At 43.8% G+C, this 1146960-nt stretch overlaps 4 protein-coding genes and 2 long non-coding RNA genes across 7 annotated transcripts in view; 2 read left to right on the forward strand and 4 right to left on the reverse strand.

The window, feature by feature from the left end:
• dctn3 (dynactin 3 (p22)) overlaps positions 1-9814 on the forward strand; it is a 22254-nt gene extending 12440 nt beyond the window's left edge. Inside the window, exons 3-7 of the mRNA XM_041187887.1 lie at positions 113-199; positions 1912-1995; positions 2313-2371; positions 2640-2699; positions 8007-9814. Of these exons, the coding sequence (XP_041043821.1) occupies positions 113-199; positions 1912-1995; positions 2313-2371; positions 2640-2699; positions 8007-8096 (380 nt within the window). The 3' untranslated portion in view covers positions 8097-9814. The remainder of the gene's footprint in view (positions 1-112; positions 200-1911; positions 1996-2312; positions 2372-2639; positions 2700-8006) is intronic.
• An 89744-nt stretch (positions 9815-99558) lies between these two features.
• LOC121283205 lies at positions 99559-117811 on the forward strand. Its single transcript, XR_005944206.1, has 4 exons — positions 99559-99799; positions 99912-99981; positions 111104-111229; positions 117685-117811. It is a non-coding gene; the product is annotated as an uncharacterized LOC121283205 (long non-coding RNA).
• Positions 117812-441912: 324101 nt separating this feature from the next.
• Positions 441913-969035, reverse strand: LOC121280946 (AT-rich interactive domain-containing protein 3A-like). Its single transcript, XM_041193419.1, has 7 exons — positions 968360-969035; positions 628444-628516; positions 479532-479715; positions 473003-473247; positions 462451-462747; positions 453687-453776; positions 441913-442515 (listed from the first exon to the last, which is right to left on the reverse strand). The coding sequence occupies exons 1-7, from the start codon at positions 968966-968968 to the stop codon at positions 442358-442360; spliced, it is 1656 nt and encodes a 551-aa protein (XP_041049353.1). The 5' UTR covers positions 968969-969035; the 3' UTR covers positions 441913-442357.
• Positions 969036-995618: 26583 nt separating this feature from the next.
• Positions 995619-998979, reverse strand: LOC121280701. The gene is made up of 3 exons (XR_005943742.1): positions 998679-998979; positions 997116-997271; positions 995619-995996 (listed from the first exon to the last, which is right to left on the reverse strand). It is a non-coding gene; the product is annotated as an uncharacterized LOC121280701 (long non-coding RNA).
• Positions 998980-1047457: 48478 nt separating this feature from the next.
• LOC121284461 (nuclear factor 7, ovary-like) lies at positions 1047458-1062393 on the reverse strand. 2 transcript variants are annotated; one of them, XM_041199996.1, is made up of 6 exons: positions 1061873-1062387; positions 1052349-1052444; positions 1049844-1050077; positions 1048980-1049002; positions 1048588-1048703; positions 1047458-1048113 (listed from the first exon to the last, which is right to left on the reverse strand). In XM_041199996.1, exons 1-6 carry the CDS (start codon positions 1062047-1062049, stop codon positions 1047566-1047568), a joined length of 1194 nt encoding a protein of 397 aa, XP_041055930.1. In that variant the 5' UTR covers positions 1062050-1062387; the 3' UTR covers positions 1047458-1047565. The 2 variants fall into 2 exon arrangements, with proteins under 2 accessions (XP_041055930.1, XP_041055974.1); XM_041200040.1 differs by lacking the exon at positions 1052349-1052444 and having other exon boundaries at positions 1061873-1062393.
• A 51901-nt stretch (positions 1062394-1114294) lies between these two features.
• sigmar1 (sigma non-opioid intracellular receptor 1) lies at positions 1114295-1143637 on the reverse strand. Its single transcript, XM_041197621.1, has 4 exons — positions 1143196-1143637; positions 1133820-1134020; positions 1129190-1129282; positions 1114295-1118702 (listed from the first exon to the last, which is right to left on the reverse strand). Exons 1-4 carry the CDS (start codon positions 1143332-1143334, stop codon positions 1118473-1118475), a joined length of 663 nt encoding a protein of 220 aa, XP_041053555.1. The 5' UTR covers positions 1143335-1143637; the 3' UTR covers positions 1114295-1118472.
• Between the last annotated feature and the right edge of the window lie 3323 nt (positions 1143638-1146960).

Raw genomic sequence — 1146960 nt, forward strand, 5'->3', positions numbered from 1 at the left:
GTTCCCAGAAACAGATTTTGTTCCAACTTCTGTAGAATACAAAATATTACTTTTACCTTTTCCTTTTAATATCAGAATTTAACTGGTTATTGTATTATTTCTATATTTTCAGTTGATGATCTTATAAAGTACTTGGACCCTCAGTACATTGACAGAATTGCTATCCCAGATGCCATGAAACTAGAGTTCATCTTAGCAGGTAACTATACCAGCAGGTATCAGTGAGAAAAGTTAAGCATTCATTGAGCTAAGTAGAGCAGAAATAATACTTATCTGATCTTTTTCATATTTTCAAGATTGGAGGTATATTTTGAGAGAAGAAACAGGTACAGAAAGAAAATTTCTATAGTGCATTTAAAATTTAACAAAAATTCCAGAGGTACAATTTTTTCACATGCTCACTGGATGTGGGTGTTGGTGGCTAGGCCAACATTTATTGCCCCATCGCAAACTGTCCTTGAGAAGGTGGTGAGCCACCGCCTTGAACCGCTGAAGTCCATGCGGTGTAGGTACACCCACAGTGAGGTGAGGAAGGTAGTTCCAGGATTTTGACCCAGCAGCACTGTTCCAAATCCAGATAGTGTGTAGCTTGGAGGGAAACTTGTAGATGTTGGTGTTCCTGTGCATCTGTTGCCCTTGCCCTTAGGTTCCTAGTCAGAGGGTTAAGAATATTTGGAATTCTTTACCCAAGAGGACTATAGAAGCTCATTGAGTATGTTTAAAGCCGAGATTGATAGATTTCTAAATACTAGTGACAAAGGGCATAGTATGAGAAAAGGGCATTAAAATGGATGGTCAGCCATGATTTTATTGAATGACAGAACAGGCTTGATGGGTTGAATGGCCTACTCCACCTATGTTCTAGGGGGTAGAGGTCGTTGATTTGGAAGGTGCTGTTGAAGGAACCATGGTGAGTTGCTACAGTGCATCTTGTAGATGGTACTCATTGCTGCTGCTGTGCATCAGTGGTGGAGGGAGTGAATGTTGAAGATGGTGGATGGGCTGCCAATCAAGTGGGCTGCTTTGTCCTGGATGGTGTCCCGGGACTCAGATGATGGACCTCCAACAATCACAGCTGTCTTCCTTTGTGCTAGAGATGACTCCAACCAGTGGACAGTTCCCCCCCCCTAATTCCCATTTACTTCAGTTTTGCTAGGGCTCTTTGATGCTACACTCTGTCAAATGCTCTTCTTAATGTAAAGGGGCAGTCATTCAACTACACCTCTGGAGTTTAGCTGTTTTGTCCATGTTTGGACCAAGGCTGTAAATGAGATCAGGAGCTGAGTGGCCCTGGCAAATCTCAAACTGAATATCAGTGAACAGGTTATTGCTGAGTAAATGCTGTTTGAAAGCACTGTTGATGACACCTTCTGTCACTTTGCTGATGGTCGAGAGACTGATGGAATGGTAATTGGCTGTTTGAATTTGAACTGCTTTTTTTGGACGGCCATACCTGAGCAATTTTCCACATTGCTGGGTAGATGCCAATCTTGTAGCTGTACTGGAACAGCTTGGCTAGTTCTGGAGTATGAGTCTTCAGTACAATTGCCAGAATGTTGTCAGGACCCATCGCCTTTTCAGTATCCAATGTATTGAGCCATTTCTTGATATTACGTGGAGTGAATTGAATTGGCTGAAATCTGGTATCTGTGAGGCTGAGGTTCTGAGGAGGAGGCCTGGATGGCAATTTGATGGATCATCCACCTGGCAATCCTCTGCAATCACTTGCAGTTCCAGTCATTTGCAGTTCCAGTGACTATTATGAATAAAACCTAGATTTCCTGGATTCTGTCCAAATGAGGGAATGATTTTAAATCTGAAAATATTTATTTGGCATTTTATTCTGAGAGAACAATGTGTTGTGGGGTATTTGGGAAAAATTTTATTAACTTTGTTTTCCTTGCATTATAGAGGAGCAATTTATCCATTCCCAAGTGCGTCTTTTAGAATCTGTGAAAAAACATCGGCCATATCTTGAGAGTGAACACATTAAGGGTAAGTTTGAGTAATTATTAGAAAAACAGTCTTATCCAACACTTTTTCCTGTCAGTCTTTTTTATCATTGTCTGGATAAATAAAGCAGTACTGACACTTTACTGTCTCCTGCATACTAGTTTGCTCTTAAAACCCACAATTTAAGGATGTGAAGAGGGTGTTTAGAAACTGATCTCACCCTTTCCTAGCCTATCCTTCAGCCCCCTGCCTCCCTGTCCTCTTGCTCTCATTTCCACACCCATATTGCTGTGGATATTTGGGGATTAAGTCCCCTGAACGTAACAGGAAATAAATGTCTATATTGATATTTTTTGCAGCTGTTCCAAACTATTCCTCAAAGGTGCAAGCACTGACCCAGGTTCAAATTCAGGAGCAGGTACTGTATGCGCTGCAAATATTTAGCATTTCACTAATTGTTTTTATTGTATAGCATGAATTTTACTGAGATACAGTAAACTTTCTAATGATATCTGTTTTGTATTAAAGCTTATTTGAAATTTTTTGAAATAATGTAAATGCAACCAAATAGATCAAATAATCTGCCAGTTTTTTAATCATTTTTATTGATCACTTTATTTTACTTTGTGTAGATATGATTTTTTTTAATCCTCTGTCCTACATTTTTTCTCATGGTTTTTATGTAGGATCAATGTAATGCAATCACAGAAGATGTAAGCAAGATGCTTGATGAGTATAACAAAATGGTATCCTTTGGTTTCTGCAATCCATATTTTCATATGATCCCTCAGATTATGATAACTGTATACTGTTCTTCATTCTATGCAGTAGCATTAACTCCTCTATACAGTTTGAAGGAATTTTGGCTGCATTTTATGAGTAACCTATCTAGATTGGGGGTGCACTGAGTACTGTCTTGGACTGCATTTGAGTGCTTCAGTTGGAGTTTGGTGATTGTGTGTGCTTTAAGGGTTAATTTCCATCTGCAATCTAGTCTGTCTTTAATTAAGCAATTAACTAAAAGTTGCACTTAGTGTTGGGAGAAGGTGAGTTTTAGTCCAGTTTTAAAGCAGGGCTCATTCAGGCTCTGCTTGCAGCTAGTTAATTGGATAACTGGCTTAAACAGGTTTTCAGAAGCTAGATTCAGGGAGCATAGAAGCAGGCCATCTACAGTGCTGCTTTGACTGCACTGAGTGCTGTCTTTGGCTGCATTTGAGTGCTTAATTTGGAGTTTGGTGAGAGGGAGTTTGGTGAGAGGGAGTTTGGTGAGAGGGAGTTTGGTGAGAGGGAGTTTGGTGAGAGGGAGTTTGGTGAGAGGGAGTTTGGTGAGAGGGAGTTTGGTGAGAGGGAGTTTGGTGAAGAGGGAAGGAGGTGATTCTTTCATTTCCTACATTTCCTTGAAGAGCAAAGGCCTTGGTATGTAATACTTGTTGAGTATTTCTATTGTCCTTAATGTCCTCTAAACTAGAGGAAGTAAAAGGAGTAATTTAAGGGTAAGCCAGGGAAATGTTCCTCCTGTGCAACATGGGAAGTCAGGGACACTTCCAGTGTCCAGGGTGACCACGTGTGCAAGAAGTGTCTCGAGCTGCAGCTACTTGAAATCTACATTTCGGATCTGGAGCAGCAGCTGGAGTGACTGTGGAGCACCCATAGGGCTGAGATCTTTGTGGATAACACATACAATGAAGCGGTCACACTGCAGGTAAAGAGTGCACAGGCAGAAAGGGAATGGGTGACCGCCAGACAGAGTAAAGGCACTAGGCAGGTAGTGCAGGAGCCCCCTGGTTCCATCTCCCTCTCCAACAGATCTTCCATTTTGGATACTGCTGGGGGAGATGGTTTCTCAGTGGAATGCAGCGAGAACCAAGTCTGTGGCTCAGCTGCACAGGGGGATAGAAAAAAAAGAGTGGGAGAGCAATAGTGATAGTAAGGAGAACAGATAGACATGATACCAGAATAGTATGTTGCCTCCCTGGTGCCAGGATCAAGGATGTCACTGAGGATATTCTGAAGGGGGAGGGTGAACAGCCAGAGGTTGTGGCCCTTATCGGTACCAATGACATGGGTAAAAAGAGGGAGGAACTCTGCAAGCAAAATATAGGGAGCTAGGAAATAAAAAGCAGGACCTCCAAGGTAGTAATCTCAGGATTACTCCTAGTACCACGAGCTAGCGAGATCAGGAACAGAAGAATAGACCAGATGAATGAATGGCTGGAGAGATGAAGTAGGAGGGAGGGATTTAGATTCCTGAGGCCAGAGACCGATTCGGGGGAAGATGGGACCTGTACAATAAGGACAGGTTGCACCCCAGCAGGACCGGGATCAATACCCTCGCAGGGGTATTCACTAGTACTGAGGGGGAGGGTTTAAACTAGAGTGGCAGGGGGATAGGAACCTGAGTGGGAAACAAAGATATAAATGAAAGTGGAAGGCAGAGGAAACAAAGGCTAGCAGCAAATAGGGCCATAGTACAAAAAAGATGAGTTTAAAGGCAGTGTAATTGAATGCATGGAGCATTTGCAATAAGGTGGACGAATTAACAGTGCAAATAGATGTAAATGAGTATGATATAATTGTGATTACCGAGGCATGGCTGCAGGGTGACCAAGGCTGGGAACTAAATATCCAAGGATATTCAATATTTAGGAAAGGCAGGTAAAAAGGAAAAGGAGGTGGCAAGGCATTGTTAAGGATGAAATCGGCGCAATAGTGAGAGGGGATATTGGCTCAGAAAATCTGGATGTAGAATCAGCCTGGGTGGAGCTAAGAAGCAACAAGGAGCGGAAAACATTATAGGCCTCCAAACAGGGGTGCCAATGAATAGGAAATTAGAGATGCATTTAATAAGGATGCTACAATAATCATGGGTGACTTTAATCTACATGTAGACTGGCTAAACCAAATTAGCAATAATACTGTGGCAGGTGAATTCCTGGAGTGTGTATGAGATGGCTTTTTTTTAAAACTATACATCGAGAAGCAAACTGGCTATCCTGGATTTGTTTTTGTGCAATGACAAGCGGTTAATTAATAATCTTGTTTTGCAGGGTCCTTTAGGAAACAGTGACCACAACATGAAAGAGTTCTTCCTTAGATTGCAAAGTGAAGTAGTCACTAGGGCCCTAAATCTAAACAAAGGAAACTTCGAAGGCATGAGGCGTGAGTTGGCTAAGATAAATTGGGGAACTTATGTTAAAAGGCATAATGGTGGGAAGGCAATGGCTAATATTTAAGGAACATTGCAACAATATGCATTGCAATAGTTATATATCCCTTCCTGGTGCAAAAACACAACAGAAAATGTGGCCCAACCATGGCTAACAAAAAAAAAATTAAAGATAGTATTAGATCCAAAGCGGAGTCATATAAAGTTGCTAGAAATAGTAGTAAGCCTGAGGATTGGGAGCAATTTAGAATTCAGCAAAGGAAGACCAAGAGATTGATTGAGGGGGAAAAAATAGAGTATGAGAGTCAACTTGCAAGGGACATAAAAGGACGGTAAAAGCTTCTATAAGTATGTAAGAAGAAAAAGATTGGTGAAGACAAATGTAGGTCCCTTACAGTGCAAAATGGGAGAATTTATAACAGAGAACAAGGAAATGGCAGAGCAATTAAACAACTACTTTAGTTCTGTCTTCACAGAGGAAGACACAAATAACTTCCCAGAAATGCCAGGGAATCGAGGGCCTAGTGTGAGTGAGGAATTGAAGGAAATTAGTATTAACGTAAAAACAGTGCTGGAGAAATTAATGGGACTGAAAGCCAATAAAACCCCAGGGCCTGATAATCTACATCCCAGGCTACTAAAGGAGGTGGCCATGGAAATATTGGGTGCGTTGGTTGTCATTATCCAAAATTTTGTAGATTCTGGAACAGGCCCAGCAGCTTGGAGGGTGGCAAATGTAATCCCACTATTTGAAAAAGGAGGGGAAAAAAAAACAGGGACTTGCAGACCGGTTAGCATAATATCAGTAGTAGGGAAAATGCTAAAGTCTATTATAAAGGATGTGATAACAGGACATTTTGAAAATATCAACGGGATTAGACAAAGTCAACATGGATTTATGAAAGGGAAAGCATGTTTGACAAAGCTAGAGTTTTTTGAGGACATAACTAGCAGAATAGATAAGGGAGAACCAGTGGATGTGGTGTATTTGGATTTTCAGAAAGCCCCACATGAGAGGTTAATTTGCAAAATTGAAACCGTGGGATTTGGGGTAGTATATTGGCATGGATTGAGAATTGGTTAGCAGACAGGGAACAGAGAGTAGGAATAAATGGGTTTTTTTTTGGAGTGACAGGCAGTTACTAGTGGAATACCGCAGGGATCAGTGCTTGGGTCCCAGCTATTCACAATATACATCAATGATTTGGATGAGGGAACCAAATATAATATTTCCAAGTTTGCTGATGACATGAAACTTGGTGGGAATGTGAGTGGTGAGGAGGATATTAAGAGGCTTCAAGGTGATGTAGACGAGTTGAACAAGAGGTCAAGTACATGCAGGGTGCAGCATTACGTGGATAAGTGTGAAGTTATCCACTTTGATAGGAAAAGAGAATGGTGCAGTATTATTTAAATGTTGATAGATTGGGAAATATTGATGTACAAAGGGACCTGTGTTTGCCTTTGTATGCCAATCACTGAAAGCAAGCATGCTGATGCAGCAAAGGCAAATGGTATTTTGGCCTTTATTGCAAGAGGACTTGAGTACAGGAGCAAAGGTATCTTACTGCAGCTATGCAGGGCCTTGATGAAACCACATCTGGAGTATTGCGTGCAGTCTTGGTCTCCTTACCTAAGAAAGGATATACTTGCCATAAGATGGAGTGCAGCGAAGATTCACCAGATTGATTCCTGGAATGGCAAGATCGTTGTATGAGAGAGTGGGCCACCTAGGCCTGTATTCACTGGAGTTTAGATGAATGAGAGGGGATCTCACTGAAACATGTAAAATTCTGACGGGGCTGGACAGACTGGATGCAGGGGTGACCATTCCTCTAGTTTGGGGGTCTAGAACAAGGAGTCACAATCTCAGGATATAGGGTAGACCACTTAGGACTGAGATAAGGAGAAACTTCTTCACTCAGGATGGTGAACCTGTGGAATTCTCTGCCACAGAAGGCTGTGGAGGCCAAGTCACTGAATATATTTAAGAAGGAAATAGATTTCTAGACTCTAAAGGCGTCATGGGTATGGGAGAGAGGAGTATGGCGTTGAGATAGTGGATCAGCCATCATATTGAATGGCGGAGCAGGCTTGAAGGGCCGAATGATCCTCTCCTATTTTCTGTTTCTGGTTTTGGGCTGGGGGGTTAGATTTTTTAGTCTCAAACCTGTTTTGGGGCTTATAACTTTGCATTTTGTACACGTAAGACAATCTTTGGGTCAGCTTTGTGTTCTGGTGAGAGACTGATCATCCTATGTTTTGTATTCAGGTTGAAATATTTGTTTTTAATTAAAGATTTTTACCTCAACTTATCCCTGAGTTCCTTAGTATTGTAGTTACTTTCCCCTTCACCTAACTCAAATTTTCTGCATGGTGTTTTTGAATTTAAGTACCTGTCATGCGACTAATTTAGAAGTGAATGTCTCAACAATAAAATATATTTCTAGATGGTTGTGAATATGTATTTGTATGATTCTGTTAAGAAGGCTGCTGGAATGAGAATTGGCAGCTGGAATTGGCCTATGCACCTCTGGTAGGAAATGATGGGCGGGATCCTTTGTGGTCTCAAATTTCAATGATTCTCGTTGGCAGCTATGAGACAAAATAAAAGGTGCATTTGAGCTTTGGCCCAAATTTCAGGCAATATCATTTCAAGTGTTTATTAATGATGCTGCCTTTAGTGAATCTGTCCCGATGGCAAGCTTCAAGATTAGATTGTAATTTACATATTTCTCTTTGGCATTATTTGTGCTGAAGCACATGAATAAGTGAGGAGCATTTTTTCATCAACTTGGTTTATTGAATATTGGAGTAGACATTCAAAATTTACAATTCAAATACTTTCAGATTCTGCAGATACCTTCACCTTAACAATGACCCTCAGATTCTGCTCCTTTCAAAGCAGTTTGTTCAATGGGAAGAACTGCTAACCAAGCTTGAAGCCGCAAAGCAAATAAAGCCACTCTCCGACTGATATCACATAGTATGGGAGGATCAAAATGTTATGTGGAAGTGGAGCAAACCATTCTTTTTGCTATCTATATAGTATTGTATATGTAATTAGTAATATTGGAAATAATATTGTTTGAAAATATATTCCCTACAATTATATATTTTAAAATCTCCTGCAATGGGAGAACTAGCATTATATGATAGTAATCAGTGGCAGGATGAATGCCCTGATTCTGAGTGTCATATTTCTAGGTTTACATTCTAATATTTAAAACTTAAACGGACCATAAAATATAATTTTATTCATATTTGAAAAAGAACAGGTTATGCATATTTGCTAATTATTACCATTCTTTTACAGTGTTTAAAGACTGGGTGATTAGTGCAGATATGATGCAAAGCTCTTTGTGCAATCTATGTAACATAGAATTTTTGCAGTTTACTATCTCATTGGATTAATTTGTCAAGAGGATTGTATATACATATACTAAATCCTTATCTGTTTTGTGGATTACTTTGGTAATTGAGTATTCTGTGAGAAGTAAGTACAATGGTATGGGCAGAGGAAATGAACACCAGTCTCAGTAGTTGTGGACAGACACCAGAAGGGTCTACTGAGTATCGTATGAAAGTGTTGGTTTTGGACTGAGCACACTACCACCAGAATGCATCAAGCATTTCTCTTAAAATCTTGAGCAAAAATAGTTAACAGTCACCAGGTAATGCTAAGAAAGAGTTGTCTTTGAATTAGCCACTCAATTAAGAGATTCAGTATTGTCAGCTCCCATGGGAATATGAGATGCCTTTCCTTATGGAGGACTCCTCTGTCAATCACAGAGTTAAAGTCATCTGCACCTGAAATTCCTAGGCAGTTTCCCATCTGGGTGTTAACTAGCCTGATCTGAGATCAGAACAGGCATTCTCCAAGTAGCAATCATAGGCTAACATGCAAAGGTCCTATTTTAAATTAGGCTTGTGGGAATAGTGGAGTTAATACAATCTTACTATGACACATCGTGTTTTCCATTAAGATGATATTAAAATCTTGTGAAGGGGTTATGATCCACAGAGGCTATTTCTAAATAAAACAAATTAAATATAAAATAACTAAACTAAATCATTATAAGAATTCCATGAATCTTAGTGGTCATTGAGGAATTCTGTTCACTGAATTGCCATGTCTCCTTTTACAGGACTGCCATTACAAGAATTCTAGGCAGTAAACCATGAGGCATCCATTGAGCTTGTGGCTGTTACATGTTGGCACTTTAAGGTCATCTATGCGTATCTGAAAAAGGATAAAGACCAACTGGCCAATTGAGCTTTCGTGTATATAAGCTTAGTGTAACTTCTGCAGACCATCATCCCATCCCCAGCCAGGCAGCCGCCTTAAGAAATAAGAGACCACAATCTGGACTCCCAGAGCATGCACAGGAATCCATGAAGTCCTGGTCATTGCATTTACCTCCCTGCTTAATTCTTTCTCTCTCCCCTGTACCTGCCCCATCCATTAAAACACACCAAGTATAATAAAATACATGAAGAAACATCGAAAGTGCAAAGGAGTGATGCCACAGTAGAATGTCAGTCCCCTAGCAACTGAAGCCTTAATTTAAAACAAACTATCCCTCATTATTAGAGTTTCTTTTCTGTTTGGAGTTTTTTTTTAAATTAAAGATTCTTACTGCTGCTTCTAAAGCTTCTCATTTCTGAACAAATAAATATTTGGTAACCTGTGAACTGCAATGGCAAGTGTCAATATTTATATTGTAACAAAGCTGCCAACTCTGCCTTGTTCCCACCATCCCCTCCCAAACTATTTGTGTAAGGAGAACTTGATGCAGTTTTAATGGTGAATTTTACCTAGAAGCTGTAGACTTGTGTGTTAATCTGGCCCTGTGGAGACAATTTAGGGGGGGTGGGGGGAAGTGGAAAATTCCTCGCTGATCTTAAAGGTGATCAAGTAAGTTACAGGAGGCTGTAGTGACTGTGAAACACAAGCCCCCATGACCCACTTATTTTTAAATTTATTCCTTCAAAGGATTTGGCGTCACTGGCTAAGCCAGCTTTTATTGCTTATCCCTAATTGCCCCTTGAGAAGGTGGTGCTGAACCACCGCTGCCTTGAATCATTTTAGTCCATGTGCGGTAGGTACACCCACAGTGCTGTAAGGGAGTTCCAGGATATTGACCCAGTGGGAGTGAAGGAACAGTGATACATTTCCAAGTCAGGATGGTGAGTGGCTTGAAGGTGGACTTGCTGATGGTGGTGTTCCCAGGCATCCGCTGTCCTTGTCCTTCAAGCTGGTAGAGGTTGTGGGTTTGGAAGGTTCTTTTCAAGGAGTCTTGGTGAGTTGCTGCAGTGCATCTTGTATATGGTACACACTGCTGCCACTGTGTGTCGGTGGTAGAGGGAGTAAGTGCATAGATGATGGATGGGGTGACAATCAAGCAGGCTGCTTTGCCCTGGATGGTGTCAAGCTTCTTGACTATTGTTGGAGTTGCACTCGTTCAGGCAAGTGGCGAATATGCCATCACACTCCTGACTTGTGCCTTGTAGATGGTGGACAGGCTTTGGGAAATCAGGAGGTGAGTTACTCTCCTCAGAATTCCCAGCCACTGACCTGCTTTTGTAGCCACAGTTTTTATATGGCTGGCCCAGTTCAATTTCTAGTCAATGATAATCCCCAGGATATTGATAGTGGAGGATTTGGCAATGGTAGTGCTATTGAATGTCAAGGGAAGGTGGTTAGATTCTCTTCTGTTGGAAATGGTTGTTAGTTGGCACTTGCGTGGCATGAATGTTACTTGTCACTTTTTAGCCCAAGCCTGAATATTGTCTAGGTCTTGCTGCATGTAGACACACACTGCTTCAGTATCTAAGAGTCACGAATGATGCTGAACATCGTGCAATCATCAGTTGACCTCCCCACTTCTGACCTTATGTTGGAGGAGGGGCCATTAATGAAGCATCTGAAGATGGTTGGGCCTAGGACACTAACCTGAGGAACTCCTTCAGCAATGTCCTGGCCCTGAGCTGATTGACCTCCAACAGCGACAAACATCTTCCCATATCCAATTCTGTTTTTATCATTCATGGGATGTGGACTTCATTGGCTGGATCAGCATTTATTGCCCATCCCTAGTTACCCTTGAGAAGGTGATGAGCTGCTGCCTTAAACTGCTGTAGTCCATGTGGTGTAAGTACAGACACAATGCTGTTAGGAAGGGAATTCCAGGATTTTGACCCAGGAATGGTGATATATTTCCAAGTCAAGATGATGAGTGACTTTAAGGGGAACTTCTAGGTTTTCCCATCTATCTGCTGCCCTTGTCCTTCTAGATGGTAGTGGTTGTGGGTTTGGAAGGTGCTGTTGAAGGAGCTTTGGCTAATTCCTGCAGTGCATCTTATAGATGGTACACACAGCTGCTCTTGTGTGTCAGTGATGGAAGGAGAGAATGTTTGTGGATGTGGTTCCAATCAAATGGGCTGCTTTGTCTTGGATGGTGTCCAGCTTCGGTGTTGTGGGAGCTGCACTCATCCAGACAAGTGGGGAGTGTAGATGGTGGACAGGCTTAGGTGAGTCAGGAGGTGAGTTACTTGTTGCACTATTCCTAGCCTCTGCTCTTGTAGCCTACAGTATTTAAGTGGCTAGCCCAGTGCAGTTACTGGTCAATGGTAATTCCCCCAGGATGTTGATAGCGGGGGATTCAGTGATGGTAATGCAATTGAACATCAAGGGGCAATGATTGGATTCTCTCTTGTTGGAGATAGGCATTGACTGACACTTGTGTGGCGTAAATGTTACTTGCCACTTGTCAGCCAAGCCTGGGTATTGTCCAGATCTTGCTGCATTTGGACATGGACTGTTTCAGTGAGGAATCGCGAATGGTGTTGAACATTGTGCAATCATCAGTGAACATCGCCATTTCTGATCTTATGATGGAAGGAAGGCCATTGATGAAGCAGCTGAAGATAATTGGGCCGAGGACACTACCCTGAGGAACCCCTGCAGTGATGTCCTGGAGCTGAGATGACTGTCCTCCAACAGCTACAGCCATCTTCCTTTGTGTTAGGTATGACTCCAATCAGTGGGGAGTTTTCCCCCTGATTCCCATTGACTCCAGTTTTGCTCGGGCCCCTTGATGCCACACTCTGTCAAATGCTGCATTAATGTCAAGGGCAGTCACTCTCACCTCGCCTCGGGAGGTCTGCTCTTTTATCCATGTTTGAACCAAGGTTGTAATGAGGACAGATATGAGTAGCCCTGGTGGAGCCCAAACTGGGCATCAGTGAGCAGGTTATTGCTAAGCAAGTGTCGCTTGATAGCACTGTTGATGATAGAGTAGACTGATGGGGTAGTAATTGGCTGGGTTGGATTTGTCTTGCTTTTTGTGTACAGAACATACCTGGGCAATTTACGACATAGCTGGGTAGATGCCAGTGTTGTAGCTGTACTGGAACAGCTTGGCTAGGGCGCGGCAAGTTCTGGAGCACAAGTCTTCAGCACTATTGCTGGAATATTGTCAGGGCTCATAGCCTTTGCAGTATCCAGTGCCTTCAGCCGTTTCTTGATATCACATGGAGTGAATTGGATTGGCTGAAGACTGGCATCTGTGATGCTGGGGACCTCCAGAGGAGGCTGGGATGGAACATCCACTTGGCTCTTCTGGCTGAAGATTGGAGCAAATGTTTCAGCCTTATCTTTTGCACTGATGTGCTGAGCTCCCCCATAATTGAGGATGGGGATATTTGTGGGCCCTCTTCCCCCAGTGATTTGTTTAATTATCCACCACCATTCACGACTGGATGTGACAGGATTGCAGAGCTTAGATCTGATCCATTAGTCGTAGGATCACTTAGCCCCCTCTGTCACTTGCTGCTTATGCTGTTTGGCACGCAAATAGTCCTGTGTTGTAGCTTCACCAGGTTGACACTTCATTTTTTGGTATGCCTGGTACTGCTCCTGGCATGCCCGCCTGCACTGTTCATTGATCCAGGTTTGATCACTTGGCTTGTTGGTAATGGTAGAGTGGGGTTATGCCGGGCCATGATGTTACAGTTTGTGTTCGAGTACAATTCTGCTGCTGCTGATGGCCCATGCCTCATGGATGCCCAGTCTTGAGTTGCTAGACCTGTTTGAAATCTATCTCATTTAGCATGGTGGTAGTGCCACGTAAAATGATGGGGAGCATCCTCTATGTGAAGGTGGAACTTCATGTCCACAACGACTGTGCAGTGGTCTCTCCTACTGATTCTGTCATGGACAGATGCATCTGCAGCAGGTAGGTTGGTAAGGATGAGATCAAGTATGTTGATCATACTCAACTTATCCAGCTCATGTCTGAATACTTATGGTGAGCCCACAGGCTGCATGTGTTGGCAGCTTGTTCCAACGGTCACAGGCTTTTGACTGTCTTACCTAGTGCTATGCTTATGTAACTAATTATATCCCCTGTTTCCCCCTCACCTGGACACCCTAAATAATAATAACAGCTGGACTGAGATTAATTTTTGTCATTATTTTTAAAGATCTGAAATCTGTTGTTCTACAGTTTAAAAAGCCTCAGTCTGCTCTGTTATGGTAAGTGATGGTCCTTAAACTGGTTATCATTTGAATCTTTTCCGAGGTTTCTATCACTCGCCTTGTAAGGGAGCCAAAACAGGATGGAATATTTCAGCTGACTGCCTGAATTGAGAAAGGATAATTACTTTGTATTCTACTGTTCTGCCAGTGCATCCCAGCACACTTCTTGCTTTTGTCTTCAGAGATTCAAGTACTGTAAACCCCAAGTTGCTCTCAGCATCTGAGAGCTGATCTTTTTAATGGGACATGCATGACCTAAAACACAATAAATTGAGGGGGTCAAATCCAATGAAGTAAAAACAAAAAGATTCCATGTGGTTACAGGAAAAGGTCCTATTTTAATTTGACCAGTTTAACTATAAAATTGCAAGCTTAATCCCATTGGGTTACAATTAACTGCCTCAATTTAAAATAGCAATGCCAGTAAAATTCTAGAGAGGTGACTCACCATACTAGTTTTCAAACAAATTATAAGAACCTGATTTTGAAGTATATAGCAGTTTGTCACATTCTCTGTCTCAAAGCATTCACGTGCATTATCTTTGAAGTACATAGCACTTTAGTATTGTTGGAAAAAAAAGACATCTGTGTAAGCTTTTTATCTTGTATTCATCAGAGCAGATGCAAGAATGCCAAATTTCAAAGGGAACAATTTATACTGTATGAGAGAAGGGGTGTGTATTGGTTGGCAAGTCAGTTCTGATTGGCTGAGACATCGTCATGGCAAATGCACAGGAGAGCTATTCTTTCATAGGATGTGGGTGTCACTGGTGGAGCCAACATTTGTTTCCCATCCTTTATTGCCCTTGAACTGAGGGGCTTGCTAGGCATTTCAGGGGCCATTTAAGAGTCAACCACATTGTTGTGGGTCTGAAGCCACACGTAGGCCAAACCAGCTAAGGATGACAGCTTTCATTCCTGAAAAGGACATTAGTGAACTATATGGGTTTTTACAACAATCTGTGATAGTTATGATAGTTTCATTGTCACCATTATTGAGATGAGCTTTGTTTCAGGTTTATTAAGTGACCTCACATTTCAATTTGGGATTGAACCCCATGTTCTGCTTTTTCAAAAAAGGTGCAATGACTGAACATGCTCCTTTTACCTGCAGTGAACAAGTCCCTACATATGAGTATATGTAGCTTCTTGTAAACGACAAGTGAGCTACGTTGTAAGCCCAACTGATTAAATTAGTGTAATTCTTAGCACACTCGGGGTTGTTCAGCTGTCCAATAGAGGAATTACATCTAACGTTAGACGTTGTGTTCTGAGTTGTGCGAGCACGGGTTAGTTGAGTAGAGTCAGTACTCTGTCTATTGAAAACAGCTGAAGGGGACGTGCCGATTGGTACTATCCATTGCCAGTCATTAGGATGTATGGTGTATGTACCTAGCGTCATTTGTGTGTTAGGCAGAAGGTCTTTTTTGCTTGTTGGCAGCATCCTGTTAATGGAGAATACCCTTCTTGTTGCCACTGCATAGTAGCAGCTGAAATGACTACTTTCACCAGTTGCTCAAATTTTTGGGATACTTTACCCTTCTAGGGTAATTTGAAGTGGACTGGACACTTTTTATGTCTGAAAGCGACAGCCCCTTTGGCCCATTCGTCAGCATGCACTACATACAGCAAGCAAGGATCTGATCAGGGTAGACATTGTCCCGCAAGGTATCTTTGATTATTTCATTTATCCATTCGCAGCTATGCCAGCATTTATTGCCCATCCCTAATTGCTTTTCAGAATGTGGTGGTGAGCTGCCACCTTGAATCACTGCAGTACATGCAGCCTAGGTACACCCACAGTACTTCTAGGAAGGGAATTCCATTCTTTTGACCCAGCAGCAGTGAAGGAACAGCGATATACTTCCAAGTCAGGAAGGTGTGTGGCTGAGAGGAAAATTTGCAGGTGCTGGTATTCCCATGCATCAGCCTTTGACCTAGGTAGTAGAAGTCTCCAAATTTGGAAGGTGCTGTAGAAGGAGCCCTGGTGCTGCAGTACATATTGTAGATAGTAAACACTGCTGCTACCGTGCGTTGGTGGTGGAGGGCGTGAATGTTTAATGGGGTGCCAATTAAGTTGGATTCTCTGTCCTAGATGGTGTTAAGCTCCTTGAGTGTTGTTGGAGCTGCATTCACCCAGGCAAGTGGGGAGTATTCCATCACACCCCTGACTTATGCTGTTGTAGCCACAGTATTTATATTAACCAGTTCAGTTTCTGGTTAATGGTAATCCCCAGGATGTCGTTAGTGGGGGATTTGGCTGCTTCAGTATCTGAAGAGTTGTGAATGGTGCTGAACATTGTGCAATCATCAACAAACATCCCCACTTCTGACCTTAGCAGCTGAAGATGGTAGGGCCGAGGACATTAACCTGAGGAATTCTGCAGCGAGGTCCCGGGACAGCTATGATTGACCTCTAACAACTGCAACCACCTTCCTTTGATGTGCCCTAATTCAGCGTCAAGTTTGCACAGTGAGCAACTGGCTTGGGGCCTATTTATGAGATTGCTGATAAGGCCAATCCTTTAGCGCATGCAGCTCTTAGGAATCCCAATGTGTACAATCGCAGAATCTCAAAACACAAAAGAGGCCCTTCGGCCCATTGAGCCTGCGTGAGAAACACCTGACTTACCTACCTAATAATTTACCAGCACTTGGCCCATAGCCTTGAATGTTATGACGTGCCAAGTGCTCATCCAGGTGCTTGTTAAAGGATGTGAGCAACCCACCTCCACCACCCTCCCAGGCAGCGCTTTCCAGACCGTCACCACCCTCTGGGTAAAAAAAGTTATTCCTCACATTCCCCCCTAAACCTCCTGCTTCTTACCTTGAACTTGTGTCCCCTCATGACTGACCCTTCAACTAAGGAGAACAGCTGCTCCCTATCCACCCTGTCCATGCCCCTCATAATCTTGTACACCTCAATCAGGTCACCCTTCAGTCTTCTCTGCTCTAATGAAAACAACCCAAGTCTATCCAACCTCTCTTCATAATTTAAATGTTTCATCCCAGGCAACATCCTGGTGAATCTCCTCTGCACCCCCTCCAATGCAATCACATCCTTCCTATAATGTGGCGACGAAAACTGCACACAGTATTCCAGCTGTGGCCTCACCAAGGTTCTATGCAACTCCAACAAGACCTCCATTCTTTGTAATCTATGCCTCAATTGATAAAGGCAAGTGCCCCATATGCCTTTTTCACCACCCCACTAACGTGCCCTTCCGCCTTCAGAGATCTCTGGACACACGCCAAGGCCCCTTTTGTTCCTCAGAACTTCCTAGTGTCATGTCATTCATTGAATGCTTCCTTGTCAAATTACTCCTTCCAAAGTGTATCACCTCACTTTTCAGGGTTAAATTTTAAGTGCCCATTTGACCATCCCGTCTATATCTTCATGTAGTCCAGGACACTCAACTTCACAGTTAGCCACCCAGCCAATCTTTGTGTCATCCACAAACTTACTAATCCTAAAGCTCACATAGTCATCTATGTCATTTATATAAATGATAAATAATAGGGGACCCAGCACAGATACTTGTGGTACGCCAGAACACTGGCTTCCAGTCACTAAAGCAGCCTTCTGTCATCACCTTCTGTCTCCTACACCTAAGCCAATTTTGAATTGACCTTATCAAATTGCCCTGTATCCCATGTGCCTTTGCCTTCTTTATCAGTCTCCCATGGAGGACCTTGTCAAAGGATTTGCTGAAATGCATATAAACTACATCAACTGCACTACCCTCATCTACACACCTGGTCGTCACCTCAAAAAATTCAATCAAATTTGTAAGGCATGACCTCCCTCTGACAAAGCTATGTTGACTATCACTGATCAAACCTTGCCTCTCCAAGTGGAGATAGATTCTCTCCTTCAGAATTTTCTCCCAATAGTTTCCCTACCACTGATGTGAGACTCACTGGTCTGTAGTTCCCTGGCTTATCTCTACAGCCCTTCTTAAATAGTGGAACCACATTAGCTGTTCTCCAGTCCTCTGGCACCTCCCCCGTGGCCAGAGAGGAATTAAAAATTTGGATTAGAACCCCTGTGATCTCCTCCCTTTCCTCCCTCAGCAGTCTGGGACACAAATCATCCGGACCTGGAGATTTTAAGCCTGCCAACACCTCCAATACCTTGTCACTCCCTATATCAATTTGCTCAAGAACCTCGCAGTTTCTCTCTGAGTTCCATTCCTTCTCATATCCCCTTTTTGCTCTCCCAATTGCTTTCTTAAGCTCCAACCTGCACTTTATGTACTCCTCTAATGCCTCCGCTGATTTTCTCCCCTTGTACTTGCTAAAAGCCCCTCTTTTCCTTCCCATCGTATCCTGAATATCTCTGGTCATCCATCGTTCTTTGGGCTTGTTACTCCTTCCTATCACCCTAGAGGGAACATGTTGAACCTGTACCCTCCCCATTTCCTTTTTGAATGACCCCACTGGTCTTCTGTAGATGTCCCAACAAGTAGCTGTTCCCAGTCTACCTTGGCCAGATCTTGCTGTATTTTACTAAAATCCGCTCTCCCTCCAATCCAAAATATTTTTTTGCAAATTTACTATTTCTTTGTATAACAAGCTTAAATTGTACCATGTTGTGGGTGCTATCAATAAAGTACTCCCCAACCACCAGCTCAGCCACCTATCCGGCTTCCTTCCCCAGAATTAGGTCCAGCACTACGCCCTCCCTTGTTGGACCCTCTACATATTGACCTAAAAAGTTCTCCTGTACAGATTTCAAGAAATCCACTCCATCCAAGCCCTTAACACTATGTCTATCCCAATTAATGTTGGGAAAGTTGAAATCACCTAATATAATTCCCTATTGTTATTGTTTTTACACATCTCTGCAAATTGTGCACATTTACTCCTCAATTTCCCACAGACTATCTGGGGGTTTATAATAAACACCTAACAATGTGGCTGCTCCTTTTTTATTCCTAAGCTCTACCACAAAGCGTCATTCGATGCCCCCTCCAAGATATCATCTCTCCTTCCTGCAGTAACTGACTCTTTAAATAATAATGCAATGCCTTCTTTTTTATCCCCTCCCCTGTCTCGCCTGAAGATTCTATATCCCGGAATATTGAGCTGCCAATCCTGTCCCTCCCTCAACCACATCTCTGTGATGGCTACTATATCACAATCCCACGTGTCAATCCTCACCCTTAACTCATCCATTTTACTTGTAATAGTCCTGGCATTTAAGTAGAGGCCATCCTGCCTTGCCTTACTCCCTTGAAACTTAATGCAGCTGTACTCCCTCTGACTTGATTGTGTATTGATCAATGAAGGTAGGCTACTGGTAGACACCAGTAGTGAACCCATTAGTGGATATGTCAACTAGCACATTGAAGAAAGGGAACTTGTTAGATTGATCCTTTTCAAAGGTGTAGAACCATAAAAAAGTTATGGTGCAGAAAGAGGCCATTCAGCCCATTGTGTCTGTGCTGATCAAAAAGAAAAATGAAATTAGCCATTCACTCTAATCCCACTTTCCAGCACCTGGTCTATAGGGTACAGCACCTCAGGTGCATATCTATATACCTTTTAAATAAGTTGAGCCTTTCAGCCTCAACCACCAGCTTAGGCAGTGAATTACAGATGCCCACCACACTCTAGGTGAAAAAGTTTTTCCTCATGTCCCCTCTAATCTTTCTACCAATCAGCTTAAATCTATGGCCCAGGCAATTGACCCCTCAGCTAGGTGAAACAAGTCTTTCTTGTCTGCCCCTGTCTAGGATCCTCATAATTTTGTACACCTCAATTAGGTCACCCTTTAGCCTCCCCAACCCTAGGCTATCCAATCTCTTCTCATTGCTGCAATTTTCAAGCCTTGGCAACATTCTTGTAAATCTTCTCTGCACCCTCTCCAGAGAAATTATGGCCTCTCTCTAATGTGACCAGAACTGCAATTTGAACTGTGGCCTAACCAGCATTTTATACACTTCCATCATTACATCCCTGCGTTTGTATTCAATACCTCGTCCAATAAAGAAAAGCATTCCATATGCTTTCTTGACCACCTGTCCTGCCACCTTCAAGGACCTGTGGACATGCACTCCAAGGTCTCTCACTTCCTCAACCCCTCTCACTAACTTCCCATTTAATGACTGTTCCCTTGTTTTGTTTGCCCTCCCCAAATGCATTTCCTCACACTTTTCCCAACTGAATTCCATTTGCCACTTCTCTGTCCACTCAACCAAAACCATTGATATTATTCTGGAGTCGACAGCTATCCTCTTCACTATCAACTGCATGGTCAATTTTTGTGTCATCTGCAAATTTCCCAATCATGCCATCCACATTTAAGTCTAAATCATTAATATATACATTAAACAGCAAGGGCCCCAACACTGAATCCTGTGTACACCATTGGAAGCTGTTACCCATTCGCAAAAATATCCATTGACATTGAGCATGGTATGGAATACATTAAAGTGTGGAAGGAAACACTTTTCCGATGTAATGACTCCAAAACTTCTACATGTTTCCCATTTGTAGATGACACATTTACTATATATGAATTTGCAGATTTTTTTTTTTGTTCAAGAGATGGGACAGGCTTGGCCATTATTTATTGCCTATACCTAATTGGCCTTGAGAACTGAGTGGCTTGCTAGGCCATTTCAGAGGGCATTTAAAAGTCAACCACTTTGCTGTAGGTTTGGAGTTATACGTAGGCCAGGTAAGGACAGCAAATTTCCTTCCCTGAAGGTCATTAGGGAACCATATGAGGTTTTATGACAATCAGCAATGGTTTCATGGTCATCATGAGACTTTTAATTCCAGATTTTGTTTTGAATTCAAACTCACTTTTGAATTTCACCATCTGCTGTGGTGGAATTCGAACCCAGGTCCCTAGAGCATTACCCTGGGTATCTGGATTGCTAGTCCAGTGACAATACCATGATGTCACCGATTCCCCTGTACACACCTTAATGTGTTCCATCCTGCTCTCAAATTCACCTTTGAAATGGGGACTGCCACTTTGAATCTGAAAGTGGCCAGTCTACCTCAAATTAAGCTGGAAGGGTAAAGTATCTCAAAATTTGAACAATAGGTGAAGCTCGCCATTTAACGCTGCTACTTTTCAGTGGCAGCACAAGTGGTGTTTTCCACTAACAGGATGCTGTCAAAAAGACGTTCTGGCTACCACACAAATAAGTAACGTGATAAATGAATTTCAGTGCCGTTGTGATGCCAGGTACATAGGCCGTACATCCCAATTGAATTTTATCAAAGAGCACATCCCTTCAGCTGCTCACAGGTAGTGTACTGGCCATACCTACTTGTGGTTGCAAAGCTCAGAATGTAATGTCTAACATGAATTCACTCATGTGAATTATCTTTGAATTACAATCATATGGGCATAAACATCAGCCATTTGCACACAGCATGGTCTGGCAAAAGACAAATAAATGAATGTCTAGTTAATCAGTTTTTTTTTGGTGGTGTTGGTTTAGATTAAGAATGTTTGCCAGGACAGCCCCCTGCACTTCTTCATATAGTGCCATGGGATCTTCAGCATCTCATCTGAAGTTCTGAAAATGCATCAACCCATACTGGTATACTGATCGATCTTGATGTGTGTTAAGTCCTGAAAGAAGAGTTGAACCCTCAACCCTCATGCTGAGTGCTTACAACTGAATCAAGACAAAACAATATTACTATGAGAAGAACCATTAAGCATCAATATTATGAAGATTAACATTCTGGATGCTGACTGTGAGAAAATATTGCAGTGGACATGGATAGCTCATTACTATTGATAACTTAAAAATCAGAAGTAATATCAGTAAGAGGCAGCTTAAAATGCTTGCAACATCTGTACATAAAGTTCAGGTAGTTTAACTGTTTTTAAAGTATTTGATTTGTTTATTTTCATAGATTTATTGTCCCTAGTATAAGACTCACCAGATGTCCATCAACAGGAAAAGTTGATCTTTAGAAACTGGAACAAGGGTTTCCTCTGATGGACTAGTCAAATGCACTGCACAGGGTAGCATAGGCAGACCAAGAAGGTTCTGGATTCGATCATCAATCTGCTCCATTAAAGAGGGATAAAGAAAATCCTGTTTTCCTCTTCTGTTCTATATTGTGCTAGATAAGGCAAATTTTGCATGAGGACAGCAACAGGTTGAGCTGTGAATCCCTCACTGCCTCCCCAGTTGGACTGTCATTAAAGGCATCAAGAATGGTTGAAATACTCAGTGTGATCATCAATGGCAACATAGTGTCTAACATAGTACAATTTCCCAAGGCACTTCACAGGATTGTTATCAAACGATCAGTACCTTCAGAGAACAATGAGAAAATTGTGGTAGGGTGAGAAGAGGTGAGCAGGAGTTGTACTCCCAATGTAAAACTGGAACAAAGATAAAGGTCTCCAATCCTTATATTACAGACTTCTAATGTGTGGTTCTTTGCCTTCCTTGAGCAACTAATTATCTCCCTTGAAGTTAATATTTGCAGGATTTGTCATTTTATGCTCTTGGGTCTCACTGTATCACAGAATCACAGAAATGTTACTGCGCAGAAGGAGGCCATTTGACCCATTGTGTCTGCACCAGCTGCTCCCACCTTCTCCCAGTAACCCTGCGTATTCTTATGTTTCAGAAAACAGTCTAATTCCTTTTTGAATGTTTCAGTTGAACCTGCCTCCACCATAGTCTCTTGAAGTACATTCTAGATCTTAAACACTAGCTATGTGAAAAAGGTTTTCCTCATGTTGCTTTTGCTCCTTTTACCAATTTCTTTAAATCGGTGCCCTATCTTTCTTAATCCATAAATGGGAACAGATTCTCCCTATCTACTCTGTCAGGATCCATTTTTTTGAATACTTCTATCTAGCCTCTCAACCTTCTTTTCTCCAAGGAAAACAGTTCCAACTTCTACAATCTGAATTTCCTCATCCCTAGAACAATTCTGGTGAATCTTTTCTGCACTCTTTCTAATGCCTTCCTAAATGTGGCATCCAGAACTGGACCCAATACTCTCGCTGGGGCTGAAGTAATGTCCCATATAAGTTCAACATAACCTCCTTCCTTGTGTACTCTATGCCCCTATTAAATCCTAGGACACTGAATGCTTTATTAACCACTCTCTTAACCTGTCCTGCCTCATTCAATGACTTATGTATATATACACCCAGGTCCCTCTAACCCCTTTAGAATCATGCCTCGGTAGCATCTTCTTCCTTGGTAAAGACATGCAAAGTATTGATTTACTGCCTCACTTTGGTACCTAATTGGCCCTATACCTCCTTTTACCACCCTTTTACTATTTATATGCCCATAGAAGACTTTGGGACTCCCTTTTTTACTGGTTGCCAGTCTCTTTTCATACTCCCTCTTTACTTCTCTTATTTGCTTTTTCAACTCCCCTCTGAACCTTCTATATTATTTCTGATTCTCAATTGTATTTTCTACAGTCATAAGCACACTTTTTCTTCTATCTCTTTCGTCATCCAGGGAGCTCTGGCTTTGTTTGCTCTCCCTTTCGAGAGAATATAACTTTGTGCCCGAAATACCTCTTCTTTGAAGGTAGCTTGTTGTTCAGCTGCTGTTGTTCTTGCCAATCTTTAATTTATTTGGCCCAGATCCACTATTCCCCCATCTAAGTTCACTTTTCCCTAGTTAATTATTCTTACCCTGGATTGTTGTCCTTTTTCATGCCAGCCTAAAATGTATGATACAATGATCACTGTCCCCTAAATGTTCCCCTACTGACACTTGATCCACTTGACCCACTTCATTCCCAAGAAACAGGTCTAAGAGTCTCTCCTTTCCTGTTGGACTGAAAACATAGTGCTGTAGAAAATATTCCTGAACATACTCTAGAAATTTTTGCCCCTCACTGCCCCTTTATACTATAATAGTTGATATTGAAACAAAGTCCCCGTTATGACTATAATTTTTGCACATCTCCATCATTTCCTTGGATTTTGTTTTTCTACATTGTTCCTGATTTTCCCAGTCTATCTGCATATTGAAATCCCCCATGATCACTGTAACCTTGCCTTTCTTACATGCCTTTTCTATCTCCTGGTGTATCTTGTGTCCCACATCCTGACTACTGTTCGGAGGCCTGTACATAACTCCCACTATGGTTTTTTTTTACCTTTGCGGTTCCTCAACTCTACCCACACAGATTCTACATCATCTGACCCTACGTCGTTTCTTGCTATCGACTTAATTTCATTTCTTACTAACAAAGCAACCCCACCCCCTCTGCCAACCTGCCTATCTTTTCGATAGGATGTATATCCTTGGATATTTATCTCCCAGTCCTGATCCCCTTGCAGCCATGTCTCTGTAATGACCACCCCATCATACCTGCCAATTTCAATCTGTGCCACAAGCTCATTTACCTTATTTCGTATACTGCGTGCATTCAGTCCTGTATTTCCCGTCCCCTTTCTCATTATCATCCCTTTATTTGACGTGCTTGAAGTTAGATTCCTAGCCCTTTCCAAACACTGTCCTATTTTGTGTTCTGGAGACTTTAATAGCCTCTCCTGGGCTCTCCTTCCTTTTCAATTTTTTCATAATTTCCCATGAAGTTGAATCCACCCCCCCCCTACACACTAACCTGCTGCTTTGTTTCCCATTCGTCATACTTCTTGGAGTTTTACCGTTCCCTTCCCCCCAACTTTCTAGTTTAAAGTCCTGTTGACCACCCTATTTACCCTTTTCGCTACAACTTTGGTCCCAGATCGGTTCAGGTGGAGACCGTCCCAACGTACAGATCCCTCCTGTTCCAATACTGATGCCCCTCTTTCCCGCACCATACCTTTAGCCATGTGTTCACTTCCCTTATTCTCACGTCCCTATGCCAATTTGCACGTGGCTCGGGTAGTAATCCGGAGATTATAACCCTTGAGGACCTGTTCTTTAATTTAGCTCCTAGTTCCTGATAATCCCCAAACATGTCCTCTTTCCTAATCTTACCTATGTTATTTGTCCCGATGTGGACCACAACAATTGGATCCTCCCCCTCCCTCTCCAATATCCTTTCAAGCCGGTCAGAGATGTCCCTCACCCTGGCACCAGGCAGGCAACATACCATGTGGGACTCTTGATCCTGCTTACAAAGGATGCTATCAATTCCCCTAATTATAGAATCCCCAACAACTACCATTTGTGGGACTTATTTGGACATTCCAAAGGCTTTTGACAAAGCACATCCACTGGTTCCCCTCATCAACTCTACTAGTTACATCCTCGAAAAATTCCAGTAAATTTGGCAAGCATGATTTCCCTTTCATATACCCTTGCTGACCTTGTCCGATTCTGCCACTGTTTTCCAAGTGCTCAGCTAATAAATCTTTTATTATGGACTCTAGAATTTTCCCCACTACCAACGTCAGGCTGACTAGTCAATAATTCCCTGTTTTCTCTCTACCTCCCTTTTTAAATAATGGGGTTACATTAGCTACCCTCCAATCTGTAAGAACTGTCCCAGAGCCTATAGAATCTCGGAAGATGACCATCAATGCATCCACTATTTCTACAGCCACTTCCTTCAGTACTCTGTGATGTAGATTATCAGGCCCTGGGGATTTATTGGCTTTCAATTCCATCAGTTTCCTCAACACCATTTCCCTACTAATGCTGATTTCTTTCAGTTCCTCCCTCTCACTAAACCTTCTGTTCCCCAACATTTCTGCTATGTTATTTGTGTCCTCCTTTGTGAAAACAGAACTAAAGTATGTATTTAGTTGGTCAGCCATTTCTTTGTTCCCCATTATAAATTCCCCTGTTTCTGAATGTAAGGGGCCTACATTTGTCTTCAATCATTTTCTCTTCACATACCTATAGAAACTTTTACAATCAATTTTTATGTTCCCTGCAAGCTTACTCTCGTACTCTATTTTCCCCTTCTTAAGCAATCCCTTGGTCCTCATTTGCTGAATTCTAAACTGTTCCCAATCCTTAGGCCTGTTGTTTTTTTCTGGCTTATTTGTATGCCTCTTCCTTGCATCTAATACTATCTCTAGTTTTCCTTGTAAGACATGGTTTGGCCACCTTTCCTGTTTTACTTTTGCGCCAGACAAGAATAAACAATTGTTGCAGTTCACCCATGTGCTCTTTGAATGTTTGCCATTGCTTATCCACTGTCATCCTTTTAAGTAACGCTTCCCAATCCATCATAGCCAACTCATGCCTCATACCATCATAGTTTCCTTTATTAAGATTCAGGACCCTAAACTATGTCACTCTCCATCTTGATGAAGACTTTTATCATATTATGGTCGCTCATCCCCAAGGGGCCTCGCACAACTAGATTGCCAATTATTCCTTTCTCATTACACAATACCCAGTCTAGGATGGCATATTCTCTAGTTGGTTCCTTAAAGTATTAGTCCAGAAAACTATCCTGTGTACACTCCAGAAATTCCTCCTCTACAGTATTGTTACTAATTTGATTTGCCCAATCTATATGCAGATTAAAGTCACCCATAACTACAGATGTTCCTTTATTGCATGCATCTCTAATTTCCTGTTTAATGCCATTCCAACATCACCACTACAGTTTGGGGGCCTATATAGAACCCCCACTAACGGTTTTTGCCCCTTGGTGTTTCTCAGCTCTATCCATATAGATTCTACATTTTCGGAGCTAATATCTTTCTTCACTATTGCGTTAATTTCCTCTTTGACCAGCAATGCAACTCCACCGCCTTTTCCTTTTTGTCTGTCCCGGGATGATCAGTTCCCATACCTGGTCACCCTGGAGCCATGTCTCTGTAATCCTGACTATATCATACCTATTTACATCTATTTGCGCAGTTAATTCATCTACTTTATTGTGAATGCTCCTTGTGTTTAGACACAAAGCCTTAAGGCTTGTCTTTTTAGCATTACTTGTCCTGTGCCCCCTATTTTTCACTGAGGCTCTGTTTGATTCTGGCCCTTGATTTCTCTGCCTATCATTTTTCTTAATCCCCTTTCTGTCTTTTGTTCTTGTAATTGATTCCCCCTCCTCTGACTCCTTGCAGAGGTTCCCATCCCCCTCCTATTTTAGTTTAAACCCTCCGCAGCCACTCTAGCAAATGTTCCCCCTAGGACATCAATCCCGGTCCTGCCCAGGTGTAACCCGTCCAGTTTTTACTGGCCCCAACTCCCCCAGAACCGGTCCCAATGTCCCAGGAATCTGAAACCCTCCCCCTCACACCATCTCTTCAGCCATGTATTCATCCAATATATCCTGCTATTTCTACTCTGACTAGTATGTGGCACTGGTAGTAATCCTGAGATCACTCCCTTTGAGGTCCTACTTTTCAACTTACTTCCTAACTCCATATATTCTGCTTTTTGGATCTCATCCTTTTTTTTTACCTATGTCATTTGTACCAATGTGTACCACAACCACTGGCTGTTCACCCTCCCCCTTCAGAATGTCCTGTAGCTCTCTGAGTCACCCTTGACCCTAGCACAGGGAGGCAACATACCATCCTGGAGTCTCCTGCAGCCACAGAAATGCCTATCTATTCCCCTTACAATTGAATCCCCTATAACTATTGCATTCCCACACTTTTTATTCCTCCCCTGTGTGGCAGAGCCAACCATGGTGCAACAAATTTGGCTGTTGCTGCCATCCCCTGAGAGGCCATTCCCCTCAACAGTATCCAAAGCGGTATATCTGTTTTGCAGGGCAATAGCCACAGGAGATTCCTGCCTACTCCTCTTGCTCTTCCTGGTGGTCACCCATTCCCTTCCTGCCTGTGGACTCTAGCCTGCAGTGTGACCACCTCTCTTTACGTGCTATCCACGGTACTCTCCACCTCACAAATGCTCCACCGTGTCCCCAGCTGCTGCTCCAACTCCAAAACCCGGGCTTCCAGGAGCTGCAGCTGGAGACACTTCCCACGCACATGCTGGCTCCGGGCACTGGAAATGTTCCTGGCTGCCCACATAGAGCAGGAGGAGCACACCACGGCTTTGAGCTCTCCTGCCATGACTTACCCCTTTAAATTAAATTAAACCTTTTGGAAGATACTTAATATCAAATATTATCAATTACTCCAGTGTCCTTCTTCCCTGCTGCTCATTGTTAGCGAATAAAGCCATAAGACCATAAGACATAGGAGCAGAAATTAAGCCATTCGGCCCATCAAGTCTGCTCCACCATTCAATCATGGCTGATAAGTTTCTCAACCCCATTCTCCCGCCTTCTCCCCAATGACCTGGCCTCCATAGCCTTCTGTGGCAATGAATTCCATAGATTCACCACTCTCTGGCTAAAGAAGTTTCTCCTCATCTCTGTTCTAAAAGGTCTTCCCTTTACTCTGAGGCTGTGCCCTCGGGTCCTAGTCTCTCCTACTAATGGAAACATCTAACCCATGTCCACTCTATGCAGGCCTTTCAGTATTCTGTAAGTTTCAATCAGATCCCTCCTCATCCTTCCAAACGCCATCGAGTATAGATCCAGAGTCCTCAAACGTTCCTCATATGTTAAACCTTTCATTCCTGAGATCATTCTCGTGAACCTCCTCTGGACCCTCTCCAGGGCCAGAACATCCTTCCTGAGATACGGGGCCCAAGATTGCTCACAATATTCTAAATGTGGTCTGACCAGAGCCTTATAAAGCCTCAGCAGCACATCCCTGCTTTTATATTCTAGTCCTCTCAAAATAAATGCCAACATTGCATTTGCCTTCCTAACTACCGACTCAACCTGCAAGTTAACCTGAAGAGAATCCTGGACTAGGACTCCCAAGTCCCCTTTGCACTCCAGATTTCTGAATTCTCTCCCCATTTAGAAAATAGTCTATGCCTCTATTCTTCCTACCAAAGTGCATGACCTCACACTTCACCACGTTGTATTCCATCTGCCACTTCTTTGCCTATTCTCCTAAGCTGTCCAAATCCTTCTGCAGCCTCCCTGCCTCCTCAATACTACCTGTCCCTCCACCTATCTTTGTATCATCTGCAAACTTAGGCAGGATGCCCTCAGTTCCCTCATCTAGATCATTAATGTATAAAGTGAAAAGTTGTGGTCCCAACACTGACCCTTGTGGAACTCCACTAGTCACCAGCCACCATCCTGAGAAGGACCCCCTTATCACCACTCTCTGCCTCCTGCCAGACAGCCAATCTTCTATCCATGCTAGTACCTTGCCTCTAACACCATGGGCTCTTATCTTACTGAGCAGCCTCCTGTGTGGCACCTTGTCAAAGGCCTTCTGGAAGTCCAAGTAGATAGCATCCATTGGCTCTCCTTTGTCCAACCTACTTGTTACCTCCTCAAAAATTCTAACAGATTTGTCAGGCATGACCTTCCCTGGATGAAACCATGCTGACTTTGCCCTATTTTACCATGCACTTCCAAGTATTCTGAAATCTCATCCTTCATAATGGACTCTAAAATTTTAGCAACGACTGGGGTCAGGCTGATCAGCTTGTAATTTCCTGTCTTTTGCCTCACACCCTTCTTAAACAGGGGGGTTACATTAGCAATTTTCCGGTCCTCTGCGACCCTCTCTGACTCCAATGATTCCTGAAAGATCACCACTAACGCCTCCACTATCTCTTCAGCTATTTCCTTCAGAACTCTGGGGTGTAATCCATCTGGTCCAGGTGATTTATCCACCTTCAGGCCTTTCAGTTTTCCTAGCACCTTGTCCTTGGTAATGGCCACCATACTCACCTCTACCCCCCGAGTCTCTTGAACTTTGGGGATGTCACTCGTGTCTTCCACTGTGAAGACTGACGCAAAGTACCTATTCAGTTCCTCCGCCATTTCTTTGTTCCCCACTTCTACTTCTCCAGTGTCATTTTCCAACGGCCCAATGTCCACTTTTGCCTCTCTCTTACCCTTTATATATCTAACAAAACTCTTGCAATCTTCTTTTATATTACTGGCTAGTTTACCCTCATATTTAATCTTCTTCATCCTTATTTCTTTTTTAGTTGTTCTTTTTTAGTTGACCATTAGTGGCCTTTGTAGGCTTCCCAATCCCCTGGTTTCCCACTGCTCTTCACCGCATTGTATGTTTTCTCTTTAGCTTTTATGCTGTCTCTGACTTCCCTTGTCAGCCATGGTTGCCTCGTCCTCCCTTTAGTATGCTTCTTCTTCCTCGGGATGAATTTTTGCTGTGTCTCCCAAATTACACCCAGAAACTCCTGCCATTGCTGTCTTTCCTGCTAGGCTCATCTCCCAGTCAATTCTGGCCAGCTCCTCCCTCATGCCTCTGTAGTTGCCTTTATTCAACTGTAATGCCGTTACATCTGATTCCAGCTTTTTCCTCTCAAATTGCAAGGTAAATTCTATCATATTATGGTCATTTCCTCCTAAGGGTTCCTTCACCTTAAGCTCCCTTATCAAATCTGCCTCATTACAATCACTAAATCTAGAATTGCCTGTTCCCTAGTGGGCTCCACCACAAGCTGCTCCAAAAAGCCGTCTCGTAGACATTCCACAAATTCCTTTTCTAGGGATCCACTACCAACCTGATTTACCCAGTCTATCTGCATATTGAAATCCCCCATGATCACTGTAACCTTACCTTTCTTATACACCTTTTCTATCTCCTGGTGTATCTCGTGCCCCACATCCTGACTACTGTTTGGAGGCCTGTACATCACTCCCATTATAGTTTTTTTACATTTGCGTTTCCTCAACTCTACCCACACAGATTCTACATCATCTGACCCTACGTCGTTTCTTGTTATCAATTTAATTTCATTTCTTACTAACAAAGCAATCCCACCCCCTCTGCCAACCTGCCTATCTTTTCGATATGATATATATCCTTGGATATTTATCTCCCAGTCCTGATCCCTTTGCAGCCAAGTCTCCGTAATGCCCATCACATCATACCTGCCAATTTCAATCTGTGCCACAAGCTCATTTACCTTATTTCGTATACTGCGTGCGTTCAGATACAACACCTTCAGTCCTGTATTTCCCGTCCCCTTTCTCATTGTTGTCCCTTTATCTGATGTGCTTGAAGTTAAATTCCTAGCCCTTTCCAAACACTCTGTCCTATTTTGTGTTCTGGAGACTTTAATAGCCTCTCCTGGGCTCTCCTTTGTTTTCAGTTTTTTCACAGTCTTCCATGAAGTTGAATCCACCCTCCCCACACATTAACCTGCTGCTTTGTTTTCCATTAGTTATACTTCTTGGAGTTTTACCCTTCTCCACAACCACCCCCCACCCCCACCCCCCCAACCCCGCACTTTCTAGTTTAAAGTCCTGTTGACCACCCTATTTACCCTTTTCGCTAGAACATTGGTCCCAGATTGGTTCAGGTGGAGACCGTCCCAACGATACAGATCCCTCCTGTTCCAATACTGATGCCTGTGCCCCACGAAATGGAACCCCTCTTTCCCGCACCACTCCTTTAGCCACGTGTTTCCCTTATTCTTGCGTCACTATACCAATTTGCACGTGCCTCAGGTAGTAATCCGGAGATTATAACCCTTGAGGACCTGTTCTTTAATTTAGTTCCTAGTTCCTGATAATCCCCAAACAGGTCCTCTTTCCTCATCTTACCTATGTTATTTGTCCCGACATGGACCACAACAACTGGATCGTCCCCCTCCCTCTCCAATATCCTTTCAAGCCGGTCAGAGATGTCCCTCACCCTGGCACCGGGCAGGTAACATACAATGCGGGACTGTCGATCCTGCTTACAAAGGAAGCTATCAATTCCCCTAATTATAGAATCCCTTACAAATGATGAATGACAAAATAAGATCTTAAAAAGTATTTGCGATAAAAGTACTAAATACCTGACCATACTCACGGTACTCAAAGGATCACCTTGTTCCCTCCTCACCGAACTCCCTCTGTCACCAAACTTAAGCACTCTTCTGCAGCCTAAAGCAGCACTCCAGTGCAGGCTCAGTGCCGTATAGACTCAGCATGAGGCTCTACATAGAACTCTTTCTCATAGGATTCAAGTTTTCCCTGTTTTCAAAATCTGTAGGGTAATATGTGAATCATCAGCGACTATTGGCTCTCTGTTCAGATTGTCTTCCTGTTCATATGGATAGTTAGTCCATTTCACTGATTGTCTTTCTTCTTGTAGAGATAAGTGCGTTTCTATTTCTTCTCACTATTCCACTTTTATTTTCAACAAAATAAGATGTCAGACTTTGTGTCTTTTCCAGTACTTGGTCTTCTCGATTCTGGTCTCTAATCCAGACTGATTCACCTGTTGAAGTTCTAGTAAATCATGTACTCAATGGTGTTGATTATAGTTTCTGGTTTGATTTGCACAATACTCATCCTTCTCCTTTACTGTCTCTATAAGTTGCTTTTAGGCATGACATGAGGATGTGAGAAAGTTATAGGAAGTTGAATTTGTACTCTTCTTCATTTCAGAAGTTCTGACAGAGCTAAGCCTTCCTAAAGTGATGTGGAATGGTAGCTCAACAATGCTAAGTTGACGTTATCACTCTTTTTCAACAAAGCATTTGCTGTTCTTACTCCGCTTTTAGCCTTTCTATTTGCTTGTGAGTACCTGGGTGAACTAATTGTATGGACAAGTCCATATTATTCTACACATTTCTTGAACTATTCATTTGCAAGCTATGGGCCTGTGTCTGGAATGGCAGAATCTGGAATGCCAGAATGGAATAATCAAAAATTTCTTTTAGCGAATTAATGACTGCTTCTGATGTTGTATACATACATCTGAACATACAAATTAGGAGCAGGAGTAGGCCACATGCCCCTCGAGCCTGCTCCTCCGTCATACAATCAGATCAGCCATAATCTTATTGAAACTTCAATCCCACATTCCTGCCTACCCCTGATAACCTTTCAGCCACTTGTTAATCAAGAATCTTCTAGCTCTGCCTTAAAAATATTCAAAGACTCTGCTTCCACCATGTTTTGAGGAAGAGTTCCAAAAGCTCACTACCCTCTGAGATAAAAAAAATTCTCCTTGTGTCTCAGTTAAATGAGTGTCCCCTTATTTTTAAACAGTGACCCCTAGTTCTAGATTCTCCCACAAAAGGAAACAACCTCTCCACATTCACTCTGTCATGACCTCTGTACCATGAAGACGTTTAACCTTAATCCATCTTGAGTAATGGTCAACAGCTATGAGGAATGTCACCCCTTAAGCTCAGAAAGGTCCATTCTGAGATGTTCCCACTGTCTGATGGGAATGAGAATACCATTAGCATTTTCTTTTTGCTCTTAGTGATGGATTCTACAGGTGATGCAACTCAAAATCATTTCCTTTATTGATTTTGAGATTCCTGGCCACCAGACTGAATTTCACGATCTAGAATGACGCTGTGTAATGCCCAGGTGTCCTTGGCGTATTCAATAAAGGAGCTCAAGTCTAAGGACTCTTGGTATGACCAACCTCTCATCAAAAATTCGTAAGTCATCCATGACACTGAGATGTCTGTGTTGCTCGAAGTATTGTTTCAGAACTTGAGTATTGCTGAAAAAAGACATGTTGTTGAAGCTTTTCATCACTCATCAGGACAATTCATAAGAATGCTAAATGCAAAAGGAACAATAATTTATACTTCATGAGAAGAGAGTTATCATTGGTTGGCAAGTGGACTCTTATGGTAGAGGCGTCGCTATGGAGAATGCATCAGTTAACCGATGACTGACAACCGTCAAGTTTTGTTTAAATTCAAACCAGGCTGGTTGACTCCGATTGGTCAATGCATTGTCCTGTGGAATGAACCAGTGAATGACTGCCACCTATTTTGTTTGTTTGAAATAGGCGCAATGTGTGTACATGTTCTTTCTGTCTAAAAAGGCCAGGGCCCTTTGTATTAATAAATGTAGCTTCACACTGATGAGCCTGACTGGAATCATCCACACATTCATCTGCTTTATCCTCTTATTTCTATACCCACTGCCTGGTGGTCACCCAATCCTTGCATACTCTTAAGACGTGGGGTGATCATGTCTATAAATGTGCTATCAAAGCGGATCTCAACCTCATGGATGCACTGCAGTGATGCCAGCAGCTGCTCAAGTATCAAAACTGAGAGTTCAGGTTGCTGCAGCTGATTACACTTACTGCACAACTAGTTACCCAGGGCATGGAAAACATCCTAGAGGTTCCACATAGCACAGGATGTGTACTCTAGAGATCAGAGCAGCCGTGCCATTTCTCTATTTATTAACCTTGTTACTGATAATAAATTTTACCAATACTAATAAACTTTACCATTATTAATAAACTTTACTACTATCAATAAATCTTACTAATACTTAACACACCTTACTAGTAGTAATAACTCTTGCTTAAAAGTAAAAGGTAATACTCGCCTAATACTAAATAATGATTTATTTTTCTGTTTAGAACTGAACCAAATCGGTAATAAGTGTTCAGTTGCTTTTTTTTTGGAGGTGGATGAGGAAGCAGTGATATTATAAATTAGGAACAAAAGTGTCATGTATTTTTGGTTTCAGAACAGAATCAATTTAGCCATGATTGGCTAATTGATCTTCTAGCCTACAACAATACCTTGCTTCAATGAAAAGTAGAAAAGAGAGGACCATATTTGAATGGCTTAAAAAGCAACTGCTGGCAATAGGGTTTCTGCAGGTGTTCTCCTATGCTCGCACCAGAACTTTGACAACAAATGTTGCAGAAATGATGGCCCAGCAACTGGTGTAGCCGCCTATCTGATGGCGAGTGCTGTGAATTGGATTTTTTCATCTCACTCTTTCAATGATATCTTTGCGCTGAAAATTGCTGAAATGCAAATTGCTAACAATGTGTTGAAGTCAACAGGGAACCTGGTGATTCCTGATCTGATCATCAAGTCCAATGGTGCGACTCCCTAACCAATGTCATTTCGAAACGGAGAATGAAATAAAGGGAACAGTGAAGAAGTAAACCGGATGAATTAGATTCAAAACAGATAAAGAAAGAAAGGAGACTGAAAGAGAGAAAAAATATAGAAAAATTGAGATTTTAACAAAACATACTGACAATATATCTATGAAAAATTTATTACCTGCAGCTGTGACACTCCGTCATTTCAGTTATTCTCGTTCAGGGCCTCCAGGGTTGAATTTCATTTCAGGACAAAAATCACATCATTGACTAGGTCATTACAAGCCCTAAATGACTGCAGTGAGTCTTATTAATATTTATGGTGCAAATCCAGAAATTTCTTGACATTTGTGAGGGAAATTGATGGCAAACTCCCGCTTTTGGAAGGCTAATGGCGGAGTGGTGCAAATCATTCACCAAATGGTGGCAATTCATGAGTCATCGGGTATCTCTTGTGCACCAATTGCTGTTGTTCTTGATGCGCTACATGAACCTGCCATTATATTCCCAGCAGTTTCTGGGTTGGTATTTCTCCAGAATTTCCTCCAGATTTACAACAGTAGGTTGGATAAACTCCAAAGCCCACATAACTTTCCAGTGCAGTTGTATAATAACTACTGTACTGTTCATTTAATTCAAATTAAGGACAAAGTGAGTGTGGGATGCACATGGGACATTATACAGTGAAGGCCCAGCTGATTACTTAATGTTTTCTCCTTGATTGTTGTACTTGCCTTTTATTAATAAAAACATTCCAATAAGAAGTTAACCAATTAATTAATTTACCTTCCCTTTAGTGGGTGAAAGAATTTTGCTACAAACCATGTAATTTGATTCCCGTGTGAAATTTTCTATGTTATGGAAGAACTGCAATCAAGTAAAAGTGTTTCATCTGCACCACTAAACTGTTAGAGCAAAGGTAAGCAATTGAGGAAAGGTGCTGCACAATGTAATATGTGTATATGGAGATCTGAGAGAGTGCCAAATAACCCAGAAATTGTTAGAAGACAATGCCTAAAAAGGAGACATTTGGAAAAAGATAAACAACTTTGGAGCTGTCAGAATATCAATATGCTTCTACATCAAATGCACTCCAGTTTTCTATCTTTGTTCACCCATTATGTATTTAAAAGTAAACTACGTAAACACATAAGGGAGAAATGGATGGAAGTTTATGCTGAACAGGCTAGGTGAAGAGAGTTGAGGTGAAATCAGTTGAAAATTCCAACTGGTCACAACTGATTTCTACCGGGAATAACAGGTCACAACTGGTTTTAAAGGAATGCAACTGGAATAGCTGAAAATTATAAAACCAGTTGGTATCTCCCCCCTTGTCCAGCTGGCTTTAACTGGTGCCTTTGAATCGCAACTGACTGACTTGTTTCCCCATTCAACTGTAACTCTTTCGAGTACAAACACGTTTCCATCTGTTCCTATTCAGATGAAGTTACATTGTTTCATAGTTTGCCATTGTGAGATTTGAACTCTTGATCTTGAGGTTACAAGCCCAGTACCATAACCACTTGGCTACTTAGGCCAAGCCCCATTCAACTGTATACAACTGTAATAACTGGCATTTATAATAGGAAACCAGTTGTGATTCCACTTATCCAGTTGACTTCAGTTGTGACTGGTTTTGGAACCAGTTGACTTCTGCTGAAACAAGTTGATAGGCAAACTGGAACCAGTTGAAATTAAGTGGAGCCAGTTGCCATGTAGCTGCTTCAATGATTCTTTGAACTCAATGAAGACAACTTGAGTCAAAAGACTACCTGAGTAAATGTGCAAGGCAAAAGGCATTGGAATGTCCGTACACATTTTCACATTAGGTTTGCAATGTATTACAAAGAGCACAATGATAGTTATCTCCTCACCTCATATATATGAATGTGTTACACAGTTACAAGTTTATTAATGCTGTACATTTAACCATTTCAAGCTTTTTTGGGTTTTTTTTGAGTACATGCAGTCATACACACAGAGTCAAATAATGGCAAAGCATAAACTGTGTTATATTGAAAATTTCTCAGTATAGGAGGGGAAAAAAATCAAAAAATGTTCTCATCAAGAAGCATGAAATAACCATTGCCATTATAAATACCTTTGTTTCCATGATATAGTGTCAATCATAACTCAATGGTAACATTCCTTACACCCTCTTGAAAATTATTTGGAAATAACCTCACATTCTCTGATAACCCCGGTTAGAAATGGATAATGGTAAAATCTATGTGGACCTCAATTAAGGGCATAAGTTGAAAATGATAAATGTGAGTAGATCAAAACTCAAAAAATGAAGACACAAATACAAGAGGTGAACATATGAATAAACATATTTATATTCGGGGATCTGAACTCCAATTTTGCTACGGCTCCTTGATGCCACACTCAGTCAAATGCTGCCTTCATGTCACTGAGAGGGCAGTCACTCTCACCTCACCTCGGGAGTTCAGCTCTTTTTTCCCATTTGAACCAAGGCTGTAATAAGGTCAGGAGCTGAATGGCCCTGGCAGAACCCAAACTAGGCATCAGTGACCAGGTTATTGCTAAGCAAGTGCTGCTTGATAGTACTGTTGATGACCCCCTCCATTACTTTACTGATGATGAAGAATAGACTACTGGGCTGGTAATTGGCTGGGCTGGATTTGTCCTGCATTTTGTGCACAGGACATACCTGGGCAATTTTTCATATAGCCGGTTTGATGCCAGTGTTGTAGCTGTACTGGAACAGCTTGGCTAGGGGCACGGCAAGCTCTGGAGCACAAGTCTTCAGTACTATTGCTAGAATATTGTCAGGACCCATAGCCTTTGCAGTATCCAGTGTCTTCAGCCATTTCTTGATAACATGTGAAGTGAATCAAATTGGCTGAAGACTAGTATCTGTGATGCTGGGGGCCTCCTGAGTGATCATCCACTCGGCACTTCTGACTGAAAATTGTAGCAAATGCTTCAGCCATATCTTTTGCAATGATGTGCTGGGCTCCTCCATCATTGAGGATGGGGATATTTGTGGAGCCTCCTCCAGTGAGTTGTTTAATTGTCCACCACCCTTCATAGCTGCGTGTCACAGGACCGCAGAGCTTAGATCTGATCCATTGGTTGTGTGATCACTTAGCTCTGTCTATCACTTGCAGCTTATGCTGTTTGGCACACAAGTAGCCCTGTGTTATAGCTTCACCAGGTTGATACCTCATTTTAGGTATACCTAGTGCTGCTCCTGGTATGCTGTCCTGCACTCTTCATTGAACTGGGGTTGATCCCCTGGCTTGATGGTAATGGTAGAGTGGGGGATATGCCGGGTCATGAGGTTACAGTTTGTGTTCAAGTACAATTCTGCTTACAGCAAGATTACACAAACAGAAATGGGACAAATGACCAATTAATTCATTCTTGATGATGCCATTTCTAGAGAGAGAAAGGGTGGGCAGTAATCCTGGAGAACTCTCTGTTCTTCAAATCATGTCTTGGAGTTCTTAAACGCTCATCTAGACCACCAGAAGAGTCATTTCCAACTTTGGTTTAATGTCTATTTCAAAGAACAGCATTAAAGGACAACTCAGCTTTCCCTCAGGACTGCGTGTGTGTCACTTTGGAAATCAAGGTTCTAGTGGGGATTTGAATCAATAGCTTTCTGACTTTGAGATGCAACTACTATCAGCTGTGCTAAGCAGACAAGAAAGTCCAGCTTCATATAGAATTCACAGCACAGGAACATGCCATTCAGCGCAACAGATTGGTAACAATGTTTATGCTCCAAATGAATCTCTTCCTACCTTACTTCATCTAACACTTTCAACATATCCTTGTAATCCTTTCTCCCTCTTGCGCTCGTTTGCTTACTTATTAAGTGTATTTATTCTATTTCCTACCCCCCCCCCCCACCCCCCCCGACACCCCCCCCCCCCCACCCCACCCCCCCCACACTCACTCCATGACATGGTGTGTTTCATATTCTAGCCAATCTCTGGTTAAAGATGATCCTCCTGAATTTCTTATTGGATTTATTAGTAACTGTTGTGTATTTATAACCCATAGTTTTAGCTGTGACCTGGAAGTTTGAAACAGCACTAACAACAAGTTGCATTAATACAGCAAATTTAATGTAGTAAAATGACCCAAAGCACTTCACAGGAACATTATCAAACAAAATTTGGTATAAAGGGCCATATTTTCACTGAGTCGGGATGACTTAGAAGTGGCGGGCGGGTCCTGATTCCAAGATTCCTGACCCTATTCCTGACCTGCCTGATTTTTAGGAGTGCCTTTAAAGGGCGTGGGCTGGTTTGGGTCAAAAGCCTACATTCAGCACTCCCGACCTGGCCAGCTCCATTGCAGAGATAGGCATGTCCTACTCTTCAGCAATTTTCATGCAGTCAAGCCAGGTTTTTAAAGAGAACTCATTGCATGAGGGAACTTTTTAAAAGATGAGTTCAATAGGCCCTCCTCATGTCCCCACGCATCCCCCCCAACGACCATCCCACCCACCATGGTTCCTCATGCCCCCTATGCTCAGCCATGCCTGAACACCCACCCCCATAGCCCCTCATACCCCCAGTGCCAAGCTATGTTCCTCCACCCACCCTTAAACCCCAATTCAAACTATACCCCTCCATCCACCCCCCGCCTCCAGCCTGCCACCCACACCCTGCCCCCTGGCAATGAAGACCCCACCTTTGCAGGCATGTTCTCCCAAGGTGGGTGGGTCGAGCTGGGAATTTCCCTGACTCCTGCTACGTGCTGCAGAGATAAAAATGCAGGCTAAAGTCACATAAGAAATGTGATGATTCATTTTGGTTGGAAGAACATGGAGTGACAATATAAAATAAAGGGTACAATTCTAAAGGGGTGCAGGAGCAGAGAGGCCTGAGCCTATATATGCATAAGTGATTGAAGGTGACAGGACAGCTTGAGAGAGTGGTTAACAAAATGTACAGTATACTGGGTTTAATTAATAGGGGAAATGAGGAAGGAGACTAAGTTGAATTTGTATAAGACAGTAGTTTGGCCTCAGTTGGAGTATTTTGTCCAGTTCTGGGTGCCACTCTTTAAGAAGGATGTGAAGGCATTGGAGAGATTGCAGAAGAGGTTCATAAGAATGACTAGGGATGTGGAACTTCAGTTATGAAGATAGATTGGAGAAGTAAGGACTGTTTTACTTGGAGAAAAGAAGACTGAGAGGAGATTTGATAGAGGGGTTCAAAACGATGAGGTTTCTGGATAGAGTAGATAGGGAGAAACTGTTGCCACTTGTGAAAGGAGCTAGAATGAGAGGGCATAGGTTTAAAGTAATTGCAAAAAAAGCAAAAATGATATATGAAAGAATTTTTTACAGTGAGTGGTTAAGGTCTGCACCGCTTGAGAGTGTGGTGTTCAATTGAAGTATTCAAAAGGGAATTAGACTATTATCTGAAAAGAAAGAATGTACAGGGTTACGGGGAGAAGGCGGGAGCATGGCACTAAGTGAATTGCTCATTCAGAGGTGCGGAATAATGGGCTGAATGACCTCCTGCGCTGTAACAATTCTCTGATTCTGTGATAAGGAATTATTAAGACAGATGAACTAAAGCTTGGTCAATGAGGTAGGCTTTAAGCAATATCATAAAGAAGGAAAAAGAGGTAGAGAGACAGAGAGGTTTAGGGAGGGAATTCCAGAGCTTATGGCCCGGCTGTCAATGGTGAAAACAATGGGGGAATCTCAAGAGGCCAGAATGGCAGGAGTATCTCAGAGGATTGTAGGGCTGGAGGAGATTACAGAGATAGGGAAGGGTGAGACCGTGGAGGGATTTGAAAACGAGGATGCAAGTTTTAAAATTAAGTCGATGCTCAACTGGAAGCTAATGTGGGTTACCGAACAGAGGGGCGACAGGGAACAAGACTTGGTTTGAGTTAGAGTGTGGTCAGCAGAATTTTAGGTGAGCTTAAGTTTAGGGAGGGTGGAGAATGAGAGGCTGTCTAGATGTGTGCTGGAATAATGAAGTCTAGCAGTAATAAAGGGATGAAAGTTGCTTTTAGCACAAGATGAGGCAGGAGTAGAGTCAGATGATGTTATGAAGATGAAAGTAGGCCATCATGTGAATGGTGGGGATATGTGGTTGGAAGTTCTTCTCAGGGTTAAATACAATACTAAGGTTGCAAGTAATCTTGTTCAGCCTGGGACAGTACCTGACACAATTACTTTTGGCCCTCTTAGTTGCAGGAAATTTCTGCTATTCAGTAATGGATGTCAGACAAGTAGTTTGACAATCTAGAGAAAGTGTAAGGATTGGTTGATGTGGTAGTGAAGTAGAGTTACATGTCATCATGAGGTTCCAATTCTTGAGAAACCGCATCTCAAAATGTAAGGGCTTTCATGAGCTGGAACTGGATTTTTTTTTAAAAAAAACTGCAGTACATTTCACAAACTGGCATCAAATCACATAGAGCTGAATTCTTCCTATTGCAGCTTTGTTATTCAGGGAAAATAGCACATGTTAAAGTTGAAAAAAGCTTCTGAAGTATCATTATATTTTATTTGGATAAAGATGTTTACTTTGATCAATAACATTTGAAAAAAACCCCTGCTGACAATATTGCAGCTTGATGGAAACTTTTAGGTATGTATGTTTTTGGAAGATGAATGCAATTCTGTGTTGGCTGTCCCTATGTTTTAAAAGGTCAGATGTGAAAGCTGAACAAGTAACCTCTTATAACATTTTTCAAAGAACATTAAGCATTTCAGAAGGAAATAGTTGGAGAAGCATTGTTCTTTCTGTTTCTTTCATGTAATCTTTGAATCTGCCCCATCTGGAAACCACTGCTTTTTGACCTCATCCAGGATGGAGTCACAGTTCCGAGCAGCCTCAGATGGAGAGATCAAACACAGGCGGGTTTTGCCTTGGAGTCAAACTACTTTTTGGGAAATTATTCCAGATAAAATACAGAGACTAACACTATAGTAGTAATCATTGAAAGTTAAAAGATTTGCTGTTAAAAGGATAAAAATCTGATTGAAAGGAAAAATCAGGTTGTATTAAAATCCTCAGTAATTTTAAAGCACATGGCGGTATACTTTACAGTGAGATTATTGGGTTGTTGGTCAACACTATCGAATCTTATAGTTTGCTAACATCAAAAAAAACAGATATTTTCCATTCTGCTTCAATTAATAAATATTGTATTTGTTTGGATCGGAGGTATGTTCCAGGTTAAATCCCTGAGATAGCTGACCTCAGACAGGGTTACAACAAGAATGTCACAATTAGCTAGATTGGCAGCAGATCAGGAGCAGAACTATAATGTTCCCACTCCTGATTTTTATTGAATATTTTCTGCAGAAAGCAAAATATATCTAGACAGTGAAAGCTCTGGGTACAGTGTTGGTCTCCTGAACTACCACTTCTCCCTTGTTGTTATTTCTGAACCTAGAGAGGCAACACCCACCACCAACCCACACCCCAATGCTACCCCCACTGCTCCCCCACACCCACACCCACCACCACTACTCCCTGTTTATCAGACAACCAAGTTCCTGTCAACCATTGCTTTCCAGGAGAGGCACTCACACCTGGGAAGAGGCAATAAAGAATTCACTATGACAGTGTGAGCTGCGGTTACATTGGGCAGATGTTTCCCAGCCTGGTCGAGGCGTGTTCAGGAATGTGTGGTGTGGGAAAGACCCACAAACTGACTTTGAGTCAAAATCACTGCAACACAAGCAACAGCATAAAATGCCTTCTCCTCAGAGCAGAGGGGATGTTCACTGAGATCCAGCTTGAAGATCCAGCCCAAAACAGGATCAGTATAATAAACATGGAGAAAACAGCTGAACTCCCAAGGTGAGGTGAGAGTGACTGCCCTTGATATCAAGGCAGCATTTGACCAAGTGTGGAATCAAGGAGCCCGAACAAAACTGGAGTCAAAGGGAATCAGGAGGAAAACTCTCCTCTGGTTGGAGTAATACAAAGCACAAAGGAAGATGGTTGTGGTTGTTGGAGATCAATCATCTCGATTCCAGGACATCACTGCAGCAGTTCCTCAGGATAGTGTCCTAGGCCCAACTGTCTTCAAATATTTCATCAATGACCTTCCTTTCAGCATAAGGTCAGAAGTGGGGATGTTCGCTGATGATTGCACAATGTTCAGCACCATTCATGGCTCCTCAGATACTGAAGCAGTCTATGTTCAAATGCAGCAAGACCTGGACAATATGTAGGCTTAGGCTGACAAGTGACAAGTGACATTCGTGCCACAAAATGCCAGGCAATGACCATCTCCAACAAGAGAGAATCTAACAATCTCCCCTTTACATTCAATGGCATTACCATCTCTGAATCCCCTGCTATCAACATCCTGGGGATTACTATTGACCAGAAACAGAACTGGACTAGCTACATAAATACTGTGGCTACAAGAGCAGGTCGGAGTCCAGGAATCCAGAGTCCAGGAATAACTCAACCTCCTTACTCCCCAAAACCTGTCCACCATCTACAAGGCACAAGTCAGGAGCACGAGGGAAGACTTACCACTTGCCTGGATGAGTGCAGCTCCAACAACACCATCCAGGACAAAGCACCTTGCTTGACTGGCACCCCATCCGTAAACATTCACTCCCTCCACCACCAACACACAGTGGCAGCAGTGTGTACTAGATGCACTGCAGGAACTCACCAAGGCTCATTAGACAGCACCTTCCAAACCCATAGCCACTACCATCTAGAAGGACAAGGGCAGCAGATGCATGGGAACACCACCACATAGAAGTTCCCCTCCAAGCCACTTCCCATCTTGACATGGAAATATATCACCATTCCTTCATTGTCGCTGGGTCAAAATCCTGGGACTCACTCTCCAACAGCACTGTGGTAGTACCAACATCACATGGACTGCAATGATTTGAGAAGGCAGCTCACCACTGCCTTCTTAAGGGTAATTAGGAATGGGCAATAAATGCTGGCCTACTGAGTGATGCTCACATCCCATGAATGAATTAAAAAAGCTGAAAAAGTAAATAATCAAGTATGAATTTTGTTACAACTAGATGAGGAGGAGTGAACTGGCTCCCCTTTATTCTACCCCCTCAGTGGATCCCAGCAAAGGTTTTGTTTTCTTTTCCGCAGGGATATCTTTTCCAAATCCAAATGTATTTACTTTTTAAAAAGGAGTCAATCAAACCAGCTTTTCTTGGGAAAGAGTAAGTTTATTAGTTACTAAACCCAAGAAAAAATAATAAAGATGTGACAATACACACAAACAGATATCAGGAGTGAGAAAGTTCAATTCCAATAAAAAGTTATCAGAGTATCTGATTAAGTCCCTTGCTTGCCCATCAGGCAGAGATTGAAGAATGTTGCAGCCATTTGAAGTTAGCTGGTTTCCTTTAAAATCCTGGACGTGAATTGAAGTTCAGGTAACTGCACTTTGTTGGAGACAATCTTAGCTTCAGAGAGAGAGAATGAGAGAGAGAGAGTGCAATTTCTTACTGCTTCCTTTAGTAGTTTTTCTAGATGACTTGGATCTTCCATCTCTTTCTGTCTTGGCAAAACCAATCCTTAAACCTCCTGTTTGTATATTTCAAGAAAGGAATTTGATTAACATGTCTTGCAGTCATTGCTGTTGAACAAGTTATCACAATTTTGATCTTTTATCTCAACAACTTTTAACACATTTCAAGACAGTAGAAACCAACAGGAGATAGGGTTATTTCATCCTCCATAGAGGGTTTTGGGTGTCTGTTGGATGTATCTGGCTAGTTAGCCGTTCCCATTAGCTTGACAATGTTACTGTTGTTTAAAATCTAGCACTTCATGTTTTTAATGCCTTCCTTTCAAGAGTCCCTTTTTTGAAGTGGATCTTGACACACTCCCAGGTGTGAAATTCCATGCAACATGTCAGGGCATGCCTGCTGTGCAATCCATACAGGAATTTTCCAGGAAAGTGGTCAACTTAAAATACCAGGCATCAGGTGACTAGTGGTAGCCATCTTTGTTTGACACCTGTACAGTAAAAGTTTTTGATTAAAATGCAAAATCTTGTGGTGTAATTCTTTCAGTTAATAACTGGGAGTTCTAATTTTTTGCTGAGATTTTAAGAGCTGAAATAAACAGATTTTTGGCCTCTCAGGAAATTAAGGGATTTTTTTATATTCAATCATGGGATGTGGGTTTCGCTAGCTGGGCCAGCATTTATTGCCCATCCCTAGTTACCCTTGAGAAGGTGGTGGTGAGCTGCCTTCTTGAACCGCTGCCGTCCATGGGCAGGATTTTCCCCCCGCAGGGGCAAAATTGAAGGGTGGGCGCGCACAAGTGCGCTTCCGATTGGTGCCCCCAATTGGGGGCACGGTGCCATTTTAAGTGGGTGGGCCAATTAAGACCCGCACATGCGCACGAAAGAGTGCACTCATCTCCTTGAGGCTAAGTGCAGCCTCAGGGGGATCGGCTCTAAATGTAAAAAACCTAAAAATAGAAAAATAAAGTTTCCCTAACATGTCCCCTCATGTGACACTGTCACATGATTTGGGACATGTCCATAATTTTTACAAAAACTTTATTAAAATTTAAAAAAATCGACATGAAACCTCATCCCGCCTGAGGATGAGGCTTCATGCTTTTTCTAATTTGCACCGGGGCTCCTGGCCTGCCTGCCAGGACGGGCAGGTCCTTTAATTATTTAGCTGACTCTGTCAATGTCCTCAATTGGCCACTGACAGGTTGGCGGGTGCGCAGCTGATTTTGTTGCGCCCCCATCCACCTGAAAATTTAAATGGGGCACGGTGACATCGGGAGTTCCACCCAATGTCATAGCGCATCATTTTACGTGTCAGCGAGCAGGGGCAGGGCCTGCTTGCTGACGCATAAAATCCTGCCCCGTGTGGTGTAGATACACATACAGTGCTGTTGGGAAGGGACCTCCAGGATTTTGACCCAGAGACAGTGAAGGAACGGTAATATATTTCCAAGTCAGGATGGTGAGTGATTTGGAGGGGAACTTGCAGGTGGTGGGTGTTCCCATCTATCTGCTGCCCTTGTCCTTCTAGATGGTAGTGGTCGTGGGTTTGGAAGGTGCTGTCGAAGGAGCCTTGGTGAATTCCTGCAGTGCATCTTGTAGCTGGTACATACTGCTGCTACTGTGGTTCGGTGGTGGAGGGAGTGAATGTTTGTGGATGTAGTGCCAATCAAGCAAGCTGCTTTGCCCTGGATGCTGTCAAGATTTTTGAGTGTTGTGGGATCTGCATTCATCCAGTTAAGTGGGGAGTATCCCATCACACTCCTGACTTGTACCTGGTAGATGGTGGACAGGATTTGAGGAGTCAGGAGTTGAGTTATTTGACCTGCTCTTGTAGCCGCAGTATTTACGTGGCTAGTCCAGTTCAGTTTCTGGTCAATGGTAACCCCAAGGATGTGGATATTGGGAGATTCAGTGATGGTAATGCTATTGAACATCAAGGGGTGATGGTTGGATTCTCTCTTGTTGGAGATGGTCATTGCCTGACACTTGTGTGGCGTGAATGTTACTTGCCACTTGTCAGCCCAAGCCTGGTTATTGTCCAGGTCTTGCTGCATTTGGACATGGACTGCATTTGATCATGGAGGGTTCCTTCACTTCGTTGAGACTAACCAAGATGTGCCAAAGCTCTCAGGAATTCTCATTGATTCTCCTCAGTGTACTTTTCTCCAATGTAGGAGCTTTCTAGGGGCACTTCCACTAGCATCCTGCTAGGTGATCTTCCAATTCCCCTTTAACACCTCACGATTGTGGAGACCTCAGTTCAAGCATGGGCCTCACTGTCTTCTTGCTTAGTAACTTCAAATGAGAAAACACCCTTGTTTCCCGATAGCCCTCTGCCTCAGGCCTACAGCTCTTGGCAGATTTTCTCCTGTTTGTCTCAAAGCTGTACCAGTCCCAGATTTCAACTGCCTGTTTCTGTGAGAAATCACACACATAAACCCAAATCAAGAAAAAAAAATCTCGATACAATCTATCCCCAGAGCAACATGGCACACCTGGAAACCTCCGTCCCTGATAGAGATTTAAATTAATTATCTCCAATTGCCAAACTTTTCCTTTGTTCTGGAAAATCATATATATAATTTAACCCCCTAATGGAGACAACTGCAGACATCTCATCTCCACAAAGAAACTTAGGATGGGGCTATCCATTGTTTAGGTTACCCACTTCCAGCTCCGGCCTTATTAATAAAGATAGGCCACTCTTTGAATTGCAATTACTTAAGACATATTTAACAACTTCTCACCAGGTGTTTTCATTTATCTTACATTTCAAAATTTCAGTCACAAAAATAAAAGTTATATTCCTAAAAGATACAAATCATAAACTTAGATGTTCATAAAACAACCTAAAATATATTTAGCGATGAAGCATCCACAACCCTCTGGGGCAAGAATCCCAAAAATTCACAGGCCTTTGAGTGAAGAAATTTCTTGTCATCTCAGCCCTAAATGATTGGCCCCTTATCCTGAGACTGTGCCCCCGTGTTCTAAATTTCCCAGCCAGGGGAAACAAACTCTCAATATCCACCCTGTCAAGGCCCTTCAGAATGTTGTATGTTTCAATGCAATACCTCTCATTCTTCTAAACTTCAGAGAGTATAGGCCCAATTTACTCAGACTCTCATCCATACGACATTGTGTCATTCTAGCAATCGATCTAGTGAAGCTTTGCTATACTGCCTACAATGCAATCCTTCCTTAAATATGGAGACCAAAACTGTACACAGTGTTCCTGGTGTAGTCTCACCATAGCCCTGTGCAAATGTAGCAAGACTTTCCTATTCTCATACTCCAATCCCCTTGCAAAAAAGGCCAACATGCCATTGGCCTTCCCAATTGGTTGCTGCACCTATATGTTAACTTTCAGTGTTGTACGAGCACATAAAGGTCCTTCTGAACATTAATGCTCACCAGTTCCACACCTTTTTAAAAATCTGCTGCTTTTCTATTCTCACTATCAAAATAAATAACCTCACAGTCCCCCACACTATCTTCCATCTGCCACCTCGTTGTCCACTCACTTAACCTGTCTATATCTCCTTGCTGCTTCTTTTTGTCCTCCTCAGAGTTTGCATTCCCACCTAGCTTTGTATCATCAGCAAACTTAGATACATTACACTCTTTCTTGTATCTAACTTGTTAATATAGACTATAAATAGCTGAGTCCCTTGCAATGATCCAACATCACCCAACGAATCACAGCCTGTAAACTTCAAAATGCCCCATTTATCCTCACTACTTGAACACACTAGGACGCAAGAAATAGGAGCAGGAGTAGACCATATGGCCTATCAAGCCTGCTCCACCATTCAGCATGATCATGGGTTTCAACTCCACTTTCCCACCTGCTCCCCATATCCCTTAATTCCCTGAGAGACCAAAAATCTGTCTATCTCAGCCTTAAATGTATTCAACAATAAAGCATCCACAACCCTCTGGGGTAAAGAATTCCAAAGATTCACAACCCTTTGAGTGAAGTAATTTCTCATCATCTCAGCCCTAACTGATTGGCCCCTTATCCTGAGACTGTGCCCCCCTGTTTTAGATTCCCCAACCAGCGGAAACAATCTCTCAGCTTCTACCCTATTAAGCCCCTTTGGAGGATACAAAACTTGGCAGAACTTCAAAAGGACATAGGTGGAATGGGCGGACAAGTGGCAGATAAAATTTAATGCAGAGAAGTGTAAAGTGATTCACCTTGGTAGGAAGAATGCAGAGAGACAATATAAAATAAAGGGCACAATTCTAAAGGGGGTGCAGGAGCAGAGGAACCTGGGGGTGAAGGAGCAGAGGAATCTGGGCGCACATGTGCATAAATCATTGAAGGTGGCAGGACCGGTTGCGAGAGTGGTTAATAAAGCATACAGTATCCTCAGCTTTATCAATAGGGGCATAGAATACAAAAGCACGGAAGTTATGTTGAACCTGCATAAAGCAATGCTTAGGCCCCAACTAGAATATTGCATCCAGTTCTGGGCACCACACTTTAGGAGGGATAAGAAGACATCAGGGAGATGCAAAAAATATTCATGAGAATGGTGCCAGATGAGGAACTTCAGTTATGTAGAAAGATTGGAGAAGATGGGGCTGTTCTCCTCGGAGAAGAAAAGAGAAATTTGAGAGGGGATTTGATAGAAGTATGCAAAATCATGAAGGGTCTGGAGTGCAGATAAGGAGAAATGGTTCCCATTGTTGGAAGCATCGACCAAAGGCAAAATGAGGAAAAACATTTTCACGCAGCAAGTGGTTAGGATCTGCCTTGCCAGGATGTGGGCCTTCACTGGCAGGGCCAGCATTTATTGCCCAGCCCTAGAGAAGGTGGTGGTGACAACTGAGTGGCTTGTTAGGCCATTTCAAAGTTAACCACATTGCTGGAGCCACAGACCAGGTAGGACAGCAGATTTCCTTCCTTAAAGGACATTAGTGAACCAGATGGGTATTTACATCAATCATTTCATGGTCATCATCAGACTTTTATTCCAGATTCTTATTGAATTCAAATTCCACCATCTGCCATTGCAGGATTTGAACCCCAGATCCCCGTAGCATTACCCTAGGTCACTGGATTACTAGTCCAGCAATGATACTATTATGCCATCACGTTTCCTGTGATGGAGGAGGGGTCAACTGAGGCCTTTGTAAGAGAATTGGATCATTTCCTGAAAAGGAAAAATTTGCAAGGCTACGGGGAAAAGGTAGGGGAATGGCACTAGGTGAATTGCTCCTTCAGAGGGCCAGTACAGACACAATGGGTCAAATGGCCTCCTTCTTTGCTGTGAATCTTAGGATTTTAAAAGGCTCTAATTGTCTTTTGTAAAACCATTTTGACTTCATTTGATCACTCTATGATTTCCAAGTGCATTATTAAGACTTCCTTAATAACACCTTTCAGCATTTTTCTGACAATTGATGTCAGGCTAACTGGCCTGTAGTGCAAATTTTTCTCTCCCTTCTTCCTTGAATAGCAATGTTATATTTTCTAACTTCCAATCTTCAGGGAACAATCCCAAATCTGAGCAATTTTGAAAAATCAAAACCAGTGCATCTGCTAAATTTGCAGCTACCTTTTTTAGAACCTGAGGATGTAAGCCATTCTGTCTGTCTTTTCAAAATGCTGCGTACTTTGAGATATTTATTTCCCAACTTTGGTCACCCTGTAACCATGTCTCAGTGATGACAATTAGATCTAAACCATTCATCACTTTTTGTTCCATTAATTCATCTATCTTATCACAAATGCTTTGTGCATTTGGATAAAGAGACTTTCATTTTACTTTTTATCTCCTATTCTTTCCATGGATCTTACTTGCTGATGCTCCATTAAACTCTCTGTCCCTTCCTGCCCCACTCTGCTTGTCTTTACCTAAATCACTATACTTTTCTATTATCTTGACTTTAGATTTCTAAAACTCTCTTCACCTTAACCCATCTCCTCCCCCATTTTAGTTTAATGCTCAATCCACTGCTGTAGTTATACAATTCACATACTTTAACATAATAAAACATCCCAAATTGCTTTCCAGGCACGGTTATGAAACAACATTTGGAATCAAGCCACATAAGGAGGTATTAGGGCAGGCTACCAAAAGCTTGGACGAGGTAGGTTATAAGAAACATCTTAAAGGAGGAGACAGAGGTAGAGAGGCAAAGATGTTTAAGGAGGGAATTTCAAAGTTTAGGGCCTTCTCAGCTGAATGAACAGCCACCAATGAAGGAGCAAAGAAACTCAGGGATGTGAAAGAAGACAGAATTGGATCATTGCAAAAATCTTGGCGGGTTGTAGTCTAGAGATTCCTGAGAATGGCTCCAGGGATGAGGAACTTGAGTCATGAAGATAGATTGGAGAAGTTAGCACTGTTTTCCTTAGAGAAAAGAAGGTTGAGAGGAGTTTTGACAGAGGTATTCAAAATCATGAGTGGCCTGGACAGAGTAGATAGAGAGAAACTGTTCCCATGCGTGGAAGAATAGGGGGGGGGGTGGGGGGTCAAATTTAAAGTAATTAGTAAAAGAAGCAAAAGTGATATGGGGAGAAACTTTTTTGCACAACGAGAGGTTAGAGATGGAAATGCATTCTTTGAGAGTTGAGGCAAATTCAATTAAAGCATTCAAAAGGGAATTGGACTGTTATCTGAAAAGGAAGAATATGCAGGGCTACAGGGAAAAGGCAGGAAAATTGAATGAGGTGAGTTGCTCATTTGGACAGCTGGTGCAGACACCATGGGCCAAATGGCCTCCTTCTATGCTGTCACAACTCTGTGATTCTGTGGAGGAAGGAAGGAAGGGCCAGATCATGGAGGGTTTTGAAAACTAAAAATGAACATTTTAAAATTGAGGTGTTATGGTACCAGGAGCCAATGTAGACCAGCAAGTACAGAGGTGATGGGCGAATGAAATTTGGTGTGAGTTGGGACATAATCAGCAAAGTTTTGAATCAGCTCCAGTTTAAGGAGGGTGCAAGCTGGGAGGCTGAACAGAAGAGCATTAGAATAGTTGGAATAGTTTTTATTAGAAATGCTTAGATTTAGCATCATTATAGAAAAGGACAAAGATGGAACAGAAGTGAAACTGCAAAATTGGTGGAAGACAAATTTCACAAAGCTGAGAGGAGAGCTGGCGAGAGTGGACTGGATACATCTATTAGAAGGAAAAACTGTCAAATCAGTGGGAGGCATTCAAAGGCGAGATTCTACGAGCACAGTATAGGCATGTCTCCATAAAGTAAAAGGGTAGACCAACCAAATCTTGAGCCTCCTGTTTATTCAGAAGCATACAGGCCAAAATAAAGCCGAGAAAAAAAGTTTACGGCAGTCACAAAAGACTTAATATTGTAGAACGCCTAGAGGAATATAGAAAGTACAGGGGTGAAGTAAAAATGGAAATTTAGAAAGCAAAGAGAGGATATGAAAAAATATTGGTGGATAAAATCAAAGAAAATCCTATGATGTTTCACCAGTACATTAAGAGCAAGAGGATAACTAAGGAAAAGGTAGGACCTATCAGAGATGTACATGGAAGCTTGTGGGTTGATGCAGAAGATGGGGGTAGGGTTCTTAATGAGTACTTTGCCTCTGTATTCACTAAGGAGTAGGATGATGCAGACATTCTAGTTAAAGAGGAGGAGTGTGAAGTATAAGATACAATAAGCATAGTGAGAGAGAGGAAGCACAAGAGGGACTGGAGCAAAAGCTCCGGCATTTTGAATCTAGTGTGATGATTTATTTCTTCTGGGAACCAGAAGACATAACAAATATATAATGAATTAAAACCTTGAAGGAATGATATGCATTTTTGAATATATTAAAGCTACAATATTCTCTCCTGTGAATCAGTGCAACAATTACTCATCGGTCATTTCCATTTCTTCTTCCTTATAAGTTCCAAATATGCTCTCCTACACACTCATACTGCTCGGTGCATCCTCATTGTGTTAATAATAGCAAAAGATTATGTGACATTGCTCTGCTGTCTATTTAGTAGATCTATGCAAAGTAAGTGGGTTAAAACCCATTCTGAATTTACAGGCAGAGGATTCTCATATCACCAATATCACCAATGTTCATATGACTAACAGTCATATCCAGGCTAGTATTTTTTTGTTAGTGAACGGGCAATATCAGGTGGTAGTAAAGAGGCCCAGAGCTCTCACCAGTCTTGCTGAAAATCAGCTTTGCTCTGACACATGCACATTGACCCCTGGTATTTTGTGTAGCTGTTAACCTTTGTTAGTTTTAGGACTGTACACAAATCTGCCCTTTCCATTTCTCTAATTGCATTTACAATATTTTCAGGTGGAATGATCGAGCTGTGTACAGCACTTCCTTCTGCAACCAACATTTCTGTTGTTGAGTTCACAGGAAATGACACAGACAAGCACATCCTGAGAGGTCACATCCCTCAAATAGACTGATGACCTTTGATTTTTTTTTAAACCAAGAAGTTTCTAAGTTACAGGCCATGGGCTGTTGCTAGGATTGTGCTCCTTTCAATTGTTAAAACTTGTATCTCAATAGTAATTGCAAACAAAACAAAAACAAAAATTGATTTGCTTATTAGTGGCTGCTTCAGCCACTTATTATTGAACTTTATGAAGGCTATATCTCCAACATACTTTTCCTTTCAAAATCAATATTTTTAAATGTTACCATCTGGATGTACTGGTCCCTGATAAGGTCCTTTGCATTTTTGCATATTGATGTTTCCCTACCCCTACCATTACTGCTTGCTTTACATTGCATTAACTAACATCAAACTATTATTTTAACAGCACTTTGGCTTTAATCTCCAATTTAGGCTGAAGTGGTAACATTAAGAACAGTAACTGTGCCAGTTGTAATGTGACAATGTTGGTCAGCAGGGGTCTCCCTTGCTGCTCTTATAGGAATCACTGTACCATAAAAGTTACAAAGCAGAACAAACACTGGAATCTGGAGGTGGAATGTTGAAAAAAAAACCTTCACAAAGGACGTATGTGAAAAATGTGCATCCTATGGTTATTTGCAATGCAAGACAGACCAGACCAGTAGTTCAGCTCCCATATCATGTACTTGTGGACTTGTTGTATTAATGAGCAGTTAGATATTGCCTTTGTTTCCCTGACTTCCAGAGATTTCACTGCTGCTGGTAAGGAGTTAGTGGGATAGAAATTCATCGGGGCTTGTTGTCAACTCCAATCAGGAGGCTTGATTTTGGCTTGAAAAAGGTCTCAGGCCTCTTAAGCTGCAGCTAGCTGGTCCATTTCAGAATATGTTTTTGGACAATTTGCAATACAGGTTCCCAGATAAGTGCTAGAATGGGGAGGATGGAGGGCCACAGCAGGCGCGGAGGTTGCAGCTGGTGGCAGCCCTCAGGAGGGCTTTGGAACTCAGAGGCGCCAATTACCCTTTCGTCAGGGTGGTTTTTTTTTTACATTTATTTGCTTATAGTTTGCTTTAAAACCCCAACATTTAAATATAGTCCTTTTCCCAGAAGGAAAACTGGGAATTTAGAATACTGGTCCGAACTGTTTTTTCCTTCCGAGTTCCAAATCCTTCCCATTGCAGAATGACCAAAATTCTGCAAATATGGCCAGTTTCTGCAGAAAAAATGCATGTTATGGATTGAGCTTAGCTGTGATGTCTCAAGCAAGAATAGCTTGTATTTATATGTGAAAGATTTTAATGTGAAAGACGTCCCAATTTGCTTCATCAAAAGCTGCGTATGGAAACAGAGACTAAGACCCCTCTCCCAATCTTGGCCCCCAAATGGCACTTAGAAGGAGCACTAGACTGGGTTACAAGAAGGTATATGTAGGCGCTCAGGTGAAGCATGGTGTTTAAGTAAGAGTAGATTGATTGTGTGCAGTTGAACTAACATTAAGAAAATGAGCAGTAACATGGCACTTTGTTATTGGTGAAGGTTAAGTCAAACAGGAAGTGGTGCACTTACTTACAGTTGACATCTGCATTCACATGATGATCCTTGGTCTTGTCATATAGGAACAAGGTTGTCATGTTGTAGGATGAATAGTGGATTGAGGGAATTTCCTTTTATTTGAAAGAGTTGAGAAAGAAATCAGGCTACAGTAGAAAGGTAAACTGTGGCTGGAACTTTCCAGTCCTGTTGGCGTGGGCGCTTCCCTCACCCCCCACTTCCCAAACCCCACCACCCCCCATCCCTGGCATGTACTTGTGTATTTCATCAAGGTGGGCGAGGAGGGACAATATGACGAGAAGGCCCAAAATCAGTTTTACGCTGTCGTGAAACCAGTTTGCGATCGTCCGCTCCACCCATCAATGGCGGGCCGCGTTTCTCACCACTGCACATTAAGAACCAAATTTGAATATTTCAGCATCTCATTATAATCCCTTCTCACTGGAATCATCCCCGCACATTGAATTTACCGCCCACATCAGCGTGACTTCAGAATGGCATGCTTCACCACTGCCTTTAAAAGGTGTGCACCAGCCAATCTGAACTTCGAGGGGAACCCAGAGGTGAAAGCACACAACCACTGTGCAGTGCTTGTGAGCATCGCCCATAGGACATCAAGGAAGAGGTGCCGCGCATTCATGAGGGGGCACAGGCAAGTCACTTTTTCTCATCTGGCTTTCAGTGTGGTGTCAAAGCAAGGGCTGCAGTGCGGGTCAGACTGGGATTGGGGTCGGTTGGGGGCGGTTGGGAGCAAGGCAGCACAGAATAAAGGAAGTGCACAAGTACATGCTGGGGAGGGGGAGTAGTGGGGTTTGGGAAGTGGGGGTTGAGGGAAGCGAAGACACACTTGGAAAAGCTTGTCAAAAATGAGCATTCTTCCGCAGCTAAGACCGTTCAGCTGCAGCTTCATTGACATGCTTGGAGTCGGGCCTTTGAAGCTTTTCTGCCCAAACAAGCAATGCAAAAGCATGAAAGTGCCATTGAATGGTCCAGAACTTTTCATCCCTTGTGGCAGACTGCAAATTAATGTGCATTTTAGGAGGCAGCAGAGCAATTGGCTGACTGGACACATTGTGAAAGCTGGCCATGAAGCAGTCACTGGTGGAGGTGCTCACAGCCCCTTGCAATGTCTTTATTAAGGTTTGGACCAGTATCCTCCATGGTTCAAGCAAATAGTGCTGCCCTGCAGTGCGGTTTAGGAGAACACCTGCGCCTGAGCTGAGAGCAAAGAATGCAATCCAGTGGCCGAAGCTGCCACTAATCGGTCAAGTGGAGTGGGACGAAGGTGGGTTGGGTTTCAGACAGCCATGAAGTGTACTACACACTGGACATCCAAGTGGTGGCCAGCACTCTCCTGCATGTGTGAAGGGGCCTTCAGACTTAGCCAAGAGAGGTTCCTAGGACCTAACCCACATGTCTCTCTCTTTGATCCTGCAGGAGGAGAACATCAGGATCATGGACAAAAACAAAAATAAAAATACCTGGAAAAACCCAGCAGGTCCGATAGCATCTGCGGAGAGGAACATTGCCAACATTTCGAGTCGTACGGACTTGAAACATTAATTGTGTTCCTCTCCGCAGCTGTCGGACCTGCTGGGTTTTTCCAGGTATTTTTATTTTTGTTTTTGTTTTGGATTTCCAGCATCCGCAGTTCTTTGCTTTTATCAGGATCATAGAGCCTGGTGATTTAGCGGTATCCCTCATGGCTTACAGAGACCAGAGAAGAAGACAGCGGCGGAGGTGCCTGGCTCATCAAAAGGAGGAGCACCTCCCTCAACTTGAATGGGTGGCAGGGCCTGCTGCGCACGCAGCTGTAGATCCACAGCGAGCCGTCACTCCTCGTCGCCTTGCTAGACACAGGGTCTATGGATGGCACTTGTCATCCCTGCAGATGACTGAGAACCAGTGTCACCATAGACGGACCATGTCTAGGTCACATATGCCACCTGCTGCCAGATTTAGCGCCATGGGGACATGGAGGGCATTCACTGCCAGTGGCCGTGAAAGTGACCGTGACGCTCAATTTTTATGCCAATGATTCCTTTCAGAGCTTGCATGGGATCTCGCAAGCATCCTGGGAAACACGCCGTTTCCAAGATGGGTGGGCTTTCATTCACCCGCCATGCCATCACCTCACTGCTTCATCACTCCAGGTGCCATATTTAAAGTCCACCACGTGCACACATCTCAGTGCTTCCAGCCCACAACTACTGCAGGGAAGATGTCCATGAAAGGCAAAAAAACTGCAGCCCCCAGGCTTAGTGACATGTCACTAGAATGCCATTTGGATGCCATAGAGGCTTGCCGTGAAGTCCTCCACCCCACTTTGGCCACAGGATAGGCAGCGGTATCGCCAATCCAGCATGACAGGTGTTGGTAGCGGTGGTCAGTGCCAATGCTGCACAGAAGAGGTTGGCCATCCAATGCAGAGAGAGGATGAATTATTTCATCTGTGCAGCCAGGGCACGGCAACCATCTCATCATTCTAAACTCACACACTTAAGTCCATCATACATTCACTGGCATCTCACTCACTGCCAGCTCAAGGGGCATCACCACCCATTCTCACGCATATACCCTCATAGGAACGTAGGACCAGGAGAAGGCCATTCAGCCCATTGAGCCTGCTCCACCATTCAATATGATCATGGCTGATCGAACACTTTAATGCCTTTTACCCACACTATCCCCATAACTTGTTAATCAGAAACCTATCAACCTCTACCTTAAACATACTCAATGACTGAGCTTCCACAGCCTCTGGGGTAGAGAATTCCAAAGATTGACAACCCTCTGAGTAAAGCAACTTCTCCTCATCTCGGTCCTAAGAGGCTTCCGTCTTATTTTGAAATTGTGTTCATTGGTTCTAGACTCCTCAACCAGGGGATGCATCTTATCTGCATCTACCCTATCTATTCCTTTTAGTATTTTGTAGGTTTCAATGAGATCACCTTTCATTCTTCAAAACTCTAGAGAATACAGGCCTGGTTTCCCCAATCTCTCTTCATAAGACAGTCCCGGAACAAGTCTAGTGAACCTTGGTTGCACTGCATTTATAGCAATAATATCTTTTCTAAGATAAGGGGACCAAAATTGCACACAGTACTCCAGGTGCGGTCTAATCAAACTCCTGTACAATTGAAGCAAGTCTCCACTACTCCTGTACTCAAATCCTCCTGCGATAAAGGCTAACATTCCATTAGCCTTCCTAGTTGCTTGCTGCACCTGCATGTTAGTGACTTATAGACAAGGACACCCAGGTCTCTTTGTACATCTACGCTTTCTAATTTCTTACCATTTATGAAATACCCTGCACACCTGTTCCTTCTATCAAAGTGGATAACCTCACATTTTTCCACATTATATTCCATCTGCCATGTTCTTGCCCACTCACTAAGTCTGTCCAAATCCCCCTGTAGCCACTTTACATCTTCCTCACAACACACATTCCTGCATAGCTTTATGTCATCTGAAAACTTGGAAATATTAAATTTGGTCCCCAGATCCAAATCATTGATATACATTGTGAGCAGATGGGGCCCAAGTACTGATCCTTGCGGTATCCCACTAGTCACAGCTCATCAACATGAGAATATCAAATTTATTCCTACTCACTGTTTTCTGGCCTGTTAATCAATCCTTAATCCATGCCAGTATATTGCCTCTTAACCCATGTGCTTTTATTTTGCTAATCAACCTCCTCTTTGACTTTATCAAAAACCTTCTGAGAACCCAAGTATACTAAATTCATCAACTCTCTATCAATTTTATTAGTAAAACCCTCAAAAAACTCCAACAAGTTCATCAAACACGATTTCCCATTCGCAAACCCATGCTGACTATGCCCAATCAGATCATGATTATCCTAGCATCCACTTATCACATCCTTTATAATAGATTCTAGCATTTTCCCTACTACTGATGTAAGGTTAACAGGTCTGTAGTTCCCTGTTTTCTCTCCCCCTCCCTTCTTAAATAGTGGGATGACATTTGCTACCTTCCAATCTTCAGGAACCATTCTAGAATCTATGGAATTTTGCAAAATGATTACCAGTGCATCCACTATCTCGATAGCCACCTCTTTCAATATTCTGGGATGCAGAAAATCAGGTCCACGGGACTTAACAACTTCCAATCCCATTAATTTCTCCAATACAACCTTCTTACTTAGAAGAATTTCCTTCAACTCCTCATTCTCCCTAGTCCCTTGGATCTCTAAATCTGGGAGATTTCCTGTGTCTTCCTCAGTGAAAGCAGATGCAAAGTAATCACTTAGCTTTTCTGCCATTTATAACCTATTATGAATTCTCCTGACTCTGCCTGTAATGGACGCACATTTGTCTTAGCCAAACACTTCCTTTTACATATCTATAGAAGCTTTTACAGCCTGGTTTATGTTTGTTGTTAGATTGCATTCATATTCTATTCTCCCTTTCTTTACCAGTTTCTTGGTCTTCCTTTGCTGTATTCTAAAAACCTCCCAATCCTCAGGTTTACTGCTACTTCTGGCAACTTTATAAGACTTTTCTTATAATCTTATACAATCCTTAACTTCCTATGTCAGCCACTTTTTTGGGCTTTTACACCTTGAAAGAGTGTATAGCTGCTGTAAGCTATGTAATAGTTCTTTGAAGACTATCCGTTGCCCATGTACAGTCATACCTTTTAATATATTTTCTCAATCCACCTCAGCTAATTTGTCCCTCATGCCTTCTTAATTTCCTTTATTCAACTTTAACACCCTTACTTCAGAGTGAACTACCTCACTTTCAAACATAATGTAAAATTCTATCATATTGTCACTCACCCCTAAAGATTCTTTTACAACAAGATTATTAATTAGCCCTTTTTCATTACATAATACTAGATCTAAAATAACCTGTCCTCTAGTCGGCTTCTCAACATAGTGCTCTAGGGTATATCAGTCCCAGTCCTGTTAAGATGTAACCCATCCAGTTTGTACAGGTCCCACCTACCCCAGAACAAGTCCCAATCCCTCAGAAACCTGATGCCCTCCCTCCTACATTGGTTCTCCAGCCACATATTTAATCGATCAATCCTGCTATTCCTCCGCTCACTGGCACGTGGCACTGGAAATAATCTTGAGATTACTGCTCTTGAGCTCCTGCTTTTTAGTTTCCTTCCGAACTCCCTGAAATCTGCTTTCAGGACCTCATCCTTCTTCCTACCTACGTTGCTGGTACCAATGTGGACAATGACTTCTAGCTGATCCCCCGGCCCCCGAAGGATGTTTTAGGCAATGGCTCTGTGACATCCTTGACCCTGGCACCAGGGAGGCAACACACCATCCTGGAATCCCATTTACTGCTGCAGAAATGCCTGTCTGATCCCCTGACTATGAAATCCCTTATCACTATTGCCCTTCCATTATTCATCCTCCCCCCCTGTACCGCTAGGGGACCTGTGGTGCCACAGGCTTGGCTGTGGCTGCTTCACCTGGGGTACCATTGCCCTCATCAGCATCTAAAATGGAAAACCGATTAGCAAGCGGGATAGACTCAGAGGATTCCTGCACTACCTGCCTATTTCCCTTAGACTGCCTGGTGGTCACCCATTCCTTTTCTGGCTGTACGCTTCTGACCTTTAGTGTGACCACTTCCGTAAACGTGCTATCCATGTATTCCTCTGCCTCGCGGATGTACAACAGTGACTCCAGCTACCGCTCAAGTTCCGAAACCCGGATTTCAAACTTGTGCAGCTGGTGACACTTTCTATGGATGTATTTGTCAGGGATGCATCCACGACTTCACACATACCGTAGGATGTGCACTCCAACTGGCCAAACTGACCTGCCCTCCTATAACTCTAAAAACTATTTATTACACTTAGAGTAAGTGGAATGAGTAGAATAAATTACCAGTAACAACTTTACTACATTTACGCTAACTTTATCTTTCTTTGGTTTACTTTATTACTTTATTTCACTTTGACTTGATTTAACCTTACTTCCCTATTGCTAGTGTTCCTTACTGAAATCCAAGTAGCTACTTCTTTATAAATGATATGTTTTTCTAGTTTTAAGCTATTTAAACACACTTCCCAACAGCAGCTTCTCACCAACCAATCAACTTACATTTTTCCTGTGATGTCACTCCTGGATTTTTTTTTTCAAAACTCAGCCCGCTACCTGAGTAGAGGTATCCCTCGCAGGTCCAGTTGTCTCTGTTCCCAGTCCATCTGGCCTCATCTCCTCTGGAGACAGCCTCCTCAGCCCTCACCTTGAGGCCACTTGCACAGATCAACATGTGCCCTCACACACACACCCTGGGATACCCTCCTTCCCCTGTACAGCTCTCGTCCTGCAGCCTCTTCCCTTGCTTGAGGCCACTTCTCCCCCTTCCCCAAGAAAGACCTTGCCCTGCAGCCATTGAAAAGCCAGCCACATATGGCTGATCTGGTAGGTAGAGACCTGCCTTGAGCCCCCCTAAAAGTGATGTGGTGCTCAATGAAGCCTGGCGCTGATGATTGCGAGTGTTGACCAAAGCAAGGTAGGCAAACAAAGCTTGAAGTCCCGAGTGAAGTGCAGCCCTCCAGGTGCGTGTCGCTTATGTGCTGTTGTGAAACACGTCAGCGCGTATTCCCACTGATGTGGGTGGATGATCCAGCACTAGGGATGAGTCTGGCGGGCTGGCTTTATAATAATATGCTGATGTATTACAATGAGGTTCTCGACGTCCGATGGTAGGAAATGTGGCCCCTCTTTGGCAGGCTAAGCGGGCAATTGCAGACTGTTTTCACGTTGCCGTGAAACAGATTGCTTCATCTTGCCCGCTCACACCAGCGGGCACAGAAAATCCCGGCCTATATTTAATGCTGGGGTTTTAAAGCAACCTATAAGCACACAAATGTTAAAAGAAATACCCTGAGGAATAAGTGATTACAGGCTAATAAACTAGACATTGAAGTTGATTTTGAATGGCCTCTAGTGGTCTCTTTAAGCACCATTTGTTAGGTCACTCAACACCTGTAAAAATAGACTGAGCATTGGCAACATATGGTTCACCTATTTGTAACTCAAAATTGCAACCAATGTCCTATGTATATCACAGAGTATTAAAATTGGCCTCCCATCTGAAACAGGCATGCATGTCGGCCACCCTTTCAGAACGCTGCCAAAGAGTCAGAATGCCAGCGTAAACAAAGAGTGAGCCACCATTCCATTTACACCAGGCTGCAAGAGTCAAAATTGTCTTCATAGAGCATGGCATTAATGTCTCATCCTGACTCAGAAGGTTGTGCACCATTAATAATGCAATCATAGAAAACATGTGTGAGATACTTATTTATCACTTACTCAACAATATGCAAAATTCTGATCAGAATACAATAGCTTAAAACAAATTACTTTTATGAATGGACTTAAAATGTATCCGTTAGACCCCTTTTTAATTTGATGGCTCCTTTATATTGAGTGAAATAAATGACACAAACTGCCATATTTATTGATTGAGGTGCAGCAAACTACTTAAAGCCTCAGTGGATTAGCCTAGCTCACAAGGCCATGGACCCTGCAGCCTGTACCACATTTAATGAGGAGCTGAATCAATACCATTTAATCTGTATCTAATAAATACCTAGGTGTACAGCTTAGCTAGTTAGAGCTGTGTGGACTGCATGAAGAAAAGGTTTATTATAGGCATCGGCTAATAAATACAAGGCAAACCGAACTTTACTTTGTTATCCACTACTCCTTCCTTTCGTGTGTAATCAATAGTTTCCAGTGATTATGGACCTTGTCATCCAGTATATTTTTTTCATGACAGGCTATCGACAAGCTTTCTGGAATCTGCCCACTTTGATCTCACCTTAAATCAATCAATCATGCTGACAGCCTGTATGAAATCGTTGCCTGCCAGGTCAAAGGTGAGCCACTTTTTGTCTCACAAAGATCAGTGCTGTGGCTGTAGTTCTAGCTCTAAGGAATGAAGTTAAGCCAGTCTTTAGGAGGTGGGGGCAGGGGGCAGGGAAGCTGTAACAGTGGAACATTTCTGCTACTGAAAGCAGGATGCTTTACCACACAAGGCAGCCAGTGCATCACAGTCTATTCAAAGTATCTCTGTATGTATGGAATGTGAGAGTCAAAGGAGAGATTGCCTTCTTATTACGATGTTGCTTTGTAAATCATCCAACATTTTAACTATAGGCCAATGGACTTTCATTTCCACCCTTCTTTTTTGCATTATTGTATTTTAATGCAGAAACACACAAGACAGATAAAAGTTTGTAAATGCTGGAAATCTAAATTGAAGACAAAAAATGTTGAAAATATGCAAGTTAATAACATCTGAAAGAGGCCTCTTTTAAATGCTGTCTTTAGGTATTGTCCCTCTCCTTTTCAAACCTGCTATCTCACATCTCTCGTGCAAAAACACAACCTAAACCCTGCGCAAACCATCACCCCATTCCAACCTCCCTTTCCTCACCAAAGTCCTTGAATGGATTGTCAGCTTCCAAATTTGTATCCTTTTTTCCCACAACTCCACGTTTAAATCTTTCCAACTGGGTTTCCATCCTAAACAGAAAACCAGCCCCAACCAAAGTCATATATGACACCACACTAATACAAAAGCAAAATACTGCAGATGCATAAGAGGCTGAAATGAAAACAGGAAATGCCCTGCATGTCTGGCAGTATGGGCTGTAACTGCTGAGGTCCAGGTCAATGTAACTGGGGGGTACCCCAAAGAGGTGCTGGGGAGCCCCTGCCTTCCCTGGAAGTTCCCAGGTAAGCATTACACAGCAATTGCCCGGGAAGTGCAAACATCCGATGGTCAATTGTCCTGCACTGGGAACCATTCAAAAATGTGATTTAAGTCACAATCTTTGGGTGGTTCTAACTGTTGTACAGCAGCAAAAGTTACCCAGAAAAAAATTAAAGGAATTAAAACCATTTCTAGCTTCTGGGTAACTATTGCACAGACCCAAATTCACCCCCCCCCCCACCCCCCAACCCTCCCCCAACCACGGGACCCTGCCCACCCTCACGAACCCTCAGGGTACGCCCCCCACCCAAAGACTACCACCCCACAGGACTTCCCCAACCTCCAGGAGTCTGCCCTCACCTGCCGAATATATCACCCCACTGGACTTCCACCCCCCCACCCACCCCCCCCCCCCCCCCCCCCCCCCCACCCATCCCCACCATCCCCCCCCAGCCACGGGACACCCATCCCACCGGGGCTATACCAACCCCCGATCCTGCAGGGGACTCCCCCCCCACACTGCTCCAACCCCAAATACCCGACATGCCTCCCCAACTGTCCAACATACCGCTCTGAACTGTCTGATACCCCCACTGACTCTCCAACAGACCCCGATTGTCTTTCACCTCGCTGACTGATACCCCAACTGACTCTCCAACAGCCTCCAAACTGTCTGACACAACCCCCCGCCGATTGTCTGACAACCCCCGGTTTGTCCAACACCCCGCCAGATCCCCAAACCCCCCCCAACTATCCGACATATCCCTGAATGTCCAATAACTCCCCTGACTCTCCGACACCCCCTCACTCTCTGACACCCCCTGACTCTCTGACACCCCCTGACTGTCCAACATCCCCCCACTGTCCAATGCCCTCCCCTGACTGTCCGACACCCTCCCCCAATTGTGTGATATCCCCAACTGTCCGACAACCCTCGACTCTCCGCTACAACCCCAACTGTCCAACACCCCCCCAACTGTCTAACACCCCCAACAGGCTCCCTCGACTCTCTGCCACACCCCCAACTGCCCGACACCCACCGACTGTCCAACACCCTCCAACTGTCGAACAACCCCTAACTGCCCAACATCCTCCCTCGACTGTCCGACACACTCCCAACTGTCCAACAAACTACTGACTGTCCAATGCCCCCACAAGTGTCCAACATTCCCCAAATGTCCAACATCCCCCAAATGTCTGATATCCCACACTGACCATCCAACAACACTCCTGATTGTTGGATATCACCCCCCGCCCCCTCAAATGCCTGATACACCTTCCACCCTTCCCCATCTTGACTGCCCGACACCACCCCCCACCCGACTGTCTTACATCCGCCACCAGACTGTCCGACAAACCCCTTGAGTGTCCGACAACCCCCTATGGACTGTCTGATAATGCCCCCTGAGACTGTCCGACACTGCCCCCCCCACCACCCCACAACTGTCCAACTGCCTTCCCCCCAAATTCTAACAACTTATCTGATAAAGCTACCTTCTCCTTGGCTTGGAAGTATCTGGTCCTTCAAACTTACCTGATTTACTGCAGCCAGTGGCATAAAAAAGGGGGCGCGACTGCAACTTATCCAATTCTGCAACACTCAAATGAAGGCTTCAAGACTGCACTGCACTGCACAGTTCTCGCCCGGCCTGAGCCAGAAGATTGGGTGAGACAGGATCGAAAAGATTTCGAAGTAAGAAAGGAGGAGCAGAGGCGCAGTCCGACTCTGATTGCCACTCTGTGGAAGCTCAGCCCAATGTTTTAGGTCTGTGAAGATCACAGATCTTCCATGGTAACTCTGCTTCTCTCTTCACAGATGCTGCCGGATCTGCTGATCATTTCAAGCATTTTCTGTTTTTATTGTTATAAATGCCTATCTCCATGACTGTGGTCATGGTGCACTATTGCTCCTTGTTCTCCCATCCTCTCTGCAGCCTTCAACATGATTGATCACACCATCCTCTTGCTAGTGCTGGGTCTGCAGTAGGACAATGCAGGATAATGTGGATTTGCTGAAAATGGTAGACTTGCTGAAAATAAGCGCTGGTCAGGTCATTGAATTTCATTCTGCATTCCTACTAGGCCTGTGGTGTCAGGCCCCTGGTATTCATATGCTCTGCTACCTCTTCCCATGGTTGCCAGGCTGTCTGACACTCTCTGCCTGTCTGCTGAAAGCAGCACCTCTTTGTTTCTGGTCACCTCATTCACTGAGATCTCCAAGACATGCAGGCTGCCTTTAAATTTTGGAAGCTCATGACAGATATTTTACACTTCCAGTGGGCGAGCTGCCAATTAGAAATGCAAATAGCTCTGTCACTTTACCCTCATTATGGAAATATGCCCCAGACCTCAAATGGTAAATGTCTCAGATCAATGGTTTCAGGCATAATCCACTTTACAGACGTTTAGCTGCCACTTGGAAATCGCCTCCTGCTTTTCTTGGCAAGTGATTTCAGTTTATCAGAGTTCGCAGGGGAGAGAAACATAATCTGATATTAAATTCTAAACAACTCTGAATTTGATGGGATCAGCAGAGAGGAAATGGGTGACAGCCAGACAGAAGAAGGGGAGCCAGTAGGCAGTGAGGGAATCCCCCGAGTGCATCTCGTTCGCCAACCTTTTCTCGGTCTTGGAAAACGGTGAGCGTGACAGTTCCTCTGTGGAGACCAGCCAGAGCAAAGGCCATGGCACTGTGGGTGGTCCAGCTGATCAGGGTGGGAGGAAGAAGTGTGCAACAGCAATAGTGGTAGGGGATTCATTAGTGAGGGAAGTAGGCAGAAGCTTCTGTGGCCATGGACATGACTCCAGGATCATATGTTGCCTCCCGGGTGCTAGGGCCAAGGATGTTATGGAATGGCTGCAGGACATTCTGAAGGGGGAGAGTGAACAGCCAGATGTTGTGGTCCATATTGGGACCAATGACATAGGAAGAAAAAGAAATGAGGTCCTGCAAGCAGACTTTAAGGAGTTAGGTAGGAAATTGAAAAGCAGCACTTCAAAAGGAGTAATCTCCAGATTACTCCCGGTGCCACGCAGTAGTGAGTATAGGAACAGAAGGATAGAGCAGATGAATGCGTGGGCTGGAGAGATGGTGCAGGAGGGAGGGCTTTAGATTTCTGGGGCATTGGGACCGTTTCTGGGGGAGGTGGGACCTGTACAAGTTGGACGGGTCACATCTGAACAGGAAGGGGCCCAACATCCTCGCAGGGAAGTTTGCTAATGCTGTTGGGGTGGATTTAAACTAAATTGGCAGGGGGATGATATCCTGAAAAGTAGTTCAGATGGAAGAAAAGCTGAGATGGAATTAGAAGTTGCAATGCCAGTAAGTGAGGCTGGAAGGCAGAGGAAATATAGGCTAGAAAAGAAAGAAGTGAGTTTAGCAGGGCTAAATGGAATATATTTTAAGACAAGCAGCCTGAGGAATAAGACAGATGAGCTGAGGGCACAGATAGGCATGTGGGAGTATTACATCATAGCTATGACCGAGACTTGACTAAAGGAAGGGCAGGATTGGCAGCTCACCATTCCTGGTTATAGGGTATTCAGACAAAATAGAGAGGGGGATAGAAGAGGAGGGGTATTTGCAATATTGATCAAGGAATCAATTATAGCAGTGAGGAGGGATGATATCTTGGCAGGATCATCAAATGAAGCCATATGGTTAGAATAAAAAACACAAAAGGGGGAAACACGCTGTTGGGTGTGTACTATAGGCCCCCAAACATTCAGGGAGAGATGGAGGATCAAATATGTAATCAAATTTCAGAGAAGTGTAAGAATAATAGGGCAATAATAATCGGGGATTTTAGTTACCCAAATATTAATTCGGATAGTTTTAGCGTGCAAGGTAAGGAGGAAGCAAAATTCTTAAATTGCATCCAGGAGAACTTTTTTAGTCAGTATGTAGAAAGCCCAACAAGGGAGGGGGCAGTTCTAGACCCAATATTCATAAATGAGCCCGGGCAAGTGGAAGGCGTATCAGTAGGGGAGCATTTTGGAGATAGTGACCATAACTCAGTTAGATTTCGGATAGTTATGGAAAAAGATAAAGTTGGGCCGGGAATAAAAATTCTAAACTGGGGAAAGGCTAATTTTTCTAAGATGAGAAATGATTTGGCCCAAGTGGACTGGGAGCAGTTACTTGCAGATAAAATTGTGTCAGGGCAGTAGGAGGCATTCAAGGAGGAAATAGCGAGAATACAGGGCAAATACAGGGGGGGACCAAGTCCAGAGAATCCTGGATGTCAAGGGACATAGAGGCTAGGATTAAGAAAAAAGAGAAGTTTATGGCAGAAACTGAGGGCTCAACATGAGAGTCCTTAGAGGAGTATAAAAAGTGCAGAGGGGAACTGAGAAATGAAATTAGGAAAGCTAACAGAGTGCATGAGAAAGCATTGGTGGGTAGAATAAAAGAAAACCCAAAGAGTTTTTTTTAAATATATCAAGAGTAAGAGAATAACGAGAGAAAGAGTAGGCCCAATTAAGGACAATAGAGGTAACCTGTGTGTGGACCTGGAAGACATGGGTGCAGTCCTCAATGAACACTTTGCGTTGGTCTTCACAATGGAAAAGGACAACGCAGATATAGATATCAGGGTGGAGGACTGTGAAATATTAGAGGAAATTAACATATAGCGAGAGGAGGTACTAGTGGGTTTAGCCTTAAAAGTGGATAAATCTGCAGGCCCGGATGAGATGTATCCCAGGCTGTTGAGAGAAACAAGGGAAGAGATATCAGGGGCCCTGGCTGTAATTTTCAAATCCTCTCTGACCACAGGTGAGGTGCCAGAGGACCGGAGGACTGCTAACATTGTCCCAATATTAAGAAACGGAGGAAGGGATAGACCTGGAAATTACAGGCCAGTCAGTCTAACCTCAGTGGTGGGGAAGTTACTAGAAAGGATTCTGAGGGACCGAATATATCTGCACTTGGAGAGACAGATTTATCAGGGATAGTCAGCATGGCTTTGTTAAAGTAAGGTCGTGTTTGACAAATTTGATTTAATTTTTTGAGGAGGTAACCAGGAGTGTTGACGAGGGTAATGCATTTGATGTGGCCTACATGGACTTTAGCAAGGCCTTTGATAAGATCCCTCATGGCAGACTGGTCAAGAAAGTAAGAGCCCATTGGATTCAAGGCAAAGTGGCATGTTGGATCCTAAACTGGCTGAGAGGTAGGAAGCAGAGGGTGATGGTAGAGGGATGTTTCTGTGACTGGAAGTCTGTTTTCAGTGGGGTTCCGCAGGGCTTGGTGCTGGGGCCCTTGCTGTTTGTGGTGTACATAAATGATTTGGACTTAAATGTAAGGAGCATGATCAAGAAGTTTTCAGATGACACAAAAGTTGGTAGGATGATAATTAATGAGGAGGATAGCCATAAACTGCAGGAGGATATCGATGGACTGGTCAGGTGAACAGAGCAATGACAAATGGAATTCAACTGGGAAAAGTGTGAGGTAATGCACTTGGGGAGGGCGAACAAGGCAAGGGATTACACTATGAATGGTAGGACCTGGAAAGCGCTGAGGATCAGAGGGGCCTTGGCGTGCATATCCATAGATCGCTGAAGATAGCAGGGCAGGTGAACAAGGTGATTAAGAATACATACTTGTCTTTATTAGCCAAGGTGTAGAATACAAGAGCAGTGAGGTTATGCTGGAACTGTATAAAATGCTGGTTAGGCCACAACTGGAGTACTGTGTGCATTTCTGGTCGTCACATTATAGGAAGGATGTGATTGCACTGGAGAGGACACAGAGGAGATTTACCAAGATGTCGCCTGGGCTGGAGGGTCTGAGCTATGAGGAAAGATTGGATAGACTGGGGTTGTTTTCCTTGGAGCAACGAAGGTTGAGAGGGGACCTGATAGAAGTGTATAAGCTTATGAGGGGCATAGATAGGGTACATAGGAAGGCACTTTTTCCATTAGTAGAGGGGTCAATAAGCAAGAGGCAGATTTAAGGTAAGAAGTAGAAGGCTAAGAGGGGCATCGAGGAGAAATTTTTTCACCCCGAGGATGGTAGAAGTCTGGAACTCACTACCTGAAAAAGGCAGTTGAGTCAGAAACTCTCGTAACATTTAAGAAGTATTTAGATATTCACTTGTGTTGCCATAGCCTCCAGAGCTATGAGCCAAGCGGTGGAAAATGGGATTAGGGTAGTCAGATCTTTGTCGACCGGCGCGGACATGATGGGCCGAATGGCCTCCTTCTGTGCTGTAGACGTCTATGAGTCTATGAGTCAGTCAGACTGGGCCAGGATCAATTTTATTTTATTCTTCCATGGGATGTTGGTGTCATTGGGAAGGCCAGCATTTTTTGCCCTTCCCTAATTACCCTTGAGAAGGTAGCCTTGAACCACTGCAGTCCATCTAGCGCAGGTTCACCCACAGTGCTGTTATGGAAGGAGTTCCAGGATTTTGACCCAGCGACAGTGAAGGAACGGCGACGTATTTCCAAGTCAGGATGGTGAGTGGCTTGGAGGGGAACTTCCAGGCGGTGATGTTATGAATCCGCTGCCCATGTCCTTTTAGGTAGTTGCAGTCACATTTTTGGAAGGTGGTGGAAAAGGAGACTTGCTGAGTTACTGCAGTGCATCTTGCACATGGTACACACTGCTGCCCCTTTGCATCAGCGATAGAGGAAGTGAATGTTTAAGGTGGTGCAGACTCCTTGAATGTTGTTAGAGCTGGACTCATCCAGGCAAGTGGAGAATATTCCATTACATTTCTGACTTGTGCCTTGCAGATGGTGGACAGGCTTTGGGGAGCCTGGAGGTGAGTCACTCACCTCAAATTTCCCAGCCCCTGATGTACTCTTGTAGCCACAGTATTTAAATGACTAGTCCAGTTCAGTTTCTGTTCAATGGTAGCCCCACGATGTGATAGTGGGGGATTCAGTGAAGGTAATGCTGGGACGTTAAAGGAAGATGGTTGGATTCTCTCTTGTTGGAGATGGTCATTGCCTGACACTTGTGTGGCCTGAATGTTACATGCCACTTATCAGACCAAGCCTGAATGTTGCCTGGGTCTTGATACATATGGACATGGACTGCTTCAGTATCCGAGGACTGCAGTGGTTGAAGACCTCCTTCTCAAGGGCAAATGATGCTGAACATTGTACAATCATCACTGAACATCCCCGCTTCTGACCTTATGATGGAAGGAAGGGCATTGATAAAGCAGCCGAAGATGGCTGAGCCTAGGACACCATCCTAAGGAGCTCTGTAGCAGTTGCCTGGGACTGAGATCATTGGCATCCATTAACCACAACCATCTTCCTTTGTGCTGGGTATGACTCCAACTAATGGAGAGTTTTAGAGTTTTCCCCTGATTCTTATTGACTTCCATTTGCTAGGGGTTGATGCCACACTCAGTCAGATGCTACCTTAATGCCAAGGGCAGACACTCTCACCTCACATCGGGAGTTCAGCTCTTTTGTCCATGTTTGAACCAGGATGTAGTGAGTCCAGGAGCTGAGTGGCCCTTGCAGAACCCAAATTGGGCATCAGTAAGCAGGTTATTGCTGAGTAAGTGCTGCTTGATAGCACTCTTGACGAAGCCTTCAATAATTTGCTGATGATCGAGAGAAGCTAATGGGCCAGTAATTGGACAGATTGGATTTGCCCTGTTTTTGGTGAATAGGACATACCTAGGCAATTTTCCAAACTCTTGGGTAGCTCCCAGTGGTATAGCTGTACTGGTACAACTCAGCTAGGGGCAGGGCTAGTACAAGACTTTAGTACAATTGCTGGAATGTTGCCCAGGGCTCATGATGTTTGCAATATCCAGTCTTTCAGCCATTCCTTGATATCATGAGGAGTGAATCAAATTGGCTAAAGACTGGCATCTATGATGCTGGGGACCTCAGGAGGAGGCTGAAATGGATCATCCACTGGGCACTTCTGGCTGAAGATGGCTGCAAATGCTTCAGCCTTTCCTTTTGCTCTGATGTGTTGGGCTCCTCCATCATTGAGGATGAGATATTTATGGAGTCTCCTCCCCCTGTTCATTAATTGTCCACCATCATTCACAACTGGATGTGGCAGGAATGCAGAGCTTTAACCTGACCCATTTATTGTGGGATCACTTAGCTTTGTCTATTGCTTGCTGCTTCCACTGATTAGCATGCAAGTAGTCCCAAGTTATAGCTTCATCAGGTTGACACCTCATTTTTAGATATGCCTGGTGCTGCTCCTGGCATGCCCTCCTGCACCCTGCATTCTTCATTGAACCAAGGTTGGCTCCTTGGCTGGATGGTGATGGTAGAGTGGGGAATATGCTGGGCCATGAGGTTACAGATTGTGGTTCAATACAGCCCAGCTGCTGCTGATGGCCCACAGCGCCTTTTGGATGGCCAGCTTTGAGATGTTAGATCTGTTCTGGATCTCTCCTATTTAGCACAGTCATTGTACCAGACAACACTTCATCTTCACAAGGTCTGTGTGGTGGTTGCTCCTACTTATACTGTCATAGACAGATACACCTGTGACAGGTAGATTTGTGAGGTTTCTCCCCCTTGTTGGCTTCCTCACCATCTGCTGCAGGCCCAGCCTGGCAGATCTGTTCTTCAGTATGCAGCCAGCTCCATCAGTAGTGGTGTTACTGAGCCACCCTTGATGATGGACATTGAAGTTACCCACCTGGCGTACATTCTCTGCCCTTGATACCCTCAATGCTTCCTCTAAGTGGTGTTAAACATGGAGTTGGAATGATTTATCAGCTGAGCTGGGGGTGATAAGTGGTCATAGAAGCATAGAAACTAGGAGCAGGAGTAGGCCATTCAGCCCTCTGAGCCTGCTCTGCCATTCATTATGATCATGGCTGATCATCCAACTCCATAGCCTACTCCCACTTCCTCCCCATACCCTTTGATACCAAGAGCTATATCTAACTCCTTCTTGAAAGCATACAATGTTTTGGTCTCAACTACTTTCTGTGGTAATGAATTCCACAGGCTCACCACTCTCCCTGCGTGAAGTAATTTCTCCTCATCTCAGTCCTAAATGGTCTACCCCATATCCTGAGACTGTGACCCCTGGTTCTGGACTCCCCCATCATTTGGAACGTCCTTCTTGCATCTACCCTGTTTAGTCCTGTTAGAATTTGGTAGGTTTCTATGAGATCCCCCCTCATTCTTCTGAACTCCAGTGAATATAATCCTAATTGACTCAATCTCTCCTCATATATTAGTCCCGCCATCCCAGGAATCAGTCTGGTAAACCTTCGCTGCACTCCCTCTATTAGCAAGTACATCCGTCCCCAGATAAGGAGACCAAAACTGCACACAATATTCCAGGTGTTGTCTCACCAAGGCCCTGTACGATTGCAGCAAGACATCCCTGTTCTTGTACACGAATCCTCTGGCTACGAAGGCCAACATACCATTTGCCTTCTTTACCGCCTGCTGCACCTGCATGCTTACCTTCAGCGACTGGTGTACAAGGACACCCAGGTCTCATTGCACATCCCCCTCTCTCAATTTATAGCCATTCAGATAATAAGCTGCCTTCCTGTTTTTATTACCAAGATGGATAACTTCACATTTATCCACATTATACTGCATCTGCCATGCATTTGCCCACTCACTCAGCTTGTCCAAATCACACTGAAGCATCTCTGCATCCTCCTCACAGCTCACCCTCCCTCCCAGCTTTGTGTCATCTGCAAATTTGGAGGTATTACATTTAATTCCCTCATCTAAATCGTTAATATATATTGTGAATAACTGGGATCCCAGCACCGATCCCTGCGGTACCCTTGCCTGCCATTCGGAAAAAGACCCATTTATTGCTACACGAAGTTTCCTTGCCCATGTTTGCCATGAGACTTGTGTGTGTGTGTGTGCACGTGTGTGTGCGTGTGTATGTACAGCTCACTCCCAGTCTCAGCATTCTCTCTCTCTCTCATACTCAGTCTCACACACATACTCGTTCTCACACACATTCTCTCTCACACACACTTACTTACACTCACTCACCCACTCCTTGCAGCTTTAGTGAAAAAGCCCAAGCTTCTCAAGTTTCTCTTCCTAACCGTGCCTCCCCGTCCTTCAGTGGTGAACCTACAATGCACCTTTCCTATTGCTTTTATATCCTTTCTGTATGAGGGTGCTCAAATCTGGAGTAATCCCAAGTACAGTCTAAATATGGTCCTGTAAAATTCTAATATTACCTCCTTTCTTTTGTATTCTGCACTGCTAGATGCAGGGATTTGTTTATCAATTTTTATGACCCTGTTTACTTGTGTTCCATCGCTTTAGAAGCCAGTACACCTGCACAATAAGATTCCTCCACTCCATTTAATGCCTTACTTTTTTTGGTCTATATTTCTTTTCCCTATTCTTATCTACAAAATCTATCACTTCACACTTTTCTACATTGAACCTATCCAATCTCTGACCCTTTCTTTTTCCTCCTCTTCTATGTCCTGCTACAGTCTTTCACAACCGACACTCACTCACTCAATCACCTGCAGGCCCGGGAGTTTTGGAGATTAATGTTGCTGAGGAGGAGTTTGGGATGGCTGTAAAGGTGGCAAGATGCACTTTCTCTCATCCCTGTCTAACACTCCAGCTGCCCCGGGCCTTGCTGTTGCTGCAGCCACTGCTCATTCTCACCTCCCCATCTTGACTCCTGCAGTCCTTAAGTGTGCTGGTACCTGAGCAGGAGAGTAAGAGCATGACCAAGGGCATGTATATCACCTAAAGTGCACCCAGGCTGTCAAAACAAATGGCTCTTGCTCCAGAACAATTGGATTTCGAACACTGGAACTTAGTCCCAGTGTGGAGCTTCTTTGTGAGCATATTGGGGCGTGAGGCAACCACTGGAGAGAAGGGCTGCATCCCAGTGATGAGCACCGTGTGCACCCCCCTCTTCTGGCCCTGGTGGTGGTGGTGAGGTGGAGTTGAATGTCATCAGTGTGCATGTGGAATATAACCTTTTGTTGTTGGATGATGTCACCAAGGGGCAACATATAGATGAGAAACAGGGGGAGACCTTTGGGGAACTTCAGGAGTAATGATGCAGGAGTGGGAAAAGAGGCCTTGCAGGTGATTCTCTGTTACAACTGGGTAGATAAGAATGGAACCAGCTGACTGCGTTCCACTCAGTTAGATGAAAGAGGAGAGGCATTTAGAAGAGGATGGTGTGGCTAACTGTGTCAAAGTCTATAGGCAAGTCAAGAAGGACGAGGAGGGTTAGTTTGCCTTTACCACAGTCACAATAGGCTGTCATTGTGATTTTGATAAGAGTCATTTCAATATTGTGGCAGGGATGGAAATCTGATTGGATGAATTCTGTCATGAAATTGCAGAAAAGATGAGCACAGATTTGGGAGACAACAACATGTTCAAGCACTCTCAAAAAGAAAGGTTGGAGATGGGGGGTTGGTAGTTTGCAAGGGCAGAGGGGTCAAGAGTAGGATAACTGAAAAGAGGGAAAATAACAACAGATTTGAAGGGGAGGGGGCAGTACCTGTGGAAAAGGAGCCATTAAGAACATCAGCTAATGGAGTTGGAAGGGAAGGTAGTTCTTCAGCAGTCTGGTGGGAATAGGATCTAGAGAGGAGGAGGTGGTTCTCATAGATAAGATGAGCTTGGAGAGAACATGGTAGGAGATAAGAGACAAATTAGAAAAATATGCAAGTTTAGGGCTGGGATCGGGGACACCCTTAGGGGAAATTTTTCCCCATTTGCTCAGGAAAAAGAGGGAATTGGCAGGCATAGCAAAATGCATGGTCTCAATCTTTTTGTCAAAGGAGTTCATAAGTTCTCCACACTTGTTGTTGGAGGTGAGTGTGGAGGAGGCAGGGCAGAGTGGTTAAGAAGATAGTTTATAGTGGAGAAGAGAAGCCAAAAGGTTGACATTGCTTTCCTTCATATTAGACATTTATTTAAAGTCAACAAGCAAACCATTCAGATGTTACAGCTTGTAAGATGTGATTCTAATGTATGGATATTACTGTGTTCCTCCAAACAGTGAAGGCTCAGTCATTGAGTACACTGAAGACAGGGATTGACAGATTTTTGGATATTAAGGGTATCAAGGAATATTGGGACAATGCAAGAGAATGGCATTGAGGTAGAAGATGCGATGGTAGTTGAATGGCATAACAGGCTTGAGGGGCCGAATGGCCTACACCTGCTCCTGTTTCCTATGTTCCTACTTCCCTTAACATTTCAGCAGTCAAGAAATCAAATTTGTCTATTCCATGGTCTGCAAATTTAAATACATTTATGCCATTTACATAGTTTGTCTTTTATTCGGGATATCATACCTTGCAATTCTTTTTCCTTTCATTTCTATGCATGAACAAAAATAAACATTTGGAATAGCAACACCTCAGTGGATATACTGATACGCCTGGCCGATAATAGACTAGTCATGATTACCACAGAAACTAGAAGGGTAATATTAACATGGGTGAGCATGTGGGATTGACTGCAGATGAATTCCCAGCTGGCCAGGAAGCTGGCTCCATTCCAATGACCTCGGGAATTTACCAAGGAGCAAGAAGGGACTGATAGACAACCTGATCTCAACAGGCATGTTGGCATCTTCCATATATTAATGAGACTGGCAGCTTCTGACTTGACTTACTTTGTAGGTTTAACAGTGTGCAACCGAGTTTTCCAGATTGAAACAAGATGAACACTGCTTCAGGAAGAAGCATTCATTGCACTGCTTATTGTAGAATCAAAGAATGGTTACAATACAGAAGGACCGATTATGTCCAAAGGATCACAGACCTGAAATGTTATTTCTGTTTCCAGCTCCACAAATGCTGCTTGAACTACTGAGTGTTTCCAGCATTTTCTGTTTTCATTTCAGATTTCCAGCATCTGCGGTATTTTGCTGGTGCAATGGATTATTTATTTATTTTTTATTTAGACCAGGATTTTCCGGCCCCATCGTGGGTGGGACCTGCTGTGAGCGAGGCGGCGCCTCAGCCAGAAGTCCATTGACATGCGGCGGAACTGGAAGATCCCAGCAGTGGGCGGGTGTAGAAAATCCCACCCTACTCTTTCACGGGATATGACCGTCACTGGCTAGGCCAGCAGTTATTTCTTATCCTTAATTGCCCTTGAGATGGTTGAGGGGAGCCACCTTCTTGAACCGCTGTGGACCATGTGGTGTAGGTACACCTACAGCGCTGAAGGGAGTTCTTGGATTTTGACCCAGTGACAGTGAAGGAATGAAGATATAATTTCAATTCAGGATGGTGTAGGCTTGGAGGGGAACTTGCAGGTTTCCATGCATTTGCTGCCTTTGTCCTTCTAGGTGGTAGAGATCATGGGTTTGAAAAGTGCTGTCTAAGGAACCTTGTTGAGTTCCTGCAGTGTGTCTCCTGCAAGGTGCATACTGCTGCTGCGTGGTGATGGTGGAGGGCACGAATATTTACGGTGGTAGGTGGGAGTACCAATCAAGCGAGCTGCTTTGTCCTGAATTATGTGGAGCTTCTTGAGTATTGTTGGCGCTGCATTCATCCAGGCAAGTGGAGAGTATTCTATCACACTCCTGAGTTGTGCATTGTAGATGGTGGACAGGCTATGGGGGAGTCAGGAGGTTACTCGCCGCAGGATTCCTAGCTCTTGTAGCCACAGTATTTATATGGCTAGTCCAGTTCAGTTTCTGGTCAATGGCAACCCCAGGATGTTGATAGTGGGGGATTCAGTGATGGTAATGCCATTGAATGTCAAGGGGAGATGGTTAGATTCTTTTCTGTTGGAGATGGTCATTGCTTGGCACTTAAGTGGTGCCAAAGTTACTTGCAACTTATCAGCCCAAGCCTTAATATTGTCCAGATCTTTTTGCATTTGGACATGGACTGTTTCAGTATCTGAGGAGTCACGAATGGAGCTGAACATTGTGAAATCTACAGCGAACATGCCCAGTTCTAACCTTATAGTGGAGGGAAGGTCATTGATGAAGCAGCTGAAGATAGTTGGGCCTAAGACACTCCCCTGAGGAAGTCCTGCAGTGATGTCCTGGGCCTGAGATGGTTGACCCCCAACATCCAACACTTTGTGCTAGGCATGACTCCGAACTGTGGCGAAGTTTCCCCCTGATTCCCATTGACCCCAATTTTGCTAGATCTCCTTGATGGGAGATTCAGTCAAATGCTCTCTTGGTATCAAGGGCAGACTCTCACCTCATCTCTTGAGTTCAGCTTTTCTGTCCATGTTTGGATCAAGGCTGTAACGAGGTTAGGAGCTGAGTTGCCCTGGCGGAACCCAAACTGAGCATTGGTGAGTAGGTTATTGATAAGTAAATGCCGCTTGATGGCACTGTTGATGACACCTTCCATCACTTTATTGATGATCAAGAGTAGGCTGAAGGGGTGGTAATTGGCCATGAAGGGTTTGTCCTGCTTTTTGTGGACAGGATTTCCAGGGCCATTTTCTACATTTCTGGTTAGATGCCAGTGCTTTAGCTGCACTGAAGCAGCTAGGCTAGGGACGTGACTAGTTCTGGAGCACAAATTTTCAGTACTATTGCCGGAAAGTTGTCACGGTCCATAGCCTTTACAGCATTCAATGCCATCAGCTGTTTCTTGATATTGCATAGAATTGGCTGAAGACTGGCATCAGTGATGCTGGGGAATTCAGGAAGAGGCTGAGATAGATCATCTACACGGCACTTCTGACTGAAGATGGTTGTAAGTGCTTCAGCTTTGTCTTTTGTGCTGAAGTGCTCGACTCCCCATCATTGAGGATGGGGATATTTGTGGATGTAGAATGTTATCTATAGCTGTTTCTAGGAAAATGCTTTGTCTTTGTAGCATTTGTATTACCAGTTTTTGCCATATTTTACAAAGGGCATACTTTGGACAAACGATGGTGTTGCTGACATGATTAAAACTGTTGTGTCATGTGTTCAGGGTCTTGATGGAGTTCTTTGGGATTTGTCTATTTTCCCTAAATAAGCTACTCAAGATTGTAGTTAAAATCATTACTACTTATTTACAGCTTTGTGTACATCTTCGGGACTCTGTATAAGGTTGGGCTTCTCCTCCCTCCAGATTTCTGTTACTACCATTACATCACAGTTACCTTAGCATAAGGCATTTCTGATGTCACCCTACAAAAAACAGAAATGGGTAAAATTTTGCCTTCAAGAACATTATTAACATCACATGAATGGGCACAGAGAGGAAAATCTGATGGGGATGATTTCACAACTCTAACAGAACTCGACAGATTTTCCTTCCAATAATTTCATTACAAAGGATATCAGGCAGGCTCTGTTTCACTATGTGACCTTCCAGTGCCAGGTTTTCCTGTGTTCCATCCAAGCAATGTTTAATGCCCAGGCAGTAAGGATGAAACTCTAATCCAGTTTGTCTTTCACTGACTTTGCTGTAACAGAGCAGCATGCTGCAATTGTGCTGTAATTTGTCTGTTTATTTTCCCATCTTCAGAGGGCTCTGTTAATTGATTTTACTGCCATTTTCCCACTGACAGGTCAGGTGCAAATTAGCAAATATTTTTATTATGACTGTAATGAAATGTAGGTATCAACACTCTTTAAAATCCTGTTTTAATATTGATGGCTTTTGCCCTATGTTGATGCCTGTCAAGCTAGATAAATAGCCCTGAAAACTAGACAAAGGTAAATACGCTTGCTAATCATTGTATGACTTAAACATAATATTGTCTTCAGGGCATATGGCTATGAATTAAAGCAAATTATTCTAACTTTATATAGATTATTGATGAGGGCACCTTCGGAACACTGAGATAATTATGTGATCCTGCATTCTCAACGGAATGCACAGGGAACCCCCTGTGGGAAACTGCCGAGATGCAGCCCCTGATTTTCTATTCATTCATTTTAATGGATGCTTAGAATTTCCCAAGATGTATTTCTAGTGTGTGCTAACACCCACTGAGGGCAGTGGAATGCAGAATCACCCTTACTGTATGCAGTTTAGTGCAGACTACCTTTGCCATTTAAGGAAACAATGAATCAAATTCATTCTGCCCAAGTTAAAACAGATTAAAGATCCATAGATGTCAATCTTCTGAAATGGGGGAAAGAATTTGCACTGCCAGCTTGCAGTGCAGTTTCCTGTGGTCACTCTAGAGTGGCTCTCAGCTGTCCAAAGTCACATATTTCACCTTCCTCCCCATTCAGCTGTTTGCAGTGGAGCCACTCTAAGCTGTTCCCTTTAAATGAGTGACCCAGCAGAACTGGACCATCTACTTGAGCATTTTGTGTCTGCGAGAAAATCGAAGTTTAAAAAATATCAAGGGAAATTTAAGATGATCTTATTATTTTTATTATCTTTTTCTATAAATAAAAAGCACTCCCCTTGGACTTTCCTGCAATACCAATGAAAAGCATAAGGTTTTAAAAATATACAACAAATTCAGATTGAGGATTAGGTAAACTGTACAGACAAGTAAAAACAGGTGAAAAATGTATTAAGAGAAGCTAAAAGATTAAATGGATATGATTGCTGAAAGTATCTCGCATGACAAAAACTATAGGTTTACAAAATACAAATGCAGTAAAAAAAAGGGCAGAAGGAAGTACTGGTCCACTTAAAATGAGAATGGGAAACTGCAGTCTGAAGACAATTGAATGGACAATTTATTAAAGTGTTATTTTGCATCTGTCTTTGCCTAAGTAGAGGGGGCAAAGTTTCCAGGTTAGGTACCAGAGTTGCAGGAATGGTTGAGGGAGAGAGAGAGCTGGATAGCTTACAAATAAGAATAGGCTACAAGAAGATTAAATACCGCTAAGTTGACAGTACTTGGTGCAGATGACTTAAACACATGAGTGTTAAAGGAGATGAAGACTGAAAAAAGTGAAACTGTATTTAGCAGAGAGATTCTTACGATTTAAATATGCTGAAGGAATATACATGGAAACTATAGACCCTAAAGTATCTTCTATATAACTCAGCTAATATGTCGCAGATGCATTACAGTGTGAATAGGTGTAAAATATTTGTGAGGGAATGAAGTGTAAACTATTTAAATCGCAAAAGTGATCCAAGGATTATAGTGATTAAATCAATTAAACCATCAATCTAGTGGTTAGCTGCAGTTAGAAAACACAAGGTGCTGGTTTTATCAACAGAGAAATAGAGAACAATAAAATGCTATTGTTGTTTTATAAGGAGTGTGTTAGACCTCCACCTAGAGCTCTGGTTACTGAATTGTATAATTAAAATGCTGCTTGTGAGAAATATAGAGATGAGTAGCACAAATTATTTGGGTGTCAGATTTTGGAGTGGTCCATTTTAAATTCTGGAGATTGGGAAGGAAAGAGACCAAATTGAACTAAGGAATTATTCACCGTGGTGAAAAATTCATGTTTTAGGGAATATTAATGAAAACTTCAGAGAAGTCACGTGTATATCAGTAAGAGCCTGGAGAAGCTCCCAAAGCAGGCAGTATAAGAAACATTTGAATGCACTCCTGAAAAGAAAAGGGAACAAGAGATATCAGAGTTGAAATTTCACTGTAAAATATTAACAATAAATGTGCTCATATGGAATTGCCCTGCCCACTATTTTACCAAAGTCATTAACACATGGACACTATTGCATTTGTCATTAATATTGAACCACATGATTTCAACCCTCACATTGAGAAAGTGGATGCATGGGTGGGCATTTTATATAAAAGAAACAGACTCATTTCAGAGAGATAATTTTCCTTTCCTGCTCTTAAAAAATTTTGATGTGATTGAAAGGGTATGGAGATGAGCATTAAGAACGTTTATTGGACTTACATTATGAGGAGATTCCCACAACTGATACCTGGGAGCAGGAAACATAATTCTCACCTTTACAATGCTAGGAAGCATAGATGCTGTTTGATTATGTTCACAGGACTTATAGTTCAAAGGGTTAAAATACATATCTCCAGTTAAGAGTATCGTTTTTCGGCAGCGTTGTGGATATCAAGTTCATGCTCCAGCCAAAGCAATTGAATATTTGCTTTTAAATAAAAACATTATCTTGGGTGTGGGTGACATTGGAATAGTCTCATTTACTGTTATCCGTTGTTGCTTTTGGGCAGCTACACTTTTGCTGATGATGCTCCCAAGATGGTTTTAAGCGGGGAATTCCAGAACTGTGAGTTAGCAATGATGAAGCACATCAGGATGGTGTGTAACTCAGAGTAAATTTGGAGCTGATGGTGTTCAAACGATCCCGTGAGTCTCATCCTTCTTCATGCATTTATTCTGAGCCTGAGAATTTTTTGAGGAGGTGACCAGTTGTGTAGATGAGGGTAGTGCAGTTGATGTAGTTTATATGGATTTCAGCAAAGCCTTTGACAAGGTCCCACATTGGGAGACTTATAAAGATGGCAAATGCACATGGGATACAGGGTAATTTGATAAGATGGATTCAAAATTGGCTTAGTTGTAGGAGACAGAGGGTGATGACAGAAGGCTACTTTAGTGACTGGAAGCCAGTTGTCCAGTGGGGTACCACTGTGCTGGGTCCCCTATTATTCGTCATTTATATCAACGACATAGATGACTATGTGGGGGGTAGGATTAGTAACTTTGAGGATGACAAAAAGATTGGCCGGGTGGTTAACAGTGAGATTGAGTGTCTTGGGCTACAGAAAGATATAGATGGGATGGTCAAATGGGCAGATAAGTGGCAGATGGAATTTAACCCTGAAAAGTGTGAAGTGATACAATTTGGAAGGAGTAATTTGACAAGGAAGTATTCAATGAATGGCATGACACTAGGAAGTTCTGAGAAACAAAAGGACCTTGGCATGTGTGTCCATAGATCTCTGAAGGTGGAGGGGCATGTTAGTGGGGTGGTAAAAAAGGCATATGAGACACTTGCCTTTATCAATCAAGGCATAGATTACAAAAGTAGGGAGGTCATGTTGGAGTTGTATAGAACCTTGGTGAGGCCACAGCTGGAGTATTGTGTGCAGTTCTGGTCGCCACATTATAGGAAGGATGTGATTGCACTGGAGGGGCTGCAGAGGAGATTCACCAGGATATTGCCTGGGATGAAACATTTAAGTTATGAACAGAGGTTGGATAGACTTGGGTTATTTTCGTTGGAGCAGAGAAGACTGAGGGGCAACCTGATCGAGGTGTAGAAGATTATGAGGGGCATGGACAGGGTGGATAGGGAGCAGCTGTTCCCCTTAGTTGGAGGGTCAATCACGAGGGGGCATAAGTTCAAGGTGAGGGGCAGGAGGTTTAGGGGGGATGTGAGGAAAAACCTTTTTACCCGAGGGTGGTGATGGTCTGGAATGCGCTGCCTGGCAGGGTGGTGGAGGCGGGTTGCCTCATATTCTTTAAAAAGTACCTGGATGAGCACTTAGCACATCATAACATTCAAGGCTATGGTCCCAAGTGCTGGTAAATGAGATTAGGTAAGTAGGTCAGGTGTTTCCCACATGTCGGTGCAGACTCAATAGGCCGAAGGGCCCCTTCTGCACTCTGTGATTCTGTGAATTGTTATCACAGAAGTTGAGAATGGAGCTGAACATAATGGAATAATTAGCAAAGAGCATCATCATGATCTTATGATAGAGGAAGACCATTGATGAAATAGTTGAAGATCTTTGTGCTGAAGATACTGTGATAAATGCAAATACTTAACTTTGGAGGCCGGAAACTCCAGTTCCCAGAAGTTCTGAGCATGCGTCAGCTGGGAAGTGGCCGCATGTGTTCAGTTAGCGTTTTTTCCGTTCTTCAGGTTGGGAACCAGCCCTGTGTGCCTGCGCAGAAGACAGGAAGTCAAACGACGCAAAACTGCAGGTCTGTTCACCTGGAATCAAAGCGCCATTCTAGCGAAGGTGCCCCAGGGAGTAGGACATGGAGAGGGGGACAGGGTCCCAGAAGAAAGTTTCAGGCAAGGACAAAGGCAGGAATCGCAAAGAGGTCCCAGAAGTCAAGTTAAAAGAAAGGAGCATAGCAATAGGCTCTGAGTTAAGGAGAGAACTTTGAGGAGCAGACTTGACACTAGGTGGCCTTGAGGGAAGCCCTGAAGATCCATATTCAAACTACAGCCATGCTCACACTTCTCAATGCTTGTAGCCTGGAGGAGGGAGTTCAAGATCTAAAGTTGTTGAATTCAATATTCCATCCCCACCCCCTTTCTGATTCTTCCCCCTTCCTTTTGTTTTTTCCAATAATTTATATAGATTTTTCTTTTCCCACCTATTTCCATTATTTTTAAATCTTTTATGCCCTGCTAGCCTTTCCATCCCACCCCCACTAGAGCTGTATCTTGAGCGCCCTACCATCCATTCTTAATTAGCACATTTGTTTAGATAATATCACCACCTTCAATGCCTCTGTGTTCTTTTGTTCTTTTGTCTGTGACATCTTTTGATTATCTGCTCCTATCACTGCTTGCTTGTCCCTACAACCACAACCCCCCAAACTTCTCTCCCCCCACCCAACCCCCCACCCCACACCTTAAACCAGCTTATATTTCACCCCTCTCCTTAGATTCACTCAGTTCTGTTGAAGGGTCATGGGGACTCGAAACATCAACTCTTTTCTTCTCTGCCGATGCTGCCAGACCTGCTGAGTTTTTCCAGGTAATTCTGTTTTTGTTTTGGATTTCCAGCATGCGCAGTTTTTTTGTTTTCAGCTGCACACAAGAGGTCAGCCATCCAGTGCAGAAAATGGATGAATCATCTCATCCATGCTGCCAGGGTAAGGCAGCCATCTCATCACTCGCAACTCACCCATCCACAAGTCCGTCACACATTCACTGGCACCTCACTCACTACCAGCTCAAGGGACATTACCACTTATCTCTCACACACACGCTCACATCTCCAACTGGCCTCATGTCCTCTGGAGACTGCCTCCTTATCCCGTCCATGGCTTCACTCGGCATACACACACATGCCTGGCATCCTTCTCATTTGGCTTGGCATGCATCTTGCTTACACTCTCTCCATCTGTCTTTATGCAGGACAATATCATGCATAATCAACGGGAGAGGTCCCAGACTCTGAGTGGAGTGCTGGCCACCAATGTCCTCACTCCATTCGAGAGTCCCTCATTGGAGCTGACTGGAGCAGATGTCGACCATTCCTGCGATGACAGTGATATCACGGATCAATATCCACGTAAGAATCTGCACCACCTCATCCCTCTCTCAATACTACTCTGAGTCCACTGTTCTCTGTTCAATGTGGCTGCTAAGCACTAATAATCTCCATTTTCTGTCCCCGACACATCTGACACATCACCCTCAGGTAACTTTGACCCTGACCTCAGTGCTGAGACCACTTCAGATAAGGTCCCTGAGGGCAGCGTCATTGAAGACCCATCATGGCGCTCACCCACATTCTCCACTACCACAGCGACACACCCCCCCCGTGGGAGCTAGATGTAGAGCAGCCTCAGGGTCAGAATCTGGTGAACACAGCACACAATCTGTTCCACAGCAGATGGAGGCAGGGACATACGAGGTCACTGGCATTCAGAGGACTGCTGGAAGCAAGGAATATGCTGAGTCTGAGTCAGACGATGAGCCTCTTGACTCAGTTCTCAATCAGTTGATGGAGCTGCAAAGCCAATCACAGGAACATCAGGAAGGGACGTCTGGTGCACTCCTTAAATTGCAAGGGATGATGCAGGAGTCTGTCTGCTTTCAGTTCAAGGTGGTAGTGCTGGTATGCCAATGCACCAAGGTTAACACTGGCAGGATGCTGGCCGCCATGGAGACGTTGGTCCAGAACATTGGTCCTGCACTGCTGCATGGACAGAGCTCCATCGCTAACTCTGTAGTTGGCCTCCAACAGTGTCAACGTGAGAGAGGTGCAGGGCAGCTCAATCTCACTCCAGCTTCCACTTCTCCTCAAGGTGTCAGACAGGGGCTGTCAGGAACCCATAGGGAGGAGGACCAGCAACTCAACACACCGGGACCATCCACCAGGTGACTCTGGGAATGTCTGGCTGCTCCAAATCCCCTCTTCCTATGACTTCCCACAGCTCCAGCTCCATAAACCAAGGAGGGTGTAGCTGTCTCATAGCAGGACACCCCAAAAAGTATGGGGCCCTCCAAGTCTTGGCCCTTCAGAGGACACACGCCAAAGTCACCACAGGCCGTCACAGTCAGCAGGCTGCCTCCACCTTTGCTGTGGATATCGGGGAGCACCAAGACATAGCGGCAGGGTTACGAAAGTTAAGATGTAACTCTTTTGAGTCAACCAAATAAACTAAATTAACAAATCAAGGGAAAAATTAAAAGGCAGCCCCTTAAAGGGAAACTGCAAAAATAAAATACAAAATTTAAAGGAAACTTACCAACAATGAATCAAAATGTGATTAAGGGAGTTGATAAAACACCCCAGTCCCCATGGTGCCCACCAAGCATGGGATGCCTCAACGATGCCAGCAGACACTTTGTACTCCCTCTCCAGGGACGAAGATGTAACTCTTTTGAGTACAAACCTATTTCCATCTGTTTCAGATGAAGTTACATTGTTTCGTCGTTTGCCATTGTGAGATTTGAACTCTTGATCTCTGGGTTACAAACCCAGTACTGCACAGCCTGGGCATGGGTGTTAATCACTTGTACATAATGTTCACAAATGTAAATAAACTCTCAAGAACACGGTAGTCAAACGTTCAGGGATGCAAGGTGAGGATGTCAGGACTGTCCTCACTGCATGTCGTCATCATCCTCCATGAATCTAATAGCTATGAGGGCCTCCCAAGCACGCCAGCTTCACCTGGCCAGCACAATGGCCTCATTGCTGGCATCCTCGCCTTCGAGGACCTCATCACTGTCGTCCCCTTTGATGTCCTCCTCATCAGAGGATACATGCAGCTCCTCCATCTCCTCCTCAGCCAGGTCCACCCCCCACCTCCCCTCCCCTGTTGCAGCACTAGGTTGTGCAGCACACAGCAAGTGGCAATAATGCATGACACCCTCTGGGGATTGTTTTGCAGTGCTCCACTGGACTGTCGAGGCACCAGAACCTCATTTTCAAGAGGCCTATCGTTTGCTCCACCAAAGTCTGGGTTGCAGCACGAGCCCCATTGTATCGTTGCTCAGCTGAAGTTTGAGGCTGCCGCATAGACGTCATCAGTCACGTTTTCTGTGGGTAGACCTTGTTCCCGATAAGCCAACTCTGCAGCCTCTCTGGGCCCTGGAAGTTGCCCTTGCGGTTGACATAGTGGCCTGCTTGTTGCCACGGAGATCTAAGTACCATGAGTGCATCCTCCACCTGTGAAAAATCTGAGTTCTGCGCAAATTCCAGCCTTCTTGCTTCCTGGCTTTCCTGGTCCCAGACGAAATGCACAAAGTTCTGTGCCTTCTTGCAGATGGTGTCCCGATGGTGGGTGGAGGCTTGTGGGATCCTGCTCAGGTCACCTGTGGAGCCTTGGAAGGAGCCACTGACATAAAAATTGAGTGCAACGGTTGCTATCATGGCCACTGCCCTCCATGTCCCAGTGGCACCAAAACTGCAGCAGGTGGCATAAGTGACCAACCAGTTCCCTAGACATGAGCAGTCTATGGCGACACTGGTTTTCAGTCATCTGAAGGAATGACAGGTGCTATCCATAGACTTTAGGCCTAGCGAGGCACCTACAAGCGACGGCTCGCTGTGGATCTGCAGCTGTGTGCGCATCTTGAGGGAGGTACTCCTCCTTTTGCCTAGCTGGGCACCTCTGCCGCTCACTTCTTCTTCTTCTTCTCCTCTGGTCTCTGTAAGCCATGAGGCACACCGCTAAATCATCAGGCTTCATGATCCTGATCAAAAACAGAATTACCTGGAAAAACTCAGCAGGTCTGGCAGCATCGGCGGAGAAGAAAAGAGTTGACGTTTCGAGTCCTCATGACCCTTCGACAGAACTTGCGTTCGAGTCCAAGAAAGAGTTGAAATATAAGCTGGTTTAAGGTGTGTGTGTGGGGGGCGGAGAGATAGAGAGACAAAGAGGTGGGGGGGGTGGTGGGGTGGTGTGGTTGTAGGGACAAACAAGCAGTGATAGAAGCAGATCATCAAAAGATGTCAACGACAATAGTACAATAGAACACATAGGTGTTAAAATTAAAGTTGGTGATATTATCTAAACGAATGTGCTAATTAAGAATGGATGGTAGGGCACTCAAGGTATAGCTCTAGTGGGTTGTTTTTTTTATATAATGGAAATAGGTGGGAAAAGGAAAATCTTTATAACTTATTGGAAAAAAAAGGGAAGGGGGAAACAGAAAGGGGGTGGGGATGGGGGAGGGAGCTTACGACCTAAAGTTGTTGAATTCAATATTCAGTCCGGAAGGCTGTAAAGTCCCTAGTCGGAAGATGAGGTGTTGTTCCTCCAGTTTGCGTTGGGCTTCACTGGAACAATGCAGCAAGCCAAGGACAGACATGTGGGCAAGAGAGCAGGGTGGAGTGTTGAAATGGCAAGCGACAGGGAGGTTTGGGTCATTCTTGCGGACAGACCGCAGGTGTTCTGCAAAGCGGTCGCCCAGTTTACGTTTGGTCTCTCCAATGTATAATGTACGCTTGCTGCATTGTTCCAGTGAAGCCCAACGCAAACTGGAGGAACAACACCTCATCTTCCGACTAGGGACTTTACAGCCTTCCGGACTGAATATTGAATTCAACAACTTTAGGTCGTAAGCTCCCTCCCCCATCCCCACCCCCTTTCTGTTTCCCCCTTCCCTTTTTTTTCCAATAAGTTATAAAGATTTTCCTTTTCCCACCTATTTCCATTATATAAAAAAAAACAACCCACTAGAGCTATACCTTGAGTGCCCTACCATCCATTCTTAATTAGCACATTCGTTTAGATAATAACACCAACTTTAATTTTAACACCTATGTGTACTATTGTACTATTGTCGTTGACATCTTTTGATGATCTGCTTCTATCACTGCTTGTTTGTCCCTACAACCACACCCCCCCCCCCCGCCCAACTCTTTGTCTCTCTATCTCTCCGCCCCCCACACACACACCTTAAACCAGCTTATATTTCAACTCTTTCTTGGACTCGAACGCAAGTTCTGTCGAAGGGTCATGAGGACTCGAAACGTCAACTCTTTTCCTCTCCGCCGATGCTGCCAGACCTGCTGAGTTTTTCCAGGTAATTCTGTTTTTGTTTTGGATTTCCAGCATCCGCAGTTTTTTTGTTTTTATATTCATGATCCTGATGTTCTCTTCCTGCAAGATCAAAGAGAGAAATATATGAGTTAGCATATATGTCCTAGGAACTTCTCTTGGTTAAGTCTGAAGGCCCCTTCACACATGCAGGAGAGTGCTGGCCACCACTTGGATGACCAGTGTGTAGTTTGTTTCATGGCTGTCAAAACTCCACCCACCTCCGCCCCACTTCACTTGATAGATTAGCGTCAGCTTCGGACTGCATGCTATGCTCTCAGTTTAGGCGCAGGCATTCTCCTAACCCGCACTGCAAGACAGCTCTGTTAGCTTGAATCATGATGGATATTGGTCCAAACTTTAATAAAGACATTGCAAGGGGCTCTGAGCGCCTCCACCAGTGACTGCACCATGGCCACCTTTCACTTGGGTATTGTACAATTTACCCAGTCGGCCAATTGTTCTGTTGACTCCTAAAATGCACATTAATTTGCAGTCTGCACCCAAGGGGTGAAAGTTTCTGGAGCATTTGGAGGCACTTTAATGCTTTTGTATTGCTTGGTGGGCAGAAAAGCTTCAAAGGCCCCAATCCCAGCCTGTCAATGGAACCGCAGCTGAACGGTCTCAGGTGCAGAAGAATACTCACTTCTGACAAGCTTTTTCAAGCGTGTGACCGCTTCCCTCACCACGCCCCCACCCCCAAACCCCACATGCCAGGTATGTGCTGGTTTGCTTCCTTCAGCCTGTGCTGCCTTGCCCACCCATCTCCCTGGCCTTACTGGCACTGGAGCCCTTGCCCCAGCACCACACTGAAAGCGAGTCGGGAAAAAGTGATTTGTCTGTGCACCCTCCCCGTCTTCCCCGCAAACACCCCACCAGACTGCACAGCCTCTCTTCCTTGATCTCCTATGCGTGATGCTCGCGAGCGCTGCAGAAGGTTGTGTGTATTCACCTCCGAGGACCACTCAAAGCTCAGCTCGCCAGGTGCAAGTTTTTTAAAGGCAGTCCTGAAGCACGCAGTTTTGAAGTCACGCCGACATGGGCACTAAATTTGACATGTGCAGGTGATTCTGGTGTGAGGGCACAATAATGGCCAGAATTTTACATGTCACGGGTTGGTGCATGCCCAACCTGAACGGATGTGAAATAGCGCAAGATGGCATTGGCCGAGCGACGTCTAAAGAAATGCTGTGGCATCAGTGATTTCGATCACTAAAATTAGAAAAGAATTTTAAGAACGTGGGGGAAATTATGATTATGGAAGATTTCCAGTAACCATTGAGACTTATTTAAATAAGCATCAAGTATCAAAGATCAAGAAGCGGCAGTTTCAGCTGATACCTATGATTTCTCACTCAGACAGTTACCTGTAGGGAAATAGTCATATGGGAATCAACAGAGAAACTGGAGGAACAGGAAAGAGCCCAGCTTTATGAAAAAAGCAGAAGATGTTCCAGTCAAGAAAATTGATCATTTAGAGAATAAAAGGAGCGAAATTAAACCAGTATGCTTTCATTGCCGTAACACAGGGCATCTCAAAGCCCATTGTTGGAAGCTGAACGGTAAACTGGCGGCAGTAATAGGAACACTTAAAGAATCCTCAGAAAAGGCTGCCTCAGAATAGGAAATGGGTTTTAAAACCATAGCAGTGGTACAGGTAAAAGCTGTTCCCTCAGAACCTACTAGAAAGTGGATATGTCTCAAGATAGTCAAAAGAATTCTATCTTGACTACTACTGAAGGGAGTCAAGCTGCTGGAAGTTCTGGATATTTTGTCTCAAAGGGAAAAGTGTTCCCTTACTCCTCCAATAAAATAAGTAAACAAATTAAAATTTTGAGAGGTACTGGGGCAGATCAGTCATTGATCGTGGCTGATGATACAATTTGTGTTCCAGATAGTTTGATGAAGGAAAAGATATTAATAGGAGATATTCATGGAATGTATAAACCTGTTCCTTTGTGAAAAGTAAATTTATGAACTGACTTAGTAAATGGAATTGTTATGGTGTTCCTAGATTAAGGGGTAGATTTTCTTCTGAGGAATGATATAATGGGCAGTATAGAGGCAACTGAAATGCCTGCAGAATTGAGAATTAAGAATTGTCAACAGAAAGGACTGAAACTGAAAAATGGTCTGGGAGGTTCAATAACTGAAGACACTAATTTACAGCTGCTTGCCTGTGTCGACACACAGGGGATAGCTGCCAGAATCCAGGCAAGTGGACAGTTTGTAAAAGACCATTTAAAACCTGCAGAGGAGTGGAATGATATGACTCATGAATCATGTAAATGAGTTGAAGTTTGGAACGAACCAAAAAACTCCAGAGAAAATGGTTGATGTTACTGGAAGAGAATTAAATAAGACCCACTTGGAATGGGATTAGGAGAACCTACAAAATCTTAAAATGTTCAAAGATCAGACCAAGCAAGAGTATGAATCACTTCTGTGTAAAACATCTCAATATATAAAACATCTCAATAACGTCCTTGAAATAGCTAAAAGACATTTTGATCAGAGGAGAAATGAGTTGTTAGTGCACAAAGATGCCATTTTGACCTTATTGTCTCGAGATGAGAATTTATCACGTTTGAGTTCAGAAAATGAGCTTAAGGGTGGAATTATACCTACAGTTAATGAAAAGGACATTTGGACTGTGGACTTAAATGACACATTCTTTGTCAAGTTGAAGACTGGGAATAAGAACAAAAGGAACTGCAAGCATTGAGTTATGATAGTTCCATGAGATTTAAATTATGATAATCATACTTATTACATGTATTGATTTTTGTTTTGGTTAAACATCTGTCATTGTATAATGTGTAGTTGTGAAACAAAATGAAAAGTTTACTTGTATGGTATGTAATAAGCGACATGTTAGAAATTTGTGATGATAATTCTTGGAAAGAAACCTTCACTGTATTGAAGCTTTCTTGCTTCTAAAGGGAAGGGTGTGATAACTGACTTACATTTGGAGGCTGGGAGCTGCACATGTGCCAACTGGGATGTGCCCACAAATACGCAGTTAGCGCTTTTTCAGTTCTTCAAGGAGGGAACTGGCCTTGCGCCCCAGCGCAGAAGAGAGGAAGTCAAACAGCGTAAAACTGCAATGGAGTGCAGCTGAGCTAACTGACTGAAGATTTAGAGTTTGGTGAGAGGGGAAGTTTTATGTGTTAATTTTGTTATTAAATTTTGCTCTTAAAATCTAATCTAGTCTGTAATTAGCAGTAACTGGAAAGTACTGTGTAGGCAGGCTAAGTTGTTTCTTTCTTGCAGTTTACACAGGGTAAACTCACTCTCAGCTGGAGGAGCTGAGTAGTTAATTAGCTAACTGAGTGAATAAGGTTACCGTAGCCCCAGTTCAGTTTACCATAAATTCAGGTTTCTTTAGTGCAGCCAAGGCAAATGGAGTGCAGCCAAGCTAACTAAGTGAAGACTTGGAGTTTGGTGAGAGAGGGAGTTCGGTGAATGTGGGAAGGAGATGTTTGTTTCCTTTTTCTATCTTTCTCACCCCGTAGGAATTGGTTCTTTCTCTACTACACGGAAAGGATCTAGCTGTGATGAGTATCTGGTAAGTGGGTAAGTTCTATTCTATCCCTACGGTTTAAAATAGTACATAAGTTGGTGGTAAAGTTAACAAAATATTTAAGTAAACAACATAAATGAGTGATTAATATAATTAAGTAATTATTTAAAAGATATTAAGGATGGCAGGACAGGTGATGTGTCAAGGCTGCAGCTTGTGGGAGCTCCTGGATAACATTGTGACCCAGGAAAAACACATTTGCAGTAAGTGCCTGTGGCTTGAGGAGCTTCGGCTCACAGTCATTGAGCTGGAGGCTGAGCTGCAGACTCTGCAACACATCAAGGAGGGGGAAAGTTACCTGGATGCTTTATATCAGGAGGCAGTCACACCACATAGGACAGGGTCTTCTGATTTGGTCAAGACAGGAGGATGTGACTGCGAGTGAGGCAGGTAAGAGGAGAGAGAGTGCAGAAGTGAAAGAGCGTGAGCCTCTGCAATTGTCCAACAGGTTTGAGGTTCTCTCAGCTTGTTTGAATAAGAGCAGGGGCTGCAGGGGGGATGAGCAAACTGACCATGGCACCGTGGTACAGGAAGCTATTCAAGTGGAGAGAGTAAAAAGGAATGTAGTGGTAGTAGGGGCAGTATAGTGAGGTGGATTGACAGTGTTCTCTGTAGCAAAGAGCGAGAGTCCAGATGGCTTTATTGCCTGTTCAGTGCCAGGGCTTGGGACATCTGCTCAGGGTGGGAGAGGAACATGCATTGGGAGGGGGTGGATCCAGCTGTCATGGTCCACGTAGGTACCAATGACATAAGCAGTATGATGAAGGAGACCCTGCTTAGTCAATATGAGGAGCTAGGCACCAAATTAAGAAGCAGAACCTCAAAGGTAATAATTTTTGGATTATTACTTGAGCCATATGCAAATTGGCATAGGACAAATAAGATTAGAGAAATGAATGCAAAGCTCAAAGACTGAAGTGGGAGAAGTGGGTTCCAGTTCACGGGGCACTGGCACCAGTATTGGGGAAAAGGGGATCTGTACCGTCAGAACAGTCTACGCCTGAACTGTGCTGGGGCTGGTATCCTCGCGAGCTGCTTAAACAGGGAAGTAGAGAGGTTTACTGTGGTTTAATGTGCAGTATAATGTGGATAAATGTGAGGTTATCCACTTTGGTAGCAAAAACGGGAAGGCAGCTTATTATCTGAATGGCTATAAATTGAGAGAGGGGAATGTGCAATGAGACCTGTGTGTCCTTGTACACCAGTCGCTGAAGGTAAGCATGCAGGTGCAGCAGGTGGTAAAGGAGGCAAATGGTATGTTGGCCTTCATAGCCAGAGGATTCGAGTACAGGAACAGGGATGTCTTGCTGCAATTATACAGGACCTTGGTGAGACCAGACTTGGAATATTGTGTGCAGTTTTGGTCTCCTTATCTGAGGAAGGATGTTCTTGCTATAGAGGGAGTGCAGCGAAGGTTTACCAGACTGACTCCTGGGATGGCGGGACTGACATATGAGGGGAGATTGTGCCGCTTAGGATTATATTCGCTGGAGTTCAGAAGAATGAAGGGGGATTCTCATAGAAACCCATAAAATTCTAACAGAACTAGACAGGGTAGATGCAGGAAGGATGTTCCCGATGGTGGGTGAGTCCAGAAGCAGGGTTCACAGTCTGAGGATACGGGGTAGTCCATTTCTTCACCCAGAGAGCAGTGAGCCAATGGAATTCACTATCACAGAAAGTAGTTGAGGCCAAAACATTGTATGTTTTCAAGAAGGAGTTAGATATAGCTCTTGGGGTGAAAAGGATCAAAGGGGATGTGGAGAAAGTGGGAGCAGGCTATTGAGTTGGATGATCAGCCATGATCATAATGAATGGCGGAGCAGGCTTGAAGGGCCGAATGGCCCACTCCTGCTCCTAGTTTCTATGTTTCTATGTTTTTAAACTGAATAATGAGGGAAAGGGATCAAATTTGGGAAGATATGGTAAACCAAAGAGTAGAGACAGGACAAGACAGACAGGTATTAATATTGGAAATGATAAACAGACTGTGACAGGAAGGGACAAAGAGTACAAATCTAAGAGTAAATCAGCAGATAAGGCTAGATGCTACAAAAAATAAACAGAGGAAACTAAAGGCTCTGAATCTAAACACACGTAGCATTCGAAATAAAATATTTGAAGTGATAGTGCAAATAGAAATAAATTAGCACGATCTGATAGCCATTACAGAGACATGGCTACAAGGATGACATAGATTAGGACCTGAATATTGAAGGGTACATGGCATTTAGGAAAGGCAGGAAGTTGGGAAAAAGTGGAGGGGTGGCTCTGTCAATCAATGATGGTATTAGCACATTAGAGAGGGATGACCTAAGTTCAGGAAACCAGGTTGTAGAAGCAGCTTGGGTTAAGATGAGAAATGACAAAGGCAAGAAGTCACTTGTGGGAGTGGTGTACAGGCCCCCTAATTATAACTACACAGTAGGACAGAGTATAAAAGAAGAGATAATGGGACCTTGTCAGAAAGATATAGCAATAATCATGGGGGATTTTAATTCACAGATAGATGGAAAAATCATAAGGGCAAAGGTAATGTAGTTGAGGAGTTCATAGACGGCAGGATCTTCCTGTTGGCGAGCAGGGGTGGGGCCCGTTCGCCGACATGGGTTGACATCGGGTGGAACTCCCGACCTCACTCCGTGTCATTTCCATTTTCAGATCAGCAGGGGCGCAGCTGAGTCAGCTGCACGCCTGCCAACCTGTCAACGGCTTATTGAGGCCATTGAAAAACTAATTAAGGTCATTTTGGATCTGCCAGTCCAACCTTAAGGTTGGCAGGAAGTCCGGGAGCCCTGGTGGGCTTCCGAAAAAGCATGAAACCTCATCCAAGGGCGGGATGAGGTTTCATGAGGGTATTTAAATTTTTATTAAAGGTTTCAATAAAATTTATGGACACGTCCCAACTCATGTGACAGGGACATGTCAGGGAAATTTTTTTTTATCATTTGTATTACAAATTTTAATTTCGAGCTAATCTCCCTGAGGCAGCACTTAGCCTCAGAGAGATCTGTGCACCCTTTCATGCGCATTCGTGAAAGAGCGCATACCCGGCTGAGGGAATCACTCCTGCCCACACAAGGAACGCATAGCGCTTCCGAGCAGACGTCATGCTGGACAGGCCTTAATTGGCCCGCCCACGTAAAATGGCGGCACACCCCAGATCGGGGGTGTCGATCGGAGGTGCGCCCTTCCGCGCCCGCCCCTGCACTTACCCCCCCCGGGGGGAATTTTCCCAGAATGTTTTTTGGATAGCTTCTTAGAACAGCACATTCAGCATCCAACCAGAGAGTAGGCTATACTAGACCTGGTTTTGAGTAACGAGATAGGATTAATTAATAACCTAGTGAAGGCACCCTGAGGTAGCAGCAATCAAAATATGATTAAATTTTACATTCATTTTGAGGGAGAAAAGTGTGCATCCAAGACTAGTATTTTAAACTTTAAAAAAGGCAATTATGAGGGCATGAAAACAGAGCTAGCTAAAGTGAACTGGCAAATGAGGTTAAGGGATTGGTCAATAGAGGTTCAGTGGCAGACATTTAAAGGGATATTTCAGAATACACAGTATAGATATATTCCAATGAGAAAGAACATTTCCACGGAGAGGGCCCACCATCCGTGGTTAACTTAAAAAAGTTAAAGACAGCATCAAACTTAAAGAAAAAGCATTTAATTATACAAAGACGGCTGGCAGGTCAGAAGATTGGAAAGAATATAAAGAACAGCAAAGAATGGCAAAAAGATTAATAAGGAGGGAAAATTTAGATTATGAGGGAAGGCTAGCTAGTAATATAAAGACGGATAGTAAGAGTTTCTGTAGATATTTAAATAAGAAAAGAGTTAACAAAGTGAGTGTTGGTCCTATAGGGAGTGCGTCTGGAGAATTGATAATGGAAAGTAGGGAGGTGGCAGACAAATTAAACAGGTTTTTTGCTTCGGTCTTCACCATAGAGGATACAAGTAACATCCCGGAAATATCTGTACATCAGGAAATGGGAGGGAGGGAGGAACTCGGAAAAATTACACTCACCAAGGAAATGGTTTTGAATAAATTGTTGGGGCTGCGGGCTGACAAATCCCAGGTCCGGATGGATTTCACCCTAAGGCCTTGAAAGAAGTGAATAGTGAGGTAGTGATGCATTGGTTTTAATTTTCCAAAATTCCCTAGATGCAGGGAAGGTTCCATTAGATTGGAAAATAGCAAATGTAACTCCTTTATTCAAATGTCAGAAGCTATTATTAAAGATGTTATAGCAGGGCACTTAGAAAAAATCAAGGCAATCATGGTTTTGTGAAAGGGAACTTATGCTTACACAATTTACTGGAGTTCTCTGAAGGAGTCACGTATGCTGTGAATAAAGGGGAACTGGTGGATGCACTCTACTTAGATTTCCAGAAGGCAATTGATGAAGTGTCACATCAAAGGTCATTGCGGAAAATTAAAGCTCACAGTCTATGGGGTAACATATTGCAATGGATGGAAGATTGGCTAGCTAATAAGGAACAGAGAATTGGCATAAATTTTTCTGATTAGCAGGGTGTGACGGTGGCACAGGGATCAGTGCTGAGGCCTCCACTTTTTACAATTTATATGAACGACTTGGATGAAGGGACCAAAATTTGCTGATGACACAAAGATAGGTAGGAAAGTAAATTGTGAAGAGACATAAGGAGGCTCCAAAGTGGCATAGACAGGTTGAGTGAATGGGCAGAGATCTGGAAAATAGAGAATAATGTGAGCAAATGTGAAATCGTTCAGCGTGGCAGGAAGAATAACAGAAAAGCACAGTATCTAAATGGTGAGAGATTGCAGATCTCTGAGATTCAGAAGGATCTGGGTGTCCAGGTACATGAATCATAAAAAGGCTAGTATGCAGGTACAGCAGGTAATTAGGAAAGCTAATAGAATGTTATCATTTATTGTGAGGGGAATTGATTACAAAAGTAGGGAGATTATCCTTCAGTTGTACTGGGCACTGGAGTTTTGTGTACAGTACTAGTCTCCTTATTTAAGGAAAGATGTAAATGTGTTAGAAGCAGTTCAGAGAAGGTTTACTTGACTAATACCAGGAATAGGTGGGTTGTCTTATGAGGAAAGGTTGGACAGATTAGGCTTGTATCCACTGGAATTTAGAAGAGTAAGAGGCAACTTGATTGAAACCTTTTAAGATCCTGAGGGGTCTTGACAGGGTGGATATGGAGAGAATGTTTCCTCTTGTGGGAGAATCTAGAACTAGTGGTCAATGTTTAAAAATAAGGGGTCGCTCATCTAAGACAGAGATTAGGAGAATTTTTCTCTCTCCGAGGGTAGTGAATCTTTTGAACTCTCTTCCTCAAAAGGCAGTGGAAACAGAGTTTTGAATATTTCTAAGGCAAAGCTAAATAGATTCTTGATTAACAATGGTGAAAGGTTATCAGGGATGGGCAGGAATTTGGGGTTGAGGTTACAATCAGATCAGCCACGGTCTTACTGAATGGTAGAGAAGGCTCGAGGGGCTGAGTGGCCTACTCCTGCTCCTAATTTGTATGTTTGAATATATGTATACAGGTCAGGTGACCTGGAACCGGAGTGCCATTCCAGAGAAGGTGTCCCAGGGAGCAGGATACAGGGAGAAGGAGAATGAGAGGTCCTAGAAGAAAGTTCCGGGCAGGGACAAAGCTAGGGATTAGAACGAGGTCCCAAAATAAAGTGCCAGGCAGGGACAAAGACAGGGAACACAAAGAGGTCTCAGGAGTCAAGTTAAAAGAAAGAATCGGAGCAATAGGCTCTGAGTCAATGAGAGAACTGTGAAGATTCTGTGAGATTGGTTCACTCAAAATGTGACAAACGCCTGGGTGGGTCGTTGAGAAATCCATGGAATTTGCTTTGGTCGCATTTATCATTTACTTTGGAGTGTGGTGTGTCTGACCATGGTTTACTTGTTAGTTCACATGTACCTCATACTTACCCTCAATATTAAAGTATAAAGGTATATAGTAAATTGCTTTATCTTTCTGAATTTGTGTGTGTTTGTAAAGGTATAGCTGGGGTAAAAGGAATAGTGTGAGTTTGAATCATTTTTTGTGTTTGTATTGAGATCTTTCCAACCTTTCTGTCTGGTGTAATATAGTTCATTTTCTTGTTTAATATATGCTTTATTCTTTATGTTAAAGGTTCATCAGCGGACTCTTGTGACCTTGTTCAGTAGCATTCCTCCATGGTTTCTTAAAAAAAACAAAGTTAGGAGCTATCAAGCCATGTTTTACTCTGGGATCTGACTTGTCCAATATTAACATCAGCTGAGATTGTAACAATACACATTGAGGAACTCTTGTCGAGATGTTTGTGGGCTGAAATGGTTAGCTTTCAGCAACCATCAATATCCTTCTTTAGATAAAAACAAAAAAACTGCGGATGCTGGAAATCCAAAACAAAAACAGAATTACCTTGAAAAACTCAGCAGGTCTGGCAGCATCGGCGGAGAAGAAAAGAGTTGACATTTCGAGTCCTCATGACCCTTCGACAGAACTTGAGAAAGAGTTGACATTTCGAGTCCTCATGACCCTTCGACAGAACTTGAGTTCGAGTCCAAGAAAGAGTTGAAATATAAGCTGGTTTAAGGTGTGTGGGGGGGGGGGGGTGCGGAGAGAGAGAGAGAGAGAAGTGGAGGGGGGGGTTGTGGTTGTAGGGACAAACAAGCAGTGATAGAAGCAGATCATCAAAAGATGTCAACAACAATAGAACAAAAGAACACATAGGTGTTTAAGTTGGTGATATTATCTAAACGGATTAGCACATTCATTTAGATAATATCACCAACTTTAACACCTATGTGTTCTTTTGTTCTATTGTTGTTGACATCTTTTGATGATCTGCTTCTATCACTGCTTGTTTGTCCCTACAACCACAACCTCCCCCCCCCACCTCCACTTGTCTCTCTCAATATCCTTCTTTGCTTCTTCAAAAACGAATTGGATAAATATTTTTGAGAACATAACTGAAGGGAAAGCACAGACTGAGTTGATCAAATACTCCATGCCATTTAATGCTTCCTATTTTAAAGAACATTTCCTATGAATGGGGAACCTACCAGTGTAAAGTTGTTGAGACTAGAGGAATGTTCAATCTCACAGATTTTGCTTTATTACCTTTGGGGAAAGTGAATGTAAATTTGGTGAAAACTAGATTAAAAGATTGGAGAATAGCTAATTTTCAGGAACTGAGAATAGAACTTGGAAAATACAATGGGCAACAATATTGGCAAGCGACAATGTAAATGGGAAACATGTAAAACAGTCTTCAAAAGCTTGCAGGCAAAATATATTCTGTTAAAAGGAAGAGCCTACGTACTAGTGAGACTCCATTAATGAATAAGGACAAGTCATCATTTTAAGGTGTAAATTCCTTCAGTTCACTAGATATTGTTTGACACAGTTTGACCATGCTATTCCTGTTCTTGCCAGATATGCAAATCTTACCTTGGCAGATTAGAGAAACTGAATGATGGAATTTAAAGATGAACTACCTACAGATTATTGACAGAACAAGAGGAAAACAAAAACCTAGACGAAACTGCTTTGCCACTTATACACATCCTTGTTACATCTAGGCTTTCCTTCACTAGATGAAACATGGAACAATGAACGGAGGTGTCAAGCTTGACTAGGTGGTCAACCTTTCACTTCTAAGTCTGAAGATCATTGACTCAAACTACACTTCATGACGAAAATGTAATCTCAACTGACAATCTAATGCAGTACTGAGAGGTAGCTTTGTACTGCCTGAGATGTCACCTTTCGAATGAGATGTTAAACCCAGGTCACAACTGCCCTTTTAGGTGCATGTAAAAGATCCAGTAGCAGCATTTGAAGAACAGCTGGAAATTCCGGCACTCTCCTGACCAGCATTTATCTCTCAACCAACCGTTACTGAAATGTTTTAGCTGGTCCTTTGTTGCTAAGGTTCAAGAGCTGGAAGGTGGGATTAGACAGGATAGTTTTTTTTTCAACCAGCACAGACACGATAGCCTCCTTCTGTGTTGCAAATATTACTATGGGCAGGATTTTCTGCACCGCTCACCGCCGGGATATTCCGGTCCCACCGCAAGTCTATGTACCTGCCTATGGCGGGTCCCACCCACAACAGGGCTGGAAAATCCCGTTCTACGTTTCTATGTTTTGTCTCATTGCTGTTTGTAAGACCTTACTGTATAACGGTGTATACATCTCATTGGTCTTTAAGTTGTTGGATGTCTTGGAGTTGAGAAAGGCACCATGAAAATGCTCGTTCATTCTTTCATTTCAGGACATCAAATGGACCCAGTGTGTCACACAATTAAAGAATGAATTCATCCAAATGCATAGCACATAAACCATACTGGCATTCATGTGATGTTCAATTTAAACTTGTTTGCTTTATTTCAAAAACAGGACAAGGAAAATCTAACTTGATTTGTGTAATTGAGAAGAAATATGGCAGTTGCCTATGGTGGTTTTTTAAAAAAATCATCCAGGGGATGTGGGCTTCGCTGGCTGGGCCAGCATTTATTGCCCATCCCTAGTTGCCCTTGAGAAGGTAGAGGTGAGCTGCCTCCTTGAACAGACTATGTGGAATATGTTTAGGTGGGTATATCTAGATTTTAGTTGAGGTGGATTATTTTACTATGTTATTCATTCTTTTGCAAGTTGAAAAATTACCCCAGGATGTCAAAACACTTGGGATGTACTTCCACAGAGCTTTGAAGTCAGGAATCGAGCAGAGTGCCATAGCTCTCACGTCACCAAACAATTCCTTGAACTTAACGGTATGTAAGATACAAGTATTTCAGAAAAAACTTTTTAAAGAAGAAATTGTGATATAAATTTCATCTTGTAATTCTGCATCGATAAGCAAGTGACATGATAAATCAGCTGAACCAAAATGTGAAACTTGTCTTTCGGCAGAGCTTCGTTTTCGCATTATTGCTTACAGTTCTTATTTTGCCCATTAGATGGCACTAAAAGTTTGACTTCTAAAAATAATTGGATCACCTTCGGGGATCGTCAGCCCAACTTCTCTTTATCTTCAAACTGAAGGGTAGCTGGTGATTTGGTGAGCTCCTCTCTCGGTATATGAGAGAAATAGGAACAAAAAGTAGAGGAAAATCAACATAATTTTCGCACCAGACTGCTGAGGAATCAGTTTCTGAAGCTGTTTTTCTTCTTCGGTTTAGTTGCATCCCTGTGGGTGTAAATGTCAGGGGAAAACAAAAATACTAAAAGATTCTTACCTACAAGTTCCAAGGTGTTGCTACTTCACTGTGGGGGAACAAACCTCTGGTTGCCACTAAGCTTCTTTAATGACCCTGTCTCCATCTGGGGAGGAGCTTAGCAACAAATTAGGAGCATTTGCTTCTCTCTGGAGCAGTACAAGAGATGTCATCTCCACAGAGAAACTAGATCACTCTGATTAAAAGTGATCAAAAGTAACAGATTTTTTTTCATTTCTTCTCTTCCAATAACAAATATGCTTGTAAGAATCCTACTGGGAACAACTGTTCTTTGCCTTCTGAACTTTAGACGCCATTTTGGGCTCAGAATGGAACCTCTCAGCAATCTTAGGATACTTTGGCTCGACAGGTGACCTTTTGGACTGCCTGGGGATGCCCCCATAAACATCCCTAATTTTTGCAATGGCATGAGGAACAGGGAGAAGAGCCAATGTTTCCTGAATCTCAGAGTTGAAATCTAGGGCTGAATTTTTCCAACGCGGATGAGGTCCCACCACCAAGGCCAAAAGTAGGAACCACCCCCATGGCGGTAAACAACAGGACCCTGGGCAGCATTTTACTGGCAGTGGCCAATTAACCAGCCTCTGCAGGTCTTGCCGTACAATCGAGAATGGCTGCCTACGCCACCAAGCCTCCTCAGAGCCAGCCCAATCAGTGGTGTCCACTGCTGAGGCTGCAGCATGAAGGGGAGGGCATCAATGCCGAGGCATCCTCAAAGAACGGGAAAGTTTGGCCTAAAGAGCCGGGTCCAGACAGGCAGGTCTCAGAGATAAGGGGGTAGGCCCCCTTTAAATGGCAGCACCTTAGTCACAGGAATGGCCAATGCTGCCAGGGGGCCCTCCATGGCCCATGGAGCGGCCTTCAGGAAGAGTGCCTCCCCTCCACACACACACACACACACACACACACCCCCCCCACCCCCGCACCATGGGACTTGATGGGAGGGTTTACCTGGCAGTGCCACATCCCCAGCTGGTAGCAGGACCTTCCCATATGGGCAAAATGGCAGTGGAGGTGGGAAGGGGCCCTTAATTGACTGTCAACTGCTCTGCTGAGGTTCCTGCTGCTGGTAATATGCCATGGCGGCAGCAAATAATCAGGTTTTCCTCCTGACACCTACCCTTGACATATTATAGACCTTCTGCCTCCCAATCTGTCACCAAAGGCTGTGAAAATTGAGCCCATGGTTAATTGTGGCTTGGGCATAAACCTGGCTTTTTGGAATCTACCTCCTGTAAATGCCTCCAAAAGCAAAAGTGGGGAATCATGACTATTGAGTGAGGCCAGTTGCAGTGAATAGAGTTGAGTGGGTGACCAGATGGAGCAGCTCCATTTCTTGCTCCATTCCTGTTGATCTCCAATTTTAATGGCTTTAGCAACAGCCTGTCAGTTTCAGGTAATAGCCTCTGTCATTGATGTTGATTGGGTTTCCATGAGAAGCAGCCCTTAAGGTAAGGGATAAAACCTTTCCCTTGGGCAAAGTCAAGGCCTCCACTGTTCCAGACACCTTCCTCCCCTCCCGAAACAACCTCACCACTACTTAACTGCAATCTGGCAATCACCCCAATGCTGCCATGATCATCTCCCAGCAGGATCTGTGGTCCTTTCCTGTCTGTTCTCTGATTTAAATGAGGTCTGAGAGTTAGAACACCGCAGGCCTAAAACCTAGACCAGTGAGTCAATGGAAAGGAGAATTAGGTAAGGTGGATGGGGTGTATAATGGGAAACCAAGCTACTATCATCCATTTTACTCATCTGTCAAAGTTCAGTTCATAATGTCATAGCTTTATTGTCTACACCAAATGCAGAGGTGCTGATGGTAATGTTCGGTGCTTGAGACAGGAAAGTATTCCATTTCTACCACTAATATCCCCCACCTTGATGAACATATAAAAACAAATAAAATTACATTGAATAACATGGAATATGCAGCACCAAAACAAGCCACTCGTCCCAACTAGTTTATATTCTAAAACAAAAACAGAATTACCTGGAAAAACTCAGCAGGTCTGGCAGCATCGGCGGAGAAGATCTCTTTTCTTCTCCGCCGATGCTGCCAGACCTGCTGAGTTTTTCCAGGTAATTCTGTTTTTGTTTTGGATTTCCAGCATCCGCAGTTTTTTTGTTTTTATCTCTAGTTTATATTCTACATGGGTACCCTTCTATTCCATCTGCAACATTTCATATCTTTTTATTCCCTTTTCTCTCATGTACTCATGTTCAGTGTATCTCTTTCCCTCACATGTTCTCCAGTACTTCTATATCTTCTTTTAAAGTATGAAGGTCAGAATTAGTTAACTAATACTTCAACAGATAGATTGACCCTAACTGGACAAGCTACAGAAGGTTTACTAGAAGCCTTGGCTCTACCAAGCTGTATTTAAATTCTGGACTTTGCTAAGTGGGATGTGGCCCCCCAGTGAGGGACAGTGTCCAGACCCTAGTGGGTACTTGTTAATAGCTTAGAGACTCAGGGGAGGTGCTTGGAGGCAGGGGGTGAGGGGGTCAGGGTGGGGGTGTGTGGGCTGGGGGGCTATAAAATGGTGAGGGAAGGCTGGGTGTGGAGTGTACATCATTTTCCTGCCATCTTGCTGGTGGCGTTCCAGGGGCGGGCAAAACGGGGGTTGATGGGGTGGAGTGGTTGGGGGCGTTGGAGCTGGGATGGTTGGTGAGAGCAAGTGGCACCTTCGCTGTGGGGGTGGACATTGCCACCTGGGGGCCCCGCTGTGGGACAAAACATGACAGTGAAGGAACAGCGATATATTTCCAAGTCAGGATGGTGGATGACCCTCTTGCCCAAAGGCCAATTGAGCCACTTAGGTGGCCAATTAAGGACCTCTTGCCGCCATTTTACCAGCAACAAGTGGATCCCTCGGCAAGTAGGAAAACCACCAGGTAAACCTTGGTAACCTCCAGTGGGCTGGGGTGGTCCTTCCTATTCTGTCATGCTTTGTCCCACAGCATGGCCCCCAGGTGGCAATAGCCACCCCCACAGCAATGGTGGCCACTTGCCCTCACCAACCACCCGAGCCCCATCCACCCCTATCTTGCCTGACCCAGCCTGACTGGCACCAGTAACCACTAAAACCTGGTTGGGCGGGCACTGTCCTTCCATGGCCTCTTCTTCCAGATGCAGCCCCAGGAGTGGCCACCTAACAAGGTGGTGCTGCTGAGACTGTTGAGCTGCCAGCCTCTAATTGTCTGCCACTGACAAACTACGTCCAGCGGTGAGAGCCTGCTGCAGCAATATAACACAGCGCACGGTGATGGGTCTCTGTCCATGTCAGCCCAAAAATGTTGGTTGACCAAAGTACAAACAAACTAACCCAGCTAAAATTTGTTTTTATATACTAAACTGACAACTTTGATGCAGTTAAGGGAAGATCTTTTTGACCATATCCTTTACCCATTTGGAAAAGGATTGAATTTTTTTTAAAAAAGATATCACATTGTCCAAATAAGGAGATGCATTTCAATTGTATATTTGTTCTGCGACAGGCGAAATTTGATTCAAATTTATATATTGTAAGACACATAAAAAGAAAATACTTACTCATTCAAGAGATGTGAATTCTGTTCAGAATTATTCTGATTCTTTCATATTTCAGATATCTGCAAAGCTCAGCGCTGATTCACTCTTTTTTTTATGGGATGTGGGCCTTGCTGGCTGGGTCAGCATTTGTTGCCCATTCCTAATTGCCCATGAGAAGGTGGTGGTGAGCAGCCTTCTGGAACAGCTGCAGTCCATGTGGTGTGGGTACACCCAGAGTGCTGTTAGGAAGGGAGTTCCAGGATTTTGATACAGCGAAGGAACGGTGATATATTTCCAAGTCAAGATGGTGAGTGGCTTGGAAGGGAACTTCCAGGTGGTGGTGTTCCCATCTATCTGCTGCTCTTCTCCTTCCTGATGGAAGTGATCGTGGGTTTGGGAGGCGCTATCGAAGGAGCCTTGGCAAATTCCTGCAGTGCATCTTATAGATGATACACACTGCTGCTACTGTGCGTCAGTAGTGGAGAGAGTGAATGTTTGCGGATGTGGTGCCAATCATGCGAGTTTCTTTGCCCTGGATTGTGTCAAGCTTCTTGAATGTTGTAGGAGCTGCACTTATCCAGGCAAGTGGGGAGTATTCCATCCTGACTTGTGTTGTAGATGGTGGACAGGCTTTGCGGAGTCAGGAGGTGAGTTACTAATCGCAGGATTTCTAGCCTCTGACGTGCTCTTGTAACCACAGTATTTATATGGCTAGTCTAGTTCAGTTTCTGGTCAATGGTAACCCCCCAAGATGTTGATAGTGGGGAATTCAGTGATGGTAATGCCATTGAGCATCAAGGGGCGATGGTTGGATTCTCTCTTATCTGAGATGGTCATTGTCTGACACTTGTGTGGCGCGAATGTTACTTGCCACTTATCAGCCCAAACCTGGCTATTGTCCAGGTCTTGTTGCATTTGGACATGGACCGCTTCAGTATCTGAGGAGTGGCGAATGGTGCTGAACATTGTGCAATCATCAGCGAACATCCCCACTTCTGACCTTATGATGGAAGGAAGGTCATTGCTGAAGCAGCTGAAGATTGTTGGGCCGAGGACACTCCCCTGAGGAACTCCTGCAGTGATGTCCTGGAGCTGAGATGACTGATCTCCAAAAACCACAGCCATTTTCTTTTGTGCTAGGTATGATTCCAACCAATGGAGAGCTTTTCCCCTGATTGCCATTGACTCCAGCTTTGCTAGATCTCCTTGATGCCACAGTCAAATATGGCCTTGATGTCAAGGGCAGTCACTCTCACCTCACCTCAGGGGTTCAGCTCTTTTGCTCATGTTTGAACCAAGGCTGTAATGAAGTCAGGAGCTGGGTAGCCCTGGCGGAACCCAAACTGGGCGTCAGTGAGCAGATTATTGCTAAACAAGTGTTGCTTGATAGCACTGTTGATGACCCCTTCTATTACTTTGCTGATAATCGAGAGTAGACTAATGGGCCAATAATTGGCCGGGTTGGATTTGTCCTGCTTTTTGCATGGAGGACATACCTGGGCAATTTTCCACATAGCCTGGTAGATGCCTGTGTTGTAGCTGTACTAGAACAGCTTGGCTAGGAGCATAGCAAGTTCTGGAGCACAAGTCTTCAGTACTATTACCGGAATATCATCAGGGCCCAGTGCCTTCAGCCGTCTCTTGATATGACATGGACTGAATTGAATTGGCTGAAGACTGGCATCTATGATGCTGGGGACCTCTGGAGGAGGCTGGGATGGATCATCCACCCGGCACTTCTGGCTGAAGATTGTAGCAAATGCTTCAGCCTTATCTTTTGCACTGATGTGCTGAGCTCCTCCATCATTGGATATGGGGATATTTGTGGAGCCTCCTCCTCCAATGAGTTGTTTCATTGTCTACCACGACTGGATGTGGCAGGACTGCTGAACTTATATGTGGTCCATTGGTTGTGGGATCACTTAGCCCTGTCTATCACTTGCTGTTTGGCATGCAAGTAGTCTTGTGTTACACCTCATTTTCAGGTATTCCTGGTGCTGCTCCTGGCATGCCCTCCTGCACTCTCCATTGATCCAGGGTTGATCGTAAGGGTAGAGTGGGGGATATACCAGGCCATGAGGTTACAGATTGTGTTTGAGTACAATTCTGCTGCTGCTGATGGCCCACAGCACCTCATGGTTGCCCAGCCTTGAGTTGCTAGATTTGTTTGAAACCTATCCCCTCCTGACTGTATATCACTGTCCTGCCACCTCTGCTGGGCCTGTCCTGCCTGTGGAACAGAACATGGCCAGGGAAGGTGATGGTGGTGTCATGTATGATTCCACCATCTGCCGTGGTGGGATTCGAACCCAAGTACCTAGAGCATCACCCTGGATCTCTGGATTACTAGTCCAGACAATACCACTACGCCGTTAATAATTCACTGATGTTTTCTTCAAGAACAATGGATGCTTTAAAAATCTCCATCCCGTTATCGTTACCTCTTCACCTCAGAGCTACATATTCAATCCTGCTCCTTCATGCACATCTCACCTGTAATTATCTATTTCCAACCACCCAGGGGCCAGTGCCCTAACACACCTAACCCTCAAGCGAGTTGTCTCCTCTCCTCATTTCCTGCTTCCTTTAAGAAGGCTTTGTTTCTTTAAAAGTTCAACTTACATTTTTAAATTCTCTGTTTCAAAGGTGTTGGTAGTTCTAATCTCTTGTCTCACAGGTATAAGCAAGGAGAAATAATCCTTTTTAAGTGCCAACAAAACTCAGATCGGATAATTCGCTGGCTTCCAAATCACACAACATGCTGACTCAGAGATACACTGCAATTTGCTCATCATCTGTGTTTTCCTCCCTCAAATGTTTTTGTGGCAGCACCGTAACCGCGGGGATGGTATCGGAATAAGGAACAGGCCCAAATCAGGACAAACGTGTTGGTCAATAAATGCAATCTTACCGGTATCCCCCACACCCTGTGAAGAAATTAAAAAAGATAGTAAACTTGGTGTTATCTGGCACTGTACCAACCGGAATTCTCTGCGAACCAGAATTTCTGATGTGCTCCTAAAAGGAATAGTCACTTTAATAACCGGCAGCAATTATGAAGTTATCTGGAACCCATACCTGTATACTGTTTTAATGTTTTAATGTACTGTTGAAAATTAGAAGCAAAAAGAAACTTACTTCCTGAGTACTTGCATATTAGGTCATGCTACAAGTATTGCAGCGTATTCCTTTGGTAGATGGAACTCTCCATTAATCGGCATTATTAATTAACCTCCATTCTCTGCACTTGCCAGATAATAAAGATTTAACAGTAATTATATTATTGTTTCTAATTTTGAAAGTTGAACTTTTAAGAGATTCTTTCTTTCTCCCCCCTAACCAAGCTTCTTTCTCCCTGTCAGCTTTCTATACTTTCTGCGGCTTATACAGCCTAAACCTGAATTATAACAGGTATAACTTTTCTTATTCAGTGGGTTGAATTTTTCTCAGGGAGGTGGGAAACATGAGTTGGGACAGTTTTTGGGAGAGGAACCTGCCTACGGTGGGAATCTGGTTAAAGTCATAATTTTCATGTGGCTGGGCCTTTAACTGATATGGAGACAAGTTCTCTGTCCAACTGGAGCCCATGGGGCAGGAACAAAGGTGGGTCAGATGAAGTGGGTAACTGATTTAGACTGCCCAGGGATCACTTTTTGCACCCTCCTTCCCAAAGGTGGGGTCGGAGGTGGGGAAGGGTAGAATGTTGAAGGAGGAGTATGGGTTTCATGAGCTGTCTGTTGCAGATCAACTGAAGGGAAGCAGGTGGGGAGCTAGTCATCCCAACTCCATAAGAGGGTCATTGGGGCAAATGTTGACTCTTGGTAAGGAAATGCCATTGGCACTGCCCAGGTGGTGGGGGAGAGTGGGTATTCACCACATGGACATTGGTTGGGGGCAAGAAAATCAAGGTGCTCACCTGCAGATCAGTGGTGTTGCCCTTCATTGCCATTTGGCCCAATATCTAAAAGTCATGCCTCCATTGCCAGCTACAGCCTTTCTTGTGGTCAGGCGGCTGTCCTAGTGTGATTGGCAGCCTTGCCCTGGATCCTCTGCAACGCCAGGAGAGTGACAACCCCCTAAAATGCCTGTGTGCTCAGTCCTCACTCTCCCTGCCACCTGCATGGCACCAAGAACACTTGCGTCCTAATGGCCATGTCACCCTCCGCATCATTAGCCTTATTATGGGGCCACAATAATTCCCTGGGGTGATCATAACTGCCGATTCTCACTCTGTATCCACCTCCCTTCAGCCAGTTGGTCAGCCCCGGACATTGCATGAAACCCGGGCACTCGGTAAAAATTCCAACAGCCCCATCACCTTTTAGCAAGTTCTTAATCAGCTTTTTTTACTACTCTGATTTGTTTCAGTCAGGGATTGGACAGGATCACTGTTCCGCCCTTCCCCGGCATCACTGTTCTGCCCTTCCCCGGCCTGGTGAACTGTCAGCATCTGGATTGGTGTCTCAAAGTTGACACCCAGATTGCACTGTTATTTTTGGGCTCTGCCCCCCGCCATCTTCCTGATGTAAGTAGGGCCTGAAAAGGTAGCACAGTGTGTCTCCTTCCTCACACACAAACATGCACTGTTTTCCCTTTTTTTTTTAGGAAAAGCTTAGTGTAAACTTTGCCTAATGCAATTGCGGCTCAGTTGGCAGCACTCTTGCCTCAAGTTTGTGAGTTCAATTCCCAACTCTGAAGACTTGAGCACATAATCCAAGCTGACACACCATTGCAGTACTTCAGAGGTATTGCACTGTTGGAGGTGCTGTTTTTTAGACTGAACATTAAACACAGGAACATAGGAGCCACCAAGACACCGCGGGCAGAAATGGACAGAAAAGACCACAGAAGACTAGTTTGAAGATGATCAGGGAAGTTCTCCCAGTGCCCTTGCCCATATTTAGCCCTCAAACAATAACACTAAAGCAAACTCAATGGTCTTATCACATTACTGGCTGCTGCACTTCCAACATTACAACAGTGAATACACTGTAAAAAGCACTTCATTGGCTGTAAAGCGCTTCGGGACCTGAAATCATGAAAGGAACGGTATAAATGAAATTTCTTTCTTTCAATAAAGCTTTAAAAGTTTATCCCCTTGTATTTTAAACTATTTGAAGAAAGCTACTAGGCAGAAACAGCTGGAAGTTAAAAAAAATTCAATTAGTATCACTAAATGAAAGGTAGATCCTTAGAAATTATTTGCATGTTGCATAAAAAAATGCAGCTCACAGTGTCAAAGCTCTGGACAAACTACTAAATTATGGCCCAGGTCTGGCAGAAGTTGAGGGTTTCAATTAAAAAATTATGAAACAATAAAGGACACAGATTGAAATTCAAAGGATTATTTTTAGTTATGTTATTGTGAATTATACATTTTTGAATGTTTATTTTGTCTAAACTCTTATTTTGCATATTAGGAATTTGAGTTACTGAGAAAAAATGGGAGATGATTAATTGTTCAATGAAGGTTGACAATTCTGGTTTACAAGGTTGCCTAATATCCAGAACCTGTCATCTGGTAGTGACTTAAAACAAGTACTGTAATTTTAACTTGGGGATTGCATAGGAGTTCAAGAATTTTATGACAGAGAGAAACGGGCAACACTATTGTTACATTGCCTACAGGTACTTTATCACGAGCAATTAGAAATGTAATATAGTACTGATACAATTAATATTGAAAAGACTGTAAGCAATATTTAGAGGTGACAGGACATAATGATTTTAATAATATATAGATTGTGTTATTTTGTGAGAGGCAGCGCGTGGAAACAGTAACAGTAGGTGTCATAGGCTTCTCATTAAATTAAGAAACAAAATCACAAGTTCATTTATTTTATCAGTCATTGTTTTTTTTATTCAGTTAAAACGCTGTCCTGTGCAATTTAATGCTTAATACTTTTTACGTAAGAGCAATGAAATTGTGAACATTGGAAATTTTATGTGTTTATTTTTCTTTGTTTATGGAAATTTTGCTTATTAGAGACTGGAATAAATCAAAATCACTAATGGTCTATTTCCGGTACACACTGAATTTCTGGAAAATGAATACCCTCAGCCCTTGATTTCCTGTCTATTAATTTTAACAAATAGAAAATTTAACAAATAGAAAATTATTTAAGAAATAGGAACCAGCTGATGATGAGGAAATGATGGTGGAGTTGGTTGACAAGTTGGGACACAGGAAATTGGAGCCTGTGAGTTCTAAAGGCACTGATTCCCCTGAGTGCTCCTGACTCTGTAGGGGTGTTATAGTCAGCTCCCCGCAATACAGCCAGATCCCAGCAACTCCCAATGATTCAAGACCTCCTCCTGAATCCTGCTGAACCCCACGATATCCTTCCTCATTTTCCTCCCTCTAAAGTTCATAGATCCTTATCAGTGATCACAACTCCTGGAACACATTGTCAGTGCTTGCTGATCTCATCCTTCCACTTCAAGAGCATACTCTCTCCCAGGGGCCACCTTTCTCGATAATTGTGGAACTCAGGACATTTCTCAGCATTCCTTAAAACCTTCCTCCTCCCATGTGTCTGGAACCATGGATCCCACCACCCCTCACTGCTACCCCGCCAAACCTTAGCTCCACACACACCAATCCTTCCCAATGCTCCTGGACCTGGGAGTCCATCCCAAAATACTGCTCATCCCAATTCCCCAACCTAGTACTACCAGGTGTCAGGTCTACCGTGAGTGTTGATGAGCTAATGTCTCTGGGAATATGATTTCACATCACCCTCCTTTCTAATAAAACTGCAAACTCTCTGTGAACAGCACCATGGCGTATCTGTTTATATTGCAAGAATATATTTAATCAAATGAAAGGTAATTAAGTAATTATCATAATTATGAATTTCCTTCCCTTAGTTGTGAAACTTTCAACTGTCAAAATATTGCCTAACTGACTGGAGATAAGCATATTGTTTTACTGTTGCAGATGCAATACTGTTTAAGAAAGGATCTGCAAAGCAATTTTTAAGTGCTAGTGATGGGCTGTTACTCTTTGAATGTTGTAGATCAACGAAAAATGGGAATTAGAAGTCAATATGTAACCTTGTTTTCTATGTATTTCTAATTATTATGCCAATTTACTGCAAATCACAAAACTAACTTTTGTCACAGACCAGAGAGACCTGAGATTCCCACAGACCAGCCAGGAATAAAATTGGAGCAATGATGTAGAGACTCAGCAGTAAAAAGGAGCTCCAATGACTTCTTGGAATGATAAACTACTTAAGATGACTTATGGTAAGGTTTGAAAGGTATATTATAAAAAACAATCCTTACTTTTATCATCTGCAAAAGTCTATAAAAATCAATACTGACATTGATCATTATGAGTCAGCTGCTCGATTGTTTCAGGAATTCGATGACAGGAAGGGGAAACCCTGTACATATTACACAATGACTGATTTATATTTTAATTCATTCATGGACTGTGAGTCCACTGGCTGGGCTAACTGGCTAGGCTAACATTTATTGCCCATCCCCAGTTGCCCTTGAGAAGGTGGTTGTGAGCAGCCTTCTTGAAACACTGCGGTCCACGTGGTATATGTACACCCACATGCTGTTGGCAAGGGAGTTCCAGAATTTTGACCCAGTGACAGTGAAGGAATATATTTCCAATTCAGAATGGTAGTCTTCCCTTGTATCTACTACCTGTGTTCTTCTGGGTGGTTGAGGTTGCACCTTGGGAAGGTGCTGGTGAAGGAGCCTTGGTGAGCTAGAGTCAATTAGGGAAGGAAACGCTATCAATCATGGCAAGATATGTTAAAATGAGGAAGGCATTCCATTTGACTTCCTCTTTTTGGCCCTTACTGTATCCCCTTTACAGCATTTGGTGAAATTTTCAGGGGGTGGGCGGAGGGAGGGGGTGGGGTTGTGGGTTTGGGAGGGAGGTACGTCATGGAAGAGGGGGCTGTGGAAGGACCAGCAGTGGACAAGGCAAATTTTTCATTCATGGAATCATAATATCATAGAATGGTTGCAGCAAACAAAGAGGCCATTTGGCCTGTCATGTCTGTGCCAGCTTACAGCAAGAGGAACTCACCTATTCCCATTCCCCTGCCTTTTCTTCATAGCCCTGTAGTGTTTTCCTCTTCAGATATTTATCTAATTCTCTTTTGAAGATCTTGAGTGAACCTTCCTCCACTATTCTGTCAGGCAGTGTATTCCAGATCCTAACCACTTGCTGTGTGAAAAAGATTTTCTCAAGATGCCATTGTTTCTTTTGCCAATCACCTTAAATCAGTGTCGCCTGTTTCTTGACCCTACTGCCCTGCTTCACATGATCCCATAGGAAACATTTCACCCATTTTACATTATCGCACAAAGTCAAAATCACCCTTGGCATTTTTAAAATAGTCACAGATTCTACGAGATTCTAAAAAAGGGCATAAACGTAGCAGAGGGATGATGAAGAGACACTTTAGATTGAACTATTGCAGGCAGAGAGAATGGGCACCAGGGGAAACAAATTCGAGAGAGATTTGGAAAAGAATCTGGTGAAAAATTTAATTGAGGAGAAAGAGATATTGTGAAATGTGATATTTCCTAGTAACTGTGGCTGGCCATATGAATCACAGTGGTCTATTCAGGCTCAATATACATATCTATCTACATAAAAGTAAAATGTCTGTCTCTCTGTCTGTTGGCAAACTCTTCCAAGGCCCTTGGGCCAATCTCAAACTTGGTCAGGTGATGCCTTGGACCAAGGGGCATATAGTAAAATGATATCCAGAACTCCACCGGGGGAGCTTTGGTCTGCTCCCTAGCAGGGATCCTGTGGCCCTGCCTACACTGTGGGTGGAATCTTTTCTGGAGTATAATTTTGGTGGCAGAAGTGGAAGTGAGGGTGATTTCTGCTGTGCAGCTCATTACATATGCATCCATAAGGGCAGAAAGTCACCATCGCTGCCATTACCTCATGGGGCTGAAGGTCCTGGCACCATATTTAAAATGTACCTGGACAGCCATTCACTCACTGCAAGGCAGGAGCTCTGGATTCTGCAGATCAAAATATGTCCAAGAGCAGACAATGTGTGGCCCCACGGTTTAGTGAAGACTCCCTGTAGATTCTCCTGCAGGCTGTCCAGGAAAGGCAGGAGGTCCTGCTTCCCAGGGATGGCAGCAGGAGTTCCTCCCATCTGACCATGGCAGCCTGGGCAGAGGTTGCAGCGGAGGTTAGTGGTGCCTACAGAACAGCCCAGCTGTGTCGGAAGGTGTTCATCTACATCCTCCACCAGCACAGGTACATTCACCTCAGTGGGTGCACATTCTAGAGTAGACTCGGGGTCACAATCTGGTGAGCACATCACTAACATGGGTCCACAGCTGATTGAGGAAGTGACAGCTGAGGTCTCTGACACTTGGAGCTCTGCTGGAGACTAGATCCCTGCTGAGCCCCATGAGGATAATGAGCCTCTGGACCCGGCCATAGGAGATCTGATGGAGATGCAGAGGCACATGGGGAACACCAGGCAGAGCTGCCAAAGGTCATGAACAACCTGGACCGAAGGCTGGAGGAGTCTGTCCACCTTCTGTCTTCTGTTGTGGCTCTGGCATGCGAGCAATCTCCATGGGAAGGGTGGCAGATGCCTTGGATGCCCAGGTCCAGCAGAATGCACAGTGGCTGCTGGATATGTGCTTGCACTTTCATCCCATCACTTTGGCCATTGGTGTAGTGCAGCAGTGGCTAGGCATGAGGGGCACAGGCAACTTGACCTCCCGCTAGGTGCCCCTTTTCCTCAGGAGTCAGGCAGGTGCCATCGGGCACCCACAGGAAGGAGGAGTGCAAGCTAGGCACCCTGGAGTCTTCATCCAACAACACTCCAAGGGCACCCTACCGCTCCACCTCCCCTCTGCCAGTGACCCCATTACCTCCAGCAGGTCAGGCCAAGGAGGGTGCACCTGCACCTGAGCAGGAGACCCTAAGCAGGCCGGGTCCTCTAGGCCTTGGGCCACCAGAGGACGCCCACCAATGTCAGCACAGTCAACAGGGCATAGCAGTCATCCAGCTGCCTCCATCTCAGCTGTGGATGTCAGGGTTGCACAAAGGTGTAGCATTAGGAAAAGAAAGATTTAGAAACATTCAGGGCACAAAGGTGGCACAGATGCAAAATCACTGTAAAATCAATCACAATTGTAAATATATGTATAATTGCACCATGAGTATGCTTGTAGTATTCTCATCATGTTGCTAGCTGTCAAATGATCACGTGCATTTAAGGGCGATGCACTTCATTGCTGATTACCCGTGGATGTTGTGGGCCAATGCAATCACCATTTATTGCCTCACATCATCCATGTGCAAGGTATAAGGATCCTGATCTCTGCAGGAGTCTCCTTGCGTATCACTGCTGAAGTTGAGGCCTTGGTACAAATCTGGCCACCCAGCAGGTACTGGTCACCTGATTAGATCCTTCTGAGAATGCGTTATGATCAGCCACCACAGCCGCTGCCTCTTGCTGCTCTGATCATTGCTGTTCCTGGTGCTGAGCCACTCTGTGCCAGTGCGTCCTCAGTTGGACCTTGGCTAGCAAAATGGTAAGGTTGCCTTCAGCCATCATTGGGGATGCCTGAGGTGCTCTGTGAACACATTGCAGTGACCCATGTTGTCATCACACTGTTTGAAACTTTCCTTCCATCCCTGATCAATTCACCAATGGGAGGGCCTGTACCTAGTATTGGTCTAACCCTAGCACCTCCCGTCCCGCTACTCCAGCCCATACTGGAGGACCACAGATGAGTGCTCCTCTCCTACAGACATCCATATGTATGGATACATACTGCCTGCATCCAGAGCCATGAAAGCCATGTCTGTGCACCCTCCCTCAAACAATATTAAGCTTCCCTCCAAAACCCTCGAGACACTTTCGGTAGACCCTGTCCTTGCCATCATAGATGTAACAGCCACCCCTTTATCTGTCATTATTATCTACCCGGATACCTCAAGGTTACAACCTGGCACATTGGGGCCATTCCTCACCCTCACCCCTTGGAACTCCACTTCCATCTCCCACTCCGGCTGTCCCTGCCTTGGTTAAGAGGAGATGGCCTTCAGCTGAAGCTTCACTGTTGTTCCCGACCTTGCTGGAATGATGCTGCAATGAGACCCATGAGTTATGAGCAATGCTGCTCCTGCTGTCTTGGGGTTTTAACCATAGAGATGAGAATGCACCTGAGCATGGTTCTCCACCCAGTTGACTAATGATTATTCGGGTGCCTGTTCAGTTGGCCCACTAAGCACACCAATAACTCCACCCACCGTTGAAAATCCTCTTCCCACTTCGAGTCCTGGCTCTCACCGTGAGGCTGTGTTGCAACTTTGTAAGCGAATCAATGGTATGCATCTCATATCAACAAAGTTTTAGTATCTTCTACCCTCTCCCTGTCACCCATCAAGTTCCCCCATCTTCTTTCAGCAACACCAAATTCGTGACACCCGTGTTTGCCTTGCACCTCCCCCCCCCCCCGTTACCCAGGACCCTATAATATTTAATGGACCATTACTTCTGATCTCTTGGGTGGGGTACCCCAAAGATGCACTGGGGAACATCCCCGCTCCCGGAGGTTCCCACGTAAGGAATGCACAGCAATTGCCCGGGAAGTTCAAGCTTCGAATGGGCAATTACCCTACACTGGGAACCATCCAATAGTCTGACTTAAATCACAGTTTTCCAATAGTTTGCACTGCTTTACAGGAATAGTTACCCAGGAAAAGTTAAAATAACTAATGCTACTTCTAACTCCTGGGTAACTATAGTATTGAACCCCCGACCCCTCCCCCCAACTCTGGGTCCCTCACCCCCCGGCTACCCTGCCACCCCCCAACTATCTTCCCGAACTCCCAACTACCCCCTCATACCCCAACAACCCTCATGATCCACCTGACAACCCCCCATACCCCTGATTACCCACCAACACCCTGACTGCCCTCCTGAGCCCCTGACTACAACCCCAACCCCACCCCCCGAATACCCTACCAACAACCCCCACCAACCACCTGAACCATCCGACAAACCACCTGACCCACCTACTGATTAACCCCTCTATTGACCACCCACCCCCCGACACTGACCACCCAACCCTCTCACTGATCATCCAACCTCCTCCACTGACAACCTGACCTCCCTGAAACCACTGACACCCCATTTACTGACCACCCGAATCCCCCCCCCAACTCATTCTAACACCCTTGACTACCTGACCCCAACCCCTCTCCCAATCCTACACACTTACCTTACACATTTAACTTCTCAATGTGGCTGGCACCTTTAAACCTACTTGCTTTAAGACAACTAGTGCCATTAAAAAAATGAGCATGGCTTTCTTTCCCCCTAATGCACTCAACTGAGAGGATTCATGAAATCCAGAGCTGCACTTTTCTCACCCAGCCTGAGTTGGAAGGTCAGGGCAAAATGCGCAGCTCCCGACTAAGCTAAGTAGAAAGGAGCAGAATGGCAATGCAATCCGACTGTGATTACCATTCCACCGAGTTCTGGCCTTCTGTCTTTATCGTTGCTCTCCCCTGGAGCCCTTAACCATCCGAATGCAGCTGCCCATTCTGACCCTGACCCGTCCTGTCCTCAATGCCACCGCTAACCTGACTTTTTGTGAATGCCCCCATGAAACTGCACAGTACCCTGCTGGACCCAGTGTCCCGCTGTCACTGTACCCGCACCTCCCACTACTTAATCTTAATCCTCAGGACCAAAACCACAGCCCCACCTTTTAGACACATTCCTCTGCCACCATCACTACCCAGACAGCCCCTCCCCAACTAAAAGAATGACCAACACCCTCTTGAGCAGGTCAGCGTGCCTCTCTAGGCCATGAGGAGTCTGCACCACCCCTCCCCGGACAGTCTGCGCCACCCCTCCCTGGACAGCCTGCACTATCCCTCCCTGGACAGTCTGCGCCATCCTTCCCTGGACAGCCTGCACTACCCCTCTCCAGACAGTCTGCACTATCCCTCCCCGGACAGCCTGCACTGCCCCTCTCTGGACAGCCTGCACTATCCCTCTCCAGACAGAAAATATAACAGCTGAGTAGGATCACCAAGAAATCTCTTTATTTTGACCTAAGAAGGAAGAACTTCATGTGGTCTATCATGAAATATTTAATGTTTGAACAAACATTGAAAATGCAGACAGCAACTCTGAAAATGTTGAGTGGTACTACAGATGTTGTCTTTGACACTGATGATGAAATATTCATAGTATTTACAAACATTGAGAAAATAGGCATAGATGTAGATTTTGATCCTGAGGATTTTGAGAGTGACACTGAGGATGTAGAGAATAATTAGCAGAAATCCTATAGTAAAAATTATAAATCTAATTAAATTTGAGTCAAGCTGAGTAAAGCAAAGTAAATTCATTGTGAAATAATATTTTTGAGTATAATAATTGTGAATTTAGGAATTTGTATTTCATATTTGTGGGCTTAAAATTGTTACTTAAGGAATTGTGTGAAAGAAGATAATTAAGTGAATTATTGAATGAAATCTGTTGGATATAAGATATGCTTCAAATAAATTGCTTCATAGGAACATTTTTGTGGTCTGATTTTCAGTTTTGATACCTATTCCATTCAGTCCATTTGCCCATAGGGCGAATATCTCAGCTTACTACTTCATAAAAACATTTTCTTTATCTTATTCTTTAAATCTTATTGTTAACTTTCATCCCTTTATTTCCCAGAAGTCGGATGGGTAGCCCAGCTTGTGCTCTCACAAGATTGAAGTTGGAAACAATGATATACAGCAGAATATTTAATATTGATATGAATGGACATTTGTCCTGATATTGAAATAAATACATTTGTGATTGAATGTGATTCTGGCATGTTTTATTTTGTTACATAAAAAATATGCAACCCTGTCACCATTTTTAGTAAAACAAAGCATGATTATTCAGATGCTGGTTGAGGTACTGCTGTAAACAGCTAAACAAGCTTTCAAAATCTAAGACCGAAATCAAATTCAGATCTAACACCAATCAGGTGGAGACTGGAGCAGAGGAAGACAGGCAGGAAAATGCAAGATGGTGCCTCACACACCTGCAAATATAACAGTGTAGGTCCTTAGTCACTAACCTTGTGCTGGCAAGATGCTGCTAACTTCTCCCTTGGCATGAGCTGAGTGAGTGATCTTGAAGGGGTGAGGATTTTAAAGATGGGGATTTGCCTTACTGACCTATTCATATCTTCCCTTCCTCATCCAATGTGCAAACTTACAGAACCAATGTTTGATTGCATCTTATCACCATCATGAATTTCTCTTGTTTTCTTTCACACTCATTTACACATTGATTGTGTTCTAAAATCTGGCAAGAACAACAGAAAAAAAGTCACATTCTAATGACCATAAAAATGTATCAACAGAAGTAACCTTCAACTGGGGTGAAATCACACCGTGCATAATTTAGTAACATAAGTACTAATGAATATGACTTAAGAACATATATTTATAGGGAGATTTTTACAAACTCAGGATGTCCCAAAGTGCTTTAGAGCTAATTATGTACTTGTGAAAAAAAACTAAATCAGCTTATATTTCAACTCTTTCTTGGACTCGAACTCAAGTTCTGTCGAAGGGTCATGAGGACTCGAAACGTCAACTCTTTTCTTCTCTGCCGATGCTGCCAGACCTGCTGAGTTTTTCCAGGTAATTCTGTTTTTGTTTTGGATTTCCAGCATCCGCAGTTTTTTTGTTTTTGTGTACTTTTGAATGTTGTCATTGTTGAATTGTAGGGAAACACAGCAGCCAAACTATATATAGCAAGGCCTGGCAAAGGTGTTGAAAAATCATAAAGTCTGTATTAATGTTTTCAGTAGAAGGCTAAATTTATCCAGGATACCAGGACAAAAATCACTGCTCTTGTTCAAATAGAGCAATAGATCTTTTATCAGATTGACCTGACAAGGCCTCAGTTTAACATTTCACCCAAAAGACGGCACTTCCAACAATTTAATACTCTCTTAGTATTGCAATGAAATGTCAGCCTGGATTACGTTCTCAAATCTCTGGATTGGGATTTGAATCGGTAACTTTCTAACTTGGGCATTGCTGAAAAAGGGACGTGTTGTCAAAGCTTTTCACCTTGCACTCATCAGGTATTTGTAAAAATACCAATAGTATTGGGAACACAATTTATACTGCATGAGGAGAGAATGCTGATTGGTTGGCAAGTGGACTCTGATTGGTAGAGGCATTGCCGTGGAGAATGCACACTTTCTAACTCAGAGCTAAGAGCGCTGAGTCAAGACTGAGATTCTCTTCTTAACTATTTTAAGTAATTAATTGCTTTAACATAGATAAGTCAGTATATTTATTCAATAGTAAATAATTTATTTTTAAGATATCAACACATTTATTACTAACACTGCATTAAATCATTTCAAACCAAATAGTTTGTTATGAGTTCCTCTTACCAGCGCTAGGACACTACCTCCTCACTAACTAATTGAAGTATTTCTTAACAATTGCCAGGATACAGATCAATTCTTTGCTGATGTTAAGGTGAATGCAACTTTGAATAGTATGCATATACAGCACAAAGCTTACAACTTTGAATTTTAAAAGTTTAGATTGTGTAAGGAATGTTAAAATGAGTGAGGCAAGGATTTCCAAGTTTTGTGATCCTGAGAAAGAAATGGTGTAGAAAAAGAGATGATGAACTAAATGGTCAACATATTTTGGCATGCAGCAGATAGCACAAATATTTTCTACACTTTACCTTACAATGCAAGGCACTAGAAAAGTGATCATTGCCACAAAAGCCCTAAACCACATTCAGTAATTTGTTAATTTGAAGCAGTCCATGTCCAAATGCAGCAAGACCTGGACAATACCCGGGCTTGGGCTGACAAGTGGCAAGAAACATTCTCACCACACAAGTGTTAGCCAATGACCATCTCCAACAAGAGAGAATCTAACCATTGCCCCTTAATGTTCAATGGCATTACCATCACTGAATCCCCCACTATCAACATCCTGAGGTTACCATTGATCAGAAACTGAAGTGGACTAGCCATATAAATATGGCTATGTATTTATGTGTGGCTACAAGAGTAGGTCAGGGGCTAGGAATCCTGTGGCAAGTAACTCACCTCTTGACTCCCCAAAGCCTGTCCACCATTTACAAGTTACAAGTCAGGAGTGTGATGGAATACCCTCCACTTGCCTGGATGAGTGCAGCTCCCACAACACTCAAGAAACTTGACACCATCCAGGGCAAAGCAGTCCGCTTGATTGGCACCACATCCACAAGCATTCACTCCCTCCACCACCGACACACAGTAGCAGCAGTGTGCACTATCTACAAGATGCACTGCAGGAATTCACCAAAGCTCCTTCGACAGCTCCTTCCAAACCCACGACCACTACCATCCAGAAGGGCAGCAGATGGATAAGAACACCACCACCTGGAAGATCCCCTCCAAGTCACTCACCATCTTGACTTGGAAATATATCACCGTTCCTTCACTGTCACTGGGTAGAAGTCCTGGAACTCCCTTCCTAACAGCACTGGGGTAGTATCTACACCACATGGACTGCAGCAGTTCAAGAAGGCAACTGACCACCACCTTCTTAATGGCAACTAGGGATGGCAATAAATGCTGGCCCAGCCAGCGAAGCCCACATCCCGCGAAAGCATTATAAAAAAAATATACATCAATCCGAGAATTAATCCTATTCTTATATTTCAAACTTCAGTTGCTGTTACTCTTGTTATTTTGCCCCACCATCCAAATGATCCTTAAAATATTATAAGAGAAACAGTAACCTTCTGCAAAGCCATTTAAAAAAGGTCAGGGTTTTGTACTGTTCCTTGTTACAGCACTTTAGAAACAAGCACTCAATAAAATCCAGACTGTATTTCCACCATCAGCCAAGTGATCCTTCTTTTAAATATTGATAGTTTTGCAGATTTATTCTTTAACCTTATTGGGCAGAATTTCACCCATGTCGGGTGGGCTTGGCAGGGGTGGGCGGGAAGCCAACCACCACCCACGATCAGGGCCAGAAGGCGATTTCACGCTGGCAGGCTAATTAAGGCCTGCCAGAATGAAACATGAGTGGCAACGCTCAGTGCTGCCTGTACGGGCGGTGGGGGGGAGTGCAAGCTGGGCGAGCACAAACTTCATGGAGCTGCCTCAGGGAGACAAAAAGTTATAAAAAAAAATGGAATGAAACATGTCCCCACGTGTGATTCTGTCACATGAGCAGGGACATGTTATTACTTAACTTTTAAAATTTGTATTTAATTTTTATTTGCTTTAGGAAACTTCATCCCGCTCCCCCATGGAGGAGGTTTCCTATAAAGTGCAAAGGCCACTTGGCCTTCTTGCCTGTCCGCCAACCATAAGGTTGGACGGGCAGCAAAAAATTCAAGTTAATTGATACTTTAATGGCCTTAACAGGAGTCGGCAGCGCACCCGCTGAACGAAATATCACGCAACTACATGTTGTCATCGGGACGCTCGCCCAACGTCAATAAGTGTCATTTTACGCTCGAGTGAGTTGGGCGTGTGCCCACCCGCCGATCTAAAAATTTTGCCCATTAAGATTATGTGAAGTTGTTTGTATTATACCTAACCAGCCTTGTTTTTTTTAAGTGTACACCACTTACTCAGTACTACAATGTGTTGGATTCCAAAACAGTGACACGCATGTTTATTCTCATGTTTCTTCACATTGCAAGCTTCCTATCCCAGCTGGGATATAAAGATAGTTACTGGTCCAGAGATGGGAGGTGTCGATGGACTGTTGGTATCTGTAGGGTGAAGGTGCAATGGAAAGGTAGAAAGAACTTGCATTTATATAGCACCTTTCACAATTTCACAAAGTTGCACATATTGCACTTAGCAGCCAATTTGGTGCTTCGAAGTGTAACCGTTTTTGAGATGCAGGAAATGCAGCAGCCGATTTTTCATAGAAATGCCCTACAAATAGCAATGTGATACCCAACCAGTTGATTTTTACCTGTTCAGCTTTGTCATATGAGGTGCATGCAAATAGCCTGAAGTGATTTAAAGTGGTTAATGACTAGATAATCTGCTTTATGATGTAAGTTTATGGATAAACTTCGGTCAGAATAATGGGGTGGTCCTGCTCTTCTTTGAAATAGTGCCTAAGACGGCAGATAGGGCCTTGGTTTAAGGTCTCATCTGGAGAATGCCATCTCTGACAGTGCAGCACTCATTTAGCACTGCAGTGAATTATGAACCCAGAATGTTTGCTCAAGTCTCTGGATCAATGCAAGTAAATAGCATAGAATTGTAGGGGATAATTTTTCTGACTTTTTGCTGTTGGCAGGGGTCTCCACCCAGTGACAATGCGTATCAGGCACATGCAACATATTATTATCCAATCAGTTGGAAATTGTTCCAAAACAAGATTCATCTACAATCTGCCTGCACTGCCTTCTAATAAGGGAAAGCACAGTTTTGCACGTGTATTCTAAAGTATGTAACAGAATCCTGCTGACAGACTTCCAACTCTTGGGGAGACGTTTAAGATACACTCGTCACTGGCAATACTTCGAACCATCTCCAAAGTGGAACTTTAAAGCTTCAAAACTTTCCTGAACATATTATCCTCTGTGTCAAACACATCATCGCTGGCAAAAATATAGGAGAATAAAATAAAACTGGCCACACTAAGCCCATCATGTATACCGTAAATTAAAGGAGAAGTAGGGGAGTGATTTACAGGCAATATTTTCACCTTGGGGTTCATGTAATAGTTGTAAAGCACTGGAACCACAAGAGCATCTATGGTGAATTATTGTGCACCCTACCAACAAGCTGTCTACTCATCACTGTATGAATTTTTGATCCATAGTAGAAGATTTCCCTGGGTCAAGCCCACTGAGTGCAACATTTATAAATAAATCAGATGGCATGCTCCTGTAAGGAAACCACCTCCCCAATCCACCAACTCTTTTCCCATTTATTCTGCGAGCTGCATAATTTTCCAATTTTTGCTGTGCTGGGCGATCCAGTGTGCCTGACTGCAAGCCCAGGAAATGCTTTCCTTTCAACAATAACAAGGACAACAAATTTATATAGTACCTTTAATGTAATGAAACATAATGCTTCACAGGAGCATCATAAAACAAAGCATGACACCGAGCAACATAAAGACTATCGATCACAGGATAACAGACTGAAGTCTAACTGAAGAATTTATTGTCATTCACGCTTTCTCCCAATGCTCTTTATTTACACTCGTATTAGTGGGTTTTTAGTGGGTTAGAGTTGGTGAATAAAAATGCCTCCCTTTTTATTAACCACTTTGTCTTACGTTGTTCAGAATGCTGTGTTTGACTGACAGTTGGCACAGTGATTATTGTTGCAATGCCATTGTAGTCTATAGTAATTTGAACTGCAATTGTAACAGGGAGAATGCATTCTGATACAGTTAAGGTAATTGGAAAAAGAACAAGGGGTGAATCAAGGAGAATGTTATGAGTTGTTACGATCTGAAATGCTTTGTCTTAAATGGAAGTGCAAGCAGATTCAAATATAACTTTCAAAAGGTATTTAGATATATCCTTGAAAACTAAGCATTTGCAAGGATATGGGGAAAGAGCGTGGGCTAATGGACAGATCTTTCAAAGGGCAGAATGGCCTCCTTCTGTGCTGTATGATTCTATGATCTCATAACAACTTACAGTACTCAATCACATCACACTATTGGTTTGAATATAATTGGACGTAGCTGCAAAATACAAATAGCAAAACATTTATATTGTCAACAATTTAAAAATTCATTGGTCAGAAAACTTTGTTTCTCTCTAAATATCATTTTAAGCCATGGTTCCTTTCTTTTCTATATGTTCAGTTTTAGAGAAGAGGTTTTGTTTTATAGCAATCTTAAGCCAGGAAATTCCTACGGGTTGCTCGTGCTCCAATGGTGTTTCTTTGCTGGCAGTGTTCATTTACACAAATATTGGGGTTTCTGCGGTACATGTGGACCGGAAGCAGCTTGGTGGAATTTCCACAGTTTCACAGTGAACATTAAAAGGAAAATTGTACATGTTGGAAACTTTGAAATAAAATATAAAAGTCCTGGAAATGAGCAACAGGCCTGGTGGTATTTGTAAAGAACAAAGAGATTAATGCTTCACCTGTTCAACTTTCAACAGGGAGTGGTGCTTTCTGCTTTTAGTTTCCATTTTGTGAATTTTTGCTCATTTGTATTAAAATTTCCATTTTAGAATAAAAACACTGGGGCTACAATTATCACAGAGCTTTACACTGGGATAGAAAAATTTGCAAATCCCTGTATAGTGAGCTATCTATTTGTGGTTACATCATAATTCTCTGGCCATTGTGACATTTGGCTACAGACAGAAATGGTTAAGGCCTGGCAGTGGTATTCAGCCTATAATACCATTTATTAACTAGGATTAAAATTTGGGTCAGGAATTTCCACTTTGTCATTCGCTAACCTCTGATTTTCTCATCATTAAACTGAATGGACAGAAACCGGCAGGTTGGCAGTTTGTAGAAACAGGAAATTATGGCCATATTTGTTTCTCATGGAATCTTCAAATCATACAGTGCAGGAAGAGGCCTATCATGTCTGTGCTGGATGTTTAAAAAAGGTATGAACATAATCCCACTCTCCTGGTTTTTCCTCGTAGCCTGGCATTTTTTCTTTTGTGTGTGTGTTACGACCACAGCAGATGTGAATTGCTGCACAAGCCAAATCCCAGAGGAAAACATGGCTTACAGGCCATACCTTTTTTTTGTATTCTGAAAACGAGAAGAAATAGTATTGATCTCAGCAGCAAGAAATCCCGTAACACTTTTGGAATTTAAAAAATTAATAGTAATAATTTTATCACAGGAATAAAAGAAAACTTAAGGATACAAGATTACAATTATACAGTGAAAATAGTCTGACAAAACATTTTACTTGGTCACAAGTAAACAACTTCCACCAACACTCCCTTATAGATGTTTAACTATAAAAGTTCAGTATTATTGCCCAAGGCAAACTGCTGCAGCTTTAATAAAGGCGTACCACATGACCTCTTAAACTCTGTCCCACTGTACTATGGAAATCCAAGACTTTAGAACAAGACTGATTTCTCAGCCCAATACTTTTCTGGCTTGACTGGATGGCTGATTCAAACAGTATCTTCTTCCAGCCTAGAGTTCTTTCTAGGAGATCTTCCGCACACAGCCAATAGCCCATGGCTACAGCTAACAGCTCACAGCCAACAGCTACCTTAAGCTTTCCACAGTAACTCTAAAACACCTTTCCCCCCTTTCATCTCAGGCTCCATTGTTCTCGCACCTCTTTGAAACTCAAATCCTTCCAAATATCAAATCTTTCATGTTTCTATTATGACTCTGCTTTTAGTTCAATAAAATGTAATGTGCCCTCATCTATTTGCCATCCTGCAAGATGCAAACATGTTTCTTGGTACCTCTGACTTCCCTTTGACATTTAAACAAAATCAACCTTATCTAAAAAATCAAATGTTAGATGCACTTATTTACTTGTTCCTCAAACCCCTCATAATATCTTATTACAAAAGCACAAACCTAATGCCTCTACCCTTTCATGTTTTAAACCCCCCCAGACAATCTGTCTTCAAGTAACTTTTTACCAGTTTAATTAAATCATTTGTACGCACATAGCCTTCTTCATAGAACAACACAATATTCCTCAAAAATATTTTTAAAAATAATACCTATTCTCACAGTATGTGAACTACTAAGATCCTTCTTTTAAATTTTAACATTGCTTTTAATTGCAGAAATGCTTCTGTCAACTTCAAAGAGCTAGCAGCATTAAGATACATTGTCACCATGCTGGGGAGTTGTTGAGAAGTAATTTTAGATACTATAATACCATAAGAAAGAGAAGCAGGGGTATATCATACACCCCATCAAGCCTCCTCCACCATTCAATACGATCTTGGCTGATCTTCTGCTTCAACTCTGCTTTCTTGCTGCTACCCATATTCCGTGACTTCCTGAGAGGCCAAAAATATATCGACCTTCTCTTATCATCAATGGAAGTGAGACCAAATGGGTTTGAGTGGCAGGATTTGCAACTTCCATTTTTTGCTGTATGGTTCTGAGGTGGAATGGGTAGCAAAGTTAAGTAAGCAGCAATTTTGCTGGCTTGCTGACTGTTGCTGCCACATTTAGGATTTTAGCTAGAAGTTACAGGTAAGAATTATATTGTATGTTAATAGGCTGAGTCCAGAAAAACAATCTCAAAATCAGTGGTGGCCAAGTCAGGCAGGAGGGTAACCCATCAGACTGACTTCCAGCCAATGTGGGCTGGCCCTTGACAGGAAACAATCAAGCTAACTGGTAAGCTCTGATGAAAGGTCAGAGGCCTGAAATATTAACTCTGGGCGGAAATTTCTATTCCCGTTGGCATCGGGCATCATGGTGGGCATGAACAGACAATATGGCGGGAAGGCTAAAAGTCGGTTTCATGACATCATGAAACCAGTTTGCAATCGTGCACTCCATCCATCAATAGTGGGTTGAGGTGAAGTTGGGGGGCAAGGGATGCACTGAGATTGAGGTGAGTTGGCGGGTAAAGGCTGCATTGTGGTTGAGGTGAGTTGGGGATAAGTGCAAGGGCTGCCCTGTGGCTGAAGGTAATACACACGCAAGTGCTTGGGGGCAGGGCTGGGGAGGAAAGTGGCCACGCATTTGGGAAACCTTGAATAAAATGACCATTCCTCCACAGCAGAAACAGTTCAAGTGCAGCCATGTTCACATGCTTGGAGTCAGGCTTCGAGCTTATCTGCCTATTCAAGCAAAGCACAGGCCTGAAAGTGCAACCAAATGCTCCAGAGCTTTTCAACCCTCGGGTACTGGCTGCAAACTGATGAGCATTTTAGTGGACTACAGAACAATTGAATCACTAGGCACATTGTGCAATCTCCTTGTGAAAGCTGGCCATTGAGCAGTAACTGGTGGAGGTGCACATAGGCCCTTGCACTGTCATCCTTCAGGTTTCAACCAGTCTCCTCCATGCTTCAAGTAAACAGTGCAGTCTTGCAATGTGGGTTAGGAGAATGCCTGCACCTGAGCTGAGAGCATGCAGTCCGGTGGGCAAAGCTGCTGCCAATTGGTCAAGTAAAGTGGGGTGGAGGTGTTTGGGGTTTCGGGCAACCATACAGCGCACTAAACTCTGGCCATCCGACTGGTGGCCAGCAATCTACAGGATGCATTAAAGTGCCTGCAGACTTAGTATACCCAAGCTAACCCATACATCTCTCTCTCTTTCATCCTGCAGGAGGAGTACATCAGGAGTATGGAGCCTGGTGACCTAGTGTATGCCTCATGGCTTACAGAGAGCAGAGATAAAGGAGAAGAGAGTGACACAGGAGCCTGGCTGTGCAGAGGGGGGAGCAGCACCCTCAGCAAGAAGAGCCACAGCAAGCCGTCACTGGTTAGCACCTAACTTGACTCAGGGTTTTTAGATGGCGCTTGTCATTCCTACAAATAAGCGCGAACCGATGTCACTGAAGAATGCGCATGTCCAGGGAACTGGTCGGTCACATCTGCCACCTGCTGCAGGATTTAGCACCATGGGGACATGGAGGGCATCCACTGCAGTAAAGTGACTGCAACGCTCAATTTCTATGCCAGTGGCTCCTTTCAGGTCTCCACAGGTGACCTCCATGGGATATTGCAAGCCTACACGCACAAATGCATCCATGAGGTCATGGACGCCATCTTTGCAAAAGCACACAGCTTTGTGCATTTCACTTGGGATCAGGAAAGCCAGGAAGCAAGAGTGATTGGATTTGCCCAGATCTCAGGTTTTCCACAGGAGCAGGATGCCATCAAATGCTTTCATGTGGAACTCTGATCTCCACGGCAACAAGCGGTCAATGACGTCAACTGCAAGGGCTTTCAATTACTGAATGTTCAGCTGGTGTGCGACCACCACAAAAGCATCCCACAAGTCTGCACACAGTTCCCAGGGAGTGTCCATGACTCCTTTATCCTCAGTAGGTCTCAGATCCCTGACGTCTTCCAGGGGCCACAGATGCTGCAGGGTTGGTTTCTTTGGAACAAGGACTACCCGCAGAGAATATGGCTGATGACACACATGCAACATCTTCAGACTGCAGCAGAGAAAAGGTAGAATGAGGCTCATGCTGCAACTTGCACCTTGGTGGAGCAACCAATCGGAATGTTGAAAATGAGGTTCCAGTGCCTGGGCCGGTCTGGTGGAGCCCTGCAATACAGTCCGCAGAGGGTGTCACACATCGTCATCACCAGCTGCACCCTTCACAAACTGCCGCTGCAATGGGGAGAGGAGCTGGCTAGGAGGCGATGGAGGAGCTGCATGTCTCCTCCTCCTCCTACGAGGGCATCGATAAGGTTGAAGGTGAGGAGGTCTTTGAACATAAGGATGAAGGTGAAGAGGTCATTGCACTGGCCCGATGAGGCAGCTGCACTTGGGAGACCCTCATAGCTACTAGATTCATGGAGGATGATGACAACATGCAGTGAGGAGACCCATAGATCCACATATTGCGAATGTTTGACTCTAGTCTTCTAGTCTGGCTGATGGCAGCTTACATACCCCATGTGATAAGGCTCCTGTTATGGAGACACAGCAGATGCCCATAATCCCTACATTCCAGGAGGATGATGACAACATGCAGGGGAGACACTCTAAAGGTCCTCACATAGCTTATATGAATGTTTGACTCCTGTTTGGCGGATGGCATCTCACTTGCACTCAGTAAACAGCGCCATATCATAGAGATGCAGTGGGGAAACTTTAACTTCTCCTGATCCTATGGCACCCTTTGTGAGCCGAGTGGATGATCTGTCTTGGCCTCCTCTGGAGGCCCCCAGCATCATAGATGCCAGTTTTCAGCCAATTCAATTCATTCCACGTGATATCAAGGAATGGATGAAGGCACTGGATAGCACAAAGGCTCTGTGCTCTGACTATATCCCGGCAATAGTACTGAAGACTTGTGCTCCAGAACTTGCCGCACTCCTAGCCAAGCTGTTCCAATACAGCTACAATGCTGGCATTTACCTGGCTATGTGGAAAATTGCCCAGGTATGTCCCATATGGCCACATAATTAACAGTGAGGTTGAGTATCTTGGGCTACAGGAAGATATAGACGGGATGGTCAAATGGGCAGATAATTGGCAGATGGAATTTAATCCTGAAAAGTGTGAGGTGATACACTTTGGAAGGAGTAATTTGACAAGGAAGTATTCAATGAACTGCATGGCACTAGGAAGTTCTGAGGAACAAAGGGACCTTGGCATGTGTGTCCATAGATCTCTGAAGGCAGACGGGCATGTTAGTGGGGTGGTGAAAAAGGCATATGAGACACTTGCCTTTTTCAATTGAGGCATAGATTGCAAAAGTAGGGAGGTCATGTTGGAGTTGTATAGAATCTTGGTGAGGCCACAGCTGGAGTACTGTGTGCAGTTCTGGTCATCACCTGAGGGCCCCAGCCTGCTTTTGGGTCCTGCTGTGTGGCAGCAGCACACTCTTCGGCCTGTGGAGCTAGATTTTCTGGGCTCACCAAAAGAGGGGATTCAGATGGGCCAGATACTCCCGGAGTCACCTGGGTGGATGGCCCCAGGGTGCCTCCCTATGGGTGTTTGAGGGCCTCTGGCTGACTCCTTGAGGAGGAGAACTGGAGTGAGAGCGAGCTGTCCTGAACTCCTCTCATGTTGACATGGTTGGATGCCAACTATGACGTCAATGATGGAGTTCAGCCCACGAAGCAGTGCAGGACAAATGCCCTGGACCAAGGTCTCCATGGCAGCCATCATCCTACCATCCCTTCCTGATGTTCTCGAGCTTGCCTTTGCAGCTCCAGCAACTGAGGTATGACTGAGTCCAGACTGGGACTCAGCAGATTTATGGTCCTCCGAGTGCCGGAAACCTGGGAATCCCTGCCTCCGCCTGCTTTGGATTATGCATTTAGTGTGATGTACTCACCAGATTGTGACCCCGAGGCTACTCTAAAGCTTAGTCCAACTGAGGTGTGTGTCTCTGTGCTGGTAGAGGTTTGAATGAGTGCTGTGCTGGGTCTTTAATGAGAGTTTCAGCAGATCCCTCTTCAGAGGTTTCTTTGGGACTTGAGTCAAGGATTTGGGCCCTGGACCCCCTCAGCTATTTGCCAGATTTGCCGGCAAAAACATGGAGAGATAATTAGTGCATGGCCGTGGCCTATGGAACAGGACACATCACTCACAGCATGGTTGTTTGATGGATGTTGCACCGCTGGATCCTCACTTGGTTGAGCACCGCCGACTTCACTGTTAGCACTGGAACAGTTCAGATCTTCATCGGCCAGCTGGATGACTCTATTTTCAAAGTCCGTGAGGACCTTGATTTCAGACATTCCTCCACCAGACTGTGGCCTCTCCCTTTTGTTGTGTGCCAGCTTGTCTTTCAGAAACAGAGATAGAGAGAGTGTAAACAGGATGCCTGCCAGGCCAGATAGTAAGTATACCTGGCATGTGTGGGTGGTGAGTGGTTCCATGGACGGGAAGAAGACAATGAAGGTTTGTGTGAGAGACTGAATGGTGGTGTCTCTTGAACTGGCAGTGAGTGAAATCCCTGTGGATGTGTGATGGGTTTGTGAGTGTGTGAGTCGAGAGCAATGAGAAGAGTGACTTACCCTGGCGGAACGGAGGAGATCATTCATCCTCTTGCGGCACTGGGTGGCTGTCCTCTTTTGCAGATCATTGGCACTGACCACTGCTGCCATTGCCTCCCAAGCCAGATTTGTGATGTTGCTGCCAGTCTTGCAGCCAGAGTGGGGTAGAGGACATCACAGCAGGGCTCCACAGTGTCACAAAGGGGTTCCAGGGGCGCATCACTGAATCGGGGTCCTGCAGTCTCCTAGCCTTTCAGGGCTATGTCTTCTGTGCAGCAGTCCTGGGCTGGACGCACTGAGAGGTGTGTGCATGGCTGCATTTTAAAATTGGCAGCCGGCATGAAGAAGCGGCGAGATGATGGTGTGGCGGGCGAATTGGAGGCTGCCCTTCAGCGAAACAGCATGTTTCCTGGGAATGCATGATTAATGAGGCGGGATTGGGATGATACGGTGTGAAAAGCCACCCTTGCAGCCGGCAGGCAGAATGTTATTTTTCCCCCGATACTGCACTTTGTGCAAACCTGAGACAATTGTGTTTCCCTCCACAGATAGTGCCATAGCCTGCTGAATATTTCCAGCATTTCCTGTTTTTATTTAAAGTAACTGGTAGTCCTCCTTAGAGCTCCACTTTTGCAGAAGAATTACTTCATTTTTCGCAGTATTCATTTTTACTTTATTGTTACACAAATTCTCCATTTTTTTACACATTTTTATTCTCAGATAAAACTTGATTTTTTTTAAAGCAATTTGAAGTCATACTACAACTTCCTAATTCTCAAAACTAGTCCCGGGGTTTTGCATGCCCACCGGTATCAGGCGTGTTTGGTGGTGTGAGCAGACACTATTGCATAGTTGGTTTCACGATGGTGTGATAACAGTTCACAACCTTCCACTCAGCCCGCCAATCATGGGCCGCATTCTCCACCATCAGATGTCAGGAACTCATTGTAATACATCAGTATATCCTTATTAGGTCTGCTCACCAGAATCATCCCTCCACATCGGCAGGAAAACACGCCAGTGCAGAACACACCTTGACAAGTGCGACATGCAGAAGTCAGGACTTAACCCAACAGGGCCTTGCTCACATCGTGGACATTCAAGGAGCAGTAGATGCTGGAGCCCGACACCAACGGCACATTGGAGGAACATCCATGACATGCTGGGTGGATTCTCATGGACACGGTTCTGCTGCGAAGCAGCACATGGAAATTGGATAGTCGCCGTCAATGTTCACAATGGATGATGGTCGAGGGGGTGGGATGGGAAGGTCTAGGATCAGCTGCGAGAGGAAGAGGTGTTGGGGAGGTGAGGTTGGGAGGGGGGAATGAAGGTGTCAGGATGGGGTGAGGTTAGGAGGGAGAATGAAGGTGTTGGAGGTTGGGAGGCGGGATGGAGAATAGGGGGAGGAGGGGGTAATGGGGGAGAAGACGGGTGAGGTGGAAGGTGCAAGGGAAGGAGTGCAGAGAGAAGAGGGTGTCCGGGGGGAGGAAGGGGTGCGGAGAGGGGAGGGTGTCCAGGGGGAAGAAAGGGTGCAGAGTATGGAGGGTGTCCAGTGGGAGGAAAGGGTGTGGAGAGGGGAGGGAGTAAGGGTGGAGGAAGAAGTGAGGCTGGAGGTAGAGGTAAGGCTGGAGGAACGTGTCAGGAGGGGGAAAGGACTAAGCAGAGGGGAAAGGTGAGAGGACTGGGGGTTGAAGATGTTCCAGGGGAGGAAGGGGTTCCAGGCAGAAAGGGGGTCTGGGAGGCAGGGGGTCCAAAGGGGGGAAGGGGTGTGAAGAGGGAAGGGTTGCAGGGAGGAGAGGGGTGCGGAGGGGGTGATATGCAGGTGAAGGTACACAGAAGGGGTCGGATAGGTCCATGTCTGCCTCATGGGGAGCGAACTGAGAGTGGGTGTGATACTGAGGGAGGATGAGAATGACCGAGGACAGAATGAGGAAGTAGGGTGAGAGGGTGAAGGTTCAGCAGTAACAACAGAAGGGACGGCGAGGGTGGTTGGTGGGGACTCAGAGGCAGACATGTACCCAGGGGGTGGGGAGGAGGAGGTGGAGAAGTGAATGTGGATGGGGTAGGATTTTTGAGAAGGAAGGGAATGTACACATTCATCTGGATATCCTCGAAGGAAAAGGGTTGGGGCTGGTAGGTCATGGAGAGGAGGTGGAATGTGATGCCGGGGCAACTGTGATAGGGGAGAGGAGATGGGTGACTGGGGGAAGGTAAAGGACAGGGGAGCAAAAGCAAAACCGAATTAGCACCCTGCTGTCCAAATCGAAAGTGAAACAAGAGTCGTGGTGGACAAGATCAGGTGCTGCATGGGAGTGTGATCAGTGGGTGGGCGGAGATGCAGGTCATCTCAGATGGACAACTGAAAGTGAATCCTGGCAGGCAGCATTCAAATGCTCAGGGCATTGAGATGAATGTGAAACGAGAAGGATCCATGTGCATGGGACAGTGCTTGCACGAAGATCTGAAAAGTCTGCCACACACACACACTTTTCCCTCCAGAATCACTCATAGGCTGGCTGCTCCCTCCGCTGTGACAGGTCTTCCAGGCTGCTTATTTCCAGCTCTTCAATGAAGGAGGTGTCCTCTTGGCTGGTGGTGAGGACCTGGATGGAGCTGAAGGACTGGCTGGCTGAGGGTATGGGTCCCTTGGCAGATCTCCCTGTGAATCAAAGTAGAGGTAATGAGTGCATGGCAGCAGAGTCAAAAGCAGGAGAGAGAGCACTCATAGTTACATTGAGAGAGGGATGATGTGGTACAGGATCCTCACCATTGCCACAGGCAGGGTCCACATCCTCATCAGTCAGTGCGATGGCATGGTCCTCAAAGTGAGTGAGGGGCCTAATGTGGGCCACTCCAACCCGGTCTGGGACCTCTCCCTGCTCTTGTGAGCCAGCTTCTCCTGCATGGAAACAGATGGAGTGAGTGCGATCAGGACACATGGCACTATGTGGAATGTTTGTGTTGTGAGCAGAGCAATGGACAGGAATGAGGACGTGAGCTGGAGAGGATATGATCCTGATGGAGATGTGAGGGTGTGAGTGAGAGTTAGCGGTGTTGTCCCTTGAGGTGTGTGATCCCTGTGGATTTGTGATGGGTTTTTGAGTGTGTGTGAGTTGAGAGTGATGAGAAGAGTGAATTACCCTGGAGGGATGGATGAGACCATTCATCCTGTAACAGCACAGGGTGGCTGCCCTCTTTTGCAGCGCATTGGCACTGATCACCGCTGCCACCAACTCCCAAGCCTGGTTGGTCACGCCGCTACCATCCTGCGGCCAGAGCGGGGGGTAGAGGACACCACGGTGAGCTCCACGGCATCCAAAAGGCATTCCGGTGACATGTCATTAAATCTGGGGCTGCAGTCTTTTTGCCTTTCATGGACATCTTTCCTGCAGCAGTCGTGGGCTAGAAGCATTCAGATGTGCTGCGCGGCTGGACTTTAAATATGGCACCAGGCATGATGAAGCAGCGAGGTGATGAAGGGTGCGCAAATGAGAGCCCATCCACCATGGAAACAGCGTGTTTCTGGGAATGCATCAATAATGTGGGGAGTTTGGGACAATACGGCGTGAAAACCCACCATCACAGCTGGCGGGTAAAATGTCATATTATCCTCCTGCTATTGCACTTAGTGCAAATCTGGGACAATTCAGCCCTAAATGCCGGGGCCCACTGGACCAGGTCTTGCAGGGCGAATGGGAAGGGAGGCCCAGGATGGCAGGGAGAATGGGGAGGTGGTAGGGGTCATGATGACCAAACCAGGCAGGGAAGGAACACTTGGGGGAGAGGAGGAGGTGCAGACCTTAGGGCCAGATTTGGAAAGGGGATCAGTAATGGTGATCCCACCTCTCCTGCCCGAGGTCCAAGCAGGCTTTCCTGTTGGGCTCCCCCCAACCGTCCCTGTTCCTGAACCCTTTCCACCGGCCTCAAAATTGAGGAGGGGCAGGAAGCTGCCAATAAGTTGTCAATAACTGGCCACTTAAGGGCCTCAATTCGGGCGAGAGCCGTTGAGCTACCCGAGGCCATGTACGCCAGCTGTAAAATTGCAGCCAGGCTTGTTTCGGGTGGGAAGGCCACCTGGGGAATTTTACGGATCCGCTACCTGCAAACCTGCTTGTGGGACCCATAATGTTTTGCCCATTGTCTCTTCTGGTTCTGATTGAGATTTTGAAACATTGTGGGTTTGCCTGGCCCTAGGGAACCATGAAACCAAGCTGGCAGACTGTGCACCTTTCACATGCACAGAGGGATAATTGAGAAAACTGATGCTGTGGACAATTTGCCCTTTGTGTAACAGAATTTTAGTCTCTGATTTATGCTCTATCTTTGTCTTTGAAGCTTTCCTTTCTGATTTTTACCTGCTATTGAATACTTCCTATGATTTTGTTCCAGAAGTAAAATCAGAAATTATAGCTTATTCATTCCAAGATTCACTATTAGCCAAACACACATGGACAAGGTGCATTCAGTACCAAAAAGTGAACCATACTGACTAATTTAATGTAACTTCTCACCTTGCAGCTTTCTACCAAAATTCCCTATTGAATGATCATGGCTTTTCGTGGAAGTTTAAATGAAAATTGCCCTTCATGGTAGGAGAGGCTTTTTAACATGGAATAATTATGAAGTTAAAATATTTTGGATTCAAAACATTTTCCTCATAGTAATGTGATTTCTTAAGAAAAAAATTAAGCAAAATACTATTTCCAGAATTAAGAATTGGAAAAAAAGTAACACGCCTGTATCAAATTAGTTCTAAATAGTCTTCAAAAAGAAAGACTTGCATTTATATAATGCCTAGAACACACTCAAGATGTCAGAAAATACATTACAGCCAATGAAGCATTTTGAAGTGTAGTCACTGTTGCATAGAAAATGTGGCAACACTATAAGATTCCTCAAACAGCAACATAATAATGACCACATTGCTTTAGTGATGTTGAATAAGGGACATATATTGTCCAGGACACCTGGAGAACTCCTGTGCTCTTCTTTGATTGGTGCTTGATAACTAATCACAAGATCACAATGTTCTAATGGCGAAGAAGGCCATTCGGTCCGTTGTGTCAGCACCGGCTCTCCAAATGAACATTTCACCTGGTGCCATTCTCCTGCCTTGATTCTCCCCGAAAGCCTGCAGATTGTTTCTTTTCAAATAATCACCTAATTCCCTGTTGAATGCCTCAATTGAACCTGCCTCCACCACACTCTCAGGCAGTGCATTCCAGACTCTAACCACTTGCTGTATGAAAATATTTTTTCTCATATCGCTTTTGCTTCTTCTACCTTAATGCACTGCCTGAGAGTGTGGTGGGGGCAGGTTCAATCAGGGCATTTGAGAAGGAATTAGATGATTATTTGAAAATAAATAATCTGCAGGTTTATGGGGAGCATTAAAGCAGGAGAATGGCACTAGGTGAAAAGCAAGGGTGCCATACCAACCTCTGGGAAACTCCACTACAAACCTTCCCCATGCCTGAAAAACACCCATTAACCATTACCCACTGTTTCCTGTCACTCAGCTAATTTTGTATTCATGTTACTACTGTCCCTTTTATTCCATGAGCTATAACTTTTCTCACAGGTCTTTTGCGCAGCAAGTATCAAATGCCTTTTGGAAGTCCATGTATACCACATCAACAGCATTGCCGTCATCAACCCTCTCTGATACCTCTTTGCAAGTTAGTTTAACATTATTTTCCCTTAAGAAACATGCTGGCTATCCTGAATTAACCTGCATTTGTCCATGTGACCATTAATTCTGTCTTGAATTATAAGGAAGAATTTTTAGATCAGCATGCAGGCGCATGCCCGAAATCGCACGTGATGATGTCGGGTGAGCCTCCCAATGTCATCCCGCGCTAGCGTGATATTTCGGTTGGTGGGTGAGTGCAAGTGACAGAAGCGCGCCCGCTGACAATTAAGATGACAATTAAAGTTGTTACAATTGTCCCCAATTTTTCGTGGTCCATCCAACCTTATGGTTGGCAGATGGGCAAATCTGCCAGGCGGGCTTTGCAATTTTGATGAAACCTCATCCAAGGGCGGATGAGGTTTCCATTATTAAATTTAAAAAAGTGTATGGACAGAATTTTCATCATGTATATGTTCAGGTGACTGATTCTGATACATGAACATTTTTTCTCAAGTTTTAAAATCTTTATCTAATCGTTTTGAAGTCTTCAGCTCCCTGAGGCAGCTCTCTGCCTTCAGGGAGCTTTCATTCAGTGCTCACCTGTGCCCACGCTTATGACAGCACCTGCCCTCTTCCCTCTTCCCACACCGCACCACCCCCCCACCCCGGCTGTGCTGAGCATTTCAGCACGCGTTTCACGCTGGCCAGCTGTTAATTACCCAGCTAGCATGAAATTGCAGCTGGGGATGATTGCGATCAGTGGTCCGTTCCCCGGCCTCTCCCAGGTCCACCAATCACGCTGCATGCCAACCTAAAAATCCTGCCCATAGTTTCTAGAAGTTTCTCCACCACCAAAGTTAAACTGGCTTGTCTGCAGTTGCTGAGCTTATCCTTACCCCCTTTTATGAACAAGGGTGTAACGTTTGCAATTTTCCTGTCCTCTGAGTTTAGGGAAGACTGAAAAACTATGGCCAGTGCCACTGCAGTTTCCATTCTCACTTCCTTCAGTATCCTTGGATGCATCTCATGTAGTCCTGGTGCCTTGTTAACTTTAAGTGATGACAGCCTATGCAATACCTCCTCGTTATTAATTTTGAATCCTTCTAGTGACTGAATTTCCTCCTCTTACACCATGGCTTAGATAAGATCTTCTTCCTTGGTAAAGACAGATGCAAAGTATTCATTTAATATCTCAACCATGTCCTCTGTCTCCATGTGTAAATCCCCTCTATAGTCCCTAATCGACCCTACTACCTCCTTCTATCACCTTTTTACTATTCATATGCCTATCGAAGACTTTGGTATTTCTTTTTATGTTGACTGCCAACCTCTTTTCATACTGCCTCTTTGCTTCTTTTATTTGCTTTTTCACTTCCCCATGAACCTACTGTATTCAGCCTGGTTCTCAATTGTATTTTCTACTTGACACTGTTGTAAGCACACTTTTCCTCCATTATCTTAATTTCTACCTCCTTGATCATCCTGGTAGTCTCTGGACTATACAATCTTCACAGGCTCAAAGACAGTAAGCTGCCCCTGATAGTCACTTTGGGTGGGGTGTTGAATTAAGTGGAATGCTATTGAAGCCTAGACATTAAAATGGACCTGGCCTCCCTCTGCCGGTCCAGGGCCGGTAGCCTGAGTGACCTGTCAACTTTTCATTTAGGAGTTAAATCTCACCCTATAATGCAGGTTCCCCCCATTTTTGTCTGCTCAATGACAAAAGAGCTCTGTACGTCAAACCACAGTTAGATTTCAATATTTGGGGAAATCTAACATATCAAAGAATCACAATGGCACAGAAGGAACCCACTGCGTCCGCACCGGCTCTCCAATTAACATTATGACCTAGTGCCATTGCCCTGCCTTTTCCCCATACCCCTGCACATTGTTTCTATTTAAATAGTCATCTAATGCCCTCCTGAATGTCTAAATTGAACCTTTCTCCACCACACTCTCAGGCAGTGCATTCCAAACCCGAGCCACTCATTGTATGAATTTTTTTTTTCTCACGTCACATTTGTTTCTTTTGCAAATTTCTTTAAATCTGTGCCCTCTCGTTCTTGATCCTTCTGCGAGTGGGAACAGTTTCTCCCTATCTACTCTGTCCAGCAACCTCATGATTTTGAACATCTCTATCAAACCTACTCTTAGCCTTCTTCTCTCCAAGGAGAACAGTCCCAACCTCTCCAATCTATCTTCGTAACTGAAGTTTCTCATCCCTGGAACCATTCTTGTAAACCTCTTCTGCACTCTCTCCAATGTGTTCACATCCTTCCTGTAATGTGGCACCCAGAACTGTATACAATACTCAAGCTGAGGTCTAATGAGTGTCTTATATAAAGTCAGCATAACCTCCTTGCTGTTGTACTTTATGCCCCTATTAATATAGCCCAGGATATTATATGCTTCATCAACTGCTCTCTCCACTGTCCTGCCACCTTCAATGATCTATGCAAATATACACCCAGGTCTTTCTGCTCCTGTACCCCCTTCAAAATTTCACCCCTTATTTTAGATTGCCTGTCCATGTTCTTCCCATCAAAATGCATCACTTCATACTTTTCTGCATTGAACTTCCTCTGCCACCTATCTGCCTATGTCCTTTTGAAGTTCTACACTGTCCTTCTCACAGTTTACAACATTCCCAAGCTTTGTACCATCCGCAAACTTCGAAATTTCCCCTGCACACCAAGATCTAGATCATATATGTCAGGAAAAGCAAAGGTCCCAATACCAACTCCTGGAGTTTTCCACTACAAATCTTGCCCCAGCTGAAAAAATATCCATTGACCATTACTCTCTGCTTCCTATTTTCCAGCTAATTTTGTATCCACATTGCTACTGTCCCTTTTATTCCATCAGCAATAACTTCTCTCACACGTTTGTTGTGTGGCACTGTATCAAATGCCTTTTCAAAGTCCATGTACACCACATCAACAGCATTACCCTCATCGACCTTTTCTGTTACCTCTTCAAAAAACTCCAGCAAGTTGGTTAAACACAATTCCCCCTTTAGAAATCCACGCTGGCTCTTCCTTATCAATCCATATTTTTCCATGTGACCACCAATTCTATCTTGAATAATTATTTCTAGAATCTTCTCCACCACTGAAGTTAAACTGACTGGTCTGTAATTTGCTGGGCTTATTCTTACAAGCTTTTTTGAACAATGGCATAATGTTTGTAATTCTCCAATCATCTGGCACCTCCCCTGAATCTAGCAATGACTAAAAAATTATGGCCAGTGCCCCTGTAATTTTTACTCTCACTTCCTTCAATATCCTTAGATGCATCTCATCTGGTCCCAGTGCCTTGTCAACTTTAAGCACCGACAGTCTATTCAACACATCCTCCTTATTAATTTTGAACACTTCTAGTGACAGAGCTTCCTCACCTTTCACCATGGCCTGGATAGCATCTACCTCCTTGTTAAAGACGGATGCAAAGTATTCATTTAATACCTCCACCTTGGCCCCTTTGTTCATGTGTAAGTTCCCTTTTAGGTCACTCATTGGCCCTACTCCTCCTTTTACTATCGTTTTACTATCTATTTGCCTATAGAAGACTTTGGGATTCCCCTTTCTGTTGGCTGCCAGTATTTTCTCATAATCCTTCTTTGCTTCTCTAATATGCTTTTTCAACACCTGTTGTAGGGTGGCCAAGTTGTACTATTAGTAATAGAGTTGAAGTGCAGACACTTCTTGGGTGGAAACATTAAGTTTATTTACAATATAATCAGCAACAACTACACGTGCACTTTCAACTCCAACTCTATCTCTGCACTGCCTGCTGAGGTAGCCCACATTACTCTCCTATTGGTTACTACAGATCATGTAATCTTGCCTAACATGTATTATTCTTAAAGGTGCAATACACACTAAATAAAACCATAATTACTACATTCCTCCCACTTTAACTCGGCTATACATATTATATTTACAAGTACATATTTTTCAAGACAACATAATATTTACACTGGGTAAAGAATTTACAATTTCAGTCTTTCAGGTGGTTTCCTTGTTATGTGTGGAACATCACAACTACACAACTTCAGATTCTTTGTCAGGAACCTCCTTTTCTGGAGCTGCCTGAACGTCAGGTGCTTTGGAGGGCACTTGCACTTCTGTATATCCTCAACACCTACAGGAAAATCAGACATGTTAGCCCTGGGTTGAATATTCTCAACAGGAAACACAGTCCCGGCCATGATCACTGGTGGAACCAAATCTTGGTGATTTGTCTCTCTCTTCCTTAAATGGTTCACATGTTTACCAATGATCCGGCCTTCCACTTCCACGTGGTAACACAGAGTCCAGTTGCTGCATTTATTTTAGCCAGTAACCACTTTGGTCCATCCTCGAAGTTCTTCACATATACCGGCTCTCCAATGCTAAGTTTCCTCTCATGACTCTGCCAGTCATATCTAATTTTCTGCCCTCCTTGGCTCCTTTCCATCTTCCCCTCTAAATTCGGCATTATTAAGCTCAATCTCGTCCTGAGATGGTGTTTCAACAATAACTGCACAGGTGTGACACTTGTTGTTGTATGAGTGGTAGTCCTGTAATGAAAAAGAAAACGTGCTAGTTTGGTTGCCAAGGAATCGCCAGTTAGCTTTATCGTGCCTGTCATGGACATTTAAACCATCCTATCGGCCAGTCTTTTTGAGAAAGGGTGGTATGGTATGAATATTCTCGCAGGAGATTTGCTAATGCTGTTGATTGGGGGGGGGGGGGGGGGGGGGGTGGGTTGGTGGTGGTGGTGGTGGTGGTGGTGGTGGTAGGGTTAAACTAGTTTGGCAGCGGGATAAGAACCTGAGGGGAAATTCAGAGCAGGGAACGGGAGATGGAGAATTATTCAGTGATTCCAAAAAACAGAAGAAGCACAGGTTAAAAAGAATATAGCACAGGAATTTGGCAGTGTTGAAAGGTATATATGTAAATGCAAGGAGCATAGTAAATAAAGTTGATGAGCTGAAGGCTCAGATAAACACATAGCAGAATGATATCATTACTATAACAGAAACCTGGCTTAGGGAGGGGCAAAAATGGCAGCTCAACATCCCTGGATATAGAGCTTTCAGGCAGAATAGGGAGGGGGATAAAAAAGGTGGGGGTGTAGCATAATTGGTTAAAGAATCAGTTACAGCTGTGAGGAGGGGTGGTGTATTAAATGAAGCATCAAATGAGTCCATATGGGTTGAGCTCAGAAATAAAAAAGGGGGCAGCCACACTGCTAGGAGTGTACAATAGACCCCCAAATAGTGGAAGGAAGTTAGAAGAGCAAATATGTAGAAAGATTTCTGAGTGCAAAAACAATAGGGCTGTAATCATTGCGAAATTCAACTACCCTAACATCAATTGGGATATGAATAGTGTGAAAGGCACAGGGGCATAAAATTCTTGAACTGCATTCAAGGGAACTTTTTTAGCCAGCACGTGAAAAGTCCAATGAGAAGGAACGCAGTTCTACGTTTAGTCTTAGAAAATGACGCTGGGCAAGTGGATGAAGTAGGAGTGGGGGACCATTTTGGAGATAGTGACTATAATACAGTTAGAATTAGCATCATAATGGAAAAGGACAAAGATAGAACAAGAGTAAAAGTTCTAAATTGGGGGAAGACAAATTTTACGAAGCTGAGAGGTGAGATGTCGAGAGTGGACTGGATACAGCTATTGGAAAGAAAAACTGTGTCAAATCAGTGGGAGGCATTCAAGGGCAAGATTCTACGGGCACAGTGTAGACATGTCCCTACAAAGATAAAGAATGGTCCTGCCAAATTTAAAGCCTCCTGTTTAACCAGAAGCATACAGGCCAAGATAAAGCAGAAGGTCTGTGAAGGTTGTATCATTATTTACAAATGGTGCGAGGGATAGGTGAGAAAATTATAGGCTGGTCAGTCTGACTTCAGTGATGGGAAAATTATTGGAAACAATTCTGAGAGACAGGTTAAATTGTCACTTAGGAAGGCATGGATTGATCAGGGATAGTTAGCATGGTTTTTTTAGGGGAGGATCGTGTCTTACTAGCTTAATAGAATTCTTTGAGGAAGAAACAAGGAAGATTGATGAGATAGTGCAGTGGATGTTGACTACCTGGATTTCAGGAAGGCATTTGACAAGGTCCTACATGGCAGATGAGTCAGGAAAGTGAGATCTCATGGGATACAGGGGAAGGTAGCAGGTTAGGCCCAAAATTGGCTCAGTGACAGGAAGCAAAGGATAATGGTTGATGGATTTTTTTGTGAATAGAAAACAGTTTCCAATGGTGTTCCATAGGGCTCAGTGTTGGGCCCTTGCTGTTTGTTGTACATATTAATGATTTAGACTTAACTGCAGGAGGCATCATTGGGAAATTTGCAGATGACAGAAAAATTGGCTGTGTAGTTGACAATGAAGACGATAGCTGTCGAATCCAGAATGATATCTATTGTTCGGTTGAGTAGGTGGAGAAGTGGCAAATGGAATTCAATCCGGAAAAATGTGAGGTAATGCATTTGGGGAGGGAAAAATAAGCAAGGGAATACTCAATAAATGGGAAGTTATTGAGCAGGGTTGAGGAAGTAAGAGACCTTAGGGTGCATTGCCACAGGTTCTTGAATGTGGCAGGACAGGTGGACAAGATGGTCATGAAAGCATATGGAATGCTTTCCTTTACTGGCCAATGTATTGAATACAAAAGCATGGATGTAATGATTGAACTGTATAAAATACTGGTTAGGCCACAGCTGGAATTTTATGTACAATTCTGCTCACCACATTACAGGAAGGACATAATTGCTGTGGAGAGAATGCAGAAGAGGTTTGCAAAAACGTTGCCAGAGCTTGAAAATTGCAGCTCTGAGGAGAGATTCGATAGGCTAGAGTTGTTTTCCTTAGAACAGAGGAGGCTAAGGAGTGACCCAATTGAGGTGTACAATATTATGAGGGGCCTAGATAGGGTAGACAGTAAAGTCTTGTTTCCCCTAGCTGAGGGGTCAATTACTAGGGGCATAGATTTAAGGTGATTGGTAGGAGGATTGGAGGGAACATGAGGAAAACCTTTTTCACCCAGAGGGTGGTGGGTGTCTGGAATTCACTCTCTAAGTTGGTGGTTGCGGCTGAAATGCTCAACTCATTTCAAACACACCTGAATCTGCACTTGAAGTGCTATAACCTGCCAGGTTATGGACCAGGTGCTGGAAAGTGGGATTAAAATGAGTGGCTAGTTTCTTTTTTCTCTTTTTCGCTGCCACAGCCACAATGCACTGCGACTTTGGTTCTATGGTTCTAAACTTGGCTTTACATTGGTCTGTAGTCCCAAGTTTGGTGTCACACCCCTTGCTCTAATGTGGTTTACAGTCAGGTTTCTAATCAAACCCTTGTAAGCATTATGATTACTGCTTGCATCAATGGATATCAGAAACCGAGTCACATTTATGCAAAGTTCAGAACCAGTCTTTTGATGACTGCTATAAAATCTGTTACTTTGTTCTTCACACTTGTGGGATCCATCAATGTGGAAGAGTCAGTAAACAGCACAAATGGAATTGAAGCCTGGGGACTGCAGTGCTATTACATTTTTTGACACCTTGATGAAGTTGTGTTTGACCTGCAGGGAAATATGTCAATATCTGGCAACAGAAGTTCGCCTTTGAACCTACCTACAGTAACTAGCATGATTCATGAAATAGGGTCCAACCAATGAGCGAAACAAAAATTACTTTGAAAAGCTATTTTACCACAGAAAGGCAAAAATGAGGTATTTGTTTCTGTCTTCTGAACTTTTCAAACAACACAGCAATGCAAGTGAAGTTGGAATTATTAATTGCAGTAAAATATTGTTCTTCAATATATTAAGTGTTGCAATTCATTTTGTTTTATTTTTGGCAGGAGGTCCACAGTATTCATCACTTTTTTGCCTCATGCAAATATCTTAAACTGCAATACATAGTCCTTGTTATTGATATCTGATGGGAAACAGAAGAAGAGCAAAATAGTTCATTATATCAGGGTTCTTCTAAATACAGACTTCTCCCAATTTACTCTTTTATTTTAGAAGTTCCCCTTTATTCTCATGAATGCACTGATTTGAGTTGGACACAGGTCCACAAGCAGCAATTAAGTGTGAGCCGAGACAATATCAACAGGTTACTTCACCACATGGCAGGTGGGCCAGACCTAACCCTGTCATCACTCAACATCGGTGCGCATGCTTTCCATTGGGGTCACTGGATTGAGGGTAGACATGGAAACAAAAACATAAAATGCTGGAAAAACTCAGCCAGTCTAATGGCATCTGTGGAGCGAGGAACAGAGTTAACGTTTCGAGTCCATCTGACCCTTCTTCAGAGCTGAAGAGAAGTGGAAATGTGATGAAATTGTATTGTTTAAGAGGGGGTGAACCAGGTGAAGCTGGATAAAGCCAGTGATAGGTGGGGACAAAGCAGTGATTGACAAAGATGTCATGAACTAAAGGACAGAGGGAGTGTTAATGGTAGCGGTAAGGGCTAAAGAAGGTGCTGATAGTAGCGTAAAGGTAAGAAAGCAGAATGTGATAATAACAGAATAAGGGTAGTGTTATGTGAAAGAACAACATGGAAGAAGTAACAGATGGCCCTTTTGGGAGTGGATAGGGGAGGTTGGGAAAAAAAGGATAGAAAATGGGATAGAAGGGGGATAAAAAAAGCGATAAAACAATGAATAAATTAATAAAAATAAAAATAAGTGGATAAAAAATAAAAATGAATGTAGAAAAAGGGGATGAAAAAAGGGTGAGGATAGAGGAGAGAGGTCATGGTCTGAAGTTGTTGAACTCAATGTTACGTCCAAAAGGCTGTAAAGTGCCTAATCGGAAGATGAGGTGCTGTTCTTCCAGTTTGCGTTGGGCTTCACTGGAACATTGCAGCAGGTCAAGGACGGACATGTGGGCATGAGAGCAGGGTGGTGTGTTGAAATGGCAAGTGACAGAAAGATCTGGGCCATGCTTGCGGACAGAACCGGAGGTGTTCACAAAGTGGACAAAAAGTGTGCGTTTGGTCTCCCCAGTGAAGTGGAGATCACATTGGGAACAATGAATGCAGTAGACCAAATTGAAGGAGGTGCAAATGCAGCTCTGCTTCTCCTGAAAGGAATGTATGGGCCCTTGGATGGTGAGGATGCAGGAGGTAAAGGGGCATGTGTTGCACCTTCTTCGATTGCATGGAAAGGTGCCGTGGGAAGGGATGAGGCATTTGGGGTGATGGGGGAGTGGACCAGGGTGTTGTGGAGGGAATGGTGCATAAGGAATGTTGACAGTGGGAGGGTGGTGGGGGTGAGGGGAAGATGTGTTTGGCTGTGGCATCATGATGGAGTTGGCGGAAATGGTAGAGGATGATCCTTTGGATGCAGAGGTTAGTGGGGTGAAAATTGAGAACAAGGGGGACTCTATCATGGTTCTGGGAGGGAGGGGAAGGTTTGAGGGCAGAGGCACAGGAGATGAGTTGGACACGGTTGAGGGCCCTGTCAACAACAGTGGTTGGTGGTGGGAACCTTGGTTCAGGAACTGGCATGAGAGGAGCTAGCACAAAAGAGGAGTTGAGGCCTGGGGGAGATCAACCATGATCTTATTGAATGGCAGGGCAGGCTGGAGGAGCCAAATGGCTACTCCTGCTCCTATTTCTTATGTCCTCGTGTTCTTATGTTCTTATGTAACACTGTCGGCCTGATAAAGTGCATTGCATTTACATTGGGGAAGTTGAGCACAATGTCTATCTGTAGGAGTTCCACCTCTCCCTCAGAGACCCTCCTCACGCTCAAGTTCGTGACACCAGATTCATATGTGTGTGGCTTGAACAGAATGACCAGCGAGATAGGTTTCTTCTGATAATTCACAATTACTTTATTGAACCGCCCACAACCCCACAGTACAAAACCCCAAAATTTTAAACAACCCCAGGAGCTGACACGAAGTCACAACGACTCAGGCTTAAACTTACAAAAATGCTGAACACAGCCAAAGTCCCAATGACTCAGTTTAAACTTACAGAGACACAGGCAAAACACCACATCTTGCCCTGAAACATTAAGAAAAAACCCTCAGACCAATATCACCAAGATATGGCTGAAGCAAATTACAAGTTACTGGCAAAAAACACCAGGATTTTTGCCACAAACTTTCACAAAACCCTCAGACCAATATCACCACGATATGGCTGAAAACACTTACAATCCCCAATACAGCTGTCCAGTGTAGAATGTAGGCCTGAGTTAAGGTGACCAGCCCTGACCCTCCTTCCAACAGCAGCCCAGATACTCAGATCCACTCGTCTTTAATAATAATTTAATTCAGACATGTCAAAACATATTTCCTGTTGTTCCAATGTCCCTTTAGTTGATGCCACACAAAATCCAGACAAATGTCATCAGCTCCTGCTGATTGAAACAATACAGGGTTTTCCATGGAAGATGTATCCAGAAGAATATTATCAGTTCTCATTGTATGAGTGATTCTCCTGCTGTTTGAGGTGACACAGTAACATCACCCTGGCTCCAAAGTTAATGAGGGTTTGAATGACCCTATTTCCAGTATTATTGTCTGTGATACAGACTTTAGTTGCATAATTCCTTGACTATATTGTATAGATGATATTCCTTGTGCCATTGTACTGGGTAATCAGACTTCTTGATTGCTTTCGTTGATGGCAGGTAATGGCATTACCCTGGTACTGTTGTTTCCTGATAGCAGTCAGTCAATGTCCAAACCCTTTTGATGAATCACTGATTTTTTACTAAATATCTGAATTTACTCCTTGCTGTCCAGCCCTGTACTACTGACTGCAGCTTGGCTTTTGTAATTTATTGTTCCAATAATGAGGTCAAAACATGTATGTGGGTTTGAAATTATGTTCCATAAATTTCCCAGTTGGAGCGGATTCTGATCCTACACTATCTAAGCTAGTGCAATTGCTTAATATACCAATCCTATGTGCTTTAATACAATGGATTGAAAATAAACCTAGGGAAAGCAAATCAATCATTGATGGTGAGATTATATAAAAAAGGAAGCCTTGCATTTATATAGTGCCTTTCACAACCTCAGGACATCCCATACTGCTTTGCAGCCAATAGAATATTTTTGAGGGTGTAGTGGCTACTATAATATAGGAAACATGTCAGCCAGTTTACACACAGCAAACTCTTGCAAACAGCAAGGTGATAATGATAAGATGTGATGTTGATTGAGTGATAAATATTTCCCAGGACTACCTGCTTCAAGATTGTGCCACAGTATTCTTACATCTATCGCACAGAGCAGAGCAGACGGGGCCTCCGTTTAACCACAAGAAGGCAGCTCTGATGGTGCAGCATCATCTCAGTTTTGTACTGGAGTTCCAGCCTGGATTTAGTGCTCAAGTCTTTGGAGTGAATTTTGAATCCGCAACCCTTGGACTCAGGCAATAGTGTCCCAATTTATCCATAGCTGTATTAAAAGAGCTGAAGGCCTTTGAAATGCAGATACAAAGGCAGTGAAGAATGATAAGACCATAGAATAGGCATATGTAATCCTTACATTTAGTTCATGGATCTTAAGTGACTGCATCAATTGTGGCTCAGTTGACAGCATTCTTGCCTCTGATGAGCTTGTTGAAGTTACAACAGGAGATTGGTAGAATTCCCCAGTAACTTCATTGCAGTAAGAACATATATCTTGCACTAAGACATTAAGATGATGAAAAAGAACTTTAAAACTATGCATTTGATTTAGTTCTGTAACTGACTATTAGACAGAAGTTGATAGCAGGGTTGATGTGTGGTGGTGATTAAACATGTCCGATGCTTGCTGCCTGCTTCAGGCTCCTCTGCAAAAGGAACATTTCTTCTGTGCTAGACTTATGAATTACTTTGTAAAGACATTTTTGTTTAAAAGGAAAAACTCAATGTGGTAGATTGTGGCTTTGCAATATATTGTAAACTATGGTAGGTGATAGTGTATCAGCATGCAATTTCCATCTCTCCAGATTGATATTTCCATTGAATTCAGGCTCACTGCCAATTAACTATTATCCATTTTTCACTGTCATAAGAAGTCCAGATCTACCCCATTGATATCTGCCATCACAATTCTGTGGTAGTGATTTTCCAATATGCGATGGTAACAGGCGAGGTCCCTCATCTTCAGAGCATACTTGGAAGATTTAGGCTTTAATCTGTCAATGTGTTCATAGTAAATGTATTTTTAATGAAAAAGTGATGCATGTCCCCCAGTTATGCCTGGACAGTTGCCATGCAGAGATAAGGTAATGCCAGTTTTATGTTAAAAGGAGAGAAAAATCTAGTTTTAATGGCTGACTATTGACATCACTTTTGTGCGATTAGGTAAAGAAAAATTTGATGGCAGGTTGCATCAACAAGCATGACTATTTTACCATATATTTAATCATTTCCTGTAGATTTGTTTCCTGCCATTTTTTTCCTGTTTGCTATTGACTTTTCAGTCTCAAGATTGAGCTGTATGTGATAACATATTAAGAATAATCTTTGAACATTTACAGAAATAATTCTGATGCAATGTTTGTGTATCCTGGCATATTATTTCACATAAGTTAGTGAGTCAACAAAGAACAAAGAGATCTTAATGATCTCATTATCTAAACAAATTTAATTCCATGTTACAACCAAAAAGGTGAATATTTAAATAATTTCTGCATACTCAAAATCATCTATAATCTGCAGTTTATAGACTAAACAGGAAAAACATACACAAGTCTTGTGATCAGCAATATAATAAAGAGGTTGAAACTACAGTCATTGTAGTGTATTGGAAATTGCATTGTGCATTTTGTCCACATAAGGCTACCATACCCTTTTACTAGCTCAAGGAGTTTAGAAGGAGAGTAATGGAATCCATGTTTTAACAGCACATGAAGTTCTGAATCTGAATGCTTCTTACTGAATCCTCCTGTTTATGGTAATTTGAGGTGCAATACATCACCTGCATCAAGATGGAGAGTGATGCAGTTGATTCTGAGACTTGGGTCCTGAATCTTAATAAAGGAAACTATGATGGTATGGGGCGTGAGTTGGCTATGATGGATTGGGAAATGTTACTTAAAGGGAAGATGGTGGACAGGCAATGACAAACATTCAAAGAGTGCTTGGGTGAACTGCAACAATTATTTATTCCTGTCTGGCGCAAAAGTAAAACAGGAAAGGTGACCAAACCATGGCTTACAAGGGAAGTTAGAAATAGTATTAGATGCAAGGACGAGGAATACAAATTGGCCAGAAAAAAACAACAGACCTGAGGATTTGGAGCACTTTAGAATTCAGCAAAGGAGGACCAAGTGATTGATTAACAAAGGGAAAATAGGGTACGAGAGTAAGCTTGTGGGGAACATAAATACTGACTGTAAAAATTTTTATAGGTAGGTGAAGAGAAAAAGATTGGTGAAGACAAATGTAAGTCCCTTACATTCAGAAACAGGTGAATTTATAATGGGGAACAAAGAAATGGCTAACCAACTAAATACATACTTTAGTTCTGTTTTCACAAAGGAGGACACAAATAATATAGCAGAAATGTTGGGGAACACAAGGTTTAGTGAGAGGGAGGAACTGAAAGAAATCAGCATTAGTAGGGAAATGGTGTTGAGGAAACTGATGGGATTGAAAGCCAATAAATCCCCAGGGCCTGATAATCTACATCACAGAGTACTGAAGGAAGTGGCTGTAGAAATATTGGATGCATTGATGGTCATCTTCTGAGATTCTATAGGCTCTGGGACAGTTCTTACAGATTGGAGGGTAGCTAATGTAACCCCACTATTTAAAAAGGGAGGTAGAGAGAAAACAGGGAATTATAGACCAGTCAGCCTGACGTTGGTAGTGGGGAAAATTCTAGAGTCCATAAAAGTTATCTCTCTCCAGTATGCCACAGTTTGGCTGTATCGAACTGTTTGATCAGACCGCTAATGACTGGTCAAATTACAATGAATGCCTTGCGTTCTTCTTTTTGGCCATTGACATATTGAGGGAGGAGAAGAGATGGGCAATGCTCTTATTGACATGTGGCAGTAAAACATATGGCCTAATCCATAGCCTAATGGCACCCAATGCCCCAGATTCCAAGAGCTTTGATGAATTGGTAAACCTTGTGAAAAGCCACTTTCAGCTGAAATCCTCAATAACAATGCAACGTTTTAAATTTAACTTGAGGTGTCGCGCCCCTAGAGGGACAGTCGCTTGCTATGTAGCAGCCTTAAAATGACTGAGAGAGCACTGTGAATTTGGGACATCGATTAACAGGTCAAGAGATCGATTAGTATGTGGGTTTAATGAAGATGCCATTCAAAAAAGGTTGTTGCCAGCAAGGTGCTGGAGTCGGCGCTCGCAATGGAGAGCACAGTCAGAGATTCAGAAACAATCAAGGGAGCACAAAATGGCGCTGTCCTTCACATTGGGAGGGAAGCACCGATCAGAAATGATACGGAAGCGTAGAGCTCCGCGGAAAAGTGGGGAACAGCCACCATTAACAGACCAACAAAAAATAATGGTTAAACAAGAAAAAGTTTCCCTCTGGGCTTTTAAATAACAGCCTTTACCAACTGCTGTGTCATAACATAGATCACCTCAGGAAAGGCGAAACACATCTACAAGAAAGAATGTGTGAAGAATTCCTGTTGGAGTCTACACCACATGTAGAAGGAATTCCCCTTGGTTTGGAAGCACTTATAGGGTCCATTGAGCCTGAAAGACTTGAAGAAACAAACTTACAGGTTCCTACTGGAGAGCCTAGTGGACACTCCCAAGAGGGAGGCCTCGAATAAACCATCCAAAGTCATAGAACTACGATGTTCGACACGTTTGAAGAAGCCTCCAGAGAGACTGAATTTGTAAATAGCTTATTTATGTCAATAGTTGATATATTGTAATGATTGTAAATTGTACTTTTGAGTAAAGGGGGAGGGATGCTGTAATCTGAGGTGCAATACGCCTTTAAGATAATGCAAGCAGATTGGCCACGTGACTATATTACCCAATTGCTGTGTAACGTGGGCTACAATGTTAATCGGTAGTTTAGAATAGGGTCTGGTCGGAGAAGCACACTTTGTGTTAGTGATCTGTTCCTTGTATAAATATATAGCATGTGCTTCATCTTATGTTGGTCCCTGCATTTGCAGTATATTGTTTGCCAACTCACCCACTGGTAGATAGGCTTGCAACCGTGTTCACGAGCAAAGCGAACTGACAGAAGGAACATAACACTGTCTTTGGTCTTTGTCTACTTTCTGCAAACAGCATTTTAAATTGGACATTTAGGGAACATATTGAGCCTGTAGCCTCTTGTTAGAGTCACAAGAGACACTTCAGCTCAATATTAGCAAGAAGAATGCCTGCATGGTGATCTAGCAAAAAATGACCATCCTATCAAAAGATAATGCTCTTGGATTATTACAGAGATTCTTGATCATGTACTATCATTGTATTGTCTATGCCCAATCTATCACTTTTTGATGTGCATTCAGAGCCATCATCGGTATTCCCACATTGGAAAAAGTGACAACGATGTTTCAAAAGTAGGTTTTGCAGTCACTGATGACAAAAGGAAAAAAAAGCCTTACTTCTCCACTATGAAGGTGAATTATTGGAAGATATTTTTGAAACAATTATGCCTGAGCACAATGACTATGACTTGGCAAAAAATGCACTAACAACATATTTCATGCCCAAGTAAAGTACAATATACAAAACAATTGTCTTTCGTCACACTAATTAAGAAGCAAATGACTAATATTGCACACGATTGAGGCAATGTAGCAAATAAATGTGACTTTGGTGATGTTGAACATGTTGAACCAGAAATCAAAACACAATTAATTGAAAGTTGTCTCTCTAATCAACTGTACCGAAAAGTACTCGGGAAAAACAGAAAGCTGTCAGAGCTGCTGGAGTTAGCAAGATTGCTATCGCTTTCAGAGTCCAGAGCTACTGAAGTTGAGGCTGCCAAATAGCAATTATCACAAGCTGAGTTCAACTCCTGTGAACACTATTCATCGCTCAAGTGCCAGGAAACAACCTGCAAGGCAACAACAGTAGCCTCACAAACAGATTTGTGCCTTGTCCAAAGAATGTTTCCACTGTGAGGTGCTTACTTACACCAGACAGAATGTCCTGCTACTGGCAAGCAGTGCAAAGACTGTGGAAAACTCATCCAATTTACTTGTGTTTGTTGCTTATCAGCAAAATCAAATACTAAGGATTAATTCCACCAGAAGGTGCGTAGCACAACGGAAGAGCCAATGTAGTGGTGGAGGACCCTGGATATACTTTTGTGCTCTCCTTTGGACTCAGCAAACAGCCAAGTGTGACCGTGACCATTGGCTGCTCAGACAGAGATGCTCTCATGTCAATATCAATGTCATAGGAGACAATAGATTCAACAGACTTCAGAATTGCCCCATTCTCTGCAAACCAGAGAGTATGAAAAGCTTCTTTTACAACACTGACAAACCACTGAAAGTTCTCAGGACTTTTGAAACACCATTCTCATTCCAAGACACCAGAAGGAATACTGTGTTCTATGTCATATTCCAAGAATGTGACACCCTTATCAGTTTTCAATACAGTAACAGATCTGCACATGATTACAGTCACAAACCAGTCGCAAACCAACAATATTCTCAAACCGTGCTGACTGCTCCACTAGTATCAACAGATTGAAGGGTGTTACATGCAAGATGCAGGTAGAACCTATATGCCCCCAGTCACATAGCAACAGTGACAAATATCATTTCATGTCATAAAGCAGACACAAGAAGAACTTCAGCGCCTACTTGACCTTGCTATTTTTGAGAAAGTTGGGGATGCGCCTATCTCTTGGGTCTTACCCATACAAGCCATCAAGAAGCCAAAGATAGAGAATCAGATTAGAATCTGGACTGATATGCAGTATTGACCAAACTATGCCATACAATGAGCAAGACATTTGACACTGATAATCAATGATATCATAGAGAAAGACAATTTATTGGAGTTCTTTGAAGGAGTCACATGTGCTGTGGATAAAGATGGATGTATGGTACTTAGATTTCCAGAAGGCATATGAAAAGGCGCCACATCAAAGTTATTGCAGAAAATAAAAGCTCATTGTGCAGGAGGTAACACATTGGCATTGGCTAGCTAACAGGAAGCAGAGGGTAGCCATAAATGGGTATTTTTCTAGTTGGCGGGATGTAACAAGCGGTGTGCCACAAGGATCAGTGCTGGGGCTTCAACTTTTTACAATTTATATGAATGACCTGGATGAAGGCACAGATTGTAAGTTTGCTAAATTTGCCGATGACACAAAGATATATAGGAAAGTAAGTTGTGAAGAGGTCCTAAGGAGGTTACAAAGTGACATAAATAGGTTAAGTGAGTGGGCAAATGTGAAATTGTCCCTTTTGGCAGGAAGAATAAAAAAGAAGCTCATTCTGTGAATGGTGAGAGATTGCAGAGCTCTGAGATTAGAGGGATCTGGGTGTCCTAGTACATGAATCACAAAAGGCTAGAATGCAGGTACAGCAGGTAATTAGGAAAGCTAATAGAATGTTATTGTTTGTTGTGAGGGGAACTGAATATAAAAGTAGGGAGGTAATGCTTCAGTTATACGAGACACTGGTGGGACCGCATTGGAGTGCTGTGCACAGTGTTGGTCTCCTATTTAAGGAAATATGTAAATCTTTCAGAAGCAGTTCAGCAAAGGTTTTCTAGGCTAATACCAGGAATGGGCAGATTGTCTTATAAGGAAAAGTTGGACAGGTTAGAGTTTATAAGAGTAAGAGGTGACTTGATCGAAACCTTTAAGGTCCTGAGGGCTCTTGACAGGGTGGATGTGGAAGCCTACTCCTGCTCCTAATTCATACGTTCTTATGTACATAATGTGATCACTGATGTTCAGCGTCCTTCAAATCTTTAAAGTGCAGACTGAAATACCTCAGCTGCTGAACTGAATCCAAAATTGAGCCTCTCGCATCGAAAAAGTTGGATGTGAGTGAAGAATACTGCAAGATACCCCAATTCTTGAGCAGGCTTGATTTGATGGTAGCCTGCACTGAGGTCAAATTTAGCAAAGTGTTATGATGTGGCAGATAATGTGTGCCAGGCGGACCAAATTCACCAAGGAAACTTGATCATGCCATCACAACAGCTTTACAATTTGTATTTATTACAAGAAAACATGTGCACTGAATTCAGAAGTAATAAGTCCACCAAGACATTTAGAGATTTAAAAAATTAAATTAAGATATTTATTAATAAAATAAAAGATTTCAAACACATACATAAGATAACAATACTTACTACTATAATAACTCCTAAAATTCCTAATTAACCTGACCCCCAGTTACATCCACTTTAAGGCAATGATCCAGAATAGATTTTAGATTTAAAATAAAACCAGCAAGTTAATACAATATGCACTTTACAGTGAAATTCCAACTTCAGTTTTGTTACAAAACAAGTTTATGCACAAATGTCTGGAGGCTTCATTAAGGCTATTTCATACACTCCTATTAGATCTTACATTGCCTTCTCATAGCCTTTCATTCTCGCTTTTTAATATGTGAATTCTATTGTTCCGCATGTCTTTGAAACTGTATCTTCCTCATAATATGAAAACTTTCATTTGCCAATATTGTCAGCAACCTTTGGGAAAAATAAACATGCTCCTTAGCCCTGCTTATCTGGCTAGTTGTAAACAGACTAAGATCCCTTTGAAATCAAAAAATCCCTTCATTTATCTAAAAGTGTAAATTCCCTTTACATGCTAAACCAGCATCCATGTTTACTCATTAGCATGTCAAGCACAATTTTATATCTAGTTTCTTTTGATGATTTAAAGTTTACAGTCTACTTGATTACATAGGTAACTAAACCACACAGACAGACATACTTACCCCCATAAACATACTTCACATAAACCAGAAAAATGTTATGAAAATTATTGTAGTTTCATCACACAAAGTTTTTAGCACATACAAACATTCAAATTAGGAGCAGGACTATGCCACTCACCCCTTCAAGACTGCTCCGCCATTCAATAAGATCATGGCTGATCTTATTGTAACTTCCTGCCTATTCCTGATAATCTTTCACCCCTTTGTTAATCAAGAATTTATCTAAGTCTGCTTAAAATATTCAAAGCCCCTGCTTCCACTGTGTTTTGAGGAAGAGACTTCCAAAGGCTCATGATCCTCCGAGAGAAAAAAATTCTCCCCATCTCTGTCTTATTTTTAAACAGTGACCCCTTAGTTCTAGATTCTCCCACTAGAGGAAACATTCTCATCTATGGTTGCACTGAAAGTGAACTCGAGATATGCCTATATTCATGTCTACAATGTCTTAGAGAATATAACTTTACTTTGAGAAAAGACAAATGCTTGTTCAATGAAAGCAGAACTTAGTTGTTCGGTCATGTGTTCAGCAGTGATAGAGTATCACCTGATCCATGGAAAGTTGATGCCATTGCAAATGCTGCAGATCCCACAAACTTGCTGAAAGTCTGGAGTCTGCTAATGCTCACCATGTACTGTAGTCAATTCATTCCTGACCTCTACATTATCTGACCCCCTGCATGATCTGACAAAAGAAACCACCAAGTGGGAGTGGACTAAATCACCCAAATGGGCTATATAACAGATCAAATGAAGGTGGTTAGTGAGTTGAACAAATGCTCATTTCAAACCTGAGGAGATCAGATTTGTTCAGGTGCAATTCTCCCTCTAAAAATAAGACATGTAACCCATCAATTGTTGCGATGGCAAGTAGATTGCTAACACCTATAGAGCAACATTATTCACAAACAGAGAGAGAAGCACTTTCAATTGTATGGGGTATCTCACACTTTCAGCTCTACTGGTATGGAAGTGAGTTTGTCAATGTAGCACATGAATATCACCAGGGAATTGTCAAAACTAAACAACTCCTCAGGGAATCACAGAATCACAGAATCACAAGTGCAGAAGAGACCATTCGGTCCATCGAGTCTGCACTGACACGTAAGAAACACCTGACCTACCTACCTAATCCCATTTACCAGCACTTGGCCCATAGCCTTGAATGTTATGACGTGCCAAATGCTCATCCAGGTACTTTTTAAAGGATATGGGGCAACCCACCTCCACCACCCTCCCAGGCAATGCATTCCAGACAGTCACCACCCTCTGGGTAAAAAAGTTTTTCCTCACATCCCCCCTAAACCTCCTGCCCCTCACCTTGAACTTATGTCCCCTTGTGACTAAGGGAAACAGCTGCTCCGTATCCACCCTGTCCATGCCCCTCATAATCTTGTACATCTCGATCAGGTCGCCCCTCAGTCTTCTCTGCTCCAACCACAACAACCCAAGTCTATCCAACCTCTCTTCATAACTTAAACGTTTCATCCCAGGCAACATCCTGGTGAATCTCCTCTGCACCCCCTCCAGTGCAGTGGGTATGGTTCCCAGGAATTGACCGCATGGAGAGCACAAAATCAGTCAGTGTTTTCTATGTCAAGCAAGCACAATGTCAAATCTTCATGCTCCTCTCAAGATGTCCAAATTACCTGCAGGACAATGGATTGAAGTTAGAGTTAATTTTTCATAGAAAGAATAATCATCCTAAAGCTTGACCAGATCTTAGGTTTGTTTGGAGTCCCTCAAATGATGAGAAATGACAATAAAGCCCCACTCAACAGCCAATGAATTCAGTAAATTCAGAACTACCTGGGTTTTAGTCATCAAAAAATCAAGTGAGAATGGAGAAGTTGAGAGATTTATGTGTACCTTGAAAAAAGTGATACATGCAGCTACAGCTGACAGCAAGTTGTGGAAGCAAGATCTGTATCGGTTTCTTTGCAATTATAGATTGACTCCTCACTGAACCACTGGAAAGTCCCATCACACTCATCTTTGCAAACCCATGTGCACACATCTTCCTGAGATGCCATCTGGAGCTAATGATCAGCATGCATGCGAATGCAATTGAGAATAGAAGGATCAAATGACAGATGCAGAGTGAAACATGAAATTTAGAGTTATGTCTCTAAAACCAAGAGATAAAGTATTCTATGAAACATAATCGTCATGTTGGAAAGCAAACAATTTCTTATGGCATCCAACAATTTGTTGTGAATGACGCAAAAGGATCAATGATCATCACGTGAAACATGTCATTCTTTAAAACACTGAAAATACCATTTGTAAGCAATGAATCCATTTCCAACATCATCCCAAATGAAGAACATGAGTTAAAGGATACCGCACCTGATATAAGATGATATCCTACTTGTGACAGAAAACATCTGCCATAGATTATGATGAGTGCAGCATAGATTAGGATCAATGCATTGAGTGCACTGTTAAATTAATGCAAAAATTAGATTATGTAATAGTGTTACTGGTGAAGTTGAATGTTCAAATTATCCTTAAGTTTATTGTTTGCACTTGGGGAAACAAACTTTGAAACACACTACGCCTTGCATTGACTAAGAATGGGGTGTGGGGGTGGTGAATGTAGTGTATTGGAAATTGCACTGTGCACTTTGTCCACTTAAGGCTACCATACACATGTACCAGCAGAGGGAGTCTGGAAGGAGGAAAAAAAAAATCCATGTTTTAACAGCATGTGCAATTCTGATTTTGAATTCTTCTTACTGAATCTTACTGTTTCTTCCCAACCATTTTAGTTGTGTCATGGCCTAAAAAATGTTGTTGGCATTAAACCTAAGGTCAGCAGAAAATGTGTAAAATTGGCCAGAGTGTTGTTTGTTTATGGTCTGAATACTGCTAACACAAAACTGTGATCTAAAAATCCATCGCTTTGATCATTAATATGCGTAAAATATATAATAGGTCAAATAATGTTGTTAAAACTTGAGATTAGATAATCAGGAGTGAATCGCCCCTTATTGCCATTATTAATATTGCCCCTGAAGCAAGAAGACAAGGCAAACAAAGAATCAATATTATCTGACACTAGGATTTGGTTTTCTAGGTGTTTAGATTGTAGGAAGGGGATGGGGAAGACAGTTGCACAGTGGTAATATCACTGGACCAGTAATTCTGAGCCCCAGGCTAATGCACTGGGGACAAGGGTTCAAATCCCACCATGGCAGCTGGTGGAATTTAAATACAATTAATAAACCTGGAATTAAAAGTTAGTCTCAGTAATGGTGGCCATGAACCATCATTGATTGTCATAAAAACCTATCTGGTTCTCTTAAGTCCTTTAAGGAAGGAAGCACTGGCCAACATATGACCCCAAACCCAGAGCAATGTGGTTGACTCTTAACTGCCCTCTGAAATGACCTAGCAAGCCACTCAATGTAGGGACAGTTAGGGATGGGGAACAAATGCATGTCTTGCTATGGATGACCAGATCCCATGAATGAATTAAGAAAAAAAGAGAAGAAAGATCTGAATGGTAAGCAGTGCCACAGTTATTATAGGAATATTTTCCACTTTCTATGCTATTTTGTGAGGATCCACAGTGAGAAATGAGTCCAGGGGAAGTGTTTGACAATTGATATTTGAATGGAAGTGACAACCCTCATTTAAAATATTGATTCATATTTGGTTGGGTGTATTCAGGTTATACAATAGTGATGAACCGATTAATTACTTTTCATTATCTGACATTATTGCCAGAGCAATATTGCCATCTTGAATTGCTACAGCAGGTAGGAAGTGTAGCCAGGCCTGCTCCTTAAAGGAGTGAAATAAATCACAGGGCAATCAATTGTCCTGCTAGACCCTACAATTTTTCAAAATCTTAGCTGCCAATTCTATGCCATGTGATAAGTGCCCAAGGCCCCTGGGAATCTTTTTTCTTTATTTATTTATGGGATGTGGGCTTTGCTGGCTAAGCTAGCATTTATTGCTCATTCCTAATTGCCCTTGAGAAGGTGGTGAGCTGCCTTTTTAACTGCTGCAGTCCATGTAGTGTAGGTACACCTACAGTGCTGTTAGGGAGGGAGTTCCAAGATTTTGACCAAGCGACAGTGAAGGAACAGCGGTGAATTTCCAAGTCAGGATGGTGAGTGATTTGGAGGGGGACGTCTAGGTGCTGATGTTCCCAAGTATCTGCTGCCCTTGTCCTTCTAGATGGTAGTGGTCAAGAGTTTGGAAGGTGCTGCCTAAGGAGCCTTAGTGAGTTTCTGCAGTGCATCTGGTAGATGGTACACACTGCTGCCACTGTTCATCAGTGGCGAAGGGAATGAATGTTTGTGGAAAGGGTGTCAATCAGGAGGGCTGCTTTGTCTTATGGTGACAAGCTTCTTGAGTGTTGTTGGATCTGCACTCATCCAGGCAAGTGGACAGTATTCAATCACGCTTCTGACTTGTGCCTTGTAGATAGTGGACAGGGGTTTTGGGGAGTCAGGAGGTGAGTTACTCACTGCAGGATTCCTAGCCTCTGACCTGATCTTGTAACCACAGTGTTTAACTGGCTAGTTCAGTTCAGTTTCTGGTCAATGGTAACCCCCAGGATGTTGATAGTAGGGGATTCAGCAATGGTAATGCCATTGAATGTCAAAGGGTGATGGTTAGATTCTCTCTTATTGGAGATGGCTATTGCCTGATACTTGTGTGCCACAAATGTCAATTGCCACTTGTCAGCCCGAGCCTGGATATTGTCCAGTCTTGCTACATTTGGTCATGGACTAATTCAGTATCTGAGGAGTTGTGAAAGGTGTTGAACATTATGCAATCATCAGCGAACATCCCCACTTCTGACCTTATGAAGGAAGGAAGGTCACTGATGAAGCAGCTGAAGATGGTTGGGCCTAGGACTCTACCCTGAGGAACTCCTACAGTGATGTTTTAAAATTAATGACAGGGGGTTTTCCCATCAACTTGAGAACCAGCAGAAACCCTGTGTCTCCTTCCTTGGGAAATGACCGCCGGAATTAAGTGCCCATGAAGCACTTAACTGGCCATCACCAGGACTTCCCCGAGACTGAGGACCCCAGGGGTTGGAAATCTCGGTCCCTGAGAACTGCAGGCCAGCCAGAAGATGGCAGTTTTCCATTGGCTGCAGCAGGAGTGCCTCCTCCCTTTCCTGATGCCAGGTCCCTCGATCAGGCACTGAGTGCCTTTGAATGAGGGGCCTCCAGCCTCAGTAAGCCAACAAGACAGAAAATGCTTCTTGGGCTCCCTAAATGGCAACTCCCCAACTTGCCGCAGATTCAATACCGATGGCAGTGGGATGAGGTCTTCCATAAGACTTTATTGAGTGGTGGCTGGAAGGTGACAGGGTTATCCACCCCAACCCTCCCTCTCGATTCAATGCCCTGGCCTCTAAATTCACTGCTGGGGGCACATTAAATTCTGCCCTATGTTCCACTTTGTTCACAGCGGTTCCCTGGCATTGGCTGGATATTTTGATCGTCCAAATTGCATAAATGTTGCTAAGCCTGGAAGATTTGCCTGGTTCAGTTAGTGCAAAATGCAGTACACCAGCTTCACTTTAAAGGAGAAAATCCTTGCCCTATTGTGCTTTGTTGATTATTTTTGTGAATAAGGTATTGCATTCAGATTGTTCACTTTTATTTTCCTTCAGTCCCTTTGTTAATAGGCAGTTATAAACTGAATTGATTTCAAAGATAAAAGCAAAAAACTGCAGATGCTGGAAATCCAAAACAAAAACAAAAATACCTGGAAAAACTCAGCGGGTCTTGCAGCATCTGTGGATAGGAGCACAGTTAACATTTCGAGTCCGAATGACCCTTCAACAGAACTAAGTAAAACTAGAAGAGAGGTGAAATATAAGCTGGTTTAAGGGGGGGTGGGGGGTTGGAGGGGGACAAGTAGAGCTGTATAGAGGGCCAGTGATAGGTGGAGATAACCAAAAGATGTCACAGACAGAAGGACAAAGAGGTGTTGAAGGTGGTGATATTATCTAAAGGAATGTGCTAATTAAGGGTAGAAAGCAGGACGAGCAAGGTACAGATAGTCCTAGTGGGGGTGGGGTGGGGGAAAGGGATCAAAATAGGCTAAAAGGTAGAGATAAAACAATGGATGGAAATACACATAAAAATAATGGAAGTAGGTAGAAAAGAAAAATCTATTTAAATTATTGGAAAAAACAAAGAGGGGGAAAATCGGAAGGGGGTGGGGATGGAGGAGAGAGTTCATGATCTAAAGTTGTTGAACTCAATATTCATTCCGGAAGGCTGTAAAGTGCCTAGTCGGAAGATGAGGTGCTGTTCCTCCAGTTTGCGTTGAGCTTCACTGGAAAACTGCAGCAAGCCAAGGACAGACATGTGGGCATGAGAACAGGGTGGAGTGTTGAAATGACAAGTGACAGGGAGGTCTGGGTAATGCTTGCGGACAGACCAAAGGTGTTCTGCAAAGCGGTCACCCAGTCTGCGTTTGGTCTCTCCAATGTAGAGGAAACTGCATTGGGAGCAACGAGTGCAGTAGACTAATTTGAGGGAAGTGCAAGTGAAATGCTGCTTCACTTGAAAGGAGTGTTTGGGCCCTTGGACGGTGAGGAGAGGGCAAGTATAGGGGCAGGTGTTGCACCTTCTACGGTTGCATGGGAAGATACTGTGGGAGGGGGTTGAGGTGTAGGGGGTGATGGGGGAGTGGACCAGGGTGTCCCAGAGGGAATGATCCCTGCAGAATGCTGCCGGGGCAGAGGGGGGGTGGGGGGGGTAGTGTGGAGGGGGGGTGGGGTTTGGGGGGGGTGGGGTTTGGGGGGGCTGGTGGAGGGAAGATGTGTTTGGTAGTGGCATCATGCTGGAGTTGGCGGAAATGGCGGAGGATGATCCTTTGAATGCAGAGGCTGGTGGGGTGATAAGTGAGGATAAGGGGGACCCTATCATGTTTCTGGGAGGGAGAAGGAGGTGTGAGGGCGGATGCGCGGGAGATGGGCTGGACACTGTTGAGGGCCCTGTCAACCACCGTGGGTGGAAAACCTCGGTTAAGGAAGAAGGACATGTCGGAGGAACTGTTTTTGAAAGTGGCATCATCAGAACAGATGTGACGGAGGCGAAGGAATTGAGAGAATGGGATGGAGTCCTTACAGGAAGCGGGGTGTGAGGAGCTGTAGTCGAGGTACCTGTAGGAGTCGGTAGGCTTGTAATGGATATTGGTGGACAGTCTATCACCAGAAATTGAGACAGCAAGGTCAAGAAAGGGAAGGGAAGTGTCAGAGATGGACCAGTGAAAATGATGGAGGGGTGGAATTTGGAAATCGATGTACCGGAGAAAAAGTTGTGGGAGGGGGCCGGAGTAGGACTGGAACAAGGAATGTTCCACATACCCCATAAAGAGACAGGCATAGCTGGGGCCCATGCGGGTACCCAAGACACCACCAAACACATCTTCCCTTCACCCCACCCCAGGCAGCATTCTGCAGGGATCGTTCCCTCTGGTCAACTCCTCCATCACCCCCTACACCTCAACCCCCTCCCACAGCACCTTCCCATGCAACCGTAGAAGGAGCAACACCTGCCCCTTTACTTGCCCTCTCCTCACCATCCAGAGGCCCAAGCACTCCTTTCAAGTGAAGCAGCATTTCACTTGCACTTCCCTCAACTTAGTCTACTGCATTCGTTGCTCCCAGTGCGGTTTCTCCTACATTGGAAAGACCAAACGCAGACTGGGTGACCACTTTGAAGAACACTTACGGTCTGTCCGCAAGCACTACCCAGACCTCCCTGTCACTTGCCATTGCAACACTCCACCCTGCTCTCATGCCCATCTTGGCTTGCTGCGTTGTTCCAGTGAAGCTCAACGCAAACTGGAGGAACAGCACCTCATCTTCCGACTAGGCACTTTACAGCCTTCTGGAATGAATATTGAGTTCAACAATTTTAGATCATGAACTCTCTCCTCCATTCCCACCCCCTTTCCGATTTTCCCTTCCTTTTTGTTATTTCCAATAATTTATATAGATTTTTCTTTTCTACCTACTTCCATTATTTTTATGTGTATTTCCATCCATTGTTTTATCTCTACCTTTTAGCCTATTTTGATCCCTTCCCCCTCCCCACCCCTATTAGGACTATGTACCTTGCTTGTCCTGCTTTCTACCCTAAATTAGCACATTCCTTTAGATAATATCACCACCTTCAACACCTCTTTGTCCTTCTGTCTGTGACATCTTTTGGTTATCTCCACCTATCACTGGCCCTCTATCCAGCTCTTCTTGTCCTACCCACCACCCCCACCCCCCCACCCCCGCTTAAACGAGCTTATATTTCACCTCTCTTCTATTTTTACTTAGTTCTGTTGAAGGGTCATTCGGACTCAAAACCTTAACTATGCTTCTATCTACAGATGCTGCTAGACCTGCTGAGTTTTTGCAGGTATCTTTGTTTTTGTTTTGAATTGATTTCAAACCTTTTAAGCCAGGTTTGCATTATTTTGGTTTCCAGTCACTTACTGAGTTGAATGGGGTTGAATGCAACCATTGTCATAGAAATGATCAAAGTAAAGCAGTGTTCCAAGGTTATCTGTAATGTGAGATTGCTGAAATGATGTATGTTTCTTATATGGCATCCTCTTTGTGATAAGGGATCATTTGTTGCTCAAGCAGCAGAATTACTGGCATTTATTAAGCAACATCTTTCTGACATCACTTTCAGTAAATGTAGTTACAAAAACAATGCATTTAAACTTTAAACAGTAGAATATTTTTACAATTAGTCTCAAGTACGATCAAATGATATTAAATGTGCATTGAAGACCAGGCACAAATGCACTTTCATCAATTTCACTAAGTGAGTTCTTAAAGAGTGATCTTACTAGATTTTTCATGGGAGCACTTTGGATTGTGGACTCTTCGATTTTTGAGAGCTGAGTTTACAATTATTGGCCTGGCACTTACCTCAAGTACATCCTGCTCCCATGCCGTAACATTGCTGGAAGAGCAACATAAACAGGGCAGTGAATTTTAACTTGCAGGAGGGAAGCTGGCGGTTAAGAACTTAGGAATTGGCTGTGCATTGTGAAGCTGGCTCTGTAATGCTGTCTTCCATATTTAACAGTAACACATGAGGCTGCATGTGAGCAACGATCTCAGGAGAGGTGGATTGTCAATTTCAGTGACCCAGATTTTGTGGTGGTTATGACTGTCAGTATTCACCCTCGTTACTCCACTGAAACTGACAGCAACTTCTGGGGCTGGATATTATGCCCCCCCACCATCCCATCTTCTGGGGGTGGATTGATAGGCTATAGTGATTTGTGGGGAGGGGTGGGGTACACCATAAAATTCAGCATCACGCCAGGCACGTCAACCCTCACCGCTGCCGCAATTCTACCAGCAATATGGGAGACGCCAGGAGGCCCACCCACCCGTGGAATAATTGAGGCCAATTGATGGCCACTTAAGAACCTCCTCCTGCAACCACTGAGAGTTAATCCTCAACAGGAGAGGCCCAAGTATTTTTAAAATTTTTTCGCTGGCTAGGCTAGAATATGTTGTCCCCAATTTCCCTTGAGAAGGGGGTGGTGAGCTGCCTTCTTGAACTGCTGCAATCCGTGTGATGTAGGTACACCCACAGTGCTGTTAGGAAGAGAGTTCCAAGATTTTGACCCAGTGACAATGAAAGAATGGTCATAGATTTCCAAGTCAGGATTGTGTGTGGCTTGGAGGGGAACTTGCAGTTGCTGGTGGTCCCATGCATCTGCCGCATGTATCCTTCTAGATGGCAGTCGAGGTCGTGGGTTCTGAAGGTTCTATTGAAGAAGTAGCTTTCACTGCTTGTGCTTGGTGGGGGTATATTTCTTTTAAGGTCCCTACTTGTCGTTTGGAGGCCCCCTCCCAGGACTTCCCATTGCTGCGTTTCCCCTCCCTCCTGTCCTGTCCACCCTGGTCTCCCATCCCCTTTGCCCACACCCTCCCCCGTCACCAGGGCCTACCAGCCTGGCACCAGCAGGATGCAGGACTCAAATTAATGCCTGGTTCCATTGCAGCACATCTTCTTCGGGGCTGGCTGCAGTCCCAGCAGTTGCCACTGTCCCTGTTGTGGCCAGAGAGCTGACAGCCATTTGATTGGCCAGCAGAACATAGGACCTCCTCCACAGATTGGGGTGGAAGGCCTGCCTCAAGCCAATTAATGGCCCAATGGCTGTTAAATGGTTGCAGGGTGAGCTGGCCATGCGAGAGTGGGTTTGCCCCTGAGGCATTTTATGCATGAGGGAAATGTAAAATCCTGCCCCTGGTGTCTACACAAGAATGGAATTACATGAAAATCCATCAATTGCTGTCAGTGATTCTACACTTCTCCAAAGTGTGTGTTGTTGATCCACCCAGCACTGATGGGGAATCTAATGAATTGACAAGCATGCCTACTCTAATGCTCTAAGTCTCGCTGTAATGTCTTGACAAAGTTGTACTTGCTTGAATGATGTGCAATGGATTTCTAACAGTGTACTGAATTCATAATTATTGCTGAACTCCCTCATTGGCCCTGAGAAGCTAATTTTATATTGGTGGAATGCTAAATTTCTCCATAATGACAAAAACATTCCACATATTTTATAAAAATATTTTTAAGGTTTGATTTTCTTTTCATTTCAGCTTCTATCTTAATGCATAGTCATTAATTATTTTACAATCTAAGAATTAGCTTAAAAGATGAAGGGTAGTTGAGGGCTTTTAATCTCTTGGTTTGCTGTGTGAGAATACTTCAATTTGATTGGCTGCTTACCTGCTTGCTGACATCACTGCTGCTGCACTCCAAGAGATCCCCCTGTGTTTGCACCGGATTTAAGCTGCCATGGGGAAATGGGAAAGCTGCATCACAGAGATCCCTGGATCATTGTGGGCAGCTTTCTTTGAGGTAAGTGATGAGCACCAGGTCAATGTGTTAATCGGCGAATTACAGCAACATTAACATGTTTTTTGGGAATTTAACTGCACAAGGTTGCACAGGTTTCCCAGGTTTCCTGGAACTTAACTGTGAAAGCAAGAAGAAAACACAATGATAATTGAGGTGATTGAAGACATGATGGAAATATGCCAATGAGTACTGAAATCACACAGCAGCTTTCTTATTTGTTTGTTTGAATGCCTTTCTTCACAGTATTTGTGCTGAGAGGTGACTTTCAAAATATTGCAGGTTACTTTCACAACTAACGGTTTGTATGTCTGTTCTCCACTTTGGAACTCTAGTCTATCAGATCAGTCTGTTTGCCACTTATGCTGTTTTACTCAGGACCTCAGATGAGGACCAAGATGACCAAGGAAGAGCAGCAATAGCAGGATCAGGAGCAGCATCAATCTGCTCGTCACAGTCCTGTCGTTCCATTGGGGAGAATGGATAATCAGAGAGGTACAGCTCACAGGAGGCATTAATGCAAGACTAAGTCAGAGAAGAAGACAGAAAAAGCTTCCTCAACATGTCAGAATGCCTGTGTGGCCGGAAACTTGGGGTCTCATTTTTTAAAATTTATTCATGGGATGTGGGTTCACTGGCTGGGCCAGTATTTATTTTCCACACCTACGTGCCCTTGAGAAGGTGGCAGTGAGCTGCCTCCTTGAACCACTGCAGTCCATGTGGTGTAGGTACACCCACAGTGCTATTAGGAAAGGAGTTCGAGGATTTTGACCCAGCAGCAGTAAAGGAACGATGATATATTTCCAAGTCAGGATGGTGAATGACTTGGAGGGGATCTTCCAGGTGGTGGTGTTCCCATTTATCTGCTGCCCTTGTCCTTCTAGATGGTCATGATCATGGGTTTGGAAGATGCTGTTGAAGGAGCCTTGGTGAATTCCTGCAATGCATTTTGTAGATGGTACACACTGCTGCTACTGTGCGTCGGTGGTGGAGGGAGCAAATGATTGTGGATGTGCTGCCAATCAAGTGGACTGCTTTGTCCTTTGTCAAGCTTCCTGAGTGTTATGAGAGCTGCACTCATCCAGGCAACTGGGGAGTATCCCATCACACTCCTGACTTGAGCCTTGTAGATGGTGGACAGGCTTTAGTGAGTCAGGAGGCGGATTACTCGTCGTACAATTCCTAGCCTCTGACCTGCTCTTGTAGCCACAGTATTTATATGGCTAGTCCAGTTCAGTTCCTGGTCAATGGTAACCCCAAGGATGTTGATAGTGGGAGATTCAGTGATGGTAATGCCATCGAACATCAAGGGGCGGTGTTGAATTCTCTCTTGTTGGAGATGGTCATTGCCTGATACATTGTGTGACGCAAATGTTACTTGCCACTTGCCTGCCCAAGCCTGGATATTGTCTAGGTCTTGCTGCATTTGGACATGGACTGCGTCAGTATCTGAGGAGTCACGAATAGTGCTGAACATCGTGCAATCATCAGCGAACATCCCCACTTCTGACCTTATGATGGAAGGGATGGTCATTGATGAAGCAGCTGAAGATGGCTGGGCTGAGGAGACTATCCTGAGGAACTCCTGCGGTGATTTCCTGGAGCTGAGATGATTGACCTCCAACAATCACAATAATCTTCCTTTGTGCTAGGTATGACTCCAACCAGCAGAGAATTTTCCCCCTGATACCCATTGCCAGGGCTCCTTGATGCCACATTCTGTCAAACGTGGCATTGATGTCAAGGGCAGTCACTCTCACCTCACCTCAAGTGTTCAGCTCTTTTGTCCATGTTTGAACCAGGGCCGTAATGAGATCAGGAGCTGAGTAGCCCTGGCAGAACCCAAACTGGGTGTCAGTGAGCAAGATGGTGGCAGACATTTTCAGCCTGCTGGAACAGGACCTGCGATCAAGTGGGTCTGGTAACCGTCCTTTACCAGTGGCTGTCAACACCATAACCACCCTCACCTTCTTTACATCTGGATCCTTCCAGGACTCTGCTGGAGACACTTGTAGGATCTTGCAGTCAGCAGCCCACAAATGCTTAAGGCAGGTGACTTGCCTGCAAGGGTAGGCAATTATGTCAACTTTGCCACGTTCCATCAGATTGAAGGCGAGCTCGGGTTTGTGGCTCTAGTTGGCTTACTGGAGGCGCAGAGCAAATCAACTGTGCACATTTGGCAATGAAGACCCCCACACATCCACCCTGCCACCTCACCCCCCAACCCCACTACCAGATCACCTCAAAGTCTGCATGAACAGCAAAGGCTTACATGCCATCAGTGTTCTGCTGGTGTGAAATTACAGCAAAGCACTATTCGTGACTCCTCAGGTGTGTATAAGATGCACAGGCAGCGGCCCTGATACTTCATCTTGTGCCAGTCCAGTCTTCCTCATGTCTTCACACCTCAAAACAAACTTACCGTCAGGAGATAAGTGATACCCATTTAAAATGAAATACGTGAGGAACTCAATTACTGAAGTCCAGCAGCAATGCAATGAAAGCCTTATGACTGCCAGGTATGTCACAGAACAAGCTCTCGGCAGGCGAAATATGTGCTTCATAGACATCTGGAGGCGCCCTTCTGTGATGTTTTTGTTTAATTTTTATGATTTTTGTACAAGTATATTTTAGTTAAAAAGAAGTGCTATATAAAAAACCTGCCAGTAGAGTGTGCTAAGACCTGGATGTATTGCCCTCTGGTGCAGAAAAAGAATAAAGGAACCTTCCATTATTTACACAGGAAGCTGGGTTCAGAAGCCGATAGGTGTGTGTGCCTTTAGTCTAAATAGTTAAGAAGTGACAAAACTCTTCAAATGGTGACAAGGATGGGATCAAGCAGATTCCCATCTCACCTTACCGCCAATCCTCAAATGGTGAAGAGGAGCACTTTGTCCAGACATTCAAAATGGCCACATTGAAGGGGAGGACGCAAACAGTAGGTGTATCTCCTGCTAAGTTGATGTTTGGGAGATGATTGCATGCCAGAATGGATTTACTGTGTCTGGATTTGAAAGGAAAGATTGGTTCAAGGCAACTTGATCAGAAAAGGTCACATGACAGAAGTAAACCAGCTCATGAGTTTAATCTGGATCACTCTGGGTCAAAAATTACTGTGGAACAGCAAAGTGGCTCCTAGAAATAATAATCAAGCATTGAGGACCATTGACCTATGATGTTGAATCTTACTGTGGAATCTGGAAGAGATACACTGACTAGGTTAGAGAAGCCAAATCCAAGGAAGCAGATTTATAGGGATCTCCAGCCATAGTGGAACGTTTCTGAGAAACATCTGTTCCAGCTAATGAAACATAAGAACTAGGAGCAGGAGTAGGCAATTCAGCCCCTCGAGCCTGCTCCACCATTCATTACGATCATGGCTGATCTCATTTTAGCCTCAACTCCAATTTTCCTCCCTCTCCCCATAACCTTTCAATCCATTATTAATTAAAAATCTATCTCCACCTTAGTGAATTCCACAGATTCATGACCCTTTGACAAAAGTAATTCCTCCTCATTTCTGGGTAACCCCTTAGCCTAAAACTATGGCCTCTCATTCTAGAATGCCCCACAAGGGGAAACATCTGCTCCACGTCTACTTTGTCTATCCCCTTTAGCATCTTATATACCTCAATTAGATCTCCTCTCATCCTTCTAAACTCTAGCGAGTATAGGCCTAAACTGCTCAATCTTGCCTCACAAGACAAGCCCCGCATCTCTGGAATCAATCTAGTGAACCTCCTCTGAACCACCTCCAGTGCAACTACATCCTTCCTCAAGTAAGGGGACCAAAACTGTACACAATATTCCAGGTGCAGTCTCACCAATGTCTTGTACAGTTGCAACAACACTTCCCTATTTTTATACTCTATTCCTTTAGCAATAAATGCTAAAATTCCATTTGCTTTCCTTATTACCTGCAGTATCTCCATTCTAGCTTTCAGCTATTCATGTACAAGGACACTCAGATCCCTCTGCACTGAAGCATTCTGAAGTTTCTCTCCATTTAAATAATAAGTCGCCTTTTTATTCTTCCGACCAAAATGGATAACCTCACACTTATCCATGTTTAACTCCATCTGCGAAATTTTGGCCCAATCACCTAACCTGTCCATATCCATTTGTAAATTTCTTATTTCTTCATTGCAACTTACTTTCCCACCTATTTTGATGTCATCTGCAAATTTAGCTATAGTACCTTCTATCCCTGAATCCAAGTCATTAATATAGATTGTAAATAGTTGGGGCCCAAGGACCGAACCCTGTGGCACCCCACCGCAGCTTGCCACCCAGAAAAAGACCCATTTATCCTGACTCTATGCTCTCTGCTGGTTAGCCAATCCTATATCCAAGCTAATATATTACCCCTAACTCCAAGTGATCTTATCTTGTGTATTAATCTTTTCTGTGGCACCTTATCAAAGGCCTTCTGGAAATCCAGATATACTACATCTACAGGATCCCCATTATCCACTTTGCTTGTCACATCTTCAAAGAACTCTAGAAAATTAGTCAAACACGATTTACTCTTCATAAAACCATGCTGACTCTGATGGATCGCATTTTGACTTTCCAAATGCCCCATTACTACTTCCTTAATAATGGATACCAACAATTTCCCAATGACAGACGTTAAACTAACCAGTCTATAGTTTCCTACTTTCTGCCTTCCCCAGTTTTTGAATATTAACATTTTTCCAATCCACTGGAACCAGAATCCATGGAATTTTGGAATATTATAGCTAATGCATCCATTATCTCCACTGCCTCTTCCTTTAAGACCCTGGGATGTAGGCCATCAGGTCCTGGGGACTTGTCACCCTTTAATCCCAATAGTTTGCTCAGTACTTTTTCCTCTAGTGATGGCGATTGTTCTAAGTTCCTCTTCTCTATATCCTCTGCACTACCTGTTACGATTGGGGTGGTACTAGTGTCCTCCACTGTGAAAACTGAGGCAAAATATTGATTAAGCATCTCTGCCATTTCTGCATTCCCCACTATTAATTCCCCAGTCTCGTCCTCCAATGGACCAACATTCACTTTAGCTACTCTCTTTCTTTTCATATACTTGTAGAAGCTTTTGCTATCATTTATGCTAGTTTTATGTTAGTTTTCTTTCATAATTTACCTTTGCTCTTTTTATTTTTTTTTAGTAACCTTTTGTTGATCTTTAAAAGTTTCCCAATCTTCCAGCCTGCCACTGACCTTTGCAATTTTGTATGCTTTAGTTTTTGCCTTTAAGTTATCTTTAACTTCCTTGCTTAGCCATGGATGCTTTTTCCCCCCTCTTACCATCTTTCTTCCTCATTAGGATATATTTTACTTGGGAGGAATTGAATATCCCCTTAAATATCTGCCACTGTTCATCAACTACTTTGTAGTCTTCCTGCCCAGTCCACTAGGGCCAAATCTGCCCTCATACCTTTGTAGTCACTTTTGTTTAACTCCAGAACAGTTTCTCGCTCTCAAATTGAACTTGAAATTCTAGCATGCTATGATCACTCTTCCCTAGAGGATCGTTTACAATGAGATCATTAATTAATCCCATCTCATTACACAAAACCAAATCCAGAATAGCCTGCTCCCTGGTTGATTCCACAACATATTGCTCCAAGAAAACATTTCCAATGCACTCTATGAACTCTCCCTCAATGCTACCCTTGCCAATTTGATTAGTCCAGTATATATGCATATTAAAATCACCCATGATTATTGCCGCGCCTTTCTTGCACGCTCCCAGTATTTCCCGGTTTATACTGTTTGGGGACCTATAGATTACTCCCACCAGGGACTTCTTTTCCTTGCTATTTCTGATTTCTACCCAGACTGATTCTACGTCTTGCTCTCCATGCTTATATCATTCCTCACTATAGCACTGATCTCTTCCTTTACTAACAAAACTACGCCACCTCCTTTTCCTTCCTGCCTATCTTTCTGAAACACTGAGTACCCTTGGATATTTAACTCCCAAACCTGTTCTCCCTGTAACCGTGTCTCAGTAATCACCATCAAATCATATCTATTTATCTCTATTTGCGCAGTTATCTCATTAGTTTTATTCTGAATGCTACATGCATTCAGATACAAAGCCTTTAAGTTTGCCCTATTGTCAATTTTTCCTACTCTTGTATGATTCTTTGGCGGACCATGGCGTTCAGACACTCTGTCCCTTCCCTTCACTTTTTGATGCCAATCAGCCTCATCACTAACCTGCACTCTTATCCTCTCCTTAAACTTTGTTTTTTTAAAATTTCCATGCAACTGAACCCTCCCCCCGCTATTTATTTTAAAGCCCTATCTATGACCCTAGTTATCTGATTCACCAGGACACTGGTCCCAGCATGATTCAAGTGGAGTCCGTCCAAACGGAATAGCTCCCTCTTTCCCCAGTGCTGGTGCCAATGTCCCATGAATTCGAACCCACTTCTCCCACACCAATCTTTGAGCCATGCATTTACCTCTTTAATCTTATTGACCCTGTGCCAATTAGCTTGTGGCTCAGGTAGTAATCCAAAGATTATTACCTTTTTGGTTCTGCTTTTTAATTTAGCCCCTAGCTGCTCGTATTCCCTCAGCAGATCCTCTTTTCTTCTTTTACCTATATTGTTGGTACCTATGTGGACCACGACATCTGGATTTTTCCCCTCCAACTCCAACTCCAAGTTCCTCTGCAGCCCAGATGAGATATCCTTAACCCTGGCACCAGGTAGGCAATACAGCCTTCGGGACTCTCTAATCTGGCCACAGAGAACAGTATCTATTCCCCCAACTATACTATCTCCGATTACAACTACATTTCTCTTTTCTCCTCCCACTTGAATGGCTCCCTGTACCGCGGTGCTAGGGTCAGTTTGCTCATCCTCCCTACAGTCCCCGCTCTTGTCCACACAGGGAGCAAGAATCTCGAACCTGTTGGATAAGGGCAAGGGCTGAGGCTCCTGCAGTGCTACTTCCTGGATCCCTCTACCTGCCTCACTCATAGTGACACCCTCCTGTCCCTGACCACTGGCCAAATTTAAGGTAGTTAATTTAAGGACACTGAAACATGGTGTCCAGGTAACTCTCCCCCTGCCTGATGTGTCACAGTGTCCGAAGATCAGATTCTATCTCGTCAACTCTGAGCCAGAGTTCCTCGAGCAACCAACATTTGCTACAGATGTGGTCAGTAGGAACCACAATGGGGTCTACCAGTTCCCACATCATGCAGCAGCAACACATCACCTGGCCCTGCATCTCTATTTTATTTAATTAGTTTTAAAATTTGTTTTTAAATTTTCTACTGGTCTTTAGTTTATCAATCTGTAAAATATTTCTCCTATTTAGCTTTAATCTGAAAGCAAGTTAGAATAGAGATTCAAAATACACTTTTTAAAATCAATTGGAGCTCACTCTCCCTGCTAATTTGAAGCTGAAGTGTTAGGCCTCCGATCCTGGGCCCCAGTAGTCACCCTTAATCTGAAATCAACTTACAATAGGTAGTTCAAAGTAGCAGTTATTTACCAACCAATAAACTTGCAGTTTTCCTGTGATGTCACTTGTTTTTCTCACTCGGCGATGGTGACTACAGAGGACACTCCTCTTGCTCTCTCCTCTAGCTGCTGCTGACTGCCTGTCCCAGAGTCCTCCTCTCGCACACTCCTTTAGGTGCTGCTGGTTGCCTGTCCCAGAGTCCTCCTCTCCCTCTCTCCTCTAGCTGCTGCTGACTGCCTGTCCCAGAGTCCTCCTCTTGCTCTCTCCCGACTTGATTCAACTGACAAACCTGTAGCACCTGTAGCTGGAGCTGTTGAACCTGAACAGAAGCAAGTGGAACAGCAGAACCTTCCATTTCTAAGCAAACAAACTGAGACACCTAAGCCAACACTTCTCTCTAGACCAAAGCAAATTTGCAAATAGCCTGACCAATTTGTTCCTGGAGATGTGGTGTTTGTGTCTAATATTTATGCTTTTTTATAAAAGGACATTTTCTTAAAAATAAGTGCTATATAAAAAACCTAGTAGGGTGTGCTAAATCCCAGATGTATTGCCCTCTGGTGTAGGAAAAGAATAAAGGAAGCTTCCAAGTTTACACAGGAAGCTGGGGTTCAGAAGCATATAGGTGTGTATGTGTTTTTATTCTAAATTGTTAAGAACTGACAAAACACTTCACCTTCAATAATCAGCAGCCAATGTGCCTAGAGTGGTCAGGGTGTGCTGTACCCTGCACAACATTGCACAACAGCGAGCTTTGGATCTTCAGGAGGAGAAAGACACAGAGCACAGAACCTCTTCAGATGGATTCTGAGGAGGAGGAGGTGGAACGTGAAGTGGCCCAGGCTGCCCAGGATTCCTTCATTATTGTGAAGTTCACTTAGGTTTCACCAGGCCCCATATCTGACAGTCACAGGCAAAAGCTGCCCCCCACCTCTCCTCCACCCAACACAAGTTCGTTCTGCAAACAGCCAAGCGTCTCTTTCAGAGACTCCCCATTGCTTGACATTATCTTGTTTTATTGTTCATCACATGAGTAAAGGCCACTTGCAAGGCAGCAGGCAAAAATGGGCAAAACAAGAAATTGGTGGGAAGAGGTGATATTTATGTGGCACAAAAAAAAATAGAAATTTAAAATAAAAACAGAAAATGCTAGAAAAACTCACCAGGTCTAAGAGTACCTGTGGAGAGAAAAAACAGTTAACATTTTGAGCCTATATGACTCTTCTTCAGAGCAAAAGAGAAGTAAAATGTGATGAAATTTATACTGTTTAAGGTGGGGTGGGGTGGGGGGAGCATGGAGCAGGGGAAGCTGGATAGAAGGCCAGTGTTGGTGGAGACAAAGGGGAGATTGCCAAAGATGTCATGGACAAAAGGACAAAGAGGTATTAATGATAGTGGCACTGGCTAAAGCAGGTGCTGATGGTGGCATTAAGATCAGAAAGCAGAATGTGATAATAGCAGGACAAGGGTAAGCACTGTGAAAAAAACAACTTGAACAAGTGACAGATGGTCCTTGTGGGGGTGGGGTGGGGGGAGGGGATGGTGGTGGGAAAAAAGATTGAAAATAGGATAAAAGGTGGGGATAAAACAATGAATAAAAATGAAAATAAAAAAAAATAGAAATAAGTGGATAAAAAAAAATAAAAAAATAAAAAATAAAAAATGAAGATGAATATTGAAAAATGGGGATAAAAAGGGGGTGAGGATGGAGGAGAGAGTTCATGGCCTGAAGTTGTTGAGCACTATGTTAAGTCCGGAAGGCTGTGAAGTGCCTAATCGGATGATGATGTGTTCTTCCTCCAGTTAGCGTTGAGCTTCACTGGAACATTGCAGCAGGCCAAGGATGGACATGTGGGCATGAGACCAGGATGATGTGTTGAAATGGCAGGCAACAAGCAGGCCTGGGTCATGCTCGTGGACAAACTGAAGGTGTTCCGCACAGCGGTCACCCAGTCTGCGTTTAGTCTCTCCAATGTAGAGGAGCCCGCATTGGTGGCAGTGAATGCAGTAGATGAAATTGAAGGAGGCACAAGTGAAGCACTGCTTCACCTGAAAGGAGTGTTCGGGCCCTTGGATGGTGAGGAGGGAGGAGGTAAAGGGGCAGATATTGCACCTTCTGCGATTGCATGAGAAGATGCTGTGGGACAGGGATGACGTGTTGGGGGTGATGGAGGAGTGGACCAGGGTGTCCCGAAGGGAACGGTCCCTATGGAATGCTGACAGGGAGGGGTGAGGGGAAGATGTGTTTCTGGTGGTATCATGCTGGAATTGGCGGAAATGGTGGAGGATGATCCTTTGAATGTGGAGGATGATCCTTTGAATGCAGAGGCTGGGGGGGGGGGGGTGAAAACTGAAGACGAGGGGGGCTCTATCATGATTCTGGGATGGAGAGGAAGATGTGAGGGAAGAGGCTTGGGAGATGGTTTGGACACAGTTGAGGGTCCTGTCAACCACAGTGGGTGGGAAACCTTGGTTAAGGAAGAAGGAAGACATGTCAGAAGTGGGTCTGACATGTCAGAAGTGGGCCTGAGTAGGACTGGAACAAGGAATGTTCCACATACCCCATAAAGAGACAGGCATAACTGGGGACCATGCAGTTACCACAGCCACACCTTTTATTTGGAGGAAGTGAGAAAAGTTTAAGGAGAAATTGTTCAGTGACAGAACAAGTTCAGCCAGATGGAGGAGAGTGGTGGTGGATGGGGATGCCTGTCTCAATTTGGTCCATTGCATTGACTGCTCTCAATGTGGCCTCCTCTACATTGGAGAGACCAAACACAGACTGGATGACCACTTTGAGGAACACCTTTGGTCTGTCCACAACCGTGGCCCAGACCTTCCAGCCGCTTGCCATTTCAACACACCATCCTGCTCTCATGCCCACATGCCCATCCTTGGCCTGCTGCAATGTTCCAGTGAAGCCCAACGCAAACTGGAAGAACAGCACCTCATCTTCCGACTAGGGTCTTTACAGCCTTCTGGACTTAACATTGAGTTCAACAACTCTCCTCCATCCTCATCACCTTTTTGTCCCCTTTTATCAATAGGTATTTTCATCTTTTAATTCTTATTTTTTATCCACTTAATTTAATTTTTAGTTATTTTCATTTTCATTCATTGTTTTACCACACCTGTTAACCTATTTTCTATCTTTTTTCCCACCACCGTCCCCTCACCGCACCCCATCCCCAAAAAGGGCCATCTGTTACTTTTCATGTTGCTCTTTTCATAGTGCTGACCCTTGTCCTACTATTATCACATCCTGATTTCTTACCTTAATGCCACCATAAGCACCTCCTTTAGCCAGTACCGCTGTCATTAACACCCCTTTGTCCCTTTGTTCATGACATCTTTGGCAATCTTTCCTTTGCCCACATCTATTGCTGGCCTTCCATCCAGCTTCACCTGCTCCACCCCCATTATACAGCATAAATTTCATCACATTTTTACTTTTCTTTAGCTCTGAAGAAGAGTTATATGGACTCAAAATGTTAACTCTGTTTTTCTTTTCTCTCCACAAATGCTGTTAGACCTGCTGAGTTTTTCCAGCATTTTCTGTTTTTGTTTCAGATGTCCAGGATCTGCAGCATTTTGCTTTTATAAGTCTTAATGGTTCCCACATTGCATTTGATAACGTTCACCAGACTGTTTGTCTTTGCCAATCTGCAATTTGAAAGTTGCCTTCTGGCCCTTCCCAGCCCATTAACAAGCTCCTCAAGGAGCTTAACAGGCAGCTAACTGGACACAAGTGGGTTGACGGCTAACGCTATGCTGCCCTCGCTTTGAAAATAGCAGCACATCCCAGAAGCATCAGGATATTGACACTCCATCCAAGACCCATTATTTTGAAAGTGCGTCCATGCTCAACTTTTTCCCCTTGGGTAATTGAAAATCAAGCCCCAGGTGTCAGAGGTTGGGTTGCCAACTCTGGTTGGAGGCTTCCCTGAAGGCTTGAGCATGTGATGTCAAGACCACATGAATTCTGACGCTGTGACATGTGACATCTGTTCCTGTGACATCTGTCAAAGTTACTGCATTTACCTTATAAAAGTTGAATCCCCTGTACCTGAGTATCTTTGTTAGTTGTTTTGCACCTGCAACTGTTATGTGAAAAATTCCAAGAACCGGGAGGCTATCTGTGATCAGGTGAAGCAGGGAGGCAAAGGGTGAGGAAGAGGGGAAAATTAAGGTGCATGGCAGTGCCACAGATAGGAACCTGAGGTGGAATAAACTTTGATTTCAGCAATTACTGATCGTTATACTGGTAACATTTATAACCAAAAGTAATAAATCACTGGTAGTCAACTGGTTGTAACATCTGATTGGCTGCTATGCCACTTAAAAAATGGCCATCTGCTGACCTTTAAATCTCTTCAGTAAAATAAAATAACATGAACCCGAAACCTAGGTAATCTCAAAGCAAACTTGTCTCATCAGTTGCCAGTGGCAGTGTTCAAGAGATGGGCCATCGAGTTCAAGAGATTTCTTTCAAAAGGAGGTTTTAAGAACCCAATTTGGAGGCGCAACTTTTCAAGGTGCTGGATGGGGTTCTGACGGAAGGTCACAGACCTGAAATATTTTATCTCTGCTTTTCTTTTCAGAGATGCTGTCTGACCAGTATTCTCTCTTTTTAATTGCTGAACGTGATGGCAATATCAAATCCTGGACTCAAATCCATATAGGATATTTGTAATCCCAAAAGCTTTGTACATTCAGCTTTACTCTGAGCGTTATCCCACATTGGTTCAAGACACACATTTCCACTTTCTGAACATAGATCTAGCTCCTCATTGTAAATGTTCAAATTGCACAAACTCACCTGACTAGTTCCACTGAAACTCTTCATACCGTTCCCAAATTGTCTCTTCTTCAGCAGGTGTGTGAGAGCCATTTCCATTGATTGAATTCAATTCTCATTAACATCAGCATTTTACTCCTCCCCATAATTATTTTCGTATATTCTTATTGCAGATTTCCTCAAGGTCACAGGAACCTCTCTCCCTATGGCGTGGGATGAGACTCGCATATCATGTTGTGGCAATTGAGGGAAGTGGTATTTCAATCAGCACAATAGAGATATATGCTTCTGTGGACAAGTTATTGGAATTAGATTTCAGAAAAGGGAAGGAAGTTCACTACTATTGTTGCCTTGTTGAGTATACTAGAACTGGAGGGTCCAAGATTTGCAATCCCAGCATTCCAGAGTAAGTGTCAGAATTCCCCCAATCACAACTCTGGGTAAGAGAAGACATTTAATTTAATTATCTCTAATAGGGACCAGTACCACTAAAGGCACATCAAGGTGTCTACCTGCTCCAGAAGGCTCAAATCACAATAGGTAGAGGCCAATAAAGGAGAAGAGGGCTGGGACCCACAGAAAGAACATATAAATGTCTTCTGGTTTCCCTTTGTAAAGGGACATAAAATAATTGCAAGCTTGTCAACATCTTGGGGAATTTCAGCCGCAATCCATGTCTGGATCCCCAGGTGGTCTCCACATTCACCTTTAATGCCTTGGTTTACCTGGTCTCACCTCTCATATGCCAGTAGACTTCTTTGGGGATCAGCACAGGCTCCACTCATGCAAGGCTTCTCAAACTGCTGAGTAAAATTGGATGTGTCCAAGCCTTGCCCTAATTTCCAACCCTTGGATTCCTGCTGGAGTCACAGAAGGGCCATGGTTTCTTATCCCCAGGGTCAACACACATTAGTCTGACTTCAACAAAAAAAAAATTGGCTGTAGTTTTGGCACAATGGAACATATTAAGTAGCCCTCTGAATCTCTACCTTTGTTTACCTTTGGCCTTTTGTCAGTGTTTGGATAAAAATATCTAATAACATAGTAAACTTTACCATGGTGAGAATAAGCTTAAATTTGTGTGATGATTTTGAATTGCTTGTGAAAGGCTACACAATCCAATTTATTGCTCTGCATCAATCACTGATCCTTCTGCAGGGCTTTACACACTCCCTCCTTTGTTTAGAATCATGTACAAGTTTGTCTAGCAAACAATTAGATATGGTTAGCTAATGCAGGCATGAGTTGCTGAATACTGTGGGATTGTTTATGTCTATAATAGCCCATTTTCTCCTGTCATGCTTTTAGATTTATGAAATCGCAAAAAAAAGAGAATTCTGCAGATAATTTTTAAAGAAAACATTTAAATGATTGGTGGCCGACCTGCTTGAAATAATTTTTGAAATTGTGACTTAGAGCCACTCTCAGCTCATCCAACCCAGTGGAACCTTTGGTGCACTCCAGATGGGCAATGATCTGCTCTATCAGGCTCTATTAAGAATGATACTATCTCCTGTGGTGATGTGTAAATATTTTTTTCACCTATGAGTTTATTGCTGAAGTAAAGTTCCACTGCCAAGTGCATTCAGCTGTTCAGTGCCAACTCCACTGCAATGTGGGCACAGCAATCTCTACCCAATAGGTTTTCCATCTCAGTTCTAAAATTATACAATGGCTCTGGCACTGGCCTGTGGAATGATTGTAAATCTTCTTCATGAACCTTTGAACATTTAAATGCAAAGTTTTGTGTCGCTAATTGTTCCCCATTATTTATCTGTTCTTCGCAGTTACCCTTTTGAAGTGTGGCGGTATCCTACAATTCAGTTTGACATGTCAACTGAAAAAAAAACCTACCCAGTTTTAGAAAATTATCTTTTTCTTAACCTATTCAATTTTGCCATGTACTGGCCATTTTCTCACTTTTCACATATACCTATTCATTTCCTGACTTGGAAATATATTGCCGTTCCTTCACTGTGGCTGGCTCAAAATCCTGGAATTCCCTCCCTAACAGCACTGTGGGTGTACCTACACCACATGAACTGCAGTGGTTCAAGAGGGCAGCTCACCACCACCTTCTCAATGGCAACTAGGGATGGGCAATGAATGCTGGCCCAGCCAGTGAAGTTCACATCCTGTGAATGAAAAAGAAACAATTTGCTACAAAAATGAAGGTTTTTGTTCATGATAGATTTTTTTTTCTTGTTGATCAAGACACACATGGAATACAATAGCCTTGTGGTTATGCCACTGGACTAGTAATCTACAGGCTTGGACTAACGATCTACAGAAATGAGTACAAATCCCACCACGGTGGCTGGTAAATATAAATTCAGTTAATTGAATAAATCTGGAATAAAAAGCTAGTAATATTGACCATTAAAGAATGAGGATGCCCTGTCTCCACATTGAGGATACTCCCATCATGTTGTGTGGTACTACCACTGTGCTAAAGCAGAACAGATCCGCACCTCAGCATCAATGAGATGCTGTTGGTCAGAATTGTATTCCTCACGGCTCTTAGTATTTCATGCTCTACAATTACCTTGAAGCCAGGGGATCAGCCCTGCTGTAAAAGAGAGTTGTCAACATCATGAAGCTACAATATGGGGCTACATGCGTACCAGGCCATAGAAGCAGCATGCCATTGACAGAATTATGTGACACCACAACCAACACTTCAGCTAAAGGCTCTGCAATGCAGTTGTGGATGATGGAGAAAATTTTAAAAACGGGAGGAGGAAATGAACATCCCTATTCTTAATGATAGTGGAGCCAAGCACATAAATGCAAAAACCAAAGCTGATACATTTGGAAACATCTTTAGCCTGAAATGCCAAGTGGATGGTCCATCTCAGCTGCCTCTTGAAGTCCCCAAAATCACATGATTCAAGAACTTCACAAAGGCAATAGAGATGGGCAATAAATACTGGCCTAGCCAGCAACGCCCACATCCTGTGAGTGAATGAAAAATAAACTGTCTGTGTGCACTAGATACGGCAAAGACTATAGTGCTAAAGACATTGCTCCAGAACTAGCTGAACTACCCAACAATGTGGAAAATTGCACAGGTAAGTCTTTCCACAAAAGGCAGGAGAAATCCAATCCAGCTAAAGAATCCATCATCAGTATACTCTCAATCATTAGCAAAGTGATGGAAGGGGTCATTGGCAAAGTTATCCAGCAGCATTTACTCACCAACAATCTGCTCATTGAAGCTTGGGTTCCAACAGGGTCACCCAGCTACAAACTTCACTATTGGTCCAACCATGGGACAAAAGAGCTGAAGCCCAGAGGTGAGGTCTGAGTAACAGCCTTTAATATCAAGGCAGCATTTAACAGTGTGGCAGCAAGGAGCCTGGAAAAATTGAATTCAAAGTGGTTGTTGGACTCCAATCATCCCAGTCCCAATGACACACTGCAGAAGTTCCTCAGGGCAGTGCCTGATGCTCACCCACCTTCACCAGTGACTTTCCCTCCATCATAAGCTCAGAAGTGGGGATGTTCACAGATGATTACTGATGATTACAGAGAGACTCTGAGGAAGATCAGTGCCGGAGACCAACTGGTGAACAAAACAGTGGGAAGTTAGTGCAAGACAGAGAAAGAGACCCTCAGGGAAAACAGTGCTGGAGACCAACAGATAATGATGGGGATGAGGAATTAGGGTTAGGGTTAGGGTTAGCAAGGCTGAATGAAAACATTGCAAGTGAGCCACGGGTAAAAGTGGCATTAGGGAGACAATGAGAGACAGAAGGAGCGAGCCTGGATAAAAACAGTGGGAGATGGGGAGAGTGAGACTGAGCGAAAAGAGTGGGAGACAGGGAGATTAAGACTGAGTGAAAACAGTGGGCAAGAAAGAGAGAGCAAGACTGAGTGAAAAAAATGGGAGACAGAGAAAGAGAGACTGGATGAAAATCCCTTTGTCACAGACTGCAAATTAATGCGCATTTTAGAGGGCTGCAGAACAATTGGATGACTGGGCAAGTTGTACAATCTCCTTGCGAAAGCTGGCCATAGACCAGTCACTGGTGGAGGTGTTGACAGCCCATTGCAATGCCTTTGTTAAGGTTTGGACCAGTCTCCCCCATGGTTCAAGCTAACAGCGCAGCCTTGTAGTGCAGATTAGGAGAATGCCTGAGCTGAGAGCACAACATGCAGTCCAGTGGACGGTCAGGTGGAGAGGGGGCGGAGGTGGGTGGAGTTTTGAGAAGTCATGCAACGCATCCAAGTGGTGGCCAGCACTCTCCGGCATGCATTAAGGGGTCTTGAGATGGAATCAGGACAGCAGACATAACCATGAGAGGTCCCTAGGAGACCAATGCTAACCCACACATCTCTCTCTTTCATCATGCAAGAGGAGTACGTCAGGAGAATGGAGCCTGGTAATCTAGCCGTATGCCTCATGGCTTACAGGGAGCAGAGACAAAGGAGAAGAAAGTGACAGAGGTGTGCTTGGCTGGGCAGAGGGAGGAACAGCACCTTCAAGAAGAAGGGGTGGCTGGGGCTCCTGTGCATGCCACTGAAGACCCACAGTGAGCCATCGCAGGTCAGCGCATAGCTAGGCCCAGGGTCTACAGATAGCGCTTGTCATTTATACAGATGACCAAGAACCAGTGTCTCTGAAGGGAGTTAGTTGGTCACATATGCCACCTGCTTCAGGATTTTGCGCCATGGGCACTTGGATGGCATCCACTGCCAGTGGCCATGAAAGTGATTGCAGTGCTCACTTTTTATGCCAGTGGCTCTTTCCAGGGCTCCACAGGTGACCTCTGTGGGATCTCATAAGTACATCTAGGAGGTCACAGTTGCCATATTTGCAAAGGCACACAACTTTGAGCATTTCACCCTGGGTCAAGAAAGCCAGGAAGCAAAAGCGCTGGGATTTATACAGATCCCAGGTTTCCCACAGGTGCAGGCTGCACTCATGTGGTGCTTAGATCCCCATGGCAACAAGTAGTCCACTATGTCAACCATAAGGATTTCCACTTGCTGAATGTTCAGCTGGTGTGCGACCACCACAAACACATCCTGCAGGTCTGCACATGATCCACAGTGAGTGTCCATATCTCCTACATTCTCAGTATGTCTCAGATTCCTGACATCTTCCAGGGTCCACGGAGATGGCAAGCTGGTTCTTTGGGGAGAAGGGCTAATGACAAAGGACGTGGCTGATGATGCCCATGCGGTGGCCTCAGACTGCAACAGAGAGAAGGCACAACAAGACTCATGTTGCAACTCACACTATGGTGGAGCAAGCCATTGGGATGTTGAGAATGAGGTTCAGGAGCCTGGGCTGGTCTGGTGAAAGGAAAAACAGCAGGGGAGAGAGATTGAATGAAAACATTGGGAGACAGAGAGAATGAGATGGAGGGAAAACAGTGAAAGACAGAGAGGGGGAGATTGAGTAAAAACAGTGGCAGACCGAGAAAGCGAGACTGAATGAAAACAATGGGAGAAAGAGAGTGAGCCTGATTGAAAACAGTGGGAGACTTAAGAATCAGCCACATTGCTGTTGGTCTGGAGTCACACGTAGGCGAAACCAGGTAAATATGTTGGTTTCCTTCCCTAAAGGATATTGGTGAACCAGATGGGTTTTTATGACAATCGATGATAGCTTCATGGTCACTGTCGCTGAGATGAGCTTTATATTCCAGATTATTTTAATTAATTAAATTTAAAATCAATTGTTGTGACTTGTGAGCCCTAGTTGCACGCTTGTTACAGGGTGACCAAGTTGCTATTTTAGATAAAGTAGTTCTGCAGACACTTCTTTTGTGAAATATATTCTGTTTATTTACTCAGGTACTCAGCGGCTATACATGTGTGCTTCTACACCAAACTGTATTTACATACTTCTGCTGCTCACTTGCAGACTATTGACTTCCAGCTAACTACAGAGTTAGCCTGCACTACTCTTCTATTAGTCACACAAGATCTTGTCATCTTCCATTATAACATTCTTCTTAAAGGTATGCTACACATTAGGTAAAACCATGTTTACCACATCCCTCCCCCTTTACTCTGAATCATATTTTTACTTTTGCAATTATAATCTTTTTAAAATAGCAACTTATTTACACTGATATGCCAGTTGTGTCCTGTTTTCTGACTTCCCTGACTCCTTTCCACCTTTCCCCCTAAGTTCGTCATTATTAAGCTCAATCTTGCCCCGAGACGGCGTTTCATTAATAATTCTGCAGGTGTGATGCCTGTTGTTGTTTGAGGGGTGGCCCTATAATGAAAAAGAAAGTGTGCTAGCTTAGTTGCTAGGGAATCTCCAGTTAACTTACTCATGCCAGACTTGAATGTTTGAACTGCTCTTTCAGCCAGTCCGTTCGAAGAAGGGTGGTACGGCGAGATTTCACAGGAGTGATAACATTAAGGCTGATAAACCATTGAAACTCAGCACTCATTAGCACTGTGCCGTTATCAGATATGACCAACTCTGGTTGTCCATTAATTGCGAAACTTTGACATAGCTTCTCAATTGTAGCAGAAGACAGTGATGACTTCACCTCATATATGTCCAACCATTTTGAGTGCACATCTACAACGAGCAGAAACATTATTCCATGAAAGGTCCCACATAGTCAATGTGTAATCATACTCATGGTCTTCCTGGCCACTCCCAAGAGTATAAGGGAGCTGTTGAAGGTAACTTTTGCAGTTGCTGACATTGCACACAATTCTTCACTAAATTCTCTATTTCTCCATCCATCCCTGGCCACCATAGATAGCTATGTGCCATGGCCTTCATTCAAGATATTCTTGGATGTGCACTATGTAGTTCAATTCACAATGGCTTTCTTCCCTTTTAAGGAACTATCACTCGTGCTCCCCAGAATAAGATACCATCCTGGCTGGTTATTTCATGTCCTCTGTTAAAGTCCGGTTTCATTTCATCAGCTACTAACCATGAAGCACTTGTTCTCATGCTTGAGATAGGACTGGGTCCCTACTTGTCTAGTCTCTGATCTGTCTAGCACACGCCAGTGATGAATCTAAGAAATTTAACAATAACACAAGTTTTTGTGGAACTGGGACAGCTTCATCATTTTCTCGTAAAGGCAAACGATTAAGTGCCTCGGCATTTGTAATTTGATTTCTAGGCCTATGTACTAAAGTATATTCGTATGCTGCCAGGATCAAAGGACCTATTTGTGTTTCTGTATTTTCCTTTGATGGTCTTTTCTTCTCAGCCTTTCTTCTCAGACTTTATTCTCAGCCTTCTTTTCGACTTCCACATTGATCAGGCTACTCTCAGGTGCAAGCCCGTCTTGAGTGAACTCAGTGGTTGAGTTTCCCAGAATTTCATTATCTGTCTGCTTCATGGAAAATTCTGCAACTTTTGCCTCCAAAGCCTCTAGCTTCTTGCAGCTGCTTCTTCAGCTCTTCCATCTGTTTTTTGCACTCATTTTACTCAGAGAAGTGCTGAACTCTTTCTGTTTCTCTTCATACTTTTCCAGAGGTACACACTTAGAAAGGAGGGAAACTGGTAGTTTGTGAAGGTCTTTCAGCAGGTTTCCACTTTTCTTTTGGAGGTTGTACACCTTGACTCGAACTCTGTCTCAGTATGTTCTCTCTGAGTACATTTTGTTGTTCTACCGTGCTTCTATTTGAAACAGCCTGCATTTCTTTAGGTTGTTGGGTCTTTACGCACTCCTTTTCCAAAACAGGAACATTTTCAGCTTCCTTTTGGAATCTAAGTGACCAATCAAGGTTGATTTCCCTCAGCCAGTTTCATCCTAGTAAGCTTGGTCCTCTGCCTCTCAATATCAACACTGGTAGTTTTACTGATTGGCTCCCATAATGGATAGTAACTCTACTTATGCCTTTGGTTTGGACATCTTCATCCATGTAAGTTTTTAATTTGGCATCAATTGCTTCCAACTTTAATTTAAGTTCACCATAATTCAGATATTTGAAGGTGTGTTCACCAATTAATGTACTGGATGCTCCTGTGTCCACTTCCATCCAAATAGGTCTGCCATTCACTTTTACTGTTACATAAATTGGTTTTGTTTTCTCTACCTTCAAATTAAATACTGAATAAATATCTGAATTTGTTTCTTCAGGCTCTTCTACCCTGTAAATCTCACGGGTTTTCACTTTTGCTTGAAAGTCTGCCTGATTCTTTCCTCTCACTGTCTCATTATGTGTCCATTTTGATGGCAATAAAAACATCTGATTTTTTAAAACTGCTATTGTTACTAATCTGCTTATTTCCACCTCTGTTGCCATTATTCCTCATTTTTGCTGATGAGTTTATTTTTTTTGTTTTCCTCCTAGCGGTGGCTGTTTCCCGCTTCTTGGCTGAGTCTTGCATTTTTGTGCCCTTTCCTTGCATTTTCACACCATTTTCAGCTCCCTGTACAGCTTTCGAATCCCTCACTGTGCTTTCCATGGCCACTGCTATCTCTAGCACCTTCTTAAAATCCAAATTTGTTTCAGACAGCAATCTCTTCTGAATTGTGTCCTCATTCACACCACACACTAAACGGTCTCTGAGCATATCGTTTAAAGATGTACCAAACTCGCAATGTTTTGTTAACTGTTTCAAACTTGCCATGTAACAAGCAACTATCTCCCCCAGGGCTCTATTCCTTGAATTGAATAGTCCAAGATAATAAATAGCAAACTTGACAGTGAGAGAAGGATCCCTCCCCGCTGCCTGTTCCAACTTCAAGTCTGCCTGAGAAACAGCCTCCTGGAAATTTCGCTACAGGAGGTCTAACAACTTACTGAGAATCCTCTGCTTTACAAGACCTTCATTTCAACTAATGATTCAACTCATCCAAGAAACTACAGGCCTGCCATGGAAGAGACTGAGACAATCATAAATTGTATTGTTTTACCATCATCTGCACCTAACCTTTGTGTGTATTATAGTGTAAGTGAGTCGAATGAGTGAGAACTTGTGTTTTAAACATCTGGGGCAAAAATGGGATAATAAATAACCTTATTTATTTTAAAACTCACAAAATCTTGCTGCTGTAAATTATTTAAATTAGTACAATCACTTAGAGCAGGCATGGGGAACCCACAGCTCATGCGCCAGATCCGGCCTGTTGCTCAATTTCATCTGGCCTGCAGCAAAATTTCTAAAAACATAGACCTATGATAGGAGTACCTTCAGAATAGCACTTATCATCATCATTATGAATTTGCTTTGGATAAAAGTGTCAGTTAAATTACTGTAATAATATCTAACAATATAATATCCAAATTCATCTATCACATTAAAACAGTGGGTGAGTTGAACATTTCTGTATTCTCTCTGAAAAAAAGCTAAGTTGATTTTTATGAGTGTGGCCCACAATAGATTTTGTCTCTGAGTGCATGGCCTGTGAAGAGAAAAAGTTTCCCACGCTTGACTTAGAGAGTAAAAAAACACACACCCCTTACATACAAACCTATAGATCATGGGAAGTAAAAAGGAACAAATAAATTGTGTCCATGACTGAATGTGGCAACTAAAGTGAACTGTGAAAATCCTCGGTTTCTAAAGTAAATTTGACGAAGTTCCACATGAAAGCCTATGAAGAAACTCTTAAGCTTTTATAAATTCACTCGCGGGACGTGGGCATTGCTAGCAAGACCAACACTTATTGTTCATCCCTAGTTGTCTTTTAGAAAGTGGCGAGTCTTCTTCTTGACCCACGGTAGTCCATATGATGAAGATATTCCCAAAGTGCTGTTAGGTGGGTGTTTCCATGATTTTGGCCCAGTGATATTGAAGAAACAATTTCATGCCTGTATGTGGAGTGGGGAGAAAATGGTCTCAGCTTTTTGCCTATGCCTATTTTCAGCCTATTTTCACACATTCTCATAACTTCTTCCCTGCTGCTGGAAAACTTGCTGCTATAAATGTTATTATTTTTTTCAATTATTTCCCAAACTCTGTGGAGACAAGGTCCTTAGCATGTTCAAAGGCAGGTGCAGTAGCTGCACCTCCCTTAGTGTCAGGCTGGCTCCAAAAGAGCTATTGGGCCGTACCTGCAAAGTATGGATGACCTTTTCCTGAAGACATTTTGGGGCCTTCCCTGGGCGCAAAACTGATCTCGTGTCTGTTTTTCTGCTTGTTTGGAAAGTTGTGCAGAACTTCCTGTGGAATTGCAGGAAGCTCCCCTAGGCACACTCCCTCAGAGAGGGAAGTTAGAGGTTCGGCCCGAGGGACCCCCCCCAATGGAATTTCTTGATCTGCTCTTCACAGGATTGAATCCTGACGGAATTTGATTGCACCCTATTTTTCCGGCCCATGTTTAGCAGTTTTAGCAGAGATGTGCCCAAGGCCAGGATGTAATTTCAGATCCTGTTTCAGGATGGTGGATAGAGAGAATTATGACAGTCAAAAGGAAAAGTTTAAAAGTGACCACTTGGATTCAGGAATATATTTAGCATTTCAGAAAAATTTCCCTAGGTGATGACATGAGAGCTTTAACCAATTGTGAAAGTGCCACTGGTTGTCAATTTGTGATTTCAACAGCATCCCAGCAAAACTGTGTGATTCAGTCAGAGTTAACTATCATTTATTCTGCCCTTTGAGGGAGGGAAATTAGAGCTAGACCTTTGTATTATTGTATTCTTTTAATTAGAATACTTGTGTTCAACCACGAAATCTCACCTTTCTTTCTTCTCTCCTCAAAGTATGTTCTCCAGGCAGATGGATTTGTTTGTAACTCTGAACAGCAGTGCCTTCGTCCTGTATCTTTCCTTTTATTACTGGTTTGAGGGTCTGTTTTTAATGTTGGAGAAGGTGATTAAGGAGGCACCGAACATCATCCATCATCATTCAAAGGTTGTCAGTGTAGGCGACAACTTTCTACGGGCAGAAGGTTTCTGAGCTCTGCAAGTTCATAAAAAACAAAAGAATGGTCACTCTTGAGTGGGCCTTTTAGGTTATCTGATGCAGCAATCACAGGTGGATTGTGTTACATGCATTATGAGGAAAACTTGTCCCATTTTTCATCAACTCTTCAATGCTGGGCCTAACCTCGAGCAATTAATTTCCAACAGCTCTCTTTCTCCCATTTATTTATTTCTTGACATTGTTTTGTACTATATACTTTGAAACAAAAGAAGTGGCTATTTTGCCATCATGGAAAAAGCATTAACCAACCTGTCACTGTTGAATTCAGGTCAAATGTATACTTGAAGCCAACCAACTACTGACTGCTGTATAAACCACCTGATTTAAAAGAAAATACATTGATAAGTGTACAACTGCAAAAAGAAATGTAACCCTTTCACTATTTTCAAGATCCACTGATCTCGTTTTCTCAATAAATTTCTCAATATGATCCCAATGTTCGAGCAGCTACTTAGTTTTCTTCTGTTGTTCCTTTTTTGCAAGTAAACTTCCATACAGTTGTTTTAAAATTATAACAAAGTTGGAGACTGGAAGTGGGGTTGCAAAACCTACTGGAAGAGAGATGATGCTTAATGGCATCAGGATGATTTTAGAGGAACATAAGCACAAGGGGAATTAGGAGCAGGAGTAAGCCATTTGGCCCTTCGAGCCTGCTCCACCAGTCAATAAGAATATGGCTGATCTGATGCGGCCTTAACTCCACTTTCCTGCCTGTTGCCCATAACTGTTGACTCCCTTGTCTATCAAAATCTGTCTAACTGAGCCCTGAATATATTTAATGACTCAGCTACCACTTCTTGCTGGGGTAGAGAATTCCAAACATTAATGGTGAGAGAAGAAATTCCTCCTCATCTTAAATGGGAGACCCGTTATTTTGAAACTGTTGCCCCTAATTCTGGATTTCCCCATGAGGGGAAACATCCTTTCAGCATCCACCTCATTAAGCCCCATCAGAATCTTATGTGTGAATAAGATTACCCCTCATTCTTCTGAATTCCAATTAGCCCAACCTATTCAACCTTTCCTGATAAGACAACTCCTTCATTCCAAGAATCAGCCTAATGAACCTTCTCTGAACTGCTTTCAATGCAGGTATGTCCCTCCTTAGGTAAGATGACCTTAACTGTACACAGTACTCCATGTGTGGTTTCACCAATACCCTGCACAGTTGTAGCAAGACTTCCCTACTTTTATATTCCATTCCCCTGCAATAAAGGCCAACATCCCATTTGCCTTCCTAATTGCTTGCTGTACCTGCATGCTGACCTTTTGTGATTCATATATATAATGAGTCAATGGAGCAGACAGACTTCAACAAGAAACAGATACATTTTATTACTGAGAGCTTTTAAGGTGTTAAATGCTCGATCAGGGCTCTCATCAGGAAGCCCCACCCCCTGGGATTGCCCGTGCTTAGGGCTCATTGGTCAGCGTCTTCCAGAACAGCAAGTGGCCCCTGATAGACAGCTGGGGAGGCTATACCTTCAGTTACTACATTTCCTCCTAGTTTTTTGCAATTTCTATTTAAATGGAAACATTTGAATATCCAACAACATATACATATATACAACTTCAGGTAATTAAAGATCAAGTCTCTAAGGTGCTCTCCTTATAAGGTTAGACTGGCGTAGCTCTACCACATGAGGTTCCTCAATGGGATCGACAGGATCTGGAAGTACGGCACAAGACACGTCATTAAAAAGTGGCAGTTCCGGGTTTGGCAATTCTACGGAGACATCAAGTATGTTTATTCCAGGTCAATCTGTCACCTCAAGAATTGATGGTTTGATGTTAATCACAGGCGGAATAGTTGGTTGTTGGAATGTTTCTCTAACACGAAAATGATCTATGTGCTTACGAACGATTCTATCTTCCACTTGTACTTGGAAAGATAATGGACCAGCCTCTGAGACAACGGCCAGGATATAACACTCTTCAGGCAGGTGCGCACCTGACCCGAAAGAGCATAAAATGATGCGCAATGACATCGGACAACATCATCGCGCACTCACACGATATTTCAGTCAGCGGGTGCGTGCAGGAGTTGGTAGCACGCCCACCAACAACTAGAAGGCTTATTAAGGCCATTAAAGTTATAATTGAAAGAAATTTTTCACTGCCTCTTTAACCTTATGGTTGATGAGCAGGTGAAGAGGCCAAGTGGCCTTTGCATGTTTTAAGAAACTTCTTCCACGACGGGATGAGGTTTCCAACAAAAAATAAAAATAAAATTAAAATGTTAACATTTCATGAATCACATGTTCCTGCTCATGTGACAGTCACATGAGGGGACATGTTTTATAATATTTTAAAAATCTTTATTTTTAATTTTTCATACCTACATCTCTCTGAGACTTGTGCTCTCGCCCTCCTCCCCTCACCTCCACACAGGCAGCGCTGAGCGCTGAAGCATGCGTTTCATGCTGGGCAGGCCTTAATTGGCCTGCCAGCATGAAATCACGGTCCAGCTCCAATTGCGTGCAGCAGTTGGCTTCCCAACCGCTCCCGCCCGCCCCCACTGAGCCCGCTCAACGACGGCAAAATTCAGCCCAATGTTTCCAGGAAACCAACAAGGTCCGCTACCAAAATTTTGCATGAATGCTGTGTCACCTACACTGAATGTGCGAGCTTTGCTGTGTATATCATGGTTCAATTTTTGAGTACTCTTATTCCGATGTAACCATGTACTAGGCGACGTTTCATCAACGTTTCAGATGGTGTTGAACCCGTAATCAAATGTGGAATTGTACAATAACTGAAAGAAAGCAGGAAAGTTGAGATTCTAGAGTACATTGTGATAACCTTTTCATGCCAGACTTGAAAGTTTGTACAGTTCACTCAGCTAAACCATTCGATGAGGGATGGTAAGCGGCTGTTTTAATATGTCTGATTCCATTCAGATTCATGAATTTCTGAAACTATGTGCTGGTAAAGGCTGTACCAATATCAAAAAATAATGATTTCAGGTAGGCTAAAACAATGATGCAGCTTCTCGATAGTTGCGCTCAATGTTGGTGATTTGACTTTATATACATACATCCATTTAGAATGTGCATCTACAATCAACAAAAACATGGTACCTAAGAATGGTCCTACATAATCAATATGTAGTCTAACCCAGGGTCGACCAGGCCACTCTTGGGGAGCTGAAACAGGCAACTTCTGTTGTTGCTGACAATGGAGGAAGTGATTGACCATGCTTTCAATGTCACTGTGAATGCCTGGCCATCAGACATAGCTTCAGGCAAGCATTTTCATCTTTGATATGACTGGATGTGCACTGTGAAACTCTGTCAAGAGTGGCTCTCTTCCTTGTGGTGGGATGACAACTCTCGATCCCCACAACAAAATTCCAACTGGACAACTTGGCTCTGTGTTTCTGACATAGAATAGGCTCAAATCTTCAGATTCAGGTGAATTTGACGATCCTTGCAAGACAAGACAATATTCGATCTCTGAATTACCTGGAAAAACTCAGCAGGTCTGGCAGCATCGGCGGAGAAGAAAAGAGCTGACGTTTCGAGTCCTGGTCAACTCTTTTCTTCTCCGCCGATACTGCCAGACCTGCTGAGTTTTTCCAGGTAATTCTGTTTTTGTTTTGGATTTCCAGCATCCGCAGTTTTTTTGTTTTTATTTTTTAATATTCGATCTCTGTCCGTCCAGTTTCTAATTTGCTTTGCACACACAGGCGAAGAATCCAAGAAATTCAGTACTAGCACAACTTCTTGTGGAACAGGAGCATGTACAATTTGCAATATGTAAGCCAGGACAGTACATAAAGGTGTACTCATACGCAGATAATAACAGAGCCCAACATTGAATTCTTGCTGATGCTATCGGCGGAATGGCCTTATCCTCACTGAATAAACCCATTAATGGCTTATGGTCCAACACAATGGTGAAATTTCATCCATGCAGGTACTGGTGGAATTTCTTCACTCTGAATACCACCGATAAGCCTTCCTTTTCTAGTTGGGAATAACCATTCTTAGCTGTGGAGAGGGTTCTCAAGATGTAGCCAATGGGCCTTTCTGATCCATTTTCCATTCTATGTGATAACACGGCTCCTACACCATAATGAGAGGCATCGCATGTTAATACCAACTCTTCCTATAGGTCATAGTATACCAATAAACAGAACAAATTGAACAGTCTCTTTACTTTCACAAAGGCTTCTTCCTGTTGTGAATTCCACAACCAACAGTGATTCTTTTTTAACAACAAGTGTAATGGTACTAATACAGTTGATAAGTTGGGCAAGAAGCAGCTATAGTAGTTGATCAAACCCACGAAAGACTTGAGTTTGGTTACATTGGATGGAGAGGGTGCATTTTTCATTGCCCGAACTTTCTCTTCTACTGGAAATGCATAGCATCCCCCTGTGACCTAGGTAAGTAACTTCTGGCTTTTGTAATGTACATTTTTCCTTCTTTAACCGTGCACCACCTTCCATGAACCTTCTTGGCACCTCCTCCAGGTTGGCCAAGTGTTCAGTCTCGGTTGACCCTATGATCAGAATAGCATCTAGGTATACTACCATTCGGGGAAGTCCTTGCAAAGAACTCTCCATAGTTCCCTAGAAGATAGCGCAGGCAGATGATACTCCAAAGGGTAGGCGAGTATACTGATAAAGAGCCTTGTGTGGGTTAATAGTCACATATTCTCTCGATGTAGTAGCCAGTTCTAGTTGATTGTAGGCATGGTGCATATCCAATTTTGTATAGGACTTGCCTCCTGCCAGCTTTGCATATAAGCCATCTATCCTTGGAATGGGGTACTTGTCTAGTTTGCCTGCCTTGTTTATGGTCAATTTATAGTCCCCACAAATGCGTATGGTTTGGTCAGGCTTAACCACTGGAACTATGGGTGCTGCCCATTCCGAGAATTGGACTGGTTGGATGGTGCCCAGCTTTTCTAACCAGCACAGATCTGCATCTACCTTCTCCTTCAACGCATAAGGCACAGGCCTGGCCTTAAAGAAACGTGGTGTCGCCTGAGGATCCACATATATATTGGTCTGCACACCTTATAACTTCCCTATTTCATCCCGAAATAGCATGTCATCTCTCCTTAGTAATTCAGGAACTCCTCCTATTTCAGGTGAAATATCTCAGACCAGTCAAGCCTAATCTTCTGTGACCAGTCTCAGCCTAAAAGGCTGGGTCTTTCTCCTTTCACTATTACCACAGGTAGCTGGGCTGTCTGTTGCCTATAAAACTGTGCCTGTGGCAATGCCCTTTACCTGAATAGATTCTCAAGTGTATGGCCAGGATTTTCCTTTGGCAGGCAGGGTGGGAGCGGGTGTGGGCAGGCACAGTGCCGATCGCCGCTCGCCATTTTACGCGGGCGGACCAATTAAGGCCCACCCAGTGTAAATCGCGGCTCCCGAGATCAGTGGGAAGGGGCGGGCGGCGGAAGGCTAATGACTGCCGGGTCCAGTGGCAAAGTTTCAGGCAGCCGTCCTAAGGCTGCCACTGATGTCGTTCAGGACCATAATGGATAATGTCCTCAGAAAGCAGACCGGACAGGAGCTCAGGTCGGCAGGGCAGTCGGCCCCGAGATTCCCGGATGAGTGACTCGCTGCCCTCCTCGATGAGGTGGCAGCATGCTGCAAAATCCTGGTGCCAAGAGATGGGAGGAGGAGGCCCCCCCAACTAACAAAACGCACCTGGGAGGAGGCTGCAGAACAGGTCAGCACCCATGATGGGTGAGACGCACCTGGGTGCAGTGCCGCAAGCGGTTTAATGACCTCTTGCGATCAGGAAGGGTGAGTACCATAATGCCACGGGTCACTTAGCACAGCAGTTAGGCTGGTCCCTCCCTGCCCCACCCAACTCAGAATTCTGTTTTTGTATTCTTTCGTTCACGGGATGTGGCCTTTGCTGGGTGGGGCTGCATTTATTGCACATCCTCAGTTGCCTGTGAGAAGGTCGTGCTGAGCTGCCTTCTGGATCCGCTGCATGTGGTGCAGGAACACCCACAGTGCTGTTTGGGGGCGAGTGCCAGGATTTTGTCCCAGCAACAGTGAAGGGAATGGCAATACATTTCCAAGTCAGGATGCTGAGTGACTTGGAGGGGAACTTCCTGGTGGCGGTGTTCCCATCTATCTGCTGCCCTTGTCCTTCTAGGTGGTAGTGGTCATGAATTTGGAAGGTCTTAGATTGTGAGAGGCAAATATGATAAAGGCAGCACCTGGGCAAGGGGGTGAACTCTGGCTGCTTGGAGTGAGTGTATGGCGGCTCCAGAGTCACGAATTGGATGAGCCCTGCAATGTTTCACTCAGGTGGGGTTGGCCAGGCTGCAATGGCAATGCAGGTACAGGGTGGACTAATCAATGCTCCTCTCTCCTTTCAGGAGAAGACAGTGCACAATAATGCTGAGCAGCTGCGGACTGGCGGAGGGCAGCCCCACCTTCTCATCATCACCAGATACGAGCAGGAGGCATTGGAGCTGGAGAGGCGCCATGCACCCAGGTCAAGAAGCCGTGGTGAGATTGGGGTGCCAGTGGGAGGTAAGAGTGCCGTGCACTGAGGTCACAATGTCTGTCAGTACAAACATTCCACTGTTGACTGCATATTGATTTCAGCCTCCAAAATGGGATCCCCTTTGATAATGGAAGGAGGATCACATCCTGATCCGGGGGCCAGGCATACACATTAACAGAGTAACGACTTCAACTAATCAAATCTCCTTGTTCTTCCTTTCAGCCTCACCAGAGCACGCCTAGTCTCAGGAGGCAGAGGGACTGCCGCTGACCCCTGAGGGCACAGAAGACATTAAAGCACCAGCGTCGCACCCTCTCAGCCAGGCAGGCACCAGCGCAGATATCAGCACCTTGGTGGGAATAAGACCATCAGCTAATATCTCGATGCACAGCGGTGAGGGCACTTCATACTCGCTTGAGGTACAGGCGGAGGCAGAGAGTGCCCAGGGAGCTGGCAGTTGGAGGAATTCTGGAGACTAGGAACATGTTCAGCCAATGGCTGATGATATGCTTTTGGAGTCGTACCTGAGGCAGCAGATGCTGGAAGTCGAGCAGGGTGTGCAGGAGGATCTAGCGGAGATACATGAGGGAATGCATGCCATGGAGGAGTCCATGTGGAGCATGAGCCATGCAATGACCCTCATGGCCGAGTGCACTGCCTCCTCCATGGAGAATGTGGCAACTCTCATGGAGAGGCTTCTCTAGGAGAACAATCAGGGCTTCCTAGGGATGCACTCAGACCTGCAAGCCCTCACAGCAACAATGACCTCAGGTGGTCAGTGTCAGTGTGGGAGACAGATTGGGCACCCAGTGTCTCAGCTAGTTGTCCATCCATCAATGGTGAGCAGGGAGGCCCAAAGTGACCTCACGTTGACACATGAGTTGCCTTCATCCCTGCGGGCTCCTCTCAGGGCAGCCTGTATGACAGCAGCAGCTCCTCTGGCCCTCTGTCAGTGACTGTGGCATGCTTACCTTCAGCGACTGGTGTACGAGGACACCCAGGACTCGTTGCACTTTCCAAAGAGCGCAGGAAGGAGAAAAGATCGTGATTGGTGAGTGACAGATGTGTAAATACTTTATATAAAGTTTAAGGTATGTCAGTGCAGCTCAGCCATGTGGAATGTACATCTTGTGGGATGTGGGAAGTTGTGCAGGCACAAGTGCCCTCGATGGCTACATCTGCAGGAAGTGTCACCAGCTGCAGAAACTTGAGCTCCAGTTTGCGTAACTTGATCAGCGGCTGGAGTCACTGTATTGTGCATCTGTAAGGCTGAGGATTAGGTGGATAGCATTTTTAGAGAGGTGGTCACACCACAGCCATCAAGTACACAGGCAGAGAGGGAATGTGTGATTACCCGAGTGTCTAAGAGAAACCGGCAGGTAGTGTAGGAATCCCCTGAGGCTACCTCACTCTAACCGCTTTCTATTTTGGATACTGGTGAGCGAGATGATTCCTCAGAGGACTATAGCAAGAGCCAAGTTTGTGGCATCACGGGCGGCTCAGCTGTACGGGATGGGAGGAGGGAGAGTGGAAGTGCTATAGTGGTAAGGGATTCCATAGTTAGCGGAGCAGACAGGTGTTTCTGCATACATAGACGTGACTCCAGGATGGTATGTTGCCTCCCTGCTGCCAGGGCCATTATGTCACAGAGTGGCTGGAGGACATTCTTTTGGGGGAGGGCGAGCAGCCAGAGACCATAGTCCACACTGGGACCAATGACAAAGGCAGGAAAAGGGATGAGGTCTTGAAAGCAGATTTTAGGGAATTAGGAAGGAAATTGATAAGCAAGACCTTAACAGCAGTAATCTCAGGATTAATCCCAGTGTCATGTGCCAGTGAGCATAAGAATAGGAAGATAGAGCAGTTCAATACATGGCTGGAGAAATGGAGTCAGAGGGATAGATTTCTGAGGCAATGGGACTGGTTCTGGTGCCTATACAAGAAGGATGGGATACATATTAACAGGACTGGGGCTAATGTCCTCGCAGGGAGTTTTGCTAGTGCTGTTGGGGAGAGTTTAAACTAGATTGGCAGGGGCATGGGAACTTGAGGGGAAATTCAGACAGGAGAGGAGAAGAACTGGCGGTTGGAAGTAGAGAATTATTAACTGATCTGGAGGATATATCAGAGTAATATCAAGTTAAATAGAATACTTGGAGAGTTTGATAGAACAATACATATAGTAAGTCATCAGATGGGGTCAGAGCAAGGGGAAAGTTAAAAAGCCTAAATCAGAACTAAAATGTATGTATGTGAATGCACAGAGTGTAGTTAATAAGATTGGTGAACTACAGGCACAGGTTGACAAATGGAACAATGACATTATCACTATAACAGAGACCTGACTCAAAGGAGGGCAGGACTGGGTGTTAAATATTCTTGGGTACAAGGCATTTAGGAGAGACAGGAAAAAAAGAGGGTTGGGGGGAGTGGCAGTATTGATTAAGGTTAGCCCAAGTGGGTCAAATATCAGCAGGAGAGCATTTAGGGGACAGTGACCATTGTACCATGAGGCTACGGCCATGGAGAAGGCCAAGGAGCAATCCAGAGCAGGGACAATTAGCTGGTGGAAAGCCAACTTCGATGGGTTGAGAATGTTGTCACAAAAGTATAATAATTCTCATAACATTGTCATGATTTATTGTAAAAGCAGGTTAATAGTGAGGTTTGGATAGTTTCTCCGTGTGTGTGTTTGGGATTTAATTGAATTGGAGACAACTGGTCTGGAGGCAGAACTAAACTGAAAATAGTCATAGGTCCTTTGTATATGCAAATCAGGCCTAAAGCCTGATTGATAAACCATATGAAATATTGTTTTGGTCCTTTTTTAAGACCGCTGCAAGCTGCTACCAAAAAGTTGCATTTGTTAAGAATTCCGAATGTGGGTCTGCCAGGAGCAAGGCCATCTTTCCAGCTGTCTGGCTATCACGTCATGTTTTATTCAACTATTCTGGGTACTGAGTAAATCCAAAACCTGCCTATAAAGTGACACTGCCCCTTTGAATTAATTCCTGAACAAAAATTACCACGAGAAAGATGACCACAGGAATGTAAGAGACAAGTATTTTTGAACTAAATTAGCGTGGGCTCACAGAAGGCCCAACTTCAAGTCTCTGCTGTGTAAAGTTAGTTATAAAGGACAAATTGACAAGGTCGAAGTTCAAGTAGGATGTCAGAAATTGCAACTGGGCACTAGGTTTGTAGTGTGTTGTAAAAGCAGGTGGTGACAGTTATTAGTTCATGTTTTCACATGAATCAGAAGCGACATAACACATTTTCAATTCACCATTCCAATGAAACACAAGCAGTGAATGAAAAATAATCTTGCCCTGAATAGCTTTGCTGGAAAACATCAAACAAATGACATTTCTCTTCACTGCTTTACTGCGTAGATGTAGAATTGTATTTTAGTGTGCGTGGCTGCTTCCAATCAGATTTGCAACCCAGTGAAAAGTGGAACTTTGAGTGGCAATTCGGCTTGGAAAGAGTTACTGTGTGTTTTCGTTTTGAGCTACAAGTTAATCACTGTCAGTAAGGATTGCCAGCAAAGTACTGATGACCCAATTTAACCAATAATTAAAGGTGGTGCATCATTAATGATGCTGAGTTATCATCTCTTCTTTATTTATTTATTCTTTCACAGGATATGGGCTTCACTGGCTAGGCCAGCTTTTGAAGCCCATCCCTAATTGCCCTGGAAAAGGTGGTGGTGAGCTGCCTTCATGAACTGTGGCAGTCCTTGTGGTGTAGGTGCACCCACAGTGCTGTTGGGAAGGGAATTGCAGCAAAAGTGAAGGAGTGGTGATATTTTTAAGTCAGGATGGTGAGTGACTTGGAAGGGAATTTGCAGGTGGTGGTGTTCCCATGCATCTGCTGCCCTTGTCCTTCTAGCTAGTAGAGTTCATGCATTTGTTGAAGGAGCCTTGGTGAGTTACTGCAGTGCATCTTGTAGATTATACACAGTACTGCCAGGGTATATCAATGGTGGAGGGAGTGAATGGGGTGCCAATCAAGCAGGCTGATTTGTCCAGGATGGTGTCCAGCTTCTTGAGTGTTGTTGGAGATGCACTCACCCAGGCAAGTGGAGAGTGTTCCATCCCTCTGCTGACTTGTGTCTTATAGATGGTGAACAGGATTTGAGGAGTCAAGAGCTAAGTTACTCACCACAGAATCCCCAGCCTCTAGCCTGCTTTTGTAGTCAAAGTAATGATGTGGCTGATCCACTTCAGTTTCTGGCCATTGATACTACCCAGGATGTTGATAGTGGGGGATTCAGTGATGGTAATGCCATTGAATGTCAAGGGAGATGGTTAGATTCTCTCTTGTTGGAGATGGTCATTGCCTGTCACTTGTGTGGCACAAATATTTCTTGCCACATATTAGCCCAAGCCTGAATGTTGTCTACATCATGAAATGTAGGTATTATGGCAGGATTTTCCAATCCTGCCTGCACAGGACCAGAAATTCCCGTCCAAGGTCAATGGACCTTTGGCTAGTCCATAAACTTTCCATCCTACCCACAACAATCTCCGCCATGGTCAGGACCAGAAAATCCTGGTGTATGACTCCAAATGAATCAACACGATCCTCTCTCTTGAGGACTTCAGCTTTGAAAAAAAAAATCCCCAGGTCCAGATAAGCTGTATCCTATGCTGCAATGTGAGGCAAGGGAGGAGATTGCAGGGACTCTGACACTAATTTTCAAATTCTCTCTGGCCACAGGAGAGGTGCCAGAGGGCTGGAGGACAACAAATGTGGCACCGTTATTCAAGAAGGGTAGTAGGGATAAACCAGGTAATTACAGGCCAGTGAGTCTAACATCAGTGGTAGGGACACTATGGGAAAAAGTTGTGAGGGACAGGATTAATCCCCACTTGTAAATGCAGCGATTAATCAGGGGTAATGCTCATTATCATGTCCAACAAATTTGATCATGTCCAACAAATTTGACTGAATTTTTCGAGGCGGTGACTAGTTGTGTAGATGAAGGTAGTGCAATTGATGTAGTCTACACGGACTTCAGTAAGGCTTTTGTCAAGATCCCGCATGGGAGAATGGTCAAGAAGGTAAGAGCCCGTGGGATCCAGGGCAATTTGGCAAATTGGATCCAAAATTGGCTTAGTGGCAGGAGACAGAGGGTGATGGTTGAAAGTTGTTTTTGCAAGTGAAAGCCTGTGACAAGTGATGTACCTCAGGGATCGGTGCTGGGACCCTTGCTGTTTGTAGTGTACATTAATGATTTAGATGTGAATGTAGGAGACATGGTCAGTAAGTTCACAGATGACCTGAAAATTGATAGTGTCATAAACAGTGAGGTATATCGATGGGCTGGTAAAATAGGAATAAACTTTTCCCTTTAGAGGAGGACAATAATCAGGGGACATAGATTTAGGGTAAGGGGCAGGAGGTTTAAAGGGGATTTGAGGAAATGTTTTTTCACCCAGAGGGTGGTTGAAATCTGGAACACACTGCCTGAGGGGGTGGTAGAGGCAGGAACCTTGACAACATTTAAGAAGTATTTAGATGAGCACTTGAAATGCCATAGCATACAGGGCTATGGGCCAAGTGCTGGAAAGTGGAATTGGAATAGATAGGTGTTTGATGGCCAGCATGATGGGCCAAAGGGCCTGTTTCTGTGCTGTATAACTCTATGACTCTATGAGCTTGATCCATTTTGGCTTGAGTCTGAGAAGTTTTCTCCAACAAAGACCTTCAATTGAATTTTTTACTTCAGCCATGTCTGTCTGATTCTGATTTGGACCTGAACTGGTTACTCATATCTCAACTATTCAATTCATGAGATTAATTTGTTTCTTCCCAACTCCCTTCTTCTTCATGAAGTTCTGAATGTAAAACATAATCTATACGTACAAACCTAACTTTTCCATTACCAAATATCTTGACTAAAAATGCAAAGGATCACATATTTTCATGACTCATCTGATGTTGCCTTAACCTTCTGGTTCAACTTCAGATTTCTTTTTGTCACTCTACCTCTATCATGACTCTCTTTCTGCCTGGATTGTTTAACTTCTACTGACTGTGCTATGTGTGGCTTCAGCAATGAAAACTTTAGCTGTCTTCCAAGAAACAATTCAGCTGGTGTTTTCCCAGTATTGGTGTGAGGTGTGTTTTCATTTTCTTCATTCTTTAATGGGATGTGGGCATTGCTGGCATGGGTAACATTTGTTTCCCATGCCAAATGTCCTTGACCTGAGTGAGGGCAGTTAAGGGTCAACCACATTGCTGTGGATCTGGTGTCACATGTAGGTCAGATCAGGTAAGGGCATGGCGGATTTCTTTCCCTAAAGCTCACTACTGAATCAGATGAATTTTTATAACAAAAAAATTATAGTTTCATGGCCATTATCACTGAGACTAGCTTTAAATTCCAGATTTTATTAACTGAATTTAAATTCCACCAGCTGCCATGATGAGATTTGAACCCCAGTTCCCAGAACACTAGCAGGAGCCTTTGAATTACTAGTCTGCTAGTATACTAACATGATGTCACCATCCTCTCCTGTTACAGCAAATAAGCAAGGAATTTGCCAATATGTGATTCAACGACAACTGATATTTCTTCCAATTTGTATCCAGCATTTTCTTAACAAGAGCATGCTTAACAACTTGTACTGTGCATTCTGCTGCTCCATTTGAAGCAGGCAGATACAATAAAATTCTGCTGTGTTTTACCCCATTCATTCTCATGATTTTTACAACAAAACTGATTACAACAAAACTCCATTGTTGGACACAGTTTCCTCTGGGAAACAATATGCAGTACAAAAGCTATGCAAAACGAGAGTTTTGCTTGTTGTAGTTCAATTCATTGGAAACCCCTTAATGCACTTCAAATGGCTATCCAGTACAATAAATAGCTGTTGCTCTTTAAATTCTGCAAAATCTATGTGCAGACCCTGCTACACTCTAGCTGGCCATTTCTATGGCTGCAAAGGTACTTAAGGTGGCTTTTTTTCTATAGCTTGACATACTCTACACTGTTTCACTGTGGCTTCTATGACCTTATCTAACCCTGGCCACCAAAGATAGCTTCTCACTAGACCCTTTGTCAAGCTCATCCCTTAGTGTTAATCACGAAGGTCATATAGCAAATGAGATCTGTACCTTTCGGGGATTACAACTCTGGCTCCCCTCATAACACAATCTTTATCAACAGTCAAATCATTCTTATGCATATAAAATGAACTGCTTTATAAATTCAATATCTGTGTTGGCCACCTTTTTGCGATATAGTCATACATCCATGTCAATACAGGATCCCTATGAGAAAAATTTTCCCCCCATTGGGGGAGAAGTGCGAGAGCAGGCACGGGCATGCATGCCTCTGATCAGTGCCCCCAATTGGGGGCACGCCGCCATTTTATGTGGGCAGGCCAATTAAGGCCCGCCCAGCATGATGTCCGCTCAGAAATGCTATGAGATTCCCTCAGCCAGGTGTGCGCTCTTTCATGTATGCGCACGAAAAAGCGCACAGATCGCCCTAAGGCTAAGTGCTGCCTCAGGGAGATCGGCTCAGAATTAAAATTTGTAATACAAATGATAAAAAAAATTTCCCTGACACGTCCTCTCATGTGGCACTGTGACATGAGTTGGGTCAAGCCCATAACTTTTATTGAAACCTTTAATAAAAATTTAAATACCCTCATAAAACCTCATCCCGCCTGTGGATGAGGTTTCATGCTTTTTCTGAAGCCAATCCCAGCCTGCCCGCTAACCTTAAGGTTAGATAGGCAGGTCCATTAATGACTTTAATTAGTTTTTAAATGGCCTCAATAGGCTGTTGACAGGTCGGCTGACGTGCAGCTAACTCGGCTGCGGCCCTGCCGACCTGAATATGGAAATGACACAGGGTGACATCAGGAGTTCCGCCCGACGTCATCCCCACCCACCCAAGCTCCCCAACTGGAAGATCCTCCCCTTTGAGTTGTTCTACCAATGTCATCTGCTGTGACTGGTAACTTATCCAGATGTGAAAAGAAAAATACCTCTTCCCTGTGGAGCTCTCCTTCTGAGGGTGATATTAATCTAGACACCACATCAGCAGCATAATTATCTTTTGATCATCCATATTTAATGTTGTCCTGATAAGCAGAAAAAAATCAGAGCCTATCTCTGCATTCAGCTGCAGCTAAGTGGGTACTACAGACTTTGGCCAGGATTTTCTTCCTTGAGGTGGGTGGCAGGAGTCAGAAAAGTTCCTGGCTCGGTCGACCCACCTCCTGGGAAAGTGCCTGAAAGGACAGGACTTTCCTTGCCGGGGCACAGATGCAAGCTGGAGTTGGTCCAGTTGACCCTGGAAAAAGTTCAAAGGCAACCACAGCAGCTCCCTGTTAAAATAAAAACAGAAAGACCTCCAGCTCTCACCTCTCAACTCCTTCAACCTCCAAACAATCCCCATGCCCCTTCCATGCCACTGCATTCCCCCACCCATCCCTAATGGCCCCTCATGCTACCCCATGCCAAGCTATGCCCCCCACCAACCCCTATGGTCCCTCAAAGCCTCCTTGCCAAGGTATGTCCCTCCATCCACCATTGTCCCTCATGCTCCACATGCCAAGGTATGCCCCACCCATCCCCTATGGTTCTTCATGCTCCCTTGCCAAGGTATGGCAATTCCATGCCCAATCATCCACTATACACTGTATAGAAGTAATGAACGCTATAGTAACCATAGGATGTATAAAAAAGCTTCATTCATTGACAGCTTTCCACTTTCTTAAAAAAACTTCCTGTTTACTACAGCCCAATAGAAGTACCAACAATCCAGAGCTTTTAAAGTTTCAATAAATGAAATTACAAGCACTTGAGACTTCTTAACTTTTATGTAAATAAGCATTGTGAAAATAACAGAAGATATCAGAAAGCCAGAGCTGTAAATCAAGCAATGTTTTCCCCGGGGCTCAGGTGTTTCAGCACACTAATGGATGTCTGGGCTTTCAGCCAAAAATACATAATGAAGCTTGGTTGAGAAGCTTGAAATCCATTAACCTATTGCGAGACATCACATGCTAACTTAATCTTTTTGGACACAGTGTAATGTACAGGAATTTTACCATCTGAAAAATTTACTTTTATATGGCTGGAATGCTTTGTCACCGTCCCTTGTCCAATTCCACAGAATAGCCTTCCTCAAGAGGTCATTCAATGGTTGCAATAATGTTACCAAATTTGGTATGAATTTACTGTAGTGATTTACTAGGCCCCAAAAAAGACTTGAGTTGGAGCTCCACCCAAATGATGATGCCCTGTAAATTTCTACTGGACATCCTTGTACTACTCATCATGCTACTCAAGTTGTTGATTGGTGCTAGTGACTGTCATTTCCTCCAGCCAGCGTTTTCTCCATTAACATTTTCAACATGCCTTCGTAGGATTACCCTTCTTCTAGCAGCTGTCGCACTCTGCCATCACAAAGGGACAATTCTGTGCCAAATATTGGCCTAAGCACCAGTAACAGGACCATGTTGTACTACTGCTACAATTAAGTGCTATCATTCTGCTTATTCTGCTGTAGCTTATTTACTTCAGCAGATGACTGGTGGCTGTTAACTCAGACTTCTCACAATGCCTTTACAAATTTAAAATGAAATAAAATCAGCTGCTGGCAAAAGTACCATCAGAACAGCATCCGCAAAATCATCGCTGCCATGTCCATGGACAATGCTGTTTGGCAAGCTATGTCGAAAGTTAACTTTGGCAATGCCAGGAGCTTTCTGTGAATCACGTTTTAAACTGCACATAGATTTGTCCTGCAATGCTTTTTCTTGAAATTCTCCCTACTTGCACTGGTTTATCATGGCTTACAAAAAGCCATGATAAAAAAAGAGCCAAGGTGAAATCCCCAATGTCCTCACAGGGCAAATTGTTCCAAACCAATAGCTTTCAACAATCTCCAATGGCTTGGGACTGTAGCACTGCTCAAAATTACACAGAAAATATTTCTTTTGCTTTAGCAGGGGAAGCAAATTCTTGAGTATTTTCGGCGCCCCTGGACCTTCTTCAATCAGAAATATCACCCTTATCCTTTCCTTCTGAATTTTGAATGATCTCTTCCCCTGCATCCTGACTCAGAGCTAGTGTTCCAGTGTTGTGTCGTATGGTTGATGGCTTTAGCAACATTTCAATAAGTAGAATACCATCCATGAAATTGTCAGAGATAAAACAAAAAGTTACAGCCTCAAGGATATTGAAACTAAAGATCTTTTTTGTCATCGACTTTAATAACTTGCTCTCTTTGGAATGGCAAGCAACCTGATTTAAATGAAACAGCGATGATTTTGTGGCTGCTGTTCTAATGGTATTTTTTGCCAGCAGCTGTTCTTATTTCATTTTAAATTTGTAAAGGCATTGGTGTCCCATCCTGTGAACTGACCCACAGTATAAACAAGTTGATAGAAAAAATAACATAAAAGCTGAGAAGTACAATTGCCATAGGTCTGCTCAGCAGGTAAGAAAAAAACACTTTTAAGAGAGAAAAAAATCCCTATGCTGACCTGATCAGATTGAATTTCACAGAATTTTTATATCTATGACCCTTGGCCGCTTCAAAAAGAACAGAGTATTTTTTAACCAAATCCAGCCACAGGGTTAACAGTGTAAAAAAAGCCCTCTCCTTTATTTAAAAGACCAGACACAATATTGCTCAGTTATAGCTGGAAGCACCTTGCTTCTTTATCAGATGTTGATCAACCTGCTGTGCGTATCTAGCATTCTCTGTTTTAATTATCCAGCAAAAAGCTGACATTTTGGCCTCAATTTTCGCCGAGTTGGGATGATTCAGTAGCCCTTCAAAAATGGCAGGCGGGTCCCCAATCTGGGATTCTCGAGCCCATCCCCAGGGTATCTGATTTTTGGGGGTGCTTTTTTAGGGTGCCAGCTTTGTGTCAAAAGCCCCACTCATCACTCCTGGCCTGGCTGGCACAATTTATCCTCCGCAATTTTCATGGAGTCAGGTCAGGTTCTCAATGAGTCATTGTTCACTGCACCTCAGAGCTGTCGTGAATCATAGTCTGTATGAGGGAACGTTTTGAAAAACACGTTCAAATGTCCCTCCTAATGCCCCAATGCCAAGGTATGCCCCCAAACAACCCCTATAGCCCCTCATGACCCCATGACAATCTATGGCACTCCCGTGCCCATTCACCAACTGTACACTACATAGAAGCAATGAACCCTATAGTGGCTGTAGGATGTGTTAAAAAAAAAACTTTAAAAAGTCATTCACTCATATAAATATATCTTACTACAGCCCTGTAAAAATTTCAATCATCCAGACCATTTAAAGTTTTCAAAGCAGAGACAGAAAGCACTTGAAACCACTTTATCTTTTGTAAATAAGAATTGTGAAATTGACAGCATAGACCATAGAGCCACAGCTGTCAATCAAGCAATGTTTTCACTGAGCCTCAGGTGTTTCAAGAGGCTAATGGATTTCTGGGCTGTCAGCCAAGAATACATAATGAGCTCTGGCTCTGTGACCTATGCTGTCAATTTGACAATATTTATTTACACAAGAGATTTCAAATGCATACAGTTTCGGCTATTCAAACTTTAAAGGATCTGGATGGTTGGCAATTTTATTGGGCTGTGGTAAAAGCCATTTTTATGAATGAATGACTGTTTTTAAAAGCTTTCTTTTACAAATCCTACTGTTATTATTGGGTTAATTGCTTCTATACAGTGTATACACTATACAGTGTAAGGTGAATAGGTATGGAAGTACCATAGCTTGGGGAATACATTGGCATAGGAGGCATGAGGAGTCAAAGGGGTTGTTTAGGGGGCATGTCATAGCATGGGGGCCATTGGAGGTGGATGGAGGGCATGAGGTGGCAAGAATGGGGCATGGAGAGTGTGTGGTGGGTGAGAGAGTATAAGGGGTGAGTGCTGGAGGCCCTTTCTGTTTTTATTATAACTGGGACAAAGTCTCACAGTCCTCTGGTGGGCCTTTTAAACAGGCCCCCTCTCCACCCGGCATCCTCTGTGGCTGCATCCAAACTCTTGCCTGGGTCACCTCGCCTGACTCCAGCCCATACCCGCCACCCAACACCCAATGCCCCACCCTCACAATGAAATTCCTGTCCTTGCGTGTACATCCTCCCGAAGCGGGTGGGCCAATCCAGGAATTTTCCTGACTCCCGCTAGCCACCTTGAGGATGAAAATCCAGGCTCTTGATTTTAATTTATCCACATAACCCTCCCCCAACTGACAATATGCCATGGGTGTAATATTCCAATTTGGCAGGATGCAAAACCAGCCAGAAAATTTGATCGGGTGGTCCATTCTACCATCTGTTTTGCTCCTCCACAGAAGCTGAATTTTACCCCCCACCCCGCAAGAATACATTATGACACCGCAACTACTTCTTCCAATTTCCATTACACAGCATTCCCAAATTCTTGGTTGCAAGTTTGTTAAAGGTAAAGCTTACAAGAAACTTTTTTGGGCAGAAAACTTTAAATGCTAGAAATTCATAGGATAGCTCTGATCAAGACTTATATGCCAAATATTTCCTTTATATGTGTTGACTAACCTGTTGCATGTTTGCAAGTTTCTGTTCTTCTTTCAGATTTCCAGCTTCTGTGATTTTTTAAAAAAAATTGACACATCTGAACAGTCTGTTGTTCAGCCTCGGCACTCAATTGCTCCCAGATGTCCCAACTGAGACTGATAAACTCAACTTTCTCTCTCCAAGTGAGCTGCTCTAAAATTCCCTACCTAAGTCTTTCCATCTCCCCACTCTCATTCTATTTTAAAAGCCTCATAAAAACCTACCTTCTAGACCAAGCTTTCAATCATCCCTCTTCCTATGTCTACCTTTGGACCAGGGTTTAACTTTGTCTAACTACACCTCTATGAAATCACTGAGAAATTTTTTATGTTAAAGACACTGTGCAAATAATGCAAATTGCTGAAATGTCGGAAACACTTTGGGTAAAATGCATGTAACAAGTAACAATGACATGAATGACTTGATGATCTGTATAAGCAATGTGAAGGATAAATGTTGACCAAGATGGCAGGAGAGCTCCAATGCTTTTCTACAAATGCTTTTCTACAAATAGTGCCAAGGGATACCTTATTTACACCTCTGAAGTGAGATAAGGGCCAGATTTTCCCCTCAGGTTCAGGAAATGCAAGTTGGGCGGTTCCCGACTTTGCAAACACGCTCTCATCACGTCCTCCTAATCACATCTTATTTTCACCTCTGACAGACGTGGACAGGCTAAGTTCAGGTTTTCCACCATCAGATTGGGCGCAGAGTCGGATTCAAGCCCAGAAAAGGCTGGATGCAGATGCCTGGCAACAACCCTGCAATGATCATTGGAAGAGAACTCTGACCTTTGTACTGTACGTCCTCACTGTTGGTGACTGAAACATTGTTGCCCTGTGAAAGATGACCCATTAAGAGCACTCCCTTGGTGCACTCATGGCCATTGCTGTGTGCACTGTTGAACTCCTCTGATGCCAATCTACTCCTAGCTCTGAACACCCTGCTGCACCAGTCTTTTGCTGACCACCCCAAAAAGTCTCGACATTTTAAGAAATTATCATGCAACAGTGCACACAGCACTGCAAATGGGCACAGCTGCACAGCTCAGCTGCTGCACCTCTCACTCAAAATTCAAACCCTTTTCCACTCAAAACCCTCATCTGAATACAATCTGCTTTGAGCAGGCAGCACACTGAGCACCCCCATACTTCCCCCAGCTGCACCTCAAAGTAAGACATGAATGCTCCTCAATGTCCGAATAACATAGGCGACGTGGTACATGGCTTGCCACCCTGTCACTTTCATGCATTCCTGAAGCCACCAAGCCTGCATAAGAAAAACCCTTGCCTCATGTATCTCACACTGCGACAGCATTCTCGGTGTGGGTTCCATCCCACGAAGCAAATGATGAAACACGCCATGAGGAGAAGAGGACACACAATGCCCGAAAGCTCAAGGAGACCGATGTTGGCACCCCACAACTCCACAGCATTAGACCTGTGGAGGAGAGGGCACTGAAAATTGAAAGAAAACTGTTGTTGAAATGTGTGGGTGATGCCGAATACTCCACCAGGTGCATAAAGTCATGGTGTTGATCAGTAAGGGGTGCACGATCTGTGAGGGGAGACTTCGGCCTGAGCAAGACAGAGACCGAGTGTGTATATTTGGGAACTTGGTTCAAATTGAGAATTTGATGCATAGGGGGAAGAGATGATTTAGGTAAGATTTACTCCAAGAAGGATGACTTAGAATAGGGATTTTTTTTATTCATTCATGGGATGTGGGCTTCACTGGCTGGGCCAGCATTTATTGCCCAATCCTAGTTGCCCTTGAGAAGGTGGTGGTGAGCTACCTTCTTGAACCACTGCAGTCCATGTGGAGTAAGTACACCCACAGTGCTATTAGGAAGGGAGTTCCAGGATTTTGACCCAGCGACAGTGAAGAAACGGTGATATATTTCCAAGTCAGGATGGTGAATGACTTGGAGGAGAACTTCCAGGTGGTGGTGTTCCCAACTATCTGCTGCCCTTGTCCTTCTAGATGGTAGTGGCTGTGGATTTTGAAGGTGCTGTCAAAGGAGCCTTGGTGAATTCCTGCAGTGCATCTTGTAGATGGCACACACTGCTGCTACTGTGCGTCAGTGGTGGAGGGAGTGAATGTTTGTGGATGTGGTGCCAGTCAAGTGGGCTGCTTTGTCCTGGACGGTGTCAAGCTTCATGAGTGATGTGGGAGCTGCACTCATCAGGGCAAGTGGGGAGTATTCCCTCACACTCCTGACTTGTGCCTTGTAGATGGTGGACAGGCTATGGGGAGTCAGGAGGTGAGTTACTCCTTGCACAATTCCTAGCCTCTGACCTGCTGTTGCAGCCATAGTATTTATATGGCTAGTCCAATTCAATTTCCGGCCAATGGTAACCCCCAGGATGTTGATAGTGGGGGATTCAGTGATGTTAATGCTATTGAACATCAAGGGGCAATGGTTGGATTCTCTCTTGTTGGAGAGGGTCATTGCCTGACATTTATGTGGCTTGAATGCAACTTGCCACTTGTCAGCCCAAGCCTGGATATTGTTCAGGTCTTGTTGCATTTGGACATAGATTAATTTGGCATGTGAGGAGTCGTGAATGGTGCTGAACATTGTGCAATCATGAGCGAACATCCCCACTTCTGACCTTATGATGGAAGGAAGGTCATTGATGAAGCAGCTGAAGATGGTTAGGCCGAGGACACTACCCTGAAGAACCCCTGTAATGATGTCCTGGAGCTGAGATGGCTGACCTCTAACAACCACAACCATCTCCTTTGTGCTAGGTATGACTCCAACCTGTGGAGAGTTTTCCTCCTGATTCCCAATGAGGATAGTTTTGCTGGGGCTCTTTCATGCCACACTCTCACATGATTTCAAAGGCAGTCACTTTCACCTCACCTTGGGAGTTCAGCTCTTTTGTCCATGTTTGAACCAAGGCTGTAATGGGGTCAGGAGCTGAGTGGCCCTTGCGGAACCCAAACTGGGCATCAGTGAGCAGGTTATTGCTAAGCAAGTGCCACTTGATAGCACTGTTGATGATCCCTTCCATTAGTTTACTGATGATCGAGAGTAGACTGATGGGGCTGTACTTGGCCTGGTTTGATTTGTCCTGCTTTTTGTGTACAGGACATATCTGGGCAATTTTCCACATTTCCGTGTAGATGCCATTGTTGTAGCTCTACTGGTACAGCTTGGCCAGGGGTGCGGCACATTCTGGAGCACAAGTCTTAAATACTATTGCCAGAATATTGTCAGGCCCCACAGCCTTTGTAGTATCCAGTGCCTTCAGCCATTTCTTGATATCACGTGGAATGAATCAAATTGGCTGAAGAAAGTCATCGGTGATGCTGGGGACCTTGGAGGAGGTCGAGATGGATCATCCACTCAGCACTTCTGGCTGAAGATTGTTGCAAATGCTTCAGCCTTATATTTTGCACTTATGTGCTGGGCTCCTCCATCATTGAGGATGGGGATTTTTATGGAGCTTCCTCCTCCAGTGAGTTGTTTAATTGTCCACCACCATTCATGACTGGATGTGGCAGGACTGCAGAGCTTAGATCTGATCCATTGTTGTGGGATTGCTTAGCTCTGTCTATCACTTGCTGCTTATGTTGTTTGGCATGCAAGAAGTCCTGTGTTATAGCTTCACCAGGTACACACCTCATTTTCAGGTATGCCTGGTGTTGCTTGGCATGCCCTCCTGCACTCTTCATTGAACCAGGCTTGATCCCATGGCATGATGGTAATGGTACTATGCCAGGCCAAGAGGTCACGGATTGTGTTCGAGTACAATTCTGCTGCTGCTGATGGCCCACAGTGCCACAGGGCCGGGTCTTGAGTTCCTAGATCTGTTTGAAATTTATCCCATTTAGCACTGTGGTAGTGCCACACAACATGATGGAAGGTATCGTCAATGTGAAGGTGAGACTTCATCTCTACAAAGACTGTGCACTGTCACCCTTACCGATACTGTCATGGACAGATGCATCTGCAGCAGGCAGGTTGGTGAGGATGAGGTCAAGTATATTTTTCTCTTTTGTTGGTTCCCTTAGCACAAGCCGTAGACCCAGTCTAGCAGCTGTGTCATTTAGGACTGGATAAAGTGGTCACTAGAGGTGCTACTGAGCCACTCTTGGTGATAGAGATTGAAGTCCTACACCCAGAGTACATTCTGCACCCTTGCTACTCTCAGTGATTCTTCTAAGTGGTGTTCAATATGGAGGTGCACTGATTCATCAGCTGAGGGAAGGTGATACATGGTAATCATGCCCATGTTTGACCTGATGCCATGAGACTTCATGGGGTCCAAATTCAACGTTGAGACCTCCCAGGGCAACTCCTCCCTAACTGTATACCACTGTGCCGCCATCTCTGCTGGGCCTGTCCTACCAGTGGGACAGGGCATACCCACTGATGGTGATAGTGGTGTCTGGGATATTAGCTGTGAGGTATGATTCCGTGACAACGATTCTGACTATGTCAAGCTGTTGCTACTTTATGAGACAGCTCTCCCAATTTTGGCACTAGCTCCCAGTCTCCAAATGAGAACTTTGCAGGATCGACAGGGCTGCGATTGTCATTGTTTCATTCCTTTTTATGACATGTTGTAGCAGTTTGTTAGAACTAAGTGGCTCGCTAGGCCATTTCAGAGGGCATGAAGAGTCAACCACATTGCTGTCTGGAGTCACATGTAGGCCAGGCCAGGTAAGAACAACAGATTTCCTTCCCTAAAGGCCATTAGTGAACCAGCTGGGTTTTTACAACAATTGACAATGGTTTCATGGCCATCATTAGACTTTTAATTCCAGATTTTTATTGAATTCAAATTCCACCATCTGCCATGGTAGGATTCGAACCCAGGTCCCTAGAGCAATTATCCTGGTCTCTGGATTATTCCAGCGACAATACCACTACCCGATTGCCTCCCACAAATAGGGTGATGGGAATTGGGTAATTAAGGGAGTTAGGGAAGGAAGGGAAAGGGGTTTTCTATTGCTTTCTGCTTTCTAACTTTCTCAGCCTTCAGCCAGTGGGTGTGCTCTGCCACAAGAGAAGAAGCCAGATATTTGGTGAATATCTGGTAAGTGACTAAGGTTTATTCTCTGCCTCAGGTCCAAAATAGTCAAGCAACCGGTGATAAGGGGACTTAGAGGGCAGGAGTGCAGGAGCCTCAACCCTTGCAATTGTCCAACAGGTTTGAGGTTTTTTCAGCTTGTTTGGATAAGAGTGGGGGCTGAAGGGTGGATGAGCCATGGCACTGTGATACAGTAAGGCATTCAAGTGGGGGGGAACAAAAAGGAATGTAGTGATAGTAGGGGATAGTATAGTCAGAAGGATTAACACCAGTCTCTGCAGCAAAGAGCATGAGGCCAGGCGTCTGTGTTGCCTGCCCAGTACCAGGGTTCAGGACACCTGCTCAGGGCTGGAGAGGAACTCGCAGTGGGAGGGAGAGGACTCAGTCATCATTGTCCATGTAGATACCAACAACATAGGCAGGACAAAGAAAGAGGTTCTGCATAGTCAGTATGAGGACATAGGCATTAAGAAATAGAACCTCACCTGAACCATGCTGGGACCGGTGTTCTTGTGAGCCACATAACCAGGGAAGTAAAGAGGGTTTTAAACTAAGTAGTAGGGGCAAGGGATCAAATTTGGGAAGATGTGGCAATTCAAAGAGCAGAGGCAAGAAAAAGGCATTATTACGGGAAATGAAAAACAGACCGTGACAGGAAGGGTTAGAGAGTACAAATCTAACAGTAAATCAACAGATGAAACTAGAGGTCATAAAAATAATTAAAAGATAAAACTAAAAGCTCTTTGTTATGTACTGAATGCACATGGCATTTGAAATAAAACAGATGAACTGAGAGCTCACATAGAAATAAATAATTACTATTTGATAGCCATTACGGAGACATGACTACAGGAGGTCATGGATTGGGACCTTAATATTGAATGGCAGAGGATATTTAGGAAGTGCAGGAAGCAAGGAAAAGGTGGAGGGGTAGCTCTGCTGGTTAATGATGGTATTAGCACAATAAAGTGGAATGACTTAAGTTCAGGAAACCAGGATGTGGAAATGGTTTGGGTAGAGATGAGAAATGGTAAAGGCAAGAAGTCACTTGTGGGACAGAAACTGAAAATGTGGGAAAAACTCAACAAGTCTAACAGCATCTGTGGGGGGAGAAAAGAGATAATGTTTCAAGTCCATATGACTCTTCTTCAGAGTTCTGAAGAAGAGCCATACGGAATCGAAACATCAACTCTGTTTTTTTTTATCTTTCTCCACAGATGCTGTTAGACCTGCTGAGTTTTTCCAGCATTTTCTGTTTTTGTTTCAGATTTCCAGAATCTGCAGTATTTTGCTTTTAAGTCACTTGTGGGAGTTGTGTACAGGCCCCCTAACAGTAACCACATGGTAGGGTGGGGCATAAAGGAAGAAATAGTTGGAGTTTGTCAGAAAGGCATGGCGATAATAATGGGAGATTTTGATTTATATATGGACTGGAAAAGTCAGATGGGCAAAGATAGCTTAGGTGATGAGTACATTCAATGTTTTCAGAATAGTTTCTTAGGATAGCATGTTCTGGAGCCAACCAGTGTGCAGGCTATACTAGAGCTGGTATTTTGCAATGAGGTGGGAGTAATTAATGATCTCATAGTGAATGTGCCCCTAGGTAACAGCGATCATAATATGATTGAATTTTACATTCAGTTTGAGGGAGAGGAGTGGGTCTGAGACAATGTTTTTAAACTTTAATAAGGACAATTATGAAGGCATGAAAGCTGAGCTGGCTAAAGTGAATTGGCAAATTAGGTTAAGGGATAGGTCAATAGAGATGCAGTGGCTGAGATTTAAGGGGATATTTCAGAACGCACAGGATAGATACATTCCAACAAGTAAGAAAAAGTCCAAGGGATGGACACAGAATCCGTGGTTAACTAGAAAGGTTAAAGATAATATCAAAAAAAAAGAAAAATCATATAATTGTGCAAAGGCAGGTAGCAGGTCAGAAGATTGAACAGAAGATAAGGAACAGCAAAGAATGACCAAAAGGCTAATAAGGAGGGAAAAATTAAAGTATGAAGAAAAGCTAGCCAGAAATATAACAGATAGTAAAAGATTTTATAAATATTTAAAAAGGAAACAAGTTAGCAAAGTGAGTGTTGGTCCTATAGAAAGTGAGTCTGGAGAATTGATAATAGAAAACAAGGAGATGACAAATGAATTGAACAGGTATCTTGCATCAGTTTTGACTGTAGAAAATATAAGTAATATCCCAGAAGCAGCTATAAATCAGGAAATGGAAGTGGGAGAGGAAGTCTGGAAAATTGCAGTTACTAGAGAAGAGGTACTGAGTAAATTGTTGAAGCTGTGGTCTGACAAGACCCCAAGTCCTGGTGGACTTCATCCTAGGGTCTTAAATGAAGTGTCTGGTGAGATAGTTGATGCATTGGTTTTAAATTTCCAAAACTGCCTAGATACGAGGAAGGTCCCATTAGATTGGAAGATAGCAAATGTAACTTCATTATTCAAAAAGAGAGAGAGACAGAAATTGGGAAACTACAGGCCAGTTAGCTTAACGTCTGTCATAGGGAAAATGTTTATTAAAGAAGCTATAGCAGGGCACTTGAATAAGCTCAAGATCATCAGGTGGAATCAAAATGGTTTTGTGAAAGGGAAGTCGCGTTTCACTAACTTACTGAAGTTCTTTGAGGAAGTAACGTGCTGTGGATAAAGGGGAACCGGTGGATGTACTGTATTTAGATTTCCAGAAGGCATTTGATAAAGTGCCACATCAAAGGTTATTGCAGAAAATAAAAGCGCATAGTATGGGGGTAACATATTGGCATTGATAGAAGATTGGCTGGATAACAGGAAACAGAGAGTAGGCATTAACAGGTCCTTTTCAGGTTGGCAAGATGTAACGAGCTGTGTGCCCACAGGGATCAGTGCTGGGACCTCAACTGTTTACAATTTGGATGAAGGGACGAGTGGGATGGTTGCAAATTTGCTGATGACACAAAGATAGATAGGAAAGTAAGTTGTGAAGAGGACATAAGGAGGTTACAAAAAGATATAGATAGGTAAAGTGATTGAGCAAAGATCTGGCAAATGGAGTATAATGTGAGAAAATGTGAAATTATCCATTTTGGCATGAAGAATAAAAAAGAAGCATATTATCTAAATGGTGAGAGATTGCAGAGCTCTGAGGTGTAGAGGGATCTGGGTGTCATAGTGCATGAATCACAAAATGCTAGTATGCAGCTATAGCAGGTAATTAGGAAAGCTAATAGAATGTTATCATTTATTGTGAGGGGAATTGAATACAAAGTAGGGAGGTTATGCTTCAGTTGTACAGGACATAGTGAGACCGTATTTGGAGTGTTGTGTACAGTTTTGGTCGCCTTATTTAAGGAAGGATGTAAATGCGTTGGAAGCAGTTCAGAGAAGGTTTACCAGACTAATACCTGGAATGGGTGGGTTGTCTTATGAGGAAAGGTTGGACAGACTAGGCTTGTAACGGCTGGAGTTTAGAAGAGTAAGAGGTGACTTGATTGAAACATATAAGATCCTGAGGGGTCTTGACAGGGTGGGATGTGGAGATGATGTTTCCTCTTGTGGGAGATTTGAGAACTAGGGGGTCACTGTTTAAAAATAAGGGGTTGCCCATTTAAAACAGAGATGAGGCAAAATTTTTTCACTCAGAGCATTGTGAGTCTTTGCAACTCTTCCTGAAAAGGTGGTAGAAGCAGAGACTTTGAATATTTTTAAAGCAGAGGTGGATAGATTCCTGGTAATCAAGAGGGTGGTATGTTATCGGGTGTAGGTGGGATGCAGATTTCAGATTACTATCAGATCAGCCATGATCTTATTAAATGGTGGAGCAGGCTTGAGTGACTGAATGGCCTACTCCTGCTACTTGTTCATATGTTTGTATGTGTTCGTACTGGGAAAGGATGAGAGTGGGCCTGGGTAATGATATCTCAGGTGATGCTGGTTTGAGTAATTCAAAAGTCTGATTATGTGCTGCCAGGGAGCCATTGAGTGTCTGCAGACCAATTACTGGAATAGTTTTGGAGGAAATCAATTAAGAATGGGGATGCTTTGCATTACTTTATCTTATGACTGCCCTGCATGCTTCTCTCACAGGGCCTGACGCTGCAGTCCACCTCCCAAAGAGGAGTCAGGCCTTGGATATCAGGAGGGAGATGGATCCGAGGATGCACTGTCTCTACAATTCCGGAGACTCGCACTTCAGTGGATACAATCATGCACACTGACTGGGGAGCACTGGGCGATAAACACATTATTAGTATACAGGAGACAGCATCAGAGTCAGAGGTTTCTATGCACAGTCCCCACCGCCAACTGCTGGAGTGGGGAAGGTAGTGGCAGAGATGCTCCAAAGGGTAGTGAGACAGAGCCTCAGCTGTCTCAGAGCATTAAAAAATTTAATGCCCTCCTGCGAGGCGAGCTTGGAGGCTGGGAGCATTTAATAAGGCTTGAGGGTAGTGGATGGGGGCCCCATCACCTTGCTGCCTCTGCCCCAACTCCCATCCCGATGACAATTAAGGCCCTTAAGTGGTCAATTGATGCCCACAAGAGCCTTATCGCTCCACAACTGGTACTCAACCATGGTGGGCAGGGCAGTCGGCACATGGAAAACCTGTAAAGCAAACCCTGTCAAGTTCAAAGGCACTCATGCCTCACTGAGGGACTTGACATCAGGAAGTGGGGGGACGGGGGTGCAGTGTGGTGATGGGGGCCGTTCACTGAGATTCACCCACCCTGCCTTTCTTCTAACCCAGGACAAAGCAGCTCACTAATTGGCACCCCTTCCACAAATATTCACTCCCTCCACCACCGATGCACAGTGGCAGCAGTGTGCACCATCTACAAGATGCACTGCAGAAACTCACCAAGGCTCCTTAGACAGCACATTCCAAGCCCATGACCACTACCATCTAGAAGGACAAGGGCAGCAGATAGATGGGAACACCACCATCTGGAATTTCCCCTCCAAGCCACACACCACCCTGACTTAGAAATACATCGCAGTTCCTTCACTGTCGCTAGGTCAATGCCCTGAAACTCCCAACCTAACAGCATTGTGGGTGTACCTGCACCATATGGACTGTAGCGGTTCAAGAAAGCAGCTCATCACCACCTTCTCAAGGGCAACTAGTATTGCGTAATGAATCAAAAACAAAAATTGCTGGAAAAACTCAGCAGGTCTGACAGCATCTGTGGGAAAGAAGACAGAGTTAACATTTCGAGTCCATATGACTCTTCGTCAGACCTGCTGAGTTTTTCCAGCAATTTTTGTTTTTGTTTCAGATTTCCAGCATCTGTATTATTTTGCTTTTATCTTTGCGTAATGAATGCTGGCCTAGCCAGTGAAGCCCACATCCCATAAATGAACAATAATAAAAACATTCTCCTTAAGTCAGCAGCCCCCTCCTTGCAACCCCCAACCTACCCTCATTCACCTGTGGCCTGTGGCCTTTGCTGATGCTCGGCCTCCGGTGATTGCTTTCCCTGCTGGTGGCAATGAGGAACTGCCAGCTTGTGATTGGCCAGCAGCTCTCAGAGGCTGACAGGATTTCCGTCCCTGGCATCCTTGAACCTGGTGAAGGCCTGCCACTGACCACTTACATGCCTGACTGACACTTAATCCAACAGGCCCTCCCCAAAGGAGGTGACTTGGGGCTCTTGCTGGCTCCCCACTAGGCAGGCAAGACCCAAGTCCTCTGGATTAAATTCCTTCCTCCATTTAGGACTCAGTATTTGGACCAGCAGTAGCAGATCTGTGGCCATCTGGCTGATTTCCCTGAGGCATTGAGAGCTCATGCACTGTGTGTGGAGGAGCCCATGGCAATCATGGCCCCGACCAAGTCTCGCGTTGGCAAATGCATGAACTCCAGCCATGAGAAGTGGCCAAGTTCGGGGTGATCCAGGTGTGGCACCTGGAGTGCATGCAAGACCACTGAGATCTCCTGTAAAGCTTGCATTGACCTGTAGCAGAATGAGGAGGAGGAACTAATGGCCTTGAACAAGACCATCTTATGGGTAGCTGATCAGTAGATAGAGGAAATGGCAGCTGCAGCCCAGCTGCCTACGCCTTCCAGCCAGTGGGCCATTACACCAAGTGCAGAGGAATCTGAAGAGGAGGGTGAGGGATCCCTGCACTTTGAGGCAATCACACCACTCTCGATCCCCCTGCTGCAGGCCCTATGCATTAGCTGGGCCCAAGTAAGTGTGGCTGCCCAGTGTTATGTTGGTCCAGAGCTGGTGAGCTACACAGGACACCATTTGGTACCCACAGCTCACTGCATATTTAATAATGAGAACCACCCCTCAAAATTGGTCAGAACCCCAGGCAACACTCTTAGGTAACCAGCCAGTGCATTCTGCTGGCCAGCTGCCCAACAGGTAAACCTCCCCGTCTGTCTGGCCGTTAGCCATTTTGTCCACCAAACACAAGTAGGATAATTATGCAGCTTCAAAACTCAACTGGTGTGTTTTTGGCAAATGGTAATAAGACTAGCTTGAAGACTGGCTCTTTCTTAAAAAAAACAAAAAGCACTCAGTTTCGCTTCATTTGAATAAATCTTTTAGAGTTTGCGCTCTAGCAGTTTTTCAAATAATTATGGGAAATGCATGAGCATTAACTAAAAAAACTCTCCATCAGTACAGCTGACTGATACCGATGTATCCGATAAATTAGGTGTAATTCACTTGCTGAAGCTGAACAATCCAAAGCTGGCTCACAGATTTGGCAAGAAGTCAAACCCAAATTCATGGTTTGGGACAGGCTGAGTCCTTCAAAGTAAACACTCTATTGAGTGCATCAGAAGTCACAACAATCATTCTAAGGATCAAAGTAATCATATTATTGTGAAATATGTAAATTTTTGATCTTTTAAATTTTGATGGAACCCTTATTTTTGAAAAAGAAATTTCAGTTAATGAATACATATCAGTTTATCATTTTTAAGAAGCGTTTTTAGTGATTTATGTGGGGAAACATACATATGCGTCCCCTTCAGCACATTTATTAAAACAGCGGGTGATATGTAAGAGGCAATGCTTTTTGACAGGAATGTTATGTTTACCGAAGGCATGATAGCTAGCATTGATAGTTCTATCACAGTGCCATGTACATAATGTAACTAATAACTGAAAAAAAATTGGAAATTTTCAGAATGAGATTTCCATTAACAGCACTTTGACATGTTTCCAATAGGGTCCAAGCCCCATGCACTTAATTTAGTGCTTACATTGTTTTAGTTAAAAAGTTGAGGTCTCTCCCAGGGGCAGAGTATTGACTTCACTCATTCTGCCAACCCTTAATACCCTGATCCAACTCTAATTGGACAATGTGGCACACCAGGATTTCTACATTATTGCTGCAGTAAGACCGAGGGTTGTCATATGATTCTATCTCATTCAGTTTCAAACCATACCCAATTGCTCCTCCAATTATTTTGTGCAAGTTTGCATTTAGTGAACAAACTTAATATGTTACGGTGATTATTTATGGAAGACAAGCTGATTTGAGTTTTCTTACAATTAACAGATTGGTTCTGAAACAATAGATAAACAAATAAACTGTGATGACAAATGAGGTGTTTGCATTAAAGGATTCAATCCATAGTATTGAAAAATGGCCTACAACCAACAAGCAGCAAAAGGGATCCTATCTCTTCACAAGCTGCTAACCAAACTGCTGCTCAGTGAGCTGTATGATAAAAAGTGCTGATCTTGGTACATGAAATCTTTCGGTTGAAATTTTTTCAGCCCTTAACAGCCGAAAGCCTTGAAGATGATCCTATCTGTATGTACACAACAGAAAATGAGAAACAAATAGAAAAAATGCTGTGTGAACCCCTGCTATCCTACATCCTTTATCATGTGTATTCGTGACAAGAGCTAGTCAATGACTTGACTGAGACAAAACATAGATAACTGTACTGAATGATTAAAGTGATTGTGCCTCATAAAGCAAGAAGGAAATTGCAAGGCCAAACAGAATATGTTATGTTGAATGCTTTGAAAATTTTTGAAAACTGCTGAGGAATCTGTTATGCTTTGGAGAATATATTGTTAAAGGCAACTCTTCACTTTCAACCATTCTGTCCTGGTATCATTTTGCCACAATGATGTGACTCCCCAGCAATGCAGCCACAAATTTCCTCTGGTGTGATGATACTTGTGACACATAAATGTTTCCAGAATATTAATCACGTTGTCATGACAAAAATTATCTTAGTGTGTTGCTTTACACAGAAGGAAATGCTTTCACAGTGTAATTGTATCATGTGAGAGAGCTGTCCTACTTTTTGGTAGTAAGGCATGAATGATTTTTAATGTTAATTATTAATATGGAGCTTGGAACGTTTTCTATTTTGGCTTTTCTTCCTCCCTTATGCTGGGTTGTGGTAATGGCAGTGCCAGAGGTCCTGCAGTATTTTGACCAAAGAATCATGGGCAGAATTTTTCGCTGAGCAGGCGAGCGCAAGCCCAACCCACTCGAGTGTAAAATAGCACATGATGACGTCGGCTGAGCGTCCCGATTATTTCAGTCGGAGGGCACAGCGAGAGTTGCAGCCGCGCCCGCCATCACTTACGAGGCTAGTTAAGGCCATTAAAAAAGCAATTAAGCTGTATTTTACATTGCCCATGCAATTTCGCTCTCGTCTCACGGGCAAAATGGGCAGACAGGCAGCCAACAATTTGCAAAACCTCATCCAAGGAATTAAAAGTGTCAGCAGCATTGCCAGTGTGAGTAGTGAGCAGTTTTGGAGATTGTTTGCTCCTGGCTGCTTACTGGTACTTGGCAGCTTCATCTCTGTTCAGGACTTCATTATTACCATTTCCAGGCTTCATTTCAGGACTTGTTGGTGCCTCCTATACCCCCCAGAGGATTCAGACCGTGTGAACCCTTCCAGGTATCAGACAGCCTTCCGTTACCTTGGTAATGGGAGTTGTGGTCTGCGCTGTAGGCACCTCCTCTGAGGGGAAGAGAGGTGCAGAAGGGAGAGAAGACCAGGTGTCCAAAACAAAAACAAAAATACCTGGAAAAACTCAGCAGGTCTGACAGCATCTGCAGAGAGGAGCACAGTTAACGTTTCGAGTCCGAATGACCCTTCAACAGAACTAAGTAAAAAATAGAAGAGAGGTGAAATATAAGCTGGTTTAAGAGGGGTTGGGACAAGTAGAGCTGGATAGAGAGCCAGTGATAGGTGGAGATAACCAAAAGATGTCACAGACGAAAGGACAAAGAGGTGTTGAAGGTGGTGATATTATCTAAGGAATATGCTAATTAAGGGTAGAAAGCAGGACTAGATAGCCCTAATGGGAGTGGGGTGGGGTGAAGGAATCCAAAAAGGCTAAAAGATAGAGATAAAACAATGGATGGAAATACATTTAAAAATAATGGAAGTAGGTGGGAAAAGAAAAATCTATATAAATTATTGGAAAAAAAGTGGGGGAGGGGGGAATCAGAAAGGGGGTGGGGATGGAGGAGAGAGCTCATGATCTAAAATTGTTGAACTCAATATTCAGTCCGGAAGGTTGTAAAGTGCCTAGTTGGAAGATGAGGTGCTGTTCCTCCAGTTTGCGTTGAGCTTCACTGGAACAATGCAGCAAGCCAAGGATGGACAAGTGGGCATGAAAGCAGGGTGGAGTGTTGACATGACAAGCGACAGGGAGGTCTGGGTAATGCTTGCGGACAGACCGAAGGTGTTCTGCAAAGCGGTCACCCAGTCTGTGTCTGGTCTCTCCAATGTAGAGGAAACTGCATTGGGAGCAACGAATGCAGTAGAGTAAATTCAGGGAAGTGCAAGTGAAATGCTACTTCACTTGAAAGGAGTCTTTGGGCCCTTGGACGGTGAGGAGAGGGGAAGTAAAGGGGCAGATGTTGCGCCTTCTGTGGTTACATGGGAAGGTGCCGTGGGAGGGGGTTGAGGTGTAGGGGGTGATGGAGGAGTGGACCAGGGTGTCCCGGATGCAGATTCCAGGGGAGGAACCTGTGGGAGGAGAAGCACAGACACAAGGGCTGCAGGGCCAACAGGAAGGGGCAACAGGAGACACCACTATCCTGCTGCCAGGGTTTAGAGGCGGTGATGCAGCTACCACAGTATGACTGAGGTGCAATGCCGAACGGGGCTCTGCCTCTCAAGGGAGACAGTGACCTCCATTTGTCAGATGATTGCATCTGAGATCAGCTCCAACTGTGTGGGTGGCACCCTATGTCAGTGGCTCTGAAGGTCACAGTGGCCCTCAACTTATGTACCTCCGGCTCTTTCCAGGGTCAGTGGAGGATCTGTGTGGAGTCTCCCAATCAGCTGTCCACAGTTGCATCAAGCTAGTGACAGAAGATCTATTCAGGTGGGTACTGACATTTATTCTTTACCGTATGGATGAGGCCAGCCAGGCTGAGTGAGCTAGAGGCTTTGCAGCAATTGTTGGGTTCCCACGTGTCCAGGGTGCCATCGACTGCACACGTGACCATCAAGTCACCAGAGGGTCAGCCGGGTGCCTTCATCAACAGGAAGGGATTCCACTCCATGAATGTGCAGATAGTGTGTGACCACAATAAGCAGATTCTGCAAGTCTGTGCAAGGTACCCTGGCAGCTCCCATGATGATTATATCTTGAGACACTCCCAGGTGCCAAGGCTCTTCAGTGCTCCAGCCCAAGTGGATGGATGGCTGCTGGGTGACAAGGGCTGCCCATTGAAAAGATGGCTCATGACGCTAACCAAGAACAGAGGCAGGGCAGCATTACAACAGGAGTCATGCCTCCACAAGGGCAGTGGTAGAGAGGACCATAGGTCTTCTGAAGATGTACTTTCAATGCCTGGACCGTTCAGGAGGAGCACTGTAGTACCCCCCAGAGTGGGTGTCACTGATAGTGGTTGCATGCTGCAGTCTCCACAATCTGGAACTGGCAAAGGGGGGACCCACTGGAGGAAGAGGATCTTGACGCAGCTCCACAGGCCACAGATGATGAATCAGTGGTGAGTTAGAAGAGGAGCATGGTGAGGCAAACACTGAGGGTGTGGAGGCAGACCTCAGTAACCTCCAGGGAGGCAGGGACACCAGGGATGCATTGACCCAATGCTCCTTCAGCTAGGCTACCAAAGATCTGCTTCCACCCTATGCCAGGGCTGTCGCCTCCATCTTGGATGTCTGAAATAACCCTTTCATTTGCACCCAAAGTTCACTCCATGTCTCTGCAATAAGATATCCAGCCACTCACGGACACATCGTGGTGTGTCCTGCACCAGAAAGATAAAAGGTGAATCATCAGAACCAAAGCAAATTTAATGTTATTGTCACATTGAAAGCATAATGACATTACAATTACTGGTGTTGATGTCCACACCAGCAGGCATATAAACCAAACAGAAATGAACAGAAAATCACTCGTGAACTGTCCCTCTTGTACTCATGGTGCTTTTAACTTACATTTGCAAGTGCTACGTTATGGTGCTCCTCCCCCTGCCATTGGCACCAGCATTGGAGCCAGCCTGCTGACTCTGCTGTCCTGTTGGCCTTGATGACCTTGGCGGTCGTCCTCTGCCCAATGGAGCCCGTGCTGGCCCTGCCTGGGAGGGAGCAGCCAGTGCCACGGCAGGAACCTCCTCAGTCGCCACAGCCTCATCAGATGCAATGGTCACTGGTGGAGGGGCGGAGGAGCTGCTGCCGTCATTCAGAGCGCCCTGAGAGGAACGTCAGAGATGACAAGCAGCTCGTGCGCCAACATGAGGTCACTCTGGACTTCCCTGATCACCATTGATGGACGGGCACCTAGCTGGGATACTGGGTGCCTCATACATCTCCCACACTGGCACTGACTTCCTAAGGTCATTGCCTGTGTGAGGCTTTGCAGGTCCGAGCACCACCCCAGGAAGCCCTGATCCTGACCCTGGAGTTGCCTCTCCATGAGAGTCACCACTCTCTCAACGGAGGAGGCAGTGCGCTCAGCCATGAGGGTCAACATAGTTCTTGGGCTCTGCATGAACTCCTCCACAATTGAGACCATACCTTCATGGATCTCCACCAGATCTTCCTGCACATCCTGCTGGACATTCTAATGGACGATGCCAGAGAATCATCATCTGCCTTTGACCCAGCAAAGTCCTGGTCCCCAGCAGCCCTCCAACTTACAGCGCCCTGGGCGCTCTCTGCCTCTGCCTGCACCTTAAATGAGTGTAAACTGCCCTCACCAATGCACACTGACATTCTAGCTGCTGATCTAATGCCCACCGAGGTGCTGGTATCTGTACTGGTGCCTGGTTCAGAGAGTGGGTGTGATGCAGGTGCAAATGAAGCCCAGTGGTCCTTTGCGTCAGGGGTCCAGAGAGTGAGTGTGTGCTGGTGAACCTAAAAGGGAGAACACAGACATGTCATAAGTTAAAGTCATCACACTGTCACTGTGCATTGTAGGCACTACAGTGAGACAATGGAGATCTGCATCATGATGTCATCGTCTTTCAATGATCAATGGGGATTCCAGATTTGAGGCTCCCATTAACGAAGAATGGCTGTACAAACCAAAAATCTCACCTCTATGGACTACACTCTTACCTTCGTCTGGCACCCTCACTGCCCCATGCCTGGTTGCACTTGGACGTGCCAGCTCTCCAGCTCAAGGGCGTCCTGCTCAAAGCAGGTTGGGTGGGCCTCCACTTGCATGTGACCTCTCTGCTTGGTTATGGCTTGTCCTGAAAGGACTAAAGGGCATTGATTAGTCCACTCTCTACCTGAGTACCATTGCAACCTGGCCAGCCCCAGTTGAGGAACACCTCGCAGGGCAAAGCCGAGTAATGGCCCTCAAGCCGCAAGGCACTCAGTCCAATCAGCCAGGGACAGCTCCTTGGCCAACTCGGGCATTGTTGACAGTTGGCACTCAGACCCTAACAGCCCTGAGGTCCACATGGGGATGGCCACACATTAATGCTTCTGCACACTGACCCATTCCGACACAGTACTCACCCTTTCTGAGCACAGCAGGTCATTGAACCTCTTCTGGCACTGTACCCATGTGCGCCACACCACGTTATGGCTGCTGACCTATTCTGCAACCTCCTCCCATGCCCTCTTTGTGAGGTGTGGTGGCCTCCTCCTCCCAACTCTAGTGACAAGCGTGTCACTCCTCACAGCCACCTCCTCATCCGACAAGCAGGGGGTCGAGTGCCCACCCAACCTGCCTTCCTGCCTGGCCTCTCCAGCCGCATTTGACTCCATCACTTTGCTAACGCAGAACAGACATTCTTCCGTGGCAGCCTCCCAGGGCTGCCTGGGCCGTTTTTAAAGCGGCCGCTGGGTCACCATTGGGCCCGGTGGTCAACAGGTCCTCTGTCCCTGCTCGACCCTTCCCGACCAGTGAGGAGTTGCATTTCACGCTGGGCGGGCCTTAATTGGCCTGCCAGCGTGAAATCAAGGTTGGGGGCCCACTAACTACGCCCGCCTGCCGAACTCAAAATTCTGCCCCATGTTTCTTGTATGAGAAGAATGTAAGAAATAGGAGCAGGTGAACTCCTTGAGATGTGCTACCATTCAATACAACCATGACTGATGTTCTGCCTCAACTCCACTTCCCCTCCTGCTTCCCTTATCCCTTGGTTTCCTGGGAGACTAAAAGCTGTCTACTTCAGCCTTAAGTATGCTCAACAATGGAACATCCACAGCCCTCTGGGGTGGAGAATTTCCTAAGATTCCCAACCCTCTGAGTGAAGAAATGTTTCCTCCTCTCAGTCCCAAATGACCAGCCCCTTATCCAGAGATTGTGCCCCATGCCCAAACTCTCCCAGGTTTCTCTCCTACCTCATCCTTAAACATCTTTCTCTAGTTGCCTTTCAATTTTCCCCTTCCTGCTGCCTTCTCCAAGCTCATCTCATCCATGACATAGACCTGTACCTGCTACTTCTTTTCCACTAAACTCCTGCCCTCTCAACCTATTGTCCTGGTCCCATATAGCTAACATTGCAAATGGTTCCCTTTATGCAGAAACTCTGCCTCTCACTTCCAAAAGTATGTTTTCACACTTCTCAGCACCTAAAAAACACCCTTGACCCCTCAGTCCTCATAAACTACTGCCCCATCTCTGAACACTCTTTACAATTCTGGTCAAGTTGTAATTCATTCTGCAGAAACAAGTTAAAAGGGTCAAGAAGCACAGTTAAAAATTACAAAAGTATCCATTCTTTAGTAGTAAAAGTAATAGGCCAGTCAAAGAAGAGGCTAAAAATCATAAAAGATGCAAACGAAATTGAAAAGATTAATTAACAGTCCGAATGATGGTTTCCTCCAAATATTCATGAGGGAAGATATGAACAACATATGTTCCCCAGACAGAGATAATCAAAATAAAATTAATAATTTTGATGTGAATGAGGTGGAAGTCTAGGACAGGCCAAAAAGGCTTAAAACAAATAAATCAGCAAAAATAGAAGATATTTAGTCAAAGTGTCAGGAGACAAGGAAGGAAATGTGGAGAGGAACCAGTAAATTATAAACAGTCCATTTTCAAAAAGGGTGACAAATGCAACACAGGCGTATTCAGACTCATCAATCTTACTTCAATTCTATCGGAAATAATGGAATCAATTGTCAGGAGTAAATTTGAGAATTATCTGTACAATAATAACTTAGTAAACAGTAGCCATTGCAGATTCATTTAAAGAGGATTATCAATGTCCTCAACTTCTTTGAAAAAGTAGTGGCCCAAGTCAATTGTGGAAAATACTACAGCATTCTTAAAAATCTTTCATGGGATGTGAGAATCACTTGTAAGGCTGGCATTTGTTGCCCATCCCTAATTGCCCTTGAATTGAATAATTTGCTAGGCTTCAGCGGGCAGCTAAGAGTCAACCACATTGCTATGGCCTAGGGTCACATGCAGGCTAGAACAGGGAAGGACAGCAAATTTTGTTCCTTAAAGGACATCAGTAAACCTGTTGGGTTTTTGCAACACTCAATAATAATTTAATCACCACATTAACTTTCAAATCCAGATTTTATTCATTGAACTTAAATTCCACCAGCCACCATAGTGGGATTTAAACCCATGCTCCCAGTCACAATTGCCTAGGTATCTGGACTACTAGCCCAGTGATATTATCATCACCCCGTCCCTTCCTTGTTGTTCCCGTCTTCCCACTTAGCATACTTAGACATCGAAAAGACATTTGACAACATCCGACTCTAAAACTCATTAGTCAAACTCAAAATTAAAAGGATTCAGGATAAACCATACAAATGCACAAGAAACTGACTGAAGGATAGGAAAGTACACCAATTCTGTAGTAGAGTAATAAGTACCGATATACATTAATGATCTGGAGTCTGAAATAATGGAAAGTAATCAAATATTCTAATGATATATAAGAACATAAAAAATAGGAGCAGAAATAGGCCATAGAGCCCATGAAGCCTGCCCTACCATTTAGTAAGCTGAGCTTTTACATCAACACCACTTTCTCATCCACTTAAAAGATCCAAAAAGTCTATCAATCTCAGTCTTAAATCATCAACTGAGCATCTAAAGCCCTGTGGGATAGAGAATTTCAAAGGTGCAAAACTCTCTGAGTGAAGAAATTTCTCCTCATCTCACTCTTAAATATCTGATTCCTTATTCTGAGACAATGGCTGGGATTTTCAGAGCCTGTCATGGCAGGACCCACCGCAGGAGATTTGGCAGGGCCAGATGATCCCAGTGGCGGGCAGGGCCTGAAAATCCCACCCTATGGCTCCTAGTTCTGCTCTCCAGCCAAGTGAAGTAGCCTTTTAGTATCCACCCAGTCTCTCTAAGAATTTTATATATTTCAATGAGATCACCTCTCAGTCTTCTAAACTCCATAGAAGTAAATGCAATATACTCTCTCCTCTTGGATAGCTGCCTCATACCCAAGTGGGAGAGTCAGTGAAACCAGAGGAATCAACTCAATATATACAACATGAATGATATCGAAATAATAACAATGTAATAAGAGGGCTAATTTCAATTTTTGGCCAATTCAATAAATCAACACCATTAAAATGATTGGGAAGAACAGCATTCCAAAGTGTTTTCCTTCGGATGATCCACAGTGAAACACAATATTTATTGTCTCAATATATTTAACAGCATTTTTACAGGACACATTTCTTCAAATATTTTCTCCTGTACATGTCCATGTTCTCATGTATCAACTAAGAGAATTAGTACGTGTTCTAAAGATATTTTTAATGAATAAATTATGCAAGTAATTTTCAACATAATCCATCAGGATTATGGATTTAACATATCTATTGATATGTTAACAAGCACAAACTGTGTAACTAAGGAGTAGAAAGTTTAAGTCTTACACTGCAGCTGGTTTATTTGTGGATCCTGCAAGAAAGACACATTCACAAGTCAGAGTTAGATTTGTCAACATTCATCTTTGAAATGGAAAAGGAACTTGCACAATGAACAATATCTTGTATTTTTTGGCCATTGGACAAATTCGGGTATGTCCTACTAACAGCTGTGTTATTAGGCTTACACAAAATAACGCTTGACCTTTTCACTGCTGACTGTCTTTAGCAACTTTCAAAACATACATATCAACTAAGATATACAGAGGGTTTTCTCCATGGATTCATGGATTTCAGTTACTCAGTAATACAAAAAGCAACTACAGTAATGTAATGAATAAAGCATTAAATTGTCCTTATTTCAAAATAAGTACTGTATCGAGATGGTGAATACACTGGTAAAAGATAAGGAATTAAACACACCTGAAGAATCTCTTCTCTGAAAAGAAGAGGAGATACTGTCTTCTGATTTGGTCAGTGGCCAGAGACAGGAGGGTGTGACTGCGAGGGAGGCACTATGGGCACTGTGGGGACCCAAAAAGTAGAAGTGGAGGAGCCTCAGCCTTTGCAATTGTCCAACAGGTTTGAAGTTTTTGCAAGTGGGGGCTGCAGGGTGGATGAGCAAACTGACCATGGCACCGTGGCACAGGAAGCCATTCAAGCGAGGGGGTTAATAGGAATGTAACGGTAGTTGGGTACTGTATTGTCAGCGGAATAGACACAGTTCTCTGCAGCCAAGAGTGGGAGTCCAGACAGCTGTGTTGTCTGCCCAGTGCCAGGGTTTGGGACATCTGCTCTGGGCTGGAGGGGAACTTGCAGTAAGAGGGGGAGGATCCAGTGGTCATTGTCCATGTAGGTACCAATGATATAGGTAGAAATAGGAAAGAAGTTCTGCTAAGGGAGCATGAGCAGCTGGGAGCTAAATTAAAAATCAGAAACTCAAATGTAATAATCTCAGGATTACTACCTGAGCCACGAGCAAATTGACGTAGGGCAAATCAGATTAGAGAGTTAAATGTGTGGCTCAAAGACTGGTGTGAGAGAAACGAGTTTCAATTCATAGGACACTGGCACCAGTACCAGGGAAAGTGGGAGCTGTACCTTTGTGGTAGTCTTCATCTGAATCGTGCTGGCACCAGTGTTCTGGCAAGTTGTATAATTAGAGTGGTAGGGGAGGCTTTAAACTAAATAGTGGGGGCAAGGGATCAAGTTTGGGAAGATGTGGTCAATTCAATAGAGAAGACAAGGCATGAGAGCATGGTAGGGATAAGGGAAATGATGATCAGAGCATGGCAGGAAGGGAAAGAGTCTGCAAACCTGAGAGTGCATCTGCAGATGCGGCAAGGGGTTACAAAAATAGTAAAAATACAGAACCAAAGGCTTTGTATCTTAATACATGTACCACTTGTAACGAAACAGATGAATTGACAGTGCAAATAGAAATAAATATGTATGATCTGAAAGCCAGTACAGAAGCATGGTTGTATGATGACGAAGAGTGGGACCTGAATATTCAAGGGAATATGACATTTCGGAAGAATGGGAAACTACAAAAAGGTGGATGGGTAGCTTTGTTAATTCAGGATAACATTGGTACAATAGAGAGAGATGATCTTAGTTCTGGAGATCAAGATGTAGAATGGGTTTGGGTAGAAATGAGAAATACTAAAGTTAAGAAGTCACTTGTGAGTGGTTTACAGGCCCCCTAACAGTAGCCACACTGCAAGACGGGATATACAGGAAGAAATAATGAGGGCTTGTGAGAAAGGTACTGCAATAATCATCGGCAAAATTAATCTACATATAGATTGGACAAATCAGATTGACAAAGGTGGTCTGGATGATGAGTTCATAGAATGTTTTTGGGAGTTTCTTCGAGCAAGCATATTCTAGCACCAACCAGGGAGCAGGCTATACTAGATCTGGTAATGTGCATTGAGACAAGGTTGATTTATGATCACATAATGAAGGCTCCTCTAGGTAGCAGTGATCATAACATGATTGCATTTCACATTCAGTTTGAGAGAGAGAAGTGTGGATCTAAGACTAGTGTTTTAAAATTTAAAAAGGGCAATCCTTAGGGCATGAAGATGGAGCTGGCCAAAGTAAACTGGAAATTAGATTAAGGGACAGGTTAGCAGAGATGCAGAGGCAAACATTTAAGGAGATATTTCAAAATATTCAGAAAAGATACATTCCAGTTAGAAGGAAAGAATCTAAAGGGAGGATGCACCATCTTTAGCTAATTAAGGAAGTTAAAGATAGTATCACATTGAAAAAAAGAGTGTATAATTCCCCATAGATGAGTGGCAGGTCAGAAGATTGGACAGAATATGAAGAATAGCAAAGGATGACAAAAAGATGATTAAGGATGAGGAAATTAGAGCACAAGAGAAAGCTAACTAAAAGTATAAAAACAGAGTTTCTACAGGGATTTAAAAAGGAAGAATAACTGAAGTGAGTTTTGGGGAAGAATTTTCTGGTCAGAGAGCGGGGGCGGGGCCCGATCACCATCGCGTAAAATGACACGGGGTGACATCGGATGCACGTCCCGACGTCAGCGCGTATCATTTAGATTTCCAGTTTGGCCTGTTAAAAACTAATTAAAAGAGTTAACTGAGCTGCCTGTCCAACCTTAAGGTTGGCGGGCAGGCAAAAAGTCCAGGCAGCCTTCATGGATGGGATGAGGTTTCATGAAGTGTTTTAAAATTCAATAAAAATTATTTTAAAAATTCATTGACAACGTCCCAGCTCATGCGACACCGTCACATGAGGGGACATATTTTAAAAGTTTTTTTTCCCTTTATTTAAATTTTCAGATATCAAACTGATCTCCCTGAGGCAACTTTGTGCCTCAGGACAGATTTCTGCACTCTTTTGAGCACAAATGAGAAAGAACGCAGGCCCCGACACAGGGGGTCCCGCCCCACCTGCACAGGGAATGCACAGCGCTTCCGGGCAAGTGTCAGGCTGGGAGGGCCTTAATTGGCCCACCCAAGTAAAATGGCGGCACGGACCTGATTGAGGGTGCCAATCAGGTTCGCGCTCAGTCCCACCCACCCCCACACAACCCCCCCAACAGGGGGAAAATTCAGCCCTTGGGTTCCAGAGAGTGAGTCTGAGAAATTACTAATGGAAAGTAAGGAAATGGCAGATTAATTAAACAGATATTTTACATCAATCTTCAGTGCAGAGGGTATAAATAACATCCCAGAAATAATTGTGAATCAGGGGGTGAAAGGGACAGGGGAACCTAAAACATTTACCATCACCAAGGAAAGGGTACTAAGAAAATTATTAAAACTAAAAGCTGACAAGTCCTCAGGTCCTGATAGACTTCATCCTAACATCTTAAAAGAAGTGGCTGCTGAAATAGTAGATGCATTGGTTTCAATTTTCCAAAATTCTCTCGATTCTGAAAAGGTCCCATCAGATTGGAAAAGAGTGAATGTGATTCCTCTGTTTAAGAAAGGAAGGAAACAGAAAGCAGGAAACTACAGGCCAGTTAGCTTAACATCTGTCACAGAGAAATTGCTGGAAACTGCTACTAAGGAGGTTATTGCAGGGCACTTAGAAAATCTTAATGTAATCAGGCAGAGTTAATATGGTTATGTGAAAGGGAAATCATGCTTGACTAATTCTTTGGAGTTCTTTGAGGAAGTAACAAACAACATGCATAAAGGAGAACCTGTGGATGAGCCGTATTTAGATTTCTATTGACAAGGTGCCACATCAAAGGTTACTACACAAAATAAGAGTTCATGGTATGGGGGTAACGTATTGGCATGGATAGAGAATTGGATAACTAACAGAGATTAGGCAAAAATGGGTATTTTTTGGGTTGGCAAGATGTGACCAGTGGCACAGGGTTCAGTGCTGGGTCCTCATCTATTTACAATTTATATCAATAACTTGGATGAAAGGGACTGAATATATGGTTTTAAAATTTGCTAATGACATAACGTTAGGTAGGAAAGTAAGTTGTGATGGGGGATAATGACTCTTGCAAAGAGGCATAGATAGGTTAAGTGAATGGGCAAAAAAATTGGCAGTGGAGTATAATGTGGGAAAATGTGAGCTTGTCCACTTTGGCAGGAAGAATAGAAAAACAGGATTTTATTTAAATAGACAGAGTTGCAGAACCCTGTGGTACAGAGGGATCTGGGTGTCCTGGCTCATGAATCACAAGAAGTTAGTGTTCAGGTACAGCAAGTAATTAGGGAGGCAAATGGAATGTTGGCATTTATTACAAGTGGAATGGAATATAAAAGTAGGGAAGTTTTGCTACAATTGTACAGGGCATTGGTGAGGCCTTATCTGGAATGATGTTTACAGTTTCGGTCTCCTTATTTGAAAAGGAAATAAATGCATTAGAAGCAGTTCAGAGAAGGTACACTCAACGGATAGCTGAGATAGGGAGGTTATCTTATGAGGAAAGGTTGGACAAGCTGCACCTGTATCCGTTGGAGTTTAGAAGAATGAGAGGTGATCTTATTGAACACATAAGATCCTGAGGGCACTTGGGAAGAATGGATGCTGAAAGGATATTTCCTTTTGTGGGAGAGACTAGAGCTAGGGGACTCACTTTAAAAATAAGGAGTCTCCTAGTTATGATGGAGATGAGAAGCATTTTTTTCTCTCAGTGGGTTGTGATTCTTTGAAACTCTATTCCCCAGGGAGCGGCGGGGACAGGGTCATCGCATATTTTTAAGGAAGGGATAAGTAGGGCAGAGTTTTGCCCTTGTCAGGTGGGCTCGGCAAGGGCTGGTGGGGGCAGTCGGGAAGCCGACCGCGATTTCACTCTGGAGGGCCAATTTAGGCCTGCCCAGCATGAAACGTGTACTGCAATGCTCAGCGCTACCTGTGGGGGCAGGGGAAGGAGGGCGAACGGGGCGAGTGCAAACTTCGTGCACGCACACAGATGCATGCTGGGAAAGTTCCCTGAGGCACAGATCTGCTTCAGGGAGATGAAGAGCTCTGAAAAAAATAAAAGAAGAATTTTTAAATATTAAGAAACACGTCCTCTGATGTGACTCTGTCACATGAGTAGGAACATGTTATGAATGAGATGTAAAATTTTTTATTTTATTTTTATTTGCTGTTGGAAACCTCATCCTGCCCGTGAATGAGGTTTCCTAAAACTTGCAAAGGCTGCTTGGTCTTTTCGCCTGCCTGCCAACTGTAAGGTTGGATGGGCAGTGAATGATTTTAAGTTAATTAATACTTTAATGGCCTCAATAGGCCTTCTAATTGTCAGCGGGTGCGCTGCCGATTCCCATGCCAATTGAGTTACCACGCAACTGTGCGTTGACATCAGGACGCTCGCCCAACGTCACTGCGCGTCATTTCACACTTGAGCAGGTTGGACACTCACCTGCCCGCCGAGGTGAAAATTCTGCCCATAGATTCTTTACTAATAAGGGAGTCAAAGGTTATCGGGGGTAGGCAGAATGTGGAGTTGAGGCCACAACCAGATCAGCCATGATCTTATTGAATGGCAGAGCTGGCTCAAGTGGCCGAATGGCCTACTTCTCCCGACAGATCCCTCAAGCCTGCTCCACTATTCAATAAGATCATGGCTGATCTGTTTGCGTTTCACATTCCCATCTACCCCAAAAACCTTTGATTCCCTTGCCTAACAAGAATCTATCTACCTCTGCCTTAAAAATATTCAATGACCCCTCCTCCACCACCTTCTGAGGCAGAGAGTTCCAAAGATGTGTAACCCTATGAGAGAAAAAGTTTGTCCTCATTTCCAATAAGAGCAACACCTAAGTTAAAAACTGTGCCCCTTAGTTCTGGATTCACCCACAAGGGGAAACATCCTTTCAATGTTCATCTTGTCAAGACCATTTAAGTTCTTCTATACTTCAATCAAGTTACCTCTCACTCTTCTAAACTCCAGTGGAGACAAGCCCAGTCTGTCCAACTTATCCTTATAAGTCAACCAGCTCATTCCAGGTATCAATCTAGTAAACCTCCTCTGAACCACCTCCAATGCATTTACATCCTTCCTTAAATTAGGAGACCAAAACTGCACACAGTCTTCAAGATGTGGTCTCAACAATGCTCTGTATAACTGAAGCATAACATCCTTTCTTTTATGTTCAATTCCTCTTGTAATAAAGGATAGCATTCCATTAGCCTTCTTAATTACTTGCTGTACTTGCAAACTAACTTTTTGTGACTCATGCATGAGAACACCTAGATCTCTCTGCACCTCAGAATTCTGCATCATTCTCCGTTTAAGTAATACTTTGCTTTTTTATTCTTCCTGTCAAAGTGAACAACTTCACACTTTCCCACATTACACTCCACCTATCAGATGTTTGCCACTCACTCAAATTATCTATATCCATCTGCAAACTCCTTATATCTTCTTCACAACATACTTTCCTACCTATCTTTGTGTTATGTGCAAATTTAGCTACCATGCCTTTGCTCCCCTTATCTGTCATTGATGTAAATTGTTACAAGAGTTTCTAGCTCAACCACCCTTTCAAGCAGTGAATTCCAGACTCCCGCCACCCGCTGGGTGAAAAGATTTCTCCTCCACTCTGCTCTTAGCCTTCTACGTCTTACCTTAAATCTATGCCCCCTGGTTATTGACCCCTCTAATAATGGAAAAAGAGCCTTCCCATCCAAACTATCTATGCCCCTCATAAACTTATATGCTTCTATCATGTCCCCTCTCAACCTATCCAATTTTTCCTCATAGCTCAGGCCTTCCAGCCCAGGCAGCATCCTGGTAAATCTCCTCTGCACCCTTTCCAGTGCAATCACACCCTTCCTATAATGTGGTGACCAGAACTGCACACAGTACTCCAGTTGAGGCCTAATCAGTGGAGGTGCAGGCAGGTGCCAAAATTAGCAGACTGATTTTTTCACTCAAATGCGGCAAGGGTGTGAAGGAGGGTGGGTCACTCTTTGGGGGCTGTCCTTTGCTGATCAAGTGGTGGCCCCCCATGCGTCGAACCTCACCTTCCTTCCTACCCACTTCCTCCCTTAAACCCTCCCCTTCCCTTTTCTGCCCCTCCCACTAACCTTCTCAAACCCTTTCGGCCCAAGACCCCAGACTTACCTGCTCTGAGTATCCATGGGCCTTGGTTTTCTGTAGTCCAGGCAACTGCCACTGACATCTTCCTGGTTCTGCCAGGACTGATGGAGCTGCCGGCCAACCAGATTGGACGTTGTTCCCGGGGAGTTGTGGTGCCATCTGGCGCTCTATCCCTCACCCCCACCATGATAATCAGCCCAGCGATTTCAAATCGATGACCTTTAGTTACTGACCCACATGTCAGAGGGAATAGTTTTTTCTGTTCTACAAAAACCTCCCATCATCCTGAAAATCTCTATTAGATCATCTCTTAACTTTCTCTGTTCCAAAGAGTGTCCTTACACTCCCAATTCTTCTTTACAACTGTACTCATCCCTGCTAACACGCTGCTAAACGTCCTCCATATCTTTCCTAAGACCTTTGCATCCTTTCTGAAATGTGTGGCTGGGTTTTACGCTCCCCCACCAGCAGGTTTGAACACAGTTAAAATGCATTGGGTGGTCATCCCACCACCTACCCAGCCTACTGCCAATCTGTCTGAAATTTTGGGGGGGCAGAGGAGGTACTGGCAACCCACCCGCCCTTGGGTCTATTGTGGCCTTTAAGTGGCCAATTAATGACTACTGAAGAGCTTAACTTCACCAGCACTTGCATTATGCACCCAGCGGCAGGAGGCCCATACCATGTGGGAGTCCTGGCAGCCTTAGCTGAATGGGCTGGTGTTGGGTAAGGAGAGGGGAGACATATTTTGTGGGCCCCCTGGACCCATCAAAGGCAAACCCCCAAGGTTAACTCACCTTTAATCCTTCCACCTGGACTGTTGAACCCTTACCCTTGTGCCTCTTGCCTAGAACCCCGAGCCCGAACTTGCCTGGGCTGCTTGGTATGTTGAGACTTCATGGCCATCACTCCCAGCTAGCACTCCTAGGAAAGGGGTCCGAAGTCTTGCCTTAAAACAATTAATGCTGCTCCCAGCATTATATTTCTGCGGGGCAGGCATTGAGATTGTGTGTGTGTTCCCTCTGACTTTTCAGCTGGGGGGGAGGCGTGAATCATAACACCCAAAAAAATCCAGCCCCTGGTGCCCAGAATTATCCAATATACTCCAGCTGAGGCCAAATAAGTTATTTAGTAAATTCTAGCATTACTTCTTTGCTTTTATATTTTATTAATCTATTTATAAACCTAGGTGATCAATATTTTTTTAACCACCTTACTAACTTGCCATGCGTATAAGGACACCAAGGTCTCCTGCTCATCTACACTTTTTAAAATTATGCCACTCTTACCGCACAGTCTTTCCTTATTAGTTCTCCCAAAGTGCATCACTATACACTTTTCCGCATTGAACTCCATCTGCCACACTTCTGCCATACTTCACCATTGTATCTATGTCATCCTGAAGCCTATAACTATTCTCTCATAACTTTGTCAAGTTTTGTATCATCTACAAACTGTATACTGCTGCTCTCTACAACCAAGACTAGATCATTTTTAAAAGCTGAGAAGAGTAATGGACCCTAAACTGACCTTTGAGAGCCAATTAACCAATTCACCAGTTAAAAACCTATATGTGTATCTGAGTGAATTATGCCAGCTTTTGTTACATCTATAAGTCTGACGATTCTACTGCTTTTATAATTTGAGGTTTAATAATATGACATTTTATATTTATATGAGGTAAAAAGAAAAATGATACAGGTGGAATCATTCAGATGAAATATTTCCCGAAACATACATATCTCTCTCAAACACCGATTTTTTGCTGCATGTTTTCAACACTCATATGTTTTCACAATAATCAATACTTGATTCCATACTGAGAACTTCTGCATTACTGCAGTTGATCATTGTGTAAGTGCTAAACATACAAACAATGAAAGATGGGAAAAGATCTGCTGGTCCATCCTGCCAGCCCCACCCAACTACAATGTGTTGTTAATAATTCCCTATGCACCATATTAGTGCAAACTTAGCAATGTAAGTACACAAGTTGAAATTCTACCAAGGGCGAAGCCTGGAATTGTGAGCAATCAAGACTGAATAGTTTGAAGAAAAGATGAGGGAGCAAGGTGCCAAGGATAACCTACCCCTTCAACCTGAAGAATCTTTTTCTTACTTGTAGATAACGTAATGTTTGTGAATATACCCCTCCATCCAACTCCAAAGGCCTTGACTTTCCTGTCTGTGATGCGAAGCAATATGTTCTCATTACCTTAGCCAACAGCAGTTTCAACAACCTGCCTTTGCTTCTTTCTCAAATGTATTTTGATGTATTACTACAGGGGTGAACGTGTCACAATCGGGATGGGAGGAGTGTGCAGTTTATCTACACCCACAACTCTCACAGCCGCACCATTAGTTTAACAGTTTAATTCACTCATCAAAATGGCTAATGAATTACCTTTGCTATTGTAAGACCCAGCTTAAAAGAGACTTTAACCAGGTTTCTTTCAATAAACTCAGAATAATTGATTTACTATAAAACAAAACTTATTCTGTAAAACAAGTTGCAAGAATTGGTTAATACATAATTTGTAATCTGGAAGTGTAACTGTCTGTCCGTCTTAAAATTCCCCAGCACAACACACACACACAAACACAAACAAACAAAAGACAAACAGATAGGATATCTGCAGAGATGGGCGGTTGAAGAAAAGACTTTATAAAACAAAGGATAAGGTTTGCAGGGTTTTGATGCTGTTGATCTGGAGCTCCCTTGTGTGAAGACAAATTGCTGGTCCCAATAGATGACTGGAGGTTTGGCTTGGAGGAAAATAGAATTGGATGAATCGTTCTTGTCTTAGCCTCTAGTATTTCCATAGACAGACAAGTTCCACTGAGTTGAGGATTCCTAGCTGGATATTGATAAACACTCTATTTCAGCAAGGCAAAGAGAGTGTGAGCTGGGCAGTTTTCCCCTTCTCAGTTCATTTCCAACTGAGTTCAAAAAAACAAGCTCAAAACATAAAGCTCCTCTGTCAGCTGATTTCCAGTAAATCACCAGGCCTTTGCCTTTAAACCAGTTTATTTTCCCCATCAATTACAGTGATTGCAGTTCAATAAGCAAACAGCACCCCCCTCTCAAGTGCCACGCAGGTCAGGTAATTTCTTGGAAAAGGCATGTTTTTTCACAGTCCAAGGTGAACTTATGACCTTTTTTTTAAAAAGTGTCCAAATAATGCAATGTCCTTCCAAATTTTAAAAGAAAATGCAGCTCTTGAAGATGTTTCCCAACAGATAGTACAGTAATTTCATGGCCTGGTTAGCCAGGAATTTAAAGAAATGTTGCATCCATGCATGATGATTGCATGTTTTTGTTTTATTCATTGATAGGATGTGGGCACCGCTGGTGAGGTCAGCATTTATTGCCTGTCCCTAATTGCCCTTGAGAAGGTGGTGGTGAATTGCCTTCTTGAACTGCTGCAGTTCCTGGGGTGTTGGTACATCAACAGTGCTGTTAGGGAAGGGAGCTCCAGGATTTTGATCCATCGATAGTGAAGGAACGGCGACACATTTCCAACTCAGGATGGTGTGTGGCTTGGAGAGGAAATACCAGGTGGTGATGTTCCCATGTATCTGCTGCCCTTGTCCTTCTAGATGGTAGTGGTCGTGGGTTTGGAAGGTGCTGTTGAAGGAGCCTTGATGAGTTCCTACAGTGCACAATGTAGATGGTACATATTAGGAAGCATTGGAAAGTTTGTTTCAAGCTGATGCTGTGCTAAAATTAAGGAACTATACACTTCTTAAACAGAATATATCATGGCCAACAATGAATTTCTGACATTCCTTCATTTGTGTTAAATACAGTCATAATTTATAATTCCTATGAATTAATCCTTCACACTTCTTTAGGAATATTGGTATCTCCTTCACTATCCTGAGTGGGCTGTTACCATAATGTAGCATGGGGTTGCTCTTAATATTATTGAGTACTTCACTTTGGGATTGTCCTCTGAGGAGAGATTGAGGAAACTGGACCTATGTTCTCCACAGTTTAGAAGAATGAGAGGTGATCTCATTGAAGCAGACAAAATTCTTACAAGGCTCGACAGGGTAGATGCAGGATGGATATTTCCCATGGCTGGTTATCATGAACGGGGCCCACAGTCTGAGGATAGTGAGTAGGCCATTTAGGACTGAGATGAGGAGGAATCTTTTCACTCAGAGTGTGGTAAATCTTTGGAATTCCATATCCCAGAAGGCTATCGAGGCCCAGTCAATGTATATTCAAGACAGAATTCGATGGGTTTCTAGAGATTTCTATTAAAGATATCAGGAGATATGGGAGTAGTGCAGGAAGATGACATCGAGGTAGAAGACTAGCCATGATCTAGTTGAATGGTGGAGCAGGCCCAAGGAGTCGAGTGGCCTACTCCTGCTTCTATTTCCTATGTTTCTATATTTCTATGTTCAACAACTAAAGCTGTTGTTTATAGGAAATCTTGATATTCTGACTTTTAAAAAAAAAATCATCCCTAGTTGTCCTTGAGAAGGTGGTGATGAGCTGACCTCTTGAACTGCTGCAATTCATGTGGTGTGGTTACATGCACAGCAATGCTGGGAAGGAAGTTCCAGGATTATGACACAGCGACAGTGAAGGATTGGTGATACATTTCCAATTCAGGGTGGTGAATGACTTGTAGGGGAATTTCCATGTGGTGGGGCTTCCATCTCTCCGCTTGCCTTGCATTCTAGATGTTGGTGGTCGTGGGTTTGGAATGTGCTGTCTCAGGAACCTTGGTGAATTTCTGCAGTGCATCTTGTAGATGGTACACACTGCTGCTACTGTGCGTCGGTGGTGGAGGGAGTGAATGTTTGTGACTGTGGCATCAATCAAGTGGGCTGCTTTGTTCTGGATGATGTCAAACCTCTTGAGTGTTGTGGGAGCTGCACTCATCCAGGCAAGTGGGGAGTATTCCATCACACTCCTGACTTGTACCTTGTAGATGATGGGCAGGCTTTGGGGTGTCAAGAGGTGTCTCATCACAGGATTCCTAATCTTGTAGCCACAGTATTTATATGGCTAGTCCAGTTCAGTTTCTGGTCAATGGTAGCCCCCAGGATATTGGTAGTGGGGGTTTCAGTGATTGTAATGCCATTGAATGTCAAGGGGAGATGGTTAGATTCTTGGAGATGGTCATTGCCTGGCACTTGTGTGGCGCAAATGCTACTTGCCAATTGTCAGCCCAAGCCTGGATATTGTCGAGGTCTTGCTATATTTGGACATGAGCTGCTTCAGTATCTGAGGAGTCATGAATGGTGTTGAACATTGTGCAATCATCAGCGAATATCCCCACTTCTGACCTTATAATGGAAGGAAGGTCATTGATTGCTAATAAGAATGATTAATTGGCATAATGATTCAAAGCACTGACAACCTAATACCATATACTACACAAGGTAAGATCCTAGTTTATACCCATGATTCCCCTATAAGGATAGTTTCTGTTTTGGCTCTACCACCTTTGCGCAGATGCCAAGTGGAAGCTCTACTTTGCACCATGGCAAGGAAGGAACAATCAGAAAGCAATCTGGATAATTTAGGACAACAGAAGTCTGCTCACATATTGTCAGCTTATCTTAATGTGTGGAGAGAAATCTAAAGAGGTCAGAATATAAAACCCCATTTTAAAATGACGAAAAGTAAGATAACACAAAGTCCTAAGACAGTGAGGAAATCTCAAAGGTGTGCTCGTCCCATGAAAAATATCTCGCAAAACTGTTTCAAAATGCAAGTCAATGACATAAGTCAGGTCAACTGCATGATAATTAGTTGTGAATGATGTCATTGTGACAAAAGAAATGTCGTTCTTCTGCCTTTTTCCCTTCCCCAATCAAAATATATTTTCCAGATTGTTCTTCTGGTTAGTATCTCCTGCTGGATTTTCATTGAATTGTTTGATAGTAGCATTTCCATGATATTTAAATGACTTGCAAGTACGAAAAATATTGATAATTGCGTTTTCGCAGAAAAAGCTATCTCTGGTGCTGAAAAACTTCTGTCTCTGATTATATGTCGAATAGTTTTCCAGAACCTTTCAGTCTACTCCAGCTGAACCTGCTGAGCCAGTTCAGTTAGTTCCCACCCCACAACTGCTCACCTACTTGTTCATTAGTAGATTAAAGCCTGTCAGAGAATCAGACACAATCTACATCCTACAGCAGGAAATACGGTCTTTAAATTGATACAGAAAAGGTACACCAGATTTATGAGCATCAGACAGCATTTTTAAAAGAGGAAATGGCTATGATTTTCTAAATTGGAGACCAATGCACACACAGCCATGTATTATGCAGTAAAGAGTCAGCTGAATCACAAGAACTGGGACCCTAGCAATCCTAATTGCCCTCCTGTTTCCTGTTATTTGAAGTGTTGAATGATATCAAGGATATGATTCATGTCTAAATGGATCACTTAGCATGGTAAACCACAGCAGTCTAAGACAGGCGATTCTCGAAAAAGAGTCTAATGCTGTTAAGATAATGATTTAACTCTTTCGTCTCTGTATCATGATTAAGATGACAGATTAGTGCTGCAATGCTCTACAAGTGCAACACTGCAAAAATTCATCTTTCAAGTACAGTTGTCAGCAAAACACTTGACTGATAATAGCAGATGTGAGGCAGAATCATTTTTCAACATTGGGTCTCATTAGAATAATTTCCTTTCATGAGGAGGGAGGCAATTCAGGATTGGGGTCACTCTGAGATACCTGCAGCAATAGAAAAGTCTCCTGGTGCCAGGAAAAGCTTGACTACAAAGGTATCAGTGCCAAAGTACTTTTGTTCTGCATTTACAGAGCAGTCCACAGAGGTTCCTATAAGGTTAGGTCACTCTACTTTGAAACAAAAACAGAATTACCTGGAAAAACTCAGCAGGTCTGGCAGCATCGGCGGAGAAGAAAAGAGTTGACGTTTCGAGTCCTCATGACCCTTCGACAGAACTTGCGTTCGAGTTGCTTATATTTCAACTCTTTCTTGGACTCGAACGCAAGTTCTGTTGAAGGGTCATGAGGACTCGAAATGTCAACTCTTTTCTTCTCCGCCGATGCTGCCAGACCTGCTGAGTTTTTCCAGGTAATTCTGTTTTTGTTTTGGATTTCCAGCATCCGCAGTTTTTTTGTTCTTCTCTTCACTCTACTTTGAACCCTGATTTGCATACTTCATTAGCAGTCTATTAGTAACATGTCAGTAAAGGGAATGAGGCAGTATATCTATTGTCAGTTTTTTTGCTCAATTAACCCACCACCGCCACACCCCCCCCCCCCAACAAAAATGGCCTCATTGTTCCTCATTACATCCTTGCGTTTTCTTTTAGTATTAGCCAGTCAGCATTATCTAATGCGCTTCACACATATTTCTCTTTATGGGACTTTGCTGTGTGAAAGTTGCCTCACATGTTTCCTACACTGCACTTCAAAAGCATTTCAAAAGCTGTAAAGTGATTCAGGATGTTCTGAGGTTGTGAAAAAAACTACATAAATACAAATCATTCTTTTATAACTGCAAATTTAAACAGTTTATTTAATGTAACCTTAGGCACATAGGAACATAGGAAGAGGGGAAGTCCATTCAGCCCATCGAGCCTGCTCCGCCGTTCAATACGATCATGGCTTTATTGCCTTTTACCCACACTCTCCCTATAACATTATTGTTACATTATTGTTAATCAGAAATCTATCAATCTTTACCTTAATCTCGGTCCTAAGCAGCTTCTCCCTTATTTTGAAATTGTGTCCCCTGGTTCTAGATCCCCCAACCAGGGGAAACATCTTACCTGCATCTACCCTGTCTATCCCTTTGAGTATTTTATAGGTTTCAATGAGATCACCTCTCATTCTTTGAAATGATAAACAATACAGACCCTGTTTCCCCATAACAGTCCCGCCAACCCCGGAACAAGTCTGGTGAAGCTTTGTTGCACTCCCTCTATGGCAATAATATCCTTTCTGAGGTAAGGAGACCAAAACTGCACACAGAACACCAGGTGCGGTCTAAGCAAGCATCTATATAATTGAAGCAAGACTTCACAACTCAAGTCCTCTTGCGATAAAGGCTAACATTCCATTAGCCTTCCCAAATGCCTGCTGCACCTGCACGTTAGCTTTCAGTGACTTCTGGACAAGGACACCCAGGTTCCTTTGTACATCTACACTTTCTAAGTAAACAATATGTATATCTCAAGACATCCAATTTGTAAAAGCTTTCCTGTTTAAAAGCTGCTCATTTATCAATAACATTATTTCATAAGCCAATTTTCTTTCTTGCCTTATATTTATGTCTTAGGCTCTTCTTCTGTTCATCCTTACCAGAAGGAGGAGAATTTTCTGCATGTCCAGCGGGCCGGTCGGGAGCAGGCATGGGCGGGCACGGAGCCAATTGCTACCCGCGATTGGCTCTGCGCTGCCATTTTACACGAGTGGGCCAATTAAGGCCCGCCCAGTGTAGATCACGGCTCCCGGGGACAGTGGGCAACTCCAATGATCACCGGGTCCAATGGCAATCCGGCAGCCTGTTTAAAGAGCGTGCAGGCGGCCTTCCAAAGGCTGGCAATGATGGCTACCAGAAGGGTTCCCAAGAGCACTGTTGGAAAGCAGGCCAGGCAGCGGGGCACTGTGCCCCTCACTTCTCAGATGAGTGCCTTGCTGCCCTCCTGGAGGAGGTTGCAGCATGGCGTGAAACCTTCGTGCCGAGGGATGGGAGGAGGAGGCCCCCCCACATGATGAAACATGTCTGGGAGGAGGTAGCAGAAAGGGTCAGCACCGACGCACCTGGGTTCAGTGCCGCAAGTGTTTCAATGACCTGTTGTGATCGGGAAGGGTGAGTACCGTGTTGGCATGGGTCACTTAAAACAGCAGTTAAGTTGGCCCCCCTGGCCACAACTGCGTTTCCACCCCCCTTGGCCACCCTCCCCACCACCGCCGCCCCCCCGCCCCCCCGCCACCCCCCCCCCAACCCCTCCCCACCTCCCCCGCAACTCTGAATGTATTTACTGCATTGAATCATTCACGGCATGTTGTCTTCGTTGGGTGGGCCAGCATTTATTGTCCATGCCTAGTTGACCCCAAGAGCTGGCTTCTGTATCCACTGCATGTGGTACATCTCCACTCACCTCAAGGTTCTGTACCTAGGCGCAGTGCAGGGTTCCCCCGCATCAAAGTCAGGATGCTGACCAACTGGGAGGGGACCTTCCAGGTGGCGGGCCAGCCATCCATCTACTGCCCTTGCCCTTCTAGGTGGTAGTGCTTCCTTTCTTTGTAAGGTGATACAGTGTGGATGGCAAATGTGAAAGAGGCAGCTTCTGGACAAGGGGGTCAGCTCTGACTGCTTGGAGTGAGTGTATGGCTGCTCCAAGGTCACGATTCACAGGAGCCCTGCAATGTTTCACTCAGGTGGGGGTGGGAGGGATGCAATGGCAATCCAGGTACAGAGTGGACTAATCAATGCTCCTCTCTCCTTTTCAGGAGAAGACCACACACAGTAACTCTGAGTGGATGCGGACTGATGGAGGGCAGGTACAATTGCTCATTCTCACTAGATACGAGCAGGAGGCTCTCAAGTTGGAGAGGCACAATGTGCCCAGGTCAACCGGTAGCGGTGAGGTTGGGGTGCCAGTGGGAGGTAAGAGTGTCATGCACTGAGGTCACAATGTCTGTCTACGCAACCATTCCACTGTTCACTGTTTAGTGAATTCAGCTTCCAACATGAGTTTCCCATTCATTATGGAAGGAGGAGCACATCCTGATCCGGGGGCCAGGTATGCACATTAACAGTGTCACGACTTCAACTAATCAAATGTCCTTGCTCCTCCTTTCAGCCCCACCGGAGCAGGCCCGGAATGAGGAGGCAGAGGGCCCGTCACTAACACCTGAGGGCCCTGATGACTTACAAGCACCAGCGTCACACCATCTCAGCCAGGCAGACACCAGTACAGATACTAGCACTCAGCGGGGCTTAGATCATCGGCTAGTGTCACAGGGCACAGTGGTGAGGGCACTTCGCACTTGCTTGAGATGCAGGTGGAGGCGCCCATGGCGCCAACAGTCGGAGGACTGCAGGGGACCGGAACATGCTCAGTCGGTGGCTGATGATGTGCCTCTGGAGTCGTCCCTGAGGCAGCAGATGCTGGATGTCCAGCAGGGTGTGTGGGAGGATCTGGTGGAGATACATGAGGGAATGCGTGCCCTGGTCTCCGTGATGGCGGGGCCCATGTGGAGCATCAGCAATGCATTGACCCTCGTGGCCGAGCACAATGACTCCTCCAAGGAGAGAGTGGTGACTCTCATGGAGAGGCTTCTCCAGGACAACTATCAGGGATTCCTGGGGATGCACTTGGACCTGCAAGCCCTCACAGCAGCAATGACCTCAGCTGTTCAGTGTCAGTGTGGGAGATGGATGGGGCATCCAGTATCCCAGCTAGGTGCCCATCCATCAATGGTGAGCAGGGAGGTCCAAAGCGACCTCACTTTGGCTCACGAGCTGCCTGTTGTCTCTGCAGGCTCCTCTCATGGCGTTCCGAATGAGAGTAGCAGCTCCTCTGCCCCTCTGCCAGTGACCATGGAATCTGATGAAGTTGCGGCAGCTGAGGAGATGCCAGGCATGCCACTAGCTGCTCCCTCCCAGGTGGGGCCATCACAGGCTCCATGGGCCAGAGGACGCCCGCCAAGGTTATCAAGGCCAACAGGACAGCAGAGTGAGCAGTCTGTCTCACAAGCCAGTGCCAGCGAGGGGGGAGTATCTAGACGTAGCACTCGCAAACGTAAGCATAAAGCCTTCGGCACACCATGGATTTCTCACTGGTGGTTTTCTGTTGTCCCGGTATTAACTGATTATTAGTCAGTGTGCAGCTCAACACCTGTTTTGTTTTGTGAAAAATCATTAAATGATTTAGTTGTGAGCAGGTGTACAGGAACCCTTGATGTTATGAGTGACTTGTTTGTCATTGAGCTTTATTGAAAAGGCACAAAGTTAATGTTCCTAAACAGACAGATGTTGCTCTCAGGTATCAAGTATGGAGCCTGCAGCCCTGGCATGTGTTAGTGGTCCATCTGTGGTGGGATAGCTGAAGGTTCATTGGATTAAAGCCTCCCGGGTGTCCCTGCCTCTTGGAGATTGCCTGGGTCAGTGCCTATCTCCTCAGCATTCTCCTGAGCTTGCTCGTCTCGGACTCACTACTGGACCCATCATGTGCAGCCAGAGCATCTGTGTCTACAGCATCTTCCTTCACTGCGCAACCCCCACACCACCTTTCCAACACCAGATTGTGGAGAGTGCACCATGCAACCACTATCAGTGACACATGATCTGGGGAGTACTGGAGTAAGCGGTCCAGGCATCAGAAGTACATCTTGAGAAGACCGACGGTTCTCCCCACCATAGCCCTCGTGGTGCCGTGGCTCCTATTGTAGCGCTGCTTAGGTTCTGTTCTTGGATGGCAGAGAGGAGTCATGAGCCACCTTCTGAGGGGATAGCCATTGTCATCCATCAGCCACCCATCCAGCCGGGCTGGAGCACTGAAGACACACGGCACCTGGGAGTATCTGAGGATGTAAGCGTCATGGGTACCTTGCACAGACTTGCAGAATCAGCATCCTGTGATCACACAGTATCTGCACGTTCATGGAGTGGAAGCCCTTCCTGTTGATGAAGGCACCGGGCTCACCTGCTGGCGCCTTGATGGCCACATGTGTGCAGTCGATTGCACCCTGGATGCGGGGGAACCTAGCAATCACTGAAAAGCCTCTGGCTAGCTCTGCCTGGCTGGCCTCGTCCCAGCAGTAGTGGATGAAAGTCAACGCGCGCCTGAACAAAGCATCTGTCACCTGCTTGACACAACTGTGGATAACTAACTAGGAGACTCCACAAAGATCACCCACCGACCCCTGGAAAGAGCTGGAGGCATAGAAGTTGAGGGCAGCCGTGACCTTCAATGCCACTGGCGTGGGGTACCCACCCACACAGTTGGTTCTGAGCTCAGGACCTATCATCTGATATATGGAAGTCACTGTGTCCCTTGAGAGGCGGGGCTTCCTTCAGCATTGCACTTCAGAGGTAGCTACTTCGCCACCTGTAAACCCTGGCAGCAGGATAGTGGCGCTTTCTGTGGCACCTTCCACCTTGCACTTCCTGTTGGCCCTTGTACCTATGCCTGTCCTCCCAAAGCTGGTTCCTCTGGAGGCTGAATATGGACTCCTGGCCCCCTCCCCTTCTGGCACTGTCTTCCTCCTCAGAAGAGGTGCTTCCAGTGGAGAGCACGACTCCCATTCCCAGGCTGCCTGAAACCAGCAAGGCTCCAAGAATGATGTTTACTCCAGAGTCTTGACCTGAAGCATGTAATTCCTGTACAAGCAGCTCTGAAAAGATTTGAAGTTCTCCTGTTCACACAAGCAAGTAGCAATAAGTTTGAAAAGTAAATGTCTAATAAATACCACCCCTCTTATCCCGTCCATGGATGAGGTTTTTTAAAATGTGGCCAACCAACCTGCCCATTGCACCCGTGTGATGCTCCGAAGATTGCACGGGCTCCGAATGATCTCTATCTATTACTGCCTCAAGGGCTTTAAGTGGCCCGTTAATAAATGGCAGGCGCACATCAGAGCTCATAGCGCGCCCACCCACTGAAATATCGCTATGGCCACGCGGTGACGTCAGTTTGCACACCCGACATCACCGCGTATCATTTTACACGTCAGCGTGTCGGGCCCGCCCCCGCACACTGACGTCAAAATTCTGGCCATAGATTCTTATCAATGTCTTTCTGAAAATCCCCAAAGTACAATTTAACTGTAGGGTTATCCCCTATGATCCCTTTAAAAAAAGCCACCATGCTGGTTCAATGATGCCTTCCTTTCCTAAATTCATCCTTTAAGAAATAATGGGTTTCCACATATTCATCTATTAGGTCATTCATAAAGCATTTCCTATACCTGGTGTTACATTTATTGGTTTATATTTTGTGTGTTTGGCTCTTGTCTATTTCGGAGTAATTATGACTTTTAGTGATCGGTGTTAATCATGCAATATGATCTCGGCCATTTGTTAAACACCTCTACCTATTCTCAATAGAAGTGGATGTCAGGAGATGCAATTAATGGGCAACTAAGCTGCCATTGCATATTTTATAATATTTGTCACAAGTCAAAATTACCCCTTCTTTTTATGAAAAATAATGGGGCCAAACAGGTGACCTTCCAATCTTCTAAATTTCATCCCACTTTTGCCAACTTGCCAACAAGTCAAAAGATCTCATGGCAGACATCGAACGATAGCAGACACCATGATAGAAGCATTTGACATTGTATTACATTATATAATTATATATAATTAAAATAAACTGTAGTGATTTAATTCCTGGCAGGGAAACAATATACTAGTGAATTGTCAATGATTGTTTTGCAAGCATGAAAGCTGCAAATTACTTTAACATGTATAGAATACAAATGCTGAAAATCTCCTGCCCACATGATTGAATTTTTAGTGGTAATGTAGCACAGTAACATATTAAAAAATATTAAACTGTAGACAGCAATTTTTGAATATATGTAGTTTTTCTTTTTGAAAGAAAATGCTCATCTCCCTTAATGATTTGTTACTTTGGAATTAAGCTAGATCCTGTGGTAAGATCCAACAATCACATCCTCACCCAACAGACCCAATTTCCATGGTAATTCTGTTCTCAAAGTGTAGGTAGCCACAGGTGGGAACCTAATTGTTGCTGGAATGGGCTTTACTGTGACTATTTAATTCAGCAGCCTTGGCATTATCATCTGACTTTCAGGTTTCATGAACAATAACAGAGTGCAGGCGCGATGGTGATCCTCACCTGCCAATGGAAGGAATTCTATTTAAATGGACCCTGGCAGTGGTCAGAATGGCTGAACTGTACATTGACTTCTGAGGCTCTATCAACCACAAGAAGGTTCCCCCCCAGCACTGTCCCTAGAGGTCCTGCTGCAGGCTGTAAGTGCTTGGACAGTAGGAAGAGGCCAGCCTCTCAGACCAAAAGGTATAGCTGGAAGTGGTTGATAAAGTAAGAAGCAGGAGTGTGGCAGCTTGCAGCTGGGTATGGTATAATGACTTCATGAGTGGAGGAAAGGTGAGTAACGACCACTTTCAGGAGCCAACCCTCAAACTCTGACTTTCCCATCATTCTCCTCCTCAGACCAACACACTTCACAGCTCCCCTTATTTCTCATTCTCGAGGAGCCTTCTCACATCCTCATCTGAACAGCCAATGCTGACTCTCACCCTCAGCTCACAGCTCATAGTTACCCTCCACAAACGTTATTCCATCCTCTCAATGCAATTTCTTTCTAACACTCTTAAATCTCTCCTTTCTCTGATTGGAGGAGAAGAGAACACAGAACACTAGAAAAATCAGAGAGCTGGGGATGGTCCTCCAGCCATAGCCACCCTGTGACTGTTACAAAGGAAGGGGAATTGGAGATTGGCAGAGTTCTGGAGTGTCTGGTCATTGGTGATAGACAGATGGCGCTCTCCCAGGTACCTGGTAACAGAATTGCATCCCATACTTTGATTTGCTGTCATCGCTAACTGAAATATGAATATCTGCACAATGTTGAATCTTTTCCCCATATCAATTCTAATTCATTGCCTTTCAACTCCCACAAGTCCTTCAAAATTGACACAGGAGCTCATGCTGGAGGAGATCAAGGAGTCCTTAGAGGAGGTCGTGCACTGTGAGGAAGCACTGGCACGTCCTTCACAGTTCAGACACATACACCTTTGTGGGACCTCCAAGGGAGATAGCTAGGTCACCATATTGTGAGGTGCACATCAAAAGCAAGTTGGAGAGGGTCCTAGAGAGAGGGACAGGGGTACAGAATCCCTGTCAGAGGGTGCAGGATGCTGCAAGCTCTGCACAGCTAGATGCAGATGCTGATCCTCGGGGATCATTCATGAAGAGGACAATTCTGGAGCAGTAACTGAAAATGTGTGAGGTTCTGGCAGCCTTTCCAGAGGCTCTGCACACCCTTGGAGAGAGATTGGAGGACTATTAAATGAACACTTTGACGCACAACAGACTTGTGAGCAAAGTTAGAGTTCATGGAGTAAAAGGGACAGTAGCAACATGGATATGAAATTGGCTGAGTGACAGGAAACAGAGTATAATGGTTAATGGATGTTTTTCACACTAGAAGAAGGTTTGTTGTGGAGTTCCCCAGAGTTGGTGTTAGACCTTGGTGTACAGGCTGTAATTTCAAAATCTGTGGATGACATGAAACTTGGAAGTATCCTCACAGGAGGATAGTGTAGAACTTCAAAAGGACATAGGTAGATTGGTGGAATGGGTGGACAAGTGCCTGATGAAATTTAATGCAGAGAAGTGTGAAGTGATGAATTTTAATAGGAAGAATACAGAGAGACAATATAAAATAAGGGTACAATTCTAAAGGGGATTTAGGAGTAGAAGAGCCTGGGTGTATGTGTACATAAATCATTGAAGGTGACAGGACAGATTGAGAGACCAGTTTATAGAGCACACAGTGTCCTGAGCTCTATCAATAGGGGCATAGAATACAAAATCAAGGAAGTTACATTAAAACACTAGTTCAGCCTCAACTGGAATATTGTGTCCACACTTTAGGAAGGATGTGAAGGCATTGGAGAGGGTGCAGGAAAAATTCATGAGAATGGCTCCAGGGATGAGAAGCTTCAGTTGCATAGATAGATTGAAGAAGTTGAGATTGTTTTCCTTGGAGAAGAGAAGGTTGAGAGATTTGATAGAGGTATTCAAAATCATTAGTAGGCTGGACAGAATACATAAGGAGAAATTGTTTTCATTGGTGGAAAGATCGAGAACCGGGGGTAAAAACCTAAAGTAATTGGCAAAAGAAGCCATGCTGACAAGAGGACAAACTTTTCACACAGCGAATGGTTAGGATCCGGGATGCATTACCTGAGAGTGTAGTGGAAGCATGCTCAATCAAGGCATTCAAGAGGGAATTGGATTTTTATCTGTAAAGGAAAAACATGCAGGATAATGAGGATAAAATGAAGGAATGGTACGAGATGAATTGCTCCTTCAGAGAGCTAACAAAGACATGACAGGACAAATGGCACATTCACTGCTGCAACTGTTCTATGGGCAGAATTTTTAGCTCGGCATGTGGGCACGGCCCCCAATCTGATCAGACACGAAATCGTGTGAGACGACGTCAGGCAAGTGTCCCAAAGCCATCCAACGCTCGTGCAATATTTTGACCGGTGGGCGCGCGCAGAAGTCGGAAGCGTGCCAGCCGACAATTAAGAGGCCAATTAAGGTAATGAAAGGTGCAATTGTCCCCAACTTTTCATGGTACATCCAACCTTACGGTTGGTGGACGAGTGAATCGGCCAGGCAGACTGTGCATTTTTCATGAAACCTCATCCAAGGGTGGGATGAGGTTTCTGGTATTAAATAAAAGAAAAAGAAAAATCTGTGGACAGCATTTTTATAATGTAAAAGTTCAGGTGACTGATTGTGAACCTTCAGATTTTTTTCCTGATCTTAAAAACTTTATTTAATGCTTTTCAGGTCTTCAGCTCCCTGAAGCAGCTCTTTGGCTTCAGGGAACTTTCTGTCAGCACTCGCCCATGCTGATGTCAGCGCCCGCCCTCTTCCCATGCCCACCCTGGCAGCGCTGATCTTCTCAGTGCACACTTCACGCTGGCTAGCCAATTAACATCGTGGTTGGGGGATGATCGCAATCGGTGATCAGTTCCCCAGCCGATCCCGGGCCTGCCAATCACACCCGCCCACCGACATAAAAATTCTGCCTTATAATTCCATGGGCTGAATTTTATGCTGATCGGGCACGCACACACCCGACCCAATTGGGCATGAAATCACGCGAGATAATATTGGGCGAGCGTTCTGACTCCATCCCATGCTCGTGCGATATTTCGGTCGGCAGGCGCATGCCGGAAACACGCCCGCCACCAATTAAGAGGGCAATTATGGCCAAAACAGCACAATTGTCTGCTATTTTTCATCACCCATCTAACTTTCTGGTTGGCGGATGGGCGAATCGACCAGGCGGCCTTTACATTTTTTTATCAAGCCTCATCAAAGGGTGGGATACGGTTTCTGTTACGAAACAAAATAGAAGTAAAAATCCGTGTACAGCATTTTTATCATCTATATTTTCAGCTGCCTGATTCTGATGCTTGGACATTTTTTTCTGCTTTTTAAAACTTTATTATAACATATTCAGACCCGCAGCTCCCTGAGGCAGCTTTCTGCCTTCAGGGAGCTTTCAGTCAGCTCTCGTCCACGCCTGCATTGACGTCATCACCCAGCCTCCTCCCAGCCCCACCCCGGCAGTGCTGAGCTCTTCAGCATAAGCTTCAAGCTAGCTGGCTGTTAATTGGTCAGCCAGTGTGAAATCGCGGTCGGCTCGTTTCCTGACCACTCCCCAGCCCACCGATCACGCCTGCCAGCCGAGCTGAAAATTCAGGCCTACGGGTTTTTTGAATCCAGTACCCTTTGGTCTGTTGGGGCCAAAGGATCCGGGTTTCATGCTTATTTTGGGGTGCCCGAGCTGATGCAGAGACTGAAAACATCAAGAATCATTGTTAAAATAAACACATTCTGTTTATTTACAAACTAAACTCAGCAGCTACACTTGTGTGCTCACAACTCAGGAGTCTGTCTTCACTCTTCAGTGTCTAACACAAGACTCTCTCACAGAGGTAGCTTGTGCTACTCTGCCATTGGGTATTAAGATCATGTAATCTTACATTACAACACTTGTCTTAAAAGTATATTAAATATTAGATTACTTTATCCATCCATAGTGTACTGTGATTTTACATACGCCCTTGACTTGTATGTTTTTCTCCTACGTAAGTTTTTAATTTTTCATCAGTTTCTTCTAAATTCAGCTTATATTCTCCATTGTTATGTTCACCAATCACTGTAATGGCTGCATCAGTATCCACCTCCATTCTAATAGACTTCTCATTCACTGTCATGGTTACAGAGATAGGCTCCGTTCTTCCTACCTTTAAATTATATTGTGGATAGATATCAGCATCTATTACTTCAGGCTTTTCAATCTGTTAATCTCATTGGGCTGAATTTTCTGGCTGGCAGGGAGGCAGAGCGGGAGCAGGCATGGGCAGGCACCCAATCGCCGCCCACGATTGGGTCCGTGATGCCATTTTTCATGGGCAGGCCAATTTAGGCCCGCCCAGCATACTTCATGACTCCCGTGCACAGCAGGAACGAATGCAATGGTGACCTGACAGCCTGTATAAAGGAAGGCCTGGCAGCCTTGGAAAGGCTGCTCGCAATGGCTGGGTGAAGGGCTCTGCAGAGGGGCAGTGGAGGTGATGTAAGTCTGAAGGGTAGGCCATTGGGGTAGGCCAGACTGGAGGGTAAACCATCAGGGCAGGCCAGGCCGGAGCAGCTGCACCCAGGCACTGTCCTAGAACTCCAGGACATGTCCAAGTCAGGGTGATGACATGCTGGGAGTGGAGCTTCAAGGTGGCGTGACAACAAACCATCCGCTGCCCTCTGCACCCCAAGTGCTTGCACCTTCTTGCTATGGAAGGATATACCGTGTGGTACCTAATGTGATGCAGGCAGCATGTGGCCAAGGGGTGGGTGGGGGGCTGGGAAACAGGCCTAACATCTTTGTGTGAGTGCTCGGCAGCGGTGAGAAGGCTCTGGAGCACTGATATGTCCCATTCTGGTTGGGGTAGGCCATGCGCGAAGAGAGTCCATGTACAATTTGCACTAATCAATGCTCGTCTCTCATTTCCAGGAGATGAATGCTCATAATGCAGTACAGCGTGTGAGGACTGGCGGCAGCTAGGAGCAGTTAGCCATTCTCAGCCTGTTTGAGCAGGAGGCCCTGGGTTTGGAGAGGCATCATGTGCCCAGGTCCACTGGTGTCGGTGAGGCTGGGATGCTACAATCAGGTATGTATGGCCAGCAGAGAGGTCAGCATTGTTCTCCCAACAGCCATAGCAGTGCTGAATGTTAAGTAATTTAAATTTGCAACATGACTTGACCATTGCTTATGGAATGAAAAGCGCATAACGATCCGGGGCACAGGGTTGCACTTTGTCATTGTCTCCACATTAACTGATCCAATATCCCTGTTCTTCCTTTCAGCATCAGCGGAGCAGGGCCAGGAGGAGGACCAGCAGAGACCCCCTCTCATAGAAACATAGAAGCTAGGAGCAGGAGTAGGCCACTCGGCCCTTCGAGCCTACTTCGCCATTCATAGCTGATCATCCAACTCATAGCCTGTTCCCCCTTTCTCCCCATATCCTTTGATCCCTTTTGTCCCAAGAGTTATATCTAACTCCTTATTGAAAACATACAATGTTTTGACCTCAACTACTTTCTGTGGTAATGAATTCCACAGGCTCACCACTCTTTGGGTGAAGAAATTTCTCCTCATCTCAGTCCTAAATTCCAGTAGATTTGGCAAGCATGATTTCCCTTTCATAAATCCATGCTGACTCTGTCTGATTCTGCCACTGCTTTCTACATGCTCAGATATTAAATCTTTTAGAATGTACTCTAGAATGTTCCCCACTTCCCGCATTAGGTGACTGGTCTATAATTCCCTGTTTTCTCTCTACCTCCCTTTTTAAATAGTGGGCTTACATTAGCTACCCTCCAATCTGTAGGAACTGTTCCAGAGTCTATAGAATCTCGGATAATGACCGCCAATGCATCCACTATTTCTAGGGCCACTTCCTTAAGTACTCTGGGATGTAGATTATCAGGCCCTGGGGATTTATTGGCCTTCAATCCCTTCAATTTCCCCAACACCATTTCCCTACTAATACTGATTTCTTTCAGATCCTCCCTCTCACTAAACCCTGTGTTCCCCAACATTTCTGGTATGTTACTAGTGTCCTCCTTTGTGAAGATAGAACCAAAATATGTATTTAGTTGGTCAGCCATTTCTTTGTTCCCCATTACAAGTTCCCCTGTTTCTGACTGTAAGGGACCTACATTTGTCTTCACCAATCTTTTTCTCTTCACATACCTATAGAAACTTTTACAGTCAGTTTTTATATTCCCTGCAAGCTTACTCTCATACTCTATTTTCCCCTTCTTAATCAATCCCTTGGTCCTTCTTTGCTGAATTCTAAACTGCTCCCAATCCTTAGGCCTGTTGCTTTTCTGGCCAATTTGTATGCCTCTTCCTTGGATCTAATACTATCTCTATTTCCCTTGTCAGCCATGGTTTGGTCACCTTCCCTGTTTTACTTTTGCACCAGACAGGAATAAATGATTGTTGCAGTTCAACCATGCACTCTTTGAATGTTTGCCATTGCCTATCCACCATCATCTCTTTAAGTAAAGTTTCCCAATCCATCATAACTTGCGCCTCATACCATTGTAGTTTCCTTTATTAAGACTCAGGACCGTAGTCTCAGAATCAACTACATCTCTCCATCTTGATGAAGAATTCTATCAAATTATGGTCGCTCATCCCCAAGGGGCCTCGCACAACCAGATTGCCAATTATTCCTTTCTTATTACACAAAACCCAGTCTAGGATGGCCTGTTCTCTAGTTGGTTCCTCGAAGTATTGGTCCAGAAAACATCCTGTATACACTCCAGGAATTCTTCCTCTACGGTATTGTTACTAATTTGATAGGCCCAATCTATAAAGTCACCCATAATTACAGATGTTCCTTTATTGCATGCATCTCTAATTTCTTGTTTAATGCCATTCCCGACATCACCACCACAGTTTAGGGGTCTATATACAACCCCAACTAACGTTTTTTGCCCTTTAGTGTTTCTCAGCTCTACCCATACGGGTTCCACATCGTCGAAGCTAATATCTTTCCTCACTATTGCGTTAACTTCCTCTTTAACCAGCAATGCAACTCCACCGTCTTTTCCTTTTTGCCTGTCCTTCCTAAATACTGAATACCCCTGGATGTTCAGTTCCCATCCCTGGTCACCCTGCAGCCATGTCTCCGTAATCCCGACTTTATCATACCTGTTTACATCTATTTGTACGATTAATTCATCTACTTTGTTGCAAATGCTCCTCACGTTAAGGCACAAAGCCTTAAGGCTTACCTTTTTAACATTACTTGTCCTGTTCCCACTATTTTTCACTGAGGCCTGTTTGATTCTTGCCCTTGATTTCTCTGTCTATCACTTTTCTTTTTCCCTTTCTATCTTTTGTTCTTGCCCTTGATTCCCCTTCCTCTGAATCCTTGTAATAGGTTCTCATCCCCACGCCATTTTAGTTTAAACCCTCCCCAGGCACTCTAGCAAATGTTCCCCCTGGGACCAGTCCTGCCCAGGTTTAACCCTCCAGTTTGTACTGGTCTCACCTCCCCCAGAACCAGTCCCAATGTCCCAGGAATCTGACACCCTCCCCCTCACATCATCTCTTCAACCACGTATTCATCCAATATATCCTGCTATTTCTACTCTGGCTAGCACGTGGCACTGGTAGTAATCCTGAGATCATTACCTTTGAGGTCCTACTTTTGAACTTACTTCCTAACTCCATATATTCTGCTTTTAGGACCTCATCCCTTTTTTTAACCTATGCCGTTTGTGCCAATATGTACCACGACGACTTGCTGTTCACCCTCCCCCTTCAGAATGTCCTGTTGCCACTCTGTCACATCCTTGACCCTAGCACCAGGGAGTTAACATGCCACCCTGGAGTCTTGTTTGCGGCCACAGAAACACCTACCTATTCCCCTTACAATTGAATCCCCTATAACTAGTGCATTTCCACACTTTTTACTCCTCCCCTGTGCAGCAGAGCCAACCGCGGTGCAACAAATTTGGTTGTTGCTGCTTTCCCCTGAGAGGCCATTCCCCTCAACAGTATCCAAAGCGGTATGTCTGTTTTGCAAGGGAATAGCCACAGGAGATTCCTGCACTGCCTGCCTAGTCCCCTTGCTCTACCTGGTGGTCACCCTTTCCCTTCGTACCTGTAGACTCTTAGCCTGTGGTGTGACCACCTCTCTTTACGTGCTCTCCACGATACTCTCCGCCTTTTGGATACTCCACAGTGTCCCCTGCTACCGTTCCAGCTCTGAAACCAGGGCTTCCAGGAGCTGCAGCTGGAGACACTTCCCGTACACATGCTGGCTCCAGGCACTGGAAATGTTCCCGGCTTCCCACATAGAGCAGGAGGAGCACACCATGGCTTTGAGCTCTCCAGCCATCACTTACCCCTATAAATTAAATTAAATCTTTTGGAAGGTACTTAATATCAAATAATGTCAATTACTCTCAGGCCCTTCTTCCCTGCTCCTCGTTGTTACAGAATATAGCCCTTTAAAACAATGAACTACAAAATGAGACCTTAAAAACGATAAACAATAAAAGTAGTAAATGCTTACCAGGCTGTACTCACGGTACTTAAAGGATCATCTCGTTTCCTCCTCACCGAACTCCCTCAGTCACCTCTGCTCTCCCAGATTCTCTTCACCTGCAGCTCCTCTCGTGCTCCTTTTCAATACCCAGCTCCTCTCATGCTTCTCTTCAACTCCCGGCTCCTCTCGCGCTTCTCTTCAACTCCCTACTCCTCTCGCGATTCTCTTCCCCATACCTGAGCGCCCTGAAGTCTTGGGCTCACCATCATCACACCTTCTCTGCCAAGCAGGCACCAGCGCAGAAACTAGCACCTCGGTGGGAGTTAGAACATCGGCTAGTGTCCTGGGGCACGACAGTGAGGGCACTTCACAGTTGCTGGAGGAGCTGGCAGAGACAAAGAGTGCCCATGGTGCCAGCACTCGGAGGACTGCAGGGGACCAGGCACATGTTCGGTCAGTGCCTGATGATGTGCCTCTGGCAATGCAGGAAATGTGGCCAGGTGTGCGGGAGCATCTGGTGGAGATATATGAGGCTATGCTTGGCTTGGTCTTCGTGGTGGAGGAGTCTACGCAGACAATCGCCGAAGCAATGAGCCACATGTCGGAGCGCCATGCATCCTCCATGGAGAGAGTGGCGACTCTCGTGGATAACCCATCAGGGCTTCCTGGAGATGCACTCGGACCTGCAACCCCTCACATCGGCATTGACCTCAGCTGGTCAGAGCCAGTGTGAGATGGTCTGGGCACCAAGTTTCCCAGCTCAGTGCCCATCCTTCCATAGTGAGCAGGGAGGTGCGAAGCAACCTCTCGTCGGTGCAGCAGCTGTCCGTCTTCTCTGCGGGCACCTCTCAGGGCACTCCGGATGAGGGCAACAGCTCTTGAGCCCCTCTCCCAGTGACCATAGCATCTGGTGAGTCTGTGATGACTGGGGAGATGCCAGCTGTGGAACTGGCAGATCCCTCCCAGGTGGGGCCAGCAAAGGCTCCATGGGCCAGAGGACGACCTCCAAGGTCATCAAGGCCAACACGATAGCAGAGTCACCAGGCTGTTTAAGATGCCAGTCCCAGCGATGGGGCAGCACCAAGATGTAGCACCTGGAAACGTAAACATAAGGCACCTTAGGCACACCACGGGTTCATCGCTGGTGCTTTTGTGTTGGCCTGAGATGAGGTCTTTATGATTTGCTTTGAATTGGAACATCTTTGTCATTTTTTTGGCTTAAGTTTCTTTGCTTGTGATATTAAATTCAGACATGTGACCATGGCTGATGGTGCCTCTTTTCTTCTGCACCGTTCCCAAAAATGTTATGAGTGCTTTGTGGGAAATTCAGCTTTATTACCAAGGTCCTTAGTTACTGTTCCTAACCTGGCAGATTTGGCACTTAGGTATCGAGTATGGAGCCTACAGCCCAGGCTTGTCCTGGAGGTCCATCTGTAATGAACTAGCTGAAGAATCATTGGATTAAAGCCTCCCGGGTGTCCCTGCCTTCCTACAGTATGCCCGGTCAGTGTCTGCCCCCTCAGCATTTCCTTGTGTGTGCTCATCCTTGGACTCATCGTGTGCTGCCGGAGCCACTGCGTCTACATTTTTGTCATCCACTGTGTCCCCCCTTTCCAGTGCAAGATTGTGGAGGGAGCAGCATGCAACCGCTCTCAGCAACACACAATCAGGGGGGTACTGGAATGCGCCCCCTGAGCAGTCCAGGCATCAGAAGCGCATTTTGAGAAGACCAATGGCTCTCTCCACCACAGCCCTTATGGAGGTGTGGCTCCTATTGTACCGCTGCTCATCTTCTATTCTTAGATGGCAGAGAGGCGTCATGATCCAGCTTCTGAGGGATAGCCCTTGTCACCCAGCAGCCATCCATCCAGCCGGGCTGGAGCACTGAAAAGCCCTGGCACCCAGGAGTGTCTGAGGGTGTAGGCGTTGTGGGAGCTGCCTGGGTACCTTGCACAGACTTGTAGAATCAGCATCCTGTGGTCACACACTATCTGCATATTCATGGAGTGGAAGCCCTTCCTGTTGATGAAGGTAGTGGGCTCACCTGCTGGTGCCTTGATGGCCACATGTGTGCAGTCTATTGCACCCTGGACACAGGGGAAGCCAGCAATGGCCGCAAAGCCTCTGGCTCACTGTGCCTGACTTGCCAAGTCCCTACAGAAGTGGATGAAGATCAATGCCCGTCTGAACAGAGCGTCTGTAACCTGCTTGACGCAAGTGTGGACAACTGATTGGGAGACACTGCAAAGATCACCCACCGAGCCCTGGAAGGAACCAGAGGCATAGAGGTTGAGGACAGCTGTGACCTTTAAAGCCACTGTCCTGGGGTGTCCACCAAGACAGTTAGCGGAGATCTCAGGCCCAATCATCTGACAGATATAGTTGACTGTCTCCCTTGAGAGACGGAGCCTCCTTCGGCACTGCGCCTCAGACATATTGAGATAGCTGCTTCACAGCCTGTATACCCTGGCCGCAGGATAGTGGCATCTTCTGTGGCCTCTTCCGCCTTGGTCCACCTCTTGGCCCTGTGCCCCTTGTGCCTATGCCTGTCCTCACAAAGGTGGCTCCCCTGGAGGCTGAATGTGCACTCCTGGCCTCCTCCCCCTTCCTCATCAGAGGAGCAGTCTCTGGTGTATAGTTCAGCTCCCATTCCCAGGCTAAGGAAGGCTTCCTGAAACCTGCAGGCCCAAAAAAGATTCCTCACTGCAGGGTGCTGACCTGAAGGCTAAAAGTCCGGACCGAGCAGCTGGTATGCGATTTGAAGTACTGCAGATCACACAGGCAAGTTACAATAGCTTTGAAAAATCAGTACTTGAGAGAGCACACTCGCGGCCCCAGTGAGCCCTGTTATCCCAGCTGTGGATAAGGTTTATACAAAGGTGTCCTACCCGCCTGCTCGTTGCACCTGTGCGCCGACCCAAAGTTTGCACTGGTGCCGAAAAATCATCGTTGATTGGTGAGTCAAGGGCCTTAAGTGGCCGATTAATTAATGGCAGGCATGCAGCAGATATCATCGCGCGCCCACCCAACAAAGTATCGTGATGACGCGTGGTGATGTCGGGACGCTTGCCCGATGTCACCGTGTGTCACTTTACACGTGGATGTGCGGGACCCGCCCCCTGCACACCAAAAGGAAAACTCTGCCTATTGGGTTTTGCCTTTGTCTGAAAGTCTGCTTGATTCTATCTGTACAATGTCTCATAAGGAATCCATGTTGATGGCAGAAGAAACATTCGCTCTTTTTTAACTGTGTTTCATTAGAGGGCTGTCTGCTTCCATTTCTGTTACTATTATGCTATGTTTTTGCTGCTATGTTATCCCTTTTAATTTGTCTGCTAGTGGTGGCTGCTTCCCACTTCTGAGTAAAGCTCTGCACTTTGGCACTCTTTTTGGTTGAGGCTCCCCATTTTATGAGGCAGCACGATTTTGTGCTCCTCAAATAGCTTCTGAGTCTCGCACCACACCTTCCACTGCCAGGGCGATTTCTAATACCTCCTGAAAATCTAAATTTGTTTCAGCCACTAATCTCTTCTGGATCACATTTTCGTTTATGCTGCACACCAAATGATCTCTAAGCATATGATTGATAGATGTACCAAATGCACAATATTCAGTTAATTGCTTCAGACTTGTCATATAACAAGCAACTGTCTCCTCTGCAGCGCTAATTCTTGAGTTAAGTTTAAACTGTTGCATCGTCACCAATGGGCTTGGGCTGGTAATGATTCTTTATGAGGTTCACTAGGTCACCAAAACTTTTCGAGTCTGGGGAATTCAATTTCCCCAGGATTAGTCCGAATTAGTCCATATGTCTTACTCCCATACATGGACAGAAGAATTGTGTGCCTCTTCTCCTCCTGCCATTCACCTGGAAGAAGAACATGAGGCTTTTATCATAGTGAGACCAGTTGTCCGAGGTTGGATCGAAAGGCTCCAATCTTCCATGCTCTGAGGGGACTACTTCGGCGATCAAGAAGGACATTTTCTTTTACTTACAGTGAGCGTATGAGGTACAGCCCTATTTCGGTTCTTCTGATTTCCTTCACTCTTCCTCACTTTTTACCTCACCTCCGTGGATTTTTGTGTTTTTACCCTTGTTGCCAGTTTGTTGGATCCAGTGCCCTTTGTTTTGTTGGGGATAAAGGATCTGGGTTACATGCTTTGCTCAGGGTGACTGAGTTGGTACAGAGACAAAAAACATCAGGAGATCGTTGTTACAATAAACACATGGGACAGAATCTTCTGGCTGGCGTGTGGGTGGTGGAGCCCGCACATCAGCGCTTAAAATGTCGCACGTTGACCTCACGCGAGTGTCCAGACGTCAGCGCGTGGCATCGCGATAGTTAGGTCGGCAGGCGCGCTATGGAGCGGGACGCGTGCCCGCCATTAATTAAAGGCCTTGCTAAGACCATTAACTCTCCAATCGACCAGGATTTTGAGGGGCCTATCTGAACTTCGGGTCGGCGCACGGGCCCAACGGGCAGGCGGGTAAGTGATTGTTTTACAAACCTCATCCAGTAGTGAGATGAGGTTTCATAACCGGTTTAAAAACTTTTAATAAAGTGTTTGTGTTCTTCACCAACATGTCCCATCTCGTGTGACACTTTCACATGAGGGGGACATGTTAATGATTTTTTAATTTTTCTTTTTTTAGCGTTTCACAGAGTTTCAGCGATCTCCCTGAGGCAGCACTTAGCCTCAGAGAGATGTGCACTCGTTCGCACGCATGCACGAAAGACCGCACTCTCGCAGTTGAGGAATCCCCCTGCCCGCACAAGAAGCACACTGTCGGGTGGCCCACCCACTTAAAATGGCGGCGGGGCCCGTTTTGGCAGCGTCAATAGGCTGCCCGCCTGCTGCCGAGCCGGTGAGGCCCGCCTGCCCATCAAGGGCAAAATTCTGCCTATGCTGTTTATTTACAAACGAAACTCCGCAGCTACACTTATGTGCTCACAACTCAAAACTCTGTCTTCACTCTTCAGTGTCTAACTCAAAACTTTCTCACAGAGGTAGCCTGCGCTAGTCTGCTATTGGGTATTAAGATCATGTGATCTTACATTACAACACCTGTCTTAAAGGTATATTACATAACCAGATCACTATAGAGTCTATCTCTACTATGAGGGCCTTGATATTTCAGGCCTTTGCCCTGATGTCCACCTCCATAGAAAGAGTGGCCACCTGTACGGGGCATCAGCTGTGGTGAACAATTGATTGCATGCTTGCCCTCACCAATGGCCTGCATTTTAAGTCAGCCATTTTGGATAGGATGGAAGGAAACTTTGCCTTGGTCATTCAGTGCCGCACTGAAGTGCAGCAAAGTTCTCTCCAGCTCTGGCTAGCAGGGAAGTGTGGGTACATCATGATAGAGAAAATGGAGAAAGGGCACAAGAAAATGGTCAAGTGCTCAAGTTGCTCTCACTTCTCATCCATTGCACTCACCACTTCTTCAATCAGACAGACCCCAAATGCTGTTGTCTCCTGCCTCAATTAGAAAGTGTGCCCCTGCACAGGTGCCAGGAACCTCATGACCTATCCACTATGGGAATTCAGCAGTTAGAGCAGGAGAATGAGAAAACCTCTCTCGAACGCTGCTGAATCAAGAGGAGTAGAACTATGTAGAAGAAATGATAAAAGGAAACAAAGACTTTTTATTTGCATAAGAGATTCAGTTGTGTGATCATAATAATGCCACTGTCTTAATATATTGGTAAATGTAAATGAATCATGCACTTTATTTCAAATGTCCATTGTCCAGTCATCTCTGTTGTTGTCTCCCACTTTCCAACTGGACATTAAGCCTGAGAAGAATAGTATGACCAGAATGGAAGACAAGCAAAGCGTCCGAATGAGATGGAGGGATTTTTAATTGTGGGAATGATTTATCTTGGTGGGGGTGTGGGTTGTGGGTTGGTGGGAACAATGGTGTCCCCAGATCTGTCCAGGCACTTCAGTTGCATCTTCAGCAACCCAATGGCTTGGCTTTCAAAAACATGCAAGAGATTTTCCCTTGGCCACATACTAACTGAATACTGATAAAGTGGAACATTTTTCAGCCACTTGAGCAAATGCAAAAGGTCTCTGGTTCTGAGTGGTCGCATCCGTGTCAAAATGGACCATAATTGGCATCCCTGGCAAACACCGCATCAGTCACCTGAGGAATGCATTCTTGGGCAGCAGATTTTGAATTCCTGCAGCTGTCACAACCAGACCTGAAAGGAGCCAGAGCTAGAGGCAAAAAAATTCCAAGCTGTGATAACCTTGATGTCCACAGTGCATACCCACCTGACCGGAAGGAAATCTTCTTCCAGGAAGTTGCAGATGTCAGCAGGGACCTTCTGTGACGACCTGAGCCTCTTGAGGCACTGTGGCTCAGACGTGTTGAGGAAGCTGACCCTCTGTCTGTAGACCCTCTGTTACAGATATCATCTCATTCAAGCTGGAACTCTGTGTCCGCCCCCTCTGTCTGTGGGATCGCATGTGCCTGAGGAGAAGGCAGCTGCTGCTTCCGTTTCTTCTGGTGCTGCTGGTGTCGCTGCTGCTGCACATTATGGGGGGTAAGGGCAGAGCTGCATAAACTATTTCCATGATACAGTGAAGGCTGACAGCAGAGAAGTGCAGATCTAAATGAGTAAAATCCAAAGAAGCATAAATGACTTCCATATATTTGGAATTAGCAGTAAATCAATGAAAGTACACTCCCAGAACAAGTCCTGTGACCAAAAGCCTTTCACCTTAGTAGGAAATGGCTGTGAAGTTTCAGTCTTAAAGGCTTCCCAACCTGTCAATTTCACAGAGCCATCAATCCCCACTGTGCACGTTCCACACAGCTCAGGAAACGCCTGTGCTGGCTGTTAAAAGCCAGAATTCTGTGTTAAATTCAGAATTAATTGCGTCTTTACATTTTATAGTGACACATCCGAAATCTCCACAGCTGTTTCCTGGGTGGCACCCAAATGCAAAGGGGAAGTGAATTAGATCATTTTGGGGTTCTGATATGTCTACACTTTTTGTAGACATAACCTCACCACCACCACCCCTGCCAACACGCTCGCACTGGAACCTACCCAACCACTCCTCCCCCTCACCCTTGCCATTTAAAGCTCTGCCCAAATGTGAATGGAAACAAAAGAATGACAAGTTTGAATGATAATAAATTGGAGCTATTGTAACAACAATGGGCAGCAGTGAGTAAAGTTAAATCAATTGTTGAGATTTCTGCAAAAAGTCAATATTGAACTGAAATAGCACCTTGTAAATCAGCGATATGAACACACGGATTAGTGCCTATGATTCTAGCCTCTGCAATACAGAAAGATGCAGCAAGGGGTAAAAAGGGGTATTCTGAGGTGTTCCCCAACAGTGCATAGTTTTGTAATTTCCTGGAGCTTCCCAAAGTCACGTCACAGGTCTGCAGTTGGGGTAGATGCAGTTGTTGCAATGGTAATGGTGTTAGAGGGGACAATCCTGGTCTCCTGCTTAACCATCCTCCTTTGCCAACTGTTGGGCACCACAGCAGAGGGGAAGGAACAAAACCTGCTGGTAGGTCTTGCAGCAGCCAGGAGATAGCAATGCCATTAGCCGGAAGGAAAGCTGATTCTGCTCTGTTTTTCAGTGCTTGGCTCAGCCACAGGATACATGGACCATGCAAATATTCCAGGTTGGAAAATTACAGCACTCCACTCTTCCGCCAGCTACCAAGCACCTGAAGCATGTTAAAATTAGTATGTGCAAACTGAGGTCCACAGACGAAAATCTGTAGATTTTGTGAATCAGTGAAACTGACAGCCACAGCATGTAGTTTCTTAAGTCATCTCCCCTTTATTCCGCTCCCTGGCCTCTCGAACACAGTACCACACCACCCTCCCATCCCTCGTCAAGACTGCCAACCCTGTACTTACCTGGGTTCCTCAACATTGGGGACTGCCTGTAGTCCCAGCAGTGGCCACCGTTCCCAGTGGCCCTGCCAGGACCACAGAGCTGCCAGCCATCCAACTGGCCAGCAGCTTTCTGAGGCAGGACTTCATCCTGAGAACGGGGCTGAAGTCTCAACTTGCATCAATGAATTCTGCTCCCAGTGTTAAGCTGTTGCTAAGCAAGTCAAGATCATGGACAGGCTTCCCCCCCACCCCCAACTTTTAGCAGGAGGTCTCTGGCCTCTGTTTCTTTCTCCACAGATGCTTCTTGACCTGCTGAGTATTTCCAGTACTTTTTTCCAGTGTTTTTATTTCAGATTTCAGTATCCACAGTATTTTGTTTTTGCCCTGTAAAGTCCAGCCCATTGTAACCGAGGAAAGCTTACTGGTTTTACAGAGTAGAGATTGCTAGCTCATGCCATGGGCCATTTTTCTGAGGAATTTGCATTTTCAACTCAACTAGTCATCAGATACAGCAGAAGATATATCATAAGAAATTAGTGTTTCAAAGAGGCCATGATGGCATGTCAGCGGGTCCAGAAAGACCAAGGGCTATTATTCTGCCACGCTTTAAAAGCATCAACTCTTTTCAGAATTGAGATTAATGGGAATGTAGCTTGAGCAAATTACTGTGAAACTGGGTTGTTAATTGAGTTCTGATAAAAGGCCATCAACCTGAAAGAATAAATCTGGGCAGAATTTTGCCCTTGATGGGCGGGTGGGCCCCACCGGCACAGCAGTGGGTGGGCAGCTATGCGCTTCCTGTGGGGGGGGGGGAGGGATTCCTCAGCTGTCAAAGTGCGCTCTTTCGCGCATGTACGTGGAAGAGCGCACAGCTCCCTGAGACTAAGCGCTGTCTCAGGGTGAGCGCTGAAAGTTTTATAAACTTAAAAAATAGAAAAATAAGAAAATTATTAACATGTCCCCCTCATGTGACAATGTCATACGAGATGGGACATTTAATAAATATCACATAAAGTTTGGTAAAGTTTTTAAAAACAAACATGAAACCTCATCCCGCCGGTGGATGAGGTTTCATGTATTTTTCACAAGCCCTCTGGGGCTCCTGGCCTGCTCAACAGCCTTAAGGTTGGACGGGCAGGGCCTTTAATTGGCTTAATTATCCTGTCAATGGCCTCAATTGGCCATTGACAGGTCGACGGGCAGACAGATGTTTTCTCTGTCCGCCTGCCGTCCTGAATACTTAAATGGGGCGGGATGATGTCGGGGGTTTCTCCCGACATCATCCCCCGTCATTTACTCATTGGTGAGCGGGCCCCACCCCCAACTCGCTGATGAAAAAATTCTGGCCTCTGTTTCTTTCTCCACAGATGCTTCTTGACCCCGCTGAGTATTTCCAGCATTTTGTGTTTATATTTCAGATTTCAGTATCCACAGTATTTTGCTTTTGTGGATTGTCAGTTGGTTAGTTTGATGAACAAAAACAAAAATACCTGGAAAAACTCAGCAGGTCTGACAACATCTGTGGAGAGGGATACAGAAGTAGAAACTGACTTTTAATCATTTAAAAGTAAAGACACACTTGATGAGAGGGGAGGTGAATAAATATTAAACCACCAAGCAAAAAGGCACAGCAGACACATATAAAAAAAAACTAGCAGTGAAGGTGGGAACTTAAAAGAATTACCCCCAGGTTACCACCTGACCACTAGAGAAGTTGGACAGATAGGATGTGCGACCGCTGGATAGTATAGAAGAACATTATGTCAATTTCCTTGTCTGCTTTGCTCCATGTGTTCCAGTTAATGTTTCATAAGAGAAGATTGTGGAGTCCTGACTGACTGTCATGCTGGATAGCTGTTCTGAAGTGCACTGATCACGCTGTCATTGCCATTTCATGAAGGAAAACTTGGCCAGAATCTGTCATCAGGGAAAATAACTGAGTATTTGAACAAGCATGAGCTGATAAAAAAAGAATCAGCATGAATTTGTCATGTCCAGCTAATCTCGTTGAATTTTTTAAAGAGACATAATGGAAAGGGGAGAATCTATGAATTTTGTCTAGTATAGTAAGGGTATCAAGAAAAGGGGCCTATCGTGGATAAATAAAGTACAGATAAACCATGATGTGAGTAAATGATGGAACAAATGAAAGAGGCTGAATGGCCTACTCCTTTTCATATGTTCCTATGACACTGATCAATCTATTTCCATGGGATTGGTACTAGAAAAGCTGTCACATTAACACTGTTTATTTTCTTATTCTCTCTTTTGGGTTTCAACATTTAATAGCTTGTAATGAATAAAATCAATTTCTACATTTTAGTTATTCTAAGTACTGTGTCCAATAATTGTATTTTAATTAATTGAAGTGCCAAACCCAACACATTTAACACTCTAAAATTTAATATACTACATCTTTCTCACAAATTAATGCATCCTAATTGAATAAATGTGTGTACAACTATTATACTGTTAAAGTAAGCAATAATGAAAGTGAAAGTTGTAAATGCACGATTGTTTAAATTATTTATGTCAGGATTTGATAGCACCCAGGGGAAACATAATGTCTAAACAAAATACATATTATGAGTCTAATGTTACCTCAGCATATTACCTCACGTCTGGAAACATGCAGTACTGGCAACTGATTTGGCAATAAATGCAAGTTGATTAAAATTTGTTTAGATGTGTTGTCCTGCAGAAAATTCAGTAGTAATTAAAGACAATGTTTCTTGATAAATACGTTAAGGTGTAGTGTCAAACAATGGATATCAAGCAGTCAATCATACTGTAGAACAGTGACTATTATATTATTCATAGGCTGGCAAGCGAGAGGAGAAAATACTTAAATGTTTGGTTTTAAATCAATAATGCATTATATTACATGACTTAATCAACATCAATGGCAGATGTTTTTCCTGTCCTTTTTTTTACTGTCTCCTCTTCTGAAAGCATTGACTTTTTCACTGGGATTAAAGCTTCATGGAGACCACCCAAGTGGCTATTCTTAATTTGTAAACCTTAGAATGGAGTACATTGAAAAAGCTGAGAGCTAGCTTGAGGGAGATATGAACTGCTTGAAGGAACATAAAGCTGTTAAATTGAAGCAGAATGCATTACTTTCAAGAAATATCTCTTTTTCTCCTGAGGTTGCTGACTCTTTCTGGGGTATATTTTCATGGCCACTGCTAACCTTCCAGTGCCTCACCCAAGTCACTATTCTTTATATGTAAAGCTCCAGAGTAAGTGACATTTAGATCTTCAACTCTGGTAGGTACCACAGCTGCGCTTGTTCCTGTCCTTGCCCAATGTCATACAAGCTGCATTTTCTTTACTAACAGCAGTTACTGTAAAATAATAAAAAGCAGGAATTCTGCTGACTTTTGATTGCTAATCACACATTTTTCTCTAACATCCACACTCCATTGTGCACCTGTGTATTCTGCCCTCTCCTGCCACCTATCCAGTTGTTGCAATGGTCTTGCAATGGCTTTTCTTCAGAGTTCTACACATTTACCTCTGAATAACCCTAGGAATTACGCTCTTCCACTTCCTACTGCTGCTGTTTTGTCAGACTGTTTGTCCAACATCCAGTCCTAGATGAGTCAAAATTTCCTTCGATTAAACATTGTGAAGATCAAAGCCATTTTTTTCTATTGATTCAGGGGAAGTGTGCTTTGCTGGCTGGGCCAACATTTATTGCCTATCTCTAATTACCCTTGAGGAGGCGGTGATGAGCTGCCTCTTTGAACGGCTGCAGTCCATGTGGTGTAGATACATCCACAGTGCTGTTAGGAAGGGAGTTCCAGGATTTCGACCAAGTTACAGTGAAGGAACAGCATTGTGTTTCCAAGTCAGTTTAGTGAGTGACTTGGAGGGGAACTTCCACATGGTGGTGTTCCCATCTATCTGCTGACATTGTCCTTCTAGATGGTCATGGTCGTGGGTTTGGAAGGTGCTGTCTAAAGAGCCTTGATGAGCTCCTGCTGTGCATCGGTGGTGAAGGGAATGAACGTTTGTGGATGTGGTGCCAATCAAGCGGGCTGCTTTGTCCCGAATGGTGTCAAGCTTCTTAAGTGCTGTGGGAGCTGCACTCATCCAGGCAAGTGGGTAGTATTCCATCACACTCCTGACTTGTGCCTCATAGATGGTGGACAGGCTTTGGGGATTCAGGAGGTGAGTTACTCATCACAGGATTTCTAGCCTCTGATCTGCTCTTGTAGCCACAGTGTTTATATGGCTAGTACAGTTCAGTTTCTGGTGAATGGTAACTCCCAGGATGTGGATAGTCAGGGAATCAGTGATTGTAATGCCATTGAATGTCAAAGGGTGATGGTTTGATTCTCTCTTGTTGGAGATGGTCATTGCCTGGCATTTGTGTGGCATGACTGTTACTTGCCACTTCTCAGCCCAAGCCTGTGTATTGTCCAGATAACAGCAAAAAACTGTGGATGCTGGAAATCCAAAACAAAAAGAAATACCTGGAAGAACTCAGCAGGTCTGGCAGCATCTGCGGAGAGGAGCACAGTTAACATTTTGAGTCTGTATGACTCTTCAACAGAACTAAGGAAAAATAGAAAAGAGGTAAAATATAAACTGGTTTAAGGTGGGGGGGGAGGTGGGACAAGAAGAGCTGGATAGAGGGCCAGTGATAGGTGGAGATAACCAAAAGATATCACAGACAAAAGGACAAAGAGGTGTTGAAGCTGGTGATATTATCTAAAGGAATGTGCTAATTTAGGGTAGAAAGCAGGACGAGCAAGGTACAGATAGCACTAGTGGGGCTGGGGTGGGGTGAAGGAATCGAAAAAGGCTAAAAGGTAGAGATAAAACAATGGATTGAAATATATTTGAAAATAATGGAAATATGTAGGAAAAGAAAAATCTATATAAATTATTGGAAAAACAAAAAGGTGGGGGGAAATCGGAAAGGGGGTGAGGATGGAGGAGAGAGTTCATGATCTAAAATTGTTGAACTCAATATTCAGTCTGGAAGGCTGTAAAGTGCCTAGTCGGAAGGTGCTGTTCCTCCAGTTTGCGTTGAGCTTCACTGGAACAATGCAGCAAGCCAAGGATGGACATGTGGGCATGAGGGCAGGGTGGAGTGTTAAAATGGCAAGCGACAGGGAGGTCTGGGCAATGCTTGTGGACAGACCGAAGGTGTTCTGCAAAACTGTCACCCAGTCTGCATTTGGTCTCTACAATGTAGAGGAAACCGCATTGGGAGCAACAAATGCAGTAGACTAAGTTGAGGGACGTGCAAGTGAAAAGCTGCTTCACTTGAAAGGAGTGTTTGGGCCCTTGGACGGTGAGGAGAGGGGAAGTGAAGGGGCAGGTGTTGCACCTTCTGCGGTTGCATGGGAAGGTGCCGTGGGAGGGGGTTAAGGTGTAGGGGGTGATGGAGGAGTGGACCAGGGTGTCCTGGAGGGAACGATCCCTGCAGAATGCCGCCAGTGAGTGTGAAGGGAAGATGTGTTTGGTGGTGACATCATGCTGGATTTGGCCCACAACTCTTTCTCCAGTACATCAGTGATTACTTCAGTGCTGCTTCATGCTCTTGTCTGGATCTGGAACAATTTCTTAATTTTGCTTCCAATTTCCACCCCTCCATCATTTTCACATGGTCCATCTCTGACACTTTCCTTCCCTTCCTTGGCCTCTCTGTCTCAATTTCTGGTGATAGACTGTCCACCAATATCCATTACAAGCCTACCAACTCCCACAGCCACCTCAACTACAGCTCCTCACACCCTGCTTCCTGTAAGGACTGCATCCCATTCTCTCAGTTCCTTCGCCTCCGTCGCATCTGTTCTGATGATGCCACTTTCAAAAACAGTTCCTCTGACATGTCCTCCTTCTTCCTTAATCGAGGTTTTCCACCCACAGTGGTTGAAAGGGCCCTCAACCGTGTCCAGCCCATCTCCCGTGCATCCACCCTCACACCTTTTTCTCCCTCCCAGAAACATGATAGGGTCCCCCTTGTCCTCACTTATCACCCCACCAGCCTCCGCATTCAAAAGATCATCCTCTGCCATTTCCTCCAACTCCAGCATGATGCCACCACCAAACACATCTTTCCTTCACCCCCACCAGCGGCAATCCACAGGGATCATTCCCTCCGGGACACCCTGGTCCACTCCTCCATCACCCCCTACATCTCAACCCCCTCCCACGGCACCTTCCCATGCAACCACAGAAGGTGCAGCACCTGCCCCTTTACTTCCCCTCTCCTCACCATCCAAGGGCCCAAACACTCCTTTCAAGTGAAACAGCATTTCACTTGCACGTCCCTCAACTTAGTCTACTGCATTCATTGCTCCCAATGCAGTTTCCTCTACATTGTAGAGACCAAACGCAGACTGAGTGACCGCTTTGCAGAACACCTTTGGTCTGTCCGCAAGCAGTACCCAGACCTCCCTGTCACTTGCCATTTCAACACTCCACCCTGCTCCCTTGCCCACATGTCCATCCTTGGCTTGCTGCATTGTTCCAGTGAAGCTCAACGCAAACTGGAGGAACAGCACCTCATCTTCCGACTAGGCACTTTACAGCCTTCCAGACTGAATATTGAGTTCAACAATTTTAAATCATGAACTCTCTCCTCCATCCCCACCCCCTTTCCAATTTTCCCCCCCTTTTTGTTTTTTCCAATAATTTATATAGATTTTTCTTTTCCCACCCATTTCCATTATTTTAAATGTATTTCCATCCATTGTTTTATCTCTCCCTTTTAGTCTTTTTCGATTCCTTCACCCCACCCCACCCCCATTAGGACTATCTGTACCTTGCTCATCCTGCTTTCTACCCTTAATTAGCACATTCCTTTAGATAATATCACCACCTTCAACACCTCTTTGTCTTTTTGTCTGTGACATCTTTTGGTTATCTCCACCTATCACTGGCCCTCTATCCAGCTCTTCTTGTCCCACCACCCCCCCCTTAAACCAGCTTATATTTTACCTCTTTTCTATTTTTCCTTAGTTCTGTTGAAGAGTCATACAGACTCGAAATTTTAACTGTGCTCCTCCTTGCAGATGCTGCCAGACCTACTGAGTTTTTCCAGGTATTTTTGTTTTTGTTTTGGATATTTTCCAGGTCTCGCTGCATTTAGACATGGACTGCTTCAGTATCTGAGGAGTCATGAATGGTGCTGAACATTGTGCAATCATCAGTGAACATCCCCACTTCTGAACTTATGATGGAAGGAAGGGCATTGTTGAAGCAGCTGAAGATAGTTGGGCTGAGGACACTACCCTAAGGAACTCCTGCAGTGATGTCCTAGAGCTGAGATAACTGACTTCCAACAACCACAATCATTTTCCTTGTTGCTAGGTATGACTCCAACCAGTGGAGAGTTTTCCCCTGATTCCCATTGACTCCAGTTTTGCTAGGGCTCCTTGATGCCACACTCAGTCAAATGCTGCCTTGATGTCAAGGGCAGTCACTCTCACCTCAGCTCAGGAGTTCAACTCTTTTATCCATGTTTGAACCAAGGCATAATGAGGTCAGGAGCTGAGTGGCCCTAGCGGAACCCAAAGTGAGTGTCAGAGAGCAGGTTATTGCTAAGCAAGTGCCGCTTGATAGCACTGCTGAGGACCCCTTCCATTACTCTACTAGTGATTGAAAGTAGGCTGATGGGGTGGTAATTGGTTGGGTTGGATTTGTCCTGCTGTTTGTGTACAGGACATACCTGGGCAATTTTCCATATTGCACCGTAGATGCCAGTGTTGTAGCTGTACTGGAACAGCTTGGCCAATGGCTCAATACTTACTGAGCAGCCCCTTTGCTCCACCTTTGGAGGCCATGCTTTCAGATATCTAGGCCCTGAGCTCTGGAAATGCCTCCTTAAACCTTTCTTCCTTTCCACCTCTCTGTCCTACATAAGACCCTCCTTAAAGTCTATCACTTTTACCAAGCTTTTAGTCACCCATCCTAATTTTTCCTTCTTTGACTTGGTATATTTTTTAAAATCTGATTATATTCCTGTGAGCTCCTTGGGAAGGTTTCCTTTATCAATGGAGTGATGGAAATGCAAATTTCTTTTGTTGACTTTTGTGGTCCAAACCAAAAGAGTACTGCAGCACTATCTCACCGCAAATCGGGGATCATACTCACAACTTTCTAGTCTGCATGGCACACTGCCAAATTAACATAATTTCCAATTTAGGCATTTGGGCTGCAATTATCATTTTCATATTTAATGGGGGGGAGGTAGGTGAAGAAAATAAAGAAAGGAGTAAGTAATTGGAAGTAATCAAAATTAAAGAAATGAGGGGATGACCAGATTAACAATGAGTCCTGCTTTTAACCCAATCTGCTCGGTTGGATTGGTTGGTTTCACATCAGATGCCCATTTTGCACACCACCCAATTTATGCTCCATTGACTTCGAGCAGCATAAAATCAGTCGGGGTGTAAATTGGGAGTCTGACCTGGTAGATTGGGTTAAAATCAGGGTGCAAGTGATTTACACTAAGTACCGTTTCAATATTGGCAAACTTTAAGAGAAATGCCAATCATTTTATCTAATCTGATTGATTATGACTCATAAATCAACATTATACTGTTCATCCTAGTGTTGTTTCCTTTTAATAATCAATGAAATGCCTCATTACAGTGACAATGTCATTTCCTAATCAATGTGATTATATCTCCATTATAGTGGCGTTTTCTTTCACTATGCATCTCCCCTAAACATTACACATCTAGTGATAGTAGCATTACAAACTCACTGGCCTTTTATGTGACTTACTTCTTCCTCTGAAACCTAATATTGAATTCAATCATATTGTGACTGTTTTCAAAGTGCTCCTAACTACCAGATAGCTAAGTCATTCTGATTCATTTCTCATCATTAGATTTATGTATGCCTTGTTCCCCTTGTCAATTCTAAAATTTATTGCTCTAGAAAACTGTCCAGAATAACTTCGGGAAATCTGTAATTTTTACTTGGGTTGCAGACAGCAGTGACCTGGAGACTGGCCTTCAATTCCTGGAGACTTAAGGCCAATCCTGGAGGGTTGGCAACCCTTATGTGAACATTAAGATCTCAAAATCATGAGGCCCAAGGCCAGCTCAAATTTCAGCCTCCGGTTCCCTTAACATTTTATGCATAAATTATCAGGATCTGTCCCCTCCACAGGCACCTTGCACCTTTGAACAGAACAAATATTATGATAATTGTGGAGCCAGGGGGAGGACTCCTGCTCCTTCTTGCTCCGGATGAAGTTGCTTGTAAAAGTTGGTTTGGAAATCAATTTGCTTTTGATTGGCAACTGAAGAATCTTGACCGGGGTGGTCTGACACATTCTCCGCTCATCTCCACCCAGCTCCGCAGAAGGGCCCCAGACAGGTGATGAGCCATTCAGCTACATATGCATAAAGTTGCTGAGGCCTGCTTTAGGGAGCTGTGAGAGGCATCTGAAACATGGCCCAACACAAATATCAATGTCTAAAAGTTTAAATATTTTTTAGCTATCCTTGAAATGCAAGAGCAGGCTATACAGCCCCTCAAGTATTCAATAAGATTGTGGCTGATAAGATCCTGGCTTCAGCTCCACTTTCTCAATTGCCCCCATAAACTTTCACTCCTTTGCAAATCAAAAATCTGTCTAACTCAGTTTTAAACATATTCAACGACTCAGATTCCTCAGCTCTCTACGGTAGAAATTCCAAAAATTAACAATCCTGTGAGAGAAAAAGTTCACCTCATTTTCATCTTAAATGGGAGACCTCTTATTCTGAAACTGTGCCCATTAAGTTCTAGATTCCCCACAAGGGGAAACATTATCTCAGCATCCAGCTGGTCAAACCCCCTCAGAATCTGATGTTTCAATAAGAACACTGCTCATTCTTCTAAACTCCAATGACCATAGGCCCAACCTGCTCAGCTGCTCCTCCTCCCTTGCAAAGCACACTTGTACTCCACTGCTGACCTGAGCAGGACAAGGACCTAATGGAAACTCCAGGCACCTCATCCTTTCTCACCTAGCCACTGCTGCATTGAGCTCATGGACAATGCAATGGAATCCAGCTCCACATGCATCTCTGATATCCACTGAGTCCTGTTGAATCTGGCTCTCCATGAGGTTGGCCAATCTCTCAATGTTTGTCATTCCTACCGATGCTGTCATAGACAGATGCATCTGCAGCAGGTAGGTTGGTGAGGATGAGGTCAAGTATGTTTTTCCCTCTTGTTGGTTCCCTCATCATCTGCCGCAGACGCATTCTTGCAGCTATTTCATTTAGGACTCGGCCAGCTCAGTCAGGAGTGGTTCTACAGAGCCACTCTTGGTGATGGACATTGAAGTGCCCCACCCAGAGTGCGTTCTATGCTCTTGCCACACTCAGTGCTTCCTCCAACTGGTATTCAACATGGAGGAGCACTGATTCATCAGCTGAGGGAGGGCAGTACGTAGTAATCAGCAGGAGGTTTCCTTGTCCATGTTTGACCTGATGCCATGAGACTTCATGGGGTCCGGAGATGTTAAGGACTCCCAGGGCAACTCCCTCCCCACTGTATATCACTGTGCCGCCACCTCTGCTGCACCTGTCCTGCCATTAGGACAGGACATACCCAAGGATGGTGATGGTGGTGTCTAGGACATTATCCGTAAGACTTGGTTCCGTGAGGATGGCTATGTCAGGCTGTTGCTTGACTATTCTGTGAGACAGCTCTCCCAATTTTGGCACTAGCCCCAGATGCTAGTAAGGAGGACTTTGCAGGGTTGACAGGGCTGAGATTGCCGTTGTTGTTTCCAGTGCCTATTCGATGCCAGGTGGTCTGCCTGGTTTCATTCCATTTTTTGTAGTGGTTTGTTACAACTGAGTGGCTTGCTGGGTCATTTCAGAGTCAACCACATTGCTGTGCATCTGGAATCATGTGTAGGCTAGACCAGGTAAGGACGATAGTTTTCCTTCCTTAAATGACAGCCAGATGGGTTTTCACAACAATTGACAATGGTTTCATGGTCATCATCAGACTTTTAATTCCAGATTTTTTATTAAATTCAAATTCCACCATTTGCCATGGCGGGTTTGAACCCGGGTCCCCAGAGCATTACCCTGGGTCCCTGGATTATTAGTCCATTGACAATACCACCACGCCATCACCTCACCTGTGTGAGGATGTGGGTTGGCATGAGTTTTCACTAGGTTGGCATTGGGGCTATAAAGGGCCTTGGGGGTGTGGAGGGCATAGGCTGTATGAGGGGCCATGTGGGGAAGTGGGTTTTGTGCATGAGGTGGCATAGGTTAGCATGGATGACATATGGGGAGTATGTAGGATGGTGGGGGGGTGGGGGCGGGTGTTGAGGTTTTTTGTTTTAATAATTTTTTAATTGAATTCAACAATGTGCTGGAGCACAGGAGCAGGCCTTCCACCCAGCCTGCCTCCACACCCAGTAGCCTCCGCATTCAGAGCGGTGGGTCTAACTTCTAATCCATTGTCAATGGGGGCATTCAGCAACAATGGGATATTTCCAGGAATACTGTGAAGAATAAGGAACTGATAAAAAGGCAGTGGCAGTGCCCTGAAGATTTGAGAAAGTTTCAGAGAAGGCTTTAATATGTAAATGATCAGGACCTGTAATAGAGGAAATATGGCTACTATTAAACCGTTATTAATCGATGAAATACTGAACCTTATATTGACTGTCCAAGAGTCTATCTCAGCCATTGCACTCGATCATGTCTGTAGGATTATTAGTGCCAGTGGAGGGTGGCTCAAATCAAATGGATTCCGAGACCTCATGTTCCATTCGTGCAGTGAGGTTAGGAGATTTACCTCCCTGCAGTGGGGTAGGGAAGGAAATCGAGGTTAGCAATGGTAGGGGCAGGATGCAGTGATGAGTCTGGCAGTCCAATTTTTCTTCATTTTCTGCTGCTATGTAACAAAGAAAATTCCAAGCCATTGCTTTAAGACCAGTTCTATATCAAGAAACCTTTACTGCGATATGATACTGCACCAAACATAAGAAGGGCAAAACCACTTCCAGGAATTTCGCACTGGCTGTTTTAAATGAAATTAAATTGAAGTTAAAACAGTCGATTGGAACATATGGAAAATTCTCAAACTTAAATTTTGAACATTTTAAATGCCTTTTTATTGTTTTCCCTGGGTGAGTATAAAATTGACATGCTGAATAAATGTTTGATCATAACTTTAGAGCTTGAAATGCCATTTAATATCAGGGTAGGCACGGTATTGGAAGACAAAAGAGCCTTGCTTATCAGTCCAAAGATTATCATTTGTTTAAATTTCTTACCAAAGACATTAACTTACTCTAATGCCCATTAAACTAGTAGACAAACCAATTTATGAAGCACCCATTTGCAAATGTTCATGTAACATTATTTCAAAGCAGAAGGATTACCAGATGTCACATTACTTTATCACTAGCAGTGGATTTGTGCTATAGAAGGTACAAAACTGAGGCTCTCTTTTACTTCAGAAATAAGAAAAAGTTATAGACATCATCTGGAGTGAAAAAGCTCATAGTCAAAGTCTTTAGCCTCCAGATTTTTCTCTTTCATTAGGCTACCTGTCAGACAGAAAAGAGACCATGATAGATGAAGTGCTGCCATGGTGTTTTACTTTATCTGAAAGCTGTGCAGTTCCTGGGTTTGTGCCTTAAGGTTGGTGTTATTAATTAATCTTTGAGGGGTCAGTATACTCCCTCCGTGCTGGGCTCAGGACTCGAAGCACACACCTGAGGCCCCAAAGTTTATTAACCCTGCCAAGATCTGATTCACAATAATGGGCAGAGGTGAGACCCCAATTACATCTCAAATCAATCTGAAGCAGTCCATGCTGCTTTTCTCATGAACCTGGCAACACAAGCTGCAGGTTCAACAGTCTTGCTGTTTACACTGTTTATTCAGGCCAAACAAGAATGTCAGAGGATTTCCACCACCAATAATACCACCTCACCAATATCTATTCCATATTCCTTTGTTAGCCGTTCAGTTGGAGGGAAAAATACTTCATAAGGTGCTCTGGTAATGAGACACTTTAGTTTCCACTTAATGTGCAATCCTTCTTAAAGTTAAGTTTCCATTATTCTTCTTTGTTTTACTAAAATTATTACTAATCTGAGATTATTGATATTGGTGTTCAGAAAAAGACAAAGAAAATCTTAATCATTAAAAAGATATTATCTTAAAAGGTGTTGGCCAATCTCATTTGCTTACAAAGAGATGAACTGAGATACAAAGGTAAGGAAGTGATGCTACAATTGGACAAAATCTTGGTCATATTCCATCTAGAGTATTGCATTCAGTTCTTGACAATGAATCTCAGGAAAGGTATATTGACATTGGACTGGGTACAGCGTAGATCCTCCACAATGACACTGAGCCTTAAAGAGTTATATTAAGAAGACAGGTGGCATACAGTTGTTTGGTAGTACAGAACTTGAGTATTGCTGAAAAAAGAGACATTTCTAAGCTTTTCATTTTGTACTCATCAGATCACTTCACAAGAATACCAATATAAGGGGAATAAGGTGAAAACAACAATTTATACTGTATGTGAAGAGATTGCTGATTGGTTGATAAGTGGTGTTGCCACGGATAATGCAATAGTAATGGTGACTGACAATTAACTGCCAAGCACTGGTTGAAATTTAAACCCTGATTGGTCAAGGTATTGCCCTGAGGAATGAGTCAGCGAATGGCTGTCACTTATTTTGTTTAGCTGAAATAGGCGCAATATGTGGAATCAAGGGAAGTTTCCCACAAAATACACTACTGGCAGGTCAGGCTCTGCACTGAAAGTGTGCATTCAGAAAAATCACCCCTCTCGTGCCAGATGAGTTGTTTATAAGGGAAGTCTGAGGCAACTTAGGCTTCTTCAACCTTGAGAGGAGGCGATGAGGACAGGCCCTCTGCAAAGTAATTGAAATAGTAAACACTATAGAAGAGGTAAATTCAAAATACTATTTCAAGCTAAGCCAGAGCCGTTAACCTGAGGTATATTTGATTCAAATTTAGGATTGAAGTCAGGTAAGTTTTTCACATAAAACTAATCAACTATAATATGGACTTCCAGGTACAGAAATGGAAACAAAAATCCTGGAATCATTTAAGAACAATTGGGTACTATCATCAGAAAATATGTTCAAAATTTGGTATCCCTGAAAAATTTGTGCAGGAATTGCAATGCACCTGTTGGCTCATTAGAATGAGTTCTAATTGCAGCCAGTTCTCACCACACTGTTCATTGGCTGCAAGCATCAGCAGGGGGCCCAACATCATAATCTTTTAGCACCAATTAAAGCTACCTTGCGTTGCTTAAAGGGGAGGTGCATCCTGGAGGTACCAGGTGCTAGAAGTTGTGTAAGTACTGAATCTGTGCCGAGAATGTGAAAAAGTGAGAAATGGCATAACATGGAAGAGCATGGATGTCGAGATTTTCAAATGCTACACTGGAGGTCTTGGTAGAGTGCACACTGCTAGCTATTCATGACAGTCATATCACAGTAACAGATTCATGATGTTTACTTCCCTATCTCTTCTGCTGTGTGCACTATGGCTCAGCTAATAGCACTGTCACCTCTAAGTCACAAGGTTCAGTGTTATGAGTCTTACTGTAGGACATGAGCAAAACAATCTAGACTGACATTCCTGTGCAGTGCTGAGGTGGAGGTGTCATCCTACGGATAAGATTAAACCGAGGCCCGTCAGTCCTCTCAGGTGAACATAAAAGATCCTATGATAGTATTTTGCAGAAGAGCAGGTCAATTTATCCCCAGTGTTCTGGTCAATAATTATCTCTCAAACAGCATCACAAAAAGCAGATTCTCTGGTTATTATAACATTGCTTTTTCGAGGTGTTAGCTATGCACAAATTGACAGTCAAGTCTCCTACATTACAACAGTGACATCACTTGAAAAAAAGTATTTCATTGGCTGTAAAGTGCTTTGCATCATCCTGCATGAAAGGCACAATATAAATGCAAGTCTTTCATTTTTTCTTTTCTTTTGCAGGACAAGGTGGCACATAAATGGAGGTGACACAAGCTAACCAAAGGGGAGTAAGCATGCCTACTTGTCCTAAAATTCATGGAGTTGGAACTGGGTCATTATTAGGCCATTCCTGAGGTCAGGACCAGCACCGGTACTGAGGCCATTGATGATGAACATATCCTCATACCAATCCTTCTTCACGCATCCCACTTTTCCCTCATCCCACTATCTCTTCTGATGTACAAGCTGCAGATGGTACAAGTATGCAAATCTTGCATTTCACCACGCCCCCCACTCCAACCGCACCAATGCACCTCCACTCACCACAACCTTACCTTTGTGCCTGTTTCCTTTCAAATTTCCGAGAAGTGCAAACTGTTCAGGCTGGGGAGGAAGACCAACAACAGAGTAAAGTTGAAGACTCAGCACATTCACTTGATTTCATACTCGCAGCTCAGGTACTAGACATCAGTCAAATCCGGCATTGATATGTGGGGAGACGCTGAACATGAGTGAGCTGCAGCCAGGGCAGGCTGCAGGTGCCAGCTTGCCAGAGGGTGAGGTCTCACATGGGTTTTGCTGAAGAGAGTTCTGATGAGGTCTTTAATGGGGCAGCTTACAGATGAATTCTAATGGGGATACACAACAATATGCTTGGTGCATTAGGAAGCCTGCCAGCAATGTCATGGAGCATGGTAGAATCCAGCACCAACTTATCTCAGAGTTTTGCACCAAGCTTGAAGCCCATCCTTTCCAGCATGGAAAGGATGGCAAACTCCATTTGAACACTTGTAGACTCAACTATGATGCAGCAACATAATTTCCATTTCAGCACAAGCAGCAGCCAACCAGTGCCTATATGCTGCAGTGGGAGCTCGGGGAGTGCTGGCGTGCAAGGTCAATTTGCTGCCATGCAAGCTCGGAGTGCTGCCATCATGGCTGTGGGCTACAGTGCTCAAAAGGGCTGGCAGTGTCACAACAGTCCAGTGATCCATCCTTCCGACACATTTCTAGGGGGAGTGGCAGTCTCTCCACAGAGCACAAATCTACAGTCCTTTAAGGATGATTGCATTTGTCCTCCCTCCCCTGTCACACAGCCATGCCCTTGCTGTTGCCTGTCAGCCTGCCAGCAGCTCAAGGCCATCCCCAAGATCAACTGCAGGCTTCCACCAGAAATTCTGCAGCCACTCGTATAGCACTGCATTGAGTCATTAGGACAGGCAAGCACACGGAAGATTGGAACCAGCAAATGGATGAAGATGATTACATTTGTATGCAATATGGCATTATCTCGTTTATAAATTTGCTTTTGGATTGTTTATTTTCTTGTGACTTTTATTTTTGCATTGAGGCCAAGGGATGTTGCAATATTCAGTGACAGAGTAGCTATTGTTGAATGGGTAATTGTGGCAGTAGTTACTGGTATTGCACTCAAATAGATACATTCATTTTTTTCCCTCTTCCTCCTCCTTCTCCTGCTCTTCAGTTGCTCGCTATACAGCTTGTGACAAAGTCTGTCCCCTCATGATGACAACATATTATAGCATGTAGCAGAAGACCACAAATCTTGACGCTCATTCTGCCAAATGCTGCAAAGCTCCTTCAGAGCGGCCTTGTCAGTGAAAGCACTGTTTCAGCACTCCAAGTTATTGTTCTATCGCATTTTGCGCAGCAGCATAACTTTCATTGAGTGTATGCTGCTGATGTGTCCTTGGGTGATGCTCCAGATCCATCAGCCATGCCATCAGTCCCCTAGCCTTGTCACCCAGTAGCCATGCTCTGGTATACCATGGTGGTTCAAATGCCGCTGGCACGGCAGACTGCCACAGAATGAAGTCCTCATGACTGCTGTCAGGATACCAGACATTGACCTGCACAATGTGTTGCCTATACTCACACACTAATTGGATCAGCCACAGGGAGTGGAATCCCTTTCAATTCCAATATATGGCAGAGTTGACATGTGGCAGCCACAAAGTGATATGTCTGCAGCCAATGGCACCCTGAACCATGGGAAAGCCTGAAATCCTGGCAAGCACTTATGCTTGCTCTACCTGCTCTCTGTAACAAAAAGGAATGGCATGTCTTCTTTGAATGGAGAGCCTCAGAGTAACCTCCCTTATGCAACAGTGCACAGCAAACTGCGAGATGTTGCAAATACCTTCACCTCCAACCTTGAAGATACATAAAAATGTTGATCATCACAGTCACCTTCATGGCCATTGGCAAATTGTTCTTTGACCTGCTGTGAAGTTGCAGTTGTAGTTCAGGTGACAGGTTTCAGTGAGGAACTCCTTTTCTTGAAGTGTAGATGATTCACATTGAGATTCAGGTCAGAGAATTGCTCACTGCTTCCTGACAAGAGCCCTTCTCCCCTTCCTCCTCCTCCTCATCCTCCCTCTTCCTGCAGCTTGTCCTGTTCTGCATGGCTTCTGCTCATTCTCCCAGTCCAAGGGGAATTGCCACTAATGCATCCATATCAGGAAGGAACCGATTTATACAGAAGCCTTGAAGTCAGCAAAAATCTTTCAGTACCTACCAAATGGCCCCCTGTAGACTTTTGCAACTTGAATGAACAATGGAAACATCAAACACTTTTAGAAGCATAGGAACAGCCAGAAGACATCAAATCAGCAGCCAGTAATATATTTTTTTAATATATTTTTCTTTTCCCACCTATTTCCATTATTTTTAAATGTATTCCCATCCATTGTTTCATCTCCACCTTTTAACTATTTCGATCCCTTCCCCCTACCCCACCCCCACTAGGGCTAGCTGTCACTTGCTCGTCCTGCTTTCTACCCTTAATGTCCCCATTAGCACATTCCAATATCACCACCATCAACACCCCTTTGTCCTTTTATCTATGACATCTTTGGCAATCTCTTCTTTGCCTCCACCTATCACTGGCCCTCTATCCAGCTCTACCAGTTCCACCCCCCTCAACCAGCTTATATTTCAATACATTTCTATTTTTCCTCAGTTCCGATGAAGAGTCATACGGACTCGAAACATTAACTGTATTCCTCTGCGCAGATGCTGTCAGACCTGCTGAGTTTTTCCAGCTATTTTTATTTTTGTGCCAGTAAGTTCCTACCAGCCTTCTTGCTGTTTCACACGTTTTCAGCTGTCTAAGGTTAAGAGAGAGCAACGTTGGAGCAATGAACTTCAAAACAGCACCACTGATGTCAAATCAACACTGCACACTGATTGATGTCATGATCTGCATGCCCTACATGCTTCCAGTGGATGTTTCCCTAAAAAGTAGAAGTAAAATAAGACTGCAACACCTAATAAAAGACGACAATTATAAAACTAAATGCGGTGTCTTGTTCTTTGACCCTGAAGCCATGTTTTGCAAGAATTGCCTAGCTTGCTATTAATCGTCCGATCTCAGGGCTGTATAGAAATTAAATAACAACACTGTTTCAGATTGATAAGAGTGAAGATGCTTTTGAAGTATTCATTATGCTTATACTTAAAGAGGAATAAAGGATATTTTTGTTATAGTCTGAATGTTTTAAACTAATTGCAACTCAAGAAATAACATAATGCGAAAGATTTGGCTTTAATACCAGGATACAAAGATCAGGTAAAGACATTGATCAATATGTTCTGTTTGGAGAAGAGAAGGCTAAGAGGAGATTTGATAGAAGTATTCAAAATCATGAAGGATCTGGACAGATTAGAGAAGGAGAAACTGATCTCTGAAGATGGAGGGGCATATTAGTGGGGTGGTGAAAAAGGCATGTGGGACACTTGCCTTTATCAATCGAGGCATAGATTACAAAAGTTGGGAGGTCATGTTGGAGTTGTATAGAACCTTGGTGAGGCCACAGCTGGAGTACTGTGTGCAGTTCTGGTCGCCACATTATCGGAAGGATGTGATTGCACTGGAGGGGGTGCAGAGGAGATGCACCAGGATGTTGCCTGGGCTGAAACATTTAAGCTATGAAGAGAGGTTGGACAGACTTGGGTTGTTTTCGTTGGAGCAGAGAAGATTGAGAGGTGACCTGATTGAGGTATACAAGATTATGAGGGGCATGGACAGAGTGGATAGGGAGCAGCTGTTCCTCTTAGTTAAAGGGTCAATCACAAGGGGTCATAAGTTCAAGGTGAGGGGCAGGAGGTTTAGGGGGGATGTGAGGAAAAGCTTTTTTACCTAGTGGGTGGTGACAGTCTGGAATGCACTGCATGGGAGGGTGGTGGAGGCAGGTTGCCTCACATCCTTTAAAAAATACCTGGATGAGCACTTGGCACGTCATAACATTCAAAGCTATGGGCTAAGTGCTGGTAAATGGGATTAGGTAGGTAGGTCAGGTGTTTCTCACGTGTCAGTGCAGGCTCGATGGGCCGAAGGGCCTCTTCTGCACTATGTGATTCTGTGATTCTGTGATTCTGGTGGAAGAGAACCAGAGGGCACCACTTTAAGTTGATTGGCTGAAAAAGCACCAGTGAATTGAGGAAAAACTTCTTCAGGATCTGGAATACATTGCCTGAGAGTGTGGTGGAGACAGATGGGGAAAAGGCAGGGGTGTGCCACGCAGCTCATTGCTCTTTCAGAGAACTGGCATACACACGATGGCTGAATGGCATTCTTTAGTACTGTAACCATTCGATGATTCTATATGTAAAGGGATGAATGCTACATAGCAGCAGGGGCTGGGAGAGAAATAATGGCCTGGGCGCTTCTCCTGGTTATAGGTCCCTTCTTCCATCCCCCTCTCAATCATGCATGCTATTTTTTTCCTCCTTTCAAGCTTCATAGCAGTAGCTTGTGAATTTACTTTGGAGCCACGGACTCACACTGGATGAATGCATTTCCCACCCCCCCACCCCCCCCACCCCAGAACTGTTTTTTGTCTTTCTTTTAAAATGCTATCAAATAATGCTGGGAATGTTCAGGCACAAACAAAAGAAACCCCAAAACATGGTACCTGCCACGCACCCCCTCCCCGCCCCCATCCCCTCCCTGACCAAAGATGTTTGATTTCTTGCTGTGGCTCAGGTAGAAGGGCAGCCAGTCATTCTTAGTACCTTGCTTGCAAGGATCTGGTTTCAGACAGTATGTGTTACCAGGCTATTCTACAATGAGGGTGGAAGGGCTACCATATCTGTACCCCATCCTGAACTCAACAAACGCTGATGGGCACTTTGAAAAGCAATCAGAGCTCTTACTGATTATCGAGAGTGTCCCAGAAGGAAAAATCAGTTCAAAATTGTCAAAAACCAGTGCCATTGGCACCAATGCTGCTGCAGTTCCACAGCCAGTCATAGAGGCCTACAGCACAGAAAAAGGCCCTTCGGCCCATCAAGTCTGCACCAGTCAAACAAGTACCTAATTATTCTAATCCCATTTTCCTGCATTAGGCCCATAGCCTTGTATGCCATGGCATCGCAAGTGCACATCCAAATACTTCTTAAATGTTATGAGGGTTTCTGCCTCTCCCACCCTTTCAGGCAGTGAGTTCCAGATTCCCACCACCTTCTGGGTGAAAAAAATTCTTCCTCACATCCCCTCTAAACCTCCTGTCCCTTACCTTAAATCTGTGCCCCCTGATTATTGATCCCTCCACCAAGGGGAAAAGTTCCTTCCTGTCTACCCTATCTATGCCCCTCATAATTTTATACACCTCAATCATGTCCCCCTCAATCTCCTCAGCTCCAAGGGAATTAACCCTAGTCTAAACTCACACTTACTTGGATTAAATTACATTTGCCACTGATCATCCCATCTGACCAGCCCATCTATATCCTCCTGTAATCTAAGGCTATACTCCTCATTATTTACCACCCCAACAATTTTCGTGTCATCCGCGAACTTAATGATCAACCCTCCTACATTCAAGTCTAAATCATTTATATATACCACAAACACCGATCTCTGTGGAACCCCACTGAACACAGGCATCCAGTCACAAAAACACCCCTTGACCTTCACCCTCTGCTCCCTACTAGTCAGCCAATTCTGGATCCAATTTGCCAAATTGCCTTGAATCCCATGGGCTCTTACCTTCGTTATCAGCCTCCCATGTGGGACCTTATCAAAAGCTTTGCTGAAGTCCAAGTAGAGTACGTCAAATGCATTGCCCTCATCTATACACCTGGTCACCTCTTCGAAAAATTCAATTATTAATTGGTCAGACATGATCTCCCCTTAACAAAACCATGCTGACTGTCTTTGATTAATCCCTGCCTCTCCAAGTGTAGATTAATTCTGTCCCTCAGAATTGCATCCAATAATTTTCCTACCACTGAGATTAGACTGACAGGCCTATAGTTCCCTGATTTATCCCTTCCTCCCTTCTTGAATAACAGTACTACATTGGCTGTCCTCCAGTCCACTGGCACCTCTCCTGTGGCCAGAGAGGTATTGAAAATTATTGCCAGCGCCTCTGCTATCTCCTCCCTTGCCTCATTCAACAGACCTTTCATCCGGGCCTGGAGATTTATCTATTTTTAAGCCTGCCAGACCACTTAGAATCTCCTCCCTTTCTATGCTAATTTCTTAACCTTTTTAACCGTCCTTCTGCCTGATTTCCATTCCTACGTTGTCCCTCTCATTTGTGAACACCAACTCAACGTATTCATTTAGACCCGACCTACATCTTCCGGCTCCACACACAAATTACCACAATGTTCCTTAATGGGCCCTACTCTTTCCCTAAGCCCCCTAACTCTTAGTGTACTTGTAAAATAACTTTGGATTTTCCTTTATTTTACACGTCAATGTTTTTTCATGCCCCCTTTTTGCTCTCCTAATTTCTCTTGACCAGTAAAGTCATTTCCAAGTTTTACTGTATTTTTTTCTTCCTGGGGATGCCAATTGTAGCACCTCTATCTCCAGTCTGGCTAGGATCAGCTAACTTAGCACAAACAAGTGATCCAATCTGAGGATCTTCCTAACCTATTTGATTACACTGCTTATCTCTTTAACCCGTTGAGCTAATCCTGTTCACAAAGTTAAACATATAGGTTAAACATTTTCGCCTATGGTAACTACATAACGTTTGGCGCTCTGTCTGGTTGTTTGATTAAGCAAGGTGGTGACCATGATGCCAACAAGTTCCACACAGGGATTTAGTAACCTGATAATTAGCATCGTGAAAGCACAGCTTCCTGCATTCCGTTACCCAAAGACTTGCACAGTTGGCCTTGAATTACTGTACTAGATGCACATTTTAGCAGCAGTTGGTTCAATACATTTTTTTTACATTTCAGAATGTGCCATTCAATTCAAAAGATTGATTCAACCTTAAGCTTAAAAGATATTGAATCAACTGTTGTAGAAACAGTCAGCTGTGCAACTAGCAAATGCAATCTGGGTTATGCAGTGTTTGCATGATGAAAGCTCAAAAACAGTATCTTATTTTAATAAACCAGTAAGGAATTGTAAAATTGATTGGACCAGCTGTCGCACAGCACATGCTTCCAGCTGGCCCAATCCACTTTACCATGCAGGATCAATCCTTATGCTTGTACTATAACTCGGCTCACTTGTTTAGGTCAATACATTTAAATTGTAACTGTCCGATTGTATTTTTTTGCTCACCCTGGGCAATCGTGCAGACATTAATGTCATACATTGCTTCTCTTTGATGGGAACATGTCCTGTTTGCTCCTCAAGAAAGAATCATACAAACATACGAATTAGGAGCAGGAGTAGGCCACTCAGCCCCTCGAGCCTGCTCCGCCATTCAATAAGATCGTGGCTGATCTGGGTGTAACCTCAGTTCCACATTCCTGCCCACCCGATAACATTTAACCTTCTTGATATCAAGAATCTATCTAGCTGTGCCTTAAAAATATTCAAGGGCTCCACTTCACTGCCTTTTGAGGAACAGACTTCCAAAGGCTCGACCCTCTGAGAGTAAAAAAATATTCTCCTCATCTCTGTCTTAAATGAGTGACCCCTCATTTTGAAACAGGTCTAGATTCTCTCACACGAGGAAACATCCTCTCCAGATCCACCCTGTCAAGATCCTCCCCACTTGTCACGTCATTTCCCGCCGCCAGACAACGGGAACCTAATTTCAATGTCCTGCTCACCAGAATCATTCCGCCACGCTGGATCATCTGGGCAATCAGACCAACATGTCTTACAACTGTACCTAAGCGATGTGCACCTGGAAAGCTGCATTTCACTCAGGACTTCGGGGTTTATTTGCCTACCTTGCTTTGGGCAACATTCACAGTCATCAGCACCAGGATTCGCAGGCAGCATCACATCACTTTTAGGGGGGCTCACGGGTAGGTCTCTACCTACCAGACCAGCCATAAAGTGGGGATGGCTGCAGGGCTAGGGCTTGCTTGGAGAAGGGGGAGAAGTGGCCTCATGCAAGGGAAGAGGCTGCAGGGTGAGGGCTGTACTGGGGAAGTGAGGTATCCCAGGGTGTGTGGAGGCACGTGTTGATCTGTGCAAGTGGCCTCAAGAAGGCAAGGGCCGAGGAGGCAGTCTCCAGAAGAGATGAGGCCAGATGGAGATGTGCGGGTATGTGTGAGAGAGTAAGTGGTGACATCCCTTGAGCTGATGGTGAGTGAAATGCCAGTGAATGTGTGTTGGCCTTGTGAGTGTGTGAGTTTATCGTGATAAGATGGTTGCCCTACCTTGGCGGCACCAATGAGATCATTCATCTGTTTTCTGCATGGGGTGGCTGACCTATTGTGTGCAGAATTGGCACTGATCACTGTCTTGAAAATATAATAATTTTCATAATATTATTGTGATTTATTGTAAAAGTGGGTTAATAGTGGAGTTTGGATCAGTTTATCCATGTGGATGTGTGTGGGGGATTTAACTGAATTGGAGACAGCTGGTCTGGAGGTTTTAAGTTATCAAAAAGAAGCTAGATTTGCAATGCTAAATATGCAAACATGACTGAAGTCTTAGAGTGTGAGGTGTAAGGAAAATTTACATTTTTAAATAAATTGGAGTAATTTGAATTTAAAAGAAGTGGTAGAATTTACACCTAGCTGAAAAAAGCTAAGCCAAACAGTGTGTTTAATTTTCCCAAAGGTTACTGATAATATGATTACTATGAAAGATTTATATAATGCAAAAAGTAATGTTGCAAAGACATATTGGAACAATGGAATATACATTAAAAAGGGAAAAACATATATAAAGGAGATGAGGTTACATGTAAGGGAAGAAGTATCATGAAGCTATTAATGTATATAATATTGTAGGAAATTATTTTTTTTAAATAGAGGTTTAGCCTGTGGATGTGTTTATATTACTAATAAAATTGGTACTATGAAAGGGATTTTATGGTTCGAAGAGATGGAGTTCAAAGGGGCTGGCGATACAATGAGAATTTACATTCAAAGAGATGTGCTGGGTATAACAGATAGCAGTTTTGTGTGTGCAGAGCAAAGGCATGTAACATTAAAACCTGTAAGCTTACCACTGTGTCTGCAAAGGAACCAAAATGAAAGGAACTTCATTTTGAATTTGCAAGGTGAAAATGCTTTGCCTGGTCTCTGCTTAAAGACTGTGGGTTGCTGTTGCCTCAATGGAAATTAGTTTGGGAATTTATTAGAAGTTATGAAGTAGTAATTTGTAGCTATGTGTATATATTTAACTTGTGTAAATTAATAAATATCTCTTGTGGTTTGATATAAAAGCCTTTCAAGAATTGGTGGCCTGATTCCTGAATTTAGAGATTTAGAGCTACATTTCAAACATACCACTTAAAAATATAGGTTATGACAGTTGTTTAAAGTTTCCCTCTGGAATTTTAAATAATTCAACTTTATCAACTGCTGTGTAATAACAGAAGGGATTCTAAGATCTAACATAAGTGTGAAAAGCCTCCAGCCTCTGTGCATCAAGTTGCTGTCTACAGGAACTGAAGCCAAGAAAACACATTTTGAATGCGACTGTCCAGGGTATTGTGTTGCTTTGTCTGGGTCTATTTAAATCTGTTTGCTTTTACTGTTATCTTAATGGAGGTGTAGCTGGGAGCCAGATTAATTAGGAGTGTTAGGAGTTGTTATCGTAGTATTTGTAAACCTATATATGTGCTTGAAATCTTTTCTTTTATTAATAAATGTTTAATTTAGTTTTCTAAAAACCACTGAAGGTGTGGTCTTATTATTTCTGAATTCAAGGCATGCATCTCAAATAAAATACAAATTGTGGCAGCTGTTTTAAGTTTCCCTCTGGGATTTGAGCAGCTCGGCATTTATCAAGCGCTGTGCCATAACACCACCATCTCCCAAGCTGGAGTGGTGAGGCTGATGGGCCTTCTGCAGCCAGAGTGGGGCTAGAGGACATCGTGGCAGGTCACCACAGTGTCCAGAAGGTGTCCCAGGGATGCACCACTGAAATGAGGGGGCTGCAATCTGCTTGGCATTTGGGGCCGTGTCTTCACTGAAGCAGTCCTGGGCTGCAAGCATTGAGAAGTGTGCATGTGACTGTCATTTAAATATGGTGCCCAGTGTGAGGAAGCAGCGAGTTAACTGCGTGGCACACAAATCGGAGGTCGCCCACCAGTGAGACGGTGTGTTTTCTATGACTGCATAACTAATGAGGCAGAAATGGGATGATACAGCACGAAAACCCACCATTGCGGCCAGCAGGTAAAACAACTTTTCTCCCGCCAACTACCACATTTTGTGCAAAGCTGGGATGATTCCACCCTCCATTTCCTGTTAGCTATCTTCTATCCATGCCAGTATATTACCCCTACACCATGAACTTTATTTTCTGCAATAACCTTTGATGATGCATCTTATCAAATGCATTGTGGAAATCTAAGTACAGTACATCCACTGGTTCCCCTTTATCAACATATGTGACTCCTTCAAAGAACTTCAATAAGTTGGTTAAACATGATTTCCCTTTCACAAAATTATGTTGACTCTGCCTGATTGCCTTGAACCCACATCCATCTGTGTTTCTCTAAGTGCATTGGCCTGGATCTTGCGACCCAATAGCGATGAATGCTGAGACATTCGCTACTATTAAGGGCAGCAATGGTGCCACTATTTCTGGGGAGTCCACGTATGCTCCAATCTGGAAATTATGATTCATCAGAATGGGCTCCGGGAGAGGCCTCACTGATCGTCCCACCTGGATCTGTCAGCATGTAAACTTAAGCTGATTGCCTTGGACTGAAAGCAATGTTTGTGCTGATTTACTCAGGGCTGTTCCTATCAGGAATAGAGTCTGCTTAGTAGAGCAGACCTACATTCTAATGGCACCAAGAATAGCCATGTGTGTTGAGTGAAGACTAAAGTTAAAAATTTGGATTCTCATCAGAAGATATTTCTGGAGGAAATTTTCAACTTTCTATCCCAGCTCCCCTCACCTATCCCTATCAGCCCCAGCTTCCCCCCACCACCACCCCCTCCACCCCCCCACCCCACCACCCCCATTACCCTCCACATCACCCCCAGCTCCGGTCCCTAACTCCTGTCATCTCCACCCCCAACAACACTTCCCTTCATCCCCAGCTCTGCTCCCCAACTTCCGTCACCCCGACACCTCCATCCCATGACCCTCCCCATCATCACCTGATCTGTGCTCCACCCCATAGTACTTCTGGCTCCATTCCCAGCCACCTAGCTTCCCCAGCAGCAGGGGGATGTGAGGAACCGAGGGTACTCAGTGGGGGAGCGGAGCCAGGCCATGATGGGGTGCGGTGGGGTGGGGGCAGGTTGTGTAGAGCTGGTGGAGCTGGCGGTGGATGGGTTGGGGGGGTTGGAGGTGGGAGAAGGTGAGGGGGAGGTGGTAGTTGGCACGCCCTAAATAAATCAAAACAATTAGTCTAACTTATACACTGACAACTCCGAGTGGGACCAGGTCCCCCAGAGCCCATTCAGGTACACAGCAACTTGTGGATTTCATTGTAAGTGAGCAGCTTGGAAGCTGCAATGCCGTTACCACCCTCAGTAATGCTGAACTGCTCAGAATTTGCTGCTACTGGGGCAGAAAGATCCAGAGTGTAGTTTTCATCCCAGTCAGCAGTGCACACCCCCAATTCACCATTGACTACAAGATCCAGAGTGTAGTTATTGTTATTAATGTTATTAATGAAAAATTAAAGTTTTCATTTTATTTTTATTTGCTTTTGGAAACCTCATCCCACCCATGGACGAGGTTTCCAAAAAAATGCAAAGGCCGCTTGGCCTTTTTGCCTTTTATGTTAATTGATAACTCAATCCCCTTATAGACCTTTAAATTGTTGGCGGGCATGCTGCTGGCTCTGGCGTGCATCCGCCAACTGAACTATTGCGTGACTGCGTGTTGATATTGGCACACTCGGCCGATGTCAAAGCTCATCATTTCATGCTTGAGCGGGTCGGGCACGCACCCGCCCGCTGAACGAAAATTTCTGCCCCATAAGATCCAGGGTGTAGTTTTTAACCCAGTCAGCAGTGTACACCTCCACATCACCACTGACCACAAGATCCAGGGTGTAGCTTTTAACCCAGTCAGCAGTGTACACCTCCACATCACCACTGACCACAAGATCCAGAATGTAGTTTTTAATCCAGTCAGCAGTGTACACCTCCACATCACCACTGACCACAAGATCTGGGCCAATGTGATTTTAGCTCTGGAAATGTATTTCATTTTACCCTTTGCCTTGTTTTACAGCTGGGAAGAAAGTCTACCCCAATCCTGAACTCAGTGCAATTCAAAGCCACATGAACGGGCAAAAAATCTTTGCAATGGGTCGAAAGTGAGGAAGAGAGTACAAAAATTTTAAGGGAACTGTATTCACTTCAGAGTGCTGATAATCCCATTGGACATGCCTTCAGCACTGAAGGAGGCTAACATTCCCAGATGATCATGACATCATTCAGGCACAGAACAGGCTCAACAGGATAAGTTTAGCAGTGCCAGTCAGCACCAGAGTTGCACCAGTACTGGGGCTGTTGCTAATTTGATCTGGAGATGGAGCATCCCTGGCAGTTGCCGCGCAGCATCGATTGCTGTATTAAAATGAGGGTCCTGCAGGACCCTTTTGCTAAACTCATGCCTGGAAGTGCCCCATCCGCGAGGTCTTAATCTGAACCAGAAAGTCAATTGTCTTAATTGTCTGGAAACATGCTGCAGAAATGTAATTTAAAACAATACTTACCTCGTAAGTCTCGGGGCTTGATCTGAGAACCATTTATACTTTCAACACAGAAGGAAGCCATTTGACCCATCATGCTGTGCCAGATCTTTGAAACAGCTGTTTAATTATAGTCCCAATGCCTGACTCTTACCCCTCAATGCTACTTTTCTTTTTCTTTTCAAGTATATCCAGTTCCCTTTAAAAGTTATGATTGAATCTGCATTCATCACCTTTTAAGAGAATGCAGATTCTAACGATTCATTACAGCAAAGAAGTCTTCTCATCTCTATCTACTCTTTTGCCAGTTATCTTAAATTTGCGATACAGGAGCAAAATACTGTGGTTGCTAGAAATGTGAATTAAATACAGAAAATGCTGGAAACACTCAGCGGGTCTGGCGGCATTGTGGAGAGAGAAACAGAGTTAACAGCCTGGAATTTCATTCTTGAGGCAGGTTGGGGGAGTCGGGAACATTCCTGGCTGGGCATGCCCGCCTTGGGAGAAAGCGCCCACCAAGGTGGGATCTTCATTGTGGGGCGCAAGTGCAGGCTGGAATCAGGCCAGCCAACCTGAGAAGAAGTGTGGAGGCAGCCACAGGGACTGCCGAGTGCGGAGGCGGGCTGCTTAAAAGGCCAACCTCAGTGCCGTCGGACTTTGTCCCAGTGAAAAAAAAACCTCCAGCCCGCACCCCTTACACACCCTTCACCCTCCAAACACTCCCCATGCCCTCACCCACCCACTTCCTCAGGCCTTTCATGTCCCCTATGCCAAGCTCTGGCAATTCCATGCTCCTTGATACACTTTCTAGAACCAATGAACACCACAGTGTATAGTAGGACGTGTAAAAAATAACCTTTGAAAAAATGTAATCCATTGATCACTTACCCCTATGCTTGAAGAAAAAGTCTGGGCAAGCTAATAAAAGTATCAATTATCCAGGCCCTTTGAAGCTTCAAAAAGCACAAGCCACACATCCTTGGGAACCATTTAATTTGCATCAACAAACATTGTGAAATTGACCCCATAGATCAGAGAGCCATCAGCTGTCAATCAAACAATGTTTTCTCTGAGGAGGAGGTGTTCTCATGTTTTAATAGCTATCTGGGCTCTCAGCCAAACATACATAATGAGGGGCGGGGTGGGGGACATAAGAGGCATGAGAGGGACCCTTTGAACTTACCTTTTAAAAGGTCCCCTCATGCACACTAAGGTTCACAACTCCTTTAAGGGACCATGAACCATCACTCTTTAAAAACCTGGCTTCACTCCATGAAAATTGCGTAGGAGCAAGAGGTGCCAATCTCTGCAATGGATCCGGCCAGGTTCGGAGTGCTGGATGCAGACTTCTGACAGGAACAAGCTTGCATCCATTAAAGGCAATCCTGAAAATTAGACAGCCCGGGAATGGCATTGGGAATCACAGAATTGGGACCCGCCTGCCATTTTTAAAGGGCTCCTGAGTCAACCTGACTCAATGAAAATCCAGGCCAACGTTTCAAGTCGATGACCTTTCTGATGGAAATGTTAATTCTGTTTCTCTCTCCACAGATGCTGGCAGATCTGTTGAGTATTTCCAGCATTTTCATTTTTATTTCCTTAAATCTGTGTCCTTTTGCCAGTGGAAACATTTTGTCTTTATTTTAGTTCATCAGTATCCCTCTAGTCTCTAGTCTCTAGTCTTTCCACCTAATTGAAGTTTAAAAATCTCATAAAATCATTTCTTTAACTGATTTTATGTTGGCCCCTATTTTAGGATGATGAAGGGTGGGTACCTAAATCACACTTCTGAATGCATCACCCCTCTCCCTGCACCCCCTCCCCTACCCCCACTCACACTCCTCTGTCTGGCCCAGGGATTCTTTGCCGCACTTTCTACCCTCTTTGTCAGGTACGGTGACAGAGATCCAACCCTAGCCTATTGGAACCGTGCAAATAATGTGCTCTTCCCCCACCTGCATAAACTTTGGTGAAGTCAACAATGAAGATGAGCCAATTAAAGCAAGACACACCATCCTGCAGGTATTGTGAGGCTTGAGTAGCCATGAAAGGGCTCCAGATTTCCCAGAATTCCTAGATGGATTCTGTAAATTGTCCATTCTAACTGAAATGTTTCTTAAATTTTTTTCCCATATTTTTGATGTAATAGAGGGGAGAATTTGTGCCTTAGTATGTAAAGGGAATGCATCTAGCAGTGACTGTCTCATTAATGTATACATTTTCATGGGGCTCATTCTGCAGTGGATGGGCCAATAGGTACAGGCCTGGACCTGCAGGAATGTTGTTATGTATCTTTGGCCCCTTGAACTACTGACCTTGCACAAGCAGAATTCTTGAAATACCCCGATTGAAACAAGCCTGAGGCACACCACCCAAATATTCTGAGCCCCAATTTCTATGGAGGTTTCTACCCATCTTTCACTGTAAGCTTGGTAAAATCCCTGAAGAAGCAATTATGCTTAACTCCTCAAAGAACTTCAACATGTTAGTTTTCTTCTTTAGGTTACAAAAAACAACTCTATGCAACCACTTCACAAAGACCATGCACAAATTTATTTTACTGAGTTAAAAGCCATTTGCAATTGGGCAAAGGATTGATATTTTATAACTGTTTGTTTTATTATATACTTTTTATGCTAATTTGCTTAGCTAAAACTCTGTCCTTACTTTCTACTGAATAAAAAAAGTCACAGAAGGAGAAAGATTTGGCACAAAATGTGAAAAAGTAACAGTACAAAAAAAGTTGTCCAATAATTGAGAATGACTTATTCCTCATTTATCATAGCAATGTGTCAGGCATGCCCACGCTTTGAAAAATTACAAGCCAGAGTAGTTTCAATCACTTTGATCATGAAGAGTGACACATATTTATTTTGATACAGACCCCAGAAAATATCCCGACCTACCAAGATATCAAGGAGATACACGAGGTTACACTGAAAGGGCACTCATAACCCATCAAGGATAATTGTTTTTAGGTTATTCATAGCCCCAGAACATTCCACTGCCCTTGTCAACTGTGGTTTCACCTGCTTATTTTTGTCATGACATTTTGATAGTAATGGACTCCCTGCTGACTTTGTGGCCCTTTGTGTTGACACACCTTCTATCTGCCTCAGGTTTATTATTACATTCAGTGTTGTCCTTTCCACTCACCAAACTCTGAGACTTTTGAGATTCTAAGTTCTGTTCTATGACCTCTGACAATCCTTTGGACTAAGAGTTTCTATTCAATATGACTCAGGAGCTTTTGGGAGCCCCTGTCAATAATATTATCTAAGTCTGGGTCTGGTTTTTGGTGTCTCCAATTGCTTTGCTTTTGTTGTAAAGCTGTATTTCTCCAGACTGGAAGTACCACCCTTTTTGACTGTTCTGTTTTGTTTTTCATCAATTGGGTTTAGTATGATGAATTATGAATCATCTTGGTAATCTGAATTAAGCATAAGCTGGAAGTACCAAGTGTGAATCATTGATTGCAATTGCCTATATAAAATAATATATTGTGGATACTTAAGGGGAAATTAATAGTCAGCATTGAATTTTAGACAGTATTAAGTTTGAAAGATAGACAGTGATTCAGCCTGGACCCAGAAAAAAATGGCAAAATAAGATTACACATAACGTCAAAATTTATGTTTTGGAATATAACTGAAATAAGGTATGTACTTCAGTAGTACAAAACTTCCTGGAATGTGGTGATTGCCATACCTTTGCTGTTTCACACACCAGATTTCCCAATGCTAACTTTCTCCAAAATATTGCTGGAAAACAATTTCAATATTCTACAGTAAACATAATGCTGAATCATGGAATTTAGAAGTGGAACAGCCAATGTCAAGCCTCAAAATCATTCATATGCCTTTATAAAAATGTGCAGAGCCAGCATCTTTATGATGTGATTTGTTGACTAAATGTTTAATAAAGATGATTTTTGGAACACAATTTTCATTAATGTTCTTATAGGACTTTAAGTTCAATTGTATTTAATAAAACTATTACTTTTGGTTACATTATCACATCTGTCATTCCATGAGTGTGCAGTACCATGGAGATCAGTTCATGATTAGAATATCCTTTGTCATTCCAGCAGAGGTGGCACCATTGTCATCCTACTTCTGACATGAGAATAAAATCATAAAGGGGAGGCAGTGGCATAGTCGCTGACTAGTATTCCAGAGACCCAGGGTAATGCTCTGTTCAAATCCCACCACAGCAGATGGTGAAATTTGAATTCAATAAAAATCTGGAACTAAAAGGGCAGAATTTTGCCCTTGACGGATGGGCGGGCCCGACCAACTCGGCGGCGGGTGGGCAGCCAATTGCTGCCGCCGAAATGGGCCAAGCCGTCATTTTGCGTGGGCAGGCCAATTAAGGCCCGCCCAGTGGGTTAGCGACTCCCGTGTAGAATGGGAAAATCGTTGCGGAGGCAGGCGTGTTCAGATCACTGGTTCCAATGGGGAACCGGCAGTCTGTATAAAGAGTGACCAGGCAGCCTCATTGAGGCAGTGCACCATGGCCACTCACAGAGAGAGACAGGCTGCTCTCAGAGCACAGGAGCAGGAGGAGGAGGATGGGGGGCAGGCTGCAGGATAGGCCAGCGGGGGGCCAGTGTGCCCCTCGCTTCTCAGATGCCTGCCGCACTGTCCTCCTCGAAGAGGTGTTCAGCCTTCAGGATATTTTGTATCCAGAGTATGGGAGGAAGAGGGCCCCCCATGTCACCAGGCAGGCGTGGGAGGAGGTGGCAGTGGCTGTAAGCGCCCATGACGATATGCGGTGCACCAGGATGCAATACCACAAGCACTTCAATAATTTGTTGCGTTCTGGAAGAGTGAGTTCCATGTCGGCCTTGGCCATTTTACCCAGCAGGTAGCCTTAGCCTTTGAGCACCCACCCCCTGACACGTCTTGCTGTTGTTACTACATTGGGCATTTGGCGCACGCTGGGTGGGCAAACAGATAGTGACCATGCTTACATCAGCCTTAGTGGTTGAGGAGAAGATGGCTTCTCCCCGCAGCATATGTTGGTGTTTGTTGTATTTAAGTAGTCTGGAGACAACCTGCAGAGGAGGCAGCTAGACACATACTCAGAACTCAAATACATGTCATATTGATGGTGATGAGATGGTGGAAGGGGAGCCTCAAGGTGTCATGGCCAAGACCCATCTGCTGGCCTCGGCGCCACACTTAGTTGCGCCTCCTTGCCATGGGCGATAAGACCCTTGATTTACTCAAAGTGATATACGCTGAATGTGTCCAAAGTGGCCGTTGGGGGTGGGGCTGGGAGCAGCCATACTATCTTCTGGGGACTGATCACCAGTAGTGTGGACAGGAGCTGCTGGAGGCCTCAGATGGTCCACTGTGGCTGGGGTGCGGTATGCGCGTGCAGAGTACATGAGCGATCAGCCCCGATAAATCCTCTTCTCTGTTCTGCAGGCAAAAACTGAACACAATCAGTGGGAGCGGCAGAGGACTGGAGGTGGGCCAAAGGTGCCTTATGTTTACGCTTTCGGGTGCTACATCTTGGTACTGCCCTCTCGCTGGGAGTGGCATTTGAGACAGCCTGCTCACTGTGCTTATCATGTTGGCCTCGATGACCTTGGCGATCATCCTCTGGCCCATGGAACCTGTGCTGACTCCACCTGGGAGGGATCTGCCAATTACACAGCTGGCATCTCCCCAGTCATCGCAGCCTCATCGGATGCAACAGTCACTGGCAGAGGGACAGAGGAGCTGCCCCCTCATCCAGAGCACCCTGAGAGGAGCTCACAGAAACGACAGGCAGCTGCTGTACCAACGTGAGCTCTCTTCAGACCTCCCTGCTCACTGTGGATAGATGGGCACCAAGCTGGGATACTTGGTGCCCAGACCATCTCCCACATGGGAATTGACCAGCTGAGGTCAATGCCGATATGAGGGTTTGCTGATCTGACTGCATTCCCCGGAAGCCCTGTTGGGCTCCTGGAAGAGCCTCTCCAAGAGAGTCGTCACTCTCTCCATGGAGGAAACATAGCGCTCAGCCATGAGGCTCATTGCATCAGTGATGGTCCGCGTAGACACCTCCACCACGGATACCAAGCCAATCATAGCCTCATGTATCTCCACCAGGTGCTCCCGCACACCCGGCCGTACTTCCTGCGTTTGCTGCACCGCGGACGACTCCAGAGGCACCATCATCAGGCACTGACTGAGCATGTGCCTGGTCCCCTGCAATCCTCCGATTACTGGTGCCATGGGCACTCTCTGTCTCTGCCAGCTCCTCCAGCGACTGTGAAGTGCCCTCACCGCTGTGCCCTGGGACACTAGCCGATGACCTAATTCTCACCAAGGTGCTAGTATCTGCGCTGGGTGCCTGCCTGGCGGAGATGGTGTAACGCTGCTGAGTCCGAGGCTTCAGGGCCCTCAGGTGTGAGTGGGGGCACCTGCTGCTCCTCTTCCCGGCCCTGCTCTGCTGATGCTGAAAGGAAGAACAAGGACATTGGATCAGTCAATGTGGGGACAACGGCAATGTGCATCCCTGTCCCCCAGATCATTATGCACTCATCCTTCCATAAGCAATGGTCAAGTCAAACTTCAATCACTGAACCTTCAGCACTGCCATGGCTGTTGGGAGAACAATGGTGACCTCACTGCTGGGCAAACATATCTGTCCGTGGCACCCCAGCCTCACCGACACTGGTGGACCTGGGCACATGGTGCCTCTCCAGATCAAGGGCCTCCTGCTCAAAGCGACTAAGCATCGCCAACTGGGCTGGCCCTCCACCAGTCCTCACCCGCTCGGTGGCATTATGGGCATTCATCTCCTGAAAAAGAGAGAAGAACATTGATTAGTGCTACTTGTACCTGGATTCTCTTCGTGGACAGCCCACCCCAACCAGAGTGGGACGTTGCAGGGCTCCAGTGCCTCCTCAGCCTGCTGCTGCCGAACACTCATGCAAAGATGGTCCACCAACCACTGCCCCCCCAAACCTTGGACAAATGATGCCTACATCACATTTAGCACCACATGGTCTAACCTCCCATAGCAAGGAGGCCCAAGCACATGGAGTGCAGAGGGCAGCAGATGGTTCGTTGCCACGCCACCTTGAAGTTCCCCTCCCAGCATGTCACCACCCTGACTTTGACTGCGCTGCGCCTCAGTGCAGCTCCTCCAGGTTGCCCCCAAAACAGTCATGTGAGTCCATATGCTGCGGGTGCAGAGCCCATCTCTTCACCACCCTATCAGGGTGAGCTCAGCATGGGCAATATCTGCGAAGGACACAAGCCATCAATGATTCAATGCAGTCATTATACTCAGATTTGGCGGGGGTGGGTGGCGTCAGGGGTGAAAACCTACCTGCTGGATTAAGTGACCAATGCCAACATTGTCCTCATCCTTCCCGAGCACAACAGGTCATTGAAACGCTTGCGACACTGGATCCAGGTGCGTCACACCACGTCGTGGGAGCTCATGATATCTGGCACCTCCTCCCAGGCACATTTGGTCATATGGGGGTGCCTCCTCCTCCCGTCCTGGGGTACGAGGACCTCCCACCATACTGCCACCTTCTCAAGGAGGGCAGGAAGGCAATCGCCAGAAAAACAAGTGGCACAGTGCCCCCCTGCCCTACCCTCCTGCCTGACCTGCTCACCAGCAGCGCTCTGGGAAGCCCTTCCACTGGCCGTGATTCGCAGCCTTTGAAAGGCTGCAGGAGCTCTTTAAAGCAGGCTGCCGGGTCACCATTGGGCCTAGCGGACACTGCAGACCCGCCGCCACCCGCCCACTCCCACTGTCCTCGGGAGCCGTGATTCACCCTGGACGGGCCTTAATTGGCCAGTAAAACGGTGGTGGGGACCCTATCGCTGCCCGCTCCCACACAGCCCACCTGACAAGCAGAAAATTCTGCCCTTGATGTTCAATGGCATTACCATCATTGAATTCCCCACTATCAACATCCTGGGGGTTACCATTGATCAGAAACTGAACTGGACTAGCCATATAAATACTGTGGCTACAAGAGCAGGTCAGAGGCTAGGAATTGTGCGACGAGTAACTCACCTCCTGACTCCCCAAAGCCTGCCCATCATCAACAAAGCACAAGTCAGGAGTGTGACGGAATACTCCACACTTGCCTGGATGAGTGCAGCTCCCACAACACTCAAGAAGCTTGACACCATCCAGGACAAAGCAGCCCGCTTGACTGGCATCCCATCCACAAACATTCACTCCCTCCACCACCGTTGCACAGTAGCAGCAGTGTGTACCATCTACAAGACGCACTGCAGGAATTCACCAAGGCTCCTTAGACAGCACCTTCCAAACCCATGACCACCATCAACTCGAAGGACAAGATGCAGCAGATAGATGGGAACACCACCACCTGGAAGTTCCCCTTCAAGTCACTCACCATCCTGACTTGGAAATATATCGTCGTTCCTTCACAGTCGCTGGGTCAAAATCCTGGAACTCCCTTCCTAACAGCACTGTGGGTGTACCTACACCACATGGACTGCAGCAGTTCAAGCAGGCAGCTCGCCACCACCTTTTCAAGGGCAACTGGGGATTCACTGGCTCATCCAGCGAAGCCCACATCCCATGATTGAATTAAAAAAAGGAATGTAACTGGTTTGTACAGCAGCCTTGAATTATGCAGAAAATCTTTCAGCTCCTGTCTCACTGCTCATCGTATACTTCTGCAGCTTGAAGCAGCTGTTGAAAGCACCAAACATTTGCAGAATTGCAGCAACAACCAGACAAAGCAAGTAACTTGTGAGTAGTTGATGATCCTTCTGTTGAACCTGCTGTTTGAGATTAAGAAAGGATGTTAGCTGGAACACTGAACTCCAAAACTAGATGTTGATTGACATTATAATCGGCCTACTCTGCATACTTGTTCTGGATGTTCACTGCGCACACACTAATGCCCTTACCAGTACGGCGTTCGGATGATTTGTGGCAAAAGTGTGCACAAAAACCAAGCTGCCATTTTGGAATTCTAAGGCCACTTGTAGTACCCAAAAAAATGGTTGCTACTGAGCTCAATTTCTCACCCATACTTTTCTTTGCAAATACTTAATCGTTCTTACAACTGCAGATTAGAAGCCAGAAGTAATATTGTTTGAGCTGCAGGTAAAATCTATCCATTAGATGGTTACAAGTTTTGAACAGTCTATTATTCAAACCTGGATTAAAGTGATAATTAAGAAATGTTGATACAAGAATTCCTTTAAAAAGGCAGTCTCACAGAATTATGATTAGTTCCAACATTCTTTAGGTTTCGTTTTCTATCGCTTTAAGTGATTAATGGATATTTATTTAAACGGGAGCACTGATGGCATAATTGGCTTCGATGAGTTACTGACCTCAGCAGTGCAAGAGATTTAATTAACATACACACACTATACAATCAATGAAGTGCCTTGGGTTAATTATAGCCTGTCAATTCAGCTCCATTTTATTCCCCCTACCACCAGCCCCACCCCCCTCAACCCAATTTCTCACCTTTTCTTCCCTCCTCACTTGGAAGTTCTGATTCATGCTGATCTTTGTTTCCAATGGCAACACTATTTTATTTAAGTGGCCATTTTACATGTGTTAATGCAGATACAATGCAGAACACAGAAGAAACTTTCCAGTGGATAACACTGGGTTTGGATTAAGTGCACAAACTTTGTACAATTTTCTCCCCTGCTCTAGCCAAAGAGTGCATTTACATAGCGTCTTTAACATAGTAAAGAGCCTGAAATGCTTCACAGCAGTGTAATCAAACAAATATTAACACTGGGCAAAGAAGATGATTAGAATCTTGGTCAAAGAGGTAAGTTTTAAGGAACATCTTAAAAGAAGGGAGAGACAAAATGTTTAAGGGGGAAATTCCAGAGTATAGAGCCTAGACAGCTGAAGGCAATGGTGAGTGGAAGGAAGTGCGGGATGCACAAGAGGCCAGAAGTTCTCAAAGGGTTGTAAGGCTAGAGCAGATTTATAGACATGGGAAGGATAGAGGTCATGGAAGTATTTGAACACAAGGGTGTTTATTTCAAAATTGAGGCATTGCTGGAATGGGAGGTACTGTAGGTCAACAAACAAAGGGATGATGGGTCAATGGCTCATTAGGATAATGGTAGAGTTTTGCAGGCTAGCAGTGGGTACAATGATATTCTTTTTAAAGTCCACATAACATTTAGGAGATTCTAGGTCTAAGTAACTAACTTTCATCTGTCGTAACTTGCACACAGAATCCCTAGAATGCCAACAAATGTGAATAAAAACAGAAATTGGCTTGTACATCCATCAAAAATCAGTGACCCTGACAGTGCATTGTGCATTAACACAAAATAACTATTGCTAGAATACATCAGCTCCTTTGACTCACCACAAGCATCACCACAGGACATATGCTACGATAGATAAAACACATCCCCCTTTTCACTATGTCTCATAATTCCTTGCCTCTTCAAAAAAGTTATCTAATTGCCTCTCAAACCGATTTACCCTGCATGCTTCATAGGCCTTCCCTGGTAACAAAAATGATGACTCTATTACCAGGCCATTGTAAAAGTTCCGCCAAAGCTCCATCACAATTCCTAACTATTTATTATCTTCCACCCCCTGATATATGAACCCTTTGCCAGATGTCTGATCAAATTTATCATTTTGTCCCCAGTTTTAATTGCAATTTTTTTCTGCAGGGGATTAAAAAATTATTTGGACCTCAAAATTAACCAAAAATAAGGAAAAATATAATTTATTACTAATACCATTTACTCAATGATATTTTTTCAACAGGTATGAAGACTGCTGGTCGAAATACTCAAATACGCACAGAACATAATGTAAATATGGCTCTGGAAACCTGCTGCAATTACCCTTTCAGGAGATAATCTAACTCATCTTTGCATGCCTGGCACAGGTCAATGGCCTACATCCCTCAGTGTTGCAGCATTGTGATGATCTAAGCTTAGGAATGGAGCCTGAAAAATAAAGAGAGACATCACCACTCAACACAACCTAACTTGATAGCGATATAAGATGACGGGCTGTCCGCAGAAGTAAAAGTACAGTACAATTGGAAACAGGGATACACAATAAATAAAACTGAAGCCCAAAGGTCACCATTTATTGTAGTGGTATAATGGAACCCTTCATGCCTGTTGAATCCTGCAATTTTTCTCCTTTTAGCAGCATTGATGTAATGAGTACTCTGACATTTTATTGATCAGAACTATAGCCTGATGGCTGCCTGAAATCCAGCCTTCAAATTATTTTTAAAAACCTTGATTTAACACTTCTAACCTTTACAATATGAAGGATAATTTGTGGTTTAACCTTTTGAAGATGGCAGTTGCACAAGGATGAAATAAGTAAGGGTACAATTCTTTTTTATGATACTACGGTTACGAACTGTTGTCTGCTAAGGGCAGCCATCTGATTTTACTTCATAATATTGTGCTCTAAAACCACAGATAAATAATTTTCAAAAGCTGCTGATGAGTTTCAAAGCAGAACAAAATAACTGATAATGACAACAGCTGATAAAATAACCGATAAAAAATCTGAAGTAAAATGTCTTGCCTAAAATTTCTTTCCATACCCTGATAGCTCAGTGGGAAATAGAATTACTGGCATGGGACAGAGCCAAACAACTCAAGTATAGGCCTGTTTTTGTCATGCTAGAAAGGTTCTCCATCATGCAGAAAATCCTGAAAATCTCAGTATTTCCCATCTTTTATTTTATTCATTCACGGGATGTGGGCTTCGCCGGCTGGGCCAGCATTTATTGCCCATTCCTAGTTGCCCTTGAGAAGGTGGTGGTGAGCTGCCTTCTTGAACTACTGCAGCCTATGTGGTGTAGGTACACCCACAGTGCTGTTAGGAAGAGAGTTCCAGGATTTTGACCCAGCGACTGTGAAGTAACGACAATATATTTCTAAGTCAGAAAGGTGAGTGACTTGAAGGGGAACTTCCAGGTGGTGGTGTTCCCATCTATCTGATGTCCTTGTCCTTCTAAATGGTAGTGGTCGTGGGTTTGGAAGGTGCTGTTGAAGGAGCCTTTGTGAATTCCTGCAGTGCATCTTGTAGATAGGACACACAGCTGCTACTGTGCGTCGGTGGTGGAGGGAGTAAATGTTTGTAGATGTGGTGCCAATCAAGTGGGCTGCTTTGTCCTGGATCGTGTCAAGCTTCTTGAGTGTTGTGGGAGCTGCACTCATTCAGGCAAATGTGGAGTATTCCATCACATTCCTGAATTGTGCCTTGTTGATGGTGGGCAGGCTTTAGGGAGTCAGGAGGTGAGTTACTCGTCATAGGATTCCTAGCCTCTGACCTGCTCTTGTAGCCACAGTATTTATATGGTAAGTCCAGTTCAGTTTCTGGTCAAGAATGTTGATAATGGGGGATTCAGTAATGTTAATGCCATTCAACATTAAGGGGCGATGGTTTGGTTCTCTCTTGTTGGAGATGGTCATTGCCTGCCACTTGAGTGGCACAAATGTTACTTGCCACTTGTCAGCCCAAGCCTGGATGTAGTCTGGGTCTTGCAGCATTTAGACATAGACTGCTTCAGTATCTGAGGAGTCAGGAATGGTGCTGAACATTGTGCAATCATCAGCAAACATCCCCACTTCTGACCTTATGATGGAAGGAAGGTCATTGATGAAGCAGCTGAAGATGCTTCAGCTGAAGGCTAAGGACACTACCCTGAGGAACTCCTGCAGTGAAGTCCTGGAGCTGAGATGATTGACCTTCAACAACCACAACCATCTTCCTTTGTGCTAGGTGTGACTCCAACCAGCGAAGAGTTTTCCTCCTGATTCCCATTGACTCCAGTTTTGCTAGGGCTCCTTGATGCCACACTAGGGCAAATGTGGCCTTGATGTCAGGGGCTGTCATTCTCACCTCACCTCAGGAGTTCAGCGCTTTTGTCCATGTTTAAACCAAGGCTGTAATGAGGTCAGTAGCTAAGTGGTCCTGGCGAAACCCAAACTTCGCGGGGTTGGAACAGGAGTTGGGCCGGGATTTTCACACATGCACAATTCATTGAGGCAGCTGACCATTTAGATACCAGATGCCTCCACTGATTCAGATTTTTGAACCCTAGCTGCGTGAATCCCGGAGTGTGCAGAGCAGACCAGGTCAGAAGCGATCTGAACTTGGTGGATTTTTTGAATAGCTAGCTTACCCCTTTGGAGATGTAAGGTATACCTTTGGATAGGGTCCAGGGACACCTTTGGGAGAGGTAAGGTACCGTGAGGGATTGTTAGAATTAAACATGATTGTGCACTTTTTACGCTCGAACTCATTAGAACTGTCAAGCTGTCCAGGAAGCATCAAAGCTGTCAAGGGACTGTCAAGCTGCCCCGGCATTGTCAAAGCTGTCAAGGAACTATCAAGTTGTCAAGGAACTATCAAGCTGTCGAGGAAGTGTCAAAACTGACAAGGACCTGTCGAGCTGTCCAGGCGATGTCAAACTGTCAAGGAACTGTCAAGCTGTCAAGGAAGCGTCAAAGCTGGCAAAGCTGTCCAGGAAGTGTCAAAGCATACTAGGTGAGTTGGCAAGGAAGAGGTAAGGACAAAAGGTGTTTGGTTTGGGGTATGGGATGGCATGAGTTGGCACTAAATAAGCATGGGAATATGAGGGGCCATGGGGTTGGGTAGAGAGGAATGGGTTGGTATTGAGGATATGAGAGACCATGGGAAGTGGGTAGAAGGACATAGGTTGACATAGGTTGGCATGGATGTGGCAGAGGGAGTGTATGGGGGAAGGTGATGGGTGAGGGCCAGAGCAATGTTCACTGTTTTATTTTTATTTCAATTTAAACATAGTGCTGGAGCACAGAGGCGGGACCTGCATCCAACCTGCCTCTGCACCCAGCAACTTCCACACTTGTTCCGGGGTCTTCCTCCCCAAATCCAATTTCAGCCTCCCACTCCCAATCGAAAATCCAACTTGAGAATCCAATGACCCGGAAAATCTCCCGACTTTGGAGACTTGGGAAATTGTTAGAATCCATTATTAAGGAAGTAGTAATGGGACATTTGGAAAGTCAAAATGCAATTCGTGTTTGACTAATTTGCTAGAGTTCCTTGAAGATGTGATAAGGAAAGTGGATAATGGGGATCCTGTAGGTGTAGTATATCTGGACTTCCAGAAGGCCTTTGATAAGGTGCCCCACAAAAGATTAATACACAAGATAAGATCACACGGAGTTAAGAGTAATATATTAGCTTGGATAGAGGATTAGCTAACCAACAGAAGGCAGGGAGTCGGATAAATGGGTATTTTTCTGTAGCTAGTGGGGTGTCACAGGGTTCGGTCCTTAGGCCCCAACAATTTACAATCTATAGTAATAACTTGGATTCAGGGCTAGCAGGTACTATAGCTAAATTTGCAGATGGTGCCAAAATACATGGGAAAGTAAGTTGCAATGAAGAAATAAGAAATTTACAAATGGATATGGACTGATTAGGTGAATGGGCCTAAATTTGGCAGTTGGAGTTTAACATGGATAAGTGTGAGGTTATCCATTTTGGTCGGAAGAATAAAAAGGCGACTTATTATTTAAATGGAGAGAACTTCAGAATGCTTCAGTGCAGAGGGATCTGGGTGTCCTCATGCATGAATCACTGAAAGCCAGAATGCAGGTACTGCAGGTAATAAGGAAGGCAAATGGAATTTTGGCATTTATTGCTAAAGGAATATAGTATAAAAATAGGCAAGTATTGTTACAACTGTACAAGGCATTGAGACCGCACCTGGAATAATGTGTACAGTTTTGGTCCCCTTACTAGAAGGATATAGTTGCACTGGAGGCGGTTCAGAGGAGGTTCACTAGATTGATTCCAGAGATGTGGGGCTTGTCTTATGAGGAGAGATTGAGCAGTTTAGGCCTATACTCGCTAGAGTTTAGAAGGATGAGAGGAGATTAATTGAGGTATATAAGATGCTAAAGGGGATAGATAAAGTAGACGTGGAGCGGGTGCTTGCCTTGTGGGACATTCTAGAATGAGAGGCCATAGTTTTAGGATAAGGGGCAGTAGATTTAAGTGAGAGATGAGGAGGAATTACTTTTCTCAAAGGGCCGTGAATCTGTGGAATTCACTACCTCAGAGGGCAATGGATGCCAGGACACTGAATAAATTTAAGGAGGAGATAGACAGATTTTTAATTAGTGATGGGTTGAAAGGTAATGGGGAGAGGACAGGAAATTGGAATTGAGGCTGAAATGAGATCAGCCACGATCGTAATGAATGGCGGGGCAGACTTGAAGGGCTGAATTGCCTACTCCTGCTCCTAGTTCTTATGTTCTTTGCAAACCAGACCTGAGGATGAAATCTTGGGCCATAAACCAGCTTCAATCCCCAGCCTGTGTGGATTAATTTCATCCTAGATAAACACTTTGGTTGTTACAAAGCGACAATGCCCAAATATCGAGAGAGGACAAAAATCAGCCAAGGTTTTAATTCCTGATTTCTATAAAAATCAGTGCTGCTGGAAAGTGCATGTGTGGGCACATAGATTAAGAACATGATTGACCTTGGCTGTTATGCCCGAGTAGTCAAGTTGCCTGCGAGCGCTCATGATCAAAGCTCACAAGTAAAAAATCACTATTTCAAGGTGATGAGCTTTCATTAATTCTGATGAAGGGTCATCGATTTGAAACAAATTGGGCAGAACTTAATTCTCCCCATTGGAGGCAAGCTGGGAAATGGGAGAGTGGAGTGGCCCATTCAATCAGTTGGGAAGGTATCGGATGGAGACCCTGTCACCTTGTCAACCATCAATTAAGCCTGGGGCAGGAAGGCTAGAAGATGGAGGGTATGCCTGTGGCCTGGTAGATTGTGGGGGTCCCATCTACTTGGGCAGCCCATGCTGAACAGACAGAGCCACCAGAGGCATGGGCCACCCATGGCTGAAGCCCCCAGCCTACCCATAAAACTAACCCCCCACCCCAGGATTTGTAGGCATTGATGGACTTCCCCGTCCCCAAGACCAAACACGTAATCGTGTACTGTTTCTACCGCACGTTTGTCCCAAATTTCAGCACTATAGCCACTCCACTGATGGACTTGCTACAGGAAAAAAACAAGGGTAATGTGTTCAGGGGAGTGCCGAGCAGCTTTTGAGAGGCTGAAATCCATCTTAATCTACAAAATGGTGCTGGCTGCCCCGATCTCAATAAGGTCTTCAAGGTAGTTATTAATGTTACTGACCTTGGGATAGGTGCAGTTCTGCTCCAACACGGTGAGGTACTTCTCCAAAAAGTTAAATTGACACCAAAATAGATACTCCACTGTGGAGAAGGAAATCCTGGAACTATTACTGGCTCTTAAACAATTTGAAGTATATGTCCATGACGGATACAGGGAGACCTTGGTATATAGTGACCACAATCCTCTAGCGTTTGTGGAAAAATTCAAAACCCAGAAAGCCTGGCTATTTCAATGGTGTTTACTGTTACAACCATTTCACCTGAGGGTTATCCATATTGCAGGGAGAGACAGTGCTCTGTCCAGAATTTAACACCAATTAGAATTACCTTGGTGCCAAGATTGTTAAAGTGCATAACTGTATTAGTTAGGCTTAAAGAGTGAATGGGTGTACATGTGCTTCTTATTTCTTTTAATTTTTTTGATACCTTGTAATTAAACATATCTACAGTCACATTTCATTCCCTGTGAAGTGGAGGTGTTATGAAGATGTGTTATATAAAATATTAATTAATAATGTCATCAGCTAGACATAGGTGTGTAACAAACTTTTTGAAAGGAACACTTTTCCAAGCAAAGATCACTGGCTTGCAGCAGCTACCATGTTGTATTTGCAAAGAATACAAGCTGCCTTATGGAGACACAGAGTCTATGGAGCTTTCAGAGAGAGGTCACGTGACCCAGCTCTTGGGTATAGAATATATTGGATATAGTAGTCAGAGAGAGAATGCAACGGGGCAACAGCCTTACCCCATCTCTCTTTCTTCTGAAACTTCTCACATCAAAGTTGAGTTTTTTGTGATTTGAAAACTCATCAGAAGATCTCATTGCTGCAAACCAAGATTTCTTAAAGGATAATTCAATATCAACCAGTCACGCCTCCAAACTGACTACTCCACTGTAGAAGGAACCCTTTGGTTATAAACAAGTCTCTGAACAATCTATGAGTATTTGTTTTCTGACGTTCCTTGTTACTTGGCCAAGCTTTGAGATCTGATACTCTGCAGAGTTTTATTTCTTTTTGCATGGTTGGGGGGCATTGTGCGTTTATTGTTTTTGCATTAGTGGGTAGTTGGGCATATTTGCATATTTTAAACCTTTTACTATAATTTCTGTATCTTTACCTGAGTGATTTTTAGCAAAAACAAACTCACTCTTGATTTGTTAACCTAAGGAACCTGGCTGGTTTATTTCTTGCACCAAGCAAAAAATTGGCAATATCACCTCCATTTTAAATTCGAACTCTGTCATAAGCAACTCAGGAGTGGTACAAAGATAGGAGTTGGTTCACCCCTGTTAACCTGATCATGACAGGCCCACCCTCTGGTTAGAGACCACACACTGCATTGACTAAGTGATTTTTACCTTCAGTTATTTTCCTGTTTATCAGCTATTTTCCATCAACACTGGCACCACGTTATATATGGTGCGATTGAAAATGCAAAATTATCCCACTGCTGCCACCATGTTGTGTTTTTCTTCTCCTTGTGCTTCCATAGTAGATAAACATCAAGGCAACATCCACACATAAAGGATTCATTAAGACAAAAATATGAAGGTTATTTATTAAGGGTCAGAGAAGTTAGCAGCGATCTTACAAAGTTGGCAAACTTGTATACAAGTCTGAGTTAGTAGTTCCTCAGAACAAACATAAATTAAGTCTGAATCACATGATATATTACATCATTCCCCCTCTAATGTTGTGTACAGAAATCATGATGGCACACCCTAAAAATTGTATTACGACCCAAATCTCAGGAAGGATTTTCTGGCCCTGGAGAGGGTCCAGAGGAGGTTCAAGAGAACGATCCCAGGAATTAAAGGTTGAATGTATAAGGAACATTTGAGGACTCTGGGTCTATACTCGATGGAGTTTAAAAGGATGAGGCAGGATCTGATTGAAAGTTACAGAATATTGAAAGGCAAGGATAGAGTGGACGTAGGGAAGATGTTTCCATTAGTAGGAGAGATTAGGACCTGAGAGCACAGCCTCAGGGTAAAGGGAAGACCTTCTAGAACAGAGATGAAGAGAAACTTCTTTAGCCAGAGAGTGTTGAATCTATGGAATTCATTGCCACAGAAGGCTGTGGAGGTCAGGTCATTGAGTGTATTTAAGACCAAGATAGATAGGTTTTTAACTGGTAAGGGGTTCAAAGGTTACGGGGAGAAGGCGGGAGAATGGGGTTGAGAAACTTATCAGCCATGATTGAATGGCGGAGCAGACTCGGTGGGCCAAATGGCCTAATTTCTGCTGCTATGTCTTATGGTCTTATGGTCTAGTCTATATGGGGTAGGTACACCCACAGTGCTGTTAGGGAAGGAGTTCCAGGATTTTGACCCAGCAACAGTGAAGGAAGGGCAATATATTTCCAAGTCAGGATTGTGAGTGGCTTGGGGGGAATCTTCCAGGTGGTGATGTTCCTATGTGTTCTGCTACCCTTGTCCTTCTGGATGGTATTGGTCATGGGGTTGGAAGGTGCTGCCTAAGGAGCCTTGGTAAGTTCCTGTGATCAGTGCTACTTATGCTCATGGTTTGTTTATTGATGGTTAGAAAATAAAATAGCGACTGTTTTCTTTATTCATTTATGGGATGTGGGCTTCGCTTGCCCATCCCTAAATACCCTTGAGAAGGTGATGGTGAGCTGCCTTCTTAACCGCTGTAATCCATGTGGTGCAGGTACACCTAGAGTGCTGTTAGGGAGGGACTTCCAGGAGTTTGACCCAGCAACAGTGAAATACCCTGGGATGGTGATGGTGGTGTCTGGGACATTATCCGATTCTATGGGCTGAATTTTTCCATTGGCGAGAAGGGGGCGGGGCCCGCTCGCAGACAAGAAAATGATGCGGAATGATGTCAGGGGAAATCCCCAATGTCATCCCGCCCCATTTAAATATTCATGAAGGTGGGTGGACAGCGCGATCAGCTGTCCACCCGCCAACATGTTAATAGTCAATGGAGGCCATTGACAGGATAATTAAAACAAATAAAGGACCTGCCCGGCCAACCTTAAGGTTGGTGGGCAGGCCAGGAGCCCCGGTGCGCTTCTGAAAAAAACATGAAATCTCATCTACCGGCGGGATGTGGTTTCATGTCAGTTTTAAAATGTTTATTAAAGGTTTTGCGCAATTTATTAACATGTTCCATCTTGTGCGACATTATCACATGATGGGGACATGTTAATAATTTTTAAATTTTTTTCTCTTTAAAGTTTGAAAACCTTTCAGCAATCTCCCTGAGGCAGCACCTAGCCTCAGGGAGATGTAAGCTCTTTTGTACGCACGCGTGAAAGAGCGCACTCTCGCATTTGGGGAATCCCCCCATTCGCCCACACAGGAAGCACATAGCGCTTCCCGCCGGACATCACGCTGGGCGGGCCTTAATTGGCCTGCATAAAATGATGGCGGGGCCCATTTCTCTGGCAGGGATCGGCTCCCTGCCCGCCAGAGATTGGGTCGGGCCCGCCCACCCGCCAGGCAGAAAATTCTGCCCTATGAGTATGACTATGCTTGATGGCTGTGTGACAGCTCTCCCAATTTGGTCACAAGCCCCCAGATTTTCATAAGGAGGACTTTGCAGGGTCAACAGGGCTGGGTTTGCCAATGTCATTACCGGTTCCTAGGCTGATGAGCATTCATTTTTGGCTTCATAGCGGTTTGATATAAATGAGTGGCTTCTTAGGTCATTTCAGAGGGCAGCTAAGAGTCAACCACATTCTGTGGGTCTGGAGTCATATATGGGCCAGATCAGGTAAGGACAGTGGATTTTTTTCCTTCGAAGGGTATTAGTGAACCAGATCGGCTTCTATGACAATTGATTCATGGTCATTATTACCAAGAATAGCTCTTAATTCTAGATTTGTTAATTGAATTTAACCAAAACCAGCTACCATGATGGGATTTGAACCCATATCTCCAGAGCCTAGGCCTCTGGATTTTGAGTCCAAAGACATTACCACTATGCCACTGCCTGGGGTGGGTGAGTTGGTGCATGCCGGTCGCAGGAGGATGCGGGGTAGAAGAACAAAAGGAAAGAAGGCACAGATCCTCCCTTTTGTTCTTCTACGGCCCCCCCCAACCTCCTGCTACCAACACCACCTCACCGCCCTCCCGCTTTCTCTGCCTCTGTTTTTTTTCATTCATGGGATGTGGGTGAGTGACTTGGAGGGGAACTTCCAGGCAAGAGTGGAGTATTCCATCAGGGATGGTAATGCCATTGAACATCAAGGGGCGATGGTTAGATCCTGTCCTTTTAGAGATGGTCATTGCCTGGCACTTGTGTGGCGCGAATGTTACTTGCCAACTTGTCAGCTCAAACCTAGATATTGTCCAGGTCTTGCTGCATCTGGACATAGGGTGCTTCAGTGTCTAAGGAGTCACGAATGGCACTGAACATTGTGTAATAATCAGCGAACCTCCCCACTGGTTGGGCCAAGGACACTTCCCTGAGGAACTCCTGCAGTAATGTCATGGAGCTGAGATGACTGACCTCCAACAACCACAACCATTTTCCTTTGTGTTAGGTATGTCTCCAACCAGCGGATAGTTTTCCCCCTGATTCTCATTGGCTCCAGTTTTGCTAGGGCTCCTTGATGCCACACTTGGTCAAGTGCTGCCTTGATGTCAATGGCAGTCACTCTCACCTCACCCCTAGACTTCAGCTCTTTTGTCCATGTTTGAACCAAGGCTGGAATGAGGTCAGGAGCTGAGTAGCCCTGGCAGAACCCAAACAGGTTATTGCTAAGCAAGTGCCACTTGATAACACTGTTGATGACCCCTTCTATTACTGATGATCAAGTGTAGACTGCTGGGACAGTAATTGGTCGAGTTGGATTTGTCCTGCTTTTTGCATGCATGGCACATCTGGGCAATTTTCCATATAGCCGGGTAAATGCCAGTGTTGCCAGATGCCAGCACTGGAACAGCTTAGCTAGAAGCACGGCAAGTTCTGGAGCACAAGTCTTCAGTACTATTGCCAGAATATTGTCAGGGCCCATAGCCTTTGCAGTATCCAATGCCTTCAGTTGTTTCTTGGCATCATGTGGAGTGAATCGAATAGGCTTAAGACTGGCATGAGTGATGCAGGGGACCTCCGATGGAGGCTGAGATGGATCATCCATTTGGCACTGCTGGCTGAAAATTGTAGCAAATGCTTCAGACTTATCTTTTGCACTGATGTGCTGGGCTCCCCCATCATTGAGGATGGAGATAGTTGTGGAGCCTCCTCCTCCAGTGAGTTGTTTAATTGTCCATCATCATTCATGACTGGATGTGACAGGACTGCAGTGCTTAAATCTGATCCATCGGAGGTCCCCTGCATCACTCATGCCAGTCTTCAGCCAATTTGTTGGTTGTGGCATCGCTTAGCTCTGTCAATTACTTGCTGCTTGTACTGTTTGGCACGCAAGTAGTCCTGTGTTATAGCTTCACCAGGTTGACACCTCATTTTTAGGTATGCCTTGTGCTGCTCCTAGCATGCTGTCCTGCACTCTTCATTGAACCAGGGTTGATCCTCTGGCTTAATGGTAATGGTAGAGTTGGGAACATGCCAGGCCATGAAGCTGCATATTGTGTTCGAGTACAATTCTGCTGCTGCTGATGGCCCACAGCGCCTCGTTGATGCCGGCCTTGAGTTGCTAGATCTGTTTGAAATTTATGCCACTTAGCACGGTGGTAGCACCACACAACATGATGGGCATTATCCACAATGTGAAGGTGAGACATCATTTCCACAATGACTGTGGTCACTGCTACCGATATTGTCATGGACAGATGCAGCTGCAGCAAGTAGGTTGATGAGGATGAGGTCAAGTGTGTTTTTCCCTCTTGTTAATTCCCTCACCATCTGCCACAGACTCTGTCTAGCAGCTATGTCCTTTAGGACTTGACCAGTAGTGTTGCTACCAAGCCACTCTTGGTGGACGTTGAAGTCCCCCACCCAGAGTACATTCTGTACGCTTGCCACCTTCCGTGCTTCCTCCAATTGATGTTCAACATGGAGGAGCACTGACTCTTCAGCTGAGGGAGGGCGGTACTTGTTAATCAACAGGAGGTTTCCTTGCCCATGTTTGACCTGATGCCATGAGACCTCATGGGGTGCGGAGTCGATGTTGAGGACTCCCAGGGTAACTCCCTCCCGGCAGGATACCACTGTGCCGCCATCTCTGCTGGCTCTGTACTTGCTTAAAACATAGTTCAGCTCTAACTTCCCCAGTCACGGATAAAGATCATTAACCTAAAACACTGGGCCCGGTTTTAACCCCGTTTAATGAATGGGTTTTGAACAAGTTAAAATCAGACCCATTAATTCTGACTCTCTCCACAGATGATGCCTGACCTTCTCAGTATTTCCAGCTTTTTCTGTTGTAATTTCAGATTTCCAGCAACTGTGGCAGTTCGCTTTTGTGTTGTCTTGCTATAGTTGTTGCTGCATCAAAATTGTTATTTTACTGCTTGTATAATAAGTATTGTGTCTGGGATTAATTAACAATGCAAATTGTAGCCTATGAAGAAATTCAAGAAGTTGGTTTAAAAATTAAAGTTGCACTTCGATTGTGACATGGATTTTACAAATTAACACTCCTGGGGTAGAGTTTCAGTGGTCAGGAACACATATAAGGATTTAATGATTGATTTCCCAATTTACACTTGGATTATGCAGGCTAATTCATAAATTTTTTAATTACTCAGTATTGCTGCATTCAAGATGATTTAACTTCTTAATGTCTCTTTTCAGCTTGCTGTAACCTTGTGTTGGCATAGTCACGATAAAATGTACTTTAAAAACTTGTGCCATCTGCTTCTGGATTCTGATTTTATATATCTTGACCTTTTGAATTAAAGTGAAAATTTGAATCCATAATGGATAACATTTCCTCAAGAACCACAACTTGTTCATAATGAATATGCAGCAAACATCATATTAGGTTCTCTACGGGGCGGGCGGGAAGCTGATTGCCGCCCGCAATCGGGGCAGGACCTCGGTTTCACACTGGCGAGCCAATTAAGGCGGGCCCAGTGTGAACCACGAGCAGCAGCGCTCGGTGCTGCCTGTGTACGGGGGCGGCAGGGGGGGCAGGATGGGGTAGGATGGTGAGCGCAAACTTTATGCAAGAGCGTGGGTGCGCGCTGGAAAAGCTCCCTAAGGCACAGAGCTGACTCAGGGAGATGAATGCTTATCAAAATAGAAAACAAAGATTTCTAAAATGTTATAAAACATGTCCCCTCATGTGACTCATGTGAAATGAGCAGGGACATGTTATTAATTAAATTTAAAAATTTTAATTTTATTTTTATTTGCTGTTGGAAACCTCATCCCACCCATAGATGAGGTTTCCTAAATAATGCAAAGGCTGCTTAGCCTTTTCGCCTGCACAGCAACTGTAAGGTTGGACTGTAAGGCAGCAAAAAGTCCTTTCAATTACCTTTTTAAAGGCCTTAATAGGTCTTTTCATTGTTAGCAGGCGCGCTGCCAACTCCCGCAAGCACCCATCGAACAAACTAAAAATTCCCCCCCATCATTATTTCATCTATTGTACTCATTTTGTTAAAAAGAGTTGTGTTATTATCTGAAAATGGATCAAAGTCACTCAATGGAGAATGAATTGAATGCCAAGGTAAATATTGAAAGTAAGCAATTTTATTGGATATTTTACATACATACACATGAACATACAAATTAGGAGCAGGAGTTAGCTACTTGGCCCTTCAAGCTTGCTCCTCCATTTAATAAGATCATGGCTGATTGATTGTAACCTGCCACCTACCCTCACTAACATTTTACCCCCTTGTTAATTAAGAACCCATCTAGGTCTGCCTTAAAAATATTCAAAGACCCTGCTCCCACTGTCTTTTGAGCAAGAGTTCCAAAGACTCATGACTCTCTGAGAGAAAAAAAATTCTCCTCATCTCTGTCTTAAATGAGCAACCCCTTATTTTCAAACCGTGACCCCTTGTTCTAGACTCTCCCACAAGATGAAACATCCTCTCCACATCCAGTCTGTCAAGACTTCTGAGGATCTGAAAGGTTTTGATCAAGTCATTTCTTACTCTTCTAAACTCCAGTGGATACAAGCCTAACCTGTCCAATCTTTCCTCATAAGACAACCCATCCATTCCTGGTATTAGACTGGTAAACCTTCTTTGAACTATTTTTAATGCATTTACATCTTTCCTTAAATATGGAGACAAGTACTGTATACAATACTCCAGAGTGGTCTCACCAGTACCCTGTACAACTGAAGCATAACTTCCCTACTTTTGTATTCAATTCCCCTCACAGTAAATGATAACATTCTATTGGCTTTCCTAATTACTTGCTATTCATATAAATATGTTACAGATTTGAACAAAATGTCATCTTTTCAGTTCATCTGGTTATAGCTCTTCACCTTTCAAACATGTTTAAAACCTCTACCATGTTATGGAAGCTACATTTCCTATGGTATTGCTCAGACCAAATTGGAAATTTTATTAGTACAGCAATGCAATGGGCTGGATTTTCGCAGAGTCGGGAAGACTCAGAAGATCCCTAAAATTGGTGGGCGGAAGTACCATTGCCATTTCTGGCAGACCTCATTTTTGCCTGTGTGGGAATGAGAATAAATCACACAACAGGGGAACCTGAACTCAACAGGGCCATTTAAACTGTGTGCTGAGTTCAAACAGACCCCATTGATAGGGTTGCACAGGCATTAACCTACAGTGTGGGAGTCATGAATTGATGGAGCAGACATAAAACACTCTTGAAGGGTGGATTCGGTGTGTTTAAGTGCTGTAATATGAAGGGTTTTTTTTAATCCTCTGCTCTTTAAACATGAAATAAACAGGTTAAGCTGCCAGTGAGAGTTTAAAAGACCCTCTTCTGGGCTGCTTTGATTGAGACACCATCTGGTGTAGGTGAGATGTCATAGTTGTAGGTCATTCAGTTTCAATGGTAGTCTTTGGTGACATTTCCCTAAAATATATAATTATATAAATTATATAATTTAGAATGCTTGCCTGAGTTTCAAAAGCTACAATTCTCAGCAGGGGATTCGAAGTTCACAGTTTGATTGACAGTTTAAAGAGGGCATTGAAGGATTAGCTGTTTCTGATGCAGGGCCTGAATAGAAGTTTGTTTAGTTACAACCACATGAAGAGGGGTAAAATAAATGACTCCCCTAGTCTTCCACTCTGACTGTAACAGGGTTTTGTTATAAACTGAATTTATAAGGATGAAGGTATTAATTCAATGTTTGTGTTTAACCACTTATCTGCTGATTGCAAAGAAACCAGGCTGACAGGCATTCTTTAGCTTAAAACACAAAAGGGTTTACTTTTTATTGAGCTAAAAGCTCACCCAGGTTAAGATAAAAATATATTTCAAAAGGTACAGCCATGCCACAAATGTCACAACACACACACACACACACAAACACAGGCACACAGAATTACAAGTTATACAGTAGAAAGTTATTTTCTGGCTGAATTAAAATTCAATACTAAAAAAGGTATAAAAAAACAGAGTTCACTGTTTTTGAGTTCTTTGCTGGCACCCATGACTGATGCCAAATTTTTCCACAGTTGTCTTGAAAATTCAGTGGAGTTGAAGCTCATGTGGACTGCAATTTCTGGAGAGAGTGGGCGGAATTTTCCGAGCCCGCTGGTGGCAGGCGTGGTAGGTGGTTTGCACAGAAAATATGGTGCAACCTGCTTCACAAAGACATGAAGGCAAGTCACGATTGTCCGCTCAGCCCACTGACATCAGTCTATGTTTCCCATCATCAATCGGCGGGGAGCTAATGATAATACATCAGCACATAATTAAAAGGCCATCCCTCCAGGCTCATGAAACCTCAGTCCAGTCCACGTCGACGGGAAAGCACACCAACGTGTTTTGGAACAGCACGCTGACAATGTGCACTTGGCAGCCTTCACTTTGGGGGAACTGAGGTGAATGAACAGCAGCGTTCTCCATAGCTTTCCTGTTGTTTTCAGGCCTCAGGGTGACAGGGGGTGAGGGAAACTGATGCTTGGCGCCAGAGGCGACTGCTGGGGGGTGGGGGGTGTCCGGGGGTAAGTGCTGGCCAGCCTCAGAGGCAACAGTTGTCGGTGGGGAGGGGGGGGACAAGTGCTGCCCTGGCACTGCACCCCACACACAGGCATTCGAGGTGGGGGCAGGGTAAGCAAGAGAAATGGCCACACATTAGATACACCTGTATAAGCTGACCATACCGCTGCAGCTGAGACAGGTCAGGCGTAGCCGCAGTGATATGATTGGGGTCAGGCTCCTAGCCTGCCCACCCATGCAAGCAACACGAAGGCATTAAAGGGTCATCAAGCACTCCATACCTTACCCACCCACCCCCTGGCACAGACTTTGAGCCTGCCACCACTTTATTGGACTGAGGAGCAGTTGGGCTGCATACGTTGTGCAATCTTCTCACCAACGCTGGCCATGTATCAGTCACTGCTGGAGGCGCTCACAGCCCCTTGCAATTTCAGCATCCCGGTTTAGACCAGTGTCCCCAATGTCGCAGGTTGACAGGGCAGCCATGCAGCGCACTCATCTCTGGCCATCTGAGGGGTGACCAGCACTCTCTGGGAAGCATTAAAGGGCAGTTACACAGGGCCAGGAAAGGTGCTAAGTACAGCCATGATAACCATGTCTCTCTCTCTTTCATGCTACAGGAGGACCACGTCAGGATCATGGATCCTGGTGACCTAGCTGTATGCCTGATGGTCTACAGAGACCATAGAAGACTGAGGAGAGAGTGACTGAGGCTCCTAGCTAAGCAAAGGCAGGAGCAGAAACCTCATGAAGAAGGGGCAGCAGAGGCTCCCGCACACGCTGCCCAGGAGCGACAGTGAGCCATGGCTGGTCGGCGCCCAGGGTCTATAGATGCCCCCCGCCATTCCTGCAGATGACTGAGAGCCAGTGTTGCTGACAACTGCACATGTCTAGGGACCTGGTGGCTCACAGCTGCCACTTACCGCAGGACTTGGCACCAAGGGGGCATGGAGGGCATCCACTGCCAGTGGCTGTGAAAGTGACCGCAGCGCTCAATTTCTATGCCAGTGGCTCCTTTCAGGGCTCCAAAGGTGACCTCTGTGGGATTTCACAATCCACCACTCACAAATAGATCCATGAGGTCACAGATGCCATCTTCTCCATGGCACACAAATTTGTGCATTTCACCCGGGACCAGGACAACCAGAATGCAAGGGCCATTGGACTCGCTCTGATCTTGGGATCCCCACAGGTGCAGGATGCGATTCACTGCACTCATGTGGTGCTCAGGTCTCTGTCGCTACACTCAGTGGACTTCATCAACCGCAAGGGCTTCCATTCTGAATGTACAGCTGGCATGTGACCACCAGAAATGCATCCTGCAGGTTGTGCTCATGATTTCCAGGGAATGTGCACAGTGCCTACAATCTGAGTCGCTCACAGACCCCTGCAGTCTTCCAGGGCCCACAGAGGCTGCAGGACAAGGGCTACCCAGAGAGGCCATGGCTGATAACAGCAGCAGACTGCTGTAGAGCAAAGCTATAATGAGGCTCATGCTGCAGCTTGTAAACTGGTGGACAGACCATCGGGATGCTGAAGATGTGGTTCTGGTGCCTGGACTGGTATGGTGGAGCCCTGGAATATAGTTCACAGAGGTTGTCACACATCGTCGTCTCCTGCTGCGCCCTTTACAACCTGGCACTGCAATGGGGAGACAAACTGGCTAAGAAGGAGATGGAGGACCTGGAGGCCTCCTTTGATGAGGAGGATGCCGATGGGGATGAGGGTGAGGAGGTCCTCGAAGGCGGTGATGATGGGGATAAGGGGGAGGAGGTCCTCAGTGGTGATGATGACAGGGATGAGGCCCTTGCACTGGTGAGACGAAGAAGGTACGCTCAAGAAGCCCTCATAGCTGCTAGATTTGTGGAGGATGATGATGACATGCAGTGAGGTGTCCCCATAGATCCTTACATTGCAGTTGTGAACGTTTGACTCCAGTCTGGTTTATTGCAGCGCCAATACCCTCTGTGAGAATGCTCCTGTCATGGAGACGCGTTGGAAGCCTTGATAGTTGCTCGATCGCAGGAGGATGATGACAACATGCAGTGAGAATATTCCATAGATCTTCACATGGCCTCTGAGAATGTCTGACTCCTGTCTGGCCGAGGGCAGTTCACTTGCACTCCATGATCAGGGCCATCTCAGAGACGCAGCCATGAAACTTCAGACACGTTTGATGCTGTGTTTCCCTGTCAACATCTCAGCCCTTCAGGAACAGATGCACACCATCAATGGTTACAGATGGTGGCCAGCCCCACCTTAAAGTTGCTGAGAGCACACAGAGAGAATCTGAGAGAATTCTGACAGCAATGACAAGCACCGCCGAGATGCCGGCATCAGTAATGTTTCCAGGGAGAGTGAGGCTGGACCATCACTTTGATCTGAAGGCTGCACAGAGCACAGGGAAGAGGCCCTGGACTGAGACACCTGTCTTTTATCTTGTATAGAAAGGTTTCACATCTGAGTGACACAAACACTGCTCATCAGAACAAGGAGCCACAAGCAGGGAGACATTCTTAGGAGTTTATTGACAATAGTGAACAGTATGCACAAGTGATCAACACCCGCCCCCAAGCTGTGCAAATACTTTTATCTAACTTTCCTAACCCTGCCGCTATTTCTTGGTGCTCCCTGGACATCCACAGCAGAGTGGAGGCAGCCTGCTGACTGTGATGTCCTATCTGTGATGACTTTGGCAGGCGTCCTCTGGAAGGATGAGACATGGAGGGCCCTATCTTGCTTTCGGGGTCCTGCTGTCTGGCAGTAGCACCCTCCTTGGCCTGTAAAGCTGGAACTGTGGAGGTCACAGGAAGAGTGGATTCTAATGGGCCGGTCAGTCCCAGAGTCACCTGGATGGATGGCCCCGGAGTGTGCACCTGTTGATCCTCCTCCCTATGTGTGCCCGATGGCCCCTGACTGACTCCATGAGTGGAAGGGGTAGCCAGAGTGAGATTGAGCTGCCCAGTACCCCTCTCACATACATGCTGTCGGAGACCAACTGTGGCATCAGCGATGGAGTTAAGCCTCCGCAGCAGTGCAGGAGTGACACCTTGGACCAAAGTCTCCATGGCAGCCGCCATCCTGCCAGTGTTGACCTCGGTGCATTGCAATGCCGGCACTATGACCTCAGCCTGAAGATGGACGGACCCCTCCATCGTGCCTTGCGATCTGAGGAGTGCAGAGGACATCCCTCCCTGATATTCCCTAGCTCGCATTTGCAGCTCCAGCAGCAGTGACATGACCGAGTTCAGAGGGTCCTCAAGTGACTTGGACTCAGCAACGTTCTGGCCTCCAGCAGTCCTCTGAATGCCAAGGACCTGAGAAGTCCCTGCCCTGGATCAGAAAGTGTGATGTGCTCACCAGATTGTGATCCCAAGGCTACTCTAAAGCTAGGTCTCACCAAGGTGTGTGTCTCTGTGCTGGTGGAGACTGTGGGTGAGCACTGTGACGGGACTTCAGATTCATCTTCAGAGGCTTCTGCGGAGCTTGATTGGAGGCCCTGGGTCATGGACTCTGTTGGCTATTTAGCAGATGTGCCTGTGAAAGCAAGGAGGGACAATTAGTGCATGGCAGTGGCCTGTGAAAGAGGGCACATCACTCACAGCATGGTTGTATGATGGATGTTGCACTGCTGGACCCTCAACTGGTAGAGCAGAGCAGACCTCACTGTCAGCATAGGACCAGACCCGGGTATCGCCGGCCAGTTGGATGGCTCTGTTTTCGAATTCTGTCAGAACTTTGATCTCCGGCATCCCTCCACATGTCTGCGACCTTCCCTCCTGTTGTGAGCCAGTTTGTCCTGCATGGATAGAGATGGAGAGGGTGTATCATGACGCTTGCCGGGCCAGATGATAAGTACGCCTGGCCTGTGTGGATGGTGAGTGGTCCCATGGATGGAACGAGAACAATGACGATGTGTGTGAAAGAGCGAATGGTGATGTCCCTTGCACTGGCAGTGAATGAGAGCCCTGTGGATGTGTGATGGGTTTGTGAGTGTGTTAGTTGGGAGTGTTGAAAAGAGTGACTTACCCTGGCGGAACGGAGGAGATAATTCATCCTTTTGCGGCACTAAGTGGCTGTCCTCCTCTACAGGGCTTTGCGCTGACCACAGCTGCCACTGCCACCCAAGCCAACTTGGTGACTTTGCTGCTCATCCTGCAGCTAGAGCACGGATAGAGCACGTCCCGACATGCCTCCACAGCACCCAACAGAAGTTCAAGGGACCCATTGTTGAATCGAGAGACTTTTTTCCTTTGCTGGCCATATCTCCCAGGCTGCGGTGGTGAACTGGTGGTGTTGGGTTCTTTGCTGGTGGCTGCCTTTTAAAGTTGGAAGCTGGTGTGATGCAACAATGGGGTCATGGCGCTTGGGCGAATGAGAGCCTGCACACCATGGAAATAGCATGTTTTGTGGGACTGAATAAAGAATGAGGTCGGATTGGGACAACATGGCGTGAAAACCCATTGTTGTTCCATTTTTGTAGGACATAGGACACCACTTTACCTGCCCGCTACCACATTTAGTGCAATTCTGGGAAAATTCCACCCAGTGTCTTTTTAAAATGTAGTCCATCTTTTCTAAAAGCCGATCATTTTTGCACCTGATAGTCCTTTCATTTGAAGATTCTCTATCTCTGTGTTGGATTTCAAACTGTAATAGAAGTTGGGTCTTGAACTTGAGAGAGAGAGAAGTGAGAAAGAAATGGTGTTACTGCTCCATTGGCAGAGTTCTTCCAGGCTTCTGCTTAGCAGCTGGGTGTTGGGATAAAAGCCAATCAAAAATGGCTATTCTAGTCACATGAACTCTCTCCCCATAACTATTTCAGAAGGTAATTGATTAGTTTATGTCTAGTCAGACCGTGGCTATTGTTTTACGGCCTAGGTGATACCCTGTAATGTCCAGGCATTAATATCTGAATTATCCATCCATTATCTTGATGCCACCTTCCATATGGCTATTGTCCTGGTAGGCTTCCTGTCTCCACTGGAGAGGTAACTTAATAGAAATGCAAATGGTGAGGTCCAGTACAGTTTCAGTAAATCTTTTGAAGTAGTTCTTGACATCAACAGATGTGAAATTCCATAGAAGGTAGCTTTAATGTGCTTTAATTGTAATTGACATTGGAACCTTCCCAAGTGTGGTCAACTTGTAATACCAGATGTCAGACGTCTTGTGGCAGCTATCTTAAATCAGTGTCTTTGCTTGCTTATTAAAAGTCCTATTCAAGCAGTTTAATATATGTTTGAGCAGCCAATTAAATTAAAGATTAATATCCATCATGCAAAGGTTGCATCATTGTGCCTATTTTTATAAGGGATTAGCCAGTCCATGTCCAAATGCAGCAAGACCTGGACAATATCCAGGCTTGGGCTGACAAGTGGCAAGTTATATTTGATCCACACATGTGTCAGGAAACAACCATCTTCAACAAGAGAAAATCCAACCATCGCCCCTTGATGTTCAATGCGATTACCATCACTGAATCCCCCACTATCAACATCCTGGGGTTTACCATTGACCAGAAACTGAACTGGACTAGCCATGTAAATACTGTGGTTACAAGAGCAGGTCAGAGTCTAGGAATCGTGTGGTGAGTAACTCACCTCCTGACTCCCCAAAGTCTGTCCACCATCTACAAGGCACGGGTCAAAGGTTTGATGGAATACTTCCCACTTGCTTGGATGAGTACAGCTCCCACAACACTCAAGAAGCTTGACACCATCCAGGACAATGCAGCCCACTTGATTGCACCACATCCACAAACATTCACTCCCTCCACCACCGACAGACAGTAGCAACAGTGTGTACCTGATAGTGTGTACCATCTACAAGATGCACTGCAGGAATTCACCAAGGCTCCTTCAACAGCACCATCCAAACCTATGACCACTACCATCTCAAAGGGCAAGGACAACAGATAGATGGAAACACCACCACCTGGAAGTTCCCGTCCAAGCCATCCTGACTTGAAATATATCGCCGTTCCTTCACGGTCCCAGGGCCAAAATCCTGGAACTCCCTTCCTAGCAGCACTGTGGGTGTACCTACACCACGTGGACTGCAGCGGTTCAAGAAGGCAGCTCACTTACCACGTTCGCAAGGGCAGTTAGGGCTGGGCAATAAATGCTAGCATATCCAGCGATGTCCCCATCCCATAAATGAGTTTTTAAAATATAAACAACCTCTTTTTTTCTTTTCCAACAATCAGCAAAGAAACCATGAGCATAGGTGGTACACCTGTTCACCCAATCTGACCAAGCAGTTCATAGAAGCAGTCCAGCATCAGTTAACACAAATTTTACATAGAAGTAGAGAGTGTGGGAAAGTCAGCAACATCCTAATAGAGATAGAGATTATAATGGAAGTGTGCAAGAAGTATACAGGGAAAGAATAAGGGAGATACAAAGAGTGATAGATAAACAAAGACAGAGGGGAAGAAATAATTAAACATTTTTAGACAAAGAAAGACACATGCCAAGGAAGTCAAGGGAAGCACAGTTACATTGTGACTGCAGCCACTGTGGAACCCCAAATCGCTGGTGATGGGGAGGGGCTTCAAATGAGCCTTTGGTGGCCAAAATGCATCTGCACCACTCCTCCCTCTCTTCCTCCTCCTCCTCCTCCTCCACCAAGTACATTGGAGGCAACAGCAGAAGCTGCTTGACCGGAGAAAAGGTACATTGCTGGATCATGACTAAGTTTGTAACCACTCTGGTGGACTCCCGCTAAACACATGGCAGTAGTCTATCAGAATAGCTATGAACCTTGGCAACACTGTTTTTCTAAAAAGTATGCCATAATATATATATATATGTATATAATATCTCATCATCTATAACAATGGATATTGCTGTGAACTATCTGTATATTATCAATGCACAAACATGATATGTTATATACCACAAAAATGATAAGCCACCAGACGCAGACCCACAAATTTATCTGCATTGCTTTTTGCATCATATTCTAAATGTAGTTATACAAATATTCAGCTCATGCAAATTCCATTTTCCAAAATGCAGTTTCCTAAATTATCACATTTATTTTTGTCCAAGCACCAAAACTAGTCCAATGGTAAACTCATATACTCATTTACAAGTTTTTAAAAAATATATTCTTTCATGGGATATGAGTGTCACTAGCAAGACCAGTAATTGTTACCCATCCCTAAACGGAATGGCTTGCTAGCCATTTCAGAGGGCAGTTAAGAGTCAACTATGTGGACCAGGCCTGATAAGGGTGGCAAATTTTCTTGCCAAAAGGACATTAATGAACCAAATGGATTTTTAGGACAATCAATGATAGCTTCAGGGCTGGAATAGCTTTCAATTCCAGATTTTATTCATTGAATTTAAATTCCACCAGCTGCCACGTGGTATCTAAACCTGCGTCCCCAGAGCATTAACCTGGGCTTCCGGATTACAAGTCCAGTCACAATACCTCTACACCACTGCCTCCCCTCAAAGTTCACAAATTTACTGTGCAGGCAAGTCACAAATATATGTTTTGTTGAATGCTTTGAAATAATGTAAAGATGGATTAAAAGTGGCTTGCATCCTATTTAATGACTTGATCTAGGGTCTGATAAGCCAAAGCAATTTGCATAGTTCTGTGCAACTTTTACTTTGTAACAGATTTAAAATCACCTGATTTCATGTAAGCAAGTGATGTAAAGCCACCTCCAGTAGGCACTTCAGCTTCATGCCAAGGAGTTTTAACAATGCAATGTTTTAATTACTTTGAATCTTCTTCATGTTAGCAAAGAGACATAAGGACAATTGGCTTTTACCTAAGACTAAAATAGAGTTGACAAGCAGCGGGAAAGAGGGAAAAGAGGAGCGGGGATAGAAACAGCGCAGAGAAGACGAGAGTTCAGCTGGGTTTCACAGTGAGCTGTGTGAAAGAGCAAGACCAAGAGCAGCAGTTTCCAGTCAGAGCCCCTATTTTGAAAGAAAAATCAAGGTGTGGCACCACAAAGAAGCAGCTAGGTGATTAGCTGGTGAGTATTTCCCATTTATTTTATGTAAAGTAGGGAATAAACTGCTGAGTATTTATCTTTCTTTTCAAAAAATAAGGTTTATTACTACTAGTGAGGTTTATTAAGTATTATTAGGGTTTATCAGTAATAGTAAGGTTTATTAGTATTGGTAAGGTGTATGAATATCATTAAGGTTTATTAGTATTGATAAAGGTTTATTTGCAGTGGTACGGTTTACTAGCAGTAGCAAGGTTATTAACTAACACAGAAATAGCAGGGCTGTGTTGACCTCTAGAATGCAAATCCTGTGCTATGAGCAAACTCCAGGGTGCTTTCCAGGTCCTGGATAACCATTCGTAGAGGAATTTTCATAGCTGGTGCAGCTCGAGTTCTGGGTTTTGGAAGTTGAGCAGCAGTTGGCATCACCATGGTGCATCCATGATGTTAAGAGCTTCGTGGATAGCACATTTACAGATGGAGTCACCCCACAGCCTAAAAATATGCAGGGAGAGACCACCAGGCAGTCAAGTAAAAACAGCCAAGTAGTGCAGGAGTCCACTGAGTACATCCCACTCTCCAACCAACATTTAGTTCCGAAAACGACGAGAGCAATGGTGCATCCATATGCAGCCAAAGCTAAGTCCATGGCAACACGAGTAGCTCAACTGTATGGGGTGTGAGTGTGGGGGGAGGGTGGGGTACAAGGAAGACTGGAAGAGCAATAGTGATAGGTAATTCGATAGTTAGGAGAATAGATAGCTATTTCTCTGGCCGCAGACGAGAATCCAAGATGGTAGGTTGCCTCCCTTGTGCCACGGTCAAGGATTTCTCTGAGTGGTTGCAGGGCACCCTGAGGGGGGAGGGTGAACAACCAGCAGTCATGGTCCACATTGGTACAAACGACACAGGTAGAAAGAGAAATGTGGTCCTGCAGACAGAATTTCAAGGGCCAGGTAAGAAATTAACAAGTAGTAATCTCCAGATTAATCCCAGTGCCACATGCAAGTGCAGACAGAAATGAGAGGATAAAACAGATTGTGCGTCTGGAAGGATGATGCAAAAGGGAGAGCTTTAGATTCTTGGGACATGAGGGCAGGTTCTGGGAGAGATGGCACTTGTACAAGCTAAATAAGTTGCACCCAAATAGAACCAGGACTGAGTACATTGCGGGGTGCGTTCCAGTGCTATTGAGGGGAGTTCAAACTAACTTGGCAAGCATGTGAGAACCAGGAGATAATATCAGAGAGGAATACCAAGGTTCACAGAATATTGCACCTTGGAAGTTCCCCTCCAAGTCACTCACCATTCTGACTTGGAAAAATATTGCCATTCCTTCACTACCACTGAATCAAAATCCTGAAACTCCATGCCTAACAGCACTATGGATGTACCTACACCACATGGACTTCAGCAGTTCAAAAGGGCAACTAGGGATGGGCAATAAATGCTGGCCTAGCCAGGAAAGCTCACATCCCTTGAATGAATAAAGAAAAATATCAGAAGACATAAATAGCACTAGAGTAAGGAATGATAAGTTATTAGGTGGGGTCAGAGTAAGGGAAAAAGTAATAAAATCTAAGTCAGGGTTACTGTCCATTTATGTGAACATATGGAATGTGGTGAATGAGATTCATGAATTACAAGTGCAGATTGCCATGAGGGAATACAAGGTTGTGGCTAAAGCAGAGACCTGACTCTGGATACAAGGTTTCAGGAAAGATAGGAAAGGAAGAAAAGGGGAAAGGGTGGTGGTATTGATGAAGGAGAGTATTGCAGTGCTGGAGAAAGAGGTTGTCCCAGAGCAGTCAAGGACAAAACCTATTTGGTTGGAGCAAAGGAACAAAACCCTTAAATTTAACTGCTTGATGTAGTCTATAGGCCGTCAATTAGTGGTAAGGATGTAGAGGAACAAATTTGCAAGAAAAATACAGAGAGGTGCAAAAATTATCATGTAGTTATAATAGGGGACTTACTAATTTAAAGGGCAGAGAGGACAAAGAGTTAATGTGGTGTGTTACAACTGGGTGAGGGCAAGTGAGCTGGTTCCCCTTCTATTCAGCCCCCTCGGTTGGTTGCAATAAAGGTTTTTAAATTTATTTTCCCATAAATGCCTTTTCCAATCCAAATGTATTTATATGTTTATCAGGAGCCAATCAAACTAGGCTTTCTTGATTAGGGGAAAGAGTAAGTTTATTATTTAATAAACCCGAGAAAAAATAATGAAGATTTGATGACACACACACAGATATCAGAAGTGAGAAAGTTAGAGTCCAATTAAAAGTTTAAAGAATATACAATTAAGTCCTTTGCTTATGTTTGAGGCTTAGATTGTTGAGCATTGCAGTCATTTGAAGTTAGTTGGTTTCCTGTAGAACTCTGGAGTTGACTTTGTTCAGGTCTGCACTTTGTTGAAGATACTCTTTTAGCTTCAGAGAAAAAGAGAGAGAGAGAGAGATCTGTCCTGCTCTTTTCCAGCAGTATTTTTAGATGACTGTCGTGTTTATTTCTCCTCCTTTTTTCTGTTTGGCAGAACCAGTTTTTAAACTCCTGTCTGTATATTCCCAAAAGGGAATCAATTATCATGCTTTGTATTCATTACTGCAGACCAAGTCAGCCCATTTTTCAATCTTTGTACCTCCGAAGCTTCTGACACATTTTGAGATATAAATTAACAAGAGATGCAAGCTATTTCACTATTGACTGGCTATTGTTACAATTTTACACTGTTTTAGTCTTTTCGTAGGTGTTTCGTGCTTTGAAAGGCTATATGGCATAATGTTGCAGATGCCAAAGGATTCTTTGCTGACTTCAAGCATTCCACTTGCTTTCAGGCATCGGTTCATTAGTAGGCATTTCTCTCAGAATACAGCATGACTGAGAACATGAGTGGAGGTCAAGCAAAGCAAGAACAGCTGCTGGAAGAGGGAGGAGGAGGGGAATTCTCAGTAGGTGGCCATATTCAATCAGAGTGTTCAGGGAACAATTCTCCTACTTTAACCCCTGTGAAGAGCAATGTGTGGGATATCTTCAATTCACTGTGGATATTGTAACTGAAATCTTCCACCTGTGGTAGCCAGAACTGCACCTTCAGGTCAGGGTATGTCCTACTTTGCCAGTAACTATGAAGGTGACCGTGACAATTAATTTTAATATGTCTAGTTCCTCCCAGGTTGATGCTCGAGATATTAGAAACATTTCAAATTTTTGACGATTGTTACATAATGGAAATTACAGGAATTTACTGGGCAGAACTGTCTCAGGGTTACCGTAAGTGCAGCAGCGAACATTAAAAATGTTTTATCCACTGACCGCAAAAGTAGATTTTCACAGTGTATTGTCCCCCTCCTGACACATCCCTTCTCATTAATAATGCATTCACGGGAAACACACCAGATCACTGGAAAGCAGACTCAGAGTTGCTCACCATGTTGTGAACACAGTGTTCCTCACGCCAGGCACCAGATTTAAAGCACATCAGACCGCAGCCTACTTCATGTCTACAGACCAGGAGTGTTCCAGGCGACAGATGGCCCCAAAAGCAAAGGTGACAGCAGCCCTCAAATTAGTGACACCTCTCTGGGCTGCCAGCTAGGCGCAGGAGAAAACCGCAGTGATCTCCTCTACCCCTGGCCACAGGAGGTCTTCCAGATTCACCAATCCAGCCAGGGAGATGGTGACAGTGGCAGTCAGCGCCAATAGAGCACAGAGGAGGTCATCCATCCAGTGCAGGAAGAGGATGAATGATTTCATCCATTCCACCAGGGTAAGTCAATCACATCATCACTTAAAGCACACACTCCCAAACCCATCACACATCCACACGGATCACACATCTCAGTGACAACACTACTAACTCACACATACCCTCACATCTCCATCAGACTAATTTCCTCTGGATCTCGTGCCCTCATCCCATCCATGATTCCGCTCATCACACAAACATTCCACATAGCGCCATGTGTCCTGCTCACACTCTCTCCATCATTTTCATGCTCACAACAGCAGGGAGAGGTCCCAGACCAGGTGTGGAGTGACCCACATTAGGCCACTCACTCACTTTGAGGAGTGTGCCATCGCACTGACTGGTGAGGATGTGGACTGTGCCAATGGTGACAGTGAGGTCGGCGGCGAACACCCTCATGAGGATCTTGCACCACATCATCCCTCGCTCAGTGCAACTGCGAGTGCTCTCTCTCCTGCTTTTGAGTCTGCTGCCATGCACTAATTATCTCTACTCTGGTTCACAGGGAGCTCTGCCAAGCCACAGACACCCTCAGCCAGCCAGTCCCTCAGCTCCATCCATGCCCTCACCTCCAGCCAAAAGGATACCTCCTCCCTTGATGAGCTGGAAAAAAGCAGCCAGGAGACCCATCACAGCAGTTACCCACACCCTCCACCAGCGCAGAGACACACAATTCGATGGAACCTAGATCTAAAGCAAGCTTAGGTATACAATTTGGTGATCACCACGTGGACACGTATCCAAAGCAGGAGGAGGCAGGGTTGTATGAGCTCCCCGGCACTTGGAGGACTGCTGAGTAAGAGATATCTATGAGGTCTGAGTCGGATGAAAAGCCTCTGGATTCAGCCTTCCAACTCATCATAGAGAGTCAGCAGAAGGTGGGTGAACATCACGCAGAGCTGTTGGAAGCCCTCAATAGAGTAGCACGTGAGTTGGAGGAACGTGTCTGCCTGCTCTCTGATGAAGTGGTGCCCACATGTGTGCGTATGGAGATCCCCATGGGAAGGATGCCATGGAGACCTTAACCCAGCAGAGATGCATGCACTCCATCATGGTAGCCATGGGTGAGTAACTACAATGGAAACGCAAGGGAGAAACGGGCACCTCAACATCCCTCCAGGCGCTCCTTCCCCTCAAGGAGTCAAGCCAAGGCCCTTGGACACCTGAAGAGAGGAGAAGCAGCAGCTGGACACCCTTGGGTCATCCACTCAGGAATCCCAGAGGCTGTCCGCTCCCTCCGAGTCACCTTTGCCTGCGACCCCCTCAACCTCATCCTCTGTCACCACAGAGGGAGCAGATGGCTTAGAGAAGGACAATCAAAACAAGTTGGGGCCCCAGTGCCTTGGCTCTCCAGATGACATATGCTGAAGTCATCAGAGGCACAGGCTGTCTCCAATCCTGCTGCAGATGTTAGGGCAGCACCTAGAAGAAGTGGTAGGCCTAAAAAAGTTAAGAAATTTTGATCACAAGTTGTTTGTTTTAACAGATTACTTATTTATAATGTTTATTGTCCCATTTTGTCAAAAAAACTGAAAGAAAATGTTTATAACCAATTACTTCAATAGTGGCTTCAGCAGACATCAGTTTTGATGATCTGTTATCGTAATCTTCTTGCTTTACACTCAGATTCCAAAAGTGTGAGCATGTCTCCCTCACGGACCAGTCATTTCACATTTCGAATGATGGATCGGTTGCTATCATCCATAAATTCCATACGGACCTGAGTACACTGTCCCTGGGATCCCATCCTTCCAAGAACTTTAGTAACCCAGGCCAGTTTGACAGCCTGAGCCCGTGTACCCTCCAAAATGGCAGTGGCGGTGGTTGTTGCATGGGTGAACACATTTTGTCACTTTATAATCTGGAAATATATTCACTTTCACTGAATAATGTGTAATAATGTTTCAGCTTCATTGACAGGCTTCGTGAGTCCTTACCCTGCTTCCCACCCTCCACCAGCAGTTCAGCTGCATGCAGCCGGACCAGAAGTGAATCTGGAGGGAGAAGTGTGTGTGTGTGGTAGGGCCTTTCGGAGCCTCGTGCATGCACTCTCCCACGCAGAGAGTGAGCACTCACCATCACACTCATCTCACTGCCCTGAGCATTTTCAGTACTACCTGCTGGGGTGCTCTTCCAGTTGTCCATCTGAGCTGACCTGCATCTCCGCCCACCACTCATCACACTCCCATGCGGCACCTTTGAGCACCAACCACGAGGCTCTGCTCACTTCGATTTGTGTGAAATGGTTGTAGTAAAGTTTCTGATAAGCTCCCCCGTGCTTTCCACTTCCCCAGCCACCCAGGTCCTTTCCCACATCACATTCCATTCCTCTGGCATCACCTTCGATCTCCTCACCATTACCCTACAGCCCAAATCCTTCTCCTTCACAAATATCCATGTCAACATGCACATTTCCTAACTTCATGAAAATTCCACCCCCATCCACATTGACATCCCCAACCTCCTCCTTCCCACCTGCAGGGTCTGTGTTTGCCTCAATGTCCCCACCAACCACCCTCGCGCCCCTTTTTACCAGTACCGACACATGCCTCACACCCTTACACCCACCTCTCCACATGCACCATTCTCCCCCATACTCCCTCCTCCCTCCCAGACACCCTTCTTCTCCCTCCCAACCTCACCGAGCCGACACCTTCAACCACCCCCCAAACTCAACCTCTGACATTTCGCACCCCTCCTCCCAAACTCACTCCCCCGACACCTTTCACCACCACCACCCCCCCCCACAATCTCAACACGCCCCCAACCTCAACACACCCCCAGAACACCTTCTTCTCCCATTCATGCCTAAACTTTCCTCTCCCTGTACACCACTTCGCTGTATCAGCCCATGGCAAGGTATGTGAAGTTCTGAAGCCTCAGCAAAGTTGAAGCTGCTGCGTGGAGCCCTCCCACCTTCCGAGAGCTGCTTCGTGGTGGAGCTATTTGTTTGAAGATCTACCCACCATGCAATGTATGTGTTTCCCCTGGGCCTGTTAGCTGTAGGGCTCCAGCATCTTCATCTCCTCGGATGTTCGCAATGTGAGCAAGGCCCTAAAAGTAAGTCCCAACTTCTGCATGTCACGCTTGTTCAGACATGTCTGAGCGGGTGCATTTTCCTGCCGGCATTACGCTAAATCTGGCGGGGGGGGAGTAATACCGTTCAGGCCTTAATTTGCATTCCATCATCAGGATGCCAATCAGGCTCATGCCGGCCCCCAGCGGGACTCACAATCTGCCATGGTGGACATCATCGGGTGATCCTGCTGTGATTTCATGCAGGCGTGAAACCAATTCCTGCCCCTCACACCGAATTCTCCACCTCCATCCGCCACGATGCCTGCCGCAAATAGGAATGGACGATTCTGCCCTCTATCTAAACAGGGATAACTTTATTTCATTCCCTCCTGCCAGAGAAAAGCAGGTGGAGTGAGCATGAGTATTTTCAAGATTCATCAGATTCCCCATGGTGCAAGGTGCCATACCACATGCACATTGCTTTGTGTGGCACCAAGTGTCAACTCTGTCAAGTACCAAAAGCCAAAGGGATTCCAATTCCTCAATATCCAACTGGTGTGGTAGCATATCCATGCAAGTCAATGCTGGTATCCTGGTTGCAGTCACAATGCCTTCACTCCTTCATTCTGCAGCAGTCTGCTGTGATGTGCTGCATTTGAGCTACCATAGCAAGCCAAAAGTTGGCTACTGGTGACAAGGGCCATCCACTGGCAATATGGTTTACCTGTTGGAGGACAGATTTCTGGACTCCTGTGACACCTTGCAATCCGCTTTGAACATTGGTATCAACAGGCATGATGACAGCAGTCTGAGTTTGTGTGGCATTAATCTGACCTTCTAGTGAAGCTGCTTGTGCTGCAGTGGAAACTGAAACATGGCCATTAGATTTTACATAAAGGTTTTCCACAATTGTGCTGATGGATTTGGCCATCACTTCCACGTTGGAAAGGATAGGCCTCAAAGTCTGCACGATGGTCTGTGCTGGACTCCTCTGTGTTCCTTGACATTGAACGTAAGGTCACCAGTTTGCTTTGCAATGCACAAAGCACTTTGTTTTATATCCATCAACCTTCTCCTGTAGCCTGGCCCATCAAAATCCTCATCTCAGCCTTCTGCAGCAGAGTTTATAGGCAAGCTTAGTCTCCAGCAAACTAAAAACTGTGTTATTGTTGCCTTCTGCTTTGGTTGCAGACCACTTGTGCCCAGTGTCTCACCACATGGAGATACCACTTCCAATCTATTCTTTAAGATATACACAGTATCTGAAAGCTGTGAGTCTGAAATCCAGTGAGAGTGTGTATTCATTATCACTGTTTTCTTGGTGTTCCTCTACTGGCTGGTCAGGTTGCCATTCTTAGGTTAAAAGGACAAGGGTAAGGTTGTGGTGAGGGAGGGAAGAAAGTAAGAGGTGCATAGTTACACCATCTGCAGCTTGTAAGTTAGAAGAGTGTTTGGGATGAGGAAAGGAAGGGTGTGCAAAGTAGAATTAGTGTGAGGATACTGTCATCTTCAGTGGATGCAGCTCTGCCATTGGCAATGACTTCAGCAATGGTCCTTCTGATAACAGCCAGCATTGTCTCCTCCAATCGGGGTTAGAGCATGGAGCTGTGCCTCCCCCATCCACTTAACTCTTTCTGCCTCTGGATATGCACCACCTTCTCCTGCTAGATAGAGGGATATGTGTCAGTGAGTTAAAAACAGAAAGAGTTGGAAATACTCAGTAGGTCTGGCAGCATCTGTGGAGTGAGAAACAGAGTGAACGTTTCAAGCCAAATGTAACACTTCTTCGTCTTAAGGTTCTGAAGAAGGGTCATATGCAATTCAAAACAACTGTTATCTCTGCTCCTCTCTTAACAGATGCTGCCAGATCTGCTGAGTATTTCCAGCATTTTCTATTTTTATTTCAGATTTCCAGCATCTGCAGTATTTCACTTTTATTTTATGCGCCCAGTGAGTGTCGTGCAATATGATTGATTGGGTAATATGGCTGTCATAGTTGAATAGCTGGCAATGCGTGCAGAGTGTGGGATATAGATGCGAGACTTGCAGCAGTTCTAATTCTGTATGGGTGTAATGAAGCATTTGAGCCCTGATTGATATGAGAGTTGTGTTGGGAGACTCACCTCCTTCAGCTGAATCTCTATGGCCATCCCTCTGTCCTGTGGAGTGACATGTAGCTGAGCAGGCAGCTATTGCTACTGCTGGTGTTTTTCTTGCTGCTTTTCATCAGAGGTTCAAAGTAGAGCTACATCAACTGATCCCATGCTGGGGTGAAATCTGACAGGAGGAAAGTACAGATCAAGGTGAATAAAATCTACACAGATTAAATGGCTTTTAAGAAGTTGAAAATCATCTTTCAAGCAGTGAAATCACTCTCAGAAGAAGTATGTGAGCACCAGCTTGTCATCTAGGCAGGGCTGCAGGTATTCAGTTTCATTTTTTGAATGCTTCCTAGCCAGTCATTTTCACTGAACAAGCACTCCCCATTGTGCCCCCACCTGATTGACCCGAGTGAGTTCTGCATGTTCGGAAAACCTGTGCTCTGACTGTTAAGGCCAGAATGTTGGGTTAAATCCTCAGTTAATTGGGGATTTATCTATTGAAATTACTTACAAATCAGCTTCATTGGGCTCTCCACCTCGCCTGTAAATCTGACTGGGTTAAACCTTGAAGAGGATGGGATCATGTCAGGTTTCCAACCTAATGCCACTTTTCAGTGGTTGAGCACCCTCCCCACACCACCTGCTGCCCACGTCCATCGAGTCTGCACCTTTGCATCAGTCTATTGTGACTTTCCCTCTCAAAAAAATATCAAAATCAGGAGAGCTGTTTAACAGCAGGTCAAGTTTATACTCTTTGCTTTATACTTTCATCCAAAGTCAAAATGCTTTCTCAAGTCTAATCCTAGGATCCATTTCTCCTGTTCAGTTTGGGTCTGAGGTGTACTGGAGGCTGGGTTGCTGAGGGAGATGAGGTGTCCTGGTCTGGCCTCTAGCTAGATGCAAGTGTCTCCATTGGGAGGATCCAAGTGAGGAGAGCAACCTACACCCTGGAGAATAATTTTATTCCCTCCTTCTCCATATCCTGAGGCAAAAATGGAGTAGAATGCAGTGTCGGGCAAACACCCTATGGTGGTTAGATATTGGTTATTTGACTGTATAGGACAGAGAGGTGGTGCAGGGATGAGGGTGCCTCAGAGGTAAACATGCAGATATATCTGACAACCAGATAACCCAATAAACCAGATAAACATGTATAAAACGGTGTTTGGCCACAACCTGAATATTGTTGCATCCAGTTCTGGACACCACACTTTAAGAAAGATGTGCAGGCATTAGAGAGGGTGCAGAAAATACTCATGAGAATGGTTCCAAGGATGAGGAATTTCAATGACATAGATAGATTGGAGAAATTAAGGCTGTTCTCCTTGGAGGAGAGAAGATTAAGAGGAGATTTGATAGAGGTATTCAAAATCATGAGGGGTCTGGACAGGGTAGATAGGGAGAAACTGCTCCCTTTGGTGGAAGAATGGAGAACCAATGGGCACAGATTTAAGATAAAAGAAGCAATGGCAACATGAGGGAAAACTTTATTTAATGCAGCGAATGGTTAGGATCTGGAACATGCTGCCTGAGAGTGTGGTGGAGGCAGGTACAATCATAGGTTTCAAAAGGGAATTGGGTCATTATTTGAAAAGGAGAAATATGCAGGACTATAGGGAAAAGGCAGGGGAGTGACACTAGGTGAACTGTTCTTGCAAAGAGCCAGCATGGACCCAATGGGCTGAATCACCTCCTTCTGCGCTGTAGCCATTCTATGATTCTGGGTGCACCTTTAGTAGTGCAGGCACCCATTGATTCCATGCAAGTTAGAGATCCTCCAAGTGACTACACAAACTCCATCACTGTCAATGCTGGAGGGCAACCACTAGGATTGCAGTCGATGGTTTTTTTTGGGCCCTACCATTCTAGACAAAATAATCTTATGGGCATCAATAAATTTCAAACTCACAGCCATCCCCAAACAGCCGCACTCACTCAGTGTTAATTCCTGGGTGTTACTGTTGCTTAATCTATCATAATCAGGCAATCAACATGCTTCAGTAACTAATAATTACATTGCATGAGAAAAAACTGCTGACAATAAGACTTAAGGTCATACTTTTTTATCCAATGAAAGACATGGGTGAACTTAATAATATACCATAAGACTTTCATGTGGCCATAAAAGACTTGAGATTGCTCGAACCTTGAGATTACAGTGTCAAGGTAGTGTCATTACTGCCTGCAATTCAAGGTCCAGCTTTGAAATCCTGGTAATTTGATGATAGGCCCTTCATCACCTCAAGCACCCTAACCTCCACCTCCAAAACCACCTGCACAGATCACCCAACAGGGAAAAGGTAGCATTTTACTTGGAAAAGTTTTTTAAAAAAATCCTTGTTCTCTTGAGTTCTTACAGATTACAGTTGAAATCTAATAATTAAGGAAAACATACAGATGATCCACTGGAATGCTATGTCACCTATAGCTGTACTGCATTAGCATTTTTGTGAAGCACAAAGGCATCTGAATTATGCTCTAGTGCTTAGAATAATGTGGTGAAACAATTTTAAAGACGGATAGAATGCTGGGATGTATACCTACAACATCAGAAGATAAGTTTCTAGATGTTGTCCTGCAGAATTGAACATGTCATGATTTTACTACTGCAGAGTCCCTCTCTCTCTCTACCACTGCAGCGTATTAATGAAATCACAGTTGAACAGATGAAGAACAGAAGTTAATTTTCAACTTCACCGGCTAGGCAGCAATCTGTCAGATTGTTTCACCCACCTATTGTTGAAACTGCTCGAATTTCATCCCAACAATCAAGTGGATTCTAAAATGGGTGAATCATCCACTCATTCAGGTCAACATCTGGGCAGTGAGGTTGAAAACTGACACCACTGTGCTCAGGTCTGATAATCATTCCTCAAAAAATAATGCAAGGAAATTGGAGAAAGCGCATTGACAAGAGTTCAGAGCAATGTTACCTCTGAATTTTCTTTGTTGTGCACAACCTGTTTGTTGCATTGCACAGTCTCTTTAAGATTGCTCACAGCCATATTAAAGAGAATGTTGGTGGTGCACCACCTGCCTGCTTCACTGCCTGGTATGTCATGATTTGTGACCATGGAGGTTAGAGGAAGGATTGCTTTAGAGAACAGCAAAAAGACTCTAAATGACCGGTTTGCTGAATGTGCACATAGCCAGTGAGGCTGAATGTCAGGAGCAATTGGTCCCCACAAGGGATGTGGTATCAGAAAAATTTGATAAACTTAGGCTCCGTAGTGCAGGAAGAGAGCCGCATACAGACATGTGAGATATTAAATTAAATAAAGTGAACCCATATATTATTTCAAGTTCTTAAATCCAAAAAAAGAGGACCAGATACATAATAACAACTTGCATTTATATAGCTTCTTTAGTAAAATGGCTTAAGATACTTCAGAAAGATGGAATCAAACAAAAATGGACACTGAAACTAGGAAGGAGATTTTAAGAATGTTTGGTCAGAAGTGAGCTTTACGGAGGAGATGGAAAGCTGGAAAAGTTTAAGGAAGAATTTCCAATGTTGGGTCTAGAAGGTTGAATGCATGGCCACCAATGATGGAATGGTACTGGGGATCCCAACACTACATGCTTGCTTTAGACCACCGCGATTTTGAAAGCTTCAGCTATCAAAGTCCAGGGCACAGCCAACCAATCAGTGATGGCGGATGGGCTCCCGCCACTGGAGAGCCAATGGGAGGCCCTCCAGCACTCAGTGATGGTAGCCCCACCGGCTGAGTTGGGAGCTGCTGATCTGAACGTGGAGACAGCTAGGAGCAAGTAGAGGTAGATTTATTTTTTTTTAAATGCTACACCTGCTTGGTCATTATCCTGAAGGGGCAACCCCTCCAGGGTACAGCCAGTGGTTGCAGCTGTGACCTGGCTACATCATGGGTCCATTGGCGGGGTCTCATGTGATCCACCATGCCCCCACCCTCCTGGCCTTTCAGTCCTGAGCCCAATGCTTCGGCCTGAATGTGATCCAGGCCAATATGGGCTGCCCGCCAATTACATTTCATTAGTGGCAATTGGCTATTAGCCACTTTCCTGTGGGCATTTAATTCACCCCGAGCCAACCTCCCTCAAAACGGCTCAGGGCTCGGGATTGTGGCAGGGAAACAGCACAGGGATATGGCACCAAATCGCAGGCCTGCCCACCTCCGATCTGGACTTCAACCTCTATTAAAATTTCAGCCTCATTCTTGGACTTCATAGCCTGACTTCTTCTTATTTCTGTAATTCCTTCCAGCACACACCCTTGAACTCTGCGGTCCTCTGGCTTTGGCCTTTTCTATCTCCCTGCCACCCTCAGCAAGCATGTAGTGTTGGGATCCAGGAGTAGATTCCATGCCCGTTTCCAAAAGCCTGGCTAAAAACTCAGGCTTTAAATTTGAGGTGTTGAAGCCTGTGAGCCATTATAGGACAGCTAGGGTGGGTGAACGTGATATAGGATAGAGGCAGCAATGATTTAGTTGAGTGAAGTTTACAGATGGTGGAGAATGGGAAGCTGGCCAGGACAGCATTAGAACTTTGACTCTAGGAGTGACAATGGTATGAACAAGGGTTTCAGTAGCAAATAGGTTAAGTAAGAACAGGGACAGACAATGCCATGGAGGTGGAAGTCAATGGTCTTTATGGTGGAGCCTGACAGCCCAAAGGCAGTCAAGTGGTGAAAAGAGACGGTGGAGAGGTTTCTGTTTATTACTGAACATGTTTTGGACTGAGGAGTGTGAATGCTTAGGAAGGTTTTCTCACCCAGTGCTGGCCTACCTCCCTCTCTTCACTATTAATTTACACTTCAGCATCATGGACGAGCTGTTGGACTACTCGGCCCTCCCCGTCCCTGGATTGGCGAGCTGCCTATACACGCTGGTGCGTTGCTCACAGATCACCAATGAATTTTAAATGAGGCTTGATCATCAAAAAGGCTTGGGCCTTACTCCTGAAGGGCAATGTGCAATCATGCTGCTGCAAATATCTATGATTCAATTATTTCTTTTTAAAGTACTCACCACACATTCAACCTGTTTGTCCCCGAAGTTGTGGCCTATATGAAAAGAAGTACTTCTGGGCATCAGTCTAACTCTTTGCCTATTAAATGTGTAGGCATAACATCTACACTTAGCATTCTCACCTGTTTCAAATACCCATTCTAAACAAATTGCATTGAATCGCTCCATCATGTTAAAAATGCTAATCATATCTCTCTAAGGCTGTGGGCTAAATTTTACATGCTCCCGGCAGGCATATTTCCTGCGAGGGGGTGTCGCACAAAATGGCATGAGCGCCCATCCTACCGCCTTCCCACCCACCCCCGAGATCACCCCCATAATATAGGTGTGGGTGGGCGTCAAAATCGGCATTGCACCCGCCATATTGAAATGACCATTTAAAGGTCAATTAAGCTTAATTGACCCGAATAATACGCTGCCCCTGCCATAATATGTCTGGCGTGGGCAGCAGGGTAGGAGCAGGAAGCCCAATTTTTACCTTGAATGGTTAAAGGATGGGAAGGAAGAGGGGGGCGGGGTGGTGGTGGTGGGGGTAGTGTCGCTCTTCTGGGGCTGCCCTTTGCCATTCACAGGGTGGGGTGCCCCCCTCCTCTTAGACTGAACCTACCCTTCCTTCCTACCCGCTCCCTCTCTTACACCCACCCTCTCCAACCCACTGCCCCTGTCCCTGATGCTCCCAACCCTCCCAGCCCAAGACCCTGGACTTAACTGTTCCGGGGGTCCTAGGCCTTGGGCTCCTCTCATCAGCTGCAGTCCTGGCAGCTGCCACTGACACTCTCCAGGCACTGCCAGGACTGATGGAGATAGCAGATAATCGCTTTGGTTGGCAGTTCCAGAGGGCAGGACTTCTACCCCAATGAGGGGCAGAAGACCCACTCAGCCCTCGTTAATGAGCCCTGCAGCACTTTAAGGCTATGGGGCTGTTCAGAGGTGGAGCCGGTCAGCTTCAAGCTGACGTGGTTTCCAGAGGGATGAGTGTCAATCGTCCCCCTCACCATATTATTCAGCCTTGGAGTAAATAACCCTGACTGCTAGTCTATTCTAATAACTAACAAGTCTAAAATTTTGTAGCATCTTGGTATCCCTTCTTGCAATCTTTTAGAAGTTCATTATCTGTCATCATTTTCATCATCCAGGGACCAAAGCTGGATATTATACCCTGGATGCATTTTATGAGTGCAATACACGTCATTTCGCTCTAGCAAAATCCTATTTTCTTTCCCTATCATCATCTCACTGCTGGAATCATTTAACAAATGACCAACTATCACCTCAGATCTCTGTCTTGATCTGTTACCTTTAACATGCACTCGTGCATTCTATAAACTTGTCTTAAGTTTGCTAACCCAGAGTACATGAGATTATGCCTGCCCAGATCAAATGACATCAACCATACAAGTGCCATGCACCTAATTTATCTCATTTAACCTGACACCTATTGATTTGGTCTGAATTACTAACCTTTGTGATCATTTATTTTATTATCCATGTATTTAAGAATGGTTTAAATTAAACCTCCCTCCAGATTATTGACAAAATTGATGAACAACAATGGTCTAAATACAGAGATCTGTGAAGCTCTTCTGCCATCCTGAAGCTATATTTTTATTACTAATCTGCCCTTTTCAGAGTTGTGTTACCTCATAATTAGCAATCAACCTATTTGTGCTATAATGACATTATCATTACAAACGAAAGGTTAACGTGTGAAATCTCATCTTACTTTTGAAGAAAAGAAAGGAACGAAGAGGAACAAAGGGACCTTGGCGTGCGTGTCCATAGATCTCTGAAGGCGGTGGGGCATGTTAGTGGAGTGGTCGAAAAGGCAAACGGGACACTTGCCTTTATCAATCGAGGCATAGATTACAAAAGTAGGGAGGTCATATTGAAATTGTATAGAACCTTGGTGAGGCCACAGCTGGAGTATTGTGTGCAGTTCTGGTTGCCACATTATAGGAAGGATGTGAGTGCACTGGAGGGGGTGCAGAGGAGATTCACCAGGATGTTGCCTGGGATGAAACACTTAAGCTATGAAGAGAGGTTGGATAGACTTGGGTTGTTTTGGTTGGAGCAGAGAAGCCTGAGGGGTGACCTGAACGATGAGTACAAGATTATGAGGGGCATGGACAGGGTGGATAGGGAGCAGCTTTTCCCCTTAGTTGAAGGGTCAGTCACAAGGGGACATAAGTTCAAGGTGAGGGGCAGGAGATTTAGGGGGGATGTGAGGAAAAACTTTTTTACCCAGAGGGTGGTGATGGTCTGGAATGCACTGCCTGGGAGGGTGGTAGAGGCGAATTGCCTCACATCCTATAAAAAGTACCTGGATGAGCACTTGGCACATCATAACATTCAAGGTTATGGGCCAGGTTCTGGTAAATGGGATTAGGTAGGTAGGTCAGGTGTTTCTCACGTGTCGGTGCAGACTCGATGGGCCGAAGGGCCTCTTCTGCACTGTGATTCTTGATTCTGTGAACTTTAAAAGGTATGGTAAGGTGAATTGAGGTGCAATATCATTGGAACAAAAACAGAAAATGTTGGAAAAACTAAGCAGGTCTAATAGCATCTGTGGAGAGAAAAACAGAATTGAGGTTTCAAGTCTGTATGACTCTTCTTTAGAGCTAAAGAGAATTAAAAATGTGATGAAATTTATACTGTTTAAGGGGGGGTTGGAGCAAGTGAAGCTGGATAGAAGGCCAGCGATAGGTGGGGGCAAAGTAGATATTGACAAAGATGTAATGAACAAGAGGACAAAGGGGTGTTAATGGTAGAAGCAAGGGCTGAGGAGATGTTGATGGTGGCATTAAAGTAAGAAAGCAGAATGTGATAATAGCAGGACAAGGCTAAGCACTCTGAAAAGAATAACATGAACAAGTGACCGGAGGCCCTGTGGGCATGAGGTGGGAGGAGGGGACGATGGTGGGGAAAACGTTCAAAAATAGGATAAAAGGTAAGGATAAAACAATGAATAAAAATGAAAATTGAAAAAAAAGTGGATAAAAATAAAAATGGATACTGAAAAAAAGGGTAAAAAAGGGGTGAGGATAGAGGAAAGAGTTCATGGTCTGAAGTTGTTGAACTCAATATTAAGTCCGGAAAGCTGTAAAGTCCCTAATCATAAGATGAGGTGCTGTTCCTCCAGTTTGCGTTGGGCTTCACTGGAACATTGCAGCAGGCCAAGAATGGACATGTGGGCATGAAGGCAAGCTGGTATGTTGAAATAGCAAGCAACAGAAAAATTTGGGTCATGCTTGCAGACAGACTGAAGATGTTCTGCAAAGCAGTCAACCAGTCTGCATTGGGTTTCCCAAAGGTAGAGGCGACTGCATTGGGAGCAGCAAATGCAGTAGACCAAATTGAAGGAGGTGCAAGTGAAGCGCTGCTTCACCTGAAAGGACTGTTTGGGCCCTTGGACGGTGAGGAGGGAGGAAGTAAAGGGACAGGTGTTGCACCTCCTGCAATTGCATGGGAGGGTGCTATGGGAAGGGGATGAGAGGATGTGGGTGATGGAGGAGTAGACCATGGTGTCCCGAAGGGAACATTCCCTACGGAATGCCAACTGTGAGGGGGTGAGGGGAAGTTGTGGTTGGTGGAGTTGGCAGAAATGGCGGAGGATGATCCTTTGAATGCGGAGGCTGTTGGGGTGATAAGTGAGGACAAGGGGAACTCGATTATGGTTCTGGGAGGAAGAGGAAGGTGTGAGGGTGGATGCGCGGGAGATGGGTTGGACACAGTTGAGGGCCCTATCAACCACCGCTGGCGGAAAAGCTTGGTTGGGGAAGAAAGAAGACATGTTAGAAGCACTGTTTTGGAAAGTGGCATAATTGGAACTGATGCAACGGAGGCAAAGGAACTGAGAGAATGGGATGGAGTCCTTAGAGGAAGCGGGTTGTGAGGAGTTGCAGGTGTGGTAGCTGTGGGAGTCAGTGGGCTTGTAATGGATATTGGTGGACAACGCATCACCAGAAATTGAGACAGAGAAATCAAAGAAGGGAAGGGAAGTGTCGGAGATGGCCATGTGAAGGTGATGGAGGGTGGAAATTGGAAGCAAAATTGATAAGTATTTCCAGGTCCAGACGAGAGAATGAAGTGGCACCGAAATAGTCATCGATGTACCGGAAAACAAGTTTTGGGAGGGGGCCTGAGTAGGACTGGAACAACAACTGTTCCACATACCCCATAAAGAAACAGGCATAACTGGAGCCCATGCGGTACCCATAGCCACATCTTTTATTTGGAGGAAGTGAGATACGTTTAAGGAGAAATTGTTCAGCGAGAGAACAAGCTTAGCCAGACGGAAGGGAATGGTGGTGGATGGGGATTGTTCAGGCCTCTGTATAAAGAAGAAGTGGAGAGCCTCAGACCATCCTGGTGGGAGATGGAGGTGTAGTGGGATTGGACATCCATGGTGAAGAGAAGGCAGTTAAGGCCAGGGAACTGGAAATTGTTGATATGACGTAGGGCATCAGAGGAATCGCGGATGTAGGTAGGAAGAGACTGGACAAGGGGAGAGAGAATGGAGTCAAGATAGGAAGAAATTAGTTCCATGGGGCAGGAACAAGCTGACATCATTGGTCTACCAGGACAGTCCTGTTTGTGGATTTTGGGAAGGAGGTAGAAGTGGGCTGTTCAAGGTTGGAAGACTTGAGGTGGGAAGCTGTGGAGGGAAGATCTCCAGAGGATATGAGGTCAGTGACAGTCTTGGAAACAATGGCTTGAAGTTTGGTGGTGGGGATCATGGTCCAGGGGTAGGTAAGAAGAAGTTTTTGAGAGTTGGCAATCAGCCTCTGCGAGGTAGAGGTCAGTACACCAGACAACAACAGCACCACCCTTGCCGGCAGGTTTGATAACAAAGTCAGGATTTGACCCGAGAGAACAGAGTGCAGCAATCTCAGAAGAAGACATGTTAGAGTGGGTGAGAGGAGCAGAGAAATTGAGACTGCCGATGTCACACCGACAGTTCTCAATGAAAAGATCAAGGGCAAGTAAGAGGCCAAAGCGAGGAGTCCAGGTGGAGGGAGAATACTGGAGGTGGGTGAAAAGATCCATTGAATGGGGGAGGACTCCTGCCCAAAGAAGTGAGCATAGAGATGAAGGTGGCGAAAGAAGAGTTCAGCATTGTGCCGAGCCCGAAATTCATTGAGATGAGGGTGTAAGGATATGAAACTGAGTCCTTTGCTGAGTATAGAACATTCAGCTTCAGAGAGGGGAAGGTCAGAGGGCATGGTGAATACACGGCAAGGGCTGAAATTAGAAGACGGGATGGGGTCAAAGGGACAGGAGGGGGTGGAGTGTCGTGGATAAGCATTAGTATCAATGAGTTGTTGGAGTTTGCGTTCCTTAGCACCTGAAAGGAAGAGACAAAGTTTCTTTTTAATGCATCAGATGAGACAAAGAATAAAATGAAACTGGGGACAATACAGCTTTGAGATAGGGTGAATTGGTGCTGTTTTGTGGCGAGAACAGCAGTCCGAGGAACGTTGTATGTCCCAGAGATACCTATAATCCTGGGTGGATTCAAAACATTAGGAATGGAACTTCAGTTGGAATCCACGTGGGGTAAGTTGGAGACAGAGACAGCCGCTGACGACAGTCATTGTTTTATCCCCACCTTTTATTCTATTTTCGAAATTTTTTCAACACCACTGTCCCCTCCCCCAACCCCACCCCCACGAGGGCCATCTGTCACTGGCTCACGTTTTTTTCAGAGTGCTTACCCTTGTCCTGCTATTACCACATTCTACTTTCTTACCTTAATACCACTATCAGCACCTCCTTTAGCCCTCACCACTAACATTTACACCCCCTTTGTCCTCTTGATTCATGACATCTATGTCAATCCCTCCTTTGCCTACACCTATCGCTGTCCTTCTATCCAGCTTCACCTGCTCCACCCCCCTCCCCAAAACAGTGTAAATTTCAACACATTTTTACTTCTCTTTAGCTCTGAAGAAGAGTCATATGGACTTGAAACGTTAACTCTATTTTTCTCTCCACAGATGCTGTTAGACCTGCTGAGTTGTTCCAGCATTTTCTGTTTTTGTTTCAGATTTCCAGCATCCATAGTATTTTGCATTTATCACAATATCATTAGATCTGAGTTATAGTGTATTCACTCACAGGTAAACATCATGTAGGCATTCAAAGCCCCCAAAGCAGTTTAGTAATTGACCCCTCATCCATGCGTGGCAGAGATTTGAATTATTTTGTTTACCTTCCAACTGAATTACGACTTTTAATTTCAATTCAAAGTGCCTCATTGACTGACGCAAATGGTTTTGTTGTTTATCTATTCATGCAAATTTCAGTCTCCACAGTAACAAAATTCATAATCTTTTCATATTTTGATATGCAGAATTCAACCATTCGGTATTAGACATGCCGAATTTTATTGTGAGTGTCTGTAAATTTTACCTTCAAAGGAATAAAGTTGCGAAAAGCAGAGAGCTGCCTTAGTTGAAAACACCCGGCACAGAATTTTGCCCTTGTCGGGCCGGCACAGCAGGCAGGCCCTGGAGCGGCCAGGAAACTGACCACTGCCCCCCGATTGGGCCCCGACCACGATTTCATGCTTGCTGCCCAGTTAATGGCCAGTCAATGTGAAACGTATGCTGCAGTACTCAGCGTTGCTGGGGTGGGGGGGCGAGAGGAGCACGAGCGCTGAAATTCGTGCATGCGTTGGGGGCGCGTGCAGCAAACGTTCCCCGAGGCACAGAGCTGCCTCAGGGAGCTGGAGATTTTTATCAATAAAAATAGAGATTTTTAAAATAATGCAAACATGACTGTCACATAAGCAGGGACATGTTAAATATGGGTGTGAAAAGTTTAATTTTTTTTAAATCGCTGGTTGAAACCTCACCCGCCCAGGGCATTTTGCCAAAAATGCAAATGGTTGGACGGGCAGTGAAAAATTCCAATCAATTAGCTGATTAAGGACCTTAACAAGCAGCTTAATTGTCGGCAGGGGCGCTGCTGACTTCCGCGTGTGCCTGCCAACCGAAATATCACATGAGTGCGCGATGATGTCAGGACGCTTGCCCAACCTCATCACACTTCATTTTATGCTCGAGCGTGTCAGGCGCATACCTGCACACCAAGCGAAAAATTCTGGTCCTGATTTTTTAGTTATTTAAGCAGATGAAAGTATTGCACACTTGTCTCCTGACTTCAGACATATTCTTCATTGTATTATGTGGTCAAATTACAAAAGTGGTGCAATAAAGATAAAACGTTGTTTAAAATGTCCAGCAGCCAGGATGTTATTTTCAAAACACAAGGAGTTGTGTATTGTTGTGTTGGACCAGTAAATCTCACTATGGCAGTTTGAGGACTTAATTCAAGGCAGAATCATCCCAGATTTCCACAAATTGCAGTGGTGGACTGGAAAAAGGACATTTTACCCACCAGCCGCAATGACAGCTTTTCACACTGTATTGTCCCATTCCCAGCGCGTCCTGCCTCATTAATTATACAGTCATGGGGAACCCACTGGATCACTAGTGGGTAGACTTGGATTTGCCTGCCATGCCGTGATCTCAGCACGCCATCGCTCCAGGCACCATATTTAAAGCGCACCAGAGAACAGCCTATTTCATGTCTTCAGACCAGGGTGCTCCAGGCGACAGATGGCCCCGGAAGCAAAGAAAACAGCAGCCCCCAAATTTGGTGACGACTCTCTGGGGTGCTTGCTGGACACAGTGGAAGGCCGCAGTGATGTCCTCTACCCCTGCTCTGGCCACTGGAGGTCCACCAGAGTCACCAATCTGGCCTGGGCGGCAGTGGCAGCAGCGGTTACCACCACTTGGAGCACAGAGAAGGTCAGCCATCCAGCGCAGAAAGAGGGTGAATGATCTGGGGAAGAGGCATCTGTCAGGCCCAAGTCAGATGAAGAGCCTCTGGATTCGGCCTTCAAACTCATTGCGGAGAGTCAGCAGAAGGTGGGGGAGCATCATGCAGGGAAGTTGGAAGCCCTCAGCAGAGTGGCACACAATTCGAAGGGGTGTGTCTGTATGCTCTCTGATTAAGTGTTGCCCACATATGCATGCATGGAGGTTTCCATGTGAAAGATGGCAGTTGCCAGGGAGACCCTGGTCCAGCAGAACGCGGAGATCCATGCAGATACACACTCCAACGCAGTAGTCATGGGTGAGTTCCTGCTGTGGCATCACGAGAAAGAAACAGAGCACCTCAACAACTCTTCAGGTGCTCCTTCCCTCAAGGTGTCAGGCCAGGGCCCTTGGCCACCCGAAGGGAGGAGGAGCGGCAGCTGGGCACTCTCCCTCCAAGTTCCCTTTGCCTGTAATCCCATCAACCTCATCCTCTGTCACCGCAGGGGGAGCTGTTGGCCCACAGGAGGACAGCCAAAGCAAGTTGGGGCCCTCAAGGCCTTGGGTCTCCAAAAGACACACGCCAAAGTCATCAGAGACAACAAAGCCAACCATTTCACAGACTCCACTACTCCTGCGAATGTCAGGGCAGCACCTAGAAGAAGTGATAAGCCTAGAAACATTAAGAATTTCTGATCACAAATGGTTGCACAAGTGAACACATTTTGTCACTTTATAATCTGAAATTATATTCTCTTTCATTGATTAATGTGTAATGTTGTCTTTCAGCTTCATTTACAGGCTTCATGAGTCCTCCTCCTGCATCCCTGCCCACCCCACTAGCAGTTCAGCTGCACACAGCCAAACCACAAGTGATTCTGGAGGGAGGAGTGTGTGGGAGGGCTTTTCGGAGCCTCGTGCAAGCACTCTCCCATGCATGCGGAGCCTTCCTCCATCACACTCATCTCAATGTCCTGAGTATTTTCAATGCTGCCTGCTGAGGTTCTCTTTCAGTTGTCCATCTGAGCTGACCTGCATCTCCGCCCACCCACTGATCGCACTCCCATGCAGCACCTGTACCCGTCCAACATGAGGCTCCTCTCATTTTCAATTTGAAAAACATGGTCGTAGACAAATTTCTGCTCAGCGGCCCCATCCTTTCCTAACCCCCATCACTGTTGACCCGGCATTACCTTCCATTTCCTCACCGTTATCTACCAACCCAAACCCTTTTCTTTCCAGGATATCCAGGTGAATGTGCATGTTCCTTACCTTTCTGAGAATTCCACCCCCATCCACATTGACCTCCCCAACCTCCTCCTTCCCACCCCCATGGTTCGTATCTGCCTCCGAGTCACCACCAGTCACCTTCGGTATTCCTTCTACCACTACCATGGCACACTTACCTTCCCACCTTTCTGGCTCATTCTGCCCCCACTCATACTCACTATTCCTTCCTACTACACCCACCCTTAGTTCAGTCAGCAAGAGGCAGTCATTAACTCCACAGACTACTACTCCCTTGCAGGTTCACCTAGAGATCCCCGTCGCCAACTTACTCCCTGCTCCACACGTACTCCTTTGTCCATAGACTCCTTCCCCTGTCTGAACTCCTTCCGTCCTCCGGACTGCTTCACTTACAACTTCCTCCCCTCTTACATCCACCTCCCCAGTTTCCGCATTCTCCCTCTTTATGCCCTCCTCCCCCATAATCCCTCCTCCTCCTTTGCAACCTCACCCCTGACACCTCCACCACCCCCAACCTCAGCCCCCCGCCCCTGGTACATCTTCCTGTCCCAGTCACAGCTGGACCTTCCTCTCCCCGCCTTGCCAATCATCCGTAGCAGTCCATGACCAAGACTATGTCACTCATTTTTTTCACAAAGGAAATCTGCCATCCTTACCTGGCCTGGTCAATATGTGACCACAGTCCCACATCAATGTGACTGACTGAACAGGCAGTAATCAGTGGACATTGCACACAAAAGATCTTTCAAGCATCGGGGCTGAAGATCAAATATGCTCTTTACCTAATGTACCTAACAGCTTGATGTTTAATTGAACAGTTTAATGTTTAATTGGCTCAGTGAACTTTTAGTCAATTAAAATGTTGGACTTAAATATTGTTACAATCCCTATGCAGGAATCTTAAACAAAATAACCAAATTTATCAAAAGCCCCCAGAGGAAGGAATTACCAACAGGATTTCACCTTTTGTAACTTTTACTTTAGCACGAATTAAAACCAACGTAAATTAAACCTGAATTAACAAGACAATTATGCTTCAAATGAAAAGGTACATTTCACTTTAGATCAGAGTGACCAACTCTTATGAGATAAAATAAGGGACACTTTGACCTTAGGGCGGGAGGAGGTTCAACATCAGAGGGTGCGGGGTGGTCTTGAGACCATTAAAGCAGGATGGTGGGGGGTTAAAATCAACTAAAACTTGCAACTTATCTTGTTAAGTCACAACACTATCAACTCTTTGCTGTCGGACTCGCTCAGTTACAATCCCGCTTGAATCACCCAAACTAACCCTGGAGAACCCTAGGATCAGTCTTCCACAGGCTGTCCTAAAAAACACATAACAAAAGGCATCCTTTATTAGACAATGGACAGTCAAAATAAGGAACAATCCCTTAAAATACAGGACAGTTGGTCACACTGCTTTAAATAGTTAATACAAAGATAGGTCTTATGCAACCACAATCATCTGCATCATTCCCCACAAAAATGTGACACCGCATGTAATCTCACAGTCCTTCCAACTCAGTCAATTTGGCCCTGGAGTTGCATTCACCTGCAGGGGTATTCCATCTGAGGTCCCTTGATATGGTTAGCATCAACATGGCACATATCTACCAACCCTCTCTCACTTGCGTCATATCAGCCATGATGGTGCAGCTTTCTAGAGTTTCTTTACAACTGACCAACCAGCAATGCCTGGTTCATGATCTGGTCTTCTGATACAAACGCTCCGCTCTTTTGCATGCCCAGGTTACTCACACCATATTTTCAGATTCAGTCCCTTTTAGCACATTCATACATCGCTTCTCTGAGAGCCTTTGGAATGCTATTTTTCTTCTTACTGCCAAACAGAAAACCAACCTTTTTGTAGATCTTTGCTGGCTTCTCCTCACAGAAACTTTGTGTTCCTCTTTCTCTATGTGTGCTGATTGCCTTCACCCACCAGCTCTCCTGCTTGTTGCTCTCCTTTGGGTCTGGCCACTTGACTTCTGTCTTAACCTATTGCCTATTGGTATTGCTTCCAGGTTAAGGGTTGCCAGGACACATGGACCAGTATTTCTTATTAGCCAAGAAAATTATAAATGATCTCTTTACAATTGATGAAAACTCTTAAAAGTCCTTTGCAAACATTTTTTAAAACAATTACATATTCCACAGACATTTTAAATAAATTACAAACTTCCCTTACTGTACTGCTTCAGGCTCAAAAGTGGTCACAGTAGAAGACTTTGGATACCTCCTGCCCTGAAAGGATACTTCCAGGTGTCTACTTGTCACAAAATGCTTGTAGAAGCAAAAGATAATTTTATTTAGAGCCCTTTTCAGTGACTTACTAATACAATAATGCCATTACTCCACACACTTAAAGTTTTAAGTATCATTAAGTAATTTAATCCCTTAAACTGCAGTTTAAAGATTAATGCATTGACATAAATAGGGTGTGTAAGAGTTTCCATTACTTTGCAGCTACAATCTGACTGACTGACAATATAAACCACCAGGGCCAGGATTTTGAGGTTGGTTGGCAGGCTTGGTCGGTGGGACTGGGAGCAGCCGAGAAATGGCACACCACCCGTGATTGACCCCCGACCGTGGTTTTATACTGGCCCTGCCAATTAACGGCCAGCCAGCGTGAAAGGCGTGCTAAAAGGCTCAGCGCTGTCGGGGTGGGGGTAAGAGGAGGGCAAGTGCTGAAGTCAGCACAGGTGCAGAGGAGCGGGGAATGAAAGCTCCCTAAAGGGAGAGAGCTGCCTCAGGGAGCTGAAGAATCTAAATGAAAAAAATAAAGATTTTAAAAACTGGGAAAAAATGCCCACGCATCGGAATCAGACAGCGGAACATATGGATGATGAAAATTCTGTCCAAACATTATATTTAAAATTGATATTAGGAACCTCATCCTGTCCGTGGATGAAGTTTCCTGAAAAATGCAAACACTGCCTGGCTGATTCGCTCGCCTGCCAACCATAACATTGGACGGGCAATGAAAAATCTCAGTTAATTACTAATTTAATGACCTTAATAGGCCTCTTAATGTCAGCGGGCGCACTTCTGACTCTTGCGTGTGCCTGCTGACCGAAATATCACACGAGTGCGCGATGATGTTGAGATGCTCACCCAATGTCATCGCGCACCATTTCAAGGTTGAGCAGGTTGGACCTGCGCCCACACGCCAAGCAAAATATTTTGCCCATAATTATAGCACACACCTATGAGAGAATAAATGAGGTTGCAGTCTGAACCCCAGACTGGTCATTCCGGAATGACTTTATTGAAATGTTTCAAATACAGAGCTCCCCTGAGACTTTCAAATGGTGGCGTGAACACAACTGGATAAACTTCACAATGTTGCTTATTATCTATACAAATACATTTTGGCCCAAAAAACATTCAATGACGCCCATCTTGTTTCTCAAGTTGAAAGTGGATGCCTAGGCCTCCAAAATTGCAGCCGATGAATGCTTATTTTATGCTAGCCACATTGGTGAAGGCCCATGTAATGGGTGTTAATCTTTTTGCATTTACAAATATGGTACTTTTTTTATTCATTCATGGGATGTGGGCATCTCTGTCTAGGCCAGCATTTAATGCCCATCCCTAATTGTCATTATTCAGAGGACATTTAAGAGTCAACCACATTGTTGTGGGTCTAGAGTCACATGTAGGCCAGATCAGGTAAGGACAGCAGGTTTCCTTCCCTAAAGGACATGAGTGAACCAGATGGGTTTTTACAACAATGGCTTCATGGGCATCATTAGACTTTTAATTCCAGAATTTTATTGATCTCAAATTTCACCATCTGTCATGGTGGAATCTGAACCCAGAGCATTACCCTGGGACACGAATCAGTGGCAATACCACTATGCTACCACCTCCCCTTTAAACAGATGTTGCAGGGACCCCTTTACAGAATTGGGCTGCCCTGAATGCAGTTGATATTGGGCTTAAATTCAAATATTCTGCATTGGTAAGGTTTTGAAATTAATCAGCTAATTTACATATGTCCTATAATCAAATGGTTGTCTTGCATGAAACTGTTAACTACCTGTGACTTGGTAGTAATGAGGGATAACTCTTGCATATTAAGTCATGCAAGTGAGGAGGGTAACTGAAGAAAAGGAAATGGTGTATCTTTATCCTCCACTGTAGAAAAATGCAAATGGAAAATTGAATTAATCTCACTGTTACAAGTGAAATGTGATTCGAGGGTAAACACTTTCTACAACCCACAACATTACAGGTTTGTAGCCCTCTGGGGGCAGTGAAGGCTCATGTGCTTCAGAATCCTGCACACTGGAGCTACATTATTGCATTAGCCATTCAAGCCTGTGAGAGATTTGACCAGCTATCAGACAGGCCGTTGTACTTCACAGTGAGGAGCTTACTGCTTGATGTATCCAGAGTGCTAGTTGGATTATTGGCTTATTTGTTATCAACAATGTTCTCTCTAAACTGCACACATACGCTGCTATGAAGGTACTGCACAGACTGCATAAAAGTTGCCACCCTTAAAGTACCGTGGGGCAGAATTTTACGGCCCTGTTTTGTTGATTCAAATATGGGCAAAAGAGCCATTCAAAGCTCCAGTAAAAGTCTCACCAGCGTAAAATTTCACCCCATGTGTGCACAGCTGCACAAACTAAATTAAAGGAACCATGCATTCAAATAAATAGGTTGTGCACAGTATCGAAAATTTAAAGGTTTTCAATGTATTCAATCTATGACACCTTCATTCTTATTATGCAATTAAGATATCATGGCTGAAGACAGCAGTACTTACATTGTGTTATATAGCATATATGAGCACATTAGTGCATTTATAATTTATAAAACACATTTTAACAAAGAGCAAATTGATGAAGATCTTCCTTAAACCACTACACAGACCAGTTTGAAATAAACATGTCAATGTGTTTCAATGCTACTGTCAAACAATTTCACACCAATGCACAGAATTCATCTGGACTTTCAACATGCAGGCTGCATTTCTATTAGCAGTAATAATACCATTGTTATACTTGTATTTTGGTATTGCATTTACAGCATAAATATTGCAACATACTATAGCACAAAAATCACAGTAGCAAGTCACATACTAAACCTAATTTGCTTCTAGTCAATATCACATATTATCATTAGACAAGTTACTTTACACCAGCTATAACAACACAAACCTCAGTATGATTCCTAATTTATCATTTTGAAGAGATTCAGGCAACAGGTGTCTGATGTCGAGTAGTGTCTTCTTCCCACAATGAAAATTAATATGGGCACAATGTTATCACAGGATGTGACACAGATTATCTAATGGGGAAGTGTGTCTTTCTTTTGGTGGCAGACACCAAATTTCTGTGTACATTCACGCTTTACTTGAGGTCAGTAGAAGCCTATTAATGGAAGATTCAGTGACCAGGAACAATTGCTCAGACACCAGTTAATTCTCCACAATGTTTGTTCAAATAGAAAGGATCTTAGATGTCATTGATAATCTTGCATTTATACAGGATTGCATCATGTCTTTCAGGATGTCCTTAACTTGTCCACACCCAATAAATTACTTTTGAAGTGCAGTTGTATAGAGCCATTTGGAATGCATAGAACAGAAACAGATCATTTTGCCCGACTGGACAAGGCTGTTGGTCATGATAATAGGTTCCACATACTAACCATAGTCTGATTTCTCCTGAATTGCCTATTAGGCTTATTCATGACTACCTTGTGTTTATGGACCCCCGTTTTAGTCTCCCCCAGAAGTGGAAACCAAATCAAACTCTTTCATAATCTTAAAGGCCTCTATCAGGTCAGCCCTCAGCCTTCTCTTATCAGGACAGTTGAAAAAGAAAGGCTTGCATTTATATTGTGACTTTCACAACCTTCAGATGTCCAAAAGAACTTTACAGTCAATTAAGTATTTTTGAACTGTAGTCACAGTTGTAATGTATGTGAACAAATGCACAGTAACTTTGTACACAGAAATAATTCACATATAGCACAAAAGCAGGGCCTGATTCAGGAAAATTGAATCTTGATTCAGCATAATCATAGAAAACACAGATGTCAATGGTCAACACACATTTAAAATTCCCCAATTTTTTTCTACTACTTTGACCAATTGTGCTGGAATCTGGGTGAAAAACTAGCAGAAACTTTATCTCTGTTTCTGTATCCCTTGTCAGGCTTTAGCGGGTATTCCACCCCCATGGTGATAATACAGTGCCCAGTAGCTAAAGAGTGTAATTACTGTGTGACAATTTTACATGGACAATTAACATTATAACTGTGTACATAGCAAATATAAAAATAAGAACAAATTATATGGCATTTAAAGAGAGACTGTAGCCCAGATTTTCACTCCCGGGTCGGGTGAGCAGAACCAGGAGAAATCCCAGCTCTGCGAATCCGACCTTTAAAAAGGTCCACCTGCAGTTTGGATTTACATTTCCGGGGGGCGCAGGATGGATTAGAAGTTGGGCCTGCCACCCAGGGACAAATACGGAGGCTGCTGGATATGGAGGTGCGCTGGGCAGAATGCCTGCCTTTGTGCTCTGGCAATTTAAGTTATCCAAAAAAGATTAAAACAAAAAACAGTTCTCCAGTCTGCACCTCTCACTCACCCTCACAACATCCCACACACTCCCCATGGTCCATCCATGCTAAACTATGCCACTTCATGCCCGCCAACAACCCTCCATGGCCCCTCATATCCCCAATACAAACTCATGCTCCTTTACCTACCCCCATGGTACCACATACCTTTCATACCCACTAAGCGATTCCACAACCAACGGATCAGATCTAAGCTCTGCAGTCCTGCCATATCCAGTCGTGAATGGTGGTGGACAATTAAACAACTCATGGGAGGAGGAGACTCCACAAATATTCCCATCCTCAATGATGGGGGAAACTAGCACATCAGTGCAAAAGATAAGGCTGAAGCATATGCAACAATCATCAGCCAGAAATGCTGAGTGGATGATCCATCTCGGCCTCCTCCAGAGGTCCCCAGGATCACAGGTGCCAGTCTTCAGCCAATTCAATTCACTCCATGAGATATCAAGAAACAGCTGAAGGCATTGGATACTGCAAAGGCTTTGGACTTTGATAACATTCCGGCGATAGTACTGAAGACTTGCACTCCAGAACTTGCCTGGCCCCTAGCCAAGCTGTTCCACTACAGATACAACACTGGCATCTACCCGGCTATGTGGAAAATTGCCCAGGTATGTCCTGTACACAAAAAGCAAGTCAAATCCAACCCGGCCAATTATCATCCTATCAGCCTACTCTCGATCATTGTGCCACACAAGTGATGAAAGGGGTCAGCAACAGTGCTATCAGGCAGCAATTGCTTAGCAATAACCTGCTCACTGATGCTCAGTTTGGGTTCCACCAGGGCAACCCAGCTCCTGACCTCTTTACAGCCTTGGTTCAAACATGGACAAAAGAGCCTAACTCCAAAGGTGAGGTTAGAGTGACTGCCTTTGACATCAAGGCTGCAATTGCCCGAGTGTGGCATCAAGAAGCCCTAGCAAAACTGGAGTAAATGGAAATCAGGGGGAAAACTCTCCACTGGTTGGAGTCATATGTAGCACAAAGGAAGATGGCTGTGGTTGTTGGAGGTCAGTCATCTCAGTTCCAGGACAACACTGCAGGAGTTCCACAGGATAGTGTCCTCGGCCTAACCATCTTCAGCTGCTTCATCAATGACCTTCCTTCCATCATAAGGTCAGATGTGGGGATGTTCACTGAGGATTGCACAATGTTCAGCACTATTCGCAACTCCACAGATACTGAAGCAGTCCATGTCTAAATGCAGCAAGACCTGGACAAGATCCACACTTGGGCTGACAAGTGGCAAGTAACATTGTGCTACACAAGTATCAGGCAATGATCATCCCCAACAACAGAGAATCCAACCATCGCCCCTTGACATTCAATGGCATTACCATCACTGAAGACACCACTATCAACATCCTGGTGGTTAGCATTGACCAAAAACTGAACTGGACTAGCCATATAAATACTATGGCTACAAGAGCAGATCAGAGGTTAGGAATCCTGCAGTGAGTAACTCATCTCCTGACTCCCCAAAGCCTGTCCATCATCTACAAGGCACAAGTCAGGAGTGTGATGGAATATTCTCCACTTGCCTGGATGAGTGCAGCTCTAACAACACTCAAGAAGCTTGCCAACACCCAAGACTAAGCAGTCCGCTTGATTGGCACACATCCACAAACATTCACTCCCTTCACCACGAACGCACAATATGTATACCATCTACAAGATGCACTGCAGCAATTCACCAAGGCTCCTTAGGCAGCACTATCCAAACCCACGGCCACGACCATCTAGGGACAAGGGCAGCAGACACACAGGAACACCATCACCTGGAAGGTCTCCTCAAAGGCACTCACCATCTGACTTGAAAATATATCGCCTGCTGTTCCTTCACTGTCACTGGGTCAAAATCCTAGAACTCCCTCCCTCAAGCACTGTGGATATACATATACCACATGGATTGCAATGAATCAAGAAGGCAGCTTACCACCACCTTCTCAAGGGCAATTAGAGGTGGGCAATGAATGCTGGCCTAGCCAACGATGGCCATATCCCATGAATGAATGAATAAAAATAAATCCCCCATAGCCCCTTATAGCCCCAATGCCAAAGTGCCTTCTCATGCCAATCCATGCACCCCACATGCCGACATGCCACCCTTTGCCCTTACCTCCTCCATGCCAACTCACCTAGTATCCTTTGACTGTTCTTTGACAGCTTGACAGTTCCTTGACAACTTTGACAGCTTTGAGAGTTCCTTGAATGCTTTGACAGCTCTTTCTCAGCTCTTTGACAGCTCTTTGACAGCTTTGGCAGGTCTTTGACAGTTCCAATGGGTTTCTGCACTTTTTACACACAATCATGTTTACTTTTAACAATCCCTAAGGATGCCTTACCTATCCCAAAGGATACCTTATCTCTCCCAAAGGTGTCTCAGGACCATATCCGAAGGGAAACTTTACCTCTCCAAAGGGTTACCTTTGGCTATCCAGTGTAATCCACCAAGTTCAGATCAGCTCTTACCTGGTCTAATCTGCACACTCCAGGTTTTATACTTGTGGTCTACCAAATTCCCACTTAAGTGAAGGCAGCTGGTGATTTAAATGGCCAGCGGGCTCCGTAAACCAGCCCCACCTCCACAAAAATGGGAAATGTCATGTTCGGGTGCAGCACTTAGGGTTGTTGACCAATTTTGCCACATTGGAGAGACTCACAAATGTAATAAAAATCTGGAGTGTTACACCTGCACAACATGAACCAATTTTCCACTGCTCTCTTAGGTTTTTAACATTAAATGAAGAAATTTGTTACTAGTCTAGGAAGTCAATGCTGCTTTTCAGCTTCCAATATGGCAGATGGGGACCATAGCACTGCCTTATTTAATTACTTGCTGGAAGTGTGCCACCTGCTATATTAGCAAAGGCATAAAAAGAGGTAATCAGGACCCACACATTTTGTGCTGATTGGACACATGGTGCCCGATCCGATTGGACATGAAATCGTGTGAGATGCCATCAGGCGAGATTCTGATGTCACCCTGTGTTCGTGCAATATTTCGGCCAGCAGACGCATGCAAATGTCAGAAGCACACCTGCTGACAATTCAGAGGGCAAATAAGTCCACTACCGGAGCAATTGACTATGATTTTTCATTGTATGTCCAACTTTACGGCTGGCGGACGGGTGAGTTGGCCTGGCGGCCTTTACATTTTTTCACGAAACCTCATCCAAGAGTGGGATGGGGTTTCCATTATGAAATAAAATAAAAATAAAAATCTGTGGGCAGCACTTATATCATCTATATTATTAGGTGCCTGATTCTGATGCTTGGACATTTTTTTTTTACTGCTTTTTGAAACTTTATTTGACGATTTTCAGATCTGCAGTTCCCCGAGGCAGCTCTCTGTCTTCAGGGAGTTTCCTCTCAGTGCTCGCCCGCGCCTGCGTTGACATCTTGCCGTTCGCACCCTGGCGACGCTGAGCTTTTCAGCATGTGTTTCATGCCAGCTCACTGTTAATTGAGATGAGATCGCGGCCGGGAGCTAATCACAGTTGACGATGCGTTTCCCGGCCAATCCCGGGCCCACCGATCGCACCCCTTCCCCCGCCAAGCTAAAAATTTAGGTAATAAAAATGATGTTAGGCTCTTCAACATGCAAATGAGGCAAACAGCCCAATGGCCCTTTTCTTGAAATGGCAAGTAGCCAGTTCAGGCACAATAAGTATGTTAAAGGCAAAATACTGCAGATGCTGGAAATCTGAAACAAAAACAAAAACTGTTGGAAAAACTCTGCAGGTCTGACAGAATCTGTGGAGAGAAAGACAGAGTTAATGTTTTGCGCCCATATGGCTCTTCTTCAGAAGCAATAAGTATGATGCCGATTTCAGATTCACAAATGAGCCTAAATCAATTTCCGCACTAACCTCTTTATGCCAGATTTTCACTAATGCAGTGAGTACCTCGAGTTGGGAAATTTCCAGATAAAACTCACTCAGAATCACTTGATTTTCACTCCCAGGGCAGTTAGGTGCAATATGGACTCAAGCCCACTGACCCCGAAAACAGAGCTTAGGCAACGACGGGGATGAGTGAGTGACAAAGTAGGATGGTTAGGAGGCCCACCTCGGTTCTCTGGGACTTTAATCCAGTTGCTACTGAAGTTATTCAGCCTTCTGGCTTTCACCCCTAAAACACCCTCACCCCCACCTACCACCATGGGTCCTCATATTCACCATGCTAACTCAATGCCCCCACCTAAACCCATGACTCCTCGGAACTTCCATGCCAACTCAATGCCAACCCATGCTCCCACCCATCCCCCATGGCCCATCATACCCTCCATTCCCAATCCATAGCCATTCACCCAGTATCCACCAGGAGCCATGTGGAAATGAAAAAAAAACTTCTAACAATCTAATACAGCTCTCACTCAAACCTACTTGAAAGTGAATAAACTTCCACTCATAGAACCATTCAAAGATTTTAAATCTCCTTAAGTGGTCAGGTCAGGACTCTACAGTAAAGATCATTTTGGGGGCCTGCAGCTTTCAGGAAGCCTTCCCTTAGCCTGGGAATGGGAGTTGTGCTCTCCACTGGAGGCACCTCCTCTGAGGAGGAAGGGAGGGCCAGAAGGGGAAGGAGGCCAGGAGTCCAAATTCAATGTCCAGGAGAGCTACCTTTGGGAGGAGAGGAGAATGCAAAAGGGGCGCAGGGACAACAGGAACTCCAAGGTAGAAGGGGCCGCAGAAGACTCCACTATCCTGCTGCCAAGGTGTACAGGGAGTGGAGCAACTACCTCAATACATCTGAGATGCAATGCCAATGGAGACAGTTACCTCCATTTGTCAGATGATAGGCCCTAAGATCTCCACAAACTGTGCGAGTGGGCACCCCATGCCAATTGATCTAAAGGTCACAGCTGCCCTCAACTTCGATGCCTCCAGCTCTTTCCAGCGGTCAGTGGGTGATCTCTGCGGAGTGTCCCAATCAGCTGTACACACTTGTCAAGCAGGTTACAGACACTCTGTTCAGGCATGCATTGACCTTCATCCACTACCGTTGGGACCAGGCAAACCTGACAGAGCAAGCCAGAGGCTTTGCAGTGATTGCTGGCTTCCCCCATGTCCAGGATGCAGTTGACTACACACATCTGGCCATCAAGACACCAGCAGGTGAGCCTGGTGCCTTCAGCAACAGGAAGGGCTTCCACTCCATGAACGTGCAGATAGTGTGTGATCACAGGATGCTGGTTCTACAAGTCTGTGCAAGGTATCCAGGCAGCTCCCATGATGCTTACATCTTCAGGCACTCCCAGGTGCCGGGGATCTTCAGTGTGCTCCAGCCCGGGTGGATGGTTGGTTGCTGGGTGACAAGGGTTATCCCTTCAGAAGGTGGCTCATGACCATTCAAGAACAGAGGCTGAGCAGCGGTACAACAAGAGCCACGCCTCCACAAGGACTGTGGTGGAGACAACCACTGGTCTTCTCAAGATGTGCTCCTGATGCCTGGACCACTCATGGGGCGCACTCCAGAACCCCACAGATCGTGTGTTGCTGATAGTGGTTGCATGCTGCGCTCTCCACAATCTGGTGCTAGAAAGGAGTGATGCAGTGGACGAGGACAACATAGACGCAGTTGCTCCGGATGCACACGATGAGTCCAGCAGTGAGTCCAAGGATGAGCAGCACAGGAGAACGCTGAGGGGGTAGACACTGACCCAGGCATACCCCAAGGAGGCAGAGACACATGGGAGGCTTTAATCCAAAGAACCTTCAGCTAGCCCACCACAGATGGACCTTCAACACACACCAGGGCTGCAGGCTCCATACTCGATACCTAAGTGCTAAATCTACCTGGATGCTAACATTAACTAAGGCCCTTATCAATAAAGCTCAATGTCAAACGACTCACTCATAACATCATGGGTCCCCGTCCACTTGCAGAAGTAATGAATCACCCTGAGGCATGGCAACATGTCAAAATTTATTGAGATAACAAATGTAACTTCATAAAGCAAAGAAACAGGTCTTGCATATCACACCAAGCCTTCAATAAACTACTATGGGGCAACATAAAAGTACTTGTGAGAAACCTGTGGTGTGCCTATGGTGCGTTAAATTTCTGCTTACGGGTGCTGTCTAGGTTATCTCCCTTCACTGGCACTGGCATCTGAGGCAGCCTGCTCACTGTGCTGTCCTGTTAGCCTCGATGACCTTGGTGGACGTCCTCTGGCCTGTGGAGCCTTTGATGGCCCCGCCTGGGAGGGAGCGGCAGGGGGTGTAGCTGGGGGGAAAAGGTGATGGCTGCATTAAGTGACCTGAGCCAACATAATACTCACCCTTACCAAGCGCAGGAGGTCATTGAATCTTTTGCGGCACTCGACCCATGTGCGCCTCACCATTTCATGAGAGCTCAAACTCTCGGCTGCCTCTTCCCACACATGTTTGTCAGGTGGGGAGCCCCACCCTCGGAAACAGGACCTCCCGCCGCGCTGCCACCTCCTCCAGGAGGGCAGCTAGGCACTCATCGGAGAAATGAAGGGCACACTGCCCCGCTGCCCTACCCTCCAGCCTGGCCTGCCCCGCTTGCCTACCCTCTGGACTTGCGTGATGCATAGTAGCCGTCTGCTGTGCTCTTCCACCGGCCATTGTGAGCAGCCTTGCAAAGGCTGCCAGGCCTTCATTTAAACAGGGTCGCCAATGGACCCGACAGTCTGTGCACACCCGCCGCTGCCTGCCCACTCCCGCTATCCTCGGGAATCGTGAAATACGCTGGGCAGGCCTAAATTGGCCTGCCCATTTAAAATGGCGGTGCAGGCCCGATCGCGGGCGACGATCGTGTCCGCTCCTGCCTGCGCCTGCTCCCACACAGCCCGCTCTACATGGGGAATATTCTCCCCATAGATATCTCAGCTACTGAAATATATGGAAGTTTTAAAAAAATGAAAAATTGAGAGAATAGTGGCCAGGTTACGCAACTTCGTGACCCAATTGCACAATCAAAGTGATGAGTTGAGATAGGCATTTTCCATTTTACAAAGATAGACATAAGAATTTATAATAGAAAAATGGGACACAAAAATGTAACAACAGGAAGTCAATTAGGCAGAGAGGAAGCGCAAACATGTTTAAGATTTGTAATTATAATTAGATATGGCTTTTAAAAATATACATCATTAATGCTTATTTGATGCTGCTTCTGTTGCATCACTACTTTGTTTCAAGGGACAGGTATCCTCAACTTTAAGTTAGACTTAGTTAGGAATTTACATTCTCCTCACTTATTTTAAAATTGCTAAACTGGATTGGTTCAAATTAATGCTTTTGATTAGCACTGATCCTGAGCAAGTGTTAATCAAGTTGTACTTGGAAGGATCTGAACTTGGCCACATCCAACAGTTATTTAAGGCCCTGTTTAGACTTGAGACGTGGCCCCAGGCATTTCAATTGTTCCTTGAGTTATAATAAAACCTTTTTTTAAGATTCATTATCTCATACTTTACTCGAACTATACCTCCGGTGACCATTTAAGATAAATACTTTAACTTAACTGTATCAGTGATAGAGTCAAGGAGTTAGGTAAAATATAATCTTAGTAGCATTGGTAATTAATATTGACAGATCACTTGTGCACTCTAGAAGCAGACAGAAATATTCGGTGACATATTGTTATCTGGTGGTGTGCGAATTCACTGTATAGGTCAAAAGTCAGTAAAAATCAATGGCTATTGAACAGAGAAATTGACATAAGAACAGTGTTTGTATTGCCATTGGAATTGGTTCACTCAATATAAATAAAATAGGAGTGGGCGTAGGCATTCAAGACTTCACACTTGCTCTGTCTTTTGATAAGATTAGGGTAGTTCTATTACCTCAACTCCATTCACCTATATTATCCCCATATCTCTTGCTTCTCTCTTTATCCATCAATCTTCAGCTTAAATATACTTAACGACTCAGCAATCTACAGTCTTCTGGAGTAGAGAATTCCAAAGATTCACAACCTTTTGAGTGAAGATATTTTTCTTCTTAAGTGACCCCTTATTCTGGGATTGTGAACCTTGTTTCTTGACTCCCCAGTCAGAGTAAACATCCTCCCACCACCCGTCCTGTCCTGACCTTGAGATTTTACTTGTTTCAATTAGATCACCTTTCATTCTTCTAAACTCCAGGGAATATAAACATAATCTACTCAATTGCTCCTCGTAGGGCAATGACCTCATCCCGTGAATCAGCTTGGTAAGCTTTCATTGCATTCCCTACCTTTCATTAGATAAAGAGAACAAGACTGTACACAATACTGGGCGTGATCACACCAAGGCCCCTACATAATTGCAGTAAGACTTCCTTAGACTTATACTTCAATCCCTTGGTAATAAAGACTAACATATGATAGTAAGTCCTCACTTAATGTTGTAGTTGCATGCCTGAAAAGTGCAATTTCAAATGAAATGTTAAGAAATTAGATATTTCCATCGTAATCAGTGTAAAAGCTGTAGTTAAGTTCTGTATGACCTTTCTCATCAGAAAAAACATTACATTATGCCCTGTAAGTTGAAACACATTACATTGTTAAATTCCTAGATTCATAAATGAAATAACTTTAAAAATAAAATAAATGTAAAAATATAAAAGGAATGTGCTAAAATTTTCTACTTATTTTTGGCTCACCACCTCTCCCACTTCCCGACCTTCCAGCTCGCCATCTCTCCTGCTTCTCAATCCCTGATTGCTGCCATTCATGCTTGCCGACCCTCCCTCTTGCCGAACCTCCCGCTCTCCTCATCCCTCTGCTGAGCCCTCGCTGTGAGCGAGGGCTGACAGGATGAATGGCAAGAGACAGGCAGAGCATCTGTGAGTTGCAGGGTTGCAGAAGTAAGGCACAAGCTGGAGAGACGACAAGACAGAGGGCTGGCAAAAGGGGAGGTCGGCCGTGACCAGAAGGGTCATGGAGCAGGAAAGGCAACTCCACAATGGTACCAATTCAGTCACGCAACCCTACATCAGACCGGACGCAAAATTAAATGAAACTCCCAATGCTAAACTCAAACATTAACTGACCAATGTTCAAACAGAATGACTTAAAATGGGGACTTACTGTATTTGCTTTCCTAATTTGTTGCTTGTTGCGTCTCCATGTTAACATTCTGTATTTGTATACAACAACAATCTGGTCCCCCTGATTACCAAAATTTTCCAGCCTCTCAGCTTCTAAAAAATGTTTTACTTTTCCATTTTTCCTATCAAAGTGGATAACTCCACATTTCTCCCCATTATATTCCATCTGCCAGGTTCTTGCCCATCCACCCACCTTCGGGAAGAGCAGATCAGAGAGGCAGGCCTACGGGAAATACATAGAGTGGGGAGAGAATAAGTACAGCCTGGGGAGTGCAAACTACATCACTCACCTGCAGGAAGAGCAGTTGTAGAGGCGGACCTGCAGGAGATGCACAGAGTGGGGAAAGAATAAACACAGCCCAGGGAATGCGGCCTACATCACTCACCTTCGGGAACAGCAGTCAGAGAGGCAGACCTGTCAGCTGCTCAGAACCAGCCCATGCTGAGTTCGAAAGGAAAGTGATAAAACAAATTGAGACATCACAAGAAAGAAGAAATCTGATTGGCTGAAGAAGAAGCTAGCTGTTTGGTGAGTATCTAGTAAGTGTTTAAGGCTTATCCTATTCCTAGGGCTTGAAATAAAATAGGAACTGTACTTTTTGGTAAGGCTTATTAAGTAGGATTTAAAAGTTTAAGTGATTTAAAAATTTAAAGTTAAGCCATGACAGGACAGCTCAGCCAAGTGGAATGCCCATCCTGTGGCTTTTGGGGAGTCATGGACACTTCTTGTGACCCAGATGAGCCCAAGTGCAGGAAATGTTACCAGCTTGAGCTCCGCCTTTCAGAGCTTGAGCACTGGTTGGAGTCACTGAGGTATGCCTGTGTGGCAGAGAACTATATGGTGGTAACACCACAAGTTAGGGGCAAGCAGGCAGATAGGGAATGGGTGACCACCAGGCAGCCCAAGAGAACCAAGCAGGTGGTGCAGGAGTCCCCAGAGGTCCGGCTCACTAATCAATTTTCCATTCTGGATATTGGTGAGGGTGATGGATCCTTGGAGGAGTGCAGCAAGAGCCAAGCCCTTGGCACCACAGGTGTACTGGAGAGGAGGAAGAAAAGCGGAAGGGCAGTATTGATAGGGAATTTTTTAGTTAGGGGAGCAGACAGGCATTTCTGCACTGTCAACGTGACTCCAGGATGGTTTGATGCCTCCCTGGTGCTCAGGTCAAGGATGTCACAGAATGGCTGCAGGACATTCTTGTGGGGGAGGGTGAACAGCCAAGAGGTTGCAGTCCATATTGGTACTAACGATATAGGTAGTGAGGGGGATGTGGTCCTGCAATTGAAATTTAGGGAGCTAGGTAGAAAATTAGCAAGCAGGATCTCTAAAGTAGTAATCTCCAGATTGCTCCCAGTGCCACGTGCAAGTGAGTACAGAAATAGGAAGATAAATCAGATGCATGGCTGGAAAAAATGGTGCAGGAAGGAGAGCTTTAGATTCCTGAGACATTTGGACTCACTTTTGTTGAGATGGCACCTGTACAATCCGGACGGGTTGCACCTGAACAGAGCCAGGACTGAGTTCCTTGCGGGTCATTTTGCTGTTGGGGAGTATTTAAACTAACTCAGCAAGGGTGTGGGAAACAGGGGAGAATATTAGAAAATAATATCAGGGTGTATGGAATGTTGAGAGAGGCAGATAGCACTAAAATAGCCAATGGTAAATTAATAAATGGAGTTGGAGTAAGGGAGCAAGTAACAAAAGCCTAAATCAGGGTTACACTGCATGTACGTGAATGCATGGAGTATAGTTAATAAAATTGGGGAGTTACAGACACAGATTGCCTTGTGGGATTATGATGTTCTGGTTGATAACGGAGACCTGGCTTAAGGAGGGAAAGACCTGGGTGTTAAATTGCAAAAGTATTCAGTAAAGGTAGGAAAGGGAAAAAAGGAGGAGGGGTGGCGTTTTTGGTTAAGGAGAGCATTGCAGTACTGGAGAAAGAGAATGTGTCAGAGGATTCAAGGACAGAATTGAATTGGCTTTAGCTAAGGAACAAGAAGTGTGCAATTACATTGCTCGGTGTAATGTATAGACCACCAGCTAGTGGGAAGGATATAGAGGAACAAAGTTGCTAGGAAATTACAAAGAGGTGAAAGGAGGCAATGCTAGACCTGGTTCTTGGCAATGAGGTGGACCAAGCAGATCAAGTGACAGTAGGGGAACATTTAGGGGACAGTGATCATTGTATCATAAGGTTTAGGATTATAGTGGGAAAGAATATTGGTCAATCCAGAGTAAGAATAATCAACTGGAACAGAGCTGACTTCAATGGGGCAAGAACAGAGTTGGGCTGGATAGACTGGAACCAAAAGTTGGTGGGAAAAACATTGCTGAACAATGGGCTACCTTCAAAGGGGAGATGGTTTGGGCACAGTCAAGATATGTTCCCTCAAAAGGGAAAGGTAGGACAAACAAATCTATAGCTCCCTGAATGACAAAGGAGATAGAAATTAAGTTAAAGAAGAAAATGTGTGCTTACAACTGGTGCCAGGTAGCAAATAGAATTGAGAACCAAGCTGAATATAGAAGGTTCAGAAGAGATGTGAAAAAAGCAAATAGGAGAAGCAAAGAGGGATTATGAAAAAATACTGGCAGTTAACGTTAAAGGAAATCCCAAAATATTCTATAAGCACATCAATAGTACAAGGGTAGTAAAAGGAGGAGTAGGGCCGATTAGGGACCAAAAAGGGGATTTATACATAGAGGCAAGAGGCATGGCTGAGATGTTGAATGAATCACAGAATCACAGGATGTTTTACATCTGTCTTCACCTGCAAGATAGATGCTGCCCAGGCCATGGTGACAGAGGAGGAAACTTAGTCACCGGAAGGGCTTAAAATTGATAAAATTGAGGAGATATTGGATAAGTTATCGATACTTAAAGTTGATAATGACCGGATGAGATGTGTCCAAGAATATTGAAGGAAGTGAGACTGGAGATTGCAAAGGCACTGGCCATAATCTTTAAAAGTTTCCTGGATTCGGGGAGGTCCTGGGGGACTGCAGAATTGCAAACAATACTCCCTTCTTCAAGAAAGGTTGTAAAGATCTGCCCCGCAATTACAGACCAATCAGTTTAACTTCGGAGGTGCAAAATTCTAAAACCAATTACTCAGGATAGAATTAATAGTCACATGGAAAAATTTGGATTGATTCGGAAGAGTCAGCATGGATTTGTTAAAGGAAAATCATCCCTCATTTGCTGGAGTTTTTTGAAGAGGTAACAGAGACGGTTGATGAGGTCAAGGCCGTTGATGTGGTGTCTATGGACTTCCAAAAGGCATTCAATATAGTGCCACACAATAGACTTGTGAGGAAAGTTATAGGCCATGGAATAGAAGGAACAGTAGCAAAGTGGATACAAAATTGGCTGAGGGATAGGAAACAGAGAGTAACGGTAAATAGGGTTTTTTTGGGCTGGAAGAAGGTTTGTCAGTGGTCGGTATTAGGACCCTTGCACTTCCTGATATATATAGATTATCTAGATCTTGGTGTGCAGGGGACAATTTCAAAGTTTGCAGACAACACATAACTTTGGAGAATTGTAAACTGTGAGGAGGACAGTGTAAAACTTCAAAAGACATTTACACATCAGTGGAGTGGGCAGATAGGTGGCAAATGAAGTTCAAAGTGGAGAAGTGTGAGGTGATACACTTTGGTACAAAGAATCTGGAGAAACAGTATAAAATAAAGGATACTATTCTAAAGGGTGTGCAAGAGCAGAGAGACCTGGGTGTACATAAGTCATTAAAGGTGGCAGAACAGGTAGAGAGAGCTGTTTCTAAAGCATACAGTATTCTAGGCTTCATTAATAGGGACATAGAGTTCAAGAGCAGGGCTGTTATGATGAACTTATATAAGGCACTGGTTAGAACTCAGCTGGAGTATTGTGTATGGTTCTGGGTGCCACACTATAGAAAGGATGTGAATGCATTAGAGAGAGTGCAGAAGATGTTTATAAGAATGGTTCCAGTGATGAGACACTTGAGTTATGAGGAAAGTTTGGAGAAATTGTGACTGTTTTTCTTGGAGGGGAGAAGGCTGAGAGGACACTTGATAGAAGTTTTCAAAATAATGAGGGGCCTGGACAGAGTAGATCAAGAGAAACTGTTCCTACTCGTAAATGGATCAACTACCAGAAGGCACAGTTTTAAACTGCTTTGCAAAAGAAGTAAATGCGAGGTGAGGAAAAGCTTTTTCACACAGTGAGTCTTTAGGGTTTGGATTGTACTGCCTGGAAGTGTGATGGAGGCAGGTTCAATTGAGGCATTCAAGAGGGCATTGGATGATTATCTGAATAGAAACAATGTGCAGGGTTACGGGGAAAAGGCAGGAGATTGGTCCTAAGTTAAAATGCTCAGAGAGCTGGTGCAGACACGATGGGCCGAATAGCCTCCTTCTACAGGATTACAATTCTGTGATTCACATAACCTGGCTTTATCCCTTTGTAGCTTCTTTGTATCCCCTGGCAGCTTAATTCCCAACCAGCTTTGTCTCATCTACAGAGTTGGACACATTACACATGGTCCCCACATCTAAATTATTCATATAGCTTGTTAATAGCTGAGGCTCAAGCACCAATCCTTGTGGTATTACAGCCTGCCAACACAAAAAAGAACCATCTATTTCTACTCTTTTTTTTAAACAATACTCCAACATTACCAGCAATCCTATGAGCCCTAATTTTGTGTAATAACCTGTTGCATCACACCTTATCGAATGCCTTTTGAAAATCCACTGGCTCTCCCTTAATTATCATACTGGCTGTAACCTCAATATACACAAACAGATTTGTCAAACACGCTTCCCTTTCTTCTCAATCATGTTATGATTTTGTAAGTGCACTGTTACTAAATTCCTAACAGGTTCTGGCATTTTGCCTATTATTGGTGTTAGGGTAACTGGCTTATTGCTTCCAATTTTCTTTCACTATCCTTTCTTGTATGGCAAGTTTATATTTGTTAGCTTGGATGATATCTTTTGACTACTGTCCTACACAGAGAATCACAAAGTATTCTAATCCCAGTCTATGTTACACAGACAATGTGGCACATTGGGATGAATTTTTATGGGAGGATATGTTCCTCACTCCTCAATGCCCCTGGTCGGAAAGTCGGTCAGCACTATGCCAACTTTAAATCTGGCTACCCAGCAGTTAGAATGCACTCAGGCCAGCCTTAGCGAATTAAGAGTGGGACTTAAGCCCCCTCAGGGACACAAATTTCCCCCCCTCAAGAGCTGCCAGTCCCAGCAGTGCCAGAACACAGTTGTGGCCATTGCTGGGACTTCAAGGGGTCCCGAGAAGAACTGAAAATGGGTACCGGACTTCAGGTAAATCCAGGCACTGAAGTCAGGGATGTCTCTTTAACCTATAAAAAGGGGTAGTAGGGTGGGGGTGTCAGGTTTTAGAGATGATGGGGGAGTCACAAAGGGGGGATATGATCTTCTGAGGGCAGTGCTCACAATGGGCACAGGGAATCCACAAAAGGAGGTACCACCCCTTCCTGCCTACATTAGCTGGTGCAGTGAAACCTGCCTGGATACTTGGCTTTCTCCCACCATTCCCAGCCACAAGTATTGTTGAAGTGGAATGAGGTCCTTAACAGCCTTAAAAGGCCTAAGGGTGTGTGGGCTGCCTGATACCTTATTTATCCACCCCCCCACCCCCCCACCCCTCGCAATATCAGCAATAGATCGGAGGTGGGCAGGAAGGCAGTGGACTGGCCACCCGCTTTATTTTGCATGCTCCCTCCACCTTCAACTAGGCCAGCGGGGGGTCCATAAAATTCATACTTGCATACAAACATACATACATATGAACATATGAATTAGGAGCAGGAATAGGCCACTCGGCCTCTCGAGCCTGCTCCGCCATTCAATAAGATCATGGCTGACCTGAAAGTAGCCTCAGTCCCACATTCCTGCCTGCCCCATTAACCTTTCACCCCCTTGTTAATCAAGAATCTATGTGGCTCTGCCTTAAAAATATTAAAAGACTCTGCTTCCTTTAAATTTTGAGGAAGAGAGTTCCAAAGACTCACAACCCTCTGAGAGAAAAAAAAAATTCTCCTCATCTCTGTCTTAAATGAATGGCCCCTTATTTTATTCAGTGACCCCTAGTTCTAGAAACCCACCCCATTATTACTATCATCCTTTTCAGGGCAACCAAGTATAGCCATTAAACGTATCCATTCCAGTATCAACCAAACCCTAGAAATTCGAGCGCACCTAGATGATCCCCATACCTGAGGCCTGAGGTGTACCTAAGATTGGGCTTCAGACCTCATTATCACTGAGTCAGTGAGCTGCAGACACTATCAGGCAGTTGACATGTAGTGGAATGAAAGATTGGAAAGCTGCGACACCATCAACAGCCCTTAGCCAAGTGGTTAAAGTGGACCAGAGAGGAGAGGTGATCAGGCAAGGGTCTATGGAAGGGTCACTTAACTTGCCCAGGACAGTTTCTGTTGGTTCCGGGTGACAGCCTGCCCCCTCCCACAAATTTCCCTTCCGCCCACCGGCAGAAATATCATACCCACTGGCATCAGGCATGAGTCAGTTTCAAAGCATGCAATGAGGCCTCACATTCAGTGACTCTGATGATCCACCTCCCACTGATGACCTTGCGTACCCAATTCCTGCCCAAGATAAGATCAGGGATTTAATTCTTATATATGTCACAATTAAACAGCAATTCATAGCTTGTGCCATTTGGGACTAACGTTATGATAGGGGCCAAAGGATAATGATTAGCATGGACTTTTTTACTGACCTTGGACATTGCAGCTGAAATCAATCGATGAGCCGCACAGATCATGGTGAATAATCATCTGTCAGTTGCTGGATATTGGAGATTTGGCAATGGAAAGTATCTTCAGAAACACTGTTATACCAATGACAGCATCAACAAGAATTATACATCTAACACAGAAATATGTGAAGTTACAATATGGAATAAGGTCATCTAGCCCAACCAGTCCATGTTGGCGTTTACCCCAACACATCCAAATAATTCGAATCACATTTACCAATCCTGTTCTCATTCTCCTTAAGCCCCCTTTTTTCTTCATTCATTTATCCAATCTAATCTTAAATATTGAAATAGTTTCTGGTTTAATCATCAACCCTGGAAGTGAATTTCACAGCTTCAGAACTCTCCATACAGAGGTTTCTCTATTCTTAATTACTCATGTTTACTCGTGTAACCCAAGCCCCTTATTCTTGATTTCCTCAATTACTGGAAACAAACTGTTACTATCTACCTTGCCCTACTCTTTCAAAATGTTAACACTTTTATCAGATTGCCCTGTAATCTAGATTCTGACAAAAAGAGACCCAATTAAAAAATGTTTCCACCTTCTAGTAAGTGATGACAAATGGAAAACATTCTGTCTTGAGTTTGTTCAGTTTTTGAAGATGGGTGTTTGGGCTGAAAATCCTACTGTCCACATTCATCATGGGAATATGGATAAGCTTCTTGTACAAACATCATAAAATTTGCTGATAACATAAAACCATAGCTATGAAGAAATTGATAAAATTACTGTGTTATACAGTCCAAATGAAGCTGTTATCAACTGGGCTATTAAACAATTAGACTGCCTCTCAAGGCGTATCATCATGTACCATAACAATTTAAATAACCCTGTATAATACATCCATAAAACGCCTTCACACTGCTGTGTGCAATTCTGGGTACACTACCCTTGGAAAAGATTTTAATGTATTGTGAAAGATTTGTAAGAATGACACGCGTGATTATGATATCAGGAGAAATGAATTTGTTTCAATTTCAGAGAAATAAAGGAACAAAAAGGTTAGGAGAGGTAACCAAAAGCATCATTAAGCAATGAGGGTGTGTAAAGGGACTTAAGACTGAAGAAGATAGAGTGTAGCAAGATAATAGAGAGACTTGCAGATGAGGATGTGCAGCTTATTGTATCTTTCTAATGCAGTCTTTTCATCAGTATACATCCTGCCATACTCCATGCTCAATTTACAAATTGGAACCTGCTTTATATCAAAATAAAATCTACACAATGGTTTTCTTAACTGTTTAAAAATTATGTAGAGATTGTTTGCATCAATAGCACATTATTGTGGGTCATGTGGGTCACCACATTACAGGAAGGACATAATAGCTCTGGAGAGAGTGCAGAGGAGGTTTACAAGAATGTTGCCAGGATTAGAAAGGTGTAGCTAGGAGGAGAGATTGGATAGGTTGGGGTTGTTTTCCTTAGAACAAAGAAGGCTGAGAGGTGACTTGATTGAGGTGTACAAAATTATGAGGGGAATAGATAGAGTGGACAGGATAAAATTGTTTCCCTTGGTGGATAATTCTAGAACCAGGAGACATAGTTTCAAGATAAGTGGCAGAAGGTGTAGGGTGGACATGAGGAAGAACTTTTTTTATGCAGAGGGTAGTGGGTGTCTGGAATTCATTGCCCAAGTTGGTGGTAGAGGCAGAAACTCTAAACTCTTTTAAAAAGTACCTGGATTTGCACCTTAAGTGCTGTAAGCTGCAGGGCTATGGGCCGGGTGCAGGTGGAATTAGAAAGGGCACCTGGGTGTCCTCAGGCTGGCATGGACAAGATGGGCCAAATGGCCTCCTTCAGTGCTGTAACTTTTCTTTGGTTCTAATAGCAATACACCTTGCTTGGGATAGAACATAGAACCTGTCTCATTTCAACACAGACCATGCAAGCACCATACTTGTACACAGTATAGGATTAGCGTTATATGAATTTGGAACCTGCACAGTACAATTCTTTATCTTGAGTATATCACATGCCTTATAACAAAGCAAAACCTTGCTCTGTACTTGTTTTAAAATTATAGCAGAGCCTCTAACAGCACTTAAGAGCTACCTGTTCAAAACTGCTCGTTTGCCAGTGCGAGAAACACACACTAAGTTAACACAGAGTACAGTAATCAACTGGTATTACACTCAGCATGTGCTCCGCTGACTCATACAGAAGTGTGTTAAAACAGGCTCGTCCTGACTGCATTGGGACTCCTATTAATGATTATGAAATAAGATATGACATAATAAAGCCCCTGCAAAGCTTTTAATTACATTTTCTAGTTAGCAAGAATCCAGTTTCCAGTTTGCCAACTTGCCAATCCCTGAGGCATATGTTGGACAGTGACTTGCAACCGTCAAAATACCCACATACTAATAGTTCCATTATAAGTAGCAGTGAAACTGTAAGTAAGTTTTTTTTTTCTCCACAGGGAAATAGAAATGAACAAGTTAACACTGTTGGCATAGAACCTCACCACCGATGCACAGTGGCAGCAGTGTGTACCATCTACCAGATGCACTGCAGCAACTCACCCAGGCTCCTTCAACAGCCCCTTCCAATCTGACAATCTTTACCATCTAGGATGATGAGAGCAGCAGACACATGGGAAAGCCACCCCCTGCAAGTTGTTTATCCTTTCTTTTGATTTAAGTTTACAAGAAAGCCTCTTTTGTGTCTGTTCCTTAAAGTCACAGCATTAAAGGAGTTAAAACATTCCTTCTCAAAAATACACCTTGTTACGGTCAGGTAAGTGAGAAAAGGGAAAAATTATCCCACATCTCTTCCCATCTGTAACAACCTGAACAGGGAAAGGTGACCTTGGTTTAACCTCCCAGCTAAAAGATTTAGCATGCTTATTACTTTACTGATGTGTCTACCTTGGCTCATATATTCATATTCTGGATTGGAGCCTGGACCCACAATCAGCTGGATCAGAGATAACAAGGCTACCAACTAAACCACTTGCTAAAAGCTTGTCAATGTCTGGAATGTCGTTGTTGAAGTCTTATGGAGTAAATCAGTCGAAGCTTTCCTTAAGGGAGGATAAGGTCAAAAATGGTGATGATTCCTTCTAGTCAGATCTGCCATTAGTTCCCCAATAGAGGTCAAGCTGTTAATGTCTCAGTGGAACATCAGCTAACAGAGCTGATTTTGGTGCCAATTGGGTGACAATCTTGCTGTGATTTCTGATATGACCTCACTTTCAGAAGTGACCTGTCCTGTCAATGATATCCATATCCCATGCTGTCAAACTTGTCCATTGCTAAAATGGTATGAGCACTGCTCCTGATGTCAACCCTTACCGTGCCATATTCAGCTGCAGATGAATATGAAATACATGAGATGCTGTATATGGTAGCCTATTTGCAGATGAAACACCTATTTCCATCATAGCAATAAAATGAACCACCGTAGGGAGCACACATCCTCTGACTATCACCCAGGCGGGCAGATAGATTGTTATTGCTTACTTGCATAATATTTAGTAAATAGGTTTTGACGTATAATGTCATGCTATTTAACAATTATTCGGCAGCATGCCTGAACTGAAGCCTACCATCCATCAATGTTAAGACAGCTGTTGTTTTCAGCATTATTGGAGAAAAACGCATGGAACATTCTGCAGTGTGCTGAATATGGTTTTGCTGTCCAAATGAAGACAGTTACTTATTTTGAGGAATCAAGTACTCCAGCACTGAATTAATTCTTGTGCTTCTTCATTCATATCATAGACCTTGAAGACCTCTGATCAACCTTTCTTCACTTGAGTTTCATAGCCACATTGCTTTGTGCAAATTTTCTGATTATAAAGAAGCAATTTTTGGCTGATCAAGCTGAGAACTGTGTCGACATGACATTTGCACTCCTGATTCCCTTTCCAAATGTGGGATTTGCAAAATTACGTTTAGAACAATAGCGTTATATGATATTGTGGAGATGCATATGGGAAAAGAGTGCAACAGGGGCACAGGAGGCTCAGTACTGTGCCAGTGACTTTTTACATGGAGAGCTGAAACTTTACACAGTTACTTACGGCTGACCAAGGAGCAGTGGTTGATTGATGACTCTGGGCTCAGAAATAACGCATTAGTGAGTTGTAGCTGGTGTGCATCACACCTGCTTAATAGGCATACAATGAAAGCAAAGCAAAGCAGTTTAACAATGGGAAGGCCTGCACTCGATCTGTGTAGATGGTCCCACTACTAAATTTGAGGGTCTCTTTTCTTAGTTATCCCAGGCAGACACTTAAACAAAACATTAAGTCCTTGAAATATGTAAATTTGTGGGGATAACACTTGTTGAAGGAACCCATCAAGAAATTATTTAATTATGAGCAGGACAGATATCCGTCTTACCCTGTTCAAGGTTGTTCAGCTGCCACTAAGTCGATATAAATTGAATATTTATTTGTTTGAGAAAACAAATACAGTGAAGCTAAGCTGAGTGGGGGAGGGCTCATCTGAATCTACATGAGCCATGATCGTCTCGACCCTCCTCTCTCTTCCCCCCACATAACCTACCCAATCGCAAGTCCTGGGAATGATCTGAGGCAGCTGACGAAGAAGTAGATGAGCAAACATCGATTTCTTAGCTCAGGTGAGCTCTCCATTAAGGCGCAACCAGCAGAGGCAGATCACACCATGTATATTAATGAGGACCCAGGACCAATTTTCATCAACCATCGGGACTGTCAGTTTAGGCTCGCATTGATCACAATGCGCCAAAAATGGACCCAGCCCAGAAGGAAAAGAAAGTTCAGATCAGTACTCTTATTTCTTCATTTTTACTGGTGTTCCATTTTAAGGTATATAAGACCAGGTCAGACCAGTATTCTTATTTCCTAGTTTTTTCATTCTACCATGTCTATAAAAATACAAACTTTATATTAATGGCACGGTAAGGGTTGACGTCAGGAGCAGTGCTCATACCATTTTAGCAATGGACAAGTTTGACAGCATGGGATATGGATATCATTGACAGGACAGGTCACCATGCTGTGGTGCTTGATTTAAGAAAAAACTTCTGACTATGACCTCGTCAGCAGGCAGGGCAGCCTTATCAGTCAAATTGGAAGTTGGACTGCTCACAGCTTCTGCACTAACAATGCCTTTCAGGTATCGAGAGCAGACTTTGCAGAATTTGTAATCACTGTAATCAGACACAGCTCTATTAAGGATTGTGTTGTAAAAGACATGGATATGTCATGGACATGGATATTTTATACATGGATATATGCATACAATTTTACTATTCTGTCAGCTTTACAAGAATTCTAGCACCTACACTGAACACCATGTGGACCACATGCAATATTTGACCTAGGCTTTATATTAATGGGCAACATTTCTCTTAAATAAATTTTCTTTGTTGTTTCAATACATAACAGGCTACATAAAATATTATGTATTTATATGTCTTTCATTGGGTTTATTCTGAGTGAATGCCTCACTAATAGATTTAAGAATGTGGTTGTTGTATTTTAAAACAAGGTGAATTTGCACAGATTTAAAAATTCACAGGCTGCAGCATTGAGATGGGAAGGGGTTTCTTTTATTATTGGGTCAACAATCTTATTGATGTCCACTACATCCAAGAGCATTAAACAATTCATTATCTCACCTCTAACGACTAAAATAAAATCAACAATGTCTATTTTGATAGGGATAATTCCATTCATATGTGCCAGTATGAACAGTGTGTAGAGAATGTTTCTTTTTCTATTTAAACTTTCATGTGATGTGTGTGCCACTGGAAAGGCCAGCATTTGTTGCCCTTGAGCTGAATGGCTTGCTAGGCCATTTCAGAAGGCAGTTAAGAGACACCCACATTGCTGCAGGACCGGTAAAAATCTGGAGGTCAGACCAGGTAAGGATGGCAGATTTCCTTCTGTAAAGGACATTAATGAGCCATAATATAAAAGCAAAATACTGCAGATGCTGGAAATCTGAAACAAAAACAAAAATAGCTGGAAAAGCTCAGCAGGTCTGGCAGCATCTGTGGAGAGAGAAACAGAGTTAATGTTTCAAGTCTGTATGACTCTTCTTCAGCTCTGAAGAGTTATACAGCTTCAAAATGTTAACTCTGTTTCTCTCTCTCCACAGATGCTGCCAGACCTGCTGAGTTTTTCCAGCACTTCCTATTTTTATTTCAGATTTCCAACATCTGCAGTATTTTGCTTTTATTCCCCAAGAGGATTAGCCTGGGCCTCAGGATTACTAGCCTAATTACTTACATCATCACTACACCACTGTCCCCATATATACCCTGTTAGTTTGGTTTAAAGGCCTACCACTGAATTCGTGAACAGGAAAGGAGTTCACCCCTCTAATCCTTGTGAATCTCAGAGATATTGCACAGCTGAGCAGCCAGCTCAGCTTAAAATTAGGAGGCTGTAAATTCCAGGCCTGGACTCTGGAGATAGAAGCTAAAATCCAAGAGGTCAGGTTTTGCAGTTAGGAGAGAGAAATGTATTGCTAAGATCAAGTAAGTCAACCGATGAAAGTGACAAAGCACTTCTTTTTTCTATTTTTTAGGAAGAGAGTTGAGACAAGTAAAATTTGCTTTGGCTGTTATTCTGCCCATTCACTTGTTGTCTCTGATGAAAAGCGTTATAATGATTCACCGCTGGGTTTAACTTGTTGAAGTGTCTCTCAGGCTGCTTTCAGAAAGATTGCAGAAGTAGTCGTGAGTGCATGGGTGAAAGATTCAATATCTAGTGCATCTCGAGGTGACACTGCCACATAATTAGACACAGGGCAGTATGTGCACATTCTTGAATGTAAGATGTTTGAACCACTTGTGTGAGTGACTAGCACTACTGACCCAACAGAATATCTAAGGCATAATCTGTAAGGTTGACAGGACAGCTGAGAGCCCACCAGTTCACCAATGAAACACTATTTTGCTTTTAGGCACACTGGCTGTAAAGGAGAGCAGCACAGCAGAAGTGCAGGAGGCATGAAGTGCAATCATACAAAAACACATATAGCAATTCAGCCAAAAAAAAGAATAACAACAACCTTACTTGGCCAAACAATGAAAGAGGAGTCAATAGTACCTTGTCCTTTAGAAAGGATGTTAGAAACTCACAATCACCTCCCATGACTCTTTGTTAAAGTCATTGGTATTACTGTCAATATTCATGAAAGAATAAGTTGCACTTTATATCATCAGTTTTCATCTTTCACTTCCCTACATGCAGTCTCCCCAGTAAAAGTGCCTAATATACTTTAAGTTTATGCAAAGTGCACCTGTCATGTAAATAGATCCATATGAACAGGGAGCTGAAATGAGATGGGACTGCCAGGAAGAGAGAGAAGAGAAAGGCCTAAGATCAGATGGAAGAATACAGTGGTGAGAGACCTAAATGCAATGGAATTGGAAGAGGAATGGGCGCCTGACAGGAGGCGATGGAGAAGGATGATCAACCGGATTTGTCTTGACCCCAAGTAAAATGGGAGAAGCCAAAAGAAGCTGAACAGGGAGCTGAAAAGTCCAAGTAATGAAATGTTCTGTCAAAGAGAAACAGGGTTAACGTTTTGCATCCGTATGACCACTCTTCAGAGCACCAAAGTTTTTCCAGCATTTTCGGCAGCTGTTGTTGTACATAATATCACATTGGCCCAGGACTTCTGATATCTAGGTGGTTGTACCTTGGAAGTACCCCACAAGATGCACTGAGGAACCCCTCGGAAAGCCCCATGCACTGACTACACTGGAATTGCCCAGGAGGTTTCAACTTCCAATGACCAATTACCCCGCAGGCATCCCAGATTTGCACTAAGTGCAGTAGCGGGCAGATAATACATTTTACTTGTTGGCTGCGATGGTTGGTTTTCACAACGTATCATCCCAAACCTGCCACATTATTTATGCATTCCTGGGAAACACAGTGTTTCCATGGTGGGCGGGCTCTCATATCCTCACTGCTTCATTGTGTCGCGCACCACATTTAAAGTCCGGATGGGCACACACATCTCAGTGCTTCCAGCCTACAGCTGCCGCAGGGAAGATGTCCACTAAAGGCAAAAAGACTGCAGCTCCCAGGTTTAGCACTGGGTCACTGGAATGCCATTTGGACGCCTTGGAAGCTTGCCATGACTTCTTCCACCTCCGCTCTGGCCGCAGGATGGGCAGCAGCTTGACCAACCTGGCTTGGGAGGCAGTGGCAGCGGGGGTCAGTGCCCATGCCCTTCAAAAGAGAACAGCCACCCAGTGCTGAAAGAGGATGAAAGGTCTCCTCCATTCCACCAGGGTAAGTCACTCTTCTCATCACTCTCAATTCAAGCACTCTCAAACCCATCACACATCGACAGGGATATCACTCACTGCTGGTTCAAGGGACATCACCATTCACTCTCTCACACTCACCATCATTGACCTCATCCTGTCCATGGGACCACTCACCACCCACACATGCCAGGCATACTTATCATCTGGCCTGTCAGGCATCCTGCTTGCAATTTCTCCATCTCTATTCATGCAGGACAAGCTGGCACACAAGAGGGAGGGGTCACAGACCGGTGGTGGAATGCCTGAAATCAAGGTCCACACGGACTTGGAAAACAGAGCCATCCAGCTGGCCAGCGATGATCTGGACCGTTCCTGTGCTGACGGTGAGGTCGGCGTGCTCTACCAAGTGAGGATCCAGCAGTGTAACATCCATCAGACGTGGTGCGAGTGATGTGTCCTGTTTCACAGGCCACTGCCTTTCACTAATCATCTCCCCTTGCTTTTGCAGCACATCTGCCAAACAGCTGATAGAATCTATGGTACAGGGCCTCCAATCAAGCCCTGGAGAAACCTCTGAAGAGGGATCTGGAGGTACCCTCCTTGAATTCCTGTCACAGGGCTCACCCACACCCTCTACCAGCGCAGACACACATCACGGTGGGCCCTAGCTTTATAGTAGCCTTGGGATCATAACCTGGTGAGCACATCGCACTGTCTGATCTTCAGCATGTGGCAGCAGGGGCTTCCCAGGTCCCTACCATTTGGAGGGCTGCTGGAGGCCAGAGATTTGCTGAGTCCAAGTCAGATGATGAGTCTTTGGACTCGGTCATGTTGCAGTTGCTGGAGCTGCAAAGACAAGCTCCGGAACATCAGGAAGGGATGTCCACTGCACTCCTCAGATTGCAAGGCAAAATGGAGGAGGCCGACTGCCTTCAGATTGAGGTGATAGCGCTGGCATGCCAAAGCACCGAGGTCAACACTGGTAGAATGACAGCTGCCATGAAGGCCTTGGTCCAGGACGTCATCCCTGCACAGGCTCAGCTCCATCACTGATGCCATAGTTGGCCTCCAACAGTGTGTATGCGAGAGAGGTGCCAGGCAGTTCAATCTCAATCCAGCTACCCCTTCTCCTTAAGGAGTCAGCCTGGGGCCTCTGGGCACCCATAGGGAGAAGGATCAGCAAGTGCGCACTCAAGGCCCATGTATCTAGTTGATTCTGGGAGTTTCCGGCCCATCCAATTCCCCTCTTCCTGTTACCTCAGCATCTCCAGCTCCACAGGCTAAGGAGGGTGTCACTGCCACAAAGCAGGATCCCAAAACCTGGGCAGGGCCTTTCAGGTTTCAGCCCCCCAGAGGACACCCGCCATTGTCATCACACTCAGGGCATCACAGTCAGCAGGCTGCCTCCACCTCCGCTGTGGATGTCCGGGGAGCATCAAGATGTAGCGGCAGAGTTCGGAAAGTTAAGAAGAATTAGTTGCACAGCCAGGGCTTGGGTGTTAATCACTTGTACATACTGTTCTCTCTTGTCAATAAACACTCAAAAATGTCTCCCTGCCTACGGCTCTTTGTTCTGATGAGCAGTGCTCTTGTCACGCAAATGTGAAACTTTTCTGCACAAGGTAAAAGGCAGGTGTCTCAGCCCAGGGCCTCTTTTCTGTGCTTTGTGCAGCCTTCAGACCAAAGTGATGATCCAGCCTCACAATCCCTGGAAACATTACTGATGTCTGCACCTTAATGGTGCTTGTCATTGCTTCCAGAATGTAGTTGGCAGGTGCCACAGAGTTCTCTCAATCCTCTCTGTGTGTTCTCAGCACCTTTACGAAGGGGCTGGCCCCCATCTCTTCAGCATCTGTGACAGTAACGCTGTGCTCCTGAAGGGCTCAGGTGCTGAAGGCAGACAAAGGGTCAAATGCCTCTGAAGTTTCATGGCTGTGTCTCTATGATATGACCCTGATCACAGAGCATAAGCGAGCTGTCCTCATACAGACTAGGGTCAAACATTCTTAGCGGCTATGTGCAGATGTATGGAGTGTCCTCACTGTATGTCGTCATCATTCTGCATTCGAGCCTGAATTAGGGCCTCCACTGCATCACCATGACAGGAGCATTCTCATCACAGAGGGTATTCGCGCTGCCATAAGTCAAACTGGAGTCAAACGTTCACAGATGCAAGGGAGGATCTATGGGGTCACCGCTCACTGCATGTCATCATCATCCTCCGCAACTTAGCAACTATGAGAGCCTCCTGAGCATGCCTGCCTCATCTAGCCAGTGCGAGGGCCTCATCCCGGTCATTGTCACCACCAAGGACCCCCTCACCCTCATCCCTGTCAGCGTCCTCTTCATTGGAGGAGATGTGCAGCTCCTCCACCTAATCCTCTGCCAGCTTCTCACCCCGTTGCAGTGCCAGGTTGTAAAGGGCGCAGCAGACGATGACCCTCTGTATTGCAGGGCTCCACCAGATCCAGGCACCAGAACTGCATCCTCAGCATCCCGATGGTCTGCTCCACCAAGTTGCAAATTGCAGCACAAGCCTCATTGTAGCTTCGCTCTGCTGCAGTCTGAGGCTGCTGCACAGGTGTCATCAGCCATGGACCCTGCAGGTAGCCCTTGTCCCTGCAGCTCCTGTGGACCCTGGAAGACTTATGGATCTGTGACCAACTGAGCATGTAAGAGTCGTGCACACTCCCTGGAAACCGTATCTCCAGCTGCAGGATGTGTTTCTGGTGGCCGCATACCTGCTGCACATTCAGCAAGTGGAACCCCTTGTGGTTGATGTAGCTCATGGAATGTTGCAACAGATATCTGAGCACCACTTCAGTGCAGTCAATGGCACCCTGCTCTTGCATCCTGGCTGTCCTGATCCCAGGCGAAATGGACAAAGCTGTGTGGCCTCACAAAAATGGTATTCTTGACCTCATGGATGCATTTGTGCGTGGAAGATTGTGATATCCCACAGAGGTCACCTGTGGAGCCCTGATTGGATCCACTGGCGTAGAAATTGAGTGCCGTCGTCACTTTCACGTCCATTAGCAGTCGATGCCCTCCATGGCCGCGTGGCACCAAACCCTGCAGCAGCTGGCAGATGTTACAGTTAACTGTAAAGCATTGTTTAATTACAAACTAGGCAGGTTGACTCTGATTGATCAAGGCATTGTCCTGCAGAATGAGCCAAAGAATGGTTGTTGCCCATTTTGTTCAGTTGGAAAAGATGCAATGTGTGTACATGTTCTTTCTGCCTGCAAAGAACAGGGCCCTGTGCATTAATATATGGAGCTTCTAGCATGTGCAAGTATGTCACACTGTGAACCCAACTGACCATCTTAAATTGGCTGTCAACATAATTCTTAGCACATTCAGGATTGTTTAGCAAATGTTGTCCAATTGCAGAATCACATCAAATCTTGGACACTGTGTTTTGAGTTTTGCAAGCACAGGCTGGCTGGGTACAGCCAGTACCTTGCCTGCTGCAAACAGCCAAAGGGACATGCTGTTTGGTTGGATCTGTCAGTCTTTGGGACATATGGCCTACATACCTGGCATCATACCAGCACTGAACTTCATATATCACATTACTCATTTGTGTGATATGCAGAATGACTTGTTGGCTTGACAGCAGCATCTTGTTAGTAGCGAGTACCACTCATGTTGCTACTGCATAGTAGCAGCATGAAACAGCTAGTTTCACCTCAGGCTCAAATTTTTTTGAGGTCCCTACCTTTCCAAGGTAACCTGAGGTAGGCTAGTCACTTTTCAGGGCTGAAAGTGGCAGCCTTAGGCCCATTCATGAGTGTGTGCAATATACAGCTGGTAATGATCTGATTGGGCTAGCCATTATCAAACAGGATGGTATTCTTGCGAAGATCCTGATGAGTGCAAAACAAAAAAGCTTCGACATATTCCTTTTTTCAGTGATACTCAAATGATAAGGGAATGAAATCACATCTAGCTAAAGTAAAACTAAGTTAAAAGGTAGGGTAGAAGAGATACAGTGGGGGACTTTTAAGGAGACATTTGATAACTCTCAGCAAAGATTTATCCCAGTGAGAAAGAAAGTTTCTTTGAGAAGGATGCATTATCCATGGCTGAAAAAGGATAGCGCCAAATTGAAAGCAGTGGAGGCTGGGTCATTGAATATATTCAAGATAGAGTTAGACAGATTTTTGATAGACAAGGGAGTCAAGGGTTACAGAGGCAGGGAGGAGAGTGGAGCTGAGACCACAACCAGATTAGGCATGATCTTATTGAAGAGCAGAGCAATCTCAAAGGGCTGAATGGCCTACTGCGGCTCCTAAGTTCTATGTTCCTATGTTCCCCCCTACCCCCCCACCCACTTATCTGCCAACCTACCCCTCATCCATTCAACTGCCACCCTTTGCCTCACCCACTTACCTGTGAACCTACCCCTCACCCATCCTACCTCCTCACCCACCCACCTGCCACCCTACCTCCTCACCCACTTACCTGCCAACCTACCTCCTCACCCACTTACCCTATACACTTACCTGCTCTGCGTGGCTTCTCAAAGTGGCTTTTGAGCATTTAAACTTACCAGAATATGGCAGTTAGTGCCATAAAAAGGGGGCATGGCTTGTCTTCCATCCAGGCTCCTGCATCATGAGGAAAGAACCCAAAAGCAGATACCCTCCACATTTCTGAGGAGACCTGGTTTGGAAGTCCGGTGAGAAATGTGGATCACCAGTGCAAGGTAAGTAACTAGGAGGAGTGATGATCCGATGGTCACTGCCACTCCTCGGAAGACTCAGCCAAATATAAAGTGCCAAATTGAAAGATGAGGTGCAGTTCCTCAAGCTTATATTGAGTTTCACTGGAATAGTGGAGCAGGCCAAGGACAGAGAAGTCAGCGTGAGAACAAGGTGGAGAATTAAAATGACAGACCACTGGAAACTCAGGGACATGCTTCCAGACTGAATGAATGTGTTCTGCAAGGCAGTCACACAATTTGTACTTGGTCTCCCCAGCGTAGAGGAGACTAAATTAAAAGTACACGTAAATCGCTGCTTCATCTGGAAGAAGAATTTGGGGCATTGGACAGTGAGGAGATGAAAGGATAGGTGGTTCCTAGAAAGGTGGTATGGAAAGGGGTCAGGATGTTGGGACGATTGAAGAAACTTTCCTTTGGGACCTCTTCAAGAATGCAGAGAATGCTGCAATATTCAAATCTTGGACAAGAATTTTGAGATACAAATATACGAATTAGGAGCATGAGTAGGCCACTCAGCCCCTCGAGCCTGCTCCACCATTCAACAAAATCATGGCTGATCTGATTGTAACCTCAACCCCACATTCCCGCCTACCCCCAATAACCTTTCACCTCCTTGCTTGTCAAGAATCTATCCACCTCTGCCTTAAAAAATATTCAGATTCTGCTTCCACTGCCTTTTGAGGAAGAGAGTTCCAAAGGCTCACAATCCTCTGAGAGAAAAAATTTCACCTCATCTCTGTCTTAAATGGGTGAAACATTGGGGAGAATTTCCTCCCCATCGGTGGGGGGGGTGGCTGAGCAGCAGCGGGCACGCAGCCTTTCACTGCCCGCAATCAGCTGCACACCGCCCTTTTACATGGGCAGGCCAATTAAGGCCCGCCCAACGTCACATGCACCCAGAAGTGCTGAGCGCTCCCTGTGTGGGCAAGGGGAGCAAGCACGCGAAAGAGCACAGAAATCTCCTTGAGGCACCGAGCTGCCTCAGGGAGATTACTTTGACTATCAAAAATTTTAATAAAGAGAAACAAAAATTTTAAGACATGTCCCCTCATGTGACAGTGTCACATGAGCTGGGACATGTCAATGAACTTTAATAAAAAGTTTTATTCAATTTATAAACACTCCATGAAAGCTCATCCCGCCTGTGGATGAGGTTTCATGATAAATGCGAAGGCCGCCTGGGCTCTTCACCTGCCTGCCAACCTTAAGGTTGGATGAGCAGCTCCGTTAAGTATTTTAATTAGCTTTTAATTGGCCTTAATAGGCCTTTGGCAGTTTGGTGGGCGCACAGCCGGCTTCGGTCCATGCCTGCTGAACTGAAAATTGGAATGACATGCAGTGATGTTGGGACGCACGCCCGATGCCACCACCCTGCCCCTGCACGCCAACCTAAAGATTCCGGCCTTTGTTTTTAAACAGTGACGAATACGATGAAACATTTGTCACAAGCGAGCAAAGCAAGCTATTTTGAGATCACTTTAGAAATGGAGAAGATATGGGAGACCTAGCAAAAAGCACATTTTCATCAAAATACATGTTTGGTTAGTCATTGAATGCTTCATCTAAGTATATTATAGCCTGATTCACATTGAAATTTAACAGCATGTAAATCAGAAGATATTTTTTGTAATGCAAAACACACTATTGACAAGGTGACAGGTGCAGGAAGAATAATTGAATTCCCATTGTTAGCTTGAGAACAGCTGTGGTTCAACAGATTGAAGAATATAGCAGGCTAAAGCTTATTTTCATCAAAATTACAAGATGTTAAAGGCCTGTAGATAAAAACAAACTGGAAAGCTTAGTGTGACTCATGGTTTATTTTGTAACTACATGCCATGCTTGCAATATAACTTAAAAAGCACAATGGTAGTTATTTACTGTGGCCACTGGATAATTCAATCATTGTTTAAGTTTCTGGCTTTTGAAAACAATGACGTTATTTAGGGTGATTAGATGCTGTGGAGGCAGATTTCCATTGTTCAAAATGTGTAAGCAACATTTTAAATATAGTGGGAAGATTTCCCATGTTTGATCGTTCTTGCAAAATCTAAAAGCTTGTGTTGTAGGGTGGTCGAGTTGTACTATTAATGATAGAGTTAATCTGCAGACATTTCTTGGGTGGAAACTTTAAGTTTATTTACAATATACTCAGCAGCAAAGACATAGATGCTTTCAACTTCAACTCTAACTCTACACTAAGAAAAAAGCAAAAAACTGCAGAGGCTGGAAATCCAAAACAAAAATAAAAGTACCTGGAAAAACTCAGCCGGTCTGACAGCATCTGCGGAGAGGAACACAGTTAACATTTCGAGTCCGTATGACTCTTCAACAGAACTACCCTGGTCCACTCCTCCATCACCCCCTACACCTCAAACCCCTCCCACGGCACCTTCCCATGCAACCGCAGAAGGTGCAACACCTGCCCTTTTACTTCCCCTCTCCTTACCGTCCAAATGCTCAAGCACTCCTTTCAAGTCAAGCAGCATTTCACTTGCACTTCCCTCAATTTAGTCTACTGCATTCACTGCTCCCAATGTGGTTTCCTCTACATTGGAGAACCCAAACGCAGAGTGGGTGACTGCTTTGAGGAACACCTTTGGTCTGTCCGCAAGCAGTACCCAGACCTCCCTGTCGCTTGCCATTTCAACACTCCACCCTGCTCTCATGCCCACATGTCCGTCCTTGGCCTGCTGCATTGTTCCAGTGAAGCTCAATGCAAACTGGAGGAACAGGACCTTCCGACTAGGCACTTTACAGCCTTCCAGACTGAATATTGAATTCAACAATTTTAGATCATGAACTCTCTCCTCCATCCCCACCCCCTTTCCGATCCCCCTTTTTTCCAATAATTTATATAGATTTTTTTTTCCCACCTATTTCCATTACTTTTAAATGTATTTCCATTCATTGTTTTATCTCTATCTTTTAGCCTATTTTGATCCTTTCTCCCCACCCCACCCCCAATAGGGCTATCTGTACCTTGCTCGTCCTGCTTTCTATCCTTAATGTCACCTATTAGCACATTCCTTAGATAATATCACCACCTTCAACACCTCTTTGTCCTTTTGTCTATGCCATCTTTTGGTTATCTCCGCCTATCACTGGCCCTCTATCCAGCTCTACTTGTCCCACATCCCCTTAAACCAGCTTGTATTTCACCTCTTTTCTATTTTTCCTTAGTTCTGTTGAAGAGTCAAACAGACTCAAAACGTTAACTGTGTTCCTCTCCGCAGATGCTGTCAGACCTGCTGAGTTTTTCCAGGTTTTTTTATTTTTATAACTCTACACTGACTGCTGAGGTAGCCTGCGCTACTCTCCAATTGGTTACTACAGATCATGTGATCTTCACAGAATCACGGAGTTACACAGTGCAGAAGAGGCCCTTCGGCCCATTGAGTCTGCACTGACACGTGAGAAACACCTGACCCACCTACCTAATCCCATTTACCAGCATTTGGCCCATAGCCTTGAATGTTATGATGTGCCAAGTGCTCATCCAGGTACTTTTTGATCTTAGGATCTTGCCAAAGAAGTATTATTCTTAAAGGTATATTGCACACTAAATAAAACCATAATTATTACATCCCTCCTCCTCTAACTCAGCTATATATTTTATATTTTCAAGTGCATATATTTCAAGACAACATAGTATTTACACAGAGTACAAAATTTACAAGTTCAGTCTTTCAGGTAGTTTCCTGGTACGTGTGGAACGTCGCAGCTCCACAACTTCAGATTCTTTGTTAGGAGTCTCCTTTTCCGGAGTTGCCTGAATGTCAGGTGCTTCAGTAGGCGCTTGCAGTTCTGTACCCTCAATTCTTACAGGAACATCAGACATGTCAGTCCTGGGTTGAGTATCCCAAACAGGAAATGCAGACCCGGCCATGTTCACTGGTGGAACCAAATCTTGATGATTTGTCTCTCTCTTTCTTAAATGGTTCACATGTTTACAGATGATCCGGCCTTCCATCTCTACATGGTAAGATAGAGATCCAGTCACCGCATTTATTTACCCGGTAACCACTTTGGTCCTTCCCCAAAGTTTTCCACACATACTGGCTCTCCCACGATAGATTTCCTCTCGCGACTATGACTGTCATGTCTAGTTTTCTGGCTTCCCTGACTTCTTTCCACCTTTGCCTCTAAATTTGGCATTAATAAGCTCAATCTCGTCATGAGACAATACCTCCACAGGTGAGACACCTGTTGTTGTAGTAGAGGTTGTCCTGTAGTGAAAAAGAAAGCATGTTAGTTTGGTTGCTAAGGAATCACCAGTTAGTTTTCTCATGCCTGCCTTGAATGTTTGAACCACCCTTTCAGCCAATCGGTTTGAGGAAGGGTGGTACGGTGCAGTTTTCACATGAGTGATACCATTGAGGCTGATAAATTGTTGAAACTCAGCACTTGTAAATGTCGTGCCATTATTGGAAGCGACTATTTCTGGTAGTCCATGAATGGCAAAACTCTGATTTGGTTCTCAATTATAGTGGCTGACGTTGCTGACTTCACTTCGTATACATCCAACCATTCTGGAAGGGCATCGACAATGAGCAGAAGCATTGTTCCATAGTCAATGTGTAACCAGACCCAGGATCTACTTGGCCACTTCCATGGGTGTAATGGAGCTGTCACTGGCAACTTTTGCAGTTGCTGACATTGCACACAGTGCTTTACTAAACTCTCTATTTCGCCATCCATCCCAGGCCACCATAGACAGCTGCATGCTATGGTCTTCATTTGGGAAATTCCCGGAGAGACTCTTTCAACATCAGAAACTATGTCAGAGTTTTGCCATTCACGGACTACCAGAAGTAGTCATTTCTAATAATGGCACGACATTTACGAGTACTGAATTTCAACGATTAATCAGCCTCAATTGCGTCACTCATGGGAAAACTACACCGTACTGCCCTTCCTCAAACAGATTGGATGAAAGGGCGATTCAAACATTCAAGGCAGACATGGAAAAGCTAATTGGCAAAATTCCTGTGTAGTTCAATTATAAGTGGCTCCCTTCCCTTTGGAGGAACTACCACTCATGCTCCCCACAATAAGGTGCCATCTTGGCTGGTTATTTCATGTCTTCTGTTGAAGTACAGTTTCATTTCAGCAGATACGGGCTCCTGCAACCAACCATGCAGCACTTGTTCTCATACCTGAGGTCCCAACTTGTCCAATCTCTTATCTTTTTTTTTTCATTCATTCATGGGATGTGGGCATCACTGGCTGGGCCAGCATTTATAGCCCATCTCTAAATTCCCTCATTCATAGGGCATATGAGAGTCAACCACAATGCTGTGGGTCTGAAGTCATTAAATTTATTTACAATGTACTCAGCAGCAACTACATGTGTGCTTTCAACTCCAACTATATCTTTATGCTGACTGCTGAGATAGCCCAAGCTACTCTCCTATTGCCTACTACAGATCATGTGATTTTGCCTAACAAGTATTCTTAAAGGTACATTGCACACTAAATAAACCTATAGTTATGATATCTTGCTTTTATGAATTCACTGGAAACAGAGGAATTATTGCTACTATGTGTGTCTTGTTGCTGAAGCACAACAATCAAAAGAAATATCTCCCCTTGTAGCAGGAACTCTTTCTCATAGGACTTGTTCAGCTAGCAAAATGGCAGCTATTGGTGAGTATCATGCATTTCAACCTATATTTCAAGCCCTTACAGCTGACAAAATTTGAATTCAGATCTGGCGTCGCTAATTTTAGATTCAACATTAAATATGAGAAGGTTACAATCTTCCTCCGTATAATATAAGGGTCTGGCACATAGAGGGTTTATGTAGGACTGAGTACAGTACTGCCCACACAGTGATGTAAGAGATCTCATGACCCGCACCCAGAGTCAGTGTGGTGTTGGACAGAGCCCTGTGCAGAGCCAAGCATGGAGACAGCTCCTAGCTTGTACCCTTTACTATGTCTTTGTAAATAGTTCTAGTAGTTAATAAAGACCTACAGTTAACCCACTTCAGACTACGAAGACCTACCCCATAATATGATGGCAGCTCGTGGAAAAAAGCCCAAAATCTCACTAAAATGCAGAGATAAACTGGAACACTAGAAGACTGAGGAAAAATTAAAAAAAAGCATTCTGACCTGAAAAGAAGCTTCAGGAGCAAAGGTGCAGAGGAAAAATCACCAACACAAAGCTCCAAAGAAAGACTTGGAAGCTTAAGGCAGAAATTTAAACTTCCTTACTGCAGCAGAAGATTTCATTGCAGTTCCTTTGGAAGTCAGCTTCAAATCCCAGTGCAGAGTCAGCAGGGTGCGCTAAGACGGTAAGCCCTAAGAAATCTTTAAGTAATTCAGAGGCAAAAGTATTGTTTGAAAAAAAACTCTGAGTCATCATGCGTCTGAGCTCACTCCGAAATGGAAGAAATAATTGATTTAATAATCCGGGACAATAGCAACTTTTTAAACCGAGTTAAAGGCAGGCAAAGCGAGGATTCCACGAATTTGCGACTTTAAACATAAACGCTGAACAAGAGAAGTCTGCAGGTAGCCATCGTTAAAAGATTTTTTTCAAGCTGAACCATTGTTGTGGAGCCTACCAAAACTGGCAGGCGTGGCAAATCCCTTTATCTCCAAGTGAACGGCGATTCCATCTTGAAATTCAAACAGCTCTTAAAGCAAGACATAAACCTTTAAAATTTTGAACATGGATCAGAATTCCACACTTCCAAGTCAATTCGGATAATCCAAGGCCCAGATCAATACAAAATTATGGACTTTGGAGGAAAGGATTCTTAAGATACAGTGTTGCTTCAGGTTTAATAAAAAGTCAGAAGAGCGCTGTGGTGCTTAGTAGGCCCAATTATAGAAAACATTGCAAGACAGGGAATTAATGAATCATCCACTAAATTTGAAGAGCTACTAAAATCATTCAATATTTATTTTAATTTAGGGAGCAATAAAATACTTGAAACAGCTAAATTGAATAAGGGGAACCCATTGATTCATTCATCAATGATCTGTACAGGATGGCAGAAGTTTATGAGTATGGAGATTTAAAATTGGAACTCACCAGAGACAGAATAGGGGTAGGAGTAGCAGATGACGTACTCTCTGAAAGCAAAAGAAGCTTTAACCCTGGAAAAGGCAATCCAGGTATTTAGGCAGTCAGAACTCTGTGAGCAGCACAGGACCATTTTAAGGGAAGAGACTAAACCACGGTCCAGAGGCCAACCCACAGTTCAGCAACAAAGACACAGGGACACTCCTGGCCAGGGAAAACAATACCCGAACCAGCCAGCAGAGCAGTCATGCCTATACCATGGAGCAAAGTGCCACCATAGGCAAGGTCAGTGTCCTGCAATTTCAGCCCAATGTTTTCAGTGCAACAGGATTAGGCACAGCAGCAAACTGTGCAGGGCAGAAATTCTGGGCAGAATTTTACGTCCCACGGGCAGGCACACACCCAACCCGATCGGATGTAAAATTGCGCGAGAAGATGTCAGTTGAGTGTCCCAACATCATCGCACACTCGTGTGATATTTCACTCAGCTGGTGTGCGCAAAAATTGGCAGCACACCCGATGACAGTTAAGTAGCTCGTCCAATCTTACGTTTGGCAGACAGGTGAATCGGCCAGGCAGCCTTTGCATTTTTCATCAAACCTCACCCAAGGGTGGAATGAAATTTTTGTTATGAAATAAAATAAAAATAATTATCTGTGGACAAAATTTTTATCAGCTATAATTTCAGGTGATTGATTCTGATGCGTGGGCATTTTTTTTCAGTTTTTTAAACCGTTATTTTAGCATTTTCAGGTCTGCAGCTCCCTGAAGCAGCATGCATTTCACATTGGTTGGCAATTAATTGGCCAGCCAGCATGAAATTGCAGTTGGGGGCCAATTGCAGTCGGGAGCCTGTTCCCTGACCACTCCTGGGCCCAGCGATCACGTGTGCCTGCCAAAGGTAAAATTCAGACCCTTGAAACCCACAGAAGGCCCAAAGGTTATCCACGAGGTGGAGACTGCAAGCCAGGAAGACACATAGCCATGCTTCATGGATGAAGTCAAATATCTTGTTTTCTCATTTTGGAATGCCGACCTTTCAGCCAATGGCCACTTTACAAATTTTTAATTAGACACAGGAGCCAGCTTAACAGTCCTGTCGGACAAAGAACCATGGCTGCTGAACCAGCAGCTGATGCTGCCCACAATACCCCTATGCAGGGCAGGAGGCTTAAAGCTCTCAGTAAAAAGCACTCTGCATTGAGATATAAGAATAAAACAATCGGTGAGACCCTCTTTGTTGTCCACAACCAGGACTGTTCTTTACTAAGCCACAAAGCCTGTATGAATTTAACCTATTGCAAATGATTAAGCCAGCAAGGGCCTGCATCCAAGAATAAAAGTGAGCTCCCGAAACTCTTCACAGGCTGAGGTGACTGAAAAAACACATACAGGATCACACATAAGATCCCCCATCCACTCATGAAGCAGGTAAGGTAGCAGCTAGGTGAGATGACAAATATGGGAGTCATCTCCCCAGCTACACAACCAACTGCACTGTTTTCCAGGATGGTCCCAAAACTGACATGGCTCAATAAAGCCGTAGCCAGAAAAGCACATCCCATGGGTAAAAGCAAAATACTGGAAAAGCAGATACTGGAAATCTGAAATAAAAATAGAAAATGCTGGAAAAATTCAACAGGTCTGGCAGCATCTGTGGAGAGAGAAATAGAGCTAACATTTCAAGTCCATATGATTCTTCTTCAGAGTTCTTGTAATCGTTCTAGTGGTTAATAAGGGCTTACAGTTAACCTACTTCAGACCATGAAGGCTTCATTAAAACCTACCGAGGTGTAACCAACACCCCACAACGCTACATAAAAGGCACCAAAAAGTTTGGACATCCCTCAAGATGTTAGATCTAGTTCTCATAGATTAACTTTCTCAACTATAATCCAGGTATTGCATTTTTATAATTCTCCATTCCTTTGCATGAGAAGATACATTTATTTGCACTTTATCAATTGTTTCAGCAAGAAAGCTTGCTGTGAACTCATATAAAATCTTGCATTTTCAATAGATGATTCTGGTACTTATGTTGTAATTGGAATCCTTTCCCCTGTGACTTAACAAAGTGATACTTAATGTCCTAGCCACAGATTCGACACAATGTGCACACGATTTAATGGTTGTCCAAAATAATTTCTACCATTTTATCAATCTTTCTGAGGCATCTCCAATATCTTAAGCCTCTTTTCTGTAACAGCCACTGTTCATTCAATGGAATCTATCCATTTACTCAACAAGTGCTATAAAAGAATGATGGCTGTTAATAGATATGTTCTGAGCCAATAACTCAGATTCAATACCACAGAATCACATAGCCCACACTAATGGTCACAACACATAGGTAAAAGCATTAGAGAGAATGCAAAAAAGAATTTACAAGAATGGTCCTAGGTTTGAGAAACTTCAGTTACATAGATTGAAAAAGTTGGGACTGTTTTCCTGAGAGCGGAGCAGGTTGGGGAAAGATTTGATAAAGGTATGAGAGGTCTGGACAGAATAGATAGGGGAAAATAATCTTCCCATTGGTGGAAGGACTAATAGTAATTGGAGATGGATTTAAGGTAAGTGACAAAAGAAAAGATGCAGCAGCAGCCATCTCTTGTTCTTCCCCCCACTCCGCCTTCCCCAATGATGAGCTCTTAGATACCAGTGTGAAACCTGCTTGCTTTACATAGGTTGCCCCTGATAACTTCTCTAGAATCAACAGTGGGAATAGAAGTTTCTTAGCTCTGAAGAAGGGTCATACGGACTTGAAATGTTAACTCTGTTTCTCTCTCCACAAATGCTGTCAGACCTGCAGAGATTTTCCAGCATTTTCTGTTTTTATTTCAGATTTCCAGCATCCACAGTATTTCACTTTTATCTACTGTGGGTTAGTTGGGTGATCAGAAAGCCCACTCTGCCATTCTGGCACTGCAAACTGGGCTGGATGCTCAAAGAAATTGTAGCCTAAGAATTAGAAAACTATTAAACAAAGTGGGTCAAGGAAGCTACAACCAAACCCAAACTTATTCTCATCTAATGCCAACAATTGCGAGAAAATGTCAGTGGGTAGTATCCAGAATGCTAGCTGTTCTCTGAAGAAGAGTCGTGCGGACTCAAAATGTTAACTCTGTTTCTTTCTCCAGAGGCTCTGCCAGACCTGTTGAGTTTTTCCAGCATTTTCTGTGTTTACTTTAGATTTCTAGCATCCGCAGTATTTTGTTTTTTTATTATTCATTTATGGGCTGTGGGTGTCACTGACTAGGCTAGCATTTATCGCCCATCCCTAATTGCCCTTGAAAAGATGGTGGTCAGCTGCCATCTTGAACCACTGCAGTCCCTGTGGTGTAGGCACACCCACACTGCTGCTTTTATTATTATGCTGGCTGATCTCCTTCACTGCCCTGGATCCACTGAGGAAAAATGCAGATCTTCTATTGCTCACTGAGCAGAGATCAGCTAAACACAACACAGACTGGAGATCACACCTGTAACCTTGCTGATCTTTATGGTAAGTAACAAAATAGATGGTGCATTTACCCCCTTGAGCCATAGGGAGATTATTGCAACTACATCATAAAGTTTGGAAAGTAGCAAGATGATGCCTCCATTGCACTAACCAACAGCATTTTAAATTTGAACTGCATTTTTAGATTGTTGCAGAAGTTTCTTAGTGTCATTGTGCAAAGATATTAGGGGCTGATGTCAATTAATTAATACCTGTATCTGAGACCAGAAAACAGCTAGATTCTGCTAGTGTGCACAGTTGTAATATTCAAACACAATGGACCGATTTGGAGATCTAAATTCTACCTTTTAATCCTGTGGCAGCCAAATAGAAAAGTAGCTGATTCCTATCTTATGTTAGTTTTAGTTTCAGAATTAATTAAGAAACTGCTTTTGTAACTTATAATAATTACTGGTTCTTTCTAAAGTATTTTTCCATTAATGGCTAGCAGTGACTTGTGCTGATAATGTTGTTGAAGTTCTAACGTTATCTGCAATTAGCTCTTGGCACTGTTAAGAGAAATACTCTGCGATAAAGCCCGACAGTCACATAATCCTGCAGCATGCCTTCTAAAAGCCATATCCTGATTTAAAAAAAAATAAATTAAGTGAAAAGCATGCTTAATTTTATTTTAATCTCAAATCACCAAACAGGGCAATCACTTCCAAGACTGGGTGTTAAAATCAGATTACTCATTTCCTACCCTATTTGGAATACAATGATCAGTTCTGAGCACCGAATCACGGCAAGGATATAATGGCCCTGTGGGATGGGGTGGGGTTTGCTGTAGTACAGTGCAGAAGCTCCAGAATTATACCAGGTTTTAAAGAATTACATTGTGCAGACAGGTTGCATAAACTTGGCTTCTATTCCCCTCAGTCTAAAAGTTTGTGAGGTGATCTAATCAAGGTGTTTAAAAGATAAAACAATTTGATCAGTTAGATACTGAGGAATTATATACACTAATGAGAGATTCTAGAACAAAGAGGAACAAATCTCAAAATTAGAGCCTGGTCATTTAGCAGTGAAAGCAGAAGCACTGGATCACATGAAGTGAAGTGGAAATCTGAAACCTTCTCCCTCAAGAGACTGTGAATGTTAGGACTATAAAAAAATGACAAGATTAAGATCAGTAGATTCATGTTAGGTAGGGGTATCAAACAATGTGGAGTATAGGAGGATAAATGAAGTTGATCAGCCATGATCTGACTGAATAGCAGAACAGGCTCAAGGGACTGAATGACCTTGTTCCTAATGTTTCTATCTGGTAGCTGACTCCAAAATAATGCACAAACCAAATTTCTAGCAGGTTTTTCCTTGCTCCAGCTTTTTTTTTACATTTGTTCATGGGATGTGGGCATCACTTGCTAGGCCAGCATTTATTGCCCTAATTGCCTTTAAAGAGATGGTGATGAGCTGCCTTCTTGAACCGCTGCGGTCCATGTGGTGTAGGTACACCCACAGTACTGTTAAGAAGGGAGTTCCAGAATTTTGACCCAGCAAACGGCGATACAGCTCCAAGTCAGGATGGAGTGTTACTTGGAGGGGGATATGCCGGTGGTGATGCATCTGCTGCTCTTGTCCTTCTAGGTGGTAAAGGTTGCGGGCTTGGAACGTGTTGTTGAAGGAACCTTGGTGAGTTGCCTTTGATATTAGCCTCCTAGTACTTTTGTGGTCATTGACATTTTGCAGAGCATCTGTCAATCAGAGAGATTTTGTAAAACATGAACCCTGAGTCGGCTGGAGGTTGCTCTGCCACCACAATTGCAATGAGCAAAATTCCCATCTTCCCTATCACAAAGCTGCAAACCCAATCCCAAATCTAGGGTCAGAATAATTCACAGAAGTTGGCCAGAAATCAGGCTTTCTGCCCTCTCCAGCACAAGGAATTATGAGGCCACTGAGTTTAAAAATTGTCCCAATATAGGGAATGTACTTTGATAAGGAGTGCTCCAGAATAAGTCACCTTTAGTGTTCCAATAATTGCACACAGTACATTGCATATTTAATTCACAAATAGAAGTAGGCATGAACATAATCCCAAATGTGGAAAAGTGCAAGCATCAATGAAACTGGGCCAACTAAAGATATTCAGTTCTCCTCTTAATATTGACCCAACCCAAATATTCTCCATTGCCGACATGCAACTCTGACAGCTAACTCCATATACAGAAACTCCACAGGGGTGCAGCTGGACTTTGTTGTACCTTCTTTACAAGGGTAGAGTGGGGTTATTGAAACAAGTAATGTGCTCTGTCTCTGTTTGTGTCTGAAAATGGGGCATAGTCAATTTCTGGTCTCTGTAACACATGCATATCCAGCAAATGGAATGTTTTATCACTCGTTTTTGCCAATAGTGGTGAAAGCAAACCTCATCAAAGCAAACATCAGTGCCATAAATTAACTCCTCTCTTCTGCCCCTAGTTTATTCTGGCTAGGTTTGAACTTTGCAGCAGTGACCCTAAGCTAAGATTTACTCCATCTCTGCAACATGCAAGCTCAGCAAGAATATATTTATAGTGTGGACTCCAACATAATTTTTGATATGATTAGTAGCATTGCATGGGAAGTCTTGTGGCACGTTGGGTAGTGTCCCTGCCTCTGACCCAGAAGCTTTGGATTCAAGTCCACTCCAGGACTTGATAGCCATGGAAGGTGCATTCATAATGTGGCCAAACAGGTTGATTATCAGCCTGTAACTCCTTCCAAAGTGCCTATGGCAGGCGGTAAGAGCAGCAGAGTATCCTGGTCAGCCACATTTGCTCTGGAGTGGTGCCGCTCAAGCTATAGCCTCTGGTGACAGGGAAAAAAAAACTAGCTTTGGAAACAGATAAGTATGTGCTTCACCTGCCTCATGCATCTCTAGGCATGGGAAGAGAAGTAGCATTGCTCCATGTAATTGAAATTTGATAGGCAGGTGAAGGATCTTGATTACCAGCTTTTCATGGCTGTAATCAGTTTGGAACAGATGGTACAGATCTTATAACACACACCCATGGCCTCTGCCCAACAATTGCGTCACAACAAGGTCAATGGGCAGAATTACTTTTGCTACTCCATTTAAATAATTTGAGATCTGTGGTAGACTTCCCTATATCTAATATTATAATGAATCCATATATTTGGCACCTGTCCACCCCACTACAATCTTTACTTCAGGAAGGTAACTTAGTCTTTCAACTACTACAGAATTGGCTGGAGGAGGTTCTGTATATTATAAATACTGATTCCCTAAACCAGCTCCGACATAGTAAGCAGCAGCATTTATTAGCCATTCAAAAATTAATCAGTGCAAAATCGAAACAAGTTATTTATTTGCAGGACAGCATTAGAGCAAAACCATTAAGTGCTAAACTGTGATTTTCCAAAATAAGCAAATTGATGTTTTTTTTACTAGTTTATTGTGGTGTCATTGATTTTTACTGTGAGTAGCAGTGATGCATAAAATTAACACTGCATTTTTAAGATGGGGATTAATCTAACCATGGCAGGACAGCTCATTACAGAGGAATACTGCTAATTTGTTTTTGTTTATTCTGTGGTGTAATGTAACAGTCTTCAAACTCAATAATAACTCTATTACTGCAAATCACTAAACAAACATCCCAGCTCACAAATCTTGACTGCTCCTAATTAAACGCAACTCTCATCCTTTAATTAAGCAATCTTTTTTTTCATTTTAGCAGCTGAATGCTGAGCAGTCTTGACATCATTAGTTTAATTGCTTGCAGTGCTTTCTGGGAATCAGTCTCTTGTCATGCAAAGCTTTTAACTGTGTTTACACTAATTGGCTGTTTTCATTACCTCCCATACTTGTGATTAGCTGCTTTATTTCCATTGGAGATGGCGCCTCAGTTATTAAGTAATGATGCAGACTGATAAACAATGCACGTAATTTGCCTTTACAAATTATTGCATGTTAAACAATTCAGGGCATAACCCTTACCAGTCAACTGATTAAATATACAGTGTGGTGAATAGGAAGAGTGATTTAGAAGGCAGCAGCAAAATTAACCTGTTTAGATAGTCTCATAAACCACGGCAGCTAAACTAGATAAAGATTTTCACTATCTGCCCAATTTTCATCCCTTCACCTCTGAAGGCACATCTTTTGAAGTGTAGTCACTGTTGTAACATCAAAAATGCAGCAGTCAATTTGTACATAGCAAGATCCCACAACCGCAATGAGCTAGATAATGACCAAAGAACCTGTTTTAATGATGTTGGTTGAGGGATGAATATTGGCCAGGACACTGGGGAGTACTCCACTGCTCTTTTTTGAAATATGCCATGGTATCTTTTTAAATCCATCTGAGGAGGGCAAATTGAGTCTTGGTTTAGCCTCTTATCCATCATCTCCAACTGTGCAGCTCTCTCTCAGTACTGCACTGGCGTGTCAATCTACATTATAGGCTCAAGACTCTGGAGTGAGGATCGAACCCACAACCCACTGGCTCAGAGTTGAGATTGCTATGAATAAGCCACAGCTGCCAATTTCTGGGGTATAGTTCCAGGGTTGCATCATCTTTTCATTACCCCCAACAAAAATGCTATTCTTTAACTGTCAGCAGATGGCCTGATACAATGAACATAAGAACATAAGAAATAGGAGTAGGAGTAGACCATTCAGCCCCTCAAGCCTGCCCCACTGTTTAATAAGATCATGGCTGATCTGCCCCAGGCCTCAACTCTTCTTTTGTGCCAGCTCCTCATTGCCCTCAGATAGATTTCAAAAATCTATCTACCTCCTCTTTAAATACTTTCAGTGATCTAGCCTGCACAACTCTCTGGGGTAGAAAATTCCAGACATTTGCTACCCTCTGAGAGAAGAAATTCCTTTGCCTCTCAGTTTTAAATGAGTGTCTACTTATTCTGTAACTATGTTCCCTAGTTCGAGACTTCCCAACTAGTGGAAACATCTTCTCAATGTCTACCCTGTCAAGCCTCCTCAGAATCTTGTACGTTTCAATAAGATCACCCCTCATTCCTCTAAACTCTAATGAATAAAGGCTTAACCTGTTTAGCTGTTCTTGATAAGTCAACCCCTTCATCCCAGGAATCAGCCTAGTGAACCTCTTCTGAACTGCCTCCAATGCCAGTATATCCTTTCTTAAATACAGGGACCAAAGCTGTACACAGTACTCCAGGTGCAGCCTCACCAACACCCTGTTCAGTTGTAACAAGACTTAGGTATTTTTAAATGCTAACCTCCTACCAATACAGGCCAACATTCTACTTGCCTTCTTAATTACTTGCTGCACATGCATGCTAACTTTTTGTGTTTCATGCACAAGAAAACCTAGATCCCTCGGTGTTGCACTTTTTTGGAGTCTCTCTCTATTTAAATAATAGTTTGCCTTTTGATTCTTCCTGCCAAAGTGCATGACCTCACACTCTCCTACGTTAAACTCCATCTGCCAAGTTTTTGCCAACTCATTCAACCTGTCTATATCTCCTTGCAGATTCCTTATGTCCTCATCACAACATGTCTTCCCGTCCATTTTTGTATCGTCAGCAGATTTGGATACATTATATTCTGCCCCCTCCTCATAAAACTATGTTGAATCTGCATTAAGCGTTTCTAAATGTCCTGCTATTTCTTCCTTAATGATGGACTCTAGCATTTTCCCAACGACAGATGTTAGGCTGATTGGCCGATAGTTTCCTGTTTTTTGTCTCCTTCCCTTCTTTAACGGGGAGTCACATTAGCGGTTTTCCAATCCGCTGGGACCCTCCCAGAGTCCAATGAGTTCTGGAATATTTTGACCAATGCCTCCACTGTCTCTACAGCCACTTCCTTTAAAACCATTGGATGCAGGCCATCAGGTCCTTGTTGCCTTTAGTCCCATCAATTTGTCAAATATTTTGTCCTTCATGAGACTGTTACAAGATCTTTCCTTCCAATAGTTCCTTGCTTATCTGATATCTTTGGGATGTTTATAGTGTCCTCCACCATGAAGACCAATGCAAAATATTGGTTTATCTGCCATTTCCCCGTTCCCCGTTATCAATTCACCAGTTGCATCCTCCCTTGCTCACTTTAGCCACTCTCTTTCTATTTATATACCTGTAGAAGCTCTTGCTGTTAGTTTTTATATTTATTGTCAGTTCACTTTCATAATCAATTTTCTCCCTCTTTATTAGTTTTTTAGTCGCCCGCTGCCGGTTCCTAAAAAAATCCCAATCCTCCGGTTTACCACCAGTTTTCACTGCTTTATAAACCTTAATTTTTGATTGGATACTCTCCTTGACTACATTTATTCACAATGGGTGGTTCATCCTTCTCATCGAGTCCTTCTTTTTGACCAGGATAAGTTTTTGCTGAGCGTTATGAAATACCTGCTTAAATGTTTGCCACTGTTCATCCACTGACCTTCCCCTTAGTCTATTTTCCAAGCCTGCTTTAGACAACTCTTTCTTCTTACCTCTGTAATGCCCTTGTTTAAGTTGAGGAAACTGGTTTGAGGCCCGAGTTGCTTGCCTTCAGACTGATTTTGAAATTCTACCATATTGTGATCGCTACTCCCTGGAGGATCCTTAACTATGAGATCTCTTATTAATCCTACCTGATTACACATCACTAGATCTAAAATAGCCTGTACCCGGGTACGTTTTGCAATGCATTGCTCTAAGAAACAATCCCTGATGCAGTCTATAAAATCTTGTTCCGTGTTACCCCTGACAATCTGATTTGTCCAGTCAATGTGCAGATTAAAATCATCAATGACAATTGTAGCACCCTTCTTACATGCCTCCATAATTTCCTGATTTATTCTTTGTTCTACAGTGAGGCAACCCTTTGGGGGCCTTTGATGACTCCCACCCATGACTTCTTTCCCTTGCTATTCCTTATTTCCATCCAAACTGTTTCCACATCACGATCTATTGCATCTATATCACTAATCAGCACCGCACTGATATCCTCCTTAATTAACAAAGATACCCCACCTCCTTTTTATTTTTGCCTACTTTTCCAAAACGTCAAATACCCTTGAGTATTGAGTTCCCAGTCTTGGTCACCCTACAACCACGTCTCTGTAATAGCTATCAAGTTATATTCATTTATTTCTATTTGTGCCGTCAACTCATTTATCATGCATTCAGATAAAGAGCCTTTTTATCATTAGTACCGATTCTAGTTCTAATTTCTGCTGCACTCTTCTGCTTATATTTTCTGCCCCTTCCTATCACACTTTGATTATCGTTCACCTCTTCACTACCCTGGACCCCTGCTCTCTCATTTCTTTTTGATTTTTTTAAACTTCCCTTCAATTGAACCCCCCCCCCCCCCCCACAACCACCACCACCCCCACTAATTAGTTTAAAGTCCTATCTAAATCCCTAGTTATACAATTCACCAGGACACTGGTCCCAGCTTGGCTCAAATGAAGCCCATCCCAAAGGAACAGCTCTCTTCTTCCCCAGTACTGGTGCCTGTGCCCCATGAATCAGAACCTGTTTCTCCCACACCAATCTTTGAGCCACGCATTTACCCCTCTAATCTTATTTACCCTATGCTAATTTGCATGTGGCTCAGGTAGTAATCTGGAGATTATTACCTTTGTGGTACTGCTTTTTAATTTAGCCCCAAACTGCTCGTAGTCCCTCAGCAGAACCTGTTTCCTAGTCCTATCTATGTCGTTGGTACCTACGTGGACCACGACAACTGGATCCTTCCCTTCCCACTCCAAGTTTCTCTCCAGCCCAGAGGAGATGTCCTTAACCTTGGCACCAGCTAGGCAACACAGCGTTCGGGACTCTCTTTGCTTGCAGAGAACAGTATCCCTTCCACTAACTATGCTAACCCCTAATATTACTACATTTCTCTTTTTTCCCCCCACTTGAATGGTGCTCTGTACCAGGGTGCTGTGGTCAGTTTGCTCATCCTGCCTGCAGTCTGTGCCCTCGTCCACAATGGCAGCAAGAACCTCATGCCTATTGGACAAGGGCACTGGCTGAGGCTCCTCCAAAGCTAAATTCTGGATCCCCATACCTGCCTCACTCACAGTCACACCTTCCTGTCTCTGACCATGGTCCAAATCTGATGTAATTAACGTAAGGGTCTCCTGAAACTCAGTGTCCAGGTAATTCTCCCCCTCCCCGATGTGTCGCAGTGTCCGCAGCTCAGACTCCAGCTCATCAACTTTGAACCGAAGTTCCACAAGTAGCCTACACTTGCTGCCGATGTGGTCATGGTGGATCGCACCGGTGTCCATCAGACCCCACATACTACAGCTGTAAGGCATCGCCTGCCCAGCCATCTCAATTCTATTTAATTAATTACTTTGGGTGTTAAATACTTTAAAAGTGAATTTTTTAACTGTACTCTTCAGCTGTAATAATGTCTCCTGATTTAGACCATTTCACCAGTCAAAAGAGACACAGAAGAGATACCTACCAATCACCTCACCTATCTGTTTTCCTGTGACATCACACTTCAGCTCTGACAGGTAGAAACAGGTTGAAGGGGCTCTCTGCTGCCAGTTTTTATCTCACCCATGTTGCCCTTCTCATGCAGGTCCACTGTTTTCGCGCTCTTTTATCCTGTCTCTCCGCTCTCCTTGTGTTCTTTAGTTCTTTGTTTCCACCGCTTTCCTCATGCTCTTTAATCCTGTGTCTCCTCCGCTCTCCTCACGCTCTTTTACCCTGTGTCTCCGCTGCTCTCCTCATGCTCTTTAATCCTGTGATTCCATCACTCTCCTCATGCTCTTTTATCCTGCGTCTCCGCTCTCCTCGTGCTCTTTAATCCTGCGTCTCTGCTCTCCTCGCATTCCCTTTACCCTGTGTCTCTGCACTCTCTTCGCACTCTTTTATCCTGAGCATCACAGTTTGACCTTGTAAACAGACTGTTTCAGTAGGTGAGGAGTCTGAATCAAGCGGACATAGGTTATAAGATTAATTTAAGCTATGTAGGGCCGCAGAATTCACCAACACAGTCCATGACTGAGGGAGCGATCATGTTAACAGTTAAGAATACTTTGGATAAGTGATTGAAGGAAAAGGGATAAAGGAATATGGGAACAGGGTGGGCATTAGGACTACTGCACATGGCAAGGATAAATCTGATTGGTTAACTCTTATAATGGTTTTCATGTAGGTAATTCCAGGATATTGGCCCAGTGATGATGAAGGATTGGCAATGTATGTCACAGTCAGGATGGTGTGTGACATGGAGGGCAATGTAGAAGCTTCACAGTCGTAGACATCACAAAGCTGAGAGGTGCTATTAAGGTGAACATGATGAGTTATTACAGAGCTAATGTGCCATTGCTATCATTCCATTTTTTGGTTAAGAATTTGAAAGTTGCAACGTATGTGTTCTATAGAACAGAGAGATACTGCAGAAGACCACAAAATGTCGGTATTTTGTTTTAAGTGCATCGGTTTGATTCTAAAGTACAAATAGATATTTTTTTTAAATTGATGATAACAATTAGAAAACTACCATTGTCATTTCTCTACTGTTCCAGTAGAATCACATAAGAAGTGGTATCAGCCAATATTCAAAATCCTAATAAATTGTTCTCAGGTCAGCCACCACTGATTATCAGATTATGCTGCAATAACTTTGAAATAACTTTCCTTCCTCAGTCATTAGGCTGAATTTTCCTGGCCTGATGAGGTCGGGCTGTGAGATGGGAGGTTAGCAATATGGCGGAGGGGAGGTATTAGGCGGGGAGACCGTTGTCTTCTTGCCATCATGACATATTGCCAGCAGCAGGAATTTCAGTGAACCGGGGCAATGAATTGCCCAATTAAAGTCCAGCTCCAGTCATTAAGACATTTTGTCTACGTCAGGAGGACCCTGGCCACCTCCCAGTTGGTTCTCTGGGGGTGGAGGATTTTCTGTGGTGGGTGCTTCATGGTCTATGAAGGAGACCCCCCTCCACCTGGTGAGGCAAATGCCTGAACTATACAGCCCCAACTATCCTTGATCACCGAGGCCTGCCTGCCTGGCCCTGGCATCCCCAAAGAAACCCACTTGTTCTCAATGGGTGCCTTGAGATTGATGTATTCTATCCTTTGTGATGCAGCCTTAGCACTGGCCATCATTCAATTAGACGGTGGACCAGGCCGCAACATGTTAATTTGCTGCCGCCAGCAAAATGCCACCCATAGGACCTGCCACATCTGGAACAATATCAACTCCCACCATTGGCCCCACTGCTGGTACCTGACTCTGAGAAAATTCAGCCCATTATATTTGAAAATGTCTTCTATGTATTTCATCTCCTTCTGTTTAAGCTCTGTTACCACAAGATAAATCACAGAATAAGTTTTCATTCCAGCATATGATGCCATGAGATCAGTGTGTAGTTGATTCTAAAGTTGAAAGTTTTGAAGTGGATGGGTCTGGATATAGGACATAGGCTGAAATTTTGCCAAACCACAGGTTGTTCCACTACTGGGACTGAAAGCAGGTGCCAAGCCTGCGCTGACAGACAACAGGACGCAGGGCAGGATGTTACTGGCAGCAGCCAATTAAGAGACCTGCAGCCCACTTCTCAGAGATGTGGGCCCAATCATTGGTCCAGTAGCTTGACAGCCACTGATAGGGTTGGCTGCTGCTAAGGCTGCAAGAAGAGGAAGAGGACACTGCAATGTTGAGGTGCCCTTGAAAGCCAGGTAAGTTTTTTAATTTAGTGTGGCAGGGCCAGGCTTGCAGGTGTTATGTTATTATGATATAATACTTAATCACTCATAAGGGATTGGTAAAAACTTTGTGGTTCATTTATTAAGACTAGGCAGATGAGAACAGTTGTACATAGGTATAAAGCTTGAAGACATCAGAGCTGTGTGCGAGCTCTGCTCAAAACAAAAATGAAACTAAACTAACTGGACCATATGACATGTTTCCCTTCGAGTGATGTCATGCTGATATCCCTTAAAGGCATATTATTACAACCCACCTTTTTAAAAATAGTTTTCTCCGCCTCCTGTAGAAGTATAACTATTTACAATGCATGTTCATGTTTAGTTACTATTACAGAAGTGCATAGAACTGATGAATCTATGAGCTTCTAAAGTGTAACGGTAATCAGTTGGTACACCCAGTTCTTGTAATGTTAACCTTGTCTGGAGGTTTCTGTAGTTACTCACAGTGATCAGTAGGATTGTCGTTCTTGGATGTTGGGATCTTGTCCTAGATGCAATATGACTGTACAGTTGTTGAGGAGCTGGAATGGATTGGATTTGTTCTTGATTATACCTCACAGTTGTGCCTTTGTGTGTAATGACTTTGTAGACCTTGGCCTGAACAAATCCTGTCACCTTGGCTGGTTGCTGCATACCTTCTTTGGGTCCTGGATGTGAACTTCTTATTCCAATTGTAAACATGGCAACTCTGTACCTGCATTTTTAACATACATGTTGGTAATCTTCTTTACTTTTAAAGTTGCTCTCTAGTTTCTGAAAGAGTTGAACGGTTAATAGTAGGTAAATTGGTACGCACTGGTCTGCCAAACATTAGCCATGCCAGTGATGGACTAGTTGCACTTAAAGATGTTGCTCTCAGATGTAACATTGCAGTGTGTAGATCTTGTTTGCTCTGTCGACATTTGAGAATTAGAGATTTCACTGTGTGAATCATTTGTTCAGCTAGGCCATTAGATTTAGGGTAATGAGGATAAGAAGTAGTATGATCAATATTCCACTTCTCACACATATCTTGAAATGGCTTACCAATAAATTGTGGACTTTTATTTGTAATGATCTCTCTGTTCATACCAAATAAACTGAAAATAGCAGTTACAGTGTGCGCAACAGTTCTTCTTGACATATTGTGCAATTATCTTGATAAAGTAAATGAAGACGATGAAGTCAGTGTCATGGACATGAAAGATGTTGGAAGTGATTTTGAACCAAGGATGGGAAAGAGCTTCATGTAGAATCAATGGTGCTTTATGCTGACTTGGCATATGCTCTTTAATGCCTCACACAATTGTTGATGACTTCAGTTCATATCCGACCAATAGGCTTTCACTCTTGCAAGCCTTCTCATCCAATCCATGCCCATGTGTGAGTGATAAAGTTGATGAAGATTATCAGGTCACCAAGATTCCAGTATGATGACCTGTCTGCCTTTAAAAATGACTCCCTGGGTTGCCCAGCTCATCCCGATATTGTCAAAATGGTCTCATGTGTTTGTGGACTCGCTGAATTGAATCAAGTCATCCATCAATGATGGTCTTCCACAATTTCTGTAGTGTAGGATCTTTACCCATTTCTTCTTCTAGTTGCTGGCAATTGTATTGCACAAAACGTACTAGGTCAATTTGGAGAACATATTCAAGCTTGATGTCAATGAAGTCAACTTGTATTACTAAGAATGTATCTTCAGTTTTTGCTATGTTAGGAAACCTGCTAAGTGTATCTGATGTGACCATCAAGGCTTGTACCTAATCTCACAATCGTAATGTTGAACATTTTTCAAGAGATGTTGCAATCTTGATGGTGCACTGGTCAATGGTTTTTACCAAATCATCTCCGATGGCCTGTTGTTGGTCTCTACCACAAATCTTTTGCCAAATAGATCGGTATGAAAACACATGATTCCAAACATCAAAGCTATTTTCTACTAGATTTTGGGGTAGTCGGTATGCATTATGGGAAGAGATTTTGAAGCAAATGTAATTAGTTTGCCTTTTTGCAGCATGCATGCTCCCAGACCTTTCTTTGAGGTATCTATTTCCTGTTAGGAAATAGAGATAGTTTAAGTAAGTTATATTGGTATTTGTAGGTGTTAGGAATGAGTTTTAGCTTCAATGTTTAAGTTTGATATGCATTTCTGTATTTAAGCATTAGGAAGGGTCAAATTGAGTTTTAGTTTCACTTTAAAAAGTGCATGCATTTTAATGAAGTTTTTTACGACTTTAAGCTAAAGTAAACAAGCAAGGGTGGAAGAATTGGGCTGTCGCCTAGCAACATGGGTCCAGAGATGCAGATCCCTCCTACAGATGCCCACAGAAAAGCTAGAAACAGCAGTTCATTTTGGCAGCTCTTGGAGTTCTGCTGATTTGGAAGACACCTGTTAAACAGAAGCCAGCTAGAGGGGGCAGTTGGCCAGCTCTAAGCTCAAGTTGGTTGAAAGTAGCTGCCAGAGAGAGACTGGAGCTAGAAGGGGACAGATAGCCAGTCCCAAGCTCAGGAAAATCCCAAAATCCAGGGGAATGGAAGAGGGGAAAGTCCAAAGCAGGCCTTCCAGTCAAAGGAAGGACAGGAGCCCGGAAAAGATTCTGTTAAGTGAAGTTAAGAATGAGGGTCAGAGAGAAAGGCTCCTAGCTTCAGATTTAAAGAGATAAAAGTTAAAGAAAACAGATTTAAAGCAAGAACAGCTTGCAAGAGGCATGAAAGTCCAAAGAGACAACTGAAGGTCTGTAACTCTTGGATATGGGCATGTGAAGCAGTGTGTACTGTTGACGGTTAGGTCAGTGAGAAAGAATGTGTGGAAGACAGCTTGAATCCATATGGTGACCCAGGGAAGAGGAACATCAGAAGGAGAGTTCGAAACACTGGAGGTGAACCCTTGCGGAACGCGTTTGAGAGAAAGGTTTGTTTTGTGAGAAGATTCCAAGGCGACTTCTTGGAAAGTGGATATTGGAAACCCTCATGTGAAAGACTGTGTGCAGTGAGATCAATTGGATCACGGTGTGACAAGTGTTTGGGGGTAGTTGAGTAGAGATCCATTACATCTGGTTGAGGTAGCATCAGTCACTTGGTTTCAGAGTGTGGTGTGCCTGACAGCAGGTTGCCATAGGTTTACATGAAGTTTGTCTTTACTGTGAACATTAAAGTATAAGATAGCTTTTGTAACTTGTGTTATCCTTACACATCTGTGTATATCTGTAAAGGTATAGTTGTGAGTGAATGAATATTGTAATATAGTTCATCTTTTTTTGTTGAATAAATGTTTTATTCTTTTGTTAAAAGTTCATCAGCTGACTCCTGTGACTTTATTCAGTAACTGCTCTCCATGTATCTAAACAAACAAATAAAATTTAGGATCTATCAAGCTGGGTTCCACTCTTGGATCAGGCTTGTCCAGGGGTAACTTCAGCTGGGATCATAACACTCCTAAATAGTTGTCTCCCGAGGATCATAAAATTGCAAAGTTTATGCTTCTAACAATGACTGTTTCAATGCTTTGAGGAGGTATTGATGGTCTTCTTACCACATGAAAGGCATATCCTTTCTCAACAATAATTCCCTTGGCAATGAAGATTTTTGGGAGAAATTGGGAATGTATGGAAGCAAGAAATTAAAGAGACCTAGACATCTTCGAAGAATATCCTTCTCTTGAGGAGTTGGCATGGTCTTAATATCCTCTATTTACTTGGATTGGGACATGTGCCAGCACTGGAATAGATAGATCTGCTGCATGTTGATGTTGCATTTAAGACTGTTGAATGCTAATCTTTCATTACATGCTGCTTGCATCAGTAAGTGCAGATTAAGGTCATGTTCTTGCCCCATTCTTCCCACAGCATCAATGTCATCTGCGATACAGATGCATCCTAGTACAGTGCATCCTAGTACGGTCCATGTGAGCCTGAAAGAGATCCTGACTAACAGATAGCCCAAAAGGAAGTTGTTGAAAACAGTATCATCTGAATTGGTTACAAAATGTTGTAAGCTCTTGGAACTTCATCATGAGAGGTACTGACCAGTAACAATGCTTGGCATCAAGCTTCAAGAAGAATTTTGCACCTACATCTTGGATTCAACTCTCCTAATGTGCATATTTTGTAAGTACTGTGTTTCAAAGCTGCGTTTAAATGTTGTGGATCCTGACATACTCTCAAAGATCCATCCTTTATGTCACATGTGATTGATCTGCACCAATCTGTGTGCTCTTGTACTCTCTCTAATGATGCTGTCTTTCTCCATTTTGTTTAGCTTGACTTTCAATTTTTCTTCTATGCTTCTTACATTGTGGATCAATTCATGGACTTGCAAGTGTAATGTTGCAGCTCTCTTGAAACTGCTAATTTTGTTGAAAAATTTTGGACATTTCAATGCTAAGTCACAAACTAAAGGAATAGATTCTGTGGTTGATCTGCATTGTGATGCCTGACTGATTTCATGGGTTATTACTAGTGTGAGATCATGGCATGCCAATAGACCTGCAATCACTGGGCCTTTCATTTCCACAATGTAGAACATCTGTGACTCCCAATAGGACTGATTGTAATTGCACTCCTGGATCCTGCACATGGAATTAGTGAACCATTGCACACCGAAAGTTTTTTACCAGTGGGTTTTACCATGACGTTCAATGCACCTGCCCCCTGTCAATCGTGGCCAACAATGAATGGTGACCAACATTCTTAGGACAGATAATTTGAATCTTGGCAAACACTTCGTATGGTGCAAGGCCATTTATGTTTTACACGAGGTTGACAGTATGAAACACGTACACCCTCTTCGTCTTGTCCTCACACATCATCGTCATTTTCTGGTTTGTCAGTCACCTCATGTATATGTTTCAGGTGGAACACCAGATGGTCATTCTTATTGCTTGAAGGTAACATTGTGCAAGGCCTGTTTGAATCTTTGTAGTTGCATCAGCCTTTGCTCTAGTGCACTGCCACTCCCAATGGCCCTTTCTGTCATGTGCTTTGTAGAATTGATGGAAAACTGGGCATTTCCTTGGTGCATGGAGAAGGTCACAACTTCCACATGTCTTACTAGGTTTGGGTGTTCTAGTGAGTGCGTCAATAATTGAGGTTGAACTTGGGATCCTCCTGCGAGGATCGCTTCATACTTATGCCCATCTGTGAGTAGTTCTTCAATGTTATATGTTTTGGGCTTGTTGAGCAGATCTGTCTGGAATGCTTTCATGAGAGTGTATGTGATCATCAACTCAAGAATTCTGTCTGACAGCTTTGCATTTGAAAAATCATAAAGCTTACCCTTTTTCCTGTACCTGCTGATGAAGTGGTCTGTGGACTCTGTAGGCTGTTTTTGAAAAGACGAGCTCCGGTTTACAAACACGAAAGTTTAATCTGATTCTGAGTCAGTCTTCCCATGTAGCCCATGGGAAGAATTTTTAGTTTACCAGGCAGCCGTGTGCCAGACCCAACCAAGCGTAAAACGACATGCGATGGTGATGGTGTCAATGTCATCGCACACTCGTGCAATATTTCAGTCAGCGGGCATGCGTGGAGTCGGCAGCACACCCACTGACAATTAAAAGGCTTATTAAGGCCATCAAAAAGATAATTGAAAGAAACTTTGTGCTGCCCATCCAACCTTACAGCTAGCGGGTAGGTGGAAAGGCCAAGCGGCCTTTGCATTTTTTAGCAAATCTCATGAGGTTTCTAACAGCAAATAAAAATAAAATAAAACTTTTCAAATTTCATTTATAACATGTCACTGCTCATGTGACAGAGTTACATGAGGGGCCATGTTTTATAACATATTTAAAATCTTTCAGTAGAATCTTACCTATGGTGGACGGGCTGGGTAGGAGCGGGCGGGGGCATGGGCACCGAGCCGATTGGTGTGCGCGATCGGCTGTGTGCCGCCATTTTACGTGGGTGTGCCAATTAAGGCCCGCCCAGTGTAACGCGGCCAGTAGCTGTGTGGGCGGGGAGAGGAGGGAGAGGAGGGGCCTGTGCCCTTTCGCACATGCATGCGAAAGAGCGCAGCAATCTTCCTGAGGCGCGGAGCTGCCTCAGACAGATTAAGTAGATAATAAAAGGTTTTTAAAAATAAAGTAAAAAATTATTTAAACATGTCCCCTCATGTGACAGTGTCACATGAGCTAGGTCATGTTTGTGAAGCATGGAACATTTATTTATTAAATTTATAAAACCTTCAAGAAACCTCATCCCGCCTGTGGATGAGGTTTCCTGGAAAATGCGAAGGCCACTTGGGCTCTTCGCCTGCCCGCCAACCTTAAGGCTGGACGGGCAGCATTGTTAATAAGATAATTGCTTTCTTAACAGCCTTAATAAGCCGTTGACAGTTCAACAGGCACGCAACTGCTTCCGGCGTGCACCCGCTGAACGCAATATCGAAATGGGGCGCGATGACGTTGGGACACACTCCTGACGTCATCTTGCACCATTTTATGCGTCGGGGTGTCAGGCCTGCCCCTGCATGCCGACGACAATATTCTGCCCTTTATTTTTTATTTTGAAAAATGTTCATCACTCTGTGCCCTGGGGAGCTTTTCCAGCATGTGCTATGCACATGTGCGAAGTTCACAGGGGCAGTTCCCCCCACCCCCAAACAGACAGCGCTGAGCGCTGCTGCTTGCATTTCACGCTGGGCAGGCCTTAATTGGCTTGCCAGTGTGAAATTGCAGTCCTGCCCCGATTGCAGGCAGCGGTTGGCTTCCCAACTGCCCCTGCCGAGCCTGCCCGATGTGGGAAAAATCCTCCCCCGTATCTTTTGGGGTCCTTTCGCTCTTCTTGTGTCAATCCTGGTGTATTAAACCTGTGTGGACCTGAATTTTTATGTCTTGTTTGTTTGCTCAGACACACCTGAATCAAGAAAGCATAGCTGGGTACATTGCGTAAACATGTTGAACCTGGATAGTGGGTCAGCAAGATCCCAATTCAAACTGGGCAATTTTGTGGACATTCAGCCAGTGCCCCTCTGACCTTCCTTCTTCTGTAGTACCTGAGATAAGTGTTGCTATAGCCGCTTTCACACGCTTTTCCAAAGCTCTGCCCACAAAGATGAGTGGTGGCAGGAACACACCAGGTAGTAATGGTGCCTTTGCTTTTTATTCAATTATTGTTGAGCAACTCCCGAAGCCGTCCCTTATAATCACAACCTTCTCTGGCCCAATTTTTATGTCTTTTTTTTTTGTTAGTTTCTAACCTGGTGCTGGCCCTCTGAACACACTGTCCCTCTCACAGTACTGACAGGTTAAGCACTGCAATCTCACCACAAGGGATCCGTCTGCTTAACAGCTCTTTATAGCTTGGTGCTGTTTCTCCAAAGCTTTTCCTCGCAGTCACCACGCTGCGTTTTCAACTCTCTCCGATGCTGCGACTTTGTTGCAGTATGGCCAAAATATCAAAGGATCTTCTCATACCACATAGCACGATCTAAGGCTGTTCACCATGTCGTACCTGTACTTAATTTTGCTGCCACATGTCTTACCACTGTGATCACCATATCATCTTATTATAATGATAAAATACCTAATCACTCATAAGGAATTTGGTAAACATGTGTGTTCATTTATTAAGACTAGGCACATGAGAACAGTTATACATGGGTATAAAGCTTAAAGATATCAGAGTTCCTGTATGTGCTCTGCTCAAAGCAAAAGTGAAATTAAGACTGGATCACATGGCATGTTTCCCTTCTAGTCATGCTGATATCCCTTAAAGGCATATTACAACAGCAGGCAGGCAAGCAAGCCCTAATGTTCATAAGAGTGAAAGTCCAGCTGTAGCATTGAAGCTGAAGGAGGGCCATGGGTGCCCCTCCATGGGCCATGGAGTGACCATTAAGGAAGTCCCCCTGCCCCACTATCCCCCTCCCAGCAGCCACTGGGAGATTGCCACAGTTTACCTGGTGGACTCCCCACATGTCAGGGGCCCTTTCCAATGCTTGTAAAGTTCCACCTGAGGTGCTAAGTGGTCAGTAATTGACTAACTAACTGGTTTATTGGTTTAATTAGCCACCCATTTCCAGTTGGCAGGCTGCCACAGTGATTCCATTTCCACTGTTGAAAACATCCCATTGCAGCAGGAAGAGCTTGGGCTCCCTCCCAACATCTTCCACAGTTTTCTTGATGCTTTCACCTCCCAGCTCATCTCCAGAGGGCTGATAAAATTCATCCCACAGTCTTCAATAGATAAAGAGGCATCCACTCCCCTGTGGTGCTCCTACAGAGAGCTGGTACAGACACGACAGGCCAAATGGCCTCCTTCTGTGCTGTAGCAGTTCTGTGATTCCCTCCTCAAGTTAAAATTGGAGCCTTAAAAGGTCTTCTGGAAATCATGGTCCTATCTTAAAAGCTTGGGTGAATACTTTGAGAAAGTTATTAATCTGGTGTATGTAAGTAACCCTGTGGACATTATGCATTGAGATTTACTAAAAATTTTGATTAGGTCCCACACAACTGATTGCGAAATAATATAGCATCCTTGGGGGATTGGTGAGTGAGTCTACGGTTGCATAAGGAATTGATTGCACTCTTGCAGGAGAAGTTTGTCATTAATGACAACTGATCTGCATGGTGACTAGCTGAGTCGACAGGCATTGATGTTAGAATAGTTGCTCTCAAGGACACTAGAAGAACTAGCTGAATTTCATAGATAATGGAAAGGTTTATGCACTCTCCTTTTACCTCATCAAGATGTAGAATGTAAGAATATTTGATTGATATCTATAATAGTAAAGGGATTTGACTCAATGTATGTTGCAAGACAATATGAATGAGGTCGATTAGTTAGGACCAGAAGAAGTGTTGCAAGTGTTCAAACTTGAGCTGGATGAATTCCTAACTATGGCCAATAACTATGGCCAATAAAGTAGGTGGAGTTTTGAGTAAAATGTCTTATCAACATCGGTCTTGTTGGAAAACAATGGAACTTTCAATTATCTTCAGGGGTTGGAGAGGACTTTTCCCCAAAATGTTTTTACTGAGTTAGCTTGGGGTATTTTCGGGGACATGATACTTATTTGCAACATGATTATATAGTCCAGATTCAATCGATGATCTGATTTTTAGCTGTCTTCGATTTTCTTATGATCATAAATAAGAATGCAGAAAGCCATTTGGCCTAACTTAGACCATCCTTCCAGAAAGATCCTGCTGTCTCTCTAAGCCAGCATCCAATTCCGTCATTTTCTGCCTCTTAGCTGCAAGCTTCTACCTGTTGTAAATGCAGTCAGTCACTAGGAACTAGGAGAATGTAGCCTGGGGAAACTTACCATTTGATTTTCTCTCACTCATTCTAGAGAAGTCATTAACCATAGCTCTGCTTCTCACACTGAAAGAACAGCTTGGTAATTCACTAGATGGAAGAAAAGTGTGAACAAATTTGTATTCCATATCATAAGGTTAATGTTGTTGGCACAACAATATGTTATGCTTGTTTTAGTTTTTCCCATCTTTATAAAAATGCTCCCATCACAAAATGAACCATCTTACAGTGATTCTGATTAAGTAAAAGATCATGTACCCCTATTCATACTGTGAAACAGTACAATTATCAAATATTGCAGGCAACATTCCCAGGCCAACCATCACCCAAGAACATAATTTAAAACAATTATCCTGATGCTTAAACATAAACTATTTCATATAACTGTACTAGAAAAACCAATGTAATATTGTCAATGGGGGTCATTTTAATTTTGGGTGATAGTGGGATTTGGGACAATATTGATCCTGATGCCAGTTTTACACCTCTCCCAATTTTCATTCGCATGGAGTTCCTGAAGCGTATTTCACTCCATCTCTTTCTGCTCCTAATTCATACTCTGCACTTCCTTATCTCCCTTTACACCTCTGCCACCCTTCACATATCAAGACCACTATTCGACATAACTAAAAGCATCTACTAGATTACCACCTACACTCTGATTTTTCTTGCAGGAAATACCAGCAAACAAAAGCAAAGAGGAGGTAGAGATGGGAACAGGGACAACATCTATTCAGGTCCTCTCTCCAATTGAAGAAGAAATGATGTAATAATTAAGCTGGTTGGAGTCTTGAGGCTGGAAGACACATTCAGCAGGATTCTTGGCTGTCTTATGCTATGTCCCTTCTCATTAAACTCTCATTCTCATACACAATGCATGGAAAAGTACAGTTCCTTCCAGCAGCCACTAGTCTGTCTTTGCTTATCCTTGACACAATGAGCTAATTCTTATCCCTCCCTTTCTGGTCAACACTGTATAATGGACTTATGATGGGTTTCTACGTGTGGGGAGATGGTGGCATAGTGGTAATGTCACTGGACAAGCAATTTAGAAGCCCAGTCTACCATGGCAGCTGGCAGAATTTAAATTCACTTAATTCAGAATGCAAAGCCTGTCTCAGTAATGATAGCCATGATAACTACAATTCATTGTTGTAAAAACTCAGCTGGTTCACTCATGTCCTTTAGTGAAGGAAATCTGTTATCCTTACCTGATCTGGCCTACACGTGACTCCAGATGCACTACAATGTGGTTGACTTTTCACTCCCCTCTGAAAAGGCCTGGCAAGTCACTCAGTTCAAGGGCAATTAGGGATGGACAGCAAATGCTGGTCTTGCCAGTGACATTCATATCCTATGAAAGATTTATCAGTTTCATTTTTTCAGCATTTTCCACAACAATCACTTCAAAATTCCTGAAATGTCCAAGAAATCTTATACAGTTTATAGTGCAGTTCAGCTCATTCTTGACTTTTTCTTTTTCTTCTGGTGCATTTTGTGCTTAACAATTTGAGTAATGTCAGTGTTGTGAAAGTTGAACTCTTTGGGACCTACAGTGAACATGAAGAATACCCAAGCAACAGTCTGCATTGCTTATAGTAGGCTTGTTGGTGTTAATGTGATCAGCCTGCTATAAGCATTGAACAGTGAAACCTTACTAGGCTGGTGGAATGTATCACTGTGTAAATTAACCCTCTTCACTCCTCATAAAGTATCTCTGGAGTAGATTTAACAATATTCCCTGAGTTTCAGTGACAAATTCTAGTCTGTCTGTTAGAGGGCTGATCTGATCTCGATCATCAGTTCAAACAGTGTACTGCCTTTTCAGGATACCAAGAGAGAAAAGGACTGGAGAAATTTTGCTCTAGATGATTGTTAACAATGAGAGCAATAACAGGCTCAAAGTAGGGGCAGGAACTCTTTTCAGCCCCCACCAGATTTAGTTTTGCACTATGAAATGGAAATGGGTAATTAACTTGAACCAAAATATTGCACAGACTTGGTGCAAATCTGAAAGTTAGGCTGGTCTGCGATTGTTCATGTTGTTTTGTATAAAGCAAACCGCTTCATGAATGAACCTATTGGAAAAATTGCAGTGCTGTACCTTCTCTAATCCATATTCTTTGAGCTGACACAGAATGAACTGTCAGCATAGACGTTTTAAACAGACAGATATAGACATTGCCGGAAATAGCTAATAGACTTAAGATGTTATAAGTGACACATTTGTAACTGACTCTTTGGTACTAGCAAATGGTCAGCATCATTTTCACACTATAGACAACTGTCCGTGCTAAACATGGATGGTGTAAGCAGTAGGAACTGTATAGCAGAGCAAAGTGTCATCTAGCTTTCTCTATTAATGTGCATCGCCTCATCTGTGAAGCTGACTATGTGATGGAATTGAACGAACTTCGGTGAAAGCCGTCATAATGCAGGGTGAATCAGCAAATGTAAAGATTCTGACCTATCCATTAATTATCCAGCTTCCTCACTCTATTGCACTCAGTAAGTTTCCAGTGACAATGTTACTGGCACTCAATATGGAAATTGAGACTTTCTAAAATAATCAACGCCAGGAATGGATGTTAAAGTTAATCATAATTATTTTAGTTGTTAATTTTTAAAATGGTTATAGATGGCAGGAGTGCCTCTTTAATCATTACTAACTTGATGAATGTGCTTCCCTTTTTTAAAATTCATCAGTCATTTAGACATCAGTGAATATTATTGGCCATGTGATACTTGAAAGGATATAATAGGTAAAATAATGAATAAACATGAGACAACTACCAGCCAGTAACACCAATGGGGAGTTAACATGAAATAAATGGAGATTGCAAAACTCCTGATCAGCCGACAACTGGATCATTCAATTTAAAACCTTCCACTCCTATTAACTTTTATAGCTCGATAAATGGAGCTATGTATAACACCAACCCAAAAATCCATGATAATGTGATGCTACATGCAAATTCCACCAATTAATCAACTTTATCAACTTTACTCTTTCAAATTTTCAAATCCCAGTGAAACAGCATATTCTTCAGGCAACACAGATCATCATGAAAACATTAGAATTAGAACAAAAGAAGGTGAGGGCAGTAAAATGATTTCAACCAATGATTATACATTTAAATGCATGCATTTGCTACTAAGCTTCGCCTCCTTCAATAATGCTCTCCATCTTTCCCCTCCTTCCATCAGCCCAGACCAACCCTCCCTTCTACCCCACCTCCCCTCTTAAACTCTCATTACAGGCCCATGCTCCAAGAATGACCCACTAGAGTTTCAATGCCACTGCCTCCAAATAGCAAACTGCCCACCCTATCAGTGCTTGGCACATGCTGGCAGCTTACCAGCTGAAGGAAAGTGAGAGATCACTGTCATACTGGTTCAAGGCCTCTCACTGGCAACATTGGGCATGTGTTGTTGCCATTGCTCAGCCCTACATCTGCCTGATGTTTCCCAAAGATGAAAACTGAACCCCACTGATAAGGTTGCTTAGGTCACATATGTAGTATTGTGTGAAGTTTTAGACACCACCATATAGAAAGAAAATTGGAGACATAGAAGAGGTACAATATAGATTCACCGGGATAATACCTGGAAAAAAAGTATGGTTTTGATGAGGGACATGAAATAGCGTTATATTCTCTGGAGCAGAGAAGGGGAGGGATCTAATAAAAGTGTTCAAAATAATGGAAGGATTTAAGAGGGTAAATGATGATAGTGAAGGTCACCAGAGTCTTGGACCATTATATCACTGTTACCTTTCCACCAAGGGACATCTCAAGAGTCAGTGATTTTGTTCTGTACCAATCTGAACTAAAAATGGTTTCCATTTGATCAATATGTTTAGAGTTTACGAACATCAGCACAAAATCATGCAACTGAATGTGCACTTCCCTGGTAGTAAATAAGATGTGTCTATTTTAAGGCAATCCATCACAGTGCATTATTAGGAGATCAAGGCAGCGACAGCATGGGTGGTGGCTGTCTGATATCCAAGGATACTGTCTTCAGTGCTTGCTCATTACTTCATAAAGATAGATATGAATACAAGATACATGGTGTAAAGATTGCATACATTCATCAATATGCAATCAGTAAGTTGATTGAGACATATTGTCCCACCAGGATCTCAAAGAAACTGGAGCCATAAATCCATGGATTGCAACCACAGCAGGTGCCTTACAGCACTGATACCAATTCCACCCCCTGCCATCTATTATCTTCTTAATCTCAAGGGCTTCTTTGGCAGGGACTAATCTGTTTCAATTTTTTTTTAGTTCTGTTGTTCTGGGGCGGAGGGGTGGTCTGAGTGCTTTCCATGCGTTGGGGCAGACATTCACTTGTTGAACTTGAAAATCCCTAATAGTTGGATGAGTAATGCTTGTAGGGGAGTTTGGTTGAGGAAGATTGCACATCCGCTTTGAAGCCCTTTAGATTTTCCTATGAGTGCTTATGCTCAGACAATCCCCTCAGTCTAACATTCATGTATGTTCTCCCATAAGCAGCTATATATGTACAAACACAGCAGAGGAAAAATTAACTCTTTGTCTTCATATGCTAGGAGATCCAAAAGTGCATGTGTCAGGATGCATGGGGCCTCAACATTAAACAAGTGACATTTAGATATTTACTCCTGCTTGAAATGCATTTAAAGATTATTATTGTATGATTTCCTGCTACATTTTCATTGCTACTAACAAAATCCTATTTTCACAATTATTGCAGTGATTTTGTAAATATTTCATCAATTTTGGAGGAAAGCATGCTTTTCTCCTTTTTCACTAGAAAGGGAAACATCAGGCCCACTGTGTCTTTAACCAAGGATCCAAATGTCAAGTAGTTTGTCAATTATCTCCTGCAAAAATAGCAACAGAGCTTATCGCCCTAAGCTCTCTTGTTCATTTCAGTTAACAGTTACAAACGTATTTAACAACATGCCTTGTTGACCAGATAATCAGCTTCTGAGAAATGTTGTCACGAAATGATGTTCCAATTCAGCTATTTCTTCATTACTACTCAGCTACATTGTACTAGGTCCAGTTCCCTAGGGCAAAGTGAACTGCTTTAATTTAACCTTTATCAGGCAAAGGTTTTCTATAAAACCACAATAATTTGCTCCTTTCTGAGCCACGTGTACCCCTCCTAATTTAATTTGATAGTTCTGATATTTAAGGTGATTTAAAAATATATATTCTTTCACAGTATGTAGGGACCAAAGGCTAGGCCAGCATTTATTGCGCCTCCCTAATTTCCCCTAAGTAGGTGGTGGTGAGCTGCTTTCTTGAACCACTGCAGTCCTTGTGATGTAGGTACACCCACAGTGCTGGTAGGAAGGGAGTTCTAGGATTTTGACAGCGACAGTGAAGGAATGGCAACATAGTTCCAAGTCAGGGTGGTGAGCGGCTTGGAGGGGAACTTCCAGGTGGTGGTGTTGCCATGAATCTGCTGCCCTTGTCCTTATAGGTGGTGGAGGCTATGGGTTTGGAAGGCTGGTGAGTTGCTGCAGTGCAACTTGTAGATGGTATTCTCTGTTGCTACTGTGCATTGGTGATGGAGGGAGTGAATGTTTAAGGTGGTGGATTGGGTGCCAGTCAAGTGGGCTGCTTTGCCCTGGATGATGTCAAGCTTCTTGAGTGTTATTGGATCTGCATTCATCCAGGCAAGTGGGGAGTATTCCATCACATTCCTGACTTATGCCTTGTAGATGGTAGACAGGCCTTGGGTAGTCAAGAGATGAATTACTCCCCACAGAATTCTCAGTCTCTGACCTGCTCTTGTAGCCACAGTATTTATATGGCCTTTCCAGTTCAGTTTCTGGTCAGTGGTTACCCCCAGGATGCTGATAGTGGAGGATTCAGCAATGGTAATGCCATTGAATGTCAAGGGCTGATGGTTAGATTCTCTCTTGTTGGAGTTGGTCATTGCCTGGCACTTGTGTGGTATGAATTTTAATTGCCACTTATCAGCCCAAGCCTGAATGATGTCCAAGTCTTGCTGCATATATGCATAGACTGCTTCAGTATCTGTAGAGTCACAAATGGTGCTGAACATTATGCAATCACCAGTGAACATTCCAACTTCTGACCTTATGATGGAAGGAAGATCATTGATGAAGCAGCTGAAGATGGTTGGATCTAGGACATTACTCTGAGGAACTCCTACAGTTATGTCCCGGGACTGAAATGGTTGACTTCCAACAATTGTAAAGGGATCAATTTATCTTTTTTGGTAGAGGTCAGTCTTTCTGTTTGGCAGAAAAGAAGACAGAAGCTCTTGGAGGTACTGCGTGAGCTGATTAGAAAGGTTTGAAACTGTGTGAATAGCTCAGAGAAGCTGCTGACTGTTTTCCCAGAAGTGGCCAAGCCACGAACTGGTGTGCTATTGTGGTTGGTTAAACATGAAGTCTTGGAAAGGTACACCATCAAGATTGTCATGACCCAAAGGAGAGTGTATTCGTAGAAGTGTACCTTGCTAATGATAATCGTACCCACGAAACTCAAAGGTGAAAACCATTGTCAGACAGGACTCTTGACCTATCCTATGTGAATAAAGAACAGCATATTGTGGAACTGTGCAGCTATGTAATGCCACATTGGTACATCGAGTGACACAGGTGCATGTGGTGATGTAACACAGGGTGATGGGGAGATGATAGTGCAGTGGTAATGTTATTGAACTAACAATGTAGAGGCCCAGGCTAATCTTGTGGGGGCATGGGCTCAAATCCTACCACAGTAGCTGGTGGAATTTAACTTCAATTAATAAATCTGGAATAAAAAGATAGCCTCAGTACTGGTGGCCATAAAACTATCATTGATTGTTGTAAAACCCATCTGGTTCACTCAAGTCCTTTAGGGAAGGAAATCAGCCATCCTAGGCTGGCCTACATGTGACTCCAGACCCACAGCAATGTGGTTGACTTTTATCTGCCTTCTGAAATGGTTCAGAATGCCACTAATTTCAGGGGCAATTAGGGATGGGCAACAATTCGCCTTGCCAGCAATGTCCACATCCCATGAAAGAATTAAGAAACAAAAAGACACATTTTTGTTGTATCGATTATTTAAAGTGAAATTTATCTTTTTTTTTGAAGTATCATTTGCCTGGGAATTCATGTCTAATTTGTGCATGTTCTGATTCATTTTAATGTCAAAGCTACAAAAATGTGCAATCTTGGTGGTAATTTCTTCACTTGGGAGTTATTCAGTAAATTTGGTTATTTTGATTGATATTCCCCCACGGGGATCATAACAGCATTACCATCCAACTTGCAGGTGTTGTGTTTTTCACTGTCTACTAGCTGTTGCAGTGTTAATGGAAGTACTGTGTTGTTTTAGGAGCTGTGGGAAGTCATTTATTTCAGAAGGCAATGGTGCTGGAAGTTTGAAAGGAGTTGTGTGCTTCTGTAAGTTGTCTGAGTACACCACTTGCTCCCATTATTGTGTGAATGGACTGCACCAGCTTGGAGCAGAGGCAGCAGAGAATACAATCTGTTCACAAAGGGAGGAGGAGGAGGGCTTGCAGCAGAACAGCCCACGCTTAGGGTCTTCAGAGATGACTTGTCCTACCTCCAGCTAAGCAAGTAGCATTATGTTCAGCAGTTGTGCTTAAACAAGGAGATGACCAGCTCTTAAACCCAAACCTCCAGCCTCAGAGCAAAGGTGAGAACGGTACTGCCAGTGGCTGTCAAGGTAACCATGGCTCTGAATTTTTATGCCAGATTATGCTTCCAAGCTGGAACAGGTAACAATGCCAGCATAAGACTGTTCGCCATCCATTATGCATCCAGGAGGTCACAGATCTCCACGAGAGGGGGGCTTCAGTGTTTCTTGACTTACCTGAGCTTTTCTCCATAAATCCACCTAGTATAGATACATCTGTCCATGATAGTATTGGCAGGAGAGACCACTGCACAGTCCTTGTGGAGACCAAGTCTTGACCTCACACTGAAAACCTGCCCATGTCTTGTGTGGTATGGCAATAATGCTAAATGGGAGAGATTCAGAACAGATGTGGCAGTTCAAAATTGGGCACCTTTGAGGTTCTGAGGTAATACAACCACAACCAGTAACCTCATGACCTGGCATATCCTTTACTCTATCAATACCATCAAACCAGGGCAGTAACCCTGGTTCAATGAGGAATTCAGGAGAGCATGCCAGGAGCAGCAGGAGGAAGACTTAAAATGAGGTGCCAACGTGTTGAAGCCACAACACAGGGCTACATGTATGCTAAGCAGAGGAAGCAGCATGTTAATAGACAGGGCTAAGTGATCCAACAACCAGTGGATCAGACCAAAGCTCCCAGTCTTCCAGTCATGAATTGTGGTGGAAAATTAAACAGCTAACAGGAGGAGGAGACTCCACAATGTCCCCATCCTCAATGATGGAGGAGTCCAGTGCAAAAAGACAAGACTGAAGCACTTTGAACCATTTTCAGCCAGAAGTGTCCTCCCGGGGTTCCCAGCTTCACAGATGCCAATTCAATTCACTCCACGGATTATTAAGAAACAGCTAAAGGCACTGGATACTGCAAGAGCTATGATCCCTGACAATATTCCAGCAATAATACTGAAGACTTGTGCTTCAGAACTGGCCGCGCAACTAGCCAAACTGTTCCAGTACAGCTACAACCCTGGTACCTACCCAGCAATGTGGAAAATTTCCCACATATGCGCTGTCCACAAAAAGTGGGATGAATCCAATCCGGGTAACTGCTGCCCCATCAGCCTACTCTTGATCATCAGCAAAGTGATCAAAGATGCTGTTAATGGTGCTATCAAACAGCACTTACACAGCAATAACCTGCTCACCAATGCTGAGCTTGTGTTCCACCAGGTCACTCAGGTCCTGACCTCAGCTGGGTCCAAACATGGACAAGTGAGTGGTTTGTTAGGCCATTTCAGAGGACATTTAAGAGTAAACCTCATTGTTGTGAGTCTGGAGTCACATGTAGGCCAGACCAGGTAAAGATGGCAGATTCCATTCCAAAAGGACATTAGTGAACCAGATGGGTCTTTACAACAGTCAGCAACAGTTTCTTGTCATCATTAGACTTTTAATTCAGACTTTTATTCATTGAATTCGAATGACCCATATGCCTTGGTGCGATTCAAACCCAGGTCCCCAGACCATTACTCTGGGTCTCTAGATTACTAACCTGGTGACAATATCACTACGCCATCACGTCCCCTAAAGAAGCTTGATACCATCCAGGACAAAGCAGCCTGCTTGACTAACACCACATCCACAAAGATTCACACCATCCACCACCGACACAATGGCAGCGGTGTGTACCATCTACAAAATATACTGCAGCAACTCACCAAGCCCTCTTAGACACTATCTTCCAAACCCACAACCACTACCATCTGGAAGGACAAGGGCAGCAGAGAGATGGGAACACCACCACATGGAAGTTCTCCTCCAAGCCGCTCACCATCCTGACTTGGAAATGTATCACTGTTCCTTAACTGTCGCTAGGTCAAAATCCTTGAACTTCCTTCCTAACAGCACCGTGGGTGTACCTAACCACATAGGCAGCAGTGGTTCAAGAAGGCAGCTCAACACCACCTTAAGGGCAATTAGGGATGGGCAATAAATGCTGACCTAGCCAGCAATGCTCACATCGCACGAATCAATTAAAAAAAAACATGGGCAGAAGAGCTGAACTCCAGAGGTGAGATGACAGTGATTGCCTTTGCCATCAAGGCAGCATTTGATCGAGTGTGGCATCAAGGAGCTACAATCGTAGACTTTAAAGTTAAAGTCAATTGGAATCAGGGATAAAAAATCTCCACTGAATGGAGTCATATCTAGCACAAATGAAGATGCTTATGGTTGTTGGAGGTCAATTATCTAAGCCGCAGGACATCACTCCAGGAGTTTCTCAGGGTAGTGTCCTCATTCTGTATGTTTGACTGAGCCCAGACATCCATTATGCTTGTTGAAACAGCTGCACCCCAGAGAAAACATTGTTTGATTGACAGCTCAGGTTCTCTGATTTCTGCTGTCAATTTCATACAAACATACAAATTAGGAGCAGGAGTAGGCCACTCAGCCCCTCAAGCCTCCTCTGCCATTCAATGGCTGATCTGAATGTAACCTCAACCCCACATTCCTGCCTACCCCGATAACCTTTCACCCTCTTGTTAATCAAGAATCTATCTAGTTCTGCCTTAAAAATATTCAAAGGCTCTGCTTCCACCGTCTTTTGAGGAAGAGAGTTCCAAAGACTCACAACACTCTGAGAGAATAAAAATCTCCTCATCTCTGTCTTAAATGGGCGACCCCTTATTTTTTAAACAGTGACTCTTAGTTCTAGATTCTCCCATAAGAGGAGACATCACCTCAACATCCATCCTGTCAAGACCCCTCAGGATCTTAAAGTTTCAATTAGGTCGCCTCTTACTCTTCTAAATTCCAGTGTATACAAGCCTAAGCTGTCCAACCTTTCTTCATAAGACAGCCCACCCATTCCTAGTATTAGTCTAGTAAGCCTTCTCTGAACTGCTTCTAATGCATTTATATCTTTCTTTTAATAAGGAGACCAGTACTGTAGACAATGCTCTAGATGTGGTCTCACCAATGCCCTGTACAACTGAAGCATAACCTCCCTACTTTTGTAATTAATTCCACTCACAATAAATGATTACCTTCTATTAGCTTTCCTAATTACCTGCATACTAACCTTTTATGAGTCATGCACTAGGATATCCAGATCCCTTTGAACCTCAGAGCTCCTCAATCTCTCATCAGTTAGATAATAAGCTTTTTTTTAATCCTTCCTGCCAAAATAAATGATTTCACATTTGCCCACGTTATACTCCATTTGCCAGATCTTCACCCACTCACCCAATTTATGTCACTGTAGTCTCCTTTCGTCCTTTTCACAATTTACTTTCCTACCTATCATTGTTAGTAAATTTAACAGGCATTCCTTCGGTCCCTTCATCCAAGACATATTTGTATAAACAAGTTTAGTGGTTTCAAGTGTTTGTGTTTTTTGTTATTAATACTTTAATGGGCCTGGATGATTGATGCTTTTATTAGCCTGTAGTGAAATGACTTTTTTTTCAACATAGGAGAAAATTATGAATGAGTTTATATTTTTCAAAGCTTTTTGACCCATGCTACTGTTACTACAGGGTACTCGATAGTGTATAGTGGGTCACTGGGCATGGAAATGAAATAGCTTGGCATAGGGGCTTGAGGGACTATGGGGATGGGTAGAAATGCAGACGTTGGCATAGGAGGCATGACGGGGTCATGAAAGATTGGTGAAAGTGCAGAGCTTTACATAGGGGGCATGAGGGGCCATGGCAGTTGGGTGGAAGGTCAGAACTTTGCAAAGGAGGCATAAGGGGCCATGCGGATGGCTGGGAGCATGAGGTGGCATGGATGGGGCATGGGGAGTGTTTGGAGGGTGAGGGGGTGTGAGGGTGAAGGCTGGAAGGCATCTGTGTTTTTATTTTAATCGGGACGAAGTCCCATAGCACCAAAGTGGGCTTTTTCAACAACCCACCTCTGCACCAGCAGTCCCTGTGGCTGCCTCCAAACTTCTCCCCAGGTTGCTGGCCTGACTCCAGCCTACACCCAGCAATGAAGATCGCGCCTTTGTGGGCATTTTCTTCCAAGGTGGGTGAGCCGAGCTGGGAATTTTCAGGACTCCTGCTATCTGCCTCAAGAATGAAAGTACAGGCCTTTGTGTCATTCGGAACCTGAAATGTGCTTTCTTGAGCAGAAAAGCCTGTATAGGTCTGAACCTAATCCTTCAAGTCAGTGAAGTTAATGGACATGAACAAAACAATGAATTTAGAAGTGAATTTCCAAAACCCTTCAGAGACTTGGGAAAATTGAAAACAGTGTAATGAAACCAACCAGGTGGCGTTCTGGTATGGTACCAGTTCCAAAACCATATAGCTCCATTTGAATCTGCATTGACCTGATGCAACTAAACAAGGTGATGGAACGAGAAATACATCCAATGGCATCAGTAGACAAGGACCTAGCCAAACTGGCAAAGAGTACAATCTTTACTAAGCTCAACACAAACAATGATTCTGGCAATTATTGCTGGGTCAGGAGTCAGAAATCCTAAACACCTTCATTACACCCTGTAGATATTACCATTTCAACCATCTGCCTTTTGGCATTACGTCCGTGCCAGAAATTTTCCAAAGGATGATGCCCAACATACTAGGAGGTGTGGAATGTGAGATATGCAGCATTTACGACGCTTTAATCCATGGCTCAAAAAAAGAAAGAATATGACAAAAGAGTGAGAGAAATATTAAGAACACAGCATGATGTTGGCTTAACACTGAATGACAAATGTGAATTTTCTAAACCCACAATAAAATTCCTAGGCCATATCATACAGGCAACAGGAACCACTGCAGACCCACAGAAGAAAAAAGCTGTAAGAGAATTCCCGCCACCCAGGAATATCACCAAAATCTAAAGGCTTATGGGCACGGTCAACCAACTGGAAAAACTCCTGCCCCACTTAGCTCAAATAAATGAACCTCTAAGACGATTTTTGTGACAAGATGTGGCAGGGTGCTGGACTGAACATCAACAGGAATAAAAAATAAAAAAACTGCGGATGCTGGAAATCCAAAACAAAAAATAAAAAATACCTGGAAAAGCTCAGCAGGTCTGGCAGCATTGGCGGAGAAGAGTATAGTTGACAGTTTGAGTCCTCATGACCCTTCAACAGAACTAAGTAAAAGTAGGAGAGGGGTGAAATAAAAGCCAGCTTAAGGGGAGGGTGTGGGGGGGGGTGGGGAGAGAGAGAGAGAAGGCAGGGGGTGTGGTTGTTGGGACAAGCAGGCCGTGATAGAAGGAGATAACCAAAAGATGTCACAGACAAAAGAACAAAGAGGTGTTGAAGGTGGTGATATTATCTAAAAGAATGTGCTAATTAAGGAAGGATAGCAGGACAAGCAAGGTATCTTTAGTGGGGATGGGGTGAAATAAGACTAAAAGGGCATAAAAGGTATAGATAAATGATCGGTGGAATATATTAAAAATAGTGGAAATAGGTGGGAAAAGAAAAATCTATATAAATTATTGGAAAAAACAAGGCGGAAGGGGAAGAAATGGAAAGGGGGTGGGGATGGAGGAGGGAGTTTAAGATCTAAAATTGTTGAACTCAATATTCAGTCCGGACGGCTGTAAAGTGTCTAGTCGGAAGATGAGGTGCAGTTCCTCCAGTTTGCGTTGAGCTTCACTGGAACAATGCAGCAAGCCAAGGACAGACATGTGGGCTGGAGATCAGGGTGGAGTGTTAAAATGGCAAGCGACAGGGAGGTCTGGGTTATGCTTGCGGACAGACCGAAGGTGTTCTGCAAAGCGGTCACCCAGTCTGCGTTTGGTCTCTCCAATGTAGAGGAAACTGCATTGGGAGCAACGAATGCAGTAGACTAAGTTGAAGGAAATGCAAGTGAAATGCTGCTTCACTTGAAAGGAGTGTTTGGGCCCTTGGACAGTGAGGAGAGAGGAAGTGAAGGAGCAGGTGTTGCATATCTTGCGTTTGGGGAGGTGCCGTAGGAGGGAGTTGAGGAGTAGGGGGTGATGGAGGAGTGGACCAGGGTGTCACGGAGGGCATGATCCCTATGGAATGCCACCAGGGTGGGTGAAGGGAAGATGTGTTTGGTGGTGGCATCATGCTGGAGTTGGCGGAAATGGCGCAGGATGATCCTTTGAATGCGGAGGCTGGTGGGGTGATAAGTGAGGACAAGGGGGACCCTATCATGTTTCTGGGAGGAGAAGGCGTGAGGGCGGATGCGCGGGAGATGGGCTGGACACGGTTGAGGTTCCTGTCAACTACCGTGGGTGGAAAACCTCGGCTAAGGAAGAAAGAGGACATGTCAGAGGAAATGTTTTTGAAGGTAGCATCACTTATCACTGGTGGCATTCCATAGGGATCGTTCCCTCCGTGGCACCCTGGTCCACTCCTCCATCACCCCCTACTCCTCAACCCCCTCCTACGGCATCTCCCCATGCAAACGCAAGATATGCAACACCTGCCCCTTCACTTCCTCTCTCCTCACCGTCCAAGGGCCCAAACACTCCTTTCAAGTGAAGCAGCATTTTACTTGCATTTCCTTCAACTTAGTCTACTGCATTCGTTGCTCCCAATGCGGTTTCCTCTACATTGGAGATGCCCTTTTAGTCTTATTTCACCTCACCCCCACTAGAGCTACCTTGCTTGTCCTGCCATCCATTCTTAATTAGCACATTCTTTTAGATAATATCACCACCTTCAACACCTCTTTGTTCTTTTGTCTGTGACATCTTTTGGTTATCTCCTTTTATCACTGCTTGCTTGTCCCAACAACCACCCGCCCCCCCTTTTCTCCACCCCCCCACCCCCCAACTTAAACCAGCTTATATTTCACCCCTCTCCTATTTTTACTTAGTTCTGTTGAAGGGTCATGAGGACTCGAAACGTCAACTGCACTCTTCTCCGCTGATGCTGCCAGACCTGCTGAGTTTTTCCAGGTATTTTTTATTATTTTTTGTTTTGAATATCAACAGGAATCCTTTGAACATATCAAAAGGATATTGATACCTTTGGAGATCCTAGCTCACTACGATCCCAAACTTGCAACTATTGTAGCTGTGGATTCAGTGTTATTCCAGATCCAGAGTAATGGAACAGCAAGACATGTCTATCATGCATCAAGATCCTTAACTGAGACTGAATAGCGCTATGCTGTCAGAGAGAAAGAAGCCTTCGCAGCAACTTAGGCATGTGAAAAATTCTCTGATTGCATCTTGAGCATATAGTTCAAAACTGAAACTGATCACAAACCACTGGTAACTTTGTTGAACATCAAGGAAATTGCAGAGGTGCCACCCCAAACCCAGAGATTCAGATTGATGCTTGTGCAATATAATACTATTACAGAATATGTGCAAGGTAAATACCAAATTGCTGCTGATACTCTATCATGGATACCCACCAACTACCCAGAACAAAAAGATAAAACTTTCATGGACGAAGTCAAGGTCTTCATGACTTTACTGCTCAATACTTGTCAGCAACATTGCAAGAATTTCGAAAGGCTCAAAGGAAAGATGAAGAATACATGCAGATTTGCACATATTGCCTTGATGGATGGCCACAGCATATTCCCAGTAACCCAGTCATGAGGCAGCGCTTTGAACTACATTAACATCATGTTACTGTATTAACATCATTGTTACTACATTAACATCATGGGTGACCTCTTGGTCTATAATGAATGATTAGTGATATCTCGAGCTCCCCACCCGTAAGTCTCCAGAAGATTCACCAAGGTCATCTTGCAATTACCAAGTGACAGGTCAGGGTAGAACAGTCCATATGGTGGCTAGATATCTCATGCTTTAATGAAGACATGGTCTCCAACTTTATCACCTGCACCATTCACAGACAGGAGCAGAAAAAGCCACTTCTGCCCTCCTCTTTCCCATCCAGGCCATGGGAACACCTTGGTATGGACCAATTCGAAGTGAAATCATTTCACATTGTTGTGGGTTATTTTTCCCATTGGATAGAGGTGCAAAAGCTTCATGGCCTCATCTCTGAAGCCGTTATAGCCTCTCTATAGAGGATGTTTTCCATACATGGCATTCTGGACATTGACGCTCTGCCAATGGACCACAATTCGCCAATGAGTGTTTCCAATCGTTTGCAGCATCAAAAGGATTTGTCCACATCACAAGTTTGCCAAAGCATCCTCAGACCAACGGAGAGGCTAAGAAAGGGGTACACCCCAATAAAAACCTACTCAGAAAAAATGAGGACTTTGAGCTAGCCATGCTCAGTTATTGCTCTACACCATTGCAGAGCAATCTTGCCCCTTTTGATCTATTGATTGGCCACAGGCTAAGTGTTATAATATGCCTTTAATGTATATCAGCAGGAAAACAATAAAAGGGGAATGTGTCTTTTCACTTTTGCTTTGAGCAGTGCACACACACACAGCTTGTGATGTCTTCAAGCTTTATACCTACGTATAACTGCTCTCATGTGCCTAGCCTTAATAAATGAACACACATGTTTACAAACAGCCTTGCACTGATTCAAACAGATACCTTCAAGCAGTAAGAATGATTGTCTGGTATCCTATCAGAAACATATACACGAGCTGACTAACAAACCAGAAAATGACGATGATCTGCATGACAAGACGAAGAACGGTGAACACGTTTCATACCATCAATCTCATGGAAAACATAAATACTGTCACTCCATCCGAAGTGTTCGGCAAGATTCAAATTACCTGTGCTAAGAAAGTTCATAATTGTTCACTATTGGCCAAGATTGACACAGGGGCAAGTTCCAAAATACTACCTCTGCGAATTCTAAAAGATACATATACACAGATATAGGCCATGGCGAAACCTACTGCTGTAAAACTTTTAGTGTACATCGGTTCACTAATTCCATGTGCAGGATCCATAGTCCTGGGATGCAAGTACAATCAATCCTCTTGGATGTCACAGAAGTTCTACATCATGGAAACTAAAGGTCCAGAGATTGCGGGTCTACTGGCATGTCGTGACCTCACACTAGTAACAACCCATGGAATCAGTCAGACATTACAATGCAGATCACCCTCAGAAACTATTCCTATCAGCTCAGTTCACAACCTAACATCAAAACGTCCAGAAAGTTTTGACAAAATTTGCAGTTTCAAGGGAGCTGCAACACTACACTTGCAGGAGAATGCAAGTCGGACAATTGATCCAGCACATTAGTGCAGTATGCACATACAAGACAAATTGAAGGTCAAAATAGACAAAATGGAGAAAGACAGAATCATTAGAAGAGTGCAAGATCACACAGATTGGTGCAGCTCAATCACATGTCATAAAGAAGGACAAAGCATTAGGAGTGTGCCGCGATCCATAACATTTAAATACAGCTTTGAAAGTTGGCTTTACAAGACGCCCATATTGGAAAAATTAAATCTGAGATTTCCACAGGCAAAATTTTTCTCAAAGCTTGATGCCAGGTCAGTACATCTGGAGGAGAAGTCCCAAGAGATTAGTACATTTCGTACCCCATTCAGATGGTACTATTTTCAATAATTTCTTTTCAGGCTACCTGTGAGCCAGGGTCTCTTTCAAACTCACATGGACCCCATTACATGCACTATACCAGGATGCATCTGTATCACAGGTCATATTGCTGTTGTGGGAAGAACAAAGCAAGAACATGACCATAATTAACACTTATTGATGCAGGTGTCACATAAAGAAGGATTGGTGCTCAACAGTCTGAAATGTGACATCAACGTGCAGATCAATTTCTTCAGTTCTATTTCTTCCAATGCTGGTGACCCAAGTGAAATAGAGGATTTTAAGGCCATGCCAACTCCTTAAGATAAGGACAATCTTCAAAGATGTCTGGATCTATTTAATTTCTTGTCTTCATTCATTCCCAATTTCACTCAAAATTTGTCATTGCTAGGAGAATTATTGAGAAAGGATGTGCCTTTCCTGTGGCACAAAGACCACAAGCACTGAAAGGCTCATTATCAGAAACATCTGCACAAAAGACAAAGCAATTGCATTTGCTTCAATATCTCTGTAATGCAATCTAATTACTCCAACATTGAGTGGGAAACATTAGCTTTAGTGTTTGGAATCACATGTTTTCATTGGGCATAAGATTTATGGTGGAGACCAACAACAGTCCACTGGAGATGATTTGGCAAAAGCCATTGATCAGTGCACTGTCAATATTGTAATATCTCTTGATAATGTTTCAAGGTTACATTTGTGAGATTAGGTAAAAGCCAGGTAAACTGATGGTCACACTGGATACACTTAGCAGATTGCCTAACCCAGTGAAAACAGAAGATATATCCTTGTATCTACAAGCTGACTTCCAATGTCTTTGGTACAAAGTTTGGGTGCTGCCTGTGCTACTTTTAATGGGCATGGGCTAATTACGCATCATGATTCCTGTGTTCATTATCAAGCGTGATTGAATGTTTTACATTCCAGATCCAGCATTCCAGAATGCTTCCAGATCTTCAAATTCATCTCCTCCATGTTTGCATGAACTGCAGAGAGCCTCAATAAAGGCTTCTTCTATTTCTTCTTTTGACTTTCATCACATTCATGGTACACAAGCAGGCCTGGTGCTTTATTCATTCTGAAAGCTCCTAATCATCTAATAACCTTCTTATCTCTGTATTTGTCAGATACTTGGCTGGTCCCCATGTGAATTTGCTTACTGCCTCTGGCATGTTGGCACATATTTCTCCTGTGATTACTGATGAAAAGAAATAATTGAAGAACTCCAACATACCCTTATCTTTCACATTATCTATTTTATCCCAGCATGACCCTTTATGTTCTTTCATATTCTATCTGTTGCAACTATTACCAACAAAACCGCTCCTTACTGTTCCTTCTGTTTTTTGCATCAATTTGCTGTTCCAATTTTTTTCTTTCTTACTTTCCATGTTACTAATTCACTTTCCTTGGTAATAAATTATTGTTTAATTATCTTCACTAACTCTTAATGCATTTGCTTTATTGTTATCCTGCAAATAAATTTGACAACCGTCAGTTCCCATTTAACTCAACAGGTCACAGTGAAGTTCCAGAATCTCAGCAGTTAAAAAGGCGGGGGCAGAGTTGCTTAACAATGCAGTGACTTCTGCCTAATCACCATTTTAATTGCCACATTTCCCATTCCCCCTCCTCCCAACCCCAATCTACACTACTTGCGCTGGGCGGGCTGGGTTAAAATTGGGACGGTAAAGTTTGGAATCCAGTCTGTGCACTGGGAATGACACGGAGTTGGATTGCTACAAGATCATCTCTTCCAGGTCGAATCCACAACTTGTAGTTCCATAAAATTGGCATTTTATAGCAAAATTCACATCTCATCCTTGAAAATGGCATGGCCAGAAAAATCTTGAATGTTTTGCTAGAGGGGAGCCTCACCTGCACATACTGGAATATCTGGAACATATGTCCATCATTTTCTATCCACAAATGAATATTGTGAGCAACAAGCCAGCGATGGCCAGTGGGTGAGGACCATATAACTCTTTCCAAATGACTAATGAGGCTTAGATTGCAGCTGTCCAACTCTGCCAAAAACACTGCGCTCTTAACATTGATTGAAGTTCCTCTGCTCATAGATTCTTTAAAACAGATTGTTGAAAAGACAATGTGTGAGTAATGGGACAATCCCTTGCAACTCATCTTTTAACAAGGGTCCAAGTTTTTATGAAGAAAATCGTCAATGTGGGGATATCAAGCAATATTCTATGCAAAAGGACACATATTCTATCCAATACTGAAGAAACAAAAAACAGAATGCATAACTATTGGGCAAAGAAGCCACAAACTATGTTTAAAAAATTATTTGTGCTTATGTATTGTAAATTCATGAAATATTATCCAGTGCAATAATGAACCAAAGGATATATGTTTGACACAATAATTTAAAAAAAATGTTTGGATTGAGTCATATTTAAGTTGAGTTGTGTAAGTATTCCTTGAACACACAGTTAGAACAGAAAAAGTGAAACAGTTAACCAAATGCGGAAGAAATACAAAAAATGCTGGAAATGCTCAGCAGGTCAGGCCGCTGATTTCTATGAAATGAAACAGAATTAACAGGCAGAATTTAGTGCAACCCACTAAAGTAGTTTTCATGACAGAAAGGGCCATAGCCTCGGGCGGGAGCAGGCAAGTATCCCGATGGTGGAAACTGATGGATGAAGTAAACAGCTGGCAGGAAGACAACAAGAGGGCTGCTAAGGATGGAAGGAGTTCATAAAATTGCAGCTTGAGAGCACAGCACAGAGGGAAGTGGCCTGATGGAACAGTCTGAGGGGCACAGATCCGGGGTTTCTGATGGAACAGTCTGAGAGGCATGGATCGGGGTGGGGGGGGGGGTTTGGTGGAACAGTCTGAGGGGCACAGAACAGAGCACTAAATCCAAGGGTTGCAGCTAGCATTATTTTTTGTCAGCTTAATCTTGATAACATGATTTATTTGGCATTGGAGCCTGGGTTGTAAGAAATATTTGATATGATAAAAATGATCCAAGAGCAGCACAACTTTACATTGTAGAATATAACCACCTATCATTTTTTTTCAGTAATCTTACAGCACCCAGGTATGGAACAAGACTAATATTATTTTTCTACAAACAGCATAACTCAGCCTTCATCATTTTTTAATGGAGATCACAATGTTGGATGCATGAACGGTGTAGTGCTGAGGGAGCCAACAGCAGGCACCAGAGGCACCATTATCAATGAAAGCAGCAAAAGGGCTTGTCTCCACCACATAATTGGACAGGCTCCACACATCACTTTCCTAATTGGTTGGCCTCTGCATGATCACAGTCGGCTGGCCTGTTCCCGCCTACTTGGGGATCCCACCAACTTCCGGGTCCGGCAATAGAAATCCTGTCTCCTGAACTGAATTCCATCCAATGTTTCAAGTCGATAACCCTTCATCAGAACTGAGGGAAGATAGAAATATAAAAAGGTTCTGAGCAAGTGAAAGGGCAGAGGAAGAACAAGTGGAAAGGTCTGAACCAGCAACAAAATATAAAGAAAATGGAGGCAGAGGCTATGATCTCAAATTCAATGTTGAGTCCAGAAGGCTGTAAAGTGCTAAGTCGCATGATGAGGTCAGAGAAGCAAGCCCTGAGTTTCCTGTTGCTTATCATTTCAATTCTCCACCTTGCTCCCACTCTGACCTTTTCTGTCCTTGGCCTGTTACTGTGAAGCTCAAAGAAAGCTTGAGGAACAGCACCTCATTTTTCGACTTGGCACTCGATAGCATTCTGGACTCACACTGAGTTCAATAATTTTAGATCATAACTCTGCCTCTACTTTGAGCAGCGCTTTCTTATTTTTCTTTATTCCTTCACATTGCATTCAGATGGCTGCTCTGCAGTCATTCACATCTCAGCTGTCCACATCTTTTTTTTTACTATACTCATTACCACTCCCTTTGGCTTTTGTACCATGAAAACTTTTGACATTGAATCTCTTCTTCCCCCTGACCTATCACAGACCTTCCCTTTTCTTCTTCCACCCAAACACCCCCTCCCCTCTTTCACTTGTGCAAAACCTATTATGTTTCCATATTTCCTCAGTTCTAATGGTCATTGACCTGAAATATTAATTCTGTTTTTCTCTTCGCAAACGTTGCCTGACCTGCTGAGTACAGCATTTTCTGTTTTACTTCTGATTTCCAGCATCTGCAGTATCTGAATAAAAATGAATGCCTGCTTTGAGATTGAATTGAATAATAGTTTCAGTAAAATAATCTTTGTAGAGCTTTGTCAATGGTTCAGTTATTAACTGTGCTTTTGGTGCAGAAATGAGGCACTCGGGCCAGGAAGATGCTGGGCTTGATCCCTAGCCTGTTGCAATTTAGTTGATCCTAGCTAGCAAACTGTTACAAATAGCCATGATGCCTTAGCATATGAAAAAGAAAACCAATCGTGATTCTCTCTCTACCATTACTACCTGTATCTGGGAAATGCAGATTTTAACCAATGACAAGGGAAGAAACAACTGTGATGTCCGACAGTGTACCGTCTATGACACTAAGTGCCTAGACTCAGACATGAAGAATGTCCAATTGGACAAGAAAGCAGAGACTGTTCACCACCCCTGCAACTGTACCCCACCAACAGAGAAAAAAAATGCCTTCGGAACAAAGAAAAGTGGGCAAAAGTATCTTAAGAAACAGTTGTTAGCTGGAAAAGGATGTTGAGAAATGGATTCTCGTCAACCACAGGAAACCTATTAGTATGTAAAATGATGACTGCTTACAGAAAGTTACGCACATTGGAAAAAAACTCTTTCAATGTATAGTTTAATTTCTGACCGGTTTACAAAGAATAACTCCAATGCCAAAGCAAAACACCATTTTAACACAAACATACTCTCGACAGTGTATTTGTTTATAGAGCATCTCTTTCCTTTCTAAAATTCTAATCCAGAAGATGGTTTCAGGATTTATTGAAAACTGTTTTATTACTGAATAAGGATATTACAGACGCATACATAAATTCATTCAGAAAGTTGGGAGTTGGATGGGGGGGTGGGGGGGGGGGGGGGGGGGCAGGGGGGGTGGTGGGGGGGGGGGAGGTGGGTGGGTGGGTGGGGAGCAGAGTAAGGAAATGTGGGTAATTCAGTAGACTTCACCAATTGTTATTTATTTTCCTAATAGCAAAACAATCCTAATATTAATTGTTCCTATGGGTGGATAGAAAAAATCTCTATTGGTAAGAAAAGTTGTGCTGCTGTTGATGATAAATGATTAGTAATCACATACTTTACTGGCGGAGAACCTAAGTTAACGGAACACTTTAAGAAGCTGTTTGGTTGATTGTTTAGTCTAATATACTTTCCAATTGTGCATATTCCACGGGCATCAAATTGGAGTGAGAAATTCTCCGAGTAAGCAGCATTTTCTAAATGTACTAGAAGTCAAATGGCAAAAAAAATCATATTTTCTTTTTTTTTGTTTGATACCCCTGAGCACCACAATCCAGTTTTCACTTAATGCACTGGATTAGTCAAAAAGAAGAAAAAAATAGTTTTATACACAGCTAGTAAGCCATTTTAGAATCTAAAGTCCTACTGCGTAGCATTGCAAAAAAGCCTAAACAAAGTGAACAACACATAATGGACATAAGTAATATTTACCAGCAATGTGCTACTGTTCAACGAATTGTGTGAAATGTGTTGTTTGATCTTTGGTACACAGCAAAAAAAAAAGCCATCATTAAACCTGGTTCACAGACAGCTAGAATTCAAGCTAATGGCAACTTGTTCCCTTCCTAACACCCTGCAAAGGTCCTAATGATGCGACTGGGAGTTGACAAACTGCTATTCAGAATAATGAGGTAGGTGTACAATAGAATATTCCCTTCTTTGGTACAACAATACAAAATTAAAAAAAAAAACAGTGATTGGTGAAAATAAATGCTTCACAAGTGGCTTTACAATAAAAATACAAATTAAATAAAATGACTTCTATGAGGTATATTATGAGCATCTCTCTTTTTCTTTCTCATTAAATGTTAATTAGAAGATTCACGAGGTAATCGGCTGCATCTGTGAATAGCAAATGTTCAGGGGTAGAGGCAGAGGTTGCCATTTGAGTATATCAGAAGTCAAAAAAAATCAATATAACAGCAAGATACTTCTTTCGGACTAAATTCTATGGACTTGACAAACCTTTGCAATGAGCTGTTGGATTCTGACAGCATTAATTTGAACAGACACACCTCCACCTCCCCCTTGACTCCATTCAACAGCCTGGGTCAGTGCATCACTGTCAACATGATCATCTGGCCCTATTCAATAAAGCCACTTAATTGATAAAACTGCCCCACTGCTTTTTTTCTTTCTCTTTGTGCACTTAATCATAAATCTCCATATTATCGCTGCACAGGGACAGACGTGCAGCCATCATTGTGAACAACAGGACATGGATGATAAGACAGAATTGATCCCTGTAACACAGTTGTAGCTTTGTAAAAGGTCAGGCCCCAGATGTATTCCCAAGATTCTTGCCTGATATGGCAATTTCCTTTCGAGGTCCAGTACCATATGAACAATCCCTAAGCTGTTTTCTCTCTCTTGTGGTCTTACAAAGATTCAACTTCCTCTAATGATTCAATGTCATTCACACAAAACACTATAAATATACTGTGTTAAGTCAGCCCATTTAAAAACTGTTCCCTTTCGTCAATATTGTTATATGTTCATTCTTTCTTTTATATTTAATTTTATATTTATTTCATTGTTAAATTCAGCCCTGTGATATGATGCCATATATCCTGATAAATTATTCCTTTCTTTGGTAAAAGCTGAGTTACAGTATATGGTATTTTTTTTTTTCCTGAAAACAACTGATTGTTGAAACAAAGTAATCAATCCCCCTCGATCATGAAACATTATTAAGATGTAAATATGATGAATCGATAACTTTTTTTTTTCTTTTTTTCCCTTCTTTTTGGCCACACCTAATAAATCTTCCAAAAATTGAACCTTTCTGCAGAACACACCAAAACCAGTTACACACGGACAAGTGCGTCCAATCAAAATGGTCATCCTGAATCTCATCACCATCTTCATTGAAGAGTCTATGGTCGTGTGGATGTCCATTTAAAAATATAAGTGTCAACCCACTTACAGAAAGCAACAGATTTACGCAAAGTTAAAATCACTGATTTTGTTTTTCTTTCACAAAAATTGAATGGAGTCCAGTCCAACAGTGATTAACTGTACAATATAGTAAATGTGACCCTCATGCATGATTGAGTTTTTTCCATCACTTCACCTGCAAAGTTATCAATATTCTCATTGCAAACTTTCCTTGCAAAAAAAAAACACTCAAAAAAACACCAGAGTCTTCAGGGACTGTCTCATGTGGTCTCCTGTATATCGTCGAGGCTTCAAGGTGCAGAACTGGTCGGAGTGTGAATATGAGATGAGGAAGAGGAAGGCTGGGCTTGTGCTGCTAATGCCGGACTAGGCATGCCCTGAGAGCTGCTGCTATTCCCGTTGCTGCCGGACATCACGGGAATGATTGGCCTTCGTGCGAAGAGAACCCCTGAAGAAAAATAAAAGTTAGTAATGCAAAGAAATTGCTACTTGATACGAATAAACACATGTGCATACACACGAACGCACATGTATATAAACATATGCCAGCAGATAGGTGGCCCCATTCTATTTTCTAATCTAATACAAGTTGGGGGGTGGGGGGGGGGCTCAAATGTTTCAATTGTTGGTGTCACGCGGTGCTAAAATTAAAAAGCTTCAGCTGCCTATTTAAAAACCAGTTAGCAACCTGGGAGAGATGAGTCTTGTGTGCCTGATACCTCCTCCACCTATTTGTAACTGAAAATTCCAATCAAATGCAGTATATGCTTACTCAGGTTCTGGCCTGTTTCAACCATTTACAGGGACCTTTCAAAATTGTATTGATGGCAGGTGGAAGTGGGGAGGTCTAATAGAGGTTTTTAATATGACAACAGAATTTGATAAGTACAGATAAGCTATTTTGTCTGGCAGGGAGAAATCCCGAACAAGGGGTCTCAATCTTTGAAATTAGAGCTAGGTCATTTGAGAGTGAAATTAGGAAGCAGTTTTTGCACAAGTACGGGAGGAAATCTGGAACTCTCTTCTCAAAAAGGCTGTGGATGCTAGATCGATTGAAATTACCCAGACGGAACTGATAAATTTTTGTTAGAAAAGGGCGTCAATGCATATAGAACCAGGACAAGTAAATATAGTTGAGGTACAGATCAACTATGATATAATAGAATGGCAGAACAGGTTTGAGGGGCTGAGCAGTCAACTCATGTTCTGATACCAGAATCAAGTTTATGTTGCATGAAATCGGCGAAGGTGCCCGTGTGATGCACTCCTGCTTAATTAGCTTGTTACTGTGGGCAATAAACAGCAATATAATTTTTACATGTAAATCACAGTTTATTACCACTGACGTGTATAACTGCACAATAAACTTGGGCCTGGATCTTCCGAACAGCTGCGCTCAAAATTTCCCCCAACCCGACGATGCTGAGCATTCCTACCGGGATCTTCTGAGCCCGGCTTTCACAGAAATGTGCAGCACAGCTTCCTTCGGGGAACTCCATCGCAGTGGAGTAGAGTTGGGGAAGGTAGGACACATCCCCTTTTATGGCGCTAGCCGCCGTATAGTAAGTTAAAGGTCCAGTTAACAGAATGTTAGTGAATTGATGAGTGAGTGAATGGCTAGGTGGGTAAGCGAGTAGGGGGGTAGGTGAGTGAGATAGGTAAGTGGGTGAGTGGCTAAGAAGGTGAGCAAGGTACTCAAGGACACACAAGAACACAAGAAATAGGAGCAGGAGTAGACCAAATAGCCCATCGAGCCTGCTCCACCATTCAATACAATCGTGGCTGATTATGGGCTCCAACTCCACTTTCCTGCCCGGTCCCCATATCTTTTAGGGAAAGTCCAAAAATCTGTCTATCTCAGCCTTAAACGTATTCAATGATGGATCAACCACAACTCTCTGGTCCAAAGATTCACGACGCTTTGAGTGAAGTAATTTCTCCTCATCTCAGTCCAGGGTAAGTGGATTGGTGGGTGAGGTAGGTTCATGGGTAGAGGGTAGAGTGTTTGGGCAGTCGGGTCGGGGTGATGGTGGGGTAGTCAGGTCGGGTGGCATGGGTGGTTTGGTTGGGGTAGTCATATGGTCCGAAGTGTAGACATGTTGTTGGGAGTTTGGTCGGATCTTGTCGGGGGCGTAGTTGGGTTGGGTGGGGGAGGTAGTCGGGTCAGGTCAGGAGTTAATCGGGTGTTCAGAGGGTAGTTAGGTCAGGCTGGGGAATCATTGGCAGGGGGGTAGATGGTGTAGTCAGGTTGGGTCACGGTGTAGTCAGGTGCTCAAGGTCTGGTCAGGTCGGGGGGTGGCGTGGTTGGGTCTGGTCATGGCAGGTTAGTCATGTCGGGTCATGTCAAGAGGCGGAGTCAGGATGTTGGGGGAGTCCAATTGGGGGCTAGTTGGGTGGTTGGGGATAGTTGGGTGTTCAGGGGGTACTCGGGTGGTTAGGGGTAGTTGGGAGGTCAGGGGGTGATTGGGGGGGTCAGTTGTGTAGTTTCACGGATATTAGGCTAGGTTTTAACTTGTATAACATTTCTTGGGTATCTAATGAGGTAAATACCACGGAGCTGATCCAAGTCTTCCACTTGCCCTCAGCTTTAGAGACGTACATGGAGGGTCCCAGAGAGCAGGGGAATTGTCCATCAGAAGCTGAAACTTCCAGGGCAATTCCCATGTAGGTCAGCGTGCCAGGATGCGCATCTCCAGTCATGTGTCCGGTCTCTGATAGTCAGAGACCTGAAGATTTGGTCCTTGATTTCATAGGGTAAACAATTGTCTTTTGTATAGGACTTAAATGTTGTAAATGTAAATTCATGACTATCTGGTCTTGTGTGAATACTGCCAAATGCATTTTGACAGCAAAATCCTCCATTTTACAGTATTTTCTTTTATAAGTGTGGTGTCCATATTATGAAGTGGATTCCTGGACTTAAACAGCTGAGTTATAAGAAACATAGAAACATAGAAAAATAGAAGCAGAAGTAGGTCACTTGGCCCTTCGAGCCTACTCCACCTTTTAATATGTTCATGGCTAATACTCTACCTCAATGCCACACTCCCACTCTCTCCCCATACTCCTTGGTGCCTTTAGAGACTAGAAATCTATTTCCTTCTTAAATATATTCAGTGACTCAGCCTCCACAGCCTTCTGTGGTAGAGAATTCTACAGGTTCACCGCCATCTAAGTGAAGAGGTTTCTCCTCATCTCAGTCCTAAATGGCCCACCCCATATCCTGAGACTGTGATCCCTTGTTCGAGACCTCCCAGCCAGAGGAAACATTATCCCTGCATTGAGTCTGTTCAGCCCTGTCAGAATTTTATACATTTCAATGGGATCCCTTCTCATTCTTCTAAACTCCAGTGAACTCAGACCCAATCTCTCCTCATACGACAATCCTGCCATCCCAAGAATTAGTCTGGTGAACTTATGCTGCATTCCCTCTATGGCAAGTATAGCCTTTCTTAGGTAAGAAGACCACAACTGCACACAATACTCCAGGTGTTGTCTTACCAAAGTCCTGTATAGCTGCAGTAAGACATCCCTGCGCCTGTGCTCAAATCCTCTCGCAATGAAGGCCAACATAACCTTCTTAACTGCTTTCTGTGCCTGCATGCTTGTTTTCATTCATTGGTGTACAAGGACACCCAAGGACTCTTTGTACATCAACATTTCCCAATCCATCACCATTTAATTAATACTCTGCCATTCTGTTTTTCCTACCAAAGTGGATAACTTCACACTTCTTCAATTATACTGCATCTGCCATGTTTTTGCTCACTCATTCAACTTGTGTGAGTGACAAGTTGACCTAGCCTTGAAGCCTCTTAATGTCCGCCTCACCACTCACATTCCCACCTAGTTTTGTGTTGTCAGCAAACTTAGAAATATTACATTTGGTTCCCTCATCCAAATCATTGATAAAAATTGTGAATAGCTGGAGCCCAAGCACTGATCCCTGTGGTAACCACGTGCCATTCTGAAAAAGACCCATTTATTCCTACTCTCTGTTTCCTGTTTGCTAACCAATTTTCAATCCATGCCAATATATTAACCCCAGTCCCATGTGCTTTAATTTTGCACACTAACCTCTTATGTGGGACTTTATGAAAAGCTTTCTGAAAATCCAAATACACCACATCAGTTGGTTCTCCCTTATCTATTCTGTTAGTTATGTCCTCAAAAAACTCCAGTAGGTTTGTCAAATGTGATTTCCTTTTCACAAATCCATGTTGACTTTATCCAATCCCGCTGATATTTTCTAAATGTCCTGTTATCACATCCTTTATAATAGACTCTAGTATTTTCCCTACTACTGATGTTAGGCTAACAGTCTGTAATACCCTGTTTTTTCCATCCCTCCTTTTTTAAGTAGTGGGGTTACATTTGCCACCCTCCAAACTGCTGGGACTGTTCCAGAATCTACAGAATTTTGGAAGATGACAACCAACGCATCCACTATTTCCATGCTCACCTCCTTTAGTACCCTGGGATGTAGATTATAAGGCCCTGGGCATTTATCAGCTTTCAGTCCCACTAATTTTTCCAGCACTATTGTTTTATATTACTAATTTCTTTTGATTCCTCCTTCTCACTAGGCCTTTGGTTCCCTATTATTTCTGGGAAATTATTTGTGTCATTCTGTGTGAACACAGAATGAAAGTAGTTGTTTAATTGCTCTGCCATTTCCTTGTTCTCTATTATAAATTCTCCTGTTTCCGACTGTAAGAGACCTACATTTGTCTTCACTAATCTTTTTTCTTTTTACATACTTATAGGAGCTTTTACAGTTCACTTTTATGTTCCTTTCAAGTTTATCTCATATTCTTTTTCCCCTCTTAATCAATCTCTTGGTCCTCCTTTGCTGAATTCCAAACAGCTCCCAATCCTCAGGCTAGCCTGTTTTTCCAGCAACTTTATATGATTCATCTTTGGATCTAATACTATCCTTAATTTATTTTTTAGCTATGGTTGGGCCACTTTTCCTGTTGTATTTTTGTGCCAGAAAGGAATATATAACTATTGCAATGCATACATTCGTTCCTTAAATATTACTCATTGCCTATCCACCGTCATGCCTTTTAATGAAGTTCCCAATCTATCTTAGCCAACTCACACCTCATACCTTCGTAATTTCCTTTGTTTAGATTTAGGACCCTAGTTTCGGATTGGACTACTTCACTTTTCAACCTAAGGAAGAATTGTATCATGTTATGGTCACTGTTCCCACACAACAAGATTATTAATTAACCCCTTCTCACTGCACAAAACCAAATCTAGGATAGCCTGTTCCCTAGTTGGTTCCTCGACATACTGGTCTAAAAACACACTCATACACACTCCAGGAATATATTCATCACAGTGTTATTGCTAATTTGGTTTACACAGTCTATATGTAGATTAAAGTTACCCATGATTGCCAATAACACTCTTATTAAATGCCCTCTAATTTCTTTTTTAATACTGCTCCCTACCTTACCACTACTGTTTGGGGGTCTATAGACAACTCCCACTAATGTTTTCCGCCCGTTGTTGTTTCTTAGCTCCACTCAGACTGATTCTACATTTAGATTTTCTGAGCCAATATCCTCTCTCGCTATTGCACTGATTTTATCTTTAACTAACAATGCCACACCACCTCCTTTTCCTTTTTGCCTGACCTTCCTAAATATCAAATACTCTTGGATATTCAGTTCCCAGCCTTGGTCACCCTGCAGCCATGTCTCTGTAACCACAATCATATCAAACCTGTTTACATCTATTTGTGCTGTTAATGCATCTACCTTGTTGCGAATGCTCCGTGTATTCAGATACAGTGCCTTTAGACTTATATTTTTACTCATCTCTTTTTGTGCTATGGCCCTATTTGCTGCTAGACCATTTCCTCTGCCTTCCATTTTTGCTTTCTACTTTTCTGTCTTTCATTCCTTCATTCTTCCGGGGTGCAGCTTGCCCAACTTGTATAGATCCCTTCTTCCCTAGAATTGGTCCAATCCCAATGCCTCAGGCATCAGAATCCCTAAACCATGGCCAGAAATTTTCCCTCGTCGGGCGGGCTCGGAGGAAGCGGGTGTGGGTGGTCAGGAAGCCAACCGCCGCTCACGATTGGCTCCGCTTCGCGATTTCATGTCGGGGCAGGTGGGGCCAATTAAGGCCTACCCTGCATGGATCACAAGCGGCAGCACTGAGCATTACCTGTGCAGGCGGGGGGGAGGAAGGAAGGTAGGCCTGGCGTGCAGTTCACGTATGCACACAAAAAGGTGCATGGAGCTGCCTCAGGGAGATTGAAGTGCTTTTTTAAAAAATTAATAAAGCCAGTTAAAATTTTTTTAAAATGTCTCCTCATGTGAGTCCGTCACATGAGCTGACACATGTTTTTAATTCAAAAATAAAGTCTTTAGTTAATGTTTATTTGCTTCAGGAGACCTCATCCCACTCGTGGATGAGGTTTCCTAAAAAAAGTAAAGGCTACTTTGCCTTTTCGTTTGCCCACCAACCGTAAGGTTGGACGGGCAGCATAATTTTGATTTTAATTAGCTTGTTGATGGCCTTAATAAGCCGTTCAATGATCGGCAGGCGTGCAGCCAACTCTGGCGTGCGTCCGCTAGACAAAATATCGCGCAAGTGGGCGATGATGTCAGGACAAGCCCAATGTCATCACGCGTCATTTTACACTCGGGTGTGTCAGGCACGAGCCCGCATGTCGAGTGTGATATTCTGCCCCATCTCTCCAGCCATGCTTTCATCCGGTCTATTTAACTTTAAACTTATTTCTCAGCTCCCTATATTCTGCTTGCAGGACCTCATCCTTCTTTTTAACTATGTCGTTCGTACTGATATGAACCACAGCCTCTGGCTGGATATCCTTGCCCTTCAGAACGTCCTGCAGCCATTCAGTGACATCCTTGGCAGGATGTGACAGGTAGAGTCCTGCAGGGGTCTGTGCTGAGGCCTCAAATTGTTCCACTTAATATCAATGACTTAGACAAGGGGAGCAAAAGCATGATAGCTAAATTTACAGATGATACAAAGATAGGTAGGAAAGTATGTTAAGAAGGGGACATAAAGAGGTGGCACATAGATAGATTGAGTGAGTGGGTAAAAATCTGGCAGATGGAGTATAATGTGGGAAAATGTGAAGATGTTTAATTTGGCAGGAAGAATAAAAAAAGCAGAGTACTACTTAAATGAAGAATGACTGCAGAATTCCGAGGTGCAAAGGCATCTAGGTGTTCTAGTGCATGAGTCAACCTTGAACATGCTCAATGTCCCAGCCTCCACTGCTCTCTGGGGAAGAGAATTCCAAAGACTAGCAACCCCCTGAGAGAAGAAATTCCTTGTCATCCCCTTCTTAAATGGGAGACCACTTATTTTTAAATTGTCTCTCCTAGTCCCAGATTTCTCCACGAGAGGAAGCATCCTCTCAGCATCTACCCTGCACCAAAGAAAACTACCCTCAGAATCATAAATGTTTCAATAAGATCACCTCTCATTCTTCTAAACTTCAATGTGTATAGAGCCAACCTGCTCAACCTTTCCTCATAAGCCAACCCCGTCATCCCAGGAATCAACCTAGTGAATCTTCTCTGAATCACTCCCAATGCAAGTATATATTTCCTTAAGTAAGGAGACCAAAACTGTGCACAGTATTCCAGGTATGATCTCACCAATACCACGTAAGGCTGTAGTAAGACTTATCTACTTTTATACTCCATCTCTCTTTCAATAAAGGCCTAGAGAATGCTGTGATGCAATGTATGAGATGGATGGGAAGGTGTGGAATATTGAACCAAGGTGCAGAAAGAACTAGTCCGAAAGGTACCAGAATCTCAATAAATGCTCCTGTATAGCTTGTCTGGGGTTCAGCTGTCCCAGATACCTTCTCCTCCCCCCAAGATGGTCTCCACAAACCTGGTGTCAATGGCTATTGCTTCATAATAGCGAGGTTGTGGAGGATGCAGCAGACAACCATGAACTTGAATACATGCTCAGGTGAGTATTGTAGGCTCCCCCTGAGCAGTCCCAGCAGCCAAACCATTGCTTGAGAATGCTAATGATCTGTTTAGTGATGGTTCTTGTGGCAGCATGGCTCTCATTGTACACCAACAGATCAGCTCAAAGCTCTGCAATCTTGCCACATCCAGTTGTGAATGGTGGTGGACAATCAAACAAATAACTGGAAGAGGAGTGTCTATGAACATCCTCATCTTCAACAATGGCGTGCAGCCCAGAAACTGAGTGCAAAAGAAAGGCTGAATTGATTGTAACCATCTTCAGCCAGAGGTATTGAGTGGATGATCCATCTCAGCCTCATTCTGCAGTACCCACCACTAAATATGCCTGTCTTCAGCCAAATCCATTTGCTCCATGTGATTGAAGAAATGGCTGAACGCTTTGGAAACAATAAATGCTAAAAGTCTTGACAGCATCCGTTAAAAACGTTAAAAACTTGAGCTCCAGAAGAAGCCACATTTCTAGCTAAGCTGTTCCACCACAGCTGCAACATTGGCATCTGCCTGACAATGTAGAAAACTGAAAGGAATGGCCTGTCCACAAAAAGCAATAAAGCCAATCTGACCAATTAATGCCCCATCAGTCTACTCTCAATCATCGACAGAGAGATGGAAGGTTAACAGTGATATCAAGCAACATTTACTCACCAGTAACTTCAGTTTGCTCTGTCTGGAATCCCCCATGACCACTTAACTGCTGACCTCATTGCAACCTTCATCCAAACATGGGCAAAATGAAAGAGCTAAGTTCTATTCTTAAGGTGACCGAGTGTAGCATCAAGGATCCTGAGTAAAACTGAATTCAATAGGGATCGGGGAAAACTCTCCGCTGGCTGGAGTCATGCCTAGCATAAAGGAAGGTGGTTGTGGTTGTTGGGGGCCAATAATCTCAGTCCCAAAACATCACTGCAGGAGTTTCTCAGGGTTGTGTCCTAGGCACGACCACCTTTAGCTACTTCATCAAAGACCTTCCCTCCAACATAACAGCAGAATTAGGAATGTTCACTGATGATCGCACAGAGTTCAGTTCCATTATCTTAGATAAGAAGGCAGCCCAGGCCTGAATGTAGCAAGACCTGGACAACATGCAAGCTTGGGCTGAGAAGTGGCAAGAAACATTGCTGCCACACAATAGCTAGGCAATGACCATCTCCAACAAGAAAGAATCTGACCATCTCCCCTGGCATTCAATGGCACACCATCATTGAACCCCACACCAATGAGGGTCACCAATGACTAGAAATTTAACTGAACAGTGGCTGCAAGAACAAGGTCAGAGGTTGGGTATTCTGTGATGGAAGATTTCCATTGTCCACGAAGCCAAGTTAGAAGTGTGATGAAATACTCTCTACTTGCCCAGGTGAGCATAGCTCCAGCTTGACACCAGCCAGGACAAAGTAGCCCATTTGATTAGCACTGCATTCACCACCCTAACCCTTCACTCCCCCAACTATTAATGAACAGTGGTAGCAGTATATAGCAAGTTGAAGATGCACTACAGCGACTCACCAATGCTCTTTCAACACTACCTCCCAAACTTGTGATCTCTACCACTTAGAAGAACAAGGACAGCAAGTGCATGGGAACACCACCCCCTGTAAGTTTCTCTCCAGGTCATGCACCAAATGGATGCGGTGGTTGAAGAAGGCAACTCACCACCACCTTCTCATGGGTAATTAGGGATGGGCAACAAACTTCGGCCTTGCCAGTAATGACCACATTGCATAAATGAATAAAATAAATAAACAAAACTGATAGCTGTTCTGGAAGGGGGCGGGTGGGGGGGTGGGGGGCACGGTTTAGATCGACTGATTGTTTTCTGACCAAATTATGGTAGCACTAGGTGTATTAAAAATGGGGTTATACTAATATTATGGTTACTCTGGTGGTGTCGTAGCCACTGGAGATACTAGTCCTGCAGCGTCCTTTTAAATCTGCTACTCCCCCAATATGTTCTGCCACAAGTTTATTTTAAAAGGCATTAAAGATTTTACTGAAGGTTGGGATGAGTCAGGCTGCAGAGTATGAAAACAAAGTGGCCTCAGATCAAGACAAGATTCTAGATAACATTGTCAGTCTTCTGATTTACAGGAGTTTTACACCTCCAAACTCAACAAGTTGTTGTGGTTTAATCAATTATCAACTCATAAATCTTTAACCTTCAAGCATATTTAGAATTCCAAGCAGTTACAATAGTTCATGGTTCTAAAGCTAAAATGCCTGATTGTCTTTCCACTGTAAAGAATCAATGATGGTATAAGAATATGGTTTGAAGCTTGAGTTACATGGAACAAGATGCAGAGGGAAACCAAGGATGTGCTGATGGACTATGTTATGACTGACTTGTCATAGAAAGGGGTACAGGTGCATGAAGATGCCAAGCTAGATCAGAACCAGCAACAGTGGAGTGAACTCTTTCAGTCCCTCTGATGCTGCTGGCAGATGGGAGCTTAGTAGTGGTATTACTATATATAATTTTCAGTTGTCATAGGGGCACAAACAAGAAACTGGGAGCTAGATTTTCCTCTTAGCGATGCCAGGGTGGGTCTTCTGCCTGTCAACACTCACCCATTTTCCTGGTTTGTACAATGGAAGTATCACAAAAGAAAAATGCTTGCTGTCGATACATGCTCTGTGTCAAAGTTGGTGGCAAAGTGCCACTCATGGCAAATGTCAATGGCTGCTCTTTATGTGACCTCTGAGCTTTCTACTCATCTATACAGGCCAGCAAGGACATAGGTGTCAGAAAATATGCTATTCACCAAAATGAAAATGACAGTTAAGACAAAGTTGTATGGATACAATTACCTCAAATCCACAATCACAGCCTTTAGGTGGCTACCCATGTGCAATCTGGAGGATGCACAAAAGCTGCAATGTTACAACTGATGCTAGAATCTATTTTGCAATATAAGTAAGGTAAGCACCCGCATGTCTTAACACTTTGCAGAATCACTGGGACTATAAATAGGGTCTATAAACAGTAAATTGTGGTTAGCATGGACTCAGGCTACTTAATACGGGCTTCAAAGTGTAAGATTGTGCCTCAAGCTATGGAAGATGGTGAATTTGTCACTAATTTCCACATGCTACTTATTTTTATGGTTAAGATTCCTGTTATGTGTTGTTCCCAACAGCTATCCTAGCTGTAGTATTTTATTCTTATTTGCTTCAATATTTAGCACAACATTCCTTCATAAGTATCCCTGTCCTATCTCTACTTCCATTCCATCTCCCTACCTCCCTATCCAATCCTATTTACATCCATGTTTCCATTTGTTCTCTGAGCAGTGGGTTTGAATTAAAGGGCAAGTGAACACAGCAGAGAGGGCTCTGAACTGCCAGGGCTTATACAGTGGTAATTAAACCCTCAGCTCAACGACACAGTCTAGATTCAGCAGTCTGTTTCTCAATCTAAGACAATGAGTACAATCGACCACAAATCAACAAGGGCAATTTCAAGATATTTAACTTTTTTAACTGCATCGGACTGCCACTTCATTAGAATGGATTTTATAGTAAAGACATCAAATTGTGTATAGAACTTAACGCCACTGCACTGCTATAAGTTATTGGATTTCCTGCTTGCAATTACATTGGAAAACAGCCTTCTATTTACCTGTGTAGACAACTCCATTTATTTCTATTGACATGTTGATGCTGCTAATGCCATTTGTAGACAGGTTCAATGCAGTTTCTTGTCTGTCATCTGCTGGGGAAAGCAAGAAGAAGAAAATACCAATATGAGTGCCAAAAAGCAAGATAGCTGAGAGAGTAAACTAGAGATGATAAGCTGACTCCTGGGACCTGACAGCACTGGGATATTTGATAACTAAGTTTCTCTTAACAAATAACACAAGTGTTTTTCTTTCCCCTCCATACTTGCCTGGAACTGTTCTTTATTAAGGTGAAATTGGGCCCAATTAGTGGAATTCTTTACCTTGTTCAGTCTTTCGCCTATATTCCACAAGCTTTTAAAAACAAAGTTTGGGGAGTGGTTGCCATCTAATCACTTGTTCTGAATTTCTCCTCCTCATTTAGACCTTGGTGGTGTCCCACATCATGGTTTTCACCCAGCTTTCCAGATATAATGAGTTAGACGCAACAGCAATAGAAAGAATAATTTGCATTTATATAGCGCCTCTAATGTAACCAATATCCCATGGCGCTTTACAAATAGGCGTATGGAATAATGGAGTAAAGACTAAAGCTCCCTCTACTCTGCCCAATAACAGACCTAAATCCCCACCTCAAAAAAGTGTTATCCACTCCACCAGTGTGATAATTTCTATTTTCTATGCCAGACATCCTGGTACTTCTGTTGAGAGATGAAATTGCTCCTAGCATTAGAATTGGTGCGTACACTAATTGTGATTAAAAAGTAATAACTTGGTTCAGCATAGATGATGGAATGGCACTAACATTTGTTCAAACCACCAAAATTATTCCTTAGGTAATCAGGTGTAACACACTGATCCAACATCAACAGTGTTTTTCTTGTTAACTGGTTGTTGAGCAACAATTAAAATAAACTTGTAAATTTCCTCAGAATGTACTTGATTCATACATCACATCAATTGTGTTATAACTGAAGCAGAGACAAGCACACCAGGAATTCTGCTGAGTTCAAACTGTGAGTAGATCTAGTCCAGACTTGTCCAACGTGCAGCCCGAGGTCCAGATGTGGCCCGTGAAGCCCCCTAATGAGGCCCCTGGAGATAGTTTTCAAAATGCCAGTAAGTGCAGAGGAGGATTCTGAAAGAAACTGCTCCTCCAATCATAGACTGTTCCTCTCCCGCGTTTGCTGCTGATAGGCTCACAAGTGAGCCTATCAGTAGCAAATGCAGGAGAGAAGTAGTCTGTGATTGGAGGACAATAACACTGGCGGCAGCGAGTGGGCTCTGGAAAAGGTGATGGTGAGGAGGGGAAAAGAGAGAGATGCTGCCATGCCGGGCCGGGTGGGGGAGGGAGAGACTGGATGGGTGCATGGTGAAGATGAAAAGACTCACTGTCTAGGGGTATAGGGGAGACAGGGCAGATGAGTGAGTTAGTGACTGAGTGAAGGAGTGTGAGTGTGGAGGAGTGAGGGAGAGTGAGTGAATGACTGAGGGAGTGATTGTTTGACTGAGTGTGGGAGTGAGTGGGGGAGTGAGTGTGTGAGTGTGGGGAAAGTGTGTGTGAGCATGGAGGAGTGAATGTGTGTGGGAGAGAGAATGAGTGAGTATGAGAGAGAGAATGAATATGGGAGAGAGAGAATGAGAGAGTGTGGGAGAGAGAGAGAGTGAGTGAGTGAGTGAGTCTAGGAGTATGTTTATGTGTCTGGCTCACTTGCAGTTTCAGGATTCCCATTTACCCTTAACCCCACACACAAACGCATCCACTCACACGGCGGGTGAGGGTGAGTGAGTGAGCATCAAGAGACTGGGAGTGAGCCAGAAAAACAGACTCTGTTCCTCTCGCACTCTAATGGTGATCTTTATTTATTACTCTTTTTTAATTATCAATTTATTGCTTTGACATTGCTTTATTTTTGCTCAGCAAGTTGTTTCTTTTATTCATACCTCCACTTTATTTTGAAATTCATGTTTAATATTGTGCCAAACCCTATCTTTCTGAAATTTGCTCATCAGCCCTTTGAGCGAGACAAAAATGGAAATGTATCCTCTCCAAGTGAAAAGGTTGGACAAGCCTGATCTAGTCTTTTGGTGAATTCTGTAGTATAGGTGTTACGTGAAACATCCTGTTGCTAGAGGAAGAAGCATTAGGAACAGCAGGAGACCACAGCCTAGATTTTTTCAGACTGTAGGTTTTAGGACTCGGTACTAAGCAATATTTGTACCACTGGTGTGTTACTTATCTGGATCTTAACAATTGAATAGCATGTACGAAGTTTGTGTTATGGTTAGGGATCCAACCTTAGACCAAGTATAGTTAAAATCATAGAATCTTACAAAACAGGAGGCCATTTGGCCTACAATGCTTGTGTCGGTTCTTTGAAAGAGCTATGAATCCTGTTATTTTCTTCCTTTCAAGTAGTTATCCAATTCTCTTTTGAAAATTACTATTGAATCTTCTTCCACTACCTTTTAAGACAGTGCATTACAGATCATAGTAACTTGCTCCATGAAAAATTTTCTTCTTCCTCATACCAGATCCAGTAAGTTCAGAAGAAGTGAGGGTGATTACAGTGCCAACTTCTACACCGGATGCTTCCAGGTACAACAGGAAACATCACTCAACCTGCCAATATCTATTAAAAGCCTACCGACTCCCACAGCTACCTCGACTACAGCTCCTCACACCCCGCTTCCTGTAAGGACTCCATCCCATTTTCTCAATTCCTTCGCCTCCGTTGCATCTGTCTGATGATGCTACCTTCAAAAACAGTTCCTCTGACAAGTCCTCCTTCTTCCTTAACTGAGGTTTTTCACCCACAGTCGTTGACAGGGCCCTCAACCGTGTCCATCCCATCTCCCGCGCATCCGCCCTCACGCCTTCTGCTCCCTCCCAGAAACATGATAGGGTCCCCCTTGTCCTCACTTATCACCCCACCAGCCTCCGCATTCAAAGGATAATCCTCCACCATTTCAGCCAACTCCAGCATGATGCCACCACCAAACACTTCTTCCCTTCACCCACCCTGGCGGCATTCCGTAGGGATCGTTCCCTCCAGGACACCCTGGTCCACTCCTCCATCACCCCCTACTCCTCAACCCCCCACCTACGGCACCTCCCCATGCAAACGCAAAAGATGCAACACCTGCCCCTTCACTTCCTCTCTCCTCACCGTCCAAAGGCCCAAACACTCCTTTCAAGTGAAGCAGCCTTTCACTTGCATTTCCCCCAACTTAGTCTACTGCATTCGTTGCTCCCAATGCGGTCTCCTCTACATTGGAGAGACCAAGCGCAAACTGGGCGACTGCTTTGCAGAACACCCGCAGTCTGTCCGCAAGAGAGACCCAAACCTGCCTGTCGCTTGCCATTTTAACACTCTACCCTGCTCTCTTGCTCACATGTCTGTCCTTGGCTTGCTGCATTGCTCCAGTGAAGCCCAACGCAAACTGGAGGAACAGCATCTCATCTTCTGACTAGGCACTTTACAGCCTTCCGGAGTGAATATTGAATTCAACAACTTTAGATCTTGAACTCCCTCCTCCATCCCACCCCCTTTCCGTTTCTTCTCCCTCCCTTTTGTTTTTTCCAATAATTTATATAGATTTTTCTTTTCCCACCTATTTCTATTATTTTTAAATCTATACCTTTTATGCCCGGTTAGTCTTATTCCAGCCAACCCCCACTAGAGCTGTACTTTGTGTGTCCTGCCATCCATTCTTAATTAGCACATTCGTTTAGATAATATCACCTCCTTCAACACCTCTGTGTTCTTTTGTCTGTGACATCTTTTGATTATCTGCTCCTATCACTGCTTGCTTGTCCCTACAACCACACTGCCCCCCCCCACTTTTCTCTCCCTGCCCCCCCTTAAACCAGCTTATATTTCACCCCTCTCCTTAGATTCACTCAGTTCTGTTGAAGGGTCATGAGGACTCGAAACGTCAACTTTTTTCTTCTCCCCTGATGCTGCCAAACCTGCTGAGTTTTTCCAAGTAATTCTGTTTTTGTTTTGGATTTCCAGCATTCGCAGTTTTTTGTTTTTAACATCACTCAACCTGCCTCATAAATTTAAAAGATAAATGCAAATACAATATCTGCCAGGAAGAGCAGAAAAAAAGGCTGAAGAAAGGCTGAGGGTATCACATGCAGCATAAGATAGGGGAAAGTTAGATAATAAGCCTTTAAAGTAACAGACATGCTGCAAGCTTCTTTAGTGCATTGTAGAGTCCTCAGATCACAACCCTCGTATGTTGAAGAACAAAAATGCACACATCTTAGAATTTTTTTTAAAGTATAATGAAAAAGGAGAAGTGGCATCAAACTGAAGGCTAAAATCTCTAAGCAATTGCTTTACTGCAAAGTTGAAAATTATTGACAACAAAGTTGATCCCTAGTGTTGAGGGTCTGAGCTATGAGGAAAACCTCTGGGACAATCTAAAGATATGACAGGCATTAAATAAATAGACATTATTTTTTATTTTCCCATAGCAAGGTTCAATTGATTGGTTTATAGTTACCCAGTTCAAGCTGTCTCAATTTCTCCCTGATTCTCCTTCTTGAGTGTATGTCATCAGGGCCCAATGCCCTTTTTCAAGTTGCATTCCACAATGTTGTTCAGTGCTGCTTCCCTTTATTTCCCTATAATTAATCTATCCAATTGTGTAATCTCCTTTTATACCCTTTCATTTCCATTATCACCTTCTTGTGTAAAAAATGAAGCAAAGTACCCATTTTGTATCTCCACCTTCACTCAACATGAGATTTCCTTTTTCATCTCCAACCCATCTTAAACTTTCTTTAAGAATGCTTTTACAGTTTTATTTGCCTTAAATTTTCTTCATTGTTCACTTTATTAACTGCAGGGCTTTTTCTCATGCCTCCATTTCCCCTCCAATCTTTCTTGTTTCCACCTTATATTCTATTCTCCCCTTGATTTTATTTTGTATCATTACCTCTAGATATTTTCATAGGATCATAGAATTATAGAATGGCTACAGCACAGGAGGAGGCCATCCTGCCTATCACTTCCATGTTGGCTCTCTGTAAGAGTAACTCAGCTAGTTCCACTCCTCACATTTTCCCCATCGTCCTGCAAATTTTTAAAATGTGTGGTTTCATTTTAAGTCTGGTTTCTCTACTCATCCAAGGAATGTCAGTTTTTTTGTTACATGCTCTTTACTTCCTGTTGAAACATGTCTATTCTCTATAGTAATCATCTCCTCTATGAACATGGCCTATATTTTGTGTACTACTACATCTGTCAATTTCTCTTTCCAATTTGATGGACTAGTTTCCTCTTCATCTGCTGCAATTTACTTTTTCTTCCCAATCTGTACCTTTATCTTTGATTTTTACCTGTATTTTTTACTGCTTATATTGAATCTAATTAGGCTTGCTATTCATTAGATGTTCTCCTCCGCTTACCCCAAATAATTTTGTGGAATCACAGCCATGTAATGCCTCTTATTCAACTAAAAGCATACTGACTGCATACATTAGAGTCCTTAATCTTCGTACATCTTTCAAAGTCCACCTCTCTGCGTATTAAGAGTTACCTTTTGGAAATGAAAATTGTCTTAATCAGTTGAACAAAAACCAAGTTCAATAAATTCATTGAGCCATATATCATCTTCCCCCTTCCATAAACTTGACCTCAACCAAAACTCTGCTGCCCATATCCTAACTCTGGCCATATCACATTTATGCATTACCTCTGTGCACAATGATCTAGATTGACTCTGGGTCTGGAAACACCTCAATTTGAAATAATTATAATGATCATCCTTGTTTTCAAACCCATCCGTGGCCTCATAACATCCCATCCTCCACCCCACTAACATCTCTGTAACCACCTTACAATCACTTGAGATTTCTGGACACTTCTAATTCTGGCCTCTTGCACACCCTTGGTTTTAATTGCTCCACCAATGGCACCTGTACCTTCAACTGCCTGAGTACTAAACGCTAGAATTCTCTCCCTAATCTTCTCCACCATTCACGCCTTAAAATGTATCTCTCTAACCAAGCTTTTGGCCACCTGTCCTAATATCTCCATGTGTGCTTCTGTGCCAAGTTTTGTTTGATAAAGCTCCTGTGAAGTGTCTTGGGAACTTTAACTACATTAAAGACAATATATAAATGCAGACTGTTGTTGTTACCTGCACTGATAATATCTTATTAACAAGCATTGAAACAAAATACAATGTAATTCTATTATAAACATGAATAACAACACTGGGAGCCTCATTGTGAAACAGGATATCAGGAAGAGATGCCATTGAGGGGTCGGAAACAGGGCAAACAGTAATGAGCCATGGCAGTAGCAGTGAAGGTGATAGCTGCTTTGCTGTGTGACATTGAAAGTATGATGGGCAAAATTCACAAACTGTCAATCACCCAAAATTACACCAATGTTTTCATATCATGTTTTGTGGCCTGATATCATACATCTTGGTTAGATACCAGTCAATTCAAAAATAATGCTTTTTTATAGGTTATGGTTCATAAAAGATAAATAAATTTTTATTCCTAAAAACAAATTATTACATTTCATTTTTACCTGATTTTCTTCATTTTTGTTTTGTATATCAAGTTTTGAATAGTACTTTTATTAAATCTTTATTTATCTTATTTGGGTTTTCCTCTGCCTCATGTATCCAGTATAGCAAAGTTTCTCAATCTTTACTTCTTTGAAATGCTTTACATGTTTTGTTCACATCTTTGTAATTTTTGTTTTTGTGGCTGTAATTGTTTTATTTAAACAAAGGGAAACCCGTCACCACGCTTAACTGCCTGCAAGCCAAGCTGCAGAAAGTCCACACAGTTAAAGTTTGTTTGAAGTGGTGTGCACACTATCTCGCTGTAGGGACAACTCCAATTGTTTGCCTAGAGAACCATGCCTTTGGAAGCCATGGATGCAGGCTTTGAACCTCACTCCAGGCAGTTCTGCCAAGTGGAGACCACATCTCCAGCTCTTAATTCTGGGTTGACTTCCAGTGGGATACACAAGTTTGGTGGGTTTGGGTGATCCTCATCACATGGGTTGTGAGAGCCTATAAAATCCTCCAAATGTAAAGGACCAACCACCTCATTTAGTGTTTAATGATGGCCAGTGTTATGGAAGGAGCTTTTCACACCAAGGTCTATCAGACTTTCAGCCTCCAAATCCTTCCTTTACATCATGCCACTCCCCAAGGTACGATAAAAGGAAGTTAATATACCTAACTCCATGGAAGCAAGCCTTAAGGATCCCAAAGTTTGTGCAGGATCAATATCGAAGCTTAGCCAAGTAAAACCACATAGAACACGGAGAAGTCTCCTGCTACTTACCCATCGAGGATCACGATTATATGAATGGTTTTGGGTTATATGGAGCTGAACCTCCAGTGACAACTAGTGAGCAAGTGGCTGCTAGTGAGCCAGACTGACTTATCAATTAATGTGAATCTACCTGTGCCAGGTTAGATCCACCAAGCCTGCCACAGAAAATTGAACTTCCTTTGTCAGGCAAGCCATCTAGGGGACACTGACTTCAGCAACGTTCTGCTTACCTACACCAAAGGGTAGTCATCCGTTGGTCACTAGACAACACAAGTGCATATTTACACCTTCATTTGGCAGATAGAAGAAGGTCCTCAAAACTGGCATGGCAAGCAGTATGACTGCCTTTAAATACGTGAGCGCTTTTCCACTCTGATCCTAAAAAATACTTCAACACACACCACATTCTGATCAGGTGGTGCTTCCTCCAGTTGGAGATGTGGGGCTTTAGCAACAGCTGTTATCATTTCAACAGCCTAGCAACAGTAGTGCTGAACTCTGGATGTATGAACCTGTTCTTATAGCTGGTATCTGGATCACGTCTTACAGCAGCTGATGTCCCATGCGGGTTAAGGCATGACTGCGGCAGACCACTGAAGACTTTCCTTGTATCTAGCCTGTGGCATACCTTCTCAGTTTACACCCGATGCAGACACTGCGTGTGAAATGTGAGCGGATGGTTTATTCTATAGCACAGGCATATCTCACCTTGTTGGGGAATGAAACATTTAAAAAAATAAGAAAATCAGCAGGCCTATTCATAGGAAAGAAGGAAGGGCGAAGATTGTACAATATTATGTCAAAAGTGCTTTCAAAATTACTTCAAGCAACAGCAAGAAGGACTTTTAATGTAAATTGCTAGGTTTTTCCCACATAACGCATGCAGTATGACCTGATTATGTGAACAAATTATATGGTACTTTATCTCAAATATAAATTTGCACAGAATATCTTCAGAAGATATTTAATTGTCTTTAAAAAAAAAACTCAGATAATTGCTTGTGCCTACCCAGGAGAAGACAGTAAGAGTAGAAGAAAGACTAATTCAACCAGAAAGTGTTGGCTAGGTTTAAATTTCAAAAACGTGTAGATTGTGGGAGAGAGGGAAGGTGGTCAGGAGTTCCATACTTTGAGGTGAAGGGAAAGAATTATTTAAATTAGGAGTCAGGGAGATGGGTCTCGATTTCAACATGATGGGAGTCAGTGTACAAGGCTGGTACTGTTGGAGCTCAGGAGGAACAAAGCGGAAATGACAAGGAAATAGAGATTATGTCATATAAATGAATAAAGAAAAGGTAGCAATAGAGAATTTAAAGATTACAAATGAACGAGGAGAAATCATCCACTGTATGGCCATAATAGTGGTGATGTACAACAAGGTAGAGAATTAATGAGAAACCTTTGAAAGAATCCAACATTTTAGCATGAGTTTTGTCTCCTCGCCTTACCTCTACTATTGATTTTAATGTTCATAGGGATCTGTGTTGCCATGGCCAGCAGGTTCTGCTGCAGTGCTTGTTGCATGAGCCGTTGCTGTTCCTCTGCCACGACTGACACCTTTTTCTCTGGAGGCTCCCCAGAATCCAGCTTCTCTCGCAGCTGGTCGAGGGCCACGGCCTGAGCTGCTGCTACTTGCGCTGTGGCTGCCTGAGCCGCAACAGCCTGGGCTGTGGTTACATGATGACCAGCGATACTGAGTGGGATTGCTATTCGATTGTGTCCCGCTGTTGAGGGCATAGATTCTTCTAGGACAAAAAAGAAGGAAGTAATCCATTACTAAAAGACTAAGTTGCTGCAAAGGAGTTCGCCAAATCCATATACAGGCCTCAATTTTCAATATCACCAGGGTCCAGTCCAGTCACGAGGTTTACAAGAGTAAGATTTTGTAAAGATTATAGAATCGAACCAAAATCTGATTTGTGACTCTTCAAATTAAAATTGCCACTAAGAGTTAAATAGGATATTTGAAAATGTTTGCTGGGAGGTTTGGATAGATTAATTTCCAGCCCCCCCACCCCACCTGCACGTCCCCACACACACCTGCCCCCCGCCCACCCACCACCCCCACCCCCCCCCCCGCCACCACCACCGCCACCACCAATGTCCTTTAGCTCATAGCCCCTAAAGAATTCCGTGCTGGCAGGACAGGCAGTCTGTTCTGCACTTTATTGAGCAAGGTGCAGTTTAAATGGAGAAGGAAGTATTTCTTGTGCACCAATATTAATCTGAAAATAAGATGAAGTACACAATTCTGGTGAAACTTTGGAGGTGGAGGTAGGGGAGTCAAAAATACCACCTTTCTTGAAGTGGATAAGAAAGAGGTGAAAGGTTATCGGGGGTAGGTGGGAATGTGAAGTTGAGGTACAATCCGGTCAGCCACGTTCTTATTGAATGGCAGAGCAGGCTCGAAGGGCCGAGTGGCCTACTCCTGCTCCTAATTCGTATGTATATTTGTATGTATGGTTGAGAATTCTCAGACTGGAGGAGTGGTTATGGGTGTTTTTGTGCCTTATTCCTCAGAAGCAGTTTATGGGTGCTCTTGGGCTTCTCAGGAACCTTACTTGAAATGTCTCTGATTAGCCAAAGGAATTACACAGACAAAACAAAACATTCTAAGATATGTGTCATTTTTATGCACTCAATACCTTCAACCTGTTTGGATCAGCAAAGTGCAAAAATCAATTTTAGGTCAGTTGTGACAATGATCAATGATTCTTTTGCCCTGTGCGGCCATGGATGTATTATTGCTGAAGTGTACATTCACTTCTTCATATATGCATTACTTATTAAAAACTATCTTCAAATTATGAGGGGGTATAGGCAGCTCCTCTTTCTCTCTCTTTATTTCACTTTCTGTACTTGAAGGAATATTGAATTCAATATTTAACTTACACTTTCTGGTTCCGTCTCTGGCCAGAATTTTCCAGCCCTGTTGGTGTCGGACACCATGGCAGGTGGTAGTGGGGGGACCAACAAGGCAAGGAAGCTAAAAATCAGTTTCACAGGGTGAAACCATTTTGCAACTGTCCACTCCACCCATTCCTGAGGTGATGAAAGGTATCATATTAATCCTCTGCTGTCAGTGGTGGGCCATGTTTCCTGCCACCGCACGTCGAGAACCTAATTTCAATACTTTAGCATCTCATTATAAGCCCTGCGCGCTGGAATCGGCCCATTTACCGCCCATGCCGGCCCTGCCTGTAAAAGGTGTGCACCTGGAGACCTGAACTTCGAGGGGAACCCGGAGGTGAGTGCACGCAGCCTTGTGCAGCATTCGTAAGCATCATCTACAGGACATTAAGGAAGAGGCACCACGCATTCGGGGGGGGGGCACAGGCAAGTCATTTTTTTGGCTGGCTTTCGGCACAGTGCTGGGGCGAGGGCTCCAGAAATACTCAAGCACATTCTGTAGTGGTGGGGGGTGGGGGGGAGCGCAAGGCAGCACAGGCTAAAGGAAGTACTCAAGAACAGGGGAGGGAGGGTGAGGGAAGTGGCTACTCACACTTCCGCACTTAGTGCAAATCTGGGACAATCTTGTGTGACATATTTGGGACAATTTTGTATGACATATTAAGAATTCTTTCAGCTGATTGGTTAAGGAGATACACAAATGTTTTCCCTGTTAACACATTCCCCAGAGACTGTAGAGGGCACTGTACTTTTTATGTACAACAAACTGCACACAAGCCCATAGCAAGTCTCTGGTCAATTGCAAGTTAAACAAACGATGCTTAGAATAAAATTCAGCTCAATGATAATGTTTTTACTAAATAGGATACTTGTGTCCTCTCAATAAAATTCCTTTAACCATTTCATATATTAAAAGGGTGTATTTGATGAAGGACTCAATTTTTTTTTAAAAGCTTGCATTAACATGATACCTTTCATCACCTCAGGAATGTCTCACTTCACAGTCGATTAAGTATTATTGAAGTGTAGTCACTTCTAATCTATGAAAATGCTGCAAACAAATGTTGTACCCAGCAAGCTCCCATAAACAGCAATGAAATAAATGACTAGATACTCTCTTCTGGTTGAAGGATAAATATTAGTCAGAGCTGCAGGACAGCTTCCTGCTGTTCTCCAAATAATAGCAGGCCATCTTCTATGTCTGTTTGGGTTAACATCTCATCTGAAGGTGGACACCTCGCTGTTGCAGGCTGTAATTTTGTAATTCTATTAATAAAAAATAACAAAATCCTGTGTTTGCTTGAATCACAGTTTTGTTATCTTTTTTCATAGAATCATAGAATGATACAGCACTGAAGGAGATCATTCTTCCCAATGAGTCTACACCAGGTACTTGAAAGAGCTGTCCAATTAGATCCACTCCCCAGCTCTTTCTTCATGGCCAATTTTATTTTGCAAGTTACTACCGAGTCTACTTATTGAGAATTTATTGCCATACGTCACCACCAGATTGAACAGGCCCGATCTGAACAGTCTCTGCCACTGCTTTGCGGACACGAAGGGGATGCACTTTAACAGCAATGCAAACACCTCGGCATATAGGAACTTTTCAAGCAGTGCATTCCAGATCATAACAACTCGCTGTGTTAAAACATTGTTGTCATCTTCCCCAGATTGCCAAATATCTTAAATCCTCTAGTTATTAATCTTCCCCATCTACTCTTTCAAAACCACTCATCATTTTGAACACCTTTACTTAAATCTCTCTTGAACCCTCTGTGGTCTAAGAAGGATAATCCCAGGTTCTCTAGTCCCTCCACAGTACTGGAGCCCTTCATAGCTGCAACCATTCAGCACAACAAACCCACAAGGGATCAATAGTCAGGCACTGAATAAAGCAAAGGGGTGTGTTATCATAGGCCCTGTTAGGAGCACCATGTAAACACGATTTGTGTGACAGAATGAAACAAGTTCACTAATGCGTAATATATCATGATATGATTTTCTTTATTATTAAGACATTCTATTGGCATATTTCTGCATGCATTTATGACATGTTTGTGTTTAAATGTATTGTGGGGGGGGGAGGAATGGTGTTGCTGGTGGCTGAACAGGTTTGTGGTCAGAACCACAGGAATTCTCGATAGCCCAGAACTTTAAAAATCATTGACATTACACATTTCAACCATAGAGTAATAAAAAGGGCTGCACAGAAAGGACACTTCACCAGAGTGAGGCACAGACAGAGTGTATAGTTGGGAACTTGGTTCTGGTGGGAATTTGGTGCAGAGAGGCAAAGAGATGCTCCTTCCTCTACTTATTCTCATCCTCCATTGGTTGGTGAGGTTTCTTCCTTTGTCTCCAAGCTGGGTATGTGCAACTTTCTATTTCTTTATCTGTGTAAATTAGTCACTGATTGACAAATTAAGTAAACAAGGATGGACAGAAATGGCAGGGCTGATGGTGTACCGTGACTGCAGCATGTGTGAATCTGTGGAACGTACTGCAATCCTAGACGGCCATATCTGCAGTAAGAGTCTGCAGCTTAAGCAACTTCGGCTCAGAGGTACTGAGCTAGAGTCTGGACATTGCAATGGGGAGGATTACCTGGGTGTCAATTTGTCCCAAGAGGCAGTCACACTCCTTAGGTTAGGCACAACCTTAGAGTTGGTCAATGGTCAGGGACAGCTGGGTGTGACTGCAAGTCAGGCAGATGTGGGGAATCAGCATATAGTGGTGGAGGGGCCTCAGCCCCTCACTTTGTCCAACAGGTATGAGGTGCTTGCTTGCTGTGGGAATGAGGAGCAGGACTGCAAGGTAGATGTGAGGACTAGCCACGGCACCATGGTGAAGGATGCCATTCAAGTGGGGGGAGTGAAGAGGAATGTGGTAGTGATAGAAGAGAGTATAGTCAGGAGGATAAGTACAATTCTCTGCAGCCACGACTGGGAGCTCTGAAGGTTGTGTTGCCTTCCCAGTGCCAGGGTTAAGGACATCTCCTCCTGACTGAAGAGGAGCTTGGAGTGGGGGGGTGATCCAGTTGTCGTGATCCATATGGGAACCAATGACATAGCAGAACAACAATTCTAGTTCTACCTAAGAGAATTTGAGGAGTTAGAGTCCAAATTAAAATGTAGAACATCAAAGGTAATCATATCTGGATTATTACCTGAGCCATGGGTCAATTGGCATATGGAGAATCAAACATGTGGCTCAAAGAGTGGCATGGGAAGAAAGATTCATGGAGCACTAGCATTAGAGCTCAGGGAAGAGTGAGCTACTGTATTGGGATGGGCTCCACTAGATCTGGGCTGGGACCAGTGTCCTGGCCAGTCATATAACTAGGATTGTAGATAGGGCTTTAGGGAACAGATGGCGGAGGGGAGTGGGGGCGCAGGAGGAGAGTTTGGGTAAAGGGACGTTTAGAAATCCAAAGAGAAAGATTGGGGCATCAGAACAACAATGTGGGTAAAGACAAGTAGAGTGGAACAGGATACACAGAGTTCAATTGTACATCAATGAATAAGGTAATTGTAGGGAATAGAGGTAAAAAAATTGAAATGAAAGATTCTTTCTCTGAATGCATGAAACATCTGCAATAAGATTGTGGCAAATGTAGAGGTAAATGATTTAGATTTAATTTCTATTACAGCGACATGGTTACAAGGTGGCCAAGGATAGGAAATAAATATTCCATGGTGCACAATGGCCAGAATTTTTCCCTCATTGGGTTGGCTCGGCGGGAGCGAGAGGGGGCGGTCGGGAAGCCGCCCACGATCGGCTCCACTCTGGGATTTCACGCGGGGAGGCCAATTAAGGCCTGTCCTGCGTGGATCATGAGTGGCAGCGCTGAGCACTACTTGTGCGGGGGTGGGGGGTGGGGGGGGTGGGGAGGAGGGAGAGCGAGCCTGGCACGCAGTTCGTGCATGCACACGAAAGAGCACTTCAATCTCCCTGAGGCATGGAGCTGCCTCAGGGAGATTGAAGTGCTTTTTAAAAAAATTAATAAAGACAACAAAAATTTAAGAAAACATGTCCCCTCATGTGACTGTGTCACGTGAGATGGGACATGATTTTAATTTCAAAATAAAGTTTTTATTTAATGTGTATTAGCTTTAGGAGACCTCATCCCACTCATGGATGAGGTTTCCTAAAAAATGTAAAGGCCTCTTGGCCTTTTTGCTTGCCTGCCAACCATTAGTTTGGATGAGCAGTGTAAATTTCAAGTTAATTAGCTCATTAATAGCCTTAATAGGCCTTTCAATTATCGGCCAGAGTCAGCTGCATGCCCACCAAACAAAATATCGCACGAGCACGGGGTGCATGCCCAACGTTATTGTGCGTCATATTACACTCGGGCTTGTTGGGCGATCTGGCCAATATTTCGGAAAGACAGACGAAATGGCAAAGGAAGAGGGGTAGCCCTGATACTAAAAGATGACATAAGGAGAAAAGATCTGGACTTAGAAGATCATGAAGTAGAATCAGTATGGGTAGAAATTAGCAATAGCAAGAGTCAGAAAACACTGGAGGGAGTACTTTATAGGCCCCCTAACACCAGTTATACCATTGGACAGAGTATTAAAGGAGAAATTATTGAAGCTTGTAATGATGGAAATGTAATAATTACGAGGAACTTTAATCTTCATATAGACTGGGACAATCAAATTGGCAAAATTGGTCTAGAAGATGAGTTTGTAGAATGTTTCTGTGGCAGTTTCTTGGAGCAATATGTTGTGGAACCGACTAGGGATAAAGGCATCTTCGATCTAGTATTTTGTCATGAAGCAGAGTTAATTAGTAATGTTATAGTAAAAGATCCACTGGGTAATAGTGATCATAATACCACTGAATTCCACATTAAGCTTGAAATTGACATATTTCAATCAAGAATAAAAATATTAAACATAAACAGAGCCAATTACATAGGTATCAGGGGAGAACTGGCTAAAGTTAATTGGGTAAATGGACTAAAAGGTATGGAGATAAATGAACAGTGGGAAATATTTAAAGAAACAATTCAAATTCTTCAACAAAAATACATTCCATTGAAGAACAAAAAACCAGCAAGAAAGACCCATCCATGGTTCACTCAGGAAGTTAAGGATTGCATTAGATTAAAAGAAGAGTTGTTGCATTGTTGCAAGTCTTTTTTTATTTGTTCACTGGATGTAGACGTCACTGGTTAGGCCAGCATTTATTGCCCATCCCTAATTACCCTTGTTCAGAGGGCATTTAAGAGTCAACCACATTGCTGTAGGCCAAACTAGGTAAGGACAGCAGATTTCCTTCCCAAAAAGACAGATGGGTTTTTACGACAATCAGCAATGCTTCATGGTCGTCATCAGACTTTTAATTCCAGACATTTGTTGAATTCAAATCTCGCCATCTTCCATGGTGGGATTCAAACTGCGTCCCGAGAGCATTACCCTGGCACTCTGGAACACTGGTCTAGTGACAATACCATTATGCATCCAGCAGAGGGCCACCAAAAATTTGATAAAAAGGGAAAAAAATAGGATATAAGAGTAAACTAGCCAGAAATATAAAAACAGATTGTAAGAGCTTTTATAAATATAAAAAGGAAGAGGGTAGCTAAATTAAATGTTGGTTCCTTGGAAGCAAAGGCCAGGGAAATTAGCATGGTGAATGAGGAAATAGCAGAGGCATTAAACAAATATTTTGTCTTCCCAATAGAAACACAAGTTTCATGCCAGAAATAGACAGTAATCTAGGGGCTAAAAAGAATGAGGGAATTATGAAATTAATATCAGCAGAGAAAAAGTACTGGAGAAACTTAAGGGACTAAAATCTCACAAATCCCCAGGACCTGATCGCCTACACTGTAGGGTTCTAAAATACATAGCTACAGGGATAATGATTTTTCAAAATGCCTTAGATTCGGGAATGATCCTATTAGATTGGAAGTTGGCAATTGTTACACTGCTTTTCAAGAAAGGAAGAAGAGAGAAAACAGTGAACCACAGACCAGTTAGCCTAACTTCAATTCTTGGAAAATGCTGGAATCTATTATTAAGGAAATCTTAACAATGCACTTAGAAAAGCAAAGCATGATTAGAACAAGTCAACATGGGTCTACTAAAGGGAAATCCTATTTGACAAATTTATTAGAGTTTATTGAGGATGTAACTAGTAGGTTGATAAAGGGGAACCAGTAAATGTGATATACCCTGATTTCCAAAAGGCATTGGATAAGTTGCTAAATAAATAGGCAAGATAAGAGCTCATGGAGTTGAGGCTGATATCTTCGCATGGATAGATGATTGGCTAATGGACAGAAAGCAGAGAGTGGACATAAACAGAACTTCTTCATTTTGGCAGGCAGTGAATAGTGAAGTGCCAAAAGAACCAGTGTTGGGGCCTCAACAATTTACAGTCTATATTAATGACTTATATCAAGAGACAGGGAGTAATGTCTGAAAGTTTGCTATTGATACCAACCTAGATGGGAAAGTAAGTTGTGGGAAGGATACAGAGAGAGGCTGCAAAGAGATACAGTCAGGTTAAATGAGTGGGCAACAAGGTGGCAGATGGAGTAGAATGTAGGAAAGTGTGAAGTTATTCACTTTGGTCATAAGAATAGAAAAGCAGAATGTTTTTACAAGGTGTGAAACTTGTAAGTGTCGATGTTCAAAGAGACTTGGGTATGCTGGTACAAGGACTGCATAAGGTTAGCATTCAGGTGCAGCAAGCAATTCAAAAGGCAATGGATTTTTGGCCTTTATTGCAAGGGGTTTGGAGTTCAAGAATAAAGAAGTCTTGCGGAAATTGAGTTTTAGTGAGACCACATCAGGAATATCATGTGCAGTTTTCATCTCCACATTTAAAAAAAAATCTTTCAGGGGACACGGGTGTCGTTGGCTAACCCAGCACTCTTATTGTCCATCCCTAATTGGTGAACCAGCTTCTTGAACCATTGCATCCATGTGCTGTAGGTACATCCACAATGCTGTCACAGAAGGAGTTCCACAATTTTGACCACTGGACAGTGAAGGAACAGCAATATAGTTCCAAGTCAGGATGGTGTGTGGCTTGGAGGGAAATTTGCAGGTGGTGGCGCTCCCATGCATCTGCTGCCCTTGTCCTTTGGTGTGGTTGAGATCACAGGTTTGGAAGGTGCTGTCAAAGGGGCCTTGATGAATTGCTGCAGTGCATCTTGCAGATGGTACAGACTGCTGTTACTGTGCATTAGGTTGGGGAGAAAGTTGATGTTGAAGGTGATGGAAGGGGTGCCAATCAAGCGGGCTGATTTGTCCTGGGTGGTGTCGAGCTTCTTGAGTGTTGTGAGAGCTGCACTCATCCAGGCAAGTAGAGAGTATTCCATCACACTCCTGACTTGTGCCTTGTAGATAGTGGACAGGCTTTAGGGAGTCAGGAGGTGAATTACTCACTGCAGGATTCCTAATCTCTGACCTGTTCTTGTAGCTACAGTATTTGTATGGCTAGTCCAATTCAGTTCCTGGTCAACGGTTACCCTCAGGATGTTGAGCTAGTGGGGATTCAGCAATAGTGATGCCATTGAATGTCAAGGGGAGATGTTTGGATTCTTTCTTGTTTGAGGTGGTCATTTCCTGGCACTTATGTGGCACAAATGTTACTTGCCACTTATGATCCCAAGCCAGAATGATGTCCAGATCTTGCTGCATATGTGAACGGACTGCCTCAGTATATAAGGAGTTGTGAACAGTGCTGAACATTGTACAATCATCTGCGAACATTCCTACGTCTGACCTGATGATGGAAGGGCGGTCATTGATGAAGCAACTGAAGATGGTTGGGCCTAGGACACTACCCTGAAGAACTTCTGCAGTGATGTCCTAAGACTGAGATGACAGACCTCCAACAACTACAACCATTTCTTCATGCTCGGCATGACTCTAACTCGTGGAGAGATTTCCCCCGATTCACATTTAAGAAAGGATATACTTGCACTGGAGATGGTACAGCGAAGGTTCACTAGATTGATTGCGTGGATGATGGAGTTGTCCTATGATGAGAAGCTAAGTAAATTAGGCTATATTTTCTGGATTTTAAAAGAATAAAACAATCTCACTGAAACCTACAAAATTCTGAAGGAGCTTGATAGGGTAGATGCTGAGAAATTGTTCTGCTGGCTGAGGAGTTTAAAACATGGGGGCACAGTCTCAGAATAAGGGGCCAATCATTTAGGACTGAGATGTGGAGAAAAAACTTCACTCAAAGGCTTGTGAATCTTTGGAATTCTTTACCCCAGAGGGTTGTGGATACTCCATCTTGAATACATTTAAACCTGGGATTGACAGATTTTTGCTATCTCAGGAAATTAAAGGATATGGGGAGTGGGCAGTAAAATGGAGTTGAAGCCCAAGATCAGCCATGATCGTATTGTATGGTGGAGCAGACTTGAGCAGGCTATATGGTCTACTCCTGCTCTTATTTCTTGTGTTCTTGTGTGTCATTGGCTAATCTGAGTGTTCTGATGTCTTTTCAGATCTTCATATTTGTACTGTTTATGATATTACCTGAAGTTTTTGATTATGTTACAACTCCCTCCTCAATATCCATTATTTTCCATGTTATAGATAATAAAACTTTGAAAAGGACTCATTAGTGTGTTATTAATGAAGTGTGATATGGTTTAAAACTGCAGTACCCTTACACAGCAATGACCTAAACATTCTTTATTTACATACAAGAAAGAATTAAGGTAACTAAAATTGCTGACATAATAGGGAAAAGAAGTGGTATTCCTCACTTGATTGTTTCAAGTGCTTTTTTTAAAGCTTTTATGGCACGGATTCTTATTGATTGGATTGTATGGATCACGGATTGTATGACTGTACATTCTCACCCCCGAATTCTCCCCATCAATGAGCTGAACTCCTGGACAAAGTGGTCTATGGTCCAAATTACAGCACTTCGACTGCAAATAAGTAAATACATTTTAAAAGAATTTGAATGCCTGGGATATTTCATCCAGCATCTAGATAGAAACAAAGTTACAAGCCGATTGTGTGGAATTGTGCCTTTTAAAGATTGTGATATTCTATTAGGTCAGAGAATTTTTACGTAAAAATCTGAACACAATACCTTTCTTTATAGAATATCCATGGCTAATATGGCTACCATTATGAGTGGATATAGCTATGGTAGGCATCTGAATCTTAGGAGAGGATAAGATAGTTGGCGTCCCCACAGGGGAGTAGTTAAACAATGTTGATCCATAACTCTGCCTTCGACCCTCTCGTCTGTTGCTATCGATAGCTGCCTGTAGCTCACCAGGTGAGCTCAGACCTCGCTTTTCACATTCATATGGATATAGGTACTTCATATATCTGGAAGGCAATTTAAAAAATAATTAAGTACAAATACTTATTGAAAAATAGTTCATGTCACTTCATTCTCATTCACATCTGTGTGTATTTGATGATAAGTCAGGGACTGCAACATTTTTATTTCTTGCGTCCACCATGAACATCAAACACTTCACAAAACATAATAAACTTTACATTAAACTTCCTACTGTTTTTTCTTAATAGCAAACCTTTTGCCTAATCTTAGAAATAGCACTTCTTACAATTCTAATGTCACATGTCTACTGAATTACAATCTTTAAAGAAGGCTACTGTGGGGAATTATATAAATCATACTGAATTAGTAAGGCATTATACTGCTGAGATAGCTTTCTTGGATACAGAATAACGAGCTTTGGGTGAATAACAGATGTTGGGGGGTAGGTCCAATTACCTGTGGGTTGACTTGTGCCTGAATTTTATGTAGGGGTGGTGGTGATTCCCCAACCATGATGTAAAGTCAGGGGTGAGCTCACCTGTGCATGGCTGCCTCACTCTGCAGCATTTAACAGACTTTGGGCCTTTAATAGGCTTGAGGCGGGTCAGAGAGGAAGTGCAGGCTCTGAGAGCTACCAGCTAATCAAATAGCCGGCTACTGTCCTGTCCCAGCAGCGCCACTGGGAGTGGTGGCCACTGCTGGGACTTCAGGTAGTCCCCAACATTGAGGAGCCAGGAGCCTGGGTTTGCAAGTAAGTCTGAAGTCTCGCTGGGGACAGGCTGGCAGGACTTCGTGAGCTGAGTGGGGAACGTGGATTGACAGTGCAGGGAGAAGGGGAAATGCATGATGTACCTTCTTCAATGGCCACGGGGTGCCCTACCTGGAGGCAGTGCTCCTAGCACAGCCACAGTGCTGTCAGGTTTCAAATTGGCATCAGCCTATCCAGCCATGGGAAAAATCCAAATGGTGGCAGGAGGAGGCCATTAAGTTACCATTAACTGGTCACTTAAGGAAGTCAAATTTCCCATGGGCAAGACGTCAGTCCATGTCCACCATGCGAAAAATACCGATGGGGGCAGGTAGGTGATGGGCACAATGCCACTGCCATGGCTCCCCAGTTTATGACTTCTCAACACCCCCCCACCACACTGCACCCCCCTCCACTGCTTGCAAACATCCCCTAGGGGGAGTGTAAAATTCCAGCCTTGATGTCTGAATTGACCCTTTTGGGAAATTGCGAACTGACAGGCTGCTTTGGGATACCCAACATGCATGTGCAGCTTGCAAGTATTCTAACTAACTAACGAATGGAATTAAAATTATAAAATGGAAATTCTTTGTTTTGGAGGAGTGAAGTGGGGAATACTCTTAGTATTATTTTAATTATCTCTGACATTTATATGCCTATACCGTATTGACCTGAAACCTCCAAGTTTTTACAAAGCTCACCAAACTGTTGAAGTTATTAAAGCCAAATTTTCTGACAATACAAATATAGGAGGGAACGCAAGTTGTGAGAACACAAAAAGTTTGCAATATGATATAGATAGGTTAAGTGAGTGGGCAAATAATTGGCAGATGGAGTATGATGTGGGAAAATGTGAGATTGTCCACTTCAGTGGGAAGGATAGAAAAGCAGAATATTATTTAAATTGAGAATGCTGCAGAATGCTGTGATACAGAGGGATTTGGGCACATTGTTAGGAAATATAGGTAGTTTAAGTAAGTTATATTGGTATTTATGGGTGTTAGCAATGAGTTTTAACTTTAAAGTTTACGCTTGATTTGTTTTTCTGTATCTGTGTGTTATGAAAGGCCAAATTAAGTTTTAGTTTCACTTTAAGAGGTGCCTGCATTTCTAGTGGGAATTTTACGACTCTAAACTAAGTTAAACAAACAAGAGTAGAGAAACTGGGCTGTTGCCTAGCAACAGGGGTCCAGAGAGGCAGGTCCCTCCCACAGAAGGAACTAGAAACAGAATTTTGAGTTAGAAGTTCAGTTGGTTTTGAAAGTAGCTGCCAGGAGAGACTGTCACATAGCCAGTCCCAAGCCAAAGAAAAGACCCCAAAATCCAGGGGATTGGGACAGGAAGATATCCCAAGAAGACCTTCTAGTCAAAAGGAAGGACAGGAACCTTGAAAGAGTCGTGTTAAGTGAAGTTAAGAGTGAAGGGCAGAGAGAGAAAGGCTCTAAGCTTAAGATTTAAATAGACAAAAGCTGCAGAAATCAGATTTAAAGCGAAAACAGCTTGCAAGAGGCAAGACGGTCCAAAGAGACATCTGAAAGTCTGTAACTCTTTGCTATGGGCATGTAAAGCAGTGGTGTACTGTTGGCAGCTGAATCGGTGAGAGAGAGAGTGCATGGAAGGAAGCCTGAATGTATGTGGTGACCCAGGGGAGAGGAAAATCGGAAGGAGAGTTCAAAACCCTGGAGGTGAACATTTGTGGAAGGCATCTGAGAGAAAGTGTCGATTTGGGAGAAGATTCCAAAGCACGTTCTTGGAGAGTGGAGACTGGTATCCCTCATGTGAAAGACACAGTTCAATGAGGCTGGTTGGCTCACGGTGTGACAAGTGTCTGGGGGGAGTTGAAGAGAGGTCCACAGCCCCTGTCTGAGGTGGCATCCATCACTTGGTTTTAGAGTGTGGTGTGCCTGACCGCAGGTTGCCTATTGGTTTACATGGACTGAATTAGACAGATTTTTGATCTACAAGGGAGTCAAGGGTTATGGGGAGCAGGCAGAAAAGTGGAGCTATAGAGACAAAAGAGCCATAATCATATTGAATGACGAAGCAGGCTCGAGGTGCCAAATTGTCTACTCCTGTTCCTATTCCTCATATTCTTTTTTTCTTCCACTACTACACTCTACATTATTGAAATCTTTCAAAATTGCCATACTGGGAGATGAAGCCATCAAATTAGCCTTGTTGCAAGTTTTAGTTCCACTGAGACTGGATTTAACCTCACACAGTTGAAGTCAAATTCAACTTCAGACATGGGATTTTTTTTTAGAAGATGTGGGGTTATCTTTGTTTATGAACAGGAACGTCATTTATATGAAAGGGACATTAGAGCAGCAGGTTTGTCACAGCAGAAAAAAATCACAGCAACAACAAACAGATAAATATTTTAACTGAGCAAAATGCAGGTGGCAAACTAAAGATCCAAGAGAACATTATGGGTGAGAAATAGGATAGAGGGGTTAGAAAATTTATGTGCTTATATAATTGATGTTAGCAGTAATTTCTTTCAAGAAAGGTCATTATGATCTCAGAAACAATAATCATGGTTCATTAACCTACTAAATGGGAGATAACTAAAATAATAAAAGTATTTTTTTAATGTTCCATGTGTGAAGGCTTTTAGGAACATTCAGGATCGTGGAGTTAATGGCAAATTAGCACATTGGTTTTAAAATTGACTTTGCAATAGAAATCATAAGGTGCTGATAAACAGACAAAGATCTGATTGGAAGGAACCAACTTTATTTGTCAAAATGGCCTTTTCTTGCTCTGGATTTCCTTAAATTCTCACAAAGGCCTGTTGTGTTCTTCTGTGCTGCTTCTCCCATTGCTCAACACAGTTTTTACTCTTGCTTTCGGTGTCCTACAGGACAACAGTTTATGGTCTGGAAATTACTTGTACTGGACTTATACTATACAAACATTGATTTAAGCTTCAGTGGTTGCTCACTAAATTGAAATGGCACACCAAGCTAGCTTATAAAAATTACCTTTTGAGCTGAGTTTGAGTGGCCTTTATCTATAAGTGGCATGATCATTAAAGCTGCTTCAAACAGTATCAAGCTAAAGTGCAGTGTTGATGCCTGCGCTGTTTAAAATTCCGGTTTCAGGAATAGAAACTCATGAGTACCACATCAGCAATGAAGCCAAAATCTTACACTAGATAACTTTTGCTTAGCTCAATTTGTTTTCAATTTCCTTCATTCAGACAAAATATCCCCGACTTTGACTTCTCCATCTGGTGAAAATCGGACAGGTGGACAGTGAGACAGCAATCCTGCTTCCTTCCAGCCACGTCTGCAATTAAATTGCTCTTTTGAGCAGGCCAGCCAGACAGCACAAGGAGGATGTGCGGTCCTGATTTACACATACAGCTCGCGAACTGATGCTGTCAGCAGGAACTGATCGGCAATATTAAACTGAGGTCAGAGCGGGGCAGCCCCCCTTTCACAGAGCCCCAACCTTCCTCACTCACAGCTCCTACCTCACAGCCCCCAAGTTATTCCCAAACGCAGTCCCATCTCACAGACCCCCAACCCTTCCCAGTCACAGACCCTTTCTCACAGCCCCCGATCATCCCCAATCGCAGCCCCCATCTTACTGACCCCAACCCTTCCCAATTGCAAACCCCACCTTTCAGATAGCCAGCTTTTCCAGATTGCAACCACCACCTGAAAGGCCCCGAACCCTTTACAATCGCAGCCCCCATCTCATGGACCCCCAGCCCTTCCCGCTCACAGCACCCACCTCATAGTGCTCCAATTATTCCCGATTGCAATCCCCACCTCACAGCCCCCAAAATCTTCCTGATTGTAAAGCAAACCTCATCGTCTCCATCCCCACCCCTTCTGATCACACCACCAACCTCACAGTCTCCCCACTCCCCTCCTGATCACACCTCCAACCTCACAGTCTCCCCGCTCCCCTCCTGATCACACCTCCAACCTCAGTCTCCCCACTCCCCTCCTGATCACACCTCCAACCTCACAGTCTCCCCGCTCCCCTCCTGATCACACCTCCAACCTCACAGTCTTCCCACTCCCCTCCTGATCACACCTCCAACCTCACAGTCTCCCTGCTCCCCTCCTGATCACACCTCCAACCTCAGTCTCCCTGCTCCCCTCCTGATCACACCTCCAACCTCAGTCTCCCTGCTCCCCTCCTGATCAGTCCTCCAGCCTCAGTATCCCCGCTCCCCTCCTGATCACCTCTCCGACCTCAGTCTCCCTGCTCCCCTCCTGATCACCCCTCCGACCTCAGTCTCCCTGCTCCCCTCCTGATCAGTCCTCCAGCCTCAGTATCCCCGCTCCCCTCCTGAACACCTCTCCGACCTCAGTCTCCCTGCTCCCCACCTGATCACCCCTCCGACCTCAGTCTCCCTGCTCTCCTCCTGAACACACCTCCAACCTCACAGACACCCCCCAGCCTGATCACAACTACAAGGCGCCTCCATCCCAATCACAGTCCCAACCTCAGAGATTCCTCCCCCAATTACAGTGCAAACTGCCCTACTCTGCACCCTCTATGTCTCCATTTTTGATGTCGGAGCACTATTTCAGTAACTGAAGCTGCCAGTCCTGTAAGCTTGCATGTTATGCAGTTTAATCTGGCTGTTGGCTTGCTTGTTTCTACCAACTGGACAGTTCTTTCAGTTTAGATAAAATAACTACCAATGTACCAATAATGAAGATAGTGAATGTTGAAATCTCACAGTGGGTCAGTTAACATCTGAAAGATAAAGACGTGTTCCAGTTGGAGGTAGGATCCTTTGCAAGAACCATGATGAAAGGATTCATCACGAATATCTTGATTTTAAAGCTTTCACTCTCATTGTCAAATCCCTCCATTGCCTTGCCCCTCCCTATTTCTGTAATCTGCTTCAGCCCCACAACCCTCCAAGCTATCTGCGCTCCTCTAATTCTGGCCTCTTGTGCATCCCGGACTTATTTGCTCCGCCAGTAGTGGCTATGCCTTGAGCTGCCAAAACTCTAAGCTCTGAAATTTCCTCCTTCAATCCCTCCACCTCACTCTCCTCCTTTAAGATCCTCCTTAAAATCCATCTCTTTGACCAAGTCTTTGGTTATCTGACATAATCTCTCCTTATGTGCCTTCATCTTAAATTTTGTTTTATAATGCTCCTGTGAAGCCCTTTGTAATGTTTCATTATGTTAAAGACAACATATAAATATAAGTTGTTGTACCTTTTCTCTTTCTCTTTGGTGGCAGTGCACAGGTGATTTCTCTAATCTTCATAGTTTTGACTTGCATCTCCCTTTTTGTTTTTTTCCATTATATCCATTGCCCCCCGATCTAAAGGTGGACAATCAATCTGTGATCCCATCTGTCCCATTGACTGCCTGGAATTGTACATCTGATTTCTGACTTATGCTCTCCCAAAATATTTTGTTTTCTACTTCCCTTAGTGGCCCATTTGAGTTTGGCAATTCATTGAGTAGAAAACTGCTGACGAAGGAAACCATGGATTGTACGGTACGCTGTTCTCCAGGCGACCTTCCTATACCAGAGGTGTTTCGCAAATAGATGTTATTGTAATATTAACTATAAAACTATTTTCCTTTTACTTACTGGGTTCTCAGGGTGAAAGCAGCACTGGTAATAGAGGTAGGGAGGTTGAGGCCTTTGGTGATTTCGCGCCAGATTTTCTTATTGATGACTTCCACTAAGCCGCCTTTTTCAGTGACAAGCTTATACAGGCTGTACAGATCTAACACCTGCTTGGCCATGATGGGAATCCGATTCACTGGAGTCCCTGTGCAAATGAAAAAAATATCCACAATCAATTACATTAGCTTCAACAAATCGACAGACATCCCACAGTTATAGGCCAATTAATTTGACTAAGTAAAACACCTAATTGTTCACTTTCTGTCAAAAAGGAAAAATATTTACTCCTCTTCTAGGGGTATTGATGTTGCAAAGATAATGAATATAACAATTTCTGCTGTATTCAGTTCAACACAATTTAAAGGGGAGTTAGATCTGGAATATGTAGCTCCCACTTGTTTTTATTGAGAAGCCTAAGTATAGGGCTCTTGCCCAAATGGCAGGACACTACGGTCTGAATCATCCCAGATTTGCAATAACTGCAGTAGTGGGCGGGAAAAAGGATGTTTTAACTGCTGGCCACAATCGCAGCTTTTCATGCTGTATCATCCCGATCCTGCCTCATTAATCATACATTCCCGTGAAACACGGCGGGTTGCTGGTGGGGCATCCTATCATTCGCCCGCCCCACCATCATCTCAGACCTTCAGTAAACCAGGCGCCATATTTAAAGGTTGCCCCTGCATGGAGCTAGCACTCTTCAAGGGATAGGAAACTGCCGCGACCTAATGGCTGCCAAAGGGAGGAAACATGCTGCCCCAAGATTTAATGATGCCTCCCTCAAGAACCTTCTGGATGCAGTGGAGGCCCTCCGCAAAGCCCTCTCCACCCGCTCTGGGCGAAGGCCAGCAAGCAAGGTCACCAATCCAGCATGGGAGGCAATGGCAGTGGTGGTGAGTGCCAATGCCCTGCAAAAGAGGAATGCTCACACTCTCTCCACCTGTGTTCATGCAGGAGAAGCTAGCTCACAGCAGCAGGGAGAGGTCCCAGACTAGGGTGGAATGGCTACATTAGGCCCCTCATTCATTTTGATGAATGTGCCATCACGCTGACTGGTGAGGACGTGGGCTAGGCCTGCGGCAATGGTAAGGTCGGCGGCGAACACTCACATGAGGATCCTGCATCCCTCTCTCAGCACCACTGTGAGTGCCCTCTCTCCTGCTTTTGACTCTGCTGCCATGCACCAATTGCCTCTACTTTGGTTCACAGGGAACTCTGCCAAGCAACCGACACCCTTGGACAGCCAGTCCCTCAACTCCATCCAGGTCCTCACCTCCAGCCAAGAGGACACGTCCTTCATTGAAGAGCGGGAAATAAGTAGCCTGGAAGACCCATCACAGTGTTTACCCACACCCTCCAACAACGCAGAGATGCACACCTCGGTGGGACCTAGATCTAAAGCAGGCTTGGGTTCACAATCTGGTGGTCAATGCATGGACAGGTGTCCGCAGCAGGAGGAGGCAGGTTCAGCCATGCTCTCTGGCACTCGAAGGACTGCTGGGGAAGAGGCATCTGTGAGGGCCGAGTCAGATGCTGAGCCTCTGGAGTTGGCCTTCCAACTCATTGTGGAGAGTCAGCAGACGGCGGGGGAACATCACGCAGAGCTGTTGGAAGCCCTCAACAGAGTGGCACGCGAGTCATAGGAATGCGTCCGCCTGCTCTCTGATGAAGTGGTGCCCACATGTGCACATATGGAGGTCTCCATGGGAAGGATGGTGGACTCAATGAAGACCCTGGTCCAGCAGAATGTGGAGATGTATGCAGACCTGCACTCCATCGCGGTGGCCATGGATGAGTTCTTACCGTAGCAATGCGAGGGGAAAACGGGCAATTCGAAGTCCCTCCAGGTGCTCCTTCCCCTCAGGAAGTCAAGCCGGGGCCCTCAGGCACGCGAAGGGAGGAGGAGCGGCAGCTGGACACCCCTGGGTCATCCACTCAAGAACCTCAGAGGCTGTTCTTTCCCTCCGAGTCCCCTTTGCCTGTGACTCCCTTAACTTCATCCTCTGTCACCACAGAGGAAGCATCTGGCCCACAGGAGAACAGCTAAAGTAAGCCGGGGCCCTCAAAGCCTCGGCTATCTAGAGGACGCACACTAAAGTCATCTGAGTCAACAGGGCCAAGCATTGCATAGGCTGTCTCTACCCCTGCTGCGGATATCAGGGCAGCTCCTATAAGTGGTAGGCCTAGAAAAGTTAAGAATTTCTGATTGCAAGTGGTTGCACTAGTGAACACATTTTGTCACTTTATAATCTGAAAATATATTCATTGTCACTGAATAAGGTGTAATGGTGTCTTTCAGCTTCATTTACAGGCTTCGCGAGTCTTCCCCTTGCATCACCTCCCACTAGCAATTCAGCAGCGTGCAGCCGGCCCACGAGTGATTCTGGAGAGAGAAATGTGTGTGTATGTGGCAGGGCCTTTCGGAGCCACATGCAAGCGTTCTCCCATGCACGCAGATCCTTCCTCCATTACACTCACCTCAATGTTCTGAGCATTTTCAGTGCTGCCTGCTGGGTTTCTCTTTCAGTTGTCTATCTGAGCTGACCTGCATCTCCGTCCACCCATTGATCACACTCCCATGCAGCACCTGTTCCCACCCAATAAGAGGCTCTGCTCGCTTTCAATTTTAGAAGTATGGTACTGGTGAAGTTTGTCTTCAGCTTCCCTGTTGTTTTTCCTCCCCAAGTCGTCCATGTCCTTTTCCCCATCGCAGAAGGCACCTTGGCATCACCTTCCACCTCCCCACCATCACCTACCAGCTAGAACCCTTTTCTTTCCGGGATGTCCAGGTGAACGTGCATGTTCCCTACCTTCCCGAGAATCCCACCCTCATCCACATTGACTTCCCTGACCTCCTCCTTCTCACCCCCAGGGTCCATGTATGTCTCTGGGTCCCCATCAGCCACCCTTGCCGTCGTTTCTACCACTACTGTCATAACCTCATCCTCCCACCCTACTGGCTCACTCTGTCCTCTCTCATACACATCATTCCCTCCTACCATGCCCACCCTCATTTCGCTAACCAGGAGATAGTCATCGGCTCCACAGACCCCTCCCTTGCACATTCACCTGGACATCCCTAACCCTTACTCCTTCCCCAACCCTTACTCCTTCCTCCCCCCTGGGCTCCTTCCCCCCTGCGAGCTCCTTCCTACCCATGGACTCCTTCTATGCTCTGGACTGCTTCCCGCCTCTGGACTCCTTCCTCCCCCATGGACTCCCTCCCCTCTCTGGACTTCCTCTCCCTGAACTCCTTACCCCCCTCTGAACTTTTTCCTCCCCCCGAAGTCCTTCCATCGCCCAAAGTCCTTCCCCCCTCTGAACTCCTTCCCTTACACCTTCCTCCCCCCCTTACATCTACCTCCCCAGTTGCTTTATTCTCCACCATTACACCCTCCACCCCCCATTACTCCCTTCCTCCTCACCCTCACCCATCCCGGCACCATTGCTCCCCCCCTCCCAACCTCAGCCTCCCAACACCATCATTATCCCCACCTCCTAAGCTCATCACCCCCCACCCCAGTGTATCTTCTCTCCCTGTCAAACCTACACCTTCCTCCCCAACCCCTCAATTATCATTCGTAGCAGACCATGGCCAAGACACTGATATCCCAAAGCAGACCCTCAACCTTCTGCCTCCCATGAGCTGCTTTGCGGCAGAGCCATGTCCTTGAGAATCCTCCCAGCATGCAATGCATATGTTCCTCCAGGATCTGGTAGCTGTCAGGCTCCAGCATCTTCTGCTCCTCGGATGTCCATTATGTGAGCAAGACCCTGACAGTGAGCCCCAACTTCTGCACATCACACTTTCGAGACATGCTTTGTACCAGTGTGTTTCCCCACTGACATGGGTGGTAACTTTGACATGGGGATGTTTCTGGTGAGCTGGTCTTATAATAATATGCCGATGTATTAAAATGAAGTTCCTAACATGTAGCAGCGGAAAATGTGGCCCACCTTGATGGGCGAAGCGGACGACTGCAAACTGGTTTCACAACAGCATCAAACCAATTTTTGGCCTTCCCGCCATATTGTCCACTCACGCCCGCCATGATGCCCGACGCCAATGGGCACGGAAAATTCCGTTCCACCAGTGTAAAGAGGAAAAGAAATTAGATAAAATAAGATGTGATTAGGTGACACCAACCTTTCAGTTTTAAAACATTGGGCAGGGACGAAAATTAAAATATACTATTTAACTCTAAAGTATTTAGCTACATCTATTATTGTGTTATTTTTATATCTTCCTATTTAATCACAGCTCTACTAGAAGCCTTACATTCTTTATTTCAATAGCTAAGCTATGGGAACCTTTGAAATGGGGTAATATAAACCAATGGGGTGTATCTATTCAGTCTGATCAAATCCATTATTAGCAAAATGAAATCCTGCTAACATTTAAATTTACAGAAGTGGTCTGGTTTAATTATGTGGCACATGAGTGGAAGCCAACCATCTGTAATAATGCTCATATTGCTAAGCAATGAACATAGGAACATTGGATTTAGAAGCAGGAGTAGGCTATTCAGCCTTTTGAGCCTGCTCCGCCATTCAATAAGATCATGGCTGATCCGGTTATCTCTCAACTCCACTTTGCCGTCTGCCTCCCAAACCCTAACTCCTTTGAAAATAGTAAATTGAAAATGAGAAAGGTTAAGTGTTCAAGGATGATAAAATTTTCATGATGCTTGTAGATGTGGCCTCAATGACACAGTCTAGGCTTTGATAAAATTCCAGGGCACTCTTATCAAAGTAAGGTGGCAACAGGAACAGCTTTAATACTTCAGTGCAGACACTGGCACCAAACATGTTTGTTGGTGTAGTGCTTATGGTTTTATTTAGTGTGTAATGTACCTTTCAGAATAGCACTTGTTAAGGAACATCACATGATCTGTAGTAATCAATAGGAGAGAAGTACGGGCTATCTCAGTAGGCAGTGTACAGTTAGATTTGGAGTTGAAAGCACACGTGTAGTTGCTGCTGACTATATTGTAAATAAACTTAATGTTTCCATCCAAGAAGTGTCTGCAGATCAACTCTATCACTAATAGCACAACTCAGCCACCCTAAAACAAACTGGCAACGAGGATAAAACAGGATTGAACAGAAGGAAATAAGTTAAAAAGAAATCGGCACTGTACCTTGCCCATTGATTGTAAATAGCAAGCTCCAATAGAATTGAATAACTTATCCCCTCCCAAAATATCACAATTTGGGAGAATTGATCCTTTTGAACCTGCCTCAGGTGAACGAGACTATAGGGGGAAAGAGAATAGGCAAATGATCCTCTTGAATACTTGTGGGAAAAACCCCACAGCTTGATTTGAAGTTTGATGGCACCTGGTGCCCCAGATTTGAAGAATTTGGATTAATTGGTAGATCTCATGAAGGGTCATTTCCAACCTAAGCCCTCAGTCACAGTGCAGAGGTTCAGGTTTAATTCACGAAATAGAGCCCTGGGTGAGACAATAGCATGCTATGTGGCAAATTTGGAGCAATTAACGGAAAATTGTGAGCTCAGTACGACTCTGAATGACATGCTCAGAGATTGTTTGGTGTGTGGTGTGAAAGAGGAGACTATTCAGAAAAGATTATTGTCCAAAGTGAATCTGGATGTGAAGGTGCTAGAGATAGCGCTGGCCATGGAAAGTGCAGTAAGAGATTCAAAAGCCATACAGGGTGTGCAAAATGGTGCCGTCCTCTACATCGGGCGGGAAACCTCAGCTGAAAGAGGCGTGAAAAAGCAAGACACTGCCAAGAAGTGAGGAACAGCGCCCACTAGCTGAAGAATAAAGAAAAATAATTTAGCACCGAAATTGAAGAATGATGTTAATAGAGGTGGAAACAATCAGTCTTTTAGCGATTGGAAGTTTAAAAAAATCAAATGCTACTATTGTCACAGAAATGGACATATAATGAGACAATGCAAGGAAAGACTCAGGCAGGCTTGTAAACAGAAGAAGAAGCCCAATGAAATCTACAAAGTAGAAGAGCCTGAAACAACAAATTCAGACATTTACTCATTGTTTAATCTGAAAGTTGGAAAGACAGAACCAATATTTGTCACAGTGAAAGTAAACAGCAAACCTGTTAGAATGGAAGTGGAGACAGGAGCTTCCACTACAGTAATTGGGGAACGTATCTTCAGATATTTGAATAATGATGAACATCAATTAGGGTTAGAAGATACAGCTGCCAAGCTAAAAACAGATACAGGTGACATTCAAGTAAAAGGCATAAGCAGAGTCACTGTCCATTATGGAAGCCAATCGGCAAAGCTAGTCTTGATGGTGGTAGCAGGCCAAACGAAATTGGTTAAGGGAGATTAAGTTAGAATGGGCTGAAATTTTCCAGTTGAGGGAAAGTGGGCTTCCAGAGCTACTTAGAAAGTATGCTACCATCTTTAAGGATGAACTGGGGAAAATCCAGGGCCTGCAGGCCAAGATTCAAGTAGATTTGGAAGCAACCCCTCACTTCATGAAGGTGAGACCAATGCCACATGCCCTTCGAGAAAAAGTCGACATTGAACTTAACGGACCAGAGAAACTGGGCGTTATACAATCCGTTCAGTTCTCAGAATGGGCAGCACCCATAGACCCCGTCCTTAAACCTGACCAAAGCGTCCGAATTTGTGGAGACTACAAGCTGACGGTTAATAAAGTAGCTAAGCTAGACAGGCAGCTCATTCCAAAACTCAAAGACCTGTATGCCAAGCTGTTGAGAAGGACAATGTACACAAAGCTGGACATGAGTAATGCTTATCAACAGCTAGAGTTAGATAATGCTTCCTAGGAATTTGTCACAATTAATTCCCACAAAGGGTTGTACCAATATACACAATTGCCTTTCAGTGTCTCCTCCATTTGTGCCATCGTTCAGAGAACAACAGAAAGCTTCCTGCACTGTTCCAGGTTGTAGTCTATTTAGATGATGTTTTGGTGACAGGATTCACTGAAAAAGAGCATTTGGCGAACTTAGAAAAAGCCTTAAAATTTTTCTTGCAAGCTGGAGTGCATTTAAAAAAAAAGTACATTCCTAGCGAGGGAGGTAATCTGTTTGGGTGACCGAGTAGATTCACAGGGCCTCCACCCGGTTGAAGAGAAAGTGAGAACCATAAGAAAGGCCCCTGTGCCAAAGAACGCCTCAGAGCTCAAAGCATTCCTCGGAATGATCAACTGTTATGGGCAGTTCTTACCCAATTTGTCTATAGTGCTGGCCCCCCTGCATTCTCTACTCTAAAAGAGCCAACTTTGGTCTTGGGAGGTGCCTCAGAAAGAAGCTTTAATAAAGGTGAAATAATTGTTGCACTCGTCCAATCTATTAGTGCATTATGATCAGACGAAAGAATTGGTGCTGACATGTGACACATCTCCCTATGGAGTGGGAGCAGTGCTCTCTCATCGGATGGCCAACAGGTTATGTAGCAAGAACGCTCACCACAGTAGAAAACGGATACTCGCAGATAGAAAAAGAAGGCCTGTCCATCATCTTTGGTGTCAAGAATTTTACGTACATGGCCGCCATTTTACAATCATTTCAGACCACAAACCATTGCTACGATCGTTTACTGAGGACAAAACTATACCACCAGCCTCAGCAGGAATACAATGATGGGCCTTAATTCTAGCAGCATACAAATACACTTTCACACATGGGCCTGGCAATCAAATCACAAACACCGATGCCCTTAGTCAATTGCCTTTACAAGAAAATGATGAGCATGTCCCAGTTCCACAGGAACTTGTTTTGCTGTTAAATTTCTTAGATTCCTCGCCAGTATGTGCTCGACAGATCAGAGACTGGACAAATCGGGACCCAGTCCTATCTCAAGTATGAGACAAGTGCTACATGGTTGGTCACAGGAGCCCATATCTGATTAAATTAAACCGTACTTCAACAGAAGACCTGAAATACCAGCCAGGTACTGTGGGGAGCACGTGTGATAGTTCCTCCAAAGGGAAGGGAGCCACTTTTAATAGAACTACACAGTGCCTATCCAGGAATTTCCCAATTGAAGAACATAGCACACAACTATCTATGGTGGCCTGGGATGGATGATGAAATAGAGAGTTTAGTAAAGCACTGTGTGCAATGTCAGTAACTGCAAAAGTTGCCAGTGACAGCTCCGTTAAATCCATGGGAGTGGCCAGGTAGACCCTGGGTGCAGATAAACATTGAATACGTTGGACCTTTCCTGGAAACAATGTTTCTGCTCATTGTTGATGCCCATTCAAAATGGTTGGACGTAAATGAAGTGAAGTCACCAATTTTGGCCGCTACAATTCAGAGACTACGTCAGAGTTTTGCCATTCACGGGCTACCAGAAGTAGTCATTTCTGATAACGACACAGCATTTACAAGTGCTGAGTTTCAACGGTTTATCAGCCTCAACGGTATCACTCATGTGAAAACTGCATTGTATCACCCTTCCTCAAATGGACTGGATGAAAGGACAGTTCAAACATTCAAGGCAGGCATGAAAAAGCTAACTGGTGATTCCTTGGCAACCAAGGTAGCACGCTTTCTCTTTCATTACAGGGCTACCTCTGCTACAGCAACAGGTGTCACACCTGCGGAGTTATTACTGAAACACTGTCTCAGGACAAGATTGAGTTTAGTAACGCCAAATTTAGAGGGGAAGGTGGAAAGGAGTCAGGGAAGTCAGAAAACTAGATATAACTGGCATAGTCGTGAGAAGAAATTTACCATGGGAGAGCCGGTATACGTGAAAAACTTCGGGGAAGGACCAAAGTGGTTACCAGGGCAACAAGTGCAGTGACTGGACCTCTATCTTATCATATGGAGGTGGAAGACTGGATCATTTGTAAATCTGTGAACCATTTAAGGGAGAGAGAGAAAAATCACCAAGATTTGGTTCCACCAGTGATCATGACTGGTTCTGCGTTTCCTGTTGAGGATACTCTACCCAGGACTGACATGTCTGATGTTCCTGTAAGAGTTGAGGATACAGTACTGCAAGTTCCCACTGAAGCACCTGACGTTCAGGCAACTCTAGAAATTGAGATTCCTGCCAAAGAATCTGAAATTGTGGAGCTGCAACATTCCACACGTACCAGGAAACCACCTGAAAGACTGAACTTGTAAATTCCTTACCAGTGTAAATATTATGTTGTCTTGAAAAATATGTACTTGTAAATATATGTATAGCCAGATTAAAGGCGGAGGAGTGTAGTAATTATTGTTTTATTTAGTGTGTAATGTACCTTTAAGGATAATACTTGTAAAGGAAGATCACATGATCTGCAGTAACCAATAGGAAAGTAGCACAGGCTACCTCAGAGTCAGTGTAGAGTTAGATTTGAAAGCACATTTGTAGTTGCTGCTGAGTATATTGTAAATAAACTTAATGTTTCCACCTAAGAAGTGTCTGCAGATCAACTCTAGCACTAATAGCACAACTCAGCCACCCTACAACAGTTGGGGATCAATCATTGCAGTCCCAGGGCATCACTGAAGGAGCTGCCCAGGACAGTATCCTGAGGTCAACCATCTTCATCTTCATCAGTGATCACCCTCTTTCCTCACCACCACCTCACCACTCCCTGGGTAAGTTTTGGGGAAAGGGGCTATTTACTGATGATTCCACAATGTTCAGCAACATTCACAATATTGACAACTCTTCCAATAATGAAGCAATCCATGTCAATCTGCAGAACAGCTTGGGTATCAGGCCTAAGCTGACAAGTGACAAGAAACATATGTTGGACATGCATTTCATAAGGAGCAGGTAATGGCCAGGTTGAATTTGAAAAAGCTCAGCCACCTTGCTCTGATCTTCAATGATGCCAGCATTTGTTAAGTTCCCCAAAATTAGCACCTTGGGATTGTCCTCAAGAAGTTAACAAGAACAATCACATACGTCCCATGGTTACAAATGCAAATCAGAGGCTGCATATTCTGTATTGAGGGATTCATCTCCTGATCTTCAAAAACCAAGGGTAGAGAATATAGGCAGAAAAAAAAAGGTGAAATTAGGCAATGGAGCCCACCACCCTTAACCAAATACCCTCTCCCCGCACTTGCCAGTGATATCCATCACTACTCCCTCCACACAAATCGTGCGAATGATTGTGGGTGTGTCAAAGCCTGTGTCTCCAGCCCATTTTCCTCCCATCCACCAGGGTTCCTACTGCTCCCCTGAACTGCCATATGAACATGACAGCAGACCTAAGCTAAGTGCCCAAGGTAACAGAGGGCTGAAAAAGTGGATCTCATTTTCTTCTAATTGCTTATCTGATGAAGGGCTCAGTGACAGCCGAGCCCTTCAATGAACGTGCGGGCCCAGTCTTTGTGACCTTGCGGCCCCTTTATTGATGCTATGCTTGGGTGGTCCAGCAATGGTTCGACTGCAGCAAAACCTTGACTTCTTTTGTTGGGGGAGGTGGCTTGTACTTGTTAATAGGGATCCTGCTGGTTGTTCATCATGAATATATAATGGTCTGTAACTCAGGAAACTGGGTTTTGGTCATGGCGGGATCAAGGCAGAAGCTCCATCTAACCCTGTAGAAGCAGCATCAGGTAAATCTAGCCCTAAGTCCAAATGTACAAATAACATTCTTGCTTTTATTGGTACCTTGAGCTAGCACTTCCAACCCCTCCAATTAGAGCAATACTTTAGCACAGCACTTTCAAATAGGACACATAATCTAATGCTTCAGTTTTTGAACAAAACATTCACATTTGCTAGGATTGTAAATGCTCAAACTGCACTGCCGATATCATGAGATATGGGATGATGTATCAAAACAGAAAGCAGATTATTGAACCTGATAATGTGTGTGTAAGTGGTTCTTTTGTACACTTGGCCTTTCTAATTAACCCAAGGTTAGCTGAGAGAGCCCTATAGTAAACTGTGGATTTATGTTAACAGCAGAAAGACTAGTTCATTAAAAATATGCCTGGCTTAATAAATCTCAGTGCACATAGGGGTTTCCTTAAAGAAGAGATTATAAATCACACTGGTATGGAAATTATTTCTTTTCATTCAATCATTTTATAACTCTTTCAGTGAATCAGAATAAAGAAAGAAACTTTTGGAGCTTTAAATGATCAACTTCACGTATTTAAGCTGTTCTGGCCTTCAGAAAATATATCGCTGCCAATATTGATTTGCGTACAAATCGTACCTCTGGATATGCCCCCATATTCCAAGGCTTCAGTTTTCTGTAAGTGTCCAATATGGAGGGGGTGCATAGGCCTGGTGCATAGGCCTGGTGCAGTGGGTCAGCAAATTCTTTTCACGCCTACAGCTAGATTCAAAGCCACATCTAACCAATTACACTAAAGCCACGTCTCTGTTAGATGTTACAATCCTATATATCAGTTGCTTGGTAATACAGAAGTTGAAAATTGCAGAATAGGGAAAGATATTGTTGAAGCTTTTTGTCTTGTACTCATCAAGACAAATGCACGAATGCCAAAGCCAGAATTTTTAGTTCGTCGGGCCTGGCCCGAACGAGTGTAAAAAGATGCGCGACAACATCAGGCGAGTGTCCCGACGTCATCGCGCACTCACGCGATATTTTGGTTGCTGGGCGCGCACAGGAGTCGGCATCACGCCTGGTGACAATTAAAAGGCCTATTAGGGCCATTAAAGTAATAACTGAATTAAATTTTTCACTGCCTGTCCAACCCTTTAGGTTGGTGGGCAGGCGAAAAGGCCAAGTGGCCTTTGGATTTTTAGGAAGCCTCATCCACAGGCGGGATGAGGTTTCCAACAGCTATTACAAATTAAATTAAAATGTAAACATTTCATTAATAATATGTCCCCGAATTTTTTTTTTTTACCAATTTAAAATTCTTTCTTTCTAATTCTTAAACTCTTCAGAGCTGCCTGAGGGAACTTTTGCTGCATGCACTTTCGCACATGCAGGAAGTTCCCTCCCCGCCTGCCCCAACCCCACACAGGCAGCTATGAGCATTGCAGTGCATGTTTCATGCTGGGCGAGTCTTAATTGGCCCACCAACATGAAATTACAAGCGGCGGTCGGCTTCCCGACCGCTCCGGCCCACCCCTACCGAGCCAGCCATACAGGGGCAAAATCCTGGCCTAAATTTCAAACCATCATAACAATTTAAAATACAGAAGGGTGCTGATTGTTCGGCAAGTCGACTCTGAATGGCTAAGGCACTGCCGTCGAGAAAGCAATGATGAACTATAGCTCCTCAAGCTCCCAAGTAATTCAAAAAATGGTGCAAGGTTTGAACATGTTCCTTTTGTTTGCAGAGACTAGGCCCCTACATATGAATCTATTTCGCTTCTAGCAAGCATACTTGCGCCATGTTAAGAGCTTAACTGATTACCTTAAATTGGTTGTCAGTTTAACTATAAACACATTCATTCATTAAGTGCTGCCCAATGACTAATTGCCTGCTCTAGCCTGGATGGAGCCAGATGCATAAAAGTTCATGGCCATGGTCACCTTCATAGCCACACACAATGTTATTCCTGTCCTGCTGTGAGGTTGCAGTTGTGGCTGCAGATGGTGCCAGATTTCAGTGACAACCTCCTTAGCAAGGCAGAGACATCTGACACACTGTTCCTCATGGAGGTTTGGGTTGGAAAATTGCTCCTTGAGCTTCTAGGGCAGATATGTTCTCCTGCCCAGAGCCCTCCTTCCTCTCCTCCATCTTCAGCTGTTTGTTCTGCTCTGTGTCACCTCTACTCATTTTCCCTGCCATGTTGTGGTCCAAGGGGAATGCAAATGACTGTACCTATATATGGGAGTGAGTGGCCTGTGCAGAGTCCTTGAAGTTAGGAATAGGTGCTTCAGCATGTGCCACACCACTGCCTGCAGACCTGACAACTATAAAGAACTCTGTAAAGCACCAAACACTTCTACAATTGCAAAGGAACAAGACTAGACCAACAACGAATCGGAAAGTAGTTGGTAATTCCTTTAAATAGTGCTGGTGGAGGGTCCTTTCTGTTGCTGAACATGTATTCAATTGTCCATGATTAAGGGACAGTGTTAGCTGGAGCATTGAGCCCCAAAATGGCAGGGCTGGCATCAAATCAATATTACTCGCTGATTTATGTCATGAACTGCCTACTCTCTTCCAGAGAATCCTTCTGTGCCTGGGCCAATCCTCTTATCATAGTGGCATCTGGTGCAGCTTGCACCAGAAAGGCACATGTGTGCAGCAGCCTTCATTATGAAGGGGAAATGACAGTCATAGTGCCAAAGAACCAAAGTGCAAAGAAGCCCAATTTCATGGCCAATGTGTTTTTATGAAATTAGCCTCTCTATGTCAACAAAGTTGTTAATGTATTTAAAATAAGAGTTAATGTCTTTGCTAAAATTGCAGTGAGTGGAATTTTAGACAAATATGTAAAGTGTTCATATGCTTATATCTCAAATGTAAGTTCAATGTTTGTAATCCTGCAAGAATTTCTAATGCCACCCTGTTATTAACTCCAGCATATTTTCCAACTACCACATTTGGAGAAGTCACAATTTCCATTCTCTTTCTTTACATTGTGTAGTCACATATGTTGAAGAGCATTTGAGGGGTTATGAGGAGAGCCAAGTGCCACTGAATACCAAGTCTCTGCCCTGTTCTTGCAGCTATGGTTTGATATGGTTGGTCCATTTAAGTTTCTGGTCAATAGCAACAATGTTGGCAGGGAGATGTCTGGGCTTTCTCTTGTTCGAGATGGTCATTAGCTGGAACTTATGTGGCACAAATATTACCTGCCATTGGTCAGTACATGTCTCAGTGTTGTCCAGGTCCTAATAAAATGTTTCATTATCAGAAGAGATGTAAATGAAGCTCATTGCTAGGGAGTCAGCCTGTTCACCATCTACAAGGCATAAGTCAGGAATATGATGGAATACTCCCCAGTTGCCTGGATGAGTGCAGCTCCCACAACACTCAAGAAACTTGACACCATCCAGGATAAAGCAGGCCGCTTAATTGGCAACCCATCCACAGACATTCACCCCCTCCACTACCGATGCAGAATGGCAGCAGTGTGCACCATCTACAAGATGCACTGCAGGAACTCACCAAGGCTCCTTAGACAGCACCTTGCAAACTCATGACCATTACCATGTAGAAGGACAAGGGGAGCAGATGGATGGCAACACCACCACCTGGAAGTTCCCCTCCAAGCCATTCATCATCCTGACTTGGAAATATATCACCGTCCCTAGGATCAAAATCCTAGCACTCCCTCCCTAACAGTACTTACATCTCATGGACTGCAGCGGTTCAAGAAGGCAGCTCACCACTACCTTCTCAAGGGCAATTAGGGATGGGCAATAAATTCTGGCCTATACTGCAATGCCCACGTTCCATCCATGAATAAAAAAATATCATCAGCACGTAGCTCCACTTCTGACCTAATTTACCCGTGAGGAGATGCTGCCCAGGCCAGGGTGACAAAGGAGGAAACTCCTAGTCACTAAAAGAGCTTAAAATTGATAAGGAGGAGGTATTGGATAAGCTGCTGATACCTAAAGTTGATGAGACCGGATGGGATGCATCCAAGAGTATTGAAGGAAGTGAGAGTGGAAATTGCAGAGGCACTGGCAATAATCTTTAAATGTTCCCTGGATTTGGGGGAGATGCTAGAGGACTGAAGAATTGTAAACATTACGCCCTTGTTCAAAAAAAGGTTGTAAAGATCTGCCCAGCAATTACAGACCAGTCAATTTAACTTCAGTGGTGGGTGGGGAAACTTCGGGATAGAATTATTAGTCACATGGAAAAACGTGGATTGATTCAGAAGTCAGCATGGATTTATTAAAGGAAAATCGTATCTAACTAACTTGCTGGAGTTTTTTGAAGAGGTAACAGAGAGTAATGGTTAATGGGTTTTTTTGGGCTGGAAGAAGGTTTGTAGTGGAGATCCCCTGAGGTCGTTATTGGGACCCTTGCTTTTCCTGATATGTATAAATTTTCTAGATCTTGGTGTGCAGGGGACAATTCCAAAGCATGTGGATGACACAAAACTTGAGAGAATTGTAAACCGTGAGGAGGACTATTTAGAACTTCAAAAGGACATTGGCACATCGGGGCAGATAGGTGGCTGGTGAAGTTCAGTGCGGAGAAGTGTGAGGTGATACATTTTGGTACAAAGACCATGGAGAGACGGTATAAAATAAAGGATACTATTCTGAAGGGTGTGCAGGAGCAGAGAGGCCTGGGTGTATATGTACATAAGTCACTAAAGGTGGCAGGACAGGTAGAGAGAGCTGTTTCTAAAGCATAGAGTATTCCAGGCTCATTGATAGGGGCATAGAGTATAAGAGCAGGGAGATAATGATGAACTTATATAAGACACTGGTTAGACCTCAGCCTAAATATTGTGTACAGTTCTAAGTGCCACACTATAGGAAGGATGTGAACACATTGCAGAAGAGGTTTCCGAGAATGGTTTCAGTGATGAGACACTTCAGCTATCAGGACAGATTGGAGAAGTTGGGACTGTTTTCCTTGGAGCGGAGAAGGCTGAAGGAAGACTTGATAGAAGTTTTCAAAATGAGGAGGGGTCTGGACAGAGTAGATATGGAGAAACTGTTCCTTCTCGTAAACAGATCGAGAACCAGAGGGCACAGTTTTAAACTGTTTTGCAAAAGAAGCAAATGCAAGATGAGAAAAAACTTTTTCACAGAGTGAGTAGTTAGGGTTTGGAATGTACTGTCTGGAAGTGTGGTGGAGACAGGTTTAATTGAGGCATTCAAGAGGGCATTGGATGATTATCTGAATAGAAACGACGTATAGGTTACGGGGAAAAGGCAAGAAATTGGCACTAAGTTAAAATGCTCAGAGAGCCGGTGCAGACATGACAGGCTGAATGGCCTCCTTCTACACTGTTAGAATTCTGTGATTCTAATTAAAGATAACTAAAGATGAAGCAGCTTAAGATGGTTTCACTGAGGATGCTTCCCCAAGGAACTCCTGCCGCAATGTCCTGGGACTGCAATGATTGGCCTCTGACAATCTCAACAATGTTGCTTTTGTCAGGTAGCACTCCAGGTTTTCTCTTAGACCCCATATTGACCTCAGTTTTGCTTGGGCTCCCTGATGCCATATTTGTTGAAATTATGCCTTGATTTTGAGGGCATCGCTCACTTAATCTCTGGCAGTCAACTCTTTTGTCAATGTTTGGATCAAAGCTGTGATAAGGCCAGTGCAGCATCCAAACTGAGTATGTAGCTTAATAGCATGATTGCTAACTCTGGTCATGCAGTTTCAATTAAGTTCATTGTTGTAATTTCCCCAAGGGTTGGTATTATGTCATTATGAATGCTTGGCTAAGTTTCAAAAGCTACAATTATCTCAGCAGGGCGTTCTAAGTTTACAGTTTGATTTAGAGATTTAAAGAGACTATTAAAGGATTAGCAGTCTTTGATGTGGGGTCTGAATAGGAATGTATTTGTTTTTATAGGAGATTTAACACTTAAGGAGGTTTAAAAGCCTTGAATGGATTTCTTGAATGGGAGTTTTTTTTTCACTATCAAGTGTATATAAATGAAAGCTATTACAATTTTATATTTTTTACCTCCACATGGCTGATGAGGTCTGCCATCGTTGGATACTGTCTGTGGCTATGGAGGTGGGAAGGGGGGCATGAGGGAGCATAGGGAGCGGATTGGAGCATGATTTGGCATAGAGTTGGCATGGATGTATAAGGGGGCATGGGGAAAGGGTGAGAAGTATGAGTTGGCAAAGGGGTAAGTATTGTGAGTGGCGTGGACTAAAGGACCTACAAGCTTCTAAAACAACCTTATCTTTTGCACTGATGTGCTGGGCTCCTTCATCATTAGGATGGGGATATTTGTGTCACCTCCTCCTTCAGTTTTTTTAATTCATTCTCGGGATGTGGGCTTCATTGGCTGGGCCAGCATTGATTGCCCATCACTAGTTGCCCTTGACAAGGTGGTATTGAGCTGCCTCCTTGAACCACTGCAGTCCATGTGGTGTAGGACCACCCACAGTACTGTTAGGAAGGGAGTTCCAGGATTTTGACCCAGCGACAGTGAAGGAATGGCAATATATTTCCAAGTCAGGATAGTGAGTGACTTGGAGGGGAACTTCCAGGTTTTGATATTCCCATCTATCTGCTGCCCTTGTCCTTCCAGATGGTAGTGGTTGTGGATTTGGAAAGTGCTGTCCAAGGAGCCTTGGTGAGTTCCTGCAGTGCATCTTGTAGATGGTACACACTGCTGCTCCTGTGCATTGGTGGTGGAGGGAGTGAATGTTTGAGAATGTGGTGCCAATCAAGCAGGCTGCGTTGTCCTGGATGGTGTCAAGTTCTTGAGTGTTATGGGAGCTGCATTCATCCAGGCAAGTGGGGAGTATCCCATCACATTCCTCACTTCTGCCTTGTAGATGGTGGGCAGGCTCTTGGGAGTCAGGAGGTGAGTTACTCATCGCAGTTCAGTTTCTGGTCAATGGTAACCCCCAGGATGTTGATAGAGGGAGATTCAGCGAACATCAAGGGGCGATGGCTGGATCCTCTCTTGATGGTCATTGCCTGACACCTGTGTGGTACGAGTGTTACTTGCCACTTGTCAGCCCCAGCCTGGATATTGTCCAGGTCTTGCTGCATTTGGACATGGACTGCTTCAGTATCTTCAGAGTCGCAAATGGTGCTGAACATTGTGCAATCATCAGTGAACATCCCCACTTCTGACCTTATGATGGAAGGAAGGTCATTGAAGGAAGCTGAAGATGGCTGGGCTGAGGACACTACCCTGAGGAAGTCCTGCGATGATGTTCTGGAGCTGAGAGGACTGAACTCCCACAACCACAACTATTTTCCTTCGTGCTAGGTATGACTCCAGCCAGCAGACAGTTTTCCCCCTGATTCCCATTGACTCCAGTTTTGCTAGGGCTCCTTGAAGCCACACTCAGTCAAATGCTGCCTTGATGTCAAGGGCAGTCACTCTCACCTCACCTCAAGAGTTCAGCTCTTTGGTCCATGTTTGAACCAAGGCTGTCATGAGGTCAGGAGCCAAGTGGCCCAGAACTGTGCGTCAGTGAGCAGGTTATTGCAAAGCAAGTGCCGCTTGATAGCACAGTTAATGACCCCTTCCATTACTTTACTGATGATGGATAGTAGACTGATGGGGCGGTAAGTGGCCGGGTTGAATTTGTCCTGCTTTTTGTGTACAGGATATACCTGGGCAATTTTCCACGTTGCCGAGTAGTTGCCAGTGTTGTAGCTGTACTGGAACAGCTTGGCTAGGGGCGCGGCAAGTTCTAGAGTACAAGGTTTCAGTACTATTGCCTGAATACTGTCAGGGCCCATAGCCCTTGCAGCATCCAGTGCTTTCAGCTTTTTCCTGATATCACATGGAGTGAATCGAATTGGCTGAAGACTGACATCTGTGATGCTGGGGACCTCCGGAAGAGGCCGAGATGGATCATCCACTTGGCACTTCTGGCTAAAGTTCGTTGTGAATGCTTCAGCCTTATCTTTTGCACTGATTCAGTGAGTTATTTAATTGTCCACCACCATTCACAACTGAATATGGCAGTTCTGGGTCAATTGGGAATAAATTCTTGTAGGAATGCCATGATTTACATGCAGAGTTGAGCAAGGGTCTAAGTTGGAAATCTATGTCTGCAATGTCTTTTTTAACTTCTGCACCTTTATTGGCTTCAGTGCAAATGTGTTAGATAAATCCAATTGAATGTGGGAAGGCAAATGGTATAAAATCAATACTTCACAGAATCTGATCTATTTCTACTCAGTTGTAACAATGTTTGTTACTCAAACTAACACATTCTTATTGAAAGTAATACATTTTTATTTTAACTAATTCACTTTCATTGCTAACATCATGTCAATTTTCTTAACAAAAGACCTTTTCCAGTAATTTATACTTTTCCATTTCACACTTGACAAGTGCCATCCAAACAAAGCTATTCCTGAAATAAATGTGTACATCTTGGATCCTGGATTTGTTAGCATAATACGAACTGGCCCATAAAAAAATTATCTTGTTCATAACTGACAGCAAACTTTACAAATATATTTCGGTGTTGGTTTTTTTTTTGCCATAACTATACTAGCAACAGTAACTGTGGAAGAGGAATTGGCCTTCATTGCAAGGGGATTTCAGTACAGAAGTAAAGATGCCTTGCTGCAATTGTATAGAGCTTTGGTGAGACCATCACTTTTACATTGGCGTGCAGGTGCACGCCCAACCTGAGCAGAAGCGAAATCACATGGGACTCAGAATAAGGGGCAGACCATTTAAAGCAGAGATGAGGAGAAATTTCTTCACTCAGAGGACGGTGAATCTTTGGAATTCTCTACCCCAGAGAGCTCTGGAAGCTCGATCAATGAGCAAGTTCAAGATGGAAATTGATAGATTTCCAGAGACAAATGACATCAAGGGATATAGAGATCACATTTCCTCCAGTGCAGCAAGTGATCTCTTGGATCTTACTTTCCCGGAAATGTACTTTCCCATCCCAACTCCATTGTTGTAGCAAATATGAAGGAGAGGGTCATCTTTTGATAGGTTGCATTTGCTTTCCATGCTCTTTCTGGCTCTCTTGTGCCATTATTTTTTGACTATGACAATGTTCAAGAGGGAAGCCCATGATATAAAAAGCTACTCCCTTCAATTTTGTTGCCACTGTATGACTACAAATGCAGTTACTGAAACTGTCATGAGGTTGGGTCATTTATATTGTTATAGGTTGCCAATGACACATTAACAGTGTAAGACCACTGTGCTGCCTTCTGTGCAACTACTGTAAAATAATTAAAGTCTTCTAGTTTGCCCTGTGTAGGAAAGTGCATTGGTTAAAACAAAAAAAGGTAGCAATTTCAATTGAGTAAAAATGCATCAATTTCAGTGAAGTATTGATTTTATTCCATTTGCTTCCACACATTCAATTGGCCATGAGCCCATGTTGCCATGTGCCTGAACAAACCATGAATTATTCTTCTGAATGTACCTTCATGCTAATGATGTCCTGTCCTTGCTTGTGACATACAATACTGGGTAATTCTGATGGAAAATTGGAAATATAAAAATTTCAAAGAAGACAGAGGGGAGGAGCAGCTAAAATTTTCCTCAGGTAAAGTGGAGGCTGAAGGAGACCAGTCAAGTGGACATACTTTTCGATTGCAATGGTAAGATTGATGATGATAAGCTATGGTAGGGGATAAATTTGTTTCCTGAATAATAGCAACTACTGTTTCAAAATCAATGCATTGTGCTTTAAGCACTTTAAGATGTTTCAGTGTGGTGAATTATTAGATAAATACAAGCAATGTTACATTGGCGTAATAACTTTGGCAGTCAATCCAATCCATTCAATCAAATGGTTGACAAAGATCGTAAGGAAAGATTGGTATTGGGCATCGCACAAATGAGAGGGTCAACAATTTGTCAGGAAGAAAAGTAGATCAGATGAGGTCCTTCCACCTAAAAAAATCCTTCGCATAGAAGAACAGAATATAGCGCAATCTGACTGGCCGACTCCTGTTCCAATGTTTCTATGTGCAATGTCCTCTCCCTCCAAGACCGCACCTCAGAATTTACTGCCACTTCTGGGCCCACTATCATATTCCCCATGACGGACCTGAGTGTTAATTGTAAATTAACTGACCGTTTATTTGTTTCCATGTGCTGGGTATTAACTGGGATTTACTTGTGCCCCTATATGTGGAAGAAGTCGGAAATTGTGATCATTGGGTTTGGAGGTACATGTTTGTAATGTATGTCTCTGTAAATAAAAGCTTTGGGTTGATGTTTATGCTGGGGGTTCCTGCCACTTCACAGAATCGCATAATTGTTACAGTGTAGAAGGAGGCCATTCGGCTCATCGTGTCTGCACCTGTCCTCTGAGCATTTTAACTTAGTACCAATCTCCTGCCTTTTCCCCGTAACCCTGCACATTGTTTCTATTTAAGTAATTATCCAATGCCCTCTTGAACCCCTCAATTGAACTTCCTCCACAGCACTTCCAGGTAGTGCATTTCAAACCCTAACTACTCGCTGTGTGAAAAAGTATTTTCTCACCTCGCATTTGCTCCTTTTGCAAAACAGTTTTAAACTGTGCCCTCTGGCTCTCCATCCGTTTATGAGCGGGAACAATTTCTCCCCATCTATTCTGTCCAGGCCCCTCATTATTTTGAAAACTTCTATCAAGGGCAGAATTTTACCCTTGGCTTGCAGGCTTGGCGGGGGTGGTCGGGAAGCTGACCACTGCCTGCGATTGGCAATGAACAGTGACTTTACGCGGGTGGGCCAATTCAGGCCCGCCCAGCATGAGACACGGCCTTTGAATGAGCAGGAAGGGTCAGGCGGCGGCTTAATGTCTGCCGGGTCCAATGGTGACCCAGGGGGCAGTTTCAAATGTGGCCTCAGCAGCCTCTGGAAGGCTGCCACCGAAGGACGTGGAAGACGTGTGCGTGGATGCTGCAGCGGGTGGACACAGCAGGCGGGAGGGCAGGTCGGCAGGGCAGTTAGCCCTGCGAGTTTTGGACGAGTGTCTCGCTGACCTCCTGGAGGAGGCGGCAGCCAGGAAAGAAACACATCCCCAGGGGCGGGAAGAGAAGGCCCCCCCCCACCTCACCAAAAAGGCCTGAGAGGAGGTGGAATCCAGGGTCAGCAGCCACAACGTGGTGAGGCGCACTTTGGTGCAGTGCTGGAAGCTCTTTAACGATCTCCTGCAACTGGGAAGTGTGAGCACCGTGTTGGCATGGGTCACTTTGCAAAAATGGTAAGAGCTGCCCATCAGAGGTGTTACAGTGTGAGTGGCAAATGTCAATGAGGCAGGATCTGGCCAAGGGGGTGAGCCCTGGCTGCTTGGACTGAACACCTTGCGGCTACAGGGTCACGAATCAGCTGAGCCCTGCAAGATGTTCCTCAGGTAGGATTGGCCAGGTTGGTGTTGCAGGTAGAGGGTACACTAATCCTTCCAGGAAAAAACATCCCATAACAATGCAGAGAGGCTGCAGACTGGCAGGGGAGCCCCATACCTCTTCACCCTCAGTAGATATTTGCAGGAGGTCCTGGAGCTGGAGAGGCGCCATGCACCTCGGTCAAGCAGCCGCGGTGAGGTTGGAGTGCCGGAGGGAAGTAAGAGTGCAGTGCACTGAGATGAAATTGGAGCTTTTTGCCACCATTCCAGTGTAGTCTCTATATTGATGTCAGCCTCGAACCTGGAATGCCCAATAATAATGGAAAAACGGGGGCACCATGATGCAGATCTCTGTCTCATCAGGGTGCCAGGCATGCACACTGACAGTCTAATGACTTAAACTAATGACATGTCTTTCTTCTCCCTTTTAGGCTCAGCAACAGCCCCTCGCTTTGAGGAACCTGAAGGCCCACCCCTGACCCCTGAGGATCAGCATACTGAGCATGCAGCAGCGTCATACCCTCTCTGTGAAGCAGGCACCTGCGGAGATATCAGCACCCCGGTGGGCATACGATCGGCATCTAGTACCTCGGTGCACATTGGTGAGGGTATTTCACACTTGTTTAAGGTGCAGGCGGAGGCAGAGAGTGCCCAGGGCGCCAGCAGTTGGAGGACTGCTGGGAACCAGGACAATGCTCAGTCGGTGGCTGATGATGTGCCTCTGGAGTTATCTCTGAGGCAGCAGATGCTGGATATCCAGCAGGGTGTGCGGGAAGATGTGGTGGAGATACATGAGGAAATGTGTGCCATGGTGTCCGTTGTGGAGGAGTCCAAGCACAGCATAGGCACTGTGTTGACCATCATGGCTGAGCGCAATGCCTCCTCCATGGAGAGAGTGATGACTCCCATGGAGAGGCTCCTCCAGGGATTCAATCAGGGCCTCCTGAGAATGTGCTCGGACTGCAAACTCTCACACCGCCAATGACCTCAGCTGGTCAGTGTGGGAGATGGATTGGGCACCCAGTATTTCAGCTAGGTGAGCAGGGAGGTCCTGAGCGACCTCACTTTGGTGAGCTGCCTGCTGTCTCTGTGGGCTCCTCTCAGGGCACTCTGGATGATGGTAGCAGCTCCTCCACCCCTCTGCCAGTGACCATGGAATCTGATGAGGCTGCAGCAACTCAGGAGATGCCAGCTGTGGCACTGGCCGTTCCCTCCCAGGTGGGGCCAGCACAGGCTCCACAGGTCAGAGGACGCCCGCCAAGGTCATCAATGCCAACAGCAGAGTCAGCAGGCTGTCTCCAAGGGGGTGAGCACCTAGACGTAACACTTGCAAGCGAAAGCCTTAAGCACCTTAAGCAAAATACGGCCTGATCACGGTTGATATTTGTTTTCCCCCATTTTTCTGTTATTTTCTCAATAGTGCGAAGGAAAACACCGGTCAATGTTAATTTCTGCTGTTTGTCACTCAGAGGTAGATGAGTTTTTTTTTGCAACTGGCCTTTGGATGCCTCATTTGCTCTGTAGGTGCAGGGTCGCCATGATGTTATGATGGATGTGTGACTCCTTAAACTTTATTGCAGTGGTACATAGTGTATGTTGTTGACCAAGGAACTAGTCCTGTCAGGGATCGAGTATGGAGCCTGCAGCCTTTGCATGTGACGGTGGTTGTTATTTGGTAGTCTAGCTAAAAGTACGTTGGATCAAAGCATTCCGGGTGTCTCTGCCTCCCTGGAGCACCCAGGTCTGAGGCTATGCCCTCAGCATTCTCCTGATTGTGGTCGTCTCGGACTCACTCCTGGACTCGTCGTCTGTTGCCTGTGTAGCTGCATCAAGATCTTCTTCCTCCACTGCTCCCCCGCCTTTCCAGTGCCAGATTGTGGAGAGCGCAGCATACAACCCACTACCAGTGACATATGATCTGGGGGCTATTGGAGTGAAACTCCTGAACGGTCCAGGCATCAGAAGCGCATCTTGAGAACACTGATGGTTCTCTCTATCACCGCCCTTGTGAAGGCCTGGCTCCTATTGTACCACTGCTCGGTCTCTGTTCTTGGATGGCAGAGAGGCGTCATGAGCCACTCTTTGAGTGGATAGCCCTTGTCACCCAGCAGTCACCCATCCAGCTGGGCTGGAACACTGAAGAGCCTCGGCACCTGGAAGTGTCTCAGGATGTAAGTGTCGTGGGAGACACAGAATCTGCATCCTGTGATCACACACTAGCTGCACGTGCACGGAGTGGAGGCCCTTCCTGTTGACGAAGGCACCCAGCAGACCCGCTGGCGCCTTGATGGCCACATGTGTGCAGTCTATTGCACCCTGGATATGGGAAACTGCTGTGAAGTCTCTGGCTCGCTCTGTCTGGCTGGCCTCATGTGCACGGTAATGAATGAAAGTCAATGCACGACTGAACAGTTTCTGTTACCAGTTTGGCACAACTGTGGACAGCTGACTGGGAGAATCCACACAGAACCCCCACCGAGCCCTGGAAAGAGTCTGAGGCATAGAAGTTTAGGGCCACCGTGACCTTCAGAGCCACTGGCATGGGGTGTCCCTCCACACAGTTGGGCTGATTTTCTGACAAATGGAGTTCACTGTCTCCCTTGAGAGATGGAGCCTCCTTCGGTGTTGCACCTCAGACATATTGAGGTAGCTGCATTGCCGCCTGTAAACTCTGGCAACAGGATAGTGGCATCTTCTGCAGTTTCTTCCGCCTTGGACTACCTGCTGGCCCTGTGCCCCTTGTGCCTGCGCCTCTCCTCCCACAGGTAGCTCCCCTGGAAGCTGAATAGGGACATCTGGCCTCCTCCCCCTTCTGGCCCTCTCTTCCTCCTCAGAGGAGGTGCGTCCACGGAAACCACATCCCCATTACCAGGGGAAGGAAAGGCTGTCTGATACCTGGAAGGCCCCACGCGGTGTAAATCCTCTGGGGGTCTGGAAGACAACACTGAGTCCTGAACTGATGCCTCTGAATGCAGTGCTGAAGCGAAATGAAGCTATCCTGTTCACAGAAGCAAGCAGCAGCAAGTGATATTCAAAACTACTTACTATTCGCTATATGAAGCCCTTACTGACCCCTCTTAACCCGCCCAAAAATGAGGTTTTGCAAATTGTGGCCTGCTTGCCTGCCTGTTTTGCTTGTGCGACAGTCTGAAAATCACACGGGCTACATAAACCCAGAGTCAATTGGTCTCTCAAGGGCCTTAACTGGCCACTTAATTAATGGCGGGCGGGCCTCCGTCTTCATCGCGCACCTGCCTAGCAAAATATCACGAAAGTGCGCGTTGATGTCGGGACGTTCATCCGCTTTAATAGCGTCAACACGCTTTATTTCACCCATGGATGTATCGGGGCGCCCCCACACACCAAGGGTAAAATTCTGCCCCAAATCTCCTGTCAACCTTCTCCTCTCCAAGGAAAACAGTCCCAACTTCTCCAACAAGAGTGACATCACAAGACAGTGCGAGAGTGTGGCGGAGAGATCAGAACCAGCGCAAGTGCGGGGAAACTTCAAAAAGTAACATCAGCACAAAGGTGAGAGCTGATTGGTGAGTGGTGAGTAAGTGTTTCTCTCTAGTTTTTCTCCAGTTTAAAATAGATTAAGCTAAGGAAAGATAAGAGTTCTAGTTTTTAGTCAAAGGACATCAATAACTAATTCTTTTGAAACAGTATTTAACTCTAAGTAGGGTTTTTTTTTCCAACTAGAGGCATGGCAGGGCAGCTCAGTCCCATGTTATGTACCGCATGCAACATGTGGGAAGTCCGAGATGCTCCTTGCACTCTGACCGACCACGTGTGCAGGAAGTGCCACCAGCTGCAGCTACTTGAGCTCCAAGTTTCAGATAGTCAGGAAATCCCCTGAGTGCATCTCGTTCGAGAACCGTTTTTCTGTGTTGGAAAACGGTGAGGGTGACGGTTCCTTTGGCACTGTGAGTGGTTCAGCTGCACGGTGGGGGGGAGGTTGGGAGGAAAGAAGGGGTAAGAGCAATAGTGGTACGAGACTCGATAGTAAGGGGAACAGACAGGCGTTCTGCGGCCATAGAGGGTAAACAGACAGAGATCTTGGTACATATTGGTACCAATGACATAGGTAGAAAGAGGGATGAGGTCCTGCAAGCAGAATTTGGAGAGCTAGGAAACAGATTAAATAACAGGACCTCAAAGGTAGTAATCTCTGGATTACTTCTGGTGCCACGCGCTAGTGAGTATAAAAATAGGAGGTTAGTCCAGATGAATGCGTGGCTGGAGAGATGGCACAGGAGGCAGGGCTTTAGATTTCTGGACATTGGGACTGTTTCTGGGGGTGGTGGGTCCTGTACAAGGGTTGCATCTGAACTGGAATGGGACCAAGATCCTTGCGAGGATGTTTGCTAGTGCTGTTGGGGGGGGTTTAAACTAACATGGCAGGGGGGCGGGATCCTGAAAGGAAGTTCAGCAGGGGGAGATGCACAGCCAAAATTAGAGGAGAGAACAAGTGAGTCTGGAAGGCTTAGAAATTATAGGCCAGTTCAGGCACAAGGGAGTTTGGCAAGGTTGGATGGTATTTATTTTAATGCAAGGAGGCTGACAAATAAGGTAGAAGAGTTGAGGGCACAAATTAACACATGGAAGTATGATGTCACTGCTGTCACAGAGACATGGTTGAGAGAGGGGCAAGATTAGCAGATCAATATTCCAGGATATAGGGTCTTCAGGTGAGACAGGGAAGGAAGTAAAAGAGGAGGGGGTATTGCAATATTGGTCAAGGAATCAATTACAGCAGTAAGGAGGGATGACATCTTAGAAGGCTCCTCAAATGAAACCATATGGATAGAACTTAAAAACCAAAAAGGAGCAATCACATTGCTGGGAGTGTGCTATAGGCCCCCAAACAGTCAGGGAGAAATAGAAAAGCAGATATGCAGGCAAATTCCGAGAAGTGTAAAAATAATACGGTAGTAATAGTGGGGGATTTCAACTTCCCCAACATTAACTGGGTTAGTCATAGTGTGATAGGTTTAGAGGGAGCAGAATTCTTAAAATGCACCAGGAGAGATTTTTAAGCCAGTACGTAGAAGGTCCTACAAAAGAGGGGGCAGTCCTGGACTTAATTTTAGAGAATGAAGCCGGGCAAGTGGTAGAGGCATCAGTGGGGGAGAATTTTGCAGATAGTGATCATAACTCTGTTAGATTCAAGGTTGTTATGGAAAAGGACAAGGATGGGCCACAAATCAGAGTTCTAAATTGGTGGAAGGCCGATTTTAATAGGATCAGATATGATTTGGCCAGAATGGACTGGGAACAGCTACTTTTAGGTAAATCTGCGTCAGAACAGTGGGACTCATTCAAGAAGGAAATAGGGAGAGTACTGGGCCAAATTTTTCCAGTAAAGATAAAGGGCGGGACCAACAAATCCAAAGAACCCTGGATGTCAAGGGATATACAGGATTGGATAAAGAGAAAAAGGGAAGCTTATGGCAGATACCAAGGGCTCAAAACAGCGGAAGCCCTAGGGGAGCATAGAATGTGTAGGGGGGAACTTAAAAAGGAAATTAGGAGAGCAAAAAGGGGGCATGAAAAAATATTGGCAGGTAAAATAAAGGAAAATCTAAAGTTATTTTACAAGTACATTAAAAGTAAGAGGATAACTAGGGAAAGAGTAGGGCCCATTAAGGACCATAGTGCTAATTTGTGTGTGGAGCCAGAAGACGTAGGTAGGGTTCTAAATGAATTCTTTGCATCAGTATTCACAAGTGAGAGGGACGACGTGGGTATGGAAATCAGGCAGAAGAACTGTGATATAATTAAAGAAATTAGCATAGAAGGGGAGGAGGTTCTAAGTGGTCTGGCAGGCTTAAAAGAGAACTGGAGGACAGCCAATGTGGTACCGTTATTCAAGAAGGGAGGAAGGGATAAACCAGGGAACTACAGGCCAGTCAGTCTAACCTCAGTGGTGGGGAAGCTACTGGAAGCAATTCTGAAGGACAGAATTAACCTACACTTGGAGAGGCAGGGATTAATCAAGGTCAGTCAGCATGGGGAGGTCATGTCTGACCAATTTGATTGAATTTTTCGAAAAGGTGACCAGGTGTGTAAATGAGGGCAGTGGATTTGACGTGGTCTACTTGGACTTCAGCAAGGCTTTTGATAAAGTCCCGCATGGGAGACTGATAATGAAGGTAAGAGCCCATGGGATCCAAGGCAATTTGGCAAATTGAATCCATAATTGGCTGAGTGGCAGGAAGCAGAGGGTGATGGTTGAGGGGTGTTTTTGTGACTGGATGCCTGTGTCCAATGGGGTTCCACAGGGATTGGTGTTGGGTCCCTTGCTGTTTGTGGCATATATAAACAATTTAGACTTGAATGTAGGAGGGTTGATCATTAAGTTCGCAGATGACATGAAAATTGGTGGGGTGGTAAATAGTGAGGAGAACAGCCTTAGATTACAGGAGGATATAGATGGGCTGGTCAGATGGGCTGATCAGTGACAAATGGAATTTAATTCAGATAAGTGTGAGGTGATGCACTTTGGCAGGACGAACAAGACACGGGAATACACGATGAATGGTAGGACCCTGGGAAGTACTGAGGATCAGAGGGACCATGGTGTGCATGTCCATCGGCCCCTTAAGGTAGCAGGACAGGTAGATAAGGTGGCTAAGGCGGCATATGGGATACTTGCCTTTATTAGCCGAGGCATTGAATATAAGAACATGGAGATTATGCTGGAATTGTATAAAACACTGGTTAGGCCACAGCTAGAGTATTGCGTGCAGTTCTGGAATCCACATTATAGGAAGAATGTGAATGCACTAGAGACAGTGCAGTGGAGATTTACCAGGATGTTGCCTGAGCTGGAGAGTTTTAGTTATGAGGAGAGATTGGCTAGACTGGGGTTATTTTCCCTAGAACAGAGGAGATTGAGGGGGACATGATCAAGGTGTATAAAATTATGAGGGGCATAGATAGGGTAGACAGGAAGGAACTTTTCCCCTTGGTGGAGGGGTCGATAACCAGGGGGCATAGATTTAAAGTAAGGGGCAGGAGATTTAGAGGGGATTGGGGAAGAATTTTTTCACCCAGAGGGTGGTGGGAATCTGGAACTCACTGCCTGAAAGGGTGGTAGAGACAGAAACCCTCATAACATTTAAGAAGTATTTGGATGTGCACTTGCAATGCCGTGGCATACAATGCTATGGGCCTAATGCTGGAAAATGGGATTAGAATAATTAGAATTGTTTGACTGGTGCAGACTCGATGGGCCGAAGGGCCTTTTCCTGTGTTGTAGACCTCTATGACTCTATGACTATAACTCCAATATTTCTTCATAACTGAAGAGTCTCATCCCTGGAATTATTCTTGTAAACCTTTTCTGCACTCTCTCCAATGTGTTTACATCCTTCCTATAGTGTGGCACCCAGAACTGCACACAATATTCCAGCTGAGGTCTAACCAGTGTCTTATATAATAAGTTCATCATAACCTCCCTGCTCTTATACTCTGTGCCCCTATTAATGAAGTCAAGAATACCATACGCTTTAGAAACAGCTCTCTCAACCTGTCTTGCCACATTTAATGACTTATGTACATATACACCCAGGTCTCTCTGCTCTTGTACATCCCTTAGAATAGTATCCTTTATTTTATACCGTCTCTCTATGTTCTTTGTACCAAAGTGCATCACCTCAAACTTCTCCACATTGAACTTCATCTGCCACCTATCTGCCCATTCCCACCTGATGTAAAATTTGGGGTCGAGCCCACTCCAACTCGGCTGGCTCGCCCTGCTGCCATTTAACAGTTGCAGGCTAACAATTGGCATGAGGTGGGTCTTAAACCCATCAAGAAGGAAGCCCCACCTCTGAGAGCTGCCAGCCAATCAGACAGCTGGCAGCTCTCTGGTCCCAGGAGCACCACCAGGTGCTACTGGGAGGGAGGTGTGCTGCAAAGGGCCTGGAGCAAAGGTGAGTCCAGGATCAGGCTGGCAGGTATACGTGAGGAGCATGACGGGACAGGATGGACAGGGCAGAAGGGGGGGAATGGGATATGTGAGGGGGAAATACTTTGTGGGGGAACCTCTGATTGGCACAAAAAGACCCAAAAAGAAGGCATCCCCATCTTGCCGTGTCAGCTGTCCAGCTGGTGGAGTTGGTGGCTTAGTGGTAATGTCACTGACCTAATAATCCCGAGGCCCAGGCTAATGCTCTGGAAATATGGGTTCAAATCCCACCATGGCAGCTGGTAGAATTTGAATTCAATTAATAAATCTGGAATTGAAAGCTAGTCTTGGTAATGGTGACTATGAATCTATTATATATTGTTGATAAAATCCCATCTGTTTCACTAATGTCCGTTAGGAAAGGAAATCTGCCACCTGGTCTCGCCTACATGCGACTCCAGATCCAGCGATGTGGTTGACTCTTAACTGCCTTATGAAATGGCCTAGCAAGCCACTCAGTTCAAGGGTAATTAGGGATGGGCAACAAATGCTGGACTTGCCAGTGATGCCCATATCCCATGAAAGGTTAAATTTAAGAAACCTGCAGGCTGGACACTTGACACCGGTCTCCCTTGCTGTCATGTCCTATCAATGGCAGCAGGGCCACAAGCAAGCGAGCCACCTAACACATGCCCTGCCACTGGTAAAATTGCAGTGGTGGCAGAAGCAGGAAGGCACCGGACACTATGCTGCTGGCATGGGGCTCGATTTTACACCCCCCCCACACCTGCCAGCCCATCCCTTGGTTCGGGGGGGGGGGGGGGGGGGACCCGGGGGGTGGTAAGGAGATGTAAAACTCTAGCCTATATATAGCTCCAGTGGTCTCCTTCACAGCCTCGCTGTCTCTAATTGGAGACCAAGCAATATTGGAAGCACGAGCGGAAGAAGGATTATCTGTCAAGGTGTAGGCATAGTGTCCTTTGCCACCATGGGCATGTGATCCAGTGAAGGAACAGTGATATATTTCCAAGTCAATATGGTGTGTGGCTTGGAGGGGAACTTGCAGATGGTGGTGTTCCCATGCATCTACTGCGTTTGTCTTACTAGGTCCTGGAGGTCACATGTTTGGAAGGTGCTGTCGAAAGTGCCTTGGTAAGTTGCTGTAGTGCAACTCTGGCATTTCCAATCTCACAATAGAAGCAGATTTCTAGTCTAGAAGTCTCTTACACTAAAAATAAATTGGTCTAAAATGTGCTGGCAAAATATCAACGAGGCTAATAACACTCTCCATTATTTAAGCAAAATGTCAATCCTGCAATGTCTTTCTGGAATGCAGAAAGAAGCTGTTAATTAATATGGTGCCATTAAACTCTCAAAACAAAACTTTTAACAACTTAAGATAAATGAAGACAATGGCCAGATCAATGAACTGAGATGAACTGCCAAAATCTTACAAAATGCAGAGTGGCTGGCAGGAGTATGATGTGCAGAAGGAGTAGTCTGGGTACAATGAGTGAAAGGTCGCACAAAAGTAGTGCAATTTTACTGACTTAGAATATACCAGTTTTAGTCGACTTTCAAATGTCTTGCCTGTGAAATTTGATTACTGATATAACTGCAACCTTTACTAATATGGCTGTGTTTAAAACAAATTTCTGTCTGCTAAAGCAAATCAACACTAAGTTTAAATCAATGAATTTTTGTTGAGGTCAATACATTTTATCTAACCAACGTATCTTTGATAAAGTTGACAATCTGCATTCAAGTAATTAGCAAATCAATATATAACAGTTTCATTAAAACTAAATAAACAATGATTCACAAATGGTAGATGATGAAATTTGGTTCCCTTGTGCTGAGATGCGTTACAACTTCAGCATAGGCAGGGTAGTGGTGGAGTACACACCATCTCAAATGTATTGTTGTCAGTAGGTTCCAGTGAGGGAGCAAGTATGAGTATTTTCCCACATGCTGAGACTGGAAACAGCCATTTCTGAATAATGCTCACACACTTGCTAGAGGCTTATTCTACACAGTATTGGATGAAGTCTAGACAATATCACCCTGTTTGCTAAGGAAATGCAGAGGGAAAATGTGGACATTGTGGAAAACCCTAACCCTAACCCTAACCCTTTTGCGCATTTTTTAAACAATTTAAGTTCAAATATTTTATTCTTATATTTTCAGATCTTCAAAAACAAATGTATGGAAGAAGGGGATTCTCATGGTTCATGCAAAGAATTATGTACAATCTGTGTGCTGGTGTAAACATGCACAGAAGGCATAGTGGTATTGTCACTGGGTTGGTATTCCACAGACCCAGGGTAATACCCTGGGCGTCTGGATTTGAATCCCACCACAGCAGGTGATGAAATTTGAATTCAATAAAAATCTGGAATTAAAAGGTCTGAAGATGACCATGAAACCATTGTTGTTAGAAACCTATCTGGTTCACTACTAATATCCCTTTAGGGAAGGAAATCTGCTGTCCTTACCTGGCTGACATGGGACTCCAGACCCCCTTAACTGCCCTCTGAACAAAGGCAATTAGGGATGGACAATAAATGCTGGCCTAGCCAGTCATGCCCTCATCCCATGAACAAATAAAAAAAAGAGTCAATTCTTTCTCTTCAGGTACCAAGCACTAAGAGGGTATTGGTGATCATGGGATCCTTGTGTTGATCCATGGTGTGCTTGGCAAGATAGGTATTGCATGGTTTGTTAGCTTTTGGCTGGCCAGGAAACTCTCCCACTCTTACTAACTGTCATAGGCATATTAGGAGGATTTGCAGGTCGATAATCAAACTGTTTGGCCACATTATGAATGCACCTTCCACATTATGAAGTTTCCAGATTGGGGCTTGAGCTCAGAGATAGGGACACTGCCACTGCACCACAAGACAACACAAATACATTACTTTCCCTAAATTATATTTTGCAATGCACTTAGATTTGCACCATTTTGTCATTGTGGCTATCAGGAATGGCAAATCAGTGCATGCGCCAAGGTAATTGACCATTTTTCAGTAATTCAAACTTAGCAATTTGCAGTGCATCATTTCCCATTGAAGCAGTGCTACAAGATACAAGGCACACTCCTGAGTACAAGACATGGGGACACATTTTCACTGAGGATTCACAACAGATACATTACACTATACGAAGCCACAAACGTTAATCTTGCATCACCTTTCTGGGACGCAGATGGAAGCTGTTGTCTAATATGGAGCCATTGACCTCTCAAAACAAAACATTTTAGCAATTTAAAACAAATGAAGGCAAGCACCAGATTAATGAGCTAAAAGGAGCTGCCAATATCTTTGAATACACAGCAATCTTTTACATATTGCTCCATGAGAAACAAACGTAAGATATAGCAAAGTGAAGGAAGATTCTCTGAGATAGCTAGTAACATTATTCAAAAACACAAAACATACTGACTGGAGGTTTTGTCTTGATATAATTGAACATATTGAAATTTTCATCCTTATGAGGATGGGAGCATTATCTATCTAGCAGCCTTAACAAAGGCCTGAAAAACCAACCAAGTGCAAGGTACCTGTGACTTAATTGTAAGAAGTTTTTTTTTTCCCCAAGAATAGTGGCTGAGTGTTTTGTCTGGTTTTAAAAAATGGAATCAGGCTGAGTTGCCAGCCTCTGATAAAAGAGATTTATCTGTTTTCAATATTCAATCAAATGTATTTTACCCGAAATGCACTGACAATAAAAAGTGAAAAGAATTCCATGACCAGTATAACTTTTGTCAGCAGATGCCAGCAGTGATGGGTCATGCATCATTCTAACAGAGAGTAATCACAGATAACACTGAGATTTCCTTGTCAGCACAAAGACATAAGAAGCAAAGCTCGCACCCTAGATTAACCCTCTACTGCCCAAGCAATTTTAAAATGGTTCTACTGACAGTTTCCAGAAGGCACAGCCACTGTAACATCACCAGCAACATAAAAAGATAAATTTTGATTAACAGTGCTTAAATCAGAAACAAACAATGCCTAATCATGAATAATGTAAGTGACGTCCAATACTCCTCATCTTGATTTGAATAGTTAGTTACCTTAGTGTCATTCATCAAGATCTTGCGATCAACATTCATTTTACATAGTTCACAACAAGAAAAGCAACTTATATTTACTTAGTGCCTTTAATGTAATAAAACATCCCAAGGTGCTTCACAGGTGCATTATAAAACATTGAGCTACAAAAGGAGGTATTAGGTCAGGTGACCAAAGCTTGGTCAAACTGTTGGTTTTGAGGAGTGCCTTAAAGGAGGAAAACAAGGTATAGATGTGGGGCGTTTTAAGCAAGGAATTCCAGAGTTTAGAGCTTCGGCAACTGAAGGCACGACCACCAGTTGCGGAACAATTAAAATTGGACATGTTCAAGAAGGTGGAATTAGAGGAGTACAGATATCTCAGATGGTTGTGGGGGTGGAGTAGATTTCAGAGAAAGGGAGGGGCGAAGCCATGGAGGGATTTGAGAAAAGGGATGAGAATTTTAAAATCAAGATGCACCTCCTGTGGCATTGCAGACAGGGGTGGTGATTTTGACTTTTGGATAACTGACCAGTGGAAGATGTTGGCTGCTCACAAGTTCCGGCAGCAAAGAGGCAACTGAGAACCTGACCTCACTTAATTTTGGCAGATGATCCTCAGGTAGGTCCTAGGAAGTTGGAGGCAATCGGTGGGGTGGGAAGTAATCAAATGGGAAGGGTGTGATTGAGAGGAAGCGAGATTGGCAATGATCTCAGTCACTTCTGTGCCTCCCTGCTCAATTACATATATTGTTTTTAAACAAACAACTTTTTGATGGCAGCTTCATGCAGTTCCTTTAAGTACTAAATTAAAATCAGTAAATTTTGGAAATGCTAGCACGTCAGGCAGAATCTGTGGAGAGTGAAGCAGAGCTAATGAAAAGGTTATAAACCCAAAATGTTAACACTGTTTCTCTCTTTCTCCATGCAGGTGTTGCCTACTGGGCTGATTATTTCCAGAATTTTCTATTTTTATTTCAGATTTCCAGCAATCTGCAGTATTTTCTTTTTGTCCCTTTAAGTATGTTTGGATAGGTCAATTGTAGACAATGTTTTCCAAAATGCAGATGGTCCAATGCTGCTTGCATTGTAAAGAGGGCTTCAGAGAGGTGTTTAGCCCTTCACTAGTATATAACAGTTAGGGACCAATTTATGTTTCAGACACATTATTCAACACCTCCTTTTCTGTCTCTACCAACTTAGCAGACAGTGCACCTCCTGCGCAGAATGAATGCACATGTGCCATTTGCCATATTGAATGTTTAGGTGCCTGAATTTGTGCCTGAAAAATATTCATAGCGCCAACAAATATGGAGACCATTGGGTTCTCTTTACCAAGGAAGGAGGCAAACAATTGTTTGTTTAGAAGTCTAGAAAAATAGTTCAGTTCTCATTTGACAATGAGTTAAATTGCAGAACTATCTGCAATTTGGGAAGTTGAGTTGGCAGAAGCCTACAGAAAATGATTCTGTAGCATAAAATATGTGGTAAAGTGAAGTACCATGTACCTTTAAGAGAATGCAAGTGGACTAACCATGTGAAAATACTGACCAATCACTGTACAGCATGGGCTACTGGTTAACTGTAAGTCTAGAGATGGAGGTAGTTGTGGGAGCACACAAGGATTTAGTGCTCTGCCTTCTGTTATAACAGACAGTCACAGTTTGTTCTTATGTCAATCTCTCTCTGTTATTGATAGTGAGCATCAATTAACAAGTGTATATAAAGGCATGCAATACAAGTTTACTTGACTAATGAGCTCATAGACTCGAGACATAAAACTGGCGATGAGGATGAAAACAGCAGAAAATGGCACCCTGAGTGAAAATCCACAAGACAGGTGAGCAAAACATTAGAAAGAGAATCTGTACATACATTGTAAATTAGACGACAGTCAAGAAAGCTGTGGTAAGCCAAACACCTGAATTAATCATTAACTGGGAAGCCCATCGGAAATGCAGTCCCCTTGCAGTCGGTCACGATGCCGCAGTTTGGGCGTGTTGATCCATTTGACCCCATTCCAGATGACTGGTCTCTGTATGTGGAACGCCTAGTGTTCTTTTTTACCGCTAACAATATCACGGGGGAAGAAAAGAAGGCAGCAATTCTTTTGTCCACATGCAGGAGCAAAATGTACAGGCTGTACCGCAGCCTCATGTCACCTAACGCTCCCAACTCAAAGACTTTCGACGAGTTAAAGAAAATTGTACAAAACCACCTGACACCAAAGCCCTCAGTGACAATGCAGTGCTTCAAATCTGATTCAAAGAACAGACTTCAAGGGGGAGAACAGCTGACTATGTGCAATTTTAAAGGCATTAACTGAACATTGCGAATTTGGAACGTCCATTAGTGATATGTTGAGAGACTGACTGATATGCAGGATTGGAGATGATACTATTCAAAGGCGTTTGCTAGCCGAAGCTAATCTGGACTTCAATAAAGCATTACAATTAGCCACAGCCATGGAGAGTGCCGTTAGAAATTCGGAAGCTATAAGAAATGGCGCCGTCCATCTGGTAGGACAAGACAGACCAGCAACAAAAGGCGTGAAACATCAGACACCACACAAAGGTGAGAAGCACCCCGCTATGTACAGATCAGTAAAAAAAACAGCAGTACTACAGTGAAAACCCACAAAATGAATGAGAGAAATGCATCCAGGCATCCAGTGAGCGATCGACAATTCAAACAAGTGGAATACTTTTTCTGCCACCTCTATGATCACATAATGCTGCAATGCAGAGATAGGCTGAGACAGCATTTTAAAGACAAAGGGATAAAACGTGAAATATGTCTCATTGTAGAACCAGAAGAAATAGAATCAGACATCCATTCATTATATAACCTGAAAGTGGGTAGAACCAAGCCAATCCAAGTAGTCATTATAGTCAATAGGCAACCCATAAAGATGGAAGTTGATATTGGAGCATCGATATCTGTCATTGGAGAACATACATTCAGATACTTGAATAAAGGAACCTATCCTTTAAGATTGGAAGTTTTGGACACTAAACTAAGAAGTGAAGAAATAAGAGTGAAAGAGATATGTCAAGTCAAGATGCAATATGAGGAACAGTCTGCAAAATTACCCCTATTTGTAATGTTAGGCAGGGCACAGAGTCTCCTCGGAAGGAACTGGCTGGGAGAGATAAGGCCAGCTAAGTTCCCATTTGGAAACTAGAAGCATTACTGCAGAAAAAAAAAAACAGTTCATGAAGATTCAATGGAAGAAGCCCATAGAAGTGTTGCACTGGGACAGAGTTCAAGCTGAAGTCAGCATCCTTCGAAAAGAAAAGGAAAACCTATTAAAGGACTTTCACACACTACAAAATTCAAACGGCTCCCAATTTGTGCCCTGAAAAGATATGAAGAAGAAAAGGAAAAGTTAAACCTGTCTCTGGCCAAATTAAGGACTAAATTAGCTGAGAAGGGGCAATGATATGAGATTCTCCAGGGAACTATTAATGAGAATAGGAAAGAAATGAAAGAGCTGAAGCAGCAGCCGTGTAAAAGCCCTGAAGTTTTAAAACTAGAAGGCCCTCAGTTCTCAAAAGAGCTGTGGAAAATCCAGCTATTGAGCTCACTCATGTTCAGCTCATGCCTGAATCTAGTCCAGCCAAAGTAAAATTAAAGAGAAGACAGAGATACGGATCAGTGCTACCAAGAAAAGGACATGCCGGAAGAAAAAGAGGAATTACTGACAATCCTCGAAAAGCAAAGCATTTTTTTTTCCTCTCTCTGTTGCCTTGTGTTTGTTGCCATTTAACCTGTTTCAGCTTGGAGGAGAGGGGCAGCAGGTGTGAACGTGACCTCACCCGGAAGATGGTGAAATCATCCACCGAGGAACCTAATGGACAGCTTTCCCCTGAAAAGGAGGTCTCGGAAAAACCAGCCGAGGTTGTTGAACTGTGACGTTCAACATGTCTGAGAAAGCCTCCTGAGAGACTTGTTTTGCAAATAATTATTAGTGTAAATAGTTCACATGTTATTAAGTGTGTCAACTGTATTTTTAAGTAAAGGGGGAGGGATGTGGTAGAGTACCATGTACCTTTAAGAGAATGCAAGTGAACTAACCATGTGGAAGTACTGACCAATCACTGTACAGTGAGGGCTACTGGTTAACTGTAAGTCTAGAGCTGGAGGTGGTTATGGAAGCCCATAAGGATTTAGTGTTCCGCCTTCTGTTGCAATAAACAATCACAGTTTGTTCTTATCTCGGTCTCTCTCCGTTATTGATAGTGTGCATCAACTAACAGGTGTATGTGAAGGTGTTCAATCCAAGTTTACTCAACTAGCAAACTCATGACTTGAGACAAAAAAAATTAGAAGCAAGAAAGCACAAAACTGAGATGCTACAGGACCACTGATGCCTGGAAAGATTGATTTGCAGCATGATAAGATCATTTCAACTCTTGTTTCATTATAACTCCATATATAGGAGTGCATAATGTAGGTAACGGGGTAGATACTAACTTTTAATGTCAGGTAGAAAGTTGGTCATAGTGAATTAGCTGCCTGTTAGATATCCTGTATATATTTCCTTCCCATTGAAGTAGAAAGAAAGTAAAATGCAATGGATCATATGACCAGATTTTACCCAGCAGTAACAGTTTAGAAGCTACTCTGAGATCTCCCCTGGTGTTTCACACAATAAATTGGAGATTATATAGGAAAAGGGGCATTACTGCCAATTCAGATTACCAGGCTTAGAAGGTAAGCACTTTCAGTTATTTCACAAACAGTAAATAGATTTACTCAAGACATGAGCACTTAAGATATGAAACATTTTTGTCAATAATATCTCGTAGTTCTTTTTTATGACAGAAATGATGCAGTTAATAGCCAGGCACACTCCACAGAAAACAGTCTAGTTTGCTTTTATACAATAGGTGCAGGATATAGATGTTTCTGGCTGTCATTACATCCTCTTGTTCAATGTACCAGACATGACTACTTGTTATTTCTCCATTGAATTTGTGGAGTTATTTAAGCCTATAACCACTGTAAACCTATAATCTGTCATTGCTTCTGTTCACATATCCATTTACTGTTTAATACATCTGTTTGGCAGTTTGTAGCATAGGGCCTAATGTAGTTTATTCTACTGCCTTCAGATGTCAAAATAAATTAAGTGAGAATATATGATATATCCTGCAGCCGAGATAAAGTAACAAGCTTATTCTATTTGATGAATGGACTAATAGTGGGCATAAGATACATAAGAACATAAGAAATAGGAACAGAAGCAGACCATTCAGCCCCTTGAGCCTGCTCTGCCGTTTAATAAGATCATGGCTTGTGTTCCGATTTCCACATTCCCATCTACCCCCGATAACCTTTGATTCCCTTGCCTAACAAGAATCTATCTACCTCTGCCTTAAAAATATTCAATTACCCCGCCTCCACCACCTTCTGAGGCAGAGAATTCCAAAGTCACAAAACCCTCTCAGGTAAAAAATTTCTCCTCATCTCTGCCCTAAAAGGGTGACCCCTAATTTTAAAACAGTGCTCCCTGCTTCTGGGCTCACCCACAAGAGGGAACATCCTTTCCACGTCCACCTTGTCAAGGCCATTCAGGATCTTGTATATTTCAATCAAATCACCCCTCACTCTTCTAAACTCCAATGGAAACAAGCCCAGTCTGTCCAACCTTTCCTAATAAGACAGGCAAAGGTACACACAAGGAAGTAAGGGACCAATGATAATTACAGCTTGAGATGCTGAAACTGAGAAAAAAAAGAGTTTGACCCAGCAATGATGGAGGAACAGTAGAGGGCAATTAGGGATGGGCAATAAATGCTGGCCTAGCCAGCAACACCCAAATCCCATGGAAGAATATTTTTTTAAAAAAATGTCCCAGTCATAATGGTGGGAACCAGGGGCAGAGTTTTCTGCTCCCATTGATGGTGGGGTTGTTTGGCAGCATGAGCGGACAATAGTGCGAGAAGGCTAAAAATCGGTTTTATACCGTTGTGAAACCAGTTTGTGATCGTCCGCTCCATCAATGGTGGGCAGAGTTTTCTGCCCCTACACATCAGGAACCTAATTTCAATACTTTAGCATCTTATTATAAACCCTGCTCACCGGAATCATCTCCCCCCCATGCTGGATCATCCAAGCGATCACGCCAACAGGTTTCACAACCGAACATAAGCAAAGTGCACCTGGGGAGCTTCACTTCACTTGGGACTTAGGGGTTTGTTTGCCTACCTTGCTTCTGGCAGCACTCGCAGTCATCAGCACCAGGCTTCACAGGCAACACCACATCACTATTAGGGGGGCTCTTGGGCTGGTCCCTACCTACCAGACTAGCGGTAAGTTGGGGTACCTTTTCAATGGCTGCAGGGCTAGAACTTGCTTGGGGAAGGGGGAGAAGTGACTTCAAGCAAGGGAAGAGGCAGCAGGACGAGAGCTACACTGGGGAAGGAGGGTATCCCAGGTTGTGTGTTGGGGCACATTGTTGATTTGTGCAAGTAGCCTCAAGATGGTGAGGGCTGAGGAGGCAGTCTCCAGAAGAGATGAGGCCAGATGGAGATGTAGTGGTATGTATGAGAGAGAGTGAGTGGTGATGTGCCTTGTGTCAGCAGTGAGTGAAACGCCAGTTATTGTGTGATGGCCTTGTGAGTGTGTGGGTTTAAAGTGATGTGATGGTTGCCTTACCCCGGCGGCACAGATAAGATTATTCATCCTCTTTCTGCACTGGATGGCCAACATCTTCTGTGTAGCGAAGGCATTGATCACCACTGCCATCATCTCCCAAGCCGGACTGGTGAGATTGCTGAACTTCCCGCAACCAGAGCCTGGGTGGAGGACATCATGATGGGTCTCCAAAAGGCATTCCAGTGATGGGTCACTGAACTCTTCTTGGCTTTCAGGGCCATGTCTTCACTGGAGTAGTCCTGGGCTGCACGTATTGAGAACTGTGTGCACGGTTGCAATTTAGATATGGCACCTGGAGTGAGGAGATAGTGAGGAAATGGCATGCCGGGCAACTCAGAGGCCGCCCACCAGTGAGACGGCGTGTTTCCTGTGCCTGCATAATTAACGAGGCAGGGAGGGGACAATACGGTGCAAATGCCCGCCATTGCGGCTGGCGGGTAAAGCAGCATTTTTCACGCCCGCTACTGCACTTAGTCCAATTCTGGGACGATTCTTCCATTGGAGTGGAATTTAAAGAAGATGATGTTCCCATGCAACTGTGTCCTTGTTCTTCTTGGTGTTGAAGGCTGAGGATTTGAGAGGTGTTGCTAAGGAAGCCTTGGTAACATGCTGCTGTGAACTACACAGCAGACACTGCAGCCATGGTACACCAATGGTGGAGGGAGTGACGTTTATGCTGTGGTGTGCTGGTCCAACGTTTGCTTTGTTCTGGTTGGTGTTTGAATCTCAGCACAGCCTGTTTTTGGATCATATTCCAGGCTACTCATGCCTGGGAGGAAACAGCGCTTATGCCCTTATGCCCTCTCCTGCCCAAACAACTCTGGGACCAGAATCCTTGAAGGGATCAGCTATGTTACAAGCTAAAACCTATCATAGTACCACTTTTAGCATCTTAACTTCTCCTGGCTAGGTGAAACATTTCACCTCCTCTTCTGAATTCAAGCCACTGATTTATTTAAAAATGCAAATGTTTCCTTTTCATCTCACATTCTAAAACTTCACCCATGTTTACTGATTTAGCATTTCAAACCTAGCTTCTCTTCTTACATCAAAGCCTTCAGACCAGCTGTCTTTAATTCAGTTAGGTCCCACACACACACTCACACAGACACACACACATACATAGACACAGACTCCACTATTACTCACTTTACAATAAATTCCAAATAACATTATGAAAATTATTAGATCTTCCTGATAAATGGTAACATCACTGGACTAGTAAACCAGAAGCCCCGGCTAATGCTCTGTGGAGTCATTTTTATATTCTTTCACAGGGTTGTGGGTATCACTAGCTAAGCCAGCATTTATGGCCCATTCCTAATTGCCCTTGAGAAGGTGGTGGTAGTGAGCTGCCTTCTTGAGCCGCTGCAGTCCAGGAAGTGCAGTTACACCCACGGTGCTGTTAGGAAGAGATGCAGGTTCAAATACCACCATGGCAGCTGGAGGAATTTAAATTCAAATAATACATCCGGAATTGAAAGTTCACCCAAGGAATGGTGACCATGAAACTATCATTGATTGTTGTAAAAACCTATTCGGTTCACTAATGTCCTCTCGGGAAGGGAACCTGCCATCCTTGCCTGGTCTGGCCCACATGTGACTCCAGACCCACAGAATATAGTTCACTCTTAATTGACCTTTGAAATGGCCGAGCAAGCTACTCAATTCATGGGCAATTAGGGATGGGCAACAAACGCTGGCCTTGCCAGTGACATCCACATCCGATGAAAGAATAAAGAAAAAAAAACGAACAATCAATTAGATCACTCAATTGTTGCACATAAACTGTGCCCTGATGTACCTCAACATGTACTGTCTGTTGCAATACATTCCACCACCTTGCAGTTCTATACAACTGCTCATCAATGACTGCAGTGCTTCAATAAATCATTTAAATGATGGAAATTTAAATTCATAAGAAAAGATTTAATTTGATATGCCACAATTGCATATTTCTCCAATTATGGCTTTATTTCTAATTTTTAGATGTGCTACATGCTAGTCAACAGCACTCAAAAATCAACAGCACTCAAAAGCAGACACATATTGCTTTTTGTGTAACACTCCTGGGTCAAGTGTAGCCTGGATGAACGTTCTTTTCCTATGATACGTTTTAATCCCAAATCTCAGGAGACAATTCAGCACTGCACCAGCCAGAATTTTCCATTTCCCACACCATCTTCTGGGCCTCTGAGAAAGACAAGCCAATCAGTGTTAGATAGCTGGGCTGTTTGTGTGGTGGATTTTAACCTAGTGGGAACCAGATTGAGCCTTGCGCTCATTGGCCAGCAGAGAAAGCAGACATCTACCTAGCGGGTGTGATACTGGATTTAAATTAAAATTAAAGGGGAAAAGACAGTGCTCTCCCTAACTGTTTCACCAGATTCTTCATGCTGTTATGATATTCTAAAGCAATGATAAAATGCAAGGGCAGGACTTTTGGGTCGTCGGTGGCGGGGAGGGGGGGGGGGGGGGGGGGGCGGGGGGGGGGGGGTGTGTGTGTGGGTGGGGTGGGGTGGGGGGGGGGGGGGGGGGGGGCGGCCCGGAAGTGGTTAGGAAATGACCTACCACCTGCAATCAACCCCTGACCACGATTTCACACTGGTTGGTCAATTAACAGCCAGCCAATGTGAAAGTCACGCTGAAAGGCTCAGTGCTGCCGGGGTGGATGTAGGGGGAGGGCGGGCGCTGACATCAGTGCAGGCGTGGGGGAGTGTGCAATGAAGGCTCCCTGAAGGCCAAGAGCTGCCTCAGGGAGCTGAAGAATTTGAAACCATCAAATAAGGATGTAAAATGCGGAAAAAAACATCCACACATCGTACTCACTCACCTGAACGTATAGATAATAAAAATTCTGCCCAAACATTTTTATTTTTAAAAAAATTAATATCGGAAACCTCATCCCGCCCTTGGATGAGGTTTCCTCAAAAATGGAAAGGCCACCTGGCTGATTCACCTGCCTGCCAACCGTAACATTGGATGGGCAGTGAAAAATCACCACTAATTGAAACTTTAATGGCCTTAATAGGCCTTAATCTTAATTGTTGGTGGGTGTGCAGCTGACTCGCGCGCACCCACCAACCTAAATGTACACCCGACGTCATTGTGTGCTATTTTATGCCCAATCGGGTCGAGCGCACGCCCATGGGTTATAATATTCTGCCCCAAGTAACTGTAGTGCTGGTTGTTTCTCTTCATCTCAACTCCAAACTGTGGAACATTTTTCCTTCTTCCTGGCATCTACAGGTTTTCAAAGCCAAACCTGTTCATTACTTCCTGATTTATCACAACTTCTCTGCCACTTTTATTACCCCTGGTATCCTCCTTTCCTGTGCGTCTTGACCTCAGTTTGTCTACTTAGCAAGAACTGACAATGATTCAGGAGCCTTAAGGGTGGGATTTTCCACACCTGCCTGCCACCAGGATCTTCCGGTCCTGCCAGAAGTCAATGGATTTCTGGCTGGGATGCCGCATCACCCATGATGGGTCCGGGAAATCCTGGCCTTAGTTTTACTACACAAATTTACTTTCAAACAAATGAACTGGAATTCAAAGAAAAGTTAACAAAGATGGATTTTAATGAGTTTAACCTTAAGTTAACTTGTTAAATTCCTGTTTTCTTTTCATGTTTAGTTCACCGACTATGGTCAAACAAGGCAAAGGGTTACACAATAAATGGGAGAACACTGAGAGGTGTAGAGCAAGTGAGAGACCTTCATCTGAATGTCCTCAGGTCCCTGAAGATAGCAGAACAGGCTGAAAAGATGGTTAAGAAGGCACATTATTAGCCGAGGTATTGAATATAAGAGCAGGAAGGTTATGCTGGAACTGTATAACTCATTAGTTAGGCCACAACTGAGCACTGTGTGCATTTCTGGTCACCTCATTACTGAAAGGATGTAATTGCATTAGGGTGGGTACAGAGGAGATTTACGAGGATGTTGCCAGGACTGGAAAATTGTAGGAATGTGGAAAGTTTAGATAGGTGGGTGTTGATCTCCTGGGAGTACAGGAGGCTGGGGGGAGATTTGATTGAGATGTATAAAATTATGAGAGGCCTGGATAGAGTGGATAGGAAAGGCCTATTTAGCAGAGAGATCAGTGACTAGGGGGGCATAGATTTAAAGTGAATGGTGGAAAGATTAAAGAGGAGATGAGGCAAAATGTTTTCACCCAGAGGATTGTAGGGATCTGAAACTCACTGACTGAAATGGTAGTAGAGGCAGAAACCCTCAACTCATTTAAACGGTGTCTGGATATGCAGCTTAAGTGCTGTAGCCTGTAGGGCCACGGACCAAATGCTGAAAAGTGGGATTAGGCTGGGCAGCTCATTTTTCGGCCAGCACAAGACACAATGGGCCAAGTGTCCTCTTTCTGTGCCGTACACTTTCTATGATTCTATGGCCATAAATTAGTTATGGAAGCATTGTGGCTGTGGGCCTCGACTTCTAACCCAGATGTTTGAAGAGTAAATTTAACAAATCTAGCAATTGGATACCTATCATGGTGAAGGAACTGGTTCAACACTTTGAGTGAGAGGAAAAGAACTTACTAACTCCACCTGATCTGATCTACATATAAATCCAAATCCATATTATGGAATTGATTAAATACCCTCACTGCAACTAGGGCTAGTTATTGAATATCGCCCACAGCTCAAGAAAACTTTAAAAAGCCTTTTTTTTAAAGCATAATTGTCCCATTTTCTCAGCTTTGTGGCAGCCAGTGTAATTTAAAAGACTGAAAGTTAGGGCTAGATTCAAGGGGGTCGCTGGGGATTCTGCCTACCCGGCAAAAGAGTTAGAGGTGAGCTGGCCCTGCTTTGGTGGGTTGACCCTGATGGATCAAATGGCCCATGGACCATTAACTGGTTTGAGGTGGGACATCCGCCCCTATCTGGGAAGGAGATCTCGTCTCTGAGAGCTGCCAGCCAGCCAGCCACCAGGAGCAATGGCTACTGCTGGGACTGCATCCAGTCCCCAGCGGCAAAGAGCCATGGAGCTGGAGTTAGAGGTAAGCGGGTAGTGAGGGTGTTAATGTGGTTCTCGCTAGGCCCCAGTGAGAGGTGGGAGGGGAGGTGGAATGTGGGAGGTGGAAGATCTTGGGAGGGTCTCTATATGGGCCCAGGAGGCCTGTTATAGGAGGTACCCCACACCCCACCTTGCTCATCACCAGCCCTAACAGTGAAAGCTGCCAGACGGGACGCTTGGCGTGGGCCTCTCCCACTGCTGGTTAAATCCCAGCAGTGGCAGGATACAGCCCTTAAGCAGCCATTAATTGGGCACTTAAGGGCATCAATTGGCCAACTGGTGGGCAGGCCTCCTGATGGCTCCTCTGTCATTGGTAAAATTGTGGCAGGGTAGGGGCAGTCAGGTAGGTGGCAGGCACCCATGACATTTTATGGCCCTCCCCACCTACCAACCCACCCAGAGCAGGGAAGAGGCAGGGCATGAAATCCAACATCTGGAATCTCTTATGTTTATGCTGTTGACAAAATCATGTGCTTTTCCCTACTTATCAATAATGGTGTCGTTTGTGACCTCATATGATTTCCCAGGTACTGGGAGTGAAAATAGTATTTTCTGATTTCAATCACTGCAGAGTAATGCTCCTATTTCTATGTATACCAATCCTGTCACCTTTCAGTACATTAATGCCATTTTTTTGTATTGATGGTTGGAGTAGGGTGTGGTAGTCAGTCTGGTGTCTGATATGCATGGAAACCCATTACTATACTTAAAGCTCTCCAAGTCAAACTACTGATAAATCCACAGGAGAGGCCAGCGGGGTTCAAAGTCCTCTTGTGGAAGCAGCCTCTTGGGCCTGTTCCACCATTCGGTGAGATCATGGATCATTTTTGAATATTTTTAAGGCAGAAACAGATAGATTCTTGATAAACAAGGGGGTGAAAGGTCATCAAGGGTAGGTGGGGGGTTACAAACAGATCAGCCATGATCTTATATTGAATGTTGGAGCAAGCTCAAGGGGCCGAGTGGCCTACTCCTGCTCCTAATATGTATGATTCCAGGTACTCACTGTCTGCACATTGAAGCACTGGCGTGCAGGTTTAAATAGTCCCACAGTGTTTGTCCTATTCGTCCTGATTATGGCACCTTTGATTTCTCAGGCTTTCCCAGGGAAACGAGCTCACCTGACAATTCTTCAAGTTTGGGAAAATGTTGTCGTGACTGGAAATTTATTCAATACAAGCAGTTGTTTTTCATTTGTGAACCTTCTACAATAACACTGGTTTAGTTAAGTACCATGAGCCATCCCAGGCAAACAAGAAGCAGCGCCTTGATTTGTTACTGCAATTTGATACTACGTTTTTTTTAAAAAGGGAAGGAAACTCTAGGGATAGGCATTATAAATGGTAAGTAATCAAATCTACCTATGTAATCAGCCTTTGTAGAATTACTTTGGGAATAATCTGGAGATGATTCCCTTGGAGTTCGTCTTTGCCTTATTGCAGTCGGTTGGTTTGTTTGTGGCCTCCTTTTGTTTCTCTTCTAAACACAGAGACTGATGTTTGATACTGTTCATTGGAACATCAGAATGAAGGAACAGGAGTAGGCCATTTAGATTCCTGGCCCTGTTCCACCATTCAGTGAGATCATGGATCATTTTGAATATTTTTAAGGCATAAACAGATAGATTCTTGATAAACAAGGGGGTGAAAGGTCATCAGGGGTAGGCAGGAGGTTACAATCAGATCAGCCATGATCTTATTTAATGGTGGAGCAAGCTCAAGGGGCCGAGTGGCCTACTCCAGTTCCTAATTCATATGTTTGTATAGCTGACCTGCAACCTAACTTCATACACCTGCCTTTGTCACAAAATCCTTACTATCTTTGTTTAACAAAAATGTATGATTCGCAGATTGAAAATTAACAATTGACCTAGCATCAACTGCTATTTGCAGGATAGCATTCCAAACTTCTACCACCCTTTCCACGTGAAAATTTTTCTTAACTTCAATCTGACTATAATTTTTAAGCTATGTACCTTAGTCCTAGGCTTCCCAACCAGTAGAAATAGTGGGCTGGATTTTCCAGTGGGATGTGCATCCTGCTCGCCGCCCAAGAAGAAAGGTTAATTGGAAACTGACCTTTTATAAAGTGAACTTTATAAATAGTTGTCTTACAGGGATAACATGCTGCATGGGAGGCCTTAACAAGTGGGGGATTGGACTTCTGTCCCTCCCTTGAGTGCTGATGGCCAATCTGATTGGCCGGCAGTACTTGCAGTCCCAGCAGTGCCAGGACTGAGTAGAGGGCGCTGCTGGGTCCGCAAGTAGTCACAAAGAAATATCATGGATACCAGAGACAGGTAAGACCAGGACTTTTTGGGTGGGACGGATGATGCGGGGTCAAGGGGGGGTGGAGGCGGTAGATTTTGGAGGCCAAGTGGAGAGACATAAAGGGGGTCCAATCTTAGGGGGGTGGGTGTCCCCAATGTGCACAGGGCAGTCTCCCCAAAGGGTGTGCATCCCTTTCCTTCCTACCTTTTTTACCAAGTTGGGCACAAAAACAGCATTCCCACTCTCGCCCGCCTTCCACTATCCGGTGTATTATGGCAGCGGAGGCAGATTGAGAGCTTTAAAGTGGGCAACAATTGGCCACTTAAGGGCCTCAATAGGCCTAAGGCCAAGCAGGCTAGTGGGGCACCTTACCCACACACTTCTCCCCCTACACCCTGGTATTATGGGGACAGAGTTGTAAGTGGGAAGGAAGGTGGTGGGCTAGCCTTTTATGTGCCGCCCCGCCGAAAACACTCCCAGCAGAGAGGGGCAGGGTATTAAAATCCAGCCCAGTTTCTCTCTATTTACCCAATCAATTCTCCTTAATATCTTGAACACGTTGATCAAACCATCCCTTGAACTTCTAAATTCCGGGGAATACAACCCCAGCTTGTGCAATCTCTCCTCGTAATTTAATCCTTGGGGACCAGGAATCACACTGGTAAATCCATTCAGCACCCCTCCCAAAACCAAGACATCCTTCCTAAGGTGTGATGCCCAGAATTTAACACAGTATTCCAGGTATGGTCCAACACAGTGGGGAATAGAAGCCAGTTTGGAACCTTGCCTATGTGATCATTCTCCATGCAACACCACAGTATTATTGGACTGTTCAACCATCACACCCAAATCAAAAGAGGCTAAGGAAAATGTTTTCTGGTACATCTCTTTGTAACATCGAATTAGATAAATCGCAGTTCCAGTGTAAAATTCCGAATGAAATGCAGACCTGTCTTTTTTTATCTTTCAGAAGCTGACTGACCCGGTCAGCTTTTACAACAAAAGCAGAAAATGCTGGAAAAACTCAGCAGGTCTGACAACATCTGTGGAGAGAGAAATAAACGAAGTTAACGTTTCGAGTCCTTATGACCAAGGGTTAACTTTGTTTTTTTCTCTCTCCACAGGTGTTGTCAGACATGCTGAGTTTTTCCAGCATTTTCTGTTTTTGTTTCAGATTTCCAGCATCCGCAGTATTTTGCTTTTATCTTTGTTTGGCTTTTACATCAATTTATAATTTAGCTTTGGGCTTCCAGGATTCCCAGTCATTCATCCCTATGTTGGATTTTACAAATTAGCGCTTGGGAGTACAAAACTTCATGCAAGGGGAATGGATATCAGAAATGTGTGTATGGAAAATTAAATTTAAATGGGGCAGAAATTCAACATCATTGCACTAGTTCTTCAGGTGTAAAATCAACCATTGGACCGATTTAGATCATCATTGGCTCCCAGTTAAGCAATGTCTCTGTTAACCTGGGTCATCCAAACTCTGCCATCTTAACTTGCACCAAATCTCATTCGCTTGTCGTCCCTGCACTCACTGGTCTATATTGGCTCCTGGCCAAGCAACATTTTGATTTTAAAATTCTCATCCTTATTTTCAAATCCCTTCATGGCCTTACCCCTTCCTATCTCTGTAATCTCCTGCAGCCCCACAACCCTCTGAGATATCTGTGCTCCTCTACTTGTGGCTCCTTGAGCATCCCCAATTTTAATCATGGCACCAGTGGTGACCAGGCCTTTAGTAGCCCTGGGCCTAAGCTCTCTGCAGTATCCTCCCTAAACCTCTCTGCTTCTCTACCTTGCTTCTCTCTCTAAGATTCTCATTCAAACCTATTTCTTTGATCAAGCTTTAGGTGATCTGTCCTAATAAAGTTTATGTGGCTCAGTGTCAGACTTTGCTTTATAATGATCCTGTGAAGCAGCTTGGGACATTTTACTAAAGGTGCTATATATCTCCTCTGGAAGTATGCTTGAAATAGAATAAAAATATAATACTGCGGATGCTGGAAATCTGAAATAAAAACAGGAAGTGCTGGAAACACTCTGCAGGTCTGGCAGCATCTGTGGAGAGTGAAACAGAATTAACGTTTCAAGTTGGATACGGCTCTTCAGAACTCCAGAGCTACAGAGAGGGGTGGAGCTGCTGGAAGAGAAGTGCTCAGAATGACTGGCATCCTGAGGAGGATGAGGCCTGAGGAGGACGAGGAGGGTGATGAACCAGGTGTGACCATGGTCCCTGCAGCCACACACCTAGCTGGCAGAAAAACCCACAACAACTTCACCCATGCATGCCTTACTTAACCTGAGTGCATGAGGGCATCTGACAATGCCATCAGAAATCCTGGGCACCACAGCCCGGCCTCACCCCCTCCCCACCTTTGCCGTAAACACAATTCATTCCAAGAATTAACAATCCATTCATCACATTCACACCCTTCCCTCCTCATAAATCACCTGAAGGCTCCCATTCAAGTGGAATTTAGAATGCAACAAAGAATCTGTAGCATTTCGGGGATTGCGGGGTTCAAATATAATGTTTCATTCATTGCAATAAATATTAACGTTATGCCATGAACATCATTATACACACTCAGTTGAATCAGTTTAAGCAACAGTTACATCTCTGTCTCACCCGCTTCCTATTATTCCTGCCTGGTGCAATCCTTGTGTTTTCAGCAGAGCTGGAGTCAGGCTGCTCATTTCCTGCTCTTACAGCTGAGATACTCCTGGCAGATACCCTATGGGTTTTGGAGGCTCTGAGACTCCTGCCATAGACTTCCCTACCTGCACATATGCAGGGGCAGACTAGATCATCAGGAAAGTAGACAGAATGTGGGGTTCAGTCTGGGGGGGCCAGGGTGAAAATAATGAGAAGTGAGAATGCCTTGAGAAGACTCTCCACTTGCATATGTTTCTCCATCATCCCTCTCACAGTCCACCTGCACTTCCCTGCTAGACAAGAGCTGGAGAGGTATTGTTAGGTATTTGTAAAGTGGCAGAGAGTGCATGTGGGCCATTAGTCTGGCTTAACATGCACTCGGTGACCTGCTGCATTTAATTCTCCATGCAAGTGGCCACTCTTTCCATGTACTTGGAGATCAGCACCAATGTCTGAGACATTATGGTACTGCAGCCAGAGATTAACTCCTTCAATCTCTGTCTAAGGGTGCACACCGCCTCTGGAAGACCTGACAGAAGCACATATATTTTCCATTGCCGATGTACAAGTTCCTTTTTTTTTGGATGAACCCAAACACTCAGCATCCGTGCCCAGCTGAACATTGCTTGGGGTGCCCTCCAGATAGGGACTCTCCACAGAGCCCCCCTGCTCCTGCTCACGTGTGATGTTTTCTCACCATGTGATTAGTTATCTCTACTTCAGTGCCACTGAGGTATGTGCATGCAGCTGCGTTGGTGTAGGATGCGCATGTGTCCTGTGGTTGCATCCTGTGACAGTGCATTCTCAAGAGTACTGGTCCTTCCATGGGGCTCCTTGGCTTCCTCCTGCAGCCAGAATGTATGGATCAATATGTACATCCGAAGAATGGTCACTCACACCAAGAACTATCCAGTGATTGTGGTATAATACCGTAGATCAGGGGTCAGCAATCTTTTTTACCTGAAGGATCATTTGGCATTTCTAAACCAATTGCTTGGCAAATTTGCCAAGTGTCTCTGGTAGAATGCACAATTGGCATATATAATACTAAAATACATGTATTGAACTTATAGAAAGGAAACCAAAATTAAAATAGACATAATTCTGAATTATTGATTTTTTTGACTTTTTTAAATGATAATTTTGTTCATCAAATCATCCTTAAAACAACATTTGACTTAAGATGTGTAGAATTAAGACACTTTTTTCAGCTATTCAGAATAATTTACCTTCTCAGCTATATTATACATAAGTCCCAACCATATCACCTTTGAACCAAAGGCATTTGCGATAACCATGGTGTAGCTATACCACTTGAACAGGTTTATTTAGAGCACATGTTTTTTGTTAAAATACTAATTTAAAACTGTAAAATGCAGCAGAATGATCAGTTTTGTATCCCCACATTAAGAATACATGGCACTTATTTTTCTTGACTTAATATTTTTTAGGCTTTTTTCATGATAGTGCTATTCAACTGGAAAAGATTGGGAGCCGCAAATCAGATGTTAAGGAACCCCATGTGGCTCTGGAGCTGCAGGTTGCAGACTCCTGTTCAAGATGCCTGAAGGAAACGAGAGGTAAATGGGAATAAAATTAGGGTGGGGGTAATGGTGCCAACATAGTAAATTGTTTCAAAAAAAATAACAGTCAGATCTACTCCTGTGGTGCACTAATTCAAAACACCTAAAATAAAATTGAAACCACATTTAGAAAGTTCACACTACAGCAACATAAACGTAATTGGGAGCTTGAATGTTCCAACATAGCTGTCCAGAAACTACACAATTACAAGCTCTTTGTTGCTCTATTAGATGTTTAACTTTGAATCCTTTATTTATAAACATAAAAATAGAGGGTAATTCTGCTTAAAAACAACACAAAAGTGGATGGGATCTGATTTTGTTTGAAAAACATATATTTAATTATTTATAGGAAGCACTTTCTGAAATGTAATCAAAATTTCATTAACATTGACAGAGGCAACATCAGTTAGAAATGTTGCTATTTGTAAGTCTGTGAACAGTATATATCTCCTCATAGAAACAAAGGATTGAATTGCAAAGACATTTTTTAAGGGACTTTCAGCTGAGTGATGACTGAAACATGCCAAAGGTTTTTGTCTTTGAAGTAACTCTAAAATGCTTTATTGTGCTTGTGTTTTGGGTAATTATAAGGAAACAAAACCAGGTTAATTCAAAAGAAAATGCTGATCTTGACAGAAACTATAATCAATTTATACTAATAGCCTGTAGACTCCTATTAATCACATGCTATTCTCTGCATACTATTGCAGGACCCCCATCCATTCCTGGCATTCTAGACATTAGAGAAATTAAGGCATAACACTTTGGAGAATCAGCTTAAAAATGAAAAGTGTGCAGTTTTACCCCACTTGCAAAAAGAGATGATTTAATAACGAAGATTTATTGACAATTGGCTGTCCATTCTGACTACATTTAACACTCTGAGGCTTCTGTGACAAATCATTGCCATTTGGCAGGCAATGATTAATGATTGGAAGGGTCAGAGGGCAGTGTAAAGGTCACTGACCTTTCAGCTAGCTCTGTCTCATGGGATTCGGAATCATACAACAGAAATTCACTTTTAAGCTGTACACAGCTGGAATCTTCAATGACACATTGATTGCAATACCGAGGTGGCAGATAATTATTCCGCAAAACATCTACAGGCCGATTTTAATTGTAAATACATTTTTAAATGCTTTGATACTGAAATGGTTCAGATTTCATTACATTTGTTTGCCTTGTTTTCATTCCGCCATTAGCTGTATTTTTATTTTCACCAAGAATGTGATAACGTGCTAAATAACACAATATTTTAGATCCACAGAACAGAATCCAGAAGTACCATGCCAAATTGGGATTTTTCTGAATAAATCTATTCAAATTTCATTTATTCTGGAGAGTTTGTTGTGGGGCAGCCATGATGCGATTCCGGGATTCCCAGCCCCATTCCTGGGGCCCCCAATTTTTGTCAAGGTGGAATAAGAGTGTGGGCTGGTGCGGGTCATGAGCACACATCCTGCACTCCCGACTCCATTGCAAAGATAGGCATCTCCTAGCCCTCCACAATTTTCGGGGAGTTAGGCCAGCTTTTCAATGAATCATGGTGTCATGAAGAATAGTTTAGATGAAGAAACCTTTTGAAAAGTAGTCTGCAATGCTAGCCTATGCTCCTTCACCCACCCTCAATGGTCACTCATACGCTCATGCCAATCTCCAAAGGCCACTCACACTCCCCATGCCAACCTCTGTGCCTGTACCCACCTCCAATGGCCACTCATACTCCCCATGCCAACCTATGCCCCTTCACCCACCCACAATGGCCCCTCACATTCTCCATGCCACCCTATGCCTGTCCACCAACACCCAATGGCCCCTCATATACGCGATGTCAACCTATGCCAATCCAACAACCCCAATGGCCAGTCATAGCTCCATGTCAAACTATGGCACTAACTGGCCAGTAGTGCCCTGTATTCTCTCTCCCTCTTTTGAATAGCAGTGTTATATATGGAAATTTTCAACCTGCTTGCTTACTTTACCTACATGCTAACTTTCTGTATTCCTTGTATGACTATGCTGAGGTCTCTCAGAAAATCTTCACGCCTTTTAAAAAATATTCTGCTTTTCTGTTCCTCCGCCTTGCGTTGGTACTGGATCACACTAACAATCACTGGGTGCTTTAGAGAAGCAAAGAGAAATAGCAAATAGTGCATATATCAGAGCTGACTAAAACCACAATCAAAAAGGTAAGCTTTTACAAGTCCTTTTAAAGTCAAAAGGGATAGCAAAATAGAGGTTTTTTTAAAATATTTCTTGGGTTGTGGGTGTTACTGGCTGGGCCAGCATTTATTGCTCATCCCAAAAATGCCCTAGAGAAGGTGGTGGTGAGCTGCCTTCTTGAACCGCTACAGTCCATGTAGAGTAGGTACACCCACAATGCTGTTAGGAAGGGAGTTCCAGGATTTTGACTGAGCGACAGTGAAGGAACAGTGATATATTTCCAAGTCAGGATGGTGTGTGACTTGGAGGGGAACTTGCAGGTGGTGGTGTTCCCATCTATCTGCTACCCTTGTCCTTCTAGTTGGATGAGATCTCAAGTTTGGGGGCTGCTGTCTAAGGAGCCTTATGTTGCTGAATTGCATCTTATAGATGGTACATACTGCTTTCACTGTGTGTCAGGGATGAGTTAGTGGGTGTTTAAGGTGCTGAATGGGGTGCCAATCAAGCAGGCTGCTTTTCTTGCATGGTACCAACCTTCTTGAGTATTGTGAGCTGCACTTTTTAAAAATTCATTCATGGGATGTGAGCATTGTTGGCTAGGCCAGCATTTATTGCCCATTCCTAATTGCCCTTGAGAAGGTGGTGATAAGCTGCATTCTTGAAATGCTGTAGTCCACATGGTGTAGTTACACCCACAGTACACCTTGCAGTGCACCTCGTCCAGGCAAGTGGAGAATATTCCATCACAGTCCTGACTTGTGCATTATAGATGGTGGACAGGCTTTGAGGAGTCAGGAGGTGAGTTACTCACCTCAGAATTCCCAGCCTCTGACCTGCTCTTATGGCTACAGTATTTATATGGTTGGGCTGAGATGATTGTCCTCCAATAATGACAGCCATCTTCCTTTGTGCTAGGTATGACTCCAACCAGTGCAGAGCTTTCAACCTGATTTCCATTGACTCGAGTTTTGCTACAGCTCCTTGATGCCACACTCGGTCAAATGCTGCCTTGACATCAGTCACTTTCCCTTCACCTCTTTATTTCAGCTATTGTCCATGTTTGGATCAAGGCTGAAATGAGTTCAGGAGCCGATGGAACCCAAACTGAATGTCAGTGAACAGGTTGTTTGCAAAGCAAGTGCTGCTTGATAGCACTGTTGATGACCCCTTTCCATCACTTTACTAATGATGGAGAATAGTCTGATGGGGCAGTAATTGGCCGGGTTGGATTTGTCCTACTTTTTATGGACAGGTCATGCCTTGGCAATTTTCCACATTGCTGGGTAAATGCAAGTGTTGTAGCTGTACTGGAACAGCTTGACTAACAGTGCAGCTAGTGTGAGCACAAGTCTTCAATACTATTGCCGGAATGTCATCAGAGCCCATAGCCTTTGCAGGATCCAGTGCCTTCAGCCATTTCTTGATATGGTACAGAGCGAATCAATTTAGATGAAGATTGGCATCTATGATGCTAAGGATCTGAAGAGTGGCCGAGATGTATCATCCACTTGGTTCTTCTGGCTGAGATGACTGTAACTGCTTCAACCTTGTCATTTACACAGATGTGCTAGGCTCCGCCATCATTGTGGATGGAGCTATTTGTGGCACCTCCTCCTCCAGTGAGTTGTTTGATTTTCTACCACCATTCATGACGCTTAGATCTGATCGGTAGGTTGTGGGATTGCTTAGCTCTGTCAATTGCATGCTGCTTCCGCTGTTTGTCACGCAAGTAGTCCTGTGTTGTAGCTTCACCATGTTGACATCTCATTTTTAGTTATGACTGGTGCTGCTGCTGGAATGCCCTCCAAACTCTTCATTGAACCAGAGTTGATCACCTGGCTTGATAGTAATGGTAGAGTGGGGGCTAGGCCAGGCCATGAGGTTACGGATTGTGGTTGAATACAATTCTGCTGCTGCAGATGGCCCACAGCACCTCATGGATGTCCCATTTTGAATTGCTAGATCTGTTCAAAATGTATACAACTTACCATGGTTGTAGTGCCACACAACATGATGGAGGGTATCCTCAATGTGAAGACAGGACTTCGCCTCCACAAGGACTGTGCAGTGGTCAGTTCTACTGATACTGTCATGGGCAGATGCATCTGTGGCAGGCAGGTTGGTGAAGATGGGGTCAAGTAGGTTTTTCCTTCTTGTTGGTTTCCTCACCACCTGCTGCAGACCCAGTCTAGCAGCTATGTCCTTTAGGATTCAGCCAGCTCAGTCAGTCATGGTGCTACCGAGCCGCTCGATGATGGACATTGAAGTCCCCCACTCAGAGAATTCTGTGTCTTTTCCACCCTCAGTGCTTCTTCCAAGTGGTGTTCAACATGGAGGAGCAATGATTCATCAGCTGAAGGGGTGGGCGGAGTGGTAGGTTTTTTTTATTCATTCACAGGATGTGGGTATCGCTGGCTGGGCCAGCATTTATTGCACATTCCTAATTGCCCTTGAGAAGGTGGTGGTGAGCTGTCTTCTGGGGGAGGCGGTGGCATTGTGGTATTGCCACTGGACTAGTATTCCAGAAGACCCAGGGTAATTCTCTGTGGTCCTGGGTTTGAATCCCACCATGGCAAATGGTGAAATTTGAATTCAATAAAAATCTAGAATTAAAAGTCTGATGATGACCACAAAACCATTGCTGATTGTCATAAAAACCCAGATGGTTCACTAATGTCCTTTAGGGAATGAAATCTGCTGCCCTAAACCAGGTCTGGCCTACATGTGACTCCAGGCCCAAGCAATGTGGCTGATTCTTAAATGCCTTCTGAACAGGGCAATTAGGCTTGGGCAATAATTGCTGGCCTAGCCAGCAATGCCCACATCCTATGAATGAATAAAAAAAAATGCTGCAGTCCATGTAATGTCGGGAGGATTTTGACCCAGCGACAGTGAAGGAACAGCAATATACTCCCAAGTCTGGATGGTAAGTGGCTTGGAGGGGAACTTCCAGGTGGTGGTCTTCCCATATACCTGCTGTCCTTGTCCTTCTAGATGGTAGCGGTCGTGGTAATCAACAGATGGTTTCCTTGCCCATGTTTGACCCTGTTCCCTGAGACTTCATGGGGTACAGAGGCGATGTTGAGGACTCCCAGGATAACTCCCTCCTGACCGTATGCCATTGTGCCGCCACTTCTGGTGGACCTGTCATGCCGGTGGGACGGGACATAGCCAGGGATGGTGATGGTGGTGTCTGGGACATTGTAAGGTTTGATTCCGTGAGTATGATTATGTCAGGCTGTTGCTTCAATAGTCTGTGGGGTAGCTCTCCCAATGTTGCCAGTAGCACCCAGATGTTAATAAGGAGGACTTTGCAGGGTCGACAGGGCTGGGTGCAACCTTGGTCAATGCTGGGTGGTCCGTTTCATTTCTTATTGTCTTTTCTGTAGCAGTTTGATATAACCGAGTTGTTTGCCTGGCCATTTCAGAGGCAGTTAAAAGTCAATCACATTGCTGTGGGTCTGGTGTCACGTAGAGGCCAGACCAGGTAAGGACAGCAGATTTCTTCCCTAAAGGGGCATTAGTAAACCAGATAGGTGTTTACAACAATCGATTCATAGTCACCATTACTAAAAGACTAGCTTTTAATTCCAGATTTGTTTATTGAATTTGAATCCCACCAGCTGCTGTGGTGGGATTTGAAACTGTACCATCAGAGGATTAGCCTAAACTCTCTGAGATTATTAGTCCATGACATTACCACAATGCCATCCCCATCCCTTTTTTAATGAAACAGTCTGGAGTATGAGATCATGATGAAAGAACAGAGAAAGATGTGCAAAATGTGCACACTGACAACTGTGGCTGGAAAATCTTACAGAGGTAGCAAACAGCATGACTGTGGAAGGATTTGTCATTCAAAGCTTTTCAGAATGGGAAGTCAAGACTATTTGGCGAGGGCAGTGGTGATAGTAGAGTGAGACTTGGTATTTATGTAGGGTGGAACTTGGAAGGTTGGCAGGGAGAGCAGTTGAACCTGGAGTGGGCAAAGATGTGGGTGAAGCTGCCCACATCTATGGGTGGAGCTGCCCACATCTATGGGTGGATGGTATGAGGGCAGAAGCAGGCCAAAAACAGCAAAGTAATAAAATGCAACCAGAGGAGTGAATATGTTAAGAGATTTAATGCTCAGACTAAAAAGAGCAATGAAGTTAGGTTCCCATTATTAAGGTCCCCCTGAGTGAGTAATCCGGGAAGGAAACTGTGCAGAAATTCACAAGATTCCATTCAAGAAGTGTTTTCAGCTGATCATAAAGATTAAGAAATGTTTAAAATAAAAAAGGGATTGAATAAATATCTGAAATACTATAAATATTGAAAATCTGAGAGGAAATTTTAAAAAATGTTTGCATTAGTCAGACAGAGTGGTCAAGTGAAGCTGCTCAGCAGAACCTCATTGACCTGCTTTCTATTAGGATGTTTATTGGTCCAGTGTGCATTGCAAGCACATTTTGTCAAATAAATACTGAATATTATGATGTTGTGATGAAGAAAATAATAAACTGTACTCATTGGAGTTTAGAAGAATGAGAGGCAACCTTATTGAAACATATAAGATTCTTAGGGGGCTTGACATGGTAGATGTTGAGAGGTTGTTTCCCCTTGTGGGAGAGTCTAGGACCAGAGGGCATAATCTCAGAGTAAGGGGTCACCCATTTAAAACAGAGAAGAGGAGGAATTTCTTCTCTCAGAGGGTAGTCACTCTGTGGAATTCTTTACCGCATAAGGTTGTAGAGGCTAGGTTGTTAAATATATTCAAGGCTGAGATTGGCAAATTTTTAATCAGCAAGAGAATCAAGGGGTATAGGGAAAAGGCAGGTAAGTAGAGTTGAGGATTATCAGATCAGCCATGATCTTATTGAATGGCAGAGCAGATTCGATGGGCTGAATAGCCTACTTCTGCTCCGACATCTTATGGTCTTATGTTTCTGCAAAAAGGCATCATTTCTCAGTAAAACCTGAACCTCTTGTCATTTGACCCTATTTGTAAATACCCCCTCCAATTATTGTAACAAGACACTGCAGAAAAACTCAGCTTCTATAATAGCAGAAGTGGAAAATACTTATTGTTACTGGAAAACATCATGGGCAGAATTTTCTGTCTGTCGGGCGGGTGGGCAGACCCGACCCAACCTCCGGCGGGCAGCGAAGCAGGCTGCACTCCCATTTTACATGGGCAGGCCAATTAAGGCCCACCCAGTGTGACATCTGGCAGGAAGCGCTATGTGCTTCTTGTGTGAGCGGGGAGAGGGGGGATTCCCCAAAAGCGAGATGCGCTCTTTTGCGCATGTGTACGAAAGAGCGTGCATCTCCCTGAGGCTAAGTGCTGCCTCAGGGAGAGCGCTTCCACTTTGAAAATTTTTAAAAATAGAAAAAAAAAATTCCCTAACATGTCCCCCTCATGTGACATTGTCACATGAGTTGGGACATGTTCATAATTTAGAAAAACTTTATTAAAATTTTTAAAACCCTACATGAAACCTCATCGCGCTGGTAGATGAGGTTTCATGTATTTTCTCGTTCTCACCGGGGCTCCTGGCCTGCCCACCAACCTTAAGGTTGGACAGGCAGGTCCTTTAATTGTTTAAATGATCCTGTCAATGGCCTCAATTGGCCATTGACAGGTCGGTGGGCCCGCAGCTGATTTTGCTGTACCCCCGCCTTTCTGAAAATTTAAATGAGGCGGGATGACGTTGAGGGTTCCGCCCGACATCATTTTACGCATCAGTGAGTGGGCCCCGCCCCTGCTCGCCGACAGCAAAATTATGCCCCATTAGTCATGCTCCAAAAAAGTGGCAAAACACTGAAGAATGTCACCGGCTCTCCAGCAACAATAAAGTTAAGGCCAATAATGTGCTGGACTGTCAGGAAGTCTACTAAGCAGTGCAGTGGCAAGGTGGAAATACAAGTAGATATCCTCTACTTTTCTGACTTTCAGTTTTATGGCTTTGCCTTTATTTTGGTCATTTTTACTTTTATAAATGATAATTTTGCATTTAAAAGAATAAATGCATTTGTCTTATAATTGCATTGATCAATACATTGTAATAACACTGGTCCAGTTGTGGGGTGAAACATTGCTGTGATTATAGATACTTCTATTACAATAGGAATTAACTACTTCAGCTGGAAGTAAGTGTCTATGTCGATTACCTTTCAGGAAGGAAGAATTCTGGAGCAGTGACCATCCAATGGCAAAGAAAGGATATTTCCATCAAGCAGCAATGACCAGACCAGACTAGGGATTTCATAGAACAACAGAATTGTCGCAAGAGGAGGCCATTCAGCCCATCATGTCTGCACCAGCTCTCTGAATGAGCAATTGTCCTAGTGCCATTCTCCCGCCTTCTCCCAGTAACCCTGCACGTTCTTCATCTTCAGATAACAGTCTAATTCCCTCTTGAACGCTTCGATTGAACCTGCTTCCATCACACTCTTAGGCAGTGCATTCCAGACCTTAACCACTTGCTGCATGAAAAAGCTTTTCCTCATGTCGCTATTGTTTCTTTTGCCAATTATTTTAAATCTGTGCCCTCTCATTCTCAATCCTTTCATGAGTGGGAACAGTTTCTCCCTTACTACTCTGTCCAGCCCCCTTATGATTTTGCATACTTGTATCAAATTTCCTCTCAGCCTTCTCTTCTCCAGGGAAAAATGTCCTAACTTCTCCAATCAACTGCCTTCTTGAACAACCGCAGTCCATGTGGGATAGGTTCAAGCATAGTGCTTACAGGGTTTAATCTCAAACATGACAAACCAGGTCAGAAGATTTAGATTTGCCATCAACAAACAGGCTTGGGTTTTACATCAGCAATTGTGGAAGCTGGAAATGTACTTTTTCTCAAATTTCTTTATCTTTTGACCCTTCCCTATTTGACTGTATTGATTCCTTACTAAGTATGATATCTTTGGACTCCTCTTTGGGAGTCCTCATATGAAGTCCTGCTTCATATGCGAGCACAGTGACCTTCAGCAAGCTGTTTAATCCATAACTTAATTTTTGATATTGTACTAAAATGCCCCTTTCCTAAAAAAGTAAGATCTCTCCATTTGTCTCCATCCTTCTGATTTTAATCCAGTCCTCGCCCTGACATAAGTATATTTTGCAGCAGGGATCGTTGATCTTGATCAAGAGTTGGAAAACTAGTCCAGCCTGAGAATATTGGAGTCCAATAGTTCCGTGCTTACTGCTGCCCCATTTGAGATTAGTTAATTTAGCACAGACCAGGGATTGAATGTACTCTGGATGGTTCAGTGCTACACCAGCTATCTGAACATTTACTGGATAAAAAAACAACCATGGTAACTAACAAAAACAGAAAATTCTAGAAATACTCAGCAGATCTGCCAGCATCTAGGGTGAGAGAGTTAACCTGTCAGGTCAATGATCTTTCGTTAGACAAACTCTCTGATAAAAAGTCATTGGCCTGAAATGTTAACTTTGTTTCTCACTCCACAGATGCTGCTTGCTTTCTAGCATTTTCTGTTTTTGTTTCAGATTTCCAGCATTCAAGGTATTTTGCTTTTGTTTTAATCTAGACTGACATTTACCCCTGCAGGCAAAGTGTCGAGAGTTTGTTCCATAGGTCAAACTATTTTCCAACATGACCCCATTTTAATGCTTGAAAGAGACACCAGGTGCCAACAAATACAAAACAGCAAATAAAGCAGCAGAGTAACATTCATTATATATTAGATAAACATGTAATAATTTATCATATAAATATGAAATATGTTTTTAAATTGCTTGGCAAAATTGTAATTATTTTATGTACCCAGATAGGTTTCAGCCTAGCTCTCCAATTTTTCTGGTGAGCGAAGACTCAAAGAAGCCCCTCTCCCCTCACAAACCAACACACAGATTGTAATCAGCCTCTCTCCCAGCCACTACACGCACATGCCCCTCTTCCCAATACCATCCCCTAACTCCCACCCCGACACATACACACACCCCTCCTCCTAACACCCTCCACCAACCCAAACACACACATGCATGCACACGCCCTTCTTCCAAACACTCTCCACCAACACACACAGACACACACACACCAGCCCCTCTCCCAAGTGACTCCTCCCCACACAAACGTGGGGGAGATAGTGGTGTAGTGATGATCCAGAGAATGAGGCTAATGCTCTCGGCACATAGATTCAAATCCAACCATGGCAGCTAGTGGAATTTAAATTCAATTAATAAATCTGGAATGTAAAGCTAGTCTCAGTAATAGTGACCATGAAGCTATCGCTGGTTGTCATAAAAACCCATTTGGTTCACTTATGACCTTCAGGCAAGGAAATCTACCATCCTTACCTGGTCTGGCCTACATGTGACTCCAGACCCACAGAAATGTGGTTGGCTCTTAACTGCCCTCTGAAATGGCCTAGCAAGCCACTCAGTTCAAGGGCAATTAGTGATGAGCAACAAATACTGGCTTTGCCAGTGAGGCCCACATCCCATGAAAGAATATTTTTTTAAAAACACTCAACAGCCCCTCTTCCCATCTCCCCTCCACCCCACTCACACACTCATCAGCCCCTCTCCCCTTCCCCACTTTGGATCTAGATGCCAATGGCTGTGAATCAGCCTGGTGTAAGGAGCATGTACAAGAGGAAGACAGGAACAGAAACACAGTAAAGTTTGAAGCTGCCACTCACTTTTTCATCTCAGCCACATGACCTCCCAGTTTTTCCTGCACTCCAGCAGTGACTGAGTTACACTTGCCCGTCTCTACCTACACCAGTTCGGTGCACAAACATCCCAGGCCCATTCAAGCTCCCGCTAAAAATGATTTCAGCTGTTAATGGGTACTTGGATTAACCGTCCATCCCTTTGCCGTTTGGCAGCATTGATCCAATGGGTCCAGGGTTGTCCCGCCAAAGCCTCCAGACTGAGCTGTCTCCTCTCCACAGTTGCCATAGCTGCTTCAGAGAAGGCAGTTCACATGACCGCAAATGTGACCTCTGCCTCCCCATTGGGGGTTGCGCCCCACAATTTGTGAATCCCTCCAATAGGTAATATTTTCTGGTCTCACTGTTGAGTCAGCAATATCAAAACACTGTGGGTTTATCTCTAACACAGATGGTTGATGCTGTCAGATCTTTACAGGTATGATCTCATTTAATATTCTCAATGAGCTTCCATGATGGGTTGGGGCTGTAGATTGGAGTCCACTGGCTGTGGGAGGTAGGCAATACTAGACAGCTGCAAAAAATAGGAAGCAGGCAAAGTTTGTTTCAGAAATGTCCCATGCACAAAGAAACACCCTCTGCAACTGCAGCACTGCTACAAGGTGAGTAAAAGTGAATGTTGTTGTCCTTTTGGTACCGTAAGACATGGCTGCTCCAGGTGAGCTGTCCCAAAGGTGTGGGAGGAGCTGTCATAAACTTAAAGATCAGATTTGGAAAATGTTTGGCAGAAAATCTGCCAAGGTAAGATTACCGACAGACACTGAAACAGACAAGACAGGTGGGCAAAGAATACATTCCTCAATCTCTTTTGCATCTTAGCTGAAGTTGCATACAAAGCACTCACATACTCTACAGTTCTTTCATGGCTTCACATGCTGAAATATACTGCAACAGGGCAAACTTTCTCATTGCAAATTTAAACTGGAATTATTGCCATCTGATAAGGTAAACTACTGAAGCAAGTTTCCAATAAAATCTTGCCGAATGTTGCATATACATTTAGGCAAACATATGCTGGAATGCAGTATGGGTATTTGGGTGTCACTTTGTTACTCAAACTTTCAACATTACAATATTTTATCTCGCCTTGCAGGAAATGTGACACATCACAAGGCCTGTATGGGAGAAGGATAACATAGCTTCAAGCCTTTAAGCCCTATGCAAATTTTAGGCCTGGAAGAGAGCATAGGAGCAGGATGAGCCCTTGAGCCTGTTCCACCATTCAGTTAGGTCATGATCTGTATCTGCATCTCAACTCAATTGACCCACCTTGGTTCCACATTCCTTAAAAACCTTTCCTAAAACAATCTTAGTTTTGATATTTTCAATTGACCTAGCATCAACAGCTTTATGGGGGGAGAATTCCAGATTTCCACTACCCTCTGTTTGCTGAAGTGCTCACTGACATTACCCACTGAATGGTCTAGTTCCAGTTTTGAAGTGATGCTTCCTAGTTCTGGCCAGAGGATTTTTTTCTCTCTATCTACCCCATCAAATTCTTCAGTCTTCTTAAACACCTCAAAAAGATCAACTCTTAATCTTCTATACTGAGTTACAGTGAAAGGTTAGAAGGAATGGCTGATGCTCCTATGTTCTCCTATTCACTTACATATGCTGCAATACCTAACCATGGCACATATTAACCATATAAGCATTGTTTGAAGAGAGTACCTTGCAGCTAACATTCTAACATATGTTCCTCATCTGTTACTGTAGGCTTTCCCAACAACCAGTCCATTGAAGACAATGGAAAGGAAATCGGGTGGGCATATAACAGGCTACTGCTGTGTTATCCCCCATTTGCTTAAAGTTATTATTCTCATAGACTAAAGGTTATCAGTATAAGAATCGAGGGGCCTTTAAAGGAAAAGTTTTCACACATGTATTTATCATAAAAGCTAGTGAAGCAGAGACTGTAACACCATTTAAAAGTGAACTGAATATTACTTGATTAGAAAAGGGCAGGAAATTGGGGTTAGAGTAGTTGGCTATATATCTCCATGGCATGACTGGTCAAATAACTTTTTTTTGTATAACATTTTCTGTGATTCCAGAAGGAAGTTTATTTTTTTAAAATGTAACTAGCCGTCTTTGAGCAGTGAAACATAATAACAAAACCCTCTGACCCTCTACTTTTCCTCAGATAGTTCTGCGGTTCCAAATGTTTATCCTGGATTGGAAGACAGCAGCCACATTACATTGTTTTTCAAAGTATTCTTTAAATATGTTTTGTAACAGTTAACCACAGATCACAGTATGCTCTGTAGTTTGTTAAACCTCCATTTAAAGTTCAACATGGCCACCATGGTAGCAGGCTCAAAGGCTGTGAATTCAGAGTATTTCAACGTATCTTTGTTTTTGTGCCTGCAGTTCTCGCTTATGAACTTTTCATCTTCGGGCAGAAACCCACATCGAGCAGAGTTTCTACAGGCCATGGCAACACTCCAGCAACCCAATCAAGCAGCCATTCTTCACATATGAATCAAGAGAGCCAGAGTAATTAAATTTGGGGGGGCCATCAAACCACACTCAACCTGGTCTTCAGTTAACGTTCACAAACACTTACAGCTCCAGCAGGGGCTATTGGCCAGCCATCAAAAATGTAATCGTCTTACTAACCTAAACCCAGATTAATAATCAAACTCCTCACACCATGCAGTGCACCTACCCACTGAGGCGGGGAAATAATGGCCTGAATTCAAAGTACTTTTCTGCAGCATAATGGTTAACTAGAAGCAATTACAAGGCAGTAATCTCATTGAGGGGTTCAAGCAAGGTCATGAATATTACAGCAAAGCTCAAGTGGTTTTGAACCACTGTAGGAAAGCAGCTGGAATAATTGAAATTGAAGCAGAGTTGAAAAGTTGCAAGCATTAATTGTATTAATATTGCATCTTAATTGTTCCCATGCAGACAGTATGAACGTGCTCCTTCATTTATATCAGAAACTGAATGGCATTTATATGGAATATCATATGATAAATGTTAGATCACCAACAAAATAGTAAAATGAAACTTGGAGCTGACAACAGAAAGAACAATGCAATCTGGAGGCTTTGCCATGACTGAAATCGCCAAGTCAGTGAAAAAATAAGTTTTCTTGATATTTAAGTTCTAGTGCCAAAATCTTTGAATCCAGACGCCAATGGTACAATGTAAAATACATCGGCATAATTTTAGATCAGTTGTAAACAGAGCAACTGTGGTCAGAAAATAGTTTCAGACAATTATCGGTCGGTGTTCCAGCTGGTGCCATCTTGCAAGGGTCCTTTCAATGGGTGGCTGGATGGCCTGTTTGTTTGTAGCAGCAGGATCTCTTAGCATGTAAATCCCAACAGCAGTTTAGAGGAACAAATATTGCACATTGGTAAGCCACAGACTTGGGCCTGGATTTCCATGGATCTAAAATGGCGCTGGTAACCTGGATCCAGAATTCCTGTCCCCATTTCTGACAGATACTATTTTACCCAGTAGGGAGACAGGTCTCATTTTTGCTGCAGCAAGGGCCTTATACCATAATCTGTGGGTTACAAATTTTTAGAGTAGACCTAAATGTTCATAGGGCAGAGAAGGTTCATGGAACTGTCAAGCTATTTAAATAGCCTGCCCTTCAAAAATTGAAAAATACCAATTTGCTTGTGTCTGTGAGTTGAAACACATCTGTGCTTTCAGTTTCAACAGCTGTTTGTTGACATAATCCTAAGTGCTATCATTATAGCATTGTTACTGCTTGACAGCTTCCACAACTTAGCACATTTTTATTTTGTCGCAAGAGGTGAGCGTTGCCAGCTAGGCCAGCATTTGTTGCCCAATCCCTAACTGATCTTGAGTAAGTGGTGGTGAGCTGCCTTCTTGAGCCACTGCAGGTCATGTGGTGTAGGTACACCCACAGTACTGACGGAGGCAGTTTCAGGATTTTGATTCAGTGACAGTGAAGGAATGGCAATAAAGTTCCAAGTCATGATTGTGGTGGCTTGGAGGGGAACTTTCAGATGGTGGTGCTCCCATGCATCTACTGCCCTTGCCCTTCTAGGTGGTAGAGAACACGGGCTTGGAATCTGCTGTTGAAGGAGCAGTGGTGAGTTGCTAAAATGCATCTTGTAGATGATGCACTGTGGCATTCAGAAGGGAATTAGATCCCCTTGTTTACAATTCCTTCCTTGTCCCTCCATATTACAGAATCACAGAATTTTAATGGCACAGAAGGAGGCCATTTTGCCCATCATGTCTGCATCTTCTCTCCAAATGAGCATTATGACTAGTGCCTTTGCCCTGCCTTTTCCCTCTACTCCTGCACATTTGCCAGGATCTTCCCCTCGGTGATTTGGGGGCCAGGCCCGCTCGCCGAAGGGAAAATGATGCGAAATGACGTCGGGAGGAATTCCCAATGTCATCCTGGTCCCTTTAAATTTTTAGGAAGGTGGGCGGACTGCGAAATCAGCTGTCTGCCTGCTGACCTTTCAATGACAGGCCATTGACAGGGTAATTAAAGTAATTAAAGACCTGCCCGGCCAACCTTAAGGCTGGCGGGCAGGCCAGGAGCCCCAGCGGGCTCCGGATAATACATGAAACTTCATCCACTGGTGGGATGAAGTTTCATGTCCGTTTTGTAAAAAAGTAATAAAGTTTATGTGTTTTTTATTATCAGGTCCCATCTTGCGTGACATTGTCACATGAGGGGGACATGTTAATAATTGTTTTAATGTTTCTATTTTTATACTTAACTTTCCTGTCACAAATCTCCCTGAGGCAGCACTTTGCCTCAGGGAGAAGTGCACTCTTTCGCTCATGTCAGGGATGCCGCTGGCTGTGCCTTAATTGGCCCACCCACTTAAAATGGCGGCGGGCCCCGTTTCAGTGGCGGGGGTCGGCTGGCTGCCCATTGCCAAGTCAATGGGGCCCGCATGCCATCCAAGGGCAAGATTCTGCCCATTGTTTCTATTCAAATAATCATCTAATGCCCTCTTAATTACCTCGATTGAACTTGCCTCCATCATACTCTCAGGCTATGCATTCCAGAACCGAACCACTTGTTGTGTAAAGTTTTCTCTAATGTCACATTTGCTTCTTTTGCAAATCACTCTAAATCAGTGACCTCTTGTTCTTGATCCTTTTATGAGCGGTAATAGCTTCTCCCCATCATGATTTAGAAATTCAACATAACCTCCCTGTGCTTGTGCTCTCTGCCCCTATTAATAAAGCCCAAGATACTAGATGTTTTATTAACTGCTCTCTCCAGCTGTCCTGCTATCTTCAATGATCTATGCACATATACACCCAAGTCTTTCTGCTCCTGCACCCACTTCAAAATTTCACCCCTTATTTTATATTGTCTGTCCATGTTCTTGCTACCAAAATGCATCACCTCACACTTCTCCGCATTGAACCTCATCTGGCACTTATCTGCTCACTCCACCAACTTGTCTATGTACTTTTGAAGTTCTTGCCTGTCCTCCTCACAGTTTATAACACTACCAAGTTTTGTATCATCGCAAACTTTGAAAGTGTCCCCTGCACACCAAGATCTAGAATCTTGCCCACCACTGAAGTTAAACTGACTGGCCTGTATCTGCTGGGCTTATCCTTACAACCTTTTTTTAACAAGGGTGTAATGTTTGCAATTCTCCAGTCCTCTGGCACTACCCTTGAGTCTAGGGAAGACTGAAAAATTATGGCTCGTGCCCCTGCAATTTCTAGTCTCACTTCCTTCAATATCCTTGGATGTATCTCATCCAGTTCCAATGCCTTGTCAACTTTAAGTACTGACAGTCAATTCACACTTCCTCCTTATCAATTTTGAACCCTTCTAGTGACAGAGTTTCCTCGTCTGCCCTCATGGCCTGGATAGCATCTACCTTCTTGGTAAAGATGGATGCAAAGTATTCACTTAATACCTTGACCGTGGTCCCTTTGTCCATGTGTAAATTCCCTTTTAGGTCCCTAATTGGCCCTACTCCTCCTTTTACCACACTTAACTATTTATATGCCTGTGGAAGACTTTGGGATTCCCCTTTATGTTGGCTGCCAGTCTTTTCTCATAATCCCTCTTCACTTCTTTAATATGCTTTTTCACCTGAACCTTCTGTATTCCTCTTGCTTCTCAATTGTATTTTCTACCTAACACCTGTCATAAGCACCCTTTTTTTTCTTTATATTAATTTCAATCTCATTTTTCATCGAGGAAGTTCTGGATTTGTTTGCCCCAACTTTTCTTTCAATGGAATATATCTTTACTGTGCTCAAACCAATTCTTTTTTTGAAGGTAGCCCATTGTTCAGCTATAATTTTTCCTGTCAATCTTTCATTCCAGTCTATCTCATCCAATTAACTATTCTTACTCTGAATTGCCTATCGTCCTTTTCTATCATCATCCTAAAATGTACTATACAATGATCACTGTCTCTTAACACTTGATCTACTTGGCACACCTCATTTTCAAGAACCTGGTCCAACAGTGCATCTTTTCTTGTTGGGTTGGACTCACTACTGTAGAAAATTCTCCTGAACACAATCTAGGAACTTTTGTCCTCTCCACCCTTTACACTACCACTGTCCCAATCCACATTCAGGTAATTAGAATCCCCCATTATAACTACTCTATAATGCCTGCATCTCTCTGTAATTTCCCTGCAAATTTGATCTTCTACATCCTTCTCAATATTTGGCAGTCTACAGACTACACCGAGCAATGTAATTGCACTGTTTTTGTACCTTAGCTCTAGCCAAATTGATTCTGTCTTTGAACCCTCTGGGACATCCTCTTTCTCCAGACCTGCAATGCTCTCCTTAACCTACCACCATACTGCCAGTAAAATGTTGGCATGTCCTAAATCAGATTTGCACCTGCCCACAGGGGGAAATTTCTGGCCTATATTTCAGATTTATTAACTGAATTTAAATTCTACCAGCTGCAGTGGGATTTGAACCCATATCCTTACTGCATTAACCTGGGCCTCTGGGTTACTACTCCAGGGATATTACCACTAATTACCACTATGCCACCATCTCCCCCAGTGGTAGAGCAATTATAATTGCTCCAGTATTGGTGGTTGTGCTTTCAGTTGCCTAGGCCTCAAGCTCTGGAATTCCCTCCCCAACTACTCCAGCACTCTACCTCACTCTCCTCCTTCAAGGTGCTTCTTAAAACAGATCTCTTTGACCAAGCTTTTGGCCATCTGACCTCATATCTCCTTTTGTGGCTCAGTGTCTTATTTTGTTTTATAATATTCGTGGGATGTTTCATTACATTAAGTTAGGAGAAGTTGTACAGGAAAAAGGTGAGGGAGTGGGACCAGCTGAGTGCTCTTACAGAGAGCTAGCATGGACATAACAGACTGAACAGCCTCCTTCTGTTAAATATAAAAACAAAAAACTACGGATACTGGAAATCCAAAACAAAAACAGAATTACCTGGAAAAACTCAGCAGGTCTGGCAGCATCGGCGGAGAAGAAAAGAGTTGACGTTTCGAGTCCTCATGACCCTTCAACAGAACACGTTCTGTTGAAGGGTCATGAGGCCTCCTTCTGTGCTGTAACCATTCCATAATTTTATGATTCTATATTTCAAGATCAAGCCAGAAGCTGGAAATTCTGTGATAAGTAACTTACCTCCCAACTCCCCTAAGTCTGTCCGTAATGTGAAAATCAGGTGAAATTTGGAATACTCTCAACATGCCTGGATGTGTGCAGCTTCAACGACAACAAAAAAACTCAACACCCACCAGGACAAAGCAGTTCACTTGATTGGTACCCATTCCAGCACCTTAACCATGTACTCCCTCCAACACCAGTGTACAATGTCAGCAGTGTGTACACACCATCTACAAGATGCACTGAAGCAACTTGTTAAGGTTCCTTTGACAGTAGCTACCAAACCTGTGATCTCTATCACCTAGATGGGCAAGGGCTGATGATGCATGGAAACCCACCACCTGCAAGTTCCCCTCCAAGCAACACACCATCCCTAACTTGGAACTATGTTGCTGTTCCTTCACTATTGCTGAAACATAATTCTGGAACTCCCTCCTTAACAGCACTGTGAGTGTATTCACATGGCAAGGACTGAAGGAGTCCATCAACTTCTCAAGGGCAATTAGGGATGGGCAATTAAAGCTTGCCTAGCCAAGGATGTCCAAATCCTTTGAACAAATAAAAAAAACTTGAAATACATTTCTGAAGCATGTCCTATCACTTATAAATCAATGTTATCTTTCCTTATGGAATCTGGACTCTTCAAATAAGCACTAATAGGATCCCAAAAATTCCTTCCCCTCTACTGATCATACCTAAATAACTTCCAAGTTCATGTCTCATTCCTATTTGAATTGAGATAATACCATGTAACCTTCAGAAGCCGATTCTTATGGACCTCCTAACAATTTTAATGACAATCCGTTATAATTTGCTCTGATATTTCCTTGAGGGTTCTATTGCCCAAAAAGGGTGACTAATTTCGAGACTTTCTTTGTGGTTTATTGATCTTTGCACAAACCATGAATTCTTGAGCCAAAGTTATTGGATTTTATTTTATTTGCTCATGGGATGTGGCTAGGCCAGCATTTATTGCCCATCCCTAATTGCCCTTGTTCAGAGGTTATTTAAGAGTCAACCACATTGCTGTGAGTCTGGAGTCACATATCGGTCAGGCCAGGTAAGGACAGCAGATTTCCTTCCCTAAAGGACATTAATGAACCAGATGGGTTTTTACAACAATCGGCAATGGTTTCATGGTCATTATCAGAATTTTAATTCCAGATTTTTATTGAATTCAAACGTCACCATCTGCTGTGGTGGGATTCAAACGCAGGTCCCCAGAGCATTACTCCCATATTAGGATGGGTGGGTATGGCATAACCAGTTTATCTGCCCTTAGGCTTATAGATGCCATAAGTTGGCCAATTAAAGGCCAACCATGGGCCTCTTTCCACCTCCGCTGCCATCATACAATGGTTGAGAGAAGGTAGAAGGCTACTTGCCCTACTCAGGGTTAAAGTGGGAAGGAAAGTGAAAGGGAAAAGACGTCATTTTGGGGGTCCTCTGTCACCATCATGGGCACACCCAAGATGCCCACCCCCCTTTGTACCTCACCTTCAGCCTCTTAAACATGAATTCCTCCCCTCCCTAGGGTCCCTGATCCCTCCACGACCAAAAACTCCAGGCATACCTTAAAGTCCAGTATCCATGATCTTCTTCTCGGGACTCCCTTAAGTCCCAGCAATGGCCACGACTGCATTCTGGCACTGCTGGGAATACCCAGCTGTCGGGTTGGCTGTCAGTTCGCAAGGGTGGGACTTCCTGTTCCTGAGGGGTGGAAATCCCTCTCTCACCTTGATAAGGCCACCCCCATTGCTTTATTACCGCGCAGCTGCCCATTTTAAAGTCAGCAAGTTGCCGGCCGACTTTTCCACCAAAGTGGGTGGGGAGGGTGCCCCGTAAAATTCATCCAGTCGTCTAAATGTTGTCCTGGAGCTAAATATTTATTCCACGAGATGAAATCCACAGGGATAGTATAAACTCTGTTTAAACAGCGAACATTTTTGCTTCTGATCATTTTATAATTTATTTTATCTGGAAGGCTATATAAAAGTTTGTAAAAATTAAGAGGTTATTTGTGTTAAATTTAATCAATGTGATAGAAATGATTTCAAATTGAGCAATTAGCTTTTTTTTTATTCATTCACAGGATGTTGGACCGGGGGGGGCCAGCATTTATTGTCCATCCCTAGTTGCCCTTGAGAAGGTGGTGGTGAGCGGCCTTCTTGAACCGCTGCAATCCATGTGGTGTAGGTACACCCACAGTGCTGTTGGGGAGGGAGTTCCAGGATTTTGACCCGACAACAGTGAAGGAACAGTGATATATTTCCAAGTCAGGATGGTGAGTGACTTGGAGGGGAACTTCTAGGAGGTGGTGTTCCCATCTATCTGCTGCCCTTGTCCTTTTAGATGGTAGTGGTCATGCGTTTGGAAGATGCGGAGAAGGAGCTCTGGTGAATTCCCACAGTGCATTTTGTAGATGGTACACATGGCTGCTACTGTGAAGGTATGATTCCATAAGGATGACTGTATCAGGTTGTTTGACTTGTTGCTGAGCTTAAGGCAGCTCTCCCAATTATGGCACTAGCCTCCTGATGTTAGTAAGGAGGACTTTGCAGGGTCGACAGGGCTGAGATTGCCGTTGTTGTTTCCAGTGTCTAGGCCAATGTCGGGTGGTCTGTCTGGATCATTCCTTTTTTTGTGACTTTGTAGCGGTTTATTATAACTGAGTTGCTTGCTAGGCCATTTCAGAGGGTACTTAAGAGTCAACCACATTGCTGTGGGTCTGGAGTCACATATAGGCCAGACCAGTTAAGGACGAAAGATTTCCTTCCCTAAAGGGCATTAGTGAACCAGGTGGGTTTTTACAATCCATGGTCATCATTAGACTTTTAATTCCAGATTTTTATTGAATTCAAATTCCACTATCTGCCCGTGAGTGGGATTCAAACCTGAGTCCTCAGAGCATTACCCATGGTCTCTAGATTACTAGTCCAGCAACATTACCACTACGCCATCACCCCCCACTAATTAATTATAAAACCTTTTCTATTTGTTCCTGTCAAAATAACCAAATGTTTATCACTTTCAAATGTTCTTAGTAAGATTTCCACACAGCTTGACAAACTCAAAGCAAGTCACAAGAGTACAGAACTGCCCCATACTCACAAGTTCAGATCAAGCTCTCTATATTCTGTTCTGCCACCTTTCATTAGCTCCTTCTTAGCTGTGCTGGCTCCTACAAGTCAGTGTAGTCCTCAGCAATGGCAATCTTATTATATTATAATAATAGCTCAGGAAATGTCAGTGTGCACAAAATATTAAAGGCTTTTCAATTTGCTTTGTAGTTTTGCATTTAAAAAAAACTGACACTGAGGAAGTACATTTTCCTCTCTTTGTTAATGTTAGCAAAAATGTTCCTGGAATATAAAAGCTTGCTTTTTCTTTGTGGGATGTGGGTGTCACTGGCTAGGCCAGCATTTATTGCCCAGCCCTTGTTCAAAGGGCATTTAAGAATGAACCACATTGCTGTCAGTCTGGAGTCACATGTAGACCACCAGATTTCCTTCCCTAAAGGACATTAGTGAACTAGATGGGTTTTTACAACAATCATTTCATAGTTATCGTTAGACTTTAAATTCCACCATCTGCCATGGTGGGATTTGAACCCTGGGCCTACTAGTCTAGCCACAATACCACTATGTCATTGCCTCCCCTAACTTTTCCACTAGTGTTAGTGAACTTAGGAAAATATACACCTTGATTCCAGTAGGTTTTAGTTAAAGTAATAAATTTTTAAAAATAGATCTGTGCCCAGGTAGTCACAAGACTGCATTTATATTCTATGCTCAGTTACCAGTCCCTTCGGTAATGGCGCTCAAATATAGCTCAATAGACTTAATGGATAGTAATCTTAAAAATTTGTCTGTGGGATGTAGACATCACAATTATTGCCTACACCTTATGGCACTCAAAGATAACTGCACCACATGGGATTTAATAGTAACTGCAACATGTGGGGGTCAACAGTAGGTATAATGGGCTGGATTTTCATCACCGAGACGGGTAGCGGGAGTCAGGAAAATTCACGGCTCAGCCCACCTGCCTTGGGAGAAAGTGCCCCCAAAGGCAGAATCTTCATTGCCGGGTGCAGGTGAGAGCTGGAGTTGGGCCAGCCGACTCGGGAAAGAAGTTGGTAGCAGCCTGGTGTGGAGACGGGCTGTTTAAAAGGCCTGCCTCAGTGCTGTGGGATTTTGTCTCACTTAAAACAAAAACAGAAAGGCCCTCCGGTCCCCACTCCTCATTCCCGCTCAAACCCACACACTCCCTATGCTGCATCCATGCCACCTCATGCTCCTTCACCCACCCCCCCATGGCCCCTTACGCTCCCTATGCCAAGCTACGGCACTTCCATGCCCATTGACCCACTGTACTCTGTGTAGAACTAATGAATCCAGTAGTGACAGTAGCATGTGTAAAAAAAAAGAAGCTTTAAAAATACAGTCATTAATTCATTACTTTCCGCTATGTTAAAAAAAGTCATTTCACTACAGGACAATAAAAGTGTCAATCATCCAGACCCTTTAAATGATCAATAACAAAAACCACAAGCACTTGAAACCACTTGATCTTGTGTAAATAGGCATTGTAAAATTGATAGCAGAGATCAGAGAGCCAGAGCTGTCAATCAAGCAATGATTTGTCTGGGGCTCAGGTGTTTCAACATGGATTTTTGGGCTCTCAGCCAGGTTTCTATTATTGATTCTTTAAAGGGTCTGGATGCTTGACACTATTTATTGTGGTGAAATTAATTTTTTTAACTTGGTGGAAAGTAATGAATGAATTACTTTTTAAAAGCTTTTTTTAATACATCCCACTGTCACTAAAGGATTCAGTAGTTCTATACAATATATAGCTCATCAATGGGCATGGAAGTGGCATAGATTGGCATTGGGGGCTATGAGGGGTAGGTGGGGGGGGGCATAGCTTAGCAGAGGGAACATGAGGAGCCATGGGGGTTGGTCAAGGGGCATAGCTTGGCATTGGACCTGGGGGGGCGGGGGGTGTGGTGCATGAGAAGGATTGTCTGAACTCATCTTTTAAAAGGTCCCTTCATGCAGACTAGGATTCACGATTCCTCTGAGAGGCTGTGAACCACGACACACCATTAAAAATATGGAGGAGCAAGACATGCCTATATCCACAATGGAGCCGGACAGATCAGGAGTGTCGAGTGCAGGATTTTAACAGGAACCAGCCCGCACCCTTTAAAGACACCCCCAAAAATCAGGCAGCCCAGATATGGGGTTGAGAATCTCGGAATCGGGACCGCCCACTATTTTTAAAGGGCTTCTGGATTATCCCAACTCAGTGCCCAACACGCTAGAACGTGAAATAGCACGTGATGACCTCAGCTGAGCGTCACAATATCATTGTGCAGTCGGGCAAAATTTCACTCGGCAGGTGCGTGCAAGTGTCAGCAGCACGCTCGCCAACAATTAAGAGGCCTATTAAGGCCATTAATTCATTAAGTAACAGAGATTTTCCACTGCCCGTCCAACATTACGGTTAGTGGGCTGGCGAATTGGCCAGGCGCCCTTTGTATTTTTGAGTGAAACTTATGCACGGGCGGGATGAGGTTTCCGATATTAATTTAAAATGTTTAGACATAAATTTTTTATGGGGAGAATTTTCTCCCCATTGGGGAAGTTAGACGGGAGCGGACACGCAGCCAATCACTGCCCGCGATCGGCTGCGCGATGCCATTTTACGCGGGTGGGCCAATTAAGGCCTGCCCAGCTTGACACGCACCCGGAAATGCTGAGCGCTCCCTGTGTGGGCAGGGGGGAGTAGGTTGAGTTGGGCCCTGTGCTTTATCGCAAATGCACGTGAAAGTGCGCAGAAATCTCCCTGAGGCACAGAGCTGCCTCAGGGAGATTGGTTTGAGTTTTAAAAATTTAAATAAAGGAAGAAAAAAATTTTAAGACATGAGCTGAGACATGTCTATGAATTTTAATGAAAAAATTTATTTGAATTATAAATCATTCATAAAACCTCATCTCGCCCATGGATGAGGTTTCACGATAAATGCGAAGGCCACCTAGGCTCTTCACCTGCTCGCCAAACTTGGGATTTGGCGGGAAACTATGTTATGTATTTAAATTGATATCCAAATGGCCTTAATAGGCCTTTGACAGTTCAGCAGGCACGCAGCCGACTCTGATGCGCACGCGTCGGACTGAAAACTGGAATGACACACGGTGACGTCGGGACGTACGCCCGACATCACCGCGCATCACTTTACGCATCAGCAAGAGGGGCCCGCCCCCGCTCGCCAACCCGAAGATTCTGGCCCATGTATATGTTCATGTGAGTGAGTCCTATGTCGGGACATTTTTTTCATACTTTCCACATCTTTACTTTTTATGTTAAAATTCTTCAGCTCCCTGAGGCAGCTCTCTGCCTTCAGGGAGCTTTCACTGCGCACTCCCCTGCGCCGACTTCAGCGCTTGCCCTCTTCCTGCCCGCACCCAGGGAGCGCTGAGCTCCTCAGCGTGCCTTTCAAGATATCTGGCCATTCATTGGCCAGCCAGTATGCAATTGTGGTCGGGGGCCGATTGCGGGCCGTTTCCTGGCTGCTCCTGGGCCTGCCCGCTGTGCCCGCCTGACAATGCAAAAATCCTGCCCTGGCTTTTATTAATTTTTTTCATGCATTTGTGACAACCATCAGACATCCCTATAGCTGGAAGAACCCCTGTGCAAATTCCAGAATATTTATTTCAGTGATGATTCTTTTTTAAATGTGTAGTTATTAGATCTATTTATAGTATCTCTTATATTAAACAATTGCAATATATTCATCTTTACAGTTAATATCCATGATAAAAGCCAATGTACAAAACACACAAAAGTAAAGATAAAATCAGCATGGCACTTTAGCAGAGGTGGCTCTATTCAGTTCACAAGTAATTATCAACAATTAGACAGAGGAACTCAGCCCTCAGTTATAGGCAGACAGATTTCTCATCACCTAAGGCCATTATTGTAATATATCAGAGAATTCTACACTTCCTAGCTTCTCGCTTAATGATTTACAAGTGAGCAGCTTTATCTGCTCCTAGAGATCTAATACCTCATCCTCTCTCCTCACTTCCATTGCTTCCTTATTGATTACAAGCAGTGGGATTACTTTTCATTGTCATGAAAATATAACAATTTTCATAATGTTATTGTAATGTATTTTAAATGTACATTAGTAGTGGGGTTTGGATTAGTTTCTCTGTGTGTAGGGTGTGTGTGTGGGTTTTAATCAAATTACAGATGGTTGGTCTGGGTACTTTTCTGTATCAGAAGAGAAGCTAGGTTTGAAATGCTAAATACGTTAACATGGCTGAAGTTTTAGAATGTGAGGTGTGAAGAACATTTGCATTTTTAGATAAACCAGTCATGAATTTCAAGGTGTTACACCTAACCAGCAGAGACTAAACCAAACAGTGTGTTTACTTTTCCTGAAGATTACTGATAATATGAGTGCTATGAAAGATTTATATCATGGATAAAACTGAAGTTGCAAAGACATATTGGGACAATGGAATTTACATTAAAAAGGGAGAAACATGTATAAAGGAGATGAAGTTATGTGTAAGAAGAAGGCATTCTAAGACCCAACAAGTGTGAAAAGCCTCCAGCCTCTACGTACCAAGCTGCTGTCTCCAGGAACCAAAGCTAAGAGAATTAATTTTGAATATCACTGTCCAGGGTATTGTGTGCTTTGCCTGTGTCTGTTGAAATCTATGTTATTTTACTGTTGCTTTAATGGAGGTGCAACTGGAAGCTCGATTAATTAGGGGATTTAGGAATTATCATAGTAGTAATTGTAGATCTATGTATGTGCTTAAAATTATTTATTTTATTAATAAATGGTTAATTTAGTTTTGTAAAAAATCCTCTAAGACTTGGTCGACTTATTATGACTGAATTCAAAGCACACATCTTGAAATAAAAATACAAATTGCAAAACAGTTGTGCCAGCTGTTTCAAGATTCCCTCTGTGATTTGAGAAGCTCAACATTTACCATCTGCTGTGCCATAACAATTCTAATACTGAGTAGGAAAGTTGTACAAGTCTATGAATAAATGCATGTAACTATCTTAGTGGAAAACCACAGACCTCTAACGTAAAAAGTACTTAAAATTACAGGTGTATCTTGCTTGTAGAGTGCAAAGGCCAACTGTAATCCTGAATTTAGTCAATCGAAGATTGGATCATCTCTTACTGGGGTGAATACATTACCTACACAGGCAAGAAAGATCAGATGGCCAGAGGTCTAGTTAGATTGGGAAATTGAGCTGAAGAATGGTAAATGAAATTCAATGTTGACAAGAGCAGGGAAATGAAATGACAGAAAAAAAAAGACTTGCATTTATATAGTGCTTTTCATAACCACTGGCCCTCTCAAAATGCTTTACAGCCAATGAAGCACTCTGAAGGAAACGTGGCAGCTAATTTGAGCTCAGCAAACTCCCACAAACAGCAATATGCTAATGACTAGCTAATCTGTTTCTTTTAATGATGTTGATTGGGGAATAAATATTGACAAGGACACCAGGGATAACTCCCCTGCTCTTCTGCAAAATAGCACATGGGATCTTTCACATCCACTTGAGCAGGCAGATGGGGCCTCAATTTAATATGTCATTTGAAAGATGGCATCTCTGACAGTGCAATTCTCTCTCAGTACTGCACGGGAGTATCAGTTTTGATTTTTGTGCTAAAGCCTTGGAGTGGAACTTGAACCTGGAACCTTGTGATTCAGAGGTGAGTGAGCTACCAGCCAAGCCATGGTTGATTCTCAAAGGGAATATAAATGTAAACCAAATCTACCATATTCACCAGAGGGTGACAGTGATGGAAAGATTATTGAAACTACCTGTACAGTATACATCAGCAGTAAATAAAACAAATAGGATACTGGATTATATAGTTCACAAAATAAAACATAAATTACAGAGTAATAATGAACCAACAATGGCTACTGCTTCCTCCCCATCCAGATTACTCTGTGAATTTCCAGTCAGCCCTTAATAGGAAGTACACCTCTGCAGTAGGCGAAACAAATAGATTGACTGGCATTAGATTCCTGAGTTATGAAGAAGAAACAACAGAAGCCGAGCTTGTTAATACTGAAGAAGAGAGAGGTGCTTTTATTGAGATTATACAGATGTTAACGATATTGGTAAGATAAATTTTACCTCAGCCCTGAGAACAAGATTCAGGAGAGAGTGGAGATGACCAAATGGACTGAAATGGTCACACCTGTTCCTGTATATTTTTATTCTAGACATCTGCAGTTTTGCTTTTTAGTTTATGTACATGCAATTATGCAGAACTACAGAGAATCTTACACCATGTAAACAGGCTATTTAGTCCAACATGTCGATCTTTATGCTCCACACAAGCCTCCCACCACCTTATTTCATCTCACCCTGTTTGCATATGCTTTCTTTTTTTTTGTCATTTATATATCTCGCTTCCCCTTAAATCCATCTGTGCTATCCACCTGAACCACTCTATGTAGTATGGAGTTGCACATTTAAACATGCAATCTCCCTTTTCTACATTCGCTGTAACTCGGTACCTTTAGGAAGAGAGGAACACAAAAAAAGAATGTTTGCATGCTATCCATCTTTGTTGAGGAATGGCACAGACAAGAGTTACTAAAGAAAGGTAAACTAATATAAAATAACATATCTGCATGTTACATCTTGTATACTCAAAGCTTCATTTTTATTTTTAAGCTGGAAGAACCTGTTCCAACTTTTTTTCAACAATTATGGGAAGAGAAACCATTGAGTCAGACTCTGCCATGTTGGATAACGTAACTTCAAGTTTGTTGTGTGAGTCCTAGAGTAGCTGAATACCAGCAAGACCATGGAGTCTGTAAATTGCCATAGTAAGAAGCAGCAATAGGTTCAGCTTTAGAATCTGAGTTATACAGCAAGGATCTTTGTTGTCTTTACCATAAATGGATGCTAGAGTAATATTCAGAATGCCGTGCTACTGCAAAACAGGTTTCAGCTGCGACAAAGCTCTGTGACCACACGTTACAGCAGTTTCTTAAACTGTTTCATCTGCTTCCCTATGTCTGACGATATTACCTTAATTACTGAGGGTTAGAAGGGTTGCCAAAACCTACCATCATTAAGCATGAGAGGAATTAGAAGCTTATGCTGTTACTGCGAGACCAGTTTTATCTTGATAACATTCAGTCAGGCTCGGTAATAATCAGTACACCAGCTTTTGGGAAAATTTCCTTTAGTCTTATCTCTTGGTCTTCCCACTTCATGAATTTATAGAGCCCAATTTTCTTCCATGAGCACAGCACAAAGAGTTTCGATTTTTTGGTGGTGGGGGAGGGGGCTTTAGTTTTGTTTAATAGCGCTGCAGCACAAACAGAGAATAACATACAAACTAATAAAATGCCATCTAATTAGCCATCTTATCTAGTCTCATCCTGAATGAAGACCTTGTTTATTAACTCCGGGAACAAATATAATGACTCAAAGAAATGCTTTCTTCTATTTTTGTTTTCAGGAAGACTCTGAATCCATTGACAGCTGCATCTGCACACGCTGTAGGGAGTCCACAATTAAAGCCATAGGGCCCTACAGTTGAGGCTTTAGCAATTAAAAAGGTTACAGAAATGTAAATAATTTAATAACTTAGCAGAAGCAGAGATTGGAATGAGTACAAATCAAGTACATTTCAGTAATCAATAGGAGTCTATCAAAGACTGGAAATTAAAGCAAATGAAAAACTTTTTAAAAATTAATGTTTCAAACTTAAATGACAAATAATTAAAAATAAATCCAGGACAAATAAAACTTACATAAAAAATCTACAAAAAGGGAGGTTAAAAATGGTACAAAGGAAGTATGATGGAAAATTAGCAAAGCAGATAATAAGCTATGAAAATGCTTTCTATAGGCACGTCAGTAGTAAGGGAATTGTCCATATAGGGATAGGGCAGCTCTAAAAAAAAAGGAAAGTGTGAGAAAATGGCAAAAGTACTCAATAAGTACTTTACATCATGTTTTCACAGAGGAGGTGGGTATTCGGTTGTAAACATTGAGGTTAATGTAGAACAGTTAGAAGAGTTGGTACTAAAGAAGTTACTCAAACGAGATCAATGCTTTATTTATGAGGATCCTGACAGAAGTGAGGGAAGAAATAAGAGAGACTTTCACTATACATGTCATAAATTCTGTTGAAAGGAAAATTGCACTGGGAGCTGAAGGGTGTCAAATGTAGCATACTTCTTCCAAAATGAGGTGGGGGGTGGGAAGCAGGGAAGTATGCAGCTCCTTCATTTGTTAGTAAACTACTAAGGAATTAAATTAGCAAACATTTAGGGCAGAATTTTGCCTTTGTCGGGCGGGCTCGATGGGGGCGGGCAGTCGGGAAGCCGATCGCCGCCCGCGATCGAGGCCAGGCCATGATTTCATGCTGGTGAGCCAATTAAGGCCTGCCCAGCATTAAATGCGTGCTGTAGCGCTCAGTGCTGCCTGTGCAAGGAGTGGGGTGGGGGGGGGGGGGGGAGGGGGTGGGGGGGGCGGGGGGGACGGGGGACTCTGTCACATGATATGAATGAGATGTAAATTTTTTTATTTGCTGTTGGAAACCTCACCCTGCCCGTGCATGCTGCCGATTCCCACGCATGGCCGCCGACCGAACTATCGCGCAACTTTGCTATGATGTCAGGGCGCTCGGCCGACCTCACCGTGCATCATTTCACACTCGAGTGGAGGGGCACGCGCCCGCCTGCTGAGGTGAAAATTCTGCCCTTAAAGTAACAAGTTAATCAGGGACAGTCAACATAGATTCCTCAATAGCACCTCAAGCTTCACCAATTTTATAGAATTCTTTATTGCAGATAAACAAAATCACTGTATGAAATGGCTATAAAGTAAAGCCTAAGACACATATGGCATAGCCATTGGCATATAGAATAAAATAGAGTGTGGCTCAGTAAATAGGGAGGTGTTGGAGGGGCATATAGTGTTGGGTGGGGAGGGGAGAATAGGTGATGAAATGAGGAAGTTTCTTGCAACTAAAAGAAGTTATATGTGGTGTTCCATATGTCTGCAATGGGGCCACTGTTACTTTATACATAATAATGGTCTGGACACAGGAATTGAGTGAACAATGCCAAAGTTTTCTGATGACACCTAATTATAAGATGTGGCAAAATATGAGGAGTATCATAAATAAGCTAACAGGATGGGCAAATAGCTGACAACTGCAGTTCAATATTGAAAAATGTGAAGTAATGAATTGTGAAGGTATGAATAGACAAATAAAATGCAACTGGAATGCTAAGATTTTAAATGGCCTAGAGTGGCCAATGCACCACGGCGAGCTGGATTTTATGGGGTGCTGTGGTTCTGCACCCCTGGCTAATGAGTTAGTGGGTAGTGGGGAGCCTGCCCGCTAGGAGAATGGACGCTCTTTTAAGATTGTGTGTTAATAGGCTGGAGGCGGATTTCTGCCCCACCGGGACAAGGATTCCTGCCTCAGAGAATTGCCAGCCCATCAAATGGCTGGCAGCTCTGTCATCAGAGCAGCATCAGGGGGATCAGTGGCCATTGCTGGAACTACAGGCAGCCCCCAATGGAAATCGTCACTGCAGCTGGACACCAAGGTAAGTAGGAGAGAATATTGCCGGGATCAGGCTGTCAGGCCCTGGCAAGGGGGTGTGGGTCATGTTTGAGAGGCCAGGGTGGGAGTGTAAAGGGTGCCTCCAATGGGCATAGGGGACCTGCAAAGGAACTCCCCCTCTCTTGGCCGGCACCAGCCCATGCAGCTAAAGGTGCCAGGCTTCTTGCTTTACATGGGCCTCCTCTTGCCATGGGTAAAATAGCTTTGGGGGCAAGATGAGGCCTTCAAGTGGCAATTAATCGGGCTTTTAAGGGCCTCAATAGGCCTAAGGGTGGACAGACCAAAAGACGCCTCCCTCTTAAAATGTCTTACAAGTTGGGGACAGGCAGATAGGTAGCAGAAAGGCCACATGCTGGATTTTACAGGACCCCACCTTCAAACACACAGACGAGGAAGTGTAAATTCCAGTTGAGTGTGTAGATACATAGAGCAGCAGAAATCGATAAAACAATAAAATCTGGGGCATGGTATTACAAAAACAATGACGTAATGTTGAACTTGCAGAAGACAAAAACAAGATTGCAATGTCAGAACTGTGTGCAGTTTTACCTCCACCATGCATTATAGGATATAAAAAAAACTGGAACAAAAGTAGCGTAAATTCATTAAAATGTTCCGAGAATAATAGGGAGTTACAATGCTTGAGAAATTACACCTTTTTTCACAATGACTAAGAAGGTTAGGAGTGACTTTTTACAAATCTTCACGGTTACAAAGTGTTATGATAAGGTGATTTTTAGGATGGTGATAAGAGGCCACAATTTTGAGATAATTACCAAAAAATTAAAAGTAAGGTTAGAAATGGGTTATGGGTTTGAGGAGCGAGTTACAGAGCGCAATTAAATGGGAGAAGGACACTGGGGCAGACTGAATGGTCCAAATTGCTGCTTCAGCGCTATAAAAGCCAAAATTTTATAAAGTAGCATCAACAAGTAGAATGTCAATAATGACGAGTCCTATATGTGTGAGAGCTTCCATCATAAGCAATGAACTTGGTACCAACATAAATCTGGTAAACTACATCTATCATATAGTCAGTGATATCAATCTATCTTTCTACTCTTCTCTTTCTTCCTTGCATCACTGTCCTTGTCTAAGTACCTTGACAATATCTTGTTTAAGGTACTTTGCAAGGCTCGCACAAGCTACCAGTCAACAAACTTCACTACTGTGAACCTGCTGTTAAACCGTGAGACTTCAGGACTGAGGGGTTGAAACATTGAGACTTCGGGAGGGAGAGGTTAAGATAGCAAGAATTTGGGAGACAGAGGTTAAAATAACGAGGCTTCGGGAGAGAGGTTAAAACAGCAAGGCTTCGGGAGAGAGGAGTTAAAACAGCAAGACTTCGGGAGAGAGAGGTTAAAATAACGAGACTTCGGAACTGAGGTGAAAACAGTAGACTTTGAGACTGAGGGGTTAAGACTTACCCTTGGAGAAAGGCAGAAAGAAATCCAGGAGTGCCCTGAGTTTGAAAAAAAGTGAACAGTGACATCACAGGAATGTCAGAAGGTGATTGACTGGTGAGTATTGCTGTGTCAGAACTGGATCGAAACAATTGGGAGTTTAAAAACATTAAAAATATTAACTATTAGTAACAAGTAACAAATTAGTAGCTGGTGAGTCTTATCTTTTATCCTTAAGTAAGTCTTATTACCACTAGTAAGGTGTACTAAGTATTGGTAAGGTTTATCAATATTGCTAAGGTTTATTAATGTAGTAAATTATATTGGTGTATTTTTTATTCATTCACGGGATGTGGGCTTCGCTGGCTGAGCCACCATTTATTGCCCATCCCTAGTTGCCCCTGAGAAGGTGGTGGTGAGGTGCCTTCTTGAACTGCTTCTGTGTAGTTATGCCCACAGTGCTATTAAGAAGGAGTTTCAGGATTTTGACCTAGCAACCGTGAAGGAATGGTGATATGTTTCCAAGTCAGGATGGTGAGTGGCTTGAAGGGGAACTTCCAGGTGGTGGTGTTCCCACCTATCTGCTGCCTTTGTCCTTCTAGATGGTAGTGGTAGTGGGCTTGGAAGGTGCTATCTAAAGATTCTTGGTGAATTCCTGCAGGGCATCTTGTAGATGGTACACATGACCACTACTGTACATCGGTGGTGGAGGGAGTGAATGTTTGTGGATGTGGTGCTGATCAAATGGGTTGCTTTGTCCTGGATGGTATCAAACTTCTTGAGTGGGAGCTGCACTCATCCAGGCAAATGGAGAGTATTCCATTGTACTCCTGACTTGTGCCTTGTGGATGGTGGGCAGGCTTTGGGGAGTTAAGAAGTGAAATACTCACCACAGGATTCCTAGCCTCTGACCTACTCTTGTAGCCACAGTATTTATGTGGCTAGTCCAGTTCAGTTTCTGGTCAATGGTAAGCCCCAGGATGTTGATAGTGGGGGATTCAGTGATGGTAATGCCATTTAACGTCAAGGGGCGATGATTAGATTCCCTCTTGTTGGACATTGTCATTGCTTGGCACTTGTGTGGCGTGAGTGTTACTTGCTGTTGATGACCCCTTCCATTACTTTATTTGGACTCCTCAGGATCTGTTGCAAATGGTGCTGAACATTGTGCAATCATCTGGGAACATCCCCACTTCTGACCTTCTGATGGAAGGAAGGTCATTGATGAAGTAGCTGAAGATGGTTGGGCCTAGGATACTACCCTGAGGAACTCCTGCAGTGATGTTCTGGAGCTGAGATGACTGACCTCCGACAACCACAACCATCTTCCTTTGGGTTAGGTATGGCTCCGACCAGGAGAGAGCTTTCCCCCTGATTCCCATTGACCCCAGTTTTGCTAGAGCTCCTTGATGCCACACTCTGTCAAATGCGGCCTTGATGTCAAGAACAGCCACTCTCACCTCACCTCAGGTGTTCAGCTCCTTTTTCCATATTTGAACCAAGAGTGTAATGAGGTTAGGAGCTAAGTGGCCCTGGCGGAACCCAAACTGGGCGTCAGTGAGCAGGTTATTGCTTGATAACACTGTTAATGACCCCTTCCATTACTTTACTGATTGATGACCGAGAGTAGACTGATGGGGCAGTAATTGGTCAGGTTGGATTTGTCCTGCTTTTTGTGTACAGGGCATACCTGGGCAATTTTCCACATAGCTATGTAGATGCCAGTGTTGTAGCTGCACTGGAATAGCTTGGCTAGGGGCACAGCAAGTTCTGGAGCAAAAGTCTTCAGTGCTATTGCCAAAATATTGTCAGGGCCCATAGCCTTTTCAGTATCCAGTACCTTCAGCATGATATCACGCGGAGTGAATCGAATTGGGTGAAGACTGGCATCGGTAATGCAAGGGACCACCGGAGGAGGCTGAGATGGATCATCCACTCAGCACTTCTGGCTGAAGGATGTAGAAAATGTTTCAGCCTTATCTTTTGCACTGATTTGCTGGGCTCCCCCATCATTGAGGATGGGGATAATTGTGGAGCCTCTTCCTCCAATGAGTGGTTTAATTGTCCACCACCATTCAGATTGGATGTGGCAGGACTGCAGAGCTTAGATCTGATCCATTGGTTGTGGCATCACTTAGCTCTGCCTATCATTTGCTGCTTATGGCTGTTTGACATACGAGTAGTCCTGTGTTATAACTTCACCAGGTTGACACCTCATTTTTAGGAATTCACCAAGGCTACTTAGACAGTATCTTCCAAACCCACAACCACTACCATTTAGGAAGACAAGGGCAACAGGTAGATGGGAACACCACCACCTGGAAGTTCCCCTCCAAGTCACTCACCATCCTGACTTGGAAATATATTGCCGTCCCTTCACTGTTGCTGGGCCAAAATCCTGGAACTCCCTCCCTAACAGCACTGTGGGTGTACCACATGGACTCCAGCGGTTCAAGAAGGTAGCTCACCACCACCTTCTCAATGGCAGCTAGGTATGGGCAATAAATGCTGGCCTAGCCAGCGAAGCCCACATCCTGTGAATGAATCAAAAATAAAATTGATTGAAGTGTTCACAATCCTGAGGCGTCTGGACGGAGTAGATAGGGAGAAACTGTTCCCACTCGTGAAAGGGTCAAGAATGAGAGAACATAGTTTTACAGTAATTTGTAAAAGAAGTTAAAGTGATATGAGGATAAACATTTTTTTGCAGCGAGTCATTAGAGTTTGGAATGCACTGCCTGAGTATGAGGTTGAGGCAGGTTCAATTGAAGCATTCAAAAAGGAATTAGACTGTTATCTGAAAAGGAAGAATGTGCAGGGTTATGGAGGGAAGGCGGGGGAATGGCACTAGGTGAGTTGCTCATTCAGAGAGCTGGTGCAGACATGATGGACCAAATGGCGGCCTCCTGCTCCATAACAATTTTGTGATTCTATTCTCCTATTCCACTCTTGTCTGTACTACAAAGCATATTTTGACTTCACCTATGTAGTAATATTGACTGTACTTCAAAAGCAACTGCTAGGCTGTGGACTCTTTGGGGTGTCATGGTATTATAATAAGATGTTAAACAAATTCAAATTCACATCTAATACAAAAGAGTGGCTGAATTTCAGTACATTACTATATGATAAATATACATAATCATACCACTAATGAAGGGGCACAATGCCAAAGCAATGTTCCAAGCAGTTTAGGACGAGATATCTCTGAATGGAATTGTTGAGCAGCACCCTCAACCACAAGGGCTGAATATTTGCCAAATTTATGTCATGGCAACGGGAGTTACTGTTACAGTTCATATCACAAGGTAATATTACAAATGGACGTGGCTCCACGGTAAAGAAGCATATTTAACCCATTCATTACAGTCATTTACCAATGCTGTACTTAGTACTTTTAATTTTTGTTACAGCAATATTACATATACACAGTGGGGTGTAGGCTTTATTGATTATCATTAATTAATTAATTAGCAATTATTAATAAATTAACACATATTGGAGATGGCAGGGCAGGTAATGTGCTGCGACTGCAGGATGTGGGAGCTTTTGGATACCAGGTGGTCCAGGGCAAACACACATTCAGTAACTGTTTGCGGCTACAGGAACTTGGGCTCCGAGCTGGAGGCCGAGCTGCAGACACTGTGGCATATCAGGAACAGGGGAAATAACCTGGACACTTTATTCCAGGAAGCGGTCACACCCCTTGGATAGAGTCTTCTGATTTAGTCTGTGGTCAGGGACAGGAGGATGTGACTGCAAGCGAGGCAGTTAAGGGGACCCAAAGGGCAGGAGTGGATGAGAACCCTTGCAATTATCTAACAGGTTTGAAGTTCTTTCAGCTTGTTTGAATGAGAGTGGGTGCTGCAGGGTGCATGAGCTAACTGGCCATGGCACTGTGATACAGGAGGTCATTCAATCAGGGGGAGTTACAAGGAATATAGAGGAAGTAGGGGACAGTGTAGTCAGAGCGATTAACACCATTCTCTGCAGCAAAGAGCGTAAGTGCAGTGGCTTTGTTGGCTGTCCGGTGCCAGGATTCAGGACATCTGTTCGGGGCTAGAGAGAAACTTGCAGTGGGAGGGGGAGGACACAGTAATCCTGGTCTATGCTGGTACCAACAGCGTAGGCAGGACAAAGGAGGAGGTTCTGCAAAGGCAGTATGAGGAGATTGACACCAAATTAAGAAGCAGAACCTCAAAGGTCATAACTCTGGATCATTAACTGAGCCACGTGCAAATTGGCATAGGACAAATCAGATTAGGAGATGAATGCATAGCTCAAAGCCTGGTTTGGGAGAAGTGGGTTCTGGTTCATGAGGCAGTGGCACCAATGCTGGGGAAAGTGGGATCTATACCACTGGGACAGTCTATACCTGAACCATGCTGGGACCGGTGTTCTTGAGAGCTAGAGAGAAAGAGAGGGTTTTAAACTAAGTAGTGGGGGCAAGGATACAAATTTGGGAAGATGTGGTAAATCAAAGAGTAGAGACAAGGCAAAAGAGAAAAGTATTATTGTGGGAAATGAAAAACAGACTGCGACAGGAAAGGAAAGACAGTTCAAATCTAACAGTAAATCAACAGATGAGACAAGAGCTTATAAAAAGGATAAAATGATAAAACTAAAGGCTCTGTATCTGAATGCATGAAGCATTTGAAACAAAACCAGTGAACTGAAAGCGCATGGAGAAATAAATAAGTATGATTCGGTAGCCATTAAAGAGACATGGCTACAGGAGGTCGTGGATTGGGACCTGAATATTAAAGGGTACAGGACATTTAAGAAGGACAGGAAGCGAGGAAAAGGTGAAGGGGTGGCTCTGTTAGTTAATGATGGTATTAGCACAATAGAAAGGGATGACCTAAGTTCAGGAAACCAGGACGTGGAAATGGTTTGAGTAGGGATGAGAAATGGTAAAGGCAAGAAGTCACTTGTGGGAGTCATGGCCCCCTAATAGTAACCACATGGTAGGATGGAGCATAAAGGAAGACATAATTGGAGCTTGTCAGAAAGGCACAATGATAACCATGGGAGATTTTTATCTACATACAGAATGGATAAGTCAGGTGTGCAAAGGTAGCCTAGATGAAGAGTTCATAGAATGTTTCCAGGATAGTGTCTTAAAACAGAATATTATGGAGCCAACCAGAGAGCAGGCTATGCTAGACCTGGTATTGTGCAACAAGATGGGATCAATTAATGACCTCATAGTGAAGGCACCCCTAGGTAGCAGCGACCATAATATGATTGAATTTTACAATCAGTTTGAGGGAGAGAGGAGTGGGTCACAGACTATGTTTTTAAACTTAACTAAGGGCAATTATGAGGGCATGAAAGTGGAGTTGGCTAAAGTGAACTGGCAAATTAGGTTAAGGGATAGGTCAATAGAGATGCAGTGGCAAACTTTCAAGGGGATAATTCAGAATACACAGAATAGGTACATTCTAACAAGTAAGAAAAAGTCCAAGGGATGGACACGCCATCCGTGGTTAACTAGAAAGGTTAAAGATAGTATCAAACTAAAAGGAAAAGTATAAAATTGTGCAAGGACTGTTGGAAGGCCAGAAGATTGGACAGAATATAAAGAACAGCAAAGGATGCTATAAGATTACTAAGGAAGGAAAAATTAGAGTATGAGAGAAAGCTAACCGGAAATATAAAAACGGATAGTATGAGTTTCTACAAATATTTTTTAAAAAAACGAGTCAACAAAATGAGCATTGGTCCTACAGAAAATGAGTCTGGGGACTAGATAATGGAAAACAGGAAATGGCAGATGAATTGAACAGGTATTTGCGTCAGTCTTCTCCACAGAGGATATAAGTACCATCCCAGAAGCAGCTATAAATCCGGAAATAGAAGGTAGGGAGAAACTGAGGAAAATTACAATCATCAGAGAAGTGGTACTGAGTAAATTGTTGGAGCTGCGGGCTGACAAGTGCCTAGGTCCTGATGGACTTCACCCTTGGGTCTTATAAGAGTGGCTAGTGCGATAGTTGATGCATTGGTTTTAATTTTCCGAAACTCCCTAAATTCAGGGAAGGTCCCATGAGATTGGAAGATAGCAAATGTAAGTCCATTATTTAAAAAGGGAGAGAGACAAAAAGCAGTTAGTATAACATCTGTCAAAGGGAAAATGTTAGAAACTATTATTAAAGAAGCTATAGCAGGGCACTTGGATAAGTTCAAGGTAATCAGGCAGAGTCAACATGGTTCTGTGAAAGGGCGATCATGTTTAACCAACTTCCTCCTTAAGGAAGTAACATGTGCTGTGGATAAAGGGGAACCAGTGGATGTACTGTACTTAGATTTCCAGAAGGCATTTCATAAAGTGCCACATCAAAGGCTATTGCTGAAAATAAAAGCTCATGGTATAGGAGGTAACATACTGGCATGGATAGAAGAATGGCTGGCTAAAAGGAAGCAAAGAGTAAGCATAAATGGGTCTTTTTCAGGTTGGCAAGGTGTAACAAGTGCTGTGCCACAGGGATCAATGCTGGGACCTCAACTGTTTACAATTTATATAAATGATTTGGATGAAGGGATGGTTGGGATGGTTGCCAAATTTTCTAATGACACAAAGATAGGTAGGAAAGTAAGTTGTGAAGTGGATATAAAGAGGCTACAAAAATATATAGATAGGTTAAGTGATTGGGCAAAGATCTGGCAAATGGAGCATAATGTGGGAAAATGTGATATTGTCCATTTTGGCTGGATGAATAAAAGAGAAGTTTATTATCAAAATGGTGTGAGATTGCAGAGCTCAGGTGCAGAAGTATCTGGGTATTTTAATGCATGAATCACAAAAAGCTAGTAAAAGGGAAGCTAATAGAATGTTATCATTTATTGTGAGGAGAATTGAATACAAAAGTAGGGAGGTATTGCTTCAGTTATATAGAGCAGTAGTGAGGCCACATACTGAGTAGTGTGTACACTATTGGTCACCTTATTTAAGGAAGGATGTAAATGCATTGGAAGCAGTTCAGAGAAGGTTTACCAGACTAATACCTGGGTTGTCTTATGAGGAGAGGTTGGACAGACTAGGCTTGTTGCCACTGGAGTTTAGAAAAGCAAGAGGCGATTGGATTCAAACACATAAGAGTCTGTGGGGTCTTGACAGGGTGGATGTGGAGAGGATGCCCAAGGAGCTACACTCCAAAGTAAATTGGAGCTGTCGGGAGAGGAAAGGAAAACTGAGAAAAAAGGTATTAAAAGTTTCTCACTCTGATGCAAACGCTTCCAAGTGAACTTATATTTCTGGTACAAAGGACTCTGGTTTGATCAGAAGATGAGTTGACAAATCTCACTATTTCCACGTCAGCTTACTCAGGAGTGCAAAGGGATTAAACAGAAGCCTTACTGTGCTGCAGGACTAAGATCCACAATGGGTGGGATATTTATCCATTCATGTATTTCTCCATACACCTTGATCCCTGTGGCACTTGTGGAGGTATTCAGAACTAGGGGTCACTATTTAAAAATTAGGGGTTGCCCATTTAAAACGGAGATGAGGTGAATTTGTTTCTCTGAGAATCATGAGTTTTTGGAACTCTCTTCCTGAAAAGGCAGTGGAAGTAGTCTTTGAAAATTTTTAAGGCAGAGATGGATAAATTTTTGGTAAGCAAGGGAGTGATAGGTTATTGGCGGTAGGTAAGATGCAGATTTCAGGTTACTATCAGATCAGCCATGATCTTATTAAATGGCAGAACAGGCTCAAGGGGCCGAATGGCCTACTCCTGCTCCTTGTGCATATGTTCGCATTTTAGAAACTTTGTGAGTAAATTTGACCTGAATCATACAAACTTTTGAATGTTAGGAAATAGTGAGATTTGTCAACTCACCTTCTGATCAAACCAGAGTCCTTTATACCAGAAATATAAGTTCACTTGGAAGCGTTTGCATCAGAGTGAGAAACTTTTAATACCTTTTTTCTCAGTTTTCCTTTCCTCTCCCGACAGCTCCAATTTACTTTGGAGTGTAGCTCCTTGGGCATTAGCCACTGATAATTTGACCAAGCGATCATTCTTCATGTATATATAGGCAGTGAGTATTGGCAAGCTGTTGGACCTTGAGGTTATCACAATCAGGCTCATTCTTGCATATACAACATCTGTGTGGATAACATTCCAGTGGGCTCACTAGATAGCAATCAAGAACACAGATCTTTCAATCCTCACGCTTGAGCTAAGGACAATCATTGCACTCTTACCACTGCCCACGTCAGCTTACTCAGGAGTGCAAAGGGATTAAACAGAAGCCTTACTGTGCTGCAGGACTAAGATCCACAATGGGTGGCATATTTATCCATTCAGCCATCAGGACAAAATATTGCACAATATTTATTGAATGAGTAATGAAGATTTTAAAAAACAATAACAGTAAGCCAAAACCAGTTGGTGACAAACTAGTAATCAGAACTGCTATATTATTTCCAAACTGTATGAAAATGCATTATTGTTTAAGTAATATGGTTGACAATTTACTTACAAAATGCTAATTTCCCAGCAGGAAAAAAACAGTAAAAATTGGGAAATAAGAATACTGGTCTGAACTGGTCTTGTATACCTAAAAATAAGAGCAGTGGACTGAACTGTTTTTTTTCTGCTGGGATTTCATGCACCAACATGTAGAGTTTGTAGAATTTGTTAACTTTCTGTTCTTTGAAACTAAACCTGAAGAGATCTGTGTTTTACTGTTGATTAACAAATCATTAACCTCTTAACAAAGGTTTGTTTTCCATTGAATAGACATTTCATTAATGCCAGCACAGAACTCCCTTTAACATATTGCAGGAAAAACCCTCTCGCTACTCTTTATACAGCTGAGGGTCATAGGTTGACAGTTATTGAATGCTCTTCATTGCTGTTACTGCACTCTCTATATGCGTAAATGTTATTATATAAACATATTATTGCTGACTTAACTATTGCATTCAAGCACTGGCTAACTGATCTTACCTGAATTAAACCTGGGGTTTATATGAAGTTAATTAAGGAATGCTGTACTGTTATTGGGCATAGATAAATGAAAAGCATTGTGTTAATTGGTTAACTAAAATGCATGTCAAGATGTGTTTGATTTTATGTCTAAAGCCACCCAAAGTTCATCACCATCAGTTTATACTATGACACTGTGGATCAATCAGGTCCTTTGAGTGATGCCTCTTGCATGCTTTGCTTATGTAACAGCTATATTTTATTCTTCAATTTTCTCACCACCTCTCATGAAAAACTATGGCCAGAACTTTCTGGCTCTGTTGGCATTGGATGTCATGGCGGGCAGGGGGGTGCGGGTGAGGGGGAACAATATGGCGAGGTGGCCAAATATTGGTATCACGATCCACCTGTCAATGGCTGTGTTTCCCGCTGCCACACAACAGGAACCTAATTCCAATACTTCTGCATCTCTTTATAAGCCCTGCTGGCTTTGATCATCCCTCTGTGCTGGATCATCCGAACAATCACACCGACACGTTTCACAGCTGTAAATAAGCAACGTGCAGCTGGTGGGCTGCACTTCGTTTGAGACTTCGAGGTTTGTTTGTCTATCTTGCTTCGGGCAGCACTTACAGTCATCAGTGCCAGGCTTCGCAGGCAGCACCACATCACTTTTAGGGGGGCTCACGGGCAGGTCTCTACCTACCAGACCTGCCACAAGGCGGGGGTGGATTTTCAACAGCTGCAGGGCTAGGGCTTGCTTGGGGAAGGGAGAGAAGTGACCTTAGGCAAGTGAAGAGGCTGCAGGGCAGGGTCTGTACTAGGGAAGAGGGGTATCCAAGCATGTGTGTGGGGGCACATGTTGACCTGTGCAAGTGGCCCCAAGGTGGTCTAAGGGCTGAGGAGGTAGTCTCCAGAGGCCAAATGGAGGTTTGAGGGTGTGTGTGTGAGACTGAGTGGTGATGTCCTTGGAGCTGGCAGTGAGTGAGATGGCAGGGACTGTGTGATGGTCTTGTGAGTGTGAGAGTTTAGAGAGATGAGATGGCTGCCTTACCATGGTGGCACGGATAAGATCATTCATCCATATCCTACACCGGATGACTGAGCTCTTGTGTGCAGCATTGGCACTGACCACCTCTGCCACTGCCTCCCAAACCGGAGTGGTGAGACTGATGGGCCTCTTGAAGCCAGAGCGGGGGTACAGGACATCATGACAGGCCTCCATGGTGTCCAGAAGGTGTCCCAGGGATGCATCACTGAATCAGAGAGCTGCACTCTTCTAAGCTTTTGGGCCCTGCCTTCACCAGATCAGTCCTGGGCTGCAAGAATTGAGAAGTGTGCGCGTGGCTGCAGTTTAGATATGGCACCTGGCATGAGGAAGTGTTGAGGTAACGGCGTGGCAGGCAACTTGGAGGCGGCCCATCAGCGTTTCCTGTGGCTGCATAATTAATGAGGTGGAAATGGGACGACACTGTGCGAAACCCACCATTGTGGCCGGTGGGTAAAATGACAATTTTCCTGCCCAGTACCGCACTTTCTGGGACGATTCAACCCTAATAACAAAAATGACAATATAATGTCAGGTCTTGATTGACATAAATGCTCTCAAGTCCCTCCCAGGTTTCCTGATGTTAATGTTGGAGCTGATCTGAGAAGTCCAAAGTTATGAGATACCTACACAGTGTTGTCAATAGGCTTTTTTATATTTTGATAACAAAGCACTTTCAGGAAAATTACACACAAGCCAAAACATTAAGGGCAGCATTTTCCCCCCCGTCAGGGGGGTTGTGCGGGGACGGGTGCGAGCGGGCGGGTGCCCGATCGGCGCCCTCAATTGGGGTCGCACTGTCATTTTATGTGGGCGGGCCAATTAAGGCCCGACCAGCGTGACGTCCACCCAGAAGCACTGTGCGCTCCCTCTGCGGGCGGGAGGGGATTCCCTCAGCCGGGAGTGCGCTCTTTCGCGCATGCGCGTGAAAGAGCGCACAGATCTCACTGAGGCAAAGTGCTGCCTCAGGGAGGTCAGTGTTATTTTTAAAAACCTAATTAAAGATGGAAAAAAATTTAAGGACATGTCCCCTCATGTGGAACTGTCACATGAGATGGGACATGTCCATTACTTTTATTAAAAAATTTTCGTGAAATTTTAAATCTTACATGAAACCTCATCCCGCCTGTGGATGAGGCTTCATGCATTATCCGAAGGCTGCCTGGCCTCCTCGCCTGCCCGCCAACCATAACTAGGCCTTTGACAGTTCGGTGGGCGTGCAGCTGAGTTGGCTGTGCGCCCGCCGAACTGAAAATCTAAATGACACCCCACATCATTTTATGCGTCAGTGAGTGGGCCCTGCCCCCGCTCGCCAACCGGAAAATGCTGCCCTAATAATCAATACACTTCATATGTGATATTCTTGTTATAACACCTCAAATTGTTTCCACTGTTAGGGAAAGGTTTGCATCCAGCCTTGCTTTCTTATTTCAATTATATCTAATTATCAGTAAGATGTTGGTGTACACAGGTGAATTGAAGCACAATGCAGACTGGAAGAACAATGTATAATTCATTGTCAGCATTGTGCAATTCTCTAGTTTGTACAATTACTTTAGTCATAGCAATGCTCTATTTTCAAAAATGTTTATTGACCTTTCTTCCAGGTTTCCATCCTTCACATATTTTCCCAGGTCCCTGACATGCTTAGCTATTTCACAGAATCACAGAATTGTTATGGTGTAGAAGGAGGCCATTCAGCCCATCATGTCTACAACAGCTCTCCGACCATTTTAACTTAGTGCCATTGCTCTGCCTTTTCCCCCTACCCCTGCACGTTGTTTCTATTTAAATAATCATCCAATGCCCTCTTGAATACCTCAATTGAACCTACCTCCACCACACTTCCAGGGAATGCATTCCAAATCCTAACAACTCGCTGTGTGAAAAAGTTTGTTCTCACCTCACATTTGCTTCTTTTGCAAATCACTTTAAATCTGTGCCCTCTCGTTCTTGATCATTTTACAAGCAGGAGCAGTTTCTCCCTATCTACTCCGTCCAACCTCCTCATGATTTTGAAAACTTCTATCAAGTCTCCTCTTAGCCTTTTCCTCTGCAAGGTAAACAGTCCCAACTTCTCCAATCTTTCCTCATTACTGAAGTGTCTCATCCCTAAAACCATTCTTGTAAACCTCTTCTATGCTCTCTCCAATGTGTTCACAGCCTTCCTACAGTGTGGTGCCCAGAACGACACAATACTCCAGCTGAGGTCTAACCAGTGTCTTATATAAGTTCATCATAACCTCCCTTGACCCTATTAATGAAGCCTAGAATACTGCATGCTTTAGAAACATCTCTCTCTACCTGTCCTACCACCTTTAATAACTTATGTACATATACTCCCAGGTCTCTCTGCTCCTGCACACCCTTTAGAATAGTATCTTATATTTTATACTATCTCTACATATTCTTTGCACCAAAGTGAATCACCTCACACTTCTCCGCATTGAACTTCATCTGCCACTTATCTGCCCACTCCACCGATGTGTCAATATCCTTTTGAAGTTCTACACTGTCCTCCTCACAGCTTACAATTCTCCTAAGGGCAGGATTTTTCAGTCGGCGTGGGGGGGCGATGTGTAAAATGACGCGCGATGACATCGGGTGTGTGTCCCGACGTCATCGCGCTGAGTTGCGATGTTTCATTTGGCAGGCGCAGGCTGGAGTCGGCTGCACGCCCGTCAATATGTAAACGGCCTATTAAGGCCATTAAGGATATAATTAAGGTTATTGTAAACACTGCCCATCCAACTTTAAGGTTGGCGTGCAGGCAAAAAGGCCAATTGGCCTTTGCATTTTTTAGGAAATCTCATCCACAGGCGGGATGAGGTTTCCTAAAGCTTTTATTAAATAAATAAAACAGTTTTCATAAATATAAAAACATGTTCCATCACATGTGACACAGTCACATGAGCGGACATGTTTAAATAAATTTTCAAACCTTTTATTTAATAACTTCAGAAGCCTTTCAATCTCCCTGAGCTGCTCCATGCCTCAAGGAGATTGAAGTGTTCTTTCGTGCGTGTGCTGACTCCGACGCTGACTCTCCCTCCTCTCCCTGCCCACACAGGTACCAATTGTGTCTTAATTGCATTAATTGGCCCACCTGTGTAAAATGGCGAGGCAGAGCCAATTGCGGGCAGCTCTGTGACCACCCCCGCCTGCTCCCACAGAGCCCGCCCATTAACTGAAAAATTCTGCCCCAAGTTTTCTGTCATCCGCAAACTTTGAAATTGTCCCTTACAAACCAAGAGCTCGATCCTTGATATATATCAGGAAAAGCAAGAAGCCCAATACCGACCCTTGGGGAACTCCACTACAAATCTTCTTCCAGCCCGAAAAATGCCCATTAACCATTGCTCTCTGTTTCCTATCCCTCAGTCAATTTTGGATCCAGTTGCTCCTGTCCCTTTTATTCCATGACTTATAACTTTCCTCACAAGTCTGTTGTGTGGCACTGTATCGAACGCCTTTTGGAAGTCCATATACATGACACCAATGGCCTTGCCTTCTTCAACCATCTCTGTTACCTCTTCAAAAAACTCCAGTAAGTTTATAGGCATAATTTTCCTTTAACAAATCCATGCTGAGATGCTACAGAACTATGGATTGAACTTCACAATTGGGGAGGGGGTGCACACTACTCAACCTCACCCCACACCCCCTTGCCAGCCAATGGACTGAACAAACACCATCCTGCAGTGATGACATGCTTCCGCCCCTCAGTGGGACGAAATCCCACCCTCAAGATCTGCCAGTCAATGCAATATCAGTTCCAGAACTGAGTAGTGGGTGCTGCTGGGATAGCAAGGAGGTCCAGGTAGAACAGGAAGCCTGGGACTGTTAGGGCAGGGAGAGAGGGGTAAGAAGAGGTGGGTTTTGGAGGCTATGTGGGGAGGAACAAAGAGGGGTAACATCTAGAGGGGTGAGGGTGCCTCTGATGCTCCCGCCCTTCCTTCCCCACCTTTCCAAAACTTTCTTTTCAGAAGTCTCCTGGCCACTCCCACCCACCTGCCCAAATTAATTGTTGGATGGTATGGGCAGTGTGTAATACAGCTCAGTTGGCTTGGTAACAAGCTTAATTGCCCATCTACTATTCATTAAAAAATGGCAGGCAGCTGCCAATTTCAGTGCCCGCCCACCCACTGTATTATGGACACCCCGCCAAGGGGTGGGCAGGAAGGCAGGGGGTTTGCCATCTCTTGTATTTTATGTAACCACCCACCCCCCACAACCCCACCAACCCGGACCCAGCAGGGAGCTGTAAATCCTGCCCCATGTTTCATTAACTTCTTTAATGCTTCTGTCCATTACTTGGCTGAAATTATCTCTTTCATCTTCCCACTTGTGATCCCCCTCTTGGTCCGATTATATATTTGAACATATTATCTGGTAATTTATTTCATTGCTGTCTGTCAGACCTTCCTGAGCTATTATGCCACTACACAATAACAGTGATTACATGTCAAAAATACTTCATTGGTCATAAAGCGCTTTGGGATATTCTGAGGCCACGGAAGGCACTACATGAATGTAAATTCTTTATTTCAAACATTGGCAGAGATTTTCCAGCCCCATCACAGGTGAGGCGGTGCCCCAGCCAGAAGTCTGGATCAATACAGATTGTAGTGAGATATAATAGAAATATTTAAGATAATGTAAGGATGGGAGAAGCAAACTGTTTCCATAATTGGGGGGTGTCAAGAATAATACCCATCGATATAAGATAACATGTAAGAGATTTAAAACAGAGGTTCACAGAAATTCTTCACAGAGAGATTTGAAGCCTCCCAGGATCAGTGGTTCAGATATCTTCACATTTAAGATTAGATTGGTTAGGCGGCTGAAAGAAGTGAGGCTGATAGGCTTTGGGTACAGGGTATGATTAGAACAATTTGCCCACATGGAATATTAATGGCAAGATAGACTGGTTGAGCTGAATGGCCTGTTTCCATGTTGTAACTTCTATATGTTCATGTATGAGCCACGAAATGCTGATGATATTACACTGTGCTGGAAAATACTTATATACTTATTCTTGAAATTTTGACTAAAACAGCTGATTTTACTGAATCCAATCTTTCAGAAATCTATTTGTTCAGTATTTAAAGTAGTTTAAAGGTTAAGTTCTAAGTGTTAAATTGCCTTTGCTATCTGTAGCATTGATTGTTGATCCACTTCTGAAAGCCTAGGAGAATTAGACTGTTTCTGTCAAATTTAATTTGAAAAGTAATAATGTGGGACAAATTTAAGAAAACAAATGCTATTTGTAGACAATTTTCATCCTGTCAGGGGAGTTAGAAAAATACAGCTGCAGTTTACTTAAATTTCGTACTGAATTTTTGTCCTCACCACCAGGCCAGAAAGTGGGGTTGAAGTTCAAAATCAGCCATGATCGTACAGAATAGTGGAGCAGGCGCGACAGGTCAAATGGTCCACTCCTACTCCTATTTCTTGTGTTCTTGTGTTCAAGATACAGGAGGCATCGGGGTGAGATTGATCGTGTGAGGTAGCACAAAGCTGGTGAGAGTGAATCAGCAACCCCTTTTACACCAACTTGTTTTCCATTCCCATCGAACAATTGGTAAGAAAACTGCACAATTTGCCCACACCAATTTCACTCCCAAGATAATGGTGCAAAGAAATTGGGACACTTTCCCAATTTGGGAATTTGGTGTTTGTGTTGGAATATATTGCATGGATATAGGCCTTCTTTTTATTTGCCTTAATAATAGGGTAAAAACTGCAATGGTCACCTATGTAGAGCAACATCATAAATAAGTTCATGAGAATTTCCACTTTTTGTCTTGCAAAATCATAAGCACATTGTTGTACAAACTGTTTGTTATTTGCTAGAAATACAGAACACAGAAATTTTTTAAACACATTATAATGTTACGATGTATAGCCACCAAATGAATTCTTACTTCAGCGTGCCATTGGTAAGGAGCCCACAGCAGCCATCATCATTCTTTCTTATAGTGAGATTGTTAATTTAGTACCAATTTGTGTCAATTATGAGCTTTTTTGTGTGTGTGTGATCTCACCAGAAATTGGGTTTGAGACTTCTAAATTCATTCAGAGAGAAAAGTGGTTGGAAAGAGGATATTTCCCCTTCATTAATCTGGACTCAAATCAAACATGAGTTTGAAGCGTGAAAGGACTGTCTGTCATCTTACTGTCCGCCACTCAATCATTCATAAATCTTCAAAGACTTAAAGATGCTCCCCTTTTTTGTTTTTAATAAAGATCTAGTTACATATATTGGGCTATACTGATTTCCTTATGCAAAAGGTTCCACCGAGTTTGATGATGATTGGGTGGTGCTAAGGATATCCTGGGAGCTTCCCATTCAGGAAACAGAGAGAAACAGCAAATTGCACAGTGACTCATTTGTTTAGACGTTGAAGCAAACTCAAGAGTCACATAGGAAAACAGAAATAACTTGCACTTATATAGCAACTTTAACATCATAAAACATCCATAAGGCACTTCACGGAATGTTACCAAACATAATGGGCAGAATCTTGCCCTCGGATGGCATGCAGGCCCCACAGGCTTGGCGGTGGGCAGGCAGCTGAGCCCCGCCACTGAAACGAGGCCCGCAGTCATTTTAAAAGGGCGGGCCAATTAAGGCCTGCCCAGCGACATCCCCGACGGGAAGCGCTATGCACGAAAAAGCTCACTTCTCCCTGAGGCCAAGTCCTTTCTCAGGGAGAATACTGATAGTGTCAAAAACATTAAAAATAGAAACATTAAAAAATTATTAACATGTCCTCCTCATGTGACAATGTCACACAAGATGGGACATGTTGATAAAGAACACATAAAGTTTATTAATTTTTTACAATACGGACATGAAACTTCATCCTGCCAGTGGATGAAGTTTCATCAATAACCTGGAGCCCACTGCGGTTCCTGGCCTGCCCGGCAGCCTTAATTACTTAATTACTTTAAATAGCATGTCAATGGCCTCAATTGGCCATTGACAGGTCGGCGGGCAGACAGCTGATTTCGCTGTCCACCCGCCTTCCTAAAAATTTAAAGGGACCGGGATGACGTCGGGGATTCCTCCCCACATCATCCCGTGTCAATTTCCCCTCGCCGATGGGAAAATCCTGGCCAATGTAACATTGTTCCATATAAGGAGATATTAGGACAGGTCAACAAAAGCTTGATCAAAGAGGCTGGTTTTAAGGAGTGTCTTAAAGGAGGAGATAGAGGTAGAGTGTTAGTGAAGTTTATTGGGGTACGCGAGAGCCTAGGACTCAGGCAACTGAAGACAGAACCACCAGTGGTGGATTCCCAAGGGGCCAGAATTAGAAATCTTGAAGCAAGGAATTGCAAAAGGTCTTGAGAAAGTGAACAATGAAAGACTGTTTCCAATGGTTGATGAATTTGTAATGCGAGGGCACAGACTGAGGATCAACACTGAAAGAATAGAGGAAGAAGTTAGAAGATTTTAGCATGGTAATTAGAATAGGTGGCAATACAGACAGTAACTATAATATAATTTAGAAATGAATAGGGTGCATACTTGAAAAAGAAGAGCATAAAAAAGAAAAAGGGTAGTAAAGTGTGATTAGAGCAGACAGGTTCCCGTGGAAGTTATGTATTGGACCTGATGACCTTTACATGATAGGGCCAGTCAAGCAAGTCTATAATGGAGGCAGAATTTTAAATACTTTTTCAAGTACGTGCCCTATTCATTTCTAAATTATATTATAGTTTCTGTCTGCATTGCCACCTATCCTAATTATCATGCTAAAATCTACTAACTTCTTCCTCTATTCTTAAGGCCATGGAACCGTCAGAGCAGAAAAGTTGCTGTGGGAGAGCACACACATGGTGGGTAGCCAACTGAAGTGATTAAGGGCTCTTATAAGGCTTTTCTTCCATGCTAACTGGAATTTTCCAGTCCGCAGGCACCCTCCCCCAATGGTGGGCTGAAACACGAGGCCATTAATGGAGGAGACCTTCCAGCGGCAAACAGAGAGTCCAGCATTTCAGAATAATTTAAAGTGCCCCCTTGCTGCCGGTACAGAAAGATGTCTATAGTTGTGACCACAGACCGTACTGTGGAGGGGGTCTGGAAGCTGTGGTCATTTGTATTTTCAAAATTTTTTAGAGTGCCAAGAGGGCACCTCCATCTTGAGGTCCCTTATCTCTCCTTTGCCTGCAATCTCAGTGCTGGAGGGCCTCCTATTGGTCCTCCAGTGTCAGGAGCCTGCTTGCTGTCCCTAATTGGCCTTCCTTGAAAAATCATGTTGGGTGACAATTGCCGAGATGGTGCAGGATTGGGACCCGCCATTGATCCTGACATCAGAGTCACAACCCCAAAACAGAATTACTGCCTGGGTGGGGTGTGTGCAGTGGTGGTGAGGGGGTGCGGGGGTCAGGGGGTAGTGGAATTAAATCAAAAGGGCTGAGAAATTTGAAAACCCCTAAAAACGGGCGCAGGGATTGCAATATGCACTTGACCTGCGTCCACTGCTTCTGATGTAGGCAGCACACAAACTTCATACTGTTTGATCAGTTAAATGAATATAACATGCATTAAGCACTAACTGCACTGTTGAGTGTTTACATGCCTTAGCAGGGATGGTAAAACCGTGAGAGACGAGCATGATTACAAGTTAGTTCGAACTACTTAAAGCCAGCTGGAGTTCTTAAAGGGGAGGTACATTTTGGCTGGAACAGGTGCTAGAAGTCATTCCAAAACTGACTTTGAAATGGGAAAGACACAAAAATTGCGTATCATGGCAGAGAACGGACTCCAAGGTTTTCTGAAGCTGCATTGAGGCCTTGACATGGGAGACAGGCCCTGACAGCCCTGATCTCTGGAGGCTGACTGTTTGAAAGGGTGTTGGAAGAGGCGAGCAGAAATAAAAAGCTCAGCTGGCCAAGAAAGGGGTCCAAAGCAAACAGAGGCCAGCGAATCATGCACGTTCTCAACAAACGTGGCATAGACTGCCATGCCAGAATGGAGCTTCTGAATCACACCAGGTGATGCTTAACACAGAGCTGACCAGCACAGGGCAAACCACCATCTTACGAGACAGGAGGCTGTCACTGGAGGCCTTGCTCCACCTTTGCTCATTCTCCTTGTTATAATGTAGGTCAAGGGGGATGCACGCTACTCCATCCATGTCTGGGAGCAAATGATTTATGCTAAATCTTTGATGTCAGGTCAAAGTCCTACAGCACATGTCACAACAATTCCCTACAGACTACAGCCACTCTGGAAACTACTAAAAACTTCTACAATTGCAAACTTGAATGGAGGTGATGATCTATTTAAATAGTGGTAGTTAGCAGGTGAGGAGGGGTGCTTCTTCCTGCTGCTGCACGTATATTCAGCTATGTGTGTTAAAAAACAACACCAATTAGCGGTAATGTTAAGTTCCGCAATGGCAGTGCTGCCTTCAAATCAGCATTTCACATGGACGGACGTCACAATCTATCTACTGTACATTCTTCCGGTAGATGCTCCCAGCATATGCTAACACCCTCAACAAATGGCATCCAGTACAGCTGCACACCCCAAGTGCCATTTTGGAGGCAGAAACAGCATTCAAAGTGCCAAAAAAACAGGCACCACAGAGACTAATTTCGCGGCCAAGGATTTAAGGATTTTCAATTCAATTCTACGTGTTAATATCCGTCTACTGGCTCCATTAATCATCAGTACTGGGAACACGGATCCTCCCCTACCACATTTCACTACTTCACAAACCTTTATCTGGTTCATTTAAACTGAAAGCTGAAACCCATTTGTCAGGGTCTTTTCAGTGTGACAGGATTAAAATGGAGGCAGCCTCCCAACTATTGCACTGATTATTGCCTGCGTGTGTGGGCCAGTTAATCCTTCTATCGCAGACAATCCACAATGCTGATTTCTAACTTCCCCAATATCAATCAAGCGGAGGAAGTGAAAATCCTCACCCATCCCTTCACTTGCCAACAGAAGATCCCTGCCTCCACTTTCATTTTGTTTTCAAAGACATCTTCTTGCCAGTGGTAAACATCAAGGGCTGCCATTTTAAGTTAAATCATACAGGGCATACAGGACACACCATATACACCCCAGCTCTATATATGGGGGTGTTCAAATACAGAGATCCCAGTGCCTGGGAAGTCTTTTGCTGAAGTGGCCCTGCATTTGCTTTAAATATGTGCTGCCCAAAAATTAAATGCAGCCTAAAAATACAAAAAAAGAGATAGCAATTCCGTGGTGGTGCGAAATAATAACAAAAAATACACAGCTTTCATAGCTGCATATCACTCACAGCTCAAATGCACTGAAAATCTGCACCCGTCTAGACCATACATAGCTTATTGTTCCCCAGGTTGCACTGTTTACATTAGCCAAGATAGCCCTGATCTGGAGAAATGGACCCTGTGAAGAGCATATTTTGAACAATATTTTTGTCTGAGCACTGGGATATTTGTGGGTCCTGGGAGCTCTATAGAATCAGCTAACACAGTGACTTTCTCATTCACCCAAGTTGAATTTGGACCAGTTTCGTCTGTGAGAACACAAGAAAACATGTCACCTGAAGTGTCAAATTACTTTGTTGTTTTTAAGTGACATTCTTAGGAAAGAATCTTTCCCCTGTCGGGGAGGGGGAAGTGCAGGAACGGGCGCGGGCAGGCGCACCTCTGATCGGCACCTCCAATTGGGGGCGTGATGCCATTTTATCTGGGCAGGCCAATCAAGGCCCGCCCAGCATGATGTTCCCCAGGAAGCACTATGCGCTCCCTGTGCGGGCGGGGTGGCGGGTGGGATTCCCTAAGCTGGGAGTGCGCTCAGGGAGATGGCGCCAAATTCAAAAGTGGTCAATGCACAAAAATAAAATTTCCCTGACGTGAGCCCACATGAGTTGGGACATGTCCATCACTTTTATTTAAACTTTTATTAAATTTTAAAAAACCTTCATGAAACCTCATCCCGCCCATGGATGAGGTTTCATGCCTTTTCTGAAGCCCGCCAGGGCTCCCGGCCTGACCGCCAACCTTAAGGTTGGATGGGCAGGTCCATTAGCTAGTTGAATTCATTTTTAAATGGCCTTAATTGGCCATTGACAGGTCGGCGGGCACACAGCTGATCTGGTTGCGCCCCCGCTGACCTTAAAATTTAAATGGGGCGGGGTGATGTTGGGAGTTCCCGAGGCCCTCTGCTCGCTGACCTCAATATCGTGGCCTTAATCAAGTGTTGAGGTGATAAAGCAAAGCCAACTCCTCAACCACCCACAATGGTATGCTCCAGAGTTTAGGCTCAGATATTTTGCACCTGATATCTGTGTGTGTTTAAAAAAGAGAAACAAGTTAAGGTGTATAATTCAGAAGCAAAATACCATGGATGCTGGAAATCTGAAATAAAAATAGAAAATGCTGGAAATACTCAGCAGGAATGGCAGCATCTTTGAGCAAGAAAAATAGAGTTAACGTTTCAGGTCAATAACCTAAAAAGGTCATCGAGTTGAAATATTAGTTCTGTTTCTCTCTCCTCGGATGCTTCCAGGCCTGCTGAGTATTTCTGTTTTTATTAGATATGTAATCGGTCACTGCCTTAGAATCAGTGTGGCAATACAGCTTAGGGATTCATACAAGCATCACAATGAAACAATTTCAGCTTCATTTTTAGGAATTTTGACTGAAATAGAGGCTTAAACAGTCTGTTGGATGTCTAACTTGCACTATTTTAGTAATCAATAATCTACAGCAATAGCCATGTTTAAATGAAGGAATTGGACAGCTGAGGCCTTAAAATTGGGGACTTCAGCTCTGCTGCTGCATTTCTGCTGGAGTCCTGCTGGCCTCCTTTTTAACTGCTCACTGCAGTTCCTAATTGGCTAAGATGCCTGCTGGCAGTCTCATGAATTTATGCAAATTATAGCTGGAACCACATTACATTAACGCAACCCTGATGTAATTGCAACTTAGGCGTGAAGGTAGGTCAGAAACAGTTGGAAAGGCAAAGGGCCCCTCAAGCAAAGAGAAATCTTTTCTTTGCAGAACCAGGAGAAGCAGGTGTGCTTCTTCAGGCTCCACATGGGAAGTCACAGCTTCTCTTGCCCTATACGCTCCCTCCTGCGACCTCCTGTCAACATCCTTCTGAAACCACCTCCTCAGGACCTAAGAGCTTTAGTTCCACTCCCACCTGCCAGCTAGCTACCCTGTTGCACTAATTTCAGGCCGGCAACTGGCCGCCAACATGCAGGTGCGTTCTGGGTTTGTTAGAGTAGCCTGGGGCTGAATCTGAGCCTACCAATACATTTAAACCTCACCCCCACCCCTCCCTCCTCACCCCCACCACCCCCCCCAACACACACACACACACACACACACACACACACACACACACACACACACACACAAAGAAATTGCTGGGAGGCAAAACTGAACTCAAAAGTTGCTAGTGTTGGACCAATGTACTTGTGATACCCTTTTCACAACTCAGTGCCCCAATTGTGACCTTCTGCAATATGGTAGCAATGCTTTGGATTATCCTTCTGAGTGGAATGTTCAAAATCATGGTAGAAATTAATAAATGTAGGCATTAATGGTCTATTCATATTATAGCATTGCAAATGCAACCTTGACAGAAACATTTTAATAACTTGACATGGCGCTACCGAAATGTTGGCCTTTCTTCCTGCTAACATTATTGGCTGAACTTTTACTGAGTCGGGATGACACGTGGGTCCATTAAAAATGATTGATGGGTCCCGATTCTGGGATTCCCAACCCCACTCCTGGGTTGTCTGATTTTTGGGAGCACCTTAAAGGGTGCAAGCTGGTTCCTGTCAAAAGCCTGCATCTGGCATTCCCAACCTGGCCGGCTCCATTATGGCGACAGGCATGTCCTACACTTCCCCAGTTTTCATGGAGTCGGGCCAGGATTTTAAAGAGTGGTGGTTGGATGGGCAGCTCGGTTTATTAGTTTAATTGATATTTAAAAGGACTTAATAGGCCTTTGACAGTTCAGTGGGCGGGCACCTGAGTCGGCTGCACGCCCGCTGAACTGAAAACCTAAATGATGCGCGGTGACATCGGGACGCCCGTCCGACATCACCGTGCGTTATTTTACACATTGACGAGCGGGCCCCACCGCCACTCGCCGACACAAAAATCCTGGCCCATGGCTTCAGACCAGGACTGCCCCAGGCCCCGAAAGCAAAGGTGACGGCAGCTCTCAAAATTAGTGACGCCTCTTTGGGGTGTCTGCTGGATGCAGTGGAAGGCAACAGTGATATCCTCTACCCCAACTCTGGCCGCAGGAGGTCCACCAGAGTTACCAATCCGGCTTGGGAGGCAGTGGCAGTTGCGGTCAGCATGACTGGAGCACCGAGGAGGTTAACCATCCAGTGCAGGAAGAGGATGAATGCTCTCATCCGTTCCGCCAGGGTAAGCCAACCACCTTATCAGTCTCAACTCACACACTCACAAACCCATCACACATCCACAGGGATCTCACACCTCAAGGGACAACACCACTGACTCTCATGTATACCCTTATACCTCCATCAGACTTATATCCTCTGAGCTCACGTCCTCATGATTTCCACACCTCTGCTCACCACACAAACATTCCACACAGTGCCATGTGTCCTGCTCACACTCTCTCCATCTGTTTTCATGCAGGAGAAGCCGGCTCACAACAGCAGGGATAGGTCCCAGACCAGGGGTGGAATGGCCCACATTAGGCTACTCACTCACTTTGAGGAACGTGCCATTGCACTGACTGCCTGCGGCGATGGTGAGGTCAGCGGCAAATATCCACGTGAGGACCCTGCCCCCCCCACCATCATCCCTCTCTCAACGCTACTGTGAGTGCTCTCTCTCCTGCTTTTGACCCTGCTGCCATGCATGAATTATCTCTACTTTGGTTCACAGGGAGCTCTGCCAAGCGACTGTCGCCTTCAGCCAGTCGGTCCCTCAGCTCCACCCTGGTCCTCACCTCCAGCCAAGAGGACACCTCTTCCATTGAAGAGCTGGAAATAAGTAGCCTCAAAGACCCATCACAACTCTTAATCACACCTTCCACCAGCGCAGAGACACACGCCTTGGTGGGACCTAGATCTAGAGCAGACTCGAGGCCACAATCTGGCAATCATTACACGGACACATATCCTCAGCAGCAGGAGGCAGTTTCAGCCAAGCTCCCCAGCACTCGGAATGCTGCTGGGAAGGAAGCATCTGTGGGTCCGGGTCAGATGCTGAGCCCCTGGGTTCAGCCTTCCAACTCATTGTGAAGAGTCAGCAGAAGGTGAGGGAACATCACGCAGAGCTGTTGGAAGCCCTCAACAGAGTGGCACGTGAGTCAGAGGAGTGCATCCGCTTGCTCCCTGATAAAGTTGTGCCCATATGTGCACATATGGAGGTCTCAATGGGAAGGATTGAGGAGTCCATGGAGATGCAGGTCTAGCAGAATGTGGAGATACACGCAGATCCTGCACTCCATCGCGGTAGCCATAGTTGGGTTCATGCAGTGGCAACGCAAGAGTAAAATGGGACATGTCGACATCCCTCCAGGTGCTCATTCCCCTCAAAGAGTCAGGCTGCGGCCTTGGGCACCCGAAGAGAGAAGAATTGGCAGCTGGACACACTTGAGTCATCCACTCAGAAATCTCAGAGGCTGTCCTCTCCCTCCCTTTGCCCGTGACCCCCTCAACCTCCTCCCCTGTCACTGCAGAGGGAGCAGCTGGCCCACAGGAGGACAGCCAAAGCAAGGTGGGGCCCTCAAGGCCACAGCTCTCCAGAGGACCAATGCTGAAGTCATCAGAGGCATCAGGGCCAACAATTGCACAGTTTGCCTCTACCCACCTCTGCTGCACGGTGTCAGGCAGCAGCCAGAAGAAATTCTGATCACAAGCGGTTGCACATTTTGTCACTTTATAATCTGAAAAATATATTCACTTTCACTGAATAATGTGTCCTGTCTTTCAGCTTCATTTACAGGTTTCACAAGTCCTCTCCCTGCTCCCACCATCGCACGCCCACACACACACACCACCCCTACCACCATCCCCACCTCCCCCCCCCCCCCCCCCCCCCCCCACCCCCCACCCCGTCCAAACAACCTCAAGATCAGTTCAGCTACATGCAGCTGGACCACGGGTGAATCTGGAGGGAGAAGTGTGTGTGTGGCAGAGCCTGTCGGAGCCTTGTGCATGCACTCTCCCATGCGCGTGGATCCTTCCTCCATCACACTCATCTCACTGTTCCAAGCATTTTCAGTGCTGCCTGCTGGGGTTCTCTTTCAATTGTCTATCTGAACTGACCTGCACCTCCACCCACCCACTGATCACACTCCCATGCAGCACCTGTGCCCATCCAACACAAGGGTCCGCTCACTTTCAATTTGAAAAATATGGTCGTAGTCAAGTTTCTCGTAAGCTCCCCCATCCTTTCCCCTCCCCCCAGTCACCCATGTCCTTTCCCCCATCACTGTTGACCCTCCAGCATCACCTTCCACCTCCCCACCATTATCTACCAACTAGAACCTTTTTCTTTCCAGGATGTACAGGTGAATGTGCACATTCCCTATCTTCCTGAGAATCCCACCCCTATCCACATTGACCTTCCGGAGCCATCCTTCCACCAGGGTCCGTGTCTGCCTCCGAGTCCCCACCAACCACCCTCACTATCCCTTCTATCACTACCATCGCACCCTCACCCTCCCACCCTTCTGACTCACTCTGGCTCCTCTCACACTCACCATTCCATCCTACCTCAGTTCGCTCCCCTGGAGGCAGTCATTGACTCCTCAGACCCGTCCCTTGCACATTGACCTGGACATCCCCCGCCCTACTCCCACTTCCACCCTTACTCCCTCCTCCACCCTTATTCCTTCATCCTGGCAGATATCTTAGTCCCTTTTTAACTCCTTCCTCTCCCCAGGCTCTTTGCTCCACTCCGACTCATTCCCTCCTCCAAACTCCTTCCACCCTCCAACCACCTTCCTCCCACCGGACTCTTTCCTCCCACTGGACTACTTCCCACCCTGAACCCCTATCTCCCACCCTGACTCCTTCCTCCTCCCTGGACTCTTGCTCCGCCTCTGAGCTCCTTCCTGCCTCCAAACTCCTCCTTCCCCTGAACTCCTTCCCAACAGAACTCCTCCCTTACACCTTCCTCCCCAAATACACCTACCTCCCACTTGGTGCATTCTTACTCATTACACCCTGCTCCCCCTGAATTCCCTCCTTACAACCTCGAACCTCACCCTTCCTTGACACCTTCATCCCGGCCTCCCAAACCCACCCCTAACACCTTCGTATCCCCCCCCCACCTCACATCACCCCTCTCCCCACACCTTCCTACCTTCCTTTCCCACTCACAACTGGACCTTCTTCCCTCCCTCCTCGCCGATCATCAGTAGCAGCCTATGGCCAAGACCATGATGTTCTGAAGCAGACCCCAGACATCAATGGAGACCTACCATCCGTGAGCTGCTTCGTGGCGGAGCCATGTCCATAAGAATCCACTCAGCATGTGATGCACATGTTCCGCCAGGATCCAGAAGCTGTGGGGCTCCAGCAGCTTCTTCTCCTCAGATGCTCGCGATCTGAGCAAGGCCCCAGTGGTAAGTCTGCACGTTACACTGGTCCAAATGTGTCCCGGACTGGTATGTTTTCCCCCTGGCGTAACGGACAATGTGGGATAGGGGACGATTCTGGCCAGGCCTTACTTTGCATCCCATTAGTGGGAGGCAAAGCGAGTTGACGCCAGGCTCCAGTGGGAATGGCTTTCTGTCATGGCAGACACCAATAGATGATCCCGCTGTACTTTCACGCCAACGTGAAATCGACTATTGGCCACCTGTTTCCCAACATTAATAATCCTTGCCTTCTTGAGCAGAAAAAATAATTTAAAGAAGATTTTAAAAATCCTTTTACGCATTCCAGACTACCAGTGTGAACCTGGACCAGAGCAGAAAGATATTTGATACTTGCTCGCAATCCCATTCACATCTGACCATCATTTCCTCCCAATGTGTGGTCAGTGTTTAAAGCGAATTGACTCTCAATCACAAGTATTACATTAGACCATCAATGCTAAGGACAAGCCAAGATTACGCTAACTTTTACATACAAAGTGTATGCTTTGCTTCAGTATTTCCATTATCAATGATTTGATGAATATTGGCATTCCATCAGAAAAACTCATGAAGGTCAGTCCATTATAATGCATCAAAAGGGTAATTCCACAATCCTGAGCTCCCAGCAGGGCGCCACACACTCAGGAACCACATTTGAAGTTAAAGTTGAAATATGGCAGCCCTGAGAGTCTGACCTGCGTTCCCTGTAGGTGTGGCTCACTGCTGTAAATATCAGAATCACTTAATGGTCCACTTTACTTGTAATAAGGTCCATCAAAGGTCGTGGTTTGTCTGAGATCATTTCATGGCCACTGATTGGACCCTGAAATTAAGGAAGTTCAACGAAAGTGCGTCCGAAAATTGCAAGAAGAAAATATTGGAAATTCAATGCAATTTGAAAATAGAAGCGAAGTGAATGACTCATGTGTCACCCTTCATCCAAACTGCAAGGCTTGAGCTGGAAAAGCAGCTTTTGGGTCAGACTGGACAAATTCTAGTGAAGGGTCTCACTCTTGCAGATATTTACTGAGCTGCTGTGTGTTTTGAGAACTACAGTTTTCCAGCATTTAAATTTTAGCCCTATTTTAAACTAACTCATTCAGTGGAACATAAGGAGTTGGGTTAGAATGACAGCCAGGCAGAATCCACTGTATTTCTGCGAAATGCTGATGATTTGCCCTCCTAAATCCTGGGGTAGAAATTTTCGCTCAGTGGCGGGTGCGCGCCCAACCTGCTCGAGTGTGAAATGACGCGCATTGACATCAGCCAAGCGTGCCCACGTCAACGCGCAGTCGTGCGATAGTTCGGTCAGTGGGCGCCCGCTGGAACCGGCAGCTTGCCTGCCGACAATTAAAAGGCCTGTTAAGGTCATTAAATTATCAATTGAATTAAATTTTTCGCTGCCCGTCCAACTTAACAATTGGCAGGCAAGCAAAAAGGCCAAGTGGCCTTTGCATTTTTTTGGAAACCTCGTCCATGGGCAGGATGAGGTTTCCAAAAGCAAATAAAAATAAAACAAAAGATTAAATTTTTCATTAATAACATGTCCCTGTTCATGTGACAGATTCAAATGAGGGGTTGTGTTTCATTACATTTAAAACAATTTTTTTTAATATCTCTCCATTTCCCTGAGGCTGCTCCATTCCTCAGGGAGGTTATGCAGCTTTCACTTGCGCACATGCGCAAAGTTCGCACTCGGCACACTCGGTGAGCCTTAACTGGCCCGCCAGCGTGAAATCGCGGTACAGTGGCGATCGCGGTCAGTGGTCAGCTTCCCGACCGCCCCTACCCATTCCCGCTGAGCACTCCCGCCAAGGGCAAAATTCTGCCCTGGGGTTTTCGGGAACATGGAGGCTGGGTCAACAAGGAAACTTTAGACTTCCTTTGCCCCAGGTTGTCATGATGCTATAACCTCATGGGCCTCAGGCTCCAGGGGTCTAGACAGATTACCACCTGCTTCCGTTCCGCACTCATCCAATCACCCCCGTCCCTGGGTTTCTGCCATAAGTTAAAATTGGGGTTTTTATCTTATCAGTTAATAGCAAAAAAAAAATGCATCTGTCACAGTCCCTGAGCTAAAACTACATGGCAGAAAGGTAGACATTCAGGCATCGATTAGGCCCAGAACCACCGTCACCACAGATTGTGGGTGTTAGATGCAGCCAAAAGATTCAGGAAGTTAAGTAAAGTTTGATTTTAGAAATCTTCACGTCCAGAACAGTGTGCTCGGAGGGAGCCACACTAAGCTGGAGCCACCCCCAGTGTGATGTGCCTGTCACATCACTCAACAGAAGCCCAGAAAGGAAAATCAGTCAGTCTGGTGAATACACTGCCCACAATTTTCCATTGATAAAAAATAATAGTAACGCATGCTATAAAAATTGCCTTTAGGAGATGTGGAGGGAAGACAGGCTGCTGGGGGTGGGGGTGAGGGGGAGATGGTCAAAACTGGAAAAATAAAATGACAGGAATCATTTGTAGGAGGTCTTATGGTATACTGGTAGCATCCTTGGGCCTAGAAACTCTGGGCTCAAGTCCCACTTCTGGACTTGATGGCCACAGAAGGGGCCTTCATAACATGGTCAAATAGTTTGATTATCAGCCTGTAACTCTTTCTAAAATGCCTGATGACAGGCAGTAAGAGTGGGAGAGTTGCCTGGTCAGCCATGCTGCAAGAACAAACATCACAGTATTATGCCAAGTGCAATCATGAACCAATCCAATGGTTACCAATACCCTCTTAGGGCATGGTACTGAAGGAGGGGGACATATTATTCACAATTGTTTAGTCAATCTGCTTGAATTACAGAGGACAGGATTTTACTTCCCATTGAGAAAAACAAAAAACTGCAGATGCTGGAAATCCAAAACAAAAACAGAATTACCTGGAAAAACTCAGCAGGTCTGGCGTTCTGTTGAAGGGTCATGAGGACTTGAAACGTCAACTCTTTTCTTCTCCGCCGATGCTGCCAAACCTGCTGAGTTTTTCCAAGTAATTCTGTTCTTGTTTTACTTCCTATTGTTGGGTGCACACCTGACCCAATCAGGTGTAAAGTTGTGTGAGAAGATGTCGGGCGAGCGTCCCGACAACATCCTGCGCGCTTGCAGACCATTAAGAGGGCAATTAAGCCCATTAATAACGCAAATGTCTCCGATTTTTTGTGGTCCGTCCAACCTTACAGTTGGCGGACAGGCAAATCGGCCAGGCGGACTTTACATTTTTCATGAAACCTCATCCAAGGGCAGGATGAGGTTTCTGTTATTAAATGAAATAAAAATAAAATCTATGGACAGCATTTTTATCATCTATATGTTCAGGTGCGTGATTGTGATGCTTGGACATTCTTTTCCTGATTTTCAAAACTTCATTTCATGGTTTTCTGCTCCGCAGCTCTCTACCTTCAGGGAGCTTCCTCTCAGCGCTTGCCTGCCCTCAGCCCGGCAGTGCTGAGCTTTTCAGCACAAGTTTCATGCCCTTTAGGGAAGGAAATCTGCTGTCCTTACCTGGTCTGGCCTACATGTGACTCCAGACCCACAGCAATGTGGTTGACTCTTAAAAATGCCCTCTGCATAAGGGCAATTAGGGATGGGCAATAAATGCTGGCCTTGCCAGTGATGCCCACATCCCATGAGCAGATAAACAATAAGTTCATTCCAGACTCCAACCACCCTATGGGTGAAAATAATTTTCGTAACATCACATTTACTCCTTTTGCCAATTATCTTGAATCTCTGCCCTCTAGTTCTTGATGTTCTCTTGAGTGGGAACAGTTTCTCACCACTTACTCTGTCCATACTCCTCTGGATCTTGAATACCTCTATCAAGTCTTCTTTCAGCCTTCTTTTCTCCAAGGAAAGAAAATCCAACCTCTCCTAGCTATCCTCATAGCTACAGTTCTCACTTTGTTTTATACTGTCTCCCCATATATTCTTCCTGCCAAAATGAATCATTTCACACTTCCCTGCATTGAACGGCAACTGCCACTTGTCTGTTCAATCTACCAACATGTGCTTTTGAAGTTCAAGACTATCCTCATCACAGTTGACAATTTTTCCAATCTTCATATTATCGGCAAATTTTGAAATTATGCCCTGAACACCACAGCCTAGGTCATTAAAATACAGCAGGAAGAGCAAGGGTCCCAACATTGACCCCTGGGGAATGCCACTGCAAACCCCCTCCAATCTGAAAAAGAACGACTCTGTTTCCTGTCACTCAGCCAATTTCTTATCCAAGCACTTACTTTCCATTTTATTCCACGAGCTAGAATTTTGTTCACCAATCTGTTATGTGGCACTGTATCAAATACCTTTTGAAAATCCATATACACCACATCAACAGCCTTTCCCTTATCAACTTTCTCTGCTCCTCCTCAAAAAACTCCAGCAAATTAGTTAATAATGATTTTCCCTTAATAAATTCATGCTGATTTTTCTTAATTATCCTGCACTTGTCTAAGTGACTAATGCTTTTGTCCCAAACTATAGTTTCCAGAAGTTTCCCTTCCACTGAAGTCAAACTGACTGGCTTGTAGTTGCTGGTTTTATCCTTGCGTCCCTTTTTGAACAAGGGTGTAACATTCACAATTCTCCAGTCCTCTGGCACCTCCCCTGTGTCTAAGGCAGACTGGCAGATTATCAGTAGTGCCTCTGCAATTTCCACTCTCACTTCCCTCAGTACCTTTTGATGCATCTCCTCCAGCCTTGGTATCTTATCTATTTTAAGTAAAGACAACCTTTCTAACACCTCCTTCTTCTCAATTGTAAATTCTTCATGTGTACCAGTTACCTCCTCTCTCACCTCAACCTAGGTAGCATTCCGTTGTAAAGATAAATGCAAAGTATTCGTTCAATACCTCTGCTAGTTCTCCTGCCTCCATGTGCCCTTTTTTTAACCCGAATCGGCCCTATTCTTTCTTTTAACATCCTTTTATTATTTATACGCTTATAGAAGACCTTGGGATTCCCTGTTACGTTAGCTGCCAGTCTCTGTTCATGTTCTCTCCTTGCTTTTCTTATTAGTTTTTTTCACTCCCCCTCTGGTCCTTCTACATTCAGCCAGATTCTCTGTTGAATTTTCTATCTGACATCTGTCTTACGCACACTTCTTCCTTTTCATCTTCACCTCTATCCCTCTCGTCATCCAGGGCACTCTAGATTTATTTGTCCCACCTTTCCCCTTCAACATTCGAACACATGGACAATGAGCAATAGGCCATTCGGCCCCTCAAGCCTGCTCTGCCATTTAATAAGATCATGGCTGATCTGATATTAACCTCAAATCTGTATCCCACCTACCCCTGATAACCTATCACCCTCTTGCTTACCAAGAATCTATCCACATCTGCCTTAAAAATATTCAAAGGTTCTGCTTCCACCATCTTTTCAGGAAGAGAGTTCCAAAGACTCACGATCCTCTGAGAGAAAAAATTTCACCTCATCTCCATTTTAAATGGGCAACCACTTATTTTTAAACAGTGACCCCTAGTTCTAGATTCTCCCACGAGAGGAAACATCATCTCCACATCCACCCTGTCAAGAACCCTCAGGATCTTATATGTTTCAATCAACTTGTCTTTTACTCTTCTAAACTCCAGCGGATATAAGTCTAGTCCGTCCAACCTTTACTCATAAGCTAACCAACCTATTCCAGATATTAGTCTGGTAAACCTTCTCTGAACTGCTTCCAATGCATTTGCATCCTTCCTCAAATAAAGTGACCAATACTGTTCACAGTACTTTAGATTTGGTCTCACTAGTGCTCAGTATAACTGAAGCATTACCTCCCTACTTTTGTATTCAATTCCCCTTGCAATAAATGATAACATTCTATCAAACATATTATGGTCACTGCTACCTAGGGGTGCAATCATTAATTAATCCCATATTGTCGCACACTAGGTCTAGTATAGCCTGCTCTCTGGCTGGTTCCAGAACATGCCATTGTAGGGAATTATCCCAGAAACATCCTGTGAACTCCCCATCTAAGCTACATTTGCCCATCTGACCTTTCCAGTCTATAGCCTGAATCTTCTGGTCAGTGTGCGGGGACAGGTCCCATTTGCCAACGTGTAAAATGACTCACGGTGATGTTGGGCGTGCGTCCCAATGTCACCGCGTGACATTCCGATCTTCAGTTCGGCAGGCGTGCACCGGAGTCGGCTGCGTGCCCACTGAACTGTCAAGGGCCTACTAAGGCCATTTAAAAACCAATTGAAATAATTAACAGGGCTGCCCGTCCAACCTTAAGGTTGGCGGGCAGGCAAAGAGTCCAGGCGGTCTTCGTATTTTCCATGGAATCTCATCCACAAGTGAGACGAGCTTTCATGAAGGGTTTGTAACTAATAAAAATTTTTATTAAAATCCATTGACATTTGCCAGCTCATATGACACATGAGGGGACATGCCTGAATGATTTTTTAAATTCTTTTTTTCAAGTTTTCCAAATCAAATTAATCTCCCCAAGGCAGCTCCATGCCTCAGGGAGATTTCTGCACTCTTTCACGTGCATGCGTGAAAGAGCGCAGGCCCCAACTCTCCCTCCTCCCCCCCACCTGCACAGGTAGCGCCAACCGCTTCTGGGGTCACGTCATGCTGGGAGGGCCTTAATCGGCCCACCTACGCAAAATGATGGCGTGCAGCCAATCACGAGCGGCGCTCCCAAACTGCCTGCCCGACAGGGAGAAAATTCTCTCCTATATGTAGATTAAAATATCCCATGATTATCATTGTGCCTTTCTGACAAGCTCCCATTATTGCTTCCTTTATGCTCCATCCTACCATACAGTTACTATTAGGGGGCCTATATATGACTTCCACAAGTTGTGACTTCTTGCCTTTACCATTTCTCATCTTTATCCCAACCATTTCCACATGGTGGTTTCCTGAACTTAGGTCATCCCTCTCTATTGTGCTAATACCATCATTAACTAACAGAGCCACCCCTCCACCTTTTTCCCGCTTCCTGTCCTCCTTAAATGTCCCATATCCTTAAATATTCAGGTCCCAATCCATGTCCTCCTGCAGCCAGATCTCTGTAATGGCTATCAAATCATACTTATTTATTTCTATGTTCGTTCTCAGTTCATCAATTATGTTTCGAATGTTTCATGCATTTAGATACAGAGCTTCTAGTTTTATCCTTTTATTCTTTTTATAACTTCTAGTCTCATCTGTTGATTTACAGTTAAAATTGTACTCTTCATCCCTTCCTGTCACAGTCTGTTTTTCATTTCCTGTAATAATACCTTTCCCTTTTGCCTTGTCTCTATTCTTTGATTTACCACATCTTCCCAAATTGGTACCCTTGCCTCCACTACTTAGTTTAAAACCCTCTCTCTCTACTTCCCTAGTTATGTCGCTCACAAGAACACTGGATCATGCACAGTTCTGGTGTAGACTGTCCCAATGGTACAGATTCCACTTTCTCCAGTATTGGTGCCACTGCCTCATGAACCAGAACCCGCTTGCCCCAAACTAAGCTTTGTGCCATGCATTCATCTCCCTAATCTGATTTGTCCCATGCCAATTTGAACGTGGCTCAGGTAATAATCCAGAGATTATGGCCTTTGAGGTTCTGCTTCTCAATTTGGTGCCAAGCTCCTCACACTGCCTATGCAAAACCTGCTTCTTTATCGTGCCTATATCGTTAGTACCAGCATGGACCAGGACGACTGTGTCCTCCCCCTCCCACTGCAAGTTCGTCTCCAGCCCCGAGCAGGTGTCTCGAACTAGGGCACTGGGCAGGCAACAATGCTGTATGGACTCGCTCTTTGCTGCAGAGAATGGTGTCAATCCCTCTGACTATACTGTCCCCTACTACCACTACATTCCTTGTAACTCCCCCTGCTTGAATGGTTTCCTGTACCATGGCGCCATGACCAGTTAGCTCATCCACCCTTCAGCCCCCACCCTCATCCAAACAAGCAAAAAAACCTCAAACCTGTTGGACAATTGCATGGGCTGAGGTTCCTGCAGTCCCGCCCTCTGGGTTCCCTTACCTGGGTCACTTGCAGTCACACCCTCCTGTCCCTGACCACAGACTAAATCAGAAGACTCCATTGTAAGGGGTGTGACCACCTCTTTGAATAAAGTGGCTAGGTAACTTCCTCCCTACCTGATATACCACAGCAGCTGCAGCTCGGCCTCCAGCTCAATAACTTGGAGCCGACATTCCTGCAGCTGCAAACACAGATGTGTTTGCCCTGGATCACCTGGTATCCAGAAGCTCCCACATCCTGCAATTGGAGCACATCACCTGCCCTGCCATCTCCAATATGTGTTAATTTATTAATAATTGCTAACTAATTAATTAGAACTAATAAAACCTACAGCTCCCAATAGGTTTTAGCACTGCCAGTAAACATTACAATATTGATAAAACAATACTTAGAATATTGATAAAACTAATAATACCAGTTACAGGTTTACCTGCCCCTTCTGCTGCACCAAAGTGGAAATCAAATACTGGGGGCTGGAAAAAGAGTAAAAGGAAAAAAAAAGCACCTCCTCCCCGCCCTTCACCGAACTCCCTACTCAGCACATTTTGCTTTTCTTGTAGTAAACCTTACCTAAAGCACCTCATTCCCCCTATGCACTGAATTCCCACTTTGAACTAAATTCCCAAATATACTCACTTGGTCTCTGTCTCGCTCAGGCTGAAGTCCCCTCTAACTGACCATGCGCCTCTTACAAGGGAAGGGAAGGTCAAGGGGATATACCTTGACATTGCCTGAAATACTGTTTCTTTGAAGGTGGCCCATTGTTCAGCCACCGTCTTTTCTGCCAGCATTTGATTCCAACTCAGATGCATTCTCATCCTATGGAAGGTGGCTTCACCCAATTATTTCTTATTAACCAGATCCTGTGCATTCACATAGGAGCACATTAACCCTAATTTAGGCTTTACTTTCCTCCTTACTCTGACCCCATCTAATGACTTACTATTGCCTACTCTAATTCTATCAAGCTCTCCAAGTATTCCATTTACCTGATACTACTCTCTAATATATCCTCCTTACCAGTTAATACTTCTCTCTTTCCCACTGCCAGTTTCTCCTCTCCACTCTGAATTTCCCTTCAGGATCTCATGCCTCTGCCAATCTAATTTAAACCTTCCCCAACAGCACTTGCAAACCTCCCTGCAAGGACATTAGTCCCAGTCCTGTTAAGGTGTAACCCATCCTTCTTGTACAGGTTCCACCTGCCCCACAACTGGTCCCAATGCCTCAGAAACCTAAAGCCCTCCCTCTTACGCCATTTCACCAGCCACGTATCAAACTGCTCAATCTTCCTATTCTTATGCTCATTAGCATGTGGCATGGGAGTAATCCTGAGATTACTGCTATTGAGATCCTGCTTTTTAATTCCCTTCTTAACTCTCTAAAATCAGCTTTCAGGAACTCATCCCTTTTCCTACTATGTCATTGATCCCAATGTGGACCACGACCTCTGGCTGGTCAACCTCCTGCAAAATATTGTCTGGAGCTGCTCTGTGACATCCTTGACTCTGGCATCAGGGTGGGCAACATACCATCCTGGAGTCACGTCTACCTCCGCAGGAATGTCAGTCTGCTCCCCTAACAATGGAATACCCAACCATTATAGCACTTCCACTCTTCCTCCTCCCAACCTGACCAGCTGAGCCACCCATGGTGCCATGAACTTGGCTTTTGCTACAGGCCTCTGAGGAACCATATGACTCACCAGTTTCCAAAATGGAAAAGTGGTTAGAGAGTGAGATAGTCTCAGGGGATTCCTGCACTACCTGCCTGTTTCTCTTAGATACTCTGGCAGTCACCCATTTCCTCTCTGCCTATGTACTTCTTACCTGTGGTGTGACCACCTCTAAATGCGCTATCCATAATCCTCAGCCTTGCAGGTGCACCACAGTGACTCCAGCTGCTGCTCAAGTTCCACAACCTGGAGCTCAAATTTCTTCAGATGGTGACACTTCCTGCAGCTATAATGAGCAAATAAATAGGGTTTACTAAATGCATGGTTGAGGAGATTTTGATGGGGCTGATAAACTGGAGAATGTTTGTGCAGGAAGCACCAGTGTGCTAGACCTGGACTGAAAACTCTACAACCAAGTAATGAAGAGGGGATGCACAAGAAATCAGAGTTTGAAGGGCTTGAAGGACATTGCAGTGTTAGTTAGGGCAAGATGACTGTGAGATTTGTAAATTGGCACAAGGATTCTTTATTTTACTTCATAGGTAAAGGAACTGAATGTTTTAGTACGAAATATGCAGACCAGTAGTATCAATAACTCTGCATGTACAGAGCCGTTTGTACTAGTTCCTTTAGTTACTGAGACTATGCTTTCCAGTAGTGCCTGCCCACTGTTCGAGAGAACAAACAGGACTCTCCCACCCCTGCTAACCAAGCCTCAGCATCAGGTTCAACTGGATGCCCTAGCACAAGTTCATTCCTCAAGAGAACTGGTGAATCCTCCATTTGGTCGTGGAATCGTAGGGCAGAATTTTACGCCTCGCAGTGGACGTGCACCCAACGAGGAAAAAATTCAGGCCATAGAAACAGAAGGAGGCCATATGGCCCATTTTGCCTGTGCAAGAACAACTCACTTAGGCCCAGTCATCTGCCTTTCCCTTCAGCCTTGCATATTTTGTCTCTTCAGATAATTAATCAATTTCCTTTTAAAAGTCACGATTGCATATGCCACCACCACACTCTCAGGTACTGTATTCCATATCCTAAACACTCACTCCTTAAAAATGATTTTCCTCATGTAGCTATTGCTTCTTTTGTCAATTAACTTAAATTGGTGTCCTCAAGGTCTCAATCCTTTCACCAAATCGGAAAAGTTTCTCACTATCTCCTCCGTCCGAATCCCTCATGATTTTGAACACCTCTATCAAACCTCCTCTCAACCTTCTTTTTTCCAATCTGAACAACTTCACCAATCTATTCACGTAACCGAAGTTCCTCATCCTGGAATCATTCTCATGAATCTTTTTTGCACCCACTCTAATGCCTTCACATCTTTGCTGAAGTGTGGTGCCCAGAATTGGACACAACACTCAAATTGAGGCCAAACAAATGTCTTATACAGGTTTAACATGACATTCTTGCTTTTGTATTCTACGCCCCTATTTACAATGCCCAGGATCCTGAATGCTTTATTAAACGTGCTCTCAACTTGATCTGCACCTTAAACTATTTATGCACATGTAATCCCAGATTCATCTGCTCCTGTACCCCATGTGGAGTTGCACCTTTTATTTTATATTACCTCTCATATTATATTATATATATTACATTATTCATTATATTATATTATATATTACATATTATTACCGTATGTTGGTAATTTCTCCAGATCCCCATCAATGATCTGACATCATTCTAAGTCCAACTCACCCTATCCCCAGGAACCAGATCCATGGGCTGTCTTCGGTCCACAGGTTAATTGACTTACTGACCTTCAGCTGGCCAGTGGGTGGTGGCAACACCTGCATAGGTACTCTGTCTGATCTCACTGGTATGTTCTGTCAACATTGAACAGCAATTTGCCTTTACATAATGTCTTTAACGGAAAGAACATCCCACAGCTCCATCGGTACGCACTGGGTCTGACTGCATGTGTGTTTTGCTGGCCAAGTGTTGGAATCTTTCTGCAATTCTGCACGTGAGTCCCCTACAATTCCAGATCTATGATAAGTCAGCTGCTGCAGCTACAATTAGCTTCTGTGCTTCGACTAAGGATGGAAAAAGAGCTAAGGTGGAGTTTTCTGCTCCCGCTGGTGGTGAGCTTAGAGGTGGGATGGACGTGTAATTAGGTAGGATGGTGGCATATGTGAAGTCCGCCACCTTCCCACCTCCACCGGAATTAAATTCTGGGCAGGAAGGCCGATGGCCGACCTTCCCGCCCCACCCACTATTGAGACTCTTGTGGCCAATTAATAACCACTTAAGGGCCCCACCCCTCCACCGCTGGTATTAACCCAGCTGCAGGTGGGCCTGTTGTCATGCGGTATGCACGGCAGCTAAAACTCTGTGACCAGCTTGTCACGTCTAGTTAGAGAATGTCGCTTGATCAAAGGCACTCAGTGCCTGATCGAGGGACTCTGTTAGGAAAGGGTGGGTGTGGGGGGGTAGGGATGCTGAGAGCCATTTCACTGCCCTGACTGCCAACCCTTCTTACACCCCTCTCCCCATGACCCCCACCCTGCGATACCCACCCCCCACCCCACATTACTTACCTGAGGCCTTGGCTGCTCCATGATCCTGGCACTCCAGTAGGTGTGTTTCCTGCAACAGCTATTGCCTTCCTTGAAGTGTTGCTGAGCAGAAGAGCTACCAGCCTCTGATTGGTAGGCAAGACTTCTTGATTCCAGGATAAGGCCCTTTGCTGGCCTCGATACTGCCTGATCAGCTTGTGGTTTGGCGGGCCTTCCTGAAACGAGGCAGCACAGCTCTCTTGCCACCCAAGAGGAAAAACCAGCAAAACTTCAAAATGACTGGTACGGTCCGAACTGGAGTTCCATTTAAGTTTTACTGGTCTTTCCTTTTGGGCAGCACTCTAGCCGGCAGGCGAGAACCCCAACGCCTCAACAAGATTCCACCCCTAGCTCCAGATTCTTAATTCCTATCCAGCATCTCTTCTGGAAACCATACAATTAAATGCCAGGCAAGGTGAGGATCGGATTTGGCTTCGGTGCTTCACTCGGTCAAACTGTCTGCTTCCCAGGCTCACAGGGATGGGCAATTGGATGAGGCACTGGAGGATTGGCAGTGCTCCATTCATACTTCAGCAAAAGCCTTTGCTTGAGAACAGAGAGGGAGAAGAGCAAGAGAAGACCGGCTAATAAAAATGGTATCACTTAAAAAATTCATTCCTGATGCAAGCAAGTTTTAGGATGAGAAACTGAACTTGCTCTTAATAATGCTCTTAAAATTAATTATAAATTTAACAAATTACTGGACCAAGGTTGATAATTGAGTGCAATAGGTAATTCCATATGACAATCTGAAGACTCTTAAATGCCCTCTAAACAAGGGTAATTAGGGATGGGCTATAAATGCTGACCTAGCCAGTGGCGCCCACATCCCATGAACAAATAAAAAAAGTGCTTAGTGGCTATAACTCTGATTCCCAAATTACCACCAGATCAACCATAGAGCTGTCTTACAATTTGATTCAACTGTATAAAGGAGTCCAAACTAATTAAAAAGTTTGAATCACAGAATTGTTACTGAACGGAAGGATGCGACTGAGCCCATCGTGTCAGCAATGGCCCTCTGAATTAGCAAATGACTTTGTGGCTTTCTCTCATCTTCTCCTCATAACCCTGCACATTCTTCATTTTCAGATAACAGTCTACAATTCTTTGATTGAATCTGTCTCCACCACACACTCAGGCAGTGCACCCCAGCCCTTAACCACTCACTGTGTGAAAACGTCTTTCCCCATGTCACTTTTGCTTCTTTTACCAATTACTTTAAATCTGTGCCTTCTCATTCTCCATCCTCTCATGAGTGGCAACATTTTCTCCCTGTCTACTCTGTCCAGATCCCTCATAATTTTGAATATCTCTATGAAATCTCCTCTCAGTTTTCTTTACTCCAAGGAAAACAGTCGTAACATCTCCAATCTACCTTCGTAACTGAAGATTCACAGCCCAGGAACCAATCTTATGAATCTTCTCTGCACTCTCTCCAATGCCTTCACATCCTTCCTAAAGTGCAGCGCCCAGGACAGGACATAATACTCCAGTCGAGGCCAAAATATAGTATCCTGTACATGGTTCACATCACTTCGGCTAACCATAGTCCGTGGATCATTTGGCAATTGTAATACTTGTTTTCTATTGCAAAACTTTGGGGAGAATTTTCCCGTTGGTGAGTGGGGGTGGGGCCCGCTTGCCGATGCGTAAAATGATGCACGGTGATGCGTGTCATTTAGATTATCAGTTTGGCGGGCGTGCAGCCACATCAGCTGCGCACCCGCCGAACAGTCAAAGATCTATTAAGGTCATTAACAAAGTAATTAAAGTTGTTTATAATGCTGCCCATCCAACCTTAAGGTTGGCAGGCAGGCAAAGAGACCAGGAGGCCTTAGCATTTTTCATAGAACCTCATCCACAGGTGGGTTCACATGAGGGGACATGTCCTTAAAATTTTTTTCACCTTTATTAAATATTCCAGAATTTAAACTGATCTCCCAGTCGCACAGATTTCTATGCTCTTTTGCATGCATGCGCGGAAGAGTGCAGGCCCTGACTCAGGGAATTCCCTCCGCCCGCATAGGGAGCGCTCAGCACTTCTGGGTGTGCATCACGCTGGGCGGGCTTTAATTGGCCCGCCCACATAAAATGGCAGCACGCAGGGGCGCCAATTGGGTTCGCACTCGCTCCTGCCCGTTCCCGCACAATCCCTCCCTGACGGGGAAAATTTAGCCCCATGAGACTTTCAGGCACTACTGCATAGAAACCTTGCAAAAGATAATCCACTTGGCTTCAATGGATGTTCATGGAAGGGTGTCTTTTCTTACATGCTGCTTATATGTTTTTGTAATTTAACACTTGGGGATTTGTACAATTTAAAACTCCATGAACTTTGGCGGCTGTTCACTGAGAATGAAATATTGAAGCATAAGGAACCTTCCAATAGCTCTATAGCTAAATGCACTACTCAGGGATTAATAATGCGATTAATCTTCATTTTTGTCCGGCTCAACTGGCAGAATGGTAGACTTCCCATTCCAGGGACGAGGTTGGAGTTATTTTGAGGGCCCAGTCGCAATTAAATGGATATGGAAAAGCTGCAGACATTGCAATGAAGCTTGCTTGATTTAGGTCGGCCTAAAATCAGGAGGCCTGACGGCCTCAGGCCGGAAGCAAGTTAAGTTCAGGAATGATGTCATCATGGTGAGTAGTTGGAGTTGGGGTAGAAGCAGAAACTAACATTATAGTTGAAGAACTCGGGGGAGGTCTTGCTGCATCAATTGTGGGGAATAATGCTGAAATAATTAAGGTTTGATTTTCATACCTAAGCAAGAGTCATGCTGCTTACTGCTTACAGTACAAACTGTTACTGTTACAGCTTTACAGGGATTTGCTGTTCTACAATTAACCAAGCAGTGAAGAAGATTTTTCTTAAAATAAGTAGAAGCCTTACATCTATTAAGGCTTACATGTGTCACCATCTGTGTTATCAGTCCTCAAAACAATTGCTCCCAAGCGCTTAACCCATCCTTAATACCACAAAGGCATATTATTAGGACAACTCTTGACTATATATCAAATCGAGACACAAAGATATTTATCAGAATCTGCAGCTGCTATGAGTGGCCACTTCCAGCTCCTTTCCCATACATATTTACATCCTTTAATTATCTGAAACTAGCTTTAGAAAGCTATGGAATGGAAGTCTATGCAGCCTCTCAATTGAAATAATGTCGCACAGTTACATTTATGACTTCCTTTCTTCACACTGCCTTGATATATGAAATGGGCCTCTTCTGCTTGCTTCCTCAGGAATGAGCATAGTCTTGTGGTTTTTCTCTCTCTATGCCTGCAAAGGTTTATTTTATTACATCCTGCACTCAATTTGTTATTTTATCATAGACCATTTTTTCTTGCGCTGTTCTGGTGATATATGGATCTCAGGAACTGACCCAGAAAATTCCAGAATACTAAACAATCACTGTGTCTGACAGAATGGCTGTCAATTTATTGTTCATTAGTGTGTCATTTGTAGGTTTGATAAATAGCATCCCTTCTCTCCCTGCCCTCCCCTCCGCTCCCCATACAGCCATATCCACAGAGCTGTGACTCACATTCTGTTTTCACTGACAAATTGTCAGTGAACAGAGTGACAATCATTCTTGAACAGTGAGAATGCACAGATATTGGGCTTATTTGTTCTCTTTTGTACATGTGCATTAAAAATCTTCAAATACAAAGATCTTATTGATTAGCTTCTGATGTGAAAATACTATTGTGTTTGTCTCATATGAACGGAGGAACAAGAGTAGAGCATTTAGCCCCTCAAGGAAGTTCTGCTGTTTAATGAGATGATTGGCTGATCTGTGACCTAACTCCAAATACTCACCATGGCCCCACTTTTTTTTATCCTTTCATGGGATGTGGGCATCAGCATTTGTTGCCCATCCATATTTGCCTTTCAACTAAGAGGTTTGCTAGGCCATTTCAGAAGGCAGTTAAAAGTCAATTACATTGCTTAATACCTTTGGTTCACAAAAAATCTATCAGTTTCAGATTTAAAATTAACAATTGATCTGGCATCAGTTCCTGTTTGCAGAAGAAGTTCCAAACTTCTTTCACACCGTGTGTAGGACTGTTCCCTAATTTCACCACTGAAAGGTTTGGCTCTAATCATTGGTCTATACTCCTATTCACTCAACACTTTAAAATTCAGAAAAGTTTTAATCCGCCGTGCCAACATTTTAAAAAAATCTTGTTTTATTTGTTCCGTACTGGAGTGCCACGATTGATTTTGTTTTGTGTGTACTCAAATCCTGAAGTGGGACTTGAACCCACAATCTTCCTACTTGGAGATAAGAGCATTATCCACTGAACCATGACTGTCAAACATCTATAAGCTGCACTGCAGCAACATAGCAAGGCTGCTTAGACAGCACCTTCTAAACTTATGGCTTCTACCACCTAGAACAGGAATCAGCAATCTTTTTAACCGGAAGAGCTTTTTCTTTAAAAAACATTACCTAAAATAAAAACTACTGGGAATGCAAGTCAAAAAATCGGCATTTCTAACCAAATACATGTCAGAATGCATAATTTGCATATATAATGAATTTATTTAGCAGTAGCAAAAACATTAAAATAGACCTAGCCTTGAATTATTGCACTTTTGGCACTTTTTGCCTCTGTTTTTGATTTTTTTCTTCTTATCTCCAGCGTATGCATGTTCAGCTGCTTAGATTAGCTTTTTATCCCCATAATTAAAAAATGGCTCTTACTTTTCTTGACTTAATTATTTTTAGCCTTTTTTCATGATAATGCAAACAAACTGCAAAAGCTTGGGAGCCACAAATGAGATGTTAGGTATCTACATTGCTCTGGATTTGCAGGTTGCCAACCCCAGACCTAAAAGACAAGGGCATCAGGCACATGGGAAACCATCACCAGAAACTGAACCGGACTAGCCACATAAATACTTTAGCTACGAAAGCAGGTCAGAGGCTAGGAATCATGCGAATAATAACTCACCTTCTGACCCCCCAAAGCCTGTCCACCATCTACAAGGCACAAGTAAGGGGTGTGATGGAATACTCCCCACTTACCTGGATGAGTGCAGCTCCCACAACACTTGAGAAGCTTGACACCATCCAGGACATGGCAGCCCACTTGATTGGCACCACATCCACAAACATTCACTCCCTCAACCACCAACGCACAGTAGCAGCGGAAAGTATCATCTACAAGCTGCTCTGCAGGAATTCACCAGGGCTCCTTAGACAGTACCTTCCAAACCCACGACCACTGCCATCTAGAAGGACAAGGAAGCAGGCAGAAGTTCCCCTCCAAGTCACTTACCATCTTGACTTGGAAATACATCGCCGTTCCTTCACTGTCGCTGGGTCAAAACACTGGAACTCCCTTCCTAACAGCATGTGGGTGTACCTACACCAAATGGACGGCAGCGGTTCAAGAAGGTGACTCACCACCGCCTTCTCAATGGCAGTTGGGGATGGGTAATGACAATCCCATGAACGAATAAAAATGACTCAGTGTTGTGTTAATATGTCTGATAAATCAATTGTTTGTGTACTATCTTTGATAATAAGCAAGGATCTTTCTACCATAATAAGGCACTGACATTTTATAAATAAGTTCACAGGGCAGAATTTTTCAGTTGGCTGGCGGGCTTGGCGGGGATGGTCGTGGAGTTGAAATCCGCCTGCGATTGGCTCCAAACCTCCATTTTACATGGGTGGGCCAATTCAGGCCCGCCCAGCGTAAGACGCTACCTGTGCAGGTGGGGTAGAAGGGAGAGTGGGGGCCAGTAATCTTTCGTACATGCACGTAAAAGAGCGCTTCAATCTCCCTGAGGCAGCTCCGTGCCTCAGGGAGATTGAAGGGCTTCTGAAATTATTAAATAAAAGGCTTATAAATTTACTTAAACATGTCCCCTCATGTGACTGTGTCACATGAGATGGGAGATATTTTATTTATATGGTTTTTTTTTCATTTATATAATAAAAGCTTTAGGAAACCTCATCCTGCTCGTGGATGAGGTTTCCTAAAAAACGCGAATGCCTCTTGGCCTTTTCGTCTGCCCATCAACCTTAAGGTTGGGCAGGCAGTGATTCAATAATCTTAATTAGATCCTTAATGGCCTTAATAGGCCATTTACATGTCGGCGGGCACACAGATGACTCCAGCGCGCGGCCGCTGGACGAAACATTGCAACTCAGAGCGATGATGTCAGGACGCGCGCCCGACGTCATCACATGTCATTTTATGTGTCGTCGTGTCGGGCCTGCCCCCCCATGCCGACTGAAAAATTCTGCCCATGGACGTCTATAGCACTGAAGGAGGCCATTCGGTCCATTGTGTCCACGCCGGTCAACAAAGATCTGGCTACACTAATCTCATTTTCCAGTGCTTGGCCCATAGCCCTGGAGACTCCCACCACCCTGGGTGAAAAAATTTCTCCTTAACTCCTGTCTTAGCCTTCTATCTCTCATCTTAAATCTATGTTCCCTGGTTATTGACCCCTCTACTAATGGAAGAAATGCCTTCCTAGTCACCCTATCTATGCCCCTCATAATCTTATACACCTCTATCAGGTCCCCTCTCAACCTTTGTTGCTCCAAGGAAAACAACCCCAGCCTATCCAATCTTTCCTCATGGCTCAGACCCTCCAGCCCAGGCAACATCCTGGTAAATCTCCTCTGCACCCTCTCCACTGCGATCACATCCTTCCTATAATGTGGTGACTAGAACTGCACGCAGTACTCCAGTTGTGGCCTAACCAGCGTTTTATACAGTTCCAGCATAACCTCCCTGCTCTTGTATTCCATGCTTCAGCTAATAAAGGCAAGTATTCTATATGCCTTCTTAACCACCTTATCTACCTACCCTGCTATCTTCAGGGATCTATGTGTATGAACGCCAAGGTCCGTCTGACTTTCAGTCCTTTCCAGGATCCTACCATTCATAGTGTAATCCCTTGCCTTGTTCACCCTCCCCAAGTGCATTACCTCACACTTTTCCGGGTTGAATTCCATTTGCCACTGCTCTGCCCACCTGACCAATCCATTGATATCCTCCTGCAGCTTACGGCTATCCTCCTCACTATTTACCACCCTATCAATTTTCGTGTCATCCGCGAAATTCGTGATCATTCCCCCTACATTTAAGCCCAAATCAATAACGTACACCACAAACAGCAAGGGCCCCAGCACCAAGCCCTGCGGAACTCCACTGGAAACAGACTTCCAGTCACAGAAACATCCCTCTACCATCACCCTGTGCTTCCTGCCTCTCAGCCAGTTTTGGATCCAATGTGCCACTTTGTCTTGGATACCATGGGCTCTTACTTTCTTGACCAGTCTACCAAGAGGGACCTTATCAAAAGCCTTGCTAAAGTCCATGTAAACCACATCAAATGCATTATCCTCATCAATGCTCCTGGTTATCTCCTCAAAAAATTCAATCAAATTTGTCAAACACGACCTTCCCTTAACAAATCCATGCTGACTATCCCTGATTAATCCGTGCCTCTCCAAATGCAGATATATTCTGTCCTTCAGAGTTCTTTCTAGTAACTCCCCCACCACTGACGTTGGACTGACTGGCCTGTAATTTCCTGATCTATCCCTTCCTCCTTTTTTTAATAATGGGACAATGTTAGCAGCCCTCCAGTCCTCTGGCACCTCACCTGTGGCCAGAGAGGATTTGAAAATTACTGTCAGGGTCCCTGATATCTCTTCCCTTGTTTCTCTCAACAGCCTGGGATACATCTCATCCGGGCCTGCAGAATTATCCACTTTTAAAGCTGCTAAACCCACTAGTACCTACTCTCTCTCTATGTTAATTTCCTCTAATACTTCACAGTCCTCCACCCTGATGTCTATATCTGCGTTGTCCTTTTCCATTGTGAAGACCGACACAAAGTTTCATTGAGGACTGCACCCACATCTTCCAGGTCCACACACAGATTACCTCTACGGTCCCCAATTGGCCCTACTCTTTCCCTAGTTATTCTCTTGCTCTTTATATATTTTAAAAAAACCCTTTGGGTTTTCCTTTATTGTACCCAACAATGCTTTCTCATGCATTCTCTTAGCTTTCCTAATTTTCTCTTTAAGTTCCCCTCTGCACTTTTTATACTCCTCTAAGGACTCTGTCGTCTTGAGCCCTTGGTATCTGCCGTAACTTCTCTTTTTTACTTAATCCTAACCTTTATGTCCCTTGACATCCAGGGTTTTCTGGACTTGGTTCCCCTTTTTGTCTTTATGGGAACATATTTGCCCTGTACTCTCGCTATTTCCTTCGTGAATGCCTCCCACTGCTCTGACACAGTTTTATCTGCAAGTAGCTGCTCCCAGTCCACTTGGACCAAATCCTTTCTCATCTTAGTAAAATTAGCCTTTCCCCAGTTTAGAACTTTTATTCCCAGCCCAACCTTATCCTTTTCCATAACTATCCTAAATGTAACTGAGTTATGGTCACTGTCTCCAAAATACACCCCTACTGATACGCTTTACAGCTGCCCGGGCTCATTTCTGAATATTAGGTCCAGAACTATCCCCTCCCTTGTTGGACTTTCTACGTACTGGCTAAAAAAGTTCTCTTGGATGCAACTTAAGAATTTTGCTCCCTCTCTACCTTGCACACTAAAACTATCCAAGTTAATATCTGGGTAATTAAAATCCCCTATTATTACTGCCCTATTATTCTTACACTTCTCTGAAATTTGATTACTTCTGTGTCCTCAGCTTGTCTGTCTTATTCCTCAGGCTGCTTGCATTAAAATATATTCCATTTAGCCTTGCTAAGTTCACTTCTTTCTTATCTAGCCTATTTTTCCACTGCCTTCCAGGCTCACTTACTGGCTTTTTAACTTCTAATTCCATCTCAGCTTCTCTCTCCTTTGAACTACTTTTCAGGGTCCCATCCCCCTGCCAATTTAATTTAAAACTGCCCCAACAGCATTAGCAAACCTCCCCGCAAGGGTGTTGGTCCTGTTCAGATGTAATCCGTCCAACTTGTACAGATCCCACCTCCCCCCGAAATGGTCCCAATGCCCCAATAATCTAAAACCCTCCCTCCTGTATCATCTCTCCAGCCACGCATTCATCTGCTCTATCCTTCTGTTCCTATACTCACTACTGTGTGTCACCGGGAGTAATCTGGAGATTAGTATCTTTGAAGTACTGCTTTTCAATTTCCTACCTAACTCCCTAAAGTCTGCTTGCAGGACCTCATTTCTCTTTCTTCCTGTGTCATTGGTCCCAACATGTACCATGACCTCTGGCTGTTCACTCTCCCCCTTCAGAATGCCCTGCAGCCATTCCGTAACATCCTTGACCCTGGCAGCCAGGAGGCAACATACTATCCTGGAGCTACGTCTATGACCATAGAAGCACCTCTCTACTACCCTCACCAATGAACCCCCAGCCACTATTGCCCTTCCAAACCTCTTCCTCCCAACCTGAGCAGCTGGACCACCCACTTGCTCTGGTTGGCTTCCACAGAGGAACCTTGGAAATGTATCTAAGGAGTAAATCAGCGGAGGAAGCATTTGGGATATCACAGTATCACATAATATTTGAGATAGGTACTTTCAACAACAACTTGCATTTAAATAGCACTTTTAATGTAGTAAAACATCTCAAGCCACTTCACAGCAGCATTATCAGAAAATAATTTGACACTTGGACATTTAAAGAGATATTCAGTCTGATTATCAAAAGCTTGGTCAAGGAAGTAGGTTTAAGGAACATCTTAGAGGAGCAAAGAAAGGCAGAGAGGTTTAAGGAGAGAATTCCACAGCTTGGGGTCTAGGCAGCTGAAGGCATGGCCACCACTGGTGGAGTGATTAGGTTTGGAGATGCTCAGGAGGCTGGAACTGCAGGAGCACATATATCTGGGAGACAGTCGCTTGGAAATACATAACTTGAGTATTGTTGAAAAAAGAGAGAGGCTGTCAAAGCTTATGTCTTGCACTCATCAGGACAGAATCACAAGAATACCAAATCTAAAGGGAACAACAATTTATAATGCATGAAGAGGGTGCTGCACATCACTTCGGCTGTTCACAACAGGCAAAGTAATGCCTGTATTCAACCAGACGTGCTTGCAAAACTCAAATCATAGTGGCCAACGTTAGATGTGATTCCACAATTGGACAACACTTGCTAAACGTTCCTGATTATGCTAAGAATTACACTGACAACCAATTTAAGATTATCAGTCAGGCTCACAGTGTGACTCACTTACACATGCTAGAAGCTACATATACTCACACACACATATGTCCTCTGCAAACAGGATGAGCAAGTCCACGCATTTAGCCTATTTCACTAAACAAAAGTTTGTGGGACAGCCATTCCCTGGTTCATTCCTCATGGTAATGCCTTGACCAATCAGAGTCAACCTGCCTGCTTTGAATTTAAACAAAAGTTTGGCAGTTAACTGTTCCCTGGTGCATTCTCCAAGGTAATGCCTCTATCAATCAGTGTCCTCTTGCAAATCAATCAGTTCCCTCTTTTCATGCAGTATAAACTGTTGGTCCTTTTAGATTTGGTATTTATGCAAATCTGTTCTGATTTTTGTAAGATGCAAAGCTTCGACAGCATGTATCTTTTTTCAGCAATACCTGGGAGAACTGTAGTGCTGGGGGAAATTACAGAGATGGGGTGGGCCGAGGCCATGGAGGGGTTTGAAAACAAGCATGAGAATTTTAAAGTTGAGGCTTTGCATAACCAGGAGCCAACATAGGTCAGTGAGTGCAGGGGTGAACAGGACTTGGTGCGCATTAGGACACAGGCAACAGAGTTTTGCATTACCTCAAATTTACTGAGTGTAGAAAGTGGAAGTCTAGCTTCGAGTGCATTGTGGTAGTCAAGTACAGAGTTACAAAGGCATGGATAAGGGTTTTAGTAGCAGATGAGGCGAGGCAGGAATGGAGATTGAAACAGGCGGTCTTAGTGACTGCATGGTTATGTGTTCAGGAGGACATCTCAGGGCAAATATGACACTAAGGTTGCAACAGTCTGGTTTAGCTTCAGACAGTTGTCAGGGAGAGGGATGGAGTTGGTAGCTGGGGAATCTAGAATGGTGTGGGGACCGAAGAGAATGGCATCAGATTACCCAATATTTAATTGCAAGAAATTTCTGCTCATCCTGTACTGGATGTCGGATAAGTGATCTGATAATTTAGCAACAGTAGAGGAGTCAAAAGAGGTGGTGGTGAGGTAGAGCTGGGTGTTGTCAGCATACACCTAAAAATTAATACTGTGCTCTCAGGTGAGGTTGCCGAAGGGTAACATGTAGATGATAAACAGGACGGGGCCAAGTTTAGATCATTGGGTGGCACCAGAGTCAATGATGCAGGAGCAGAAAGAGAAGCCATTACAGGTGATTCATTGGTTACAATTAGACAGATAGGAATGGAGTCAGGCAAATGCAGTCACATCCAGTTGGACAATAGAGAAGGAGGCACTGGAAGAGGAGGGTGTGATCAACTGTGTCAAAGGCTGTAGATAGATTGAAAAGGATGTGAAGAGAAAATTTACCTTTGTCACAGTCACAGAGGATGACATTTATGATTTTGATAATAATTTCAGTACTTTGGTAGAGGTGGAAAACAGATTGGGAGGATTCAAACATGGAATTCTGGAAAAGTTGGGCATAAATTTAGGAGGCAGTAATATTTTAAAGGACTTTGCAGAAGAAAAAGAAGTTGAAGTGGCAGTGGTTTGCAAGGACTGTGGAGTCAAGGATTGGGCTAAGGGAAGAGAGGGAAGCAATATTGGCAGCTGATTGGAACAGAACAGTTTGGAGACTCAGTATGGAAAACAAGTACTCTGAATACAAGTATAGCTGAAAATGTACACAGATGCAGAGTCAATTCCTTTATTCTTCCTTAGCAGAGTGGCTCAACACAGACCCTAGAGTACCAGCCCTTCTTAAGGTCTCTCTAAATGAAATGTTGTATTTGTGGGCAGGTTTTTCTGGTTGGCAAGGGTGGAGGGGGGCAGAGCTCGCTCGCTGACGCATAAAATGACACGGGTATACGTCGGGCGTGCATCCCGACGACACCCCCGCATCATTTAGATTTTCAGTTTAGCGGGCGCGCAGCTGAATCTGCTGCCGCCCACCGGACTGTCAACGGCCTATTAAGGCCATTAAAAAACTAATTAACCTGATTGATGGAGCTGCCTGTCCAGCCTTAAGGTTGGTGGGCAGATCGGGAGCCCAGGCGGGCCTCGGAAAAAGCATGAAACCTCATACACAGGCAGGATGAGGTTTCATGAGAGTCTTTAAAATTTTACAAAAGGTTTCAATATAAGTTATGGACATGTCCCAACTCATGTGACAATGTCATATGAGAGGACATGGCAGGGAAAATTTTTAAACCTCTTTATTTAAAGGTTTAAATCAGATTTGCCTCAGGGAGATCTGTGCGCTCTTGCACGCACATGCCCAAAAGAGCGCATTCCCACTAAGGGAATCCCCTCCCACTCGCATAGGGATAGCGCACCATGGCAAACATCACATTGGGCGGGCCTTAATTGGTCCGCCCACATAAAATGGCAGTGCGGCGCCGATTGCCCACCCATGTCTGCTCCCACTCTTCCCCCCCAACAGGGGGAAAATGTTGGCCTGTGTTTCATGAATGACAGTTCTAACTAGCCAAGAGGAATTGGATTACGATTGTCCATATAGTTCACACAGGGTGATTACTGTTGTAGGGTGGTCTTAATATAGGTAGATCATAATGAAGTTTTCATGATATTAAGTAGGCTAACTGTATGTATTTATTAACTGCAAGAACTGCAAGAACTATGTACATTTTTTACAGTAAAGGATTCAAGCTGGGAGTTGTCTCCATGCTTGCTTGTGCACACAGCTCTGTCCAACATTGGGCTGATTCCTAGGTGCATGTCATGTGTTCTCTTACATCATTGTGTGGCCAATACTGTACTCATTCCTGCGTTAACCCTATATGGGCCAGACTCTTATACTACAGAAACGACCAGAAGGCATATTTGTTACATCAGTTTGATCTAGATTAACTCCAGGTCTCAAATGTGAAAGAACAATAACTATCCCGTTGTACTAGCCAGTGCCCACAATTCAATTCCTGTCCTGTGCTAAACCATCTAATTTCAGTTAGGGCAGCAATTAGGATGCTATGATCGTTCTCAACAACCCTCAGCTTGGGAGGTGAAAAGTCAGCTAAAGTTCCAATTCCAGATTGTTATCCACAAGCTTATGCTGCAAAATGAATGCATGTAGAGATCAGCCGGGGGGCAGGATTAGTTTGATCTGCATTACCTTCTCCCCACCCCTTGAGAAATAGCCTACTGATGATCACTGTCCTGGTTCCCACACCTGAAGAAAGTTGAGGTAATGAAGAGACGCTGACCACCCTATAAGCCAGCAGAATAGACGGGAAGAAAATCAAAAAATCCAATCAGAACAACTGATTTTAGCTGCCATTTTCACCAGTGTCTCAGCCATCTTGGCCCATTCCAGTGTGCAGTTTGTTTCAGAACTATGACATACTGTACATTTATTCTAGAAAATTGGTTCTCTGAACCCTCAGCTGCATGAAATTATTATTAAAAATTTCATATATGATTGCAGCCTCCCTCCGAGGCCAACAGCCATCAGTTGGAAATGCTTGGCTTTGCAATATTTCTGTTACTGCTTCTTTGAACATTCTACCTGTGAGGGCTGAATCAATGGAAGTAGAATAACAGAGAGAGGTTATGCTCTCACTCCAAGAGGTAAAGGTACACTATTAAATATCACCATTTATCCTGCTACTTCTTTTGGATGCCTGTGAGCATTAATCATCTGAAAATGTTAACAGGCAAAACATCAATCTTAAAGCAGTAATTGTGTTTCAGGCAGTGATGGTTATATTTTATATTCCCCAATTTCTTCACCTCCCCTCCTGAAAGCATTAGCTTAGACTAGGAAATGGGCTACACAGCTCAGTTGCTCTCTACCAGGTACTTACATAAATGAGCATTTACATGAATGTGGTGCAATATTCATTTCTCATAATCCAGTTTTGTAAAGGTTGAACTCATGACACTCCCTGACATTGAATATTAATGGCACAAGTATAAAAACCTTACTCAGAGAGATTATACAGATAGTTTCCAAATGATAACATGTCATTAGCGCTTTGCATTGTATGTAGGTATTCTTCCAGCTTGGGCTTAAATCAGATGGAGAAGGTGGGAAGTTTGCTTCCCATTTGATTCCACACTATAGCTGAATTTTAGAATATCCGCCACTGATTCCAAAGGAGAAGATGGCAAAATCAGGAATGTTACCACTATCAACACAATTACAGTAGCCAGAAAAAAACATATTGCATATTTATATTGTGAAAGGTGTCATTATATATCACAAATAAAAATAGAAAATTCTGGAAATACTCCGCTGGTCAGGCAACATCTGTGGAAAAACAGAGTTAATGTTTCAAGGTGATAACTTTTTGGCAGAACCACATTGAAAATTAATGGCAGTTCAACCAAAAGTCATTCAACCTCAAAGGTTGGGGGTAATTTTAACCTCCAAAAACATATGAGTTTGGATCGGGTGAGATGTTAAAACGTTAAAAATCTCAAACCCCGAACCCAGCCTGCCTTGAGCCCGGCGACTTCAGGTTTCAACAGAAGTGGACTGGGTATGGGTGAACAATCTGTACCCAGGCGATGAGTTGCGCATTGAAATATTCTTTGGGGAAGGGTGATTGTAATATGATTGAAGTTTGCATTGAATTTTAGAATGGCATGCTTAAGTTTGAGTCTTAAGCTTAAATAAGCTAGTTATGTAGGTATATTGTGTGAGCTGGCTAGATTTGAAAATTAGATTAAAAGATGACAGTACATAAGCAATGACAAGCATTTAAAGAAATAGTTCATAATTCTCAACAAATAAATGTTTCATTAAGAAGTTCCATTGAAAAACTCCACAGGAAAAGTGATCTACTGAGAGGTTAAGGATGCTGCTGGATTAAAAGAAGGGGTTTATAATATTGCCAAAATTCATTGTAAACCCAGGGATTGGGAGAGGTTTAGAAACCAGCAAAGCATGACAAAAAAATTGATAACAAGCAAGAAGATAGAAACTGAAACTGTACTAGCAAGAAATATAAAAAACAAGTTGCGAAAGCTTCTTGACGTATTGAAGGTAAATGTGGATCCCCTTGAGGCTAAGGCAGGGAGCATTATAATGGGAATAATGAAATGGCAGCAATGTGAAAGAAATATTTGTATCCACCTTTACAGCAAAAGACACAAAAAAAACTAAAATAGTGGAGAACCAAGGGTCTAATGAGAGTAATGAACCTGAAGTAAAAAATATTAGTTTAAAAAAAGGGCACAAGAAAAATAAGGGGACTGAAAGCTGACAGATCCCCTGAACCGAATGACCAACATCCAAAGGTTTTAAAAGAGGTGATTGCAGGGATAGTGACTGCATTGGCTATGATCTTTCAAAATTCCTTAGATTCTGGAACAGTCCCCATGGCTTGGAAGGTAGCAAATTCAAGACAGCTATTTAAAGAAGGAGGAGAGATAAAATAGGGAACCACAGGCCTGTTAGCCCAACATCAGTCACTGAGAAAATGCTGGAATCTATTATTGAGGAACTGGTAACTTGGCAATTAGAAAATTGTAATATGATTAGGCAGAGTCAACCTGGTTTTATGAAAGAAAAATCACGTTTTATGAAGCAATTGGAGCTTTTAAAGATATAACTAGCAGGATAGATTAAGGAGAACCAGTGGATTTAGTATATTTGGATTTCAAAAGGCATTTGATAAAGTGCCACATGAATGGTTATTACACAAGGACTCATGAGTTTAAGGGTAGTATGTTAGCATGGGTAGGGGATTGGTTTAAGTACAGGGTATAGAGAGTAGGAATCATCAGATAATTTTCAGGTTGGCAGGCTGTTCTGAGTTGGGATTCACAAGTCTCAGTGCTGGGGTCTCAGCTATTTACAATGTATATTAATGACACAGTCACAGGATAAGGGGCAGCATTTAAGACTAAGGTGAGAAGAAATTTCTTCACTCAAACAGTTGTAAATCTTTGGAATTCTCTACTCCAGAGGGCTGTGGATGCCGATCAGTACACTGAAAGCTGAATCAATGGATTTGAGGTGCTAAAGGAATTTAGGGGTATGGGGATAGGGCAGGAAAATGGAGTTAAGATCAAAGGTCAGCCATAAACTTCAGCTGTGCACCTCCGATTTTATCTCTCTTCCAGTTTTAACTTAGGCTGTCTAAGCACCCTGGGCCTCAGTTAACCTGGCAGCTTAAGGGAGGCAAGGAATATTGCATGGAACAGAAAAGTGCCTGTCCAGCACTGTTTGAGGGCCAGAAGGAGCAGTTTGATTTACCCCAGCCCCAAAGCTAACCTATTTCCGCTCCTTGAATCAGACCCTCTTCCCCATGGTCAGCAAACACCAGTCTTCGCCCAATTATCTCCTCCATCACTGACCCACCATCCAGCTACCAGATCAGCTCAACAGACCATTCGCCGACCAGCTCACCAAAATATCCCTCAGAATTACCAAATTCCCTGTCATCACTGACTCCTGCCATCACTGTGCCCACTCTTTGTGATCATTGAGCATCTGTGATCACCAACTCATCTCCAAATCAATGAGCACCCGCTATCACTAACACCCGCTGATATCACTGAAGAACCCCCATCAATGATTCCCCATCGGTCATTAACGATCTCCCATGATCAGTAACCACCATGCTATCGTTAACCCTGGTGATCACCCAACACCCACATGCGTCACTGACCCCTCCCACCCCTGTCATCACTGATGCACTCACAACAACCAACATTCTACTGCTATGCCTGGCCTGTCTGACACCACCTCACCCCATGACCAGTGACCATCCCATCATCATCGACTCCTCCCCCTCACAATCACCAATACCCTTGTGATCACTGACATCATTCTGTGATCACATCCCCCCACTCCATAAAGAGAAAACCTATCCACACTATGGAGTTAAAACTCTATGGGCAGAATTTTGCCATTGGTGAGCAGGGGGCGGGGCTCGCTCACCGATGCGTAAAATGATGCGTGATGGCATTGGGTGGAACCTCTGATGTCACCCCACCCCATTTAAATTTTCAGGAAGGTGGGGGAGCAGCAAAATCAGTCGCGGGCCCACCAACCTGTCAATGGCCAACTGAGGCCATTGACAGGATCATTTAACCAATTAAAGGACTTGCCCATCTAACCTTAAGGTTGGCGGGTTGGCCAGGAGTCCCGGCGGGGGATAGAAAAATCATGAAACCTCATCCACCGGCGGGATGAGGTTTCATGCAAGGTTTTAAAAATTGTAATAAAGTTATTCTGTAAATTATGAACATGTCCCAACTCATGCGACATTGTCACATGAGGGGGACATGTAAGGGAATTTTTTTTTTTATTTTTAATATTTTTCAAAGTCCAGGCGATCTCCTTGAGGCTGCATTTAGCCTCAGGGAGATGTGTGCTCTTTCATGCGCTTGCGCAAAAAGGCGCATTCTCGATTTCAGGGACTCCCTCGCTCCCCCCCCCCCCCCCTTCCCCCCCCCAGCCACCCGCACAGGGAGCGCATAGTGCTTCCTGCCGGATGTCACGCTGGGTGGGTCTTAATTGGCCTGCCCACGTAAAATGGCCGTGCAGCCTGCTTAGCTGGCAGCAATTGGCTCCATGCCCACCGGAGGTTGGTTCGGGCCCACCCGCCCGACAGGCAGAAAATTCTGCCCTACGATATTCACCTAATCAGAACTCCTCCTGCCTCAAGCTTGAAAATTCCACCCCAGTAAATATCAGGGCCATTAACTCTCTTTCTCTGTTCTCAGGTATCGTTTAATCTACTGAGTGTTTCCAGCATTTTTTGTTTTTATTTCAAATTTCCAGCACTCGCTTTATTTTGCTTTTATGTTGTACGGCAATTACACCACCCACATGGTGGAGGCTGACAAGCAGCAAGTACTGTAGTTCAGCAAACACAAAAAATAAAAAATGTCTCATTATAATTTCCCAGCAAAGGGGGTTTTTTAAAATTGATTTTCATCTTTTAATGTTCTGACAGCTCCAATTTATAAGTTGGCCTTCTTGGTAAAAGCTGCAAGTTTTGCTGGGTTAATCTAATTTTTTTTTATAGTTTGAGGCAGTCAGACGTAGCAGATGCTTAATCTGTGGGAAAAGGAGCAAATCTGTCCGAAGCACCATAAAACTGAAAATTAATTGCACCTTGCCAGTGGAACATAATTCCAGGATGTCGCCTTCCTTTCTGCTCTGAGCCTGCCCTCCAGCATTATTTGAACAGAAAAGATTAGACAAGCACAGAACTCAGCTTAAAAGGCAGAGTCCATATGAGCTTTACTATTAAAAACTCACATGAAATAGCAAAAAAAAACTTTTAGACTCAGGAAATGGAAAATGCAATCAAATTTGTAGCTGTTTAATGATGTTGTTCCAAAACACAATAGCCATCTCCATCATCAGTGATGTTTTTATTGCATGTCAGAAAAAAATTGTTTATTTACTTATGCTTCTTGTTTCAGGTAGTTTTAAACTCTGAGAAGTGCTGCAGATGCATTATCCCACGCTCCTGGTGTGTCTCTCGTTCAAGTATAGGAACCTTTCTTTACCACACGGTTATCAGATATATTTCAGCACAGCTTATGCAATAGAAATTCTGACTGAATTACCTCCAATGCAATGTGTAGAAGTTGCATGAAAAGAGGATGTGACTTAGTTGCAATATCCTCCACAGTTGAATGGACTGCACGCTGTGCACCTGTCAGTACTCACCATGCAGGCTCACATGTGAAGAGGGTTATTTGAGCAAGGCATCAAGGAATTGCTAATATAAAAACAAAAAAACTGCAGATGCTGGAAATCCAAAACAAAACAGAATTACCTGGAAAAACTCAGCAGGTCTGGCAGCATCGGCGGAGAAGAAAAGAGTTGACGTTTCGAGTCCTCATGACCCTTCGACAGAACTTCTGTCGAAGGGTCATGAGGACTCGAAACGTCAACTCTTTTCTTCTCCGCCAGTGCTGCCAGACCTGCTGAGTTTTTCCAGGTAATTCTCTTTTTGTTAAGGAATTGCTAATGCTCAGTGAAAAGTAATAATACTCATTAAATGTCTAGTTTTTAGCCTAGCAGTGCTGAATGAGCAGAAATTTTCTCCAATTAAATATTGGGAAGAAAGAAGCTATTGTTTTCAGTCCTCACTCCAAACTCTGTGCCCTAGCTATTGACTCATCTCTCTCCCTGGCAACAGTCTCAGGCAAAACCAGTCTGTTCACAACTTTGGTGTTATATGTGACCCCGAGGTGAGCTTTCAACCTTATATTTGCACTAGCACTAAAAGCGCCCATTTCCACCTCTGTAACTTCGCCCAACTTCACCCCTTTCTCAGCTCATCTGCTGCTGAAACCCTCATCCATGCCTTTGTCACCTCTAGGCCTGGCTACTCCATGCACTCCTGGTCTCCCACATGCTACCCTCCATAAATTTGAGCTCATCCAAAATTCTGTTGCCTGTGTTTTAACTCGCACCAAGTTGTTAACCCTGTGCTTGCTGACCTATACTGCCTCCCAATCAAGCAACATCTTGGTCTTAAAATTCTCATCCTTGTTTTCAAATTGCTCCATGGCCTCACCCCTCCTTACCTCTGTAGCCTATTCGAGCTCCACAGCCCTCCGAGATATTTGCACTTATCTAATTCTGACCTTTTCAGTATTCCCAATTTTAATCACTCCACGATTGGTGGCCGCACCTTCAGCTGCCTCGGCCCTAAGCTCTGGAATTCCCACCCTAAAACTCTATGCCTCTCTATCCTTCTTCCCTGCTTTAATACACTCCTTAAAACCTACCTCTTTGATCAAGCCTTTGATTATCTGACCAAATACCTCCTTATCTGTTCAGTGTCATATTTTGTTTTATAATACTCCTAAGGTGCCTTGAGACATTTGGCTCTCTATAATTACAAGCTGTTGTTGTTTTGCAAAAGAAGGGTTAGAAAAGGAAAAAAAAGATGGCGTTTGGGGGGATGGTATATGTATCAATGATAAGCACTGAACCAAATTCATACCACATTGAGCCATTTCAGTTTTCTCTTTTAAAAAAGACTATTTGAAAAGCAATGAGGTATGTCAAGTATTGATTATATGACTTTGAGTTTTGACTTGAATACCCTGATGATTTGTAAGAGGGTTTTAGACTGTTTTGAGGTCCTAAGGGAAGAATAATTAAACTAGGAAATGGTGCAGTAAGTCTCTGATGAAAATAAATTCATTCCACAAAAATGACTGAGATCATCTTCGCCCAAGTAACTGCTAAGTTATAGACAGTAAATGGATAGAAGTAAGACATACATAACAGAGGTAGAAGGCATTGAAGCAGTTTTACTTGTTTTTATTTAGAGGCTCTGCAATTTAAAGCACAAAATCATAAAAAAATAGTTGAAATATTAACATTGCTGCCCTGAGGGCTCCACTGCTTCAGATGATGAGCCTCTGAGACATGCAGATCAAGAAGGTCTTAAATGCAATTCTAAGACTTTGCTGCATTAGCTCACCCTAAGCCCCAAGCTACAAGAGGGCAGTGGACCATGAAAGTTGATATAATTCAGTTTTGAGGTGCAGTTCATCAGGTTTTCTTTTCTACATAATTATATAGTAAGTATGTAGAGTTTGATTCTCTTGACAACTCAGTGCTAGTAGGAGTTCAGGCTAACATTACAGGGTCATACAGGCTCAAAACATTAACTCTGTTTCTCTCTCCACAGATGCTGTCAGACCTGCTGAGTTTCTCCAGCATTTTCTGTTTTTATTACATTTTAACTTATGCACATAAGAGTGATAATGCAGGAAACCCTCATATGTGATATGGAGTGCATTATGTGGACCATCACTTATCAGCGTATTTTATATAGCACAATTGTATTTGTGTTTCAAAATGCAATCTCCAAAGCAGAGCATCTCTGTACTTGAACAGCAATTGGCTGAACCCCACAGCATCAGAGGTAAAGGGGTTTCTGGATTCTGCTCTCTAAAACATGGTTACTGAAAAGGCAGTGCCTGATAGGTCAAGACACAGGGATAGTTAGAAAATGAGAAGTGGGTGACCATTTGCAGTTCGCATTGCTATAGGATATCACTAAGTCATGGGGACTAAAGATTAGTTACATTGGGCTGAACAAGTGTGAGTTGGAAAGTGAGAGTGGCTCAGTGGAGGCTAGTTCTGAGCAGTATTGTGGCATTGTGGAACATAGGGACTGCCCAAGATGCAAAAGACAGGTGGACTACAAGAATAGGAGAATGAAATAGTGGCGTATTAATAGTCAAGGGAATAGTTATGAGTGAAGATTTCAAATGGTATGTTGCCACTCTGATGCCAGACTGAAGGACGTCATGGAACGGATGGAAAAATTTCTGGGAAGGGTTGGATTCAATGACATCAATAGAAATACATTTGATATTTTGAATGAAAAATAAGACCTCAAGGACGATAATCTCCAGATTGCTTCCTGAGTCACATGCTGGATAAGTTCTCTTCACATATAATTTGGATCTTGTTATATGCCTTATTTTGTTTTATAATGCTCCTATGAAGCACCTTGGGATGTTTTATTATGTTAAAGGTGTAGCACAAATAGAAGTTGTTGATTAGTTGTGGTAGTGGTTACAGGAACATGAGCTTAAAATTCACTGACAACTCAAGAGTTTGGTAAATAATATGGAGGACTGAAACAGAATAGACAGGCAGCTGGCAGATGCAATTTAATGAGGACAACTGGGAGGTTGTCCATTTTGGGATGAAACACATGGAATAGAAAAATGCTGAATGGTGTGGATGAATAGAAAAACATATAGGTTCAAATGAAAGTGTATATGAAGGAGAACAGTTTTGTTTAAAAGATTAGAGTCAGGGATAACTAATTTCTGGAGCAATCTCTCCCGGAAGTGCACAGGCTACCAAGTGTGCGGATGCCAGCCTCAGGGAAAACCAGTCATGAACATTGAATAAATTAAAAAAGGCATGTACTCACCATAATCATCATCCTAAGATCCCTAACATCTAACTTTGAGATAGGAACATAGGATCTAGGTGCAGGATTGGGCCATTCAGCCCTTCAAGCCAGCTCTGCCATTCAATAAGATCATGGCTGATCTGGTTGTGGTCTCAACTCCATTTTCTGTCTGCCCCCATAACTCTTGACTCCTTTATCTCTCAAAAAGCTATCTAATTCTGCCTTCAGCAAATTCAGTGTCCCAGCCTCCACTGCTTTCTGGGGAAGAGAATTCCACAGACTAACGACACTTTGAGAGAAACAATTTCCATCTTAAAAGGTAGACTTCCTATTCTTAAATTATGTTTTAATAAGGACACCTCCATTCTTCTAATTTCCAAGGGATATAGGCCCTACCTCTTCAATTTTTCTTCATAAGATAATCCCCTCATCCCAGAAATGAGTCGAGTGAACCTTCTCTGCAATGCTTATAATGCAGTTATATAATTTTTTAAATAAGGAGACCCAAACTGTACACGGTGTTCCAGATGTGGTCTCACCAAGGCCCTGACCAGCTGCAGTAAAACTTCCCTGCTTTTATATTCCATTACTCTTGCAATAAGTGCCAACATTTTGTTTGTCTTTCTAATCACTTGCTGTACCTGCATACTCACATTTTTGTGATTCATGTACCAGGACAACCAGATCCTTCTGTACCACAGAGTTCTACAATCTCTCTCCATTTAAACAAAATGCTGCTTTTCTATTCTTCTTGGCAAAGTAGACAAGTTCACATTTTCCCACATTATGCTCCATTTGTCAAATTTTTGTCCACTTGCTTAACTTGTCTATATCCCTTTGCAGAATTCCTACCTATCTTGGTGTCATTAGCAAATTTAGCAACCATACGTTCGATCCCTTCATCTAAATCATTGATATAGATTGTAAATAGTTGAGGCCCCAACACTGATCCCTGTGGCACTCCAGTTGTTACAGCTTGTCAACCTATAAAAGGCCCATTTATCCCTACTCTTTGCTTCCTGTTAGCTAACCCATTGTTTATATGTTACCCCTACACCATGTCCCCTGATCTCCCTCTCTCGCCTGTGATCTAAGCCACCAGGCATTTCAAGGTCCCTGACCTGTCTTGCTAAGCTCTGACAGCAATCCCAAGGCCCATGATCCTGACTCTGAAGTCCCCAATTTCAAACACTTACTTCAAAAACCTGGAGCAACCATATCGTCCCGCAGCACCATTTTCATTATAGTGAAGTCCAAGGTCCAATAACCAGGGCTCCTCAGACTTCACCATTTGTGAACAGGGGTACTAGAGCTGGGCCAGGGGTGTGCCCAAAAGTGGGGTCCTGAAATTAACCTCTGGCACCATTTAAAGCAAATATTAACTAAATACTTGAAGCAGAGGAAGATACAGGAACCTGGGCAGATAGTGAGGAATGGAGTTCATTTTGGACTGCTTTCACAAACAACCATCTGAAACACATTGCACTGAATATCTCCTGTGCTGTAAACTTCCATTGTTCTTCCATCCATCTTCTAGCTAGCAGCTGAGGTGCATCAATTGTCTCAAGAGCTCTAGACTGGGAATGAAAATATCAACTAGGCTTTCTACTGCTGATCATTATGTAGTACTGCCTGATCTGCTGAGTGCTTTCCAGCATTTTCTTACTTTATTTCACAATCTACTAATCCCTGCTGGAAAGTTATAAATCTGAATGGCAACTAAAGATGGCATCAAACTCGATGGTAATGCCTTATACTGTCAAATAGCTTCTGGAGAATCTCTAAGTGGGTTCACTTATGAAGAATGGCTGCTTGAATGGAACTGGAGGATGGGCAGTGCCCTGAAAATTTTACCCCGGCAAAGAGACTATGCTTTCAGAAGCTGAGCAGCCAAATAAAAGGAAAAACATATTTTTCCATTTCTTACCAGAGAAACCAAAATTGATTTGCTGTAACCATCAAAGGAAATTATGTTTGAAGCTTTTGTTACACACAAAACAATTAAGCTCATCCTGTGCCCTTTATTAGAAATGATAATCTCTCACTGTGACTCACAGTGACTCAGATGTGTGAGATCATCACACACAATCAGATACACCAACACTGAGGCTCTCAACTTGCAGATTATCTGCTGTTGATGATTTTTATGCTTTTAACATCTAAATGCTAAACTTTCATATTACAAATGCACACACAGGTCCTCAATGACTGGAGACTGAAACCTTGGGGGAGATTTCCTGCACCCGCCCTCTGCCGCGATCTCCTGGTCCCGCCACAAAACAATGGACCTCTAGCTGGGGCACCGCCTCACCCACGGTGGGTCCCACCCGTGACGGGGCCGGAAAATCCCAGCCCTTAGTCTTTAATCAGCAAACAAGTCAATATGTTTTCAAACAAGTAGTCTTAGATTCCATTTATTTTTTTTTGATTTGCATTTAGCCTGTGGAGTGAGACTTAAATTTTAAAAGGTGATTAATTACACTAATTCTGTCTCAATTTCGGCAAAACATGATTCAACTGCCCCCAATTTCCTTACTTCACTGAAGCAGCCTTCCTGAAACAGGCTTGAATTCCAACAAGGGCCCACCAAAAATATTAAAATAAGCCAGACTGCAAGAAATCAGCCGGAATCAGGGAACAGGAATACAGAGGGCAAAAGTGAGCGTTGGGAAGGAGGAAGAAAAGTGCCTCCTAAATGAGATTTAGAGGTAGAGCAGGATTGACAGTACCATACAGCATCAACACCCCACAGAACACCACAACATCCTTTTAGGGTTTAACAGGTCCATGAGAGCAGGCATTGAGGCCACTCCAGGTAACCCAAGCAGAAGCCTGAATTCCCCACAGGCTATAAAGACAGGGGCTGTAGAGCCTGCCCAGGGAAGAATAGCTGCCTTACATTCATTGTCAGCCAACCAGAACTGGCAGATCTCGATGTACTGGTAGTGTCAGCCGAAGCGATGACCACTTTCGGCACTGCATTAGGGCGATGAGTTGGTGATCTGCGATGGATCGGAGTTTGTTAGTGTCAGGGGTTGCCGAGGGAAGCTTGAGAGGTCAATGGGGGAAAGCAACCTGAGAGGGTGGGGTTACAACTTGGGGGGCCTTCAGATGGGGTCAGGAGGGAGGTACCCCATGTCCACCAGAGCTCGCTCAGGGAAAGCAGCCAGGCTGGCCACTGCCAATGCTTAAATGCCAGCAGTGATGGGCCGAGGCCCTTAAATGGGCATTAATTGCCAACTTAAGGGCTTCAATTGGCCTACTGGTAGGCATCCAACATCACACTCGCCACTGCGTTGGGAGCAGGGGAGGTAGATAGGCAATGGGCAGGCTGACTGTGGGATTTAACTTGCCCCCACCTTCAAACCCATCAGTGAGGGAGTGTTAAATGCAGCCCACAGAGTCACAGAATGAGAGAAAAACACTTACACTCACACATTGACTAAGCTTCTTTACAGCTGTACTCACCCCTTTTTTGCATAAAACTGAATAGATCATCCAGAAATTCCTTCCTCTTCGGATCATCATCCAGCTCATACAGCTGAAAGATAAAATAAATAAAAATAAACTTCAGTTTTCATCACATTCTAAACACAAAAGTTATTCTTAATGCAGATAAATTCTTAACAGTGAGACTGCCTGTGACCTACAGAGGAACATTGATTTGGGGGGAGGGGAGGTTCACAGTGGCATAAATTGTTTTGATCCTGTAAACTCTTCAGCTCCATTCAGCATCCATTAGCCAGAAGAGTGAGAAACTCTGAGCTGCAGGCTTGTTGATGGCTATTAGGGTTGAGAACCCTAGTAGTCCACAAGAATTAAAGACTACTCCCAGCATACTGTTGTGAAAAGAAAAATCATAAGAGCAATAAAAAATAGTGGTCCAAAAAAAAAATCTTTCAACACTTTTGCTTACACGTTATGAAAATATTGGACATTGGGAAAAAGGCTGGGTGACTGATTATCAAGAATCATCCAATCAGGTAATGATAAGTCCATTCACTTTCTAAGGCAGTGCAGCATGAGCATGGATGTGCTGGCCATCCAATGGCAGGTGTGTGGAGGCAGAGCATGTAATGACATTTGTGGGAATATGTCCAACCAGAGCTGGAAACCTGAATGGTTATTGCCATCATCAGTCTTCAAATGAGATGTAGAAGTATCATCGTTCCATCACAAACAGCAGAACAATGCTAGTTGGCAAATGTAACATTGTTTTTTCAATAAAGGATGGAGAGAGAAAACAGAGAACTACTGGCCAGTTACTACTGGACTTTATTAATAGGGGCATAGAGTACAAGAGCAAGGAGATTATGCTGAATTTATATAAGACATCTGTTAGACCTCAGATGGAGTATTGTGTACAGTTCTGGGCATCACACTATAGGAAGAATGTGAACACATTGGAGATAGTGTGCAGAAGAGGTTTACAAGGATGGTTCCAGGGATGAGAAACTTCAGTTACAAAGATAGATTGTAGAAGCTAAGACTCTCTTTCCAAACCCTAACTTTTCACACAATGAGTAGTTAGGGTTTGGAATGCATTGCCAGGAGGGGTAGTGAAGGCAGGTTCAATTGAGGCATTCAAAAGGGCATTGGATGACTATTTAAATAGAAACAATGTGTAGGCTTATGGGGAAAAGGCAGGAGAATGGCACTAAGTTAAAATGCACAGAGAGCCGGTGCAGACACCAAGGCCAAATGGCCTCCTTCTACACCGTAACCATTCTGTGATTCTGCGATTCTGGGAAAGCAGAAAGCTAAGAGGAGATTCATAGAGATGTTCAAAATCATGAGGGGGCTGGACAGAGTAGATAGGGAGAAGCTGTTCCTGCTTGCAAAATGATCAAGAATGAGAGGGCACAGATTTGCAAAGGAAGCAAATGTGATGTGAGAAAAACTTTTTCACACAATGAGTGGTTCAGGTCTGGATTGCATTGCCTGGAAGTGTGGTGGAGGCAGATTCAATGGAGGTATTCAAGAGGGCATTAGATGATTATTTGAATAGAAACAACATGCAGAGGTACGGGGAAAAGGCAGGACAATGGCACTAAGTCATAATGTTCATTTGGAGGGCCGGTGCAGACACAATGAGCCGAACGGCTTCCTAATGTGCTGTTAAAATTCTGTGATTCTATTATTCAGCTAGCTTGACATAAGTCATTTTGGAAAATGTTGGAATCTATTATTAAGGAAGTCTTAACAATGCACTTAGAAAAGTTCAGTATAATTAGAAATAATCAACATGGTTTTACAAAAGGGAAATCCTGTTTGACAATTTATTAGAGTTTTTTTGAGGATATAGTAGGGCAGATAAAAGGGGATCAGTACACCTGGGTTTAGTATACCAGTAGTATGCCTGGATTTCCAAAAGGCATTCGATACACTGCCACACAAAAGGTTAATAAGCAAGATAAGGGCTCATGGACTTGGGTAATATATTATCTTCGGTAGAGGATTGGCTAATGGCCAGGAGGCAAAGATTGGGTATAAAAGGGGCATTTTCAAGTTAGCAGGCGGTGACTAGTGGAGTGCCACAAGGGACAATGCTCGGGCCTCAACACTATATTAATGATTTAGATGAAAGGCAGAGAGTAATGTACCTAAGTTTGCTTATGATACAAAGCTAGGTGGAAAAGTAAGCTGTGGGGACAACACAAAGAGGCTGCAAAGAGACATAGTCCGGTTAAGTGAGTGGGCAACAAGATGGCAGTATAACGTGGGGAACTGTAAAGTTATTCACTTTGGTTGTAAGAAGAGAAAGCAGAATATTTTTTAAAAGGTGTAGAACTTGCAAATGGCCCCTCATGCTCTTATGCCAAGCTATGCTCCTCCACCCACCCCCAGACTGATGATTTCTGGGCTCCCAGCCAAGTCTGATTATGCACTCTTGGTTGCAAGCATCCATTAGAGTATTGAAACACCTGAGCCCCAGGGAATCATTGCTTGATTGACAGTTCTAGCTCATTGATCTCTGCTGTCAATTGCGCAGTGTTTATTTACACAAGACTAAAAGGTTTCAAGTCCTTGCAGCTTCCGCTATTGATACTTTAAAAGGTCCAGATGATTGACACTTACATTGCCCTGTAGCAAAAGCACTTTTTTTAACATAGTAGAAAATTATGAAGGAATGATTTAATTTTAAAGCTTTGTTTACACATTCTATTGTCACCAAAAAAATAATTGGTTCTATACAGTCAATGGGCATGGAAGTGCTACAGTTTGGCATATGAGCCATGAAGGGAATGGAGAGGGTAGGTGAGAGAGGCATAGCTTGGCATAGGGGCAAGAGGGACCATGGGGGTGGGTGAAGGGGTATGAGGCGGCATGGGTGGGGCACGGGGATTGTGTGAGGAGTGATGGTTGAGGGCTAGAGGCCTTACGTTTTTTCATTATAAATGGGACGAAGCCCCACAGCAATGAGCCGGGCCTTTTAAGCAGCCTACCTCAGTAGCCAGCAGCCCCTGCCTTTGAACTCTTTATCGGATCAGCTGGCCAGGATGCAGCCCACACCCGCACCCCAGAAATGAAGATCTCGTCTTGTGGGCACTTTCTCTCAAGGTGTGCGAAGAGAGGAATTTTCACACTCAAAAGCCGGATGGGAGAAGGACAAAATCAAGCAGTAACTCCTCACGGCAACTTAACTGTTTTATTGAATCTATTCCTTTTTTTAGGCAGGTCTGCATCCTGACTGCTAGAAATCACAACTAAAACAGGCGGGAGCCTCATGAATAAATTACAATGAAGGGGCCATGCAAAATCTCTTTGATCCCTGATGGTATTTTCATCTTTGTACACCTGACCAACACTGGTTCCTCTTCCTGCTGACCAACCACAACCAGCAGAATTTGGGTGGCAGACATTTCCAGTCGTAATTAAAGAGATCTTCAGCTGGGTAAACTTTAATGGAAATTTCGGAAACCTCTTCCTGGCAGTCACTTCTACTTGAATGGAATGCAGGCTGTTCCATGCTGATGTTGCTTGTTGCCCCACAGCGATGCTGCTATGTGTTCTTGACACTAATCTCCTGGAAGCTGCTGCTGCAGTCCCTTTATGGGCGGCTATAAAACCTTATCATCTGCCTCCAATTTGGCAAGCTGCCTACGCAGACTGTGCTCTGCATGCTGGCAGCACACCGACTACATTATTACTACCACAACAATCAGACAGGCCGCCTGCTGCCCCCTCCAGGCAGTCACTGCCAATACCCCACCCACACTTACACCTGAAAACCACCTCACCTCCTGCTCTTCATCTCATTGCTGTTGCTGAGCCCTTACTGTGAACAAATTGGTCACTGGGTTTGTCTACATAACAGCAGTGACTATATTTTTAAAAATTTTATTGACTGCAAAGAGCTTAGATACATCCTGAGGAAACAATAGACATGCTATACAATCAAGCTTTCCCTACCTCTGCTTTCACCACAATGTTTTGAATCCCACTTCAGCCAAAGGAAAGGAGAAGAATGGATTTGAGATGATTTTTCAGGTCTTGAATATTTACAAGCGCTCTGAGAGCCAGCTCAGCTTCCTAATTTATTATAATAGTTACATATTTGGAGCGAACATCTCACATTTGCTTATTGCTGTTTCAGTTCAAAATTCTTTAATGGACACCCATACACCCACAGACTTGTTAACGGAGAGTTTGTCAAGAGAATGTTGTCAAGAGAATGTAACATGTGGTCTTGACTTGTGACAAGAAGGATAGCGATACATCCTGTTTTGTCAAGTTGTTAGCATTTTAATATCACATTGTGCAATAGAAGCAATAGTGTGGCATTAGTTCCAATCTCAAACCATTCCTTAATCATTTAAGGGTGTTTTTAACCAGCATTCTCTTAGAAGCATTTTTTTTTAATGACTGCCTGATGAAGCTAATGCAGTGTTTTAATCCTTTGTTCCTGATGTTGTGTACACTAAAAGCCAGCAGAACTCCCACTGTTAATAATTAAAAATCTTGGAACAGAGAAAATATATTAAAAGGAAGAAGAGGAGGAGGAGAATATAATCAAGCCTAGTGTTACCAGGTCATTTCCTCTTTGATTAAATGTTAGAATGAATAAAGAGCAGCTTTTTACATATGACAGTATGTGTTTTTGTGCATATAGAAGCAGTTTCAACCTGTTTACAACCAGTTGGAGCTCTTCGGCCTCTTTCCTTAATAACGTTGAAAAACTGTCAATACCTAAACAGCTGTGTGGCATTCTGGGCCAATGGAAGTGTGACAATTTTGAGTGCATTACCTCTGAAACATTAGTTTCTGTTTGTGTGCATGTGTGTGGGCATGTTTTGACTCTTCTGTTATTAAAGAAAGAACTTGAATTTATGTAGCATTAGCAAGTGCCTGAACCCGGGGGGGACAAAAGCCCCGCCAACGTTATCTCTCCAGGGGTTCAACTTCCTCAGCCACCACAGTGCTTAATTAATACACGTATTATTTTTCTCGCATTATTTATACATGGTCATTAACTTGTTCAGTTTTAATGTGTTAACAACTGTGTTAAACTCGTGCACAAAGGAATTTTACATAAATATAATAAGCATAGCTCTACCAAAAGAAATTAAACTCTCCTGCAGGGGTGCACCTGATATCTTCCTTGTCTGCTTGTCTGAAAAATTCCATCGATGTGTTGTTTGTAAACTAAGGCATAAAGTTAAAAAGCAGAGATAGGAGCAGAAATGTGAATGTCACATTTTACAATAGCGTGTAACAGGTAAGTAGCAAATGAGCAGTCCGTTTTATATTCCCTCCACTTTTTTTATTTCCATAGTAGTCTACATATAAATCACTTTCCTTTCTTAATTATTGCTTAAACAAGGTAAATGCCAAGGTTCCTAATAGCCTCGTCTTTTAAGCTCATCTTTAGCTATTTCACCGCAGATCATAAGTATGTAACCCATTTTCTCTTCCAATATACAGTTTCTACATCTATTTTAAATTTAATTTCCCACTATTATATTCTTTTACACATTTCAGTTTTGACTCTTCTATAGGTCCTTGGCTGTCTCACTCAACTTATTCTCCCTCCTCATCTGGTATCATCCATGGAGTTGATGACTTTGCATTGTGTTTCTAATTTGAAATATTATGGATTCCAGTAAATGCTCCAGCCCGTACCGTGCCCCCCACCCCCCAACCTCCTATGCCCCTAACATCGGCACATTATGTCCATTTTTCAAGCCATCTTATCTATTTTCAGGCTTTACTTTTGCATTTCCATTATTTATAAAATTTCTGATGAGCACTGTCAATAGCTTTCTGGTAGTAGGTTTTCCGAATGGCATAGTTTCAACAGCAGCTTTAACTCATTTATTGTAAACAGATTAATGCTGATGTTTAAATAAAGCTGATCATGAAATCAAGGCAACCATATCACATAGCTTACCACAACTCCACTTGCTATATCATCTACCTTAGAGAGAGATTGAAAGGACCTTTTTTCTATTAGCTACCACTTGCTAATGATCCTCATGTTTGATCCAAATTATTCCATTATTTGACCTAAATATTGATGTAGAACTAATAAAGCTTTCTGGAATTGACTTGCCATCATCTTTGAATATAATTACTAAATGAGTTTGTTTCCAATCTGGTGGGATCTCCCCAATATTCAATGACTCACAATAAGATGGCACTGCAACAGATAGGATTTAGTAGCCCAGTTTAAGAAAACTTTAAAAGGCACATGAGGCTGTTTTCTAGTTCCTGCCTTGTTAAAGCCAGAAATGCCTACTAACCAACAGTAAAACAGTCAGGGAGTCACTTTACACAGTCATACTGTCAAACAGCAATTTATATGTCACAGCTTACTTTACTGCGTGCCTTGACCTATGACCCTCCCTGCTGACAGCAATGGGCACCTTGCCAAATCCTCTCAGCTAAAGCTGTAAAATAATCCACAGAGAAAAGCTGTGATAAAACTACCGAAGCTTAACGCATGCATAAATACTGCAGCTTATAACTGTCTAAGTTAAATGGTATGAATTAGAAGAAAGAACTTTCATTTATATAGTAACTTTGATGGCCTCAGGATGCCCCCAAAGTACTTTACAGATAATGAAGTATTTTCTTTTGAAATGTCGTCACTGTTGCAATGTGGCAACCAATGTGCGCACAAATAGCTATGGGTTATATGGCCACATGATCTGTTTAAGTGATGTTGATTGAAGGTAAAGATTAGCTAGGACGCCAAAAGCATTCACTTTCCCTTCTGCAATTTTTTTACATCAATCTGAGAGGGCATATGAGCCTCAGATTAACATATCTGAAAGACATCACTGTTGACAGTGAAGCACTCTCTCAGTACTGCACTGTAGTGTTAGCCTGGATTGTGCTCAAGTCTCTAAAGTGAATCTTGAATGCATGACCTTCTGACTCAGATGCAAGAGTGGTACCAATGAGGTCAGGCTAATGACTTTTATTACTTTTTTAAAATTTAATTCAAATTATTTTATTTAATTTTAATGTCATTTTTAATTGGTAACTCTAATAAATCAAATGTGCCAGCTATTACTAGTCTCATTGGACTGGTTTTCGAGGTTTTTCAAAGTACATTCAGTGAATCACTTCACAAATATTAACAATATTTTTGGGACTGTTGCATTTCTTTCTGTTTTACTTTTTCTTTTGAATAAATTTTCTCCTCTTTTTTTCTGCCAATGTTGTCCTCTCTCCATCCTACCTTCTCTCCTGAAGGCCTTAACTGGTTCCACATGGGTTGAGCCTCTTCAGCTACCAGGACCAAGCAGCCAATTTTCATATGTGCCATCAACAGTTGAGAGGCTTAATCATGCTCATGAAACCATTAGCTAAAATACTTGGTGTTATGATCCTTGCCCAGACCCAGGGTTATGGGCAGAGATCCGGTTAGGGGCCAATAACATTTTGTTTAAAGGAGATAAAGTTTGGGATTCAAGACGCTTATTAAGTAAGATTCCATGGGTTTGGAAAAAACAAAAATAAACTTTACTATTCAAGTTCAGAAAGATAAAACAATTTACAATATCTATCTTATGTACAAACATTCAGAGTAAGTGCAAGCAAACTGTGGTTGGACACATCATACTATACAATAGATGACACTTGCAACAATACAGATTCCATTGATTTCTCAACAACCCACCGAGATGTTTGTCACACTGTGAGCCAACCAATCTCACTGAAACTTTGTCTTTCTCATGGGAGTTTCCAATCCCACGTTTGAAGACCTCACCTTGAAATTCTCTCCAAAAGTCGCTCCCACTTGGACAGCTTTAACAACGGCCCACCTCACAGGGTTTCAATCTCACCTTCTGAGATTCCTTTCTCCTAGATCTCCGAGTACACTCAAGCTTCACCTTCCAGGCACAATCTCAGGTCTTCGGCCATGCCAAACAGAACATCACTACTCCAAAGGGGTACCTATGTCCCAACGGCCCGTGGCACGGAGTCACCAGCCTTCAGCTGCCTTCTCAGATATTCAGGGTTTCTCTTGGGCCCACTTCACTTAAAGTCTGCTCAATGCAGAATTTCTTGAATTCCTCTGCTCCTTTCTTTTAACTTGACTTAATGGGACCCTGTCTTTTATCTCTTTTATCTCTTGCCTGGGACTTCCTTCTGGGAACTCGGTCTGTCCCCCTCCCTGGTTTTGGACCTTTCCCTTTCCCCCTCCTGTGTCCTGCTCCCTGGGACACCGACATAATAATGGCATTCCCTTCCAGGTCATCTGACCTGCCTTTTCACACTGTTCTCTCTTTCTCCCTTCTGTGCAGATGTGCAGGGCCGGTCTCCAGCCTGGAGAGCGTAAAAATAAAATGAACTGCCCATATGCTGCCATTTCCTAGCCAGCACATGCACCCAAGGCCTGATGTTCGTCAGGAACTGGAGTTCCCGACCTACAAACTGAAGAAATTAAGTATTTGAGGTGAACCACATTAGTCAGAAAAAGAATGTGGAGTAGGTTTCCAAGTTGTCGCTCTGAAAGAAATGTGGCATTAAAAAAGAAAGAAAGGTTTGTGTTTATGTGGGGCTTTTCATGATGACTGGATGTCTCAAAGCTCTTTACAACCGATGAAGTACTTTTAAAGTGTAGTATCTTTTGTAATGTAGGAAATATTGCTGATTGGCGGCCAGTTATATATATACTGCCCAATTGTCAATTCCACTGAAACCAATGATAAACTGAAAATGGGGCGGCTTGTACAAATGTCAATAAATTCTCAGCATTCGTTTCAAACCAAGGCATTAAATTGAAAACCTACTGCTGTACTTCACTAATGATAAAATAAACCATCTACTTCTTTGTGTCCCAAACATCTCGCCCTGAAGGCATTCCTTAAAATCTACATCTTTGATCAAAGCTTTTGGTCACCTATCCTCATATCTCCTTGTGTGGCTTGGTATCAAATTTTCTCAACACACCTATGGAGCACCCTGGAATGTTTTATACATTAAGGTGCCATATAAATGCAAGTTGTTACTGTTGTTGTTCTTTTGCGCCATTGCCCAGTTACTGCAAATTTTGATCACAACTGGCAAAAAATTAAGAACAGTGCTTTCAAAGCATGTTTATAATTTTGTTCCACATATCCCACTAGGGAAATCTTTCCTCGTGTGCAATTTGCTTCTCACAGTTTCCAAATACCTTCTATCGGTTTTTATCTCTCTGTCAAAGATTGGTAAACTATCTGGTCAGGAATTAATTGGACACCAACCTCCTTAAGAATTGTGTCCAATTTATTTGACCCTGTCAAAGCTGGATGGTGTTTAGAGCTTTCAAAGCTCAGCACGTGTTTTTTGGCCGGAGAATAGCAGAAATAATCTCACATCTCTGTCACTTCCAGAATGACACGGTATTTCTTTATTTTCACTACCCAATGCCTCATCTCAAATTGGAAGTAATCTCAAAAAGTTATATTGTTCTCACAGCCCTAAATGACTTGAAGAGAATTCACTCCCCTGATAGCTCAGCTGGTAAATGTACGGCCATATGTGGCAGTGAGTTGTGCAGTCAGTGAGGCTGCAAGATGGATCCTTAGTCACCCTAGTTGGAAAGTACGTGTATAGATATTGTATGAGTATCAGAATTGAATTTGGATATATTTTCTTCCCACAATCAAACCAATAAAGCGAAACTCACCAGCCAGAGTTACACATGAAAATAGCCACTTGTTTGAAACACTGGAGTAGCAGTAGGACAGCCTCTTACGTTGATTGGGCGGATGCGCACCCAACCCGAATGCACACGCAATAGCGTGAAATGACATTAGGCGTGTGTCCTGACGTCATTGCACACATGAACAATATTGGGGTCGGTGGGCGCATGCAGGAGTTGGAGCTGCGCCCGCCAACAATTAGAGGACCAATTAAGCCCATTAAAAACCCTAATGCCCATGACTTTACATTACTCGTGCGATTTCCTGCTTGTCGCATGGGCAAAACGGGCAGGCGGGCAGCACGTTTTTAATGAAACCTCATCTAAGGGAGGGATGAAATGTCCGGGGTGAATTATAATAAAAAGAGATATCTGGGGACTGATGTTTTTTGAGTTCTGCTGTCAGGTACTTGAATGTGTTGCATAGACACAGTTTGGCGGATTTTGTTCCTGTCATTTAATCTGTACAGGTCTACAGCTCTCTGAGGCAGCCCCGCAGCAGCTGCTAGAAGGAGCTCACTACGAGCGCCCACCTGCACCCTTACTTTTTGTTGGCGCCCATCCTCTTCCTGGCCTTTAGAGCAGCATGGAGGCTTTTTGTGGCCGTTAATTGGACAGTCAGCATGGAATTGCGTTTGGGGGCCGATTGCGGGTGGAAGCGCATTTTGCATCTGCTTCCGGGCCTGCTGACTTGGCGTGCACACCAAGCGTGAAATTCAGTCCATGGAGTCAGGAGTGTCTTTAAGAAATACAGAGAGAAAATCAAAATGAGAATGCAAAAACAAAATTAAACTGTTCTATCTTCTGAGATAAAGTAGCATGGGAGACTTCTGTCTCACTACCACACTACGAGAATGGAGTGACAGTAAGATGAAAGTAATCATTGTTCGCCTGCCAGGGAAGGTCCACCTGAAGTGAATTTCAAGCAGGTTTTAATTTAGCTAGTAAGATAAAAGCAAAATACTGTGGATGCTGGAAATCTAAAATAAAAACAGGAGATGCTGGAAAAATGCAGCACGTCTGGCAGCATCTGTGGAGACAGAAACAGAGCTAACATTTCAAATCCAATTGACTCTTCTACAAAGCTAAAGAGAAGTAGAAATGTGATAGATTTTATATTGTTTAAGAGGAGCTGGAGCAGGTGGAGCAAAATAGAAGGTCAGGGATAGGTGGGAGCTAAGGACAAATTTGACAAAGGTGTCTTGGACACAGGACAAAGGGAGTGTTAATGATAGTGTTAGAGACTAAAGAAGGTGTTGATAGTGGCATAAAGGTAAGATAGCAGAATGTGTTAATCGCAAGACAAGGGTCAGCGCTCTATGAAAACAAACATATGAACAAGACAGATCACCCTGTGGGGGTGGGTGTTGGGGTGGTAATTTTGGGGGAAAAAAGCATGATGCTACCACCAATCACATCTCCCCTTCACCCCAACCACCCACCCTCCCCCACCCCGCCTGTCAGAATTCCATAGGGGCCATTCCCTCCGTGATGCCTTGGTCTACTCCTCCATGACCCCAAACTCCTCACCCCCTTTCCCACGGCACCTTCCCATGCAATTGCAGAAGGTGCAACACCTGCCTCTTTACTTCTTCTCTCCTCACCACCTAAGGGCCCAAACACTCCTTTCAGGTGAAGCAGTGCTTCACTTGCACCTCCTTCAATTTAGCCCACTGTATTCATGGCTTCCAATATGGTCTGCTCAACATTGGGGAGACTAAACACAGACTGGGTAACTGCTTTGCAGAACACCTTCAGTCTGTCCGCAAGCATGATCCTGACCTTCCCGTCACTTATCATTTCAACTCACCATCCTGCTCTCATGCCCAAATGTCCATCCTTGGCCTGCTACAATGTTCCAGTGAAGTTCAACACAAACTGGAGGAACAGCACCTCATCTTCCGATTAGGCACTTTACAGCCTTCCGGACTTAACATTGAGTTCAACAACTTTAGACAATGAACTCTCTCTCCTCCATCTTTCCCCATGTTTTAATCCAAATTTTCTTTTCTTATTATTTTTATTTTTTCCCTTCATGCACCCACGCACCATCTCCCCCCACACCACCACCACCCACCCACCCCCACCATCCCCCAACCCCCTTCCCCCACGACCAGCCAACCATAAGGCCCTCTGTCACTTATTTCTATGTTGTGCTTTCACAGAGCACTGACCCTTGTTTTGCTATTAACACATTCTGACATCTCACCTTTATTCCACTATCAGCACCTTCTTTAGTTTTTAATACTAGCATTAATACTCCATTTGTCCTGTGTCCATGACATCTTTGTCAAACTCGTCCTGAGCTCCCACCTTCTATTTTACTCTGCCTGTTCCATCCCCTCTTAAACAGTATAAAATCCATCACATTTCTACCTCTCTTCAGCTCTGAAGAAGTCGTACGGACTCAAAACATTTGCTCTGTTTCTCTCTCCACAGATGCTGCCAGACCTGCTGGGTTTTTCCAGCATCTTCTGTTTTTATTTAATTTAGGTGGCCTGCACTCCAGACCAAAACTAATGGAAACCTCATTAATATATTTAAATAAAAGTCCTGAAACCTTTGCGGAAAATAACCAAACATGGAGCTGGCTCTTAAAAGTAACCAATGAATGCCGTTCCATAGAAGGTTTATGAAAAAATTTCTTAATGCGATTTTTGTTGGGGCCAGAATAGCTTGCACATTCCTCTTGGTCCTACAAAAATCATCTACTCTCTGCCAAATCCTCTGTGGACCCCCATGGTTCCTGTCCTTTACCTTTAATGAAAAGGTTCTAGGTTCCCTTGTGCTTATTCAGGGCTGCCAACTCATCCATTCTATCATAATAAAGACCAGCCAAGAAAATGGAATGAGTCTCACAATAAACTCATTAGATAGGCAGAGCAAACCACCACTCATCCAGTGGATGCTGGATCACTAAAATTGATGCACTGTCTTTCCATAGGTTGGCTTTAGGAACATGAAGACTCATGCAAGGCGCATCAGGTCAGGTTCGGGGTCTAGTTGGGTGGCAGGGGAGGGGTACTCAGGGCTGGTTAAAGGGTGGTCGGGTCGGGGGCGTTCAGTTGTCCTGGTCTAGGGGATAGTTGAGTCTGGTCGGAGGATGTAGTCAGGTGGTCAGGAAGGTTCTAGTGTGGCTGGTTGGTGGGGGGGTTGTCGGATGGTCAGAGGGGGTGCTAGTTAGGTTGTGGGGTAGTTGGGTGGTCAGGAGGGTAGTTGGGGGAGGGGCAGGGTTGGGGGGGGGTGCATCAGATAGGTAATTAGGGAGTCAGTTGTGGGGTTACCCAGGTGTTAGAATAGATTTTAATCTGTCTAACATTTCCTGGGTAATTACCCAGTTAAATGCTGAGGAAATGTCCCAAGCCTCCCACTCAAACTCAGAATTAGAGACATTTGCAGAGAATCCTAGGGAACAGGGGAATTTCCCACTGGAAGTTTAAACTTCCTGGCAACTCCCGGGTAGATCCGCACATCAGGACTTATACAGGGTATCCGATGGTTCGGAGACCGGAAGATTTGGCCCAATATAAATAATAACTTTACTGCTTGAATAATGTAGTAAAATCAAATTAATTTCTCTGGTTTATTAATAGTCATTCTTATTTGGTCTGTTAAAATTAGAAAACATGGACACATTTTTCACTACTCATGAAATAAAAAGTGGATCATTTTATTCATTTCAACTGAATGAAATTTTCACAAAATAACCCAAGGATATCGGTCAGGGTGGTGGTGGGGAGGGGCTGTGGGGACACAGTTAGGCCTATGTCAGTCTCTGGGATTTGGTTCCATTATGGTTTATAAATACTTTTAAATTTAAAGGAACGTATCATATCAGCTTCAAGTACCAGGTTAATTAACAAACATACCATTATTGACGTATGCTAATATACCTTTGTGAGACACTTGTATGGAGACAAATGAGCCCCCTGAAGCACAACAAGTAGATTTAACACTTTCACATGATTAGAGGTATTACAATGTCAAGAGCCCAGTTGTGAAAGCTTGTGAAAGTTCTGAACCCCATACACTTTGACCTTTTTACCCCAAAGTACTCATTAATTATTGACAGGCATGAGCCTCGCTGGGTTTGGGTCCCACAGTGCATTCACATCTAAGGCTGGTGTTAAGAAAAACATTGAGTGAAGGACTTTATTTGTGCCCTTGTGAATCCCTCCCTGATGGTGAAGGTGGAAAGTGTGGGTGCAACTTTGACTAGGAGCGGTGGGCAAAATATATTCTTTTGCTTTTTTTTTCGAACAGCTACAGTCAACTTGGGCAGAATTTAATGCTGTTCCCTGAGGTGAGTTTGGTGGTCGGGGGCCAAGGTGGGGGGGGGGATATTTAATCGGGTGGGAGTGTGGCAGGTGGGGACACCTCTGCCCGATTAAGTCCAGAGCAGGAAAGTTCATGGTCGGCCTTCCTGCCACACTGCTACAATTAATGTCCACTTAAATGTCATCTCCTGACACCCAGCAGTGATCGAGGGACTTGCCATGCGGCAACCCTGAAAGATAAACCCTGTTGGGGCATTTTTTAAATTCTTTCACAGGATGTGGGCATCACTGGTTAGGCCAACATTTATTGTCCATCCCTAATTGCCCTTGAGAAGGTGGTGGTGAGCCATCTCCTTGTGTCGGTACGCCCATAGTGCTGTTAGGGAGGGATTTCCAGGATTTTGACCCAGTGGCAGCGAAGGAACGACAATATATTTCCAAGTCAGGATGGTTCCGAGTCAGGAGGGAAACTTGCAGGTGGTGGTGTTCCCATGCATCTGCTGCTCTCATCCTTCTAGGTGGCAAAGATTGCAAGTTTGATAGGTGCTGTCAAAGGAGGCTTGACGAATTTATGAGTTGCTGCAGTGCATCTTGCATATGGTTCACAATGCTGCCACTGCATACTGGTGATGAAGCAAGTGAATGTTTAAGATGGTGGATGGGGTGCCAATCAAATGGGCTGCTTGCGAACTCCCAGGGTTGGGGGGGTGGTGGGAGGCTGGGATTTACACCCCGGGTCTTTGATCCCGGGCAAAGCCCGCTGCTGGCCAGTTAAGTGCCTAATTGGCACTTAATTTGGCAGGGCATCACGAATGTAGGCAATGAGGGGCTCTCACCGGTTCAACCCCCAAAGCCTACATTAAATTCTGCCCCATAATACAGATTTAGATTTTGCTGAAGGGGGAGGATTTTCAAATGGAACATAACAGGGCAGTATGAATGTCTCTTTGTATGTATTTTGCCTGTTGAGATTTGGCAATCAATGGTCCCTTTTCATTTTGCAGGGCCAGTGACATCCCCATAATGCAAACAAGAATAAGTTAAAAATTCCACCTATGTCAGATGTTATCTTTGTAAAGTGCCATCTACTGTGGTGAAAGGACATCACTAAATATGCCATGCAATCAATGTGATTGAAAAAATAGGAATGACCTTCTGAAAAACAGGGCACCAGAAATCAGGCCCCAGAGATAATAAGTGAATAGTTAGTAGTGTATTAGGCATCATCAATCTTGGAACTCAAACAGTTCAATAATGGACATTACTCAGGGGCTTGGCGTAGGAACTGTATAGCATAATTTCTCTGTGAAATACGTATATTTAAGCACATCTGACATTCATAAAGCAACTGATATTTATTTTGTTACCACAGTAACAAAAGCTTATTGTATACTATTTGAAGTCACAGGGACAGCCCTAATGCAAGCATTGCAAAGCCTTTTTTACAGTGCATAACTGGGCCACCAGGCTTTGAAAGAAATTCCTATAAAAATTGATTTAACAAAAGGCTTTTAAATTGTCTATCTGTTTTGACCTCATTGTCTTTCCTTTTTCTGAATATTCTAGTGTTCAAGGACTCACAGGACTCATGTCCCATTCTTGGAGATGAAAGGAGGCCTGCCCCAAGGCCTCTGCTCTTTAACTCACCACTTGAAGATTGGGCCTCTCTCAAACTATTTCAGCCTCCATGTGGGAAAACCCCTGGCTGCTCCAGGCATGCCCCTATAATGCCACAGATAACAACTGGCAACTTAAGGCACCAGCGATCCGGGCTCAAGTCTGTGTCTGATCACTCTAGGGGTGGAATTTAATGCCTCACTAGGTGGGTGATGGATGAGGACCCTGCCACCTTCCCTTCCCACTTCTGACCCAAATAAGGACATGGCGGGCATACTCGTGTATGGCCTTCCAGCCCCATCACCAATTGAGGCCCTCAAATGGGCAACTAATGGCCTCCTAAAGGCCTCATCCTGCCACTACTGGAATTTAACTGTTGGCAGGTTGGGGAGTCACCATGCAGGAAGCCTAAAAAGCCAACCAAACCAAACGCAAGTTCCCGGGGGTGGGGTTGGGGGTGTGTGTGTGTGTGTGTGTGGGGAGGTCCCTTGCTCAAATGCACTCAGTGCCTGATCACAGGAGCCAGCATAAGAAGGGAAGGCCCATTGACAGCCACTCCCTCTGTCCTTGCATCCGATCCCGCTCCACCTTCCCTGTGACCTTCACCCCAAGGCCGCCATTCTGCACTTTTTCACCTTTGCCCTGGGGTCCCTCAGTGACACTGGGTCTTTGGTGGGTGCACTGCTGGCAGCTGGAACCAATCGCGCTGGCATTGTCTGCAATGCACAGCTGCTGGCCTCTGATTGGTCAGCAGCTTTCAGGAGGCAGGATTCCTGACCCTGGGACCCTGATGGGCACTTAATTCAGGGGTCCTTCCCGAAAGGAGGAAGCGGGGCTGCCATCAACTCTGCAGCTAACATGTGAGACCATAGTAATACCACAGTGTGTTTCCATCCCACTGAGCAGAGTACCACCATTTCATCATATCCTTGACCCAATGAACAAAGTGCACCACACTACTAACAGTCACTAACAAAAAGAACTTTATCTAATCTTATTGAAAAGTGATGCTGATTCCAAGCAACATTTGTATGCGGAGTGCTGAGACGGAAGGGTGGGTTGGCAGGTTAAGAGGTTATCAACCGACTTGAAGGTTAAACAGGCTTCACTTTTTGACTGTAAACTTCAGGTGTGAAGGGGTAGATGCTGGAGGGCAGTTAGTACTTTGAATCTGTATTCCAGAATGACTCTGCTTGGAGAAGAGAAAATTGGGAAGGAAATTGGTGATAACACCTTCTTCAAATGAGGCGGAGTGACCACTTGATTACTCATACCAAAGAAGGCGTACGTCATATGATCTGATCTGAGTAAGAAACTTTTCGAGAACGTAGTCCCTGGTCATTAAGAATTACATTAAGCTAGTAAAAATGCATTAACAAATAATCTAAGGAGTACAACTATTCTTTAAGTAATCTACCTTTGGAGATATGAAAAGAAAAAAGAAAGACCTGCATTTATATAGCACTTTTCACAACCACCAAATGTATCAAAGCATTTTACAGCCAATGAAGTAGTTTTGACGTGTAATCAGTAATGTTATCATTGTCGACGATCCATCGATTCAAGGATGACATCTACTCGGGGTCATAAGTTTCTTCCTAAGGTCTTCAGATGAATGAAGAGGCCATTCTTGACCTGCAGATCTTTGGGCACAAAGAGCAGGGTGTCCCATGAGGTAGCGAGATCTAGAGTTCAGGATTTGCTGCCTTATCTTTCCTTCTCTGCCATTGCTCTGTCTCATCATTAAGACGTTGTAATGCAAAGAGCAATGCAGCTTGACAGACAGGTCTGAACAATTGGTAACAAGCTTCTCCCAGTCATTAATGTCAATGCTGTCACGCTTCAAAGAGAGCTTCAGAGTGTCTTTGAAGTGTTTTCTTGTCCTCTCCTGAAACATTAACTATTGAGAAAACAGGACCTGGTGAGGAAGAGTTTTCAGCCATCCGGAAACAGTATCCAGTCCATTGTAATTGATTTTGCAGGAAGGCTTATGGAGCTCGCTTCAAGAAGGACATTAGCGTTTGTTCAATGGTCCTCACAATGAATCCAGAGGATGCAGTGGAGACATTGCTAATGGAATTTCTCTAGCATTCTTATGTGTCGGTGGTACACTAGTGCAGGTTTCACTGAAGGACAGGAGTGTGGTGAAGACAAATGGTCATCTAGGAATGACAAATGTACACTAGGAATTCCGTTGACTTTCAGAGGTCTTTATTGCTAAAATCCCACTGCCGTAGTATGTAGAAGGCTGAGTTAGCCTGGATGATCTGGTGTTGGATCTCCTCATCAATGGAGACCTTCTAAGTGGGTTAGCTGCTAAGTAATAGGAAGCGCACAGCATGTTCCAGAGTCTCTCCCCCAACATATCTGGGTTGATATTGGAGTTTTGTTTTGGCAGCAATAAAGGACAGGCTGAGTTTCTTGTGTGCAGAATTGAAGAGATCAAGAGTAGCTTGCAAATCTGACATAGTGTGTGCAATGACACTGTAGTCATCCGCAAACTGTAGATCATGTAAATCTATGATGGTCAGTTTAGTTTTGGCACCAAGGCAACTGAGGTTAAAGGGTTTTCCATCTAGACCATAGTTAATACTGACTACTCACTAATGTAATGTAATGCAGGAAATGTGGCAGTCAATATGTGCAAAGCAAACTCCCACAAACAGCAATATGATAATGACCAGATAATCTACTTTTGTGATGTTGATTGAGGGATAAATATTGGCCAGGACACCAGGGAGTGCTACTAACTAAGCCACAGATGTGTGAGGGAGAAACAATTTTTTCTTTACTTTTAATTCAATTTACGCCACGTGATACCAAGAAATGGCTGAAGGCACTGGATCCAGCAAAGGCTGACAACATTCTGGCAACAGTACTGAAGACTTGTGCTCCAGGAGTTGCCATGTCCCTAGCCAAGCTGTTCCAGTACATCTACAACATTGGCGTCTACCCGGCTATGTGGAAAATTGCCCAGGTTTGTCCTGTGCACAAAAAGTAGGACAAATCCAACCTGGCCAATTACCACCCCATGACTCTACTCTCGATCATCAGTAAAGTAATGGAAGGGATCCTCAACAATGCTATCAAGTGGCACTTGCTTAGCAATAACCTGTTCACTGATGCCCAGTTTGTGTTCTGCCAGAGCCACTCAGCTCCTGACCTCATTATAGCCTTGGTTCAAACATGGACAAAAGAGCTGGATTCCCGAGGTGAGGTGAGATCAAGGCCGCATTTGACCAAGTGTGGCATCATGGGGCCTGAGCAAAACTGGAGTCAATGGGAATCAGGGGAAAACTCTCCACTGGTTGAAGTCATGCCTAGCACAAAGGCTAGTTGTTGGAGGTCAGTCATCTTAACTCCAGGACATCACCGCGTGAGTTCCTCAGGGTAGTGTCCTCAAACCAACAATCTTCAGCTAGTTCATCAATGACATTCTTTTCATCATAAGGTCAGAAGTGGGGGTGTTCACTGATGATTGCATAATGTTCAGCACCATTCACAATTCCTCAGACACTGAAGCAGTCCATACCCAAATGCAGCAAGATCTGGACAACATCCAGGCTTCGGCTGACAAGTGGCAAGTAACATTCACGCAACACAAGTGCCAGGCAATGACCATCTCCAACAAGAGAGAATACAACCATCACCCCTTGATGTTCAATGGCATTACTATCACTGAATCCCCACTATCAAAATCCTGGGGGTTACCATTGACCAGAAACTGAACTGGACTAGCCATATAAACACTGTGGCTACAAGAGGAGGTCAGAGGCTAGGAATTATGCAACGAGCAACTCACCTCCTGACTCCCCAAAGCCTGTCCACCATCTACAAGGCACAAGTCAGGAGTGTGATGGAACAGTCCCCACTTGCCTGGATGAGTGCAGCTCCCACAACACTCAAAAAACTTAACACCATCCGAGACAAAGCAACCCTCTTGATTGGCACCACATCCACAAACATTCACTCACTCCATCACCGACGCACAGTAGCGGCAGTGTGTACCATCTACAAGATGCATTGCAGGAATTCACCAAGGTTCCTTCGACAATACCTTCCAAACCTACAACCACTACCATCTAGAATGACAAGGGCAGCAGATAGATGGGAACACCACCACCTGGAAGTTCCCCTCCAAGTCACTCACCATCCTGACTTGGAAATATATTGCCGTTCCTTCACTGTTGCTGGGTCAAATCCTGGAACTCCCTTCCTAACAGCACCGTGAGTGTACCTACACCACATGGACTGCAGCGGTTCAAGAAGGCAGCTCACCACCACCTTCTCAAGGGCAACTAGGGATGGGCAATAAATGCTGGCTCAGCCAGCGAAGCCCACATCCCGTGAATGAATAAAAAAAATTGCATTTATTATTTTCTCCAATTTTCCAGTTCTGAGCAGCTGCTGTAACATCTGCCTATATAACTGGATGCCTGTAGGAGAGACATCCATACTCACACATGTTCCTGTAGGAATCAGCAAATACTGATAAGGAATAGGCATCCTGCTTCCTTTTTTAGCACCTTAACTCATATGACATTGAGGACAATTATAGTGTATCTGCTACTCTGCTCCTTGGCATCGTATATTTCAGTGCATACCACGGATCAAACCTGGGGGCTTCATGGTCCAGATGGAATCATTTACTTCATCGCAGTCACAGGGCTGAGCTTGGGGCCCACCTGCTTTCAATGGCTTAGGTACACCAGGCCGTGTATTTATCAACTGAGCTACCGAGCTATTTAGACAGCCGAGAAAATCAAGCTATATTGCTGATATCATTGCTTTGAGAAATCCAGCCTTTCCGAGCATATTTCCATATATTAATCAAACCTCTCTCCCAGCATCCCTCCCCCACTTGGCTGCAATGTCACGTTCACAGTTCAACTGCTGGTCCTGCACCTGCTGCTTGTTGTTGGTTTTCCTGTAGATGGATTAAGCATGCATCGCATAAGCAAGAGAAATGGAAACATCATTAATTTAAAACCGTGCAGATAAGCCTCTCTGCAATCCCGCCAGGTAATTACTGACATCGCCACTAAACACTGAAGGAGTTTAATGACCTGTGTTCTTTAATTAGTTGATTACACAAGGTGTCCAATTAGATCAGAAACTGTAAAACACTCAAAGTTATGCATGGATTTAACACCCCTTTGCGTTTCCATTTGCAGCTTCCAATCTGAATCCAATTTTATAGGGCTGCAGTCTCTTGCCATTTAGTTAGGGCATTATTACACGGTCACGTGCTTAAGTCTAAGAGTGAAAGGCAATTTTCAAGAATATATCTTTAAACAAATCTCTTGCTTTTATAATATTGATTCACAAGGAATGGAGGCAGGAATACACATGAGGAGCCCGATAAATATCTAATGGGGAATAGGATCAGAGTTTATTGGGATAGGGTAGAAACAGAAATGATGAAATACTCCATGGGGCATGATGGAGGTTCCTGTTTCTAGGGCTGGGAGATGGAATGTTGTCTGCGGAGGGCAGAAGGTCAGGGTTGAATAGTGGAAATATGAGGATGGATGAATGTTCCAGAGTTTTGCTTGATTTCCTTTGGGGGCCAGGAAGAATTTATGTAGAACAGGAGATTAAATGGTTGGGTAGAGCCTATGGTAGCACAGATTGTGTTTGGTTTATCCCATGCTTGTTGTGTTGTTAGAACAATGAAATATTGTTCCTGTTGTTGATTTGCAACCTCCACTAGTAAATGGGATGTTAAAATCTAGAGATTTTACTGACCAAACGTGTGGTAAAATCCTGCAATATTTGAAGACCATTGCCCCAGCTTAGTGATGAAATTTCAGTCTGATAAGCTGATTTGTTACTCTGATGTAAATGAGGTTGCAATTAGATGCCAGAAGGACAGGTGAACGTGAGAAACAAGGGGAAGAGAAATTTTAAAAGAACATGCTGAGGGTTTCCTCAGTTTTTGTTTTTATTTCATATGTTCAGCATCCACAGTATTCCACTTTACTTTTGTTAAAAATAACCTATTTTGTACTTGACAGCCTGCTTTTATTAGACATTTTTGTCTTCAGTGCTCCTGGACAGAAAACATGGGTGGAACACACACATTCCATTATGCACTTGGGGGCATTAAAGTCTGCAGTGAGATCTCTCAAAAGTTGATTGCATTGCTTTGTATAAGTTTTTGAACAAACAGGCAAGAGGCTGCACAAATGCACAAATGCAGCCAGTTCTGCAGTTTCATTACAACAAAACCAATGGACACCATACAGTGTTCAATACAACAGGTACAGCTCATTATTTGAACTTGTGGGAGAATATATGACCCTGAGGGTGAATTGAAGTAATGTAATATTTCACTTCTTGTCCTGCACATTTCAGTTTTGTAATGGCTTCAATTCCAAAAGGGGTAAAGAGGGACTACATAGTGACACGTGGAGAGTGGATTGAAGCTTGCAGCATGCCAAACAATAGCTTTCCAATCTTTTCCATGCTTTATTATCCCAACTCCAGAATTATAGTATCATAAAAATGTGGTTCTGTGATTCTGCTATCACGATAAGGGACCGAACCAGTGTTGGTACACAGACGTTACTTCTCCATGAATCGAACTATAGAAACACCACATGCAAAAGCACTTTAAAAGGAGCCACATAGTTGAAACAAGTCATTCCCCTGGGAGGGACAAATACTCAAGTTGTAAATTTCATTTTCACCTCCTGGCCATAATCTAACCCTTTAACCAATCCGCCTGATTTTCATTTCCATTAATTTCAATGGGACAAATATCAAGCGGCCTCTAAAGCAAGCATTTGATTCACTTTGTTGGATTACAGCCCAGGCTGTGGAGATGAAAGTTTACTCCAATGGGTTATTCACTTTAGGAACTGTGGACACAACAACCTCCTACACAGAGTTATTTTTAAATAGTAAAAATATAAGGCAGGAATAATGAACACATGTTAAAAATAACTTACACATCCAATTATGTTTAAATAATAAAACAGATTCCTGCTTTACAATGTTCCCATCATAAACTCAAGCAAAACATTGTGAAGTTAAATATGGGAGTTTTATTGTGCATCTCCTCCAGCTGTTGCCTTTAACAGGAAGCTTCACATCAGACCCTAAATGACAGAGCGTGAGGTTCCACATGACAGAGGAAACTCAAACTAGCTGGACATGGGAAATATTGACATTTCCTACAGACATCAACTATTTAAAGAGTATTTTTTTAAATCAAATTATTGTACTTTAAGAAGGATAACAAAAACACACTATTCATTGCCAGGCAGAGTGGGATTTTAAAAAAGGAAAATGGTGAAAAAGGAAACAGATCAAATGGATTGGAAAAAACAATATTTCATTTAATTTGCAGCAATGCTTTCAGAAGTACAAAGTTAGGTTGTCAAGTTTTACATACAAAGATATAATTTTTTTATTCATTCATGGGATGTGGACATCTTTGCTAGGCCAGCATTTATTGCCTATCCCTAATTGCCATTGTTCAGAGGGCATTTAAGAGTCAACCATATTGCTGTGGGTCACAGATTTCCTCCCCTAAAGGACATTAGTGAACGAGACAGTTTTTACAACAATCATTTCATGGTCATCATTAGACTTTTAATTGCAGATTTTTATAGAATTCAAATTCCACCATCTTGCGTGGCAGGCTTCGAACCCAGACCCCCAGGCCCTATTGGCCGTACCCTGGGTCTCTGGATTATTCGTCCAGTGACAAAAGCACTACACCATTGTCTCCCCACTAGCAGCAGGAGTAGGCCATTTGACACCTCAAGCCTGCTCTACCGTTCAATAAGATCATGGCTGATCTGATTGAGGCCTTATTTCCACTTTCCATCCTACTCCATATACCCTTTGACTCCCTTGCAATCAAGAAGCTATCTAACTCAGCCTTAAAAATATTCAATGACCCAGACTCCACTGCTCTCTGGGGATGAGAGTTCCACAAATTCACGACCTTCAGAGAGAAAAAAATTCTCCTCAGCTCCATCTTAAATGGGAGACCCTTACTTTTATATTGTGTCCACTAGCTCTAGTCTCTCCCACAAGAGGAAATATCTTCTCAGCATCCACTCTGTGAAATCCCCTCAGGATCTTATGTGTTCAAATAAGATCACCTGTCAATGTTCTAAACCCCAATGGATGCAGGCTCAACCTGTCCAAACTTTCCTCATAGAATAACCCCCTCTTCCTTATTGACTGAGAATCACTTAGTGCTAGGGGTTTGGATGGTGCAGAATTTGTAAGGTGCATCCAGGAGGGCTTCCTGAGACAATATGTAGATAGTGCAACTAGGGAAGGGGCAATACTGGACCTGGTATTAAGGAATGAACCCGGTCAGGTGGTCGAAGTTTCAGTAGGGAAGCATTTCGGGAAAAGTGACAATAATTCAGTAAGTTTCAAGGTACTGATGGATAAGGATAACAGGAGTCCTCGAGTTAAGGTGCTTAATTGGGGGAAGGCTAATTATAACAATATTAGGCAGGAACTGAGGAATCTAGACTGGAGGCAGTTGTTTGAGGGCAAATCGACAACTGACATGTGCGGGGCTTTCAAATGTTAGTTGATAAGAATTCAGGACCAGCGTGTTCCTGCTAGGATGAAGGATAAGTATGGAAAGCTTCAGGAACCTTGGATAATGAAGGATATTGTGAGATTAATCAAAAAGAAAAGGGAAGCATTCATAAGGGCCAGAAGGCTGGGAACAGATGAAGCCCGTGGAGAATATAAAGAAAGTAGGAAGAAACTTAAGCCAAGAGTCAGGAGGGCTAAAAGGGGTCATAAAAAGTCATTGGCAACCAGGATTAAGGAAAATCCCAAGGCCTTTTATACATATGTAAAAAGCAAGAGGGTAGCCAGGGAAAGGGTAGGCCCACTCAGGGACAGAGGTGAGAATCTGTGTGTGGAGCCAGAAGAAATGGGAGAGATACTAAATGAGTACTTGTCATCAGTATTCACCAAAGAGAAGGACTTAGCTAGCAGTTGATTTGTCTAGGGAAGAGTGTATGCATAGCCTGGGTCATGTTGAGATCAAAAAAGAGGTGTTAGGCGTCTTGAAGAATATTAGGGTGGATAAGTCCACAGGGTCAGATGGGATCTACCCCAGAGTATTGAGGGAGGCAAGGGAGGAAATTGCTGGGGCCTTGACAGAAATCTTTGTATCCTCACTGGCTACGGGTGAGGTCCCAGAGGACTGAAGAATGGCCAATGTTGTTCCGTGTTTAAGAAGGGTATCAGGGATAATCAAGGAAATTACAGGCCGGTGAGCCTTACGTCAGTGGTAGGGAAATTATTGGAGAAGATTCTTTGTGACAGGATTTACTACTATTTGGAAGCAAATGGGTGTATTAGTGAGAGGCAGCATGGTTTCAAGAAGGGGAGGTCGTGTCTCAGTAACTTGATCGAGTTTTTTCAGGAAGTGACAAAGATGATCGACGATGGAAGGGCAGTGGATGTTATCTACATGGATTTCAGTAAGGCCTTTGACAAGGTCCCTCATGGCAGACCTGTACAGAAGATAAAGTCGCATGGGATCAGAGGTGAGCTGGCAAGATGGATACAGAATTGGCTTGGTGATAGAAGACAGAGGGTAGCAGTGGAAGGGTGCTTTTCTGAATGGAGAGCTGTGACTAGTGGAGTTCTGCAGGGATCAGTGCTGGGACATTTGCTGTTTGTAGTATACATAAATGATGTGGAGGAAAATGTAACTGGGCTAATTGCAGATCTTTATTGAATTCAAATTCCACCATCTTGCGTGGCAGGCTTCGAACCCAGACCCCCAGGCCCTATTGGCCTTACCCTGGGTCTCTAGATTACTCGTCCAGTGACAAAAGCACTACGCCATCGACCTCCCACTAGGAGCAGGAGTAGGCCATTCGACACCTCAAGCCTGCTCTACCATTCAATAAGATCATAGTAAGTTTGCAGACGACACTAAGGTGAGAGGAGTTTCAGATAGTGAAGAGGATTGTCAAAGAATACAACGGGATATAGATCGGTTGGAGACTTGGGCGGAGAAATGGCAGATGGAGTTTAATCCGGACAAATGCGCGGTAATGCATTCTGGAAGGTCTAATACAGGTAGGAATTATACAGTAAATGGCAGAACCCTTAAGTGCTTCAACAGGCAGAGGGATCTGGGTGTACAGGTCCACAGGTCACTGAAAGTGGCAATGCAGATGGATAAGGTAGTCAGAAAGGCATATGGCATGCTTGCCTTCATCGGTAGGGGTATTGAGTATAAAAGCTGGGAAGTCATGCTGCAGCTGTATAGAACCTTGGTTAGGCCACACTTGGAATATTGCATGAAATTCTGGTCGCCACATTACCAGAAGGATATGGAGGCATTGGAGAGGGTGCAGAGGAGGTTTACCAGGATGCTGCCTGGTCTGGAGGCTATTAGCTATGAGGAGAAGTTGGAAAAACTTAGATTGTTCTCACTAGAGCGATGGAGATTGAGGTTGGTAGAAATTTACAAAATTATGAGTGGCATGGACAGAGTAGATAGTCAGATGCTTTTTCCCAGGGTGGAAGAGTCAATTACTAGGGAACATAGGTTTAAGATGAGAGGAGAAAACTTTAGAAGAAATGTGCAGGGCAAGTTTTTTACGCAGAGGGTAGTGAGTGTCTCGAATTCGCTGCCAGAGGAGGTGGTGGAAGCAGATACGATAGTGGTGTTTAAGAGGCAGCTTGACAAATACATGAATAGGATTGGAATAGAGGGATATGGATCCCGGAAGTGCAAAATGTTTTAGTTTGACAGGCAATATGATAGGCGCAGGCTTGGAGGGCCGAATGGCCTGTTCCTGTGCTGTACTTTTCTTTCTTTGTTCTTTGAATCTTCTCTGAGCTGTTTCTAATAAAATTATATCCATTCTTAAATGAAACTGAAAGTGTACACAGTACTCTAGATGTGGCCTCACCAAAACCCCATATAACTGTAGCAAAACATCCCTACTTTTATATTTCACTCCCCTTGCAATAAACATTAACATTCTATGTGCCTTCCTAATCACTTGCTATACCTGCATACTAACTTTTCGAGTCATGTATCAGGACACTGAGCCCTCTGTAGCACTCCCCATGCAATCTCTCCCCATGCTGCTTTTTTAATCTTCCCCCTCCTATTGGTCCTGTTGGCTGGGAATACTTGACTTCTACTTGCTGTGGTTCTGAGTCAGGAGACTACTTCTGTTCTGACTGATTGGGAGTTTTTATTTTCTTTAATTGAGCTCAAAGTCCACTGGCAATGTCCAGGGACAGAAAGTAGTTTTTAAAATTCATAGGGAAGAGAATGATATGAAGTGGACATTGCAGCCACAATCTAGAGCTTCACAGATACTCAAAAGTGACAATATTATTCATCCCCAGCTTTAAGGCATTACTGACTTCAACTCGGTTTCATACCAAATTTTAAAAAGTCAACAAATGAGCACATATTTTCTTTCAAAGTTAAAATACCTGTGATTGATCCATGATTGAGAAAAAAATCCTGTGCAAGTCCTCGGTAAGAGCATACAAGACTTTGCAAATGATGGCAGGACTGAACCGGCCTCAGCTAAAGGGTCCCAAATGATCTCTTCTGGAAGAGCATTTCCTAAAATACGTAAACGTAAGTAAGGCAATATGTTTTCCTCTTGTTACAATTTCTGAGATCTCTTAGCATTGGTGTCGGCTAAATCTTCCAAGAAATTCCTTTCAACTTGCACATTGTGTGTACCTTGGGCCTTCATAGTACCCATCAGGACAGTTTCATAATGATGCAATCCTGCTTGTAGTTGACTAAGGTATTCAAATCCTATTAAGCTGACTTCATTGTGTAGAAGGAAAGAATGAACTCACATTTATATTGCATCTTTCTCAGGACATCCCAATGTGCTTTACATTGAATTACACGGAATTTATATTACAGAACCAAAATATTTCATAGAGTCGTTACAGCACAGAACGAGGCCATTTGGCAAGTTGTGTCTGTGCTGGCCCTCCTCCAGGCCTCTTAGCCTTTTACTCAGTATATTTTTGATTTCCAAATTTCAGACTAATCTACTAGTTGAGCCCATCCCTATATCCTCACAAATGTTTGCAACTGCCCAGATATCCAAATAAAATAGAATAATAAACAAAGAGAAACTCTTTGCCAAAAAAGGCAGTGCATTTGTTACTATTTAAAATTGACTCTGTAGGAGGTTGTTGTGTCCACATGCCTGAAAGTGAATAACCCATTGGGGTAAACTTTCATCTCCACTACCTGAGCTGTAATCCAGCAAAGTGGATCGAATGCTTGCTATAGAAGCTTCTTGATTTTCGTCCCATTGAAATTAATGGAAATGAAAATTAGGCAGATTCATTAAATTGTCGGTTTATTACCAGGAGGTGAAAATGAAAACTTACAACCTTGAGTTGGGTCCATTTGGGTCCAAATATTACACTGGGCTTTGTTTTGTGTTTTCTCTTCCGAACTCCTCAAACATACAAGAGCAGTTTCAGAACCATCATATGTATTTATTGTATAAGGTATACGGCGCCAGCTCCTCTTATTGTAGAAAATAATAAATCATTCATAACTCTAGGGCTAAAACCATAACTTTAATCTACTCCTTATGTAGCTTTTTCTTGTAGTTTTCCTCACTAACTACAGAAGTTATCCGCTTTATCTTATTCTCTGTAGGGGTTCCAATCAGACAACCTCCATTCAAAGACACCAGATCGAATTCATTGATTCAAAAAGTACAGGCTAATAAATCTCCCTGAAAACAGTAACTAGAATCAAGCAATTATTTAAATAACTGTTTGCTAAATGTAAAAAAAATGCCAATCAGACACATATCTGAATAAATACCCAATATGTTTGTATTTGAATGTAATGGCTCAATCTTTCCCTTGAGCAAACTGCTTGGACATGAAAACAACTATGGGTTGAAACTGTGAGTTGAAATTGTTTTTTAACTCCTTAACGACTGTGATAAAATTAATGAAACCAGCAGCAAGGTTTAACATTAAAACAAAGATGAATCTTTTTGTCAAGAGCGTGAAAAAGTAATTACTACCTTTTACAAACTTGTAGCCTAGAGATTCCTGTGACTTGAGTGCCCTACCATCCATTCTTAATTAGCACATTCGTTTAGATAATATCACCAACTTTAACTTTAACACCTATGTGTTCTATTGTACTATTGTCGTTGACATCTTTTGATGATCTGCTTCTATCACTGCTTGTTTGTCCCTACAACCACACCACCCCCCCTCCACCTCTCTGTCTCTCTATCTCTCCGCCCCCCCCACACACACACCTTAAACCAGCTTATATTTCAAATCTTTCTTGGACTCGAACGCAAGTTCTGTCGAAGGGTCATGAGGACTCGAAACGTCAACTCTTTTCTTCTCCGCCGATGCTGCCAGACCTGCTGAGTTTTTCCAGGTAATTCTGTTTTTGTTTTGGATTTCCAGCATCCACAGTTTTTTTGTTTTTATCTCTGTGTTTAATTGACTGCCACTGCTCTTCAAGAAATGCCTACCTCCTTGAAGAAGTTCTGTTCCTCTCTGCAACAAGATTTCCGTATCTCTCTGTTGTCTTGCTCACCTTCCTTGCTTTCCATTTCCCTCCTAGTGTTTGACAAGGTGTTTACTAAAACCCGCTTTCACAGCCATATCTCCTTTCTCAGTGACTGTCTCCGTCTCCGACTTACCCCACGTGGATTTCAACTGAAATTCCACCCCTCATGTTTCGAACCCACCCAGGATTACAGGTATCTCCGGGACATAAAACGTTTCTCGGACTGCTGTTCCCGTCACATTCTGAAATCCACACTCGGTGCCATGCGCCGCCATATGAACACACTCGACCTCTCCCTCCAGCAGCACCGCCGTACCCTTTTTCAAAGCTGCGCATGCCCCCAGTTTCATTTTATCCTTCGGCTCATCCGACGCCTCAACAAGAAACTTTTTCTCTTTCTCTCAAGTGCTAAGGAACGCAAGCTGCAACAACTCATCGACACCAACACCCATCTAGGACCCTCCACCCCTGCCTGTTCCTCCGTCCCCACCCTTTCTTCCAATCCCAACCCCAGCCGTGTATTCACTATACCCCCTGACCTTCCCCTCTCCGATGCTGAACGTTCAGTGCTCAGCAAAGGACTTAGTTTCATACCCTTATGCCCTCACCTCAATGAATTCCGGGCTCGGCATGATACTGAACTCTTCTTCCGCCGTCTTCGTCTCCGGGCTCACTTCTTTGGGCAGGAGTCCTCTCCCAGTTCAACGGATCCTTTTACCCATCTCCAATATTCTCCCTCCACCTGGACCCCTCCCTCTGGATTCTTACCTTCTCTCGATCTTTTCATTGAGAACTGTCGGCGCAACATTAGTCGTCTCAATTTCTCTGCTCCTCTCACCCATTCTAACCTGTCTCTCTCTGAACTTACTGCACTCCATTCTCTCAGGTCCAACCCTGACATTGTCATCAAACCCGCTGACAAGGGTGGTGCTGTTGTTGTCTGGCGCACTGACCTCTACCTCGCGGAGGCTGAGCGTCAACTCGCAGACACTTCCTCCTACCTCTCCCTGGACCATGACCCCACCACTGAACATCAAGCCATTGTTTCCAGGACTGTCACTGACCTCATCTCCTCTGGGGATCTCCCTCCCACAGCTTCCAACCTGACAGTCGCCCAACCTCGGACTGCCCGCTTCTATCTCCTACCCAAAATCCACAAACAGAACTGCCCCGGTAGACCGATCGTCTCAGCTTGCTCCTGCCCCACAGAACTCATTTCTCGTTATCTTGACTCCCTTCTCTCTCCCCTTGTCCAGTCCCTTCCCACCTACATCCGTGATTCCTCTGACACCTTACGTCACATCAACAATTTCCAGTTCCCTGGCCCCAACCGCTTCCTCTTCACCATGGACGTCCAATCCCTCTACACCTCCATCCCCCACCAGGATGGTCTGAGGGCCCTTAGCTTCTTCCTCGAACAGAGGCCCGAACAATCCCCATCCACCACTACTCTCCTCCGTCTGGCTGAACTTGTTCTCACGCTGAACAATTTCTCCTTCAACTCCTCTCACTTCCTCCAAATAAAAGGTGTGGCTATGGGTACCCGCATGGGCCCCAGCTATGCCTGTCTCTTTATGGGGTATATGGAACATTCCTTGTTGCAGTCCTACTCCGGCCCCCTTCCACAACCCTTTCTCCGGTACATCGATGATTACTTCGGTGCCGCTTCATGCTCTCGTCAGGACTTGGAAAAATTTATTAATTTTGCTTCCAATCTCCACCCCTCCATCATTTTCACGTGGTCCATCTCTGGCACTTCCCTTCCCTTCCTTGACCTCTCTGTCTCAATCTCTGGTGATAGACTGTCCACCAATATCCATTACAAACCCACCGACTCCCACAGCTATCTCGACTACAGCTCCTCACACCCCGCTTCCTGTAAGGACTCCATCCCATTCTCTCAGTTCCTTCGCCTCCATCGCATCTGTTCCGATGATGCTACATTCAAAAACAGTTCCTCTGACATGTCCTCCTTCTTCCTTAACCAAGGTTTTCCACCCACGGTCGTTGACAGGGCCCTCAACCGTGTCCGGCCCATCTCCCGCGCATCCGCCCTCACGCCTTCTCCTCCCTCCCAGAAACATGATAGGGTCCCCCTTGTCCTCACTTATCACCCCACCAGCCTCCGCATTCAAAGGATCATCCTCCGCCATTTCCGCCAACTCCAGCATGATGCCACCACCAAACACATCTTCCCTTCACCCCCCACTATCGGCATTCCGTAGGGATCGCTCCCTCCGGGACACCCTGGTCCACTCCTCCATCACCCCCTACTCCTCAACCCCCTCCTATGGCACCACCCCATGCCCACGCATAAGATGCAACACCTGCCCCTTCACTTCCTCTCTCCTCACCGTCCAAGGACCCAAACACTCCTTTCAAGTGAAGCAGCATTTCACTTGCATTTCCCCCAACTTAGTCTACTGCATTCGTCACTCCCAATGTGGTCTCCTCTACATTGGAGAGACCAAACGTAAACTGGGCGACTGCTTTGCAGAACACCTGCGGTCTGTCCGCAAGAAAGACCCAAACCTCCCTGTCGCTTGCCATTTCAACACTCCACCCTGCTCTCTTGCCCACATGTCTGTCCTTGGCTTGCTGCATTGTTCCAGTGAAGCCCAACGCAAACTGGAGGAACAACACCTCATCTTCCGACTAGGGACTTTACAGCCTTCCGGACTAAATATTGAATTCAACAACTTTAGGTCGTAAGCTCCCTCCCCCATCCCCACCCCCTTTCTGTTTCCCCCTTCCCTTTTTTTTTCCAATAAATTATAAAGATTTTCCTTTTCCCACCTATTTCCATTATATAAAAAAAAAACCCCACTAAAGCTATACCTTGAGTGCCCTACCATCCATTCTTAATTAGCACATTCGTTTAGATAATATCACCAACTTTAACTTTAACACCTATGTGTTCTATTGTACTATTGTCGTTGACATCTTTTGATGATCTGCTTCTATCACTGCTTGTTTGTCCCTACAACCACACCACCCCCCCCTCCACCTCTCTGTCTCTCTATCTCTCCACCCCCCACACACACACCTTAAACCAGCTTATATTTCAACTCTTTCTTGGACTCGAACGCAAGTTCTGTCGAAGGGTCATGAGGACTCGAAACGTCAACTCTTTTCTTCTCCGCCGATGCTGCCAGACCTGCTGAGTTTTTCCAGGTAATTCTGTTTTTGTTTTGGATTTCCAGCATCCGCAGTTTTTTTGTTTTTAATTCAAATAAAGTAGGTTCATTTCTTTCATTATGGGATGTAGAAGTTGTCCATCCCTAGTTGCCTTTGAGAAGTTGGTGGTAAGCCGCTTTCTATGCCGCTGCAGTCTGCATGCTATCGATAACCCACAATGCTGTTAAGTAAAGATCAAGGAATAGCAATATATTCCCTGGTTAGAGTGGTGTGAGGTGTGGAGGGGAATTTGCAGGTGATGCCAGTCCCATGTGCTTGCTGCCCTTGTCCTTGTACTTCTTGGTGGTAGAGAACTTGGGTTTGGAAGATACTGTCGAACAAGGTTACCACCTCGATTAAAATAGTGTATAGACGAAGGCTGTGTGAAGAGAATCAGAGTTCATATGCTAATACTGCAGACAGTGATTAATCAGGTGTTATATTTTAACTCTAATATATTTGCCTTTTGTGTTTTTGAATACTCCTGTAGCCAGGAATGTGCCATTTTTGTGTATTTTAAAAATAGTTTTGAACAAGAATCTCTGCCTAGAAAGCTTTAAGAATGATAAATTTTGCAATATTCTCCAGCAGGAAAATAAATCCATTTTTATTTCTAATTACAATAAAGTCCTTACATATCAGAGAAAAGTTTTTTGTAATAGGAATTCTGCAGTTTATATACTTTAATGATGCTGCTGATGTATTACCTACAAACATAAAGGGATTTGAATGTTGTGAGGATTTAAAAAAAAATCTAACTACCTCTGTATTTTATACTTTCGTGCAGCAACATACTTCAGAAATAGCCAACCCATTTGCAGGCCAATGTCATTCTGTAATTAGCTACGAAACTTACAAATAATTGAGAGGTACAGTGAATTCCAGTCCAGGTAATTAAGGGATGTGTCTCCTTTGATCCAGGTAATTGAGGGATGAAGTCCCTCCCAATACAGGCAATCAATGGCGTGTCTCCCTTAGTGCAGGTAACTGAGGGATATAATTGCCCTCATTATTAGTAAACAAAGGGTATAGTGTCCCTTAGTGCAGAAAACCGAGTTATTGTCTCTCTCAGAGCCAATAATCAAGAAGTACATCCTCTTTCGGGGCAGGTGGTAGAGGAATATCATCTCCCTTTGTGCAGAAAAGTGTAGGGTTTTTCTACCTTATTCTTACCTGTGATAATGTAGGACAAATCAAACTGATCCTTCTCTTTTCAGCCTCACGTACTTCCTTAATTTGCTGTTGAATTCTCAGTTGGCATTAGTGACACTGGTGGTCATAAACCTAACAACCTCCTTTACTTCAGAGTTGTCCAAACTAAGGCCCAAGGATTACATATCATCCATAATCTCTGGCATTCTGACCCATGAAGACCAGGCAACTTTCTTTTTCCTTCTTTCACGGAGATCTGGGCGTTGCTGCCTTGGCCAGCGTTTATTGCACATCTCTAATTGCCCTTGAGAAGGTGGTGGTGAGCTGCCTTCTTGAACCACTGCAGTTCACATGGTGTAGTTACACGTACAGTGCTATTAGGAAAGGAATTCTAGGATTTTGATCCAAAGATAATGAAGGAATGGAGATACCATTCCAAATCAGGATGGCGTGGCTTGGAGGCGAACTTGCAGGTGGTGGTTTTCCCATGCATCTGCTGCCCTTGTTCTTCCAGGTGTTAGAGGTCGCGGGTTTGCAAGGTGCTGTGAGGGAGCCTTGGTGAGTTGCTGCAGTTGCTGCTGAGCTTCTTCAGAGTTGTTGGATGCACTTATCACACTGCCGACTTGTGCCTTATAGATAGTGGACAGGCTTTGAGGAGCCAGGAAGTAAGTTATGTGCCACAGAATTTCCAGCTTCTGACCTGCTCTTGTAGCCACAGTATTTATATGGCTAGTCCAGTTCAGTTTCTATACTAACCCCCCAGGATGTTGATAGTGGGGGATTCAGCGATGGTAATGACATTGAATGTCAAGGGGGGGTACTTAGATTCTCTTTTGTTGGAGATGGTGATTGCCTGACACTTGTGTGGCACGAATGTTACTTACCACTTGTCAGCCCAAGCCTGAATATTGTCCAGGTCTTGATGCATTTGGACATGGACAGCTTCAGTAGCTGAGAAGTTGCAAATGATGCTGAACATTATGCAATAATCAGTGAACATCCCCACTTCTGACCTTATGATGGAAGGTAGGTCATTGATGAAGCATCTGAAGATGGTTGGGCCTTGGACACCACCCTGAAGAACTCCTGCAGTGATGTCTTGGACTGAGATGATTGACCTCCAACAACCACAACCATCTTCCTTTTGCTAGGTATGGCTCCAACCAGTGGTGAGTCTTCCTATTGATTCTCATTGACTCCAGTTTTGCCAAGGGCTCCTTGATGTCACACTCCTTCAAATGCTGCCTTGATGTCAAGGGCAGTCACTCTCACCTCACCTCTGGAGTTCAGCTCTTTGTCCATGTTTGGACCAAAGCTGTAATGAGGTCAGAAGCTGAGTGGCCCTGGCAGAACTCAAACTGAGTGTCAGTGAGCAGGCTATTGCTGAGTAAGTGCTGCTTGATAGCACTGTCAATGACCCCTTCCATCACTTTGCTGATGACTGAGAGTAGATTGATGGGGCAGTAATTGACCAGGTTGGATTGTCCTGCTTTTTGTGGACAGGACCTGGGCAGTTTTCCACATTGCCAGGTAGATGTCAGTGCTGTAGCTTTACTGGAACAGCTTGGCTTGGGGACGCAGCTAGTTCTGAAGCACAAGGCTTCAATGCCATTTTGTCAGTTCTAGTTGCGTTTATGTTTCTTAAACATTAGTTTGTCTTATTTGAATTTCATGGGCCTGGACTTTTTTTTAGAAAAGAGTTACTCCTCAGACTAATATTTTATTGGTGAATACATCCTAAATTAGAATTATCAAGATATGTGAATATTAAAACCTCCCTCTTTTACCAATCTTTTGGTCATCTAACCTAATATTCTGGTTCAGTGTCATACTTTGCTTCATGATGGTCCTCTGTAGTGTCTGGAAAGTTTCATTATGATAAAGGCGCTATATAAATATAAGTGGTGATTGTTCAAAAAACAACAACTTGTATTTATATAGTGCCTTTAATGTAATACAATGTCCAAAGGATCTTCACAGAAACAATATAAAACAAAATATGACATTGAGCCACATAGGGCAATAATAGACACAAAGACAAAAATAGCTGGAAAAACTCAGCAGGTCTGACAACATCTGCAGAGAGGAATACAATTAACGTTTCGAGTCCGTATGACTCTTCATCAGAACATGGACTCAAAACGTTAACTGTATTCCTCTCTGCAGATGCTGTCAGACCTGCTGAGTTTTTCCAGCTATTTTTGTTTTTGTTTCAGATTTCCAACATCCGCAGTATTTTGCATTTATCTTAGGGCAATAATAGGTCAGTTTAAGGATTCTTAAAGGAGGAAAGCATGATAGAGTGATGGAGAGGTTTAGCGAGGGTGTTTCAGAGTTTATGACTGAAGCAACTGAAGGCATGGCCACCATTGGCGTAGCAATTAAAACTGGGGGTGCTCAAGGGATCAAAATTAGAAGAGAGCAGGTATCTTGGAGGTTTGAGGGGTTGAAGGAGATTACAGAGATCGGGACAAACAAGGCCAGGGAGAGATTTGAAATTTAAAATTTAAAAATCAAGACGTCGCTTAACTGGGAGCCAATGTGGTTCAGCGAGCACCAGGCTGAAAGGCGAACATGACTTTGTATGAGTTAAGAAACGGGCATCAGAGGTTTAGATGACCTCAAATTTACTGAGGGTAGCATGTAGGAGACTAGCCAGCTGTGAGTTAGGATAGTCAAGTCCAGAGGAAGTGAAAGTATGGATGAGGTTTCAGTAACAGATGAGGCAAGGGGGAAATAGCAGTCCTAATGATGGCGTGATGGTGTGTTTAGACACTCATCTCCGAGTCAAAGGTTGCAAAGAGTTAGGCTTAATCTCAGCCTATTACCAGGGAAAGGGATGGATTCTGTAGCTAGGGGATGAAGTTTAAAGCCAAGACTGAAAGCAACAGCTAGAGTCTTCTTAACATTTAATTGGAGAAAATTTTTGCTCATCCAGTACTGGATATCAGATAAGCAGTCTGATAAATTAGCAACAATGGAGGAAATGGTGAGGTAGAGCTGGTGCATCAGCCCATATGTGAAACTAATATTGTGCTTTCAAATGATGTCACCCAGGGGCAGCATGTAGATAGGAAACAGGAGGGGGCCCAAGGATAGACCTTTGGGGGTCACCAGAGGTAATGGCATGGGAGCAGGAAGAGAAGGCATTGCAAGTGATTTTCTGGCTACAATTAGATAGATAAGACTGGAACCAGGTGAGAGCAGTCCCACCCAGCTGGACAACAGTGGAGAGGCTTTGGAGGAGGATGGTATGATCAAGCTTGCCAAAGTTTGCAGGCAAGTCAAGAAGTACATGAAGGGAAAGTCTATCTTTGTCCCAGCCTCATAGGATATCATTTGTAAGTTTGATAAGAGCCATTTTGGTGCTGTGGCAGGGATAGAAACCGGATTTGGGGGATCCAAACATGGAGTTCATAGCTTAGGATATATGAAAATTAATGGGAACACAGATATAAGCTTTATCGAAAGCTTATAAAATTTCATGATATGCACCATATGCCTGCATAATAGAGGTTCCTGCTGCAATTCTGGCAAAGTTACAGCAGCAGAGTGGGACTGATTCCAGGGAATTTCTTGTCTTATAGGAAAAATCTTAAGACCATAACACCATAAGACATAGGAGCAGAAATTAGGCCATTCAGCCCATCGAGTCTGCTCTGCCATTCAATCATGGCTGATAAGTTTCTCAAACCCATTCTTCCACCTTCTCCCCGTAACCTTTGATCCCCTTATCAATCAAGAACCTATCTACCTCAGTCTTAAATACACTCAATGACCTGGCCTCCACAGCCTTCTGTGGCAATGAATTCCATAGATTCACCACTCTCTGTCTAAAGAACTTTCTCATCATCTCTGTTCTAAAAGGTCTTCCCTTTACTCTGAGGCTGTGCCCTCGGGTCCTAGTCTCTCCTACTAATGGAAACATCTTCCCCACGTCCACTTTATCCAGGCCATTCAGTATTCTGTAAGTTTCAATCAGATCCCCCCTCATCCTTAGACCCAGGTTCCTCAAACGTTCCTCATACGTTATGTCTTTCATTCCTCGTACCATTCTCATGAACCTCCTCTGGACCCTCTCCAGGGCCAGCACATCCTTCCTAAGATACGGGGCCCAAAATTGCTCACAATATTCTAAGTGTGGTCTGACCAGAGTCTTATAAAGCTGCAGCAGCACATCCCTGCTTTTATATTCTAGTCCTCTCAAAATAAATGCCAACATTGCATTTGCCTTCCTAACTACTGACTCAACCTGCAAGTTAACCTTAAGGGAATCCTGGACTAGGAATCCCAAGTTTCTTTGCACTCCAGATTTCTGAACTCTCTCCCCATTTAGAATATAGTCCCCGTACCCAGCAACAATCAGCCAGAATAAGAGCTAAAATCCAAGCAGCAAATGTGTTCCTCTCCCCATGACCACTTTAACACCACCGCTTTGCTGGGTGATTGAGGCGCACACTTCACTCAAGCAGGAGAATCTTCAATGTATTATATGCAAATTGAGGTCCTATCACTTAGATAGGGGTCCTAAGGCATTTTAATGACCTACGGAATGGAGCAATTGACATCAACAGTCAGCTCGGTAGAAGCAGTCAGAGTAGAAGCAAAAGCCCTGAGGAGGAGGGGGGGAGGTGGTGGGGAGGAGAAGGAGGAGGAGGAGGAGGAAGGAGGAGGGAGGAGGGAAGAAGAGGAGGAGGAGGAGGACTCCACAGGGGCCCCACAATGAACAGTTCAGCTACCAGGTTCCTCCACTATCTGTAGTAACAACAACCTCCCCAGCCCCTCAACAATGTACCTAAGTGCCTTCTGGGCAGCCTCCAGATCCCCCCACACCTATCCCATCACACCCAGCTCCCTCCCCACTCCACCCCTTCTGTATTCATCAGCTGGAATGCAGTGAACTTTTTCTGGAACTCTGCCTCACAAGCCTGATTCAATGCATCTATGTTAAAATAAGGGCCAGGCGTTAAAATGGTCTAGGCCTCTCATAATACCTCCCTGGTGACTGGGCCGCACATTCCACTCGCCCACTGCCCGGGTGTTAAAACTCACTTGTTTTGGTCTCTTTAATGATGCAAATGCTTTTCAGCCAATGCTTTTACCTTCTGCATGACAGAAGGATATCTTGATTCATATTAGAAAGTGTTCTTAAATTATAATGTTTGAGGCAATAGAGTTTAAAAGAATATTTCAATCTCAAACATCAATTTTACACTAATGTAATCAACTCATAATTGATATTTGATTATGCTGGCAAAATGTCTCAGACTGTAAGTTACATTCCTTACATTCACAGGAAAACCACTGGCCCACAAATTGTGTCAAGAATCTCAATGTGAACCCCCAAAGTGCAAAGTTCTGTTCCAAGACCACTGAAGGCTGGAGATTTACTTCCCAGTCTAACAGCTAGAAATTTCCTCAAGGGTGCTCTCTCCCTCTCCTGCCCCATATCTTCACAGCAAATGTGGAAGGAATCACATCCCTATGGAGTCAAGAGTTATGGGGAGCAAAATGAAAGTGCAGTTGGGACCACAATAAATCAGCCATGATTCTATCAAATGGTGAAGCAGGCTCGAAGGGCCAAATGGCCTACTCCAGCTCCTATGTTATTATGTTCCATTTATGCATATAAACTGGCGAAAGTATGGCGGCCAGGTAGAAGTCGCTCCAAGAAATTTTCCAGCCTATGATTTCGCACATACAATAAGGAAGGCCCATTTAGTGCTGTAGATTCTGGGATTTGACTCTGCCTCCTGGAATCCAAACTAAAACTGCAGTGATATAAGAGTTTTTTTGCATTACCTCCCAAAATACTCTGTCAGTGACAATCAAAGGAACAGGAAATCTATGCCTTGCGCTGGAAAGGCTGACTTTTGCATATACAGTCCTGTTTTCAATCGGAGTAAATAGCACAAAGGCTAATCTTGTCTGCTTCAGGTTTAGCAAATGAGTTAAAAGCATGATTTCAGTTTCTCAAATAAAGGCAACTTGTAAGTTTGGACTATATGTAGAAAGTAAAACAATTAAGTTGTGCGGTCATTGGATTTTTAAATTTTATTTGCTGCTACCTGACCTCCCCCATTTAAGCTTTCTCCCATTCATCTCTTGAAAGTTCTGGCTCATACTGCAGCAAGGTTCCATGGGCCCAGGCATCTTGACTGGTCACTCTTTAGGCAAGAGCAAGAGCCAATGCAATAAATGTGGGCAATTATTCAACACACTGCAGCCAAACCTCATTTTCAGGCCATGTTTGAAAAATTTATTCATGGGATGTTGGCGTCGCTGGCTAGGCCAGCACTTATTGCCCATCCCTAATTGCCCTCATTCAAAGGGCATTTAAGAGTCAACCACATTACTTTGAGTCTGGAATCACATGTAGGCCAGACCAGGTAAGGATGGCAGATTAAAACAGAATTACCTGGAAAAACTCAGCAGGTCTGGCAGCATCGCGGAGAAGAAAAGAGTTGATGTTTCGAGTCCTCATGACCCTTCAACAGAACTGAGTGAATATTAGGAGAGGGGTGAAATATAAGCTGGTTTAAGGTGGGGCGGGGGGTGTGGGGGGAGAGAAGTGGGGGGGTGCTATGGTTGTAGGGACAAGCAAGCAGTGATAGGAGCAGATAATCAAAAGATGTCACAGACAGAAGAACAAAGAGGTGTTGAAGGTGGTGATATTATCTAAACGAATGTGCTAATTAAGAATGGATGGCAGGACACTCAAGGTACAGCTCTAGTGGGGGTGGGGTGGAAAGACTAGCAGGGCATAAAAGATATAGATTTAAAAATAATGGAGATAGGTGGGAAAAGAAAAATCTATATAAATTATTGGAAAAAACAAAAGGAAGGGGGAAGAAACAGAAAGGGGGTGGGGATGGAGGAGGAAGTTCAAGATCTAAAGTTGTTGAATTTAATTTTCAGTCCGGAAGGCTATAAAGTGCCTAGTCGGAAGATGAGGTGCTGTTCCTCCAGTTTGCGTTGGGCTTCACTAGAACAATGCAGCAAGCCAAGGACAGACATGTGGGCAAGAGAGCAGGGTGGAGTGTTAAAATGGCAAGCGACAGGGAGGTTTGGGTCTTTCTTGCGGACAAACCGCAGGTGTTCTGCAAAGCGGTCGCCCAGTTTACATTTGGTCTCTCCAATGTAGAGGAAACCGCAGTGGGAGCAACGAATGCAATAGACTAAATTAGGGGTCTGCAAGAAAGACCCAAACCTCCCTGTCGCTTGCCATTTTAACACTCCACCCTGCTGTCTTGCCCACATGTCTGTCCTTGGCTTGCTGCATTGTTCGAGTGAAGCCCAACGCAAACTGGAGGAACAGTACCTCATCTTCCGATTAGGCACTTTGGCACTTTACAGCCTTCCGGACTGAATATTGAATTCAACAACGTTAGATCTTGAACTTCCTCCTCCATCCCCACCCCCTTTCCGTTTCTTCCCCCTTCCTTTTTTTTCCAATAATTTATATGGATCTTTCTTTTCCCACCTATTTCCATTATTTTTAAATCTATATCTTTATGCCCTGCTAGTCTTTCCACCCCACCCCCACTAGAGCTGTACCTTGAGTGTCCTGCCATCCATTCTTAATTAGCACATTCGTTTAGATAATATCACCACCTTCAACTCCTCTTTGTTCTTCTGTCTGTGACATCTATCACTGCTTGCTTGTCCCTACAACCACACCCCCCTCAACTTCTCTCCCCCCACCCCCATCACCAACCCCCCCCCCAACCTTAAACCAGCTTATATTTCACCCCTCTCCTAATATTCACTCAGTTCTGTTGAAGGGTCATGAGGACTCGAAACGTCAACTCTTTTCTTCTCCGCCGATGCTACCAGACCTGCTGACTTTTTCCAGGTAATTCTGTTTTTGTTTTGGATTTCCAGCATCCAGTTTTTTGTTTTTATAAGGATGGCAGATTTCCTTCTCTAAAGGACACTAGTGAACCAGATGAGTTTTTACGACCATCGGCAATGTTTCATGGTTATCATCAGAATTTTATAGACTCATAGATGTTTTCAGCACAGAAGGAGGCCATTCAGCCCATCGTGTCCACACCGGTCAACGAAGATCTGACTACACTAATCCCATTTTCCAGCGCTTGGCCTATAGCCCTGGTGGCTATGGCAACGCAAGTGAATATCTAAACACTTCTTAAATGTTACGTTTTGGGCGTTCCAGGCTTCCGCCGCCCTCTAGGTGAAAAAATTTCTCCTCAACTCCTCTCTTACCTCGTACCTTAAATCTATGCCCACTGGTTATTGACACCTCTACTGATGGAAAAAGTGCGTTCCTATCCACCCTATCTATGCCCCTCATAATCTTATACACCTCTATCAGTTCCCCTCTCAAAGCTTCGCTGCTCCGAGGAAGAGAAACCCCGCCTATCTAATCTTTCCTCATAGCTCAGACCCTCTAGCCCAGGCAATTTCCTGGTAAATCTCCTCTGCACCCTCTCCACTACAATCATATCCTTCCTATAATGTGGTGATAGGACTGCGCGCAGTACTCCAGTTGCAGCCTAACCAGCATTTTATACAGTTCCAGGATAACCTCCCTGCTCTTGTATTCTATGCCTTGGCTAATAAAGGCAAGTATCTCATATGCGTTCTTAATCACCTTATCTACCCCCAATTTTTGTGTTATCTCCGAACTTCCTGAGCATACCCCCTACATTGAAGCCCAAATCATTTTTGTACTCCACAAACAGCAAGGGCCCCAGCACCGAGCCCTGCGGAACCCCACTGGAAACAAGTTTCCAGTCACAGAAACATCCCTCTACCATCACCCTCTACTTCCTGCCTCTCAGCCAATTTTGGATTCAACATGCCACTTTTCCATGGGTCCCATGGGCTCTTACTTTCTTGACCAGTCTGCCATGAGGGACCTTATCATAAGCCTTGCCAAAGTCCATGTAGACCACATCAAATGCATTACCCTCATCAACACTTCTGGTTGCCTCCTCAAAAAAGTCAAACAAATCTGTCAAACACAATCTTCCCTTAACAAATCCATGCTGACTATCCCTGATTGTCCGTGTCTCTCCAAGTGCAGATATATTCTTTCCCTCAGAATTCTTTCGCGTAAAATCCCCACCACTGAGGTTAGACTGACTGGCCTATAATTTCCCGGTCTATCCCTTCCTCCCTTTTTTAACAATGGGACAATGTTAGCAGTCCTCCAGTTTAATTCCACATTTGTCTTAAATTCAAATTTCACCATCTGCCATGGTGGGATTTAAACCCAGGTCCCCAGAACATTACCCTGGGTCTCTGGATTATCAGGCCATTGATAATACCACTGCACTCGCAGGATAGTGATCAGAAATCTGGCTTTTCTGACTCTCCTGTAGCCCAGGACTGCTCACACCCATCACAGCCTCCCTCCTGCTGCCTTTATTGTGATCAACTGACTCAGCACAAACAGTGAACTTTGATGTTGGGATTTTCGTGATCTGTATGGTGACAGCCCATTCCACCAGCGTAATGATCATCCAAGCCACCAGGGGAGCTAACAGATAAAATGCGAATGGACAAAGGATCCCCGGTTCGCCCATTATAATTTAGTGGGGTGGGGGGAGACTTGAGAAACCTCACGAAAATGGCCTGACCGAGGATGATTACAAAAACCTCATGGAAATTATACCCTGGGGGGAATGTTAACCATGGCATGTCATTCCTGACAGCAGAACCAAAAGTTTGTGTTCCTTACGGTCTCTTGATTTTTAAAAGTTCCCACGCGATTCAAATCAAAATTTTAAGTGCTGGTGGCGTGCATGGGAGACACGAGCAATCACGTAGCAGGAGAAACTTTTCATTGGTGAAAGTCAGCGTCAGTCTGCAATGCAACAGGCTACAAAAGAGCCTTCTGTTTAAACAGGAAGGCTCTGCATCACAGCCCTAGCTTTCCAGCTCATTAGATCCATTTCTTGCTGCTTCCCCTGATCAAGCTCAGCCCCCCTCAAACTTCTAACCCCTATCATTCCCCCCTAACCCTCACTATTATCTCTTGTCCTGGGATTACTCCCGCAGACTTCCCCCCTCCCCACCAAATCACATCCAAACCTCTTCAACCTTAAAGATGTCAAGACCTCAGCAGAGACCAGCCGTGTGGCCCTTTCTCCTCCAGGCCATCAGGGAAGGACAAGAGGTGCTCTTTCCTGCAGATGGCATCAGAAGAGGGTCCTGCTTTACCAAGGCAGCCTGTACATAGTTGGCAGAGTATGTGAGCAAAGTGTGGAGTCCATGACAGATCTGGCTGCAGTGCAGGAAATAGATAAGAGACCTGTTCTGATCCACCAGGGCAAGCACCAGAACTGCATCTTCACAAAGTGTATCTCTTGGGTGCTTCAATAATTTATATCTGCAAGTTGGCGGCTACGCCAGGAGGGCAAATGCATGATCAGCCTTAGTGCCACTTGGCAATTGAGGCCAAAGTGTGTGCAAGGTTGCCAACTCTTTGCACATAGATGAAACTGCAAAGGAAGGGCAGTATGTATGATGAGGATGCATGGAGATAAGGGCATTAGGTTTCACTTGACATGTCAGTAACTCTGCACACTGTCATGCAGGACAAAAAGATGCTTAATGTCAGGGAGAGCTGAGATAGAGAGTGGAGCAACCAATCTGAGAATCCTTACCCCAGCAGAGGAGGAGGCCATCCAGCTCGCGGGAGAAGAGGGAGGTCGAGCAATTGCAGACGGCAATGCAGGAATGGTCGGGTGTAAGGATGAAGAGGCAACTGTGTTGGTGCTGGCAAATGGGCACACAGGAGGCATGTGAGAAAATGCAATGCACTCATACTATGCTTATGCTTAATGTGCTTCTGTTTGTTCTCTGCCACAGGTCATCCCCATTCAAGGACCAGGCCTCTGCCAAAGCAGGAGCCTAAAGACTCCTCCTCTGGGGACCATGAGACCAGTGCCCCAGAGGATGTACCATCACCTGCCTCATCAACAACCTCTGCCAGCATAGGTCCGTGGAGGGATTGCATGGAGAATTGGGGTCACTATCTGATGAACACATTGCACACACAACCCAGCAGCTGAGGGAGACTGTGACAGCCGGGTCCCCACACACTCGGAAAACTGCTGGGGACCAGACCCCTGCTGAGCCCCAGGCTGATGAGAGGCCTTTGGTAGAGGCCACAAGAAGCCTGCTGGACATGCAGTAAAAAGTTAGGGGAAAATATGTCAGAGATGTCAGAGGTCATGCACAGCTTTGTGCCTGCAATGGAGGAGCCTATTCAAGCCATGAGTTTTGCCATGTCCCAGGCAAGTGAGCGCTTGGCTTCCTCGATGGGGAGGGCAGAGACCAACATGGAGAGATAGGTTAAGCATTTAACCCACATGTTCCGTAACCTGTATTCCATTGCTCTAGCCAGGGGCTCAATGCAGCAGTGGCTGGGAAAGATGGGCACTGAGGCACCTGGACCTCCCTCCTACTCAGGAAGACAGGGAAGTGCCATCACGCACCCAAATGGAGGAGGAACACATACCAGCTGCCCCAAGGTCTTCCCCTCAGGACACTCCCAGAATTCATGCCGGATCATTATCCCCTCCAACATTGACTCAATTAGCTCCAGCAGTCAAGGCCAGAGGAGATGCTCCTGGCAAGAGACCCTCAGTAAACTGGGGCCCTCAAGGTCTCATGCACCCAAGGGGCGCCTGCCATGGCCATCCAAAGCAATGGGAGCAACACTGAGCAGACTGCCTCCACTTCAGCTGCAGTTATGGGGGTTGCACCTCGAGGGAGCGATAGGAAAAGGAATCCCAAGACATTATACGCACATAGGAACTAGGAGCAGGAGTAGGCCACTCAGCCCCTCGAGTCTGCTCTGCCATTCAATAAGATCATGGCTGATCTGACTGTAACCACAACTCCATATTCCCACTTACCCCCGAGAACCTTTCTACCTCTGCCTTAAATATATTCAAAGGCTCTCTTCCAGCACCTTTTGAGGAGGAGAGTTCCAAATTCTCATGATCCTCTAAGAGAAAAAATGTGTCCACATCTCTGTCTTTAATGGGTGACTCCTTATTTTTAAACAATGACCTCTAGATCTAAATTCTTCCAGAAGAGGAAACATCCTCTCCACATCCATCTTGGCAAGGTCCCTCAGGTATTATATGTTTCAATCAAGTTGCCTCTCACTGTTCGAAAATCCAGCAGATACAAGCCTAACCTGTCTAGCCTTTCCTCATAAGGCAACTGCCCATTCCAGGTATTAGTCCAGTAAGCCTCCTTTGAACTGTTTCCAATGCATTTACATCCTTCCTTAAATAAGGAGACCAACACTGTGCACAGTACTTAAGATGTGGTCTCATCAGTGCTCTGTATAACTTAAGCATAATCTCCCTGCTTTTGCATTCAATTCCCCTCACAATAAATGATAACATTCTAGTAGCTTTCCTAATGACCTGCTGCACTTGCACACTAGACTTTTGCGATTTATACACCCAGATCACTCTGCATCTCAGAGCTCTGCAGTCTCTCACCATTTGAGTAGTATGATTTTTTTTTAACTTTTCCTGCCAAAATGAACAATTTCACACTTTCCCACATTGTACTCCATTTACCAGATCTTTGCCCACTCACTTAACCTATTTGTATCCCTTTATAGCTTCCTTATCTTCTCACATCTTACTTTTCTACTTACCTTTGTGTCAGCAGCAAGTTGAAGCCCCAGCACTTATCCCTGTGGCAGACTATCTTGGCAAGCAGAAAATGACCCATTTATGCCTACAGTCTGTTTCCTGTTAGCTAGCCAATCTTCTATTCATGCTAATATGTTACCCCCTAAACATGAGCTTTTATTTTTCACACTAACCTTTGCTGTGGCACCTTATCTGGAAATCAGATAAGTTCCCCTTTATCCACACACGTTACTTCTTCAAAGAACTCCAATAATTTGGTTAACATGATTTCCCTCTCACAAAACCATGTTGACACTGTCTGATTGCATTGAATTTTTCTAAGTGCCCTGCTACAACATCTTTAATAATAGCTTCTAACATTTTCCCTATGACAGATTTTAAACTAGCCGCTTATAGTTTCCTACTTTCTTTTTCCCTCTCTTTTTGAATAAAGGAGTTACGTTCGCTATTTTCCAACTTTTTTTTCTATTGGAACCTTCCCCAGATCTAGGGAACTTTGGAAAATTAAAACCAATGCATCAATTACCTCCCAAGCCACTTATTTTAGGACCCTGGGGTGAAGTCCATCAGGACCCAAGGGCTTGTCAGCCAGCAGCTCCAACAATTTGCTCAGTACCACTTCCCTGGTGATTGTAATTTTCTTGAGTTTCTCCCTCCCTTCTATTTCCTGATTTACAGCTATTTCTGGGGTGTTACTTGTGTCCTCTATAGCGAAAACCAGTGCAAAAAATATCTGTTCAATTCATCTGCTATCTCCTTATTTTTCACTATTAATTCTCAATACACATTTTCTATAGGACCTCACTTTGTTAACTTTTCTTTTTTAAATATCTTTAAATCTCTTACTATCTGTCTATATATTTGGGCACAAATGTTTCATTGTATTATCACTTGTAAATAGTGCACAACACATGCTTTTTGATACATTCGTGTGTACATAATGGTCATTCCTGGAAACTAGCTTAGCCAGCGAGCAAAATCTAATGGCATGCTTCATGGTTGGCATTCATTGACAGTCACTGAGGAGCTAGAGACATTGCCTTTATTTTCAAAGAAGATGTTTTGCATTTGCTTGCACATTTTATTGAATGTTTATGTGAGTTTTCAGTTTTGTACTCATCACTCTGTGGGACATGGCTGAACTTTCAGGCACAGCTGGCCCTCCCTTCTATGCATTGTAAAGGAGATTGTTCAAGATCACCCTCAAGGGGGATAATCTATGTGGTGTAGGTGCATTCAAAGCACTGTAAACGTGGAGACCAACCACACTTATTGGTCATGGTATGCTGCTAGACATATGTCCACGTGCTGCACAGATGTCCTCTGTACGAGTGTTCACTAGTGAGTGTATGTGACAAAGCTCCACTCCCTGAGCTATTCTGTGCAGCAGAGGACACAGGGTTAGAAGTAACTCCCCAAAGGAGGATGGCAGGGTGAGGTTTACATCCCAAGAAGGCAATGGAGTTTTGATGATAGGACAATAGTGATGTCTGGGCTTTACTCTTGGGCAAACTGTGTATATATAACGTTGTCCCTTGTATCCCTTCCCCTGGCCCTGGCATCCAGTAGAGAGTCATCCACATTCATGGTCTCCTCCTCAGGTTCATACAATTCATCCTCATCAGGGGAGGAGTAATGCTCCTTCTGCTTGTCCAGCTGTAACAGATGTCTGCGTTGCTTGGCCATGTTGTGCAATGCATAGCAGACCACAACTGTTTGTGATACCCTTGGTGGTGCATACTGCAAAGCCTCTCCAGAATGGTCAAAGCAGCAGAAGCGCATTTTGAACAAGTTAATGGCGTGTTCAATGATTGCTCTGGTGGAGGCGTGAGTTTGATTGTACCATTCTTCTGCTGCACTCTGGGGATGCCTCACTGTTGTCATCAGCCATGTCCTCTGGAGATAGCCATTAACCTGGGCTAGGGCCTCAGACAGCTCTGGGAGCTGTGAGTTGCACAGTATCATGGCAGCTCCCTGGCAAACGAACACACACTTGCATAATTCATTGCCTATGGTAACAGACCAGTTGAAACTCTTTGTGATTGATAAATGCAGTTGGCTGGTCCCAGGGAGCTCCAATGACTGCACATGTGCAGTCGACGACCCCTTGCAAACTAAGAAAATGAGTGAAGGCCCCCAAAACCAGTGACCTTGCAGCCTGGCTGTCATTATCTGTGCAAAAATATATTAAATAATTAGCATGGAGTTTCACGTAGATAAGTGTGACGTTATCCATATTGGTCGGAAAAATATTATTTAAATGGAGAGAAACTTCAGAATGCTTCATTGCAGAGGGATCTGCATGAATTGCTGAAAGCTTGTATGCAGGTACAGCAGGTAATAAGGAAGGCAAATGGAATTTTGGCATTTATTGCTAAAGGAATAGAGTATAAAAATAGGGAAGTGTTGTTGCAACTGTACAAGGCTTTGGTGAGACCGCACCTGGAGTACTGTGCACAATTTCGGTCCCCTTACTTGAGGAAGGATGTAGTTGCACTGGAAGGCGTACAAAGGAGATTCACTAGATTTATTCCAGAGATGCAGGGCTTGTCTTATGAGGAGAGATTGAGCAGTTTAGGCCTATACTCGCTAGAGTTTAGAAGGATGAGAGGAGATCTAATTGAGGTATATAAGATGCTAAAGGAGATAGACAAAGTAGACGTGGAGCAGACGTTTCCCCTTCAGGGGCATTCTAGAACGAGAGGCCATAGTTTTAGACTAAGGGGTGGTAGATTTAAATCAGAGATGAGGTGGAATTACTTTTCTCAAAGGGTCGCGAATCTGTGGAATTCACTATCTCAGAGTACAGTAGATGCCAGGACGCTGAATAAATTTAAGGAGGAGATAGACAGATTTTAATTAGTAATGGGCTGAAAGGTTATGGGGAGTGGGTGGGAAATTGGAGTTGAGGCCGAAATGAGATCAGCCTGATCGTAATGAATGGTGGGGCAGACTCGAGGGGCTGAATTGCCTGCTCCTGCTCCTAGTTCTTATGTTCTTATGTTCTTATGATGGAAGAGAGCATCAGTCAGCTCCTTGATGCCTGTGTGTGTGGCAGCCTTGTGAGATGCTACATATGTCACCCATTGAGCCTTGGAATCCACTGTTGATGAAAAATTCAGTGCTTCAGCAACTTTGAGGGCCAGTGGCATGGGTTTCCCACCAAATCAACATGGCTGCAGGTCTTGATGAACGATGCCACATATCTCAGTGACCATTCTTTGGCACATCCTCAGTCATCTCTGACATTGCCTCTCTAACATCTGAAGGTAATTCATTCTGGTCCTGAGGATGCATTAACGTGCCAGTGCCCATCTTCTATGATGCTTTCCCGGGATGACTGTATCCTGAGCAGCCTCACACTCTGATGCTGCCTGCTGCCAGTGTTGCAGCCTCTGTTGTTGAGTGGCAAGAGCCCTCTTTTGGCACACCCTGTTCTCCTGCTCCTGAGATTGCAGTGTACAAGACCCATAATTATTTCAGCAATTGAACTGTCTGAAGAATGCAGACAGTGAGATGAGAACATCTGTGTCAATGGATTTTACCCATAGAAATGTGGAGCAATGAGATTTTCAGATCTTTGTATTGTCCAGAACCAAAACTTCGCCCTCCCAAACTGGGCTCCTCCCATATCGATTGCCAATCCTAGCATCTAACATGAGTTTGGAGGTTCTGAAAAATGATAAGTGTCAGGATTGTGATCATTGTGACCTTCGCCCTTGTTCCCGTCACTCTTTGCTCTTCCAACATCAATTTGTACCTTCCCTCTGTAACCCTTCAACCTCCCCCTATTACCCTGGAACCATTTAATTGTACATGCCATCTTTCCCATCAATGTTCCCTCTCTGATCCTAGACACTCCCCGCATCCTTAGAATTTTGTTAGATCCCATGACTGGTCCTATGAGACCTTTGATTATCCTGACCGTGTATTGGAACTGCCCCCTCCACTACCAAATTAACTTCCCTCTGTGACCATAAACATTCCCTCTGTCTGCCAATGCTTGAGATGGAATTATGTATAGACAGTACAGATCTCATCCTTTAGAGGCCTCATTTTCTTACATTGACTGATTTTCCCCACCCCTTTTTCCACCGCCCCCAAGGATGCCAGCCCTTTCTCTCTTCACTCCTTGATGTCCCCAATCCCACCTCTGTCCTGCCCTGGATCCCTCTTCCACTCCTTGATGCCCCTGACCCAACATACTGCCCTCCCTCAACCATGACTCACCTCTCTGGTCCTGAGCCTCCGTGCAAGCTGCCATTCTCCTGCTCCACTCCCTTGTGTTGCAGATTTCAACAAGGAAAACCACTGACCTCAGAGACAACAGCACAAGGCCAACTGCTGGACGCCACCTTTAAACAAACGTGAACCAGGTGCCATGAGATTCTTGTGCACCACTGACTAAACATCTATTTATTCCGACTGTGCGAGGTACAGCCCGATTTCGATTCTTTTGGTTTCCTCTGTGATTTTACTCTCGACATTAGTTCCTTGTATTTTTCTTCTATCCTCGCTTTTTCCTTTTTTCTCCTTGTCGCCGTTTTGTTGCATCCTCGTCGTAAATTTGTTGGGTCTCTACTTTATCCTCATTTTATCCTCATTTTATCTTTGTTTTATCCTCGTTTTATCCTTGTCACCAGTTTGTCGTGACTCCGTTGCCAGTTTATGATGACTTGTGAATCACTCCTGCTTGCTTGTTGTGGGATGACCAAGTTGGTACTTTAGATAGAGACTTCTTAGGTGGAACACATTATGTTTATTTACAAGGTACTCAGCAGCTACACATGTGTTTCTACACCAAACTCTATCTACATACTTCTGCTACTAACTTCCAACTGACTACTAACTACAGAACTGACCCACACTACTCCTCTATTGGTTACACAAGGTCATGTAATCTTCTATTATAACATCCTTCTTAAGGGTATACTACACATTACATAAAATCATAGTTACCACAGTGAACCAGGTGCCAGGAGATTCTCATGTGCTGCTGACTTTATCATGAAGCACGTCATTACAAAAAATTTTAATACAATGAGTATACATGGCATGAAAATGTATTACAAAAAAGAACCAGCCATCGGTGCTGTGAGGCGCGACCCACCACAAACAGCCGCTGAGTTAATCTCTGAATTCAAGCCTGCCATCGGGAAAGCGAAATTTTCAGCTCCCATCTAATTAAAACTACCTTCTGCAATGTTACCCATTCTTTCAGGTCCCAGTAATTTCTATTTTCTGTTTTTTGGTTGGTATCACATTCTAAGTTCTGGGACGGAATTATAGTCTTGGTATCTACCGCTGTTAGGCTCAGAATTACAATTATATTCTTCAGTCAGTGAAAAAGAAACCTTCATGGCTAGTTTTCACACAACTACTTTCATTCCTTATATGGGTATTGCAGAACAATCGGAATACTGAAACCAAGGGCAGCTGTTTTATCCTCTTGCCCATGAGCTGCACCAAATAACTAATGTTTCCTTGGTAACCACACTCCACCAAATGAAGGCACTAAAGACAGGAGCCCTAAACTACAGCAATAAAATGGTCCCTATACTCACAACCATGGCCACAACAGACAAATAAAAACTACCCAAATCTTATCTTAAACTACTTGCTACCAAAATTATTCTTTTCCATACATTTTGGTGAAGCCATGTATTTTCTAACACTGATCACCACACATTGTATCATCTTCAGTTGTGTTGATATTTAAACATTTTTTATTCTACAAGGTTAAACTATTTCTGACATCCACTGTATCCACAGTCCTGAGTTACCCGCGTTTCCTATTCACCCATTTCAATTTTGAAATATTTTCATCCTGGAAGTATCAGCCTATTGGCAAGTGTTTATATTTTAATAATGTGCCAAAGGCAAAAGAAGCCTGACATTTCCAGTTAGTAAGATCCCTTAGTTAATGTCAACTCTCAAGTTAATCTGATTCCTCAGTTTCTATAATTTCTCCATGTGATTTGCCAGTTAATCTATTGTTTCAGGGGATGTGCATGTCACTGGCAAGACCAGCATTTTTTGCCCAATACTAATTGCCCTTGAACTGAGTGGCTTGCTGAGCCATTTCAGAGGGCAGTTAAGAGTCAACACATTATTGTGGATCTAGAGTCACATGTAGGCCAAACCAGATAAGGGTGGCAGATTTTCTCCCCTACAGGACATTAGTGAACCAGATGGGTTTTCACGATAATCAACAATGGTTTCATGGTCACCATTACAAAGATTAGCTTTTAATTCACGATTTATTAGTTAGTGTGAATGCTCAGGTCATGTGATCTACCAGTAACTGTGACCTTTGAGGTAATATAATCAGCTCATATAGAGTTGTACAGCACAGAAGGAAGCTATTTGACCCATTGCATCTATCCTGGTTCTCTGAAAGAGCTATCTACTCAGCTAAATTCTCCTGCCATTTCTCTATACCCTTTGTTTTTGCTGCGGGGGGTGGCAGTGGGGAGGGATGGTTTCTCAACTACTTTTCCACTTCACCTTTGAAAGCTATTATTATTTTTCTGATAGGGTTATTCCATGTGCTAACAGTCTTCACTGTTTAAAAACATGTTTCTCTTAACCTTTCAGTGTTTTGGGGGATGATTTAAAATTTATGCTTTCTGGCTAAGTGGAGTTAGTTTTTCTCACCCCCAATTTATTTCATCAAAGCTCCTCATAATTTTGAATACTTCTTTAAATCTTCTCTTAACCCTCTTTGTTCTAATGAACAGGGCACTCATTTCTCTAACCTCTCCCCGTAAGCAAAGCCTCTCATTCCCAGTATCATTGCTTTGAATCCCATCCTTCACCATAATCTTGAGATCCTTTCCAAAAGTAAGGCAGTCAAAACGGAACATAATATTCTAAATGTAGCCTAACCATTCATTTAAAGAAATGCTTGCAAATGTTATCTGACACAGTAAAAGTGATCCTGTCCCTTTATATAACCATGTTGAACACAGCACACAAAACACTTCAGGAATGATAGAAGACATGGTTGCAGTTCTTTAGGTAGTGTCTAGAAAAGATTGTAAACTTTGCAAAAGCCTAGGTGCATCCTACAGATACAGGATATTCTTGAACAGGAATGGGAACAACACAACAAAATAAATGACACCGGGGGGTTTTCTGTTGCACCATTATGTGCAAAAAACAATCAAAATTGTTATCATTAATAGCGATTTATTGACTTTCTGACTGCTTACAATTCTAATAGCTGTGTATACTGGCCAACTTCCAGTGTTACTGGACCTGATCCAATGTGAGTGTAATTATATTATGTAATGACCCCAGAATTGAAAGTGGTTTTATAGTTTGAGTAGAACAGCCAAACACTTGTGTAAACATCACAAGCTACTGAATTTATGGCTCTTTTCGGACTGGCATTGCAGCTTCACACTTACTGCAAACGTAGAGCTGAACCACCACATGCATATGCATGGTTTGCAGAGTTACCTATTCATCACAATTGAGATTATTTTCTTAAAACCTCAAGCTTTGATCACACACTAACTGCATCTCAAGCACACAGCTGTTTACAGTGGTTCAGCAGCTGATTCACAGCAAATGTGAAGTATAAGACAGCTGCAGCAGGAAGTTAGCAGTAAATTCAGCTCAATGGGATTCAAGACTTTACCCCAAAGTTTGCTCTTCTTCTCTCCAGAAGATAACAACTTACATTTGTATAGTGCCTTTAACGCAGGAAATCATCTTAAGATGTTCCACACAAGAGTATAATCATACACCAATTCACATCGAGCCAAAGAAGGATATATTAGGACGCTTGGGGAAAAAGGTAGATTTTATGGTGGGTCTTAAAGAAGAAGAGGTGGAAAAGCTGACAGATTTAGGGAGGGAATTCCAAAGGTATGTGCCCGACACGCCTGAGCATAAACTGACGCGCGATGACATCGGGCATGCGTCCCAACGTCTTCGCACAGTCTCAGGGTATTTTGTTCAGCAGGCGCGCGCCAGAGTCGGCTGCATGCCCACCAATAATTAAAAGGCCTATTAAGGCCATTAAGAATCTAAATAAATTCAAATTTAGGCTGCCCGTCCAATCTAGTGGTTGGTAGGCAGGCAAAAAGGCCAAGCGATCTTTTTTAGGAAACCTCATCCACGAGCGGGATGAGGTTTCCTAAAGCAAATAAACATAAAGTAAAAGCTTTATTTTTGAATTAAAAACATGTCCCAACTCATGTGACAGAGTCACATGAGGGGACACGTTCTATTAAATTTTTACTGCTTTTATTAGTTTTTTTAAAAATCATTTTAATCTCCCTGAGGCAGTTCCGTGCTTTGGGAGATTGAAGCGCTCTTCCTCGTGCATGCGCGAACTACGCACTAGGCCTGGCTCTGCCTCCTCCTTCAGTCCACACAGGCAACGCTCAGCGCTGCTGCTCATGATCCACAGAGGGCGGGCCTTAATTGACCAGCATGAAATCACGGTGTGGAGCCGATCGGCTTCCCGGCTGTCTCTGCCACCCCTGCCGAGCACCCCTGCCAAGGGCAAAATCCTGCCCCAGAGCTTAGGGCCTAGCCGGTTGAAGGATGGCCGCCAATGGTGAGACAAAGGAAATGCATGATATGAAAGAGGCCAGAGCTGGAGGGACACAGAGTTCTGAGAGGGATGTTGGGTTGCAGGAGGATACAGGGATATGGAAGAGCAAGGCCATGTTAAAATTTGAACACGAAAATTATCATTTTAACTTTGAAGTGTTGACGTATCAGTATGTTAGTGGGCATGGGGTGATGGGTGAGCTTGGTAGGATTTGGGCAGCAGAGTTTTGGATGGCCACGTGTTTATGGAGGGTAGAAGATGGCTGGCTGGCCAGGACAGCAATGGAATAGGAACTGGATGACACTGATTCATGCTGAGGTACTGTTCGACAGAGTTCCTTCAGTTACTCTTACAAGTGCTCCGTCTATCCTTTCAATTGACATAAAAGATCTCATGCACTATTTGAAGATGAACAAGGAGTTCTCACGGTGAGTCCAACATTCATCTCTCACCAGCATCATCAAAACTGGTTAACTGATCATTGATCGCATTTGTTTTTTGTGGAGCCTGGCAGTACACATGCAGGCTGCCACATTTACCAACATAACAATAGCGAGTATAGTTTAAAAAATGCAATTCTGAAAGGAAACCATGGATGAGCCACAATTTCATACATTTAAACATTTGGGAGACTGAAGCCATTGGGCAGGATTTTCCAGCCCTGTTGTGGTGGGACTCGCTGCGGGGGATCCAGCGGCCCAGCCAAAAGTTCATTTACTTTCGGCGGGACAGGATGACCCCAGTGGTGGGTGGGGCCGGAAAATCCCGCCCATTATTTTGGCCTTTGGAATAGCATGGCACCTTTGCCACTGGGCCACACCAAACTGCATCAGGCTCTGATTTTAACCTAGGCTGGAAATCAGAGGTTCATGGGCCAATATGGATGGTGTTTGGATTGTGGGGCTCAAGTGCTTTTAACCCCCAGGCCTAAGTTAAATAGTGCTGACCTGTCTTGTGTCAATGCCAGTGGGCAGCTGCGGGAATTGTGATGGGAGCCATACTCTGGCAGGCACCCAATAAAATGGTGATGGGGGATGGGTTACCAACAGATTCCTTTGCTGGGTGGGAGAGAGATGGCTGGATCCCTTGCAGCTTAGCATGTTAAGTAGGCCCCACCCACACCTGAACTCTGTCCAGGTAAAAATAGCAGAGGGCAGGAATGGGGCACTATACCACTCCACTCCACCTCCCCCCACTCTCACTTCCATTTTAATGACAAACCTGCAACTGTTCTTGGGGAGGAGAAAGCATCAATAACCATTTTTGATCATTTCATGCCTCTTAGGCCTTCAGTGCTGCAGGTTATAAGTGACTCAGACCAATAAATTTAAGTTATAAATTTTCCTGTTTATTCCTGAATAACACAAATATTTGCAATATAAAATGAATGCTTAAATCTTACCATTGCATTGTGACAGAAATAATTATTTTCAACACTATTACTTAGACCAATTATAGGATGAAACTACGAACCTAGATGCAATGCTCACAGTGAGCAACAAACAACAGTTTGCAGCTGCCATTAGCTCATGAAGAGATTAAAAAAACATGTTCCAGTATGTTTATAAAAGCAGGAGCAACTGATAAAAGAGCACCATACATATCTAGAAAGGGATATGTTAAACAACACTGCATCTAACTATTGTGTGTTAGTAGCTAGCAATTACCCTCACATGGCTAATAATGGAAAGCTGCAAAGGAGCCTTTCTCCTTTAAGTCTAACCATGGGTCCTTATTTATTTGAATAATTCGATAAGTTCGGATCCTCCTCCTGGGTTATCAGGTACACATGGAAATTTTGACACACAAGTTGACACAGAGATAACCATTAGAATTCTATATAAGTTGAACATCTGTTACAAATAAAATCTAAAACGCAATTTAATGGGCAAACAAGGTACGGTGACAGCTTCTATCTCCCTGTTTATCTAGACATCATAGTTGATGCTGTTATAGAAACAGCTGGCTTTTATGTGCTTCACTCCTGTTCTGCTGTGTTTGTGGACTGGATTTTCTCTCGGGATGTGAGAAACAGGAGTCGGGATTGTTTCCCCATCCCAAAACTGCACCCAGGGGAAAGACTCACATTAGGATTTTCACGGAGGCACCCCCTTCATTGGCATGGAGACAGGTTCTCTGCCAATTAAGCGTGCTGGGTTGGTTCTCAAAGCACAGTGGAGCAGACGCTTGCAATGGATGCTAAGTAACTGAGAAGGCTCCAACGCTTTTGAAACTTTAAATAAAAAAAATAGTTCCTGCAGCCAGGCCATCACTGTGGAGGTAGGATCTTTCTACAGGGAGGCCTTTAACTGCTTTCACAACCAGGCGGGCAGGGAGTGCCTGAAGCACTGCCCACTATCTCACCCACACCACCCCTCCCACCCTGGCCTGACCCTGGGTGCCCACTTCTAGGCAGTTAAACTATCCCCTGCCAGTTCGGTAAACTGGAGGCAACCTAGAAAATGCCTATTGTCCTTGTTAAATCACTGTTGGCAAGGCTCTTATCGAGCCAAATCAGCTATCCAACTTCCTAGGGACCAAAATTAAGAACTAATTTGAGGCCTACTCCCGCTCCTATGTTCCTAAATATTCCAGGCTACTGAACTTTTAGATGAGATTGGCAACATGATAAAGGAGGAGAGGCAGTCTTGATAATAAAGAAAGGGTATTAGCTCAGAAAATCAAGAGACAGAATCAGTTTGAGTGGAACTGAGAAACAGGAAGTACACTGACTTTGGTAAGACAAAGTGATCCTGCTGGTTTGGGGGGGTGGGGGGCAGAAAATCCCACCCAAAGTATTTGTTTAGTTTCCCTGCCATTTTCTTATTCCCCATTATAAATTCTCCTGTCTCTGCCTGCAGTGGGCCCACATCTGTCTTTACTAATCTTTTCTTTTTTACATAACTATGGAAGCTTTTACGGTCTGTTTTTATATTTATCACTAGTTTACACTCATATTCTATTTCTCTTTCTTTATCAGATTCTTGGTCCTCCTTTGCTGAATTCTAAAACGCTCCCAATCATCAGGGTTACTACTTATTTTGGCAACTTTATAAGCCTCTTCCTTTGATCGAATACAATCTTTAACTTTTCTTGTTAGCCATGATTACCTTTCTTGCTGGGTTTTTGTGCTTCAAAGGGATGTAAATTTGTTGTAAAGAAATGTATTAATTCTTTAATTGCTAGCTATTTCCTAACTACTGCATTACCTTATAATGTAGTTTCCCAATCTACCACAGGCAATTTGTCCCTCAGAACTTTATAGTTTCCTTTGTTTAGAATTAAGGCCCTAGCTTCAGATTGATCTACATCACTTTCAAACTTAATGAGAAATTCTGTCATATTATGATCACTCTTCCCCACAGGCTCCTGTACAAAGAGATTGTTAATTAGCCCTTTCTCGCTGCACAATACTAGGTCTAAAGTAGCCTGTCCTATTTTCTCAAAGTTAAGCTAACTTTTTCACTAGTTTCTCTTCCTCCTTTCTTAAACAGCAGTGTAATGTTTGCTACATTGCAATCCTTGGAAGCTGTTCCAGAATCTAAAGAAATCTGGAAAATCACAACCTATGTGTTCACTACCGCTGCATGTAGGATGCAAGTCGTCAGGTTCAGAGGACATGTTGCCACTTAGCCCCATTAATTTCTCCCATAACATTACTTACACTTCTTTCTTTAAGTTCCCCATTCTCTCTAGACTCCCGGTTCCTCATTATTTCTGGATTTTTTTTGTCTCTTCTAACATGAAGACAAATACAAATGCCTCTACCATTTCCTTATTCCCCATTATACTTTAACCTGTTTCTGTTTCCAATGGGTCCACATATACTTTCACTAATTCTTTCTATATACATACCTATAGGAAAGTGCCTAGAGCACTTTGTGTAGTTTTGGTCTACTTACCTAAGGAAGGCATACTAATCCTGGAGGGAGTGCAAGAAATGTTTACTAAATTGGTTCCTGAGATCAGCGATTGTCCTATGAGGAGAGATTGAGTGGACCAGGCCTACATTTGATGGAGTTTAGTAGGTTGAGAGGTGATCTAATTGAAGCACATGTAAATCTTAAGGGCTTGACAGGGTAGATGCTGAGATCTAGAACACATGGCCACAGTCTCAGAATAAGGGATCAGTCATTTCAAACTGACATGTGGAGAAATGTTTTCACTCAAACCAATTTTGAATCTTTGGAAGCCTGTGTCCCACAGAGCTGTGGATACTCAGTCATTGAGTATATTCAAGTTAGAGGTTGACAACATTTTTTGGTAAGAATTAAGGGATAAGGGGATCGTGCAGAAAGGTGGTGTTTAGGTAGAAGTTCATTCATGATCTTAGTGAGGGGCGGAGCAGGCTCAAAGGGCTGAATGGCCTATTCCTGCACCTATTTCTTATGTTCTTATCAACACATGTTCAGCCAAGTAAGGTTAAGAGAGGGCATCAGCTGGGGTGCTGAGTTTCAAATTGGCACCATTAATATCAAATGAGCAATGCACATTAATTGACATCAAAATCTGCTGCTCTGCATACTTTCAGCAGCCATTCACTGCACCCACCTAATGTCCTCATCAATAGACATCTCGCATGATTTACCCAAAAGGTATACGCACACATCATAAACACCATTTTTCAGCTGTAAGGGCACTCATAACCCCCCAAAAAGGGCTAGTATTTAATCAGAGGTTTTTTTTCCCCATTTTTAGTTGCACATGAACTTAAAGCAGATAAAAAGTAAGTTAGCATTTGAGAGCCACCATTATGGACAAGACTATGCTTAGTGTTTATAATCCATGAGAAATTAATATGAAACAAATAAAGTGCAAAAGGTAAGCTTTTCAGAAACTTAAACTAGCATGCAGAGTAGGATTTTTGGTTGATGAAGTTCATGTAATTTTATATCCCTTAAAATTATGATGGGCTTCAATGTGCCAGAAATTGTACCAAATTGTGTCAGAAAACAATTTCCTTTAGGACAGCCTATCTACACACTCCTTAAAACATGTTTCTCACTGCAAATTCCTCTAACTCCTTATCTTCCTATGTCATAAGGCTCATTTTCAGGCTGGTTTCAAACTGTCAGTGTCTTTGTTGAGTAGGAGCTAGAATCCTCTGCCGTCCCCCATGGCAAGTTTGGTGGTGGTGGGGCATTTAATTAGGTGGGAAGGTGACAGTAGGGACCCCACCATCCTCTCTCCTCCACCCCCATTAAGTCCGTGGCTGGAAGGGTGTGGACGGTGTTCCTGCCCGACCGCCAAATAAGAACATTAAGTGGCTAATTAATGCTCACTTAATGGCCTCATCCCACCACCACTGGTATCAACCCATCAGCAGATGGTGGAGAGCATGACAAGAAAACCCATATAAGGCTGCTTTTGGGCTCCAGGAGAGGGGGGGGGAAGGGTGGCTCTCTCATTCAAAGGCACTCAGTGCCTGGTCAAGTGACCCCGTATCAGGAAATGGGGGCCAGCTGAGAGTCAACCCCTTGCCATTGCTGCTGAGCCCCCTCCCTCACAATCCCTCTGCATCACTCACCTGTGGTCTGGGATTCATTAACAATAGTAGGCCTAGGGTGGCAGTTGTACCGGCAGCAGCCACTGCCTCCCCAGTGACACTCCATTCAATACAGCTGGCGGCTCTGATTAGCTGGCATCTCTTGCTGGGCACCAACTTCTTCCCCCAGGATCCTTGATCCCAGGGAATGACCTACTTCTGGTGCCTCAGTGGCACTTAATTCAACGGGTCTTCCAGGAAAGAGGCAGCATGTGGCTCTTGCTGTATCTCCAGCCATCTCTCCAGTCAGCACTGAGACTCCCATCACCTCCAAAGGATTCGGGCCAATGTTATCATTTTTGAATCTGTTTGTTAGCTTTTCCTAATTTTCTCAGTTTGCAGGTATATATTAGTACAAAAGAATGACATGTGCCATAAAACTCTACCAGGTAGCAAAAATATTAACTTTAGGCTACAGATGCACATCTACTTTGAATCTGAGACTGCCATTTACAACCACCAGAAAAAAGGAGAGCTTTATTCCATCCATCTGGACGGAGTGCTGGAATAAAAGCATGATATATTCCTTAAACTATTTAGTTGTCGCAATTCTAGTTGTTTTTTAAGAACTGTTCCTTCTCTTCTGTGATGCAGTTTGAATTCAGCCTAGATTGATCTTTATTTGATCAGTTGACAAGGTTCCAAGTAAAATAAATTGGGGGCAATCTCAAATCAACCCAAGCCAGTATGTCTCTGCTCTATTTGCAAGCGAACTCTTAGCCAACAACAGTAAATCATGGAATTTCTGCCTCCTTCCTATTCACTGGTGATTAAGAAATTTCACCAGAGAGTGACAAGAATTCCAGGCGTTTCCATACATTTACCTAATAAACAAATGCAGAAGTAAATTCCTCTGTATATATTCTACAGGACTGTCTGCAGTATTTTTTAATTGAAAACTAGAAGAAATATTTCTTTATAAATATGATGATACTCACTTTTTAGATTTTCCTTTCCGGTGCCTTATTGTCCTTAAGAAGGTAGTGGGGAACCACCTTCTGGAACCACTGCAGTCCATCTGGTATAGGTACACCCACAGTATTATTGGGAGTGAGTTTGGGGAACTGAACCCTACTAGATTTCCTTTGACTCTTGAGGTACTACAGCCAAATCGTACTCCAAACTTTGACTGAGAATTCAGTAGAGATTGGGGAATCAAAGCTGCTACTTAGTTGGCTAACACGGCTGAGTACCATATTGGGAGTTGCATTTACTAACAGAGCTTTTAAAAGTGGCCCTCAACAAGATGAAGTAAGTCATATGTGCAAAGGTGATGACAGATGATTCAGTAACTTGAAAAATGAGTAATTTTCTGTCATATTTGGGTCATACAGATAGCCTTGTGAGTCTGCCTTCCTGAACAGAAATTGCAAGACTGTACTGTTATCATGCAACTTGGCTGGACACCAATACAGATTGAAAATAACCAATTTTGATACGGGAATCCAGGTTCTCACGCCTACCTCCAGTGAAGGTCCATGGCGCATTGTTTACATAAAATTACATTATGGCAAAATGCGATCATTGATGTTACAGAATAAACACCTATTGTGCTTGTGGCAAATTCTGCTCTACGCTATTTTAAGTGAACCACTGACCCATAGGTTAACGTTCCTGTTAAACCGGTAGAGAGGCACTTGATATAAGTTCCATTAAGCATTCGTATGATAACATTACTCACTACAATTTCCAGGCTATTATTTTTACAGACACAAAAGCAATACATGCCATCATGCGAGGTGGTGGATGGGTGAGGGGGGCGCAGTCAATGCAAATAAATCCTACATGTTCGCTTGGCTAAGTAGCATCTTCAGAGGCTTCAACCTTGTTCTAGAACTCCCCAGTGAATAAGGCCTTCAGCTATTCTTCAGGGCTATGACCATTTCCTTTGGTTAAATTATTAAATACCACAGTTTAAATATTGCAGGAAGGCAAGGACACATCAAACAGCAAATTTAGTATACCGGTATTTGTATTTAATAACTTCTGCATTAGTCCATAAGGCAGAACCAATTAACTTCAAAAGATGAGATCTATTTAATGTGATTTTATTAATGTTGTGTTTCGTGTTAAACTGCCTCCTGAAAGGGAAGTTCTTCTCAATTCTCCGATTAAATGCATACCATGGGTATATGCCGGGACTCCCTACCAGATTATTGTAAAATATTTACTATTAAGTCTCAACTTCAGCTTTTTAATAAAGGAATAGTCAAAGGTAATAGTGCAATATTCACTGTTTGAAAAGATTGGACAGGGATGAATTACAAATAGTCGTTAGGTAACACCAAGGACTGCATTTCATGGCGGTGAGGTGGTGGGGGGGGGTGGATGGATGGATGTTGTTGGGGGGGGTCATGTTACTTGCACCCCCATTGCAAGAGTTGGTCAGCAGCCGGTTCACCTAAAAGAAGCTCAGCCCACAGCCACAACGCGCTGAACAAGCCTTGGGTGGGACTTCAGCCCCTGAGTGGGAGGAAGTCCCACCCTCGACAGCTGCCGGCCAAACAGACTGGTTGGCAGCTTTAGCAGTGCCAGAGCTGAGTTGTGAGTGCTGCTAGGACTGCAATCAGCCCCACGAAGAAGTACAATGGCATTCTAAGTGAGGTAAATCTGGGCTTTTAGGGCGGGAAGGGGATCTGGCAAGCTAGGAAGGAGGATGGGGGAATGGAAGAGCAGGTTTTGGAGTTCTGGTGGTGAGGAACAAGTGGGGGGATGGGGGGGGCGGAGTTGGCGGTGGTGTGTGGGTAGGTTACCCCAATGAACCCAGGACACCCTTTCACAGGATGTGACCCAACCTTTACTTCTCAGCTTTCTCGCAGCTTTCTTGAAAAACAGCCTGCCCATCCCTGCATTAAGTGGTGGGAAGCTGTTACAAACAATAATCCAGGTGAAAATTAGCAGCTCTTTAGACAAGCATATATACGAACGTACGAATTAGGAGCAGGAGTAGATCATTTGGCCCCCTGAGCCTGCTCCGCCATTCAATAAGGTCATGGCTAATCTGATGTGGCCTCAACTCCACTTTCTGCCTACCCCTGATAACCTTTGGCTCCCTTATTAGTCAAGAATCTATACACCTCTGCCTTAAAAAGTATTCATTGACACTGCCTTCACCGCTGTCTGGGGAAGAGAGTTCCAAAGATTCACCATCCTTTGAGAGAATTGTTTTTTTCTCATCTTTGTCTTAAATGGGAGGCCCCTTACTTTTAAACTGTGTCTCCTAGTTTCTTCAAGGGGAAACATCCTTTCAGCATCCACCCTGTCAAGTCCCCTCAGGACCTTATATGTTTCAATAAGTTTCCCTCTCAACCTTCTAAACTCCAGTGGATCCAGGCCCAGCCTGTTCCACCTTCCCTCATAAGATAACCCCACTCCCACCCCCATCCCAAGTATAAGTCGAGTGGATCTTCTCTGAACTGCTTTTTATGCATTTATAGCCTTTCTTAAATATGGAGACTAGAACTGTACACAGTATTCTAGATGTGGTCTCACCAATGCCCTGTACAACTGTAGCAAAACATCCCTACTTTTATATCCCATTCCCCTTGCAATAAAATTCCATTTGCCTTCCTAATTACTTGCTATACCTTCATACTAACTTCTCCTGATTCATGTACCAGGACACCCAGATCCGTCTGTACTGCAGAGTTCCGTAATCTCTCTCCATTTAAATAATATGCTGCTTTTCTACAACAAGAACAGAAAATGCTGGAAAAACTCAGCAGGGCTGGCAGCATCTGTGCAGAGAGAAACAGAGTTAACATTTCGAGTCTGTATGACTGTCCTTCAGAGCTAAAGAGAAGTAGAAATGTGATTAATTTTATACTGTCTAAGGAGGTGGAGCAAAATAGGTCAGGGATAGGTGAGAGCTCAGGAGAGATTGACAAAGATATCATGGACACAGGGAAATGGGAGTGTTAAAGACTAAAGAAGGTCTGATAGTGGCACTGTCTTCAGTCTTTAACACTATCATTACCCCCTACACCATGAGCTCTTATTTAAGTAATAATCTTTGATGTGGCATCTTGCCAACTTTTTAAAAGTTTGTTCATGGGATGTGGGCATCGCTGGCTAGGTAAGCATTTATTGCCATCTCATTTGCCCTTGAGAAGATGGTGGTGAGCGGCCATGGATGGTGGGTCCTTCCCTTAGCATCTTTCTTTCTCACTGGAATGTATCTTTTCTGAGTATTCTGAGGTATCCCCTTAAATGTCTGCTACTGCATCCCTACTGACCCATCCGTGAACCTCATTTCCCAGTTCACTTTAGCCAGCTCTGTCTTTATGCCCACACAATCACCCTTATTTGAGCTTAAAACACGCGTCTTAGTTCCCTCAAACTGAATGTGAAATTCAATCATATTATGATCACTGCTACCTAGGGGCACCTTCACGATGAGGTCATTAATTAATCCTGGCCTGTGGCATATTACCTGATTTAGTATAGCCTGCTCCCTGGTTTGTAATGATAATGGAGAGCCAACACTGATTTGTTTAGGTTAATTAGTGTTTCACTAAATTGATTGAGTTACTTTGATGAGGTAACAGAGAGGATGGATGAGGGCAGTACATGAGGGATATTGTACATGTGGACTTTCCAAAAGCATTTGATAAAGTACCACATTTTCGGCTTGTCAGCAGAATTAAAGCACATGGGATACAAAATTAGTTAAAGGGATAGAAAACACAATGTTGTGGTGAATGGCTGTTGTTTGGACTAGTGGAAGGTATAAAGTGGAATTTTTCAAGGTTCAACAGTCGGATTACAGCGGTTTTTGATACACAATAATGACTTGGACTTTGGAGAGCAGATGATATGAAACTCATGATGTAGTAAGCAGTGAGGAAAACAATAATCAACTTCAAAAGGGCAACAATAGGTTGGTAAAATGGACAGATACATGGCAGATGAAAATAAATGCATACATGTGTGAGGTGATACATTTTGATAGGGAGAATGCAGAGAGAAAACACATGCCAAGTGGTACAAGTGGTTGCAAGGTCAGAGAGGCTTGGGGATGTTTGTGAAAACTCAATTGAAGGTGAAGGACAGATTAAAAGGGCAGCCAATAAAACATAGGGCTCCTTAAAAAGAAGAATGGAGTATAAAAGTCAGGAAGTTACACTAAATCTATATAAGACCTAGTTCAGCCTCAACTGCGGTGTTGTATGCACTTTAGGAAGAACTTGAAGGCTTTGGAGAGCATGCAGAAAAGATTGTTTGGAATGGGATGAGGAATTACAATTACATGAATTGACTGACAAAACTGAGATTATTCACCTTACTTTCAGCTGTGGCTCAGTTGGTAGCACAAGTACACCTGAACCACAAGGTTCCAGGTTCAAGTCCCACTGCAGGGCTTGAAAATATAAAGGAAGGCTGATACTCCAGCACAGTACTGTCTTTTGGTTGAGACGTTAAAGAGAGGCTCCAACTGCCTGCTTGGATGGATGAAATGGTGCAATATCAAAGAAGAGCAGGGGAGTTATCTTGGTGTCCTGGCCAGTATTTATCCGTCAATCAACATCATGATAAAAAAAAAAGACTATTTGGTCATTATCACATTGCTATTTTTCAGAGTTTGCTCAGCACAAATTGCTGCCACGTTTCTCATATTACAACAGTGATTACACTTCAAAAAGTAATTCATTGGCTATAAAACACTTTGAAAAGTGTTATATAAATGAATTCTTTAATTTTTTAAAAAGTAGAGTTAACAGGTTATTCTACTGTGGGAGCAGCACAGTCAAGCCCACTCTTGTCCTCATTTGACATCAATGCCAATGCATTCATGGAATCTTCCAGCACAGAGAGGAGGCCGTTCAACCTATCATATTTGTACCCGTTCTTTGAAAGCTGTTCAATTTAGTCCCACACTCCATCTCTTCCCCTTAATCTTTAAAATGAGTGCTCTTCATTTACATATTCAATTGCCTTTTGATAGTTCCACCACCCTTTCAGGTAGTGCATTCTGGACCTTAACAATCCGCTATGTGAAATAAAATTCTCCTTTTCTCTCCTATAGTGCTTTTGAAAATTATTTAAAATCGGTGGCCTTGGGTTATTGACCCACTTGTTAAAGGAAGAAGTTTCTTCCTACTTGTTCTATTAAAATCTCTCATAAGTTTGAATATCTTTATTGGGTCTCCCCTTAGCCCTCTTTTTGCTAAGGAGAACAATCCCAGTTTCTCTAGTTAAACCCTCCTCTTTACCCGTTAGAAGACATTGGCATCCTATAGTGTGATGCCCAGAACTGTACACAGTAGGCCAGCTGAGGTCCAACCAATGATTTGTACAAGCTCAGCGTGACTTCCTGCGTTCGATACAACTATTTAAGCATCCCACACACGTTCTTAACCATAAGACATAGGAGCAGAAGTTGGGACTTTTGCCCCATTGAGTCTTCTCCGTCATTCAATGAGATCATGGCTAATCTGATAATCCTCAACTCTACTTCCCTGCTTTTTCTCCATAAACTTCAGTTCCCTTACTGAGTAAAAATCTGTTTATCTCAGCCTTGAATACACTTAACGACCCAGCCTCTATAGCCCTCTGCGGTAAAGAATTCCACAGATTCACTACCCTTTGAGAGAAAAAATTCCTCCTCAATGGGCGACCCCTTACTCTGAGATTATGCCCTCTGGTCCTAGACTCTCCCACAAGGGGAAACAACCACTTCATCAACTTGACCTGCTGCCTTCAAAGATTTATCAATATGCATCCCCAGGTCCATTTACCTCTTGCAGCTCCCTTCAATACCATACCATTTCAATCATACTGCCTCTCCAGATTGTTCCTCCTGGAGTGCACTTTAGGTGTATCTGCATAAAATTGCATCTGGCATGTGTCTGGCCATTTCATCCCTCTATCCACATCCTACTGAAGTCTGCTACTATCTGGGTCACTATTTACTACATTTTCAAGTTTTGAATCTCCTGGTTCACTTCACTTTTAACTACCATTCTACATTCTAACCTTAACATTTAGGACCTTGAATTTCTGCAGCTTCACTCAGGGGTTCATGACCAGCAGTGTGGAACCACTACCGCCCTGACTGACTAACTAACTTCTGTTTAAAGCCAACAGAATTAAACATACCAGGTTAACAGTTACATTTCTGTAATTTCTAGTTGAGAGGGTGAAATGGGTTGCTTCAATTGTAATTTTGCTGAAGATGTAAGCTCTTTCACAGTAACCTAATTTTTTTGTTTCCAGCTGTACTTGGTCTTATGTTTGGGAACTAAAGTAATTCTTCACCATTCCCCAGTAGCTCATTCTACTTGTGCATGATCATATTTCAATAATGTTGTCAAATAAACAATCGGAATTATCCCTATAATTCATTTTACTTTTAAATTATAGTACACTTTGGTTCCTCCTATACATCCATCTAGTTGATAGCATTCTCACCACTGAGTCAGAAGATTGTGAGTTCACGACCCACTCCAGGACTTGAGCACAAAAATCCAGGCTGGCACCCCAGTGCTGCACTACTAGAGATGCCATCTTTTGGATCAGAGTTAAACCAAGGCCCTATCTGCCATCTCAGGTGGAGGTGAACAATTCTCCTGCACTACTTTGAAAAAGAGCTAGAAGTTTATCCCTAGTGCCCAATATTTATCCCTCAATCAACCCACAAATAAAAAACAGATGATCTGTCATTGATGTTTGTGAGAACTTGCTGTGCACAAATTGGCTGCTATACTTCCAACATTATAATTGTGACTACAATTCCAAAGTGCTGCATTAGCTGTAAAGTGCTTTGGGATGTCCTGTGCTCATGAAAGGTGTTATATAAATGCAAGCCTCCTTCAGTTGGATGGAATGCTGAATCCACTGAGTCAAGCCAGAAAGAAATGGGGTCTATATTACCTTCAGTATTTACACTTGATGTCACAACTGCCTTTGGTGGTGCCTATAAAACTATTGTTAGATTTGGTTCTTGTACTTCCAGCCCTAGTACAAAGGCTGAAATTGCCACTAAGTGCAAATTTGTTAAGGGGCCATTAATCTGCTGCTTTTCTATCTGAGGAAGTGGCAATACTCCTTTAATTCAAAGCTACGTTTTCATGATAATAGAACATTGGAGGAAATGGTGATTTGTGTGCTAACTGTTGAAGAATTCCTCAGGCTGTTGGTTCCCGATTAACACTATGCCACCTCAATACACCATCATGCCTGCTGTGCTACGTCATATGGCCATTAGCAGACAAACAACAGACCATGCCACAGAGCACTCCAATGCAGCTCACAATTATAATTATTCACCTAGGGTAGGTCTTTCAAAAATCCCTCTGAGGCTTCTAATTGTACAGCTTAGTGCATTAGGTCTCTATGTGTTATTAGAAAGTGTTCACATGTCCATCCTCTGTGAGACACATACACTGTAGGTTAACTCCACTCTCTATGAAATGCCTCATTCAATTGCAATCTTTTGCTTGATTCAGCCACACACAGCTTTCCCATTAACAAGCTGTAAAAGCAACAGTGTCAGTACATAACCTTGAACCTCAGCACACATTACTCTCCAAAAACTATTACATAGTTTGAAAAGTTATTAACAATAAAGGAAGTAAATAAAATGGGGAATATCAGCTCAGCTATCCTAATACATTTCTCTTGATTCTCATTTCAATTTAAGTCCATGAATGGATGCGATATCATTCACTTTATACTATTGCCTATAGTGAAAACCACTCCCAAAGACTTGTGCTTACCTAATATATTTTCACATCTCTATGCCCTAGAGAGAACCTGGAAAATGTGAACCACTTTCCATAGCTTGGGAGTCTCCTCTCGACAAAGGCAGACATGATGACAAAACACCATTTTCATTCTGCCAGCACAACCTTTGGATCAACTGAAGGTAAGAGTATTTGAGGACCAGGATCTCAAAGCCAGGACTAAGCTAATGGTTTACCATGCAGCAGCGATCTCCATGCTCCTACATTCCAAGACTTAGTCAATCCAGAGCAGGCACCTCGACGCACTGGAGAAATACTAGTCAGGATGTTACCAGCCCTGAGGAGGGGTTTGGGAGGTGTGGAGGCCAGCAAACTTGCAGGGAGTATGACTGATCAGCTCTCCAAAGCCCTCCTGCCATTGGGTCATGTCACCAACAGCAGGGCCAGACGTGGAGAAACTGCTCACTCCAAGGAGGCGACAGCCGATTTACATGACTAAAGGCCCCTTTAGAGGTCATTTAAATTGCTGTTGACGTTTTGCAAACCCTCCCCCGCCCCACCGCATGGGGAGGCCACCAAGCTAAATAGAGGTAGCATCCCAACAACAGGCCGGGTGGGGTGATGGTTTGATGGAACAAAGGAGGGACCTCAAGCAGGGAGCACCTGCAGCCCCAATGACCTCCCAGGAGTGAACTCCCCTCCGACGCTCAGCCCTCAGAAATTTTTTTCATTTTTTGGTTATTTGACTGCCTAGCTGCTGAGATCTGCATTCCTCAGCCGTGACCACTTTTCCCTGTGGTGCTGCTGAGGCTTCAGAGCTGCTGGCCTGTGATTGGGCCAGAACTTCAAGAGCCCGCCCACCATCCTTAATTGGATGCTGGGCCAACAGGTGGCCAACTAGGAGGCCTCCTGTGGTAAACTTTGCCGAGCAGACCCCACTGCCAACCTGTGCAGACTCAGGACCTACTTCTTACCCTAAAACCAGGGTCCCAAACCACCTCGTAAAATGCAGCTCTCTCTCTCTGCAAAATATTTCAAATTCTAATGTTATCAGCCTCTCCCAAGTCAATATTCCCAGTTTCAAGACATTAATCTCCCAGAACCAGCCTTGGTGGGTGGGTCACGCAGTTTGCATACCCAATGCCAGTCTCCCGAAACAAGTGCTCTACTCCAAACTTCATTTCAGCAACAGATTCCGAGGACGGCAGAGAAAATGCTTCAGGTATGTTCTCAAAGCATCCCAAAGATTCACTGGAATCCCTGGCCCACAACCACCCAAAATACAGAAGGAGCATTTGGGAAGGCAATGAGCACCTCAAGGGACTTTAATGGGAGTGCATGTAGGCCAAATCCAAGCAGCAGACGAAGCGTATGGTCCCCCAAGAAACTCATTTACTCTCCCCTTAAAACACCACCTACCCAATAAGTGCATCAGAACTTGTTAGCCATAGTAAAATGCACAGAACCAGGGTGGAAGCAAGTTACCCTCCATGCGAAGGGACTATCAAAGAAAAAGATCATGACTCTAGACATATTACAAACTGCTTCATATAATGAAATAAGTTATGCAGGCAAATGTATTTTGCATACATTTGTACTTGAGTGCATAAATTAAGCAAACAACAAACTAAGATAAAACAAAAAGCAATGAGAAGAATGAACAGTAATTTGTTTTTGGTGTAATTTTGAGCGAGTGAGGAATGTTAGCCCAGGCAGTGATAGAATTTCATGTTCTATCTCAAAAGGAGTTACCAGAACAGGCAAACAGTTTCACATCTCATCCAAATGACAACAATTCTGATAATGGAGACTCCCTCAGTACTGCACTGGAGTGTCAGCTTAGTTTATGTGCTTAAGTCCACAAGTGGGATTTGAACCTGCAATCTTCTGCCTTAGAGTCAAGAGTGGTACCATAAATATAAACATCCCAACCTGCCGAGAACTAACAGCACATTGGACCCATGAAAATATAAGTGAATAGATCAGTCAGGTTAATGCCTTTCTACTGCAGAATGCTAAATCCAGGGAGTTAGTCTTGTGGGCCTAAGTGCTCAGATCATCTGGAAAACTAGGTTAAATGAAACAAGAGCATAGATGTAAGGATTGGCAAAGCATTGATTCCCAGGCTCTTCTGCAGCAAATAATATTTTTTTAAAAACTTGGCAAACTCCACTAAGACACATTCTTGCAAAGGCTATCTTACAAATTATTCCTAATATGTCAGCTTTGGGGTCCTCATGCATATAAGAACATTAGAAATAGGAGCAGGAGTAGGCCATTTGGCCCCTCAAGCCTGCCCCACCATTCAGTAAGATCATGGCTGATCTGCCCAAGGCCTCAACTCCTCTTTCATGCCAGCTCCTCATAGCCCTCAACTCCCCAATATTTCAAAAATCTATCTGCCTCTTCTTTAAATACTTTCAGTGATCGAGCCTCCACAACACTCTGGGGTAGAGAATTCCAGACATTCACTAGCCTCTGAGAAAAGAAACTTCTCTGAATCTCAGTTTTAAATGAGTGTCCCCTTTTCTGTAACTATGGGCAGAATCTTCTGCCTGTCGGAAGGGCTGGTCGGGAGCAGGAACAGGCGGGCGCGGAGCCAATCGCTGCCTGCGATCAGCTGCGCAAGGCCATTTTATGTGGGCGGGCCAATTAAGGCTCACCAAGCATGATGGGCACCCGGTGGGGCTCAGCGCTACATGTGCGGGTGAGGGGAGTAGGGAGAGTCGGGACTTGCGCTCTTTCACGCATGCACGCAAAAGAGCACAGAAACCTCCCTGAGGCACGGAGCTGCCTCAGGCAGATTAAGTTCAGATTGAAAGTTTGAAAAAAAAGAAAGAATAAAATTATTCAGATATGTCCCCTCATGTGACAGTGTAACATGCATGTGACAGTGTAACATGAGCTGGGATATGTTTGTGAATTGTGAATTATTTATTTATTTATTTAATAAAACTTTCAGGAAACCTCATCCCGCCCGTGGATGAGTTTTCCTGAAAAGCACGAAGGCTGCTTGGGCTCTTCGCCTGCCCGCCAACATTAAGGTTGGACAGACAGCCCTGTCAATTACCTAAATTGGTTTATTAATGGCCTTAACAGACCTTTGACAGTTCAGTGGGCATGCAGCCGCCTCTTGCGCGCGCCCGCCGAACAAAAGATCGGAATGACGCACGGTGACATCGGGACTCACGCCCAACGTGAAAATTCTCCCCTAAGTCCTCTAGTTTGAATTCCACCACTAGTGGAAACATCTTCTCAACAGCTACCCTATCAAGCCCCCTCAGAATCTTGTACGTTTCAATAAGATCACCCCTCATTCTTCTAAACTCTAATGAATAAAGGCCTAACCTGTTTAGCCGTTCTTGATAAGTCAACCCCTTCATCCCAGGAATCAGCCGAGTGAATCACTTTTGAACTGCCTCCAATGCCAGAATATTCTTTCTTAAATATGAGGGCCAAAACTGTACACAGTACTCAAGGTGCAGCCTCACCAACTCCCTGTTCAGTTGTAACAAGACTTCCCTATTTTTAATCTCCAACCCCCTAGCAATACAGGCCAAAATTCCATTTGTCTTCTTAATTACTTGCTGCACTTGTATGCTAACTTTTTGTGCTTCATGCGCAACAACATTTAGATCCCTCTCTGCTCCACTTTTTTAGAGTCTCTCTCCATTTCAATAATAGTCTGCCTTTTGATCTTTCTTACCAAAGTGCATGACCTCACACTTTCCTACATTAAACTCCATCTGCCAAGTTTTTGCCCACTCACTCAACCTGTTTACATACCCTTACAGATTCCTTATGTCCTCATCACAACATACCCTCCCACCTACATTTGTATCATTAGCAAATTTTGATACATTACACTCTGCCCCTTCCTCTAAGTCATTAGTATAGATAGTAAATAATTGAGGCCCTGGACTGTTCCTTGTGGCACTCCACTAGCTATGTTTTTCCAACCCAAAAAAGACACATTAATCTTGACTCTCTGTCTTTTCTGTGTTAACCAATCCTCAATCCATGCTAATACATTACTCCCAATACCGTGAGCTCCTATCTTGTGCAATAACCTTTTATGTGGCACCTTATCGAATGTCTTCTGGAAATCCAAATACACTACATCTACCAGTTCCCCTTTATCAACTCTGCTTGTTATATCCTCAAAGAGTTCTAGCAAATTCGTCAAACATGATTTCCCTTTCAGAAAATCATGTTGACTCTGTTTGATAGCTTTAAGCTTTTCTATTTCTTCCTTAATAATGGACTCTAGCATTTTCCCAATGACAGATGTTAGGCTGACTGGCCTATAGTTTCCTGCTTTTTGTCTCCCTCCCTTCTTGAACAAAGGTGTCACATTAGCAGTTTTCCAATCTGCTGGGACCTTCCTGGAATCCAGTGAGTTCTGGAATATTCCAACCAATGCCTCCACTATCACTGCAGCCACTTCCTTTAAAGCCCTTAGATGCAGGCTGTCAGGTCCTGGCGACTTGCCTGCCTTTAATCCCATTAGTTTCCCAACTACTTTGTCCCTCGTGATAGAGACACTTACAAGATCCTTCCTGCCATTAGCTCCTTGCTTATCTGATATGTTTGGGATGTTTATAGTGTCCTCCAGCGTGAAGACCGATGCAAAATATTGATTTAAATTATCCGCCATTTCCCTGTTCCCCATTATCTCCAGTCGCATCCTCCAAGGGTCCCATACTCACTTTAGCCCCCACTCTTTTTTTTATATACCCGTAGAAGCTCTTACTGTTTGTTTTTATATTTCTTGTCAATTTATTTTCATAACCAATTTTCTCCCTCTTTATTAGCTTTTTAGTCATCTGCTGCTGGTTCCTAAAAAATTTCCAATCCTCTGGCCTAACAGTTTTCGCCGCTTTGTATGCCTTGGGTTTTGATGGGATTTTCTCCTTGAGTACCTTTGTTAACCAAGGGTGGTTCATCCTTCTCATTGAGTCCTACTTTTTGACTGGGATAAATTTTTTGCTGAGTGTTATTAAATAGCTACCTAAATGTCTGCCACTGCTCATCCATTGACCTTCCCCTTAGTCTGTTTTCCCAGCCAGCTTTAGACAACTCTTTCTCATACCTCTGTAATTGCCCTTATTTAAGTTGAGGACACTGGTTTGAGATCCGAGTTGCTTGTCCTCAAACTGTATTTGAAATTCTACCGTGTTGTGACTGCTACCCCTCGGAGGATCCTTAACGACAAGATCTCTTATTGACCCTACCTCATTACACATTACTAGATCTAAAATAGCCTGTTCCCAAGTAGGGTCCGCAATGTATTGTTCTAAGAAACAATCCCTGATGCATGCTATAAATTCGTCTTCCATGTTACCCCTGCCCATCTGATTTGTCCAGTCAGTATGCAGATTAAAATCACCCATGACAATTGTAGCGCCCTTCTTCCATGCTTCCATTATTTCCCAATTTATACTTTGTCCTATAGTGAGGCAACTCTTTGGGGGCCTATAGACGAGTCCCACCCATGACTTCCTTCCCTCGCTATTCCTTATTTTCACCCAAACTGATTCCACATCATGATCTATTGCACCTATATCACTGCTCGTCACAGCATTGATACCCTGCTTCATTAACAAAACTACCCCACCTCCTTACCTTCTTGCCTATTTTTCCGGAAAGTCGAATACACTTGAATATTGAGTTTCCAGTCTTGTTCACCCTGCAACCACGTCTCTGTAATAGTTATCAAGTCATATCTATTTATTTCTATTTGTGCTGTCAACTCACCTATCTTGTTACAAATGCTGCCTGCAATCAGGTAAAGAGCCTTAAGCTTTGACTTTTTACCATTATTACTCATTCTGGTTCTAATTTCTGCTGCAATTTTCTGCTAATATCTTCTGCCCCTTCCAGTACCCTTTGATTATTGTTCGCCTCTTTACTACCCTGCTCTCCCGTTACTTCTTGATTTTTTAAACTTCCCTTCAATTGAACCATCCCCCCACTAATTAGTTTAAAGTCCTATCTACAACCCAATTATATGATTCGCCAGGACACTGGTCCTAACATGTTTCAAATGAAGCCTGTCCCAACAGAACAGCTCTCTTCTTCCCAGTACTGGTGCCAGTGCCCCATGAATTGGAGCACATCTCTCCCACACCAATCTTTGAGCCACGCATTTATCTCTCTAATCTTATTTACCCTACACTAATTTGCATGTGGCTCAGGTAATAATCTGGGATTATTACCTATGTGGTTCTGCTTTTTAATTTAGCCCCAAGCTGCTCATGGTCCCTCAGCAGAACCTCTTTCCTAGTTCTATCTATGTCATTGGTACCTACATGCACCATGACAACTGAATCCTTCCCCTCCCATTCCAGGTTCCTCTCCAGCCCAGAAGAAATGTCCTTAACCTTGGCACCAGGTAGGCAACACAGCGTTCGAGACTCTGTCTTTGTTGCAGAGAACAATATCTGTTTCCCTAACTATGCTATCCCCTACCACTACTACATTTCTCTTTTCTCCCCGACTTGAATGGTGCTCTGTACCAGGGTACTGTGGTCAGTTTGCTCATCCTGCCTGCAGTCTGTGCCCTCATCCACACCGGAAGCAAGAACTTCATGCCTATTGGACAAGGGCACTGGCTGAGTTCCTCCAAAGCTAAATTCTGGATCCCCATACCTGCCTCACTCACAGTCACACCTTCCTGTCTCTGACCATGGTCCAAATTTGATGTAATTAATCTAAGGGGTGTGACTCCCTCCTGAAACACAGTGTCTAGGTGACTCTCCCCCTCCCCGATGTGTCTCAGTGTCCGCAGCTCAGACTCCAACTCATCAACTCTGAGCCGAAGTTCCACCAGCAGCCAACACTTGCTGCCGATATGGTCACCATGGATCACACTGGCATCCACCAGCTCCCACATGCTACAGCTGCAACACATTGCCTGCCCAGCCATCGCTATTCTATTTAATTAATTAATTAATTTGGATGTTAAATATTTTAAAAGTGAATTTCTTAATTATACTCTTCAGCTATAATAACGTCTCCTGATTTAAACCACTTGGCCAATCAAAAGAGACAGGGAAGAGATACCCACTAATCACCTACTTGTTTTCCTGTGACATCACACTTCAGCTCTGACAGGTAGAAACAGGTTGAAGGGGCTTTCTGCCACCAGTTTTTATCTTCCGCCGCCCTTCTCACACAGATGTACTCTCCGTAGCCACAATTCAAGCAAATAGTGGATGGAAAGAAAGAATTATATTTCAACTAGTGGGAACAAATGCTCTATTTTCTTGTTGTAACTTCTATGCATTTCTCTCAGGGCACAAACCTATTATGAAAATGTCTTGAATCTAATTCAGAATTGCTAATGTTGCATCGAAGGGTCACATGCAGTATGTGGAATTTTCATTTTCCACCAAAGTGGCCTTTCTGGGCAAAGCTGCTAATGATGAGCCAAATTTTGTGCTGTGGCTTGCATCTTCTTACTGTATTGAGAAAGGTTGGTGTTATACTACACATCAACCTTGCAGATAGCTGAGACAGCAAACCTCAACAGTTCAGTCATGTGAAACAGGTTAAATGTTGAAATAATTCGATGCTACAATTGCCCTAAACTGCCAATACCTCAGAAGATAACCCAAACATGACCACATCCATGTACTTCCATGTAATTTTCATTATGGACACACAATGAAAGCTTTGATTCTTGGATTATCTTGCATTCACAGCACAACATCTCCCATCGTTGGGGCAATTGCTCAATTGCATTACTTTCATCATGCACGAACTGTACATCATGATGAAACTGTGTTTGATTTCCTTCCTTCAAAAAAAGCAAAAACAACAAAATGTGTTTGGATGTGACACCAGTTACTCACACCACACAGTTTGGATACACCCACAAAATTCCAATAGTGTTACAAAACAAGGGCAGCAATTTTAACCTAACCCTTGCAGCAGTGAATTGCCAGTATTGGAACTACTGTCCGTTTTACACCTTGCACAACTTTACTTAACAGATTAATTGCCATTAGCCTATCCTTTTTTTTGGTAGATGACCCCACCCACACCCTTCCACTCTGCACCAGTAACCTATCATATCATCTCACCATATCCCTCAATAGCTCCTCTATATAGAGGTGCATCTAATTCATAGAATTGTTACAGCACATAAGGTCATTCAGCCTGTTGTGTCTGCGCCAGCTTGCCAAATGAGCAATTCACCAAGAGTCATTCCCCCATCTACTCCCGGAAACCTGCACATTCCTCCTTTTCAGACAACAATCCAAATCTCTCTTGAAAGCCTCGATTGTACCTGCCTCCACTACACTTTCAGGCAGTGCATTCCAGACACGGCGTGAAAAGTTTGTTCTCGTGTCTCCATTGCTTCTTTTGCCAGATGCTTTAAATCTGTGCCTTCTCATTTTCGATCCTCCCACCATTCGGGACACTTTTTCCCAAATTACTCTTTCCAGGCCCCTCGTGACTTTGAATTTACAGGAGATGGTGGCATAGCGGTAGTGTCACTGTCTAATAATCTAGGTGACCCAGGCTAACGTTCTGGGGACATGAGTTAAAATGCCAGCTGGAGGGGGAGGAGTTTGAATTCAATTCATCACAATTTTTAAAAATTTGTTCATGGGATGTGGGCGTCGCTGGCTAGGTCAGCATTTATTGTCTATTCCTAATTGCCCTTGTGCAGAGGACAAGAGTCAACACAGAGCTAAGAGTCAACCACATTGCTGTGGATCTGGAGTCACATGTCGAAAGCACATGTAGGCCAGACCAGGTAAGGACAATAGATTTCCTTTCCTAAATGACATTAGTGAAGCAGATGGGTTTTAACGACAGTCGGCAATAATTTTGTGGTCATCATCAGACTTTTAATTGCAGGTTTTAACTGAATTCGAATTTTACCATATGCCCTGGTGGGATTTGAACCCCGGTACCCAGAACATTACACAGGTTCAAATCCCACCACGCACAGGTGGTGAAATTTGAATTTGATAAAAATCTGGAATTAAAAATCTGATGATGATTAATCTGGAATTGGTGCAATGGTGACCATGAAACTATCACTGTTTGTTGTAAAAAACCCATCTGGTTCATTAACGTCCTTCAGGCAAGGAAATCTGTGATCCTTACCTAATCTGGCCTGCATGTGACTCTAGACCCACAGCAATCTGGTTGACTCTTAATTGACCTCTGAAATGGCCTAGCAAGCCACTCAGTTCAAGAGCAATTAGGGACGGGCAACAATTGCTGGCCCTGCCAGTGACACTCACATCCCATGAAAGAATGAGTAAAAGAAAAATTCTTCAATCAGATCTCCTCTCAATCTTTTTTTTTCTCCAATCTATCTGTATAACTGAAGTTCCTCACCTAGGAACCATTCTCACAAATCCTTTCTGTACTGTCTCCAATGCCTTCACATTTTTCCAAAGGCATGGCGTCCGGAACTGGCTGCCATACTCCAGTTGAGGTCGAACCAGTGTTTCATATCAGTTTAGCATTCAGACATTTAAGGGGATATTTCAGAATACTCAGAATAAGTATATTACTACTATAAAGAAAAATTACCACCATCCCCGTGGTTAGCTAAAGAAATTAAGGAAAGCATCAAATTTAAGGAAAAAGCATATAACTGTGCAAAGATCAGTGGCAGGCCAGATGATTGATCAGAATATAAAAAATGGCAGAGAATGACTAAAATATTAATCAGGAGAAAGAAAGAGTAGGTAAAGTGAGTGTTGGTCCTCTAGAGAATGAGAATGGAGAGTTAATAGTAGATAATAAGGAAATGGCAGATGGAATGAACAAATAGTCTTCACTACAGAGGATACAAAAACATTCCAGTGATAGCTGCAAATCAGGAGGTGGAAGGGAGAGGGGAACTTGGTGAAATTACAATCACTAGGGAAGTAGTATTGAGCAAACTGATGGAGCTGTGGGCTGAGAAGTCTCTGGGTCCTGATGGGCTTCATCCTATGGTCTTAAACAGCGTGGTTAATGAGGTAGTAGATGTGTTAATTTTCCAAAATTCTCTAGATTCTGGAAAGGTTGCATCAGACTGGAAAGTAGCAAATAGAACCCCCCCCACCCCCCCCAACTATTCAAGAACGGAGAGGGGGCAGAAAACAGGAAACTATAGGTCAGCTTGAAGTCTGTCATGGGGAAGGTGTTAGAATTGATCGTTAAGGAAGTTATAGCTGGGCACCTAGCGAAACTCAAGGTAAACAGGAAGAGTCAGCATGGTTTTATGAAAGGGAAATTATGTTTAACCAATTTATTGGAGCTCTTTGAAGGAGTAACATGCATTGTGGATAAAGGGGAGCCTGTAGATGTCCTATACTTGGATTGCCAGAAGGCATTTGATATGGCGCCACATCAAAAATTATTATGGAAAATAAAAGCGCATGGTGTAGGGGTAGCATATTAGCATGGATAGAAGACTGGCTGGCTGGCAGGAAGCAAAGAGTATACATAAATGGATCATTTTCTGATTGGCAGGATGTGATGAGTGGGGCTTGTACTGGGGCATCAACGTTTTACGATTTACATCAATGACTTAGATGAGGGGAGTGAAAGTATGATAGCTCAATTTGCAGATGATGTAAAAATAGGAAAGTATGTTGAGGACTTAAGGAGGTTGCAGATTGATATAGGTAGGTTGAGTGAGTGAGCAAAAATCTGGCGGATGCAGTACAATGTGGGAAAATGTGAAGTTGTTCACTTTGGCAGGAAGAATAAAGAAGCAGAGTAGTACTTAAATGGAGAACAACTGTAGAATTCCGAGGTGCAGAGGGATCTAGGTGTTCTAATGCATGAGTCACAAGAAGTTGCAGGTACAGGTACAGTAATTAATTAAGAAGGCTAGTGGAATCTTAACCTTTTTTACGAGAGGAATTGAACATAAAAGTAAGGATGTTATATTTCAGTTATATAGGTGACCCTACATCTCAAACATTATGTGCAGTTTTTGTCTTCTTATTTAAGAAGTAAACACATTGGAGGTGGTTCAAAGGAGCTTTACTAGATTGATACCTGCAATGAGTGGGTTGTCTTATGAGGAAAGGTTAGACAGTCTGAGCTTGTTTCCACTGTACTTTTGACGAGTGAGGGGTGATTTGATTAAAAATATTGAAGATCCTGAACGGTATTAATAAGGTGGACGCGGAAAGGATGTTTCGTCTTGTGGGTGAGTCCAGATCTAGGGGGCACTGTTTTAAAATTAGGGGTATCACTTTTAGGACAGGGATGAGGAGAATTTTTTTTCTCTGAGGGTTCTATGGCTTTGGAACTCTCTGCCTCAGAAGGCATTGGAGGCGGGGTCATTGAATATTTTTAAGGCAGTGGTAGATACATTCTTGTTAGGCAAGGGAATCAAAGATTATCAGGGATAGATGGAAATGTGGAATTTGAAACGCAAACAGATTAGACCTTAATGAATGGTGGAGCACGCTCGAGGAGCCGAATGGCCTACTTCTGCTTCTATTTCATATGTTCATATGTCCTTGTCCTTGTAGTCTATTCCCATATTAATAAAGCCTAGGATACTGTATGTGTTATGAACTGCGCTCTCAAACTGTCTTGCCACTTTCAATGATTTATGCACATATACACCCAGGTCCCTCTGCTCCTGCTCCCCCCTTTAGAATTGTACCCATTTATTTTATATTGTCTCTCTACATTCTTCCTGCCAAAATGAATAAGTTCATGCTTCTCTGCATTGAACTTCACCTGCCACTTGTCCACCTATTCCACCAATCTGTCTCTGTTCTTTTGAAGTTCTGGATTATCCTCCTCACAGTTCACAATGCTTCCAAGTTTCATACCATATGCAAATTTTGAAATTGTGCCCTGTACGCCAAGGTCTAGGTCATTAATAACTATCAGGAAAAGCAAGGGTCCCAACACTGACCCCGGGAAACTCCATTACAAACCTTTCTACAGTCCAAAACACATCCATTAACCATTACTCCCTGTTTTCTGTCACTCAGCCAATTTCACAAACATTTTACTACTGCCCCTTTTATTCTTTTGCTCACAAGTCTGTTGTGCGGAACTGTACCAAATGTCTTTTGGAAGTCCATGTACAACACATCAACAGCATTACCTACATCAACCCTCTCTGCTGCCTCTTCAAAAAGCCCTAGCAAGTTAGTTAAACATGATTTTCCCTTAACAAATCCATGCTGGCTTTTAATTAACCTGCATTTTCCCAAGTGACTATTAATTTTGCCCCAAGTTATTGGGCTGAATTTTCCCCCCGTTGAGGGGGGGAGGTTGATGGGCAGGCGTGCTTCCAATCGGCAGCCCTGATTGGAGGCAAGGCACCATTTTACGTGGGCGGGCCAATTAAGGCCCGCCCAGCATGATGTCCGCAGGGAAGCGCTATGCACTAAGTGCTGCCTCAGGGAGATCACCTCTACTTTCAAAAATATTAAAAATAGAAAAAAAAAATTCCCTTACATTCCCCTTCATGTGACAATGTCACATGAGTTGGGACATGTTCATAATTTCCAAAAAAACTTTATTAAAATTTTTAAAACCCTATATGAAACCTCATCCCGCCACTGGGGCTCCTGGCCTGCCCGCCAAGGTTAAGGTTGGACGGGCAGGTCCACTAATTACTTTAATTGATCCTGTCAATGGCCTTAGTTGGCCATTGACAGGTCGGCGGGTGCACAGCTGATTTTGCTGCGCCCCTGCCTCCCTGAAAATTTAAATGGGGCGCGATGACATCTGGAGATCCGCCCGACATCACCGCCTGTCATTTTACCTGTTGGCGAGCGGGCCTCACCCCCGCTCTTGTCCTACTTAGAGACAGACTTCACAGGGAGGGAGCAGTTGCCTAAAAACAGAAAATGCTAGAAACACTGAACAGATCAGTCAACATCTATGGAGACAGGAAAGTAGATTTCATGCTTCAGGTCGATGAACTTTTGTCAGAGCCTGGAGATGGACTGAATGGTCTCTAAGCCGTTAAGTCTTCCTCTGTTTCTATGTTATAGATGACTGACATACAAGAAGCAATAGAAACATCTGCTGCCACCATAGACTGTTTGTGACAGAGTTTTGCAGTGTGCAGGTTACCGGAGGTGTTCGTATCAAACAATGGGACTGCATTTACCAGCAGGGAGTTTCATAGGTTTACAACCCTCAACGGAATAACTCATATAAAAGCCTCTCCTTACCACCGCGCCTCTAATGGTTTGGCTGAGCGGGCGGTCCAAATTTTTAAGTCCAGGTTGAAAAAGCTGGACGGGAATTCCATCAGCACCAGGTTGTCACGGTTTCTGTTCGCATACCGGACGACGCCACGCACGACCACCAGTATTGCCCCCACTGAATTACTAATGAAGTGACGTCTCTGCACCAGTCTAACTCTTATCAGGCTGAATTTAGGGGGGAGGGTGGAGAGAAGTCAAGAGGTCCAGAAGGCCAGACATGATGGCCATAATCATGAAAGAAGTTTCATAGTGGGAGACACAGTTCTCACGAAGAACTTTGGAGATGGGCCCAATTAGTTATTAGGCGAAGTGAGTGCCATGACAGGACCTCTCTCCTATAATGTATCGAAAAATGGCCGAATAATTAGATGACACATGTATCATCTCCAGAGAAGAGAGACAGTCGCACAAGAAGGAATACAGTCATCACTTGCGTTTGAGTCTGCACTGCACGTGGAAGAAATGTCACATGATTTAGAAGTATTGGTGGGGCCTGTTGGACCCGAGAGGGTCGACGACACAAACTTGCCCACTTTTACAGAAGTGCCTGGAGGACAGTTGACCCCTGAGGAGTGGATCTCGGAAAAACCAGCTGAGACCATTGAGCTACAACACTTGACAAGTCCGAGGAAGCCTCCTGAGAGACTTGACTTATCAATAGTTATTCATGTAAATAATTGGGATGTTGTGAAGTTTATCCATTATGCTTGCAAGTAAAGGAGGAAGGATGTGGCAAAGTGGAGTGCTATGTACCTTTAAGAGAATGTAGTTAACTGACCACATGACGGTATCAACCAATTGCTATACAACGCTGGCTACTTGGGTAACTGGGAAGTATGGAGCTGGAGCTGACTGAGGAAGCACATATTGTATTAGTGTTCTGTTCTTAGTTCCAATAAACCACCAGTGTTTGTTCAGTTAATTGGTCTCTCTGCCTATATTGTTTCAAGCACCAACTAATGTGTTAATATCAAGGACACAGCTCATGTTCGCTGGACAAAGCGAACCTGAAGACCTAAAACATAAAATATGCTGAGGCCCAGAGAGACTCTGACTCATTTATATATTCAGACTTTGACTTCCGCTAGCTCTCTGCAAGAATCACTGCCTGGCTTTTGGGTGGAAGTGGTAATTTGGTGTTTGAAAGTCTCCTCTGGGAACTTGCGGGAAATATTGCCAGCAATCAGGCAAGTGATGAAGGGATTACATCAGAAATTCTGGTTACTTTAATAAACAAATTCAGACATGATGAGCCAGAAGATGATTTTCATTGGCTCTGAACCAGTCTGCCAAATGGACAATCTTGAGCTGGGTTCCGTTTCAATGAGAAATAACCTTCAGAAGGACATAGTCTGTCTCTTGCTGCAAATGTGGGAAGTTGCCTTGAATGGTATGGAAAGACATAGTAATTGCCAGATGGACGAAGGCCAGTTGGGTCCATCAGCTCAATTTTGCCCTGTGCATGAGCAGTTGTTGGAATCCCATGGGCCTCTTGTGCTCCTCTGTTCACTCATCCCTCTATCTTTGCATGATTCCTATTGCTCCACTGCTGGTGTAAAATAACCAATAAAGGGCACATGGCAAAGGTAATAGGAAATGGAGCAAAGACTTAAAACAAATTGTACCTTTTGTACCTATTCATTTCATGCATTCTTTACCTGTTGCCAAGGAGCTGCAAACTTGTTACGTGACAGTATTTCTAACAACACTGAATTGCATATTACAGCTGAACCTGTGTCCTTACATGGCTTTGCTGCTGTGCATTATGGTTCCCAAGGCACTTGGTGTGAGTTACAACTGATGATCGCCTACATCCTACCCAAAAATTGGGTAGCCAGCAGCTGTAAATTGAGGGGCAGACGGTTGTGGGGGGGGTGGGGGGAAAGGAGCAGTTAAAGAGGTCAGCTCTAACCATTGATGCCAACAGATAAATATATGAAAATAGCAGGCAGACAAATGCTACCTGGTCCATCAAGCCTGCCCCAAAATCATGTCACCTGCAACATCGGGACTAGACAGACCGTAGACCATGCACACTGCACCAATTTGGAGCAGACATTGAGCGGCCTGATTGGTGGTCTTTAAAAGGGCTGCTACAGGCTGCTCCAAAAAATAAACAGCAGAAGATGTTCTCAATTCTTATTTTTATGGGACCAGAATGAGGCCAATTGCACTTCCTAGGCCCGTGAAAGAAATCTGCTTGCTGAGGTCCTGCGTGAAGCAATCCCTAGATTACCCCTTTAGTCCAGGACCAGCCTGCCGGCTGGCTCAACGTAGCAGCTGACTGAATTCCTGCCCTCCCACAATCGGTGTTCGATGCCCACAGCTCATTTAAATGAGGTCTGAAGCCGACTTGGGTGAGTGGCATGTCATGCACAGGAAGTCAGTCAACATCTGACAGAGAAAGAAAGGTTAATGTTTCATTAGGACGGTGACTACATACACCTTATAGTTAGGAGGCATCTGGTTTAACTGTTTTAAGTGTGGCCACAGAAGACATGTACATGGATTATTCTCTTCTTTATAGGAATATTTATCACATTGCGTGAGCTTTGGCTCAGTGGTTGCACTCATGTACCTAAATCACAAGAAAGAACTTGCAATATATAGTAGCTTTCACAGCCTCAGGATATCCGAAAGAACCTTCACATTCGGTGAAATACTTCTGTAATGTAATCACTATTGTGTTGTAGAGAAACACAACATGCACAGCAAGTTCCCACACATAGCCATGAGATTAATGAGCAGATCATCTCCATCAGTGATGCTAATTGAGGGATACACATTGCCCACAACATCCCAGCTCTTTTTCAGAAATTACCACAGGATCTTTAGTGTCCATCCGAGGGGGAACACAAGACTTCTGTTTAACATCTCAAATGAAAGACAGTGTAGCATTCCCTCAGTACTGTACTGAAGTTTTAGTCCAGATTATGCACCCAGGTCTCTGAACACACAACCCAAGTGAGTAGCGAGAGAACTACCACAGAGCCAGCTCAAAAGGTTATTAGCATTTCTTGCAAACTGTGTTAATAATGATTATTCTACAAAGTTCATCACCTAATTACAGCAAAAGTCTGCAATTTTTTTATTGTGAAGTTTGATTTCTTTGTGTTTTAGAATGTGGCAGGGGTTGAGAGAGACACTCATTAATGTAGTTAATGTGAGTTTACTGTGGCTCCCACCCAGTTCAGTTTAGTAGAATATATATCAAGTAATGGGTCCCCTGTATCTGGCAGCTGTTTGTTAGAAGAGGATTGTCAAGCATTGATTGAGTTCACTTGTTTTTAGCATTTACTCAAAGGGAGAGTCTGGATAAAGGAAATATTTTGCTTACCACAATGTGTAAAAGTTTCTGACTTATTACAAGTTGTAACTTAATTAAATTTTGTTCAAATTACATTCATAAACTGACACGCATCCTGGCAATCTACTGGTTACTGAGGTTAAGATTTAATCAGATTGAATACTGCAAGTTTAATGCTATTTGTTGCAAGCTCATCGGTCTATTAACCACAGTTGATGCATTTTCTTAGTGACTATCTATAATAATTGCAAGAATTATTGACTTATGAGAAAAGATTAAGAATGCTGGACTTATTTACCAAGCAAACGGGGAGAAGTTGAATAGAAAGAGAATTCAGATAAAACTGAAAGGATGGGTATTCTGACCAAAGCCTCTCCAACATCTACAAACACTCCAGACAGGAGTGTGATGGAATACTCATCACATGTCTTGATGGCTACAACACAACTACACTCAGTAGACTTGACACCATTCAGGGCGGAGCATTTTGTTTGATCAGTGTCCCTGATACTGGATTCATTACCCATCCTTCCACCACCAGTGCTCCGTGGCTGCAGAATATATGAACTATGGGTGCAGCCACTCACCAAGCTTACTTTAGGAGTACATCAATAAGCAGAATATTGCAGATGCTGGAAATCTGAAATAAAAACAGAAAATGCTGGATACATTAAGAAGGTCAGGCTTCCACTGTAGTAAACAGGGCCCTCTAGGTACCTCCCCATCTCTTCTTCTCCCTTCTAGAATAGTGACACAATTCTACTCCCTTGTCATCATCTTCCACCCCACAGAATGTCGTCCATTATTTCTGCCAGCCACAATGCAAACACATTTTCCCCTCCCTTCCTCTTTCAGCATTAGGAAGTGACTGTTCTGTCTGTGATAACTTGATCCACTCTTCAGTTACTCCAAAGAACAGTGTTCTCTATCCCAGGACCTTCCCATTCAAACATGTGAGTTGCAACATTTGCCCTTCCATCCCCTCCCATTTCACTGTCAAGGGTCCTGGGTCTCAAACACACCTCCTGTGTGAGAAAGCGATTTACTTGTACTCCTTTTAACTTAGTTTTCTGTGTTAACTCAAAAGCAAAATACTGTGGATGCTGGAAATTTGAAATAAAACAGAAAAATGCTGGAAATACTCAGCAGGTCAGGCAGCATCTGTGGGGTGAGTCAGAGTTAATGGGCAGAATTTTATGGCCCCTCCTGCCAGTGTGATTTTCCAGTCCCGCCGAAGTCAATGGACTTTTGAATAGCTCACTGTATTCTGCGGTTCCGCCCCTGCCTCGAGGGAGCCATAAATTCCGCCCAATGCTTCAGGTTAATGATCTTCCATCAGAACCATTCTTCAGACTGTTCTGATGAAAGGTCATTGACTTGAAACGTTAACTCTTTTTCTGTTCATAGATGCTGCCTATATATTTCCAGTATACTGTATTAACTGTTCATCAAGCGGTCCCCTCTACATCAGGCAGATGAAGTGCAGATTGGGTGATCACTTTGCTGAATACTTCTGATCCATCTGCAGGTACAGTCCTGAGGTACTTTAATTCTCTGTCACATTTCCACTCTGATCTCCTAAACTATTGAAATAAAGCTCAGCACAACTTGAGGAACAGCAACTCGTCTTTCTGTTGGGTGTTTTACAATCTGCTGTTCTTGACCTTGACTTTTACAATTTCAGACCTTAACCACGTTTTATGTTTTGGTTATCAGGTTCTCTTTGTCCAGCGAACGCAAGCTGCGCCCTCGATATTAACACATTAGTTGGTGCTTAAAACAACATAGGCAGAGAGACCGTTTGACTGAACGCCGGTGGTTAATTGGAACTAAGAACAGAACACTAACACAATGGGCAGAATTTTGCCCTTGAAGGGCAGACGGGCCTCACCAGCTCGGCAGCGGGTGGGATCACTGCCGCCATTTTGAGTGGACGTGCCAATTAAGGCCCACCCAGCGGGCTGCCCGATGGGAAACGCTATGCGCTTCCTGTACGGGGTGGAGGGAGGGTTTCCCCAAGTGTCAAAGTGCGTTCTTTCGCACATCTCTCTGAGGCTAAATGCTGTCTCAGGGAGATCAGTGAAAGTTTCATAAACTTCAAAAATAGACTAATGAAAAAATTATTAACATGTCCCCCTCATGTGACAATGTCACACGAGGTGGGACATGTTAATAAATATGACAAAAATTTTATTAAAGATTTTTTAAACAGACAGTGGATGAGATTTCATGTTTTTTCAGAAGCCCACTGGGGCTCCTGGCCTGCCCACCAGCTGTAAGGTTGGATGGGCAGGTCCTTTAAGTGGCTTAATTATCCTGTCAATGGCCTCAATTGGCCATTGACAGGTTGGCTGGCGGACAGCTGATTTTGCTGTCCACCGCCTTCCTGAATATTTAATTGGGGCGGGAACCCCCGACGTCATCCTGCGTCATTTTTGTGTCGGCAAGCGGGCCCCGCCCCCAACTCACCGACAGAAAAATTCTGGCTAATGTGTGCTTCTTCAATCACCTCCAGCTGTAGACTTCCGAGTTACCCAAGTAGCCCACGCTGTATAGCAATTGGTCGAAACAGTCACATGGTCAGTTAACTACATTCTCTTAAAGGTACTTGGCACTCCACTTTACCCCAGCATGAGAGCTGATTGCTCACCTAGAACCCCTATCCACCCAACCTGTAGGCTTCAATCCCATAACTACTTAATATGGAGGCTTCTGTTTTTCCTGTGTCTACAAATGTGTCGCTGTTTAGGCAACACCAAAGGATAACCCAGTAACAAAAACAAAAATAGCTGGAAATAGCTGGATAACCCAGTAAGCTGTGTCAGCTGCAGTTGGAATTCACAACGTGGTCCAGATGACATGGCATCAGGACATCAGTTTATAAACCATTTGTGTATGTGTATTCATCAAAATAATACAAGTTGGTCATGCTTACATAGAGCTAAATTAATGCGTAAACATGCAAGAACAATAGCTTCTCTCTTGAGACCCAAAGCCCACTGCAATGTAAAGACATCCCAGGATGTAAATATTAGCTGCCCTTAATCAGGCAGTAATAGGGCTGTATCCCAGACTACGGTGGGAAAAACAGCCAGGATTCCATCTGGAAAGTGTTTGCCTGTACGTGTGTGAATGTCAGTCAAGACAGGACTATGCTTGGAGTGTGAATCCCATATAATCTAACTGCAGGCTGGCATTTACATATGAATACAGGTAAACTATCGAATGATGGTCGACATCCTTAGAACCCACCCTAGTGAAGTTAACAAAGGAGAAGAAAACCTGAAGTGGGGTGAGGTGGGGGTTGAGGAGGTCAGCATGAAATAAAGTTACAAGTTCAATCTTTTGTTTACCCTGAGTTAGCTGAGTTCAAACAGGGCAGCTCCCCTGGATTAAGGAAAGGAAAAATCAAATACAACTTCCAATTTTGAACGCTGTACATCGACCCTTGCTGTAAGTACACATGGCAGGATGGACTAGGAAGACAGGCCTGAGCTTGGCTGTCCATAGTTAGGAAACATGACTAACTAGATAAGGGTTTTGGATGGCTGTCAGTACCCTTGGACCTGTATCTCAGTAAAGGAGTCAGCACCTTCGGGTGAGAAGGAGGAGAGGAAAAATAGAAAAACGAACAAACAACCTCCATTTAACTAACTTATGTTAATACACTTTTCCTTCACCAGTTTTGTGAACTAACTGACTAAACATAGTTTTGAATACCTTTGAAGGCTACTGCTAATATGTCAATGCAGAACTGCAGTGAAGTTTTGTGTTTCAGTTCAATTGTTCTCCAATGGATACACACCACACTGCATTGTTTTGACTGGCATGATCAATTGTCAGTGTCCTTTATGTTTAAGGGAAACTGATAGCCATTTGTCTTTCAACAGGTTCATTCCATGTCAAATGTGATGCTCTGAACACTCTCCAGAGCAATGTATTCCAATTCAATTCATTGGACTGGACACAATTCAAGCAGGAATACATTTAGATAGATATATTCCAACATATATAACAGATGCAACAGATATAACGCTGAACAAAACATTCCAGCACAACTATTCCAAAGCCGTACAGTTCTATGGACACACTCCAAAACTGCATGTTCTCCCGGATATAATACAAAGCAATGGGTTATGTTGGATTCAGTCCAAAGCCATGTGATCTAATAGAGGAAAACCCAATTGCAACGCTCACAAAACTTTTCTCTGAATGTGCATGACACTAGCAAGCAACATGTTATCATCAACCATGATTGTTGTGTGATGGCAATGGTGAGTTGTATCTATGGACTGTGCAGTCCTTGTGTGAATGGCGACCTCACAATAGATATTGAACTTCAATGACTAGCAAGAAATTGTGATATATGATCAAAGCGAGGATTATGTATGAGTTGGGGGAGAACTTGCTGTTGATGATATTCTCAGAATGTTGCTTCTTTTCCTACTCAGTGACAGAAGGAGAGAGAGATGCCGCCTGTATTTTATCCATGATCTGGATCTGGGTTGGTGGACTATATCATAGTGCTTTATAAGAGGTGGCTGCAGAGATAGTAAATGTATTGGTTTTGATCTTGCAGAATTAGACAGTCCCCATTGATTGAAGTTAACAAATATACCCCTGCTATTCCTGAAAATTACATTGATACCATACAAGTCTACTCAAGGCATGACAACCAAAGAATACATGGCAAAAGATAGACCACAGATTCCTTAAACACAAACAAAAGTGGCCGCATTTCAGGACAGGCAGTTTAGATTTAATACTATTATACAGGGTTTGGTGAATATATCAAACAGATCGACCACAATGGTCTCTTCTAGTTCAGAATGTTCCTGTATTCCTAGTGACATCCCCAGAATAGTGTGAACTCTTAAATACACAGGGGCAATACTACTTCAAAGCAATATATTTCAATGGACACACTGTTTGCCTGTAGGTTTACACATTACCAGTTCAGCACAGTTTACTGTTAGTTTATGTTTCATCCTTTCTGATAGGAGTAGGAAATTCCAAAAGAGTAAGTGGGCAAAATGATGGCAGATGGAGATTAACATGGGCAAGTATAAAGTCATCTGCTGTGACCTAAAAAAGATGAGCATTTTCTAAATGGTGAGAAATTAAGAACACTAGAGGAACAAAGAGATTTAGGAATCCAAATACACAAATCATTAAAATTGCAGCCAAAACGGTTATTGAAGGGATGCTGGATTACAAAGAGGAAGGGGTTACGTTGGGTTTGTTTAGCGTTGGGCACTGCACCCAATGAAGGATATATTGGTCTTGGAGGGCTTGCAGTGCAAATTCATCAGAATGACACTGAGACTTAGAAGATTTAATTATGAGGATGTAAATTTTACTTGTATGCTGTTGAGTATAGAATGCTGGAGTGTGGTCTGTTCAAGCCAACTGAAAATATAAGGATTCAATAGAATGGATACAGGGGGCATAATTTAATGTCCCAGGTGGAGTAGAGTTTGGTGGCAGGGGTCTGTGTATTTAGGTGGGAGGGTGGAGGTCCCAACACCTTCCCACTTCCCTCTGATTAAGGTCAGGGTGGGAAGGCTTGGGATGCCCTTCCCACCCAGAGGCTAATTGAGGCCCTTAAGGGGTCACTAAGGACCACATCCCACCACCACTGAGTGGCGGACTTGCCATCCAGGGACTCGCCTGACAGGTTTGCCTGTGGCCTTCTAGAGGGAGTCCCTCATTCATAGGTACCCTGTGCCTGGTTGAGGTACCTGGCATCGGGAAAGAGGAGCCTGCAGGAAGCCACCCCACATCCCATGCTGTCGGCTCCACCCCTCCAACCCCTGGCTGGTGTTCACTTTCCTTGGCAACCCCAACCTGTCCCACTTACCTGTCTCCAGAGGATCCATCGCCGATTCCCTGGGTGGGTGCCAGTGCAACACTGGCAGCAGCCGCTGCTCCCAGTGGTGCTGCCTGTATTGCAGAGCTGCCAGCCTCTGATTGGCTTCCTTCATTAATTAGGAGGCCCAATACTGTCCAGGTAAGTGCCTGATTACCTCAGAATAACATCAAGCCTCCTGTGGAAAGGTAACACAGGGCTCCCACCAGCTCTCCAACCAGAGCTGGTTCAAGAGACTAAATGACCCACTCCTAACATTGTGTTCCTTCAAAGTTAGCCTTACCTGTGTTTAAAATGCCACTTTGATTCCCTTTGCTGCCTCTCAAATGTAACATCAAATTTTGGTTATGTTATGATCACTGTTTGCAAAATTTTCCCCAATCATCCAACCATTAACTAATTCTGGCTTGTCATTCATCACTAAGTCTTGTTCCCTTATCTGTTTTAAAACATATTGTTCCAGAAAACTGCCCTGAACATTCCAAAAATTTGCTGCCTTTATAACTTGTGCTGTTCTGCTTCTCCCTATCTAATTGAAAATGCATATCTCCTGTAATAACTGCTTTGCCTTTGCCACATGATTCCCTGATCTTCATATTTGTGCACCCATTAGTGCATGACTACACAACCCACTACTTTCAGGTCTGTAGGCAACTATCACCAGAGTCTTGCATCCTTTGCTGTTCCTTAATTCCAACCAAAGTGGTTCCCCCTGCCTTGATCCTTTCTAAAGACCCTATTGCTCAAAGGCCATTGGGCACTCAGGCTCTGAAATTCTATCAGGGTTGTACTCGTCTAGTGAAGAATAATCACGGGCAAAAAAGTGGAGGATCGCTGTTACTGTGGAATAATACAGCAACATAAATCACTATCTACTTTGGATCTGAGAAAGACAAATCAGCATACATTCTTAATAGTAAGTGAGTAGGAATTGTGAAGGAGCACAGGAATTTCCCAGAATCACTGAATTAGTACCATGAAGAAGGAGGAGGCCATTTGGCCCATCGTGTCTGCACTGGCTCTCCAAATGAGCAATTCACCTAGATCCATTATCTCGCCTTCTCCTCGTAACCCTGCACATTCATTCTTTTCAGTTTTTTTTCATTTGTTTATGGGTGTGGGCATTGCTGGGTAGGCCAGCATATATGCCCATCCCTAATTGTCCTTGAGACAGAGGTGGCGAGCTGCCTTCTTGAACCGCTGCAGTCCATGTGGTGTAGGTACACCCACAGTGCTGTTAGGAAGAGAGCTCTAGGATTTTGACCCAGCAACAGTGAAGGGATGGTGATATATTTCTAAGTCAGGATGGTGAGTGGCTTGGAGGGGAACTTGCAGGTGGTGGTGTTCCTATCTATCTGATGCCTTTGTCCTTCTAGATGGTAGTGGGTTTGGAAGGTGCTGTCTAAAGAATCTTGGTGAGCTCCTGCATTGCATCTTGTAGATGGTACATATTGTTGCCACTGTGCGTTGGTGTTGGAGGGAGTGAATGTTTGTGGACGTGGTGCCAGTCAAGCGGGCTGCTTTATCCTGGATGGTGTCATGCTTCTTGAGTGTTGTTGGAGCTGTACTCATCCAGGCAAGTGGGAAATATTCCATTGCACTCCTGACTTGTGACTAATGGATAGTGGACAGGCATTAGGGAGTCAAGAAGTGAAATACTCACCGCAGGATTCCTAGCTCCTGACATGCTCTTGTAGCCACAGTATTTATATGGCTAGTCCAATTCAGTTTCTGGTCAATGCTAACCCCCAGGATGTTGATAGTGGGGGATTCAGTGATGGTAATGCCATTGAATATCAGGGGACAATGGTTAGATTCCCTCTTGTTGGAGATGGTCATTGCCTGGCACTTGCGTGGCATGAATGTTACTTGCCACTTGTCAGCCCATGGCTGGATATTGTCCAGGCCTTGCTGCATTTGGACATGGACTGCTGCAATATCTGAAGAGTTGTGAATGGTGCTGAATTTTGTGCAATCATTGGTGAACATCCCCATTTTTGACTTTATGATGGAAAAAAGGTCATTGCTGAAGCAGCTGAAGATGTTTGGGCTGAGGACATTACCCTGATGAACTCCTGCAGTGATGACCTGGAAATGAGATGATTGACCTACAACAGCCACATCCATCTTCCTTTGTGCTAGGTATGGCTCCAACCAGTGGAGAGTTTTCCCCCTGAGTGACCCCAGTTTTTCTAGGGTTCCTTGATGCCACGCTCAGTCAAATGCTGTCTTGATGACAAGGGCAGTCACTTTCACCTCACCTCTGGGTAACAGATAAAACAGTCTAATTTCCTTTTGAATGCATCAATTGAATCTGCCTCCACCACACTTTCAGTCAGAGTATTCCAGACCCTAACCACTCGCTGCATGAAAAAATATTTCCTCATATCACTATTGCTTTATTTTCTAATTGTTTTAAATCTGTGCCCTTTCATTCTTGATCCTTTCACGAGTGGGAACAATTTCTCACTACCTAATCTATCCAGGCCCCTCATGGTTTTGAATCAACTCTATCAAATCTCCTCCCAGTCTTCTTTTCTCAAAGGAAAACAGTCCTGACTTCTCCAATCTAGTTTCATAACTGAAGATCCCCATCCCAGCATCCATTCCTATGAATCTTTTCTGCACCCTCTCTCTAATGCCTTCACATCCTTTCTAAAATTTGGTGCCCAGAACTGGACACAATACTCCAGCTGGGCCAAACTAGTGACTTATACAAGTTCATTGCTCTTTTTCAACGTCCCTACTAATAAAACAATAATAAAAAAAATTGGGTCCATGTAGACAGGTCATTAAAATCAAATACACAGGTACAAAAAGTAATCAAAAAGAATCAAAGAATTTTGGAACACAAGAGTGAGTTCATGATATTACAGTTCCACAGAGCCTTGGAGACCCCTGGAGTTTTAGGCACTGAATCTTAGAAAAGTTTTGATGGCCTCGGAGGTGGCACAGTGCAGGTCCACTAGAAAGATACCAAGGCTTAAAGAGTTAAATAATGGCAACAGGTTGAATAAGCTTGGCTTGTATTCCCTTGAGTTTAGAAGGCTGATGGGTGAGCTGTTTAAAATGAAAAAGTGATTTGGCATACTAGAGAAACTATTTCACTTTGTGAGGGAATGCAGGACTCGGAAGCATAATATCAAAACTTAGAGACAGGCCACTTGGGAATAAAATCAACATGAACTCTTTCACACAGGAATAAAAAGAAAACTTGCATTTACATAGCACATTTCACGACCACCGGACATATCAACGAAATTTACACCCAGTGATGTACTTTTGAATTGTAGTCATTGTTATAATGCAGGAAACACAGCAGTCAATTTCCACACAGGAAATTCCCACAAACAGTAATGTGGTAATGAACAGATAATCTGATTTTGTGATTGTTGGATCCTGGTCACCAGTTTGTTGGGACTTATGGTTCCAGGTTGCACGCTTGTTTTGGGATGGCCGAGTTGGCACAATAAATAGAGTCGGTCAGTAGACAGTTGTTAGGTGGAACATATTCTGTTTATTTACAAAAGTGTTCTGCAGCTACACTTGTGTGCTTTCAACTCAAACCCTGTCTTCACACTACAAATTCTGACTATAAACTATTGACTACTGAGGTGGCCCACGTTATTCTTCTATTGGATACTAAGATCATGCGATCTTCCATTATAACATTCTTCTTAAAGGTATATTACACATCAGATTACCACAGTGATGTTGATTGAGGGGTAATTATTGTCCAGGTCACTGGGAATAACTCCCCTGCTCTTCTTTGAAATAGTGCCATGAGACCTTCTACATCCATCCAAAAAGGCAGATGAGGCCTCAGTTTAACATCTCATCCAAAAGATGGTGTAGCACTCCCTCAGTATTTCACTGGAGTGTCAGCCTTGATTTTTGTGTTCAAGTCCTGGAGTGGGGCTAGAACCAGAACTTCATGTCTCAGGGGCATGAATGCTACCAAGTGAATCACAACTGACACACACAGTAAGAAAAGAAAAGGAAAAGACTTGCATTTATATAGTGCCTTTCACAACCTCAGGACATCGCAAACGTCTTTACAACCCATGAAGTGTAGTCGCTGTTGAAATATAGGGAAATGCAGCAGCCAATTTGCACACAGCAAATTCTTGCAAATAGCAATATAATAATGACCAGATAATCTGTTTTCATCATGTTAGTTGAAAGAGTAATGGAAATCTGGAACTCTGGCCCTCAAAAGACTGTGGATGCTAGCCTGTGGAATTCTCTTGCCAGAGAGCAATGGAGGCTGGGTCATTGGATATATTCAAGGCTGAGTTACAGATTTTTGTTTGACAAGGGAGTCAAGGGTTATGACAACAGGCAGGAAAGTGAAGTTAATGCCACATCAGATAAACTATGTTCTTACTGACTGGTGGAGCAGGTTCTAGGGGCCAACTGATTTACTCCTGCTCCTATTTCTTATGATCTTATGTTCTTCCGAAGATGAAGTAAAAAGTCTCTCTAATCAATGAGAGCCAAGACAAATACCAATGTTTTAAGAGATAAATTTTAAACTAAATTTCAATACAAGAATTCCAGATGCAATTGGATTGCCAATTACCAACAAATAATAAGCTGTAAAATTGATTGTTTTCTTTGACAGACCCTAATTGTTATTTAGTTAGTTCAATACCATAAGGTAGAGTTCGGGCTTTTGGTGCAACCAGCAATCCAGAAGCAGTTTGCACCCATGTAGAGAAGTGTTTTATTTTTCCCTTGAATTTCCACTCACACTCGTTTACATATCACCAAACACAAAATCTGCCATGAACCAATGCAATCGAGCAGCATTTTAAACATATTTGTAAAAAAACTTGCTTTAAATAATATTCCTTGACATATTTAAGATTGATAACTAGGTTGAAAGGAGGTCTTATGGCAGTGGTAGCACCCCTACCTCTGAACTAGAAGCTCAGAGTTAAAGTTCCACTGCAGGACTAGATGGCCAAAGAAGGTGTGTTCATAACGTAGCCAAACAGGTTACATATCAATTTGTAAGTCCTTCCAACATGTGCCTATGGCAGGCGTTAAGAGCGGGAGATTCCTAGTCAGCCACATGATGGAAAGAAAATTGGAGCCTCGACCATCACTATGCATAGCCCTAGGCTACAACATGCATGTAAAAGTGTATATTGCTGCAGCAACTCAGGGCTGAGGGGCTGGTTGGCTGGACGACTGGTTTGGGTCAGATTGGTGCCAACAGCATGGCATGGATTTCAATCCCTGTTCTGGCTGGGGTGGATTTGGGACCTGCTTCCTTGCCCTATCTGTGGTGGTGGCTGCATTTGGGCAGAGAACTCAAAAAGAAGAAATAAATAGGTTGAGCTTGATTAATGGATTTATCACAAAAAGAAATAAACATTTTAAATCATAGTGCCAATCCACCACCTGTGAGTAAACCACAAGAACACAATAAATAGGAGCAGGAGTAGACAACATGACCCATTGAGCCTGTGCCGTCATTCAATATGATCAGGGTTGACATGAAAGCAAAATACTGAGGATGCTGGAAATCTGAAACAAAAACAGAAAATGCTGGAAAAACTCAGCAGATCTAACAGCATCGGTGGAGAGAAAAACAGATGCTGTTAGACCTGCTGAGTTTTTCCAGCATTTTTTGTTTATGATCAGGGTTGACCTTGGGATTCAACTCCATTTTAGAGCCCACTCCCCATATCTCTTAATTCTCTGAGAGACCAAAAAAACCATCTAACCCAGCCTGAAATGTATTCAATGATGGAGCATCCACCACCCTCTGGGGTAGAGAATTCCAAAGGTTCACAATCCTTTGAGTGAAGTAACTAAATTACTTAATAAACTTAAAAGAAGACTGAAAAGTGATTTCTAAAAAAATATACTGAATCATTTGCTAGTTGTACCAGGCTACAGTTGTCAGTTCCTCAGTAAATTAAAATAAAATAATATTCAAAAGCTTTTAAAACTTTAAAATTGTTAGCATCATTACGCCCAAAAGAACCAGCTTCACAGTTCAAGTCCTTTCAAAGGCCTGTGTGGGTGCAATTATTGTTAACTCACAATAATCACAGAATCACAGAGTACAGAAGAGGCCCTTTGGCCTATCAAATCTGCACCAACACGTGAGAAACACCTGACCTACCTACCTAATCCCATTTCCCAGCACTTGGCCCATAGCCTTGAATGTAATGATGTGCCAAGTGCTCATCCAGGTACATTTTGAAGAATGTGAGGCAACCCGCCTCCACCACCCTCCCAGGCAGCGCATTCCAGACCGTCACCGCCCTCTGGGTAAAAAAGTTTTTCCTCACATCCCCCCTAAACCTCCTGCCCCTCATCTTGAACTTATGTCCCCTTGTGACTGACCTTTCAACTAAAGGCAACAGCTGCTTCCTATCCACCCTGTCCATGCCCCTCATAATCTTGTACACCTCTATCAGGTCACCCCTCAGTCTTCTCTGTCCAACAAAACACCCCAAGTCTATTCAATAGACTTCATAATAATTAATTCATTTTGGGAGTGGCTAGTTTTGGAGATGGGGCCGGCTCCTAGCGTGATTTAAAAAAAAACTAATGCAGAAGATCATGGGAACTTGATTTGCGCTTAATGTCATTTACATTTAAAAATCTGCAATCTTTTACATGGCTTACGCTGATTACAGGCACCAAGAAAACCAGTGCAAAAACTGCTAAAAACAACTTACTGTTGTGTCAAGGCTGAACTGAAGACACTTTTTGTATGAGGTTTCTCTTGGAATCCAGGTTGCAGGAATGCTAAGGTTACAAAAGCTCCACTCACAATCATGAGAAATAATTATCTGGATTGCCATGACATTTCAACACAAATAGCTAAATTTCAGAATGTCATTCTTCTCCAATCTCAGCTTTGCAGTATGTCAAGATTTGACCTGAAGGCTTTGTGAAGATGTTCAGTGAGTTAAAGAGATGAGGAGATACTGTTACAGAAAGGAAATGCACTAATGGACAGTAGGGCAGGAAAAGCCATAGTGAAAATTAGATTTTCATTCTCTAGACTAGGGTCCAACTTCAGCTTCATTAAAAACCAGGCCTGGATCTGCACAGGGATTGAACATCACAAACCTGAGAAACAATAGGCACTCATTTTGTATTTGGATGCTGAAATAACCAAATATCCATATTTGAACATGGGTTTGATTCATTCACTTCTTCTCCTAAAGTGCTGGGATAGGCTTCCACACACTCCCCTACCTTGTCCACTGGCTATTTTTCATGTATATCCCTAAGTATTGAAGCTGTTCAGTCATGGGAGGTATCATTTCCCATTCAACTATGTATCCTATATGTTTCTTTGCAGTCCTCTCTTATTTGTCTCCTCCAATTCAAAAGGAAGAAATTGTCATATGGTCAGAGTTAACATTAACTTCCAAACAGAAGCACAGCTGTTTACAAAATATATTTATCTGTGTATAAATTTAAAGAGAAACTGAATGTTCTGACGAACAATCGTTGACCTGAGGTATTGAACTTTTATTCATATTACTTTGCAATCTGATGCTTTATGTGCCATCCAACTTTACTTAGAGAGCAGTTTCTACTGGTTCAAAATGATGGTAATTCATCACATTCATAAAAATGCTGTCTTTTTCCTAATTCAATGATATAAAAGTGGGAATGGTGTTGAATGGTTCTTTGGAATACAAAGCAATCATAGATTTACATTGGACAAGAAACAATATCCAAGATTTTACTTGTGGTCACTTTATCAACTCCTTGACATGTACCTGTGTGCTTATTCTCAAATGCATAAATGGTTACTCTTATATCGAGGTGCACCAAAGGTGGCAAATTACCACAGAATCATAGAATGACACAGCACAGAAGGAGGCAATTTGGCTTATTGTTGCCTCCACTAGACCTGTGCAAGAGTTAACCAATTAGCCCCACTACCTTGCCCTTTTCCCACACCCCTGTATATTTTTTTCCCTTCAAGTATATACCCAATTCCCTTTTGAAAGTCTTTATTGTATCGCCTTCCATGATGAAGGACCTAAATACATTGGAAGTGGTTCAGAGGAGGTTTACTAGATTGATACCTGGAATGAATGGGTTGCTTTATGAGGAAAGGTTGAACAGGCTGGGCTTGTTTCCGCTAGAGTTTAGAAGAGTGAGGGGTGACTTGATTGAAGTGTATGAGATCCTGAATGGTCTCAACAAGGTGGATACGGAAAGAAGGTTTCCTCTTGTGGGTGAGTCCAGAACTGGTGGGCAATGGATTCAAATTAGGGGTCACTCCTTTTAGGACTGAGATGAGGAGAAGGTTTTCCTCTCAGAGGGTTGTGCAACTTTGGAACTCTCTGCATCAGAAGGCAGTGGAGGCGGGGTCACTGAATATTTTAAAGGTGGAGGTAGATAGATACTTGTTAGGAAAGGGATTCAAAGGTGGATGGGAATGTGGGATTCAAAACACAAACAGATCAGCCATGATCTTATTGAATGGCTGAGCAGGCTCGAGGGGTCAAATAGCCTACTTCTGCTCATATTTCATATGTTCGTATGACCCTTTCAGGTAGCGCATTCAGATCATCATAAGTCTGTAGTTTAATAAATAATCACCTACTCTCAGCTCGGGCTCTTTTGCCAATTACCTTAAATTACGTGAATTTAATATTTACAATTAAAGGATTATGTATCACGCAAGACACTGTAATCCCAAACCTAACATCAGTTTTATTAGCAGCTTGGACAAATACCTGCCATCTGCTCCATTTTTCAGCCCCACAATCCCCACATCCAAACCAACATTGACCAAACGCCATTCTATTTTAAATAAATCTTATCTATACAACACAACTGTCCAAGCTTGCTCTGTTCCAGTTCTGATAATTTGATGAGGGATATATTGCAACCTAGGTCCAATAGTTCAAACTAATATTTGCAAATAATATGAAATACAAATAAGTAAAATAATTAGTTGTGAGGTATTTTACCCTGAGTCTTTAATTACAAATGTCCATTCAAGCAATCATGGTACAACAATAAATGGACTGAGGGATACAGCAGTAGAAACTGGACCTTGCACCTGCTTCATGGGTGTAAAATGGACAAATCATGGTTCAATTTCAGGCATCAATGTCCTACGACTCAAGAATACCTGAAAAATAGCCAACCCGAAATATGGCTGGGCTATTCTTCAAGTGGCCCCACAGGTGTTAGGTCCCCTACTTGTTTAACAGATGGATCTAAAAGCCTGTTTTGGATCCCACCTGGCAAAAATTGCTTTAGGGTGAATGAAGCAGGAGCCAGGTCTTCAGGACAACCATGGTTGCTAACAGAAGGTGATTTTTTAAGAAAAGTATTCCTGTGGCGCCAGGAGGGGCAGGGGTGTTCCCCTGACACCATAATGATCGCTGCCTGCCCTAATCCCCATTGCCACTTCATTCCCTGGGACTCATCTTGAAGCTAGTGCCAGTGACGCAAGTGGCCCAAAATTCATATAATAAAAGAAAAATACTGCGGATACTGGAAATCTGAAATAAAAACAGAAAATGCTGGAAGACTCAGCAAGTCTGGCAGCATCTGTGGAGAGAGAAACAGAGTTAATGTTTCGAGTACGTTATGACTCTTCTTCAGAGCAGGCCTCAAATTCACCTTCTTCCACTTGTGGAAGTTCATCCAGAAACGTTAATGGGGCCCAAACCCAATTTTGGACTGGGCTCAGGCCTCTCAATTGGGGTGCAGGCTTTCTTGTGGAATCTTATCCTACTTCCTGCCCCAATATATTTTTAAAATGAGCAAAAAAATTAACAATTTGCAGTATATGATACATGATTCCAAATGTTCCAGGTTAATATTAGCAATCACACTCACAACATAAAATAGACAATCTCTGAATGGCAGGTTCTTCTGACCAACAGACCGCACCTTTTTAGCATTTTTCAATCTGCCAAGTTCCCTGATCAATCAACAATTAAACACTGCTAGGTTTGAACTTGTGTGTACTTAACAACCATTGGACTTTGTGCACTGAATAAGACACAAATCTGGCTTAGCTGGCTATCTAACTAACTATAGGCAATGCTGCAGCAGATCTACCAGCATATATTAAAGTTGTGAAATTCATTCAGTGTGTTTTAGGTGTCACATTTTGTAATGAAAAATATTCATTAAAAAGCCAGCTATCTTGTGATAGTTTATTCTGACCTCTAATTGACCTCAGAATCTGCGAAAAAGCAATTAGCTTCTAACTAGTTTCCGAAAGGCATAGTAATTAGATTCTAAGCCCATAAAAGGACACAACGTTTATACACAATTATGCTTTAGCAGCAGACTGATACACTCTGTGTTGTGCAATATAATTATCCTTTCCTTGTTAAGAGGATATCCTCCAAATTACTGAAATAACACCATGGGATAACAATTAATATTATAAAAATCTCAAACAAAATTGATTTTTGGTGACTGTAATTAGTATAAGGAAGGCTATCGAGCTTCCCACACAATCATGTATTCCACTGAAAATGATGTACAATATCGACTACAGTATTAATCTTCCCTAACCCAAGCATTTGCCACTCAGTGCTCATGGTATTATCGAAACAAGCCCACACAGCCTCAGAGGATGCTCAGGAGCATGGAGTTAATTAGAGTACAGCGTACTTCCAGCTGGTACTGAGCCAAATGGCTGCTTGCCAGGTCTAGGTTCAATTCTCAGCCAGAAGCTACAGTGAGGGAGCTGACATAATGAGATGTATAAGCTAACATGAAGCAACACACTTGATGAAACAGCTCTAGTAATAGGCTTTGTGGGTACTTGAGTTGATAGGCTGGATTAAGTGGCAATGAGTTGATGCTGTATTGGCAGCACTAAGTGTTTTACTACATTACAACAGCAGTTAGACCCTAGAGGAGCAGAAGTCAAATTGTTCACTCAAATGTGGATGGTTCTGGAGAGAGCAAACTATCCACAGGAGAAAATGCTTCACCTCAAGATCCAGTTATCCTCATTATTTTATCATTTGTCCTGAATATTTTTGCTTGCTGCACAACTTAATTCCTTACTGTCAATTCTAATTGCAAAATTACAAACCATATGTTATAAATCATGGATGGAAATTACAGTCTCCTGCTCCCTACAGCCTCATTCACTGGATAGTTAATTTTCAGAAAGGCAATTCCACGTATTATTCAGCCATTCTGTTAAAAAGTGAACTGTAAAATTCACTTTGTATAGTGTTATCCTTTACTTTTCTTTTTGTTACTGAAGTAACATGTCTCCTTCAGGGACTGTGCGGTCAAGGAGAGATTTAGGTCTGGAGTCTCAGCTGAACCAAACATCACTTTTTTTTCAGTAAGTTGGAAAGTTACACATCATAGCCATCACTAAAGATTCCTCGTGCCCCCACCCCCCATGCCCCCTACCGCCCCCACCATCTCCCATTGCAATTTCAGTTGGTTTCCTTCACACTTGAGAATAAAAGTACAAAATGCTAATTTTCCCTTCCTCATGTAATGTTATCTCTTGTTCCCCTGAGGGTAGTAACTCATATTTGGATAATATTTCATGGCTGATGGCAGCCTACCAACACTTCACCCAAAGGGTTGTTATTCAAGTGTGAGCCTAAAAACTGTTGACAGACTACGCTACAGTGGGGTTCTTCAAAAATTAATCCAATCCTGCCTATTTCTGAATCCCACACGTGCATATTGACCTCCATGATTTAATAGTTAAAGACAAAGCATGGGAAGTTTGGCTGATTTTTCCCTCTTTCTAGTGGAACATAGGCACAGGATTAGGCTATGTGGTTCCTTGAGCTTGTTCTGCCTTTCAATTAGATCTTGGCTGCCCTATGTCTTAATTCCATCAACGCACCTTGGTTCCAAAATTCGTAATACCCTCGTCTAACAAAAATCTTACCAATATAGCTGAAAAAAGAGTCATGTCAAAGCTTTTCATCTTGCACTCATCAGGACACTTTGCAAGAATACCAATATAAGGGGGAAAACAACAATTTACACCTTATGTTCAGCTGAGCTCAGTTTTAATGACACCATGTATGCCCGAATAGATGGTGTTGCCATGGGATCTCCTCCATGCCCAGCTCTCGCAAACATCTTTGTTGGGTTCCGTGAGAAACGTGTCTACGATGGAATGACACCTAACTCTCGCATATTTCCGATATGTGGATGATATGTTCGCTACATTTAAATCCACAGCTGCATGTAATAACTTCCTTATTTGTCTTAATGGGCTCCATCCTGCACTCAAATTCACCCATGAAATGGAGCAGTCAAACGAGCTCCCTTTCCTTTACATACTAGTTGGGAAATCTTCCAGGGGGTTCTCTACCACGATCTACTATAAGGCTACCTTCACTGGTCAATATACGTGTTGGGATTCTTACAGTTCCACATGCTATAAGATTGGTCTTATTGGCAACCTTGTAAATAGGGCTCAAGCCATTTGCTCATCATGCAAGCTTAATGCTGAAATAGGGCACATCAAAGGCATCCTGCAGGATAATGGCTACCTGGTCAGATCATTTTGCACTATATATCATGCAAACTCATATGGGCCTAAAAGTGCCCAGTCTATCTTGGATTAACCTGAAAGGGCAAGGTATCTCAAAGATTTGAGCAACAGGTGCTACTATGCAGTAGCAACTTGAGTTGCATTCGCCACTAACAGGATGCTGCCGTCAAGCCTAAAAGATGTTCTGCCTAACACACAAATGAGTAATTTGGCAAATGAATTTCAGTGCTGGTGTGATGCTAGGTATGTGGGCCATACATCCCAGAGACTGACGGATTGTATCAAACAGCATGTCCCAGCCAGAGTTCGCAATGGGTAGGGTAGCGATCGTACCCAACCAGCCCATGCTTGCAAAACACAAAACACAGTGTCCAACATTAGATGTGATTCCACAATTGGACAACATTTGCCAAATAATCCTCAGTGTGCTGACAACCAACTTAAGATTGTCAGTCGGGCTCGCAGGGTGGTACAGTTGTATGCCCTGGAAGCTACATATATTAATACACATGGCCCTGTTCTTTGCAGACAGAAAGAACAAGTACACACATTGTGCCTGTTTCAGCTAAACAAAATAAGAGATAGCCATTCGCTGACTCATTCCTCAGGGAAATGCCTTGAACAATCAGGGTCAAGCTGCCTGATTTAAATTTCAAACAATACTTGGCAGTTAACTGTCAGTCACCATCAACTGGTGCATTCTCCATGGCCTCTAGCAATCAGCACTCTCTTCTCATACAGTAAAAAATGTTGTTTTCCCCCTGTATTGGTACTCTTGCAAAGTTTCTTAATGAATGCAACACAAAAGCTTCAATATGTCTCTTTTTTCAGCAATGCCCAAGTTCTGCACTACCAAATGACTATTTGAAAATCTTATCAACCTGAGTTTTGAAGAATTCTATTTCAATTCCTAGCCTCAACAACATTTTTGGAAGAGAGTTCCAGATTTACACCATCCTTCATGTGAAAGTTGCTTCCTGAATGGCCTACCTCTAAGGCTATGTTCCCTTCTTGTGGACTCCCCAGATATTCTGGAAAATTGGAGCACCTACCATACTTTAAAGTGAAATGAACAGCCTGAGGCTGCAAAGGCATAATGCTCGTGATGTTCATAAAGATTACTAAATACATTATCTGGATTTGACAAACACATATAAATTTGACTCACAATAGATAGAATCATAGGGCTGAACCTTTAGGCACTGGTAGGGGTAAGCATGAAGCCGGGTGGATGCATAAGTTCACGCCGCTGGCCAGCGTGCCAGTTCCCAAGCTGCATCCTGTCCCCAAGCCATTTTCCTGGAGGTGGGATGAAGGATGGGGCAGTCGAGCTATCTACCTGCAAGCAATGGGTAACTAATTGACCTCATTCAAAGCCTATGAAGGCTGATTCATAGAGGCTAACTTGGATTTTATCAGTCGGCCTACAAGTCACCGGAAGCATCAGGGAACAGTGTAGCTGCCTGGAGGCAGCCTCCCGGTGGGAGATCAGAAAGCCTCCCTGCCTGCCTTTCATCTCAGCTGCAGGCTTACCTGTGGAGGGGCTCGCCCCCAGTTCCATTTCCCTGTCCTTTCCCCATACTCAAAACTAGTCACAGCAGTCTCAGTAGTGGAGTTAGGTTTGGGTGACCGGGGAGGAGGTCAAACCAGGGATTTGGCCATCTTGGCATGAGGGGACTGAGCTGGAAACTGGTCAATGCGGAACAGAAGAACGTAAGAAATAGGAACAGGAGTAGATCATTCGGCCCCTCAAGCCTGCTCCGCCATTCAATAAGATCATGGCTGATCTTCTTGTGTGTCAATTTCCACATTCCCATCTAACCTCAATAACCTTTGATTCCCTTTCCTAAGAAGAATCTATCTACCTCCGCCTTAAAAACATTCAATGACCCTGTCTCCACCACCTTCTGAGGCAGAGAGTTCCAAAGCCACACAATCCTCTAGGAGAAAAAATTTCTCCTCATCTCTGTCCTAAAAGGGCAACACCTAATTTTAAAACAGTGCCCCCTAGTTCTGGACTCACCCACAAGAGGAAACATCCTTTCGACGTCCACCTTGTCAAGGCTGTTTAGGATCTTCAATATATTTCAATCAAGTCACCCCTCACTCTTCTAAACCCCAGTGAAAACAAGCCCAGTCTGTCCAACCTTTCCTCATAAGACAACCCACTCATTTCAGGTATCAATCTAGTAAACCTCCTTTGAACCACCATCAATGCATTTACATCCTCCCTTAAATAAGAAGGCAAGCCTAATCTGCAGCCCAAATTATAGCTAAATTAACGTCGCCCGCCCCATGACCCTTAATTTTATGAACAAGCCTCCATGCAGTACCGTAAACATTTTTTTAAAAATTCCACAACATCCAATGTATTCCCCTTATCAAAACAAATCTGTACCGGCTGGAACACTAGCCCAGTGACAATACCACTACGCCACCACCTCCCCGTGCTGATTGTGCTTTTCTTCAATGGGATCTTTTACATTTAACTGAACAGGTAGACAGAGTGTTGATTTAACACTTCATCCTGAAAGTAGCACCCAATAATACAACTCGTCTTCAGAGCTGTCAATCAGGTACGTTATGTGCTCAAGTCCTACAGTGAGGTATGAACCTTCTTACCTAAAGGTGAAAGTTCTACCTCTAGGTGAAGCTGACACTATAGTACAAATTGGGCTGGGATGGATGCAATAAGATTCCATTGTAATCTGGGTCTCTTCTTGATTTGTGAAAGTATGGAATAGCCAATAATCAGCACTCTGACCTGTATCTGATCCTTGAGGGGTGCCACCTGGGGCGAATAATGATTACTTGGGAGTCATTACCAGGTTGTAATCTTATCTTGGAGATTCAATGTTATATGTTACAAGAGCATCTGTTATCACATTCTAAACGCACCAAAATATATGCTATTTTTGTGAAATCGGCAATAAGGCTTGCGTAGTGAAGTTTTATTCTTTATTTTCCCTGGAACAGACATCAATGGCTATGGTGATTCAAGTCAGCAAAGCATGTTGCTGTTTACACTGAACGATTAAGAATTATGACTTTATGAAGTAATAATCGACAGATGGTCACCAGGAGAGAATACCATTTACATTATAAACATATATAACACAAGTAAATCCATATTATCAAAGATGTGACTGATAGATGAAATATTAGAAGGTATGTTTGTAATACGTTATTGCAATTTTCAGGATTATAAAGGCTTATTAAGATTGATTCAGGCAAACTGTACACACTTAGGAATGGGGTGAACACCAAGAGCATTGTAAAAATTAAGCAAATAAGAGGAAGAATGAAGTCAGGTGAAACTTGTTCATCCAAAGGGTAATATACTTGTGGAAGACTAGTGAAGGAAACATTATAAATGGATTCAAGATGTGGCTCCTTAATAACTCAAATAATAATGGCTGATCAGTACCTACCAGAAGCTTCTGGGTGCATTCTCCAATATTGAGTTGGAAGATCTCAGTTAAGGTGATTGTAGTAGTGTTAAACAAGTGAAGAGGGCACTCACTAGAGCGCATACCTCCACCACGCTTTATTAATGCAATATTATTACAGTTAGGCAGTTCTTCCTTGAGACAGTTCCCTGTCTGGTTGATGCTCTGTAACTGCACGGCTGAAAAAATAAATCTTTTTATTAAGAGCTTCCATCTCACTGAGGAGGCTTAAGACTAATTCGTATCTAAAACCTGCTCTGAAAACCATGCTCACATTTTGAAAAGCTGTGACAAATTCTTCCACACCAGCTGAGACAATCTATAACATTCTAAAACAATCAACAACATTCTAAATCAAAGAACCCACACATTCTAAAAGAAAAATCCAACTCGGCCTATCTCAAGGTGTTAATGAGTCTTTTAAAACTCCAGGATCCAGATTCACATCTTGGCCAAAAACTAATCAGTTCTTCCTTGGGCCATTCCCTATCTGTGTACCAAGCTTCACTGAATTCTGTCCCATTCATTTTTGAGATATATTGTTTACAGGCAAACAGACTAACCAACAGGGATGAAAATATTACCTGGGCATAATCAGCCAAGGTATCCATTCCTGATTGCCATTCAGTAATCACAACTGCAAACTGCCATTGTGTGGCCATTGGCTGAGTACAAGATGAAGCTCAACTGTGATGCACCTCTGGTTGAATACTCTACTGACACTCAATACAAAGCATAGTCACTTCACTAAGATACAAGGGAACTTTAAGGACCCATGAAACTATAGCACAGCAAGAATTAACACTTTGTGGGGGAGTCCAAAGCTAAGGCCAACAAGTATAAAAGATATAACATTTTCATAAATCCAATAGGGAATTCAGGATAATTTTTTTTCCTGGAGAGCAACTGGAATGAGGAACTGCTACCACAAGGAATAGTTGAGGCCAATAGCATTGATGTGTTTAAGGGAAAGGTAGATAAGCTCATAAAGGAGAAAGGAATAGATTGTTTTGCTGATAGGGTTAGATGACAAAGGGTGGAGAAGGCTCATGTGAAACATGAACACCAGCTGGGCTGAAGGACCTGTTTCTATGCTGCAAATCTATTCTACCATCAATGATTTCAAAAGGAAATTGGATAGGCACTTGAGGGTTATAAACTCACAGGGTATGGGGAGTCAAACTGACTGGATGGCTCTACACAGAGCTGGCACAGACTCAATGGGCTGAATGACTTTTCTGTGCCATAATGACTGAATGTAGAATAAATAAATAGGCTGATAGACGTGACAACTAGATACATTTCTGTGAAACTTATCAATTAAGGATCTTGAATCATTTTATATATGGAAAATATTCGGTCATTCAGCAATAAAAACAACTGTAATTACTAATTTAGTTTTAAGTAAAATGTTTTAAATCTATTTCCTTGACACAACTATCAATCCTAAATTAAAATGCATCAGTTTGGAGCTGCCTGAATAACAAACTCAAGCAGCAATCATCATTTACACACAGCACGATAAGCCAGCCAGTCTTTGTTTCTAAAATGAGCACCTGCTACGAAAAGAAATGAATAATGCATTACATAATAACCTGCTGAGATCTTATACTGTACCTGTTCTTGGATCACTCATTTAGAAAACAGGGTTCAGGCTGGTAATTAACTCATAAAGCAGATCAGGTTCCCCTCCTCACACCACCCTACAAACACAATTCAATACGATGCAGCTGCTTGCAAGGAGCTTTTCATAAATCTCCCCCGACACTGCTCATGAACAAAAATATTCACCAACATTTTCAAATATTTTAAAATATAATGTTAAAAAGAAATCTGTTACTGTCCCCAATTATACATCCATTACCCATCAACTTATTTTTAAAATGCCCTATTTCTTTATGCCTTGGCTTAAAAGCCCCAGTTTACTTTTATTATCAATGCAAGAATGCCACCATGGAATTCCTCCTTTTGTTTTGAAATATACAAACTTCTACAAAATTGCTTTTATCTTTGAATTTACTACACACAGCAATGTATTAGCTTCAAATACTTAACCACCAAGAAAAATGAAAATTGGCATTGACCAACAAATTGAGTCAAAAGATACTGAGATTCAACGAAGCAACAAATTTCGTTATAAAGATTTATGCAGCTGATGAGTAATTCAGCCTAAGTGCTCACACTCTCTCTCTCTCTCTAATTCGACCTATTGTTGTTGTTAATGCGAAATTGTGATAAATCTGAGCTGAACCCAACATGTGGAGAGACAAGTTTTACCTCAATTTACCCACTTACTCCATCTTAATGTTACATCTCCTTTAACAGGCCAGGTGGAACTGTTTAGGGACTGGATTGCATATGTTAGGACCAGTGGTGATATAAACTTGGCCTAAATAGCCAAGTGGTTATGGTACTGGGCTTGTAAAACCCCAAGATCAAGAGTTCAAATCTCACAATGGCAAACTATGAAACAATGTACCTTCATCTGAATAGGGACCAGTGGTGACATAAGGAGAGCTGGAATCAAAGCAAAGTCCAGCAGACTGCTAGGCAGTGCACAACTGACTACTGGTTATGACTTTGCCAGAATACCCAGGTGTCCTTTGACATGGGGAATGCTGGGGGCATTTATGTAAGGATCAAAAAGGCAACAGGTAAATCAGCAACAGAAATGGCTCCATTAAAAACAAAAGCAGGATAGGTCATCACCAACTGCAATAAACAGTTGGACATATGAGGGGAACACTACCTTGAGTTGTGCTCCAGGGAGAATACTGTTACCGAGGAAGCTCTAGACACCATAGAAAGCCTTCCTGTCAGGACAGAGCTGGATATCAAATGCACAGTAGAGGAGCTTAGCAAAACTAATGACTTATTTGCCATGGGCAAAGCTCCACATGATGGTGCTGTAATGCCCAAACTCATCATGCACAGGTGTCCTGCAACATCTGTGTGAACTTCTCGGCCTCAGCTGCAGGGAGGGGGCATTGGCTCATGATATGCATGATGCAAACATTGTGACCCTGTACAACTAGGGCAACCAGAGCAATTGCAACAACTATCCAGGCATCTTCTTGCTGAACATCATGAGAAAATGTTTGTCCATGTTGCCCTTGTCAGATTGCAGATCCTGGCTGAAAGTGAATTCCACTGTGGTTTCAGAAGTCAGGGATCTACAATTGACTTGAACTTCTCAGTTTGGCAGCTACAAGAGAAAAACCACGAACAAAGGAGGCCACTATATATCGCCTTCATCGATCTCACCGTGGCATTCGACCATTAGACCCGGTCTATTTAATGGGATAGATTTCGAACAGATCTAGCAATTAAAGGCTGGGCGACCCTGAGGTGCTATGGGACAACAGCAACAGCAGAATTATACTCAAACATAATCTGTAAACTCATGGGCCGGCATATCCCCTACTCTACAATTTCCACTATGCCAGGTTCAATGAAGAGTGCAGCAGGGCATGCCAGGTTAGGTATGCACCAAAAATACCTAAAAATGAGGTGTCAACCTGATGAAGCAGCAGCATAAGACTCTTTGTGTGCCAAACAGCATAAGCAGCAAGTGATAGACAGAGCTAAGCACTCCTACAACCAGTGGAACTGATCTAAGCTCTGCAGCCCTGCCATACCCAGTCTTTAATGGTGGTGGATAATTAATCAAATCACTGGAGGACGAGTCTCCACAAATATTCCCATCGTCAATGATGGGGTTGCCCAGCACATCAGTGCAGAAGATAAGGCTGAAGCATTTGCAACAATCTTCAGTCTCAAGTGCCAAGTGAATGATCCATCTTGGCCTCCTCTGGAGGTCCCTAGTATCACAGATGCCAGTCTTCAGCCAATTCGTTTGCTCCACATGATATCAAGAAACAGCTGAAGGCACTGGACACTGCAAAGGCAATGGGTCTTAACAATATTCCAGAAATAGCACTGAGGACGTGTGCTCCAGAACTTGCCATGTCCCTTGCCAAGCTGTTCCAGGACAGCTACAATACTGGGATCTACCAAGCAATGTGGAAAGTTGCCCTGGCATGTCCTGTACACAAAAGGCAAGACAAATCCAATCCAACCAATTACTCCTAAAAAGACTACTCTCGATCATCAATAAAGTGATGGAATGGATCATCAACAGTGCTATTAAGTGGCATTTGCCTAGCAATAACCAGTTCACTGATGCTCAGTTTGAGTTCCGCAGGGCCACTCAGCTCCTGACCTCATTACAGCCTTGGTTCAAACATGAACAAAAGAGCTGAACACCTGAGGTGAGGTGAGAGTGACTGCCCTTGACATCAAGGCAGCATTTGACCAAGTGTGGCATCAAGGAGCCCTAGCAAAACTGGAGTCAATAGAAATCAGGAGGAAACATCTCCGCTGGTTGGAGTCATGCCTAGCACAAAGGAAGATGAATGTGGTTGTTGGAGATCAATCATCTCAGCTCCAGGACATCACTGCAGGTGTTCCTCAGGATAATGTCCTAGGCCCAACCATCTTCAACTGCTTCATCAATGATCTACCTTCCATCCTAAGGTCATTATTGGGGATATTCACTGATGATTGCACAATGTTCAGAACCATTCACAACTCCTCAGAAACTGAAATAGTCAATGTCCAAATGCAGCTAGACCTGGACAATATCCAGGCTTGGGCTGACAAGTGGCAAGTAATGCTCGTGCTATACAAATGCTAGGCAAAGACCATCTCCAACAAGAGAATTTTCCCTTGACATTCAATGGTATTACCATTGCTGAATCCCCACAATCAACATCCTGGGGGTTATCACTGACCAGAAACTGAACTTGACTAGTCACATAAATAGTGACTACAAAAGCAGGACTGAGGCTAGGAATCCTGCGGTGAGTAACTCACCTCCTGACTCTCCAAAGCCTGTCCATCATCTACAAGGCACAAGTCAGGAATGTGATGGAATACTCTCCATCTGCCTGGATGAGTGCAGCTCCAATAACACTCAGGACACTTGACACCATCAAGGACAAAGCAGCCCACTTGATTGGTACCTCATCCACAACATTCACTCCCTCCCTCCACCACTGATGCACAGCAGCAGCAATGTGTACCATCTACAAGATGCACTGCAGGAACTCATCAAGGCTCCTTCAACAGCACCTTCCAAACCCACTACTGCTACCATCTAGAAGGACAAGGGCAGCAGACAGATGGGAAAACCACTACCTTCAAGCTCCCCTCCAAGTCGCTCACCATCCTGACTTGGAAATATATCGCCGTTCCTTTACTGCCGCTGGGTCAAAATCCTGGAACTCCCTTCCTAACAGCACTATGGGTGTACCTACACCACATGGACTGTAGCAGCTCAAGAATGCAGCTCACCACCACCTTCTCAAAGAGAATTAGGAATGGGCAACAAATGCTGGCCTAGTCACCGATGCCCACATCCCATAAATGATTCAGTACAGGTATGACCTGGCGACTAACCTTAGATTGTGCTATATGGCATGAAAACATCCTTGAAATTTTGGTCAGACGGCAACAAATGTGACTACGAACAAAAGCTTTGGAGACACAGCGCCAAGCTTGTGCTCAAATAAAGAGCTGATAAGCAGATGGATCCCTTATGATGCAACTGTAGCACATCGCCTGTCAGTTCAGTGAGTGGGACAGTGCATGGAGAGGACCAGCACCAGGTTACCAGAGTCAGGAAAGGCGAATGACCAGGATGTGGGCTGGATCAATAGTGGAAAAGGGAGAGTCCAACGAAAGAAACCGTCATTAAAAAATTATCATAATGGATGGAGCTTTGGAATTGCACATAAGCAGCTACAGTGACACTCATCCCAGGTATTATAGAAGAAGGAAGGTCAAACGGATATTGTCAGAATACCCACAAAATTTCACAGTTTGAATTGTGATGCAGCTGATCTCCTATACAAATTCAATATGTTCAAATAGCATTCAAAGTTATGGCTTCTTGGTGCAGGTATGTCTGAACCAGACAAACAAATCATATAAATTCACCTAGCAATTGGAAATGAAGATCCACACAGGCTGCACACAACAAGATTAACAGAAGAAAAGCTAAAGGATCCCCAAAGGATAAAAAGATATGGCTCACATTGTTAGACCAGTTCAGAATCAGGTTAATTTTCTGTGTTCATAATAATGTGTGATAAAGACGATCCATGTTGTTTAAACACAGCTTTGAAAGGCTGTCCATACAAAATAACCACATTAGAAGACTTAACTCTGAGATTTGCAGGTGCAAAATGCTTCTTGAAGCCTGATGTTATTGGTCAGTACATCTCGTGGAAAAGTCCCAAGAGCTTACAATATTTCGTACCCCGTTTGGGCAATACACTTTTCAACAACTTCCTTTCAGTTAACTACCTGTTAACTAAGATCTCTTTCAAGCTCACATGGACCGCATTGCATGCACTGTGCCAGTTTTCAACAGTTTGAAATGCGACATCAACGTGCAGCAGGTCAATTTCCTCCATTCTATTTATTCCAGTGCTGGCATATGTCCCAATCCAAGTAAAATGGAAGATTTTAAAGCCAGGCCAACACCTCAAGATAAGGATGATCTTTGAAGGTGTCTAGGTCCCTGTTGGGTTCTGCTGACACAGAACAGAAACCCAACACTGTATACATTTAAAAACGTAATCCTTATTACTATTTTTTTTATTTTTAAACTGGAATTTTCTGCTGAACAAAGACAATTGAAATGGTTGACCAACAGTCTGGAAGTTATCCCCAGCAGTGTCCAGAACAAAAGAATTCTCCTCTCGGTTTTGGCAACGTCACACCTCATTACAACAGCCCTTGATAAAGGTTCAAGATTATGACTGTGAGATTAGGTACAAGCCAGTTAACTTGATGGCCACAATGGATACACTTAGCAAATTGCCTAAACCAGTGAAAAGAGATGTATCCTTGGGCATATAAGTTAACTTCATTGACAATGAACTTGAAGATGTTCTCCAAATTGATCTGGTATATTTTGCACAGTGTAAATGCCAGCAGCTATAAGAAGAAATCATAAAATATTACTACAGAAGCTGTGGAAAACTATCTTTGAAGGATGGCCTGATTCAACTCAGCATGTCCACGAACATGTAAGACTATTTTGGCCTTACCAGGACAAGCTAGGCATCTCCTGGGGAGCTGGACCAATAATTCACATAGTGAAGCCCCCAATTCTCAAATGTAAACAGACTAGCAACATCTACACATTGCAACGTTATATCTGAGAGTGATACCTTTTAGCTAAACTATTCCATCACTGGCAGAACTCAGGTTTGGCAGACTAGTGGGTACCAATTTACCTACTCTCACACATTCTATTTTCTCAGAAATTAGGCAGCAACTTTTCAAACTGCAAGGGAAGATGACTAACATGCATAATACAAATGCAGGCACAGAATTGCCAAGTTTAGAGTTGGGCCAGCAAGTTTGAGGCAACCAACTGAGGTGACAAGAGTTTGTTTGGAACCAAGGTCCTATGAAGTTATTATACAAGAAGGTGTAACTGAGGACCAATCGGATCCATTCCAGCTCTTCAACCAACGTACAGTCCTGTTGCATCTAGAACAAGATCCCAAATGCAACCAGAAACAACTTTCAAGAATGAAAATCCCACAGATCACTGTGAGCAATTAAAGAAACCTCCAGACAAAGTTAACATTACAAGATCTGGGTGTACCAGCAGATTACCTTTACATTTTAGAGACGCATAGATTCATCAGTTCCATACACATATTTTTTTTTAATTCAGTCATGGGATGTGGGTGTTGCTAGGCCAGCATTTATTTCCCATCCCTAATTGCCCTTGAGAAGATGGTGGTGAGCTGCCTTCTTAAACCACTACAGTCCCTGTGGTATAGGAACACCCACAGTGCTGTTACGGAGGGAGTTCCAGGATTTTGACCCAGTGACAGTGAAGGAATGGCATTATATTACCATGTAATGGTAACTAAGCATGAACATGTATTGTAAATAGTTATACACCTTTGGAAGGGGAGAAAATATCTTTAAAAAGAAAGAGGGATGTTATAACATGTCTTTGAGGGATAACAGCATGACATCGCTAGAAGGGAAGTATGTCATGTGATCCTGTCTCAGTTTCACTTTTGCCTTTGAGCAGAGTGTACATACCCAGCTCTGCTGCTGATGTCGTCAAACTTTCTACATATGCATAAATGTTCTCATGTGCCTATTCTAAATAAATGAACCCACAACATGTTTACACAATCCCTTAGGAGTGATTGATGTTTTTATCAGTATAACAACATGACACCAATGTCTTCATCCTGTTTAAAATGAATTGAAATACTATGGAATGATTTCAGTGGAAAACCTAAGCTTAGGGTTCAGCATTGGATTTATAATTTTTCTCTCTTCCTCTGTTCCAACGAATGTCAGCAGCCCACCTGTTCCTTATTGCAAGTGTCAATCTTCAGACATGAGACTTGGCAGTGAGTGTCATCAGTCCAGTCGACCATGGTGGGTATGGGATAGTGGGGGAGGGGGGGCACAAATCGCTGACAAAACCAAAGCTGCCATCAATGCCTGTTGTCTTTTAACAGCAAGAACCCTAGCTGATGTCTTTCATGTTCCTAAACCAGAGGGTGCTGAGGCTAATCAAAACGCCCTGAGGGCTTTCCAGTTTCATGTGGCTCAATACTGCTCTGAGTGGTGCCTTTATCTAATAATCCAGTAGGGCAGCTAAAATTTAATATTTCAAAATGTTAATAAAGTTGTGGGGATCTGCAACTATAACGCTAACCCATATATAACAGTGAGTTAGGTCTGCAAACACCCCAACCCCCTCCTCATGAGTGAACATACAAGTCCTGTTCAATTCTAACTTCTTCAGCATGGGCACCCTCTGTTTTAAGGTCAAAGTTTTAAGTACCAGAGACAAAAACATTTAGTTACCATGGCTACTAAAATAATAAGCACCATATAGGCTTGACAAGCTGCTAAATTGCCTGAGAAAGGTAAAATTTACAACTCGCAGCCTGACAGTGTTTTTAGTTGCTGCAGATTACAAGGCTCAAATTCAATTTTGCTGCAAATCAAACCATGTGCTGCACAGCTGTTCCCTGTTGCGGAGAGAAAAAGAACTGGTATACAAGGAAAGATGGTCAAATAACATCTTCTAGCCAATACAAACTGCCCTTGTAAATTCCTGCTTAAGCATTTATTGCATTTTGGGTGGGGGCAGTGTTTTTGCTGCATTCAATTCACAGCCAGCCTCAGCTGCTCTTCCAGTGAAAAATCCTGCTTCACCAGGATCTAATAGCAAGCGATTACCAATAACTTTGAAAAGAGTCATGGATGAGGGAAGCCTACCAACCTATTATTCATGACATTATTCATGAGTCAGATCTCTGGCCTATTTTCCGGACAGTGCCTTTTTCCAGCTCTGTTTTCCATCCGATAGCAGTGAAGCATTGCAACAGTGATTGCAAGAGGCAAAAGGAAACAAAATGCTTGAATCCTGTAAGAAAAGTCAGTAGATGCTGCAATTAAAATAGCACCTCAACTTTTCAGGTGGGATTCACCATCAATTTTGTTGAAGGGTTCCTTTATTCAGGTGTCGATTGTGGCCCCCTGTGCATTTCCGGCATTTTGTACAAAGCAAGGTTCACAAACAGCACGTGAGATTATTGGCCAGTTCATCTGAATATGCTGGTAGTCTGTTTCACATATTCATGGATGAAATCAGGTAAGCTGTCCAAATATCACTGAGTACTAACTTTATGCACATTACTTGCTACAAGAACACAACAGTAACAATCAAAGGATATTCCAGAAGAAGACCTTTGTGACAATAATTAACTGGCTAAAAGAGATGGGCCTGCAAGGACCAAATTGCCTTGGCTGTAAGCCTCTGTATAGACTGTACTCTGTGTACTTCTGCCCCGATTCTATAATACCAAATGTCGAAAGGATAAATTAAAGTGAACACAGAACCAAAGAACATTATTTATTCATGGTAATCTCTGAAGAGCTTCCAGGCTGAAACAATTCAGTTTCTTTTTCCAAACATGAGTGGCAATGTTCCTGTTCAGAGAGGCCTGGGATTAATATTATTACATTTCACTTAGCTTTTCTGGCCTTCTAATTTTTACCATTTCCTCGCCTAGGCCTTGGCTTGGTACATTGTCCTGCTGATTATCTTTTATATGTGAGTTCAGCAGATAATATAACCATGGACAATATAACAGGACAGCCTCAATCCTGTCGTTACCCAATATTCCTGTCAGTGCACTAACCATGAACAATCGGAATGGGTGGAATCCCTGACCAGGCCTCCCTTTTGTCGAGGCTAGCTGTAGCTAAAATTAGTGAGCTCAGCACAGCCCAACCTAACAGCTCCTTGGCTTGAATAGCTCAGTTTCACACTGGAGAACTTTCACTTTGTGCATTTGCATAAAATAGGTGATAGCGAATTAGCAGCCCATTTCACACTTCTCCCAATTTTTACTTCCACTGATTTCAGCCGGGTTAAAATAGCACTGACTTCAAGTGCGTAAATTTAGCAACTGAGTCAACAAGGAAGCACATTATCATATTTTAATCTATTATAATTCTACCACAATCCTGCAAGACTCATTTATACATCATATTGCATGCATTTTATTTCTGACTGAAGTGCCTGCGTTTTATTTTTCAACACTAAACATGCTGCTTTGGGATCTTGTAATTGTAAGAACACGACAGAAACCATCCTTATTATCTATAATAATCATTGCCTAAATATTTTGATCTCCTTACCTATTAAGATGAAACTTTTAACGTTACGGTAGGATCAATAAGGACTCTGCCGGCTACGTGGCAACGGGACAGTTGGGTTAAAATAGCAGTCACCTGATGTGTTGCGTACACTTTCAAAGTTGCCATTATTTTAAATGCCATGGTTTCAGGAGCCTAATGGCCATCCACAGAAGGCCAGTTGAGGCCTCATTAATATTTAACCATTCCCCCTAGCCCCAAAAAGAAACCTCTAGCTTCCTTGCCTGGCAATTGACTCCTGACCTCTCCAACCATTTACATCCTGTAGCAGACCTTCCATCTGGTCCCCAGAGGGAGCATCATGTGGTTTGAAATCCCTTTCCCATACAGCCATTCCCATTGGCTTCAGGAGGGAGTCTATGCTGGAACATGATAGAGACTCCAGAATTTAAAGACCCAGGCCTCACACCAGTATGACATTCAAGTTAAAATTAGAAGTTCCATAGGGCAGAATGTTTCCCAACCCGCTCGAGCATAAAATAGCACGTGATAACATCGGGCGAGGGTCCCGGCGTCATCGCGCAATATTTCGGTCGATGGCCGCGTGCGGGTGCCTGAGCTACACCTGCCATTAATTAACAGGCCAGTTAAGGCCATTAAAAAGGCAATTGGCAACGATTTGCAATTTCAGCTCGTTGCATGGGCAAAACAGACAAGCGGCCAGCTGACAATTTCAAAAACCACATTCACAGGTGGGATAAAAAGGGTCAGCAGCATTGCCAGAGTACTGAGGAGGTTAGTAAATGGTTTGCTGCTGGTGACTTATTGGTATATGGCAGCCTCATCTCTGTTCAGGGCTTCATTGTTAGTATTTCCAGGCTTCATTTCAGGACTCCTTGGCGTCACCAAAGCCCCAAGGTGGATTCAAACTGTGTGGACCCTTCCAGGCACTAGGCAGCCTTCCAGTAGCATCGTAATGAGGAGTGTGGTCTCCACTGGCGATACCTCCTCCTCTGAGGAAGAGAGTGGCAGAAGGGAGGGGAGGCCAGGTATCCCAATGCCGGGGAGAGACCTGTGGGAGTAGAGGTGCAAACACAGGGGCCGTAGGGTCAGCTGGTAGTCCAAGACATTAGGGGCTGCAGAAGACGCTACTATCCTGCTGCCAGGGTTTACAAGCAGTGATGCAGCTACCTCAATATGTCTCACGGGAGACAGTGACCTCCAACTGTCAGACGATTGGGCCTGAGATCACCTCCGACTGTGTGGGTGGACACACCATGCCATTGGCTCTGAAGGTCATGGTGGCCCTCAGCTTCTATGCCTCTGGCTCTTTCCAGGGGTCGGTGGGGTATCTGTGTGGAGTCTCCCAATCAGTTGTCCACAGTTACGTCAAGCTGGTGACAGAAGCTCTATTCAAGTGGGTATTGACTTTCATTCACTTCTGTACAGACAAGGCCAGCCAGGCTGAGCGAGACAGAGGCTTTGCAGCAATTGCTGGGTTCCCCCACATTCAGGATGCAAGCGTCTGCACATGTGGCCATCAAGCAGGTCAGCCGGGTGCCTTCGTCAACAGGAAGGGCTTCCACTCCATGAACTTGTGAATAGTGTGTGATCACAGGATGCAGATTCTGCAAGCCTGTGCAAGGTACACAGGCAACTCCCATAATGCGTACATCCTGAGGCACTCCTAGGTGCCGGGGCTCTTCAGTGCTCCAGCCTGACTGGATGGATGACTGCTGGGTGCCAAAGGGTTATCCCTTAAAAAGATGGCTAATGATGCCTCTCCGCCACCCAAGAACCGAGGCAGAGCAGCAGTGTACAGGAGTCATGCCTCCACAAGAGCGGTGGTAGAGAGGATCATAGGCCTTCTGAAGATTCGCTTCTGATACCTGGACCGTTCAATATCCCCCAGAGCAGGTGTCACTGATGGTGGTTGCATACTGCGCTCTCCACAATCTGGCACTGGCAAGGGGAGACCCACTGGAGGAAGAGGATCTTGACACAGCTCCACAGGCCACAGATGATGAATCCAGTGGTGAGTCAGAAAAGGAACATGAGAACGCTGAGGGCGTGGAGGCAGACCTCAGTAATCTCCAGAGAGGCAGGGACACCAGGGAAGCCTTGATCCAATGTTCCTTCAGCTAGGCTGTCAAATAAACGCTACCACCTCATGCCAAGGCTACCGCCTCCATCCCGGATGTCTGCAATGACCCCTTCCTTTGACCCCAAAGTCCACTCAGTGCCTGTGCAATAAGGTTCTGAGCCACCTACGTCCAGCATTCGATGCTGGCATACCCTGCACCACGTTAAATAAAAAAGGTGGAGCATACTCAGATCAATACGCCAAAAGAGAATCTACCTCATGTTGACAGTCAGAACAAGTTAACAGAACCTTCTCTGGTCTTCAACCCCAGACCAGTAAACATAAACAAAACATTGCACAACAGAAGATCACCCGTGACCAGTTCCTCTTGTGCTCAATGTGCCTTAAACTTATGTTTGCGAGTGCTATGTTTTGGTGCTCCCCCCTCGCTGGCACTGGCATTGGAGACAGCTGCTGACTCTGCTGTCCTGTTGGTTTTGATGACCTTGGCAGTCGTCCTCTGGCCCATGGATCCTGTGTTGGCCCCGCCTGGGACGGAGTGGCCAGTGCCACGGCGGGCATCTCCCTAGTCGCCGCTGCCTCAGGAGATGCCACGGTCACTGGTCGAGGGGCAGAGGAGCTGCTGCTGTTATCCTGAGCGCCCTGAGAGGAGCTTGCAGAGACAACAATCAGCTCATGCGCCAATGTGGGGTTGCTCTGGACCTCCCTGCTCACCATTGATGGACGAGCACCTAGCTGGGATACTGGGTGCCTCATCCATCTCCTACACTGATACTGACCACCTGAGGTCAGTACCTGTGTGAGAACTTGCAGGTCCGAGCGCAACCCCAGGAACCCCTGATTCTGTTCCTGGAGCAGCCTCTCCATGAGAGTCGCCACTCTCTCAATGGAGGAGGCAGTGCGCTCAGCCATGAGAGTCAACACAGCGCTCATGCTCCGCATGGACTCCTCCATAACGGAGACCATGACACACATACCCTCATGGATCTCCACCAGATCCTCTCGCACATCCCGCTGGACATCCAGCATCTGCTGCCTAATGGACGATTCCAGAAGCTCATCATCTGCCTTTTGACTCACCATCATCCTGGTCTCCAGCAGTCTTCCAACTTCTGGCGCCCCGGGCATTCTCTGCATCTGCCTGCACCTCAAGCAAGTGTGAAGTGCCCTCACCGCTGTGCACTGACATTCTAGCTGAAGATCTAATGCCCACTGAGGTGCTGGTATCTGCGCTGGTGCCTGGTTCAGAGAGCGGGTGTGACGCAGGTACATCTGGAGCCTGGTGGTTCTCAGGCATCGGGGTGGATCTTCGGGGTCCTGCAATTGGGTGCGTGGTGGCAAGCCTAAGGGAACAATGACATGTCCTTAGTTTAAGTCATCATAACTGTCACTGTGCATGCCAGGCACCCTGGTGAGGCCATAGAGATCTGCATCATGGTGCCATTGTCTTTCAATGATCAATGGGGAATACAGTTTTGAGGGTCCCATCAATGATGAGGCTACACAAGAATGTTTGCACCATCTGCAACTCTCGCCTCTGTGCCCTGCACCCATACCGTCATCTGACACCCCAGCCTCTCTGCGACTGGTTAACTGAGGTGTGTGGTGCCTCCAGTTCCAAGGCATCCTGCTCAAATCTGGATAGGACTAGGAGGTTAGCAGGACCTCCACCAGTCCGCGACCTTTCAATGCTGCTATGGGCCGTCTTCTCCTGAAAGGACAGAGGAGCATTGATTAACCCACTCTCCACCTGCAGCACCATTGCAGCCTGGCCAACGCCACCTGAGGAACATCTTGCAGGGCACATCTGAGGCAGGGCCTTTGAGCCACAAGGCACTCAGTCCAAACAGGCACGATTCACTCCCTTGGCCAACTCCGGCATCATTGACAGTTGTCACTCAGGCTCTAACATCCCTGAGCTCCACAGGACAGCCACCCCTCAACACTTCAACACACTGATCCATGCCAACACGGTACTCAACCTTCCTGAGCGCAGCAAGTCATTAAACTTCTTGAGGCACTGGACCAAGGCAGTGCACCACATGGCCGCTAACCAGCACTGCCACCTCCTCCCAAGATCTTTTTGTAAGGTGTGGTGGCCTCCTCCTTCCATCCCAGGGGACAAGGGTGTCCCTCCTGGCAGCCACCTCCTCCTGGAGGACCACAAGGCACTCATCAGGAATCCAGGGGGCCAAGTGCCCACCCGACCTGCCCTCCTGCCTGGCATCTGCAGCCACATTTGAATTCAAAATTTATAATCTCCTGTCCAAAGATGTCTTCATCGCTGGCAGCCTTCCAGGGCCTGACTGTGCCAGTTTTAGACTGACCGCCGGGTCGCCATTGGTCCCGCTGGCCAACAGGCCGCCTTCCCCAAATGCTGCTTCCTAACCATTGGAGAGCCGATGTCCACGCTCGGCGGGCCTTAATTGGCCGGTCATTGTGAAATTGCGGCCGAGGTCCGATCACAGGCGGACATTTCCTGGCCACTCCCCGGCCCGCTGATCGTGCCCGTCCGCCAAACTCAAAATTCGGCCCATAGGGTTCTAACGTGGTGAGATCCTGATGTTTTATTAGGAGTAGAAAACTTGCCGCTGTGCACTTGCTTTTCTCGTGGACTTCAGTCAAGCCTCTTGACAGTAAGCCAGTTCATTGTTCAATTTTATCAAATTGTGTGACTATGGATATAATTTTTGCTCCATAATCTGTTAATTTCTGATCAGTTTCATAAATTCAAAACCAATCTGCTACCAGTGACCTTTTAAAAGGTAAGGGGTAAATTCCCAATTCTTTGCTTCCAGAAGGCGGCATTGCCTATCCAACCAGTGTGCAGGGTCAATGGCAATGTACCTCCTCATTTCTGGAGGGTCAGTGGACATCCATGTCGCTACAAGCACATTTTGGGTTGTCACCTACTCCATGATGCTGGAAATTCTGGAGTCTAGCTCCCATTGGGATTGAGGAGGGGGAGAGGCCAGGGAGGGCAGAGAGATTTGTCCAGTCCCCCGTCAGGACCTCATGCAGTCCTCCAACCTTGCCCACCCACCACCCCTTACACCCCTCAGCACCCAGCACCCCCTCCCCCCCACCCCCGAATAAAGCAAAAACATCTCCTACATCATTAGTCCATATCATCGGCCTTGTAAGGAGAGGGCAAAGACTCCACCCCTCTCAAGGCTGAGTGACAATTCCCAACTGAGACCACACTTAGCACTTTTCCAATCCATTCCACTGCTGTAAAGGCAGGAATTCAGTGGAACTACCATGGGAGTTTATCTCTTTGAAATTCTTTTTAAAAGTCAACAGCATAAGAAGTTATTCTTCGAAGATTTCTCTATGGATACGGGTATCATAAGGGAAAAAAAAACAAACATTGTATGGAAAATGCTAATCTCTTTCATTAGTGGGCATTGCACTTCGGGTGGGAGGGGTTGTTGATTGCAGGGGGCTGGATGTCAAAAATTTTTCAGCACTTAATGGAAAACAGAAATTGAAGATTTTCATCAACAGAAAATGCTGGAAAAGCTCTGCAGGCCTAACAGCATCTACGGAGAGAAAAACAGAGTTAACATTTTGAGTCCGTATGACTCTTCCTCAGAGGCTTCATCAGGCTCTTCTTCACCATATGGACCCGAAACGTTAACTCTGTTTTTCTCTCCACAGATGATTTTAGACCTGCTAAGCTTTTCCAGCATTTTATGTTTTTGTTTTCGATTTCCAGCATCTGCAGTACTTTGCTTTTATTTTACTTGACATTGTCCTCACCAATCTACCTGTCATAGATGCATCTGTCCATGCTAGTAGGTGGAAGTGACCACCGCATAGTCCTTCACATTGAGAATACCCTCTGTCACGTTGTGTGGCACTACCTTTGTGCTAAGTGGGATAGATTCCAAACAAACCTAGTACCTCAAAACTGGGCATCCATGAGGTTCTATGGACCATCAGCAGCAGCAAAATTGCATACAACCACAATCTGTAACCTCATAGCCCGGCATCTCCCCCACTCTACCATTACCATCAAATCGGGGAATCAACCTGGGTTCAATGAAGAGTGCAGGAGGACATGCCAGAAGCAGCACCAGGCATACCTAAAAATGAGGTGTCAACTTGGTGAAGCTACCACAAAGGACTATTTGTGTGCCAAACAGCATAAGCAGCAACAGATAGAAAGGGCTAAGCGAAACCATAACCAGCGGGTTAGATCTAAGCTCTGCAATACTGCCACATCCAGTCGTGAATGGTGGTGGACAATTAAACAACTCACTGGAGGAGAAGCTCCACAAATATCCCTATCCTGAATGATGAGGGAGCCCAGCAAAAGGCAAGGCTAAAGCACTTGCAACAATCTTTAGCCAGAAGTGCCATGGGGATGATCCATCTCGGTCTTCTCCTGAGGTTCCCAGTATCACAGATGCCAGTCTTCAGCCAATTAGATTCATCACATGAGATACCAATAAACAGCTGAAGACACTGGATATTGCAAAAGCTATGGGCCCCTGACAATATTCCAGCAATAGTACTGAAGATTTGGGCTCCAGAACTAGCTGCATCCTTAGCCAAGATGTTCCAGTACAGCTACAACACTGGCATCTATATGGAAAATTTCCCAGGTATGTCCAGTCCATAAAAAGCAGGACAAATCCAATCCAGCCAAGTACACACAGTCTACACATGATCATCAGCAGAGTGATGGAAGGTGTCATCAACACTGCTAACAAGCGGCACCTGCTTAGCAATAACCTGTTCATTGACACCCAGTTTGGGTTCTGCCAGGGCCACTCAGCTCCTGACCTCATTACAGCCTTAGTTCAAACATGGACAAGAGAGCTGAATGCCAGAGGTGAGGTAAGAGCGCCTGCTCTTGACATCAAGGCAATATTTGGCAGAGTGTGGCATCAAGGAGCCCTGGTAAAACTGGAATCAATGGGAATCAAAGGGAAAAATCTTGACTGGTTGGAGTCATACCTTGCACAAAGGAGGGTGGTTGTGGTTGTTGGAAATCAATCATGTCAGTCCCAGGGCATCATTGTAGGAGTTCCTCAGGGTAGTGTCCTTGGCTCAACAATCTTCAGCTGCTTCATCAAAGACCTTCCCTCCATCATAAGGTCAGAAGTGGGGATGTTCGCTGATTATTGAACAATGTTCAGCGCCATTCGCGACTCCTCAGGTACTGAGGCAGTCTGTGTCCATATGCAGCAACACCTGGACAATATCCAGGCTTTGGCTGACAAGTGGTAAGTAACATTCACGCCACACAAGTGTCAGGCAATGACCATTTTCACCAAGAGAGAATCTGACCATCTCCCTTTGACATTCAATGACATTACCATTACTGAATCCCCCACTATCAGTAATTGAATTGGACCAGTGATATATATACTGTGGCTAAAAGAACAGGTCAAAGGCTGGGCATTTTGTGTGGGTAACTCACCTCCTGACTCCCCAGGGCCTGTCCACCAACTACAAGGCATAAATCAGGAGTGTGATGTAATACACTCCACTAGCCTGGATGAGTGCAGCTCTATCAACACTCAACACCAACCAGGACAAAGAAGCCTGCCAGACTGGCACACCATCCACTCCCTGCACCATCAATGTACAATGGCAGCAGTGTGTACTATCTTCAAGCTGTACTGCAGCAACTCACCATGGCTCCATTGACAGCACCTTCCAAACCCATGACCTCTACCACCTAGAAGGACAAGTGCAGCAGATGTATACAATGCAAGTTCTCCTCAAAGCCACATACCATCCTGACTTTGAACTATATCGCCGTTCCTTCACTTCTGCTGGGTCGATATCCTGGAACTCCCTCCCAAACAGCACTCTGGATGTTCCTACACCACATGGGCTGCAGCAGTTCAAGAAGGCAACTCACCACCACCTTCTCAAGGGTAATTAGGAATGAATATTAAAAATTCTGGCCTTGCCAGTGATGCCCACATTCCATGAAATAATTTTTTAAAACATGTTTTATTTTGGGCCAACTTGATTCAGTTACCCTCGATCAGGCCAAGGGAGTTCCCAGTGATCTATGTTGATAACTGATTAGCTGCGTTGGCTCATTTGTGATACCTGCAAGGATAGACCTGCTACTCTGAACTGGAAATCTTTCTGCTCGCTCTTGACAGCATTGCAAATCTTAGCAGTTGGGATTCACCTGCCTAGTTAAGCTGTGAAAAATGTTGCTCAGTGATGGTAAACTATACAATTTCAGCTGGCTAAACTCCAGCAATATCAAGGCACACTGAAGGGATTTCTATACTTTCTCTGGGGATACAGTATGCACTTCATAGCAAGAGAACACAAACTCTATGAAGGTCATTCAGTAATTTAGTTCGAAAACTCTTTAAGCATGGCAATGTTTTTCTGTATACCATGTACCAAAAACAAAATCATCCTTTCGCATAAGGTTTATTGTCAATCTGGGAGTAGGAAAAGTCCACAATGCAGATGAAATTAACCAAATAGATACAAGGAAACAAATCATCATGGGCTGCCATCATGCACCCTACTAAGGGTAACAAGGAAGTAGTGAGGAGGGTTTCAAGTATAACAGCCCCTCAAAAAATATACTGGCTATCAAAACACAGGGAAGAAATGTATTGTTCCTTAAGTACCTCAAAGATCCACATTTGATACAAATGTTTGGGAGCTGAATGTTAAAGTTACTGAACATACCATCGGTTATGGTGCACATCGGGCAATCAGTGAATGAAAGCTGTTCAATAGCATGAGAGCACAAACTGTTTTGAGGGTTGGCTTCATTGAATGTGATTGCCGAGCTGCCAATGCTCGATGAGTGCTTGCAGGCAACTTGTCTACTGGCAGGAAATCTGACAGCTCCTGTATTGAGATGAGCCAGATTATTTACTCAAAGAGTGGCGGGCAGAGATTGGGGATGGGAGGGTAGGGGTTGGGTGAGTTAAGGCAATCTGGGGAGGGTGACCAGTGAGTGGACAATTTATATATTTTTATTCATTCATGAGATGTGGGCATCACGGGGTAGCCAGAATTTATTGCCCATCCCTAATTGCCCTTGAGAAGGTGGTGGTGAGCTGCCTCCTTGTCTTTTTGCTGCAATCCCTGTGGTGTATTTACACCCACAGTGCTGTGAGGGAGGGAGTTCCAGGACTTTGACCCAGCAACAGTGAGGGAACGGCAATATATTTCCAAATCAGGATGGTGAGTGACTTGAAGGGGAACTTCCAGGTGGTGCTGTTCCCCTGTATCTGCTGTCCTTGTCTTTCTAGATGGCGGGTTTGGAAGATGCTGTCTAAGGAGTCTTGGTGAATTCCTGCGGTGCATTTCGTAGATGGTGCACTCTGCTACTACTGTGCATCGGTGGTGGAGGGAATGAACGTTGAAGCTAGTGGATAGGGTGCCAATCAAGTGGACTGCTTTGTCCTGGATGGTGTCAAGCTTCTTGAGTGTTGTTGGAGCTGCACTCATCCAGGCAAGTGGAGCGTATTCCACCACACATCTGACCCATGCTTTGTGGATGGTGGACTAGCTTTGGAGGGTCAGGAGGTGAGTAATTTGCCACAGAATTCCCAGCCTCTGACCTGCTCTTACAGCCACAGTATTTACATGGCTAGTCCAGTTCTGTTTCTGGTCAATAATAAGCTCCCAGGATGTTGATAGTGGGGGATTCAGTGATGGTAATGCCATTGAACATCAAGGGGCGATGGTTAAATTTTCTATTGTTGGAGATGGTCATTGCCTGGCATTTGATTGGTGTGAATGTTATTTGCCACTTATCAACCCAAGCCTGAGTGCAGTCCTGCTCTTACTGCATATGGACACTGACTGCTTCAGTATCTGATGAGTCATAAATGGCGCTGATCATTGTTTAATCATCAGCAAACACCCCCACTTCTGACCTCATGATAGAGCGAAGGTAAATGATGAAGCAGCTGAAAATGCTTGGGCCTAGGATGCTACCCTGAGGAACTCCTGTAGCGATGTCCCATGACAGAGATGATTGACCTCCAACAACCACAACCATATTCCTTTGTTTTAGATATGATGGTTTTCCCTGTGAATCCCATTGACTCCAGTTTTGTTAGGTCTCCTTGATGCCACAAAGCATTTTTCTGTAGGTTTAGGTGATCTACCTCCAGCACCAAAGGGAAATGATCACCATAAATTGTGTCAGGATCCTATTACTGGCTTAGGTCTCTAATTCAAATAAAGAAAGACAGAAAGGATTTGTATTTGTACTTTAATAATGTACCCACATGCAGTTGCCGGCAGGAGTTTGGGCCGCTCATCATGAGGTCCGCTTGCAAATCAAGTTAGGTCGTCCTCAGTTGACTGTGGGTGTTTTTTTTTCTAAATTGTCTACCTTCTGCTTTGATTTTCAGTGCAAATGGGATGGCAGCCAGATAGAAATCGACTTACTTCATGAAAGTAAATCAACAGCAAACAGTATTGGATGAAATAAACTTTGCAGCTTCCCTGAAGGCTGAGTGAGTTAATTCAGTTTAATATTACAGACCAGCAAGAATCATGATTCAATCTCCAATGTCTGCTAAATTAGCTAATCTCAGCTGTAAGGACAACAAAATTGACTTCGGTGCACCAATCATGAGATTAAGGTTGGTTTTGGTCCAAGGGCCGGATTCCGGCTGAGGAGACAGGATACGAGAGGTGCATTAATTCCCAGGTCACAAATCCACCCTGACAGAGAACAGACAAAGCTTCAGATCTTGGTGCAGGCGAGGGGTGAATTGGTGAGGGTCAGGAGCAATGGCCAATTAGTGGCGGGCGGGGGGATGGGAATGGAGGTGGGACATCTGGAAAGCAGGCCACATTCTGGCCCAACTCACCCATCATTGCTGTGGCTGCCATCTGTGCATGGTTTTCAAAAAATGAAAGCATCTGGGTCTTCAAATTGGCCAGGGTAGGTGGAGAGCTAGAAACCAGGATAGGTTAGGAAAATGTTCATGTTATTTCAACTTCATTGTTGTGGAATAGACTTTCTTCAAAACTACCACTCCTTCATTCAAATAAAATGTTTTCCAAGGTGCTGACCTTGTTTCCAACAAGCCAGAGCAGTTCAGCTTTACACAGCTCCCAACAGTCACCCACCCCAAGAACTTTAAGGAGCTGCTGAATCACCTAATTACCATTGCCCAGAAACTGCACTGGACTAGCTGTATAAATATTATGGCTAAAAGAGCTAGGAATTGTGCTGCAAGTAATTCACCTCCTTACTCCCCAAAGCCTGTCCACAATCTACAAGGCACAAGTCAGGAGTGTGATGGAATGCTCTCCACTTGCCTGGATGAGTGCAGCTCCAACAACAGTCAAAAATCTGGACACCATCCAGAGCAAAGCAGCCTGCTTGATTGGCAGCTCATCCACAAACTCTCTCCACCACCGATGCACAGTAGCAGCAGTGTGTGCCATCTACAAGGTGCATGGCAGGAATTCACCAAGGTTCATTAGACGGCACCTTCCAAACCCACAACCACAACCATCTAGAAGGACAAGGGCAGCAGATAGATGGGAACACCACCACCTGGAAATTCCCCTTCAAGCCACCATCCTGACTTGGAAATATATCGCCATTCCTTCACTGTCGCTGGGTCAAAATCCTGGAACTCTCTCTCTAACAGCACTGTGGGTGTAACTGCACCACATGAACTGCAGCAAGAGGGCAAGAAGGCAGCTCACCACCATTTTCTCAAGGGCAATTAGGGATGGGCAATAAATGCTGGTCCAGCCTATAAAGCCCACATACCTTGAATGAATAAAAAGAATGTGCCTAATTGACAATGTGGGCACTTTCACTTTCCCACCCTCCCCTGCTCCCTTGCAAAGATCAGCAAAGTCAGGAATGGAGGTAGGACTTGATCACATGTGGCAATGGTGCCTTTTTTGGGGGGCACCACTAATCCCTGCCCACCCATCCTCCCACCTCCCTGCCCAACCCTCCACCCTCCCCAACCACCCTCCACCGGCCCACCTCCATTCCGTTCCTACCTAATCCCAGCAACAAAAGCATCGTGTTCCTTGCTGGATGTGAATATTCATGGGTATCAGTTGTGGACCGAATCAGACTCAACAATGACCACATGGTCAAACTACCTGTCGGTACTCACTGACGAGGTTCACATTGAACAAAGGCATCTCGGATGTACCCCTGTGTCTGTGGAATGGTAGCCCAACATGGAGTCAATGTATTTCTGAGATAAGGGTAAGGAAGAGGGGAGACACATTGGTAGAAAAACCAGTGTGAAAAAATAGGAAATTTTAATTCATAGTAATTGCCACATCAAATTGACCCAACCTACTGAATGTGATAGAAAATGGAACAACGAAATTTTGGAGGGAACTTTCCCACTGGAAAGCAAGCAAGGGGCAGGAATAGGAAGATTTATTTTCTAGAGGTGGGCACAAGTCATGATATTTTCAGTAATATCTCATAATTTGCTCAATATCATTGAATATTTATCTTTTATGAGAAAATGGAGATATGCACCTGTGAGGCATTGCTCACAGTTTTAATAAAAACAGAAAAGGCTGGAAAGTTCTTTTCTGTTTTTATTTCAAATTTCCAGCATCCACAGTATTTTGCTTCTGTACACACAACTTTTGTTTACATAATAAATAAACTGTATGTGCACAAGCTAGGTGACCCATCACCCATCTAAAGGTCCCTTTACTGTGGTCTTTCAGATATGGGAGGTAAGATCTGGAAATAAGCTACTTCAAATGCTACAATTCTACTGGAACCAGCCAAAACAGTTCATCACAGAGGAAAAAATAATTTTCATCACTACTCAGAAGTATCGACCAGAGTAATTAAAATAAGAAAGATATACACAGAACTGCAGTGAACAGCTGTCTCGTATGGAACTGGTATCAGGTATCAGGCTTGGTCTCCGATATGTTAGGTTAATGGTCACCATTTCTGTTAGGGTTAAGCTAATAGTTATCTCATATAACAATAACTGAGGAAGTCAGTACAAAGATTATATTTTATTTTAATTTGTTCTGTATGTATTTTTATAAATTTCTGAAACTTTTAAAATAGGAAAAGTGTGCAGTTGAATCTAGACAACGTCTTCTCTAGCAACGGATGGATCTAGCTGAACACATCACTATCAGCACAAGTGAGATCAACTATTCTCAATAACCATTAGGCTATATTTTCAACCAACCAGTTTTCAATATCCAAACGAGGTCAGCTCCAAATATTATCGAAAAGGCTATTAGAATTGGAGAAGAGGTAGGTTTACAGGAAGAGAGGCCTAAAACCTACCCTAATTTTTAATGTTATATACATGTAGGATTGGAGAAGTTTTAAGCTGTTCTAGAATGGTCATGAACGGCAAGGGAAAGAGGGGAGGGAGGGGAAAACAGACAATGTACAAATTTGGGAGATTTCCTGAGTGCTGCAGTAATAGTTCCATCGCAAAGTATTATTAGCATCCACCATTTTCCATGAGAATCCTGCGCCCTCTCAGGGGCACTGTCAACCATGTAGCCCTTGTTCAATCTCATAATTACCCTGCTATCTCTCCCAACTATACATGGTTGTACTTCCCATAATAGATCCATTATTAGGTGAAAAATAAACTTTTATTAATTTAAACTTTAGAGAAACAAAATGAAACTATATTAAGAAATAACGAGCTTGTAGCACCAGGGTGCAATTAATAATTTAGTTGCATAACCATCGGCCAAACTGACTCCTGTTGTGTAGATGTAGAAAATATCTAACAAGACATTCAACTATTGCAATCCCCCGAGGTGCAGTTCTGTTAGAAAAGGTTTATTTAAGGACATGGAAAGCAAGAATCAGCTTTCTCAATGGTTCAACGAGTTCATACAATAGAGTAGCTGAGCCCTACAGATCAGAAAAGTCCCAGCTTCACTCACCAGGCTGTGCTGTTATCTGGTGCAGCATTAAGGACTAATGATTTCTTTCATTATCCTCAGTAACTTACTGTTGCCATCTAAACAACACCTTACCAAGTACTGAGGATGGGTTTTCCTTTGAGAGCTGCAGAGCACTGCATGGTTTCAGTGAAGATGATAAGTTCATGAGGGCACAGCAAATGCCGGAGCAATAACAACTGAGATCCTTTGTCTCCATAGGCATATCTACAGATCCCCAGCACATACACTTGAACATATCAGAGGGACCCTGATTTGACGCCTCCAATTCACTAGACAGGCTGCTATGTTTTTGTGCAATCTGCTGCATGATTATAGGCAGACAACATCCGGAAGAAGTATGGCTCTTTCAGTGCATATGAAGCATGCCACTGAATGTTTCCAAGCTACTTATACTAACAAGTGACAATTGCTATGTTGACTGGTGACAAAACATTGAGTGCAAAGCATCAGATGATGGCAACCATGTGCACATCAGTGCCCTTCATGTCAAGACCACAGCCAACATATACAGCATTTGCACTCAATTAACAGTTAGGTGCTATCTAGACACAGAAATATCATCAGGCACATCAATGACCATTAAACAGGAAGCAGCCATGATGTATTCATTGTGCAGTGGTTAACGACGTCTGCATCTTTGGAGGAAGAAACACGAGTGAGATGGTTTTTTGGGTGACAAGAGATAGCCTTTGTAGCCATGCACTAAGAAACTCCTTTACAGGTGAAGGATGTCTCAGCCTGGAAGCCTGACCATCTGTTTGCTGTTTCTCAGCTGTCATTATGGCCTGTAAGAAAAGTTTTCCATCCAGAATTAGCATAATGAAAGATTGGGTCAAAATAGAAATGATGGTATAGAATGGTTCAGATAATGCTTCCCGGGGTAGGGGACAAAGTCATATCAAACTTAGGTTTCCCCCATATTTGCTATGCCCCAGAGAAATATATACAAAAGTGATAGTGACCCTTATTTTGCCTGCCTGCTGAAATCAATAACCTTCCTCTTCAACTTCAGCAAGGTACAAGGTACTTGTGTGACTGCAGTGGTGTGTTTGATAACTTCCTGCCATGTCACTGGCACCTACCATTTTACAGGATAATAGGTTTCAAGTTAGTTTATGCTCCTTTGATGCAGTATCTGCAGCAAGGCCTCCAGCTCTTCAGCAAAGGAAGCAGTGCTGCCCATTGTGCTTTTATGAACAAATAGTGCACTTTTCTGTCACAATGCCCTGTTTAATTTTTTATTCATTCATTAGATGCAGGCATTGCTGGCAAAGCCAACATTTATTGGGCATCCCTGATTGCCCTTGAGAAGGTGGTGGCGAGCCATCTTTAAAGCTGCAACTCTTGTGGTGTAGGTACACCCACGGTGCTGTTCTCGGGTTCTCACCCATTGACAGCAAAGGAATGCAATTATATTTCCAAGTCAGGATGATGTGTGACTTGGAAGGTAATTTGCAGATGGTGGTATTCCCATGCAGCAGCTGCCCTTGTCCTTCTAGGTGGTAGAGATCAAGGGTTTGGAAGGCATTGTTGAAGGAGCTTTGGTGAGTTGCAGCAGTGCAATTGGATATGGCACATGCAGCAGCCACAGGGTGCTGATTGTGAAGGGAGTGAATATGTAATGTTATGGATGGAGTGCCAATCATGCAGGTGCCTTATCCTGGACGTTGTTGAGTTTCTTGAGTGTTGGAGCTGCACTCATCCAGGCAGGCTCCTGACACACTCCTGACTTGTGCCTTATGGACAGTCTTTGGGAGTCAGGAGGTGAGTTACTCTCCACAGAATTCCTATCTTCTGACCTGTTCTTGCAGCCACAGTATTTATATGGGTAGTCCAGTTCAGTTTCTGGTCAATGGCAACCCCTAGGATGTTGATGGTAATCCTGTTAAATATCATGGGGAAATGGATTCTCTGCTGTTGGAAATGGTCATTGCCTGGCACTTGGGTGGTGCAAATGTCACTTGCCAATTATCAGCCCAAATCTGAATGTTGTCCAGGTCTTGCTCTTATGGACACAGACTGCTTCAGTATCTGGGGAATAGAAATGGTACTAACTCTCTCCAATCATCAGTGAACATCCTACTCCTGGCCTTATGATTGAAGGAAGGTCATTGATGAAGCAACTGAAGATGGTTGGGCCCAGGATATTTCTGCTAAGTAACTCCAGCAGCGATATTATGGAGCAGCATCCTTTTAAAAGTTGCTGTCTTGCAGGCATTACACTCCCTAGCCAGGTGTATGGCAGACCAAGGTTTGAGAAAGCTTTTTAAATTAGGGACGACAGATGAGCTTGTTCCATGGGGCAACTCAAGTGCATTTTTTGCCATCTTGGTTTTCAGAGCTTTTTTTGTGAGGATGCAGTCCTGATGCAGAGCTTTACTGGTAGTGAGTGCAATATTAAAGATAGAGCTACAACATCATAAATACAATTTTCCCACGATAGGCAGGGCTCCACTCTAAAAACAAAGCCTTAAAATTATCCTACTAATTTAAACTTTAAATCAATTTGTGGGTCCCGATCTGCCTCTTCAGCTTCAATTGCCCACCTCCCCCATCCCCTCTCTCTCCTATCTTGCACTTCCCTCCAGCTCAATAATCTGAAAAGTTGGGACTGTTTCCCCCCAAATCTTGTTATTTGCTCACTTTTGGTTGCCTTGTCTCAGGCTGCAGTTAGCTCAGCATCGGTTCTCAAATTAGGCAGCCATACTGAAAAATCTTTGATTGAAAGAGAGTTAAATCCAGGTGATTGAGTGAAAAGAAAAATATACCTAGCCACGCAGATCATACTGTGCTAGCCATTTGGAGATTAATCCTATGTAAATAAGGCTGAAGACATCTACTTGCACTACCATGTTGAAAAAGAAATTAAAATGTACACACAAAATCTATGATGAATGGTAGATCTTTATGTCTGGCTTTTTAAAAATCAGCTAAACTGATGTTTAATTCTTCCTCTTGATGCTACGTATCTTTCAAATCAATAAAGTGAAAATAGATTTTTTTTTTACTGACCCAATCTTCCTAAAGCCCAAAAGACAGCTATCGATCAGCTCAGTGCTACAGTCTTTCCACCTTCTAATGAGCCCTGATGGACTAAACGGTCAAGACTGTTCACCAAATATCAGGGACTGCAGGGCATTAGCTTCCTGACAGCTAATACAATCAATATTTAATGCAAATTGCAGCCAGTATGCACCGCTAGCCGCAAGCAACCTCCACGTTGCAGTCAATCCCACATTCAAATAACAAGTAATAAGATCTTCCTTTTATTCATTTACGGGATTTGGGCATCACTGACAAGGCCAGCATTTATGGCCCATCTCTAACTGCCCTTGAGAAGGTGGTGGCAAGCCATTTTCCTGAAAAGCTGCTCTATGTGTGGTGAATGTGCTCCCACAAATGCTGTTAGGTAGGGTGTTTCAGGATTTTGGTGATGAAGGAATGGCCATACATATCTAAGTCATGATGGTGTATGACTTGCAGGGGAACTTGCAGATGGTGCTGTTCCCGTGCATCTGGTGCTGTTGTCCTAATAAGTGGTGGAGGTCATGGGTGTAGGAGGTGCTATTGAAGAAACCTTAGTGAATTGTTGCTGTGCACCTTGTTGATGGCACACACCATTACTGTGGTGGAGAGAGCAAATGTTTAAGTTGGCATGGTAATTGGAATGTCAATCAAGTGGGCTGCTTTGCTTGTTGGATGGCGTTGAACTTCTTGACTTGCTGAAGCTGTGCTCATCCAGGCAAGTACTGGGTATTTCATTACTGTATTGCTACATTACTTCATTGCTACAGAATGCCCTACCACTGACCAGTTCATGCAGTAACAATATTTATATGGCTGGTCCAGTTAGGTTTTTGGTCACTGGTGACCTCCCAGGATGCTGCTGTTGGGAATTGGATGTCAAAGAGAGGTGGCTACTTTTTCTTGTTGGTGATAGTCATTGACTGGCACTGATATGGCATGATTGTTACTTGCAACTTATCAGTCCAAGCATGAATGATGTCTATGTCTTGCTGCATGCAGGCATGAACTGCTTCAGTATCTGCGCAGCTGTGAATGGAGCTGAATATTATGCAATCATCAACAAACATGCCCACTTCTGGACTTATAAAGGAGGGAAGCAGCTGAAGATGGTTGGGCCTGGGTCACTACCCTGAGGAACTCCTGTAGCAATGTCCTGGGCTGAGATGATTGGCTGCCAACTATTATAATCATCTTCCTTTGTGCCAGGTATGACTCCAATCTGTGGAGAGTTTTCCCCAAATCCCATTACCTTCAATTTTGCTAGGGTTCATTGATGCCATACTCAGTCAAGAGCAGTTTTATTTTCTTTATTCTTTCATGGGATGTGGGCATCGCTGGCAAGGCCAGAATTTGTTACCCATCCCTAATTGCGTTTGAACTGAGTGGCTTCTTCAGAGTGCAGTAAAAGATCAACCACATTGCTGTGGGTCTGTAGTCACATGTAGACCAGACCAAATAAGGATGGCAGATTTCGTTCCCCAAAGAGCATTAGTGAACCAGATGGGTTTTTAACAACAATCAATGACAGCTGCCATGGTCATCATTACTGAGATTAGCTTTATATTTCAGAATTATCTATTGAATTTAAATTCCACCAGCTGCTGTGGTGGAATTTGAACATATGTCTCCAAAATGTGAGCCTAGGCCTCTGGAATACTTGTCCAGCAACATTACCACCATGCTACTGTTTCAACTCAAGCTCTGAAATTCAGCACTTTTCTCCAAGTCTGGACATATCTGGGCCACAAAAGGATACTTTCATAGCTCAGTTTGTTTCATGGATGGAATGTCAAAGTGATGTATTTTCTGGATTTGGCTGAAGTCATCTCAGCAATAATAGGTTTCCATCCTTTCTAAATCACTAGTCAGAGTCTCCTCAGTGACAACAGATTCTTGTTGTGCATGACCAAAGTAAGTCATCAGCATGTACAAAACTGTGGGGCTCTGTTTCAAGCACAGGTAAAAACACTGAATAAAAGAAGTACCAGGACAGAACTCTGCCAGAGTCCGCTGCTCACTGTCTCATGCCTGTTCTTCTGCATGCCAGTGAACACACGGAGGTGTTGGCTGCTACAGATGGTGAAAGCATCAGACATAAATGACAATCTTGCTGGCACCATTAACTTTGTCAAAATCTGCTTCTTTGATTGCTGGGATCAATTTATTTGCCTATCACAAATTGCTCCTGCTGTTGGCTTGCATTTGGTTGTGTTGCAGTTTGACCAGGTTGGCACCTCATTTTTTTGGTACACCTGGCATGCCTGCAGCATGCTCTCCTGCACTCTTCATCGAACCAGGATTGGCCCTCTTGCTTGATAATGGTAAAGTGGAGGATGTAACAGGCCATGAGGTTACCAATTGTGGTGGAATACATTCTGCTGCAGCTCTCATAGATGGCCAGTTTTGAGCTGCTATGTCTGTTCTGAATCTATCCCACTTATCACGGGTGGTAGTAACACACAACACGAGGGCGGGTGTCCTATGTGTGAAGGCAGGATTTGGCCTCCACAAGGACTGTGCAATGGCCCCTCTTGCTAATACTGTCATAGACAGATGCACCCGCAATAGGCCCTGTTTGGTAGATATGTCCTTAGGATTCAGCCAGCTTGGTCAGCACTGGTGCTACCAAGTCAGCCTTGGCAATGGACATTTAAGTCCCCCACCCAGAATACATTCTGTACCATTGCCCTCAGTACTTCTTCCAAGTGGTATTCCACACAGAGGAGAACTAATTCATCAGTTGAGGAGGGCAGTAAATGGTAATCAGGAGGCATTTTCCTTGTCCATGTTTGTCCAAATGCTGTGAGATTTCATTGAGGCTGGAGTCAATATTCATGACACCCAGAGCCACTCCCTCCTGACTACATACCACAGTGTCACTGTCTCTGCTGGGTCTGTCCAGCTGGTGGAACAGGAAATATCCAGGGATTGTGCAGGAGGAGTCTGGGACATTGCCTGTAAGGTATGATTCGGTGAGTATGACTATGTCAGGATGTTGCTTGATTAGTCTGTGGGGCAGCTCTCCTAATTTTGACATAAGTCCCCAGACGGGAGTAAAGATGACTTTGCAGGGTTGATCACAGAATCACAGAATCACAGTGCAGAAGAGCCCTTCGACCCATCAAGGCTGCACCAACACGTGAGAAACACCTGACCTACTTACCTAATCCCATTTACCAGCATCTGGCCCATAGCCTTAAATGTTATGACGTGCCAAGTGCTCATCCAGGTACTTTTTAAAGGATGTGAGGCAACCCGCCTCCACCACCCTCCCAGGCAGTGCATTCCAGACCGTTACCACCCTTTGGGTAAAAAAGTTTTTCCTCATATCCCCTCTAAACCTCCTGCCCCTCACCTCGAACTTATGCCCCCTTATAACTGACCCTTCAACTAACGGGAACAGCTGCTCCCTATCCACCTGTCCATGCCCCTCATAATCTTGTGCACCTCTATCATGTCGCCCCTCAGTCTTCTCTGCTCCAACAAAAACAACCCAAGTCTATCCAACCTCTCTTCAAGATGTCAATGTTTCATCCCAGGCAACATCCTGGTGAATCTCCTCTGCACCCCCTCCAGTGTAATCATATCCTTCCTATAATGTGGCGACTAGAACTGCACACAGTACTCCAGCTGTGACCTCACCAAGGTTCTATACAACTCCCTACTTTTGTAATCTCTGCTTCGATTGATAAAGGCAAGTGTCCCATATGCCTTTTTCACCACCCCACTAACATGTCCCTTCACCTTCAGAGATCTATGGACACACACGCCAAGGTCCCTTTGTTCCTCAGAACATCTTAGTGTCATGCCATTCATCGAATACTTCCTTGTCAAATTACTCCTTCCAAAGTTTATCATCTCACACTTTTCAGGATTAAATTCCATCTAACACTTATCTGCCCATTTGACCATCCCGTCTATGTCTTCCTGTAGACCAAGACACTCAACCTCACTGTTAACCACCCAGCCAATCTTTGTGTCATCCGCAAACTTACTAATCCTACCCCCCACATAGTCATCTATGTCGTTGATATAAATGATGAATAATAGGGGACCCAGCACAGATCCCTGTGGTACGTCACTGGACACTGGCTTCCAGTCACTAAAGCAGCCTTCTGTCATCACCCTCTGTCTCCTACAACTAAGCCAATTTTGAATCCACCTTATCAAATTACCCTGTATCCCATGTGCATTTGCCTTCTTTATAAATCTCCCATGTGGGACCTTGTCAAAGGCTTTGCTGAAATCCATATAAACTACATCAACTACCCTCATCTACACACCTGGTCACCTCCTCAAAAAATTCTTCAACAGAACTACCCTGGTCCACTCCTCCATCACCCCCTACACCTCAACCCCCTCCCACGGCACCTTCCCATGCAACCGCAGAAGGTGCAACACCTGCCCCTTAGTTCCCCTCTCCTCACCGTCCAAGGGCTCAAACACTCATTTCAAGTGAAGCAGCATTTCACTTTCATTTCCCTCAATTTAGTCTACTGCATTCGATGCTCCCAATGTGGTTTCCTCTACATTGGAGGGACCAAACGCAGACTGGGTGACCGCTTTGAGGAACACCTTTGCTCAGTCCACAAGCATGACGCAGAGCTTCCTGTCACTTGCCATTTCAACACACCACCCTGCTCTCATGCCCACATGTCCATCCTTGGCTTGCTGCAATATTCCAGTGAAGCCCAATACAAACTGGAGGAACAGCACCTCATCTTCCGATTAGGCACTTTACAGCCTTCCGGACATAACACTGAGTTCAACAACTTCAGACCATGAACTCTCTCCTCCATCTTTACCCATTTTTTAATCCATTTTTTTGGTACATTTAAATTCTACTTATTTATTCATCTATTTTTCTTTCTTTCTTCTTGTTCCCCAACTACCCACCCCACCCCCGCAACACCACACACTCGTTTCACTGGGCCATCTGGCAATTGTTTCTATGTTGTGCTTTCACAGAGTGTTGACCCCTGTTCGGCTATTAATATATTCTGCTCTTACCTTTATGACACTATCAGCATCTTCTTTAGTCATTACCAGAACCATTATCACTACCTTTGTCTTGGGTCCACGACATCCTTGTCAATCTCTCCTTAGCTCCCTACCCCTGACCTTCTATCTTGCTCCACCTGCTTCACCCCATTCTTAAACAGCATAAAATCTATCACATTTCTACTTCTCTTTTTCCCTCTCCACAGGTGCTACCAGACCTGCTGAGTTTTTCCAGCATTTTTTGTTTTTATTTCAAATTGCATTGCTGACCTCACCATCCCAGGTATGTGAGCATGGACTTTGGGTGGGTGCACAGCTGCACTATCCACCGCCCACACAAAGTTCATCCAGGATTATAGGAAGAAAAATTTGTTCACATGGCATGGCTTCAAGCAACTCCACAGAGACTGCATTGGTTCCCTCAGGGCTAACAGGGCCATGGGTCATTACCTGCCTGGCACGTACAGCTTTCTTCAATGATACCACAATGGACACAGCTCTGCGTAACTTGAAGTGGTGCTTTTTGAGCAAACTTTTCCCCCATGATCTCATGAATATGGGCAGAATCATGCCCCATTATTCTTGTTTATTTCCCGCAGCCAGCTACAGATCAGCAATAGCAAATGGCTTGGGGAAATTCCAAGGAAGTCACAAGCTGCAGCTGTTTGAGCAAGAGGTCCACCACCACCTCCTCAAAGGAATCCAGGGATCGGTAATAAATGTCACCCTGCTAAGCAGTTCCCAAATCCCAAGAATGTATTCTATAAGTTATGCATGGCATCAGGATAGCTATGGGAGAAGAAAGACAACTTAAATAAAGTGGAGAAACCTTCCTCTCTAAACAAATCATAAGATAACTCATTAAATTATTAAATCATTGTGGGTGATCTCATATCTCAGGAGAGTTAGATACAAGTCAGTTTTGTGTCAGACATATTTCTTCAACTTCGTTCCACCCAGACGTTTTCATTCAGACCTATTTGAGTTGAAAATCCCTGGTCTGCTCACCGGCAGGAATACATCAGAGTGGGTCCTAACAACCGGCCAGAGTATTTAAGGTCAGGGCAGGGTCTATTCATTTAAATAACAACAGTCGGAACCTGTGTTACTCTGGGTGCACCTTAAGAGAGAAAAGTGGCACCAGCAAACTGCCACCTTTGCCACTGATGAGAACAAAGAACATATGTGGAAGCCCATGGAATTAAGGAGAAAATGGCAACATGGATCCAAAAGTGACTCCATGACAGGAATCGAAAGTTGGTGGTTGATGGATGCTTTTCAGACTGTGAGGGAGTTGACAATTTTGTTCCTAAAGGGTCAGTTTTGAGTTCATTACTCTTTTCAGACATTATAAACAATCTATGCTTGGGTGCAGGGAGCAGCAATGTAAATTTTGCAGATTCTATGAAACTTGGCACAGGAATAAATCATAATGAGGATAGTTACTGGCTTCAGGATGACATATTCATAATAGTGAGATGGCCAGAAGCATGGTGGATGGAATTCAGAATGGAAAAGCATAAAGTGATGCAGTTTGAGAGCACTGATATCACGAGGCAGCACATTATAAATGGCACAATTTTGAAATTTGCTGATAGCAGAGAGAGACATTGGTGTCTTTATACACAATTCTTTAAAAGTGGCAGGGTAATTTAGCAAGGTGGTTAAAACAAGCAAATTGGGTACTCAGGTTTATAAGTAGAGGAACAGAACATAAAAGCAAAAAATTCATGCTAGAACTTTAGGAATAACTGGTTCGGGCTCAGCTGGAGTATTGTGGACAATTCTGGACACCACATATCAGGAAAGATGTAAAGGCCTTAGGAAGGGTACAGAGGAGGTTTACCAGGATGTTACCAGGGATAGGAGGCTTCTGATTCGGGGTAAGGTTAGAAAACTTAGGACTGTTTTCCTTGGAACAAAGACAATTGAGAGATGGTTTAAGGCTTTTAAGATGACACAAAATTTTGATAGAGTAGATAGTGAAAAGTTAGTCCTTCCAGCAAAGTGTCAATAACTAGTGGCCGTGGATTCAAATTCATTTGCAAAATATCTAGAGGGAAGATGAGGAGAAATGTTTTCACTCAGAGAGTGTTGGGATCTAGAGCACTCTGCCTGAAAAGATAGTGGTGGTTCCGTAAATAATTTGAAGAGGGACTTGGACAAGTACATCAGGATGAGGAATTTACAGGATTGTGGAAAAAAAAAGACAGGACGTGGGATGAAGCCTGATTGCTCTTTCAAATAGTCAGCCCAGGCATGACAGAACAGTTTTATTCTGTGCTGTAAGATTCTATGATGTACGAATTGGCTTGCTTTAAAAGGGGACCAATATTACAAATGGAGCCAACAATTTGATTGGATTTCCAGCCAGGACCCAAGCCTGGACTCTAGATAAGCTTCACTTCTACTGCTGAGCAAACCTCATGATTCATCTCAGCGCCCAAGTGAGAGCATGAAGGAGTGCTGACGCCCAGAAATTTTCAGCATGGAATTTCCCTCCCACACCCTATCCCCTAGCAATGTAATGATGGGTCAGACAGCATCTTGTGCTCTAAACAGGCCCCTCTGGAAACCTATATCAGGGCATTTCTAGATCTTGGTTGATTTCCCTTTGACGATACTCCAATTCTCATTGATTTGCACTGGGAGTGTACTACTTATCCTGCAGAAATTCAGGACCATTGGGTTGGTAACAACTTCTTTGAAGCTGATCCATTAACAAATATTAATTTATCTGGACGTCGATTGCCCTGCTTTCATTTTTGAGTTCCCACTTCTATTTCAGAATTCTAGAATGTGCAACTCTTTTATCTCCACAGTATGACTGATGAACAACTGAACCAATCAGAAGTAACACCTGAATTGAATCAATCATAGTACAAAAGACATCGTAAATTACAGATTAGAGCCATTTTGTTATGTAACAGCTGTAATTACAAAGATCCTGATGGAGGCTTCCAATTGTTGAACATCTTTTCACAGGTGCTTTATACATTCCTTATGTCAGTAAGTCTGAGGCCTGTACAGATTAAATGCAAAGGTTCAAGGTGTTCAAAGTTCAAGTAACTCCTGACAACTGAGATTATTGCTGTTACACTATAACTACACAGCACAACTGGAGTGCCTGAAATACTGAACTAGATCAAAATTAAACCCAAGCAATAGTGACTGTCTTATACTGCATGAGCACAAAGGAAAGCAATTTTCAGGGCAAGAATGACAGTGTCGGGGAGGGATGCCTCCCTAAAGGATCTGCTGGAAAAAGCACTGCCCAGGTTACTGCAGAGCTATAAGCGATGAGGCAGCTCAAGCACTGGTATGTTCTGAGTTAGCTGATCCTCAGCTGGGTTGATATTTTAGGTGCTACCATTGGTTTCAGTGGCCTTGCCTTAATAAGTAAAGGCCAGCCAGAATTTCAATTCCTGTTCACTGTGCAGGACTGCCTGCTGCATGTGCGCAGGCATTCAATGCAGATAGGATAACTCAGCTGCAAAATCAACCCCACTCCACCCTTTGGAATAACTGGCCGCCTGGGCTCACACATAGAAGCTCCACAGAACACAGCTCAGCATAAGTCAGTGCCTGTAAGAGGAAGGAGAAAATTGGAACAAGTCGGTTGAAAGAATCTTAGTAAAACAGAATTTCAAATACAAAGAAGGAATACTTAAGATTGACTATGAGGAGCACTCTGGAAATTGTGGCTGGTTTCCTTTTTTTTAATCAGTATTTTCTTTTTTATGCCTCATTTTCATCACTGATAAATCTACTCTGTTGTTAATTGCCATTAACAAGTATCTAGTTGGAAAAGTCTGAAGGATTACAAAGCTGACAAGATTTAAGTTTTACAGAGTCCTGTGCGATTTCCCCTGTGACAAGTTTTATCCGAGGGAAACAAACTACAGATGCAATAGTATTCTTGTGTTGCACACACTGGACATACATCATCCGGGTAACCAACAGCAGATCATTTCTCAATAAAACCCTGTAATGATCTTGCATCATTGATCACATTTTCTGTGACTGTCAGCACAGAAGAGACACACAGAACAGTTGCCTCTGCCATTGCCTCTGCCACAGGAAACTAACTGAAAACCAAATGCAGTAAAACATTCCCAACACCAATGCAAAACTGTAAGAAGAATTAGTGGAGAGTAATTCTGAGGTGTTAATTTAAATTCAGGGTACAGGGAACCAAAATAAATTATTCAGGTTTCACTCCCATTAAGATTTATGGTGTTATATGAACCCTTTTATTAGATTCCTGACTAGCAGTCACTCCCAGCCATGCATAATTTGCTCTATGTCAGCTGAACCCTTCCTGCCCAATAATCACCCCTAGGTATCCATTATTCGCTATAGAAACCATTCAAACCTTCAATTAGATTCCTGCCTGGTAATCACTCCCAGGTGTACATTATTCTCTTTAATAACATTTTTTTAAAACGTCCCCTGCCCCTTAAGTTGCAACACAGAAATGTCACATATGCCCAGAACTCTCAGTATATATCCCTGTTGCAACGTTTTACACAAATGTTGGTGCTTTTCCCATAAAAGAATAACTTAGATCTCACTAACCAGAGGTTTTATGTAACCTGACAGGTCCTTTGTTGCAGACAGAGTAGCTAAGTTCATATAAGAGTATTATCTCATTAATGTATAATTATGTTATTTTTATACAGATTGTGGGATGTAGTGGGGGTGATGGGGAACGAATAGTGAATGGGAAAGTCTTTTATCTAAGAAAATGGACATGGAAGTAGAGAAATCACCATGTGCTGTCATGAATTATGCATAACGATCAAAAGCAATTTCTTTATGTCGCTTTGCCATCAATAATGCATCGTTACAGCTTGTTTCCCACTTTATCGGTGTATGTCAAATAGTTCCTGTCTCCTGCAGCTCTCAATTTAGCCACATACAGCTGTGTTTAGAAGGTTATGCTCGTTAACTTTGTAAAATAAATCGTTGTCACTGTTATAATGAGGGATAAAGATAACGCAGGGCAATCCTTCAGATGAATGTTGTAGCTGAATAAACTCAAGAGGACATGTGTGTGTTTATGACCTTAAGCTGAGAAATGTCATTGTTTTATTTTGTTCTGATGGATATGATAAGGTCACTTCCCTAGCCCTTTAATAACTTAACATGTATCATTTTCAAGCCGAATGACTAATTCTTTTTGCACTAAATCATTTAAAATGAAGGAAGTTTTCAGTTAGAATTGCTGGGGGGACAGGTCAGAAAGAATGGGTAAACTGCCAAGGGTGCAGGATTACTGAAGGAATAAAGGAGGAGCAGTTACAGTAGTCAAAACTGACGTCAAATGTTGCTTCCAATAATTTATTTAATCCATTGTGTCACATGATTAGTGAGGCCCAATGTTACAATCTGGTTGATCTGTGGTATCAAGTGGCCAGCATGGAACAATAATCAGAATCTTGTTAACCTGTGATGTCACATGATTAACATGACATCAGGTTAATCCGTCTTTCAGTTGAGATGTTAATCTGAGACCCCTTGTGCCTTCTAAAGTGGACAGAAACAATCCCATGCCATTATTTTGAAGAACAACGAGTAAGTTCTCCCCAGCATCCAGGACAATATTTATTCCTCAATCCATGTCACGACAACAGATTATCTGGTCCTGATCACTTTGCTGTTTGTAGGAACTTGCAGAGAGCAAATTTGCTGGCACATTTCTGACACTGCACCAATCAGCAATACACTTCAACAGTACTTCACTAGCTGTGAAGCACCTTGGAATATCCTAAATTTGTGAAAGGTGCTATATAAATGCAAGTCTTTCTTTCTTCTTTTAATGGATCACTATATTAAAATCAAGCTGACACAAATTCGCAATAAACTGACTTAATGATCAAATATTTATTTTGGAACTCTGCTGCCACTCACAATTCAAATTTAAATTATCTCCTTCTTTAGCAGAGCAGAGTTGCCGTTTTGAACGTGGTCAGGATCCGGAAACTGGAGCTTCCCACGTGTGGTCTGATCCTGCTTCCCAGAGTCCAAGACCCAGAGACTGAAGCATTGGACTCTGTCATGTCCGGCAGATGGCTTGTTGACAGCATGGAGGGAGGCAGGAAGAATATCTGCAGTTAAGATAACCTGAATATTTAAAATCTAATTGAAAATAGTTTATGGAAATTACCTTCGATTGATGATTAAGCTAATTTTTAACAATTTTTCAGGGTAAAAAATTGTTCAATTTCTCCTCCTTTGTGACATCATGGGTGACATCCTTTGTGACTTGACGTCACCGTGCACGTGCGCGATACTTAGGTCGGCGGGCGCGTGTGGGAGTCGGAGCCGTGCCTGCCAACAATTAAAGGGCCAATTAAGGCCATTAAAAAGCCTATTGACACAGATTTTATGTTGCCCGTGCGATTTTGTGCTTGTCGCACAGGCAAAAAGGGCATTATGCTTTTATCAATTTGTCATTCAAGGGTGGGACAAAAGTCCCCCGGAGCACAAGCACTTTCATTTTATTTGCTGCTATCATATTTCTGAGTTTTGCCAGATTTCCTTTTGATTGTGCTAGTTTTCTAAGCTGGTTCCCCTACAAACCTGTGCTAAAGTTCTAATGAAATAGATCAGTCTGTACAAACTATGGGAAACATTGACATTTACAAAAGATATTGGCCCTGAAAATCCATGGTCATTTGGCATATTGCCACTGTAATTATGTGAGGATGGGGGGCATTGAGCTGAAATTAGGGCTGTCTGAACGTCAGACACCCCATGACCCAGGCCTTCATTATGACCCAGTATACAGATACCGCAGCTTTGTCATTGGAGGTATCCCAATTGACCCAGCAGTAGATGTAGAATATGACTGGATCCCTGCATAATTCAAAACAGCTTTTTAAAAAGGATTCTCCTACGAAAGGGAACAAACACACTTTGTTTGCAGTCCCAGCACCTCCTCACCCTCAGTTCACTCCCTACCATGGCCGCTAGCTCGAGCTGCACCACCCCAGCCTGCCACTGCAATAGCAGATAGGCCAGTTTCCCCCTGATGGCATGGGTATCTACCATGTTGGAGAATTCTGCTCTCTGGAGTTCAGTAGGTTATGGGTTCAAGTCCCACTCCACTCTGAGTGGATTTAGATGTTTTATTAAAAAAAAACACATTTGGAACAAGTCCAAGTTAGGCATAGCAGTTTCAAGTAATAACAACAGACAATACTCCTAGGCTCAATCATCTTCAGCTGCTTCATCAATGACCTTCCTGTGAAAATAACACAGAAGTCGGGATGTTCACTGATGATTGCACAGTGTTCAATACCATTCGTCACTCCTCAGATACTGAAACAGTCCCTGTCCACAAGCAGCAAGACCTGGACCACATTCAGGTTTGACCTGGCAAGTGGCAAGTAACATTTGTGCCACACAAGTGTCAGGCAATGACCATCTCCAACAAGAGAGAATCTAACCATTTTCCACTGACATCAGTGGCATTGCCATCACTGAATCTGCAACCATCAACATCCTGGGGCTGACCATTGACCAGAAACTGAACTGGGCCAGCCAAATAAGTACCTAAAAATAGCTAAAATAGCAAGTCAGAGGCTAAGAATAGCACAGTGAATAACTCAGCTCAAAAAATCTGTCCAGTAGCCACTATCAACAGGGTACCAGTTAAGAGTGCAATAGAACACTCTCCACTTGCCTGGATGAGTGCAGCTCCAGAAACACTGAAAAAGTTATTTTTTATTCTTTCATGGGTCATGGGCATCGATGGTTGGACCAGCATTTATATTGCCCATCCCTAATTGCCCTTGAGAGGGTGGTGGTGAGCCACCTTTTTGGACTGCTGCAGTATTATGTGGTGTAGATACACCCAGAGTGCCATTAGGGAGGGTGTTCCAGGATTTTGACCCAGCGACAGTGAAGGAACAGCAATATATTTCCAAATCAAGATGGTGAGTGGCTTGGAGGGGAACTTCCAGGTGGTGGTGTTCCCATCTGCCTGCTGCCCTTGTCCTTCTAGATGGTAGTGGCCATGGGTTTGGAAGGTATGTCCTCCGATTTGCCAGCCATGTCATTACCTCGTAGCTTCCTCACGCAGGGCACCATATTTAAACTGCAGCCGTGCACACACTTCTCAATGCTTGCAGGCCAAGACTGCTCTGGTGATAACATGGCCCCAAAAATCAACAAGAGTACAGCCCCCGAATCAGTGTCACATCACTGGGACACCTTCTGGATGCCATGAAGGCCCGCCATGATGTCCTCTACCCCTGCTCTGGCCACAGGAGGCCCATCAGTCTCATCATACTGACTTAGGAGGCTGTGGCAGAGGTGGTCAATGCCAATGCTGCACACAAGAGGTCAGACGTCCGGTGCAAAAAAATGGATGAATGATCTCATCCATTCCGCCGGGGAAGGCAACCATCTCGTCACTCTAAACTCATGTGCTCACAAGGCCATCACACATTCACTGGCATCTCACTCACTGCCAGCTCAAGGGACATCATCGTTTATTCTCTCATGTACACCCTGATAGTCCATCTGGCCTCATCTCCTCTGGAGACTGCTTCCTCAGCCCTCACCATCTTGAGGCCACTTGCACAGATCAATATGTGCCCCCACACACACCCTGAGATACCCCACTTCCCAGTACAGCCCTCACCCTGCAGCCTCTTCCCTTACTTGTGGCCACTTCTCCCCCTTCCCCAAGTAAGCCGTAGCCCTGCAGCAATTGAAAAGCCACCCCCACCTTTAGGCTGGTCTGGTAGGCAGATACCTGCCCGTGAGCCCCGCTAAAAGCGATGTGGTGCTGCCCTGAGAAGCCCTGTGCTAATGACCTTGAGTGCTGCCTGCAGCAAGGTAGACAAACAAGCTATAAGCCCTGAGTGAATTGCAGCTCGGCAACTGTAAGTCACTTATGTACAGTAGTAAAACACATTGGCGTGATGCCTGGACAGTCCAGCATGGGGGAATGATTCTGGCAAGCAGGGCATATAATAAGATGCTAAAGTATTGAAATTAGGTTCCCAACAAGCAGCAGTGAGAAATGCAGCCTGCCACTGACGGGTGGAGTGGATGATCGCAAACTAGTTTCACAAAGGTGTGAAACAGAATTTTTGCCTTTTTTCCATATTGTGACCACCACCGCCCCCCCCCCCCCCCCCCCCCCCCCCCCGCCGCCACCACCCCACCACCCCCACCCCCACCTGCCCGCTATGATGCCTAACACCAAAGGGCCAGAAAATTCTGACCTGTGTCAATCCCCCTCACTATTCTGACCCCTACTACCACTACATTCCTGTTTTCCCCCCCTGCTTGAACAGCTTCCTATATCATGGTGCCATGACCAGCCTGTTCATCCACCTTGCAGACCTTGCTTTTGTCCACACGGGATGCGAGCACCTCAAACCTGTTTGAAAATTGCAAAGTCTGAGGCTCCTCCACTACTGCCTCTCAGTCCCATTACCTACCTCGCTCACGATCACATCCTCCTGTCCCTTACCGCTGACCAAAACAGATGACCCTATTCTAAGAGGCGTGACTTCTGGAACAAAGTATCCAGGGACTTCTCCCCCTCCCTTATGTTTCGCAGTGTCCACAATTCAGTTTCCAGATCAATAATCCTGATCCGGAATTCCTCTAGCTGCTTACACTTCCTGCAGATGTGTTTGTCATGCTTCACCTTGGCAGCCAAAAGCACCCACATTCCACAGCTGCAACATAACACCTGTCCTGTCACTGTTATTTATGTTATTTAGTTAGTTTAATTACTCACTTAATTAACATAGAGTAATCCCAACGATTACCACGCCACTTTCCCTGTGCACCAAATTCCCACATGAACCTAATTCACTAGTCACTCAGTCCCTGTCTCACTCCGGTGTAGTTGCCTGTCTCCTCCAGAAGACCATAAGATGGAGATGCAGGAGTAGGCCATTTGGCCCATTGAGTCTGCTCCAGCATTCAATGAGATCATGGCTGATCTGATAATCTTCAACTTCACTTTCCTGTCTTTTCCCCATAACCCTTGATTCATTTGCTGATTAAAAATCTGCCTATCTCAGTCTTGAATATACTTAATGACACAACCTCTACAGCCCTTTGTGGTAAAGAATTCCACAGATTCACTACCCTCTGAAAGAATAAATTCCTCATCATCTCTGTTTTAAATGGCCGACCTCTTACTCTGAGATTATACCTAGACTCCCCCACAAGGGAAACAACCTCTAAGCACATATCCTGTCAAGCCCTCTAAAAATCTTATATGTTTCAAGTACATTGCCTCTCATTCTTCTATACCCCAATGAGTACAGGCCCAACCTACTCAACCTCTCCTCATAAGAAAATCCCTCTATACCCAGGATCAACCTAGTGAACCTTCTCTGGACTGCCTCCAGTGTCAGTATGTCTTTCCTTAGATAAGGGGACCAAAACTGTTCACAGTATTCTAAGTGTGGTCTAACTAGTGCGTTGCATTGTTTTAGCAAGACTTCTCTATTTTTATACTCCATTCCCTTTGAAATAAAGGCCAACATTCCATTTGCCTTCCCTATTACTTGTTGAACTTGTATGTTAGCTTTTTGGGATTTGTGCACAAGGACTCCCAAATACCTCTGCGCTGCAGTTTTTCTCCAGCCTCTTATATACCATGAAAGACAAAACAGTCTACTTGATCTGCACCCCATTCACCAGCTCTAAACACTCATTCCCTCCATAACTGATGCTCTGTGGCAGCAATGTGTGCCACCTACAAGATGCGCTGCAGGAATTTGCTCTTTCAACAGCACCTTCCAAACCCAGGAACTCCACCACCTTGAAGGACAAGGGCAGCAGACATATTGGAACATCACTTATTACTCGGAAGGTGGAGTAGAAGAACAAAGGGACCACAAGAGTACAAATACACCAATCATTAAAAGCTATGCCACAGGTTAGCAAAGCCATAAAAAAATCAAATCATTTGCTAGGCTTTATTTCTAGAGGGATAGAATTGAAAAGTAAGGAACTTATGCTGAACCTGTATCGAACCTTGGTTGGACTACACTATGTGCAGTTCCAGTTGCCGTTTTGCAAAAAGGATATTGAGGCTTTGAAGAGGGTGCAAAGAAGATTTAAAGAATGATACAAGAAATGTGTGGGTATACCTATCAGGAAAGGCATGACAGGCTTCTTTAAAATTATGAAAGGCTTTGATAGAATGGATACAGAGAGAAAGTTTCCTCTTGTGGGGTAGTGCGTAATTACAACATATAGTGCATCAGGTAGTAACCAAAGAATTCAATAACGAATTCAGAAAAAATGTCTTTACCCAAACAGTGGTAAGAATGCAGAACTGGGAGTGGTTAAAACGAATAGTATAGATGCATTTAAGGGGAAGCCTGACAAACATATAAGAGAAAAGGGAATGGATGGTTACGGCGGTAGATTTAGATGAGGAAAAATTGGAGCAGGCTTGATTGGAGTGTAAACACCAATAGATACTGGTTGGGCGAATGGCCTGCTGTGGTGCCATCAATCGTATGTAATCCTATGTAAACCACCACCTGCAAGGTCACCTCCAAGTCACTCGCCATCCTGACTTGGAACTCTATCGCCTTTCCTTCACTACCACTGGGTTAAAATCCTGGAAATGTCTTCCTAACAGCACTGTGGGTGTACCTACACCACATGTCCTGCAGTGGGTCAAAAAAACAGATCACCATCACCTTCTCATGGGCAAGAAATGCTAGCCTTGCCAGCAATGTCCACATCCCAAGTACTAATAAAGCTAATTATCCCTCATTACAGAGAAACACACCTCAAATAATGCAATGCCAGAATTCAACTCCAATTGTTAAAGCTCAATGCTGATGAATTATCAAACCTGCCTAAATTAGAAAGTCAAATATTTTAGAGGGGAGAACCAAAAAAGTTAACAAAGATGTCAGTTTCAGGTCATTGCCATTGATTTGAGAATGCAATTTCGCAATGAACCTCCACCCAACATCCTCACACCACACCCCCCCACCCCCACTGCCCACCCATTCACCCACCCCCCAACACTGCAACAGCTCCCCTGTGTAAATTTTGTTTTTTTGCACTCCATATTCCAGTTATGTGAATTTTCTGATCACCCACTTTAGTTCAGAAAATCCTGTGACTTTGCAGAATTAGAATTTATTGGGATTCAGAAACTTACTGGTATGGAACAATCTGAGATGGAAATCTTTGTTTCAAACTCAATGAGGAATGTGCAATCGCTAACCCATTAACTGGCCTTTTCCTCATGACAGGGTCTGTTTCTCTGAATCAAACAAGTGAATGAAAGTCTCAGCTCTGTTGCATTATTCATGGATAGCTTCTTGCTCCTTATGTAAACAGACAAATAAAAAGTGCAGCAATCTCCCGCGTTACAAGTGGAAGCCTCATTATGGGAACATCCTAGGTGCAAGCCAAATGTTTTCATTGTCTAATTGTCCTATGAAGCAAACACCATCAACAAAAACTTATATTTATATAGCTCCTTTAACATAGTGAAACATCCCAAATCACTTCACAGAAGCATTAGAAAACAAAATATGAGACCAAGCTACATAAGAAGATTAGGTCAGAGGACCAAAAACATGATCAAAGAAATATGTTGTAAGAAGTGTCTTAAAGGGGGAAATTGAGAGAGCGTAGGGAGGGAATTCCAGAGCTTGGGGCCAAGGCAACTGAAGGCACAGCCACCAAAGGTGGAACAATTATAATTGGGAATGCACAACAGGCCAGAATTAGAGGAAAATGGCACCAACGATTATGCACTGCATATTGGGACATAGATAACAGGTCCCAGGTTGAAAAAGCTGTGTAGGGTGCAGGAAAACCAAGACAATTTGAAAGAATGTGTACTGATCTGCCATTGGTGGGAACATGTCCTGTAAATGGTCTAAAGTCATTGCTTCAGCTCCTGCACATGTGTTACAAGGGGAGATGAGAAAAGCACAAATGAACTGCTTTGGATTGGGTCTCCTATGTAACCCCTGGTATCAGTTAATTAGAAACAAAAAAATTGCAGTGTGTGTAAAAATCTAACTAAAATACAATAATGCCCTTTTCTTGTGAGCTTTCAGCTGCAGCAGGAAGGCTGCCTCTTCCTGATTTGCAAACAATTTCCACCCTCATTGACCTGAAAACACAATAGTGTCTTTGCCAGAAGTGACATTTATGGGGAGGCAGTGCCCTAGTTGTACTGTCACTGGGACCTAGTAACCCAGAGACCCAGGGATAATGTTCTGGGGACCTGGGTTCACATCCCACGGCAGATAGTAGAATGTGAATTCAATAAAATCTGGAATTAAAGGTCTGATGGTGACCATGAAGCCACTGTTGTAAAAAACCCATTTGGTTCACTAATGTCCTTTAGGGGAGGAAATCTGCTATTATTACCTGGTCTGACCTACATGTGATTCCAGATCCACAGCAATGTAGTTGATATTTAAATGGCCTAGGAAGCTACTCAGTTTCTCATGGGCAATTAGGCAAGGGTCATAAATGCTGACATAGCCAGTGATGCACAAGTCCCATTAATGAATTTTTAAAAAAATTGTGTTTCAGGTCTGGTCAGATCACTGTGAAGGTACAACTGCTGGAATTGTGATTTTTGGCATAGCTTTATCAGTAACTCTGATTTTTTTTTAAAAATGACTACTGCATTTGAATTGAAAATCACTTTTCTATTGAAGCTAGTGTGATAAAAATACCAAGAGAACCATGGACATTATGTATTTTCAGTCAATACTGTACAAAATGATAATCATTCATATGTTAAATTGTGTATGGAGTGTTAATGGAGAAGTTCCGACTTCACGTTAATGACTCACCAACCTTCTGTGGTACTACCACTAAAAGGGGTAGATTTAGAACACATCAAGCAGCTCAAAACTGGGCATTTTAAGGCCATAAACAGCAGCAGAATTGTATTCCAACACAACATGTAACTTCATGTCTCAGCATATTGCTCACTCTACCCTTATCAAAAAGCTGGGGACCAGCCCTGGTTCAGTAAGGAATGTAAAAGAGTATTCCAGGAGCAGCACCAGGCATGCCTAAAAATTGGAAGTCAATCTGGTGAGGAAAGAACACAGATTTATTTGCATGCTGAACATCAGAAGCAGCGTGCTATAGACAGATCCAAGTAATCCCACAACCTATGGATCAAATCAAAATTCTATATTTCAGCCATGAATGGTGATGGACAATTAAACAATCAATAGGATAACGAGGCTCTATAACCATCACTATTCTCGATGATAGAGGAGCATAGCACAGAGTGCACAAAACAAGGCAACTAAGTTCAGCCAGAAGTGCTGAGTGAATGATCCATCCTGGCCTCCTCCTGAGGTCTCCACATCACAGAAGCCTGTCTTTAGTCACTTTGATTCATTCAATGTGATATCAAGAGACAGCTGAGCATATTGGATACAGCAAAGGCTATGGGCCCTGACAACATTCCAGCTGTAGAACTTGAAGTCTTGTGCTCCAGAACTATTCACACCCCTAGCCAAACTGTTTCAGTACAGTTACAACACTGGCATCTTAGCCAACAATGGTTAAAGACAATTTGTTCAATAAACAGTTATTCACTTGCTAAGTTTACAAACCTGGTGGTCGTATTCTGTTAACCTAAATTAAACAATTAAGTGATTTGAACATAAGAACATAAGAAATAGGAGCAGGAGTAGGCCATTCGGCCCCTCATGTCTGCCCCACCATTCAATAAGATCATGGCTGATCTGCCCCAGGCCTCAACTCCTCTTTCATGCCAGCTCCTCATAGCGGTCAATATTTCCCCAATATTTCAAAAATCTATCTACTTTTTTAAATACTTTCAATGATCTAGCCTCCACAACTCTTTGGGGTAGAGAATTCCAGACTACCCTCTGAAAGAAGAAATTCTTTTGCATCTCAGTTTTAAATGAGTGTCTCCTTATTCTGTAACTATGTCCCCTAATTCGAGATTCCCCCACTAGTGGAAACATCTTCTCAACAACTACCTTGTCAAGCCCCCTCAGAATCTTGTATGTTTCAGTAAGATCACCCCTCATTCTTCTAAACTCTAATTAATAAACTCTAATGAAAGGCCTAACCTGTTTAGCAGATCTTGATAAGTCAACCCCTTCATCCCAGGAATCATCCTAGTAAATCTCTCCAATGCCAGTATATCCTTTCTTAAATATGGGGATCAAAACTGTGCATAGTACTCCAGGTGCAGCCTCACTAACGCCAAGTACAGTTCTAGCAAGACTTCCTTATTTTTAAACCTCAACCCCCTAGCAATACAAACCAAAATTCCATTTGTCTTCTTAATTAATTGCTGCATCTGCATACTAACTTTTTGTGTTTCATGCACAAGAACACCCAGATCCCTCTCTGCTGCACTTTTTTGAAGTCTCTCCATTTCACTAATAGTATGCCTTTTCATTCTTCCCACCAAAGTGCATGACATCACACTTCCTGACATTAAATTCTATCTGCCAAGATTTTGCCCACTCAACCTGTCTACATCCCCTTGCAGATTCTTTATGTCCTCATCACAACATGCCCTTCTACCTATTTTTATATCATCAGCAAATTTGGATACATTATGCTCTGCCCCCTCCTCCAAGTTATTAATATAGATAGTAAATAATTGAGGCCCTAGCACTGATCCTTGTGGCACTCCACTAGTTACTTCTTTTCAACCTGAAAAAGACCCATTAATCCTGACTCTCTGTCTTCAGTGTGTTAACCAATTCTCAATCCATGCTAAAACATTACCCCCAATACTGTGAGCTCCTATCTTATGCAATAACGTTTAATAACCTTATCAAATGCCTTCCGGAAACCCAAATACACTACATCTACTGGTTCCTCTTTATCATCTCTGCTTGTTAGATCCTCAAAGAACTCTAGTAAATTTGTCAAACATTATTTCCCTTTCACAAAACCACGTTAACTCTGTTTGATTGCATTAAGTTTTTCTAAATGTCCTGCTATTTCTTCCTCAATAATGGATTCTAGCATTTTCCCAGTGAAAGATGTTAGGCTGACTGGCCTATAGGTTCCTTCTTTTTGTCTCCCTCCTTTCTTGAACGGGAGCATCACATTAGCAGTTTTCCAATCTGCAGGGACCCTCCCGGAATCCAATGAGTTGTGGAATATTTCGACCAATGCCTCCGCTATCTTTGCAGTCACTTCCTTTAAAACCCTTGGATGCAGGCCATCAGGCCCTGGCAACTTGTCTGCCTTTAGTCCCATTAGTTTCTCAACTAATTAGTCCCTCGTGATAGAGGCTGTTACAAGATCTTTCCTATCATTAGCTCCTTGCTTATCTGATACTTTTGGGATACTTATAATATGCTCCACTGTGAAGACCGATGCAAAATATTGGTTTAAATTATCTGCCATTTCCCTGTTTCCCATTATCAATTCTCCAGTCACATCCTCCAAGGGTCCATCGCTCATTTTAGCCCCCACTCTCTTTCTTTTCATATACCCTTAGAAGCTCTTGCTGTTTGTTTTTATATTTCTTGCTGATTTACTTTCATAATCAATTTTTTCCCTCTTTATTAGCTTTTTAGTCATCCGCTGCTGGTTCCTAAATTCCCAATCCCCTAACCTACCACTAGTTTTTGCCACTTTGTATGCCTTAGTTTTACCCTCCTTCACCACCTTTGTTAACCGGGGTGGTTCATCCTTCCTTCTTTTTGACCGGGATAAGTTTTTGCTGAGGGTTATGAAATATCTGCTTAAATGTCTGCCACTGCTTATCCATTGACCCCTCTTAATCTATTTTCCCAGCCCGCTTTAGATAACTCTTTCTTCTTACCTCTGCAATGCCCTTGTTTAAGGTGAGGACTCTGGCTTGAGAACCAAGTTGCTTGCCCTCAAACCGAATTTGAAATTCTACCATTTTGTGATCGCTAGGGGATCCTTAACTATGATATCTCTTATTAATCCCACTTCATTACACATTACTAGGTCTAAAATAGCCTGTTCCTGGGCAGGTTCTGCAATGCATTGCTCTAAGGTACAATCCCTAATGCACTCTACAAATTTTTCTTCTATGTCAGCCCTGCCAATCTGACTTGTCCAGTCAATATGCAGATTAAAATCATCCATGACAATTGTAGCACCCTTCTTACACGTCTCCATTATTTCCCGATTTATACTTTGTTCTACAGTGAGGCAACTCTTCGGGGGCATACAGACCACTTCCACCCATGACTTCTTCCCCTTGCTCTTCCTTATTTCCACCCAAATTGATTTCACATCACGATCTATTGTACCTATATCACTACTCACCACCGCACTGATATCTTCCTTTATTAGCAAAGCTACCCACCTCCTTTACCTTTTTGCCTTTTTTTCTGGAATGTCGAATACACTTGAATATTGAGTTCCCAGTCTTGGTCACCCTGCAACCACGTCTCTGTCATAGCTATCAAGTCATATTCATTTATTTCTATTTGTGCCGTCAACTCATCTATCTTGTTACAAATGCTGCCTGCATTCAGATAAAGAGCCGTAAGCTTTGACTTTTTACCTTTATTACTCATTCTGTTTCTAATTTCTGATGCAATTTTCTGCTAATATTTTCCGCCCCTTTATGTCACACTTTGATTATGGTTTGCCTCTTCACTACCCTGCACCTTTGCTCTCTCGTTTCTTTCTGATTTTTAAAATTTCCTTTCAATTGAATCCACCCCCCCCTACCACCACCCCACCACCCCACCGCCACCCCCCCCCACCCCCCACCCCCTCAATAATTAGTTTAAAGTCCTATCTACAACTCAATTATACGATTCACCAGGACACTAGTTCAAATGAAGCCCATCCCAGTGGAACAGCTCTCTTCTTCCCCAGTACTGCTGCCAGTGCCCATGAATTGGAACCCATTTCTCCCACACCAATCTTTGAGCCATGCATTTACCCCTCTAATCTTAGTTACCCAACGCTAATTTGCATGTGGCTCAGGTAGTAATCCGCAGATTATTACCTTTGTGGTTCTGATTTTTAATTTAGCCATGAGTTGTTTGTAGTCCCTCTGTACAACATATTTCCTAGTCCTGCCTATGTCGTTGGTGCCTACGTGGATCATGCTGGATCCTTCCCCTCCTACTCCAAGTTCCTCTCCAGCCCAGAAGAGATGTCCTTAACCTTGGCACCAGGTAGGCAGAGGACGGTATCTACTCCCCTGCCTATGCTATCCCCTATTACTACATTTCTCTTTTCTCCCCCCAATTGAATGGTGCTCTGTACCATGGTGCTGTGGTCAGTTCGCTTATCCTCCCTGCAGTCTGTGCCCTCGTCCACACTAGATACAAGAACGTCATACCTATTGGACAAGGGCACTGGCTGAGGCTCCTTCAAAGCTAAATTCTAAATCCCCATATCTGCCTCACTCACAGTCATATCTTCCTGTCCCTGACCACAGTCCAAATTTGATATAATTAATCTAAGGGGTGCGGCTGTCTCCTGAAACACAGTGTCCAGTTAACTCTCCCCCTCCCTGATGTGCCGCAGTGTCTGCAGCTCAGACTACGGCTCATCAAATCTGAGCCGAAGTTCCTCGAGCAGCAAACACTTGCTACAGATGTGGTCACTGTGGATCACACCAGCGTCCACCAACTCCCGCACGTTGCCTGCCCAGCCACCTCAAATTTATTTAATTAATTAATTTGGATGTTGAATATTTTAAAAGTGAATTTCTTAACTGTGCTTTTCAGCTGTAATAACGTCTCCCGACTTAAACCACTTGGCCAATCAAAAGAGACACAGAATCACCTATCTGTTTTCATTTGACATCACACTGTGGCTCTGACAAGTGGAAACGAGATGAAGGGGCTCTCTGCCACCTTTTTTTTCTCCTGCCACTACTGCCCTTCTCACGCAGGTCCGCTCTCCTTATGGGCTCTCTCTCCTTCTGACTCTGCACTGTTTTATGGGCTCTCTCTCACCAAAATCCCACTGCTTTCTGGGGCAGGATATTGAGTTCAGCAAGCGGGGGTCAGGGCCCACTCACCGACGCATAAAATGACGCGGGATGATGTTGGGCGGAACTCCCGACGTCACCCTGCGTCATTTAAATTTTCAGGTCAGCCGAATCAGCTGTGCGCCTGCCGACCTGTCAACAGCCTACTGAGGCTGTTTAAAAACTAATTGAAGTAGTTAAAGGACCTGCCCATCCAACCTTAAGGTTGGCGGGCAGGCCGGGTGCCCTGGTGGGATGAGGTTCCATGAAGGTTTTTTAAAATTTAATAAAAGTTGAATTAAAAGTGATGGAAGTGTCCGAACTCATGTGATAGTGTCACATGAGGGGACACGTGAGGGAAATTTTATTTGTCTATATTTCACATTTTTGAATTTGGCACCGACCTTCCTGAGGCAACACTCAGGGAGATGAGTGCACTCTTTTGCGAAAGAGCACACCCTCAGCTAAGGGAAACCCTCCCATCCTGCCCGCATAGCGCTTCCTGGTGGACATCACGCTGGACGGGCCTTAATTGGCACGCCCATGTAAAATGGAGGCATGCCCCCAGTCGGGGGGAAAATTCTTCCCATGGTCTCTCTCCCTCTCTCTCTCTCTCCAAACTCCGGACTCCATGCTGCTTTATGGGTTCTGTCTCTCTCACCAAACTCTGCGCTGCTTTATGGGCTCTTATGTCCCGGGTATCCCTGTCAAGATCCAGGGTGGCAGGTGTCAGGGGGAAGAGCCCCAATGCACAATATAAGAAACTCAATGTGTAAATTTTACAGCCGATATCCAGTGAACAAAGAACCCAGGATGTTGCTGGGATCATGCATGATCAAGTTTGATCAAACTTTTCAGATTTGTCGCAGCTCGGGGAGCAGTGGGGCTTGATATTGCAGTGCACTATCTCCAGTGAGTCATGCAAGACCCATTGTAATGCTCTAACCCAAGTCCCAGATGAAATCAGCTAACCCAGCTCAAACAGGATTCAAATTTGGGACTACGCCGACCTGTTTGACTCAATCCGGCATGGTCACATGCATTCAACTGCTACATCATCAGCAGGGTTAAGCTTTGACTTCCTTACCTGTATCCTGGTATTTTTGCTACTCTGTCCACCAGAAATGAAGGCAAATTATTAACAAAAGTTAAACAGTTGATTTCTAGCTGTTGGAGGAGTAGATAACGGCCTTTTCTTCCCATAATTCAGCACTAGAAACTTCAAGTACCTGCCAATGGTAATCTGGGAATATGAATGATACTTTACCTAGATGACCAAATTCTATCAAATAGTTGCAGTTACTGCCAAAAGTGCTGTACTGCCACCATACAGCTTAATTCCCTCTCCTTCAGTCATTCTGAAAACACTGCACGGCTGACACTGCACAATCCATGGATGGGGTTATTTTTAGTCTAGCATCATGTTACACTAGTGTAAATGAGATGCTTCCCATTTCCTGCACAATGGAAGTAGATGGACTGCCAGAGAGTTATGTGTTAAAGAAAAGCAGACTTCCAAAAGCCAAACAAAAGAGCTCCACTTACCCTGAAATACACAGATTAACCGCTCTTCAGGCAGTGCACTCTCACATATCGCATGCTAATACTGTATTCAGAGCAATATTAAAAAGGGATGAATGACTGCACTTCGATCTTCAAAGTTACAAGCAGCTTGTCAACATGTAGTGTAGTTTGATAGGAACCCACCCAAATGTGAATTATTACCCAGCTGAATATGTCGTGACAACCAGTAATTTAGTTCTCGAGTTAAAGTAATGTATAATGGAGAGTGTTTACTCCTGAGTAGCATTGATTTCAGGTCTCTTTAACATCAAAGATGAAATAGAAAGCAGTCATGGTTCAGGAAATCGTAACTCCAGGCATGATCCCAACAATTGAAATTTAGTCACTTTTTATTCATTTAATTTCAAGACAATTCATGGTTCCTCAGTAAATCCAGTAACCACAGCAAACTGATACCCTAGCTAATGTTTATCCTGCAATTAACATGATTAAAACAGATTTTTACAATGTCACATTGCTATTTATAGGAGCTCGCTGTGTACAAATTGGTTACCAAATTTCCTCCAATTCAGTGGCTGAACTTCAAGGTGTACTCAGTTAGCTGTAGAAAACTTTGGAACATCCTGAGATTGTGAAAGATGTTATATAACTTTTTATTCATTTATGGGATGTGGATGTCGCAGGTTGGGCCAGCATTTATTGCCCATCCATAATTGCCTTTGAGAAGGAGGTGGTGAGCTGCCTTCTTAAACTGCTGCAGTCCACATGGTGTAGGTACACCCACAGTGCTGTTAGGGAAGGAGTTCCAGGATTTTAACCCAATGACAGTGAAGGAACCACGATATATTTCCAAGTCAGGATGGTGAGTGACTTGGAGGGGAACTTGCAGGTGGTGGTGTTCCCATCTGTCTGCTGCCCTTGTCCTTCTAGATGGTAGTAGTTGTGGGTTTGGAAGGTACTGTCTAAGGAGCCTTGGTGAATTCCTTCAGTGCATCTTGTAGATGATACACACTGTTGCTACTGTGCGTTGGTGGTAGAATGTTTGTGGAAGGAGTGCCAATCACGCAGGTTGCTTTGTCCTGGGTGTTAAGTTTCTTGAGTGTTGTTGGAGCTGCACTTATCCAGGCAAGCGGGGAGTATTCCATCACACTCCTGACTTGCGCCTTGCAGATGGTGGACAGGCTTTGGAGAGTCAGGAGGTGAGTTTCCCATCACAGGATTTCTAGCCTCTGACCTGCTCTTTTAGCCACAGTATTTATATGGCTAGTCCAGTTCAGTTTCTGATCATGGTAACCTCCAGGATGTTGATAGTGGGGGATTCAGTGATGGTAATACCATTGAATGTCAAGAGCGATGATTAGATTCACTCTGGTTGGAGATTGTCATTGCCTGGTACTTGTGTGGCACGAATGTTACTTGCCACTTGTCAGCCCAAGCCTGGATATTGTCCAGGTCTTGCTTCATTTGGACGTGGATTGCTTCAATATCTCAGGAGTCGCGAATGGTGCTGAACATTGTGCAATCATCAGCTAACATCCCCACTTCTGACCTTATGATGGAAGTAAGGTCATTGATGAAGCAGCTGAAGATGGTTGGACCTAGGATACTACGCTGTGGAACTCCTGCAGTGACGTCCCGGAACTGAGATGATTGACGTCCAACAACCACAATCATCTTCCTTTGTGCTAGGTACAACTCCAAACCAGCGAGTTTTCCCCTGATTCCCATTGACTCCAGTTTTGCTAAGGCTCCTTGGTGCCAAACTCGGTCAAATGCTGCCTTTATGTCAAGGGCCCTCACTCTCACCATAGTTTTCACTCACTTGAAGTGAAATAAACATAATGGGTACAGAACAGCAATAAAATCTAGCTCATAATTCATCTTTTTTAGTTCAGCAGCACACCTCATTGTATATTTCCCGCAAGCTGTATTGGATTCAGTTTTTAATTTGCTTTACTGCTACAAATCAACAAGCCTAACATGTCTATCAAAAATGCTAAAATGAAATTAGTCAAAAGAAGGCTAAATCCTAAATCATTGTTGACCCCATCTGCTCATAATCTACAACTGCACCCAAAAATCGACCATTATATTTAACTATATTCATAGATAGTTAGGTTAACGTGCTGATATTTTATGAAATGTTTGGGACAAGCTAATAACAACATTGGAGCTGCCTGGAAAAACAGGAATAGGTTGCTCAGGGAGGTGAAGTATTCTGTCTAGCTCCCTAGTTCCAACAGAGCTATCACTCTGAATAGATTTATGACATGTAAAGACAAGGAGTTAGACTGAAAGTGTAGTGGGACACAGGCTTTCATAATTTAAGGCGCAGATAATAATGCATGGCTGGAATCACTTTCATTGCAGGACATAAAAAGCAAAGTCTGAAATATTGCATTGAGACATTTCTGAGAAAAAATGCAAGTGCTGAAAACATGGTGTTTATTTTTTAATGGGGGGCGGGGGTGGTATAGACATATTTGCTCTCCCAGAATTTGAAATATTCAACATCTAATTTCGTATTCCTATAAAAAATTTGCAGGCTTCTGTGTTCTGAATGTGAATCTCCTAATTTTTCAGTAGGCATGCGGGGGCAGGCCCAACATGCCAATGCATAAAATGACGCGCGATGATGTCGGGTGTGCGTCCCGACGTGATTATGCTGTCTCGCGATGTTTCACTCGACAGGCACGCACCGGAGTCAGCTGCGCACCCACCGATATTTAAACAGCCCATTAAAGTCATTAAGGAAGTAACTAATGTAATTGTTAACACTGCCCGTCCAACCTTAAGGTTGACGGGCAGGCGAAAAGGCCAAGCAGCCTTCACGTTTTTTAGGAAACCTCATCCATGAGCGGGATCAGGTTTCCTAAAGCTTTTATTAAATAAATGAAAAATTTTTCCAAAATATAAAATCATGTCCCACCTCATGTGACATAGGCACATGAGGGGACATGTTTAAATAAATTTTTAATCCATTTATTTAATCATTTTGAATAGCGATTCAATCTCCCTGAGGCAGCTCTGTTCCTCAGGGAGATTGAAGCACTCTTTCTAGCGCATGTGCGAAAGAGCGCTGGCCCCGACTCTCCCTCCTCATCCACCAGCACTACAGCTCACGTTTTACGCCGGGTGGGCCTTAATTGGCCCGCCCGCGTAAAGTGGCGGCATGGAGCCGATCGCGGGCAGCGGTTGGCTCCACAGCCACTCCAACCCTCTCCCGCTGCGCCTGCCCACTGACTGAAAAACTCAGGCCATGGTTATTTTTATAAATAAGTAAATTTAATCCTCACTCCAGTTTCACTCTGTATTTTACTCAAACTCTAGCAATTTGGTGGCAGGAATGCTCAGCTAAACCCAGTTGGGCCATTAAGTAAAACAGTTATATAAGCTCTTTACAGATAATGAAGTACTTTTGAAGTGTGATCATTTTGCAATGTAGGAAATACGGCAGCCAATTTGCGCATAGCAAGTTCCCACATACAGCAATATGATAATGACCAAATAATCTGCTTTAACAAAAGTAAAGTACCACAGATGCTGAAAATCTGAAATAAAAAATAAAAATAGAAGATGCTAGAAATACTCAGCAAGTCAGGCAGCATATGGAGTCAGTAAACAGTGTTAACCTATCCACTCAAAGTATTTTCATCAGAATATGCTTTTAAGTGATGTTGATTGATGAACAAGTATCAGCCAAGACACTGGGGATAATGTAGTGTAAAGAGTTAATGTGGATATGTAAATGCGCCAGTCACATCATCTTGGAGAAGTGATGTAAGATCACATGACGATCATGATTCCGTTCTCTCTTGCAGCCTTGTGGCAAGGAAGAAGTCTCATTCATAAGATGTGGTTACTTTTTGTTATGTTTTGAGTAAAGTTGATGTTAAACCCTACCTTTGAAAACTTCCACAATAGTCACTAACAAAACCTTGAACAGAAGAACATTAGAGATAACTCCACTGCTGTTCTTCAAAATAATGCAGTGGAATCTTCTACATCTACCTAAGAGAGCAGATGGAGATTCAGTTTAATATTTCATCCAAACAACTCCGCATCCTCAAACTCCACTGGAGTAACAGCCCAGATTGTGCTCAAGTCTCTGGAGTGGGACTTGAAGCCACAACCTCTTGGCTCAGATGCAAGTGCTACCAATTAACCTACAGCTGACACAATTTGCTTAATTTGTTTAATTGAACAAAAACAAGTTTTAGGATAATTCCCAATCTCCAAGTTTTCAAATAGTAAACAGAACAACTCATAAGAACTAATAAATGTAATGCAATCTTACTCAAAACAAGTAGCAACATCATTTGCCAGAATCTGCCAGTCCAAAGGAAAATAGTGCACTGAGCTGCTAACATTTAGGAATGGGGACCAGCATACAAGAATTGATACTATTAAGCACTCAATGAGGTGAGAACTGCAATAGTCTAACAAGCTGTTCTAGCGCACTTTAACCATTGCCTACCCACATAATGCTTGCTGCCTGGAAAATAAACTTGAATGCATGTAGCAGGGAATCTGTAGATACAAAGATCTCAAAAAGACCACTTCACAGGTGAGCACTAGAATGATTCCAATGTCCTCGTATTAGTCTGCTTTAAATGACCTTTTATGGAAAACAGTAGGAGATTTGAAATAAAAAAACTAAGTGGAGGAATCACAGTATCGACCATACACAAGAATTTTCAGAAGGCAAAAACCACACAGCCCACAAATCCATCCCATTTCATTGATCGCAATCTCATCCACCAAATGTTGCAACACATCCTTCAATCCCTTTAGAAATGTACTGTTGCCTCTTGAGCATATGGGCATATGAAATAGAAGCAGGAGTAGGCCATTAGCCTCTTCGAGCCTGTTCTGCCATTCAGCGCATCATAGCTGATCTTCTACATCGACTCCACCTTCATCCTATGCATACCAATTCCTCCAAGAACTGAAGTTTTCACAGAGGTGGTCACCCTACTCACTGGCTGAAAAGTAAAGAGTAAACCCTTCTATGCTTGCCTGGGAAGCCACAATCAGATTTCACAGCTATCAGGCCATTAACTGCCTGAGATCATTGCTTGCACCCCATATGGGAGGATGTCCTGCATCCAAGAGCTTCTGACTGACTGGGAGCAGTGGCCACTGCTGGGACTGCAGTCAGTTCCTGACCAGGAGCATTGCTGGAGGTTGAATAACCAGATAAGTGGGACGGCTTCGCCTCGAGTCACGCAGCCTCAGCAAGGGGGGTATGAGCTGCAATTAGGAGGCCAGGGCAAGCGGGAGTGACCCATTTGTGCTGGAGTGTCCCTCCTTGTGCACAGGGTGCAGAAACAGAAGGGACCCCTGCTTTGAGACCACAACTAGACCACCAGGATATAACTGGGAAAAGCATTTTTGCCAAAGGAACTTACTCAGTAGATAGAAAGGGTATTCATTTATCATTTAGACTTTGGTCCAGAGTCATGCATTCAAAACTTATTCAAACTTTAAACTAGAATTAATGGCCTGGATTCTCAATGAGCTGGGTTGATATGGGAGCACTTTAAAAAATGTGGGTGGGTCCCAATTCCGGGATTCTGACCCCATTCCCAATCTGTCTGAGTGTCTTTAAAAGATCCAGGCTGGTTCCTGTCAAAAGCCTGCATATGGCACTCCCGGCCCACCCAGCTCTATTGTGGAAATAAGCATGTCCTACTTCTCCAAAATTTTCTTGGAGTTGTGCCTAGTTTTTAAAGAGTCCTGTTCCCCATGGCCCCTCAGAGGAGTCATGAACCCTAGTCTGCATGAGGGGACCTTTTAAAAGCTAAGTTCAAAAGATCCCCCTCATGCCCTTCCACCCACCCCCTATGGCTCTCACGCCCCCATGCCAAACTGTAGCATGCCATGCCCACTGACCCACTGTACACTTTCTAGAACCAATGAACCCTATAGTGTATAGTGGTATGTCTAAAAAAAACCTTTGAACAAAAGCAATTCATTGGTAACTTTTTCCTGTGTAGAAAAAAAGTCTGCACTACAAGATAATAAAAGTGTCAATCATCCAGGCCCTTTGAAGTCGCAAAAAACAAACCCCTGACAGCACTTAACATGTGTAAACAAACATTGTGAAATTGACAGCAGAGATCAGACAGCCTGAGCTATTCAATCAAACAATGTTTCTCTGGGGATCTGAGCTCTCATCAAGCCTCATTATGTATGCTTGGAAATGCCATAGCTTGGTATAGAGGGCATGAGGGGCCATAGTGGATACGTGTGGGGCATGAAGTGGCATGGATGGAGCATGGGGATGTTTGAGGGTGAAGGGGGTGAGAGGTAAGCGATGGAGGGCCTTTGTACTTTTATTTTAACTGGGACAAAGTCCCACAGCACCGAATTGAGCCTTTCAAACAGGCCACCTCCATACTTCTACTGTGTCTGCTTCCACACTTCTTCCCGCGTTGGCTGGCCCAACTCCAGCCAAAGCTCGCCCCTCCAGCAATTTCTGTCTTTGCGGGCAGTTTCTCCCAAGTTGGTGGGTTGAGCCAGTAATTTTTCCAACTACCGCTACCCGCCTCTAGGCCAATATTTCCACGGACGCTGATAAAACTTTTATTATGATGGCAAACATGAAACTAATTTGTACTATTAGAATACTTGCAATAGCAGGGCACAATTTCTTAACTAAGAAAAAATTAAATAGAACAGCCTTTTCTCTACTTGCAATTTTCTCACCCCCTTTTCCATTTGTATTCACCCATCTTAGGTATATCCGGTGGCCTCACCACGTGGTGTGGACATGCCACTGCCACTGGTAAAATACCAGTGACAGCATGTGAAGGCTAATTAAGGGCCTCAAATGGCATAAGGGGTGCAGGGAGCAGGGGTGGTGGATCACTCGATATCTACCCTGCTGGTAAAATACCAGTAGAGGGTGGGCAATGGGCACAGCATCCCCTGCTACCCTACTCAATTTTACAGCCCCTTTTGCCTGTCAGTCTGCTCCTAGGGGGAAGGGCTGCATACAATTCCAGCCCACCCAATCCTCCTGCTAACTGTTTGAGGTGCATTATTTCTTTCATAGATTTAGTGCAATTATGTATTTCCTTCAAAAGTAGCAGTAACAATCACTGCTCAGACTTATTCTCAGTCTAGCATCAGGTATGATTGTTACTGGGGAGCAAAATAATACCTTCCATCCCTTGAAGCCACATGCCAAAGCTTTGTCCAGTATTCTGCTTATCTCTGCTGAAGGCTCTGACTTATTCGTGTAGGACTCCATGAGTAGGGATAGCCCTCAAGTACTTCAGTCAAGTGGCCATCATGTGTGCTACAATGAGTGTCAGCAGGTAATTCTACTGTATGGGAAAATCACAACTGATCTCAATTCAGTCCTCATCTGACATCTCTGCGGACATGCACTTATGCTTCAGGGGTCTTTGGATAGTTATCAGGAGCAGAAACCCCCTGAAACTGAGGAAAATAGTGCAGAGTTTGGGTGAGACCTGATAACTGAGAACAGGGCAAGAGCAGAAACTGGAATCAACATGGTCAGTATGATTCACGATCACACTGTGCAGCACAATTAGTTACTGAGCCACCATGGAATGTTCATTTATGATAAAGTGTGGTGCTGTGATCAAAGCTGTGGAGAAACATTGGAGAAATTCAGGCAGCTTTTTTAATGCAGGTTCTTGAAAGGTAGGGCCTGCAGAAATGCAATTCTACCAAACTTTCGCTCTATTATAACTCTTGGCTTTGAATGAAAGAAACAGCTTACATTTACATAGAATCTTTCACAACATTTAGCCATGCCAAAGCACTTTACAGCTACAGTTGCAATGCAGGCAACATCACCTGGGAGGGCAGGGGTGGCCTCATCCAAAAGACTGTACCTCTGAGTGTACAGCACCCTCCCTCTACTGCACTGAAGTGTCAAGCTACATTATGGGTGCTCAAATCTCTGAAGTGGCACAATAAACATTCAACCTTCTGACTCAAAAGGCCGAAGTGCTATACCAACTGAGCCACAGCTGACATCTGCTGTGGAATGTATCCTGTTTAGATGGGTGGGAGAATTCCTACATCATTGAGGGTAATAGGCCAACAACTGTAATGCTGAGCAGTTTGTTTTTGTGCTGTTGTTTGATAGCTCGCACCTGGGCCTTCTGCAATGCCTGTGTAAGATCTGCTCAGGCCAATGGCCTACAGTGTGAAAGCTGCACCCTTGGCCTATACTTTGGTGAGCTGAGCGCAGGGGCAAACATTCCGTTGCCATTCCAGTGCTACTCATTCTACAGAAGCCTGGAAAACCACCTAACTACACCAGTTCACTTATCTTACAACACTCCCCTTGAAGTAGCAGCTGCTGCTAGTGTGGCGACAGAGAAAAAAATAACTTGCTTTTTTATATGCCAGGTCCTCATGACATCTGAAAGCACTTTACATCTAATAAAGGTCTTTTGAAGTGCTATTCTTAGGTGGGAAAATTGCCTGCCAAAGTCTTCAGGGTAGGCACCTCAACAGTACACAGTCCCCCACTTTTAGGATGGGGTTACAGTGAGGTCCCAATCCTTCCAGTAATCTAGCAAGTAGTAATGTCTTTTGGGAATGATCAGTGAGGGCAAAAATTGGCAGCTAAGAGAAGTACAATCTTCAAAAAAAGAAAATCAATTTAAGATGATGATAACCTGGATAAATAATCCATTCCATATTTTTAAGGCGCAACAGTGGAGTTGAAAACTTCCATTTTAAAAATCAGGTGGTTGTGTTTCTGCTTTGGCTGCAATCGAGAAACAGTGTCTAAAATGCTCTCAAAATTGTGCTGATTAGGTTACAGTCCAAGGGAAGAATTTTCCCGTCAGTGAGCGGGGGCGGGACCCGCTTGCCGATGCGTAAAATAACGTACGGGAACGTCAGGTGGGCGTCCCAATGTCACCGCGCATCATTTAGATTGTCAGTTCAGTGGGTGTGCAGCCGCGTCAGCTGCGCGCCCGCCGAACAGTCAAAGGCCTAGTAAGGCCATTAACAAAGTAATTAAAGCTGTTAAGACTTCTGCCCATCCAACCTTAAAGTTGACAGACAGGCGAAGAGCCCAGGCGGCCTTTTCATGAACCTCACCCACAGACGGGATGAGGGTTCATGAAGGGTTTATTAATTACATAAATTTTTTTGAAAAAATTAATGGACATGTCCCAGCTCATGTGGCAGTTTCACATGAGGAGACATGTCTTTAATTTTTTTTTTACCTTTATTCCATTTTTCAAATCTTGAACTAATCTCTCGGAGGCACCTCTGTGCCTCAGGGAGATTTCTGCGCTCTTTCACGCGCATGTGCAAAAGAGCGCAGGCCCCCGATTCAGGGAATACCCCCCAGCCTGCTTCCGGGTGTGCGTCACAGTGGGTGGGCCTTAATTGGCCCGCCCACATAAAATGGCGGTGCGCAGCTCCCGCCCACCCCCACACAACCCCCCCGCCCAACCGGGGGAAATTTCTGCCCCAAGTTTCCAATAAAAGTAGTTTCTCCAATCTCAAACATAAAATCTTCAATTAATCAGCCCAATTAGGCAGTGTGATAGATCATAATCATTTCTGTTATTTTTCTTTGCTTTGAAAAGTATTCATCAATGTATGTAAGAATGGGAATCAGGTCCAGTTTCATTAGCACAGCAGAATATGGATGTATCATAAAATAAATAGTCTTAATAAGATTATCTAGTCCACCACTTATGATTAACGTGATTCAAAATCACTGAAAAGAATCTTTAAAACTATACCAGGCCATTAAAAAATTTCATTGGTATACACATCGTTTTTTTGGTAAATTAACTATTCTGTTGTTTTAAAATACTGTTAAAAAGTGCCTACTGGTGCCTGTGCACCTAAGAAAATAAATACAATTTGAAGAGCTTTCCTAAAGTAGAACTGTCAGTGGAATCTCACCACATTGACCTGGGAGGCGGGCGGTAGAAGGGGGGTGCGGGGGGGTTGGGGGCGGTGTGTGTGCGTGGAAGGGGCATGGCTAGTTTTGCAGGAGGGGTCTGATATGGTGAATTTACTCTTGAACCAGTGTAAAAGGTCACGGAAAAGATGAACTTAAGTGGTTTTGAGCATAACTCACATTTAACATTCCCCGATTATTTGTGCTGTTTTGATCGATTCTGCCAGATTGCACCGATAAGATTGGCATCAATGAATTCCCCAAATTCTTGTTTTCTGGTTTTATGCAGGTCACCTAGCTCAAAATGCAATAATTTGCCATGGTTAAAACATATTCCGACATAGGAACATTCCATTCGTCACCACTTAATCTAGCTGCTAAACAGGTAGTGAGAGTAACAGGGATCCACTGTATTGTCCTTTCGACAAAATGCCTCTTGGAAACAACTTAAGCTTTCTGGTTGCATCACTTTGCTAATTTCAGTATAAACTCACATTCTGTGGATACAGTGCATATAAAATAGGAAAAAGTTAGCAGTGTTTTAAAAGCCCAAGTCAGTGGGGGATGGCAGGCACACAGACAAAGAAGCACTAAGGATCAGTGTAGTATTTGTGGCTACTGAATAGGCACAACAGGAGAGGTCAAGCTACAGCCCTTTTATGCCAACTGAGCGATGTTGTCTCTTTAAGGAATGCAATGTTTCAAAAATGTTTTATTAACAATTGCACTTTGAAAGCGAAGCTTTTGTCTTCTTGTCCCACCCCACCCTCCCAATAAATGTTGGCTGGTTTGTCTGGTCTCTCCTGGGAGACTTCAGACATTCTTTTAGTGATTGATAGTCTTTACACGTGTTCCCTATGACGTGACTAATTCTCATGTGTCTGCTGGTTATAATACAAAGCTGCTATTTTTCCTCCAGGTTTGGTTAAAAAAGTCAAACAAAAAACGAGTTCATCAAAAGTCTGTCAGCAGACGGTAAAGAGAGGTAGAGACTTAGCTTCCTAAACATACAAACTGATATTTGTTTATTATACAAGGTGATGAGTATACGATGGGTCATATATATATATGTGTCTACTCATACACACACGTACCCTAAACTTTGCAGCCAGAATTTTAGGCAGCCCCACTCTGGTGGCTTCTGAGGCGGGGAACTTGAAATTGCATAGACGGGATCCTCCGACCTGGTCGTGATTTTACGCTGAGGCCGGCAGGGCCTTGGACAGGAACCCCAATTAAGTGGCCAATAATGGCCACTTAAGGGTCTTTTCCCACCTCAATTTTAAAAACCCAAGTCAGTGGGGGATGGCAGGCACACAGACAAAGAAGCACTAAGGATCAATGTAGTATTTGTGGCTACTGAATAGGCACAACAGGAGAGGTCAAGCTACAGCCCTTTTATGCCAACTGAGTGATGTTGTCTTCTTCAGGAATGCAATGTTTCAAAAACGTTTTCTTAACAATTTCACTTTGAAAGTGAAGCTTTTGTGATCTTGTCCCACCCCACCCTCCCAATAAATGTCCCTTGACCCCTGCCACTTACATCTTCTCCGGTTCTCGGCACCTAGTTCCAGGCAGCTGGCTGCAGTGTCTATTCCGGCCACTGCAACGCTGTTTGCGGAATGACTGGAGACCAGCCGGCCAATCTGATTGGCCAGCAGCTTTCCAAGACGGGACTTCCTCCTGGTGACAGGTGGAAGACCCGCCTCCTGCCAATTAATGCTGGTTAAAGGGTGAAATGGCATCGCGCTTACTGGAGTCGGTGAGGGGGTGTTCCCCGCCAACTCTTCAGATGGTGGGGGCTGAGCCCCCACCATCCTGAAAATTCTCATAGACTCAATAAGGGTCTGACTACACTAATCCTATTTTCCAATGTTTGGCCCACAGCCCTGGAGGCTATGGCAACGCAAGTGAATATCTAAATACTTCTTAAATGCTACAAGAGTTTCTGACTCAACTACCCTTTCAGGCAGTGAGTTCCAGACTCTCACCACCCTCTGGGTGAAAAAATTTCTCCTCAACTCTCCTCTTAGTCTTCTATCTCTTAACTTAAATCTATGCCCCCTGGTTATTGACCCTTCTACTAATGGAATCCCTTTCCTTGTTAGCCCTCCCCAAATGCATTACCTCACACTTTTCCAGGTGGAATTCCATTTGCCACTGCTCTTCCCACCTGACCAGTCCATTGATATCCTCCTGCAGTTTACGGCTATCCTCCTCACCATTTATCACCTTACCAATTTTTGTGTCATCCGCGAACTTCTTCATCATACCCCCTACATTTAAGTCCAAATCATTTCTGGACACCACAAACAACAAGGGTCCGAGCCCTGTGGAACCCTACTGGAAACAGACTTCCAGTCACAGAAACATCTCTCCACCATCACCCTCCGCTTCCTGCCTCTCAGCCAATTTAGGATCCAGCGTGCTACTTTGCCTTGGATTCCATGAGCTCACTTTCTTGACAAGTCTGCCATATGGAACTTTATCAAAAGCCTTGCTAAAGTCCATGTAGACCACATCAAATCCTGGCCAGTGAAACTTGCAGTGAGTTTGAGATTGGGCAGCAAGGTACTTTTCACATGCTGGTTAGCTTGCTTCTGTAAAATTCCTGTTTCTTAGTTTAAGGAAGTCACTAAATTAAACAGGAATGAATGAATGCATGTAAGGATATTACTCAATCATATTTACGAGTGCAGTGTAAATAGTATCCAGTAGAACTGCAGCATTAATTCTGCTGATACCACTTTTTTTAAAGACCGCTAAGGATTAGAAAAAAAGACTTGCATTTATATAGTGCTTTTCATGATCTTGGGACATCTCAAAGTACTTCTGAAATGTGGTCATTCTTGTAATGTAGGAATTGTAGCAGCCAATTTGCACACAGCAAGCTACCACAACTGGCAATATAACAATAACCAGCGAATTTGTTTTTGTAATGTCGATTGGAGAATAAGTATTGGCCAGGACACCAGGGATAACACCCCTGTTCTCCTTTGAAATACAGGCATGGGCTATTTTACATCACCCAAACACTCCCTCAGTACTTCAGTGGAATCTCAACCTTGATTTCTATGCTCAAGGCCTGGTATGCGACTTAAAGCCACAAACTCATGACATGGAGGAAAGAGTGTTCCCAACTGAGTCATAATGTATATTGCAAACATTGAGGACAAGAAAAGAAGAGCAAGAGCTTTTACTTTTAAATCAGGTACTGTCAATACAGGTCCCCATCATGAAATTTCACAATGGTGGGCCAGATTTTCGCTAATGAGGCAGGAAGATCAAGTCGGGAAGTCTCCCAATGCGGCAGATCCTTCTCCATATAAATGGCCGCTGCATACACTATTTTTGCTCCGAGGAGATGGGGTGGGATCTAGCCGACTCTGGAAGCAGTTTGGATGCAGCCACAGAGGCGGGTGAGTGCCGACGTTGCTGCAGTTCTCTGGCACTTTGTCCCAGTTGTATTTAAGGTTGTTATGCCCTCTAGCCCTAACTCCTCACCTTCCCACCCACTCCTCATGCCCTCTCCATGCTGCGCATGCCACCTCCATGTTCCCATGCCCTTTCCATGCCCTTCATGCCCACTGATCCATAGGCATTGTGTACAGAACGAATGGCCATATCATACAATGGTGAGTGCTGAAATGTTCATGAAAAAGACACATTCAGAAACCTGCTTTGAAAAGAAAGTTTCTCTTACAAACTTATAAAAGTGCCAATCAGACACAGCCATGCATAGTTTCAATAACAGAAGCCTGAATTTTCAGTGTGGCGTGTGAGCGCGATTGGCAGGCCCAAGAACGGACTGGGGCTCCACTCCTGCCCGCGATCGGCTGTCGAACTCAATATCATACTGGCTGGTCAGTTAACTGCAGGCCAGCATGAAATGTATGCTGAGCAGGCTCAGCACTGCCAGCAGGGGTGGGAAGAGGGCAGGCACCAGAAACAGGAAGGGTGCAGGCAGGGGATTTAAATACAGCTTCCTGCAGGCTGGAAGTCTGCGTTTAGCGCCTCAGGGAGCTGGTCTGCAGTGGGAATATTTTTGGTCTCCATTACAGATTTGAAGTGCTGTTCCAGTGTGCAAGATGCCAGTGATACCTGGATCCCATGCCAGGCATGAAGGGAATACCCAGATCCAGTCTGACACCATTTTCAGATTAATGCCTGAGGGTATTAATGGAGGCAGTAAATGACCATCGTCACATCCTGCTGCCAAGGGACGGCAAGGGAAGGCCACCTCATGTCACATAGAAGGCCTGGATGGGGGTGGCAGGCCTGGTCAGCGGCCATGATGTAGTACATAGAACCTAGGTCCAGTGCTGGAAAAGGTTCAATGACAGTCTACACTCTAGCACGGTGAATACTGATTCCAGTTGGAACCTTGGGTAGGCATCTATGTGGGTGGCAACACATGTTGGTGCTCAGGGTTGTGAAATGCAGAGCGCAATGTGGCACATCATGTGTCTTGATAGACCTTGGCTAGCATGTAGGTCAAGGTGATGTACGACAGTGTGAGGGGAAACTCCTTTGGGGTTGGGGAGGCTGCAGTTGGCAGCATGTTGCGGGGGACTAATGGAAGCACTATTTCCCTTGCAGGAGAAGAGGAGTCACAATTCTGTGGAGCAAGAACAGACAGGTGGGGGGATACCAGAACTACTGATCTTCAGTCCAGTGGAGGAACAGGCATTGGAAATGGCCTGCGAGCGTGGAGCCAGGTCCACAGGTTGCGGAAAGGCAGGGGCATCGGATGAGTGTAGGAGTCCAATGTAAAGGGATTAGATTAGTGTAGGGTCTCAGAGATGTGGGGCTGTGGTTGCGAGACTGACATGTGAAATGCAGTAATTCCTATTGCTCGTCCAATCAAAAGTATTTGCTCAGCTAGATGTCCATTCTAATGAGAAAGCACACGCAGTGCACTCTGGCTTTGTAATGATGGTCACTGCTGACATTTTTGCTTCCTCCCTCAGATGCCTCATCATTACGACCCCAAAAGAACCCTGAGGAACCACCCCACCCCCTCCTCCCCGCGATGACCCCCACGGAGGAACAGCTGCCAGATGCACCCGTGTAGATACAGGAGTGTCTGTGGGCATAAGCGTCTCAGCTCAGCTGATAGTGCACAGTGATGAAGGCACATCACACTCGCCTGAGGACCAGGTGGAAGGAGACAGTATGCAGGGTTCTGGCAGTCGGAGGAATGCTGGAGACCAGGATGATGCTGAGTCCAAAGCAGATGATGACCCTCTGGAGTCATCCATCAGGTGGCAGATGCTTGATGTCCAGCTGGAGTGCTGCTTTGGGCTGCATTAGAGTGCATCAGTCGGAGTTTGGTGAGAGAGGGGCTTTTAAAGGTTAATTTCTATCTAATGTATAATTTTTCTTTAATTTAGCTACTAACTAAAAGTTGTTATTTGGGTTGGGAGAAGGTGAGTTTTCATCCAACTTTAAAACAGGGGTTATATGGGCTCTACATGCAGCTGCAGCTAGTTAATTGGTTAACTGGCTTAAACAGTTTTCAGAAGCTAGATTCAGGCAACATAAAAGCAAGCCATCGACAGTACTGCTTTGGGCTGCATTAAAGTATTTCAGCTGGAGTTTGGTGAGATAGGGGGTTCGCTGAAGAGCGAAGGAGGGATCCTTTCATTTTCTACCTTTCCTCAGTAAGAGTATTTCTTCTGTCCTTAATACTCTCTTAACTAGAGAAAGTACAAGTAAAGGGAGAAATTTAAGGGTAAGCCATGGAAGGGCAGCTCGGACAAGTGAAACGCCCCACCTGTGCGATGTGGGAAGTCAGGGATACTTCCAATGTCCAGGACGATCATGTGTGCAGGAAGTGTCTCCAGCTGCAGCTACTCAAAATCCACACTTTGAAGCTGGGGCTGCAGCTGGAGTCACTGTGGAGCATCTGCAAGGGTGAGACCTTCATGGATAGCACGTACAGTGAGGTGGTCACACTGCAGGTAAAGAGTGCACAGGCAGCAAGGGAGTGGGTGACCACTAGACAGCATTAGGGAGGTAGTGCAGGAGTCCCCTGGGTCCATCTCCCCCTCTAACAGATTTTCTGTTTGAGATACTGCTGGGGGAGATGGTTTCTCAGGGGAATGCAGCAAGAACCAAGTCCAAGGCACCACGAGTGGCTCAGCTGCACAGCGTAGGGAGACAAAAGAGTGGGACAGCAATAGTGATAGGGGATTCTATCATAAGGAGAATAGATAGACATGACCACATACGGATGGTATGTTGAGTCCTTGGTGCCAGGTTCAAGGATGTCACTGAGTGGCTATAGGGCATTCTAAAGGGGGAGGGTGAACAGCCAGAGGTTGTGGTCCAGCAACAGTGGTAAAAAGAGGGAAGAGGTCATGAAAGCAGAATATAGGGAACTAGGAAATAAATTCAAAAGCAGGACCTCAAAGGTTGTAACCTCAGGATTACTCCCAGTGCCACATGCTAGCAAAATCAGGAATAGGAGAATAGACCAGATGAGTGTGTGGCTGGAGAGATGGATTAGGAGGGAGGGATTTAGATTCCTGAGGCATTGGGACTGATTCTGGGGAAGATGGGGCATGTACCAGTTTTTGGATTTTCAGAAAGCTTTTGATAAAGTTCCACATTAGAGGTTAGTGTGCAAAATTAAAGCACAAGTGATTGGGGATGATATATTGGCACGGATTGAGAATTGGTTTGCAGACAGGAAACAGAGCATAGGAATAAATGGGCCTTTTTCAGAATGGCAGGCAGTGACTACTGGGGTACTGCAGGGATCAGTGCTTGGGCCCCAGCTATTCACAATATATATGAATGGTTTGGATGAGGGAACCAAATGTAACATTTTCAAGTTGGCCGATGACACGAAACTGGGTGGGAATGTGAGCAGTGAGGAGGGTGTTAAGAAGCTTCAAGGTGATTTAGGCAGGCTGAGTGAGTGGACAAATACATGTCAGATGCAGTATAACGTGGATAAGTGTGAAGTTATCCGCTTTGGTTGGAAAAACAGAATGGCAGAGTATTATTTAAATAGTGATAGGTTTGGAAATGTAACATTAAGAGCCACTGGCACAGGGTAGGGTGGCCACCTACATAGTTGGAGGCGACCTCTGGACAAATCATGTCGCATGTGGAGGTAACAGTCTCCCTGTTCAGCGCTGAACTTCAGACATGTCCAGGTAGCAGGAGCACTGCCTGTAGACTTTGCCTGCTGGATAATGGCATCTTCTATAGACCCTTCTGCCTTGCACTTCCTGCTGGCCCTGCAGCCCCTTCTGGCTGCGTCTCTCAATCCACAGGTCCCACTCTGGGACACTACCCACGGGCAACTGGCCTCCTCACCCTCCTGGCATTCTCCTTCTCTTCTGAGGAGGTCTCTCCAGCAGAGTAAACAATTCCCATTTTTGTGCTGATGTTTCCACATGTTTCTGCAATGAAGGGGATTATTGGCAGAAGGCCAAATGATAAGAAATCAGAGCGTTCCCCTGAACAACGAAAAAATGCCAGAAACTATCTATAAACCAACTCCAGACCACTCAGAGCCGAACTCCTAACTATTCACCTTTGCACCTGCCCGTGGGCCTTTTACTCTGCCCCAAATGTAAAATCCATGAAAAATGTGCAAGCCACCTAGATGAATGGCCCATATGGCAAGTGTAAAAGTGCACAGACCACATAAAATTCACAGTCAATTGCCCTCTAAATCATCTCAATTGGCCCTTTAAATGGCAGTGGGCACACTCCTGACTTCCACACAAGCCCACTGACCGAAATATCGCTAGGCAGCATGATGACATCAGGACACTCTTTTGATGTCATCGCACCCCATTTCACAATGATCAGGACTACTGCACACCCACTCCATGAGAGCAAAATTCTGGCCAGAAGCTTTACCCTACTTTACACCACTTAATCTTATCCAAATAAACACACAGACATTGAAATACCACATCAAAGAAAGAATAACTTATTATAACCTCATAAAGATGTAAATCAATCAATGCAAACAATCCACTTCAGCCTTTAAAAACCGACTCCTGACCATTAGCGTGTTTTGGAGCTCACCCAAGCATTCATAATGAGGTAATCTAAGAACTGTATAAACAGGATCAGATGGCCAAACATCTGCTTGTAATCTGATAAGACATTAAAAGTTCCATATCTTGTTATACCACTGATGCTATAAGTTCCATTAGCGTGGATGTTTATACACTATGGAATACAGCAGATCCATGTATATCCAATTGTCTATATGTTTTTTGTATGGAATTCCAAGTTAATGAGAATCAGCCTTGATCACTTCAATTAATCCAGCATTCCCAGCCTCCTGAAAGAGGAGAGAGAGGATGGACAGGGTACAAGTTACTGATTTACAGGTTTACATGTCCATTTTGTCAAAAAATACTTCCTAGCTTCACTCATAAAGGGTATGATTATGTCCCTTTGTGCAATATGTCACCTGTCCTAATATCCCCTTATGCGGCTCAAATTTTGTTTGCAAATACGTCAAAAGGCACAATATAAATACAAGCTGTTGTTATCCTGGATCCTTTCACCAGAAATAACAGTTTCTCTCTATCTAACATATCAAGTCCTTTTATCATTTTAAGCACTTCAATTATTACTCAATCTCAACCTTCTAAATGCAAGGGGTTACAAGACCATGTCCCCATATTTAACGTTTTAAGCCTAGATATTAGTTTGGTGATTCAGTGATCTACTGTCCCCAAGGCTAATATATTGTTCCTGAGGTTTAGTGATCAAACCTGAATGCAGTTTGGCAGATGGGGTCTGACAAAGGTTTGTACAACTGAAGCACCATTTCCTCATTTTAGTCTGAGATAAATGCCAACATTGAATTAGCATTTTGATCACTGTGCTTTGGCTTTTATTGATCTATCTGCATGGGCACCCAATTCCCTTTGCTCCACCACATTTGCTGGACTCTTAACATTAACAGAATATTCTGATTTGTCTTTCCTTGCTCCAAAGTGGATAACCTCACACACAACTTCATCTGCCACAGTTTTGTCCACTCTCCAAGTCTGTTTATGTTCCTTTGCAACCTTCTACTTTAATCTATCAAACTGTCTATGCTTTCTAGAAAGAGATTTGGAATGTCTTAGATTCAATCCTTAGTTTTTGCTACGATAACTTATTTCAGTAGTAGTGTGTTTGAATTTAGTGGTGATATAAGTCCAAGTCAGGATGATGCATGACTTGGAGGAGAACTGGAAGGCAATAGCGTTCCAATGACATTACTGCTCTTAACCTTTTCAATGGCAGAGGACACAAGCCTGGGAGGTGCTGTCAAAGAAAGCTTGGTGAGTTGCTTCAGTGTTTCCTAAAGCTAAGTGTTGTGGCTGTACCCATCCAGGCAAGCAGTGAGCGTTTGATCACACTCTTGAATTGAGTTTTGTGGATGATGGCGAGACTTTTAAGGGTCCTTCCATTGCCTCAGCATTTTTACTGCTGAAACCCTCATCCATACATCTGTTACTTCGAGACTATTCCAAAGCTCTCCCGGCCAGCATCCCATTTTTGACCCTCCACGAACTTAGCTCCAAATCTCTGCTGCATGGATCTTAACTCACATAGTCCAGTTCACCCATCACCCCTGTGCTTGCTGAACAGCATTGGGTCTCAGTCTGACAGCGCATAGAATTTTAAATTCTCATCCTTATGTTCAAATCACTCCCTGATCTTGCCCCTTCCCTATCCACACCCTCCTTATCTCTGTAATTTCTTCCAGATCTACAATCTTCTGAGATTTCTGCACACCTTCAACTCTGGCCTCTTATGCATCCCCAATTATAATCACCCCACCATATGCCTTAATTTGCCCAGGTCCAAAGTTCTGAAGTTTGCTCCCTAATCCTGTCTGATTACACCCTTGTGAAGTGCCCTGGGCATTTTACTACTTGAAAGGTGCATTTTTTGGTGTTACTGTTCCTCTGTAGTAGCTACAAACTGCTCACTCTTTGTCTTGCTCCTGTAGCCACATTGCTGATATGGCTGGCCCAGTAAAGGTTATGGTCAATGGTGACCCTCAGGGTATTGATGAAGATCAACACAACAATGTTCGTACCATTGAAAGCTAACCATTTTCTTTTTTGAGATGGTAATTTTCTGGCACTTACATGACACATGTGCTACCTGCCACCAAGCCTGGATGTCATCCAGGTCTTGCTCTGGGGTGGCATAGTTGGCTTAATTATCAGAGGAGTCATAAATGACACTGGACATGGTAGAATTGTCAGCAAGTAGCCTTGGCCTAGGGGGAAGGCCATTTTTGAAGCAACCGAAGATGGCTGTTGCCATTCACGGGCAAAAGAGGAAGAAAATAATAGGAGTAAGTTACTCCAGCATATAGGTCTGGATAGATATGATTGGTTTCCTTTTCACCCTAGTTGGTGCCACCTCTGCTCAATTAATAATACTTCCTGGCACAAGCTGTCTCTTCTGACACACCCTTCCCTTTAACAGATAATCATAATAATTTAACCTTCCAATTCCAGCATTATTTCCCCTTTGATGACCTTTACTGCAGCTGTTGTAATCATTTTATACTTTCCCAGCAAATGGGTGATACCAAATATGTGGCAAAACACAATAGTCTGTTTATGTTTTTATACTGAATCCTTTCATTTCCTTTGGAACACTATATTCAATAGGAATCAAGATAAACAGGATAGCATGGTCTTTAGAAACTTTGGGCAGGTGCACTTTAGCCTTAACCTTGCAATGCACCCACAGTCCCAAATACAGTTCAGCGTGGAATCAATTTCCTCCAGTACACTTAATTCTCCCCCACCTCTCTACTCTCTTGAAATCACTTAGTTGTACATAAATTTTAATCCCCTCAGCCTTCCATATCCCACCCCAAGTGGCCATTCTTAATTGTCAGCAAAAGTAATGAGATGTTGGCAGTTTGGTTGACATTGGAAATCTAAAAGAGAAAAAAAAGACTTGCATTTATCTAGCATCTTTCACAACCTCAAGACATTCTAAAGTGTCCTACAGTCAATGTAGTACCAGTGCAGCATAGGAAATTTGTGCACAGCAAGCTCCCACGAACGGCAATGTGATAATGACCAGATAATCATTTTTTTGTGAGGCCTGGATACACAATGTTACTGCAGCCTGGAGCCCGAGCCACTTGTTTCCCAATGGATTGCACCTGCTCCATCACTATCAAGTAAATGGCTACTTAAAACCACATGGAGAGAAATTCTATCCCAACATAACTTGGGTTCTCCTCAATCTGATTTAAAGTAAAATTTGTAAAGAACACTGTGATGTATTAAAAACTTGTAAGGCTCTTCAATGACTCAGACAAAGGCTGTAACAGTGTGATTCAAATCAAAAGGTCTCATAATGAACCCTAGTGAGCTAATTAATCTTGATTAGGGTAGCAGTTGGGACACTCTTTGCACTCCTGAGTTATAGAAGAGAGAGAGAGAACAGCCTGGGTTTCCACTTCTGACTGCTATCCAATGATCCTTGACAGTAGATGATTAGGTGGGTTCAGGGTAAGGGGGAAAGTAATAAAGTCTAAATGAGGGTTACAGTGTATGTATGTGAATGCGCAGAATGTGGTAAGTAAGATTGGTGAATTGCAGGTGCAGATTGCCATGTGGAAATATGATGTTGTGGCAAGAACAGTGACCTAGCTCTAGGAAGGGCAGGACTGGCTATTAAATATTCCTGGATACTAGATGTTCAGGAAAGATAGGAAAGGAAGGAAAGGGGGTGGATTGGTGGTATTGATTAAGGACAGCATTGTAGTGCTGGAGAAAGAGGACGTGCCAGAGAGATCAAGGATAGAATCTATTTGGCTAGAGCTAAGGAACTAAAGGTGAAATTACATTGCTCGGTGTAGTCTATAAGCCACCAGCTAGAGGGGAAGATGTAGAGGAAGTGGATCAAGTGTCAGTAGAACATTTAGGAGACAGTGATCATTGTATCATAAGGGTTTAGGTTGCCTATAGAAAAGGAGAAAGAACAATCACAGGTAAGAATAATGAACTGGGGTGAGCCAACTTCAATGAGGTAAGAAGGGGTTTGACCCAAATAAGGTGGAATCGAAGATTGGCAGGAAAATCTGTAATTGAACAATGGACTGCCTTTAAAGAAGAGATAGTTTGGATACAGTCAAGATATATTCCCGCAAAGGTGAAAGTTGGGCAAATTCAGAGCTCCCTGATGACAATACAGACATCAAGACCATGAAGAAAAAGTGTGCTTACGACAGATGCCTGATGGATAATATAATGGAGAAACAGGTTGAATGGAGAAGGTTCAGAGGGGAAGTAAGAAAGCAGTTCAGAGAAGCAAAGAGAGGGAATAAAAAGAGACTGACAGCAAACATGAAAGGAAAATCTAAGGTCTTTTATAGGCATACAAATAGTAAAGGGGTGGGGAGGAATGGGGCCGATTAGGGACCAAAAAGGGAAATTACACATGTAAGCAGGGGGCATGGCTGTGGTATGGCTTATTCCTGTTCCTAACTCGTATGTTCGTAATATGTTCATATTAAATGTGTACTCTGCATCTGTCTTTACCAAGGAAGGAGATGCAGCACAGGCCATGACAAAAGAGGAGGTAATTCAGACACTTGAAGAGTGTTAAGAAGGAGGGATTGGACAGGCTGCCTGTACTTAAAGTTACTATGACACCAGAGTCAGATGAGATGCATCCAAGGAAACTGAGAGAAGAGATGGTGGAAACTGAAGAGGCACTGACTATAATTTTCCAACCCTCCTGAGACTCAGGGGTGGTGCCAAAGGACTGAGAATTGAAAACATTACACCCTTGTTCAAAATGGGTGTAAAAATAAGCCTAGCAATTACAGGCCAGTACACTTAACCTCAGTGGTGGGGAAGTTTCTGGAAACAATAATTTGTGACCAAATTAATAGTCACTTGGGTAAATGTAGGTTAATTAAAGAAAGCCAGCATGGATTTGTTAAGGGCAAATCTTGTTTAACTAAATTGCTTCGTCTTTTTGATGAGGTGACAGAGAGGATTAATGCAGGTGTTGATGTGGTGTACATGGACTTCCAAAAGGCAATTGATAAAGTGCAGCACAACAGACTTGTGAGAAAATTAATAGCTCATGGAATAAAAGGGACAGTAGAAACATGGATATAAAATAGGTTGAGTGATAGGAAACAGAGAGTAATGGTTAATGGATGTTTTTTCAGATTGGAGGAGGGTTTATAGTAGAGTTCTCCAGGGATCAGTGTTAGGTCCCCTGCTCTTACTGATATAAATAATCTGGACCTTGGTCTATAGGCACAATTTCAAAATTTGCAGGTGTTACAAAACTTGGCGGTATTGTGATCTGTGACAAGGATAGTGTAGAACTTCAAAAGGACAGACATGTTGATGAAATGGGTGGACAAATGGCAGACGAAGTTTAGCGCAGAGAAAAGTGAAGTAATTCATTTTGGTAGAAAAAGTACAGAGAGACAATATAAAAAAGGTACAATTCTAAAAGGGGTGCAAGAGCAGAAGGACCTGGGTGTATATGCACATAAATCATTGAAGGTGGCAGGACAGGTTGAGAGAGCAGTTAGTTAAGCATACAGGATCTTTGGCTTTATTAATATGGCCACAGAGCACAAAAGCAAGGAAAAGCTGTTCCCACTGGTGAAAGGATCAAGAACCAGTAGGCACAGATTTGAAGTAATTGGCAAAATGATCAATGGCAACATGAGGAGGAACTTTTTTATGCAGCAAGTGGTTAGTATCTAGAATGTACTGCCTTTCAAAGCCACCCCCCAATCTCAATGCATCAAGGTCTCCTCCTCCGTCATCCAACAAAGTTCCCCATGCAGGACTCAGTCCAGATCCACCAGGAAGACCACCTCCTGCATGCCACCTTTAACCAGTCGTGAATCTGAAGGCACATGTTTCTCATTTGCTGCATAGTTAATTCCAAAGGTACAATTAACTCTAGCAAAGTTGTGTTTTAAGGAGCATGCATGACCTGCTGATGTATTAAAAATAGGTTCTAGCTGTTTGCAATCAGGAAGCATGATCCACCCTCAATCCACCAGCATCTTCATACCCAACTTTCATCCCGCCATCAGGAAGCTGATATTTTGCCACCCACTCAGTTAAGTGCCCCCACTCACCTTGTTTCCCACTCCTGAGAGCTTCACAAAATTCTGCTCACTGAGTGAAAGCATCCTCTGGGATTAAATTCAGCAGCCAGGTGTAATGTCACCTCCAGCCAAATAGTCTGTCAATACTCACTGTGAAAGCTCACATATGAAGACTGGCCGCTTTGGCAAAGTATTACAAATCTCCCTGCGACTGCAAAACTGTACCAGAACCATGAGCCAGTGCCTTCAGGAAACAAAGGGGAAACATTTCATATTGTTTCAACTGAGTAATGGCTTAAAGCAGAAAAATAGCATTAATAACCGTAAAATATTTACAGTGTTGAAATGACAGCAGCAATTGGTTATTCAGTACACAATGAAGTCTGAGAAAGAGAAGCAATTAAACACACCCGATCAATACCATCACTCATTACAACCTCAGGTCGTATCAAATCATGTAAAAATGATATCAATGTCACAGGCAATTTTCCTCCATATGAATAACAGGGCACTTGGCAACACACCAAACTTATTATTGGAACACTTCCAAAGTACACACTGCATGGCAGGCTAGAAGCTGACAATTTGCTCACATCTGGTGCCGTACAGCTTATGGAGATCTGGTGTATGTCTCATTATCAGCTCCTGTATGTGAACCATGTTAAAGCAGGGCAAACCATACTCTGCTCCACTGCAGGTAAACCGATCTTTGAGTTATAGCCAAGCTGGTGGTGGGGACAGGCTTTTGTTCCACCCACTTCATACCAATCCTGGCATCACTTAACAGCACTAATGGTTGGATTCCATAGACATCCCACCAGTTATGCATCCTCCATGGCCTGTGATGGATGTATCTGTATTAAGCAGATACTCTTGCAGTACAGGGCCAAATGGGCCCCATAAGGTTGAATTCAAGCTATGATCAGTCTAAGAAGGATTGACTGCTTCCTGGATTACAGGTCCACCATCAAGGGACCTATATCATGGATGTATTTTTTCTTAAGGTTTTTGACTAGGTGGCTTCTTGCCCCCCATCCCCGATGTTGCAGTAAGGTGCTGCTTTGAAGGATGTTCTATGGGGTGTAAACTCCATTGACAACAATGCTGGCATGGACAGCTGTGGGTAAAGGGTAACTGGTGGATGTGCTGTTCTTAGATTTCCAGAAGGCATTTGATAAAGTTCCACATCAAAGGTTATTGCAGAAAATAAAGGCTCATGGTATAGGGGGTAACATTTTGGCATGGATAGAAGATTGGCTGGCTAACAAAAAGCTGAGAGTGGGCTTAAATGGTTCTTTTTCAGGCTGGCAAGATATAATAAGTGGCATGGCACAGGGATCAGTGCTGGGACCTCAACTGTTTTTGGGGCCATCTGTCACCTGGCGCAGTCCTGATCTGTAAACATGAAGTAGACGTGCACTTTATGCAGAGTGAGGAAGTGATAAAGTCAATGCGTGGCTGGCAAATCTGAGCCCGCCCACCAATGATCAATGAGGTGGGACGTGCTGGGAATGGTAGCGCTCATTAACTGGCCATTGTGGCCGGCGGGTAAAACAACTTCTTCCAGCCCACTACCACGCTTTGCAGAAATCTGGGGTGATTCTACCCTTAGTGTGTGTACCTGAAGTATTCTCCAGCTAAAAATCACCTCACAATCAGAATAAGCCCTTTTTCACTCTGCTTGCTGGTTCTCAAAGCAGCCAACATTCATCATCATACAGCTGGTTTTGGTCGGTTGAGCATTCCAATGGACTAATCTCTATACACCTTGTTAGCCTTAGCTCAGTTTTGTCTTAGTTAAAAGATTGTGGGTTCAAGTCCCACTCCAGAGCCTTGAACAAAAAATCTTGGATGACACTCAAGTGTTGGTACTGAGGGACCACAAGAACACAAAAAAGAGGGTCAGGAGTAGATCATAAGGCCCATTGAGCCTGCTTCACCATTCAGTATGATAATGGCTCATCTTGCTCCACCTGAAAACTTTGGCAGAATTCTGAGCGCACGTAGTTATGATACTCTACGTTTGGAAGCCATTTTTCAGTGATCATTTGATATCTGAAAGTGATCAAGTGAAGGAACTGACCTGAAACCACATCTATTGCAACATTTATTTGCCTGAAGTGTGCAACTGTAAGGGCCCATAGCCTTTGCTGTATCCAGTGCCTTCAGCCATTTCTTGATATCACATGGAGTGAATTGAATTGACTGAGGACTGGCATCTGTGATGCTGGGGACATCCAGAAGCGGCCGAGGTGGATCATCCACTTAGCACTTATGGCTGAAGATTGTAGCAAATGCTTCAGCCTTATACTTTGCACTGATGTGCTGGGCCCCTCCATCATTGGTGGGGTTTTTGTGGAGTCTCTTACTTCAGTGAGTTGTTTAATTGTCCACCACCATTCAGGACTGGATGTGGCAGGTCTGCAGAGCTTAGATCTGATCCGTTGGCTGTGGGTTCACTTAGCTCCGTCTTTCACTTGCTGCTTATGTTGTTTGGCATGCAAGTAGTCCTGTTTTATAGCTTCACCAGGTCGACACCTCATTTTTAAGTATGCCTGATGCTGCTCCTGGCATGCCCTCCTGCACTCTTAATTGAACCAGGGTTGATTCCCTGGCTTGATGGTAATGGTAGAGTGGGGGATATGCTGGGCCATGAGGTTACAGATTGTGTTTGAGTACAATTCTGCCACTGCTGATGGCCCACAGTGCCTCATGGATGCCCAGTCTTGAGTTGCTAAATCTGTTCAAACTCTATCATATTTTGCACTGTGGTAGCGCCACACAACACGATGGAGTGTATCCTCAATGTGAAGGTGGGGTTTCGTATCCACAATGACTGTGGTCATTCCTACCGATACTGTCATGGGCAGATGCATCTGCAGCAGGCAGGATGGTGAAGGTTAAGTGTGTTGTTCCCTCTTGTTGGTTCCCTCACCACCTGCCTCAGACCCAGTCTAGCAGCTGTGCCCTTTAGGACTCGGCCAGCTCAGTCAGTAGAGATGCGACCGAGCCACTTTTGGTGATGGACATTGAAGTCTCCCACCTAGAGTACATTCTGCGCCCTTGCCACCCTCAATGCTTCCTCCAAGTAGTGTTTAACATGGGGGAGCACTGGTAATCATCAGGAGGTTTCCTTGCCTATGTTTGACCTGATGCCAGGAGACTTCATGGGGGCCAGAGTCGATGTTGAGGACTCCCAGGGCAACTCCCGCCCGGCTGTATACCACTGTGCTGCCATCACTGCTGGGTCTGTTCTGCTGGTGAGACAGGACGTACCCAGGAATGGTGATGGCGGTGTCTGGGACATTAAATTAGAATAGAGATGAGAAGAAATTTCTTCACTCAAAGTGTTGTGAATCTTTGCTTGGTAGCAGTGATCATAATATGATTGAATTTTACATTTATTTTGAGGGAGAAACAAGTGTGTCCAAGACCAGTATTTTAATTTAGTGAGGTCTCTCTGGGGCACCTGCTGGGTACAATGGAAGGCCACTGCAATGTCCCCTACTCCTGCTTTGGCTGCAGGAGGTCAACCAGGTTCACCAATTAGGCAGGGAAGTGGTGGTCAGCATCACCGGAGCACAGAGGAGGTCAGCCATCCAGTGCAGGAAGAGGATGAATATTCTTATTACCAGGGTAAGTCAACCACCTCATCACTCTCAACTCACACATGCCTAAACCCATCACAATTGATAGGGATCTCACTGGACAACACCATTAATTCTCACACGTCCATCAGATGTCCTCATCCTTTCCATGGCTCCGCTCACCACACAAACATTCCACACAGTGCCATGTGTCCTGCTCACACTCTCTCCATCTGTTTTCATGCAGGAGAAGCTGGCTCATAACAGCAGGGAGAGGTCCCAGACCAGAGGGGTGGAGTGGCTCACATTAGACCCCTCACTCACTTTGAGCAGTATGCCATTGCACTGACTGCTGAGGACATGGACCAAGTCACATATAGAAATCACATGTAGGCCAGACCAGGTGTAGGACAGCAGACCATTCCCTAAAGAACATTAGTGAACCAGGTGGGTTTTTACAACAATGGTCATTGTTAGACTTTTAATTCCAGCTTTTTATTGAATTTAAATTCCATCATCTGCCATGGCAGAATTCAAACCTGGGTCCCCAGAGCATGACCCTAGGTCTCTGGAGTACTAGTCCAGTGACAATACCACTACTTCGTTAACTTCCCCTTGATTGAAACATATAAGGGGTCGTAACAGGGTGGGTGTGGAGAGATGTTTCCTCTTGTGGGAGAATCTAGAACCAGGAGTCACTCTGGGGTCACCCATTTAAAACAGAGATGAAGTGAAACTTTTCCACTCAGAGAGTTGTGAGTCTTTGGAACTCTCTTCCTGAAAAGGTGGTGGAAGCAGAGTCTTTGAATATTTTTAAGGCAGAGGTGGATAGATTCTTGGTAAGCAAGGGAGTGATAGGTTATTGGGGATGCAGATTTCAGGTTACTATCAGATCAGCCACGATCTTATTAAATGGTGGAGCAAGGCTCAAGGAGTGAGTGCCCTACTCCTGCTTCTTGTTCGTATGCTCGTATGGACAGCAGAACAATGACATGAAGGTGTGTTTGTGACCTCAGCTGAGAAATTCTGATAGTAGAGCAGCACTGCTGGAAATCAGATGGGATCATAGCAAAGAATGACAGAAAGTTAAGATGTGGCTGCTGTCACCTCACCACCTACACCAGAATTTTCCTCCCTCTGACTCCTTCAAGACCAGCTGCCCGCCAGCTCAGCCTGGCACATGAAAATGGCAGTGGGCAGTGGGCCACACAGATCCAAGGCTCAGGAGACTATCATTCATAATCAGCGCCCTGCTGCTATTCAGAGCCTTCAGGCAGGATGTGGAGTAGGCTTTGAGACACAAAGGTTAAAGACCCTAATTTCTCCCAGTTACAAGTGAGCCTCGGAGCAAACTATTTTCCCTTGGAGTCAAGCCCAATACTTACCCTCAGTCAAGGCTGTTAGTGGAAACCTTGATGCCAACTTTAAGAAATTTCTCTCCCTTTTAGGCTCCTCCCCACCAAGCATCCCCACATGACAGTATCAAGTTTACTTTTATGTCTTCTCCATTATTGAGAACAATAGCAAACAGGGCACATGTTCGCAATGGCTCTAAGGGGTAATTTTCTACTTGGCATGTGAGACAGCAAGGAGCACGATGCCAGAAAATGATTCTGCTAGTTATGATTCCTGGTTCAGTGTTCTCAATCAGCATTATGTTGCCTATGGCAACACATTTCACCACTCTTGGCCACAATAATCCAATTTTATTTTAAACGCACGCCCTTATACATTAAAATGCATATTCTGCCAGCTCTTATTATTTGTAGGTACTTTTTAACATTGCCAACTAGCAATCTGGATTTTGAAATGGAAATGCATGTTTAATAAAGATTTTTGTTATCTAACAACTTTGTTTATCTTTATTTAAAGAAATGTAATAATTATAAGCTCTGCTTAATAACTTCTTGGCAACCAATGCTAGATTTGCACAGGACACAAGCTGAATTAGGGCACTTTGCCACCAGGCTATCTAAGGCTATGTGAAAAGCCTATAGTTTCAGTGTCAAAACTGCATGGGCAGAATTTTGCCCTTGATGGGCGGGCGGGCCCCACCAGCTTGGCAGCAGGCGGGCAGTTGATCGCCGCCGCCAAAATGAGTGCTGCCGCCATTTTGAGTGGGCGGGCCACCCAACGGGAAGCGCTATGCACTTCCTGTGCAGGGGCGGGGGGAAGGATTCCCCAACTGTCAAAGTGCACATGCATGCGAAAAAGCGTACATCTCCCTGAGACTAAGCGCTGTCTCAGGGAGAGCGCTGAAAGTTTTATAAACTGAAAAAATAGAAAAAACAAGATGGGACATGTTAATAAATATCACATAAACTTTATTAAAGTTTTTTAAAACAGACATGAAACCTCATCCCGCCAGTGGATGAGGCTTCATGTTTTTTTCAGAAGCCTGCCAGTTCTCCTGGCCTGCCGGCCAGCCTTAAGGTTGGATGGGCAGGGTAATTGTTTTAATTATCCTGTCAGTGGCCTCAATTGGCCATTGTCAGGTCGGTGGGCAGACAGCTGATTTCACTGTCCCCACGCCTTCCTGAATATTTAAATGGGGCGGGATGACGTCGGGGGTTCCCGCATCATTTTCGCGTTGGCGAGTGGGTCCTGCCCCCCAGCTCGCCAACGGAAAAATTCTGGCCCATGTCCATGTCTCTCAAACTCATTTATTTCATTTAAATGGGCTTCATGAGCTCTGAGCTTCATTTCATGTCGGATATCCAAGAGGAAGGGGAGGCCAGGAGAGCTGACATGATCCCATTCACCTCACTTGAAACACAGCTCCCGATGACTAACCATGGAGTGGGTATAACAACAGTAATCCCAGCACCCACTGTGGAACACCACCTCCCAACAGCACTATTTGAAGAAAAGCAGAGTTCTCTGGTGTCCTACTTCTTCCCAAGGACAATCCCACAATGCAACAAGCTGCCAAAGGAGATAGTCACAGCCCCTTCTCGATGGCTGTAGGCTGATATCCATTGCTAGGCTATCAATCCTCACATCTGCAAACTACTTTATCCAGTAAATCAGAAGATCCAAGGCATTGACAAGAAATCATTTGCATAGCAATCTCTTTTGATATACGCATTGATCTGTGTGGGCCACATTTCAACTAATAACCTTAAATCCTATCAATTCTAATTAGAATATTTACCTTCAAGACCCATCTTTATATTATTTCTATGTAACAGTTTTCATATCAGGAATACCATTTCAGCAAGTCATGCCTGGTTTAGCTAGCGCTACCCACCATATAAATGTTGGCAGAACATGGATTTTAGTCTGTGATGCCAATGCAACTAAAGAAGAAGCAAAGCAGAAGCAACAGTTCTTTTTCAGTCAAAACAAATTAGTCATTGATCTCATTGCTGTTTGTGGGATTTCACTGTGTGTTACTTAGATCTTGTGATTGCTTGCATATTAGTGGATAGAAAATTACAGACTGGTTTCCTGTGGTTCTTTTGAAATGGGCCCCGTTCTGAGTGTCATTCCCCAAATGAGGCAATGATTGTGGAATCATTCCTGGAGAGTCAGGGTAGCAATGGCTTAGAAGCCATTCCCCAGCCTTTCTTTTCAGTCATGGACAGTTTATAAAATGGAATATAAATAAAGAAAATTGCTTGCTAGGGCAAATAAAAGAACAATCGGCTGCAGTGTTACTGTATAAAGGCAGTGGGAGGAGGAAAAGAGTTACATTATTGCTCAAGGGCAAGGGGTCAACATTGACATCCTGTACCAGTATAAGAGTTGCAAGGTCATCTGTTTAGATGAGGCAGCTTCATATTCTAAAGATCCTCAAAGTAAGAACAATCAGATACACAGGGCAATTGCTGGAGTAATGGAATATATTGGTCACGGTAATTAAAACCTGAGCTACTTAGTAACCACTGGAAATATATTCAAAAGGGATTAGTGAGAGAGTTTTGTGGCTGCTTAAGGCCAATCAGTTCATACATACTGTGATGGCAGCAGCAGTCTCCTTTAAAACAGTTAGCCAAATGTTCAAGGTTAGCCAGCTTAGCCGGTACAGTATTAGGAATGTTTCAATTCACTCTCTGTTATTTTCAACATCCTGTTTATAATATATTAGTTACAATTTAAATGAACAGAAAAATAGATATAGGATAATAAGTTTGACTCTGTTAAACTATCTCAGATGTTTGTACAGCTCCCAAAATGGCTTAGCAATCTATCCTGAGCTTTGTTTGGACAAATTCTAACGATTAGCCAATGTACCACAATCTGAATTGGTTGGGTGAAGAAATCAGTCACCCCCCGATGCTGACTGAAAAGTGAGTGCATGTAGCTTTGGGTGAGGACAGGATCAATTTAGCTGTTACATCTTAAATGGTGGACAGCCTCCTGTCAATCACAGCCTAAGTTCATACTAGGGCTAGGATTTTACAGCCCTGGCATGGCGTGTCTCCCCCCATCCCCTCCCCCAGCAGATGCGGCGAGCCATTTAAATCTCCATTCAGTTCAGCAGGACCATAATATCCTGCTGGGCAGTGGGGAGGGGAGGGGGGTGTCATTTGGTTGCTTTGGGACCACCTCCCGCCAAAAGTTAATAACATCAGTACAGGAAATCTTCAATGGGATCAAAGAGAAAATGGGAAAGTTTTAGTTATCAGCTGATGAATTAATTTATTCACTAAGGTATTCAAGTATAATTATAGTCTCCAATGATTTAAATACTGATGGTAAGTTCCTGATAAAGGAGATTGAAGATAATTTTGACTGTGGTGTAAAATGAGCGATATCATCAGCCACTTATTAAACACCTCTGCAAACTTTCATTTCCATTGAAGTTCATCTGACACAAGCACAATGGGTTGAATGACCTCCTTCTGTTCTACAATTCTATAATTCTACAAACCTGCAAAGTCAATATTACACCCGTTGTCTGAAATCTTTGGAAGGAACAGACCTACATTCCTGGTTGAATGCATTGTTATGAACTACAGTGCAATATGACCAGCACTAACTCATCACTATCTCTCTTGATCCCTCCACTGTCTATAAATTGTCAGACTGCTTGTCCAATATCCAACAATGGATCAGCAGAAATTTCCTCCAACTAAATATTGGAAAGACCAACGCTATTGCCTTCAGTCACTGGTACAACTTCTGTTCCCGTGAGTTCCTTGGGATGTTTTTCCATCTTAAAGGTGCTACATAAATACAAGTTGTTGTTATAGTACAAACCAGTAATCACCATTGTAGTTATCTATTTTCCAGATAGAGCAAAAAGTTAACAAAATGCAAAAAATATACAAGTTAGGAAAAGTCAAGAGTGGTGCACCCAGGAGTTGGCGTACAGTAGGAGGTTGGTGTAAAAGCATCTTATTGGTCCAAGGGACTGGAGTTTTCCATCAGCAGTAAAGAAACAGTGAAAGAAAACTGCCCCAAAGCTCAAGCGATCTGCGCAAAGTGATTTTGCCCTTTCCTGACAGCAGAATAAACCTGGTGCCAAGTCAAGGGGATCTCAAGATATCCAGCATCAGTGATGTCATCACGCAGGGCGAGGTGACAATCACAGTATTCTCACAACAAAACACAAAAGTTAAAAGCACTGCATATCCTTCACGTTTTCATTTAAATTTTCAGATAGCAAAATAAATCATTATTATTGGATTAAGGCAGAAACAAAAATATCATAAGCAATTTTTAAAATATTTTTGAAATATGTGGGGTTTTTTAACTCAAAATGGAGAAACTTGACATTCACAAATACAAAATTAGTTTTGCAGGGATAGTGAGAGTGTTAAAATCCAAGCTACACCTCATTCAACAAGGTATAACCTTTTCAAGGGGTTTAATAGCAAGACTAACAGCATAAAAGTAGAATTTTTTGTCAACTGACTTGTTGCTTTGGGACTACACTCTGGGGTGCAAACTGAAAAGAAGTGAAGAAAAGATTAAATCGACCACAAATTGGTTAGGAAAGAACAAGTTGAGAATGAACGAAAGGAGTTTCAGTTTAAGGTCCTGAGATAGAAAAATAATACTTTACTAAAAATTCACATTTACTCAATATTCACATTTGGAAATATTTTGAAAGAAAATTATAAATAATAAAAACAAAAAGTGGGGCAGATTTCAACCAAGTATTTTTCTTTTGTTTAATAGACTACAAGATAGAGTAACAAATAGGGTCAAATAAGCTGTTAGAAAATGATTGTCTATTTATACTTATTAGTAAGTGCAGTGTATTACCTTGTGGTATTTAGTTACGAAGCAGAAACAAATAGCCCTTGTCTTGGCATACACACTCTCTTGGAAGGCTGCCAGTCCTGGATGAGCTGTCAGAGCTAGGTCTGATTGCCAACAAAACCCAATTTATATCGAAATAGTTTGTCTCCAAAGAGTTGTTAACTGTTAAAGCAAATACCGTATCAGGAGAATAACACTGGGAAGGCTACCTCCCAACTCTAGGCTTTTTCATTCCAATTTTCTACCCTCACTCCCTCCTTTTCTCCAGATATTGGCAGCTTGCGGGCATAAGGTTTTCTGGGCAGATTTAGCTGACCTTAGGTTCAAGGTTGATAAGGACAGCACAATTGACTTCAGTGCTCTAGAGTTAGAATTGGAAAATTCAATCAAGATCCCCATCTTGATCACTATAAAGTATTTTCAGAAGGATATTTGCATGCAACAACTGAATTAGACTTAACTGTGATGCTCCCTAAAGTCAAACAGCTGACTGACACTTGGGCCTTGAAAATCCATGATCCATATTTGTCATGAATTTGGGGTGTTACTAGGATAAGGAAGGTGTAGATTTTGATACATGAACCGTTTATGTTGGATTTTCTTCCTATTCCAAGAAGCGTTGGGGTTTGCTGAAGCAGCTGTTTCCTCCAGGCGTTTCTGGTAGGCTGGCACCCACCAGAATTCCTACCTGCCCTGCCTCCGGTAGCCTCAACATACTGTACACCTGAAAGAAGCGGGCAACTTTGATGAAGACCGAAGTGGGACCCATAAGATTGTTTACAGTGGGTTTAGCAAAAAAAAGATCAGTTTGTAGGAGGAAAGCAACTTTTTGTGCAATAGAGCCAATCTCCTCCTGTTCGATGTTTCTTATGCCGGACCTGTCAGACAGCTCTGGATGCCCCAGTTGCACTGATACTAGTCGAGACATCCACTCATTGTATACTTATTTCCTGACCACGTGAATTCCAACAGGATAAGATGTAACAGAGTGGCAGCAGAACAGGATCACAGCTTTTCAGCATCAATGTGTAGGTCCAGACATAAAAATCGCCGTTCGAGTCCTGGTGTGGAGAATTCTATTAGCTAAGCGTCACATTTTTGCCCATCCCACCCAATGCATGGCCCCATGCTCACTCACCCCTCCCCTTCCTTTTTGGATTGTCCCTCTCTTTCTATCTCCAGGGATGGACTTTCCATTGACGTCTATTACAAGCCTACTGAATCAGGGCTCCTTCACTACTACTACTACTTGGAGAAAGCACTCAGGCTAAACAAAGCACAGAATATATTCTGGATGGCAGAATTCAATGTCTATCACTATGAATAGTACTGCCACCACTATCTGTGCTGCTGAACACTCAACAATAAACTGGCAGACTGGGTTTGTGAGAGAACCAACACAAGTGAACAAGTGTCCTCACCTCTCACAGGTGTTTCTGACAGAATTTGTAGCAGTGACCACTGCACCGGCCTTTTAAGGATCAAGGCCGAGCTTCATAGAGAGGACAGCCTCCATCATATTGTGTGGTAATACCATTATGTTAAATGGGATGGATTAAGAATGGACCTAGAAGCTCAAAACTGGGCATCCTTGAAGAGTTATAGGCCATCATCTGCAACAGAATTGAATTTCAGTACAACCTGTAACTTCATGGCCCAGCAAATCCCTCACTCTCCGACTGTTATTATGTAGAATGATGAACCTTGGTTCAATGAACACAACGCTAGATGTGTGTTCAGCGGTGGAAGCAGCATGCTACACACAATATTAAATAACTCTACAACCAATGGATCAGGTTAAAGCTCTGCAGCTCTGCTACATCCAGTCATAAATTGTGGTACAAGAGAAAGTGTTGGAAAATGTCAGCTGGTCTGGCAGCATCTGTGGAGACAGAAACAATGTTAACACTTCGAGTCCAATATGACTTGTCTTTGGAACCCGTTCTGAAGAAGAGCCAGATTGGACACAAAACATTAACTCTATTTCTCTCTTCACGGATGCTGCCAGACCTGCTGAGTTTTTCCAACACTTTCTGTTTTTATTTCAGATCTCCAACATACATAGTATTTTACTTTTGCATAAAAAGTGGTGGTCAATTAAACAACTAATGGAAAACATCCTTGTTCTCAATGATGGCACAGCACAAACACGAGTGCAAAAGACAAGGCTGAAGCATTTTAAAGCCACATATACCAAGTGGATGATTCTTTTCATCCTCCTTCTGAGATATCCACCAACACAAATGGCAATTCAGCCAATTTGATTTACTTCATGTGACATCAAGAAATGGATGAATGCACTGGACACAGCAATGGCTGCTAGCACTGATAACATCTCCGCTGTATGGCTGAACACCCAGGGCCGGATTTTGAGTTCGGTGTGCGAGCGTAGTGAATGGGCCCCAGAGCAGCCGGGAAACGGGCCGCCGTCCGCGATCGGCCCCTGACCGCGATTTCACGCTGGCTGGCCAATTAACAGCGCTGCTGGGGTAGGGACGGGAAGAGGCCGAGCGCTGAAGTCAGCACAGGCACAGGAGAATGCTTACAGAAAGCTCTCTGAAGGCAGACAGCTGCCTCCGGGATCTGAAGAAATCAAAAGCCATGAATAAAGTTTTCAAATACCAAAAAAAATGTCTATGCATCAGGATCAGTCACCTGAACATATGGCTGATGTAAATTCTGTCCAAACATTTTTATCTTTTCTTAAATTAATATCAGAAACCTCATCCCACCCTTGGATAAGGTTCCCTCAAAAAGGCAAAGGCCACCTGTACAATTTGCCTGCCCACCAACCATAATGTTGGACGGGCAATGGAAAATCCCCATTGATTACTATGTTAATGGCCTTAATAGGCCTCTTAATTGTCAGCAGGTGTGCTGCTGACTCTCATGCGCGCCCACTAACTGCTCACCCGAAGTCACCACACGCTTTTTCATGCTCGAGCGGGTTGGGCACACGGCCGCACGCTGAGCAAACATTCTGCCCCTATTCTCTAGAAATACTACAGCACACTCCCAAGCCATTCCAGTACAGCTACAACCTGATAATGTAGAAAGTGACCACAGAAAAGCAGGACAAATCCAATCAGGCCAATTACTGGCCTATCAGTGCAGTCCCAGTCATGAGCAAACTGAAGGAAGGAGTCGTCAACAGTCTTATCAAGTAATTAACCTCTCTAGAATAACCTGCCAGTCAATGCTCAAGATTTGTCCTATCAGCAATGCTTGACTCTCAACTTCACTACAGCATTGTACCAAACATAGACACAAGCTGAATTGCTGAGGTGGGGTTAGTGTCTCTGCCCTTGACAGCAAGGCATGAAGGAGCACTAGTAAAATTGAACTCAATGGCAGTGATGGTGTCATATCTGATACAAAGGGAAATGGTTCTGGTTATTGATGGCCAATCATCTCAGTCCCTCGACTTTGCTGCATGAATTCCTCAGGCCAATGTCCTAGGCACAACTATCTCCAGCTGCCTTTCAATGCCATTATAAGGTCAGAAGAAGAACTATTTGCTGATGAATGCATTGTACAGTATTCAACCCAATTTATTCAACCCAGTTCCTCAGATAATGCTGTAGTCCATGCATGCATGTAACAATAGCTGGATAATACCCAGGCTTGAGCTGATAAACAGAATGTAACACATGCACTATACATGTGCCAAGCAAAGACCTCCAACAAGACAGTCTAACCACCCCTTGGCATTCAATGAAGATGTAACTAGGCTGATTCCTGGGATAAAGGGGTTGTCTTATGAGGAAAGGTTGAGCAGGTTGGGCCTATACCCATCAGAGTTTCAAAGAATGGGAGGTGATCCTTTTGAAACATTTAAGATTCAGAGGGGGACTTGTCAGGGTGGATGCTGGGAGAATATTTCCTTTCATGGGGAATCTAGAACTAGGGGCACAATTTAAAAATAGGGGTTAAAAACTGAGATGAGGAGCAATTTCTTCTCTCAGACAGGTCATTAATCTTTGGAATACTCTTCCATTGAGAGCAGTGGCAGCTGGGACAATTGAATATATTCAAGGCTGAGTTAGAAAGATTTTTGATTGACAAGGGCATTAAGGATTATTAAGGCCACAAGCAGATCAGCCATGATCTTACCGAAAGGGGAAGTGGCTCGATGAGCTGAATGGCCTACTCCTGCTCCTAATTCTCATGATCTTATGATGCTATGAACATATATGGTTCAACTGCCCTTTCTCAAAAGAAGCTACATTTTGCTGCTCAGGCCAAGGTTAATAGCAATTTCTAGCATTAATATGCTAGAAATATACTTTATTTTTATTTCTTTTTTATTCACTTACGGGATGTGGGCATCACTGGCAAGGCCAGCATATACCTAATTGCCCTTGAGAAGGTGGTGATAAGCTGCCTTCTTGAACCGCTGCAGTCGATGTGGTGTAGGTACATCCACAGTGCTGTTAGGAAGGGAGTTCCAGGGCTTTGACCCAACAAGAGTCAAAGAACGGCAATATATTTCCAATTCAAGGTGGTGAGTGGTTTGGAGGGGAACTTGCAGGTGGTGGTATTCCCATATATCTGCTGCCCTTGTCCTTCTAGATCGTAGCGGTCGTGGATTTGGAAGGTGCTTTTGAAGAAGCCTTTGTGAATTCCTGCAGTGCATCTTGTAGATGGTACACACTGCTGCCACTTTTTGTCAGTGGTGGAGGGAGTGAATGTTTGTGGATGGGGTGCCAATCAAGGGGGTTGCTTTGTCCTGCACAGTGTCAAGCTTCTTGAGTGTTGTGGGAGCTGCACTCATCCAGGCAAGTGGAGAATATTCCATCACACTCCTGACTTGTGCCTTGTAGATGGTGGACAGGCTTTATGGAGTCGGGAGGTGAGTTACTCGCCACAGAATTCTGATCATCTAACCTGCTCTTGTAGCCACAGTATTTATATGGCTAGTCCAGTTCAGTTTCTGGTCAATGGTAACCCCCAGGATGTTAATAGTGAGGGATTCAGTGATGGTGATGCCAATGAATGTCAAGAGGCATGTGAATCCCCCATGGTAATGAAAACAGTAATGGAAATAATACACCTGTCAAGACAGAATTTCACAAAGAATTATTCTGCAACTGAGATAGAACTGTATTACTTGAAGACTTTTAAAGACGTAGGTCAATCAGAAGTTAATTGCTACTGGCAAGGAAGTTTGTAGTCCGACAGACATTTGCAAAGCAGCAGGTCACAAGCAACCAACTGGAAATTATTGCCTTCCTTTTTTTCATAATTTTAACACATTGAAGTATGTAATCTACAGTGTGACAGGCACATGCTATTAGAAGTTCCCAAACTCTGGGTCATGACCCTAATTGGGGTCACAAAGGTAGCAATTGCAGTTATGATCTCCCCCTCCTCTGAGGCTGAACCCATGCTGGTGCTCAGGTGGTGTCCAGCCAGCCCTTGCCCTCCTTGGCTCTTGATCTTGGGTTTTTATCATTCTTCTCGAGACCATTTAAAAATGTCACCTGCAGCGCCACAGGCGCACACTGGCTTGGTTTGGGATTCAGGCCACCTGAGCTGCAGAGCTTTCCTGCTGGCCACCAACAGCTGGTTAATAATTGTGTTTGTGTGTGTGTGTGTGAAGGGAGTGGAGGAAGACAGGGGAGTGGAGGAGGGGAGGGGGATGCTGATTACAGGTCATTATGGTTGGGGGACAGAAGCTGATTACAGTCTGTTTGTGGGAAGGAAAGGGGCTGATTACAGTGGATGGGGGGGTGAGAGGGGCTGATTACAGTGTGAATGGGAGGTGAGAGGGGCTGATTACAGTGAGTGTGGGGATGGGGAGAGGGACTGAAATCTTCAGTACAAAATTTAAGGTTTATTCAATTAGTCCCACATTGCAACCAATGATACCAAGATAGCCCTTAGGCAACCTTGGTCTGATGTTTCTATACATCAGTCATGCCGAATGCAAATGTGAACATCAATAGTAACTGCTGCTGTCTGACCAAGGGTCATGAGCTGCAGCAGCCGAGGTGAAGTAATATACTGGTGAGCACATAAAATAATAACATTTTTACCAGGTTCTTTAAAAATAATAATCTTTATTGAAAAGAAAGACATGCTCCTGAAGGCTTTCATCTTGCACTCATCAGGACAAACACAAGAGTGCCAAATTTCAAACAATCACAAATACTTGTACTGCAGGAGATATGGGTGCTGGTTGGTTGTTAAGCCGACTCAGGTTGGCCAACACATTTTCACAGGGAAAGCAACAGGGGACAATGGGCTCCCCAAGCTCCTGAGTAATTCAAAAAAGGCACAAGGTTTAAACATATTATTTTTGTTTGCAAAGAACAGATCCCTGCATAATAATGTATGTTGTTTCTAGCAAGCATAAACGAGCCACATTACAAGCTCAATTCAATATCTTCAATTGGTTGTTGGCGTAGCTATTAGCACACTCAGGATTATTTTCTTTTATTCATTTATGGGATGTGGGCATCACTGGCTAAGCCAGCATTTATTGTCCATCCCTAGTTGCCTTTGAGAAGGTGGTGGTGAGGTGCCTTCTTGAACTGTTGCAGTCCCTGTGGTGTAGGCACACCCAAAGTGCTGTTAGGGAGGGAGGTCTAGCATTTTGACCCATCCACAGTGAAGGAATAGTGATATTTTTCCAAGTCAGGATGATGAGTGGCTTGGAGGGGAACTTCCAGGTGGTGGTATTCACCAAGTATCTGGTGCCCTTGTCCTTCAAATGATAGTGGTTGTGGATTTGGAAGGTGCTGCCTGAGCAGCCTTAGTGCATTTCTGCAGTGCATCTTGTAGATGGTACACACTGCAGCCACTGTTCGTCGGTGGTGGAGGGAATGGATATTTGTGGATGGGGTGCCAATCAAGTGGGTTGCTTTGTCCTGGATGGTGTCAAGCTTCTTGAGTGTTGTTAGAGCTGTACTTAGACAGGCAAGTGGAGAGAATTCCATCACACTTCTGACTTGTACCTTGTAGATGGTGGACAGGCTTTGGGGAGTCAGGGGTTGAGTTACTCGCTGCTCGATTCCTAGCCACTGACCTGCTCTTGTAGCCATAGTATTTATATGGCTAATTCAGTTCAATTTCTGAACAATGGTAACTCCCAGGATGTTGATCCAGGGGGGATCTAGCGGCGGCAAAGCCACTGAACGTCATGGGACGATGGTATCTAACCATCTAGGCAAACAAATGTGGCTAACTGAGTGAAGACTTAGAGGTTGATGAGAGGTCGAGTTTGGTAAAGGGGTAAGGAGGTGTTCATTTCCTTTTTCTATCCTTCTCGCCCCATAGGAATTGTTTCTTGCTGCACTACAGTTTGGTGAATATCTGGTAAGTGGTTAAGTTCTATTCTATCCCTAAGGTTTAAAATAGGATGCAAATTAGTAGTAAAGTTAATAAAATGTTTAAGAAATCAACATACATTTAAATAATTAAGTAATTATTTAAAACACATTAAGGATGGTAGGCCAGGTGCTGTGTCAAGACTGCAGCTCGTGGGAGCTCCTGAATAACATTGCCATCCAGGGAAAACACATCTTCAGTACATGTTTGTGGCTTGAGGAACTTCAGCTCAGAGTCAATGAGCTGGAGGCTGAGTTGCAGATTCTGCGACACTTCAAGGAGGGGGAAAGTTACCTGGATGTTTTATACCAGGGGGCAGTCACACTACTTAGGATAGGGTCTTCTGATTTGGTCAGTGTTCAGGGACAGGAGGGTGCGACTGCGAGTGAGGCAAGTAAGGGGACCCAGAGGGCAGGAGCGTAGGAGTGTGAGCCTCTGCAAAAGTCCAATCAGCCTGATGTTCTCTTAGCTTGTTTGGATGAGAGGATGGGCCGCAGGGTGGATGATCAAACTCATCATGGCACCATTTAATTGGGGGGAGCAAAATGGAACCTATTGGTAGTACGGGACAGTATAATAAAGGGAATTGACACAGTAGCAAAGAGCGAGAATCCAGGCAGCTATGTTGTCTGCCCTGTGGCAGGGTTCAAGACATCTGCTCCGGGCTGGAGAGAACTTGCAGTGAGAGAGGGAGGATCCAGTGTTCATGGTCCATGTAGGTACCAATGACATAGACAGGATGAGGAAGGAGGCTCTGCATAGTCAGTATGAGGATCCCGGCACCAAATTAAGAAGCAGAACCTCACAAAGGTATTAATCCTGGATTCACTGGCAAATAAAGTAAAGGGATTGGTCAATAGAGGATCAGCAGCAGACATTTAAAGGGATATTTCAGAACACACAGAACATATAGACTCCAATGGGAAAAAAAAATTCCAAGGGGAGGGCCCAACATCCATGGTTAACTAAGAAGTTAAAGACAGTATCAAACTTGAAGAAAAAGCATTTAATTATGCAAAGATGGCTGGCAGGTCAGAAGATTGGCAGAATATAAAGAACAGCAAAGAATCACAAAAATATTAATAAAGACGGAAAAATTAGAGTACAAGAGAAAGCTAGCTAGTGTATAAAAATGGATAGTAAGAGTTTCTTTAGATATTTAAATAAGAAAAGAGTTAACAAAGTGAGTGTTGGTCCTTTAGAAAATGCATCTAGGAAATTCATAATGTAAAGTAGGAAAATGACAGGTTTTTTGCTTTGGTCTTCACTACAGAGGACAGAAGTAACATCCCGGAAATGGCTGTAAATCAGGAAATGGAAGGGAGGGAAGAACTGGAGAAAATTACAATCACCAGGGAAGTGATTTGAGCAAATTGTTGGGACTGTGGGCTGACAAATCCCCAGGTCCAGATGGACTTTCCCCTAAGATCTTGAAAGAAGTGGCTAATGAAATAGTTGATGCATTGGTTTTAATTCCCTAGATTTGGGGAAGGTTCCATTAGATTAGAAAATAGAAAATATAACTTCTTTATTCAAAAAGGGAGGGAGACAGAAAGCTGGAAATTACAGGACACTTAGCCCAACCTCTGTCATTAGGGAAAATGTTAGAAACTATTAATACAGATATTATAGCAGGGCACTTAGAAAAGTTCAAGACAATCAGGTGGAGTCAACATGATTTTGTGAAAGGAAAACCATGATTAACCAATTTATTAGGGTTCTTTGAAAGGCTAGTATGCAAGTGCAGCAAGTAATTAGGAAAGCTAATAGAATGTTAGCATTTATTGTGAGGGGAATTTATCACAAAAGTAGGAAGGTCATGCTTCAGTTGTACAGGGCAGTGGTGAGACCACATCTGGAATATTGTGTACAGTATTGGTCTACCTACTAAAGGAAAGATGTATGTGCATTAGAAGCAGTTCAGAGGAGGTTTACTAGACGAATACCTGGAATGGGTGTATGAAAGGTTATCGGGAGTAGGCAGGAATGTGGAGTTGAGGTTACAATCAGATCAGCCATAATCTTATTGAATGGAGCAGCAGGCTCGAAGGACCGAGTGGCCTACTCCTGATCCTAATTTGTATGTTTGTATATTCATATGTTCTTGCTGGAGGTGGTCATTACCTGGCACATCTGACCTCATGACGGAAAGAAGGTCATTGATGAAGCAGCTGAAGATGGTGTGACTCCAACTAGCAGAGAGTTTACCCCTGATTCTCATTGACTCCAGTTTTGCTCAGGCTCCCTGATACCTACTCAATCAAATGCTGCCTTATGTCAAGGGCAATCACTCTCATCTCACCTCTTGAGTTCAGCTCCTTTGTCCATGTTTGAACCAAGGCTATGAGATCAAGAGCTGAGCGATCCTAGTGGAAACTGAGCATCATGAGCAGGCTATTGCTAAGCAAGTGCTGCTCGGTAGCACCATTGATAACCGCTTGCATCTCTTTACTGATCATAGAGAATAGATTGATGGGGCAGTGTCCTCAGTCCAACCATCTTCAGCTGCATCATCAATGACCTTCTTTCCATCATAAGGTCAGGAGTGGGGATGTTCGCTGATGATTGCACAATGTTCAGCACCAATCGCAACTCCTCAGATACTGAAGCAGTCCATGTCCAAATGCAGCAAGACCTGTAGAATATCCAGACTTGGGCTGACAAGTGGCAAGTAACATTCACGCCACACAATAGTCAGGCAATAACCATCTCCAACAAGAGAGAATCCAATGTTCAATGGCATTACCATCACTGAATCCCCCAATATCAACATCCTGGGGGATACCATTGACCAGAAAATGAACTGGACTAGCCATATAAATACTGTGGCTACAAGAGTAGGTCAAAGGCTAGGCACCCTGCAACGGCTAACTCACCTCCTGACTCCCCAAAGCCTGTCCACAATCGACCAGGCACAAGTCAGGAGTGTGATGGAATGCTTCCCACTTGCTTGGATGAGTGCAGTTCCCACACTACTCTAGAAGCATAACATCAGCCAGGACAAAGCAGTCCACTTGATTTGCACCACATTCACAAACATTCACTCCCTCCACCACCCACGCACAGTAGCAGCAGTGTGCACCATCTACAAGATGCACTGCAGGAATTCACCAAGGCTCCTTTGACAGAACTTTCCAAACCCACAACCACCACCATCTAGAAGGATAATGGCAGCAGATAGATGGGAACACCCACCACCTGGAAATTCCTCTCCAAGCAACTCACCATCCTGACTTGGAAATATATCGCCATTCCTTCACTGTCGCTGGGTCAAAATCCTGGAACTCCCTTCCTGACAGCATTATGGGTGTACCTATACCACATGGCCTGTAGCAGTTCAAGAAGGCAGCTCACCACTACCTTCTCAGGCCAACTAGGGGTGGGCAATAAATGCTGGCCCAGCCAGCGAAACCCACATCCCGTGAATGAATAACTTTTAAAAATTGGCCAGTTTGTCCTGCTTTGCTGGGTAGATACCAGTATTGCGGTTGTACTGGAGCGGTTTGGCTAGGGGGCACATCAAGTTCTGGAGCATAAGTCTTCAGTACTGTTGATGGGGTATTGTCAGAGTCCATAGACCTTACAGTGTGTTGGTTGAGGTTGGTTGAGTACGGTCTGTATTCTGCTTGTTCCAAACAACTGAAGGAACATGCCTTTAATTGTATCAGCCAATTTTTGGGATATGCAGTCTACATACCTGGCATCACACTGACACTGAAATTCTACATGACGTTGCCTAATGTGTGGTACACTGAACATTTTTTTTGGACTGACTGCAGCATCCTGTCAGTGGAAAATGTCACACACATAGCTGCTGCATAATAGTAGCGTGGGATGGCTTGCTTAACCTGCTGATCAATTTGTTTTGGATACTTTGCCTTTCCAGGGCAATTTGTCCTGATGCGTGCAAGGCAAAAAGCTCTGGCAACATGTCTCTCTTTTCAGCAATATTGAAATCCTGTACTACCAAGCGACTGTTTGTGACACTAATTTTTATAATTACATGATGTATTTATTTCAAGTCAATCAATTCTACACAAATTTTAATAATTATATACTGAAGGTTACTATACTGCTTTGTTTTTTTTTGGTGTCTGGGGATGTGTGTGTGTGTATGTGTGTGTGTGAGTGTGTGTGTATGTGTGTGTGTGAGAGAAAGTTGGAGCATTTATATTATTTTAATTAGCTCAGGTGTTAAATTCAATAAATACTATTCCCTTTTCTTTCAAAAGCTACAAGAAAACCTATCTCTGTGTGTCTTTTACAGTAAAAATATTTAAACAGTTAAACGTTCATTGAATTGACAAGCGAATGCGTCACAAAAAAACACCTGTTGTGGTCAACCATTGGGTGGAAAGAGAGGGGAGCCATTCCGTCACTTTTTACCTGACTGTAACAGTACTGAAGGTTACTATGCTGCTTTATTGCTGCTTTGAGTTTGTTGGTGTCTGGAGTCATGTTAATTTTCAAGTGTTAAAATGGGGTCACATTTGAAAAAAGTCTGGGAAACACTATGCTAGATGAAGGATTTTACAAATGTAGAAATATTGTGAAGTGACAAAAATCTAATTCAACTTCAAATTTCATTTTCTTGTCATGCTTTTGGCATGCTGTCAGCACTCCTTTTTCTATTTCGCTCGAGAGCTGGGTGGATTGGACGTAAATAGGGAGGGGTAATTGATCATAAAAATTACATAAGAATGACATGACAATAGCTAAACCTCTCCCTGCCTTATATTACATATTTTCCAGAGGTGGAGGGAATATTAAAAAAGATAAATCAAGATTTGCTGTCTTGGTGAATACATTCAACCAACCATCCCTTTATCTAGACAGCACCTTTCAGACCCACAACCATCTAGAAGGACAAGGGCAGCAGACACTTGGGAACACCATCACCTGGAAGTTCCCCTCCAAGCCACTCACCATATCGCCATTCCTTCACTGCCGTTGGGTCAAAATCCTGGAACTCCCTTCCTGACAGCATTATGGGTGTACCTATACCACATGGCCTGTAGCATTTCAAGAAGGCAGCTCACCACTACCTTCTCAGGCCAACTAGGGGTGGGCAATAAATGCTGGCCCAGCCAGCGAAGCCCACATCCCGTGAATGAATAAATTTTAAAAATTGGCAGTTTGTCCTGCTTTGCTGGGTAGATACCAGTATTGCGGTTATACTGGAGCAGCTTGGCTAAGGGCACATCATGTTCTGGAGCATAAGTCTTCAGTACTGTTGATGGGGTATTGTCAGGGTCCATAGACTATACAGTGTGTTGGTTGAGGCTGGTTGAGTACGGTCTGTATTCTGCTTGTTCCAAACAACTGAAGGAACATGCCTTTAATTGTATCAGCCAATTTTTGGGATATGCAGTCTACATACCTGGCATCACACTGACACTGAAATTCTACATGACGTTGCCTAATGTGTGGTACACTGAACATTTTTTTTTGGACTGACCACAGCATCCTGTCAGTGGAAAATGTCACACACATAGCTGCTGCATAATAGTAGCGTGGGATGGCTTGCTTAACCTGCTGATCAATTTGTTTTAGACACTTTGCCTTTCCAGGGCAATTTGTCCTGATGCGTGCAAGGCAAAAAGCTCTGGCAACATGTCTCTCTTTTCAGCAATATTGAAATCCTGTACTACCAAGCGACTGTTTGTGACACTAATTTTTATAATTACATGATGTATTTATTTCAAGTCAATCAATTCTACACAAATTTTAATAATTATATACTGAAGGTTACTATAGTGCTTTATGGCTGCTTTGTTTTTTTTGGTGTCTGGGTGTGTGTGTGTGTGTATGTGTGTGTGTGTGTGAGAGAGAGTTGGAACATTTATATTATTTTTAATTAGCTCAGGTGTTAAATTCAATAAATTCTATTCCCTTTTCTTTTCAAAGCTGCAAGAAAACCTATCTCTGTGTGTCTTTTACAGTATAAATATTTAAACAGTTAAACATTCATTGAATTGACAAGTGAATGCGTCACAAAAAAACACCTGTTGTGGTCAACCATTGGGTGGAAAGAGAGGGGAGCCATTCCATCACTTCTTACCTGACCGTAACAGTACTGAAGATTACTATGCTGCTTTATTGCTGCTTTGATTTTGTTGGTGTCTGGAGTCACGTTAATTTTCAAGTGTCAAAATGGGTTCACATTTGAAAATAGTCTGGGAAACACTATGCTAGATGAAGGATTTTATAAATGTAGAAATATTGTGAAGTGACAAAAATCTAATTCAACTTCAAATTTTATTTTCTTGTCATGCTTTTAGCATGCTGTCAGCACACCTTTTTCTATTTCACTTGAGCGCTGGGTGGATTGGACGTAAATAGGGAGGGGTAATTGATCATAAAAGTACATAAGAATGACATGACAATAGCTAAACCTCTCCCTACCTTATATGACATATTTTCCAGAGGTGGAGGGAATATTAAAAAAGATAAATCAAGATTTGCTGTCTTGGTGAATACATTCAACCAACCATCCTTTTATCTAGACAGCACCTTCCAGACCCACAAACATCTAGAAGGACAAAGGCAGCAGACACATGGGAACACCATCACCTGGAAGTTCCCCTCCAAGCCACTCACCATATCGCCATTCCTTCACTCACGTTGGGTCAAAGTCCTGGAACTCCCTTCCTGACAGCACAGTGGGTGTACCTACAGCAGAGGGACTGCAGCAGTTCAAGAAGGCAGCGCACCACCGCCTTCTCAAGGGCAACTAGGGATGGGCAATAAATGCTGGCCCAGCCGGCAACATCCAAATTCCGTGAATTAATGAATAACATAGCAAAAGCTCCAAATTAAAACAAGCTCACTGAGCAGCTGTTTCACTGCTGACAGCATGCTGAAAGCATGATAGCAGAGTAAAATTTGAAGGTGAAATAGATTTTTGTCCATTTCTTAATATCTCTACATTTATAAAATCCTTCATCTAGCTTGTGCTCCCAGACTATTTTCAAATGTAACCCCAATTTAACACTTGAAAATTAAATGCTTCAGCAACTCACCAAGGCTCCTTCAACACCACCTTCCAAACCCATGACCTCTACCACCTCAAAGGACAAGGGCAGCAAACACATGGGAACACCACCACCTGCAAGTTCCCACCCAAGGCACCCAACATCCTGACTTGGAACTATATTGCTGTTCCTTCACTGTTGCGTGATTATAAATCCTTTTCCAGCAGCACTGTGGCAGGCTGCAGTGGTTCAAGAAGGCAGTTCACTACCTTCTTCTCAAGGGCAATTAGGGATGGGCAATGACTGCTGGCCTTGCCAGTGATGCCCATATCCCTTGAAAGAAAAATACACCTTCACCCAATGCACAAAACAATGTCCCAGGTAAGGTTAGTGCTTGCACATCAAATTTTGCTTTATGCCATTTTATCTCAAGCAAAATTTAACTCCATGGTCAATTTCAATAACACATGATGCCTCTTCGTTCATCAATTCACAGAATGAATAATTGTCTCATTTCCTCCAAATAAAGGTGTGGCTATGGGCACACGCATGGATCCCAGCTATGCCTGTCCCTTTATGGGGTATGTGGAACATTCCTTGTTCCAGTTCTGCTCAGGCCCCCTCCCACAACTATTTCTCCGGTACATCGATGACTGTTTCAATGTCACTTCATGCTCTTGTCTGGACCTGGAAAAACTTATCAATTTTGCATCCAATCTCGACCCTTCCATCACATTCACATGGTCCATCCCCAACAATTCCCTTCCCGTCCTTGACCTCTCTGTCTCAATTTCTGGTGATAGACTGTCCACCAATATTCATTACAAGCCCACCGACTCCCACAGCTACCTCGACTGCAGCTCCTCACACCCCGCTTCCTGTAAGGACTCCATCCCATTCTCTCAGTTCCTTCGCCTCCGTTGCATCTGTTCCAAGGATGCCACTTTCCAAAACGGTGCTTCTGACATGTCTTCCTTCTTCCTTAACAGAGGTTTTCCGCCTGACTGTGACTGACAGGGCCCTCAGCTGTGTCTGACCCATCTCCTGCGTCTCTGCCCTCACACCTTCCCCTCCCCCTCAGAACCATGATAGGGTCCCCCTGACCTCACTTTTCACCTCACCAGCTTCCACATTCAAAGGATCATTATTCGCCATTTCCACCAACTCCAGCATCTTCCCCTCAACACCACCCCCCCACCCCACCCACCCCCCCCACCCCCACCCCCCCCCCACCCCCCCCCCCATCCCGTCAGCATTCCGTAGGGACCGTTCTCTCTGGGACATCCTGGTCCACTCCTCCATCACCCCCAACACCTCATCCCCTTCCCATGGCACCTTCTCATGCAATCACAGAAGGTACAATACCCGCCCCTTTACCTCCTTCCACCTCAACTTCCAAGGGCCCAAACACTCCTTTCAGGTGAAGCAATGCTTCACTTGTACCTTGTATTCGCTGCTCCCAATGTTGTCTCCTCTACATTGGAGAGACCAAACGCAGACTGGGTGACCACAATGCAGAATACCCCTGGTCTGTCCACAAGCATGACCCTTCCTGTCACTTGCCATTTCAACACACCATCCTGCTCTCCTGCCCACATGTCCGTCCTTGGCCTGCTGCAATGTTCCAGAGAAGCCCAGCACAAACTGGAAGAACAGCATCTCATCTTCCAATTAGGAACTTTAAAGCCTTCTTAACACTGAGTTCAGCAGCTTTAGACCATGAACTCTCTCTTCCATCCTCACCCCCTTTTTTATCCCCTTTTTTGAAATTCATTTTTATTTTTCATCCACTTTTATTTTTATCCATTTATCCATGGTTTTATCCTTTTTTTTATCCCCCCCTTCTATCTATTTTTCCATCATTTTTTCCCCACCACGATTCCTCCCCCCACCCCATCCCCTACAGGGCCAACTGTTACTTGTTCCATGTTGTTCTTTCACACAATGCTACCCTTGTTCTGCTATTATCACATTCTGCTTTCTTATCTTTAAACCACTATCAGCACCTTCTTTAGCAAAAACCACTATCATTAACACTCCGTTTGTCTTTTAGTTCATGACATCTTTGTCAATCCCTCCTTTGTCCCCACCTATCACTGGCCTTCTATCCAGGTCCACCTGCCCCACGCCCCTTAAACAGTATAAATTTCATCACATTTCCACTTCTCTTCAGCTCTGAAGAAGGGTCATACAGACTCGAAACACTAACTCTGTTTCTTTCTCCACAGATGCTGCTAGACCAGGTGAGTTTTTCCAGCATTTTCTGTTTTGTTTCAGATTTCCAGCATCTGCAGTATTTTGCATTTATGATTAATTTCTTCATGGCTGCAGCTCAAGGAATGATTTTCAAATGATTTGTACTTCCACAAGCCTAGATTCAACTTCCAATTATTCTGCAATTATTCTCCCTTGGGGAGGACAGCCACAATGCAGACCAAGAGTAGTCAGTACTGAGCAGGACTGCAACACAATACAAAAAGACATTAATGAACTTGCAGAATGGGCATATAACTGGCAAATGAATTTCAACACAATTATTATAATTATTATGTTTTGGTAAGAGGGATAAGTAGGTTACATATTTTTTACAAATAAGAATCTAAATGGAATAGAGGAACAATAGGTTCAGGAATACAAATATACAAATCACTAACAGTATAGTGATGCAGGTTAATAAGGCTATATAAAAAAAATCAATAACAACGGTTTATTTCAAAAGAGATAGAATTGAAAAATAGAGAAGGTTTGCTAAATTTGTATCAAACTAGTGTGTTGGGCCAGTGTGCTGGGTACCATTCTGGTCACCATATTATAAAAAGGATACAGAGGCATTGGAGAGCATGCAAAAAAGATTCTTGAGGATTTTAACCAGAAATGTGAGGTTAGCCCTATCACGAGAGGATGAACAGGCCATCACTATTGAATAGTCTTCAAAAAATCAAATAGGGAATTCAAAACGAGGTTCTTTATTGAGGGAGCAGTGAGCATGTGGAACTCATGACCACAGGGAAAGGTTGAAGCGAATAGTAAAGAGGAGGCTTGATGAGCATATGAGGGAGAAGTGAATACAGTGTTCTGCTGATAGAAATAGTTAAATAATGATGGGAGGAGTTTCGAGTGAAGCATAAATTTTGCAATGGATTGGTTGAGCCAAAAGGCCTGTTGCAGTGCTGTATATTCCATGTAGTGCTATGTAGCTCAATATTTGCGAGGGTGGAGTCATGTAATGTGGTGTGCGTTGAGGTGGGCTGATTAGTTACAGTTACCCCTCAGTGTGCTATTTTTTTCTCAGCATTCATTTTGCTCACGGTGTGAAATTGGCTTATAACAATTTCAATTCTTTTGAGAAACACACAGGGTGTATGTACAGACCTGCAACTCACAGCAGTTAAATTATGCTTTCTTCCTGATACATTCAGGGCAGCTGTTAGATAGTGTGATTATTCTGAAAGAAGATAACCACTGAGGGAGTCCCTTGGATCAATCTCTTCTTAGCCCAGGACTTGAGACTACACTGCCTCGTCTGTAAGTAGTGAATCTCCCTGTGGTTCATGAACAATTTATTCCGCTTGTTCCCATCTCTCCACCAGATCTCGTTTTTGACAACCACATTTAGTTTGTGCTTTTACTTAGCCAATTTATGCAGCTTGCTTGAAGACCTCCTCAGTCCATGTGATTTATAGCGAGTCATTATAGCCTTACCTATTGCAGGGCAACTGATAGGATATGATCAGGCACCCATTTTACATGTGAAGTGAATGGACGGTAAAACAGGGCAATGCGTAAAATGGACATTTGATCTGACCCTGTCTGCTGCCAGTCGGGCAGCTTCAGTTACAATTACAACTATGATTTCTTCTTAAGTAATTAACAAAATATGACGCCAGGACTAAAAGCAAAAAACTGCGGATGTTGGAAATCCAAAACAAAAATAAAAATACCTGGAAAAACTCAGCGGGTCTGGCAGCATTTGGGGAGAGGAACACAGTTAACGTTTCGAGTCCGTATGACTCTTCAACAGAACTAAGTAAAAATAGAGACTCGTGGGGAGAGTGAATCTGTGCTGATATTTTACCTTGCTACCAAAGAGCGCTCCCATTGTTGCCCTGGCTCACATCAATACTGACCAGCGATTGAACCTGGGAGCTTCCTGGCCTATATGACTGATCTGTACTGCAACAGGCTGAAACTTAAAAACTAAAAGGGAAACAGGCATTTGTTCCATTGCAAACGTTTTCGGAACTTGGCAATCTTGCTGACAGTCAATATTTTGCTTTGTGTAAGCTCAGTCAGTTAGCAGAATGGGACCGAGCTACACCGACCAGAAAGGACTCAGGTTAGATCGCCAAGATTGTTCCAAGTTAGCTGATCTGGGGTGGTCGTCACTGCCCATCTCTAATTACCCTTGAGAAGATGGTGGTGGGTTGCCTTCTTGAACAGCTGCAGTCCATTTGGCGTAGGCACATTCACAGTGCTGTTAGGGAGGGAGTTCCAGGATTTTAACCCAGTGACAATGAAGGAAAGGCGATATATTTCCAAGTCAGGAATGGAGAGTTTTCCCTTTGATTCCCATTGACTTCAATTTTGCTAAGGCTCCTTGAGGCCACATGCAATCAAATGCTTCCTTGAGGTCAAGGGCAGATACTCTCAGCTTACCTCTCAAGTTCAGCTCTTTTGTCCAAGTTTGGATTAAGGTTTTATTGAAGTCAAGAACTGAGTATTTCAGGTAAAGAACTCAGGTGTGATGCTCTCTATGATCAAAAACCTTGCCACTTAAGACAAACGACCTCGTTGGTATACTGTAGGCTCCCAATAGCCAACAAACTGCAGCTCAGCACATGCCAGTGCCTTGGGAGAGGGACGAGAAAATGGGAAAAGGCAGGGGAGACCCGATTAACACAAAGCCACTTTATAAATTGTTAAATTAGACAAAATATTTATGCCCTGAGCCATACTATTCACCAAATACTTTTAAATGTGATCTGTGCTTTATGCAGTCTTATGCCAGTATTTCTATTCATGTGAACTCAATGACTGAGATCCTTTGCATCCAAGCAAAAAGTTGTGCCACTTGTACGTGATCCCTTCCTTCATGCTTTTGTTTAATTTTTAACAAACTCTGATATATCCAGTTTAATCCAACATAATTAGTATTCCTTGTATTGCATGTGGATAATTCACACACATCATTAAACAGCAGCTTGGTTTCTTTTTATTCATTGTACCTTGAAATTCTTTGCTACAGAATCATTGGTCGCAACCATAATCATATTAACCCTTTGAGAACATAGGGCAGGAATTTACCCCCGTTGGAGGGGATGGGGTGGGGGGGGGGTGCATGGGTGCTTGTGCAGGGGCGGGCACGGACTCAATTGGCGATCTCGATCGGGGCTGTGCCGCCATTTTATATGGGTGGGCCAATTAAGGCCCACCAGCATAACCCGCACCCGGAAATGCTGAGCACTCCCTGTGCGGGCATGGGGGAGGGTTCCTCCCGCTGTGCCCCCGCCAACCTGAAAATGGAAATTACTCGGGGTGGAATTGGGAGTTCCGCCCGACATCATCCCGTGTCATTTTACACATCAGCGAGCGGGCCCCGTTCACCCACTCGCCAACCTAAGCATCCTGGCCCAGGTGTGGTCTCACCAATGCCCTGTATAGTTATAGCAAGACTTCCCTACTCTTGTACTCCATCCCCTTTGCAATAAAGAACAACATTCCACTTGCCATCCTAATCACTTGCTCTGCCTGCATGCTAATTGTTTGTGAATCATGTGGGGAGGGGAGGGGCTAATTACAGGTGTGTGGGAGCTGGACGGGGACTTATTATTTTGTGTGTGTGTATGAGACTCATCTCACATGGTGACTAGATGGCCTTTAGAGAACCTTGGTGTGATATGGCTATAGATAAGGAATGCTAAATGCAAATGTAAACATCAATTATATCTGCTCCTTCCGGCCAAGGGCCATGAGCTGGATCGGCTCAAATGAAGTAAGTATTGGCAAGAACATAAAATATTAACATTTTTAAAACACTGATTTTCATGGGGAGAATTTTCTCCCCATTGTGGGGTGCAGGGGGCGGGCGGGAGCGGGCCTGGGCGGGTGCGCAGCTGATCGCCACCCGCGATTGGCAGGACACTGCCATTTTACATGGGCAGGCCTTCCAGCATGATGCATGCCCGGAAGCACTGAGCCCTACCTATGCAGGCGGGGGCTTTGCCTGAGTCAGGGAGTGCGCTCTTTCATGCGTGCGTGTGAAAGAGCGCAGAAATCTCCGAGGCACAGAGCTGCCTCAGGGAGATCAGTTTATATTCTGAAAATTTTAATGAAGAAAAAAAAAAGACATGTCCCCTCATGTGAAAGTGTCACATGAGCTGGGACATGTCCATGAATGTTCTTAAAAATTTTTAGAAAACTTTTAATACCTTCATGAAACCTCAGCCCGCCCATGGATGAGGTTTCATGATAAATGCGAAGGCCGCCTGGGCTCTTCACCTGCCCGCCAACCTTAAGGTTGGACAGGCAGCTCAGTTTATTGTTTTAATTGATATTTAAATGGCCTTAATAGACCTTTGACAGCTCAGCGGGCATGCAGCCGACTCGGGTGTGTGCCTGCCGAACTGAAAATCTGAATGACGCGCGGTGACATTGAGACGCACGCCCAACGTCACTGCATGCCATTTTATACGTCAGCAAGCAGGCCTCGCCCCCACTCACTGACCTGAAAATTCTGGCCCGTATTTACACGATGTATTTATTATAAGCTGATCTATACGATGCAAACTTTAATAGTTATGAACTGTTATAAAAGTTTGTATAATGTTTAAAAAGACCGAATAACAGCATTTTAAATGACTTAAACAGCAGCTCCTAAGATGGCTGAACATTCGCATAGCTGTGCCCTACAAGTTACAAAGTCATCAGCAGGAGCCGCACTGCCTACAGGTAGCCCACCAGAGACAATCAACTTATATGAGTGTGAATGACCCTTCTCCTGAATCTTTCACAAAACATCCAGACATAACTTGTGTATTAAGCTAGGTATGGACCGAGCCGTTAGACTCAAACATTTTGAACACCAGCCATATAACCTAATAATTTTTAAACAATGGACTTGGAACCATCTTTCCATGACCATGTTTGGGTTTGTGCGAGGAGATCATGCGATGTCCAAGCCACCCCTCTTCGTGTTTTAAGAAACTGTGTCTTTCCAGGTCAGTTGGAATGAGACCAAGAAAGAGTTGGCACTCTCTCTCTCTCTAGCCTTCCTGCAAATTTGATTTGTCCTGCCTGTTGCTTGACCAGCCACACACTGCAGGCAGCATCTTAAATATCAATCCAGCAGCGGCTGACTCCAGAAGAAAAGACAGAAATCGTCCATCAACATCTTGAAATCGTCTCGGTGCAAAATCCAGAAAGACCATCGAGCCCAGTCTGAAACCATCGAGGCCATCTGTCTACATGGTCCATAAACAATTTGCATTCCTTGGGCTCTTAAACAATTTAACCTACCCTCCCACTTTGTAACTTACGCGTGTGTGTATGTGTGTGTGCGTGTGTGTGAGTGAGAGAGAGAGAGAGAGTTGGAGCATTTATATTATTTTTAATTAGTTCAGGTGTTAAATTCAATAAATACTATTCCCTTTTCTTTTCAAAGCTACAAGAAAACCTATCTCTGTGTGTCTTTTACAGTAAAAATATTTAAACAGTTAAACACTCACTGAATTGACAAGCGAATGCGTCACAAAAAAACACCTGTTGTGGTCAACCATTGGATGGAAAGAGAGGGGAGCCATTCTGTCATTTCTTACCTGACCATAACAGTACTGAAAGTTACTATGCTGCTTTATTGCTGCTTTGATTTTGTGGGTGTCTGGAGTCACGTTAATTTTCAAGTGTTAAAATGGGGTCACATTTGAAAATAGTCTGGGAAACACTATGCTAGATGAAGGATTTTATAAATGTAGAAATATTGTGAAGTGGCAAAATCAAATTCAACTTCAAATTTCATTTTCTTGTCATGCTTTTGGCAAGCTGTCAGCACTCCTTTTTCTATTTCGCTCGAGAGTTGAGTGGATTGGACGTAAATAGGGAGGGGTAATTGATCATAAAAATTACATAAGAATGACATGACAATAGCTAAACCTCTCCCTACCTTATATGACATATTTTCCAGAGGTGGAGGAAATATTAAAAATGACATATCAAAGTTTGCTGTCTTGGTGAATACATTCAACCAACCATCCCTTTACCAAGACATAACAAAAGTTGCAAATTACAACAAACTCAGTGATCAACTATTGCACATGTAACTGCTTTTATAACAGGAGAATCAGTCTGGAATCTGAGGTAATTTAAGGGAGTGGCTTCCCGCTGGAGAAGGACAACTATTATGGAACTCCCTCAATGTGTAGATGATGGAAGATGCCAAAGTGACTAAACGTTTAATCCTTGGAAAAGGACTGAATTTTCTAATTTTTGTATTATTTTTCTAACTTTATCAACACCTGGTTTAAGGAGCAGTCTAAAATTTTCCAATCGCCATTATTTTCCCACACCAGAGCTTGCCTGGATGAACGTGGTTCCAACAAGACACAAGAAGCTCAATACCATGCGGGACAAAACTCCTTAAACATGCACTCCCTCCACCACCGTGTACCATGTCCAAGTTGCGCTGCAACAATTAACTAATGCTCCTTTGACAGCACCTTCCAAACCCACAAAGTACAAGGGCAGCAGGCACACGGCAACACCACCACCTACAAGTTCCCTTCCAAGTCACATACCATCCTGTCCTAGAACTATGTCACTGTTCCTTCATTGTCGCTGGGTCAAATTCCTGGAACTCACTTCCTAACAGCACTGTGGATGTAACTACACCCCAGGGACTGCAGTGGCTCAAGAAGGCAGCTCACCACCACCTTCTCAAGGGCAACTAGGGATGGGCAATAAAAGTAAATGAATAATAAATGCTAGCCCTGCCAGCAACCCTCACATTCCAAGGACAATTAATTAAAATGCCCGTACCCCAGCTCCTCCAAACTCAGATGTTAAATGAATCAATCCTTAACGCAAAGGTATTTATTTGTACCTGCATTGGCTGTCCCTCAATTCAAGGGTGACGTTGACTCGGCTTGCAAGTTTCTGCCATAGGTTTTCATGTGCAGAGCAGGTCAATTCTCGACCCACAGATCTTTGGGAACCTGGAGCAGGATGTCCCACAGGGTAGTGGGATCCAGCATGCAGAGTGCATAAGAAGCAGATGTGACATGAGAAAAAACTTTTTCACACAACGAGTGGTTCAGGTCTGGAATGCAATGCCTGGAGGTGTGGTGGAGGCAGGTTCAATTGAGGCATTCAAGAGTGCATTAGATGATTATTTGAATAGAAACAATGTGCAGGAGTACAGGGAAAAGGCAGGGCAATAGCACTAGGTCATAAAGCTCATTTGGTGAGCTGGTGCAGTCACGGTGGGCCGAATGGCCTATTTCTATGCCGTTAAAATTCTGTGATTTGCTTCCTTTTCTTCCCTTCTCTGCTGCTGCTCTGACTCATCATCAAGACGTTGTGACTCAAGGCATGATGCAGCTTGATGGACAAGTTGTCAACATTTTGTACGACTGGTAGCAAGCTCCTCACGGTCAATAGTGTTGTGCATCAAGGAGAGCTTCAGAGTGCCTTTGAAGCATTTTCTTTGTCCTACCCTGGAATGTTGGCCATTTGAGAGATAAGAAAACAGGACATGCAAGTACTGATAGGCTAACAATGATAAGGCAAATAAATGTATTTGGCGCACTTGGAAGAACAAAGAGGAAGTGCAATCTATTGAATATTAACTTCAACCCCTACATATTATACAGGATGTTATCCACACTGCAACAATCCCTGATAACTTTTAAAAAGAGATTTGAATTCTCAAAGGATCACATAACAAGATTAAGACTTCTACTGTAACAAACTAAAATCAGCATTGACTAAACTTTACTTAGTTGGCAGCTACTTTATGAAATTACAGAAAATTTATTCTCCCTTAACCTCCTAACATGACCAAAAAACCCATGCAGCCTTTATACATTACACTGCACTCTCTGCATAATTGGAGTCTTCACAGGAACCAGTCCAAAGTCACTCTCAGTTTCCAACAGGCTCGCTTCTCTCCATTTTGCTGAGTCCTAACATCCAGTCCCTGTCAAAAGTCGTGTCCCTCAGTTTCCTTAGAATCCCCAAACCAACTCTCAACAGCATGGCCCACTCTGGCGACTCCTTCTCTCAGCTACAGTAGGGTATATCTTTCAGCATTCTTAAATTTCCACAGGTTCCATCTCTTTGACCAAAAAACATCGGCATTTTGCCTGGTGGCCAACGCAGGACCTCCTTTTCCCACGCTATCCACAAGACCTGCTGTTTCGCTTTAGGGCTTGACTGGGCCCCCAGTCCCCATGGCAGCCAGGTCACATCATCGGGCAGAGCCAATAAGAGATAACATGTCCTTCTCCACTACTCTATTTTACCTTCAATTAAAAGAGACAGTTTAAAACATAGCAATGTTATAAAAACTCACGCTCATAACAACGTACTCATCATTATATCCTCCTTAGATAGCAAAAAGTGATGTTGCCAGGGGAATTCTTCTTGGTCAGTAATTATCCTTCACCTAAAACCACCAGAACAGGTTAACTGATCATTTATCTCATTGCTGTCTCTGGAATCTTGCTGTGCACAAATTAGCTGCTATGTTTTCTACATCAAACTAGTGACTACACTTCAAAAACACAGGGGCTGTAAAATGCTTTGGAAGGCCCTCAGCTTGTCAAAACAGCTATATCAATGCAAGTCTTTCTTATTATTACCTTCCAAGGACTGAAGCCCACTATGAAGATGCTCTTGTTTTCTGATCTTTTTGGTTGATTAGCATATCACCTAATTCCTCCATGCATTAAACTACCGGGGCACTGCACAAACTTAGTATTTCAATTTGATCTTGCAAGAGCACCCAGAGCAGGAATGACATTTCAGTGCAGTTTACTGACAAATGTGCAACCACACAAAACTGATCCAGGCAAATCCTTGACAAATTCCAGATGCCATATAAAGCCATGTTGTTGAGGGTCAGTCTGTTGTTGAGTTTGGAGGTCCCTGTTTCAATTAACTGATATATTAGAACACAGATTTTTCAATAAATTCTACAATTGCTGCAGTTCTCTCTGCAAACAATAGTTCATTCAAAATGGAAAACTAATTTAAAGGGTCAATAAATGCTATAGATAAGCTTCATATTCAATAGCAAGTCTTAAAACTATTGATTTTTTTAAAACAACCTATATATTATTAACTATTTCATGGGTATTTTTAATAAGTTCACTCTTGGGAAATGGGAGTGACAGACATTAAATGCTATCCTGTGGTACCCTGAGAAGGTGGTGAATCCTCTTGAACCACTGCAGTCCATGTGGTGAAAGTGTTTCCAGAGAGGTGGTGAGGTAGGTGAGAATAATCATCAGCTTAAGGGCTCAGCCTTCAGTCTCATTCTTTAAGCCAGATGGGCTAAATCCTGGTGTCCTGTCCAACATTTATCCCTCTACGAACATTACTAAAACAGATCATCTGGTCATTATTAGGTTGCTATTCATGGGAAATGGCTGAAATTGGCTTTCACATTTGCATACATAACATCAGGGACAACATTTCAAAAATATTTCATAATGTTGTAAACCATTTTGGGATGTCTAGAGGCCATGGAAGGCACTTTATAAATTCCTTCCACCTTCCCTTCCTTCCCTCCTTCCTTCCTTCCCTCCTCCCTTCCTGCCTGAGTGGTCCCGGTGAGCCCAGCTCCACTTACCTTAATTATTTCATGGTTGCCACTCACAGTGGCACTACTGGGACTGAAGAGCTGTCAGCCCTCTTCACCTTTAAAGACACTTAAGCTCAGTTTACTGCCTGATTGAAGTTTAATTCCCCTTGGTGCTTCCAAAAATGGCCATGGCGGGGCTGCCCCCAGCTGTCAGGCTGGAGGAATGGGCCACCATCTTGGCCACTTGATTCAACCCATAGGGAAAGAATTCCCCCCCCCCCCCCGCCTCAGTGCAGGAACGGGCATGGGCAGGTGCGCCTCCGACCTGCACCCCCAACTGGGGGCGCACCGCCATTTTATGTGGGCGGGCCAATTAAGACCCACTCAGCATGACATCCGCCAGGAAGTGCTATGCGCTCCCTGTGCAGGCGGGGGGTGAGTTTCCCTCAGCCGAGAGTGCGTTCTTTCGTGCACGCACACGAAAGAGCGCACTGATCTCCCTGAGGCTAAGTGCTGCCTCAGGGAGATTGGCTTCAAATTTAAAAATGTTGAACTAATGATAGCAAGATTTCCCTGACATGTCCCCTCATGTGACACTGTCACATGACTTGGGACATGTCCATCACTTTTACTGAAACCTTTATTAAATATTTAAAAGCCCTCATGAAACCTCATCCCGCCCATGGATGAGGTTTCATGCTTTTTCTTAAGCCCGCCAGGGCTCCCGGCCTGCCCACCAACCTTAAGATTGGACGGGCAGGTCCATTAATTACTTGAATTAGTTTTTAAATGGCCTCAATTGGCTATTGACAGGCCGGTGGGCACACAGCTGATTCGGCTGTGCCCCTGCTGACCTGAAAATGAAAATGACGCAGGGTGACATCGGGAGTTCCACCTGACATCATCCCGCGTCATTTTATGCGTCGGCGAGCGGGCACCACTTCCGCTCACTGACCAGAAGATCCTCTCCATATTCATAAAACTTTGTGAATTACCATGGGATAAACTGGACATGGTTTGTGGCTGTTCCTTGTTCAATGTCTTTATTTTATTCTTTTATTTCTGGACCCAGTTAACAAATCTTAAAACATTAGCTTTGTTTCTCAGAAGCAATTTTGCAAATCTACACATTGGTCCTGCAGTTTTAAGTCAGTTTAACTGACCTGCCGTCTCCCTAACATCATAGAATCATAAAAACTCTCTCCCTAACGTTACCATGACAACCAGGACTGCAAACAGAGACAACCTGTTATACGTATATTATAAATAATAATTGTTTTATTACATAGTGGCTTAAAAATCAGTTTGTACTGCTTGAAAATGCTACATTTAAAAATTCCAACAATTCTCTCAGTTAAAGAGGCCTTTAGTTAGGCTGCATTTGTAGAATATAGTAACTTTAAAATTGGCATTTCTGAAAAACTGCAGTTTTCCAAGTAACAGTGTAACTCATTAGATCAATTTTAGCCTTATTTTTTGGAGTAACAGGGTAAATTTGCATTCACAGGGATTGTATAAGTCAGCCATGATAGTGGCAGTGTTCTCAGCTGTGAGTAATTAGAAGGTTGTAGGTTCTGTGAAAATTAAGAAGAACAAAGACAATGTAAAATTCAAAGTACGGTGCAGCAGGTACCTATACACGCTAATCATCACTGACAAAGAAAAGGCTGAGAAACTCAAAACAGTCACTGCCTCCAGGTCTGGATGTGAAAGAACTGAAGTAAGGAGCTGAAATCTCTAGATGTTGTTCAGATTGTATTGAATAAAAAAACTACCAGGCACCTGAACACATTGTCTAGATTAACATATCAGTGAACTACTAAGCAAGTGCTGCACTGTTGAAGGTACCATCTTTTGGATGAGACATTCAAGTGAGTCCTTATCTGCCCTCTCAAGTGGATATAAAAGATCTATGGCACTTTCCCAGTTCCCTGACCAGTATTTATACCTCACTAAAAGCAGATTGTCTGGTCATTAGCACATTTTTGTATTTAGCAGCTTACTGTGAACAATTTGACTACTGTGTTTCCCGAATTACAATGTTAATCACATTTCAAAAGTGCTTAATTGGTTGAAAAACACTTTGAGGGGGGCTGAGCTGATGAAAAGAGCCAGCTCTGGTTTTCTTTATTTAGGTCTCGGTTTCTTACCACCTGGCTCCAGGTCATCCTAATTAATTCATCCTAACATTTCATACTTTGGGAATTTCCTCTAGAGCTTTCCTGAATGACTGCCATAACTTCAGCAGAAGATTGAAAGAATTTTTGAATAAACATGTAACTGGGATCTCTGCTAGTTTTCTTCGGAGTTACGGCAGCAGGTTAGGAAAATCTCAGAGGAAATTCCTGGTGATAGTGTTTCGAATGAATAGTAGTGAAATATCATGATATAGATGTTCTTTCTATTGAGAATCCTTGGTGAAGTGCTCACACCCACAGTGCAAGGTATCACCAAGAAGATTAGATACGGTAAGTCAATCATTTATGGTCACATGGTGAAGAGTGTCAAGATAAGGCTGTCCACAGTCTGGGCAAAAAAAGACAGCTCAAATAAAAAACATAAAATGCTGGAAAAGCTCATTGCTGCCAAAGCTGCTGAGTTTTTCCAACATTTTTTGTTTTATTTCAGATTTACAGCATCCACAGTATTTTGCTTTTGTCTTGGGTTCTTGTCTATAGTTTGCAGGTTGCAGCAATATACCTTTAACAGGGTGCATCAGTGATAGAAACCACGGGAAGGCATTGTATAACCTCTCATCTTTTGCACCTGCATTTCCATAGCTATAATGCTGGAGGTTAACTTTGTGGCTGGCGCTGAATGCTCCTAATGTTAGAAATTTGTTTGTCATGCAATTAAGTCAAAATGTCAGCTAAAGATCACTGTTTAGTCTCTAATCTGGCATGGCACAAATCCACCATGCAGTACTGGATGAGCAGGGATTTCCTCCAACTAAATATTGGGAAGATTAACGCCATTGTCTTTAGTTCGCCCCCAACAGATTCCATTCTTTTAACACCCACTCCATACCTTCCCTTAGCAACTGTTTGAGGCAGAACTGGACTGTTCACAACCTTGCCATAATTTTTGCCCCTCAAGATGAGCGTGCAACCCATATCCATTTATAGTGTTCAATAGTTTGACTGATCTATGCTTGATTATGTTAGTCAATTCTCTGATCCATGTTCACTATGCTGGATTGCTTAAGACTGTGGGTGGAGTTGGAGAGCTAAGAAACTGAGAAAGTTCCAGAAAGATGGAAGGTTCTGAGCTGAGACCATGCGTGTATAGAAAATTCTGTGAGTTCTGAGATGTTTTAAAGTATTGTAAATATACCCGTTGCAGATTTGGAACAGTGTCATCTCTACATTGCTCTGAAATAAATCAGACATCTAAGATATACAGAAAACTGCAAATACATAACAAAAGTAATGACAAAGTTTGTTGAGAAATGTTTAATCCTACAGCTCCAAAACCATTTCTTTCATCGCCGGGAGTTCTTCCATGTTGTGGGAGTAATGGATTTCGGGATTCAAGACCTACTTGTTTACTACAGGGATGATATAGTTGGATGTAGCAGCAGTCTGTAAGAAAGAGATATTCATACATTGTCTCGGGGAAGAAGCCCAGCGAATTTTGAACAGCTATGTCTATGTTTGAGAAGCAGTAAGTGCTCTCAAAAAATACTTCAGGCCAAAGAACAGAGTGATGTATGAATGATGTATATTCCATCAGAGATCTTAGGGAAATGGTGAGACAATCAAACAATATGTGGTAGTGTTGCAGCAATTGGTTTTTGCATGAAAATTTAGTATGTTAACCAATGCACCAGTTTGTGACCAATTGAAGAGATTTTAATTCCACAAATTAAGGAACATCTCCTCATGGAGGATGATGATTTAACGTTGGAAAAGGCCAAAGCCTTGGCAGTCCAAGTCAAACCTGCCATATTAGATTTGAAGAGGTTACATAGCAATGCACCCTTAGACTCAGGGTTGCAGACACAGCTTGCCCAACCAGTTCAAGTGCAAAGGTTACGGACAAGAAGATCACTGCAAATGCATCACCATGTGTCCAATCATGTTCAAATTCCTTTAGAACCATGCCCAAATTGTGGAAATGTTCACAGAGTCACAACTCCACACCCAGCTTGAGGGAAAATGTAAAACTCATGCTTTAATTGAAACCATTTTGCAAAGATGCATAGCTCATCAAAGAAGACAATTTCATCATCCTGACATGGGGGTGGCTCTCTTCCTGAGAGTGAGGTACAGCATGGATATACCATCACAAATGGAAGCTCTCAGAGGAGACAGATAGGCTTTGTGCTCAATAAGAAGTGTTATTTGGCTGCAGCCCTACAAGTGCATCAAAAGATACATGAGGACTTAAGTTGCTAGGAGTGCAACAAAAAAATTAATATTTGCAAACCAGGAGAAGCACTATATGATTTCCCATTTAAGAGAAACATCATTACACCTGTGAGCTCTGTAGTGAACCTTTCAAACTGCTCGGTCAAGTAACTGAACATAAAATTATCCATAGTGAGGGCAAACCCTACAAATGTAAACCTTGCCAAAAACAATTTGATCACAAAAATGAGCAGCAGAACTGCGAAAAGACACGCCAAAGAGAGACCATTCCAGTGTGGGGAATGTAAGGTTTTGTTTTGAACTCCCTTCTCACTGCAGAGACATCTATTAATACACAACATAGAATGAACTTTCAAATGTGATCCATGTGACAAAGCCTTTGGGGCTCTTTCTGTGCCTAAGTATCATAAAAAGTCACATGCTGGAGAGAAGGTGAAGATTTGTCCATTTTGTAGCAGAAATTTGCCAGCAATGGAACGTTAGATGTGCACATTTGAAGCCACACAGGTGAGTGCTCCTAACAGTGACCCTTCTGTGACAAAGCTTTCAGCAAGAATTACAGATTAAAGGTGCATATTAGAACACACACACACAAGTAGGAAAAGCCTTACCAGCGCTCAGAATATAGCAAGGTTTTAGCCAGAAGAGGAGCCTAATCAAGCATATGAGGATAATAGTTATGAGGATACATTTCCTTTTCCTATGAGTGATGTTGTTCATCTACCTCATCAAGTTGATCGCAAAGAACCACAACATCAGATTGGTAGATCTAATCAAGGATCGAAGAGACTTTCGCATCTCAAAGACTATTTCTGTACTTAGAGAAAACAGACGAGTTGAACTCTAAGATATGGCTTGATGTATATATGTTTGTTATTTAGAACTATTTAATTCAAAACAAGGTATTTAGTTTAAAAGGGGCAGGTGTAGTGTTCAATGGTTTGATTGATCTGTGTTTGATTATATTAGTTGATTCTCTGATCCATGTTCACTATGCTGGATTGCTTAAGCCTGGAGCTAGAGAGCTAGGAAAACTGACAAAGTTCCAGAAAGACCAGAAGCTCTGAGCTGAGATTGTGTGTGCATAGGAAATCCTGTGAGTTCTGAGATGTTTTAAAATATTGTAAATAAACATGATATAGGTTTATAACTAGTGTCATCTCTGCATTGTTTTGAGATAAATCCGACATCTAAGATATACAGCAAATCGGTGAATACACAACAGATTTCACCACTAAGATCACCTTCTCCCACCTCTGTAATATCGCTCAACTCTGCCCTTGCCTCAGCTCATCTGCTGCCAAAACCCTCTTCCATGTCTATGTTATCTTAAGACTGAACTATTCTAATGCTTTCCTGGCTAGTCTTCCACATTCTACCCTCTGTGAACTTGAGCTCATCCAAACCTCTGCCACCCATATCCTAACTGCATCAAGTTCAGTTCACCTATCACCATTGTGCACATTGACATTGGCTCCAAGGCCAGTAACACCTCTATTTTAAAATCATCATCCTTATTTACAAATCCCTCTATGGCCTTCTCCCTCATCTCCATAACCTCCTCCAGCCTCACAAGCATCCAAGATCTCTGCACTGCTCCAATTCTGTCCTCTTGTGCATCCCCTATTTCAATTGTTCCACCACTGATAGCCATAGCCATGCCTTCAGCTATCCCTTTCTAAACCTCTTCATGTCTCTACGTCTCTCTCTCTCCCTCTCCCTGCCATTAAAACACGCATCATAACTGAACTCTTTAACCAGGCTTTTAGGTATCTGTGCTATATCTCCTTATGTAGTTTGATGACAAATTTTGTCTGTTAACACTCATGCAAACCATCTTGAAATGTTTCATACATTAAAGGTGCTACATAAATGCAAGTTGCTGTTGTTAATCATACGCTCACAGGAGGTGTGAGGTAGGTTGGGCACTGGCTGTTATTCTAAGTTCTCCTAAATGTCAAAAAAAAGTGGAGTGAAAATTGGGCATATTTTCTAAGGGGTGATCTACTTCACCAGATTACTATCATGAAGACAACAAGTTACCCTCATGTGTCTCCGTCTCTCAGATGCATACTATAGAGTCAAAGGTCCTCGGCAGCATCGGGGACCCATGGAAGTGTGACTGTATGAAAATGCAACTGGAATAATGCAATACAAGGAATTGAAAGTGTGGAGCTGTTAAACGATGTTTTCACTGATACAGCATTTGACAGCAGTGTTCAGTGCTACCAGTACAAGCTGCAAAAGTAAAAGTAGGAGAGCAGTGAACAGAAGTTGTTCCCTCTAGACAGGAATAGGAAAGTCTATCAGTATAAAATCACCTAAAGAGTACTTGGCAGAGATATAAATGTTATATTCTGGGGACATTTTGAGTAGAGCATCACAGGAGTCAGTCTTCCCAAGTACTATTATTTCATGCCCTATAAATGATCTTTATGTACAAACTAATTGTAAGCTTGTTAAATTTACAGACAAAACTAATATAGGGAGTAGTCAAAGTAGCTAATGATTTACAGCAGTACTTAGAACTGTTATGCAAGTGGGTAGACTAAACAGCAAAAGAAATGTAATTCTGACTAACACAGAGCATTGTACTTCTTCTGAAGAAAGACACCAAATAGCTAAACATTGAAGGCAACAGAATCAGCACAGGAAGATGTAGGAAAGGAACTGAGAGTAACAATGGGCTCACTATTCTCAATGTTGAGAAATAATTTATTTAATAAGCAAATAGACTATTGGAATAAAAAAATTAACTATTTGGATTAATATAGCAACTTTAAGGTGCTTTGCCGAGGGAGAGAAGAAGTAATAATATGTAAGGAAGTGGACACTGAGTCACAGCGGGAGAGATTTCATGACATTACATACCATTACATAGAAATTACAGTACAGAAAATGGCCATTCATCCAACAGGTCCCTGCTTGTGTTTATGCTCCACATGAGCCTCCTCTAACCCCATCTAACCATATTCTTCTATTTGTTTCTCCTTCAGGACATTTATCTAGATTCCTCTTAAATACATCTATCCTAGTTACCTCAACTACTCCTTGTGGTGGCAAGTTCCATATACTAACCACCGTCTGGGTAAAGAAGTTTCTCCTGAATTGCCTATTGGATTTAATAGTGATTATCTTACATTTATGGCCTTCAGCTTTGGCCTTCTCTTCCCCCTCTCTCAGGTATACACCTCAGTCTTTGCTGGCAACAAAAGCTGCAGGTATAAACTCACAGTACTGTAAATTATTTTTGCATATTCACCAGTGTCTATATATCCTTTTTATAAAAGAGAGACCTGAATTGTTCAGAGTATTTCAAGTGTCTAATCAAGATTCCATACATGTTTAACATAGCTTACCTGCTTTTCAATTGTATTCCTATAGAACTAACCACCACTGCTTTATCTGCTTATTTTGGACTTGTTAACCTGCATGGCTACTTTTAGTTATTAGTATATCTCTACCCCAGATCCCTTTGCTCCTCTGCCACAGGTCAACATGCTTCTTCCCAAAGAGTGTGTGACCTTCTTATTCTCCCATCAAAATGTACAACCTCACACACCTATCAATGTTGATTTTCATTTGCCAATCACATAACAATTCTGCAAGGTTAGTAATGTCTCAGCAGGATAAATGAAAGCTGGGTTGAAAAGGTGAACTTTGAGGTTTTTAAAGATGAGGGAAAAGAAGAAAGTAGGAATTAAGGGAAATATGTGAAAGACTTTTCAGCCAGTCTGGCCTGCAGGGAATAGATGGGATTGTGTACCCTGCCTGATTTCACTCTTCATTGGCATCAGTGAAGGCAGGTGAGGTTAAAAATAAACCTGCATGATGTCGGAGAACAGGTGAAAGGGAGAAGTGACCAAAAAGAATAAGTAGTGATAGAAGGCTTGGGACAAAATGGCAGCCAATATTCATACAAAGCTGGACTGATTGAGAATAAATCTGCAGAGGTCAAACTTCATTTGGAGTACTGTGTACAATTTTGGACTCCACACTTCAAAACTGATGTAGAGACACACTGGAGAAGTTGTGGAGAGCAGCAGCATGAGCAATCCCCATGTAAAGCAGATTAAATATTACCAAGAAAGATTAGAGTTGCTGCATCAATTTTAATTCCCTTGTTGTAGAGGAACAGAGAAGAAGTGGCTCGAAAATCACAGGGATATACTTAGCCCCCTGCTCCTGCTTGTTTCTATTTTCGCTAAGGATGTTTGTGTGTCTGCTTCAGGTGGAGGCCTAATTCTAGATGGTAATTTTGAGGTAACAATGGGTGGAGTGTGTCCTCTACCCAAAGGTACAAGACTTTGATCAGCCCAATGTTAAAAGGTCTGTTTTTTTTTTATTTGAAAACATTTTTGTAGAACCAGGAGGATTACTACTCCATCAGACCTTGTGTTTATCGCACAGCCTTCTGCCAGCTTGTCTAGACACTAGCTATCCCTTGCCCTCCTCCACACCAAACACACAATTGCCTCACCCATGTGTGATAACAATTTCAGCTAAGCTCTACATCAGAGTTGCTTCAATTCACTATACCACTCCCATTAACACCCCCACCCTCTCAAAATGGCAAACTGCCTGTGAATGCCAAAAAAGTGCTCCATCCACCACCTGCCCGTAACTGGTCAAATTAAAGATTGCTTGAGCTAATCTCTACAACCTAGGAAAGTCAATGGTTTGGGGGGAGTCCCAACATGATCCGTAATCTATTCCAGGAGAGAAATTTATTCATGTAGCTTCAAGGAGAGCTATACAGATTTATACTGATACCCTGGGGGCAGAGTTTACCATGTGCCACCATCTGTGGGTCCCACGTGATGTTCTTCATTGACCTCACTAAAGTGACGCTGTACAAACAAATGTTGACTCATAAATGCTATATATAAGGTGAGTTCAAAATATTGCTTCAAATTAAACCAGGGCAATAGATTAATGTAATGAAAAGTAAATCATAAAAAATGAAGCAATTACTCAACATTGGCCCATTTCACAGAGCAAACTCAAATTAAGAGAAGACAGTGGCACGGTGGATTAGTAATCCAGAGATCCAAGTTAATGCTCTGGGGATATGGCTTCAAATACCACCATAGTAGCTGCTAGAATTCAAATTCAATTAATAAATCTGGAATTAAAAGCTAGTCACAGTAATGGTGACCATAAATCTATCATTGATGGTCTTAAAAATCGTTCTGGTTCACTTCTACCATTTTGGGAAGGAAATCTGCTGTAACTCCAAACCCACAGCAATATGGTTGACTCTTAAATGGCCTAGCAAGCCATTTACTTGTATCAAACCATTATGAAGTCTAAAATGAATGAAACTGGACGGACCACGTGGCATCAATATAGGCACCGTAAACATCAATGGCGCACCCAGCCCTGTCGACCCTGCAAAGCCCTCCTCACTAGAGGCTTGTACCAAAATTGGGAGAACTGTCATACGAACTAGTCAAGCAACAGCCTAATGTGGTCATACTGATGGAATCATACCTTGTGACCCAGACACTATTATCCCTGGTTATGTTCTGTCCCACTGGCATGCCAGAACAACCAGAGGTGGTGGCACAGTCAGGAGGGAATTGCCCTGGGATTCATTAACATTGACTCAGGACAGCCATAAAGTCTCATGGCATCAGGTCAAACAGGGACAAGGAAACAGCAACCTCCCCATCCCTTCCCCAACCACCTCAGCTGATGAATCAGTGTTCCTCCATGTTCATCACCAATTGGAAGAAGTGCTGAGGGTAGCAAAAGTACAGAATGTACTCTGGGTGAGGGACTTCAATGTCCATTACCAAGAGTGGCTCAGTAACACCATATTGACCATGCTGGCTGAGCCCTAAAGGGAAAAGCTGCTAAACTGAGTTTTCGGCAGGTTTTGGGGGAACCAACAAGAAGGAAAAACCTACTTGTTTTTCTTTATTCTTTCATGGAATGTGGGCATCGCTAGCAAGGCCAGCATCTGTTGCCCATCTCCTAATTTCCCTTGAACTGAGTGGCTTTCTCAGCCATTTCAAAGGGAAGTTAAGAGTGAGCCACATTGCTGTTGGTCTGGAGTCACATGTAGGTCCCAGGTAAGGATGACAGATTTCCTTCCCTAAAGGGCATTAGTAAACAAGATGGGTTTTTAACAACAATCAATGATGGCTCATAGTCACCATATGGGGAGGTGATAATCTTTTAAATGAAAACCAAATCAACAAAATTGGGATAAATCAGGCACAGCCCCTAATTCAGGTCAGCTGTAAAACCAAGAACAAAGTTTAAAGGAAACTTACAAACTTTAAATCAAAATGTGATTAAAGGGGTCAACAAAACACCCCAGTCCCCGCGGTGCCCACCGAGCACGGAAGGCCTCGAGAGTGCCAGCAGACACCGCGTGCTCCTTCTCCAGGGACATCCGGCAGCGAACGTAGCCATGGAAGAGGGACAAACAATCGGGCGGGACTCCCCCGTCGATCGCCCGCTGCCTGGACCTGTTAATGGCCAACTTGGCCAGGCCCAGGAGCAGGTTCACGAGGAGGTCCTCCTCCTTCCTGACCCCCTTCCGCACCGGGTGCCCATAGATCAGGAGCGTGGGGCTGAAGTGCAAACAAAACATCAATAAAAGGTTTTTCAAATAACTAAAAAGGGAGTGCAGCCTACAACACCCTATGTATACATGGTCCACGGACTCCACAAGACCGCAAATAGGGCACATGTCCTGAGAGTCCGTGAACCTATGCATCCTCTTATTATAAGGGACCGCTGCATGCAACACCCTCCAACCCAGGTCCCCGATAGAAAGGGGGAGGACACCTCCGTAGAGGGCCTCCCATCGGGGGCCTCCGCCGCCGGACGGCAACAAGGCACGCCAGGGCGTGTCCGGTCGACGGACAAGGGCGATATGGGGAGGTGATGGTGTAGTGGTATTGTCACTGGATTAATAATCCAGAGACCCAAGGGAATTTTCTGGGGACCTGGTTTTGAATCCCACCATGGCAGATAGTGCAATTTGAATTTGATAAAAATTTGGAATTAAAAGTCTAATAATGACTATAGGTAAAAATCCATTCGGTTCACTAATGTCATTTGGGAAAGCAGTCCTTACTTGGTCTGGCTTACATATGACTCCAGGACCCACAGCAATGTGGTTGACTCTTAAATGCTCTTTGAACGAGGGCATTTAGGGGTGGGCAATAAATATTGGCTTAGCCAGTGATGCCTACATCCAATGAATAAAAAAAAATTACTGAGGCTAGCTTTTCAATTCCAGATTTATTTATTGAATTTAAATTCCACCATTTGAACCCGTGTCCCCAGAGAATTCCCCTGGGCCTCTGGATTACCGTCCAGCGACATTACCAATATGTCGCCATCTTCCCCCACTTGAACTTGTCCTCACCAAACTACTTGTCTCAGATGCATCAGTCCATGACAGTATGGATAGGACTGACCACTTGCACAATTCTAAATGGGATAGATCACAAACAGATCTAGCAACTCAAGACTGGGCATCCATGAAGCGCTATGGGCCATCAGTAACAGCAGAATTGTACTCAACCACACTGTAACTTCATAGCCCAGCATAGCTCCCACTTTACCATTACCACCGAGCTTTGGTATCAACCCTGATTCAATAAAGGGTGCAGGACGGCATGCCAGGAGTAGCAGCAGGCATACTTTAAAATGAGGTGAAACCTGGTGAAGCTACAACACAGGACTACTTGCATGCCAAACAGCAGAAGCAGCATGTGATAGACAGGCTAAGAGATCCCACAACCAAAAGATCAGATCTAAGCTCTGCAGGCCTGCCACATCCAATTGTGAACGGTGATGGACAATTAAACAACTAACTGGAGGAGGAGGAGGGTCCACAAATATCTCCAGCACATCAGTGCAAAAGGCAAGGCTGAAGCATTTGCAGCCACCTTCAGCCGGATGTGCCGAGTGGATGATCCATTTCAGCCTCTTCCTGTGCTCTGCAGCATCAGAATTACCAGCCTTCAGCCAATTTGATTCTTTTCACATGGTATCAAGAAATGACGGAAGATACTGAATACTACAAAGGCTATGGGCCCTGACAACATTCCGACAATAGCACTGGATACTTGTGCTCCAGAACTTGCCGTGCTCCAAGCCAATCTGTTCCAATACAGCTACAACACTGGCATCTACCCAGCAATGTGGAAAATTGCCCAGGTATGTCCAGTCCACAAAAAGCAGGACAAATCCAACCCAGCTAATCACACCCCATCAGTCTACTCTCAATCATCGGCAGAGTGATGGAAGGGGTCATCAACAGTGCTAACAAGTGGCACTGGCTTAGCAATAACCTGCTCACTGATGCTCAGTTTGGATTCTGCCAGGGCCACTTAGCTCCTGACCTCATTACAGCCTTGATTCAAAAAATAGGCTGAATGAGCTGAACTCCCACGGTGAGGTGGGGCTTACTGGCCTTGATATCAAGGCAGCATTTGACTGAGTGTGGCATCAAGGAGCCCTAGCAAAACTGAAGTACATGGGAATCAAGGGGAAACATTCCACTGGCTGGAGACATATTTAGCGGAAAAGAAGATGGTTGTAGTTGTTGGATGTCAATCATATCAGTCCCAGGACATTGCTGCAGAAGTTCCTCAGGGTAGTGTCCCAGGCCCAGCCATCTTCAGCTGCTTTATCAATAACTTTCCTTCCATCATAAGATTAGAAGTGGCAACGTTCGCTGATGATTGCAGAATGTTCAGCATTCATGACTCATTAGATCCTGAAGCAATCTGTGTCCATATGCAGCAGGACCTGGACAACATTCAGGCCTGGGCTGATAAGTAGCAAGTAACATGTGCGCCACACAAGTGCCAGGCAATGACCAGTTCTAACAAGAAAGAATCTAACCGTCTCCCCTTGACATTCAACGGCGTTATCATCGCTGAATCCCCCACTATCAACATTCTGGGGGTTGCCATTGACCAGAAACTGAACTGGAACTAGCCATATAAATACTGTGGTTACATCAGCAGGTCAGAGGCTGGGAATTCTACAGCAATAACTCACCTCCCGACTCTCCAAAGTTTGTCGACCATCTACAAGGCACAAGTCTGGAGTGTGATGAAATACTCTCCACTTGCCTGGATGAGTGCAGCTCCCACAACACTCAAGAAGCTCGACAACATCCAGGACAAAGCACCCCGTGCACCACCTTAAACATTAATTTCCTCCACCCCGACGCACAATGGCAGCAATTTGTACAATCCACAAGATGTACTGCAGGAATTCACCAAGGCTCCTTCGACTGCACCTTCCACACCATGACCTCTCCCACCTAAGAAGAGAAGGGCAGTGATGCATGGGAACACTGTCACCTGCAAGCTCCCCCCAAGCCACAAACTATCTGGACTTTGAACTATATCGCTGTTCCTTCACTGTTGCTGGATCAAAATCCTTGAACTTCCTCCCAGCAGCACTGTGGGCATACCTGCACCACAGGGACTGCGGTGGCTCACCACTACCTTTTCAAGGGCAATTAGGGGTGGGCAATAAATGCTAACTTAGCCAGCCAGGGAACGAATATATAATAAAATAAAACTCTACTGTGGTCCTTACAGTGACTGCTGGAGGCCTGTAATGAAACCTCCTGCCTCTACATTAATATTACTGGCCGCCACTGACCCATGCTGTCCTCCTTCTGTTTGCCTCTCCCCTCCCTCCTGAATGTAGGTCTGAACCTATCAACCCAATGTCATTGTGGTATGTGGAGATCATCCCGGGTTTTTCCACCTCTCTCCCTCAAATCTTTTCCTTCTCTAATTAGAAATAAAAGGAAACATTTTCATAGTTTGTCTTAATCATTCAGGCTGTATATTTGTGCACCAGAAAATTGATAGTTCCCCACCCACCCACACCCCATTTCTGGTAGAGAACTGTGGCCATTCAGTGTTTCTGACTCACTGACTATTTAATAGCAGAACTGGGCCAGGTCTCACGAACAGCATTGGAGAAGAATGATTCCTACCCTAATTTTGCAAGATTGCTTGCTTGATCCACAGGTTGCTTAAAAAAAAGACCAGGACACATCGCAAGAAGCAGAAATAAAAAACAGGTTTTATATCTGACTCATTCGCCTTCTGCCCCGGTTTCTGTCCGCTGCAGATAGGAAGTCAGTTTTTCAGAGCCTGTGTGTCCTTTGAGCTGACCTTACTGCTGACCTTGAAGTCATAGAGTCCATTCAAAGACAAACAACATCAAATGTAGGCAACACTGATCAACCCAAGATATTTTATGCACTTTGAACTCTACGTGAGTGATGGTTGTCATTAACTACCCAATCTATGCATTTCTTCATACCCTGTAAGTTCAGAATTTAAATTGTAACAAGAGAGCTGCAATACAGAAAAGGCCTCATCACCCCATTCCCACCCTACACCACCCCACACCCCACCCTCGATTTCCAGGAGATTAAATAGAAACCATGGCTTTGCCAGAAAAAGGACAAGTTTATGCAGAAATAAGCAGAGATTAAAAGATAAAAGGATAAGGATGAACAAAGCTAATAAAATACTGGCGAAATATATATTGAAGTTATGATAACAGTGGAATTAATCTCAAGGTTGCTTATACCTGTAATAAGGGCAGCAATGAGAACGTGAGTTAATTAAAATGGCTCAAACTCATTAGTTTTGTATGCAGCAGTTGGCTTAGCAGCAGGCAAATGTAAAGGTGAATTTCCCCCCCAATTATGAGACTGCCCTCCCTAGTCAAGGGACTTTGAGATCAATAGCAACCCCCACCTCCCCACCCACCCACTTCCCCCATCTTCCTCCTAAAGCCATCCCTACTGGATCACTTAGCTTAGCATAGACTGGGGAATCAAAGCTAGGATTTAAATTAAGGTAATATGTACTTCGAATTAAATAGCACATATGTAAAGTGTGCTTGCTATTTTTGTTTGTGGATTAATGTATAATGCCCGCTGAAAGAAGGAGCTTTGATTGAATCAGTTGAGGGAGAAACTCTAAGACCTTAACAGACTTTGCTTCCACTAAATGACACGTGCAGTCCTTCTTCATGAGTTAATGTAAGATCATTACATGCTAGATAGAAAACTCCAATGTATGAACTTGGTGAACCTTGTTTCTTGCTTGTACAAACATCATATATCCCAACTTCGATGATAAACCCAATTTATTAATGTCACCCAGCTTGCAATAAACTGGCTAAGAAATCAGATATAGTATGTAATTATTTATCTCTAACAGACTCATGACTGAAATGTGAAAGATAGAGATTTCATTTTTTTTCAATTTCCTCTCTTCCTGCGTGATTTTTTATAATCTTCCCTTTATTCCCTGTCCACCTTGATCAGTGTGTTGCAAGTTTGGTACCCTGTAACACCTCAGCCAAGTGGCCATCACTCATGTGAACATAGGAAATAGGAGCAGAAGTAGGCCATTCAGTCCCTCGAGCCTGCTCTACCATTCAATAAGATCGTGGCTGATCTGTGTGTGTTTTGAAAGCCACATTCCCATCTACCCCAATAACCTTTGATTCCCTTGCCTAACAAGAATCTATCTACCTCCGCCTTAAAAATATTCGCCGCCTTCTGAAGCAGAGAGTTCAAAAGTCGCATAACCCTCTGAGAGGGTTCTAAAAGGGCAAACCCTAATTTTAAAACAGTGCCCCCTAGTTCTGGACTCACCCACAAGAGGAAACATCCTTTTGACATACACCTTGTCAAGCCATTCAAAATCTAATATACTTCAATCAAATCACCCCTCACTCTTCTAAACTCCAGTGGAAACAAGCCCAGTCTGTCCAACCTTTCCTTGTAAGGCAACCCACTTGTTCCAGATATCAATCTAATAAACCTCCTCTGAATCATGTCCATCCCATTTACATCCTTCCTTAAATAAGGAGACCAAAGCTGCACACGGTATTCGAGATGTGGTCTCACCATTTCCCTGTATAACTGAAGCATAACATTCTTACTTTCATGTTCAATTCCTCTCATAATAAAGGCTGGCATTCCATTAGTCATCTGAATTACTTGCTGTATCTGCACACTAGCTTTTTGTGACTCACGCACTAGAACACCTAGATCTCTCTGCACCTTGGAATTCTGCAGCCCTTCTCCATTTAAGTAATACTCTGCTTTTTCATTCTTCCTGCCAAAGTGAACAACTTCACATTTTCCCACATTATACTCATCTGCCAGATTTTTGCCACTCATTCAACCTATCGATTTCCCTCTGCAACCATCTTATATCCTCTTCATAACATACTCTCCTACCTATCTTTGTGTCATCTACAAATGCAGCCACCATATCTTCACTCCCCTCACCTAAGTTATTGATATAAATTGTAAAAAGTTGAGGCCCCAGCACAGACTCCTGCAGGACTCCACTCCGTCAATCAGAAAAAGAACCATTTATGCATATTTTCTGTTTTCTGCCAGGCGGCCAATCTTCTATCTAAGCTAATATGCTACCCCCTATACATGGGCATTTATTTTCCACAATAACCTTTCAGATGGCACTTTATCAAATGTCTTCTGGAAATCCAAATACAGCACATCTACAGGCTCCCCTTTATCCACATACTCCTTCATAGAACTCCAATACATTGGTTAAACATGATTTCCCTTTCACAAAACCATGCTGACTCTTCCCGATTACCTTGAGTTTCTCTAAGTGCCTAGCTAAACCTCCTTAATGATTGACTCTAACACCTTCTCCATGACAGATGGCAAGTCAATTGGCCTATCATTTCCTGTTTTCTGCCTCCCTCCCTTCTTGAATGGTGGTGGCGGGGTGGGTTCATGTTTGCTGCCTTCCAGTCTGATGGAACCTTTCCCAAATGTAGCGAAGTTTGGAAAATTAACACCAACACATCTACTTCCTCAATAGCCACTTCTTTTAAGATCCTCGGATGAAGCCCATAAGGACCTAGAGATTTGTCAGCCTGCAGCCCCATCAGTTTGCTCAGTACAACTTCCCTAATGATTGTAATTTCACCAAGTTCCTCTCTCCCTTCCACCTCCTGATTTACAGCTATTACCTGAATTTTTTTGTATCTTCCAAAGTGAAGACAGAAGCAAAATATTTGTTCATTTTATATGCCGTTTCCTTATTATCTTCTATTAACTCTGCACTGTCACTGTCTAGAGGACCAACACTCACTTTACTTACCCTTTTCCTTTCTAAATAATTGTGGAAACTCTGGAGATCCATTTTTACATTTCTAGTTAGCCTCCTTGCATACTCTAATTTCTTTCTCCTGATTAACCTTTTAGTTATTCTCTGTTCTTCTTTATATTCAGGCCAATCATCTGACCTGCCATTCATCTTTGCGCAGTTATATGCTTTTTCCTTAAGTTTGATGCTTTCCTTAACTTCTTTAGTTAACCACGGGTGGTGGGTCCTCCTGTTAGAATTTTTTTATATAGTAGGAATATACTTATTCTGAATATCCCCTCTGCTACTACTTCTCTATTGATCTATCCCCTAGCCTAGTATCCCAGTTCGCTTCTGCTAGCTCAACTTTCACGCCCACATCGTTGCCCTTATTTAAGTTTATGTGCAAGTTGTGACTGCGTTTGCAAGCTATTTGACCATGTGGGGCTACAGCCAAACTTAATCTGTCCTGATCCAAAATGTGCTTCCAGAAGGAGTCCCTGAAAAGGACAGGGACAATTACACATTTCCCACTTCCTAACCTAGGAGCACTGAAGTCTATTGTAGAGCCTTTACCATTGCCTGACCTGAAATCACCTCACTCATTACTTGGTCGAGGATTGAATTTAGGCTCTTCCTTCTGTGGCCTTTTATCAAGGAAGCAGTTGTCATGACCCTTGCTGGAAAGTATGAGGGTGTGGATATCAGGTAAAGGAAGAATCAGCTTCAGCAATGATTTCCCCCCAATTCCCCTCACTCCACACAACACAATTTAACACACCTACACCCCCAATAACATCCCCCCCCCCCACCCCACCTCTCCAGGGTAATGCAGCATTCCTAGCAATTGTTCTGGGAAAAGTAGCTTTGGTTTAAGAGCTGCTGGTGCATGCTGTGCAACGTGAGTAACTACCTTTTGGAAATGGAAGCTTGTATGGCTCTCATCCTTTGGGAGGCAAAGCTAATTGAAAGCCTTGACCACAACCCTCGCTCTGGTTCCTGGGCCTTTTCCAAAGGCTGCAAAAGTTTACTAGATCAGTGATATGAATATTGGATTGAAGGCTTGCACTGCCAGCTGTCAGTCTGCCTGCAGCAAGAAAATGGTAGCAGCAGCTGGTCCGTATTCACCTTTGGTTGCACCAAATTACAAGATAATTATAGATGACAAAGGCCATCTGACCCTAATTTTTCCATTATAGAATTCAACTGTTCTCAAATTATTCTTGGATTTTTACCTCCACCACTCAGGATGTCTATTCTACACATGTGAATTTGGGTGCTCCTCCTCTCCCCTAGCAATGGCATGACAGTCTCACATTCTAAAACTGGTGCTGAAGTCGGAGCAGTATCAACAGCAGTATTCCAACAATGTGAGCTATCGCAGTGCAAATTAAACTGTGATTTTTGTTACAGTGACTCTTTGTTCCTCCGTATTTTAAGATCCTTTTGCTCTTTAAAGTCACCTGCAAAGTCCAGCTAAAGAGGACGTTTGACTGCTTTGCCATGTTTATTGTCCACTTCTGGGTGTAGTAGATTACCTCCACCCCCTCCTGCCACCTAACATTAGCAGCATTTGTAATGTGCATAAACACCCTGCCATGCTTCACCTTGGAAACACATATCAAGCTGCACAGGAAGAGAGTGATATTAAACATTCACTGCAGCCAGGGAGGAAAAGCAGGGAACCTCAGCAAATTCTTTCCCCAAATGAGCCCAGAGGTAAAATTCCTTAAAGTTTATTGCCCATCATCTTATTCTTGTGTCTACCCAGATTATAAACCCCTTGACATGCACAGCCTCAGCACAGTTTAATACCACAATCATTAACTTTTATAACTGATAATTATATGGCTGTAAAATATTGTTTGTTGCAAATAAAATCCTAGTAAATGAACAAGCCATAAAGATAAACTAGATTTGAAGTTTTCCTTAAAGGAGCACCAACATCAGGAACTTGAATGCTGTGATGATCATCTATAGCCTAATCCGACTCTCAGCTCTTACCTCCAACCTCCTCTGTCTCAATTCTTATCAATAATATTTCAGCTATTTCTTTCATGAATGTTGCTCTTTTCTTTTTGCTGAATTTCACAAATAAACTGCTCCTTCAATTGAGCTGTGCCTCAGATGATAGTAGTCTTGCCTCTGAGTAATAAGGTTGTGTATTCAAGTCCCACTCCAAAGACTTGCGCATAAAATCTAGGCTGACATTCCAGTGGTGCACCAGGGAATGCTGCACTGTTGAAGGCACCATCTTTTAAACCAAACGTTGAACTCTTGTTTGCTTTCTAAGGTGTACACAATAATGCTATGTGATCTGTTCCGAAAAAGAGCAGGGGAGTTATCCCCAATGTCTCGACCAATAATTACCCCTCAATAATTACAAAAACAGATTAGTCATTATCATATAGTAGTTTGTGGGACCTTACTGTGTGCAAATTGGTTGCCGTGTTTCTTGCAATATAATAGTGACTATATTTCAAAAGCAATTCATTGGTAACAAAGTGCTTTGGAATGTCCAGTGGTCATGAAAGGTGCTATATAAATGCATGTCTTTCTTCTTCTTTCTTTCACTGATATGTTTTATGAGAATGGTAGATTTGCTGTAATAATGAATTTAAGGTTTCCAGGCTAGCGCTTTATGATTGGACAGTCTCTTGAATTTACAAAGAGCTAGAATTCATCAAATTCAGCATGCACTATCACCACTTCACAATAAAAACTGTTATCTCCATTTTAAAATTTATCTTGATCGCTTCTGCAGGCACCATTGAAGCTGCTCCCTAGCCAACCAACAGAATCTGCTGTGATCACATGCATTGGTGATCACCCTTTCGTTTTGGGCTAACATTACACCTCTATTCAATATTCTGACTGGCATAATTGCTAACTTCCACAATTGCCCATCTGAAACCAAGGACCAGTTTAGTTCAAAATACAGAGGCCACAGCCACAAGAGGTGAATTCTAAATCACCCTGGGCATGACTGTCTGAAGCAGACCTTAATCCCATTGTCCTGGAATGTTGCAACTTTCAATCCGGAGACAAACTGCAACAAAGGACTTCATTAGGAAGGAAGGCCACAACAGGACCCTCCAGGAGCATCACTGAAGCAAAGATTTCATCAAATAAAGAGTTCCCATTGACCAATGTACATTGTCTATTAATGTAGTTAATGCCGTAACTACTGCTGCTTCCTGTTCACTCACGTGTGGACTGCAGTGAAGCAGTACATATAGGGAATGGCATTGCCCATGAACAAAAATAAAGTGTCTCTCTTGTAATTGTGTCACTGCTTATCTTGATTCTTTCTCTTTGCTCTCTCTTTCGGTTTGGTTTCCACTTGCTCTGTTTCTCCTATTACTGTTTCTGTTTGCCTACGTGGGAACTGATTGGTTGAAGTAATGTGGTCCTTGGGATCTGATTGGTTGAAGGAAGGGCAATCTCTTATTTTCCAATCTGATTGCTGAAGGAATGCTCTAATACAATGGTGTCACTTCGACACATCCACAAAGGTGCGCGATGTTTAACATTGATGGTGGTAATATTTTTCAGAGCACATCTTATTTTTTTGGTCTCTAATTGTCTATTGAAAAATTATGTGCCCTGGGAATCATTCACAAGACCTGGTTCCCCAATTTCCTGACTTTTGTCTGCAACTAGCAAGATGCCCATCTGAAACCAATATCATAAAATGAATCCTCTTAACTCAATCTTTTTTTCACTTAGTAGCATAAGGAAGCTATGGATAAATGCAGTACCCCAGTGCCACCTGGGCTGAGATTAACTAACTCAGTACAGATCAGGTACCTAACCTGGGACCATGCTGATCAGTATAGTTTAGTTTCACACTAGTCAATATATATACATGCTAAGCTACAAATGCAGCAGTTTATCCTCCCGTATAAATTCTGGAAATGGTTGATAAATGAGAAGGCAAGGAGTTTGAGCAGTTCTTGATATTTTTTCTATATAGATACAATAGCATCTTATATTTATACAATGCTTCATTGGAACATTATAAAGCAAAATTTGACATTGAACCGTATACTGCAATTTTAGAGCAGATGGGCAAAAGCTTGTTTAAAGGAGTAGGCTTTAAGCAAGGTTGGGAAGGAGGAAGGAGAGGTGGAAAGGTATTCCAAAGCTTAGGACCTAGGCAGCTGGAGGCACAACCACCAATCATGGAGCAATTAGAATTGGCGAAGATCAAAAGGCCAGAATTAGGGGAGCACAGATATCTCGGAGGGTTACAAGGCTGGAGGAAATTCCAGAGATAGGGAGGGGCAAGGCCAGGGAGGGATTTAAAAACAAGGATGAGAATTTTAAAATCGAGGCACCACTTAACTTAGAGCCAACATAGGTCAGCAAGCAGAGTGGTCAGGGTTCCAAATAAAACAAGATTTGAGAAATGGGAAGGTTAATTGGGCATTTAACCAATTATGACAGAATTAAACTGCAACATTTTTGTGTTTTCAATTTGCTGCAATTTAATTACACTTCCCATAGTAATTACTTTGTGCAGTATCTCAATGCTGTCGACTCCTGATACAGCACATACATCACATAGTTCACATACCCCAAATTTCTCATCACTAAATTGCTGTGATGAAGATTCCCACAGATGCAAAAAATAATTTCATAACCAGAATCATAAAACACAGGAACTTGTTATCATTTAGCTTTGGTTCATCTGACTACCTATTCACAAGACTTGGTTGAGCATTCATGTAGGTTCAAGTCAGGCAATTTCTCTTGGGCATGAAAGTGATCAGAGTCCTGTTGAGTGTTGCAAATGCCAAAGGTAAGTAAGTTCACCCAATGCCAGTGCATACCAGAAAATTGCCAGCATCGTGTCTGAGATCTTGCGATACATGCTGGCAATAGGTGAGATTATTTTTATACAGTATCTTTATTTGCATTCAGCAAAGTTTATCCAAGAGGCAAAATGCTAAGATTGAATAGTCTGACATCTTAGGACAGTATAGATATCTGAGGTCAGCATATGAATCAGTATCATTTAAACATCAACATGTTAAACTGGAGCAAGTAAGGGGGAAGCAAAGAGACTGAGTCAACTTTTATTCATACTCGCGCACTTTCCAGAAGGAGTGATTTATTATGATTGGGAGCACTGCATCTTCCACCTCTCTAGCCTAGAGCAAGGAGGCCAATTATAATGCCCATCAAAATACCATCCTTCATGGGGGTAGCAAATTCACCACAGGCTAGCATCAAAACTAGAACCTTCCTAGTCTGTGTGACACAGTTACAAACACAGAAGTGTATATAGCTATGAAATCATTGAGGATGCTGTAAGCCATTATGAGAACAAAGTGTTGAACTGTTCATAACAAAACTAACAATCCAGGGACAATTATTAAATAAACACCAATTATTATTAGAAATGTGCAATTATTTACCTGTTGTGACAGTAAAATAGTTTTGAAATAGACGCTTTCCCACTCTTGCGGAACAACAAAGTTGTCTCCCAATTATCCTGAGTTATGCTACCAATCAAGTAAAAACTTCCCTTCGCTCTAAACACCAAGAAGGACACCACAGTTCCCACCACCACTGTCTTTGCAAATGTTGCCAGCCTTTGAACATGTGTAGTAGTCTGAAAAAATTGGGCTGTGGTACTTTGCAAACAACCAAACCCCCCCAGACAGGGGTGAGATTAGGGAGGGATCCAAGGCTTGGATTCAGAAGTTTGTTTTACTGAAGATGAAATTTTATCACAAATCTAGTAATAGCTAATGTATGTGCACTATCTGACCGTGAAGAGGAAAACAAAATAGAATCTCATCTCAAACCCCGATTTTTTTGTGTGCAATTTACATTTTAGAATTTTATGGAGAACCATCTCAAAACCAGATTGGTAACGACTACAGTTAAAGAGAAAGAAAGAAAAGGAGAGAGGTTTGAATTAGAAAAAAATAAACCAAAAGGTAAGTTTAGAGTTCTGAGATAAGCTGCTTTATACACCCTGGGTGGGGCTGAGTGCAACCTGCTGGCAGGAACACTTGTTGGGAACACCCTGGTTGTTGTTCTTCTCACAGTGAGACTGTAACTCTATATATAACCCAACAACATGAGGACAAAGTGACAGACTGAATGGGGCCACACCCCTACAGTACCCTGAAGAAAATGGGAAACTCTTAAATCTTGTATTGTTATTGTTTGTGGCATAAAAACAGCACTGCTGTCTTCAAAGGATTAAAGGGTTAATGTTTAAATGCAGAATGCCCTCACATTACTCGAGTTACACTGGCCACTGCAGAACATCAACCCTAAGTGCCACAACAGCCCAACCGGCCTTTGTCCAAGCAGGTGTCAACTTTCCATTAAAAGCATCTTTCTTTAAAAAGACACAGTTATCAGGTGACTCCGAACAGGGGCCCATCCCCTTCCATTAGGCATGTTCAGTGACCTGCATGAATGTCAAACAATAGCCAGATGTCACTGATAGTTAAACCGGTGACTGGTTTAATTCCAGCAGCCCAACGGCTGGGATCACAATGCTACTCAGCAGTCACAAAACTAGAAAAATGCTGATGCCTTCAAAAAAGAAAGAACTGAGTAGAACAGTGCAAAGGGCTATCAGCAAGCCAGCACAACACATACTCGATAAGTGACTGACAACGGTATAGAGGTTTTGCAAAAATCACACCATTAAAACATAAACCCTCCAAGGCCATTTCTCCCCAGTGCTGACGCAATCCTTTCAGTGGAGCAATGCAAAAATAAAATTGTTATGCTGCACTGAGGCCGGGTGTTGCACTGAGACATTTTTTGGAGACCACACTTAAAGTCTTTCCTAGCACAGTTGGCAAAATAATTGTTTCCACTAAAGCCACAGGCTGTCACTTTTACTGGTTATCAGTAACCCAAGTGATCCACCCATGTTAGCTAGCTATAGAATTTCTCAAACACTCGAATATTATCAAGGACTTAAGATTCGCAAAGTGAGCCTGACCGTATTTCCAGGATGGCGCTCATCAGGGCCACAAAAGTATAGAAGTACACGTAGAGCTAAGGAATTCAAGGAGATTAACCTTTGAATCTTCTGCCTAAGGCATCTTGAAAATTATCCCTTTGCATATTAAAAACAAGTCTCAACTGTTGTCCACACTGCTGCATGGGATCTTCCTCAGCTCTCAAAGAAAGCCAGAAATAAAGTGTAGCACTTACATTAATGTGGCGCAGTGGGGAGCTTCTGTGCCTCTGAGCCAGCAGTTCCAAGCTTGAGTCTCACCCAGGACTTGATGGCCAAGGGAAGTACATACATATTTAATGATTTAGTCTGTGCAAATTCACAGAGCCAGACAATAGCCTTGTCAGTGACTAGATGGAGTTCTCTCAGTCCACCTTCAAGTTTAGACAGCGGACACTCCTTGACAATGTTTGCCATTGTTTGGCCTGCACCACCGCTGCAGCCTGGATGGTCTTGGTGACCCCACTGATATTGGGTGGCTGCACAGAGGCCTTGCACAGTCCGCAAATGGTTTAAAAGGACCTATCATTGCCATGGGAGATCAAAGCTGGGGTCTATGGTGGTTTCTGGTAGATGTTTTCTCCTGCCAAACTTCCTGCCATAGGTCATCATCTGTTACTCCTCATTGTGGTGGGTTTAACCAAATGGGGTGGCGTGAGGAAAGGCATACTGCTGGTGGTTTGAAGAGGTTATTGAATAAGGACAGGCTAGGGTTGAAGTAGACTTTATCCAGTCATATGCCTGTTGCAATTACCCTCCTCATTCGGGGGTGTGGGGGGGAGGGGGTTTGGGGGGCAATGTTGCTCAGGACTGGGAGCCAGAGGAGGTAAGTTGAACATCAATAAGTTTGGTGTGGGCAGATTGGTATCATACTGGGGCACTGTATTCTGAAGTTGAGTATGTGATGGCAAGAGCAGGGGTTCTTAGGGGGCATTCATAATGCAGCCAGACAGGTTGATTATCAGCCTGCAAATCCTTCCAACTTAAGTCAAGGTGGTAAGAGGGGGAGAGATCCCTGATGAGCCATGTGACAGAAAGAAAGTTGGAGCATATATCATCACTATCCAAAGCTTCAAAATGTAACATGCATGTAAAAGTGCATGTTGCCACAGTAACTTGGACTCCCTGGGATATCTGTAACACACCACTATCACTTATATTACTGGACTAGAAATCCTGAGGTCTAGATGAAAAATACAGAGAATCTCATGAAAATCTAAGAATTGCATGAGGGCAGTTTGAAGGTTTCTATTCAGTTTTTTACAAAAAAATGCTAGTAAACATAAAATACATGAAGTTGCTGGGTTGTCATCGAAGTCCAACTGGTTCACTAATATCTTTGAGGGAAAGAATGCAGCCCTTTGTACCCATTCGGACCAGTATCTGATTCCAGTCCCACCCCAACATGGCTAACTATCTGAAGTAGTCCATGTCCAAATGCAGTAAGACCTGGACAATATCCAGGCTTGGGCTGACAAGTGGCAAGTAACATTCGCACCACACAAGTGTCAGGCAATGACCATCTCCAACAAAAGAGAATCCAATCATCACCCCTTGATGTTCAATGGCATTACTGAATCCCTCACTATCAACATCCTGAAACTGAACTGCACAAGCCACATAAATACTGTGGCTACATGAGCAGGTCAGAGGCTAGGAAACCTGCAATGAGTAACTCACCTCCTGACTCCCCACAGCCTGTCCATCATCTGCAAGGCACAAGTCAGGAGTGTGATGGAATACTCCTCACTTGCCTGGATGAGTGCAGCTCCCACGATACTCAAGAAACTTGACATCGCCCAGGACAAAGCAGCCCCCTTGATTGGCACCACATCCACAAACTTTCACTCTCTCCACCACCGACGCACACCAGCAGCAGTGTGTACCATCTACAAGATACACTGCAGGAATTCACCAAGGCTCCTTTGGCAGCACCTTCCAAACCCATGACCGCTATCACCTAGAAGGACAAGGGCAGCAGATAGATGGGAACATCAACACCTGCAAGCCACTCACCATCCTGACTTGGAAATACATCACTGATCCTTCACTGTTGTTGGGTCAAAATCCTGGAACTAACTTCCTAACAGCACTGTGGGTATACCTGCCCCACATGGACTGCAGCAGTTCAAGAAGGCAGCTCACCACCGCGTTCTCAAGGGCAACTTGTGAGGGACGATAAATGCTGACCCAGCCAGCGAAGCCCACATCCACTGAATGAATAAAAAAAAAATTCTCTTAAGTTGTCTAGGAAGGCACTAATTTGTATGAAGCTGCTACTCAGGGATTTGAGTAGAACAGGGAGGATCCACAGGGAGGATCAATAAATACCAGCCTTGCCAGGGCCAACAACATCCCAAGCAACAATAAATTGCTGGAAATCATGACTTTTAAACAATTGAACATGCAGTGGAGAGCATCAATGCCTCTGAGCCACAAGTTCCAGGTTTAAGTCCCTCCCCAGGACCTGATGGCTAAGGAGGGTGTGTTTATTTATTTAGTATGTGTATTGTCACAGAGCCAAGCAATTGCCTTGTCAGTGACTAGATGGAGTTCTTTTAACCCACCTTCAAGCTTAGTCAGTGGACACTCTTCAACAATGTGAGTCATTGTTAAGACTGTAACACAACTGCAGCCTGGATCGTCTTGGTGACCCCAGGTGCAAAGGCAGAAAAGGAGAGCATGCGAAGGTGTATTTAGGGAGGAGATGGCAAAATTAGGGCCAATAGAGCTTAAAAGTGAAGATCAAGATTGCAACCTATTAACTATAGGATCAGCAGCGTAATTTCAGAGGCCTAAGGGCAGATCACCTTCCTGGTTTATCAACTAGACAGTGACAAACCTGCATTTATTGCCCATCCATAGCCCTGACAAGGTAGTATTTGAGTTAATGTTCTCACGATGAGGTAAGAAGGGGAGATTGCATAGTGGTATTGTCACTGGACTGGTGTTCCAGAGACCCAGGGTAATACTCTGGGAATCTGGGTTTGAATTCCACCATGGCAAATTAAAAGTCTAATGATAACCATGAAACCATTGTCGATTGTCATAAAAACCCATCTGGTTCACTAATGACCTTTAGGGGAGGAAATCTGCTGTCCTTACCTGGTCTGGTCTACATATGACTCCAGACCCATGGCAATGTGGTTGACTCTTAAAAATGCTCTGAACAAGGGCAAAAAGAGATGAATACATCCCAAGAACGAATTAAAAAATAAATTCTAGGATTTTGAACCATACGCAATATAGGGAATAGCAATATAAGCCCAAGTCAGAATGCTATGTGATCTGGAGGGCATTTTTGAACTGATAGTGTTCCCATGATCTGGCAGTTCATTCTGGTGGTGGAGGTTGCAGAGCCAGGAAGTGCTGTCAAAATAAACCTGGTGCATTGTTGAAATACATCCTGCAGAGAGTGCATATTGCTGCCGCAATACATTGATGGACAGTGTTATAAAATGCCTTTCCAGGATGTCAGCCTGACATCACTAGAAAGGAAACGTGTAATATGAACCTGTCTTAGTTTCACTTTTGCTTTGAGTAGAGCTCACTCACAGCTCTGATGTCTTCAAGCTGTATACTTATGTACATGTACTTATGTACCTAAATCTTAATAAATGAACCCACAATGTGTTTACCCAATCCCTTATGAGTGATTGGTGCCTTGTGCCTTGTACGGTAAATAAATCCAAGATATTTTATAATTATAATAACACGACATGGTGGTCAGCAGTGGTAAGACAGGTGGCAGCAAGATTAAGTACAACATGGTGAACAGACTTAGATTGTGCTGCATGGCATGTGAAGACCCTTGACGTTTTGGTCAGGTGGCAACAAAGTCGCAGCATCGGAGACAGTTGAAAACGCAGCATGGTGACTGCGAGGAAAAGCTTTGGAGAAACAGCACCAAGCTAGTGCTCAAATAAAAAGCTGGTAACAGACAAATCCCTCGTGGTGAGACTGCAGTGCTTAACCTGTCAGTTCTGTGAATAGGACAGGGTGTTGAGAGGGCCAGCAACGGGTTAGCTTAGTTGGGGAAGGCAAGTGACCAGGATGTGGGCCGGATCAATAGTGAGCAAGAGAGAAACTAACAAAAAAAACCATCAGAAAAATTGGGCCAGACAAGGTTGTGATTATAAAGGGTGGCTTCGGGAGTTGCTCGACAATAATTGAATAAAAAGCAAATGCACCATTACTACCTGGTGTGTTCCTGCCATAACTCATCTTCGAGCTTCGGAAAAGCGTATGAAAGCGGCTACAGCAACTCTCATCCCAGATACTACAGAAGAAGGAAGGTCAGAGGGACACTGGCAGAATGTCCACAGAATTCCCCAGTTTGAATTGGGTTGTAGCTGACCCACTATCCAAGCTCAACAAGTTTAAGCAGTGAACAGAGCTCTGCTTTCTTGATTCAGGTGGGTCTAAGCCAGACAAGTGAGACATAAAAATTCATCCTGCAATTGGGAATGAAGGTCCACACAGGCTTAATATATCAGGATCGACACAAGAAGATCTAAAGGATCCCAAAAAGGTATGGGGGAGGATTTTACAATGACCAAGCGGACGCGCATCCAACCTGATCAGACATGAAATTCTGTGAGATGACATCGGGTAAGCGACAAATTTCAGTTGGCATGGGCACGCAAAAGTCGGAAGCACACCCGACAATTAAGAGGGTAATTAAGCCCATTAACGGAGCAATTGACTCTGACTTTTCTTGGGCGGGATGAGGTTTCCGTTATGAAATAAAATAAAAATAAAAATCTGTGGGCAGCATTTTTATCATCTATATTTTCAGTTGCCTGATTCTGACGCTTGGACATTTTATCCTGCTTTTTGAAACATTATTTGATGGTTTTGGGGTCAGCAGCTCTCTGCCTTCAGGGAGCTTTCTCTCAGCGCTCGCCCACCCCAACATTGACATCATTGCCCACCCTCTTCCCATCCCTACCCCAGCAGTGCTGAGCTTTTCACTGAGCATTTCCTGCTGCTTGACCATTAATTGGCCAGCCAGCGTGAAGTCGCAGGAGGGGGCTGATTGCAGTTGGCGATCCGTTTCCCAGCCGATCCCAGGCCCACTGATCGCGCCTGCTGAGCTAAAAGTTCAGGCCACGGATTACATTGGAAAACCAGTTCAGAATCAGGTTAAATTTCCATATTCATCGGCTAGAGTTTGTGTCTTTTGCCAACAACCTAAAAAACCCAAAGTGCACTTCATCAACAGATGCAGAGAAATGGGTATGTGCTTTGATTTTTCAACTGTAGAGCTAGCAGACACAGTTTTGAGTTGGTGATCGCATCCACTTCCATAGAAGTATTCCAGAAAGATCTGCTAGACAAGCCCAAAACGTATAGCATCGAAGAGCTAGGCAAGGAAACTGTTCACTCTCAACAGATGAATCAGTGCTCCTCCATGTTGAACACCACGTGGAGGATGCACTGAGGGTGGCAAGGGCGCAGAATGTACTCTGGGTGTACACAACCTGCAACCTCATGGCCCGTCTTATACCCACTCTATTATTACCACCAATCAACCCTGGTTCAATGAAGAGTGTAGCAGCAGCACTAGGCATACCTAAAAATGAGGTGTCAACCTGGTGAAGCTATAGCACAGGAATACTTGCGTGCCAAACAGCATAAGCAGCAGGTGATAGACAGAGCTAAGCAATTCCACAACTAACAGATCAGATCTAAGCTCTGTAGTCTTGCCACATCCAGTTGTGCCATGCCCCTAGCCAAGCTGCTTCAGTGAAAAATTACCCAGGTATGTCCTATACACAAGAAACAGGACAAATCCAACCCAGTCAATTACCCCCCATCTGTCTACTCTCGATCATCAGTAAAGCGATGGGAGGGGTCATCAACAGTGCTATCAAGTAGCAGTTGCTTAGCAATAACCTGCTCACTGACATTCAGTTTGGGATCTGCCAGGGCCACTCAGCTCCTGAACTCATTACAGCCTTGGTTCAAACATGGACAGAAGAGCTGAATTCCAGGGGTGAGGGGAAAGTGATGTTACTTCATATCAATGCAGCATTTGGCCATGTGGGGCATCAAGGAGCCCTAGCAAAACTGGAGTCAATGGGAATCAGGGGGAAAACTCTCCGCTGGTTGGAGTCATATCTACCATGAAGGAAGATGGCTGTGGTTGTTGGAGGTCAATCATCTCAGTTCCAGGACATCACTGCAGGAGTTCCTCAGGGTAGTGTCCTAGGCCCAACAGTCTTCAGCTGCTTCAACAATGGCCTTCCTTCCATCATAATATCAGAAGCAGGGATGTTCACTGGTGATTATACAATGTTCAGCACCATTCGAGATCCCTCTGATACTGAAGCAGTCCATGTCCAAAAGTAGCAAGACTTGGACAATATCCAGGCTTGTGCTGACAAGTGGCAAGTTACATTCACGCCACACAAGTGCCAGCAGAATAGAATCTAACCATTGCCCCTTGACATCCAATGGCATTACCACTATTGAATTCCCAATTCGCAACATTCTGGGGGTTACCATTGACTAGAAACTGAACTGGACTAGCCATATAGATACAAGTGGTTACAAGAGCAGGTCAGATGCTAGGAATCCTGTGGCAAGTAACTCACCTCCTGACTCTCCAAAGCCTGTCCATCATCTACAAGGCACAAGTCAGGAGTATGATGGAATACTCCCCACTTGCCTGAACGATTGCTGCTCCAACAACAATCAAGAAGCTTGACACCATCCAGGACAAAGCAACCTGCTTGATTGGCACCCCATCCACAAACATTCACTCCTCCACCTCCAACACACAGTGGCAACAGTGTGTACCACCTACATGATGCACTACAGAAACTCACCAAGGCTCCTCCGACAGCACCTTCCAAACCCACAACTACTATCATCTGGAAGGACAAGGGCAGCCAACACATGCGAACACCATCACCTGAAAGTCTCCCTCCAAGACACACACCATCCTGACTTGGAAATATATCACTTTTCCTTCTCTGTCACTGGGTCAAAATCCTGGAACTTCCTCCCTAACATCACTGTGGGTGTACCTACTGCAGCAATTCAAGGCGGCGGCTCACTACCCACCCTCTCAAGGTCAACTAGGGATGGGCAATAAATGCTGACCCAGTCAGAGATGTCCACATCTCCTGAACAAATAACAAAAAGCTATTCAAATGTAGATGTAAGTATGAAGTGAACCTTGCTAGTCAACAAAGCTTACAAGTCCTAAGCAATCCTAATTGCTGACACTCACTGGACCACCCAAACCTAGCAAGACATGTGGAAGGTGTGACCTTGTAGATGCACCAAGGAAATGCTCAGCATTCCATTAAATCTGCAAGGCATGTGGCAGAAAGTGCCATTGGCAGTGGCAATGAACTAGAGCAAAGGCTGATGCAGCTACAAAGTGCCATGAACTGATCTAAACAGCCCATACACAATGGTACCTTCAAGCAATTAGAATGACCATCCAGTATGCCATCAGAAACAGAAACATGAGGTGATTGACAAACTAGAAAATGGCCATGATGTACATGATGAGACAAAGAGCAGTGAACGCATTTCATACTGTCAATCTCATGGAAAACAAAGATATCATCACACCATCCTAAGTGCTCGTCAAGGTTCAAATTATCTGACCTAAAAAAGTTTATATCTATTCATTATAGGCCAAGATTGACACAGGGGCAAGCTAATCTGCAAATTCTAAAAGTCAGGTATTCGCAGGTATGGCAAAACTTGCTGCTATGAAACTTGCAGCATACAATGGATCACTAATTCCATGTGCAGGGTCCATAGATCTGGACTGCACGTACAATAAATCCTCCCTTGGGTGTCAAAGATATTCTACATCATGGAAACTAAAGGCCCAAATATTGCAGATCTACCAGCATATCGGGGCATCACATTAGTAACAATCATTGGAATCTGTCAGACATCACAAGGCAGATCAACCTCTGGGACTACACCAATCACTTCAGTTCTTGACCTAACATCAAAATACCCATAATGTTTCAACAAAATTGGCAGTTTCAAGGGACCTGCAACATTACACTTGAAGGAGAGTGCAAGTCTGATGTAAGTGCAGCATCCACATTAATAACAAATTGAAGATTGAACTGGAGAAAATGGAGAAAGATGGAATTATTAGAAGAGTACAAGAGCATGCAGATTGGTGCAGCTCAATCATGTCATAAAGAAGAACATACCATTGTGAGTGTGTCTCGATTCATGATGCTCAAATGTAGCTTTGAAATGTTGTCCTTACAAAATATCCACATTAGAAAAGGTAAATCGGAGAGCTGCAGGTGCAAAATTCTTCTCGAAGCTTGATGCCAAGAATGGCTATTGGTCAGTACATCTCGCGGAGAAGTCCCAAAAGCTTACTACATTTTGTACCGCATTTGGATGATACTCATAGTCTCATAGACACCCACAGCACAGAAGGAGGCCATTCAGCCCATCATGTCCACACCAGTCAACTAATCCCATTTTCCAGCACTTGGCCCATAGCCCTGGAGGCTGCGGCAATGCAAGTGAATATCTAAATGCTTCTTAAATGTTACGAGAGTTTCAGACTCAACCACCCTTTCAGGCAGTAATTTCCAGACTCCCACCACCCTCTGGGTGAAAAAATTTCACCTCAACTCCCCTCTTAGCCTTTCACCTCTTATCTTAAATCTATGTCCCCTGGTTATTGACCCCTCTACTAATGGATATTGTTTTCAACAATTTCCTTTTGGGCTCTCTGTTAGCAAGGATCTCTTTCAAGCTCACCTAGACTGCATTACATGCACTTTGCCAGGACGTGTCTGTACCACAGATGATATTGCTATTGTGGGAAAAACAAAGTAAGAACACAGCCATAATCTGCATTTATTAATGCAAGTGGCACATAATGAAGGAATGGTGTTCAACAGTCTGAAATGGGACACCAACGTGCAGCAGATCAATTTCTTCGGTTCTATTATTTCAGTGTTAGCATATATCCCGAGGCAAGTAAAATAGAGAATATTAAGGCCTTGCCAACACCACTAGGTAAGGACGATCTTTGAAGATGTCTGGGTCTCTTTCATTTCTTGTCTCCATACATAGCCAATTTTGCTCAAAAATCGTCATTGCCAAGGTAATTGTTGAGAAACCATGTATCTTTCCTATGGTGCAAATGCCACTAATAGCTCTTCAAAGCCCTGAAACAGCCATTATCAGGAGCATCGACTTTGCAATTTTACGATCCTAGGGAGACAACTACCCTGGAGATGGATCCCTCACAGAAAGGTCTGGGAGCATGCATTCTACAAAAAGGTAAACCAATTGCACTTGCTTCAATATCTCTGTCCGTAATGCAAAGCAACTGTTCCAACAATGAGTGGGAAACATTAACTTGAGTGTTTGGAATGACACGTTCTCATATAGGCATAAGATTTGTAGTAGAGACTGACCACAAGCCACTGGAGATGATTTGGCAAAAACCATTGACCAGTGTACTGCTAAGATTGCAACATCCCTTGATAAAAATTCAGGGTTACGACTGTGAGGTTAGGTAAACCAATGGTCACATCACATACACCTAGCAAATTGCCTAACCCAGCAAAAAACAGGTGTTCTCCAAATTGATCTGGTACATTTTGCACAAGGCAAAGCTACAAGAAGAAATGGTGGAAGATTCTACACTAGATAAACTGTGGAAAACCATTTTGGCCTTATCTGAATGAACTAGACATCTCCCAGGGAGTCATTTTTAAAAGCAGGCAGGTCACCACCACACCGGAATCTTTATGACCTGATATTCTTCAACAACTTCATCAATCACACATGGGCATAGGTCAGGCGAGAAGACTAGCAACAGAAACAGACTATTGGCCAGGTATGACATTGAAGTTGGTATCAAGAAGTGAGAGACATGTCAAGAGCATATGCCAAGTCAGCACAAAGAACCACTGATTCCGCATGAGGTTCCTACCCACCATTAGTCCAAAATCACATCCAACCTCTTTCATGTGCATGGTACTGACTTTATCGTCATCGTCGACTACTTTACAAGTGCCCCATTATTCGACAATTGCACAATATGGAAAGCACAACTGTTGCGCACATTCTAAGTGCTATTTTCAGTTTATTCGGTGTGCCTGGAGAGATCATTACGGATAATAGTCCGCATTTTATTGATAAGCCACTTCAAGATACGTGTGAGAAGTGGAATATCAATACCACTACTTCGTCTCCTCATTACCATAGATCTAAAGGCCTAGCTGAACAAATGATCTGCACGTTGAAAACCCCTATTCTTCAAACGTAGACAGACCAAGCAAGACGTACACATAGCAATGTTACATCTAGAGCATCACCGTTAATTGCAACTATTCCATCACCAGCAGAGCTCACGTTTGGCAGACCAGTGCCTAACAATTTACCTACTCTTTCCCATTCTACTCTCTAATAACTAGTGAGCAACTACAAAAGATGATGACCAACATACACGTTAAAAATGCAGGTACAGAATTGCCAAGTTTACAGTAGGGACAACAAGTTCTCATCCAGGATCAAAGAGAAGGTATGCAGCAGCCATTCGAGGTGAAAAGGGTTTGTTCAGAACTAAGGTCCTACGAAGTCATTACACACAAAGGCGCAAATGTGAAGTGTAACCAAGGGCAAATCAGATCCATTCCAGCTCCTCAACCACCACACTGCACCTTGGGCAAAATCTCAAATGCAACCAGGAGCAACATCCAAGAAGGACAATCCCACTGATCACTGTGAACAATTAAAGAAACCTCCAGATAAAGTTACCATTACAAGATCTGGGCACTACAGCAGGTTACCTCTATGCTTTACAGACTCATAAATTCACCAGTTCTATGCACTTATGTGATGGTAACCAAACATGAGCATATATTGTAAACAGTTATACTTCTTTGTAAGGGGAGAAAGTATCTTTAAAAAGAAAGGGGGAGTTGTAATATGCCTTTAAGGGATATCAACATGACATCACTAGATGGGAAATGTGTCACGTGATCCAGTCTTAGTTTTACTTTTGCTTTGAGCAAAGCACACACACAGCTCTGATGTCTTCAAGCTTTATACCTATACAACTGTTCTCATGTGCCTAGTCTTAATAAATGAACCGACATCGTGTTTACACAATCCCTTATGAGTGATTAGTGCCTTGTGCCTTATCCAGTAAATAAGACCAAGATATTATATCATTGTAATAATACGACACACAGGGCAGATATTGGATAGGATTTTTCCTTTGGCTTTGGTACCCCAACACTGGGACAAAATGGGGGTCTCAGGCTACATCTGCCAGGAGACAGACCGGAGAGATATTTTTACTAGAGGTTACCTCCTTATTATCCACCTCCTTGCTTGCTGGAAAAGTCAGGACTCCCAACGATGCTGACTCAATTAGGTCTGTCAGCTCTAGAGCTTCAGCAGCTCCACTAGGAGAGATGGGTATTGCTGAGGCAGGTAGGAGACCTCGAGGGCACCTTGACATGGAGAACCTCCCCGCCTAGTTGGTTGGGGCCATCGGGAGGTCCACTGATGCCTGCTCAACCCCCCTCTTCCCCTTAGCCACCCAAAACTACCTCCATAAAGCCCCTTTCTCCAATGGTGGAAAGTCACCTGATGGGGTCTCCCTCTTTTTTCCAGATCCGCATACCCCGCCCCTCTCCAAAACTGCCGCTCTGGCCAGGAAAATTCTGTTCATTGAATATAGTGGCAGTAGTACCAATGAAATGGACTGCTCTGTGCTAAATTATGTCAAGCTTTTTAAGTTGTTGTAGCCATCCAGATGAGTGGTGAGTAATCCATCACACTTCTAATGTAAGCATTGCAGAAGGTGGAAAGGCTTGGAGAGGTCAGGAGGTCACATCTTGTCACCACGTGTGGATATAATGGTCTGATTAGCTTCTAGCAAATGGTGACCTCAGGACGCTGATGATAGGGTATTGGCATTTTTTGGTGCTGTTGTATGCCATGAATGGATTGAGGGAGGTTATATTTTGCCATCTGACTGCTTTAGCTAAAATAAATCTGCACATAATTTATGAGTTTATGTAGGAATGTGGGAATGTATTTGGAGGTACCTTAATCCTGACATCCACACACAAGTTTTTTTTTCAAATGGAGATCAATGGGCAATGATCTGAAGCAGAAAACCTGGCAACAGATCAGCCATGATCTTATTGAATGGCGGAGCAGCCTCAAGGGGCCAAGTGGCCTACTCTTGCTTCTAATTCATATGTTCGCACGTTCGTATGTGCATAACTTCAGCTTTTATCTCTTTAAGCAGCTGTCACTATTATTTCTCATTGCATAAGATATATCTGCAACATCAAGTGGCAGGACAAAATTCCTAACACCTAGGTACTTGCAAGGTGCCACATAACTGGGATCAAGAGCACGCTCATCAGAGCTCAGCTTCATTGGGTTGGCATGTGCTTCAAATAAGGATTCCCACATACCAAAGGCAGTATTCTACCTTGTTAAGAGACCAAAACTCTACACAGTAATCTAGGTGCGGACTCACCAATTCTCTGTACAGTTGTAGCAAGGCTTCCATACTTTTATTCTCTATCCTGCTTGCTTCAGTTGTACAGGGCACTGGTGAGACCACATCTGGAGTATTGTGTACAATACTGGTCTCCTTATTTAAGAAAGATGTAAATGCATTAGAAGCAGTTTAGAGAAGGTTTACTATACTAATCCCAAGAATGGGTTGTCTTATGAGGAAAGGTTGGACAAGTTAGACTTGTATCCACTGGAATTTAGAAGAGTAAGAGGTGACTTAATTGAAACCTTTAAGATCCTGAGGAGTCTTGTCAGGGTGAATGTGGAGAGGATGCTTCTGCCTTCTGAAGAGCAGAGGGCAAAATAGAAGCTGGGGAAGGAGACCATCTCTGAAGACTGGTTACTTACCCAGAGAGCAAAGGCATGATAAGAATCACTGCAATATATTTCACATGGGTTTTCCCACTATAAATGCTCATAACTTCTGTTCAGAGTTTCCCCATAATCACAGGCTGAAGTTGGAAACTCACAATGTGTGTACTGAGGATATTGAAACATTGAAATCAAAAAACCTGGCCTATTGACGTCACTCATTCCTCAGGACTGAGGCCACCCAGCCTAGCTACACAATTCACTTATGTTTCTCAGCCCCCACCACCACCCCACAAACCACTGTGACAGCGACATGGCTCTCTTCTCCAGATCCCACCTTTCCCAGGCCCCTGATCTTCTGACACTTTATTATCCTTTTGAGCATCTTATCCTCTCTCTTCACCTTTGAGGTTCTTATTCTCAAGAGACAGTGGCATTGTGGTAATATCACTGGATCAGAAACCCAGGTTAATGCTCTGGAGCACAGGGGTCAAATCCCAACATGCCAGCTTGTGGAATTTAAATACAATTAATTAAAAAAAGTCAGGAATTGAAAGCTCATTTCAGGAATGGTGACCATGAAACAATCATCAATTGCTGTTAAAACCTATTTGGTTCACTAATGTCGCTTTAGGGAAGGAAACATTCCACCCCTACCTGGCCTACATGTGACTCCAGATGTATAGCAATATGGCTGACTCATAACTACCCTCTGAAATGGTGTGGCAAGCCAGTCAGCTCAAGGGCAATTAGGGATGGGAAACAAATGCTGGCCTTGCCAGTGACATCCACATCCCATGAATAAACTAAAAATAAATTCTTCATCATCCTGCCAAGTATCAAAGTAACTTGCTTGAAGTCAATCACCTCAATTCTCTCTGCTATACTGAGCAATTCATTCTTACTGAGTTTAACATTCATCTAGTGTTCCATGATTAAATCTCTTCTGATTTCTCTGTCTTCCTCTTATCACTCACTTCATCCCACTCATCAATTCCACACCCACCAACTATGACAACACCAACCCACAAGACCTTGCCACTTCCAAGGTTTTGATGACTTCCTCAATGAACTCAGCATTTACCAGTATCCCACCTTAGCCAGAGTTATTGTGAATACTTGACTAGGGAAAGCTTCAAAGTTGAACTTGATTTCTTCACACTGTTCATCCAACACACATGCACTTTCTAGGGATTGGGTCAGAAGGAGGTCACTGGATAGAGATCAGAAGCAAGGAACTTAACTGATTTTTTCCCCTCTTCCTTGTTTAAGTTTAGAACATACCTCGCACAGTCCTGACTGAGTTCAGGTAACTCACCACTGACAAAGGATCAAAGCTGGAACCTTTACATCCTGTAACCCTCACTACTCCATGAGAAAACAAGTGGACCACAGCCATCGGGAAGTTTATTAGTCACTTTAAAAGTGTCTTTTCTTTAGTCTGTGCTCCCACCTTTGGTATCTTTGAAAAACAATTTTCAATTCGTAATTTTGAAACCTAAAGCCTGCAAGGCCTCAACGGCTACAAACAATGGCAAGAACTTGTCAGGCCATTCATCTGTGGTTTATAATTGCAATATCAATAAAAATTACACAAGCGACAGGACACAATAAATAGCCAATGTAAGCACCCTGTACAGCAGCAGTACTCAAAGCAACGTTATTATTCACACCAATAAGAACCTTCTAGAACTGCATAGTTATGCAAATGTAGCTTATTGGCTTAATCTCACTGACGACATGGTTTCTGTAGAGCTGCAGTACAGTGGCTTCTTTATCTCATTATAAAGCTACAGTTACATCATTACAATATGCTTTTGTAGAGGACAAAGGGATATAAATTTGATCAAATAGAGCACCAATGGAAGGCCTGTATGAAAAAGCGAGACAGGGAAGATGTAGAAATAATGAATAAGCATAACAGGGGCAAAGATCTTTTGGGCTCTTGCTTCAAAGCCACAGTGATGAACCCATGGACTTTGCAAGAGACAAGTGATTTTCATAGACATAATTAGCTGTCATATTTTGTTAATTGCCCACTTAATTGTTGGCGGGCATCCTGGCTGTTGCGCACGCCCGCCGAGTGAAATATTGATTGAGAGCACAATAACTTCGGGACCCTCGCCCGATTCCATCTCATGCTATCTCACATCCATTCAGGTCATGCACATGCCTGGCCACAGGACACAAAATTCTGGCCATGGATAAGTTATTGCCATAGTATAGAGATGTATGCTGCAAAGTCCCAGATTCTGTCACTGATCTGCTCTGAATTTGGTCCTCTCGGATGGAATGATAGTAGGCCTGGTAGAGTTGACTTCAACAACATAAGGATGGGAATAAAGTTAGCCAGGATTCCCACTTCTGATTACTGCCTAGTAACTCCCAGATCAAAGTGTGCACTTGATTATCAGTGAAAGTCAGGGTTGGGTTTGGGGCACAGTCAGCCAATGTCTGTGGTCATTTGGGCAAGATACTGGAGTAGTGTCTAGGCATCAGAACAGTGGGCACAGCTGTTTTGACTCAACCTGATACCAGAAAGGGTGCAGCTGAAAATGGGTGCTGCACCCTCAGAAATCAAGTTCATTGAAGATGAGGACCTGCAGCCTGCACTGCAAGAGCAGGGTGCCAGGCATCAGGAAACCAGAAAAGAGGGGTGAGGGGTATGAAGGAGAAGGAGACAGTACCCTGAGGAGCTACAGGCAGAGACAAAGATACCTGTAGATGACTGAGAACCAGCCCAAAGGAGACGGCAACTCTCTAGACAGATGGTCACAGATATTTGTATCCTCTTCAGTGCTGACATGTGTAGCATCTCACAGGCCATTGCACACTGTTGCAACACCTAGGTGACATGATCTTTGCCCATGCTGTACAACACAACAGACTGAACAACTAATGGGGCATCATCGCAGACTCAGAGGGCACTGGGTCCTGTGTCTGGACTGGTCATGTCCTCCAATACTTTCCTGCAAAAGTCTTGGTCATTGTGTTGGTCTGCTGCACTCACCATAACAGCTCTCCAGAGTGGTGTAGACCTTGACGGCAGTGAGACCACAGTTCATCGTGGGAGGAACAAGAGCAGGAAGTAAGAGGGGAGGAGGAATTGGAAGAAAAGGGAGATGGCACTCCTGCTGCAGGATGAGGTGGCCTTCTACTGCCACCCTCCAATAAAAGGACCTCTCTCCTCTTCCTCATGGGTGCCTGGCCCCCAGCTCCCTGGGCTGTAGTGGGAGATTTTGACCCAAACACAGATCTCTCCTTCAGGACAACCGGCAGCCTCAGTGATGGCTGCTTTGGGTATCTAAATGAGTCCCACACTTCACCTGAGCCACCTCCACTGCTGCCCTCATTGGCTCTAATTGGACAGGAAACCCATCTCCACATCAATTAAGAACTCACCCCGCCTTGAAAATCTGAACGTCAGCCAGTTTTCCACCAGAGACAGGTTTCTCACACAGAAACAGACCAAACTCCTGTTTCCTGTCTCCGTAACACGTCCAGAACACTTAAAAGAACTGCCTTACAGATAGCCCCACTGCTAAATTGGTATGCTGTGCACCCATTTTAAATCCAAAAAACAGACGGAATGCACACCAACTTTCCAGACATATGTTTGAGAGTGAGCTCTATTTTAGGCAGTGACAGCTGAATTTTCCAGTGAAGCATTGGATAGAAGCTTTCTACCACAAAGTTGATCACATTTTCCCAATTTTCTCCCCTCCTCAATTGACCGCATTGACTTCTTGCTGATTATGGTTCTGTGGCAACCAGTGTCATTTGGTACCTCATCCAAATGGTCATTCTCCTTCCATGAGCCTTAATTGTTAATGTGAGCAGTTTATACAAAAATGGGAAGCATCAACCACAAAAATGATCCTGCCCTCATCAGCAGTAAACACACACATTTCTAGAATAAGTTGCCAAATAGTAGCATAGAAAGGGAATCAAGGCTGCTTCCCTCCCTCCCCCTATACCATACTAACCCATGGCACAAAGACCAATTGTAACCTTAGGTTTAGTCCAACAATTTAGAGATTAAACCAGAGACCTGCTCAGCAATTCTCCAGATGGCTCCACACACATCAATTAGTTCTTAGCCATGCCAGGAGCAACAGCTGGTGTACCTAATAATGAGGTGCTACAGTACAGGGAAACATGCATGCGATACAGCAGAAGCAGCTGTATAGTCATGAATAATAGTGAACAATTAATCAAATAACTGGAGGAGCAGGTTCCATAAACATCCCCTGAGTCCAGCAAGTGAGTGCAAAAGACAAGGCTGAAACATATGGAATCATTTTTAGCCAGAAGTGCTGAGCAAATGATCCATCTCGGCCTTCACTTGAGGTCCTGACCATCAAAAAATCCAGTCTCCAATCATCGAATTCACTCCATGCAATATCAAGAAATGGTTGAGTACACTAAAAACAGCAAAGGCCATGGGCCCCAACAACATTCCAGCTGTTGTGCTGAACAAACCATGCATATAGGAAAGTTGTTCCAATACAGCTAAAGCACTGGTGTCTATCTGACAAAATGAAAAATTGCCCGGATGAACCCTGTCCACAAAAAGCAGGACAAATCCAATCTAGCCAATTACCACCTCATCAGTCTACTCTCAGTCAGCAAAATGATGGAAGGTGTCGTCGACAGTGCTATCAAGTGGTGCTTACTCAGCAATGGCCAGCCCGCCGATGCCCAGTTTGGGTTCTGCCAGACTTCATTACAACCTTGGTCCAAACATGGACAAAAGAACTGATCTGCAGAGGTGAGATGCAAGTGACTGTTGTTGACATCCTGGCAACATGTGACCAAGTGTGGCATCAAGGAGCCCTAGTAAAATCGATGTCAATGGGAATCAGGGGGAAAACTCTCTACTGGTTTGAGTCATACCTAGCACAGAAGAAGATGCTTGTGGTTGTTGCAGGCCAATCAAGTCAGCTATAGAACTTTTGGGCAGAAGTTCTTCAGGATAGTGCGCTAGGCTCAACCATCTTCTGTTGCTTCATCATCTTTCTTCCATCATAAGATCAGAAGTGAGGATGTTCGCTGATGGTTGCACAGTGTTCAGTTCCATTTCCAACTCTTCAGATAATGACGCAATCCATTCTTGCAGCAAGACTTGGACAACATTGAGACTTGGGCTTATAAGTAACATTCACACCACAGTGCCAAGAAATTTTCATCTCCAATGAGAGTCTAACCATCGCCTCTTGATATTTAATGGCACTACCATCACTGAATCCCCCACTATCAACATCCTGGGGGGTTACCAATGACCAGAAACTGAACTGGACCAGCCATATAAATACAGTGGCTACAAAGGCAGGTCAGTGGTTGGAAATTCTTCAGCGAGTAACTCACCTCCTGACTCCCCATAGCCGGTCCACCATCTACAATGCACAAGTCAGGAGCATGATGGAATACTCCCCACTTGCCTGGATGAGTGCAGCTCCAATAACACTCAAGAAGCTCGACACAATCCAGGACAAAGATTGATTGGCAGCCCATCTTCTATCTTCAACATTCACTCCCTCCACCACTGGCACACCATGCCTGCACTGTGTTCTACCTACAAGATGCACTGCAATAATAACTCACCTTGGCTTCTTCAACAGCAACTCATGAATCTCCATCCTCTACCATCTGAAAGGACATGGGCAGCTCATGGAAACACTGCAAGTTTCCCTCCAAGTTAGCCAACATCATATGCATATACTGCTGTTCCTTCATCATTACTGTATCAATATCCTGGAGCTCCCTACCTAACAGAACCATGGGACTGCAGTGCTTTAGGAAAGCGGTTCACCACCATATTCTCAAGGGCAATTAGGATTGGGCAACAAATGTTGGCCTTGTCCACAATACCCACATACCCTGACTGAGTGAAACTTGGACTTTGTCCCTGCCATTTTCACTACCAATCGGCCTGCCTTATCTCAATATTAAAATTGTATACCTACGAAAAACTTGATCCACAATTTTGCCACTGGAATAAGGATGTTGGTTTACTATTGCAACTGCTGGGAGCTGGCACACTGATGGCAATCTCTTTGAATCCAAGATAAACAAACGCCAGTACAAATCAGCAGCTACTGGATAAATGTACTGAGTTATCACAGAGGCCTGGGATGTTTTGGGTATAATGGAAGACTGTCAAAATGTAAAGCATTTTGCAAGGTTATTCCTTCACCACACTCCAACATGGTCGTCAGACAGCTCAGTATATTTTATGCTGGATATGTTCCAAGGTGCCAACATGTGAGTCTGGATTATAATTCTTAGCAGGCTTTCAATGCACAAGGATCACCACAAAAAACCTGATCAGGCCCTCACCCAGTGTTTAGGTATGCATACTTTCCAGTAGGAGTCACTCAATAATGATCAGCAAGAGGAATCTTGGCTGGTCTTTCTAGCTCTCTGCCTTAGGGAGTCTGAGTTAACTGTACTGCTTTCACTAGTGCCCAGCTAAAATTACGTAGCTCAGCACAGACCATAGATTGAGGTTGAGATTTTCCTAATTCATGAACCAAGCAATCTATTTACCAATGGATCACGCGGGGAGCCATTCTAAACTCCACTGACTTTGGCGGGCCCGTAAATCCCGCTGGCTCATAAAATCTCGCCCATATTGCATGTTCCTCACTGGAAATATTTAAATCAAACGATTTTCTTCTAAATATATCTCTTCACAGCTGTCATCTCAGGATTTGTGATGACTACTCAACTACAAGCAACAGGGCAATCGAATCTGAAGAACAAGCTGTTAAAGTGCAAGCTGCATTCAGATTCAATATGCAAATGGATCAGTAAAATTTAGTAATAATAAATATAAAGTATTGCATGTATGAAAAATAGAGAAGCATACACGGTCCACAAATGGTGCTGAAATAGTTAAACATAAAATGGAAAGAGAACTGATGGTATGAGTAGGCACAGCACTTAGTTTATCATGATGACTACACTCTAAAGTACTTCATTGGCTGCAAGGTGCATTGGGATGTCCTGAGACCATGAAAGCTGCTGTATCAATACAATTTTTTTCTTTCTATGGTACGTCAACATTTACTCTTGGGCCAGTTAACAGGCATGGTCATTTATCAATACTTAGTCACTTGGTAATACAGAACTTGAAATATTGTTGAAAAGTAAGGCATATTGTCAAAGCTTTTCACCTTGCACTTATCAGGACAGATGCAAGAATACCAAATTTCAAAGGGAACAACAATTCATACTGCATGAGAAAAAGGGTGCTGATTGGTTGGCAAGTGGACTCTGATTGGTCATGGCAATGCCATGGAGAATGGACCAGGCAACAGATAACTGAATAAGGAACTGAACCTGAAACCTTTTGTAGTCTGACTGGCTTTAGCAAATACACTTGAGGCAGGATTTTGAGGTCATCAGGCGCGTGCCCGGCCATGGGGCATAAAATTCTGCTCTTGGAGGTTTCCTAAAATCCCATAATTTTTTTTTTCATTAAATACCCTTCATTGAGATGAAAAGTTTAAGATGAGATGCTAAAGTGAGGCCCTTGGTGAAATTTTAAATCACTTAAAAACCATTCATTTACACAGAGTTAAAACGGGACCTCTTGTCTGCCCTTGAGTAGATGCAAAGAAGAGTAGGGGAGTTCTTTCCTGTGTTCTGGCCAATACTTATCTCTCAACCAAGATCACTAAACAGATGATCTGGTCATTATCACATCCCTATTTGTGGGACCTTGCTATGTGCAAATTGGCTGCGCATTTCCTACACTACAACAGTGACTACTTCAGAGGTCCTTTAAAGTGCTATATAAATGTAAGTCTTTCTTTTACAGTTACTGACTTCTGAATTGATCTGCCAATGTTCAACTTCTTATGTATTTTCAAATTACATGTAGACACGGAAAATGTAACGTGCCATTCAGCAACTCACTGATTCAATCTAATTCTCTTGATTAAGGAAGTGCCTGCTGTGATGTTGAGAATGGACTGGGGTGCTTGTCAAGGTAATGCCATTGTGGTTTTCTCAATCACACCGCCAGCAGCTGTGCAAAAACAGTTACTTTAATGCTTGCTGGCATTCTTTCTGCTGTACACGGCTCCAACACAGACAGCCACGTGATGAATGTTAAAGGAAGCACATGGTTAACCACTCACTTCTGGTTTCAAGAAAGCTGGTTAGAAAAGAATAAGGTTCCCTCCAAAGGCTGCATGCTCTGGAGTACATTGCTGGCTTGATCCCATGCCCTTCCTAGGGCAACAAGCTCTTTGATATAGGCCAACATTTTACAGCCCCGTCGTGGCTGTGCCGGGGCTGTAAAATGCGGGGAACCATTCTAAACTCCACTGTGCCCTTGTTCATCTTGGCTTCCTCAAGTCCAAATAGCAAATACTTAATTAAAAATCTGGTGCACAACTGATTGAACCATCCATCAGGTCCTACAGTACAACAACAGTTGTTATTTGGCCTTACATTTCTCTGCAAAAGCTGCCCTGCTACTTCAGAATCATCTGGCTTCATTTCTCCTCAACTCCCTCCATCCTCACTCACAACAACAAGGAGCTGATGGACCTCTTTGTCACCAAGATTGAGAACATTCATTCAGCTGCCTCTGTTGCTTTCTTCCTTCCCCTGCTCTTCCTCCCATCATCTCCTCCCCATCCGGTCTTGATTGAGTGACAATTTCCTCCAGTGAAACATTGCGAAGACTGAAGCCATCATCTTCGACCTTTGCCAGACTCTCTGTACTATTGCCTTCATCTGCCTTCAAGCTGAACTAGATTTTGCAATCTCGGCATCCATTTCAATTCATATCCTCTCCTTTCCATCACAAAGACTGCCTACATCAACCTGCATCACATCATGCCCGTCTGCCCGCCTCAGCCCATCTACTGCTGAAAGTTCCCCCCAAGCTTTTGTCCTTCCAGATTTGTTGGTTCCAATGCCCTCCTGGCCAGCCTTCCATCCTCCACACTCCATACACTTCAACTCATCCAAAATTCTACTGCCCATAACATATCCCACACAAAGTACCATTCACTTATTGCCTCTGCATTGCTGGCCTGCATTTTGTCTGGTCCTTAAATGCCTCCATGACATTTAAAGTTCTCATCTTTGCATTTAAATGCCTCCATGGCATTGTCTCTCTCTCTATGTCTATTACCTCCTCCAGCCATACAATTCCCCAGATCATTGTGTTCCTCCATCACTGTCATCTTTTACATCCTTCAACCTCTTTGTTCCACTGTTAGAAGCGATGCCTTCAGCCATCTAGATCTGACATTCTGGAATTAATTCACTCAAAAAAGCCCTCAAACTCTTCAATTGTTCTCCTCCTTTAAAGCCTTCCTAAGTGTCTACCTCTTTGACCAATGTGATGCCACTTGTGATATCTGTTTCTTTGGCTCCCTCTCTTTTTGTCTACTTGTGCTTCAGTGTCATTAAAGGACTACGTAATTAGACCATGAGACCATAAGACATAAAAGCAGAAGTAGGCCATTCAGCCCATCGAGTCTTTTCCACCATTCAATGAGATCATGGCTGACCCGATAATCCTTAACTCCACTTTCTGCCTTTTCCCTATGACCTTTGATTCCCTTACTGATTAAAAGTCTGTCCATCTCCGCCTTGAATATACTTAACAACCCAGCTTCTACAGCCCTCTGCAGTAAAGAGTCCCACTTTATGTTGGTTATTTTTGGTGTTTTTCTTGCTGACTATGAGAACAATGATGCTTCTGCACATAAGCAGATAAACCTGTCTACAAATTGGTTATTGAAGACCATTTCAGAGTCAGAGCACAGCGGTGGAAAATACCCCTCCCCGCACTGCAGTTGAGTGTGTTTTATTTGCAAATAAATCATGACCAGAAGAAACTAGCAGAAACTTCCATCCAAAGCAAGGCAGAAATTCAAGTAAATACCTTGGCTTCATTAACTGCATGAATCTCCTTATGCTGTGTGTGACTGTGCATATATGTGACTGAGAGAGAAAAAGGGAAGACTTTCAAAGCAAAAGCAGAGGCTTGATGTGGTTTAGTGAAATGATACTGAATGAAATTGAGAATGGGAATAATGTTGGTCTACTCTATACTTTCAGACCAGCCACTTGCTGCTTCCAGCTTCAACACCTTCACCCCAACGCAAAATGCTGTTTCTCTGGAGGAGTCTGACACTAGAATCCAAATAAAATCTTGCTTGATGAAACTTCACACATCAGTAAGGGTTATTTAGGCATGGTAACAAATGATAGCGAGGAACAGGAACAGCAACAGCCGTTTCCTGGTTCTAGCGCCTTTAAATATGGAATTTAATCCGTAATCTGATAAGTCAGAACGAGTACCTGAGCTTTGCCAATGCTTCTGCATGTCTAGCCAATGGGAGGCACATAGAGGAACAAACCACTCTTCTCCAAGATAACCCAACTGAGCCTAGGAACTGAGAGTGTGGAGAATTACATGGAAAAGTCTACACACTCTGGGCTGAATTTTACTGGGACACATAATGCCGGCTCCCCCTGACTGAAAAGCCCACAGGTCTACAGTCCCAGCGGTGCCAGAATTAAGTAGTGGCCACTCTGGGACTACAAGCAGTCCGTGAAGAAGAAGTGCCTGGCAGAACCCAGCAAGGGGTTGGGGGTAGTTAAAGGGAGACATGTTTTAGAGACCAGAGATGGGAAGCTTAAAGCGGGGTACAACATTGGGGAAGGGTTGTCTCTATTGGGCACAGGAGAACCCCCCCCCCCCCACCGCACCCCCCCAAAGGAGGCATCATCCTTCCTGCCTGACAGCAGCCCATGCAGTGAAAGCTGCCAGACTGCCCACCTTGTTTCTGCTTTCCCCAGCCACATGTAATATATGGCGGAGGCGGAATGAGGCCTTAGAGTGGCGACTAATTGGCCACTTAAGGGCCTCATTAGGCTCAAGGGTGGGCAGGCTGCCTGACGCCTTCCCTGCCCACTGTAATACGGAAGACAAGCCACGGTGGATGGGAAGGCAGTGGGGAGGACATCTGTTTTATTTTACAAACCACCCCCCCCACCGCCCACAGCTTCCAATAAACTGGCAGGGGGCCATAAAATCCAGCCCTATGTTGCAGTGCTATAACATACCAGACAGATGCACCACTGGCAACACGGTTCTTATGGTGGTGAAAGTTGGCAGCGGCTGGGGTGGTGTGGGGCAGCAGATGGTGGATGAGGAAGCAAAGAATTAACTATTGCGGTTTAAAGTTTGAAGTCCTAGATTGATACTAACCGAATCTCAATTTGGAACAAGGAAGGATTGGTTATGAAGAGAGACATATCAATTATAATAAGGAGTTGATGAAGGGTACTATAAGGCAGAGGCAGATCCAGATAGACATACATGCATACAAACCACATGACATTTCTGTAACTGACAACAAATTTTTTTTTTTTTTTTGTAAATTGATCAGAATGACATCTAGAAAGCAAGTATTACACCAGAATGTTATTCATCAATTCTTGGAACACTGGAATGTTATTAGAATTGGATTTTTTTGACTGCAAGCTAGAACAAAAAAATGATGGCAGCATACAGAATAAGAGATAGCAGGGATTAAGTGAAAAACTGTAATCTGACCTCAGGGTTCAGATGACATTCATAAACCACTCGAGCTTTGTTTTTTTTAAGCTATCATCTGAACACCTTGGATCAGTTGGCAGCTTTGAAGTCATTCCCACATAGCGTTTTTCCTACATCTATGTGAGCTCTTTGATTCAGACACATCCTCGCTCATAAAAGCAGCTCTTCATGCACTGAAACTATCAGTTCTAAATAATGACAAGGAAATAAAGTCTTGTGCCTATTGAGTAATCTAAATTAGGAATACTACACTCCATGAGTGAGCTCCTCCAATGACTTAATACTAAACCATAGAATCCATTAAGCTCCAGATTCAGTCCCTGAACCATGCAGAATTCCATGATCTCAGTCAGAGACTCAGGTAGGGTGCCATTGTTGGCCTGAACGCTACTGGATTGGTGAGTGAAAGAAGTCAACCAGGGATCCACCATTAATCACTCTCCATGAGGGGGCTCATTGAGGGCTCACTGTGGTTTGGTCATGCATTGTTCCATGGTGTAATATCTTGCAAGCTGTCACGAACTAGGGTCACACACAAGGTATTAAAAGGGCAGCCAATAACTGTAGCACACCCTTCAAAATGGCAGGCAATTCAAGTGGGCAAAACACTGCAGGGTGTTCACATTATGAATTACAACAGATGAAAATATCTAATTTAACCAATTTTGCATCTCTTTGCCTGTGCAGTAATCCTCTTCAGAGCCACTGTTCTTAACAAATGCACACCGACATTCCCACTCCCTGTCTCCGGAGATCAGGCCACTAAGCCTATGTTTGTTTTCAGTCATTTTCAAGTCCTCACTGTACCAAAGGCTTCCTGATCCTTGGCCCCAGAGTCAGACACTCCGCAATAGTTCAGAAAAGAAAACATGCTCAGTGGGAGGTCTGTTCTGGAAACACGTACCGTCATCCCATCCCCCTCCTCCTTCAGCGCTCCCCACCAACACCACCACCACCCATGCAACAAACAAGTCACTGGACCTGCGGTTTCGGGATAATGATATTAGTTGAAGGTGAAAAAGACAGAAAGTCAATGACCGGATTTGTTCAATTTAACCTCTCTGATCCATCAGTTTCTTCTTCTCTGACAGTCACACTCCCTGATATCAGCAAAAGCAGCAGCAGCAGGCAGATCTCAAACACAGAGAGGGCAGCCTCATAATCTAATGCATCTTGTAATTAGGGTTTAGCCTGCCATTGTAAATTAGTCACCAGCAAGCTCTTGGATAAATATTATCATTAAAAGCCTGCTGTGTTGCACCATCTTCAGGGGCCAGAAGAAAATAAAATCACCTTAATTATCCAGTTCACCAAGAAAACACCAAGTGATACTTACTGTTTACCTTTTTTGCCTCTTCCAAATTTACACCCCCTTTTCCTGAAGGCAATGATTCTTGCTGAATTATTGTCCTATGGGCGCACTAAACCCATTCGACAACTCTCCACTTCTGATCCCAGACACCAAGCGATGGCAGACTTTACAATCATATGAGTTACAAGAGCTGGCCCTACCTGCCTTGCCCAATATTCAAAGAAATGCACATTCCAGCAAATATCAGTGCACAATGATCTAGAGATGAAAAGCCTGGTTGACCCCAGGATGACTAAAAACTATTGACACCCCTACTACTGCTTCAGCTAAGATCAGCTAGTTCAACAGAACAGGAGATTAAATCTCGAATACTGCTGGTCTGGATGGCTCAGTTGCCTGTTAGGTAGTTCAGAGGAGCCACAGGAGGAGCATTATTGGCCATAACGCACTTTGGGATGTCCTGTCGTGAAATGCTCTATATAAATGCAAGTCTTTCTTTTTCACAAGTGAAAAAGGGTGGATATGGCAGATGTCATATTATACACTTGAGAGCCAGGCTGAATATAGCAAGTTCAAAGGGGAAGTGAAAAAAAGTAAAAGAGAAGCAAAGAAAGAAGGTATAGGAGGAGACTGGCAGCTAACTTAAAAGGGAATCCAAAAGTCTTCTACAGCAATATTAATAGTAAAACAAGTAAAAGAAGGTGTGGGGCTTATTAGGGACCAAAGAGGGTACTTATGTATGAAGGCAGAGGGCATGGCTTAGGTAAGAAATTACTTTGCATTTGTCTTTGGCAAGGAAGAAGATGCTGCCAAGGTTATAGTGAAAAAGGAGGATCCAGCTGTGGCTTTAACTCCAACTTCCCACATGCACCCCCCCACCCCATAATCTTTGACTCCCTCGTAGGTCAAATATCTGTCTAACTCAGGAGATTTTATGGAGGTATTCAAAATCATAAGGGGTGTAGACAGAGTATATACGGAGAAAGCATGCTCATTGATGGAAGGGTGGAGAACCTGAGAAAACCTATTTAAGGTGAATTGGAAAAGAACTAAAGGAAACATGAGGAAAAACTTTTTTACATAGAGTGGTTAGGATCTAGAATACACTGTCTGAGACTGTGTTAGCGGCAGGGTCAATTATGGCTTTCAAAAGGGAATTGGATAATTATTTGAAGAGAAAACATTTGCAGCACCCCTGGGAAAGGGTCAGGGGCTGGGACTAACTGAGATGCTCTTGCAGACAGCCTCCGTGGATACAAAGGGCTGAATGGTCTCCTATTGTGCTGTAACCATTCGATGATTTTACGATTTAACCTCTCCTGCCTTCCACTCTATCACAGACCTTCCCTTTTGGTTTTTTTCCCACCCCTCTCCTCTGTCTCTGTGCTTGCTTAAAACCTGCTATGTCGCTAAATCTTTCTAGTTCTGGCTAAAATTCATCAACCTGAAATTTTAACTTCAACTCTCTCTCCATAGGCTCCGCACAACTTGCTGGGTACTTCCAGCATTTTCCATTTATATCTTAGGTTCTCAGGTTCCTCAATATTTCATTTTCTAGGTTGTTGCTCAGAGAAAACTATTTTGTCATGTGGCTATTTTTCTAAACCTTGGGAGCATTTTTAAAGAGAGGATATCAGTGTGTATAAAAAATAGCAACTCAACCAGGCCAATGCTCATGATGATGTATGAATGTCATTTTTCTCCACAAATATTACTTCCAATTTTCTCCCTTATTGTTGACGATAGTGACTCACACTCTCAATGGGTAGCTACAACCCACCAGTGTATTACAAGGTAGCCATTTTTCAAGCTGGAGCAGACAGTCCTGGCCTCGCACCATTTGTACATTTGCACAGTTAGAAGCGGTAATTGCTGAACACTGATAAGCAACAAGAACCCTCATCAGCATAATGCTATAGCACTTAAATCAAACTAATAAGCAGGGATTGTCTGAATAGAGCCACGGTGCAGTGCTTACGCAGCAGCAGCAACAATTTTTACTTGCATAGCACCATTAAGATAAAATAAAGGTTCAAAGGTGGATCAGGTGTGTACTGAACGCCACAGCAAAATTAGGAGAGATGGCTCAAGATTTGGCCCAAGAGGTGGGTCTTTGCAAGAATAGACAGGGAGAAATGTTTAGGGAGGGAATTCCAGAACATGGTAAATAGGAGGCTGAAGGCAGAGCTGCCAATGAAATGAATATAAGCAGAATCAGAAGATCCCAGAGTTAGAAGAATGTTGATCTTGAGAGGGTGTGGGTTGAACCAGAGACAGTGGACAAAGAGGTGGATGTAATCGATGGCAGGGCAACACAGTTTATGGTGGGGATCGAAGATGATGGCTTTGGTCTTCCCAGCGCTTGACTGGAGGGGCTTCAGCCTCCTCCCCCTTAGATGAGCATCAACCTAAGGAAAGGTAAAAGCAAAGTACTGCAGATACTGGAAATCTGAGATAAAAACATAAAATGCTGGTAAAACTCAGCAGGCCCTGCGGAGAAACAGAGTTAAGGTTTGGAGTCCATATGACTCTCCTTCAGAGCTAAAGAGAAGTAGGAATGCGATGTGATGGATTTTATACTGTTTAGGAGGGAATGGAGCAGGTGGAGCAAGATAGAAGGTCAGAGATGGGTGACAGTTAAGGAGAGATTGACAAAGATATCATGGACATTAGACAAATGGAGTGTTAACGGTAGTGGTAAAGAGTAAAGAAGGTGCTGATAGTGGCTTAAAGGTAAGATACCAGAAGGTGGTAATAGCAGAACAAGGGTCAGTGCTCTGTGAAAGTACAAGTGACAGAGGGCCCTGAGGGGGAATGGGCAGGGAGGGGGAAGGATTAAAAATTAAACAATTAAATAAAAGAATAAATAAATAAATAAAAGTTGTATTAGAAAGGGGGTCAAGGTGGAGGAGCCAGTTCATAGTCCAAAGCTGTTGAACTCGGTATTAAGTCCAGAAAGCTGTAAAGTGCCTAAGCGGAAGATGAGGTGCTATTCCACCAATTTGCACTGGACTTCACTAGAACAATGCAGCAGGCCAAGGACGGACATGTGGGCATGAGAGCAGGGCGGAGTGTTGGAATGGCAAGTGACAGAAATGTCTAGGTCATGGTTGCGGACTTAGCGAAGGTGTTCCACAAAGCAGTCACCCAGTCTGCATTTAGTCTCCCCAATGCAGAGGAGGCCAACTCTTATTTATTTATTTGTTTGTTTGTATATTTCTTTATATTTTATTCCTTTTATTTATTTGTCAATTTTTTATCCTTTTTTCCCCCCAACCCCCTCTGGGCCATCTGTCATTTGTTTCTGTATTTTGATTTCACAGAGCACTTGTTCTGGTATTAACACCTTCTGCTATCTTAGCTTAATGTCACTATCAGCACCTTCTTTATTCTTTATCATTACCATTAACACTTCCTTTGTCCTGTGTCCATGATACCTTTGTCAATCTCTCCTTAGGTGACTAGCTGTCACCTTACCCTGACCTTTTATCTTGCTCCACCTGCTCCATTCCCTCTTAAACAGCATAAACTCCAGCACATCACATTTCTACTTCTCCTTAGCTCTGATGAAATCATATGAACTTGAAACATTAACTCTGTTTCTCTCTCTACAGATGCTGCCAGATCTGCTGAGTTTTACCAGCATTTTTTGTTTGTCATATCCTAAGAATAGGGCAGGATTTCCATGTTCGAAGTAGATAATGGGAGTTGGGAAATTTCCCAGCTTGGTGCACCTGCCTTGGGAGAAAGTGTCAGCAAAGACAGAGTTTTCATTCCAAGGGGTGGGGTGGGGGGATGGAGGGGTGCGGGTGCTAACTGGAGTCAGGCCCACCACCCTCAGGAAGAGTTCAGAGGCAGCCACAGGTGCTGCCAGGTGCGGAGGCAGGATGTTTAAAAGGCCTGTCTTGGTGCTTTGGGACTTTGTCTCATTTATAATAAAAACAGTAAGGCCCTGACCCCTCAACCCTCTCACCCCCCACATACTCCCCATGCTCCATCCATGCCCCCATGGCCCTTCATATCCTTCGTGCCAAGCTTTGTCCCTCCAGCCATCCCCATGGCCCCTCATACCCTCTATGCTCAGGTATGGTACTTCCATGCCCATTCACCCACCATTCGCTCTCTATGGAACCAATAAACCCTATAGTGACAATAGGTTGTATTTAAAAAAGATTTTTTTCAAATGATTCATTCATAACTTCCAACTTTCTTAAAACTCCTTTCAACCAATAGAAATGTCATTTATCTAGACCCTTTAAAGTATTAATAGCAAAATATGCAAGCACTTGAAACCTCTTCATCTCATGTAAGTAAACATTGTGCAATTGACAGAATAGATCAGAGAGCCAGAGCTGTCACTTAAACAACATTTTCTCTGGGGCGTAGCTAAATCAACACTCCAATGGATGTCTGGGCTCTCAGCCAAGCTACATTGTGTATTCTTGGCTGAGAACCCAAGCATCCATTAAAGTGTTAAAACAGCTGCACTCCAGGGAAAACATTGCTTGATTGACAGCTGTGGCTCTCTGATAAATTCTGTCAATTGCATAATGTTTATTTACACAAGACAAATAAATTTCAAGTGCTTGCCATTTCTGCTATTGACACTTTAAAGGGTCTGGATGTTTGACATTTTTATTGGGCTGTAGTGAAAAGAGCTTTTTCAAGTAAGTAGGAAATTATGAATGAATTACTGATAGGATATTCCTATCTACAAAAAGGAGCCGGCAAGGTTGAGAGTGCAGGGTGTGGGCTGAAACAAAAACAGAAAATGCTGGAAAAACTGCATTTTCTGTTTTTGTTTCAGATTTCTAGCATCTGCAGTATTTTGCTTTTATCAGAGTGTGGGCTGGTTCGGATCATGTTCCTGCACCCTTAAACTGTACTGGTGAAAATTGGGGGTGTGGGGAATGGGGTCAGAAATCCAAAATCAGGTTCCAGCTGTCAATTGTACACCTCCATGGAGAATCCCTGACTACAAGAAAATCCAACCCTCAATATCAGGTAAATAATCCAACAACACAGAGGCAGTGTGGGAGGTGGTGGGGACATAGAGCTGGATATACATGTGAAAGCTGGCCTCTATGTCTACAAATGACATCCGCAAATGACATGTAGCTGAGAAAAAGGATAACACCAAGGAGAGATCCTTGTGTGACTCCAAAGATAATAGTGCTGTCATGAAAAGAGAACTTATTATTGGAGATTCTGCACTATGATTAGTTAGGTTTGTACCAAGCAAAGGTAGTCTCATTGAGCTGGAGAGAAGAGGTTTGGAAAGAATGTGGTCAGCTGTGCCAAAGGCTGCATATTATTCAAGAAGCATGGGCAGGGATAATACATCAGGATCACAGTTACAGAAAATTGACTGTGACTTTAATTAGGGTCGTTTCAGTGCTGTGGGAGGGGCAGAAGCCTGATTAGAATGGTTCAATCAGGAAGCTGTGGGTGAGACAGGCACAAATAGCCACTCAGCAACTGGCAAAATCTAAGTACTGCTTTCACATTTGAGTAAGCCTCAAGTATTCCAATATACATCACTAAACTTATTGGCGTGAAACTTCTGTCATGCAAGTTTTATTTGCATCCTGACCAAGTACCTTTAAATATCTGAAATATCTCCTGTTTTAATCGGTTCAAGAATGTAGGCTCTATGGCCTTAAAATATTAAAATGTACTGGCAAATGTAATTTTAATTGTCTTTAAGTGTTAATTCAACCTGTTGTATCTTCAGCTGCTTTTACATTCAGTGAGACAACCTATTTGGTCTTCTCGTTGCCAATCTCAGAAAATTTGACATGCTGGCTTTGATGAAGAATGAGACATGCATCACTAGGTTGCTGCGAGAACCTAATATGAAAACAGGTAAAAACTGTTTCTTAGCAGTATAACTCCTTTTGCAGGACTACAGAAAAGTAATGCACAGTTTGTTGTTTGAATGATCAACCTTGCTTTTCCCCTCGCCCCTCCCCTCCAACAGATAAATACTTTATGGTTTGTTCACATTGGGTGTGACACCTTGTCATGATTATTGAAAGATGACTCATGGTTTACTATCACCCACCCCCAACAAAGGAAAATTTTATTATCCTTTGTAGTTAACTTTACGATAATTTTGGTCTGTAGATTTTACCCCTTAGAATAGTTACTGGTGACCTGGCTAACCTCGTAGTAGGTTTATGAATTTATCAATTCTCGTGTCAAAGGTGCTTTTGTCCTTGCATGGTATTACATTGAATCCCTTAGTAATGGGGCAGTTTGGATGTTAGGTTCTCCATTAGACTCCAGTTTAATGTGATCCAATTGTTTGAACTCAAACAGTCAGCATCTTGTCGATAGCCCAAACATAGCCTTTATTTATGAATAATAATATTTATACTTCATTTACCTTGCAAAAGTGGGCTTGGGAAAGCAGAGGAAATGTGGAAGTATCTAACATGCTGTAATGCTCCTTGACCAGTCAACAATGAGTGGTGTGTGTGTGGGTGGGGGTGGGGGGTGTGGTTGTAGGAAGACAGAAAAACCAACTTACTTTAAATCAGTAAGAGAAGATATAAGTTTCTAAAAATACATTGGCATGCATTGCACCATCAAGAGAGGGTCAGCCACTCAAAAATATTTTTCCAATAATTTCTACATGCGCAAAAATCATATTTGCACTGAATGCATAAATTGTTAATTCTGTGCTAATAGGCTGTCTGACTGGATTGAGGCACAGGCAGCATGCCAGGCCAACAGGTTGTTAAGCAAAACGTCAGCTCTATAATCTTTAAAGCCACATGGCAAGTAAAGTGAGATACAGATCTTCCGCAAACTCTGGACAGATGCCAAGGGATTACACTAACACTGGATGACTGGATCCAGTCCAGTAAAGAATGCTCCTGCTGTACACAGCTAAAACTTCACCTACTCTACTATTCAGTTGGCCTGGTGGTAGCAAAAGTAGCTTATTTATTATTGTGGATAAAGACCAGGGGATCTAAATCGATGACTTCCAAAACAGTTGCGAGGTCAAATTGCACAACTAGTCCGTGCCCATGCCAAATTCCTGCTGTCTGCTCATTTCAATTATCTAAGCATCCAGCCAGCATTAACTACACTGTAGATTGGCTGGTTGCATCAGCAGGGGACCAACAGTGTGAATGCTCTTTAACACTGCTTAAAGCTAGCCTGCACCTCTTAAAGGAAAGATGCATTGTGGCTGCAGCAGGTGCTGGTTGTCACACATGAATTAGGCCTGACATTGAAGGATGACAACATGGGAGATTGGGGGACTCCAATGTTTTCAGATGCTGCACTGGAGACATTGGTAGAGAAGTTGGAAAGGAGTTGTCTTGTACCCTGTATCTGTAAGAGGGCAAGGGACTCTCCAGACACATGCTCAGCTATCCGTTTCCTGATGATATTGTCCTGCTACATTTGGACATGGACTGGTTCAGTATCTGAGGAGTTGAGAATATTGCTGAACATTGTGCAATCATCAGCTAACATCCCCACTTCTGACCTTATGATGGAAGGAAGGTCATTGATGAAGCAGCTGAAGATGATTAGGCCTAGGACACTATCCTGAGGAACTCCTGCAGTGATGTCCTGGAACTGAGATGATTGACCTCCAACAACTACAATCATCTTTCTTTGTGTTAGGTATGACTCCAGCCAGCAGAGAGTTTTCCCCTTATTCCCATTGACTCCAATTTTGCTAGGACTCCTCAATGCCACACTCGGTCAAATTTTGCATTGATATGAAGGGCAATCACTCCCACTTCACCTCGGGAGTTCAGCTCTTTTGTCCATGTTTGAGCCAAGGCTGTAATGAGGTCAGGAGCTGAGGGGCCCTGGCAAAACCCAAACTGGGCATCAGTGAGCAGGTTATTGTTAGGCAAGTGCTGCTTGATAGTACTGTTGATGACCCTTTCCATGACTTTATTGATGACCGAGAGTAGACTGAAGGGATGGTAAGTGACTGGATTGGATTTGTCCTGCTTTTTGTTTACAGGGCATACCTGGGCAATTTTCCACATTACCGGGTAGATGCCAGTGTTGTAGCATCTATTTACACGTAGCACTGCTGGAAGCCTCACACCCACACCTTACAGCTGGCATATCCTGCCAACTATTCAACCATAGAAGATACATAAGCCAAACAGATTGCACCACACTCACCGACACACTTCTGTCACTCTTGCAGGACAAAATGGTGCAGAACAGGAGGCAGCAGCACCTAACAGAAAGGGAACAGGCACGCCTTAATTCTAACCACAATAGTGGAGACAATGCTGGCTATTATCAGAAGGAGATTGCTGAGGATGTGGCCAGTGACACGGCTGAAATCATTGAAGATAATGATATCCTTGTACCTAATACACACATCCCACCTTCTCTTCATTCTACACACTCCTGTGAGTTACTTGCTGCAGATGGTGTAAGCATGCACCTCTTGCTTTCCTTCCCTTCCCTCACCCTTGATCCTTTCTCCTTTCAGATACCCAAGAATGCAACCGTACCAGGAAGTTGAGGAACAACAGAGGACACTGATAATGAAGATGCACAGTCACTCGATTTCATACTCATAGATACTGCGCATAACCTAAAGGATTGCATAGGGGTGGGATGTGCACATGAGACACCAGCCAGAAATGACTTTCAGCCAAGGCAGGAAGCAATTATAGCACAGGTACCAGCTTGTTGAACGGTAGGTCATACACAAGTTCTGTTACAAAGAACTCAGATGAGCATGAGGGGAGGTTATGGCGTAGTGGCATTGTCGCTGGACTAGTAATCCAGAGACCCAGAGTAATGCTCTGGGGACTTGGGTTTGAATCCTGCCATGGCAGATGGTGGAACTTAAGTTTAATGAAAAAAAAATCTGGAATTTGTAATTCCTTAGATACTGAAGCAGTCCATAGGAAAGTGAGCTCACTGATGCTCAATTTGGGTTCCACCAGGACCACTCAGCCCCTGACCTAATTGAAGCCTTGGACCAAACAGGGACAAAAGAACTGAACTCAAGAGGTGAGATGAAAGTGACTGCCCTTGACATCAAGGCAGCATTTAACTGAGTGTGGCATCAAGGAGCCCTGGTAAAATTGAAGTCCACAGGAATCGGGGGCAAAGTCTCCACTTGTTGGAGTCATATCTAGCACAAAAGAAGATGGTGATTGTTGGTAACCAATCATCTCAGTCCCAGAACATCATTGCAGAAGTTCTTCAGGGTAGTTGGTGCCCTAGGCCCAACCATCAATCATTTCCCTTCCATCTTAAGTTAAAAAGTGGGGATGTTCACTGACTATTGCACAATATTTAGTACCATTTGTAATTCCTCAGATACTGAAGCAGTCCATAGGAATATGCAGCAAGATCTGGACAACATTCAGGCTTGGGCTGATAAGTGGCTAGTAACATTCACGCCACACAGGTATCAGACAATGACTATCCCCAATAACAGATATTCAACAGCCATTGCTATCACTGAATCTCCCACTATCCTGGGGATGAACAGAAACTGAACTGGTCTTGCCATATAAATACTATGGCTACAAGAACGGATCAGAGCCTGAGAATTCTGAGGTGAATAACTCACCTTATGAATCTCCAAAACCTGTCCACCATCTACCAACGCATAAGTCAGGAGTGTGCGGGAACACTCTCCACTTGAAAGGATCCGTGCGGCTCCAACAGCACTCAAGAAGCTACCAACTTAAACATTCACTCCTTCTACAACCGATGTATAGTGGCAGCAGTGTGTACCATATAAAGGGTGCACTGCAGCAACTCACCAAGGCTCCTTCAAAAGCACCTTCCAAACCAGAAACTTCCACCACCTAGAAGGACAAGGACAGCAGTGGGTACACCGCCACCTCAAAGTGTACCTCACAGCCACTCACCATCCTGACTTGGAAATATATCGCCGTTCCTTCACTGTCGCTGAGTCAAAATCCTGGAACTCCCTTCCTAATAGCACTGTGGGTATACCTACAATAAGTGGACTGCAGCACTTCAAGAAGGCAACTCACCACCACCTTGAGGGCAATTAGGAATGGGCACTAAATGCTAGCCTAGCCAGCAATGTCCACTCCCCATGAAAGAATGATAAAAACAAATCCTGGCCAACATTTACCCTTAAGAGAGATTATATGACCATTTATCTCTTTGCTGTTTGCAGTGTCTTGCACAAACTGAGTGCTGCTTTCCTACGGTATAACAGTAGCTTCACTTGATTGTGAAACGCTATAGGATGCCATGAGGTCATAGGGACGTAGGAACAGTAGACTATTTAACCTCTTGAGCTATTCGCCATTAAATGAAATCATATCTTATCTGTGACTTAATTCCATATACCTGTCTTGGCTCCTTGTACCTTATTGGAGATGGTGGTGTAGCATAATGTTACTGAAATGGTAATGTTCAGGCGAATGTTCTAAAGTACTAAAGCAGTTGGTGGAATTTAAATACATATCTACTAAAAAATAATCTGGCACTGAAAGCTAGTCTCAGTAATACTGAACACAAAACTATCATTGATTGGTGTAACCAATTGGTGTAACTGGTTCACTAACGTCCTCTCTGGAAGGAAAGCTGCCATCCTTACCTCATCTGGCCTATATGTGACTCCACATACACAGCAATGTGGCTGACTCTGAACTGCTCTCAAGGGCAAATAAGGTTGGCCTTGCCAGTGATGCCCACATCCCATGAAAGAATGAAAAAACAATCTTTGACTGACAAAAACTATCAATCTTAGATTTAAAAGTAACAATTGATCTAACATCAATTGCCACTCCAAATGAGCATTATGACCTAGTGCCACTGCCCTGCTTTTTCCCTGTACCCCTGCACACTGTACCTATTCAAATAATCATCTAACACCCTCTTGAAAGCCTCAATTGAACCTGCCTTTACCACATTTCCAGGCAGTGCAATCCAGACCCGAACTACTCGTTGTGTGAAATGTGTTTTCTCACATCACATTTGCTTCTTTTGCAAATCATTTTAAATCTGTGCCCTCTCATTCTTTTATGAGTGGGAACAGCTTCTCCCTACCTACTCTGTCCAGACCCCTTATGATTTTGAACATCTCTATCAAATCCTACATCCCTGGGTAGTGAGTCTCTTTACCCTCGCCATCCCAACCCCGCCATCCTGCAGCATCGCCTCCCGCCTCTCCCATCCCGGCAGTCAGCCGCCTCCCCGGCACTGCATGGCAGCCGGCCTCCTGCCCCACCCGGCACGGCAGTCAGCTGCCTCCCCCAGCTCGGCCCATCCTGTCCTAGCTGTCTACTGCCTCCCCAGCTCTGCCCGACCTGGCCTGGCCTAACCCAACAGTCAGCCTCCTCCTCCACTGCCCAGCCAGCCTGACCCGGCAGTCAGCCTCCTCCCCCACTTGGCCCGGCACAGTAGGCAGCCACTTCCCTGGCTCAGCCTCCAGGGGCTACACTGGGGGGGGGGGGAGCTTTGTGGGCCACATCCAGCCCACAGGCCCGCATTGGACAAGCTTGCTTTAGACTATGCCCTCCAGTCCTAGACTTCCAAAAGAGCAGAAATAGTTTCTTAGTTGCAGGTGCAGTTTAAAACAAATTATTTCTTTTTTCAGAAAATTTCAGGGTTTGAGAGCAATAACCGTAAGATCCCTAAAGCTGACAGTCAGAAGTGCTGTTGCTGCTCTCCTATGCCCACAGCCATGTTCCTGTTTCCACTTTCGGTTCCCAGCACAAGGTTCCACCAGGGGCACAGGCTATTCTGAGAGTACAGATAATGGTGCAGAAAATTTAGTGTTATTCCTTGGATACGCTCTGCGTCATTTGCATCCATGAGAAGAAAATTAGCACACTCATGCACTGCTGCTTTAACCACTGCAGGGCACCAAAATCCAAAAGTCTGAAACCAGATGAAAGTGTCTGTCTCACATGCCATGGGCGACCTATTCTGAGCTCCAGCATCAGCTGTGGCTCAATTGGTACCACTCTTGCCCCTGAGTCATAAGGTTCTGGGTTCAAATCCAACTCCAGGATTTGAGCACAAAAATCAACACTAACAAATCAATGCAGCACTCAGGAAGCACTGCAATGTTGGAGGTGCCGTCTTTCAGATGAGACATCAAACCCAGGCCCTATCTGCCTGCTTGGGTGGAGGCAAATGACTCCTATAGCACTATTACGAAAAAGAGTGGGGGAGTTATCCCTGGTGTCCAGGCCAATATTTATCCCTCAATCAACATCACACAATACAGATTATCTGATCATTGTCACTTTGCTGTTTGTGGGAGTTTGTTGCACCTTTACTGGATGCTGCTTTTCCTACATTACAACAGTGACGACACTTCAAAAGTACTTAATTGGCTGTGAAGAGCTTTGAGATGTCCTGCAGTCATAAAAAGCACTAAAGAGAATCACAGAATCATACAGTGCAGAAGAGGCCCTTCGGTCCATCGAGTCTGCACCGACACATGAAAAACACCTGACCTACTTACCTAATCCCTTTTACCAGCACTTGGTCCATAGCCTTGAATGTTATGACGTGCCAAGTGCTCATCCAGGCACTTTTTAAAGGATGTGAGGCAACCCGCCTCCACCACCCTCCCAGGCAGCGCATTCCAGACCGTCACCACCCTCTGGGTAAATGCAAATCTTTCTTTCTCTCGATCAATGCTGATCTGTACCTAGACGCATTGGAGCAAGCTGACTTAAAACTTGCACAATTTCTCAACAACTTAATACTCGCCACAAATATTCAATTTTCAAGTTAAAAATGACAGAAGAAAAATAATAAGGTTTGTACATTTCACAAGAGGCAAATGTAACAGATATTCAAATGACTGGCCTGTTGTGCAGATGTGTGAATCAGCCTTCATTTGGTTTGACCTGAATTGACCTTAGCACGTTGAACTCGAGGCTAGATCCATAGCCTGAACATTTGGACATTTTGTTTTATGGAAGGGGGAATTCTGAGATTTCACAAGGACGTTTACCCTGATCCAACAAACCTAAGTCAGACTGGTCCTGATTTCCGGCCCAGGCATTTTGTCCATCCCCACTGTGCTGTGTGTCAAACATCAAAAAGGAAATTTTGCTTTCAAAGCATTTACTAGAGTGAAGGGAGCAAAATTAAATGCAGCAAGCTCAAATGCAGCTGTTATCTATATTTCTTTAAAATTTGGTAACAAATCCCGAATCCATGAACAGTTTGCCACACAGCTCATAAACATATTCGTGAGGAATTTGCAGCAGGAATCCCACTTATACCCAGACAGATGGCCTTGTCTGCCACAATCCCACTCTTTAAATTCTTACCCTCCACATGGCTCTATTTACTTAGGTCATTGTCCACCATATGTAGCTTCAGGAGAATGTATAAATGTTTTATATATAACAGAAGGTTTTGCCCTGATCAGCCTTCCAAGTGTACAACTTGACATTTAATCTGTAGCTGCGGTCCTTCAATCGTCAGATCATTTGCCTTCCGGAGTAGGTGTTTGAGCTGGCTGTGATGTCATACCATAGACTGCCCATTGCTTTGAAGACACCGTACTTGCATTTATTTCAATTGTGGAGACTGTTCAGTAGCCTGACAGACCTTATTAACCACAGTTATAAGTGTGTGTATATCCAAAAGATATTAGTGGCAGTTGTTAACATAATTGTACATTTTGAAAGATTAAGTTTGTGCTCTCTGACTCTAGGCAAATATGAATAGGAACCTTTATAAGAAAAGAGCTGTTGGTATGGCATTAAGATTTCTACAATTCAAATTGTTTTCCTTTAAAGAAAAAAAATAACAATTAATTCCATTATTACCAATGCTTTCAAAAACATGACCGAAAATCACACCTTGGATGGTGTGATTTAGTGCCTGCTATTATAGCAAGGAGAGGAATTTCAGATGCATTTGCTAAGTGCTCAAACACTAATCTCCCACGTTATTATTTCGGATCACAGTGCAGGCTACCCCAATGGCCCAGATAATAAATGCATTCATTATTTTGGGTGGAGTTGGGTCACATTAGCCAGGGAGGTGTAGGGTTTGATCCCTGGTCTGTGTTGAATTATCTCATTTCAGCCAGAGTGGTGATTGGGCACTAAAGCTCCTCTAGGCTAGTAAGTTGATCATGGCTCCTACTCCAAATCAATAGTACTTCATGCTTTTCATGGCTTGTACTTGTTGTATGTGGTCCATAGAGTTCTTTGAAGCCAGGAAAACTCCAGCGAGCATCTAACAATCAGTGCCAAATGCTACAAAATTTGTTGGACAATAGTTCACCGGCTCCCTTGCTTCATGACCCTACACAAAATGTTCATCCTGTGAAATGCACTCTGGGGGCTAAATTAGATAGCCCCTGAAAATGGGTGCAGGGATCGCAAAGCACAATTAACACAATATCTTTGCGCTGCCTTCTCATTTTAATGATTTCTGTGTGCAACCAGCGCGAAATGTGCTGTTGATTGGCTACACACGTCAGCAGGAGGCCCAAAATCAATAGTAGCTGGCACTACTTAAAGTAAGCCTACACGGCTTAATACTAACATGTACTTCTTAAATAGCGGGTGCATTGTGGCTGGAGCAGGCACTGGGAGTCTTGTGTGAGGTGGGAAAGACAGAAGAATTGCTGAACATGGGAGAGCAGGCATCCAGTTTTTCCAACCCTGCCCTGGAGGAGATGACAAGGGGGAAAAATGCCCTGTATCCGCAGGAGGCCAGGAAGCTTTGGGAGCAGATAGCCATGGGGCTCAATATCAGGAATCTAGTCCTAGATGCAATTCCACCAAAAATTTAACAATTTCACATAAGTGGCCAAGGTCAGTGATTGTAATGTCAAATGCTACTTGCTACTAACTGTACCACTAGCCTCAGCCACTGCTCAAATCACCACACCACCTTCACTCACCTATCAACAATCTCTATCAAGTAAGGCTCAAACCTAATCATAGCATCATAGAACGGTCACAGCATAGAAGGAAAGCCATTCAGCCCATCATGTCCATATTGGCTCTTCACCTACTGCCACTCCCTTGTCTTTTCACCACAGCCCTGCACAATTATTTTTTCAGATAAGGGTCCAATTCCCTTTTGAAAGCCACAATTGATCCTGCCTCCACCACACTCTCAGGCAGCGTGTTCCAGATCATAACCACTCCCTGCATAAAAAAATTTTTCCTCATGCTGCCATTATTTCTTTTGCCAGGTACCTAAAATCTGTGCCCTCTTGTTCTTGATCCTTCAACCAATGGGAACAGTTTCTCCCTATCTACTCCATCCAGACCCCTCATGATTTTAAATACCTCTAATAAATTTCCTCTCAGCTTTCTCTTCTCCAAAGAAAAGAACCATAGATTCTCCAATCGATTGACATAACTGAAGGCCCTGATCTCTGGAATCAGTCTCATGGATTTTTTCTGCACTTTCTCTAATGTCTTCAAACTTCCTAAAATGAGGTCCCCAGAACTGCACACAATTCCCCAGTTGAGGACAAACCAGTGTTTTATACAGCTTTATCATAACTTCCTTGCTTTTGTACTCTCTGCCCCTATTTATAAAGCTCAAGATCCCATATCCTAGGTTAACCACTCTCTCAGCCTCTCCTGTCATCTTCAATGACTTATGCATATTAAACCCAGGTCCCTCTGCTCCTGCATTTCTATTAGAATTCTTCCCTTTTTTTATATTGTCTCTCCATGTTATCCGTGGCAAAATTAATCACTTCACTACATTAAATTTCATCTGCCATTAATCCACCTATTCCACCAACTTGTCTGTGTTTTTGAAGTTTACACTATCTTCCTCACAGTGCACAATACTTTTGTATTGTAAGCAAATTTTAAAATTGTGCCCTGTACACCAAGGCCTAGGTCATTTATATATATTAGGAGAGCAGGGGTCCCAACACCAACCCCTGAGGAACTTCACAATAAACCTTCCTCTAGTCCAAAAATCAACTGTTCATGACTATTCTGTTTCCTGTCACTCAGCCAATTTTGTATCCATGTTGCTACTGTTCCTTTTATTCCATGAGCTCTGATTTTGCTCATTGGCTTGTAGTGTGGCACTTTATCAAATGCCTTTTGGAAGTCCACGTACACTCCATTAACTACATTACCCCCATCAACCCTCTCTGTTACCTCTTTGAAAAACTCCAGCAAATTAGTTGAACACGATTCACTCGTAACAAATCCATGCTGGATTTGGATCCATATACTTTACCTTACACTCACATCCTTATCATTACTGCAAGGCTTACACCCACATTTCATTGATTGCAAACATTGCTAGCTATTCAACCACGACAGCCACATCACCCAGATTCCACAATACTTCGCGACACACTTCCCTTTCTCCTGAAGGAGAAAGTGGTGCACCACCAAATGTAGCAGCAATTGACCTGAAGGAGAGAGGAATGCCTGCACTGCTGTAACTCATGGGCAAGATAATGCTGGCCATGGCTGAGGTCGTGGCCAGGAATGAGGCTGAAAACATTGAAGATGACAGTATCCTCACACCTAATTCTCCTCCTCACATCCCACTTCCTCCTCATCCCACATGCTCTTCTCACTTACAAGCTGTAGATGGTGTAAGCATGGACCATTACAAACCCATCCCTGCCCCCCATCCTTGTGTCTTTTTCCTGTCAGATATCCAAGAAAAGCAATTTGGCTAAGAAGTGGAAGAAGACAAGAAGAGAGAGATGGTAAACACACACTTTTAATTAATTTCACATTCACAGACACCAGCTTAGATAATGGCATTGTGCACATCTCAGAGGATAAATTAGGGGCAGGGTCTGCATGTAGTGAAACACTGGGCATAAGTGGGCTGCAGCCAAGGCAGGGACAGTGCAGGTGCCTAGTCTCCAGAGGGCAAGATCCCACATATTCTGCAGCAGAGGACTTCATTGGAGCAGCCTGCAGTAGAAGGCTGATGGGCATGCATAATGAAATGCTTGATGCATAGGGAAACCTGTCGAAAAGTCAAGGAGAATGGAGGAGTTCAAATTGGCACAGGGCTTTGTGCTGAGCTTGTAACTGATCATTTCCAGCATGGAACTGTTGATCACCTACATTTAGCACACATGTGGAACCAACCATAAGGCATGTTCGATGGCTGATGTCTCAGGTTCCAATGCAGCACAGGCAGAACTCCCAACCTAACAGCACTGTGGGTGTACCTACACCAAGTGAACTGCAGCGGTTCAGAAGGCGGTTCAGCACCACCTTCCAAAGCATAATTAGGGATGTACAGTAAATGCAGGCCTAGACAGTGACAGAAAAGTTCCATGAACAAATAACTAAAAAGGTTAGGAATGTTGTCAATTCTGATCGAAACATAAAACAGCCCTGCTGGTTAGAAAGGCAAATGGAATGTTGTTGTTTATTACAAGGGGTATAGAATATAAAAGTAGAAAGGTTTTGCTACAGTTGTATAGCGTATTGATGAGACCTCATCTAGAGTACTGTGCACAATTCTGGTCTCCTTATTTAAGTAAGGACATAATTGCATTGGAAGCAGTTCAGAGAAGGTTCGCTTGGCTGATTCGCATGGGGACTATCTTATACAAAAAAAGGGTGGACTGGCCTGTATCCATTGGAGTTTAGAAGAATGAGAGGTGATCTTATTGAAACATGTAAGATCCTGAGGGGAATTGACAGGGTGGATGCTGAAAGAATGTTTCCCTTTGTGGGAGAGACTAGAACTAGGGGACACAGTTTAAAAATAAGGGGTCTCCAATCTGAAACAAAGATGGGGAGAAATGTTCTGTCTCCGAGGGCTGTGAGTCTTTGGAACTCTTCCCTGGAGAGCAGTGGAGGCAGGGTCATTGCATATTTTTAAGACAGAGGTAGACAAATTCTTGACTAATAAGGGAGTCAAAGGTTATTGGGGGTCAGCGGGAATGTGTCAGATTAGCCATGGGCCTGGATTTTCCATTCCAAACACTGGCAGGCAACAGGAGGACAATGCAGTGGGAACTGAAAACTTGGTTTCCTGCCATCAACATACACCTGTCTTGGTGCCATTCCTGCCAGAGGCTGGCGTCAAGCCATTTTGCATCCCATTTATGAAATGCAGATTAAGTCCCGACTGGAATTGTCCCCACCCCTTCCAATTATCCGCGCCGCCAGTGGGATATCACACCAGTCCAGGACACATCCAGACCATCGTGGCATGGATATGCCGGGACCCGCCTGGAAAATGGCCTGGGGCAGATTGTAGAGAGTAGAAGATGGAGGCCTCCAGCGAATGTGGACCCTGAAACACCAGGTGCAGCAGTGAGTGGGTGGCACATCTAACACATGGATCATAGCCAGAATGTGGATCTTCACACTGCTGGAGCAACCAGCACATGGATCTTCGCACTGCTGGAGCATCCAGCACGTGGATCTTCGCACCGCTGGAGCATCCAGCACGTGGATCTTCACACCGCTGGAGCATCCAGCATGTGGATCTTCACACCACTGGAGCATCCAGCATGTGGATCTTCACACCGCTGGAGCATCCAGCACGTGGATCATAGCATTGCTGGAGCATCCAGCACGTGGATCTTCGCACCTCTGGAGCATCCAGCATGTGGATCTTTGCACTGCTGGAGCATCTAGCACATGGATCTTCACACCTTTGGAGCATCCAGAATGTGGATCTTCGTGCTGCAGGTGGACAGCTGCATGAGGTACTGTTGGGCAGTAATGGTCTGTGCTGCGGATGGGGGAGGATGGGGAGTGCAGGGATCTGATGGGGTGAAGAGGTGGGGTGGGTGTGCAGGCCTAGATGGTTCTGGGGGAGGTTGGGAGTGGTAGGGGAAAGAGAGAGATGCTGTGAGGGTCCTGGAATGGGGTGAGGTGGTTTCTGGAGCAGGAAGGGAAGGGCCAAGGTAGGGTGCAGGCGGGGGTGGGTTTGCAGGTGTAAACAGGCAAAGGGTGGTGTGCAGATGTGAATGGGCAAGGGGATATACAGGTGTGAACAGGCATGGGGAGTGTTCAGGGGTGACTGGACATGGGGGGTTGTGCAGGTGTTCTCACTTGGTAGAGCACCACCGACCTCACCATCAGCACAGGAGTGGTCCAGATTCTCGCCAGCCAGCTGAATGGCTGTTTTCAAAGTCGATGAGGACCTTGATTTCAGGCATTCCTCCACCAGTCTGTGACCTCCCCCTCTTGCTTTACAGTCAGATGTCCTGCATGAATAGAGATGGAGAAAGTGTAAGCAGGATGCCTGCCGGGCCAGATGATAAGTGTGCCTGGCATCAGTGGGTAGTGAGTGGTTCCATGGATGAGATAAGCAGGCTGAAGGTGAGTGCTTGAGAAAGTGAATGGTGATGTCCCTTGAACTGACAGTGATTGAGGGCCCTGGGGATGTGTGATGAGTTTGTGAGTGTGTGAGTTGAGGGTGATGAGGAGAGTGGCTTACCCTGGCTGAACAGAGATCATTCATCCTCTTGCGGCATTGGGTGGCTGTCCTCTTTTACAGGGCATTGGCGCTGACCACTGCTGCCACCGCCTCCCAAGCCGGATTGGGGGTGCCGCTATCCCTCCTGCGGCCAGAGCGGGGGTGAAGGACAACAAGGTGGGCATCCACTGCCTCCAAAAGGCGCTCGAGGGATGTCTCATTGAACCTGGGGGCTACAGTCTTTTTGCCTATCAGAGCCATCCTGTCTTCCATGCGTCTGTCCGGAGCTGGAACCACAGAGCTGTGTACACGGCTGGACTTTAAATATGGCACCAGGCATGATGAAGCAGCAAGGCGATGGCATGGTGGGCAAATGAGAGCCCACCCATCATCAAAATGGCGTGTTTCCCGAGAATGCATAATTAATGCAACGGGTTTGGGATGATACAGCATGAGAAGCCGCCATTGCCGCTGGCAGGTAAAACGTCATTTTCCCTGCCCACTTCCGCACTTAGTGCAAATCTGGTGCTTGCTGGTGCCTTCAGTGCCTAACCCCTCCCACCGCCCACCCCAGACAGCATATGAGCTCTCTTTGTGGAAAGGTCAGGGACCCGCAGTGGCTTCATCACCTGCAAACTAGGTGGACTGCAGTGGGGCGGTGAGGCATACGTTGAGTAGCTCTTTTATGCATGGGCCGCACTGAGGCCCATGTTCCCGCTACCATTCAGTGAGGTGAGTGTGAGCAATTGTGGGTTCACTTACCCAGGTGGCACAAATGAGGTCATTCACCCATTTCCGGCACTGCAGGGCAGTCCAGCGGTGGAGGCCATGGGCACTAACCACCCTGGCAACTTCCTCTCATGCAGGATTGGTCACATGGCTTGGCCTCCTTCTTCCATCCTTGGGGTACAGGATGCCCCTCCTGTTTCCACTGCATTGAGCAGCACATCGAGGGAAGCATTGCTGAATCTGGCAGCCAGAGCTCCCTGAGATTGCAGGCCATTCTCCTCCTTCCACAGTGGGTTCTTGAAAACAAAGTTGATGCTTGGGCGCTTTTTAAATATAGCGTCCAAATATGAAGGCTGGGCGCATGTTATCCAGCCCTCCCGACCGTGCAATACATCAGGAAACCCCCGACTTCATAATTAATGAGCCCAGCATCATGTGATCCGGTTCAAATTTCCACTGGGCTCTACAACAGGAAACACTCCTGGTTCCCACCATCACCATGGGATTTAGACCTCAAATGGAAAATCCCGGCCACGATCTTAACGAATGGCAGAGCACTCTAGAGGGGCCAAATGGCGTGTTCCTGCTACTAATTTGTATGTTTGTATATCAAACTAGGCTCCAAGCTCTTGAATTCCCAACAAAATCTCTCCACATTTCTGTCTCTTGCTTCTCCTTAAAACCTATGTCTTTGGCCAATCTTTTGATCGTATGTCCTAATATCTCCTTGTGTGGCTCGATAATCTTTCCTGTGAAGTGCCTTGGGACATTTCACTATATTAAAGGTTTGGTATAAATGCAAGTTGTTGGTGTTGCACTGAGGATCAGTCACTGCCCTCATCCCCACAGTCAAGAAGTAAATTCTCCCATGAGTTTAGGCAACTATTCACTGCTAGGAGAGCACCAGGGCCAAACCTGATCCTGTACCCCCAGTTCCACACACCCTAGTTAGTTTAGAGGAACAGGAGCACTGATCCATGTCTCCCGTCCTTAGCTCAGGGACACTGAGGTGATTTTTAGTCCCAGTGGCTGCTGCAAATGGAATCAGCTCACACAGCAAAGATCAAATATTGATGCTGGGATCTTCCTGATCAGTATGGTTCCATTGCACTCATAGCAGATGTCAAATGAAAAGAAAATGAGTATAACTTAAAAGATAAAAGTCATTTCATTATTCAAAGGCAATAGTAACCCTGTTTAGATGGCATTCAAAAATATAGCATTCAGCATCCTTGCTTATAGCATTTGATAACACAATGATCCAGGGCACAACTTGAACTTCATTCAAATCTTCTCTGCTTAACAGATTATGGGTGTGATCTTTATGATCTGTCATTTGGAAACAGGAACACTTCCCAATTCTGGCATCATCCAGTTTCTAAATGACAAAGTAAATATCTCATACCCATCATGATCCAAATTCAGTGACCATTGATAACACAACCCCACCACCAGCACAAAGAGTACAACAGCAATTAGCACAAACATATATACTCCTTCACCAGGCTTGTGTGTGTGCTGAGGATGGGAGAGTTTATTTGTACTGGTGGTGGGAAAGTGCAGAAGTTTGTGCACTTGTGTTTGCATGTGTTTGTTGACAGCAAGAGATTGTATATGTTTAGCACACGCACACAGTACTCCCAACATCAATAAACATACACACACACACACACACACACACACACACTCCCACCATCAGCACAAACATATACACTCTCCCACTATCAACACACACACACTTACCATCAGCACATATACAACACCCTCATCATCAACATTACTCTTTGGTATAAAGCACATCTCTGCAGAAACCCTAAAACCTCAGAACTCCAGATACTAGTTAAATATCCATACAGTATATACATTAAAAACTGCACCGCTGAGTTGCCTCTTACTTAAGTCTGGACATCATGCAGCTCCAGCCTTCTGTGGAATAGCAACAGGTAGTAAGTAAATAGGATAGTGATATATATGGTCAAGTTAACAAATAATGGGATTGCTAAGAACAATACTAAAGTGCCTAAAAGCAATAATTGGGGGGGAAATTGGACATGATATCAGGAAATTTCCCGCAATTTCTCACAGCATTTTTACAATTTGGATTTCAGTGCTATTTGGAATATCTAAGGCTACAATTTTATGGAATAATCCCTCACCACTCTTTGTTACTACAATTTTAAAAAATTAATTAGTCACATTTTGGCTTGAGAGCCCAGACAACTATGGGTGTCATGACTATGAAAGATTTACACTTTGAATTTGCAATCTGTATTTGGTCAGCTGGGATCCACAGGTCAAAAATTCAGTCTGTCCCATCAAACCAGCTAAAAATTAAACAGTGATCAATGGAAGGAGACCCTATTTATACAATGTGGTGTAAGATTATTCTTCAGCATCAGTGAATGATCTAAAACAGGAGGATTCAAAGCTTCCTGCAAATCAGAGAAAGCTTAGCAATAAGATCTGCTTCAAGGAAGTCAGTAATAGATGAGTACCTATGCTGTAACTCTTCCCCCAGCTATAAATTGCCACTCACTTCACGTTATTAATTCCTGTTCTAACCTCATTAAAACAGGTGCATGTTAGCATTCAGTTGTCAAATTAGGATCTTTTCAACTGCATGAGACAGTAGCATTAAGCTTTGGAATGCTTAGCTTCTTCTCTGCTTTAGACCAAGCCCAGGTTTTACCTGGTAGCTTGGACACTTGATACCAGCCTGCCTGCTGTGGCTAAGTTCCAGCGGTAGTAGGAGGAGGCCGTTGAGTGGCCATTAATTGGCACCCAAAGTTATGCACACCCCCACCCTGCCACCTTTCAACCTGCCTGAGGGTGGGGGTACGGGAGGCAGGAGGGTGTAAAATTCCAGTCAGTGTTACCATCTGTAAGTCAGGAAGCATCTGACCTGCTCAATCCGTGGGCTTGGGAGCTCTCCCTTCCAAGAGAGGGGTTATTTTACAATGGTCTATTCAGTGTCTGGTATCAGCTTCACTTGTAGCCCGAAACTGGCAGAGATTTTGTATCAAGTCGGGGATTGATCTCAACTTGGTAAAAGGGATAAATCAAACTAGATATGAATTGACCTAATCAGATTCAGGAAGGGCTATGAGTGAAGAGCATCTGCAATGACAGAATTTCAATTTTTATTTGTTCTTGAGATGTGAGTAATACTGGCAAGGTAGAATTTATTACCCATGGAGGACAATTGAGGACAGCTGCATCGTGTGGGACTGAAACCACATGCAAGCTAGATCAGGCAGAGTGAGAACTTCCCTTGTCTAAAGAACATTTGTGAGCCTATTTTTTGGGGGTAAAAGTCCAGCAGCTTTCATTGCCATTTTCATTTGGTGTTAATCCACAAATGTCCTAACTGTTAGAATTCAATTTCACAACTTGGAACAGTGCCTGAGAGTTTTGCAGCTCAGAAATTAGCAGCGGCAATAAAAGCAATAACTAGTGGCAATTAATTACTACTGCACAGTCAGTCTTAAGAACATTAAATCTTACATAAAATATAACATTGTCCCTTCAATGATACATTGTTCTTAAGAACATTGATCATTTTGGTGAAAACCATTACACCCAGCAAGCTTGTTCCTTACTGATCAATCCACTCACAAGGGAGACCAGAACTAGGGGCCATGGATATAAGGTAGTCCTGAATAATTCCAACAGGGAATTCAGGAGAAACTTCTTTACCCAGAAAGTGGCTAGAATGTGGAACTCAATACTACAAGGACTAGTTGAGATGAGTAACATAGATGTATTTAGGGGAAGCTGGATTAACAGAGGAGAGGGAAAAAGTTAAGAAGGTTATGTTGATAGGGTTGGATGAATAAAGGCGGGAGAAGTCTCATGACAAGCATAAACAGTGGCATGGGCCCACTGGGCCAACGGTCCTGTTATTGTGCTGTAAATACTTTGTAATATTATGCAACCCTTTCTCACCATATCCCTCAGTTCCTTTCCTCCAGAATATCTAATTGTTTGTGCAATCCATTTACATTGTCTACTCTAGGACTTTCATGTAACATACCACAACCGTAGTAACTTTTGGTGAAAAATTTCTGCCTGACTTCCTTCCTTTCCTGTTACATCCTAATTTTTAACTGGAGTCTCCCACCATTTATCATGAAACAAAATGCTTTTCCATTCCATTATTGACCATTTTTTAAATAGTTCCACATCATGTCCATTCTTTTCAAACTGTATATCTAAATGGGATTGCACATATTTTTCATTATTACTAAAAGACACAGGATTGAAACCGCAAACCTCCTGCAGGCTGAGAACTGTCCAGGCAGATGTATTTGGCACCTCAGTGCACAAGAGCTATTTGAACATGATGTTTTGAATAGCTCATGGCATTCTAAGTGTCCAAGTACTTTCTACTATGCAAATACTGGCATTTCTGCACCTATATCCATTGAATGATATCATGTTCCAGTTGGCAATATGTAATCCAGACCGGCATCTCCAACATGTCATCAAGCTGCCCAGCCCCCTGTGCCATGATGTGAGGACAATATTGATATTAACTGTCAGTATGAAAACAGGGAACAGCTTGAACCATACACCCCGCTTTCCAGCAAGAGTAGTTTGATGGCAACTGGGCAATGGCAACTTGCATTCACATAGCAACACATATAATACCTTCAATGTATGGAAACATCCTAAAGCCTTCACAGCAAGGCAAAAGGAAAATGCACACTGAGTCAGAAAGGGAGTGGGTAAGAGGGGTGACAGATATTTGTTCAAGGAGATCAGTTTCCAGAAAGTTTTCAAATAATGGGAGGAAGATAAAGAGACAGGGAGGTTCAGAGAGAGCAAAATACCTGGGAGGAGAAAGGATAAAAGTGCCTTGGCCAAATGGAGGCAAATGAAGAATGAGAACAGTAGAGAGAAATAATGGGCTTGGATAGTTGGAGTTCTAACTGAGCTTTTAAAATGCAGTCATTTAGTACAGAGGTGAGGAGAAATTTCTGCATTTATGTGGTTGTGAATCTTTGGAATTCTGTACTGCAGATAACTGTGGATCCTCGGTTGGTGAGATTGATAGACTTCTGGCCCCTAAGGTTGTGGGATATGGTGGTACAGTGAGTTATGTTCAAAGATTAGCTATGATCTTACTGAAGCATGAAGCTTGCTCTATGGGGCATACGGCCTACTCATGGTCATATTTCTTAGTTCTTATGTGACATTTTAGCTACTTTGGCAATTATGGGCTCAGGACATTATTCTGCGACTATACCCCACAGTTCTAAACTTACCAGGCAGGGGAAACTTCCTCCTAGCATCTACCCTTTCAAGCCCTCTCAGCACCTTACATATTTCAATGAGATTGCCTTTCATTCTTCTAAACTCCAGATAAAAGAGCCCCATTCCACTAAATCTCTCCTCTTAGGACTGCCCCCTCATCCCTGAAATCAATCTATTGAACCTTGTTGCACCTAGTTGCACCCTGTATATACCTTTTTGCATAGAGAGAGCAAAACTGTATACAGCTCACCAGTTATAGTCTCACCAAAGCCTCATGCAACTGCAGCAAGAGTTCCATGTTCTTTTGCTTCTTAATGGAATGCACAATAGAGAATTATGAATTTCACCATCTGCCTTAGCCTATTCAGCTTCATACCTTCCTAACTGGCTTTACTTAAGTTTAGTAATTTAGTTTTGTACTTAAGTACGTCACTCTTGAATTCAATATGAAATTCTATTATATAATTACTTTTCCCTAGTAGATCCCTTACTATGAGATAAATAATTAGCCCTGTTCCCGTTATAGAAGGCAGGATCTAAAATAGCCTTTTGTGCCCTGTGTACAATTCAAAGGAACCATGTGCTTTTTACCGCAACATTCATAACTGCTCACTGTTTTGAAATATCTCGAAAAACTTGTTAAAATTAAGGTTGCAGGTTGGATGAGCAAACTGATCATGACACCATGGTACAGGAAGCCATTCAAGTTCAGCGAGAAAAGAGGAATTTAGTGGTAGTAGGGAACAGTTTAGTCAGGGGGATAGACACAGTTCTCTGCAGCTAAGAGCAAGTGTCCAGACAGCTGTGATGCCTGCCCAGTGCCAGGGTTCAGGATGTCTGCAAGGGCTGGAGAGGAGCTTGCAGTGGGAGGAGGAGGATGCAGTTGTCGTGGTCCATGTGGGTACCAATGACATGGATAGGACAACGAAAGGGGTTCTGCATAGGGATTATGAGCAGCTAGGAGCTAAATTAAAAAGCAGAACCTCAGAGGTAATAATTTCTGGATTATTACCTGAGCCACAAGCAAATTGGCACAGGACAAATGAGATTAAAGAGATGAATGCATGGCTTAAAGATTGGTGTGCGAGAAATGGGCTACCATTCATTGGGCATTGGCACCAGACTGGGGAAGGTTGGTGCTGTATCAGTGGGATGGTCTTCACCTCTGGCTGGGAGGGGTGTTCCAGCAAGGCATATAACTAGGACAGTAGAGTGGGCTTTAAACTAAATAGTGGTGAGAAGGGATCGTGCGAGGGGAGGTGTAGTTAATTTAAGGGAAACGACAAGGGTAATAGAGCAGGGAAGCAATTTGGGTAATGATAACCTGAGTGTGGCAGGAAGGGACAGAGAACATAAGCTTAAGAATGCACCAGCAAATAAGGCCAGAGATTGCAAAATTGTACAAAGACAGAGTTAAAGGCTGCATTGTTAGTACAGACAGAAATAAATATTTATGACCTGATAGCCTTTACAGAGACATGGGGTGGGATTTTCTAGTCCTGCCTACCACAGGAATCCTTGTGGGTGGGATTGGAAAACTTGATGGACCAGCAAAAGGTCCGTTGACTTCAGGTTTGCAGGTGGGACTGAAAAATCCCACCCATGGCTGCAGGGTGACCAGGGCTGGGACCTGAATATTGAAGGGTATTTGATATTTCAAAAAGGAAACTAGGTAAAGGTGGTGTGGTAGCTCTGTTAATTAAGGATGACATTATTACAGTAGTGAAAGATGACCTTAACTCCAAAGAGCAAGATGTAGAAACAGTTTGGGTAGAGATAAGAAATAGGAAAGGTAAACGGTCACTTGTGGGAGTAGTTTACAGGCCTGTTAACAGTAGTTACAATGTAGAGCAGAGTATACAGGAAGAAATAAATGGAGCGTGTAAGAAAGGTACTGCAATAACCATGGATGACTGGGCAAATCAGATTGGCAAAGGCAGCCTGGAAAATGAGTTCATAAAGTGTAGTTGGGACAATTTCTTACAGCAGTATGCTCCAGCGCCAACCAAAGAGCTGGCTATTCTATGCCTGGTAACGTGCAATGATACAGGATTAATCAATAACCTCTTTGTAAGCAATAACAATCATAACGATAGAATTTGCTGTTCGGTTTAAGTGTGAAGTGTGGGTCTAAGACTAAAGTTTTAAACCCAAATAAAGGTAATCATAAGGATATGAAGGGAGAGTTGGCTAAAATGGACTGGGAAAGTAGGCCAAAGTAGGACAGTAGAGATGCAGTGGCAGATTTTTAAGGGGATATTTATTAACTCCCAGCAAAGATTTATCCCAGTGTGGAGAAGAATGCATCATCCGTGATTAAATAAAGGAGTTAAAAATAGCACCAAATTGAAACACTGCACAAATCAACGAAGATTAGTGGTAGGTCAGGGGATTGGGTAGATTTTAAGAACCACCAAAAGATGACCAAAAAAATTGTAAAGGGGAGAAATTAGAATAAGAGAGGAAGCTAGCTAGAAATATAAAAACTGATAATAAGAGTTACTACAAGTATTTAAACAAGAAAGGATTAACTAAGTGAGTGTTGGTCCTCTGGAGAGTGAGTCTGAGGAATTACTAATGAAAAACAAAGAAATGGCAGGAGTGTTAAACAGGTATTTTGTGTCTGTCTTCACTATAGAAGACTTAGAAAACTTAGAAAAGCATGTGGTGAAAGTGAGGGAGGAGCTTAAGATAATCATCAACACCACAGAAAAGGTGCTGGGAAAACTATTAGGCATAAAGGCTGACAAGTCTCCAGGACCAGATGGCCTGCATCCTGGGGTTTTAAAGGAAGTAGTTCCAGAGATAATAGAGGCATTGGTTATGATATTCCAAAACTTAGTAGATTCTGAAAAGATCCCAGCAGATTGGAAAATGGAAAATGTAACACCTTTATTCAAGAAAGGAGGGAGACGGAAAGCAGGAATTTATAGGCCAGTTAGCCTAACATCTGTCACTGGGAAAATGCTAAAATCCATTACTAAGAAGGTTTTCACAGGATACTTACAGAATCATAATGAGGTCAGGCAGAGTCAACATGGTGAAAGGTGAAATCATGTTGAACTAATTTAATAGAGTTCTTCAAGGAAGTAACAGGCAAGGTGGATAAAAGGGAACCTGCAGATATGGGGCAGGATTTTTATGTCCTGTGGGCGGGTGCGCGCCCGACCCGATCGGATGTAAAATCACACGCGATGACATCGGGCAAGTGTCCCCGCGTCATTGTGCACTCTCGCAATACTCGCATGTCGGCGGGCATGCACGAGAGTTGGCAGTGTGCCCACCGACAGTTAAGAGGACTATTAAGGCCCTTAAACAATTAAGCTAAACCTATTTGTTACTGCCCATTCAACAGTTTGGTTGGCGGGCGGGCGAATCGGCCAGGCAGCCTTTGCATTTTTTAGGAAACCTCATCATGGGCAGTATGAGGTTTCCAACAGTAATTACAAACAAAATAAAAATTTTTAAACATAATTTTTAATATGTCCCTGCTCGTGTGACTGAGTCGCATATGGGGACACATTTCTCTCATTCTTAAAATCTTTATTTATGAATCCACAATTCTTCAGCTCCCAGAGGCAGCTCTGTGCCTTCAGGGAGCTTTCAGTGCGTGCTCTCCCGTGCATGCGCAGACTTCAGCGCTTGCTCTCCTCCCGCCTCACCCCGGCAGTGCTAAGCTCCTCAGCGTGCCTTTTACCCTGGCTAGCCGTTAATTGGTCAGCCAGGGTGAAATCGCGGTTGGGGGTTGATCGTGGGTGGTGGACCATTTCCAAGCCGCTCCTGGGCCCACCTGCCGTGCCCACCCGACGACCCGAAAATCCTGCCCATGGTGTACTTGGACTTCCAAAAGGCATTTGATAAGATACCACATCAGAGGTATTACACAAAATAAGAGCTCATGGCATAGAGGGTAACATGTTAGCATGGGTAAAGGATTAGTTAGCTAACAGGGAGCAGAGAATGGGGATAAATGAGTCTTTTTCGGGTTTGCAAGTTGTGACTAGTGGAGTGCCCCAGGGATCAGCGTTGGGGCCACAACTATTTGCAATCTTTTTCAAAGACTTGGATGAAGGGACCAAAAATATGAAACTTGCCAATGGGGAGGACAGTAAGTTGTCAAAAGGAGGTAAATAGTCTGCAAAGGGATATAGACAGGTTAAGGAGTGGGAAAGAAATTGGCAGATGGAATAAAGTAGGAAAATGTGAAATTGTCTACTTTGACAGGGAGAATAGAAAAGCATTATACTATATAAATGGAGAGAGACTGCAGAATCTAGTGGTACAAAAGGATCTGGGTGTCCTGGTACATGAATCACAAAGAGTTAGTATGCAGTTACCAGCAGGCGATTAAGAAGGCAAATGGAATGTTGACATTTATTGCAAGGGGAATGGAATATAAAAATAGGAAAGTTTTATTGCAGCTGTAGAGGGACTTGGTGAGACCAAGCCTGGAGCATGTGTAACGGTTTGGTCTCCTTATTTGAAAAAAGACATAATTGCAATAGAAGCAGTTCAGAGAAGGTTCACCCAACTCATTCCTGGGATGAGGGGCTTATTTTATGAGGAAAGTTCGGACAGGTTATGCCTATGCCTACTGGGGTTTAGAAGAATGAGAGGTGATCTTATTGAAATGTATCAGATCCTGAGAGAACTTGATAGTAGATACTGGGTGGATGTTTCCTCTTGTGGGAGAGACTAGAACTAGGGGCCATAGTTTAAAAATAAGAGGTCTCTCATTTATGATGGATATGAGAATATTTTTCTCTCAGAGTATTAGTCTATGGAATTCTCTTTTTTTATTCATTCATGGGATGTGGGCATCACCGGCTAGGCCAGCATTTATAGCCCATCCCTAGACAGGAAGGAGGAGTTGTGACCACAATCAGATCAGCCATGATCTTATCAAATGGCACAGCAGGTTTGAAGGGCCGAATGGCCTATTCCAGCTCCTAAGTCCTATGTTCATATGTTCCTATTACATTTTACATTACGTAATATGGTTGATTGCTGGTTCATGTCTGATTTTATATCCCTGTCACAATTTATTAAAGATATAAAATAGTGCATACAGTAACCAACAATTAAGTGCCAAACTAAATATTAATTTAACCTCATGAAGAATCAAAAAAAATCCCAGGCATACTATGGTTTCTTTTAAAACAAAAAGTTATTAACTCTGCCAACTATATTGTAAATATTTTTGAAGACTCTGTGCTGTGTAATCATCTATGTAGAAAACAGCAGTAAACAATTGTTTTATGGAAAATATGCTGCGTTGCAGTCCACAATGTTCTGTTTACACATCCAAAACAAACAGTTCAATAATATGCATCAGTTCCTTTAACATCAAAGTTGCCCTGTTTCTACTTCAGGGCAGATTTTAGCAACAGTGAGGCTACTGTGCCGGCACATGCTTACAATTTTCTGATTCTGGTCATGGGCCATTCCTGATATCAGAGAGAAGTTCAGCATGTTCTAACAATAGGGAAAGGTCACAGAGGATGGGATTATGCGGGTGTGGGAGGCGGGGGGCAGTAGGGGCGATGGCGGGGGGAGAGCAGAATGATGTGAGCATAACTAAAATGGTCAATGCAAAATAAGTGACACTGGCGGCAAACATTTAGCTATGCTATCGATTTTTCTCCGGAAACACCGGGGCCCAGTGTGGTTTTCTGGTACCTCGGAAACTCGTTGTTGGCTCACTTGACATCGGACAGAACTCGCTATGACAAACAGCATGAAACTGAGGGAAAACGGAACTCTAATTACCGTGGAGCTAAGTAGCACAATGTTTGGTGAGGTAAGGGTTAACACAGCAGGCTTTTATTATTTAAGCTTTTTCCAGCCACAGTTACAAGCTGCCATTCTCAGCTAATTTAAGGCCATGAAGGAAATTAAAGGCGCTTTCATTGCTGCATGGAACAATGATCTGTGAGTTAGGATGAACAGGGAGATTTCCGATATATGACAGCACAGGTCAGGAATCTAAAGGCCAGAAATCTGATCTTAACGCCAAATGCACTTGTGTACATCTGTGAATTAAATTATACATGACAGGCCCTGATACTTCTCATTCAGCTCCTAAATAGAAACTGTCAGCTGGCACTGCCGAGAGTTTACATACCTGAGACACTGAGAACACACTGCTTTTTTCCTCAATTTATGAAATTGCATAAATCATAAATTGGTCTAACGAGGATGTGAAACTTTTATTTGTGTAAGAATGTTCTCTGAGACAGATTTTTCTGTGTTGACACTTAGTGAATTTCTGGGGTTTAACTAACTATTTTGCATCAATTAAAGCTGCCCTTGTTTGTGGCTGAATTTTAAAGGACAGATTTGAGGGGTGATTTTATGGCTTTCTGTGCCTGGTGTGAGCTTTGCCCACAGGAAACACAAATCAGGAATTCAGGTGCAGTTCGGCACGCCCCACGGGAGTTACCATCCATTAAAATTAAGTGTAAACCTTCCATTCTCTTCTTTCTGGTGCTGAGGAGCATGTGCTGGGATACTGAGGAAGCATTTTCAGTCCTTTACCTTTTAACAGATTAAAAGAGTGGGCTGCACAATAGGCATGCTGACCCCTGTGTCCAATGTTCCAATATTTATTGCCAGATTGCAATGCTCTACACCAGGAGCAGGGAACTGGCAGGTAAAGATTTAGTGGACAGAACACCGTGGGGCCTGCTGACTACCATGCCCAAATTTCCATTATGTGCTCCCTGAGCATAAAGCAGCACACCCTCGGAACACCTTTTGGCATACTGGACACACAGCAAATTCGTGAAATCTATACTTTTATATCGGCAGTTTGTTTCCTATATGAAGGCTGTTCCCTTTAAAATTCTTTAAGAGCAATTTTATTACTCACAATTGTTCATTGTGAAACTGAGGCACAGAGACCAGAAAAGTTCCAAGTTCCCTACTGAGTAACCTTTTCCAAGGGGGCCAGTCAGGGGATAACAACTGACCTCAGCACCTTTGGCTAATAAGGGAGATATCACCCAAGGTTGTCAATTCGGTTTGCTATAATTGACAGGATATCAAGTGGGGACATTCTCATGCTTGGCTGTGAGGCCCTGCACATTTGCTGATGCTCACTGCCTAGGCCGATACAGTAAGAATGGATACTTGGGTAAGGTACCAGAAGTGACCGGGTCTCAGGTGAGCACATCCCCCCCCCAGCAGAGTCAGCGCTTGCAGGAAAGAAAAGAGGAAATGGTCAAAAAAATACCGAAAGTCGACAACTTTATGAATTACTCCTCGGCTGACATCATTGTGAAAACAAAAAAAGGCGCTTACAGGGTATCTGAGTGGGAATGGGAGTTGTCCTGAATCCTTTCATTTCACTTCAGGATAAGGATTTTAGAAAAATACATCAAAATATTTTCCATAAACGTCTCCAAGTTTAAGTCTAAGGCTGCTCAGGGATTAACACTCGATTCTTCTAGATGGATGTCTAGTACTTTATGCTAGAGCTGTAGGGATAAGGCAGGAAGATACATTCTCCAAATTGGAGCCCCAGTACTTTACTGTTAGATTCTGCAGCTACTGAGGATAAATAAACTGAATGTTACTTAAGAGACTTAGATTACTCTTATCACACCTTCATTCTAGCTCTATTTTTTAAATTGAAAATTTACTGAAGAAGACAGAAGTGAGCAGCCATATTATTCTTCATCGTGCAAAAATAGCCCTACTGATAAAATAAATGTAATATAGCCCTATTGTCTGTTTTCTCTGCATAGGAATAACTTGCTCAATTCAGCTGTCTCTAGTACTGCAATGGATGCAACATTTTTAACAATCCCCTTTATACATCCTGAATATAAATCGTCCCTTTCTAGTTCTAGTTTCATTTATCTTCAATTTGAGCCACATTTGGTAAAAGATAATAGTGCTGACAATTGTGCTATAATTGATGTGCAAATATGATAAATAGAAAATACTGAGGATATGAAACTGAATACCTTGAAGTGACTAAAATAGCTTCAAGTAAAACTCATGGTAATATTACACCACAATGAGGAAATAATGAAGGAAAGAAAACTTGCACTTATATAGCACCTTTCATGGTTACAGAATGCCTAAAGCACTTTTTAAAAAAAATAACTTTTGAAGTGAAGTCAGTGTTGTAATGTAGGAGAACATAAAAATAAATTTATTGAGAGAACTGCTTTGAACAGCTACCTAAAGAAAAGTAATTTCTGGACTTATTGACAAGAGGAAGTGGGAGAGATTTTCTACACAAATTTTGGATGAATTGAAGCAACAGAACTTTTTTTTATATATTCATTCATGTGGGCAGCATTTATTGCCCTTGTTCAGAAGGCAGTTAAGAGTCAATCACATTGCTGTGGGTCTGGAGTCACATGTAGGTCAGACCAGGTAAAGCCATTAACAAACCAGATGATTTTTTACAACAATGGTTTTTTTTATTGAATTCAAATTTCACCATCTGCCACAGTGGGATTTGAACCCAGGTCCCCAGAGTATTACCCTGGGTCTCTGGAATACTAGTCCAGTAACAATACCACTATGCCACCACTTCCCCCATCAATGAAGCCTGTCCTTCTTTTTCTCTCTGTTATCTTTTCCCTCTGTGACACACATTTCCTGACTGTGAATGTGGGAAGATGACCTGCACTGAGACTCTGCCAACAACTATTTTGAGCTGACACAAAGCGTGGGCCTGATATTAACACTGTGCAAGTGGGTGGGTTTTGAATGGGTTAAAAACAAGCCCCACGTGTCTTACCAATCTTTGTAAAGGATAGGTCATGCCTGACAAACCTGACAGTTCTTTGAAGAGCTGACTGAAGTATCGGGCAGGGAAGTGTCTTTGGATGTTACTTATATGGACTTCCAGATAGCATTTGATAAAACGCCTTCTAAGAGATTATTAACTAAAGTTGAATCTCATGGAATTGTGGACAACTTATTGACCTGGTTAGGAGATTGGCTCAGTGGCAGGATAGTAGGAGACAATGGGGAGAGCACTCTAATTGGCAGGATGTCACTAATGGTGTCTCACCAGGGTCTGTGTTAGGGCTTCAACTATTCAATATATTTATTAACAACTTAGATAGTGGGATGTCTAAGTGTGCAGATGACACAAAGATAGATTACATTGTAAGCATAAAATGACAAAGCAATATTCATGGATTATGAGTGAATGGGCAAAACTATGGCAAATGGATTTCAATGTAGCCAAGTGCAAGGTCATGCAGTTTGGACTCAGAAGGATAGAACAATTTTGAAATGGTGAAAAGCTAGAAGCAGTGAAGGTCAAAAAAGATCTATGGACCTATCAAAATGAAATAGACAGGAATGAAAAAAAATCAAAAATGCTAATGGAAATGCCTTTATATCTAGAGAAGTGGAATACAAGAGGAGAAAGTCATTCTTCAGCTATACAAAACACTTGTTAGCCCACACCTAGAGTATTATGTTCAGGTCTGGGCACCAGACCTTAGGAAGAATATATTGGCTTTGGAGGGAGTGAAGTGTAGATTTAATAGAATGATACCCAGACTCCAAGGGTTAAATTACAAGGAAAAATTACACAAAGGGTTGTATTCCTTAAAATTTAGGTGCTGATTGGGTTGAAGTTTTCAATATATTATCGGAAATTGATGGTGTACGTAGAAACTCTATTCATTGGCTAGGGAATCCAGGACTAGGGGACAGCCTAAAAATTAGAGCCAGACCTTTCAGGACTGAAATTAAGAAACACTTCTACATGCAAAAGATGGCAGAAACTTAGAACACCCTTCACAATGACTAAGTTATTCAATTCAGTGCAAACACATTGGATAACCGTAAAGTAATTCCCTGCTAACAAATGGAAATAAGGCTCAATCAAAGCAAGAGATAATCTTGGTTCAGTCATAGCATTTAATGAGAAAGTCATGGGTCCCAGACTTAATCACATAATGTAGACAGCATTTCAGTGCTGAGGGAGTGCAGCGTTGTCAAAGGTGTCATCTTGCACATGACACATTAAACCCAAAGTCATGTCTGCCATCTCAGGTGATGTAAAAGATTCCACCGTACAAGTCAAAAAGGAACAGTGAAGTACCCACAGTGCCCTAGCCAACATGGTGTTAGCCAAGGCTCAGTGGTAGCACTCTTGTCACTGAGTCAGAAGGTTAGGAGTTCAAGTGCCACTGAAGAAACTTCAGCAAATACTCTAGGCTGACATTCCAGTACAGTACAGAGGGAGTGCTGAATTGACTAAAATTTACCAACCCTCAGGAGATGGGCTAGGAGGCAGGAGGGCTCATAAAATGATTGCAAAAAGCTTTGGGAAGGAAGCCCAGCATCTTTTTTCCCATCACCATGGGATATTCCAAGCAGGAACAGCAGTGGCTTGCATGCTGCAAGGGGGTGACCAGTTACTTCAATAAATTGGTCAATTAACAGCCATTTTAGCATGGGGGGTGGCAATTTCCAGTCGTTTCATGGCCCATGGTGGACACTCTCCCCATAGTGACAAATGGCTGCTCCCCATGGCTCCGACCCCACCAGTAGAGGGTCCACACCTCCGACTGTTGGGACCTGCCTGCCTGGCCCCAACGCATTATAAAAAATTCTTACCCATGTTCTGAGGGCACTTCAATATGGAATACCCTGTCCTTCACTCTGGAGCCTTAGCATAAGCTACTGACTGCAGTTCTGAGAGGTGGGCCACTGTCCTCAATTGGACAGCAGTCCAGGCAGCAGCCTCTTAATTGGTCGCCACCAGTGATTTACCCCCAGCGGTCCCACCTTCCGCCCCACGGGCTCAGTTGAGGAATTCCTGCGCTCTCGTAAAATTCAGACGACTGTCTTTCGGATGAGACACTAAACCAAGAGCCCGTCAGGTCCCATGGTACCAATTCATTCAATAAGAATTCTGACCAGTACTTAACCCTCAACCAGCAGTCGAGATTATCTTGTCGTTGTCATGTTGCTGCTTTTGGGGCTGTGATATGTGCAAATCTATCCACTGCATTTTCTACATTACAACAATGACTACACTTTAAAAATAATTTATTGGCAGTATATTATTTTACAATGTCCTGAGAACAAAAATGGTGCTATTATAAATCTTGGGTGGGGAAAACTAAACCTGTTTCAAGTTTACTTCTTACATCCTTAATCTTACTAAAGAATAAACCCTCTCATAATTGCCAGAATACACGGAGGCTATCAAGCAATAAAATGAAACAACCATACATTGAGTCAATTCTACAATTGCTGAAATCAATCCAGCAATACACTGATCCAATCTCACAATACACTGGATCAATTCCATAATGTATTTGAGTCACCTCCACAATAACAACCACAATTTATATTTATACCCTGCCTTTAATGTAGAAAAATATCTCAAGACATTTAGCAGAGCAGATCCACAATTTATTCAATCATTTTTGCAATCAATTGTACAATACTGAAAGCTTAATATTGACAGTTGGAACACAGTAATAAAAAAAAGTTAACACTATCAGAACTCTGTAAAATATTATAAATGGCTGATGAGAAAGAGAAAGGAAAAATGCATATATTATTTTTAAAAAATAGCCCTATGCGCAAAAGGCTATAACAGGCTCTTGGGTTTCCGATGACATTAGTACCCTGCTCAAGTTGCATTTTTGTGATTTATGATATCATCTGCACTCCTTGGTTGTTGCATTCTTCAAACGGATTCCCTGCCACCTGTTACCCTATGTGTATTTCTTTGGGAGTTATCATTTTGTCTTTCCCGATAGACTACATCGAATGTCAAAAAGTTACAGAGATACTTCTTGTTGTAAAAGTTATACACTTCCTGGCCTGATGATAAACATAAAATTAAGTGATTTAAATCCATGAATGACCAACCCATTGCTTCCGGCTACTCACTAAAAATCTCTTAACTAGAAGAAGGTGCAAAAGAAATATACCAGAATTATATCAGTTCTGAGGAGGGACTAGAGAAGCTGGAATTGTTCTCCATGGAGCAGAGAAGGTTAAGGAGTGATTTAATAAAGGTCTTCAAAATTATGAGGGGTTTTGATAGAATAAATAAGGAGACTAGAGGAAATATTACACTGGAAGGATTGTCAGCAACCAGAGGACACAAACTTAAGCTAACTGGCAAAAGAACCAAATGAGAGGGTGGTGAAAGCAGATTCAAAGGGGCATTTGATAAAAACTTGAATAGGATTAATGTGTAAGGCAATGGAGGAACAGCAGAGGAGTGGGACTAAATGGATAGTTATTTCAGAAGACTAGCACAGGCATGATGGGCTAAATGGCCTCCTTCTGTGCTGCAAGACCAATAAGCCACCTTATACTCGCATCCCACATCATGGCTTCGTAGGCTCGACAGTTCTTCAGAATTCACAAGTTGAAGATTCTCAGAGGTGCAGAATCACAGAGAAAAAGCAGCTTTCATTGAGGACCAACAGTTCCACTTGGGCAAAAGAGAAACTGCTGACTAAAATGTTGTCAGGAAATTAAATCCTGAACTGCCAATAAATTTGAGACCCTAAAGAGTTAATAGTATACTGCCCATGGGTGGCATTATACATTGATATTTCCAAGCTCCGCCTGGTAAAATGATCATGTTTATGAGGTACAGACCTCCAGTTCTCTTATAGATCACATCTGTTAATATGCTGCCTTTGTATGTCATTTCGGAAAAATGTACCATTAAGATGTACTTGGAATGCATTACTCCATTGGTCCTGATTTGATATCTAAAGGGCAGCTGGGTTGTTACTTTTGGGAGAAACAAAATTAGAATTCCCACTGGAGCAGCAGGAATTAAAATTCCTATCAGAGGTACTGCAACCAGACAGACACAGGTTTTGCAAGGCTCATATAGTGATAATTTATAAAAGTTGGTTTAAGTTTCAAAGTCAATTAAAAGCTTGTGTTCCTGAAGATTTGGTTGTCTAGTGTGAGCCAAATAGATGACGGCACTAATCTGAGTCGAGTTTTTCAATTTAAACTAACACTGCTTATGTTCTGGAAGTGTTGTTGTGTTCTTGTGTTGTGTTTTTGTATAATTTGACCTCGGTATTTGGGCTAAACAAGAGAAAAAAACAGACTAGTCTCTGGATCGTTTATTGCAAAAGTGTAGAAGGAGGGCAAAGACAGGAGAGACCTTGGCTGAACTGTCCTTTATTGTCAAATAACTCACCAACAAATAGGCCAGAATTTTTCGCGGAGCAGGTGGGCAAGTGCCCGACCCACTCAAGCGTAAAATAGTGTGTGATGACATCATTGCGCACTCACACGATATTTCAGCCGGCAGGCACGCTAAACTCAGAAGCGTGCCCACCGACAAATAAGAGGGCTATTAAGCCCAATAACAGCACAATTAACTGCAATTTTGCACTGCCATCCAACATTCCGCTGATGGGCAGGTGAAACAGCAAGGCAGCCTTTGCATTTTTCAGGAAACCTCATCCGAGGGCAAGATGAGGTTCCCGTTATTTAATTTAAAAAGATAAAATCTATGCACAGAATTTTTGTGACTGCTTGTGTTGTGTGGACATTTTTTTCCAGATTTAAAAATCTTTATTTGACACTTTTGAAGTCTTCAGCTCCCTGAGGCAGCTCTCACAGTCGGGTGCCGATCGCAGGCGGCAGTCCATTCCCCGGCTGCTCCCAGGCCCTCCAATCGCGCCCGCATGCCAACCTAAAATTCCTTCCCATAAGATTAGAAGCCTTACCCCTAGATAAATTAAGAGAAATCAAGATGAGAAAACAAAATCAAAGGGAAGGAACAGATTCAAATAAAAATGGATGGAGAGAAAAGGACATCATTTTAAAATCTAACAGAAGTTTGCAATTGACTTCTTAAAAAATCGACAACTTTCCCAAACTTTGTTCAGTTGTCTGTTATTCACCATGGAGATTTCCAATGGAATATTTCTTTCAACCAGGGCTGTTAGTTTATCAAAAGCTGTTGAGGCTATTTTTAACAAAGCTTTCACATTCCAGCTCTCTGCCTTGCAATACTTGCCTCACTGCAGCTTCTTTATTAATGTTACAAGCTTATTTCTCCCTATTCATATTTAACCTTCCCTTGTCAAAGAAAGCCACCCCTTAAGAGGGCAGGTGGGAGCCAACTTCTAGGTTCCAACCGATACTATAGTTAAGTCAACAGTAGAAGATGCACAGTGGATGCTTGGAGTGCCATTCTATCCTACTCTATGTGGCAATAGCCACATTCTATCTGATACTTCTCTCCTGGTCAGGAACTTACAGTTTGATTTCAAAGATTTTACTTTACTTCAACAACATTTCTTTCTGATTATTTACCACCCACTGACTCTCAATCATTTGACTAGTCATCAAACACATTCTTTCTGAACAATGCAGATGACATGGATTGATGACCTTAAACTGAATCTTATTTAATATAATTCTGCTAAAAAGTTAAAGTCTTTGCTAAGGGCAATTTTAACTTCTGTGCAGGGGCACACACATTACTTATCCAGAAGTCTCCATGGGAGATATATTTGATACTGTTTACTTTGTGTTAGCAAACTTTTATTCACAAAACAGGCATTAAAAAGTCAAAACAAAAACAGAATTACCTGGAAAAACTCAGCAGGTCTGGCAGCATCGGCGGAGAAGAAAAGAGTTGACGTTTCGAGTCCTCATGACCCTTCGACAGAACTACTAAAAAGTCAACTGGCCAGTTGCCTGTGGTTGGCATCTAGATAAATGGGAGCGTTTAAGAGGATCTTGCAGATAGGAAAGGGGCAGGGGAAGCCTGAGGCAGCAGAGGTCCAGAGTTTGTTTGTGGGGTCCAGGGAAGCAATTCTGCTTTTCCTGGCCACACAAAGGTAAGCTTACTTTTAGGGCCTCCATTTCTTGCCCGTCAAATTTTACTCAGCAGGGCGCCCATAGTGGGCACTCTGTTCAATGTGACATTAAAATGCTATTGGGGTCCTTTGTGTGTCATTACATACGTTAATGAGCTTTCTGACTGCATCAGGCAGGTGCCTTAACTACTGGCAAATACCGTCGGGTTAAACGTGCCGCAGAATGGGAATAGAGCAGCAGATAAAGCAGATAATTGATTCCCATTTCACCTAGTTTCTGCACGGCAGAGGGAGTTAAAACTCCCCCCCCTCCTCCCATAATGTCCCTGGCCATCCATTCCTATTAAGCATAGGTACACTTGCTGACTTTTCTTTGACTGCAAGTAGTTTGCAGTTGGTTTGCAGCTCACAATCTAAGAAGTGCAGCCATGGAAGCAAGAGATTGCAAAAAGTAAGGACATTTGCTAACACATTGAGAAAGTGAAATGAAGATCACAAGTCACAAAGTGCACTCTAAGTTGCTTCATTCTAAGTGTGCTGTAAGACCATGTATCTTTCATCTCTGTTTAAGAAAGAAGATATTAGACACCAAGCATCTGGTATCTAGCAGATGCAAGTAGTATCAGGTGGCATCATTTGCAGCTTGTAAAATGATTCTGATTTCAGTTCCAGTTTAAGGTACCCTTATGTTCTAATAAGCAATGTGACCTTTGATTACATTAAATATGCTGACCCATTGAGGAATATGATGCTGCAATAATGAAATTAATATCTTTAGTTGATTACTATTCCATATCTTTTTTCCAAAAGATATTTTTATCAACAGCTTTTAATAGTGGCAATAAAAATTTAGAAACAAGGGCACAACCTATGCCACTTATTATTGAAGCAATGCACAGTGCTATATAACAGGATAGAGAAGTATTGACACTTATAATGCTCCAAATGGTGGATTTCCTGGTCTTATGACTGGACATATTTAGTGAGCTTCTTAAAACAGCTGAAATGCCATTGCCTATCTCTTGTCTGTCCTCTCATGACACCTTGCAGAGCTACAGTTGCATGGGTGTCAGGCACCTTTCGGTACCTCACTCAAATGAAAATCACTCATGTAAGCCTTGATAGTGAACATTGACAGGCTATTTGACTTCAGGAGACATCAAAACTGAACTTGGTCCCATAAACACACATACACTCACACTCACATGCACAGACATTTACAAAGCAGGATGCCAGACAGCAAACAGGAGTGGGAAAACTGGCAGGTTTTCCCCTCCTTATTCCAGGGCACTGAAGTTCTCAAGGCTTGGATCTTTCTGTACTATACAGGTCAGATACCCCTTAGATAAATATCTCAAGCCACAGAATAGTTGTTCATGATGTCCCGAGTGCCTTTAAACACCATGTTAGGATTTGATGTTTCATTCCAACATATGTGGTGCAGCATCACCATGGTACAATAACAAATATTAAAAACCACCGTTGGTGCCATGAGACCATTTTTTCTGGTCAGTCAACCCACTCACTCAAAGCCATCAGTGTAGTTTGCACAAAATTCCAAGTCTTTATGGGCTGCCTCAGCCGATGAGGATGGCTTGTGGCCAGAAAATGCAAGTTAAAGGGGCAGGATCACATTGTACCATGGTATGGTGAGACCCAGTTCAGGCTCCACCACACCACTGTGACAAGCTGCAAGGCCCTTCTCTGAGAATAATGCAGAATGGAACATAAATAGATATGGCCCAGTATCAGGAAGGAATCATCCCAGATTTGCACTAAGTGTGGAAGCGGGCTGGAAAAAGAACATTTTACCCACCAGCCACAATGGCAGATTTTCAAACTGTATTGTCCCAATCCCACCTTATTAATCATGCATTCCCTGGAAATGCACCGTTTTGATGGCAGGCGGCATCCAATTCGCCTCCCACAGCATCCTGTTGCCGCTTCCTCATGCTGGGTGCAATACTTAAAGTGCAGCTATGCGCATACCTTTCAGTGCTTCCGGCCCAGGGCTTCTGCACAGAAGACATGGCCCCAAAGGACAAGAAGACTGCAGCCACTCGATTCAGTGACGCATCGCCTTTGAAAAATGTGGAGGCCGCAGTGATGTCCTCTACCCCCATTCTGGACGAAGACCAGCGAGCAAGGTCACCAATCCAGCATGGGAGGTGGTGGCAGTGGTGGTCAGCACCAAAGCCCTGCAAAAGAGGCCAGCCATCCAGTGCTGCAAGAGAATAAATGGTCTCAGCCATTCCGCCAGGGTAAGTCACTCTTCTCAACAGTCTCAACTCACACACACACAAACCCATCACATAGCCACAAGGATCTCACACTTCAAGGGACAACACTAATAACTCTCACACACACCCTCAAATCTCCAATCGGGCTCATATCCTCTGGAGCTCATGTCATCATTCTGTCTATGGCTTCGCTCACCACACAAATGCCATGTGTCCTGCTCACATTCTCTCCATCAGTTTTCATGCAGGAAAAGCTGGCTAGCTAGCTCAAAGCAGCAGGGAGAGATACCTAATGAAGAGTGGCCCACATTAAGCCGCTCGCTCACTTTGAGGAGTGTGCTATCGCACTGACTGGTGAGGATGTGGACCGTGCCAGCGGTGACGCTGAGGTCGGCGGTGAACACCCATGTGAGGATCCTGCATCGCATCATCCCCCTCTCAACACAAATATGAATGCTCTCTCTCCTGCTTTTGACGCTGTTTCCATGCACTAATTATCTCTACTTTGGCTCACAGGAAGCTCTGCCAAGCGACCAACACCCTCAGCCAGCCAGTCCCTCAGCTCCATCCACGTCTCACCTCCTTCATTGAAGAGCTGGAAATAAGCAGCCTGGAAGATCTGTCACAGCGCTTAACCACACTCTACCCCAGTGCAAAGACAGACAACTCAGTGGGACCTAGATCTAGAGCAGGCTCAGGTTCACAATCTGGTGGTCACCACATGGACACGTATCTGCAACAGGAAGAGGCATGTTCAGCCGAGCTTCCCAGCACTTGGAGGACTGCTGGGGAAGAGGCATTTGTGAGGCCAGAATCAGATGACAAACCTCTGGATTTGGCCTTCCAACTCACCCTGGAGAGTCAGCAGAAGGCTGGGAAACATCACGCTGAGCTGTTGGAAGCCCTCAACAGAGTGGCACACAAGTCAGAGGAGTGCATCCGCCTGCTCTCTGATGAAGTGGTGCCCACATGTGCGTGTATGGAGGTCTCCATGAGAAGGATGGCGGGCGCCATGGAGACCCTGGTCCAGCAGAATACAGAGATGCATGCAGACCTGCACTCCATCATGGTAGCCATGGGTGAGTTCCTGCACTGGCAACATGAGAGGGAAATGGGGCACCTCAACAACCCCCCCTGGTGCTCTTTCCCCTCAAGGAGTCAGGCTGGGGCTCTCAGGCATCCAGAGGGGGGAGAGCAGCAGCTGGACACCCCAGGGTCAATCACTCAAGAATCCCAGAGGCTGTCTTCTCTCTCCATACCGCAGAGAGCAGCTGGCCCACCGGAGAACAGCTGAAGCAAGCCGGGGCCCCAAGGCTTTGGCTCTCCAGAGGATCCACACTGATGTCATCAGAGGCAACAGGGCCAACAATTCACAGGCTGTCTCCACCCCTGCTGCAGATGTCAGGGCTGCACCTAGAAGTATAAGGCCTAGAAAAGTTAAGAAATTCTGATCACAATTGGTTGCATGGCTGAACACATTTTGTCACTTTATAATCTGAAAATATATTCCCTGTCACTGAATAATGTGTAATTTTGTCTTTCAGCTTCATTGACAAACTTTGCGAGTCACCCACTAGCAGTTCAGCTGCACGCAGCCAACCCACGAGTGATTCTGGAGGAGAAGTGTGTGTGTGTGTGTGTGTGTGTGTGTGTGTGTGTGTGGCAGGGCCTTTCGGAGCATCGTGCAAGCACTCTCCCACGCATACGGATTCTTCCCCCTTCACACTGATCTCAATGTCCTGAGTATCTTGAATGCTGCCTGCTGGGGTTATCTTTCAGTTGTCAATCTGAGCTGACCTGCACCTCTGTCCACCCATGATCACGCTCCCATGCAGCACCTGTTCCCATCCACCATAAGTCCCCTTTCACTTTTGGATTTACAAGCATGGTGTGTGTAATGTTCTTCTTTAGCTCCCCCCGTCCTGTTCCCTCCCCTGTCCTTTCCTCCCTGGCATCATCTTCCACCTCCGCACCATCACCTACCAGCCACAACCCTTTTCTTCGGGGATGTCCAGGTGAACATGCATGTTCCCTTCCTTCCCGAAATCCCACCCCAACCACATTAACCTTCCCGATCTCCACCTTCCCGCTCCCAGGGTCTGTGTCTGTCTCCAAGTCCCCAACAACTACCCTCGCTGTTCCTTCTACTGATACCGTCACACCCTCATCCTCCCACCCTTCAGCTTCACTCTGCACTCTGTCATTATCACCATTCCCTCCTACCACGCCCACCCTCATCTTGCTCCCAGAAAGCACACTTCGACTCCACAGACCCTTCCCTTGCACGTTCGCCTGGACATTCCACCCCCACCCCTCCCACTTTACTCCTACCCCCCTCGGAACTCCTTCCCTCCTTGGAATGCCTTCCCTCCCTGGACTTCTCCCCCAAATCTACTTCCTTCACCTTTACTTCTTCCTCCACCCTCACTCCTTCCCCCTTCCTTATTCATTCCTCCACCCCTACTTCTTCCTCCACCATTATTCCTTCCTCCCGCACCCCTCCAGCAGACTCCTTCCTCCTCTCCTCCCCTCAGACTCCTTCCTTCCCCTAGACTTCATCCTGCCTCCAAACTCCGTTCCCCCTCCAGACTCCTTCCTCCATCCCGCAGACTCCTTTCTCACCCTGGACTCCTTCCTCGCTCCAACCTCCTTCCCCCCACCTCCGACATCCTCCTTCCCCCCTCCGACCTCCTTCCCCCCTCCGACCTCCTTCCCCCCCCCGACCTCCTCCCCCCAACCTCCTCCTTCCTCCCTCCGACCTCCTTCCCCCCCCGACCTCCTTCCCCGCCCCCGATCTCCTTCCCTGCCTCCGACCTCCCCCCCACCCGACCTCCTTCCCCCCCAACCTCCTTCCCCCCCTCCGAACTCCTTCCCCCCTCCATAATCTTGGCTAACACCTTCCTCACCCCTTACACCTGCCTACCCAGTTGCAGTCTTCTCCCTGTTACCCCATTACTTAAACCGTACTCCCTTCCCCCTCCCAACCTCACCCCCGACACCTTTGTTCGTTCTGCCCCCCGACACACCTTCCTCTCTCTGTCAAACCTAGACCTTCCTCTCCCACACTACCACCAACCCCCAACCCACTCCCCCAGTACATCTTACTCTCCCACTCGTACCCAAACCTCTCTCTCCACCCCCTCAACGATCATCTATAGCAGACCATGGCCAAGACACTGATATCCCGAATCAGACCCTCAACGGTGACTTTCCACCTTCTGTGAGCTGCTTCACGGTAGAGCCATGTCCATGAGGATCCACCCAGCATGCGATATACATGTTACCCCAGGGTCCTGTTGGTGTTGGGTTACAGCATCTTCAGCTCCTCGGAGGTGCGTGATGTGAGCAAGGTAAGTCCCGAATTCTGCACGTCACACTTGTCAAGACGTGTTCTGCACTGGCGTGTTTTCCCACCGACATGGGTGGTAAATTTGATGTGGGGGCAATATTCCGGTGAGCTGGGCTTATAAAGATTTGCACATACATTTAATGAGGTTCCCAACGTCAGGCGATAGGAAACACAGCCCACCACTGACGTGCGGAGCAGACGATTGCAAACGTGTTTCACAATGGCATGGAACCAATTTTTAGACTTCCTGCCATATTGTCCGCTCATGCCCACCATTATGCCCAATGCCAGCAGGCACAGAAAATTCTGCCCTCAGTCTCATGTACATGGCTGATCTGAATAACAAAGGAGTACGGGTGCAAGCCTGAGGTAAACTGATGAACAGCATACGCAATAGCATGATCCCAAAAAGGTAGAAATCCACAGAGAAGGGCTGGGAATGGCCCTCCTTCATTGACATAATTCCAAAAAAATGTATCAATTTTACCAACTTGGATATTCAGACTGTCTTCCATCAATATCAGATGCCCGTCCTTAGCTTCTCTTTATCATACAATTCCATGCACTATAAATATATGGAGTCAATGGTTGCACTTCAACCTTCCTGCTGCTCTGCAAATATTGCTTCATTGCAGTACAGTAATTATGCGCAATTTTTTTATTGAAATAGCAGTGCACCTGTTACTGAGGATAACCAATCATGTGATAAGCCTACTATTCCATTCTTTTAAGCAACTTAAGTTCAGTTGATTCCACTTTGTGTGATCTACCCAGATGAACAAAACAGATGTACATGGACAGGCATTTAACAGGGCAACCATACAATTACTGTCAATGTACAGAACAAAATAAGGACTTGGTAGCACATCTGATAGAGCAAAGAAGTTTAATTCCATGACAGCTGTAAACTAAGCATGGAATAATGTATGTTTGCAAATGTTCATGGGGGCCCTCTCGCTCCAGGTTACACATCTGGAAATCAAGCCGTGTACGTATTCAAAAACAAGATCACAAAATTCAGCATAGCATTACTATATTCAAATCACCCAATCAATTGGAAATGTTTTATAAAATATAAACTATGGGGACTGGATGATGCATCGAGTCAGCCTTTCATCTGAGGGACCCAAGTCATATCCAGCCCAGGCTGAAAGCTGATTGATAAAAACAAAAATAAGAGATAAAAACAAAAAACTGCGGATGCTGGAAATCCAAAACAAAAACAGAATTACCTGGAAAAACTCAGCAGGTCTGGCAGCATCGGCGGAGAAGAAAAGAGTTGACGTTTCGAGTCCTCATGACCCTTCAACAGAACTAGGTGAATCCAAGGAAAGGGGTGAAATATAAGCTGGTTTAAGGTGTGGGGGGTTGGCCACCCAACCACCCCCCCCCACTCCCCACCCCTCCCATAAACCAGCTTATATTTCACCCCTTTCCTTGGATTCACCTAGTTCTGTTGAAGGGTCATGAGGACTCGAAACGTCAACTCTTTTCTTCTCCACCGATGCTGCCAGACCTGCTGAGTTTTTCCAGGTAATTCTGTTTTTGTTTTGAAAGCTGATTGTATGGCTTTTGTATGGAATAAGTCTGGGCGGCTTCAATCCAGTTCACAATTTGCAAGAATCCACAACATACATATTAGTGTTAATAAATGATAAATGTCACTGAAGATGACCCATGTGGAAAATGGAAAAATGTCACACTGGTGTAAAGGAGGTATAGATTGGGCTGAGTTAAATTGTAGAGGTGTAGTAGATAGAGCTATACTCTGCATCTATCTTATCCCTGCTCCTGGAAGTGCTTTATAATGAAACAGAAACCTGGGGCAGGATTTTCGGGTTGGTGTGCGGGTGTGATTGGTAGGCCCAGGAGCAGCTGGGGAATGGACCACTGACTGCGATCGCCTGTAATGGCCAGACAGCGTGAAACGCGCGCTGAAACGCTCAGTGCTGCCAGCGGGGGCAGGAGAAGGGCTGACGCTGACGTAAGCGCAGGCGCGGGGAAGGCTCCCTGAAGGCAGAGAGCTGCCTTAGGGAGCTGAAGAATTTAAAAGCAATATATAAAGATTTTAAAATCAGGAAAAAAATGTCCACGTCAGAACCAGTCATCTGAATATATACATGATGAAAATTCTGTCCATACATTGTTATATATTTTTATTTAATAACTGAAACCTCATCCCGCCCTTGGATGAGGTTTCATCAAAAATGCAAAGTCTGCCTGGCAGATTCGCCCATCCGCCAACTGTAAGGTTGGACCGACCATGAAAAATCGGGGACAGTTGGAACTTTAATGGGCATAATTGCCCTCTCAATTGTTGGCGAGCGCACTTCTGACTTTCGTGCACGCCTGCCAACCAAAATATCATGCGAGCGCAGGATGACGTTGGGACACTCGACCAATGTCATCATGTGCTATTTTACACTCGAGTATGTTGGGCATGCACCCGTACGCCAAGCTAAAAATTCTGCCTCTGAAAACAGTGTTTACTTAGCTCATCTTGAAGAACATGCATTTTGACTACAAGTTAAATAACATACATCCTGGGGTAGATTTAATTTCCTATGTGACTTTCTTTTAAAAGCAGGTGCCGTGACTGACAGTGATGGCCAGTGTGATAAATGAGCACTGATATCCACAATGAGGGGCTAAGGATTGTGAGGTAATCTCTCCACAAGTGATAATCAATAGTGGATTATCAGGAATTCCAATTTCACATCACTTTTATAAATGATCACATTACTCCCACATAAACTAAAAAGAGAGAAAAAAATGCTCCCTCTCCATTGTGTGCAATACAACATGTTTATATTTTAAGAATCAGTATCCTTGCAAAGAAGGAAAATTGTTCAAGGCAAAAAGCCATTTGCAAACATGAATACTCTCAAGAACATCATTTAGATAGGTTAAAAACAAAAAAACTGAGGATGCTGGAAATCCAAAACAAAAACAGAGATAGGTTAGCTGGTAGAATCAGATGCACATGCAGCAATTCTCTGTGGCACAGGTATTTGCAGCAAAAGCTGCCATCATACATGAAGTTTCTGACTTCTGTGAGTAGTATTTCCCCGTGTAAGGGGAGGATTCAGAAGGATTGTCACATTTCCTATGTGACACCATTGGAGGAATTCCATCGGTACAAAGGTTGCAGCATCTCAAGAAGCAGGCCCACACCACTCTCTACTGGAAACTAGGGCCGAACAGTGAATGTGGCTTTTCCAGCATCATCCGCATCCTAAGAACAAATAAAAAAAGGAGGCAAACTTACTCCCCCCACCCGCCCCCCCGCCCCGTTTTCATCACCTAACCGATCCATTGAAGTTTTAAATCTGCATACAGTTATCATATTGTTTAATTTGTATATCTTGTACCAAACTGAATAAAGGACAATGCAAAACTATTGAGGCCTGAAATCTCGCCATGGCTTCTGACCTTGGTAAGTAAGGATGCTGTATCTGAGAAAATGTTAGCTGCTGACATATGTACCGAGATTAAGCTTGCCCTGTAATCTTGATATATGAGAAAATATTGCCCCAAAACATATGTACCAAGATGAAGCTCTCCTTTATGTGAACATGCAATGACTGATGGCTGATACCTGAGATACAAGGAATTACGTCAAAGGCGAGTAAGAGAGGGGGAGGGGTCCTCACATGATTATTTACCTCGGCACAATTTCACAAGACTCCACCACGTAGCCTCACAGCATGGGGCTAATTACTTCTGACAAAGGGTCATTCTTTGCTGCTCTCGGACAATTAAAGAGGCCATGAGTGAGAGAGTACAACACTGAAGTTAAACAGAAAGAAACTTCTACAACACCCTCGCAATCAATCCATGACTTTCTCAGATATGACTGAACAATACTGACCAGCCTCTACCATCCGGATTCACTTGGTCCTGTGGGTTTCAGCTTTTGAGGCTGTGGAATTCACCCCATTTACATTGCAGGGACCGTTTCCAGGGCACTTGTGCATCCCATAAACTTAAATGTCCATGACTTTTAACTTGATGGCTACGGCCTTTCCAGTGTCAGTAGGATATGCATGTCGGGAAAATAAAAGCTGTACTGATGAGTCATGGGAGCAAGTAAGATGCTCACCCTCCACTCAACCAAACAAACACATGGCTGTGGCAGCTTGCTGCAGCAACTATATTATTTTCCACTGCTGACACTGTGCCTCAAGTGGCACCAAGATTAAAAAGCAGCACCTACTCAGCTCATACCCTGTAGCCAAAGATACCTGTGCCATCGCATCAGTATTATTTACATACTACTGCATATATATTACAGGTGACAATACAGATTTTTACACCAGACTTTCTCTGGGAATCATAGCAGCAGATCTTGACCACGTGATAGCGTAAGATGGGTGATAGGGGTTTACGAGTCCAAGTGAAGTCAAAAGAAATGTGCATCTGGAGAGAAGTAAAACAGGCTGCTCACTCGTTATCACCTATTTTGCACTAACACACAAAGTCAAAATCTGCCCTGTAGAGCGATATTATACCAAAGCATGAAAATAAAAGCAAAATGCTGCAGATGCTGGAAATTCCAGAAATAAAAGCAGAAAGTACTGGAAAAACTCAGCAGGTCTGGCAGCATAACAACATAAGAACATAAGAAATAGGGACAGGAGTAGACTATTCGGTCCCTTGAGCCTGCTCCACCATTCAATAAGATCGTGGCTGATCTTCTTGTATTTCGATTTCCACATTCCCATCTAACCCCGATAACCTTTGATTCCCTTGCCTAACAAGAATCTATCTACCTCCATCTTAAAAATATTCAATGACCCCGCCTCCAGCGCCTTCTGAGGCAGAGAGTTCCAAAGCCACACAACCCTCTGAGAGAATATATTTCTCCTCATCTCTATCCTAAAAGGGCAACCCCTAATTTTAAAACAGTGCCCCCTAGTTCTGAACTCACCCAGAGGAGGAGGCATCAAGTCCAAAATGACTCTTCTGTTGGACTCGAAACGTTAACTCTATTTCTTTCTCCACAGATGCTGCCAGTCCTGCTGAGTTTTTCCAGCGCTTTCTGTTCGTACAAAAGCAGGCCATTTGGCCCAGCAAGACTGTGCTAGTTTTTCTCCACATGAGCAATCGAGTCTCACAGAGTACACGAGTGGGGCATAAAGTACAAAAGTAAAAAAGTCAATGTAAAATTGTACACAGCAATAGTTAAGTCACAATAAGTATTATATATGCAGTTCTGTAAACCATCAGGGAAAATACATGGCAACCTCAGAGAGTGTGCAGCATAGCTTCACCAAGATTGGACACTATGGCTATGAGGACTGACTTGAGATATTAGCCTTGAAAACCTCTGTGAACTGCGACATTTTGACATAAATGTCAGGATGCATCTGCATGTCGCATTCGCTGCTGACGTTGCCTCAGCGTGAAACACTTTCACCTCTGAGATACAAGGACCCAGGCTCAACTCCTATTCTAGGGCTCCAGCAGAATAATCAAATCTGACACTCCAGTCGAGTGCTGAGGCACTGCTGCATTGTTGGAGGTGTCACCTTTTGGATGAGAAGTTAATTCGAGACTTTGTCTGCCTGCTCGGCTGGATGGAAAAGATCCTATAGCACTGTTTCAAAAGATGAGCAGGAGAGTTATCCCCGGTATCTTGGCCAATACAATAAATCCTCACTAAAGTTGTGGTTGCGTTCCTGAAAACCACAACTTCAAGTGAAACAGCTTTAAATGAATCATGGGTTCCCATTGAAATCAATGTTAAGGCAGGAGCTAGGTTCCTTCGGACATTTCTTGCCCGGAAAAACCAATGTACAAGTTGAAATACTGTACGATACATGTGCAGCACTGTGCATCCCTACCTAGAATCACTTGCAAAATAAAATAAATCATTGAATATAACAAAAATACTATATACATTGAAATTAGATAACACTAAATCACCCAAACAAACCCTGAGTAGCATAGCTTCTGTATGTCTCACCCACAGCACTCCTGAAACTCAGCTTAACTTTTTGCTTGCTTTCCTTTCCCACTCTCTGTCTGTCTGTTTCTTTCCCCTTTCCCACTCTCTCTGTCTCTCTCTCTCTCTCTCTCCAAGTCTTATATGATAGAACATTAAGTATTCATTGAAAACATATAATACATAACTATGTATATATATGCAGCATATAGCCCAATCTGTGAGCTAACTCAATGGCTGGGATTTTCCGGCCCTATCGTGACAGGACCTGTCATGGGAGATTCGGTGGCCCAGCCAAAGGTCCAGTGACTTTCAGCGGGACCAGATGAATCTGGTGATGGGTGGGGCCAGAAAATGCCCGTGCTTTTCTTCTACACAAGTTTCTGTCCAGTCCACAAACGACCCTAATCTCTGGTCATGTGTCTCTTTACAACACACTGTGGGCCGTACTGTTTCCCAGTCTCAGGTTAACCCTTGCTATGCCAGATACCCTTATACTACAACTCTCTGTCTCTCTCCTTTTCCACTCTTCCTCTCTCTCCTTTCCCTCCATTTCTCTCTCCCGTTTCCCACACTCTCTCTCCTTTCCCCTCCATTTCTCTCTCTCTCTTTTCCCATTCTCTCCCTCTCTCTCCTTTCTCTCTGTTTTTCTCTCTCCCTCTCCTTTCCCTTTATCTCTCTCCCCTTTCGCACTCTCTCTCTCCTTTCCCACTGTCTCTCACTCTCATCTTTCCTACTCTGTCTCTCTGTCTCCAGAGCCTGGACCCCGCCCTGACAGAGTTGAGCTCAGGGTGGGTGGGGGGGCAGCAGGGAGAGGGGGAGGTGGGGAGTGGCAGGCTGCAGAGCACAGACGACATAAAATAGAAAAATGACAACATAAATCCAAAAAATAGGCCCTAAAGAGTAAACAACATTATAGCAAAATGACAAAGAGAGTCCTTGCCATGTTAGAGAACCTAGCAAATGTAATGCATTAATTTTGGACTAAACGGGATACCAATAACTTTTAATTTCTCCCAGTGTTCCTTACAAAGGTAATAGAAACAGAAGGTGCTAGAAAAACTCAGCAGGTCTGGCAGCATCTGTGGAGAGAGAAACAGAGTTAACGTTAACATGGCTCTTCTTTGGAACCGAAAAATCATATTAGGCTTTGTTTCCCTCTCCACAGAAGCTGCCAGGCCGGCTGAGTTTTTCCAGCACTTTCTGTTTTTATCTCATCTCCAGCATCCGCAATATTTTGCTTTTATTTCCGTTACAAAGGCGCTGCTTTAAAATAACAAAATACAAAATGGGTCATTTTCTTCAGCAGTCTAGGCCACAATCCCAGCCTGGGTCCCAGGTGTGCCCCACGCTACTTCCATCTTTCAATACATCTGGGTTTCACCCTTTCCAGGTCCCTCTGGGGGAAAGGAAGACAGGAACTCCTGATGGAGCAAGTCTCTACCTGTGGCCCTCTTCTCTTACACCAACAGTCTTTTCTCAGGCAGGCAGAGCTGTCCTCGTAAAGCTAATTAGGATCAGAGATGAACCTTCAGGGCCTGGAGTACATAGGTCAAACCTAACATGCAACCCTTTTTCTGTGAAAGTGAGAGGTATGAGGAGTTTATTTACGCAGAGGGATGTCCCAGCATGGTATGTTATGTCATCAGGAAGAGCGAGGCAGACCATTAAAAGTGGATAAACATTTGAAGCAGAAGAATGTATAAAGCTATGGGAGAGAGAACAAGGCAGCGGGATTCATTTTGGATTGCTCTAGAAAAGAGCCAGCACAGAGTAGATAAGAAGAATGGCCCCCTACTATGCTGTAAACATTTGTGGTTCTATAGACTCATTCCACTCACCTGCATCTTCCCATTCCCTTTAATATTCCTCTTTTTCAAGCAACTAATCCCCTTTGAAAAGAATTTATGAATCCTATTTTAACAACTACTTGCAACAGAGAATTCCACAGACAAACCATGCTCTGCGTAAAGATTTTTTCTAACCTCTCATTAAGCAATGCATCCTGTTATCCTTGAAATTTTGGGGTGGGTTGGGGGGCGGGGGGGTTCACCTGTTCAGTTCCCACCCATAGTTTTGACCAATGAACATACTGTCCTTTATACTACCTATCAGAGTTTAGAATGCCCATCTTTCTAATGCTACAGTTCTCTGAGCCAGTGGTTCTCAAAGCTTTTTGGTTGAAGAACCCTTTTTCAAATGGGCTAATATCACAGATGCACTCCCCCATCTAAATTATAATGGTACCTAAGGTTAATGATATGAAAGCAAAGCATATTTTAATGAAAGAAGTAATTACTCACAGATATCAGAGAATTGGTGCTTCTCACTGCATAGTCTGTCTAACCATAGCGTAACATTTGCCAAACTCTGCCTGGGCTCACACCAAGCCCAGCTCACCATGACTTACACTTATTTCGTGGACTCCCTGGAAAGCATCTGCAAACAACCAGGGCCCACAGGCCGCAGTTTGTGAATTATTGTTCTAAGCAAACTGAATGCTAATGAAAAAAGAAAAATACTGCAGATGCTGGAATGCCGAATTTTTTTTAAAAAGGAGCATGTCAGAAACACTCAGCAGGTCAGGCAGCATCTGAGGAGAGAGGAACAAAGTTAACTGGCTGAATCTTCATGACTCTGAAAGTCTTCAGGCTTCAAGACAGTTTTCTGGCCTAGATCCCATTGGCAGCAGCTGCAGAACTTCAGTCGTGATCTCACGGGCGCCGGTCAGTTAACAATCTGCCTCCAATTCAGGACAGCAAGTGGACTAAAGACGAAAGAGGGACAATCGATGCCCGCAATGTGAGCATAGCCAACAGCCTTCACTGTGGAATCAGTGAGAGTGCTACTGAAGAGTCTGGGACACAAGGAGCAACAAGTTGATGAAAGGGAAATGAGGCTAATGGTGCCAGAAGGCTTCTCTTCAACCTGACCACTCCCGTGAAGGCAGTCTCCATGACAGTCTGTACCCACAGATGATTACTTCTTGCTGTTTTCACCATGTAAAGGACAGATTGGCTGCAACTGCCAAGTTACTCGGGCTTCCCGTTGTGCACTCATCTCCTGTGAGTTGCTCAGTACGGACACTGCAGGAGGTCTCATCCACCTCTGGAAAAGCTCAAACATCCAGTGAAAATGCCTGATAATTGCCTCATTAACGTCCTCAAATTGCCTTCCCACAATTGTTCACACAGGTTCCTGACATCGCACTCAGCCCACCCCTAGGAAAAGTGGCCAGAGTCATGAACATGCAGCAAACCAACCCAAAGCATTTTTAAAAAAATTCCCCACCCCTCTCTCCAAAACTGTCTCAGGGACTGGGAAAACTACCCCCATAGATTCAGGTAATGTTTCAGGTCAATGATGAAACCAGCCTGAAACATTAAACCGACACGATTCTCCACACATGCTGCCTTACATGCTGAGTGTTTCCTGCCTTTTCTGTGTTTGTCTGCGAACTCATACAGTTTTAGGAAAATTCAGCCGGTTTTGTCAGGACAATGATCGATTAACTCTTCTCGGACAATCGCCCATTTCCCTGCCATTCACTCTCTTTGAACACAAGAGCCTGATCAAGTGTCCCAATAGCGGTGCTATTGAGGGCTACATCAACATCTCAATTTCCAGGAAACCCACTCATGCTCGAACCCGGAAGTACCAGTTGGCCTAAAGAGACCCTGGGGAAACCCGCGTTGACGATCCTGCCGGGACCTGTCAGCATGTAAACGTGGGCTGACTGTCCTGTATTTAGCTCAGTATTTACACTGATTTATTTAGGGTTGCTTCTAGCAGACATACAGCATGAGTGTCAAAATAATCCTGCACCCCTCTAGTCCTCCTGACTTCATTCGCCCACATGCCCTTCCCAGCACCATCAGCTCTTCTCCGACAACGATAGGGCTGAGGAGCTGGGGTACCAAGCAGGATCCAGGGGTGCTGGGCGGGAGGTGATGTGGAAAAGGATGCAGGATCATCATAACAACAATGGTAAAGAACTCAACTTTAACCATAGAAACATAGAAATGTTACAGTGCAGAAAGAGGCCATTCAGCCCATCGTGTCTGTGCCGGCCAAAAAGAGAAAATCAAAACTAGCCGTTCATTTTAACCCTACTTTCCAGCACCTCATCCATAGCCTTGCAGGTTACAGCACTTCAGATGCAGATCCAGGTACCTTTTAAATGAGTTGAGCATTTCAGCCTCAACCACCAACTTAAGCAGTGAATTCCAGATGCCCATTAACCTCTGGGTGAAAAAATTTTCCTTATATCCCCTATAATCCCTTTACCAATCACCAATCTATGCCCCCTGGTAATTGACCCCTCAGTTAAGGGAAACAAGTCTTTCCTGTCTACCCTATCTAGACCCCTCATAATTTTGTACACCTCAATTAGGTCACCCCTTAGCCTCCTCTGTTCTAAGGAAAACAACTCCAGCCTATCCAATCTCTCCTCATAGCCGCAATTTTTCAAGCCCTGGCAACATTCTTGTAAATCTCCTCTACATTCTCTCCAGAGCAATTATGTCCTTCGTGTAATGTGGTGGCCAGAATGGTACACAAAATTCCAGCTGTGGCCTAACCAGCATTTTACACAGATTTAAATCTGAAATCAGTTGAATGTAGCCTCAAATTTTTGATGCTTCACTACGTTCCAAATAATGTCCAGCCTTCATAGCCCTGCAGTATTAAAAGCAAATGATCTTAACCGGACAAACTGAAAATTAACTGGACAGGTTTGTCCACCATCCTCGAGGACATTTCCTCAAAATCAAATACAAGAGTACCAGCAGTAAGTTCACATATGGATATATCTTTAATGAAAATGTCAGGCCCTTGCTGGGTAAAACTTTGCTCCCACTGAAGTTTTGATCCAGGCGAATTCCCTAATTGACAGCTCCAGGTCCAAGCCACAAAGTCAGGGGTGGGGAATGGGGTCCACGGAGGGAGGGAGTGGGAGCCGGAGAGGCCAGGGGAAAGCTGTAATAAAACACAGATCAAAGAAAAGAACTGAAAATCATGTCCGTCCACACTTACCTGTCATTGAGCTGATGGCAGACCTCAAGGAACATGTCTGCAGCCCATGATGTCAGAGGAGGCGTGGCTTCACTGGGATTGCGCCTCACCAATAAGCCTCCTTACTCACCTTGTCGATGGATCCACGCTGCAGCCGAGGAGCAAGTTCCCACTGCAGCCTACGAGAAAGATCGGCACATAGTTTTTAATGCAGTCAGCAGCTTACACCTCCGCTTCACCGCTGACCACGAGATCTGGACCATTATTTCAGTATCAATATAACTTTGACATCCCTGACCCCACACTTCAGCATGACTCAACACCTTCAAGAGAGTAAGGAGAGGCAGAAAATATGGCAAGGTGAGAGTGAAAGATATTTCAAAGTCTGCTACATCCTATTTGTCAACCTTTCGAACATTAAATATCTGTTCAACAAGGCCAGAAACAATTAATCAAAATTCAGCAGAAAAAGACTGATTTAAAATACATTTTCTTCCATTGAACTGACAAGTAAGCATATGTTATTTTTATTACTGTTCTCTTATCATAAAGTAATAAAATAAGACATCTTGAGATCTAATTTTCTTGGATGCAAGCCAGGTCAGAATACTTCCCAACCCTATTTCCTATTTTCTTGCCAGTGAATAGTGCTTGCCTGTATCTTCCCACGATGGAGTGATTCTATCCAAATATCTTTCCCAGGTCATTTCAGTCCATTTACCTACTGCTTCTAATCTCTCACTTCTTGCTGTTGTTAACCACTGAGAGTATCGCAACACAACAGCGCATGTATCTCAACCTGAATCAAAACTCTGGCCAAGTTCCAGTACAACCCCTGCAATCCTTCAACAGCTGGAAACTTTGGTGTTTATACCAGCCCTGGAATATCTGGCATCAGATTTTGTCAATAGGGATCAAATAGTTGTTTTTCTTGTTCCCTGCAATTCCTCATTCCTCACAAGCATTGCTTCAGCACATGTGAATCGGTGGAACTGAAGATATTAACATATCAGTGAAGATGTCTTTGTGTTGGCAGGGTTACGTACCCAGGCCTTTGTTTTACAAACAAAATTCCAGATCACATAGATCCTTTAAATATCTTGGGTACAGCTCCCTCAGTGGCTGGGGGTCAAGTATAACTTGCTGAAGTCAGCATTAATGGGGCAGTAATGGCCTCAAAATGGAATTCATGGACCTACCGGTCCATTAACACTGAGATTCTGCTCACTAACACTTTAGCAGAGGCCTACCACTGGATGGCTGAAGTACCCACCTGTTTCAGGTGTTAGGCCCCTTTTAATATGGAAACTGAAATCCTATGGCACATATCAACAATGGCAACTTGTACTTGTAAAGTGTCCTTAATATAATAAAACATCCTACGGCATTTCCCAGAAGCAATTTAAAGCAAAATTTGACACAGAGCCACAGAACGAGATATCAGACATTTTGTGTTTTTTCAACAGAACAGGGTGGGGCCTGCGCTATATGCACTTTGACCAGTTTCACTGGTAATGATGGCATACAGACCCTGAAAAGCTAAATGTTAAATTATATTTTGCATGGCCAGGAGAGGAGCAGATGTGCTTCTCCAGGTCCACAAAAATAATCTAGCCAGCCTGACTCTGCCCTTCCTGCCAACCCAACACACTTATTATGCTAAACAAAAATAAAAATACCTGGAAAAACTCAGCAAGTCTGGCAGCATTTGGGGAGAGGAACACTTATTATGCTACTGGCCCAGCAGAGTCTGTGTAGCTCATTGTTGGGACTAGCTCAAATCCAGCAAGCTGCTTCATGATAGTTTTTTTTGAGTAAGGAGCTACAGCGTCACTTAAATAAAGCCGGGCCTCTTCGCTGCCAAAACCAGAGTCCTATCGGTTAAGAATCGAATGTGATCAGTGGTAAATGTATAATCTACAACCAAGCCATTAAGACCAATGAGGGCCCAGTACAATTGCTTCTGATGGTCACAGTGGGCTCAGTACAATTGGTTTTACTATCCTGAGCCCGAAGAAAAACATTCAGGAGTCCAACTCCTGATCACCTACAATAAACGACTGCGTTTGTAGGTACCAGGTGAAAATTGTGTTTGTTTGTGACACACTCCACCCAGTCACAATCCCGCATCTCGCTGTCGATTTCCCTGAAGACCTTCACTGTCTTGAGAATAAGTATTTCTACAAATTGCAGCAGAGCTTTAGAATGACTGCAACAAAACTCAGCATTTCAGGAAAGAGGAGACAATTGAGAATGTGTGACCTCAGCCCTTTCAGCATGAATCTGGCTCTGAATTGTTATGACTACAGTGTCTTATTAGATAACAGAGTACAGGAGGAACTTGCAACTTTGATGGACATGTGAAATCAATGATACTAGGGTTAGCTGCCTGTTATACACCCATGCAAAGTTATAAGTTCCTGAGTATAAATTATGCTTATTTAATGAATCTAAATTGTAGGTCAGGGAAAACTCTATCTTTTATTGCTGACTTCACCTCAGCTGCAAAACAAAAGGTCTGTGTTCAGCTGATCTGGGTGCCTGATACTAATCACCTAGTCCTTTCTGCATCACAAAGGTCATCCTCACTATTTATCCTTTTTTAGGGTGACTCTTATTTTCTCTGTTCTCTTAGTTCCTTTTCCCACAACCATTTTCCAGCGATTGCTTCCTGCCTGAGGAGTTGGACTGACCCCTGCTCCCATGTACCTGCCGAAGTTACTCTATTTGTGGCCCCCACCCCGGATGTGCATGCGACCTCCTTGCCGTCACATAGAAGATCACAACCAAAGGTGCCCACAGATCAATGGTACACTAGTTTTGTTAAATATTATATCATCCCCAACCATCTACAGGCAGTAATCCCAGCAGTTACACACATTTGTGTCCTCCAGTGCAGACCCCACCATATTTGCAGAGCCTCTCAAAATTACATCTTTTTCCTGAAGCTGAAGGCTGCAACACTCTGCAACAAAAGCACCATCTGATCAATGCTCCATCCTTGAGTCCCTTCTCTTCGCTACTTATTTATACACTGGCTATGGACAACATCATTTATTGCAACTGGAGATAATATCTCTATCTGCCTCTTCCATGTACCCAAAAGCTCTTGCTATATTCTTCAACTGCCTGTCCATCAAGATCCGAATGCACAAATATTTCCACTAACCTAATACTGCTGAAACTGGAGCCAGTTTTTTGACTGCCACCAGCACCTCTGTTCTTGACTCCATGTATCTCCTTACTGCCAAATCAGGTTGAGCTAAAACATAAGAAATCTTGTGTCCTGCTCACTTTTCATTAGTGTTCCATTAGTAAGACTGTAGTTTTCACTGCTACCCCTGCTACTATCTCTCCCTCTGCCACTAAAATAAAAGCCTTCATTACCTCAAAGCTTAACTTTCAAAGCTTCAACTCATTCAAAATGTCTCATCCCATGTGCTCCACTGTATACTTTCCCAATTCCCACTCCCATCATTCCAATGTTCTCCAAGCTCCAGTGGCTGCCCATGGCCGAACAAGACAACTAAAATCTCACCCTGACCTTCAAATTTTATTAGGCCCTCAACACACCTAACCTTAGTGACCATCTCCAATCTTATGTGGCCAAAGATATCATCCACTGGTTTTAACACTGGAATTCTCCTTGCCACCACTTCTTCTACCCCATTATTGAAGGACACTCATTTGGCCACTGCACTCCTGCTCTGCGGAACATTATTAATAACTCTCTCCATTTCCTAGCTTTCAAAAAAGTACTCAACCCCACCTAGCTCACCTTTGACCATGTTCTTCCTCCCCATATCCCAACTTTTCCATAAACAAGTCTTTGGACCCTCCACCTCAACCGCATCTTTGGTATCCCACCCTAATCTATCCAACCATGGCTTTGGTTCCCTCCCTCCATCCTGACTCTCCCCATTTTTTCCTTTTCTATTGCTTTCCCCATTACAATGTAGAGCCCTTAGAGATATTTCTAAGGAATGCTATAGGAGGGAAAATAGTAGCAGATCCCTGAACTAAGATTGACAGCAGAATCGATGACACACAAAAATGTGGCTCTACAATTTCACAATAAATTTTATTTATGTGAACACAAGGAACTAATTGCATGTGTTTAAACTCCAAGTAGGATCATGTAAGAAAACAAAGCCCAGCACAGCCAAGCCAGGAGAAAGTGGCTTATGTCTGCTGCTTTCCTAGAACTCAACAGAGTACTACAGGAGAATAAAAACAACCAGCTAACTGAGTGAAACTATTTAAATCTGCTTGTTATTTCTGAAATATTTTTACACCAGCATTCAAAACTGAGAAAGTTCAAGATAATTTAACACCCTCTTTATATCTTATCACTGAGATAGATTAATCTTTCTTATTGTTGCACAATTATTTTCTAAATTGGTTCTGTAACATTGCCAAAGTCTGCTGGTACAATTAAATATAATCCCTTTTATACTGTGAGGCTGTTTCACCAGTAACAGATATGTAACTGAACACATTCAAGCCTGCACATGCACAGTTGCCCAGGAGTCACCACTTATGGCCATTCTCTGGCTGCTGGAGCTTCCTAAATGGTTTAAAACAAAAACTTCATTGGACATACACATCCTGATACTCAGCCACAAAACTGGATGTCAGTGGCACTGGACTCAGCTGGAGAATAAGGAGCTTCAGACACAGACATTGGCTCCCTACAATTGGTCAGAAATTATGACAGCCTCTCAGTTCAGCAGCATTAATGTGATGGGTAAGCAGGACTTGGAGTAGGATAGGATAATGGCAGCAGAATTTTGGATGAGCTGATACTTATGGATGGTGGAGGAAGGAAAGTCAGCCAGGAAAGCATTAGACTGAGATTAAATTCAGAACAAATGTGAATTTGTAGTTTTGGTATGACAGCAGTTTAATTTAAACAGTGCATTGTTGGAGTCACACCCCAATATTCTTATTATCCATTTTCTTTTGAATCTTATGCCAAACTTTTGTCCCTTCCTCCTCTTTTGAAAGCAATTAGAGAATACTCATTAATCAGTAGGAAGCAACGAAGAGCAAGGAGCTTGTTGAAGTGCTTCATCCCAGAACCAGCTAACTGGCTCCAACCATCCCAGGTGGCCGGCACGGATACGATGGGCCATAGGGCTTATTTCTGTGCTGTATAACTCTATGGGCAGAATTTTCTGCCTGCTGGGTGGGTGGGCCCGACCCAATCTCCGGCAGGCGGGGAGACGATCCCTGCCAGAGAAGCGGGCCCTGCCGCCATTTTACGTGGGTGGGCCAATTAAGGCCCAGCCAGCGTGATGTCCACTGGGATTCGCGCTATGCGCTTCCTTTGCGAGCAAGGGGGGGGGATTTCCCAAAAGCGAGAATGAGCTCCTTTGCACAATGTCACACAAGATGCGATATGTTCATAAATTACACTAAAATTTTATTAAACTTTTTAAATCTCGACATGAAAGCTCATCCCGCCGGTGGATGAGGTTTCATGTTTTTTCTATTCCCCGCCAGGGCTCCTGGCCCACCCGTCAACCTTAAGGTTGGACAGGCAGGTCCTTTAATTGTTTTAATGATCCTATCAATGGCCTCAATTGGCCATTGACAGGTCGGTGGGCCCGCAGCTGATTTTGCTGTGCCCCCGCCTTCCTGAAAATTTAAACGGGGCGGGATAACATCGGGGGTTTCCCCCGACATCATCCCACATCATTTTATGCATTGGCGAGCGGGCCCCACCCCCTGCTCGCCGACGGCAAAATTCAGCCCTATGACTCTATGAGAATGTATTGGAGCTGTTGCATCTCCCATTTGGAGAAAGTAGCATGGAGGCCAGCTCAATGGAGTGCAGCTTCAACAGAGGACTTAACTTGGGAATTTGGGGAGTGAGATAATTCATGTACTATAGGAAGAGGTGCTGTTCTGGTCTTTTACAAGACAAGGAACAGTCTGAGAGGGGTAGTGAGAGACAGTGAGACCTGAAAGCTAAATTCTCGAGGCATTAATTAGGTGAGCAGGTGTATTGGTGTGATTTATAGTTTTGTTTCTCTGAAATGGGACAGAAGTTTAAACTAGGGCCGAGGAAATTTAGGCACTGTATTAAAATGGTAGCTTAAATAGTTAAACTACTTAATGTAACTACAAATAATCACTGAATTATATGCTAAAATGTGTAACCCTAATTAAACAGAATACAATAGGGCTGGCAAGGCAAGTGATGTGTTGCAGCTGTAACATGCAGGATCTGGTGGACACCAGTGTGAGCTAGAGCAACCACATCTGCAGTATTTGTCCGCAGCTCGAGAAACTTCAGCTCAGGGTTGATGAGTTAGAGGAACTTCTACTCAGAATTGATGAGCTAGCATCTGAGCTTTGGATACTATGATGCATCAGGGAGGGGGAAAGTTACCTGGACACTTTGTTCCATGAGGCAGCCACACACCTGAGGTTAGATACATCAGATATAGCCCGTGGTCAGGGACAGGTATGGGATCCAGAAGGCAGCACTGTTGGAGCTCCAGCCCGTGCAGTTGTCCAACAGATGCCATGTGAAGTTGAGAAAACTGACCACAACACCGTGTCATGGGCCATTCAAGTTATGGGAGCGCAAAGGCATATTGTGGTAGTACAGGACTGTATAGTTAGGGGGATAGATACTTTCTCTGCAACAATGAGGATGAGTCCTGAAGGCTGTGTTGCCTGCCTGGTGCCAGTGTGAAAGGCATCTCCTTGGGGCTGGAGAGAAAATTGGAGTGGGAGGGGAAGGATCCAGATGTTGTGACCCATGTGAGTACTAACGACATAGTTACGACCAAGATAGAGGTTCTGCAAACACAGCTAGGGTTTTTGTTTATCTGAATGCACAGAGCATTCATAACAAGAGAGGTGAGTAGGTTGGGCTATAGTAATTGAAGTTTAGGAGATTGAAATGTGATCTTATTAAAAGATTCTTAGAGGGCTGACAATGTAGTTGCTGAGAGGATATTCTCATCATGGGGGAATCAAGTATCAAGTACTGGGGAGCATAGTTTCAGAATAAGGAGTCTCCCATTTAAGACAGGGATAAGGAGGAATTTCCTCTCTCAGAGTGTTGGTAAACTTTGGAATCCTCCACCTCAGAGAGCAGTGGAGGTTGGGTCGATGAATATATTCAAGGATGAGTTAGACAGATTTTTGACCTAAAAGGGAGTCAGGGGTTATGTGTGTTTGGGGGGGGGAGGGGGAGGGGTGCACAGCAGAAGGAGAGTGGAGTTGAGACCACTTCAAATCAGCTCTGATCTTACTGAATGGCAGAGCAGGTTCAAGGGGCTGAATGGACCACTCGTGTTCGCATTTCTTTTGTCAGTTCTTATAACAACAACAACTTGTATTTATATAGTACCTGACAAAACTTTTGGTTGTCTTCCCTAATAGCTCCTTATGTGGCTTGGTGTCATTTTATTATGTTGCGGAGGTAGTTTTTAAGGAGTGCCTTAAAGGAGGAAAGTGAGGTAAAGCGGTAGAGAGGCTTAGGGATGGAATTCCAGAGTTTAGGGCCTAGGCAGCTGAAAGCACAAGCACCCATGGCAAAGCAATTAAAATGCAGTCGCGACATCAGCAGTATTCACTCTGTTGGTGATGCATCCACTGTTAAAATTAATGTAACATAATGCCATTGTCACTACATCACTATGCCATTGTATCCTGTTTGAATCAGACACAGTCAACTTCTTCAAGTACACTTTAATAGCTCACAGACTCAATGCACTGCTTGGAGGAGAAAGGGTTTGGAATTCATTTTTCTCAGTGGGGCATCCTTTTGAGAATCATAATGGGCTACAGCGACCCCGGCTAAGAACAGGAAATATCAGCTACCGAACTCTACTTCTAAACATTATCCAGTCACCAAAAACAGAAAAAGCTACAAACAAGCAGCAGCTCAGTCAGATCTGTGAAGCTTGACTGTTCTGTTGACACAAGCCTGGTGAGTTTTTGGTATTTTCTGCTTTTGTTTCGTGATTTCCAGAAATTACAGCTTTGTTACTTTTTATTTTATGTATTTGGACATTAGATGAATTTAGGTTTGAAGCTAATTACATTCTTTTAGTTGCCCATCACTCCCGCTCCTCTATCCACTACTCTACACAGTCAATTAGTTTACCAACATGCACTGTTAAAGCTCACACAATAAGAATGGTCACTGGGGCAAGGCAACATAAGGCAGCCTATGAAGAATGATCCATCAAATTTCAGCGCTTTCAGGAGAGGAAAGTGAAATTTAAGGGAATAAAATCACCAGGCTAACATATCGCCACACTAGGCTACCCCTATCAATGTGACTGACTTCAATCCAGAACTTGTATTTTTGTTAAAAATACATATATATTAATATCTCTAAGCACTTATGATGTAGCGTAATCGGCAATTAATACAATACAATCATTCCACTTTCTGCTGCTACTTCGCTTTTTAGCCTATTTGAGTCAATTACTTATAATGTGTAACTTACAAACAGTCCTTATCTTGTACTCTGCAGATCCAACACACACCGTATGTAAAATCTTTTTCCCAGTACAAGGAGCAGATACGTGTGTGCAAAAGCCAAACTTCTGTTAACAATTACCCCTTGCTACACTCACTTTTAAGCAACAGTTCACATGTAGTCTTAAGCAATTCCAAATGAGCCTGATGAACAATGCATACTAAGGAGAGGTCAGGGGGAAAAGTATTGCAAAATAATCCTAATGATCAGAGATTGTTAGTGCTTCCATTTTCCATGTCAAATTAAGCTCAGCCGATAATTGATACCTGGTACTTTGCAAATTAGAAGCAGATGGGAAAGCAGTTCCACACTGCTGGAAACCATTTTTTGATAGCTATGGTTAACAGCCTTAGTTGTCCCCCCTTTCTTTGCCTAGTAATGTAAAAGATGAAATGGGCAACCCCAAATTAATTCAAATGTGTATCAATTTAATTTTTTGTATTGCATTTTTAAAATCTGTATCATCTCCATTAAATCATTGACACTCATAGCCCTGAGGCATGCAAGGTAAAGTGGGTTTTTTCGTTTACCAAGTGTTATTTTATTTAGTTTTCACCCCTGTTGTCCTGAAGGATCTCACTTAAGCTGAGCTACAGTTCAAGGATACTCAGCATCCTCAGATACCTTGTTCAAGTTGTCATCTTTACAGATCTCTCTAGACAGTGTCAGCAACCAATTGCTCGTGGTGGGGCACCACAGCTGATTCCAATCCTTTCCCAGTCTGATGTCCAGTCATTTAACAGCATGGGTCACTGGATAGCGATCAGAAACAGAAACCCTGCCTATTTCTTCCCCCACTTCTCAGCCCACAGGGGCTGAAGCCAATTGCTGCACTTCAACTTATGGGTGAGATCAGTTAACATGGTACAGACCAAGGATCAAAGCTTGGACTTTCTGGTGTGCAGGACTTCATAACACAAGGTGTAATAAGCAGACACAGAGCCCAGGCTGCTATTTTTGTTAGATATATATAATTTTTCAATGGACTCTTCTAATCCCAAGCATGTGTGTGTTCTCTGTAGCCAATGGCAACTTGTATAATTGTCACAACATCCATTCATGGTATTATGGTGTTACTGCTTTGTCTTATCCAAATAAAGAAATTTAAAGATCATTAAAATTTCTATTGTACATTACAAGCTGGGTTATCTAAAGGTGAATTAAAGCAAGTTTGAATAAAACAGCAGGGATTTCACATGTACTATATGAATCTTGTTCGAAGATGTGATTGAGTAACACCTTCCTGCAAGTGCACTATATTTTTACAAAGCACCTCAAATTGAATGGATTGCTCAAAGGAAATTCTTATTTCTCATTGAAATTCGTTTGAAGTCATCTCACTTTCTGTCTGGTCTTGTTTTGATGCAGATCTGAACTGGTGTCACAAAATGCAAAAAATGCGTGGGAGCTGTTCTTAATTCAACTTAATTTAACTGTTCTTAAATTAATAAATCTCCTGTAAATTAACTGCATTAACATTAGTTGATTATTATTGAAATATATATGTTTATTTATATACAGACTATAATATAGAGAAGTACACAACAAACTACAATTCTGATGAAAAGTCATATACCTGAAAAGTTAATTATGTTTCTCTCTCCAGAGATCTTCTGAGTATTTCTAGCATTTTTTTTATTTCAGATTTTTAACATCCACAGTATTTTGCTTCTGACGTGACTAACCACTACTGGTAACCTGCTGGAACTGCTCTGTTTTCTCAGCGATCATACTTAATTGGTTGGGGTGTCATTACTTAGCATGGAATCATTTTTTTGACATTCGGCATATATGCTCATGTAATTAAGTTACTCAATCATACCACTATTTTTAGTGAACTTGGATAGGTTTACAGGTGACTAACTTACATCATCATTACCGGGTAAAGTGTGTCACGTAGAACTATCAGATATGGTATGAATTACTGCAAAGCTTTGTTGTAATCACAAGAACAAAGGTAGCATCTAATTATACTTGGGTATAAAATAGGACTGAACATGCAGAAATGTGAAGGAGTTTGAGCATGACAAAATCACAGGGATTTATATACATTCAGTTTGCACATTTGGGCTTCAATATACATCCATCTGAAAGACTAGCATATGCCGGCTTACTGGACTGTACTGTATGGATAAATATGTTGCAAATAGTCAGAGCACTAAGGTCTGCTTAAATTGATTCCATCATATTAGAATACCATCTCATCCAACATGTTTTATAGATTGCAAACAATAATCTGAGCACAGGCTTTATGTGATGTAACATTAAACCATCTCGGATTTGTCCACAACTGAAATCTTTTGTTAAAGATGCTGAATAAAACTCAAAACTGCAAGACTAAGATTGAGGAAAACATATTTTGTTCTTTTTAAAAGACAATATATTTTTAGTCTGTCATCCGTCCCCTCCTCTTCTGTAAATGTTGATTCCTTATTGCACAAGAATTCCACAGACATCATCACCCTCTGGCACCTCATTCAAGCTGTTAATATTCATGTCTAAGCATTGACACCGTTGACAGTCTACTTGGGTGAGTAAGGCATCACAACCAGACCTTATTCTGTCCTCATACAATGTCCACACATTTACCCCACTATCAGTTGTTGGATTTCTGGCCAATCTTCCCTTTCTTAGTTCAGAGGTGCTGAAAATAATGAAGCGCACCTACTGACAGTAGCTGAGATTAGTGAATTCAGCCTAGACCTGGAGCTTCTTGGACTGTCTGGCTCAGATACTCTGAATTAATTTGCTGGGCCATCAAGGAAGCTTCAACAAATTGACACAAGCTGCCTGGTGAATTCACACTTTCACTGTAATGCCATAACAATAGATATACAAAAGGCTCCCTTCAGGCTTCTTCCTGGTTCAATCAGAAGTGACCCTCGACTTTCTTGGCCAAACTCAGGTTGAATTAGCGATAACACTTTCAGATGACCTGAAAGTTATGCATCATAAAGTGAAATCACTTTTCTTAACAATAAATTTGTAACATCCCCGCTCCCCTTAGCATTAGCAAAAGAAAACATGTTGATTACTGTTCAAATGTGTAGGGGAAAAGTGTTAAAAAATTGAATGTGAAATATGAAATATGAAATATGTGAAATATGAAAATAACATTGAAACTGTAATGGTAGACATTGCACATTCTTACTGCCACAGATCTCACAATTGATCAACATGGTGGCACAGAACAGGAAGGGAATGTTTTTGTAATGTGCACTATGGACATCTAGCGACAGAAAGTCAAAGACAGAAAATTAACTACAACTTAGTTTGACGTTTCAGTGAAAATATTTTAGCATTTGACAATGATCTTTATTACGGGGACTTAACATTCCTCAGACTGTCCTCAGTACAGAGAGGTTTAATATACTCTGCAAACATTCAGTGATATAAACCTGTTAAAGGGAAAGGGAACATGAAATAAAGGGAAACGACTTGTTGCAAAGTACATGACCCAGACATTTTACCTGTGCCAAGCCTCTATTTTCTTCAGTACAAAGTAACATGATATACAACACAAGCTACAGTCAGTTTAAAGTCATTAATCTGTCTTCCCAGTTTATAAGTTCAATGCATGTACATACTTTGATTGTTATAGCTACCTGTCAACATTTGTCCAGCTTTTCCAATGAGTAAACAACTTTAAAATTAAATTCTCCAAAGTCAGGATATTCCACTTATTTCAAACATAGTCATTTTGTTTCAGGAAAAAGAACGAACTTGGCTATTCGCCTACTGGAGGTCGCTCTGCGGGTTCACCCACAATAAAACACAATATAAACTCTAGATAATGGGGGCATATATAGGTCCATGCTAGCTACAACAGTCCAATACAAACATACTCCCAACAACGAGTCACATCCTGGGAAGTAACTGACCCTGCCAGCTAAAGTGGATCCTCAGTGCCCAGCTCATGCACTAATGCCCCTTGCATGAGGCTACTCCAGGTCAATCACAGCACAAAGTGGAGAGGAAAGGTTCGCCTACCTGTTTGAACTGCTCCTCATAGGTCCACTCCTGCTGCTGGGAGTGCGCCTGCTGGGGGATCCCGACTGGAGAGTGAGATTGGCCGGGGAGGTGGTAGTGATGTTGCCCGAATCTGGAGAGCTGGTCTGGGGTCCCTTTGAGAGTCTGTCCGGGAGTTGGCACCCCGGAAGCACGATGGATCTGACTGTCCTCCATTCCTTCCTCCTCATCCTCCTCTTCCTCCTCGTCTTCGTCCCCCTCCTCTTCCTCCTCATCCACCCCGGGCTCCGGATCGCGCTGCAGCTCATCCTCCTCGGACTCCGAGAGGGCTGGCGGGACGCGGCGGCGCTGCGCAGTCATCAGCGGCCGATGGGCCCCGCTCGATCCGAGACCGGCGTCTCCTAAGCCGGCCATAGCCGCGGCTCGGACCGCTGCCAGGGCGGCTGCTTGCTGGGCTACTGCCAGGTGCTGGTGGACGGCTGCGGTCATAGCTTGTTGCTGTTGCTGCTGCTGACTGTCACCTCCGGCTCGTATCACATCTCTCTCCCTCTCTTTCCTCTGTCTCTCTTCCAGTTCCAGCCTGGCCTGCTGTTGCCTCTGCAGGTTTTCCATCACCGCTTCCAGCTTCATGCCGTGGGGAGCCTGGTAGTGTGCACTTCCAGAAGAGATCAGACTGAGTCCATTAGAGGCTGCTAAGCCTTGGTGCTAGTGCGAGTGAAAAACAAAAGCAACAAAAAAAAGTCATGCAAACAACTTCATTAAACTTCGCCCGCAACTTGATCAGATGTATTTTTAACAGCAGTTCACAGAAGCCCCTGTTTTTATGTCAATAAAAAAAAACCCAACACCACTCAAGAAAGGAAACTAACTGAACTTTGTTGGATAGTTAACTTATCAGAATTGCTGAACTCGATTGCATTGATCTCGGAGGGTTGGAAACTAAAATCCTAAGGATTACTCCAAAAATGCACGGTCGGCCTTTCAAAGTCCTGAAACATTCTGCATTTGATGAAACTTTAATGGGGACCTTTAGCCAAACAAAAAAAGAGATCGCGTCCTGCCCGGGTCACAGGTCCTGATATATGTATATATAGATATATATAAATCTCAGTTGTCGAAAAGATAGCAGGCAAACTCCAGCAATCACTCTGCAATCCAACGCGAATTATGAACTATTCATTCTTCTCTCATCACAACTCGCGGACAATCGATTCCGATTCGTTATACGTTCTGATTTTTCTTATTTAAAAAAAGTTTATGTTTTGTGGGATTTGGGGCGGGGGGAGGGTGTCGGAGAGAGGGGGGTGGAGGTTCCAAAAAGCACCGAATATTTGTTTGGAAAACGAGCGATCACTGACCCTGTCCCTTTAACTGTTATTTGCTGGCACGCACACTCTTCAACGAAAACAAATACTCTTCATAATAAACTCAATTAAATATTACCTGATCCTATTGTGCAACGCCCCATTAAACCTTGTCTTCAAAAACAGTGACTCCAGCATATTGCAACCTGCCCAAAAAAAAACACTCCCGGGACTTAGATCTGCAGAAACTACAGACCAAGTGTCCCAATAATAAATTACAGGATACAGATCCTCATTTGTAGATGGAAAGTCCTATCTACGATTCCCAGAATCGGTTAGACTGAGACTTCGTCTCTCCCCGGCTACAGGAAGTATCTCTTTTTTAAAAAAAAAACTCCCTTACCAAACTGCTAGATTTCCCTCGGTGATCTTTTTCCAACTACCAGAAATAGCCTCAGCAAAGCTGTTGCGATTGTTTCCAAATACTCAAACACAACACTTTCCCCGCCCCTCCACGTTACATTTAATGTTTTTCCCCCCTCTATAACTTTATCAAAACCCATCCGCCTCTGCTTTTAAAAACGGATAAGGGTCGGACTGGTTAGATTGCCCCGAAAACTTGCTTTTAACATGTGCGCTTTTTCAATGATTCTTTTCGAGGGGCAAACGTGCACTTTTTCGTTCATTCATTCATTCATTTATTCAGCTCGCTGCCCACCGTTTCCATCTCTCTCTTCAGCGATTTTTGATCACAAGTTTCATGGCTTCATCATCGCTGACTTTTTGTTGTTTTAAAACATGAGCGTAGAATTTACCTTCGTGAGAAACAAAAGTCAACACACGGACCAAGCCGAACAAAACGCCCGTCTTTTATCTGTCGATCAGCTTTAGTTATTCCCCTGAAGTCCTGCCTCCTGTTCTATCTGTTTTGATATTGTATATATATTTTTTTCAATCCAATCGCTTTTTCTTTTCCCAGATTAAACAATCCCTCCTTTCATTTTCTTGCTCTCTCTGTCTTCTCTCCCCCTCTTTGACGGGTTGCAGATCCTGTCACGACTTCTGTTTAGTAACACTTTATCTCTGTAAAAATCGCTTCCCCCCACCGCCAAACCTGATTAAAATATTTAGAGAGAGAGAGCTGCCGAGTTACGCCTCCAGGCGATCTGAGACGGGGGGGGGGGGGGGGGGGGGAGAAAATGTATATATTACATTGAAATGATAAAAAAAAATGCATCCTCACCAGTGTTGCTTTAGCCACTATACTCGCGTTGTCAACCATGATCTATCTTTTGTGTGTGTGTGTGTTTCTTGCTATGTTTTACTTTCCTCGCTCGTTATCCACATGAGTAATTCCCTTCGGACAGTCCAGATTTGCCTTTTTGATTTCGATATTCCCGATCCAATCCCTCGGGGACTCTCTGCGTTCCTTTCACAGCATGCAACATGCATAGAAACATATAGATATGCCCATATCACACACGTATATTTACTGCCAACCATTAAATATCGCCCTCGAATTGCAACAAGTGGCTCGAAAGCGTTGGGGCGCTTGCGTAACCTGGTCTGACAGAGCCAGACCTCTGCTCCCATTTGCTAAATAGACGTCAATTTGTTGATAAATAGAATAGGCAGCAGTGTAACACAGGGAGTGGGGGGGGGGGGGGGGGGGGTTGCATTGACACCCGGCTCCCACCTCTAGTCTCGACACACCCCTTCCCAATTCCAGTGCAGTTCCAGACCAGCAGCCTCAGGTATCCCTGGGATTCGCACAGGGTAAATGCAGAGTTTTATTTATTTGCATTTTTTTGGCTCGGTCACATCAGCAGATATGTAAATGCTCCTTTCTAGAGGAGATAGTTGTTTGGCACAAACTTGGCAGCAGGTAAAGTAGGGGAACAAAGCAATTGGTCGCAGACAAGGCAGCAGGTACGCCAGTGACAGTTGTGTCTCCTGCTGTCTGCACCTGGACCTATTTAAACATGGAAAAAAAATGTCACACGGAAAAAGGAATCCAGCCACCACCACCACCACGATTTTATTAAAGCGATGGGGACAAGAGCCTATGGCAAGGATGGAAATGAACACCGCGAGAGTTGCACTTCTTTGATGCTGGACCCTCATTCTAAATCGCCTATACCCAGGCTGTCCCTGAGATTGGAGATCAGCAAAGGCTGATAATGAATATATATATATATATAGTGTCGGTGTTGGGGGGGGGGTCACTATTGTGACAGCCGCAAGACGCATTGATTCCTCACCATATGGGAAATTTACACCGACAGCACTGGGTGTGGTTGGAACTTGTAAAGTGCGAGATCGCTGGGTGTAGGAGGCTGAGATATTTAAACATCAAACATCCAGACAGTTCATAAATAGAGAAAGCAGATGGTTCTCTTTGACAGTAACCAACGCCGCGAAAGAAAGAGTGGAATGGACATAGAGTTCCCCTGCAAAATAACCGTGGCTGGAGTTTTTATTTGTTCCACAGATTACATGTATGTTAAACATTAATAAACAACTCGCGGCCACCAGCACAGAGTAATAAAAACTCATTACGCAACAAGTTTCACTGCTGCCTAAGTAATTAATACGAGCAGCTTATGCTGAGTTTGTATTTGCATTGAGGCATGTACATTAAACACAGACGGATACAAATAAATAAATATGTAGCGGGATAAAGTCAGGGCGTAACTATTGGTAAAAACTGCCAGATGTGACAAATGGCTTTGGCTTAGTTTGCTTTCATAGATGCGTGTGTGTGTGTGTGTGTGTGTAGATTAGATTTATATTTTGGCATAATTTTAACAAAATTGTTGTGGCAGTCTACCCATGGTAATGCTTGGCAATACATCCTGTTAGACAGGATACCTACATTGGCAACGCGTGTTGTGTAATGCACGTAAATATGCACTGAACATATAGGGCTTCACTGATGAATCGCCGTGCAAATGCACTAACCCAGTGCTGGGCTTAGCACAGGGGTGGCCTGTTAGATTCCTGGGCTGTACTCAGTTCGCTGTCCTGGGTCAAACAGCAATAAGAGTGCCTGCCTCCAACATCTGTTGGAAGGAGAAAATAATGTCAGCCAGCATTTCCAGTCCTGATTGACATCCAGTGACCCCTGCTGGAAAGTGCATGTGTGTGGACATCACATAAAGCAGGATCATGTTGGCGATGGTGCAAGGTGCCCCCACCCTCCCGCTGTTTTTTTGTTGTTGACTAGCCGCGGATCCTCACCATCTATGCTCATACATAAAGAAATAATGATTTGGGTGCTGTATCAGAGACCTGTATGTGCCTGAGGACTCGGAGCTTCACCGTGAAGCGTCATTGTCATTTTCAAAGAGGAAAACACTTATCAAAATGAAAGGATATCTTGGGAACAGCTATCAGGTTGTGCGTATCGTCCTGTGGGTTTCAGGCCAATCGTAATCCACAGAAAATGAGAAATTCAAAGTTTCTAATCATTATTGGAAGCCAAATTTGGTACAGTATATCAGCTTGAAAATCGCTCACACACATCTTTCCCTAAATATTAGCAGAGCTCCTGTAACATTGCCGATGGGTAATCTGGAGTACAGTTGTGATATTTAGCTGTCAAGATAAATTTGTGTTGAACTAGGCCTGTCCGTTCTAATACTTCTGTGCGGAGATGGTCTAATTCAGATAATTGTGGTGACTTCTAAACTCCTGAGGTCAATTGGATAGCTGTCTGTAAATGTCTGACTGTAGATCAGAAGAATTCAACATTTTAAGATTGTTTTGCCTCGTGGCAAATTGTGACAGTTTGAAATGCAATGTTTTTTTTAATTCATTTACGGGTGTGGGCTTCGTTGGCTGGGCCAGCATTTATTGCCCATCCCTAATTGCCCTTGAGAAGGTGGTGGTGAGCTGTAGGTACACATACACTGCTGTTAGGAAGGGAGTTCCAGGATTTTGACCCAGCATCAGTGAAGGAATAGCGATATATTTCCAAGTCAGGATGGTGAGTGACTTGGAAGGGAACTCTGAGGTGGTGGTGTTCCCATCTATCAGCTGTCCTTGTCCTTCTAGACGGTAGAGGTTATGGGTTTGTGAGGTGCTGGCTCAGGAGCTTTGGTGAATTCCTGCAGTTCATCCTGTACATGGTACACACTGCTGCTCCTGTGCATCGGTGCTAGAGGAGCAAATGTTTGTGGAGGTGGTGCCAATCAAGCGGGCTGCTTTGTCCTGGACGGTGTCAAGCTTCTTGAGTGTTATGGGAGCTGCACTCATCCAGGCAAGTGGGGAGTATTCCATCACACTCCTGACTTGTGCCTTGTAGATGGTGGACAAGCTTTGTGGAGTCAGGAGGTGAGTTACTCATCGCAGGATTCCTAGCCTCTGGCCTGCTCTTGTAGCCACAGTATTTATATGGCTAGTCCAGTTCAGTTTCTGGTCAATGGTAACCCCCAGGATGTTGATAGTGGGGGATTCAGTGATGGTAATGCCATTGAACATCAAGGGGCAATGGTTGGATTCTCTCCTGTTGGACATGATCATTGCCTAACACTTGTGTGGCACAAATGTTACTTGCCACTTGTCAGCCCAGCCTGGATATTGTCCATGTCTTGCTGCATTTGGACATGGACTGCTTCAGTTTCTGGGGAGCAAGAAGATAGAAATTGATATACACGTGCCAGTATTTCAGGCATAAAGCTGGCACAAAGCATAACAAATTAACAGTGGGATGGCCATGTGGCCTACCAGCGCATGCTAAAGTCATGGGGCCCATTTTTTCTAGGAAATGCAGACGGATGCTTAAAACAGTTGTTAGATTTTTAATGGGGAGAATAATGCCTGTTTTAGGACTCCTCCCTGAAACTGGACTGCTCTGAATGCTGATGGTTTTGAGCCTGCTTGAGGCTAAACAGGTTTACATGTAAGCTTACCAGTGGACCTCTCAAAGGGACCACTGAAGAAGGGCACCAAAAAAAAAAGCTTCTTAAAACATTCCAATCTGAATGCTGAGCCAGAAGGAGCAATTGTGCTCTTTCTGCCTCCATGCGAGTCCCAAAGACGGTTCCCTGTCACCTCCTAAAAGCTTCCTTCCTATCCCAGGACCTACCTGAGGGTCGCCGCCATCATTGCAGTGACCAAAATTAATGTCCCCTTTGCCAGCAAACTGCCTAGTCACACATGGCAGGTGTCCATGGCTCTCCGTTAAATCAAACTGGGCTGACCTGTTCTGGTGCAGGGATTGTTGCCTGCTCTCAGTTTGTACCAGCCGGTGAGTGCTATCCAACTTCTAGCCTGAGCAGATTTTAATATTTTGACTTTAAAAGAAAGGCAAATCTGGCAGAGAGTGCAACAAGTGGTCAATCTTTTACCCCTCCACCCCATTTTCAATCCCAGAAAAGTTAATATGTGCATTACTTACTTCAGATGATATGTTGTTTTATAAGGACAGGAACATTATATCATGTAATGCCAACTGTGTTGGCCTGAGGCTAAGGTGAAACTGTGTCACATGTTACAGACATAAACATTAATTACTGTCAATTAAATACTGAATGATGTAACTGCTTAATTATTCTTCAAGCTGCAGGTCATAACTCTGGCTTTTTATAAATGTGATTGGTAAGGCCATTCAGATGTTACAGTTATTTTGGTTCCTGTGTAAGGTGACTCTTGTTTCTTATATTTCTTTTGAGTTGTGGCACTGAAAGTTGAGTGTGATGCTTGAAGCATGACAGGCAAATCCAATGAACCAGCAAGAAGTGCGGTAGGCAGAAAGGGTATGCTTCACACAGTGGGCTAGAGACCCCAAGTGTTTTAAAGGCAGAAACCTAGCATAGTGAGAGGGGAGAAGCAGGAAATTCTATCTGGAGCCCACAACAACAGTGTTTCCATGCCTTTCTTGCTCTAAAGAGAAATTTTGATGGAGAGGGGGTGGGCAAAAATGCCCCACTTCCATCAAGCGCAACCTCACTTTGAGAGACAATTGCATTGGATCCCAGGATCCTGCAGAAATCTCACCAGTCATATCTTCTGTATGGCCCGTAGCAAGTATGCCTGCATGAAGCAATATACTTTTTATACAGGGGCTTTATAGAGTCTCCACTATGCCAATACTCAAACAATAAATGGATACCAAGACCATAAACAAGGCAGGGAAGCAAATTTGAGGTAATTACATCTTTGGGAAGACCAGCTTGTTTTCCTTGATGGAGAGCAGAGTGCATCTCCAAAATCCCTCAATGTTTGAAGGATGGGCACCTCTGGATTGTAGGCACGGATGTATTTATATCCCTTTGAAGGCTCCCTATGTCCTCTTCACAACTTACTTTTCTATCTATCCTTATGTCATCAGCAAATTTAGCAACCACACATTCAGTCCCTTCATCCAAGTCATTGATATAGATTGATCCCTGTGGAATTCCAAAATGACCAATTTATTCTTACTCTCTGCTTCCTATAAGCTAACCAATCCTCTATCCATGCTAATGTGTTACCACGCCTTCACCAGATTATCCAACCTTTTTGCTTGGGGTGCTACATTTCCAATTTTTTTCTCACTCTAGGGGCTGATGAGCAAATTTCGGAAAGATAAGGTTCGGCACAACAATAAACTGAATTTCAAAAAAATGTTGCAGCATTAAGAAAAGAAAGAATTTGCTGAGCAAAAATAAAGCAATGTCAAAGCAATAAATTGTTAAGTTAAAAAAAGAGTAATTGATAAAAATGACCAGATTGTGAGATAGTCAGGGTGTGTGTGCCAGGTTCGCTCCCAGTCTCAGGGTGCTCACTCACTCACCCTCTCCCACCCTGTGGGTGGGTGTGAGTATGTGTTGGTGTGTGGTGAGTGAGTGAGAAACCTGAGACTGGGAGTAAGGCAGACACACACTCATCCTCTCACTCCCATGCACTCGCACACACACACACACACACAGACAAACTCACTCTCTCACTCCCACACACACACTCACTTTCTCAGTCCCACATGCCTGCCAGCCTTTTCCCCATTTCCCCGCCCCATCCCTCTCCCAACTCCTCCAGGCTCCAAAGCATCTCAACCTTGGGCTTCGCAGCCAGCCTCTCCTTACCAGGTCTCAGACAGCCAGCTTCGCCTTCCCGCGGCCCCAGCAGCCAGCCTCTCCTTCCTGTGGCCCTTGACACTCTTGCCAGCTCCCACCCCTCCATCCATGGCTCCAGCCCTGCACCTCGCTGCCCACAGCACTTTCTCCCTCTCTCCTACCTCCACTTACCCCACCTGAAAGAAAAGCTCTTTCTCCACAGCAAACTCATCACTGTTGGTGTTAGCTGCTCCTCCAATCACAGGCTGTTTCTCTCCTGTGTTTGCTGCTGAGAGGTTCACTGGTGAGCACCAGTTCCTTGCAGAATCGTCCACTCCAATTTACCAGTTTGACCAGCATTTTAAAAACTGGCTCCAGGGGGCTATGTAGAGGGGTTCGGAGGCCAGATGTGGACCATGGGCCATGGATTGGATAAGCCTGCCCTACACTGTGGATTCTTATTTTACGTAGTAACCTTTAATGTGGCATCTTATCAAATGCCTTTTGGAAATGCAAGTACACCGCATCCAGAGGTTCCCCTTTATCTTTATTGCTTGTAACTTCTCAAAGAACTCTAATAAATTACTCAAGCATGATATATTTTTCATAAAATCATGTTGACTCTGCCTGATTGCATTGAAATTTTCTAAGTGCCCTGGTGTGACCTCCTCAATAATAGATTCTAGCATTGCCTGATGACAGATGTTAAACCAACCAGCCTATAGTTTCCTACTTTCCACCTCCCTCCTTTCTTGAAAAGAACAGTTACATTCGCTATTTTCCAATCTCATGGAACCTTTCCAGAATCTAGGGAATTTTAGATTTTTTTCCTTTTGATTCATTTACAGGGTTTCGGTGTCACTGGTTAGGCTAGCATTTATTGCCCATCCCTAATTGTCCTTGAGAAGGTGGTGGTGAGCTGCCTTCTTGAACTCCTGCAGTCCCTGTGGTGTAGGTACACCCACAGTGCTGTTAGGAAGAGAGTTCCAGGATTTTGCCTCACCAACAGTGAAGGAATAAATTTCCAAGTCAGGATAGTGAGTGACTTGGAGGGGAACTTCAAGGTGGTGGTGTTCCCATCTATCTGCTGCCTTTGTCCTTCTAGATGGTAGCAGCCATGGGTTTGGAATGTGTTGCTCAAGGAGCCTTGGTGAATTTCTGTAGTGCATCTTGTGGATGGTACACACTGCTGCCACTGTTCGTCGGTGGTGGAGGGAGGGAATGTTTGTGGATGGCGTGCCAATCAAGCAGATGGTGTCAAGCTTCTTGAGTGTTGGAGCTGCATTCATCCAGGCAAGTGGGGAATATTCCATACGCTCCTGACTTGTGCCTTGTAGATGGTGGACAAGCCTCGGACAGTCAGGAGGTGAGTTACTCACTGCAGGATTCCTAGCCTCTGACCTGCTCTTGTAGCCATAGTATTTATATGGCTAGTCCAGTTCAGTTTCTGGTCAATGATAACCCCCAGGATATTGATAGGGAGGGATTCAGTGATAGTAATGCCATTGAACGTCAAGGGGCGATGGTTAGATTCTCTCCTGTTGGAGATGGCCATTGCCTGACACTTGTGTAGCGCGAATGTTACTTGCCACTTGTCAGCCCAAGCCTGGATATTGTCCAGGTTTTGCTGCATTTGGACATGGACTGCCTCAATATCTGAGGAGTCGCAATTGATGCTGAACATTGTGCAATCATCAACAAACATCCCCACTCCTGACCTTATGACGGAAGGAAGGTGATTGATGAGGCAGCTGGGCACTACCGTAAGGAACTTCTGAAGTGATGTCCTGGAACTGAGATGACTGACATCCAACAACCACATCCATCTTCCTTTGTGTTAGGTATGACTCTAACCAGTGGAGAGTTTTCCCCTGACTCCCATTGACTCCAGCTTTGCTAGGGTTCTTTCATACCACACTCGGTCAAATGCTGCCTTGATGTCAAGGACAGTCACTCTCACCTCACCTCTGAAGTTCAGCTCTTATGTCCATGTTTGAAGCAAGGCTATAATGAGGTCAGCAGCTGAAAGGCCCTGGCAGAAACCAAACTGAGCATCAGTGAGCAAGTGCCACATGATAGCACTGTTCATGGCACCAATGCATCTATTATCTTAGCAGCCACTTCTTTTTAAACCTAGGATGAAGTGCATCAGATTCTGAATAACAGAATCACAGTGCAGAAGAGGCCCTTCGGCCCATCGAGTCTGCACCAACATGTGAGAAACACCTGACCTACTTACCTAATCCCATTTACCAGCACTTGGCCCATAGCCTTGAATGTTATGATGTGCCAAGTGCTCATCTAGGTCCTTTTTAAAGGATGTGAGGCAACCCACCTCCACCACCCTCCCTGGCAGTGGGGACTTGTCAGCCTTTAGTTCTAATAGTTTCCTCAATAACCTTTCCCTCTTGATTTACAATTATTTCTGGGATGTTATTTGTGTCTTCAACAGTGAAGACAGGCATAAAATATCTGTTGAATGCTTCCACCATTCCCTATTTCCCATTTTTAATTCCCCAGACTCATTCTCTAGAGGACCAATGCTTACTTTAGTTAATCTTTTCCTTTTTAAATATTTATAGAAACTTTTAGTATCTGTTTTTATATTTCTAGCTATCTTTCTCTGATACTCTAGTTTCTGTTATGCTGAAGACCTCAGGAGGAGACCAACATGAATCATCCAGTTAGCACCTCTAAAGATATTTGCAAATTCCTTGGCATTGCCTTTTGCACTGATATGCTGGGAATCACCATTATTGAGGAAGGGGTTTTTCGTGGAGCCTCCTCCTCTGGTTAATTGATTAATTGTCCACGGTCATTCACAACTGGATGTGGCAGGACAGCAATGCTTTGATTTGATGCATTGGTGGTGGAATTGCATTGCTCTGTCTACCTCATGCTGTTACCACTCTTTAGCATACGGGTATTTGGAGTTGTAACTTCACCAGATTGACACTTCACATTTAGGTATGCCGAGTCCTGCCCCTGGCATGCTCTTCAACACCCCTCATTGAATGAGGGTTGATCTCCTTGCTTGGTGGTAATATTAATGAGGGATATGCTGGGCCAAAAGGTTACAGATTGTGTCATATCAGATCAAAAGAACTAGGAGGAGGAGTGGACCATCTGGCACATTGAGCCTGCTCTGCTATTCAATAAGATCATGGCTGATTTGATTGTGGCATTAACTCCACCTTCCTGCCTATCCCCCGTAATCCTTGACTTGCTTGTCAATGTAAAATCTGTCTGACTCAGCCTGGTGAGACCACATGATCTGCTGAAAAAATAAATTCCTCATCTCCGTCTTAAATGGGAGACCCCTTATGTTTAAACTGTGCTCCCTAGATCTAGATTCCCCCGCATCCTCTCAGCATCTACCCTGTCAAGTCCCCTCGGAGTCATTGGGTGGAAGTTTACAGCCCCACATGGCAGTTGGGGGGGGGCGGGGGGGTGGCTGTGAAATGCGGCAAGCCATTCAAACGTTCATTGGCTTCAGCGGGAAAATAAGATCTCACCCATTATGTTTCAATAAGATCACCTCTCAATTTTATAAATTCCAATGAACCTAAGCCCAACCACTGAACCTTTCCTCTTAGGTAGTCATTTCATCCCAGGAATCAGCCTAGTGAACCTTCTCCAAACTGCCTCCAATATAAGTATGTCCCTCTTCAGTAAGGAGATGAAAACTGTACACAGTACTCCAGGGGCAGAATTTTACGTTCCATTGGTGGGTGCACACCTAAGTCGATCGGGCTTAAAATAACGCGCAATACTTCGATCAGCGGGCACACCAAGAGTCAGCAGCGTGCCCGCCAACAATTAAGAGGCCTACTAAGGCTATTAATGTATTAATTAAGAGAGAATTTTCGCTGCCCATCCAACCTTATGTTTGGCAGGCTGGTGGATCGGCCAGGCGGCCTTTGGATTTTTGAGAAAACCTCATCCACGGGAGGGATGAGGTTTCCGAGATTAATTGTTAAAAAATATTTTGACAGAATTTTTATTACTATATGTTCAGGTGAGTGAGTCCTAAGTCAGCACATTTTTTTCAGAATTTCAAAGTCTTTACTTTTATTTTTAAAATTCTCCAGTTCCCTGTGGCAGCTCTCTGCCTTCAGGGAGCTTTCATTACGCGTTCCCCCATGCCCGTGCTGATGTCAGGACGCACCCTCTTTCCCCTCGCCCCCACCAGCGCACCTTTCACACTGGCTGGCTGTTAATTGGCCAGTCAATGTGAAATCATGGTCAGGGGCCTATCGCAGGCAGCAGCCCGTTTCCTGGCCGGTCCCAGGCCCGCCCACCACACCCACCCAGCAACTCAAAAGTCCAGCCTCAGGTGTGGTCTCACCAATGCCCTTACAGTTGTAGCAAGGCTTCTCTACTTTTATACTCCATCGCCCTTGCAATGAAGGCTAACATTCCCCTAATTACTTGCTGTGGTTATGCGTTAACTTTTGTGATTCATGTACAAGAACACCAAGCTAATTCTGTACCATAACATTCTGTAATCCCTCTCCTTTTAAATAGTATTCTGCTTTTCTATTCTTCCTGCCAAAGTGGTCTTCATATTTTCTCAAATTATACTCCATCTGTTAATTTTTTGCCCACTCATTTAACCCTCTTATGTTCTTTGCAGGCTCTTTGTATCCTCCTCACAACTTGCTTTCCTCAATACCATCAACAAATTTGGCTATAGTCTAGTCGGTCCCTTCATCCAAGTCATTAATATAGGAATCGTGTGATGAGTAACCCACCTCCTGACTCCCCAAAGCCTGACAACCATCTACAAGACACAAGTCAGGAGTGTGATGGAATACTCCCCACTTGCCTGGATGAATGCAGCTCCCACAACATTGAAGAAGCTTAACACTGTCCAGGACAAAGCAGCCCGCTTGATTGGCACCACATCCACCAACACTCACTGCCTCCACCACCAACACGCAGTAGTAGCAGTGTGTACCATCTACAAGATGCACTACAGGAATTCACCAAGGCTCCTGAGACAGCACCTTCCAAACCCACAACCACTACCACCTAGAAGAGCAAGGGCAGCAGATAGATGGGAACACCGCCACCTGGAGGTTCCGCTCCAAGTCACTCATCATCCTGACTTGGAAATATATCGCAGTTCCTTCACTGTCGCTGGGTCAAAATCCAGCACTGTGGGTGTACCTACACCACATGGACCTGCAGCGGTTCAAGAAGGCAGCTCACCACCACCTTCTCAAGGGCAGCTAGGGATGGGTAATAAATGCCAGCCCAGCCAGCAAAGCCCACATCCCATGAATGAATTTTTAAAATCTCAGTCTTGTAAATTTCAATTGACCCACCATCCACAGCATTTTGGGGAGAGATAGTTGTAGATTTCCAGTACTATTTGTGTAAAATGATATCCCCTGATTTCATTTCTCAATGGTTACTTTTAATTTAACAGTTGTGACCTTTTCTCAATTCCCCCAACTGAGCAAATAGTTTCACTATTTGTACTTACCCTATAAAATTTCTTTATCATTTCAAGCACATCAATTGATTTACCTTCCAGCTTTCTGAACTCAAGATAACATAAGATAACTTACAACTTATCTTCACAATATTAACTTCTAAACCCTGATAATCTTCTGGTGAATCTGCACTATACCCTTTCCAAAGCCAATATCTTTTACCTAAGGTAAAAGCTAAATACTGCAGATGCTGGAAGTCTGAAACTAAAACACGTTTCGATACAGATTCGAAACATTAACTGTTTTTCCCTCCACAGATGCTGTTAGACCTGCTGAGTTTTTCCAGCATTTTCTGTTCTAAGGTCCAGTGCCCAAAACCTAATGCAGTATTCCAAATGGGCTCTGACCAAGGCTTTAGTACAATTGAAGTGTCACATTCTCACTGTTACATTCCAACTGCCTTTTAAGAAAGACTAAGGCTGGAATTTTCCAGCCCCCACTGCAGCAGGTTTCCATACAGCAGGGCTGGTGAGCCATTGCAATCTCTGTTCACTTCGACTGGAAGATCCTGAGGAGCTGGAAAATTCCAGCCTAAGGTTGGGATTTTCTCCTCAGTGCACTAATTGTGGTGGCGGGCATAAAAATTGGCATTTTGCCTGCCGACCACAATGACTTGTTTTCATGCCGTATCATCCACTTTCCTCCTTGTTAAATTTGCATGCACAGGAAACATGCTGGATAACTGGTAGGCGGCCTCTGATTTGCTCGCCACGCCTTTACCTCACCACTTCCTCACTCTGGCACCATATTTAAAGCGCAGTCGTGCACAGCGTTCACGAGGTCTGCAGCCCAGGACTGCTCCACTGAAGAATGTCCCTGAAAGCCAAGAAGATGGCAGCCCCCAAATTCAATAACTCCTCACAGGAGTGCCTTTTGGATGCAGTCAAGGCCTGCTGCAATATCCTCTACTTCTGTCCTGGTCTCAGGAGGCCCAGCAAGTTCACCAATCTGGCATAGGAGGCAGTGGCAGTGGTGGTCAGTACCAACGCTGCACAGAAGAGGTCAGGCACTTAGTGCAGAAAGAGGTTGAACGATCTCATCCATGCCGCCAGGGTGAGTCAACCATCTCATTACTCTCAACTCACACATCCGCAAGCCCATCACACATCTCACTCACTGCCAGCTCAAGGGACATCACCAATCACTCTCTCACACACACCATCACACCTTCATGTGGGCTCACCTCTGGAGGTCAACGTCCTCATCCTGTCCATGGTTCCCCTCACTATCCACACATGCCAGGCATCTTGATCATCTGCCCTGGCATGTGCCTTGCTCACACTCTCTCCATTTGTCTTTATACAGGACAAGATCACACACAATCATAGGGGGAGGCCCTAGACTGGGGGCTGGAGTGCCAGAACTCAAGGTCCTCTCTCAGTTCAAAAGCCGAGCCATTGAGCTGGCCAGAGAGGACATGGACCATGCCTGCGGTGATGGTGAGGTCAGCGGCAAATACCCACATGAGGATCCTGCACCAGCGCATCCTTCAAACAACCATTCTGTGAGTGCTTTGTCCCGTTTTAGGGTGGCCTTCCATGCATTATATATCTTTACTTTCTTTCATAGGAGCCTCAGTCAAGCACGTAATGGCCTCAACCAGCCAGGTCCTTAGCTCAAGTCCCGACGACACCTCGGATGAGGATTCTGAGGACGTCACAGCAGAAGATCCTTCACAGCGCTCACCCACACCCTCCAGCATTGCAGAGGCATACACCTTGATGGGACCTAGTTCTAGAGCAGGCTCGGGGTCACAATCTGGTGAGCACAGCACGCCTCAGCTCAGCAAGGACACATGCTCCCACAGCTTTATCATCTTTCAAAGGATCAGGACAATATGAGCCTGATGTGTAACTATTCACTCTCTTATTTAAGTACCTGGTTGAAATGAGAGGAATAACAATGCTGGTGTTGGTGCTGGCCCATGTTGGAGGGCATTTGTCCATGAGGGCACTCACTGCAACTTGTCATCCTCCTCATGGAATCTGGTGGCTATGAGGGCCTCACACGTATGCTTGCCTCATCTGGACTGTGCTATGGTCTCTTCGCCTGCAGCCTCGGCTTCCTCCAACTCAACGCCCTCATCCCCTTCGCTGTCCTCTTTGTTGGAGCAGATGTGCAGCTCCTCCTTGTTGGCATCTGGCAAGCCCTCCCTTTGCAGCACCAGGTTGTGCAAAACGCAGCAAGCCACTATGATCCATGAGACTCTCTGGGGAGTGTACCGGAGTGCTCCACCAGATATGTCCAGGCATCGGAATCACAGCTTTAAGATGCCTATGGTATGCTCCACCGATGTTCGGGTCGCCACATGTGCTTCGTTGTACCTTCTCTCTGCAGGGTTCTGTGTATGCTGCATGGGTGTCATCAGCCACGCCCTTTGTGGGTACCCTTTGTCACCAAGGGTCCAGATCTGGATCCTGTGTGGTCCCTCAAGGATATCCGTGATCTGCGATCTATTCAAGATGTATGAGTCATGGATGCTTCCTGGGTATCTGGTGCAAAGCTGCATGATAAGTTTCTTATGGTTGCTGCCCAGCTGTAATCTGAGCAAGTGGAAGCCTTTCCTGTTTGTGTCTTGTAGTGCCTCTTGCCGAGGAGCTTTTCACAGAATCACAGTGCAGAAGAGGCCCTGCGGCCCATCGAGTCTGCACTGACATGTGAGAAACACCTGACCTACCTACCTAATCCCATTTACCAGCACTTGGCCCATAGCTTTGAATGTTCTAATATGCCAAATGCTCATCCAGGTACTTTTTAAAGGATGTGAGGCAACCCGCCTCCACCACCCTCCCAGGCATTGCATTCCAGACTGTCACCACCCTCTGGGTAAAAAAGCTTTTCCCCACATCTCCCCAAACCACCTGCCCCTCATCTTGAACTTATGCCCCCTTGTGACTGACCCTTCAATTAAGGGGAACAGCTGCTCCCTATCCACCCTGTCCATGCCCCTCATAATCTTGTACACCTCGATCAGGTTGCCCCTCAGTCTTCTCTGCTCCAACAAAAACAACCTAAGCCTATCCAACTTCTCTTCATAACTTAAATGTTTCATCCCAGGCAACATCCTGGTGAATCTCCTCTGCACCCACTCCAGTGCAATCACATCCTTCCCATAACGCAGTGACCAGAACTGCACACAGTACTCCAGCAGTGGCCTCACCAAGGTTCTATACAACTCCAACATGACCTCCCTACTTTTGCAATCTATGCCTTGATTGATAAAGGTAAGTGTCCCACCCCACTAACATGCCCCTCTGCCTTCAGAGATCTATGGACACACACGAGTGCAGTCGATGACACCCTGCACCTGCAAGAATCTGGAAATCTCAGCAAAGCCCAGTGCTCTGGCCTACTGGCTTGCCTGATCACTGTTGAAGTTGGCGTAACTGTGATCCTTGGCAAAAAGGGCGTCTGTTTCTACATGAATGCATTTGAGCATGGACACTTGAGAGATCCCACAGAGGTTCCCAGTGGAACCCTGGAAGGAGCCACTGGCGTAGAGGTTCAGCGTGGTGGTTACTTTCACAGCCAGTGACAATGGATGCCCTCCCAGTCCCCATGGTGCAAACTCCTGGAGGAGGTAGCAAATATGAGTTACTAGATCCCTAGACATGTGGAGGCATGAGTGACACTGGTTCTCACTCATTTGCAGCCAAGACATGCGAGTTCTGTACACCCTGGAACTTGCAAGGTGCCTATGCACGACGTTTCTCTGAGCCTCATCCTGTGTCCCAAGGGGGCCCTGCTGCCCCTTGGTCATCAGGGTTCAGCTCCTCCCTTTGGCGAGCCTGGTGCCTCTGTTGTAATCTTCTCCTTCTCTCCTCCCCATATGTGATTTTGCAGACAGCAATGAATCCATCCTCCATCTTTCTGATGATCTCATCTCTGCTGTGTCAATGAGAAACAGACTTGAGTCAGCATTAACATACAAAGATCCTATTTCTGTCAATGACTCGTCAGTGAATGTGGGTTCAAGGGCTTTGTAACAGTTTTGGAAACTAATCGCCCCAAAAATCCAGGCCAGCACAGGGTTTGTTTCAAGATGCATTTTTCCCCCACCTTTACATGACCGACTACTATGAGATTGCTTTGGTCAGATCCTTGGATATGCTGGTTTCAACGCAGATGCTTGGGTCCTCATTCACTGCACTCTAATACCCTCTGCACTCTACACTCTTTGGAATACACATGGGAGAACATATTTAGTCAGGAACTGAGATCATTTGAGATGGGCCTGAGGCTTCTTTTCTGTGAAGCTGCCAAAGCCATGATTATACCACATATCTGAAGCTTGTACAGTGGCCCAATTGCTCTGGAGTGTGTTACCACTTTGGTGAATCTCCATGCAGTAATACAAGGAGGTCGATTAGTGTCACTTTGTGGGATTTGTTTTACATGAAAGCACATCATGGTTTTACTTTCCTGATTCCCTGCATTGTGTTATGATATGGCAGGTGGTAATTGCTGGGCTGACCAAAACCAAAGGGAAACTTGGCCAAGCCATCACAACGATTTGCAGTTTGTCTTTTTACTACGAGAATGTATGCGCCCTGAAGTCAGAAGTAAAGATTCCACTACCACTTTTAGAAAAATAACATTAAATTAAAACATTTATTAACAAAAGAAAATAAAACTTAAACACACAAGATTATAGTTACACAGTTAAATTGAGTCTTACAACATTTCCCCAAAAGATTTCTAACTAGTTAGATGCCCAAATAACAAACAGCAGTCCAAGTAGATTCTAAATCTATAAAATATCCAGTTATATTACCATAAGGCATCCAGTGCTGTTATAAGGGAGGTATTTCACAGCTTATTTCTTCCTCTCAATTGGCAATAGAATTCCAAGGCTTTTAACAAAACCTTTCTTTTTGGAACAAGCAAACTGGGGTGGCTAGAGGCTGCTTTTTCATAGGTCTGTCTTTGCACAACCCACCTTTCAGGATCTCACATGGCCATTCAGCATACGGCTTTCAATCTTTCCTTAAATATATTTTCTTCTTTTGATCTTTAAAACTTTTTTGTTTTAAACTTTCTTTGGAAGTTACCTTTCCCAAAATATAAAAATATTCCATGTTGTCATTATGGCCAGCACTTTTGTGAAAAATTAACTTAATAACTTTGCCTTCTTTATTTATGATTCGCCAGTTGTAAAACTTCTGGCCATGTTTCTTTGAAATTCACTTATCTCCTAATGCAAATTCCCATTCATGCTGTATCTACTGGGGTTTCATCCTAGCTTGCCCATCTCCATTTCAAAATGCCTGCTTTTACACCTTATCCCTTTGATGGTTCAAACCTTGCAACCTGACTGTCTTCAGTGTAATTAAATTAATCACACACATAGCCCTCACAAGCCTGCTTCAGTATCTCACAGTAATATTAGGGGGGGAAAAAGTAATTTCCTTTACAATTGTCATTGAAAGGCTTCTAACCTGTCTCAGCTGTGCATCTCTCTTCATTTGGGAATGCACTGTTCAGTTTGGTGCCCTTTTAATTGGCCCCTTCCAGTGCATGCACCTGCCCTCCAATCGGCCCTCAGAGCCATCACCTGCAGGGTATCTCCTCATTTTAACTTTGTACTGCCTCATCACTGCAGGTTGAAACATGGTGGTGCTGAGGTCTCACTACCAAACCAGCTTGTACCCTCCCTGTGCGAGTATGGAAATCCCTTCCATCAACCCTCAGGAGTTTAATGCTCAGGTTTCTAAGCACCTCTCAATTCTCCCACTATATTCCTTGATCCCATCGTGATTGTGGCGGATATCCCTTTGTTACCCCCTGAACATGGTGAGGTAGATGTCCCTATGCCCCATGTGGAGCTCATCCCTCCCCATCTTGAAGACACTTGTACAGTCTGACATATATCATGCACAACTCCCACTGACACCCCCGAATGCCCCTACAATACCTTTTCCTGATCTAAAGGCTGCAGATGCCACCCCTGACTGAGTGTGCCATCTGTGGCCTAGTATGTTGCCAGAAACCCCCAGAGCAATGTGTGTGATGTTATGGCAATGCCCTGCACACAGCATGCTGGACACACCTGAGACTGGGCTGACATGTCGTCCCCCTGCCTGGACTGGGACAAGGACAGTCTTTGCAAGCTCAACAATGTAAACTGAAGAGCTCCTTCACCCAGCGACCCTCATTCTGGCCCAAAGTGACTTATGTCTATCTATAACTGGCTCTCTTCCCATGTTGGCACTGAAGACGCTTCACCATCATCCCCACTCTTAACCTGCAGTGAAGCCCTTACCCTGCAGCCCCTTCCCTTCCCTCAGGCCAGTTTTCCCCCTTTCCCAGTGGAGACATTGCCCTGCAGCCCATTCCCTTGCCACAGGCCAGTTTCCCCCCTTCCCCAAGGGAGGCCTTACCCTGCAGCACGTTAAAAGCCAGCCCTGCCTTACCATTTGTTTGGTAGGAAGAGATTTGCCTCTGACAACCCCCTGAAAGTGATATAGTGCTGCATGTGAGGCCTGGCACTGAGTCTGAGTTGCCACAAGCACTGTGCGATGCAAGGTCGGTGAATGAACCTCGAAGTCACAAGCAAAGTGCAGGTCGCCAGGTGCGTGTTGCTTATATATGGTTGTGAAACACGTCCGTCTAATTGGAGCTGACATGCCCTTTTGATCCAGCGTGACAGGATGACTCAGGTGAGCAGCCCTTATAATGAGATTCAAATATGTTAAAATGACATTCCTGATGTGCTGCTGCAGGAAACGTGGCCCGCCATTGATGGCTGGAGCGGACAATCCCGGGCTGCTTTTACAGTGGCAATAAACTGACTTTTCCAATCTTGTGATATTTTCCGCTCCCGCCTACCATGATGCCGACCGCGAGTGGAGCCGGAAAATTCCGCCCTAACAGTCTTTTTGCACTTTGATTACATTTTGCACCTGTGCACTTACTTTTAGTGACTAATGTACATAGATGCCTAAATCCCTTTGCTCCCCCATAGCTCCTGCTCTCACCACGAAGGAAATATCCTGCTTTTTTTTCAGATCCAAAGTAGATGACTTCACTCTTCCTCACATTGAAGACCACTGCCATATTTTTGCCCACTCGCTTATTCTGTCAATGTTCTTTTGTAACTTTCAGCTCCTGTCCACACAACTTATTGTGTCTCCTAACTTAGTGTCATGTGCAAACTCTCCTTCCTTCATTCAAATTATTAACATACAGGATAAAAGCTGAGGCATCAGTACAAGTCCTTGTGCAATATAATTTAGCAGATCTACCAGAGAACATTAACTTTTGCTCCTACTTTCTGTCCTACCTCCTAACTCATTACCAACCTGACTCTCAAGGTTACTGCCAATTCCATGTGCTCTCAATTTTGATTAAAAAATATTTTCTGTGCATCATTATCAAATGCCTTCTGTTATCCTATATAGATAACATTCATATCCCTCCCTTTACCACTTGCAGCTGAAAGAAAAACAACTTAATTAGTTAGATATGACCTATTCTTCATAAATGTCTTCAATCAGCAGAATAGACTTTCTAATTCCACAGTTATCAATGTGATATTGCAATGCATTGAATTATGGATAGTTCATGTGATCTACACATGTATAGGTGGTCCATGTTGTTTTTGTTTCCTCTGTTCATGCATATTCAAGTCTCAAATGAAGGATGGATGGATTCCAAACACATTTGTAATTCATTCACTCACACCATCTGTTATTTTTCAACTCATAAAAACTGCCTTAGCTTCAGGACATGATGAGCTGAGTGCACAGGTGAGGGAGGTCAACAGTAATGAAGAATAATACTTTAGATATCCCAGGTGCAGGAACACAAAGGGGGACTGAAATCAGAAGTGAAAAATTACAGGAAAATAATCTGCATGTTCTGGCAAAAGAATATGTGTTTACGTGGATATTGCTTTCATAGTGTAGGTGAATAAAGCAGTTTGTATATACAATATAAGCTCATCATATATATTAATGAATAGTGGAGCCACTAGCAATCTTTAATGGTACAAGAGGCTGGAAAAAATAGGAGATCCCTAACAAGTAAGTAACTTTATGGCATGATGTATAATCAGACAGACATCACTCTGAGTGGTTTGTGCATGTACATCAGGTTTTTTTGTGCTGATTAAAAGAAAAAAGCAGCAAATACTGGAAATCTGACATTATTCCATCTCCAAGCGATGGTTAAGCCAAGATCAAGTACTTGCGTGTGGGATACCTCAGATACACAACAGTGTCTCACAACTCAATGAGACATTGCACTTGCTGCAGCAAAATACAGTTCCATGTAATAGTTGTACATTTTGTAGTTTTGCAAACAAAAAGTATAAAATATTGCCGTTCATAGCTTCTTGGATTTTTGAAATCATCATATTTTAGTACTGTATACAAACAATGTGCAATATAAAGATTAAGAATTGTAATAAGGAAATAAAGAAACGGCAGAAGAACTAAACAAATATTTTGATTCTGTGTTCAATGCAGGGAATACAAAAAACATTCCAGTAATAGCTGCAAATCAGGAAATGAAAGGGGGAGAGGAACTTGGTGAAATTGAAATCACTAGGGAAACAGTACTGAGCAAATTGATGGAGTTGCAGGCTGGCAAGTCTTAGGGTCCTGATTGACCACATCCTAGGGTTTCAAAAAAGGTGGCTATTGAGGTAGGCAATGTGCTGGTGTTAATTTTCCAAAATTCACTATCTTCTGGAAAGGTTCCGTCAGACTGGAAAGTAGCAAATATTCAAGAAGGAAGGGAGGCAGAAAAAAGGAAACTATAGGCCAGTTAACTTGACATAAGGAGGTTATAGCTGGGCACTGAGAAGAGCTTAAGGCAACCGGAAAGTGTCAGCATCGTTTTGTGAAAGGAAAGTCAAGTTTAACCAATCTATTGGAGTTTTTTGAAGGAGTAACACGCACTGTGGATAAAGGGGAGCCTGGTAGGTGTACTGTGCTTGGATTTCCAGAAGGCATTGGATATGGGGACACATCAAAAATTATTATGGAAAATATAAGCGCATGGTGCACGGGTAGCATATTAGCATCGATAGAAGATTGGCTGGCCGGCAGAAAGCAGAGAGTATAGCATGGATAGAAGATTGGCTGGCTGGTAAAAAGCGAGAGTATACAGAAAAGGGTCTTTTTCTGATTGGCAGGATGTAACTAGTGGAGTCTCACAGGGGTCTGTACTGGGGCCTTAACTTTTTACGATTTACATCAATGACTTAGATGGGGGGAGTGAAGGCATGGTAGCTAAATTTGCAGATGACACAAGGATAACAGGAAAGTATGTTGTGAAGAGGACATGAAGAAGTTGCAGACAGATATAGATAAGTTGAGTAAGTGGGCAAGTGGAGTTTAACGTAGAAAAATTTGAAGTTGTTCACTTTGGCAGGAAGCACAAAAAAGCAGAGGATTACTTAAATGGAGAACGGCTGCATTATTCTGAGGTGCAGAGGGATCCAGGTGTTCTAGTACATGAGTCACAAAAAAATTAGTATGCAGGTACAGCAAGCAATTAATAAGGCTAATGGAACGCTATCCTTTATTACGAGAGGAATTAAGCATAAAAGTAAAGATGCTACACTTCAGTTAAACAGGGCATTGGTGAGACTGCACCTCGAATGGCATGTGCAGTTTTGGTCTCCTTAATTAAGGAAGAATGCAAATGCGTTGGAGGTGGTTCAGAGGAGGTTTACTAGATTGATACCTGGAATGAGTGGGTTGTCTTATAAAGAAAGGTTGGACAGTCTGGGCTTGTTTCCACTGGAGTTTAGAAGAGTGAGGGGTGATTTGGTTGAAGTTTACAAGATCCTGAACAGCCTTGGCAAGGTGGACGTGGATGTTTCCTCTTGTGGGTGAGTCCAGAACTAGGGGGCACCATTTTAAAATTAGGGGTTACCATTTTAGGACAGAGATGAGGAGAATTTTTTTCTCTCAGAGGGTTGTGCGACTTTGGAACTCTCTGCCTCAGAAGGCAGTGGAGGCAGAGTCATTGAATATTTTTAAGGCAGAGGTAGCTAGATTCTTGTTAGGCAAGGGAATCAAAGGTTATTGGGGTAGATGGGAATGTGGAATTCGAAACACAAGCAGGTTAGCCATGATCTTATTGAATGGCGGAGCAGGCTTGAGGGACCGAATGATGTACTCCTGTTCCTATTTCTTTTGTTCCTACTAATGCGCTTTTTGTAATCAAAAAGAATACTGTGTTTCATTTCTGAGTGATAAATCTTTACACTGAAATTTCCGTACCTTGACCAATTCAAATTTTATATGTCATTCCTGTGTGACAAAGGAAGTATATTTATCTAATACAACTCCAGGGTGTTACACATATTAATTATAGTTATAGAATGATAGATTATAGAACAGAAGGAGACAATTTGACTCAGACATTCAATATGGGATTGCTTCTCTATAGTGCTATGTAATTTTATCGCTGTTAAGTAATAGTTCTAGAAATCGAGGAGATATATTTTAAAGAATACATTGGTTGACATTACTAATTATTTTAGCAGCGTTTCCCAGGTAGACATGTAGCACCTTACGTTATCTAGTGGGGGATAGAAAGTCTCATTTAAATAATTTAAAAACTTCCAAAATGGTTCAAGGAATTTGAACTGTAATAAAACGCTATATCTGCAACAATTTAAATTTATGGGCACCTTTAATGTAGTAAAATAAGTCAAAGTACTTCACGGGAGCATGATCAGAAAAAGATTGGTACTGACCCAGAGGAGTCATTGGGACAGTGGCCACAAGCTTAGTCAGAAAAGTTTTAATGGGCATCTTAAGGGATGGAAGAAAAGTGAAGATGGGGAGAGATTTCTTTGGGGAAATTACAGAGCTTTTGGCCTAGATGGCTAAAGACACAGCACCAGTCATGGTACAGAGTAAGTCGGGATGGATAAGAGGCAAGAATTGGAGAAGTGCTGAATTCTTGAAGGGTTATAGGACTGGAGGAGATTACAAAGATGGGGAAGAGGCAAGGTCAAGGAAGGGTTTGAACAATAGACCAAATAAAGGTAAATGCACAATTAGGTGCTCCCAGCCAGGAACTGTGCTCAAAGGAAACATGGATTGGACATCTAGATTGCACCCCAATCTCCATCTGCCCTCTTTGAGTCTAGCTTGCCTGCTAAGAATACAGGATCCTGATCTTACCCAAAGAGAAGGATAATCTCAATTTCATGCGCTGAATTAATCAGGGCTGTAGTGGGGAGGTCATAGAGGTCTACAGCACAGAAAAAGGCCCTTCAGCCCATTGAGTCTTCACCGGTCAAACAAATATAAGACCATAAGACCATAAGACATAGGAGCAGAAATTAGGCCATTCGGCCCATCGAGTCTGCTCCGCCATTCAGTTAGGCTGATAAGTTTCTCAACCCCATTCTTCCGCCTTCTCCCCGTAACCATTGATCAGCTTATCAATCAAGAACCTATCTATCTTGGTCTTAGATACACTCAATGACCTGGCCTCCACAGCCTTCTGTGGCAATGAATTCCAGAGATTCACCACTCTCTGGCTAAAGAAGTTTCTCCTCATCTCTGTTCTAAAAGGTCTTCCCTTTACTCTGAGACTGTGCCCTCGGGTCCTAGTCTTTCATACTAATGGAAACATCTTCCCCAAGTCCACTCTATCCAGGCCTTTCAGTATTCTGTAAGTTTCAATCAGATTCCCCCCTCATCCTTCTAAACTCCATCGAGTATAGAACCAAAGACCTCAAACGTTCCTCATATGTTAAGCCTTTCATTCCTGGGATCGCCCTCTGTTGGATGCTCTTCCTCCTGTTGAGTCCTTCTCCTCGATTGCCTCCTGAGCCACAGAAGCTGCAGTGACTTCTCCCAGAATGCTTCAGTCACTTTTCACCAGCACCCTCTGTTGGATATCTAACTATTCTAATCCCATTTTCTAGCACTAGGCCCATAGCCTTGTATGCCATGGCATCGCAAATGCACATCCAAATACTTCTTAAATGTTTTGAGGGTTTCTGCCTCTACCGCCCTTTCAGGCAGTGAGTTCCAGATTCCCACCACTCTCTGGGTGAAAAAATTCTTCCTCACATCCCCTCTAAACCTCCTGCCCCTTACCTTAAATCTATGCCCCCTGGTTATTGATCCCTCCACCAAGGAGAAAAGTTCCTTCCTGTATACCCCATATATGCCCCTCATAATTTTATACACCTCAATCATGTCCCCCCTCAATCTCTTCTGCTCCAGGGAAAATAACCCCAGTCTATCCAATTTTTCCTCATAACTAAAACTCTCCAGCCCAGGCAACATCCTGGTAAATCCCCTCTGCACTCTGTCTAGTGCAATCACATCCTTCCTATAATGCGGATTCCAGAACTGCATGCAATACTCTATGGCCTAACCAGTGTTTTATACAGTTCCAGCATAACCTCCCTGCTCTTATATTCTATGCCTCAGCTAATAAAGGCAAGTGTCCCATATGCCTTCTTAACCACCTTACCTACCTGCCCCACTACCTTAAGGAGCCGGTGGATGTGCACACCAAGGTCCCTCTGATCCTTGGTACTTCCCAGGGTTCTACCATTCATTGTGTATTCCTGTGCCTTGTTTGTCCTGCCCAAGTGCATCACCTCACACTTATCTGAATTAAATTCCATTTGCCACTGATCAGCCCATTTGACCAGCCTGTCTATATCCTCATGTAATCTAAGGCTATCCTCCTCACTATTTACCACCCCATCAATTTTCGTGTCATCCGCGAACTTACTGATCAACCCTTCTACATTCAAGTCTAAATCGCTTATATATACCACAAACAGGAAGGGACCCAACACTGATCCCTGTGGGATCCCACTGGACACAGGCATCCAGTCACAAAAACACCCCTTAACCATCACCCTCTGCTTCCCGCTACTAAGCCAATTCAGGATTCAATTTACCAAATTGCCTTGGATCCCAAGGGCTCTTACCTTCTTTATCAGTCTCCCATGCAGGACCTTATCAAAAGCCTTGCTGAAGTCCAAGTAGACTACATCAAATGTATTTCCCTCATCTACACATCTGGTCACCTCTACATAAAATTCAATCAAATTGTTCAGACATGACCTCTCCTTAACAAAACCATACTGATTGTCCTAGATTAATCCCTGCCTCTCCACGTGTAGATTAATTCTGTCCCTCAGAATTGCTTCCAATAGTTTCCCCACCACTGTGGTTAGACTGACTGACCTGTAATTCCCTAGCAGGACTAGGGAAGAGGAGCTGGGGCTTTTGTTCCCAGCACACTCCAGTGATTCCTGAGGAAAGTTGCATTTATATCAGGTGTGAGCAGAACAAAACTCATCCGAAAAGTCCTCCCAAAAGTACAGCCTGATGATGCTCACTACCTCAGCATGCACATAAATAATGTGTACTTGGATAAGACAGCGAAAGGGAGGAGTCAATACTTTCGGGGATATAAGGAAAACATTGGAGAAAAATCATGTATTTCTCATTTTATGCGGCTTTTCATTGAGGCTGAAAATGTACATATATATATATGCTGTAGACAGAGTACAATACAGGTTCACAAACAAGCACTTCAGAATATCTTTGCAAATTTGAATCATATGGAAATCACTCTGTGATGAATTTGCATATACAAATCAGACATGTTTACACTGAAAATAGTTTGATTCATGTTTTGAGATTTGTGAAGACAACAACAGCAATTGTGCAGCAAAATCAAATGAGAATTATACATACATGAGAGTAATCTAATCAAGATCTGAAGATGATATCACAAAACAGGCACTCTTCTGGCTTGGAACTGTCATCTGAACCACCAGATAAGATTACTTCCTCGAAATCACTCCGGGGACCTGTTTTGTTGAAGAATATATAAAGTTTATGGCTGGTTTGATTCCGTTTTTGAGCCGATGTGTTTGCCAGCAGCATCTTTCAATAGGAATGCTCATAGCCGGTAAGCTCTAAGTCATTGTTGGCGTGTCAGGGAATGATTTACAGCTGATTGCTGGAAAATTTTGTGGTTGCTCGGGCCAGTGTTTGTCCCTCAGCCAACAGTGCCAAGAATAGCTTAACTGCTCATACATCTAATTGCTATTTGTGGGACTTTGCTATGTACAAATTAACTGTTGCTTTTGCCCACAAAACAGCAGACATTACACTTCAGAAGTAATTCATAGGCTGTAAAGTGCTTTGGAACATCTTGAGGATGTTACAGGCACTATATAAATCCAAGTTAATTATTTTCCTGGTCTTTATGGCTTTCACCACATTGGCTGCGTACCACTGAATGTGTAACTCGACTAACATGATAAATGTGAATAATTCATTACTGACATTAATATCAACTCCACCATGATGGAAGCCTTCAACCTCTACCACCGCCACCCCACCACCACCACCACCACCACCACCACCACCCCCCCCCACCATCCCCTTATCCCTGGCTTTCCCAATTGCTGAACCCCTTCCCTCTCCCAATTACATTCCGATCTCTTGTCCCCTTCAAAATCACTTGCAACTGCTCTCCGCCATCCACTCCATTCCCCTCTATCCTCCCAATTTATAGAGGCAATCTGCAAGGGTCCCAGGCTGCAACCCCCTGTCTCTGGTGGTTTCTCCACCATTCAGCCAGACTGTCCATGTGACATAACTGGGCAGGAAGCATAATTAAAACATATTACTGGGGTCAAACTCTTAGCTTTGGCAGGACCTCCACTTCACCAGGCTTGCTGGGGTCTTTATCCATTTTTGGCTTCCCATGGACCCTCCTTATCTCCCTGTAAATATCAGGGCCAATGTGAGTGTGATACGGCTATGAATTCATTAGATTCAGCAATTAGGAAAACAAAACCTGTAACATACCACATAAGATCCTGGTAGGAGGATACACCAGAAGAAAGAAGTAATATTATTCAATGGCCCGGATCTTCCACGAAGCGGCAATAATCTGCAGATTGCCACTCCGGTCATACCTGTCTGTGCCCTGGCTCTGCTCCATGTTCCTGGCTGGGTCTTCCAAGCCCAGCTTCTTCAGAAATGTGGAGCATCCAGTCTCTCAAAGAACTTCATCACACCACTGGAGCATTGGGAGAAAGACGAGCCACACTCCCTTCTTAGAGCACTAGCCACTGTAAGATAAGTTTAAATGTCAGCGTAAATGTTAGTGAATTTGTGAGTGAATGAATGAGTGAATGGGCAAGGTGGTAGAGGAGGGCGGTGAGTGAGGGAAATGGGTAAGTGGATATGGTGGGGTGAATAGGGTGGCAGGTGGGTGAGGTGGTAGGTGAGTAGGGTAGGTAGGCAGGTGAGTATGGTGGCAAGTGAGTGAGGTGGCAGGTGGGTGAGATAACTGGTGGGTAGAGTGGTAGGTTAGTAGGGTGGTGGGTAGGATGGTATGTGGGTAGGGTGGGAGGTGGGTGAGTTGGCAGGTGGGTAGGTTGGCAATTGGGTAGGGTGGTCCTCGGGGAGGGTGGTATTTGGATAGGGTGGTTGATGAGGTAGGTAGGTGGGTTGGGTGTACACGAGTGTGGATCGGGAAAGTTAGTAAGGTTGGGGTCTAGTCAGGTTGGGTGAGGAGCCAAAGTCGTCAGATAGTGGGGGGTAATCAGGTGGTCAGGATTAGTGTGGTCGGGAGGGGTAGTTGGGTCTGTTTGGGTTGGTGGTCAGGGAGGTCGGGGATAATCAGGGTCAGGGGTTAGTGGATGGTCAGGGGTTAGCATGGTTCGGAAGGGTAATCGGATCAGGGGAGCTGGTCAGGTGTGGTCAGGGAGTTGAGTTCTGTCGTTCTGAGCAGCTCACCAGCAGCTTCTCAAGGGCAATTAGGGATTGGCAATAAATGCTGGCCTAGCCAGCAATGGCCACATCCCATGAATTAATTAAAAAAAAGTCACACAGGAGTTAGGCCAAGATGTTTATAACTAACATTTCCTGGGTAACTAATCAGGTTAGTAAACCAAAACTGTCCAAAGTCTCCGACTTCAGCTCGGAGTCAGAGACATTCGCGGAGGGTCCCGGGGAGCAGGGGAATTGCCCATCAGAAGTTCAAACTTCCCAGGCAACTCCAACAGAGGTCTGCACGTCGGACTTCTACAGGGGCCCAACTTGCATCTTGGATGGTACATTTGGTCTCCAACGATCCGGTGACAGGTAGATCTGGGTCAATATTTTAGTATTTAAAATCCTACAGAGAGGAGAGTAGCTCAGTACTCTTCCATTTCTTTTTTGAATACCAAACTATCATCATTGCACTACAACGACATTAATTAATTTGCAACATTGCAAATTTGGCACTTTAAATCTTTTTTTTAAGTTTTCAACATTTTTCTGAGCCATTATTGGAAAGCCACATGAAGGACTTGTCTAGTGGTTCAGTTAGCAAAGGCAGCATTTTGTTGCTGATGGAACGGATGTGTTCATGTGCGTGTGTCTATGCTTGTGCATGGATATTCATGCATGCATAAGGTGCATTTGTTTGTGAGTGTATTTATGTGTATGTTTGTGCTGGTAAAATTGAGCAAAGTTAGTATTGGGCTCACCTGTGATACTGATAAAAATGCTTCCATTAACCACACAGCATAGGCTGAGTCAGTAAACAATGGTCACTTGGGCAAGGTATCAGGGGCTGATGACAGCCTTCAGAAGAGACAGAGGTGATAAAAGCATCTGTTTAGAAAAAGTCAGTATTGCAGATGTTACAGATTACAGATGTTGCGTGCAAAACGCTGGGAGTTATTTCATTATCTTGTAACATTCCAAAGGGTAATGAATGATGTTGAATCCCAAGATAGCTCCTGGTTTCCTTTTTGATCTGTAGGTCTTTTGTTTGTGAACAGAAGCTCAAATAAGCAGCGGAACAAGTTCAGCGTGGGACCCAGCCACTACATAATTTGAATTGGTCACTGTATAAGTGTTGATTATCCCTGAAAATGCACAAGGATATAATTATCATATAGCCTATTAACTTACTGTCAGAAAAGCACTCATTCATTTTAAAGTGATCTACATCCATCTCCACACACATATGCCGTGGTTGATGTTATGGCACAAATTCTTTACGCATTCCATTCTCTATTATTTTAACGTTAACCTATTTAGAATAAAGAGACTAACGCCTTCATTAAAAGAAGTACAGAGGTTGACACTGGTGTGTTAAGCACTCATACCAAAACATCACTCACAGCAATTTTCAGATTTTAATTTTCAGCAGACCCGGCCACTGGGTTTTTATAATATTAACTGCTCACAGGACTTCCTGATAATCAAATGCACATTCTTTCCTTTTTGTCAGTCCTCTAAAGTTTATATCCACAGCCCTCTATCTTCCTTATCTATATGGTGCTTGTCACAGATATTATCTATTGGCACAAGCTTAGTTTTCAAATGCTCCCTAGTGATATCTAACTCTACCTCTCTTTCACTTGTATACAGTGCCTCTGCCTCTGTCATGTCAGACTGCTCGTCTAACATTGTGTTGGATGAGTCACCACTTCCTTCACCTCAATATTGGAATGACTGAGCAGTTATTGCTCGGAATCTTACTCATTTGGTGCTGATTCTCTCCCCCTCCTGTCACTCTCTCAGGCTGAACCTGACCATTCATAATCTTGATCCACCTTGAGCAGTGAATTGATCTCCATGTGCCCTCCTTCATCAACACTGCCTACTGGTCCCTTGGCAAGTATGCCTACCTCCACCTCTACTGCTCCCACTCTGATACTGAAATGTGTCTTCATCACCTTTAGATTCCCCAAGCTCAGCTGCAATTTTTTCTATTCATTCATGGGATGTGGGCTTCGCTGGCTGGGCCAACATTTCTTGTCCATCGCTGGTTGCCCTTGAGAAGGTGGTGTTCAGCTGCCTTCTTGAACTGCTGCAGTCCATGTGGTGTAGGTACACCCACAGTGCTGTTAGGAAGGGAGTTCCAGGATTTTGACCCAGCGACAGTGAAGGAACGGCGATATATTCCCAAATCAGGATGGTGGGTGACTTGGAGGGGCACTTCCAGGTGGCGGTGTACCCATCAAACTGCTGCCCTTTTCCTTCTATATGGTAGAGGTTGTGGGGTTGGAAGGTGCTGTCGAAGGAGCCTTGGTGAATTTCTGCAGTGCATCTTATAGATGGTACACACTGCTGCTAATTTGCATCGGTGGTGGAGGGAGAGAATGTTTGTGATTGTGGTGCCAGTCAAGTGGGCTGCTTTGTCCTGGATGGTGTCAAATTTCCTGAGTGTTGTGGGAGCTGCATTCATCCAGGCAAGTGGGGAGTATTCCATCACACTCCTGACTTGTGCCTTGTAGATGGTGGACAAGCTTTGGGGAGTCAGGAGGTGAGTTGCTCGTCGCAGGATTCCTAGCCTTTGGCCTGCTCTTGCAGCCACAGTATTTATATGGCTAGTCTAGTTCAGTTTCTGGTCAATGGTAACCTCCAGGACGTTGATAGTGGGAGATTCGGTGATTGGAATGCCATTGAATGTGAAGAGGTGAAGGTTAGATTCTCTCTTGGTGGAAATGGTCATTGCCTGAAGCTTATATGGTGCAAATGTTACTTGCCACTTGTCAGCTCAAGCCTGGATATTGTTCAGGTCTTCCTGCATTTGGAAGTGGACTGCTTCAGTATTTGAGGAGTCACGAATGGTGCTGAACATTGTGCAACCATCAGCAAACATCCCAACTTCTGACCATATGGAAGGAAGGTCAATGATGAAGCAGCTGAAGATGGTTGGGCCGAGGACACTACCCTGAGGATGTCCTGCAGTGATGTCTTGGAGCTGAGGCGACTGACCTCCAACAACCACAACCATTTTCATTTGTGCTAGGTATGACTCCAACCAGTGGAGAGTTTTCCCCCTGATTTCCATTGACTCCAGATTTGCTAGGGCTCCTTGATGCCACACTCTGTCAAATGCTGCCTTGATGTCAAGGGCAGCCACTCTCACCTCACCTCGGGAGTTCAACTCTTTTGTCCATGTTTGAACCAAGGCTGTAATGAGGCTGGCAGAATCCAAACTGGGTGTTGATGAGCAGGTTATTGCTAAGCAAGCACTGCTTGATAGCACTGTTGATGACCCCTTCCATTACTTTATTGATTATCGAGAGTAGGCTGATGGGGTGGTAATTGGCTGGGTTGGATTTGTCCTGTTTTTTGTGCACAGGACATACCTGGGCAATTTTCCACATAGCCGGGTAGATGCCAGTGTTGCAGCTGTACTGAAACAACTTGACCACGGGTGCAGAAAGTTCTGGAGCACAAGTCTTCAGTACTTTTGCTGGAATATTGTCAGGGCCCAAAGCCTTTGCAGTGTCCAGTGCCTTCGGCTGTTTTTTGATATCACGTGGAGGGAATCGAATTGGCTGAAGACTTGCATCTGTGATGCTGGGGACCTCTGGAGGAGGCTGAGATGGGTCATCCACTTGGCACTTCTGGCTGAAGATTGGAGAAAATCAGCCTTATCTTTTGCACTGATGTGCTGGGCTCCCCCATCATTGAGGATGGGGATATTTATGGAGCCTTGTCCTCCTGTGAGTTGTTTAATTGTCCACCACCATTCATGCCTGGATGTGGCAGGACTGCAGAGCTTATATCTGATCCTTTGGTTGTGGGATCATTTAGCTTAGTCTATCATTTGCTGCTTATGCTGTTTGGCACAAAAGTAATCCTGTATTATAGCTTCACCAGGTTGAACCTCATTTTTTGGTATGTCCGGTGCTGCTCCTGACATGCCCTCCTGCACTCTTCATTGAACCAAGGTTGATCCCCTGGCTTGGTGGTAATGGTAGAGTGGGGGATATGCCGGGCCATGAGATTACAGATCGTGTACGAGTACAATTCTGCTGCTGCTTGGCCTAAATAGCCAAGTGGTTATGGTACTGGGTTTGTAACCCCAAGATCAAGAGTTCAAATCTCACAATGGCAAACTATGAAAAAATGTAACTTCATCTGAAATGACAGATGGAAACGTGTTTGTACTCGAAAGAGTTACAATTCTGCTGCTGCTGATGGCCCACAGCGCCTCATGGATGACCAGGTGAGTTGCTAGATCTGTACAAAATCTATCCCATTTGGCACGGTGGTAGTGCCACACAACACATTAGAGGGTATCTTCAATGTGAAGCCGGGGTTTGGTCTCCACAAGGACTGTTTGGTGGTCACTCCTACCACATGATCCTGCACCACCATCTTCCATAGTCTCCAACTTGAAAAACCTGCCACATATATTCTGAGCTGAACTATGACTTGCAGAATCAGTGATTGGTTGGCAAGTGACTTTGATTGGTACAGGCAATGCCATGGAGAATGCACCACTTGATGGTGACTGACAATTAACTGCCAAACATTGTTTGAAATTTAAACCAGGCAGCTTGACTCTGATTAGTCAAGGCACTGCCCTGAGAAATGAACCAGCAAATAGCTGTCACTTATTTTGTTTAGTTGTTTAGTTCTGTTTGCAAAGAACAGGTACTGTGTATATGTAGCTTAAAGTACATGCAAATGTGCCACACTGCAAGCCCAACTGACAATCTTAAATTGGCTGTCAGTATAATTCTTAGCACACTGAGGGCTATTTAGCAAATGTTGTCCGATCGCGGAATCACATCTTATGTCGGATACGGTGTTTTGAGTTTTGCAAGCCTCATTAGAACCTTGGTTCAAACATGGACAAAAGAGCTGGGGTGAGGTGAGAGTGACTGCAACTTGGCATTAAGGCAGCATTTGACCAAGTGTGACATCAAGGAGACCTAGCAAAACTGGAGTCAATAGGAATCAGAGGGAAAAATCTCCACTGGTTGGAGTCATATCTATCACAAAGGAAGATGGTTGTGGTTGTTGGACATCAGTCATCTCAGCTCCAGGACATCTCTGCAGGAGTTCCTCAGGGTAGAGTCCTCAGTCCAACCATCTTCAGCTGCTTAATCAATGATCTTCCTTCCATCATAAGGTCAGAAGTTGGGAAGTTCGTTGATGATTGCACAATGTTCAGCACCATTCACAACTCCTAAGATACTGAAGCAGTCCAAGTCCAAATGTAGCAAGATCTGGAAAATATCCAGGCTTGAGCTGACAAGCGGCAAGTAACATTTGCACCACACAAGTGCCAGGCAATAACCATTTCCTACAAGAGAGAATCCAACCAACGCCCCTTGATGTTCAATGGCATTACCATCACTGAGTCCCCCACTATCAACATCCTAGGGGTTACCATTGACCAGAAACGGAACTAGACTAACCATTAAATACTGTGGCTGCAAAAGCAGTTCAGAGGCTAGAAATAGTGCGATGAGTAACTAACCTCCTGAGTCCCCTAAGACTGTCCACTATCTACAAGGCACAAGTCAGGAGTGTGATGGAATACTCCCCACTTGCCTGGATGAGTGCAGCTCCCACAACACTTAAGAAGTTTGACACCGTCCAGGACAAAGCAGCCCGCTTGATTAGCACCACATTCACAAACATTCTCTCCCTTCACCACCAAAGCACAGTAGCAGCAGTGTGTACCATCTACAAGATGCACTGCAGGAATTCACCAAGGATCCTTCGACACCTTCCAAACACATGACCACTACCATCTTGAAGGACAATGGCTGCAGACACATGGGAACACCACCACCTGGAAGTTCCCCTCCAAGTCACTCACCATCCTGACTTGGAAACATATTGCCATTCCTTCACTGTCGCTGGATCAAAATCCTGGAATCTCCTCCCTAACAGCACTGTGGGTCTACCTACACCACATGGACTGCAGCGGTTCAAGAAGGCGGCTCACCACCACCTTCTCAGGGCAATTAGGGATAAATGCTGGCACAGCCAGCGAAGCCCACATCCCATGAATGAATCTTTAAAAATACGCACTGGTTGGGTGCGGTCTGTACACTGCCTGTTGGGAACTGCGGAAGGGACATGCTATCCACCAGTCTTTGGGGCATACGGCTTACATACCTAGCATCACACTGGTGCTGAAATCATATGCCACATTGCTCATTTGTGTGATAGGCAGAAAGTCTTTTTGGCTTGAAGGCAGCATCCTGTTAGTGGCGAATACCACTCATGTTGTTACTGCATAGTAGCAGTGTGAAACAGTTAGCTTCACTTGCCCTTCCAGATCAATCTGAGTAGATTGGGCACTTTTCAGGGCTGAAACTAACAGCCTTAGACCCATTGATGAGGTTGCGTGATATACAGCGCAAAATTATCCGATCAGGATAGCCATTATCCCGCAGAATGCCTTTGATGCGCCCTATTTCAGCATGAAGCTTACACGGTGAGCAAATCCCTGCCTGAAAAATCTTACATCAATTTAGCGTTTATAAAAGTTCATAATCAATCACTGCTGATCTGACTTCAAATGGTGTAATTTGGAATGAGTATTGAAGTGCTTGAGAACATGGTCCTGGACTACAAGATTCATTAAAAGCACTCAAACACACTCAAAAACCATCGTGGCTGGGCAAGGTTGTGGAAACGATCTGCATTCTGAGGTGATCATTAGTAATTGGAAGCACTTGGGAATTCAAGGGAATATAGGCCTTCACCAACACTGGGGAAAATCAAGGGATGCTTTGCCAGGGGTGGGGGATGTGGGGCGGTAAACAAATAATCAACAATGTAAGTAGCAAAGTAAATGTGGCACCATTGAGAAGTAACAGTGCAGTGGAATTAAATTTAAAAGAATATAACGAAATAAAAAAGCTAGCAACTCACCAAGGCTCTGCGAAAGCACCTTGCATATATGCGACCTCTACCACCTAGAAGGACAAAGGTAGCAGATTCATGGAAACACCACCACACACAAGATCTTCTCCAAGCCACATACCATCCTAACTTGCCGAAATCACATCCCAGCAATGTTTATGCCTGAAAGTGACAGATAAGAAAAAGGTGAAATAATGTGAATAAATTTATTTTACAGAAAACAAAATATCGCACAATGGTTGGCAACAATCTTGCGGTACACCCAACCCGACCCAGTTCTTCCCAGATCCCACTTGCTCTGCTGTAAACCTACGACACCCAACACCCAACTCTGATGACCCGGACCCTTCCACCTCCCCTTGGGTCTAGAGCCGGAGGGCATAACCTCAAAGTAAGGGGGTGGCCATTTAAAACAGAGATGAGGAGGAATTTCTTCTCTCAGAGGGTCATCAGTCTGTGGAATTCTTTACCGCAGAGGTCTGTAGAGGCTGGGTCATTATGTTTATTTAAGGCTGAGATAGATAAAGTGGAATTGACGATTATCAGATCAGCCATGACCTCATTGAATGGCGGAGCAGACTTGATGGGCCAAATGGCCTACTTCTGCTTTTATGGTCTTACCCTCCCTCCCTCTTTTCCTCTATGTGCCCTCCCTCCGTCTAGCCCTCCCTCCCTCTACCAGGCCCTCACTCCCTACCGCTCTACCTCTTTCCCGCTCTCTACCCCTCTCTCTCCCCCTCCCTTCCTCTCTCTACCCCTCCCTCTCTTCTTCTCTCTACCCCTCTCCCTTCCTTCATCCCTCCCTCTCTCTACCACTCTCCTTCTCTCCCCCTCCCTTCCGTTCTCTCCCCCACTCAATCCCTCTGTCTCTCTGTCTCCCCCTCCTTCTCTCTCGCCCTCTCTCTCCCTCCCTGCCTTTCTCCCCCCTCCCTTCTTCTGTCCCTCTCCATCCCTCTCTCATCCCTCCCTCTCTCTCCCCTCCCTTCCTCTCTCTATCTCTCCCTCTTTCCTTCTCTCTCCCACTCCCTCCCTCCATCCCTGTCTCTGTCTACCCTTCTCCCTCGCTCCCCCTCCTTCCCTCTCTCTCCTCTCCCTCCCTCTTTCCCTCCCTCTCTCTTCATCCCAGCCCCACTTTATCACAACAAAAAACTAATCCATACACAGCCCCAAAAAAATTCACAGGCACCATTAAACTAATTTTTTAGCAGATATTTAATTCACTTGCTCAAATTTGTGTCACAGATTTGTTTTTCTGAGCAAGTTTGCCATTTTTTCCATTAATCTCCTGTCCTAGTTTAAATTCGGTGCCTGAAGCATTGAAACCCTGTGCCCTATGACCTTTGACATCACTTCTGGTTCTGCCCCCCGCCCCCAACCCCCACCGATGCCTTCTCCAGCACAAGGAAGGAGCAGGGAATTGGGATCTCCTTCAAGGAGGGAATGATATTGCTCTCAAGGAGGGATGGCGCGGTGTAGGGATGGTGGGTGGTTGGGAGAGTTGTCGAGGGGGTGGAGCTGGGGGAGGTTTTCGAGGGGGTGGAGGTCTGGGGGCTGGTTGTTGAAGGGGTGGAGAGGCTAGAAGGTGGTTGTCGAGGGGGTGGAGGGACTGTAGAGGGCCTGTAGAGGTGCTGGGGGGCGTAGAATGGTTGGGGTGGCTGGGGGTGGAGGGGTTTGGTGCTTTGAGGGGCTGAGGAGTCAGCGGCATTGGGGTGTAGAGGTATGGGGGCTGAGGGGGTCAGGGGTAAGAGGGGTTTGGGGAGAGGTGGTCAGGAGTAGTGGCTGGCAAGGTTTGGGTGTTTGTGCAGTACAGGGGTGGGGAGCGTTAGAGGGGGTAGGTGGTGGGGCACAGGTGGGTGGAGGGGGTTAGGTATAGAGGGGGTTGGGTATAGGGGTGGTTGGTAGGGGTTAGTGGCCAGGATGGAGGTGTGGGGTTGTAGGATTGGATAGGGGGCTTGGCGATGGTGGGAATTGGAGAATTGGGGGGGTTGATGGATTGAGTGTAGGTGGCAGGTGAGTTGCCCCAATGGTCTTGATGCTAGTCCATACCCGGAACCTCTGACTGAAAAAGGCTTTGTAAAATTCTGTTTTAATTCTAAAAACAGAAGTACTTCAGCTGCCTTTAAATTCAGAGCTGTCCGCACGTGTATGTATGTGTGTGCGTGTGTGTGTGTGTGTGTAAATGGGTAAAAAAGTTTTTAGCTCCGTTCTGCCTGTTAACAAATTGTAACCAATTATTCAATTATAATCTATAAGGCCCTAATTATATATGAATATAAATTGTACCTAATATCTATATTCCGCTTATCACTATACGCCTTGACACTGGAAATTGGGAGGCGGACTACCAAGCTGCCCAATCTTAATTGCTGGTGCATGCACTTAACAGGGACAAATTTCCAAGTACGGGCTGCATGAGGGACTTAGTTAATTTCCAACAACATTCCATCTGTGAGTGTCTAAACAGGCCAGCACTAGCTGTGAGTACACTTTGGAGCAAGCCAATCACTGATCCATGAGGGTTTTACACCAATGATGTCAGGACAGTTGCTGTTTGCAATTGATGTGGTTTCTATGGTTGCAAGCAAATAAATGTTTGCAATTGATGTGGTTTCAGGTCAGTTCCTTTATTTGATTACTTTCAGATTTTAATTGATCATTTAAGAATCGCTTTCGAACACAGAATTTCGCAAACGAGTGCAAGTTAACACTGTTGTGTGCAGAATTCTGTCAAAGTTTTCTGGTAGTGATGTCTTGTTTATACATTCCTTGCTTGCTTTTCCTCACCCTACTTCTGCAAACAGCTAAGCCCCAAATCCTTTCCTGCAAAGTCCATTCCTCAGACTCACCCATTGTGTATCCCTCTCCCTTTGCCTTTCCATTGGTGGTAAATCTTTCAGGTACATACGTCCTACTGATAAAAACAAAAAACTGCGGATGCTGGAAATCCAAAACAAAAACTGAATTACCTGGAAAAACTCAGCAGGTCTGGCAGCATCAGCGGAGAAGAAAAGAGTTGACGTTTTGAGTCCTCATGACCCTTCAACAGAACTAGGTGAATTCAAGAAGGGGGGTGAAATATAAGCTGGTTTAAGGTGGGGGGGGGGGGGGGGGGGGGGGGGGGAGGGCGGGGTTGGGGGGGGAGAGAAATGGAGGGGGTTGGTGTGGTTGTAGGGGCAAGCAAGCAGTGATAGGAACAGATCATCAAAAGATGTCACAGACAAAAGAACAAAAGAACACAGAGGTGTTGAAGTTGGTGATATTATCAAAACGAATGTGCTAATTAAGAATGGATGGTAGGGCACTCAAGGTATAGCTCTAGTAGGGGTGGGGGGAGCATAAAAGATTTAAAAATATTTAAAAATAATGGAAATGGGTGGGAAAAGAAAAATCTATATAAATTATTGGAAAAAACAAAAGGAAGGGGGAAGAAACAGAAAGGGGGTGGGGATGGAGGAGGGAGTTCAAGACCTAAAGTTGTTGAATTCAATATTCAGTCCAGAAGGCTGTAAAGTGCCTAGTCGGAAGATGAGGTGCTGTTCCACCAGTTTGCATTGGGCTTCACTGGAACAATGCAGCAAGCCAAGGACAGACATGTGGGCAAGAGAGCAGGGTGGAGTGTTAAAATGGCAAGCGACAGGGAGGTTTGAGTCATTCTTGCAGACAGACTGCAGGTGTTCTGCAAAGCGGTCGCCCAGTTTACGTTTGGTCTCTCCAATTTAGAGGAGACCACATTGGGAGCAACGAATACAGTAGACTAAGTTGGGGGAAATGCAAGTGAAATGCTGCTTCACTTGAAAGGAGTGTTTGGGCCCTTGGATGGTGAGGAGAGAGGAAGTGAAGGGGCAGGTGTTACATCTTTTGCATTACATCTCTGTGTTCTTTTGTTCTTTTGTCTGTGACATCTTTTGATGATCTGCTCCTATCACTGCTTGCTTGTCCCTACAACCACACCAACCCCCTCCACTTCTCTCCCCCCACCCAACCCCCCACCATGCCCCCCCAACCTTAAACCAGCTTATATTTCACCCCCCTCCTTGGATTCACCAAGTTCTGTTGAAGGGTCATGAGGACTCGAAACGTCAACTCTTTTCTTCTCCGCCAATGCTGCCAGACCTGCTGAGTTTTTCCAGGTAATTCTGTTTTTGTTTTACCTAGGTCCTACTGTCTGCTTAAATGTCTCCCTTTCACTCTCCACCTTTGAAAATCAACTGAAGCCACTATTCCTTTATTAAGTTTGTAGTCACTCATTCTAAGCTTTCCCAATTAATTTTCCTTATGCTAACTTGAGAAGTACTGTGGGATATTTCTTAATGTTAAAAAATACGATATAAAGAAATATGTTCATTCATGTGGTGCTTTTCATGACCACAGGCCTTCCCAAAATGTTTTACAGATAACTCAGTATTTTGAAATCTGGGCGGAATCATCCCAGATTTGCACTAAGTGCGGTAGCAGGCGGGTAAAAGGACATTATACCTGCTGGCTGCAATGACGGCTTCTTATGCCTTACTGTCCCAATCCCACCTCATTAGTCATGCATTCCTGGGAAACATGCTGTTCCAAAGGCGGGCAGGCTCTCATTGACCCACCATGCTGTTACCTTACTGCTTCCTCACGCCAGGCGCCACATTTAAAATGCAGCCACACGCACAGCTCTCAGTGCTTCCAGCCCAGGACTACTGCACAGATGACATGGCCCTGAAAGGTAAGAAGACTGCACTCCCTTGATTTAGTGATGTGTCCCTGGAATGACTTTTGGATGCCATGGCAGCCCACCGTGAAGTTCTCTACACATGGCTGCAGGAGGGGCAGCAACCTCACTAACCCCGCTTGGGAGGTGATGGCAGCAGTGGTCAGCGCCAATGCCCTGCAAAGGTGGACAGCCACCCACTGCTGAAAGAGAATAAATGATCTCCGGTCTGCCAGGGTAACTCAGTCTTCTCATCACTCTCAATTCTCACACTCACAAACCGATCACACATCCACAGGGATCACACTCACTGCCAGTTAAGGGACATCACCATTCAGTCTCTCACACAAACCTTCATTGTCCTCATCCCGTCCATGGCACCACTCACCACCCACACATGCCATTATGTGGCCTGGCAGGCATCCTGCTCGCACTCTCTGTATTCAAGGGGAGGCGATGGCATAGTGGTATTGTTGCTGGGTAATGCTCTCGGGGCCTTGGTTCAAATCCTGCCACCACAGATGGTGGAATTTGAATTCAATAAAAATCTGGAATTAAACATCTAATGATGACCATGGAACCATTGTCGATTGTTCACTAATGCCCTTTAGGGAAGGAAATCTATTGTCCTTACCTGGTTTGGCCTACATGTGACTCCTACATTTGTATCAAACCGCTACAAAGTCACAAAAAAAGAAGGAAACCAGACAGACCACTCGGCATCGAACTAGGCACCAGAAACGACAGCAGCAATCTCAGTCTCGTCGACCCTGCAAAATCCTCCTTACTAACATCTGGGGGCTAGTGCCAAAATTGGGAGAGCTATCTCACAAACTAGTTAAGCAACAGCCTGACATAGTCATCCTCACGGAATCACATGTTATAGAAATTGTCTCAGACACCATCACCATGCCTGGGTATGTCCTGTCCTAGCAGCAGAACAGACCCAGCAGGAGTGGTGGCACAGTGGTGTACAGTTGCCTTGGGAGTCCTCGACCCTATGAAGTCTCATGGCATTAGGTCAAACATTGGCAAGCAAAACTCATGCTGATTACCACGCACTGCCCTCCCTCAGCTGATGAATCAGTGCTCCTCCATATTGAACTGTGGAGGTAGCACTGAGGGTGGCAAGGGTGCAGAATGTATTTTGGATGGGGGACTTCAATGTCCATCACCTAGAGTTGCTCGGTAGCACCATGACTGACCGAGCTGGCTGAGTCCAAAATGAAATAGCTGCTAGACTGGATCTGTGGCAGGTGGTGAGGGAACCACCAAGAGGGAAGAACATACTTGACCTCATCCTCACCAACCTGCCTGCCAAAGATGCATCTGTCCATGACAGTATCGGTAGGAGTGACCACCACACAGACATTGTGGAGACAAAGGCCTGTCTTCACATTGAGGACACCCTCCATCGTGTTGTGTGGCTATCACTGTGCTAAATGGGATAGATGTCGAACAGATCTAATAACTCAAGACTGGGCATCCATGAGGTGCTGAGGGCCATCAGCAGTAACAGAATTGTACGGGAACACAATCTGTAACCTCATGGTCCAGCATATCCCCCAGCCCACCTATCAAGTCAGAGGATAAACCCTGGTTCAATGAAGAGTGCAGGAGGGCAAGCCAGGAGCAGCACCAGGCATACCTAAAAATGAGGTGTCAGTCCTGGTTAAGCTATAACACAGGAATACTTTCGTGCCAAACAGCATAAGCAGCAAGTGATAGACAGAACTAAGCGATCCCACAACCAACGGATAAGATCTAAGCTCTGCAGTCCTGCCACATCCAGTTGTGAATGGTAGTGGACAGTTAAACAACTCACTAGAGTAGGAGGCTCCACCAATATCCCATCCTCAAAGAAAGAGAAGCCCAGCACATCAGTGTAAAAGATAAAGCTTTGCTACAATCTTCAGCCTGAAGTGCCGAGTGGATGATCCAAATCGGCCTCCTCCGGAAATCCCCAGCATCACAGATGCCAGTCTTCAGTCAATTCGATTCATTCCACATGATATCAAGAAACAGCTGAAGCACTGGATACTGCAAAGGCTATGAGCCCTGACAGTATTCCGGCAATAGTATTGAAGACTTGTGCTCCAGAACTTGCCATGTGCCTGGCCAAGTTGTTCCACTACAGCTACAACACTGGCATCTACCCGGCTCTGTGGAAAATTGCTCAGGTATGCCCTGTACACAAAATGCAGGGCAAATCCAACACAGCTAATTACCACCCCATCAGTCTACTCTCGATCATCAGTTTGTTACGGAAGGTATCAAAAGTGCTATCAAGTAGCACTTGCTTTGCAATAACCTGCTCACTGATGCCCAGTTTGGGTTCTGCCAGGGCCACTCAGCTCCTGACCTCATTACAGCCTTGATCCAAACATGGACTAAAGAGCTGAAATCAAGAGGTGAGGTGAGAGTGACTTGCCCTTGACATCAGGGCTGATTTGACTGAGTGCAGCATCAAGGGTCCTAGCAAAACTGGAGTCAATGGGAATCAGGGGGAAAACTGGTTAGTGTGATACCTAGCAAAAGGAAGGTGGTTGTGGTTGTTTGAGATCAGTCATCTCAGCTCCAGGACATCACTGCAATAGTTCCTCAGGGTAGTGTCTTTGGCCCAACCATCTTCAGCTGCTTCTTCAATGACCTTCCTTCCATCATCGGGTCAGAAGTGGGGATGTTCACTGATGATTGCAAAATGTTCAGGACCATTCGGATTCCTCAAATACTGAAGCAGCCCATGTCCAAATGCAGCAAGATATGGACAATATCCAGGCTTGGGCTGACAAGTGGCAAGTAACATTTGCACCAAACATGTGTCAAGATATGACCATCTCCAACAAGAGAGGAACCAACCAACACCCCCTGATGTTCAATGGCATTACCATCACTGAGTCCCCCACTATCAACATCCTAGGGGTTACCATTGACCAGAAACGGAACTAGACTAACCATTAAATACTGTGGCTGCAAAAGCAGTTCAGAGGCTAGAAATAGTGCGATGAGTAACTAACCTCCTGAGTCCCCTAAGACTGTCCACTATCTACAAGGCACAAGTCAGGAGTGTGATGGAATACTCCCCACTTGCCTGGATGAGTGCAGCTCCCACAACACTTAAGAAGTTTGACACCGTCCAGGACAAAGCAGCCAAAAATCCACTCCCTCCACCACCGACGCACAGTAGCAGCAGGGTGTACCATCTACAAGATGCACTGCAGGAATTCATCAAGGCTCCTTCGGCAGCACAATCCAAACCCACCACCACTACCATATAGAAGGAAAAGAGCAGCAGACACAAGGGAACACCACCACCTGGAAGTTCCCCTCCAAGTCACTCACCATCCTAACTTGGGAATATATTGCCATTCCTTCACTGTCGCTGGGTCAAAACCCTGGAACTCCCTTCCTAACAGCACTGTGGGTGTACCTACACCACACGGACTGCAGCGGTTCAAGAAGGCAGCTCACCACCACCTTCTCAAGGGCAACTAGCGATGGGCAATAAATGCTGGCTCAGCCAGCAAAGCCCACATCCCATGATTGAATCTAAAAATAAATTCACACAGGACAAGCTGGCACACAACAAGAGGGAGAGGTCACAGACATTTGGAGGAATGCTTGACATCAAGATTCTAATAGACTTTGAAAATAGCTGGCTGCTGAAGATCTGGATCATTCCTGTGCTGATGGTGAGGTCGGCGGTGCTCTATCAAGTGACAATCCAGCAGTGCAAAATCCATCAGACAACCATGCTGTGAGCGATGTGTCCTGTTTCACAGGCCACTGCCATGCACTAATTATCTCTCCTTGCTTCCACAGGCACATCTGGGAAACAGCCGAGGGAGTCCACAACCCAAGTCCTCAACTGAAGCCGAAGACACCTCAGAAAAGGATTCTGCTGAAACCCCAATTGAAGTCCCGGCACAGCGCTCACTTACACCCTCCACCAATGCAGAGGCATATACCTCAGTGGGACATAGTTCTTGAGTAGCCTCGGGGGTTAAAATCTGGTGAGCACATCGGCATGTCTGATCCACAGCAGATGGCAGCAGGGACTTTCCAGGCATCGGGCACTCGGAGGACTGCTGGAGGCCAGAAATCTGCTGAGTCCAAGTCAGATGACAAACCTCTGGACTCGGTTAAACCTCAGTTACTAGAGTGGCAAAGACAAGCCTGGGAAAATCAGTAAGGGATGTCCGCTGCACTCCTCGGATTGCAAGGCAGGATGGAGAAGTCTGTCCGCCTTCAGTCTGAGGTGATAGCACCGGTATGCCAATGCACCAAGGTCAACACTAGTAGAATGGTGGCCGCCATGGCGACCTTGGTCCAGGAATTGTTCCTGCACTGCTGTGTGGGCTGAACTCTATCGCTGTAGTTGGCCACCAACAGTGTCAAAGTGAGAGGGGTGCGGGACAGCTCAATTTCACTCCAGCTACCCTTTCTCCACAAGGGGTCAGCAAGGGCCCTCAGACACCTATAGGGTGGAGGATCAGCAAGTACACACCCTGGGGCCATCCATCCAGATGCCTTCGGGAGTGTCCGGCCCATCCAAATCCCCTCTTCCTGTTACCCACAGCAGCTCCAACTCCACAGGCCAAGGAGGGTGCCACTGCCACATTGTAGGACCCCAGAAGTACACTGGGGCCCTCCAGCTCTTGGTCCTCCAGAGGATGTCCATCAAGGTCATCAGAGACAGGGCATAGAAGTCAGCAGGGTGCCTCCACCTCCACTGTGGATGTCAGGGGAGCACCAAGATGTAACCTTAGGAAGGTTAAGAAGACGTAGTTGCACAGCCTGGCTACAGGTGTTAATCACATGTACATAATGTTTATTATTGTAAATAAAGTCCCAAGAATGTCTCCTTACCTTTTGCTCCTTGTTCTAATGAGTCGTGTTCGTGTCACTCAGATGAGAAACCTTGGTTCCTGCACAAGATAAAGGCAGGTGTGTCAGTCTAGGGCTTCATCCCTGTGCAGTGTGTAACTTTCAGACCACACCCACTGGACACATTAGTGAAGTCTGCAACTCAGTGGTGCTTGTCATTGCTGCCAGAATGTCATGGGTAGGTGCCACAGAGTTCCGTCATTCTCTCTGTGCACTCTCAGTGCCTTTGAAGTGGGGTTGAAACCCATCTCTTCAGCATCTGTGACTGGTGACGCTGTGTTTCTGAAGGGGTCGTGTGCTGAAGGCTGACAAAGGATCAGGTGGACTTAAAGTTTCACAGCTGCATCTCGATGATATGACCCTGATCACAGAGCGCAAGCAAGCTGTCCTCAGCCAGGCAGGAGCCAGACATTCACCGAGGCTATGTGAAGATCTATGGAGTGTCCTCACTGCATATCATCATCATCCCCCTGCAACTATTAGGGCCTCCACTACGTCTCCATGACAGGAGCCTTATCCTGAGGGTATGTGCCTTGTCATCAGCAAGAATGGAGTCAAACGTTCACAGATGCAATGTGAGGATCTATGGTGTCTCCTCACTGCATGTTGTCATCATCCTCCACAAATCTAGCAGCTGTGAGGGCCTCCCAAGCACCTGCCTCGTCTGGCCAGCATGATGGCCTCATTATCATCATCCTCACCTTCGAGGACCTCCTCACTCTCATCGCCATTGTTTTCCTCCTCATCAGAGGAGATGTGCAGCTCCTCTCCCCATTGCAGTGCCAGATTGTAAAGGGTGCAGCAGCTGATGACAATGCGTGGACTGTATTGCAGGGCTCCACCAGACCAGTCCTGGCACTGGAACCTCATTTTCAACATCACGATGGTTTGCTCCACCAAGGTGCAAGTTGGAGCATCATTGTACCTTCTCTCTGCTGCACTCTGAGGCCACTACATGAGTGTCATCAGCCATATCCTCTGCCGGTAGCCCTTGTTCTCAAGGAACCAAACCTGCCGTCTCTGTGGACCCTGGTAGCTGCCAGGGATCTGAGACCTGCTAAGGATGTAGGAGTCGCGGACACTCCCTGGGAACTGTCCAAAGACCTGCAGGATGTGTTTGTGGTGGTTGCACACCAGCTGAACATTCAGCGAGTGGAAACCCTTGCAGTTGACATAGTTGACCGCTTGTTACAATGGAGATCTGAGCACCACATGAGTGCAGTCGATGGCATCCTGTACCTGTGGGAAACCTGAGATCTGGACAAATGCTCTTGCATCCTGGCTTTCCTAGTCCTGGGAGAAATACAAAAAGTTTTGTGCTGTCGCGAAGATGGTGTCCGTGACCTCCTGGGTGCATTTGTGGGTGAAGGCTTGTGATATCCCACAGAGGTCACCTGTAGGGCCTTGAAAGGAGCCACTGACGTAACAATTGAACACTGTGGTCACTTTCACGGCCACAGGCAGTGGATGCCCTCCATGTCCCCATGGCGCCAAATCCTGCAGCAGGTGGCAGATGAGACTGACCAATTCGCTAGAGATGCACAATCTTCAGTGACACTGGTTCTCGGTCATCTGCAGGAATGAAAGGCAGCATCTATAGACCCTGGATCTACTTAGGTGGCGACCAGCTACGGCTCATTGTGGCTCTTCAGCAGTGTGTGTGGCAGCCCCAGCCACCCCTTCTTCCAGAGGGTGCTGCTCCTCCCTCTGCCCAGCCAGGTGCCTCCGTCGCTCCCTTCTCCTTCATCTCCGCTCTCTGTAAGCCATGAGACATAGAGCTAGGTCACCAGGCTCCATGCTCCTGATGTACTCCTCCTGCAGGATGAAAGAGAGAGATGCGTGGAGTGTCTTGGGTGTTCTAAGAACTTGTCTTGGTTAAGTCTGAAGGCCCCTTAATGCATCCCAGAGAATGCTGGCCTCCACTTGAATGGCCAGAGTTTAGTGTGCTGCATGGCTATCAAAGCTCCACACATCTCCACCCTACTTTACTTGAGCGATTGGCAGTAGTTTTGCCCACTGGACTGCATTCTGTGCGTTCTGTGCTCTCAACTCTTGCGCAGGCATTCTCCTAACCCGCACTGCAAGGTTGCACTGTTAGCTTGATCCATGGGGGAGACTGGTCCAAACCTAAAGGATGACATTGCATGGGGCTTTGAGCACCTCCACCAGTGACTGCTCCATGGCCAGCTTTAGCAAGAAGATTGTACACTGTGCATAGTCATCCAATTGTTCTGCAGTCCACTAAAACACTCATTATTTTGCAGTCTGTGCCTGAGGGGTGAGAAGCCCTGGAGCATTTGGTGGCACTTTCAGGCCTCTGCATTGTGTGAGTGGGCAGATAAACTAGAGGCTTGACTCCAAACATGTCAATGTGGCTGTGTCTGAACTGTCTCAGCTGGAATGGTCACTTTATTCAAGGTTTCCCTAATGCATGGCCACTTCCCTCCCCCACCCCCCTGCACATGCTTGTGCACTACCATTAACTGGATTGCTGCTTTCGCCACCCCCACCTTCCAACTCGCCTGAACCACAGTGCAGCACTTGCCCCCACCCCTCAACTCACCTCAACCGCAAGGCAGCCCTTGCCCTGACACTGCACTGTCAGCCAGTCAGGAAAAGCGACTTGCCTGTGCTCTTGTGTGAATGCATGGCGCCTCAACCTTGAGGGGCAACAGGGGACCCTCGTGAGCACTGTGCAGTGTTACTGTACATTCACCTCTGAGTTCCCCTCAAAGTGCAGCTCGCCAGGTGCATGCCTTTTAAATACTGTTATGAAACATGTTTGTGTGCAATCACATTGAGGTGTTCAGATGATCCAGCATGGAGGGGGATGATTCTGGTGAGCTGGGCTTCTCATATTATGTAGATGTATCACAATGAGGTTCCCAACGTCCAATGGCGGGAAACACCTCCCGCCATTGACAGGAGGAGCGGACGGTTGCAAACGTGTTTCATGATGTCATGACACCGATATTTGGCCTTCCCGCCATATTGTCCGCTCATGCCCACCATGCCATGTGGGCACAGAAAATTCTGCCCCTAGTTACTGTTGTAGTTAGTGTTGTAAATAAAAACTGTTGTGTGAATATTCCATGTATTAAGTTGATGAAGATCCTGACAGGCATAGATGGAAACAGATCAAAATGGAACCTCTCCTTATTGCCATCCCCAATATTACTGTACCCCAGTCTAACCTTATATATCAGACAACAGCTATAAACCACTTAAACTTTGCTTTCAAGCCTTATGATGCTTGAATTTCTTGTTTGCTTCTCTATTTTTTTATTGTCCTCTTTTATTACACCTGTTTCAAATTTTCATGTGTGTTGCAAAATTTATTTCCAGGAAAATCACATTGATCGCCAGTGAAGAAAGTTAGAGCAGCATTATTGCATCTTCAGGATTTGATGTAATTTCACATCTGAAATTGGGAATGTGACATTTGAATGAGTTATTATGCTGCTGTTTGGATAAAAATTAAAAGTGTAAACATTAGAAGGATACCATGGCCTGAATTTTTCCTGCGTCAGGCGGGCTCAACGGGAGTAGGCAGGGGCGGTCGTGCAGCCATTTTACAAGGGCAGGCCAATTAAGGTCCGCCCAGCGTAAGAAGCGAGCGGTAGCACTTAGCCCTCCTGTGCGGGCAGGGGGAGGAGGGAGAGTTGGGGCCAGCGCTCTTTCCCGCATGTGTGCAAAAGTGCGCTTCAATCTCCCTGAGGCATGGAGCTGCCTCAGGGAGATCGAAGGGCTTCTGAAATGAATAAATAAATGGAATAAAAATTTAATGAAACATGTCCTCCCATGTGACTGTGTCACATGAGTTGGGACACGTTTTTATATTTCAGAAACATTTTTTATTCAATTTGTAAAAGCTTTAGGAAACCTCATCCCGCTCCTGGATGAGGTTTCCTAAAAAACATAAAGGCCACTTGGCCTTTTCGCCTGCCCACCAACCGTTTGGTTGGATGGGCAGCATAAATTTGAAATTAATAAGTTCCTTAATGGCCTTAATAGGCCTTTTAATTATTGGTGGGTGCGCAGCCAACTCTGGTGTGTGCCTGCCAAATGAAACATCGCAAGACAGCACGATGACATTGGGACGCATGCCTGATGTCATTGCGTGTCATTTTATGCGCTGGTGTTTCAGGCCCACCCCCGCACGCTGACTGTAAAATCCTGGCCCATGGGTCATTTGGCACATGAAAGAGAAAGGCAGGTTATAGCTTTGAGTGGGATCCTTCATCTGATTTCAACAACAACAACTTAGTTATACAGCACCTTTCAAATAATAAAACATCTCAAGGCACTTCACAGGACTTACAGCAAAAATTAGATGTCGAGCATTGACATTGAGGGGCCTTGACAGGGTAGATGTGGACAGGATGTTCCCTTTTGTGGGAGAACCTAGCGCTAGGGGTCACTGTTTAAAAATAAGGTGTCATATGTTATATTTTAACTACGGGTCCGCCTGGCTCACAAATCGGTTCCATGCTTATCTGTCGGCAGGCATGTCGATTACCATATACAGCAGACACAGAGAACAATATGAAATGAAGCACATTCTATTTATTTACACAAAAAACAGAGCATTAACATGATGCTGTGCTTCTCCAGCCAGACCCTACTCTAGACTAACTTTTACATGGTAGCCCACGCTACACAGCTATTGGGTCTTGCAGCCACGTGGTCAATCTGGCATTCAATAAGGTACTGCAGACAAGGCTACTTAATAAGTTAAGAGCCCATTGTGTTGGGGGTAGTATTTTAGCACGGATAGAGGATTGGCTAACTAATAGAGGACGGAGAGTTAGGACAAGGGGGGCATTTTCGGGATGGCAACCTGTAATTAGTGGAGTGCCACAGGCATCAGTGCTGGAGCCTCAATTATTTGCAATATATATTAATGACTTAGATGAGGGGAGTGAATGTATTATCACCAAGTTTGAGGATGACAAAAAATAGGTGGGAAGGCAAGTGGTGAGGATGACACAAGGAGTCTACAGAGGGATATAGACAGGTTAAATGAGTGGGCAAAAACTTGGCAGGTGGAATATAATGTAGGAAATATGAGGTTATGTACTTTGGTAAGAAGAATAGAGGAACTGAATATTATTTAAATGGAGAAAAACTGCAGAAGGCTGCAGGTCAGAGGGATTTGGGAATCCTTGTGCTTGAATCCCAAAAAGCTCACATACAACTTCAACAGGTTATAAGGAAGGTAAATGGATGTTGGCCTTTATTTCAAAGGGAATGGAATATAAAAATAAGGAAGTCTGGCTAAAATTATATAAGACACTAGTTAGACCACACCCAGAATACTGTGAACAATTTTGGTCACCTTATCTAAGGAAAGATATACTGACATTGGACGCAGTCCAGAGAAGGTTCACTAGGTTGATCCCAGGTATGGAGGGATTTTCTCATGAGGAGAGGTTGAGTAGGTTGGGCCTGTACTCATTAGAGTTTAGAAGAATGAGAGGCAACCTTATTGAAACTTATAAGATTCTTAGGGGGCTTGACTAGATGCTGAGAGGTTGTTTCCCTTTGTGGGAGAGTCTAGAACCAGAGGGCATAATCTCGGATTAAGGGGGGGTAACCATTTAAAACAGGGATGAGGAGGAATTTCTTCTCTCAAAAGGTAGTCAATCTGTGGAATTCTTTACCGCAGAGGGCTATAGAGGCTGGGTCGTTAAGTATATTCAAGGCTGAGATGGATTAAGTGGAGTTGGGGATTATCGGATCAGCCATGATCTCGTTGAATGGCGCAGCAGACTCGATGAACCAAATGGCCTACTTCTGCTACTACATCTTATGGTCTTATAGTCTAAAGATGTATTACACCTCAGATTGCCACATCACCCATTTAAGACAGAGATGAGGAGAAATTTGTTCTTTCAGAGGGTTGTGAGTTTTTGGAACTCTCTTCCTCAAAAAGCAGTGGAATCAGAATCTTTGAATATTTTTAAGGCAGAGCTAGATAGATTCTTGATTAATAAGGGGGTGAAAGGTTATTAGGGATAGGTGAGAATGTGGAGCTGAGGTTACAACCAGATCAGCCATGATCTTATTGAATGGCGGAGCAGATCGAGGGGCCAGGTGGCCTACTCCTGATTCTTATGTATAAGGTGATATTAGGGCAAATGACCAAAATCTTGATCAAAAAAGTAAATTTTAAAGAGCATCTTAAAGTAAGAAAGAGAAGTAGAGAGACAGAGAGGTTTCAGGAGTGAATTCCAGAGCTTAGGGCCTAGGTAATTGAAGGCATGGCCTCCAATGGTGGAACATTTGAAATCAGGGATCTTCAAGAGGCTGGAATTAGATAAATGCAAATGTGCCAGAGGGTTGTGAGCTGGAGGAGATTACACAGATAGGGACGGCTGAGGCCATGAAATGATTTGAAAACAAGGATGGGAATTTTAAGATTGAGGCATTGTCTGACTGGGAGCCAATGTTGGTCAGCAAGCATAGGGATGATAGATGAACAGGACTTGGTGTGAGTTAGGACATGGGCAGCAGGGTTTTGGGCAACATCAAGTTTATGGAGGGTAGAATGTGGGAGGCCAACCAGGAATGATTTGGGATAGTCAAGTCTAGAGGTAACAAAAAGGAATGAATGAAGGTTTTAGCAACAGATGAACTGAAACAGGGCTGAAGTCAGGTGATGTTACGGAGGTGGAAATAGGAGGCCTTAGTGATGGATTATCTCGGGGCTAAATATGACATCATTTTCAGATTTTATTTCCAGGACTTGAGAACATAATTCAGGCTGGCACAACCAATACAGTGCTGAAGATGTGTTGCATTGTTGGATAATTAAATCAAAGACCAGTCTGCTGGTTCAGGTGAACATAAACAACCCTGTGGCACAACTTAAAGGAGATGGGGGAGTTTTACTGATGGACCTCAAAAACAGCTACCAAAAAGAGATAATTGGTCATTTCATTTGCTGTTTGTGGTATCTTGCTGTGGACAGATTAACTATCATACTTACCTACATAACAGTATCAAAAGTAATTCACCATAAAGCACCCTGGAGCACCATACGATAAGGTGCTACATAAATATATATAAAAAAGAAATTTGTATTGTCAGAGACGACTTTATTGCAAAAATACTTGGGGGAAGAAACCTCAGATGTTAAAAAAGGAGATGGAGAGCTTAAAAGAGCAGACATTAGATCCCAATGATTAAGGTTGCTGTCAAGTGTGTGACTGTGAGACTGACGCTTGTTATCGCTGGCCTTTTTTCAGTTGCAATTTATTTTACAAAGAAAAATTACACACTAAGCACTAAAAGAAAAGTATATTTGTATAGAAACTGTAATACTCAGCACTTATGGGACTGTCACATTTCTTTTTCTATAGCTTAAACAGATCTGCAGTGACTGTTATAGGCCTGGCTGCAGGCTACGCTGACATTTACAAGCATCTCGGGTTGCAGTAATAGCTTCAGACCAAAAGAATAGTTTTTGCAGTTTACAGCAAAAGATTAAAATGTAAAAAATACTGTGGCTCACCCAAAGATTCATTGAGTTAGATGTACAGACTTAGCAAGTTCAATTTCCGATCGGGACTGTTATCCAATCTTAGCTAGGCCTGGGTCAAGGGTTGAGTAGCTAGAATTAGCATTTCTAGCTTAGGTAAAGTAAAATTGCCCAGAATCTCCACTCCAGACCATTATTCAGCAACTCATGTAGCAAGGGCATATTTGTTCATGTTGGTTGAGGAGAGGACGGGATGTAATGCCATTCATGATGATGGACTAAATTGCCGACAATCATTATCAAAGTTCATGCATGAGCATTGGCCACTTGGGGAAGGCGAATGGCATCAATGTAATTATATCCCAGACTGGAGTCAAATGTTTTCAGGAGAAGAGTGAAATGGAGAGAAGGGGGGAAAATTGTCAAGATCTTAAATGAAGTTGTTCTGAATTTACTTCATAGTAATGCATATTAATAACTCACAGAGAGTTTTCAGAAAATCTTTGTCGTAAAATGAAACGGCGCTTCAGTTATTGGACACATTGGATGAGAGGATGCCAATATCTGTGAAATGGTCCTAACTTGATATCTGAGTTAAGCAACAAAGTTTTTTTTTTAAATTAGAAGTATCCAACAGGTCAATCCAAAATTTAAACAAAAAAATCATTCCTGAGATGTGGGCACCAGTATTTATTGCCTCACTTTATTGCCCTGAGAAGCTGACAGTGGGGCCTCTTCTTGAGTCATTGGTAACAGTTTGATACAGTTGAGTGGCTCTATGGTCACATTTGTGTGTGACTGGAGTTATATATAAGCCAGACTGGGTAAGAATAGCAGGTCTCCTTTCCTAAAGGACATAGTAAGAGGAATTTTATGTGTCCCCCCTCCCCCCCCACAACCTCATCCCATCCCTAGGAGTGAGGCGGGGGGCGTAAATTCGGGCATTGTGCCTATTGCCTTCTCGCCACCGCTGGTATTTTACTAGTGGTGGTGGAAGCATTGAGTGGGCACACTTATCTGTAGGCCTCTTCCCTCCACTGCTGGTATTTTACCAGCATGGCAGATGCCCAGGCCAAATGCCTGGCGACCATGTTGCTGGCTGGGCATTGCGTCCTGTTCAGACCCTCCCAAGGTAATACCCATCATGTGTTCTACCAAACCAAGCTCCACATCCACATCTTACAGAATCACAATATTTGGGGGTCTGTCAATATGGCTGGTCTTTGTTGGGGGCTTCCTGATGCCCCAATAGTAACCACCTCTCTCAATGGATCTGCTGGGGTTGGAGAGGTGCCGGCTATCTGATTGGCTAGAGGTGGGAATTCCTCCCTATTGGGAGTGGTAGTCACATTCCGAGCTAATCAAAAAGTTGACGGCTATAAAATGGGCTTGAAGAGGTGGGCAAGCCCCCAACTTTTAAATTAGGGACGGGGCCACATCCACGCAAAACTCCCCCACCCTGAAACAGTCCGGTTTTACGGACACTGGTCACAGTTACTACTACCAGCGGTTTTACATAAATTGAGTTTAAATTCTCAAAATGCCATGGTGCAATTTGAATGCCTGTTCTCTGGATTATTAGCCCAGACCTCTGGTTTACTGGCCTGTGATATGTTTGCTGCATAACATTTCCAAATCTGACAGTATAGCTAGATTCGCATTTTGGATGAGACACATCCACAGAACTAATCCAATGTGAAACTGTAATCTTTCTTTCTCTTTCAGATACTAGCTGACCATCTGTCTACCTCCATTTATTATTTTCACTGCAGATTTTCACAATTCACAATTCTTTTATAAACTGTAAATTTAAAAACAAAACAAAAGCACAGTACACTGCAACAAGTACTTTATAAAAGCTTAGAAATAGTTTAAAAAATGCAGTGCTTATGGCACCTAATGGTGTCCATTACTATGAAGGCTGTGACCTTCAGGTTGTACTTATGCACGTGGCATACATATATGGTGCATTCAAACGGGAAAGGGTACAAGTACACAGTACTCTTACCAGCTCTATGGTTACTCATCTAAATCTTTAAACAATGCTGGTTTAGTCGCTTGGTGACACAGATTAACGCATTAGGACTGTGTGCCCATTGAGTGATGGGGGCAGAATTCTGTCTTCAACTGTTCACATAGCGATTGCTTGAATTTGAGCCAGCTCATCAGCCACCAAAGGAAGATGAAACTTTCGCCCCAGAGGAAAGAAAAAGCTAAAGGCCAAGTAAACCCCCAAGCAGAAAGTCAGCAAATGTCTAACTGCTGGTGCTTGCAGCCAGGAAGTAGTGCACGTCACAATGAAACCAGTAATCTTGGAAAAGCTAACCAATAAAATGTGAGAAATGATTACACAAGTCTCTCTTTCGCATACTTCATACAAGTTCCACCATTTTTTTCAGCAATTAAAAGGAAGAAACTACCATGGCAAATTAAACATGTTAGTCAGTATTGGCAGGGTTTGAAAAACTGAGGTTGATAATTTAGGATAATGACCAATCTGGCAGAACAAAACCCCATTGCTGGGATTTTCCTCAGGAGGTGTGGGGTCAGGTTTGCTGGGGTGGGTTTTTGTGAGTGCCGGGGTGGGTGGTTGGTTTTGCCTGATCAGCACTGTATATTTCACAGATCAGCCGAAATCCCATGTGCATAGTTTATCCAGGGTTTCCAACAATCTTGTGCCAAAGCTGCAGCTAATTGAAAAATTCCTGAGAAAATTGCTTTTTAAAAATTTCTTCTGAATGCTGGTGTTACGAATAGTAGATTTGAGGCTTCTAACAGAACAAGGGTGCCATCTGCTGGTGTAATGTCAGCTAAACCAATGTCAGGACATAGGATCATGCAAAAATAAATGAAGCAATTTAATTCTACCCAGCCCCACTGGAAACTTGGCAGGTCTGCAGTTAAATTCACTCAAGTTACATACCTGTCCAAAGATACCATGAACCCATCATTCCTTATCTTAACCTGCTCTACTGAGCAGACAGCAAGGACACCAACCCAAAGCGAGTGGAGTCTTTCTTCATATTTGCAGGTAGCATCCTGCTTACTTCATTAGGACGCTAGTGGCCTGAGCAGGCATTTTGTTGCGATTTTCCTGACAGATGAAGCCATCATTAAGAGGGGCCAAGTGTGGAAAAGGCCCAAAAAGGTAAATTGTTTTACTTTTCTTGTGCGGCGAGGACAACAGGAGATTGGCCCCTCAGGTGGATATAAAAGACCCCATGGTACTATTTGAAGAAGAGCAAGTAGAGTTCTATTGGTGTTGATACCAACAATTGTACTGTTGCAGTGCACAGTTTTGGTCTCCTTATTTAGGAAAGGATATAATTGCATTAGAAACAGTTCATAGAAGGTTCACTTGACTGATTCCTGGGATGAAGGGGTTATCTTATGAGGAAAGGTTGAGTAGGCTGGGCCTATAACCAGTAGAATTTGAATGAGAGGTGATATTATTGAAATATGTAAGATCCTGAGGGGTCCTGACAGGGTGGATGCTTGTGGGGGAGTCTAGAATGAGGGGACACAGTTTAAAAAATAGGGATCTCCCATTTAAGACTGAGATAAGGAGAATTTTTTTCTCACACTGGGTTGTTAGTCTGTTCTCTTCCCCAGAGAACAGTGGAGGCTGGGTCATTGAATATATTCAAGGCTGCATTAGATTGATTTTTGATTGACAAAGGAGTCTTGGGTAATGGGTGGGGGTGGGGGGGGTGGTTGTTGGGGGTGGGGGGGGGTGAGTGCGGGGTGACAGGCTTGAAAGTAGAGTTGAGGCTACAATCAAATCTGCCATGAGCTTATTGAATAGGGGAGCCGAATGACCTACTCCTGCTCCTAATTGTTGTGCTCTTGTTATCTCTTAAATAACGTCACCAATTCAAATGATCTCATCATTCTCATCCTTGTTTTGAAATCCCTCCACGGCCTCACCTCTCCCTATCATTGTAATCTCACCCAGCCCCACAATCCTCCCAGATATCCAAGCTCCTCTAAATCTGACCTCTTGTGCATCCCCAATTATAATTGCTCAACCATCGGTGGCCGTGCCTTCCGATGCCTAGGCTCCTAGCCCTGAAATTCCCTCGCTCTCTGCCTCTCTGCCTCACTTTCCTCCTTTAAGACACTCCTAAAAACATTCCCCTTCAACCAAACCTTTGGTTATTTGACCTAATATCTTCTCATGTGGCTCAGTGTCATACTTTGTTTTATAATTCCCTGATGAGGCTCCTTGAGACGTTTCATTACATTAAAGGTGACATGTAAATATAAGTTGCTATTTTATTATTGTTAATGTCATTGTTGTTTGTGGAGCCTTGATGCACACAAGTTGATCATCATGCTTGTCAACATGAAAACAGTGGGCAGAATTTTCCGAGCCTGCTTGTGGTGGGCGTGATAGGTGGCACGCGCAGAAAATAAGGTGCGACCTACTTCACAGCAACATGAAGGCAGGTCACGATCGTCTGTTCCCCGCCATCGGTCGGCAGGGAGCTAATTGTAATACATTAGCATATAATTAAAAGGCCATCCTGCCAGGCTCTTGGAACCCTGCCCTATCGTCGTTCATGTTAGCGGGAAAGCACGCCGACGTGTTTCACAACAGCACACAAGCGACATGCCCTTGGCAGCCTTCACTTTGAGAGAACTGAGGTGAGTGAACAGCAGCGTTCTCCACAGCTGGCCTGTTGTTTCCAGGCTTCAGGGGCACCGAGGGGGGTTGGGGGGTGTTGGGGGGGGGGGGGGGGGGGGGGGGTGGGTGCGGGTGCGGGGGCAGGGGCAACTGATGCCTGGCCCCAGAGACAGCTGCTGACGTGGGTGGTGTCCAGGGCCAAGTGCTGGCCAGCTGACCGTTGAGGGTAGAGACGTGGGGTGTCAAGTGCTGCATCCCACATGTAGCCAATTGAGGTGGGGGTCAGGGTAAGCGAGGGAAGTGGCCATGCGTAAGGACACCATCTAAACTGACTATACCTCTGCAACTGAGACAGATCAGGTGCAGCCACAGTGATATGATTGGGGTTGGGCTCCTAGCCTGCCCACCCAGCCAAGCAACGCAGAGGCACCAAAGGGCCATCAAACACTCCACACCAGCACTCTCCGGGAAGTGTTAAGAGGTGGTCACACAGGGCCAGGAAAGGTGCTAAGTACAGCCATAATAACCATGTATCTCTCTCTTTCATGATGCAGGAGGATCAAGTCAGGATCATGGATCCTGGTGACCTAGCTGTGTGCCTGATGGCCTAGAGAGATGGTAGAAGAGGGAGGAGAGAGTGACTGAGGCTCCTGGCTGAGCAAAGGCAGGAGCAGCAACCTCATGAAGGAAGAGCAGTAGAGGCACATGCTGCCCAGGAGCGACAGCGAGCCAAAGTTGGTCAGCACCTAGCGACACCCAGGGTCTGTAGACGCCACCTGCCATTCCTGCAGATGACTAAGAACCAGTGTCACTGATGAATCCATATGTCTAAAGACATGGTGGCTCACATCTGCCATTTACTGCAGCACTTGTCGCCAAGGGGACATGGAGGGCATCCACAGCCAGTGGCTGTGAAAGGGGCTGAGGAGCTCAATTTCTATACCAGTGGCTCCTTTCAGGGCTCCACAGGTGACCTCTGTGGGATTTCACAATCGGCTACACAAATGCATCCATGAGGTCACAGATGCCATCTTCTCCATGGCACACAACTTTGTGCATTTTGCCCGGGACCAGGATAACCAGGGTGCAAGGGCCATTGGATTTGCCCTGATCTCAGGATTCCCACAGGTGCAGGGTGCGATAGACTGCACTCATGTGGCACTCAGATCCACGTCATTACACTCAGTGGACTTCATCAACTGCAAGGGCAACTGAATGTGCAGTTGCAACTGCACTGAATGTGCAGTTGGTATGCGACCACCAGAGATGCATCCTGCAGGTGTGCACATGATTTCCAGGGACAGTGCACAACACCTACGTCCTGAGTCGCTTGCAGATCCCTGCAGTCTCCCAGGGTCCACAGAGGCTGCAGGGTTGGCTTCTCAGGGACAAGGGTTACCCCCAGAGGCCGTGGCTGATGACACCCATGCGGCGGCCTGAGATTGCAGGAGAGTGATGCTATAATGAGGCTCATGCAGCAGCTCACAGCTTCGTGGAGCAAACCATCAGGATGCTGAAGATGTGATTCTGGTGCCTGGACTGATCTGGTGGAGCCCTGCAATACAGTCCGGAGGGGGTATCACGCATCATCATCACCTGCTGCATCCTTTACAATCTGGCACTGCAACGGGGAGACGAGCTGGCTGAGGAGGAGATAAAGGAGCTGGAGGTCTCCTCAGATGAGGAGGATGCTGATGGGGTGACGGTGAACATAAAAAGTAGGAACAGGAGTAGACCATTCAATAGAGCCTGCTCCGCCATTCAATAAGGTCATGGCTGATCATCTTGTGTTTCAATTTCCACATTCCCATCTAACCCCGATTACCTTGGATTCCCTTGCCTAACAAGAATCTATCTACCTCTGCCTTAAAAATATTCAATGACCCCGCCTCCACCCCCTTCTGAGGTAGAGAATTCCAAAGTCGCACAACCCTCTGAGAGAAAAGATTTCTCCTCATCTCTGTACTAAAAGGGTGGCCCCTAATTTTAAAACAGTGCCCCCTAGGTCTGAATTCGCCCACAAGAGGAAATATCATTTCCACATCCACCTTGTCAAGGCCTTTCGGGATCTTGTATATTTCAATCAAATCACCCCTCACTCTTCTAAACTCCAGTGGAAACAAGACCAGTCTGTCCAACCTTTCCTCATAAAACAACCTAGTCATTTCAGGTATCAATCTAGTAAACCTCCTCTGAACTGCCTCCAATGCATTTACATCCTTCCTTAAATAAGGAGGCCAAAACTGCACATAGTATTCGAGGTGTGGTCTCACTAATGCCCTGTATAACTGAAGCATAACATCCTTACTTTTATGTTCAACCCCTCTCATAATAAAGGGTAGCATTCCATTAGCCTTCTTAATTACTTGCTGTACCTGCATACTAACTTGTTTATGACTCATGTACGAGAACACCTAGATCCCTCTGCACCTCAGAATTATGCAGCCGTTCTCCATTTAAGTAATATTCTGCTTTTTTTCCCCTTTCTGCCAAAGTGAACAACTTCACATTTTCCCACATTAAACTCCATTTGCCAGATCTTTGCCCACTCACTCGAATTATCTATATCCGTCTGTAGCCTCCCCAAGTCTCTTCACAACATACTTTCCCACCTATCTTTGTGTCATCTTCAAATTTAGCTACCATCTCTTCACTCTCCTCATCTAAGTCATTGATCTATTTATGCATGCTCTCTGCTTTCTACCAGCCAGCCAATCTTCTATCCATGCAAATACATTACTCACTACACCATGCACTTTTATTTTCCGTAATAACCTTTAATGTGGCACCTTATCAAATGCATTCTGGAAATCCAAGTAAAGTACACCTACAGCCTGTAGCCCCTTAGCTCCCTTTTATCCACTGCGTATGTTACTCCTTAAAAAAGCTCCAATAAATTGGTTAAACATGATTTTCCTTTCACAAAATGCTGCTGATTCTTCCTAATTGCCTTAAGCTCTGCTAAGTGCCCAGCTATAGCCTCCTTAATGATTGTTTTCTAACAACCTCCCCATGACAGATGTCAAGCTAACTGGCTTAAAGTTTTCTGTTTTCTGCCTCCCTTCTTGAACTTAGGGGTTATATTTGCTACTTTCCAATCTGGTGGAACCTTTCACAGAATCTAGTGAATTTTGGAAAATTAACACCAACGCATCGACTACCTCATTAGCCACCTCTTTTAAGACCCTAGGATGTAGTCCATCGGGACCCGAAGACTTGCCAGCCTGCAGCTCAATCAATTTGCTCAGTACCATTTCCCTAGTGATTTCAATTTCACCAAGTTCCCTTCTCCCGTTCACCTCCTGATTTGCAGCTATTACTGGAATGTTTTTTGTATCCTGTATAGTGAACACAGAATATTTGTTCATTTCTGCTGCCATTTTCTTATTATCTACAATTAACTCCACACTGTCAATCTCTAGAGAACCAACATTCACTTTACTTACTCTTTTCTTTTTTAAGTACCTATAGCAACTCTTGCTATCCATTTTTACATTTCTAGATAGCTTCCTCTCATACTCTAATTTCTTTCTCATGATTAACCTTTTAGCCATTCTCTGCTGTTCTTTATATTCTGTCCCATCATCTGTCCTGTCACTCATCTTTGCAGAGTTATATGCTTTTGCCTTAAGTTTGATGCTTTCTTTAACATCTCTAGTTAACCGCAGATGTTGAGTCCTCCCCTTAAAATTTTTCTTTAAAGTAGGAATATACTTATTCTGAATACTCTGAAATATCCCCTTAAATGTCTGCCACTGCTTCTCTATTGATCTATCCTCTAGCTTAGTTTCCCAGTTCCCTTCAGCTAGCTCAGCTTTCATCCCCACATAGCTGCCCTTATATAAATTTAAGATACTAATCTTAGACCCACTCTTCTCCCTTTCAAACTGGATGTAAAATTCAATCATATTGTGGTTGCTGCTACCTAGGGATGCCTTTACTCTGAGGTCATTAATTAATCCTGTCATGTTACACAATACCAAATCTAATATAACCTGCTCTCTGGTTGGTTCCAGAACATGCTGCTCTCAAAAGCATTCTAAGAACTCTTCATCCAGGCTATTACTGCCAATCTTATTTTTCCAGTTTATGTGTAGTTTAAAATCACCCATGATTATTGCCATCCCTTTAACACAAAGACACGGTATTTTCTCTTGAATACTTTGTCCTACACTGTGACTACTGTTAGGGGGCCTGTATACATCCCACTAATGACTTTTTCCCTCCTATTCCTCATCTCCACCCAAAGCGATTCTACATCCTGATTTCCTGAACCAAGGTCATCTCTAACTATTGCACCAATGCCCTCTTTGATTAACAGTGTTACCCCTCCACCTTTACCTAGCTTCCTATTCTTCTTGAATGTCATGTACCCTTCAATATTAAGGACCCAGTCATTGTCATCCTGCAGCCATTTCTCTGTAATTGCTATCAAATCATATTTATTTACTTCAGTGTGGGCCATCAATTCATTCACTTTGTTATGAATGCTGTGTGCATTCAGATAGAGAGCCTTCAGTTTTGGCTTTTTGTTACCTTTGTAACTTCTAGGCTTGACTGTTGATGTATTCTTAGATTTTTTCTTTCTGTCCCAGACTGCCATTCTCTGACCCTCATTTCTCAAATTACTAGTTTGCTCTCTTGTCTTGACTCTACACCTTGAATTGCTACCTCTATTCAAGCTTTATCCCTCACCTATCTTGTTTAGTTTAAAGTCCGCTCTACTTCCTTATGTTGCATGCAGTGTCTGCACTTTGGTTTCCAGGCCAATAATCCTGCTCCGGAATTCCTCAAACTGCTTACACTCCCTGCAGATGGGTTTGCCTTGGATCACCTTGGCATCCAAAAGTTCCCACATTTCACAGCTGCAACATAACACCTACCCTGCCATTCTAACTTGTTATTTAGTTAATTTAACTTTAAATTACTTTCTTCCTATGTATGCTACAATCTACTGTGTTTATTGAATGCTAGTATCGACAACTAAAGGTTATATGCTTCTGAACTACAAGGTATGTGTTTTAGATGATTGTTTAAATTACTTCATTTTTATTGCTTTTTTTATCTTTATAGCTTGATTTTAATTTTAAAGTTTTAAATTTTTATTTTTTTATTTTAAAGTTTTAGTTCTTATTATTTATAGATCTACCTTAACTTGCCTGTCCTAAGCTAGCTTTTCCACACACTGTCCCTTAGACTGAGCACTTGCAGACCAATTAACTTACTAGCTTCCTGTGATATCACAATTGCTTTTTTCGTTTTTCTCTGAATGTGCCCCTTTCAAACTGAAGTCCCCGTGATCTCCCTGCCCTTTTCAAACTGAGGTCTCTCCTGCTCTCTGCATCCTTTCCAAACTGAAGTCTCTCCCGCTCTCCACGTCCATTTCAAACTGAAGTCTCTCCCAATCTCCACATCATTTTCAAACAGAGGGTCCTTGGTGCTGATGATGAGGCTCTCTCACTGGCTAGCTGAGGCAGGCTTGCTCGGGAAGCTCTCATAGCTGCCAGATTTGTGGAGGATAATGACGACATGCAGTGAGCTGTCCCTATTTGTGAATATTTGGCTTATGACAGGGTCAATGCCCTCTGTGAGAATGCTCCTCTCATGGAGAAGCAGTGGAGGCCCTAATAGTAACTTGATCACAGGAGGATGATGACAACATGCAGTGAGAATATTCCATAGATATTCACATGGCCTCTGAGAATGTCTGACTCCTGTCTGGTTGAGGGCAGCTTGCTTGCACTCCGTGATCAGGGCCATTTCAGACCCGCAGCCATGAAACTTTAGATGCATCTGATGCCGTATCCACCTTCAGTATCTCAGCCTTTCAGGAGCTGCTGCACAGCATCACTGGTCCCCGATGCTGGTGTGATGGGGGCCAGCCCCACCTTAAAGGTGCTGAGAGCACACACACAGTATGAGAGAACTCTGTGGCACCTGCCCACTACATTCTGGTAGCAATGACCAGCACCGCTGAGGCGCAGGCATAAGTAATGTTTCCAGGGAATGTGAGGCTGGAGCACCATTGTGGTCTGAAGGCTGCAAAAAGCACAGGGAAGAGGCCCTGGACTGAGACACCTGCCTTTTATCTTGTACAGAAAGGTTTTACATCTGAGTGACAAGAACACTGCTCATCTGGACAAGGAGCCACAGGCTCCTAAACTTAGGAGTTTACTGACAACAGGGAACAGTATGTACAAGTGATCAACACCCGTGCTCAAGCTGTGCAACTATTTTTATCCAACTGTTCTAACCCTTGGTGTTCCCTGGACATCCACAGCGGAGGTGAAGGCAGCCTGCAGACTGCCACGCCCTGTTTGTGGTGACTTTGGTGGGCATCCTCTGGAAGGCCGAGACTTGGTGGGCCCTGTCCTGCTTTTGGAGTCCTGCTGTGTGGCAGTGGCGCCTTCCTCGGCCTGTGAAGCTGGAGCTGCGGAGGTCACAGGAAGATGGGATTTGGATGGGCCGGTCACTCCCAGAATCACCTGGATGGATGAGCCAGAGTATGCACCTGCTGATCCTCCCCCCTATGGATGCCCGAGGACCCCTAGCCAACTCCATGAGCGGAAGGGGTAGCTGGAGTGAGATCGAACTGCCCAGCACCTCTCTCACATACACACTGTTGGAGGCCAACTAGGGCATCAGCAATGGAGTTAAGCCCACGCAGTAGTGCAGGAGTGACATCTTGGACCAAGATTTCCTTGGCGGCTGCCATCCTGCCAGTGTTGACCTTGGTGCTTTGCAATGCTGGCGCTATCACTTCAGCCTGAAGATGGATGGACTCCTCCATCGTGCCTTGCAATCTGAGGAGTGCAGTGGACATTCCTTCCTGATGTTCCCGAGCTTGCCTTTGCAACTCCAGCAACTGTGACATGACCGAGTCCAGAGGCTCATCACCTGACTCGGACTCAGCAGATTTCTGGCCTCCAGCAGCCCTCCAAATACAGCGGACCTGGGATATCCCTGCCTCCTCCTTCTGTGGATCAGAAAGTGCGATGTGCTCACCAGATTGTGATCCTGAGGCTACTCTAAAACTAGGTCCCACCGATGTGTGTGTCTCTGCACTGGTGGATGGTGTGGGTGAGTGCTATGACGGGACTTCAGGGAGGGTGCTCCAGATTCCTCTTCAGAGGTTTCTTTAGAGCTTGGCTGGAGGCCCTGGGTCATGGACTCTGTCGACTGTTTGGCAGATGTGCCTGCAGAAGCAAGGGGAGATAATTAGTGCATGGCAGTGGCCTGCATTCACTGCACAGTTTTCTGATGGATGTTGCACTGCTGGATCCTCACTTGGTAGAGCAGCACCAACCAACCTCACCATCAGCACAGGACCCGTCATCACCAGCCAGCTGGATGGCTCTCTTTTTGAATTCTGTCAGGACTTTGATCTCCGGCATCCCTCCACCTGTCTGTGACCTTTCCCTCCTGTTATGAGCCAGTTTGTCCTGCGTGGATAGAGATGGGGAGGGTGTATCTGGATGCCTGCTGGGCCAGATGATAAGTACGCCAGGCCTGTGTGGGTGGTGAGTGGTCCCATGAATGGGATGAGGACAATGATGGTGTGTGTGTAAGAGTGAATGGTGATGTCCCTTGCACTGGCAGTGAGTGAGGGCCCTGTGGAAGTGTGATGGGTTTGTGAGTATGTGAGTTGGGAGTGATGAAAAGGGTGATTTACCGTGGTGGAACGGAAGAAATCATTTATCCTTTTGCGGCACAGAGTGGCTGTCCTCCTCTACAGGGCACTTGCACTGACCACCACTGCCACTGCCTCCCAAGCTGGGTTGGTGACTCTGCTGCCCATCCTGCGGCCAGAGCGGGGGTACAGCACATCCTGGCGGGCCCCCATGGCATTTAGCAGTCGCTCGAGGGACCCGCCTTTGAAATGGGGTCTGCAGTCTTTTTTCCTTTGCTGGCCATGTCTCCCAGGAAGCGGTGGTGAGTTGATGGCGATGAGTGTTTTGCTGGCGGCTGTCATTTAAAGTTGGTGGCCAGTGTGCTACAACAGTGGAGTGATGTTGGGCGGGCGATTGAGAGTCTGCCCACCATGGAAACAGCGTGTTTCGTGGAAATGAATAAATAATGAGATGGCTACAGGACGATATGGCGTAAAAACCCACCATTTTTGTTGGCGGGTAGGACTCCAGTTTACCCTTCCACTACCGCACTTAGTGCAATTCTGGGAAAATTCCACCTAGAGACTATAGTGCAACAATACACTTGGTTGCAAAGTGCTTTGGGAATGGGAATGGGAATGTGAGAGGTGTTGCATAAATGCAAGTTCTTTCTTTACCTCAGAGTTTGATTCCAAAGTGGATCATTTTAACTTGGGAGTGCACAATGAGTGGTTTGTAGGCAGAACATGCCCATTGCCATGAAGCCTGGGTATTTTGAGGTCCATGGCTCATCTACATGGAATGTGTGAGCTAGGCCACCAAACCAATCTTCCAAGGGAGCTCACCCGTTGGAGATGGTTGGAAATTAGATTCACTCTGACTCTTGCATGGAGCCATCTGACAGTCAGACCTAGGGGGTGAGCAATTCTGGGGGTGGGGAAACAGGAATGAGCCAGAAGTGGCCTGGCCTTCTGTGCAGGCTCAGGAGAAGCACTTCTGCTCATCCTGGCCCCACAAAAATAAAGGTCAAAAATAAATGTTAGCTAAATCCTTTCAGGACCTCTGGCTCAGCTTGCAGTACAAATGGGCAGGTCTGTGTAGCATAAGCTCCAGCAATTTATACTTCAAAATTGCATTCGTGAGTCCGATATACATCATAAGGTTCTGATTTGTATGTTCCAAGTGGCTTCCCAGCTGAAACAGCCGGGGCTCTGACAGCCTACCTCAGGAGCCTACCCAAGGTGGCAGGGACTGGACCACAGCAGCAACATAAACAGGATGGTAAGTGACTCCAACTATGATTCCAGGGCACTAATGCCCCTTTTACGTCAAACAGGTATCTTAATATTGGCCCCTTGGTCTCAAAAAGAGAAATGATTGCTTTATATCCCACACCTGAGAGCATTCTCCCCATGGAATTGTTATGGACACATGGGTGAAATGAAATGCTGTGACAGTCAGATGATTTTTTCAATTTGCATTCTCCTTACAAAGGTAACAATTGCCCGTAGTCATAGCCAAGAGGATTGTGGTGGGGTGGGGGGGTGCTGTGAAGGAACTGCAGCCATCTGATCTTTTAGTGTGCACAAGGAGGAAAGACTTCAACTCACAGGAAGATATACAAGAGAGGCTGTCAGAGCCAAAGATCCTGGAGACAAGCAGCCTGCAACTTGTAGTAAATACGGTAAGGCATTGTAGCAAGTACACTGGAATCACACCCATCGGGGTTGGGGGTGGGGTTGGGGAGGGGGGGGGGGGGGTGGGTGGTGGTTGGCGGTGGTGGTGGTGGTGAGGGGTTCCCTAGCTAATCTGCCAAAGTCACTGGAGCCACTTTTAGATATATCTGTCATTTTGAACATACTGGAAAATATGATGGAATGCCTGGCTGTGAAGGTGTGGTGGACATCCTCCCCAGAAAGCTGATTTAACTGATTCCCATGGTCTCCTTGTAAGGATTTATAAGAAATATATGGCCATATATCCCCCAGACTTGCTCCACAATTCAATAAGATCATGGCTTTGATGAGGCCTTTGGTTTCCTTAGAATCCAAAAAGCGATCTCAACCATTAATATCACAGAATCACAGAATTTTAGCGGCACAGAAGGAGGCCATTTGGCTCATCGTGTTTGCACTAGCTCTCCAAATGAACATTATGACTTAGTGCCATGCCCTGCCTTTTCCCCATACCCCTGCACATTGTCATTATTCAAATAATCATCTAATGTTCTCTTGAATGCCTCAATTGAACCTGCCTCCACCACACTTCCAGGCAGTGCATTCCAGGCGTGAACCACTCACATCACATTTATTTCTTTTGCAAATCACTTTATGTCTGTGCCCTCTTGTTCTTGATCCTTTTACGATGAGGACAGCTTCTCCCTATCTACTCTGTCCAGCCCCCTCATGATGTTGAATATCTCTATTAAATCTTCTCTTAGCCTTCTTTTCTTCAAGGAGAACAGTCCCAGCCTCTCCAATCTACCTTTGTAACTGCCCACCATCTACAAGACACAAGTCAAGAATGTGACGGAATACTCCCCATTTACCTGGGTGAGTGCAGCTCCCACAACACTCAAGAAGCTTGACATCATCCAGGACAAAGCGGCCCACTTGATTGGCACCACATCCACAAATATTCACTCCCTTCACTACTGACGCATAGTAGCAGCTGTGTGTACCATCTACAAGATGCACTTCAGGAATTCACTAAACCTCCTTTTACAGCACCGTCCAAACCCACAACCACTACCATCTAGAAGGACAAGGGCAGCAGATGGATGGGAACACCACCACCTAAATGTTCCCTTCCAAGTCACTCACCATCCTGACTTGGAAATATATCACCATTCCTTCACCATTGCTGGGTCAAAATCTTGGAACTCTCTTCCTAACAGTGCTGTGGGTGTACCCACACCACATGGACTACAGCGGTTCAAGATGGCAGCTCACCACCACCTTCTCAAGGGCCACCGGGGATGGGCAATAAATGCTGGCCAGGCAGCGAAGCCCACATCTCATGAATGAATTTTTTTAAAAACTGCTCTATGTACCTGTCTTGCTGCCTTCAATGATCTATGCACATATACAGCCTGGTCTTTCTGCTCCTGCACCCCCTTCAAAATTTCACCCCTTATTTTATATTTTCTCTCCATGTTCTTCCTACCAAAATGCATCACCTCATACTTCTCTACATTGAACTTCATCTGTCACCTGTCTGCCCATTCCACCAACTTGTCCATGTCCTTTTGAAGTTCTACACTGTCTTCCTCGCAGTTTAAAACACTTCCAAGCTTCGTATCATTTGCAAACTTTTAAATTGTCCCCTGCACATCAAGATCTAGTCATTATTATATATCAGGAAAAGCAAGGGTCCCAATACCAACCCCTAGGGAACTCCACTACAGACCTTCCTCAGCCAAAAAATATCCATTGACCATTACTCTCTGCTTCCTATTTTTCAGCCAATTTTGTATCCAAATTGCCACTGTCCCTTTTATTCCATGAGCAATGACTTCTCTCACAAGTCTCTTGTGTGGCACTGTATCAAATGCCTTTTGGATGTCTATTTACATCACATCAACCTCATTACCCTCATCAATCTTATGTGTTACCTCTTCAAAAAACTCCAGAAAGCTGGTCCTGATGGCTTGTCAACTTTAAGTACCAACAGTCTATTCAACACTTCCTCCTGATCAATTTTGAACCCTTCTAGTGACAGAGTTTCCTCGTCTGTCACCATGGCCTGTGTAGCATCTACCTCCTTGGTAAAGATGGATGCAAAGTATTAATTTAATACCTTAGCCATGGCCCCATGGTCCATGTGTAAATTCCATTTTAGGTCCCTAATCAGCCCTACTCCTCCTTTTACCACCTTTTTTCTATTTATATGCCTATAGAAGACGTTGGGATTCCCCTTTATGTTGGCTGCCATCTTTTCTCATAATCCCTCTTCCCTTCTCTAAAATGCTTTTTCACCTCCCCTCTGAACCTTCTGTATTCCTCTTGGTTCTCAATTATATTTCTACCTGACACCTGTCATAAGCACATTTTTCTTTACCTTAATTTCTATCTCCTTTTTTATCCAGGGAGCTCTGGATTTGTTTGTCCTAACTTTCTCTTTCAATGGAATATACCTTGAGTGTGTCTGAACCAATTCTCTTTTGAAGTTAGCCCATTGTTCAGCTACAATTTTTCCTGCCAATCTTTCATTCCAGTCTATCTGGCCCAGCTCCGTTCTTACCCCATCGAAGTTGGTTCTCGTCCAGTTAATTTTTCTTACTCTGGATCACCTATCATCCTTTTCTATCATCATCCTAAAACGTACAATACAATGATCACTGTCTCCTAAATGTTCCCCCACTGACACTTGATATACTTGGCCCACCCCATTTCAAGAACCAGGTCCAACAGTGCATCTTTTCTTGTTGGATTGGACACATACTGCTGTAGAAAATTTTCCTGAACACAATCTAGGAACTTCTGCCCATCTCTGTTCTTTACACTACCACTGTCCCAGTCAGTGGGGTAAGTAAAGTCCCCCATTATAACTATAATGCTTACAGTTCTTGACAATTTCTTTGCAGATTTGTTCTTCTACGTCCTTCTCACTATTTGGTGGTCTATAAACTACACCAAGCAATGTAATTGCACCCTTTTTGTTCCTTAGCTGTAGCCAAATTGATTCTGTTCTTGAATCCTCTGGCACATCCTCTTTCTCCAGCACTTCAATGCTCTCCATAACCAATATCGCCACCCCTCCTCCTCTCCTTCTTTTCCTATATTTTCTGAACACCTTGTACCCAGGAATATTTAACACCCAGTTCTGCTATTCCTTAAGCCAGGTCTCTGTTATCGCCACAACATCATATTTCCACATGGCACATGTAACTTCCCATAAAAGTAACTCTTATTTAATATACTCTGTGGATTCACATACATGCATAGTAACCTGATTTAGATTTGGTTACTTTCTCCCTCACCCTGACTTCATCAATTAACTTACTATTCTCTATACTAGTGCTATTGGTCCCTCCCAGTATTTTGTGCACCCTGGTATTCCTCTTTAATATTTTCTCTTGGTTCCCACACCCCTGCTGAGTTAGTTTAAAGCCTTCCCAACAGCACTAGCAAAATGCCCCGCAAGGAACTCAGTCCCAGCTCTCTGTTCAGGTGCAACCCATCCAGTTTGTACAGGTGCCAGCTCCTCCAGAGTCAGTCCCAGCGCCCTAGGAACCTAAAGCCTTCCCTCCTACACCATCTTTCCAGCCACACATTCATCTGCCTTATTCTCCTATTTCTGGGAGTAATCTGGAGATTACTACATTTGAGGTCCTGCTTGCTAATTTTCTACCTAGCTCCCTAAATTCAATTACAGGACCACATCCCCCTTCCTACCTAAGTCATTGGTACCAATATGGACCATGACCTCTGGCTGTTCACCTCCCCCAAAAGAATGTCTTGATCCTGGCACCACGGAGGCAACGTACCATCCTGGTGTCATGTTTACGGCCACAGAAACGCCTGTCTGTTTTCCTCACTAATGAATCCCCATCACTATTCCTTTCTTTCTTCTTCCTCCCCTCCTGTACAGCCAAGCCACTCGTGGTGCAACAGACCTGGCACTGACTGCACTCCTCTGAAGAACCAGCGCCCTCACCAGCTGCCAAAATGGAAAACCGATTTGTGAATGGGGCCCCAGGGGACTCCTGCACCTGCCTACTTCTCTTGGACAGCCTGTTGGTCACCCATTCCCTCTCTGTCTCCAGGCTTTTAAGCTGTCATGTAACCACCTCTCTGAACGTGCTATCCACATAGCTCTCAGCCTCGCGGATGAGCCAGAGTGAATCCAGCCGCTGCTCGAGCTCTGAAACCCGGAGCTCAAGTTTCTGCAGCTGACAGCACTTCCTGTACATGGTCATTTAGAACACCGGTAGCATCCATGACTTGGCACATATTACAGGACACCATTCCACTCGACTGAGCTGCCCTGCCATGTCTTAACTCTACTTCCCTTATGTTAACTTTATTCTACTTTGGATTATTTAGATTACCTTATTATATTGCCTTAAATTTCCCTTATTCCTGGTGCTTCTCAGTTAAATCCAAGCATAGCTGCTTGTTTAAAAGTACTAGACTTTTCTAATTTACTCACCAAGTCCTACTTACCAAGGCCGCCAATCTTCTTTCTGAAAAAAGGTAGAGGAGGAAAGGAGCACCTCCTCCCCCCTCTCTGAACTCCCTCAGTCACCTCCGCTCTCGAACTCTTGCCGCTTCTCGCACTGTTTTTATAGCTCCTCTGCTCTCCTCTAGGTGCTGCTGACTGCCTGGCTTGGGGTCCTCCTCTCACTCTCCTCTAGGTGCTGCTGACTGCCTGTCCAAGGTCCTTCTCTGGCATGCTCCTCGTATTCTCATTGGCTGAACAACAACAGCTTTCTGGGATGGAGAATTCCAAAGATTCACAACACTTTGAGTGATGAAATTTCTCCTCATCTCAGTCTTGAACAGACAACTTCTTAATCTGAGACTCTGCACCCTAGTTCTAGACCCTCCAGACAGGAGAAATAACCTTGCAGCACCTATCCTCTCACGATCCTTGTGATCCATCAAAAAGTTCACTTTATGGTATATATTTTTAATATTTCATTTTGTGAATTAAAAATAGCTTAACATCTGAAATTGACTGTGCACAGGCCTTGGGAATTTCCTTGGGTTTTCTCCTGCTCTGCCACCACAACCTTGACAGAAGTTTACTGGAAACCCCACTTACATGTGGAGTTCTGTTGAAATTATGGCAGCAGAATGGGAGGAGTTGCAAATAAATTCTCAGCACTCTACTTAACAACAGCTTTGGGCAAACTGCCATTCGATGCACAGGATTTGATAGCATTCATCTTGGCCATTAGATAGAGCACTTCTAATAATTGTGGGTCATTCTGTCATAGTGATCTGTAAACTTCCAAACACAAATAAGATTGCATGGCTAGCAATTTTAAAATATGGAAAAGAAATTAGTACTTTAAAATGGTTTCTTTATCTTTATCCATTCTTTTGGATTAGACCATTGCAAGTTTTCTTCTTTCCTGAAAGTGTTGGGCTATACTGGCGTTTGGTCCCACAAGTGTTCACCAAGTTAGTCTAACATTGAATATCAGAAAGGTGCCACTGTACATTTTACTGCAGAGAACTCTGGACAAAGAGCAGTATGGTTCTCCCTGAATGATTTTCCCTTCTGGGGTGCTGAAACCAGTTTTAACTAACAAAGATTGAGCAGGAATACATTCCATCTATCAAATGTTTTCAGGGTTTGTTATGTGTGTCATACATCTTCTAAACATCGGTCCCTCCAAACACTAGAGCTACCAGCCCCTACAAACAACAACCCCATCATCTCCCACCAGTCATTAACCCTTCCAAGTGCAAATCCACCCATTTCCCCAGCAGAGCTCCCCCACTGAATCATGTGTTTTTCTTTGTGTGACTTCTGCTTTTTATAATTAAGTTGTAGCTGCATTAATAAATCATGTGTTTTTAAATTAGTTACGTTAATTATTGTTAACACGGAGCCTGGTTAACCGGTTACAGATGGTTAATGAACACAGTCTGTCTCTGCTGAATTAGAAGATTTCAGCAATGGAATTTTACTCCTGTGAGCGTCAGTTCATTTGTGGGGAAGGTGCAATTGGTGAGGAAAAAGTTTCTGTCTGTCCTTTCACAGAGTCCCATGTTCATGTTTGGGGACATCGAATTCAACCAGCAGTGGTGAACAAAGTCTAATGTTGTTGGACTTTCGTGAATCAGTTCCTCATTTTGTGCGATGGGGAAGTTGCACTTTCGATTTGCACTTTAATTTCAGCTTTTGCCACAAAGTCCATTCACGTGAAAGTTAACCACACCACTCTGTCTCATGCTCTGGACACTTTTTTTGAAAAATATACTTTATTCGTAAAATATCTGGAAGAAGATTACAAAACATTTCTAAATCGCCATCACAAAAAGTGCAATCAGATTCAACTTTTACACATGGATCATGAGGTGCTTCAATAAGTATTACAATCAGTTCAATATGGTCATTACAGACAGCCAGGCAATGATATTGGAGTTATCAACATGTTGCACTCTGAGGTGCTTCAATACAATTATAATACAATTAGTATTCATTGCATACATTCATTGTGAGCTGTACAGCCCGATGGGCTATAAATAATTCCCAGCCCCTTGGTGCACTATGGCAGAAAGGTCTTAGACAGCGACCTTTCCCCTTTGTGGCTGCTGCCCCAAGCTTTAGTGCGTCCTTCAGCATGTAGTCCTGGACCTTGGAATGTGCCAGTCTGCAACACTCGGTTGAGGACAACTCTTTGCGCTGGAAGACCAACAAATTTCGGGCAGACCAAAGAGCATCTCTCACCGAGTTGATGATCCTCCAGCTGCAGTTGATGTTTGTCTTGGTGTGTGTCCCTGGGAACAGCCCATAGAGCACAGAGTCCTGTGTCACAGAACTGCTCAGGGTGAACCTTGACAGAAATCACTGCTTCTCTCTCTAGACCTTCTTTGCAAAGGCACAATCCACAAGGTGAACAACAGTCTCGTCCCCACCACAGCCACCTCGAGGGCAACGTGCAGAGCGGGTGAGACTCCTGGAAGGAGTTGGAAGGATCTTACAGGGAGGGCCTTTCTCACCACCAGCCAAGCTACATCTTGGTGCTTTTTGGTAAGTTCTGGCGTTGAGGCATTCTGCCAAATGACTTTGACAGTCTGCTCGGGGAACCATCCCACAGGATCCATCCTTTCCTTTTCCCACAGGGCCTCTAAGACGTTACGTGCTGACCACTGCCTGATGAACTTGTGATCAAAGGTGTTTCTCTGCATAAATTTTTCCACGAGGGACAGGTGGTACAGCACGGTCCAACTACTTGGAGCGTTCCGTGGCAGCATGACCAGACCCATCCTTTGCAACATCGGGGACAGGTAGAACCTCAGCACGTAGTGACACTTGGTGTTTGCGTACCGAGGATCTACACACAGCTTGATGCAGCCGCATCAAGTGGCCATCAGTATGGGGGCGATGTTGGGCATGTTTTTTCCCCCTTTATCTAGAGGCTTGTACATCGCGTCCCTGCGGACACAATCCATTTTCGACCTCCAAATAAAGGGAAAGATGGCTCGGGTGATCGCTATCGCGCAGGAGTCTGGAATGGGACAGACCTGCACCATGTACAGCAATAGCGAGAGTGCCTCACACCTGATGACCAGGTTCTTACCCACAATGGAGAGGGAGCATCGCTCCCACATGCCCAGTTTTCTTTGCACCATAGACACTCGCTCCTCCCAGTTTCTAACGCCTGCCCCAGTCCCTCCGAATCATAAACCCAGCACCTTCAGACCATCAGCCCTGATGGTGAAGGGGACAAAGGATCGGTCAGCCTAGTTGCCAAAGAACATGACTTCGCTCTTCTCATGATTTACCTTGGCTCCTGAGGCCAGTTCGAACTGCTCGCAGATGTGGATCATTCTGTGCACCGACAGCGGATCCAAGCAGAAGGCAGCGACATCGTCCATGTACAGGGAGGCTTTGACTTGAGTGCCTCCACTGACTGGGATCATCACTCCTCTTATGTCCGGATCCTTCCTGATGGACTCAGCAAAGGGTTCTATGCAACACACAAACAGGACAGGGGAGAGAGGACAGCCCTGCCTGACTCCAGATTTAATAGGAAAGCTACCTGATTCCCACTTATTGATTGAGACTGCGCTACTGATTTTAGTGTAGAGCAGTTGGGTCCAATTGCTATTTGATGTTTTCCTTGATCGCTTCCCACCAGTGTGTCAGGGGCTCAAAGAGGGGTTTCACAGTTCTCCAATCTTTGTAATCCCTCGAGCTCCTCAATGTTCTCTGGGGTCAGCAGTTGCACGTTCAGCTTCTATGCCCCTCTGCCAACCCTCTGGTCTTCCTCTAAGTGACAGTCAGCCAGAAGCAGTGGGCAGAGAAGAACACAGGCTTGACGTCAGTGGATCTGACTGTGAACGCACGGGACACAAACAGGAAGTCAATCCTGGAACAGATGGACCAGTCTGGCCGCGACCAAGTGTATCGACGCTGCGCTCTGTCTGCAGGGTTGCTGAAGATGTCGTGCAGCTTGGCATCCTTTACTGTTTCCATCAGGAATCTGGACGTAGCGTCCAATCTGCTGTCAGCCCTGCCAAATTGTCCAGCCGTATCGACGATGCAGTTGAAGTCACAGCCTGAATGACCGGCCTGGAGATCGCCAGCAGCAATGGGAGCTGCTGAAAGACCGCCAGCCGCTCACCCTTTTGTGCCGGGGCGTACATGTTAATTAACCGGAGCAGAGCATTCTTGTACATTACATCTGCTATGAGGAGGCGCCCGCCCACCACCTCCTTAACCTCAGAGACAGTGAAGTTGCCTTCCCGCAGCAGAACACCCAGGCCGGAGGAACGTGAGTCATTTCCTCCCGACCACATCTATGGACCATGGGACCACCATCATGACCATTGCCTGTAGCAGCTGAGGTGTGGTATCGCATACTCCTGCAGAAACAGGTCAGCTTTGACCTTGAATGCTCACTTTGCAACATAAGCTATTCCTATGTTAAGTCTTTCTTTCCATCAGTTGCTTAAGCCACTATATCGTCATGGTGTCTGAAGTTGTACTCTGGCTCCTTACTCCGTCAGTAACTGCCCTGCCTGCTGTGATCCTGAGTGTCACAAAAAAGGAATGACCTGGGTTCTGTGCCGGATTTGTGTAACTCTTTCAAGTACAAACACGTTTCCATCTGTTCCTATTCAGATGAAGTTACATTGTTTCATAGTTTGCCATTGTGAGATTTGAACTCTTGATAATCTTTTAAATGAAAACCAAATCAACAAAATTGGGATAAATCAGGCACAGCCCCTAATTCAGGTCAGCTGTAAAACCAAGAACAAAGTTTAAAGGAAACTTACAAACTTTAAATCAAAATGTGATTAAAGGGGTCAACAAAACACCCCAGTCCCCGCGGTGCCCACCGAGCACGGAAGGCCTCGAGAGTGCCAGCAGACACCGCGTGCTCCTTCTCCAGGGACATCCGGCAGCGAACGTAGCCACGGAAGAGGGACAAACAATCGGGCGGGACTCCCCCGTCGATCGCCCGCTGCCTGGACCTGTTAATGGCCAACTTGGCCAGGCCCAGGAGCAGGTTCACGAGGAGGTCCTCCTCCTTCCCGACCCCCTTCCGCACCGGGTGCCCATAGATCAGGAGCGTGGGGCTGAAGTGCAAACAAAACATCAATAAAAGGTTTTTCAAATAACTAAAAAGGGAGTGCAGCCTACAACACCCTATGTATACATGGTCCACGGACTCCACAAGACCGCAAAAAGGGCATGTGTCCTGAGAGTCCGTGAACCTATGCATCCTCTTATTATAAGGGACTGCTGCATGCAACACCCTCCAACCCAGGTCCCCGATAGAAAGGGGGAGGACACCTCCGTAGAAGGCCTCCCATCGGGGGCCTCCGCCGCCAGACAGCAACAAGGCATGCCAGGGCGTGACCGGGTCGACGGACAAGGGCGAGAAAATGGAAGGTGTGCAGCAGCAGTCCGTACAAAAAGCCCCTCTTTGCCGTGCCAAAAGGCACAGAGGGCATGTCCCCGAGGCGGCTCATATTGCGGGGCACCAGCACCCGAGGGAGGGTTCGGGGCTTGGGGCCAATGTGGAATTCCGTCCGAACAGGGGAACGCTCAGACGGAAGACCACCGCGCACCTGGGCCACCTCAAGACCCAAAATAACGTCGGGTCCGAGCACGACCGTTCTCAGGTCTTGGATGGCATCGGCTGCGACCTGGACACTCACAGACGCGCGTCGCGCCAACTCCTGCGGGAGCATCCAGCCCAGTCCTCCGCCACCCAGCACGTCCCCGATCCTGGTCACCCCTGCGGCCACAGCCCTCCTCTCCGCCAACCACTGAAAAGGACGGAGGGGCGGATTCCTGAGCAGCGGCTCTCTGACGATAGCCGCTACTCCTGACGGGGGAGAGCTGCGTCGCGAGGCGACCACTTTCCAGACTTTGATCAGGTCCTGGTAAAAGACGGGCAACGCCTGCAAGGAGCCACCGAGGCCCAGCTGTTCTATAAACAGGAGCTGCACGTCATAATTCAGGCCGTGCACCTGACGGAAGAAATACGTCATCAGGGCACACCATCTAGGAGGAGGCTCGACGTAAAGGTATCGCTGTAGGGTCTGAAGGTGGAAAGTCGCCACCTGTGTGCGTAGGCACAATAGCGCCTGACCACCCTCCCTAAGCGGGAGACTCAGAACCTCGGCAGCGACCCAGTGCAATCTTTTGTCCCAGAAGAAGTCGACTAACAATCTCTGGATTCTTGTGACAAAGTCCGGGGGAGGGGTCAAAGTGACTATAAACACATTTCCATCTCTTTCAGATGAAGTTACATTGTTTCATAGTTTGCCATTGTGAGATTTGAACTCTTGATCTTGGGGTTACAAGCCCAGTACCATAACCACTTGGTTTAGGCCAAGCCCAAATCTGCAAAAAGAGATAATCACAGTAATCATCTGCAGCCCTCCTGGGTTAAGAGCAGTGAAAATTAACTCCTGATCACTATCCAGTGGCTCCTACAGAAAAGTGAGTGTGCTTCCATTATTGAATTCCCAGTCACCAGTTACCAGCCAGGCTCACATGAAGCATGGGCTGCTTAGATGAAGCATTTAGAATCTAACAGGTAACAACTCCAAGCAGCCTCGCTGGGACCATGAGAAGCAAAACATTCCTGACCACAAACTAATAATAGCAGCATCAACAAAGAGGAGAAAGATCAAAGAAGAGGGTGCAGAGGAGGATTACCAAGATGCTGCCTGGTCTGGAGGTTATTAGCTATGAGGAGAGGTTGGAGAAACTCAAATTGTTCTCACTAGAGCGACGGAGATTGAGGGGTGACTTGATAGAAGTTTACAAAATTACGAGTGGCATGGACAGAGTAGATAGTCAGAAGCTTTTTCCCAGGGAGTCAATTACTAAGGGACATAGATTTAAGGTGAGAGGAGAAAACTTTAGAGGAGATGTGCGGGGCAAATTTTTTACGCAGAGGGTAGTGAGTGTCTGGAATTTGCTGCCAGAGGAGTTGGTGGAAGCAGATACGATAGTGGTGTTTAAGAGGCAGCTTGACAAATACGTGAATAGGATGGGAATAGAGGGATATGGACCCAGGAAGTGCAAAATGTTTTAGTTTGACAGGCAATATGATCAGCGCAGGGCCTGTTCCTGTGCTGTACTTTTCTTTGTTCTTTGTTCAAAGGAGAGAAGGAACAGAGACACACAACAGTAAAACAAAGCTTTATTTTGTTTGCATTTGGGGCCAATATCCATGACACTCTCACTTGATAAACCCCAACAGCACAAAACAGGGAAAACTGTCCTCAATGACATCACACATTCAATTTGAAAATGGTGAGTCGCTGGTCACCCGGGACCGCCTCCTCCATTGTGCATGGGCTGTACAGTGGCAGAAGCTGATCTGTGAAATGGGTTCGAAAGGCATGGAGCATTAGCATCGTCTCGGCATCGAAGAACAACACCACCCCACCCTCATAGTCCACGTAGATACCAATGCGGCCTGGACTGTGCTGGACCTCCAGCTGGATGTCATGCTCGTCACAGGCCTCATAGCAATAGCCATCTCGCAATGTCAAACACCAGATGCCTCTGCTAGGCCGGTAGAAAATATCCCCATGACGGGGTACAGAGCTGTAAGCAACTCCCAGATCCCATTTGGCCTTCTTGTTAACGGTCACTTCCCAGTAGTGTTTCCCCGTTGAAATTGCCTCGGTGCCAAGAACACAAAGGCAGGTGTCGAATCGACCATTTGCATAATCAACTGGCAAAGCTTCACGGCGAGGAATCACTGACCGTCGGTTTGTTGAGATTTCAAGGTGAGGGTGAGCAGTCAAATGGTCAAAGGTGTAAGCTTCAGGCACTGAATGAAAAAAACACAACAGAAAATCAGTCAGCAAATGTCAGAGAAAAAAAAAGTGGGGGAATCTTGTCAAAGGATGCCTTCACGTAGTCCATTTGCCCTACTGGAATCAGATGGGTGCTACATGGAAGTCTCTATTCCCCATTGAACTGTGTGCTGAAAAGAGAATTCCAATGGTTAAAAATCCATTTTGGTCACATTGGGGGGAAAATTGGGAGATAATGCACTGGCAGCCTTAATTGTCCTCCATCCAACTTTCCTTTCCATTGACTTAAATTTAGTCTCATTTGTGCTGGAACTCCAGTGCTGATGGGCGTTACACTGCAGTCTGTAGATCCTACTAGAGAATGTTTGGCTATTGTTTTCAGTATGGAGCAACTGTAGCTCTCATACAGCAAGTGTTGAGGATGAGAAAAAGAGAAGGGAATTAAAATTCTCACCAGAAGAAGCTGGGATTAAAAATTATTTCATTACCTGTCTGAATTATTTGCAACATCCTCTTCCAAACTTTGTATTGCAGTGGACCACAAAATTTCTCAGCCTCAAAACGCACAACGGGGTCATTCGCTGTTTCACAAGGATGACTGGATCTGTGATGAAACAGTTAGCTGATTAATTTACAGAAAACATGGGAATAGCTTCACTGAGACACATGGAGAAGTTGAGGAAAATAGAGTTAGAAGGGAGGTAAATAGACAGTGCAAGAGAACATGGAAAAAATAGACAGGCTGAGTTAGAAATATATTGAAGGGAGAAATGATCATAACACAGTACATGACAGATAAAAACAAAAAGAAAGACAGAGGTGAAAAGAAAAAGGCATAAACTGAAATGAAACAAAATGCAGAGTTATACTTTAATCTCACCCATCAGAGGAAATGTTCAGCACCTGAAACAGAAAAAAATAAATTGAGAAAACTGGGAATGAAATATTAATAAAGCCCTGGTGACTGAACCATCACCCAGCATCCCCATCAACTACCTGGGAGGAGCAACTGACTGAAACATAACAAGATGCTGCCTGATAAACACGATGCTGCCTGATAAAGACAAAGTGCCAAAGGCACTCAGCATCATTGCCACTGCTATTAAAATCCAGCCTGGAGAGAATGAAAATCTCATCTCTAAGGTGGGGGCCTAGGAGGGACGGTCAAATCTTGTTCTCCTATTTTTTCTCTTAATAAATGTTTGTGGACAATTCTGGCCAGGTTGCATTCATTGCCCATCCATAGTTCCAGTGAGGAGGGGATGGTGTCCTTTTCCTTGAACCACAGGAGTTTGTGTGGTGATGGTGCTTCCGCAATGGCATTGATGGGAAATTCCAGGTTATTATCACCATTCCTTCATCCTTGCTGGGGTTAAGTACCCAAATCAGAATGCTGCATGTCTTGGATAGGACAGTGTTCCCACAACACCCAAGATTTGGGCTCAAATTTCAAGGAAGGTAAAATGGTGAGGGCATCCTATTTCTTATGGTGCAGGGTGTCAGATGTTGAATTTGAATGGGGAACAAGATCTTGTTCCAGCTAAATTCTGGTGCGCAGGGCTCTTCCTCCTTTCACGGCCTCTCCATTCCCAGGGACAGCACATTACAGATGTAATGTCTGGTGCTAAACTAACGGCAGGTACAGAAAAGACAAAAACATTTTGTTTCATTTCTTTTAGTGAATTGGTAAAAATAGGGCAGGAAAAATAAACAGTCATCTGCCCTTGGGCTCACAACAGGTTACCTTCAACACGTCACTTAAGTTGGTGCTCTGCAGCACTGCCTTAAAGGGATCCATCAGCAAACTCAGATGCTTAGCCCTCTCCAAGCATTCTGCTTTTAGCCTTTCCAGCTCCTCCAGGATATGCTGTTTCTCAGTGGCTATCCACTCCATCAAAACTTTCTCCTCTGAGTCTAGGAAGCTCCGCAAAATGGCAAAATCTTCTTGCACTTGTTGCTGGAGCATCTCAGCTTCTTCCTGATACAAAATGGAAAAATTCACAATTTAGGCTTGGTCTGAGGGACTAGTATACATCAAGGAGCCTGTTCTCACTGCCTCAGTGACTCATCATTTTCCAGATCATAATCTCCGGCCCCCTCCCATAGAAACATAGAAAATAGGAGCAGGAGTAGGCCATTCAAGCCTGCTCCGTCATTCATTATGATCATGGATGATCATCCAACTCAATAGCCTGCTCCCGCGTTCTCCCCATATCCTTTGATCCCTTTTGCCCCAAGAGCTATATCTACTCCTTCTTGAAAACATGCAATGCTTTGGCCTCAATTACTTTATGTGGTAGCGAATTCCACAGGCTCACGACTCTCTGGGTGAAGAAATTTCTCCTCATTTCAGTCTTAAATGGTCTACCCCATATCCTCAGACTGTGGCCCCTGGTTCTGGACTCCCCCACCATCGGGAACATCCTTCCTGCATCTACCCTGTCTGGTCCTGTTAGAATTTTATAGGTGTCTATGAGAACCCCCCCCCGCCTTCTCATTCTTCTGAACTCCAGCTAATATAATCCTAAACGACTCAATCTCTCCTCATATGTCAGTCCCGCCATCCCAGGAATCAGTCTGGTAAACCTTTGCTGCACGCCCTCTGTAGCAAGAACATCCTTCCTCAGATAAGGAGACCAAAACTGCACGCAATATTCCAAGTGTGGTCTCACCAGGGCCCTGTATAATTGCAGCAAGGCATCCCTGCTCCTGTACTCGAATCCTGACTATGAAGGCCAACATACCATTTGCCTTTACTACCTGCTGCACTTGCATGCTTACCTTCAGCGACTGGTCTACGAGGACACCCAGCTCTCGTTGCACATTCCCCTCTCTCCATTTATAGCCATTCAGATAATAATCTGCCTGTTTTTGCTACCAAAATGGATAACCTCACATTTATCCACATTATGCTGCAGCTGCCATGCATTTGCCCACTCACTCAGCTTGTCCAAATCACACTGAAGCATCTTTGCATCCTCCTCATAGCTCACCCTCCCACCCAGCTTTGTGTCATCTGCAAATTTGGAGATATTACATTTAGTTCCCTCATCTAAATCATTAATATATATTGTGAATAGCTGGGGTCCCTGCACCGATCCCTGTGGTACCCCACTAGTCACTGCCTGCCATTCGGAAAAAGACCCGTTTATTCCTATTCTTTGTTTCCTGTCTACCAACCAGTTTTCTATCCATCTCAATACACTACCCCTAATCCCATGCGCTTTAATTTTACACGCTAATCTCTTATGTGGGACTTTGTCGAAAGCCTTCTGAAAGTCCAAATAAACCACATCCACTGGCTCCCCCTCATCAACTCTACTAGTTACATTCTCAAAAAATTCCAGTAGATTTGTCAAGCATGATTTCCCTTTTGTAAATCCGTGCTGTCTCTATCTGATTCTGCCATAGGTAAAAATGTGATAAGCCCTCTTCCACAATGTTACAGTGCCTGAATGCCCCACCTAGAGCCACACAGGCTAGGAAGGTCCCTAGTCTCTGCTGATTTAGCTGGGGTCAAGAGATAGAACACTATTTAAGTGCCCCTGGGTGTTAAGGGGGAGGAGAAAAGTCAGACAGGATCCTGGCCCAAATCACTGCAGGGAATTGAGAAGCTCAGCACCTATATGCCCCTGTAATATCAAATAGCCTGCTGTTACCCATTGGCTGGGCTTATGAGAAGAATGAATCACCTGGCTGAAGTACTGACAGGTGACCTGCACACACAGAACCACACAGAATCTCAGTGCAGAAGAGACCCTTCGGCCCATTGAGTCTGCACCGACACATGAGAAACACCTGACCTGTAGCCCAAGCCACTCAACCTCACTGTTAACCACCCAGCCCAATCTTGGTGTCATCCGCAAACTTACTAATCCTACCCCCCACATAGTCATCTATGTTGTTTATATAAATGACAAATAATAGGGGACCCAGCACAGGTCCCTGTGGTACGACACTGGCTTCAAGTCACTAAAGCAGCCTTCTGTCATCACCCTGCCTCCTACAACTAAGCCAATTTTGAATCCACCTTATCAAATTACCCTGTATCCCATGTGCATTTGCCTTCTTTATAAGTCTCCCATGTGGGATCTTGTCAAAGGCTTTGCTGAAATCCATATAAAATACATCAACTGCACTACCATCATCTACACACCTGGTCACCTCCTCAAAAATTTCAATCAAATTTGTTAACCAACGCTGAAAGGGGATGGGAAATAATTATCTGTGCACACCTGGAATTGTTTACCTGGGCTGCTGTCATGTTGTGTTCAATCTCCCCCAATCTTGAGGTCTGCTCCAAACTCTCTGCTTCTAACTTCACCAAGCGTGCAGATAGCAATTCCTGTTTAAAGCAAAAAAAAAAAATTGCTTGAAAATTCTGTTGGGCAAGAAGAACATTACCAGCAAACATTGGGGTGAGGCCACAAACAAATCCTAAAAGCCACATCAAATTCTACCCCTGGGCTATACTGAGTTACCTGACCACAACCAGTGTGGTACTGACCTTAAAGAGCAGAGAAAGCCTAGACTTTACCAGTCTGCACCAAATCATCTCTTTTTTTATTCACTTATGGGATGTGGGCTTTGCTAGCTTGGCCAGAATTTATTGCCCATCCCTAATTGTCCTTGAGAAGGTGGTGGTGAGCTGCCTTCTTGAACTGCTGCAGTCCATGTGATGTAGATACACCCTCAGTGCTGTTAGGGAGGGAGTTCCAGGATTTTGACCCAGCGACAGTGAAGGAATGGCGATATATTTCCAAGATGGTGAGTGGCCTGGAGGGAAACTTCCAGGTGGTGATGTTCCCATCTATCTGCTGCCCTTGTCCTTCTAGATAGTACCAGTCATGGGTTTGGAAGGTGCTGCCTTAGTGAGTTCCTGCAGTGCATCTTGTAGATGGTACACGGTGCTGCCACTGTTTGTCAGTGGTAGAGGGAGTGAATAGAAACATATAAAAATAGGAGCAGGGGTAGGTCAATATGATCATGGCTGACCCTCTACCTCAATGCCGTACTCCTGGGTTCTCCCCATACCCCTTGACGCCATAATAGTCCAGAAATCTATCTATTTCTTTCTTAAACATATTCAGTGACTTGGCCTCCACAGCCTTCTGTGGTAGAGAGTTCCATAGGTTCACCACCTATGAGTGAAGAAGTTTCTCCTCATCTCAGTCCTATGGTCCACTCCATATTCTAAGATTGTAATCCCTTGTTCTAGACCCCCCAAGCCAGAGGAAACATCATCCCTGCATCCAGTCTTACCAGCCCTATCAGAATTTTACACATTTCAATGAGATCCCCTCTCATTCTTCTAAAATCCAGCAGATACAGGCCTATTTGGCCCAATCTCTCCTCATATGACAATCCTACCATCCCAGGAATCAGTATGATGAACCTTCGCTACACTCCTCTATGGCAAATATATCCTTTATTAGATAAGGAAACCAAAACCACACACAATTGTCCAGGTATGGTCTCACCAAGGCCCTGTTCAGCTGCAGTAAGACATCTTTGCTCCCATAGTCAAGTCCTCTTGCAATGAAGACCAACATACTATTTGCCTTCTTAACTGCTTGCTTTCAGTGATTGGTGTACAAGGCCACCCAGGTCCCTTAGTACGTCAACATTTCCCAATCTATCACAATTTAAATAATACTCTGCCATTCCATTTTTTCTTCACACTTATCCACGGCATCTACCATGTATTTGTCCATTCGCTCAACCTGTCTAAATCACCTTGAAGGCTCTTAACATCATCCTCATCGCTCACATTCCCACCAAGTTTTGTGTCGTCAGCAAACTTGGAAATATTACATTTGGTTCCCTCATCCAAATCATTGATATATATTATGAGATGCTTGGGCCCAAGCACTGATCCCTGTAGTACCCCGCTAGTCACTGCCTGCCACTCCAAAAAAGGCACATTTATTCCTACTCTGTTTCCTTTTTGGAAACAGGAAATTCGTTTTTGCTAACAAATTCTCAATCCATGCCAATATATTACTCCCAATCCCATATGTTTTAATTTTACATGCTAACATCTTATGTGGGGCTTATCAAAAGCTTTCTGAAAATCCAAATACACCACATCCACTGGTTCTCCCTTGTCTATTCTGCTAGTTATGTCCTCAAAGAACTCCAGTAGGTTTGTCAAACATGATTTCCCTTTCATAAATCCATGTTGACTTTGTCTAAGCCCATTGATATTTTCTAAGTTTCCTGTTATCACATCATTTATAATAAACTCTAGCATTTTCCCTACTACTGAGGTAGTCTGTAATTCGCTGTTTCCTCCCTCCTTTTTTCAAAAGTGGGGTTACATTTGCCACCCTCCAACCTTCCGGGACTGTTACAGAATCTACAGAATTTTGGAAGATGACAACCAACGCATGCACTATTTCCATGGTCACCTCCTTTAGTACCCTGGGATGTAGATTATCGGGCCCTGGGGATTAATTGACTTTCAGTTCCATTAATCTCTCCAGCACTATCGTTTTAGTGATACTAATTTCCTTCAATTCCTCCTTCTCACTACACCTTTGGTTCCCTATTATTTCTGGGAAGTTATTTGTGTCTTTCTGCATGAAGACAGAACGAAAGTAGTTGTTTAATTGTTCTGCCATTGCCTTGTTTTCTTCTATAAACTTTCCCGTTTCAGACTGTAAGAAACCTACATTTGTCTTCACTAATCTTTTTCTTTTTACATACTTATAGAAGATTTTACAGTCTCCTTTTATGTTCCTTGCAAGTTTACTCCCATACTCTATTTTTCCCCTCTTAATCAATCTCTTGGTCCTCCTTTGCCGAATTCCAAACTGCTCCCAATTCTCAGGCTTGCTACTTTTTCTAGCAACTTTATATGACTCCTCTTTGGATCTAACACTATCCTTAATTTATTTTGCTAGCCATGGTTGGGCCACTTTTCTTGTTGTGTTTTTGCGCCAGAAAGGAATGTATAACTGTTGCAATGCATACATTCGTTCCTTAAATATCAGCCATTGCCTATCCACCTTTTAATGAAGCTCCCCATCTATTTTTAGCCAACTCACGCCTCATACCTTCATAGTTTCCTATGTTAAGATTAATACCCTAGTTTCAGATTGGATTACTTCACTAATCCTAATGAAGAATTCTATCATGTTATGGTCACTGTTCCCGAAAGGATCCCGCACAAGATTATTAATTAAACCCTTCTCATTGCACAATACCAAATCCAGAATAGCCTGTTCCCTAGTCGGTTCCTCGACATGCTGGTCTAAAAAAAACCCATCTTGTACACACTCCAGGAATTCATTCACCACAGCATTATTGCTAATTTGGTTTGCCCAGTCTATATGTAGATTAAAGTCACCCATGATTACTGCAGCACCCTTATTACATGCATCTCTAATTTCCTATTTAATGCCCTCCCCTACTTTATCACTATTGTTTGGAGGACTATAGACAACTCCTACTAATATTTTCTGCCCTTTGTTGCTTCTTAGTTCTACCCATACTGATTCTACATCTAGATTTTCCAAGCCAATATCCTCTCTCACTATTGCACTGTTTTCATCCTTGACTAACAACGCCACTTTCTTTTCCTTTTTGCCTGTTTGTCCTAAATATCAAGTACCCTTGGATATTCAGTTCCCAGCCTTGGTCACCCTGCAGCCATGTCTCCTTAACTGCAATCATATCATACCTGTTTACATCTACTTGTGCTGTTAATTAGTCTACCTGATTGCGAATGCTCCATGTATTCAGATACAGTGCCTTTAGTCTTGTCTTTTTAACATTTTTACACATTTTTTTTGTGCTATGGCCCTATTTGCTGCGAGCCTGTTTCCTCTGCTTTCCACTTTTCTGTCTTTCATTCCTATCTTTGTTTTCCTCTCTTGTGTCTCCCCATTCAGGTTCCCATCCCTATGTCAATCTAGTTTAAACCCTGCCTCACAGCACCAGCGAATACCCTGCAAGGATATTGGCCTTGCTGGGGTGGAATTTGTCCAGCTTGTACAGGTCCCATCTTCCCCAGAATCGGTCCCAATGCCTCAGGAATCTTAATCCCTCCATCCTACACCATCTGTCCAGCCACATATTCATCTGGTCTATTCTCCGATTCCTGATCGTGCTAGCACGTGACACAGAGTAATCCTGAGGTTACTACTTTTGAGGTCTTGCTTTTTAATTTATTTCCTAGCTCCCAATATTCTGCTTTCAGGACCTCATCCCTCTTTTTACCTACATTGTTACCGATATGGGCCACAATCTCTGGCTGTTCATTTTCCCCTACAGAATGCTCAGTGACATCCCTGACCCTGGCACCAAGGAGGCAACATAGGACTCTCCACCTTTGCCTGTCCCTCTGTCCCCACCCCATCTTCCAATCCCAGCCCCAGCCTTGTATTCACTATACGCCCTGACCTTCCCCTCTCCGACGCTGAACGTTCAGTGCTCAGCAAAGGACTTAGTTTCATACCCTTACGCCCTCATCTCAATGAATCTCGGGCTCGGCACGATGCTGAACTCTTCTTCCGCTATCTTCGTCTCCGGGCTCACTTCTTTGGGCAGGAGTCCTCTCCCCATTCAATGGATCCTTTTAACCACCTCCAATATTCTCCCTCCACCTGGACCCCTCCCTCTGGATTCTTACCTTCTCTTGATCTTTTCATTGAGAACTGTCAGCACGACATTAGTCGTCTCAATTTCTCTGCTCCTCTCACCCATTCTAATCTCTCTCTCTCTGAACTTACTGCACTCCGTTCTCTCAGGTCCAACCCTGACATTGTCATCAAACCCGCTGACAAGGGTGGTGCTGTTGTTGTCTGGCGCACTGACCTCTACCTCGTGGAGGCTGAGCGTCAACTCGCAGATACTTCCTCCTACCTCTCCCTGGACCATGACCCCACCACTGAACATCAAGCCATTGTTTCCAGGACTGTCACTGACCTCATCCCCTCTGGAGATCTTCCTCCCACAACTTCCAACCTGATAGTCGCCCAACCTCGGACGGCCCGCTTCTACATCCTACCCAAAATCCACAAACAGAACTGTCCCAGTAGACCGATCGTCTCAGCTTGCTCCTGCCCCACAGAACTCATTTCTCGTTATCTTGACTCCCTTCTCTCTCCCCTTGTCCAGTCCCTTCCCACCTACATCCGTGATTCCTCTGACACCTTACGTCACATCAACAATTTCCAGTTCCCTGGCCCCAATCGCTTCCTCTTCACCATGAACGTCCAATGCCTCTACACCTCCATCCCCCACCAGGATGGTCTGAGGACCCTTAGCTTCTTCCTCAAACAGAGGCCCGAACAATCCCCATCCACCACTACTCTCCTCCGTCTGGCTGAACTTGTTCTCACACTGAACAATTTCTCCTTCAACTCCCCTCACTTCCTCCAAAAAGGTGTGGCTATGGGTACCCGCATGTGCCCCAGCTATGCCTGTCTCTTTATGGGGTATGTGAAATATTCCTTGTTCCAGTCCTACTCCAGCCCCTTTCCACAACTCTTTCTCCGGTACATCGATGATTACTTCAGTGCTACTTCATGCTCTCGTCGGGACTTGGAAAAATGTATTAATTTTGCTTCCAATCTCCATCCCTCCATCATTTTCACGTGGTCCATCTCTGACACTTCCCTTCCCTTCCTTGACCTCTCTGTCTCAATCTCTGGTGATAACTGTCCACCAATATCCATTACAAGCCTACCAACTCCCACACCTACCTCGACTACAGCTCCTCACACCCCGCTACCTGTAAGGACTCCATCCCATTCTCTCAGTTCCTTCGCCTCAGTCGCATCTGTTCTGATGATGCTACCTTCAAAAACAGTTCCTCTGACATGTCCTCCTTCTTCCTTAACCGAGGTTTTCCACCCATGGTCGTTGACAGGGCCCTCAACCGTGTCCGGCCCATCTCCCGCGCATCCACCATCACGCCTTCTCCTCCCTCCCAGAAACATGAAAGGGTCCACCTTGTCCTCACTTATCACCTCACCAGTCTCCACATTCAAAGGATCATCCTCCACCATTTCCGCCAACTCCAGCATGATGCCACCACCAAACACATCTTCCCCTCACCCCTCCTGGCGGCATTCCGTAGGGATTGTTCCCTCCGGGACACTCTGGTCCACTCCTCCATCACCTCCTACTCCTCAACCCCCACCTATGGCACCTCCCCATGCCCACGCAAAAGATGCAACACCTGCCCCTTCACTTCCTCTCTCCTCACTGTCCAAGGGCCCAAACACTCCTTTCAAGTGATGCAGCATTTCACTTGCATTTCCCCCAACTTAGTCTACTGCATTCGTTGCTCCCAATGCAGTTTCCTCTACATTGGAGAGACCAAACATAAACTGGGTGACCGCTTTGCGGAACACCTTTGGTCTGTCCGCAAGCATAACCCAGACTTCCCTGTCGCTTGCCATTTTAACACTCCACCCTGCTCTCTTGCCCACATGTCTGTCCTTGGATTGCTGCATTGTTCCAGTGAAGCTCAACGCAAACTAGAAGAACAGCACCTCATCTTCCGACCGAACCTTCCCAGGCCATCCTGATGTCATGTCTGCAGCCGCAGAAACATCTATTCCCCTTATGATAGAATCTCCTATCGCTATTGCTCTCTCATGCTTTTCTCCTCTCCACCCCCTGTGCAGCTGAGCCACTCATGGTGCCACAGACTTGGCTCTTGCTGCATTCCCCTGAGAAATCATCTTCCCCAGCAGTATCCACAATGGGAAAATTTGATGGAGAGGGAGATGGACCCAGCCTAGTGCTTTTACTTTGTCTGGCAGTCACCCATTCCTCTTCTGCCTGTGCACTTATTTGCCTCCAGTGTGACCACCCCACTGTACATGCTATCCACAAAGACTTCATCCTTGCGGATGCTCCACAGTGACTCCAGGCACAGCTCCATGTTTGTTTGTGAATGGATGCCAATCAAGTGGGCACCTAGATGGTGTCAAGCTTCGAGTGTTGTAGGAGCTGCACTCATCCAGGTATTCCATCGCACTCCTGACTTGTGTCTTGTAGGTGGTGGACAGGTTTTGAAGAGTCAGGAGGTGAGTTACTCATCGCAGGATTGATAGCCTCTGGCCTGCTCTTGTCACCACAATATTTATGTGGCTGGTCCAGTTCAGTTTCTGGCCAACGGTAACCCCAGGATGTTGATAGTGGGGGATTCAGTGATGGTAATGCCATTGAATGTTAAAGTTGGATTTCCGCTTGTTGGAGATGGTCATTGCCTGGCACAAGTGTTGCTTGCTTGGATATTGTCCAGGTCTTGCTGCATTTAGGCACGGAATCTTACTTGTGATTGTGCTGAGCACCACAGAACAGGGAGGCCAGGTTCCAATCCTGGTGAAAAATTACTGAATTGTGGCTGGGACACATGGAATCTGTCCCACTGAAAGGAAAGTACAGTAGTCACCTCAACATGATCTATTGGGTCTTCAGGTGATAAGATACAAGGAGCTGATTTTTATTTATTCTTTCATGGGATGTAGGTGTCACTGGCAAGGCCAGCATTTGTTGCTCATCCCTAATTCCCTTTGAACTGTGTGGCTTGCTAGGACATTTCAGAGAGCATTTAAGAGTCAACCACATTACTATGGGATAAAAGCAAAAAACTGCGGATGCTGGAAATCCAAAACAAAAATAAAAATACCTGGAAAAACTCAGCAGGTCTGGCAGCATCTGCGAAGAGGAGCACAGTTAATGTTTCGAGTCCGTATGACTCTTCAACAGAACTAAGTAAAAATAGAAAAGAGGTGAAATAGAAGCTGGTTTAAGGGAGGGGTGGGGGGGAACAGGTAGAGCTGGATAGAGGGCCAGTGATAGGTGGAGATAACCAAAAGATGTCATAGACAAAAGGACAAAGAGGTGTTGAAGGTGGTGGTATTATCTAAGGAATGTGCTAATTAAGGGTAGAAAACAGGACAAGCAAGGTACAGATAGCCCTAGTGGGGGTGGGGTGGGGTGAAGGGAAGGGATCGAAATAGGCTAAAAGGTAGAGATAAAACAATGGATGGAAATACATTTAAAAATAATGGAAATAGATGGGAAAAGAAAAATCTATATAAATTATTGGGGGAAAAAAAGGGGGATCGGAAAGGGGGTGGGGACAGAGGAGAGAGTTCATGATCTAAAATTGTTGAACTCAATATTCAGTATGGAAGGCTGTAAAGAGCCTAGTCGGAAGATGAGGTGCTGTTCCTCCAGTTTGCGTTGAACTTCACTGGAACAATGAAGGACGGACATGTGGGCTTGAGAGCAGGATGGAGTGTTAAAATGGCAAGCGACAGGGAGGTCTGGGTCACGCTTGCGGACAGACCGAAGGTGTTCTGCAAAGCAGTCACCCAGTCTGCGTTTGGTCGCTCCGGTGTAGAGGAAACCGCATTGGGAGCAGCGAATGCAGTAGACTAAATTGAGGGAAGTGCAAGTGCTTCACTTGAAAGGAGTGTTTGGGCCCTTGGACGGTGAGGAGAGGGGCAGTAAAGGGGCAGGTGTTGCACCATCTGCGGTTGCATGGGAAGGTGCCGTGGGAGGGGGTTGAGGTGTAGGGGGTGATGGAGGAGTGGACCAGGGTGTCCCAGAGGGAAAAATCCCTGCAGAATGCTGCCAGGAGTGGTGAAGGGAAGATGTGTTTGGTGGTGGCATCATGCTGGAGTTGGCGGAAATGGTAGAGGATGATCCTTTGAATGCGGGGGCTGGTGAAGTGATAAGTGAGGACAAGGGGGACCCTATCATGGTTCTGGGAGGGAGAGGAAGGTGTGAGGGCGGATGTGCAGGAGATGGGCCGGACATGGTTGAGGGCCCTGTCAACCACTGTGGATGGAAAACCTTGGTTAAGGAAGAAGGAAGACATGTCGGAGGAACTGTTTTTGAAAGTGGCATCATTAGAACAGATGTGACGGAGGTGAAGGAACTGAGAGAATGGGATGGAGTCCTTACAGGAAGCAGAGTGTGAGGAGCTGAGCTATGTGTTTGGAGTCACATGTAAGCCGTGGTGGTCACATGTAGACCAGGCAAGGATGGTAGATTTCCTTCCCTAAAAAAGGACACTAGTGAACCTGATAGGTTTTTACAACAAAGCAATGATAGTTTCATAGTCACCATTACTGGGATTTACATTCCAAATTTATTAACTGAATTCAAATTCCACCAATTACCATGGTGAGATTTGAACTTATGCTCCCAGAACATTAGCTGGGTCTCTGGATTACTCATCCTATGACATTATCACCATGCCACCATCTGTGCTGGTATGATCCTGTAGTCAGTTAAGTCAAGATGATATATAGCTCTACACATAAATATACAGCTCTACCTGTCCCACCACCACCCCCCCCACCTTAAACCAGCTTATATTTCACCTCTTTTCTATTTTTCTACGGACTCGAAACGTTAGCATCTACAGATGCTGTCGGACCTGCCGAGTTTTTCCAGGTATTTTTGTTTTTGATATATAAATATATTAATATATTCCTTCAGCATCACTGGTTCAATTTTCCCTAGTTAACATCATGGGAGCCCCACTGATATGCCATTAACACTAATAATGTTTCAGGAAGCAGGTCCGCCACATTTTTCTCAGGGAAGACAGGAATAAGAAATGAATGGAGCCTTTCCAAAATTGCCCACATCAATTGGGTGACAGGTAGCAGCAGGAATTTGCGGAGTTCAAAGCAGTGGGCAAATGGAACTTGTCAGACAGGATGTTGGAGCTACCTGTAAGGCCGTTGATGGCACTAAATAAGCCCGAGTTCTCTGTGTGTACTAGTGACCTACCTTCAGCTCACTTAGCGCCTCTTCCACCGGCACCACCGTGTGCCCTCGGTGCGAGCCCGTGATCGCACACTTGCTGCACACCTTCAGTTTCTCCAGCCTGCAGAAGTAGACCAGCTTCTTGCCGTGTTCAGCACACCTCCCTACCTTCTCACAGGCAGCTTCTCCTTTCTCCCCCATCCTCCAGACTTTTGGCAAACACAGATTATTATTGGAAGGGCTGGATCCTCCCCGCCGAAAGGACAGCCTTTTGACGCCCCCAACGCGGAAAGCGGCCTGTTTCCAGGAAAGTCCCAGTCTGTTTTCTGATCGACACGAAGGTTATCCAACCATCAGAAAGGGAAATGTGATGGCCACCGAGAACAGCCAATAAAATAGCAGGAGGACCTTCCGCAACTATTTGGATTACAGTTCGAGGTTCCCAAAACCAATAATCGGAATATAAACTACTTCACAACCCAGGGTGGTGCACTGTTGGCAAATCAAAGTCACTATATACTAAAAAATATTGAATTAAGGACAATTTGCGTTGATGGGGGGGGGGGGGGGGAAATAACATAGGAAAGTGAGAATTTCATGCTAGAAATTTGATTTTACTACTTCCAGTAGATATCCCGACGGTTTTCTCAAAACAAAAACAGAATTACCTGGAAAAACTCAGCAGGTCTGGCAGCATCGGCGGAGAAGAAAAGAGTTGACGTTTCGAGTCCTCATGACCCTTCGACAGAACTCTGATGCTGCCAGACCTGCTGAGTTTTTCCAGGTAATTCTGTTTTTGTTTTGGATTTCCAGCATCCGCAGTTTTTTTTTGTTTTTATCCGACGGTTTTCTCCGCGTTTTCAGCTCCCCTTCCCCTTTAACCTGCCCCTTTTCTCGTTCCATTTACTGTCGGCAGACAAATAAAAACTCCGACCGGCTTGCCTGCTCCCCGAGGCTCCGCTACCCCCCACCCACTGCCTTGGCAACCAGCCAGGGCCAGCACTGCGCAGGCGCGGCTTGGCGTGCACCCTGGGAAATGTAGTCCAACGGCCTCACACTCAATCAAAATGAAATTTAACAACGAATGTAAGATTACAATATTCAATGGAGATATAAACCATGGTTTTGGGTTCGAGCTAACGTTTTAAAATATTTATACTGGCGTGTGGCATCGTGGGAGCTGTAGTTTTCTCAGCAAGTCTTATGGCACATGCGCACTGAAGCCTTAAAGCGAGTGGGTGCCGCCCAGCTTCGAAACCATGATGGGTGGAATCACGTGAGGATAGGAGGCTTGTAAGCCCATCGTTTTTGCACCGGGTCACCAAACGAGCATTTCAACCAGTACCATTTTCCTGCCTTCTCCCCCTAACCCTGCACATTGTTTCTTTGACCATCAGATGTAGGAGTAGAAGTAGACAATTTGGCCCATCAAGTCTGCTCCACCATTCATTGAGATCATGGCTGATCTGATAATCCTCAAATCAACTTTCCTGCCTTTTCCCCATAACCCTTGATTCCCGTACTGATTAAAAACCTGTTTATCTCAGCCTTGAATATATTTAAGGACCCAGCCTCTGCAGTAAAGAATTTCACATATTGACTACCCTCTGAGAGAAGAAATTCCTCCTCATCTCTGTTTTAAATGGACACCCCCTTTGAAATTATGCCCTCTGGTCCTAGACTCTCTCACAAGGGGAAACAACCTCTCAGCATCTAGTCAAGCTGCCAAAGAATCATATATGTTTCAATAAGGTTGCCTCTCATTCTTCTAAACTCCAATAATTACAGGCCCAATCAAATAATTATCTATTATTTTACAATAATTGTCTAATTTTACAAATAATTATCTAATTCACTCATGAATGCTTCGATTGAACCTGCCTCCACCACACTCTCAGGCAATGCATTTCAGAATCTAATGACTTGCTGTGTGGAAAAGGTTTTTGTTCTTATATTGCTTTTGCTTCTTTTACCAATTACCTTAAACCTGCCCCGTGGTTCTCGATCCTTCTGCCAATGGGAACAGCTACCCCCTATCTACCCTGTCCAGACTGGATGGAGGAAGCTCTCTAATATTCTCCCTCTCCCCCTCTCTCTGATGGAGCTGATTGGAGGAAGCTCTCTGACAGTCTCCACTGAAGAGTAATGAGTTAATGGTTATGTTAATGAAACCATGATGTTAATAATGATGTAAGAGTGACATCAGGAATCAGATGACAGGTTTCCAGAGAACAAGGCACAGAACAGTCTGTGTTCTGAAAACCATGTGCTTACCCTGAGGTCTTTGTAAATAGTTCTTAATAAATTGTTTCAAGTAAAACTATACAGACTATCTCAAGTCTATCATAGCCTCATCAAAGTATGGTAAGACAAAAAGACATGGTAACAGTCTTCACCAAACTTCACCAAAGCTTGGTGACAGCACAATGCATGGTGGCAGTGCTGGAGCCACAATTTGAGAAACTGAGGCCACAGATCATTGACCAATGAGTGACGACCTTGGAACAGATCGACTGCAGCTACAAAGATCAAAACTGTAAAGTACTGCAGTGAGGGGACAGTGAGACACACATGATATCAACAGCTACTGAACAACCACTAGTCCTTCCACAGCACATTGAGGGTTCACATAATGACAACAATGGGAGTTCTGGCAGAGGCAGTTCGAAAGGTACTGAACAGCTTTGGGTTTACAAGGGAAAGCTCAGAAACACCAGGTCTGTGCAAATTTACATGCAGTGAAGGCCATAGCTGATGATGTCCTCGTGCGGCAAGGCATTGGGGAGACCTTGACATTATATGACGAGGTTATGGAGGCCTTCAATAAGTACTTCAGCCTTAGGAAGAATCTAGTTAAAGAAATGGCAAAATTCAACCAAAGGAGCCAAAAGCTGGCTGAATCCATTGATTACTTCATTAACAATTTATATCAATTGTCTGATACCTGTGATTACGGAGCCTTAAAACACGAGTTAATTTGAGACTGCATGGTAGTCAGCATGCTTGATGACACACTTTCTGATTTGTTACAATTCTTTTGATCCCAGCTGATATTACTACTGGACAAATCAGATCTCAGTGTGGAACCCAACTTGATAGATCCTAACTTTTATTTTTTGTTTAGAAACGTGGAGGGCTGCTGTTGAACAGAGTCACAGGAATCAGCTGATGAACTTTTAACAAAAGAATAAAACATTCATTAAACAAGAAAAGATGAACTATATTTCAATATTCCTTCACCCACAACCATACCTTTACAGACATATACAGATTTGTAAGGATAACACAAGTTACAAAAGCCATCTTACACTCTAATGTTCACAATAAGTACAGTCCTTTAAACCAATAGGCGACCTGTGGTCAGACACACCACCCTCAAAACAAGTGTCAGATGCCACCCCATACAGATGGTATGGATATCTCATCAACTCCCCCAGACACAGAGATTTGAATCTCCACTCTCAAAGAACTCGCTTTAGGATCTTCTCCCAAACTATGCCTTCCACAAGGCTCCACCTCCAGGGTTTTGACCTCTTCTTCCAATGTTCCTCCCCCGTGGATCACCACATGCATTCAAGCTTTGCCTTCCATGCCTTCTCTTTCAGATACTCAACGTTGCCAACACAACACCACTGCTTCACCTGCCCATAGTAAGGAGTCACCAACCTTTGGCTCTTTCTTCGGATACTCTGGTTTCTTGCAAGCCCACTTTTCCTTGATTCTGCTCCCCGCAGCTTTGGCTCTTTAATTTGGAGCCTTTTTCTCTGCTCCTTACTTTGAATTCACTGAATAAGGTCTGTTCCAGATTCCGTGTCCCTGTTCCTTGACTTAGCTGTCGTCTTGGGACCTTCTCCTGTCCCCACTCCCTGGTTTTGGGACTTTTCTTCTGTTCTTCTGGGAAATCCTGTCCTGTCTCCTCTGTGCCTCTCTGGAGAATGGCACTTGTCTTCTGGGTCACTGATCTTTTTTCTCTCTTTCACTTTTGTATTCATTTCTTATTCTGCGCAGGTCCAGGGCTCTCTTTAAATCAAAACAGAATGAAAAAGAACAAACTATGCATGCGCGCAGGACTGTTTACCTGCTTTACAATGGGGAACCTGACCAACTGCTCATGTGTAGCCATTCTCCAGCCAGCACATATGCAGAACCCGAAGATCATAAAATGAATGATCTGCGCATATGCGGCCATTCCAGGGTTGGCGCATGCATAGAGACTGTTGAGACCCACTGGGACTTGTAGTTCTCAGTCTCTGAGGCCCAATCTCCATTCCTAAAGGTAAGTTTATCTTCTTCAGGGATCCGTACACAATCCAAAGAGGGTTTAATCTTAGAGAAGGCCGAACAGATCTCAAGGTAGACAGAGTTGCAATGCCAGAACTGGGCTGTAATTCGGGAGTACAGTCTCGGGAGAGGTCAATCCAGTATGTAGTCCCAAGGACAAGAGACCCGCCCACTGAAAAGCCTGTGAAAAAGCTTGTCAAGCCCACTAAAGGGGCGGGAAACTCTTCCACCAATGTTCAAATGCTCCAGATGCGGCACCATCAGACAACACTGCCATGAAAACTACCCAGCATGGGGGTCCAAATGCAATCTCTGTGGCAGGACCGATAATTTTAATCAATTTTGGCAATCAAAAACACAATTCTATGGAAGAAAGCTAGAACAAGTGTCCAATCATTTTGAGGTCTAAAAAATAGGAAATATACCTTTCCAACCTGGTGATTTCCTAGGAGAAATCAAAGCCTATGAACAGTTCTGGTCTGTAGAGTTAGAAGTACAAGGATACAGAACCGAATTTAAACTGGACCCGGGGGCAGGAGTGTCTGTCTTATCAGATAGAGTAGACTGGCTTAAAAATTGGCTTAAAGAGCTAAAACCCAACCATCTGACTTAAAACTACAAGGGCCTCCAAGTGAAGGGTAGTTTACCACAACCGTTAGGTGTGAAGATAAAGGAATTAACAAAATCCTTTATATCTTACAGCACCAGTAAATTTCACTGCTCTGCAGGTCAGTGTGTTTAAGACTTGGTTTTATACATGAGCTCAATTAGGTATCAGTAAAGGACAGCAAAGCAACACTCAAGGATGAATTTCCAAAGTTGGTTAAAGACAGACAGACTTCAAAACAGCAGCAGCGCTTGAAGTTCACTCTTTATGCCATGAGTCGCTCTTTATTTTAGAAGCACCACCCACTAAACCACAGGAGGAGATTGCAGATCTCTCACTTCTCTTCGCAAACAGAGTAGAAGGTGCGATAATAGAAGGGACTGAAAAATGTTGATGACAATCCGCCAGAGGAGCTCCTAGACCTTGGTTGGCTCTTTCCTGATAGAGTTCATGAGAATGAAGCTGTTGCAGAAGCAGGTGATCTATCAGAAGAAGAGGTCCTAGATTAGTTCTATTGAAGGGTCATGAGGACTCGAAATGTCAACTCTTTTCTTCTCCGCCGATGCTACCAGACCTGCTGAGTTTTTCCAGGTAATTCTGTTTTTGTTTTGGATTTCCAGCATCCGCAGTTTTTTGTTTTTAACTTTGGTCCTAGATCTTGCTACGCATTTTGACTCCACTGCTAATACTGTTGAAATCTGCTCTTCTTCACTCTTTTTTCAGGAGCTTCAGCTTTTCGTTAAAGAAGCTACTGAAGAGTTGAATTTGTCTACCTGTCCCACTGAATCCACCAATGATGCACATTGACAATTGCTGGCTGACAACAGTAAGTTATCCCAGGAGAAAGAGATGCCTGATTACAAGTTGAATCAAACCACAAGAGGAAGTTCAGAGCTTATTAAGTTGTACGCATGTAAGCTACAGCTGACACTTGAATCTCATCAGCAAGTCACGCTTACACTCAAATTGTCTCTCAGTGAAGAAGCAGAAGCCCAAACTACAGAGCTTTTACAGCTGAAGCTGTGCAGGAATTTCATCTAGATACAGATCTGGAGGTTTATTCCATTGTTGAAGATGGTGCAGTCCTACCTTCTCATGCTGACACTGTTATCCCATTGCCTACAGCAGAGCAGCCTCACACTGAAGCAAGCGTGGAAATGATGCCACTACTTTCAGAAAGCACAAATCTTACTATAGGAGTACTAGGGAAGTTTTCTTTACTTTGTATCCTGCAATGTCTTCAGGATGTTCTTCGTTCTTATTCTTGTCTACCAGATTTATTCAAATCTCAGGTATTGAATAGTTCTTTCATCGTTATAGCAGCAGTGAATGATACAGCTGTGAAACTCTTCATCAAAGTTGAAAATGCTTCATATTCTCAGTGTGCAGAAGCAGAAGGTTAAAGAAAGAATGTCAGTTTGTTCTCTCCCTTATCAAAGGGATTTGATCATCCATCTCCTGAAGATTTCTCTCTTGAATCTGTCTTTCATTGAATGGGTTTCACAGCCTTTGAAGTCATGTCGTTGCAAGGGTGATAGCCCACTTATCAGCAGTCTTCAGAAGCTGCTATCCAACTCCACTAAGTGTTTGCCTTCCAGGAAAAAGACAAGGAAATACATACATCCACCATGTCCTCCAAGAGAGCTGAAAACATTGTTGGAGTGACAGTGACTTGGCAGGGATGGATGGGTGGGGGAAGTGTAGGAATTGGATAGAAACTGTAACCAGTACAGGAGGTTGACAGACTTGGAAATGCGATGTAAATAGTTTAACAAAATAATGTAAGAGTTTTGAGCTTATGCTTGGGGAGAGATGTGGAGTAATGTGTTAATGGTTATGTTAATGAGACCATGATGTTATTAATGACATAAGTGTGGCATCAGGAGTCGGATGACCAAGAGGGCCCAAGAGAGCTAGGAGCAGAACTGGGGGTCTGTGTCCAGTACACCATGTGCTTACCCTGATGTCTTTGTAAATAATTCTTAATAAATTATTTGAAGTAAAAGAATACAGACTACCTCAAGTTTGTATTGGGTTAAGCAAAGCTTCATCAAGGCATTGATAGTAAGTGTTATGGCACAACGGATGGTAAATGCCAAACTGCTCAAGTCCCAGACCTTGAAACAGTTACCACAAGTGTTTTGCAATTTGTATTTTATTTCGAGATGCATGCCTTGAATTCAGTAGTAATAAGTCCACCAAGACTTAGAGATTTTTTACAAAACTAAATGAAGCATTTATTAATAAAAGAAAATATTTCAAGCACATTCATAGTCTACAAATTACTACTATAATAACTCCTAAAGCCCCTAATTACTGTGTCTCTCAGTTACACCTCCGTTAAGGCAACAGTAAAAACAAATAGATTTAAACAGATACTTGTAAAGCCACAAACACCCTGAATAGTCAAATTCAAAGTGAGTTTTCTCAATTTTGTTTCCTGTAGACAGCATTTTAATGTAGAGGCTGGAGGCTTTTCACACTTGTGTTAGATCTTAGAATTTCTTCCCCCTTATACATAACCTCATCCTCTTTATACGTTTCTTTGTTTTAAAGCAAATTCCATTATTCCCATATGTTTTTGCAACTTTACTTTTCTCATAATGTAAATCTTTTCATAGCACTAACTTTATCAGTAACCTTTGGGAACAATAAATACACTGTTTGGCTTTGCTTCTTCTGGCTAAGTGTAACATCTTATCATCTCTTTGAAATTCAAACTACTCTGGTTTATCTAAAAATGCAAATTTTCCTTACACCTCAAATTCTGAAACTTCAGCCATGCTTACGCATTTAGCATTTCAAACCTAGCTTCTTTTTGATACATCAAAGCCTCCAGACCAGCTGTCCCAATGTCAATTAAATCCCATACATCCACAGAAACTAATCACTATTAACCTACCTTTACAATAAATGAAAATTATTATATTTTCATGACATAAGCCAAGAAGACATGGTAACAGTAAAACCTCACCAAAACTCAGCCACAACACAAAACATCCCCCATCTCTGATGGGCCTGGATGGAGGAAGCTTTCTGATAGTCTGCCCCCCACACCCACTCCGGCCCCCCACTGACCCAAGTGCTTTACACATGAATGTATGGTAGCGGGTGTCATTGAAAAGATTATTTGGCTGGTGTGAGGGGTGTTTGGGGGTAGAATAGGGCTCCTAAAGCAATGCCTGATACTGTAAAGCTTTCACAGGTGGACGCTGTCACAGAACCATTGATAAACCACCAATTAACCAATCAACACTGTGGAAGACGGCAGACAAGTTCGGTTGAGGTGTTGGATGTTAGTCAAGCTTTTCATTGAAAGATCACATGCTTTCCTGCTTGCGGCTCTGAGTGCAAATAAGATCTTCCATACTTGCTTCTGGCTTCAAGCATCTATTTTTAGAACCCATTGTGCATGGCACAGTAAAGTGGAGTAAAGGATTTTGAGATCTTGTGACAAATGAAACCTTGGTTCAGTTCTTTTAAAAAATGAGGCAGAAATGTCATTGAAACAAACGTCTGTGGTTTGTAACTGCTGTCTTCCATAACTGAATACCTTAATAAGGTTGCCAACTCTGGCGGAATATAGGAACATAGGAAATAGGAACAGGAGTAGGCCATTAGGCCCTTAGAGCTTGTTCTGCTATTCAATTAGGTCATGGCTAATCTGCCTCAGTGCCATTTTCACACTATCCCCATATCCCTTGATGTCTTTAATATCCAGGAATCTATCAATCTCTATCCTAAACATACTGCTTTCTGGGCTAGAGAATTCTAAAGATTCACCACCCTCTGAGTGAAAAAATTCCTCCTCATCTCAGTCCTAAATGCCCCTTATTCTGAGGCTGTGTCCCCTGGTTCTAGACTCCCAGCCAGGGGTGTTAGGGTGAGGTTAACAGGGGTGAACTGACTTCTGTCTTTGCCCCACGCCTGAGTTGGTTATAACAGAACAGAGTTTGAATTTAAAACAGATGTGATATTGCCAATTTAATATATATTTAACTGTTTATAGCTCAGTGCAAGAAATAAGTCAGCCAGGTTCCTTAAGTTAACAAGTAAAAAGTTTTACTGTTAAAACTCACTCAGGCAAAGGTGAAGAAATTATTAACAAAAAGTTTAAAATGTTCAACTACCACTAATACAAAAACAACACATACACATCACTCCTGCCGCCACCACCCTCCAACCCCGAGCAAGTATGCAATAAAAAAGTAAAACTCTGCAGGGCACCAGATATGAAAAACTTGGTGAAGTAACAAGTAAAGACAAAAAAAAAATCAAAGTGTCTAGATGCTTGTTTACATCTGAAGGTCCCCAATTAGCTGTTATCTCTTCAAGTTTCTCACTGGAGACAGTGGTGTTGATTTGGAATTCTCCTTTAAGAGCTCCTGGTCTGCAGCAATGAAATCTTCTGGTGTTTCTTTTCACCATCACAAACAGCTCAGGTTTGATGAGAGAGGTATCAGAAGAAAGAGAGATGGAGTAAGACTGTTGTCCCTGTGGCAGGCTCTCTCTAACTAGTCAAAATCCAGTATCTTTTTTACACCCAAGAGCTGGATCACCTGAGCTCTCTGTGAGAGCTTTATAGACTCAGCGTCTCCATAAAATCAGCTTGTGTCCCTCAAAAGTGCAGCATAGTATTTGCTGTAGCTCCTGTGCTTAGGATAAAGTGTCCTTTTCAAAAAAGTCCAATACATAAATATGTCCAGCTGATTACATTATAAAGTAATATTTATCCAGCCAATAACATTATAAATTAATATTTTATATAACACATCTTCACAACATCCTTTCTGCGTTTACCCTGTGGAGCCCTGTAAGAATTGCATATGTTTCAATGCGATCACTTTCCAAACCCAAGACCTCTATCACCTCGAAGGACAAATGCAGCCAGTGCATGGGAACACCACCAACTGCAAGTTCCCCTCAAAGCCACTCACCATTCTAACTTGGAAATATATCACCATTCCTTCACTGTCGCTGGGTCAAATCCTGGAACTCCCTCCCTAACAGCGCTGTGGGTGTGCCTATAGCATATGGACTGCAGCAGTTCAAGAAGCTGGCTCACCGCCAGCTTCTCAAGGGCAATTAGGGATGGGCAATGAAAATACTGGCCTAGCCAGTGACATTCACATCCCATGAAAGAATTTTTAAAATCACCTGTTATTCTTCTAACCTCTAGAAAATATATGCCAAATCTCCTCAATCTCTCCTCATAGGACAATCCTGCCATCCCAGGAATCAATCTGGTGAACCTTTATAGGCAAGGAGACCAACCTGTAAATATACTGGGAGATTTCATCACATGACCTACTCTCAACTGCCCCTCCCCCATACTCATATCTTTGGTCACCCAACATGTCAATCATCACGGAGCCCTGCCTTGCCAAGGCTTTTCAATGTATCCAAGTTTGACTTTTGAAAATATGGTCACCCTATTATTCATCCAAGAGAAAGAGAGAAAGGAGAGATAGAAAGAAACAGATTTATTGTATTTTGTCCAACAGGGTTAGAGGACCATTTCCATATCTGTGAGTTTGAGAGATGGTTGTTGGAGTCTTCTCAGGTATGGATGTGTGAAACAGAGTTCAGAGAAACCTCTGTGAATATAGATGTGTGAGAGAAGTGTTATTGGGCTTTCCCAGACACAGGAGTATGGAGAGCTGTTAAAGGAACCTCCTCAGATACAATCTTAGTGTCATACTTGATTCCTAAATGAGCTTCTGACCACATATCCATGCCATCGCTAAAACCACCTACTTCCACCCCTGTAACACTGCCCAATATTCCTGCTGACTGGGCTCATCTGCTCTGAAATCTTCATCCATGCCTTTCCTACATTTCCCACAACACAACAATGATTAACATACTTCATTGATTATAAAAGACTCCAGGATCCCTGATGGTTGTGAAAGACACTTTATAAATGCAAGTCTTTTTTCTTCATAATCTCTAAATTTGACTATTCTAATGCATTCCTGGCCAGCCTCCCACATCCTACCTTCCATAAACTTGTCATCCAAAACTCTTCTGCCAGTGTCCTTACTCATGTCAAATTCTATTCCTCCATTATCCTTGTGCTTCCTGACCTACATTGGCTCCCGGTCAAGCAATGCCTCAATTTTGAAATTCTCATGTTTGTTTTCAAATCATTCTATGGCCTCACCCCTCCCTCTCTCTGTATTTCCTCCAGTCTCACAACTCTCCAGGATATCTGCGCTCTTCTAATTCTGGTCTCTTGAGCGTCGGAAATTTTGATCACTCCACCGTTGATGACTGTTGCTGTCTATGTCTTAGGCTTTGGAAATCACTCCCTAAACCTTTCTGCCATTTACCTATGTTTTCCTCCTTTAAGGTGCTTGTTAAAAGCTATCTCTTTGACCAAGCTTTTGCTCATCTACCCTGTTATCAATTTATGTGGCTTGCTGTCAAATCTTGCTTTATAGAAACATAGAAACTAGGAGCAAGAGTAAGCCATTTGGCCCTTTAAGCCTGCTCCGCCATTCATTATGATCATGGCTGATCATCCAACTCAATAGCCTGCTCCCGCTTTCTCCCCATATCCTTTGATCCCTTTTGCCCCAAGAGCTATATCTAACTCCTTCTTGAAAGCATACAATGTTTTGGTCTCAACTACTTTCTGTGGTAATGAATTCCACAGGCTCACCACTCTCTGGGTGAAGAAAGTTCTCTTCATCTCAGTCCTAAATGGTCTACCCCTTATCCTCAGACTGTGACCCCTGGTTCTGGATTCCCCCACCATCGGGAACATCCTTCCTGCATCTACCCTGTCTAGTCCTGTTAGAATTTTATAGGTTTCTATGAGATCCCCCCCACCTCATTCTTCTGAACTCCAGTGAACATAATCCTAATCGACTCAATCTCTCCTCATATGTCAGTCCCGCCATCCCAGGAATCAGTCGGGTAAACCTTCGCTGCACTCCCTCTACAGCAAGTACATCCGTCCTCAGATAAGGAGACCAAAACTGCACACAATATTCCAAGTGTGGTCTCACCAAGGCCCTGTACAATTGCAGCAAGACATCCCTGCTCCTGTACTGGAATCCTCTGGCTATGAAGGCCAACATACCATTTGCCTTCTTTACCGCCTGCTGCACCTGCATGCTTACCTTCAGCGACTGGTATACGAGGATACCCAGGTCTCGTTGCACATTCCCCTCTCTCAATTTATAGCCATTCAGATAATAATCTGCCTTCCTGTTTTTGCTACCAAAATGGATAACCTCACTTTTATCCACATTATACTGCATCTGCCATGCATTTGCCCACTCATGTAGCTTGTCCAAATCACACTGAAGCATCTCTGCATCCTCCTCACAGCTCACCCTCCCACCCAGTTTATATTGCTGCCGTGAAGTACCTTTGACATGTTGCAGACACTATATAAATATATTTTGTTGTTGTTTTTAAAATGTAGTAGAGGGGTTAAAGAAACTTTCCAGATACAGTTTATGTGAAAGGAACCCCAAGTGCAAGTGTGTGGAGTGTAAAATAGGGGGAATTTCTCATATATCTTCTTCCTAGTTCACTGCTAATGATATAGAGAGCAGTTGGTAGAACACAGAGTTAGTGCATCCCTATTGGAGCTACAGAGTTTTGGCTCTCAATGTTCGGGGTAGTTGCATGATGATGTCTTGCATCTGTGGGGGATAAATAATTTAAGTCTGCCTGGGAAGCAGAGTAGGCCTCACCACCCTCCTTTTCTCCATTATTTTTGCTGTTAACTTGCTCAATTTGGGGCAAGATAGTGAACTAAAGCCTAAGCCATTTCCTCAGGTTTAACAACATCAATCACTCCCACAAATATACCTTGCAGGGCTAATGTTGTGCAATGCACCTTTCACTGCCCAGCCTCTGGGTAAATGATAGTGTGACCCAAGGATCACAACAGAGAACCCTTATTCCATACACTAGCTATTGAATGTATCAGGTGCTGCCCTGAGAATCCTCTGCTCTTTGAGAGAAGACGATTTTTATTCAGTCATATCAAGATTCATTCTCTGAACCAATCAGTGTTTTTATTCAGCCCCCAGACTGCTCTGCCATTCAATTAGGCCCTGACTGATCTGTATCTTAACTTCATTTATCAGCCTTTGGTTCCATATCCCTTAACAAGCCTTTTAAAATAGTTATGGATTCATTCTAATATTCTTCAAAATTGAGGTGCACTATCTTAAAATCAGCTTGTCTAATTCATTGTCAGTATAACGATATATAAAAATGATTATTGTTGACGAATTATGTTACTTCTAAGATGGCTTCCTTTGGCCCTGTTAGTTTATTCAGTACATTTAGTCTGAGAATGATTGAAGTTTACTAAAAAATCACCATCTAAGCTTACTTACATTCCCCAAATTGAGGGTGAAATGTATCAGCAATATATTGATTCCTCACCATCCTTTCAAATCTTGTCCTCTGTTCATGTAATGACACATAGACATTGTTCCTAATTGTTAACCCTTCTCTTTAAACTGATCAAGTTTATAGTTTCCATGATTAGCATTATTAATAGGATTACTTCAAATACATGTGATATCATCTTAACCCGTAATGGTAGCCCAAAATAGTTCATCCAAAATTATGTCTCTTAACTCTGACGGCAGGTATTTCTTTTTTAAGCTCCGTGATCTCTTGTAGAACGTAAATGTGTGGGTTAGCAGTTTCAATCCTTTTCATTAAATCTGTCAGATGTTCAGATACTGGAGGGATATCATATTCAAATTTACTAATGTATTGATCCAGTTGATCCTTTAGATCATCTGTGACTCTGATGTCCAATTGCTCATGATTGTATATGTTATCTAAAACTTGTGTGCCTATCTGGACTGATATCACCTCCCCAGATACACATATAATTACAGGAATGGAAATGTAAAGGTGGTCAAGTCTGGACCCTCCGACTCCAGGTGACACGAAAGTCAAAATGCTGGAGTCAGGATGGAGATGTCATCAGACATCCACCAAGTTGAAGGACCCAATCAGGTCCCGCAACTTACTCACACCTAGCATGTGGTGCTGGCCACCGTGACGGTCCCTGGCCCTGAGGACGGTGCACTGGCCTGCCTCGATGGAACTGAGGTGAGTGGGTGCTGTGCGCCCAGGGGGCATACACATTCACAAAGTGAAGCGTCATGGCCCTTAGCTGCACAGTAATGTTCAGCAACTGGCCTGGCATCGGCTCCTTAACCCTCAAGATCTCCGGCTGAAAATGTAGGGCCAACAAGAAAGCTACCTCGCCAGAATTGGAGGCTAGGTGACTCATGTAGACACCCCACCCTCGCCACTCCATGTAGCTTTGTCTCCTGGAATGGTATGTGTTTCCTGCAGGAAGCACACCGCATACTTCCCTGAGGACCAAGAAGTTCCAGACCTGTGCAGTGCGTCCCTGCTGCCGTTGATGTTGAGGCTGCCTATGGTAATCTTCATTGTCAGAAGTAAGTGCTACCATTACCACGCCTAGTGTAAGAAGGAGAGGACTATTTTAATCCTTCCTCTCCTTCAGGAGCCCAGTGAGAAATGTATGGACCTTCCTCTTAGCATTCCAGTGCAGCCTAGTGGCCTTGAGGGCCTCGTGGGTGGACCAGAACACAAGAAAGTAAGAATGCCACCAGTCCAGGGCTGACTGGGCTCTGTCTTGGCGACTGCGATTACTCACTAAAAAATCCTGGAGTTCCCATACAGGGATGAGGGGAGAGTCAGCGGGGGGCACCAGGGGATCCACGACCTCACCTGACAATGACTCCAAGTCATTCCCAGTGCTCACCACCGAAACCCCATCCTCCTCCAGGTTGTCACCTCCGACTTCCAACCCGTCCCCCCATATTGAGTATGCCCATTGGCTCCGCCTCCACCTTGATCCCACCCGTAGGATCAGGGGCAGAGGGGTCCTCTCTGGTCTCTTCCAGGGAATTTGGGGCAAAGGGCAGCGGTGGCTCAGAGCCCCGCTCCTCCCCAGGCACTGCGTCGCCCGGCAAGTCTGGTAAAAGCCCCGGACCAAGGACAGAGAAGCCCGGTGCTGAAGGTTGGGGAGGAGCGGGGAAGCCTTCCTGGCCACTGCTGCCTGATGACCCAGCGTTTGGGGGCCATGAAGGGACTGCCGCAGTCCCCTGGCGGGCCAGATGGCATCTCGGGAGTACAAGATGGGTCGGGATGGGGCACCACTGCAAGGGCGATATCCTCGGGGACTGCAGCAAGAGGTCGGGGATTTGGGCTTCCCCCAGAGGGCAGAGCCAGGACTTATGGGGCAGAGATGCCACCGTCTTTTCATTGAGGGAGGACGCAGTTCTGACCTTAAAGGGGCGAGGTCCTCCCTCTCTGACGGGTGGTGCCTCTCCCGGGGAAGACTTTGGGCTGGGGAGACCTCCATCTGTGAGGCCTCCGCGCCTCCTCCAGCCCCTCTGGACACTCTGCCCTCTGGGGTTTGGGCAGGTCCACCCTCTTTGGTAAAACCACCGGCTCAGGGTTATGCACCCCATCACCACCAGACCTGGGAACCCATGCAGGGATGACATTGGGCCCAGCATTTGGCACTGAGGTGCCCACGGGCCTGGGGGCTCATGCGGTTACATCGCCGGGTCCAGATGTTTTTCCCCAAGCTGGTGTCTTCGGGGGTCTGGGGATCAGAGTGGGTTCGAGGTATTTGGGGCGCCAACTCTGGGCGGCGGGTCTTCCTCCATGCCTTCTTCTGGCGCAGATTCTCTCCCTCCACCTGGCCGGCAGCCGAGGTGATGCTAGCCACCAGCGTCACTCCCCCTTGTGGGGGAGCAGATGGAGTGGTGGTGGGGGGAGGTGTGGCTGTGCAAGCCGTGGCTGCCTGGGTGGTGCTGGCAGACTTGGAGGTGGGGCAATTCTTCCTAATGTGCCCTACCTCCTTGCAGGTATGGCACTGCGTGTCATCCACCATCCAAAATACCCGGTAGGCAGCCCCCTCGACAATGATGTCAAACCGCCTCTCTGTGCACACCTCCTGGTCTTGGTGCTGGAAGGAGACTGGGCTTCCCAAGGCTGACTGGGATCAGCACAACTCCGGACCTCACCTTCCCTAGTTGGTGAAGGTGGGGGAGGAGGAGCTGACCGGGAACAAAGGGCAGGATAATGGATAACAAGAGCCTCTCCGCGATGGCCTCTAAAGGGTCCACTGCCAGATACTACTGAATTCAAGGCACATCTGTAAATAAGAATACAAATTGTAAAGCAGTTGCGGGCAGTTGTTTCAAGTTTCCCCCTGGGATTTGAGCAGTTTAGCATTTAACATCCACTATGCCATAACAGACAACGATGATATGTGACACCCTCTGTGGACTGTATTCCAGAGCTCCACCAGACTGATCCAGGCTCCAGAACCTCATTTTCAGCATCCCAATGGTCTGCTCCGCTAAGTTGTGATTTGCAGCATGAGCATCATTAGACTTTCGCTCTGCTGCAGTCTGAGGCCACCGCACAGGTGTCATCAGCCACGAGCTCTTCGGTAGCCTTTGTCCTCAAGGAGCCATCCCTGCAGCTTCTGTAGACCTTGGAAGACTTCAGGGATCTGTGACCGACTGAGAACATCAGAGTCATGCACACTCCCTGGAAACTGTGCACAGACCTGTAGGATGCATTTGTGGTTGTTGCACACCAGCTGCACATTCAGCAATTGGAATCCTTTGTAGTTGACGTAGTTGACCACATGTTACGAAGGAGATCTGAGAGCCGCATGAATGCAGTCGATGGCACCCTGCACCTGCAGGAAACTTGAGATCTGGGCAAATCCAATCGCTCTTGCATTCTGGCTGTCCCGGTCCTGGGCGAACTGCACCAAGTTGTGTGCCCTCACGAAGATGGCATCTGTGACCTCATGGATGCATTTGTGGGTAGAGGCTTATGATATCCCACAGAGGTCACCTGTGGAGCCCTGAATGGATCCACTGGTGTAGAAATTGAGCGCCATGGTCACTTTCATAGCCACTGGCAGTGGATGCTCTCCATGTTCCTGTGACGCCAAATAATGCAGTAGCTGGCAGCTGTGACCAACCAGTTCCCTAGACATGCGCTGTCTTTGGCGACATTAGTTCTCGATCATCTACAGAAATGAAAGGTGGTGTCTATAGACCCTAGGTCTAGCTAGGCACCGACCAGCGCCGGCTCACTATGGCTCTTCAGCAGCATGTTTGGGAGCCCCAGCTGTCCCTTCTTCCAGAGGGTACTGCTCCTCCCTCTGTGCAGCCAGGAGCCTCAGTCACTCTCTTCTCCATCATCGTCGCTCTCTGTAAGCCATGAGACATATAGCTAGGTCATCAGGCTCCAGGATCCTGATGTACTCCTCCTGTAGGATGAAAGAGAGGGATGTATGGGTTAGCTTTGGGTGTACGAAGAACCTGTCTTGGTTAAATCTGAAGGCCCTTAACGCATCCTTGGAAGTGCTGGCCACTACTTGAATGGCCAGAGATTATTGCTTTACATGGCTGCCCAAAACCCCACCTACCTCTGCCATACTCCACCCGACTGATTGGCGGCAGCTTTGCCATTTGGACTGCATGCTGTGCTCTAAGTTCAGGCACAGGCATTCTCCTAACCTGCGCTGCAAGGCTGCACTGTTAGCTTGAACCATAGGGGAAACCGGTCCAAACCGGGATAATGACATTGCAAGGGGCTGTGAGTGCCTCCACCAGTGACTGTCCATGGCCAGCTTTAGCAAGGAGATTTTACAATGTGCCCAGTCATCCAACTGTTCTGTAGTCCATTAAAGTGCTCATTACTTTGCAGTCTGTGCCCAAGGGGTTAAAAGCTCTGGAGCGTTTGGTGGCACTATGATGCCTCTGCATTGTTTGAGTGGGCAGAGAAGCTAGAGGCCCGACTCCAGTCATATCAATGTGGCTGCACCTGAACTGTCTCAGCTGCAGAGAAATGGTCACCTTATATAAGGTATCCCTAATGTGTGGCCGCTTCCTCTCCCACTCCCCCCACTCTGCATGCATGTGCTTGTGCGCTACTTTCAATTGCAGGGCAGCCCTCCCACCCCCTCCCCCCCCACCACCACAACGCACCTCAACTGCAGGGCAGCCCTTCCTGCCCCCCCACCAGCCCCCACCACACACCTCAACTGCAGGGCAGCCCAAGCACCCCCACAATGTGCCTCAACCTTGAAGTCCGACAGGCGACCCGGGCAAGCGGTCCACAAAGTTACTGTGTACTCACCTCCGAGTTCCCCTCAAAATGCAGCCTGTCAAGTGCACACCTTTTATATGCTGCTGTGAAACACGTCAGCATGAGGCGGAAGATCCAGCGGGGATGGGGGGAGGGGACATGATTCCGGCTGTCTGGCCTTATAATGATATGCTGACGTATTACAATGAGGTTCCTGATGTCCAATGGCAGGATATTGTCCAGATCTTGCTGTATTTGAACATGGACTTCTTCAGTATCTGAGAAGTCACAAATGGCGCTGAACATTGTGCAATCACCAGCGAACATCCCCACTTCTGACCTTATGATGGGAAAAAGGTCATTGATGAAGCAGTTGGAGAAGGCTGGGCCGAGGAACTCCTGCAGTGATGCCCTAGAGCTGAGATGATTGACCTCCAACAGCCACAACCATCTTCCCTTATGCAAGTAAGACTCCAAACAGTGGAAAGTTTTTTCCCGATTCCCATTGACTCCAGTTTTGCTCGGACTCCTTGATGCCACATTTGGTCAAATGTGGCCTTGATGTCAAGGACAGTCACTCACCTCAGTGATGTCAGCTGAATAATGGCTGCTTATTGTATATGAGCGGAACAAGTATAAACATTCCTGACCCATTTCAGGGGAACATAAAAAGTAGGGACTTTGTCCTGTGTTTTATGTTTTAACAGTTGTTCTACATTTATTACTTCTGATAAAATAGTGTCAGCAGCTCAAGGAGTTAGCTGTGGTGACAATTTATCTTGTTTATGCCATTCAATAACTTTGGCATAAGGATCATACTGCTTTTGTAAAGTTCCTAAATCTCTGGAATCATTCACTGTAATTGTGGCTACTGAAGGAATTTCATCTGTTGAAGTTTCTGTACCTAACTTTCCTAATGCTGCAACTTCTTTAGCTGGTCTATCAACTTCTGCATTATCTTCACTGTGGGGATGTCCCTATTTATGGGCAGCCACCTTACTAATGTGATAAGGTTGACTACGATTGTTAATTGCTATGCAGATCTTTTTCACAAATGACCATGAATCAAAGGCTTCTATGGTACAGTATGATTTTTTGTGACATAGAGGGATTGTTAACATGGCATTGATGGCATAGGCATGACCGGATCAAATATTTGCTGTTTGATCAGAAGTTTCTCTGATGGTTATTAAGAAGCCTGTTAAGAGTGTTTAGTACATTGTCCTTTAATAATTCTTTCTGGTAATACCCATAGCCCATGTGTGGTGATCCTTCAATATGGTAGGAGGAGCCATCTACATACACATCTGGAACATCTTTAATTGGTTCCTTCATGACTGGGTGGTGATTCAAAGTCAATTAGAAGAAGTGGACATCTGTGAGTATCTCCATCACAAGCCAACATATGAGGCAGCAAAGTTATCTTTTTTGTTGTAATGTTAATGTCGCTGTGCAATAACTCCAACATTCACTTACTCAACCATTGTGATGAGACTAATGAATTCCCAGTCTTCATCAATACATTCATTGGTGTGTGTGCTCAGTGCAAAATGACATGCTGCAAACCTGTGATATACATAAAATGCTGCACTGCCCAAAACATAACCAGTAGCTGACATTCACACGCAGAATGTGTATGTATGTAACTTTTGCCCCTTGCAGAATACATGCAATTTGTTGTGACTTTTCAGAATGTTTCTGGCAAAGTACAGCAGTTAAACTGTGTTCTGTTGAAGTGACCTCTAGGTGGAATGGTTGAGTAGAGTGTGGTAAGAGTAAAAACAAAAAAACTGCGGATGCTGGAAATCCAAAACAAAAACAGAATTACCTGGAAAAACTCAGCAGGTCTGGCAGCATCGGCGGAGAAGAAAAGAGTTGACGTTTCGAGTCCTCATGACCCTTCGACAGTTCTGTCGAAGGGTCATGAGGACTCGAAACGTCAACTCTTTTCTTCTCCGCCGATGCTGCCAGACCTGCTGAGTTTTTCCAGGTAATTCTGTTTTTGTTGTGGTAAGAGTAAGTTTGTTACAGCTATGATGTGGCATTCCTTCCCCCTTGGCTGAATATTGTCACCTTTGACTTTTAAAAGTTCATACGGTGGCTTTGCCATTTCAGCAAAGTTTGGAATGAAGTTTCTTTCATAACTGACTAGACCAAAAAATAATCAGAGGGCAATTTTGGACATACAAATTGGTAGTCTCTGAATAATCTCTACATTGTGAGTCTGGACTTGTCCCTTTTGATGAAATTACAATTCCCAAATAGCTTACAATTCCCAAATAGCTTACTTGTTCTTTGAACAGTTGAGCTTTTCGTGGATTGACTTTCAAACCTGCTTGAGCTAGGATTGTAAGCAATTCATTCATTCACACTTTCAGTTGCTAAAAGGATGTCATCGACATATTGCAACGGGCAGTCAGGTCTAGAAAAGTCTCTCAAAGTGGATGCCATTCATTTGTGAAATATTGTTGGAGCATCGTGCAGTCCCTGTTGCAAACATCCTAGTGTAACTCTGATCTTCAAATGGGAAAGCAAATTTGTACTGCTGCTCTTTTCTAACAGGAATGCTCCAAAATCCATTAGAGATATCTAGGGTGGAAAAATACTTGGAACCAACTGGGATCTTTGACAGTCGGGGCTTCTTGCACAACAGGAGAACAGGCTGGTGTTTCAGAATTAAGTTTATGATAGTCGATAGTTAACCTCCAACTGCCAACAGGTTTCTTCACAGGCTAAATGCCTGAGTTTATTGTAAATGTGCTTTACCTGTTTGATGAGGGACCGTATTGTTTCGCTGATATACGATGACTTTCTTTAGGAATTGGATACTGTTTAATAAATGTATCAGAGTTTCCATTAACAGTCTCCTCTCCTTTCATTCGCCCACCATCATGTTTACTTGTAGCAAAGACAACATGATGTTTCTACTCGTTCCTTTTCGTGTTTAGGGGAATCATACAAACAAGCCTTTTTAATTGCAAACACAAGATCAACATCTGAGATTCCTATAGTCTTTTCATTTTCCGATCCAAGCCACATACATTTATAATTATAATCTATAATTGCACCATGCCGATTGAACACACGTGTTCCCAATATCCCCATTGTTATGTTCATATACATTGGTTCATCAACTACACAGGTGAGACTTCCCAACCAGAGTTCGGTAGCCTCTGCTATAAATGCGGATTGTTCATTACCATCATATCCTCTTAATTCTGCACAGCCATTGTCCGCTGCCACGTAGCATTCAGAGTATGAGGTATGGATGATTGTGATGCAGTTTTTGTTGCCATTCCCCATCAAAAACAACAGGAGTGACAGGTCTTGTATCACAATCATGTTGGAACCCCGTTACCGACCATTTGAACAGGGCCAAATCCCTTCATTGGGATCCTATTTGAGGTCCATTTGCTGGTGAGACATTCAGTTGAATATTGCTCATCTCTCTTAAGTCAGCAAACAGGCCTTTAATGAAAGTAAACATTTCTTTCATTTCTTTTTCACTAATTGTTTCATTTTATTCCCCATTTTAGATGGAATGAAATCAGAATGACTTCGATTTGGTTCTCTCTGTCCTTTCAGGGGAGGACCATAGGTGGACGATTTTTCCTAACAATCCCATCCAAAGTGACATTCTTTGGGCATGTAGATTATTTCTAGAAAGGACCTGGTGGTTTTGTTCTTCTACTGCTGCAACATTCTTTCTGACAGCACTTTTGGTTGTCCTTTTAATGAGTCTCTAACTGATGTCCATGCTTCCATAGCTTTTTCTTCAACATGGTGCCAATGGACAGCTATTCTCACCAAAACTCCAAAGCACTCTTGATCATTGGATGTAAATTCCTTATAAATGTGCTTTTAAAATTAGTTTGATTCTTTCCTGAGTTAACTTTTCTTGGGCTACACTCATAGAGATCATATAATCGATTAGCAAAGGCATACGGTGACTCATCAGGGCATTGTTTAGTCTGATCCATTTTCCCATGCGTATTTATGTAGGCTCAACCCAAGACACGTGTTGTGGAGCATTTTAAACCAATGCTCAACACAGCGCCTTTCATTCACGCGTCAAGCAGCCTTTATGTTTTACACCAGTGGGGAGAGAATCTCTACTGGTAAACCAGGAGACTTCTCCAACAAGACAGAGTTTCAATCAGTTTAATAACATAAGAACTAGGGGCAGGAGTAGGCAATTCAGCCCCTCGAGCCTGCCCCGCCATTCAATACAACCATGGCTGATCTCATTTCGGACTCAGCTCCAATTTCCTGCCCTCTCCTCATAACCTTTCAACCTATTAGGAATTAAAAATCTGTCTATCCTCTCCTGAAATTTATTCAGTGTCCCAGCATCCATTGTACTTTGTAGTAGTGAATTCCAAAGATTCACGACCCTTTGAGAAAACTGATTCCTCCTCATCTCTGATTTAAATCTACCACCCCTTAGCCTAAAACGATGGCCTCTCATTCTGGAATGCGCCACAAGGAGAAACATCCACTCCATGTCTACTTTGCCTATCCCCTTTAGCATCTTATATACCTCAATTAGATCTCCTCTCATCCTTCTAAACTCCAGCAAGTATAGGCTCAAACTGCTCAATCACTCCTCATAAGACGAGCCCTGCATCTCTCGAATAAATCTAGTGAATCTCCTCTGAACTGCCTCCAATGCAATTACATCCTTCCTCAAGTAAGGGGACCAAAACTGTGCACAGTACTCCAGGTGTGGTCTCACCAATGCCTTATACAGTTACAACAACACTTGCCTATTTTTATACTCTATTCCTTTAGCAATAAATGCCAAAATTCCATTTGCCTTCCCTATTATCTGCAGTACCTGCATACCAGCTTTCAGTGATTCATGCATGGGGACACCCAGATCCCTCTGCACTGAAGCATTCTGAAGTTTCTCTCCATTTAAATAATAAGGCACCTTTATATTCTTCCGACCAAAATGGATAACCTCACACTTATCCACTTTAAACTCCATCTGCCAACTTTTGGCCCATTCACCTAACCTGTAAATATCCATTTGTAAATTTCTTATTTCTTCATTGCAACTTACTTTCCCACCTATTTTGGTGTCATCTGCAAATTTAGCTACAGTGCCTTCTATCCCTGATTCCAAGTCATTAATATTGTTTATAAATAGCTGGGGCCCAAGAACCGAACCCTGTGGCACCCTACTTACAGGTTGCCATCCAGAAAAACACCCATATATCCCAACTCTCTGCTTTCTGTTGGTTAGCCAATCCTCTATCCAAGCTAATATATTACCCCTAACTCCGTGTGATCTTATCTTGTATTTTAATCTTTTGTGCAGCACCTTATCAAAGGCCTTCTGGAAGTCCAGATATACTACATCTACAGGATTCCCATTATCCACTTTGCTTGTCACATCTTCAAAAAACTCTAGCAAATTAGTCAAAGACGATTTACTCTTCATAAAACCATGCTGACTCTGAAGGATTGCATTTTGACTTTCCAAATGCCCCATTACCGCATCCTTAATAATGGATTCCAACAATTTCCCAATGACAGACGTTAAACTAACTGGTCTATAGTTTCCTACTTTCTGCCTCCCTCCTTTTTTAATAAGGGCATTATATTAGCATTTTTCCACTCCACTATAACCCTTCCAGAATCCAGGGAATTTTGGAATATTATAGCCAATGCATCCACTATCTCCGCTGCCACTTCCTTTACGGCCCCGGGACATAGGCCATCATGTCCTGGGGACTTGTCACCCTTTAATCCCAATGGTTTGCTCAGTACTTTTTCTCTCAATGGGCTGAAGGGCCTCTTCTGCACTGTGTGATTCTGTGATTCTGTCTTTCTGTGATTCTAGTGATGGTGATTGTTCTAAATTCCTCCTTCTCTATACCCTCTGCACTACCTGTTACTATTGGGGTGGCAATGGAGTCCTCCACCATGAAAACTGAGGCAAGATATTTATTAAGCATCTCTGCTGTCCCCACTATTAACTCCCCAGCCTCATACTCCAAAGGACCAACATTCACTTTTAGCTACTCTCTTTCCTTTTATATACTTGTAGAAGCTTTTGCTATCAGTTTTTACATTTTGTGCTAGTTTTCTTTCATAATTTACCTTTGTTCTTTTTATTATTCTTTTAGTAACCCTTTGTTGATCTTTAAAAATTTCCCAATCTTCCAGCCTACCACTGACCTTTGCAATTTGGTATACCTTAGTTTTTGCCTCTATGTTATCGTTAACTTCCTTGCTTAGCCATGGATGCTTTTTCCCCCTCTTACCATCTTTCTTCCTCTTTGGAATGTATTTTACTTGGGAGGAATTGAATATCTCCTTAAATATCTGCCATTGTTCATCAACTGTCCTACCTTGTAGTCTTCCTGTCCAGTCCACTAGGGCCAAATCTGTCCTCATGCCTATGTAGTTACCTTTGTTTAACCCCAGAACACTAGTGTGGGACTCAAGTTTCTCGCTCTAAAACTGAACTTGAAATTATAGCATGCTATGATCACTCTTCCCTAGAGGACCCTTTACCATGAGACCATCTCATTACACAAAACCAAATCCAAAATGGCCTGCTCCCTGGTTGGTTCCACAAAATATTGCTCCAAGAAACAATCTTTGAACTCTCCCTTGAGGCTATCCTTGCCAATATGTTTAGTCCAGTCCATATGCATATTAAAATTTCCCATGATTATTGCCATGCCTTTCTTGCATGCTGCCAGTATTTCCTGATTTATACTGTGTCCTACTGCTGAAATCTGTTTGGAGACCTATATATTACTTCCGCCAGGGACTTCTTTCCCTTGCTATTTCTTATTTCTACCCAGACTGACTCTACGTCTTGCTCTCCAGTGCCTATATCATTCCTCACTATAGCACTGATCTTTACTAACAAATCTACACTGCCTCCTTTTCCTTCCTGCCTATCCTTCTGAAACACTGAGTACCCTTGGATATTCAATTCCCAAACCTGTTCTCCCTGTAACCATGTAATAGCCACCAAATCATTCCTATTTATCTCTATTTGCACTGTGAACTCATTAGTTTTATTCCGAATGCTACACACATTCTGATACAAAGCCTTTAAGTTTGCCCTTTTGTCAATTTTCCCTACTCTTATTTGATTCTTTGGTGCAATGTGGCATTCACACACTCTATCCCTTCCTTTCATTTTTTGGTAACAATCAGCCTCATCACTAACCTGCACTCTTACCCTCTTTAAACATTGATTTTTCATATTTCCATGCAACTGAATCCTCCCCCCGTGCTATTTAGTTTAAAGCCCTATCTACAACTCTAGTTATGCAATTCACCTGGTCCCAGCCTGATTCAAGTGGAGCCCGTCCGAAAGGAATAGCTCCCTCTTTCCCTAGTACTGGTGTCAATGTCCCATAAACTCAAACCCATTTCTCCCACACCAATCTTTGAGCCACGCATTTACCTCTTTAATCTTATTGACCCTATGCCAATTAGCTTGTTTATATGCTATTCTAATTGTGTTACAATCACAGTGCTGCCTTCAACAGAACTGATATCATCAAGAAGGACTGGAATTTAGGATATCACAACAATTACACAGGATAACTATCATCATATAATCTAATTAAAAAATGGAGGAAGCAATTGTCACAACCAAATGGTCCCAGACAACATCCATTCACCCCTGTCACGAAAGGAGAGAAATCCTCCACACAAAGATCAGCCTTGGGAGCCAGGTAGGCTCCATTGTTTTCAGTTGTCGAAATAACAGCAGCATTAGAGTCTGTCCAGGACAGACTTGCAGGATCAAAGTGGGTGCTAAACACCAATCATCCATCAGGATGTCCTCAGGGGATGTGTCTGTGATATTGCTTACTGAAACAAACCGTGTGACTCGCGCTACAGTAAAGTTGCGTTGTTGCTTTTGCACCTAATAAGTTTAGCGTTTGAGTATAATTTTAATCCCATAATTGCTGTACATCTCGAAAGCCCCACTTCACACGTAAAAATGAATCCATTATTTCTGCGGATGTCTCTGCAGTAAAGATTTCTTGATCTGCATTTTCCTTCAGTTTCTCTCTGCAAGCAGTTAGACGATTTCATTTCACATCACTGTCTTCTAGTTCTGAGTGACCTCTCCTAATGTTTGGTCATCATCTGCCCACTTCTAAGGGGTCATCTCTGTCCTTAATCATTCCCAATTCGTGGACACAAGCTTGTATCTTTGTGTGGGAAAGAGGAACAGGTCTTTCCTCTTCCCTTACAATATGTCCACAATGATCTTTGATATGTTTTCTTGTTACTACTGCAAAGGAAGCTGGTTTATTTTCAGATGGGAGTGAGGGAGTTATGACTGGAGGGCTAGAAATAGCAGTTTTAATTGGGGATCCCCAAGCTTCAACTTCTTCAGCAAGAGGTAATGGATTTGGCCATTCCCAATCTGATACGCATGCATCCGGATCTGATTGTAAGTTTGGGACTGATTCTGGTACTGATACTGGGACTGAATTTTGCCTTGTAAGGGCAGTGATAATTGTCTGCTGTTTTTCTAACCTCCCTTCTAGCTCATATATTTTCAGTTGACAACAAATATGATGTTCGTCTGACTTTCTCTCTTTAAGATGTTCTCTGAAAGCACTCTATGCATCCCTTAGCTCCTGGTTAAGAACTTTGTTCTCTTGTTTATATGCCAGTCCTTGTCTCAGCTCATGTGCCTTAACACGAGTGTAGCTCTGATGATGCAACATGGAAGCTGTACGATTTACATCTAACTCTTAATCATGAACTTAAAATTGCAGGCCACGAACTTCTTGCTCCTTTTGTTTCTTTAACTCTTCTAACTGCATTTTCAACTTTTGAATGATATTTCCATTTTCCCTAGCACATAAGAATGCACTGAATTTCAAAATCTCTTTACCTTTTTTTATTCCCCAAGACTTTGAGCATATTTTTTCATCTATGAAAGCAGCTATATCTTGGAACCGAAATGAATTTGTCTGACATTTCAGATGGAGTTTGAATTCTGAACCACATATTTGGTTTAACTTTTCTTTGCGCTGGGCTGAAAGAGGTTTCATTCTAACAGTCCTGTTTGTCTGGATATTGAGACCATAAGACATAGGAGCAAAAATTAGGCCATTCGGCCCATCGAGTCTGCTCCGCCATTCAATCATGGCTAATAGGTTTCTCAACCCCAGTCTCCTGCCTTCTCCCCGTAACCTTTGATCCCCTTACCAATCAAGAACCTATCTATCTTGGTCTTAAATACACTCAATTACCTGGCCTCCACAGCCTTCTGTGGCAATGAATTCCATAGATTCACCACTCTCTGGCTAAAGAAGTTTCACCTCATCTCTGTTCTAAAAAGTCTTCCCTTTACTCTGAGGCTGTGCCCTCGTGTCCTAGTCTCTCCTGCTAATGGAAACATCTTCCCCACGTCCACTCTATCCAGGCCTTTCAGTATTCTGTAAGTTTCAATCAGATCCCCCCTCATCTTCCTAAACTCCATCGAGTATAGACCCAGAGTCCTCAAATGTTCCTCATATGTTAAGCCTTTCATTCCTGGGATCGTTCTCGTGAACCTCCTCTGGACCATCTCCAGGGCCAGCACATCCTTCCTGAGATACGGGGCCTAAAATTGCTCACAATAATCTAAATGTGGTCTGACCAGAGCCTTATAAAGCCTCAGCAGCACATCCCTGCTTTTATATTCTAGTCCTCTCGAAATAAATGCCAACATTGAATTTGCCTTCCTAACTACTGACTCAACCTGCAGGTTAACCTTAAGAGAATCCTGGACTAGGAATCCCAAGTCCCTTTGCACTCCAGATTTCTGAATTCTCTCCCCAATTAGAAAATAGTCTATGCCTCTATTCTTCCTACCAAAGTGTATGACCTCACACTTACCCACGTTGTATTCTATCTGCCACTTCTTTGCCCATTCTCCTAACCTGTCCAAATCCTTCTGCAGCCTCCCTGCCTCCTCAATACTACCTGTCCCTCCACCTATCTTTGTATCAGCTGCAAACTTAGTCAGGATGTCCTCAGTTCCTTCATCTAGATCATTAATGTATAAAGTAAAAAGTTGTGGTCCCAACACTGACCCCTGCAGAACTCCACTAGTCACCAGCCACCATCCTGAGAAGGACCCTCTTTATCCCCAATCTCTGCCTCCTGCCAGACAGCCAATCTTCTATCCATGATAGTACTTTGCCTCTATCACCATGGGCTCTTATCTTACTGAGCAGCCTCCTGTGCGGCAGCTTGTCAAAGGCCTTCTGGAAGTCCAAGTAGATAACATCCTTTGCCTCTCCTTTGTCTAACCTACTCATTACCTCCTCAAAGAATTCTAACAGATTTGTCAGGCATGACCTTCACTTGATGAAACCATGCTATCTTTGCCTTATTTTACCATGCAATTTCAAGTATTCTGAAATCTCATTCTTAATAATGGACTCTAAAATCTTACCAATGACCGAGGTCAGGCTAATCGGCCTGTAATTTCCCGTCTTTTGCCTCACTCCCTTCTTAAACAGGGGGTTACATTAGCGATTTTTCAGTCCTCTGGGACCCTCCTTGACTCCAGTGATTCCTGAAAGATCACCACTAACACCTCCACTATCTCTTCAGCTATCTCCTTCAGAACTCTGGGGTGTAATCCATCTGGCCCAGGTGATTTATCCACCTTCGGACCTTTCAGTTTTCCTCGTACCTTCTCCTTGGTAATGGCCACCATACTCACCTCTGCCCCCTGACTCTATTGAACTTTGGGGATGTTACTCATGTCTTCCACCGTGAAGACTGATGCAAAGAACCTATTCAGTTCCTCCGCCATTTCTTTTTTCCCCACTACTACTTCTCCAGCGTCATTTTCCAGCGGCCCAATGTCCATTTTTGTCTCTCTCTTACCCTTTATATATCTAAAAACACTCTTGCAATCTTCTTTTATATTACTGGCTAGTTTACCCTCATATTTAATCTGCTCCCTCCTTAATTCTTTTTTAGTTGTCCTCTGTTGGTCTTTGTAGGCTTCCCAATCCCCTGGTTTCCCCCTGCTCTTTGCCGCATTGTATGCTTTCTCTTTAGCTTTTATGCTGTCCCTGACTTCCCTTGTCAGCCATGGTTGCCTCGTCCTCCCTTTAGTATGCTTCTTCTTCCTAGGGATGAATTTTTGCTGTGTCTCCCAAGTTACTCCCAGAAACACCTGCCATTGCTGTTCTGATAATGATATTTAATTCTTTTTTAGCTTAGTCTAGCCATTCTCATGGTTTCTATTTATTCTAACAGAACCCTTTTCTTCACTTAAACCAACTTAAAATAAACTCAGTAAACATACCAACATACTTAAAATACAGGCAGTGAAGAGTAAACATCTTTTACTGAGAGAACTCTAAATATGAGATGAAACAAGGGGTATCTTGAGGTAAAACAGAGATGGCATTGGATTTCTCTGCAACTGTGGCACATCATTTGACATAGAAACACTGATAACTATTGTGCTCACTCAATTCAGTTAGTGATGCACCAAAGTCAAATCTTTGATTCCATTCTTTCCTTCTTTCTCTTACTAGAATAAAGCGATTGCTCGAACAAAATAAAATATTTATTCTTCTTTCATAATCTTTAAAATTCAATTAACTGTATATCAAGCCTTTTTATCTCATCCTTGCACAATTGCCAATTTGTTGGGTTTTTGGATGGGTTCCAGTTGGAATAAGTCGGTTTTGACTGTGACAATTTTAACTCTTGTGTTCTGAGCAACACTTTAAACCCACAAGGTAACTGAATTGAATGAGCACAATAGTTATCAGTGTTTCTATGTCAAATGATGTGCCATAGTTGCAGCGAAATCCAATGACATCTCTGATTTACCTCAAGAAATCCCCTTGTTTCATCTCATATTTAGAATCTCTTCAGATAATGAATTCAGAGAAGTTTTATTTAAAGAAAAATATAAAATAAACTGAGTTGTAATATCGAATTATGGAATTACAATACAGAATTACTTACCTTAGTGTATATATAGGATTCATACACCATACAATTAATCCTTCTCAGAAGTATCATTCTCCAACTTCTTTACAGCTAGCTAATGGTGTTTCTTAAGGTGGAATTTTTAGCCCTTAAAGAAGGTTTAAGACCCTCCTTCTCCACAAATTAATGGGATCGTGTCACCCACTGACTGACTAACATATTCGTTAATTTAGCTTAATTGGTCTTAGCCTTTGTGCGCAATTAAACTTGATAATAGAACTTGTTCAATGTGTCCTTTAGTCTTACTTCAGGCATGTGACTTCATATTTTGTATAACTTTGGTTTCTAAGCTTTCTTCAAATATGATTTGAATACATTCTTTTGTAGCCATTTTGTACCTACATTTTAACTTAACGTCTGTAAGAAGACTTTAATATCTGTTTGGGTTTTGGAAATTTTAAAAATTAATTTATGGGATGTGGGCATCGCTGGCTAGGCCAGCATTTATTGCAAATCCCTAATTGCCCTTGAGAAGGTTGTGGTGAGCTGCCTTTTTGAACCTCAGCAGTCCCTGTGGTGTAGGTACACCCACAGTGTTGTTAGGGAGGGAGTTCCAGGATCTTGACCCCAAAACTGTGAAGGAGCAGTGATATATTTCTAAGTCTAAATGGCAAGTGGCTTTATTTCTATTCATTCGTGGGATGTGGGCATCTCTGGCTAGGCCAGTATTTATTGCCCATCCCTAATCGCCCTTGATCTTAGGGCTTTTTAAGAGTCAACCACATTGTTATGGCCGATGCAGTTGGTAAGGCGGAGTTCTTTTAAAAAAGTCCCAGAGAAACTTTAAAGAACTGTCATAACCATAATTTGTGTGTTATGTTTGAGATGCAACTCTAAACTCAGGAATGAGACCACTAGTTCTCGAGGTTTTACATTAAACTAAATGAAACATTTTACTAATTTACACAGATTAAAATATATGGACACATGGCTACAAATTATTACTATCAAAACTTTTAACAAATTCCCAAACTAATCTCCATTAAGACAACAGCAACCCATAGACTTAACCAGACACCAGGCAAAGCATTTTCACCTTACAAATTCAAAATGAGGTTCCTTTCACTGTGGAGCCAGTTGGACCAGTTGGAGGCTTACAGCTGCCTTCTGATCTTACATTGCCTCTGCCTGCACACCCAAAAGCTACTGAAGCTATACCTACCACCACTGATTGAATTCAAATTCTCATTGTCTCACCAGCCTCTTTGAAGAACTCGACCTTTTAACAATGAAACCTCTTTTATAGTACCAATTTTATTAGTAATATAAACATATGGATTGGAATCTGCTAGATAGGCATCAAGTTTTCACCCCATTTCTTGAATGCTCTGTTAAAAAAAAACAAATGCACGCTCTCTCTCTTACATATCAAAACTAGCACATATCAAAGCATTCAGACGAGCTGGCCTTAGTCCAATTAAGACACACCCACCTCTATTTTAAAAGAAAAGTATTTTCCAAAATATTATATATATTAATTGTTTCATGACACACATTTCTGTGGGTCTGGAGTCACATGTGGGCCAGACTGGCTAAGGATGGCAGATTTTCTTCTCTAAAGGGCTTTAGTGAACCAAATGGGTTTTTACAACAATTGGCAATGATTCTGTGGTCATCATCAGACTTTTAATTCCAGATTTTGGAGGGGAACTTCCAGGTGGTGGTGCTCCCAAGTACCTGCTGCCCTTGTCCTTCTAGATGGTAGTGGTCATGGGTTTGGAAGGTGCTGCCTAAGGAGCCTCGATGAGTTTCTGCAGTGCATCTTGTAGGTGGTACACACTGCTACTGCTGTTCGTCAGTGGTGGATAAACAGTGGTAGCAGTGTGTACCACCTACAAGATGTACTCCCTCGGTGGTGGAGGGAGTGAATATTTGTGAATGGAGTGCCAATCAAGCAGGCTGCTTTGTCCTGGATGGTGTCAAGCTTCTTGAGTGTTGTTGGAGCTGCATTCATCCAGGCAAGTGGAGAGTATTCCATCACACTCCTGATTTGTGCCTTGTAGATGGTTGACAGGCTTTGGGGAGTCAGGAGGTGAGTTACTTGTCACAGCATTCCTAGCCTCTGACCTGGTCTTATAGCCACAGTATGTGGCTAGTCCAGTTCAGTTTCTGGTCAATGGTAACACCCAGGATGTTGATAGTGGGGGAATTCAGCGATGGTAATGCCATTGAATATCAAGGTGTGATGGTTAGATTCTCTCTTGTTGGAGATTGTCATTGCCTGGCACTTGTGTGATGCAAATGTTACTTGCCACTCGTCAGCCCAAGCCTGGATATTTTCCAAGTCTTGCTGTATTTGGACATGGACTGTTTTAGTATCTGAGGAGTCACGAATGTGCTGAACATTGCGCAATCATCAGCAAGTATCCCCACTTCTGACCTTATGATGGAAGTAAGGTTATTGATGAAGCAGCTGAAGATAGTTGGGCCTAGGACACTATCCTGAGGAACCCCTGGAGTGTTGTTCTGGAACTGTGATTATTGATCTCCAACAACCATAACCATCTTCCTTTGTGCTAGGTATGTATCCAACCGGCAGAGAGCTTTTGTCCTAATACCCATTGATTCCAGTTTTTCTAGGGCTCCTTGATGTCACACTCAGTCAAATGCTGCCTTGATGTTAAGGGCAGATAGTCTCACCTCACCTCTGGAGTTCAGCACTTTTGTCCCTGTTTGAACTAAGACTGTAATGAGGTCAGAAGCTGAGTGACCCTGGCAGAACCTAAACTGAGCGTCAGTGAGCAGGTCATTGCTAAGCAAGTGCTGCTTGATAGCATATTGATGATCCCTTTCACTTGATGGAGAGTAGACTGATGGAGCGGTAATTGACTGGGTTGAATTTGTCCTGCTTTTTGTGAACAGGACAAAAAGTGTGGCAATTTTCCGCATTTCTGGGTAGATGCCAGTGTTGTAGCTGTAATGGAACAGCTTGGCTAGGGGCACGGTACGTTCAGGAGCACAAGTCTTCAGTACCATTGCCGGAATAATGTCAGGGCCCATAGCCTTTGCAGTATCCAGTGTCTTTAACTGTTTCTTGATATCACATGGAATGAATTGAATTGGCTGAAGACTGGCATCTGTGATGCTGGGGACCTCCAGAGGAGGCCGAGATGTGTCATCCACTCGGCACTTCCGCCTAAAGATTGTTGTGAATGTTTCAGCCTTATCTTTTGCGCTGGTGTGCTGGGCCGCTCCATTATTGAGGGTAGGGATATTTGTGGAGACTTAATTGACAAGCGATAGATGTGTGTGAAAATGTGGAAGTTGTGAAACTTCAGCAAGAGCATATGTATTGCAAGAATACCAGGAAAGACATTATGCTGAGAGACATTTCAGGCCAAATGCAATCTTACTGAGTGTACTACCTGGCATGCCATAGTCATGTGACTCTGCCACAAGGCAAGCTGACTGTAGGCTATCATTTCTATTCAGTTCAATAATGCCTTTCACTGAGAACACACTGAAGAAGTGCAGTTGTCCTTATACATGAAACATGGTGTCAGAAGTGAAGAAAAAATAGATTTTTTGAACCCTGGAAATTTATGCAGATAAGACACAGAAAGGTAGGAACACTGAAAGGTTCAAACCTGCAAAAAAGCTGCTGAAATGGACAAAATAAAACTGATGGAGACTGCTAGTGAAATACTGGCTGCAGAGAGAAGACACAGCTCACAACAATACACAGAAAGGTTCAGATCTGTGGAAAGCTACAAAGTAGGACAAAGGAAAATCACTGAGTTGCAGAAAAAGGACAAAGGAAATGCAGACAAAGGCTGCAAATAAATTACCTAGTGAATAAAATAGCTACAGTAAATTTGCCATCTCCAGCTGAAATGAAAAGTGATGTATGGAAAAACTGGTAGTTTTTCCACCTACAATGGAAAAACCATGAGATTGCAACAGACTTAATTAACAAGCCACACTTCTAACACTGCTGGGGAGGGACTGCTACAAATTGCATACCACCCTAAATCTAACTGCCGAATAAAGAAAAAAATGGCAGGGATTTTGAACACCTTAAACGCACATGAGGTAGTCAGGGATCTTCCCAGAGTGGAAGCCATAGTGGATGATCTACTAATCTATGGGTGTGGAGACACAATGGAAAAAGCCATAGCAGACCATGATTAAAATTTAATACGACTGCTGGAGAGAGCTCACCAGATGAACATGAAGCTGAACAAGAACAAATTGCAACTGAAGGTGCCTGAAGTCAAGTACATAGGTCATGGATTGATGACAAAAGGTCTTCGTCTTGATCCTGACAAGATGAGAGCTGTCGCAGTGATGCAACAACCAATAGATATGAAAGCAGTGCAATGACTTGTTGGATTCGTGAGCTATTTCACTATATTTCTGCTTAATTTGTCAGTTGAATGTGAACATTACGCAAGTTCACTGCCACGGATAAGCTGTGGTATTGGGGAACAGAACAAGAAGTAGCATTCACCAAAATCAAACAACTCTTGACTACAATGCCAGTGTTGAAGTACTATGATGTCAATGATGAAGTCACCTTGCAGTGTAATGCCAGCGCGACAGGTCTGGGAGCAACTTTGATGCAGCAAGGACAACTGGTCGCATTTGCCTCCAGGGCACTAAAGCAAATGAACAATGCAATGCTCAGGTTAAGAAAGATTGCCTGGCTATTGCTTTTGCCTATGAGACAAAGTAATAGTGGAGTCTGACCACACGCCCCTTCAAACTATTTATCACAAACCGCCACTGTCTGCTCCAAAGCGGCTGCAAAAATTGTTACCTTGTTTATAAAGGTTTCAGTTGGACGTGACATACAAGCAAAGAAAACAGATGTACATTGCAGGCTTGCTGCCGAGAGCAGCGCACCCCACGAAGACAGCTAAGGAGGCTACAACAGAATGCAACATCTTCCAGAATCAACGTGAAGCAGGAGCTAGACATTATCTGGAAGCCATCAACTCAGCAGAGACATTGAATCTGACAGCCAAGCACCTTGCTCAAATCAAGCGAACTACCCAACTCTACAAGTGCTGCAAGAAGTTGTGATGAAAGAATGGCCTGAGATCATCTAGGACACACCTTGGTCATAAGAGTATATTGGGCATACCAAGCTGAATTGACGGCCCAAGCTGGCATCTTGTACAAAGGAAATAGAATTGAATGGCTCTGCTGCCTCTGACACCTTTGACATGCGTCCTCTGGAGAGCCAAGGCCTTGATGGTCCTGGCTTGCTTTGGTTGTCCTCCTGCAGGCCAGATGCTGCCCCTGGAGTGACAGAGGACAAGGTTGAGGGGATCGCAGGCAAAGGGGGATTGGAGGGGGTGGAAAGCCTCTCAGATTCCTGAGTGGGTGACCTAGGTCCAGCTGCCACTCCTCCTCCCTTAAGGTGCCCAAGGACCATGGCCTGACTCCTTGAGGGGAAGGAGCACCTGGAGGGATAGCGAGGTGCCCCGTTTCACTCTCGTGTTGCCACTGTAGGAACTCACTCCATGGTGATGGAGTGCAGGCCTGCGTGCATATCCGCGTTCTACTGGATCAGGTATCCATGGCATTCACCATGCTGCCCATGGAGACCTCCATGTGCGTACATGTAGACACCACCTCATCAGAGAGCAGGTGGATGAACTCATCTGACTCATGTGCCATTCTGCTGAGGGCTTCCAACAGCTCTGCGTGATGTTCTCCCGCCTTCTGCTGACTCTCCACAATGAGTTGGAAGGCCGAATCCAGAGGCTCGTCATCTGACTCTGACCTTACAGATGCCACTTCACCAGCAGACCTCTGAATGCTGGGGAGCTTGGATGAACTTGCCTCCTCCTGGTGCGTACATGTGTCCATGCGGTAACCACAAGATTGTTTGCTTTTTTAAAAATTCATTCATGGAATATGGGCTTCACTGGCTGGGCCAGCATTTATTTGCCCATCCCTAGTTGCCCTTGAGAAGGTGGTTGTGAGCTGCCTTCTTGAACCGCTGCAGTCCGTGTACTTTAGGTATACCCACAGTGCTGTTAGGGAGGGAGTTCCAGGATTTTGACTCAGCAACGGTGAAGGAACAGTGATATATTTCCAAGTCAGGGTGGTGAATGACTTGGAGGGGAATTTCCAGGTGGTGTTCCCATGTATCTGCTGCCCTTGTCCTTCTTGACTGTTGTGGGTTTGGAGGGTGCTGTCAAATGAGCCTTGGTGAATTCCTGCAGTGCATCTTGTAGATGGTACACACTGCTGCTACTCTGCGTCTGTGGTGGAGAGAGTGAATGTTTGTGGATGGGGTGCCAATCAAGTGGGCTGCTTTGTCCTGGATGGTGTCAAGCTTCTTGAGTGTTGTTGGAGCTGCATTCATCCAGGCAAGTGGAGAGTATTCTATCACACTCCTGACTTGTGTTTTGTAGATCGTGGACAGGCTTTGGAGAGTCAGGAGATGAGTTATTCATCACACGATTCCTAGCCTCTGACTGAACTGGACTAGCCACATAAATACTGGTAGCCACAGTATTTATGTGGCTAGTCCAGTTCAGTTTCTGGTCAATGGTAACATCCAGGATATTGATAGTGGGGGGATTCAGTGATGGTAATGCCATTAAACATCAAGGGGCGATGGTTAGATTGTCTTTTATTGGAGATGGTCATTGTCTGGCATTTGTGAGGTGTGAATGTTACTTGTTACTTGTCAGCCCAAGCCTAGATCATGTTCAGTTCTTGCTGCATTTGGACATGGACTGCTTCAGTATGTAAGGAGTCGCGAATGGTGCTGAACATTGTGCAATCATCAGCGAACATCCCAACTTCTGACCTTATGATGGAAGGAAGGTCATTGATGAAGCAGCTGAAGATGGTTTGGCCAAGGATACTACCCTGAGGAACTCTAGCAGTGATGTCCTGTAGCTGAGATGACTGACCTCCAACCATCGCAACCATCTTCCTTTGTGCTAGGTATGACTCCAACCAGTGGAAAGTTTTCCCCCTGATTCCCATTGTCTCCAGTTTTGCTAGGGCTCTTTGATGCCACACTCAGCCAAATGCTGACTTGATATAAGGGCAGTCTCTCTCGGGAGTTCAGCTCTTTTGTCTGTGTTTGAATCAAGGCAGGAGCTGAGTGGCCCTGGTGGACCTCAAACTGGGCATCAGTGAGTGGGTTATTGCCAAGCAAGTGCTGCTTGATAGCACTGTTGATGACCCCTTCCATTAATGTACTGATGATGAAGCGTAGACAGATGGGGCAGCAATTGGCAGGGTTGGATTTGTCCTTTTTGTGTACAGGACTCATCTGGGCAATTTTCCACATACCCGGGTAGATGTCAGTGTTATAGCTGTACTGGACCAGCATGGCTAGGGGTGCGGCAAGTTTGGGACACAAGTTTTCAGTACTATTACCGGAATATTGTCAGGGCCCATAGCCTTTGCAGTATCCAGTGGTTTCAATCATTTCTTGATATCATGTGAAGTGAATTGAATTGGCTGAAGACTGGCATCTGTGATGCTGGAGACCTTCGGAAGAGGTCGAGATGGATCATCCACTCAGCAATTCTGGCTAAAGATTGTAGCAAATGTTTCAGCCTTATCTTTTGCACTGATTTGCTGGGCTCCCCCATCATTGAGGATAAGGATATTTGTGGAGGCTCCTCCTCCAGTTAGTTGTTCAATTGTCCATCACAATTCACAACTGGATGTGGCAGGACTACAGAGCTTAGATCTGATCCTTTTGATTTGATGTTGCTTAGCTCTGCCTGTCACTTGTTGCCTATGCTGTTTGGCATGCATGTAGTCCTGTGTTATAGCTTCACCAGGCTGACGCCTCATTTTTAGGTATGCCTAGTGCAGCTCCTAGCATGCCCTCCTGCACTCTTCATTAAGCCAGGGTTGATCCCCTGGCTTGATGGTGATGGTGGAGTGGGGGATATGTCAGGCCATGAGGTTACAGGTTATGTTCGTGTATAATTCTGCTGCTACTGATGGCCCACAGCTCCTCATGGATGCCCAGTCTTGAGTTGCTAGATCTGTTCGAAATCTATCCCATTTAGCATGGTGGTAAAAGTCTAATGATGACCATGAAACCATTGTTGATTATTGTGAGAACCCATCTGGTTCATTAATGTCCTCTAGGGAAGGAAATTTGCTGTCCTTTCCTTGTGTGGCCTACATGTGGCCCCAGACCCACAGCAATGTGGTTGATCCTTAAAAATACCCTCTAAAATCGCCTAGCAAGCCTCTCAGTTGTATCAAACTGCTACAAAGTCTCAAAAGAGGAATGAAACCAGACAGATCGCTCGGCATCGACCTAGGAACTGGAGAGGACAATGGCAAACTCAGCCCTGTCGACCCTGAATAGTTCCTTACTAACATCTGGGGGCTAGTCCCAAAATTGGGAGAGCTGTCTCACAGACTAGTCAAGCAACAGCCTGACGTAGTCACGACGGAGGGTAGCAACAATGTGAAGGCAGGACTAAGTCTCCACAATATAAACTTGCTTGTCCCTAAAACCACACCACCCCCCTCCACTTCTCTCGCCCCCCCCACCCCCCACCTTAAACCAGCTTATATTTCACCCCTCTCCTTGGATTCACCCAGTTCTGTTGAAGGGTCATGAGGACTCGAAACGTCAACTCTTTTCTTCTCCTCCGATGCTGCCAGACCTGCTGAGTTTTTCCAGGTAATTCTGTTTTTGTTTTGTGAGTGTGCGAGTTGAGTGCCATGAAGTGGTTAACTTACCCTGGCAAACAGATGAGAGCATTCATCCTCTTCTTTCATCACTGGATGGCTGACCTCCTTTAAGCTCTGATGGTGCTGATTGCCAGTGCCACAGCCTCCCAGGCCAGATTGGTGACTCTGGTGGACCTCCTGCAGCCAGAGTGGGCATAGTGGTGTGCATGGTGGCCTTTCACTGTGTCCATTAGGTGTCCCAGAGAGGCATCACTAATTTTGAGGGCTGTCGTCACCTTTGTTTTTGGGGCCAGTTGTCGCCTAGAACATCCCTGGTGTGTAGATATGAAGTGGGCTGCATTCTGGTGTGCTTTAAATATGGCACCTGGAGCAAGAAGCCACTGAGCTCATAGTGTGGTGGGCAACAATCTGGCGTGTTTCCTGTGGATGCATTATTAATGAGGTGGGACACATAGGAAGTAGATGATATAGCGCGAAAATCCACCATTGCAGCCATCGGGTAAAATTTCTTTTTTCATGCCCGCTACCAATCATCTCACAATTACAGTGTGTGTGTAATGCATGTGTAGAGACTGACTAGTAGAACAAACAGATGTTACTGCATGAGAACAGTGGGGAACTTGGGTAACTCACAGTCACACAGGATCATGCATTCAAATGTTTCTTTTATTTGCTAGGAAAAAGGGGATGTTTGTATCTTTTATTTGATATGAAAAGAGGGATGTTTGGGTTTTGGAAGTGCAATCTTACTACCTGGCATGCCATTGCATTATGTCTCTGCCATGAGGCAAGCTGACTGTAGGCTACCATTTCTATTCAGTTCAATAAAGCATCTCACTGAGAATACACTGAAGAAACACAGCTGGCCTTATACATGAAACAATATCAAACATAAAATCTCTTAGGGGCATGGCTGGTATTAACCTGTGTGAGTTTAAAGACCAATCTTGTGATTAAACTACTAATTAATAAATAGTTATTCAATTATAACTCAGATTCAATCTTAGTTCCTGGGCTAGGGTCCAACCATTCATTTGAGTTAATGCATCAAGGTTTCTCAGCATTCCTTGTTTCCATATCTACCTACATTCTAATAGTGCACGTTTGTCTTGTTTATTTTAAAACTATGGAAGTAATTCTAATGAGTTAATCTTTATTACAAATGTAAAGACTTAAAGAAGTAACATAACAGATCTAAAGGTTTATACTTATAAAAGGTGAACTAATAATGCCGTTTCTCTTAATGATCCAGGGTTAGATCGTTGATTTTTATTAAAAGACAAATTGCTTGCAATTTTGATATCACAGGCACATGTGCATTGTACACATGTACATTGTATCACTGTATGGTAACTTGACAAGGTTTCAATATTGTAGTGTCATGCATTTTGTTAAAATACTTCTTTAAAATGAAAAAGGGGTTATTATAGTCAAGCCTTTTAAAATAGTTATTGATTAATTCTAATGTTCATCAAAATTGAGGTTTTCTATCTTAAAATCATCTGTTGCTGGCTTGTCTAATTCATTGTCAGTATAACAATGTGTAAAAAATGTTATTGTCAACAAATCACATGTTACTTCTAAGATGGCTTCCTTTGGCCCTGTTAGTTTATTCAGTAAATTTAGTCTGAGAATGATTGATGTTTACTAAAATCATCATCTAAGCTTACTTACACCAATTGGTGTTTTTATTCAGTCCCCAAACTGCTCCGTCATTCAATTAGATCATTACTGATCTGTATCTTAACTCCATTTATCTGCATTGGCTCCATATCCCTTAATACATTTCCTAATAAAAATCCATCAATCTCAGTGTTGCACTTTCAATTGATTTAGCTTCAACTGCTTTTTGGCATACTGTGTTCCAGATTTTCATTACCCTTTGTGTTTCGAAGTGTTTCCCGCTATCTCTCCTGAACAGCCTAGCTCTAAATTTAAAATGAAATTCCTTTAATCATCTTAAATACCTCCATTAGATCACCCCTTAATCTTGTATACTCAAGGGAATACAAGTCTAACAGCTGTAGCCTGTCCACATGATTTAATCCCTTAAGCCTCAGCTGTGGTATTTCATGGAAGCCTGCCTCCTCACCTTGTCCCATGCTTGTGGAATGATGCCCCTCAAACTATAGATCCTTTGTGAACTATGGCTAATTGCTTACTTACTTATTTATTCTCGATCAATCTCGTTTGTAACACCTCCAAGGCCATTTATCTTTTCCTGGAAATAATTCTGTTTTTGTTTTGGATTTCCAGCATCCGCAGTTTTTTTGTTTTTATCTTTTCCTGGGATGTGGTGCCCAGAACTTAATATAATATTGCAGATGTTTTATACATTTTATCACCCCTTTGTATTTCAGCCTCTTTGAGATAATGGCTAACATTACATGAACCAACATTGTACCATAGTTTACCCAGTCAGCCTAACTTCAGCAGTGGAAAATTTATTGGAAAAATTTGAAAGACAGTACAAATAGTCATTTAGAATGGCAGAGATTATGCAAGAACAGTTAGCATGGATTTATGAAGGAAGATCATGTCTGACTAACTTGAGTGAAATTTTTGAAGAGGTAACAAGGAGATTTGATGAGTATAATGCATTTGATATATTCTATATGGATTTTAGCAAAGTTTTTGACAAGGTGCCATAAGGCAGACCGGTGACAAAATTAAACATTCATGGGATCTTAAGAGAAAATTGGCTCAGTGGCAGGAAGCAAAGGGTAATGGTCAATAGATGTTTTTATAACTAGAAGGCAACCCCCTCATTCCAGGGACCAATTTAGTGAATTTTCATTGTATCGCCTTCAATGCAAATATGTCTTTTCTTAAACCTGAAGACCAAAACTGCACATGGTACTGCACTGTGGTCTCACCAAAACTCTGTACAATTGCAGCAAGACTTCTTTATTCCTGTACTCCAATCCCCTTGCAATAAAGGACAACATGCCATTTGCCTCCCTAATTGCTTGCTGCACCGGCATGCTAACTTACTACATTCCTTGTATATGCACACCCAATTCCCTTTGAACATCAACACTTACAAGTTTCACACCTTTTAAAAAATATTCTGCTTTTCTCTTCTTATGACCAAAATGAATAACTTCACACTTACCTGTATTATACGCCATCTGCTATCTTGTTGCTCACCCACTTAACCTGTCTATATCTCTTTGCAGCCTCTCTGTGTCCTCCCCACAGCTTACCTTTCCACCTAGCTTGGTATCATCAGCAAACTTAGATACATTACTCTCTGCCTCTTCATCTAAGTTATTAATATAGATTGTAAAAAGCTGAGCCCCCCTTGCGGCTCTCCACTATTCACGTCTGCCAACTTGAAAAAGCACTATTTATGCCCACTCTCTGCTTTCTGTCTGTTATGCATCTGGTTCACTAATGTCATTGAGGGAAGAGAATCTGTCATCCTTACTTGGTCTGACCTACAAGTGACTCCAGACCCACATCAATGTCGTTGATTCTTAAATGCCCTCTGAAATGGCCTAGCAAGACACTCAGTCATAACAAACTGCTACAGTCACAAAAAAGGAAGGAAACCGGACGGACCACCCAGCATCAACCTAGGCACCGGAAATGACAATGGCAATCTCAGCCCTGGTGACCCTGCAAAGTCCTCCTTACTAACATCTGGGGGCCAGTGCCAAAATTGGGAGAGCTGTCTCACAGACTAATCAAGCAACAGCCTGACATAGTCATCCACAAGGAATCATATCTTACAGATAATGTCCCAGATACCACCATCACCATCCCTGCGTATGTCCTGTCCCACTAGCAGGACAGGTCTAGCAGAGGTGACAGCACAGTGGTGTACAGTTGGGAGGAAATTGCCCTGGAAGTCCTCAACAAGGGCAAGGAAACCTCTTGCTAATTACCACACATCACCCTCACTCAGCTGATGAATCAGTACTCCGTCATATTGAACACCACTTGGAGGAAGCACTGAGGGTGGCAAGGGCACAGAATATACTCTTCAATGTCCATCACTAAGAGTCGCTCGGTAGCACCACTACTGGCCGAGTCCTAAAGGACATAACTGCTAGACTGGGTCTGTAGCAGGTGGTGAGGGAACCAACAAGAGGGAAAAAAATACTTGACTTCATCCTCACTACCTTGCCTGTCACAGATGCATCTGTCCATGACAGTATCAGTAGGAGTGACAACCGCACAGTCATGGAGACGAAGTCCCACCTTCACATTGAGGATACCCTCTATCATGTTGTGTGGCACTACCGCTGCGCTAAATGGGATAGATTTCAAACAAATCTAGCAATTCAAGGTTGGGCATCCATGAGGAGCTGTGAGCCATCAGCAGCAGCAGAATTGTACTCGATCACAATCTGTAACCCCATGGCCTGGCTTTTCCCCCACTCTACCATTACAATCAAACCTGGTTCAAAGAAGAGTGCAGACGGGCATGCCAGGAACAGCACCAGGCATACCTAAAAATTATGTGTCAGCTTGGTGAAGCTGAAACACAGGACTACTTACATGCCAAACAGCATAACCAGCAGGTGTGGGGCTGATAGATCCCACAACCAATGGATCAGATCTAAGCTCTGCAGTCCTGCCACATCCAGTCGTGAATGGCGTGGACAATTAAACAACTCACTGGAAGAGGAGGTCCCACAAATATCCCCATCTTCAATGATGGAGGGGCCCAGCACATCAGTGCAAAAGATAAGGCTGAAGCATTTTCTACAATCTTCAGTCAGAAGTGTCAAGTGGATGATCCATCTCAGCATCCTCTGGTGCTCCCCAGCATCACAGATGCCAGTTTTCAGCCAATTTAATTCATTCCACATGATATCAAGAAATGGCTGAAGACAATGGCTTGACAATGAAGAAATGGCTGAAATGGCTGAATACTGCAAAGGCTATGAGCCCTGACAATATTCCGGCAATAGTACTGAAGACTTGTGCTCCAGAACTTGCCGCGCCCCTAGCCAAGCTGTTCCAGTACATCTACAACACTGGCATCTACCCGGGTATGTGGAAAATTGCCTAGGTGTGCCCTGTACACAAAACACAGGACAAATCCAACCCTGCCAATTGCCGCCCCATCAGTCTACTCTTCATCATCAGTACATTAATGGAAGGGGTCATTAACAGTGCTATCAAGCAGTACTTACCATCCAATAACCTGCTCACTGAAGTCCAGTTTGGGTCCTGCCAAGGCCACTCAGCTCCTGACCTCATTATATCCTTGGTTCAAACATGGACAAAAGAGCTGAACTCCCGAGGTGAGGTGATGAGTGACTGCCCTTGACATCAAGGCAGCATTTGACCGAGTGTGGCATCAAGGAGCCCTATCAAAACTGTAGTCAATGGGAATCAAGGGGAAAACTCTCAGCTGGTTGGAGTCATACCTTGCACAAAGGAAGATGGCTGTGGTTATTGGATGTCAGTCATCTCAGCTCCAGGACATCAGTGCAGGAGTTCCTCAGGGTAGTGTCCTAGCCCCAACCATCTTCAGCTACTTCATCAATGACCTTTCTTCCATCACAAGGTCAGAAGTGGGGATGTTCGCTGATGATTGCACAATGTTCAGCACCACTCATGACTCCTCGGATACTGGAGCAGTCCATCTCCAAATGCAGCAAGACCTGGACAATACTTGGGCTGACAAGTGACAAGTAACATTCACGACACACAAGTGTCAGACGATGACCATCTCCAACAAGAGAGAATCCAACCATCGCCCCTTGATGTTCAATGGTATTACCATCACTGAATCCCCCACTACCAACATCCTGGGTGTTACCATTGACCAGAAACTGAATTGGACTAGCCATAAAAATACTGTGGCTACAAGACCAGGTCAGAGGCTAGGAACTGTGCGACAAGTAACTCACCTCCTGATTCCCAAAGCCTGCCCACCATCTACAATGCATAAGTCAGGAGTATGATGGAATACTCCCCACTTTTCTGAATGAGTGCAGCTCCAACAACACTCAAGAAGCTTGACACTGTCCAGGACAAAGCAACCCTCATGATTGGCACCACATCCACAACCATTCACTCCCTCCACCACGGACGCACAGTAGCAGCAGTGTGTACCATCTACAAGATGCACTGCAGGAATTCACCAAGGCTCCTTCGATAGTACCTTCCAAACCCATGACCACTACCATCTAGAAGGACAGGAGCAGCAGATAGATGGGAACACCACCACCTGGAAGATCCCCTCCAAATCAATCACCATCCTGACCTGGAAATATACCGCCATTCCTTCACTCTCACTGGGTCAAAATCCTGGAACTCTCTTCCTAACAGCACTGTGGATGTACCTACACCACATGGACTGCAGCAGTTCAAGAAGGCAGCTCAACACTACCTTCTCAAAGGCATTAGCAATGGGCAATAAATGGTGGCCCAGTCAGCGAAGCCCACATCCCAAGAATGAATAATAAAAAATAATCCAGCACTCTATCTATACTCATGTATTACCATGAGCCTTGTCTTATGTATTAACCTTTGTGTGGCACCTTATCAAATGCCTTTTGGAAATCCAGGTATACTACATTGACTGATTCCCCTTTATCTAACCTACTATTTACCCTCAAAAAACTCTAATACATTTTTGAAACAGGATTTCCCCTGAGTAAAACATGTTGATTTGTTCTAATCGTACTCTGCTTTTCTAAGTGCATTGTTAAGACTTTCTTTATAGTAGATACCAACATTTTCACAACAACTGATGTTAGGTTAACTGGTCTGTGGTTCATTATTTTCTCTCTCCCTCCTTTCTTGAAAAGCGGTGTAACATTTGCCAACTTTCAATCTCATGGGACCTTTCCTGAATTGGAGGAATTTTGGAAAATCATAGCTTGTGCATCCACTATCTCTGAAGCTCTCCTTTAAAACCCTAGGGTGTAGGCCATCAGGTCCTGGGGATTTGTCATATTTTAGTCCTTTAAATTTCTCCAATATTTTTTGTCTGCTGATATTAATTTCCCTAATTTCCTGACTTTTTTTACCACTAGGCTACTGTATATTTCTGGCATGGAACTTGTGTCTTCTACTGTGAAGACTGACACAAAATATTTGTTTGATGCCTTTGCCATTTCCTCATTCCCCATGGTAATATCTCCTGTCTCTGCTTCTGCTTCAAAGGGACCAATGTTTACATTAGCTACTCTCGTCCCTTTTATATACTTATAAAAACTCACAGAATCACAGTGTAGAAGAGGCCCTTCGGCCATCGAGTCTGCACCGACATGTGAGAAACACCTGAACTACCTACCTAATCCCATTTACCAGCACTTGGCCCATAACCTTGAATGTTATGACGTGCCAAGTGCTCATCCAGGTACTTTTTAAAGGAAGTGAGGCAATCCGCCTCCACTACCCTCCCAGACAGTGCATTCCAGACTGTCACCACCCTCTGGGTAAAAAAGTTTTTCCTCACCTCCCCCTAAACCTCCTGCCCCTCACCTTGAACTTGTGTCCCTTCATGACTGACCCTTCAACTAAGGGGAACAGCTGTTCCCTATCCACTCTGTCCATATCCCTCATAATCATGTATATCTCGATCAGGTCGCCCCCTCAGTCTTCTATGCTCCAATGAAAACAAGCCAAGTCTATCCAATTTCTCTTCATAACATAGCATCCTTCTGTCATCACCCTCTGTCTCCTACAACTAAGCCACTTTTGAATCCACCTTATCAAATTACCCTGTATCCCATGTGCATTTGCCTTCTTTATAAGCCTCCCATGTGGGACCTTGTCAAAGGCTTTGCTGAAATCCATATAAACTACGTCAACTACACTACCCTCATCTACACACCTGGTCACGTCCTCAAAAAATTCAATCAAATTTGTTAGGCATGACCTCCCTCTGACAAAGCCATGCCGACTCATACTGACTCACACAATCTGATTTTATAATTCTGGCTAGTTTACTCTCATATTCTATTTTTTATCTTTAAAACAACTTTTTGGGGGTCCTTGCTGGTTTCTAAAACATTCCCAATCCTCAGACTTGCTATTGTTTATTGCAACATTGTAAGCCTCTTCTTTTAATCTAATACTATGCCTAACTTCCTGATTGAATGATGCGTGGGTATTTCTTGTTGAGTTTTTGTATTTCAATGGAATGTATTTTTGTTGAACATTTTGAATTGTTTCTTTAAATGTTTCTCACTGGTCATTTACCACTATACCTTTGAGTCTATTTACCAAATTAATCTTCGTAAGTTCTCCCCTCGTACCCATGTAATTGGCTTTGCTTAAGTTTAAGATTTTTGTTTGTGATTGGAATATGTCACTTTCAAAATTAATATGAAATTCAATGGTATTATGATCACTATTTCCCAGTGAATCTTTTACTACAACTTTATGAATTAACCCTTCTTCATTACACAATATCAGATCTAAGTTAACCTGATCCCTATACAGTTCCACAATGTACTGCTCCAAGAAACTATCATAAAAACATCCTATAAACTCATCTTCTAGACCCCTCTTGCCAATTTGATTGTCCCTGTCTATATGAAGATTAAAGTCCGGCACAATGATTACATTTCCTTAGTTACAAGCTCCCATAATTACTGTTAGGGGGCCAATAAACTACTCCCTCCAGTGTTTTCTGACTCATGGTGTTCCTAATTTCCATTCATACTGATTATACTTCATGATCTTCCAAGTCCGCATCCTTTCTCACTAATGCCCTCATGTAATCCTTTACTATCAGGACTACCCCTCCTCCTTTGGTCTCCTGTCTTTCTGAAATATTGTGCACCCTGGAATATTTATATCCCAAATTTGATCATCTTATAACCATATATCTCTAATTATGATTAGATCAAAATCCTTTACCTCTATTTGTGCCACTAGTTCATTTATTGCAGATCCTTCAGGAATTCAGAGAAAGAACTTTTAATTTCAATTGTTTTACTTCTATTCCCTGCAATAATCTTATTCGCTGATGTGCAATTTTTGTTAAACTCTCTGTTCCTTCCAGTTCCACTCTGCATGTCTTTACCCACATTTTGGTACCTCGACCTTTCTCCTTGGATTTCTAAATCTCCCTTCACCTGACCATTATTCCCCTCTTCCTGTACAACCTCCCCACCCAAATCCTGTTAGTTAAAGTTCTGTCCACAACCCTATTTATATGACTGGCCATGAGGAGTTATCCTTAACCCTAGCACCAGGAAGGCAAAATAATCTTTGGAATTCCTGGTCACAGCTGCAGTATCTATACCCCTGATTATACCCTCTCCTATCATTGCCACATTCCTATTCGCTCCCCCCACAGGAATGGCATCCTTCACTATGGTGTCATGCCTAGCCCGCTCATCCACTTTATAGTCCTCCTCATCCACATGAGTAGCAAACATCTCATACTTGTTGGACAAGGTCAGGGATTGAGGTTCCTCCATCAATACATGCTGATTTCCCCATACCTGCCTGACTTTCAGTCTCAGATTGCTGTCCCTGACCATTGACCAATTCAAATTTTGCCTAAACTAAGGGGACTTACTAACTCCTGGGGAAAAAAGGTCCAGATAACTCTCCCTTCCCTGTTGTCCCACAATGTCTGCAACTCAGACTCCAGCTCAGCAACTCTTAGGCCGAAGTTGCGTGAGCTGCAGATATGATTGTCTGGGAGTGCAGTATATTCCACAAATTCCTACATGCTGGAGTCAGGGCACACCACCAGTCCAGCCTAATTTATTTACTTAGTCAACTAGTTAATAATTTACAAAGCTAAAGTAATAAAAAGTTGTACTTTCCTAGCTTGGAGCCAAAGGAAGAAAACTCTCCCAACTACTGCGGGGGCGGGTGGGGGGGGGGGGGAGTAGGTGAAGAAAAGTAGAAAAAGAAGCATCTCTTTCCCCATGTGTAGCAATTCCCACATGATTCAAATTCCCAACTACACACACTGTCCACATGTCACTCAAGTTTAAATATAGATTAACAGTCAGGCTCTGACATAGAACTTTCAACAAGTGAGTTAACTCTGAATCTAAATTTAAATGTGTGAGATGCAGAGAGTGTGTAGTTGGGAACTTGACTCATGTGGGAATTCAGCGTACAGGGGGAAAAGAGGTGCTTCACACTTGAGGTTGAAAGTTATGTCAGAGCCTGACTCAATTTAAATTTAGACTAGAGGAAAAAAACCCACCAGAACTTAGCACATGAGCCAAATTCCCATCTATACACTCCAATATTGTTTCCTGTTCGTGCATTCCCTTACTCTGGGCCAAAAGTCTCTGTTGTTCACAACACAGGAATGGGAGCTCATGCTCAGATTGAAAAGACCTAATTTGAGAGGATTTGAAGAGAGGCTGGAAGACTTTCTTAACTTGAGCTGGAGAGAGAATTGCCAGGAAAAACCCTTTGCTCTGAAAGACAGTTCTGGGTTAAAAATGGCCAGGTTGTGAAAGAAAGGAATGGAAGTAAATCCTTAAGAGCTGGGAATCACTTTGGGCTGGTTTCAAACAATCACTACTTAAGGGACGGTGTGAAATGGGTTTTCCAAATGTGTTAAAAGTAAGAGGGGTAAGTTCTGTTCTGTAGCTTAAAGTATAGGTTGCTTACTAAAATAGTATTTAATGAAATCCTTTTAGTCTGTTTGCTATGGTAAAAGTTTTAAAACGTGAAATCGTGTTGTGTCGCCCTTTCAGCCACCAGCAGGAAGTTCAAATATCTTTTCTTAAAATTAACAGTCTCTACAGGGATTGTAATAAGAGGTACAGAGGCACCTTGGAGTGCATATCTGCAGATCCATAAGGAAAGCAGAACAGGCAGATAAGGTGATTAAACACATAGGATACTTTTGTTTATTGGTCAAGACAGAGTTTAAGAGCAGCGAGCTTATGTAGAACTATATAAAACACTAGTTTGACCACAGCTTGAATATTGTGTACAGTTCTGGTCACCACCTTACAGGAATGATATGATTGCACTAGAGACCATACAGAGGATATTTATAAGGATATGTCCAGGACTGGAGAATTTTAGCTGTAAAAGATCGGAAAGGCTGGGTTTGTTTTCTTTAAGACAGGAGGCTAAGGAGTGATTTAACTGAGGTGTTATGGGACTGAGATCGAGTGGATAGGAAGGATCTATTTCCAGTTGCAGAAAAATCAATTACTAGGCAGCATAGATTTAAAGTAACTGCTAGGATTAGAAAGAAGTCGAGGAGAATTTTTTTTTTCACCCTGAGGATGGTCTGGAACCCATCGGCTGTAAGGGTGGTAGAGGCAGAAACCGTAATGGTGCTTAAAAAAAAACTTAGATATGTAGTTGCAAGGGCTCTAACCTACAGTGTTATGAACCAAGAGCTGGAAAGAGGATAATGATGAATGGCGCTTTTTTGGCCAGCAGAGAAATGATGGACTAAAGGCCTCCCTTCTGTGCCATAATATTCTAGTCTTATTCTTTTCTGCCTGTCCACTTGCTTTGAGGTTTTGTACACATGCCTCTGATTCTCTGTTCCTCCAGACCCTAACTTACACTGATTTGTGTTTTACACCGAGATGTCCTCGTGCTTCCCCACATTGAACCCCGTCTGCCTGTTTTCAATTCTTCTTTACACAGAGAATAGGCATATGCAGTAAACCTGTTTCCCATACCTTCAAGCATGTTGGTCCTCTTTACCTGAGGCAGAGATCAGATTGTACAAATGCTGGGTAGCCTGAAAATGTAAGTCAGGGTCAGTGTGGTCTCCTTGGCTAGTTTTAATCACCTAAGGAGATCAGAAATGAATTTTCCAGTTCCCCCCCCACCCCACCAACCGCACACCTCTAAGGTTATCTGGTTTTCATTTCTCCTTGATGGTTACATGGCTTCAAGTGGGTAGGTAACATCTGCATCATGAGGAATAAGACATAACAACACTTTAGGATAATCCAGGTGGACCAATTGGCCTTAAGCAAACAAAATGTTGAACAAGCTACAGATTGGAGGTCAGTATTTGTAGTATACTACTTGCTTAGTATTACTTAGATAAAAAGTTGGATGAAATGGATGCAGGACTTGCAGGATTAAATAAATGTGTGCTACTGCCATGTGGTAACAACTGGAGGCATGAAAGTAACCAAAGTGAAGTGAAACAAAATGCACATTTCCAGGAACTTTAAGGTATTTTGCCTCTGGCAGCCCACAAGTCACTGAAGTCTATATAAATGAACAGCATACGACCATTAGAAACTAGAGTGCCAAGCAATATTCTAATTATTATATAGGATTTATGGACAACACTGCCAAAGGCCACTTATTTTTTGTGCATCCCTTGTTGCCCTGAAGAGTAGGCTTTTCTTTGAATCACTGCACTTTGGGGTTATGGTGTCTGATCACCCTCCCTGTTCCTGGGCCCCAAATGGTGCTAGGTAGGTAATTCATGATATTGTGCCTGCAACATAGAAACAAGGAGTAGGCCATTCGGCCCTTCGAGCCTGCCTCACCATTCATTATGATCATCCAACTCAATAGCCTGCTCCCGCTTTCTCCCCATATCCTTTGATCCCTTTCGCCCCAAGAGCTATATCTAACTCCTTGGAAACATACAATGGTTTGGCCTCAACTACTCTGTGGTAACGAATTCCACAGGCTCACCACTCTCTGGGTGAAGAAATTTCTCCTCATCTCAGTCCTAAGTGGTCTATCCTGTATCCTCTGACTGTAATCCCTGGTTCTGGACTTCCCCACTATTGGGAACATCCTTCCTGCATCTACCCTGTCTAGTCCTGTTAGAATTTTATAGGTTTCTATGAGATCCCCCCCACCTCATTCTTCTGAACTCCAGTGAATATAATCCTAACCGACTCAATCTCTCCTCATATGTCAGTCCTGCCATCCCAGGATTTAGTCTGGTAAACCTTCGCTGCACTCCCTCAATAGCAAGAACATCCTTCCTCAGATTAGGAGACCAAAACTGCACGCAATATTCCAAGTGTTATCTCACCAAGGCCCTGTATAATTGCAGTAAGGCATCCCTGCTCCTGTACTTGAATCCTCTGGCTATGAAGGCCAACATACCATTTGCCTTCTTGACCACCTGCTGCACCTGCATGCATATCTTCAGTGACTGGTGTACAAGGACACCCAGGTCTCATTGCACGTTCCCCTCTCTCAATTTATAGCCAGATAATAATCTGCCTTCCTGTTTTTGCTACTGAAGTGGATAACCTCATATTTATCCACATTATACTGCATTTGCTATGCATTTGCCCACTCACTGCATCCTCCTCACAGCTCATCCTCCCACCTAGCTTTGTAAGAATAGTTTATATATGTCCAAATCAGGTTAAACGTGGCTTGAAACTGGTTTTCCACATCATTGATCTTATCCTTCTCACTGATAGAAGTCAAGGAGAAGAAGGCTCTGTCAAAATACACAGTGAGTTGCTGCAGTGTGTCTTTTAGATCTTACATACTACAGCTACAGTAAACCAGTCTTGTGTTGTGGATATTGAGTATAGTAAATAGAGCACCAATTCTATCTTGGCTGGTGCGGGTCTTCATGATGTTGCTGTTGCACCCTAGTACGTGAGAGTATTCCACCATATTTCTAACATTGTCAATTGTGATAGATTTTGAAGGATCAGTACATAAGCTGCTCATTATACTTTGCTTCTATCTCATTTTAGCCAGGAATGGTAGGGCTGGTCCAGTAAACATTTTGTCAATGGCTGCATCAATTATCCAACCCAAGCTCACGTTGGCAGCATAACTCTTCCTTCACAAGCAATGTCTTCATTTACCATAGTTTTAGCTGATAAAGGCATTAAGTACATGAAACATTGTCATTAAAATACAGCATTTATTAGAGCAGATTATATATTTTCAAAGCTTGCCTGTCAAATACATAAATAGATTGAATTCAAGTTTAAGACAATAGATATATTTTAAGACAAACTGATTTACAGTATGCTAAAATCTGCCACTTTTGAAAGAGACTAGAATATATGTTAATGAATAATTGGGTAAGGCTCTTTGTGGCACTTTACATAATTAATGACGAAGTTTTTTTCTACTAACAAATAAGTTTCAAACAACATGTTAAAAGCTTCAAGTCAAAGCCAACAATTTGAAAACAGTCACTGTATAGCTAACTGTACAGAAGGATATCATATTGCAAACATCCCTTACATGCAGTTACAACGATATGTTTAAAGAAACAGTCATGTTTTTAATGTTAAAGCATAAAAAACCTCCCATATGCAAACTTTAGAATACACTATTTTAGGGGCTGTGCATAAAATTCATAGAATAAGCTTACATCCAATGCAACATCATTCAAGTTCAAGATTGATATTTGAGTAACCACCTTAGTACTGTATTCCTTTAGCAATTAAAAAAAAATATGAACTGGAACAGAAAAATCTTTCAAAGTCAGCCAAATGAACACTAAATGAAAGATTAACTGTACAGGTGTTGCAGCTACATTATACTAAAATCTGGTATTCAAGTAATACATATACTTGGATGCAGAGCTTCAAAATGCATGCCTCATGTGTTCCCAATCACTTAAGGTCTGATGTGTCAACAATCTTTCACCTGTCCTTGGATGAGACTTAGTTACAAAAACTTGGTGGGGATTATATACAAACACACAGCTCTAGTTTCCAGAGTTAGTGTTCCATGAAAGTGTTGTGAAAATGGTGATGGATGACTCATTCTTTTATTGATACTCAGCCTCAAATAAATATCCCAATAAAGCAAAGGTTTAGGGTATCTCTTGTCTCTATCATAAACCATTTACAGAATTGGTTAAATATACTTTAAAATATTGATTGTATTGAATAAATGCAAAATTTACAACTGCTTATACAATATTCCAATAAAGATTGGGGGGGGGAGGGGGTGCCACGACAGTAATCTAACTTCTCTTACTAAAACTATAATATCATTAGAGTCCTCAAAGCATATGACTACAAAGCAATACAAATCACAGTTAGTGAAAGGCCACTTACACCTAATACTCTATTTATGTCAGGCAGTAATATATCAGTTTTCTTCAAATACAAACATAGCAACAGACTGGAACTAAAATAATTATTTCAACAACTGAGGAATATTTTTTAAAAAGGGGGAAATGTCTGGTTGAAAAGCAAATGCTATTGCAATATCAGAAGTCACCAAGACAGATATTTGATTTACCTTTTCTCCATTACATGTCATACCAAATAAGAGTAAAACAAAATAGAGAAAAGCATAGATGTTCCAATGAACATCCCTACCCACCCCTCCAGAAAAGAACTTAACTTCAAGCTATTTAACTTAGTAGAACTCCAGAGCTTTATTTTTATATATATTTACACACACACAAATTAGTGCAATTATATTCCATAATTTTGAGACCTTAGCTCTATTCCAATGCAACATTTTCTGAAGTTGCTTCCAGCAGCAGCACCATTTTACCCGCACTGCCTAACAGCAGACAATGAAAAAGCTTAAAAACAAAAAACTGCGGATGCTGGAAATCCAAAACAAAAACAGAATTACCTGGAAAAACTCAGCAGGTCCGGCAGCATCGGCGGAGAAGAAAAGAGTTGACGTTTCGAGTCCTCATGACCCTTCCACAGAACTAATGAAAAAGCATTGTTTACTATCAGGGAAGACACAAAGACTTTGATGTTAACTCCCTGTCTAATGCAAACCTGTTAAAATGGAGCAGGGACTTATCCACTCCTTTCCTGCCATGATCTAATTGATTACAAATTTATGCTGGTGGGGTTCTTTTTAAATATGCAAGTTGGGCTCCAAGAAAACCATCAAGATCCAACCCTAAAATTTTAACCAGAGGCCTGAACAATCCTGGCTTCCCTTTCAGGCCAATCAGCTGCCAACTAGATCAGGGTCAGAACATGGCAAGTTTTAATTATGAAGTTTCCTGTGAACTAGGACCCAGGAAATCTTTGACCTCTCTTGCTCCTGGCTTCCACCCGACTCTTGCATCGTGTAACTGTTGGACCTTCTCTCTCACCACTTATTTGATTGCTGGGGGGGGATGGTCCTGTGGATCCCTATAGTCTGAATTTTTGCTCCCCACTACCAGCTAGGCATCGATTCCTACCAGGTTCACAGACAAGCCAGACCCCAAATATGTAAACAGACTTAGAAAGTCAAATCTTTTTGGGCCTCAGCACGCCACATTGGACACTGGCCCAAAACAACCCCATGTATCAATCCAAGACCGCTTTAAAATCAAAGCCAAGTGTCAAAAAGAGCAGTCAAAATTAATGTTAAATTAAAACAGAAAACACAGGAAATGTACAACAGGCCCATCAGCATTTGTTGAGAGCAAAACAGATTGGCATTGTGGGTGATGACCGTTTTATAAAATTAATAGAGGAAGGCTAGAGGACTCCTCTTTGAGGCTGGGACAAATCAGAAAAACAGGACTAAATAAAAAACAAATCAAACTGCTGCAAAGTAAATTGTACAGTTATGAACTTTTCAAAGGTCAGTTGTAAATTTCATGTGAAAGTACAGTTAATTTTGTACAACAGTTTAAGTCACCTGTTTTGTTAACTAAAGTCAATGCTTAAAAAGTGTCCACACACCATTACAATCCTTGCACTGTTTATCTAAATAATTAAGATTTGTGTTTTAAGAGATGCCAATAAAAAAATTACGTTTGAATTATTGCGCATTTATCCCAAATTGATGCACAGAGTTGAAGATTCCAGAAGTAAAATAAACTTTATAATAAATTGACTCCAAACCAGAAGCAGTATACTTTAGACAGGAGTTTTTTCTGTTTATGTGAAGATTAATTTGGACATACAGATCCCAAAATACAGAAGACACACCTTAAGGATTTTGTTCCGCTTCCCCACTTACTGGTTGAACTGGGGAAAATATATCAAGAGTGGTGATCACACTACAAGCATGAACAAGGAACCACTTACCTGGTGCTTAATTAACTTCAGGGGGGAAAAAAACGGTTCCCAAAGAGTTGTATTGGACTCAAAATGTTAACTTTGTTTTTCTCCCTACAGATGCTGCCAGACCTGCTGAATTTTTGTTTTTATTTCAGGTCTCCAGCATCCGCAGGATTATATTTTTATTAAAATTGGGCAGTTTGGAAGTTGTGCAGCTTGTGGGGGGGGGGGGGGGGGGGTGCTCGGAACAAGGTCCTGCATGGGGGAGAATCAAAATGCATGAGTGGAAGAGTAAGGCTTTCAACCAAATAAATATTCAATGAAACTGTTACTGATTGCCAGGATCAACAGGAGAAATGCATCTGACCAGTCTGGGATCCTGAAATCTAATAAAATGCCTACAACCCCAATCTTATTAAATTATTGCATTAAATCAACAGACTAATGAGTATTTTTTATTTTAAAAGATATTCACAATATGCACCTAATCACAGCTCAAGCTGTCATACTGGTTCAGTTTATAAAAAGATTAAAATATTCAAATATGATGTGGAAAATGGTGACAATGAGTTTGTGTACATTTTGTTGTGAGTACACAAAATTAAATATTTAAACTGCATTAACAATCTAACCCAGTAATAAATGTGTGTAAATCTGTCTGATTCAATGGTTTGGATTTGTAGAATTACACATCTTTTACCTCCAGTTTAGATTTAAGTAACATATTAAAGATTCACTTACAGGAGTTAAAAAAATACTCATAACCTGGGACTTCTCAACTTACTATTCAAGCCAATTATAAAAGATGCATCAAAACATTGATATCCTAATTTACACAGATGAGATTATGTAAACAGTTGAAGATCTGTTATTCCATACTTATGATTTTGTCTTTTACACAACACTTGAGGTGATGCTTATTTAAAGTACATAAAAGGTTGGAATTGTTTGAAAAATTATTGTAGCATACGAAAAAAAGCAAAGTTTCTAGGACTGACAAACATGAACACAATTTTCAACCTTTAGGTGATATAACTGACGTCAAATAAACACTAATAAAAATGTTTACACTACAAAAGTGTCTCCGCCCAGCTTCAAAAGAACCCAGCTCCTGTGAAGTACGTGTTGGCTTCCAAAATAAGTGCTTTTGTGTAGACTGATATCGTATAATAAAGAGTAAGAAAATCCTGTGTGCTGAAGATCGTATCAGACAGTGCAAACCCCAACATGGATGGAATGAAGCCTCTACCATATTCAACCATCCAAGTTCCAGCACTCCAGCGGACCGATGTGGCTTCGCCTATAGAATGGACTATAGTATCACCTGCAGGAATACAAAAAGGAGTCATATTTTAGGCCAGGTGAGCAAAATTCTTCCACCAGTATCCAGAATGAACACTCAACCCATTTGGAATCTGTATCTCCCTTCATCTGAAACAGGAAATCTGACGACTTTTGAATTGGCTGACATGAGTAGCATTAATTATGCCGATAATTAGGTGCATCCAAGCATTCTATCTGCCTGCCCATTGTAAAACTGACCTGATATTAGCTCATTGACTACAAGGGGCAGATGATGTGCTCTGCCAGATTATGCCCATGTAGTGAAAATGAAAATAACCTCAATACGTTTTAATCCATTGATCACAAATTTATACACAATTGTTAATTGTTGACATTACCAGATCTAGGTGTTCTAATTTGCCTGTGACTTGTTGAAATGACATGTAAGGTGGATACACCTTCTTTCTTGAGATTTATTGCAGGCATCATTGAGCAGACAGTAGTGGAGAAGCCTCAGACTTTGCAACTGTCAAACTGGTTTGAGATGCTTGCAATGTGTGTGGACGAAAGCAAGGTTTGCAAGGTGGATGAGCAGACTGGCCATAGCACTATGGTACTGGAGGCCGTTCAAGCTGGAGGAGTATAAAGGAGTAGTAGTGGACAAGTAGTAGTATAAAGGAGGAGTAGTAGATGGTATGGGGGATTGACACTTGGACTCTTGCTCTTTGCTGCAGAGGGCAAATACAGTGTTGTCTGCCTGGTGCTAGTGTTTGGGACATCTGCTCAGGGCTGCAGAGGAACATGCAATGGGAGGGGGAGGATCCAGTTGCCACACGTAGGCACCAACGACATAGGCAGGACAAGGAAGGAGGTACTGTATAGCCAGTCTGAGGAGGTGGCACCTATTTAAGGAGCATAACCTCAAAGGTAATTAACTCTGGATTAATTCCCCCCCACCCCCCCTGCCCCCGCCCCCGCCCCCCCCCCCCCCCCCCCCCCCCCCCCCCCCCCCCCCCCCCCCCCCCCCCCCCCCCCCCCCCCCCCCCCCCCCCCCCCCCCCCCCCGCCCCGAGCCATGTGCAAATTAACATAGGGCAAATAAGATTAAAGAGATGAATGCACAGCTTAACGACTAGTGTGGGAGAGGTGGGTTCTGGTTTGGCTACAGGAGAGCATAGATTGGGACCTGAAAATTGAAGGGTATGTGACATTTAGAAAGTTCAGGAATCTAGGAAAAGCTGGAGGGGTAGCTCTGTTATTTAAAGATGATATTAGCACAATACAGGGGGATGACCCAAGTACAGGAAACCAGGATACAGAAGCAGTTTGGGTAGAGATGAGAAATGATAAAATCAAGAAGTCAGTTGGAGTGGTGTACAGGCTACCTTACGGTAGTCATACGGTAGGACACAGGTTATCAAAGAAGAAATAATGGGTGCTTGTCAAAAGGGTACAGCAATTATCATGGGAGATTTTAATCTATATATAGACTGGAACAACCAGATGGGCAAAGGGAGCCTGGATGAGGAATTCATAGAATGTTTTTGTGATAGTTTGTTAGAACAGCATGTTCTGGCACCAAACAAAGAGCAGGCTATACTAGACCTAGTATTAACCAAGATAGGATTAATTAATGACCTCTAGTGAAGTTGGCTCTAGGTAGCAGTGATGGTAATATGAATGGATTTTACATTGTTAGAGGGAGAAGAGAGTGGGTCTAAGACTAATATTTTAAACTTAAATAAGGACAATTATGAGGGCATGAAAGCAGAACTAGTGAAAGTGAACTTGCAATTTAGTTTAAGGGCGTCATGAAGCTATTAATATATATAATATTTTGGAATTTTTTTTTATAAATAGAGGTCTAGTCTGTGTCTGTCTTAATTGGATTAAAGCCAGCTAGTCTGGATGCTTTGATGGGTATTAGTTTTGATATATAAAACAGATAGCGTGCATTTGCAATTTTTTGAATAGAGCATTCAAGAAGTGGGGTGAAAATTGACACCTTTCCAGCAGCTACCAAGCAATGTGTTTATATTACTAATAAAATTGGTACTATGAAAGGGGTTTCATTGTTAAAAGGTGAAGTTCAAGAGGCTGGTGAACAATGAGAATTTGAATTCAATCAGTGGTGCTAGGTATAACTTCTGCAGTTTTCAGGTGTGCAGAGCAGAGGCAATGTGAGATCAAAAGGTAGCTGTAAGCCTCCAACTGGCTCCACAGGAACCAAATTGCAAAGAATCTCATTTTGAATTTGTAAGGTGAAAATGCTTTGCCTAGTGTCTGGTTAAGACTATGGGTTGCTGTTGCCTTAAGGGAGATTAGTTTGGGAATTTGTTATAAGTTGTTAGTAATAATTTGAAGCCATGTGTATTTATTTTAACCTGTGTAAATTAACAAAATGTTTCATTAAGTTTAATGTAAAGCTTTGAGAACTGGTGGTCTGCTTCCTGAATTTAGAGTCGCATCTCAAACATAACACTTAAAATGATAGGTTATGACAATTGTTTAAAGTTTCTCTCTGGAATTTTTAAATAACTTTGCTTTACCAACTGCATCAGTCACAACAAAGTGATAGGTCAATAGAAATGCAGTAGTGGACATTTAAGGGGATATTTCAGAATGTGCAGAGTGGTTACAGTCCAACGAGAAAGAAAACTTCCAAGGGGAGGATCCAACATCCGTGGTTCACTAAAAAACTTTAAAGATAGTATCAAACTTACAGAAAAAGCATACAATTGTGCAAAGATGGTTGGCAGGTCAGAAGACTGGACAGAATATTAAAAAAGCAAAGAATGACTAAAATATTAATAAGAAGGAAAAAATATAAGTATGAGAGAAAGCTAGCTAGAAATATTAAGACAGATAGTAAGTGTTTGTACAGATATTTAAAAAATAAAAGAGCTAACAAAGTGAGTGTTGATCCGATAGAAAGTGAGTCTAGGGAATTAATAATAGAAAATAAGGAGATGACAGATTAATTGAACCAGTAGTTTGCATTGGTCTTCACTATGAAAGATACAAGTAACATCCCACAGATTGGGAGGGAGGAACTCAAGAAAATTACCATCACCAGGTAAGTAGTACTTAGCAGATCGTCAGAACAGCGGTTGACAAGTCCTCGGGTCCTGTTGGATTTCATCCTAGTGTCTTAAAAGGAGTGGCTAATGAGATTTATGCGCTGGATTTAATTTTCCAAAATTCCCTAAATTTGGGGAAGGTTCCATTAGACTGGAAAATAGTTGATTGTTTGTGGAAGGGGTGCCAATCACCCCCTTCACCACCACACTAGCAGCAGTGTGCATTATCTACAAGATGCACTACAGAAACTCACCAAGTCTTCTTCGGCAGCATCTTCTAAACCCATGAGCGCTACCATCCAGAAGCACAAGTGCAGCCATTCACCATCCTGACTTGGAAATACATCGCTGTTCCTTCTTCTGTCAGGGGGTTAGGAACTCCCTCCCTAACGGCACCATGGCTGCCCTTGTCCTTCCAGATGGTAGTGCTCATGGGTTTAGAAGATGCTGCCTATGGAGACTTGGTGCGTTTCTGTAGTGCATCTTGTAGATAGTACACACTGCTGCCACTGTTTGTTGGTGGTGGAGGGAGTGAATGTTTGTGTACCTATACCACACAGACTGCAGCACTTCAAGAATGCAGCTCACCACCACCTCCTCAAGGGCAATTAAGATGGGCAATAAATGCTGGCCTAGCCAGCGAAGCCCACATCCCATAAAATGAATTAAAAAGCTAATGTAGCTCCTCTATTCAAAAGGGGAGGGAGACAGATGGATAGCAGGAAACTATTGGCCAGTTAGCTTAACATTTGTCATAGGGAAAATGTTAAAAGCTATTGTTAAAGACGTTATAACTTGGCACTCAGGTGAATTCAGGATAATCAAGCAGAGTCAACATGGGTTTGCCCAAGGGAAATATTGGAATTCTTTAAAGAATATGTGCTGTGGATAAGGGAGAAGCAGGGGATGTAATGTACTTAGATTTTCAGAAGGCATTTGATAAGGTGCCACATTAAAGGTTATTGCAGAAAATAAAAGCTCATGGTGGAGCGGGTAGCATTTTGCAGGTCCGTATTAGGAGCACAATCCTCCATCCACATTTGAAAACTTCTCATTTTTGGATAGGACCCACTAGTTTCAGGTAAATCAATCAGCCAGCAACCAGCAACATTGGAATTAGTAAAAAAAAAGTTGGGCTCAACCAGTTATCATATTTTACAAGCCAAAATTGGAATTGGGGGAAGCATTATTATAGAAGGTATGGCACACAAGGTATCTTCCAGAAAACCTTCAGGAGGCTCCTTTATTAACTTAGTTTTGTGTTACTGAGGTATTTGTTGGTAAAATGATTCTTCCTTTTATGCACTACTGAAGGCACAAAGTTTGAAAAGTTTAACAATCATGGACAGTCTTGAAGACAGGTTATCAACTAAAAATAGTCCTGTATTACCTTTAGAAAATACATTAGGAGCTGGAGTGGCTCAGTGGGTTGGTCTCCCAGAAGGCCCCGGGTTCAAGTCACACGCCAGGATTTGTTGACTAAGAAAGAACCCAGCCACTAGTGCAGGAAAGCCAATGTCTGTTGTTGCCAGTCCTCAGCCTGGATAAATGGGGAGGATTAGTGGCAGCAAGGGAGTGAAACCATCTACCAAATCTAAACATGATGGAGTAATTAACCAGCATGGTGGCAACCCCATGTGTCCATAAGACCATAAGAGCAGAAATTAGGCCATTCGGCCCATCGAGTCTGCTCTGCCATTCAATCATTGCTGATAAGTTTCTCAACCTCATTCTCCCGCCTTCTCCCCGTAACCATTGATCCCCTTACCAATCAAGAACCTACCTAGCTCGGTCTTAAATACACTCAATGACCTGGCCTCCACAGCCTTCTGTGGCAATGAATTCCATAGATTCACCACGGTCTGGCTAAAGAAGTTTCTCCTTATCTCTGTTCTAAAAGGTCTTCCCTTTACTCTGAAGCTGAGGAATAAAGTCCTAACCTGTTTAATCTTTCCCTGTAACTCAACTCCTGAAGACCTGGCATCATCCTAGTAAATCTCCTCTGCACTCTTTCAATGTTACTGATATCCTTCCTGTAATTAAGTGACCAGAACTGCACACAATACTCCAAAGTTGGCCTCACCAATGTCTTATAAAACCTCACCAAAACATCCCAACTCCTATACACAATACTTTGATTTATGAAGGCCAGTATGCCAAAAGCTTTCTTTACAACCTTGTCTACCTGTGACGCCACTTTCATGGAACTATGTACCTGAACTCCCAGATCCCTTTGTTCCTCCGCTCTCCTCAGTGCCCTACCATTTACTGTGTATATCCTACCTTGGTTTGACCTTCCAAAATGCAGCACCTCACACTTTTCTGCATTTAAGTTCCATCTGCCATTTTCTGGCCCATTTTTCCAGTTGGTCCAGATCCCTCTGCAAGCTTTGAAAGCCTTCCTCGTTGTCCACAACGCCTCTAATCTTAGTGTCATCAGCAAACTTGCTGATCCAATTTACCAAATTAGCATCCAGATCATTGATATAGACAACAAACAACAATGGTCCCAGCACAGATCCCTGAGGCACACCACTAGTCACAGGCCTCCAGTCTGAGAAGCAATCATCCACTACCACTCTCTGTCTTCTCCCACACAGCCAATTTCGAATCCAGTTTACAACCTCTCCATGGATACCAAGTGTCTGAACCTCCTGAACTAACCTCCCATGTGGGACCTTGTAAAAGGCCTTATTAAAGTCCATGCAGACAACATCCACAGTCTTTCCTTCATCTACTTTCTTGGTAACCTCCTCGAAAAAGGTTTGTTAAACACGACCTACCACGTACAAAGTCATGCTGACTATCCTTAATCAGCCCTTGGCTGTTCAAATAATTGTATACCTGATCTCTCAGAACATCTTCCAATAATTTACCTACTACTGACGTCAGGCTCACTGGCCTGTAATTACCTGATTTACTTTTGGAGCCTTTTTTAAACAACGTAACAACATGAGCTACCCTCCAATCCTCTGGCACCTCACCCGTGGCTAAGGACATTTTAAATATTTCTGCCAGGGCCCCTGCAATTTCCACACTAGTCTCCCTCAAGGTCCGAGGGTTTATCATGTCAGGCCCGGGGGATTTATCTACCTTTATTCACTGTAAGGCAGCAAGCACCTCCTCCTCTTTAATCTCTATATGTTCCATGACACTATTGCTTGTCTCCCTTCCTTCCTTATACACTATGCCAGTTTCCTGAGTAAATACTGATGCAAAACAACTGTTTAAGATCTACCCCATCTTGTGAGGCTCCACACATAGACAACCACTCTGATCTTCAAGGGGACCAAATGTGTCCCTTAATATCCTTTTATTCTTAATATACTTGTAGAAATCCTTTGGGTTTACCTTCACATTACCTGCCAAAGCAACCTCATGTCTTCTTTGTGCGTTCCTGATTTCCTTCTTTAGTATTTTCTATACTCTACAAGTGCCTCATTTGCTCCTTGTTGCCTATACCTGCTACACACCTTTCTCTTCTTCTTAACCAGATCGCCAATATCCCTTGAGAACCAAGGTTCTCTATGCCTGTTAATTTTAATCCTGACAGGAACATGCAAACTCTGCACTCTCAAAATTTCACCTTTGAATGCCTTCCACTTACTGAACACATCCTTGCCAGAAAACAACTTATCCCAATCCACTCTTCCTAGATCGTTTCTCATTTCCACAAAATTGGCCTTTCTCCAATTTAGAATCTCAACTCGAGGACCAGACCTATCCTTATCCATAATTAGCTTAAAACTAATGACATTGTGGTCACTGGACCCAAAATGTTTGCCTACACGTACTTCTGTCACCTAACCTGTCTGGTTCCCTAATAGGAGATCAAGTATTGCATCCTCTCTCATTGGTATCTCTATATATTGATATATGTCAATATGTGGAAAGTTAAAATATCTGACTATCACAACTTGCTGTTTCTTACATCAGTCTGCTATCTTTCTACAGATTTGCTCCTCCAATTCTCTTTGACTGTTGAGTGGTCTATAATACAATCCTATTAGTGTGGTCACACCTTTCCTGTTCCTCAGCTCCACCCATATGGCCTCTGTAGACGAGTCCTCCGGGCTGTCCTGTCTACACGCAGCTGTAATATTTTCCCTGACTAGTAATGCCATTCCTCCCCCTTTCATCCCTCCCCCTCTATCATGTCCGAAACAATGGAACCCCGGAACATTGAGCTGCCAGTCCTGCCCCTCCTGCAACCAAGTCTCACTAATAGCAATAATGTCGTAATCCCACATGCCAATCCATGCCCTAAACTCATCTGCCTTCCCGACAATACTCCTTGCATTGAAATAGATGCATCTGAGAACATTTCTATCACTTACAAACCTTTGATGTCTGTCTATACATGCATTCCTCGCTTGACCTTTACCCTCCTCCACCTCACTATCTGCTCTAACACTCTGGTTCCCCTCCCCCTGCAAATCTAGTTTAAACCCTCTGGAGCAGCATTAGCAAACCTACCCGCAACCTACCCGGCCGCCATCCTGAGAAGGACCCCCTTTATCCCCACTCTCTGCCTCCTGCCAGACAGCCAATCTTGTATCCATGCTAGTACCTTGCCTCTAACACCATGAGCTCTTATCTCACTGAGCAGCCTCCTGTGTGGCACCTTGTCAAAGGCCTTCTGGAAGTCCAAGTAGATAACATTCATTGGCTCTCCTTTGTCTAACCTACTCGTTACCTCCTCAAAGAATTCTAACAGATTTGTCAGGCATGACCTCCCCTTGATGAAACCATGCTGACTTTGCCCTATTTTACCATGCACTTCCAAGTATTCTGAAATCTCATCCTTAATAATGGACTCTAAAATCTTACCAATGACCGAGGTCAGGCTAATTGGCCTGTAATTTCCCATCTTTTGCCTCACTCCCTTCTTAAACAGCGGGTTTACATTAGCGATTTTCCAGTCCTCTGGGACCCTCCCTGACTCGAGTGGTTCCTGAAAAATCACCACTAACGCCTCCACTATCTCTTCAGCTATCTCCTTCAGAACTCTAGGGTGTAATCCATCTTATCCACCTTGAGACCTTTCAGCTTTCCTCGCACCTTCTCCTTGGTAATGGCCACCATACTCACCTCTGCCCCCCGACTCTCTTGAACTTTGGGGATGTTACACGTGTCTTACACCATGAAGACTGACGCAAAGTACCTAATCAGTTCCTCCACCATTTCTTTGTTCCCCACTACTACTTCTCCAGCATCATTTTCCAGTGGCCCAATGTCCACTTTTGCCTCTCTCTTACCCTTTATATATCTAAAAAAACGCTTGCAATCTTCTTTTATATTACTGGCTAGTTTACCCTCATATTTAATCTTCTCCCTCCTTATTTCTTTTTTAGTTGTCCTCTGTTGGTCTTTGTAGGCTCCCCAATCCCCTGGTTTCCTACTGCTCTTCGCTGCATTGTATGCTTTCTCTTTAGCTTTTATGCTGTCCCTGACTTCCCTTGTCAGCCATGGTTGCCTCCTCTTCCCTTTAGTATGCTTCTCCTTCCTAGGGATGAATTTTTGCTGTGTCTCCCAAATTACTCCCAGAAACTCCTGCCATTGCTGTTCCATTGTCTTTCCTTCTAGGCTCATCTCCCAGTCGATTCAGGCCAGCTCCTCCCTCATGCCTCTGTAGTAGTCTTTATTCAACTGTAATACTGTTACATCTGATTCCAGTTTTTCCCTCTCAAATTGCAGGGTAAATTCGATCATATTATGGTCACTTCCTCCTATGGGTTCCTTCACCTTAAGCTCCCTTATCAAATCTGCCTCATTACACATCACTAAATCTAGAAGTACTTGTTCACTAGTGGGCTCCACCACAAGCTGCTCCAAAATGCCATCTCGTAGATTTTCCACAAATTCCTTTTCTTGGGATCCACTACCAAACTGATTTTCCCAGTCTACCTGCATATTGAAATCCCCAATTATCACTATAACCTTGCCTTTCTTATCTCCTGGTGTATCTTGTGCCCCACATCCTGACTACTGTTCGGAGGCCTGTACATAACTCCCATTATGGTTTTTCTACCTTTGTGGTTCCTCAACTCTACCCACACAGATTCTACATCATATGACCCTACATCATTTCTTGCTATCGATTTAATTTAATTTCTTACTAACAAAGCAACCCCACCACCTCTGCCAACCTGCCTATCTTTTCGATAGGATGTATATCCTTGGATATTTAGCTCCCAGTCCTGATCCCCTTGTAGCCATGTCTCCGTGATGTCCACCACATCATACCTGCCAATTTCAATCTGCGCCACAAGCTCATTTACCTTATTTCGTATACTGCGTGCATTCAGATACAACACCTTCAGTCCTGTATTTCCCGTCCCCTTTCTCATTGTTGTCCCTTTATCTGATGTGCTTGAAGTTTCTAGCCCTTTCCAAACACTCTATCCTATTTTGTGTTCTGGAGACTTTAATAGCCTCTCCTGGGCTCTCCTTTCTTTTCAGTTTTTTCATAATTTTCCATGAAGTTGAATCCACACCCCCACACGCTAACCTGCTGCTTTGTTTCCCATTAGTCATACTTCTTGGAGTTTTACCCTTCTCTTCCCCCCCACTTTCTAGCTTAAAGTCCTGTTGTCATGGGAAAAGAGGAAGGATTGCCTTTAGAAAATACATTCCTCCTTACTATTTTCCCACAATATCTGGGCAACTAAAATCCTCATGATCACTATTCTAATAGCTCCTAATAGAGTTATGACAACACTGTAGGAGCCATTTGGCCCACTGAATCCATCCCAGCTCTCTGCAGAGCAGTCCAGTCAGTCCTGTAGCCATGCAAGTCAATTTCCCTCAAGTGCCTTTTGAAATATTTAATTTATGAATATATTTCCATATATTTCTTCCCTCTGTAACATCCACAAGCCCTGCAACCCTCTAAGATCTCTGTGTTCCTATAATTCTGGACTCTTGTACTTCTCTAGTTTTCATTGTTCCTTCATTGGTAGTCATAAAGACAACTCTCTTTGGCCAAGTACATGTCCCATTTTCCTTCATTTAGTGCGATCAAATTTTGTTTGATAGTCACTCATGTAAATCATATTGAGATGTTTATGCTATGTAAATGCAAGTTGTTGTTCTGGTTAAGTAATTGGCAAAAGAACGAGGGGAGAATTAAAAAGGAAAAAAGTTGTACAATTTTGGAGAAAGAGCAGGGGACTACGACTAATCAGATAGAGCCAGCAGAACTGAAAAGCCCCTTTCTGTGCTGTATTACTTTATGATTCTAGGGTTATTACAATGAATACAGAATCAGAATAATCACAGGAGGCCATTTGTTACATTGTGTTTGTGCTGGATGAAGAAAAATTTGATGTTGGATATTACCAAATACACCTGCAGTTAGGAAAGGATCAGAATAATTCCTGTAATTAGAATGATGGTATAGAGATAAGAGTTTCTCTACATCTTGAAACATAAATACATAAACTTACCTGGGTAAAATATTTCACTTTTAGTTGTCCCTTCTTTCCACTGTTGAAAAGTTCCTGAGATAATAGTGTCGGACACTTCAGCCCAGTATCGACCTGGAATTTCATGTAAAAAATTATAAACATTTGCTATCCATGTGTAAGAAAAACTGTGGAGGCAATAAGCTGTAGTTTTACAGCAGTCTCATCTCTATTTCAAATGCGAAAAACATGAAATCTTGTACAAGACAACAAATATATTAAAGTCCTGAGAACTAATCAACAGCACAAAAACAATTGCAAATCTTAAGTTTTCTTCATATCCTCGTTGCCATAATCAGAAAGATAATGGAGAGGAACTAGCTGGTTGTATAATATGGCAGAATGGTAAACATTTTGCAAATAAAATAATTCTCCTTGAACTAGGCGATAGTCCTGAAAATTGAGTGCCTACTCCTCTAGCTTTGTGTGTGCAAAGGTAAAGAGAAAATTCATCTAAACAGAGAACTGGGATTGACACTAAGATAAAAAGCAAAATACGACAGATGCTGGAAATCTGAATGAAAACAGAAAATGCTGGAAAAACTCATCTGACAGCATCTGTGGAGAGAGAAACATTAACTCTGTTTCTCTCTCCACAGATGCTGTCAGACCTGCTGAGTTTTTCCAGCATTTTCTGTTTTTAATTGGGATTGATAGTTGTGTAATAGGCTTCAGCAAGTAATACTCCTCTTCATATTTCCAAATACCAGACCAAGGGTCCATTAAATCGAAAATACATGTTTTTCTGAGCTTGCCTTTACTTAATAATTCATATCTGTGTGCTTACCCCTTTTCTTCAGATGAAATCTAAAATATCCAACAGGAAAGTGCCTCACACAGTGGTTATCAGAGGGTGATTGGAATCTGAAACCAGATCTTTGAAGGCAAGTGTATTCAGGCCAATTTGCAGGGAAGTACTTTGGGACATTTCACTATGTTAAAGGTGCTGTATAAAAGGCAAATTATTGTTGCTGAGATGGTCATGGATTTGAAAAGTATATTCTCGAACTCTCTCTAGAGAGAGAAACCCCTCTAAACTGTAAGGGGTTCAGAGATGGGGGAAGGTGGTTTGGTAGCACAGAGGCTACCAAAGTGTTTTGTGAGGAGTTATGATGGTAGTTTATCATGAGGGAGACAGTCCCCAAGAGGCGGCATTAATTTACAATAGCAGCTAATATATGACAGAAATGAAAGTTGTGTGGTCAGTGTGAATAAGGCCAAGGGAGCAGAAGCTAGACTTATGGATAAGTTTGCATGAGCTCAGATGCAGGAATGGTAAAGAGCTGAGGGAGCTGAGCTGACTGGATAGTCTCCAAATTGGTGACAAAGGCAGCTATGAGCACCTTGCACTTGTTAGAGATGATGGTAGAAAGTGACTGATGGAAGGGCTTTAAGGTAAGATTTGATAGTGGAGAAAAGAAGCCAGAGGTTACCTTTGCTCTCTGGGATGATTCTTGACTGGTGGGTGATATTGGAAGGAAAGCAAGGGGCAGGACCAATTTAAAACAAAATGATGGTATGTGGGTAGCTGTGTGGCTCAAGGATGCATCCTGAAAATTCTGCTCCCTTCATTAATAATTTGGACACAGGCACAAGAGACTGCAGAAGAAAATACAACTTAGCAGGATAAGGAGATCAACGCAGCGGCATTAAATGCAGAGAACTGAGAAGTGTGGTGAACAAGAAAATTTAAGATATAAATACATGAATTTATATTGCACCTTTAATGTAAATGCTCCAAGAAAGGGTTTTAATAATAGCCATGCAGACATTTAATGAGGATTTTTAGTAGATGGAATGCTTTATCAGAAGAATGAAGGAGAGATTTCATTTAAAATAACAATATTTAGAAAGAAAGGAAGAAGAGAAAGGGGAAGAAAAAGGATTAGAGTAGGCAACTCCAATTAAATAGCTAGCACCTAAATAAGCACAATGGCCTTCTGTGCTGCAACTTTAACAATTCTGGTTCATTGCCTTATACCTTCATTTGTTTGACAATTTGTTCCCCCAGATGCCATGCCACTTGTGGTGATGTGACTTTACAGACATCCTCCGGCATCTTGCTCAAGGGTTCACTATTCACATACAACTCTAGAAACAGGGCATCATTTGATTGTGGGGCTACCACAACTAAACCCAATCAGTTTTTTGTGCAATATCCAAAGATGTACTTCCACCAAGTGTGCCTGGACAGCAATAAGGAATAGGAATCATGTTGGCTGTTTTCCCCTCTCCCTACTCCAGGAGAACCAAGGCCAATTGAAGCACCCCAACTATGTTGAGCAAGATCACCTAATTAAACACAAATGGAAGACCTTCCTCTGTCTAACTCATCTGCTCACCATCTTAACCAGATGTGCCCCTGGAACTTTAAAATCAGTTTTTAATGCGTTTGGACCTTGACAGGAATAGAATATCTATAACTTCTGTATTCCCAGTGTATCCACAGACCTATTTTATCTCTCTCATCTTTTATATCACTGCAGCCCAATAACCCTTTAGTTTGTTTTACTATTTTTAAAAAAAATTACAGGCAGAGATGCAACACTTTGTCTCAGAACTACAGTTTTTCTGACACTGATGGTGAGGAAAGAACATGACACAAGCAAGGGATAGACGATCCAGGAGCATCGTCAACATACAGAAGCCCCCGGGTCAAGACATGCCACATTTTTGTCTTGGCTTTCAGTCTTGATACGTTGAGGAATTTCCCATCAGATTGTGTGATTGGACTGAATAACACACCACTGGGAGTCAGCAAACTCAACTATCGTGATGACCACAACCTGTCTCTTGACAAACAGCTCAGCACATGTATTGGGAAGGCAGCCACCAACTTTGGCTGACTAATAAAACATGCAAACTTGATAGATGCTTATCTATAAGGCCTGCATCCTCAGCGCATTGCAGTTGACAACATTAGAGATCAGAAAGAGCAAGGGTCCCAACACTGACCCAAGGTGCTCCATTACAAAACTTTTTCAATCTGAAAAGCAACCATTTATCATTACTCTCTTTCCTGTCACAACTAACTTCTTATCAAAATACCAACTTTCCCTTTTATTCCATGAGCTGTTGTTCACAAGTTTGAGTGGCACTTTGACCTTTTGAAAATCCACATACACCACTTCAACAGCGTTTCCTTTCTCAACCTTCTCTGTTACCTCCTCAAAAAACGCAAGTTAGTTAAACATGATTTGCCCTTGAAGAATCCATGCTGGCTTTCCTTAGTGAGCCTGCACTTGTTTAAGTGAATATCGATTTTATGCCAATAGCTTCCAGAAGTTTCCCTACCTCTGAGGTCAAACTGACTGGCCTGTAGTTGCCAGCTTTATCCTTGCACCCCTTTTTGAACAAGGGTATAACATTCACAGTTCTCCAGTTCTCTGGCACCTCCAGTGTCTAAGGAAAACTGGAAGATTATCACTAGTGCCTCTGCAATTTCCACTCTAACTTCCCTCAGTACCCTTGTACTCATCTGGTCTTGGTACCGTATCTATTTTAAGAGAGCCTTTCCAACACCTGCTTCCTCTTGATTATAAGTTCTTCTAGCAATCCTCTCTCATCTCAGCTTGGGTAGCAAGTTCTTCCTTTGTAAAGACAGATGTAGAGTGTTCATTCAACACCTCCACTATTTCTCCAGCCTCCACATGCAAGTCCCCTTTTTTGTCCCTATTCTTTCTTTTACCATCCTTTTATTATCTACATGCTTATAGAAGACCTTGGGATTCTCTTTTACGTTTGCTGCCAGCCGCTTTTCGTGCACTCTCTTTGCTTTTATTAATTTCTTGACTTCCCCTCTGGTCTTCCTTTATTCAGCCTGAATCTCCATTGTATTTTCTAACTGACATCTGCTGTAGGCACACTTCTTCCTTTTCATCTTTACCTCTATCTCTCTCGTCATCCAGGGTGCTCTGGATTTATTTGCCCTACCTTTCCCCTTCAGAGGGATATACGCTGACATTGCCGGCGATACTTTTTCTTTGAATGTGGCCCATTGCTCGGCCACTGTCTTTTCTGCCAACATTTGATTCAAACTCACTCGGCTCAGATGCATTCTCATCCCATCAAAGCTGGCTTTCCCCCAATTAATTATCCCTGCTCTGGATTGTTCTCTGTCCTTTTCCATGATTAACCTAAACCTTATGATACAATGGTCACTGTCCCCTAGAGGCTTTCCCACTGATATTTGATCCACTTGGGCCAATTCATTTCCCCAGAACCAGGTCCAAAAGTGTATGTTCTCACCTTGGGACTGGAAACATACTGCTGCAGAAAATTATATTGAACACATTCCAGGAACTCTCATCTCTCTTGTCTTTTTGTGCTATTCCTAACCCAGTCTTTATTTGGATAATTGAAGTCCCTCATTATGATCATTCATACTCATGTCTTGTTCAGCCATCAAAAGAGGCGTAGATGATCTCATTGGACTTCACCAAATTCTGAGACTGCATTCCCATCATCTCTCACAGATGGAAGGATGTCAATCACTATTTTTAATACAAGTTAATTTCCCTGTATAATAAAATTCTCAAACTAGAAACCTAATACTGGAATTGTCTTAAAAAAAATCCTCATATAATGCTACAGAGTAACAATTATACTGTACCTGAATGTCCCCCAGTGTCCACTGCTGTTCCAAACAGCAACACATATTCTGTTAAGGATGCATGCAAAAGGCACATGGAACCCATCCAGCCTCCAGCGTTCACAAAGATCCATTGCAGGTCCTCATCTGGAAGTATGTGACCAGGGTACTTTTTCCTCAATTCAACCACAACTTTAGTGAATGCTTGCTCGTGATTAAGACCTGCAATATAGCACCAGTTTATATTACTGTGATTCAAAATATCAACTAGTTTCAATAAGTATCTTTCATTAAAACAATTCTCACTTCCAGTGATTCATTGCCCAATTTTGCAAAAAGATGTTAGGCTTTGTTTATTTCTGTCACGTACACAGTACCTTAGGTTACTATAAAAAAATGAACATGACTCAACGTGGATGCCTGTAGGTGATACAACACATTGCGGATAAGCAAATTATGTGCTGCATAAATGTTCCCACTGCTCATTATTCAAATTTTTATTACTTGCTCTAGGCACACAACCAGAGATCAATAACTGCTCGGTGAAGTGCCTTTCTGGAATGAAGCTAGATTGTTGTAACTTTTTATATTTTCATGGCGTGGTGTAGTTAACTGCTGCTAAGTGGCGATTGTTAGGCTGTCGATGTGGTCTGGCATGGAAATATACAGATTATCACTGGACTGAAAAACTAAAGACAACTTGATTGGAGAAGGCACAATAGAGGTAATTTTGAGAAAAAATGGCCTTTGATAAAATGCAGGGCCACTCAGCTCCTCATCTCATTATAGCCTTGAGGCAAACATGGACAAAAAAGTTGAACTCCAGAGGAGAGGTGAGAGTGACTGCTCTTGACATCAAGGCAGCATTTGACTATGTGTGGCATCAAGGAGCCCTAACAAAACTAGAGTTAACAGGAATCAGGAGGAGAAGTCTCTGCTGGTTGGAGTCATAACTACCACAAAAGGAAGATGGTTATGGCTGTTAGAGGTCAATCAAGTCAGTCCCAGGGCATCGCTGCAGAAGTCCCTCAGGGCAGTGCCCTAGGTCTAACCATCTTAATCAATGACCTTCTCTCCATTAAAAGATCAGAATTGGGTATGTTCGTTGATGCTTGCACAATGTTCAACACCATTCGCGACGCCTCAGATACTGAGGCAGTTTGTGTCCATATGTAGCAAGATCTGGACAATATTTCCTGTATTTTGGGCAACAAATGCTGGCCTAGCCAGTGAAGCCCACATCCTGTGAATGAATAAAAAAAAATTAGACTTGGGCTGATAAGTGGCAAGTAACATTCACACCACACACGTACCAGGCAATGACCATCTCTAACAAGAGAGAATCCAATCATCTTCCCTAGACATTCAATGGCATTACCATCGCTGAATCCCCCACTATCAACATTCTGGTGGTTACCATTGACAGAAACTGAATGGGACTAGCCATATAAATACTGTGGCTACAAGAGCAGATCAGAGGCTGGGAATTTTGTGACAAGAACCTTATGTCCTGGCTCCCCGAAGTAGTCCACCATCCACAAGCACAAGTCAGGAGTGTAAGTGCTCTGCACTTGCCTGGATGAGTGCAGCTCCCACAACACTCAAGAAGCTTGACACCATCCAGGACAAAGCAGCCTGCTTGATTTGCAGCCCATACAACACCAATGCACAGTGGCAGCAGTGTTCCATCTAAAAGGTGCATTGCAGCAATTCACCAAGACTCCTTCGACAACATCTTCCAAATTTGCGACTTCTTCCATCCAGAAGGACAAGGGTAGCAGATGTATGGGAACACCACCACCTTCAAGTTCCCCTCCAAGCCACACACCATCCTGACTTAGAACTATATTGCTATTCCTTCACTGTCGCTGGGTCAAAATCCTGGAATTTCCTACCAAACAGTACTGTGGGTGCACCTACACCACATGGACTGCAGCGGTTCAAGACGGCAACTCACCACCACCTTGAGGGCAATAAATACTGGCTGAGCCAGTGACACCCACATCCCATGAAAGAATTTTAAAAATCATTAAAATTTATATGTCCCTCAAACTGTTAGATGCACATGCTTCAGCGATTCACAAGTACTTTCCAAAGGTAGCAATGACTTTTATCTCTACTAAATACAGGAGAAGCATTGCTCACCATTATGTACTCAAGAAAATTGGTACTTAAGAACATTAAACATACTATGAAGCTAAATAGAGTAGTCAATCTAACCAACTGCTGATTGACTGTTTAAAATGTTGAACACACCTTAAGAGATTTAATTCATGGACAATAAGTGTGCATCTTTGGTCAAAAGTAAATAATCAACACTGCTCAATTGTTTTATTATTGCAGTTCTGAAGCCCCACAGAGCCTTTGCAAAGCAGGATGGCATTAAACAAAAATATGATTTGCAGAAAATCACAGCCAAAAATAGGACAGACAATAAGGCAGAAGTTTACATTCTTTGATATTGGATTTCCAGTATAAAGTCAATCTGCAGTTCAGTCATGATTAAATGAATTAACAGTGAGAAGAAAAAAAAAGTTGAACACTAATTTGTGCACTGATAATTTCCAATCTAAATATTTGTGCAAAACTGTCATTTGCTATTCAACATTACTTGTGCATTTTCTTTTAATTGGAATTGAACATTGAAATAATATAGACAATTTCCAATCATTTGATATTTGCTCTCAATACAGAAACTGCATCAGCCATAAAGAAAACCTCAGACACCACAAATAAAACAGACGTTAGTTAAACTCTCTCTATTTCCTAAGTTATATTGTATTTGTGGGTGTTAGGAATGAGTTATGGCTTTAAAGTTTAAGTGTTGTTTGTACTTCTGTATCTCTGTGTTAAGAAAGGTCAAATTTGAGTTTTAGTTTCACTTTAAAAAGGTGCTTGCATTTCTAATGAGAGTTTACAACTATTGCAGCTAAGTTAAATAGACAAGAGTAGAAAAAAAAGTGCTGTTGTCTAGCAACAGGGGTTCAGAGAGGCAGGTCCCTCCCACAGACATACAGACAAAACGACAAAAATAGTTTTGAGTTCAGTTTTTTTTGAAGACAGCTGCCAGGCAGAAGCAGCCTAGAATGGGCAGTTAGCTAGTTCCAAGCTAAAGTTGCTTGAAAGTAGCTGCCAGAGAGAGAGTGGAGCAAAAGGGACAGATAGCCAGTCCCAAGCCAAAGAAAAGACACCAAAATCTAGGGGGGTGGAACAGGAGAAAGTCCCAAGCAGACCTTCTAGTCAAAGGAAGGACAGGAATCTGAAAAAGGTCCTGTTAAGTGAAGGTAAGAGTGAGGAGCAGAGAGATAGCTCCAAGATTTAAAGAGACAAAAGCTGCAGAAAGCATATTTAAAGTGAGAACAGTTTGCAAGAGGCAAGAAGGACCAAAGAGACAGCTGAAAGTCTGTAATTCTTTGCTAGGAGCATATGAAGCAGCGGCATACTGTTGACAGCCGAGTTGGTGAGCGAGTGCGTGGAAGACAGCTCAAATGTGTGTGGTGACACAGGTGAGAGGAGCATCAGAAGAAGAGTTTGAAACTCTGGAAGTGAACCCTTGTGGAAGGTGTGAGTGAAAACATCGTTTTGGGAGAAGATTCCAAAGCGAGCTCTTGGGGAGTTGAGATTGGAAACCCTTAAGTGAAAGATGGAGTTCAGTGAGACTGGTTGGTTCACGGTGTGACAAGTGTCTGAGGGGAGTTGATGACAGATTCATAGCATCTGGTTGAGGTGGTATCTGTCACTTGGTTCCAGAGTGTGGTGTGTCTGACCACTAGTCACCATAGGTTTACATGGACTGCATACTTACTGTGAATATTAAAGTATAAGATAGCTTTTGCAACTTGTGTTATCCTTACAAATCTGTAAAGGTATAGCTGTGGGTGAAGAAGTATTGTAACATCATTCATCTTTTCTTGTTTAAAAGATGCTTTTGTTAAAAGTTCATTAGCTGACTTCAGTGACTCTGATCAGTAGCCCCTCCCTACATATCTAAACAAACAAATAAAAGTTAGGATCTGTCAAGCTGGGTTCTGCCCTGGGATCAGATTTGTCCAGTGGTAACCTTATTGGGAATCATGACACAGATATAACATTGGCCATATCCCATGTCATAATTGAGAATGCTATCTGATTGGCATTTATTTATATTTTTCTATAAGAGCAAACAGAAAATGTGCAAGATCAATACAAGGGCTAAGCATGATGGAACAGGATCAAATGTTTGGTTCCAAGAGTAATGGAATGTTGGTGCTTTAGTGAATTATCAGTCTTCCCCTGCTGTCCTTTTGTGCTGTCCTTGGGAGATGCACAGAAGTGCCAAATACTTGGAAGCAGATCAACAGCATCAACTTAAATACAAAAATTAACTTGCATTTGTAAAGTGCCTTTAACTTAGGAAAACATCTTGAAGATGGGAGGCCAGCTAGGAGTGCATTGCAATAGACAAGTATAGGAGGTTAACAAAGACATGGATCTAGGTTTCAACAGCAGAGGAGGAAATAGAGGAGTCTTAGTGATAGAATGGATATGCAGTGGAAGCTCATCTCAGGGTCAAATAGGATGCCATGGTTGTGAACAGTCTGGTTTGAGCTCAGCCCAACATTTCCTTACCACCAACTCAAGCTTAACCATTTTGTATGAAACTTCAGTGGCCTGCCTGACTCAAAGTTTATCAAAACAACTTGCATTTATACAAATCGCGGGTCCTGATGGTCTTCAGCCTAGGGTCTTAAAAGAAGTGGATAGTGAGATAATTGATGTGTTGGTTTTAGCTTTCCAATATTCCCTGATTCACGGAAGGGTCCATTAGATTGGAAAATAAATAATGTAACTCCTTTATTCAAAAAGAGTAAGAAAGCAGGAAACTACAGGCCAGTTAGCTTAACATCTGTCATAGGGAAAATGTTAGAAGCTATTATTAAAAATGTTATGGCAGGGTGCTTAGAAAAATTCAAGGCAACCAGGCAGGGTCAGCATGCTTTTGTGAAAGGGAAATCATGATTAAACAATTCTTTGGAGTTAAACAATTCTTTGGAGTTTTTTTGAAGGAGTCGCATGTGCTGTAGATAAAGGGGAAGCAGTGGATGTACTATACTTAGATTTCCAGAAGACATTTGAAAAGGAACCACCCAAAGGGTTATTATGGAAGATAAAAGCTCATGGGTAACATATTGGCATGGATGGAAGATTGGCTAGCTAACAGGAAACAGAGAGTAGGCATAAATGGGTCTTTTTCTGGTTGGCATGGCGTAGTGAGCGCTGTGCCACAGGGATCAGTTGAGGTTGGGGCCTCAACTTTTTACAATTTATATAAATGACTTGGATGAAGGGACTAAAGATATGGCTGCTAAATTTGCTGATGAAACAAAGATAGGTAGGAAAGTAAGTTGTGAAGGCAACGTAAGCTACAAAGTGATGTGGATAAGTTGTGAGAGGGCAAAGATCTGGCAAATGGATTACAATTTGGGCAAATGTGAAACGGTTCATTTTGGCAGGAAGAATTAAAAAGAAGCATATTATCTAAATTGCAGAGCTCTAAGATGAAGGGGGATCTGGGTGTCCTAGTGTATGAATCACAAAAGTTTAGTATGCAGGTACAGCAATTAGGAAAGCTAACAGAATGTTATAATTTATTGCAAGGGGAATTGAATCCAAAAGTAGGGAGGTTACGCTTCAGTTGTACAGGACACTGGGGAGAGCACATCTGGAGTCCTGTGTACAGTACTGGTCTCCTTATTTAAGGACAGATGTAAATGCATTAGACACACTCAGAGAAGGCTTTCTAGACTAATACCAGAAAAGGGCAGGTTAGGCTTGTATCCACTGGAGTTTAGAAGAGTAAGAGGCGACTTGATTAAAACATTCAAGATCCTGAGGGGTCTTGACACGGTGGATGTGGAAAGGATATTTCCTCTTGTGGGAGAATCTAGTACTAGGGGTCACTGTTTGAAAATAAGGGATCGCCCATTTAAGGCATGAGGAGAAATTTTTTCTCTCAGAGGATAGTGAGTCTTTGGAACTCCCTTCTCAAAAGGCAGCGGAAGCAGAGTCTTTGTATATTTTTAAGGCTGAGGTAGATAGATTCTTGGTAAACAAGGGGGTGAAAGGTTATCAGGGGTAAATGGGAGGTTACAATCAGATCAGCCATAATATTTTTAAATGTTGGAGCAGGCTCGAGGAGCCAAGTGGCCTACTCCTGCTCCTAATTTATATGTATTACATCATGTGAGATAAAAACTGTCCTGGGAACATTTGCTTTTCCTTCAAGAAGTACCTTAGATAATTTATCTTAAAGGTGTTAGATAAACGTGTTGGGAATTGACACTTGACATAAACATAATTTCCATTACACTTAAGCACACCTACATTGCAGTAGGCGAATATTAAACTAGGGGTGCACTCACAGCTGCTCCACTTCACAGAGAGGAATTGGTTACAGTATAAATTCAGAACCAAGGACCAATTCCAATCCAGTGTAAAGGGCTGCTGCAGTTGCATTTATCATGCCCTGTAACACAAATGCAAAACAGTTTCACATCACAACAGTAAAACTGTGGTTTCAATCCAAAGTTACTTCTGGAGCCAGTCACATTTCACTCCTGTGTCATGCCTGATCCCAAATGCAGTCTTCAGATGCACTACCACCCAAAGGCCTTTGAAATCTACATTTAAAAAAAAATCACTTGAGAGATGGATATTGCTGGAAAAGCAAACCATTTATTATCATCCCTAATCTCCCTCAAGGGGGTAAGGTAAGCTGCCCTCTTGAACTACTGCAGTCTGTGTTGTGTAGGTACACGCAAAGTACTGTTAGGGAGGGAGTTTCAGGGTTCTAAGCCAGCAAAGAAAGAATAGGTGAGATAACTCCAAGTCAGGGTGGTGTGTGACTTGGAGAGGAACTTGCAGCTGTTCCCATGTGTCTTTTGCTTATTCATTCAAAGAATGTGGGCTTTGTAGGTTAGGTCAGCATTTATTGCCCATCCCCAATTGCCCTTGAGAAGGTAGTGCTGAACTGCCTTCTTGAACTGCTTCAGTTTATCTGGTGTAGGTACACAGAGTGCTGTTAGGGAGCTCTAGGATTTTGATCCAGCGCCAATGAAGGAACAGCAATATATTTCCAAGTCAGGATGGTGTCTGCTGCCCTTGTCTTCTAAGCTGAAAGAGTCAGCATTTAAGGTGATGGATAGGATACCAATCTGTTTATCATTTTGCCTTTTAAGTCAAGGGTGCACTACTTCTTGAATACTGCACTGAGTGCCAACCACTACTTAAGTCTCTTCAATGGGACTTGAACTCAATCTCAGGGACAACTGACAACGCTGGAGAAGTAGAAGTGGGAAACAAAGAAATGGTGGATGAACTGAACTGGTACTTTGGGTCAGTCTTCACGGTGGAAGACACAAGTAACATCCCCAAAGTTCAAGAGAGTCAGGGGGCAGAGGTGAGTATGGTGGCCATTACCAAGGAGAAGGTGCTAGGAGAACTAAAAGGTATGAAGGTAGATAAATCACCTGGGCCAGATGGATTACACCCTAGAGTGCTGAAGGAGATAGCAGAAGAGATAGTGGAGGCGTTGGTGGTGATCTTTCAGGGATCACTGGAGTCAGGGAGGGTCCCAGAGGACTGGAAAATCGCTAATTTAATCCCCCTGTTTAAGAAGGGAGTGAGGCAAAAGACAGGAAATTACAGGCCGATTAGCCTGACCTCGGTCGTTGGTAAGATTTTAGAGTCCGTTATTAAGGATGAGATTTCAGAATACTTGGAAGTGCATGATAAAATAGGGCAAAGTCAGCATGGTTTCATCAAGGGGAGGTCATGCCTGACAAATCTGTTAGAATTCTTTGAGGAGGTAACAAGTAGGTTAGACAAAGGAGAGCCAATGGATGTTATCTACTTGGACTTCCAGAAGGCCTTTGACAAGGTGCCGCACAGGAGACTGCTCAGTAAGATAAGAGCCCATGGTGTTCGAGGCAAGGTACTAGCATGGATAGCTGTCTGGCAGGAGCAGAGAGTGGAGATAAGGGGGTCCTTCTCAGGATGGCGGCTGGTGACTAGTGGAGTTCTGCAGGGGTCAGTGTTGGGACCACAACTTTTTACTTTATACGTTAATGATCTAGATGAAGGAACTGAGGACATCCTGGCTAAGTTTGCAGATGATACAAAGATAGGTGGAGGGACAGGTAGTATTGAGGAGGCGGGGAGGCTGCAGAAGGATTTGGACAGGTTAGGAGAATGGGCAAAGAAGTGGCAGATGGAATATAACGTGGGGAAGTGTGAGTTCATGCACTTTGGTAGGAAGAATAGACGCATAGACTATTTTCTAAATGGGGAGAGAATTCAGAAATCTGGAGTGCAAAGGGACTTGGGAGTCATAGTCCAGGATTCTCTTAAGGTTAACTTGCAGGTTGTGTCAGTAGTTGGGAAGGCAAATGCAATGTTGGCATTTATTTCGAGGGGACTAGAATATAAAAGCAGGGATGTGCTGCTGAGGCTTTATAAGGCTCTGGTCAGACCACATTTAGAATATTGTGAGCAATTTTGGGCCCCATATCTCAGGAAGGACGTGCTGGCCCTGGAGATGGTCCAGAGGAGGTTCATGAGAATGATCCCAGGTATGAAAGGCTTAACATATAAGGAACATTTGAGGACTCTGGGTCTATACTCGATGGAGTTTAGAAGGATGAGGGGGGATCTGATTGAAACTTAGAATACAGAAAGGCCTGGACGTGGGGAAGATGTTTCCATTAGTAGGAGAGACTAGGACCCGAGGGCACAGCCTCAGAGTAAAGGGAAGACCTTTTACAACAGAAATGAGGAGAAACTTCTTTAGCCAGAGAGTGGTGAATCTATGGAATTCATTGCCACAGAAGGCTTTGGAGGCCAGGTCATTGAGTGTATTTAAGCCCGAGATCGATAGGTTCTTGATTGGTAAGGGGATCAAAGGTTATGGGGAGAATGGGGTTGAAAAACTTAATAGCCATGATTGAATGGTGCAGACTCGATGGGCCAAATGGGCTAATTTCTGCTTCTATGTCTTATGGTCTTATGGACAACAAACGAGCCAAGGACCCCCTCGAGAGCAACATCTCTCACTCAGAAACTGAGCTCTTTGGTCCACATTAGAACCAAGGCTATGACAAGGTCTGGAGCCGAATGGCCCACCGGAACCAGAACTGAACACTGGTGCACAGGTTGTTGTTGAGTAAGCGCTAACTGATAGCACTGTCAATGATACCTTCTTTCACTCAGCTGATAATTGAAAGTAGATTGAAGTGGTCCTGCTTTTTGAAGAATAAATGCAGCCTGAACAGACAGAGAATGCGGTTTTCAATGCAGGCTCAGGTCTCTCCCTTACACACATGTATTGCCGGGTGCAGTCAGCAACTTTGTTATAACATACCTGAGTACTGCCTCGCCAGCCTGGCCAATTCTTCCTGATTGAACACGTGCTCTTTGCTGCTCAGCCACGCGCGGAATAACCAGAACCCAAGCCCAGCCAGGGTCACCAGGGCAACGGTGCGGCACAGCGCGAGCTTCATGGTCACCGGAGCTTGAGAGCGGGGCCGCTCGAACACCACCCCGGAGCCTGAGAACGGGGCCGCTCGGACACCACCCCGGAGCCTGAGACCGGGGCCGCTCGGACACCACGCCGGAGCCTGAGACCGGGGCCACTCGGACACCGCGCCGGAGCCTGAGAGCGGGGCCGCTTGGACACTGCACTGGCTCGAGTCCGTCAACAGACGATCCGATTCCACTCCTCACCTCGGACAGCGGCCGCCGCTTTTCTTTCACCCACCAGCCGAACCGCCTGCTTCTACAGCATAGTCTCACCCACTGGCAACGCCCCCTTTCATTGACAGATAACTCGATCCGCCTATGAGCGCCAGAGGCGTCACAAAGTGTTCCGCCCCCTGACCAATCAGCGCGGCGTTGAGTCTGGGGGCGGAGAAAAGGGCGGGACGCTCGATGTTTGATGATCAGGCTGACTGAAAGCTATTCCGAGGTTCCTCCACGCACAAAGATCGGAAATAGACTGAGAATGATAGTTTCCAATCATTTTCTCTCTCCACAGATGCTGTTAGTCCTGCTGAGTTTTTCCAGCAGTTTCTGTTTTTGTTACCAATCATCATCTGTTTTAAGGCAAGCATCGACTTTCAAAAACTGACTTGAGCTGAAAAAACTTAAAATTCAGTTGTTTGCATCCTATCCTGTGCATCGATCACCCCATGTCCTCACTGATCTCAAGCAAAAGCAAAATACTGCAGATGCTGGAAACCTGATATAAAAGCAAAAAATGCTGGAAATACTCAGAAGGTTAGGCAGGAACTGTGGAGAGAGAGAGTTAATGACTCAAATTTCCCAGTCCCCGGAACTTCGGACATGCAACCTAAGATGTGCTTCGAGACGCGGTGGAAATTCTGAAACTCTGACCTCTGTGGGAATTGCCTGGGAAATTTCAATTTTTGATGGACAATTCTCCTTCTCCCGAGACTCTCCGCAAAAGTTTCTGACTGAGTTTGAGTCAGAGACTTCAGACAGTTCCGATGTACTTAGCTGAATACTTACTCAAGAAATGTTAGACAGAGAAAACCCAGTCTAACTCCTAACTGACCCTTCCCAATCACTCACACTGACCTCCCAAATTCCTCTTGATCCCCCCCCCCCCCCCCCACGACACCCAACTATCCCCAACCATCACTGCTGGCCACCCGACTACCACCTCAACCACCTGGCTAACCCCCTCAACCCCTGACTACCACCTCACCCACCTATCACCACACCCACCTGCCACCCTGTCCACCTACCACCTCATCCACCTACCACCACCTTACCCATCTACCAGCTTACCTCACCCACCCTACCCACTTGCATACTTACCTCACCCTTCTATCCACCTACAACCTACCCATTCATTAACAATCACACTGGATCCTTAAACCTACTATACAGCAGCTCGTGCCATAAAAAAGGGCTGCCCTGTCTTCCCCTCAGTTTTACAGCGCTGCAACCGAGCTCTTGGAGGGACACTGCACTCTGCATTTCTGGTAAAGCTGGGCTTTGAAGACTCGGCAAGAAATGCAGAGCACTGTCCAGGCAGGGAAAAGTTTGGGTGGAGTGGCAATCCTATGATGATTACTGCTGTTCAGAAGATTTGTGCATATATGTGATGAGAGGTCATAGACCTAAAATGTTAACTCTCTCTTTTTCTCTCTCTACAGATAATGCCACCACACGTGCTGAGTATTTCCAGCACTTTTTTTGTTTTTATTTAAAATCATCAGTCCCTTATTTTCAATTTCCCTATGGCCTTACTCAGTCCTACCTTTGCAGTTTTAGCAGACAATCTTTTGTTCCACTGTCTTACTAGCATTGATGGCAGATCCTTTAGCAGTCATGTACCATCATTATTGAATGGCCTTTGTGAGCTCCAAAAGCTTTTTAAAAACTTATATTTTTCCCAACTTCCCTAAGCCCCTCTCAGTTCTGGTTCAGGCAACCTGGAGCCTCTGTAAAGTGCTTTGAATATTTAATTACAGAAGGCATGATACAAAGTGTAGATGGTTGAACTTTTCTCATAAGTGAAGTAAATGTCACAACTTAATCACATCTACTTTCTGGATTTTTATTTGGTAAAAGATAATAATACCAGGTCTGCATCCTGTTACACTTGGCAGAAAAAGCAACTTTTATCCACCAATTTATCTAAGGAATTATACACAAACACCAATATTACACATCTGTGGTGCAGCAAGTTAGAGTACCAATGTTCAGTGATGCTATCTTTGTTGTCCTCTTTGGTCTATTATGTTACAAATGGTCATCTTTCTCCAGTGAGTGAAATATGAAACTCTGCCCTCATAAAATTCCACCTTCACCAATTTAGCTGTCTTGATTACTACATGCTATGAGATGTTCAAACAATGCAATTGGTTGTACATGGTTGGCACTGGGTTTAGGAATATGGACTGATGTACAAGAATCTGGAGGAACATGTTGGGAGCCCAGAGTACTTTATTGAAAGTATTATATATGGAGGCAATGGTTAAAAATGGGAAAGAATTGAGATGTTTTTGTTTGCGTTAATCTTCTTTGGAATTTTCTATTTATAATTTTGGAATGCATTCAAGAGGATGTAAAATTCATAGTGTGGTAAAGAATTCTTAGAGTGAAATAAACCCGTCCAAACTGATGATGCCAATTAATATCCAAAATAATGTTTAACAATTAACTTCCCCATATACATACTCTAATAGATAATGTATAAAAGAGCTGTGTGAGGGAAAAGTAAACTCCTTGTTTCAAATGGTGACATTATTAAACTCAGATCAAGGCCAGTCAATGCTGAGTAGCCAAGGACATAGTTGGATACATGTTTGCAATGTTTCCTACATTACAACAGAAACTACATTCATTAAGCAAAAGTACTGTAAAACCCATTTTGGAGCATTCTGAGGTCATGATAGGAATTACTGTATATTTTGAATGATGTGGCAAAACAATTTGTTTCTCCTTAGATTAGGGAGGGGACCATCAAACAGTTCATGACTGCTGTTTCATGATTTCTCCCTGAGTGAAACCCTGTGTGTAGATCTAAAATAAGGTCAGTTGAGGCTCAGAGTGATGTTTACTGTGTGGAACTGTCTGCCAAAACAAAGCATCTGGACCCACACAGGAATAATGGGCATTTGAGTGCAGAACTGAAGGGCAATTATCACTGATGAAAATGCCATTTTGATGGCATTCTGGTCACAGCAAAATAATTAACAGTTTAGGAACATATCTTAATTCTCAATATCCTTTGATACTCTTGTTTAATTAAAACATCTATTGATCTTAAATTTAGAACTATTAATTGAGCTGTCTTTGTGGGAGAGAATGCCATATGTCTACCACGCTTTGTGTGAATTTATCCTAATTTATCTCCTGAATGTCCTGTGGCCCAGATTTTAAGTTTCCCCTTGTCCCAGAATTCCTAACTAGCTAAAAATTTTCTCTCCATCTACACTACCAATTCCTTTCAAAATCCTGAAACCCTTAATCAAATCATCCCATCTTTCCTCATAATCTAATCCTTGGAGCTCTAATGGTATTCTGGTGAATCTGCACTGCATCCCTCCCAAGCTAATATATTCATTCTAAGGTGTGGGTGACCAGAACTGTACAT

The sequence above is a fragment of the Carcharodon carcharias genome, chromosome 1 (genome assembly GCF_017639515.1).
Source record: "Carcharodon carcharias isolate sCarCar2 chromosome 1, sCarCar2.pri, whole genome shotgun sequence".
Classification (NCBI taxonomy): domain Eukaryota; kingdom Metazoa; phylum Chordata; class Chondrichthyes; order Lamniformes; family Lamnidae; genus Carcharodon; species Carcharodon carcharias.

Coding starts and splice junctions, on each gene's coding strand:
- LOC121280946 (XM_041193419.1), bottom strand. CDS start 968,968: ATGAAGCTGGAAGCGGTGATGGAAAACCTGCAGAGGCAACAGCAGGCC. Junction 628,517..968,359: donor ATGAGGAGCAGTTCAAACAG/GTAGGCGAACCT, acceptor TTTATCTTTCAG/CTGTATGAGCTGGATGATGA. Junction 453,777..462,450: donor CATTAAAATCAATAGTAGAG/GTAAGGCGAGGA, acceptor TTTCCCCAGCAG/ATGACAGACAAGAAACTGCA.
- LOC121284461 (XM_041199996.1), bottom strand. CDS start 1,062,049: ATGGGGGAGAAAGGAGAAGCTGCCTGTGAGAAGGTAGGGAGGTGTGCT. Junction 1,048,704..1,048,979: donor CTGAACATTTCCTCTGATGG/GTGAGATTAAAG, acceptor GTTTCATCACAG/ATCCAGTCATCCTTGTGAAA. Junction 1,048,114..1,048,587: donor GTTGCAAATAATTCAGACAG/GTAATGAAATAA, acceptor TTTTTCATTCAG/TGCCTGAAGCTTACACCTTT.
- sigmar1 (XM_041197621.1), bottom strand. CDS start 1,143,334: ATGAAGCTCGCGCTGTGCCGCACCGTTGCCCTGGTGACCCTGGCTGGG. Junction 1,129,283..1,133,819: donor GGACACTGGGGGACATTCAG/GTACAGTATAAT, acceptor ATGAAATTCCAG/GTCGATACTGGGCTGAAGTG. Junction 1,118,703..1,129,189: donor AAGTGAAATATTTTACCCAG/GTAAGTTTATGT, acceptor GTATTCCTGCAG/GTGATACTATAGTCCATTCT.